At 37.4% G+C, this 1,104,128-nt stretch overlaps 5 protein-coding genes and 5 long non-coding RNA genes across 19 annotated transcripts; 3 read left to right on the top strand and 7 right to left on the bottom strand.

Annotated features, from left to right (window-relative positions):
* LOC110257038 lies at positions 27,511 to 60,403 on the bottom strand. Its single transcript, XR_002339200.1, has 3 exons — positions 59,906 to 60,403; positions 29,670 to 29,705; positions 27,511 to 27,592 (listed from the first exon to the last, which is right to left on the bottom strand). It is a non-coding gene; the product is annotated as an uncharacterized LOC110257038 (long non-coding RNA).
* Positions 97,043 to 114,806, bottom strand: ANXA1 (annexin A1). Its single transcript, NM_001163998.1, is given in 13 exon segments — positions 97,043 to 97,394; positions 98,556 to 98,678; positions 100,770 to 100,828; positions 101,909 to 102,004; positions 102,848 to 102,941; positions 104,222 to 104,278; positions 104,471 to 104,550; positions 106,116 to 106,206; positions 106,629 to 106,742; positions 107,838 to 107,932; positions 108,462 to 108,570; positions 108,663 to 108,739; positions 114,638 to 114,806. Coding segments are annotated over 12 exon segments (1,041 nt in total). The 5' UTR covers positions 108,729 to 108,739; positions 114,638 to 114,806; the 3' UTR covers positions 97,043 to 97,337.
* On the bottom strand, positions 149,164 to 199,424 carry LOC106506962. Its single transcript, XR_001302622.2, has 5 exons — positions 194,985 to 199,424; positions 164,108 to 164,161; positions 163,059 to 163,205; positions 149,867 to 150,030; positions 149,164 to 149,346 (listed from the first exon to the last, which is right to left on the bottom strand). It is a non-coding gene; the product is annotated as an uncharacterized LOC106506962 (long non-coding RNA).
* LOC106509189 lies at positions 190,040 to 267,139 on the top strand. The gene is made up of 3 exons (XR_002336383.1): positions 190,040 to 190,293; positions 258,204 to 258,330; positions 264,754 to 267,139. It is a non-coding gene; the product is annotated as an uncharacterized LOC106509189 (long non-coding RNA).
* On the bottom strand, positions 207,832 to 217,165 carry LOC106506961. Its single transcript, XR_002336386.1, has 4 exons — positions 214,322 to 217,165; positions 212,222 to 212,311; positions 212,088 to 212,125; positions 207,832 to 208,629 (listed from the first exon to the last, which is right to left on the bottom strand). It is a non-coding gene; the product is annotated as an uncharacterized LOC106506961 (long non-coding RNA).
* On the top strand, positions 311,664 to 365,659 carry ALDH1A1 (aldehyde dehydrogenase 1 family member A1). The gene is made up of 13 exons (XM_021064911.1): positions 311,664 to 311,818; positions 326,200 to 326,304; positions 334,349 to 334,489; positions 336,656 to 336,785; positions 338,627 to 338,688; positions 340,040 to 340,168; positions 341,425 to 341,538; positions 346,699 to 346,801; positions 348,437 to 348,621; positions 351,618 to 351,782; positions 355,144 to 355,301; positions 359,275 to 359,349; positions 365,061 to 365,659. Exons 1-13 carry the CDS (start codon positions 311,753 to 311,755, stop codon positions 365,131 to 365,133), a joined length of 1,506 nt encoding a protein of 501 aa, XP_020920570.1. The 5' UTR covers positions 311,664 to 311,752; the 3' UTR covers positions 365,134 to 365,659.
* On the bottom strand, positions 367,526 to 408,397 carry LOC110255694. The gene is made up of 3 exons (XR_002336366.1): positions 408,245 to 408,397; positions 370,005 to 370,072; positions 367,526 to 367,634 (listed from the first exon to the last, which is right to left on the bottom strand). It is a non-coding gene; the product is annotated as an uncharacterized LOC110255694 (long non-coding RNA).
* TMC1 (transmembrane channel like 1) lies at positions 417,961 to 814,405 on the bottom strand. 7 transcript variants are annotated; one of them, XM_021064871.1, is made up of 26 exons: positions 814,267 to 814,404; positions 810,373 to 810,482; positions 803,670 to 803,858; positions 608,893 to 609,025; positions 608,419 to 608,515; positions 599,682 to 599,897; positions 577,196 to 577,363; positions 543,840 to 543,887; positions 539,868 to 540,033; positions 534,308 to 534,436; positions 514,346 to 514,436; positions 512,596 to 512,677; positions 501,565 to 501,671; positions 497,239 to 497,337; positions 484,648 to 484,790; positions 472,868 to 473,012; positions 472,074 to 472,268; positions 468,791 to 468,970; positions 468,504 to 468,665; positions 461,385 to 461,513; positions 450,459 to 450,526; positions 444,108 to 444,347; positions 439,331 to 439,456; positions 435,438 to 435,516; positions 435,280 to 435,331; positions 417,961 to 419,679 (listed from the first exon to the last, which is right to left on the bottom strand). In XM_021064871.1, exons 7-26 carry the CDS (start codon positions 577,209 to 577,211, stop codon positions 419,657 to 419,659), a joined length of 2,280 nt encoding a protein of 759 aa, XP_020920530.1. In that variant the 5' UTR covers positions 577,212 to 577,363; positions 599,682 to 599,897; positions 608,419 to 608,515; positions 608,893 to 609,025; positions 803,670 to 803,858; positions 810,373 to 810,482; positions 814,267 to 814,404; the 3' UTR covers positions 417,961 to 419,656. The 7 variants fall into 7 exon arrangements, with proteins under 7 accessions (XP_020920530.1, XP_020920511.1, XP_020920543.1 ...); XM_021064852.1 differs by lacking the exon at positions 608,419 to 608,515; XM_021064884.1 differs by lacking the exons at positions 608,419 to 608,515; positions 810,373 to 810,482 and having other exon boundaries at positions 814,267 to 814,405.
* On the top strand, positions 814,484 to 825,979 carry ZFAND5 (zinc finger AN1-type containing 5). Of its 4 annotated transcripts, none has more exons than XM_005660160.3 (7): positions 814,484 to 814,652; positions 815,144 to 815,676; positions 819,816 to 819,975; positions 820,424 to 820,535; positions 821,156 to 821,259; positions 823,339 to 823,464; positions 824,165 to 825,810. In XM_005660160.3, the coding sequence occupies exons 3-7, from the start codon at positions 819,825 to 819,827 to the stop codon at positions 824,311 to 824,313; spliced, it is 642 nt and encodes a 213-aa protein (XP_005660217.1). In that variant the 5' UTR covers positions 814,484 to 814,652; positions 815,144 to 815,676; positions 819,816 to 819,824; the 3' UTR covers positions 824,314 to 825,810.
* Positions 939,171 to 1,103,617, bottom strand: GDA (guanine deaminase). The gene is made up of 14 exons (XM_021064839.1): positions 1,103,255 to 1,103,617; positions 1,011,890 to 1,011,978; positions 1,006,339 to 1,006,510; positions 998,581 to 998,668; positions 996,386 to 996,491; positions 995,007 to 995,034; positions 993,753 to 993,860; positions 990,015 to 990,122; positions 988,146 to 988,243; positions 985,400 to 985,467; positions 949,647 to 949,793; positions 946,104 to 946,234; positions 943,904 to 943,931; positions 939,171 to 943,085 (listed from the first exon to the last, which is right to left on the bottom strand). The coding sequence occupies exons 1-14, from the start codon at positions 1,103,375 to 1,103,377 to the stop codon at positions 943,015 to 943,017; spliced, it is 1,365 nt and encodes a 454-aa protein (XP_020920498.1). The 5' UTR covers positions 1,103,378 to 1,103,617; the 3' UTR covers positions 939,171 to 943,014.

Genomic DNA, 1,104,128 nt, shown 5'->3' with positions numbered 1-1,104,128 from the left:
TCTCCTGGATAAGAAGTAGGAATCTATTTCCATTGTGCAACTGAATTAATATGTAATCAAAGGCAAGAGATCTAACCTTTTGGAGATTCAGATGTTCATCTGCAAAATCAAATAAAGAAGAATTATACCATAATGGCAATTTTTAAATTTTGCTAAAGAAGTCATTTCTTTCACAGAAAATAAAACTTGAATCCCACAGATAAACTTCAGAAAAACATGAACTGTCAGTAGTTTAGATAAAGGAAGGTATGTTCCAGGTCTTGCATTGGCCCTAAGTTACATTAGCATATTGAAAATCACTACTCAAAATGGTATTAAGAGACTTTAAGAGGAGGAGTTCCCATTGTGGTGTAGCGGAAAAGAATCTGACTAGGAACCGCGAGGTTATGGGTTCAATCCCTAGTCTCGCTGAATGGGTTAAGGATCCAGTGTTGCCCTGAGCTGTGGTGTAGGTTGCAGATGCGGCCTGATCTGGCGTTGCTGTGGCTGGGGTGTAGGCCAGCAGCTGTAGCCATGATTAGACGCCTAGCCTGGGAATCTCCATATGCCATGGGCGTGGCCCTAAAAAGCAAAGAAAAAAAAAAGAGAGATTTTAAAAGGAAAATTATATGAAGCCAATATTAACAGAGCCAGAAATTGTAGGAGAAAATGGAATGTACTATTTGAGAATAGCACAGCTTACTGTGCAGACTTTTTAATAATACAGGCAAAAAATACCTAGCATGGTATTTGACAAATTGGCAGATGCGCAGTAATTCTTCTCTCCCTTTTTCTAAACACATTTCAATCCTGTCATCTCTCTGCAATATCATAATTTATGGCAAGATTTTCTACTTGTAAATGATAACAGTTTCAATGAAAAGAGTAAATTATATAAGCAGTATTGTTCCCACAAAGGGCAAAATTTGGTTCTTGATTGGTAAAAACGTGACTCTCATATATCTCATCTACATATATACATGCATCTTATGTATCTCACACACACATACATATCTATTCACACACACATATATATACACCTATATATATAATGCATAACAAGATACACAGTTTATATGTGGTATTATTATTCCATGGAAGGGTATTTAGAAAAAATATGTCTAAAAAGATTCCTTAGGTAAGATGACAACAACAAAAAAAAAGTTTGAAAAGCACCAGGGCTAGATCTATTATATATCACCTTCAGTGAAACAGTGAAGTAAGAGTTGATCCTAAATCAGAGGAATGTTAATTCATGTTTAACAATACATCTACACTATGTGTTAAACAATCTATTAGACATTGTAAGGAATAAAAAATATGTAGCATAGTCTATGAATTTAAGGCATTAAGAATTCATCATGAAATTTTTTTAAAAATCAAGTAATACAAAAAAGGTTCAGGAATTCAGAGAAGGAAGGTATTTTCTTGCTGGGGTGATCAGAAAGTTTTCAGAGGAGGTGATTTGTCAGCTGGTCTTTGGGGGGAAAAAAAGTATACTAAGTGATCAGATAGGAAGCTAGACCACTTCAGACAGAGGAAGCAGCTTGAGCAATGGCCGAAGAGTAAGAAAGAGCAGGACAAAATGTGGCAGTAAAAGATGACTGGAGATTATATAGAAAGGTGTCAAACTGAAGAGCTGGGATTTTATAAAATAGAGAATGGGAAATCAGTGCAGAATTTTAAGGAGGGGAGTGACTTGATAAAAATAACAGCTATCACCAGAAGGAACTGGAAGAGAATGAGGCAGAGCCTAGAAGACCAATAAGAGGATACTTCTACAAGGGCATCTAGGAGTAAAATAAATTTTCTGCTCAAATATGATAGTAATGGAAGTGTTGAAGGCTCAGTAGAACTTAATGGTCCATTAGATATAGAGGTAAGGGGGAGAAGAATGAAAGATAGAAATCAATGAGCTTTAATGTTTCAATTCTGAATGACTAAGATACTGGTAGCATCACTTTTATGACTCTTTATTCTTGCTCTATCCCTAAGAACCCAATAACCAGCTTCATTCCCAAAATGAAAAAAAAGGGGGGGAGGTTGCTAAATCAGTGTTTTAATCTGTTCCAGCTACTACTATAATAAAATACTATTGATTAGGAGGCTTACAAACAGCAAAAAAAAAAAAAAAAATTTTCTCACATTTTTGGAGACTAAAAAGTCCAAGATGTAGGCACTGACAGATTCTGCAACCAATGTGGCCCTGTTTCCTGCTATATGGATGCCCATCTATTCATTATGTTCATACACAGGAAAAGGGGCAAGGAAACTTACTGGAGACTCCTTTATGTGGGTATTAATTGCATTCATGAGGGCTCCATCCTCATGATCTACTCACCTCCCAAATCCCCCCTCCAAAGACCATCACACTGGGGATTAGGTTTCAACATACACATTCTGGGGGAACAAAAATATTCAGTCTATAGGAGCTGGGCAGGACAAACTCTTAAAAATCACAATAACATCACCAACAATAACTATTTCTATCTATGCAAGTCCATGTCTTTTACCTAAGAAAAATTTTGATACACACTTTAGGAATTTAATCATTTACTTTTCTTTTACTCTTGAATGAATTGCCATAGGAAATTTTTTGTGGGGTAAACTCCTGAGATAGCATTCACATTTTTTTAAAAAGTCACTTGATTTATTTAAAAATTATCAGACAAACAATTAAGCAAAAACATGATTAAACTTTACAATACATAGCCATATTATAAATGTTCCTACATATGGTGGTGTACATCAAATAATGAGTCACCCTTGAGCAGCATTTACAAAATCCATGCCTTCTCTCAAATTATTTTGGGGGCTTTCATTTGAACAACTAGTGAACAATGACAACAGAGTCATCCACCTGATTATTTTATTTGAGTACCACTGAGCTATACAAAATAATGCCTTGTTTCAAGGTACAATAACTGGTTGAAGGAAGCAAGGTTCAATGGACAATAAATATAGATTAAAAATGAAAACATGGCAAGATAGAAAATCTATCTTAGGTCTCCAAATTCTTTGAACCAAGATTGAAGATAGTTTTTCTAAAGTATGGATTATGAAGTAAGGCTGAAAGAAGTAGATAAATGAGTTTATTACCTCTCAAAATATAAAATGAAGTAGCAACCTGAAACGAGAATGTGGCAGCAGATGGTTCCAAATATAGAAAGAAAAATATCTCTAACTACAGGGCATAAATCCCTCAAAGGTGACAAAGGAAAAGAAAGGAATGAGTCTCATTTGCTTTTTTCATTTCATATTATCATTCTATTAATTTTTTTCTACTAATCTAAAGAGTGATGACATTTAATAAAACAACACCCAGCATGTTAATTGTATGCTTCCAACGTTTTTTTCTTGATCTTTGTTACTGGTAAGGGAGCAAGCTTCACTAAAAAAAATATGGAGAAAAATTATTTCTCTACCAACCATCCTTGCCTAATGGTGGATAAATCTTCTGTCTTGATATGCAATTTATCGGAGGTACAGAAAAATGAAATATGTTTTACTCACAGGTGCAATCATGAATATTGACACTGATCTATGATGTGCACCTGGCATGATTCTCACAGGCCTCGCCTTCCGGAATGACAAATCATAACTTTGTCCAGTAATTTATAACAGGACAATTACTTCTAATCCTGTCAGTATCATTAGCTCAGCGTGTGATCTGCTGCACACATTTTTATGTTGACAGTCAGCTTTCTGAGCACAAGGGAGTCTGTGAAACATGCCTAGAAAATACAACTGATTTTAGGACCCTGTTGACCTTTAACCTATACCCTATCTTCTATCCCTTTTTCATTAAATATTTAATTTTTTCACAAGAAATTCTATGTCTGTATTCTTGACCAAGGCCAAAGCTAACTATCAACATCTTTTTACTCTCTTCACTATAATGAACAAAATAGAATTAATCTGTACTAAGTCCATGTCCCTTCCAGTCCATTTTGGTGGAAGAGCTCTAAGGACATTCTCCAACTTAAGGAATTAAGGTATTTTCTCTTCAGCAATTTCTCCCCAACAATTTGGCACTTTCATTGCACACTGACCCTCTCACTTTTTTCTAACAAGACAGTAGCAACTCTGACCGTATCTCTTTTTTTGCCTTCATGTGTGAATGAAGATACTTAAGGATAATTTAAGCTACACTCTGGGGTTTTTGGGGGGTTTTTTTGGTCTTTTGCCTTTTGTCTTTTTGGGGCCACACCTGTGGCACATGGAGGTTCCCAGGCTAGGGGTCCAATCGGAGCTGTAGCCTCCAGTCTATGCCAGAGCCACAACAATTCAGGATCCGAGGCATGTCTGCAACCTACACCACAGCTCACGGCAATGCTGGATCCTTAACCCACTGAGCAAGGCCAGGGATCGAACCCACAACCTCATGGTTCCTAATCGGAGTTATTAACAACTGAGCCAAGACAGGAACTCCACAACTCTTGTTTTTTAACAATTCTTGGTCTACTTATCAACCATACAAACTTGGAAAAAGTATTCCACCATTTCTATCAATTCCTTTATTAATGTACTAATAATGTTGGAGGGTGACTTTTTTTTTTTTTTTAAACTCAACTCTAGGAGTTCCCATTGTTGTTCAGCAGAAACAAATCCAACTAGTATCCATGAGGATGCAGATTCATTCCCTGGCCTGGCTCAGTGGTCAGCGATCCAGCATTGCCATGAGCTGTGGTGCAGGTCACAGATGCAGCTGGGATCCCACATTGTGTGGCTGTGGTGTAAGCCAGCAGCTGTAGCTCTGATTCAACCCCTAGCCTGGGAACTTCTATATGCAGCCTTAAAAAAAAAAAATACTCAATTCTAAACCTAAGTTTAATAACAAGTTTAAGTACAATGGAGAAAACACTGGAAATCAGTAGGGAAGGGATTATTAAATAAGTGGAATTGATATAAATGGCATTTGATTAAAAAATGATGTCCTACAGCAGTAATAATTTTAAAGTAGATATAATAATAATAATGTAGATATATAATAACAATAATGTAGATATTTTGGAGAATAAACATTCGAAGCTTGGTGTTATGATTTTCACATATAGAAATGAACAGTGATCTGGCATTAATAATTATCCATGGATGATCATGAAGGAAAATTAAGACAACAGAGAGACTGGTATGGAAATAAGATCACTTATATATCTTTATGTTGTTGCTTACTAACTGTGAGAAAAGTAACTTCATTTTCATTGAAGTGAAACAGCATTTGAGCAAAACAAAGTATCTTCTTATGAAAGATTTTTAATTCTAGAATTTTCATTTGTATTCTGAATTCATATGAATGTGTTCCTTGGAGAGAAATATTGACATATATAGTCCACTAGCATCTCAAGAAAAAGAAAAGAAATTTACATAGTTCAATAAATAATAAATGGATCAATAAGTAAATAGTAATATTTTTCCTTTTTTGTCAGGAAGATTTCAGCTTAAAAACTATAAAAAGGAGTAACTTATTGCAAAAGTGAGATGTGTGTCATATTATAAAGAATCCATGGATCAATGTGCAGTACTTCTACTTATAAGATTAAAACCCTGATAAATGGTCAAATAGCTCCAAAGAATAATGTAACAACTTCATAGTAGCCTGAATTAGATCATATTTTTCAAACTCTGTTTTGAATGAAATATAACCAGGCCTAAAATCTGGGGAGCCCTGACCTGTTGATGGACAATATAGCTGGTAGCTGACATTTCTTTTTATTTTTGTGTGTGTGTGTGTGTGTGTGTGTGTGTGTGTGTGTCTTTGGTCTTTTTAGGGCAGCACCCACAGCATATGGAGGTTCCCAGGCTAGGGGTCAAATTGGAGCTATATCTGCCAGCCTAAGCCACAGCTCACAGCAACACCGGATCCTTAACCCACTGAGCAATGCCAGAGATTGAACCTGTGTCCTCATGGATCCTAGCTGGGTTTGTTAACCACTGAGCCATGATGGGAACTCCAGACATTTTATTTCCAACATGGAGCTAAAAATATTCTCCATTCCTTATCATAACTATCTTTTTAAAGGCCAAAACGAAATCCATTGCTACAAATGAATACTATCATTATATTTACATGTCAAGAATTAGTCAAGATTGACTAAATCCCACAGTTCATATCAAGTTTGTTGAACACTGTTTATCCATTTTAAGTTTGTTTTAACTCAAGTAACTCTTTGCTAGAGAAAAAGGAAAAAAAAGTGATTGTAAAATAATCATGAGATATAGAATCTACTAGTAAATTTCAAAGATAATAATATATGCGAAGTTCCTACTGTGGCTCAAGCATAACGAGCCTGACTAATATCCATGAGGATGAGGGCTCAATCCCTTGCCTCACTCAAATGGGCTAAGGATCTGGCATTGCCGTGAGTTGTATTGTAGGTCACAGACGCAGCTCAGATCCCTCGTTGCTGTAGTTGTGGTGTAGGCCGGAAGCTGAAGCTCTGATTCAACCCCTACACTAGGAACTTTCATACATTGCAACTGGGGCTCTTAAAAGGTTCACAGGTGAATTTTATCAAACATATAAAGAGGAATTGGTGCCCATCCTCCTTAAACTCTTTCAAAAGGTTGAAGAAGAAGGAATACTCCCAAAGACATTCTATGAGGCCACCATCACCCTCATTCCAAAACCAGACAGAGATACCACCAAAAAAGAAAACTATCGGCCAATATCATTGATGAATATAGATGCAAAAATTCTCAACAAAATCTTAGCCAACCAAATCCAACAACATACCAAAAAAATTATACACCATGACCAGGTTGGGTTCATCCCAGGTTCACAAGGATGGTTCAACATACGCAAATCAATCAGCATCATACACCACATTAACAAAAAAAAAGTCAAAAATCATATGATCATCTCAATAGACACAGAAAAAGCATTTGACAAAGTCCAACATCCACTCATGATCAAGACCCTCACCAAAGTGGGTATAGAGGGAACATTCCTGAATATAATCAAAGCCATTGATGATAAACCCACAGCAAATATAATCCTCAATGGGGAAAAACTGAAAGCCTTCTCACTCAAATCTGGAACAAGACAGGGATGCCCACTCTCACCACTGCTCTTCAACATCGTTTTGGAAGTCTTAGCCACAGCAATTAGACAAACCAAAGAAAGAAAAGGCATCCATATAGGAAGAGAAGAGATCAAACTCTCACTGTATGCAGATGACATGATGCTATACCTAGAAAACCCTAAGGACTCAACCCCAAAACTCCTTGAACTGATTAATAAATTCAGCAAAGTGGCAGGATATAAGATTAACATTCAGAAGTCAGTTGCATTTCTGTATACCAGCAATGAAACATTAGAAAAGGAATACAAAAATACGATACCTTTTAAAATTGTACCTCAAAAAATCAAATACCTCGGAATACACCTGACCAAAGAGGTAAAGGACCTATATGCCGAGAACTACAAAACTTGAATCAAAGAAATCAAAGAAGATGTAAAGAAATGGAAAGATATTCCATGTTCCTGGATTGGAAAAATCAATATTGTGAAAATGGCCATACTACCCAAAGCAATCTACAGATTCAATGCAATCCCTATCAAATTACCCATCACATTTTCCACAGAACTAGAACAAACAATCCAAACATTGATATGGAACCACAAAACACCCAGAATTGCCAAAGCAATCCTGAGAAACAAAAACCAAGCAGGAGGCATAACTCTCCCAGACTTCAAGAAATACTACAAAGCCACAGTCATCAAAACAGTGTGGTACTGGTATCAAAACAGACAGACAGACCAATGGAACAGAATAGAGAATCCGGAAATTAACCCTGACACCTATGGTCAATTCATCTTTGACAAGGGAGGCAAGAACATAAAATGGGAAAAAGAAAGTCTATTCAGCAAGCATTGCTGGGAAACCTGGACAGCTGTATGCAAAGCAATGAAACTAGAACACACCCTCACACCATGCACAAAAATAAACTCCAAATGGCTGAAAGACTTACATATACGACAGGACACCATCAAACTCCTAGAAGAAAATGTAGGCAAAACACTCTCTGACATCAACATCATGAATTTTTTCTCAGGTCAGTCTCCCAAAGCAATAGAAATTAGAGCAAAAATAAACCCATGGGACCTCATCAAACTGAAAAGTTTTGCACAGCAAAGGAAACCCAAAAGAAAACAAAAAGACAACTTACAGAATGGGAGAAAATAGTTTCAAATGATGCAACGGACAAGGGCTTAATCTCTAGAATATACAAGCAACTTATACAACCCAACAGCAAAAAAGCCAATCAATCAATGGAAAAATGGGCAAAAGACCTGAATAGACATTTCTCCAAAGAAGATATACAGATGGCCAACACACACATGAAAAAATGCTCAACATCGCTGATTATAAGAGAAATGCAAATCAAAACTACCATGAGATACCACCTCACACCAGTCAGAATGGCCATCATTAATAAATCCACAAATAACAAGTGCTGGAGGGGCTGTGGAGAAAAGGGAACCCTCCTGCACTGCTGGTGGGAATGTAAACTGGTACAGCCACTATGGAGAACAGTTTGGAGATACCTTAGAAATCTATACATAGAACTTCCATATGACCCTGCAATCCCACTCTTGGCCATCTATCCGGACAAAGCTCTACTTAAAAGAGACACATGCACCCGCATGTTCATTGCAGCCCTATTCACAATAGCCAGGACATGGAAACAATCCAAATGTCCATCGACAGAGGATTGGATTTGGAAGAGGTGGTATATATACACAATGGAATACTACTCAGCCATAAAAAAGGATGACATAATGCCATTTGCAGCAACATGGATGGAACTAGAGAATCTCATCCTGAGTGAAATGAGCCAGAAAGACAAAGACAAATACCATATGATATCACTTATAACTGGAATCTAATATCCAGCACAAATGAACATTTCCTCAGAAGAGAAAATCATGGACTTGGAGAAGAGACTTGTGGCTGCCTGATGGGAGGGGGAGAGAGTGGGAGGGATCGGGAGCTTGGGCTTATCAGACACAACCTAGAATAGATTTACAAGGAGATCCTGCTGAATAGCATTGAGAACTATGTCTAGATACTCATGTTGCAACAGAAGAAAGGGTGGGGGAAAAAAACTGTAATTGCAATGTATACATGTAAGGATAATCTGACCCCCTTGCTGTACAGTGGGAAAATAAAAGAAAAAAAAAAAAAAAAATTGTGTATGAAATGATACCGTCTATCATTAGAAAATTTATAGTTAATGTGAGTGCTATTTCTGAAGTATTACAAAGTCTGTGTCTGATAACATGAGCTTGATACTGTCAGCCTTATGAGTCAAAAAATATTTTATCATAGTTCATATATTCATAGATGTTAAAGGTACTCTAGAAATCATTTACTTCAATCAGAATGGTATAGGTAATGCTGCAGTAAAAATTACAAAAGAATTTCATTGCTTAACAAGGTGAAAAGTAATCATGCAAGCAAAGCCAAGATAATTCCCAAGCACAGCTGCCCCCCGCATGGTGTAATTTAGAATTTGTGGTACCTTCAATTCTGTAGCACCTCTACTTGTGTAAGTGATTCCACAGTCCTTGTGGAAGGGAAGAACAGCACAGACCAAAATTGAAACATGTCACTCTAGCACACATATCATTACTCAGAGAAGTCATAGGGCTACTTTCAACTTTAAGGGGACATAATGATATTTCAGAATGAAGCAAAAGGCAGAAATTTAAGCGGGTATTAGGAATGTTTATCACAATACTTTCACTTTCTGGCTAATCAACCTGACACTCAGATTGAGGTCATAAGATCAGCAAATAGCAGAAATGGAATCAAAAACATTGTTCCCTACTAATTTCATCAAATTAGAGAACCATGAAAATTATGGCTCTCATCCTGGTTTGATAATGCTAGACAACATTTTCATTTTTTTTTTTGTACTAATGTACTAAAATCGTAATCTAAAATGAATTTTTTGGAAATGAAGATCATCCAAGATGATGACCACCCTCAGGTAATCCCAGAATAGCCACTATACACACAGGTAATGGTAATAAACAGAGTAAATAGAATAATAAATCTCCAATGAGTTATATAAAGATTGTGCCCTGTTTCTTCTATAAAAGATCTTTTCTATATTCTAGAATCAGACAGAGTCCTAGAAGACTAACTGAACACCACTCAGCCCGACTTTCCTAATAGACTCCATATCATCTCCTGGGAATATTTTATCATGGTTCATATATGGGAATAGATAAATATTACATTTTCAGACTTAAATGTAGGCTTTTCAGTCTTTAGAACATTACAGATATTATGTTTCATCTGAAAGCAAAATCAGATGGTTATGGTGGTCCTTCCATTTCCTCTGCATAAACATCACAAAACTATTTAGATTTGAAATTAGCTAAAGAGGACAAGATAATTAAACCTAAATTGGAAACACCCCACAGATAAGCAAATACTATCATCAGTGGGCAGAACTAAAATTTGGCACTTGAATTCTACTCTGTCACAACATAAACAGTTGGATAAAGAATTAAGATCTTGGAGTTCCTATTGTGGTACAGCAGAAACAAATCCGACTAGGAACCATGAGGTTATGGGTTTGATCCCTGGCCTTGCTCAGTGGGTTAAGGATCCAGCATTGCCGTGATCTGTGGTGTAGGTTGCAGACACGGCTCAAATCCCGAGTTGCTGTGGCTGTGGCCTAGGCCAGCAGCTATAGCTCCAATTGGACCCCTCACCTGAAAACCTCCATATGCCCCAGGTGCAGCCCTAAAAAAGCAAAAAAAAAAAAAAAAAAAAGAAAGAAAGAAAGAAGACTTAAGAGCTTATTAAAAAGTTAAGCGCATTGTTTAGATGAACCTGCTATCATAATGGTCTCAGTCTATAGAAACAATCATAAAAATGCTGCTCATCTACTTTTTAATTATTTAATTTTTTGGTCAATTTTAACAGTGTCTATTAATTTTCATTCTTATAATTAAAATGCAAAAAAGGCTAATAGTGAATTCCAGAAAGATACATGATTTTTGGAATAAAAGGTTATCTGTTTCTTTTTCCAAAGTTAGTTTTGAAATCCAAAGTCAATGGCATAGTGACAATACGTATGTTTATAATGGCAATGCTATAATAATACAAAAATCTAGAGACATTTGGAAAACTACTGTGATTAACAGATGTTCTTGGAATGTTGTTGTAGTGACATACCATTTTCCTATTATAGTCACAGGCTCTGATATTTCCTGTAGAATCATGCAGTTGGCATTTCGGAAGGTAGAGAAATAAATAACCTAAAACACCAAAACCTTAAATCAAAGCTAGAAATATTATTTCCTAATTCCTCATTAAAATGAGAAAGCAAAAATAACTAAGTATCTGTTCAGTTTTCACCCATCTATTTATTATTTTAACTAGAATAAGAAAAGAAAAATTTTCAATCTAAAAAAAGTTTAGGACGGCTATCAGCTGAACATTTAATCCAGGAATTACAGCCTGCCAAAACTGCATTTAGATCTTTGTATAGCAAAAGGAGTTGGTATCTGACTCCAGAATGTGTCTCTTGTTCATTCTTGGCCAACCAAACAAAGAGGTACAAATTGGCTTACCCTCCGCACCCCATCCCAAAAAAGAAAAAGAATTAACAGTGTTCTGCATGATAATGTCAAAATCTGACTTCATTGTGAAAGTGGCATCCTTGTAAATCATGAAGGCAATTAGGAATATATTTCTCTTCTTCCAGTGGGTTTAAAATGTACTGGCCTGAAAATAATGTTTGTCATTTGGAAAATGTATTTGGGTGTAAGATTTAGCAGTTATACACAGTTGTCAAATAAATGAGCATGTCTGAAACTCATGCTGTTGGTGAAAATGTTTAAGAAATTTTACTTGTAGTGCCCACAGATATCCTGCCTTTTTCATCGAAGGCGCTTATGTCCCCAGATGCCCTGAAAGTGCCAGAGCAGTACTGACCACTCTAACTTGGGGATGGATACTACATGCTGATAGTAGGTGTAGGAAGGGAGTGAGGTTGCTTACCAAAAGGAAGAACAATCCCTGAGAATAAAGGGTAAATTTTCTTCAAAGGAAGATGATAATAACCATCATAAAACTCAGGTCAGCTCACAAAGAAAGAGAGGTGTTTATTGTTTCATTGACATTGTCATTTTTGTTTTTTAAATGCATACCTGAATAAAGAAGAGTAAAGTTATCAAGTGAGGTATGCCTGTAAACAAACACCTCTATAGGCTTATGGAAATGCTTTTAAGTTATGGAGCAAGTCCTATTTAGGATATAGTTTATAGTTTCTTTCCCTATATTGTGTTTCTTTTTTGTTATTGTTCAAGTTCCAATTTTATTTAACCTCAAGCTATTTTAGTTATGCTTCTATAGATTAAAAAGTAAACAAGTACAAAAGAAAAATAACACTGGACTAAACAAAAAGACTGAATTCCAAATAACTGCAGTAGGGTAGAAAGACTCTTGTGATAGAGGAGAGAGACTGAAGTCAACTCTGTAGAGACAAAAGGCAGGAGAAAGGAAGCACTGGGGTGAGCTGGCAGAAAAGTGCTTGAGGACACTGGTAGGGATGTCAGTCAATGGGATCAGGCCATCAGTGTTATAATAACTGGTGGTCACTGAAGTTAGATTCCTACCTTCCTACAGAGTGTGACACACAAAGGTGCAGCTGTTCTTGATTACATTTCAAAGCGATGGCTCCCAAGTCCTTGAGAAAAAACTTCCTGGGTTGTAGAAGATTTACATCTCAAAGGAGTAGAGAAAGAATTTACAATTCCAAATTTTCTAAATAAATGCTTTAAGTAAAGACAGATCAGGTGACTAGGATGAAAAAGAAAATTTTCTAGTTTAATCAACTTGACAACCCTAAAGCTATCTTGGTCAGAAGTAAAGGGAGGTGTGACACACCTGTATATACCCCTCCCTTTTTGAGTTGAATGAATCCAAGAGCTGAAGACAGAAAATCTCATTAAGGTAGACTTGTCTTAATAAGGCTGAAAACCATGAGGAAATACCATAGGATTATGATGTAATGTTTCTTTTGTACTTTAGTTGAAGTTGGATAAAATAGCATTTCTTCTTTCTTAATATTTTCTAGCAAGCAATGACTCTTGTAAAGTGAATGGGAGAAGGCTGATAGTTAGGCTATTAAAAAATGTCTTTTTCTCATAATGAAAATAGCAGTGATATACACAGAGATAGGGGTCATCCCAACAGAGAAGATTTTGTCATGAATTATTTACATATATTGACACATAGTGATAATAAAAATCAGACAAACTTTTGGTTGCCTTTATTACTATACTGGCATTATCTGCAGATATGCATTCCTTATTACCTGCACCAGAGACAGACTGCCCCATTCTTGGTTCTTTACTAATAAATAATACAGGCATTCAATCAAAAAGTAGTTATCAAGGCTCTAATAGGCATTGATGCCTGTGCTGTCCCATCTTTCATAGAAAAGATGAAAGAATGCATGGTAAACTCTACAGGGAAGGTAAAAGTTGCTGACAGTCCAGAATGCTAAGTGGTGTGATGAGTGCTCTGGGAGTACACAAGACAGAAAATATACCCTAAAAGATATAAAATTTATTTGCAGACACCAAAGATGAGTGGGAGTAGGTATTTGTAAGCAATGGCATACATCCTCCAAAAAACATACACATCAAAAAAATAAACAAATAAAACCACCCACAACCAATATTTACATATAAGTGAGAAAAAATATGTAAAGCAAACAGAGCTAGATTTTGGAGTCTATTTAAGAGCAAAGAGACAGGTAGAGATGGACAGGGCAACAAAAGAGAGAAATGGCATAAAAGACAGTGAAACAAAGACAAGGTTATTCTCAGAAAAAAAATTCATCCCCACTCCCACTGTAGAAACGCTGCACTGAGAAGAGATATGAGACTTAATAGATCTGAGCAGTAGGAGGAAAGGGCTTGTTCATATGTACAACCAGACATGGCCATCTTAGGAAAGGCACTTCTTTTTTTTTTTGTATTTTTGCCTTTTCTAGGGCTGCACCCATGGCATATGGAGGTTCCCAGGCTAGAGGTCTAATCGGAGCTGCAGCCGCCAAGCCTACACCAGAGCCACAGCAACACGGGATCCAAGCTGCAACTGCAACCTACACCACAGCTCACAGCAATGCTGGATTCTTAACCCACTGAGCAAGCCCAGGGATCGAACCCACAACCTCATGGTTCTTAGTTGGATTTGTTAACCACTGAGCCATGACATGAACTCCAGGAAAGGCACCTCTTCTGAAAGAGAAAAAGAAAACTTGGAAATGGAGAGGTATCACGAAGAAGTTCACTGTTGGAGAAGGGGAAGCATAATATGAAAATTAAGAGTAATATATAAAAAGAACATCACAAATTTCAAAGATATGGCAATATACCAACTTCCACCAAAAAAACTCCACTATCCAAGTCACTGCAATCACTATGCCAGTAGTGGGTGCCTGTGAGTGAAACTAGCTACTTAAAAATTCATCACTCTTCTTACCTTCTATAGAGACACCAGTTATTTCTGAACCAAGCAATGTATTAAACATTTTGTAAAGTTTAGTAAATGCTTTTTTAGCTCTTGCTGAAAGGTGCTTGGATCCTTGTGTACATATATCTCAGGTATACAGATAATATACAGAGGGTTTGATCCATGAATCCCCTATCTGATTACTTCACCAGATACTCTTTTAAACAAGTGAACTTTGCCAATAAATGTGAAAATAATAATATATTGTTGCAAATGATAGTTGATAGCTTATTTATACATCTCTTAGGGTATTAAAACTTTAAAAAATGAAGCTTCCAATTCTGATTGATTTCACTAGAAAGTTTTACCAAAGCTTTGAAGAATTAACCAGGTCTACACAATTTCTCCTAGAAAACAGATAGAGAAGAGTCCTATTCCTTTTATAAAGCCTGAATTATCCAGCTTCCAAACCAAAGACACAATAAAAATAGAAGTAAATATATCCCCCAAGAAAATAAAAGCAAAAATACTTAACGAAATATTAGCAAATAGAATTCAGAAAAATACAACATGAATTATACATCATGACCAAGTGGGGTTTATTCCAGCATGAAAAGTTGGTTCAATATTCCAAAATCAGAGATGGGATTAAGATGGCAGAATAGAAGGACTGGAGCTCACCTTCTCTCATTAAAAAAAAAAAAAAAAAATTACAACCAAATGTTGAACAACCTTCAACCAAATGGACTAGAAACTTTCAAAAAAACATCCTAATCCAGAAGAAACAGAAGAGGTCACATCAAGAGGTAGGAGGGGCAATTACATGATGTAAGCAACCCCACATCTCCCAGGTGGGAAGCCCACAGAGAGGAAAATAACTGTCACAGGGACTTACCTACAGGAGTGAGAATTATGAGCCCCATGTCAAGTACACATGCCTGGGCATCTGCATTGGGAGAAAGAGCCCCCAGAGCATCTGACATTGAAGGCCAGTGGGGCTTCTGCACAGGAGCTCCATGGGATTGGGGGAAACTGAGACCCTATTCTTGAAGGGCACACACAGAATTTCATGTGCACTGAGTCCCAGGACAAAGAAGAGGCTCCATAGGACTCTGGGTCAGAACTGATTGCAGTTCTTGGAGAATCTCCTGGGAAAACAGGGGGGTAATTGTGGCTCATTGTTGGGGAAAGGCATTGGAGGCAAAGCTCGTGGGAATATTCATCAGTGTGTGTTTTCTGGCGGCGGCCATTTTTGGAAAATATGGCCCCACCCATCAGGGTTAAGAAGCCCCAGGCCAAACAATAATCCAGATAGGATCACAGCCCACCCATCAGTAAACAGGCTGCCTAAAGACCCCCCAGGCACACAGCCTCCTCTAATCTCACTCAGAGACCCACCAGAGGGATAGGATCAGCCCCACCTACCAGTGGGCAGGCACCAGTCCCTCCCATCAGGAAGCCTACACCAAGTACCCATAACAACTTCAGCCAAAAGGAGGGGGGCAGACATCAGAAGTAAGAGAGGCTACAACTCTATTATCTGTAAAAAGGTCACCACACCAAAAACCTATAAAAATAAAAATGGAAAGGCAGAGAACTATAACTCAGATAAGGGAGAAAGAAAAAAACCCCAGAAAAACAGCTAAGTGATCAAGAGATTCTCAGACTTCAGGAAAAAGACTTCAGACCGTTGGTGCTGAAGATGATACAAGACATTGGAAATAAACTGGAGGCAAAGATTGGTAATTTAGAGCAAACAATGATCAAAGAAATACAAGATTTAAAACTTAAGCAAGAAGAGATGCAAAATACAATAACCAAATTAAAAAATTCAATAGAAGCAACTGACAGCAGAATATAGGAGGCAGAAGAATGAATAAATGAGGCGGAGGACAGAGTAGTGGAAATCACTGAGGCGGAAAAGAAGAGAGAAAAGAGATTGAAAACAAATGAAGAGAGTCTCAGAGAACTCTGGGACAACATTAAATGCACCAGCATCTGTATTATAGGAGTGCCAGAAGGAGGAGAGAGAGTGAAAGGAACAGAAGAAATATTCAAAGAGATAATAGCTGAAAATTTCCCTAACATAGAAAAGGAACCGCTCACTCAAATCCAGGATGCACAACAAATACCGTATAAAATACACACAAGGAGGAACACCCCAAGACACATATTAATCAAACTGACCAAAATTAAAGACAAAGAGAAAATATTGAAAGCAGCTAGGGAAAAGAAACAAATAACATACAAGGGAACCCCAATAAGGTTATAGGCAGATTTTTCAGCAGACACTCTGCAGGCTAGAAGGGAGTGGCACAATATACTTAATGTGATGAAAGGAAAAAAGCTCCAACCAAGATTACTTTACCCAGCAAGAATCTCTTCAGATTTGAAGGAGAAATCAAAAGCTTTACAGATAAGAAAAAGCTAAGAGAATTCAATACCACTAAACCAGCTTTACAATAAAGGAACTTCCCCAGGCAGAAAAGAAAAGGCCACAACCAGAAACAAAAACACCACAAATGAGAAGGCTCACCAGTAAAGGAATATATACAGTAAAGAGAGGAAATCATCTATGCACAATTACACTACCAAAATGAGAAATCATGAGAAGAGGAGGGTACAAAGGCAGGACACTGGAGATGCACTTGCAATTAAGAGAACAACAACTTAAAACAATCTTGTATTTATATAGACTTCTATATCTAAACATTAGGGCAACTGCAAAGCAAAAATGTACAATTGATACACACACAAATAAGAAAAATCTACTCAAATACAACATTAAAGATAGTCCTCAAACCACAAGAGGAGAGATCAAGAGAAGAAGGCAAGAAAAAGAGCAACAAAAACAAATCCAAAGCAGTTAATAAAATGCCAATAAGAACATACATATCAATAATTATCTTAAATGTAAATGGACTAAATGCCCCAACCAAAAGACACAGACTGGCAGAATGTATACAAAAACAAGACCCATATATATGCTGTCTTCAAGAGACCCACTTCACTTCTAGGGACACATACAAATTCAAAGTGAGAGGATGGAAGAAAATAGTCCATGCAAACGAGAATCAAAAGAAAGCTGGAGTAGGTAACACTCATATCAGAAAAAAACAGACCTTTAAATAAGGAATATTTTAAGAGCCTAGGAAGGGGATTACATAATGATAAAAGGATCAATCCAAGAAGAAGATATAACCATTTTAAATATATATGCACCAAACATAGGATCACCACAATATATAAGGCAACTGCTAACAACCTCAAAAGGACAAATCGACAATAACACAATCATAGTGGGGGATTTTAACACCTCACTTACAGCAATGGATAGATCATCCAGACAGAAAATCAATAAGGAAACCCAGGCCCTGAATGAAGCAAGAGACCAGATGAACTTAGTAGATATTTATAGGATACTGCATCCAAAAGCAGCACAACACACATTCTTCTCAAGTGCACATTGAACATTCTCTAAGATTGATCACATTATGGGCCACAAATCAAGCCTAAGTAACTTTGAGAAAATTGAAATCATATCAAGCATCTTTTCCGACCACAACGCTATATGACTAGAAATCAACAATAAGATAAAAAGTGCAAAAAACACAAACACATGGAGAATAAACAACATGCTACTAAACAACCAATGGATCACTGAAGAAATCAAAGAGGAAATTAAAAAATACCTAGAATCAAATGACAAAGATACAACACTCCAAAACCTATGGGATGCAGCAAAAGCAGTTTTAAGAGGGAAGTTTATAGCAATACAAGCCTACCTCAGTAAACAAGAAAAAGATCAAATACACAACCTAACTTTACATCTAAAGCAGCTCAAGAGAGAAGAACAGACAAGACCCAATGTTAGCAGAAAGAAAGAAACCATAAAGATCAGAGCAGAAATCAATGAAGTAGAAAGAAGAAAACCATGGAAAAGATCGATGAAATCAAAAGCTAGTTTTTTGTAAAGGTCAACAAAATTGATGAACCCTTAGCCAGACTTACCAAGAAAAAAAGAATGAGAATTCAAATCAGTAAAATTAGAAATGAAAAAGGAAAAGTTACAATGGACATCACAGAAATACAAAGGATCATAAGAGACTACTACATGCAACTATATGCCAATAAAATGGAAAACCTAGAAAAAGTGGACAAATTCCTAGAAAAATACCATCTTCTAAGACTAAACTATGATGAAATAGAAAAGATGAACAACCCAATCATGAGTACTGAAATTGAAACTGTGATTAAAAAAACTTCCAACAAACAAAAGTCCAGGACCAGATGGTTTCAAGGGGAATTCTATCAAACATTTAGAGAAGAGATAACACCTATCCTTCTGAAACTATTCCAAAAATGGCAGAGGAAGGAACACCCCCAAACTCATTCCATGAGACCACCATCACCCTGATACCCAAACCAGGCAAAGGTACCACAAAAAAAAAAAAAAAAAAAAAAAAAAATTATAGGCCAATTTCACTGATGAACATAGATGCAAAAATCCTCAACAAAATAGTAGCAAACTGCATACAACAATACATTCAAAGGATTATACATCATGACCAAGTGGGATTTATCCCAGGGATGCAAGGGTTCTTCAACATCTGGAAATCAATCAGTGTGATACACCACATTAATAAACTGAAGAATAAAAACTGTATAATCCTCTCAATAGATGCAGAAAAAGCCTTTGACAAAAATCCAACACCAATTTCTGATAAAAAAAACCCTTCAGAAAGTGGGCATGGAGGGAACCTACCTCAACATAATAAAGGCCACATATGAGAAACCAAGAGCTACATCATTCTCAAGGTTGAAAAGTATTCCCACTGAGATCAGGAACAAGATAAGGATATCCGCTGTCACCACTACTAGTCAACATAGTTTTGCAAGTCCTAGCCATGGCAATCAGGGAAGTAAAAGAAATAAAAGGAATTCAAATTATAAAGGAAGAAGTAAAACTATCCTTATTTGCAGATGAAATAATGCTAAGAGAATCCTAAAGACACACTTAGTGAAGTCAGTCAGACACTGAGACACCAACATCAAATGCTATCACTTACATGTGGAATCTGAAAATTAAGACATAATAAACTTCTTTACAGAACAGATAATGACTCAACAGACTTTGAAAAACTTATGGTTTACAAATGAAACAGGTTAGGGGTGGGGGATGGGCTGGGAGTTGGGATGAAAATGCTATAAAATCATGTTGTGATGATTGTTGAACAATTATAAATGTAATAAAATTCATTTAGTAATTAAATAAAATCAATTAGACATAGAAAAAAAAATTCCAAAATCAGTCATTATTATTATTACCATATGAAAAGACTCAAAAAAATTACTTAATTAGGGAGTTCCTGTCATGGCACAGTGGAAACGAATTCAACTAGAAACCATGAAGCTGCTGGTTTGATCCCTGGCCCCGCTCAGTGGGTTAAGGATCCAGTGTTGTCATGAGCTGTGATAGGTTGCAGACACGGTTCAGATCTGGCATTGCTGTGGCATAGGCTGGCAGCAACAGCTCTAATTAGACCCCTAGCCTGGGAATCTCCATATGCCGTGGGTATGGCTCTATAAAGACAAAAGACAAAAAAAAATTACTTAATTACTTCAACTGATGCAGTACAAGCACTAGACAAAATTCAACGCTCATGCATGATAAAAACTAGGAAGAACAGAAATAAGAGAAGAATTTCTCTACTTGATAAAAGCAAAATATACAAATTAAGTTTATAGACAACATATTTAATGATGAAAAATTGGCTGTGCCTTAAGATTAGAAACAGGACAAAGATACCTGCTCTCACCATTTTATTAAATATAGAGCTGGAAGTTCTGGACAATGACATAAGGCAATAAAAGGAAATAAAAGATATACAGACCTGAAAGGAATAATTGGAATTAATTGTCACTATTGGCAGATGATACAACTGTCTACATAGAAAATTACAAAGAAAACAAAACATTTCCCAAACTAATGAGTGAGTTCAGAAAGAACATACAATTTAAGATAAACACATAGAAATCAATTGTATTTATATAGAAATCAATTGTATTTCTATACGGTAGCAATAAATTGGACACCGAAATGAAAAGTTCACTTATCATATTCAAAAATACTTTTAATATTCAAAAAATAAGTGTAAATCAAACAAAACATGAACAGGACTTGTATGGTGAAAACTAAACAGTGCTTATGAAAAGTCAAAAAAATCAAATGGACAGGCATGGTTTGGAAAACAAGATGGCAGTTCTTTCGAAATTAATATATAAATTAAAAACAATTTCTTCACAAATCTCAGAAACATTTTTCTACACTATTTTAAAATTTAAATGCATTTCCAAAGGAAATAAAACAGCTAAGACAACTTTAAAAAGAAAGTGGGATCAATCAGTCTCACCAATTTCAAGACTTTTTATATAGCTACAATAATAAAGATTGTATAAGATTAGTGGAGGTATGGACACATAGAACAATGGCAGAGACTATAACATCCTAAGTAAATCCACACAAATATTCTCAATGGATTCGTAATAAATACGCACAAAGGGTACCAGAGCAATTGGAAATTAGTTGGCAAAAAAAAGTGAACTTTACCTAGTTCTTATACTTAATAAAAAAAGTAACTCAGAATGAATGAATCATCGACTTAAACATAAAATGCAAAGTATAATACTTTAGAAAAATAAAAGAAATATTTAATTATATCTGGTGAAAATATATATTTCTACAATGTGAATTTTTAAAAATTGAGGTTTTTTACTCACTCCTCAAAGGAGAAAGTATAAATTTAAAATTGGAGTTTTACTTATAAATGGAGCTCAATTATATTTGTCCAAATGACAGTGGACCACAACGGAGAATGAATTGGGTTCCCTTATCATAGACATCGAAATCTAATTACATGAATGAAAACATAAAAGATTCCTTACAATAATAATCTATATTTCAAACAATGTTTCAGGGAGTTCCCGTCGTGGCGCAGTGGTTAACGAATCCAACTAGGAACCATGAGGTTGCGGGTTCGGTCCCTGGCCTTGCTCAGTGGGTTGACGATCCAGCATTGCCATGAGCTGTGGGGTAGGTCGCAGACGTGGCTCGGATCCCGCGTTGCTGTGGCTCTGGCGTAGGCTGGCAGCTACAGCTCCAATTGGAACCCTAGCCTGGGAACCTCCATATGCCACGGGAGCGGCCCAAGAAATGGCAAAAAGACAAAAAATAAATAAATAAATAAATAATGTTTCAGTCAAAAAATGAGTACATTTCCTATTAACCTCAAGCTTATGACTCTGCTTTTATTTGTTTTAGGAATAGACAAAAGGGACTAATTTCTCAAGAAACACAAATTACAAAAATTCACTCAAGATGAAGTGGGTAATTCAAATCACTCTATTACTTTTAAGAAATAGAATTAATCATTTTAAAACCCCTAAAGAAGTCCTTAGAGGTTTCATCTACTGCCTTAACTATAATCGTCAACCTGCTCTTCTAGCCTTAGCACACAGTTCACCTTCTTCATAAGATACACTATAATTTGTAATTATGCTTTTTTTCAATGTAAGTTAAAGTCTCCATTCCATAGGAGTGTAAATACTATAAGGACAGAGAAAAGACACTACTGTTTGTTTTATTTTTTATTATTAAAATTATATAAAATCATTAAATACATAGAAATTATAAACTATAAATATATATAATTATTAAAATAATAAAAAAAATTTTTTTCTTTACTGTTCTATGCTCTAGGACAGTGAAGAAAACAGAACTTGTACCACAAATTTCCAGCTGTTGCTATTGTATTACTCTTGGAAATTTTCAATAATCCATGGAGACACGTCCTCTTAATTTATGCTTAATCTCTCACCTGGAGAACGGATTCTTTTCCACGTTCCCTCTTGCCACTTACTATTGAGGATATCGTGGAGAAGACACAGAAGAATCAGCCCTATGTCCTAAGCATTAGTGGTGCACTAGAGCCCACTCCCACTAGCCCACAAGAGAGGATTATGTGCTTCTCTTCTTAACTCTTCCATCACTGACATCACACTGGTAGCTTCTAATCAGCCACAGTGGGAATATTTGTACCATAGAAACTGAAAACACTACAGATCAAGGGATTTTTTTTTCCTCTAAAGAACTAGTTGTTAAACATTCACCAGCCTACCACTGAACTTCTGGCCTGTAGCTAAGAAATTCAATACAAATTATTGATTAAAATACATTTGAAAGCAAAGAAAGTATAGTTTGAAGAAGAATGGAAAAAAGTTAATAATAACTGAGCATCTCATATTTTCTAGTTTAAACCTCTCAACAACCCCAAAAAATGAGTATTATTATTATTATCCCTAAGTAGAGAATGGGAATCTAAGACTCCAAAGAGATAATGTTTTAAGATTGTAACATGGTAGATTATGGAGTTAAGACTTAAAGTCAGGAGTTCCCATCATGGCACAGCAGAAACAAATTCGACTAGGAACCATGAGGTTGCGGGTTTGATTCCTGGCCTAGGTGGGTTAAGGATCTGGCATTGCCATGAGCTGTGGCGTAGATCATAGACGTGGCTTGGATCTGGCATTGCTGTGGCTGTGGCATAGGCCTACAGCTGTAACTCTGATTGGACCCCTAGCCTGGAAATCTCCATAGCCCACAGGTACGGCCCTTAAAAGCAAAAAAAAAAAAAAAAAAAGCAACTTAGGAGATAGAAGCCTCTGTACTTACTTTTTCAAAAATCATATTCAGAAATGTTAAAGAAATTTTATTCAATAGGGATAAATAAAGTGAACATTTGCAAATGCCAAATTCATACTTTTTGTTATTTTAGACTGTAATTTAAAGCAAACAAATCTCAATCTCCTAGAAGTTTTAGATACTTTTTTCTTTTCAAAAAAGTTTAGAAACTTTTCTTTCCTTTCCTTTGTGTGTGTGTGTGTGTGTGTGTCTTCATCATAGCAGCTCAATAGTCCTGTAATGAAAACTTGATTTGAGGTTTGAAGATGTGTAAGTAGTATTGAAACAATTCAAAAGTTCACAATTCAAAGAAATGCGGGCCTTGAATAAGAATACTGGAGTGGAGTTCCCTTTGTGGCACAGCGGAAATGAAGCTGACTAGGAACCATGAAGTGGTGAATTCAATCCCTGGACTCGCTCAGCAGGTTAAGGATCTGCCATTGCCATGCACTGTGGTGTAGGCTGCAGACACGACTCGGATCCTGCATTGCTGTGGCTGTCATGTAGGCCGGCAGCTATAACTCCAATTAGACCCCCAGCCTGGATACCTCCATATGCCACAAGTGCAACCCTAAAAAAATTTTGACAGAATAACAAAACCTAGATAAAGGCAAAATTGAAGCCACTGGCCCCATTAATCAAACTTTGCTATTTCAATCATAAAATACATGACTTAATCAATCATAAAATACCTGTTGAAAATTACAGTAGTGTCAGAAAGTTATCTAGTAAGAAGATGTAAAATATCAATAACTTGGCAGTTGCATATGAAGGGAAGATACGTATAGGGTGGTAACCATATTTTATAGAGTTTAGTTTACCCACCACTAATTTGGAGTTTCAGGGTGTTAATTACAGGGTGAAAAAAAAGTTCAATGTTTCCAGGATTGTGTGGATATTAGTAGAGAGCAGAAAGAGAAACATATTATTTCAAACCATTTTCTTTCTTTAAGATATGTCAATATTAAACTGAACAGAAAAAAAAATTTTTTAAATTTCCGAAATTCTTCAATAAATCAAATTTAGCATAGATAATCCCGCAATAAATAATCTCCAAGAAGAAAGGCTGAATTATGTCATTAGTGGAACTAATTAAATGGTGAACAGTTTAATAAATTCAGTCCACAGGATTAAGAAGATACAGTAGACAATTCACAAGCTGAAGAAACACTGTTAATAATGGTAGAGCAAGCCAGGCAGTAGATGAACATCGCTTTAGTGGGAAACCTCAAGTAAGTAACAAACTATTGATCAGATGGCAAACTGATGTGAAAGAAAATCATATCTCTATACCTTATTCCTCACATAAATTCAATGCTGAAGAATATCAAAGCAACTAAGCTTACTGACATATGTAAGTGGTAAAAGAATAAAACAACTTGGCCCATTATCTCAGTTGTAAGCATCGCTCCACTTCACAACTCTTCAATTAACAATTCTTAAATTCTTTAATACCTGATCACTGTACAAAGGTGTAATAATTTTGTGTTGTCAAAGAATGATGCTTATGATCCAAAGAAATTTAACTAATCCTCCAAAGGTACCCTTATTAATACCTTGTCACTTCTGTTTCCTAAAATTCTTAGCACTCAAACAAGTCCAATTTAGCCAAGTGAAACTTGTTCTAGCCAAGTATTAAAAAAAACTCAGCATATGGAAAATGAATTTGAATTTGAGATAGTGACAGTTGCTGTGTTTTTAGATTTATCGGCAGCACACAGCACAATAAACCATCCAACACTATATGCCAAAATCTCTGACAAATGACAATCATTTACTACAATTAAGTAAAGAGTACAACAATAACTTTTATTAGTGAAGAAAACTGCAGCAGTCTGTATAGCCTTTTCCTTTTGTCTTTTTTTTTTTAATTTTCCTCTTTCATTCAATCACTCCATTACTCTCATTCTTTTTTATAATGCATCTGAAATAGCACACTTAAGAGAAGACTTTAGATGTTCATTTATATACATCTGCATCACCAGGGAAGAATTTTTATACCAAATCAACAAATTAATACAATATTCTTCCTACATTGTATACTGCAAAGGAATATGTAAGATTAAAAAAGATACCAGTAGGCGATCATTGAATTGAGTCACTGACCAATCATTTAAAAACCTAACCTTTATTTGATCCAAAGATAACGCCTTATTTTCGCAGATATAGCACATGGTTTGTTGAGAGTTTTAACCCAATACCCAAACAGTTTAACAAGATGGCATTCTAAAGACAGAGGGAGAATCCAGCATTAAGGAAATCTCTGACAATCTTTTATGTGCTTCTGTGTTTATAGAGACTATCTGCAGAGGTGAAAATAAATTACAGACCAAAGAGTATCATAGTTTTATAGGCTTTGAAATGGTCCTTGCTTTATTCCTCAGGAGATCATCCTAAATGACACGTTTATGCCCTATTAGTACATTAAATGCAAAGATATATTCTAGTACTATTAAGAAGTTGACAGACATCAAACTGATGATGTGCTGCAATTTAATTCTATTATTAGTCTAAACATCAGACTGAAAACAACGCACCACTGAATTGGAACAACTATTAAATGGCTCTGGATTTTAAATTTTAATTCTAATTTTGAAATGCAATTGATGAGTTTTTGTTTTTTGTTTTTTTGGTTTTTTTCCAAACCACACAATAGACCCTGTTTCATTAGTCTCATAACTTTTCTAAAGGAAGCTGGCACAAAGAGGAGAAGGAAGGGAAGGTAATATTGTGTTGAATACACAAATCAAATTTGAGGGACATTTTGAGAGTCCAGAAAGCAAGAATCATAGATTCAGAAAGCCCTGACTCAGGAACGAAAATGGCACTTACCTGGAAGAAGCAAAGTATGTGCAATGCAGAAGGTAAAATAGTATGTCTCCTTAGTCCAGCTTCATGGGTCAACAGGTAATACAGATGGTTGACACTCACCAAATAACCATGCTCTACACTATTTCTCACCATCCCTAGCCCCTCTCCCTGTTAGATGGAGATCACTCACTAGTGCACACTAAGGATATGGAAAGAAAAATAATGTACACATCTTCTAGGCTGAAGCAGTTAAGAACAAGTGTGCTTTCCCCGTCCAACTCTTTCTTCCAGTAGCAAGAAAGAGGGTAGCTCACGTTTTTCATGTTTCCCCTGGTATGACTACAAGGTTGAGAAGGACTGCTCAGCCACATTACTAATCAGAGAGAAAAAAATGTTTATTAAGTCAACTGAGTTTTCTGGGTTCATTTACTGCCACATCCTACACTAGCCTAGCCTAACTAATGTAGCCAGAAAAATGGGAAACCACTGATACGCATCAGCCCACAAATTCAGATGTTTAGGATATAGAGCATTATTTTCTATAACTTTATTTTCTATAGTTTAATTTGTATTCAAACTCTCTGCCCATCTTGCTGGACATGCAAAAAACGTGAATATCAGTTTTGTTGAGGTTCATTCCCTCCTCTTGTACTCACTACCTCTATTTAAGAATTCTGTTTAAGCTACTTGGGCTTGCAGAGGTGAGAAGGCACCTAGCTCCAGAGTCTTCTATCACCTCATGCTATGTCACAATGGCCAACCTCAAAGCCAACATAAACTTTTAGGTCCACATGTGCCCTCCCTATTTATTATTTATTTATTTGGCCACCTTTGACTCTTTCTCTGAGGTTGTCTCTGATCCTCTACCAGAATCCTCAGCTCCTGGACCCCCCCCAACAATAATAAGATTTCATCTTTGTGATCATAGCACATCCCAGATATGGCTATCAGTCCCATGTGCATGACTTTTCTCCCTGCCTCTCCTACCTTCTTCCACACAGAATGGGAGGAATTTATTCTTTATCCAGGACAAGTTATTGTCTTTTCATAACTGAATGAAACACATTATCCATTCCACAAACTATTTCCCTATACCATTCTAAGACTTAAACTTTTGAAAATAGGAACAGAGCCAACTGCTTAAAAGCAGGGAATGGAAAAGGGTAGAAATATCAGCTGGGGGGGAAATAAACATACATAGATTAAGAATTCTAAACATGCTAAATTGCTACACAATATATGAGTTACTACATTTTTTTTTATTTCCTAGAAGAACTTACACTCTATTTTTGACAAGTTTCTAAGTGATTGGACTATATGCTCCAAGAGGGCAGAAATTTCATCTAATTTGTTAAAGGATAAATATAAAATTGTTGCAAAGTAAAATAAAGTAAGGCAGGTAGACGGATGAACCCAGTGCCTGAATATTTTACAAATTTAATATACATTTTGATTACGTAATGGTAAAACTCTCACTACTTTCTCTTACCTGTTCAGGAACAAGATGAATACTCAGCTGTCTTGAGAGGTGCTATTCTTTTGCTCCAAATTACATCAGGGTCACTAAAATAAACTTTTACATCATAAACACATGAAAAAGTTTTACCAAGATTTTCACAGCTGGCTCTCCTGAACTATCATCACCCCATTTTACCCACACTTGCCCAAATGACACAGCACGCCACTTTGAATTCATGTCCAGGGTTAAATGCCAGTTGTGTAACTTGCTAATCTGTTATTTAGAACACTTGGGACCAGTAGAACAAATGAACTCCTTCCTATAGCAACCAGTAAGAAATGCACTCTCTACCTGCCCACGAGGGACAGCACTGTTCTTCACCTTTGTACACCAAGCCCACTGAGTGACCAATCAAAACAGACAACCTCAAAGTTGGCTAACTCACTGACTTTATAGCAGCAAGCACCACAGTGCACAGAAAAGAACTTTTCCTAGACATTACCTCCAGTAGAATTTTGTCCAAGCTCTTTTCCAGAAAGCAAGAAAGAAACAACACAAAAGATTACCCTAACTAATTACAGAAAGAGCAGTGAAGGATTCTGGCCACACAGTTGGTTCATGCAGGTTCCCATCCCTAGGAACGCAGGCTTGTGTTACTATCCCTCCAAGCTCCTTTTGTGTGAGATCCACACACTGTGAGTCCTAGCACTCTTTCTCTGGCTATGTTTGGCTGACTGGTTATTTCACTTTCTTTTTGCTCTACTCATCTCATTCTGTATTCCCCTTATGCAGATTGTTTTCACCTCACAGAACTAAACTATCTCACAGAGCTTGTTATTTAATTTTTTCTTTCTGAATAATTCATAAAGAAAACCTCATCAGCTAGCTTTCTGGCGAGGGTGCTGCACATCAATGTTTCCCACACACAGTGCCTTGCTTCTGTAAACAAGAGAGCTTTGGATTCTGATTCACCTCTTGACTCATCAGGATGGCAGGTTTGAGTATTTCCAGAAGCTTCTGCTTCATTCTGGCTGGTCTACTCATCTCCCTGCAATCATTCCACACTTATTTCTCCCCTTTCACCTTGCTCTTCTCTGACTTGGACCATTTATCTTCCACTGTCCTTCCTGCCCAGCTTATATCCTACCAACTCCCTGAGTTCACCTAAGCCCTTGCTCATTCTCATAACCATGCTATAGTCTTATATGCTTGTTATTAGTTTTTAACTCTAAGTATCCAAATAGGCATGTGTCCCATATTTCCAATAACCTAGTGTTACTAGTCAGGGGTTCTCTAAAGGATTATGTGGGGTGTGTGTGTGTGTGTGTGTGTGTGTGTGTGTGTGTGTGAGAGAGAGAGAGAGAGAGAGAAGCGAGGGGGAGAAATTTATTTTAAGGAACTGGCTTGGAATTGTGGAGGCTTGGCAAATAAAAAATCTGTGGGTCAGGCCAGCAAGGTGGAGGTCCAGAGAAGAGTTGAAGTTCAAGTTCAAAAGTCATCTACTAGCAGAATTCTTTTTTGTTTGGGGGAGGTGGGTCTTTGTTCTATTAAAGCCTTAAACCGATTGGATAAGTGCCCTCCCTGCCCATTTTGGAAGATCCGTTGATGAGCTTCGATTAAGTGTTAAATAAGTGTTAATCTCATCCAGAAAAAAACCTTCACTAAAACATCCAGAATAATCAAATAATGTTTGGCCAAAAATCTGAGCACTGTGGCCAGGCCAAGCTGTCATATACTCAGCAATGTCATTTGTATAAGATAAAATGTCAGTGTGTTGAATGCACATGTGAATGGCCATTTGGGAATAATAAATCAAATTTCTAAAGACTTGAACACCTATCCATCCTTTCAGCTTCATCTTTCACCATCCTCTCCCTCACTTCGTGTTCCCCAGTCATAGCATATGCTATGCTCTTCCCAAGAGTGGTTTTCTGCATCTGCCTTACCTATGGTTCAGATGCTCTTTTTCACCTAACTTCAACTCATTATTCATTCAATTGTCACTTCTCCAAGGAAACGTTTCCCAGCCCTCCAGACTAATTTAGTTTTCTCAATCCTGTGTTCTCATTCTACAGTATACATTATGTTTGGTAGCACTTTAAAGTATCTTTCACATTTATTTTACATCATCTGTCTTTTATATTTCACTCTAAGTTTCATCAGAGCAGAGACACTTTAACTTTTTGCTTACATTTTTATTGCTGGATTCTAGTAGGGTGCCCGGTACCTACAAAATAATCAATACATTTTTGTTAATGTTATTAAATCTTTATTTAAATGAATAACCAAGGAGATTAATAGTGCTTCCCTCATAGAATGCTTCTAAAAAGGTAGGTGACAGCTACACACTGCTAAAACCACTAGACCAAAACAGGAGCAAAGTCAAGTTGTAATTAAGTCTGTACAAACAAGGCTAAATCATCTGTCTATCATCTGCCTGAACTGCCCACTTAAGTTGTTAAAGACATGGTCTCAGCATCAGAAAAGCAACTTTACTGGCCTTTGAATATTAAATAAAGACAATTCTGCCATTAATTAACACATGGGGAGAGTATATGACTTGAAGTCAGAGATCTTAAAGTTCTTGACCAAAAATATAGTTTCCAGATATCAATTGCTCACCGATATATAATAATGTAAAAACCAGTAAATATTTCAGTCAAGATGTTTAATTATGATATCTAACTTTGACCAAGTGATGGAGTACCACTCAAAAAAAATGTTTAATGCTGAATACTTCGAAATGTTTGCATAAATCATCTCTAGAAATTATTAGTCTAGACAAAAATTTTCTGTCAATTTCAACTTGGCTGTATCATTTTTACCCTTATCAATATTTCTGGTTTCTCTATTTCTCTCCTCCTTAGAATTGAAAATACAAAGATTTGCTTGCTTCAAACCTACCCAGATTTGATAATTTCATGTATAAGTTAAAGTAGATAAATAAAATATCTCAATGTCTCACTCTAATATTTTGATTATCCTCACATCCCAATGTTTGGCTCCCTTATTCATATTTTATTTTTAAGTAGCTGTTTTATTGTTTATTTAAACTCTGTGTGTCTTTATTTTTCCATTTGTAAAGTAGAAACAGTAAGAGTATGTAACCCGCAAGGCTATTCTGAGAACTAGTACAATTCAACCTAAAAGTCCCTTGTTAATTAAACAGCACTTTTAAAATTGAGATAATTTACCTATCATGGTTTTAGGTGTACCACATAACGATTCAGTATTAGTATGTATTGTGAAATAATCAGCACAATAACATCCATCACCACATATAGTTACAACTTTTTTTTTTGTATGATAAGAAACACAAGTAAGCAGTACTTTGTTTTTGTTTTTGGCCACACCCATGGCATAAAGAAGCTCCACAGTCAGGGAATGAACTGGAACCACAGCAGTGACAACAACTGGATCTTTAACCCACTGAACCATCAGAGAATTTCAGTAACAGTACTTTTGAAGTAGCAGTGCAATTAACACAATTTCAAATATTTAAAATAATCCTCTTGATATGTAATTGCCCAAATAGCTATAGACATGCCTATCTAGCATTAAAAAATGTGATGCCTAAATTAACAATTTATCATCACATAACCCCTATAACATACACCATTCTTCATCTTAAATACAATCTGTTCTGCCCCAGTGAGTATTTCTCTAAAACAAGTTGATACATAACTGATCAATAATAGAGGACAGACGTCAGCTTAAGACACAAATTGATCTGATCCATGTGCTACCTTCCTGAGCACATTAATGTTTTGTTCCAGTAATAATGACTGCAGCTGAAGGCAGAGAATACTAAAACACTTGAAAATAGGGAGGTAGGCTGGAGAAACACAGTACAGTATATTCCCTACAACTAATCAGTTTAGCAAACAGTGAAAACTTGTGTTTTTACTGTTGCATAGGTATTGCTACCTAGAGAATTTCTTCATATGTTTCCCAAATTTAACTCAACTCTCTATCACATAGGCTCAGTAATACTTTCAATCTTCTATTCTACTCAGCTTCTTGAATCCCTTCAGCAAACCCTGTTAGTAAATCTACAGCTTTGGTGGTAAAAGCCATGCAGTTTAGTACTAAAACCATAGGCTTTAGAAGCAAACAGACTTGAGAGCAAATTCTGGTCCTACCAAATGACCAGTTTTAAAGAAATCTCTATCCTCTAGAAACACCATTTTTTCACCTAGATAATGGAGCTAATAATGTTGTCTTCCTCTGATTCACCCTGAATATTAAGTGATATAATTCATATAAAATATTATGCATCATAACTTCTGTGTTTAAATTATAGTCGTGACAGAGTAGTAATAGGGTGTCTAGTCATTTCACTGCCAGATAGTTGATTCAAATTTTCCTGATCTTTGACTTTTTTTATATATAGCAAAGTACGTGTGCATTTTTAGGCTGTGGGAAATGATTGCCCCGCCCCTGTGTGAACAAAATTCAGCACATTGATTTTCATTGTATCTTGCTGTGTTAAATGAAAAGTTTGACCTCAATTATCTGCATATTATCTACATTTTTAAAATGGTAAGTATTGCCTGATAGGGATTGCCCTTCTAGATAATTATCTGGGCTCTTTACATTTGTGTTTAGCCTTAACATCACAACTTTCCTTGCCATGCTGTGTCCTTAATTGTAACTATTTTCAAACATTTATTACCAATATTAAAAGCACCAAACAAATATCATTATCTTCAAGGAGATTCCAAAGCATGTCCCAAACCTGATGCTTAGATCTAAACCACTCAGCATGTTTGGCAAAATACTCACAACACAGCTATCTGTTTTTGGAATAAGTGCCCCTCTCCATTCTAGTTAATTGAAAACAACTCTAAATTGCCCTCCTGAGCATAAAGAACCAGGGATTAAGATATAGTAGCGGAAAAGTATCAGGGTTTTAAAGACTTATATAAACAACACAGTTGTTTGAGCGGGTGACAAATAAATTCAAGCTCCCCAGGACACACTTGTTTAGGATTTTCCCAATTAGGCATTTTATTTGATCTTCGGGTCTGGGTGAGCCACAATTCTCTAGAATTGAAGAGGAGATTAATGGACCAGAGACAATGGCTAATTCATCTCCAGGGCTTTGTTTATTGCTTGTCTTTGCTAATTTAATACTGTTATTTCCAAACTTAAATAAATCAAAATGAGAATTGGGCTAGGGCAGCACATCTTGATGAGCTTTGCAATCACAGGGTGATTCTTCCTTATGCTCACCTTAACCTTAGGTGTCTTTACTTGAAAATAATTCTCCCTTTTTGGAGAGGTGTAAATAGTAGGGGAATAATACTTTGCATATTATCTCGATTAAGTCTACTCATTGGTGGCAGGGAGGATGGAGAGTAACTTAGCATATTTACAAAGAAACTGAAGACACAGAAATTTCAAAAGGGTTTCAGTTGAGGGACCTGATTGCTCACAATCGCTTAGAGGAGAATGAATATAATATGGGGCACAGATCAAAGAAAAAGCAGGTTTTTCTTAATGATGACTCTAGAATCTAAAATGAAACACAGCAGGTTGGCAAGTCCTACAGAGATTTTATTTTTTCCTTAGTTATCTCATATTTGTGGACTAACAAAATTTGCTTTCTATCTTTGCATGCATTCACCTTTGAATTTGGGAAATTCACTTTGTAAGTTCAGTTTCAAGAGAAGAGAAAAGATACTTTTTCTACCTTGTTAAAAAAGAAATGAAAATACCTTTTTTATCCTACCCCAAGTAAAAAGACATTAGCTAATTCTTTGAATATCAGCAAATTTAGCAATATAAAGAAAATACATCTTTAAAGAAAAGGAAGGGCACATATAAAAGCTGTGACTCCTAGTTCTTCACCTTTACTGACCAGAGGGTGAATTCTGAGGTGAGGTGTTGCCAGCTCAACAGCTGAATATTTAGTTATCTCAGGGTATCACATTTTTTTGATCCAATTCCTTTAGTCCAAAGAAATTTTTTTTCAAGCTTATCAACTCCTTAAACAACTTCTTAGCCACCAAGCACTGTCTTCAAGCACTTGTCTTAATTCTGACTCCTAAACATTGTCCATTGTCATGCACAAATAGTAGAATGGAATCTTAAATTGTTTCTTTTAAACATCTAGCCCATGTATCTATTTACTTAATAATGAAATCTAACAATTAAGCAGTAATTGAAATTTAAAACCAGTCCATTGCCAATATAAGAAAACAATGATGATAATTAACATTTATTAGGTTTGTAAAGAATTTAACAGATTATCTTAAAGATATCTAAAAGCACTCTTTAAAAAAGTATGCTTCCTCTAACATATGAGGAAGGGCGAACCAGCTCCCCCATACCCTTGCAGCAAGTCCATAGTAAGTCTAGTTTTCTTTTTACTACTTTATGCAAAGATTCTCATACAATCTTAATTCCAAAATTTGTATATTTATTTTCTTTTTTCTTTCAGTCTGTCTTACCATGGGGAGAACAGTCTGGGTACTGAATGTGCTTTTGCCATGCTCTATCCTGAATGCTTAGTCTGTACAAAGTAGGTAACATCTTAATGAAATGTAAAAAACTGTGATTTGATTAATTTTCTTTCAATCTTGTTTCCCTTTTATAATCTTAACTTACAGTTGAGTTCCTGTTTTTAAAATTTCCATTCTCAGGCAGCATTCACACATCATGAAAATAGCCATGCTTTCCAAGGGCTAATTGAAACTCTACAGCTTGTATTACATCTTTTAGAAAAATGATGAAATTGTTTTATTTCAGAAACAAGCAAGGGAGAATTTCAAAGTTATCAATTTTCCCAATTAAAAAAGCTTACAAAAATGCATTAAAAATGCATCCCTTTTTCTCTGCACAAATATTTATTGCACACCTGATAAATTGCAAGTTACTATAACAGTAGGTATAAACTGCGTGGAAGGCACCAATCAGATATGGAACATTTTTGTGGATTTAATAAAGATGATATAATCTTTACCAAAATAATTAAAAGAGCAGAAATATCCATGCATTTTTTAAAGGCATGGAAAACACTATGGGACTTCAAAATAAAACTAACATATTTGGAGTAGTTACTAGATGCCAGGCACTATTCAAAGAGCTTTACTTGCATTAATTTATTTAATCCTCACAACAACCATACGGATATTATTATTCTTATCCACTTTTTATTGACGAGGAAACAGAAATTATAGTGGATCTTGGATTTTAACTGAAGCACAGCAAAATTATGTAAGAAACAATCATGATGTATTATCTTCCTTACAATAATGATATTATAGCTATTTAGTCATAAAAAAAAAAAAAGAAAGCTGTTTGTACTTAACCCACAGTTTTGTACACATTATGTTTTCAGATCACCTATAAAATCAAAGGAAATCTTTTCCTCTCTTAGGATATCCAGAAATAAAACCCAGTTATTATCATTGTCTATATTCAATAGCAGTTCTTCTCTGATCTAATGAAAGATCTACAGCATTTGAATGCCCACAAAACACTTTAGAAATTGCTAATATTGGCAGAGAAATTGAAAGGGAAAATTCTGTTACAGTTTGTAGGAAGTTCAAACAACAGCAAATACCTAATGGGTTGCAGCAATAAAATACATGCATATCTGGAGAAACATCAGTGCCAAGGGGTTTTTAAATAAACAAAGCAGTATAAAAATTACATTAAAAGTAGGAGAAGAAATATGTAACTAGGAAGGGACATTTGACATTTGCTAAGATTTTGCTTTCTGTGGGAAAGTAATTCTTTAGCAACTAACCATGGCTCATAGATGGAAAGTATTGATAAGTATAGTCATTGTGACCCAACATAACATTACAGCTAAATATTTCCACAAAAGTCTGAGGGTTCAAAATTGCCCTTTTGTCATCCCTTTCTTCATTTATTTGCATGTTCTTTCCAAGTTCTCTCTTAATAAAATTCAAGACAGAAATTCTGTCCACCTATTATGTTACTAGCAATGGATCAGACCTAAATTATTTTTTTTAATTCCACCTTTCAAATAATGATTGAAGAAGTGTTGGCTCAGAAACAATGTCTTTTCTTCTAAAAGCCACACAATCTAGAATATGGTCTATAAACTAACCTTTTATTTACATTTAAAGAAAGAGTTACCTTGAGTAAGGACTTCACTATTTTATCACTCTTCACAGAATCTCAACAGAAACTACTGCTCCGACACCTAATTTTTGGTTCTTGCTGTTTCTGAAACTTCAGCAGTTAAGCAGGAATCATGGTTTGTAAAATAGAATTTTGGATAAAATACTTTTGTTCCTTAAACAAAAATGTAAAATTTGTGCTAGGCACTGAGAAAACAAATACAAAATCAGGAAACAGCACATTCAAACTGAGCAAAAAAGAAGTTGTTGATTAAGGACAAAGGATGATGTAGTGCTCCATAGTTAGTAACTGTGGGGTGCTCTTTAGAGCCCTACCCTGAAGGGCCAGAATCTAGAGAGCCCTCAGTGAAATGGGCTCTTGAGAGCCAGGGAATCATTATGAGTCTCATTCTGTCTCCACCCTGTGATCTCCTGCTGTTCCCTGCCAACAGGTGAACCCAAGCAGAAGCTCACTTGAGCAGAGAGCAGAATGGAAAAGATACAAATAGGACTTGGAAAAGCTAAGGAAAGATACCCAGCACCAACAGTCAGTACCTTTCTTTAAGTACTTGACTGGATAATGGGAAAAGACAGACATAAACATATGAAGACAGTAAAGTATTACTGGTTCTATAATAGTTAAACAGTATACTTAAGGCTCTATGAAGCACCCAGTTCTCACAATGCCTTCTATCAATCTATGTAACATATAACTACAAACCAAAGGTACTGAAGATGTGAGCAATGAAAGAAGAGCAACAAAAGGAAGCAAGCTAAGAATAGAGGGAAATGTAACATTCGGTTTCCACGTGGAAAAACACTTTAGGGTGATAAAAGCCTCCCGGAAAATTCAGAGCCAACAATATTTGGTTACTGACACCTCAGTCTAGGGAGAAATAGTCATGCTTACCCACAATCATTGATCAACAGAATCATTACCATTCAGAATGTTGGAAGGCATCTTAAGAAAAATTGTTCCTTTCTTCCCTTTTATTTTCACTTGAATTTGGAACACTTACTCTGTAGTGTGATCTTTATAAGGCACTGGGAATAAAGTGTCAGGCAAAGTAAGCACACCCAATGATATCATAAAACTTATATTTTACTGGGCATAGCTCTCCTGAACCCAGTAAATATACATATAAAATACAATGTTGTTAATCCTATAGTGGAAAATTAGAGAACAACCTGAAAATGTGTGAGAGAATAGCCAAACTTTTGGGGTAGGAATTAGGATCAGGAAAAGTTTCTCTGAAATAGCAGTGTTTGGGCTGAGAAGTAATTAAATGGTGAGAAAGAAGAAGTGAAAATCCATTTCCTGAGGAATTTCAAAATCTGAACATTTCTATGAAATAATGGGGAATATTGTTATCAGAAATACATTTAACTGTATTTAAATAAATACGTGAATGTACTTGCCTCTGCAAATAAGTTTTTTTAAATGGGGAAATTGAAACAAGAGTCAATTTTTAAAAAAGCTGGAAAAAAGAAAGATGAACAGGGAGAGATACTCCAAAGATAGTTGTAATATTTTCTGGAGATATCCAAGTTACAATACTAAGGCAACTGGAAGATTTTTATTTCAGTCAGAAATTGAAGCAATTAGTAAAAGTGTGAAATCCATAATCATTTGTTGGGCTGCTTTTAAAAGTGTTTATCATCACATTTAGTAAATTTCACTATCATAATTGACCATATTCTTCTCTCACACATTGCAGGAGGAAGCACACATGTTCCTTATTGATGTCACTAGAAGGTACATGCACTGAACCCCAGGAGCAAAATTTAACTTTAATGCATATATAGAAAAATCACTTTACTCATAACTATGCACAGTATAATTACTGAACAACGATGAAATGGCATGCAATTAAGTGGAATACCCAGGGATCAGCGAGGGTGTAGTTACAGAATAGAGGAGACCAAAGGAATAGCTGTATAGGGGATAGTAAAATCATGCAAGATCTATGTTCCTTTTCCTTTCCTGTTGACTTCCCAGAGGAGGCTGGGAATATATCCTATTGGACTGAGATAAAGATCTACTATCCTCCCAAACAACCCTCCACCTTCTCCTTCTGGTTACATCCAGATTCTCTTTTAGTAGTAGATGTTTAAGGGGGAAAAAATCAACATAACAATATAGGCTGGATTGCATCCTGAAAGATGCAACTTGGCCACCACTTTCATAGGAGATTAGGTCTAGAGTCACCAAGATCTTAGAAATTGACACAATGACTTTATGTGGAATTAGATTACATAGCTAAACTATAAAAATGGCAGTCATGTGATCATATATCCAGTTTTCCTAAAAAAAATTTCAGTTTGTGCCTGTTGCCTTCATGGAATTATTTCCAAAGGTGTACCTATTCAACAGCAGACATCCTATCAATAAAGATGGTAAAGGATAGCATGGGAAATTTGCTGGGGAAATATGCTATTTGAGTAAATCATTATATTTAATGGAATAAAATTATATTCTGATTAATCTACATTTTCTCTGCACTGCTTGGTGACAATTATGAATACCACAAAGAGAGATATTGGACTAAAATATGATATATTTTATGTTATACATAATGAATAAAACTCTACTCTTACTTTCAGATAGTAACAAAATTTTTTCTAGCAGCTTAAGAGTGCCATTTCCCAAATTTCTTAAGATTCGCCTGTATCAAATCAATTGGAATCATTGTGCAGTTCAGTTTCATCATTATACTGCTCTTAATATGCACTGACTTATTTTCTCTCCAGGGTCAAATCTATTTCACTCTGTGCTGATATCTTCACTCCATGACACCTGAATGGACTTACTGGAATCCATGGGTGTTTTATTTCATTTCTGTCTTTTTAGGGCAGCATTCTCAGCATAAGGAAGTGGTTGAATCAGAGTTGCAGCTGTCAGCTTACACCTCAGCCACAGCAACACTGGATCCTTCACCCACTGAGCAAGGCCAGGGATCAAATCCATATGCTCATGGATACTAGTTAGGTTCATTAACACTGAGCCACAATAGAAATCTCTTCATAGGCATTTTAACCATAGAAAAAAATATAGCCCTTCTCACTAATTGACTTTTTGTATAGACTACTTCATTTTTGTCTTAATCTACTATCTTAAACTTTAAATTTCTGCATTGAAACTGATACTGTATTATTCATATAAGGTTTCCCTGGAGCACTGAGGATATATCGGTATAATTCTGAATTATATATAGCTTCAGATCTATCCATTCTCTGTCTTAAAAATTATCGGGTCTGTTCTTGTCTTCCAAAAACTTATCAGGAGACTTGAGGTTGATTATTTGAAATTTATTATAAAAAGAGAGTCTCTGAAATGCTTTCTACCTATAGCTTAAGAACTAGTAATTGAGTCCTATACAGCAGCCATGCATCAGGAGATCAATACAGTTATCTAAGAGGGAAAAAAAGCATGAGATTTATTTAAGTAATAGAATAATAAAATTATGTTTATTTCATCCAGATCAATCAACAGATCAGATTGGGAAAGAGTAAATGAAGTTTCTACTGAAAATAAACCAAGAAAAGAGTAAGACAAACAAAAGAGGAGCTAAAAATTCTCATTATGGGGGGTAACATTTATTTCTAGATAAATAGGCAATGTTCTTTGGATTTGACTCCAATACCTATTTATGTAGGTGGAAAAAGAAAACCTACCAAAAGTCCTCCTTCACCATTTCAAGGCGTAACTGCTGGGAAGAAGCAATTACAGTCAAATTGCTTACACCTTACACCCCAGGTGCTCTAGACAGATGGACAACCCCTACAGTATGAGTCTGTACCTCCGAGACTCAGGGGAGTAGAGGAGGCAAAGCCACGACAGATGTGTTTTACACAAGAGGAAGCAGAAAGACCTTCAATGTTAGACGACTACCAGCCTGTGGGAGTGCATGAGAGCACTATTTCAACAACGAAATACGTTTTCAAAGAAAAAAAAAAGCACATTTGTCAAAGTAAAATAAAAATACAAAAGAAAAGCTTATTGGAGAGGAGAAATATGATATAAATTAAAAGGATGTGGAGGTTCCCCAGCTGGATGGAGGAGTACATATTCTGAAAATACTTTTTGAGAAACTGTATAGCACATGGCTCTATGAGGAACCAAAGATGAGTCAGATGCATAAGGACCCTATCCTCATGACTTAGCTTTGAGAAGGAAAATGAAGTTAGCCCTAAGTACACAACATGGAAATATAAATACATTAGTTAGACAATTAGCTTGAGTTGAAATTGTCTTCAAAACAATATTCAGTGTATGAGAACTCTGGCATGACATTTTCTAAGCTTGGATTCCCAGTTCTAACACAAAGCAGTTCAGTGACCATAGGCAGGTATTTAAAACTACACAGTGAAAATCCTGAGTATAATCTTCACATGATTGGTATGAGGATTAAATCAGATCATGGATATAAAACATCTAGTGTTCTGCATAGCATGAACATTCAAATAGAAGTAGTTAAATTATTTGTCCTGACAGTTCTTAGGGAAGCCTATGACAGCCTCAAGAGTGTTGATTTCACTATCTGGAAAGATGAAGCTAACAATACCAACACATTTTAAAGGATCCCAGTGTCAGGAAGGAAAAGTAACTTTCCCTGTGCTGTTCTAAGTTCTTGGCTGAGACCCCTCATAATAAAAAATTAACAGGAGAAAAACAAACAGAGATTTAATAATGTGTAATTCCTGTATACATTCAAGACAACGAGGAAAACTGAGTAACTCCCCCTAAATGGTCTAAATTATCACTTTAAATATCATCCCCAGCTGTAAGAGCAAAGATGATGTTGGGGGCTGGGGAGCCCATTAGGAGAGGTGATCCAGCATCACACAGTAAACAAGGGCCAGGTTGTTCTGAAGATTTATGTCCAGACCTTTGCCTTCTCTTTCTAGAGATTTGATCATCCCTCTCTTCATGGTACATAGAGGGAAACCTACAAATGACGATTTCCCTTACACATGCCTCTTACAAAAGAATACCTTCTATTCAGTTCCTAGAGCTTTTCCCATCCCTGCAGTTTCTTCAGAATAACCAACTCAATGTAATACTTATGTCAAAGAGGGCTATTTTGGCAGATTCTGCTGCCTTTCACTAGGAAGGTAATAAATAACATCTTACAAATAAGTGTTACGTTTGCACATTTCCAATGAGTTACACTATCAATATGGAAAAACAGGCATATTAGATGAATAGTTAGTGATAAAAATTTCCTAAGATCAGTTTCTATTGGATAAAAGATTTTCTCCACCAATATCAGCCCCATCTTGGATTTTTACAATAGGTTTTAGTTGTTTGCAAGGTTTCTATGCAAATCTCTGCCGAGGAAATCCCAAACCAGCCATGAGTTGGTGTACCTTGCCCTTTAATTGATTTCCAGATAGACAGCACTGCCCAGGGAGTCATGGAGCGCACACTCCTGTCGAGCCATTCTCCTTTATCTAGATTACCCTTGATGTGTTATCAGGGATCCCTGCAGTGCTTGCTCTCTTCAGGGGATCATTTTTTCCTTTGGGTGGAGATGCCAGGGTTTTACAGATAACACAGTTGGGGGTTTTCATGGCCATACCTCTTACAATCACAAACTGGGAAGCTAAACCTCTCTTGCAGCTAATATAATTCAGTCTCTTAAATTCTGCAATCTCCTATTCTACACAATATATGATTTTAAATAAAGGACTGTTTTTTTTTTTCTTCCTCCCATTTTGTTTGTCAACACACTGTTTGATGCTTGGAATGATTTACTCAAGAGCAAACACTATCAGATACCTGTGGTTTCTCTGTACCACCTCAGGGGGGCTTCAAAACCCACCACCTCAGATCTCCACACTTCAAAGAGTTTCCCCTGAAGCTGTGTTTACAGCATAAGCTAACAAACAAGGTCCTGCTTGCCTTCGCACACCTTTTTGCCACATAAAAATCCTAGCTGCACCAAAATAACAACTCTCTCTGCTTCAGCTGGTGGTGGATTGGGGGTGCCTGCCACGCATTTTAACTTTTTTTTAAATCACAAACCACAAGCCAAGTGAAAAAATGATCTAAGTGGACTTTTGCCAGATCTTATAACCAATACTTTTCTCTCTATAGGATATAGCTCCACCTTATGGCAGGAAATTATTTAAAGTGGAGATGGGATATGGAAGGCATGAAGGTGGCATGCATTTTAATTTTTTTTTTTTTCTCTAGAAGCATACTTTTCCTTGCACTTCAACTACAAATGCAGTTCTACCTGAAGAAGAGGCAGGGAGGCAGTCCTTCTACCTGTCATCCTTGGGAATCTATATATGCCTGGCACTAAATCTAGCTAATGACTGCTTTTAGACAAGAGTGGCTAAGGAGACAGAAAGGATGAGTTTATAAAGCTGCAAAAAAAAAAAAAAAATCATGCACTTAGATATTCTGGCTAATAACACTGCATTAAGTTTCTCTGTGATACCTTGTCATCTTACCTCTCATTTACCTGTTTTTTGTGTGTGTCTTATCCATCCTTCAGGTTTGCTTCATGCCAGTGTCTTGCACACTAACCTCTGGGAACCAAGAACCATCTACTGCTGGCCTACGAAGTGTTTCACGTTTTCTTTTAAACTCTTCAAAACTGTGTCATCCACTTTTGCTATCCCTATATCCCATTCCTTTAAAGTGACAGCTGGTTAATATTTTTTTTTTCAAACTTGTCATTGAATATACTGACTATGTTTAGAAGTATGTTAAAATCTCATAGGGTACTTCTGAAACTTTTTCACATTTGTTCAAAGAACTCTGTATTTGAAATTTTGGGAAAGGGGATTAACTTTCGTTGCCATCCTCTCCACAGGCCTGTAATTTTGTTAGGCAAGAGAAGATATTTTATTTAACTTAAACTCCAGCTATCTTCCAAAATATTCCCAATTTATGTCTAACATTCAAGTGGTTTCCGCAAGGTTCGATAGCTGATAAATCTTACTACACCACTAAACCACATTTTTCTACCACACAAATTGGCTGAGCCTTTGAGAAAACAGTTTTATGGCAGATGAACATTTAGCATCTTTCAAATCCCACTGAATAAGCTGCTTTGCCTATAAGCTTTTCCATAACAGTGAAATTAAAGGAATCTTAAACAGAACCTCATGTATCTTACTCTAGTGAAGCAGTAAGCATTTATTGAATACTCACTATAGGTTAAAAAATTATACTTGGCATTATAAGAATATAAACAGAAGGATACTGCTCCTCTCCCTCTCCACAGTGGTACTAGTGAAGTAACTCATTTAGTAAACATTGATTAACAGTTCATGTTCTTGGCAATGAGAGAGAAGCTGAGGCCACCTCTGCAGGAGAAGGCAGATGTGTAAAAATTTGCTTTTAAATTCACTAACAACTATCACAGTCACAGGAGAAATGATTCAATAATTTGTAGGTGAGAGAAAGGCAAACAGGAGTTTTGAGAATGTTTGGGGAAGTCTCACTGAAGATGGATGTTCAGGATGAATCTCTGAGACATTTAATTTCACATCACCTAGGATCTGATGACGCATGTTTCATTTCAACATGATGTTAAATGGGATTGTGTGTGTGTGTATTATATAAAAGTGGTATAATCTTGTGGGTCTTTTTGGCCCGTGGTTTTTATCTCAAAATATCCAGATATATATTAGTATATCACAAGTTTTCATTTTATAAGCTGGAGACATTCCAACAGCTGCTCTATGATTTCTACAAACTCTCAGGGTGATGACTATCATCTCCTGGTCAGCTTTGTATCTAAGTTCCTGCCTCTACTCAGGTACTTCATTTTGGGAACTGTTTCACCATGTGCTTGCTGCTCCTCTAAAACGTAGAATCCAATTTTTTTTCCCATATTTCTGTTGTGTGAGTTGTTCCCATGAGGAATTTGTGAGTATAGAATACACTTTTGGGGAATGGCAAATAGGTTTGGAGAAATGAGAGGGAATTATAGAGAAAAGATGATGGTGATATTTAGGTGACAGATGATATAGAGAGATTGACAGATCATCTCACACAAATGCAAAAACTCTGTAAGCATAATACTAGGTATTTTGTCATTAAAAATTTTCTGAGCCATTTCCAAAACACATCCTCTAGCTTCCTGCCCAGCTGCTCAGAATTTCTTTTTCTTCCCACAACTTATCACTCACCAGAATTCCAATTTTCTTTGCCTTTTTGCAGGAAAATATGGCAATTATTCCAAACTTGCACAGTTCATCTTTATTAATCTATTCTTATCAAATATTCTCAGGCTTTTATTTTACACAAGCCATCAGCCTTACAAAGTGAACATGATTTTAAAAGACTATGTTTATTTCCTCAACTACATTTAAAGAGGTTAAGACAACCGGCTTAAAATGGAGTTGCCTCACAAAACCAAACTGAGACAATTAACTAAGTTACAGTCTCGGCTTTCCCAGAAATGAAATCTTAAACCAGTCAATGAGGAATTGCCTGATTAATGTTAGTTAGGTAATCTGCCTGACAAACCTCTGTCATGCTCTGTAAAGAAAATAACCTTGCAATAACCAATCTGCTCTTTTTCCCAGTATAACTTCCTTGTCCCTGCTCCTTTCTGGTTACAAGTCTCTCATTTTGTACAGCTCCTCCAAGCTCCTTTCTGTCTGCTAAATTGGATGCTGCCCAATTCATGAATCACTGAAGCCAAGAAATCTCTAAAATTTACTCAAATAAATTTTGTTTTTTAATAGATCACAATGGTGTGTAACACAGCAAGCCCTTAGTAAGTGATAAATAATAAATAATACTATTATGTGATAATTATCATGAAATAGTTAATACATGCATTATCAAATGGACATGAAAAAAATTGTTATATATATGTCACAGATAGACCTGCAATTTTAATTTCATTCACGAGAAGAACTAATTTATCTGGCCCAAGTTATATTTTTAATACTTAACATGATATTGAATACACCACTTTGAATTACACAGTTGAGTAACTTAGCTCCAAGAATGATACATAAACTGAGTGATTACTTGCCAGAGACAATAAAATAATAGCCCTTCAAAGTGATCAACGGGTGAAATATTTTCATCTTGACAAACTGATGCATTACTAAAATAATTATCTATCATTAACTATCTATCTATAGATACTCTAGTGAAGGACTAAAAATGATAATGGACTTTATTTTTTTAAAGTAAATATTAGAAGGTCAAACTATGTCTCTTCCTTTGATTTGACAACTTTATTTTCACTTGCATCTTGTTCAAATTTCATTCATGTTTTGGTATCCAAGTTCAAGATCACCTCTGCTTGTGAAGTCCTCTTTTTCATTCTATATGCATTGTTCATCCCATTTTCTGAACTATAGTCCTGTGTTTTTTTTGTTTTTTGTTTTTTGTTTTTTTTTTGTCTTTTTGTCTTTTCTAGGGCCATACCCACGGCATATGGAGATTCCCAGGCTAGGGTTCCAATCAGAGCTGTAGCCGCCAGCCCACGCCAGAGCCACAGCAACGTGGGATGTGAGCCACATCTGTGACCTACATCACAGGTCATGGCAATGCCAGATCCTTAACCCACTGAGTGAGGCCAGGAATTGAACCCACAACTTCATGGTTCCTAGTCGGATTCGTTAACCACTGAGCCACGACAGGAACTCCATAGTCTTGGTTTATGATGAAATGTGGTACCGAAGCAAATGCTATCCATATTACTCAAAAATTGCTCCAGGATGGAAACTCCCAGAGAGTATTTTTCTTCCTTTTTATCTACCTTTATAATACTTTGTTGTCTAGCCTGGCGATTAGTATCTAAATAGTACTAAGAACATGAAATCTATGTATTTGATACACATATTTTAAAAAATCATATAGCACAACTTTTGAAAATAACCAATTTAGAGGACAGAGGAGATGCTTTTTCTCAGTATCTCCTGCAATATTTTGAGAAAGCACATGTTAAAACCACAAACTGTTGTGCAATAAATTCTTAACACTTTTTTCTTGATTTTGAATTTAAACATAGAGTTCTCTCATATTAGCCAGGTACTTCCATGATAATCTACTTATATAACATTTAAGCTTCCCTTGCTGAACACCTGAGCAAGTCATTCTGTGTGTTCCCATGACATGGTACTCCAGGTAAAATCTTGCATGTTGGAGTCCCTTTTCCAATTTCAAACAATGAAAGCAACATAAGTAAATAAAGAAATCAAACAAATGAACAAACCAGTAAAAAATGATTAGAAAAGAAGGAAAAATTCTTATAATAAGTTAAATGATTTCAATATTATGCTATTTTCTTGATTGAGGGAAACATTTACTTTGCAGTATTTTAGTTAATTTAGTGTGTAATGGAGACTTAAAAAAAAAGTGATTCTTTAGTTCATAGTTTAAATCTAAGAAAACCCTTAGTCCATTATCTATTTAGGTAATAGGTAAATCAATAATCTATTAGGTACTGCATACTCTACATAATGAGAATAATTATTCATGTTAATGGTTTAAGAGAAAAAAACTTACTATGCCAAAATGTCTTTTTTGGCATTTGAGCTAAAATAGTTAATGGTCTAAAGGACCAGGTAGACACTTTGACCACCTAACTGTCTTAAAGAATTTAGTATGAGGACTTCTTCCCAGAATACAGTTTTCACCAGAGATATCTACAAAGAATATGGGCTTGAAGTTCTGGGGGACACTCTAGGCAGGGCTAAAAGATAGTCTACTTTGTGTCTCTTTTGTGTCCAGTATCTCTGCATGGCCCAGCAAATATTTATTTACCAAATATTTGTTTCTCCTCATCCATAGGAGTTGCCTTCCTCCCCTTCGAAGGCCCAAACCACTACCCCCAACATCCTTTTTCGTCTTTAAAGATGATATTTGAGGAAAGGGTTTCAGCCATTTGGGGGAGTTAGTTTCCCTGGGTTTCCCATGTATATATGCTATTCAAATTTTATTTTCTCCTGTTAATCTGTCTCATGCCAATTCAAATGTTAGGTTCTTTCTAGAAGAACCTAGAAAGGTAAGAGGAAAATTTCTTCCTCCTCTACAATAGAAAGAAGTTGAAGAGACCCAATCAGTTTAATTTGGTTTATAATACATTTTGATTTATGTATATCAGAGTTTTTCAACCTTGGCACTGTTGACATTTTGGATTGGAAAATTCTTTGTTGTCTTTTATATTGTAGGAAATTTATCAGCATCTCTGGTCTATACTCACTATATGACAGTACCACCCCTTAGCTGTCTACAAAATTGTCTCCAAAATTGCCCATATTCCATGGAAGGTTGGAGAGCCAATCACCCCTGGTTAAGAAACACTGATACAGGAGTTCTCGTCATGGCTCAGTGGAAACAAATCTGACTGGCATCCCTGAGGACACAGATTTGATCCCTGGCCTTGCTCACTGGGTTAAGGATCTGGTGTTGCTGTGAGCTGTGGCTCAAATCTGGCATGGCTATGGCTATGGTGTAGGCCAGCAGCTACAGCTCAGATTCAATCCATACCCTGGGAACCTCCATATACTGTAGGCTCAGCCCTTAAAAAAAAAAACAAAAACAAACAAAAAAAAACACATATATATAAATGCGTTTTGTTTTATAAATCAAAGATTTACAACATTTCACTTTAAATGACCATATCATTCTGAAGAACCAGAACAACTTAATTGATGTTCATACCTTACCCATGTAACAAATAAAACTGGACTGCTTCTAGGCCAAGCTTAGATAGTGACAGATAGATACATGGACAGATAGATTTTATTTCCCACAAACCTTGCTACAAAATGTAAATAGTCACTGAAAGTTGATTAAATGATATTACTTAAAGTTTAGTTGAAGACATTTAGAATTAAAAATAATGGTAGGTGGCAGATTCCAAGATAGGTCTCTCTTACTTTAGCAGGGTTCTATTTAAGATTTTTGAGGAACCATGTTACTCTCATTACATATGGAAAGTTATTTTCTCCCAGCTTTAAGGTCCTAAGACAATTACATAATATGAGTACAATTCCAAAGTTGTTACAGGTCCTAACTATGGAGAGGACTAAAATGGTTAGCCAATGCAAGCTCAAAAAAGTAAATTTATTTAAAATTTGTTCTTAAGAGAAGTCCTGTTCTGCATCAAGTCATTTACTTCCATAAATTCCTCAGTTACAGTTTCATATGAAAGTATTCAATATGCAGTTTCCACACCTTAGAAAGGGTTATCTACCACTTTTGTAAAAATAAAGACAAGACTAGTTGTTCACTTAATGCCTTCAAACTTTGGTATCCTTCTACTGGAGCAACTGAAGGTTTGAATTCTTGCTATGACACCTTTCTGTGAGGAGCAAGGAAATTTTAGATTAACTCTTGATGTATTGATTATCATTGAACTCTTTTAATCTTATTCAAAAAAGTCTTCTAAAAATAGCAGGACTTTTCAGACTTTAGATTAACTTTACATCTGCCTTTGAGTCTTTGGATAGGTTTTTTTAAAGCTCTGTGAGTTTAAGATAAGTCTCCAATTATTAATATACTTGCAAAATCTACATCTATGGTATCATTGCCAGAATCAAGCAATATAGCAATTTAAATGTGTAAGAGAAAAAAATGAGTCTTGGACTTATTACTTTCAAGCTAGGTATTTTTATATTCTTTTTAAAAGAATTGGATCATTGCCCACTCGCAAGAGGAGGAAAATGATTACCCTTCTCTATACTAAGGTCATGATTTTTATTATCATGAATCATGACAGACCTTAGAAGAATTATGAACTTGATAGTTATCTATCAAGAGGTGATTAGCATTAATTATGATGACACAGGTACTTATTATTTTAGCAGGACTAAGTAATTCTCCAATATCTCAGTGGTTATAATTAACTAATCCCATGCAGCAGAGTAACTTGCTTTGTTCTTGTCAATAATAATTTGAATATTGTCAATGACATAAATACATTAAAAGGCCACTGTCTTAATCATGACGTGACCTATGAGAATATTTTAGAGGATTTTTAAGTGACTGTTTTGGAAAATTGGTATCATTTACTCAGGTATTTTTTAATAAGAAGTTTTATCATTTCTTTTGTTTCCCAAAAGGTAGTTTTGCTTTTAATTAGCAGAATAGAATGCTATTAGTATTAGCAATAGTAATATTATTATTGAGTAAATATTTACTATGTCAGACATCTTTTAGTATATTATATATTTAAGGCAATCTTTTGAGACATGTTTTATCTTTTGAGACTAAGATTATCACCCCTACATATGAGAAAACTTGGACAACAGAGTTTAAATAACTTCCCCAAGATCATGTAGTTAGTTAAACGGCAGAACTGTAATGCAAACCCAGACAACTGACTACTAAACCACTATTCTGAATTACCACTATATCATCAAAAACCAGGTTTAGGAAAAATTAAAAAAAAAACATTGGAGGAATATAAATGTTACCTAGCCACTCTCTTCTGCCTAATCTAGGCTGTATCTTTTAGTCAAATCAGAACACCAAAAGGCCTCATTTTCATAGTGTTGTAAATTTTTTTTTTAGAAAGGGACTATTTCAGAAACGCAAGATTAGATTCATTATATTCCTTGTTCATAATGAACTTTGTCATTAGTCTAGGCATGGATCACTTTTTTTTTAACTTAGTAAGTTGATTACTTTTTAGAATATGGCAAGCCTCCAACACTGACCACCCACTAGGACCTTGGTTAAAAACCTACACACAACTTTAAAAACTAAATAGAGCTCTAATAAGATCCTAACTTGTATTAATAGTTTTCCCACATTCATTTTTACAATGTTTTATAATTGAGATATAAGTTACTTCAAGTGAAATGCACATATCTAATCATAAATTTTGTTGAGTTTGATAAGTTAGAAAACATGCTTATAAGGATTAAATCTATATCCTCAAGGAACAGGATATTTTTAAAACAAAAAGTTCCTTTGTGTTCTTTCCTAGTAAATCCCACCGCCCAACGACACTGTTAAAATGATTTCTATCCAAACCACTTACCTTTGGTTATATCTAAAACTTCATGAAATATGTACTCTATATATGGCTTCTGTCACTCACCTTAATGCTTTTAAGATTATATTGTTTTGTGTATCAATAGCTCCTTTATAATGCAGAGTACTCTTCCATTATCTGAATATACCATAGTTTATCCATTTCTTGTAAATAAATTTTGAGGTGTTTCTAACATTTAAATATTATTTATAAAGCAGAAATAAATACTCTTAAGACTTTCTGTGAGCAAAAATTATCCTGAATAATTACTCCGGTGTGTAATTACTAACTTACAGGATAGATTTTTTTTTTAATTGAGATACAATTGACAAATAGCACTATATAGTTTTAAGTGTATATAGCATGATTTGATGTATGTATATATTGTGAAATAATTACCACAAAAGTTAAGATCCATCACCACACACAGCTACAATCTTTTTCTTGTGATGAAAATTTAAGATATACTCTTAGTGACTTTCAATTATATAATCCAATACTGTTAACTATAGTTACCAAACTGTACATTACACCCCTAGAATTTATAAGTGGAAGTTTGTATACATTTGACCATCTTCACCAATTTTGTCCACCCCCTACTCCCCAAATCACTAATATGTTCTCTGTATCTGTGTTCATTTTTGCGTCTTTGGTATAGGATTCCACATATAACTGAGACTACATGGTATTTGTGGTATCTGTCTTTGACTTATTTAGCTTAGCATAATACCCTCAAGGTCCATCCATGTTTTGCAAATGACAGCGTGTCCTTTTTTCTGGCTGAGTAATAATTCCATTGTATAGATATCCCACATTTTATTTATCCATTCATTTATCAATGGACAGGTTGTTTTTTTCTTAGTCATTACAAATAGTGTTGCAATGATTATGGGAGTGCAGGAGTCTTTTTAAGGTAGAAATTTTGTTTCCTTTGGATAAATACCCAGAGACAGAATTTCTAGATCATGTAGTAATTCTGTTTTACATTTTTTAAAGGAAAATCTCTACTATTTTCCATAACAGCTGCACTAACTCACATTCTCACCAGGGGTGTATAAGGGATTCTTTTTCTTCACATCTTCACCATTTGTTATTTCTTTTTTTTTTTAATTTTTTGATATTTGCTATCTCCTTTCACCTGTTAGAATGGCATCATGGTTTTGATTTACACTTACCCAATGATTAGTGATATTGACCACTTTTTCATGTACCTGTTGATCATTTTTGGGTTTTTTTGGGAAAAAAAAATGACTGTTGAGATCCTCTGCCCATTTTTAATCAGATTTTTTTCTATCGAGTAATAGTTCTTTACATCAGTTTTCCCATAATAACCACTTTTAAGTGGTTAAGTAGTCTTAAGTGTATTCACATTGTCATGAAAGATCTCCAGAGATTTTTCATTTTGAAAAACTGAAAACTTACACCCTTTAAACATTAATTTCCCTTTTCTGCTTCCCTCCAGCCTCTGGTAACCCCATCCTACTTTCTGTTTCAATGAATATGATTACTTTAGATACCTCATGTAAGCAGAATCAGAGAATTTGGTTTTTGTGACTGGCTTGTTTTACTTCACATAATGTCCTCAGGGTTTATCCATATTGTAGCATATGACAGGATTCGATTCCCTTTTAGGGATGAATAATATTCTGCTGTACGTATGTATTACATTTTGTTTATCCATTCATCTGTCAGTGAGTATTTGTGTTGCTACCACCTCTCGGCTTACTGTGAATAGTGCTGCTACAAGCATGGGTAGGCAAATGTCTCTTCAAGACCTTGATTTCAGTTCTGCATATGCACTCAAAAGTGGAATTGCTGGATCTTTTGAGGAAATTTATACTGTCTTCCATAAAGGTTCTCTCATTTTACAATCCCACGAACAATGCACAAGTATTCCAGTTTATCTATATGCTCACCGTTCCAATTTATTCATATGCTCACCAACACTTTTTTTTTTTGTAGTAGTCATCCTAATGGGTGTGAGGTGAGAAGTTTCTCAAATGTATTGGTCTTTTCAAAGTACCAGTTCTTTGTTTTTCAATTTCACTTGATTTCTGCTCTTACCTCTATTATTTTCTTCATCCCCTTGTTTTGGGATCACTTTGCTCTTTTTCAGGTTCTTAAGATTACTGATTTGAAGCTTTTCATCTTAATATATATATTTAGCGCTATAAAATTTCCTTACTGTAAATTTTCACTACTTTACCTATATCTCAGAAATTCTGATGTGTTGTATTTTCATTTTCATTTGGTCTAATTCATCTTTTCCCTTTCAGACTTTCCATTTGACTCATGCATTGTTTAGAAGTGTTGTCTGGTTTCTGTTTGAAGACTTTCTTGTTATATTTTTATTATTGATTTCTACTTTGATTTCACTATGTAAGAAAATATACTCTGTATGAATTCAATTCTTTTAAATTATTGAGGTTTTATGAGATATGATCTACTTCTATGTATTAAACCAATTTTGCATTGCTGGAATAAAACCCACTTGGTCATGATAGCTTAATGTCTTTGTATAATGTTAGATTCAGTTTGATAGTAATTGTTATGGACCTTGTACCTATGCTCACAATGGTTATTTGTCTGCAATTTTCTTTATATATGGTATTCTTATCTAGATTTGGTATTAGAGTTATGTTGGCCTCTTGAAATACCTTAGAAAGTATCTCTAGCAAACTCTGCAAGAGTTAAGAATATTAAGTATTTGATAAAAATTCCCCATGAGGGCCTTTGGAACTAAAGCTTTTTATGTGGGAATTTCTTTAACTACAAAGTCAATTTAATAAATGGTTATAGGGCCTTTTAGATTTTCACTCTTGTGATCCCAGAACATACTCTGATTTTCTTCCCATTTATATTAAAACATAATTTACATTCAGTGAAATCTATAATTTTATAATTACAAAGAACTTATAATCTTTATAATTAAGCATGTAAATGTGAGTTTTCACAAACATATATAGTTATATGAGTACCACCAAAATGAACATATAGAGAAAGATCATCCAACTATGATCTGTGGACCACATGTGGCCCATTGACTGCTTAAGGTTGGCCCTTCATTTTCTAATCTACGCAAGAAATATTATGTTCAGCTGCTAAGGAATCTGAAGATGCATTAGCTTTCTTTAGAAAAATAGAGCTTTAAGAAACTAGGAGAAAGGAAAAAGGAAGTTCTATGAGGTAATCTATTTGTCAAGGTCTCGCAGATGAAAAGGAAGGTTTGGAAATTACCTTTAGCTGTCATTTTCATTTTCCCTGAGTCTTAAGTCTGGGTTTCTCCAACAACCTCAGGCCCAGCATATTTTTGTTTTAAAAGCAAAACAAGCAGAAATCATGAATCATACAGAATTTGTGCCCACAGCCAGCATGTACCATTTTGGAAGCTACAGTGTGCTTTGACTCACTGTTAGAGATCATCCTGAGACAGAAAATGTTTATTCCAAATATAATGCCTAGTCCAACTGGGCATCATTGTGAATACTGTCATTGTTTTGGTAAGATCTGACCTAATGGATGGAGATGACATGTACACATTGGGCCCTTCCCTCAGGAAAGGCTTTTACTAACAGTCAAATACCTGAAATCTGATGATGACTACCACGTGTATCTGCTCCCCTTTTGTGCCTGAATACTCTGCTTTAGTTAGAAAGAAGATGCTTTAAAGTGAATGGGAGCATGGTGAAGTTAAATGCTTAATTAAAATGTTTTAGTCATCAGACTGCATGATAGAAATGGAGGTGTTCACTCCAGCAAATATATATCATTATCACAAAAAGCGTAAGGAAAAATAAATACACTTGAGAGAAAATATGCAAAGCCATAGAGGCTTTGGCATATTGGGGGTTTGGTGGTAAACACAGTGCAAAAGTATCATTCCTGTATTTAATTGAACCTAGAGTTTGAAATTCACATTCACTCTGAGTGCCATTTTGCTGTTTTCAGGGCCCACCTGGCAAGATCATGGTAAAGGATTACCAAGAGCCAGTTGAAGGAAGATCTGGAGTTCAAGAAACCTGAGTGCAAGTCCTACTTAGGTGTCTGCAGCCAAGTTACTTCTTACTGATTTTTAGATCTGACTTCCTGCAAATGGGTATATGACAATAATTCTACAGCACATGAATTTTTATGAAGAACCTATAAAATGAAATATGATCATGGTTATACAATGATAATATAAACTTTTTGAGTATACAAATGTTAATAATTCTTAAGTTTTTAAAAACTTATCTGTGAACTGGAAATTAAAATGATTGGCTTTGTTGTGAAGTCACTGTGTACTAAATCTAACGGGGCTAATTCTCTAAAGTTCAGTACTGCATACATATAAACAAGAGTTACTAACAATTATGTAGTTAAAACATTTACATCATCATTGTATGACCATGAGCTATTAGTCAGACAGTGAAAGACAAACATCCTATGCTATCACTTATATGTGGAATCTAAAAAAAACATAAAAATGAATTTGCAGAAGAGACACAGACTCACAGACTTTGACAACAAACTTATGGTTACCAAAGGTGACAGATTGTGGGGATGAGGGTGGACTGGAGGTTTGGGATTAGCATGTGCATACTGAGGTATATGGAATGATCGGCCAATCAGGACCTGCTCTACAGCACAGAGAACTCTACCCAATATTCTGTGATAATCCATGTGGGAAAAGAATTTGAAAAATAAATGATGTGTATATGCAAAATTAAATCACTTTGTTGTACAAAAGAAATTATCACAACCTCATAAATCAACAATACTTCAATACAACTTTAATAAAGGTATTTCGGGTTTTTATCATAATTTTGTACAATAGTCTGCTTTGCACAATTTATTCACCAAGGTTCTACCCCCAACCTACCAATCAATGTATTCATCTAACCCTTTCCCTATAACTCCTGGAGTTGGCTATCTCTTACAGAATTACTTTAACTCAGGAGTTCCCGTCGTGGCGCAGTGGTTAACGAATCCGAATAGGAACCATGAGGTTGAGGGTTTGATCCCTGCCCTTGCTCAGTGGGTTAAGGATCCGGCATTGCCATGAGCTGTGGTGTAGGTTGCAGATGCGGCTCTGATCCCACGTTGCTGTGGCTCTGGCGTAGGCTGGCAGCTACAGCTCCGATTCGACCCCTAGCCTGGGAACCTCCATATGCCATGGGAGCAGCCCAAGAAATGGCAAAAAAAAAAGAATTACTTTAACTCATAAGAATGCAATAAAACACATATCTAATAATGAAGGATTTTTTAAGACCCTAATATGAGGTTTAATGGATAAAATTTTAAGATGATCAGATTCATCAATTTTTTACAGACTTCAAGGTACAAATTAATACAAAATTTGATCAATGTAACAATATTTCTTTCTCTCACACATATCTTTCCCCGATTTTCCTACATCTCCCAAAAGCCTGTTGACTTGGTGGCAAAATGCACAAGGGGTTCAGCAATTCATGAAGTGAAGCTTTAGAAAAAGTCTTTTGATCTAGGATATCAAAGAAAAGAAACTGGCCTCCCAAAAGTCACTCAGCAGAAGGCAGCATTGTCTCTACAAACAACAGCAGTGCTTAGGTGTATTTGATAAAGTTGTTGGTTATCATTTTTACAAAATAGAGAACCTCAACAGTTCCTCTAGGGTTCTCAGGCAAGACAGCCTTGGCCCATAATGCTTCTATACCATGCAGCTCATTTTGATGGCACAGAGTGACATTTTACCAATCTCAGTAACACCTGGTAAGTGCCTCCTGTTGCTAGTAACTACCGTGTTTTAATGAACAAATAAATGGCTTATCCACCCTTCTTGGCAAGAAACCCCAGCTATTGAGGTGAAGCATCAGCTCTCCCCATGTTACTTGGGATAATTGACTCTTTGGATGAAGTTAAATCACACTTATCCCCAGTGGGATGTATGTTTGCCAGTAATCAATAGCTCAACAAGATCCACATGGCAGGTAATTAAGTGGAAAGTAATTAATACCCATCAAAGGTTTTATTAACTGTTTTCCATTCCTTCACTCAAAAGTTCCAATGTACTGTAAGGAAGAGAGGAAGAGGCAAGAAGAGAAGGCAGGGGGGAAACTAGTTTTGTTTTGTAGGAAGCCAAGTAATTGCAGTTTTTCTTTCTTGGGTTAATTCCATTTTGAGGCTGAAAACAGCTCTCCCAAGTTATCATTTTGTCCGTTTGTTCAATTTGCTCCATTTTTGCAAGTACTCAAGATCTCAAATAAATACACTACTGTAGAAAAATGGTTTTATCCTGATATTATAAAGAAAAGGCAGAAGAAAAATAAGGTGCCACAGTATTAGGGACCTTTGTGTTGAAGAAATAGAGTACTAATAGTCTAGATTTGGGAAATAAATTTTACCTAGAAAACTGTTATCTTGGGCAAATGGAAAGCTCTAGGTATACCAGTTATTTTTTTTACTACCTTAGATTCTTTATTATTTTAAAATATCTAACTTCAATTTTTATTGAGAATCAGTTCTTTCTCCCAAACCTCAACTGCCTCAAGAATGATTTTACATCATGGTCTATCCTTTTTAAAAATCTACCTTTCATGCCAATACCTTTTGGAGAATATATTTAATGTTTAAAAAACTTTTCCTTGTGCTTTTGCTTCTTCTCCATATTTTAATTTGAGAAAGGAATTGAGTCAGTTTACAAAGAAGCCCTGATTGTAGGTGGGATTCTTGAATAAGGTAGGGAAATGGCATGGGAATGATGCATAAATTAAGAGGACACAAAGCAGATTGATCCACTGGGAAGGCAGTACTTCATTTACTTGGAAATTTATCACCTATTGACCTGGTAACGTTTAAGGTTTTAAGGCTTGGATTATATTTTCAACCTCATTTAGTTACAGTTTTTTTAAAAATGCTGTGACATATGTTAATGATAGGGACCTGGAGAATAGATTGTTTCCAAATTAGATCTTTATTACCAGACCTCCAAAGTATCATACAAGCATCCCTTTCTTGTAATTGAGACCTCAAAACAATTTTCATTGGAAAAGGCACACATGTTCAGGATGACAAAGGCTACAGAACATATGACTACTTGACAAACTGTTATATGCACATTTTACCCTATTAAAACAATTCTATGCTTACAGAATTTTTATAGTGCCAAAATGAAAAAAAAATTCCTTCAACTATAACACTATTTTATTCATGAAAATGAATTCTGCCTAAGGGACAGAATTTAAGTGAGTTGCCTATATCTGTCCTAACGTGGGCCCTAAGGGAATGAAGGAAAAGGCCTTAAAAATTTTGTCTTTCCACTAGTACGTTTCCAAGAATCTTATCAATATACGAGATAGCTACTGGTTAAGCATTGCATTCCAAGTGAATAAGGCCCTTTTCCCTAGATATGCATCTCATTAATCCTAATATATATACTCCTAATAATATAAGGGGGGGCTGAAGAGTTTTTTGTTTAACACACACCTCATAGCTTTCAGCATGCTGTCTGTCCTTTTTCACGAGGGGACTACAAGTTTAGAGGACTTTTGTCTAGGTGGAACACCCAGAAACCTATCATGAGAAAAAGGAAGATATTTTGCTGATTTCTTTATATATTATTTTCTCATTTGTTTATCACCCAAAAATACCTAAGAAGGAGCTATGTCATTGAATAAACAATAAAACAAAAAAATGCAAGTTCTAAGAAACTAAGTATCAGGCTGCATTTTGCAAGTCTATGAGGCCTGTACATGCTCAGCTTAAGACCAAAGAAAGAGTCAATGAAAAAGACATCAATAGTTTAAAGGATGGGGGAGCTTACAGGTCTGAAGGAAAGTTCTGGAGGGACACCTGATCATGTGCTGAGGATGGTGGGTTGAACATGGTAACAGGCTTCGCTCCCAGGATGGGGGGGCAGTGGCAGGGAGTTTCCCAGTTATAATTGATCTCAAGTTGTCTCATTAGTTACTAGGGAAACCAGCAAGGGTCATGCCCCTCACCACCCCCAACCTTGATTAGAACAATCAGTAGCTGAGGCCTGGGGCAAGTACTTAGGGAAGTCAATCATGTGCACCGGGTACAGGTGAAGCAGGCACTAGTCGTGAATCAGGAGATGTACAGAGAGCAAGAGAACAGCCATCTTGAACAGCCTGACCTTACAGTCATCGATCGCTTTTCAAGTAGCTAACAGGTGAAAACCGGAACTCGAATCCAGATATATCTGCTCTTCTGGAGCTTTTCATTATCCCCTAAAATGTGTTCATTTTCAGAGGAGAAACCAGATACCTGTGTTAGAATCATAAAACCCTACTAAGGAAGTTTTTAATAGAGAAGGTGTTAAGACCGTTGAGGGCTCTAAAACCTCCTGCCTTAATTCCAAAACCAGAATTTCTGTGAGAAGTAGGAGAAAAAAATACAGTACAGCAGTTTGAGACCTCAAGAAGTCTACTGAAAGGCGTTTTAGTCATTCTTCTACTTTCTACATTTCCACAGACGAAGGCTATAAGCAAGTCAGGTCAGTTGTTGACTGGCCAATGTTCTCATGTTGTGCTGCATCTTTGCTTTTAGGAGTATGAGACTCCAGCAACTTGACAAACGACTAGTAAGTGACTGAAAAATGACTAGGAAACCTATCACAGTAAAAGGAAATTCAGATGAAGGGACAGCATTTCAAGAACTGCAAGAAGGTGAACTCAGACAAGAGGATTGTTAAATGTCTTCAAGGAAAGGAACCATTAACTTGCTGATTTCTATTAGTATCCCAGAAAATATTAGAAGTTTGTCAGCACTGAGAAAGTTAATATATTAAAATTAAAAATTATTTAGATATTGGATAATTGATTCATGTATCATAATTATCACTGAAACCAAGCAGGGTTCTGTAGGGCTCAGGAGCACCAAAGCCTTTCTGTGTTTCCCATTTCTTGTTTTTAGGAAATGAGCTTCATTCAACCACTACGAACTTCCCTGAGTTCCAAAGGATAGGTTCAGACACTTGATGATTGGGGAATGGAGGGGATAACAAAGGCAGCGGAGGAACAGTCAAGCAACAATAGTACAGCCTTGGGGCAGGACCCTGGTTTCCTCTCAAGGATACACATAATGACATAGGCATCTTATACACCTAAGAGAAGTTATATTCCTTATGTTTCTCTTAGAAATAAATATATTAAAACTTAACAGCTTGGAGCTCTTCCTTGTTCTTCTTGTTTGATTATAACCTAAACACAATCACCTGTAAACTAAAGATTAGCCACCCTGAGCACAAGGGCCTGTGGATTAAATATCATTAGCACATGATGTTTTTTCAAGAATTTTCTTACTTTGTTCTAATCTCTGATCAATATGCCATTTTCAAAAGTACTGTTACTTTAGGCAATAACCCAGAAGACCGCCACCAAGATCATGCCACGATCTCCTGGTACCAGCTTCAATGACTAAGATTCCTCAAAAGAAAGAAGAATGCATGTCTGCCCCAGCCCTGATTCTTATCTGAAACCCTCTTTTTCTCCTTTTGGATGATAAAACCCCCTGCCATTCTTCCTCAGAGGAGGACCCAGTCTTTAAGGCATTAGCCTGCCATGGCCTCCTTTGCCTGGCAAAGCAATAAAAGCTATTTATTTCTCCTTCACCCAAACTCTGTCTCTGAGTTTCCATTTGGCACCAGTGGATGGAGAGTTTCAGCAACATAATCACATCATTTCAGCTACCCTTTTTCACATAATTTTTAGTCTGTATCTAGAAATTATTCCTTTGATAAATCAATAAGGGGTTGCTATTATTAACCCCAGGTTTTAGCAAAAAAAAAAAAAGAAAGACTTGAACTCTGCCCCAAAGTAGCTACTATTAAGAGATCCTTGGACCCTGGACAAAAGCTGGCAAAAGTTAAGAACAATTCCTTAAAAATCTCCACAAGAAAAGCTCAGAGGGAAGAGACAAGATGGGAGAGAAATGGACTGCCCTTACCTCCTCTTGCAAAAATGCCAAAATCAGAACTAACTCCTGAACCACTATAGACAAAAAAGACTAGAATTGACCAAAAAAGATATTCTACATCCAAAGATAAAGAAGTAGCCACAATGAGAGGGGAGAAGGGGCATATTTGCAATATAATCAAATCCCATCCCCACTGGGTGGGCGACCTGCAAACTGGAAAATAGTTATATCACAGAGGCTCTCTCACATGACAGTTCTGAGCCCCACATCAGGTTCCCCATCCTGGGGGTCCAGCATCAGGAGGAGGAGCCCCCACCACACCTGGCATTGAAAACCAGCAGGGCTTGAGCACGGGAACTCCACAGGACTGGGGGACGCAGAGACTCTGCTCCTGGAGGGCACACACAAGATTTAAACACACTGGGATCCAGCACAAAGCAGCGACTTCAGGCCTGGGCCAGACCTACCTGTGGGTCTTGGAGGATCTCCTGAGGCGGTGGGAAACTATGGCTGACTGTGAGGGCAAGGACACTGCTGGCAGATGCTTGAGGTAATAGCCATTGGCGTGAGCTCTCCTCGAGTTCACCGTTTTGATGCAGAGAACTGGCCCCACCCAGCAATGAGTGGACCCCACTGCCGGAAGCCTCAGGACAAACAACCAACAGGTGGGAACACAGCCTCACCCACCAGGACACAGTCTGCCTAAAGTGGTCCTGAGCTCATAGCTGCCTCTAAACACATCCTCTTGACAAGGCCCTGCCCAGCAGAGGGCCCTGGCCCAGCTCCACCAACAAAGGGCAGGTGCCAGTCCTTCCCACCAGGAAGCCTGCACAAACTCCTGGACCTAACTCACCCACCAGGGCACAGACACCAGAAGCAAGAGGAACTGAGATCCTCCAACCTGAGGAACAGACCATAAATACAAAAAATTAGACAAAATGAGGAGTTCCCATCGTGGCTCAGTGAAAATGAATCTGAATAGGAATTATGAGGTTTTGGGTTCGATCCCTGGCCTCACTCAGTAGGTTAAGGATCTGGTGTTGCTGTGAGCTGTGGTGTAGGTTGCAGATGCAGCTCAGATCCTGTATTGCTGTGGCTGTGGCGTAGGCCGGCAGCTATGGTTTCGATTCCACCCCTAGCTTGGGAACCTCCATGTGCCACAGGTGTGACCCTAAAAAGCAAAAAAAAAAAAAAAAAAAAAAAGTTAGACAAAATGAGACCCCAGAGAATTATGTTCCAGACAGAAGAACAACGTAAAATCCCAGAAGAACAGCTAGGTAGAGCTAGCCAAACTGCCAGATAAAAAAAAAGAAAGAAACAAAGATCAGAATAATGATAGTAAAGATGACCCAAGGTCTCAGAAAAAGAATGGAGGCACAGGCCGAGAAGATATAAAAAATGTTTAACAAAGAACTAGAAAAATAAAAGGATACATATATGAAAAATACAAACTGAAATGAAAACAGGCTCGGAAAGATAAAGACATTTTCCTGGGGTCACAGAGCTAGTAAGTGGCAGAGTCTGGATTCAAAATCAGGCTTTAACCATAAGGTCAAAGTCTAAAAAGAAGCAAATCTTTACATATGGATTTCCACAATTAAATAATTTTAAGTATTGCAAGTAAATCCAATGCGCGATATTCCAACATCTGACTTCTGACAGGTAGAGAGGAAAAGATCCTGCCACCTTGGTCTAATTGTAGGCAATTACCAGTACAAAGAGGATTCCACTGAGCTACTGATATTGCATGCTACATAGTTTTAAAGAGGTTCGTGGTTCCTAATACACCCAGCACAGGTGCCACTCCATAATTACACTGCTAGCAGCCCTGTAATAAGGACTTTCTTTTTCCCCTCCAATCAATATAAATGTCTATCAACATAAAATAACCACACAGCTTTCTACAATCTGGAGGGTAAAAAGCAATCCCAGGTTGACATAGTATCTGTAATATATCTAGGCATATTGCTTTTTTCAATATGCATTACTGGTATTATTTAACATGCATTGAGGGTAGCCAGCATGCAGGAATAATTAGAACAATGGACACCTCAAAGGGAACACATAGATGCCCTGCTGAACTGATAATGAAAGGTGCTATCAGAGGCAAATCACACCCAATTAAGACATAAAAAGGAGACATTATTAATGCTTAATTCTGACTGTGTCAAGAATCTCTGTTTGCCTTACCTCATTGCTGATAACAGCACTGCCTTGACCTTACTGCAAAATTAATGGTAAGCATTACATTGTTATAGTCACTGTAATCTACTAGAAATTTGTATGTGTATGTATTTATGTACATTGTGATTTGTGTCTTTATACTGACATATCATTTAGCCATAACTTTGTTTAGAATTCTTTTAAAAATGGAAAGCCTCAGAGCTTAACATTCAAAAAAATCTGTGTTCACAACATTCAAAACTATTCAAGACCAGCTTAATTTAAATTTGCATGAGTTAAGTAGACACATAAGCTGGATCTCCATTTGATTTCTTGTTTTTTAAATTTTATATACTTTAGTGTACATATCTAAAGATAATACTTTAGGAGGTATTGTTTTGTACATAATCATTGTACCTCTCCTCCAGAGGAATTGACGGTAATCCTTAAGTAGTGTGGCTACATGGCATTTTTTTTTAAGTATATTGATGTATAATTTATGTGCAATATTATATAAATTTAGGTATACAATATGGTGATTCACAATTTTTAAAGGTTGTACTCCATTTAAAAATATTATAAAATATGGGCTATATTCCCTGTGTTGTACAGTATATCCTTGTAGCTTATTTTATATAGAATAGCTTGTACCTCTTAATCTCCATCTCTATTTTGCCCCTCCCTGCTTCCCTCTCCTCACTTGTAACCACTAATTTGTTCTCTATATCTTTTTCTGTTTCTTGTTTTTATATTCACTAGTTTGTTATATATTTTAGATTCCACATATAAGTGATATCATAGTATTAGTCTTTCTCTGACTTATTTTACTAAGCATAAGTCCATCCAGATTGTTGCAGATGGAAAAAAATATCCATTATTTTTAATGGCTGAGTAGTATTCCATTGTGCATAAATTTTATATATATAAAAAATATATATATAAATATATAATATATAAAATATATACCATGTCTCTTTATCCATACATCTGTTAATGGATAATCAGGTTGCTTCCATATCTCGTCTTGGCAACTGTAAATAATGCTGCTATGAAAGTTGGGGTACAAGTATCTTTTCAAATTAATGTTTTTGTTTATTTCAGATATATATCCAGGAACAAAACTGCTGGGTCATACGGTAGTTCTATTTCTAGGTTGTTGTTCTTTTGCCACACCACTGGCATATAGAAGTTCCTTGGCCAGGGATTGACATGAGCAACAACAGTGACAACACCAGCTCCTTAACCCACTGAGCCACCAGGAAACTCCTATTTCTGTTTTTTTGAGAAAACTCCACACTGTTTTCCACAGTGGGATCTTGTCGCAGAACTTTTACTCAATCTTACTTTTCACTTGACAACTTCCTAAAAGGACAGTCTTTCAATTTGGAGTCTTTTTTTATTGTTACTGTTGGGAATATCTATGTAATGATGCAAAATTTGTATTCTCTGTAGTGACATGTTGTTTCTGTTTCACTTTGATATATGAGACAGGTCATGATGATATTGGGGGCAACAAAACTCTTCCTTTTTGAAATCTAAAATAAAAACTGATCTTCCATTACCACTGTGTCATGACACTTTCTGGGTAACACCATTCATGTTCTACGGGCACCAAGAGCTTCATCTTGGTAACATGTGTATTAAAGTATAAAGGATTCAATTCAATTCAGCAAATACAGGTTGAGTATTTAGTACTCAACAAGCTGGTTTCTCAACATCAAAACAATTCATAAGCTGACCCAAAAAACACTCATACCCACAATGACTCAAGCCATAGAACAATTCTGAAGATAATATTGATGCAACATAGAGAGTCCTACTCAAAAGTTGCTAAGAGAGTAGGTCTTAAATGTTCTTATCACAAAAAAAGATTTCTTTTTAACCTTGTGTGACATGATGAAGGTGTGAGCTAGCTCTATGGTGGTAATCAATTTGCAGTATATAATAAAACAGTATCAAATAAAGACACTATATCTTATACTTACACACAATTATATGTCAATTATGTTTCAATAAAGTTGATAAAAGAAAAAAAAAACATAGAGAGTCCACACAGATCCTCCCACACTTGTTCTGAAGGAAGAGAGAGAGGTACATTGCTTTTATGATGATTTTACCTCTTCAAGTGCTACACTTTTCACAGTCACTGCAGAAGAACAATCTAATCAAGCTTTATTATCTCTACTGCATTATCTTTATTGTTGAGTAGCATGATCCTTCACTGCTCTCTACTCAAAGGTCCTACATAAGTACTGTCAGCTGATGCTAAAAAGAGAAGAGTTATATGTGTCTAATAAAGGGGCTTACTAGAGCTGAGTCTTCTATGAGGGCAGAATGAAGTGAAAAAATAGTGATTTTTGTTTTGCCTTGGTGTTCACCCAGCCTCCTAAAGTGTTCACTGATAACATGAAAAAATATATGAGTATAGATGGAAACAAAGGGACTTTATCCAGGATTACCTACATCTCTTGAGCCAGTGACATACACTGTGAGCTGGAATCTTACCAGTTCCTGGGTTCCTTTATCACGCAGCAGGAGAATTTGGTGCCCCTGCTAAATACTCATGAAAATAGGAATTAAATATGGTTGAAATTGCCCAACTCAATGACAGAGCAATTTCCAAATTCATAGAGGCAATGGAATTGTTAAATTTTAAACACCTCCCATTTTGAACATTGACTATAGCATTCTTTTCTTGTCCTATATTATACATTGTTTCCATGAAACTAGTCATTTTTTAAAGTGTAGTATTGTAGACATGGATACTAACTTGAGGCCTGGAACTTCTTCCTTTGTATTTCCCCAAATCAGGAATGGCAGATACTGTCATGTGAATGACCCTCCTTGTTCATCGAAGCCTTGGGCCCCTATCCATTCTTTAGCTTGGGATGGCATATAGACCTCCTTTTACCTCTGTCTTTGAACCGCTCATTTGTGTGGGGTCTCTGACCATTTCATGTATGTGAGATTCCTGTTCAAGTGAAATTAAATTTGATTTTCTCCTGTGAATCTCTCTCCTGTCAATTTAACTCTTGGATCAGCCGGAAGGACCTAGAAAGGTAAAAGAAAGAATTAATCATTTCAATTTTCATTGTGAGTAAAAATATAAGCCCTGGAGCCAGACAGCCTGTACTATATGGCTACCCTCTGGTTTCTTTATCTGAAAATTGCCAATAACTGCTATGAGGATTAAATGAGCTAATGCATACGAAGCACTTCCTGCCACATAGGATGTGTCCAATACATGTTAGCTGCCAACAGTGCTTATAATGCTAACCATTGTTGTTAGTATTAATATTAACAGGCTAGACAGATTTACTCTTTTTTATCTACACATTCTCAATATGTTGATTTATTTAATCAACTTTGATTCATGAAACCCAAGGTTCACAGTTATATACGTGAGGCACATAAATAATAACAATAGCAATAGCATAAATTTCACTGTCTCTTTCATTCATCTGTTTCCTTGGAGCCAAATCTCTCTGAAAGTGCTGTCAAGTGGTCTTACTGATTTCTTTTCTTCTGCATTCCCTTTTTCAAATCAATTCATGACTATCAACTTGTCAGAGAGTACACAACAATTTGCTAGCTAACATTCACATGAGTGAATTCAGATATTGTGCACATGCCACAAAAACAACTTAGTATTTACCGTGCACAAAGCTATAAGCATCAAGAAGTAGAGAGATAGAAATTTTCCTATTCTCCCTTCTTTTATGACCTCATCTCCATGTCTGCCAAGCTCTGAGACTTTCTTTCCAACATGCAAAAACTCCGCCCACCATATACATCTTTGTCTTTATACCTCCAAGCATCCCATGAGTCTGAAATATTTAAAAAATGCAAATGCATAATCCTGTAACATCTTAGCTATACAGTTCCTCAATGTTAACAAAACTATTTGCATTCTTCCTTCATTCATCTAAGTGTGGCCATCCTACATCTCCTGCATGTTCTGGATCTAATCCACCTACAAGATCTCAAACCCAGAAACTCCCTCTCCTGAATATCTGTCATCCTTCCACTCCCCTCACTGTGTTTTATGACACACTATCTTGGGTTATAATTATTTTTTTACTTATCTCCTTCAATATACTGTAGGTTTCTTGAGAGAAAGAAAAAAATCACTTGTTTTCTATTTACCAGCAATGCTTCTTGCATAGGAAGTGAAATTTTAACGTATGTGGAATAAATCACCATGACAGATAATTATATAAAGATATAAAGATGTACCCTTTCCTATTCCTCGAATGCTATCCTGGGGCTTATTTGCATGATTTTGTTGTCCCTAACAAAATATCCATCACCTAGTTTTTATAAAATAAATCCATGCCATTTGATCACAGACTTGCACTTTACCAATAGTATGTTTCATAGGGAAGTTATTTAATCTCTCAGAGCCTCATTTCTCATTTCTGTAGAGGAGAGAATCTTCCTGGTGGTGTTGTGAAGTGATGATAAGGAAAAGCACCTAGTACAGAAGTACAGCTGTTATTCTACTTACCCTTCTTTGGTGTAGGATGGCCTTCTCAAACAATTTGAATATACTGAATACATTTTAATACATGAGAGATTATTTTTCTCCTCCCATACTGGGAAAGAGTAAGCATTTTTTGACAATGCCTAGTTTTTAGGAGAATATGTGGAAGCAAGGCATATGCTTAGAAATGCTGGTGTGTGTGTAAATTAGTGTAAGTTTGGGGAAAGCCATTTGGCAATGAGAGAATGGAAGATAAGAAAAACAGAGGAGAGAAGAGGGAGACGGAAAAGGAAAGTCAGAGGAAATGAAGGAAGAGAGAAGTCAAAAAAGGTTGAGAGAGGAAAAGGAAAGAGCTGTTGGAGAAGATAAAGAGAGTGGAAAGAGAAAAGAGAGAGAAGAGAAAAATAGGCTTGATGCCTTGAAAAGCATAACATTTCGATGGAGAGCACAGCACCAGAGCTCAGTCGTTACTTCTTCCCACCCGTCTCATGCTTCGGCTCTGCTCTCTTCCCTGCAGTCACCCTCTGGCCACAAACCCAGAGAGAGGGGGACATGCAGCCACTCACAAAGCCTTCTGTCCTGGGCTTTGCCTCTATGGCCACATTCAATATTTTTCATACCCTTTTGATGGTTACATGTGAAATGTGGGATCAATAAGAATTTGATTGCGGACCACATAAACATCAGAAAGCAAAATAGAAATAATGTATATTATCTTCTCATTCATTCCACATGGCAATCTCAATGTATGTGTGATATTATGATTTACAGTAAGAAATATATATATTTGGTTTTCACCCCCATTTGTAGCACAGAACTCCTAAAAACTGTGTAATTTTTAAGTGATGGGGGTGGGGGAGTAGGAGGAGAAGATATCTTTTGTTATGCTAATGAGGGGACTTTTGGACACCACCTAAGCTAGGTGCTGGTTGCCAGTGGAGCCAACCATGTGATTACAGGGTTGGAACTTTCAGGGATGGGAGAGGGGCTAGAGGTTGAATCAATAGCCAGTGCCCAATGATGTAATCAATCATGTCTATATAATGCAGTTCCTACAAAAATCCAGAAGTTCTTATAAAAACCCAGGACTGAATTTAGAGAGCTTCCAGGTTGGTGAACACACTTAGATTTGGGAAAGTGGCGCACTCAGAGAGGGCTCCGAAGCTCTGAGGCCTTCTCCCCACACCTGGCCCTGTGCATCTCTTCCATCTGTATATTACTGAATTGTATCCTTTTATACTAAACCTGTGATCTATAAGTAACATATTTCTCTGAGTTCTGTGAGCCACTCTATCAAATTGATTGAATCCAGGAGGAGGTCATGGAACTTCCAATGTACAGTTGGGAGACCAGAAGTACAGTTAACCTGGACTTGTGACTGAAGTGTGTGTTGGGGGAATGGAGGGAGAGTCTTGTGGGACTGAACCCTTAGCCTCTGGAACCTGATGCTGTCTCTGGGTAGATAGTGTTAAGATTTAGTTGGATTCTTGGGGACATTACGCTGGTGTCCAAGAACCACTTGTTGGTGGTTTGGGGAATACCCTTCTCCCCAACATTTTGAATTGGTATCAGAGCTTCCATAATGGATCAGTGTTGGATGGCCCCATTTCTGCCACTACCTATATGTGTGGCTTTGGCTCATTTGGTCCTTCTGTGTCTCAGTTTTCTTTTCTCTTAGTTGCTGGAATTAGCAGTTTAGATTTGAAGTCTGAGTTTCCCAGAAGAACCTGGAAAGTTCTATGGCTCTTCAGTTAGAGACTGAAGTCAGCAACTTCCACAGAAGGTGAGGAAGCATCTGGTAGTCAGGGCTCAACAAAGCAGCTCTGCTTTTTACATTCCACGCATGATTTCTCCTGGGGAAGAGTTTGCATTCTCTAAACCCTCATATATTGAGTGATCACAGGATTGTATACAATTATTGGCTAGAGACCCACTCATAATTCTGCCTCCCTCCTCTCACCAGCCACATATCCTTCGCCCACCTTTTATTTATGTCCAAAGACTGCACAGCCCTCTATAACTTGTAGATATTAATGGGTTCATATTGTCTAAAAACTTACAGGCCTCCTTGGTTGATGCACTTACCTCCAGCCCTTATAATTTCCCCTCCCCAAATTTCTCTTCTCATGCACACTAATTATGTATGCACTTGAGGTTTTCTGCCCAGCCTGCTCCCCTCCTTTATATCAGCTGTCTCTAAAGTCCTTTGTGTTCAGCCATAAGCCCTGCTTGTGAGAATGCATGACTCTCTAAGGGCTCCAGGAATTAACCATTGAGGAGCCAAAGTAGCATTATACCTCACACCCCTGAGTGAGTGCAGTCACAAGATATTTCATGCAGAAGAGACGTTACTACTCTGTCCCTTCCTCTGATGCATTTTGTCCTCTGTGACTAAAAATACAGTACTTCTTGTACTTCGAAGCTTTTCCCTTTCTGAGATGATTCCATTCCTTCTAATTCTGCTTGTATCCTCTTTTCTCCACAGGACTTAGGCACAGATCATGTGATGGTGATGGCATAGTTCCAACTTCTGAACTAGACACCACTCCCGTTTTCTTACCCACCACACCTTTCATCCTGAAAGCAGTGCAAACCTTTTTCTCTCCCCACCCTAACCCCTTTTTTCTTCCCCCAGAGGACTTATCTCATGAAAATGGTTGCTTTGGACAACCTAGTTTATCAAACGTTCAGATATTCCCAGTCCCATGTAAATGAATCCCATAATTGCCTCAATCTCATTTATATCCTAGCAATGAGCTCACAGATTCCCATTCCTTCAAGATTATGTTCTTTACAAGTTGGTAAAGGTTGATTTTGATGGCCCTCTTTTCCCCATGTTTAAATACATATACTTTAAAACAAATTAGATTCTTTTATGGAAGAAATACACAAGATGAATGTGAGATGGTGAGGTTGGCAAGGGCTGGAGCAGTCTGGGAGAGTTTAGATGCACATACACAGATAGATACACATACTATAGATACATGTGGTGTGTGTATATTTATATATGTATGTATGTATAGATAGATAGATAGTACCTACGTATGCATATAGGACCCCTTTTGTGTGTGTGTGTGTGTCAGTGACTTATGTCCTATGTGAATAATTCTATTTATTGATCCACCAAGAGAATGGATATAGAACACTGATACAAGAAAGTATAAGTATGCAAGAGCTTACTCTAACAGAAAAGTCAAAGCCTGAACCATGACTCTCAAAGAATCATAAGAAAAATGAGCAAGTTAATCATGTCCCTAACTTCCCGTTGGCTATAAAAAAGGCTTTAGACCACTTGTGTTGTTTTCCTGAAGCAGATATGCTGTTGTACATCAAACATTTTATGCACATTAAACCATTTCCAGTATTTATCATCTCTCCTAGGATGATCTCATTTTTAATATTGTGTTTTTAAAAAACTGAATTATTTTGTTAATGTTACCAAATTATACGTTAAATAAAATTTACTAATATATAATATAATTATATATAATAAACACAAATATACATACATGCATACACACAATTTATGTGTGTGTAACAGATCAAAAATTTAGAACATTTTTAGAAGGATTGGGTAAATAAAGCATGTTAACTTAGCAGAGGCATATATAACAAAACCAAAATAGCTTTTGCTGAATGCTTGCCATTATTACCAAAAGTGTCTAGGTGCCTAGAATTGTGCTATGCAAAGCAATGAAAATGATCTCACATCACATGAAAATAAAAACCATATTAGGAATTAAGTTCACATGAGATGTGAGAATGAAGAAATGAAAAATGAAAGAAATAAGGCATAATTTTAGAAACAGTGATGCTTACCAAATCCACAAGTAAATTTATTTTAGTATTTTAAAGTATGCAAGTACAAGGAAAATATATAGAACTCCAACTCCAATCTGAGTAACATTTGTCAAAGCCACCAATTTTATGGAGTTGTCCATAGGGCAGTCAGGTATGCATATCTACATCACTGTTTTGAAAAATATGACTTAAGGCCCTCACCGAGTCATGAAATCAAAGTAAGAGAAATCTTTTTAATAGAATAGATAGAATACAACCAATTAGAAAGGAATAGAAACATAAAATAGAAAAGATAAACAGCTATGTATTATCCAAAGCAAGGGTGCTATTTCAACAAACTTTGCTTCAGCAAACATCTATAGAGAGACAGATACGAGACTTTTTTTTTTTTTTTTTTTTTTTTGTACTGTGGCTACCTACCAAATGTTTGGACCAATTCTTCCTTTTACAATATGAGTGAAAAGTAATTTGCATGATACCAATTAGATGTTCTACTTTGAAAGTATTGCCAATGGTGACCTTTCTGCTAGTACAAATGACAAAGCACTTCACAAATAAAACCCTGCAGTCAGAATAATCAACATGAAGTGATGATGTGGGGGAAGAAAAAGAGGGAGGCCGGAGCAGTGGGGAGTGGTTGGCAGTGATAAAGAGCCACTTCAATCTATCAAAGAAAAAAAGGGCTGCTATTAGATTAGCTACTGTCCACAACTAGCAGTTTCTTCTCCACTTCCACATCCCATATATTGTTTTTTTTTTTTTCCTTCAAGTGTGTGAGTTCTTGGACAATACAGATTTTGACATTTCCCATAATATAGAATGGCTCAAAAATCATTACAATCAACAATCATTACAATCAACTGGGTGAAATGGCTGGAAGATGCTTAAATGCCTTTAGTGCCAGCTTCTCACTCACTGAAGCAGACCTCAGACCATCTCTCACCACTGATTAGGCCATGGCTTAATGCATTGTAGCTGGGACTCTGATTTACTAGGAAAAGGGGAGAAAGGAAAAAAAAGGGGAAAAGTTGAATGTTTTAATATGAGCTGAAAAGTTTCTCTCCTTCCTTCTATATTCTGTATCTTCCCACCACCTATATTTTATTCTAGTTATAGAGACAAGCTACATTTTGGATTCTACATTAGAGCAAGTTTCTCTATTCATCCCATGAGACTTCTCAATCTTGAGAGAACTAAGTTTGAGGTGTTCTGCACATGCCTGTGATTTAAACATTTATTATAGAAATGAGCTATGTCTTCATCTCAAAAAAGATCTTGGAGAGATGTGCCGCATAATGGAGGGAACTTAAGCTGTGAGTCAGTTCACCTGGGATTTTCACCCAATCACTAAATAGTAGTTTACATAATATAGATACATTCCTGCATCTCTTCAGGTTTAGTTTCCTCATCTGTAAAGTGAGGAAATAACTGGGCTAACTGTTATTAGAGTTTCCTTTCATTCCAAAACTCTTATCACTTTTCCTAAATCCATGGGACAAATACAAAAATTCTCACCAAATAATCTAAGTGTTTGTTGGTGTAAGCACTGAGCCATGATAATACCAACTAAATAAAATATATCTATAGGCTGCTAGTTAGTTGCAAACTCTTGTTAGTTATTAGTTGCTAAAAACTAGAAAACTTTAAGAAAACCAAGAAACTCAAAAGAGGGCAAAAGTAAAACAATAAAACCTATTTAAGAGATTACCAAGGAAAGAATCCATACAGATGTGCCTTTATGGAGGAGTAATAATATTGGTGTGCAGATAGAGCAAAAGTCTGAAGAGTGACCCATGGGTAGGTGAAGTGTGGGGAACATTTCACGTTCTAATTTCCTAACTGTCTTTGGACTCTATGCATGTTTTCATTTCTACTTTTTTTTTTAAGGCATTTGAGAAGACATATTTTTAAAGTTAAAGAATCAATTTAAAATGCTAACAGCAGCTTCCTAGTCGTTAAAAGGGGAATATCCTCCCTCCTAGAACAAGGACAAGTAAGGCTAAACACAGTTCATTAAGGCCAGGGATCTTAGCAGAAATGGCTTGCTGTAGGCACTGTTGAAACAGATTGGTTACAGCACCATGTCTAATAATACTAAGGAAAGCAAAACTACGACAGGTGTCCAACTTGGCAGTCATTCTCCCAGTAAGACCATTTGGTTTTTGGCAACCAAAAAATAAAGCTCTATCAGATATACATAAGAGATGATTCACAGCGTCTAATCTCCAGACCTTACTTTCCTTCCTCCCCTGGTGACAGGAAAGCCAAAGCTCTTACCTGTAGAGAAACATCAGAGGAAGATGTTTTCAAAGCACTCTTCTTGGTCACTCATTCTTACGGACTGGAGAATTGTCCTATTTCTTCAATGGTAATGAATAACAATGCTAATATAGATATTCTCCTAACTGTGTCAGATAGAGATCAAGCCTTTGACCCTTAACTGATTTTTGTTAAAAAATATATATATATAAATTCTTTCTTTTTCAATTAAAAAAAAAATTGTGGCTGTACCAGCAGCATGTGGAAGTTCACAGGCCAGGGATCGAATCTAAGCCATAGCTGCAACCTGCACCACAGCTGTGGCCAGGTTGGCTGCAACCTTCACCCACTGCACCGGGCCAGGGATTGAACCCGTGCCTCTGTAGAGACCCGAGGGGCTATAGTCTGACCCTTAACCCACTGTATCACAATGGGAACTCCAAAAATGTAAATTCTTAAGTATGTCACTATTATAGTGATGGCTAATCTTGAAAGGGACATTATGTTGCCTCAGAGCTATAGTATAGAGCACCGGCTTTAACTCCAAGCTAGTTAGCTGTTTGGCTGTAGGAATGGGATTAAAATTCCCTAGACTTCAGATTACCTATGCAAAATGAAATAATAAGAGAACAAAATTAAACCAGTATGTATAAATAGTAAATGATACACTAAGTGCTTGCAAAAGCAACTGGCACATTTAAGATTCAAGACAATTTTTGCACTGATCTTATACATACATGTTTCAAGGTCAATTTGGTACTGTAGCTAAAATCTGGAAATGTCAGATTTTCCCACATAGCTATACTTTTATTAATGTCGTTCAATAAATTTCTACATTTTTTTTCTGTTTTGCTCTGTTTTCATTCTCTATTATCTTCTATTCAGACCCCGTAGTTGCTTGCATTGTTTCCCTGCATAGTGGAGAATGTTGGCAGCCCAGGTTTTTGTTGTATTTCATTTTCAAAGATGTGTTCTCAGACCCTCAAATGTGGCACTGCATCTCTTTCTTGTATTGTCAACTTTTTAAAAAGCTTGATTCATTTAACCGTGCACCGGCATGTCGTTAGAACTTGGCTCTCGCAATCCACCTGGGAGAACAAATAAAATCTTCCAGCCTCTGCTGATGCATAATCAATAAGGACATGGCTGTTTGTGATTTTACTTATCTTATAGCTACCTCCACAGCATAAATGCAGATTAGAATACTCAAGGATTCTGGAGTATATCTAAACTTCACTAAGGGATTTTAATTTCTGATTTAATGGACCCACCATGCATATTTTTATTGTTTTTCATTTACTAGAGATAAATTACTTCAATCTAAATTCCCTTAAGACAACCAATGTTAGCACCCTGACTTACCCCTCAATTAGCAGGTTCAAATCTTTATCTCACTGCTGTTTCTAGTGTTACTTCAGAGAGCATATAAAAACATGGATGTTTCCTGGTTTGACAGTTGGTGAAGGGTACCGCAAACTCTTCACCATATTATTTTGACCTTTTCATTTAACGAAATAGTAACTCAAGTAATGTTTTAGTTTCCTAGTGCTGCCATAACAAAAATAACACAAAATAAGTGGCTTAAACAACAATATACTGTCTTGAAGCTCTGGATGCAGGAAGTCTGAGATCACTGTATTCACAGAACCATGCCCCTCCCCTGCCTCAAAGGCTCTAGGGCAGGGTGTGTTCCAAACCTCTCTCCTAACTTCTGACAGTTCTCTGTGTTGTGGCAACATGACTCCTGTCTTCACTTAGCTTTCTCTCCATATGAGGGTCTACCCCTGTGTTCCAATTTCCTCTCTTAATAAGGACACTAGTCCTACTGGATTAAACCCCTCTCCTCCACTGCTATGACCTCATCTTTAACTAATTACATCTACAAAAACCCTATTTCCACGTAAAACCATGTTCTGAGGTACTGAGGATTCAGACTTCAACATATAACGCTGAGGGGTTGGGAGAGGGAGCAGGATTCAACCCATAACACAGCGGAACACACAACTTCACTGATGAATTAATGACTTTATTCCAAGACCTAGTCTATAATAAGAGCTTATTTTTCACATGGGTCTCTGGTAGATGAATTTATAGCACAAGACTCCCAGGAATTTCACTCAGGATGCTAAGTGATAGAAACACGTAGAAGAACACAAGGACAATATTTGTTGACTGTGAGCTGACTGTCCAAGGAGAAATAGCATCTGGCTTTCCAAGGCTGTGGCTGACGTTCACAGTGTAGGATGTGCTAGAAATCCCAATACACACACAAGCAAAGCATGTAAGGTTCTTACGTACAACACTGACTCACAACACAATAACACATCTGAATCTGCATAAAAAGTCTAGATAGACCGCTTCCTGAATAACACCTAAATTGAGGTGTAAAATCGTCAGCATGTTAACACCAATTCAAATAAAGGAATCAATTGTTAAATCCTCTGATTCCTAGTTCATGAAAGAGTGAACTTGATGTAGGCGTCCATTTCTTCATCCAGCCATTCCAAATCCTTTAAACTTACAGGGGTCACTCTTCACCATTCACATCTGCATATAGAATTTAGCGAATAGTGTGGGTGAAGGATTTTGGGTGTGCAGTTTACCACAGTAACAGAGCTTTGTTTGGGAGACAATCATTTAAATAGTTTCTTTTGCACTTCCCGTCATGGCTCAGTGGAAATGAATCTGACTAGTATCCATGAGGATACAGGTTTGATCCCTGGCCTCACTCAGTGGGTTAAGGATCCAGCGTTGCCATTAGCTATGGTGTAGACTGCAGATGCAGCTCAGATCTGGTGTCACTGTGGCTGTGGTGTAGGCCAGCAGCTACAGCTCCAATTCGACCCCCAGCCTGGAACCTCCGTATTCGGCAGGTTCAGCCCTAAAAAAACAAAAAACAAAAAAATTTAAAAATAGTTCCTTTTAAGGACTTTGGTTTACTAAAAATTATATTTATGGCTAACAGAGTGCTTAGCACACAGTTGGTGCTGAACAAAGTATCTGTTGAATGAATAAAAGTGATTTACCAAGAAATCAATACTTACCCTATTTCAATTTTTTTCCATAAGCATTCATTCATCATGAACAAAACTCAACCTGGAGACTAAGACAAGAGGAAATAAGTTAAAGAAAAGGTTGAAGACAGAAAGATGGGGGAAATGACAAGGAAAAGGAGGGAGAAAGAGAATTGGCACCACAGAGATTGAGACCACAGTTCCTCCGTTCTATGCACTAAACCACGCAGCTCTTCCCGAGGTCGTTCTTATTAAAGTATATGATACCCTCAAACAGAACCTGGAATTGAAATGCTTTTAAAAATGCAACATGTTTATTTAGTATAAAATAAATGATTTGCTAATTTTTTTTTTTTTTGAAGTTCAAGAGCCTGAGTCATAGCAAGAGCTCCTAAATCCTATTGGCTTATTTTGATTGCATTTGCAAGTACCTCATGAAAATGTGCAAATCAGCCCATCTCAGCATTTCAGGCTTCCTGTTGATTGTGTGACAGAGTTGCCAGGCACATAACACATTTGTTTTACAGCACTGCATGATGAACTCACAGTGTTTTACCTCCAGGACTGAAAGTCCTTAATTTGTTCTTTGAGGAACAGTCTGTTTTCATCAAGAGACATGCTTTCGTTGATCAAGCAATTCTACAGAGAGTGACATTAAAGAAAAAGGATCTGGGGATAAGGGTTAGCGAGGAAGTATCTGCCCAGTGCCTATGAAAATATAGCAGTTCTTATTTTCAAATTAAACACATTTATTAATTTTTAAATGAAGTTTCCAGAATATGCCTATATCCAGCAAAACAGCAATCTCCAGGGCAAAGAAAAAAAAATGTAACAAAAGCAAAGAAAACATTGATCAGTGAACCTGTCATGAGTGGTTTAAGGGAAGTCATTCAGTGTCAAGGAGTATATAACACATTTAAAATATGGTTTTGGTAAAACATTACTCTCTGCTTAAGGATCTATCATCAATTTTCTAAATCGAGTTTAAACATGTTGTGGGGTGAGAAAAATATATGCACAATAGATACTGCTTTTCTAGTTGGTATTTAAATTCCTCTTAGGGAATACCTTGATGTATTCATTTAATATAATCATGTACCCCCTCCATGTCAGCTACTCACCACCAACTACCCTCTTCAGACAATGGAAATTCAGGGATGAAATGATAGACACCCATACGGAACCTACACTTTAGTTTGAGCTCATCTTAACAAGCCCCTGGGGGTAAAGTTGAGGTGTGGGAGGCTTGGGTGAGAAAAAATCAAAGAGACTCAGTGTGCTCTGGATAGGAAAGGAGCAGTAATTTAGGGATGAGGCGAGCACAAAATCAAGTAGAAGGTAAGGTTGTAGAGGAAAGAGAGAAAGAATGAGGTAAAAAGCTTAGTGAAAATGACTGGAAATTCTGTATTTGTATCTCTGAACTCTTTTTAAAGCTCTTTACAAGGCACCATCTTCTTTTCTATGCACAACCATGCTGTTAGATAGACCTAACTGATCCTACTGAAAGCCAGTAAGACAAAGCTCTGAGAGGCTAATTGAGTATCTCAAAGTCACACAGCAAATATGATGTCACTTCTTATTTCAGGAATTTCACTTTTCCACAACACACTTTTTTTTTCTTTTTAGCCATGTAATGACATCAGAAAATTGGCAGTAGCTTCAGCCATTGCCTAACCCATCTTGTCTTCTGACAGTGAGAGAGCTCTGTACAAATGATCCACAGTCAGAGATCTTGAAATATCCAATCTTTCTGTGGCATTAAAAACAAATATCCAGAGGTGTGGAGAACGTACATGGAAAAAAAAGAGAGTGGAAAAGATGCTGAAGTTTAAAACAGCTCTTATCATGCTGGGTAATTGCTTTCCATGGGTTTTTTTTTTTAAGCAGAAATTATAGATCCATAATATGCTAATGAACATTCACACTCACAGCATGTGCTGTAATGGAGAAGCATGCAGCTTCCATTCACTTCTAAACAGGCTGCCAAATGAAATCATACATAGTTTCAAGTAATCATGGATTAAATAATATCAGTAGCTTACTTTAAAATACACACACACACACACACACATGCACTACCACCACTACCATAAAATATTTTAAATCATAATAAAAGAGAAATATAAAGAACTCTTTGGAGCCAATTATGAAATGATCCCCAAATTAAGCATTTTTAAAGGCTAAATGAAACAAAATATATTAGGAATCTAAGGGAAATTTTGTTCTTCTCCAAGTTTACTGTCAATCGCAATTCTTAGAAATGCCAGAACCTGAGGGACATAACATCAATTTTTTAAAAATGTAGCAATATTAAGCACAGGACAATCCTCCTAACACTTTCCCCTAGACCAGTACAACTTCTCAGCCTCTCAGTGTGCATGGGCTGGAGTGTGGGTGTGTTTTACATACATGTGAATACAGCACCAATTCCAGCTCTTGCCACCATCCCCTCAAAGAAATATAGTTGCCAGCATTTCAGATCTAAACACATTGGATTTCAATAATTTACTAATTGTCTCCCCATTTTGCCAATTGATGGGGAAAATCCCAGACAGTAAGCAGCTATCATCCTTATCCTTTCTCTGTAGTGTGTGACTGCAGTGCAGTGCAGCCACAATTCAGTGCAAAGCAACACCTCTTTCTTCCTCTGTTTTCTCTACTTAAGGCTAAACTGGACTTGGCTACTTGTCCTGATTTGAGTCTGCATTGGTAGTGCCCTTCCTGAAGATGAAATTCATTTTACTCCCTTATGCCTCCTTCTGAGGAATTCAATTCACAGCTGAGACAATACTTTCTCAGTCCTAGAAACATGTCTTACTTAGCTCCCTAAGTTAAGGCAGTTTTGTATTTATGTGTGTATGAATGTACACATGAATGCACAGATATGTCTTAGTTTGGATTCCTTCATAATCCTGAAGTAAGGATTGAGCACAAGTAGTTGATTTGGAACATTATCCCAGCAACTAGCAGTGAATGGGTAGGGGGCAGTCGTAGGTTGTGTTAACTCTCCCTTCGCATTGCAAGAGGGCAGACTTGGCTCCAGCTTTCAAAAAAAGCCATTGGGCAAAGACAAGCAATGGGTTGCATTTAGAAGTCTAAAGTCCATGCATTACATGGTGGGTCCCTAAGGAGTATAACAGGGAACTAACAGCATTTGCTACAGGATAGATAAAACCTAGACAGGATAATAAGAGAACACACATCATCAGGGTGCTATTAGGATGAAATGGAAACATACACATAATCCACTAGGGTCTGTGTGTGATGAGTATTCAATAGATATGTCATGTCTATGACTATTATGATTATGACGATATATTATTTTATCAATCTATTGTATCTTCATTTTTATTCCCTTAATAATCATTCATCTCTGTGCTTTTTTCTATAGGCTTCCTTGCCTATTCCAGAAGTTATTTTAGTGACTTATGATTATAAATAAATTATAAATGTTTAAAAGTAGCAAATAGAGAGGCACAGTAAGAATTACAGAATGGAGCAATGAATGGGACTAAAAAAACATTACACAATGACCTACACATCATCAGCCCTGATATATTACATATATAAATACATAGCTATTTGTCTATAAGCTGTTTAAAAGACAAAATCAGCAAGACTGCAAGCCAGAACTAGTTGCTTGTTAAATCTGAGCAAAGATCAACTGATGACTACTAATAATTAAATGCTTGAAAACCCTCAATAAATAATTCCTGAACATTGACTAAGCAGACATCCTTTTTGTCCCCAAAATCTTCTTCGTCTTTTTCAGTTGTTGTTGTTCATACAGCACTTTCAGAAAAGAGCAAAAACAGTGGGTACAGGTCCAAGTCACATATTAGGAAAAAACCCCTTTGCCATCTCTGCAGTGAATGCAGGCTCTATTTGATCCATTTGTTTAGAATAATGCATTATGAGATCAAGATTATAAATCTCAACTTGGACAGACATATAAAGAAAAAGCATGAAAGAATTAACACCAATCTATCATCACTGCTAAGGATATAGCTTAAAACTATCACTCATGGTGGGGTAATAATATCATGCTCATTAGTAAAAGAAGATTGATTCATTAAAAAACACATGGAAATCTCCCCCCCGCCCCGGCCCCTTTTCCAACTTATTTCCACACAACTTAGAATAGATATACAAGGAAATCCTGCTGAATAGCATTGAGAACTTTGTCTAGATACTCATGTTGCAACAGAACAAAGGGTGGGGGAAAAAAAATGTAATTGTAATGTATACATGTAAGGATAACCTGACCCCCTTGCTGTACAGTGGGAAAATAAAAAAATTAAAAAAAAAAAAAAAGAATAAAGTCCCTGGAGTTCCCGTCGTGGCTCAGTGGTTAACAAATCCGACTAGGAACCATGAGGTTGAGGGTTCAATCCCTAGCCTTGCTCAGTGGGTTAAGGATCTGGTGTTGCCGTGAGCTGTGGTGTAGGTTGCAGACATGGCTCAGATCCCACATTGCTGTGACTGTGGTATAGGCCAGCAGCTACAGCTCCAATTAGACCCCTAGCCTGGGAACCTCCATATGACATGGGAGTGGCCCTAGAAAAGGCAAAAAGACAAAAAAAAAAAAAAAAGAATAAAGTCCCTTGGAAAGTCCTCTTCATTGATCAGGGATCAGGAAAGTGCTACCTAGGTCCATACATGTTAAATTGAGCAGTCCTTTGCCAGATTATCCATGACTCCTCGTATGGAATTAAGTTAAACAGCTAGCTAACTAGATGGATAGACATAAAGATATATATTGAAGGATATAATGAATTCTTAATCCATTGCCCACTGTCAACAACAAAAATAAAATAAAATGACTTTAAAATAAAATAAAATGACTTTAAAATAATTGAGTTATTTCAAGTTAGCTGTATTTTTACTGAAGGTCTAGGTGGGTCTTGTTAGGGAAGTAGAAGGAAAGAAAATTCACTAAATAGTCAGTATAATAAAACAAGTTATAAAGTGACCATGATCTCAGCTAGTGATCACAATATGAAGACATCAAATACCAGGAGTTGGAAAAAGACAGCAAAGTAGCTGCCACAGTGAGGGCTTCCAAGGAAAGTCATACTTGCCTTGAAACTCATGTAGGAGGTTCCTCGAATGAATCATTGATAAGGAGATATTGTGTTTATATGGTTATGGTTGCCATATTGCTATGACTACCCTGTCTAAACAAGGAACGAGAAAAAAGAAGCTCTTCATTGCTTTCCTATCTCCTTCAGGTTCAGACAGCAAGAAAATTGAGTTATCACACACACACACATACACATTCACACACACAGAGGCAAGAACATTTTAACCCCTGCACAAAGCCAGACATGGTACTTACAGCCCTGACAATTTTCAAGGCCAACTACTGGTTAAATACCGGGAATTAATGAGAGGAAATTTCTGTTACAACATATTCAACAACTATGCATCATATTGCCAAGGGCAAAAGGACAAGAATATTTTAGAAAAGTATACTTTATTTTTTTTTAATTATTTGTAATGGACTTTTAGAACAAAGTAATGAAGTAACTGTTGGTTTTATCTCTTTTTAGAGTCAATATCCCAACCTCAGAAACACCATACATTTTCTATTGTGTAGTATCTTCTGGTAGTACTTCTAAAAGGGAAAATGGGGAGTTCCTGTTGTGGCTCAGAGGGTTACTAACCTGACTAGTATCCATGAGAATGCAGGTTTGATCCTTGGCCTTGCTCAGTGAGTTGAGAATCCAGAGTTACTGCAAACAGTGGTGGAGGTCACAGATGCAGTTCGGATCTCACATTGCTGTGGCTTGGTATAGGCTAAAAGCTGCAGCTCTAAAAATTTTTCAGGTTTTACATGTTTGTTTAATTTGGGGATATTAAATGGATGTGTTGAAGCATGGAAAATAAATAATAGATTTAGCAGAACTTCCCAATTTTGAACTAACTAAAAGGGGAAACGGTTCTGAATTAATGACAATTTTGAAGTCAGTACTATCATTTTCCCTCCTGAGTATATTCAGGACCTCACACTAGGCTAATAAAATGTTGCCTAGAAACAATCATTAGAGAAACTACTAAACAAGAATGTAAATAAGAATGAGCCACAATTTGTCGTGTATTGATTGTTTTAAGGGAATATTCTGAAGTACAATTTACATAAACCAATTAAAGACAACCCAACAAACTAGTTTGCATGATAAAATCAAGCCATGGGCTCCTAAAACTAGAGAACTAACAGTCCAAAAGTTTTTAGACATTTACACAGCAAGCCTAATACAAATGTTTCATTTCAATAAACCCTACACATATTCAATCCTGATACTAGTATTTTACTTATACTGGACAAAGAAAAGAAGCAATGACAATTCTCCATACACAGATATACACCCATACTCATCCTTTGTTGACATGCAGCATGGAAGAAAGACAAACCTCATGCACATTTTGCTCTTGCTATTTAGGGACTGTAAGAATACCATATAGGGTGAAAAGTAGAATATCTAGAAAAAAATTAATGTGCTGATCACAAATAAATGGCCCCTCTGGAAACAAAAGCAAAGATAAATAACAAAAATAGTCTATTTTTTAATCTTCCAGGGAATAATAATTTAAAATACATTTTTACTTTTAAGATGTAAAAATCATGATACCAGGCACCAAACAAACAAAAAATTGTGGTAATTATAGTTACGGTCAAATGCCAATGAATCGATTCAGTGTAAGGTAGAAATGAGAGGACAATTAAGACAGCGTCTTTAAAAACACGATTCTATTAATCAAACTAGGAAACCAGACAGCAGGCAAATGCCAAGAAATAAGGGTCTGATGTCTGCCCTTTCCCAGACATTTGTGTCCAAGAGTAATGTAATTTTAAAATGTGGGTGGTAACAGTGCCTAGTCAAAGAAAACAGTACATTTTAGGTGTGTAATGAAGGATTTTCCTTGACAGGCAGGGATAGAAAACACTGTTACTGGACTAATTCAGGATAACTTACTATCAGTTCTATAAAAAAAAGATAATTTTCAAAATGATGCAAAAATATACAGTTCTTTGTTTTAGTTTCAGCCAATCTCTACTCATCAGTTACCAATAAGGAAAACAGATGAATTTTTTTTGTTGTTGTTATTAAAAAAAACACGTTTCCTCCACTGATCCTTTTACTATTTTAATTGGAATTTCAGAAGTTCTTATAGCACCTCCAAGCCAGCATCAAAGATGCTAAAGCGCTTTGCTCAGTTTCATAAATATTTGGGAATCAAACTGGACTAGAATGATCTATCTTGACTGTATTTCTAATAGAACTTAGTACAGTGAATGTTGCTTTGATGCAGAGATAGAACAATAGCTGACAGAGACAATAGAGGCTCATGTTTCCTTTTTTTTTCCTTTTCAATGTCAGAAAATCATCAACAATTAACCATCCTGGCACAAACAACATTACAATAATCAGCCACCCAACAATATGGGTTTTTTACGAAAATGGAGAGCGTCTGAAGACAGTATATTTTGAGCCTTCCAGTGTGGTTGGTCCTTGGCTGCTTTGCTAGGATGGTAAAGGACAGTCAGACTTCATTAATGTCAACTCTGATAAAATTGCTGGGGACATGGGGACTTCAATTGTTGAGAGGTAGACTAAGTCTACCAGTTCTTTTAAAACCAACATTTAACAAAGCTTTCTGAAAATATTACATATGGCATGTATCAACCTATGACATGTGGCCAGTAACAACAGATATAAATTTAACTTGGGAAATGTGATGTGAAAGGCATAGTAACTCATTAACAATGTGTACAATTCGGCTCTAGAGACAATACGCAATTAATTAGGCATGGCACAGTCAGTGTATAGTTTTGACCACCAGTGCTGTCATGATCAGGGGGTGCACTGCAGGAATTTTCAGTGGGGGAGATGGAGGGGTACCTTTTGAGTTATCAGGTACATGTTGGAGAAAGTTCTCACAAGAGACTTGATAGTAAAAGGAGCTATCTTGCATACAGGTCAAGGTTACATAGGAAAAGAGAGTCTGGTAGCAATGAAGAAAGAGAGCTTTATTACTGTTGAGAGATATGTTTTTGTTAGAAAGGGAAGTCAATGGTCAATAAAGAATATTGTTTAAGGGATAGCAATGTGGTCATCTACTAGAACTGGTTATCATGTAGACAAAGCCACCCCCTGGATAATACAGCAGGAATGATACAAGTTACAGTTACAGTCCTTTCTTCAAGAAATTTATGTTAGACTTGAGACATCCACAAACCTTAAGTTTAGAAACTATAGCAATGCAGAGCAGCATACATAGATATAGTCACCATCAATGTTCTGAAGATACTGATCATTATTGTTTAGAAAAGAAGTTCAGCCTTAGTAAGAGAAGAGCCAAGAAAGGCTATTAGAGGCATGATAAGAGCAGGACAACTGAACTTCAAAGTAAAAAAGGAGAGACATGTGTGCAAGATGTGAGGTGAAAGTAGGTATAGGGAGGAACAGTCACAAGCAGGTATAGGGAAGAACAGTCACACTCTTTCTGGGGGATTTTGAATAAACAGATTGGACTAAAGCATTGGGTTCTAGACTGTGGGTGGCTTGATTGCCATGCTAAAAACGACATTATGTTCTAGAGCAGTGCTGCCTGATGAGGGAAATATTTTATATTGGTGTTGTCCAATAGTGTAAGCGTATGTGGCTATGGAGCACTTGAAATATGGCTAGTGCAACTGAGAAATGGAATTTTAATGTTATTTAATTTTAATTAATTACAATTTAAATTTAAGTGGCCACCTGAGGCTAGTGGTGTCAGCATTAAAAACAGCACAGCTCTGGAGAGTAGGGAATCACTGTAGGTTTTAATGTAGGCTTTAAGCAGAGAACGACAAGATAAAAAATATATGTTAGCCAGATTAATTTGGCAGCAGTGTTTAGGCAATTTAGGGGGAAAAATAAGTAGTTTTTTTGAGAATGTACTAAATTTATAAATTGATCTGGGAGAATTGACATCTTTAAAATATGTCTTCCTATCACGAACATGATGTATTGTTCCCTTTATTTTTTATTTATGTAATTTTATTTTTTTAAGGCCACACCCATGACATACAGAAGTTTCCAGGCTAGAGGTGAATCGGAGCTGCAGCTGCCAGCCTACACAGCAACTCAGGATCTGAGCCTCACCTGCGATGTGCGCTACAGCTCGTGGCAACTCTGGATCCTTAACCCACTGAGCAAGGCCGGGGATCGAGCCCAAGTCCTCATGGATACTAGTCGGGTTCGTTACCACTGTGCCACCACAGGAACTCCCTGTTGCATTTATTCAGCTTTTTTCAATTTATAAATGTCTCTTACCAAGTTTATAAACTTATAGTAACATAGTTCATAATAACAAAAATGTGGAAACAACCTGAATGTTCATCAACATATAATGTGTGAGTAAAATACCATGCAATAGTCTATTGCAAGGAAAATTAAAGAGCTATGGCTAAATGCAATATTATAAATAATATTAGATAAATGAAAACACAATTTTATATATACAGTATTCCTCCATTCAAAAGAGACACAATAACAGGCAAAACAAAATTTTATTATTTTATACATGCATAGTAAAATCACAAAGAAAAGCAAAAAAAATGATTTACTAAAAAAGAATAATGATTTCCTCTACATGGAAGGGATACAGTTCTAACACGGGGATTTCTAGGGTTATTATTAAACCAGTAATTTCTCAATCTGGGTGGTTCCTGTTATAAGGAAGTCACACTGTATATATTTAGAGATAATTGAAGACATAGTAGCCAGACAGATAAAGTTATTATTTACAACAACAAAAAAATTGCTCAAATGCTTTGCAGTTACTGTTCACAAAATTTCTAATCTATAGAAACTCACCAGTCTTCAATACTATTATTTACAGTGGTGTCTAAGGCTATAAGTACCTTGTTTATACATTAAAAACTGTAGGGTTTTAAAAAAATGCTACACATTGATTATAATTTGTCCCACTTGACAGTCTTTCATTATTCTATTTCACACTTGTGTAATTTCATATTGATAATGAATCTACTCCCTATTGACTGGTATCAAAACTTCCAATATTGATAAGTTTCTGAAATTAGGTGAGCTTGCTAAGGCAAAAATAATGGTAATCACAGACTACCTCACTATCGATTAATAATAATAAAACTCTCTCTCACTTCTCCCCTTCAAAACAAAACAAAGAAAAAACAAACAAAAAAATAGATTTCACAATAAGTAAAAATATTTTAAAAATCAAAAGAATGTCAGTTTGAATCAGTGTGCAGAATTCTCTTTTATTTTATAAATTTCTAAAGAATATCATCCACGTGAAACTAACACTGGCATATGTCACCTGGATGGTTTAAGAAAGAGTATAGCAAATGGAAGACAGATTAAGATTTTTAAGAGTTATAGAATTTGAATACAATAATCTCAAGGGCAGACAGAGGATTTAGAAGAGAAATCTTGCTTGTGTTCACTGAAGTTTCCCCATATTTGTTATTTCGTCACTCCCTAATTCCTTGAATAGCTTTTCAGTGAAAGAATTAAAGGACAAGACTAGAGGATTGTTTGGGGAAGGAAGAGAATGAGGGGGTGGAGTGTAGCAGCTTGTGAGAGAGATGAGGATCCTGAAGAAATGGGAAGAGAGTTATTAGACCCAACTGTGGGAAGAAAATAAAAACAGCCTAAATCCCAGAGGTCTGAGCAAAGGAAACCTTGGGGAGCTTTTCTGGACCTGAAAAGGGAATGGAGGCTGAGAGGTAAAGGCCAGGTGCAATTTTCTGAGGAGGAGAAAAACTGCAATGAGAGCCCACAAAAAAATTAATCCTGAACACTGAGAAATAGGTACACCAGAGGACTGGTCTTTGCTTTATTCTAGATTCTGACTGTAAGTCATGATCAACAAAAGCACCTTTCTCCTCAGTCAGGAACACTTAGCACACAGCTAAAATATTTAACTCCTTTTTGTTTATACAGCTATAAATGGGTTATGTACATCTATGTATAGTTAAAAACAAAAACAAAACAAACTTACCTTTATTTCAAATGATGTTTTCGCAAGAATCCACATTGTCTCCTGATTAATTCCTCTACCACCATTAAGGAAATAAAGTTATACCTAGAAAGACTTCATGGTGTAAAAGTTAAATGGTGTAGATTGGCCCCTTTTAAAAGCTTCTGCGATTTTGTGTGTATGTGTCTACATTAATGGATTTAATATCATTAAATTGCAAAAGGCAGGACAGAAAGGTGATGTTTTGACAAAGTGAGTTTGGTTGTTTGAAAGCAGCCCCTGAAGCAGTAGCTCTGAACTGGGGGGCCTTGTGGATTTCTCCATAATGCAGATAAAACTTCATGATATATTTAAATCCTTTTCCGCAAACATTTCCCTGATTTGTTGCCAAGCTGTCACTGAATTTAGTAATCCAGACAGATTACCATAGGGGTTCTATTTTTAGGGTCCTTCTGTTACTGTGGCAGTTGCAGCTGATCGGATTATAGCTCTATCCTACCCGTGTAAAATGCACTGATGCTTCAAGAGAAACCTGCATTCCACTCATGTAATTACAATGTCAGACTCATTGCTGGATGTTTCTCTCTGAATTTATTTTGTAGCTCCATTGTGGTCAATCCATTATTAACTCATGAGATGGTGTGTTTTCTTTTAGTATTGTTCTGTGCCTTTCAATACTAGCTTACTATTGAGTGTATGTGTATTTTGGGGGGCAGGGTAGGTAATGGAAAATGCATGTTATGGGTCAGAGAGGACATATATAATTTCTCTGATTCTGAGGGCAGAAAAATGTGTAACCCAGACACTTCTTTCTTCTATAAATGACAATATCGCCATCTAGTGGTGAAAATGAGCTCAACGCTTACATACTACCTCACTGTCAGATGAGGAAAGCCCCAAATTTGTCTCAGAATGTAAATTGTATTTTACCTTTAGAATATAAATTTTTTCCTAATAAGAACAGATGTTAACTAAGTCAAATTGGATCCCTTTATGCAGTCTTTGCAAGGGAAAAAATAATTCCATTTACTTCAGAGAAATTTTGACCTCCAGAAACGACAGTCTCTCAATACCCAGGTGCACAAAGTTGTTTATAATCTTTTTCATGATTTTTAATAAGACTTTTGAAGGGAGGCAGTTACAAAATTTAATAAAATAAGTTGAATTAATTTCATGTGGATTCTTGTATTTGCTCTAGGAAGTAAATTACCCAACAAATTTCTCATCTCCCATAAACTATTTTTATTAATTTCATAGTATTTATACCCCAGTGAACTAGTATATATTATATACATATAAACAAGTAAACTACATTATCTTCTTGGACAAAAAATGCTGAAGTAGAATGTTAAGATTTTTCCGTTTCATAAGTTATTGCAACCTCAATTAAAAAGGTTGCAATATAAAGTCAATAATTTAAGGTTGTCTTTTACAAACATTCTTAAGTTATTATAACTTGCTTATGAAAACTCAGGATTTTTTTAAAATTAATCTTCCAACTCATATAAGTTATACAGCTTGTAGTAACACATTCATTTACACAAGTAGAGTCATCAGACAACCAAGTTAATTCTCTGAAAACAGCCACTGAGCTTACAGCAGAGCTCCACCAGGGGCAGCATTCATAGGGGCAAGATCCAAAACCCTTCTGTATGGACAAGAAGGATTTGTGCGATTTCTAAAAAATTCCGCTCCATTAATCAAGTGCGGGGTACAACTGAATTAGGGAAATGGATGTTAGCTTTCTAATGCCTCGGTCGAAATAAAAATAACAAACATAGGATTATATAAAATCATTACTGCTTCCATAGTGCATACATAGTTTTACCCCATTGTTGGTAATTTTTGTTTTTATATTCCTTTTTTTATGGCCACATCCATGGCATATGGAACCTCCCAGGCCAGAGATGGAATCTGAGCCACAGCTGTGCCAACATGGGATCAATTAACCCACAGCACAGAGCTGAGGATCAAACCCACATCTCTGCAGCCACCTGAGCTGCTGCAGTAGGATTCTTAACCCACTGTGCCACAGTGGGAACTCCTGCTTTTATATTTTTTAAAAGACGATTTTCCGTATTTTTCATGCCTATAGCCTGTGTCTGCTGGACCAGATTGTAAATCTTATGAAGAAATAAAATAGGATTTCTATTTTTTTTACTTTTTTTTTTCAACAGTTTTTTGTATATACACTCAGAAGAAAGTATCACTAGATGGCGGTAAAGATCAAAAGTTGAATGAAACCCAGGGCAGAAAACTTCCAAGAATATTAATTTCGAAATAAATTATGAATTTGCACATTTGAAATAAATATAAAATTTACAATTACAAATACAATAGTTAATACATATCTGAAAATAATATGCTGTCATACTCTGTGGTTAAAGAGCAGATTATCTTGAGGACAACAATGGAAATTTTGAACCCAAATGTTTAAAAATCACAGCCTAGTAATGATATGCCTGTTTGTATGACTATGCACCCCACAACTCCATGGAGACAAACTAACAAACTTTTTATATTACATGAAAATCAGTACAATTCAGTACCTTTTGTCAGAAAGTGTGTATTCCCTGAGCAGAGAAATTTCTTCATTTAGTATTTTAGCATTCTTCATTCTAGTATTTTCTTCACTTTTGAGGAACAATTAGATAAAACAGACACACACAAAAAACAATATTAGGATGATGCATAATAATTCTTACTATATTTAAAGTTACTTTTTAAAAATTTAATTTCACATTTTGAATTTTTTGCCTGCATTTTTAAAAAGTTATAGTGCTCATTGCTATCTTTAAGCAAATTTATCATTTTGCTTCTTTGCATAATATAAATACTTATGCAAAAACATTTTAGTTATATATAGCCTTTGTGCTCTAAACAGCACCATTTTTGTCTTTTGATATCAGAGATCAAAGGAACCTTAGCACCTATATAAACAGATTCACCTCCAAGAAAAATCACAAAAGTAAAATTTTTAGTGAATTGCCCAGTGGAGCAGAAGTTTCTCCTCTCAGCTGTAGTTCTGATTAGACCCCTAGCCTGGGAACTTCCATATGCCACAAGTGTGGCCCTAAAAAGACAAACAAACAAGAAAAAAAAATTAACCTCCAATGTCAAGTTGCCCTCGGGTAGATAAGAGATGTGAACCAGCAAACAGAAGGGACAGAGGATGCTGAGCCACAGACTTCAGTCCTTCCCTGGCCAATGACACCCTTCTCTGTGGAACACTTCAAAAATTTGTACAGAGTAACTAAGGGAAGAAGAAGTGGAAGAGAAACTAAGAAACTAAGCTCTTCTTTCTAGACAGAGAAAGATATATAAATAGCTTGTTAAATCAGACTAAAATTCATACCAGATGGCACTAAAAGTTCATTTCTTTCCTCCTGAAACTAATTATGGAGGTTTTTGTAGAAAAATAGATTATTTTTAGATAACATAAAAGAGTTACTTTAGGGTTAGCTTCCTAGATACACAGCTAGTGCATTCATGTGGGTTCCCATTCAGAAGACCCCACATTTGATTCAGCGCCTGCTCTCACCATCTTGAAATTATTAATAATTTTTGGACAAGGACTTCATATGTTCATTTTGCCGTATAATCATGCTTAGCTTCATATTATGACACAACTTTAATTTTTTTAAGTCCCTCTAGAGACAAACCAATAAGCTCTGTTTCTTTCTTTTCCTTCTGAAAATTAATACAGAACTTGTTCTTTCTGGGACTACATAGAGAAGTCTTATATATTAGATTTAGAAAGACTAAAGTAGAGAACTGAATATAAAGAGTTTATGCTAGATAAATCAGGATAAACATATTTAAAGAATTAAAGTTTAGGTATTTGAGGTCAATAGTTGGTTTGCATGGTGACAACATAGAATTTGCAGTGGTTGCAATCTTCATGAAATTGGAATAATAATAATTGTTTCCAGTTAGAAGCAAAAGATTTGAAGTTTATTTCCACTAGATTGGCCAAAACAAAACAGACTTCTTTCCAGTTGGGTTGTTTGGTAGATGACTCAGCTTAGGACTAAGCCTGAATTTCTATGGACTACTGAGGTTGGGGAAAAAACACCCACACAGTACAGATATATTCAAGCCATTTTCCTTCCCTTTCCTTTCTCTCATGCTAAGGTTTTGCATTCTATCTAGCTCTTATTTCACAGGTACTTTTCCTACTTTTACCTTGAACCCATTTATAGTTTCATATTCACAGAAAAAGGCAGTAAATAAGTTTTCCGCTACTTGAAAGGCTGCCACTGTTGAATTTAATAATCTACAGTGAGGCAAGAAGATAAAGTATATTATCCTTGGCTTAGTTTACTACATGCAAGAAATCTTCATCTATCTTTGTAGTAGCTAGAAATGGTCTGATATTTCTGATATTATAGAACATTTGATAATGCAGTTTCCCACTAAAGGAAGGTTTCTTTGTCAGAAGTGCATGGCAAGCTCTTCATAGTAACAGCAGCTGCTATTTATTAACATTTGTTGAGTTCTGTATGTGGGCCAGATGCTGGTTGTCTCATTTAGTTTTTATCACAACCATCAATATCCTCATTTTACAGATCAGCAAACGGAGGCACATAGAAGGTAGGAAACCTGGCCAAGCCTTACCAGCGTGTGGTAGGGCTGAATTTGGATCAAGAAGCCTGACTAACTCTGAATTATGATTGTGAAGACACTGTCTTCAGAGCCAAAAAAAAACAAATAGTGGTTGGTAATAACTGCAAGAAGATACATTGTTATACCTCAAAGCTTAAGAAAGGTTTTGGAAGGTGGATCACTGGCTATTAAGTCAATATCCCAAGTCTCCACCATTGAAACTAATGAAAGGATCCTTCCCCATGACTGCACTTTAGGTTTCCAGATACTAAAAAGAATTTTCTTGTATTTCTGGCTCTGCCTGAAGCAGGTACACACATGCCAGTACAGGGATTTCTTTTCGGTCCACTCTTTTTTTTTTTTTTTAAGTCATTTCAGTTTGGAGCAAAGAATTAGTGTAATCCTAGTTTAATCACTACAAGATCTATATCATCTCTAGAAAAAGAAACGGATAAAAAAGAAACATTATTCAAACATACTCACTGTTCAACCTATTATTACAAATTACCTTAGTTTTTGAAAGAACTGAATTTTTTTCACTTTCTCCTAGGTGGTTTAATGTTAGCCATCCCTCCAATTTTGTGTGCACCTATTGTCGGTCACTTTAACTCCATGATGTCTAATCCTTGGAGCAACTCTATAAGGCAGGTTGTAGCAGCAGCAGTAATAGTAGTAGCAGCATTTTTGTTTGTTTGTTTGTTTGTTTACTGATGAAAAAGTAGCTTAGAAAAACTTATCTTCAGGGTCACTTAATTAATAAGTGGTAGAGGCTTGATGGGAACTCAGATCTCTCTGGTTCTGAAGTCACTATTCTCTAGAGCACTCTGCTCATATTATAATAAACCTTTAGCAAATATCCACAAATGTCTTCTCCCCTCGTCTTTGCTAGGAATATTCCATAATTTTCACAAAGGAAAAAAATTAATAATCTCAACCCTCATTTACTGAGCATGATTTTTTGAACTCTGAAGTAGCTATGCCAATAAATTGAACATGCTTTGTAAGCACCCCATAAGAAGTTTCACAAAATGGTTATCTATTTCTTGTATTATAATCAGAATAGGAGATCCATGACTTTCTTTTTTAGAGCTATGACAAGAGTAAATCTGCATAGCCACTCCGTGGAGGATACTGCAAACAATCTTACCTGAAATGCAATGACATGTCATTGTCTTTCACATGGTGGAAACTCAATCTAGTCTACTTAGGGAACACTGAAATTATCACACAAAAAGAGAGATGCCTGACCAGCCCTCAGTTTTCCATGTCTAGCTAATTATACTGCAGGAGATTCCCCGAGGCAGAACTGCTTAGCTAAGAAGGAAGAGGTGATTCTCTGCAGGGGTCTTGGTGACGGCAGAGTGCTGCTCTCCTGATCAGGATATGGGAGCACTCAGAAAATTACTGTACTTTTTTTCCTCTTGCTTCTCATCCCACTATAACTCCCAATTTTCCTGCCTGCTTCTAAACCTGGACTCCTAGCCTTCTACCCATTCTCTGTCCCTTTCTCCAACACACTCATCTTCTTATAAATTACTCTTTCCTAAGTTAAGCCAATTAGTTTATCTTGCTTTCAACCAAAGACCTAACTGATACTCCTCTCTTTTACACTCATAGAGGCGTTCAGCTTTATACCATCACATACACACACACTCACCCAGCTTTGTTTCTAAGTAAAAGAATCAGTTTAGGGAACCCTAAGTGGTTTCCAGACATGATCCTAGACATGATGTCCTGATCTCTGGCAGCCACCTTGAGAACACGAGATAACCAACATAAGGGACATGCCACATGAGCACAAGATTTCCTGATATCATTCAATCTCTGAGCCAATGTCAGCTTCAGTTATCTCCTGGATTTCTTGTGGAAAAAAAATATATTTATTTAACCATTGTTAGTCATCTCTTCTGTTAATTACAGAGGACCACAAAATTGATACATACATAGAAAGTCCCTGTGCATTCCATATGAGGCATATAGGAGAAAGAAGAAAGAAAGAAAGAAGTCAAAAAGAAGTGGAGCTCAAGGACTTAACCTAGACCCTCTGGTGACAGGTGTTACTGAAGTGTGACACAGGGTACAAAGAGCAGAGCTGGGTCACTGTACTATTTGTTTTATTATTTAATAATTAAAATAAAAACAAATAAATGAGGACAAATAAAACTAATAAAAATGATTAAGAAGGTTGTGAGACATTTTAGCCATCAAGGTAGTATGTAAATCATATGTTTGCTGAGCCTGGATAAAAAAGGATGAAAGACCAGTAATTAATACAGAGGGGATGGATGGTTTTACGGTGTTAAATATTTTCTCTTTTGTACTGTTTCTAGATTTATACAGATTGTTGAAAATATTATTACTATTTTGTTTGAGAAATTTTTCATTGACAGTATATGGTTTCTACTCCTCCATGCTAAAATCAACAAGCATTACCAGTTTGTGCATATTTTAACAAAATTACCATAGGTTTACAAAAAGTTACATATCGGGCAAGGAGGGGTGAATGAAACCTTTTTTTTTTTTTTTCTGCAAATGCAAAATACTAGCTACCTCCTTTGTGTGTTTGGTCACTTATTTAAAAATTTAAGTATGTGTTATCTACTAGGGCCTAAGTTAGGTGCTAGTGAAACAGAAATGAATAAAACACAGTCTCTGAAACTTAGAGGGGAGTAAAGGCAAATCAGCAGGTAATTACAATACAGTATTATGGGAGCACTGGGGGATTTTATGTATCCAAGACGACTTTTTGGAAAAGCCAATGTCTTAACATGTAGCTGAAACTACATTAGAAAGGCAAATAGAGGAAATGGGGAATTTTCCTAGAGTTTAACACTTTTACTCACAATATTGTCAGAGATTTAACTTATACACCACAATTCACCTGTTTATCCACAGGGAACAACTTTCTTAGCATTATGCAATTTCAATATCTTGTCATGGAACCTGAGACAATAGATCTTTTTCTTCCTTTTCTCCTAAATCTTAACAAGGAATACCTTTAATAGTTGATGTTTACATCTCACACTTATTTTTCTTTAAACTTGGCCATTAAAGAAAAATATACCATCAAAAAAGAAAAGAAAATTACCTTTCATTGTCTCATTAGAATCACCAAAAAAGGAGTTCCCTTCATGGTTCAGTGATTAACGAATCCGATTAGGAACCATGAGGTTCAGGTTTGATCCCTGGCCTCACTCAGTGGGTTGAAGATCTGGCATTGCCATGAGCTGTGGTGAAGGTCGCAGACGAGGCTTGGATCCCACGTTGCTGTGGCTGTGATGTAGGCTGGCAGCTGCAGCTGACTGGACCCCTAGCCTGGGAACCTCCATATGCCGCAGGTGCAGCCCTAGAAAAGACAAAAAAAAAAAAGAATCACACACACACACAAAAACACCTCACTGTATCTATAAGCAACAGAGCATATTTTGATTTTTTACTTATTATTAAAATAACATCCTTGTCAAAAGACCTGGTGTCTGAAGCAGGTTCTTATTCGGTCTCATTTCTTTCTTGGTTCTTTTTTTCTATAGGTAACTTTGGGGTCAGGAGACCTGTGTTTAAATTTATGTTCATTCATCACATACTGTGACCTTGGGCAAGTCATGTGACCTTTGGGAACTTTTGATTCCTCATATGTAAAAAGCATATGACATTTCCCTCACAGGCTTGTTTGAAAACCAAATTTAAAAATAATTAAGAAACTAAGAATAGTTAAGAATAGAGGTTACCAATAAACTCATTCATTCAACAATTCAACACATAAAGGACCACTAATCTATCAGGTATTCTCCATTTTGTTGCTTTTCCCAATTCTGTTACTCTCTCAGTTACTACAGCATTTCACCTATGTCTCTATATAACCATTATTACATTATGCTATCACCTTTTGCATGCATTTTTGTCTCTAGATAGTAAGCTTCAAAAGTTGAGAACTGTTTTAATAGACTTTATTTTTTTAAGAGAGTTTTAGTCTTACAGTAAAATTATGCAGAGTTCCGATTTACCCTTTCTCTCCCTATCACACAGTTTTCCCTATTACTAACTTCTTAGGTTAGCTGGTACATTTGCTAAAATTGATGAACAAATACTGATCCATTACTACCTAAGATCTATACTTAGAGTCCACCCTTTGTATTATATAGTTCTATAGGTTTGACAAATGCAATGTAGCCACCATTATAGTGTTATACTAAATGGTTTAATTAACCTAAAAATGTCCTGTGCTTCACTTATTTGTTTCTTCCCCCTTCTCCTTAAGCCTTGGCAACTACTTATCTTCTTGCTATCTTCATAATCTTGCCTTTTCCAGAAAATCATATAGTTGGCATCATACAGGCAATTTTGAGATTGACTTCCTTCCCTCAGCAATATGTGTCTAAGATTAAACTGTAACTTTTCCTACATGTATTGATAGCCCATTTCTTTTACGGCTGACTAATATTCTATTGTGTGGATATACTATGGTTTTTTATCCATTAGTCTTTTGAAAGCCATCTTGATTATACCCACGTTTTGGAAAATGTGAATAAAACTCTATAATCATTTATGTGTAGATTTTTTTGTGGACATAACTTTTCAACTCATTTTGGGAAAATACTTAGCAGTGTGACTGCTAAATTGTATAAGGTTATCTTTAACTTGTAAGAACTGCCAAACTGTCTTCCAAAATGGCTGTACTATTCTGCATTCCTATGAGCGGTGAATGAGATTCCATTATTCCATTTGGAATAGATTTTGGTCATTCAAATAGATGTGTGGGTGGTATCCCCCATGTTGTTTTAATTTTTCTTTCTCTAATACATGATGTTGAATATCTTTTCATACAGTTATTTTCCATCTATGTATCTTCTTTGGTGAAGTGCCTTTTCAATCTTTTGCTCATTTTTTAATTAAGGTGTTGTTTTCTTATTGTTGAATCTATGAGTTCTTTGTATATTTTGGCTACTGGTATTTTAATATCTTGTTTGCAAAGATTTTCTCTCAGTCTGCTTATTCATTCTTAATAGTATCTTTAACAGATCATAAGTTTTTCATTTTAATGAGGCCTAATCAATTTTTTCTTTCATGGATCATGGAAAGCTCTATATTTTTAACTTCTAAAATGTTTCTTTATACTTCCACTTACTACATACTCTCTTATTCAACTCTGTATCCACTTACCTAAATCTAGTATCTGAAATTTAGTCAGGAGCCTCTCAAGTGGTTTTTGATAAAATAAGTAGTTTAGTACTTTTGGAAAGCAGTATCAAATAGAATCTAGTAGGAAATGGCTGGGAACACCAAGCTAGGAGTTTTGATGATAATTTTAAATAAGGGACTATTTATAGAGGAGTGAGCAGGTTAAAGGAACCAATGTGGAATACTGCAGCACCCAAAGGCCAGCACCAGCAGGAATTCCAGGGTCCAAGGGATAAGAAAAGAAAGTGTTGAGAGTTTGAGCCATCCACAAGAAGTTGAAATTGCATAGAACACACATGTTAATAAATCTATGTAGAATCAGGGAGGATCCTTCGGATCTCCTATCTTCCACGAGGTGTGCCGTGGCTGAATATCAGGACCTAAGTTTAGGTAAAGAGTCTTCAGATGTGACACCAAAAGGAAAATCAACAAGGGGAAAAATCAAAGAACTAGACCTCATTAAAATTTGAAATGTTTCCTCTGAGAAAGACTTTATCTATTAGGAGGATACAAAGATAAGCTATAGAGTGAGAGAAATATTTGCAAACCACTATTTGACAAAGGACTAATACCTAGACTATATAAAGAATTTTCAAAACTCGACAATGAAAAATAAACAAGGCTGAAATGCAAAACAGTGACAATATCAAAAGCTGATGAGGTTGTGGAGAAACTAGATTACTGGTAAATTTGTGATGGGAAAGTAAAATAGTATAGCCACTCTGGAAAGAGTTTGACAGTTTCTTAGAAAACTAAACATGCAACTACCATTTTTTTAAAAGTGAGCAACTTTTACTGCTGTTGTCATTTAATCTTTACACAGGTTTATGGAATACAACAGAATATCCAATTATTACAATGCTGATGCAATAGATCTGTTATTATACAGGGATACTCTCGCAATGATCTGTACCCAGGCACTAAAATGTAAAAATTTCATTTTCTAATTCTGTGAATGTTTTATTTAATATGTAAAATTATTCCATTAGATGATTATAATATAGAATTCAGGCTCCTGTTCCTTGATATCAAATTAAACAACTGCATTACACACAAAGGGAAATCCGAATAGAAGAACCAATCACACAGCAATTGGCCTGTAAAATCATTTTATTTTCTGTGACATAAACATATTCCTCAGACAATGTTACTAGAACAACCTCTTCATGGGGTTCTATAGTTTGGGGTAAATATATTTTTTAAAAAACTTATCTCTATTATATAAAGTTGTAATACAAAAAATGATTTATAGGCTATATTTTTCAGAAAGGAGTTAGCTAGACTATAATCCTGCTGAAGAAATTTTCTTATTTAAGTCTATGATACGGAATGAAAAGATATGATTAAAAAGACTGCTGATCAAAAAGCTTGAGATCATCAAAGGAACGTTTAGTCTCCTCCACATAGAGCAACCAGAATTTTTTCATAATCTCCCTTGGTTTCATCCTGTTGATTAAAAAATAAAGTATATTTAATGCTATCAGAGACCATAATCAATAAGGTATTTTTTAACTGTAGAGTAATTATTGTATTAGCAGACAATAGTTGTAGAACATATATCACAGTACATCAATTACCTAGGATCCTAAGAATATCACTTATTCAATTGAATAGTGTAATTCATATAGAAATAACTGGTATTTGTTAATAGATTTTTATATGAAAAGCAATAGCTTTCAAAATTCAGAATGCAAATCTCAACTGATTATGAGGTATATTAGAGCCATTATTTTCCAGGAATGAAATATTACACAGAGTTAAGTATAATACAATATAATTTCATAACACCTTGAAGAGTATCTGAATTAGTCAGTCAGAGAGAAAGTTATCAGCCTATGAAATACTCACTTTTCTTGGTAGATGTTATCCAATATAAATGCCAAATTGAATTTAAATAGTCACCTATCTTTCATTAAATTCAAAATTCTTTCACACCTGACTTTCTTTTTTTTCTTTTTGCTTTTTTTTTTTTTTTTTTTTGCTTTATAGGGCCACACCCATGGCATATGGAGGTTCTCAGGCAAGGGGTCTAATTGGAGCTATAGCTGCTGGCCTACGCCACAGCCACAGCAATGCCAGATCTGAGCCACATCTGAGACCTACACTACAACTCACGGCAATGCCGGATCCTTAACCCACTGAGCGAGGCTCGGGAATGAACTGCAACCTCATAGTTCCTAGTTGGATTTGTTTCTGCTGCGCAACAACGGGAACTCCACACCTGTCTTTCTTTCTACTTTTTAGGTTGAACATGCATTTTATACATTTTACATACTACAAAATTAGGAAAAACTTTAAAGTTTCTAATCCTCTGACCAATATTCATTGTAACATAAATCATAAATCATTATATCTCTCTACTAAAATATTTTGATTGCTAAATTTACATAGGGAAACTATTTCCACGACTACTGGAAAACTCCAGTATAGAACTCACTAGTAGATTTTATCACTGAAAGTTCAATTTACTTTAAATTATATATCTTAATATAACAAATTACTCTTACTTACGAAATTTACAGATATAATAAGTCAGCTTTTCTTTTTGAAGAAGTTTCAAAAGAATTTGTCATTTGTAGGGGTAGCATTTTGAAAATAGCAACATACCAGGATGGCTTGGCAGAGGGAGATACCATACAACTTCTGATAGCATGCTTTGATGTCATTCATGTCAATTTCAGAACGGGAAACCATAATCCTGATCAGTGTCTTATGACGAGTTCCAATACCCTTTCCAAAACAAATGACAGTAAGTGTCCCTCATACAGAGCATCCTTTTAATAAGACATAGGTTTGAATATGCAGCTTTTTTGCTCACCTATATAGTTTTTATAGAGAAACTATTTCCACCTTAAAATACACAAACACGCACACACAGTTTACACAAGTGGTAATAAAATGACATGAACCCAAATGTGACATCAGCAGTATGTAAGAACTTTCATAACCTCTTAAATGGTCTTCTACCATCCAGTCTTTCCTCTGTCTAAACTATTCAATAATTACAAATAAAGTGAACTTTTTTTTTGTCTTTTTAGGGCTGTACCTGCAGCATATGGAGGTCCCCAGGCTAGGGGTCAAATCAGAGCTGTAGCTGCCGGCCTACGTCACAACCACGGCACCACCAGATCTGAGCCTCTTCTGCAACCTACATCACAGCTCCTTAACCCACTGAGCAAGACCTGCATCCTCATGGATGCCAGTCAAATTTGTTTCCACTGAGACATGAAGGGAACTCCAAAGTGAACTTTCTAAATTGCAAATCTTATCACCTAATTCATCTATTTATATGGCCTTTAATGGCCTTCAGATGCTTTGATGATGAAAACCAATCATTTTATCTGGGCTTCCAATGCCGTCTAATGCTACGACTTCTCACATCACACACTCTCACTCTAATTATATTTAATATCTGATATCCTCCTACCTTCTGGACCAGACTTGCTTTCTTCCTTTATCTGTTCCACTCCTGCTCTCATCTAATTCCTATTCAAATATCAGGTCTTAGTTTAGCTGACAGCAAGACTACACTGATTTCCAAAGTCTGGAGCACACATCCTTCTTCTGCTCTTTTACAATACTAGGTATTCATCATTACCCATCTAACTACCTCAGTAGCTAGCACAGGCATAGGGTCAGGGATTGTACTGCCTACTCCCAGTGGCACAATGCCTATCGCTTCAAAGGGACTCTTTCCTACTAATTGAATGGTTAGATCTCTCTCTGAAGACTTCTTTATTTTGGAGTTGCAAAGGGAAAAAAAGACAACTTCATAACTTTTCACAATGCAAGTATACAGGTAACATCCTATACAACAGAATGCATGCTAGATAATTAACTACAGTGAAGTGGTTAAAGTATTTCAAATACATCTTAACACTTTTCACTTCAGTGATCTTAGAATAACATTTAAAAATCTTAGAATGACATACTAAGCAATATCATGGAAGACAGAATAATACAAAAGATAATGAAGCTTAGAAAGGGGGAGATTGTAAAATTTCAAACCTTAACAGAAGTAGATTACTAAAGTCATACATTAGAAGAACAAGTATACTCCCTGTCCTCTGATGACTCAGGTTTTATGCAAATCATGAGTAATCCACAAACTACCTACAAACTCATCTTACTATTTTACTTATAAAAGAATATAATAAAGCTAACAGAATTTTCCTGTAATAAGTATATTACCTCTTGCATCGGATGGAAAAGAAATCTTTTTTAATGGAAATACATTAAAATGAGTGTAATTTTCAAACAATATGAGGTTTTCTGTTCTTCTCTCCACACACAGTATTTTCCCCCAATCAAATCATACATATAGGTTCCTATGAACTGGAGATTGGCACTTGCCATCTGCCTCTATACAGAATGAATCGTGAGCCACTGTAGCTGCCGACCCTCAACACCCACTGAAAGAGCTCAGGGTGGAGATCAGGAGTGAGGCACTCTGTGCTTTGGGAAAACTGGTAGAGCAGGTCTTCAGATAAGTAGATATTTTTAGGAGGAGATTTTATAAGCCCAATTCTTACATCTCCTCATATCTAAAAAAAGCACTAAAATCCTTCGGGATGAGGTCTGCTTCTCGTGACAAGCAGTAACCTTCACAAGACTAGTAGCAAATTTCTGCAAAATGTATGTTTGGTTGCATGTATCTCTTCCTTCATCAAAACCACATATATACCAACATTTCCCCCTGCCTCTTTGGCGCAGTATCTTAGAGCTCTCTGAAATGCTGCTTCCCGGGCTATGGTCCCCATTTTGTCCCAAATAAAACTTAACTCTCATTTAACTTGTGCATGTCTTTTTAGCCAACATTACCTTCATGGCCTGATGAAGCTTCTCAGCAAAGAACATTGGTTTGCTTGTAGCACACTTCACTAAAAGGGAGGCATATTTTAGTTGACATATTTACCACAAAAGAAGAAAGATGCATTTGAAAGAAACAGGAAATAAAGAGTTTTGTAAGTAGGATTCCATTCTCCATTCCTGTTTCTCACCTCCCATCCTAATATGGGATATTTGGCTTATAAGAAGCTCTTCTGTAGATGGTGATTTTGAATATTCTGTCTCCTGACAACATCGCTTATATCCTATTATTTTAAATCTACCCAGTAGCAAGTGCAACAACTCATACTGCCCTGAATATACTCTTCCTGGAAACAGGGAAACCAGTAGGTGCTCGAGAAATACTTCTTTCATCTTGTAGTAAGAAATAATATTTTAAGTGGAATAGAACAGCTTAAAACATAAAGTAGCTGCCATATAAAACACCAGCAGATGTTAAGATCCTCTACCTTGATACTCAAACCTTAAGAAGTAGCATCAACTTAGAGCTTGTTAGAAATGCAGAATCCCAGAGCCTACTCCAAAACTACTGAGTCAGAATCTGCATTTTAACAAGATTCCCAAGGGATTCATATGCACATGAATGTTTGAGAAGCACTGCTTTAGAATGCAGGTTCCCAAACTGTGACTGGTCATCTGAATAAAATGGGAAACCTTTAAAATCTTTTTCTTCTGAAGACTTTTCAGAAGGCACCAGAGACCTACTGAATCAAACCTGGACTTGCCCAAGATTACTCAATTAGCAAGTGCCAGACTAGAATGTGGATCTGTACTTATCTAATTCCAAATCCCATGCTCTTAATAACCTCTTTGACTTTCCTCTGTGCCAACCCCAGCCTGGCGTATTGCAGGGTATAAGCAGGTGCTCAGTAAATACTATTCACATGCACATCTTTTTGAAAAAGGAAATAATATCTGTTATTACTAGGAAGATCATCGTATAACTTCAGCTGAACATTTATTGCCATTATCTTACCTGTTGCCTCTATTTGAAACACAGATAAATTACATCTGAGTTTTTGTTTCATTTTGTTATATTTCTTTGTAAATTATGAGACAGCTGATGATGTAATTTCAAGTTAGAATACCCTTCCCTCTCCAGGACTACATACCAACAACTGTAAGGCAATTCTCGATGTCACCTTTCAACTCCAGGTCCAGAACTTTGTTCATGTCATGCTTGCTGTACTTGGAATACTTCTGAAACACTAAATATTAAATTTAAATTCAGAGATGTACAAAACACCCTATTCTTTAGCAAACTTTAGCAATATCAGGGCAACTGAGTCAAAGCATTCCTTAGGAGGACTAAACTTCAGAAAACACATTTTAAAGCTACTTATTCAAATAAGCGTGTTTTGGATACTTCATCTTCTCCTCAGAAAGTAACTCACATGGCTATTTTGGTGCCTCTATATATTTTCATGAAATTCTTGCAAATGTTGACATTTATGAAAGTGGCATGTGATTGACAGCCGTAAAACAGCATCAGAACTAAGTGCCACAGCAAATGGATCTTCCCTCATATAAAGATCTGTGTAATAAATTTCTCAATTCTAACATTAGAAATCAGAGTGCTATTATAAGATAATAAACTTTAGGTAAGCAAACTTCCCTTTGCTCTGGCTTCCAGAAGAATCTGAGCTAAATCTTGTGATCAAAGGCAAGAACACTTTTTTTGTTTTTTGCTACTAGAACATCTATATATCTTTCCTTCACTTAGTCCTGAGGTTTTTTTGGTTTTCTTTACTGTAATTTCATTTGTTCTATGTGTATATTTTGTAATATCTATTCCAAATATTCTGGGGAATAGAAATAGTAAGAGTAGTGTTCTATATGTCAAAGTCACCAAATGAGTTTTAACTAGCATAAAATAGTGGCTGGACAATGCTGGACAAATACACAAACAGCAATAAGGATTCAGGAGCACTGCATTCATTTGGTATAGGAGTGACACTGATTAAAATTTCTCTCTTCCTTTTCTCTTATTTGTCCTAAAATAACTGCATCTTCTATAAACAAGTCCCAGGAAACATTTGTTTTCTTATTACCTCTGCGAAGATGAGGATAGCTTCTGGTAGTAAGAATGGTAATGAACACATTCAAATCTGTCCCTTTTCTTCGTTCTCCTGCTTCATATAAAGCCTATCAAAAAACACAAAAATACGCATGACTATCTGCTGACTTGATATATGCACAAGAATGTTAGATCTCTTCAAAGATTTTTGAGGCAACTGTTTTGTGTCAATACAGAGTAGGCAATGCCAAGATTACAAGTTCCTTAGAGATGGGGACCTTATTTTGTCAAGTATCTTCCATAGTATTTCAAAGTTTGCCTTGCAAACACTAGAGACTAGTTATGTGTTTGCAGAATAAATATTTGTGGAATTTAATTGTTTTAAGATTATACCTATCATGACAACTCTAAGGGACTTTCTTTTTTTAAATTTTTAATTATTCAAAATAATTACCAGTAAATGGTACTAAAAGATCAATAATTCAACCATTACCTAGATCTTGAATTTTGACGTTAGAATTTCCAGATTCAATTCTGACTCTACAACTTAATGTGCTTTGTAATCTTAAATAGCTTAATATTATTAAACTATAGATTTCCCTTTTTTGTAAATATAAAGGATGATCCTTGCGTATTGCCACAAGCATTCTCTGTTAACTTTGAAATCTTAATTACCATCCTCCTCCTGGGACACACTAACCCATGTAGCCACCATAAAGATATATCTAAGAGCCCTGAGAGTCTTAAAATGGAAAGCACATTCAGAAATGCCATAAGCAAATAAGAGTAATTTATTACTATGGGAAATTATTTAAATACTAACTTTTCTTCTTTGATATGATTACACAATTTCTATTAAAATGGTCAAACTTTCAAGCAACATAAGGTATTCTGGACTTTTCGAACAAACATCTGATATATGTGCATTTATTCAATAAAAGTTAATGAATGCCTATAATGTGCAGGCTAATGTATTAGTACAGTGAAGTGAATGGAGGTAGTCAAGTAAGTTTCTATTCTTACTAACTCACAATGATGAATTTGTAGAGAATTCTATCCTATGAGGAAAGCATATGGACACAATAGCTATCTTTATTTTTTTAAACAAAAATTTCAGGCCCTAAAATGGCATAATTTTTCTAATATTTCCAATGGATTGGTGTGTAATAACAAGCAACCTTGCTGAAACTATATGTGACAATATACTTGAAAGTACATAAATATTATATTTTTATAATTTTGATATTATCACCATAATATTTGTACAATATAAACGTATAACTATAAATCATTCCAGGGTTCACTGCTAAAAGAATATTACATGTGCTTCTTTCTTTCACTTTTCTTTCTCAGGCTTTATTTGAAGTAGGAAGGTGGATTCTAGGAGCATCTGTGGGCATTTACTTACCCTTGCATCTGTATCAGCCAAGTCATCATTTATAGCAAGGTCCTCAGATCGGTCACCCTGGAAAATATCCCATTCTCTTGTGAGTAGTTTCATAGCATGGTTTCACATGATTTACTCAATCCCTTTAAAATAACATGAGTAATATTCCTTGCAAGAAAAGAGTGAATTGCTCATTTCTAGGGATAAATGAAATCTAAGATTTTACTTTTCAAAAAAAAAGAAGCATTTCCTGAACTATTTGAGTTATACCTTAGCAAGAGAAAGCAAAGCCTTCTGATAATCTCCAGATGTGTCTGAGGTAATGTCTTTAGCCAGATCTCTCTTCAGTTCTGAGAAGTAAGAAAAGTATATTTTGCAGTTAATTAGTGATAAAAATAATATCTGACATCTCTGTATTGGCTCACAATTTGCAATGCCAAAAGTTCAATAACTTATGGAACAACATTTAAACTATTATCATTTTTTAATAAAAATAGAGAAATCAGAGCAAAGAAATTTTTTAACTATCAAATTTATTTCTTATAAGGCAATTGAAATAATTTAGATAATACTGTGAATGAAGACCTACAGTCCTAAAGCTTTTGCTAACAAGAAGAAATTGGGGAGGTATACATTATTAAATAACTAATTAGGAAATAAAACAGACCAAAATTTAATCAATGGGATGAATAGGACATTTATTTAAAAGGATAAACCAGAAGTACCTGCTTGAACACAGACTATTTATTTACTTTACATATGATAAATATCTTATATGTAATAGAGTTAAATTATGAATGCTTATGTATACACATCTATATTAGATACAGATTTAAATGTTTTCTTTGATAAACACTTAACTTACAAAGTGATGATGTATTAGCAAAAAAACTGAGTTTAAAATTGGCTGGAAGACAGAAAAATTTAATAAGCTACCACTGAACTCTACCTTGGGAATAAAGGATAAATATGGATATTTATCTTTATAAATTATGTTTTATCAAATAAAAGACTAACAATAATGCCCCTAATGATGATTATCACTGATAAATGGATCTAAGATAAACACTGACAATGAGATAAGAACTGCAGAATGGGGTTAAAAGCTTCCTTATTCTGATTTCTTTATTAGATTGCTCTGAAAACAGTGCACAAGGGCTATTGTATTCTCTGTGCTTGGTATGAAAATCAAGCAGAAAGAGCCTCTGTGGTGCTACATATTGTGTGGGGAAAAGAAAAAAGCTGGGGGCTCTGGAAACTAGAAAAGGAAAATCATAAAGACCCAGCACTGCCGAGGACCCACTCGCCGACACTCTCTTTACAGTATTGAGTATATCATTTAACCATGTTAAACTGAATAGATAAAATGAATCCATGGCTGGTGTTTCATCATCTGGATCTAACTGTAAATGGAGAATGAGTCGTTTATGTTCATAATGGTAAAGTTGTTTCCATCAGAGAATTATAATTACCAAGCTCTTTAACTTTTCAAGGACAAATGTTTGGACATTTTAATATATTTTTTGCTATCTTTTCAAAATGAAAAACAGGACTTTTTAATGAAATACATCTCAGAATAAGAAGAACTGTTTTTAGCAAATTCTTTAGATTCAGTGTTTTAAATTGAGTTTTCTATTGCAATAACATGTGGCCGTTTGCCCCAGAAGGATATTTCTTATTAAAGGGCAAGCTGATGAGGACTGAGACAATTGTGTCCCTTATCTGCAACCCAGCAACTTAAATGCTGTCTAGTAACAGTAGGCGTGTGTGGTAGACACGTGACAAACAATTAAAAAATATTTTAATACATTGTTTCCGGAGTTCCAATAATAAACATCCATACTCGATTTTAAGAAAAGTGTATCAGATTTCCGTTCCAACCAAGGCACTTGGACTGTGGGACATTCAAACTTACCTTCTTTATACACTCTGTTAATTTCTCTGATTTCTCTGTTAGTTCTTGATGCCAAAATTTCATTCAGAGTGTCTTCATCAGTTCCAAGGCCCTGAATTGAAAAAGAAAAAAACGAATGTAGAAAAATCTTCATTCAAGAGTATCAGCTAGTTTTTGTCCAAAAAATTTCTTTAAATCTGACTTTTAGTAAATTTCTCTCAGTATTTAGTTAATAGTCACAATATTTAATATTGTAATAAGGCATATTTATTATATTGCTCTAAACTAAAATCAGTTTAAAACCAAATTTATAAAACCAAATTTATAAAAACTGAGGTATGTAACATCATGAGGATAGTAGAAATAACACAGTTGTTAACACCAACATTTATTTATTCATTCATTCATTTTATTTCCACTGATTGATAGTCTCATACTAGTTGCTGAGAATACAATAGGAGGCATTCCTTGGACTGTGCAATGGACTGGACATTCTCTTGAGGAAAAGAGTTTTTCTTAAATCAGGTGATTTACCTTCATGGCAGCACGGAGTTCGTCAGCATCAAACTGAGCTGGAGTTTTCAGCAAAGCCAAAGCAACTTCCTCAAGGTGACCTGTGAGGGCTTTCTTCAGAGCTTCATCCAGGGGCTATAACAAGGAGGTGTCATAAAATTTGGGTAAATAACACACTAGGTGATACACTAATGTGATATTACCTGATCTTTAGGTAGTTTTACCACTGATTCCTAAACCCAATCATCATTTAGAGCTCCATCCCTTCACACAGAAAAGGATAGCTGTATATCACTGTATATCTTTTAGATATACAGTGATTAGAATGGAATTTACTGAATTTACTCATAACTTCTTAAAGTTCAGGGTTCTCAATCTTTTATACAGGAAAGAAATCACAGAGCTCAAAAAACAAGGGTGGTGAATTAACAGAAACAATAGTAAGAATACTTTAAAAAGAATGTATTAATAACTTTTCCAATCTTTGAGGTTTACATTGTTCAAATAAGCACTATTACCAGACATTGACATTATATAGTTTTCTAATTGTACTCCTTTAAAAAATTACCCATATTTGGTCTAAAAATATAAGGCTTACTTTTTTTTTTCTTTTTACAGCCACATATGTGGCATATGGAAGTTCCCAGGCTAGGGGTGGGGTTGAATCAGAGCTGCAGCTGCCAGCCTACCTCACAGCCACAGCACACCAGATCTGAGTCCTATTCCATAGCTTGTAGCAAGGCCGATCCTTAAGGATCCTCAACCCACTGAGTGAGGCCAGGGATAGAACTTGCATCCTCATGGACACTACGTCAGGTTCTTAAGCCACTAAGCCACAACTGGAACTCCGAAAAGCTTATTTTAAAGTAGACATTCAGACATTAAACAGCTCAGTTTAAATTTTAACAGAAGACGCATTTCAATCAGAACGTATTCTTTATTGCCAATAGTAACACTGATGTCTATTATGTTCAAGTGAAAAAAAAAGGTTGACTCCAATACAGAATACCACATGTGCAGAAAACCAAGATGACAAACAATGTATAAAACTATTAAATTTGTTAGAATTGATTATATTGCAATCAAGGGGATAATACTGTAATCGCAGTCTTAGTTGTAATGGAAAAACCGTGGCTAGAGACTGAAAGAACTAGACAACTGTGCTTCGAAATCTGTATTTAAACATTAAAGTGGGGGAATTAATTTTCTAAATTAACCAATCCAACCTACCTTTCCTTTCTCCTGGAGATATGCTGCCTTGATCTGCTGACGCTGTGCATTGGTTCTCTTAGTTAGAATTTCAATGATGGTTGCTTCATCCACACCTGGAAATAAAGGGGCCCTCGACTTTTAAAATCAATTTTCTTCATCTTTAATAACTGACATAAAATGATTCATTATAAGATGCTTCAAATAAAGTTCTTAGCAAAACTTAGAAGCATAAATTACATCAGCCTAGGATATGGATACAACACTACATATCAAATGGAAGTACTCTGGAGGACATTCCATTCACTTGAATGAAAGAAGGGGAGGAAATTATTCCTGGTCTTCAGCATTGCAGTGTTTGGTTCCTACCTCAAACCCTTTGTGTGAGCAGAGGTGTTGACTTCAGAATTGAGTCTCTGCCAGAAATGAGGGGTGAGAATATCTGTTATAGCAGTAGAGATTCTACTGATTTGACCAAAACTTTCTAAATGCTGAGAAAGGAAATATATCTTTGTTGACAAAGAAATCTTTTTATCTTCAAAAATGAAATAGGCTCTTTCCACTGCACATATCTATTTCCCAATAGCCATTCAAATGGCCATTCTGAAAAGTCCAGGGGAGACTGTTTTGGTGAGATATAATTACCTTTCACTGTTATCGCTTTATGCAAGGCTTCAACATCTGAGGATGGATTGAAGGTAGGATAGGGGCTCACTGCTGACCCAGGACCACCTTTGGATCCTTTCACAGTTTTCTGTGGATGAGAGAGAAATAAATGACTGTCCATTCACTTATATGAGTTTCTATTTTAATATTTAACTATTATTTTACTGTCACTTAACTTACAATGTATTCTTGCTCTTCATTGTCAATAAACCAGGCCTGTTTAAGGAATTCAGATACCATTGCCATTTTTGAAGGATCTGGAAAGAAAACAGGTAAATGCTTTTACAAACCACAAACACACCATGCATACACATTACCCCACCTTCTTACATAGACATAGAGCAACCACACCCTCACTTTCCAGGATTATTCTTAGAAGCATCATAGATGCTAGATATAGGGGGTTTTTGTTTGTTTGTTTATTTAGAGAATTTACCACCCTTGAGCAGAAATTCATAGCCTCAGAAACTTAGCTCTTTCTCTGATTATCCAGTCAAACATTTGGGATGAGATGACTTCTGCAAGTAAACACATAGGCTGAAGAAAAGAACTGGCAATTCACTTTGTTACTCTAAATTTACAGACCACCCACTGTATTCTAAGGACTGAGGGCACAAGAACACTGAAACACCCCTTCTCTCAAGGAACTTAGAGAATAATTCTGTTTTCTTTTCCATTCCTTGGTAAAAAATTATTTTAGCACCTGGAATAATTGTTACACTCACATCTCTTCCTATATGAGCCGTGTACATACTAGTCCTGCATGTGGTTGTTTTTTTGTTTTGTTTTGTTTTTTTTACCCAAAACACACACACACACAAATTAAAAAAAAAAAAAAAAAGGAAAAGGATTATTCTACACCAGGTTCTTTGCTCTAATTGGCTTCACTAGAGTGAAATTGCACCATGCATGCTCTCTTTTGGAAAACTTTATCTTAAAGAAAATTGCTTGAATTGCTATCATGGTTCAGCAATATTTTAATTTAATAAACCACCTATATTTTTAGAACCTGAAGTATGTTTAAAAAAATTAATATGTTCTCTTTTTATCTACAAAAGAACCCACTAATGATCAATTTTGTCTAGGGATGAGTTTTTAGGAGCCCAGGCTCTAGGTCTGTGCTGATTTATCTCTGCATACCCTTTTGTTTACTTCTCTGGAGAGTGCTATCAGGAGAATATCTGAAGGAGATTGGAAGGATAATCTTAGCAGTTTTAAATTCTTGATATGAACTTAAGTGGCTCACAAGGAGAAAAACCCATAACCTGATTCCTTAACAGCATGTTCAGACAATGTATTTCAATCCACACCTGCTGAAAAATAGCTGTAGTTCCAAATAATAAGATTAAACACATGAGGGAAATAATATCCAAAACAGAAACCATCTCCACTTAGTTATCATGGGGATTGTTCAAATTACTGTTCTGTCATCTCTGAGAAGAACCAATATATTGTGCACTCATTTAATCTCCTCCCCCCAGCAACTGATAAATTTAAAGTTATTTCCTGAGGTAAAGGCATAGCACGCAATTTTGCACAAGTTTTTAGTTCCTATTACAGTATAATCTGGTGCAATTTCTGTTGGCACATGGAGTTTCATTTCCCTATTGCTTAATTGGCACATCCAAAACTTCTTGCTATTTCTGGCAGGGTTTCAGCTATTTAAAATTTCCATTTTTACCATCTCATCCATGCCCTTTATAAAGTAGAATTTTCAAAATGAGTGATGTGATTGGTCTCTTAGCAAAGTATTTTTCCTTCAGTTACAGATAAATGTGTTACAATATTTCTGCTCTTCTGAATTAGAAAAGAAAATCTTCAAAAGAGATCAAAGAAGAGTTAAAGCTAGTGTCAAATACAAATTTAAAAATGAGCCTCACAACTTCAAAACAAATTTTCTGAAAACTTTACTACATAATTTTTTTCACTTTTAGAAAATGATTATATAACACATTCATTTCTTAAAAAACAACTTGAGAAAGCCTAGGAAAATTATATTAGTTTATTAATTACATAACACAAAATAACGAAAATAAAGGAGTTAAATAATTTGATACAAGGGTATCTAAATGGGAGACAGTTTTGTGACCTGTCTTTCTGTTTCTACATTTTTATCTGAAGCAAAAATGTAGGATGGCCTGAAAGTATGATCTGCAATATGGTCTGGAAAAGAAAAGCAACCTGAATAGAACTTGCCTCAGGAAAGTAATTGGGGAAAAAAGAATCTCAATTCAACCAAGTAACTCTCAGCAAAGCTTAAAGAGACAAGGATTGTGGCAGTTTATAAAAAAATTGCCCTAAAGGAAACATTTTATCATGTAATGCCAGATAAGTGCTCAAATGCAACTGCATGTATTACAGAACTTTTGAGTTGCAGCACACCTTACAAATGCCACAGCAAAAATACTTTGCTCAAATTGTATTACTAAACCATTTCATCTGTTCAGTACCTCACCTCTGCAGGAAAACCCACATTTTATATTTGATAAAACCCATTCAATAGTGTGAAGAGTTCTCAACAAAATGCATGCAAACATGCTTTGTAGATTGTTACATGTTGTATAAATACTGTTCAGATATTTTTACTATTCATAGAATAATCTCTAGAAATTATAACTGTACAGTAAAAAAAATTTTTTTAATAACCCTGAGAATTTACTGAAAGTTTTCTTTTTTCTGTCTCTCTTTTTAATTGCAATGTTTAGGATATGTACTAGGTATTTAAGAGCTTATTTTATCAATTTTCCTTGGCTTGATATATATTTAATCTAGCTACCAATGAGTTCTGAAACCAAGTTTATCTCAGTCCTTAACATCATCTAATTTGAAGACAAAATTGGCCTTTGATATACAGACTGACTTTTATGGAAATTATTTATATTCCAGAGTTAGTTATTCTAATTAATAATCTGTGAACATGCACTGCCTACAAACCTCATTTATCTGTGAAAAAGTGTGTAACTTTCTAGAAATTAACGTTTCTGTGTGTATTTATATGTCATAAGAGAGCTCGCTCTCTTCCTCTCATTTAGCAAGAAATTGAAGAAGGTAAATCTGCATAAAAATATGTTTAAGATGCTCGACAAAGATGGAGCCATGCTTACTAAATGTAAAAGAAAGGTATTCCAGAAACAGTACATTACCAATTCTGCCAACCAGACAATTTGAGAAAACTAAGGCTTATTTTGCGCGATGGCCATGTCCTTATATTTTAATTCATAGAGACAGAAGTATTTGGAGATATCGGGACATCATATCTACAGTGTTCTCTCAAATAACTATTAGCAAAGGTGAAGGGAGAAAGGGAAGAATTCATGATAAAGCAAATGTGGTGAAATGTTAACACTTGGGGAATCTGGGTAACAAGTGTTTGGCAATTCTGTGCAATATTCTTGCAACTTTTCTGAATGTTTGAAATGATTACAAAAAAACCTTTTTGAAAACCACATCCAGAATTTCTGACAGAGGAAACCAAGTTTTGTGGTCCATCATGTCTTCCTGATAACAAGCAAGAAAGAGCTGAGCTCTACAATGACAGAAGTAGAAAGTTCCTTACCAAGGACAGCATTATTTTTCCCATTTTCTACCTGAGAAAACAAAGGGTAATTCTTTCTGGCATTTTCTAGATACTAGTTGCAAGCATCAAGGCATATACATAAATTCATGCCTCCTGATTCCAAAATGTTGTGTATCCTTTTAAACTAGTAACCAAAAAGGCAGTGATAAAATCAGTGTTATTTTTACTAGCTCATGCTGAAGAATTCAATCCATTCACAGTTAATCCATGGAGACTCTGGCAGGTTTCGCCCAGCCCTAGGGAGTTTATTTTCAATGCTTTGGCTTCTGCATAATTCTTTTCTCTAATATATATTTCACAAGTCTTTCCCACACCCTCTCATATGAGAAAAGGCAATTAGACTGTGCAATGGTATCACTTACGAAGAACCACTTTATGGAAGGTAGTCTAATGAATGTTTTGCTTCTAGGCCTTTGGATAAGGTGTTCCCTTTGCCTGGAACGCTGTTTCATCTTCCACACCCAAAGACTTCTGCGTAAACGATGTTTCTGGTAAACGATACTTCTAGGTGAGGATTCAGCCTAGATCTTATCTTATCGCATCCTCCAGGAGGCTTTCCTTGGTTAAGCACTGGGGTGAGTGACTGTGCTCTCCCAAAGCATCCTGCCTTTACTCCTATATTTGCCCCTAGTGTTCTGTATGATGGTTTTCTATTTACTTATTTATATCTATAGCAGCATTCCACAGGAGCTAATCTACTACTCATTATGAACTCCAATCCCTGGCAGAATGCCTGGTATTTAGTATGCAAATAAGCATTATTAGATGAATAAATAGTATATCAGTACTAGTTATTTAGGAAATATAACAATATCAATTTAACAAATGGTTTCTACCTGCAACTATAGTATGTAAAAATAAGAGTTGAGGAGTTCTGAGTTCTAGTTTGATTCTCTTCAACTGGCTATTTGACCTCAAGAAAATATTTCAATTCTCCAGAGGGCCTCCATTTATAAAAAATAAGGGTGTTAGGATACACAGTAGCTAAGATTCATTATAGCTCTGAAGTTCCCATGTTAAATCTCACCTCAAGTAGACAGAGGTAAAGAAAATTAGCATAATGAATGAAGGTATAATTTGTATCTGTTCTGACTTTTTGATAAAAATATCTCCAGTTTTAAGTAAAGAGGAAATCATTTACTCAAAAAAAATGGCTTTTGGCTTATTACTGAAAAATAATAGGTCATTGGTTTCGTACTGATTTTGAATATGTTATAAATTAATGCATCTAGAGAGGATTAAGAACCAGCTCAGTAGCTAACATCAGTATAAATTAATTTTTGAAGATGTTTTGATTGAAAAAATAGTTAATAAGCATGAAACTCTGACAGGTTTCTTAATAATATCATTAATGATTTTGTCAACATTAATCAAACGTATGTCTGTCACATGTGGTTGAGCCTGGGGCTAGGCTGGCAACATAACTTCTGGAGAAGAGTCCATTTCAGAATTATGAAATCAGCATTTTATCCCATTTGAGTCATTTTGCAATGTGCCTACCTAAATGCATTCTGCAGGCCAAGGAGAATATTACTTTTTTTAAGACCATATATAAATTTAGTCACAAACGGGGCAAGAAAAAGCACACCTTTTTTGATTAACCAGCACTAAACATCTGATATCCCATCATTTAACATGCAGCATAAGCTAAGAAAAAAATTCTTAAAGGAACGTTTGTAATAAGCAATAGCAAGATATGTGGTTAAGATTCAAAATCTCTCACTTTTGCAAGTATACCTGACACTAGTGAAAACCCTACTTTAGATAAACTGTACTTTTCTAAGGAACTTTATGGCCATGAGCTCATTCAACAATCTCAAAATGCTTCTAAGTAGAGTAATTTTTAGAAGGTCCTATGGCATTCCCAAGGGATAACTTTCGGACACCACCCAGGAAATACTTCCTTTCCCTTAGGTTTTCAAATCAGCACTTGAAAAGCCTGTCTATGACACAGAGATTACAGGAAAAAGAATATGGCCACACCCTCTCTAAAGGAAATAATTAATAAACAGATCCTCTTATTTATTTATACTGCCTGAGTGAACATAACATTAATTTCAAATTTTAATTACAAGGGCAAGATTGCCACTATGAGATCTGAATATTCTCTTTCTTCTTCTTCTTCTTCTTCTTTTTTTTTTTTAACATTATTTAAGTCCAGCTATTTTGAAATATTTCCTGAAACCCCCACTCTGGGTTCTTCCAGCCTGGCTCCCCCCAAACTCCCACCATCCATATTGATTTCCATATAAAGCACACACAGCTCTTGGAAAGTCATAACTTGTGGGGGAAAAAACACATTCTTTCCTTCTTTTCCATGATACCTTCCTTATCAACGGTACAATAAGCCAGTTTAGGAAACAAACTCTCCTTATTTTAAAAATTATATTTCTTAACTGAGAACAAAATGTTTCATCTTAAGATTCCCAAATATAAATAGCCAATGAAATTTTACAGAGAGTTTTATCAAACATGTAAATGCAGCTAGCCATAAATTCCACAGAAATAACATTAAATGTTGTGATGAGAAAAGTTTTCAAAACAGCCAAAACTAACTAAAAGGAAAACCAATACTTACATTTTCTTTTTCCCCTGCCTTCTTCCAAAGAACTAAAGAGTCTCCTCTGAATGTTTCACACTAGAAGTGGAGCCTTGGGCTTCTCATTTTATAGAGTTTGGAAGGAGACCACACCTAGCAACCAGAAGTTAGTAACTGGCTGCCTTTTGTTTGAAATACAGGGCTCAGCCCTACCCAAAACAAAGTGAAACAAGCCTTGCAAAACTACTCACTAAACCAACTCAGAGCTGACAGCACAGAGGAAAAGAAACGGAAGGAAGGATTTTTTTTTTTAACCTCTTCAGTTTGTACTGTTTTTTCTGGGGGAGTAGATGCAAGAGATTTTCAAATATGCAGTACTGTCCAGCTCAATCCGGATACCAATGATTGGCATGCTTTTTAGTTAAACAAGTTGTGAAATGAAAAACCATAAACTTTAAAACAAAAGTAAGCAAAAAACCTCCTTTGGCTAAGTCTCAGCTTCATCACTAATTACTATGTGATCTTGGGGACATATTTAATTTCCTTGAATTTGAACTTCTGTAAAATTGGGGTAATATTTTCTAGGCTGCCAAACTTCTAGAATTCTCATGACAATTGAGAATGTGTATTTGTACATTTTAATGTTATACTGTACCAGATAATTCTCTATTTCACCAGCATTTTTCTTGCCTTCAAAATAAAAGTTTTGTGCTTGCATGCAGCTTGTTGATATAAATAAGAAATATAAAAGAAATAAAACTTCAGACTGTCCAAATTTCAAACAAAGTTAATGAAATATGATCAGTATGACATTCAAAGAAAATGTTGTCATTAGGGGAATGCCTATATGCATTAATTCTTTTTATAGAATAAGTTATATGTAAACTTTGATACTAACAGATTGTTGACATTCTAGAGAATTTGAACAATAAACCAGAACTATAAAATGAAAGGATTAATGGAGTAGCAGCTATCACAGTACAGATACCTTAAGAAATTCCCGACTTGAAGCAAGAAAAGGAAATTTGTTCTGGCAGCCTGATGGTGATTCATTTTCACTCTTAATGAAAGCCTACAAAATTGTATAAGATGTTTCCATTAAAGTATGCACAAATATGAACTCTCTCATAGAGTGATAGTTCAGTTTATACTGAACTATTTCAGTGGTTTGTTCTTTTTCCTCTTTTTCTCCTGTTATCTTGGGTTATTATATATATTTATATATATCAAGTTAGGAAAAATCAATGAAAATGAGATTATCAGTTTTTACAACATATTCTAAATTCTAATTATAAGACTATTGTTAATGAAATCAACATATCCTGAAGTAGGATAATCATCTAATCTAAATATCTGAATAAATGCCAATTTACTATAAGTATGCATTGAACTAATTCATTAGGTACTAACTAATTAATTGGTTGGTATTATTGCAAATGGATCTCGACAAATGTAGATCAGCTTTCTAAAACCACATTTATTTATTAGGCGAAAAGGGAAAATATAATTACACAAAACTTTTCTTCTATTCATATTTGTGTTCCTAACTTTGATAATGGAAACACTGGAAGTTTTCTGCACAGTAACACTCCTATGAAATGAAGAAAAAAGTTTATGCACCTTTTGTAAAATATAACTTCCTAAAAGAAACATATAGTCATTTATTGTTTTTTATGGTTACCAGTAGCATAAATTTAGAGGAATTTTGCTATATATTTGGTTTTATAATGGATTGTCAGACCTATAACAGCAATAATAGATGTGGTATTTGTGGCAGAATTGAGGACAAAAAGAAAAACATTTTTCCAAAATGAACTTCGAGCTATAATTCTAAAGACAATAAAATTCCCAAATATAAAAACGTCACTAATCCTATAGGAATAGTGCTCTGAATAATCTCTTGGAAACTACCCTCCCTCTCCCAGTACCACCACAATAATATGAAGTGGAATTTTGGAAATAAAACAAAACATATTATATGTTACCATTAACAGCTAAGGGATAATCACTGGTTAAATGCTTCATGTACTTGAAATGCCACATACTACAACTCTGGAGAAATGAGTCACTGCTCTTGCTGTTTCTAGATGACTCACCAGCTCCATTTAATTTACACAGAGAGAAAATAGGAAGTGAAGGAAGAAAAGGGGAAAAAAGAGAGCTAAAAGGAACCATTATATTTTATATTTTTACAGCATATTTATTTCTGCTCCTGTAGTTTAGGCTACTATTGAGCTGGTCATCAGCAACTGAGATCACTGGAATCAAGAGCACTGTGGTGCCCTTTCTCATTTCACTAGATTTTCTGAAATCTTGTATAACCCAAGGATAAGACAGAAAGGGCTGAACATGCACTCATATTAAACTTACTGCAAATATCAGGGTGTGAGTTTTGAGGTAAAAGTTAATCTCATATATAACTTAAAGAAATACCATATTTCTCCCATCCACATGTTGTAAGTGAAATAGCTACGAACAAAAATGGTAACATACTTGTGCTGAGGCCTTATGTCTCTGCCTCTCTACATTTTCTTTTGTGAGTGAGAAATCTAGATAAAACAGAAACTCGGATTCAATGGTGGCTTAGTATCTATTACTGTGTGACTTAGGAAAAGTCAGTGAATGATTCGGTGAGTCAGTTCTTACACTCCTTCCTAGGATCATGCTAGGATTAGTAATTTAATGTTTCACAAGTCTTTTTTATCCTTGAATATAGTATCCCCATCCCTCTATATATTATCCTAAAAACAGGGAATAAGATGGTCATGATGGCTATTGTAACTAATTTTATTCCAATAAATTTTCAAGAAGTTTTGGGGGAGAAAAATTAAGATGTGGGTTAGGGTCAAGAGGTCAAAGTCTGCTTTCTAGGTTCAAGGAGAGCAAACGCACTATTTAAATCTAAAGTTGTGCAATTTCAAGTTTCCTAATGCCAGCTTAATTACTATACATTTTATATGCAAATCTATAGCCTTTCATGATTTGTACTATCATAGCGATTTTTCCTTTTATGTCAACCTTCTTGGAGTAAAACTTTCTGATGAGAAAAGAAAATATATATAAACTCATTGCATAAAAATATTTGAGTAATAGTTATTATTAAAAAATCCAATTAACAGAAATACTTATTCATTGCTGGTAGGAATACAAAATGGCACAACCCTCTGGAAAATTGCCTGGCAGTTTCTTATAAAAGTAAACAATCCAGTGATACAATCCAGTGATAGCACTCCTAGATACTTTAATGAGTTGTGAAAATTGTTTTCACAGAAAAATCTGCACACAAATGATTATAGCAGCTTTATTCATAACTGCCAAAAACTGGTAACAACCAAGACGTCCTTTAAGAAATGAATGGATAAACAGACTATTATACATCCTTACAATGAAATTTTATTCAACAATAAAAAGAAATGTGTTAGCGAATCAGGAAACGACATAGAGGAATCTTGAATGTATGTTGCTAAGTGAAATAAGGCAGTATGAAAAGGTTATGAACTGTATGATTTCGACTACATGACATTCTGGAAAAGGCAGACTCTACAGTGCACACAGATCAATGGCTACCAGGAGTTTGGGGAAAAATGTAAGGGAATGAGTAGGTGGAACACAGGGGATTTTTAGGGCAGGAAATGACTTTATACTAAAAAAATCATCATAATCATAATGTCATATATATGATTTTTTTACATTTGGCAAAATCCATAGAACTGTATAACATGAAGAGTGAACTTTAATGTAAACTCTGGCATTAGTTAATAATAATGTATCAATAGTGATTCACCAATTATAAGAAATCTACCACAGTGAGGCCATATATTAATAATAGAAGAAACCGAGGCCAGGGAAAAGGGATTTTATGGGAACTCTATTTTTATACTCAGTTTTTCTGTAAACACTAAACATCTCTAAGAACTAAATTTTATTAATTAAAAAAACCCAGTTGTCTATATAAAATAGGTTTACATTCTTAAATTGAATAGTGCTATTATTTTCAACTTCTATTTGAACTGAATGGATTAAGTAATTTAAAATAATTCTTTAAATGGGAACAATTAGAAAAACTGGATCCCCATTTTAATACCACATTAAAAAACGTCTAGATGCATCTAAGGATCAAATGGAAGAAAATAAATAAATACCATATAGAATCTTTAGATTAGGGAAACTGTTTTCTACAGATGGAAACCTAATATGATTTTATTTTTATTTTATTTTATTTGTCTTTTTTTTTTTTTTTGCCATTTCTTGGGTGGCTTCCGCAGCATATGGAGGTTCCCAGGCTAGGGGTCCAATCAGGGCTGTAGCCGCCAGCCTATGCCAGAGCCACAGCAATGCAGGATCTGATCTGTGTCTGCAACCTATACCATAGTTCACGGCAATGCGGATCCTTAACCCACTGAGCAAGGCCAGGGATCGAACCCACAACCTCATGGTTCTTAGTCAGATTCATTAACCACTGCGCCACGACGGGAACTCCCCTAATATGATTTTAATACACACAAATAAAAACACATGTAGAAAAATAAAAATAAGCAAAATCAATAGATTCTCACTAAAAGTTCAAAATTTATTTTCATGATTAGTAAAAAGCTGATATCTACATTGTACCAGAAGCTCTTATAAATAGTTGAGGAAAAAAGGCAAGCAACCTAAACAACAGCAGAAATGAAGGAAAAAAATGTGAATATTCAGAGAAGCAAATCTAAATGGCCAAACAGGAAAAGTTGTTCAAATGCACAGTAGTGAAGGAAATACTGTTTAAAGAAACAATGAATATCTATCTATCTTTGCATCACAATGAAGATGGTTTAAAACTTCCTATAACATCTTAACTGGCGAGACTGTTAGACAAGGGATACCATTGTACATTGATTTCATGTGCTTATCTGTTTGAAAAGCAATTTGGCAACAATTACTAAAAATATACACAGAAGAGGATACTTGAGGGGTAGGAAGCAAATGAGGAAAAAGTAGTCCTGAAGTAGATATATCAGGAGGAGAAATTATGGGAAGAAAGATGTGACTAACATTGCCCAGGCTACAGAATGGTCATTTAGAAGGAGGATTAAAAATAGGCTTTAAATTTAGAAATTAAGAAAGAGATGATGGCCTTTTAAGTTTCAGAAGCCGAGTAGAGAAAAAGTGGTCTTAAAAGGATGTAAAGCTGAGAACATGAAGTTACGTGCATGCAACTCTTAGACATCACATACACTTTCATAAAATGATGGGAAAATGGACAGCACTGAAGTGTTCGTTGTGAGGTAGGAGTGGAAAATCTGAATGTATTTTTAGTGAAAAAGTACATTAAATTATTAAAGAATAAGAGTTGAAGATAAAAAAAACAGAGCAAAACAAAAACAAACCAAAAACCCAGGATAGTTAATGGAACAAGCTTTCACAAGATTTGGGAGGACAGAAGAACCAGTACAGAGAAAGAACCACTACCCTTGGGGATGAGGAGTATCCCTTCCACTGAGGCTCTCTTACATTCTTCTTTTCTAGTTGAAGATGTGATGGGAGGAAAGAGAACTCATTTTTTGTCTGTCTGTTTTGGGGGGATAAATGTAGTCATTCAGAGAGGCAGAGATGGAAAAGCAGTGGCAAGGACTCTATATGCTCGAAGAGAAGAAAATATGAAGACAAAACAAAGAAGGTGGCCATCTACAAGTCAAGGAAAGTAGCCTGGAACAGGCCTTTTCCTGATGACCCTGAGAAGAAACCATCCCTGCCGACACCTTGATCTCAGACTTCTAGTCTCCAGAACTAGAAATTAAGTCTCTGTTTGTTAAACCACTCAATCTGTTTGGTATTTTGTCACAGCGGCCCTAGCAAATTACTGCAGATTTATTAATTAAGGACACACTTGGTTAAATGCCTTACTAACATTCCCCACATAGTTAATTGTTTCTCCTTGTATAATTTTGGGTTTTGATTATTGCTCTTTATAATTCTCACTAAAAATGTAGGCTCAGATCCCAGAGATAAATTATATATGTGTTAGAATGGAGAGAAGATGTAATGTATGATGGATTGTGGGTGAAATCACTCTTTGTCCAAAAGGTATTCCTACTTTCCTGCTATGTACGTTCCATTCACCCAGTCTCAGTGACTTAGAATTGACTGCAGGAAATGCAATGAATGGGTCAGGAGGCCTCGTGAAGCAGTTGCCTTGTCATCCCTGTAGAACTGTAGTAAATATTGGGATTTGCTGGTGTGCACCCCCAAGAAAGCTCAGGTCCTGAACTGCTTACAGTTGAAAAAGAAATTTATCTCACCAGTGGAAAATGAAAATACAAATTTTGTTTGCACTGTTTTGGATAAAGAATAGGTAGACAGCAGAACAACCCTTTGACTGATCTTTGTCTCTTGATGCCTAGACGTACTGGTGAATAGGAAGAATTTTAAAAATATTTCCTCTGAGTATATGGTTATTTGCTTTTGATAAAGTCTTAAAGCAACTTTACTTTCCTATTTCACTTTCCTGTTGCAAAACAGATGTTACTATAGTTTAAGGGTAAAGAGTGTTACAATACACCACATTTCTTTTTAACATGCCTAAGGATGGCATGGGATTTAAGACCGATTTTGATAACTGAATAATTCAAAATGTCTTTTAATGCCATAACTATACAAAAATGCTGATGTGACTACTGTGTAGCTAGCTAGTATATAAAAATCATTCTTTTCATTTTTTAGGTATTTTATAGTTTTTATACATTCCTATGGAAAGTCATAAAATAAGTATCAAAATATAAGATAAAAAAGAGGGGGAAAGCTGCATACTTTTATAACCAAGATCATCTTTAAGCTCAAAGCCAAACATGCAAATTCTAACATTTTCCCTAAATCTGCCACATAACCAGGAGTCTTTTGGAGAGACTAAAAATAAGCAAAATGTGAAAAAGAAACAATTCTAAATTCCATGTGTGAGAGCCAGGTTCAGAAGAACCCCAAGAAATTTAAATTCGGCTAATGGGTTTACAGTGAGCAATCCAAAGAATTAAAGATCCTTAGGCTTCACAGGCAGCTCTTCTTTCTATTTGAAACTATATCCTGTTGCCTGGTTAAGGTTTTGCATTTTTAAGAGCCTGTAGCAGGTGCTTGCAATATGCACATTTCAGTTTAATTTCCATCTGGGTGAACAAGAAGTCAGCTGCCTGGAGCTGAGGCATATTTACTGTGGACGCAGGTAAATTTGCTTAAACTACTCTAAGTGCAAAGAGAATAAAGGCTTAGTTGGGTAAAGAGAGAGCACAAAAAACTCACTGGGATTAGAAATGATGGGTTAGGCAAATATTCTTTGTAGCATTTGATATTTGCAATATGGAAATGAAATGCAGATCAGAAGAACTGCCTCTTGGACTTCTTAAAATGCAGTGTCTCCTAAACTTCCTTTAAACGAAAACATCTAAGTTACATTTCTATGTGGCTTGAGTGTACTAAGTTTAATATCACTCTGAGATCTTTTTAAAAACTCTATAGATGGGGTTTTGTGAAAACTAGTACTGCATTGAAGAGAACTATTGGATAGTGAAAGTCACTGCCATGCAAGAGACTTTGTGAGAAAAATTAATGAAGAACTCATTTTGTGAACAAACTTATATTGCTGAAGGAGTCACAAAAGTTCAGAATGTCTAACTGTGGTTTGATGAATCATGGCTTTAAAATTTGCCCCAGGGTTGGAAGCGGGGGAGGGACACTTGCCGGAGATTGCACATTCCTAGCATTATCTTTATTTAAGATAATAAATACCTGTATTTTCGTTAATAAGCAGTTCAAGTTTAACATGACACATACTTGAAGCTGAAGAGTAAACTCTTTAAAAAAACAAACAAACAGAAGAATCTTTTTTTAAATTATTTAACTTTAAAGAAAAGTGGTAGAAAAGCCACATTTTTTCCCCTGGGAGGGCACTCAGAAGTGCTTAAAATACTTGTGTCTTGAAGACACTGCAGTGGTTAATAAATTACAAGAAAGCTATTTCAGCTATTGAAACATACAATTCTTTACTTCTGCTGGTCTCATGGAGGCTCAGAAAAGACTTTAAGATTGATTTCTAGGCCAAGGCATTCTCTCCTTTTGAGCAGAAGCTCTCTATGGAAATCCTATTCATATTTTAAGACACAGCTCAAAAGCCATCCTCTACAACATAACTTCAAATCTCTATATAAAAGAGTGCTTCTCCGGATAAGCCAATAGTGCATTGGTTGGATCTTGAATACAGAATCATTTCACTTGAATTTTTAGTGTACCTATTTTTATACTGTCCTCTCCCCTCCCAGACTAAGTTCCCTCAAGATGCATTCTTATTCACAACACCAATTGTCCATAGGGCTTTCCACATTGTAGGGGTACACACTGAAAATTAAACATTTATTCAGTTATTTAATTAGCAAAATACTTTAGCTCTACCCACTCATGTGTCAGCGCTGCAGCAAATTTAGCAATCACACACTCTAGGTGCTCTTACAAGCACTGGAGACTTGGTGAAAAACAAGAGGAAAATCAACCACCTTCACATAACTTACTTTTTAATGACACAAGTTGTTGTATTACATCAGAGAATCCACTCTGAAAAGAAAGCTTACTTTTTTCCTCTCTATGGAATATTTAGTCTACTCATAAATAGGGCACACTTTGAAAGTGCACTTCTTCCTTATGAGGTGATTACAGCCAACAGACCATACATGGAAGATTGCCTGATAGTTCAGGTGATCTTAGATTTAAAAAAAAATAAACAAAACAAAACAAAACAAAAAATCTCACTAGAGTGTGTTGATAACAAAAGGCAGTAAAAAACCTTTGAAAGCATCTAAACTCAATTCTCTGTCTCTTGAGGACATGCTGGGAAGAAATCACATTGACTCCCCACTCCTTCCCCCATATGGATAAGAAAGTGTTGTGAGAAAAAAGAACCTTGAAAAAGCCAGGATTGGCATTGTGTCCAAGGAAAAAAAGTCAAATTCAGGAGGAATAGCTTGCCTCCATGATGCAATAACAGCAGGAGCACACAGAGGTGGATCAGAAGACAAATTAACTAAAGCTAACTTTAGTAGCTCTCAATAGTAGGGGTGCAAGAGCCCAGACTGTTCAAATTCTATGTAAAGGGCCAGAACAGGGTGGATGGAATTACTAATATTAAGGGATTACTAATACTTACTGAGCTCTTGCAGTGGGCCAGGTAATGGCAGGTAGATTTCACTGGGGAGGAGTCTAGAGGAATAGATTCAGGACACAGAGATCTTGGCAAGGTAAGCACTGGAACCACAGCAACTCACCAGGGGGAAACAGCATTAGAACAAGGGCAGCTCTTCAACTAGGCTTGTCATCATTTTACAAATAAATTAACCTCTCCTTGATATAAATAATATCAGTGGTATTGTTGATTTGTGCTATTAAATATAAGTCCCCTGGATTAGTCAGGATAGCTGGTGCAGAAACTGAACTCAAACAAGCTTAATCAGAAATGGGGAAATAAAAGAGAACAGTACTGGGGCTGTCTTTTGTAACTCAAGTATAGACCTGGCCCTCAGACTCTTAGAATTAGGAATTTGCATGCTGTTCATAAATTCTTTCTCTTTCCCTTATCTCTGCATTAATCAAACTAGTTTTTTCTCCTAAGAGTGGCAAACACTTGATAACCAACATGTTTATCCTTCATACATCTCATGCCTCCTTTAGCTGAGAAGCATTAATTCTTCCCCTGTCTCGGGGAAAAAGTCCTGCAACAGTTCCCTTTGGCCTAACTTGGGTCAGTCACCTATACCTTAAACAATCGACTGGGGACAGAGAGTTGATGTACTGTGATTAGAGGACCTTACTAGAACGAGTTGGTTGGTTTTATCCAAAAGAAGTTGGGCCATTTTAGCATCAATAAGTTTTCTCAGACAAAACAACAAATGCCCACCACATTTTTTCAGGGATAGAAAACACTGTCTTCTTCAGTATCTACACTTTTATTGTGGGGAAATGTTTAACATCCTTAAGTTTCAGACTAAAATTTATTGTCTTTATTTTCGCTTTGGGTAGTTGGAAAAAATTCTACAGTTAATACAGTAATTTATGGATAATGTGAAATTTTAAAAGTATATAAAATTTTTGTACATTGCTCCTATCAGGAACAAAAGGCAATGAATAAATTCTTCCTTGGTATTGACTTAATATGAAAAAAATATCAAATCTTACTTTCAGTATAAACACCATAAATAGCCAAAAACATGACAAAATTTAAAAATACATAAATAAGGCCCATTTTCTTCTTAGTATTGTCATAGAACTTAATTTCTTCTTCATCACAGGGAAATACTGTGAAGATGGAAAAAATACAGTACATATCAATGCACAGTCACCAATATGATCTTTTCCTGGTTCTTTCCTTTTTGTTACTCTGATCACAATGCTTTTATTTATATATAGGATATTGCTATTTGCAAAGTTCTGTTATATAATTCTCTCATTTTATCATGGTTGACATGATATACTTTCTTATTTCTTGGCTCAGCTAAATCCAACACAAAATGAAATACCATTTGGACTATAGATTCATTGACATTGAATAAGATATGTATTGCTGTAGAGATATAGACAGAAATAGAATGAAGAGTAGAACTGAATATCATGACTTTTCATTGATAATGTATCTATGCTCAACTGGATAGCTCCCAAAGTCAGCAAATTTGAGATGATGAGAGTGTATTAAAATCATGTTCTTTGTAAAACCAAGCATCACATTCACAAAAACTAAAAAGGAAAGTACACGAGCAAAAAATAAAAGGAAACCATCCAACCCAAAAAAGAAAAGAACAAAGGATAAACATAGAATCAACTGGAAAACGATCTAAAATTGCAATAAATACAGATTTATCAATAATTACCTTAAATGTCAATGGACTGAATGTTCCAATCAAAAGACACAGAGTGGCAGATTGGATAGAAAAGCAAAAGCCTATAATATCCTGGCTACAAAAGACTCATCTTAGGGCAAAGGATACATATAGATTGAAAGTGAGGGGATGGGAAAAGATGTTTCATGCCAATGGACCAGACAGGAAAGCAGGAGTTGCAATACTCATATTAGACAAAATAGACTTTAAAATGAAGGCCATAAAGAAAGACAAAGAAGGACACAATTCAGTGGCAAAAGGATCCATTCAAGAAGAGGATATTACAATCATCAAGATATATGCCCCTAATATAGGAGCACCCACATACCTACAACAAATACTAACAAACATAAAAAAAGAAATAGATGGGAATACAATCATGGTAGGAGACTTTAACACCCCACTCACATCAATGGACAGATCTAGACAGAAAATCAATAAGGCAGCAGAGATCCTAAAGGACACAATAGAAAAGTTAGACTTCATCGACATTTTCAGGACATTACTTCCAAAAAAATCAGAATGAATATTCTTCTCAAGTGCACATGGCGTATTCTCAAGGATCATTCACATACTGGGACACAAAGCTAACCTCAACAAATTTAAGAGTATAGAAATTATTTCAAGTATATTCTCTGACCACAATAGCATGAAACTAGAAATTAACCACAGGAAAAGAATTGAGAAAAAAACCTATTACATGGAGACTAAACAACATGCTACTAAAAAACCAATGGGTCAATGAGGAAATCAAGAAGGAAATTAAAAGATACCTCAAGGCAAATGATAATGAAGACAAAACCACTCAAAATCTATGGGATGCCACAAAAGTAGTGCTCAGAAGGAAGTTCATAGCAATATAGGCCTTCCTCAAAAAAGAAGAAAAATCTTAAATGGACAACTTAACCCAATACCTAAATGAATTAGAAAAAGAAGAACAAACAAAACCTAAAGTCAATAGAAGGTAGGAAATCATAGAAATCTGAGAAGACACCAAATAAAATAGAGATTCAAAAAACAATAGGAAAAAAATAATCAAACCAAGAGCTGGTTCTTTGAAAAGGTAATCAGAACTGACAAACTTCTGGCCAGATGCACCAAGAGGAGAGGAAAAAACCCAAATAAACAAAATAAGAAATGAAAAAGGAGAAATCACCACAGATAAAACAAAAATACAAAAAACCATGAGAGAATACTGTGAACAATGATATGCTAATAATTTGACAACCTAGAAGAAATGGACAACTTTCTAGAATCTTACAGCCTGCCAAAACTGAATCAAGAAGAAATAGATCAACTGACACACTGATCACTAAAATGAATTTGAACATGTAATAAAACACTCCCTACAAAGTCCAGACCAGTTGGCTTCACAGGCGAATTCTACCATACATACAAAGAAGAACTTTTACCTATCCTTAAACTTTTCCAAAAGGTTGAAGAGGAAGGAATACTCCAAAAGATAGTCCATGGAGCCACAATCACCCTAATACCAAAACCAGACAAGATACTACCAAAAAACAAAAAAGTATAGGCCAGTATCTCTGATGAATACAGATGCAAAAATTCTCAACAAAATTTTAGCCAACCAAATCCAAAAACATATAAAAAAGATCATACATCATGACCAAGTGGGATTCATCCCAGGTTCACAAGGATAGTTCAACCTATGCAAATCCATCAACATCATACATCACATTAATAAAAGAAAAGTCAAAAACCACATGATCATTTAACAGATGCAGAAAAAGCATTTGAGAAGTCCAACATTCACTCATACTAAAAACTCCTACAAAACTGGGTATAGAGGGAACATATCTTAACATAATAAAAGCCATTTATGGAAAACCCACAGAAAATATAATGCTCAATGGAGAAAAGCTCAAAGACTTCCTGCAAAAATCCGGAACAGGAGAGGATGCCCAATCTCACCACTGCTATTCAACATAGTACTGGAAGTCCTAGCCACAGCAATTAAACAAACAAAAGAAATAAAAGGTACCCAAATTGGAAGAGAAGAAGTAAAATGGTCAGTGTACACAGATGACACGATACTGTATACAGAAAACCTTAAGGACTCCACACAAAAACTACTTGAACTGATTAACAAATTCAGCAAAGTAGAAGGATACCATTCAGAAATCAGTTGCATATCTGTATACTAACAAGGAAACATTAGAAAAGGAATACAGGAGTTCCCGTCGTGGCGCAGTGGTTAACGAATCCGACTAGGAACCATGAGGTTGCGGGTTCGGTCCCTGCGCTTGCTCAGTGGGTTGATGATCCGGCGTTGCCGTGAGTTGTGGTGTAGGTTGCAGACGCGGCTCGGATCCCGCATTGCTGTGGCTCTGGCATAGGCCGGTGGCTACAGCTCCAATTCGACCCCTAGCCTGGGAACCTCCATATGCTGCGGGAGCGGCCCAAGAAATAGCAAAAAAAAAAAAAATAAGACAACAACAACAACAAAATAATAATAAAAAATAAATAAAAAATTTAAAAAAAAGAAAAGGAATACAAAAATACAATACCTTTTAAAATCACACCCCCCCCAAAATTAAATACCTAGGAATAAACCAGACCAAGGAAGTGAAAAACTTACATGCTGAGAACTACAAAACAGTAATCAAGGAATTAAAGAGGATTCAAAGAAAGGGAAAGATAGTCCATGCTCCTGGGTTGGAAGAATTAATGTCATAAAGATGGCCATATTACCCAAAGCAATCTACAGAGTTACTGTGATCCCTATCAAATTACCCATGACATTTGTCACAGAACTAGAACAAACAATCCAAGCATTTATATGCAACCATAAAAGACCCAGAATTGCCAAAGCAATCCTGAGGAACAAAAACCAAGCAGGAGGCATAACTCTTCCAGACTTCAGGCAATATTACAAAGCTACAGACATCAAGGCAGTGTGGTATTGGTACCAAAACAGACATACACACCAATGGAACAGAATAGAGAACCCAGAAATAAGTCCAGACACCTATGGTCAATTAATCTTCAACAAGGGAGGCAAAAATATACAATGGGAAAAAAGACAGTCTTTTCAGCAAGTGGTGTTGGGAAAACTGCACAGCCGTATGTAAATCAGTGACACTGGAACACTCCCTCATACCATGTGCAAAAATAAACTCAAAATGGCTGAAAGACTTAAATATAAGACAAGACACCTTCAAACTCCTAGAAGAGAACATAGGCAAAACGTTCTCTGACATCAACCTTACAAATGTTTTCTCAGGTCAGCCTCCCAAGGCAACAGAAATAAAAGACCTAATCAAACTGACAAGATTTTGCACAGCAAAGGAAACCATAAAAAAAAAAAAATACAACCGATGGAATGGGAGAAAATACTTTCAAATGATGCTACTGTCAAAGGCCTAATCTCCAAAATATACAAACAACTTATACAACTCAACAGCATAAAAACAACCCAATGGAAAAATGGGCAAAAGACCTGAATAGACATTTCTCCAAGAGGCACATGAAAACATGACATTATTAAACAAATGCAAATCAAAAAACTACTATTAGGTACCACCTCATACCTGTCAGAATAGCCATCATTAATAAGTCAACAAATAACAAATACTGGAGAGGGTGTGGAGGAAAGGGTACCCTCTTACACTCTTGGTGGGAATGTAACTTGGTACACCCACTATGGAAAACAGCACAGAAGTACCTCAGAAAATGAAATATAGAACTACCATATGACCCAACAATCCCACTCTTAGGCATATATCCAGACAAAACTTTCCTTGAAAAAGACACATGCACCCATATGTTCATTGCAGCACTATTCACAATAGCCAAGATGTGGAAACAACCTAAATGTCCATCAACTGATGAATGGATTAAGAAGTGGTATATATACATAATGGAATACTACTCAGCCATAAAAAGAACAAAACAATGTAATTTTCAGCAACATGGATGGAACTAGAGACTCTCATACTAAGTGAAGTAAATTGGATAAAGACAAATACAATATGATATCACATACCTAGAATCTAATATACAACACAAATGAACTCTTCCACAGAAAAGAAACTCATGGACTTGTGGAACAGATTTGTGATTGCCAAGGGGGAGGGGGAGGGAGTGGGATAGATTGGGAGTCTGGGGGGTTAATAGATGCAAACTCTTGTATCTGGAGTGGATAAGCAATGAGACACTGCTGTATAGCACAGGGAAATACGTCTAGTCTCCTATGATGGAACATGATGGAGGATAATGTGAGAAAAAGAATGTATACATGTATGTGTGACTGGGCCACTTTGTTGTACAGTAGAAAATGACAGAATACTGTAAACCAACTATAATGGAAAAAATAAAAATCATTATAAAGAAATAATGCTCTTTGTGAGAATTTCTGTGACTGGTTTGTAATGTTTCCAGTTGCTGCCAGCTTACTGTTTAATTTATAAGTCCATCTGTAGTCAGGGGGACAAGAGTATACAATTAAGGTTTAAATTCCACCCCAAATTCTAGAGGATTCATTCTAAAAGAGACATAGGGTGCTTTAATGTCCACCATTTTACACTTAGGAAAACCACCATTTTTCATATGGAATCTGAGATTTATATTCAGATGAGTGGATTTATCAAACATACTAATTCAGATCATTTTGTAGTTACAACTCTAAATAATATATATGTCATCTATAGCTCCAGGGGAAAGTTTGATCTGGGTCCTGGAGATTAGAAAGCAATTGCCCAAAGCCTTGGCATACTGGTATGCAATATAATGTTCAGATTTCTTTTAAAATAAAAACTAAAGCTAAATCAAAAACATTTGTTTTAAGAAATAAAGATGTTAAAAGATGTTTTTATTACTTAAAAAAGAAGGTAATATTTTTATAAAGACTGTCACCTTTCTTTTTTAATATATGTATATATGAAACATTTACCAACATCTCTCTTTTTAAATTTTCTTCTTATCCTAATGGTTAATCTTTTCATGTTGCTTTTTTCATTCCTGGAGGTAGTGATCCACCTTCATATACATTCGTATATAGTAACTGAACTATTATAAAGGAAAATGATGATTTCAGGTAGAACTCTGTGGAAGAAAATTAGAGGTGTGTATGTGTTCATATATGTTACATATATTTTGTCAGTGCTGAAAACAGATATAAAAATATGTATAGCAAAATAATACAATAATTTCTATTTCCAATTGGCTAGTTTAAGCAACTGCCATGTTCATTAAAAACCTGTTTTTCTGATTCTGTACCTGTCCTTCAAATGAAATCTTATTTTGCAGGCTAAGGGAGGAACTTCTTTCCCTCCATATCATTTTATCATTTCTGGGGAAAAACACAGAAGAGGTTTTATAAAGTAAAAATGAGTTGCATCTCTTGCCTTACTGTCTGAAAAGATCTAAAATGGGAAGATAATACAATGGTTAAACATTATTTTTATTTTTTTCATTTAATTTTGTTTTTCCCCTTATCATCTGCAATCAAGAGCAAAACCCCGAAGACTTGGCTGTTCCTCTTCCATTCCATGTCCTCAGCTTCACATATATCCTCAGCCTAATAAGACCAATTTCTCTACCATTCCCCAAATAACCTCCATTCCCACTTGTGTACACTTTTTCTCTCTGTTCCCAGGAAAGACAACTCCTCCTCTTTCCCCCATAAATCTCTGCATTCTTTAGAGCGCAGCTGTAACCTCTACTATATACTTAACTTTCCAACTTTCCAATTTAGTCCTTTGAGTAATCAATCGTATTCCTATTTCTGTTAGTACTAAATAGTTCCATAGACTTAGAAACTTCTTTTAGAGCACCAAGTTTTTAATGCTTCTTTAATTTAAACTCTAAAAATACCCTGTTGGAAATTATTACCATCTCCATTTTTCTGTTGATAATAATGAGGTGAAGATAACAGAATTTCAGATATTTTTTTCTCCTAAGGGAAAAATTAGTTGTGACAATATTTGAACTCAGGTCAGTTTAGGACTACAAATGACATTCCTGCCTACCTTATAGAGCAGGGCTCAATATATAGCAGGTGTTTGGATTAACTGTTATTCACACATTCTCATTCAGAATTAGAAGGCAAAAGTTAGAAAACTCTAATTATGATTTCAGAGAAAGATTCCACTGAACTCCATTTTAATGAATTTGGTATTAATCTACAGTTACCTATGTGGTTTTCTATGTAATTGTATGTCTGACATCTATTTCCCCCAACAAGCTATAAATTCTTTGATTTATTTCTTATTAGTCCCATTCCCTAGCACAGTGCCTGGAACATAGTAGGCACTTAGTAAATACTTGTTAAATGAATAATGAGCTATCTCTATATTAAGATGAGCTTATTTGTCTAAGGAATACTTTAATAATAAGGAATCAAACAGAACAATCTGGTTTACTTTCCCTGAGTGGGTAGCTGATAATACTCTCTTACCGCTGCTCAAAGAGAATCTACTAGAAGTGCTTAGACAGAATAAAGGTAAGCAAATACCGACTAACATCATACAACACAGGTCCTGTGATTGAGCAATAGATGTGGAAGATTTACACCTGTGAAATCAATTATAGCTTCAGTTCTGCATTCTAGCACTCTTTTCCTACTTCATTTAAAATGACATTCTTCACTGTTAATTAATGATATGATGATGGTAATGAAGAATGACTTTTTTGTTTAATAACCCATTGTAGACATGTTATTAACTAACAAAAATTGGAGTGATCAGAATGGGATTTAAAAGGATATCATGTAAGGAAAAATAATATTTGGGTATAATTTTTAAAAATAGGACTGGAAGATGGAGGAGGGTGGAGAGAAACATATAAAGGTTGAAGCTAACTGAGAGAATCAAGATAAAGAAGTGCTGTTAATACCTGCCTGGATAAGTTCTTGTGTAAATAAATCCTTTACCTGGGACCAGTTAAATTACTTGAAACTGAATGAGTAAGGAGGGAATTCAATCCATCATGGTAAACCTGAATTAGTACTCTTTGTTTCTTTAATGTTCTGGATACTGCTGATATAAAGTACATCCCCAACCAATCAACAGGCTTAGCTGACCATGACTATGTACTCTGAAACATAAAGCTTTATAGGACATTGTTTCTAGGTGGGGAGGTGGCAAGGTAACAATGCGATTTGTGTTTATTTATAGTTGGCTGGCTGACGCCTTATGATTTTAGACTGAAACTCAACAGATCCCATCCTCTAGGACATACTCAGCCACCTACTGAGACTCCCAAGACAAGCTTGAACTTCCCTCACAAGGACAAATGGAAAACAAGGAATGTGGCGGGGGGGATGTCGCAGCCCCATGGCTGCCCCAGGTAATGTTCAGAGTATAAGCAGCTCTCATATGCTGAGAATGCTTACATTGAGTGATCCACCTGCTAGAGTAGAAAATTTACGTTTTAATTCCTGTAACAATGCTTCATAATTTAAGTTAAAAAAACAATTGGTTCCATTCTGCTGTAGCACAGGCAAATGTTTGAGTACTTGTGTGTCTGTGTGTTTCACAATTATTCAATGTCAAGATTCCTAGATAGCAATAACTTAAATTTTCTCAATATTTTTGTCCAAATGAAAATTAACAGCATTTCATTCGGAAAAGTTTAAATACACTGGAATAGTGGATTCAGTTGTAGGATCTGGCTCAAAGGGGACCACAGTTATTATACTATCTTCATCTTACTCTGATTTCTGTATAAAAGCTTCATTGGTACTTTATTGAACAACACTGAAACATTGTGTACATTTTCCCAAGAATAATAAGGCACATGTTGACTCAGAATAGTACATTTACTCAAGGTCATTATTAAATTAAACTTTTATTTAGAAAATATATTGTAACTGTACTTACTAAAACCAGAAATGTTTATAATTTGCTATAAGACATCTCAGAGTGCTTTAAGTTAGTTCATTGGTTTTAATGGAATATTTAAAATATTTATATATATATGTACATATACACATATAGATGTATACATATAATTGTATACCTACACATTATTTTTGAGTATAGATGATAAATTTGTCTTCATGCCTAAAATCACATTACTGTTTGAATGAAGCATATAATCAATCTTGTGGAAGTTTAGCTTCTGACTGCTTGATTTTCTTTTTTTAAAATAACTCAATGAATTTTATTACACTTATAGTTGTACAACCATCATCACAACCCAATTTTACAGCATTTCCATCCCAAACCCCAGGCCATCCCCTCATTCCCCAACCTGTCTCCTTTGGAAACTGTAAGTTTTTCAAAGTGTTTGAGTTAGTGTCTGTTCTGCAGAGAAGTTCAGTCTGTCCTTTTTTTAGATTCCACATGTGAGTGATAGCATATGATGTTGGTGTCTCACTGTCTGACCAACTTCACTTAGCGTGATAATTTCTAGGTCCATCCATGTTGCTGCAAATGCCATTATTTCTTTCCTTTTAATGGCTGAGTATTATTCCAATGTGTATATGTACCACTTTTTCTCTATCCACTCCTCTGTTTATGGACATTTAGGTTGTTTCCATGTCTTGGGCTATTTTATATAGTGCTGCAATGAGCACTGCAGTACATATATCCTTTCAAGTCACAGTTTTCTTTGGATAGATGCCCAAAAGTGGAATTGCTGGATCAAATGGTAATTCTATTTTTAGTTTTCTGAGGAATCTCTATACTGTCTTCCACAGTGGTCAAATCGATTTACATTCCCACCAAGTGTAGTAGGGTTCCCTTTTCTCCACACCCTCTCCAGCATTTATTGTTTATAGACTTTTTGATGATGGCCATTCTGGCCAGTGTAAGGTGGTAGGTATCTCATAGTGGTTTTGATTTTCATTTCTCTAATAATTAGTGATGCTGAACATCTTTTCATGTGTTTTTTGGCTATCTGTATGTCTTCTTTGGAGAATTGTTTAGAATTGTTTAGATCTTCTGCCCATTTTTTAATGGGGTTGTTTGTTTTTTTGGCATTGAACTGCAGAAGGTGTTTATTAATCCCTTGTGAGTCACTTCATTGGCAAATGTTTTCTCCCATTCTGTGGGTTGTCTTTTCGTTTTGTTTAGGGTTTCCTTTGCTGTGCAGAAACTTTTAAGTTTGATTAAGTCCCATTTGTTTATTTTTGTTTTTTATTGTCATTACTCTAGGAGGAGGATCTGAGAAGATATTGGTGTGGTTTATGTTGGAGAGTGTTTAGCCTGTTTTCCTCTAAGAGTTTTATAGTATCTGGTCTTATATCTAGGTCTTTAATCCATTTTTAGTTTATTTTTGTGTATGGTGTTAGGATATTCTAATTTCATTCTTTTACATGTTGCTTTCCAGTTTTCCCAGCACCACTTATTGAAGGGGATGTCTTTTCTCCATTGTATATTCTTGCCTCCTTTGTCACAGATTAGTTAAGGGTAGGTACGTGGGTTTATTCTGGGCTTTCTATCCTGTTCCAGTGATCTCTATTTCTGTCTTTGTGCCAGTATGATATGGTTTTGATGACTGTGGCTTTGTAGTAGAGTCTGAAGTCAGGAGCTTGATTCCTCCAGCTCCATTTTTCTTTCTCAGGATGTCTTGGCTATTCTGGATATTTTGTTCTTCCAAACAAACTTTAACATACTTGGTTCTAGTTCTGTGAAAAATGTCCTTGGTAATTTAATAGCGATTGCACTGAATCTGTAGATTACCTTGGGCACTATAGCCATTTTGATAATAATGATTATTCCAATCCAAGAGTATAGTATATATTTCCATCTGTTTGTGTCATATTTGATTTCTTTCATCAGCATCTTATAGTTTTCAGAGTATAGGTCTTTTGTCTCTTTAGGTAGGTTTATTCCTAAGTATTTTATTCTTTTTGATGTGATAGTAAATGGGATCATTTCCTTAATTTCTCTTTCAGATCTTTCATTGTTAATATGTAGAAATGCAGTTGACTTCTGTGTATTAATTTTGTATCCTGTGACTTTGCCAAATTCATTGATGAGCTCTAACAGTTTTCTGGTAGTGTCTTTAGCATTTTCTAGGTATAGTATCATGTCATCTGCAAACAGTGCTTGAATCCTTATGAAACAAACCTGAAGGCATGGAAGTTAAAAAGTGCCTACTGTTTTCTTCTCAAACATGTAACTATAAAGTCTTTCAAATGAGATAGTGAGAAGTGAATTCCTATTTGCTACATTTATCAAAGGCGAACCTTTCTATTGGGTTAACACTTTAAGGTTTACAACAATTTTTCACAACTACTTATCCCATCTCACAATTATATTGTGGGAAAGATCAGGTAAGTATCATTGTACATATTTCAGAACTTAAACCCACTGAAGTTGAGATTTAGCTAAAGTGAGTAATGAGTAAATTGAGCAGTGAGGACTTGAATCCAGACCTTCTACTTTGAGCACAGATCACGGTGTCACTTTAACTTAGACATTCCGAGGCCTTAAAGTATTTAAAATCTAAATTCCAAAGCATAGAAAGAAAATTATTGTCAACCAAATCAAAACATAAGACTGGAATATGAAAGCTTTAATTACTATGAACCTACATACACACCCACCATTTAATTCTAATAGAACCACAGGAATCCACTGTGTTTCTCCTCTTTAGGAGAGTGTGGGAATCTCAAAAGGACACTCATGTTTCTACTACATCATTATCCAATTTCCTGTACAATTCTTGAAAAACCAGCCCTTCTGGAGTTAGCACTCATGTTGTGTTCATACTCTTAAGTTTTTTTTTTCATTTTGAAACTTGTTCTTCTCAGTAATTTTTCATACTTGACACTTGAGACAAAGCTAGTGATGAAATAATGAGACAGTTTGCTTCATTTACTGTCTTTATAATCAAAAGAATGAAATGTAAAGTATCATGTATGTCTAATTTTTGTCCACTCAAAATCTTTTCTCTGGGTTGATTGTTCTTCAACTCTATTGTTTTTCATGATTTTCTTTGACTTAGTCTCTGAAGTTTTTTATCCTTGAATTAACTCTTACCTTTCAGTTTTTATGTTGAAATATTCTTTCATTATTTCTTTGAATATATCCCCTGAAATCACTGACTATAACTATTTAGGTTCCAATTTTCTTAGAGTTCTTTAGAAAATAAATAAATACACTGACTCTCCAAATAACTTTCTTTGTATTTTTGATTTCAAATAAGTTATAATACCTACAAACTTGCCAAGAATACATTATATTGATTACAGCAAATGTAATACAAAATGCCATTATTTCCTCTTCAAAACAAACCAACCAGAAAAATACCAAAGCATGAACCAAGTCAAATACATAGATATCACGATTTACTTTGATCTCACATGTGTTGGAGAATAATCCAATTAAAGAAACTTCAAATACTCTGCCACTCTGTATCTGTGATAAATTTTAAAAACTGATGATACTATTGTTTGGAATTCATGTTTTATTTATCTCTCTAAAAATTTAGAAATTTTTATGTTGTTAAGTACTTTGCTTGCATCAATAACAATCATAAATGATATGAGAGAAATATTAAAAATTCCATCTTAAAGACCTTGCTAATTGTTGAGAAAAAAATTGATTTTCATCATTCTAAAGCTACCAATCTTAGAGTTAAAAAAACGTCAATAAAAAAAACTTATGTTTTCTACAGATTCTGGGCTTAAAATATAGAAATATAGGAATTATTTTAAAGAAACAAAGTTCAGGAAACTCTATCTTCTTAATGAATTAAATTTGGGAAAGAAAATAAAATCAACCCATCTACCAAGAGTTCAGCACTTTCAAGTGAGAGGAGATTTGGAAACTTCTAATGGGTCATCAGTAGATTTTCTTTCCCCTAAGACAGTGGTCATCAGCTATCTGATGACAATTTCAGGTAGAGGAGAGATCTAATTAAGAAATGTTCCAGGAAATATTCTGGGCTATTTCACATGGTACATAGTTGTTGCTAGGATGACATCACTTCTTTCTGAGAATATGGCAAGGTGCATGGGGAAACAGGGAGTATGAGTCTAAACGTAACTTTGAAAGTATTTGGACTGCGGAAGGTTACCTCAGGTGTCAGGAAAACAGAGAGCTGCTTTGGTGAGGAAAAGGAAGAACATATTCTGGGTATAAATGCTGAGACTTGTTACAACTGGCTCATCAGGGTGGGGCTATAGGAGTCAACCAAGGAAAAAACTACATCACACACAAAATGCAAACATCATGCTACTTGTTGGCCAGAGTCCTAACAGAGTCAAGTTTTTCAAGAAATAAGTATTTTGCTATTTGGATGCCTTTTATTTCTTTTGTCTGATTGCTGTGGCTAGGACTTCCCTACTATGTTGAGTAACAGGGGTGAGAGTGGGCATTCTTGTCTTGTTCCAGATTTTAGTGGGAAGGCTTTCAGGTTTTCTCCATTGAGTATTATATTTGCTGTGGGTTTGTCATAAATGGCTGCTATTATATTAAGGTATGTTCCCTCTATAGCCACTTTCGTAAGAGTTTTGTTCATGAATAGATGTTATACTTTGTCAAATGCTTTCTCTGCATCTATTGAGATGATCATGTGGTTTTTTACTTTTCTTTTGTTAATGTGGTGTATGATGTTTGTAAAACTGTCACTGTATGCAGATGACATGATACTATATATAGAAAACCCTAAGGACTCTACCCAAAAACTACTTGAACTGATCAACAAATTCAGCAATGTATCAGGATATAAGATTAACATGCAGAAATCAGTCACATTTCTGTATACTAACAATGAAATATTAGAAAAGGAATACCGAAATACATACCTTTTTAAAATTGCACCCCAAAAAATCAAATACCTGGGAATACACCTGACCAAGCAGGTGAAAGACTTATATGCTGAGAACTATAAAACATTAATCAAGGAAATTAAAGAAGATGTAAAGAAATGAAAAGATATTCCATGCTCCGGGGTGGAAGAATGAATACTGTTAAAATGGCCATACTACCCAAAGCAATCTATAGATTCAATGCAATCCCTATCAAATTACCCAGCACATTTTTCACAGAACTAAAACGAACAATCCAAAAATTTATCTGGAACCACAAAAGACCCAGAATTGCCAAAGCAATCCCGAGGAACAAAAACCAAGCAGGAGGCATAACTCTCCCAGACTTCAGGCAATATTACAAAGCCACAGTCATCAAGACAGTGTGGTACTGGTACCAAAACAGACATACAGACCAATAAACAGAATAGAGAACCCAGAAATAAATCCAGACATTTACAGTCAATTAATCTTTGACAAAGGAGGCAAGAATATAAAATGGGGAAAAGAATCTTTTCAGCAAGTACTGCTGGGAAACCTAGACAGCTGCATGCAAACCAATGAAACTAGAACAAACCCTCATACCATGCATGAAAATAAACTCAAAATGATTGAAATATAAGACAAGACACCTTCAAACTCCTGGAAGAGAACATAGACAAAACATTCTTTGACATCAACCTTATGAATATTTCCTCAAGTCAGTCTCCCAAAGCAACAGAAATAAGAGAAAAAATAGACCAATGGGACCTAATCAAACTGACAAGCTTTTGCACAGCAAAGAAAACCATAAATAAAGACCAAAAGGCAACTTATAGAATGGGAGAAAACAGTTTCAAATTATGAAACGGACAAGGGCTTAATCTCTAAAGTATACAAACAACTTATATAATTCAACAGCAAAAAAACCAACAACCCAATTGAAAGATGGGCAAAGGACCTGAATAGACATTTCTCTAAGGAAGATATACAGATGGCCCACAAGCACTTGAAACAATGCTCAACACCCCTGATTATTAGAGAAGTGCAAGTCAAAACTACTATGAGGTACTACATCACACCAGTCGGAAGGGCCATCATTATGTCTACAAAGAACAAATGCTGGAGAGGGTGTGGAGAAAATGAACCCTCCTGCACTGTTGGTGGGAATGTAAACTGGTACAACCACTATGGAGAACAGTATGGACATATCTTAGAAAACTATACTTAGAACTACCATATGACCCAGCAATCCCACTCTTACGCATATATCCAGACAAAACTTTCCTTAAAAAAGACACATGCACCCACATGTTCATTGCAGCACTATTCACAATAGCCAAGACACGGAAACAACCCAAATGTCCATGGACAGACGACTGGATTAGGAAGATGTTGTATATATATACAATGAAATACTACTCAGCCATAAAAAGAACAAAATAATGCCATTTGCAGCAACATGGATGGAACTAGAGACTTTCATCCTGAGTGAAGTAAGTCAGAAAGATAAAGACAAATACCATATGATATCACTTATATCCAGAATCTAATATATGGCACAAATGAACCTTTCCACAGAAAAGAAAATTATGGACTTGGAGAATAGTCTTGTGGTTGCCAAGGGGGAGGGTGAGGAAGTGGGTTGGATTGGGATCTTGGGGTTAATAGATGCAAACTATTGCCTTTATAGCAATGAGATCCTGCTGTGTAGCACTGGGAACTCTGTCTAGTCACTTATGATGGAGCATGATAATGTGTGAAAATAGAATATGTACATGTATGTGTAACTGGGTCACCATGCTGTATAGTAGAAAAAAATTGTATTGGGGAAATAACAATTGAAAAAAAATTTAAAAAACCAAATAAAAAAAAGAAAAAAGTAGTAACTTTAAAAAAAAAAAAGAAGAAAGAAATATTTTGGTTCACTGTAGAGTGTACAATGTGATCAAAATGCACTCATCAGGATAGCTAATTTTTACTGCCACTGTAGATCATATCTTACTAATAGAGTTTAAAATATAAAATCTATTCTATTTTTCACAATTTTATTTTTCTTTCCTTTTTTTTTTTTTTTTTTTTTTTTTGTCTTTTTAGGGACACATCCACAGGACATAGAAGTTCCTGGGTTAGGGGTCGAAACAGAGATTCAGCTGCCGGCCTACACCACAGCCACAGCAACACCAGAACCGAGTTGCATCTGTGAGCTGTGGCAACACCAGATCCTCTAACCCACTGATCAAGGCCAGGGATCAAACTTGCATCTTCATGGATACTAGTGGGATTCATAACACGCTGACTCACAACAGGAACTCAATTTTCTTTATGGATTTGGATATACAGAAATAATTCATATATCCAGTAATTAACTTTATCTGAGCTCAGGTATGGTAAAAAACTGAATTACGACTGTACAAATATTTTCTCAGGTCAGTCTCCCAAGGCAATTGAAATAAAAACAAAAATAAACAAATGTGACCTAAACAAACTTACGAGCTTTTGTATAGCAAAGGAAACCATAAAAAACAAAGAAAAAAAAAAACCCGAAAAGAGAGACTATGGAATGGGAGAAAACAGTTGCAAATCATGCAACTGACAAGGGCTTAATATCCAAAGTGTACAAAAAACTCATACAATTCAACAACAAAAAAACAAAAAGCCAACTGAAAAATGAGTAGAAGTCCTCAATAGACGTTTTTGCAAAGAAGATATATTGATGGCCAGCAGGCACATGGAAAAATGCTCAACACCACTAATTATTAGAGAAATACAAATCAAAATTACAATGAGATATCACCTTACACCTGTCAGAATGGCCGTCATTAAGAAGTCAACCAATAACAAATGCTGAGGAGGGTGTGGAAAAAAGGGAACCCTCCTACACTGTTGGTGGGAATGTAAATTGGTACAACCACTACAGACACAGTATGGAGGTTCCCCAAAAACTAAATAGAACTACCATACGATGTCAGCAATCCCACTCCTGGGATTATATCTGGACAAAACTTCAATTCAAAAAATCACGCACCAGTATGTTCACAGCAACACAGTTCACAATAGCCAAGACACAGAAACAACTGTAATGTCCATCAACAAAGAAATATGACTTGATACTTACCAGCTATATAACTTTTAACAAGCTGTGCCTCAACTTCCCATCTGTAAAATATACATAGCAATTTCTGTTCCATAGAGTTGTTAGTTAATTACATGGGAAAATCTGTATAGAAAGCTTAGCACAATATCTGGTACATAGATATTTCTCAATAAAGATTTATTTTGTTTCTTACTGCAAAGGAACTAAAGACTAGACTGTAAAAATAAGAATGAAGCTAGTCTGTAATTAGGTGATATTAAGGCAAATTAATTTACAAGTTAAAGTGCATATTAAAATGAAACAAGTTTAGGTTTTCTTTTAGAACTGGTTGTCTTACAATTTTGCATTTTTCATAATGAAAATGAAGTTATTTTGGAGAATATAATTTTTTTTTTACTTTTTTGATGTTCTCTGTACTTCTGTGATTTTAAAGATTTTAATAATCCAATTTTCCTGAGTTTGTCCCTTAAGGAAAATAGATTAGAAGAGATCTCAAGAAGCTGAAAGAAAACAAATTAATTATTTATGATTGTTATTTCTCCTAAATGTGTTTATGAGCTGGCATTCAGAACAAGCAATATGTTTGCCCTTATATTATCAGAAGACTAAAAAACAGGAATTAGGGGAGTTTTATATGCAATCCAGTGAAAAACTCCAAAGAAAAAGAAGCAGCATGTTAGAAAAAGTTACCAATAATGCTATGGGAGCAAAAATATTACTGATATTAGAAACTAAGGTGGAGATAAAGACAACAAGGGCTTCTGAAGCTGTAATATTTAGTACTAGAAACTCAAGGAGCTACAAAGCCCTATGGTTGAGCACTAAGCCTGTCAGGGCAGGTTTTTCTTTTTTCTGTGGCTGTCAAGGCACATTCTTATCTGGTTGCTATAGAAATAATTACAGTATAGTACTTTGAGAATTCAAATGGGTGGAGGTTAAACTAGAAATATTGTCATCTTTGTGTTTGCTCTAATATCCTTAGTATTAAAAATGAGATAAAACCAAAAAGCATCATTTGAATTGAAAATTAAGAAATATGGTTTTCAGAGTTTAATGAAGTATTCCATTTCAGCACAAAACAGTTAAGTGAGGGCTATTTGATGAAGCCTTCAGAGTAATCAGCAAATGCTAAGAAAAACAGGAAGTAAGGGCCCCTGTCAAGTGGAAGCATGTCTGATTTTAATCATGAAACTGAGGATAAGCATATCTTTGAAAGGACTATATCATCCTGTAAATGATCTTTTTTTAAGTTTGTGGTATATGCTGGGATGTTACTACCTTGAAAAAAATACACAAAAAAATCAAAGCTATTTTTTATTTTTTTGCTCTCACTGTATTAACTTTGGTTCTTTCTTTTAAAATTTTTTCAAAATAAATAAATAATTTAAAAATAAAATTTTTCTTGTGAGATTTATATATAAAGAATATTTTATAAGCTATAAAATGGGTACATATGTGATACCTGTGTGTGTATATGGATGTTAAGGTAGATAAATGATAGATGATAGACAGATAGACAGACAGATAGATAGATAGATGTTATTTCTATTCTGTTCTATCTAACTTTTGGTCTTTCTCTTAAGCAGTAACACAGTATCTTAATTTCTAAAGTTTGTAATATGTTTCAGTATTGAATAGAGCATTCCCAACATTTTCCTCAATCTCTCTGGGCCAAGATACTTTGATAATTTACAGCAATTAAGAAACAGTCACATTTACCATTTTGGCATGATAATTTATAGATGTATACTATGATAGCGATTGTGGCTTTTTAGCCATTATGAATAGCTGACAGAGTTACAAAAGGACATAAAAACCCTGCATTTAACTGTATATCCAAGATAACCATTCCATATCAAATACTCCTATTTAAGCATATCTCAAGGATTTCAAGCAATTCTGCCAAATAACAATCTAAGATAAATGTAGAAGGTGTAGTAATACTTGCATTCTTATAAGTAGTGATAAATAGGTCCATTTCTAGTTCAAAGAATGAAAGGGATTAAAATGCTAAATGTAAAATTCTAAGATTTTGTTAAACATAGAGCAGTGTAATAAGTTCTGGGGTATAAGAATAATCCTGCTTGCAAGAGTTTAGGAATCCAGTCAGAAAAGTGTACTTTTTTTTTCTTTTTTTGTCTTTTTAGGGCCACACCTGTGGTATATGGAAGTTCCCAGGCTATGGGTCAAATTGGAGCTAAAGCTGATGGCCTAGGTCATAGCCACAGCCACAGCAACACCAGATCCAAGCTGTGACCGTGACCTACACCACTGCACATGGCAATGCCAGAACCTTAACCCACTGAGCAGGGCCAGGGATAGAACCCACATCCTCATGGACACCAGTTGGGTTTGTTACCACAGAGCTATAAAGGGAACTCTTGGACTTTTCTTTTATATAAAAATTTCAACAACAATTCAAGGCCATTAGAGTAAATGTTAAATGAACAAGATAGACAAAATAGCTATTTAGAAGAAGTGATGACTACCAAGAGATGGAGTATATCAGGAGAGGGTTAATTGAAGCCTTAAAAGAGGGTAGCACGCACATACAGGAGGTGCAAAAAGACATCCTGGAGATGTCTTCTCATCCTGGAGATGAGAAGCATCATTACTCTGTATAAAGAGACTATAACATGCACAGTGAGCTACTGACTAATTTTAAATTAGAAGTGAATGCTACACAAAATCTGTGAAATTATATTGTAGAAATCTCTACAGTATATACTTGTGACATGACAGGGCCTTTCTGTGGGTATGAGGACTAACTCAGGTTTTTCAAGTGGATAAAAAAGTAATATTCCTTGGGTACTGATGATATCAGGCTTCTACTCATCCAATTTTAATAATTTTTAATTATGTATATCGGGCTTGTTGGATGTACATCTGTCCTTCAGAAACCTTTTGGTGTATTAGCCATCACCAGAGATCCCTAATGGTTGAGTACTGCCACTTGACCTCTGCTATTTTAGAATCCTGTCATCCCCTCTAACAACATAGAGCCAAGTCCTTTAATAACACTGCTTAGCATCAACCCCAGTGCAGTCACCAGTAAGCTTCCCAAACATGCTAGTACCTCCATCACTAGCACAGTCCTCATAAACTTAGTGATGAGAGTTATCTCTGGCCCTTTCAAGGAATGTAGCCAGCCACTGGGTTCTCAAGTGTTATACAATAGAGCTCTTCTAACATGCTTACTTCTCTGAGCTTTTTGATCCCTTTCTCAAAACTCTGCCAAGGGAGTTCTGTCATTTGCACTTAAATTAATATGAGCCATTTGTCCCCACAAGCCTCTGGTAACCATTCCAACAGTATTTTAGGACCATTTCCAAGTGTGCTTGCCAGGGAGTTTTCAGTCATGGAAGAATGATTCCTTATTGGACAATACTCCTTTATGGAGTTTATCTTTCACCACCGCTAACTCCCATCCAAGTCCAATGCTATCAAGATCTACTTCCTAGTTATGCTCTCTCCCATCCTCACCCCCAATTTCTTTTGCTAAAATTAATCATGTCCTGAAGTTCCTTTGGTAAATAATTCCCTTTTTCCTCCAGCCAGGAAGTACTTCCCTAGTTGGCCCATACTGACACTTGTTACAGAACTAGAAGACAAGGAGAGGAAATGTGGTCAGACCTTGAAGAGCTCAATTATTATTCTCCAAAGCATCCATTGCAGTTGAAGTTTTGGTACAGTCTTCAGACAAGAGAAGGCTGCTGTTCTTCAAAAAAACAAGTAGGCTACACCTGCAGGCCCAGGGGTTAGAGGAAACAGGAGTCCCCTGTTCTTGAACACGTCTACCCAAATGTCTCCATTTGACAGGACAATGGAATTCTTAGGACCCCATCTCTTCCCTCTCAGGGTTTTTATTTTAGCATAAAAGACTCGCCAAGGCTGTGGATTCAGAGTTCATCATAGTTCTACTATTTTTATAGTAAAAAGTGCATGTGAAAGAATAGAAAATTTATATATCATCTTCTGCCTCCAATTCTTGGCTCAAAGCTCCTACAGCCTTGTGGTTTCCTAAGTGATAAGAACTCTAGGAACATAGAGTTCTTCTGTTCTAATATTTTGTTCTAATATTTGGTCTTTGACCTTTGTTCCTTACATACAGCTTCCAAATCGCTTAGAATTTATTATAATAAGGTGACTCTTGGTTGACTCTTAGATGGAGATTGGTCACCAGGCAGAACAAACCATGGTTAGAAGCTTGGAATTTTGTAGTCTCGCTGCTTATTTTCCAGAGAGGGAAGAAGGGCTAGAAATGGAATTAATGATCAATTGTGCCTATATGATGAAGCCTCCATAAAGATCTCAATAGCATGTGGTTTGAAGAACTTCCTGGCTGGTGAACACATGGAGGTGCTGGGAGAGTGATGTGATACCCAGAGAAGGCAGGGAAGCTCTGCCCTCCTTCCCATGTATCTTGCCCTGCACGTTTTCTATCTAGATGTTCATCTGTGTCCTTTATATTCTTTGTTATATAATAAACTATTAAACCTAAGTGTTTCCCTGAGTTCTGTGAGTAAATTATCCAAATCCATAGTGTGATTGGCATCTGAAGTGGGAAGAAGGCTTATGGGACTGAACACTTCACTCGTCGGATCTATGCTATCTCCAGGTAAACAACATCATAACTGAGTTAAAATGTAGCACATCCAGCTGAAGTCAGACAGAATTGCTTGGTATGGGGAAAAAAACCCATACACCAGGTGTCGGAAGTGTTGTGACTATGGTAGTAGTGTGAGAACAAAGGAGAGACACAGAGGAGAAAGAGTGAGTTTCTTCCACCCAATGCATTACCCAATCTTCAGTTCTGTCTGCCTTTTAGCTACAGAAATTATATATCTCTTTAAATGTTTCCATGGAGGCTTTCTAACTTTCACATAGTACCCTAGAATCTGAGCCTTTCAGTTTTCTTCTTCAAAACAACAGTCATAGCAACAACCAATGCAGTTCTTATAATTGCTGACCCCTCCATATCTCTGAAAAGCTTAATTTGTGCAAGTCAGTGTATCTTCTGTCACTTATATCCCCTCCCAACTCATCAGTGATGAAAATTATAGCAATGGCAATACTAGAATGAGAAGGAGGTTTTCAACAGAGTTTATCTCTAACAATGGGACCTCTGTTACTATCCAGCTGGCAAGTGATCAAAGTCCAAAATCATGTCCTAAGACCATGGTACCTAGGACCACTTCTGAAATCACATATTTTCAGTTGGGTTTCTACATCAGTTATCTAGGGCTACAATAACAAATTCTTACAAAGTTCATGGCATAAAGCAATAGACATTTGTTGTCTAACACTTCCAGAAGCTAGAAACCCAAAATTAAAGTGTTTCTGGGGTCGGTTTCTTCTAGTCACTCCAAGGGAGAATCTGTTCCATATTCTCTCCTGGCTTCTGGTGATTAACTAGAAATTTTCATCATTCCTTGGTTTATAGATACATCACTCCAACCTCTACTCTGTCTTCACATGTTGTTCTCTCCTTTAACTTCTGTGATTATGTGACATTCTCTCTGTATGTCTCTCTGTTCAAGTTTCCCTCTTCTTACAAGGATACCAGTCATATTGTATTTAGGACCAGTATTGGGCAGTATGACCTCGTCTTAACTTGAGGACACCTACACAGACCCTATTTCCAAATAAGGTTATATTTATACATTAGGATTTCAAACATATCTTTTGGGGAACACAACTCAAACCATAACAGTCCCAAAGGAAAATAAAGACAAATCCCCTAATGAGAATTTGTGTGTAAGTGATTTACTAGGATATATGCCCAAGAAAGTACAGTAAGAGAGTGAGGAAATGGGAACAGTAAGGGAAGAACCAATCAAAGATACATTATCAAGCAACATCCAATGGAGAACAATTTTGCTCACTGCATCATGATGTGTGGGAACAATGTAGGTCACAACTCTGAATCAGACATCAGAGGCAAAGAAGTTAGTTTAGTCTCACCTCAGAATCCATCAGTCATTGGTTCAAAGCTATGACTGGAGGAAATTCCCAGTCATATTTAGTTCCTGCTGATAAAGTGATTGTGACAGCCTGAAGATAGCTTTTATGGACTGAATTATGTCCTCCTCCCCAAACTCCTATGTCGAAGTCTTAATTCCCAGTAGGTCAGAATATGACTCTATTTGAAGACAGCACCATTAAAGAGGTAATTAAGGTAAAATGAGGTCATATTGGTAGATCCTAGTCTAATATGACTAATGTCCTTGAAGGGATTAGAACACAGATAATACACAGAATGATGACCATGTGAGGGCATAGAAAGGAAGTGACCATTTACCAGCCAAGGAGAGAGGCTTTGGAAGCCAAACTTCTCAAACACCTTTATCTTGGCTTTCTAGCCTCCAGAATTTTGAGAAAATAAATTCATGTTCCTTACACTACCCAGTCAGTGGTATTTTGTTACAGCAGACCTAGAAAACCAATACAGTAGCAACTGACAAAGATATAGATGCAGGTTTGTGAAAGTGAGCTCACAATTGAATCACGTGTGCATGGAGTAGAAGGAGAATCTGAGAGGATGTGGAAGAGCACCCATGGCATCTGCTTTGACCTGAGTCCTTGACTCCCAGTGAACCATTTCTAGAATGTGTAGAATGACTTCAGCTTTTGCTCTGCAGACATCCTGGTTTCTAGAAAGGATTTACTAAGGATTCTACAGAAACCTGAAGCTCATACTTTGTCAGTGTGGGTTCTGAGAAATCACTTGGGCTTCTTTTTATACAATGGAGACAGAAACAAATATGTATATGGACACTGGGAGATTCATTTAGATGCATCTTATATTTCTACACCCGGTGATAAAAATGAGTGGGTTAATGCAACTGCAGTAGTATGAACATGGGTTCTTCAAGGATGAGGAAATGGGTCACTCCAGAAAGTGATCAACCTAGACTAAGTACAATTTTAACCGAGGGTGGGAAAATATTGGATAGTTAATGGAGGAGTGAGAAGAGCCCTTAGTTGATGGGTTGATATTGAAAACTCTGCTTAGTTCAGCATATTTTAAATTCTATTTTCATATTTGCACACACAAAGTATCTACATCCCAATCCTAAAAAAATACAATTCAGAGCTTAGTTTGAGGAATTGTTGTCTATAGATAGGCAAATAGACTAAACAATCACACAAATGGCAGAACCTCTTTGCTTTTATAAAGGACTAATGTAAGACCCACATTATTGTCTATTAACTTAAATCTGTTTTGATATGCTTTTATGTTTACAAATCTCATTAGTATAATTACTAATGAGATTTGTCTCACTGAAATGACATTTTATGATAAAATGCAAAATTAAAGTCGATCTTACTTTAGTTATTCCTAATCATAACTCTTTTGTTTACATAAATTTTATCTTTAGTTGGAGTTATAATATTACACATTCATTTCCTACAGAAATAATTTGCTGTGATCTGTAACTCAAAAATTAGTATTTCAAATGTCTTTCTTGCTATATATTTAAAGAAAAATATCATAATAATGATAATTCAACCCAAACATTTAAGAATAAAATGTAGAGATACAATTCTTATTTTACAAAAAAGAGCAAAATGATAAATGTGATACTACAAATTTTTCCAATTAGAAATACTTTGGGTAAATATATACAAAATGGTTAATATACTTTGGATTCTGTCAAGCATAATAATGAATGTGAAATCACTTATTACAGTTTTTAATAATGGAAATTAAAATTTTTGCATGTGACTCTGTAAGTGATAAAAAAAAATTATAGGTTAACTGCAGTGATGAATCCACTTAGAAGCATTTTTTATAGTCATAGAATGGAAAATATTCCAAAAACAATTCAACCCATGATAGAATAGTCATTTTTTCAGAGCTAAAATAAACATATAACTAAATCATGCATTATGTTTTATATGAATAATCATTTTGACGTTAGTTTCACAAATGTTATTTTCACACCCCATGTTAATTAACTTTTAAATTTATTAATTTAAATAGCAGAATCGCATGTTGTAATACAAATAAAGAGATAATTTTCTTCGCAGGAAGCCAAACAAAGCTAGTATTCAGAGCCTAGAAACAGAATATAGACAAAAATATTAACCTTACAACTCAGCCAACCTCTAATTAACACATGCATAAAAAAGTAGATTAAGCAAAATTCTTAAAACTGAATAACTCCAGGAGTTCCATTGTGGCGCAGTGGTTAATGAATCCAAGTAGGAACCATGAGGTTGCGGGTTTAATCCCTGCCCTTGCTCAGTGGGTTAGGGATCCGGCATTGCCGTGAGCTGTGGTGTAGGTCGCAGACACGGCTCGGATCCCACGTTGCTGTGGCTCTGGCATAGGCCGGTGGCTACAGCTCCGATTGGACCCCTAGCCTGGGAACCTCCATATGCCGTGGGAGTGGCCCTAGAAAAGGCAAAAAGACAAAACAAAAAACAAAAAACAAAAACTGAATAACTCTATGCTTACAGATCTTAAGCTCATGAGGAAACACAGAATGACAACTATGTAATTCTTGGATAGTTGAACAAGTTATGGCAGAAACACAATTCAGTATTTATTCTAATATTATCTCATTTAAACCTACTTTTACTCATGTCTTTACCATCCTTCTTATTTTTTCTGACTTGCAGAACCTCTTCCTATTCACCATCCTTTGGCAAGGAACCAAGAATAGCTACTTGGAGGATGTCTTATCTGCCTTCTCATCCAGGCAACCAGCATCAATCAAGCCAGGCAGTGTTCTAGGTACTGAAAATAGAGGAATGAACAGAAGTCCACATTATCTGTCTTTAACAAGGTTATATTTTCACTCAAGTGATGGACATAAATAAATTAAAAATAAATAATTATCTTAAATACTGAATCTTACTACATAAACTTGAGTAAGTTATTTAACCTAAGCCTCAGATTTTTTTAACCTGTAAAATGGGAATGATAATATTGCTTACCAATGAGTGTGTGTGTGTATGTGTGCATTCATGTATATATGAATATACATACAAGAGAATAGATTAAAAAAATAGTCTTCCTTAAGATAAAATTAGCTTTCATTAAAATTGAAAGACAAATCCCAGTCACACTGAGCAAAGGATCCTTGTGCAGACAGAAATCAAACTCATGAAAGTAAATAGATACTTTAATCAGATCTTGTGCTATAAACTGCTTTTGTTGACATGGTAAAATAGAAAGAAAGGTATAAATTATGGATGAGCCATTAAACAAAGAACCTTATTGTCTGACTGCTTGAACTGAGGCACAGATCCCTCAGAAAAAAATTAGAATGTCTTGTTCTTTATCATAAGTTGCAGGCTCTTTATCTTTCTTGACATTCAATGAGAAGGCAGTAAAAAAATCTCTAATGTATCAAATCATTTTACTAAAGAGAACATCATTTTGTGTTAACTCCAAATCTTAGGAATAAATTTAACATATAAGCATTGAGATAACTATATTTGTTATGTGAAATTATATTAGCTCATAGATTTTTCATTTTATTAATCACTTAGCTTGTGAATAAATTCAGAGTTCTCTTCTCCTTTTCATTTGTTTGATCCTCCGACCAATCTGAAACCTCTTATAGGAGAGAAAGCAGTTCTCTCAGCATCTGCTTATCTCCATTTGGTATTAAAATTGCTTTTTGCTTGCTAACTCTAAACACAAAGGAAAACTTTGTTTCTTCCTCATTACCGCATGAACTTGTGAAGTTAAAATGACATACCCACACAAAACTCTTTGCACACTATGTAGTATACAGTAAATGATCAATAAATATTAACTACTATTATTATCTGATCCCTTTCCCTATCCTACTGGGCTTACCACAGTTTATATCTTAATACTTTTACGTTGTATATTTGCAACAGTCTTGAAAAAGGTTTTTCCATATCTAATACAATTTACCCCCTTTCCACACATATTATGTATTGCCAACAGAAAAAAAAATCCTGATTAATAACTCTAGACCATTCAGATTTCTAGTCAAATGCCTTTAATGAATTCACACCTTAATCAGTCATTCAAGACCTGCCACTTCCTGGATCCATATTCCATTTCTAATTTTAGTTCCCTTATGCTCCATAATGAACACGATATTTTGGTCAAAACAACTCATTTTGCTGGTTTTTTTTTTAAAGTAACTCACATTTCCTTTCTACTTGAAATGTCACACTCACTTGCCTTACCCTCAACTGGCCCACATCTACAACTTTCCATTCCCTAAATGTCTTTTCCTCAAAATCCTCTCATCTGAGAGCATGTTTTCTCCTTCCTCTTACTTTTCTCATTTAAGTCCTTATCACTTACCACTTTTCTACCTTATGGCATTGTTATCTGTGTACCTTCTTTTTCTCTCCTAGTTGACTGCAAGAGGGTCCTTGAGGGAAGAATCCATATCTGCTTCATATTATAATCCCAAACTATCTATGCTGGATAAATACTTGTTGACTAAGTGAATTAATTAACTTTTAAAATGCTTCAACCCAGAAAAGTAAAAAGATTAAACATAAAATACAAATAATATTTTACTATAAGGCTGGTTTCTTAACTAGAGAGGTGCTGACTTAATTTGTGATATGATTTCTGTAGAATAAGATAGATCACCCTGCCCACAAATATCTTCTAACTCACAATATTCTACCAACAGAAAGACAGTAGAAGTTGATTTTCTTAGTCTTCTTTTTTTTGGTCATTTTAAAAATTGAAATATAATTAACATTCAATATTATGTTAGTTTCAGGTGTACTACACAGTGATTTGAACTTTACACACAGTATAAAATGATTATCTTAATCTTCTTAATGACTTTGGGTCAGTTTAGGTTTCAAAAGACTGGCACTTGCTAACTAGAGTTGCTTGCTAGATTCCAAAACAGGAAAGAGAAAAGGAAGGGTAAAATGGCACTGAAGGTAGATGCAGAATATTGCAGAGGATGAAGTGTCTACACTGAATGTTTAAAATAGATGATCTTGTTTTAGTGGTAGCAATCTAATTTTTCAGTGGAATGAATCATAATTTACTCAACATGAGGGCTAACAGTAAGTTCCAAGAACTTGCCAGGAGGCAGAGTCAGACAGTATAGCTGAATCTCTACATAATCTGAAGGAATATAAAGGCAGGTAAGAATCAACTTGAAGGCAGGGCTGGGAAAAAGAAGATGGGACTCAGCAATTCTTGTTGCCTCACCCATGCAAATTCAAAAGGCACTGCTGAGTCACACAGGCACAAGCAGTCATATGGTACCCTGGGAAATTCCAGAGAAGCCAGGGAGACAATTATGTTAAACTAGGAAGAGAGAGTCACTAAATCAGGCCAGAAAGGGAAACAAAAATATTGGCAGTTGTGCAGCAGCAAAGGAATTGCATGAAAAGAACCTAAATGACCTTGTGTTAGACACTGCATTGCTCCATCCCACTCATATTCCTGTTTATTCCATTCATAAAGGTCTTTAGCATGGCTTTGGAATTTTTGTAATTATGACATATTATTCATGTACCCTGATATCGCAGAGTTCACTGACATAAGATCATAGGGAAAAGACCTAAGTAGTTTTATTTCCAAATCACTATGGCAATAGCCCCTTCACTTGATTGGAAGAAAGTAATGACCATAAAAGTGTAAGATCACTGAAGGTGCTTCACATGCTTCCCAGGTAATTTTTCATCTACAGTCAGGATATAGGGTCTATGACCAGTGCTGGCTGGAGAGGATGCCCATGAGCTCATGAGAACCGGACGTGCATATTTCTCCCAAATCTATGTTCAGTGAATTTATGTTGGTACCTTGAAAATGGCAATGGTGGCAAACACGACAAACCAAGGCTTCTTCTTTGGAGGGCTGGTTGTTAAATATTACTAACACATTACCAAGTTTACCCTGGTCTTATTTTCCACCTTTGCTCACTTGTGGTTTAATTCCACTGTTTATTAAAGCCATTTGGAAAAGCCCTACCATTGCCACCCCTTCCCATGAGTTCAATAGTTATGCCAATAGTATTGTTTCTAGGTGCTTCAGAGGCTTCCAGTCTTGGGAATATCAGAATATTCTTGGATTCCATGCAAAGATGGGAAGACTGTCCTACCTCAACTCTTCATTTTTGCCACCTAAGCTCTAAAAATTCAGTATTCCCAGGATTTTCCAGTCTATTTTATCAAATTCTCGGTGGTGTCTCAAAATGAATCCAATAAATTATGTAGGAGACAGAAGTATTCCAAACTTTCTCTGATTTTTTTTACTCCTTAAGGGCCTCCTGCCAATTACCAAAGTGTTTTCATCCTTCCCCAAAGGATGTAAAATGTGTGTGTGTGAGACTATGAGAAGAGAGACAAAATATTGTCTGATGATGGGAGAGGTGAGGCAGATGGAGACCACCTTAACCAAAAAGTAAGCATGCCATTTAAATTTGTTTTTTAAAGTTATGCACCAATTGTTTGAGATATATCTCTTTGCCCCATTTCCCATATTAATTCTCAACTCTGTTCACTCTGTTCTGTGTTCTAGGAAATTAATACATAGGGGCTACCTCAACAGTTCCCTTTCCCCTTAGCTTCCTGTTGATTTTGGCCAAAGGAAAACACAGCAGAAGATGTGAAGGTTGGATCTCTATATCCAGTCTCTCTGTGTCCTCTGATTTAGAGTTAGAAATAGCTCCCTGCTATTACTTGTGTCAGGATGCAGCACCATCTCATTGTTTTCCTAAAACTTCACCTTGTACCTTAAAAAATATATTTTCTATTAAAATTTCATTGATTATCCTGTTTAAGTAAGCCATTTCCTATTCTTCTGGGATCCTGGCTGACATGCCAATTAAACTAAGCCATAGCCCATGGAGTTTCATGTTCTTCTCACAAAATATTTCTATTTGGCATATTAATAAATTATATACTCATGTTGTTTCAACCACAGAAAAACAAAAAAACTAAGAATCATCCTGCCAAAGATAGCTGTTTATTTGACTTTAATTATTGTACATCTATTTCACCTGTAATTTTATGAAAACCTGTCAGTTTTCAAATTCATAACCTCAACTGACATAAACAGGTATTAAAGAGGATAATGGAGGAACATTGAGGACACTGAATCTTGCAACATATGTAAAAATATTTTTGCTGCTTATTACTGTAGGAAAAATTCAGCAATTTCATAAGAGTATTAAACATATACTGCTGAACTGAAGCAAATACGTTCTGTCTAAGGAATACTCTTTCTGGGTTCAATTATATTACGGTGAATATCTGGTGATGTACTTTGGTAGAAAGTAAGGGAGATATTAGAAAATCCACTCTCAACATCACTCATTATTAGAGAAATGCAAATCAAAATCACTATGAGGTACCACCTTACACCAGCCAGAATGGCCAGTGTCAAAAAGTCTACAAACAATAATGCTGGAGAGGGTGTGGAGAAAAAGAAACCCTATTACACTGTTGGTGGGATTGTAAATTGGTGCAACCACTGTGGAAAGCAGTATGGAGATTCCTCAGAAAACTGAAAATAGAATTACCACTTGACTCAGCAATCCCACTCCTGGGCATCTCTCCAGAGAAAACCATGTCTCGAAAAGACACAGGTACTCCAATGTTCATTGCAGCACTATTTGCAATAGCCAAGTCATGGAAATAACCTCAGTGTCCATCGACAGAGGAGTGGATAAGGAAGATGTGGTCCATTTACCCAATGGAATATTATTCAGCCATTAAAAGGAACGAAATACCGGCATTTTTAGCACCATGGATGGACCTAGAAATTATCATGCTAAGTGAAGTCAGTCAGACAATGAGACACCAACATCAGGTGCTTTCACTGACATGTGGAATCTGAAAAAAGGACAGACAAAACTTCTTTGTAGAACAGATGCTGACTCACAGCCTTTGAAAAACTTATGGTTTCCAAAGGGTGGGGGTGGGGGGATGTGCTGGAATGTGGGACAGAAATCCTATAAAATTGGATTGTGATGATCATTGTACAAGTATAAATTTAATAAATTCATTGAGTAATAAAAAAAAAGACAATCCACTCTCACATCAGTAGGATCTTGAGTTTCACATTATTTCATTGAGTTTTCAGAAATATATTTCCCTACTCATCTATTCTCAGAAAACCAACAAATGGAACAAGTCAATCTGAATTTAACCAGGAATACATTTCAGGTTCTCTAACCATCTATGCCTCAGGCCATCCTTCATCAAGTCATCCAGTAAGATGCTGCTCCAAGGCTCACGCAATCTCCAAAGTGAGATAGAGAAGCCACCCTGCCCTGACCTGACGCCAGAGACTAGGAGAAAGGTCATGAGACATGAATGACTGGTAAAAATGTGGGAAAGTGAGTTCCCATTGTGGGTCAGCGGGTTAAGAACCCAACTAGTATCCATGAGGATCGAGTTCAATCCCTGGCCTTGCTCAGTGGGTTAAGGATCTGGCATTGCCGTGAACTGTTGTGTATGTCACAGACATGGTTTGGGTTTGGCATTGATGTGGCTGTGGTGTAGACAGGCAGCTGCAGTTCTGATTTGACCCTTAGCCTGGGAACTTACATATGGTACGAGCGTGGCCATAAAAAAAAAATGTGGGAAGGAAATATTGGGTCATTTTACTGTATCTAGTGACTGAACAGTTTGTACAACTTATTCAACTGAAAGTGGTTATGTTAAAATTTTCTCTCCTTGTGAAATAATTTCTACTATCTTACCTAATAGGTCTAAAAAATATGATCTTGCAACTCTCTATATAAATCTAGTTTAAAAAATAATGTGATGAAGATCCCTGGTGGGGCAGCAAGTTAAAGAGCTGGGTTGTCACTGTAGCAGCTTGGCTCATTGCTGTGGTATGGGATTGATCCCTGGCCCAGGAACTTCCATATGCTGCAGGCATGGCCAAAAAGTAATAATAATTTGACAAAAATGGGGAAAAAAATCCAAATAAAGACCAAAAAAAAGATAAATTAAAAAATAAAAAATACATAAAGGGAAATAATGATCTAAATTATTATCTTGCCCATTCTAACTGCTAAAGGGCCTAAAATAATTATTTGGACATTTTATGACCTTGATACTTATTGAATTTAATGCAAATATTCAAAATAAAGTTAAATCAGGTTGGCTATTTCTGAGAGAAGATCCAAACGTAAGTGTTTGGTTTTCTTTACACACAATGAAAAATTAATCTGCTTACAAAATCTTGGCAACTCCAAAAAATCTGATGACTCTTTCAAGGAGCTGAAGATTGCCTAAAAAGGTCTGCCAACAGAGCCATGATAAAGGTTGTCATTGTGCTTGATGTTCCCTTGCCTGGAATTCTTTCTGATGAAATGCAAGCTACCCACCCTGTGTGACTAAAGGTATTAAGAGTGATGAAGGATATGGACAGGGTAAGCCATAATTAATTACTTAGTGCTATGAAACCAACCCAAAATGTACATGAATCTTAATATTTAATGCTCATTACAAAAGAGCTCGCTGATGTTTAAACACACCTTCAAAATCATAGATTCAAATATATTCTTTTATCTTCCTAAGAATTTCCACTGATGAGCTCTCAATTCAATAACAGCAATAATTCTAAAGAAAGTAAACAATCTAAATTAATCAGGTATAAACTTTCCCAGGTTTCATATTGATCTAGCATAAATAGTTTTGATGAGACTAATTATGCTGCTGTTTATTTAGAGTTGCCTTGGGTTGACAGGTTACAATAATTTCTTTTTCTCTTCAGCAAACAAGAAAACACAGCTTTTTTTGGGGGGGCACATTTTGTTTTTCATGTATAGATCAAATATCAGAGAATAATGAACCAACAAGTGTTAAGGCAAAGCTGAGAATCAGTACAGAGCCAGGTTGTACCAATAGTTGCTGACAAAACTGAGGAGTATTTTGAAGATGAAATATCAGAATTTGCAACAAAATTGGAGATGTGGATCAGCAAAGCAAGACAGAAGACATTTTCAATCTAATTGCCTTATTCAGGATGGGAAAAACTATATTATAGCAACAAAAGACCCCTAAAATATTACCATGTTACATACATAAAAGTGCATTTCTTGTTCACCCAAAGATGGCTATAATTTGGTAGCTTTCTAGACCAGTGCCCTTCCCAGTGGTACCACCGTTACCCAAGATCTTTCTATCTTCCAGAGTCACCATCAGAAATTCTTGGGTTTCTAGGGTGACTGTGCCAGGGTTAAAAGAAAGCTGAGGATTGTTTGGACTTCTCACTGCCAAGGCTTAAAAATGGCATGTGTTCTAAGGCACAGACCATAGAACTCATCATTATTCCATGTGCTATCCTATTTTTACAGTCAGTGTAGTTTGGGACATTAAGACTACCTCCGGCCAATAGGCTACGAGCGGCAATGCTGTGTAGTCTCTGGAATGAGGCATTTAAGAGCCATTGTGAGTTCTTCAAGCTTTCTCTTACCCTGCCATGTGACTATAGTTCCAAATGGTAGAGTTACAAGATTTGAAAGAAAAGTAAAAAGAACCTGCTCCCTAAGTCACTGTTTGGATGAGAGCTGCCCTAGAGAGCTACTAGACCCACAAATAACTTTGGCTAAAAGCTGAGTCAAGGTGTACATACTAAGACTTAAGATTTGGGCTTTGTTTCCACAACATAACCCAGTCTATTTTTAAGTGAAACCCCAGTGAAGACAAGTGTTTCAGAGCTCAGCCCTCCAGTGGAGAAAGTTATAAGGAGTTGGAATTCCCAGAATCCTACTGCTGTTGAAAGATACATACCACAATGCAAAGTTAACAGCATTACATGAATGGGGTTAAGAATGTTCGGCTAGAAGTTCCCTGGTGGCCTAGCAGTTAAAGATCTGGCCTTGTCACTGCTGTGGCTTGGGTCACTACTAGGCACACTATCCCTGGCCTGGGAACTTCCTCATGCTGAAGGTGCAGCCAAAAAATATTAATTCATTAATGAAATATGTGGGTGGAAACATTTCTATCCAGTTTAGAAGCAGTGATACATTTTAAATATAACAGCTATTTGTCCCAAGAACAGTTTTTATCTCACCACTAATCATTTTGGTTCAGGATCCAGGATTGTCACTGCTGTGACTCAGGTCACTGCTGTGGTATGGATTCAATCCCTGACCTGGGAACTTCCACATGCTACAGGTGTAGCCAAAAAAAAAAAAAAAAAAAAAAAAAAAAGTAAATAAAAAAATAAAACAATCTGGCTAAATGTGTTCTTAACTGATGGTTAATAAATATTTTCATAATAGACCTGAGTGGCCATTTCCTCTCTAAAGGATAATAAACTTTTCTGCACGTAAATATTTTATTAAAATGGGGCTTCCCAATTGCTTTTTCTTTCCAATTATATCAAAAATAATTTCAAGTACTTCTTAATTGGGCATGATATATATTACAAAAACCGTTGACTTACATAATCTCACTCCCTGTATGAGACACTTTTAGGGCTGCACCACAGCATATAGAAGTTCCCAGGCTAGGGGTCAAATTGGAGCTGCAACTGTGGCCTAGGCCAAAGCCACATGGATGCAAGCCGCGTCTGTGACCTACTCCACAGTTTGCAGCAATGGTGGATCCTTAACCCACTGAGCAAGGCTAGGGACTAACCCCACATCCTCATGGGCTCTTAACCTACTGAGCCACAGTCAGGTTCTTCACCTTCCAAGTGATAATGGGAACTCCCACTATTAATATTTTTTAATGTGTGGGCTTCAGATTTTTTTTTTTTTAATATTTGGAAGTATAAAGGGCCTGACCCTCTCTAAGATTGGAAACAATTCATGTTAGATAATCCTAGGAGGTTATAAAACTAATTTTACCAACTCTACAGATTTTAGTTTACTGTATACAAGCTGTATACAGTTTGAAATTACTTAATGGAAAATAGGCATCCTTACCTCTGGCAGGACCAAACCTCATGACTGGGAAATGTACAGTCAAATAAACCATGAAAGTACGTTTATTTATTTTATTTTTATGAAAGTGCATTTTAAATTTTATTTTCAGTTTTGAACCCATTGGTTTCAGTTAAGATGTATGAAGTCAGGCTTATGACTAAGAAAGCCACTTCTTCCCTCCCATGCAATGAATCAGAGGCAATGGGCAGTTAGAGCTCAACATAGATTAACAGAGAGAGAATTGCTAAACTGTCAAATACTCTCTTTTAAAGACACTAGCAGGGAGCAAAATGCTCAAATACTATTTTAAATTTATAGAGCTATTACAAATCTAGGAATTTTTAACACTCAAAACAATGTAAGAGAGAAGTCTTAAAGATATCTCTCCTAGAAGAAAAGGAAACTGAGTCATGAAGTATTAATAACAATAAAAGTATCTCTCCCCTTGTTTATATTTCTTTAATGATTGATTATATGTATTATACCTTTAAACATGTTATCCTTTGTTATAGTACAGGGAAAATGTTACAGGGGAATATTCATAATCTCTCATATCTCTCATATACCAGAAGAAGATTTTTCTTTGTCCCATAATTTGGGGCTTGGTTGTGCAGCCTGGAATAGTGAGGGAGGGAGGAGACAGTAAGAACAGTAAACTGAAACCCATCTGGTTGATTTCCACTGCTCAGGGCTGGGAGTTATTCATGTTAAAGAAGGAGTGGAAGGGCAGGTGGATAGGAAAGGCAAACGACTGTGCTAGGTTAAAAAAGATTTTAAAAGATTTTAGAAAGTGAGGGAGAAGATTGGGATTAAGTTGCCATATTTTATGCGTGGGTATTTGGGAGAAATTGCAGGATAGGTAAAGAGGATTTTTATGTTGGTTTATATGTTATAAACGGAAGCCTTCTCTTGCAGAGGATTTGGTAAAGATTAAAGATCTCAGTAAGAGATGACTATTCTCAATAAAATGCTGAAATAAGCCAAAGGGTGACCAGCTTCATAGTCTGTTCCGACTTTTAACAAGATTATTTTAATTATCTTGAAAAAAATGGTTCATCAAATATCACTGCTATACCAAGCCAGCAGCAAAACAACAAATAATGAGCCAATCACTTAGTAAAAATTCTCAATATAACAGATTTAGATCAGGTCACGTTTCAGTGAGGAATGTTTTCAATTAAAAGTAACAGAAAAAAATGTCTAATAGGAGCTTAACAATGGAGGGATTTGATTTCTTGCATCACAAGAAATCTGAAAATCAGCCTCTGTTGGCATTTGTTCAGCAGCTCAATGATGGCAGACCTAGCATCTCTGTTACTTTACCTGTCAGGATTGAAACATGTCTGCCACTCTACTGTGGCAGGCCTTGAGATGAGAAAAAAAACTAGTTTGATACTAGCTTGCTCATGGCAAAGACGACATAGGAAGTAGTGAGGCCTCAAGAAGGAGACTTGGGGAAGACATCAGACAGGCTTTTGTGTGGATCAGTATTACCTACTTCAAGTTTGATTTCTAGGGGTGTCCCACAGAGAGCAATATTTTTGGATTTTTATGATTTTCCTGTGAATATCCTCACTATTCAGATATTTCCAATTAGCCTGATTAATACTAGGTTGACTCCAGAGTCAGGGAATAAGGGTGTATCTGGGCCCTGAGGCATAACTTATTCCTTCCATCCACCCTTTTCCTGAAGTAAAAATCTTTTCACCAAATAGTACTGATATAAGCAATTTGATACATATTTGTACCACTAAAAAATCAGGCACTTTTATTCTAAAAATGAACTGCCTTTTTGATAGTAACAGAGGGGAAAACTGTATCAAGTATTTTATTGGCAATACAAAGTAGCTAGTATATTTTATAAACTTAAAATTGCTAACAACATGAGGAAAATTAAGTTCTGTAGGAAAAGATTGAATTTAGTGTGGGTCATGACTTAAAACTTTTATTCCACCTGGATAATGAAGATTTGATTTGAAAACTTGGGAGGTTTCAGGAACAAAGTCAACATAATTTACGCCACCTACTTAAATGTGCCTTCAAGCACCTTTGAAATAATGCAATAGATTATAGCTTCCAGGATCCTTCATTTTGTGTAGTACTACCTATCTCTATGTACTGTTTTGGTAGAGTGGCTCTAGTTTTCCCCTGTTTGACGGATATAAGCATCTTTGATCTGAGACACTGGCACAATCATGGGCCATAGTGAAGAAGTATTCATTACGAGTGGTTTTTTTTTTTTTTTTTTTTTTTTTTTTCTTTTTAGGGCCGCACTGCTGCACATGGAAGTTCCCAGGTTAGGGACTGAATTGGAGCTGTAGCTGCTGGTCTACACCACAGCCTCAGCAACGCCAGATCTGAGCCACGTCTGTGACCTACACCACAGCTCATGGCGACACCGGATCTTTAACCCACTGAGCAAGGCCAGGGATCAAACTCGCATTCTCATGGATACTACTCGGGTTCGTTACTGCTGAGCCACAACAGGAACTCCACATTAGGAGTACTTTTATATTCCTTACTGTATGGGATTTATTACCACATCTCTCATTTAGAGTTGGTTTGAGATTACACCTTGTTTCTTTCCAGATATCATCCCGTAAATGTTTTTCATCTGAGTTTAATTGTCTCTTTTGAAGTTGAAGAGCTGGGCGTGGCCCTGGATGGATAGATCTGACATCAACAGAAAGCTGAGTTTTTTCAGGTGGCTCATCTCAAGAAAAGAAAAGAATACAAGTGTGGAAAAAGGTACTCTGTTACACAATATGCAAATATTTGTATTAACTAGTAGAACAGGCTTGGTAAAACACACCCTAAACCGAAATAAATGACATAGAAATAGCCTATTCTTCCTACTAATTCTAGCGCAATAAGGAATGTGTTTCCATTTCCTTGTCATTACAGAGGATAAAAAACCAGTTTGTGGTATCATACTGATATAACTGAAATGTGACAAGAAGTGTTATAAAAGTGTAATGAATAGGAATAAATCACATATACATTTCACATTTCTATAACCTACGTAATATCACATCAATTAAATTTTTGGTTAGTGTTAATACCGTACTTGACTTAAAATAGTATGCAGTGGAATTCCTGCTGTGATACAGCAGGTTAAGGATCTGGTGTTGTCTCTGTGGTGGTGTGGGTTTGAGCCCTGGTGCACTGGATTAAGGATCTGGTATTGCTGAAGCTGAGGCGTGAGTCACAACTGCAGCTTGGATTTGATCCCCGGCTTGCTAACTTCAATATGCCATGGGTGCAGCCAAAAACAAACAAACAAACAAATAGTATGAAGTGGGGCAAAGATCACTGCATTTAGAGAGGTAAAAATTTCTACAACTAGACACATTAGTAACTAAGATTAAAAAGCAAAACCTTTGAACTAGCAAATAACTTTTTATTCATAAACTGGAATTTTGGGGAAGCTACAATTATAGCACATTGGTATGAGTAAAAGTTCAAGCAGGACTCTTTGTTTTGTTCGTGGATATAGTCCTCATATCTAGTGTAATACCCAGGAGGCAATTAGAGGCTTAATGAGTAAATGTTTAATGAATATCTGCTCTGCTCAGAATTTTACAAAATCCTAAATATTTAAGTCAAATTAAATAATGAAAGCTGGTAGAACTATAGATCCTCTTTTGTACCAGGCAAAGTTCTATGTGTCTTTCTCATATCAACTCATTTATATTTGCAAACCTTATGAAGTAGGTGTTATTTTTATTTCATTTGCTAGGTGAGGAAACAGAGGCTTTAAGCAACCTGCCTAAAGTTATACAGCTATTAAGTGTCAGAACTGGGAGATTTGAACTCAAGTTAGCTGTCTCTAAACTCTGTAATCTTCAACAGTGTGCTACACTACCTCTGTAGAATCTTAGGGATTATGTAATTTAAATTCAAACCTCACCTGAGATCTCAAGCATTACTGAAACCATTTGTTAGATTAGGTCTTTATTCTTCCAATTCCCAGCCTTGCATTCCTGCCCACTCTGTCTAAGGAAAGGCTGACAATCCAATCAAGGAGTCTGTGGTGGTGGTTGAAGATTAGGTGTTTCTTGGGGGAAAAAAAAAAAAAAAAAGATTAGGTATTTTGCACTTTTAAATAATAAAATTAATACAAGAATATTAATCTATTATTAAAGAACTGATCGTTCAGTCTGTTTGAAATGATATGGGTCAGGTTAAGCAAGAGTTGAACAATATCAAAATGGTATTAAGTTAAAATTAGGACAAGATCCCACCTGTAATAAACAAAATCAAAGTGTAGGCACTGCCAATATAGATAATAGTATCTTTAAGATAAGTTCATTATAAGGTAATGAGTATTTGACAAATAATTATATAAATACACATATAAAAACTTATACATAATGACTCAATTTAAATAGAACTTATGCTTCTGTTTCATTTTTTTATCAAAATATATTTTGCTCATAATGTTCAAGAATTAAATGAAATTATTCAGTAACTCATCTTCCATGTGGATAACAGTGTTGACAAAACACAACTTAGCTTTTGAATAATATATGCTGCTTGTTATCTTAATAAAAGGTTTAGATTTAAGACTCATTACACCCTAAAATGCAATTATAAGACACTTTAATTGTGTTAGACATTGTAATAAATGCAGACTCAATATCCTTTACAAAGTCACAGTGGAGATAGGCAGATTCTGTTTATTGTTCCCTAGTCAGCTCCTTAATGATTCAACCTCTTAGTCTCTGTGGGTTTCCTGATATTCTAGACAGGTGACAAGACCACTGATGACCTCAGGTTCCCAGAAAATTCTGCTCTAGGTGAGGCCCAACCTGGTCAGAGCAGCATAGCAGGCTCTTCTTAACGTAAAAAATAACAAATTATTTGAATGACATCAGTGCCTTTAGCACGTGGCGTGGTGAATTGAGCAAGATTTTATTCTCAAGCACTGACCATCAGAATGAAGAAGAGGAAACTTACCTCTGAAGAGAGAAGTTGTACTTGGCATGTACCAGAAACTGGGTGACTATCTGACTGGAGGAGAAATTTAGAAGAGAAAATTACATAGGAATTAGAGTCAAAGACTAGGGTTCAAATGTCAAATTTAACAATTTTTAATAGTGTGAACTTGAAGAAGTTTCTCATCTTCTCTAAGTAGTGATTCCTTACCCATAAAACTGGATTAATGAAACCCATTGTGAAGATAATTTTTGAGAATTAAGAAAATGTCTGGAAGTTCCCATCGTGGCGCAGTGGTTAATGAATCCGACTAGGAACCATGAGGTTGCGGGTTTGGTCCCTGCCCTTACTCAGTGGGTTAACGATCCGGCGTTGCCGTGAGCTGTGGTGTAGGTCGCAGACACGGCTCGGATCCCGCGTTGCTGTGGCTCTGGCATAGGCCCGGGGCTACAGCTCCGATTAGACCCTTAGCCTGGGAACCTCCATATGCCGCGGGAGCGGCCCAAAGAAATAGCAAAAAGACAAAAAAAAAGAAAAAGAAAACGTCTGTTAAGTGTCTAATATAGGGCCTGTAACTAGTAGATGACAAAAAATAGGGATGGATTCTAATGACTCATGTTAAATTTTTAAAAATTAGTTTATATGTCTTACGGGCTTTTCTTCTCCTACTTTTAAATTTTTCTATTTTTTTCTCTGAATTTTTGCCCATGACAAAGGACACTTACCAAATGCAACATAAACACAAATAATCAATCAAATGGAGCTTATAAGAAAAGAAGAAAAGGTGAAGGATATTACACATTTTCTATCAGAGCTATGCTATGATACATAGGAGTTAGTAATCTACCATTGACCTAATTCATTATCTTGCCTTGTAACCTATTTTCTGTTTTAAAAATTGTAATATGCACTATCATGCATCTTATGTTACTCTAAGAAGGTCAACAACCAAAATCTACAGTTTTTATTTTGAGTAAATATACCACTGAGGCACACAAAATGATTCGCCTCTGTACCAACATTATGCAGTGACGGATATGATAGCTCCACCTGCTGACCAATAGTAGAGAGGAAAATATGCATACCTGGTCATAAAAGCTGTTAAGAACTTACCTTGTGGATATGCAGATAGGAAGACATCTAGACAGATACACACATACATATGCATATATGCATACACATTTTTCACTCATACCCCACATACATAGACTTGATAAATATTGAGCTTACAGAAGACAAGTTGATACATTTGAGTAGCACCCTCTTTCTGTGTATAGCAAAAGTACAATTCAAGTGGACCAATGTAGGTATTTAGTAATAGCTATTAAATTTTTATCCTAGGTACCAAGATAAGATTTAATTTCATCCAGTTACAAGATACTCAGGAAACAATAAACTCTGCATTAAATTTAAGTGTTTAGCTATATTATTTTTCACAGTTTTTTATTAGTTTCTAACTGTGTCAGATTCTTTTTAATTTATTCAGCTATTCAACTGATGTTCACTGGACATCTACTCTGGGCCAGGCAGTATGCTAAGTGCTGGGTATGTAGCAATAAACCAACTATGCAAAATTTCTTCCTTCATGGAGATTACATTCTAGTGGGGAGAAATGAATGTTCCCATTAATGCACATTCAGTCTCTGAAGTCTTCCACAAATAAAATATTCCAGGAGTTCTCTATTGGCTCAGTGGGTTAAGGATCTGGCATTGTCACTGCAGTGGCCTGTGGTCACTGCTTTGGCTCAGTTCAATCCCTGGCCTGGGAGCTTCTGCATGTTATGGGTTCAGATAATATCCAAATAAATGAGTATTAATCATTCCTTTAATGAAGTTTGGAAATGTGAGTTTTGATTCCCTTATGATTGCTTAGACACTATAGCCCCAACCTGGTCTTGATAAGCTTGTGGCTCTATATCTAGTTTCTGGTTGATGTTTTTAAATGGGTCCAGAATTGCTAATAGATATCTTATGAAAATCAGGTATTGTGAAATTAAAATTGTGAAATTGGTGGTGCTCATGATATTGAACTCAGTGAGACATGTGCGTGTGTAAGAGAACTTACTATTTCTTTAAGACCTTGATCTTTTTCCAGCCTCCCAAAATTTAAGTCATCTCTATCACGAAATTTATCATTCTTCTCATTTACAGGGAGTTACGGAGAAACACTAAATAGAGCATGATTTGCAAAATCCCCATAAGCTTTGAAAGAACAGGAAAGACGGTCAAAACAGAAATGCCTGTGTATCGACCCAAGTGGGGTCATGTTTAAGGTTACCTTCTGTTAAAGCTTTATTTTTAAGCCACACACATGAGATTTTTGAAGCCAAAAGGTAACCTTTCCAAGACTGTATGTGAGCATATTTATTAAATCAAGAATAGGCCACAGAAGACGGCTGCATTACCATTTAGCTCCAGGCTAGTGTTGATTACCATTGGGCTGAAAAGTGACTTACCAACCATGCCCAAGTGCAGAGGAAGCATGAGATCCAGAGTTCCCAGCTACTTTTCTTGTTCCTAATACCAGTACGATAAGAAATGGGTGGCCTTGACCACTACTGCCTCTCTCTACAACAAAGGGGTTTGTTGAGGTTTTATCCTATGGAATGTGCCCAGGTAGTAAGCTGCAGATTACATTTAGCTAATACACTTTTAAGGATTCTTTCTCGTGTCTTTATAGAATGACCATGAGAGAAAAATACAATATGTGAAGCAGATCATGACCAAGAAGTACAGAAGAACAAACGCTAGCAAAATACAGTGAAAGTAACGTCAGATTAAAAACTGTCCTCTATTGGAGAACAGACTGCGGTTGCCAATGGGAAGGGGAAGGAGTGGGTGGTTGGGGAGCTTGCTGTTAATAGGTACAAACAATTGCCTTTGGAATGGATTAGCAATGAGATCCTGCTGGGAACTATGTCTAGTCACTTATGATGGAGCATGATAATGTGCGAAAATAGAATGTGTATGTATGTGTAACTGGGTCACCATGCTGTACAGTAGGAAAAAAATGTATTGGGGAAATAACTATTAAAAAATAATAATAACGAAAAAAAAACCTGTCCTCTAGAAATGTAATTCTATATAAAAATTAAACGGGAGTTCCCGTCGTGGCGCAGTGGTTAACGAATCCGACTAGGAACCATGAGGTTGCGGGTTGGTCCCTGCCCTGCTCAGTGGGTTAAGGATCCGGCGTTGCCGTGAGCTGTGGTGTAGGTCGCAGACGCGGCTCGGATCCCGCGTTGCTGTGGCTCTGGCGTAGGCCGGTGGCTACAGCTCCGATTCGACCCCTAGCCTGGGAACCTCCATATACCGCGGGAGCGGCCCAAGAAATAACAAAAAGACAAAAAAAAAAAAAAAAAAAAAAAAAAAAAAAAAGAGAGAGAGAGAACAATTACTTTTTAATATTAAACTTCTTTACCACTGTTATCTACGCGTTTCTTGTCTTCTTCCCGCTACTATTTGCATCCTTGGTTTGGTAGAGGGGAAGCGATTCAAACTATTTGCAGTTACCTTCTTTAAATAAGGTAAAATGCATAGGGATAAATGCTAGCTCTTTTTCAGCCTTCGGGAATCTTATCTTTGTGTTAAAGAGTAATGGGGTTTTTTGGTTTGCTTGGGTTTTCGGTTTTTTGGTTTTTTTTTTTTTTTTTTTTTTTTTGCTTTTTCTAGGGCCATTTCTGCGGCTTATGGAGGTTCCAAGGCTAGGGGTCTAATTGGAGCTGTCGCTGCCAGCCTACACCAGAACCACAGCAAAGCAGGATCTCAGCCATGTCTGCAGCCTACACTGCAGCTCATGGCAACGTCGGATCCTTAACTCAATGAGCAAGGCCAGGATGGAACCCGCAACTTCATGGTTCCTAGTCGGATTCATTAACCCCTGAGCCACAACGGGAACTTCTTAAAGAGTAATGTTTAATATAATTGCCAATGTAGCTACTCCAATTTTTTTCTTGTTTCCAGAAAACTACTGTACTCATGTATTTAATCACATATTTACATTTTTAAAAGTCTGAAATGGAATTGGAAATAATTGTTAGAATTCTGTATCTTTTCATGTGTCCGTGTTAATATTTGGTTTTCTGGAAGAGGAAACAAAGAGCTATCACAACCACAACTCACGTTTGAAACTTCTTCACACTTGGAGACTTAGAACTCACCAGAAGAAATGTGAGGGAGAATTAGAAGGTTGGGCCTTGGGGAGTTGGCTTAACTAGTTCTTGGTAATCTGATGTAAATCAGCACAAGTCGTCGTTTTCTTTAATTATAATCTTAGTTTAAAATGCTTCTCATATAATTATAAAATTAACAGTGCACATGACTAAAAACAAGTTTTTTTTTCCTGAGTTGCTTTTCAAACTTGAGTTTGAGAGAGTAGAAACCATATTCATTTATTACAGCAGCTATAACAAATAACCATAAATTTAGTATCTTAATAATACCCAGATATATTATCTTAGAGTTTTGCATCTCACAAGTCCAAAACAGGTCTCCCTGGGCTAAAATCAAGGTGTCAAGCAGGCCCTAGGGCAGAATTCATTTTCTGCCTTTTCCAGGTGCTAAAGCAGCTCACAGTCTTTGGTTTGGGCTTTTTCATCCAATCTTGAAACCAGCAAAATAGTATCTCTCAGACACTGCTTCTGCTGTCACATGTCACACTTCTGTCCCTGACTCTTTGCTTCTGCTTCCTCTTTCACATAACCCTTGCAGTGACATTAGATCCACCAGATAGTCCAGGAAAAATATCCCTAACTTAAGCACCTAACTATAACTTGAATGCTACCTGCAACTAGTTCCCCTTTGCGAAGTAACCTAACATATTCGCAGGTTTGGGGGATTAGGATGCCCAACCAAAATACCTCTTCCAGATGCCATTATTCTGCTTAACAAAGAGAGTAGGTAAGAAGTACTTAAGTAAATTTGATAATATAAAGTCAGCTGACTAATCTACAGAGTAAAACTTGAATTAAAATTTTCAAGCTGACCTCCAGATTGTGGAATGATTTAATAGCTTATTTTGGTGACCTACTATTTGCCCAAATACTATAGCTGAATAGATCAACTCTATGTTAATTCACTCAATTTATATTCTAGCATACACATATGATTTTAATAATATTCCCTAGAAATTCGCTTTAAAACTTTTGAGACTACAATTTATTTTTGAAGTATCTTTTTCTGTCTCAAAAACAAGCTCATATAAAGATAAAGGTTTAAATATGGAAGATTCAGTGTTCTGTCCTTCTCCCTTTAGTATCTCCCAATTTGTATAGGGCTGATGAAGAAAAATAATAAATTTATGGAAGGAAAGAACATTCCCTTCATCAACCAAACAAAGAAAATGAAAAATAGGAGAGAGAAAGGGTTGATTAAAAAAGTATACTTTACTATGCATAGTTTGGGCCTCGCAGAGTTTCAATTAGATGCTTTTATTGTACCTGCTCTGACAGAGCTCAAAGTTACATTTGCAATTTTTGTGAATAATAACCCCTCATTTATTCAACTACAATTTATGAAGTAAAATGATGGATTCTAGGATTATAAAGAGGAATGAAACAGAGTGAAGGTATAAATGCATATGGTTTCAATGTGATAAGGAAAGTGTGTTAAGAGAGATATTGGTAGATTATCAGCAGAACACTAAGAACATGTATCTAACATGTCCTGGAGAAGAAAAACAAAGGCAGTTTCAGGAATAACTTTCCAGCAGATAAATGCCTCAGCTGTGTACTAAAGCATAAGAAAGTAGTGGTAAAAGTGGAGCACACATTCTATGCCCAAGGAAAACCATGAAGAGAAATGTGAAGAAGCCCCTTGTACACCAAGAACTCCAAGCTTCTCGTTGTCACCATGGTCAACTTCTTTCCACTCTTCAAGAAACACTTCACAAACCATCCCCTCTGATATATCATAATCAAACTTAGTAATTCATTACCATAGCACACTCTATACTTCACCAGTATTTAATTACAATCTTTAGTTATGTCAATGCATGTGTTTAGCGTTTTGCTTCTTTTCTCCCTCATTAGAATGAAAACTCTATGAGACACTCTCATCACTGTGTTTTTCTAGTTTTTCATTAATGACATATCTGCAGTCATTTTAATGATATTTTCTTATAAGGGTCTTTCTTATTATTTCTCTTGTATCAGCTGCCCATGAACTGCAAGAAATCAGAAAAGAGCTGGAAAAAGTCCAGAAAAATCTGAAACTTTCAATGGCCATCCAAATGCAACAATGTCCCCAGCAAAGATGATTTCCCAGGATGCGGATGTAGACGAAGAACAAGAAAGTTTCAACAAGCTTGGAAATGTAATCTTTTCTTACAGCTTTAGAATAACTAAAATAATTTTGAACATTGGTCTGGTGTCCTTCAAGTAAATATCTTCTGATATTTGAATTTATAATGCAAGACACTATATTTTTTAAGAAATTGAAACCATTATGTTGCTCAACATTCATAAGGAATACATTGGAAGGCATTTATTTTATGGATACTTAGATGTCTATATACCATTTTCTTTTATAGTTCTACTTTTTTTTCCCTCAAAAGATTTTTTAAAAATCACCTCATTATGTCATGCTGAGAGGTAAGTTCTGGCTATTAGGTAAAGCACATTTTCTAGATAAGTGACTCACTAAATTCATATTATACCATGGCCCAAGACTCTTCAAAACTATATCTTCAAAAGAAAAGATCTATTCTCTCTGACTTTTGTAGGAAACCACCAGACATGTATCCATTAATTTAGAGTTCTACCAAACCACTGGTTATAACTAAGACACACATACCTTGTGTACAACACACACACATGTACACACACACACACACACACACACACACGCACACACACACGTCTTCTTAGGCTGTAAATAAGGATTTAGTTTCCTAAGGTTATAGTTTTTATTTTCTTTCTTTCCAGCATCGGGTATCTTATAATCAGACACACTGCAGGTACATAAGACACATTTGATGAAGGCTTATCCATAATATCCCACAAGGCTCACAACCGTATAATCAAAATTACTTTTCAGGTAAAACAAAATGTTTCCTACACCTAAATTCACATGGGAGATATTTTATTTCCACATTTTTATTTAGAAAAAAATGGCAAAATTTATATATAAGTAAGAGGCATATATATCAAACAGACTTCAGATTAAAAGGAAAAAATAACTCTTTGATCTTAACAAGATACTTTGTTCAAAAACAGAACACTGCATTAGGTCTAAGAAAGAAAGAAAAATAAATACATGCTTATGTTTATTTCTAGTTGCACTGGAAAAAATCAGAATGATGGAAGCAGTCAAGCCAGAGACAGTAATCTTCTTATTCAAGATTATCCTTTAAGACTACAGAAAAACTAAGAGGACATTTAATTTGCATCCTCTTCTTTTTTTCTGCTTCAATGATTGGTGTTATAACTGATCTTCAGTTACTAGTTAATTATTGATTTTCAGTGTTGAAACGTAATCATTACTTGTCACACAAATTGCTATTAGTTCCCTTACTATATTTAAAAAATTTAATTCATTTCAATATAGCAAATATTTATTTTATTCTTACAATCACAACCTTTTCCATTACTTCCTTGTTTATAATATTTCCATCTATAAACAATATCCTAGTTATAATCTTAACTGTTAAAAATGTTTCCTGCCTGGAACTATATATACTTATATATTCTATCTGGTACAGGAGAGAATATAAAAATAATTTTAAAAGAAGTAGTTTTATGAAAGTAATCACTCTATAACTGAATAGTGTTCTTAAAAATATATATGGTATCCCAAAAATGCATTTTAAAATTAACTAAGTAGTTTTCTGTTTTGTTAAATATTATAGCACCTGAAAAGTCACCATGAATTCCATAGGAAGTATTTCAGGATTACTTGAAAATTAATAAGTTAGTGAGCTAGGTTCAAAGCTCATGAAACCCATGAAAATGTTATGAGAAACTCAATTTCTGACTTTGCAAGCCATGGAAGAGAATTAATTATACAAATTCTAAACATGAGTTTTAATATAACTTATTTTTATCACCTCAAAACCATACTCTCATTCTACACTTCTTTAAAGTACTGACAGTTCATAGCATTAGAGCAAATTAAAAAACACAAAGACTGTTGGCTGAAATCATTTGAACTTATGGTAACAAAAAATCAACTGTAAATATAAATTGTGATTTACACGATATGAAAACATATGACTTCCACTGACTGTAACATTAATTGCTGAAAATCTTGCTACTGCAGAACTTTTAAGAATTTATTCAACTGAAATTTATGGTGATATGGTGATACACCTCTAACATTTAGACCATTATTTAAAGCAAATAACCATTTGTTCTTTATGGAAGAATAAATTTATTTCTAGAAGACAGATTGATAACTCAGTGGTAGATATAGTGTGTATTTTTCCTTCATGATTCTTGTGGACACCCAAGATCCAGGGAAAGAATATACTGGAAAAGGCTTAGAATTATGATTGAAAATACAAAATCCGTCAAAGCCATTTTTAAGATTCAAAACACATCATTATATATCAATTCATTCTATGTTTATTTATTGTTAATGTTAACTATCATCTGGGGATATTTTAGTTAAATAAAATGTTCTTTTTATATTTACTCAATTTATTTGTTGCCCATTTAGAGAAGAGGTATAAAATTGTGAAACTTATTTCTTTATATCCTTTAAATGTCTGGTATTATAATTACATGCCAACCAATGTGACAACCTAGAAGAAATGGACAACTTTCCAGGGACTTATAGCCCACCAAAACTGAATCAAGAAGAAACAGATCAACTGAACAGACTGATCACTGGAAATGAAATTGAATATATAATAAAAGCACTCCCTACTAACAAAAACCCAGAAACAGATGTCTTCACAGGTGAATTCTATCAAACATACAAAGAGGAAATTATACCCATTCTCCTTAAACTTTTGCAAAAGGTTAAAGAAGAAGGAATACTCCAAAAGATAGTCCATGGAGCCACAATCACCCTAATACCAAAACCAGACAAGATACTACCAAAAAAGAAAATTATAGCCAATATCTTTGATGAATATAGACACAAAAATTCTCAACAAAATTTTATCCAACCAAATCCAACAACATATCAAAGAGATCACGACCAAGGGGGATTCATCACATGTGCACAAGGATAGTTCGACATATATGCAAATCCATCAATGTCAAACACCACATTAACAAAAGAAAAGTCAAAAACCACATGATCATCTCAACAGATGCAGAAAAAGCATTTGAGAAGTCCAACATTCACTCATACTAAAAACTCCTACAAAACTGGGTATAGAGGGAACATATCTTAACATAATAAAAGCCATTTATGGAAAACCCACAGAAAATATAATGCTCAATGGAGAAAAGCTCAAAGACTTCCTGCAAAAATCCGGAACAGGAAAGGATGCCCAATCTCACCACTGCTATTCAACATAGTACTGGAAGTCCTAGCCACAGCAATTAAACAAACAAAAGAAATAAAAGGTACCCAAATTGGAAGAGAAGAAGTAAAATGGTCAGTGTACACAGATGACACGATACTGTATACAGAAAACCTTAAGGACTCCACACAAAAACTACTTGAACTGATTAACAAATTCAGCAAAGTAGAAGGATACCATTCAGAAATCAGTTGCATATCTGTATACTAACAAGGAAACATTAGAAAAGGAATACAAAAATACAATATCTTTTAAAATCACACCTCCCAAAATTAAATACCTAGGATAAACCAGACCAAGGAGGGGAAAACTTATATGCTGAGAACTACAAAACAGTAATCAAGGAATTAAAGAGGATTCAAAGAAAGGGAAAGATAGTCCATGCTCCTGGGTTGGAAGAATTAATATCATAAAGATGGCCATATTACCCAAAGCAATCTACAGAGTTACTGTGATCCCTATCAAATTACCCATGACATTTGTCACAGAACTAGAACAAACAATCCAAGCATTTATATGCAACCATAAAAGACCCAGAATTGCCAAAGCAATCCTGAGGAACAAAAACCAAGCAGGAGGCATAACTCTTCCAGACTTCAGGCAATATTACAAAGCTACAGACATCAAGGCAGTGTGGTATTGGTACCAAAACAGACATACACACCAATGGAACACAATAGAGAACCCAGAAATAAGCCCAGACACCTATGGTCAATTAATCTTCAACAAGGGAGGCAAAAATATACAATGGGAAAAAAGACAGTCTTTTCAGCAAGTGGTGTTGGGAAAACTGCACAGCCGTATGTAAATCAGTGACACTGGAACACTCCCTCATACCATGTGCAAAAATAAACTCAAAATGGCTGAAAGACTTAAATATAAGACAAAACACCACCAAACTGCTGGAAGAGAACATAGGCAAAACGTTCTCTGACATCAACCTTACAAATGTTTTCTCAGGTCAGCCTCCCAAGGCAACAGAAATAAAAGCAAAAATAAACTGATGGGACCTAATCAAACTGACAAGCTTTTGCACAGCAAAAAAGAAACCAAAAAAAAACAAAAAGACAACTTACAGAATGGGAGAAAATAGTTCAAATGATGAAACGGTCAAGGGCTTAATCTCCAAAATATACAAACAACTTATACAACTCAACAACCCAATGGAAAAATTGGCAAAAGACTGAATAGACATCTCTCCAAAGAAGATATATAGATGACCACGAGGCACATGAAAAAATGCTCAGCATGACTAATTATTAAAGAAATGCAAATCAAAAAACTACTATTAGGTACCACCTCATACCTGTCAGAATGGCCATCATTAACAAGTCAACAAACAACAAATGTTGGAGAGGGTGTGTAGGAAAGGAACCCTCTTGCACTGCTGGTGGGAATGTAAATTGGTACACCTACTATGGAAAATAGTACAGAGATACCTCAGAAAACTAAATATAGAACTACCACATGACCCAGCAATCCCACTCTTGGGCATATATGTGCACAAAACTTTCCTTGAAAAAGGCACATGCACCTGTATGTTCACTGCAGCACTATTCACAATTGCCAAGACATGGAAACAACCTAAATGTCCATCAACAGATGAATGGATTAAGAAGTGGTGTATATATATATATACAATGAAAAACTACTCAGCCATAAAAAAGAACAAAATAATGTCATTTGCAGCAACATGGATGGAACTAGAGACTCTCATTCTAAGTGAAGTAAATCGGAAAGAGAAAGACAAATACCAAATGGTATCACTTATATCTGGAATCTAATATATGGCACAAATGAATCTTTCCATAGAAAAGAAACTCATGGACTTGTGGAACAGATTTGTGATTGCCAAGGGAGAAGGGGAAGGAGTGGGATGGACTGGGAATTTGGGATTAACAGATGTAAACAATTGTCTTTGGAATGGATAAGCAATGAGATCCTGCTGTGTAGCACAGGGAACTATATTTGGTCACTTATGACAGAGCACGATGGAAGATAATGTGAGAAAAAGAATGTATACATGTATGTGTGACTGGGTCACTTTCTGTACAGTAGAAAATCGACAGAACTCTATAAACCAGCTATAATGGAAAAAATAAAAATCATTTAAAAAAAGTCTAGTATTGTGTTTTATAAAGTTATTCTTACAGCTGTTTTTCTCTCCTCAAATATGCACTGTTACTTTAAAAGATTAACCAAAACAGCAACAAACCCCTCAGTTTATACACTGTTAAACCATTTCCCACAAATTTCTGGAATGGTAAAGAAAATATTCTCAAAATACATCTCAAAATTTAAAGTATATGGTATTTCATATAGGATTCTTTGCTTTTAAAAGCACATATTATCACTGCTTTTTAGCACATGATGACATAATACTGTTTGCTAATGATCTATTTGAGAGCATGTTCAGTGACATAGTAAAAGGTAACATGATGATATTTTAATATAGACTTTTCTTGTGCCTTTTACCATCATCAAGACTATTTTATGCCCATAGCACAATTGATTAGAATATTGGGATAATCACATATTTGATTTCTGTGTGGACTGCATGATATAAGTCCCTCAATGGCCTTTAATTAAAGCCCCTAATTGTCTTTCAAATGCTAAAGGCAAGAAAGTGTTGAAGGATTGGTATCTTAAATCTTGAAAGCTTACTAAATACAGATGCTGTAGTTATGATGATCTCTATCAACTTTATATATGTCCCTTATAAAATACCCTATTATTAATACGAATGTCTTAACATTTAAATGGCACAATTCTGTTTCAAATTTTATGCCTGTTTTGTTTTCTTTTTTCCTGTCAATGGTTAATGGTTAAAGTTGGGCAGGTTAATTCCAGGTTAATGATGAAGTTTGTTCTCAGAATTAGTATTTATAACTAATTCCCTAAGCACAAGGAGGTGAGGTCTAGACCTGAATTATTTAAAAGGCTGGAGCTTAGAAGAACATCAATGGACAAAATGACATTTGATGGAAAATCTAAATGATAGACATAACTTAAAATAAAATAATTGAGTTATGTGTTAGAGCATAATCTGTCTACAAGTATTTTCAAAAATTATTATGTCAAAACAGAAAAATGCAGGCAGTTTTAGCACACAATACAAACTTTTACAGCCTTGAAAAAAAAAAAGAAAACATAAAATATGAGAAAAAGTTTTGACTATTTACAAAATGTGAATAACATTTGGCTAAAAAAAGTTGTGGAAATAAAAGTTGTGTTACAACAGTGCATAATTATATTGGAACAAAACACAGCAGTTCCCTTAAGTTACATGAAGTGAGTTACAAAAAAGACTTGATGTTCCTATAAAACAGAAAAATGCAAAAAAACAGGGTATAGTACTAAACAAAGAGAGTGGCCCCAGCTCTTTCACTTGAATTTGGGGGAAGAGAATAAAAATGCATTCAGAAAAGTCACAGAATAGAATCTCGGAGCCATAATGAAATTTAAATGATTTCTAAACAACTGACCTTCCTGATTCTTGAATTCTTCTCATAATTTTCCAGCCTACTGGCCATTTAAACTTTGTCCACACGTCTCTTACACTGGGAGAGAATAGTTGACTACTGGTAAGTAGAAAGTTAAAAGTTTCTGTCAAATTACGGTCGGTCGTATCAGTTTTTACCACGTCCACATTATATACTGTGGTATCCCAGCTGCACACCAAAGAATCTATTATCTGCTCACAGAAAAAAATGATCCAAGATGTTTGAGCACAAGAAAATATTTTATTTCATAAGGGCAAACACTTGGTCTGAAAAGGATCTTGAAAAATAACTTATGGGTACTTTTATGAGATATATTGAGATATAGGAGATATATTCTTAGATTTTTACTTTTTATTAGTTAGTAAAAGTACTGCTTTCAATGTGGGGTCATGGCTTGTAACCAAACCTACATTATTGGATGCCTACATAAAGAAGACAATCTCATGAAATATCTGAAAGGAAGGCAAGGAAAAAAATGATAGTTTGAGACAGTTATATTCCTTACTGTTTAATAAGCATTGCCAAATTTCTTATATAATTTTTGTATACATTTTTGATTCTATGTGAACATTAACTTTCTCAATGTTGTAATTTTGTTTTGTTTTGTTTTTTTAATCTGGCAGTTTAAACCATACCAGGTAAAAGAATCATCGTCTTAATATGTTAAAGGCATGAAAGTATTATTTCACAATGAATATGGAAACCCAAATTTTTTAAGCCATTTTACCTAATACAATGTGTTACCTGTTACTCAGAATGCATTAATTCCAAAATCAAAATGTACTCCTATAATTCTCAATATCTGCATTATTTTCTAAACTGTGTAGCTTACCAATTTGTGATAAATCTTTTCAGAAATCTTATGATAACCAAAATTTATGTGAATCCTCAAGACCTAAAGAAAATAACACTGGCTTGCACCGAAATGGGACTAACTCCCCAAAGCAATTATTACATAACCTACCATCACAGAGGGGTAAGATTAATAATTAGGAACATTCACTGTGCACTTGCAAAATCCATAGTGTGTATTATATCTCTGTTTGCACACTGTCTATATAGGCTATTATAGAAATAAGTTTTTCCTAAAATTGCACATTATTTAAAGAATAAAATTGACTTTAAGTAAAGTTTTATCCATTCACAAATACAGATTGAATGTTTTACTATGTACCAGATGTTTTTGTTAATCAGCTTTATAATTTCACTAAAATAAACTCAGTAAGTGTATATATAGTTCAGTGAGTTTTAACAAATGTGTATACCTGTGATCAACACCACAGTCAGGATATAAACATTTCCTCACTCTAAAATACTCCTCTCTCTTCCTCATGTTGGCAGCCACTGATCTCTCTGACATCCATCAGTCTTACTTATTCTAGAATTTAATATAAGTGGAATTATTCAGGGGGTACTATTTTATATCGGGATTTTTCATCTTTACTCAGCATAATTTCTTAAGACTCACCCATATTTCTGTATCTGAGTAGCACATTCCTTTCTATTGTTGAGACTTGCTCCATATAACTCCACATCTGCCCGCATCCTTCATATTCCCTCAAACATCATCACAAAGACTCTATCTGCACTTTATAAATCTGTCTCAAGTCAAGGCAAAGGAAAAAAAAAAAAAAACTAGTCTTCTTATAATTTTTCTTTTTTGTCTTTTTGTCCTTTTAGGGCCACACCCACGGCATATGGAGATTTCCCAGGCTAGGGGTCTATTCAGAGCTGTAGCCACCAGCCTACGCCACAGCCACAGCAATGCCAGATCCAAGCCACGTCTGTGATCAACACCACAGCTCACAGCAATGCTGGATCCTTAACCCACTGAGCGAGGCCAGGGATCGAACCCTCAACCTCATGGCTCCTAGTCAGATTCGTTTCTGCTGCACCACGGGAACTCCAGTCTTATAATTATTTTTATCCTTTCTGACTCTTACATAAAAAATGGTCAATAGGCAAACTGAAATAAGTGTAATAAATAAGGTAAAACAAAATAAAGGGAGTTCCTGTCGTGGCTCAGTGGTTAACGAATCCGACTAGGAATCATGAGGTTGCGGGTTCCGTTCCTGACCTTGCTCAGTGGGTTAAGGATCCGGTGTTTCCATGAGCTGTGGTGTAGGTCGCAGACGCTGCTCGGATCCCGAGTTGCTGTGGCTGTGGTGTAGGCTGGTAGCTACAGCTCTGATTAGACCCCTAGCCTGGAAACCTCCATATGCTGCAGGAGCAGCCCCAGAAAAGGCGAAGGAAGGAAGGAAGGAAGGAAGGGGAGGGAGGGAGGGAGGGAGAAAATAAATAAAGAAAACAACAACAGCTTAAATTCAAGCAAGGTTATCCAAACTGAACTTCAAAGATGTGAGAGGACTCCCAAAGGAAGTCTATGGGTGACTGAAATTTGGTTTCAATTATTCTAATTGTCAAATACCTAGAAATTATAATGCCATAGAAATAAAAGCACACAAACTGAATCGAAAATGTGCATCTGAAAACCACTTTACTCACTTCTAATTTCAATTTTAAACAAATTAATTAACTCCTCTAGGCTACAATGTTTTCATCTTGGGTAAACAGTACCTACATCACAGGGTTATTATGATGTGGGAAAATCTTAGGGAGTGCCTTCTTGAGAGTACATACCTAATATATTTTAGCTACTACCATTATTTTTTTAAACACAAACTTGGAACTGTATTAAAAATATCTTAAGAATTTCCAAATGATGGCTTTAATATGTTTCCAGAGCTTATGAATAGATGTGTTTACGTGCTCATGACCTTTTATTGCCTTTCTTAATAAACATTATATTTCTTATAAGATTTCTAATAATGAATAACTGGGCTTGATAAAACATGATAAAATTAAAATACTGGAACATATTAACCTAAAAGTCAAGAGGCAACTGATTAAAGCTAGTATACCCTGTTTTTAGTGTTGTTTTATAAGCTAGCAGCGGTATTAATTTGTTTACACTTTTAAAGTTATATATGCTCCTTTTATGTTGAGGTAACAAAAATATCAAGTATATTATCTCCAAACTAATAGAGGATTACAATAATTATTTATTTTAAAAAGATAGGGAAAGAGTGAATAAAACATAGAAAAAGCAGGATATATACAGAATAAAATTACTGAAATAAATCTAAATATATTATTAATGAAAATGCATGTGTATAAACTAAAATGGTTATGATCATTCTAATTGCATTTGAGAGTAAAACAAAACTTACATGACTGTATTACTGGTGGCATTGTTAAATGCAAGGCACTTTGGTAGAAAGAAATTTGGCAATTTGACAAGTTTGACAAATACTCTGATATTTTTTTTTTAACTTGGTTGTTTTTAAAAAAATTTCTATTCTACCACTTTCTTTCTTTGGCTGTGGCTTGCAGCAGCTCGATATGGGATCTCAGTTCCCAGACCAGGGATTGAACCCAGGCTGCAGTAGTGGTGATACTGAATCATAACCACTAGGCCATCAGGAACTCCCTCTGATAGTTTTTTAATAGATCACAAAACATAGAGAAAGCCATGAATGAAATGCATTATTTAAAATTCTAGAAAGAAGGGAAGGAAAGAATAAATGAAAGAAAGATAGAAGAAAGGGAGGAAGGAAGGGAAGTAAGAAGAGAAAAGAATAAAGAAAGGCAAACAAGTTAATGCTCAGAAATAGAGAGGAATGTTAGCAAAAATTGTGATATGATAATTTACCAAATAACTTTTAAGCATTTGATGCTTATAAAGACTATGTCACAATACACAAAAATTATAATCAAATAATAGAACCATTTTATGGACACTATGATTACAAAAATCTATATATAATACATGCATGGAAAACATTTTAATATTAGTGATTGTTTAGAGTCAGGTGAATATGGGTGATTTTCTTATATTCCTTCCAGACTTTCTATAATGTAATATAAATTTAAAGTAAAAATAACAGGTGTCTTATTTAAAAAATTGTCTCAGTGCAATATACCTGAGAATCTTTCTGAAGATATATATCATAAATTAAATGGTCTCAGTGTTTTCAGATTTGCTTAGGTCTACATTTCACAAGAGGCCATCTAAAAATATCACAACTACATTTCAGGCTAACATGTACATCTTTGCTCCCACACTGATTTTCTTTGTTTCTATCATGGAGAAGTTGAAGTATACAAAACCAGGTCTGCCATTTCTACCAAATCTTCTGGATAAAATCTTAATATTGTTTCATCTACTGCTATGATCTTGGGTCAAAAATTTCATGTTTCTCTATGTATGCTTCTTTAATTAAATATGAGAGGAGGGTTAGCTATGTGACCTCTGATCTTTTGGCTGTAATTATCTAGAATTCCACCTCACTTGTTCCTTTCATTTTAGACAGACAGTATAACTGCTAGATTATTCTATTTCAATCCTAGTTAGTAAAGGGAGTACAATCATAGTATGTACAGCAGAGCTGAAAGAAACTTTAGACATAGTATATAGCCCACCCTTTTCTCAAAGAAACTAAGTTCCAGGAGGGTGCTCAAATTTTACATATAAGGTTAATAATAAAACTGAGAGTGAAATCAAGATTCTGAACCTTCTGTCCAATAAATAAAATAATATCTAAGAGGTGATTAGCATAGTGGCTGGATCATAGATATGGTAATAATGCTTCTGTCTGCTATACTATACACAATGAATATTTTGATAAGTATTGAGATAGGAAAGAGTGATTAAATATTTTCATTTTTTTAACTTTTTAAATTTTTTATTACTCAATGAATTTATTAAATTTATACTTGTACAATGATAATCACAACCCAATTTTATAGAATTTCCACTGCACACCCCAGCACATCCCCCCACCCCCTCAACTGTTTCCTTTGGAAACCATAAGTTTTTCAAAGGCTGTGTGGAGTCAGCATCTGTTCTACAAAGAAGTTCTGTCTGTCCTTTTTTCAGATTCCACATGTCAGTGAAAGCACCTGATGTTGGTGTCTCATTGTCTGACTGACTTCACTTAGCATGATAATTTCTAGGTCTACCCATGTTGCTAAAAATGCTGGTATTTCGTTCCTTTTAATGGCTGAATAATATTCTATTGGGTAAATGGACCACATCTTCCTTATCCACTCCTCTGTCGATGGACACTGAGGTTATTTCCATGACTTGGCTATTGCAAATAGTGCTGCAATGAACATTGGAGTACCTGTGTCTTTTCAAGACATGGTTTTCTCTGGAGAGATGCCCAGGAGTGGGATTGCTGAGTCAATGGTAATTCTATTTTCAGTTTTCTGAGGAATCTCCATACTGCTTTCCACAGTGGTTGCACCAATTTACAATCCCACCAACAGTGTAATAGGGTTTCTTTTTCTCCACACCCTCTCCAGCATTTATTGTTTGTAGACTTTTTGACACTGGCCATTCTGGCTGGTGTAAGGTGGTACCTCATAGTGGTTTTGATTTGCATTTCTCTAATGATGAGTGATGTTGAACATCTTTTCATGTGTTTTTTGGCCATCTGTATGTCTTCTTTGGAGAACTGTCTGTTTAGGTCTTCTGCCCATTTTTTGATGGGGTTGTTTGTTTTTTGGTATGGAGCTGCAGGTGTTTATAAATTTTAGAGATTAATCCCTTATCAGTCACTTCATTTGCAAATATTTTCTCCCATTCTGTGTGTTGTCTTTTTGTTTTGTTTAGGGTTTCCTTTGCTGTGCAGAAACTTTGAAGTTTGATTAGGTCCCATTTGTTTATTTCTGTTTTTATTGTCATTACTCTAGGAGGAGGATCTAAGAAGATACTGCTATGGTTTATGTCAGAGAGTGTTTGGCCTATGTTTTGCTCTAAGAGTTTTATAGTGTCTGGTCTTATATCTAGGTCTTTAATCCATTTGGAGTTTATTTTTGTGTATGGCATTAGGGAGTGTTCTAATTTCATTCTTTTCCATGTGGCTGTCCAGTTTTCCCAGCACCTCTTACTGAACAAGCTATCCTTTCTCCATTGCATATTCTTGCCTCCTTTATCATAGATTAGTTGGCTGTAGGTGCATGGGTTTAATCCTGGGCTTTCTATCCTGTTCCACTGATCTACATTTCTGTCTTTGTGCCAGTACCATACAGTTTTGATGATTGTGGCTTTGTAGCATAGTCTTAAGTCCAGGAGCATGATTCCTCCAGCTCCATTTTTCTTTCTCAGGATGTCTTTGGCTATTCTGTCTTTTGTGCTTCCAAACTTTAAAATATTTTGTTCGAGTTCTGTGAAAAATGTCCTTGGTAACTTGATAGGGATTGCATTGAATCTGTAGATTGCCTTAGGTAGTATAGTCGTTTTGATAATATTGACTCTTCCTATCCAAGAGCATGGTATGTCTTTCCATCTGTTTGTGTCATCTTTGATTTCTTTCATCAGTGTCTTATAGTTTTCAGAGTATAGGTCTTTTGTCTCTTTAGGTAGGTTTACTCTAGGTATTTTATTCTTTTGGATGTGGCAGTAAACAGGATTGCTTCCATAATTTCTCTTTCTGATCTTTCATTGTTAGTGTATAGAAATGCCATCAATTTCTGTGCCTTAATTTTGTATCCTGTGACTTTGCCAAATTTGTGGATAAGCTCTACCAGTTTTCTGGTAGAATCTTTAGGATTCTCTAGGTATAGTATCATGTCATCTGCGAATAGTGATAGTTTTACTTCTTCCTGTCCAATTTGGATTCTTTTATTTCTTTTACTTTTCTGATTGCTGTTGCTAGGACTTCCAAAATTATGTTGAAGAGTAGTGGTGAGAGCAGACATCCTTGTCTTGTTCCTGATTTCGGTGGGAATTCTTCTAGCTTTTCACCATTTGAGAATGATGTTCACCGTGGGTTTGTCATATATGGCCTTTATTATGTTGATGTAGGTTCCCTCTATGCACACTTTATAGGGGTTTTTATCAGAAAGGTGTATTGGATTGTGTGAAGGGCTTTTTTCTGAGTGTACTGAGAGGATCATGTGGTTTTTATTCTTTAGTTTGTTAATGTGGTGTATCACAATGATTGATTTGCAGATATTGAAGAACCCTTGCATCCCTGGGATAAATCCCACTTGATCATGATGTACAGTCTTTTTATTGTATTGTTGGATGTGTTTTGCTAGTATTTTGTGTTGGAGGTTTGCTAGTATTTTGTTGAGGATTTTTGCATCTATGTTCATCAGAGAAATTAGCCTGTAGTTTTCTTTTTTTGTGATATCTTTGTCTGGTTTTGGTATCACATTCTATGATTGTGGCTCATAGAATGAGTTTGGGAGTGTCCCTTCCTCTGTAAATTTTTGTAATAGTTTCAGAAGGATAGGTGTTAGATCTTCTCTGAATGTTCGATAGAATTCATCTGTGAAGCCATCTGGTCCTGGACTTTTGTTGGTTGGAAGTTTTTTAATCGCAGTTTCAATTTCAGTACTTGTGATTGGTCAATTCATCTTTTCTATTTCATTTTGGTTTAGTCTTGGAAGATTTTACTTTTCAAAGAATTTGTCCATTTCTTCTAGGTTTTCTGTTTTATTGGTGTATAGTTGCATATAGCAATCTTTTATGATCCTTTGTATTTCTGTGATGTCTGTTGTTACTTCTCCTTTTTCATTTCTAATTTTATTGATTTGAGTCCTCTCTCTTTTTTTCTTGATAAGTCTAAGTGTCTATCAGTTTTGTTGATCTTTTCAAAGTACCAGCTTTTCATTTCATTGATCTTTTCTACGGTTTTCTTCATTTCTATTTCTTTGATTTCTCCTCTGATCTTTCTATTTCCTTCTGCTAACTTTAGGTCTTGCTAGCAGACCTAGGTCTAGTCTGCTCTTCTCTAACTGCTTTAGATGTAAAGTTAGTTTATTTCAGCTTTTTCTTGTTTCCTGAGGTGGGCTTGTATTGCTAGGAACTTCCCTCTTAGAACGGCTTTTGCTGCATCCCATAGGTTTTGGAGTGTCGTATCTTTGTTGTTATTTGCTTCTAGGTATTTTTAAATTTCCTCTTTGATTTCTTCAGTGATCCACTGATTGTTTAGTAGTGTGTTGTTTAGTCTCCACATGTTTGCATTTTTTGCAGTTTTTTTCTTGTGGTTGATTTCCAGTCATATAGTATTGTGGTCAGAGAAGATCCTTGATATAATTTCAATTTTCTTAAAGTTACCAAGGTTTGATTTGTAGCCCAGGATGTGATCAATCTTAGAGAATGTTCCATGTGCACTTGAGAAGAATGTATATTCTGTTGCTTTTGGATGGACTTTCCTATAAATATCTATTAAGTCCATCTGGTCTAATGTTTCTTTCAGGGCTTGTGTTTCCTTATTGATTTTCTGTCTGGAGGATCTGTCCATTGCTGTTAGTGGGTGCTAAAGTCCCCCACTATGATTGTGTTATTGTCGATTTCTCCATTTAAGGTTGTTAGCAGCTGCCTTATATATTGCAGTGAAACTATGTTGTGTGCATAGACATTTAAATTTGTTATATCTTCCTCTTGGATTGATCCTTTGATCATTAGGCAGTGACCTTCCTTGTCCCTTAAAATATTCTTCATTTTACAATCTATTTTTAATGTTGTATTTGAGTTGATTTTTCTTTTTGTGTATCAATTTGTAGTTATTCTGAAGTTTTGATATGAGTCTTTATGTATAAGAGATTGTTTTAAGTTGTTGGTCTCTTAATTGCAAGTGCCTCTCCATTGTCCTGCATTTGTACCCTCCTCTTCTCACGATTTCTGATTTTTGTGGCATAATTGTACATGGATGATTTTGTATCTTTACTGTATGTATACCTTTACTGGTGAGCCTTGTCATTTTTTGGATTTTTGTTTCTGGTTGTGGCCTTTTCTTTTCTGCCTAGAGAAGTTCCTTTAGTATTTGTTGTAAGGCTGGTTTAGTGTTGCTGAATTCTCTTAGCTTTTGCTTATCTGTGAAGCTTTTGATTTTTCCTTCAAATCTGAATGAAAACCTTGCTGGTAAAGTAATCTTGGTTGGAGATTTTTTCCTTTCATCACGTTAAGGATATCATGCCACTCCCTTCTGGCCTGCAGAGTTTCTGTTGAAAAATTTGCTGATAACCTTAACAAACCTTGTATGTTAGTTGTTTCTTTTCCCTAGCTGCTTTCAGTATTTTCTCTTTGTCTTTAATTTTGGTCAGTTTAATTAATATGTGTCTCAGTGTATTCCTCCTTGGGTTTATTTTATATGGTACTCATTGTGCTTCCTGGATTTGAATAAGTGGTTCCTATCCCTTGTTAGGGAAATTTTTGTCTATTATCTCTTTGAATACTTTTTCTGTCCTCTTCTCTCTTCTCCTTCTGGCACCCCTATAATATGGATGTTGGTGCATTTAACATTGTCCCAGAGTTCTCTGAGACCCTCTTCACTTGTTTTCAACCTTTTTTCTCTTTCCTATTCCATATCTGTGATTTCAACTAATTGTCCTCCACCTCGCTTATTTGTTCTTCTGCCTCCTGTATTCTGATGTTGGCTGCTTCTAATGAATTTTTTATTTCAGTTATTGTATTTGGCATCTGTTCTTGTTTAAGTTTTATATCTAGTATCTCTTTGCTTGGTGCTTCCTGTAAATTATCCATCTTTGCCTCCAGTTTATTTCCAATGTCTTGCATCATCTTCAGCATCAACAATCTAAAGTCTTTTTCCTGCAGCTGAGAATCTCCTGATCACTTAGCTATTTTTCTGGGGTTTTCCTTTCTCCCTCATCTGAGTTCTAGTTCTCTGTCTTTTCATTTTTATAGGTTTTTGGTGTGGTGACCTTTATACAGATAATAGAGTTGTAGCCTCTCTTCCTTCTGGTGACTGCCCCCTTTATGGCGAAAGTTGGTATGGGGGCTTGCTGTAGGCTTCCTGATGGGAGGGGCTGATGCCTGTCCACTGGTAGGTGGAGCAGATTCTAATCCCTCTGGTGGGTGGAGCTTTGTCTCTGGGTGAGATTAGAGGCAGCTGTGTGCCAGGGGTCTTTAGGCAGCCTGTTTACTGAGGGGTGGGGCTATGATCCCACCTGGATTGTTGTTTGCTCTGGGGCATCTCAGTGCTACTGACAGGTGGGGCCAGATTTCCCAAAATGGCCACCTCCAGAGAAAGGCATGCTGATGAATATTCCCCAGGGCTTTGCTTCCAATGTCCTTCCCCCACATCAAGCCACAGTCACCCCTGTTTTCCCAGCAGGTCCTCCAGGTACTGCAGTCAGGTTTGACACAGATTCCTATGGAGACTTAGCTTTGCCCTTGGACCCAGTGCATGCAAACATCTGTGTGCGCCATTTAAGAATGGGGTCTCTGTTTCCCCCAATCCCGTGGACCTCCTGCACACAAGTCCCACTGGCCTTCAATGCCAGATGCTCTGGGGGCTCGCTCTCCCACTGCTAGATCCCCAATGTGGGAGATTTGGTGTGGGGCTCAGAACTCTCACTCCTGTAGATGAGTCTCTGTGAACCAGTTACTTTCCAGTCTGTGGGGCTTCTCACCCGGGAGGTATGGGGTTGCTTATATCATATAATCGCCCCTCCTACCTCTTGATGTGGCCTCCTCTTTTTCTTCTGGAGTAGGATATCTTTTTGAAAGTTTCCAGTCCATTTGGTTGTGAATTTTGTTGTTTTTAGAAGAGAAGTTGAGTTCCAGTCCTTCTATTCTGCCATCTTAATCCCATCCATGTTTAAATATTTTCTAATAGCTTTTTAAAGAAATATATGAGAATTTCAAGGATTGCAATAGTATCACTACTTATTTGCAAATAATTTCATGTTTTCCAAACAGTTAATTCAAAAGGCATTTACTAAGTTCCTATCATATACAACCCCCCAACATGCTATGCACTCTAAGGTGATAGAAATCAACAAAAATATGGACTTTCTCTTCAGAAAGGTAATAATAATGGAAAGCATTTATTGCACATTTTTTGTATGAGAAGGTGCTCTGCCAAAGAGTCGGTGTGCACTTATATCATTCGGTTCTCACAACATTGCTATGATTTATGTTTTATTAGCAATGTTATTTTTTCCCAGTGAATAATAGAGACTTGTACCACTTTGTAGCTATAAGGATTCAGTGGAGTCTAGGCATGAAAATGCTAAATATTAACTATTAATATTTAATATAGAGAATAATGCCTTCCTGAATCTAATCAGCCATGGGTCACCATTTTAAGGTGAAGACCTGATATCGACCTTTTTCTCCCTCATCTTCAATCTGTCCACATGTCATAAAAGTACTTGTTATAGAGAATTGTGTATGAGAATTATACTGAAAAAAATCAGAGTATTTACGGTATGTAAAAGGAAATAAAGAACACTGAACACAGAAGTAATAGGAAGTAAAAGGACAAAGGAAGGAGAAAAAGCAAGAAAATATATGAAAGTTGGGGAAAGAATCAGATTTGGGTTTTGTTTTGTTTTGTTTTTTTTGCAATTGGGAGCACTTGCAAACCAATGCCCAGTAGGTGGTGCTAGAGTATGTATATTCCATCATCCAAACAGGCTGACTGGGTCCCTTTCCCACCCAGTCATCAAAACAAAACAAAACAAAACAAAACAAAACAAAACTCACAACCAATCAGACACTGGGAATTGAGCCTTGATTATTTGTTAGTGATGCCAGTTTTAAGTTAACTCATATTTTTAGCTATATAATGAAAAAAGAGATTATGTGAACTATGATGCTATTGTGAGGAAGTGCTGGGTTGACAACACACATTGCAATCCTTTATTCAGCACTTTTACTCCAAGGCTTTCTTTCAGTATTCACAGATGTTTTCAGTGGCCACATCTTAAAAACAAAGTCGTTGGAACTTTAGATATTCACAGTTCCACATCATAAATACGATGAAAATGGTCATTTACAGATGCTCACTTCCCTGACTTATTTCTCACAAAAAGAGAGAACAATAAAATTTAATATGATTTTAGTTCAGTATACACTGACAGGTTTTTTTTTTTTAAAATAGCCAAAACACAACTTTTAAATTCCTCTATTTACAGATATAGATCCCCCCAAACTAAAGGTCTAATAGAGCTAATATCCATTCTATTCCTGACCTGGGTTCGCCTCTAACAAGCCTATGTTCACTGAAATGTCATCCGTAGTCCTGGTGTGCCAAGACAGACCTTCTAGTATGTTGAGGAATGATCACTTGTCATTTCCGTACAGCAATATCTTTAATATAATTATAAATGAATGTTTGGCAAGTTGTTTATAAAAAGTAAACATATCTCCATTGGCTTATCAAAAACAACATCTGTTTATTACTCCTTGTAAAACCTTTCCATCTCAGTCTCATCTGTCCATGGGAGCCAGGAAATGATTCCATTTCTTTAATGTTCTGAAGGGTACAGCTTGTGCAAGGGGTTTAGAAAGACTGCAAAAGAACATGATGCATCTACATATGTAGAGCAATGTAATTCTTAAATACATGAGTGGTGACATTTGTTTTTTGGATTTTGGGTTTTTTGTTTTGTTTTGTTTTGTCTTTTCTTTTTTTAGGGCTGCACCTGTGGCATATGGAGGTTCCCAGGCTAGGAGTCCAATCAGAGCTGTAGCTGCCAGCCTATGCCATAGCCACAGCAACACGAGATCCGAGCTGTGTCTGTGACCTACACCATGGCCCACAGCAATGCTGGATCCTTAACCCATGGAGAGAGGGCAGGGTCAAACCCGCGTCCTCATGGATACTAGTCAGGTTCGTTAACCGCTGAGCCACAACAGGAACTCCACTGGGGACATTTGAAATTTTAGTTTTCTTCCTCCTTCTAGTTTCAGATTTCAGGAATTTTTAAAAAATGGTGATAGTAATAAGATTATAAAGGATAGGTCATTGATGGAGATTTAGGGCACTCCTTCAGGAACCCACAAATTGAACAGCATGTTAGTGTGGGTTCACTACCTTCCTTTATCAGGTATTTGAGGTTATAAATGGTGGGTTCCCCAGCAAAAGTTGTGAGACAATGTAATTGATTGAGTTACTAACTTGCACTTTGTCCATGACACAATTTTCCTCACTCCAGTCCACTCCAAGAAGGCAGGCAGTCCCTTCTTGTCTCTTTGCCTCCTAGGAGGTTTTTTTGTAAGGCAAAAAAAGGATAATTGTCTTCCTAGTACATGAAGGGGTTATGTTCAGGAGGGGAAAAGAAGACAGATAAGTCCTGGTGAAGAGGAGGAAGAAGGGAAGGTATCCTCCAGAAGTTGAGGATGCAAAGGGAGATGTGGAAATTCCCAATAAGAACCTGCAGCTCGCTTTCTCACAGCACCCCAGGAGGTAAGAAGTTTTTGTTTGGGTGTAAATGGGATGGCTGCATTGTATGCCTAAGAGGATGGAGTCTAGGCTCAGGTCACAGCCTTTGCAAAATTTGCTGGGCTTCCAGATGGGACAAAAAGAAACCCAAGGCTCTCAGATTTCAGTAGCCTATTTGAGCTAAAACAAGGCATTTAAATGGGTATAAGACCAAAGGGTTTCCTCAAATGCTTGCTTTTTCATAAGGTGGATATGAGTGAGACAGCGTCTAAATAGATTCAAAGTGAATTATCATGGGATGGGAGCACAGAGAAAAGTTTATTTTAAAAATAAATGCTCTTTCTGAGATTTTGGACTAAGGATATTTATATTTTAGTTGATGTTTAGTTTCTCATTCTGTTCCCCCCCCCCAGGAATTATTATTTTAACTAACTGTATATCTCAGCAAAGGAAAATAGGGTTGGTTTCAAAGAAAATAAAAAGTGTGAGGAGAGAAGAGGAAATTCTATTAGAACAGCTCTTTTTCTTTTTTAATGTTCTTGCCTGGGTAAATACATTAATTAGGGTATCAAATGACAAAATAAAAATTCAAGTAAATATCATTATTTAACAAACCAGTTCTTATGAAATGGGGATCAGAAGAGTGGAATCTGTAGATTTTAATAGCCTTATTTACTTGCAAGTATGCACTGCAAAAGAAGAACTGTGTTTAGGCTTTCATGAAAAACGTGAATCAAGAGACAGGCTCATGGCTAAGTTATCCAGTGAAATAGAGAAGTTATGATTGGCACTGTTCTGCATTAGGGTAACTAGAAGGTGACACACATGAAAGTGGACAAGAGCATAGCTCAGGTCACACCACTGTTCATTTGGTTCATTCTGTTCTTTTCAAACCTGCCTTTTTCCAGTTCCTCAAACAAACAACATGTGTGATAGCTTGTGGTTAGAATTCTCAGGGGTAATTTTCTTCTTTTATTCTATCTCAACTAGAGCAAAGGCCAAAACAGGCAAGTACTTTTACCATCTCCATTTAAAGGGAATGAAAGTTTTTCCCTTGAAATTTTGCCATCTAAAGAAAACAAGCATTATGTTGGCGGTCCTACCTCGCACTCAGCATTGGTCCCAAGCTTTGTTTACAGTTCCAGGGGCACAGGAACTCATTCACTCCCTCTGCATGCCTTTCTTATCATTTCAGGCCCTACTTGCCCACCAAGCTTTAAAAAAGTGATTAAGATGTATTGAAATTTTTTATGTGCTTTACTAAAAAAGGGGGGGTTACGAATATGAAATCAACTGTATTGACCCTGTTTTCCATTAAATATATATATATATATATATATACATATATATATATATATTTTTTTTTTTTCCCTGTTATGGCTGAACCTGAAGCATGTGAAAGGTCCAAGGCTAGATGCTGAATTGTGTACAACTGCCAGCCTATGCCATGGCCACAGCAACACCAGATCCAAGCAGCATCTGTGACCTACACTGCACCTTGCAGCAACACCAGATCCTTAACCCCAGTGAGTAAGGCCAGGGATCAAACCTGCATCCTCATGGATACTATGTCAGGTTCGTCATTCACTGACTCACAATGAGAACTCTTCCATTAAATACATTTGAGTTAGTCTTTTGCCTACACCACTACACCAAACTAATGTTAAAATATAATTCTCAGAAAAAGATAAAATCATGACTTTCATAAGATGAGAAATAAACACATGGTAAAGAATTTCTTTTAGTCTTGTAACAGAACCAGACCAATGTTATAACTGGTTGAAAGGAAAAGTCAAAACAGCACAAATTTGTATGAAGTAAAAGAATGTTAAAATGAACTAAAAATGGAACCAAAACTATCAAGTTTTCCAGTCCAATCAAGTCACTACCAAACTGGACAGAATATGTTAATTAAATACTAGCAGACAAGTCAAAATTTACCTATCAGTTACACATTTACAAAAAGTTGCAGAATAACTCATGACAATGAACTGAGCTAGAATCTGGTAAGCCAGAAGGGTTGTCACACAAAACATAGTTTCTACTGAAACACACAATTTTTATTTACACTAATCTTGTGAAGGCCATCGATGACCTCTACACTGAATAGTCTTATGACATTTCTCAGTAATTATCTTTCTCTGGCTACTTACAGCTTTTGACATAACCAATGACTCCCTTCTTTTTGATAAAAAAATTATTTTTTCAGTCCCCTTTGCTGGTTCCTCTTGATTATTTTCATAAGCTCTTCTCCATTTATACTCATTACCTAGGTGATTTCATCCAGTTTCAGCAGTTTAAATACCAATGATAGACTTAATATTCCTAATATTATATCTCAGTCCTAAGTTTTTCTGGAAACGCCAGACACATATTGTAAAAATTCACATTTACCGTCACGTTGCCATCCGTGTTATCCCAAATTCAACTTTGATTTCTTTCAGTCTATCCTTTTCACACACACACACACACACACACACCCCTGATCCTCATACAGTTCTAGTGACTCAAGCCAAGTGTGTATAGTTTTCCTGAATATCTTCCATGTGTCCCTCCAGGCTCATTATCTACCCTTCTACACCATGGTTCATGACAATGAAAGCTGACCTGCAGCAACTAAATCAAGGTTTTCCCTTTCCTTTGTTTTGCAGTTCATTTCAGTCAATGGGGAGACTTTGCTGAAGTCTGGAGGGTCGGAGGGAATTGAGAACAAAGTACTGATCCTTTCATATATACCCTCATGCAGCAGCTTTGAGCTGGGTGCTCTCCTTAAGGCTGGTTGTTAAAATTTGACTTAACACAGGTTTTTATATCCTTGGGTTCCTCTATTCTCTGCTCACAATTTTCTTAATAATTCCTTTATTAAGCACATCACTAATTACCTTAATTTAATGTGCCATATTTTTTTCTGATAGAACACTGATACAAACCCTATGTTTCACATTCAGCAAATTCTCTTCATCTGTTTTCAAAATGTATCAAGTTTAATCATGTCTCACTTAAAATTTCCTGTCCAAGCACCATCCTCTCTCTTCTGTGTTACTATAATAGCCACTTCACTGGTTTTGTCCTAGAATCCAAAAGCCCAGAAAAGTATGCTACAGAAAATGTATAACTATCTTTTGAAACATAAAATTTATTTTTCTATATGAATCTTGTCAAGGTCATGAATGCCCCTCCACACTGAAAAATTTAAGGTCATTTCTTGTAACCATCTTGCAGGTGTGTAACAGCTCTTTACACTTGCCCTTCTACAGTCTATTCTCAAATACAAACAGAGAAATCCTTTGAAACAAATGTCATAACCCTCATGACCAAGCCCCCCTCCATCTGTTTTCAGTCTCTGCTGAATCCTCATTCTACGCCAGCCCTTTAGGCACTCTTGCTATGTTTTAAATATGCTTAGCATAATTTTGTCTCAGAGTCGCTTCACTTGTCTGGAATGTGCTTTCCTTAGATACCCATATAGTCCCCACTTCCCTACAACTCTGCACAAAGGTCACCTTATCAGAGGGAAATTTCCTCACTATCATATGAAAGGGCAGCCTCAGCTTTCTTCTGCATTATTCTCTAGCCTTAGTCTACTTCACTTTAGTTCATAGTATTTACCATCACTTGGCGTAATTTATTTTGTTTATAGGTTTATTTGCTCTGTCCTCTTAGAAATCTAAGTTCCATGAGAACAAGATCTTTGTTCATGTTTTCTGGTGATGTTTCTGCTGTGTCTAGAAAAGTGCTTGGAGTATAGTTAGTCATGTAAACACATGTAGAGTGAAATGAAAGAATAAGTGAATTATCAAGTGGTAACAGAAATTATATTCTGAAGCCCTGAGTGATAAATGGTCAGTCCTAATCCTATTTGAGTTTCAACCATTTTTCAACATAAAGCAAAGGATTTCCCTAAATATAATCTCAAACATAATCAGATATGTGAAAGCTGTTGATTAGTCTCAGTATGACTTTAAAGCTGAAACACAAACAAAATCAGAGTTGTGCAATGGGTTGTGAGGAAGCCAATACTGAAGAAACTAGCCTGCTGGATAAATAAAGTGAATACAAAAGAAACTTCAGAATATCATAGTGGGTTTAAGCTATATTTTCTTTGAGTAAAAGAACATAATTAAACTATTTATATTGTAATTAGTGTTTGTTTTTAATAAAAATGTCTTGAATAAAATAATGATTGTCAATTATAATTGTCAATGTCTAAGCTCTCCATTAGAAATAAAATATTAATATATCAATTTATATTATATAGGCAACAGAAGATACATATCCTTCATAATCCTTTCACACAGCTATTTACTTTATTTTTATACTTTTGCATTTGGAAACCCCCCTTACTTTTTATTATATCAGTATCTCTCAAACCTGGGCTCTTCAATGAAGCAATCTCACTCAGTTTTATCCTACACATCTTTGATAACATTCCAACAATTCTCTTAAGCTCAACTCTACTCCCATTAAATTATTTTCCCATGGTGGTAGCAGGGTGTAACTTGGCATTTTTCTGAAAATTCTCAGTATCAATATTAACTCAGAGAGTCAAGTTCAAATTTCTATACCCACCTGAATTGATAAGTAAGAAAAACTTACTTAAGACTTACTTAAATCAAATAAAAATAGTGAGAGCTTATCAGTTGAGGATTGAAAAGGACAAAGATTATGCCTTCAGATATGGCTTGTTCCAGAAACTCAAATAAAAGCTGTCATACCTGCTTTGTCTCCACCTCTAGATTTTATTTTCTTTTGTGTTGAGAGTTGATTCTCATGTTCTTCATGACGAGATGTTTTTCATTTTGAGTATCTCTTCCAAGCAGCTCCTGAAAATATCCCAGAATTAACTCTGGACATTTTATGAGATTCAACTTTTTTCTCTGTCCTAACCTTAATGTTTGAAGCTAAAGTAGAAAAAATACATATTTATAATAGATAAAGCAATAAAAATCCTTATTCTTAAATATAGCAAGAATAGTGTAAGACACAAAAATTAAAATTTGAAATCCAAATGAAATACATAAAATAACTTGAATAAGGACTACAATAGAAATATTGGTAATTCCAAAATTAACATATGTCATGCAACTCAAATGACAAACTCAACAAGCTTTTCTTTTTTTTTGGTGCATTTATTTTTTATTTTTTAATTTTATAATGATTTTTATTTTTTCCATGTAGCTGGTTTACAGTGTTCTGTTCAACAAGCTTTTCTATGAGACTATATAAAATAATTCTGGAATGTATAATGTAAGAATAAATCTCTAATGGTGGCCAGGAAATTTATGAATACTGAGTAAGAACAATTAAGAAGGGAAAGTGAGAGACAAAGATACTAAGCTAACTATAAAGTCATCATAAGCAAAAGTGTATGATATTGGCACAGAAACATATATTAGTCATATATGGTCAAGCATCCACAGAAAGATAAGTATATATATGGTTTTAATCTAACCTAATGAGAATGATTAATTTAATAAATGGTTCTAATATGACTGATTATCCAGAAGGAAAGAGAAGTAGATCCTTACCTTGTCTTTTTTAAAAGAAAAATATTGGAATGAACTGTGGGAGCCTATTTGTATACACTTGGCGGAGGCAGCTTTCCTTAATAGGACAAGAATCTCAAAAACAGTAAGGGAAAAACTAGATATATTTGGCTATTTAAAAATCACTTATATTTTCATGGTAAAATTTACCATAAACAAAATGAAGAGGAAAATTTAGAGATATGTTTATAAATTAAGTATGGAAAAGGTTCTATTTTTCTTAGAGACTGGTTACTGAAGGATCACGGCATATAAAATCCACGTGGAATTCACAGGATAACCTAACTGTATACACAACAGAAAGAGAAACTTTAAACACTCTCAAATTATTGGCAGAATTTCACAGTTAAGACTTAAGTTGCATTGCCCAGAAATACCTTTCTAATCAAATGAAACTTCTAGAAAAATATGAAAAACTATTTCAAATCTTTATTTTAAAATAAGTAAATAATAGGCAGAATGATAATAGTTGGATATTAAGTAGAAACAAAACAACAACAAAAACAAACCCACAAGACAATGGAAAATAATTAATAAGATCTCAAAATATTCTCTTCTGGATTTGCTTTTCTTGTCAGAAAGAAGAAAGTTTGGAAGGGTCAACAGATTTACACTTTTGACCAAAAAGGAATTCTAGAAATGTTGAGTCAATAGAGAGAACGTCCTGTTTTTTAGTCCCAGCTGTTGCAATGAAATGTAGAATTCTGAAAAATATAAAAGGCATGTGCCACAAAATAACAAATATAAATAACCACTTCTAGACTCCCCTGAAATGATGAACAAAATATAATTATAATAACTGAGATATATTTTGAAGGGAGAAATTGTTTTGATTAATGGAGAGAATCCTGTAAAATCTCTTCCCAAGGGAATTAGAAAAAGACTGACTTGGCAAAAACTGCTTTCTCAGGAGGCCTTGGTAACTGTGAGCTGAGATCATTTGTGTTTGGTTGCGGGTGGAAGAGGACTGGGTGATCATTCACTTCTGAAGAACTTCAGTGGATGAATGCACTCAGTCTGTCCTAGATTCATTTCATTAAGAGAGAATGAACTAGCTAACATTGCCAAAATCAAGTTCACTTAAGGTAACAGGCCAGGGATTTTTCTGACCATCTGTCTCTTTAATAAAGATATGTTTGCCATCACTGTGGCTAAAATAAAAATATGAAACATAAAACAGAAAATATCAACGGTTGAAAAGGATGTAGAACTCTTTTACCTTGTTGGTGGGAGTATAAATTGGTATAAACATGCTCAAAAATTAGTTGGAAGTACTCAGTTAAATGAGCATTTTATGACTCAGCAATTCCAGTCCTACATTATATGAGCCAACAAAAAAGTGCACATAGGTTCACCAAAAACTGTGTACAGGAGTATTTATAGAAACACTCTTCATAACAGACCCTAACTAGAAATTACCCAAGTGGCTTCTGTCAACAAAATTGTGATATATTCACCTATGGAACACTCTAAAGCAATGAGAATGAGTGAAATGCAACTACACACACCAGCACAACACAACATTAATCTTTCAAATGGAACACAGATAAATCTTGCAAGCACAATGAGTTACAAAGTAAGTTAAGCATAAAAGGGCATGTGCTGTTTGGTTCCCTTAATGTACAATTCAAAAACAGACAAACCGAACTATGGCACTTGAAAGTCAGGAGAAGGAATATCCTTGGGGCACAGAGACTGGAGACTATAAGGAGACATGAAAGGCTAGGGGGCTCTGGGTTGCTGATGGTGTTCAGTTTGTAAAAAATCATCAAGCTTTAGGAGTTCCTGTTGTGACTCAATGGTAACAAACCTGAGTAGTATCCCCATCCATGAGGATGTGGGTTTGATCCCTGGCCTCACTCAGTGGTTAAGGATCTGGCATTGTCGTAAGCTGTGTTGTAGGTCTCAGACATGGCTTGGATCTGGCTTTGCAGAGGCTGTCGCCTATGCTGGCAGCTGAAGGTCTGATTTGATCCCTGGCCTGGAAACTTCCATATGCCATGGGTGCAGTCTTAAAAACACAAATATATATGTATATGTGTATATATATATATAGAGAGAGAGAGAGAGAAAGAAAGAGAGAGAGAGCGCGCGCGCACATGTAAGCGAGCTTTAAACTTATATTTTGTACACTTTTCTGTATGGATGTTATATCTTAACAAAAATTTCCTCAACAGACTCGCATTTGTTATAGAGAGCAAGAAGCAGTGGGGAGGAGAAATGAGTAACTCAACTTTCTTTAAAAGAGGGAAATAGTTCATAAAAAATTTTTACCTAAAAAGCAAGCAACTGTCCAAATACAGAGCAAATAGATTCATATACATCTTTCCCAATAATCTGGGGAAAATATCACCTTTGATTCTTATTTCAAAACTCAAGGCTATTATATTGTTCCTCCTCCAAAGAATAGTTTTCATATACTTGGCTTCATTTACCAATTTTCTGAAGTAGGTAGAAAAAGAATACTGTTAACCAAAGAGGTATCATCTTGTAAATCACTTTACTCTCCACAGCAATTTTCACTTTGGAAAGCCTTTTCACACAAAACTATTCCTTGGCCCACAAGGGAGGCCCAATGAATTGCATTGCCAATAAATACCTGAATGGGAGTGATTCCTCTGAGTACCTGTTGAAGCCTTTACATTCCAGACACTAAGCTAAGCAAGCACTGCTAAAATGATAGGTGAAGTTCTAATCTCCAACTATGTTAAACTCTCTTCCCAAGGTGCCAAATTTCTAAATTGCTCTGTTCTCACCTACTATGAGATGGTAAAACCTGTTGGCAATTCTAAATATTAAGTTAGATGAAAATCAAGGTGCCAAGCAGACCAGGGAGAGGCATGGTGTAACTCAGTGAGGACCACTGGGTAGGAAATGCTAGGAAAGAGTATAAAATAGGCCAAGCTTGTACAAAGGAATCAAAGAATGACGTCTCTCTAGAAGAGAGACCAGCTGCGCAAAGAGGTAAGTTGGCCGAACCACACAAATCGGCTGGATCAACAAAGGGCATTCACCCTGTTAAGGACTCTTCACAAAAAGAGAAAGTTGCCAAGAAATTTTCAAACACACAGTTCCAGTTAAATGTGTGAAGAGGGGAGAGGAAGCTTGAATTCTTATATCCAGTCTTAGAAAGAACAATTAAAATATGTATATGTAACTACATAATTATATATATAAACATACACATATATATGCTATCTATGCATGTACGTGTGTACACACACACACACACACACAATTAATCATTATTTGTCTCTATCTTAAAGAGCTTCTGAAGTTACAGATAATACTTTAGTAATCCTTTTTATGCCTGGCACCTAAAAACACTCATTAAAAATTAAATAAAGCGTTATGTAAGTGTGTAGAGCTTCTTAATTGATCACTGAATGATCCTAGACTTTTAAGTTTCTATATTAACAGTGCGCGTATCTTTCTTTATTCTCACTTGCCAGCTTTTGTTTTAATTAATGCAAAACTTCTATATCCTGGTTTTAACTCACAGTTAATTCATCTAGTCTGAAGATTCATCTCCCTTTCTTGACCAAACCCATGAATATTGATACAGATACTTGCTATCCTGAAACTTTTATTAACCTTTTGTGGGTTCACAGAAATAGAGGAAGTTTATAATATCAAATGAATGTAATACTATATTAGGGCACAAGCCTAAACCGAAATAGAAAAAAAAAAATCATATCTTTGTTGGCATTGCATTTACATGTAACATCTTACTCTTTCCATGTGTATATGTATCTGCAAAATCATCAATAGTGTATATGCTATATTTCAGACTTGCTCTTTAAAATATATCATCTCGCCATGCCAGTAAATAAACTTCCACAATAATAATAACTAGAAATACTAATCATTTTGCATGCATGTGTCACACATTATTTAGTTTTAAATTTCAGTATGGAATAAAAAATGAACAGATGCAGCAGGCAGAAAATCAATAAAGATACAGCTGAACTCAACACACTAATCAATGAACTAAATAATCAGGGACATCTTATAGACTACTTCACCCAACAGCAGAACACAAATTCTTCTCAAGCTATATGTAATATTCACCAAAAGAGACCACATTCTGGGTCATATTAGAGCAAAATATATAGCATTGAATATATATATTAGAAAAGAAAAAAAATGGTCTAAAATCAATAAACTAAATTTCCATCTTAGGAAATAAGAAAAATAGGATCAAAGTAAATAAAGAGTAAGCAGAAGAAAAAAAATTAAGAATTAGAGTGAAAATCAATGGAACTGAAAACAAGAAATTACCATAGAGAAAATAAATGACACTTAATGTGGTTATTTGAAAAGATCAACAAAATTGACAAGCCTCTAGCAAGGCTAACTTAAGAAAAAAGAGAGTGAGAAAGTATCAATTACAGACCCTATGGGAATTTGGGGTAGGGGGTAGGTAGAGGGTCAGGGAATTGCTCTTGTTCTCAGGGATCAAAGAGAGCAGGGAGCTGGTCCATGATATGGTCCTAGGGACAATCTAGGTTTAGGCTTAATCAGTAAGGGACAGGACATAATTGTGTGTGTGTGTGTGTGTTTGTGTGTGTGATCCCTTCCAATATTCCCCAACCTCCAGTAAGCTTTCTTTAGAATTACTGCTAAATCTCAGTTATGCCATTGGAAAATAGGTAAACCCCAACACCCATCCTTGGGTGTAAACTTATAGGGAGAAAGCAGTGACCCCTTCTCTCCATCAGAGTGGGCAGGAGAAATTACACATGCCATTAGAAAACAAATATATCTGGTGAAGTTAATGACATGGTCAGCTACTGATATGCATGTGTGTTGGTAAGATGAAGAGGTTGGAATGGCAAAAACACTGACTTTTTGGAGCACATCTGAGAGGTTACTTTTGGAAAGTTTCCTAAGTGCTAGGACACACTTTGACTGTGGTCCTGGGGGCAGAGACAGGAGGTAATATCCTGCTGGGTTCTCAGGCCATAAAGATGTGAATTTAAAAAAAAGAACTGAAAGTGTATTTGATGAGATCTGGATATTATAACTTAAACAAGTGTAAGAAAAATGAACAGATTTTTTATACTGAGGAGTTGTGGGCAACAAGGTAGAAATTAAAATTGGAGCAGAGATGCCAGAAATACTACCCGTACTAGAAAGTCTCAGATTTTTCCTTTTGCTAAAGCTTTCCTGGCTCCTTCACGAGATTCATTCATTTAATTGTTCTTTCATTCCCACATTATTATTGTCTGGTATGTGCCTGCAATTGTGCTGGACACTGGAGATACAATGGGAAGCCAAGTAGGTTTGGCCCTGCACTTAAGGAGCTTGCAGGGAGCTGGGAAGGTCAGCGTTAAAATAATGAACAAAATCCAGTACTGAGGTAGGAATGGAGAACTGATCAAGAGTATAGCAAAATATAGTACCTTAGAAATAAATGTCATTATAAAGTCTGTAAAAGATAAAATCATATTTAGTAAATGCCTTCTAAAACATCAAAGACTTTAATTACAATTCATTAAAATAGGCATTTGGAACTTGCTCATATCACTTAGCTGGAAAATTCACTCATGCAACATGCTTCTACCTACAGAGGTGGAAATAAAGGCAACAGTATTGCGTGCGTTTGTGTAGTTAACAGTTGATGGGGCCTGATAGTAATGCTGAATTAAGGTAAAGTATTCGTTGTAAATAACTTGAAGGATAGAAGAAGAGCTATAAACTTTCATGATTATTTTATTTACTTTGGCTCTCCCACTGTTAAAAATGTGTATCATAGAGAATCAGTTGCCTGCACACTGCATTTTACTCGTATCTAAAGAGAAAGCCAATGGTGCATTCCTCACAAGGCATTTGTTTTTATAGCCTGTTAAGCCATAAAACAAATCTCTTTAACTATTTCTGATTTAAGGTATGCATATTACAGTGCTTTTTGTTTGTTTAAAGTACAAATCTTGGGTTTCGTGGGGAAGTCCTGTATAAATCTGAAAAACCAAATCATGTAGCCACACATCTGGAGACCTGGAAGCATCTGTAGATTTTACAGCCTAATTAATAATTATGTAGATAGTAAAATCCCAAAAACCCTTCTGCCTCTCAGAAATGACTCTGGGAGTTCCTGTCATGTCTCAGCGGAAACTAATCTGAGTAGCATCCATGAGGACACAGGTTTGATCCTGGCCTTGCTCAGTGGGTTAAGGATCTGGCATTGCCGTGAGCTGTGGCGTTGGTCACAGATGTGGCTCATATCCCACATTGCTGTGGCTGTGGTTTAGGCCAGCAGCTGTAGCTCCAATTTGACCCCTAGCCTGCGAACCTCCATAAGCTCCATAACTTTAGAGTATTTCCATCCCAAACCCCAGCTCATCCCCCACCCTCCAACCTGTCTCATTTGGAAACCATAAGTTTTTCAAAGTCTGTGATTCAGTATCTATTCCAAGAAGCAGCTCATTGTGTCCTTTTTTAAGATTCTACATGTAAGTGATAGTGTATGATATTGGTGTCTCACTATCTGGCTAACTTCACTTAGCCTGATAATTTCTAGGTTCCATCCGTGTTAATGTAAATGCCGTTATTTCTTTCCTTTAATGGCTGAATAATATTTCTTGTGTATATGTACCACATCTTCTTTATACACTCCTCTGTCAATGGACATTTAGGTTGTTTCCATGTTTGGCTATCGAATATAGTACTGCAATGAACACTGAAGTACATGTATCTTTTCTTTGGATAGATGCCCAGGAGTGGGATTGCTGGATCAAATGGTAATTCTATTTTTAGTTTTCTGAGGAATCTCCATACTGTTTTCCACAGTGGTTGCACCAATTTACAATCCCACCAGCAGTGTAATAGGGTTCCCTTTTTCCCACACCCTCTCCAGCATTTATTGTTTGTACACTTTTGAGTGATGGCCATTCTGGCCGGTGGTTTTGATTTGTGTTTCTCTAATTAATGATGTTGAATATCTTTTCATGCGTTTTTGGGACATCTGTATGTCTTCTTTGGAGAACTGTCTGTTTAGATCTTCTCATTTTTTGATGGGGTTGTTTGTTTTTTTGGTATTGAGCTGCAGAAAGTGTTTATAAATTTTGGAGATTAATCCCCTGTCAGTCACTTCATTTGCAAATATTTTCTCCCATTCTGTGGGTTGTCTTTTCATTTTGTTTACAGTTTCCTTTGCTGTGCAGAAACTTTTAAGTCCCATTTCTTTATTTTTGTTCTCATTGTCATTACTCTAGGAGGTGGATCTATTTGATAGTTACTTATAGAAAAAAAATGTAAAAATAGTTTCAGTGTGACATACTGTCACATGGATAATACAAATAATTTCAAAAGCTTCTACAAAAAAGACAAGCAATTCAATGTGTTTATTTCCACAGATAAGGCTGAATTTATTTGTACTTGGAAAGAACAATGATGTCCTAATGTGAATCCTCAATGTCTGTTGGTTAACTTCTCTGCTTCCATTGTGACATGCTGGTCAGGATGGTAATTAATTAGAGCCACCCCTCCCTAAATGCCCTCTCCATAGACCCCAGATATGTTCTCATCTCCTACTTGGATTTCAAACCCTTTGAATGCAACTCCCCTTAAAGCTTCAACCTGAAGTTCTTAACTTTTCACTGTCCACTTTATGTCCTTTACATGCCTTAGCGCATCAACAAGTTCAATTAAAGAAGCACATATTCAGTGCTGGTGCTATAATGATAAAGAAATTTAATTGTCTTTTTGTCCTCAAAACATGTTATTATGGGCTGATTTGTTACCTCCGCCAGAATTCATATGTTGAAGTCCCACCCCCAGTACGTCAGAATGTAACTGTATTTGTAGAGAAGGTCTTTAAAGAGACAGTTAAGCTAAAATAAAGCTTTTAGGATGAGATTTTAATCTCACTGGGCTCCTTACAAGAGAAAGGAAAGACACAGGGATGTGTGGACATAGAGAAAAGGCCATGTGAGGACACAGGGAGAAGATGGCCATCTAAAGACCCAGGAAAGAGCCCTCAGAAGGAACCAACCCTGCTGACACCTTGCTCTTGGATTTCCAGCCTCCAGCAGCGTGAGACAATAAATTTGTGTTGTTAAATCCACTCAGACTTTGGTATTTTGTTATGGCAACATCTACAAACTAAATACACATGTATATTTGGTAGGTACCAAAAGGAATTGGTAACACTATAAAAGCACCACTTTACCGTGAAGATAAATTCTTAATTCAGAAAACAGATGTTGTGATATAAAAATGGATGTTGATGAACTTGTTCCCTCTATAAATCTAGTGTAACCCTTCTATCACCACCATGAAATGTTCTCTGCTATTCTGGATGACTCTCACTCCCTTCTCTGGACCTTTTGAGTACCCAGTTCCTAGTGCACTGGAAAAAAATATATTTAACATCAGAATCTCATTCTTATTCTGAAACTGTATTTAAAATGCATCTCAGCATACCTGTCTATTTGTAGCTGGCAAAAAAGGAAAAGACAGAGTTCCCTTGCCTTCTTACTCCATCCACCACTCATCCTTCCCTTCTCCCATGCTCACAATGACACAGGGATACCATCACATAAGACATGGGTTTAAACCCCTGAATTATATCATACTTCATTATTCTCTTAAAATGTCCTCATGAGACAAAGTCTCTCATATATGAATGAGGCTATACCATACACTTAAAAAGCACCTCATACATGAGGATGACATACAAGGAACTGAATGAATAGCACAGCTTAGGGGTAAGAATTTTAAATTGTTTGACAAGTGAACTTGAATCCAAAATTTTTTCTGAACTAAACAAAAAGCCCTACACCTAGCCTGAGAATATAAGAACACAAACTACCTGTGGAGTGGGGTATGGAGTACCCCAGGATATGGTTTTGGCTTCATGGCTAACTGTACAGGGATGTCAGGTCAAGTTCACCTCCAGGACATTTCTTCAGCTTGAGCTACTGCAGAATTGTGGTGATGAAAATGAGGGGTTGTTGGGGAGGTCCACAGAGTCCTACTCCATCTTAAAGATTACCTCTCCCCACTACTTCAATAAAGGACAATTCTTTCATTTTTGGTTTTCCACTGCTCAGCAGGTGCTTGAGTTTGTGACCTTATAGATTAAACACAAATAATTTCCTGTAACATCATCTTGAATTACACATTCATTCAACTTAAACAAGTTCCTCCATACAAATGGTATTTCTTTACTAGTACCTCTTTAATTGAGTTTGATCATTACTCAATATTCAATATAATCACAAGTTCTTAAAATACTAGAACACTTGGGATACTTGGGGTTGTACTAACTGAAAATAAATGCCATTCAATTTACACTGACTGTATTTCTTCTTATAGTAGGATTTTTAAATGCTTAGGTTTATCCAGTATGAATACTGGGAGTGGAGAACAAATATATCAATCTCTCTGACAGTAAGTTTTCCAGAGGAACTGTTCACATGCAGTGTATTTCACAATTTTGCTGGTTATGGAGACTGTAAAGGTACTTTCAGGTGCACAGGACAAACACCTCCCTCCCTAAGAGCCTGGAACATAAGCCATTAGTCAGATGAGATCTTCAGTGAAGACAGAAGCTGTGCAGAGTACTATATGTAAAGCCCACTGAGTGCATTAAGAGTGTAATCTTTACCAGTTTACTGGAGGCATCAAGCCCTTACCATGTGGAACATCTAATTTCCATTAAACAAAGTTTACATATTAAATAGGGTTTGCACAGCATGTGAACCCTGGTTCTATTACCTTCTGAACATGTGATCTTAAGTAATTTGTTTAACTTGGCTGAAATCTTCTTTATCAGAAAAATTGGCATTGTGATGGCACCACTAGATAGGATTACTGTTGATGTCAGAGGAGATACTTCTGAGCTTTCTGGGCCCAGCACACAGTAGGGTCTATAAATATTACCTGCGTTCATCATTATTCCATCACCACCATCACCACTCATCATTCTCATTTTCACTGCCTGGTACATTCAGCTCAGCCTACCCTTCTTCTACCTGACTTTATGCACAAATATTAACTGAGTATCTACTATGTGCTAGGCACTGATCTAGGTGCTGGGGATGAGGAAGAAGTAAGTAAACAATAAGGATTTTTTTAAAAGTCCTGTTTGGTGGCTTACATTACAGTGGAGGATTTCAGGCTGTTTTTTAAATATCAGCTGGATATACCTATGCAGAGGGTAAACCCACAAAGTCCGTAGCTCAAACCTCCACCAGTGAGCCCACTTTTTAAATTCAATTTGCCCTGAATGAATCTGTATTATTCAATTCAATTCAAAACAATTTCATCCTTCCAATTCAAAGAAATGAAAGATATCCCATGCGCCTGGATTGGAAGATTTTATATTATTAAAATGGCCATACTACTCAAAGCAATCTACAGATTGAAATGTGATCTCTATCAAATTACCCATGACATTTTTCACAGAAATGGAACAATCCAAAAATTTATATGGATCCACAAAAGACCCAGAATTGCCAAAGCAATCCTGGGGGGGGGGGGAAACTAGGAGGTAAAACTCTCCCAGACTTTAGACAATATTACAAAGCCACAGTAATCAAGACAATGTGGTACTAGTACAAAAACAGACATAAAGGGAGTTCACACTGTGGCTCAGTGGATTAAGAATCTGACTAGTATCCATGAAGATGCAGGTTCGATCCCTGGCCTTGCTTAGTGGGTTAAAGGATCTGGCATTGCCATGAGCTTCAGTGTGCAGATATGGCTTAGATCTGGCTTAGATATGGCTTAGATCTGATGTTGCTATGATTGTGGGGTCTGGCAGCTGGAGCTCTACTTTAACCCCAAGCCTGGAAACCTCTATATGCTATTGATGCAGCCCTAAAAATACAAAACAAAAAACAAACAAACAAACAAAAAAATAAGACATAAGGACCAATGGAACAGAATAGGGAGCCCAGATAAAAACCCAGACACTTACTGTCAATTAATCTTTGACAAAGGAGGCAAGAACATAAAATGAGAAAAAGACAGTCTCTTCAGTAAGTGGTGCTGGGAAAACTAGACTGTTGCCTGTGAGTCAATAAAACTAGATCATACCCTCAATGCACAAAAATAAACTCAAAATGGCTTAAAGACTTAAACATAAGACACCATAAAACTCCTAGAAGAGAACAAAGGCAAAACATTCTCTGATATCAACCTTACAAATGTTTTCTTAGGTCCATCTCCCAAGGCAATAGAAATAAAAACAAAAATAAACAAATGGGACCTAATCACACTGAAAAGCTTTTGCACAGCAAAGGAAATTATTAAAAAAAATGAAAAAGACAACCTACAGAATGGGAGAAAACAGTCGCAAACAATGCAACTGACACAGGTTTAATCTCCAAAATATACGAACAACTCATACAACTCAAAAGCAAAAAAACAAACAACCCAAGTGAAAAATGGGCAGAAGAGAGTTCCCCTTGTGGCTCAGTGGAAATGAATCTCACCCACGACCGTGAGGACACAGGTCTGATCCATGGCCTCTCTCAGTGTGTTAAGGATCTGGCGTTGCCATGAGCTGTGGTGTGGGTTGCAGACGCAGCTGAGATCTTGCATTGCTGTGGCTGTGGAATAGGCAGGCAGCTGTAGCTCCAATTGGACCCCTAGCCTAGGAACTTCCATATGCTGTGGATGCAGCCCTAAATAAAAGGCAAAAAAAAGGGGGGGGCAGAAGACCTATACAGATATTTCTCCAAAGAAGACATACAGATGGCCAACATCACTAATTATTAGAAAATGAAATTCAAAATGATAAGGTATCACCTCACTTGGGTCAGAATGACTATCATTAATAAGACTACAAATAACAAATGCTGGAAATGGTGTGGAGAAAGGGGAACCCTTTTGCACTACTGATGGGAATGTAAATTGGTTCAATCATTATGGAAAACAGTATGGAGGTACGTCAGAAAACTAAACATGAAACTCCTGGGCATATATTCAGACAAAACTATAATTCAAAAATATACGTACACCCTATGTTCACTGCAGCACTATTCACAATAGCCAAAACCTGGAAAAAACCTAAATGTCCGTCAATGGATGAATGGATTAAGAAGATGTGGTACATATACACAATGGAATACTACTCAGCCATAAAAAAGAACAAAATAATACAATTTGCTGCAAATTGGATGGAACTAGCAATTCTCATAGTAAGTGAAGTAAGCCAGAAAGAGAAAGACAGATACCATATGATATAACTTATACATGGAATCTAAAGTATGGCACAGATTAACCTATCTGCAGAATGGAAACATACTTATAGACAGGGACAGTAGACTTGTGGTTGCCAAGGAGGAGATGGTAGGGAGTGGGATGGACTGGGAGTTTGGGTTTAATAGATGCAAACTATTACATTCAGAAAGGATAAGCAATGAGGTCCTGCTGTATAGCACAGGTATATATCAGTATATATATGCTGAATATCACTTGTGATAGAACATGATAGGAAAAAAAGAGAAGAATATATATGTATGTATGGCTGGATCACTTTGCTTTATAGCAGGAATTGAAAGAATAATGTAAACCAACTATAATAAAAAATTTTTTAAATTTCATCCTTCCTATTATCAGTGAGAAAGGAAAACTGAATTTCTTTCCAACTTCTTTCAAGAGATACAGAGGGAATAAAGTTTGGTTAAGAAGAACATAAATTTTTCCCAGATTAGTAAATAGCAAACAAACAGACAAGCAAATTTTATCACAAGAAATAATTTTGTTGACTTACTCATCATGATTTACTTGATGTATGTTAATAAATGTATATGTTTACCTGGGAATAAAAGAGGCATTCAGAGTAGTGTCTGCTGTAGTACTATAGGAAAGAGAAATATAGCATTACAGCACATACTATAAATTCAAATAACCCATTCCTAAGCTGCTTCCCACAAGCATGGACTCTTTTATTAATGTCTTTTTTTATATAATAATGATATGAAATCTTTATAAACTTCTACTCCTTAATTATGTATCTTCTACTTGTCAAATTAATTTATTCTTTTTCTTGTATTGTTAAACATACTGAGCACTTAATACATTGAAGGCATTTCTATAAGCTAAAAACCTCTAGAAAATTATTTTAATATTTCCGTGACAGAGTTGGTCATAAGCAGACAGATCCAATTACAACAGGTAATTATTTAAGGGGATATAATTAAAGTAATTAAGGGAATTATAAAACACTTTCATTTTACCCAATATGTTCTTGACTTTTCTAATAGATTAGAAAACAAAATATAACATCATTTAGCACTTGATGGGAAGAACTAGGAATTGGAATAGAATTGGAACTAGGAAATCTGAACTCTAGATAACTGCTCTCAATGAGATGATGGGCGAATTTGCCTTCATTTCCTAGCTGTGAAATGATATTGCTTGTAATGGATGATCTCTAAGTTGCCTCTAGAACGAGTATTTTATTTTTCTAATCCTATACCTGGCCTTTTTTGTTTGTTTGTTTTGTTTTGTTTTGTTTTTTGCTTTTCAGGGCGGCACTGCAGCCTAAGGCTAGGAGTCAAATCAGAGCTGCACCTACAGCCAGGCTAGAGTCAAATCAGAGCTGCACCTGCAGCCCAGGCTAGAGGTCAAATCAGAGCTGTAGCTGTTGGCCTATGCCACAGGCACAGCAACTCAGGATCTGAGACACATTTGAGATCTACACCACAGCTCACAGCAATGCTGTGTTAACCCTCTGAACACAGCCAGGGATTAAACCTGCAACCTCATGGATCCTAGTCAGTTTTGTTAACTGCCGAGCCATGAAGGGAACTCCATATACCTGGACTTTATGCACACTGGTCAGAGAGTTTCAAATATTAACTTGAAACCACAAAAAAACAAAACAGAACTCCATATCCTGGACTTCTTTATGCACACTGTACACCCTTCCCCTTTATACCTCTGTAATTTTGCATGGCTTAGATTAAGTCATGTTATGTTTCCATATGGTACTCCCTAACTTCCTAGTTAGCCCCATACTCGCTTCTCCCCAGAGAAGCAGAGATATTTCAATTTGATGAGTCTGAGAACAGTCACTGGACACAGACGTCTTAGCCACTTCTGGGTTCTCCCTTCTGATTAGTCAACCAGAAGAGAAGTTACATCTCATCTATAGTTATTAAAGAGCTGAGCTTGGAGGAGCAGGGAAGACTGCTGTCCAGTTCTGCCAGAGACAAAGTGGAGGAGTATGTCTAATTCACGTGAAACGTGGGAATAAGCCTCCTTAGTCTAGCTCTCAACCAAACTGTGCAAACTAGTTCTGATCATTTAAAAAAGTTAATATTTGAAACTCTCTGACCCACTTTCATCTTGCAGCTGGTACTGAACTTTGGCAAATAATATGTAAATTATTCATTGGGTGTCCTTAAAACTCAACAAAGGAGAAGGCCAAAAAAGGAATGGACCTATTTTTTGGAAGGGTTAGCTCTTCCTACGTTACCTCCTCCTTGCCTTTTTCAACATTTTCCTCTCCTCATATCCTCTGTGGATTCAGCCGCTCAAATCCTAATCTGCATTAAAAACCACATGCTCCTCTTACAGAAACCTGGCATGTAAAATTTTATTTCACTAATATTAAAATTTGAGTGACTATATATTTTAAGGGAGGACTCAATATATAAATACATTCATTGTAGAATTTCTCTCTCTCTCTCTATATATATATATATATATATTTATAAAACTTCATATGAAAATGTCTTTCTATATAACTTTTAAAGAGCATATATCCAATAAATATTTATTTAAGTACTGTTAAATCTCTCACAGGTGTGTGCGTACAAGTGTTATATGTAATAGTAAAACTTTTGCCCCCTTTACCTAAGATTATTTATCTTGTTTTAATTCATTTAATTTTAACTTATTTTCTACTTTTTCATCCCTTGTCCTTTTAAATGGAAAATGAAAAACATCAAGGTGGAGAAGAATAGATTAGTCCCAAACAACATACATAAGATGCCTTTTATGTTTGTGCTAAAATTCTTGGTTCACATCACACCACTCTCATTGGTTGATCTTTTTCCTTTTTTATTGATCTTTTTAATATATGTTTTCACTTATAATAAATACCTATTTATATTCACTTATAATAAATACCTATTTCCTAAAACCTATTTCCTAGGAAGGCCCTCAGATGTGTTTTCAGGGCCTTAAAGTATATGATCATTTCATTTCATCCCAGATGATGCCTGCAGTCTGGGCAGCCCTTTCTGTTCCTGATTTCTTAGTAAATTTGTAAGCTGTACTTTTTTATGAGGCACCCAAAGGCACCCTATGGAAATCTTTGGGACAGAAGAGCTACGTCTTCGAATGTAGAGCTTTTTTTATAAACTTAACTTGAAATTTATTTCTTCCAGAAAAGGGATATGAAGAAAAGGGATCACTGTGAATAGACAGCATCCCATGTGAATATGGAGTGTGAACCAGAGAGGCAAAATACACGGGAATGAGTGTCTCACTGTCTGGTCCTTTGAGACACCTGGATGAGGGCAATGCATTCTGCTTTGTCCATTACCACATGGGCACGTTACCACATTACCACTCCTTCACAATTTAAAGATAGGAAGAGAAAAAGCTCTGAGAATTCATTTTTTAACTGCATAGAATGGAAACAGTTCAAACTACCACAACTTGGTTGTTCATATACATATTTAATAAGGCCTATGTACTTAATCTATACCAGCATGCATGTGGGAGCTGGAGAGTCAGGCAAAAGGTTCAGTAAGCTTTCAAATATCTATAAATGGATACAATATTTAATCTATTTGTGGCAACACTAGCTTCCTCTGTCTATTGCCCAGCAAAATTCTATACTACTGAAAATTAAGCCGTATCACATCAGCAGATGGCTAAGGCTGCTCATAGGAGGAAGTTAAGTGAGTTTGTACATGTTTAATAGCCAAGTATACATTACAGTTGGATTATCCACTGTTTGGAATTTCTATATCCTTCTCTTCCCTCAATTAGTATATATAAAATGAAAGTTAATGGCATCATTGGTTATGAAAAATATTTACAAAATTTGCCTTGCTATATAAAAATTTCATTAGAGGGTTTCAAAATAAAAATGAATTTAAAATAATATTAACATAATAAAGACTTTAAAGTACTCAGAGTATTCATTCTATTGCCTTAGATTCTTCATTCCCCTACACAACCATCAGTTGCTGTCTCAAAGGAAAAGTATATCCTTACCAATGAGGAAGAGTAAAAGGAAGAAAGGAAGCAAGTCTGAATACTTCATTTATTAAGTCTTCTGTGTAGGGTAATATTTACCTGTCTTCAGATCTGGGTGATGTCATTCCAATTAGTTTCTATATGGAAAAAAAAAGATTTTTTAAAAAATTTAATTTAAAAATGAGAATATACTCATAATAGAGTTTTTTTTTTTTAATTCAAAAGCATGTTACCAATTTCCTCTTTAATTCTGGCTTGAATTTCTGGATAGTGTATCAAATAAAGAAAGCTCCAGGATAGACAGGTTGAGGTTGTTTCAAAACCTGAAGAAAAAAAAAAAAATAGAAAAAGTATCTTGGAAAAAAGTATTAGTAAAATTGATCCTCGATTTACTTCATATTTGAATATTAAGAATCCAGGAGAAATAATCTAAATACAACTAACAAGTAATAATATAATTATTATACATTAAGGTTTATTTCAAAATATAGGCTTAACCTCTTACCCATTGGAAAGAATAGCCACTATCAATAAAACAGAAAACAGCAAATGTTGGTAAGGGTGTGGAAAAACTGAAATCCTCATGCATTGCTGATGGAAATGTAAAACAGTGCAGTCACTATGGAAAAGAGTATAAGGCTCTTCAAAATATTTAAAAAACAATTACCATGTGATCCAGCAATTCTACTTCTGGGTATATACTGAGGGCTGTAGCCCAGGAGGTATAGATTCAAGAAGCACTTGAATGTGTTGCGCCAGAATGCAAAACGGGAGAGGCTTGTATAGGCAAAAACCGCAAAGTGACATAAACTGTCCATCAAAAATTACCATTGGAGGAGTTCCCTGGTGTTCTAGTGGGTTAAAAATTCATCACTGTGACTGCTGTGGCTGAGGTTGCTACTGTGGCATGGATTCAATCTCTGGCCTGGCAAATTCCTCATACCATGGTGCAGCCAAAAGAAACAAACAAACAAACAAACAAAAAACTTCACAAAAGAATTACCAATGGAGCTGGCAAGAAGCGTCATTGTTAAACAAGGATTGGTTGGGGTCCACAATGGTTGCTTATATACAAAGGGAAACCTTAAACCATAAGGTTGCAGCTGGCAGCTACTAGCAGATATTGTTTTGATGATGGCTGGGGTCGTCTTTGCGTCTGATACAGCACAGAAAATTCAAGTTCTCGATGCAGAAACATGTCTGAAACCATATCCACAATGGCCACCCAGCTCCATTATGGGTGTCCCAACAACAGTTTCATATTGTCAGAACAAAGAACAAACATCAAACATGACAGGGGTACATTCCTTCAAATTTTCAAAAAAAAAAAAAAAAAACCTACAGATAGTAAATTTACAATGAGTCATTATAAACTTGGGGTCTGGGAAGGAAACTTCATCTTTAAAGGAATATCAGTACTGGCGTCATAGGAAGAGGGGTGATATAGTACCCCTATATTCAAGGTAGACATTCCAAACAATCTGGTAAATGCATTTTTTTCTTGATGGTTAAACAGATGTACAATGTGTGTTTGACAGGCCATAAGATGACAGGGCATTCTAGGTAGCATAAAGCTCAAACCAAATCATGTATATACCATGACGGCTTCCCAGTACCTCAATTTGTGAAAATTTCTTCCATCAATAGGTAAATATGATTTTGAAAAAAACTATGAAGTGTAAGAATGATAGTAGTAACGGTGGCAGTCTAAATCATTTTTCTGAAAATGATTTTGGTAATCTGTATGAAAAACTCTAGAATCCTTTTATTAGGTGACCCAGAAATTCTGCTTCTTAGCATAAGGCTATAATTCAAAGGAGGTAAAATGGATGCACAAAGATGATCATCTTAGCATTAGTAAGATATTCAATATCTTCATTATTGAGACGCAGAATGGTGAAATGTGGGGGTACTGGCCACGGAGTATTAGGCAACCATTAGAAGCACCAAGTTAGAAACATAGCTGACGACCATGACTGGATCTTAAAAATAAAGGGTTTCATGGAAAAAAAAAAAAAGTTAGAAATAAATTGAGACGTAAATAACAAAAGTTATTTACATAAATTAAAGTTCATGATAATATAAGAATGCACATGAATATATGAATATATAAAGCCATTTTATATGAATACATGAAACAAAAAAATGGCACCTAAACAGATTAAAAATAAATGTCAATGAGTTGGGAAAGGGACTTGGAATGGGATGTAGGGATAAAAGTAATAAAGGGCTGATATCAGAAGAGAGAAATACTCTAAACTGTAAACAGCAGAAAATAGAAAATTGTTATTAATATTTATTTGCCTTAAATATTGATAATTATTCTCACATACCAGCTCTAAAGAGGTCATTCATGGTGCTTATGATTTCATCGTCATTTAAGGTGGCTATTCTGGTAGAAGCATATTTGTTGTGGCATGTATTCATCAGAGCATCAGTAATACCTTGAATGTGGTCCTAAGGATATAAACCTTGCATGATTATTCACCACTACCTGCATTTTGCACCATATTTGACTCTCATGCAAGAAGAGCCATATTACCATGTAACTTGAAATGAACCCAATTAGCTTAGAATACAAAGAAGGTACGTAGATCATGTGATACCCCACAAGCAATTTTGCTTAGTAATGGTAATTCTCAGTCTTAAAAGAGGATGGAATAGAAAAGCAAGTTACTAAACTCAATTTTCTTAATTTTTTTTCAATCAATAAAGAGTATACCTATGTCTAGAAACACACTTAGGAAAACCAGAGGTTAACTTATTACGGAGAAATTGTTAGGCAATAAATAAGGCGGTATTTAAAACTATTGTAAAAATTTTACTATAATCACCTTGCAGAAGGAGGTAGGGCTAGACTAGGTTAGGGAGCAGGAAGAAAAATCTATGAACTTTATAAACTCTTTTACTTACTATATCTGATCTAGAATTCCAGGCTGGTATATCGAAACAGATTATTTTCTGCCTCTTCTTTTAATTGGAGAGGACTTAAGTCCTCACATTTCTTTGCTCAATTACCCACTTTTTCATGTTTTTTTCCCCTGATGCTTTCATCTTAACAAATTGGTCCCCAAGAACTAGGATTCTTTTCGGCACATACATACTTCAAGAGAGAAATTTACTCTCCTGTGGACCATCTAATTGGGCCAAAAACATCTCAATGGCATAAAAAAAGGTTCACTTTTGTCACCTAGAGAATCTTAATTTATGTGCTATGATCCCAAAGTTCATTTCTTCATAGGAAAGAAACTCAAGCAGGATACAAGGGTAAATTGGAAGTTTCCTATAAAATATTCTTTACAATTATTCAAAGAATTTTATGAAAAAAAATGCTGAGAATTTTAAGACCTCATAATTTCAGACATAAGAATGAGAGAAATGAAATAATTGGCTCATTTCTTCAAGAAACTCATGTACATGGTGGCAACATTTATTAGCCAATTATAGATTCATAATTCAAATATGTGCCTTATCCACATACTAGGGAAATTTCTAAGCTCTGAAAATTCAAAGATTTTCTTAGGGTCCCTACATGAGAACTAAGTAATACCATTCTATAATCTCTCTGACTGGGTTTCATATTTACTAATAGTTTGGGTAAGGTTCATCATGGAAAATCAGAGTGGAAGAATCAAGGAAGAAATACATACAACTGTCTGGATACTCAACACATCTCATTATTCTTTCTTGTTTCTCACCAAATGCCTTGTCCTAGTATGAGTTCAAATCCCTACCTTATCAAATGTTGTAAGAAGATCTTGTACATGTAAGTACAAGAAACAGATTCAGGGCCTGATAAATCTCTGGGGGAGCATTTGTAATTCACAGTGGAAGGTAACAGAAACATGGTATGAAATCAGCAGGATAGCAGTGCTGGAGGCTTTGAGTAAGTCATCATTCATTTTCACTATTCTGAGAAACTCTTCATCACTATGGTCATATCTCTTGCAAAAGCAAAGGGCACAGACAATGATGGCCACCACCCATGTGATAGCACTTCTGCAGTCAAAGCTACAACTGTTGGAAGTCAATTCTGCAAAGACTTTTACTAGCTCGGAAACTTCCTCAACAACGTGTTCCTCAAGAAAGCAAGAACAGGTGGGGGATTTTGTTTCCTCTTGAGAAAATGTTCATAAAGCATTAGAGGCAATTTTTTTTACAAAGTTTACAACTCTCTCTATAATTGGCCAAAAATGTGAGACTCTTTCCTTTTGCCAGGAAAGAAAATGTATGCATGTGAAGTCGACCTGCAACATGTTCTCCACCCTTGAGTAGTACTTGTTTTACCATTTCCATTCCATTCACCACCAGAACAGGCATCACGCCAAGTTTGATGAAAAAGACAACTCCGTATTTCTTCCTCATCTCCATGAATGTAAGGTAAGGATGGCCTCCAAGCTGAAGATTTCCTATGATGGGAAAGGAACATGAGCCAGGAGGAAACACCTGCTTTCTTCCATTGTTCCTTAGTGCTCTTACAAAAACGAAAACCAACACCAAGATTATGAGAGAAGGGGTCACCTCTCCAGGAGTGAGTGCCAAGCTGAATATCCTTTTCAGGAATAAATCACCTAAAATAGAAAAATGTAACCCTTGTTCTCATCATTCTAAGCATAGACTAAGTAGTTTTTCTCCCTTTAAATATTTAGAAGAAAATTACAGAACTTTGTATTTAGTTGAAAGCTATTATTAACCAATACCAAAAAAGGCAAAATTAAATTCTTGTCAAATGCATTGTACCTTTATCTCAAATCTATTATTTTCATGATTTTAACAACCAAACCAAATACTTTCATGTCAGTCATTGACAACATAAAAAGGGAGACAACTCAATGTAGAAAGTAGCTGGTGGGTAGGAAATGGATTGAGGTTATAGAAGCTTATTTTGTATTCATTCGCTGTGGGATCTTCATCCTGTCATTTAATCTAAATGCATCCCAGTTGTCTCATCTAAGTATCCTACCTAACAGAATTAGTCAGGCATTCTTTCAACAAACATGTATTGAACACCCCAATGTCAGGCACTAAAATTTCACAGACCAGTGAAGAAACTAGACAAACAAAAATAAGGTTACAAATTAAAAAGTGCTATAGAGAATTGTCTATAGAATGGCCTTTCATTGTTTGAGAATGAAATGAAATCATTATTAAAAAGCATAAGCCGAAGTTCCCATCGTGGTGCAGTGGAAACAAATCCGACTAGGAACCATGAGGTTGCAGGTTTAATCCCTGGCCTCCCTCAGTGGGTTACGGATCCGGCATTGCCATTAGCTTTGGTATAGGTCACAGATGTGGCTCGGATCTGGCATTGCTGTGGGTGTGGTATAGGCCGGCAGCTACAGCTCTGATTAGACCCCTAGCCTGGGAACCTCCATATGCCATGGGTATGGCCCTAAAAAGACAAAAGCAAAAGCAAACAAACAAACAAAAAAAAAAACCCAAGCCATTTAGTGGCTATCTAACTGGCTGGCTGCCTAGGTGTTCTTGGATTCCCAGCTTGCTTGTAAAAGAGATTTTCTTTCATTCTTTTTAGGGCCACCCCTGTAGCATATGGAGGTTCCTAGGCTAGGAGTTGAATTGGAGCTGTAGCTGCTGGCCTACACCACAGCCACAGCAATGCAGGATCTGAGCTGCATCTTCGATTTACACCACGGCTCACAGCAACGCTGGATCCTTAACCCAGTGAGCCAGGCCAGGGATCGAACCTGCGTCCTCATGGATGCTAGTCAGATTCGTTTCCACTGAGCCATGACATGAACTCCTTTCAGTTATTTTTTGAAGCAATTCTAGTGTTTTAAAATAGAGTCACAGATTATTGATCCAAGGTTGAACCTCTGACCCAAGACGAACCTTCCTTAGGAATATGGAATGAGGACAGTGAAAGATCACCCTCTCACTGGCCAGTTAGAACCATAAGACCTAAGTCTGAAAATATGACTTGGGGACCTTTCACCACCAGGAGGACCTGAGAAACTAAAGACAGGTCTGAAAAATAAATGAAGTAGAAAGGAAGAGAAAGAAAAGACAGAGAGAGGCCTCATGATTTTACATTCACTGTTTCTAGTACTTTCCTTAGATCTTGTCAGAGGATTGAATTCTTTCCTGCTTAAGCTAGCTAGGACTGGCATCTGTTACTTGCAACGAAGAGGGTTCCATGAAGTCCTATTCCTGCAAAATAAAGTTTAATACACATGAAGAATATTTGTGTTAGCTACTGCATTTTCATAGTAATTATACAGAGAATACAAGACTTTCTTTCCCCTTGAAAGAATACAACTAAATTTCACACTTCTCATATTACTTTCTGAGATAAGTAACATTGGTGGGCAGTATAGTATACTCATTGGTCAGTGCAAATGTCCATTTTTTTTTTTGAGTTTTTGAATAGGCTAATACTTGATTTCTTCTAGACCACACACACATATAAACTGAGAAGCATTACTGCAAGCAGCAATGAATTTGGTTTCCAGTTCAGAAGAAAATAAGATGGTAAAAAGCACTACACTTACATTCTACTTTAAAAAAAAAAAAAAGCACCACGTATCAAAGAAATGTGTATCTTAAAGCTCCTACTTTGAATATGCAGAAAACCCTTGTCACCTATCTTATTTTGATTGTTTCACTATTCTAAGTACACAGGTAAAATGTGGCTAATTACACTAACCTGGTTGGCATTGTTTTCTAAGGGAGGAACTTTGGAGTTAAAAGTGAAATATCAACTTATTTTTATGAGAAAAAAATGTGTCTTTAAACTAAAAAGAAAAACTGATTCCCTAATCAATGCAAAAGCAACAATTTGCAAAACTTCCTTTTTCCCTCTGTTCAAAAAGGAAGCACTAAGAATGTCATTGTGCTGCTGCTTTGCAGCTTATTGATTTTGCGAAAACTCTCCTGCTGCTATGACAATTTACTGCCCTCTTACCATGTGCCAGATCCAGAACTAAGCACTAAATCCACACTGTCTTTCAAAACTCATACCTCTGTGAGGTAATGTGTGTTCTGTTACAGAGACGCTTCATTAGATAGAGTCATTTTCCTCATTTATTTCACATGTTTTTATAGCTTAATAATGAAACACCAGTTACTTTTAGCACTTGCTTTTTCATAAAATTCACTTTCTCTTTGGGCTTTCACCAAACTGTCTACTTGCATATTGACAACTAAAAAGGCATTTCCAAAGCAGACTCCTAAACAGAAGAGAAGTGAGTGTGGTTTGACTCTCACAAAGATGTCCGGGTTTCTTTCTCTTTTCAGCTGTGGGACCTCTGTTAAATTACAGTCTTGGAGTTCCTGTCGTGGCGCAGCAGAAATAAATCTGACTAGGAACCATGAAGTTGTGGGTTCGATCCCTGGCCTTGCTCAGTGGGTTAAGATCTGACATTGCCTTGAGCTCTGGTGTAGGTCGCAGATATGGCTCAGATCTGGCATTGATGTGGCTGTGGTGTAGGCCAGTAGCAACAGCTTTGATTAGACCCCTAGCTTGGGAACCTCCATATGCCGCAGGTATAGCCCTAAAAAGACAAAAGACAAAAAAAAAATAATTAATCTTTCTTGGTCTCAGTTTTTTCATCTGTAAAATGGCCCCTTCAGTCTAGAAGACTTTGATGGTTAGGTCCAGCCTTCAGTAATCAAAATGAGAAGGAAAAACTGGACAGAAGCCTGTGTGTGATGCCAGGGTTAATCGCCTACATATACTGTGTTGCCACAGTTTCCAGAGCACTTAACATTTCATCAACAAATGTAAGTAACTATGGAATCACCTTGGATTCTTTTCAACTTGGGCCCTTCTAGTTTATGCTATTAAATTCTCTTTGATAGTTTACCAGACCCAGAAGCATTGCCAACTTTCCCAGCAACTTTCTTGGAAAGCTCTGAAAGCACTTTCTGTTCCTATTGTTCTGGGGTGAACCAAGGCTGGGGTGAACCAGCTCCCTAACGGTGGGCTGCTGCCTCGTCAAAAATTCAAGGTGAACTCTAACCTTTAAGAGAAAAGAGCATAAGCAGATTTTTAGAAAACTTTTGTACTGATTCCCAAACCTAGACACACACAACAGACCTCCCTCAGAAGATGTGAAACCATTGTGATCACATCCTGTGAAACACATCCTCAAGGAACCAATTAAATATAAATCTCTAGGGGTGGGTGCATTTTAAAAAGCTCCTCAATATGACTAAGGGGCATTCCAGGTTGAGGACCTTCTGGGGGAGAAAACAACCTGCTAGGAGATCAACAAATCCATTCAGCCAAATTACAATGAAGCTTGAAATGTTCACCTGTGCCCAGAAATCTTGCATTCAGTGCAAGGAATCTGGCAGAGGCATCTAAGGACAGAGAAGGATTTTCAGAAAGTTGAGTATATCCTAGGACAGACAGTGTAGTCACAGCAGCAGCAGGCCTGGGGAAAGGCTGGGAGAGAATATACTGGAGAGATAGAGGAAGGGATAGAACTTGGACCTGTGTGGGAAGGAGTCTGGAGCTAGATTAGGTTATTTGAGAATTAGAGAGAAAAATGGAGGGGCCTCTGCAGCCAGAATTGGGCCCGGAAACTGGAAATTTTCAGTGTGAGTGGGAAGAGGGAGATCGCATCTGGAGTCAGGGTTCCTGAAGAAAAGTGTAGGATGGAAACTGACCTTGGAAAAAAGCAAAGCAGAAGAGGAAGGACAGAAGGACTAATAATTTTTAAATTGCTGGCGACAAGCAGAGTTAGGGTTGAAATACACGTAGCAAGGAAGCAAAGAGCAGGAAGGAAAAAGACAATAGTGCAGAGGTATTGCTTTACTGTGAATTTCAGGAAACAGGGTAGTGGGCAGGAGGTAGTGAGGGAAGTGTATTGCACTCTGGGCAGCTAAGGGCATGGGCAGAAAGATGAATGAAATAAAAAATCCAGGAAACTCAGGTTCCCTTTCTCAGGCAGGTTTGGTAGCGTCTTGGGAGCCTTCATCAACGGACAGATATGTATTTCCACAACTAAAATAGTTAACTTCTGAGTATGATATTCATAGCTTTGATTTGAGAAAATATTCTTATCCATGTCAATCTGGAAAAATATCAATTTTTCTACCTCAACAACTTGTGAAGTTTCATTTTTCTACCTGTTACCTGGGAAATAACGAGTCATTTGGGGACATTTTCCTGTCACATGGTCTTGGAAACTTATTACAGAATACACTTTTCTTTAAAGCTTTGGAGTTTTTGGCTGCATAATTATTCAAGATTTCAAGTCAGCTTTCAATGAAACTATCCAAGAAGGATCACTGGTAGCTGGTTCTTTCTCACACAGTGAAGAAAAGCAAGCCCCCAAAGAGAGCACTAAACCTCATATACTCCCGCAAGGAAAAACTTCAGGCCCTGAACCACAGTGTCATACTCACAAAACATCATGGATTTCTAAATATCAAAACTCTAGAAGTCACATGGCCAAAAAATCTGATCAGGGCCTACAAACTATAGGGACTTTCTGACCCATGGGCAGAAATTGTGATAACTAGCATTTAGTCATGTCATACTAGCCACTAAAAAAAAATTTTTTTTTACTCCTAATGTTTTTAAGTATTACCTTCCTAAAATAACCAACCTCACCTTGGGTTAATGTATAGGCATTATACAGCAATATCAAATTCCTTGTGCAAGAAACTGTGTTATAGACAATTGATAATAATTGCTTAGCAATATGTTATTTGAAAGCTTTGTCAGGAGAAGATAATGAGAACTGCTTTGGTTCCCATTGGTTAAGAGGGAAATCCATTCCAAAATAATAATTGTGACAGCTAATGTTTATTGTGTGCTTATAAGGAAAGCATTTGAAAGTACTTTATGTATTATTTCAGTTATTTCTTGTCACCAACTTCTAAAAGAACTGCTAATTTTTCTCTGTTTGACATGTGACAAATTTTGAGGCACAGAGAAATCAGAAAATTTGCTCAGACTAACAAAGTATAAGTGGTGGGAGAAAAAAAGATATGAACCCAAGTTACATAACATTAACACTGTGCACTTAGCCTCTGAATGTATTACCTTCTAATGGAGAATTCTTCAGCTTAACCTAGAAGCTTCTACTGCTAACAAGAGCCATCCCTACAGATGTGACTTCATAATATAGGAAATGTATTAGATTGTAAAGCAAGGGTCCACCATGTACTAAATAACTGGAGAGGGTATATTTGTTTTCATGGGATATTGCAACAAACCATCACAAACTTGGTGGGTTACAGTATCAGAAATATATTAACTCACAGTCTGGAGACCAAAAGTCTGAAATTAAAGTGTTAGCAGGGCCCTTCTCTTTCTAAAGAGTGCAGGGGAAACTTTACCTTGCCTCTTCGGTTCCTGATGGCTCCAGATATTCCTGGGCTGCAGGTGCATCATTCCAATCTCTGTCTCAGTCGTCACATGGCCTCTCTTCTCTCAGTCTGTCCTCTGTGTATCTCTTACTAAGACACTTGTCATTGGATTTAGGGCTCACTCAGACAACCCATAATGATGTCAACTTGAAATTTCTAACTTAATTACGTTTGCCAAGGTCCTTTTTCCAAGTAAGATCACATTCACAGTGTTTGAGGTATGGACTATATTTTTGCCTCCAATCAACCACTACAGATGTAATATCACAGTCACTGCCATTGTCCCATTGTTGAAGAATTGAAGCCAGGTCATTCAAATTCTATTTTTCCTTATGTTTTTCCCATGGGAAACAGTTTAGCAGTCTCTGAAACCATGCTTCCTGGGTTCGAATATAAGCTCTAATATTTTACAGGTTCATGAATTTGAGCATATTAATCTCTCTCTACTTCAGTGGTCCTTCTCAAGTAAAATGAGGATTTTAGCAATAGCTGTTTCAGAAGTTAGTTAAAAGAATAAAAATGATTTAATATCCACAAAACTCTTAATATTTGGCACACAATACTCAAAAAAACAGTAGCTTCTGTTCATAGAAAATGAATGTCATACGCTTAGGGATTAAGAGCAAGGGTACTTTACGGGGAAAGGCAATATCTGAAATAAATTTTAACACATAAATGGAAAGAGACACTAAGCAGAGAAGAGCATTTGAAGGTAGATTTAAAAGAACTTGACACAGTAAGGAAATAAAGTGAGATAGTAAGATGATAGAAAGTAAGCCTTGAGAAGTCTTCCTAAATCAGAACCTCAGAATGCTTCCTGAATCTTCAATCTTCCTTACATCTCACAGCTAGTGCTTTGGTCCTATGGATTCAACCACCAACATATTTCTCACTGTCCTGGCATCTTTATTCCCAAGTGCCATTAACTAGATCTAGTCCCCATCAAAATTGTCCTTGGTATTATAATAGTTTTCTTGTCCTTGAGTATTATAATAGTTTTCTATATTAGTTAAGATTGCATTTAGCAACCATTAAGTACAACAAAATTTAAAAGGGTTAAATGAACAGGTTTATATTTCTTACACAAAAAAGCATCTAAAGGTAAGTGGCTGCTTCCATTGGTTCAGTGGTTCCACTACAGTTGGGATGATATCTCTACCACCTTTTGGTCCTTTTCCTTTGGTTGCTATATGGCTGATGCAGCTCTATCCATCACATCCGTATTTAATGGATAAGACGGGAGGAAAGCCCCTTTAGGCCACATCTGTACCATTCTACCCTTCAAGAAACCATAAACTTCCCAAACACCGCCAGTAGATATCTGCTTAAGTTTCTGAGAAAGTAAATATTTGATTTGTAATCCTGTCACAGCAAAGAAAAGGGGGGGGGAGTTAGTGAGAAAGGAGGGGGAGTTCCCATTATGGTTCAGCAAAAACGAGTCTGACTAGCATCCATGAGGACACAGGTTTGATTCCTGGCCTTGCTCAGTGGGTTAAGGATCCAGCATTGCTGTGGCTGTGATGTAGGTCACAGACGCAGTTCAGATCCCGTGTAGCTGTGGCTGTGGTGTAGGCCAGCAGCTGTAGCTAGCTCTGATTCGACCTCTAGCCTGGGAATTTCCATATGCTGTGAGTGAGGCTGTAGCTCTGATTCAACCCCTAGCCTGGGAATTTCCACATGCTGTGAGTGAGGCTCTAAAAAGACCAGAAAAAAAATTAAAAATAAGAAAAAAAAGAAAGGAGGGTAGGCTAGATATTGGGAGTATAATTGACACTGTCTGCTGTACCTCAAATCTAATGGTCTTGACTACAATTTCTCCCCCAAGTTATGTTCCACTCAGATGGTCTAATTAGCTTTCAAAAAGATGGATATGATCACACCATTTCATTAACCTGCAGTTAACATGCAGAGTGCATCACACAGCATCAGTACCATCTGTGACCTACTCTTAGCTACCTTTCTAGTGTCATCATTTGCTGTTTATTCCCTGGCATTTTCTACTGTATCTCCCTTGATTCCCTCTCCTTCCTCTTAGTCACTATGCACTTAGGATTTTATCTGGAAAATAGGAGATCCTCAGTACATATGTGGGTGTGAAAGAAAGAATTCCTCCTACACCCAAAGTTTTGCCCTGTCTCTATCCTTTAGTTTGTACTGTTCTCTTTGCCTGGTGCATCCTTATACTCTACGTTTTAGATCTGAAAAACACCAATCGAATCCTCAGGACATACTCAATTCTATGAACCCTGATCTTTCATGATGTCTTTTCCCTTTCTTGGCTGTTGGAGTGGATACTGTGGTATCTCACCCAGATCAGCTTCTCAGGGTCAACACACACATATCAGTTGTTGGGACTTCATCTCATGTGTAGGTCAACGTACACATCTCTGCTATGCAAGTCTGGACTTTCAACATACAAGAAGGATTATTCATTCCACATTCAAAGTTTAAAATAGAAAGATTTTCTAGATAAGTGCTATAAGGGAGGCTTACCACCACCTCTTCCCCCCCAAAAAAAAACCCATAACATTTATATATTTCTTCTCCTTTTGTCTTATCAAAAGACAAACTTAAAAATCATGATTCTACGAACACCAATGTCTGTATCCACGCAAAAGACTTACATTGCTTTTTAACACTGCCCCTCCATTTGATCCCATCTACATACACTCAATTCCACCCCACTGCCACCACACACATAAAATACCTTCCAACACACACACACAACAGTGTTCTTGAAGTCAGGTATCCATAAAGTCCTCAAATATATGACCACTTATGTTGGCCCCTTTTCAGAAAAGCAACTTAATTCTCTTTACTAGGTATAGATACAGAATTCATTTGCTACCCATTTTGATAGATGAAATAGACCAGTGAAAGAGCTAAAACTAATCATACATGGATGGAGAATTACAGAGGCCAGCCACCTGTGTTTCTTTGCCCCTGCCAAGATCCAACCATGTCCTTAAGAATCAGCACAGGGTTGGAGTTCCCGTCGTGGCGCAGTGGTTAACAAATCCGACTAGGAACCATGAGGTTTTGGGTTTGATCCCTGCCCTTGCTCAGTGGGTTAAGGATCCAGTATTGCCGTGAGCTGTGGTATAGGTCGCAGATGAGGCACGGATCCAGCATTGCTGTGGCTCTGGTGTAGGCTGGCAGCTACAGCTCCGATTTGACCCTAGCTGGAACCTCCATATGCCACGGGAGCAGCCCAAGAAATGGCAAAAAGACAAAAAATAAATAAATAAATAAAATTAAAAAAAAAAAAGAATCAGCACAGGGAAAAACTGAAAAATTAACTTCATGATAACCATTTGGGGGCTACCAGATTTAGGAAAATGAAATGGTAACATATGAATTTTATACTATTATTTTGATGCTCAGTGTAGACTTCTTGGAAGGATGTCTTCTTGAAGAGATATCCCTAGGGTATTAGTCATGCAGGTGTCTTATGGAAGGAATTGCAACCTGGCTAAGTCAGGGCTCAGGAGTGAAGAAGTTATGAATCATTTAGTTGGCCTCAATCCTGTTGGTGTCTAGGATGTCTTAATTGAGCAAGTATTTATAGTATGTTAATAGATTACTATGATTCTTATCAGGGATCACTGAAGCCAGTTGGGGACTGTGGCTCACAAAGGCAGCTTTGGTATTAGATGAAGAGTTAATAACAATAAAAGGAACATAAAGCCTTAGGAGAGCTGAGGATAGAAGGGAATGGAGGAGGCACTGCCTAATGAGTACAAAGTTCCAGTTGGGGAAGATTAGTGGTGATGATTGCATAACAATGTGAATGTACTTAATGCTTTCTAAACTGTTTGCTTAAAAACAGTTCAAATTTTATGTTATAAGGATCCAGCACAGCCACTGCTGTGGTGTAGGTCACAGCTGTGGCTCAGATTAAATCCCTGGCCCAGGAACTTTCATATGCCATGGGTGTGGCCATAAAATAAAAAATAAAGAAGTAAAATTATAGTGTTTGAATATTTGAATTTTCTTAAGTAAATATAAAAGCCACTTTTTCTTAGAGTTCCTTTGTGGCACAATGGGTTAAGGATTGGGACTTGTCAATGTGGTAGCTCAGTTCCTACAGTGTTCAGGAACTATCACATGCCCCTGGCACAGCCAAAAAAATAAAATAAATAAAATAAAAGCCATTCTTTCTTTATAAAAATACTTGTAAATAGTACCTGACCCCCAGGAATAATTACTATGACTGTATTAATAGATTTGGATTTGACCTGAGAATAGAGAGAATCCATTTAGAGGGCTAGAAACAACCTTAAGAAGATCTCCAGTTGTCAGTTCTAAGGACTCAGCCATTCCAGGAAGACAGCCTTTATTATTTTATTCACTCTTCTATAACTCATTAGTCTATTCTACTTCTTAATGATACTGTTCTTGGTTCAAAGCATACTTATGCTCTTTATAAAATTCATTCCCTCTTATTCTTCCTACTTAGGAAACAACAGTCTGTCCCTATAATGCATGTTTCAGTGAAAGAAATGTGCTCAGATCTATTAGGAAAATAGTGCTATTTTAAAGAGGAAATTAGGTTATTTGCTTTGTGATTTTCCCCCAGCATATTAATGTTTTAAATTAAGTAGGGGCGAACTCTTTCTCAATTTAAGAGAATCATTATTAATATACAAAAACCTAAGGGAGAAAAAAGTTTTAATCCTGAAAAAGCATTCCTCAGTGGCTGGATTGTGGCCATGATTTCCACATATTTAGCTATTCGATGAAATTAAGAATACAAATGAAAAATTTCCAAAAGCATTTACTCTGTGGCTTAAAAACCAAAAAGTGATTGATTGAAAGTCTATCTCCTAGATCGTTTTTTAAAAATTTTGATGAAACTGATTTCTTTCAAAAATCAAGAATCTCTTCAATCCACCTTCCTAAGTAGAAATCCTGAGCTGAAACTAAAGGCTGCAAAGGGTGGACTTGCCAATGGATAGTTAACGTGTTAAAATTTTATGAGGATTTTAATTATTTTTTGTTTGTGCTCTGGTTACAAATAAGAATTCATTTTGAGTGGTCTGCTTTAAATCAAGTTTTTCCAATAAGCTTTGTTGGTGTAACTTTTTGCAAAAATTCAGCTATTTCTGGAACAGATATACTGTGTTGTAGCAAAAATATTGAATACCTTTCATTTTTTGAGGATTATTCAGAGTTTTACAAATTATCTCATTTAATTCTTAATAAGGGCTTTTGGAGTTCAGTATAATTATGACTATTAAACCGTGTTCCAAGGGTATATATTTAAGAATAGTGCAAGGAACTCCCATAGTGTCTTTGAACAGTTGCCCCAAATGGTAACATTTATCAGCTTAGTTTTATCATTCTCCTTATCTCTTAAATAACTAGAGTATGATTAAAACCAGGAAACTAACAATGATAGAATAATATCATATTCAAATTCAACATAGAATCATTTCACAGTTTTACTTTGTCTTACTTGACTTTAACACCTTAGAAGAATACAGTCTAGATATTTGCTACAGTGTTGTTAAATATGTTTGATAGTTTCTTATGATTATGTCCAAATTACTCATTTTTGCCTGAAAGGTCCGGGGGGTAGTTTGTACCATGATTAAATTTACACAGCTAATTAAACTTGAGGTCAACATTTGAATTTAGTGAGACTCCACAAGCTACATTTTCAACCTCCATTCATAATATCATAAATAAGTACAGAATTTCTCAATCTCTTTAACAAATCATAATGACTTCTATAAATATCACAAAGATTTACTCTTGCTTTTGCCATATTATAAAACATGAAAGCAGGAAAATCAAATGCTATGGTATAGGAGGTACAAATTTATTATCTATGACATGGGAAATGCAATTCAAAAATTTGGATTAATATAAAACATTATTGTCTATTGTATATGTCATGGATTATCAATTTCATGGTTCCTTATTTTACTTGCTTATTAGGCTTCTGTCTTGTTTCCTTGTCCTAAAAAGTTGTTAATGATAGAAGTGTTAATGTAATTCTATAGTACTTCAATTTATACTAGTCATTTTCCAATGAACATATATAAATATTAAAATTAAACTACCCCACATTCCAGAAATTCAACATTCCAAAAATTCAACTAAAGTCTTTGTACATAGGTAGTGATTTCTATGTAATACTCTGTTCTTTTATTTATTTCAATATCTAACAAGTTAGCACAGTTGATGAAAAAAAATACAGCATAATATTAATAAAGAAGCCTCTATGCTTTCCGTATATCTTGGGCTGATTTTTCTATTATCATTGCTATGTTGCAATTTGAAAGTTAAGCAATAATCAATTAATGCTCTGAATCATCACTGACATTTAACCTGATTCTCACAGGACTGAAACATCCTTGCTAAGATTGTACAGTTTAACAGGTAAGGGAGATAAAGGACTCTCTTACTGAGATTACAATAGGGCCAGCTGCAAATTAAATCAAGCCAGCAAAAAATGTTTTGTTTGACCCAGACACGTATCGATTCCTACATTTATATATTAGAAATTCTCAACCTGTCTTGAAATACTAGGGCCACAGCTGGCTGGAGATAGGGTGGTTGAATAATTTCAGTGGGATGTGTATAAATCTTTTCTGCAGGTTTGTCTCCCTTACTAGACTGTGAGTTCCCCCAGAAATTTACTATCATGTTTTTGGTTTTTTTTTTTTTTTAAGTCAGGGCTCAACAGATCTATGTAGAATGAAAGTATGGATTATGAATGGGTCACAGTGCTTAAGGTCAGTTTTGAAGATTGTCTGTATAAAACTATGAGGTTTGCTTCTCTCCTCTCTTCTTCACCACATCTAGGGTTTATCCTACAGAAACTTTATCTAAGCTCATGGTTCAGCTCTCCTCTCTCCTGGACTTAAAGCTAGGTCTGAAAGCCTGGCTTGCTTCCTGGATTCTAATCAGAAATCACCAACTGTCCCTCAACAACTCAGGCTATGTCACAAACTTACTCTGTTATCTAACCAAAAGATACTTTCTAACTTGGTTATTCAATTTTTTTAACACTGCTATCATCCTCCCATGCACATAACCTTAAAGCCTCAGCAATTTTAAATTTCTTTTCCACCCTTACCAGCCATATGCAGTGAATTATCAAGTCTAGTTCATACATTCTTCAAAATTGTGAATGTCTCTTTCTTCTCTTCTTCTTCCTCTATTCAAGTTTTTATCATCTTGATAAACATTGTTTTCACTATTCTAAGAAACTCTTCGTCACTGTGATCATATCTCTTGCCAAAGCAAAGGGCAAAGACAATGTTGGCCACCACAGTGATAGCGCAAGATAGCCAAACTGTACTTTACAGAAGTTGTATTAATTTGCACTATCACCAGGAGTTTGAGAAGACACCCAGTTCTTCACATCAAGTTTTTAGATCTTTACTAATCCTGAAAGGTGAAAAATGGTATATGAACACTTTAAATTTAAACAGCTCTTGTTAACAAATAAGAGCATTTGAAGTTATTTATATTTGACTTTCTGTGAAATCTTTCTTTTTTTTTTTTTGGTTTGGTTTTTGGGTTTTTTTTTTTTTGTTTCTTTGTTTTTTGCTCTTTAGGGCTGTACCTGCAACATGTGGAAGTTCCCAGGCTAGGGGTTGAATCGTAACTACAGCTGCAGGTCTATGCCACAGCCACAGCCACAGCCACAGCCACAGCCACAGCCATGTCGGATCCAAGCCACATCTGCAACCTCAGCTCATGGCAACACTGGATCCTTAACCCACTGAGTGAGGCCAGGGATCAAACCCACGTCCTCATGGATACTAGTTGGGTTCATTATCTCTAAGCCATGACAGGAACTCCTTGCTAAACATTTAATTGCTCTCCATGCATCAAACTCTTGCCTTTCACTACAGATTTATTTATAATATAAACAAATATTTAGCAAGTGTTCACTGCTGTCTTAGGAGTTAGGGGAGTTAGGGATACAGCAGTGAATAAAAGTGACAGAATCCAGCCCTCATGGATTTGTACCCAGTGAAGGATATAACAAACAAACACACATATAATCATGTAATGTTAGATAGTAATAAATTACGTGAAAAAATAAATTATATGAAAATAGGGAATAGGTTAGAGAGGTACAACTTTTAAAGGAATAATTGTAATTCTTTCAACATTTAAATTCACATGCATTCAAAGGATACTTACTGTGTGCGATTTCCCAGGTTAAACTTCCTGAAACATTTCACATTATGCCACTTCTCTGTTCAAAGACACTCAACAATTATTCATCTCTAAAACAAGTGGAATAAAGGCCAAAGTAGTTAGCTCAGGCTTACTTAAACTTAACCTCGAGTATTCTTTCTTGCCTTTAGTAGATAAAGAGTAGAGTTGTTGGTTAGCTCCCTGACCTTATGCTTTGCTACTTGATTGGCTTATGAGCATTCCAAATCTCTCTGAAGCACCCCACCCTCAGGTCCCAGTGTGAAAGCCCCTCTCCTTCTCCCTGCTTTAGGTGTTCCAGTATGACACGGAATTTACTTCTTCATAATGAACTATCTCCTGTGGTTTATTTTATATTCGCAGGCAGATGGCACACTTTTAAAAGACAACTGTCTTATCACATTTGCACCCTTCTAAGTACCTTACAAAGTCGTTGGCATCGAACACAATTTTCTTAAGTGTTGACCAACCACTACATGAGTTGACACAGTCAGCTCTGTGGCTCCATCTGGGCACATCCTCACATCATCTGCCCTTTTCTTTCAGTGACATTACACCTATACCTGAGAAAGAATCATCACTTGAATGTTCCACATGACCATGCCTCTTCTTTCCCCCTTGACAGCAGTATATCACAGTATGTAATCCAAATAGATCTTACATCATTTTGCATCTAGAAAAAAATGCCTTGCTTTGTTAGGGTGTTAGCCCTATACACTTGCCACAAGGGGGAGCAGTAGTTCTTCTCCAGGAACCAGAATGACTCCACACTTTTCATTCTTCTGTAGTTGCCACCCCAACATTTTGCTCTTCTCCATACTTGGTCCCATACATTTTCTGTTTTTGTTTTTTCTCCTGCATGTACTTCCCCAAACTGAAAGGAAGCTTCTTCACCTTAAGAAAATTGTACTTCAGTTTGTTCGATTCCATTTCTCTAGTTTAATTATATTCAGTTAAATTATACTCAGATTCTTAATTCCATATTTTTAAAGTGGATATCAAAAATGGCATTAGCACTTGCAGAAAATACTTACTGTTGGAAATACCAATTCAAGGGGAAATTATAAATTATCTTTCAATCAATATCTGACATAAACAGGAGAAAGCATATATTTTTGTCCCTCAGTTTACCTAAAGTATTGAGTGCAAATAGGTATTTAATACTTGACAAACAGGCAAAGCTCTTAACTAAAACCAAATGTCCCAATACTCTATACATACACAATTCTAGAGCTAGCAGGAATTTAGAAATAATCTGGACCTAAATCTCCCCTTACAAATAAGAACTTTAAACCACAGAAAATTCAAATGATGAGCTGAGCTGGTTCAAGTGTTTTGGCTCATTCAGGTCCAATGCTATTTCCATGAAGCTCCACTGTCTCTCTCATGATTATAATGTAAAACATGGCTTATAGTTCAAACATAAAGCTGAAATATTCTTTGGCAAATGCTTAGGATCATTAGAAAAATATTGCTTTGGTTTCAGAATACTACAAAACATATCTACACATGGTCTAAGTGTTACTTTGCAGCTGTTAAAGTTATTCAGGTAGACTTACTGGTACTGGTTTGAGGCTTAGATTGAGTGAAGTAAGCCAGTTAAACAGTAATAATAACAATAGAAATGATAACAATAATAATACTATGGAGTATGATTTTTTATTTATATAAAGAAAACTTGTCTATGTAAATGCATGGATAATGTTCTATAAGTGTATACAGTCAAAATTGTTAAACATGATACTTACTCTAGTGAGAAAGAGAAGGCAGCAGGTAAATGTCTTCCAGGGACACTTTCATTTTACATTGCATTTATTTCTGTAATATTGGAATTTTTGTCAAAACATGCATAATTCTGAGTTTATGAGCATTTAAAAAGCAAAAATTAAAATTAAGAAAGGAAACGCCACATTAATGCTCCTGTGAGAAGAAAATGTTCAGGCCATTGAATTTGATAAAGATATCAAAGACATCCATTATTTTCCCACCAAAGACATAGCCCATGATTAACCAACATAATAATAACGGCTCAAAATACAGTCCTAAATGGTGGCTTCATACTGAGTTATGACTAACAAAGAATGGACTTGTTTTGCAGGAACGATTAAAAATTCTTATCAGCTATTTCCTAGTACATCAACTATATTAAATCTCCTATTCACCACAGTGATGTCCTGAGGCAGTAAAGACATCTAGGTTTTATTATTGCTCCAAGTTCAGGGTCAGAAGTTTTTCACCCTCCACTAATACTTGGCCCATGAGAATGGCCACACCCTTGGAAAGCTTCTTCCAGGGAGCCCTCTGTGGACTCCATACTAGTGTCTCCTTATGTGCAGGAATCCCCTGTCAGTTTTACTTATTAGAATGCAATTATATTAATGAGTTCCTTTCATTTAAATTTAGCTCCATACTTTCTCCTTTCCTAAAATTAGAACATAACAAATATATTTTGAATCCTTTATATGTCTCTTGCCCTTTATACAATTTTGCAATCTTTCATTACAGGAAACATGTATCCACGCCCCTCCTCTACTCCTCACCTTGCCATAAAGGAAATGGTACTCAGTCTCACCTCTTTGACTTAGAAGAGCATTAGAACAAATGATTCTAGCAAGTTTCTGTCGTGGTGCAGCAGAAATGAATCCGACTAGGAACCATGAGGTTGTAGGTTCAATCCCTGGCCTCACCTTACTCAGTGAGTTGAGGATCTAAGGATCTGGCATTGCCATGAGCTGTGGCGTAGGTTGCAGACACCTTGCTATGGCTCTGGCGAAGGCTGGCAGCTACAGTTTCAATTGGACTCCTAGCCTGAGAACCTCCCTATGCCACAGCTGCAGCCCGAGGGAAAAAAAAAATGTTCTAGCTCCTCTCTCTGTTTCTCTTTTGGGTGAAGAAGTAGCCTATCAGAGTGGTGAATTCAGTGCCGAACTTCCTCAGTGCCATGTTTCTCTATTGGCTGATATACTTGGTGTTGGAGGCCTTGTCCATGAATGGCCCAACTCTTGGAGTGTTCTGTTCTCAAGTGGCATATACTTTCCTCCTCCAGCTCTTTTGTGTGTATCTGGTACCTTCCTGCAGGGGATGTCTGCCAAGAATGACTGAGGAGATTAAATCCCAGTGAGAGGAAGCCCTGCAATGAACACAAATCCAATATTTTCAGAATCTGATTCTGGGCTTTGATCCCCATCCATCTCCTTGGGTTAGTTCCAAATTATTTATAAACACAGGGGAAGAGGTGTATGCAATCTGCATTCTTCTCTGAGCTCTAAAAGGTACATCCAGTGTCCAATGAGCATCTTCTCTTGGGCCTCTCAAAGTGACTTTGAAATTGATATACCCAAACTTAACTCATAATCTTCTTCCTTATGTAAAAATTTATGTAAAAATAAATTAACAAAATACTGGTCCTTATTTGAACATCCTCTACCTCAGAAAATGCCATTATCTTCTCTCTAGTTGTTCAAGCCAGAAGCCACATCTTCCCTGACTTCTCTCCTCTTCCATCTCACGTATTTCACATATCCAATTCATCACATTTCTCTGCACCTTCACCACCTCCTCCATATGCTACAACAACTTCATCTCTCACCTAAACTACTGCCATTGCCTCATAATTGGTCCATCCAGCCGCCCTCTGTTTAATGAGATCACCACATTACAGACTGAGGTATCTTTTTTCATGCGATTGATGGCATTCTATTTCTTTCAATAAAGGCAAAACTCCTGGCATAACCTATAACAGGGGCCAGCAAACTTTTTCCTCTAAGGGACTAGATCATAAATATTTTAGGCTTTCTTGGCTATATAGTTTCTTCTTTTTTTTTTTTCTTTTTTTTTCTTTTTTTGGTCTTTTTGTCTTTTTAGAGCCGCACTCATGGCACATGGAGGTTCACAGGCTAGGGGTCAAATTGGAGCTGTAGCCATCAGCCTACACCACAGCCACAGCAACTCAGGATCCGAGCCATGTCTGCGACCTACACCACAGCTCACAGCAATGCCAGATCCTTAGCCCACTGAGCGAGGCCAGGGATTGAACTCACATCCTCTTGGATGCTAATCAGGTTCGCTCACCGCTGAGCCATGACAGGAACTCCAGCTATATAGTTTCTGTTGCTACTTTTCAACACTGTTACTATAATGAAAAAAATAGTCAAAAATAACATGTAAATAAATAGGTGACAGTAGTCCTTTAAATAAAGCTTCACATATACACAAGCAATTGGTTGGGTTTGACTCACAAACTATACTTTGCCAATCCTTGCCCTAAAATAGTCTGCATTCTCACCGCCATTTACCTCTTACTCTCTCATACAGAATATACCACTGTCATATTCCAGGGCTTACTTCTTGCTTTTATATTTATCATATTATTTCATACTACAAAGTTTTCCCAAATATCCTTCTCTCTACCTGGGTTATTCTTCCACCATCTCTTCACCTGGCTGGCTTTTACTCATTCTTAGGACCTCCTCCCAAAGCCACCTATGGCCTTCCCATCACAGTGTAATTTCTCAGGGCCTCACAGATTCTCCAGATTCTTCATGGGCAATTCTTATCTCTGTAATTATCTGGTAATATTCATTACTTTAATGTCAGATAACCTCTACTTACTATCACTCAATTATGAGATCCAGAAAAGCAGAAATAGTATCTTTCTCTTGTTTGTCATTGCATTTTCAGTGCCCAGTGCCCAGCACATAGTTGGCACTCAGTAAATCCTTACTGATGGACTGAATAAGTGAATGAAGGTATGGATAAATTATTCCCACTCTCATCTCTCACCACCACCAACCTCCACATCCCATGGTGCCCTGTATCTATTTTCCCAAGTCCTTTCTTCATAAGTTGTTCTAGCAATGTTTCTCCCTCTTTCCAAATCAATCTCCCTTTTTTTCTGCAACTTGGAGTAATCTCTATTGCTGCTAATTTACTTCTCTGTTCTTTGCATATATCTATCTTTTCTAGTGAGTGTTGTTCTAACTTTCCTTTGGTCCCCAAATGCTCATGCTAAAGACTTATCAAATCTCCAGCCAAAAACCTCCTGGAACACATTTGTGGGGTAACACAATTGCTTTCATTCACCTGTTATGAGGGAGAACACGCACTGTGAGAAACCATGGGAGCATCTCAGTAAAAGGATGTAAGAAAGGACTTGAAGATTTGGACATGTCTTTGGTAATTTTAGGGACAGTTCAAGGGAGCAGGGCTTTTGCTCTGGATTGATTGTTGCTATCAAGAAGTGACAATAATTGTTTGAATTCTTTGGGCATCTTAATAATTATTTTCTATGAAGTAGGGAGAGGTGAGTGCAGCTAAAGCTATAATTGGTTAAAAGGCAGTAGTTACTCATATTAGCCAAACTAGGATAACATCTGGTCTTTTTTTATCATTTGGGTAAGTTCTTATTTCTGTCCATTAAGATATGGTTACAGAAGGTTTTTTTTTGTTTTTTTTTTTTTTGTTTTTGTTTTTGTTTTTTTTTTTTTTCCTTGATCCAACAAAGTCACAGAGTAGCCTTCTCTGGTTTTGGCATGCTCTGAAATTATTTCTGTTCAGTAGGATAATACCACAGCCTAGCTGCGAATGGCAGGCCAGCTCTCAGCAGCACCAAGGCCTTCCAACAACGCCAGGGATCTCTTGGCTTTCAGTAGCTGCTGCTCTTTCTCTTAGAGTAAGTCCTCCCAAGGAAGACTGGATATTCACAAAGGGTATCCACACACACCAAGGCTCTGTGCCTTGTCCTGTGCCTGGTAGTCTGTCCAGGCGGGCTGACCTTGGCTAACATGGAGTAGAATTTTAAGAGTGAATATTTCTGTTTATCATTTTTCATGGTGTCCTACTTGGAGTCATACTGAGTTATGAAGTAAGATAAATGAAATTCCTGGAAGAGGACAAGATGGCGGAGGAGTAGGGGGACACGCTCGCCCTCACCCACAAACACAACAAAAAAAGCACATCTACAGAATAAATGACTCGCACAGAACAGCAACCAATCGCTGGCAGAGGAACCTAAACTCCAATAACGGCAAGAAGTTCGTGACATTACTGGGCAGAACGGGAGAAAAGAGGAGAGTGAGAGAAGGTGAATCCGAGCAGGACGGGCGCTCCCGAAAGGGAACTGCAGAGGAGAAAGGGATCCCGCACCCTGGAAAGTCACCTACCGGGCGAAAGATCAAACGAACCGGAGGAATCTCCAGATGCAGAGAAGAGTATAGCAGTAAGTTGGAGTACGGAAAAGCTGATCAAGAACTCAACGGACCATCTGAACTACGGGCACAGTCACCAAAAATTGAGACGCCTGGGTGGGGGCTGGGCACCGAGACCTCGCTGCAGAAGGTTAATCCCCGAGAAAGGGACAGGCTACGCCTGGATGGGGGCTGGGCACTGAGACCTCGGCTCCAGAGATTAGTCCCCAGGCTAGGGGGGCGGGGCAGAGCGGAAACTGCTTGGGAGGTCTAGAAACCAGTTGACAGGGCAGAGACTGCCTGGGAGACTAGAAAACAAAGCTGTCACAGAGGAAGGGAGCAATACTCCAGGGGCGGGGAAGTGGAAAGCCACATCAGAGGGAACCTGGGAGAAGAGCCTGGTCTGCGCCCGTGCTGAGGAGGGGAGAAAAGAAGGGGTGGGTCCCCATAGAATACCCCCCACACCACAGCAAGCTTACAGGCCCGCTAGCTAGCTGAAAGCTCTGCTTCCCAGTGCATCCCCTCCCCCCACCCCCCCCCGCCACGCCCTACGCTCTCAAGGACCTGGGGCTGCCTGCCATCCAGGAGGGCTGGCCTCAACAATTGCCTGAAGCCTACCACCGCAGGGGCTGTCCCTGCACAGGCCTGCTTGCCCCTTGGAGTGGCCACACTTCCGCAGAGCAGCACCAAACACCACCAGCCCCCAAGAAAAGGCCTGCAGCCCAGAAAAGCTAAAACAAGCTTAGCCAGGCTGTGAATAGATCGGCCTAATTCTCAGACGGTTTTTCTGAGTCAGGTTGCCCCAGGGAGGAGCCTCTTGGGCCAACGGCCCTGCTACCCGCCCAAGACCCCAGGGGATGCTCTAGTGAACCAGCTGCATAGGACTGCCAGCTCTAGGAAGGACCCCCTGCAGCCCAGAAAAGCTGCAACAAGCCTGGCCGAGTTGGGGAAAGATCTCAGGCGGTTTTTCTGAGTTGGGCTGCCCTGGGGAGGAGCCTCTTGGGTCTCCAAAGGCCCTGCTACCCGCCCAAGCCCCCAGGGGGTGCCCCACTCCTGTGAAATAACTGCTCAGCACCACCAGCCCCCTGGAAGAGCCCCTGCAGCCCAGAAAAGCTGCAACAAGCTCAGCCAGACTGTGAAAAGATCCGCCTACATTCTCAGGCTGTCCTTCTGAGTTGGGCTGCCCTAGGGAAGAGCCTCTTAGGTTCTCAGTGACCCAGATAGCTGCTCCAGCCCCCGGGGGGTGATGCACCCCTGAAGAGCAGTTGCCCAACACCGCCAACCCCCTGCAAGAACCCCACAGCCTAAAAACTCCAGAGCAAGCTCTGCATGACCAAGTGAAATCAGCTACCATCGTGGTGTGGACCTCCCAGTCCTGTCTGCCCTCAGGAAGTCCTCCTTTGCTTCAAAGAAACACTGTTAGCCCCATCAACACTCCAGAAAAGCCACACTGCCTCAAAAAAGATTGACCAACAACGCCAGCCCTCAGGAAATATTCCACGGCAGTGACAAGGCAAACACTGCCCAGTCATGGAGAGTACAACTCCCTCAGGAGAAAGAAAACAACAAGCAAGATGAAGAAGCTGAGAAACCACCCCCAGTCAAAGCAACAGGAGAACTCACCTAAAACAGTCACCAATGAAACACATCTCTGCAGTCAGACAGACCTGGAGTTCAAAAGAGGAAATAGTAAAAATACTGAAGGAATTAAGAGAAGATATGAACAGTAATGCAGATACCCTCAGAAAGGAACTAGAAAATATAAGGAGGAGCCAAGAAAAACTAGAACATTCATTTGCAGAGATGCAAACTGAACTAGGAGCAGTAAAAACCAGAATGAATAATGCAGAAGAACAAGTCAGTGATATGGAAGATAGAATAATGGAAATCACTCAATCTGGTCAACAGACAGAAAACCGAATCAAAAAACTGGAAAGCAATATAAGAGACCTATGGGATAATATAAAGCGGGCCAATCTACGCATAATAGGAATTCCAGAAGGAGTAGAAAAAGATAAGGGGATGGAAAATATAGTTGAAGAAATTATCGATGGAAACTTCCCAAATCTAAAGGATACTGGGTTCAAGATACAAGAAGCACAGAGGGCCCCAAACAAACTGAACCCAAACAGACCCACACCAAGACACATCATAATAAAAATGGCAAAAGTTAGTGATAGAGAGAGGAGCCTAAAGGCAGCAAGAGAAAAACAGAATGTTACCTACAAGGGAACCCCCATAAGAATATCAGCTGATTTCTCTACAGAAACACTACAGGCCAGGAGGGAATGGCAAGAGATATTTAAAGTGCTCAAAGGAAAAAACATGCAACCTAGAATACACTATCCAGCAAGAATATCATTTAAAATAGAAGGGGAAATAAAAATTTTTCCCAACAAACAAAAACTTAAGGAATACAGCAATACAAAACCCAGGTTAAAGGAAATATTGAAAGGGCTTCTCTAAACCAAAAGAAAGGAAGGAAAGGGAAGAAAAAAGAAAAAAAAAAAAAAAAAAGGAAGAGGAGAATAGGACTGAGGAAACTGCAATCAGAGAGAAGTCACTCAAATAAGCCAGCATACAGGTTTAATCATGAACATGCTTCAAACAAAATAAAATTAAAAAGAAAAAAATAAAAAAGAGTCATCAAAACCATAAAATGTGGGCAAGGGATGTAGGAAGTAAATAACCCTTTTTGTTTGTTTGTATGTTTCTCTTCTTAATTTTAATATAGTACTGAAGTGTTTGAACTTACAGGACCATCAGGCTAAAACACACAATTATGGGAAGGGGTTAGCATACTTAAAAAACAGGCAACCACAAGCCAAAACCAAATATTGCATTTGCAAAAAATGAAAAAAAAATACACTCAAGCAGATAACAACAGGAGACCATCCAACCAAAAAAAAAAAAAAAAAAAAAGAAAGGAAGAATGGAGAACCATAGAATCAACTGGAACACGAGATTCAAATGGCAATAAATAATCATCTATCAATCATCACCTTAAATGTCAATGGACTGAATGCCCCAATCAAAAGACACAGAGTGGCTGAGTGGATAAAAAGGCAAAAACCTTCAATATGCTGCCTACAAGAAACTCACCTTAGGACAAAAGATACATATAGACTGAAAGTGAAAGGGTGGGGAAAAATATTTCATGCCAATAGACATGACAGAAAACCAGGAGTCGCAACACTCATATCAGACAAAATAGATTTAAAACAAAAGACATAAAGAAAGACAAAGAAGGACACTATTTAATGATTAAGGGATCCATCCAAGGAGAGGATGTTACTATCGTCAACATATATGCCCCAAATATAGGAGCACCCAGATACATACAACAAATATTAACAGACATAAAGGGAGATATTGATGGAATACAATCATAGTAGGAGACTTAATACCCCCTCACATCAATGACAGATCCTCTAGACAGAAAACCAATAAAGCAACAAGATCCTAAAGGAAACAATAGAAAAGTTAGACTTCATTGATATCTTCAGACACTACATCCAAAAAAAGCAGAATACACATTCTTCTCAAATGCTCATGGAACATTCTCAAGAATCGACCACATATTGGGACACAAAGCGAATCTCAATAAATTTAGGAGCGTAGAAATTATCTCAAGTATCTTCTCTGACCACAATGCCATGAAATTAGAAATCAACCATGGGAAAAGAAAGAGAAAAAACCTACTACATGGAGACTAAACAACATGCTACTAAAAAAACCAATGGGTCAATCAAGAAGGAAATGAAAAACTACCTTGAAACAAATGATAATGAAGACACAAGCTCTCAAAATCTATGGGATGCTGCGAAAGCAGTGCTCAGAGGGAAATTTATAGCAATCCAGGCCTTTCTCAAAAAAGAAGAAAGATCCCAAATTGACAACTTAACCCTCCACCTAAATGAATTAGAAAAAGAAGAACAAAAAAGTCCTAAAGGCAGCAGAAGGAAGGAAATTATAAAGATCAAAGAAGAAATCAATAAAATAGAGACTCAAAAAACAGTAGAGAAAATTAATAAAACCAAGAGGTGGTTCTTTGAAAAGGTAAACAAAATTGACAAACCCCTGGCCAGACTCACTAAAAAGAGGAGAGAAAGAACCCAAATAACCAAAATTATAAATGAAAAAGGAGAAATCATAACGGATACAGCAGAAATACAAAAAACCATAAGAGAATACTATGAACAACTATACGGCAACAAGTTTGACAATCTGGAAGAAATGGACAATTTTCTAGAATCTTACAGCCTGCCAAAACTGAATCAAGCAGAAACAGACCAACTGAACAGACCGATCATTAGAAATGAAATTGAAGAGGTCATAAAATCACTCCCTACAAATAAAAGTCCAGGACCAGATGGCTTCACAGGCGAATTCTATCAAACATATAAAGAGGAATTGGTGCCCATCCTCCTTAAACTCTTTCAAAAGGTTGAAGAAGAAGGAATACTCCCAAAGACATTCTAAGATGCCACCATCACCCTCATTCCAAAACCAGACAGAGATACCACCAAAAAAGAAAACTATCGGCCAATATCATTGATGAATATAGATGCAAAAATTCTCAACAAAATCTTAGCCAACCGAATCCAACAACATATCAAAATAATTATACACCATGACCAGGTGGGTTCATCCCAGGTTCACAAGGATGGTTCAACATACGCAAATCAATCAGCATCATACACCACATTAACAAATAAAAGTCAAAAATCATATGATCATCTCAATAGACACAGAAAAAGCATTTGACAAAGTTCAACATCCATTCATGATCAACACCCTCGCCAAAGTGGGTATAGAGGGAACATTCCTGAATATCATCAAAGCCATTTAGGATAAACCCACAGCAAATATAATCCTCAATGGGGAAAAACTGAAAGCCTTCTCACTCAAATCTGGAACAAGACAGGGATGCCCACTCTCACCACTGCTCTTCAACATCGTTTTGGAAGTCCTGGCCACAGCAATTAGACAAACAAAAGAAATAAAAGGCATCCATATAGGAAGAGAAGAGATCAAACTGTCACTGTATGCAGATGACATGATACTATACCTAGAAAATCCTAAGGACTCAACCCCAAAACTCCTTGAACTGATTAATACATTCAGCAAAGTAGCAGGATATAAGATTAACATTCAGAAGTCAGTCGCATTTCTGTATACCAGCAATGAAACATTAGAAAAGGAATACAAAAATACGGTACCTTTTAAAATTGTACCTCACAAAATCAAATACCTCGGAATACACCTGACCAAAGAGGTGAAGGACCTATATGCCGAGAACTACAAAACTTTAATCAAAGAAATCAAAGAAGATGTAAAGAAATGGAAAGATATTCCATGTTCCTGGATTGGGAAAATCAATATTGTAAAAATGGCCATACTACCCAAAGCAATCTACAGATTCAATGCAATCCCTATCAAATTACCCATGACATCTTTCACAGAACTAGAACAAACAATCCAAACATTTATATGGAACCACAAAAGACCCAGAATCGCCAAAGCAATCCTGAGAAACAAAAACCAAGCAGGAGGCATAACTCTCCCAGACTTCAAGAAATACTACAAAGCCACAGTCATCAAAACAGTGTGGTACTGGTACCAAAACAGACAGACAGACCAATGGAACAGAATAGAGAATCCAGAAATAAACCCTGACACCTATGGTCAATTCATCTTTGACAAGGGAGGCAAGAACATTAAATGGGAAAAGGAAAGTCTATTCAGCAAACATTGCTGGGAAACCTGGACAGCTGCATGCAAAGCAATGAAACTAGAACACACCCTCACACCATGCACAAAAATAAACTCCAAATGGCTGAAAGACTTCAATATACGACAGGACACCATCAAACTCCTAGAAGAAAACGTAGGCAAAACACTCTCTGACATCAACATTATGAATATTTTCTCAGGTCAGTCTCCCAAAGCAATAGAAATTAGAGCAAAATAAACCCATGGGACCTCATCAAACTGAAAAGCTTTTGCACAGCAAAAAAGAAACCCAAAAGAAAACAAAAAGACAACTTACAGAATGGGAGAAAATAGTTTCAAATGATGCAACTGACAAGGGCTTAATCTCTAGAATATATAAGCAACTTATACAACCCAACAGCAAAAAAGCCAATCAATCAATGGAAAAATGGGCAAAAGACCTGAATAGACATTTCTCCAAGGAAGATATACAGATGGCCAGCAAACACATGAAAAAATGCTCAACATCGCTGATTATAAGAGAAATGCAAATCAAAACTACCATGAGATACCACCTCACACCAGTCAGAATGGCCATCATTAATAAATCCACAAATAACAAGTGCTGGAGGGGCTGTGGAGAAAAGGGAACCCTCCTGCACTGCTGGTGGGAATGTAAACTGGTACAGCCACTATGGAGAACAGTTTGGAGATACCTCAGAAATCTATACATAGAACTTCCATATGACCCGCAATCCCACTCTTGGGCATCTATCCGGACAAAGCTCTACTTAAAAGAGACACATGCACCCGCATGTTCATTGCAGCACTATTCACAATAGCCAGGACATGGAAACAATCCAAATGTCCATCGACAGATGATTGGATTCGGAAGAAGTGGTATATATACAGAATGGAATACTACTCAGCCATAAAAAAGGATGACATAATGCCATTTGCAGCAACATGGATGGAACTAGAGAATCTCATCCTGAGTGAAATGAGCCAGAAAGACAAAGACAAATACCATATGATATCACTTATAACTGGAATCTAATATCCAGCACAAATGAACATCTCCTCAGAAAAGAAAATCATGGACTTGGAGAAGAGACTTGTGGCTGCCTGATGGGAGGGGGAGAGAGTGGGAGGGATCGGGAGCTTGGGCTTATCAGACACAACCTAGAATAGATTTACAAGGAGATCCTGCTGAATAGCATTGAGAACTATGTCTAGATACTCATGTTGCAACAGAAGAAAGGGTGGGGGAAAAAACTGTAACTGCAATGTATACATCTGGATAACCTGACCCCCTTGCTGTACTGTGGGAAAATAAAATAAAAAAAATTAAAAAATAAAATTCCTCACTTGCTGAAAAATGTGTGGAATCTTTTGGCCTGAACTCACCATTATAATCATAGATAAGAATTTGAAAGCACAACTGCTCTCAATAATCTCTCCCCAATACATCATTTTAAAAAAATGTCTTAGGTAGTTTTACAAGATTGTCTATATGATATTAACCGAACATACAAACAACTAAATTTTGGGGAAAAAAAAAAGCCAATTCACTAGCATTAACTACCGGCTGCTGCCATTGGCCCTGGGTATGACACATGAAAAGTGTTTACAGAAAGAAGCAGAGTATAATGTACACCCTCAGGACTGTGATAAAGAAGGGTCTGTATCCTGCATTCAGAGTTTGAGGTTGCATATTGATTATTAGATGGTTCAGTGAAATAAGAGTTGCATAAGCTTGCATTGGCAGATAGGAGCAGAAAGCACCTGTTTCACTCAAATCCCTCTGAGATCAGTGAAACACAAATTATGACAGTTTCTGGATGTCTCCATTCAGCACTTATTTCTGGGAGAAGAGTTTTGATTATATCTGAGGCTATGCAAAGGCAATTATCAAGACTAAACAAAACATCAAGCCATAGGTTGGAAATACAACTTCTTGGCTGGGAGAGATGGTGTCAAATTTGAAATAACTTTGTACATTCCAAGAACCACATACATATAATAAAGTCATATTAGTATCATTATTATTTATCATTTAATTATATTAAGTAATTTACAGATGCATAAATATTAGCATGCGTGTGATTACTCGTAAAGGATAACAATGATTGGAAAGGTGGGTCCTATGGGAAATACAATCAGAAACAAAACGGCTTAAAATGAGACCTCAGGAATATATGGGATTCCTAGACTACAAACAACTTTTAATTCTTTTACCTCTAATAAATTCCTTATCCCACTCCCCCAAACATTTACTTTTCTTAAGTTCTGTCACTTTCTTTGTGTTAGCAATATACTGACCTGAATTTCACAGAGAAAAGAGAATCATCAGGGATGACTGCTCAGTTCACCTGCAACAAAAGAATCTCAGAGACGTGTGACCTTGCTTGGCTTCGTGAAGAATCCCTTCTATCTACCCACGGTTAATATTTCTGCTGTGCAGAGACTCTCTACCTCTCCCCCTCCTCAGGGAATCCTTTTCGTAAATTCCCTCTTTCTTCCCACCCATCCCCCAAACCCCCACACACAACTTCAGCATCTCCCCCTCTCCCTTTAGCTTTTTTTATTCCAACACACAACATGATTAATTCTCTCTTACTAAAAAGAAATGCTAAGATCCATATTCTTTATTAGCTATTCTCTACTTAGGAAACAGAAGTAGTGATATCTTGTTTTCCTAACAAATAATTTTCCTCACTGCTATATCTTCTGCTTCTCTCATCTAAATCCTCATTTATTCAACAGCCCATTGGAATTCTTCATCTTCTCCATTTCCACCTAGGATACTACTTTCACCGGATAACTGACTTGTTAAGATGCCAGTATGAGTCTGGGTTACAAATTACCACTGCACATTACTCCTAAACTCAGCGTCTTAAATAACAATAATTTATTCCCTCTTGTTTTCTATTTGTCAGGAGGTTGGTCAGGGCACGACAGGGACAGCTTGTCTCTGCTCTGCAGTGTCTGGAAAACTCAAAGGCTGGGGACTGGAATCCTCAGAGGACTTGTTCACGCACAGTTGATGGTGCTGCAAACGAAGACTTCAGCTGAAGCTTTTGACTAGAACACTTGCATGTGGCTTTGCCATGTGATCTGGGCTTCTTAACCACATGGTGACTGGGTTCTGAAGACAAGCATCCTGAGAGAGAGGGAGAGAGAGAGAGAGAGAGGGAGGGAGGGGGGAGGAGGGAGGAGAGAGAGAGAGAGAGAGAGAGAGAGAGAGAGAGAGAGAGAGAGAGAGAGAGAGCGAGCGCCAAGTAGAAACCTTTTACGACCTCGCCTGGGAAGTTACATAGCAACACTTCTGTCATACTTCATTGATAGAGAAATCACAGGTCCCCTCTCAGAATCACTTACTCCACCGTGCTTTTTGTATATAGTCTTATACTAGGCGTGCAGAAGATTGGTAATATTAAATATTTGGAAACCCCAGTATTTTTTTTCTCATAGAAGTATTGAAAGACTCCTATGAAAAAAATATAATTGAAACACAATTTGATGTTTTACTAGCCTATATCCATCATAAACACATTTCCAAAACCATTCATGTATTCTTTTCTTTCTAGTTAGTGTTCCAGAGTAACAAGTTATGTATGCTTACTACTGATGTATGATGAGTTCCTTTACACAGTTGTAGAAGCAATATGTAGTATTTCCTAAATCTGAACTAGTAAACTCATTTATGCTGACTCTCTGTAATCTTAATAATGTAGATTTCTTTTCTCTTAAGATTTTTATTTTTTCTATTATAGTTGATTTACAGTGTTCTGTCAATTTCTATTGTATAGCCAAGTAACCCAATCATACATATATATATGCATAATTTTTTGCCCATTATCCTCTATTATGTCCATCACAAGTGACTAGATATAGTTCCCTGTGTTACACAGCAGAATCTCATTGCTTATCCACTCCAAATACAATAGATTGCATCTATTAACCCCCAAACTCCCAATCTATCTTACTCTCACCCTCCCCCCTTGGCAACCACAAGTCTGTTCTCCATGATTTTCTTTTCTGTGGAAAGGGTCATTTGTGCAATATATGAGATTCTAGACATAAGTGATATCATATGGTATTTGTCTTACTTTTTCTTACTTCACTCAGCATGAGAGTCTCTAGTTCCATCCATGTTGCTGCAAACAGCATTATTTTGGGATTTTTTATGGCTGAGTAGTATTCCATTGTATATATACATACCACATCTTCTTAATCCATTCGTCAATGGACATTTAGGTTGTTTCCATGTTTTGGATATTGTGAATAGTGCTGCAATGAACATACAGGTGCATGTGTCCTTTTTAAGGAAAGTTTTGTCCAGATATATGCCTAAGATTGGGGTTGCTGGGTCATATGATAGTTCTATGTATAGATTTATAAGGTACCTCTATACTGTTCTCCATAGTGTTTGTACCAGCTTACATTCTCACCAACAGTGCAGGGGGTTCTCTTTTCTCCACACCCCCTCCAGCATTTGTTATTTGTGGACTTATTAATGCTGGCCATTTGAACTGGTGTGAGGTGGTATCTCATGGTGGTTTTGATTTGCATTTCTCTAATAGTGATGTTGAGCATTTTTTTCATGTGCTTGTTGGCCATCTGTACATCTTCCTTGGAAAAACATCTATTCAGGTCTTTTGCCCATTTTTTAATTGGGTTGTTGGCTTTTTTTTGCTGTTGAGTTGTATAAGTTGTTTGTATATTCTAGAGATTACGCCCTTGTCAGATGCATCATTTGAAACTATTTTCTCCCATTATGTAAGTTGTATTTTTGTTTTCTTTTTGGTTTCTTTTTTGCTGTGCAAAAGCTTGTCAGTTTGATTAGGTCCCATTGGTCTATTTTTGCTTTTATTTCTGCTGCTTTGGGAGACTGACTTGAGAAAATATTCATAAGGTTGATGTCAGAGAATGTTTTGCCTATGTTTTCTTCTAGGAGTTTGATGGTGTCTTGTCCTATATTTAAGTCTTTCAGCCACTTTGAGTTTATTTTCATGCATGGTGTGAGGGTGTGTTCTAGTTTCATTGATTGGCATACAGCTGTCCAGGTTTCCCAGAAATACTTACTGAAAAGACTTTTTTCCATTTTATATTCTTGCCTCCTTTGTCAAAGATTAACTGACCATAGGTGTCTGGGTTTATTTCTGGGTTCTCTATTCTGTTCTATTGGTCTACATGTCTGTTTTGGTACCAGTACCACACTGTCTTGATGACTGTGGCTTTGTAATATTGCCTTAAGTCTGGGAGAGTTATGCCTCCTGCTTGGTTTTTGTTCCTCAGAATTGCTTTGGCAATTTGGGGCCTTTTGTTTTCTTTATTGTTTCATTTTCTATGCAAAAGCTTTTAAGTTTGCCTAGTTCCCATTGGTTTATTTTACTTTAGCTGAAAGCCTTACTACTAAAGTCTGGAACAAGACAAGATGCCTACCCTCACCACTGTTATTTAACTTAATATTGGAAATCCTAGTCATAGCAATTGGATGAACAAAAGAAATAAAAGGTATGCAAATTGTAAGGGAAGAGGTAAAACTGTCATTGTATGCAGATGACATGATACCATATAAAGAAAACCTGAATGACTTCACACAAAATCTACATGAACTGATCAACAAATTCAACAAAGTAGAAGGATACAAGATTAACACTCAGAAACTGGTTGCATTTCTATATACTAACAATGAAATATTATAAAAGGAATATAAAAATAAACAGGTATACAGATCAATGGAAGAGAATAGAGAACCCAGAAATAAACTCAGACACCTATGGGCAAGTAATCTTCAACAAAGGAGGCAAGAATATAAAATATAAAAAAGACAGTCTCTTTAGCAAGTGGTGCTGGGAAAACTAGACAGCCACATGTCAATCAATGAAACTGGAACACACCCTCACGCCATGCACAATAATAAACTCCAAATGGCTTAAGGACTTAAATGTAAGACAAGAAACCATCAAACTCCTAGAAGAGAACATAGGCAAAACATTCTCTTACTTCAATCATACAAATGTTTTCATAGGTCAGTCTCCCAAGGCAATAGAAATAAAAGCAAAAATAATTGTTGATTTCTATTATACTATTTCTCAGGTAGTACTTTTGCTAATGCAGACTTACTAATTATGTTATTCTGTTTCCAACTTGAAAGTCAAAAATATTTTTAATATTTTAGTAGTTTTTCTCAGGACCTTTCCATTTTCTTTTGATAGAGAGTACATAGAAATGCTCTAAATTCAAGAATTTTGTTTACTAATAATATGGACTTTGGCAGTCTATTTTTCTTTAAATCTAAACATATGTTATCTGATACTTCTTTCCTTAAAAAGTTTTAAAATACCAATTTTAAAACAAAAGCCTAGGAGTTCCATGGTGATTCAGTGGGTTAAGGATCCAGCATTGTCACTGCTGTAGCATGTATTCAATCTCTGGCCTGAGGACTTCCACATCCCATGAATGAGGCCAAAAAAAAAAAAAAAAAAAAAAAAAACGAGTCTAATATTTAGCATTTCAGATGAATAAATGTTTCATTACCTGAAAGAAAAATGGGAAAATTGAAGAGGAAGTAAAATCCCATGAAATAACATGTCTTTAAAAAACAAAACAAACAAAAAAAAACCCGACACTCTAAGATCAGGAAACTATCCTTTAGATAAAATTTGAAATTTTGAGATAGTAAATCTAATAGTCAAGGTACAACATTTATTGGTACTTTGATGTTTGAGATGGATGATAATGATGAAGAAAAGATCATTTTCATGTTTCAAACAACAGCAAAAAAAAACCATGTTAGCACATGCAAGAATTATATGGAACAGAATTCTTAGTAGTTTTAAAGGGAATGACAGTCTGGAAAGGGGAGGATAAAAAGAAAAGACATAAATCATGATAAAATGTTCAATATAAACAATCAAAATGAAACAACATGTGAAAATTATTGATCTTTGGAGTAATGGTAGGAGAAGACGCCTACTCCAATAATATTTTTCCCTTCTTCTCTCCTGACTTTTGGCTCAAATCCAGTTACTGAGAGTGGAAAACATTAGCATTTATTTACCCAAAAGCTAGAGCAATATCTTAAACCACCCTGCTGAGCCATAAACATCCATGGAATGGATGGATGAATAGGAGAGGCTGAAAAGTTATGCAGATGTGATAGGATATGATACAGATGTGAAAGGAGCTCAGGCATTTTCTCTTTCTAAGTGGCCAGAACTCACTCCATGAGGTCCCAGCTCACTGTTTGAAATAGACAGCAAGATTCTGGACATCTGCTATTATCTAATACCTAGATCTATTACCTAGATCATCATCTATTACCTAGATCTACAAGATAAAGAGCATTCCTGAAGACTTAACCTACTATTTCAATTTTATTTTATATCATAAATCAAAAGATTCTCCAAGTTTAGAGCAAAAGGTAACTTTAATTTAGTGTCTACACCAATCATTAGAAAAGGCAACATATCACAGGAGAAACAGCCCACGGTTGGAAATCAGGAATCTTAGGTTCTCAACTGTGCCTGCCATAAAATATTTAGTGTAAATGTCATTACACTGTTGAGCTCAATAATTCTTTAGTTTCTTAAATGATGTAAAGCTTTCCAAAGTAAAAACATGAAACAAAACACAAGTGTATTGGAATAAAGATGAACTCTGTACCCAAATCTAATAAATCAACTGATTCACAAAATACCTTACTTGAAATTAAAAATGGTTAAAACACATTAGGGCATGGATTTTAGGTTTATCAGTTTTTCTAAAAACAGAACATATTGCAGAGTTTAATTGTGGAGAACTGTTTTGCTAATTAAGATTTAATTAGCAGAAAAAGGAATTCACAACATAGTTGTTAACTTAGATCTTCTCTAAAGAAGTGTAAGCTCAAGACAGAAGAACACAGTGAGGCAGTTTTATAGATCATATGAATAAAGCCAACGTTTGAGTTCTGGTTTCTTGTGGCAAGGTACAACTTTTTACCTCAAAGAAATGGTGTTGACAAAAGCTTATTCTTAAAAAAAGTTTTCCTTAAACACCAAATGTCTCTTACGAAACATTTTGGACGGTTAATGTAAATTGATCCAACACCCTAGTATTGGATTTCCATTTTGAAAATTTATGCAAGACTTAAAAAATGAAGACCTTTGAGCTCAAAGGTTTAAAAGAAAAATAAAAAGAGTGTTGCAGATCTGTAGTGTATTGTTCCATGTTGTATTTTATTATGTTGTTCCCTTTCCTTCCCTCCTCACCCCCTGAAAAACATGGCTGCTGATGATCTATCAGAAAATTAGCTTGATTAGATACACACTGAGAACTTTGTCTGCCTGTGCTGAGCAGCAGCTCAAATCTCAATTCTTTCAGTCCCCTGTATCTGTGCACAGTCCAGGGATCAGCCAACACTTGGGCAAAGTTTATACCAGGAATCCAGGGCTCTCCTGCTCTGGCTGCTTTTCTGGCATTCGCTTCTCACTCACTGGCAACCCTGGTTGCTCTAGACTCTTTCCTCTTCTTAAAGTAAATTAGGTAACATGATAGCCCACACATCAGGTTTTTTTTTTTTTTTTTCACATCTTACAACATTAATAACTTATCCCTAATTTTATCTAACATCCAGTTCATATACAAATTTCCTCAATTGTCTCAAAAATGGCCTTTACAGCTTTGTGGTCCAAATTATAATCCTAGTAAGAACCACACATTGTTTTTCTTTTAATCTGCAGTACATCTTCTTCTTTTGTGGCAACTCCCTGTTGTAGGAAACAGGGAATTTGTCCTTTAAAATATCACATACTCTGGATTTTTCTATCACTCTTGTGATTGTTTAACTTTTTACTTTAATCCCAGTATTTCTTATAGATGAGAAGATGGAGCTAAAGGCTTCATGCATATCAAATCATTTTGGTGCTATAAATGAATGTAGGCAATATTATGCTGAACTTTGGTATGAAGTATAATTTACATATAAGTCCTATATTACTGAGTGTCTCTGGTTAGTCAGGAATGGTATTTATTTTTATCAAAGGCCTTTAGGGCTGATTATACGATTGCTGTCCTTAGATTTTTTTTAATCCTACTATTGAAGCATCCTTGCATTCCAAGAATAAATATTGTCTAATACGTTATTCTTTTATCATACACTGTATGATTCTATTTGGTAATATTTTAAGACTTTTACATCAGTGTTAATGGGTTATATTATTCCATAGTTTTCTTTCTTGTTCGATCATTAATTTTGAAAATCATTATTATTCTTGTTTCACAAAACAAACTTGGAAATTTTCATTTCTTTTCTATACTCTGAAATAGTTTAAATACCACTGGTATAATCTTTTCTTAAGGTTAGTGAAATTTTCCTCTAAGCACTATTTTAGCTGCATCTAATAGATTCTGATGTATAATGTCTTAATTATCATTGGTTTTAACAATGCTGCAATTCTGTTTGTATTTCCCTTTTAATTCAATAATTATTTAGCAGAAAATTTTATTACTTCCAAGTGGAAAGATTTTTGGTTTCTTAATTTGTTGAATTGTACTCAGAAATTGTTGTTTGCATTACATCTACTTTTTAGAATGTAACGAGGTGTTTACTTGACCTAACAGAGGACCAGTTTGGGGGAAATATTTATATAAACACCTGAAAATTAGACGTATTCATTATTATTAATGTGCCAGATTTTATCTTCATTAAGAATTGTATAATATTTCCTTCTTAATCTTGTCAAGTGTTTTGGGGGACTGAATTTCACCTTGGATATTAACAATATACCTTTTTATTTATTCCTAGTAATATACTGTCTATCCTTTTACTTTAGACTTTCTGAATCAATCACTTCTAAAAAGATACAGCTTACATATACAATGTGGAATTGAGTTTTGTGAATCAATCAAAGTAGTTGTCTTTAATAAGTTAAAAGATCCATTTTTATATTTTTATTATAATTGATATATTTTGTCTAAGTTCCACCATTTTATATTATGTTGTCTGAATGTGTGGGTATATGTATACATACATGACCTATTTCCTTTGCTCTTTTTCGACAGTTCTTCAGATATTTTGGAAAATTCAGGTTTCCTTGTCTTCAGGTTGAAATTTAAATGTCACCTTTTCAGAAAATATTGGTCTAACCTAGCTGTTACCCTCTATGCCATGACACTTAAGCTTTTACTATTTTTAAAATTTCTTCATATCATGGCCAATACCAAGTTATCTTATTGGTTTATTAGTTTAATAGTTTATTGGGTGTTTCTTTCCACTAGAACATTAGCTCCTTCCTAACAGAATCTCCTCTCTCCCCCCTCATGCTTTCTCTTTCCCTTCTTTCTCTGGCACAATCAAGAGTCCATATTACAGTGTATACTGGGTAATATGAAGTATACAAAGTACTTAATAAACATTATGACAGAGTGTTGTCTGAGCTGTATTTTTTTTTTCATTTTAACTTGTATTCTTTGTAGTGATGTCTCACTCATTTTAGGCACTCAGTGAATTTGTCACCAGTGAATTAAAATAATGAAGACTGTAACCTCATATAAAATGTAAAATATAGATAATGGTGATGCTGCTGATGATGATAGCTAATATTTGTGGGACATTTACTATAGGCCAGGTACTCCTCTAAGTCTACACGTTTTTTTAATTTTCACAATAATCCTCTGATAGGTACCACTGATTATTCCCACTTTACAGATGAGAAAAATGAGACACAGAGCAGTTAAGTAAATTTCCCAAAGTCACAGAACTAGCAAAAATTTGTTGATGTTAAGTCAAAAATTATGAAGGTTAGCTATATTTAGAATGGGAAATATGTGTAAAATAGTTTCATATTACAAGTTGAATGTTGACACTAACTTAATATTTGTTATTTTTTCACCATTGTGTCTTATGAATAATTCTTATCTCCTTTAATGAATTTGAAGCTGTTTCGAAAGCAAACATTTTTAAAGTCCTCCTAGTGCATAAAAGGGTGCTAAGTTAAGAAGAACAAAAATAATAGCTTGTATTTATGTAGCACTATGTGCCAAGCATTCTTCTTAGTGCTTTAAATATATTAATTCATTTAATCCTTGTAAGAGAAGCTATTACTAATATTCTCACTTTATGCATGAGAAATTAAAGTACAAAGAAATTCAATAACTTTCCTAAGGATATATAAATTTGTAAATGGCAAAGCCAGAATTTGAACCTAGTCAATCTGGTCCAGATTTAGTGTTTTTAACCATTATGCTCTGTTACTCACCAAGTGCTTGTGAATAACAATCTAATGAGATATTTATTTCATTTAAGGATAATGTGATTTTAGGTATGATTTCTCCATGTGCTTATTATGTAAGTTCCAGACTTACTCTCTTGGAAAAAAATAAATAAGAACATGGCATAGGTATTACTAAATCTTGCTGGATGGATTAGGAAATATATTTGAAAGATATACAATTCTCAGAGACTATAATAACACTGATCATTAAGGTCAAATTTTAAATTAGTTTTGAGAATCACAGCCATAGTTAGCACTTGTTCAATACTGTTCTTTAAATGTTCTCTAGAAGAAATGTACACTGAATATTAGTAAAAATAATCACAAATTTAGAAGCATTCATATTTTCAAAGGATAGTTGCCAAAATAAACTTCCCATACCAGAACTGACTATTTATCAAAAATTAGGATTCCTTCTCAGACATCATTTTTTAAACCAATAAACATTTCCTTGATTTCCTGCAGAGTATTCCATATTTCAGAAAAAAAGAATATGAGGTGATTAGCCACAAATTTCAAATATAAAACTTTAAATTTTGCTCATATTCTTGACTACAACTTCATCATGAAACAAAAATATTTTCCCAAGAAAAAGAAACAAGTGTTTACAAATAATAACTACAATGACAAGCTTTTGTCGAAGCATAGAAATATACTCTCTCTCTCCATATATATATATACTATATATAGTAGTAATCATAGGCTATAAAGCAGAGACAATATATCTGCATGAAATATATAGCAATCATAGACTATAAAACAGATAATATAAAAATTTTTACTAGGGACAAAGAAAGACATTTTATCATGATAGAAAGGCTTAAAAAGAGCTAAAAATGAAAGAAATCAACCATTTACATTTTTGAATGCGAAGCATGCAAAAGGATTTTTTCCTCATAAGTGTTTCTTATGTTTCCATATTTTCTAGAATCAGTGGGATATTACTTTTTAAATCATTAAAAATTCTGCCACAAAAAGGAGGAATAATTATTTGAGAAGACAGGTAATTTAAAATAGCAAATGTAAACTCCTAAATGATCTGAAAATTTTAACTCTTGTAATTTCAAGGTTTAGCATTAAATGATATTAGTTCAGCATCTTAGTAACAAATAATAAACTTGTAGAGCCCTTAGTGAGACATTTCTATCAAATTCAAAAAAAAAATCGTCTTAAATGCCATACTAAAGAATCACTAGAATATTACACCATTTCCATAATTTGATGTAATAATAAAAACAAACAGTAACATGTTAGTAAAATTCATCTAACCTACATAAGCAATGTACACATCCATATTTATAATAACTAGACCAAATAATATAACTTATCCATATAAATAACTGCAGATACCGTAACATGAATAATTAAAATTAGAGGAAGCTACTTTCTGAAAGACTAAAACCCAAAAGTACTTCACTTCAACTAAAGTTTTTGGTACAGAACAAACGGGTCTAAGTCCAATAACCAATTTTTGGGCCAAAAATTAATAGGTTCTGTCATCTTCACTCAAGAATAGTTAGAAAAGATACATGCATTCTGGAAAAATATTATAAATCAAAGTGTATATATGAACATCATTATGTCATTACCCATGCTAAACTTCTCGTTCTTGCCTGAGTCTTATGTGAGAGGAGAGGACTTTCTTCTGGGTCATTTATTTCCATCAATCCTCCTTCTCAACCCAATGGGAAACCAAGAATTAAATTTCTTTGACTTTTAAGTAAACATAGGTCTTCGTTAGGTGGAGAAGCCCAGCTAACAATTTTAAATCATTTTCTTAAAACTCCCAGAAGTTCCATTTGACTAGACTCATTAGGTACTTGTCTTCAACAAACTCCATTTCATAGCAGGATTTTGGGGGGAACCAACAAACAAAAACTACAGGTGGAACCAATGTATGGTTGGGGGAAGAAAAAAAGCAATATATGAATTTAGATGGAACATTTCCAGAAACAAGAACACAGGCATGCTTTCTCATCCTCATCTTGCTCTTCAGTTGGATATGGAGATCCAGATGGGACATCTACTTCCCAGTTGGTCAACGCTAGCCATAGGCTTCTGTTCTCTGAATAAAGGTATGGGCTCCTAGTGTCTGCATATTGAGGTGATCCTCTCACTTCATGGGCAGTACCTTCAGGGGATGGAACAGGATACATTTACTCCTTGACTATAACTGATCTGGGAACCAGTGAGTTTAGTTATAAGTATTTGCAGTGCAAAAGAGAGGCAAAATGGCTTGAAGACAATTTCATCCTCATTGGGGATTTTTTTGAGCTCCCTGAAAATTCCTCCTGAAATAGCTCACGCTGACTCACTGGCTTTGGGACACACTAATGGTGGCCAAATTTTTTTATGGCACTTGCCATGTTGCTTGGCAACACATGAACATTTTCACTTAGACTTACCTAAATTCAGAATTTAAAATTTTAGAAAGGACACAGATGGTTTTAAGATTTAGCATTTTATATTTGTAAGGAAAAAAAAATATACTCTATTCTAACTTATTCTCCTAGTAGAAGAAATTCCGAATTTTTTGCTAAGCAATTCCATTTATATCTATGTGAAATGTCTTTGCCATTTCCTTCAGTCTCCACGCCAGCTGTTCTCATCACTACCCACACTGAAAAAACATCTCCTTATGCATTTTAAGTTATCATTTCTGCTCTAGAAAGGAATGTACAGAAAATCAAATAATGCCTCAGCATAACATTGTAATATAACTGGCAAAAGAGAGTGAGGGAGGGGGATGGTAGAAAGGAGGAGAGAAATGAAAGAAGTGAAAGACGTGAAGGAAGGAAGAAGAAAAAGAAATAAGGAGGGAGGATGGAAGGATGGAAGGAAAAAGGAAATCTGCATCTAAATTGCCATTCAAGAAATTACATTTTTATATATATGACAATATTTTCAACGGTACTTAGAGTGTTGGTGGTTTAGTGGTGAGCAAAGCTGCCTTTCAAAGGGACTTATATATACAGTAATTATCATTAAGATTCAAAGAATGTAATAACAGAGTGAACATTTTTCCAAAATTTAGCCTATCAACAAATGATTTTAAAGAATGTAAAACAAAGATATATATCACAGTATAATTAGTACAAATTATTTAACACATCCAAAAATGAGGGAATGATCTATGATATATAGTATATCTATGCAGTACAGAGATATACTAATACACTATTTGGACAATAACATTGTGATTGTGAATTATTTAAAGAGAAGTAATGATGCTAACAGCATATTAGATTATTAAGAGTAAAAGTAGGTTTCAAAAATTGCATGTAGGGAGTTCTCTTGTGGGGCAGCAAGTTGATGATCTGGGTTCATCACTGTGGTGGCTTGGGTCACTGCTGTGGCACAGGTTTGATCCCTGGCCCAGGAATTTCCACATGCCATGTGTGTGGCTAAAAGAAAATTCATGTAGAACACAACCCAAATTTTGCAATTTTGCGAATATAATGATGTGTGTGTGAACATAGAAAACAAATTTATGGTCACCAAAGAGGAAGGGGTGGAATACGGATAAATTAGGAGTATAGGATTAGTAGATGCACACTACTATATATAAAATAGATAATTAACAGGATTGTATAGCATAGGGAGCTATATCTGATAATGGAGAAGAATCGAAAGAAAGAATATATAGGTATAATCAAATCAGTTTGCTGTACATGTGAAACTAACACAAGATTGTAAATCAACTATAATTTTAAAAAAAGAGATGTCTGTGTGTGTGAGTGTGTTATATAAGGGCAGAAGACATACCATTTTTTAAATTGTAGATTTATGAGAGATTTTTATTTTCTTCTTTTACTAAGTTTTCCTCAATAAACATGTATTGCTTTTATAATATGGAAAGCAAGACAGTTCGAGTTGCTGTTATACAGCTTGTGCAGTAGACTACATTGATGATCAATTTCATGCTGTGCTGGTGATTAAACTACTGTATATCATCTCCAAACACATCCTACTACACTCAGTTTTGTGATGCTGAGATTTGACTTTGCAAATAATCTTTCTCCTTTCCAGGAGATTTCCTGGTAGATTCTACCAATAGGGGCACTAGTGGGACACTGAAAGGCAAACACAGGGAGAAGGGATATGGTCTTCCTATTTGCTCATCTCTGTAGGTGTCATCTGAGCAACGGCCTGTCACATCACAATTTGTTTCACTCGCCAGCTTATTTCATCACTCCCAGAACAAACTTCACCATACCCCCTTGTTAGTACTAGCATAAAACCAGGAGTGTCCTCTCTCTACCACACATTCCTTACTGAATCACCCCCAAAATTAAGTTTGAGTGGAACCAAAGCAAGAGAAGGCTCTGCAGTGAGTCCAGGCTGCAGGGCAAGCTGCTTTTCCATTGTAGATTCTTAGGTACAGATTCTAAGATCCTAAGAGTCTGGGGTAAGCAGGGCTGCTGCATGGAGCCTCTGGCAAGACCCAACAGGAGGACCACAAGGCAGACTTATAGGGTTTGGGAGCAAATCTATGCTCTGACACATTCTTTTTTTCCTCTGAGAAACAGATCCTGGGGTATTTTGATCCTTGGAGAGACACAGCTTCTGACCATGGACATGAATATGATCACACAACCTGAACTTCCCCTCATGAACTGGGTCTTACATAGTTCACCAAGCCAGAAGTTTGGGCAAGTAAGTAATCATCAAGTGGATGTGTTTTTAAGAGCTGCACATGAGAGGGTGGCTGATGCTATCACTTGTACTTCAGTGTCCTTCTTTGATACCTACTCCTGCTTTCTTGTCTCCTCTTCTTCAATTCAAGGAGATTTTCTTATGATAGAGGAAAACAACTTGAGCTGTTTACAGATGGTTAGAACCTAAGGCAGGTGAATCTAACATAATTGAGAATTTAATGGACACCAAAAGTTCCATTAAGCTAAAAGTTAAAACTATTGCCTGGCCACTTCGAGCTTCTTAGGCACTGAACTAACACTCAAAAAGGAGGCAGCCACACAGGCTGGGGAAGGTGGTGTCAATTATCAAAGGAGACTTGAGTAGCTTCTAAACAGGGAGGGAGGGAGGAAACACACTGGCTGGATTCCCTGAACATCTATTAGTACTTTGATGTCCAATAATAAAAGTTAATAGAAAACCACAACAGTCATAGAAAGGCAAGTTACTGAGGATTCAGATCCTTCAGAAATGAAAACTGAGATAAGCCCACTAGCAAAGAAACCCATTCAGCTGAGTTCAAATGGAACATGTAATTGGTACTGAGAAAATAAAAGTTATAAATGTTAACCATGACCTCATGATAAGTTTTATAAATAAGGACTATACAAGGTCTGTATGATTTCTTCCTAGCTTGTATTTTTATTATTCATTCATGTATCGCTATCTTTTCTCTTTTTCTTATTAAAATAAAAGATTTGTTTGATGGTGGTGCTACTACAATTTATGCTGCAGATTAGTCTCCAGATAAGACTGTGACAGAATTTTAGGAGTAATTCATACCATCTAGAGGTGGACATCGTGACTCTTTCTAGAGATGGATACCACTGTTGGGATTTTGTGTTTCCCTTTTTTTTCAGAAAGAGGGGAGAACAAAGGATTATCCTTCTAGAAAAAAGCTAGAGAAGTGCAGTGTAGTCAGAGAGTGAACTATACCAACTCATTAAGTTATCTCTTTTCAACACCAGACAATTCATTCTGTACTCAGTTGAGACCACAATCTGTATTTCCTCTTGGCCAGACTGTCTTTCTGTACTGCCAGTAGGAGGCACTGAGGGAGACTGGAAGGCAGGATGGGGGCAAAAGGACAAACTCCATGCTATATGCCCGCACTTCCTTCAGCATCTCCCTACCTATAGCTCTTTTCCCTGGCAGCAGCAGAAACGGACCCATAAGAGTACAAGGCAAGCTGAATTCTCTCTAGTAGGCTGGACCCCAGCTCTGTAGACCGTCCTCTCAGGGCTTGGATAACCCACCCCAGCACCTTCCTATTTTCTCCCAGCCCTATAAGTGTAACTGCTTTCTGCAGTTAATTTCTCTGTTTCCTCAATTTTCCTTTTTTACCTTTTTAGTCATTCCCCACATTCAGTTCTCTCTGTTAAAATAATTAGTGTGATTTCTGATTTCTTGACTGGACTCTGCTAATGAAAATAATGTCAGGTACTGTGTCTTAGACCCATTGTTTTATTTAGTCTTCACAACAACCCTGTTCAGAATATACTAGAATCCAGTGTACTCGGCTGAAGGAAACAATGTAAACTTTATCTCTCTCAACTTGCCCATGTTCACAAAGGAAATGACTATCAAAACATGGATTTGAACCCAGATCAGATTGATCCAAATGTCTACTAGCTAATAAATGAATAAACAAAATTTGTTTTAACCATACAATGGAATATTATTCAACTATAAAAAGGAATGAAGTATTTATACATGTTATAACATGAATGAACCTTCACATCATTATGGGAAAGAAGCCAGCTCGAAAAGGCAATGTACTGTATGATTCTTTTTATATGAAATGTCCACAATACGCAAATATGTAGAGCTTGAAAACAGATTAGTGTTTGTCAGGGACTGGGGGCGGGGGGAGAAGGAATTAGGAGTGACTGCTAATGACTATAGGATTTCTTTTGGAATGATGAAAATCTTCTAATATTAGATAGTGGTGATGGTGGCACAGATCTGTGAATACACCAAAGACCACTGAATCATACACTTGAAAAGGGTGGTTGGATTTTATGGTATGTAAATTTTATCCCCCAAAAACTGTTCCAAAAACTTTAAATTAATGAAGCTTGGCGATAAATAACTTCATTAGTTTTTACTCCAGAAAAAAAATGATTATTTTATCTTTGTTAATCAGCCTAAAACTATTTCAGAGCATGGCATATTGTGTGCAAGTCACTATTTTGCATGTATGTGTGTTTGTGTATTTTCCATGAAAGGCTTTTGCACAGAGGGCTTTAATTTTTCATGGTTTGACCATATTTATCTCTGAGATTCTGCAAAGTACTTGTGATCCTAGACTTTAAAAAGAACAGGAGGGCATTTCACAGAAGAAATATGAATGACTAATAATATTTTAAAGCTGCGTTCAACTTCACTGAGAGAATGTAAATGAATTTAACAGTAAGCTGTCATCTCATACCTTTAGACCAGGAAAAACAGAACTGATAACAGGTGGGGAAGAAACATAACTGATAGAAGGATAGACTATGACAGCTATTTAGGAAAGCATGTATAGTAAGTATTATATATGAAAATTAATATATATAAAATAATTATATGTTATATGCTAAAATTTAAAAATCTGTATATCCTTTTATTCAGTAACCCCACTCCTCATATTCTAGCCCATAGAAATAAAACTAATAGTGTATAGGGAATTGTAACAAAGATACATTTTACAGTTTCAGAAGCAATTGGGGAATAAATTTAGTATATTGTGATAGTTCATACAATATTAGTTAACAATTAAAAGGAATGAACTAGATCTATACATAGTCCCCTGGAAATATGCTCATGTTATATAGCTAAAGGACACAAATAAAATTCAGAGAAATACCTGCACCATTCCATTTATGTTTACATATTCTATATATGCCCTGTGTTTCTGTATGTATGTATGTATGATTCTATATATATGGGAAAAGGCATAGAAAGGTGTAGAAACTACCTTTACAGATAGGTTATTTTTGACTATATAGCTGGTGAATAGGGAGGGAGATAGAAGAGGGAGAGAAGACGGTTCATAAAAACAGCTGACACAGCATATATTATATTGTCCCATTTATGCCATTTTATATATAAATACATGTGACTACATAAATATGCATAAATGAATTTAACCAAAATGCTGCAAATGGATATATGAAGGTAGCAGGATTTCAGAGGATATTCTCATTCCTCCCTATAATTTGTGGTATTTTGTAAAGTTTTACAAACTTATACATTATTTACATAATCAGAAAAATTGATAGAACTATTTTCAATGGGGAAAAGAGATATTAATATAAGCAATATTTTGTTATTGTTATTTTTAAAGGCACTGAACTTGGAATACCCTTGTTAATTTGTAGGTTCAGAAATCAAAATACTTTAGAGAATGGCTGAGATTGAAGATTACCAATGCTAGACTGGAAATAAAAGTTGTAGCTAATTAATAGTGTCAGTTCTGTAAGAGAAAGTGATGCATGTAATGCACATAATGATGTTTTTCAAAATCTCTAGCCCCCTTCTCCTACCCAAGTCAAGGCTGTAGCATCATGAAAATAGAACCACTGAGATCCAGTATGTGGCCCTTGCTCTCACATTCATCTCTATGTGGTCTCGGTGCCTTTTTATTTATGGGCCTGGGAGTTTATGACCTGTAAAGTGGCCTGGACTAGATTAGATGTTCTCCAACCTAATGGTAAGAGACTCCCCTAACAGGAGGCCAATATCAAGTATAGGGAATTGGGATTTCTAGAGCTGGAGGTGAGAAGTCTACCAATTTTTTTTTTAAAAATCCCTCAATCTAGAAGATTGGCACACCACATGGAATACCATATAACAGCTAGCCATGATTGTTTCAAAGCTGCTTTTTGTTTTGTTTTGTTTTGTTTGCTGTTGCTACCACAACCTCTTAGTGTGGAGAACAAGTTATCTCCATTGATCTGTTTCTGCTTCAGTGACTGATGCTCATGAATGACTTGATGCTCCTGATATGCACTAGGAAGAGTGGTTTCTCAAGGTCTGGGGAAGGGAGGAGGTGTGGCTTTCATTTCAGTGTTATGTGCATCTACAGTTGTTGAAGTTGAGCAGATATTGCCTGGACATAAGCAATCCTTTACTTGCTATCATTTCCTTAACTTTGTGGTGAAAATTGTGTCTGTCCTTGAGAAGTGATGAGTTATGATTTTCAGGATGTGTGTTGTATTAGTTGATTTAACTATTAATGAGATTTTTCAAGGCTCGAATAAAATGCAGAAAAGAAAAGTAATGAAAATTTATCTTTTGTTGTATAAATTACATTCTGAAACATTATCAATCAAATTAAACCACTTCTACTAAAATTCTAAAGGACCTAGCACATTGTGTTTCAAAAGGAAAAAAAATGGTTCCTTTTCTTATTGCTTTATATATTCTAAATACCAGATAAAAGTTCATTGTGTATTTCAAATAAGGTGATTTCTACTCTTTGATTTATTGAAGAATGTTCACATGATAAATGTCTTCCTTTGCTATTTTATAATTCTCATAGAATTGAAAATACATTGTGATCAGTTAATTATTCATTTCCAGTGATTGAACCCATTAGAAAATCTATCTTTTTATATATTTTATACTTCTATGACTCATTTCGATATGTGAAAAATGAGACCTATGTTGTATGTTAAAAATTTTTTAACCATTCTAAAATCTTATTGTTAAAACAAATAGTGTGATATGGGTGAGGTCTTAATTCTTTTATTTTTTTCATTTATTAAATATCTTTAATTAAGAATTATGCCCCAACAATTCTGCTAAGTGCTGAAAATTCAAGGATGAACAAAATATAGTCGCCATTTCCCTCAATCCTGGATTTGGTTGGTATACTGTCAAATAAACAAATAACTGTGATAAAAATGTAATAAAATGGCCACAAGAAAAGCATATAAAAACATTCACCTCATTTGTAGCTTCCCATTTTTCCCATTTCCCCTTAATATAAGAAAGTACAATGATATAGCCAAATGCTTTGATATGTTTTTATGCCTTTAACCACCAAATAAAATGTATTTTAATATCACTATTGATTTTGTTTCTCATTTTAAGGAAAGGTATCTTTTAAAAATGGCCTGGCATAAGCTATTTTAGAATGGTCTGCTAATTTTGAAATAGTGTTTTTAAATGGAGAACAACATGTATAGAATCACATGTACATTTATGTGTACTAATATGATGAAATACTTAATATGATCATAAAAGTCAAATTCTATTTTTCCTATTGGAAAAGCTTTTAAAAAATGCTTTCTGTGGAATATTCTTCTCTTTCCTCACTCTTACGTCTTTTTTTCCTCAATGTCAGAGTTACAGTGTTAAAGAAAGTGAGCTATTAAAGGACATTTTTAAAAAATAGAAATAATAACAATAATAACAAAAAGGAAGAGAAAAGAAAGTCAGAAACACAACATTTAGAAAATGCATATTTAACCAAGTCTGGGAGATCAAGCCAGACAGCACTTGGTAAATACTCTTTGAAGACAGTAATGCTCAAAGGTTGTGTTTGCTGTTGTGCTTGAAGTTTGCTTTGCGTGGGATCAAAGACACCAGATGACCAGTAATCTCACTTGCCCTTTCTTTTTCTACTCTCTGCAGGCTCTGTATATACCTCCTTTCCCCTGCAACCTTGCCTGCCCCTGGCCATCTCCCAGCTCACTTGTTCTTCTAAAGATGTCTGGGATGGTTAGGATTCAGCAGGTCACACCTTAGCCTGTCAGGACCTGGCGCCTCCTATGTCCAGCATTAGTTCATCGCTTCATTTCCCCTCCAAAGGGCCCAGTGACAAGTCTGCCTTGTTAGACATAAATCTCAGTGAGCCCAAGGCAGCTAACACTCTCCCGAGTGGTTACCCGTCATATCTCCTTATGTTTTGGCAGTCTGAGACACCCATAGTTCTCAAACTCAGCCAGGGCCATGCCAAGGAGGGTAAACATAGGATAGACAACTCCACTCAAGGGCTTTTAGACTTAATCTGTACAAGCTCACCATTTACAAACTGCACAGGATTAGACACAAATTCATGGTAAAGTTTTTTAAGTTTTAGTTTAGTTTAATTCAACTCCCCAATCATTATTAAAGCTATGTAAGATGAGGGAAACTGTACCTGACACTTTAGTTTTAAAAGTTTAACTTATCACTCATTATCAGTTTTGATCTTCACAACACCCTTACAAGGTTGATGGGTAAATACATCTTCCATTGCCCTTGCATTCCATTAATTTATTCACCTTGCATTCCATTAATTTATTCACCTATTCATTCATTTTTAACAAACTTGTTCAAAAAAAAATCTACCCTATCTGGTCTTGCTCTGGAGTAGAGCTAAAAAGACTAATGAAATTATTTTCTTACTTTCAGTGGACTACTTGTCTTTTGGGAAAGGCACAGAATTAGGCAGATACCACATAGAGCAAATGCAATGATGGAGATAAGCAAAGACAGCAAAGGAGAGTATATCCAATGAGGTGAGATGAGAAGGTACACGCAAGGACTGGATACTCCGAAGAAGTGATGCCTGAGGTGAAGTATGAAGAGAAGAGTTTGCCAAGGAAACAAAGATCTCTGACACATTTTGCCCCTATTTAGTAATTCCATAAAACCCTCTGAGGCTCCTATTCATATTATTGCCTCACCTCAGATGTTTCCATCCAGGTTTAACGTAGTTATGTGAACTGAACAAAGTTACTTAGCAAATAACTGGCAGAAATGGGACAACATAAACTCATTCTGTCTGATTTATATTTAGTGCTCTTTTCATGAGGCAATATTATTCTGAGGAGGAGCTAACTCCATTTTGAAGAAAACACTGATAACAGAGAAGTAAATTATAAGTTGAGATACCTTTAACTGAATTATAAGAGAACAAAAATAAATCGAAGAATTTTGTCTGAAATATCCCAATTTTCTAACTCTTCTGTACAAAATAACTGGAGAAAAATTTCCATTTGTATTTTAAATTAGGTTGTTATGAGGTAAATATTTTGTAATTTTTGTGAAGCAGAGACTACCATTCAAACTTTGCTAAATAAGAACAGAGTTCAATTTACACTTTAATTTCATATTGAAGAAGCTGGTGGGTTCTTTATTCTGGAATCATCAGAAAACTCAAAAACATATTCTCACCCAGACAAAGGGAAGGTTTAAATTCATTTGATTGAATAGTAAGAGGAAATGAACTCAGGTAAACAGATATAAATGTCTTCCTCTTGTAGACTTTTCTGGAAAAACAGCAAGAGGAACATTACAAAAGATCACTGAGAAAAAGCACACAGTGGGAAACCACTAGACCAGAAATGGCAGCTCTGCCAAGATTTGCTATTTGGCTCTAGATACTTTACCAAGGTGAGCCCTCTTGCTTTCTTTTGTGCAAGGGAGATAATGATCCTATTGTGTTCCAATTTGCAAGGTTCCAGTGGATAAATTAAAAATATATGGGGAATAATTTGAAACATAAAACACTACGCACAAAGTATTGAAAAGAAACATGTTCGCATTCATTATTACAAATTAAGTATTGTGTTTATATTAATAAAGAAGGAGGTTTGTAGAGCAAATCTTCAAGGGAAAAAGTTGATCAGAAAAAGTTGGTCTTAGGAAAAACCTGAGTCCACTCCTGGGTAGATTCTAACAACCCTTGTTATGTTGTCTACAACTTTTTTAACATCTCAGCATAGAGAGTATGACAAAGGGGACATAATTTAACTATAATCCACATGCTAGATGGATTATTAACATTCAAAGTATTCTAATTAAGATAATTAGATAGCATTTGAAAGATCCTAATTCTTGTATATCTTCCAAAAACAATGACTTCTAATAAAGATATCTCCATTTTCAGTAGAAAAGAAATGATATTTAAGATACTTTCCCCCATTTTAAAGGTGACTGGAGACTTGGTGAGCCAGCCCCTGCAAGCCTTCAAATCAGTGCCCAGAACTAGCACTCCAGTTTTTTCCCAGGACCCACAAGACTTGCGTGATTTCAGCTAGATGACTAGTTGATCCTCAAAACTATGTCACATGGGCTTCAAAAGAACCTTTCATGTGAGGTGCTGGCCAATGACTAAAGGACAGAGAGTTAAAATTTTACCTGATTTAAAGAACAGATTCATTTGACTGTTTTTGTACCTTCTTGGTAATAAATCAGTTTATGCCACCTTATATCTTTGCTTTGGTTGTAATGTACCACTTGGCATGCTGCAGACCTGCTGAAAAGATTGTTTGGAGAGCCATAATATGAGTTCCTATTCAAAAGACTTCCAAGAATTTATTTCTTGAAAACACTGCTTCCTCTGAAGAATTAATATGATTCCATCTCCCACCTTAGCTCCCCCTTTCCTTTGCAGAAAACTCTTAAGCTAGGTTTGATATTTGTATGTCCCCTGGGCTGATTCAAACAGACTTCATTTTCATTTTCTTCCTTGATTTTGTTTTGATTTTTTAAATTTTAGTCAAATTGCTATATATTTTATTATTCTAGTGGATTTTTTTAATGGCTGCCCCTGCAGCACAGGGAAGTTCCTGGACCAAAGACTGAATCTGAACTGCATCCATGGAAACATCAGATACTTTAACCCAATGCACCAGGCTGGGGATCAAATCCATGCTTCCTCAGCAACCCAAGCTACTGCACTCTGATTCTTAACCCACTGTACCACAGGAAGAACTCTAATCTAATGGATTTTTATTTTAATTTTTTTGCTATTTAAATCCTATATGTAACAAGGATTAGAATTATAAGCATATTAAAAAATAAATTTATCATATAATATGAATTTACAATATAAATTCATAGTTTATAATTATGGACTATTGTAGGAAAATCCTGCAACAGTAAAAAAGATCACCTTTTCATTACAAGCTTATTTTCATAGTAAATAATTGAAAACTTGGAGAAATTAGTTAACATTAGAAGCAACAGTATAAATGTAAAAATTTTAAGGAGTTGCAATTATGGAAAAATAGAATGCTCTGCAGTTTCAATAGGAATTTTATTAATGTATGCCTATAATAAATGGCTTCCTCAAACAATAAAATTAGAATAAAAGTTCTCTTTATATACCTTTTAAAATGTCTTTAATAATATGTTGTAATACTCAAGTCTTTATAAATTTTCTCAACTTAAAAAAACTTGCTAGGCAAGTTTTTAAACCAATAAATTATCTTTAAACCAATAAAATATTTTCCTACCCTTACCCTTTTCCATCCCCAAGCTATTAATAAATATAGAATCAAGTATAAGTTCAAGAAAAGGCTTAATATCACTTTGAAATGTGAGCTATTCTACTTCGGGTGCTGAAATCCTTCTTTTTTGTATAAAGTCAGTAACTTGTATTCAAATGGACTAAAGCCATTGATTGGTTAGCACTAACTTCCAACATCTGTGATATAGTTAGTGCCCAATTTGTTCCTTTAACATTTATTTCCTTTGTACCTAACATCTTTGAGGTTTAAAATTAGGATTAATTTCTTAATCTTTATGTTGTAATACTTATCATCTCTCTCAGTCTAATTTGAGTTAATTAGAATCTGTAGTTGCTTCTCAATCTGTGTTATCGTAGAACAATTGAAAAGAGAGGCACAGACACAATTACGTTGTTTTATTGTCTGGAGGAGACAGAAAGCCAGTGGGGCTTCCCTTATTAGGTTAATATCTACCTGACTTCAAAATGTTCCAATGATAAAAATAGCAATGGGAGCCATTGCACATTCCAAATTCCATCCCTCTTTCTCTTACAATCCAATTAATTCAAAGGTGATGGAAGAAGAGAAATGTTCTACCTGTCAAAATGACAATGTCCATTACATGATTTATAAAATGAGTAGTACATGTGATAGTTTGGGGTGAATTCATGTTTTTACTTTTAAAATAAATTCCCTTTTGATATATTTTATTAACACCCCCTTTTAAATCAATATGGATGAAGTATGTGTCCAAATAATCTCTTTGGATGACCACAATGGCTTGATAAACATGAGAATGAAATATACATAAAACATTGTGGACCCGCTATGTCCAATTACTTTATAATCTGGCAGTTGTGGTGTGGTCTGATACCCCAAACTGAAACTTTGTTTTTGAGTTTAGGTTAAAGGCCAACTTTTATTATAAAGGTAAAACATTCCATTCTTCAAAATCTATGTTGTTTATGCCTGATCTGAATTTCAATGAACAAACATGCTATTTATGAAAATACCAGTTCCCTCATGGCTCAGCAGATTAAGAATCCAGCATTGTCACTGTGTGGATCTGGTTATAGCTATGGTTTGGGTTTGATCCCTGATCCAGGAACTTTAACATACTGCAGGTATAGTAAAAAAAAAAAAAACAAACAAAGAAAGGCACAATATTTGATATAATTAAATACACATGCCATTCACTATAATCAAGTGAACTCTAATCCTCCAACCCAATGATTAAAAATTAACTATTAAGAATATAATCAATATGAATGAGTCATTAATTCTTAACAGAGGTTTTTTTTTAAACATATGGGTACAAATAATATTCATTATAAATGCAGAAAGGTCTTAAAACTGACGCCTTAAGAAAATTCTAGCTGAAAATCACTGGGAGCCATTAGAACATGAATAAATGTAAAACAAATGAAAAACAGATTTTAAGGTACCAAGATCAGGTGGTAGGAAACAAAATAAATGTCAGCTACTTAAGAAATCTACATTGAATAAGAAACTACTAATACTCTTCCAAAAGGGATTTTAAGGAATTATCTTAAAGATGGTCCCTTCAGAGCCCTCTAGATTTATAAAAGCATTAGCTAAGTTGTTTTTTCCTTATATGTAAACAAAATACAGGGCATGAAAACAGTGTTTATTACTAACTAAAAATGGACTTTAATTGACTATAATATAAAGTTGTTTCTCAAAGGTAGCTTTTATTTTGAGGAATAGTTCAAGGGAGAACTTGTTTTCACAGGCTTACTTAAGTAAGTTGCACAGAATGAAAATTCTAATAAATAAATTAGATTTGAAGGACACTACATACCCACTATTTTTTCACTCTTAAAACATACAAATAACAAAACGTGATTAAATATTTTTATTAGAAACCAAAATTTTGATTGAATTTTAGAAACCAAAAAATATGGCTGAATTATTCCCTTTTATTATAATATTTTTAGCCTATAAATGTTGCGTCTACTTTTAGTTGCAATGTTTACATCTGTGTGGCTGCCTCACAAATTATGAGTTATAATTTTATTTGAAAGGGAAAATATGGTTATTTCTATATACTATTCCAATCCAAAGAGGAAATTCAACTCCATTTTCTCAGCTGTAAAATGAGGACAATACCTGCTTTACTTATCTCCTAGTATTACTATGAGAATATTGATAAAATGTGAAATTTGGGAGAATAATAAAATCTTTGGCAAATAAAAGTTGATGCCAGAATTTTTACTGCATGTCACATAGAAAGATCAATGCACTCTACCTGGATGATTTGAGCAGGAAACAATGTTTGGAGAATGCTTTTTCAACACTGCAATATTACATCTTGATGCAAACATGCAGAGTAAGCTAGCCCATATGCTGCTTTTGTGCCAATTAAAAAGAAAGGAGCCATATCCTCCAGACAAATAAACATTGCCAGGGAAATGGCTTGTAAGTGAGGTACAGGTTGGATTTACTTAGGAATCCTTGTTTTGTAAACAACCTTTATTACTGTATAGTGACTCATAAACATATTTTAACCTAAAAACTCAGGGTTTCACTAAGGTGTTAATCTAATATGGCTGTGAACATGTACTAACATCTGAAATGGTCTCACAACCAAGGAGAACTTAAGTCCTAGGTGGTTAGATTAGCTGTGGCTACACAAAATGGATATGCTCTAAAATTACTTGTAGTAATAATGGCCACAGATTTCCTAAACTGCCAAACTTAAGTTTTAATTTCTATTTACAGTGTAGATCAGTGCTGTTCCACTGAAAATATATGTAAGCTATATTTGTCATTTAAAATTTTCTAGTAATCATTTTAAAAAATACTAAAACAAGCAAGTTTTTAAACTTTTAATATTATATTTTATATAATCCAATACATCCAAAATATTATCAAACCAACATGTGAAATATAGAAAATTTATTATTTTGTTTTATCCTTTATTTTTTATACTAAGCCATTATTGTGCTTTAGAATTTTTTAAGGTATTGCATGAGAAAATTGTAACAAATCTTTTAAAATGATTTTTAAATAAAGAAATTATGAATCAAATTCAAAAGTAATATTTTAACAAAATATACAGGCTTATATAAAAGATTTTGTAGAGTAATAAATGCCTACTTTGTTGAAATATTGATTTCCTATACTTGGTTATTAACTTACTCTACTGTCATCTTTATTCATGAGTAACTTTTATATATGTAATAGTCACATTCATAATTTTCTCTTTAAAAATTAATAATGCATACATTGCCTCAATAAAAAAAGTATCTCCTCCTTCTAATTTGTTCGTTTCTTGTTTATGTTTTGTTTTGTTTTGTTGGCCTAAGACAAAGCAGTGACAATGTCTTTAACCTGCTGAACCACCAGGGAACTCCCCCTCCTTCTAACTTGACTGAACTTTGTATTGTTCACTTTAAAGGAAGGAAAGGGAAAACGCAACTGATTTCTTTGTTAGTAAGAGTACCCTTTTAATACAGAAGAACACTTTGGAGAATATGTTTTAAGCTTTACATTACTTTTTTTTTTAAGTCACTACTTGGAAAATAAAATTTTGAACCAAATTCTCAATATCCACATTCAACTACTCACATTTCTAGTCTCTGGAACAATGCAAGAACTGTAAAGACCTGCCAGCCATTAAAAAAATTAATGTTTACTGCAAGTTTTATTGCACTATATCTTCTACTTTTATAATCATCTTATATGTTCTGGATAATGCTTACTTTTTAGAGATAAACTTTATCATTTTGATGGGGAAAAGATCTTTGAGGATTTGTTTTATTATGTTATTTTATACACCTTAGTCACCATTAAGTAACAAGATGAAAATCTTGAACATATGTTCTTTATAGGAAAGCAAATTTGAATGTAATAATCCTACCCTCTCCAAGTAAATGAATAAATATCATTCAGTTTTTATGTGTGTTGCTTAACTGACCTTGAAAGTTTTCATTAATAACCATTGTAAAAATGTATGTTCAATCTGCACACCAAATAAACATTTCTGAAATTAAATATTTCCATTTTTCATAAATTTACTTATTGAAAATGCACTTCGGTTTTCTAAAAATATCTTGAAATAGCTTCCTTGTGTTTGACATTTTGATGGGATGAAAAAGACCAAAATTTTACAACAGGCAGCTACATAAAATTATTTTCCTCAAAAATGGTTATGTTGTTTTAAAATTATATACTGAAAAACCCTGAAAAGACAAACAGTAAATAAAATAAAATAGTATACTGAAAAAAAAAATCACACAGCAAGTCTTCATTGTCAGGATGTTTTATATGAACTTGCTACCCAAAACCAGGCAGTGACAAACTGTCCAAAATACTGGGAGCGATTAATTATTAACATTTTAAGTCTTGCTTTACTGAATCTTTCAGTTTACAAAGTCCATTTAGCTGTATCCTAGTCTTGACTTAATATGAACCCCAATGACTTTTATGGGTAAATGACATAAACTGGTTCTAAGTTCACAAATTGTCTCCCTCTCTTTGAAAATTACACAGAGTGCTCATGTAACTTCTCTCAGAGAAAGCAAATGTCTTCTTATGTTCCTATTTGTGATGTCTTCTAAAGAGAGAGGCATTGCAATATTTATTTCAGCAATGTAATTCATGCTACTATAACTATGATGAACTGTCTAGTAACTCCATGAAAAGGCAATGAATTGCAGTGGTAGTGTTCTATGCAGAAAATGATGTGCAAAATGAAAAGCATGCAGCTTCGTCTCTTTAAAGGCAAATAGCTTTTACAAGACAAATTCCACTCAGTTTATTAATACACCTGAAAATTTTTATACTGGCATTTTATTGCATATAACACTGCTGATAATAAGTAATGCAAGAGTTAGGGTATAGAAAACATTCTGTTTCACATTTTTTTTAACAGCAATAGTTACAATGAGATTTGAGTTCTAGTGTATAAAAAGAAGGTCCATCTTAATATTCTTTGCAAGTTTATAGTTTAACTAAATCTTCATATTCTGGTGTACCTACTGGAAAAGGTTTTTCATCAATACATAATGTCACATTTAGCCATATAAATGTGAAGATTTATTAATATGTATTACAAAGAATATGTCTACTTCTAAGCATAAAAAATATTCTAGTTAAAGCATAATAATTCTTCATAATCTTTATTTAAAAAATACATTTAACCTTGCTCTTTTCTGAACATAAAGCTGTTAAGGGTTGTCACTTTGTACATAAGGAAAGATCTACATATTTTTACCAGCAGGATGACTGCTGGTCAGCTTTACTTCTTTACATTTACCTATCACTTTGGATTTTTGAGCCCCAGGAGATAGAATGCTAAAGGGCAAAGAAGAGTAGCTTGAGAAAGTACTTGAAATTTTTTAGTGCAGTCTTTACTCTTCCCCTTTAACTACTCTGAGTTCTTTGCCTGCAAATGCTAGGTTTGTCTATTTGTTGATGAAATCAAGAAACTGAACGTATTGGTAACAGGACACAAACGTGTGCATCTTCCTCCCTCTCTTCCTGCCTCCATGCCCATTAAAGTACATCCCTCCTGAAGTGTCACCTAAAGACTGTAACACATTCTGCCATGATGCATTTCACTCTTACCCCTCCACTTCCCTCCTAAGAAGAACACTGGATTGGGAGATATATGTATTATAGTGGTCCTCAAAGTCTGTCCCATGCCAGAAGCATTAGAAATACCTGGGGACTTGGTAGGAAATGCAAATTCTTGGGCCTCTCCCCAACCTCCTAAATTATGCACCTGTACATAAAACTTCTTTGGATAATTTTTGAGATAGAACTTTTTGAGGACTTTAATTGAAGGAATTAATGACAGCATGGATTTTTATATTTTAATACTGCAAAAAATAATGAGAATACAATGAGTAATGAATGTTTGCATTAAATATTTCTTGACTTTAAAGATCCTATTGGAGATAATCAGTCTCCGATCAGACTCAACCTTTTCTGTTTCTAGGAATCCTCCTACAACTTACAAACTATTTCAAAGTGTTCAACAAAGTCTGTGAGGTCTGCTTCAATTCTTCTGTTTTGAGAAGTGAAAAGCCTCTTGCAGCACAACACTGATGTATTAAACCACAATGATGCATTTAAATACCTTTCTGATTTTCTTCATCTTGATAGCAGAAAATATATCCAAAGTATACCAGAAAAATGGCATTCAGTTCTCTTGGCAGTTTCAGACATTTCAGTACCTTAGGAGTATGTCATTTTATTAGTCTATAAACTTGTAAACACATAAATAAACAATGGGCACCATCATATTTTTTTATCATTTGCAGCCAAGATTTATTCATCCTTCTACTCATGAAACAACTTCATCCTCAATTTATCTCTGGTAATATCTACATATTTTCATTTTATATTTTTTAAAATATTAACAAGGTGGTCTATCTCACCCTTCAAAATATTTAGGGATTTAACAAACTCCATAATCTGGGGGAATATTGAACCACTTTCTTCTCAAAGTTAGTATTTTATAAATGATCACAGTATGATAGTTTGGTATGAGCATGAAGTTTTCAAAGGGGACTGCCACTGGAACTTTGTCCTTGCAATATAGCTTTAAACATGCTGTGTGGTAATACATTTCTAAAGTCACACACAAGTTGTAGAAAGAAGACACGTTATCAGGGGTGATTATGCTTAGCAAATTTGGTTTCCTTTCACCTCAGGTATTCCCACCCACTGTCTCTAGGGAGACTTTGTGTTAAATACAATGAAATTATCATCACTTGGGGGCTTGCACTGCCAAATATAATCCAGGTAAAACGTATTTGTACAATGCAGCCAAGTATATGACTTAGTGCACTTAAGGGTGAGATTCCTTTTAGTCTGTAAATTGATAGGCATAGCAAGAGGGATTATGTAAATAATTAAGAGAATGAAATGTAATGCAGAGGGTGTAACTCTATCTCAGGCTGCAAAGCAAGAGGCAGCATGTACCTGGCAACATGCTGGACTCATGTGAGGTATCTAAAAATGGAAGTAGCCTCTTTTTTTTTCTTTTGGGGGCTGCACCTGAAGCATATGGACATTCCTGGGCTAGGGGGGAGCTGCAGCTGCCAGCGCAGCCATAGCAATGCCAGATCCAGATCTGAGCTGCATCTGCAACCTACACCACAGCTCACAGAAATGCGAGATCCTTAACCCAATGAGCAAGGCCTGGGATCAAACCTGCATCCTCGTGGATACTGGTCAGATTCATTACCACTGAGCCACAGAGGGAGCTCCCAAAAGCAGCTTCTTTTTATAGCCTTGTTCCTTAAGGGGACCTACTCCACATAGTTATGTTAAATAACCTCCCTACATTTCCAATGCTATGTGGGAGATTCAAAATCCTTCTATAGTTTGCTACCCACAGCTTTCTTGGAACAAAGTTTAGGCTTCTGAATTTAGTGTTCTCTGTCTTCATAATATTTTTTTAAAAATCTGTTATGTGTCTAGTATACAAAAGGAATAGTTTCTTTCATCACCACCACCCCAACCCCAGGATCATGATAACTTTTTATTCATGTAATTACTAATATTTATTGAATACACCAACTTTAAGACATGCACTATACCAATGTTGGGGGACATAGCAAAATACAGCCCTCTAATATCCAAGTGGATGTGATTCACAGATAACTTAATGTGGTAAGTTCCATGGTTAAAAGCCATCAGGTGCTGCAAAAGTTAAGAGTGGTGAAGGTTTCCCAGAATAAAGTCCAAGTAATGCTAAAACCTGAAGTAGTAATTAATCAAGTAAAGAAACAGAGGAAAGAGAGAAAATCATCATGGAAACACAACTTAGAGAACAATTTCATAATTATATGGCATCAAATTGCTGAGGTCATTAGATCTAATACCTGCCTTCAAATATTATAGATGCTCAATAATACCTGAGGAAATAGTATTTAAAATAATATCCCTTGTATTACATAGTCTAGTATGAATATAAGAAAACAATTGAGTCTGTTTTCTAGAAAATTTCTGGGCATATGTTTAGCTTTTTCTCCAGGGTAAAAAGCTTTCCTTAGCAAACTCTGTCATGCCAATAATATTCTATCTTATTCAACCCAGAGGCAACGTGATATGGGGTAGGGAGTGTTTTAAAGAGTAAACTTTATCTTAACTATGAACTTTAACATCAAACTAATTTAACCCCAGGGACAAAGCACTTTGGACATGGCCTTTCCCAATGTTATACAGGAAAAAGTGTTTCACCACTAAGCAATTATTCATTGTTAGCATATATTACCACATTTGTGGAATCAGTCCAGCCTCAAAATGCTGTGTCATTCATTGCAAAAATATTTATCTACAGATTTACTGCCCACATATCAAATATGTAAAACTCAAAAGGCTGATTCTTAACTTTGAAACCAAGATTACTTCAGGGAAAGTTGAAAGCTGCTTAACACCAATTGCTTCTAGCAATAACAAGCTGATGATTAAGGACTTAATCTACAACCTTGTGTGAGGATGGGGATCGATTTACCTATTCACCTTACATTTCTAGAGAAAATTTTAGTCAACTATTCCTTAAAACACTTGCATACAAGATAATTTTACTTTTTAAGGAGGTAACACTCATTTTCATGTTTAATTTGCTCTCTTTAAATATGTCATTTGAGTCAAATTATTATCATCCATGGTAAATAAGTACTTTAATGACCAGTTTGGGAATATAAAGTGCACATAGAATTACACATAGAAGACTGAAAGGCAGGCCCATCTAATCTGAAGCACTGCTTCCCAGCTGAGGACAGAGCAGGCTTGTGAGAGCAAGGGCTAGCATGTGTTCAGGCTCCCATTGCTGACTGTTATGGTGCTGGTACAGGACCCTAAACTCCCAACTCAACTCAGGGCTCTCTTCACTTGACCTAGCAGCTCAGATTTTTAAGATTTTTCCACAGTGGAGTGATTACTAGATTGTGAAGTGTATCTCAATTCTATGTTAGGATTTTCCAAATTACAGTGATTAATACATTGTGAACTCTTGAAGAAAAATTAAAAAGTCATTTGCAAGGAATATCTATACATTTTGATCACCTATTACCAGAGTCATTGACCTCTGCAGAGGATATTTTAGTTTATTAGCCTGATTTTGTTCTCAGTAATTTAGATAAAGTTTCACGAATCCATGTGAATGTGATATATAATTTTTTTTTTCCCTTGTAGGTACATATACGCAGATTAACCCTTTTCAGGAAAGGTTCTGAGGATAATTCTTAAAGTCATCATTGACTAGCTTTTACAGATTGTTTGATTAGTTGGTAAGTCTTGTAATACGTTAACCCAGTTTGTCTATACTGTCATTTCTTGACCCACAGAAGGTATGTAATTAAGGACAAACTATTTTTGCTCTCAAGGCCTTTTTCTTTTAATAGGACACCTTGGTTCCGAACAGGCTCAGGCAATATTATTTATACTTCAAAGTCTCCTAAAATATAGAGCAAAATATAGGCAAATGACTCTTCCAGTATTACAGAGGAGCCTGGGGAAAGAAATGTAATGGTACATTCTCTACTGTAATACTATTAAGTATAAAGGAGTAAAGAATTAAAAGGGCCTTGTGATTCTGCACTTGGGACTATTCCTAAGAAATCGAAATTTTAGTAAGAATTCTCTTTATTTAGCAGTTTTTCCATAACATTGATGGACTTGATGCAACATTATCCAACCATACCATGACAGCCAGACTTGGAAAGCTATCTGGGAAGGACACCCTGCTGATAATAACAGAGCCCTGGCATTCCTCCTTGAAGGTTCTTCTTTGACTAGATCATGTTATTGCTTCCTTTTCAAGAATCTACTATTAGGATGCCTATCCCCATGATAGTTATTTCTTGGGGATGACTTCTTTCCGCAACTGTCATTTTTTTTTCACCCAGCAAATACTTATTGAGCTAATGTATGATGTGATTCAGTATTTTTCATACATCATATTTAACACAGTATGTAATATAATTTATATGTCATATAGGGATTAACGGGAAAAAAATACTGAAATAACACTGAACTTTACTACATGCACTACACTCTTACATTCCACTGAATTTTATTGTTAAAAATATAACAGAGAAAAACACCCTGAATCTATGCTGGATCTATTCTTTTAGTTCTGACCTTTTTTCCCTGCTGCCTGTGCTTAGTCCCTGCTCTGCACCTTTGTAAAAGAATATTGACTACTGCCTGAAATAAACATGAGAGCCCATTCTCAAGGCTCTGCTTTCCAAGCTTGACCTTTGAAGGTATAAGATTTTTCATTCATATAGAGATTTTAAAAACTGAAAAAGAGAATAGCATTTGTCTTGTTGAAAGTTTATAGGAACATCATGACCTCACCTATGTGGACAGCTGCAAGGACAAAGAATTCCTCTGGGGTCTGGCCAGCACCAAGAAGTTTGCATCAACCAGCCATATCCCCAACCCTTTTTTATAAAAGAAGCCTGAACTCTAACTCAGGTAAGACGGTCCTTTGGAACACTGGTCCATCTTCTCAGTCTGCTGGCTTTCTGAATAAAGTTGCTATTCCTTGCCCCAAACCTCACTTCTTGACTTATTGGCTTGCTGTGCAGTGAGCAGTATAAGCATGTACTTGATAACAAAAATGCTCATCACAACCACTAAATAGCATTACATATTAGTAGGACAATTAATTTGATGGGTTATTTGATTTGCCACTGAAAAGTACTGTTTTAACCATAATTAAAGCTATTTTAAAATGATATGTAAGCCTTATAAACAATCTTGGGGTTCTGAAGTTGCCTAAGAGTTTTAAGCAAAGAAATGGAATGACCCTTTGGTATCTTATTTTATTGTGTGCTCAATTAACAGTTTAATTAAAAGTAACAAATAAGGTGTTCCCGCTGCGACTCAACAGGATCAATGGTGTCTTGAGAGCCCTGGGATGCAGGTTTGTTCCATGGCCTGGTATAGGAGGTTAAGGATCTGGCATCAGTGCTGCTGCGGCTTGGGTCACAATTTCGGCTCAGATCTGACCCCTGGCCTGGAAAAACCATATGCCATGGGGCAGCCAAAAATGAAAAAAAAAAAAAAAAAGTAACAAATAATAAACAGACAACATTCTAATTAATTTTTGTATTATAAATAGTCTGGTGGTAATTATTGCTAAATATGATCTAAATATTCCTCTCTGCAAAAAAACAGTGACGTCAAACTCCTTTTTTTTTTTTTTTTTTTTTTTTTTTTCTTTTTTGGGCCACACCTGTGGCATATGGGAGTTCCCAGGCTAGGGGTTTAAATGGAGCTACAGCTGCCAGCCTACATCACAGCCACAGCAACACCAGATCTGAGTGGTATCTGTGACCTACACCACAGCTCATAGCAACACTGGATCCTTAACCCACTGAGCGAGGCCAGAGATCAAACCTGCCTCCTTATGGTTACTAGTCAAATTCATTTCCAATGATCCGCGATGGAAACTGCCGACCTCAAACTACTTATGGTCAGAAACATCTTCCTATACTTTTCCCAGCTTCATTGAAAGGTAATTAACACATAACATTGTGGAAGTTTAAGGTGTATGACATATTGACATGATACATGAATATACTGCAAAATGATTACCACCATACTGTTATCTAACATGTCGATCACATAATTATCATTTCTTTTTTTGGTGAGAGCACTTAAGATCTACTCTTTCAGCAGCTTTCAAATGTATAATACAGCCACTGTGGTTACGACAGTTATCCCCATTAGATCCCCAGAACTTATTCATCTTATAAATGGACACTTGTCCTCTTTGACCAATATCTCCCCATTTTCCCTACCCACAGCCCCTGATAACTACCATGCTAGTCTCTGTTTTGCCTTTTAGTATTTTAAAAGAAAATTCTGCCTGTGCCATGGAGCATGGCTTAGAGGGTATGAAAGCATCTCAGGTGTCAACCATCTCTACAAGAGCCTGGAATCCCATTGAGCAGCCAAGGGCAATCTGCCTTCCCTTGTCATGACTTGGCCTGAATGCTGAGGGAGCAATTAGAAGACCAAGACTTTAAGACTGTGATTTCTTGGGGAGGGATCAAGATGGTAGAGAAGTAGAACTTGGAGCTCACCTTATCCCATCAAAAAAAAAAAAAATTACATATAGAACAATTCACACAGAACATCTACAGAACTCTGGCAGAAGACTTCAGACTTCCAAAAAGGGCAAGAAAATCTCAAAATAACTAGAAAAGGAAAGAGAGAGAGAAGAGAGAAAAAAAATTGGGACACGACTAGTCCTCCTGAGAGGGAGCCATGAAAGAGGAATGCAATCTGCACACTGGGAGGCCACCTAATGGACAGGGAGATTAGCCAGCACAGAGAAGAAGACGCAAAGTCTCAGACAAAAGCACAGAAATTGGTCTGAGGATGGCAAAGCAGAGGGAGCCACACAGACTACTGGTACCACTGCCCATTCATCAGAGCCTAAGACTCTAGATGGGGGCTAGCGGCTGAGACTTGACTTTGGAGGTCAGTCCTGGGGAAAGAACTAGGGTTGGCTGTATGGAAACAGTTTGAGGGGGCTAGGGAGCAGTGCACCATGGCCAAGGGCGTATAGGAGGAGGCCTGGGCCTGCCAGAGAAGCAAGGCACCATTGCTGGGAAGTGCAAGAGGAGGGGTAATGGGTCTGCCATAGGAACTTCCTTCTCTGTGCACACAGGCTTTTAGAGGGTGGGGCACCTCTTGTGTGAAGTATTGGGCAGGTGCAAACTTTTGCATCCATCTCAGATTCCAGAGGTAAGCATGGCCCACCACTACTAAGAGTCCCCTGACCAGGCACCATTGGCAGTCCATCACCTAAGGGGTCACCTCCAAGAAAAGCCCTACGACCAAGTGCCACCCACTGCCTATCAACAGTAACATAGATTACTTTAAAAAGGAACTAGAAACTATCAGGAAGAGCCAAGAAAAATTAGAAAGTTCACCTGCAGAGATGAAAGCTGAGTTAAAAGCTTTGCACACCAGAATGAATAATGCAGAAGAGTGAATAACTATTTTGGAAGATAGAATAATGGCAATCACCCAATCAGGCAGCAGACAAAGCCAAATAAAAAATAAAAATAAAAACAATATGGGATAATATAAAACATGCCAGTCTATGCATAATAGGGATTCCAGAAGGATAAGGATAAGAAGACTGAAAATATATTTGAAGAAATTATGGCTGAAAACTTTCCAAATCTAAAAAAGAAAACATATATCCAGATATAGGAAGCACAGAAAGCCCCCAAATAAGTTGAACCCAAACAGACCTATACCAAGACATATTATGGTAAAAATTGCAAAAGATAAAGATGAGCAGAGGATTTTAAAGGTAGCAAAAGAAAAACAAAGAATTAATTATAAGGGAACCAATATAAAGTTATCAGCTGACTTCTCCTCAGAAACAAAACCAAGCCAGAAGAGAGTGGCAAGATATATTCAAAGTTCCAAAGAGAAAAAATTTGCAAGCTAGAATACTCCACCCAGCAAGATTATCATTTAAAATAGAAGGAGAAATAAAGAATTTCTCAGACAAACAAAAACTAAAAGTTTATAGCAATACTAAACCTATCCTAAAAGAAATTTTAAAGGGTCTCTTCTAAGTAGGAAAGAAGTAAGAAGATATAGAATGGAGGAAACCACAATTTGAAGGTAATCACTTAAATAATCCAGGATATAGATCAAAAAGAAGAAAAAAAAAAAACCTATTTGTGAAAGCGATGATAAACACAAAGAACAGCAAAAGGATAAACATGAAGATGTGAAACAGGACATCAAAATCATAAAATGTGGAAAAGGAGAGTAAGAAAATCTAGACTCTTTTTTTAAGAATGCATTTGAGTCTATATAATATAAGTCTAAAGCAAGCAGATACAGGAAGCAGTTAACATTCTTGAAAAACAGGGCGACCACAAATTAAACAATAAATTTGGAAAAAATAAAAACAAAAAAAGGCAACATAATCATAAAATAAAAGGAAATTATCCAGCCCCTCCCCCCAAAAAAAGGAAAAGACAAAGGAACAGAGGAAAAACAGAATCAACTGGAGAACAAGGCTTAAAATGACAATAAATACATTTATATCAATAAGTACCTTAAATGTCAATGGGCTGAATGCTCCGATCAAAAGACATAGTGTAGTAGACTAGATTAAAAAAAAAAAAGCCTACAATATACTGCCTACAAGAGAACCACCTTAGGGCAAAAGTCACATATAAGTTGAAAGTGAGGGGATGAAAAATGTTATTTCATGCAAATAGAGATAACAGGAAAGAGGGAGTTACAATATTCACATGAGGCAAAATATACTTTAAAGACCATAAAGAAAGATAAAGAAGGACACTAATTAATGATAAAAGGATCAATTCAAGAAGAGAATATTATATTCATCAATTTACATGCACCTAATATAGAAGCACCTAAATACATACAACAAATACTAACAGACATCAAAGAAGAAATTGATGGGAATACAATAATAGCAGGAGACTTTAACACCCCACTCACATCGATGGACATATCTTCAAAAGAGAAAATCAATAGGGCAATAGAGATCCTAAATGGAAGACTAGAACAGTTAGACTTAAATGATATTTTCAGGACATTACATTCTAAAAAAATCCCCAAATATACATTTTTTTCAAGAGCACATGGAACATTTCTCCAAGACTGACCACATACTGAGGCACAAAACTAACCTCAACAAATTTAAGAGAACAGAAATTATTCCAAGCATCTCTTCTGACCAGTGGCATGAAACTAGAAATCAACCACAGGAAAAGAAATGAGAAGAAACTGACTACATGAAGACTAAACAACAAAATGAGAAAAAACTGACTGCATGGAGACAAAACCCCAGTGAGTCAACAAGAAAATCAAAAACAAAATTAAAAAATATCTTGAGACAAACAACAATGAAAACACAACCATACAAAATCTGTGGAATGCCATAAAAGCAGTTCTTAGAGGGAAGTTCAAAGTGATATAGGCCTTCTTCAAAAAGCAAGAAAAATTTCCATTCAACAGCCTAAATTACCACCTAAAATAATTAGAAAAAGAAGAACAAATGAAACCTAAAGCCAGCAAAAGGAGGGAAATAATAAAGATTAGAGAGAAAACCAATATAATAGAGATTAAAAAACAAGCAAAAAAAAAATCAATAAAACCAAGACTTGGTTCCTTGAAAGGGTAAACAAAATACACAAACCTCTGGCCAGACTCACCAAGTAGAAGAGAGAGGGAACCCAAATAAACAAAATAGGAAATGAAAAAGGAGAAATCTCAATGGATACTGCAGAAATACAAAAAACCATGAGAGAACACTATGAACAATTATGTGGAAACAAAGTTGACAACCTAGAAGAAATGGAAAACTTTCTTAAAACATACAGCCTACCAAAACTGAATCAAGAAGAAATAGATCATCTGAAAAGACCTATCACTGGTCATTAGAAATGAAATTGAATACTAAATTTAAAAACTCCGTATAAACAAAAGTCCAGGACTAGAAGGCTTCACAAGCGAATTCTACCAAACATAGGAAAAGAATTTATACTGTTCTTTCTTAAACTTTTCCAAAAGACTGAGGAAACACCCCTGTATATGTTCTATGAAGCCACCATCACCATAATAACAAAATTAGACAAAGATAATAACAAAAAAGAAAATTATAGGCCAATATCTTTCATGAATATAGATGCAAAAATTTTCAACAAAATTCTAGCCAACTAAGTCCATAAAAAATAATACACCTCAACCCAGTAGGATTCTTCCCAAGTTTATAACAATGGTTCAATATACAAAAACTAATCGATGTAACTCACCACATTAAAAAAGAAAAGTCATAAACCATATAATCATCTCAATGGATCCAGAAAAGTAATTTAACAAAATCCAACATCCATTCATGATTAAAAAAAAAATTTACCCAAGTGGGTATACAGGGAACATATCTCAACATAATAAAAACCATTAATGACAAATCCACAGCCAGTATAATACTCCATGGAGAATAGCTGAAAGCCTTTCCATTAAAATCTGGTGCCCACTGTCACCACTTTCATTCAACATAATATTGGAAGTCCTAGCTGCAGCAATCAGACAAACAAAAGAAATAAACAGTATTCAAATTGAAAGAGGCAAAATTGTCACTATATGAAGATGACATGATATATAACCCTAAGAACTGCACAAAAAAAACTAACTGATCAACAAGTTCAGCAAAGTAGCAGGATATAGGATTAACATGCAGAAATCAGTTGCATTTCTGTATACTAACAATGAAATATTAGAAAAGGAATATAAAAAAACAATACTTTTAAAAATTGCAACCCCCAAAATAAACCTAGAAATAAACCTGACCAAGGAGGTAAAAGACTTATACAATGAGAACTATAAAACATTAATCAGGGAAATTAAAGAGGCTTCAAAGACATGAAAGACCCAAAATTGCCAAAATAATCCTGAGGAGGAAAAAAAAAAAGCAGGATGCATAACTCTTCAAAATTTTGGACAATATTACAAAGCTACAGTAATCAAGACAGTGTGGTACTGGTACAAAAATAGACATATAGATGAATGCAACAGAACAAAGAGTCCAGAAATAAGCTCAGACACCTACTGTCAATTTATTTTCAACAAAGGAAGCAAGAATATAAAATGGGAAAAAGACAGTCTCTTCAGTAAGTGGTCCTGGGAGAACTGGACAGTTGCATGCAAATCAATGAAACAGTGCACATCCTCACCAGGTACAATAATAACCTCAAAATGACTTAAAGACTTAAACTTAAGACCTGACACCATAAAACCCCTAGAAGATAACATGGGCAAAATACTCTCTGACATAAAACATACAAATGTTTTCTTAGGTTGATCTCCAAATTCAAGAGAAATAAAAACAAAAGTCAACAAATGGGACCTAATCAAACTCACAAGCTTTTGCAAAGCAAAGACAACAAACAAAATGGCAGCCTTTGGAATGGCAGAAGATAGTTGTAATGATGAAATTGACAAGGGCTTAATCTCCAGAATATATAAACAACACTTAAAACTCAACAATGAGAACAAAAAAACCAAACAACCCAAATAAAAAATGGGCAGAAAACCTAAATATACATTTCTCCAAAGAAGATATTGGGATGAACACTAGGCAAATGAAAAGATGCTCAACATCACTAATTATTAGAGAAATGCAAATCAAAACTACAGTGAGGTAGAATGGCCATCATTAATAAGTTTATGAATAAAAAATGCTGGAGAGGATGTGGAGAAAAGGGAACCCTCCTGCAATGTTGATGGGACTGTAAATTGGACAACCATTATGGAAAACAGTATGGAGGGTTCTCAGAAAACTAAATATAGAACTACCATATGCTCTAGCAATCCCACTCATAGGCATATATCTGGACAAAACTAAAATTCAAAAAGATACATGTTCACTGCAGCACTATTCATAATAGCCAAGACATGACAACTACCTAAATGTCCATCAGCAGATGAATGGATTAAGATGATGTGGTACATATACACAATGGAATACTACTCAGCCATAAAAGAGAATGAAATAATGCCATTTGTAGCAACATGGATGCAACTAGAGATTCTTATACTAAGTGAAGTAAGTCAGAGAAAGACAAGTACCATATGATATCACTTATATGTGGAGTCTAAAATATGGCACAAACGAATTTATTTACAAAACAGAAACAGACTCACAGACATGGAGAACAGACTTGTGGTTGGCAAGGGCCAGGGGGAATGGGATGGACTGGGAGTTTGGAGTTAGTCAGCGCAAACTATTACATTCAGAGTGGGTAAGCAATGACGTCCTGCTGTATAGCACTGTAGATCCAATCACCTGTGATAGAACATGTTAGATATGTATGACTGGGTCACTTTGCTATATAGCAGAAATTGACAGAACATTGTAAATCAATTATGCTTTTTAAAAAGTATTAAAAAAGATGTGAATATATACAATGAAATACTACTCAGCCATACAAAAGAACAAAATAAAGCAGCAACATGGTTGCAACTAGAGATTGTCAGAAAGAGAAAGACAAATATATGATCTCACTTATACTTAGAATCTAAAATATGGCACAAATGACCCTATCTACAAAACAGAAAGAGATTCAACAGACATAGAGAACAGACTTGTGGTTGCCAAAGGGATGTGGGAAGGGAGTGGGATGGACTGGGAGTTTGGGGTTAGATGCAAACTATTACATTTAGAATGGATATGTAATGAGGTCCTGCTGTGTAGCACAGGGAAATATGTCCAATTTCCTGGGACAGACCATGGCAGAAAATAATATTAAAAAAGGATGTGTATGTGTGTGTGTATGTGTATATATATATATATATATATATATATATTTGTGAGATTGGGTTACTTTGCTGTGTAGTCAAAATTGGCGCAACATTGTAAATCAACTATACTTTAATTAAAAATATGTTTAAAAAACAACCAATATTAAACATCATTCAGAATTGTGAAAACAGAAAGTTTCACATTTCAAGAACATGTATCAATAAGATAGAGAATCTAGTCTACTCTGTAAAAATAAAAAAAATATGCATTTTTTTATTCTCAATGTTAGCAATTTTAACGTGCCCTCAGGAGACCTTTGGCAATGATGAGAGTTTAATTCTGATTACCACACAGGAAGTCTGGGGGCAATACTACTGATGGGTAGAAGCAAAGGATGCTACTAAAACTTCTGTAATGCACAGGACAGCCTCACAGCAAAGAATTATCCAGCCCAAAACATTGGCAGTGTAAAGGCTGATAAACCTGGCTCTAGGAATATTACATATATATATGGGCACACATGAAAAAATTTCTGTGCAGTCATCTATTGTTTGAAATTGCAAAGTATAGGAAATGACACATATATACTTAAATAGAAGATATATAAATAAAGTAAGGTACATTAGTAATATATAATATATATATATATATATATATATATATATATTCTGATTTCCAGGTGAACAGCACTCAGACCTAGAAAATAAGGAAGGAAAGCAAGGGGATTATGAAATCAGTCCAGTCTTCTAGAGCTGAAATTTAGAAACTTCAAACTAGAGAACCCACTTGCATGTTAGCCATGTACTTTGTTATCCCGTTTACTTAGTATGTTGGTCACTGGGGTATACATTCATTTAAGATGTATAAAACAATTACTATGTGTCAAGACTGTGCTAAATGTCAGGGATTTAGAGAAATAAGGCTAATTTCTAGTCCTGAAAGAGATCCACACATCTTTCCCTAAAAGAAAACAAGTCTATGTTTTCAGTATTTACTTCTCTTCTGTTCTATGTACTTAATAAAAGTCTGAAAATCTAGCTCGGCTTTGTCATATGAGAGGAACCCCTAATATCAGGAAAAACCAGCACCATAGGACAAGGGAAATGAGAGAACAAATCTGGAGCCACTTGGTTCAAAATGAATCTTTCTATGGAGACTTTGCTTCCAGAAGGATTTTATTTTAGAGAGTTGTCATTCCCTTAATCCTACATCATAATTTTAGTATGTGCCTTTTCAAAACATGTTGAGTTAACAATTAGGAAAATCAGTTATTTATCACAAAGAACTGAAAGATGAATGAAAGACACTCTCTATTATTCATAAACACATCTTTCCAAATGTATTTAAGTGTATCAGCAAGTAATGCTGGCAACAGCTGAAACAAGTTTAGAGAATACTAAGGGACATAAGATAAAGATCTGAGCAGTAACATAGAACAGAAGTAGGGTTATTCAAAGCACACTTTCCCCAGAACTCCAGCACACACAATAACTCCCTCTGTGAGTAGCAAGCTATGGTGGAAGATCAAAGAGCTAACACTTGAGACTATATCAAGAAATCTAGTCGTTAAAGAGCCAAAAATGTAGATCAGAATCTTCTTTCAGATTAACTCAGGATATGAAGCAGAAAAAAATGGGCAAAATATCTTTCCAGTGAAGTGAGGCAGAAAAAAGTCAAAGAAAAGAAAGTAATACAAAATGGACCCTTAAAATAGGGGGCATTATATCTATTTTGGGTACCTGTAGACTGTCTCTTACCCCACCAAACTGCTGATTATTTGTACCACATTCCTAAAAATTATAAAAACACTACAGAAAATTTAAAATGCTAGTTGAAAAACAAGCAAGTTCTAAAAGCTATTCAGTGCAGGGGGACTGGGTTTGACAGCAAACCATTCTTGGGTTCCTACTTAGGTTCCTACAAATAATTGGTGTTCAGCATTTTTTATAGGTAGTGTAAAACACCTAGTGAATATTTCTTTTCTACTTCTTTAACTTGCAAAATAGAATGGTAAAATGAAATGATCTCTATAGCATATTCTAGCCTTAAGATCTTTTATGTTCAAATATCTTGGAAGGATGTACCCACTTGATTATAGAGATACATACAATAAAATGAAAGGTTTTTTCAGTAGAGAACACACCTGAACTATGATATTTCTAATACATGGTTCTCGCAGACCTCTGAATCTACCTTGATGGACAATTTAATAAGCTCAATAAAAGCCCCAACTGGGCATGTGATTTTATATAATATTTTTTAATGAAGACCACTTCTTTAACCTAAGAAAAATGTAGTTTTCCATGGATTTAACCTATCTGTTAAGGTTTGACCTTTAATATCTTGCACAATGAGTCAGCATTACTTTGTGCTGCTAAGGAGTGTAAACTAATTTCCACACTTGCTGTTATATAACCCATCGCCGTATCTTTTTCCATGGCATTCTCACAACCTTGCATCTCATCATAACCTCTAAATCCCTTATTATATATGGTCTTTTGTAAAAATGTATACGCCTTGTGTGTACACCTGAGGTCTTGTTTATATTTGGTTGCTGTGGTGCTACCCACAAGAGCATTTTGTGATGGGTGTCGCTGTTTGCATCAAAGCTCAAGTTCGACCTTAACTTATATACCCCAGAACATAGTAGACACAGTGAATTCCATGTGACTATATTGTTTTGTACATAAACAGTGCCTCCTAGAATTCTATGACTTTTTGCCCTGGTCTTGGCAGAGATAATCACCTCTTTGGTAAAGATTTGAGGGAGGCGATAGAGCCCTTACTCTGAGAAAGAAGCCACATTGTAAAAAAAAAAACTTCTTAATGTGTCTGATAGTAATAGTTCAAGTCTTGCTAAAATGATTGGCTTCTGTTCTCTAAGAATTATTTTGTGGATATTCATGAGAGAAAAATATCATGAAAGATATCAGAATATTATTTAAGACATTATTTCATAAACATATGCTGTCCTAGTTCATCTAAAATGTGAGTCTTAAACAACTGTTTCTTTATCAACAGGTCAAAATAAAGAGTTTTGGATGATAGTCAGGGGATCCAAGTACAGAAGGAATAGTTTTAATGTACTACATTATTCAGGCCTATAATCTCTTGGATTGTTATACAACATTTCACTCCACTACTTGGAAATGTTTCCAAAACCACAGAATGTCTTCAGCATTGAAAATCACTTACTATGCCAACATACTTCTACCTCTCCATTGAACCACATTATTAGACGAGTTCCTTTAGCACAAATTATTTTTTGAGGGACGAGATTCATGGTTGGAAATGTCACACACTTTCAATAACCTTTTAACACAAAAATCTGGGATTTCACTGCATGCATGCTTTCAGTTAATCAACACATGTTTATTGGGGCATTTGCTAAGAGCTACAGGACAGGTATAGTGGAGAAAGTAAAGTCAATTAAGAAATGGTTCCTGTTTCTGAGCTGTTCAAAGTCTAGAACAAAAAAAATACATAATCACAACTATAAAACAATATGATTAAGGTAATATGCAAGATAAGTACAAAGGCTATAATAATAGAGGGGTTAGCATTTGACAGGTGGAGCCTAGAAAGTCTGGAAAAGTTAAAATTGAGGCTAGAAATTGAAGATAACATTTAAGCTGTTCAGAGAAGAAGAACTAAGGCTTTTATGGGAGAGGGAACATTATAAATTAAAGAAATTTAAAAGATTGAAATATATCAAGACTATTATGGCATTGACAATTTATGTGGTGTGGATGTTTTATGACTTGAAATATATCAGGGAATGCATAGAAGATGAAAGGGCAGGTAGGATGAGCTTTAGTCTGCTGTACCTATGTGCCAGGAAAGAAGGCTGAGCTTTGTATCATGAGAAACTTGATGCCTTTGAAGGTTTTTTGAGCAGGGAACTAGAGACATGATTATAACCTTATTTTAAAAAGATAATTCTGTTGGCCATATTTGGTGAACACCTATTAATTTTCAGTTGGCCCCACTATTCTTAGTTTTGAATAGTGCCCCTTCTTTGCTTCTTGTGATTCTGGTAGGACAGGCAAACAAGGGTCTCTACCTCTCCACCACAGCATTGAGCATATAGAAAAACTTGCTTTTCAGACTGGCCCAGGAGTGGACCCTGACCAAAGATAGCTTAATGTAAGTCTTTGGGGGTGAGGAGAGTAGATGACATCCATGCTAGTGGTCAGCATGATTTTCCTATGGAATTTCTAGCTAAAAGATTCATTCATGTAAGCCTGTGGCTCCTTGGCTATCTTTGTCACCATGTAGGCAGAACCTGACCATGGAGATCAAGGGTGAAGAAAGCAGAGCTGAGGCATGGAAAGAGAGACAGTATTCTGATAGCATCTCTTAAACACTTTTATCTAGCTATGCTTAAAGACAACTCTTTGCTTTTATTTAATAAATTATTTTTTATTCATTTCTTAATTTGAGTTTCCTTTGAGAATGGAAGATGAGAGATAGAGGAATTAAAGTAATCTAGATGAGTGATAACAGCCTGAACTAAGACAATGGACCTTAAGAAGAGAGGCTATATCTAAATATATGAATCCCAAATGGCCAAACTTCAGTGACTTATTAGATGTGTGGGGGAGGAAGAAGGGGAGAATGATGAGTGACAGATGTTATCTATGAAATACTCTCCACCATAATATCTAAGCTAGTGAAATGGTGCATTCTTAACTAAAATGAATGATTGAAGAAGCAAGCTATGCTTTAGCTTTCCTTTAGGTTCAGTCCTTGGAAATCTACAGAGTTTATTGCACTCTGGTGAACAGCCAATGTGAAGAAACAGAGTCTGTGTGTGTCTCCTCCTTGGTACTCCAGGAGTCAGGTTCCAAGCTTAGTGTAATTAACTAACATAGCACTTGATGTTCCTTCATCTAAAAGCTGGGCACTGTCCGATGTGACCTGCCAGTTAAGCTGAATGCCACGAAAGGATGAGGATGACTCATGCGTTCTGCTTCTATGCCTGCCACTTGCTTTGAATGGGATAGAAACTTAAACCCTCATCTTTGAAGCTAGTCTTTTCGAGTAACTCTGAGCAGAGCAGTAATTCAATCTCCAGTTCCCAGAGGTATAAGTGAGAGTGGTTTCAGAGAGATGATCCCTCATCTGTGCCAAAATACAGCTGGAAAAGTACTCCATTTCTTCTATTCAAGAGCTTAAGATTAATCTTGTGTGATTTGTCCAATATGATGGAATAAAAAAAAATACAGACTAAGCAGGAGCTTAAAATAGATGTTTGTTCCTTAAAAAAGAAGTTATACAGTATCTAGTATAAATCTGTACCCCATAAAGAGCACATTCAAATTTTTATGTATAGCACCAAAACTGCAATATAAAGAGAATGAGCAAGAGGCCTACTCACAAAGAGACATATATAATACACAGACTCAAGAAAACCTATTTTGCCTCATGGGCAATCAAATAAATGCTTATTGAAACTAAACCAAAGTACCATTGCATTGCTAATAACTTAGAGGCAGGAAATTAAAATGTTAAAGTGAAATCATCATTTTGGCAATGAATATGGCAATATTTAATTTATGATATTTAAAACCATAAAATACTGTTACTCTTACTTAGTATTCCTACTCCTGAGATTAAGTCCTGAGGATATTATTCAGCAAAAGAAAAGGATCTGTGTATAAAATGTCCGTTAAAGCATTCTCTATAATATCAAATATATTTGAAAAAGTTCAACTGACTAATAATAGGGAATGGATAAACAAAAATGCTACAAAAAGGTGTACAGGCACAAGGTTATCAAACAATGTGGAAATATGGAAAATAAAATAACTTCTGAAATAAAGAAGCAGTATACAAAATTGAATGTCAGTGTTCACATCATGGCTCAGCAGTTAGCGAACCTGATGCGGGTTTGATCCCTGGCCTACGGGTTTGATCCCTGGCCTCACTCAGTGGGTTAAGGATCTGGTGTTGCCGTGAGCTGTGGTGTAGGTCTCAGACAGGGCTCAACTGCCACATTGCTGTGGCTCTGGCACAGGCTGGCAGCTACAGTTCCTATTCGACCCATAGCCTGGGAACCTCCATATGCCAAGGACCCAGCCCTAAAAGACAAAAAGACCAAAAAATTTAAAAAATTTAAAAATAAAATAAAAACAAAATCGAACATATATTATGTGAATGAAAGGTATACATTTGAACAAAGACTAAGTTGACTCAAAAAGAGAGAAAGTAATGTGTGCATTGAAACTTCATTTATGACTGAAACCAAAAGGACAAAAAAGGAACTGCTCAATAAACAGTGCTAGATGACACAGATACCAAATCAATTCTGAAATTCAATTCCTTTAATGAGAAAGGCAAAACTGTCAAACTTTTTTTTTTTTTTTTTTTTACTTTTTAGGGCCAAACCCATGACACATGGAGGTTCCCAGGCTAGGAGTCAAATCAGAGGTGTAGCTGCTGGCCTACACCACAGCCACAACAATGCCACAGATCCTTAACCCACAATGAGCAAGGCCAGAGACCGAACCTGAGTCCTCATGGATGCTAGTCAGGTTCATTTCCACTAAGCCATGACAGGAACTCCAAAAAATGTTAAACTTTTTTAAAAGGTAATCTAAGATAAAACTTTTCTGGTTTCAAGACAAGGAATAACTTTTCAACCATACATTAGAAGAATAAAAGAAAATGATACAATCGACTTCATGAAAATAAGAAACTTCTGATCATCCAAAGACACCTTCAAAAGAGTAAAAAACACAAGCCACAGATTGAGAGGAGATACATATAACACATATAACCCACAAAGCACTACTACACAGACTACACGAAGAACTGAAAATTTGGTGAACGTCATGAATACGTGTTTCACAAAGAGTGTGAGTAGCTATCAAACAAGAGAAAAGGTTCTCAAACTCATTAATAATGAAGCAGTTTTACATTAAAATCACACCGAGATGTTTCACCACAGTGATGCTATGCATAGCTGCATGGATAATTCACGGCTCAACTCTAGGGAGCACCATCTTTATTGCACTCAAATATGACTGTTACTTCCCCCCACAGACTTGAAGCTGAGGAATGCACTGGCTCTGTTTCACAACCACCAAACTGGCAGAAAAACAAAAGTCTGCCATATCGGCAAGGATGTGAAACAATAGGAATCTCAGTCACTGCTTACTGATGTGTGAAATGATTCAACCCCTTTGGGGAACAGCTTGCCATTATCTAGGACGATTCATAGCAGGTTTAGAGGAGGAATAGGAAAGAGTGTTGACTGGTGACAAACAGAGAAATGAGCAGATATTCAAAATAAAAATGTGAAATGGCTCCAATCAGCACACATTTTTTTTTTTTCCAGATGTTCTTAGAAGCCTGGCAACAAAAATGAGGAAAGTAGATCAAGACAAGATAAAAAACTGTCAGGATAGATGGGGCTAAAGGTCAGGAGGGCACAAGTAGAGGTTAAGCCAAAATAATTATTCACAGTATCCGTGTTAGTTACACAAAGACATGAGTCAACACACTATGACTTGTGAGCCAAGTCCAGGATGACTAGTCATTTTTGAAAATAAAATTTTATTGAAAAACAGCCACATCCTTTTATTTATGTATATCTATGGTTGTTTTTACCCTATAACAGTGAAGATGAAATGTTGTATAGAAACCTATGGCCTGCTAAGCCTGAAATATTTACTCACACTTACAGAAACATTTTGCTAACCCCTGGACCAAAACATCAGGAAAAGTTAAAAAAAAAAAAAAACCACATAGAGTGATAGGTAAAATTTAAAAATATATATCTTAGGAGTTCCCATCATGGCACAGCAGAAATGAATCCGACTAGGAACCATGACATTATGGGTTCAATCCCTGGCCTCGCTCAGTGGGATAAGGATCCAACATTGCTGTGAACTGTGGTGTAGGTGCGACTCAGATCTGGCATTGCTGTGGCCGGCAGCTATAGCTTCAATTAGACCCCTAACCTGGGAATCTCCATATGCCGCAGATGTGGCCCTAAAAAGATATACTAAAAAAAAAAAAAAAAAAGACAAAGAAATTAAAAAAATAAAAATACATATTTTAATAAAACAAAGAAAAGATTCTTGATTTCTATCATGGAAGAGAATTATAGAATTTAGGTATGTAAAATAGAAGCTAAACTGCAAGAGCAAAGTCCAGAGCATGTTCATGCCAGTGGGTTGCCAACCTGACAGCAAGTTGAGACTAAATCTAGCAGGCTTTTTTCTTTTCTTCTTTTTATGGCCACACTTGAGGCATATGGAAGTTCCCAGGCCAGGGGCTGAATTAGGGCCACAGCTGCAGCCTACTGCACAGATCTGAGCCATATCTGCAACTTACATGGCAGCTTACAGCAACACCAAATGTTTAACCCACTGAGCAAGGCCAGGGATCTAACTGGCATCCTCACAGAGACAATGTTAGGAATGTTAGGTCCTTAACTTGCTGAGTTACAATGGAATTCCTAGCAGACTTTTTGATCTCTAGTCAGCATAGTGAAAAATCTGAAAGGGCAGGCCAAATATTCCCTACAAATTGACAAAGTTTGACATCATGTGGTTATAAATATAACTGAGCCAATTAAAAAGATGAAAAAAAAATAAATGGTGAGAGGTTTAATTATGCTACTAGACTGTCTGGGTATTCAATAGCTTCTTATGACACCTGCATTTATGACAATAGTTTATAACAGGGATATCCACTCATGGATGTATCTGTCAGGACAAGAGGAAATGACTGTAAATGATTTCCAAAAATTCAGTGGCCTATAGATAAAATCTGTCCTTATCTCCTTCCCATAAACGTCCCTATGAGAGAGGTTGTGCACAGACCAGATTCCTTCAATGTCATTGTCATGTTATCCCTTAGGCCCTGTCATTAGCTATAAGTTCAGAACTGAATTCCCACTACAGCTGACTTCCTACTGGTAGAAAAGGGAAAGAGAAAATAAAAGAGGTATCCTTCAGACCTGAAGTCCTGAACCAACAGTTGGCACACATAACTTCTGGAAATGTGCTGTCAGTGATGTATCAGCCTCGAACCTATAATAATGGTAATGAGGACAGTGGATTTTGGTGGAGAAGTAGCAGACTCTCTCTCATAACGAGTAATAGTTTTCCATCTAGTAGAAAACTAATCCATACAAAACAGAGATATAAAGAGTATGATTCCAAATGTGGAGATAAGATAACCTATCCATGATAAAGTCCATAAAAGTTTCTTCAGATTTTTCTACTTTTAAACTGCATTATAAGAGATAGGCAGAGGACTTCTTTCTCCCTTGGGGATGAGAGAAGGAAATGTAATATTTTTCCAGTTACCGAAACTTCTATTTAGTTGTGTGGAATATGAGAACAAAGTTGGCAGAATGACGATATGGTCACTGGACAAATTAATCTCAACCTAAGATAACAAAAACTGGTAATGGAAAGCTGCCACATATTAAGAATACTGGCCCGGTGACACGGTCACGGGCTCCTGCCTCTCAAGGCAATAAACAAAGTTTCGTAGGAAGTACTCTTGTACATTAACCAAAGAAGAACATTAAGTCTATTGTTTTATTAACCAGGTTAGCCACAGTTTCCTGAATGGAAACTGTAGTGCCAATGACTTTCTGAAAATTCTTTGGACCAGGTGTGCTGGATGGGGGTCTTGGTTCTTAACTATAATATGAATATTTTATCAATGGCCACACAAGTCAAACCACTGCTTATGTGTTCTGGAAGCAAAAAAACAGAGCAGTTCAGAGAATGGCTACTGTGGTGGTCTATACCCAAATATAGGTACTTCTCTAACTTCAATATTAATAACTTACAAAACTTCAAAATTATTATGAAATACTCTGTCATATGCAAGGCACTTCCCTCTGCACCATATTCGGTACAAAGCTGAATGAGATTAGCCATTCTTTCAATTTATAAGCTATTGGAAAAATGTGTAAGAGTATGTATAGGAGCTAAATTAAGAAATATATCAAGACAACATCAAAAATTTCTATAGGAGGTGACAAGACAAAGGAGGAAAGGAATAAAATGATTCAGAATGGTGAGTTGGGAAAAATTAAGAAGTAGTAGGACTCTGAGGATATTACTGACCTCACCAACCTGAGTTTTCTCATCTGTACAATACAGAAAATAGCTGTACTTTTAATCCTAATTTATAAAGCATTTAGCATGGAATCAGTTTCATAATACCTTCAGTTATCATTGTTGCTGGCCTTGGTTTCAGTTAATTTAATTCTTTAAAAGTTTGATTTTGAATGACAAACAGAACTCCAGTAGTTAAAAATGCTAGAGTGTAGAATTCCAGGCAGATAGAATGGAATCATCAGCTTCTGGATACTTCATTGGTATGCATCGAGAATGCAAAAGGATTTGGTATGGATTTATTAAGCTAAATGCCTTCCTAAGCCAGATGCCTGAAAGAGACTTTGAAGCAACAAGGTTTTTCTGTCCTTAAGTCTATATTTCAAAGAACTATTTTATTATTAAGTTTTATGAATTTATTTTTTTACATTTTAGAGGGAGAATTCCACCAGTCTCTTTCTATATGTTGACTAGGGTAAATTTTCCACGGACATATCAATGATAGCCCAAATATGGAGGCACAAAAAACCCATATCTACAGGATTAGTCCTCACTTAATGGTAGTTGAAATAAGAATAGTTATATAATGTCAATTCTGATACGCTGTAATGGTATACTTGGGTCCAGTGGTAAGGAATGAGTAACTCACAATTCTATAAAACAGAGTGGAATCTTTGAACATGGGTACTTCTTAAAAATCTAAAGCAACAATTTTTGGCATTAGCTGTGTTCTTAAAATTTTGCAATTCAGGGACTGAATTGGAGACCTAACTTCATATTTGGGGGAAAAAAACTCTTAGAAAATCAACTAGTTAATGCACAATAAACTTCTCCATATTCTCCTAGGACAATGAACTTTACAAGTCTTTTTTTTTTTTCTTTTTTTTAGAGAAACAGTCTGGATCACTTACAGATAATGTTAGGAGATTATAAGTGCTTAGGGAGTTCATGACCCTCTTAGTTAAAAAATTAGTCTTCGTGCAAGAACTTAACAGAGAGAAGTGTGCCATTACTTTTTTGTCTAGGAAAGTTATGTCCTGGGAGATACACCCCTCAATCTTTAAGAGGGAGGCTTTGAAATCTGGGTTCAGGATAAATCATTGCCTGAGGGAAACCATTTCCTATGTTCACACACCATTTGTTTTTAAAACGTTTAAACTCCACATTCTAAATTGTTGTTAGGGCTTTAAAGCTATAATAGTCTGACTTCAGAGAGAAAAGAATTCCTAATTCTCAGTTTGTATATATACCCTTGTCCAAAAGTAATCAGAGTGACTTAGAAAATTTTTTGAATTAATACCTACTCTTTTTTTATTCTTTGAATGGGATGGGGGGAAACTTGAGGGAAATAATTCTTTATCCTTCAGAAACAACAAGAAATATATACAAATTTTACTATTTTATAATATTTTTGAAGTGTTAGCCAATACATGCTAATCATTATTTATGTTGTCACAATATCTAAGAATTTAGATTCAAACAATAGGACATGGGAGCAAAATATTTTAAATAGTATGAAACTCATCTTTCCCCAGGGCAACCATTCCTGGATCAGTTTGAAAGTAATAAAAAAGTGTTTTTCAGGCTTTTAGAATCCATGGTGTTGCAAAGTCTGTAGCTTCATCCAAGAATCATCTATTATCTGGAGTTCCTCTTGTGGCTCCGCAGTAACGAACCAACGAAGACTTGGATTTGATCCCTGGCCCCACTCAGTGGGTTAAGGATCCCAAGTTACTGTGGCTGTGGTGTAGGCCGGCAGCTACAGCTCCGATTCAATCCCTAGTCTGGGAATTTACATATGGCACAGGTGTAGCCTTAAAAAATAAAAATAAAAATAAATTTTTTTAAATTATCCATTGTCTAGTATAGTCCTTGGGTTGTCACATGTGATCAGTAAGAAGCTTTCATCAGAAAAGATTTTCATCTTTATATTTTTAAAATACTTTGAGGTGAAATTTCACAATGTGGAATTAACCATTTTAAAGGGAACAGTTCGGTGACATTTAGTCCATTCACAAATGGTACGGCCACCACCATTATCTAGTACCAAACCATTTACATCACTCCAAAGTAAAACTCCTTACCCATTAATTCATTTCTCCCCAGATCCTGGCAACCACCAATCCACTTTCTGTCTCATCTGCTTGACTTTTCATGAACTGCTAAAAGGTGACGGTTCTTACTAGGATTTTGCTGTCCATAAAGTGATCTGAGAGCATGTGGCTGCAGCCATTTCCAGCTGAAGAAACTTGATCCTAGAGCCAAAGGCACAATCTCTCTCTTGGTGGTCTCTAAGCTGCCAATAACCACCCTCTGCTGCCTGAATGCTCTCCTACCACCTGGGCTACCCTATCTCCTGAGCATTGCATGGAATCTACATCTTTGTTGCCGCGGCTGACATAGTAGTCTTTAGAAATGCCAGCGATAATGTATTTGCTGAGTTCACCAATGTACCTGAGCCACTGTGGGGAGAATCAATCTCTCTCTCTCTCTCTCTTTCTCTCTCTCTCTCTCTCTCTCTCTCTCTCTCTCCACTCTTGCATTTCTCTTTGTCATATGAGTAATAAATATAAATCAGGTACCCCTGGACTTTCCCTGTTTAGGTAGGGGGGTGACTTTTCATCAATGAAGAGTTTTTCGCTAATTAATTTCACACTATTCTCCCCTTATATTATGATGAAAACCCATGTTTCAGAGAAGAGGTGCTGAGTTAGGAGCAAATCTCACTAGCAAATGGCAAGTTGTGATCAGATTCAACCCTCATCTCTGTCAATCAAAGCATGACTATATTCCTTGGTGTACTTCTTTGGCATGACCTTCACTTAGAGTTATTCCCAGGAAGATTTTAGCTTTCCTTTAAAAATGCTCCCGATGGGTCAATATGATCTGTACTCTGGACACATTTAAAATATCTGAACACTGGTGGATTTTAGTTCAAGAGTTTAGGCTCAACCTGAATACAAGTATAACATTTGGATCAGAAAATAACAAAATGGCATGATTTTGTATGATTTTGTAACTTTAATATAAATCGGCCAAAAGTTTCTATAAAAGGGAAAAACTGAAAAAAAAGCTCTAAGTCAAGAAAGAGGTTTCTATACACATGCACATATAGCCACATAAGTAATAATAAATAATATATATTACATATAAGAGAATATGACTTTTTCTGATATTGGTTACCATTTATATAAAAATTTTTCAAAAATATGTGCAAACAAAAAATGAACAAGCCATAAAAATCTAGCCATCTTAAGAACCAACTACTTATTTTTAAAATGACTGTGCTCTTTTTGGAAAAATAATTTCCATTTCACTCATTACAGCAGGCTAGATCATGTGGAAAGTCTTCTTTTAAAACAGAGCTGAAAATACAAGGAAAAAATACAATACAAATGTCGAATGCATATTTGGCTCAATAAGAAAGTGTTAAAAAAAAAAAAAAAACAAACAAACAAACTCCAGAAGCACAAAGAACAAAGAGGAAACTTAAAATTGAGAGGTAAACAAACTGTTCCTGCCCTTGAGAATTTGCTGCCTTGATAGCCAAGGGGTTTAAGAGACAAGTAAGGAGAACAGTCAAGGTTGCATGAGGAGGAGGTAGGAACTAAGACCTCACATTATTGAATGGCTTACATTCTCTAGAGATTTTAACAGTGTAATAGGAAAATATGTCCTTTGAATCACTGGATGGGAGGAAACAGCATGATCAACAGTTCCTTAGCCTGGGTTGTGGGTGTAAAAATAATTCTTCCTTTCTTAAGATTTCACACAGAGTTTACTCTTTGTCTATGTTACAACATTGAGACCGTAGTCCCTCCAAAATGCTAATGAAAGGAATATCAGTAAGATAATAATGTTTCTTCTTCCCCTTACAAATACAGAGGAGCAGATACAATTTTACATCTTAAATTTAGTTCTGATAAAGTAGTGAATTAAAAACAGTCGCAGAAACATTTTGGTATGCTTCTTCTTCCCAGTATGGAGATTTGTCTAAAATTGAATAATCTTGCTCTACTTTATAACACATTCTTAGAAGCGTTATTTATAAAAATGGGCCTTTTAAGACATTTAGATTTTGGAGATTGTTGCTGCAATTTCTGAAAAGTAACTTCAATGAACCTCAGTGTGCTTGTCAAAGTAATAATGTTTGAATTGACAAATTATTTAGGGTTTCATTATTAGTTCAGAAGAACTCTAAACTTTCTTTTTTTAACCATTTATGCATAAAGACACAGTAATTTGTACTTCTGCTGAATTCTTTAGTTAAATGGTGATTTGAGACTATTCATCTTATTTAAATCAACATAAGATAATACCAGAAAACCAGAATAATTTTTAAAAGAATCAAGTAAAACTCTAAAAAGTAAAATCATAGCCAGTGAAATTAAAAACTCAATAGATGCTTTAAACAGCAGATTAAAAATAGATGAATAGAGAATAAGTAAACTAAAGTATAGGTTTGAGGAAATTATCTAGATATCAGCATAGAGAAATCAAGATACAGGGATTATGAAATAGGTGTTCAGGAACACAGAGGTTAGAGTGAGAAGGTCCAATATATGTCTAATAGGAATAAAGGTCCTAGCAAATATACATATTCTTTGGAAGAAGGTAAGATCATCATAAATCTTCAATTATTTCTATATATAAATTTTTAAAACAAATGTCTAGTACATGATATCTAGGAAAGTCAGAAGAAAAAAAGATAACATGAACAAAAGCCAGGAGGAACACCAGACAAAATATATACCTCAAGGAAGAGACTTAGGATACTGGAATTACAGCCACAGACTTCAAAAGATCTATATTTAAAAGACAAAACTAAACATTTCAGATGATATCTGAAAACTAAAAAATAATAACAAAGAAATAATTCTTGAACTAAAAGTGACGATTATCAAATGCCACCTAGATTGACTGACTTAATAGGAATTGGATACAAATGAAGGTAGAATTAGTAAACAGGTTGGAATAGAAGAAAATGCCCACAATGAAGCCTAAACAGGTAAAGGAATGAAAAACAGAGAAGAGAGAGTAAATGACTAAAGGACAGAGATATGTTCTAATAAGACATAGCTGTATTCCCAGGAGAAGAGAGAAGATTTAATGCAATGCCAATCAAAACCCCAGCAGCTGTTTTTGTGGAAACTGCCAAAATGATTCTAAAATTCACATGGAGGAGTTCTCTTATGTCACGGTGGGTTAAGGATTCAACATTGTCACTGCAGCAGCCTGGGTGACTGCTGTAGCACAGGTTTGAGCCCCGGTTCAGAAACTTCCACATGCTATGGGCGTGGCCAAAAAAATAAAATTAAATAAAATCCACATGGAAATAGAAAAGATATAGAACAGCCAAAAATACTTGGTAAAACAAACACTGGACCAACACATACCTGATTTCAAGACTCATCATTAAGTGACAACTATCCTAACAGTGCAGTATTGCTATAAAGAGACAAGAAGATTAATGGAACAATATAGAGTCCAGAAATAAACCTACACATACATAAACAACTGATTTTCTACAGAGTTATAAAGGCAATTGGTAGATAAAGAATAATCTTTTCAACAAATGGTATCAGAACAATGGTATAGGTAGACAGTTGTTGAAAGTCTTTTATTTATTTATTTATTTATTTATTTATTTATTTATTTTTGCTTTTTAGGGCTGCACAGCACCTATGGCATATGGAGGTTCCCAGGCTAGGGGTCCAATTGGAGCTGTAGCAGCCAGCCTATGCCTATGCCACAGCCACAGCAATGCCAGGTTCAAGCTGCATCTGCAACCTACACCACAGCTCACAGCAACACCGACCGGATCCTTAACACAATGAGCAAGGCATTCCTAGTCATTTTCATTTCTGCTATGTCACTATGGGAACTCCTGAAAGTCTTTTATTTTATTTTTAACTACTACATTATCTGCAAGCATGTCCTATCTTAATAAAAATATTTTTGCATCTTTTTTCTTTTATCACTTAGTCTTACAAAGCATTCTCCATCTTAATATTTTTTTCAAAAATACAATTTTTGGCTTTGTTGAATTTCTCCAGTTTGTTTTTTTTTAATTTAATTCATGCCTTCCTTACTTTTATTCTTCTTTCTGCTTGCTTTAGGTATATACCAGTATGGATATCCTACTTCATTAAAATGAGCAGTTATTTCATTCAATTTGAAGAATTTTTTCCATATAAACCTTAGGAATAAAAATTTTTCTTGAAGTATGATTTTTGTTTGAGCCTCACAAATTTTAATATATAATTTTATTTTTTATCTATATGTTTATAGATATATTTATATTTCTACTCCCAAAGTAAGTCACTAAATGCAAATCCAATGTAGCTTTAGCTCTAATATGCAAGGATTTTTAATATTAGAAAAAAACATAAACTGACAACATACAGAATTAAAAAGAAAAAAAAATACAAAAAGCTAATGTGATACAAAAATGCCTTTATGAATTTCAACACAGCTGTAATAAAAAAAAAAACCTCTAAGTAAAGAATAAAAAGAACCTCTTTAAACTAATAAAGGGTTTCTAAATATTAACAATCCAACCCACTACAAAAATCAATCTAAAAGGGAAAACATTAGCAATGCTATCTTTAAAATCAGGATATAGAGGAGGATGTCCACTATCATTGCTTAAAATCCACAATGTGTTGGATGGCTTAGCCAGTGTAATATAAATTTGAAAATTAAGTATTCAAGAATAAATCTAATAAAATTCATACAAAATCTCCATAAGAATTTTAAAACTTTATTAGGAAATATTAAAGATTTGCTAAATACACTGGGGAAATATACCATTTCATAGATAGAAATGTTTATACAATGAAGATGTCAATTCTTTCCAAGTTGCAATTAATGTATCAAAACATGGCTTTTCATCAAACCTAAAGTAAAAAAGATTCTAAAATATATATGGAAGAGTATAAAGCCAAGAATAGCAGGTACCCTTCTAAAGAAAAAGAGCGGAGAGAATAAATTTTTTTCTATTAAACGTAGTGCTTACTACAAAGCTATATAAACTAATTAATACAAGGTGATATTGGAAAATGGATGGGCAAAATGACCAGAGAAATAAAGACGTTCCCCCCCAAAAAAAACACATTTATATGAACTATTATCCTATGACAATGGTAGCATGTCAAGTTACTGTAGAAAACAAAACGGTTCAATACAAGGAACTTGAAAAATGATTACCCGCATAGGGAAGATTAATCAGTACTTCTACTCAGTGCTGTGCTGTTAAACCAACTCTCTAAAAATCAAACCAAAAAAGCCCTGATTTTCAGCATTTGACAATTCTCACAATACAAATAGTCCACCCATGGTTGAGTTCAAGTAACCAATGTAAAGTCATCTGGCTCTCAAATTCCTTAAAGATCCATAATCATAAAAATTCCCTCTGTGGCTCAGTAGTAACGAACCCAACTAGTATCCATAAGGGTGTGGGTTCGATCCCTGACCCTGCCATGAGCTGTGGTATAGTTCGCAGATGTGGCTGGGATCCTGAGTTGCTGTGGCCTGAGCTAGTATGAGCCAATTGTAGTACACTATTAACTTTACCTCACACCCCATATAAAAATCAAAAGAGATTCAAAGGGAAAAATCTAAAGATCTTAATAAAAAAAGATGACAGCATATCTTTGGTCTGTGATATTGGGATGATTTTCTTTCAAAGAGCATAGTAAATATTGACTGTAAAAATAAAAGACTGAAAAATTTAATTATATTAAAGTTAACATGTTGCTCATTAAAAATATTGTATGTAAAGTAATATTCAGAGATTAAAAGCTGAGAAAATACATTAAAATATTATTAGAATTGTTAAAAATATGATTCATTAGGGATCAGAATCGTGTGTATTTTAAAATGCTACAAAATAATTAAAAATACATAGACAACCCAATAAAACTGTGCAAAATGTGTAACTAGGCTTCTATAAAAGCAAAACTGACCAATAAATATATGATCAGGTTTTCAATATACTTTGTGATCAAAGAAGGACAAATTAATATTGCAATGAGATACCATCTTGTATCTCTTTGATTAGTAAAAATTTAAAAGCCTGACACTCAATGCTGAAGAATATGAATCCACAGGGTCATTTTTTTCCACTGAAGGTAGAAGTATAAATTGATACAACCATTGTGGCTTTATATCCCAAAGTCTAACATTCCCATTCCTTAAGAAATATCAAATTATGTCTAATCACTTATGATGGAGCATGATAATGGGAGAAAAAAGAATGTATACATGTATGTGTAACTGGGTCACTATATGCTGTACAGCAGGAAAAAAAAAAAACTGTATTGGGGAAATAACAAAAAAAAGAAAAAAAAGAAACACCAAATTTGATTCTAGACATATTGCCAATAGAAATATACACAAAAATGTTCAAAGAAGCACTGTTCATAATAGCAAAGCCCCCAATAACCTATCAGAGCCTGGATGAATAGACTATTATCAGAAAGGTATAGTGTGCCCTGCAGTCAAAATAAAAAAACTATGGTGACATGTAACAATATGGATGAATCCTATCAATATAACATTTAAGTAAGAAAAAATAACTCCATTTTTATAAAGTTAGAAATAACTATTATAAATACACATACACACAAGCACCTGCACAGAATTTCTGTAATACCTAGAGATACAATGCAAGTCAATCAAAAGAATAATGAATACAGGTTTCATAATTTTCTCATCTGGGTGGGAGAGAGTGGACAGAGCAATGGGATGAAGAACCACAAGTACACATGTAAGTTATTGTCAAAGTATTTTGTTTTGTGTAGCGGTTTGCTAGTGCTTATTATGTTATTAAACAAAACTAATTCTAGGAAACAAAACAAAAAGATGTATCTGACATTGTAAAATATCACAGCAAAAACAGAAGGCTCACCTAGCTGGAGTTTTGAAAATGATGTAATGAGGGAACTTTTTACAGAAGGGTGGACAGTTCACAAAGAGGTACTGATGAAACCAGAGCTTGCAGAGATGTGAGGCAGTGACCATTCCTTAAAGTCTGAAGAGACAGGAGGTGGAAATGATGTTTTCAAAGCCCAATCATGGCTCAGGGGTTAATGAACCCAACTAGTATTCACAAGGACTCAGGTTCGATCCCTGGCCTTGCTCAGTGAGTTAAGGATCTGGTGTTGCCGTGAGCTGTGGTGTAAGTCACAGACACGGCTCTGATCCCATGTTGCTATGGCTGTGGCATAGTCTGGTGGCTACAGCTCCAATTGGACCTCTTGCCTGGGAACATCCATATGCCACAGGTGTGGTCCTAAAAACACACGCACACCAAAAAAAAAAAAAAAAAAAAAAAAAAAAAAGTCTGATTTTGAGAAATAATACAGAGTTCTCTTAGTTAAAATGCAAACTAAGAGACTAGGTAGTTATAGGTAGTTAATTGAGTGAAAACGGTCTAAACTAAATACTAGATACTAGAGATAAATTGGGTCTATGCTGTAATAAGGTGATCCTCAAATTTGAGTTTGATTCAGAATCATCTAATGGGCTTCTTAAAGCACAGATTGCTGGGGGCTGTCTCCAAAGACTCTGATTCAACTGGTCTGAGCTGGAGCCTGAGAATTTGCATTTCTAAGTTTTCCAGGTGATGTATATGTCATTCCAACTTGAACACCATGAGGAAATGGAGCCAGAGCTGCTTCAGTGGTTCTGACAGCTAAGTACACATTAGAACTTACCCCAGGAAATTTAAATGCATATCAACAGCTGGGCTCAAACCACTGTTATTGAATCGCATCTCTGTTTTGTTTTGAAATCCCTGGGTGATTCCAATGGGCTGGCAGGGTAAAACACTCTTGAAGCCTTCTGATGTTTAAGTTAAAATCTGAGTCATTATGTAAATGTTTCTATTTTTTATCATTTTGCATGGTCCCCATAAAACAAATCTGTAGGCTCTCAATTTTCAAACCCAGCTACCTGACTAAATGTGACATGTAACACAGGTACCCTACAAGCAGCTGGAATGTAAATCCAGAGCCTGGAAGTTAAGTTTGGAGTGTGGTTATAGATTTGGGTATCTATGTGTAACTTTAAAATGTGGGAAAAAAATCCAAAGGAGCAAATGCAAACCAAGTTTGATATTGTCCAGATAAAATGATCATTTAAAAAAAATTTAATGGCCTCCATAAACATCATTATCTGTTGCATCTTACTTTTGAAATTGAATGAATATCCATTTATACCACAACTGAACCCGGAAATTTTTTAAGATGTCAAGCACCTGAGTAGTTTTTATTCTGAGATACGGATGGGAAAGGGCTTTCTTTTACATGAACATGAATATTTAGTTGTTAACAACAAACCAGAAAAACATGCAGAGTACATGGCCAGTGATAGCGTGTACTATCTGGCAAACCTGAACTGATGCTTACATTGATTAGTGTATTCAATTCCCAAGAGTGATGTAAAAAATTACCACACACTTGGTGGTTTAACACAGTGCACATTCATTCTCTTACAATTCTAGAGGTCAGAGGGCTGAAGTCAGTGTCGCTGGACAATATCAAAGGGGTGGGCAGAACCAGCTCCCTTCCCTCCAGAGGCTCTGGGGTAGAGTCCATTTCCCTGTGTTTTCCATTTTCTAGAACTGCATTCCTTGCATTGCTTGGCTTCTAGCCCCTTAGTTGTCAGAGCTAGCAGCTCCAGTGGTCATAAGGCTTTCTGCTTCTGTGGTCAGATTCCTTTTGCCTCCTTCTTAAAAGGATACTTGTGATTATATTTAGGACCCACCTTGATAATCTAAAATAATCCCTCATCTCAAGATCCTTAATTCTTTTATCATGCATAAATTCAGTACACCAGAAATGACACTGAAATAAAAATGCAGCTGTTTATCTTTCCAAATGCTGAGGCGAAGGTCAAAGGCAAATTGCAGATTTTGCTCAGATACTAAGAGTGAAGCACAATTTCTTAGCATTCCTACAAACAGCACACAGGTTTATAACTTCTTTCTTACTAATTTTTAATATATCACAAAAATTCTTCAAATATTTGTTAACTTTTTTTGCTAACCAATGATTTATCTAACCATTTGGTATTTTTAAAATTTTATAAATAATATTGTATTAGAGATACTTGTTCAGAATTTATACGTATTTGATTGTTTCCTTAAAGTAAACTTCTAGAAAGAGAATAACCAGATCAAGGGTAGCATATTTTTAATATTTTAATACAATTTTCCAAGTGTTATTAAGCTCTGAGAAATACTATAGGCAAAGGTCCATTTCTCTGCACCTTTACACGTATCTGGATTGGATTTAAAAAAAGTGCTCTCTGACTCTAAGAAATACTAACTTGTTGCTGTGTATTTCGCACTTATGTTTATTGGAGAACATTTGGGTGGGGAGTACTCCCTAGGAAACTTTCTTTACATATAACTACAATTTAATTCACCTGCCAGATTAACTTGCATCTCTGAATTTCCTTTGTAAAAATATTCTGACTGTGTAAACTTCTTACACGTTCAAAATCAGGGAAAAAAGATTGTATGGTATTAGATGTTAAGATTCTGGTCAACCAGGGTGAAGAAAAGGGAAACAGTGACAGAGGATGTACAAACGGCTGTGGGGTTCTGAGAGTGTTCTATTCTTTGACCCCAGTGGTTGTTACTTGGTTTTATTCCTTTCATGATTCTTTGTTGAGATGTACACTTATGACTTTTGCAGTTTTCTATAGGTGATTTGACTTAAATTTTTTTAAATTAAAACAAATAAATCAAAATAGAAAAAAAATATGTCTACACACTCAGTTTCAGGCACAATCTCCTCTGCATACCGAAAGTCAAATTTCTTTGCTCCAAAATCTGGTCATTTGCATGAACCTAGAATTTCAATGACATGATTGAATTAAGTATCATTTAAGTTGTTGATTTGACAGGAGGAAAGGGAAAGTGATTTCTGTGAAAACTAAACTGAGTGTTGTGCAAACACTGAATCTGGTCAAATTATTAAACACATGGGCTATTATATAACCTGCACATAAGACAAGTGTAAAAAAAATGAAAAAATATATCAAAATCTCAAAGTAGTGTACATTAAGATTGCCTCAAAGATGTCTTTAATGTCTTTAAATTCTTTCTGCACTTTAAGGAAACAAAAAAAATGTAAACACAATTTATGCAAGGTTATTTCAAATCCTAGCAGCATACCCAGTTCTAAGAAATAATTTTGGCCCATGAAGTTTAGCAAAGACCTGTTTAACCTAAAATAATTGTTTTATGGAGGCTTTAACTACTTTTTCTTTTATTGACCCTATTAATTAGTTCATGTCTTAATTGTACCAGATAAGAGAGGCATCTGCCATATCATAGTAACACAAGGCAAAGAGAAAACAACAAGCGGATATGTGAGGCTTTAACTACTTTTTCTTTTATTGACCCTATTAATTAGTTCATGTCTTAATTGTATCAGATAAGAGAGGCATCTGCCATATCTTAGTAACACAAGGCAAAGAGAAAACAACAAGCGGATATGTGAGGAACAGAAGAAATCAGAGGTAAAGAAGTTTTGCTAATTGGAGAAGAATGGCAGATGAACAAAAATTATGTTCACAATATGTTCACAAACTCAAATGCTCCTTTCATCTCCATTTTTAATAATGATTTGCCAACCAAGCATAGATCCTATCATCATACATAAGATCCATGTTATCCAAATGGGCATAAGAACCATGTGGTGTCTGCTGAAACTGCAGTGATCAGAAGCAAAGGGATATGTCCATTGCTGGGTTAACTGACCATCAGACTCACCCAGCCATGCTGAAGGCAACACTGTAGAGTCAGGGACACAGATGTCACTAAGCAAAAGAAGTTTTGCTCCAAAAAAAATCGATCCTGGATTTTGAAATCAGAAAGCGTGAAAATTAGCTATTTTTTAAAATTTCCAGCATAAAATTAGGTTTATTAAATGTGAATGGTTTTTATTCCAGTTATTCATGTAAGTGGAAGAAGGTTAGACTCCATTAGTTTTTTAAGGACTGAGGTTTGAATGGAGTTCTACAGAGACTCCTCATAAAGTGAGACAGCAATTTCAGCAATGGTTGAAGACCTTGGAATCCATTTCTTAGAATAATACATTTCTGGAATAATAGTTTTCACAAAGGGCTGGAAGAGGTCAGATTCAAAAGAAAAACTATCTTCCTCTTTCCCCCCTCACTGTCATGTTTACGTGTGTGTGTATTTAATTTAACTTGTCTCTAAGAAGGAAAGATAAAGCATCCTTTGTCTATTACTCCTAAGTTCAAGTTCCAGCCCCTCCTCTACCATAGAATCCTTGCAAAATATACAAATATACTTTGTATATAAAAATATACAAGCTGGGGTCCAGTCTTAAAGTTGGCCTTCTTGGCCCCTGTGCTCTCATCTTTGTAAGGGAGGGAAGTGATCACCAAGGCCTTGTACCCACACAACCACTCCCAAGAATATACTATTCTATAAGACAAACTCCAGGGGCAGGTTGATACTTACTTTAGAAATGTGTATCTCAGACCCTGTGGTTTTTGGACAGAAAAGATCTGCCCTTCAATTAAGATTAAGGTTGGAAAGTTCCTGATACTCTGATCACAAGGCTTTACTCACAGGACATACTTGGTAAATGTTAAAATTAAATGGGCAGGTGTGGTAACCTGTTTCCAAAGCTGGTCCTTTTACCTAAGTTCAGTAAGGTCTGGCATAAAGGGACATGCTCTTATGTAAATATTCAATAAAATATGATTAAGGATGAGCATATAAACAGCAGATGACACACCAAGTGTGTTATGAAGCTTTGAGCTTTCATTGCCTAGACATCAAATAAACCAGTGTTTGACTCCACAAACAACTGCAAAGCTGAGAGCAGAAGAAAGCAGCAAAACACAGCTGTCTGGGCCTGGCCAGAGTACCACACTGCAAGTTATGTAACAGCTGTTGTGTAATTGTGCATTTAACTCAAAACACATTTTTAAAAGAGAAAATAATTATGTTTTCCAAAAAGAATGAAATTGAGAGAGAGAGAGAGAGAAGGAAAAAGAGAGAGAGAGAAATGATGAAATAACACAAAAGTTTCTATCTGGCCTTCCTGCGTGAGGCACAGAGGAGGGAGGGACCTTGGGGATGGTCGTCTTAAAATCTAGGAACTTGGCACGTGAGCCAGATATGGCCTGCCTACTGTTTTGGTAAATAAAATTGTATCTCAAAACACCTACACTCATTAATGTATCTTTTGTCTGTCATTTCTTTCATACAGTTGAGTAAATTACAATGGAAACCATCTGGTCTAGAAAGCAGAAAATGTTATCTATCTCCTTATAGGAAAAAGTTGTCAACCCCCATCTTAGATGAGTAAAAGCCTAAGCTTAAGTGCCTATGAGGGTGACCATTCAGGAAAAGCAGAAGAGGTGATTCTCAAACCCATCTGGGAATTCTCTTATGGCGAGGAGGGCAAGGAGAATAAATAGGAGTAACAGCCAGGGTTTCGCTGTCAAACTGGCGTGAAGTGAAATCTTGGCCTTGTACTTATTAGATCTATGATCATAAGCAAGCTGCTTAATCTCTTCATATCTTTAAAGTGGGAAACAAAGTGAGGATGGAAAAAAAAAAGGTAAGATTCCTGCACCTGATTTGGAGTCACTATTCAAAAATCCTTAGCTTCCCTACTTAAACCCCATATTTGGAGGAGCTGGTATTTTTCAACAAAATAGTAATTGTTGTTCTTAAATTCTTAGTAACCAGTTAAGAGCAACCAAAGTTTTCTATCTTATTCTGACTGTAACTTTCATGAGAGCTTCAATAAAATAAACTACTGTACTTAAAATGGGAGTAGTACAGTTAACTGTCTTTTTTGAATGTTCCCAACTTGAAACATTAATTTTAAGAACTTGCATTATTTGGAAGTCCTGCTTAAATTCACTCTTGGTACAATTGCCTGTTTCAATGATTGACAAATATCAGCCAACTTCCAAAACCAGAGGTTACTTTCATTTTAAATGTGTTTTAACAGACAATATTGCCATATAGCTATTGTGGTGATTGTGTGCCACAATGCAGTCTGAGTTCCCTAAAAATCCTGCTGACTCTTCTGTTCCCCTATATAAAGATGATTTAGAGCTCCAGAAATCCTAGTAGGTCTACTTACCAAGCACTGAAAATATATTTGACTGGTGTGATTTTTTTAAAGCAAACCTCAGGTAGGGTCTCTAAAAAGGGTCTTTCTTCACCAAACTGCACCCTGGTTTTCTGGGGCACGGACGGATCCACTGACAGCATTGCCCTGAAGACACCTGGACAGGGTCCTCTCCTCACTAGCTTCTGCTAACAACAAATGCCCTTTGAGTTTCTTTTTCAATCCTCAAATACTCTGATTCCAAGTCTGTCAGAGAACAGAAAGTTTTACAGTAGCATAAGAAGAGTGAAAAGCCAAAAATATAATAACTGGCCTTAGTGGCCAGAGCAGCTGTGATTCATATCCTTATCACAGGTTTCGGCTTTGTAAATTAATTCGTCTGCAAATAGTGCCTTGTCTCCAGATGCAGCGTCAATGCTGGAGCACTGGTTTCTTAAGGATTTAAGTTTAAAGTCAAGGGCTTCCTGCCCTAGGTGTTACAAATAAGTAGTGTCGTTTTCTTTTTGCTCCGAGTTTGTTCATCCAATCATATCCCAGTATGCAAATAAACCTTAGCCCATGCACATAAAAAGGAACAAATAAAGCTAAGTGCTCTATCAGAACCAATTCGCTGAGCCTGTCACCTGTATTACAGGAGCTGAACCAGAAATGTCGTCCTCAGCCATGCCAGACATACCTGTCCCACTGACCAATTTGAAGTTTCAATATACTAAGGTTAGTACAACTTTTATTTGCTGCTTTGCATCAGGTTTATAAAAACTACATTTATTTAAAGCATAAAAGGTCAATTTAAGCAAACTTGTGTAAAGAGCCCTTTGCAAATATAAAAATAAAAGGCTTGCAAAATGCAGGTGTGGGTTTAGTGTATTGATCAAATAATGAATTCTAAATTGTAGCAGGCAAATTTTCATAAATTTATTTCTTAAAATATTTCTAAGTGAAAGGAATTATCTTTGGTGTATAAGGTCCTTGTGCTAGGATTCAGGGGACTTTACCAAGCAGTTCTATTAACTTTCAGCAGAACCCAGCATGTTTAAGAGAGACGAATACTACAGAAACGGACTGGAAACAGACAAATGGGAAATGATTTTTTTTAAGTAAAAAAAAAAAAAAAAAGGAGAAACAGCATGCTTAAGTAAAACAGAGCATTACTGAAGTAACATAATTTTTCTATATGCAAATGAGTATCAAAACTGAAAGACCTGAATCTGATAATTGGATGAAGGAAAACTCCAGTTACAAAAAACTTCATGGGACTTGCATTATTTAGCATATTTGGAAAAAGAAAGCATCCTTATTTATTTCTTCAGCCAAATCTGCTGCCATTGGAGCGATGCATAATTGTTAACTGATAAATATTTAGAGAAACAAGAGCAGGAGCCAGATCCAGACTTAAAAATTCACAGCTAGGGAGAAACGGATCTTATTTGAATCGCTCAAGAGTACCTCTGAACTTTGCCTGTTTCACACTGTTGCATTCCTGCTTTCCAGTCAGAGCCTAGAACTCCCAAAGAAACAAGTAAAACAAACAAAACTAATCTAACCAAAATCACTTAAAAAGTGAGTTTTATGGTGTGATACAGAAAGGAAGGTAAGAAAGGAACCATTCCAACTCAGGGATAGCCATTTTGCTTTCTGAATTAACCAATGAAAAACTAAAAGCATTATCATTTAATGATAAAGTAAAAACCCCACTATTATTAATTTGTTTCCTTACTCGTAACCATGGATGATTTTCATAAGCACAACAAATGAGGAAGTTGTTCAGCTAACTGGCTCTTTTCCATAGAAAAATATCTGCAGAGATCAGACAGTGCCTTTAACATGGTCGACCAATAGCTACAAAGTTTATTAAAGTATTGTTTTCACAAGGTTTTATTAAAAGGGAAATTTTTTCCATTTGATTTTATTCAACATGGGAACATGAAAAATGTGATGAGTTCATACACTTCAAAAATGTTGCACTTGGCAAAAGTTTGCCCAAAAGATAACAAAACTCCAATTTTTCCAACTTTCTTATTCTAAGTTTGTCATTCACAAGAAATTTTAACCAAAAGGAAGCAAATTTTAAAATGCATTCATTTCATAAAGATCAAACCCATTGGCAATGACTGAATTATCCCACTGCTATTATTACTGAGTCTTTTTTTTCTATGATACCACCCGAAAAGATATTTTGGTAGTCTGAATGTCACATTTTTTTAAAATTTGATTTGCAGAAGTTTTCAGTTTTCCTTGTGTTAGAATTTCCTGGAAGCTCTAGTACAAAGTATTCTTTCTACTGAATGAAGCTACTCTTAGTAATTAAACATAGGGAAAAAACAGTAGTAGACAAATGAGACAGTCCTTAAAATCTACCATACAGACACTGATCTAGAGATTCTTTAATACAGGGAGATAATTTTAAGATTAAAATCTCCAGTTCACTTAAAAGTCATTACACAAGAACACCCTCTAGGGAAGCTAACTGATCTAAGTGTTCAAAAGAAGTCAAGACTCCAAGAGCAGGAATTTGCTCTTGTGTATAAGAACTTTTCTGAGTAAAAATACCCAGTGCAAGTCAGTGAATTTTGATTGCTCATACATCTTCTCTATAAATCTGTTCTGCTCAGATAGCATTTTATTGTCTGATTTATTAGTTACAGCATTTTCACACTTGGAAGGACACCAGTTATGTATGTAATTAAATCTAAATGGGTGAGCTTTTTCAAATGCCTTTGCATTTTCTTTTTACTGTGCCTCACTGAAGAATTGTATTGGATTTGCACTTATAAGAGAAGTTGCAAAATGATGGCTATTAACTAAGTTTCCTGGTTGCAAACCAAATAAGCAAGGATTTTATAGTGTCTGAGAAATTACCTTCTACGGCTAGCCCCTAAACTCCACTATTTAAGTGTCCATCTTTATTATCACTAGTATATATTGGTTGTGGTGGCAAAGCGGAGGGAAGAGACAAGGCTGAGTAACAAAAAGTTATTACAATTATAGAAGAGCTACATATTCTTAAGCTTGAGACTGTTTCTCATCTAAACAAAAGAAGTCACTGATATATGACTTTTATGACTTATTTCCTAGTACAGTCTGATTATTTTTTAAGGTGCATAAAACAGAGACTGGAGTTTGAGAAATACTTTCTAAAATGATACAAAAGGTCTTTGAATTTCAACCTCAATAACATCATTATAAATCCACATAAACTCAGATTCCATCTCTATCCTCCTTTTCCCCCTTTCTAATTCTGAACAAACCCTACATCTGCCAACACCTCCGTTTTATTGAGCTTTAAATGATGATCACATAAATTGAAAATTATGCGATCTTTGGACAAACTACATTAGCTCTCTTCTGCCCCTCTTTCCTTACATGTAAAATGGGAGTTTTCTGAGGTAAAAGAAAGTATTAAATGAGTTTAACGCATATAAAAGCACTTGAAATACCACCTGGTACATGGGAAGTGACTGATTAACATTAGCTATGCTACTTCTTTTTGTTTTTTGGAATTCTTTCCAATTTTCCAGAACCTTTTTTTTATTCAACCTTTCCTAGACCTATTTCCCACAAGTTTTCCTCTCATCTCATTCTTTTCTCGTAGTTTTCTGTCACTCTTTCTTGCACAGTCATGCCCCACCTGACAAAGATTGCATTGGAGCAAAGTTTCAAGGGTTTATCTGGGATTTCGGGGATCAAGAACTTTCTCTTACAGGATCTGATAACTTTGTTTTCCATTCTCCCTTCACAACACTGTTGTCTATCTTTAAAAAAAAAAAAAAAAAGACAAATAGAAAATTCAAGAAGAAAGCTTTCTCAGACAGGATTCAAACCCCAAAATATTTAGCTTAATTCAAATGTAACTCACTGAGTAATAATTCATTCATACTAGAAAAGATCTTCAGCTAATGACATCTCACACACACATACCCGCACAGGAAATACTGTAGTTAAGATTCACTGTGTTTACTCTGTGCCGATAACTGTTTAAGTTCTTTACAATGATGTTATTTACTCCTTACAATAACCTTACAAGGACATAACTAGTCCCATTTTGTAAATGAGGAGACTGAAGAAGAGAGTGGCTAAGTTACTTGCCTTAAGCTACACAGCTAGCAAATGACAAAGCTAGACTTGGAAAGTTGTCAGTCTCAGCTATCACACCAACAAATGACTTGTCCAAGACAAAAATCACTTCTTTGGGACATGAAGTTGCTGGCATCCTGTTTTATCTTCCTCATTCTTTCATTTGTCCATTCCTTATTATTGGAGGGACATGCCATGAGCCTTCCTAGTTATTTCTAGTTGTCCCCAGGACAACAAGAGGAAATTTGCCACCAACATAGAAAAAGAGGAGAACAGTAAGAAAGACTGGAAACAGACTTTCTGCTTTGATGGAAAAGGTGGAGTTTGGAGTGAGGCCATAACACAGAGAACTTTGACCGCAGTGTGCAATTTCTTCAACTCTCAGGGAACAACAAATGTTGATTGGAAGAGGAGATACTTTCCCAGATTTCTGATATTACTGCTTAAGATATCTGCATTAAAGATGTATTTTTAATAAAGATTATGAACTATTGCGTACTATATGCTGGGTACAATTTAAAGTGCTGTTTTTCATCATTATATCCCTTTAAATTCTTACAGCAAACAAATTCAGGCCATATGCATTTCCAAATACCCCACGCTTTCACCCTCTTCACTCATTTCTCCTTTTTCTCATTTTTCTCTTCCTTTCTCCCCTCTTCTCTTCCCTTTAGCAGATCACTGAATGACAGTTCTGTGCTAGGCCTTATGATGTAAAGGCTAGTATGTTTCTTGCCTCATGGTGCTTATATATATTCCTGGAGGGTATGTGGGGTTGGGGTGGGAAAAAAACAAGCAAGTTAACACTTTACTCACAAAGTATGGTAAATGCTAAAAAAGATGACAATGGAAAGCTGAGACAATGTGAGGGGAACAGATTACTTTTGATGAGGTTAGGGAAAGTCTCTTTAAGGAGGGGATGGTTAAGGGGAGCAAGAGGGAGGCAGAACATAAGGTGGCCACAGAAAGTGGGGAAACAAAGACCCAGAGATAATAGCATGTGCAAGAACATATGCAGACAAGAGCTTGGTATTTTCAAAGAACTATCCAAAGGCAAACATGGCTGTAATAAAGTGAGGAAGAGAGAGCATGGATGAGACTGGAGAAAGAGGTTGCAGCCCAACTGCCTGATTTATTTCATTTGAAGGAATCTACTGAGGGGTACTTAAAACTGGACAGGACTTATGTTTACGACAAAGCTGATTGTGCAGTGGCACTGCTTTCATTTGAGAAATCATTTTATCTCCCTTCTGAATGAAGCAATATTTTGTTTTCTCTTGGCTTGGAAGCAGCTGAACAAATAGCTGGATGGCTGCAAGGTGCAATGGTTTAACAAGATAAACCAGGCCTCAATTTTCAGCTCTTCTACTTATTTAATGATGTGACCTTGGCCAAGTTTCTCATCTACTTTAGTTTCAGTTCCCTTGTCTGTAAATTGGGAATAATAATGACTATCTTGGAAAGTGGCTGTGAGAATTAAGTGAGGTACTTTGTGGAAAATGTCCAGCACTTATTATTAGTTCCTTGATCCAGGCTCTCTTTAACCCTCTCCTTCCCAAGATGACTTCTAGAATTCTAAAAATTTTTAGTTGCCAATGTTAGTGGAACAAATACTTGTGATATTTGTCACAGTTCTGACTATATTCATCTATTGATCTCATATGAAGTTCACAATTCACCACCTGAATGGGTTAGGAAAAATGTTACTTGTATCCAATTTTAAAGCTGAGGACCTTGATTGAGCTCATACAGCTTAAGTGACTTGCTAAAGATCGCACAGCTTTTAAGAGTCAAAGCTGGATTATGAATCTTCTCATTTCAGATCTGATTCTCTTTCATGTGATTTAATTTTTTTCCTAAACATTAAAAATTGTAGTACTTGGACTACCTGTAACAAGGCTTTCACACCTATTAATTTGTTATTATTCTTTCCTGCTCTGATAAAGAGAATGAAAATTTGGATGATAAGAGATGATTTAGACACTAAATCCCTAAACAGGTGGACCAATAGAAGGAAGATATTTTAGAGCAGTATATCTCAAATTTGAATGTGCAAGCAAATCACTCAGGAACCAGGTTGAAATGCAGATCTGATGCCATAGGTCTGAAGTGAGGTATGGGATTCTGCATTTCTAAAAGACTTCCAGGCTTTGCTGATGCTGCTCAAAGTATGGTCTGTTGACCACAGCAACTAACTGTCTACAAGTTTAGGGTCAGCCTTAGAACTTTACCTTCAGTAGTCACCATCTAATTACTTAGGAACCTCACTTCCTGATTTTTCTGGAAACTCACTCATAACCAGCCAGGTCAGAGGCACTTACCTTCTCCTTCTGAGAAAGTACCCAAGTCCAGCAAGAACTAGATCATGGCCACAAACCAGTGAGAGAACCAACTATTCATTCTGTTCCCAGGAGATAAACATTCTCTAAGAATGCAATATTTTAGCTCATCTCTGAAGACAGTCTTGTTTTGTTCTATAACGTCTGCCTGCCCATAAGAAAATCTAATCAACAAAAATCCTGAAGTAAATAGCACATACCCTAAAAGAGGATGTTATCCCATTTTATAAGGACTTTCAGAGTACTGTTCTTATGATTTCTGTAAACTGGACTTCACCTAATGAATTTGTCATTAACTACTTTGCCATAATGAGGGGGCTGGGTGAGTTTTGAAGAGTACAAGAAATAACTCCTTTGAGGCACAACCCAGAGTTAGATTAATGTCTCTGAAATGGCATGGGTAATCTATAGGATGATATAATACAGATTAACATAAAAGAAACCTCATGGGAATACAGGCATTGATAAAATGGCAATAAACTTGTCTCAAAAAGCAATTTATCTGGCTTGGGGTGGTGATGGTGGTGGTAGTTTAGGTTTTCACGATGCTATTATAATTGTGGCTGAATGCATTATACATTTACTGGATCTAAGTGGCAACACAGAACCATGTTCAAAAGAACATGAGGAGTTCCCGTCGTGGCTCAGTGGTTAACGAATCCGACTAGGAACAATGAGGTAGCAGGTTCCATCCCTGGCCTAGCTCAGTGGGTCAACAGTCCGGCATTGCCGTGAGCTGTGGTGTAGGTTTCAGATGAGGCTCAGATCCCGCGTTGCTGTGGCTCTGGTGTAGGTCCGCGGCTACAGCTCTGATTAGACCCCTAGCCTGGGAACCTCCATATGCTGCAGAAGCAGCCCTAGAAATGGCAAAAAGACAAAAAAAAAAAGAACACGAGAAATATTGCTTCATAATTAAACATTTAATTAAGAGCCACTGCTAGTAAACAAATCAGAAAAAGGAAATATTTATGTAAATCTGAATTTCACCACATTTATATATTTTGAGCATGTGGGCAGGCATGCGTGCATGTGTGTGTGTGTGTGTGTGTGTGTGTGTGTTTGTCTGTTGAAAGTTCCCACAAAAACTGGCATTGCTTGCAAGGTGTGTAAAATGCTGCTAATACTTGGCTTTCTAATATTATAATATCTCTACCTGATGCCTTTGTTGTGATGTTAGAGTTATTAATGAAAATTTCTTGGCTGGGAATCTACACAAATATCACAGTTCTCAAAAATTTCCCTGGGAGTTCCCATTGTGGTGCAGTGGAAATGAATCCAACTAGGAAACATGAGGTTGCAGGTTCAATCCTTGGCCTTGCTCAGCTCAGTGGGTTAAGGATCCAGCGTTGCCGTGAGCTGTGGTGTATGTTGCATATGTGGCTTGGATCCCAAACTGCTGTGGCTCTAGCCTAGGCCAGCGGCGACAGTTCTGATTTGACTCCTATCCTGGCAACCTCCATATGCCACGGGTGCGGCCCTAAAAAGCAAAAAAAACTCAAAAAAAATAAAAAATACTTTGCCTAGACATCTATCTTCCCCACCCAGATCCCACTGATGATTTCCACTGCTCTCCCAATGCTTTTTCAGAAGTCAAATGAATTCAAACATCAAACTGAATTATGGTCTACATTTGGTACTTTCTTTAGATGGAAGAAGGCAATTATATTATTGGTTCTTGATATTGTTAAATATTAAATATACATAGAACTTTCTAGTGCTTCTGCATGGTGTGTGGAAATTATTGGCAAGTATTTGTCTCATCTGTAGGACAAAACAAAGGTGTAGCTCGAAACAAATGCTCTAGCATCTTTTCTTTTCCCCTGATTGAGTTGAAAGGCTGAAAGAAATTTTCAAACAAGAAAGAGTATGCACTTATGTTACTGAAGTCAGACTTTAATATAAAACAGAAATGAAAGGAAAATTTTATTTCTCCTACTTTTGTTTTGGTCACCCTCTCTTTTTGTTTTCATTCTTTTGACTACAGTTAAATATTTTCTTCCCCTCTGTTATTTCCTCCTTAATTTCCTTTTAGATTTTTTTTTTTTTTTTTTGAGTCTTAACATTTTGCTTTGTTGCCTCAGGGTTTGGGTTAAAAGTAATTGCCAGAGATTTAGCTTTGATTTTTTTCAATGTTTAACACTCCCACCTGACTTTTGTTCAGTCTTTCTCTCTTATTATTTAACCCCCGTCTTGTTCTTTCTCCCTGACCGCACTCCCCACCTTCATGGTCTTTGGTACTTTGTCAGTTTCTAATGCTGAGAGACAATTTATACATTTACATCATCCATCACTTCCTATACATTTACAATAGCATCCATCATTTCACACGCTGAGACCTAGGCTCTCAGGTTTGGAATTTCACACAAGTGACATAAAATGAGAGTCTCATCAACCTTCCTCTCTCTTGGCATGACTTAAAAGAAATTCTTTGTGCGTTGAAAATGTGATCTGCTAAAAATCTCTGTGCCACCAAGAAAGCATTGCCTTTTCTTACAGGACCTGAAGCTGCTGGCCAGGTTGCAGTCCTGCAGAGATGATGCAAATTTAGGGTACCCTGGGACTGATAGGGAGTCAGGGGTTCTCCCATTTAAGCCAATGGGTTCCAAAACCTTATATCAGCAGATAAGGTTAATAGGTTTCATTTGCCTATTAGTCAAATCTAACTTGATCTAAGCCAGGCATATTTTGAGAAAAGTGCTTATTTATTTAGAAGTATAGCTTTATGCCAAACACATTAAGATATAATAACTTTTATTCAGGAAAGGCTTTTTTTTTCTCCCTTCGAAATTATGATTTATTCTTGGACACTAAACTACATTCAGGAAACAACCTGAATATCTGACATATCTAAAATTTAAAGAGTAAAAATCAATTTTTAAGTTGCTCAGCATTTCCATTGATTGCTTCCCCAAATAAAAAGCACTTGGAGTTGAAGAGTATGCATAGTCATTTATAATTTCCCATCAATACTGTGAACTTTAAGTTGATGCCTACTGTACATATGTATTATTCAAAAGTATTCTGAGCCCAAAATTAATATAGTTAACATAATGGTTAAATAGGATCCAAGAATTTTTTTTTTTTTTTTTTTTTGCTTTTATAGTATGAGCTCTTCCCCCCCTAAACTTGGTAAAGGCAAAAAGCAAAATGGAAAATGAGGTTGTCACCATGATCAGTAATCTCAACAGGCCTACAACAGGTTTTGTAATTATTATAATAAACATTCATTAGCCTGCACTTCTCCATAACATTTTATTTAACTATAACAAGGATGATTATTTGAAAACATTCAGTTACATGGTTAGCTGGAAGGTAAATATAAGCCCAATAAAATTGAAACAGGAAAAAAAAAAAAAAAAGATGATTAAGGTAGTTACTACCAGTAAATTCTCCATAGCTATGGGGAATAAAAGGATGGTACAATGCTTGACTCTTTCATCTCATTATCTGTGCTGAGTTCCGTTTTTATGAGAGAATGCATATCATTCATAATTTGCAAACTATACTGCTACACCACTCTAAAGCCTTAAGATCTCATGCCCAGTCTGTTAAAATGGTCTCCATCCTAATCCCCTGGACTCCATTTGTTCTACCTCACATCCATTTGGGGTACATTAAATTCAGTGTTCCTAAAGCATCCATTTGATCCTGTCACTCCCTTATGATATCCAAAATAGATTCTGAACTTCTCCCTTGGTTATCAAGATCCACCACAAACTGGCTTCATTTTCATGGTTGGAATTTATCTATAACTTGTCTTCACTGGTACTCTCTGTTTGGGGCTGATCTCTCCACTGTGTTCCAAACGGTCCAATAGGGTTCCCTCGCTCTGCTCATGGTTTTCTTTCCGGCTAGAAAATCAATCCTACCTTTCAAGGTTGCATTCTTCCAGGCTATGTTTCTCTCTTCCATGAGTTTCAGCCTGAATTTATTGACTAGAGCACTGCTTTGGTCATCGTACTCTACAATCCTCAATTTTTTACTGGCTGACTTGATATAAATATACTCTCCTCTTAGATCATATGCCATTTGAAAGCAAAGGCCATAGCTCACGCATAGTCTGTGTTTCCAGGGTATTTCCCAGGCATCTAATCATTTTTTGACAAAAACTTTTCTGATAAAAATAAAGTGTCTATTTTGGATTAAGTGAGTGTAAGCACAAATTCAAACAAAAATTAAGTTTACAGTGTTCTCCTATATTAAAGTTTAAAACTACATAATGCAGAAGAGTTGCTGGTATAATTTGGGATCGTCTGCAACTGATCTCTTCAGTTGCCTAGAGGCTGACAGATAAACTTATGTTCTTACTTTAATTCTCATTTACAAAATATTCACTGTCTTTAATCAGAAAGAGGAGTTTTATGTTAAATTTAAATGCTAGAGTCTGATAATGAAACTAGATGGTATATAAATATTATAATGGTTCTTTTACCAAAAGATTGGTTGATGGGATTAAAATAAGTTATAATATATTGAGAGCATATTATTGAGAAGTTGAAACCACAAATTATCAAGGTAAGAGAACTTAAGTGGGAGCTGGAAAGTTTCACCACAGGCCTAACAAAATATAATGCATTCTGTATCTTGTTTTCATTAGAGTTTTGGTAAAGTTATACTGTGAAAGGCTGGAATTCTGGGCATGTGTTTAACAGGGTAAGACTTAGTTTACAGATATAAAGTTGGAGGAGACAATACTATCTTTAGGAAAGAGAAAAGGCTGAATTTGAAATTTGTGAGTGAATCTCAATCAGGTTTTCCAAGGCTGGCTAAAGAATCTAGGGCAAGTACTATGATGTTTTTAGGTTTCTATTTGTAATTTGATGAGTTGATATATGTAGATAGCTAGCTTTAATTCAAAACAGAACATTATAAGTAATTTAATAGTAGGATGCTAAAATGCTGTGTTAGAAAAGAGGAAAAAATAAAAGGTTAAATCCAATTGGACCTATTAGTGAAATCTTCATGGGGAATTGGCATTTTAAGAGTCTGAAGAGGAAAAGAAAATAGTGAAACTCTAGTCTGAGGATCAGCATGAACAAAGGTATGGAATAGAAGAGCATATAGGGTTTTAGGCAGTATAATGAGGCTCAAACAAATGGTAAATTGAGGAAACAGTGAGATAAAAAGTCGGAAAAGGATATCGGTGCCAAATCATAAGCCACTTACATTGCTGTGCTGAAACATTTGAGAATGGAAAACCGCCTAAGTGTTCTAATGAGAGGACAAAATTTGAACTGGCTTGGCTTAGAAGGATTATGGTAACAGGGTAAAAAGAAATTTCAATTAGGCAGAGGTGGTGGTGGGGCACAGGGTGAAATTTTTTTTTACAATAGTACAGAACATAGTGATACAAAAGGATAAGCAAGGATTCTGTGTGTCATTGACAGAAGAGGGAAAGTGTGTGCGGGGTGGGTGTAAAAGAGAGAGAGTATGCATGAGTAAGTTTTAGAACCTTAGTTTGAAGTGAGAGTAGCATAAAGCTAGAGGTGACAGTGAGCTGAACTTGGGACACTTAGATTAAGTTGATTCCCAGCCAAGCTTTAGGGGAAAAAATAGGAGGTAAAGGGTGAAGATGCATGAAAAGAAAAAATACTTTAATAGCAATTATAGGATTCCATAAAATGTGTTTTTGATAGAATGCTGATTCACTCCAAGAGATGTGGACCAAGTCAGTAGTTTTAATCTGTATTTATCTTTCTTCCAGTTGAACTGAGATCCCAATGTTTTTTTTTTCTTGAAGGCTAATAGAAGCTTTATGGTCTTTGTCTGTATTCCATTATCCCATCAGAGAAACAAGGACTTCCTTGATACTTCTGTCTTTCTCAAACCTCCATATATGTGTCTTTGGACATCTTTTTTTTTGGTCTTTTTGCCATTTTTTGGGCCGCTCCCTTGGCATATGGAGGTTCCCAGGCTAGGGGTCCAATCGGAGCTGTAGCTGCCGCGTCTGCAACCTACACCACAGCTCACGGCAACGCCAGATCCTTAACCCACTGAGCAAGGCCAGGGATCGAACCCAAAACCTCATGGTTCCTAGTCGGATTCATTAACCACTGAGCCATGATGGGAACTCCTGGACATCTATCTTGCCTCTTCATCTAAACTACTTTGCACCCCTCCCCCCTTTTTTTTCTCATGCTCACATCTTTGTCCTGCCAGTTCCAGGCTAGCACTACTATTCTTCTGAACTCCTCCAATACATAGGTTGTATTGGCATGAACAGGCAAATAAGGAGGTTTACCCTTCCTCATTGTTTATCAAATCAAAATATCAGCATGTACTCACATACAGAATATTACAGGTCTTGTCCCTATGTAGCTACTAGATTCTAGGTTCTTTGATTCCATTTTAAGTTACTTAATTCAAGAGTTCTTTACTGAGGTTAAGATCACAGGAGGTCTGGGATAGTGTTGACACTTTGGCTGAGATTTTTATTGTTGTTGTTCTGAGGATAAACTAGAAAAATAGACAAATATGGTCCTTGACCTTATCTTAGCTTACAGCCTAAGAGGAAAGGTGGATACTTAAAAGATGACCTTTTTAAAAAGTGGAAAATTTTATAAGAGAAGTGCAGGAGACCAGGGAAATTTTTTAAAAGTAATCTTATGAATCACAGAATATAAAATTAATTTTACTTAAGCATTTAGGGATACATGGCAAAATACACTTTATTAATTTAACAGAATTTTGAGCTAACTTTGGATACTGCACACAGAATAGCTAAGTCAGTGCAAACTCATAGGTTAATTTAAAAGACTACTTTTATTTCAAATATATACAATATAAGTGATTAAACTAGCACTATAATTATACTAAATGTATAATTTTGATAGCTGTCATTGTGGAATTTTTAAAAGCTCAGTAATTTGTAATTAGTTTATCAAAGAATTTAAAGCTTGGGGGCAGTGTTTTAATACATCCTCCCTCAGGGTTGCTCAATTAATAATTTATCTTTGAATATCAAGTAAGAGGAGGTATCTGAGTTAAGATATATAAATCCTGTGCACATGTCCCCCTTTATTTAAAACTATACATGTCAGAGTTCCCGTCATGGTGTGGTGGAAACAAATCCAACTAGGAACCGTGAGGTTGCAGGTTCAATCCCTTCCCTCGTTCAGTGGGTTAAGGATCCAGCATGAGCTGTGGTGCAGGTCGAAGACATGGCTTGGATCCCATATTGCTGTGGCTGTGGCATAGGCTGGAAGCTGTAGCTCGGATTCCACCCCTAGCCTGGGAACCTCCATATGCCAAAGGTGTGGTCCTAAGAAGCAAAAAAAAAAGCTACACATGTCAACTAGCTGTGATTTAAAATTAAACTAGTTAATGTTATAAAAATAAATCTAACAAAAAGTTGCAATACATAATATTCAACACTGTGCTTATGATTATTTTTAATTTCAACAATGAATAAGAAAAAAGGAGAATAAGCAAGAAATAATAGGATCAAAGGAGGGGAAAGAAATTCTAGCTTTTTCAGAAACAAAACATAACTTTATTCATCACAAAAGGACTACTTTTCAATGTGGCTTCATCAAATATTTTTACCCTATAAAAGATGAATGAGATATCAAAGGTCTATTAGGTTCCACAATGAAAAGCAAATTCAGGACAGCAAGTTGAAACTCAGACTTTTAAATGACATACTAACACTTCTTAATATTCCTATTATTTTAATGTGTACAGAGAACAAAATTCCGTAATTTTCTAGACCCCTCTTTTTGTCTAGATGCAGGTCAACTTCTCACAGATAGCACTAAGAAATCTAGTACCTGATTTCATGTTGGACAAATTACCTTTTTTCAAGAAAGCAGAATGAAGCCTTTATACCTTAAAAAAGTCAGTGAAAAAATGTTACTAGCGAATTTTTTTCCTAAGCAATCTTTTTATTTATTTATTTATTTTTGCCTTTTTGCCTTTTCTAGGGCCGCTCCCACGGCATATGGAGGTTCCCAGGCTAGGGGTCGAATCGGAGCTGTAGCCACCAGCCTATGCCAGAGCCACAGCAACGCGGGATCCGAGCCCCGTCTGCAACCTACACCACAGCTCACAGCAACGCCAGATCCTTAACCCAGTGAGCAAGGCCAAGGATCGAACTTGCAACCTCATGGTTCCTAGTCAGATTTGTTAACCACTGTGCCATGACGGGAACTCCAAAGCAATCTTCTTTTAAAATCCTCTCTCAGGCTACCTTTAAGACAGTAAAATAAAGGATCAGAAAATAGTCACTTATGTTACCAAATCACCAGTAGCCTAAAATGAGTATGTTCAGAATCTGAAGTGGAAAATAGACAATGATTCATAAAAATCAAGCTCACTTAATGCCTTCTCTCTTGCCTCAAATGCATGGTTATTTCAGATAAAAGCATCTTTTTCTAGATTATTTTATCTGGTTTGTATTTTCTAGTCTTTAAATGACCTCATATCTTAATGAAATTTAAAAGTATTACTTTCCTGTGTTTATGTGTGCAGGCACGTGCACAGGCCTGTGTACATGCATGCATACATATGCGTGTATGTAAAATGTCTTAAACAGCCAAAAAAGTTTTGGAGGGGGCAGGTATGTGAGGGAGTAAGGTTTTAACACTGGCTTCAGTTAGGTGTTCTGCAGTCCTTTAAATATAAATAGTGTCCAAAATTTGTTGCATAAATGTCCTTTTACTTATCTTCTCTCCATCTCTACAGATTTTCATAAATAATGAATGGCATAATTCAGTGAGTGGCAAGAAATTTCCAGTCTTTAATCCTGCAACTGAGGAAAAACTCTGCGAGGTAGAAGAAGGAGATAAGGTGAGTTTCCCAACACTAATTCTATTTTTATGTTAGGTTTCTTTGTTTCTCACCATTCTGAGCTCCCAACCCCCATTCTATGTTCAAATAGACAAGTCATGAAAACATAGTTTCCAGGGCATCTGAGGAAATGTTCTTGGTACATAAAGGGCACTCAGTAGTCATATAATGTTGATGAGCCTGTGTTTCTGGGTGTGTGTGATTCTTTTCATAGCATTTCCCTTGCTTGTCTTTCAGTTGAAATAGTGTCTATATTTACTATAAAAACAGACTGCATATGAAGTGAGTGGTCACAGGTTTAAGAAGTAAAGAAATCCTTCATACAAATTTTTTTCTTAAGTTTAATTGGTGCCTTAAAAGTTGAATTTTAAAGTGACTTATATTGAATCACAAATTAAAAGTATTGTTGCTTTCCAATAATATTAGCAACAAAAGTTAACATAAATTTTTTATAAGTGGTAATTTTTAATACTAATTTTTTTAAAAAAATTAATAGACAAAGCAACCCTATGAGGAACGTACTACTTTCAGTTACTTTTACAAATGACAAAACAGCAGAATAGAAAGGTTGAGTAATTTACTCAAGAAGATATTGCTTACTAAAGAAGGAAATCACCATTCAAATGCTGGGTTTCTGACCCCAGAAAAGCTTGTGGCTGGTAGGGCCATTGACTTACCCTGTGATTATTATAAATGTAGGAAAGGGTAATATTAAATAGGCTGGGGAGTGAAGAGAGTAAATGCCTTCCAAAGTTTTAGTTGAACACATACTTTGGAAAGCATAAGGTCTAATTTGAAAAGATTTCTCTGGTCTTTAGATGTCCAGATGTTATCAAGCTTTAAATTTTTGCCATGTATGATATGAAGAGGGAAATTATTTTGCTACCTGAAAAGACTACTTATTGGGAGATAAAAACAGCAAAGGATAATTCTACTCATGACACTACATTCAGTTCATTGCAGGAATCATGTTCCTGTCCTGTCTCCATTCTTTCCTTATCTTCTTCCCAATCAACTAACCTCAAGTTAGTACACCTTGAAAACTTACTCAAAAGTAGTGATATACCTGAGGGGCTTTGGGATTTAGGAAAGGTCCTGGATTCAGGTTGCAATATTATCAGAAGAAATAAGACCCATGCCTTGAGGGGCAAGAATGCAGTTTAGACAGAGGGGTCAATAGCCTGAGAAGTAGAAGCAGAAAAGAATGGGGACACTTGTCACCTGCTTTCAGATTTCACTTTCTATACAGCAGAGTTCATCCGTGCATAAATTCTTCAAGAGCTTCTCATTGCCGCTGGGCAGAAAAAAAAAAAAAAAAATCACACTTTGTTTCGGGCTTCCATCCTGGGCCACCCCATCAACATAAAAGTTCCAAGCTCACCATGCCCAGTACCATGCCCCAACACTGGCATGTCAGTCTGAGGCTCTGGGCCATGGTACAGTCCTTAGGACCTAGTTCAAATCACCATCTGTGGTAACAGCACAGAAGTTCCACATTTGCACTTACTCTCCTGAAGTTTTTGTTCCTTTCTGTGTAAAATGAGGACATAGGAAAAACTTGGGGGAACTTAAATAAGTAAACGTGTAAAATGTTTTTTAACACTGCAAGGCATGTAACAAAGCCTCAATCACTACAGATTTTATATTTCTTTAAAGCCTTCTCTAACCTCCCCAGATAGAAATGCTCTTTTCTGTGTCATTACAGAACATCACATTTACTCATATTCTAACCCTTGTGTTTTATAGCTATTAGTCAATTTGTTTGGGACAATATGCCTCCTGTAGAGATGGATGCTACATCTTACCTTTATTCCCACAACATTTAACACACTATAGCTAGTGGATAAATGAAATCATCTTTGCCTTCATCAAGCTTTGAGCTTATTTTTTTTTCCCATATACCCCACTTCCTCACCTTAGGGATCTAATAGTGAATTGACTACTGACTAAAACAGTAATTCTCAAATTTTTGTATTTGCATTAGAACTTCTTAGAAGGCTTGTTAAAACACGTATGACTGAGCCCAACCCACTGCAGAATCTATTTCAACAATTCGAGAGTTGAGGTTGATTAACTTGCATTTCTGACAAATGTTCAGGTGATGCTGATGTTGCTGATTGAGTGAGGGTCCAGGAATACACTTTGAAAAGCACTGAACTAATATATTAAACTGTAAGTTGTATCTCCTTTCAGGTATTAGCATTTAGTAGGAGGCATGAATTTAGACAACTACTTGTCTAAAAGCTGATGACTGGAAACTATATTGTGATAATCATTTGCATCTCTATGAAATGGTGTAAGATGAAACTTGGGCAAAGAAATACTGATGATCTGGGGCAGTATGCTCTAGGAGACCCAGAAGCCTGTGCCCTATAAGCCATTCCCCAAAATAAGAGAAAAATCAATTTTTCAAATTCAACAAAAAAGAACAGTTTCTATCAGAGATTTCTAGAGGTCTACTCAGCATTACATTACTCTAAAAGCCCTTGTGGGTGTCTGAGTAGCTCTGACAACCTTGAGGAGGTAGGAAAAGCAGTAACTAGCAAGGTGACGACAGAGTTGAGCCCCTAACAGCTGCCTACTCTTTCTCTCCAGAGGTATAAATGCCACTCAGGAGGGAGACTGCAACTATTTGCAGTTTGCATTAGTGAAAAAGACAAACAAACAAACAATCCTTGATGCTTTAGCTCTGAGGTCTTGGATGTCTCACTTTGCCACTGGCTTCTGGGATTAGTTTCATCAGAAAAAGAAGTCTGTGCCTGGAATTCCAGGTGAAATCTTGTTAGACAATTTGAGGACTTTTCTTGGTACCGTTGGTTAGAGTTACCTTCTTCCTAAAGTGTAGTGAGGGAAAGCTGATGATCGCAGGTGAAGTTTTAGAAATATCTCCTGTTTTAGAAATATCTCCTGTTTATTTGTTCTCTGCTTGTGGACAACTACTCCTGCACCTAGAAGAGCAGAGTCCTCTGTGCAAATGTAGATTAAAAACATTCATTAACATCCAGCAAAGCTTCAAATCAGGTCACGATGGTAATGGAGTTGGCTGGATATTTGATCTCTCCAGTTAAGATTGTTTACAGTATAAACTGTCCATAGTAAGCAACAGTTTGCTTAAAATCCAGTGCTCTTGTCATCGTATTTTTTGAAGTGATCTACTAGCATTTGTCTTAAAATAATTATTGTTGTTCTTACAATTTTGCCAACACATATATAGTAACTTCTAATATTGTTTAGTGAAAGGTACAAATCTAGTCAATTACATGGTCACAGTAAACCTAATATTCTGGAACTGACTCTTTAGATAATGAGTCAAGAGGCTTTAAAGATTTAATTTATAAGTAGAATGGAGCTAACAATGGGCTAGTTACCGCCTTTCAATGGCACTATAAAGAAAGGAGGAGGGGCAAGAACAAATGGAGGTTACAAAGCAAAGCACAGATGTGGGTGGGAACTGTTTTCTTTTCACTTCAGTGACTCTTTTAGGCTATACTGACTAATCCCCAAAACTGCTTTTAATACTAAAGCATGACCTAACAAATAATTGGTGTGGATAAATGTAAATGTCCATTAAAGTAAGTGCCTGTGACAGGTGTAAAAGTAAAACTGGTCTGATAACTATTTTCTTCAAATCTGAATGAATTCAATACGGAAATGCACAGTCTGGGAGGGATGAAAGAGTTTAGTTCTTCCTTAACTTCCTTAAGAGGCAGTGATACTTCATCATTCAGATGGTCTTCATACTTTCAATTTGTAGTCCCTTACTTCAAAAAAGGAACATTTTACACACTGTAAGGTAAAAGTGTTACTGACGGTAGAAAGTCTCAGTTGATGCATCACATTACTTTCTGGCTAGTTAAAAATTGCATCCTTGAAAATATTTGTCTTCCATTAAAAAGTCAAGAAATACTAGCCCTGTAATAAAATAGTAATAATAATAATTTACAAAAAGCCTTATGCCTAAAAGTTTTGATTAATGTAAAAGCTTTGTTATATAACAGAATCAACTAAAATATGAATTATTTTGTAAATGTCCATATAAGTAAATTATTCATATAAAAAGCACCCTTATATAAAATCAATATAACATGATGAGTTTTTAAGATAGAAAAAAATTATTAAATATTTAATAATTTTAAATATTAAAATTTGGGCCTGTTTATTAGAGGGCCGAATAGTAAGAAATTATTGTACCTTTTAACACAAGTATCAGTAGATATTCATTGCAAAGGAGAGCATTATCAGGATAGTCTTGGAGAGCTATAAAACTGGATTTTAGAGTTAGATTTAGAACCAATCTTTGGTTCTACTATCTGCTAGATTTTGTGTCCTATAAAATCAGGTCTGTGATGCTTAACTACAGTAGTAATTGTGGGGTTATAAAGGGTTTAGCATAGTGCCTGGAGGTTAGTAAGCTCTCAACTAGTAGCTGTTATCAAACTGGATTAGTCTCGTTGTGATATTTGAGCTGGGTTTTAAGAATATGTAAGATTTTGAAAGGAAAGGCATGTGCTAGTATGACATTCTAGGCAAGGAGAATTATAGGAACAAAGGTGAGAAGTAGTTGGGTCAGATAGAGTAGAAAAATGTGAACACAAGTTTGAGTTGGTGAAGTGGGGCCACACAATGTCAGGTCTTGAAAGTCAGAAAGAGAAGTCTGGCATCAGGACTTTAGGCAAAGGGAGAATTTGCAAATATTGAAAAAAGAAAGTATGATGAGGTCAAATTATTTGAGGAAGATTAACCTGGTAGCAATAGGCAAGATAGTCTGGGGAGAGAAGAGAATGGGCTTGGGAAGACTAGCAACAATATGAGATAATAATACGCTAAAATAATACAGGGCAATGAAAACTGAAAGGAAGAATTAAAATATACTGTAATTGCTGAAAGTTATTTTAAGGTTGTTTTGACTACTTCAACTACAATAGCACTTGCTATCATTTAATGAAAACGTCACATAACGTCTGTCACACAGAAAATGTGTTTCAAGTGTCACCTTAATCTTTAAAACAACTCCTGAGTCAAATTATCCCTATTTTTAAAGATAAGAAAACTGAAGCTTAGAAACGTCATATCACAATGCAGTTCACTTCAGAATATTTTACATGATTTATAATAATGGTATGATTATTTGGTTGTATGTTTCTACCACACAATTGGAATTTTCAAAAGGGCAATCTCCTTACTACACCATTTTATCATTCGCATCCTGAAGATAAGAATGCTACAGAATAGTGCATTCAGCAAATGTTTAGATGGACTGACAGGTAGAAAAATAGATGGATGCTTCAAAACTTACATAGCTAATAGGTGAGGAACAAGAATTCAAATCTGGGTTGTTTGTCCCAAAGATATATATTAACTACCACTACTCTTTCTGTGCCTGCAAGATAAAATATAAGAGAAAAGGAGAATCATGATCCAAAGGACATAACCACAGAAACATCGTTATCTACAGCAGCATTTTCCAAAAACATATTTTCCATATGGCATAATTACTTGTATTGAAGCCAATTATTCCATATACCTTTGAGAGGCCTGGATGCTTATGATAAACCATATTTGGCTAAGGTTGATGGTGGAACACTGAGCAGAAGAATCCAAGTGAAAGCTGTGTCACACAGATCTTTTTAAACACAGATCAGCATGTATTTTTTAAGCTGTGGTATCCACAGATCATGCTGGCAACTTCAGATTCTTGAAGTTTTCTTTTTTTTTTTTTAACAGTTCTCTTTCAATATATTTTGGAAAAGATGAGAACCTATGGTATAAAACAATGTTCAAATATAAGCAATCAATGCGATTAACTTAATATCCAAAATATGACTGTATAGATATATTTCTCAAGAAAGGAGAGTAAGGATACATGTATTTTATTATATAAAATCATTATTCTCTCAAAATGTCCATCGACAGAGGAGTGGATCAAGAAGATGTGGTGCACATACACATATACACAATGGAATATTTTCATTAAAAGGAATGAAATACTGGCAACATGGATGGACCTAGAAATTATCATGCTAAGTGAAGTCAGCCATACAATGAGACACCAACATCCAATGCTTTCACTGACATGTGGAATCTGAAAAAAGGACAGACTGAACTTCTTTGCAGAACATGTGCTGACTCACAGACATTGAAAAACTTATGGTCTCCGGAGGAGACAGTTTGGGGGGTGGGGGGATGTGCTTGGGTTATGGGATGGAAATCCTGTGAAATTGGATTGGTAGGATCATTATACAACTACAGATGTGATAAATCCTTTTGAGTAATTAAAAAAAAAAGTTAGACAGTAAAATATACAAGTGTATGATGATTACAGTGAAAGAATGTTCACTTGAAGTCTGTATCATATTATGACCTAATGAGAGCAGCTTATATTTCTAAAATACACCTTGGCCCCAGATCATCTTAGTGTGGTGATAAATACTGTGAAAATAATTTACTTTTTTGTATTTTTATTTTCAGACCTGTAAGTTTGGGAATTTTTAATGGGATATAATCAAAGGCAGAGGATATTAATTTGGGGGCCCATGCCTCCCAAAGGGAAGGCATCACCCTTGAAAGGATTCAGTTTAATTTGGGCAACTTAAAAAAAATTAGGACAACTTCCCCTTCAGATTCTTTAAGGAAACTATGTCTACTGCACAAAAGACAACCTACTGGACTAAGAGGTACCACAATTTGTGGCGCTTATATAGTTCCATGTAGATGCCAGACTGATATACAAAAGAACACTGGGACAATTTATGCCTTTAAAGTGTTTGCAACTGAGTTGATAGAGGAAAAAAGATATATAAAGTAGTAATAGAAGAGGTTGTGATTTTTGTGGTAGGTACATCCTATAGGAGCTCCAATGAGATCTGAACCAAAATCTATGGGAATGAGTGGCCAGGGAAAGTACTTAACTGAGGTGACTAGGAAAGAACAGGAGGAGAAAACCAGTTCAGAAAAATTAAAATTAAAAAAAAAAAGTGTGAGAGAGGACACAGGGGTGAAGGCAAGAAACCTAGACTCAGTGTGACATTACTTCATTACTTGATATTTTTTGAATTAATGTAATTTTAAGCAATGCCTTAATAAGAAGAAACTAACTTCTTCACTTAGGTAGGGACTGAAAGGATCTCTTTGCATCTACTTGAGAAATGTGAGGCTGTAATAAACCAACCCTTTTCCACACCAGCTCTGCTGCCTTTGTGCTTTTTCCCCTCTGCACAAGAGGAATGAGCACATGTTTGTAATGCTTACTCTTCAACAGCAAAACAGTTTTTATTCACCCTTCAGTAGAGTGCACAGCCTGTAGAGTCATTAGAGATCCAAGAAGATACTTACTCTTAGATCTTGAGCTTTCCCTGGAACTCTTGGTAACCCATTCACCAGAGCAGCATAAGGCAGTGGTGAAGAGCTAAGACTCTACAGTGAGCTGGGCCCCATTTAAAACACAGTTTGGTGAGTTCCCTTATGGCACAACAGGTTAAGGATCTGGCATTGTACTTCAGTGGTTCAGGTCTTCACTGTGATGTGGGTTTGATCCCTGGCCTGGAAACTTCCACATCTTACAGGCATGGCCAACAAATAATAATAAATATTTTAAAAAGAGGAAAAACACCCCACAGTTAGCCACTTTTCATCTTTTGAGTTTTAGGAAAATCTCCTCTTTCTCTTTTCTTCAGTTTCCTCATCTGTAAAATGGGGAATATATCTGACTCATGAAATTATGGATAAATAAATGAATTAATATGTGCAAAGCAATTAGACCATCACTTGATATATGGTAAGTGTTCCAATGTTAGCCAACAATTAAAGTATATTTTTATTCTAGGAAAGTAAGCATTTACTATATGCATGGTACTCATCATTCCAAAGATAAGGCAGTGGGTATAATTCCAACATACCGAAGTTGATTTTGTACAATGTACTAGACTTTGAGCTTATGAAGATACAGTACTTGCTTATGAGGAGTTTTAGTCTATTTCATAGTGCTCACTGCTATCAGACTTGCTAATGTATTTAGTCCAAGAAAAGAATTCCCTTTGACTTGCAGGAGGATGTTGACAAAGCAGTGAAGGCCGCAAGACAAGCTTTTCAGATCGGCTCTCCATGGCGTACTATGGATGCTTCAGAGAGAGGACAGCTAATAAACAAACTGGCTGATTTAATTGAAAGAGATCGTCTGCTCCTGGCTGTAAGTATTAACCAATCTGGACAGGACTCAAAATCTCTAGAAAGTATTCATTGTTTGAATTGGCAAGTTATTTTGGTTTTAGTGATCACCACATACTCTCTACAAACAAACAACAACAAAAAAGACTTCTGCCATCTCTTATATATGAACGGTACCATTGACTTAGTCTCAGATTAAGTAATCTACTCTTTGACTCTAGATGATGTGAAGGTCTACGCCCAGAATAGACTCTATAGTCTAAACTTTGGCAGACTGAGTCAAATCAAATTAAACAAATTTCTTTCCTTTACTCAAGAATTGCTGAGCCTTTAACAAGGTCATATGCAGTATGAAGATCCTAGAATAATGTACTGAGTTTCTTAAACTTTACCACTGAGCTCCTTGAGTGAAAAATCTCAGGTTGTTAAAGGCACCCAGAATATTGCTTTAAAATAAGTCTTATTTATAAATAATCTAACCCACCAAGACAATCAATAAATGGCCACTTTTTCCCTTCCTGAAATGTGCATATTCAAAATAGTCTTAATTAAATGATTTTTTTTTTTTACAGGTAAAAGAGTGAAAAATAAAAAAATCCATTCCTGTCTTTATAAAATGATATTTTTTATACATGCTTTTTTAAAAACATTTCAGCAGTTATATGACTCAGGACATAAAATGGGTGGGGAAAGTGTTTCCTTGTTTTCTTCTCAAAGGGGCATCACAAGGAAGCCAATTTAACACAAAGTAACACTAATATCATATTTCAGAGTCAATTTTTATTACTTTTAGGATCTTAATTGGCAGTAAAAAAAAGGCTTACATTAGCAATTATATTAATCAAAGGCCCATTTATTACCCAAAGATTCAACATAATTCAAAGTATGCAAAAATATGAAATTAGAAGTTATATGCATTACAACATTAACCCAAATGTCCTATAAGAAGAAAGCAGGATTTCTTAAAACTTGGCTCCCCTAATTTATCTGATCTGTGGACTATAGATGTTGACTGCTTCTATCAGCATAAGATCCTAAGGGTGAAAAACAGAACAAGCATACAAAAAATCATGTTTGATTAAGTTTTTAGGTGGCATATAGTAAATGTGGAGACATAAGATTGTACAACAAATGAGGAACCGACTTAAGAGTTTATTACATGTACTTTCCTGCCCCAGCAGAACACTGGGCCCCACAGAACTCTTTAAAGTTCTACTTAAGAAAAGGAGGAAAAGAAGAGATAAGTCATCCTAAAACCATTAGGGCACTAGACTAGAAAACGTTGAACTTTACATTCTGACCATTCAAGTAATAATTATTATATTAGTGGCCAAAGTGAGTGTTTCATAATTCAAAATTTTGCCGAATAGGATCTCCCATTGTGAACCCGACTAGCACCCATTAAGATGCAGTTCAATCCCTGGCCCCACTCAGAGGGTTGAGGATCTGGCATTGCCATGACCTGCGGTGTAGGTCAAAGATGTAGCTCAGATCTGGCACTGCTGTAACTGTGGTGTAGGCTGGCAGCTGCAGCTCTAATTCAACCCCTAGCCTGGGAACTTTCATATGCAAGTACGGCCCTAAAAAGCAAAAAAAAAAAAAAAAAAAAAAAAGCAAAGTTTTGTTGAAGAAAACTCATGGATTACAAAAAAAAAAAAAAAAAAATCCAGGGGTCACTTAAGTTTGTATGAGTTGACTGGTTATATCCACATGGAATATAAAAATAAAAATGATTATTGAGGCATTATTAATGGTCACTAGCAGTAAATTGTCCGTCATAATTGTATTATACAATAAGTGAAATCTTATTGGACCTCTGATCTGACCAAGCAAACTGGGTGTCATTCTCACAAGCTGTATGTATCAAATTGTGACAAATTCCCAGAAAGCTCGCTCACTAGGGGACATTCAGATTGAGGTAGAAGGAGCACTAGGGTTTAGAAACCAAAACCTTAACTAACATTTCTACCCAGATCTTGCTATATCCCTAAGTAAGTGTGATCTTAGGTGAGTCATTTTAACTCATTTTTCAGTCATTTTTTCTTTATAAAAGAAGGTTAGACAAAATTGCTTTCAGGAGTTCCTCTACTTTCAAAATTCTCTAGCACACCACTACTCAAAATATTGACTATTTATCAATTGAAAACGTCTATGGAAATTTAGATTTGGGATGCGTTCTCTTTTTCAGACAATGGAGTCAATGAATGGTGGAAAACTATTTTCCAATGCATATCTGATGGATTTAGGAGGCTGCATAAGAACACTGCGCTACTGTGCTGGCTGGGCTGACAAGATCCATGGCCGCACAATACCGATGGGTGAGTAGCTTTGGGAAGCCACCAGGGGTGAGGGTAGGGGTGAGGAAATTACTGTAGAGATGAAAAATTCCAAACTCTCCTTTTTAAAGATGTCAACCAAAAGGGGCAAAATTATTTTCTTCTTGACTTTGAGACAGTGCAGTTCTGAACCTGAAAGTTCTGCTAAGATTTATCACATGGCTTTTAAAATTGTTTCACCATAATCATGCAGAAGATAACACCATAGGTTATTTAGAGAATGTTAAAGTAAGAACATTTATATGCCCCCCAATTACTGATTTAAGGTAGTTGTCTCTCTAAGGGCTCAAACTTTTCAAAGTTGGCCTCTGAAATTATTTATTTGGGTTTTATTCCAATGGTGACATTTATATCCTTTCTATAATATAATTATTTAAGCCTCTTTGTATATTCCAGTATGAGTCACCTATGGTCATCTGTGCCTGGTCTAACTCAGAAGAGTTCAGCAGATTAAACAAACCAATTCCCACATTTGTTTCAAATAGTTTCAAAAAAAAGATGGAGCTGTGTTTATAGCCCAATTTAAGAATCTGTGTGAGGGAATGTATATGTCTTTTAGTATTTTAATAGAGTATGCACATAATGGGATAAGAATATGAAAAAGATCAATTTGAAGAACATTATGAGAATTTAATTCATATAAACTTACTAGGGCAATACAATACCCTCCAGGACTGGCCTTGATGTGCATTTCCCATCTAACTGGAACATCTAGCAGGTCAGGAGTGATAGCCAGGAAGTGAAAAGGGGAGAGTGAGATCATGCTGGGACCAAGTACTGTGGCTATTTTAGAAAATTTTACTTTACCCTTTGACAAACTGGGAGGAGCCATTTAAAGTATAAATAGATCTTGATAAGGAGCTTTCTGCTATGATAGCCACGAAGCTTTTTGAGGGACTAGAACAGAACAAAACACAAAGCACAATGCAACCTCGGGATGAGCACATCAAACCTAAGAGCCATAAGAAGCAAGCAAACCCAGATTGAAAAGAAATGTCTTTTATTTCTGACTTTTTTTTCCATAGATTAAGAGTTTGTTTTTATTGTTTGGTAGCAGATAGAGAAATTTTTAGAACAAGTCAGTAGGAAAAGCCTATCACTAATAGGGACATATTTTTTAATTCTACTAGCTTTTTGTTTTTGGTTTTGGTTTTGGTTTTTTAGGGCTGCACTGGTGGCATATAGAGGTTCCCAGGCTAGGGGTCAAATCAGAGCTATAGCCGCCAGCCTATGCCAGAGCCACAGCAACGTGGGATCTGAGCCACATCTGCAACCTACACCACAGATCACGGCAACACCAAATCCTTAACCCACCGAGCAGGGCCAGGGATCAAACCTGTGTCCTCATGGATGCTAGTTGGGTTCCTTAACCACTGAGCCATGATGGGAACTCCTAATTCTACTAGTTTTTAATTTTACTATTTTTTAAATTATATCATGTACCTTAAAAAATTACTCATAGAATTTGAAGCTTTCAGAAACAGAACTCTAACAGTATCTTTCTTAGCCACACACCTTTTATTTTCTTTCTCATGAAAGAAAGAAAAATTTGAAAATATGTGAGATTTAGAAGGTAGCCCTCCTATAAGATCAGGTATACAATAAATATCATTCAGGTTTCTTCTAATTTTGCATCACTGCTTTGACCTAACTCAGTTTTATAGTTCCTCTCATTTCAAATTACTATTCGAGGACTCAGTTTTTCATTTTATAAATAGTTGGAGGAAGGTTCTTTTTTTTCCCTTGCACATCAGCTCCCAAACCACCATTCTGTGAATATCAAGCACATTTATCTATAAATGATTATGTGTTTTATTTTCCAGATGGAAACTTTTTCACTTATACAAGAAGTGAGCCTATTGGAGTGTGTGGCCAGATCATTCCTGTAAGTTGTTCTCTTGTATACTTTTCAGTCTTAAAAATAAAATGAATTCTAAATCTATTTTATTTGGTAATGAAGTGTTCTTGGCCACAAATGAATGCTTAAAGTATCTGCTACATGTGGAGCAAACTGTAATTGTTGAACTTGGATCTCTGTACTGTACCCTTTTGGTATAAACTAAGTAGTCTAGAAATATATCTATATTCTGGCATCTCTCTCAAGTATGTTTCACTATTACAACATCATCAAGCCTTTTACTTTATGGTTTGTTTTTTAAAAAGCTGTAGTACATACTCTGTTTAAGACCCATGTTTTACATGTACATAGCAAAGTGGTCACTGCTAGTACTTCTGCTGCAAGACGTCAATCGTTTCAGTGAAGCATAGAATGGCCTACCACTCTCCAACACTTTCCATTTTCTCATTGGAACCTCTCATCATGGAGAATAGTAGCAACCAAAGTGTTCAAATCCAGAATGAAATTTCTTAATTAAATGGAAGAAACTGTGCCAGAGGCATTTGGAACAGAGTATGGAATATATCCAACTTTTAGATAAGAGGCTTTGATACTCCAAGTTCCTCTTAGAGAAAGCAGCATTTTTAAGCAGAATCATGAAGATTTACCTTTAAGTCCAACAAATAGGAAACTACCAATAATTCCACTTAAACTGACATAGTAAAAAAGTCAAACAAAAAGACAGTAAAATGTCCTGATGTTCTTAGATGAGGAACTGGGAATGACTTATCTTCTGGTCTAGAGATTGAAATGTATACATACTGACATTTTGAATGTCTGTTATCAGCATTTACAGATGATGATATCATGTACAAATCACATATCACTTTCTGAGTTCACATGGCTGTGACTGAGCTGAGCTTTGAACCAAGCTGTCAGCCCTAGACCCTAGACTTCTTTGTCTTTATCAAGATATTTCTCTTGTAAATAAATATTACTAAATATTATTATGGTAAATAGTAACATATAAAGATCTATAGGGAGGGAGGAATAATTATACTTTTTAAACACTTACAATTTGCAATACATGTAATAGTAAGGCTTGATTTTTAAAGCATTCAGTAATTTTTTTTCTCCTGGTAGAAAAAGAACTCAATACAACTGAATTTGGTAGTTTTATGACTTTCTCCTGCTCTCTTCCTGTATCTAGTTCCTCTGGAGTTATTTAGTATTTATGAGTTGCTCTTCACAACGAACTTAATTAGAATATACCAGATGATTAAACAAAACTACTACAATTCTTACTTAACATCTACAGGAAGTGTATAATGTGGAAGTTAGATTAACAAATGCAGCTTGCATCAATACAAAGACTCTATTGTTATATATTGCTTTCCAGTGGAATTTCCCGTTGGTCATGCTCATTTGGAAGATAGGGCCTGCCCTTAGCTGTGGAAACACAGTGGTTGTCAAACCAGCTGAGCAAACCCCTCTCACTGCTCTTCATGTGGCATCTTTAATAAAAGAGGTAAGTTTCCTAAATCAGAATATGTGCAAGAACGCAGGAGTTCTAATTTACAATAGGAAGACCTCATCTGGTGCTACTATAAACTACATCATCTGCCAATGACTCCTGACACATTAAGCATGCCTGCTGACTGGGATTTCTGGCAGTCAACCCAAATGAACTTCTGCCCAAAGGAAGATAGGAAGGCAGACTCAAAAGCTTAAGTCAAATAGTAGTCTTATGATCACTTTTTAATTTCTTTTGCCCAACATTCATGAATGCAAATTCATGCTGAAATTTAAATGATTTTCTTTCATATATTGAAATGCAGGTTGGTTTATAACTGCCACTAATAGCCTAGAAAGTCTGCAGATTTGTTTAAACTAGTCTATCTGAAAGTTGGAGGCCTCTGAGCTAATAATGCTTGCTTGTGGCAACTGGGCTACATTATTTCTAAACACATTTACCCATAAGAGAATCTGTATATATTCTCTTTTCTATTATAGTTTCCTCTGCATTTACTTTCTTGCTCAAAAACTGGCAAAAAGCACATAAAATTTAGTTTCTTCATCTATCTAGATTGTTTTAACTTTTTCTTGCATTTTATTTTTCATCTTTCATACCTTAGCAAAATTTGAAAAATAGGCTTTAATCACTAGAAATTTAAAATTTAGAAAATCTGAACTCACATCTTAAAAATATTCTTCACTTCAAATTTAAAATAGGCAAAAGAGGAGTTCCCATCATGGCTCAGTGGTTAAGGAATCGACTAGCATCCATGAGGATGCGGGTTCGATCCCTGGCCTTGCTTAGTGGGTTACAGATCTGGTGTTGCTGTGGCTGTGGCGTAGGCCCTAAGCTTTCAACAGGTAAAAACTGAAAATGTGAGAAGCTAAAAATCCTTTAGCTTCTCATTTTTGCTGAATAGACAATAAATGCATTGTTTTCATTCTATGTAATTTATTAAACACTTTTACACACTCTTTTGGGTTACTATTATGAAACTTGAGATGGCAATCATTTGAGCACTGATCCATGAAAGTCAAACATGGACTTACTCTGAGGAGACCTCAATAATGCAAACTTTGAAGTTAATTTAAGTGAGCTAAGAAATGAAATAAGAAGAATAGATAATAATAAAAACACTTTGATGAATCTTTCTTTGTAGAAAAACTCATAAGTTTAGCATAAAGAGGTAGCTTTGATCTTATACTATCCTCTTTTTTCCAAAGAATTAAATGATGTTTTGTTTAACTATTTTACTTGTTATGTTTTAGGCAGGATTTCCTCCTGGAGTAGTAAATATTGTTCCCGGTTATGGGCCTACCGCAGGGGCAGCCATTTCTTCTCACATGGATGTAGACAAAGTGGCCTTCACGGGATCTACACAGGTAATACCATTTACTCAGGCCAGTAGCTAAGAATGTCTGCATCTTCAGCAGTCAGAAGCATGTTTTATATTACTGTTTTTAAGCTGACATTTCCTTAAAACAAAAGTTCGCTTGATGATTTGTTCCTTATTCTAGGCCTCACACATGTTTATAGAACATAAGCAGATGTCATGGAGATGAAATGAAATACCTATCACAAACTCAGAAGGATTGGAGTAAACTCTTTTCAGTGTGTTATTACTTTCCCTGACAAGAAATATGGCTGACTAGACCTTGTCAGATGATTAGTAAGGTTTATGACAGAAAATATAAATTAAGCCACAGTGATTTGTATGAATGAATTTAATTTATCCTGTAGATTAAGAAAATCAAGTAGCAGAACCTCACCCTTAGCTCCTTATTTGGGACTCTCTCTTCCCTGAACATTCTAAAAGGGAGCCAGCAGTTCAGCTTCCCTGATCCAACCTAACTTTTCTGCCTCACTGGCTCCAGGCCAACTATCCAGAAGGTTAAAGAACAGGACCCCAACTGTGGATACTTCAAGGAGAGGCACAAAGGAGAGAAGGGAGAGAGAGGGGAAGAGAGAGAGAGCAAGAGACAGAGAAAGAGAGAAAGAGCGAGAGAAGAGAGAGCCATCTAGAAGGTAGAGTTTGGGAGAACAGTGGTGATTTACTATTATTGCAAGCAAAAAAAAAAAAAAAAAAATGGTGAAATCCTACTGTATCAAGCAAAAAAAAATCCTTAAGTCATTCTATTAGATTATGTGACATTGTTAGATGTTCAGTGCAAAATATAATGCTGGCCTCTTACAGTATAGAGGATAAAGAATGAGGTTAGCAGAGGAGTTCCCATCATGGCTCAACAAAAACAAATCTGACTAGCATCCATGAAGATGCAGGTTTGATCCCTGGCCTTGCTCAGTGGGTGAAGGATCTGGTGTTACTGTGAGATGTGGTGTAGGTCACAGATGTGGCTCAGATCTGACCTGACTTAGACCCCTCTTGTAAAGCTGCTGAGACAAATAAGAAACAAAGAAGGCTGCAAAAAAATACTAAGATTTTTACTAAGATTTGTTGTTACGGCGTTCACAGAAAAGAACAGTGATATCTAAGTGGTCTGGGTGTTGAAAAATGGTTACTTTTTTTACTTTCTGGAGACTTAAAAAGAAGAAAGAACATTCTAGATAAGGAAGAAAGGCTAATTTGATTATCTTATACTCCATATTATCCACTCCAATATAAAGAAACATTTACATAGAGAATTAAAATGGTAGCAAATCAAACTTTATTTGTCTTGGTTTTTTTTTTTTTCTATTTTTATTTGGCCTTGTCCATGGCATGTGGAAGTTCCCAGGCCAGGAATCAAACCTGCACCACAGCAGCAACCCCAGCTGCTGCAGACAACACCAAATCCTTAATCTGCTGCATCACAAGAGAACTCCTTTCTTGATCTTTTTAAAACTAGATAAATACATACATTTTCTTATTTTTTTATAGTTATAGAATTGAAAAAGTTTACATTCTACAAACCCTTAGTTGAGGTAGAAGAAAGGAACTCCACATTCAGGAGTCTGTGAACAAAACAATTGGGAATGTTTGAGACACAGCAATAAATTAAAAATGGTGAAGTCACAGGTTGAAATCATAGCAGAGGAGGTAAAACAGGAAGGTACAAATTCCCCAGCTTTCCCCAATAGGGACTCCAGGTACAGTTTCTGCTCTAGATCCTAAATACTTCTCTAGTTTGTCTGGGCCAGAGGCTACTGTTCCTTGATCCCATCTCCAGTATCACCGCTTGTTTGTCTTGGCTCATTCCTGAGTCCCTACAGCATTTGGGGGACACTTTACCTGCTCCCTTCCCCAAAATAATTTTATATATTAGAAGACTAGGAAACATATGGGTTCAAATTCTAACTCTACCCCTCCTGGCAGTGTATCTTCCAAATTTAAGTAACCTTGCTAAATTTGAGTTTCTTTATATGTAAAGTGGGAATAATAATATCTACCTTATTGGAGTTTCCATGGTGATTCAGTTGTAATGAACCTGACTAGTATCCATGAGGATGCAAGTTCAAACCCTGGCCTTGCTCAGTGGGTTAAGGATCTGGCGTTTCCACGAGCTGTTATGTAGGTCACAGACATGGCTCAGATCCTGCGTTGCTATGGCTGTGGCATAAGCCAGCAGCTACAGCTCTGACTAGACTGTTAGCCTGGGAACTTCCATATGCTGCAGGTTCAGTCCTACAAAAAACAAAACAAAACAAAACAAAACAATCTACCTTACTGAGTTACAGAATAAAACTGAATGAGCTAATGAGTAGTAAAACATTTAGCATCCTATACAGTGCTCACTAAATGGCATGATTATTGTTATGTTCTATATGCATTTCCATTTCCTTGTTTCTTCCCTTACTCTTTAATTTTCCACACTTAGTTCAGAAGGCATGAGGAAAGAGGTCCCCTCTTCATATAATATTTCTCAGTCTCTGCACCATTTCTTCCTGATTATTCCATGTATCTTCTCAGTCCTCCAGGCTTTTGCCCATGCACAGCCACACCTGCTATAATGAGGCTCTCACCACCCACCATCTCTATGGCTTTCTCTGTAGTCCCAGGGGCATTCTAAATAAGAATTTTCTATCTGTGCACCCATTGTCCATGATGTATAATTATGATAGCCCTTGCTCCCTGCTTTGTCATGAACCTCTCTCCTTACTGTTCTCAAAGACAGTTTCACTTGTTCTTATCTCTAGAAACCAGTACAGTAACTACTTCTGATTGAGTGTTAAAGAATTAAGTATGACTAAGTTGATTTTAGAAGCCATACAGGAAAAAAAAATCAGTCTTTCTGGGTCCTCTTTTAACTTTAAGCTTGTTGCTTAGCAGATAGTAGTGAACTTGCCAAATGCCATGAAAGATGCAAGCAATGGATTTTATGTTTTGTGGTTCATGGTAGTAGCCACTGTCGTTATAAAAATGTTTCTAGCAACATAAGAACTCTCATGTCTCTTTAAATTTGTCTAAAATAGAATTGAACCCACACTGTGCAGGATGTGATATATTAGAACATTTTCATGAGCATTTGCTACTTCTGGACAGTGCCACAATATTATGGAACATAATGTTTAACTCAGTCTTAATAGTTTTTACATTTTCTTCACTGAAGACATCTTCGAGAAAAATAATGAACTTTTACTTTTTTTCAAGTGAGGAAACAAAATCACAGGGCAAAAACTGATGCTTCCTTATTTTGTCTTTAGCTAGACCTTTGAGAAAACTCATGCAAACCTTTTATTTGCCATCTGAACTTGCAAGAAGCAAGGTCTAATATTCCTTGTATTTCTAATAATTCTTCATGCTAATTCTGTTGACATTTGTAACTTCTAGAAAAATGCCTCTGATCTTTCTCCCAAGACAAAAATTATCTACCTTAAAAAGTTTCTCCAATAAAACTTTCTAAGCTAAAAAAGGGAAAAAAAGATGCAGAAAGAATCTGGAGAACTCAAAGGGAGAAAGGCAAAGAATATTATCTAGAAAATAGAAAATTCTTAATCATCTTAAACAAAAATTCAGTTATTGAATGTGGCCATAAGAAACATGTTGTGGAAGGAAAATGGAATATAAAAGAAATTTCATTCAGAGTTTCCCTACTGCCAGTCTATTTTAGTTTATTTTTATTACCCTACATTTAAGGGTTTGAGCTAGTGCATGAAATTTTTAACTAAGCTAAAAATATGTTTAATTAGTGCTTTACTCTGTAATGTACAGCAGCAGTCGGTTAAATAATCACATAAAATTTAAACACACACTCAGCAAGCACCTATTTATCTTTTATTCAGTCAGGATAGAAATTTTATTAAAGTGTGAAATGGTGAGTAAGAAAAGAAATCTGGAGAATAAAAGAAGCAAGATAAATGAGTCATCTTGTAAAAAGAAAAGCAAAGATCATTTTAGTGTACTGAGACTTCAATAAAAGTAATAAAGGAGAAATAGTTATATAACAGGTCAGATTTTAGAGATGAAAAATATATAAACAACTACAGAAAGTTATCTTGATGAGAAGCGATCCACAAAGGAAAAAAAAAAAAAAGAAAACCACTTATTTCTCTGAAGAGAGTCAACTAGCATTAAAGAAGAAGCCAGAACAGTAGGATTCCAGCTAACTGAAGAAGCAGCCCAGAGCACAGATTCAATTTCTCTTTTTTGGGGGAAGGAGGGGGATTTATATTCTCCTCTTTAAAAATTTTTTTATAATGACTTTTATTTTTTTCCATTATAGCTGATTTAGTGTTCTGTCAATTTTCTACTGCACAGCAATATGACCCAGTCACACATACATGCATACATTCTTTTTTTTTTCACATTATCAATTTACTCCACTGTTTAGAAGTGTGCAAGAGAGCAGGGCGGCAGGGGGATGAAGGGGGCTATCGGTTAATCAGCAGTTAACCATTACTGACAATGCTAAGAAAAGATATGTAATGATAGGACATTGTCACTGCTACCAGGGAGGTGACATGAGTTTGAGAAACTGATTATGTATGCAAATGATACAATCCGAGGGGACTCTGAAGAGTCCTCATGAGGACTCTACTGCAGATGAGAGGAAGAAAGGGTTGTGTCTGCCTTCAGTCATCATAACTTCAAAGAGAGGCTAAGATATGAGCTGGATCCCAAGGAAGGGTGGGGTGGAGGAAATCCAAGTTGGGGTGGTTGGGGCGGGCTTATTCGAAGCAGAGAGATGAGATTCTGGGAGTGCTGAATATGCCAATTTGTCTGGATAGTTTTCTGGATTTCAGTAGGGGAAGAAAAGTCAAAATAGATAAGTTATGGTTGGATCATTTGTCAGAAATGATCAGAAGAAAGATGAAGTTCTGATTAAAATGAAAACTAACCTCCACATACATCAAGATCATGTATATCTAGATCACCTGTCATGTTCAGAATCTGTTCTTGTGAGTTTTTCTGATTCATCATATGGTTATGCTTGGATGGAGGAGCCTTTGATATATGAAGGTGCCAAATCTAGAAAAATGCTATTTAACATTTCTCCCTAATGAAATGTAACTATGGCACAAACATGGTGTAAATTTAAAGTGCTAGGGAAACCTGCCTTCATGAGGGAGGATTAAGCCTCCTCCTTTGTAATGCTCCACTTCAGGTTGGCAAAATGATCAAAGAAGCTGCCGGGAAAAGCAATCTGAAGAGGGTGACCCTGGAACTCGGTGGAAAGAGTCCTTGCATTGTGTTTGCAGATGCTGACTGTGAGTAAAAGCCACTCTGCTCACTTCTTACCCTTCATCCTTTTTTGGTGTCTAGTAATACCATACAGTGAAGGGTTTGCTTCTAACGTCCACATGTAAGGCATACTTGATTAAGAATCCAAAACTACTCTTAAAAATCTCTTAAATTGTCCTAAAATTACAACACCTAAATAAGTCCAACACAGACACAGTTCCTTCCTGGTCTGGAATAGACTGCTGTTTTCTCAAACTGAACTCCAGAGAAACTATTTTGCACTTAGGAACCATAATGTATTTTCTTAAATTCCACACTTTAAATATGGACATCACTTTAAACTGGATGAGATAATCTCAGACATATTGGACTAAACCAGCTGGAAAGACAGCAAGTTGCAAATCTGTTATCTCCCTTTCCTCTGGGTCACGCATTCACTTAATGAAATGGCCAGGGGAAAAGGACACATACTAGTTAAGTAATTTCTCTCTCTCCCTCTCTCTCTCTCTCTCTTTTTTTTTTTTTTTTTTTTTTTTTTGGCGCTAGTTGAATTTACATGTATTACATATATCTACTTATGATATAACGCCACTTAACAATATCCTATGTTCATTCTGATTATTTTATCAAGTAGAATCCCACAATTATTTCCTAAATTGAAGTCAGTTCATAGAAAAAGAAACTCAACTGTTTCTTTAATAGCTGCATTATTGGTTTGCGGCATTAAACACAAACCACAGAGGGCTGATAGAATTGGCCTCTGTTGTGATTATGATTTTACCTGAAGCTTTTCAAAGCACACTTCCTTATTATGTATTCTACAAACAAGATTTCTGATTTTACTAAGCTTTTCTATAAACTGCTTTCACTACAACTTAAGCAGATATGCTTAGTGTCCAAAATAAAGATAACAATATCCAATTGCTACAATGTTAAACCTTCCGCATTTAGAAAATTAAAACGTAAAGAAAACTTTCTTCTGGTTGTTCAGCATCTACTAATAAAGCAAACTATTTACTCCTTTTAAGACCTTGTAACCATCTCAAATAAAAAGATGAAGAATACTTTAAAGGCCTATGTGAAATAATATGGCACAACTTAGATAAATTTGTAAAATGTTTTCTATAGAATAGGGTTGTAAGGTAGATGGGCAATTTTGAATATCAGTGTTTTTTTGGAAATTTTGTGGGGTTTTGTATTTTTTTAAGAAATTATCACTTTTTCTATCAATCAGGTTATCTAAGAATGTTTTTAAATACTTATGTAAGGGTTACTTTACATTTTCTTTATCATTTAGTTAAAACCTGGGGCCTGAAAGAAATATTCACAGTCATCTAATTTATAAGTGGAGATATTTATAAAAATCTTTTGCAGTGAGATTTACCTTAGGACAATGCACACTCTTGGAATTGCCTATATAAAAGTTGTATTAGTAACCACTGTTTTTTCAGAGTCTACTCCTTTTTCTATCATTTTTATAGCAAGTAAAGTACCAGAAAGGTAATCTGTCACCCAACTGATAAGACAGAATATACTGAATCTACATCTGACTACATGACTCATGATTTTTTTTATACCACCACATGCCTCTAAGAAATATGTATAAAAACATACAATCTTTTGAAAGTATTACTTCTTTAACATGGATGTCTTCTTTGCAGTGGACGCTGCTGTTGAATTTGCACATCACGGGCTCTTCTACCACCAGGGCCAATGTTGCATAGCTGCATCTCGGCTTTTTGTGGAAGAATCAATTTACAATGAATTTGTTCGAAAGAGTGTTGAGCGGGCTAAAAAGTATGTTCTTGGAAATCCTCTGACCCCAGGGGTCAATCAAGGCCCTCAGGTGACTATAAAATAGATTAAGTAGAATTCACAGGGTATAGGAATAAAATATCCTCTCTCGGCCTGGTATTAATTGAATATGATTACTTTCTATCTGCATGTCTTCCTAGATGACAATAGTGTATCAGTTTGGTGATTAAAAAAAAAAAAAAAAAATGAAACTAACTCCCAACTGGTTTTGTGTTGCCCAGTTTCCATATCTAGAAACAGTTTAAGAAATACATTGGAAATTAAAGATGTAAGGGAAAAAATGCTATAAATTCATTTTCCTCACTCTGTATACCTCTGGATTCCTATATACAGTTCCTAGGCACTTGGAAGTTCTTATGCAATCCTATCATTTATTTATTCCTCAGAATAAATCCTCTCAGCTTCCATTCCACCTTTATAAGCAGCTAGCACACCTCTAAATTCTCTCCAAAGTCTTTAGTCACTCTGACTTTCTAAAGATAACACAAGTATCCAAAAAAGTCCCGAGTTCCAGACTTTGTGCCAAACTTCTCATTTTAGTTGTATAAGTCCAATTAAACACTAGAGTTTTCATTTTCTTCTGTCTGCTTAAAATTATCATCAGTAAGAGTGTCTCTCTTATCCAAAGCCTACCTTTCCTTCTTCCTTACACAGTTTTCCGTTCATTGTCTATTTTCAAGTTCCTGGGTCTTTGGTTCTAAATTTACTCTTGCCCTTTGAGATCTTGATCTAGCACAGAACATCTACTTGATATCATAGAGTTTACAGTCTAGATATGTTAAAAGCCTGTTTTGGATTTTCATGCTCATGCCAAAATACCCAAGTTGGAAAATTTTAGGACTAGGCATTGCCAAATATTGAAACCTGAAAACCTAAAATAACTTACTTGGTAAATGAAATAATGTTTTGTTTAGCTTAATCCTATTACATTTTGTATTTATCTTTGCTTTTAATGAGTTCACAGAAGTAGTTGCTAATTTTGATCATATTTTGATAACTTTTCAATGGATGCCAAGACATAATAAATTCAATTTTGACTTGGTCTCCCATTCTAAAAAAGAATGGGATTCTAAGACTTTAGCTGTGATTATTTCATTCTCTAAATATTTATCATCTATATATCTATCCATCTATCTATGTAAAAGTAAAGAATACTTTCCATTTGAGATATACATATATCAACGAGACTTGATAGACAGATAGCTAGATGAATAGAAGGAAGGAAGGAAGGAAGGAAGGAAGGAAAGAAAGAAAGAAAGAAAGAAAAAGAAAGAAAGAAAAAGAAAGAAAGAAAGAAAGAATGAAAGAAAGAAAGAAAGAAAGAAGGAAAGAAAGAAAGAAAGAAAGAAAGAAAGAAAGAAAGAAAGAAAGAAAGAAAGAAAGAAAGAAAGAAAGAAAGAAAGAAAGAAAGAAAGAAAGAAAGAAAGAAAGAAAGAAAGATGTGAAGAGGAAAGGAAAGAAGTGAGAGGAAGGGAAGGGAAGATACTTAATAAGCATTGTTGGGCAATACTTTCACTTAATTATTCCTAAGAGAAGGGAATTAAATAGACTTTAAGAAAATTTCTAATCATAGAGCTAAGTAAATAATCTAGTGATCTAACTGCTTAACATAAGACTTTAATCTTTATATGTGAAAAGATTTTTAACACAGGTTGCACTGAATTAGTAAAATAAGTAAATATATTGGGACTTTGAGAGGTAATAAAAGAATTAAAGCCCTTGAGGCTCCTTTACCCTTAAAAATGCTCATTTGTTGTTATAAGAAAAAAACTTATGGAAAAAGTTCTTTAATAAGCTTTAATACATATTTTAATACATAATGTAAAATCATACAGATATATGGCTATCACATCTTTTTCAAATGAAAATACTGATACTTCTAACTTTTTAAGGAAATGTACATTTTGGTCTTTGAATCAAATTGGAAAAAGACTTTACCAAGGAAGCATTTGTTATATATAATTTTATCTAATTGGATGTGGGAGCTGGATTATGTTTAGGGAGAACTTTATGAAACCTTTTCCTAGGACTTAGAACATAGGAGAAATGGTAAAGTCAAAGAGGAAGACAAAGAACAACACTTGTGAGTGGTGAGAAGAGACTAGGTGAATTGGCAAGAGGCTTCCACCTAACTCCTGGATCTCCAATGTTTTCCCTTTAAAACTTAACCCCAGCTACACCTGAGACAAGGCAGTCTTCACCAGTGATTTGGAATCCAAAAATTACTCAATCCTTTAACCTCCCCAGATAGGAAATGAAGCACCAGGTAGCTCCAATTCCAGTGCAGGGAAGAGAGCTATGGTCCCCTGAGTTCCCAGGTAGAACTGTAGACACATTCTTTTCTTTATAAAAATATTGTTAAAAAAGCATTTAAGTTCTATAGTTCTTATAATCTATTCAGACGTGGGCCATTTAATTAAGCACGATGGCAACAATCAGGACAGGTTGGAAATTAGAACCATACCTGCAGACTGCCCCAGGCGGACCTGAACTGGGTGGGATAACCGGGCTGTGGTCAGCATGGACCTGGCCATAGGGGATGGCAAGGATGAGGAGCATCAGAGGTCTAGGGATCTTCCTAAAGTCACAAAGCATCTGTTTTCCAACTGCCATGTCTAATTAATCCCAGAATCAAAGTTTTCTTTTTCTTCTTTCACCATTTAATTTCAGTTAGGATTATAGTTTCCTTGTAAATATGGTTAATGATTAACAGATCTTTTCCAAATGCAAATAAATGAAAGTTGTGTAAAAAGGCTTACATGTGTTTGCAGTGCCAACATACTTTTCTTGCATGACTCTAAGATAAATACTAAATATAAATATTTATCTTCAAGTTTTCTTTCCAGAAAGTCATGAGAATAAAATATACCCAACAATGACTCTGAGCCTCCATCAGCTATTTTGTTTGAATATTTAACTTAATAACAACATCCTAGTATTTTGAAACCCTTATTAACAGTCTGGGCGAAGTATTATCTTTACAAGCTACTCTTTTCATTTCCTTTTCTTGCGTTATTTTTCAAATAGATTGATAAGGAACAATATGAAAAAATACTTGACCTTATTGAAAGTGGGAAGAAAGAAGGAGCAAAACTGGAGTGTGGTGGAGGCCCATGGGGGAATAAAGGCTACTTTATCCAACCCACGGTTTTCTCTAATGTTACAGATGAGATGCGCATTGCCAAAGAGGAGGTAAATGGTTTCATTCTTTACTGTCCCTTTGCTGCTAAATTTTGTTTGCGTGGTTGCATGGTTGTTCCTTTAACATTCTCAGCTCTTTGAACACCTTTCTCAGTAAATGTTACTCTTCATTTCTAATACTGATAAAGGATTAAATTATTTTTGATCAAGACTAAGAATAATAAAGAATTCACTGGGCAGGCCAAGAATTTCTAGCCAAATGCAGAATCAAGATGTTCTAGTGCTTCCTTTATAGATAAGTGATGGGAAATACCACCCCATGCTTGTTGTTCCTTTTCCCCCTTTGGAAATAATATATTTTAGAATAACTGGAAAAGAACAAAGTATACAGTTTTTTGAATCAAACTCCTTATTTTGAGATAACTACAGATTCATTTATTGTTGTGAGCGATAATACAGAAAAATTCCATGTATTCCTTACCCAGTTTCCTTCAATGGTAAGATCTTACAAAACCATGGCATAATATATAGTAAGTATGTTAACAGTGATCCAGTCAAGGCACAGAATACTTCATCACCACATGAATCTCTCATGTTCCCTTTTAACAGCCAAATCTATATCCCTCCTATGCCACTCTATCCTCAACCTTTGGCTTTCTCTTAAACACTAATCTGTTCTTTACTTCTATAATTTTCTCATTTCAAGAATGTCACATAGTGAATTCAATACTTTATGCAACCATTGGCAACTGTCTTTTTTTTTTTTTTTTCCACTCAGCATAACTCTCAATAGATTAACCTAGGTTGTTGCATGGAAAGATAGTTTGTTCGTTTATTGCTGACTATTCCATAGCATGAATGCACTAGTTTATTTAACCATTGAAGAATTTTTAGTTGTTTCCAGTTTAGGGCTATTTGAATGATGCTGTTATAAACATCAGTGTACAGGTTTTTTTGTGTGTGTGACATAAGTCTTCATTTCTCTGGGATAAATGCCCAGGAGTATAATTGCTAGGGTTATGTGGTAAATGCAACTTTTTAAGAAACTGCCAAACTGTTTTCCAGAGTAGGTTAACAATTTCATATTCCCATAAGCAATGCATGAATTACCTCAATTTCTTTGCCTCCTTGCTAACATTTGGTGCTGTGGCTATTTTTTATTTTAGCCATTCAGATAAGTATAATAGCTCACTGAGGTTTAAATTTGCATTTCCCTAATGGCTAATGATGCTGAACATCTTTACAAGGTCTTATTTGCCATCTGATATCTTCCTTGATGAAATGTCTCTTCATTTCTTTTGTCCATATTCAAATTTATTATTTCCTTTTTTACTGTTGAGTTTTTAGAGTTGCTTATACATCCTGTTGATCTTTTGTGGAATGTGTTTGCAAATACCTTCTCCCAGATTATAGCTTGTCCTTTCATCTTCTTATCAGGGTCTTTCTCAGAACAAAAGTTTTCAATTTTAAGGAAGTCCAATTTATCCATTTTTCTTTTTGTGGATAGTGTTTTTGGTGTCAACTCTATGAACTACTCTTTATTTACTCCTAGATCCAAAAGATTTTGTCTGTGTAATTTTTTACTTTCTTTCTAAAATCTTTTTTTTTGGTTGTCTTTTTAGGGCCATACCCATGGCACATGGAGGTTCCCAGACTAGGGGTCAAATCGGAACTGTAGCTACTGGCCTATACCACAGCCACAGCAATGCCAAATCCGAGCCATGTCTGCGATGCAACGCCAGATCCTTAACCCACTGAGCAAGGTCAGGGATTGAACCTGCGTCCTCATGAACTCATTTTTTGCTGAGTCACAACAGAAACTCCTAAAATCTTTATAGTCTATGTTTTACTTTAAGTCTGTGGTACATTTTAGGTTAATTTTTACATAAGGTGTGGGAGTTGTCAAGATTATTTATTAGTTTTCTTCCATACATGTCAATTGCTCCAGCATCATTTGTTGAAAAGGAAATTTTTCTTCCATTCCCTTACTTTTGCAACACTGTCAAAATTCAGTTGTGCATATGTATTTATGTGTACCAATTGCTGGGTTTTCCACTCTGTTCCACTGAGTTATGTGTCTGTTTCTCTATCAATACTCTCTTAATTATGGTAGCTGTATAATAAGTCTCAAAATTGGAAAGACTGAGTCCTCTCACTCTATCCTTTTTCAAAATCATTTTAGCTAATCCTAATCTTTTTCATATAAATTTCAGAATAACCTCGTCTGTATATATTAAAAAATCTTGCTGGAACTTTGAAAGGAATTTCATTAAACGTGTCTATCAATTTGGGGAGAATTAACATCTTTATTGTGTTAAATCTTCCAGTTATTGAACATAATAGGTCTCCTCATTTATTTATATCTTTCATTTCTTTCATTAGATTTTGTAATTTTCAGTATACAAGTACTACACGTTTTATTGAATTTATAACTAAGTATTTTTTGAGTGATTGTAAATGGTATTTCTAACTTCAGTATGTACATTTCATTACTAATATACAAGTGCAATTGATTTTGAATGTTCTCTGTATCCTGTATATCAATGAACTTAGGTATTCTAGAGGGTTTTGGAGACTGAGAACTTGTTTATAGAAAATCAAACCATCTACAAATAGGGACAGTTTTACTCCTGTATTTCTAATCTGTATACCTTTCATTTCCACTTCTTGCCCTTTTTACTTGCTGGAATTCCAGCTCTATGTTGAATAAGAGTTGGAAAAATGGGCATCTTTGCTTTGTTCCCTATTTTAGGGGAAAAGCATTCAGTCTTTACCATTAAGATATTAGAGGTGAGTTTTCATAAATCCCTTTATTTTTACTCTGTTGATTTTTACTCAAATGATTTTTCTGTATCAATTGAGATGTCAATGTGTATTTTTCCTTTCATTCTATTAATACGGTGTATTACATTGATTGTTTTTTGAACACCGAACCAGCCTTCCATCTCTAGAATGATCCTCACTTGCTAATGGTGTTCAATTCATTGGAGGTATTGGTAAACACTATTTGCTAATATTTTTTAGGAATATTTGCTGTAGTTGATATTGGTCTGTGGATTGAAGGATACCAGTCTATAATTTTTATTATTTTTACTTTTATTTTATTTTTCATTGTTTTTATTGATGTGCCAAGGGCTTTACTGTCAGTGTCACATACCAAGGGCTTTACTGTCAGTGTTACATATTGTATATTTTACTTTTCATTGTTTTTATTGATAATTAAAAACATCTAGTAATTGCTCATATGTGCCAAGGTCTTTATTGTCAATGCAAAATATGTGCATTTACATGAAACATAATAAATATTTATGCATATATTATAGATTTATATTTATAGCTACAATATGATATAAAATATTTAGTTGTAACCTATTACTTTGATTTATTTCATTCATTTCTGGTTGTGGTATAGATATTTGGACCAGTGCAACAAATCATGAAGTTTAAATCTTTAGATGATGTGATCAAGAGAGCAAACAATACTCTCTATGGCTTATCAGCAGGAATTTTTACCAAAGACATTGATAAAGCTATCACAGTCTCCTCTGCTCTTCAGTCTGGGACAGTGTGGTAAGTCAGACCTATGTAATACCACCTTTTCAAAGTCAACCACATTAACAGGCCACTTTGAACATTTTCTGACTTTAATTTTTTGCTTGGAATCATATGACCTGCTGTTTGAAAAATCAAACAAACAAAAAACCTCTGCTTTACTGGAAGAACTTTAGAAGGGCATATGTGTGTGTGTATAAACATACTTTTTAAAAAACTCTATCCAACCTTCTGAAATCACTTGCCCAAATATTTTATTGATGTTTGGCAAATATAAGTGTAATTAAGTAATTTCTAGGCACTTGGCACTATACTACACACAAGGGAGATAAAAGCTCTGTTTTAATCAAGGTCATTAGATAGTAATTAGAGTGTTTAGTCAGTGTCCTTATGCATACAAACATTTAATTCTTATAACAGCTTTTTACTCTGGGATTACCAGAGATGTCCAAAAGTCTTAAATTCAAAGAACATGAGTTTTGAGTAGCCCGTCTATCTCATTTTTCACCTGGCTTCTATCTCTGATTTTTATACTTTAAAGGATATAAATGCTAAGGCTACGGCTTTCAAACTGTTGCATCCTCTGCCCAGACCTCAGCCTCTGGGCTGCTTTGTTGGTAATTTTTGTTTCATCAAACCTCACTTCATCTCTTCAGCCCTGGCAACATTCAGAATCCACTGAATATTGAAAGGTATCTACTCTTGAGAGACAGCCAAGCAATCCTTGTGCTTCTTTTTATTTATTTATTTATTTATTTATTTTGTCTTTTTCTGGGGCTGCACCCACAGCATATGGAGGTTCCCAGGCTAGGGGTCGAATCGGAGCTGTAGCCACTGGCCTACACCAGAGCCACAGCAACACCAGATCCGAGCTATGTCTGTGACCTACACCACAGCTCACAGCAACGCCAGATCCTCAACCCACTGAGCAAGGCCAGGGATTGAACCTGCAACTTCATGGTTCCTAGTCAGATTCGTTAACCACTGAGCCATGACAGGAACCCCTCTTGTGTTTCTTGATAGCTCTTTTTTTCTTAACCCAAGAGAGTCACGATTTAGTTAGTATGTACTCGATGCAAAGCACTGCACTGCATTCTTCACCTTCATTATCTCATCTTACCTTACAACAACTGTTTAATTGGTATGGCTGATCTGTTGACGGAAAAAAAAATGAAGCTTAGTGGAGTTACTTGATCAAGTATTGATCAAGATCACACAATATATAACAGCTGAGAGTCAGACCTGCTTAAGACTCTGACTCTCAACCTAGGCTATACATTAGAGTCTTCTGGGGAACTTTAAAATATCTATGGTGATTTGGTTGGAGGAGGGTATGCATCAAACCCACCAATTCTATCAGTCTCTGTTATTGGGACTGGATGCAGGTCTTTTATTTAAAAAGTATTTTTCAAAGCTCTCAAGTGATTCTAGTATACAACCAGGACTGAGGATACTACCAAAAGCCTGTTTTTTTATTTTTTTTTAATATGATGGGATGTTTCCTCTCAGAGACTCTTATTTAAAATCAAACAAATTCTTCTTAAACAATCAGTATGACTGGTGATTAACAGAGAATTTTTCTATAAAATTTTAATAAAATTCACCATTATTATTACATGTACATATATTTTCTCAATTTACTAAAGACTTACTCTGTAGCATGCACTTTAAGAAGCACATTCTGGGAGTTCCTGTCGTGGCTCAGCGGTTAACGAATCCAACTAGGAACCATGAGGTTGCGGGTTCGATCCCTGGCCTTGCTCAGTGGGTTAAGGGTCCGGCGTTGCCGTAAGCTGTGGGTGTAGGTTGCAGACGCAGCTCAAATCCCACATTGCTGTGGCTCTGGCATAGGCTTGACAGCTGCAGCTCCGATTAGACCCCTAGCCTGGGAACCTCCATATGCCGTGAGTGAGGCCCTAGAAAAGGCAAAAAAAAAAAAAAAAAAAGGAAGCACATTCTGTACTTACTTATATCTTACTCCTTGAAACAACCCTATTAAATATTATCACTCCCATTTTACAGAGAGAAAACATATGCTTACCAAAGGTAATACATGGGGGGAGGGCATAAATTAGGCATTTGAGATTATACACACTACTACAATAAAATAGATAAAATAGATAACTAACAAGGACCTACCATACAGCACAGGAAACTCTACTCAATATTCTGTAATAATCTGTATGGGAAAAGAATCTGAAAAAGAATGGACAGGTCCATGTGTATGTGTATGTGCATATATACATACACATATAAATATACATATGTGTATATATAATATATATATATAAATGATTTACTTTGCTGTACACCTGAAAATAACACAATGTTGCAATTTAACTATACCAATAAAATGTAATTTAAATTTTTTTAAAATATTATTACTCTCATTTTACAAAGGAGAAAATACATGCTTACAGAGGCAGCATAACTTTCCCAATATCACCCAGGTTTAAGGGATAGAGCCAGAATTTGTGGGTAGAGCCCGTCCTTTCTTCATAACAAAATAGAATCATAAAAACAGAATCAATTAGCATGGCTGATCATTTTGAACTTACTTTTTCCTTTAATGCGTACTTCTTTAGTTCTCCATCTACTTATACGAAAATAGCTTCATTTCCAATGTAGGGTTTTTGACTTTGGAATAACAGGATGTTAAGTGCCTGCTTAATTAAGAAGCTTGTTATGACATCATTCCACTCAGCATGGGAATCTCCAGTCAGGACTTTCTCTACTAATATTCTCATTACTATATATCCTAAAACATAACAATGTTCTGACATTGTCACAGACATAGTCACTGCTTGGTGTTTTCAGAATAACTATTGAATTCCAGAGTTGCTAGAATTTTATCCAAAATTTCAAAGAATAGATCTGATTTGGCTGTTGAAAAAGCAATCAAACAAAGCTGAGATGAGTTATCTTTTGAAAATGTAAAATTTTTTAAGGAAATATCTTCTACAATGGGAGACTTGGATAAGAACCTTATGGTCCAATGAGAATATGAAGCTCTCTCAACTAGGATAGTAAATGCTGTAACAGAAAATACCTGAATATCTAAGAATTAAATGAAAAACTGACCTCTTCTAAGCTCAACACAGTTTACTTGGAAGCCACACTATTGTTTACCTATTATAATAGCATTAAAGAAGGGGAAAATATTTTAAATACACTGTTTCTCTTTATAAATAATACTCTTTCCTCTATGAATAGTAAAAATAATGTAGGTAATTAGATTTTGCTATTCTCTTTGGCCACCAGGAAATTTAAAGCTAAATAAATTGTTCATGTCCTGCATAACTACATTCTAACTTTTCCTCCTTGTCTTCATCTTTTATCATAACTAGCATATCATTTTAATCATTCATTTTTTTAAATTATATTTTTTCATGTAAACATTTTAAAATAGTTTTAGAATATGGCAAGAGATAAATTAATAATGAAATCCAACTTCTGCTAAGGCCTCTGTTTAAGCAATTTTTTGAATTAATGAAAAAAGTGAACTTAGTATATGAGACATATTATGATTGCAAAAGAAAATTGATTTTAGCCTGTTAAGCACACAACCCACAAAAGAATCACAAGGCTTACTGTATGTCAGTAAAGAACACTCATCTAACAAAATCCTGTCTCTCACAAACCATATCCTTTCTCTTATGGCATACTGACAATTCCAACTTTCAGAATCCAAACTACAACTTCTCATGGACATGATGTGCTATCAAAATGGTTGTCCACATCCAGAGTTGTGCCATGCTACTTATTTCCAGGCAGTATGTATATACACTGTATATGTATGTATGTATGTATATGTATGCAGTACGTATATATACTTCTTCATTCTAATTTATAGTGCTGGTCTTTTTTTCACAATGAGTATGTGATACTGAAATTAATGGAGTTGTTAAAGCCCTCTCTGAATTTCAAAAATCCCAAATTCAGGAGTTATTTCATAGGTTAAGCATGATCTACAATGTACTTCTCTTTTCAGGGTGAACTGCTATGGTGTGTTATCTGCCCATTGCCCCTTTGGTGGATTCAAGATGTCTGGAAATGGACGAGAACTGTAAGAATAATTTTTATTAAGAGAAACACTTATCTTGGTAAAAATGATTGTCACTCTCAGGGAATCAACTCCTAGCTGCTACTTGAATTAAAACCTGCTTCTATTTTCTCCTGGTTAGTGACACTGTCAAAGAGCTTTTCAAATATTGGATTTACTCCAAAAAGTGCCAAAAAAGATGAAGGCAGAGGGAAACATAACTTGTTAAGCTCCTACAATTTATAAGGGATCATACTAAGCACTTTACATTGGTTACTGAAATATTGCTTACTTTTAGAATTGTTTGCCATATACATGAATGTAATATATTTCGGAAATATTTCTATAAAGAAGGTGGAAACTACAAATTGGTAATTGCAGAAGTGTGCAAATATAAGAACACTTTAGCTATTTGAACATGTCAGATAAGTAAATGAGGTGCCTCTTTCTCAAAAAACTTTTCAGTGAAGGAGAAATGATTCTCATTTGTTGATTTTTTTTTTTCAGTCTTTTTGTCTTTTAGGGCTGCACCAGCGGCATATGGAGGTTCCCAGGCTGGGGGTCCAATCAGAGCTGTAGGTGCCAGCCTATGCCAGAGCCACAGCAATGTGGGATCAGAGCCGTGTCTGCAACCTACACCACAGCTCACAGCAACTCCAGATCCGTAACCCACTGAGTGAGGCCAGGGATCAAACCCGTGTCCTCATGGATCTAGTCGGGTTTGTTAACCACTGAGTCATGAAATATTTGAAATATTTTTTATATAGATTATAAAATTTTAAATTATCTGAATGAGTTATTTTTGTACTAATATCTAAACTGAAAGGGAAATTCCACTGAGAAAAACGTTTAATCATGATTAGATTGTGGATGGATAGATAGATATAGATATAGATATATTTTATGAGCCTCCAGTTGTTTTTTCAAACCATGATATACTGACTTTTTAAAAGTGTGCACACATACATATTTATACACAGAAAGTAGTGGCAATATGTTTGGTCAATTTTGTCCAACAATTTTAATCATTTTATTTCTTAAAATTTTCTTGTATTTATCAATACACTTTTTAAAAGTCATGAAAAAAGACACATATATACAAACCTTTTGGAATCAAACATAGTAAAGCCACTCATTTTGTAAATAGCAAGTAAAAATGAGTCTAAGTTTCTAAAGGTCATAAGTGCATTAAATAGCCACATACTTGTTATTTAAGTAAATCAGCAAAATTACAATAAAATGTCTATCTTTGGGATGCCGGTGAAGAGGCCTTATTAAAATGATCCAACCTCCTTCTCAATATACATTCATTAAGTAGTTGCTATGTGCATGAGGTCCTAAGAGCCCCCAAAACATGATAGCATGTTTCATCATCCATATAATTATGGTGGCAGGAGGGACACGTAATAGATAAAGAAAATGTGATACAAATATAAAATGGAATACTACTCAGCAATAAAAAGAATGAAAGTTTGCCATTTGCTGCAACATGGATAGACTTGAAGGGCATTATGCCAAGTCAAATAGGTCAAACAGGAAGAGACAAATACTATATGTTATCACTTATATGTAGACTCTAAAAAATACAAGCTAGTGAATAAAACAAAAAAGAGCAAACTCAGAGCTATAGAGAACAAACTATTGGTTACCAATGGGGAGAAGGAAGGAGGGGAAGTATAATATAGGGGCAGTGGGGGAAAAAAAAGGTTATTATAGGATTATATGAAATCATGTGTGTGAAACTTTTGAAAACTGTAAAACATAGCAGAACTTAAAGAATATTTCATTCAATAAAAAAATGTTTAGGAGTTCCCGTCGTGGCACAGTGGTTAACGAATCCGACTAGGAACCATGAGGTTGCGGGTTTGGTCCCTGCCCTTGCTCAGTGGGTTAACAATCCCGCGTTGCCGTGAGCTGTGGTGTAGGTTGCAGACGCGGCTCGGATCCCATGTTGCTGTGGCTCTGGCGTAGGCCAGTGGCTACAGCTCCAATTCGACCCCTAGCCTGGGAACCTCCATATGCCGCGGGAGCGACCCAAGAAATAGCAAAAAGACAAAAAAAAAAAAGACAAAAAAAAAATGTTTAAAGATACATAGTGCAAAATAACCTATAGGCACTATGAAATAAACAGTAACAAACTGGGAGTCATACCTCATGAGGGGTAGAGAAGCAGTTAAAATGCAGAGCACAGGGTAGAAGACAGAAAATCTGGACACCACCAGAGCGTAACACTTAGGATATCTCTCTAGCTTTCACTACTCCATATGTCAAACGAAGGCACCATTTGTGGTGGAGATAGGAGTGGAAGAAAAATGTAGAAGGTCTATGAGCTCTTTTGGATGCTTAAGATTCTATGGCTCTAACCCCAGAAGGAATTCAGTGCATAAAAATTTAATGTCTGTTGATAGAATAAGAGAAGATCTCACAAAAAAAGATAGGACTTGGTCTATGAAAGAAGTGTAGGATGTTAGGAAGGAAAGAAGAGGGCATTCTTGAAGGAACAATCCATGGGGCATGTTGAGGGGTTAGTGAAAGTGGTTGACTGTCAGGGATTTATGGAGTTAGGAAGTAGGATTTCAGTGTTAAATAGAATATAGATTAAGAAGTCTTGAATTCAAGAAAAGCGGCTTACATTTTATTAAAGGAGCAATGAAAAGCCATATATATCTTTAAACTATCACTGCAGCAGTAGAGTGGCAAAAGATCAATCATCAAAAGTTCATGGCATAGTAAAGAAAACATAAGTGGAGACTAACTCACCTCCATGTGAATTCTGACTCCACTGCTTGCTAGCCAATTCGGCCTAGTTCAAGTTGCCTAACTTTTGAGCCTTTATTTTCTCCTATTTAAAATGGAATTGTTACTATTCCTCTCAAGATGGTTATGAGTTAAAAAAACATACTACAGTTCATTCCCTAGCATTGTAACTGTCACAAAGTGGGGACTCAACAAATGGTTTCATCCTTCTCTAGTTCCATTATAATATCCATTATTGGGGAGTCCCTTGGCTGAACTGAAGACTTTGTACAAAAAGCTATGACAAAAGTTATGACTATTTTGAAGGACACTTAGTTTACTATTGGCCCAGCTTCTAACACATTTCTCTAGGAATGTTGAAAAAGAATGGATATATATGTATGACTGGGTCACTATGCTATACAACAAAAATTAACGCAATACTATAAGTCAACTGTACTCTAATAAAATTAATTTAAAAACATTAATTTTGTTAAAAACAATTTGGTGAAGCTTTTTCAGAGAGTGCTTTAACAACTCCATTAATTTGGTGAAGCTTTAATTTTAAGACATAAGGAAATGGAATAAGAGAGGGATGGAAAACAGGAATAAACCATCAATCATTTCCTAAAAGTCTGCACTATGGGTATAGATAATTTCCTCCTTTAAAATACAAAGGAAAATGTTGTACTGCAATTTTTACTTCAAAAATTCCAGCTGAGGATGCTAGTATTAATGTCTACCCAAAACCAAATTTGGCAAATGTAAAAGACAACTCATTTGCTCTAAGATGATTAAAGAGAATTAGTGACACCATAACCTCAATTGACTCCCAAGAGTTCAACTACAGTTTATCCTCAAAGACAGAAAGGTAGAAATCATCAACTGGAGACAGAATCTCAAAGAGCTAAAAACAGTGGTATGCAGACCCCAAGGAGGTGGTGATGGTGAGTGCCCAAACCAAGATTTGCATCTCAAATCATGGTGCTAGCCCTGAAATGAATTAAATGGCAGAAATCCCTCCCTCTGTGTAACAGCACTGATTTCCACTTAGGTTAACATAGGTCATTTGAGATTTAACTAGTGGCATTTCAAACTGGCTCTCATCGCATCACAAGATACTTCTTTCCTCCTCTCCCTTTCAGAAATGAGGAGAAATAAAGTGTATGATATGAATAATTTTTGCTTGGTTATATTTGCCAAGCCAGTTTGGCAAACATTTCCTCTCTGCCTACTTAATTAGTGCCAGGTATTCATTTCTGGGTGCAGAGTGAAACATAAACATAACTTGTTACTAGTATCTTATACTCCAGTGTGCACCCTGGGTGAAAGCATGGGTATCACCTAAAAGTCTGTTGGGAATGCAGAATCTCAGACCTCTCCCCAGACTTGCTGAAATAGAATCAGCATTTGAATCAGGTCCTAAATGACTGGTACCTTGAAGATTTTAGAAATACAGAACCAATAACTCATAGGCTAGTAATATAAAGAGAAATGTGAACAGACGTTTTTGTTATATCACAGACACAGAAATGTCTACGCATCATAATACTAAAAATCAGAGCTTATTTTAGATTAATCATCATACTTTACTCTCCTGAGAGTTTTAAGTGTCCATGTAACCCAAAATACGATGGAAAGTCTATCAGCAAAAATCATAGATTAATTTTATCTAACTCTGTGAGATAAAATACTTAACTAAAATATTATCCTTTAATGGGTTTCAGACAACTGAAGCTAAACCCTTTAATTACTTTGAAGAACATGCTCATTGAAGCTTTTAGAAGCTATTTTCAGAAGCTTAATGGTGCAAGAAAATAATCAGTATAAGAGGATTAGGTTACCCAGGAGAAAAAGATGTCTACTACATACCCGTCTACATCACCAAAAGGGAGGAGTGGAAAATGATCTAGATCTTTTCTTCTGTAAGCCTACATGGGCACAGTGTTATGATTTAATAGTACTCTTATGTACATGTAATTTAATCCTTCATCAAAACATCACAGAGAATAATATAACCTAATCTTTTTAGTTATCTTTTAACAAGGGTGAATCAGTTTCCAAAACTGGTAGGAGGTCTCCATAAACCTGAAAACAAGATATCAGGGTCCTAACTGATTAGCTTAAAGTTAATTCTTGATCACTTGGGTAGAATTTAAGATTTATATAAGCAAATGACAGGGGTTGCATGAATAGGAAAATCCAAAAACCACAAAAAGCCCAAAAGTCCTGATTTAGGACAGTGAATCATCTCCCCATCTTCAAACCAAACCAAACAAACAAAACACAGTACCCCACAAAAAAAAAAAAAATTCCTCTAGCAATAAAGTTAAGAGTTTTTCGGGTTTTTGATTTTGTTTTTGTTTTGTGGGGGGCATGACTTTGATTTTGTTTTTGCCAAGAATCAAGAATAAAAAAAGGTATTATTAAAACTACAGCTAGAAGATATTTTGTTTCAAGCTATATTAGGGCATGTTAGGATGAAACTAGAAGCCGGCTTACTTTTAGCCCTCTCATCCCTTCTGGGCCAATCACACATGGTAAATACAATAAACTATACTTGAACTTATAGTTTTTCTATACTACTTGAGCAATTATGTATTACTACTTTTCCTCTAGTACTATATCTATCTTATTTATCTTACTGAGATAAAACTTTTGTTGGGCTGATTTTTTGTGTATGGTGAGAGCTCTTTTATAGTCAAGTAAAAAAAATGTCAAAAAGAGAAAATTTCTGTGAAAATCAATGAGTGTACATTATCATTTAAAATACAAAAAAAAAAAAAAAAAAAAGCTTCAAAGTTTTTTCCCACAAGGGGATTTGTGTAAGACCAGATATCTTTTGGTTGGCTAGCTACTATGTGAAATGCTTCTGTACACAGAAAATATTTTCCATTGTCCCTGGCCAGACAAGCAGGAACAAATATGTACCAAATCACTGACCATAGTATATTTCTACTGCTGTGCTAAATTCTGTGCATTCTCTCCTCTCTCTCTAGCGGAGAATATGGTCTCCATGAATACACAGAGATCAAGACAGTCACAATCAAAATTTCTCAGAAGAACTCATAAACTACAGGATTGCAGAGATGACTCCTCAATGGCTAAGCGTCTCCTATAGTGGCTAATATATCATAGTGGGTTTTAAATGCAAAATTGTTCTTTCCTTGATTTTTTAAACATAAACTAATCATAATAGCATTAATACTACACATAGAAAACTTGACATGTAGCTTACACTGAAAGAATCATTTACCTTCTGATAAGTGACCCCCAAATCCTATCTGTAATGAAAAGAATGGATTTGGATGAACGATCTCTCTAACTCTGTAATAGTTGTGTGCTTTTCTTTGTAGCAACTTGTCAAAAATAATCATTTTATAGAAGAGGACCAGTTGTTTAGCTTCTTTCCCTTGACAACCCCTTGAAGTACTTGTACCTGTTAACTGCAGAGTAGATGTGCTCTAGTCCCTGTAGTGGTGAAGCCCTTGGAGTTTGTTGAAATGTTTCGTAGAATGTCTGCTTGTGAAATGAAGTAATGCCTGAAAACTTAGTTGTAACCTAAACATAAAGCTTAATAAAAACAACCTTGCATGATTCTTGTTCAGTGTGAATTTTTAAAGTAGAGTTTTGGTTATGGTGATTTACTCTTCCTATCACTCAAAAACAGTGCTAAATTGAGAATAAAGACACACTGAAAAATAGAAGTCTAATCTACTTATTTTCAAATGGGTAAAGAAACACATTTTATTCTCTGGGACAATTCTTAAAATTAATAGCAAACATTTGAGATACATGGCTTGAGTCCTTCAGCAAGCATTTACTGAGTTTCCACAAACTTCTGGGCACTATGTGAGGTGTTGTAGAAAACAGATGAATAGAGGATGGTCCATTATCCAAGTGCATTACTATAGGGAGAACAAACACACTATCCCCCCAAAAAAAGGATGGGGCACATAATGGAAATGAGAATTCTAAGAACTATAAGAGTACAGTGCCAAAAAGTAGAATGACCAGTAACTGATGGACTTGAGAATGCCCTCATGACAGAAATTTGGCTGGATGTGAACCTTAATAATGAGCAGATGTGCAGTGAATAAAGAGGAAAGAAGTTCTATATCACAGTTCCTCGGGACATGTTTAACTGAAAAAAAAGGTCTGTATAATATTTTCCCCTCTTGGAGTTGCAGATTGCACACTGGCATATTCTAAGTTCTGAGAAGACCTACAACCTAGTTAGTTTTGTTTAATAATTTTTCTTCCCAAATTTACTTAACCAGAGGCCTTGTATTCTCCTCACCCCCATTTAATACCAATTAACATTAAGAAACCCACATCAGAAGCTGCTATCCTGTGCAATGAAGTAAGACTGAGTGTTCTGAAGAGCAATCTTAGGGTTTTATTTGTTTTGTTTTGTTTTTTTGTCTTTTGTTTTTTGAGGGTCATACCTGCGGCATACAGAGGTTCCAGGATAGGGGTCTAATCAGAGCTGTAGCTGCTGGCCTATACCACAGCCACAGCAACAGTAGATGCAAGCCTCGTCTGCGACCTACACCCCAGCTCACGGCAACGCCAGATCCTTAACCCACTGAGCGAGGCCAGGGATTGAACCTGCAACCTCATGGTTCCTAGTCAGATTCGTTTCCACTGCGCCACGACAGGAACTCCTGAAGAGCATCTTAGAATCAAAGGGAAGCAGCTGGGAAAATATCCTCTGTAGAACTAACTGGACCATATTTACATATTCTGACCCTCAGACAAAGAGCTTTTTCTTGTTGTGCTCTTATGTGGATTTAAGCCCAAGTGTAATGTTTTTTGGGTATTACTATACATATTGAAAGCTTGTACTTCAGCAGCTTAAAATTTAAGCTTAGTAATCTTTAGGATAACATCTGTTTTCAGATTCAGATTTTATATAAATGATTGTTTGTCATTTTACATTAACACGTTAGTGATACTCTTACTAGGACATTATAAGAGCTACCATAGTCAAGTGCAACAAAGTGTTGAAGAATGAGATTTATTAACTTCTTAGACTTGAAATAATTTCACCTCCATTTGCAAGAGTTTCTCAAACTTGTATAGGCCTAAAAGATTTGCAATCTGGACTATCTCATACCATTTGGGACAAAATGACCATTTTGAAAACTGGAGGAATTAAAGTCTAGAGAGAACTGAAATATGTCAGAACACACTGGGAAGGAAAAAAAAAGCCAAATACAGAGGGGGCTCTGTTTTCTGAAAACCAGACAGTGTCTACATTATGAAAAGATGTATTTAAAAGTATGAATAAATAAATTAATAGGTAGACAAGTAAATATTGTAATGGTTTTGCACCAGACCATTTTTAAATGTAGAACAAAGAGGGATGAACACAGGATGAACAGAGAACAAGACAAAAGCCAGAAGCAAGTTTAAGTATTTTAAAATTAAATCTTCCTTGTATAAATAAGACATTACAGGATTAAACAAAAAATATCTGTTTAATACTGACTTGTCCTGACCCTCTAGACATTATTTGTGTTCCTTCTCCGCTGATATATAAAGTCACACTGGCAACAATTCCTAAAAGCCTGAAAAGTAGAAGGGTATCTTATTAGCCCATGGGCTGCAGGAAATAAAGAAAGGAATTTTATCATAAAAAACTCAGCTCTGCAGTCATAAATATGAACTCATTTTCCTCAACATCCACCTGGAAGAAGTATTTTCATCTCCAAGAACCATTTTCATCTCCAAGAACCCCAAAGTTACTCACAGGATTTTGAGGTAACTGGATAGGCAAAAGCAGTATCAGGGTTCAGGTACGGATTCTCAAAAGTCTAGTGTCTTTTTTTTTTTTTTTTTTTTTTTCCATTTTTCAGGATACACGTTTCTGGGTTTATTTTAAAATAGCCAGTGAGAAATAGGGAGAAAACATGTTTCTTAAACTCTTGTGGCCAATTGAAAACAGTTAACTCAAGTAGGGAATTTTAGTCATTTCTTCATATAATTTTGGAGGGAGTAATGGACACAAAAGACACCACTCCCTGGATGATGTGCGTTATTTTTTGAGTATCTAATTTCACATGGACTTTTATAAGTGTACACTTATCATCAATTTAACTTTTATCTTTTGGGCCTTTACAGAGTATATCAAATAACCAAGTTACTTTTTAACTTAATTCCCAATTAGAATTTTCCTTTTTCTTTTTCTTTTTTTTTTTTTTTTTGTCTTATGTCTTTTAAAGGCTGCACCCATGGCATATGGAGGTTCCCAGGCTAGAGGTCAAAGTGGAACTGCAGCCACCAGCCTACACCACAGCCACATCCGAGCCACATCTGTGATCTACACCACAGCTCATGGCAACGCTGGATCCTTAACCCACTGAGCAAGGCCAGGGATCGAACCCACATCCTCATGGATACTAGTCGGGTTCGTTAACCACTGAGCCACGATGGGAACTCCTCATTTGCTGATTTATCTTAGGTTTTTTTTTTTTTTACTTTTTTGTAATGCTCTCTGGAGATGCATTTGAGTCTTCCCTTTTTAACAGTGAGAGAATAACTAAGAAGGAGAAGTGGAGAGGAGAGCCAAATTTCCTGGGTACCGAACTTCAGTGACTGCCAGGGTAGCATGAAAGCTCACTCTTATAACACACTGGGACTATGGCAGTTTGTAAGATACAATCCTGAGTCAATGCACAAATAAGGGAGAATTAGCTCAGTCATCACTCTGATATTCTGTGGGGGAGAAGAAATGGAATCTCTCTTTCTGAAGGCAAGGCCACAGTGTTCCCAGAGGGGCCTGAAGTTGCTCTAGACCATGTTTCTAATCCAGTCTTTAGGTTCCGGCTGATGGTTTTATTCCAGGGGGAAATAGCCACATCCATTGACATCTATAAACATTTAGGTTAATTTCAAAATCCCAATAAAGTCAACTTTGTAGGTTAATGGAATATCTATGCCAAAAGTGTTGCAATGTTTTTTGTACATTTACTTTAGTGTTACATGCTGACTAGTTTCACAATCTTTTAGTTTAGTTTACTTTTATTTTGTTTAGTTCTGTTTTAATGGACATCTTTGAGTTTTATAGAAATGTTCATAGGAGGCTGACATGGCACTATCCTAAAGGGATTTCATTAGAGTTTCAGGATCTTACTTTTTTTTTTTTACTTCTGTAAAGTCACTTATTTAAAGATTCATCAGGTCTTGAAAAATACACTAAATATGAAAATGCAAATCTGATTAGGCCACCAACTAAATTTTTAACTTGTTATCTTAAAATAATTCCCAACTTTTGGAGGAGCTGCAATAGCAACACAAAGAATCCTCATGTATCTTTTGTTCACTAATTCTTAATATTTTCCCACATTTTTCATTCTCATTCTCAATATGCATTCTTTTTTTTTTCCTTAAGACAAATTTTTTTAAAAATTTTTTTATTGTTTTGTCTTTTCTAGGACCACACCTGCAGCATATGGAGGTTCCCAGGCTAGGGGTCTAATCAGAGCTGTAGTCACCGGCCTACACCAGAACCACAGCAACACCAGATCCGAGCCTTGTCTGTGACCTACACCACAGCTCACAGCAATGCCGGATCCTTAACCCACTGAGTGAGGCCAGGGATTGGACCCAAAACCCCATGGTTCCTAGTCGGATTCATTAACCACTGAGCCATGATGGGAACTCCAAGACAAACTTTTAGTAATAACTCTTAGACTCCATGTCCCCAAAATACATCAGCATATTTTTCTAGAAATAATGTAATTCTTTCACAAAGTCACAATTTAATTATCTAACTTGGGAAATTTAACATTGATGAAATACTAGTATCCAATATAAAATCCACATAAAATTTTCTCTAATTGTCCCACTAATATCCTTTATGACTTCACTCCTCCCCCCCCCCTACCTACCCCCATGATCCAAAACTTAATTCAGCATCAGGCACTGCATTTACTTACCACAGCTTCCTTTTGTCTTGCTGCTCCTAGTAAGCACGCCCAATATTCAGCCAGGCTGTTTTGCTTGCCTGGCAAGAAGCATAGAGGACACACAAAACTCAGTGTTACTGAGTTAACAAGATTCAGAGGAAATAAAGAGTTTTAAAGAATAAATACTTCATTTCAAGGTTTGATTATTAATATCCATCCTCTATGGTAACAGACAAGGATATTTATAAGCTGAAAAATATATTTTCTCCCTTGGACAATTTTGAAGAAAAGCTGCATGCTCCCTTGAGGCTATCAGAGACTGTCCCTTGTCTATAGTACTGCAATGTTTCCTTTTATCATTTAACTTCCTAGCTCACTTATTTGAGTATTTTCCCATAAAAACAGGTTGCCTACATTCTGATGACATCTGGGAAGGTACTTTAAACTTGAACTAGTTACAACTCCCTAATCACATAGAAATATTTTTAAAAGACTCTCCTTTCAAAGAGCAATTGTGGTATAAAGATCTTGATCTTTGGAGTCAAAGAGATCCTCAATTCTGATTCCACGGCTCACTAGTGGTATTATCTTAGGTCAATGATTAAACCTTTCTCATTTAGCAATCATTCAAAAGAAAATATTGGTTATTAGTATTTGGGTAGAGATATCATGTTCTACATAACCACCTGGGCCTTTGGAGCCCAGCAAATTGGTTTCAAATCCCTGTTCTGAACTCACTTGAGATTTGGAACAAGATATCCAACCTCTCTAAATTCCAGCTTCTTTGTCTTTAAGAAGTAATTAATAATGGTATTTACTTAACTGAATTATTCTGAAATACTGTTTGTAAAATGCTTTCAGGGTTCTTAGTATATGACAAGTACCCAACATATTACTGATCTACTGATGAATAATGATAAATGTTACTATAAAAATTATAAATTAATAATAGCAATATTAAACAAAAATAATAAAGTACCTTTAGAGATCAAAGAAAGTATCTTTCTCTTGACCTTGACTTTGTATCTTCTCTATGCTCTTTTGCTCAGTCTTCCAATGACCTAGCTGCTAAGCTAATCTTAGTTAGGACCACATAATTGTGATTTGCCCATCCTTCCCATCATTAAAAAAAAATCATTCCCTTCAGATAAAAGTTAAAAAGGGTTCAGAGAAGAATGTGAACAAAAACTTGACTTAGAGCTGAGGTTGGAAATTTGAATATATTTAATCCCAAGTGGGGTTAGTTCTAATTAAATGAGCTCAACTGCCTTTCACCCCTGAGTTGCCAGTCATCATGATTAATCTTTACGCTAACAGTCAGGGACAGCAGGACTAAGCAAATGACAAACAGAAGAAACTGGTTTCAAATGCTGCACAGGAACCCACAAAGACATTGGTTACCCAGTGACCGATTCTGAGACTCAGCCCATATGAATTCAATGAGAAGGATTAGTGGACTTAAAAGCACATGGCTTAGCATTTGTGTTCAATGTTCAGTCATCCCAAATTCATATAACCACAGAATGTCAGTGCTAGAAAAGAACCTAGTGTTCTTCTAGCCCAATAACTTCATTTCACAGAGGCATGGAGAAATTGAGACACTTGAAAAGTCACTAAATTAACACTGGCAGAGTCTGTCTGTCTAAAGCCCTCTGTACTCTAACTCCTAGTTCTGTGCTATTGCCTGGGTCCCCATGTGGCATAGTAGATGTTTAACTGATACTTGATTAAATATGTAGCATCCATTCTATTCCTTGGATCTTAAAAATGGAGTTATATAATATCCATTAAAACATTTTAGTTGTATGTATTTTATTCACTGGAATTTATTCCTTTTGTCAACAAAAGGAAAAACTCGAAATGATACTTTTTAATAACCCTTCAAATAATTTCAATTAGTTATGTTTTTGTTTTTGTCTTTTGTCTTTTTAGGGCTACACCTGAAGCATACGGAGATTCCCAGCCCAGGGGTCAAATCGGAGCTACAACTGCTAGCCTACACCACAGCCACAGCAATGTGGTATCCAAACCGCATCTGTGACCTACACCACAGCTCATGGCAACACTGGATCCTTAACCCACTGAACAAGGCCAAGGACTGAACCCACGTCCTCGTGGATACTAGTCGGGTTCGTAACCACCAAGCCACGACAGGAACTTCAAATTTCAATTAGTTTTAATCATTTACTTGCAAAGAAAAGTGCCTTTAGCTACAAAAACAAAAATTTACATTTATTGAACAGTTATTAGACATCTACTGTGTATACTAAGGACTGCAAAAGAAATGATGTGTATTAAGTCCTCATTCTGTGAAAATACAATTCTAGTGGCTGACCAAGGTTATTTGTTTCATATAAAAATGAAAGATCCTGCTCACTCAATGCTTATATCTAATAGAGTAGATGAGAAATATGCTCTAAATCATGGAAATAAAAGAATGTACAAAATATAAGATTGATAGCAAAAAGTATGCAGTTGTTTGGAGGGAGGAAAATGGTTTCTCCCTGGAGTGGCTTTTGTGGAGGAGGCAGCATCTGGCCCAGCCAGATATAGAGTAGGACCTGAACAAATACAGATGAAGCAGGAAAGATGTTCTGGCATGGAAATAGGAGTAAAAGTGGAAAAGCTCCAGGTTTATATCATGAACAGTGAAGGTCCTGCTTGGTTTGGAAGATGAAGTTGGACAAAGAATTTGGGGCAAGATCATGGAAACTTTGAATTTCAAGCCATAAAAATGTAACAAAGAGAAATCTTAAAATGAATGATAAACTCTTTGAGATTGATTTTTTCAATTAAACTTTTAATTTTTAAATAATTGTAGAATCACATGTAGTTTTAAGAAATAGTAGAAAGAGATCCCACATACTTTTTACTCAGTTTTCCTCAATGGTAATATCTTGAAAAATTATATTATTATTTTTTTTTAGGGCCACACGTGTGGCATGTGAAGGTTCCCAGGCTAGGAGCTAACTCACAGCTACAGCTGCCAGCCTACACCACAGCCACAACAACTGCAGAATCCAAGCTGTGTGTGTGACCTATACCACAACTCATGGCAATGCCAGATCCTTAACCCACTGAGTAAGTCCAAGAATCGAACCCGCAAGCTCATGGTTCCTAGCCAGATTCATTTCTGCTGTGCCATGATGGGAACTCCTTGAAAGATTCTAACACAATATCACAACCAGAACATTTATGTCATTACAGCCATTTTCCTCATCACATGGGTATCTCATGTTGCTCTTTTATTGTTACACCTATGTCTCTTCCACCTTCATCTCTCCCTTAACCCTAACAATCTGTCCTCCATTTCTGTAATTTGCCATTTCAAGATTCATACAGTGGGCAACCTTTGAGACAGGCTTTTTTTTTCCAACCAGCACAATCCTCTGGCAATTCATCCAAGTTATTGTATGTATTGAATCATAACCGTGTAAAATATATGACTGAAATTTACCACTTGCAATGGGAATTACCTTGGCATGTTTTAAGATACGTGTCTATAGAGCTGAAATGTCTTATCGTGTCCCAGCCAAGTTTAAGTTTGGAATTACAATGAAAGGTGGGTAAGCAAGAGGAGGATCTACTGGCAGAAACAGAAAGTTCTATTTTCCTACTTCTAGAGATGTCATGAAATCTCTGAAGTTCTGCATCAGATTTGAGAAAGTTCTTAAAGTATCCACATTAGAAATGAAAAAAGCCTTGAGCAGGACCCTCATATGAGAGAGTGTACCTCATGTTCTTAGGCAAGCACAAATCATTATCAACCCCATGTGTCACCCCCATGTGTCTTCCTCCTCCATCTCCATTCATGAGTCCCTAGAAAGCCTGAGGCTTCATCCTCAGGACTTTTGTCATGCTGGTGCTTATCTTGTCCAATAGATTGTTCCATTCCAATTGCTCCCCCACCCAGAAGAAGGTAGATAATTGCCATTTGAGCCTAGCTCTTTCTCCCTGCAGCTGATGAATTAGGTTAAGACACCAAAGCTATCAGCAGCACTCTAGACCCTCCCTGCAGAGTGAAAGGTACAACTGCCATGGAATACCACAGAACACCATAGGACACCACAGAATACCTTGTGGTACAATAGAACATCATGATATACCACAAAACATCATGGGACACAGTAGGGCACCAGAGAACACCATGGAACACTATACAACACCATAGTACACTACAGAACATCAGAGAACACAATGAGATACCACTGAACACCACAGAATACTACAGACCACAAAACACCACAGAATATCATGGGAAACCACAGAAAAACATGGGATGCTACAGAATACTACAGAATACCATGAATCAACACAGACCACCACAGATAACACAGAAAACCACAGAAAACCACAGATTACCATAGAACACCACAGCATACCACAAAACATCACAGAATACCCTAGACACCAGAGAATACAATGGAACAACACAGAATATGACAGAATCCCACAGAAAACATGAAATATCACATGATAACATGATACACCACATATCACCAAGAAATACCATGAAACACCATGAGACATCACAGAATAACACAAGACAACACAGAACATGACAGAATAACACAGAATACCATGGAACATCACAGAACACCAAGAAATACCACAGAATACCATGGAACACTAGAGAACCATACAGAAGATGAGAGAACACTGCTAAACACCATGGGAAATCACAGAACACTATCAGACATCACAGCACAGCACATCACAGAATGCAACAAATACCACAGAACACCATGCAGACCACAGAAAATAACAGAATACCATGAAATGAAATACCACAAAACACCACAAAATATCATGGGACACCAAAGAACAAAACATAATACTATGGAACACCACAGAACTTGACAGAATACCACAGAAAATTGTGAAACATCCCAAAACACTACAGATATCACAAGAAAACATGGAACAGCATAGACAACCACAGAATATCACAGAATACCTAGGAAAACCACAAACCACAAAACATCACAGATTACCACAATAGAAAACAACAACCATGGGACAAAACAGATTACCTCAGAATAACACAAAATACCAAACAACAACACTGAACATAACAGAACGTTGCATAACACCATGGGACATCACAGAACACCACTGAACACCAGAGAACACCACAGAAGATGATGGAATACTACGGAATACCATGGAATGAAACACCACAGAACAACACATTCTATCATGGGACATCACAGAACAAAAAATACCAGAGAACACTACAGAATACTATAGGACAATACAGATTACCACAAACTATCATACAGTACCACAGAACATGACAAAACACTGTTGAACAATATGGGACATCACAGGATTCCACGGGACACCACAGAATACCACATAATTAGACAGAAGATGACAGAATACCACAGAATATCATGAAACGAAACAACACAAAACACCACAGAATACCAGGGTACACCACAGTACATGATAGAATAACAGAGAATACCATGAAACACCAAAAAATACCACACATTATAACAGAATACCATGGGAAAACACATTACCCCAGAATACCATTGAATGCCAAACAATAACAGAGAACACGATGCAACACTGCAGAACACCACTGGACCTCACAAAACTACATGGGAAACCACAGAACACAGGAATGACAGCAAATACTACAGAGTACCATGGTATATCAAAAAACATGACAGTATACCATAGAACATGATAGAAGACCATGGAACACCACAAAATACAATGGGTTACTACAAAACACAATGGTAAATCATTGGGCAACACAGATTACCATAGAATACCACAGAACACCAAACAATAACACAGAACAGGACAGGACACTGCAGAATACCATGGGACATTATAAAACAACATGGGACACCACAGAACACCACAGAATAACCCAGACTATCATGGAACACTACAGAACACCGCAAAAAATGACAAACATCACTGAGGTTGACAGAGTAAGACATAATAGCATGAAATGAAACACCACAAAACAACACAGAATATAATGGGGCACCAAATAATAACAAAAACCACCACAGAACACTATAGAATCCCATGGAACAACACAGATTACCACAGATATTCAGAGAACAACAGAGAACATGACAGAACACTGCACAACACCGTGGTATATCACAGAACTCCATAAGCCACCAGAGAATACCACAGAAGACGGAAGAATACCACAGAATACCGTGAAATGAAACACCACAAAAAATCATGAGAAACCACAGAAAAATACAGAACTCACCAGGATACCATGGAATACCACAGAACATGGCAGAACACCACAGAATACTTTGAAACAACACAAACACCACAGATTACCACAGAACACAATAAGACAACACAGATAGACAACATAGGTACCACAGAATACCAAAAAAAAACCACACAACATGACAGAACACTTCAGGACACAATGGAATATCACAGAACAACATGGGACACCAGAGAACACCACAGAACATCACAGAACACCACAGAACACCATAGAAGATCATAGAATACCATGAAATGAAACACCGAAAAAAAAAAAAAAAAACACCACAGAGTATCACAGGAAACCACAGAACAACACAGAACACTACAGAATACCACAGAACACCACAGAAGATGGCAGAATCCCAAAGTATACCACAGAACACCACAGATCACAGAATGCCACAGAATATGATGAAATGAAACATGACAAAATAACACAAACTATCACGGGGCACCAAAGGACACCAAAAACACCACAAACACTATAGAATACCATGGGGTAAAACACATTACCAAAGAAAACCAGAGAACAAGAAAGAATATGACAGAACATGTCAGAATACCATGGGACATCCCAGAACCATGGACACCCAAGAACACCACCAAACATTGCGTGACTACAGCACCTCTCACAGAACCCTTAGCTCATTCCAGGCACTATTCTAAGTGCACCTAACCATTAGCCTATTTCCTGCTCTCTACAACCCTATGAGATTTGTACTACTCTCCTCATCTTGTAGGTGATTAAACTGAAGCTCAGAAAATTTAACTAACTTGACAAAGGTACACACCTAGTTAAGTAGCATCTTGAAGATTCATAGCCAGGCTGTCTAACGAGAATCTCCCTCATTCTGAACAATATGCCATAATATCTAAGCACCAGACCCAGTCAACAAATCACAAAGTACAGAATATTATTCGCACAGGAGAGAGGCTGTCTTCTCTCTCATTCACTGGCCCTAGCAGTCAAAACTTTACCCAAATATTTCTCTGCCCAGAGATGCTCAAAGCAATGATCTCCACAGCTCTGGTGTTCAAGGTCTTATTAGACCAAGTGAAGTGATTATGGTACTTCTGTAACATCTCAAGGCTTTTAAGCTATTCCCAGATGATTTTCAAAGATAAAAAAAAATTTATTAGGGCTCATCTCTTCCAACAACAGCGTTTCCCTGTCTTTAGGCAAATCAAGTCTCAAGAAAATGGTAGAAGAGGAAATTTTTAGATTTAATAAAATTTTAATCATTAAATTTTGGCTAAGGGAAGAAGCAAAGGAAGTTTGGAGAAATAAGGAATCAAAGCACAGGGAGATTATAGGCACAGACCCTGAGAAGAGAGGAATAACTACATTTTGTTATAATGTTAACTTTGGTGATTGTAACATCTCATGAGGTGATGGGAAGGAATGGTTATTCCACTGGATATATAAGAAATAAAGTCAGAGCCTCCCAGAGGAACAGCTATGGCAAAGAACAGTAATTTATTGCTGGGCAACAGGTGGAAAGGAAGAAGGAAGGTGTGCTTATACAGAGAGGCATGGGGACATTCCTCCTTCCTGTTGCCCGTGAATGTCAAAGGAGAGCTGTGTAGAGCTAGTTCTGCATGGAGAAAGGGTTCAGATAAGCGATACAGGGCTCAATACCACTGGAATAACAACCCACAACATCATTCCTAAAGGGATGCTTCCCTAAAAAAGGCTGACCTCCTAATCCTTTTTCATTCTTTTACCATTTCTAATACTAAGCAGAACATAAAGCAGAGTGGGTGGGGAAAGCATAATAAGAATGGAAGGAGCAGGCTGAAGAATGTCTTCTCTCCATCCCACAGGGTGCTTTCTCAGGGACCTAAGAATCTGCTCACAAATCCCTTCATATCTAAGAGATGGACAGAAGCTTCAGAAGAAAGTCTGACTGGAGATGGAAAGGGGACACTAAGGAAATTTCTGCATCTTTCATCCAAAAAAATATTGGAAGTAAAATGGTCTCTAACGAAGAGCCAAAAAGCCCACCCCCCAAGCAGGACTTACAGTGTCAAGCATCAGGAAAGGTAAAATCTCTGAACCTTGCAAATCCCAGGCTGGTTCATATAACTGAAACTGAGAGGTCATAGCCCCTCAGGCAGAAAGGGCTGGAGTAGATGAAAATGTTTAGCTACAACCTGCCCTTGGGATAATTGCATGTTCCAAACAACATCAAACAAAAAGGCAGTCTCGACTTTACTGGCATGAAGTGCTATTAGGTTGTCAAGAATCCTGTGATCTCAAACTGCAAAAATAGGCAGAAAATGACTGCGCAGAGGATATTAAAGTATTGCAGGATATTCTCTCCACTGTTACATTATCATTTTTTTTTCCCTCCAAACATTTGGAATCACATTCTGGAGGTGAAAAGCTGGGTAGGATTTTCCCACAAGGCAGATAATGCAATTTGAAGAAAAGAGCGTGGCTTTTCTGGGCTTATAAAAGTCTCATCAGATTGTCTACTGGTTTATAAGATGTTTTAGAAGCAAAGAAATATAGCCAGCTATACATAATTATACCTAGAAGGTAAAAGGGAAGCATTGAAATTACATTTCTATAAGTCAGCCACATTTCAATTAACTTCCCAGGGCTTTTTTGGGTAGTGAAAGATTGTTGCCATAGATTTATTTGCAGAATAAAATGACTGCAAAGTCAAACACCTCCCACTAGAAACAAAGTCTTTCTATACCTCCATAGATGGGGTTATAAGTGGAAGAGGATCTACCCATAAGTATCTTTATGCAGATGAATATATTGAGGCTCAGAGAGGTTAAATGAGATGGCTGCTATCACACAGCTCATTAGTGGCAGCACCATGACTAAAATCCAGGGTTGCTGAGTCATAGGCTGGGACATTTCCCAGGATAATTCTACCTGTCACGTTTCTAAACATAAAATCTTCAGGATGGAAATGATTTGCGAGTTTCTGGTCACATGTTATTGGTCATCATTTCATTTTGCCAGCTTGGCATGTGTGAGGAACCAACTTTTATCCATTCTCACTCCATGTGGTTGGGAAAGTGAGAACCCACGTACTTCCTCTAACTTCAGGAATGGGCATTAATCCAAGTCTGGTCAGAGTTATCTTCCTAAACCTAAGGATTAGTGTTGAGTTATGCACATGGTACCAGCTAAGCCAGTCAGAACACTATCTGAGGCAATTGCTGGAATTACAGAGAATAATTACTAAGATGTCTGGGATATAGACAATGAGATTTAAGGGATCTAAAAATACATGGCTTTTTTTTTTTAACTCCCCATTGTCATATGAAAATACATTTAGTGGGAGAAATTCTTCTAATCCTGCACAAGAACATCAATAGACTTGTGGACTTCTTTTACTCTCAGAGAATAAAAAAGTTCTTTATATTTTAAAGAAGTAATTCATCATTTAGAACACTAAGACCTACCTTTCCTCAAAGTTTAACTATTTGTCCTCCCCTAATCAGAGGTTGTGGTTGATGAAAACTTACAGACTGGAAAAAAAGGAAGAACACAGTCTTTCCTTCTTATCTCTTTCTTTTCCCAACTGACACCTTACCTTTCCCTAACCTTCTTAGCAGATGCCTTACCCTTTAGGGTCAAATCTGAGATGGAGATAGGGAGGGATGAAAAGGGAAGAGGAAGCAGCCCTGTAATAGGAAAAGTTTTATGTGCCTAGTAGTCTGATACCCTGGCTCTGCCCTCTCTGCTTCTGACTTTCTCTTGTGGACATTTTCATGGGTTCTTTGGAAACCTCTAATGCTGGAGTTTCATACCATCCATGCACTCAACCAGATGAACATTTCTTTACTATGCCTAGGGTCTTATTCTTAGCATAGCCATAAAAGGTCAGCAAGTCAAGCATTTTTTTTGACAGACTATAAGACAGCTATCCTGACGATCCTCTCCTATGTAGAGCTCACACACATTCTATACTGGGATGAACTCTGCTTGCCTCCCCTTCCCTTACTCCATATTCATGTGTTGAAGTCCTGACCCCCAGTACCTCAGAATGTGACTGTATTCTAATAAAAAGGACTTTAAAGAAACAATTAAGTTAAAATGAGGCCACTGGGGTGGGCCAATACCACTGGTGTCCTTATAAGAAGAGGTTAGGACATAGACACAGACAGAGGAAAGACCCTGTGAGGACACCTCAAAAAGGTGGCCATCTGCAAGCCAAGGAGAAGGGCCTCAGAAGAACCAGACCTGTGGACATCTTGATCATGGATTTCAGCCTCCAGAACTTTAATAAAATAAATTTCTGTTGTTTAAGCTACCCAGGCTATAGCCAAGTTGTTAGGGTAGGCCTTGGCAAACTAACACTCCATCCAAGGGAAACAGTTCTGATCACTGTTGCTGTCAAACTATGGAAGTGCAAGCTAAATATAGCTGCAGTTCTCCTTCATTCTACTTCTAGGGAAGCTTATCAACTTTCCTCTCATCCTCTAGATTTCTGAGAGGAGAATCAAACAGTAGTCAAAAGTGGGAGAGACTGATTGCAGATGGCACATAGCAAGCTCTCACAGTAATGTCTTGAAACTTCCCATTCATACCTTCTCACAGTTTTCTCCAAGAAATCTTTCTACTTCCTCCTTAATATTGCATAAGCCAACTCTTTTGTTAAAGACAAAATATTTTAGCATTGTATGATTCATCTTTAGCTAACTTTGCAAATTCCACAAGTGGTTTAGCACCTCCTTGGTAATGCAATAGGTATTCAACCTCAGTGATCCAGCTGAAACTTTTATTTATCTAGATATAAAACCACACCCTCTAGCTCCTTGACTAAATCACAACAACGTCTTGTTTGATTCACCTCCTAGAATAATGACAATAAAGACACAAATAAACCAGAGGCTTTTGCACAGCAAAGAAAACCATTTAAAAAAACAAAACAAAAACTCACAGAATGGGAGAAAATCTTTGCAAATGATGCAACAGACAAGGGTCTAATCTCGAAAATATACAGACAACTCATACAACTCAACAACAAAAAAACAAAAATCCAATTGAAAAATGGGCAGAAGATCTAAATGGACAATTCTCCAAAGAAGACATATGGATGGCCAACAGGCACATGGAAAAAAAATGTTCAACATCACTAATTATTAGAGAAATACAAATCAAAACTACAATGAAGTACGACCTCACGCCAGTCAGAATGGCCACAATTAGCAAGTCAACAAGTAAGAAATGCTGGAAAGGGTGTGAGAAAAGTGTACCCTCCTTCTCTGATGGGAATGTTAAATTGGTACAACTACAACCACTGTGGAAAACAGTATGGAGGTACCTCAGAAAACTAAATATAGAACTATCATATGATCCAGCAATCCCACTCTTGGGCCTATATCTGAACAAAACTTTCACTGGAAAAGATACATGCACCCCTATGTTCATTGCAGTGCTACTTACAATAGCCAAGACATGGAAACAACCTAAATGTCCTCTGATAGGTGAATGGATTAAGAATATGTAGTACATATATACAATGGAATACTACTACTCAGCCATAAAAAGATAAACTAATGCAATTTGCAGCAACATGGATGGAACTACAGATTCTCATACTAAGTGAAGTAAGCCAAAAATAAAAAGGCAAATACCATATGATACCACTTATTTGTGGAATAGAAAATATGGTACAGATGATCCTATCTGCAAAAGACCACAGCCAAAGACAGAAGACTTGTAGTCCCTGGGGTGGGGAGAAAGGGGGAGGGAATGGGATGGATGGGGAGATTGGGGTTTGGGGGTTCAAACTGCTATATTTGGAATGGATGGGCAAGGGGGCCCTACTGTACAGCACAGAGAACTATGTGTGATTGGGTCACTTTGCTGTACAGTAGAAATTGAAGAAACATTGTAAATCAACTATACTTTAATTAAAAAAAAAAATTCACACCCTCCAGGCAAGAACCTAGATAGTAATGAGGCCAATTCACAAAGAAAAGTAAAACTAGTAGTTGGACAGTCTCACTATTACAATTTGCACTCTTGAATTCAACTATACCTAAATAGATACTACCTTTGGACATTTCAGTTAAATGACCTAACTTCATAGCTAGCATTCTCATTGCTTGCTTCCTCATTTTCAAAGTTTCAATTTAAATGAAACAGATAAAACAAATGACTAGGGGCTTATTTTCAAGAGTTTTCTTATTGGTTGGTTCAGTTCCATCATCCTCTCTTAAAACTGCAAGTAGCGATCATAGTAGTTGCAGAGCTGGTGTGGTGGTATGAGCCTAAAGACTTCATTACTCAGAGGGCTGGGTGCAAAGATGCCTTAGAGTTCAGGAGTCTCTCTGGGCATGAAGTTTGACTAAGGAGGGATGAATGGAGACTGAAGCTATTTCAAGTAAAGCAAATGACCAGAGCCCAAAGTCTCAAGCTTTCACCACAGCAGACTCCCAGATGATTAAATCTTTTGAATCCTGGCACTTCACAATAATCGAACCAGTCTTCATTTCCTGTCACTATTTTCACCGCAATATTTTTTATATCTAAACTTCATTCTCTGTTTGCAAAGTCTATTATAACAAGTGAGGTTGTCAATAAAACTCTCACTTGAGAAAGTACATTACTTATGCATACAGTTTTGCATACAATGTCATAGCATCCCTTCACCTTCTGAAATCTATCTGTAGGTCTTATAACTTAAGAACATCTCAGAGGTCTAAGATAGCAGAGTAGCAGGATATAAAGCTCATCTACTCCCACAAATACACTGAAAACACAACTGTATGTGGAACTATTCGCACAGAAAATTTGTGAAAAACTGCCAAAAAGACTTCAAGATTATGATAGAACAAGAAAAACATTACAAAACCAGATAGGAGATAAGAAAAAAAAAGAAGAACAACAGAAAAAGAAGCAAAAGGAAGAACATCTCTTTTATAGTTTTGACTGAACTGCCTTTCATAAGGCAGGATGCATTTTTGTATTATTCCATATTTTCAAATCTCAGGTATTTTCAAATATTTTAAAGTGCTTATTATGTGCCAGGAACTATGCAAAACATTTTGATTTTGCATAAATTACCTCATTTACTCTTACCACAACTTTCTGAAATACATGCTATTTTTATTCCCACTTTCTGGATGAGAAAACAGACTTAGTGGTATTATGTGAAGTCAGAGGCTGTGATGGACCCTGCACTCACACTCAGGTCAATCTCCGAAGGATGATCTTATTCTGACTTTCTTTTTGTATCTCCTTTTCTTCTCCCATGGCTTTGTCTCGTGAGCTTTCCCTAACCTCCCTGAATTAGTCAGGATAGGCTATAACATGCTGTAAAAACAGATAAACCTCCAAATCTCAGAGGATATGCACAGTGAAGTCTTGATAATCTCACATAAAATCTCACTGTGACTACTGCAGCCTTCTTGCATCTTTCAGCTCTGCCATCTGAAACATGTGACCTTCAAGGTAGCCACATTAAAGGAAGAAGTAGACAGAAGAGGCACACAGCTTTCAATTGCCTCAGCCCAGAAATGATGTATTACACATATAATCGAGCTTATAGAATTTTAAGAAATTGTATTAGATTTATAATCCTAGCCACCATCACAGGACATTGTATTATATTGCAAAGCCACCTCAAAGTGCACATTTTAGTGAATATTAAATAAGCTCAGCCATTTTTTCTGTGTAATATTTCCCAGTTCCTTCAGCACTATAGCAGTGCACATCCCAAGAGATACAGATGGAGTTATTATCAAAAGGTCTAGAAGAGGAAAGCTTTTGATGATTCTAATTTGGAGTTCACTGGACATTCATTTTCTATTCATTTCTTATTCTGGTTTCTTTTTTTTTTTCCCACTGTACAGCAAGGGGATCAAGTTATCCTCACATGTACACATTACAATTACATTTTTTCCCCACCCTTTGTTCTGTTGCAACATGAGTATCTAGACATAGTTCTCAATGCTACTCAGCAGGATCTCCTTGTAAATCTATTCTAAGTTGTGTCTGATAAGCCCAAGCTCCCGAACCCTCCCACTCCCTCCCCCTCCTGCAATAAGCCCAGAGACATTTGTGTGTTTCTGCCACCTCACTGCCAAACAGAACATGTAAATCTGTGAACAACCACTCCAATGTCCAGCATCCATATATCAGAATAACAAAATTCTATAAATCTTCCAAAACAATTTAGGAAGGAGTAAAGAATCTATAACTAACTAGGCATTAATCAAAGCAAGGTACTGTAAAAACCCCAAAGGTAAAAGAAGTATAGGCGCTATCTAACGGCCCTATCCTTCATTAAGAAAATACAGGATGTTGGAAAATTGTCTTTCTATAATATAAGTGGAAGAGAAAGACAAGTTGTTACTCAGAAAATCGTGTACCCACATTAATCACATTAGTATTACCACCATTAATCAATGTATTACCACCACCACTACCCTATTTTTTTGTTTTTGTTTTTGACTTCTCAACCATAATAAATTACAGCTATATTTATTGAGCTATGGGCATGACACTAGGCTGTGTGAGTGCACGTAGGTGTGTGTATGTGTAGATGTATATTCTATATAATTTATCATAATCCTGATGACATTATGAAAGAATTAAGAATTTTCATTATGTAGTGAAAGAAACTAAAGTACAATGAGGATAAGTTATTTATTCCAGGTCCTAAGCCCAGCAGGCTGTAAAGGTGGCATTCGAACTCTGATTGAGATGATTCAAACAGTCCCTCTCACCAGATTAAAAAAGGGGTACAGAAGACCACCTTCAGAGCCTCTTAAAGTATTCCAAATAGACATTCCTGATTCTGCTCCATCTAGACCAGCAAGCACGTGCTAGAAATGAGCAGAGAGGATGGAGGTGCAAGGAGGGCCATGTTGGGTACCCAGGGCCTCATAGAACCAGAGAGCAGAATGGTAGATTCCCAGGCTGGTGGGGGAAATGGGAAGATGAGCCAAAGTGTACGAACTTCCAGTTTTAAGATGAATACGTTCTGGAGATCTGATGTATAGCTTGGTGACTATATTTGATAATTCTGTACTGTATGCTTGAAATTTACTGAGAGTAGATCTTTCGCACACCAGGAAAAAAAAAAAAGTAATTATGTGAGGTAATGGATGTGTTATTAAGTTGAATGCAGTCATCTTTTCATACTGCATACATATACCATATGATCATATTGCACACTTAAAAATACACAATTTTTGTCATTTATACCTCAGTAAAGCTGAAAGGTAAGCAGCAAGGGGACAGGAGGCTTGTAGCTTTTCTATTCTGTCATCAGAGCATGAATAAGAACTCAGCCCAGTTACCAGAAATGAAACATGCTTATACTCCACCAACTAATTCATTCATTTCTTCATTTGTGGGTTTGTCTACTCATTCCTTTGTTAATTCACCTTTTATTTCTCTTATTGTTTACCCCCTCCTTAGTCAAACTTCCACAACTAAAGGGACTCCTGAGCTCAAAAGCATCTTCCTGCCCATCCCTCTGAGTCATGAGAACTCCAGACTCAACCCCCCACACCCAGCTTCCCAGCTACTGTGATCATACTTGTTTTATGGCAAGACAGCAAGTGGCACAAGACCAACTGGCAATGAAACACTTGAAAAGAATCTCCTCATCAAGAGAGTTGTTTTAATTCAATTGAAATTCTTTAGATAAGAAAGTAAGATTAAAAGGATGAAAGCTCTAAATCCTGGCAGCCCTGAGTTCAAATCCCACCAGTTCTTATTTAAGACTTTGATCAAGTTAAGTTTAAAGCTGTCACTTTTAATGTGCGGATAAAGATGGGACCTAGCCCACAGGCTGAGAAGGTTAAACAGGATAACAGAAAACACTAGGAACACATGGCAAGGCACATGCTGGTCAAAGCTGGAGAGGGTGGGAACACAGCAAAAAAACACTGAGAAATTCCATGTCCTTACTCATCATGTGTTCTAATAAGGGAGGGAGAGACTAATGAAATAGACAGATAAACATTGTGGCTGATTATAAGTGCTGAGAAGAAACATAAGGTAGAATAAGTGTCTAAAAGTGACTGTGGAACAACTGGGTCACTCTTGAGGTGACACAGGGAGAGGGACATAGTGATGCTAACGCACCTATTCCTAGTGAATGCTGCTCCAAACAGGTCTTCACAAATAAATCCCAAAACTGATAGGCCCGTTGCAGAGAAAAGGAGAGAAATTCATCATCTCTATTATAAAATAATGGCATAGTTTGTATCAATTCTTCCTTGTTCCCTTTTTTCCTATATGAAGATTTACCGAAGTCCCTGAATATATCTGACTAAGCAATTTTGTTTAACGAACTGCTGACCAAACGCACTTTTTCATACAAACCTGTTAGCCTGCAGACCCCAGAACACTTTCATGAGGGAAGGGACTTGAAGTCTTGCAGGCTTTATAGTCACACGCTTTATTCTGTTCTTAGAAATCAGAAGTGGGAGCAAACCTAAGCTGGGAGGTTCAGAGGACCAGCCTTTTAAGCCAGTGGAAGAGGTAACACTTCTAACTTCCCAGGTTTGTCCTTAGTGGGTCATGAAAGCTAACTTGGACGGCCACCCTAAAGTGATCTTGGTGGGAAGGCAAGAAGCTTTTAGAACATTCTGTCCAGAGTAAAAAGGATATTTGGCAACAGATTTCTTGGTTTTCTTGTGCCCCTCCCATTCTGTTTGGTGTCTCCTTGTGAGATTTCCGAAACAAAGGAAATGCCCCTTAATCTCCCCCTTCACTTCCTTCTTCTGTCCAGGGTACCTGTCAGGGGTACTCAGCCTTCAAGGACCCTTTAGCAGGTCCTGAGGCCCCAGGAGTTACCAACCCTTCCCCACACTGTCTGCTTGGTTTTATTTCCCCAGAGCCTTAATGAGGCAGCCCTGTGCCCATGCAATTGCTTACTGCATGTGCCTGGCTCCCTACCCCCTTCCCCTTTGCTGTGGTCCCCACACCAATAACCTGTTTAATTTTGGTCCAATTGAAAGTGACAGCTCACCCTGTGTAGAACCAGCCTTGCTCTTTTAGTATAATGCCTCTTGCAGCTCAATTTTGATGTGCTGGCTTCTAAGGGATTATCATTCTTTGGCTAAATAGGATAGAGGCTGGTTTTAAAGTGACAACCCCCTTTTAGTGCATTGGTTCTGGTTTGTGCAAATGGACCCACAGGCCCTCTTGCTGGAGCAGGGCAGGGGATGTTTGTGAGGCAAAGCAGGAATGAGCCAGCTTGGGAGCTTTGGAGCCCCCCCCCCCGCCACGCCGCTCTCAACCCCCAGGTCCAACCAGAACATCTCCTTCTACATCTGTTCATAGTGTTCTTCAACAAGTTTTTAATTGAAAAAAGGATTATAAAAGTGGTTGAATACTTCTGGACTGGATTGACCCAGTCACCCCCATTAAACAGGACTGAAAGTTCAGAGTGCTGTGACTCAGTGCTCCACAGCACTTTGCATCCTAACCCTGCATCTCTAATTGGAGCTGTGACTTCAGCTTTGCCCCATCTACCCTCATTCAGCAGATGCTTATTCTGTGCCAGTGAATCTGAGCGTGACAGGACACCTTCCCCAAACAAAACAAAATAATATAGATCTGTCCTCTTTTGTGTAAATGCCTTAATATTGGTTTGCAGGCCCTGAATTCTAGGGCCCCAAACCTCTTTTTAAAAGTTTCCCTCAGGAAACTTTGTGGCTGTCATGCCTGCCTGGACAGACCTGAGTCCTTGAGGAATGCACCATGTGTTACTCTGAAAAACCCTCACCCAAGGCGACTTGGTGGTATCGTTTAGTAAGTGTAACACTGCATATGTGCTTCTTACATGCAACAATAGATTATGTTTTAAAATTTCCCATTTCTTACAAAGAAGGATAGGTCTCATAAGAGTTAATAATGACAACAAAATTATAAAGAGAGAGACAGAAACAGAGAGAGAGGAGAGGGGAGGGGACAGGAGGAGAGAAGAGAAGATTAAAAAGGGAATGATTGGGAGGAATTCCTGCAGTAGGGTCTAAAATCATAGCATCTGACCCTCTGGACACTGTGGTGAACTCTAGTCTCCTGCCGGGGGAAAAACAATACTCTATCCTTCTTCCTTGAGATTTCCCTAGGTTTGAACATAAAACCCAATTTAGCCCAAATAGAGTCCATTCTAAGGTATGGTTCAGCAAGCCAGTTTCTTTTTAAGTTGTTGCTCTGACTATGGTAATTAAAAAAAAAAAAAAAAAAAAAAACCCTAATTCTCATTCTATCTCTTCCTCCCTCCCTCTCACACTCACCCCCCCCACACACACACTCACAATCAAATAGGAAATATTTCCATAGTGTATTAATGAAGATGTAGGCTCCAAAGTGCCTACCCTATTTCCTCTCCCCTGCACAGCCATATGTTTGATATATACCACTTTTCAGTGTTTTGGCAGTTTCAACTATCCATAAAAATAAAAAAAGATAGGCGCAGGAGGTGACAATAGCCATCACAACTTATTTTTTCTTGTCACATGTACTAGAAAAAAACAAATAATTCTGGGATAATTCAATACTTTGAAGAATCACCCAGAAACATAAACAAAAAGCTTCAGTGCTTTCCCAGTCACTGTTGCTACAAGAACAAGGGTGTTCAACTCTTTTGAAGAAACTCTAAATTCATCCCACTCTTTTGGAATATGTCAAAAATATTTTAAAATATCTCTTTGATTTCCTTGTTTTGTTTTGTTTCCTTCCTGCTGCTCTCAGGGAGTATGAATGAAGGAGACAGCAGAAGCAGAAAGGACAAGACAGAGAATTGTTTCTTGACATTTTTGCCACTGAAATAAAAAGATTTTAATAACAATAGTTACTGTTTTTTGGAGTTCCCATTGTGGATCAGCATTTAGCAAACCCAACTAGCATCCATGAGGACGCAGGTTTGATCCGTGTGCTTGCTTCATGGGTTAAGGATCTGGCGTTGCCCTGAGCTGTGGTATAGGTCGCAGACACAGCTTGGATCCTATTTGCTGTGGTTCTGGCGTAGGCCAGTGGCTACAGTTCCGACTGGAACCCTAGCCTGGAAACCTTCATATGCCACGGATACAGCTGTAACAAGACAAAAAAGACCACACACACAAAAAAAATAGTTACTATTTATTAAATTCTGCTATGCAAGTCATGGTTTCATTTAATCCTTGCAGCTCATGCAAGGACATTATTATATCCACTTCATAGATGAAGACTGTGGCTGAGGAGATGAGGATGGAAACTAACAAAAGTCACAGGATATCCTAGCTGCTAGGAACTGTCCTGAACTAGGCACTTCATAGTATCCTGTGAAGTCTTCACAGCATCCCTAGAATAAATGCATGATTACTGACATTTTTATAACTGGTCAAAGTTAGAGGCCAAAAGTTAACTCAGGGCAGAATACAAGCCCTAGGTCATTCTAACTCCTAAACATGCACTCTGACTACTGCACCACAAACTTGCTCAGACTTTCCTAGGACAAATGTCAAAACATATAGTTACCACGCATATCCCACAATGAGAGATCTAGCCTTTCACTATGAAGTTTCTGAAAAGCATTTTTAAAACATCCTCCAGGAGTTCCCGTCATGGCGCAGTGGTTAGCAAATCCGACTAGGAACCAAGAGGTTGTGGTTCGGTCCCTGCCCTTGCTCAGTGGGTTAACGATCCGGCGTTGCCGTGAGCTGTGGTGTAGGTTGCAGACGCGGCTCGGATCCAGTGTTGCTGTGGCTCTGGCGTAGGCCAGCAACTACAGCTCCGATCAGACCCCTAGCCTGGGAACCTCCATATGCCACAGAAGTGGCCCAAAGAAATAGCAAAAAGACAAAAAAAAAAAAAAAAAAATCCTCCAATAAGCATCCACTGAGGAGTCCTCTGGGCCAAACCTTGGTCTGGACACTGCAGGAAGGTGACCCAGAACTTGATCCCAAGAAGCTCATGGACTAAGAGAGTTTGAGGTGTGGGGGAGGAGTATGAGAAAGAAGTAAGAGAGAAAAAAATTAGAGAACATAAAACAAGTCATACACTTATACAGTACACAGTAATACAGAAATCCACTAACTACCAAAGCAGGGTTTCTCAACCATGGCACTACTGGCATTTGAGGTTGGGTAAGTCTGTCGTAAGAACTGCCTGGTGCATAGTAGAGATAAGCAACAGAACATATAAAATTGCAGGCTGTTAATAATGCTATCTGATTTTTAAATAAGGGCTTATTATATACCAAGTACTTCAGAAACCTGATCTGATTCCATTCTCATAATCATGTTGTGATTTGTACAAACTGTGATGATGCCCATTGTACTAGGACTAAGGCACAAAGAACTTAAGTAATTGACCCACAGCTGCATAATAGTGACCAGCAGAGCTGGGGTTTGAATCCTGGACTGTCATAGGAATTAACGAACTGAGATGAGCAGCATTTTTAAAGTCTTACTAGGCTCACTCATTTCTTTACATACACACAGACTAAATATAAAACTATTGACATAAGAAAATGAATATTTATAAGCTTATATGTAGTGTACTCTTTTTGTGGACAGTCTATCTTATCTATCCTGGAACTAGTTAGGAGTCATGCCCATATAATCTAGGGAAAATAATGTTTATTCTGAGAATAGACTAAGTTTTATATCTTGCTTTATCTTTTTGGCAATCCAACCTCTAACTGTATGGAGACCAAAAAAAATCCCTAAAGAAAATAAAATGCTATTGACTGAGACTAAATACATCCAGTTATTTTTATTGGAATGACTTAACAACAGGCAAGAAAACAGACCTGGACGTCTCCTCTTCTTTAAATAAATACTTGCAAGGGATCGTCATTCAGGGTTACTAGAAAGTTTTCATTTACATTGCCAATTCTATCATTCAAGCAAAGCAAGTAAATTTACATTAGTTATATTTTCTAGGTACTTCTCAGAAAATTCTAAGTAGAATAGTTCATTTATAGAAAGTGCTTTTAAATATCCATTAGCTAGGCTTAGATAACTAGGGGAGAATAGTGATTATTTTACATTCTTTCTTTTACTCCAGTGGACTCTGCAGATCTGCTCCTTGTTATTTAATTTTTTTTTCTTTGTAACTATGTTCTATTAGTACACTATCACAAATCTGGTAACTGTATGTTCCTAGAAATATCAACATAGGAATCAGAATTGTCATGGAAGCTTTATTAAATCAACGGGTTTAATTAAGACTCTTGTTTGCAAAATCAAGATGTAGGCGAAAAAAGCCACTAGTAACATTCTGACTCAGGGTGGCCAACCCACTAATTCATAATTAGCCTGCTGCATGTGAGGGGTCAGGGAGGACAAGGACTGAAGCTGAGTCTATACCAGTAGACAAATGCATGTCAGGTGGACTCAAATGGGGTTCTCAACAAATTGATTCAAAAGAAAAATCGTCTGTAGGTGGGACATTGTTTATAGGCCTGGCTCACGTTTGCCTTTGTGCCATTTTAGTGGAAAGAAAAAAAACCAGATCTGCTAGTTAACATAATAAAACCTCTGAGAAGCAGGGAGCTTAGCCAACTTGAAAGGCAAGCCAAATGATCTTCATGCACTTTTAAATTGCATTAGTAACAAATGTTGGGAAACATTGTGCTAATAAATTTATGATTTCTACCTTCAGTTTCTACATAAAGCAAATACAAAATGAAGAATCAATCTGAATAGAAGAGAACTATGTAAATTTCATGGATTTCCACAACCAAGGGTTTTCCCTAATTCTGAAAGGAGTTCTTCCATTTACCACAAATATGTTTACCTATGTTAAAATAATACCCTACTTAAACAAGAAGCCCAGTGCTTCTTGGAAATAGTTAAATTCTTCCTCATTCAAACACTTTGTAACTAGCAAACTTCCTGGTCCATTATATCAGTGCTGACTCATTTAGGTCTATACTTAAATGCCACTTAAAAAAATTTTTCCCCTAACTTCCTAATTGTAGTCAACTTCCCATGTTACCCTCTATTTTAAAAGCTGCATATTTTATTCATAGCATTTATAACAATTTTTAACTTTATGTGTATGTATTTATTTGTCTAATGACTCTCTTCCCATTTAATGCCTTATCCACCCATGCATCTCAAGTCCACAGCACTAGAGTGGAGACTTGGTGCATAGTCAATGACTGAATAATGAATAAATAAGAAGCAGAAATGAGCATGACTGTGCCTTCCCTAAGAAAAGCAAAGAGCAGCCCCTGCTTCTGGTAGGCCTTGGCTGCATTTTGTTTCTCTTCCAAAAATGTCTGTGATATTCCTTCTTGTATATTTATAGTAGTATTCTTTTTTTTCTTGAGCCAGCTGGAATAAGTCTCCATTCAGTGCAACACAAGTACCCTAAGTCACAGCCAGAGAATGGAGCACCCTGACATAATAGTCAAAGCAAATATGATAATAACAAGGTAACATTCTCAAAGGAAACATCAGAGGAAAGAAGGAGTCCCCTTGTTATTGTTTATCTTTGCTTCATCCAAGCTGAAATTGAAACTCTCAACCAAATTTGCTTCTGAAATTTAACCCTTTAATAAACTGGCCTCTACCTCCACCTGGTGGAGATAGAGAACTATAGAAACAAACCAATCCAAAGAAGGATAAAAATCTATTTGGTTTCTCAAAAAGAAAAGATATGTACTCAAAAAGTCAAATAGATGACCTCCTGGGATGTGTTCAACCCTTCAAATTCTCTGAAAAGAAATAGGTTGGAATAATCATTTGCTATTATTCTTGGCTCCCATTTATTTCTACCCTTCTAAGTTCTGCCATGTATTTTAAGTCCAGGGACCTGCATATTCCATTTTCCCAGTTACTTGCCAGCAAGCTTCTGGGTGGTTTCTACCAATGGGAAGTCCCAACAGAAGTCTGGAAGACAGGAATAGGGAAAGGAGGTTTGCTTCCTGTTCTAGATTCTGTCAGCATTTTCCAGCAGCAAGAGAGCCAGCACTCTAGGCTCTACTTTAGCACTTCAAGCACCTACAGCAAAGAGTCTCCACATGCTGATTATCACCTTCTCGGCACCTGTTTTAGGTGGTGTTTTTCAGGCAGGCTCCTCCTCCAAAATCCTGGGATCTAGTGAACTCGGTGCCCTCATTTACTCCTTCAGAGAGGTTGTTGCTGCTGCCAGCAGCTACTTAGCATAGAGTTACCTGAGTATAACCAATTCAAAAAGGTTAAACATCTCTTTTCCTACCCCCAACACCCGATGGATCCAGAATCTAATTTTTGGTCTTTAATAGTACTGTGGACTGAAGGGAAATAGCATCCATTGGTGAGCATCTCTTTCCAAGTCATAGAGAGGGAAGGCAAGTCCATGTAAATCGGGATTACACTTTTTTGCCAAAAAAATAAAATCTACTTCTTAAGGTAAATTTGATTTTTTAAAAAAGTGCTTCTCAGAATTTCTGAACTTCAAAGTTTTGTTCTTTCTACACTGCTTCACTCATTTTATTCTAGAAACTGAAACTCCCGATGTCTCTATTAGCCATAGCAAAACACTTATAAAAACAAGTAAATTTCCACCAATGCCAAAAAATATTTCCTAACGATAGCACAATGATTTAGTATTGTTGTCCATTATAAACTGTGCATTATCCCTGGAATTTAAAAAACATAAAATATTATAAAATTCATGGACTGAAGTTCTCATAACCAAACAAGGGAAATCCATTATTAGAAAGGCTCAGTCTACATAAGGTGTGCAGTTCTGCATCACTTTGAACTGCTTGGGTTCTTGGGTTCTCTACTAAGAATCAACTTATCAAGAAGGCAAACCCTGGACCTTGGCAAGTCTGAAAGAGTATTCTTTTACTTTGGAGTTTGAAAAGGTTATCTGGTAAAACTACTTGAATCTTAAGACAGTAAAGCAGAAGAGCAAAAACAAGAATATAAATATGAAATGAAATCATTAATAATGCAGTTACGTGTTTTCATCCCTACCGTTACAACTATTTTAATTTTACTGTAATATCTGCAATTGATGTGATATTTTATGTGTGGGTTTTCTACTCTTCAAATTGTTTATAGCTTTTTAAGAGAATTTCATATTTCATGTTTTGATTTTAATTAAATATTTTGAATAGTAAAATTAAATAAATTCATAATCGTTTAAATACCTGAGATATTTTTAATCGAACTCTGTAAGTACTGATGGATTAGCCTTGTACACAGTGTAAAAATATTTAGAGAGATTATAAAGTGTTAATGTTTAAGTGAATGTTTATAAGAGAATGGTTTTAAGTTTAATGAATTAAGCATTAAACAAAGTAAAAGAAGAAGGTTGTATGTTCCCTTGTGGAGCTAAAGGATCTATTCACACATTTGACTTTCCCTGTAAAACACACACTAGGTTGGGGGAACAACTTGTTTAGACATTAAGTCTCTCCCAGCACCAATACCACATTCACTTAATTATCAGAGACCAGGAGCCTAGCAGGTCTGTAACTTTAGCTGCATATGACTTTTAATAGAACCATGCCTTTTAAATATTAAATTTTAATATTTTAGCTATCAATGTTATACATGTGAAGCTGACAGGAAATAGCCCTTATAATTATCTAGTGCCATCTTGAATGAAAAATCTCTTTGGACTTATTTTTGTTGTTGTTGTTGTTTTGCCTTTTCTAGGGCTGCTTTCCGTGGCATATGGAGGTTCTTAGGCTATGGGCCTAATCGGAGCTGTAGCCTCCACTTACACCAGAGCCACAGCAACGTGGGATACGAGCTACATCTGTGACCTACACCACAGCTCACGGCAATGCCAAATCCTTAACCCACTGAGCAAGGCCAGGGATCGAAGCCACAACCTCATGGTTCCTAGTCGGATTCGTTAACCACTGTGCCACGACATGAACTCCTGGACTTTCAAAACTGAGCTGGAAATATGTAATTTTAAAATATGTCTCTCCTACTTAATCACAAACCTCTTTAGGCATCATTCTTCTTCGTGTATACAGACACTCTGGAAAATAGTAAAGTGTTCAATAAATATTTTTGAATAAATTATTGAGAGGGTAACATTTGTGAATACCGGAAATGCTGGAAGGGAGGGCACAAACTACTGCTTATTTATTATTGATGGAAAAGGAAATTGATTCAACTCTTTGGAAGTAAAGTTAGCAATGTCTTATAAACATGTCATAAGATTGATTGCCCTCATAGGAATCTGGCTTTAAGTAATGGAAAAAGAAGCAACACAAGAACAAAAACATTGTAAATAATGTGCATGTCCACTTAGGTGGAATTTGTCAAGTAAATTATAGTTTATTCATTAGATGGAAAACTATCCCTCTGTTAAAAACGTTTTTAGACATACAACTTTTGGAGATGGGATTAAGATGCAGAATAGAAGGACTGGAGCTCAACTTCTCTTCTAAAAACAACAAAATTCACAACTAAATGGATCAGAAACCTTAAAAAAGATATCCTACTCCAGAAGAAAAAGAGGCCCACATCAAGAGGTAGGAGGGGTGATTTCGTGATATAAACAACCCCATACCTTCCAGGTGGGAAGACCCACAGACTGGAAACTAACTGGTTCACAGAGGCTCACCTACAGGAGTGAGAGTTCTGAGCCACACATTAAACTCCCATGTGTGGCAATCTGGCACTGGGAGAAAGAGCCCCTGGAGCATCTGGCACTGAAGGCCAGTGAGGCCTGTGTGCAGGAGCTCCACAGGACTGGGGGAAATGGAGACCCCATTCTCAAAAGGTGCACACAGATTTTCATGTGCACTGGGTCCCAGAGCAAAGCAGAAGCTCCATAGGAATCTGGGTCCAACCCAACTGCAGTTCTTGGAGGACGTCCTGGGAAAACAGGGGTAAATGTGGCTTGTGAGAGAAGGACATTGGAAGCAAAGCTCTCAGGATTAATCATCAGCGTGTGTTCTCTGGAAGTGGCCATATTGGGAAAATCTGGCCCTACTTGTCAGTAGCGCTGAGAAGCCCCAGGGAAAACAACAATCCAGGTGGGATCACAGCCCCACCCCTCAGTAAACAGGCTACCAAAAGACCCCTCAGGCACACAGCTGCCTCTAATCCCAGCTAGAGCCTAAGCCTCTACCAGAGGGATTAGAATCAGCTCCACCTACCAGTGGGCAGGCACTAGTCCCTCCCATCAGGAAGCATACAGCAAGCCCCCAATACCGACTTCAGCCACAAGGGGGGCAGCCACCAGAAGTAAGAGAGGCTATAACTCTATTATCTGTAGGACGGTCACCACACCAAAAACCTATAAAAATGAAGTCAGAGAACTATAACTCAGATAAGGGAGAAAGGAAAAACCCCAGAAAAACAGCTAAGGGATGAGGAGATTCTCAGCTGACAGGAAAAAGACATTAGACCCTTGATGCTGAAGATGATGTAAGACATTGGAAATAAACTGGAGGCAAAGATGGATAATTTACAGTAAACACTGAGCAAAGAGATACAAGATATAAAACTTAAACAAGAGATGCCAAATACAATAACTGAAATAAAAAATTCACTAGAAGAAGCTAACAGCAAAATACAGGAGGCAGAAAAACAAATAAGCAAGGTGGAAGACAGATTAGTAGAAATTACAGATGCTGAAAAGAAAAGAGAAAAAAGATTGAAAACAAATGAAGAGAGTCTCAGAGAACTCTGGGACAATGTTAAATGCACCAACATTCACGTTATAGGGGTGCCAGGAGGAGAAGAGAGAGAGAAGGGGACAGAAAAAATATTCCAAGAGGTAACAGCCAAAAACGTCCCTAACATGGGAAAGGAACCACTCACTCAAATCCAGGAAGCACAATGAGTACCATATAAAATAAACCCAAGGAGGAATACACTGAAACACATATTAATCAAATTGACCAAAATTAAAGACAAAGAGAAAATATTGAAAGCTGCTAGGGAAAAGAAACAAATAACATACAAGGGAACCCCAAAGGTTATCGGCAGATTTTTTCAGCAGAAACTCTGCAGGCCAGAAGGGAGTGGCATGATATACTTAACATGATGATGGGAAAAAACCTCCAAACAAGATTACTTTACCCAGAAAGGCTCTCATTAAGATTTGAAGGAGATATCAAAAGCTTCACAGATAAGCAAAAGCTAAGAGAATTCAGCAACACTAAACCAGCCTTACAACAAATACTAAAGGAACTTCTCTAGGCAGAAAGGAAAAGACAGCAACAGGAAACAAAAATTCCACAAATGACAAGGCTCAGAGTAAAGGTATATACACAGTAAAGATATGAAATCATCTATGCACACTTATACCATCAAAATCAGAAATCATGAGAAAAGGTGGGTACAAATGCAGGGCACTGGAGATGAACTTGCAGTTAAGAGAACAACAACTTAAAACAATCTCATATACATATAGACTCATATCAAAACTTCAGAATAACTGCAAACCAAATAGCTACAATTGATACACAAACAAATAAGAAAAATCAACTCAAATATGACAGTATAGATAGTCATCAAACCAGAAGAGAGAACAAAAGAAGGAAAGAAAAAGAGCAACAAAAACAAATCCAAAGAAATTAATAAAATGGCAATAAGAACATATATATCAATAATTACCAGGAGTTCCCATAGGGTTTAGTGGTTAACGAATCCAGCTAGGAACCATGAGGTTGCAGGTTCAAACCCTGGCCTTGCTCAGTGGGTTAACAATCCGGCATTGCTGTGAGCTGTAGTGTAGGTTGCAGACGGGGCTCGGATCCCACGTTGCTGTGGCTCTGGCATAGGCCAGCAGCTACAGCTCTGATTAGACCCCTACCCTGGGACCCTCCATAAGCCACAGGAGCAGCCCAAGAAATGGCAAAAGGCAAAAAAAAATTAAAAAATAAAAAATAATTACCTTGAATGTTAATGGACTAAACGCCCCAACCAAAAGACATCCACTGGCTGAATGGATACAAAAACAAGACTCATATATATGCTGTCTTCAAGAGGCCCACTTCACTTCTAGGGACACATACAAATTGAAAGTGAGAGAATGGAAGAAAATATTCCATGCAAACAGGAATCAAAAGAAAACTGAAGGAGCAATACTTACATCAGACAAAATAGATTGTAAAATGAAGAATATTTTAAGGAACAAGGAAGGTCACTACCTAATGATCAAAGGATCAATCCAAGAAGAAGATATAACAATTTGAAATATCTAAATATCTACACACCCAACATAGGTTCACCACAATATATAAGGCAACTGCTAATGACCTTAAAAGGACAAATCAACAATAACACAATCATAGTGGGGGACTTTAACACCCCACTTACACCAATGGACAGATCAACCAGGCAGAAAATCAGTAAGGAAACACAGGCCCTGAATGATGCATTTAACCAGATGGACTTCATAGATATTTAGAGGACATTCCATCCAAAAGCAACAGAATACACATGCTTCTCAAGTGCACATGGAACATTCTCTAAGATTGATCATATCCTGGGCTACAAATCCAACCTTGGTAACTTTAAGAAAATTGAAATCATATCAAGCATCTTTTCCAACCACAACACCATACGACTGGAAATCAACAACAAGAAAAATACTGCAAAAAACACAAACACGTGGAGACTCAACAACATGCTACTAAACAACCAGTGGATCACTGAAGAAATCAAAAAGGAAATTAAAAATTACCTAACAGCAAATGACAACAAAGATACGACACTCCAAAACCTATGGGATGCAGCAAAAGCAGTTCTAAGAGGAAAGTCCATAGCCATACAAGCCCACCTCAGGAAACAAGAAAAAGCTCAAATAAACAACCTAACTTTACATCTAAAGCAGCTCAAGAGAGAACAAACAAGACCTAAAGTTAGTAGAAGGAAAGAAATCATAAAGATCAGAGCATAAATCAATGAAATAGAAACAAAGAAAACCATAGAAAAGATCCATGAAACAAAAAGCTGGTTCTTTGAAAAAATCAACAAAATTGATAAACCCCTAGCCAGACTTACCAAGAAAAAAGAGAGAGGACTCAAATCAATAAAATTAGAAATGAAAAAGGAGAAGTAACAACAGACATCACAGAAATACAAAGGATCATAAGAGACTACTATATGCAACTATACGCCAATAAAATGGACAAATTCTTAGAAAAGTAGAATCTTCCAAGACTAAACCAAGATGAAATAGAAAAGATGAATGGACCAACCACAAGAACTGAAACTGTGATTTAAAAACTTCCAACAAACAAAAGTCCAGGACCAGATGGCTTCACAGGCGAATTCTATCAAACATTTAGAGAAGAGCTAACACCGCTCCTTCTGAAACTATTTCAAAAAATTGCAGAGGAAGGGACACTCCCAAACTCATTCTATGGCCACCATCACCCTGATACCAAAACCAGACAAAGATACCACAAAAAAAGAGAACCACAGGCCTATTTCACCGATGAACATCGATGCAAAAATCCTCAACAAAATATTAGCAAACCACATCCAACAATACATTCAAAGGATTGTACATCATGATCAAGTGGGATTTGTCCCAGGGATGCAAGGTTTCTTCAATATCTGCAGATCAGTAAGTGTGATACACCACATTAACAAACTGAAGAATAAAAACTATATGATCCTCTCAATAGATGCGGAAAAAGCCTTTGACAGAATCCAACACCCATTTCTTTCTTTTTTTTTTTTTTTTTTTTTGCTATTTCTTGGGCCGCTCCCAAGGCATATGGAGGTTCCCAGGCTAGGGGTTGAATTGGAGCTGCAGGAACCGGCCTACGCCAGAGCCACAGCAACACGGGATCCAAGCCACGTCTGCAACCTACACCACAGCTCACGGCAATGCCGGATAATTTATTAACCCACTGAGCAAGGGCAGGGACCAAACCCACAACCTCATGGTTCCTAGTCGGATTCATTAACCACTGCGCCACGACGGGAACTCTTTTTTTTTTTTTTTTTTGTCTTTTTGCTATTTCTTTGGGCCGCTCCCACGGTATATGAGGTTCCCAGGCTAGGGGTCGAATCAGAGCTGTGGCCACTGGCCTATGCCAGAGCCACAGCAACGCAGGATCCAAGCCGCGTCTGCAACCTACATGACAGCTCACGGCAATGCTGGATCCTTAACCCACTGAGCAAGGGCAGGGACCGAACCCTCAACCTCATGGTTCCTAGTTGGATTCATTAACCACTGTGCCACAACGGGAACTCCCAACACCCATTTCTGATAAAAAAAAAAAAAAAACCTTCAGAAAGTGGGCATAGAGGGAAGCTACCTCAACAAACCCACAGCCAACATCATTCTCAATGGTGAAAAGCTGAAAGAATTCCCACTGAGATCAGGAACAAGACAAGGATGTCCTCTCTCACCACTAATCTTCAACATGGTTTTGGAAGTCCTAGCCATGGCAATCAGAGAAGTAAAAGAAATAAAAGGAATTCAGATTGGAAAGGAAGAAGTCAAACTATCCCTATTTGCAGATGACATGATACTATATCTAGAGAATCCTAAAGACTCTACCAGAAAACTGTTAGAGCTCATCCACAAATGTGGCAACGTCACAGGATACAAAATTAATACACAGAAATTGATGGCATTTCTATACACTAGCAATGAAAGATCAGAAAGAGAAATTAGGGAAGCAATCCCATTTACCATTGCATCCAAAAGAATAAAATACCTAGGAGTAAACCTACCTAAATAAACAAAAGACCTATACTCTGAAAACTATAAGACACTGATGAAAGAAATCAAAGATGACACAAACAGATGGAAAGATACACCATGCTTGTGGATTTGAAGAGTTAATATTGTCAAAATGACTATACTACCCAAGGCAATCTACAGATTCAATGCAATCCCTATCAAATTACCAAGGACATTTTCCACAGAACTCGAACAAAATATTTTAAAGTTTGTGTGGAAGCACAAAAGACCCAGAATAGCCAATAGCCAAAGACATCCTGGAAAAGAAAAATGGACTGGAGGAATTAGGCTCCCTGACTTCAGACTACACTACAAAGCCACAATCATCAAAACTGTATGGTACTGGCACAAAGACAGATATATAGATCAGTGGAACAGGATAGAAAGCCCAGAATTAAACCCATGCACCTACATCCAACTAATCTATAACAAAGGAGACAAGAATATACAATGGAGAAAGGACAGCTTGTTCAATAAGTGGTGCTGGGAAAACTGGACAGACACATGGAAAAGAATAAAATTAGAACACGCCCTAACACCATACACAAAAATAAACTCCAAATGGATTAAAGACCTAGATATAAAACCAGACACTATAAAACTCTTAGAGAAAAACATAGGCCAAACACACTCTGACATAAACGACAGCAACATCTTCTCAGATCCACCTCTTGACAACAAAAACAAAAACAAAAACAAACAAATGGGACCTAATCAAACTTCAAAGTTTCTGCACAGCAAGGATACCCTAAACAAAATGAAAAGACAACCCACAGAATGGGAGGAAATCTTTTCAAGTGTATCAACTGATAAGGGATTGATCTCCAAAATATATAAACAACTTCTGCAGCTCCATACCAAAAAAACAAACAAGCCCATCAAGAAATGGGCAGAAGATCTAAACAGACAGTTCTCCAAAGATGACATACAGATGGCCAAAAAACACATGAAAAGATGTTCAACATCACTCATTCATAGAGAAATGCAAATCAAAACCACTCTGAGGTACCACCTTACACTAGCCAGAATGGCCATCATCCAAAAGTCTACAAACAATAAGTGCTGGAGAGGATGTGGAGAAAAAGGAACACTAGTACACTGTTGGTGGGATTGTAAATTTGTGCAACCACGGTGGAAAGCAGTATGGAGATGCCTCAGAAAACTAAACATAGAACTACCATTTGATCCAGCAATCCCACTCCTGGGCATCTATCCAGACAAAACCATGACTCGCAAAGACACAGGTACTCTGATGTTCATTGCCACACTATTTTCAATAGCCAAGACGTGGAAACAACCTAAATTTCCATCAACAGAGGAGTGGATAAGGAAGATGTGGTACATATACACAATGGAATATTACTCAGCCGTTAAAAAGAACGAAGTAGCAGCATTTTTAGCAACATGGATGGACCTAGAAATTATCATGCTAAGTGAAGTCAGCCATACAATGAGACACCAACATCAGGTGCTTTCACTGACATGTGAAATCTGAAAAAAGGACAGACTGAACTTCTTTGCAGAACAGATGCTGACTCACAGATGTTGAAAACTTATGATCTCCACAGGAGACAATTTTGGGGGTGGGAGGTTGTGCTTGGGCTGTGGGATGGAAATCCTGTGAAATTGGATTGTTATGATCATTATACAACTACACATGTGATAAATTCATTTGAGTAATTAAAAAAATACAAAAAGAAAAAAAAGTTTTTATATATGGTATAACAATATGAAAAGAAATTATAGCATTAACTTATTTTAGAGGCAGAATTTAAAACAATTATGACAACATTATGAAAAACACAGATTAAAAATTGGTGGAAAATAATACCAAAATTGTAGTGGTGTTAATTTCACCCTCTTTCCATTTCTCAAATTAAATAAAACATGCTTTTGTAAATTATCCTTAAATTTACATCAGAATTAAATGCATTTTTTAAAAATTTTATCTCTATTTTATCTTCTAACTATAAAGTCATTTTCAGGGGATCAAACAATATGCATTTTGAAAAATGGGATGTTTAAATTAGGAACAAATTCTACTTTTAGCTTTTAGCTCATAGAAGCATGAACATTAGGTTCTCTATTATTTTTGATATATCACTTTTTTTTTAGGGCCACACCCACGGCATATGGAGGTTCCCAGGCTAGGGGTCAAATCAGAGCTACAGCTGCCAGCCTATACCACAGCCACAGCAACATCAGATCTGAGCCACATCTGTGACCTACACCACAGCTGACGGGCAACTCCAGATCCTTAACCCACTGAGCGAGGCCAGGGATCAAACCCATAACCTCATGGTTCCTAGCTGGATTCACTTCTGCTGCACCACAATGGGAATTCCTGATATATCACATTTTTACAAGTTTTGTGCACATGGTTCAATGCAACTAGATGTTGCAACAACTTCCAAGAAAATAAAAAGGGAAAAGAAATACTGAGTTGCAATTACAATGAAATAAAGCTCGAAGAGACTTAAAAATGTTATGACGCATCCCAGCCAATGACCACCACCAATATAAGAGTGAGACCATCTTAGACCTTCCAGCCTAGCCCAGCTACCAATCTTTCAAATCAAAACTACATGTGAGGTCACATATCAGTTTCCTTCTGGAGGAGTATTTCACAATATTAAATGTTCTTTTACAACCTCGACAGTAGAGATCATTGGGCACAGTCTCAACAGTACTGGCAACTGATGTTCTTAACACAAGCTCAACAGTCCAAGCAATTTCGTATTCCTTCTAACTCTATCTCCTCTTGGGATAGGGTGCAGTAGAGAATACATCTTTCCCATGGACCTAATTTTATACAGCATCCCATCCTTCTTAGTCTAAACAGACAGGAGTAATTTAATGTTTCTGGGCATAAATACATCTAGAGGGGTTGTTAAAAATATAGATTTTAGAGACATTAAGATTGAAAAAATAAAAAGGTAGAGTCAGAAATGAATACATTTAACGAGCATTTTTCATGACCATTCTTATCCCTGCTAATGAGTCTGATGACAACAATGAGGCCTGTTTATTGAGAAAGTGTCCTAAATATTTCATAGAATAGTCTTACACTATATTCTGATCATCAAAATGCGTCCAGATCTGAGGCCTCCTCTAACCTCATCTACAGTTGATTGGACTGACTTGGATTTCCTTAGATTTTCCTGACCTGCAGCTACTTCCCAGGCCATTAAGCAGCATCCTATTGATGTTATCATTAAAGCTTTGGAAATTTGTCCTGTCACTGTCATTATGAGAAAGTGTAGTTCCTCTTCTTAAGAATTATATGATAATGTATTTGTTTACCAATATAGCAGACATATCCTCAAGTCTACACCAGTGTAATGATTAGTCAGTGTTCAAGATAAACTCTACATCTCAACTCTCTAAGTGGATTCATTTGAACTCCAGGCTCCATTTCTAAGCCAATGTCCTGGGGCTTGAGGAGAAAAAAGATGTCAGCCTTAGATTCGCCATCACCATTTGAGCTCTGAATTAGCTTTTTTTATCTCCTGAGCAGTTAAATTAATGTCCAGCCATTTCAAGAATTACTTGAAATGGTTGGACATTATAAAATCCAGCACTGGCATCCCTTAGTACTGTTGCTTCAGACTCTCGAAAGCTCCTTATCCTCACCACCTACTTTTCTAGCACTTTTTCAATATAGCTTTGTATGAGCCCTGAAACTAAGCATTGCCATCATCATCGTCATAAACAGCAATCAAGCATTTATTAGACACATACTAAGTGACAGATATGTTTATAAGTACTAGAGATTTCATTCCATTTTGTTTCATCTTCACAATCTTATGAAGTCTGCATATTATCTCTAATTTTTAAGTAGGGAAATTCCATAGTGGCCTTTCCCCTTTCATTCCTTCTTCTTAATCTATATTAAAAATCTCAAAGTAAATTCCAAATAGTTGTAGTCTTGGACCTTTTGTTTGATTCTTTTCCTGAAATATAGTCAATCTTCTGCTTATGCTTATAATTCATGTTTGTAAAATGTGTAACACTGAAGTACATATGTTTTAAGGAAAGTTATACTCTTGAGAAAAACAAAATATTACAAAAATCTTCGTCACAGTGTATACATTTAGCATCATTCCCTATAATGAATGCCTAATGGTAGCATGTCATAGTGTGTCACCGACATGAGAGTCAAAGAAAATTTCTTATTGGCTGATCTCAGGTCACACACCCACCCTCTGGATGCTTCAGAGTAGAGACAAAGAAGATGTAGCCCCTTTGGCTTCTATCCAGAAAAAACTACTTCCCACTGAATCCACAGATGTCAATCTCCCCAGTGGTACTGCGATGGTGAATTTTATGTGTCGACTTGGCTGGGTCAAGCATATTCCAGTGTGTCTGTGAAAATGTTTCTGTATGAGATTAATATTTAAATTGCAGACTTAGTAAAGCAGATTGTGCTTCCTAATGTGGGTGGGCCTCATCTAATCAGTTGAAGGCCTGAATAAAAGAAAAGGGCTGACCCTCCTGCAAGTAATGGAAACTACTCCAGCCTGATGGCCTTGAGCTGGGACTTCAGTTTTTCCTGACTTCAGACCAGAACTGAAACACTGGCTCTCCCTGGGTCCCAAGCCTACCAGCTATTAGACAGGAACTAGTCAGCCTTCATAATCATGTAAGCTAATTCCTTAGAAAAAGTGTATAAATAGGTATGTATACATAGATATAGATACATACAATATGTACATATACATCTTATTTTGTTCTGTTTCTGTGGAGAACCCTGATTAATACAGGCAAAGTCAAGGCCTGTTAGCACTGTTAGTCACCAACTAATTCTTAAACTTTATACTAAAGATAATTGAGAGTAAAACCTTAACAGTTTCGCTAGGTGCTTTTTATAAAAGAAGCTTTAAAAAAACTGTCTTAAAAACTGTAAGCCATGTCACCATTTGAATCCCAAGAATGTCACTTCAATAACATGCACCCATATCAAATGTCTGCTACAATAATTCCTAGCACATTTGGAATTCCATTCTGACCCTGCACGGAACACTTCATGTACTTAACAACTCACTAAGCCTTGAGGGAGGTACTACTGTTTTCCAGGCTTTACTGGGGAGGACATAGGAGAAGCAACCAAGAAATGAAACAACCAAGAAACCAACCACACCTCTGTTGAGGGCATGATCCATAGGCTCCTGCATTAGAGAGGCTCATAGAGACTCCAAAGGAAACAGAGGAAATCAACCAGCAAACTTATGAAAAGACTAGGTTCTAAGCCAGAGAGGTATCTTTAGATACTTCAGCCTATTACTACTAACAATTGTTTTGCCTTTACCAAAATGAAAACATGTTTCTTGTCTCAGAGAATCCTTAGTTGTCATTTTTTTTTCCTATTTTAAATTTAAATTTGAATTATAAGCTGTAGGACCCCAGTGATTCTAAACTCAATTACTTTTTGCTCCCTTACCTCCGTCTTTGGTATATATCATGGTAAAAAAATAAATTAAACATATAAAATAGAAGCAATGAAATAAAATTAAAATTAGACCGTTATGCTTTATGCTAGATTTTAGGGAAGTTTGTTTTTTTGTGTTTTTACAGTTAATGAAACATTTCTTAATAAAATTAAGCCACATAGGCAATCTCAGCAGGAAGAGGTAACCTAAAATGACAGAGAATAATAGTTTCAGTTATTGCATGAATAAACTTGAAAACAAAAGTTTTCAAGTAAAACTTAAAAGTTTGAGCTCCTCCTTGTGGTAGTACATAAGCGCTGAACTCAAATCCTTGGTTCTTGGTTCAGGAAAAGCAGAGATAATGTCTTAGTGCGCCAGGAGAGAAAATCCATTTTTTTTTCTTTTCAAAAAAGAAAAAAAAACAAGAAAATCCTGAAAAAATGGTTTCAGAATATGCAAAAGATTATTTTAAGAACTTCTAATACCAGAAATATCATATTGCACACTGATGTCCCTAGGACAGCATCCTGCCGACAGATGGAATATGTTTGTGTGTGTGTTAATTTGTGCTAATTACTAATGTTTAAAATATTTTGATATGGGGAGTTCCCGTCGTGGCGCAGTGGTTAACGAATCCGACTAGGAACCATGAGGTTGCGGGTTCGGTCCCTGCCCTTGCTCAGTGGGTTAACGATCCGGCGTTGCCGTGAGCTGTGGTGTAGGTTGCAGACGCGGCTCGGATCCCGCGTTGCTGTGGCTCTGGCGTAGGCCGGTGGCTACAGCTCCGATTCAACCCCTAGCCTGGGAATCTCCATATGCCGCGGGAGCGGCCTAAGAAATAGCAACAACAACAACAACAAAAAGACAAAAGACAAAAAAATAAAAAAATAAAATAAAATAAATAAAATATTTTGATATGGGAGTTCCCATCATGGCCCAGTGGAAATAAATCTGACTAGGAATCGTGAGGTTGAGGGCTCAATCCCTGGCCTCGCTCAGTGGGCTAAGGATCTGGCATTGCCCGTGAGCTGTGGTGTAGGTCTCAGATGCAGCTCGGATCTGGCATTGCTGTGCCTCTGGCATAGGCCAGCAGCTACAGCTCCAATTAGACCCCTAGCCTGGGAACCTCCCTATACCACAGGTGCAGCCCTTTAAAAAAGAAAAAAGACAAAAAAAAAATTTTGATATGTGCAGAAAAGTCCAGGTTTTCCAGCTTCTCTTTAAAAATCCGAAGAGCTGGGAGCCTGAGATCTGCAACAATTTGCTAGAACTAAGTAGTTCACACTCCCTAAATATAGAACAAATCTCTTCATTTCACCAAGGTCCCACTAGATAACTTCACTTACAGTGTTGCTCTCTTGGCCACTGCTAGCCTCTGGGTTTGCAATCCCCATTAAGACAAAAGTGTACAGTAAAAAGACTCCAGCAGCGATGAGCAATCCCAAAAGAGCATAAAACTCCCAATAAAAGACCCTTCGGCTTCACAGCTTTGTCATAGCCTGGCTGGATCACCTTGGGAAAAAGCAGTCTGTATCTTTTAGCCTCTATATTTTCATCATTTCTTATGCTCATCTAATAATACTGGGGCTTTATTTTTACTAAACAGAGTGGTTTGTAAAGCAGGTATGGATTATACCCTACCACAAGATTTTTTAAGTGACGTCTGTTTCTTTAAAACAGGCAAATTATGGTCAAAGTCCCAACTATCTAATTCACGGTATTTTAAACACTTTTTATAGCCCCCTCTCACTTCCCAAGGGGCCTTAAATAATCAATAAATAAATAACATAAAAAAGCACATTCTCATCAGTTATGTCTCAGCTCCAATGTCACCTTCTCAGACAAGCTTCCCTGACTACCTTGCTACAAAGCAGACCTCCAGCCACCACTCTGCACATTTGCCTTATTTTACCTTTTTCTTAGCCATTACCAGAAGTCGCATTGAAACCAAGGATAATACGTCAATCTGTTTCACTTACCTTCACTAGTCCAGGTCCTTGGAAGACTGGCGTCCTCCAAGGGTCACGTAGCCTAAAGAAGGTTCACCCAGAGCTGTTTCCCAGAAGCTGAGCGAGTTGGAGCTGAGCTGGTTAAGACCTGATGGGATCACCCACCGTTCAACTGGGCATGCACCTCCCACATTTCACCCTGCAGAGGCCTGTAGCCTAGTTATGCCTGCGGACAACGTTGATTCCACACCTGTTTCCAATCACCTCTCCCCATGCTCCCACATCTCAGCCTGACCTGCTGCTTTATTCTTTATCCTGTAAGTATACCTTGAGCCCCTGTCCTTCTGGGAGGTGGGTTTGACATGTATTCTCCACCTTCTCGTTTGGCTGCCTGGCGAATAAACCCTCTCTTCTGCAAACCTACGTGTCTCCGTGTTTTGGGTTGCCCTGCATCAGGCAAAATGAACCTGGTTCGGTAATATTGTTGTTGTTTTATGTTTACTCCTTCACTTAGTTCATCTGTTTGCTTTTGTAATGGTTTCTTGTGTTTCTTCCTTAAGGAAGGAGATCCCTTCAGGGCTGTGTTCTAGAACCTAGGAGAGTGCCTGATACTAACTACCCACAAAGGTTGAGTAGTATTTACCAAACTATACTGAAGATTGGCTGGTTCTACATAGAGTGTTTTGGCCTCATGTGTTCTCTCCAGGGAGATTAGAAGGGGAAGGAGTAAGAGTGCGGAAAGTCCAGCTGATGTGATCAAGGAAGACCAAGAGCCATCAGTCACAATCACAGAGGTCAGGATTGACCTTGCTAGCCTAAAAACTAGCAGGTAGGGATCACTTCTTAGCAGTCAGTCTGACCCTGAACCTGCAAGATTCCTCCATAAAGGGCTTATTGGATTCACTTGAAATCACTCGGTAAAACTTGTGATGGCCAAAGTTGTTAACACTTATTTTTCATAGTTTTTTGGACCAGGTTCTAAACTTTAAAATGAATTTAAAAATTAAATAACTTGGAAAATCAGGAAGAGAGCTAGTGTCTTCATCCATAGGGCCAAATCCTTTTTTACTAATATTTCATAATATATCACAACTCAGCATGCATATCAATAATAGCCAATCAAAAGCCATGTGACCCAGGTGTTTAAGAAAAATTAACCACAAGTGCTTGTTGTAAAGTAATAATTTTTTATATATAAGCTCAGGAAATGGTATGACTTAGCATTCAACTTCATCATGAACTGAAGAATATGATCCCTGTTTCCCAGAAAAGGAAACTGTGATCCCCATTTGTACTCCCCTGGTTATAAAGCACTAGAAAAGGGAACACAAATATGACAGTGTATGTTTGTCAACTCTTCTTTCCTCCCTCCTCCCTGTAACCCCAAACAACCTGGACAAGGTACCATGAGCATGCTGCCTTCTCTTTGACCTGGCATGTCACTACTTTTAAGAAACTTTGATGTTTAAAAGGTTATTATTGCTGTTTATATGAAAAAAACTTCCCCAGACTTTACCAGCCTTAGGTCCATTAAGACCTTAGTAACATTAAGATCCCAAGTGTTGTGGCACCACATTTGGGGATGTAAACATTAATACCCTACAAAGGGACACCTGTTTGTCATCCACAGTCTATGAACTGATTGATGAGGCTCATCAATTGTGAAGCTTGCTCTGGACTCTTATTTTGCTCCTCTGGTCCTTCAAACCAATACCTGAGAAGTGCCTGTCGTGGACAGCTGCCTTGAGGACACCAGAATCCTTTTAAGTGGGCCATCTCTCTATGATCCCCAAGCTGCCAGTTGATGGTGGTGCCACAGCCATGTCATGCTCCATGCACAGTGAGCAGAATATCTCTCGCTTCCCTTCTATGTGTGAGGCATGTTCCCCTACCACCAACAGAGCATCGTATGTACCCACTATCCCAGAATCCTCCCCCCAACTGGCCCCATCCAATTCTATCTGTAGTCTCTCTCTCCTTTGGACTCTAATATATTCCCATTCCTTTCCCCAACTACCTCAAAGGCAGTATCCTCCCCACCCTCATGTATATCAACTGCTGCAATCAAATGAGCTACCAACTCTGTCAGCTTATCAGAAATGTCCTAGTGTTGCGAGACATGTTTTTATAATATTTTCTTAGCCTCTTTGCTGAAAACTCCATCTTGTCCTTCCTTACTTTGTCCGGTCTTCCTGCTTGAGAAACAGTCAAGGTGATGGTAAATGATTTAAGCTTAAGAACAAAGGCATGGATTATTCACGGGGTCAGCTGAATGAGGACATAATACATTGGTCTAGGCACCCCAGACCTGTGCGGATTGGCACGCCATTTGCACAAGCATGATATGTCCTCTAAAGAATAAGAGAAAGAGGAACCTCATGGCCAAGTGGTTTATGAGTGGTCGTTAGCAGAATATGCATTAGCAAAGAGAACTAAGGTGCAAACCTAGGCACACAGGGTTGCCACAAATAGGCATGCTGTTTGCAGAAGCACAGTGAGGATTCTCTGAAATGCTATGCATAGATAGCTAACTCAAATGCTAATGATTCTTAAATGCCTAAGTTTAGAGTAAAAGTTTAACCATCTACCAGCTAAAAGAACTTATAAAATAATAAAAAAAAAAACCCTATATCCTGCACCCCCTTTTCACTTGATGTAATCCTCAAGACCACAATAAAAGCAGTGTGGTTTCCTGAGGCAGGGCTCTTGGTCCCTGAGATCTTGAGTCCCCCGGTTCCCACCTTTACTTAAGATAAATGTCTCTGTGTCTTGTTTTATGTTAACTTTTTTTCCTTAAGTTCCGCAGTACCCGTTCTTCAGCCCCATCCTGCTGAGCTGGTCTCGGCATCCTAGAAGTTCTGAAACCCAGTTCTGTACAACTTAAAAATTTCACTAAAAGTTATTCCATAAACTCAGTTTTTAGAGCAACACTGTATAATAGAAATTAACAGAGCCACATGCATGCTACATGTCCTTCAAATTTCCTAGTAGCCACATTAAAGAAACAAAAAGAAACTAGTGAAATCAATTTTAGTAATTTATTTTATTTAACCAAAAACAAAAAATCTTTCAAACAATCAAAATGAAAACAAAATTAAGGAGGCATTTTACATTAGTTTTTCCTACAGTCTTAGAAATCAGTGTGCATTTCATATTGTACAACAGAAACCATAAAGTTAGAACTTGCCCTCTGAAGGGAAGTTTTGTCTGGATATATGCCCAGGAGGGCGATTGCTCGATCATATGATAGTTCCACAGTGGTTGTACCAATGTACATTCCCAGCAACAGTATGGGAAGGCTCCTTTTCCTCCACACCCTCTCCAGCATTTGTTATTTGTAGACTTAATGATAGCCATTTTCACCAGTGTGAAGTGGCACTTCGTTTCAATTTTGATTTTCATTTCTCTAATAATTAGTGATGTCGAGCATTTTTTCATGTGCCCACAGGTCATCTATGTGTCTTAGAGAAATGTCTGTTTAGGTCTTTTGCCCATTTTCTGATTGGGTTGTTTGTTTTTGTTGTTGTTGAGTTTTAAGAGTTGCTAGTATATTTTGGAAATTAAGCCCTTGTCAGTTGCATCATTTGCAATTATCTTCTCCCATTCCATAGGTTTTTTTCATTCTTTTTATAGCTTCCATTGCTGTGAAAATGTTTGTATGTTTGATTAAGTCCCATTTGTTGATTTTTGTTTTTATTTCTATTGCCTTGGGAGACTGACCTAAATTTTATGGTTTATGTCCGAGAATATTTTGCCTATGTTCTCTTCTAGTTTTATGGAGTCTTGTCTTATGTTTAAGTCTTTAAGCCATTTTGAACTTATTTTTGTGCATGGTGTGAGGGTGTGTTCTAGTTTCATTGATTTACATGCAGCTGTCCAGTTATCCTAGCACCACTTGAGGAAAAGATTGTCTTTTTCCCATTTTATAATTCTTGTCTTCTTTATTGAAGATTAATTGACCATAAGTGTCTGGGTTTATTTCTGTACTCTCTATTCTGTTCCATTGGTCCATTTGTCTGTTTTTGTACCAGTATGACAACATCTTAATCAGCATAGTTTTATAATATCATCTTAAGTCTGGGAGAGTTATACCTCCTGCTTGCTTTTTCCCCTCAGGATTGTTGCGGTAATTCTGGATCTTTTATGTTTCCATAGAGATTTTTGGATTATTTGTTCTGATTCCATGAAAAATGTTATGGGTAATTTGATAGGGATCATATTAAATCTGTAAATTGCTTTGGGGAGTATAGCCATTCTAACAATTCATCCTATCCAGGAGCATGGGGTATCTTTCCATTTCTTTAAATCCTCTTTATTTGCTAGATTAATGTTTTATAGTTCTCAGCTTATAAGTCAATTTCACCTCCTTGGTCAGGTTTATTCCTAGGTATTTTATTTTTGGGGTGTGTGATTTTAAAAGGTACATTTTTAATATTCATTTTCTAATATTTGTTTTTATTATGCAGAAATGCAACTAATTTCTGAATGTTAATCTTATATCCTGATATTTTTCTGAATTCACTGATCAGTTTGAGTAGTTTTATATGGAGTCCATAGGGTTTTCTTTTTTTTTTTTTTGCCTTTTCTTGGGCCGCTCCCGCGGCATATGGAGGTTCCCAAGCTAGGGGTCTAATTGGAGCTATAGCTGCCAGCCTATACCAGAGCCACAGCAACGCAGGATCCAAGCCGCGTCTGCAACCTACACCACAGCTTATGGCAACGCCGGATCGTTAACCCACTGAGCAAGGGCAGGGACCAAACCCACAACCTCATGGTTCCTAGTCAGATTCATTAACCACTGCACCACGACGGGAACTCCCACACAGGGTTTTCCATACATAGTATCATGGGATCTCATATAGTGACACTTTTACCTCTTCTCTTCCAAAAAAAAAAAAAAAAAAAATTCTTTCTTTTTGTCTGATTGCTGTGGCTAAGACTTCCAATATTATGTTGAATAAAAGTGGTGAGAGTGGACATCCTTGTCCTGCTCCAGATTTTAACAGGAAGGCTCTTAGCTTTTCTACATTGAGTATTATATTGGTTGTGGGTTTGTCATAAATGGCTTTTATTATGTTGAGATATGATTCCTCTATATCCACTTTAGTAAGAGTTTTTATCATGAATGAATGTTGGATTTTGTTAAATGCTTTGTCTGCAGCTATTGAGATAATCATGTGGTTTTCACTTTTCTTTTGTTAATGTGGTGTATTAGAAAATTGATTGATTTGCATATTTCACACCATCCTTGTGAATTTGGGATGAATCCCAAGGGAAACATACAGTGCTCCGCCGAAGGGCATTCCATAGTGGCAACCCCTGAAGTGAATGGGGCCATTTGTGGTGCCTGGTCACAGGACCCTTAGTGTTGGTGGGTTGTGCCCACATTTGGAGACTGAGGTGGCTGTGGCAGTTGGCACCCACTCAGCTGCTCATACAAGAGGCACTCCACCCCGAGAGCCAGCAAGTGCACTGAGAAAGAAGTAAAGGTGGTGCTGCCCTTCCTTCTCTGGCACTCCCCAACAATGTCACCTTGCTTTTCCGGCAGGCCCAGGCCTCCTCCCACACTCCCTCAGCTGTGGCCCACCACTCCCCAGTTACCCTAGTCCTCTCCTCAGAACGGACCTCCATAGCCCATCTCAGCCCCTGCCCAAGTGTCTCAGATTGAGGTGCACCAGATGGTGGTACTGATCACCTGGGCAGTTCTCCCTCTGCATTACCCTACTCTGTCCAGCTGCCGTGCTTTACTCCAAGCTGTGGCTGATCTCCATCCTGGCTGATCTCCCCGTCCACTAAATGCCCTCCCAGAATGCGGATTCCATTCCTCTTACACACCTCCCTCTCAGGAATGCTGCTCTCATCCTGATTCCTTTTTTTCTTCTTCTCTCTCTTTTTCCCCTTTTGTTCTACCCAGTTATGATGAGTGTTTCTTGCTCTTTTTGGAAGTCTGAAGTCTTCTGTGAGCATTCAGTAGCTGTTCAGTGTGAATCGTTACATAGAGATGGGTATTCTGGTTGTTGTTTTTTTTATGTGTTTGTGGGAGAAGGCAAGTGCCATGTCCACTCCTCCAAAACTTTGATCCTGCTCTAGCACTTACTCTTAAAAATGGATTTGGTGATGAGGAAGTAATCAATGAACCTAATCAGTTACTCTCAGGTGATTTACGGAGAGTTATGATTTTAGAGTTTTACAAGGAGCATGAGTATTCTAATCCAATTTAAGAAGGTACTTTCTCCTTAATATTCTTGGTGAAGTCTTCAGCTGGTCAGTCCAGGATTTTAGAACCTAAATAAACTTCTGAATTTAAGTTGGATACATTTGGGTGCCATGATCTACTTAACACAGTCAATTACTAATCTGCTACATTGTGGAATAGTCTATGACTTCACTTGGATTTATGGGATTTCTATTATTTTACATATGATGCAAAATGAGTAATCCAGAAAGGATTTGATTGGTAGCCCACCAGCAATAAGATGCCAAGGTTATGCATCCAGGCTTTTCTTTCGAAGTGATATTACCCTGAGAAATATGACTCTCATCAACAGAAGCAACCCAGAAATTAAAGTTCTATAAAAACATCAAGGACTCTACCTAAAATCCTTTGATTTGGAGAAATAATGTTGAGCCAGTTACTTTTAATAACAAAATCAAAACATAAATAACTAACGTAAGTAACTTTGACCAAAGTTTTAGTAAATCAAATAACATAGGAAAAAAGTTTCCCATGTGGCACTTGTATTGGTCATCATAAGTAAATGATACTTAAGTTGATGTAGCATGTGAAATTTGAGTTTCCAAAAAAAAGGATTTTAAATATTTTCCTTAAACTTGAGTTTCAAACGTCTAAAAAAAGAATGAGAGTTCCTGAAAAGAGCTTTTATACAGCCATAAACAAACAGTATCAAGAGAAAACATAGTGACATTTAAGGCTAATTATTATGAAAGTAATAAATGAGTAATATAAAATGAAAAGTAATAAAGAGTAATATAGTTCTATCAATAAATCAGCCAAAACTGTCATTGATTTAAAAGTCTACACTAGAAAATTAATGTTTTTACATAAAATTTGTTTTGAAAAGACCCAAATTTAAAGTTAACATTCAATCTTTAAATAACCTAAATGTACAACGGTAGAATAATTATGCTGTATTAATATGAAAAAATATTTTGTAAGCATTTAAAAATACCCTGAAGTAATTTTTATGACATGGGAAAATGTTAAATAAGAAAGTATAATAAGAACTAAGTATATCTTATGATGCAAAATATTTTATTGAGTCTGAGTGTGTGACTATGAAAAGAAAAAAAAAGTACAAAAATGTTAACAGAGGTTATTCTGGGTGGTGAAATTATGAAGTCCTTTTGTTTTTTTTATTCTATTATAAATTTCTAAGTTTGGCATAATGAACATGTACTTCTATTACAAGCTTTTAAATAACCAAGGATTTGTATGAAAACTTTTTTGTGTGTATAAAGATGATATGTGTTATATAATATCTAAGTTCCTAGAAGAGGTCAAGTATTTCATGTACATATTTTTCCATTATTCACAAGACCCATCTTGGTAAAGGCAGCTGGATCATCCAAGGTAATCCATTACAAGAGAACTTTAAGAAAAAGAATCTCGTACACACGCTTGAGAAGTCCTGTCACCATCATATAATGCTGTTTCCTTCTTGCAGGAAGTAGATGCAGATAAGGGCTATGACTACATTTTATTTAAAAAAATATCCTTAGGTCTCAATGTGTTTTCTAAAAAATCCAACTGAGAGCTGAGAACATCTGTCCATCCCATTCTTAAGACTCTTGTTTTTTGAAGCCTGTTTACATATTCATTTGGTATATATTTCTTTTTTCTTTCTTTCTTTTTATGGACACACCCACAGTATATGAAAGTTCCTGGGTTAGAGGTTGCATTGGACCTACAGCTGCCAACCTACACCACAGCCACAGCAATGCCACATCTGAGCCACATCTGCAACCTACACCACAGCTCAGGGCAACAGTGGATCCTTTAACCCATTGAATGAGGTCAGCGATTGAACCCACATCTTCATGCATACTAGTCGGGTTCTTAACCTGCTGAGCCATAATGGGAACTCCTGGTTCTTTACAAGTTAATTGTGGAAACTTTTTTTTTTCTTTTTTTTTAACTTTTGTAACCCAGACAAGGCAAAAGAAAGTTTTAACTGTTTATTATCTAGGTCTATATTTTTGACTCAAGAGAGACAGTAAAGTCAAGGGACTCTCATCTTACCTTCATTGCATTGGATTCCCCTCTGCTAAAACACTCTCTTGCTTTTTCCCACAGGAAAAAGAGTGGTTTTCCACTCTGAGCTAAATTCCTTTGTTTGCATCCCATTTACTAAGTATATGATAACAATTCTGAGGTCTAAGGTTATTTGCACATCAAAAAAATCCTAATTTGGGAAGAAAGTGAAAAAGGTGAGAATAATATTTGGCTTTTGTTTGACATTGCACTTAATAGAGAATAAGATAAAGTCTCTTTTCTGAATACTGATAGTGTACTATAATATCCGTGTCATTTTGAAGAAAGGGAGAACCTTGCCCTGAGTGGGAAGTTGTCATTAATTCTGTTCAACCCTAAAACAGCTTTGCAAGTTCTAGTACCTAGTATTCTGGAAGACTCTAGAAACCAAGGATATGGCAGGTAGGGCAAAAAGTGGGAGAAAATCAAGAGAGCAACTGATAAGGTTTATAATGTGTGATAAATGTTTGACACAATGTTTGATAAATATTTAGCAAATAGATGAAGAGGTGTTGGCTTCATCAGGTTCCTGGTGGTCACACACTCAGTGTGGTCCCAGTGTTTATTACAAGCCTACCCCCCCACAATTTGCACATTGTGGGAAGAGGCTGGTAAAGCACTGCAACAGTCCAAGTTCCAATCAAGTTAACTGAATTAAAGGCAGGGGTCCAGTCCACAAAGGACAGTGGAGTATCAGGCAGGGAAACTGACACAAAACACCTTCCTATTGACTGATCCACTGAGGAATGAAGATAGCCCTTGGGAACCATCCCTCACCATATATAGTAAGATGGGGGTCACTACTATATTTCTAGACCCAGTCATGACAGACTCTGGCTCTGGTACTTGTAGGGACCCATCAGGATGAGAAAACACAGTTCAGGTCAAAGTTTGTTAATATAAACCTCTTGATATAGTTTAAACTATGTATACATCTCAGAAGCCAAAAGAGATGACTCTCATGTGCTGAAATGTAGTTTTTCAGTTTTTTCAACAACTGAATGGTAAAACCCTTCAAATAAACAAATTAAATTTTCATGTACATACCAGAATTTATTTTTATTCCTCTTACGAAGAATAAAGGTGAAGACTTCTTTTTCTTTGTATTCTAAATTTGTCCCATGGCTCTGATCATTAGATATGGAAGTAATGATACAGGAATAACCATGACAACTGGAGTCCCCTAAGTATCTGAATAGCTGTAAAGCAGATTTGGAAGTGACACTCCTTCTTTCAAATACTTGTCCATGGGGTAGGATGGAAATATTTCTAGCAGCTCTCTGGAGACTGAAAGATCTAATAAAAATTTTTAAAATGTTTAACATCAGTCAGGTGGGCATTTAGGTGCTATAAAAGTCTAACTTATTTTTTAATTTATAGAAAGATCGAAACTTAGCATATTGTTTCTAAATGCTTATACCATGAGCATTTGTTAAAAAAGCACATCGCCTTTAGGAGACGAAGTCCTCGGGGGATAGTTTGTCATCTCTCATCATCTTTCTTGTGAAGTAGATCAAGAGCAAGGGAATGTCATCCACACTGTAAACTTGGTGCCACATATAAACCAATTCTCTAATCATAGTACAGAAATGATCCAAGTAGGGAATAAGCACTAGCTTTATTTGCTCATCTGCATTGTAATCTAATGAGATAATAAACTCAGCATATCAACAGATAATTCCATTTCTTATATCATATAATATTTTCATGCAGATAACAAAAGGTTTTGTTTCACAATTTTACTGCTGTAAGTTAAATTGATTCAATTTAATTAACAAGCATTTATTCAGTGCCTACCTGTGCACAGCACTATTCTAGGCATACAAAAGGGTTAGAAGATATGATCCCTTCTTATAGGGAGCTTATAATCAGGACAGGAAAGATGATTCATGCATATAATAAACCATCTTTATAATTTACAAATTATAGGAAAATCAATAAAATATAGACTCTAAGTTAAAGACACAAGAGTTCAAAGGAAGGCTATCAAGAAGTGTTGTGATTAGGAATGAAGGCTAATAAGGAAAATGTGACCAGAGGAGGTCATCTTGAATTTGGTTTGACTGAAGTTATAAGAACATGAATTGGCAAAAGAACACAGTGCTCTTTCTATGGCCAGGAGAAGACTGAAAAGATGAGAAACTAAAAAAACAGGACAATAAAAATCAGCATGCCAATTGTAGGGAATAGCAGGCAAATTGGGTTAGGTGGTTGGGGAGACACTGAGTTAAGACATATTGAACTCACAAAACAAAGCTGGCTGAGAGCATTGACTGTTACTATTCAAAGTAAATTTAAACTTTAAATAATAATGCTCAAATATATCTATAAACTAAAGCCCCTACCCCCATAAAATATGTTTTCATAACCTTAACAAAAAAGCAAAGAATAAGTATAGAATATCAGAATATAAGCTCAGGAGATACAATGAGGTCATGATGAGACTGTGATGGAATAATAATCACTTATGAAGTCTTTTTTTTTTTTTTTAGCTTATAAAGAGTTGTCTAAAACCCATGTATCTCCTTAAGGTGAGAGACCTGCAACCCAGTGCAGATCAAGCCCCTAATTTACATATGATTTTTCTTCTAAAAAGCCCTTAACGTTTCATACAGAGTCCAGCAGCAAATAAAGAGTTTGAGTACATGTTTGTGGGGACCATGGATGGGGAAAAAGAATGAAAAAGGAAAATGATGTTAATTTCAAAAAAAATGAGTAGATGAATGATTATAAAAATACTTTATGAAGATATTTCTGAACTTAGAAGAAAAAAAGAGGGTGAAATATTCCTGTTCCCTGGCTAAGAAAACTAAGGCAGAATAAATGTATAAAATGAAAGTCCATATAAGTAAAAGGTTATAAGTAAGCCAGTTACCTGTACTGCTGCATCACACACACATAATTTGTTGAAGAAAATGTCAGGGGACTGGCTCAGGGGAGAAAGTGGTAGTGCGGGAACAAATGCTTAATTCAGAATAAGGTAAAGGACCTTCCTTCATAACTAGGACAGGTGATGTCTTGATTGACCACCGAATAACCTTGATAATCCATCAGGTTTAGAACAGAGAAATAGCAACTCCACATGTTTGTTTTCAGGGCCTTCACATAAATTACTGGTTTCAAACAGCACGATGAGGAGTACTTCTGGGCCTCCAGGATATCTGTGACTGTTACTGGCTGCCAGCAGCTGCAGCTGTTCAAAAAAAAGTAAAATTGAAATAAATGAATAAATAGGGAGAGAGAGAGACAGATGGACAGACAGATGGAGAAAGAAGATGAAGAAGTAAATGAAAATTGAGCCTTAAGAGTGCCTAAGGGTTTTGCTTGAGGTGATCTGAAATCTCTATCTTCCAAATGTGCTTCATGGTGCCATAATACTTAAAGTTTTTATATTCCAAACTTTTGTTATCTCTTATTTTACAAAATCCTCACAAATTCTAAAGACAGGAGGAAAAATTTCTGCTTATTACTGTTTATGTAATTAATATAGAAATTTATTCCTGGAGTTTCTGTCATGGCTCAGTGGTTAACGAATCCGACTAAGAACCATGAGGTTGCGGGTTCGATCCCTGGCCTTGCTCAGTGGGTTAACGATCCAGCATTGCCGTGAGCTGTGGTGTAGGTTGCAGACACAGCTTGGATCCCGTGTTGCTGTGGCTCTGGTGTAGGCCAGTGGCTACAGCTCCGATTAGACCCCTAGCCTGGGAACCTCCATATGCCATGGGAGCGGCCCTAGAAATGGTAAAAAGACAAAAAAACAAAAAGAAAAAGAAAGAAATTTATTCCTTTCAAAGTTTTCCAATGTAAGAATTCCTCATTGTCTAGTATGTGTTCAGTAGATACTTATTGACTATTACATATCGGGTCTTATATTTAAGTCCTAAAGAAGCAACTATAAGTAAGATACAGTCTCTGCCTTCATAAAGATTATATATATCTTTAAACAAATTATGGGAAAATACCAAATAAAAACCATGTGATAACATTATATCATTATTTAAAACAATATTCCTTAACTAGAATTCACATCTTAGAAATCAGAACATTTCATTCACTATTCTAATACTCATCTGCAAATATCAAGTTGTAGTCCCAATCTAAAGCAAATACAAAAGCTCTACAGCAGATATGTGTGACATATGCTTCCAACTATATAATGCCCAGCAGAGACTTACTTCAGCTTTAATGACACACATAGACTGAAAGTGAAAGGATGAAAAAATATTTTATGCAAATGGAAATCAAAAGCGTAGGTAGCTCTATTTCTATCTGACAAAATAGATCTTGAGCCAAAAAGTGTAATAAGAAAGAAGGTAATTATGCAATGGTTGAAGAAGACAAAAATAAATGTCTTTAATAAATGATGAAAATACAAATAGAAAGATATTCCATGTTAATGATTAGAAGAATTAATATTGTGAAAATGTGCATACTTCCCAAAGCAAACTACAGACTCAGTGCAGTCCCTATCAAAATTCCAATGGCATTTTTCATAGCAATAGAAAAAAAAATCCTAGAGTTCATAAAGAACCACAAAATAACCACCAAATAACCAAAGCAATTTTGAGAAAGAAGAACAAAGCTGGAGGCATCACACTTTCTCATTTCTGTTTGCATAAAAACAGACACAAAGATCAATGGAATAGAATAGAGAGCCCAAAAATAAACACACACATATACAGTCAGTTAATTTTTGACAAAGCACCAAGAATATACAGCAAAATGGATAATCTACTCAATAAATGATGCTGGGAAAACTGGATATCCACATGCAAAAGAATGAAACCTTATACCATAAACAAGAATCAACTCAAAAAGATTAAAGACCTGAATATAAGATCTTAATGCATAAAACTCCTAGAAGAAAACAGAGGAAAAAGCCCTTCGCATTGTCCTGGCAGTAATTTTTTTGATTTGACACTGATAGAAAGGGCAGCAAAAGCAAAGAGAAATAAATGGGACTACAATCAACCAAAAAGCTTCTGCACAACAAAGGAAACCATAAATAAAATTAACAGGCAAACTAAAGAATGGAAAGAAATTACAAACCACATATCTAATAAGGGGTTAATATTCCAAAATATACAAGGAACTTATATAACTCAATAGCAAAAAAGATAATAATAATAAAATAAACCAATTTAAAAATGGTCAAAGGATATGAATAGACAGTTTTCCAAAGAAGACAGATGGCCAAAAGGTACACGAAAAGGTGTTCAAAATCATGAGTCATCAGAAAAACACAAATCGAAACCACAGTGAGGTATCACTTCATGAATATTAAAATGTCTAGTATCAAAAAGGCAAGAGATGGCAAATGCTGAAAAAGACAAGGGGAAAAGGGAACCCATGTGTACTGTTTGGAATGTAAGTTAGTTGAGCCACTATTCAAAACAGTATAGAGGGTCTGTAAGAAATTGAGAATAGAACTACCATATAATCCAGCACTCCCACTTCTGAATTGATAGCCAAAGGAAATTAAATAATTTGTATTCCTATGCCAATGCAGCATTACATATATACACACACACAACATAATATTACTCAGCCTTTTTTTTTTTTTTTTTGGCTTTTTAGGGCCACACCTGCAGTATATGGAGGTTCCCAGGCTAGGGGTTAAATCAGGGCTGTAGCTGCTGGTCTATGCCAGAAGCACAGTAATGCTAGATTCAAGCCACATCTGTGACCTACACCCCAGCTAACAGCAATGCCAGATCCTTAACCCACTGAGCAAGGCCAAGGATTGAACCCACAACCTCATGGTTCCCAGTTGGATTCATTTCCACTATGCCACAATGGGAACTCCTTAATGGGGATCTGGCATTGGGAGAAGGAACCCCCAGAGCATTTGGCATTAAGGACCAGTGAGGCTTGTGTATAGGAGCTCCATGGGACTTAGAGAAACAGAGACCTTGTTCTTGAAAGGTACACAAAGGCTTTCATGCGCACTGGGTCTGAGGGAAAAGCAGAGAATTCATAGGAATCTGAATCAGACCTCACTGTGGTTCTTGGAAGATCTCCTGGGAAAACAGGCAGTGACTGTGGCTCATTGTGGGTAAAGGACATTGGAGGCAAAGGTCTTGGGAATAATCAATAGCAAGTGCTCCTCTAGAGGTGGCCATTTTGGAAAAATATGGTCCTACCCATCAGGGCTGAAAAGCCCCAGGCCAAACAATAATCCAGGTGAGAACACAGCCCCACCCATCAGCAAACAGGCTGCCTAAAGACCACCCCCCCAGGCACACAGCCACCTCCAATCTCACACAGAGACAAAGCCCCATCCACCAGAGGGGTAAGACTCAGCTCCATCTACCAATGGGCAGGCACCAGTCCTTCCCATTAGGAAGCCTAAAGCAAGCCCATGTACCAGCTTCAGCCACAAGGGGTGCAGACATCAGAAGCAAGAGGCTACAACTCTAACAGTCTGCAAAAAAAGAACCACACCAAAAATCTCTATAAAATGAAGAGGCAGAGAACTGTGACTCAGACAAGGGAGCAAGAAAAAAAAAAAAAAAAAACAGAAAAACAACAAAGCAATCTGGAGATTACCAACCTCCATGAAAAAGACTTCAGACTGTAGAAAATATGATTCAAGATCTTAGAGATAAATTGGAGGCAATGATTGATGAATTACAAGAAACTTTGTGCAAAGAAATACAAGATTTAAAGATTAAGCAAGCAGAGATGCAAAATACAATAACTGAAATAAAAAATTCATTAGAGGCAACCAACAGCAGAATAGAGGAATCAGAAGAATGAATAGGTGAAGTGGAGGACAGACTAGTGGAAATAACCAATGCAGAACAGAAAAGAGAAAAAAGATTGAAAAGAAATGAAGATAGTCTAAGAGAACTCTGGGACAACATTAAATACACCAACATCCATATTATAGGGGAGCCAGAAGGAGAGGAGAAAGAAAGGGCCAGAGAAAAGAGATAATAGCTGAAAACTTCCCTAGCATGGGAAAGAAATCACTCTCTCAAATCCAGGATACACAACAAGTACCATATAAAATAAACCCAAGGAGGAATACCCCAAGATACATATTAATCAAACTGACCAAAATTAAAGACAAAGAGAAAATACTGAAAGCAGCTAGAGAAAAGAAACAAATAACATACAAGGGAACCCCAATTAGGTTATGGGCAGATTTTTCAGCAGAAACTTTGCAGGCCGGAAGGGAGCGGCATGATATACTTGTGAAGTGGTGAAAAGAGAAAATCTCTAACCAAGATAACTCTATCCAACAAGGCTCTCATTCAGATTGGAAGAAGAAATCAAAAGCTTTACAGACAAGCAAAGGCTAAGAGAATTCAGCACCACTAAACCAGCTTTACAACAAATACTAAAGGAACTTCTCAAGGTGGAAAAGAAAAGGCCACCACTAGAAACAAAAATATTACAAATGACAAGGCTCACCAGTAAAGACATACAAATAGTAAAGGTAGGAAATCATTCACACACAGATATGCTACCAAAATCAGAAATCATGAGAAGAGGAGGTTACAAATGCACAACACTGGAGAGGATTTGCAATTAAGATCAACAACTTAAAACAATCTTGTACATATATAGACCCCTATATAAAAACTTCAGGGCAACTGAAAGCCAAAAATCTACAATTGATACACACACAAATAAGAAAAAGCAATACAAATACAACACTAAAGATAGGCATCAAACCACAAGACAAGAGAAGAAGGGAAGAAAAAAGACCAACAAAAACAAATCCAAAACAGTTAATAAAATGGCAATAAGAACATATATATCAATAATTAATTTTTATATTTCCTTATATATATATATTATTTCTACTCTACAGTATGGAAACCCAGTTACACATACATGTATACATTCTTTTTTCTCACATTATGTGTTCCATCATAACTGACTAGACAGAGTTCCCAGTGCTACACAGAAGGATCCCATTGCTAGTCCATCCTGAAGGCAATATTCTACATCTAATTACCCCAAGTTCCCAGTCAATTCTTTAATTTCTTTGATTAATGTTTTATAGTTCTCAGCATATATGTCCTTTACCTCCTTGGTCAGGTGTATTCCCAGGTATCTGATTTTTTGGGGTGCAATTTTAAAAGGTATTGTATTTTTGTATTCCTTTTTTAATATTTCACTGTTTATATACAGAAATGCGACTGATTTCTGAATGTCAATCTTATATCCTGCTACTTTGCTGAATTTGTTGATCAGTTCAAGTAGTTTTTGGGTTGAGTCCTTAGGGTTTTCTATTTATAGTATCATGTCATCTGCATACAGTGACAGTTTTACCTCTTCTCTTCCTTTTTGGATGCCTTTTATTTCTTTTGTTTGTCTGATGGCTATGGCTAGGACTTCCAGTACTGTGTTGAATAACAGGGGTGAGAGTGGACATCCTTGTCTTGTTCCAGATTTTAGTGGGAAGGCTTTCAGCTTTTCTCCATTGAGTATTATATTTGCTGTGGGTTTGTCATAAATGGCTTTATGTTAAGGTATGTTCCCTCTATACCCACTTTGGTAAGAGTTTTGATTATGAATGAATGTTGGACTTTGTCAAATGCTTTTTCTGCATCTATTGAGATGATCATGTGGGTTTTGACTTTTCTTTTGTTAATGTGGTTTTTGACGTTGATTGATTTGCATATGTTGAACCATCCTTGTGCACCTGGGATGAATCCCATCTGGTCGTGGTATATGATCTTTTTGATATGTTGTTGAATTTGGTTGGCTAAAATTTTGTTGAGAATTTTTGTGTCTATATTCATCAAAGATATTGGCCTAGTTTTCTTTTTTGGTGGTATCTTTGTCTGTTTTTGGAATTAGAGTGATGGTGGCATGGAATTAGGTGATGGTGATGGTGATTGGAATTAGGGTGATGGTGGAGGTATTTTTTAATTTTCTTCTTGATTTCCTCATTGACCCACTGGTTTTTTAGTAGCATGATGTTTAGTCTCCATGTAGTAGGTTTTTTCTCATTTCTTTCCCTGTGGTTGATTTCTAGTTTCATGCCATAGTGGTCAGAGAAGATACTTGAAATAATTTCTATACTCTTAAATTTATTGAGGCTAGCTTTGTGCCCTAATATATGATCAATTCTTGAGAACGTTCCATGTGCACTTGAGAAGAAGGTATATCCTGATTTTTTTTTGTTTGGATGTAATATCCTGAAAATGTAGATTAAGTCTAACTTTTCTATTGTTTCCTTTAGAATCTCTGTTGCTTTATTGATTTTCTGTTTAGAAGTTCTGTCCATTGATGTTAAAGTCTCCTACTATGATTGTATTCCCATCAATTTCTCCTTTTATGTCAGTTAATATTTGTGGTAGGTATCTGGGTGCTCCTATATTAGGGGCATGCATATTGACGATTGTAATATCCCCTTCTCGAATCGATCCTTTTGCCATTAAATAGTGTCCATCTTTGTCTTTCTTTATGGACTTGGTTTCAAAGTCTATTTTGTCTGCTATGAGCATTGCAACTCCTGCTTTCCTCTCTGGTCCACTGGCATGAAACATCTCTTCCCATCCCTTCACTTTCAATCTATAAGTGTCCTTTGCCCTATGGTGCGTCTCATGTAGGCAGCAGATTGAAGGTTTTTGCTTTTTAATCCAATCTGCCACTCTGTGTCTTTTTATAGGAGCAAATTGACATTTAAGGTGATTATTGATAAATATGTATTTATTGCCATTTTGAACCTTGTTTTCCAGTTGATTCTATGTTTCTCTTTCTTTTTTTGGTTGGATGACTTCCATTTATTTTCTGTTTGAATACTTTTCAGTTTTTGTGAATGTAATGTCCAGTTTTGATTTGTGGTTGCCCTGTTTTTTAAGTATGTTAACCCCTTCCTATATCTGCTTGCTTTAGCCTGATAATCATTTAGGCTCAAACACATCTTTTAAAAAAAAAATGAAAAAGAATCTAATTTTTCTTACTTCCTTTGCCCTTCCTTTTCCTCCTTTTTTTGTTTTTTTTTTTTTTAATTCAGAGAAGCCCTTTCAGTATTTCTTTTAGAATGGGTTTTGTACTTATGTACTATTTTAGCTTTTGTTTGTTGGAGAAATTTTTTATTTCCCCTTCTATTTTAAATGATACTCTTGCTGGATAGAGTATTCTGGGTTGCACATTTTTTCCTTTCAGTGCTTTAAATATATCTTGCCACTCCTTCCTGGCCTGTATTATTTCTGTAGAGAAATCAGCTGATAGCCTTATGGAAGTTCCCTTATAATTAACGCTTTGCTTTTCTCTTGCTGCCTTTAGAATCCTCACTTTAACTTTTGCCATTTTTATTATAATATGTCTTGGTGTGTGTCTGCTTGGGTTCATCTTGTTTGGGGCCCTCTGTGCTTCCTGTATCTTAATATCAGGTTTTTTTAGATTTGGAAAGTTTTCAGCCATTTCTTTAAATACATTTTCAATCCCCTTTTCATTCTCTTTTCCTTCTGGAATTCCTATTATGTGTAGATTGGCCTGCTTTATATTATCCCATAGGTCTCTTATATTGCTTTTATGTTTCTTCATTTGGTTTTCTGACTGCTGTCCTGTTTGGGTGATTTCCATTATTCTATCTTCCATGTCACTAATTCGTTCCTCTGCATTATTCATTCTGGTCTTTATTGCCTTTAGTTCAGTTTGTAGCTCTGCAAATGAATTTTCTAGTTTTTCTTGGCTTCTCCTTATATTTTCTAGTTCCTTTCTGAGGGAATCTGCATTATTATTCATATCCTCTCTTAATTCCTTCAGTATTTTCACTATTTCCCTTTTGAACTCAAAGTCTGTCAGACTGCAAAGGTCTATTTCATTGTTAACTGCTTTAAGTGAGTTCTCCTGTTGTTTTAACTGGGAATGGTTTCTGAGCTTCTTCATCTAGCTTGTGTTTTTGTTTGCTTTTTTTTCTGTGAATTTGGGTAATCCAACCTGTAGTGTTATAAGTCAATTTCTAAGCAACAATACCCCTTTGTATTTTTGGAGGGAGTTACTTTTTTTTTTTTTTTTTTTGCATGGGAGTTTGAATCTTTGCTGTCTCTTTCTTTAGTGTGAGCAGTCTGTTATCCTCAGGATGCCCTGTGTATTTTCGGGGAGAAGGGGGAAATGGGTAGGGCCAGCATTCAGTCCCTGTTTGTTGGGCTGTCAACAGAAGCAGGGACCTGCAGGAAGGTAGCACAAGTTACTCCCATTCGCAGGGCCCTGGGCAGTAGTAATGAGCTCTAGAAGGATTTGCAAGGTGACCAGATATTTTGGCTGTAGCTGCAGCAGGATACATGAGTTCCAGGAGTGAGACCAATAAAGGATTGTATTTTATTGCAATGCCCACCTTTGAGGTGACTGGAACCACAGGTGGTGCCTATTCAGGGACCCCTAGTAGGAGTGGGCCATGATCATCTCCAGCTTCTGTGATAACTGCAGTGGTTTGCCTCTGCCACCTTTAGACCATGTATGAAGTGATCCGTCTTACTTCGCTTACATAGGAGGTGCTGCAGAGGCTTTTCCTAGTTGTAGGATCCTGGGAAGTGATAGAGATCTGAGATATAGGTACCGCCCTGAACATTCAGCATTGGCAGCAGCAGGGCTGGTATGTTTGCAAGGGTGCACAAGCACCAATAGTTGATTTGGTCACAATGCCTTCCTCTGTGATGTCCTTGAGGTGAACTGGGGTTGCAAGTTGTGCCTATTCACCAATCCCTAGTGGTGTCAGGCCACTGCCACCTCTGAGCCAAAGATAACTGTGGTGGTTTGCCCCCGCCACTTGTAAATCATGCAAGAAGCACCTGGTCCTGCTTAGCCCCCACACGATGTGCTGAACAAGGTGCTCTTAGTTGCAGGTTCCTAGGAAGGACAGTGATCAAGGGTCTGGGCCCCTCCCATTACATTTGGCAGTGGAAGCTGCAGTGCTTGTGTGTGCTACTGGGGGATTGAGAGTAACATGAGATAGTGTTCCATTGTAGTGTCCTTCTCTGTGATGCCTTCTGAAGTGGTTGGGGCTGCAAGTGATTTTTGTTCAGGTATCCCTATCTGTGGTAGGCCACACCCATTTCTGGACTCAGGGATAATTGTGGTGGTTTGCTCCCACCACCTGTAGGTCTGGTCCACCATGGGCTAGCAACGGGCTTCCCTCTGTTGGAGACACCAGGTCTGAGGTGGGCCAACAAGTGACTTCTGGTCATGAGGGATTGCACCTGAGAGGCACAATCTAGGTTGGATAGTGCAGCTTCCTGTGGGGAGGGGTGGCCAGGAGCAATCCAAAACACTGCACAGCTTCTGGCAGGGCGGGTCAAGGCAGCCTGGAGCTATGCAGAGTGGGGTGCTTGGCTTTCACCTGGTAGGGGCAGACCCAGAGTACTGCAAAGCAGTGTGTGGCTTCTTGCAGGTTGAGGCAGGGCCTGGAGCATGCCCAGAGTGCTGCAAAGTGGTGCATGGCTTCTCGCCAGTCAAGGCAGGGCCCAGAGCACACATGGAGCACTGCAAAGCAGCACATGGCTTCTCATGGGTCAAGGCAAGTCCCAGAGTGCTGCCAAGCAGCACACGGCTTTCTGTGAGGTGGGCAAGGTGATCTGGAGCTCTGTGGAGTGGCATAGGGCTATCTCCAGGTCAGGGTAGGGCCCAGATCCCTGCAACCTGGTGCGCAGCTTCTTGTGGGGCAGTGTGTGGCAGCCTGGAGCTATGTGGTGTGGTGCAGTGCTTTCCCCAGGTCAGGGCCCGGAGCACTGCTAAGGCTCGAGGCTTCTCCTGGGTCAGGTTGGCTCCAGTTTCTCACAGGTGGGGGGCATGGCCCAGAGAGCCACTTCTACACTTCCCACAGGGCAGGGTGCTGTGCCAGATGCTCCGCTTTCTGCAATGGTAGGGGCAAGTGCACGTAAGCTGGGGCATAAGGAGTTTTTTATGGCGGTGGCCTGCCCCTTCTCCTCTCCCCTCCCCAACAAAGGTGCCTTATCTCTCCTGTGGGTCTGGATCTTCTCCCAGGTTCCCTTTTCCATGGCTTTCCACTCCCCAGCCATTAGGGTACCACTACCACTGCTCATGGTGCACCACTCCCTAGACTCTTAGGCTGTCTCCACACTACCAACCCCAGCCCACTCCCAGGGACTGACCTCTGGAGTCTAGGTCTCAGCACCCAGCCCTGACCCAAGCTTCTCAGACTGTGGTGTCTGTACCAGTGGTTCAGATGATGTGTGCTTCTCTCACTCTGTTTTTCAGTTCTCAGACCTGCTGCTGTGCTTTCCTTGGCATCTTGGAAATCCCTCTGACTCCACTGATCTTTCTGTAGGTTTAGGTGGCTTCCAAGGGTGTGGGTTGCCTTTCTCCTTCACAGCTCCCTCTCAAGAATACTTGTCCCATCCTGATTTCTTTTTCCTCTCTCTTTTTTTTTTCTTTTGTTCTACCCAGTTTTGTCAAGAGTTTCTTGCCCCTTTTGGAGGTTTAAGTTCTTCTACCAGCATTCAGTTGATGTCCTGTGTGAGTTGTTTTACATGTAGATTTTTTTTTTTGATGTGTTTGTGGGAGAGGGTGAGCATGTCCTCTTACTCTTCTGCCATCTTGCCTCGCTCCCTCAATAATTACATTAAATGTAAATGGACTAAATGCCACAACCAAAAGACACAGACTTGTTGAATGGATACAAAAACAAGACCCATATACTTGCTGCATTCAAGAGACCAACTTCAGTTCTAGGGACACATACAAATTGAAAGAGGATGAAAAAAAATATTCCATGAAAATGGGAATCAAAAGAAAAGTGGAGTGGCAATATTCATATCAGCAAAAATAGATCTTAAAGAATTATATAAGAGACAAAGAAGGACATTACATAATTATCAAAGGATCAATCCAAGAAGATGTAATGATTATAAACATATATGCACCCAACATAGGATCGCATCAATATATAAGACAACTGTTAACAACCTTTTAAAGGAGAAATTGACAATAACACAATAATAGCGGGGGACTTTAACACCCCACTCACAGCAATGGACAGATCATCCAGACAGAAAATCAACAGGCCTTAAAGGATGCATTATATCAGATGGACATAATAGATATTTATAGAACATTCCATCCTAAAGCAGCAGAATACACATTCTTCTCAAGTGCACATGGAGCATTCTCTAGGATTGATCACATTCTTGGCCACAAATCAAGCCTCAGGAGATTTAAAAAAACTGAAATCATATCAAGCATCTTTTCCAACCACAACACTATACGACTGGAAATCAACAAGAAAAAAAACTGCAAAAAAAACACAAACACATGGATACTAAACAACATGCTACTAAACAACCAATGGATCACTGAAGAAATCAAAGAAGAAATTTAAAAATACCTAGAAGCAAGTGACAATAAGGACACAACAATCCAAAACCTATGGGATGCACCAAAAGCAGTTCTAAGGGGGAAGTTTATAGTAATACAAGCCTACCTCAGGAAACAAGAAAAGCTCAAATAAACAACCTAACTTTATACCTGAAGCAACTACAGAGAAGAACAGACAAGATCCAAAGTTAGCAGAAGGAAAGAAATCATAAAGATCAGAGCAGAAATAAATTAAATAAAAACAAATAAAACTATAGAAAAGATCAATAAAACTCAGAGCTGGTGCTTTGAAAAGATCAACAAAATTGATAAGCCCTTAGACAGACTTACCAAGAAAAAAAAGAGAGAGGACTCAAATCAATAAAACTAGAAATGAAACTAAGTTACAATGGACATCACAGAAATACAAAGGGTCTTAAGAGACTACTACAAGAAACTATATGCCAATAAAATGGACAATCTAGAAAAAATGGACAAATTCTTAGAAAAGTACCATCTTCCAAGATTAAACCAAGATGAGATAAAAAAGATGAACAGACCAATCACAAGTGCTAAAATTGAAACTATGATTTAAAAACTTCCAACAAACAAAAGTCCAGGACCAGATGGCTTCACAGGTGAATTCTTTCAAACATTTAGAGAAGAGCTAACACCTCTCCTTCAGAAACTATTTCAAAAAATTGCAGAGGAAGGGACACTCCCAAACTCATTCTATGAGGCCACTATCACCCTGATACCAAAACCAGACAAAGATACCACAAAAAAAGAAAACTACAGGCCTATGTCACTGATGAACATCGATGCAAAAATCCTCAACAAAATACTAGCAAACCTCATCCAACAGTACATTAAAAGGATTGTTCATCATGACCAAGTGGGATTTATCTCAGGGATGCAAGGATTTTTCAATATCTGCATATCAATCAGTGTGACACCCCACATTAACAAACTGAAGAATAAAAACTATATGATTCTCTCAATAGACACAGAAAAAGCTTCTGACAAAATCCACAAACATTTCTGATAAAAACCTTTCAGAAAGTGGGCATAGAGGGAACCTGCCTCAACATAATAAAGGCCATATATGACAAACCCACAGCCAACATCATTCTCAATTGTGAAAAGATAAAAGAATTCCCTCTAGGATTAGGAACAAGACAAGGATGTCCGCTCTTGCCACTACTCTTCAACATAGTTTTGGAAGTCCTAGCCATGGCAATCAGAGAAGAAAAATAAATAACAGGAATCCAAGTTGGAAAGAAAGAGTAAAACTAACACTGTTTGCAGATGACATGATACTATACCTAGAAAATCCTAAAGACTCTACCAGAAAACTATCAGAGCTCATCCATGAATTTGGCAAAGTTACAGGATACAAAAATTAATACACAAAAAATAGATTGCATATCTATATGCTAACAATGAAAGATCAGAAAGAGAAATTAAGGAAACAATCCTATTTGCCATCACATCAAGAAGAAGAAAATACTTAGGAATAAACCTACCTAAAGAGACAAAAGACCTGTACTCTGAAAACTATAACACACTGATGAAAGAAATTAAAGATGACACAAATAGATGGAAAGATATACCATGCTCGTGGATTTGAAGAGTTAATATTGTCAAAATGACTACACTACCCAAGACAACCTACAAATTTAAAGCAATCCCTATCAAATTACCAAGGACATTGTTCACAGAACTAAAACAAAACATTTTAAAGTTTGTTTGGAAGCATAAAAGACCCAGAATAGCCAAAGACATCCTGAGAAATAAAAATGGAGCTGGAGGAATCAAGATCCTGACTTCAGACCCTACTACAAAGCTACAGTCATCAAAACAGTATGGTCCTGGCTCAAAAACAGAAATACAGACAGTGAAACAGGACAGAAAGTCCAGAATTAAACCCATACACCTATAGTCAACTAGTCTATGACAAAGGAGGCAAGAGTATACAATGTAGAAAAGACAGTCCCTTCAAAAAGTGGTGCTGGAAAAACTGGACAGCCACATATAAAAGAATGAAGTTAGGACACTTCCTAACATCATACACAAAAATAAACTCAAAATGGATTAAAGACCTAAATATAATACCGGATACCATAAAACTCTTAGAGAAAAACATAGGCCAACCATTCTCCGACATAAACTGCAGCAATATCTTCTCAGATCCACGTCCTAGTGTAATGACAGTAAAAACAAAATAAACAAATGGGACTTAATCAAACTTAAAAGTTTCTGCACAGCAAAGGAAACCCTAAACAAAATGAAAAGACATCCCACAGAATGGGAGAAAATATTTGCAAATGAAGCAACTGACAAGGGAATAATCTCCAAAATTTATCAACACCTCCTGCAGCTCAATACCAAAAAAACCTAAAAACCCCATCAAAAAATGGGCAGAAGTTCTAAACAGACAGTCCTCCAAAGAAGACATGCAGATGGCCAAAAAACACATGAAAAGATGTTCAACATCACTCATTATTAGAAAAGTGCAAGTAAAAAACCCACTATGTGGTACCACCTTACGCCAGCCAGAACGGCCATCATTAAAAAGTCTACAGACAATAAATGCTGGAGAGGGTGTGGAGAAAAGGGAAACCTCTTACACTGTTGGTGGGAATGCATATTGGTGTGACCACTATGGAAAACAGTATGGAGATTCCTCAAAAAACTAAAAATAGAATTACCATTTGATCCCGCAATTCCATTCCTGGGCATCTAGCCAGAGAAAACCATGACTCAAAAAGATACATTTACTGCAATGTTCATTGCAGCACCATATACAATAGCCAAGACATGGTGGCAACCTTAATGTCCATTGACAGAGGAGTGGATAAAGAAGATGTGGCTCACATACATAATAGAATATGACTCAGCCATAAAAAGGAATGAAATAATGGCATTTGCAACAACATGGATGGACCTAGAAATTATCATGCTAAGTGAAGTTAGACAGTGAGACACCAACATCATATGCTATCACATACATGTGGAATCTAAAAAAAAAAAAAAAGATTTAGAACTTTGCAGAACAAATACTGATGCACAGACTTTGAAAAACTTATGGTTTCCAAAGGAGCTAGGCTGCAGGGGGAGAGGGATGGGGCTGGGAGTTTGGGATGGAAATGCTGTAAAATTGGGTTGTGATGACTGTTGTACAACTATAAATGTAATAAAATTCATTGAGTCAAAAAATTTCAAAAAAAAAAAAAAAGAAGCAGAGAGTAGAATGATGGTTGTCAGGGACACGAGGTGCTGGGTAAATAGGGAGAGGCTGGTAAAAGGATCCAAAACCTTTTAGATATATGATGAATAAAGCCTGAGGATCTAATATATAACATGTGACTATAATTGATACTGCTGAATTGCATAAATGAAATTTGCTAAAAGAGAAGAACTTTTGTGTTCTCACCAATAAAAAGAAAAAGGTAAATATGTGATATGATGAATGTGTTAATTAACTGGTGGTGGGAATTTTTTCATAATGTATATGTATATCAAATTATCACATTGTACACTTTAAATGTTACAGTTTTGTCAATCATTCTTCAAGAGCTGAAAAAAAAATTTTAATGCAGTTAAGAAACAAGTAGCTTAAAGACAAAAAAAAAAAAAAAAAAAAAAGACAAATCTAACCCAAGGACATGGCATTCAAAGTCACTGCATCACTTTTGCTGCCATAATGGTCAGACAACATAAAAGAAGTGTAGTGTTCAAAGAACTATAGAGAAATGGGGCTCAATCCTGATCGCTTCTAAATTTGTAGTAAAATATAATCAGAAGACCTACATATCATTCTTTTGTTCCTTCGTGTGAACTAATAAATTTCTTTTCTACTTCAACTAACTTGGGTTGAGTATTTTTTTTTTTTAATTACATGGGGTTGGGGGGAAGCCCTACTAATAAATGAGCTTTAGAGTTAGGAATGAGGGAAGAGTTGGAAAAGATTTCCACCGAACTTAGACATCACTTTCCTACACAGAGGGCAAAGCACATCAGTAATTTTGGCAAACAGGAGTATAACTCATTCAAATAGTTTAAAAATTAGGGAGGTTAAAAAGTAAGAGACAATGAATTTGGGATGGCTCTGGGAAATCAATAGTGGTGAGCCCAGAGGATACTATTAGTATCTTCCAAGTGTATCTTTCAATGTATAAAAATAGTCAAAATGGGCAGAAGAGATTTTGTATCCGTATCTGCCATTTGTATGACTATATGGATGTTTTTTCATCTTCAATGAATTTGCAAGATCTCTTTTCTACCACTCCTGCTACATTTATATTCGTGACTTGTTCTTTCTCTTTTCTTTCTCCCACTGGAAAACAACCACATCTCCTGGATATGATGCCTGAAAAGGGTGGACAGTAAAGGGTGACTTGCTAGGTCAATAGTGCCCCTCTGCATCAAATGTCCCATTTGGAGAGAAAAAAAAAGGAAGAGTATACTGTTTATAGTGGTGGGGGGAGTGCAAACATAATGTAGCTCTAACCTGCTCGTGCAGCTGCCATTTTCTTGTTTCGCAATTTGTTCTCCAAAGCTTGCTACACAATAAAAAATAGAAAGAAGAAGAACATGAGACTTCCTGGTGTTTTCTACTACTTGACGTTAATAAAGATAAATATTTCTCTGAAATAAATTGCATCTTACCTGTTTCATCTTCTTTTTTAGATCCAAATTTGCTGCCTTCTGGCCCTTTGCAGTAGCATTGAGATAATATATGGTCAAACTAAATTTAAAATAAAATAAATGGTTTTTTTCAGTTCATCAAAATTCTTCTTAAATTTATATTCACTAAACCATAGAATGTTGGTACTAGTATGATTTTAAGATATTTTCTATTTAAACCTCTATTTTATAGATAAAAGACTAAGGTACAGAGAGGTGAAAAAGCACATCAGAATCACACAGTGACCAGGGTGGACTAGAATTGGGCCCCAAGGCTCCTCCTCCACAGCACACAGCTCTGGCTCCTATACCTTGCTGCCTAATTTTAGCTTCTCCTTGGAAATGTACTAACATCCCTTTAAATTATAATTTAAAAGAATGTATACATGTATGTGTAACTGGGTCACCATGCTATCCAGTAGGAAAAAATTGTATTGGGGAAATAACAATTTTTAAAAATCTAAAAATAGGAGTTCCCATCGTGGCATAGTGGAAATGAATCCACTAGGAACCAAGAGGTTGTGGGTTCGATCTCTGGCCTCGCTCAGCGGGTCAAGGATCCGGCATTGCCATGAGCTGTGGTGTAGGTTGCAGGCGCGGCTCAGATCTGGCATTGCTGTGGCTGTGGTGTAGACCAGTGGCTACAGCTCTGATTAGACCCCTAGCCTGGGAATCTCCATATGCTGCGGGTGTGGCCCTAAAAAGACACACACACACACTCACACACTCACACACACACACACACATAAAAATAAATAAATAAATAAATAAAACAGCATTTTAAATCTATACGAGTGGCATCCAAGAGAACAGAAAATCTCTTGAAACTTAGGGAATTTGTCAAATAAAAAGGAAACTGATTTTCCATTTAAATTCCCTCATTTGGCTTTTATAGCTAAGACTATAATTCTCATAGTTGTAGTTAATTAATATGTTTTTTTAATCCATAGGATATATTGTTTGTGTTTCTCCTTCCTTCAAAAAAATATGTTTCAAAAAGAATATTCTTGGCTTCTAAGTGACATTTACATTTCTAAAAAGAGCAAATTCCAACCAAACATTTTTGCAAAAATAAACATGTTCAACTTCACTTAAAGCAAAACAAAGAAAAAAATGCAGTTAAAGAAAGGTAACTGGCATTGCTTTTGATTGCAAATAACTGGATACCGAACACATTTCCTCTACTCACCAACATACCAGACCATAACCTTTATGAGCCATCTGCTGCCAGCAGCACAATTATTGATATTGCTTCAGCTGGATTTATTTCTTATACAAGTGAAGGGAGTTTGGATGAAATTATATACATGAAAACATCTGGTATAATATCTGGCATGAAGTAGGTGCTCAATAAATGTGTGTGTGTGTGTGGCAGGGGGGTGTATCATAACGGTTCTCTTAGAAAAGTACATGGATTTGAAGGAAGAACTCAAAGACCTCACAAGCCATTTGCAGTTCTGTAATACTCTATTTATCCATTACTTTTTTCTGCCTTGAGATGCACTGTCAGTAAGTATTCCTCAGAAGTCATGTTTTAGTCTCCAAAGGATTGAAACTACCTGCAGAGAACTAACTCACTCTACTCAGTTACCCAAAAGCTATCAAAGCTGATGTAATATGATTCACTGGGGAAATTCAAAGTGCTCATAAACGTTCTCTAATTAAAGGTAATAAAGAGCCAAGCTAATTGCATGGGCATCATAAAGTGTTAAAGATGAGACCACAGTATTCAAAAAATCAAATTGGTAATAAACTGAAATTCAGGTTTTAAATCAGAATGTCAAAACTAAAATCTACCTTGTAGGACATCTATTTGACCTTACATTCTGCTGGTTTTCCTCTAGACAGTCTAAATCAGGGGTTGGCAAACTCTGGTCTCCAGGGCAAATCTGACTCCTAGCCTGTTATGTATGGCCCATGAACTAAGATTTATTATTTTTACATTTTAAAATAGTTATATAAGTACTTACATAATATCTTCAATTTTGCCCCTTGGCCAACAAAACCTAAAGTATCTACTGTCTGACCCTTTAAGGGAAAGTGTGCCAACCCTAGGTATAGACCATTTCTGATAAGTGGCTTCCAATCTTTCTGAGCATTCATATTCAGCCTGAACTCAGTGTTTGGTGCTGTAAATGAAGGGAGGGGGGAATAAGAGGTGGAAATAAGGAGACATGGGTTTGAATTTGTATATTAGCCATGTGATTTGGGGCAGACCTCCCACGTGCTTTCAATGATATGATTAATGAAGCCAACTTCTTAAGGTTATTTTGGAAATTAAATGAGTTAAAATATGGATCATGCCTAGGACAAAGGCAGTGTTCATTCCTCTCTCATACTCTCAAGGCAGCATATTAAATCTTTAATTGGCAAAATTAGAACAATGTTGCTCCTTTGCTTAAAAAAAAAATCTGTCTCTCAGTAAGACTATAGTCGTAAAATCTGAGAATAAGTTGTGTGTGTGTGTGTGTGTGTGTATGTTTTATCTTAATATCACGAAAGGGCCTTGACTCTTAGAAGCCACACAGTACTTATCACGCTTTCAGAAGCTGCTATATCATAAAAACACAGAGAAGGAAAATCTCTTCAAGGGCCATCTGGTGAAACATGCTGCATCCAGGAGGTCATTTTCTAACACATCTGCACTAGAGGTTTACTATCAGATTCTTAATGCCACCCCATGATCAAGGTCTGTAATACATAATAGTAATTTGTTTCGCTATGTAATCCCTATGAGCAATTAGCTCTCCCTCAAAGAAGGCATTATTGGGTAAAAGGGTGCGTACTGGATTTAACTATCAAAGCCCTACGATGACTATTTTGCTATAGTCTCACCTAGGGAAAAAAATCACCTCACCCCTCTAAGTTTTTAATTTATAAACGTGAAGATGATACCTGCCCTCATTGATGTGGCTTCTGACCATAATCAGCACAGAGATGATGGTAACAACTTGGCTCCAAACCAGGTTCATTTACTCAAACCAATGGGCATTTTCCTGAGATGTCCTAGTTTTACCTTTATTTAAACAAATTCAACAATTTGTAACAGATTTGTTCCACTACAGTGTCCATGAGGGTGGTTTCATACTTGTCCTGCTTGACTGAGAGCAGTGGTAATTCCAGACCTTCTATTTAGGAGGGCCTTGGGGTTTGAAAGGAATGGCTGGGGCACTTTTTTTTGCTCTTCCATAGGAAGCATATTTTTTTGCTTAGAATGTAAGTTTATCTGTGGTGACCAAGAGAGTCAGAAACCAATGAAAGTAATATGAGAACAAAAGCCCCCTCTCAAGTTCGCCTTTGGATATCATTTCTGACTTTGAAAGGATAGACTAAATGACCTTTCCCAGACCCTTCTGGTCCTCTGATTCTATTAGCATGGACACACACAGTTATGGATGGCCTTCTAGGGATAATGACAGGGTAATTTGTAAGACCCCTTAAGCCTTTTGCCCTGAAATGTAGCTCAAGGGGAATATTAATTTAGAGGCTCATCATTTCTGTGTGTTCACAACCATCTGCTTTATGGAACAAGAGAGAGGGGTCGAGGGGTGGGGAGGAAACTTGGTGTGCTGATTAGATTTAGCATTTCTGTTTCCCTTGCTTTAGCTGTTTACTGATAATTATTTTGGTTACTTGGGAACAAATCTTATAATCCTAGGCAGGCAAAGACAGATGCAGATGACTGTGAATTACATGCAATAGGATCAGAATATGGCTCATGAATTTTAGCCTCTCACCACCATGTAATCAGTGCTAAATTTGGTTAGGTTTCAGCACAACCCTTGGGGAGAAAGAGAGAGTTGAAAAGGCTGAAACTGAAAAGGAGCAGGAAGAACATTACAAAGGCACTTTCTATGAGGAGGGAAAGCACATACGCCATGACCAAAACAACAGCAATAACTAGTCCAGGATTAGAAAGCTGTCTCAAGATCTTTGCCATCCAGCTTGGGAAATCATGCTCCAGTGTTTCTCCAATGACTTCAAACATCCTATTTTTGCCACTGGGGGGAAAAAAAAAGCAGAGAAGTTTATTTAAAACATGTAAAAACCATGGTTACAGCAAGAAAACTAGAAATCTTTCTCAAATACTGCCTAAGTACTCTTTCAGGTTAGAAATCTGATGTTTAGCTACAACTCCTAATACTTTCACCTCATGTTGCCAACATATGAATAAGATACAGAAATGTTATGCCAACATAAACACATAGTCAATGCATTTAGGAAATTAACCACAGCACTAGGAGAAGATTTTTCTAAACCCATATTTCTAAGATTTGGGTTACCTGGAAACAAATATGTAAAATATAAATATGTATTATATATGTATGAAAGTACATTTTATAAACAGTTCATAAGTTTACCCTTCAGCCAGCTGTTCTTAAAGGAGAACACTCTTTGGGCTGAATAAATAGTGTGCTCGATTTTTTTTTAATTAGTCTTGGAAATGAGCATAAGGAATAGCTTAATGGAATAAAATCTATAAATAATCCAATATCTCTTTCCATGCAATGGCTTCTAGCTTATTTTCCTTCAGACCTTTCATCAGGGCTATTAATAGGTCACCATACTGAATGCTGACTCCTTCCTATTTCTTTTGGACAGGCCCTAATGAGTACCAGTTCAGTTCCACAGCTAAGAAAAAAATGGGAAGAGGAAGAAAACAAGCCTAAAAAAGCAAAGGTCCTTTAGTGTTTTTTTTTCTCAGCCCCTATAAACTAGAGAAATGAAATTAGGATGACTATCTTAATGTAGTATATAATACTCAGGATTATAAAATAATATCCATCATGCCAAGTTTTTTCTGTGTATGCATATTGATTCTACTATGAAAAGATGCAATTTTCAGAAAAGACATTGGATTGTTTACTACCAAGTCATATCATGAGAATAAAGGTTGACATAACAGTGAGTAAAAGATTTTGGTTTCACGTTTCGTTTTTTGATTCTTATACATTCTTAATTACTTAATGAACATGACCCACAAGTTCAAGATCATTTTTTTTTCTCCTGATCTAACCAAGAGTATCTTTCAATAGACTGAGAGTGACTTCACATACCTTGTCAGGAGTCACTGGACTACAGAGGTATAAATTTTGCTTCATGAATTATAGCTCTACATACTAATTAGCAAGACTTATGATATATAAGGGGAAATAAAGTTGATTGACTATTTAAGATTATATCAATTTATTCCCTGAAGGTTTCTTCCTCATCCATTCCAGCTGACTATGCTTCCCCCAGCCATATGGAGTACAACCAGAGTAAGGAGGTAGTCGAGGAAGATGAGAGAAACATAAGGCAATCCATGCTCCCTTCTCCAGTCTCAAGGGCTGTGGTTGATGATTGCCAAAATGGGGGAACTGGAATTTTACAAAATCATCCCTACCCATAAAGTCATTTTTATATCCAGTATATAAGAAACGTGAAGATATTAGCATTTTTGGTGATTCTTGGCTGCCTTTTCCAGGTCAGGTCTTTTACCAAGAGTCCAGATCTTTTGTTTACACAAACTGTAGAAGCGTCTACAAATCGTGGCAATCCCTTTTTCTGAGAGGTTCACCAAAGTGTGCCTCTTCACCATATTCCCAGAAGTTCTTTACGAGTCTATTGTGACTGTACAGCTAAGGGAAATATTACTGAACTTAAACTATAGCTCTCCCTGGGCACAGCCCCATCTCCCTAGATTAGAACAGTCTATGTCTGTTTTTTCAGCCAGACTGAAAGGTCTACATGCCCAGAACTGATATCCGGTTCCAGATACTATGTACCACTACATCTTCTCTAGTGCTTAGTGAACAATAAGTAGTCATTATTTGTTCATTCATTCAAGTTATTGGTCAATACTCTACTGTGTTTGGACTCACATAGATGAAAATATTCTGTTCCCAATCTCTAGGAGTCAGCTACACTATTAAGAAAAACAGACAAGAGTTCCTATCGTGGCTCAGTGGTAACGAACCCAATTAGCATCCATGAGAACACAGGTTCAATCCCTAGCCTCACTCAGTGGGTTAAGGATTCAGTGTTGCTGTGAGCTGTGGTGTAGGTTGCAGACAGGGCTCTGATCCCACATTGCTGTGGCTATGACATAGGCCAGCAGCTACAGTTCCGATTTGAACCCCTAGACTGGGAACTTCCATATAACATGTGTGCGCCCCTAAAAATACAAAAGGAAAAAAAAGAAAGAAAAAAGAAAAACAGACATATCAAATGTGATTGCAAATGAGTAATATAATACAAAATGCCAAAATGTTGAAAGTTATTATTTCAGGTCTTTGGGGTTTATGGGTAGTGTTTATTTTCATGTGAAAATGTTTCTATAATATCCCAGTTAAACACATTACCTTTGCCATTAGATAAAAATACATAAAAATCTGATTACCATAATGTTTGTGAGGAGGTGTGTGAGAACCTAGAGAACTATTGTTCACAATTATTTGTGAGGGGAGCAGGCTGGGGTGAAACATTAAGTGTCAGGAAATTTAGTGGAGCATTTAGAAGAATTTTCTTCATCTGACTGGCAAAGAAATAGTTTTCAAATTGTCACACTGTTAAGATAAATCTTCTTAATAGTCCACTGGAATAATTTCCTGGAAAATTCACCTTCCCTAGTCAGTTCTTATGAAAACAGAACAAGCTAGAATATCTCATCAAATTTCTTTACAGAATGCATCTTCTAAAGTATTGCAGCCACCTTACCTGAAAAAATACCTGCCTCTCAGGATGATTGGCCATCACTGTGGTGTCCCTAGTAACACACCTCAAATGTATATTTACCAATTTGCCGTGCACCTAGATATCAAGTAGGGTCAGACATCTTTCACTAGGCAGCCTGGGCAAAGCACCTCAAATTCAGGGTCCCTAAGGATAGCAAGCAATGAGGCTTCTACTAACATATGCTTTCTCATCTCATTACCAAGGCAGAACAGCTCTTTAAACTCTAAAATCCAAAGAATAAACCAGGTAAACATTCTTTTACTCCAAAATGAGAAAACTGACAGGAAAAAACAGACTGTCTAAATAGGACAGAGATATCCCTTTATACTCTACTGAAAATATTTACATTTCCTTGAACTCAAAATAGTGATACACGCTGTTAATTTGCTGAAGTTTGCCAATTAGGTAACAGTCAAAATCAGATACTATACCCTAGATACAGACAAATTTTTATTCATTAAAATGATAGTAAATCAGTGTGATTTAAAGAGAGGAAAATTAGGGCTTAAAAAGCTAAAATGTGAAGTAATTGCATGTGCCTAGCTCAATGACATTTTAAATACTAAGGTCCCTGTGTAAACACCACTCAGTTCTGCGTTGACCTTGTCGGCTTTCCCTTGCAGACAGCTATGTTCCTTTGAGATGTTTTTCTGAGAAGGAGCGACTTCCAATTAAAAAGTTAAAAGCACATCTAAAACATATACTGAGTATTTAGTTGTGTGGTTAATTTGCACTTAATTAAGTCTTCAGTTGACTTACCTCAAATTTTGTAACCTGAGATTTATTAAGACCAAGCATTATTTCAAAACTGCAATTTCATATTTAACCTCCAGATGTCACTGTCTGCATTATTTATTTCAGCCAACTTGGCAGGGGTAGGGGAATTGGACTTGTCAAATTCAGCTTCCTGAACATCTATGTCAGAATTCCAGCTGTTTTTCCTCTATCAGTAGGCTTAACCTTTTATTTCTTCCTTTCTTTTCCGGGAAAGCAAAAACAGTCTATTATTAGAGCGAAAATGACTCTTTTATACTTATGTCTGTGGGCAACAAACCTTTTGACTTTAATAACTTGGGTCTGACAGCATCAAGGAGAAATTATGTATGTCCATTACTGCATCATGTTTGTCATTCACTTGGCTTTTCATATTCAATTTCCTCATCGAAAAGTAGAAATAACTGCATGATGATCAGTGACTCAACATGCAGAGATTCTCGGGGGGAAATTGTAGTAGATTCATTTCTAAGTCCCTTAATGGAACAAAATCTCAATTTTCCTGATCCTGGAAACTTTGCTTTCTTGATAAGTGTCACAGAGAGAACTCCGTTGTAATTATAGAAAAGTATATTTCTAAATTGGATCAAAGAGCCTTCTTAACTCTTTATTACTGACTTGAATGATTTATTCTTGTTATTTGAGGAGAATATACATGAAGGACATCCTTAATTTTTTACTCGCATGTAGAATTTGAGTTACATTTATATTCGTTATTATCTAATAATGATTCCATTTCCTAGGTAGAATGTGGAGTAATCTTTCTTTCCACCTTTTATTTTTTCAATTAGATGGTTCACTTGGGAGGCAGCAATAGCTGCCAATATCTAAATGTGATGACCATGTATCAGGAAAATATTCGCATTCAGACTAGTGTAATCAAACCTTACTCTTTGCTATCTCCTTATATGGACACAGTCAAATTCATTGTACATATTTTACCTGGGATGAGGCTGGAGCAGTTAAATTATTTTCCCTTTTATGACTGCCAAATGAGAAAATAGATGGATCTTGCTAAAGAATTTCCAAGTTGCATAATCAGCCTGAATACCCAAAAGATCTTATTCCTATAGATCAAAATGACATTGCTTGGAGAAAATACAATAGCTTATACAATACCATTCCCACCTCCACCCCAAGTGGAATTGCAAAGGCAAGAACCTGAAGGGGCCACAATCAAAAGATGGCGGGAGGGATACGATCATGTACAGCACGGGCATGGTGGACAGGAAGAGGATGAGCAAGAGCATTCCCAGGTAGAAGTTATTGGATCTGGAAGCCTTGAAGACCCTGGCCTCAGGAACATTGCAACACATCACAGCCCAGCACTGGAAGTACATGGATGTGTGGAGCCGAAGGATATTGATTCCTGGCAGGCTGGGGGCGAAGAAGGAGCCCATCCTAGAAAAACAAACAGAGCTCTGCTCACCACGGAGCTTCCCTTCCTAACAAAGTCACACAGAGCCTATTTATTTTACATCCTGCTTGTTTGCCAAGAGCAGAAAATGTACTGCCACTTTCAATCACATAAACCCTTGATGTTAATGAACTTAACTAATCTATTTCCATCTCCTGCACACATTTTTACCATCTTCCCCATTATTGTGGGTATTATATACATAATTCTTTCATAGAAATTATGCTGGTCACTAACTGTATCTGCTTATCATCAATAAATTTAAATGACAACTGAGCAAACAGTTTATTACATTTTATTTCTCTCTTTAAAATAAATTTACTTTCCCTTAATATTCATATTAATATATCTAAAAATTTAGCTTTTTTATAATTGACCCTTAAAGTCACACATTATATTCAAATAAATGTACATGCAAATTAATTATTTTGTCATAGCTGATTAATTTTTTGCTTAATGAAAGAGAAAAAGTTAAAGTAAGTTTTTCTGATGCTATTTTCTTCTTTTTTTTTTTTTTTTTTTTTTTTGTCTTTTTGCCATTTCTAGGGCCACTCCCGCGGCATATGGAGGTTCCCAGGCTAGGGGTCTAACCAGAGCTATAGCTGCCGGCCTATGCCACAGCCACAGCAACGTGGGAACTGAGCCCAGTCTGCAACCTACACCACAGCTCATGGCAACACCAGATCCTTAACCCACTGAGCAAGGCCAGGGATCGAACCCACCACCTCATGGTTCCTAGTCGGAATCGTTAACCACTGAGCCACGATGGGAACTCCTGATGCTATTTTCTATTTGTGGCTGTTATGGAGTTTTAGAGCTGATGAGAATTGTGTGTTTGTGCCTAATAAGATACTACATTTTATTGATAACCAATTGCAAGCTTTATGTGTTTTTTGAGATGAAAAGTCAACACATCCACTTAACTGTTTACTTTCTTACTTCAGTCTGTCCTAGAAATCCACTACTCTGTACATATGATTTTTTTTAAAGTATTTTAAAATGCCACTTTCAAACAGGAACCATTTGGGTGAGGTCACTCTTACCTGACTGCTTCAATAGTTACTTCGACAAAACGAATTTCAATTTCAGTTTTCCTTGATGAGACAATCCATTAGCACCATAAACCCACATCAATGGTAATTTATTAGTCCAAAACCAAACATGTATACTTGTTTCAGAAGTAAAGGCAGAGACTTCTCTTTTAAACTATCCCAAATATAATAAAGCCCTCAGTAATTCTATCTAGGGTTATCAGGTTATATTTTCTGGTTATGCAGATTGTTTTAATCAATCTAATGTGAATTTGGGCTATTATGGGTGGTGGAAGGAAGTTTAAGTCAGATAAAAAAAAATTGCTTTCAGGAGTTCCCATCATGGTGCAGCAGAAACCATAAGGTTGCAGGTTCGATCCCTGGCCTTGCTCAGTGTTTGAGGATCCTGTGTTGCCGTGACCTGTGGCATAGGTCAAAGATGCAGCTCGCATCTGGCGTTGCTGTGGCTGTGGCTAGGCCGGCAGCTGTAGCTCTGATTAGACCCCTAGCCTGGGAACCTCCATACGCCGCGGGTGCGGCCCTAAAAAAGAGGGGAAAAAAAAGCTCTCACTGTGGAGCAATGGGATTGGCAGTAGCTTGGGAGCCCTGGGACTCGGGTTCAGTCCTCAGCCTGGCACAGTGGATCCAGCGTTGCCGAGGCTTAGTTCTCAGCTGCAGCTCTGATCTCCTCCCTAGCCCAGGAGCTCTATACGCAATGGGGCGACAAAAAAAAAAAAAAAGTTGCTTTCTTCTGTAATTGAACTTGTGCCACCAATAATAAACCAGTTCATTGAAAAGCAGAATCTTGCTACAATTTGGGTTGTCCTGTTAATAGGATTAAATACAACAGATGTGAAAAATATTTTAACATACCGAATTGACCAGAGACTTTGTAGAAAGTTAAACTTTTTAAAAGAGGTATGGACTGTGGTTGATAATGATTTGTCCATGTAGGTTCATCAATTATGACAAATGTAGAGTGGGGTAGATGTCAACAGTGGGAGAGGATGTGTGTGGGAGGGGGCAGGGGCATGTGGAAGCTCTGTTCTTTCTACTCAAATTTTCTGTGAACTTAAAACTTCTCTAAGATATAAAGTTCATTACCTTTTTTTAAAATGAGGATGAACTTTGGAACAATGCTATATATTTTGATTACAGGTTAGCAAGAGAGAAACTAGAACCACAGAATTGTGAGTGACAACAGTCCCAGCTGAGGAGTCAGAATTACAAAGCACCAGATTTTATTCCCAAATGCCAGTATTTGTAATGTAATATTCTTGTGAAGGAGGAGTTCCCATAGTGGCTCAGCAGAAGTGAATCTGATGAGCATCCATGAGGATGCAGGTTCGATCCCTGGCCTCACTCAGTGGGTTAAAGGATCCACTGTTGCTGGGAGCTATAGTGTCTCAGATGCAGTTTGGATCTGGTGTTGCTATGGCTGTGGCTCCCATTTGACCCCTAGCCTAAGAACTTCCACATGCCATGGGTGCAGCCCCCAAAAAGACAACAACAAAAACAAACAAAAAATATGCTTGTGAATGATTATGCTTGCCCTCTTCTAAAAATCAGGCTTGGCCATGTGACTTGTCATGGCCAATAAAATAGTGATTAAAAATGAAGTGTCTCAGTACTGGGTGAAACTTTAATAGCACTGGAATTCCCATCATGGCACAGTGGAAACCAATCCAACTAGGAACCATGAGGTTGCGGGTTCGATCCCTGGCCTTGCTCAATGGGTTAAGGATTCGGCATTGCAGTGAACTGGGGTGTAGGTCGCAGAGATGGCTCCGATTTGGAGTTGCTGTGGCCCTGGCATAGGCTGGCAGCAACAGCTCCAATTAGACCCCTTGCTGGGGAACCACCATATGCCATGGGTGCAGCCCTAAAAAGACAAAACAAAAAATAAAAAACAAAAAAAACTTTAATAGCACTGTGGGGATTTTTGATCTCTTCTCTTTTGCTGCTCTGACCAATGATATTCCAGGTGGGTCCTATTCTGTCCCACTCCATGGCTCCGCACTGATGGTAACTCACAGAAGCAGAATCCTTTATCAACCCACACTGGACATAAAGAAAAAGCGAGAAATAAACTTTTCCTTCTCTAAGCCACTAAGGTTTGGGATTTGGATCTAATTGCTGCACAACTTACTCTATCCTAAGACACAATTTTGCACGTAATTCAAGACCCATGGAGTTCCCTGGTAGTCTAGTAGCTGCCACAGCTTGAAGTTTCCAGACCAGGGAACTGGGGAAAAAAGGCCTAAACTTGCCTAAAATCACATATATGTGTACCTACATATAGGCATGTGTCATTTATTTATACGCACACTCATATATGTATTTATATAGATAAAGAAAATTCAGAATCTCAAAATAAATACCCCATAGGCATTCTGTACAAATGACTCAAGAAACCTAACCCAGAAAAAGAGATCCTAGCACAGTGATATGTGTATCTTATAGCTCATCCTATCTTTGCCTGTGACTCACTAATCAGCTCAGCTCACTAAGTCCCTTACCCAGACCTGATCCCGTCATCTGTCAGTTGAAGATCACTGTAATACCTTAGCCTTATAAAATGCTTTTCTTCCAAGAAGATCAAAGCAAATGAAAGCTTCTTTTATTTAGCTCTCCTTATTACTCCAGTGACATGGTACGTGTCAGGTAAATTATTCACATTTGATCAACTGAGAAAAAGAGGTAGCAGAATGTGACAAGACAGGCAGGAAGTTATAGGAGATAGTGTTGGAACAACAGCCAAACACATCTTCTTTCTCACTATGTGTTGTCCACTACCTCTACATTCTGCTCTGATAGAGATATGATGTGCTTTCATCATTTAAAAATATTATGACAAAACCTATGCTGTCTGTTTTCAAAATATATGTGTAATATTATGTTTTACTGGTCATTTCAGCCAATTCATCACAAAATGGATTTTACCCACAAATGTTTGACTTTAATACATTAACATAAACAACCTTCACTACTCAGAAACTCCTAAAACAGTTATTGAATGTTTCCAGTCACAAACCAATAAAACTGAACACAAAATCCCCATACCCTTGTGATCATTTAGGTAGAAAATGGCCAAACTCAGGTATCAGATCCTCATGACTCACAAAGTAGTGGATTACATGTGTGCGTACCCCAGTACAAGGTAGTCTACTAAACATGGGTTATACATTCCCCATACCACATCCTATCCCAATCACCAACCTCCTGAGATTTAGGAAAAGACCACTGGTTCAAAGGGTTGACCTGAAGGTTAATATTCATTTTTTGCTTCTAGAACTCTGGAATTATGTGAATATCTTTGTACACGCAAAACCACAATTACTTTCTAAAATCCTCTTCAAACCAACCAAAAGAAAAATTTGACCAGTATCTGAAGGATGAATACATAGAAAATGATAGTGTAATGATACTGCAAAGATTTTGCTGATGGGTCTGCCATGAGGGAACTGGAAAAGAGTTTTGAGATATTTAAAAATTTCAATATGAAGAACAATAGACTAAATAGCTGCAAAATTACAAGTGAAACCAATCAAGACATCATTACAAGAGCTTTGCTGACAATGAAAACAAATTTCTAGGCCAATCTGTTGTCTTCACTATGAAAGAACAAGAGACAGACATATAGCATATGTCTGCACAAATGGTGCCCACCAGGACTGAGGGATTTATGACACTCGGTGTAAGAGCCAGGGAGTTTTAAAACTGATATAAGGCAGTGGTTTCTCATTACTCCAATAGCAGTGTTAGGCATTTTCTGCCATGACAGCGGAATCCCCTACAGGAAATGAAAGATCCAGATGCTGTGCCCTTTGCGAGCTCTATTGATAGTCACATGTTGAGCCACCTTGACTTTCCTCTCTGCGTGGAGAATATAGGATGCATTTCAATCCTTAATGCCTCTCTGGACACATAAGCCACAATTTGCCAAATTTAGAAATCCAGGGGATAGGAATCATATTATTAAACATACCTGACAATGGAGAAGATGATCTTTTTATAATCTTCTTTTCATACTGATTGACCTAGTGAGGCACAGGACTCTGACAGGCCCCGAGGCAGGATGATGGGGCCCTTGCCTGTGGTCTTTAGATTACTGAAGCAAGATCATTTAACATTTACAGAGAAATCTACTCTCACAAAGATTTAACAATTAATATTGGCTATGGCTGAAGGATTTGAGTAATAGATAAAGCTTGTGCCAAAACCGAACCCAGTTAACTAGTACTTATACCTACAGGACACTGGTGCGGTTGGTGGCACAACATTAGACAGGTGTCAATGGGATAAAGAAACTCAGTTGTAACTGCTTGTGGGCTGGGGTGTTCTTAGTTTAGAGTGACAGATTTTCAAGACACATGGTCCCCAGATGAATCTCCTGCTGCGATTCAGTTTTTAAAGTCAAAAATGCTTTCTACTTTATCAATTCATCTTAAGCTGTCAAAGTTTACACTGAAAATGTTTTCACTTAATAAAAGATATGAAAATCCTTTGTACATCAAAAGAAATAATTCTGATGTGTAAAAGGCCCCATGAAACAAGTTATAAAATAAAGATCATATTTCTAACTAAACCTTCCTAAAACATGTGTTTCATCTCTATCAACTATTGGATTTGGTAAGACAATATTTTTTAAAGTAGCTATAAATTCTATTTAAAATATATCGAAGTGTTGACAAAATTTGTTTCTCAGAAAGGCCTTACATTAATTTATTTAACTCTTAACATGCATTAAGGGGATCATTCATGTTACACAGTTATATCCTAGTGTCACAGGATCTAAACTGTAAAAAACCTTCAAATAATCTAGGAGCCAGAACCTAGACTCCCAGTATTTGATGAATGAATGCTCTACAAAACAGGCAGATGCCTTTTAAAATTATGATTTTAGATGTGGGGGAGAAACACTTCATAGCCATTCATTTTGCAAAGACAAATGTTGGGTGAGACAGAGACTGTGGACTCCCCTGACAACAGGCTACAGAGATTTATGCCATAATGATCCTGAAGGCTTTGCTTCAAGCGATAACCTGTCCACAGCTGGCCTACCAGATCATGCCTTGATTGAAGATCAGTGCAAGGACATTGCCACTGATGTCAAATTCGGTGTATGAAGGCTGGAGGAGAAACAGACATTCACTGGATTAGCATCTCAAATGGTGAAAATTGAAAGGCAGGTATTTCATATTTCTATATGGATATGGCTAGACTCAACTACTTCCTTACAGCAGCAATAGCAGAATAATCAATATAATAAATAATTAGAGAAAAATAAAATAATTAAGCATCCTTTTTACCAGAGTAAGACTCATTTTTAAATGCTGCCATTCAATGCTGTGGAAATATGTGAGATGGGCTCCCTCCTATATGCTGCCAGTGAAAGTAAAACTTGGAGTAAACCTTTAGAAAACACATATGAAAACCTTAAAAACTTTACTCCCTTTAACCTTATAAATCCACTTCTACTATCTGTTTTAACAAAGTAATCCTGAAGGCTGACAAATTTTAAGAAGCAGAGATGAAACCATCTAAATGTCTCACATTGGTTAAGTAAATATAGTATAACTTTGCTGTGATATATATATTGCAGCTAATTATAATCACTGTTGGAAGGAAATGTACATACCCAAAACTATGTTCTAATGTTAAACAAAAAATATGTAAAACTATACAGTCATTATTTTTTTTCAACTCAATATGAAACTATGCATAAAGAAAAAACTAAAAAGTGTCAGCAAAATTAAGTTATTATATGTGGTGTTAAGTTTTGCACATTTAAAACATTTTTCAACAAAAATGTGAATTTCTTTTACAGTAAAAAAGAGAAATATAGCAAAAGTTTAAGTTGTTCAACTCATTGTCCAATGTTTACCCTAGATGGTACCATCCTGCTCAGGGCAGAGGCACCAGGCTCTATACAGAGGCCACCAACTGGGACTGAGATGGGTTAGCACCCATCCAAAGGCTTCCTAGTAGTATATTAGGCATGCTTGGAAGAAAGCTCTATTAATGGAGTGATGGTAATTAGCAAAGACAATAAAACTGGCTCCTATTTGAGAAAGAGAAAAACCAATCAGGAAACTGACTAACTGGTAACAAGAGAAAAACAAAAGAACAGCAAAAAACATAAAGTAAAAGGATCAAGAAAACCATGAAAGAGAGCAATAGAGTGGCAGGACCTGATTACTGCCCCAGATCCTGACATCTGCAGGTATGGCTTCAGACCATGTGTATCCTCATAATAACTCCCTCTCCAGCACACACATATATACACAGCATAACACACACACACACACACACACACACATGGTGACCTGAAAGTATCTCTTCTGTTCTTCTTAAACCCAGAAACCCAAAAATATATTTGTAAGAAGATGCTTTGGAATCCCAACAAATCTTTCAAAATTTTTGAACACTCTGCCTCAAAAATTCTTGAATCCAGGCGTCAACTTCATCACTTCCCACAAGGCAGCAATACTCTCTTAGTTAACTAAAAGATATGGATGATGTGCCTTGTAACAATTGAGGTAGTAAAAGGCAAGTCTGACCTAACAAGAAGGGCTAAATAGCAAGATATAATAATAATAAGATGATACATAACAAAATAATAAATAACTCTATATATAAGCAGGACAATGATGACCCAGACGATTGCAACATAAATTCACTCAAGATACTAAAGAATATACAAAATGTTTCACCTAGTTGCAGATCATTGAGATGATTAATGTTTGTAAGATGCAAAGAGGTTCAGTTGACAAGTTTTGTTCAAAAATCAACAATGGAAGAAGTATGTCTTTCATGGAAAATGAAGAAAATCATTGTTTCTAATCTGAAGAAAGGTTAGCTCTTAAGTCTTTCTCTTTCCCAGGAGGCTTTTGCTCTGGATCAACTCTCCTTTTCCACTGGAGCCCTGTGAGATCACCAAACACATGTGACAAATGTTCAGTGGGTGGCCTGCACCATCTGTGGCCTTGGAATAGCTCTTTTCTGTGCCTGTTTAAGAATCAAAACTTCAACTCTGGCCTCTTTAGAAGAGTGTCAGATTTAGCCCACCAAACTACAGAAAATGGAAAAAAAAAAAAAAAAAAAAACACCTTTTAGAAGCACTTTTTTTTTTTTTTTAATTCTCACAAGCACATAAGCCTCTTAAAGGCCATTTGATATATTTTTATAACCAGGTGACTAGAAAAGCACGAATGACACACTAGGAACTTATGGCTTCATAGTGAGTGTGCAGCAGGGGCAGCTGAAGGAATAAAATCTTTGAGGCAAAAGGTGACCTAACACTGAGAAAGGGTAGAGAATATCCCTACTATGCCAAGTGGTTTGTGGTACAGACACTTGTCTGGGATTCAGACCCCAGTAGTAGACTTTGCCCTGCCATTTCCTAGCTAGGCAAGCTGAGACAGTCAGTCACTTATCAATTCGAGCCTCAGTTTCATCAGAAATAAATTAATGAAATGAACTGTATCAGGGGTTGGTGCCCGTGAGCCAAATCTGGACCACCACCTGTTTTTGTAAATAAAAGTTTTATTAGAATATAGCTACATTAATTTATTTATGTATTGTCTACTGCTGTTTGGGACTAAAACTGGAGTTCAACAGTTACAAAGAGACCACATGACCTGCTACAAAGAAAACCACTTGTTTTTCTCTATGATTATACTCTACTTGTGATACTTCTAACACAGATGTTTAGGAACCAAGCTTTTCCCTAATTCTCTGTGGACACCAATTGAATGTCCTATAATTTAGCTCAATTCTGACACCAACTGTCTGGAGTTAGCGCAGATCCTACAAGTTAAGGTCTCAGTCCCACACGACTGTTCCCCACTTTAGACATTAATGAAAAGGCTCAGGTTGTCACCTATCCTGACTGACTGGCTATAAACTGGAGATTCCCAGGACTTCCTCCTCAGGTTTGATCATTTGCTAGAAAATGTCACAAATCTCAGGAAAACAGTTTGTTTACTAGGTTACCACTTTATTATAAAAAGATACAACTCAGTAACAGCCAGATGGAAGAGATGCATAGGGTAAGGTAGCAAGGAAAGGGCACAGAGTTTCTAGGCCTTCTCCAGGAATGCCCTCTTCCCAGCACCTCAATGTATCCAGCAAACTGGAAGTTCTCCAAAACTCATGGTTAAGAGGTTTTTATGGACACTTCAACGCATGGACAAAAATCAATCATGAACTCAGTCTCTAGCCTCTCTCCCCTCCCTGAAGGATGCAGAGCTGAGGCTGAAATTTCCAAGCTTCTAATTACAGCTGAGTCTTTATGCTGATCAGCCCCCAACCTGAAGCTATCTGGGACACCACCTAGAGTTGCATCATTAGAATGGTTAATGTTCCTATCACCCAAGATATTTCAAGAAATTTAGGAACGCTGCATCAAAATCCAGAGTTAAAGATTATAAGAACAGATATTCCTAGCACTTTTTTTGGTCTTTTTGTCTTTTCAGGGATACACCCACAGCATATGGAGGTTCCCAGGCTAGGGTTCCAACTGGAGCTGTAGCCGCCAGCCTATGCCAGAGCCACAGCAATGCCAGATCCCCAACCCACTGAGCAAGACCAGGGATCAAACCTGCATCCTCATGGATGCTAGTCAGGTTCGTTAACCACTGAGCCACGATAGGAACTCCCCTAGCACTTTTTTCTTTATTATTATTTCCCCAATACATTATTTTTTTTCTACTGTACAGCACAGTGACCCAGTTACACATACATAATTGAATTAGGAAGATGTGGTATATATACACAATGGAATACTACTCAGCCATAAAAAAGAACAAAATAATGCCATTTGCAGCAACATGGATGGAACTAGAGACTCTCATACTGACGGAAGTCAGAAAGAGAAAGACAAATACCATATATCACTTACATCTGGAATCTATTATATGGCACAAAAGAACCCTAGCACTTTTATTGCTTAGAAAATTATAAAGATTTTAGGAGCTCTAGCCAGGAACCAGAATGAAGACCAATATATATCTATATCTGTATCCATATACCTTATTATGTCACAATATGTCACCACAGAAGTAAAAATACTTATTATACAGTGTTTTACAGAGAAAGTTTGCCTACTTCTAAATTAGATAATTTCTAAGATCCCTTTCTAATCTAAAATCTGTAATTGGTTGAAAATTAGGCCAGTTATTAAAGAATTGCTTCTCTGTAAACATATTAAAAATGGAATTTAATACTCCATGTATTAAACTCATAAACTCCAATTCTAAAAACAAACAAAAAAAATGCAAGAAAACAAACACACACAGTATGAATTTCAAGGCTCGTTCTTTTAGAGGTGGATTTGTTTAAATATATGAGATTATATTATAGCTTAAATTTTTAAGCCAATGCTCAAATAATAGCAGTGTAAATCAATATGCAAAGTTTTGCCTCTAAAATATAAAAAGCTTAAAGGTAAATGATGCTTGGGAAAAAACAAAACAAAATAAGTTTTCTTGAAACCCAAGAAAATGAAATTATTTAAATGGACTGAGTGCCATAGTCTCTAAAGGCACTCATCCATAATAAGATTTTTAGGGACCAGCAACAGGGGAGCCCATTTGGATTTGAGCTAAGGTTCATAATAGTCAAGAATGGAAATTATCTTGCTTTGCTTTTAAACCATTGCTTGTGGTGGGCTAGAGTCAGTTATGTACCCAGAAGGAAGACACGTAGTGCTCAGTGGACTAAAAAGCCTGCAAGTTTAGTTATTTGGGGTAAACTATCCACCTCTGGATATCATGAAATGCAATTTAGGATCTCAGAGATAATTCTGTTATTGCAATGACCTGCCTGACTTTCTTCACACAAAGCTTATTCCCCACAGATGAATCACACTACTTGGATCTAAGGCTGGCCTCAAAGGTAGTCTCCAGACCAGAAGCAGCATCAACACCTGGGAACTTGTTGGTAAAGTAAATTCTCAGGCCCTGCCCCAGACCTACTGAATCAGAAACCCTGTGTTTCCATGCGCCTTCAGGGCATTCTGATGTATGCTCAAATTTGAGAGTTACTAGCCCAGGACAAATCCAAGCCTCAACTACTAGGATGATTCGGTACCTCAGGGCTTTGCCTGTAAACCAAGTTGCCTACAGGGAGTTCCTGTTGTGGCTCAGTGGTAACAAACCCAACTAGTATCCATGAGGATGAGGGTTTGATCCCTGGTCTTGCTCAGTGGGTTAAGGATCTGGTATTGCCATGAACTACAGTGAAAGTTGCATACAAGGCTTGGATCCCGTGTTGCTGCAGCTGTGGTATAAACCACCAGCAGCAGCTCTGATTTGACCCCTAGCCTGGGAGTTTCCATATGCCACAGGCATGGCCTACAGATAGATTCTGTCCAACATAGATAACCATTTACCTTCTAATGCTATATCACAACCTTTCCTGCTAATTCCATTCTACAGCAAGAAATTTGTCTAAGCATGAGTTACAAATGCCATGTCCTGGCTTATGCAATCAGTCATGCTTTGGCAGAGTCCTTGAAATTTCTAGGGGTAAGTATTACAGTGAAAATTCAATATGATAGGAATCTGTTTGATGGCTCTGAAGTCAATCAGATGTGAGTTTCAGTCCTAGCTCCACCACTGACCAGTTATATGTCTTTGAGCAAATTATTAAACCTCTCTAAATCTCAGTTAACTATAAAGTAGGAAAATATTATATACTTAATAGCATTGCTGGTCTGATTACACAGAATTATTTAAAGTGTTTTGTAGATAGTCTAATATATAGTAAGCTCTATAAAATTATAATACAACATAACATGATTAGGAATATACTTTCATGGTCTGTGACTCATATGCCTCTTATTTGTGGTTGACTTCCCTTCATCACATCTCGGGGAAATTTCCCATATTTTCCATTTACATAAATTTAACAAAGACCACCTTAAAAATGTAACTTTAAACAAGATGCTGAGGTTTTAATTTGAACATCCTCTTACTCAATGCCATGTATTCAATGCATTTCTTCTTTAATACTATTTACTTTCTTCATTGACAAATGGCAAGAAAGGTATCAACTTAAAGTGAGAATAAAGGCATTCCTGTTGAACTATTGCAGAAAACCCACAGAATTACAAGAGGCCTCAGGGTGGTTTTGCTGAATCAAGAGTGGTTAAAATCCTTCCTGGGAGCACCATTCAACTCCCATGAGTCAGTGAACTCTTTAGAAACATTTAGAACTATCTGCTATGTTCAGAGAAGGTTTAGGAAAGATTAACTTACGTTACATGGTCTAACAGTCTGCTTCTAGCCAGTAATCTTCCCACCTAAATTCATCTCCATAGGTCTGTTGTGATAATATTTGACCACGAATTCATAATTGAAAAAATACATAGGCTCACTTTTACCACAATTTACTCAGATACAATCATATATAATTCAGTATATTTAACATAATGGCTTTTCTAGAAGGATATTTCATTTTCCTTATTTATTCCCTAGTTACATAAACTTACTTAACTCCAATATGCGCACTCAATTTTTATATGTAAAATAAAAGTATTATGCTTGATTATATAAAAATTCTCTGAATCTAATGCTAGAGTTCATACAGTTTAGATTTTATAGAGGTAGCTGTCATAATGAAAATGAATGGGCTTTTTCAAAAGTATCTTCTCTATGACTGAGCAATTTGACTTATAGAGGAACTTATAAGGAAATAATTTGTGCATACCACTTGGCTTAATATGGGGAATTTATCTTCATGGATAAAAAGAAATTTGATCACAATGTTTATTATAATAAAAAAATAGATACAGTTAACTGACAACAAATAAAAAAACTAAATTAATTATAATATGTACATATGTAAAATGTCACAAAGCCATTTAAAAACTGTGTTGTAGGAGTTCCCATCATGGTACAGTGATTAATGAATCTGACTGGCATTCATGGGGATGCAGGTTTAATCCCTGGCCTCGCTCAGTGGGTTAAGGATCTGGCGTTGCTGTGAGTTGTGGTGTAGGTTGCAGACGCGGCTCAGATCTCGCATTGCTGTGGCTGTGGTGTAGGCCGGTGGCTACAGCTCCAATTCGACCCCTAGCCTGGGAACCTCCATGTGCTGCAAGTGTGGCCCTAAAAAGACAAAAACAAAAAACAAACAAAAAAAAAAAACTAGGTTATAAAAGACCAGTCAATAACTCAGGTAAAAGGTCACTCAGGTGAAAACAGCAAGTAACTGGTCAATAAGTATGTTTATATATATTTATTTAAATAAATATATTTATAAAAATCTATAGGATTATATATAAATCTGTAGTACTTATTTATTTACATAGAAATAAACACTAATACTGTATGATTAAAATAATCCAAATAAGTAAGTGATGCTGTGAGTTGTGGGATTACATGTGATTTTTATTTTTAGGTTTAGTTTATGCTGGCTTTTCTAGATTTTTTACAAACAACTGGAATTATTTTTAAAGTTCAAAAAATAATTTTTTTTTTTTTTTTTTTTTTAGTAGTAGAAGTGGACAAATTTTTCTCTTTTATTCCTGAAAAGATTCTTAAAAGCATGCACTCTGCCCATCTCAAATTCTCCTTTGCTTCAGGACATACACTTTCTGGACTCAAATTAGCAATTAGTTAATCCAGAATATCAGAGAAGCCCTCTCATCAGCCTCTTCTCTAAAACAGCATCCTGGGAGTTTCCATTGTGACACACTGGAAACAAATCCGACTAGTATCTATGAGGTTGAGGCTTTGCTCCCTGGCCTTGCTCAATGGGCTAAAGATCTGGCAGTGCCATGAGGTGTGGTGTAGATCACAGATGAGGCTCAGATCCCGAGTTGCTGTGGCTGTGGCATAGGCCAGTGACTATAGCTCCGATTCAACCCCTAGCCTGGGAACTTCCATATATCGCAGGTGTGGCCCTAAAAGAAAAAAGAAAAAAACAAACAAAAACAGCATCCTTTTACTTTTCTGCATTTCTGCCTGCACTGCCCATATTTTCCTGCTGCTGGGCTCTGTTTTTCATCAGTTTGTCCACTGAGAATGCTTTATTCCATCTCAATCTTTTGAGATTCTTTTATTTACTCTTATTATTTTGCTTTTAGGGCCAAACCTGTGGCATATAGAAGTTCCCAGGCTAGGGGTCGAATAGGAGCTGCAGCTGCCAGCCTAGACCACAGCCACAGCAACTTGGGATCCAAGCTGCATCTGCAACCTACCTCAGCTCACGGCAATAAGGGATCTTTAACCCACTGAGCGAGGCCCGGGATCGAACCCGCATCCTCATGGTTACTTGTTGGGTCTGTAACCTGCTGAGCCAAAATGGGAACTCCAATCTTTTGAAATTCTGACCCTCCTTCAAGACTTGGCTCAAATATCTTTTAACTCCATCCTGTCATTGCACCCCCATTCCTCACTCCCAACAAAATTCACAAAGCAATGGTTTCTTCAATGTGCAATTATATTTCCTGTTCTGTGCTGACAATGGGAGCTCACAGGATTAGAGTAGCAGTTTGAGGAATTGGTGAATGAATGTTACACCAGAAGAGGGCGGTAATTCCTCAGCTCAAGCCAATTTCTCCAGAGTAGGAATATGTATGGATCTGATGTCAGGCTTTTCAATATGTCAAAGAAAACAAGAAATCCATTTTTTCTAAAAATGTAAAACTTCCAGTTTTAAAATATTAGCTCATAAAAAAAAAAACACTGAAGACCAAAGGAAAAAATATCTGTCAGCTGAACCTAGCCTGCAGGCCCACATTTGCAACCTCTCCTTAAGCTTACAATATTTACATCTCTGTATCCTCTTATCAGCCAGCACAGAGGTTTGCTCATAATGGTTTGTACCTAACAGTCACTCATCCGTCTAAGCTACCCACCTGGTGGGTCAGTGATAATAGAGTCCATATCAAAGATAACATCCACCCTCTAAATCTAAAGTTTTAAAACTTGTTTTGCTGCTGAGCTTCTCTGTGAAAACCTTCCAAAGATAACAGAAGAAAATTCACTCTTTCTGACCTAAAACAGGAACTTGTCTTTTCTCCTGAACTTTGTACTAACCCAAGAATACTGTCACCACTCAATAAATAATAAATTACAGTCATTTAATTACAGCTTTTATGTAACCAGGTCATGTTATATTGACTTCATATTTGAAGCAAAATTTTCTAGCACTTAAGAAGAAAGCACTCAGGGATAAAAGGCAGGCATAAGCCAAGTGATGGTCTAAGAAAGAAATGGCAATTTTTATGTCTGCTTCAGAATAGCTGAATCAGGCAAGGAAAATAGAAATGAAACCAAGCCAGCTGAATACCTCATAGCAGGGAATGGGAAAGCAACGCAGGAGCATTCTGGATCTATAGCATTACCTCACTGCCATCCACAAAACAGCGTGACTTAACTGTTTCTGGCTCCTCCAAAAAGCACTTTCAGTGAGGCAGACAGAGATGACCTAATACAAGGTACAGTCTCAAAGTCAAGTGGCTAGGTAGAGGATCTAGCCCTGAGTCTTGAGAACAGTTTGGAATGTAGGACTTGTTCAGGAACTGGAGGGTATGAAACAGGAGGGAAGTCAGCAGTGAAGGCTATCCCTTCACTGGTGAGGAGACAGAAATATCACCAGCTCAAGAATACTAAAGCAGAACTGACTCTGGGCCCATCCTGGAAACAGGGAGAGTTCTGTCAGTAGACAGGGTTGTCTTGATGGTGCTAGAATGTGATGGTTCAACACTGAGTCAGCTAGTCAGCATAATGCCTGCCATGTGATAAGCACTACCCTAAGCATGAGGTCAAGGTCTCTGTTTTCAGAAAGCTTTCCTTTCAACAGAGGGAGACAGATAATAAGCATGTTCAAAAAAGGAGATGTCAAATAGTTACACATCGTACGAAGAAAGGAAAACAGTGTGCCGAAATAGAGTGCCTGATAGACTACTTTAGATTGGAAGGTCAGAGAAAAACTCTAAGGAAGTGACATATTAGCTGAGTCCTTAATGATAAGAAGGAATAAGCCCTGGCAAATTCTTAGTAACCTGCACCCCTAGATGGAAGAACAGCTAGCACAGATGCAAGGACTATCTCATACCTGGGCATAAGAAAGAATCGCAGTGTTCATGGACTTGACAAAGAAAGAGCAAAAGCAGTAGGAGATGAGCCAAGAGGGGGGAAAAAAAGAAGCAATTCATATAGGGTATTGAAGGCCCTGGAAAGGGATTTGGAGTTCATTCTAGGTACTTAGAAGCCTCTGGAAATATTTGAGCAAATAAGTACTACCAACTCTCCAGGCCCATTTCTGAAGACAACAGTTCCATTTGCAAAAGGGGATAGCATTATGTGTTTACTGCTGCTGCTCTTAAACTTTATGGGAGACCTGGGGTGAGCATAGACAGGGGGCTGGTGATGGAATCAACACCAATAACTCAGAGAAACCTGTGTTATTGTCATGGGAAAGGAAATCTACTTGCCAGAATACTCCACCACTTGTCAGAGCCCTGGGCCTTCCTTGAAGCTTCCACAACCCCCTGCTCAGGCTCTTGTTAGACTGTGAGCTTTATGAAGAAAGCAGCGTATTTATCGACTCCTTTTGTCTCCCCAGTGTACTGCATAGTGATGCAGTGATAAGTATCAGGAGTTTGCTTGGTAGCATTCAAAGGAATTAATAGACAATGTGCAGTTGAACTATTCGTCTCACCCTGCTCCTAGAAATGCCAGTGAGCTTCATGGGAAGGGAACTGACTATGGACCCAAAATTTATAGAGTTCACCATTTAAACAGAGAGGTGAGGTCCACTGCTTTAGCCATCTGTAATTTTACTAGAATCTAATTTTGCTAGCTGTGATATTCAGGTCTGGGCCCCTTCCAAATTAAAATTATACTCGTTGGTTTTCATTTATTGACCACTAAAAGGCAATCCCATCTCCTGAATTCTCCTCCTTGTATAGTGTATGTAAAGGATGAACCACAAAGGAATAATCTGATAAGAGAAACTGAATATCTTACTTACATATCCATATTCCAAATCCCAGCACCAGCAGTAATTGCAGAACCTCACAAAACATGCTCGGAGAAAGTCCCCAATGAGAATTGTGACGTATGTGGTCAGAACATCAGAAACAGTCAACCGCACAAATTCCTGTTGAGACATTATCTGTATTAAGATGAGCATTTCTCCCCTCAAATGGTCCTACTGTTGACATCAAAACTGCCATGGTATCTAAATAGCACTAGCTTGAAAACAGCAATTAATGGTAAAGAAATGGGTTAGGCATACCTAGCATATTAAAAATGTTTCACCTCTATTTTATTGGACTAAAAAATAATTACATCCTGTGCCAAAATCATTGTATCAAAAGTCTGCCTACTGAGAAACTTTTATAAGCATGACATGAGAACACAAAACAGGAAAATACTGACAACACAGAAACTTAAAAATTTAATCTGGCAAATAGCACTATTCATAACATTAAAAGACAAATGGAAAAAGAACTTGTGGCATATATGGCAGAGGACTGTTTAAAACACATCAGTAAGTTTTTCAAGTCAGTACAACAATAAATGGGCAATTCAATAAGGGAAATATTGGCAAATGGTACAAATAAGAAATAAGAAGAACATATACAATCAATTAAAACATTCAAAAATACTTAAACCCCACATAATAAAAATACAATTAAAATGATGAGTTGTTGCCTCACAGAATAATGAATATTTAAAAATCCAGGCATCTCCATAACAGTGAAAGTGTGGTAAAACAGGCACTGTCATAAACTGATAGGGAAGTGAGGCTGGCATAATGTTTGAGGGAACATTTGTGAAGGTCCATCGCATTTTAAAGAATGTGGAATTTGATCAAGTAAATCTGCTTCTAGAAATGCATCCTATGGCAATAATAACACAAGTGTCCAAATCTATGTGTAGTTATGAAAGCACTGTTTCTCCCAACCCACAAATGGAAACAATTCAAATATACTCGGGAGGAAATTAAATAAAAAACTGTGTTTCACACAATGGAATATTGTTAGAACTGAAAGAAAAGTATTATTGTAGATAAGGATGCACAACAATGTGAACATATACTAGAAACCATTAAATTGTGTACTTTAAAGCATGAAATATATGGTATATGAATAATAGCTCAATAAAGTTTAAAAAGAGCTAAAACGTGATGCTCTGATCAGAAATGCATTGTTGAAAATTTACAAAACAGCATATGTGGCATGAACTCGTTAACAAAAACTCCTATATATATATATATATATATATATATATATATATATATGCATAGCAATGTTCTGGAAAATTAGGAACCTGTTACCTCTGGTGTGGACTTGGAAGTTATATGCAAAATGTGTGTGCTATGAGTTAGAGGGACGTTCACCATTTCCTCATGGAACTCATAACAATAGGCAATAAATGTAAGAGCAGACACATAACAATAAATGTTCATCATGATAGTTCTCTTCTGCCCTTTCCTTTCTGTTCCTTCCCAATAATTCACACCCTAAGATTGAAGACACTAATTAGACACACTTTTCCATAAATACTAGTTTTCCTCTATAATATAAGAAGCCTTTGGGGTTTTGTTTCCAGCTACCTATATAATCTCCCTTTTAAAATAACTAGTGAGAAAGAATTGTCTCATAAGGCAAAGGCCCATTTGACCCACAGTTATTAGGTTAATTTCCAGTCTCATACTTCAGAGCAGTGCTTCCTAAACTCCAGTGGTCAAATACCATCTTCACAATTTTTGCCATGTTCAAATACCATCTGAAATATTATTTACCTAGTACTTCTTTTAACTTTAATATACTTTATTTTTAAAAATAACTGCCACTATTATAAATAGAAGGCATATATCATCTTCCATAAATAGCAGTTAACTATAATACAAATATAATGAAAACAAAAAATGTTATACTGAAAACTTTTAAATGTAAAACATTAACTTAGCATTAGTTCTCACCAAAAGTCATGCCTGTGACAAGGCTGATAAGCCAGCGGTATATTTGGGGAAGTGCTGTCAAAGAACAGGAATGGAGATTGGGAAGAATGAAATAGGAAATGAAAGAAAAATATCACCCAAGAGTGTGTTGAAAGCTGTTACCACTGAGGCAACTGGGTCTTGATTCTTCTGGGGACCTGTTGAGTAGCCATGGAATAGGTCTCACAATTATCTGCTCAAGAGACGGAAGAGAGAAATACTGATCCACCAGCTCCCATTCCCATGTCAGAGATGGCCCCACTTTATATTAATGCAACTTGGAGACAGCAGAGAAGCATTAAATGTGATAGCTTTTGTACAATCAGTTGAAATGCTATCCAGTAACAGCTCATGCAGTTGTTTGCTGCAGCAGCAACTGAAGTAAAAAAGTCCTGCCCAGCTCATATTCTTCTTGCATTGCTTTTCCCTTGGTCTTCTTCATTCCATCCCCACCAGTTTTCTCTCACACACTCAAATGCCATAGTTCTTCAGGCCACCAATTGTTTACATGTTTCTTCATGGTATTCAATCACGCTCACTTCATCTCCTGACTCCATTTATGCCAACTAATATGTACCACCCTAGCATCACTTAGGGAAGTCTCTCACCTGGATGACTGGGGCAAGCTTCTCAGATTACATGCATTGCATTCTCCTCGTAGTGCAGTGCTTTGTTGCCATTGTAAATTTGCAAATTTTGTCGAGTACCAGTTGTGAGAGTTTGGCACTGCCATGAGCTGTGGTGTAGCTTGCAGACATGTCGTGGATCCTGTATTGCCGTGGTGGCATAGGCCAGCAGCTGTAACTCCAATTCAACCCCTAGCCTAGCCTGGAAACTTCCATATGCCGTGGGTGCAGCCCTAAAAAGCAAAACACAAAAAAACAAAAACAAAAACAAAACCTGCAAATTTTGTATACTTATTTAATTAATGGCTTTATTTTCCCCAGGAAATTGTAATCTTACAAGGGCAGAGAAGGGGTCCACCTCTGTTCCCCATTGTACCTCCAGTGTCTAGCACAATATCACTCAATAAATATGGAGTGAATGATTGATTGAGTGATAGCAAATTCCTGCAATTATTTCTGAATGTAACTTTTCTCTTGCCTACTCTTAGTCTCCTTTTCATTCTCCAGGCAATTGAGTTAAGATTCCAATAACTAGCATCAATTAGAGGTAGGCAGTGAGGGATACTTTCAGATTTCTACCACCAGCCCAGGAAGACTTCCTCAGGTAAGAGAAAATTTCAGAATGGTTTTGAAGTCCTCCACATCCTCATCCCAATGGTTGAAATACTATTTTTTTTCCTAAACAATATTGTAACTTCCACATAAAATAGCAGGAGAACTCGAACTCTATATTAAAATGTGAAATTTTCATCAACATATCATAGGAAGAATACACTGCTTTATAAGAAAAGAAATCCCCAAAATGATGGCCCAGGCCACCTCAGAGACATCATCCAATCCCAGTTCCTAGTGTGCTAGTCAGGATGGAAGCATGGGCTACACATGGGTCTTCTGCTATACACAGCACTCCACACCTCCCACTCGACAATCATGACATGTAGTTAAAATGCTTGGGCAGATTTGATCAGTAAACCTAAGAGAATAATTAGCAAGTAAAGGAAAATAATAGAGAATCAGCAGGGGCCACAGACTATAGATATTTCATGGCAAGAGTCTGGAGAGCATGGGTTCAAGCTAATTATGTTTCTGGGGGACGATTCAGCACTATGAAGGACGCAAATTCTAACCATACTCTGTAGGTTAAATGAGGACTCCTGTCATTGACTTCCTTTAAGGTCTTGAGCAAATTATTTCACCTTTCTAGGTCATAGTCTCCTCATCTGTAAAATGGGGATAATGATATAACTATCTCAGAGGGTAATTTAAAACTTCGAGGAGGTAATTCTTGTCACACCAGAGGCATTCCATAAATGTGAACCACTGTTGTCATTATCTTCTGCTGCTGGCTGCTTTCTTTTCCTCCCCTAAATCCAGACTTCATATATAGCTTCAAATAGTGGTCTCCCAAGAATGGCTCTGCTGCCTACCTATCAAATGCCACTGTAGATAAGATTATGTGACTATTACTTGAGAATCCCTGGAGAGATAAAAGGAGCTGCTGAATTTTTATATTCAAATTCAAAGAGAATTTTGAGTGCCACAGCATCCTTGAGTAAAAACAAAGCAATGAACAATGAACAAGTCTTTGGGGGTATATCCTTGACATTCCATGCAAAGCAGCTGCCTTTACTATTTCTTCTTTGAAAAAAAAAAAAAAAAAAGAAGTTAAAATAAAGGTTTCCAGGTGCATGGATATAGGTATTGATCTCTTAAAGGCCAGACCTTTGCAGCACTCTGGGTTTTTATGTACCCTGTTCTCTCTTTGCCCCCATGAATCCCACCTCCCTCATCAACATTCCATTCAGAACCACAACCCCTTCCCTCCTGTGGCTTCTGCAGACTTTTCGCACAAGTGCCAAATACTCCTTTCCAGAAATGAAGGTAAAAGAGAAAAGGCAAACACAACTACAAATGGCAGTCAGAAGAGCTGATGAAGCAGAGAAAACCACTAGTCAACAGGATTTCTTTCTTTTTTTTTTTTTAATTGTTATTTCCCCAATGTAATTTTTTTCTACTGTACAGCATGGTGACCCAGTTACACATACATGTATACATTTTTTTTCTCCCATTATCTGAAAAAGACAACAGGATTTCTTTTTAAAAAGCGCAAGAAAGCAGCATGGTCTACAGGCTCCCAAGAAGAAGAAATGAGTAATTTTTTCTTTATTTTAATTCAGTATGTGTGGGAATATCCCAGAAGCTTCTGGATAATCAGAAACATAAGTATCCTAGATTGCATTGACATCTGTATTAATTAATTGCTTCCTCCTCCTCAGAAGTGAGCAGCCCTACCTTATTCTTTTCAGTGAGTTCTACTAATACTGTTTAATAGGCAGTTGCCTGGTAAAAAGTAAGTTTCTTAGCCCTCATGCCAGTTTGGCCTCTGGGATATACCTAAGAGAATGTCTCAAACTCTTTGAATTTGTGAATATATTTTCATATTTCTCAACTTTTGCTGAAAATTTAGGGAGCCACCTAGATGTGATAAAACAGACCCATGTTTAAGTACCATGATCAGACTTTGCTTCCAGGAGCTTTGAAACATGGAAACCCATATACTCCTTTTCTATTGCTGCTGTAAGAAATCACCACAAAATTAGTGGCTTAAAATAACACAAATTAATTTTCTTACAGTTCAGGAAGTCAGAAGCCTAAAATCTAGGTGCAAGCATCAGAGAGATACCTACTTCTTTGCCTTCTCCATCTTCTAGAGGCTACCTGTATTCCATGGCTCATGACCCCCTCCCTCCATCTTTAAAGTACATCACTCTAACTTTTGGTTCCATTTTCACATCTAGTTTTTCTGACTTTGACTATCATCTCCCATTTATAATCAGGCTTGTGATTTTGTTACAATCTGGGGCAATTTTCCTATCCCAAGATATTCAACTTATTCACATTGGTAAAGTCCATTTTAGTAACATATTCACAGTTTCAAGGTATTAGGACATGGACGTTTCTGAGGGGCCATTATTCTATCTGAAACACCATGTATTAGAAATGTCTCTCTACCAAGTGCAGGAAGTTTCCATTTCATTTCATTTATTTTTTCACACATAGTATGTTCCTATAAAAATGTATGAAATATGCATGTCTGGAATGTTTAAGAACATGTAATTGGGAAGAGAGAGGGTCTATCTGGTTCCTGAAAACTTAAGTAAAACAGAATACTTAATTATATCATACTTTTTGCACTTGGTCTTCAATGATGTATGTATAGCATTATATACATTTTCCTTATTTTTTCCCCCACAATTGAAATCACAGATAATTAGCTTACGTCAGATAAGTATCTGAAGCAGAGGACACCTAATGATATCTGCATTTGTTCAAAATATATTAGTTTTATGAGGTTAATGCCAACTTTCAAGTTTCCTTTTATCTTACAAAAATAAGTACACAGTAAAAAAATTATTCAGGAGTTCCCGTCGTGGCTCAGTGGTTAACGAATCCGACTAAGAACCATGAGGTTGTGGGTTCGATCCCTGGCCTTGATCAGTGGGTTAAGGATCTGGCATTGCCATGAGCTGTGGTGTAGGTTGCAGACGCAGCTCAGATCCCGAGTTGCTGTGGCTGTGGTGTAGGCTGGCGGCTACAGCTCCAATTCAACCCCTGGCCTGGGAACCTCCATATGCTGTGGGAGTGGCCCAAGAAATGGCAAAAAGACCAAAAAAAAAAAATTATTCAAATGATTTCTCAAAGACCACATTACTGTTGAAACTAAACTGTCATCTGACAGACAGAAGCACTATCACATATTTTAAAATGTCTGTTCATCAATGATGAACCAAAGTCCAAAATCTTTTATGAAGTGCAAGTGAGGAATGTCAATTCTAATGAGATAAAATTAAAGGCTTTTCGAAATATAAATTGCATTTGTATGAAAGAAGAGCCCTGAAGTAGGTTTTTTCATTGTTTTTGCTTGGTTTGGTTTTCCTTATTGAACAGAAAGTCATATGAAACATTTCTTTTTTCCGCTAAATACCACTAGTCTTAATGGGGTCATTCATGCAGTCATTAGGGAAAAAACAAACCTAAACTAGTATTTCCTTTGATGCTTAAAGGGCACATTAGTTGACAAAAATTAACATTATTGAAATGAATACTAGTGTATGCTCCCCAAAGAATCTTTTCTTTTTTTTTTTTTAACAGAAAAAAAGGTAACATTAGCTAGAGTTCCATTTAAACATTGGCTTGGGCATGTATCTAAATCTGGGTGCTTTATTTTAACACAAATAGATAGTAAACATCTCCTCAGACCATGTAAAAGTATCCTTCCCTTATATCTAAGTGTAAAAATGGGGTGTAAATGTTCTACTTACCTGAAAGGATGCATATGAGGACTGCATGAGATAATACATATGAAATTCATAACCAGCATATGGCAAGCTGTCGGTAAATCTTAGCTATTTTCATTAATAAGCAATTAAAAACACAGGTCACAATATGGAAGAAATATGAACTCTGCTCTTTTTTAATGCATTAATTGTTAACGGACTTCTGTTTTTGACATTACCTGCCCCACCATCGTTTCCCAGCAGGGTCCTCGAGGTACATCTGCCGGATGTACAAAAAAGGGTGGCCCAGTGCTATTTCCAGTGAGCGATGCATTGTAGGCCTTGATCATGTTGGCTTCCCATAAGGTAATATTGGCCTTTACTAGCTTCTCTTCTTCAATCTAGAGAGCAGAGTGATGAAAACAAAAATGAAGACAACACAGATTTCCAAGTAATTTCTGGCAAGCTTGAGACTGGGAATATAACAATATGCTGATTTCAAGCACAATCCAGACACAAGATTTACCTTGTTGTTAATCTCATCCATCAATGCAAGAATAAATACATACAAGTTGCCTAAAAGAAGAGCAAAAATGCGTCCCAGTAGCCATTTCAGAGCGATGAGGGGATGATAGTCTTCCAATTCAGCAAATAAATCAAACAGTGTTGGACAGAACATCCCCAGGAGGGACATGACCATGTTCATCTATAAGAAGACACAAGGGATCAACCAAGTTAATAGTGTTTAAAAGTTTTTATTGCTTTGCTCAAGAATTTGCAAGATTTCTCCTAGATTCCTTTGACATTTTTCATAAGACTAAAGATTATTTACTTCATGCATTTTTCATATTTGGTCTTAATAAAACAATGAAGACAATATTCAACTCACATTTTCAGGATGTACATGTGCATGAGCTGTGGATGTACTGGTAACAACAATCTGTTTCCTAGTGTAAGGTGGGATGCAATTTATATTACTTTCCATGCAGAGAAAACATATTGTTCTACATGGTAACTGATTCTGAAACAGTGATGTACTTCACAATAAGATTTTCAAAGGAAATGAAAAATGATCTGCTTAAGGAATAAGGTCCAAACTGGAAATACTAATTTGATAATAATCATCAGATGAGCTAGTTTAATCAGTTAGATGGGCTCAGGACTAAATACTGAGTTAGGGGAAATGCAAACTATCAGGGGCCAAAAAAAGAAAGAAAGAAAAAGAAAACAGAATGGTTTTTATCAAAGAAAACAGAAAGGATGTTGAGAAAAATCAAAAGGAGGATACATGGCATAATGTTACCATCGCCAAGGTAGAAAATTTTCAATTTTCAAAAATGAAGAACTGCTTTATGCCAAAGATAAGAGAATTATGAAAGAGAATGAAAATAAGACAAGCAGGAAATTCATGGTTTTTATCTCCAGACTGATTTGCACACTTATATTATTAGGCTAAATTAAGTCAAAGAAAAGAATTCAGAGCATGTACTACCTTTATAATGGGGGGGATAAGAAGCCTTTAAATAGATTTTACAAAAAGGTTCTAGGTGACTCTGGCAGTGTCTTTGCCTGAATACCTACCCAGCTCAAACTGTCAACACTAAATAGTTCCCATTTCCCTAGGTGGATTCCATGTTTTGAAAGATTAGAACTACCAGACTCTATTTAGAAAATAGTGTCAATATGTTATTTTTTCCATTTTGATTAAGGACATTAAATAAGTAGGACCAGCAGGAACTAAAAGTCAGCATGACATAATATAAGATCAGCGTGATATAATTTCAGTCTAAAGTAAAAATTTGGCAGAGACTATGCAATCTCTTTTTTTTTTTTTTGTCCTTTTGCTATTTCTTGGGCCACTCCCATGTAATATGGAGGTTCCCAGGATAGGGGTCGAATCAGAGCTGTAGCTGCCAGCCTATGCCAGAGCCAGAGCAATGCAGGATCCAAGCCGCATCTGCGACCTACACCACAGCTCACGGCAACGCCAGATCGTTAACCCACTGAGCACGGCCAGCGATCGAACCCGCAACCTCATGGTTCCTAGTCGGATTCGTTAACCACTGCGCCACTACAGGAACTCTAGAGACTATGCAATCTTATATAAGGTAAATTTAAATTGTCTTTCATGAAATTTGTAAAGTTATTCATGAATCCTCATTATTACCTTTGTTGGCCCCTAGGGATCAGGGATCCCCTAAGATGGATATTAAACAGGTTATTACAAAGAGTGACCCTTTTAAATGATATCTGATTATCTATTATCCTTCACTATGGTTCATTTTCACAAAAATATGATCAATATGGCAAAGTAGCAATAATAATTTCACCTACAAATTTCACCTACAAATCATAATTGCCAGAGAGAATTTTGAAAACTTATTAATGCTTTGAGGTTAACCTTTTTTAAAAAAAATAAAATAATTCTACCTAATTACCCTCTATTTTATAGGTCTCCCTGAAATGTCTATGTCATCATGGTCTCTTAAATGTATGTTCTCCCATCTTCAATGTTAACTGACTCTGAAATACCTAGAATGTTTTTGTTTGGAGCCCTTTGCTATTAGTACGTAATACCATTTTCTGTCCAAGATTTTTCTTGGAAGTTAGATGCTTACAAAGACTTACTTAATCTATTTGGTCTACAAGGCTCTACAGAAGTTTCAGTTTGGGAAGTCTATACTTCCCATTGCCTAAATCTTCACGTACTTTGAAAATGCTCAAGTTCAAAACAATGCCACACTGTATTCTGGAACATTTTATGGAAAGGAGAAGGCCTAAGCAACAGCAGATGACCAGTGATTCCTAATTCTAAATATCTACCTCTGACCTCTTTTCTTGAATCTGCTAAATGAGCACATACTCTGAATACAAATGACAATCATGATATTTAATTCCTGGCAAAGAGTTGGCTTTTCTCATTTGAATAACAGTTGGAAGAGAAAAAAATATGTAAGGGGGAGGAAGAGGTGGAGCAGTTAGGCTGCTAGTGAAAAAAAAGCCCAGACTTGCCCAATGTGGGGGAGGCAATCTGAAGATTTCACTGAGATATAAACATAAGAATGAAGGAAGGCTTTATCATCACTGCTTCAAAGAACTTAGGCAACAATTGGATCATACTTTTTTTTTCTTTTTAGGGCCACATTTGATATGGAAGATCCCAGGCTAGAGGTCGAATGGAAGCTACAGCTGCCAGCCTATGTCTCAGCCACAGCAACGCCAGATCCAAGCCTTGTCTGAGGACCTACACCACAGCTCATAGCAACACCGGATCCTTAACCCACTAAGCAAGGCCAGGGATTGAACCTGCATCCTCATGGATACTAGTTGGGTTCTTAAACCACTGAGCCACAGCAGGAACTCCAACAAATGGATCTCTCAAAGATAGATGAAGGATCTACAGAGAAAGCAACCATAGGGTCAGGGAAAGAGTGTTGGGCTTGAAATTAAGACTCCTAAATTTTAATTCTCACTGTTCCCCATTGTTCTGTAACCATAAACACATCATCTAATTTCCTGAGATTCATTATCTCTGCTCCCCTATCTATAAAACATACTGATTGGAATATATGTGATCTAATCGCTCTTTCAACTCTCCCTTTCTCTAATATCACAAAGCGAAAAAGACAGAGAGTAGAAATTTGGAAATAAGGCTGGAATAGAAAAACATGGGCCAGGGTTGGTTCACTCTTAGGGCAGGATGGTGAAAACAGGTAAAGAGTGGCTGTATTTCATGTTCCAGCATTGAAGGACAAGAACAAAATGTCAGCGTCAGGTTCTAAGCACATAATAAGCATGCAGAGACGAACTTCGTTTTTTTCCCACCACCCAAGGGTGTCAGGATCTTGCTGTGCAAACTCCTGGGATCGCTTCACAGCCCAAAAGATGAGGTATCCACTCCCGCCAAGTGTTAGAAAGACGAAGAAGTTAGCAAGAAACCTCAGGAATCTGATCAAGTGAACGTTTTCTTCTACTTGGGCTGCTCTTTCTTCTATTATAGCTTCCTGCACCCATGCAAAACAGAAAAAAAAAAAAAAAAGAAATATCTCAGTTACACAGAGTATCATGAATTCAGAAGTTATTTTTGCAAATATAAGAATGTGAGGAATGCAAATATAAACTAAATCTGGAATTCCACAAACCAAGTGAATATTGCCAGCAAGTGTGAAAAAGTAAGAGAAGGAAGGAAGAATTCTTACAAACTGATTGATCAAGTACTAAGATAGTTTTCATTTTAAATTCTCTTCTAGTACATTTTTTTAAACTACAAAATAATACTTTAGAGTTAGTTTAAATATTGAGCTAATGTATTCCTGCAAATCATTAGTGAGCGGTGTTCTATTGTTTAAAATATCTGATTCTGATTACTAACAGTCAGCTGTTGCAGGCCAATGGCATTGTTTTATTACCAAATTTAGAGAGAAATAGTGCTTTCATGGGTCATCAGTCATTTTTCAGCATAATCAGAACTCTGCCCACCATTAAATGCTGATTTAATTTTTCTTTAAACTGTCAAGATACTTCCCTACCTAGACCATTTGGAATGGCTCCAACTTTACTCTTAGAAATATCAAGAAAAGGCTCTTGAAATTGGTATCTTTACCTTAAAGTTCATTGTAATAGAATTGAATTTGTTGTCCGCTGTTTCAGGATTGCCAATTAAGTAGTCCCAGCTGGTGAACACCTTCCAACTGAAGTTAAAAGTGTTGTCATCACCACCTCCATCATCACCAATATTTTTGGTCATCCTGTAAAAACAGGAAATTAAACCCAGCACCCAGAATGCAAGCAGAATGTGAGATGTTTGAGAATAACAAAACATAATTACAGGGAAATTGGAAAAGCAATATCTAACAGACATATATTTTCAAATACGTTTGTTCTAAAAACCAGAAAAGTTCACTTTTAAATTTTTGGGCTTAATTTTTTTTTTTTTATCGGATACGTGACTTTTTTTTTATATTTATTTTATTTTCCCACTGTACAGCAAGGGGATCAAGTTATCCTTACATGTATACATTACAATTACATTTTTTTTCCCCACCCTTTGTTCTGTTGCAACATGAGTGTCTAGACATAGTTCTCAATGCTACTCAGCAGGATCTTTTTGTAAATCTATTCTAAGTTGTGTCTATAAGCCTAAGCTTCCCATCCCTCCCACTCCCTCCCCCTCCCATCAGGCAGTCACAAGTCTTTTCTCCAAGTCTATGATTTTCTTTTCTGTGGAGATGTTCATTTGTGCTGGATATTAGATTCCAGTCATAAGTGATATCATATGGTATTTGTCTTTGTCTTTCTGGCTCATTTCACTCAGTATGAGATTCTCTAGTTCCATCCATGTTGCTGCAAATGGCATTATGTCATTCTTTTTTATGGCTGAGTAGTATTCCATTGTGTATATATAGCACATCTTCCGAATCCACTCATCTGTTGATGGACATTTGGGTTGTTTCCATGTCCTGGCTATTGGGAATAGTGCTGCAATGAACATGCGGGAGCATGTGTCTCTTTTAAGGAGAGTTTTGTCCAGATATATGCCCAAGAGTGGGATTGCAGGGTCATATGGAAGTTCTATGTATAGATTTCTAAGGTATCTCCAAACTGTTCTCCATAGTGGCTGTACCAATTTACATTCCCACCAACAGTGCAGGAGGGTTACCTTTTCTCCACAGCCTCTCCAGCACTTGTTATTTGTGGATTTATTAATGATGGCCATTCTGACTGGTGTGAGGTGGTATCTCATGGTCGTTTTGATTTGCATTTCTCTTATAATCAATGATGTTGAGCATTTTTTCATGTGTTTGTTGGCCATCTGTATGTCTTCTTTGGAGAAATGTCTATTCAGGTCTTTTGCCCATTTTTCCATTGATTGATTGGCTTTTTTGCTGTTGAGTTGTATAAGTTGTTTCTATATTCTAGAGATTAAGCCCTTGTCAGTTGCATCATTTGAAACTATTTTCTCCCATTCTAAAGTTGTCTTTTTGTTTTCTTTTTGGTTTCTTTTTTGCTGTGCAAAAGCTTTTCAGTTTGATGAGGTCCCATGGGTTTATTTTTGCTCTCATTTCTATTGCTTTGGGAGACTGACCTGAGAAAATATTCATGATGTTGATGTCAGAGAGTGTTTTGCCTATGTTTTCTTCTAGGAGTTTGATGGTGTCCTGTCGTATATTTAAGTCTTTCAGCCATTTGGAGTTTATTTTTGTGCATGGTGTGAGGGTGTGTTCTAGTTTCATTGCTTTGCATGCAGCTGTCCAGGTTTCCCAGCAATGCTTGCTGAATAGACTTTCTTTTTCCCATTTTATGTTCTTGCCTCCCTTGTCAAAGATTAATTGACCATAGGTGTCAGGGTTTATTTCAAGGTTCTCTATTCTCTTGCATTGGTCTGTCTGCCTGTTTTGATACCAGTACCACACTGTTTTGATGACTGTGGCTTTGTAGTATTTCTCGAAGTCTGGGAGAGTTATGCCTTCTGCTTGGTTTTTGTTTCTCAGGATTGCTTTGGCGATTCTGGGTCTTTTGTGGTTCCATATAAATGTTTGGATTGTTTGTTCTAGTTCTGTGAAAAATGTCCTGGGTAATTTGATAGGGATTGCATTGAATCTGTAGATTGCTTTGGGTAGTATGGCCATTTTTACAATATTGATTTTCCCAATCCAGGAGCATGGAATATCTTTCCATTTCTTTACATCTTCTTTGATTTCTTTGATTAAAGTTTTATAGTTCTCGGCATATAGGTCCTTTACCTCCTTGGTCAGGTGTATTCCGAGGTATTTGATTTTGTGAGGTGCAATTTTAAAAGGTATCGTATTTTTGTATTCCTTTTCTAATATTTCACTGTTTGTATACAGAAATGTGACTGACTTCTGAATGTTAATCTTATATCCTGCTACTTTGCTGAATTTATTAATCAGTTCAAGGAGTTTTGGGGTTGAGTCCTTAGGGTTTTCTAGGTATAGTATCATGTCATCTGCATACAGTGACAGTTTGATCTCTTCTCTTCCTATACGGATGCCTTTTATTTCTTTTGTTTGTCTAATTGCTGTGGCTAAGACTTCCAAAACGATGTTGAATAGCAGTGGTGAGAGTGGGCATCCCTGTCTTGTTCCAGATTTGAGTGAGCAGGCTTTCAGTTTTTCCCCATTGAGTATTATATTTGCTGTGGGTTTATCATAAATGGCTTTGATTATGTTCAGGAATGTTCCCTGTATACCCACTTTGGCGAGGGTCTTGATCATGAATGGATGTTGGACTTTGTCAAATGCTTTTTCTGCGTCTATTGAGATGATCATATGATTTTTGACCTTTTTTTGTTAATGTGGTGTATGATGTTGATTGATTTGCATATGTTGAACCATCCTTGTGAACCTGGAATGAACCCTACCTGGTCATGGTGTATAATTTTTTTGGTATGTTGTTGGATTCGGTTGGCTAAGATTTTGTTGAGAATTTTTGCATCTATGTTCATCAAAGATATTGGCCGATAGTTTTCTTTTTTGGTGGTATCTCTGTCTGCTTTTGGAATTAGGGCGATGGTGGCCTCATAGAATGTCTTTGGGAGTATTCCTTCTTCTTCAACCTTTTGAAAGAGTTTAAGGAGGATGGGCACCAATTCCTCTTTATATGTTTGATAGAATTCGCCTGTGAAGCCATCTGGTCCTGGACTTTTATTTGTAGGGAGTGTTTTTATGACCTCTTCAATTTCATTTCTAGTGATGGGTCTGTTCAGTTGGCCTGTTTCTTCTTGATTCAGTTTTGGCAGACTGTAAGATTCTAGAAAACTGTCCATTTCTTCCAGATTGTCAAACTTGTTGCCATATAGTTGTTCATAGTATTCTCTTATGGTTTTTTGTATTTCTGCTGTATCTGTTGTGATTTCTCCTTTTTCACTTATAATTTTGTTTATTTGGATTCTTTCTCTCCTCTTTTTAGTAAGTCTGGCCAGGGGTTTGTCAATTTTGTTTACCTTTTCAAAGAACCACCTCTTGGTTTTATTAATTTTCTCTATTGTTTTTTGAATCTTTATTTTATTGATTTCTTCTTTGATCTTTATAATTTCCTTCCTTCTGCTGACTTTAGGTCTTTTTTGTTCTTCTTTTTCTAATTCATTTAGGTGGAGGGTTAAGTTGTCAATTTGAGATCTTTCTTCTTTTTTGAGAAAGGCCTGGATTGCTATAAATTTCCCTCTGAGCACTGCTTTCATAGCATCCTATAGATTTTGAGAGGTTGTGTCTTCATTATCATTTGTTTCAAGGTATTTTTTTATTTCTTTCTTGATTTCCTCATTGACCCATTGGTTTTTCAGTAGCATGTTGTTTAGTCTCCATGTAGTAGGTTTTTTCTCTTTCCTTTTCCCATGGTTGGTTTCTAATTTCATGGCATTGTGGTCAAAGATACTTGAGATAATTTCTATGCTCCTAAATTTATTGAGGTTAGCTTTGTGTCCCAATATGTGGTCGAGTCTTGAGAATGTTCCATGAGCATTTGAGAAGAATGTGTATTCTGCTTTTTTTGGATGTAGTGTCCTGAAGATATCAATGAAGTCTAACTTTTCTATTGTTTCCTTTAGGATCTCTGTTGCTTTATTGGTTTTCTGTCTAGAGGATCTGTCCACTGATGTGAGGGGTGGGTATTAAGGTCTCCTACTATGATTGTATTCCCATCAATATCTCCCTTTATGTCTGTTAATATTTGTTGTATGTATCTGGGTGCTCCTGTATTTGGGGCATATATGTTGACGATAGTAACATCCTCTCCTTGGATGGATCCCTTAATCATTAAGTAGTGCCCTTCTTTGTCTTTCTTTTGTCTTTTGTTTTAAAGTCTATTTTGTCTGATATGAGTGTTGCAACTCTTGCTTTTCTGTTATGTCTATTGGCATGAAATATTTTTCCCCATCCTTTCACTTTCAATCAAATGTGTCCTTTGTCCTGAGGTGAGTTTCTTGTAGGCAGCATATTGAAGGTTTTTGCCTTTTTATCTACTCAGCCACTCTGTGTCTTTTGATTGGAGCATTCAGTCCATTACATTTAAGGTGATAATTGATAGATGATTATTTATTGCCATTTTGAACCTTGTGTTCCAGTTGATTCTATGGTTCTCCATTCTTCCTTTCTTTTTTTTTTTTTTTTTTTTGGTTGGATGGGATGGTCTCCTGTTATAATCTGCTTGAGTGTTTTGTGTTTGGTTTTTTTTTTTCATTTTTTGCGAATGCAATATTTGGCTTGTGGTTGCCCTGTTTTTTAAGTATGCTAACCTCTTCCTATAATTGTGTGTTTTAGCCTGATGGTCCTGTAGGATCAAACGCTTCATTACTATATTAAAATTAAGAAGAGAAACATGCAAACAAACAAACAAAAAGGGTCTATTTATTTCCTAAAATCCCTTGCCCACATTTTATGATTTTGATGACTCTTTTTTTTTTCCTTTTTAATTTTATTTTGTTTGAAGCATGTTCATGATTAAATCTGTGTGCTGGCTTATTTGAGTGACTTCTCCCTGATTGCAGTTTCCTCAGTCCTAATTCTTCCTCTTCTTTTTTTTTTTTTTCTTTTTTCTTCCCTTTCCTTCCTTTCTTTTTGGTTTAGAGAAGCCCTTTCAGTATTTCTTTCAGCCTGGGTTTTGTGTGGCTGTATTCTTTTAGTTTTTGTTTGCTGGAAAAAATTTTTATTTCTCCTATTTTAAATGATATTCTTGCTGGATAGCGTATTCTAGGTTGCATATTTTTTTCCTTTGAGCACTTTAAATATCTCTTGCCATTCCTTCCTGGCCTGTAGTGTTTCTGTAGAGAAATCAGCTGATATTCTTATGGGGGTTCCCTTGTAGGTAACATTCTGCTTTTCTCTTACTGCCTTTAGGATCCTCTCTTTATCAATAACTTTTGCCATTTTTATTATGATGTGTCTTGGTGTGGGTCTATTTGGGTTCAATTTGTTTTGGGCCCTCTGTGCTTCCCGTATCTTGAACTCAGTATCCTTTAGATTTGGGAAGTTTCCAGCAATAATTTCTTCAAATATATTTTCCATCCCCTTATCTTTTTCTACTCCTTCTGGAATTCCTATTATGCATAGATTGGCCCATTTTATATTATCCCATAGTTCTCTTATATTGCTTTCCTGTTTTTTGATTTGGTTTTCTGTCTGCTGACCTGATTGGGTGATTTCCATTATTCTATCTTCCATATCACTGATTCGTTCTTCTGCATTACTCATTCTGGTTTTTACTGCCCGTAGTTCAGTTTGTATCTCTGCAAATGAATGTTCTAGTTTTTCTTGGCTCCTCCTTATATTTTCTAGTTCCTTTCTGAGGGTATCTGCATTACTGTTCATATCTTCTCTTAATTCCTTCAGTATTTTCACTATTTCTCTTTTGAACTCCAGGTCTGTCAGACTGCAGAGATCTGTTTCATTGCTGACTGTTTTAGGTGAGTTCTCCTGTTGGTTTGACTGGGGGTGGTTTCTCAGCTTCTTCATCTTGCTTGTTGTTTACTTTTTCCTGAGGGAGTGGTACTCTCCGTTATCGGGCAGTGTTTGCCTTGTCACTGCCGTGGAATGTTTCCTGAGGGCTGGCATTGTTGGTCAGTCTTTTTTGAGGCAGTGTAGCTTTTCTGGAGTGTTGATGGGGCTAACAGGGTCTCTTTGAAGCAAAGGAGGACTTCCTGAGGGCAGACAGAACTGGGAGGTCCACACCACGATGGTAGCAGATTTCACTTGGTCATGCAGAGCTTGCTCTGGTGTTTTTAGTCTGTGGGGTTCTTGCAGGGGGTTGGCAGTGTTGGGAAGCTGTTCCTCAGGAGTGCAGCACCCCCTGAGGGCTGGAGCAGCTATCTGGGCTGCTGCGAAGCCAAGAGGCTCCTCCCCAGGGCAGCCTGACTCAGAAAGACCATCTGAGCATTAGGCAGATCTTTTCACGGCCTGGCCAGGCTTGTTGTAGCTTTTCTGGGCTGCAGGGGGTCCTGCCTGGAGCTAGCAGTCCTATGCAGCTGATCTGTGAGAACTCAGCACCCCCTGGGGTCTTGGGCGGCTAGCTGGGCCACTGCCAACCCAATAGGGTCCTCCCCAGGGCAGCCCGACTCAGAAAGACTGTCCGAGAATTAGGCAGATCTTTTCAAGGCCTGGCTAGGCTTGATCTAGCTTTTCTGGGCTGCAGGCCTTTTCTCAGGGGCTGGTGCTGTTTGGTGCTGCTCTGCGGGGGTGTAGCCCCTCCAAAGGGCAAGCAGGCCTATGCAGGGACAGCCCCTGCGGTGGTAGACTTCAGGCAGTTGTTGAGGCCAACCCTCCTGGATGGCAGGCAGCCTCAGGTCCGCCGAGTGCATAGGGGGTGGTGGGGGTGGGGGGGAGGGGATGAACTGGGAAGCACAGCTTTCTGCTAGCTAGAGGGCCAGTAAGCTTGCTGTTGTGTGGGGAGTATTCTATGGGGACCCACCCCTCCTTCCCTCCTCTCCCTAGCATGGGCGGGTGCAGATGAGGCTCTTCTCCCAGGTTCCCTCTGATGTGGCTTTCCACTCCCCCGCCCCTAGAATATTGCTCCCTTCCCCTGCGACAGCTTTGCTTTCTAGTCTCCCAGGCAGTCTCTGCCCTGTCAAACTTGACAGACCGGTTTCTATACCTCCCAAGCAGTCTCCGCTCCACCCCGCCCCCCAGCCCTTTCCTGGGGACTAACCTCCAGAGCCGAGGTCTTGGTGCCCAGCCCCCACCCTGGCGTCTCAATTTTTGGTGACTGTGCCCATAGTTTAGACGGTCCCTTCAGTTCTCGATCTGCTTTTCAGAACTCCAACTTACTGCTACACTCTTCTCTGCATCTGGAGATTCCTCTGGTTCGTTTGATCTTTCCCCCCACCCCCCCGAGTAGGTGACTTTCCAGGGTGCAGGATCCCTTTCTCCTCTGCAGTTTCCTTTCGGGAGCGCCTGTCCCGTTCGGATTCACCTTCTGCCACTCTCCTCTTTTCTCTTGTTTTACCTAGTAATGTCACAAACTTCTTGCCATTATTGGAGTTTAGGTTCTTCTGCCAGCGATTGGTTGCTGTTCTGTGTGAGTCATTTATCCTACAGATGTGTTTTTTTTTGTTGTGTTTGTGCGAGAGGGCGAGCGTGTCCCCCTACTCTTCCGCCATCTTGTCTCCTTGGGCTTAATTTTTTAAACAAAAAAAAAAATTTCCAGGCTTTCAAGATTAAAAGACTGCTAAGCATTGATGATTTTAACAATTAAACTGGTTATTTAAAAATACATATTTTTAATTTGTTTTCCTAAACTGTTTTCTTAGGGTCATATACTAGGTTTTGAACCTTTTATGGGATAAAGATCTCTTTAGAAATCTCATGAAAACCACCCGGGCCCCTCCCTAGGAAAAAAATATTTATAGACTCTTAAACTATTGTACACAATTTTAGTTGGTTTTCAATCCCTCTGAAACCTAGGGATTAATAAAATCAGGTCAGATCAAAAAACTCTTAAACAGATTTCAATTCCTCTAAGAATTTCCTCTCCCAAGAGTGACTACACTGAATGCATGAGTTTTCCATACCCTACAACTCTTACCAAAAATCAAGATTTTAGTCAACTTTAATGCCAAATAGTTACATATAATATAATCAGTGAATTTTTTTTTCTTAGGGCCACGCCCACAGCATATAGAAGTTCCCATGCTAGGGGTCGAATAGAAGCTGTAGCTGACAGCCTATGCCACAGCCACAGCCAAGCAGGATCCAAACCACATCTGTGATCTACACTACAGCTCATGGCAATGCCAGCTCCCCAACTCACTGAGCGAGGCCGGGAACTGAACCCAAATCCTCATGTATGCTTGTCAAGTTTGTTACCACTGTGCCACCACGGGAATTCCCATAATCAGTGATATTTTTTAAAAAAATTATTTTTTTTGCCTAGACAGTTTAAAATGTATGTACTTAAAGGTTTATTTCAGTGGTTAAAAATGTTTATTCCACTTATTCTACTCCTTTTTTTAATCCTTGTTGCTATAAGTAGCAAAATTAAAATGTTATATGATATATTGTAAAAAGATCCCATAAGGTTTTGGTTTTTAAAATACTATAGTGAGGTGTGGCTTGGTCATTTTGCTGTACAATGGAAATTGACAGAATGCTGTAAATCAACTATAATAATAAAAATTAAATTAAAAAATAAAATAAAATACTACAGTGATATGGAACTGAAAAAAAAAAGGAGCATGATGACATGTAGTTGACACTGTAGGTTGGCAGGCATCTCTAAGATCATTTAAATTCCCCCATTGCTTGTCCCCATTACTTACAGAGATTTACATACTTCAAATGGGCTAATGTTTTTGAAAAATAATCAAAAATAATGAGTCCTACATCACTCTACCATTTTATGCTTTGCAAATAGAATTTATGTACATTATCATATTTGTCTTTCTCAAAAACTTAACAAGAGGTCGAGGTAGTTAATTTATTATTTACTTTTCCCAGATGGGGAAGCTGAAGGGTAAATTTATGAAGTCATTTGCTGGACATGATCCAGAAGTAAACCACAGGCATGGGTCAAGGGCTTAGATTTTCTGACTTCATGCTGGTGACCAAGCTAGGACACCACGAGATATGTTGAACCATGTAAAGTGCTTTTTTTTTGGGGGGGGGGTCTTTTCTAGGGCATATGGAGGTTCCCAGGCTAGGGGTCTAATTAGAGCTATAGCTGCCAGCCTACACCACAGCCACAGCAATGAAGGATCAGAGCCACGTCTGCAACCTACATCACAGCTCATCGAGACGCCGGATCCTTAACTCACTGAGCAAGGCCAGGGATTAAACCTGCAACCTCATGGTTCCTAGTCAGATTTGTTAACCACTGAGCCACTACGGGAACTCCTAAATGCCTTTTTTGTAGGTCAAAAGGGTTGAAATCAGACATTTCCAATGGTTTAACCTGCCTAGTGGAAAAAATTATTAACTTAAGATGTCATCACCCCTCTTTGCACTGGCACTGAGCGAAGGGCAGGCCTCAAATAAAACTGACCCACTTGATGGAAAAAGTTTTGAATGGAGGTTTATCACTGGTTGTATCTGTTGACAACCTCCCAAAGAAGGGAACTCTAGCTGGACAAGCAAACCTGGAACTTATAGCATGTGAAATTGGCAAGAAAGGAAGTGGAATACTAAAAGGAATAAGTAAGCATATCAAAGACAAACTCTGCTAACAACACATTTTTACTACGAGAGGGCTCTGATAGCTATAAAATGTTCCATGTACAGCTCCATCCTTTGTTTATAGAAAAAAAAAAGTGTATATACTTACAAAAATTCTTCCTTTTTCATGGAGGCTATGTTTTTGAACTACTTTATCTTTGAGAGGCAACCTCAACGTATAATTTTCAAGGAAGGAAAGAGCAGAGGAAGGAAGGGCCTAAAACCAAGGTGACCAACCATCCTGGTTTGCCAGGGACTGATTGGGTTTCCAGGACACAAGACTTTCAGTGCTAAAACTCCTGGGTGAACAAAGTTAGTCACCTTATCTTAAAAACCTCAAAGTATTTCCTTGGATATACATCTAATTTTCTTTCAAATTTCCCTATTAATTAACCAAAAAAATTAGACATTTTCCTCCCTTTTATGGATGAAGCTGCTGAGACAAACAGTATGGATAAGATGACAAAGTCCATCAGTTGCCTAGTTGATTTTAGTCCTCAATTTCCCTTGATTTGAGTCATGTCTCTGGTAAAACCACTCATGTTTATTCCAAGAATGTATTTGTTTAGGGTGGGAAGGAGTGAGGAAAGGGATGATAAATGATTTTGTACAAATCATTTTTATCTCATCAATTGTTTTTCTATCAGCCTTGCCCCCAGGGCTAGGAGTAGTGTAGGAGTCCTAAATCGCTCTGAAGCTGTCTTACCATACAGGCCAAGGAGCTTAAACCACTTGCCAATCAGGTGATAAAGCACCAAAGGTCCCCTGCCAGAAGGAGGGACCAAAGCCAGGCTTGTTTGGTTGGCATAACATGAATGAGTCTGAGAGGAAGTCACCATGGCGGTGCTCTCTGTAGCTATCCTAAATGGCATCTTTGAGCTAATTCAAAAAAGTTGCCATTTCCTCTAGAGTTGCACTATCCAATATTTTTGCCACCAGCAATAAGTGGTTACTGAGCACTTGAATTATTACTTGTGTTAAATATACACAAGATTTCAAAGCCTCAGTACCAAAAAAACCCAGAATATTTCAATAATATTTTCAGATTATGTGTTGAAGAAATACTTTAGATATACTGAATTTGTTCTACAATGTATGTGTTTAAAATGGCTACTAGAAAATTTTAAATTATGTATGTACCTTCTCTTATATTCCTTTGCATAATGCTGTTCTAGATGCTTTAAATTCATCTGCCAAAAAATTAGTATAATAAATGCACAAATCTATTAATGTACAACTGCATAACTATATATCACTGCCCCACTGCTAGGGATATCATGTAATTTCATCACCTCACATTCTGGCTTTGGTTCTTCAATAAGCCTATGAATTATAAACCTAATAAAAGGGTTAACACTTGTCAATCACCACATGCTAGTCATGTTTAAGTGCTTTGTATGTATTAATTCAGTTTCACCATAAGGTAGAGGTCCTTCCCTGAAATGAAGCAAAAGACCAATTCACCTTGTGCATAGTTTAGTAAAAGGGTGGAGAGTCTGAGATATTTCAAGACTTCTCCTAAACTGGTTCAGAAAATTAGCTAAAGGATAAATTATTTACAGGCTTAAATGTCTGTGCCAGGTTTCTGCAGTGTCTTGAAGTGGCGTTTTACAAATATGTTTCAGACAGGGGGAAAATAAGCTGCAGTTTCATTAGTTCCCCAATGAAATTCTTTCCCATGCTCTAATAAATCCTCTTCCAAGACAAACCATGATTATACAGTTAATCATGACAGTCTCTTTGGGAACCATTTGTTTTGGCTGTCTTCCAGAGCTGAATTTTTTTTTTGGATGAGTGATTATTCTGTTTATTTATTTATTTTTTTAATGAAGAGAGAACAACAGATTCCACCTATTGAGCTTATTGTGCAAGTCACAAACCCCTCTGTACCAAAAAGAGGTCAGAAGCTGTTTCCCTATCTTGTTTGCAATATTGATTCACACCTCGAAATACAGAAAAAGCACAATTTTAAAATATGCTTAAATATAGCATAGGCAGCAAGCATCAGTGTGACCCAGTGAGATGATCAAAGGCCTCTGTGTTCAACCCTTTTGTTTGGGCAATATAATAGTCAAATATTAGTGTCAGTATTAAAACCACATTTTATCTCATATACTCTGCATTCTCTAAACATGAAACAAAAAAATTATCCAATTTTCAAATTAATTTTCCCATTTGATTCCAAAAATCATTGTTTGCTTCCCAAGAGACCAACAAAACTTACGCTTTAAGGACAACCAGAAAGCTGTATCCAATGCACATGATCCCCACTAGAAAATAGGAGAGTGGCAGTCTGAAATTCATCCATCCAATTGTTCGTTTATTGTCATAGTAGCCATAAAAGAGGACAGAATATTGAGCCAAGCCCTAAAGTCCAAAAACAAAGCCACTTAACAGATGCTGTGGAAAGCAACTCAAAGTAAAAAGATCAACTTTTAAGAGGAATAACAAAATGACATTAATTTTCAAACTTGGGAGATGGCTCTGACATGAGCCCTACTGTTTTGCTTCATGGAGTGGCTGTTTTAGCTGCCACATTGATTGACAGCCTCTTGGTTTACTTGAAATTCAGGGACTTCTAAATACACTACATTTTAGACCAAATATAGGCTTGCTCAGCTGTGGAGCCATTACCATGAAATTCCCATTGATTGAAACATCAAAACACACTTCATAGTATCATTAGATTTACAACTTTAAGAGCTTGCTTAATATTGGAAGAAGGATCTGAAACGTGCTTCCTCAAAGTGTCATGCCAAATTTCCACTTCCAATTACCTAAGCCACAGTTAGACTGGTCCTCTGTGAATCACAGAGCCATGTCTCAGATTACACTCAGCAAAAACAAGGAGCAGATAAGATGATATTGGAACCAAATGCACAACCGTCTATTTATCAGGACTATTATAGCATTCTCCCCTAACAAGCATGTTTATTCATGCAATTACATGCTCTTTCCCAAAAATTATCTGCCAGGGTTGGAATCATCATCTTTCAAAGCCACCTGAGTATAACTGCTCTCTGTACACAGAACTGGCATGTTTTGATGCTGCTTCCCTTATAATAGTCTTCATCTTTATCTCCTCTCATTCAGTGTTTTACACTCTTTCTTTGGAAGCATTGTTTTTCTATTACTATATATCTACTTTCCCAGTTTCTCTGACTTCATCTCTCGGGCAATAACCTAAAACAATAACTATTATGCTTTGTGAAGTAAGAAGATAATTGCGGTAATAATATCAACAATTTGTTGTGGGGTTTTTTTGTTTTGTTTTTGTGTTTTTTGTTTTTTGCTTTTTATGGCCACACCCATGGCATACAGAAATTCCCAGGCTAGGGACTGAATTGGAGCTGCAGCTGCCAGCCACTGCCACAGCAACAGTAACACGGGACTAGCCACGTCTGAAACCTACCCCACAGCTAACGGCAATGCCAGATCCTTACCCACTGAGTGAGGCCAGGATAGAACCCACATCCTCATGGATACTAGTCAGGTTCATTTCTGCTGAGCCACAAGGGGTACTCCAAGATGCTGCATTCTTTAATATCAGTTTTAACAATAAAGGTGACAGGCTGACCTCATCTCTAACTCTTTGTCTTATTTCTGGTGAACTCACATCCTAGTTCAAGAAGGTGCTATATACCATAACTACCCCATCCAAAAAAGGCTGAATAGCTACTAGCTGTATGCCTACTTTACAGATGAAGAAACTGAGCTTTAGAGATATTAACTAACTTGTCCATGTTCACCTAGCTAGGAAGTAGCAGAGATTGGGTCTGTCTAATTCAAATCCATATACTTAACCACTGTGCTATAATGCTTTGCCTATCCTTTCCTTGCCTACCAGGCCCTGTATCATACTAATGTCATATCTACCCAGTCAAACAAACAAACAAACAAACAAAAAAAAAAACCTGGAACCACTCTGCATGGATCCAGAATGGTGCCAGGACCTCTTAGAAAGGACCTGGACACCACTATTGAAAGATTTCCAAGGGCTTCATCTCTACATACATAAACATTACAACCTGAAATTTTTTCTCTAATTTATAATGGCAGTATTGGGATTAAAATACACCTCCAAAATAACATAAAAGGGAAATGTAAACATATAACAAACATCTGGTGAGCTTGTTAGGTTAGCACAATAGCTACTGGGGCAGCTAATTCATCTGGTGTATGTACCATTCAGCATATGTTCAATGACTGGCACTTCATAAATATTAGATCACAACCAAAGGGGGAAAGGGTCCGTTTTTGGAATCCTGATTATTTTGCAAAGGTTTCTTCAGTTAACCTATTTCTACATATACATCGATTATATGAAAGAAAGAGGAGGTACTGTTGAAGCACACAATTTTTAAGAGCTTTCTCCAATCCATCTCAGTAGCATATCGAGGGTGGCTTTAAACACTTCGAAAGGCTTAAAAGAGGAATGCCTCTTCCCCACTCCCGGTGGGCCCACCACACGCCACGCATCTTTCCCTTTCTCTTAAAACTCCAACAGCAGACATCTGGAAGTGACAAAAATAGAAGCAACTCCTGGCTTAGCCAAAGTTCCATTCGGTTTCCATGTCAGCACACATGGCTTTCCTTGTGGGAGCACTCTCCCATCCCAAATCTGTGACAGAGAAACCACATTCGGAGCCAAGTTTCAAATGAGCACAGAAAATTCCTGTCCAACTCTGGGCTCCATGCTTGCAAATTGTCTATTAAGACACTAATTTCTGTCTGAATGCTGCAGCTGGTCTAGTCCTTAGTCATTGACACACATCCATGAGAATGTTTTGATGATGCGGTCACTAGGAATCAACTCATGTATTTATTTACCTAACTAGCTTTTATTGAGAACTTATTTGCCAAATACTGTACATAGATGGAGTGGAAGACTGAATTACAGAGGCCCCTAAAAAAGTTCTGCGTTCAAATAGCCCCTTTACAAGTAGGTATCACCTGAAATTATATTAGAATTCCATCCCTTTGGTGTTTCTCACTACAAATAAATATTCACTGTGAAAGACAACATTCTACCTCCAGGATGATAAATGAGTTTCATCATCCTTAGTAAGCCCTTTTAGTTTGTGGTAACTGTCAAGCCATTATTTTGAAAAAAAAAAAATATATAAAGTCAAAATTAGAAAGGAAGCCATAATTTCTGAACCATGCCTGCTGAAGGGGAAGTGGTACCACATAATTGGACTATATTTCACTTTTCTCTGAGTTATTATCATTTATACCTTAGTGTTAAGGGAAGTTTCAAGTGTGATAAAAGATAAAGAATTACATCACCTAACTGATACAGAAGTTCCCTTGTAGCTCAGAGGGTTATGGATCCGGTATTGTCACTGCTGTGGCACAGGTTCAATTCCTGGCTCAGGAACTTCCACATGCCATGGGGACAGCCAAAAAGAAAAACAAAAATCTGATCCAGTGGAGATACAAGAGAGAAGCAAGGACTGAGATGGCTAACAACACCCAAAACAAACCTCAAGAACAGCAGGCAGCCTGACCCTTTTGCAGTATACACTGAGTCCAGCCCCTGGCCACCCACCTTCTCTCCAACTAGACTCACCAAGCTTCTACCTCATGCTTTGCTCACCTTTGAGTTTCTTTTTCTTTTGCTCCAACAGAGATCTAGAGTTATAATACTGATGTTATATGGTTCTTGGCTAGGAAGTATGTCAATTACAGCAAAGAAGCTGGGCTGAGTCTTCACAGATCTTCTTATTTTTAATAGAGGAAATGAACTTCTACCTGTCTATGTTACCCTGGCTCTCAAAAAGCTGTCAAGTAGACAATTTCTTTTGGTGCCCATCCATGCATCACAGGCTCAGGGCAGTTGTCTAATATCATACATACATAAAGTATGTGGTAGGTTAAAAATCCAGGTCTGTCTAAAATTCCATGACTGAGTTCTTTTCATTATGCTCCACTGCCTTTTTAACCATGCTCACTTCCGTAAAGAAAACTTCCATTTGCCTTTTGCGCCATGATCCACAACTGTCACTAATGGTGGGGAATTCTAGACCCTATGCTCAAAGTCCATTACACATTGCAGTCCACTTGGATGTTTCACAGGAACCTTGAACTCAGTACATTTTAAAAGTTTCCCAAAACTTGTTTGTTCCTCCTGTCTCAGGAAATGATCCTCACCCTGGCCAGAAACTTGGATATTTTCATTATCTTCCCATTTTCACCCATAAGGCACATGCAGTCACTTGCTAAATCCTGTAGTTTATGCCTCATCCCCATATCTGATACCAATCCCTTCTCTGTACATAACTGCCATTTACAGGCCTGTCTTCCTCCACCTTATACCAACAAACCCATTCCATACTCACAAGAATCTTCTAAAGGATAACTCTGACCATATTTCCATCCTGCTTCAAAACTTTATGTTCTACATTGCCTAGAGAATAAGCTCTGACTCTTAAGCATAAAGAATCCAACTGTCCTCCATGATTATACCCTTGTTTTTTTTGTTTGTTTGTTTTTTGTCTTTTTGCCCTTTCTTGGGCCGCTCCTTGGCATATGAAGGTTCCCAGGCTAGGGGTCTAGTCGAAGCTGTAGCCACCGGCCTACGCCAGAGCCATAGCAATGCAGGATCCGAGACGCGTCTGCAACCTACACCACAGGTCACAGCAGCGCTGGATCCTTAACCCACTGAGCAAGGCCAGGGATCGAACCCGCAACCTCATGGTTCCTAGTCGGATTCGTTAACCACTGAGCCATGACAGGAACTCCATATACACTTGTTTTTGTATGACGCACTCATCTTCCGCCTCTCTAATCTCTCCCTGAATACCAGCTTTGCTGAATCACTTATGGGTACTGAGTGCATAGCACCATTTACTGTCTCCATATCTTTGTGCATATTGATCCCTCTGCTTATAATACAGCTCCCAGTTATCTTCCCCATTTCAGAACCTAGCTTGTTCCTACTCTTCCTTTAAAACTAGTTCAAGATACCTCTGTAAAGACTTTACTAACCTCTATACCAGAGACAGTTGTTATGGGGAAATGCATGGTCATTTCCTTCAGTTGCACAGAGCTCCACTAAATGAAATACATCCCATACCTTCTCTAGCTCTTCACTCACTCCACCCCAGGGAAGGTATAGTGACTTTTCTGATTGGTAAATGAAACTAACTGGGCTTGCCTTTCAAACAAATTATTTTGAACTCAGATGAGAAACAGAGTTATTGTTTACTGGATCTTCTCAGAACTCTAGTAAACTTCAACACCAACTCCTCCCTTCATCATGCTTCCATGTGCCTAGGACATATATATTTTTAGCTGGAGATTGTCACATCATATGGCAATTGTTTGTTTGCACATCCAGTTAGACCATAAGATCCCTGTAGACAGGGAACATATATCAATTACTTTTGTATTCCCAGCATCTCATATTCAGTTTATGTTTGCAGCATGACTAAGTGAACAGAGAAACTGCTTCTAGTAGTCATTAGCAATCCTCAGTTAGATTAAGCTTCTTCAAATTATCATCCAAGCCACCCTTTTCTATTATTCTCCTATTACCAGTTTTAATAGAACAGAGTAAATCATTCAAGAGTGTAACATGAAAATAACAATATTATATCAGGATTAAATAAATCAAAACACCAAGAAAGTATTTGACAAAACTATTTAATTTTTCCTACTAATTGCTAAAGCTCTTACAAAATGAAACAATCTAAGTGCTATAAAACGAGATGCTATGTGTGATTTCCTCCCACACAGAAAAAGAGGGGAAATTTACAAGGTAGAAATTAAAAGGACTCTGTTACAGGGCTTTGTTGTTAAATGTAAATCTGCCTAGTAGTTCTTTAAAGTTATGACATGTGAATTCATACATGAAAAGAGATATTCGTTGTTACCTAGGCATAGACTGTATTGGAAAGACCTTAGTATTGTCTATTCAAAAAAGGATTGTTTTCATTTTTTGTTTGTTTTTGTTTGTTTGTCTTTGTTTTGGCCAGACCTATGGCAAATGGAAGTTCCTGAGCCAGAGATCAAATCTGAACAATAGCTTCGACTCAAGCTGCTGCAAAAAAACAGAGAAAACTCCAAATCCTTAAGTCAGTAAGTCACCAGGGAACTCCATATATGTCTTTTTAAAATCAAACCTAAGGAGCCTATTGAATCAAAAAGACTTGCACTGGACATTAAGGAAGTGAAGCAAATATGAGAGCCAGGGATGAACAGCCCTTAGGTACTGCCAATCCCAGCACTATGTACCTGAGCAATGCCTGCCTCTGTTCAGGGAAGTCTTTAAAGAAGTCTCATTATGGTAAGAGGCTCCTCACCTCTTCCAATCTCAGGATCTCCATTCCAGGGATGGACATGGGAATCTACAAGAGGCTTAGAAGCTTGACTTGAGGCCATTCTTTTGCCCTCACTGAGGAGTTATTCATGACCTAGGAGTTCAATTTCTGCTGAGTCAGCCTTGGGCTAGGCTGAGATAATAGATTTGGCAAAGAGGCCATGCTCTGAAGCTTGCTGAAACTCAATAACAACAATTTAGCAGCCATGTACATGTGCTGCTCAGATCTCCTCCAAAAGACAGTGAAATGGGTAGCGTGAATCAAAAGATACAAACTCCTAGTTATAAATAAGTTATGGGGATATAACATAAGCAAGGCACTATAGTTAATAATGCTGTATTGCATATCTGAAAGCCGCTAAAAGAGTTGTGGACAAAGCTGCCTGCCATTTCAGTAAATAGAGGATGTTTCAGCCATCGAAACATTAGCCACTGCAGCCACCCCAACAGTACACCAGGAAGGAGGAAAAAAAGGATCCTGGTCCTAGAAGGTAAGATGCAGATCAAAAGAATAATTTCAGTCAGTCCAGACTCTTGTGTCTTCCCATACAGAGAAAAGCACAAAAATTATTAACTTGAGATGTCTGGTTTTTGTGATTAGCAGTGATCTTTCTACGTTCCACCAAATGGGTTTGTTTTGTTTTTTTTTCAGCAAAGATTCCTATATATCCTGACTCCTCCCTTACCTTTTGGAACAATCCCTCAGAGCTATCTGAGAAGCTGCCACCCCAGGTTATAGTACTCAGTGAAGCTGCCAAATAAAATGTAATCTCAATTTTTTAGGTTGTACATTGTTTTCAGCAGACAGAATAAATCTTAAAAGTTCTTATGAAAAGAAAAAAAAATTCTGTAACTATGTATGGTGACATGTTAACTAGACTTATTGCAGTGGCCATTTTGTAAATATATACAAATATCAAATCATTATATAACATAATATAATGTTATATATCATTATACAACATAATATAATGTTGTATGTCAATTTTTCCTCAATTAAAAAAAAGGGGAGCTCCCTAAAAACAAAGATGCATTTTAACTACTGAAATATTCCTAAAGAAAAGATATATCATTATGTATGCAAATCACAAAAATTTTTCTTCTAAATATGGCCAGTATATTAAGAGATGAAGGAACTGAAAAGAACTGAGACTACCTGAGAGAGGTCACTCTTACTTTGGAAGATCACTACTTAAAAGAACTGCTGATGTGGATAAAATAAGAACTGAATTGCTGTTTGTTATTATTTAAACTGTCTCTGGAGTTCTCTTGCAAATCTCTGGGTTAAGGACCAGACATTGTTACTGCCGTAGCTCAGGTCGCTGCTGTAACATGGGTTCAATTCCTGGCCTGGGAACTTCTGCATGCCTTGGAAAACAAAAACAAAAACAAAAACAAACAATGAAAAACCAACCAACCAAAAATAAAAACATTTAGACTGTCTCTGACAGTCTCCTCTGAGGACAGACCTTAAGAATGCCATCTGGCAAAAGTGGGTACAAGGAATCTTAAGAACGAGATCTGGCAGAAGTGGGTACTTGGAATGACCTGTTAGAGTAAAACAATTTTACATTCAAATCAACCACATTTTAGTCTGAATTTCAGTGCCTCCTTTAATTATCCATACTTGGGAAACTAACTAACCTCTCTGAGTCCTAATTCCCTCAATTATAAAAAGATTATTAATCTTCATCTTGAAGGGTTGTTATGAAGATAAAATTTAGTGTATGTGCCTGCTTAACACGTAACAGTTAACTCTCCTCTCCTGCCCCTTCTAAGACTTCCTAACCACCTCCCACATCTATGACAACCAGCAGAAAAGAGGAGGCAAAGTTGACTCACCACCACTGATCTCCATATGCAATGTTCAAAATGCCCTCAAGCTGGAGAGCTAAATGCATTTCCCTTTACTCACAACCAAAATCTTTACCCATATGATCTCATTGTCTGATATCAGCTCAAACTCATTCCAAATTCCCCCTCAGTTCCTCCCCTCCTTACAAGAATATCAAAGCTTTATAGTCTCTTCTTCTTTATCATTCCTACATCATTCTTGTGTCTCCAAGTAGCTTGCCTACAGACATCCTCTTACTGACTTAAACTCATTCTTCTAATTCTATTGCTTTAAATAATAGTATTTTATCCAATTTGATTCTTAGCATGCATATTAGACAATATCCCTATTTCTTAACTATTTTAATAAAATATATTTTCCTCCTGTTCAGTAAGACCCATCACTGGGTACTCAATAAAAAAATTAAAAATATGGTGCTTTATAAATGGTGATTTTTGAAAAGCCATAAGACTGGCTAACTCTGCGTATATCAAATGGTACTTGTCAGCTATTAATTAAAGGGAATTTGGATGAGTTATGATACATGCTTATGGGTGACAGAGCACTGAGCTCCAAGGCAATACTTCCAGGGGGGTCCAGAGAGAAGTTCCAAGGTTCTAACATGGAACTCAGCTGAGAAGCAGCTCCTCGAAACCTCACCACGTTCATCCTAAAGGTTTTCTGATCCTTCCTGTCCTATAGGCCCTTCTACCACAAGAGGTCATGCTTGCATCTATTTTACAGTGTTTGATAAATTGATTCTGCTTCTCTTCAGCTGAATCTGTAAGGCATTGCTTAGCTAAGCTGGTATATTAATCTTCTAAGATGCAAAAAGCAGACAAACAAACAAACAAGCAAAAAATCCCTCATGTTCCAATTAGACCATGTAGGTACCAGTCATCTCTACTCTAGGCCTGAAACATGTCTTATTCTCCTGGCATTTCTGGGCTCTTTAGAAGTCCAGAATTCTAGGTGGAGGGGGAGGGAGTGGGATGGACTGGAAATCTGGGGTTAATAGATGCAAACTATTGCATTTGGAAAGGATAAGTAATGAGATTCTGCTATATAGCACTGGGAACTATATCTAGTCACTTGTGATGGAGCATAGTAGAAGATAATGTGAGAAAAAGAATGTATATATGTTCAAAAAAAAGTACAGAATTCTGAGTTTCCAGGGATCTCAAGGACATCTAGTCAATGGTTGCCTCCGTGGTGTCACGACAGATGGAATACTGGGCTGTCCACTTAGATCGTCTTATAATACAGCATGGGCACTGCTATGAGGTAATTGTTCAGAGGATCAAGCAAAGAAGGCAAGGGTAAATACTGAACCTTCCCATTTGAAAAGCTAATTTAGGAATTTCATGTTTATTATGAAAAGGGAAAATGGGACCCAACTGCTCCCCTTGTGAACTACTGCATTAAATGGAGTCAGTCTATGTTCCACAAACTGTCAGTGAGAAGACTGTTGAAAATTATGACAGGAAAATTACTAATGTGATACAAAACATAGAAAGAATGCCAAATTAGGAGGCTTTTATTAGCCATAAGATTTAAAACATGCTTCTGTGACTCAAAGTTTCCCTAACTTTATTTTTTATTTTTATTTTTTTATTTTTTTGTCTTTTTTTTTCTAGGGCCGCTCCTACAGCATATGGAGGTTCCCAGGCCAGAGGTCAATCAGAGCTGTAGCCACCGGCCTACACCAGAGCCACAGCAACACGGGATCTGAGCCTCATCTGCAACCTACACCACAGCTCATGGCAACGCCAGATCCCCAACCCACTGAGCAAGGGCAGGGATCGAACCCGCAACCTCATGGTTCCTAGTCGGATTCATTAACCACTGTGCAACAACAGGAACTCCTCCCTAACTTTAAAATGTGGGACATGGGATTGATCTCTATGGGTACTTCTACATCTAAAACTCTATTTGTGATAACTTGTCAATCAAGTGATCACAGTATGAAGAAAAATTAAGAAATAGGTGAATAATATCATGTCAGTGACTATTTTCCTTAACCTTTTTAATCATCTCTCATTGGAGTTCCTGTTGTGGCACAGAGGAAACGAATCCAAATAGGAACTGTGAGGTTGCAGGTTCAATCCCTGGCCTCGCTCAGTGGGTTAAGGATCTGGTGTTGCTGTGAGCTGTGGTGTAAGTCACAGACACGGCTCAGATCTGACATTGCTGTGGCTCTGGTGTAGGCTGGCCGCAACAGCTCCGATTAGACCCCTAGCCTGGGAACCTCCATATGCCATGGGTCTGACCCTAAAAAGACGAAAAAATTAAAAAATTGAAAAAAATCATCTCTCATTGCCTTTAGAATCATTTTCAGGCCAGCCTAGAGTTATAAAGGAAAATGAAAATCATAAGATACTCCAGTTTCCATCTTCCTCTATCCACTATGAATAATATTTCGCCAAACTGCATATGAGAGAGCAGTTGAGGGCAATAATTAAGTCTTGGTGAGCACACTTATCACCCAAACCTTTCCTCTAGTTTTCTCCTATATTCATCTCCTAGACTCTCTACTCCTCCCCTTAGCAGCTCTCAGTGCCACCTTCTTCTTTGTCTTTCTCAAATAATCAATACCTTCAAAACCTCAATTGGACATTTTTTTTTTTTTTGCAAACGTTTTATCTCTGTCAGTTGACAAATTTATAAGTATAAAAACTTCAAAAGTAAACATTTAAAAGTCAAAAGGCCTTAAGTTCATATTTTAAATTCTCCCTTTGGAGCTCCCGTCGTGGCGCAGTGGTTAATGAATCCGACTAGGAACCATGAGGTTGCGGGTTCGATCCCTGCCCTTGCTCAGTGGGTTAACGATCTGGCGTTGCCATGAGCTGTGGTGTAGGTTGCAGAGGCGGCTCGGATCTTGCATTGCTGTGACTCTGACGTAGGCTGGCAGCTACAGCTCAGATTAGACCCCTAGCCTGGGAACCTCCATATGCTGCTGGAACGGCCCAAGAAATGGCAAAAAGACAAAAAATAAATAAGTAAATAAATAAATTCTTCCTTTATCTGGCAAGACTAAAACATCAAAAAATGTCAATAATATTATTAGTTTTTGTTCTTATTAACTAAACTGGAAGGTTATTATTTTGCTAATCAGAGAGAGAGAGGAGAAATAAAAATAGTTTTGGGGTACACAGTAATAAATTATTTTAAATATAAATGGTGGGGGGGGGGAGACAGAGATGAAAGAAGCAGAAATGATACAAAGGAGAAAAGAAAGATAAGAAGTAAACTCTAACTCAGAAGCCATCTGTCTCTGAAACCCAAACACTAGCAAAATTAACAACTGGCTTCCTCAGAACTCTCCAGTATGTTTTTTTTTTTTTTTTTCTCCGTTTTACTCAATGAAGAACACACTGTATACTAGCTATCTATGTATCTTTCTTCTACTGTCATGACTACCTTGAGGTCAAGAACCATGTCACATTTATCTCTGTAAAACCAGTGCATGTTTATATCCAATAAATACATGCTGAAATGAAATGAAAATTCCAACTGACAGGTCTGATTTAAAATTCCTAAGACCACAAAGTCGGGGCGGCCACTCCACCTTATGTTTATTCTATAGCTGCCAGGTTTACTTAGAGACTGGGAACCTTTCCTAAAGTTTACATTTGCTGCTACTGTTCACATAGATTAATTTCTTTGGCTCTTATCTCAATGCTCTACAAATCTTCCCCCTTGCTCAGGATTCCCAGTCAACAAGATTCATTAAGCCTCTCTCATTTCAGTATTATATTAAGGGCTTCAAAGAAGATGTAGCAGATGTGGTCCTCTCTACAAAGCTCACAATTTAGACAGGTTGAAGGTAGAATTCAAAACATCTGTGAAACATGCCTACTAATACTATAAACATAAAGGCTATTGTTTTTCTCTCCCTCCTTCTTTCCCAATCTACATAAAATTTTATTCACATTTGCTTCTCTTTAAAAACTCCTTGAATTATCAATTTCCCAATCTCTACCATGCTACTTTTTCAACCTATACATTTCCAAACATCTCTAATCTATTCACCATTTTTAAAAGAATGTGTGGAATTGAATAGCTGTCAGACTTGGATCATACTCCAAAATGATTTTCCAATGGGCAGAAATTAGTCCCTGCCATTATGATAATCCTCTCCAGAGCAGCTCGAAAGGTAATATTCAGTTCAGTGCCATAATGGAATAATGCACATTTGGGTACCATGATACAGATTTTCATATAATATAGAAGTTAAAATTTAATGTTTAGTATTTACTATTTAGCTTACTTTAGTAATGACTATTCAGTAATGCTAAATAGACTTGTTTAAGAAGTGAAGAAGTTAATGTGAAATATCAAAGCCCAAAGAATCCAACAAGATTTTTCAAAGAGCACATTTGCAGACTCCATTGTCCTTTTCCAAAGCCAGAGATAATAATATTCATGTTAAGTCTTTGAACTCTGAGCTCACCCTCATTCAATATCTATCTTCCCATTTAATCATATTATCATATTCCCAAATCCTATTCACTTCTTTCTTTCTTTCATTTTTTTAAAGGGGACAGAGACATCTCTCTTAAGACCTTCATCTAGACCTAGAAGGTCTTCATGCCATGGAGTTTCAGAATATAGAAAAATCTGTCCTCTTAGGAGCACAGCTGTGTAGAAACACTTACATTGAAGTCATACAACACACCAAAGTTGGCTGCTGATGCCTCTTCAGCTCTGGGAACTGTTTTCCTAGGTAAACTGCCATATGGCAAACCCCAGAGGTACTACATGGAGAAACAAAGAAAGCAAGCAGTTAACAACTAGAAACAAAGTCTGAGCCACACATGTGATCACAAATGGTTTTATTTAAAAGCACTTGAGAAACTTTTTCATTGGGACTCTGTGAGTCTCCATGTGGGGTCCCATTTTCTGGGAATTGACTACTAAATCCAGAGTTAAGAACAAAGGGAACACTAAAGACCCTACATTCTGACTTTAGCAGACCGCCAGCAATGGGGCCAACCACATTCCCCAGAGGCTTGCTGAGAACCCCACTACCCTTCATTACCTCCAAAGTGGTCTCATTTAGGAGGTCTGGAAAGGAGAGAGGTGGCCTTTGGGGACGGTAGTGCTCAAGAAAACTATACTCCCTCCATCTTCAGATGGAAATAACCCTCGGGGGTGAGGGTGGAGGGAGAAGAGGAGCAGAATCACTCATACAATTAGAGGGTGTCAACTAGGAGTGAAGACAGCACCAACTGTGACATGTACTTCACACTGATTCAGGTTTACTTCCCTGATCTTGTACTATCAGATTAGAAGAGATGTTATTAAGGGTGGAGCCAGCCAGTGATGGAGCAAGGGTGGGGTCATACCAAGAGCATTGGTAAGAACCAGAAAAAATATTCCTCTAGCCCCAGGGCAGGCATGTGGTTGGCCATGTAGATGCTGCTTCTTATGTGACAGGAAAACATCCCTTTCTTGGGGCTGGGGCTGGGGCAGGAGGATGAATGTGAATGAAAATCTGGGTGCAGAGCTTGACAGGGCAAGGGCTGTAAATCAGCCCCTGCCCCTGCTCTTCAAACAATCTGCATCACTTCTACAGCAGCCTCGCATCCCCTCTGGCTTCCTGAGACCATACAGAACAGAGGGTGAGTTCTACTGAGGCTATTTTGCCCTAAACTTGGAGGCCGCAGTAAACAAAGAAGATTGGGGTCTCCAGTTTGTGCAGGGTCACAGGAACTTTGGGCAAAAAAGGCAAATGCAGCAGAAGAATGCCATGTGAGGCTGCTCAGTGGAGGCAGCTGAAAAATGTAGCACTGTTGCTGGGAGGTGATCAATCCTGGCCTCTGATGGTTCTGTAAACTTAGCATGCAGGAAGGCCATCCTCTTTTGTACTTTTTCTGGAGTTAGTAATCAATGCCCAGAAAACAGAAATCAATGCCCCTCAATACCTAACACAACCTGTAAAAAAGCATCAAAAACCAATACATTTTCCTATTCTAGGACTATATCTAGTGGAACACACATTAGCTCCCTCCAGTACATATTAGGCATTCTGCAATTTCCTATGGTTGGAATGAATTAGCTACAACCTTTCATTTCTTCCACATGAAGGCAGCACCCTGTGTGGGAAAGGATAAATGAAGCTGATAAAACTCCCTATACACCCTGCATCTGACACTGAGGAGTGTCATAGTCACTGGTAATAGGGTTTCAGGTTTCCTAAGAGAGAGGAGCAAAAACAAAGCTGAGGTTAATTTGAAAGAGATGAAATACGTACATTCCATTGCACTGCCTGAAAGTTTTTACCTATGACCTTAGAAGTCTTAGGACTTTGGATCTATGTCCACTGTCTTCTATGACCAGAGAGCACAGAACACTTAGAATTACCTCAGAGATTACAAATTATCTCAGAGACCACAAAACTCTAAAGTAAGGGTGCAAAGCCTTCTTGCAAAGAATTTTAGGTCCTCATCCCAGATCAGCTTAAACAAACAAACAAACAAAAAACCTCACTTGAGATATTAGCTAAGTCCAATAAGCATTGTGTGATTCAGTTTCCAATTTTTTTTTTTTTTTTTTTTGCCATTTCTTGGGCCACTCCTGTGGCATATGGAGGTTCCGAGGCTAGAGGTCTAATCAGAGCTGTAGCCGCTGGCCTACACCAGAGCCACAGCAACACGGGATCTGAGCCGCGTCTGCAACTTACACCATAGCTCACGGCAACACCAGATCCTTAACCCACTGAGCAAGGGCAGGGATTGATCCCACAACCTCATGGTTCCTAGTCAGATTGGTTAACCACTGAGCCAAGACAGGAACTCCCTACATTTTTTAAAATGGAGGAAGAAAAACTTTTTTTCCTATAGTCTACCTCATACATTTGTTGTGAGGTTTAGTAAGTAAAAGAAGTGAAGGTGCTATGCACTGTTAAAAGCTAAAACTCATTATGCACACAAGGCACTATTAGTAGTATTATGCTTGTGGAGCAGCTTGATACAAAAGCTGGCTCTGATTTGAAAGCATGGGGATAAAAAGCCACTCAAAACAATGAATTTTGGCTGTTGTTAATACTGTATTGAATAAATTGCTTTAAAATACTGATAATATGAAAAGATCCTTTGTAGGTTAAATAAAGCCTAACTCAACTCCTAGGTGGTAAGCATCCAAAGCAGTCTGTCTTTTAACTCTTTTTTTTTTTTTTTAGCATCTAATTGACATTTATAGCATATTTCGTACAATAGCAGCAGAATATACATCCTCTTCAAGTGTTCATGGAACACAGAATAGACCATATCCTGGGCCATAAAACAAACATGAACAAATTTAAAGGATTATAATCATATACAGTGTGTTATCTGACCATATGGGAATCAAACTAGAAATGAATAACAGGAAAATATCTAAACACTTGGAAATTAAACAACATACTTCTAAATAAACCATTGATCAATGATAAATAAAAATACATCGAACCTGAATGAAATAAAAATACAACACATCAAAATTCATGGGACACAGATAAAACAATGCTGAGAGGAAAATTCTAGCAAAACTGACAAAGAAAAAAAGAGACAAGGCACAATTTATCCATATCATGAGTGAAACCAAGAATATCTCTACAGATCATAGAGCTTCAAAATGATAAGGGAATATCACAAACAACTCTACAGACATAAATTTGGCAACTTGGATGACATGGACCAAGTCCTAGAAGTATGAACTTCCACAACCATTCAATATAAAGTGAATAATTTGAGTATCAATATAACTATAAAATAATTGAATTTTTAATTAAAATATCCTCCCAGTGTATCTCTAGGTCCAGTAGTTTTACTGGAGAAACTTATCAAATATTTAAATAATAATTAACACCAACTTTATATGATCTCTTTCAGAAAATAAAAGAAGGGAGAACACTTTCCAATTCTCTTTATGAGGCCAGTTTATTCTGATGCCAAAACTAGACAAAGACAGTCATGAAATAAAACTAAAGTCAAATATTCCTCATGAACATAAATGCCAAAATTTTTTTTTTGCTCTTGTGCTTTCCTTTATTCTGCTCTTCCTCAAACTAAAAATCATGGTTCTTTCTAAACCTGCCATGTCTTTTAACTCTTATGGGTAAGTCCACAACCTCAGTCTTGCTTCTTGGTCTTAGTTGATTGCATCTTCCCCCTCCCCCTACCCCAGCTCAGGGCTTGGCTGTCTTCTTCAATCCAGACCCAGTATCTGCTGTATTCTCCTCACTGGCCTTGGTCCCAAGAGATCCACGCCACCCCATTCCATATAAGGCAGGGGGGATGGAGAGGTAATCTTATTTTATACCTGGAAAAATTTGCTCACTTTCTATTTCTTTAGATAAAAAAACAGGGGTTTGAGGACCGATCTTTTGCTGATTTGAATATACACCTTGTTTCTGGATATCAAGGAGGCACTACTACTCCCAGAAAGGAAGAGGCAGTCTTTTCCAACCCCAATTCCCATTGGATGATAAAACTGTAGCTCACTGGATCCTCGGAACAGAGCTTCCATGCCTGCCTGCTTGCACCTCTCATAAGCATCCTATCTTAATAAATCTGTTTCTTGTCTATCAAAAAAAAAAAAAGCTAGATAACTTGAGTTGCATTAAGTAGTATCTCTTTCAAAGCAAACCTGGCAAAATAAATACATGCAACTCACAAGGTGTCAAAGTCTTACTCTTGAGCAATTAATATTTGGGCACAGGGACCACCTTGGGAATCTGATGAATCTATGAACTTTCCACAGAAAAATGTGGACACACACATAACATTTTATAAATGATTTCAGAAGGCTCATGTACCCTATGGAACAAAGATTAGGATCTTTGATTCATAAGTACCATTTTGAAGATTAACCTTGTTACAAATAAGAATGTAGGTAGCCAGCTAGTCATTCTACTCTTAAAGAAAAGAGCTTTTCTAATAGAATGATTGCAGAAGAAGCTTGTTTCAGCTTTTTTCATAAACTGGAAGTCAGAATCTTACCTCTGGTAACATGATAAGGCTGAATGTCAGGATAAAGAGAACCATATTTACTCCATACATCCACCTCAAAAAGAGGAAGTATGAAGCCACTGATGAGCCAAACTGACCTATATAAAATAAAAATTTGAAAGAGAGCTCAATACAAAACAAGATAAGAGCAATGTCTTGGTGCCTTCTAAAATAAGTCTTTGCATTGCAACATACTGGTTATTTTCACATTTAAAGTTTCTAGAATTCTTCTTTTTCTATCCAGAAAGAGAAAATGTTAACATAATGGAAGTTATGTAGAACTAGATATAGTTATGTAGAATGACTATAGTGCCATTCTATACAATGACTACATCTTTAGAGCTTATGCAAGAGAAAGCTGCCTTTTGCATAGCACCCAGAACTGCTATTTGAAGAATCCATCTTATCCTTTGAGTTAACAGAGTTAAGTGACCAAATGTACATAAAGTGGTTAACAAGTTCAAGCTCATACTGCTTACCACACAACAGGCCAATAAATCAAGAGATGAATTGTTGGGGCAAGAAAAAATGACTTCAGAAGCTGGCAGACCAAGAAGGTGGTGGACTCATGTCCCAAAGAACCATCTTGCCTGAGTTACAATTCAGGCTTCTTTTATACTAAAAGGGAAGGGAGAAAGTCAAACAGTTCTTGGTTCTGGTCAGCCTCCAGAAGGGATGTCTTAATTTCTTTCTTTCTGCAGTCATTAACAAGTGGGCCTGGTTAGGATGTTTCCTGTGAGCTACACAAAGGTATTTTGGCTTAATGCTTATTACCTGGGAGGCAGGGTTCCCAGAGATGGACCATTATGTTTAATTTAATTTTATTGGCAATATCCCTGTAGTGATTAACTTGTAATAGAATACAAAGTTTCTTCCCTATTACAGTAACTACAATGTTTGGCCAGTAGTTAGCTAACATAATCATAGTTATTGCACTTCTTCTTCCTTTTCTCAAGCAACAATGCTTTTCTCAAAAAAGTTACATCTTTTATGCATAGTTATCCTATAGTCCATCCTGTGTTGTTCTTCTGCATAAATGGCATTTCACAGGTACAGTGTAGAAGCTGAAGGCCATTCATTCACTCTCCACATATTTAAAGTATCTTCTGTCCAGAATTATCTTAGATGTGAAACACAGTATCAGAAACAGAGTTGCTATCATAATACAACTTACATTTTAGTGAGATGTGGAAACAAAAAAATATGCAATAATTTTAAAAGAAATAAATACACATTATAATATATATTATAATACATATATACATATTATATGTATGTTTACTATTATATGCAATATTACATACCATCTATTATATCCATATATTATGTGTACTATATAGTATATATATATGTATGATGTATAGGTAAGTGTATAATATATACATAGAATGTGTTATATATTATATATGTATTATATAAAAATTTTAAAATCATATTATTATAAAATTATATATAATAATTTAGTCAGGTCCTAGGGGGAAGAAGTTAAAATATTAAGAGAGATTGCTTTAGATAGGTCAATGAAGATATACCAGAAAACGTAACATTTGAGCAGAGATCCAAAGTTGAAGGTATGGGCAGCAATGGCCAGAGCTGATAAAGAGCAGCTCAAGTAGAGGAAAGAACAGAAACAAATATTGCGAAGGTGGCAAGAGCTCAAGATAACTGAGGAACAAAACTAAGCTGTGTGGCTGAAGGACAAAGAAAAAGGAAAGTAGTGATGGATGCAGATGAAGAAAGAAGCCAAACCATAGTGCATAGGGTCTCTTAAGAAAAGGCAAAAAGTGAGGATTTAATTTTAAATGCTATGAAAGTCATAGACAAGTCTTAAGTAGTGACGATGGGGCAGGGGAACTTGACCTCTAAACACCCACTTCAGCTTTGGAGAATGAGTTGGGAGGGGATTGACAAGAGTGTGCTGTCAACTCACACCCCCCAACCAAGGGAAAACTGAAGTGATCTGTCCAATTCTTATTGAGTGAGAAAAAGAAAAATAATCAAAGGCATTCTCTTAAATCAGAGAATGAAAGAGGAAGAAAAAAATTGGAATTTGAGTCTCAGGTTGAGATTTTATAGATTAAGTCAATGTTCTTTGATAATAACTTAAAGTTCGACATCAAATTGCTAGTTGCTAGTTTTTACAATCTTCCAATTTTCTTTTTTTTTTTTTTTTTTTTTTTTTGTCTTTTTGCCATTTCTTGGGCCGCTTCTGCGGCATATGGGAGGTTCCCAGGCTAGGGGTCTAATCGGAGCTGTAGCCACCAGCCTATGCCAGAGCCACAGCAACGCAGGATCCAAGCTGCGTCTGCAACCTACACCACAGCTCACGGCAACGCCGGATCTGATCGTTAACCCACTGAGCAAGGGCAGGGATCGAACCCGCCACCTCGTGGTTCCTAGTCAGATTCGTTAACCACTGCGCCACGACGGGAACTCCCAATCTTCCCAATTTTCATTTTCAGTTACCCTAGAAGAATCAGTGAACATCCTCAGCTACCCACAGCATCAGGCCCTTTGTCCTGACTCATTTAGCAAAACACCTCCAGGGACCGTTGGTTATCTTGGGGCCTCTAGCTCTGAAACATTACTGATGGGGAAGTATTATTACAGGAAGAGCGAGGTTTGTGTGGAGCAAATTTCAGCCTCTGCTTACTAAGATGAGGCCAAGCTCACATGAGAGTCAGACCTCTATTTCCAGAACTTAGTCCATTCTTTAGGTACCATCTTGCTTATTTCTATAACACAGTGGCAGTTTTAATAAAAATTTAAAAAAGAATCCAAGGAGTTCCCATTGTGGCTCAGGGGTAACAAATCTGACTAGTATCCATGAGAATGTGGGTTTGATACTGGTTTCACTCAGTGGGTTGAGGATCTGGCGGTGCTGTGAGCTGTGGTGCAGGTCCCAGATGTGGCTGGGATCTGGAGTTGCTATGGCTGTGGTATAGGCCAGCAGCTAGAGCTTAGACTCAACCCCTAGCCTGGGAACTTCATATGCCATGGGTGGCCCTAAAAAAGACATTGAAAGAAAGAAAGAAAGAAAGAAAGAAAGAAAGAAAGAAAGAAAGAAAGAAAGAAAGAAAGAAAGAAGGAAAGAAGGAAGGAAGGAAGGAAGGAAGGAAGGAAGGAAGGAAGGAAGGAAAGAAAGAAAGAAAGAAAGAAAGAAAGAAAGAAAGAAAGAAAGAAAGAAAGAAAGAAAGAAAGAAAGAAAAGAAAGAAAGAAAGAAAGGAGGAAAAAGGGAATTCAATGTCAAAATGGACATTTTGAACAAAATGAATTATTTTTAAGTCTGAGTACCTGGATTCATTTCACTTCGTAGAGGGGTACAGAGTGCTATAAGATTTCTACCTGTATGGTGTTGATAAACACCCCTCCTCCATTGTAACCAGAGCGCTAGCCTGTCTGCAGAAATGCTGAAGCAGATCCCCCCTCCTAGGACATCCGATAATCCACCTGGCTCCCAGTGATTTCATATCATTTCATGGCTGTTATCTATGTTCTCTGGTAACAACTACCTGAGAACTGCCACAGCCTTCATCATGTTTTATTGAAGACAGTGGACTTCCAGTTTGTTAGTCATTACAGTTATTCATTCACAGGAGGAGAACATTCGTCTGTAGGTATCCAGGGCAAGTTTTTCCCTAGAAATACAGGTGAAACCCTCTAGGGTAGAGTCCTAAGTATGGGATACTGACCCATCTTTCCCTCCTTCCCTCCTTCATTTCCTTCCTTCCTTACTGGCTTTTTATACTTTTGCTCTTCTAATTAGTACCATGGCCCACCCTTTCCCAGCCTCCCCAGACACAACCCCTAGAAAATGAGCTTCTTAAATTGAGTATAGAGTAGAAACACAGCTAAAAGCAAAAAAGAGAAGCAAATTAAAATGCTTCAGAAAGCACCCCCTATCCTATACATAATCCCTATTCATTATGGGTGAAATATACTTTAGACTCAAAACCTCTGGTTTTTAGACTTGAAGGAGGCTTCATAACAATTTTATCTGGGGATACAGAAGTGACAGCTAGGAATCCTAGGTATAAAGAAAACGGATTGCAGGAAAACAAATTTCATTAAAACCAGAATGACTGTAGGAAAGGACCCAGCACAGGTCAAAGAGACTGAGGAATTCAGAAGACAGTGTTCCTTCTCCAAGATACCTACCGATGGCAGAGGAGGAAAAAACAATGACAAAACAAAGAAAGATCAAAGATCATAAAGAAGAGAAAATAAATCAACTGGTTTGACCTCAAAGCTCAAATGCCCTTTCCCTTTCTTAACACAAAAATCAAACAGAAGACATTTCCCTCTTCATGTTCATTTATCCTAGCAGTTCTATCCTCCCACAAGATGTTGACTGAAACAGACATTTTCTTAAAAAGGCAACCTTTATACAGTATAAAGTATACAGTTATAAAGTAAAAGAATATAATTAAAAAGAATAGTAATTCACATGTGTGTGGTCTCTCAGATAAAAATGGTTTATTCTTGGAGAGAACAATGATAATATAAGAGCTAATATATTTTGATGATCGATTGCATACACTAAGCACTTCATTGGCATCAACTCAATTTACTGCCTATACAAATTGATTAGGTTAACTGTGTGATGGGGAATCAAAAACTTAAACACAGTAGTTGACTGATCCAAGACTTGGTTAATAATAACTTTTTTTTTCTTTTTCTGCTGCACTCAAGGCATATGGAAGTCCCTGGGCCAGGGATCGAATCCTGAGCCACAGCTGCAACCTACATCATAGCTGCAGCAAGCTGAATCCTTAACCTACTGCATCAGGCTGAAGATTGAAAGCACACCACAGCAGCAACCCAGGCCACTGCAGAGGCAATGCCAGATCCTTACCTGCTGTGCCAAAGTGGGAACTCCAATAATAACTTTTAATTAATCTTTGTTTCCAATACCTATTTGCTCTCTGCATATTAATTCATTTAATCAACATCAAATCCCTGCCAGGGGAATCTTTTGTATACCCATTTTACAGAGACTTAATTCCATAGGTTACATGCCAAGTAAATGATGGAGCCAGGGTTACATAGGTAGAAAATGATGGAGCCAGAGTTATAAATCAGACAGTCTTGATCTACAGGTGTTTGGCTCCAAATCTAGATCTATCTTATCCATACTGCTCCTCATGTAGTATGATCATAGTTAAATTTCTTTTTTTTTTTTTTTTTTTTTTTTTTTGCTTTTTAGGGCCCCTCAGGTGTGGCATATGTAAGTTCCCCGGCTAGGGGTTGAATCAGAGCTACACCTGCCGGCCTGTGCCACAGGCACAGCAATGTGGGATCTGAGCCACGTCTGTGACCTACACCACAGCTGACTGCAATGCCAGATCCTTAACCCAATGAGCAAGGCCAGGGACTGAACCTGCATCTTCATGGACAGTGTCAGGCTTGTTACCACTGAGCCACAATGGAAACTCCCATAGTTAAACTTCTTTTTTAAAAAAGTTATGATATATAGAATAAATATGCAATGAATCTGTGTGTGTGAAAGAATAGCTATAGATAATATCCAACAATCAGCTAAAGCTGGTCAAATTCACAAATTTGAATGGTGTCCATAAATGATCAATTCTTTTTATCTTTAACCAATAAATGCATAGTGCACTGTTAATATATTAAAAGTCTTTTGTTATTTATTAATGTGAAGCCTTGAGCTTATGCAATAGTCTTGTTACCGAATTTTCTTGTGTTTCTTTTAAATTAATGTTAAAGTTTCATCTCTCCCTCTAGTTATTTATTATTAAGGCAGAGTAATTTGTAGTCTGTCATCATGTATAATTTCCTCTTGAGCAGATATGCAATAAGACAAGTAGACAAATATGAGCATTTCCAAATGGGAAAAGACCAATTAAGTCACCTGCTATGAAGTACAATGTCAATACCAGATCTTTCAAATTGGTCTAGGGGTAGGGAATTAAAAGTGGAAAATTTAATTTATATTTTCTGGAGTCCTTAGGCCAGCAGGGAAACATGTATTTTAAATTCTCTGCATAAGGTTGTCTATCTGAAGCTATTTTTGGTCTTCAAAAAAAAAAAAAAAAAAAAAAAGAAGTCTATCACATCTTAATTTTGATCCTAGAGATTAAGATGGTAGAATAAAAGGACTGGAGTTCAACTTCTCTCCTAAAAACCACAAAATCACAACCAAATGCTGAGCAATCTTCAACCAAATGGACTGGAAACTTTCAAAAAGATATTCTACTCCAGAAGACAAAGACAAGGCCACATCAAGAGGTAGGAGGGGGAGTTCCCGTTGTGGTGCAGTGGTTAAAGAATCCGACTAGGAACCATGAGGTTGCGGGTTCAGTCCCTGCCCTTGCTCAGTGGTTAAGGATCCAGCATTGCTGTGAGTTGCTGTGAGCTGTGGTGTAGGTTGCAGACGCGGCTCCCATCCTGCGTTGCTGTGCCTCTGGCATAGGCTGGCAGCTACAGCTCTGATTCGACCCCTAGCCGGGGAACCTCCATATGCCGTGAGAGTGGCCCAAGAAATGGCAAAAAGACAAAAAAAAAAAAAAAAAAAAAGAGGTAGGAGGAGCGATTATGCAATATAAGCAACCCCATACCTCCTGGTGAGAAGCCCCAAGGACTGGAAAGTAACACAGAGACTCACCTATAGGAGTGAGAGTTCTGAACCCCGTCAGGTCCCCATGCCTGTGGATAAGGCATTGGGATAAAGAGCCCCAGGAGCATCTGGCATTGAAGGTCAGTGGGGCTTGTGCGCAGGACATGGGTCAAGGGAAATGGAGACCCCATTCTTAAAAGGCGCACACAGACATTCACGTGCACTGGGTCCCAGGGCAAAGCAAAGTCTCCATAGGAATCTGGGTCAGACCTGTCTGCAGTTCTTGGAGGATCCCTGGGAAGACAGGGGGTGACTGTGGCTTGTTGTGGGGGAATGGCAGTGGCAGCAAAGCTCTTGGGAATATTCATCAGCTCATGTTTCTCTGGAGGTGGCCATTTTGGGAAAATCTGGCCCCACCCATCAGGGCTGAGAAGCCCCAGGCCAAACAACAATACAGGTGGGTCACAGCCCCACCCATCAGTAAACAGGCTGCCTAAAGACCCCAGCAGGCGCACAGCTGCCTCTAATCTCACCCAGAGACAAAGCCCCACCCACTAGAGGGATAACAATCAGCTCCACCTACCAGTGGGCAGACACCAGTCCCTCCCTTCAGGAAGCCTACAGAAATTCTGATCCTATAATTTATTATTAGGAAGAAGTAGATTTTGATTCTGAGAAAGACTTGTATTCTCCAGCTTGAAAGACATTCAAGGATTAAGTACATGGTTTTAATAATAATGTTGGAATCACAATGGAAATATATTTCCTGGAAGTACAAATGTACAGCTTCCTCAGCAAAATATGCAAAACAATGTGGTTAATAAGGTGCATCTCTGCAAGTAACCATGGGACTTTAGCAGAGCCCTTTTATAAGGCTGGCATGACAGTAAAACTCCATGCCATCACCATATGATGTAGAACTTTGCAGCATACTCTGTAGTAGAAATGATCAAATCTGTTTTTATATGAAAAAGAAAAGTTGGGAACCATCATTTGAGAACCTGGTCTATAGTAGTATAGGGATCCAGGCCCACTGGAATCAGGATGGAAACAGCATGAGTTTTAGACATGATGTGAGTTCCCCTTGTGATTATGCCATTTACTGGACAAAGCTCTGTGGAAACTTAATGAAGGGTGGTAATTTGAGACTCCTTCAAAATTAGATTTTAAAAATATTTGTTTAGTATTTATCTAGATGTGGAACAATGTGTAATAAGAAGGTGGATTATTATGACTTTTGGGAGGGGAGCACAAAGAGAGTGCTTCTCTTTGCCACTTAACCATAATCCATAATCACTTATATTATTTGCCTAGACTTTGTGAACTTTCTCTCCACACACCTCCCACACATATCAACACATTTGGATGTAAGATCAACCCTTGCCCGTCTTTATTAGTATTGCATCCTTAGTGCCTAGAAACATGCCTGATAAATGATAGGCACTCAATAAATTTGTTCAGTTGATTAATCAATCAATCGAGCTTATTCAGAAGAATAAATGAGATGTTAGATGATCCTTTTTAAAGGGAATATAATAACCTTTCTGAAATTTTTGAAATAGTAAATGTCCATTTCTTTATGAGAAAAAACATTCATACTAGTTTTATAATATAAAGTACATATTTTATGAATAGGGTACATGTTTAACCTACTTTTTTCTCAAAAAAATTGCAGGAAAGGTGAATTATGCAGGACTCTTTTAATATAAGTCTGTTTTCCATTTAACGGTTTCAGTAATTTATAACACAAAAGAATAAACAACTTCACATGTTTACGTATCTCAAACTGATTATAACTAAATTTTGTGGAAACTCCAAATGTGGAAATAGAAGGCCCTAAATATAAAAGGATTGCCCAAATTATTAGCCAAGAAGGGGCAAAAAGACCTCAACCTTTCAAAAACTAATTGTATGTCTCATTTCTTCCCACTTTCCATTCAGTTCAGCTTCAAAGACCACCATAGACACATGCTTTCCCAATCTGTGGTAAAGTACTTTCTATGAGATGATTAGTCCAATTCAAAGACTCTGAGTTACTCTTGGATAAGTTTCATACTTTTCAACTAATACAATAGCCCAAAAGCATATGGTGCACTTCTGATTATCATTAAGATCTTAATACATTGAGTATCTTGTAGAATATGAAATACATAAGTAAATAAATAACTCATTCAAAAATAAATACATGAGAACATGAAAAATAATACCCCAAGGATAACTATCAAGGAAATCTATAACCACTTATCCTGCCATTGTCCTAGCTTAATCTTTTCTAGGACATGGTGCAAAAGAAAAAGTTTATAAAATCTTCAAAGTAAAAATCAGCATGTTACATTGAGAAAAGCACAAGCTTTGGGCCCATATAGACTTCACCTTATATCTTGGTTCTTCTAACTAATTCTGGTAGACGTATTTATTTAATCATAAGTCTAACACAGAAAACTAAAGTGCACACTGAAGACATATTAAAGATTAAATGAAATAATATTTGCAAAGTGTCTGAGTGGCACTCAGTAAATGACGGTTATGGCGATTGTTGACAAAATGGAAAATAAGGGTCAATTCTCCACAGTGAGGCAAAGCACCATGAAAGGTGAAAAAAATCAGGGCAATCTAATCAAATAATAAATCTGGAAAATAATCTACATTTTCTTGAACTGTCCAGGTTAACTGCTCCAAATTTTCTGAGGGAAGAGAGGAGGGAAGATGACTGAAAGCATTATTGAGTAGCACTCAATCTGTTTTTCCCACTGTGACACACATGATAGATGATGGTCAAATGTGTAAGTCATTCCTATGTACAATTTCTGGCAATAAAAATAATGCCATCTGTTTCTATCCCACTCAGGATAGGCTACTGAAACACAAGTGAGCATGACATTACTATTGAGATAGGTTGGAATCTGCTCTAGAGTACTTCAAAAACAAATAATTTGCAACTGTATATATTTTACTATCACTAATTACAAATTTCTTGGGATACATCTCATAACTGATCAAGATGTATCTTTATTGTTTCATAAATGAGTAGACTGAGGCCTAGATGTATTAAATGACTGGCTTAGAATCAAACAGTGAATCTGTAGTAAAACAAGAACCTAATCCAGAGTTCTTACCATACAAACCGTATCAAGATCTTAATGCTCTAAATGGCCTTCTGTTTTGCAATGCCTCTCAAGGTACTATATTTTAGTTACACAGATAAAACTTAAGAATTCCATGATATCTGTTCTTTTTTAGATGTGTCTAAAATTCCTTTTCCATTTCTGCTATTTAGTTTTATTCAACACATATTCATTAAAGCCAAGATGTTTTAGGTCTGGGGATCCAGGAGTGAACAAAACAAAATCTCTGCCTTCATGCCTATTGGCAGAAATGAACAAAATATAAAATGAAACAAAATGGCACTTAACATTAAATTTAAAATACAGTCTTTTGGATAGTGATAAACGTTGAGAAAAATAAAGCAAGAAAGGGATGGTACAGGAATATGTGAGAGGAAGTTCAATTAATGAGCTGCTATATTTTAATTCATTGTCATCTGATAATGAGAGAGGACTAGGGGATAGTCACTCCTAAAACGTGCCCAATCATGTCAGTGAAATATCCATCCACTGTGTTTTCTCCCTATGGAGCCTCCATTTTAATTAGGCAACACCCCATTTAGCCAGCAGGAAAATCTGCCCCACTATCTGGAGAGGCATGGAGGAAAATCAGATCCTAGTCAAAACTATTAAAAACCAGAATATGGCAAGATTGTGCTCAAAGTTATTTTAAATATCATTTCCTTTTCTTTATATGCTTTATTATTTAAAAAAAGACTTACTATTATATTTACAATATTTTCAAAGTTTTATTTGCCTTATTTTAAACCTATACCATTATATTAAATAGGATTTTGATTGGGCATATTCTCCTGCCTTCTCTGTACATTATGAATATTGTATAAAATGAAGACACAATATGATATTCATATAATGAGTTCCTGGATGATTATTGCTTATTCTACTTCTGAGGTTTTAAAATGATGCTTTAAGATTTCTTCATTGTTTTCAGATATTGTTCATTTTAATTACTGTCTAATATCCAAGTAAATATATATTTTCAATGTCATGTTCATTGCCAAAATAAAATCTCTGTCTTCCCAATGATATGACTCAGTATCATTGTGCTCAATACTGACTTCCATGTGTAGGAGAAAAATCAAAGTCACAATGAGAACAATTTGGTCTACTGTAGAAAGGCAGAGTGGGATCTCCAAAGCTGTGATTGGTAAGTGCTAAGAAATCTTCATAGCAAGCAAAGGGGATGTAAAAATGTCTTTGTTTTATTGTATTTAATCTTTCCAAAAGTGTAGAAACTGAGAAAGTCATCTGAGAAGCTTATAAGACATTTATCTGGGACAGCATTCCCCATCTAATGAGATTGGATGAACACTTACTTTCAATTGCCTTGATTTTATTTTCCCATGGGATACAAGCAGCTTTAAAGTTCTCAAAATCACGGAGAAATTTTGCCCATTTCTGAAAAGAAAGCCAAATACAACAATAAAACCCAACCATTTGTTGGTCAAGATGTTTATCCCCCACACCAATCCCAAAATATCTCAAGACAATGAGCTTGGAAAGATCTCTCTGGCACCACATAATGCTTTCTGTAAAAAATGGAAGATGGGTTTCATTTGCAGTTAAAAAAAAGTTAACTATGTTTTACAGAAAATACAGTGACCACTGAGAAAGATTTGTTTATTCTGTCACACAGTAAGAGAGCAGGAACTGAGTTAGCACCTAATAAAGTGATAAGCAAATGGTATGCATTGAATTAAATATTCATTTCATGAAGAAATTAATGAAGTATAAATAAGACATAGTTCCTGCCTTGAAGGATTTCTGAATCTACTTGAGTAGACTGTACATAAACAGGTAATTTCTACACAGGATGGAATCTCTTTCATTTTGGAAGAGGTAGAATAGTCAGCTAAATGGAAAGGCACAATGTCATAGGAAAGGGGAAAAAAAAAGAATCATAAATTAGTTTTTATAAAAGATCTTCCTTCCATTTGCCCAAGATCAAGATCAAGAGGAAGAATGAGAATGGGGCGGAGAACTTTGCATATGTACACATTATCCTGGGATGATGTAGGAGCTAGAGAGGCATGTGGACCCTAAATGAGTTAGGAGACAAGTGAGAAGTTCGAAAGATTACCAAAGCCAGAAACAATCCGAATGTTCATCTATAATAGAAGTAATAAATATACTGCAGTATCTTCATACCATGGAATACAACTCATTAATAAAAATGAACTATAACTCCCACGGCATGATTATATACCTCATGAACATAATATCGCATCAAAGGAGCCAGAAACGAAAGCATAAATACTATATGAGTCGATGTATTTAAATTGTAAAAGCAGACAAAACTAATCTACAGTATATCAAATATATATCATAGATCTATCTATATATTTCATACTTAAGATATATGAACTTTATTCATAAAACTCCATATTTATGGTAATATATTTAACTTTAGGTGATATAACATCTGTAAAGATATAATATCTACATATCTATTTTGAATGTGAAAATAATTAAATATGGAAGGATTTTTATATAAGCATTCAATGCTTATAGAAGGATTTAATTCAGCGCTTGACACATAATAAGTGCTAAATAAATGCTAGTTTCTTATCTTTTACAAAATATCTATATTATGTTGGCATATCATTTGTTTTTTATTTTCAATCCAATTTATAGTTGATGTTCCTGGTAGAGAAGAGCTCTATGGCCCTATAACTTACAGACATTTTGAGAAAGGAACATTAACCAAGAACTCCTTAACTCCCAAGAAATGAAAATGAAAGAGGCACCATCTCTTACATTTGCAAATGATATAATCACACAATTCAGTCTTTCAATATAAATCAATATTTCTCAACTTACTTTTCATTTTAACTCCTTTAAAGGAGACTTTTGAGATAATTTTTTTTTCTAAAACATCCCCTTCTCCAAATTTTAAAAAGATAGCTGTGTACCTACTATATGTGTACCTGTTATATATACATAAGGTACAAGATTTATTTCATTCTCTCAGACTAGAACCAATTTTACCATCCCCTGGGGGCAAAATGACTTCTATTGACCATATAGACCATAGATGGCATCAAACTGAGCTATGAAAATACTTACCTTGGCCATCATCATCTTAAATGCAAACCATTGTTTTCCTTTTCCTTTCCCAAGAGCCCCTTCATTTTCACTCACAAATTTTTTTGCTTCCCTGAAAAAATAAAACAAAATAAGGGGTGGGTGGTTATGGGTTGAGATTAAACAGTATAAAGGTAGTGGACATTTACTTGTATTAGATCTACTGTCTTATTTCTTCTAGACCCTTCTAGGCCCTTAACAAGTGAATGCAAGCTGAATTTCATAACCTTGGGACTTATAAATGGCCAAGTGTTTAAGTTTTCTAATTCTGGCCAGAAAAAATAAGGTATTTTAGTCTCATTAATCAGCTGGAGTCAATGAAAAGCAAGGAATTTATGCTAAGTGTCAAAATATAGAGCCCTAGTTCTTCTAATTTCTGCTACATGTAAAATTGAATCTGAAGTTTACTTCAGGTTCTGGCAGTCAGAATGTTTGTTTTTAAAATACTTTCTTTTCTTCTTTTTCAAGGATTGCTTTTAAAAGTAGGGCAGAGAGTTTAGGACAAACTGACATAGAACACATTTATTGACCTGGTATTTAATCTCATAAAAGCAATTATGACTTAAAACAGAAAAATCATACTACGTAAAGCAAATGGGGTTGAGGGAGGGGAGAAAAGGAAAGGAATGTTTTTTGGCCTCACATTCTGAAAGGGTTTCAAATTTAAACTTTAACATTATTTCCAAGTATTTGTACATTTATAGTAGTCACATTTGTGTCTTTGTGTGTTAAAAAGCATTAATTCATCAAAATGGATAATGTAAACATTTTAAATATACTACAACTTTTGTAACGTTCATAGTCATTTTTGCTATTGTTTGAGATATGAAAAGAATTTTAAAGACAGAGGCAGTCCAGGCTTGTCTTGACCTCTCAGGGGTCATCAAAGGTATAACTCAAGAGAACCTAGGGGATAACTCAAACCTGGGTGTCAGTTCTATAGGTACAATGCTGCCATCAGTTGGGTAACCCCTAGAAAGTGTGGTTTTACTGATAAGACCCTTCAACACATGACTGTAAATAAACACACAAAGTACTCTTTAAAAAATGAAAAGATAAAAGTTCATCCTTAAGTTGGTGAAGGATTTTTTGTGTTCCTTAGTATCAGTGCTAAATGTCTAATTTTACAGTACTTGATATCAACTTAGTTGATAACTAGACAATGGTGCTCAGTTACACACCTGTGCAGGTGCACCCACTGATGTTCTGCCATAAAAACACAAGCACAACAGAAAAGATTTTTTCAGTCATCAGACTCCCCACATCATTTTCTTGATGACAGGGACAATATCTTTTCCTTTTGTATTTCCCACAGCATTGCTCACTACTTTGACCATAGGATGTGTTTAATAAACTTAAATCTTCTTGAAATAGACCCAAATGGCATAACTCTGGTAGATAGAGACAGGAGAGCCTCTAATAATGCATTTTCCACATCAATTAATGCTTGAAGGCACAGTCATTCCTAGACTTTGGGATTACACCCTTCTCATTAATCTTCTCAGAAACTTAATAGGGCAGCTTCCTGGAAATGAAGAAAAGTTATTAGGCTGGCCTTGACAAACACCTTGACATTTAACATGACTTCTGGGCTGTGACATTAATTGAAAAACAGTTTCTAAAACACTCTACACATTCTAAAATGTTCAATAAAGCCACATTAACAAGTATAAACTAAGCTCTCATGGTTTTTAGATCTATGAAATCAAGAAAACATATCATATTTAAGCTTTAACTATGTATTATAGAGAAGATAAGGCAGGAGTGAGTGTGGTTATCTAGCAGACACTTTATAAAATGTTGAACTGATATAAACTCCAAACCAAGTAACCTGAGTTCTAACACAGCCTCTGTGATTTGTTTCTATATTCTTACCCACGTTTTTGACACTCTCTGTACCCATGATGAGAAGTGTCCTGCTTCTCAGAGGAATGCCTACTTGCTCAGGACTCACACACACCTGAGCAAGTTCTGGCACAACTTCCTTCAGTTACTATGAAGCTTTTAACAGGTCACGATTCTCAAACAAACAAAAATTTGGGAAATTGCTTCCCTGATTGCAGGGGTGATAGCAAGAATAAGGTAAGATTATAGGTGTGAAAATGTTGGAGGGGTTATTGCATTGTCAATTCCTTGCTCACACTTGTTTTGAAAGCAAGAATTTGTTCTAACATGATTATTATATTACAGAACAATTTGAACACAAATTGTATGTTTGTTTATGTGTGGTTTTATCTATAACAAACACTGGATGAATGTGAAAAACTGCATCCAGCTAAACCTAGCAGTGTAGGAATATGCAAAATATACACAATTTATCAATAACTTTCCTCACGACACCCCACCTGTTAGAAAAGCCACATCCATTCAGAGATAGAGTTTAAAAGACCCTCCTTTCATGTTTCATAATAATTTACAAACCGCAATCTTGTCATTTCCACAAGCGAACTTCAGGTCTTTTTTAAGGTAAACTGCCATATTTATTGCAGGGATTATGCATTTCTCAACCATTTAAAATGTAACAAATGTTGGAGTTCCTGTTGTGGCTCAGTGGTTAACAAATCCGACTAGGAACCATGAGGTTGTGGGTTCGATCCCTGGCCTTGCTTAGTGGGTTAAGGATCTGGCGTTACCATGAGCTGTGGGTATAGGTCACAGACATGGCTCAGATCCCGCATTGCTGTGGCTGTGGTGTAGGCTGGCGGCTACGGCTCCGATTAGATCCCTAGCCTGGGAACCTCCATTTGCTGCAGGAGCAGCCCTAGAAAAGGCAAAAAGACAAAAAAATAAAAAAATAAAATGTATAAAATGTTACTGTCATTCTCTTAAATTTGTAACTTTTTTTAATGTGTCACTGATGATGTTTCAGAATACTGCACCCCATCTCCATTTTTCCTGTAAGCCCTGTAGTTTTCAGTATCCAATTTTGCATTTTATGATGATTTTAAGAACCCATACATCATGTTATAGCAATTATTTTGCATCAAGAATTCTAAAATTTATAAAATCAAGTATATATAGGAATTATCACATAATTCTTGATTACAATAAACATATATAAATGGAGATTCAAAAGTTCTGCTTAGTAGTAAAAGCAAAAACTTTTTTTCAAATGTAATAAAGTGCCTATTTTATGGGCATATCCACTGTTCATGATATTTACCAGGTAATTAAAGAGCATCAGTTTGGCCTATTAGAATTATATTACTCTCTAGCTGAGTGGCCAATTAAAAAACATGACTGATATAAGCAGTCAAAAGTGTAAAGAAATAGCTATTCTACTCCATATTCGACAAGATTTTTAATTTTGTATGTTAATGATTATGTTATAGGAATATTAAACTAGCAAGATTTTAAAGAGAGAGGGAAGTCAGGGATATAACCAAACTTAAATCACCATAAAATGAATTATAAATTAATTCAGCAATATAGAAATATATTTACATAGTATTCATAAGGTTTTTATCAGTCGTTATAGATGTAATTTGCCTTTGAATTATCTAAACAAGTTTTTTTGTCTCTTAAATTGCCAAATTCTCCTTGATGCTAGACACAGTTTCATATTTCTCTTCCGATTACTACCCTACCCCACCCTCAATATATATATCCTACCTTTCATTTTCAAACAAAAGTCTGGACTTCATATAATATCAAGTATGAATTTCTTCTCTTCCTAATGCCTTAGTGCTATCTTCCATTCTCCAAGAGATGGTCCCCAAGTTTCATACCAAAGGGATTCCTGAACAGCCATCCTAGCTCCTCTTGCTCCCCACTGCCCACTCTGGCCAAAATAACACCAGACTCAACTCATCAGAAGCCTGGGGATGACTTTAAAACAAAGCCAGGAACATGCAGTGGGCAGAGAATAACTGTAAAACAAGAACGGATTCTGATTCCCCCTAATCTGATGCTCTTGCATTCTTACTCCTTTTGGCCTAGAAGAGGGGGCACTGGTGTGGAAGAGCTCAGTTAAAGATCACACCTATAAGTTCCCTTCGTGGCTCAGTGGTTAACAAATCCGACTAAAAACCATGAGGTTGCAGGTTCGATCCCTGGCCTTGCTCAGTGGGTTAAGGATCGGCATTGCCGTGAGCTGTGGTGTAGGTTGCTGATGCGGCTTGGATCCCTTGTTGCTGTGGCTCTGGCATAGGCTGGCGGCTACAGCACCGACTAGACCCCTACCCTGGGAACCTCCACATACGGTGGAAGCGGCCCAAGAAATGGCAAAAAGACAAAACAAAACAAAACAAAAAAAATCACACCTAAACACTATTTTCAGTGTTGACCTGTGCTGGCATGACTTAAGGATGAAAGAAATCTAGTATCACCCAATCCAATCTTCCCTGATAACAGATTTCTTAACTAGAAGACAGCATCTTTCACTATGTCTTTAGAAACAAGACACAACAAGAAACTACCCAATATGGAGATAAACATTGACTGACACACTAAAGTACCCATGACAGATGTCAGAATGCAAGAGAACAAAGAGCAAACTCTTTGAAAACTTAAAAAAAAAAAAATTATATTTTTCCTGTAATGAATCCATTTTTCTATCTATTTGTATTGATTTGGATAATCTAAAGGGATTTTTTTTCTACATGGCTAAAATGAAATAGACTTTTGTGGATAAACTTAGAATATCTATTGGCCTCAAACCATCCAAATATTTGACTGAAAAATGTGTGTCATCCCCTTGAACTGCATTCAACAAAAGCTGCCTGCCAAGACTGTAATCCGGTCTCTAGGTCTCAGAGCTCAAAGCCCTCGTACAATATACACAGCTCTCTGAGCTGTAACCCCAGACCCAGGGATAAATAATTGAGCAAGGTCTATTTAATGACGATAATACCTGGGCTCATCATTCATTTATCAACCCCTTGTGTTGGTAATTAGAATAATAAGGTTTCCTGGGCTTTCAAGAATGCTTTCACAGTTAGTTGAAGGCGCACAATTTGGCCTAACTTACAAAATGGATAATTTACCTATAACACATGATACAATCCTAATTACACAAGGGAGTTAGGAAATGCTATGTTGCCTTTGACACATTCTCATCCCAGGAAACATGTTTCTCATTTGGGTTAGGTTAAGTTGACATTTCTTTCCTCTTGTTTTCAGTTTGATAGTACCATTGGGCAACCAATTTATTGCTCAAATAAACAAAAGACCTTTCAAAACTGGTATTTAAGGCAACTGTAACCAGAACTCATCTCATGAATACTTCCTTCCAGTAAAGAGATCAGAAGAATGAAGCCTTTTTCTAATAAGCACTGCCATTTAAAATAAAAAAAATTTTAAAAAATTTGACCAATTTAAGTTGACTAAAAATCAGAACTCTGACTTTTCCTAAAATATTACTAAGTAGCTGGAAGGAAGTTGCAAAAGTAAGAAGATAGTTTAATTAATGTACAGAGATCAAAAATAAGGATTATAGAACTTTCTAGATAATAAATTCCAAAATTAGATTGGCAGAATTATTTTAAATCATTCTAATACTGGAAGTGATGATTCAAAACTTGTACTTTTATAACAGGGATGCTAGTGGCAGTAGTTGTAATGACTAAGATGCTCAGTTGCTTCACCTATAAAACAGAGACAGTAATAGCTATGCTACAGAGTTATATGCTTTATAGGAAATAACATGTGTGATGAGTTTAGTAATAATGTATGTAATGTGTCTATGGCAAACAAGAAGAGCACTGTAAATGGTAACTATTCTTTTTCTTCTTTCTTTTTTTCTTTTTTTTTTTTGAGAGGGAGGAGGAGTTGAAGTAGAAAAGAATAGCTTTATTGTTTTACCAGGCAAAGGGGGCCACAGCAGGCTAGTGCCCTCAAAACTGTGTCTCCATGGTAACTACTCTTAATAGTAATAATACTAATAAGGCTGACTTTAATCTTTATGCTAACTCTCCAAATTAAAAAACTGAAGACTAGATACTTCCAGGCAAAACCCTTCAGAAAGCCAATCTATTTCTCTACAGATTATGGCTTTAATGAGATGTGAGAATAGTGGAAATTGTTCTTCTTAATAAAAGAGCAAAAGAGAATTCAGCTTCACATTTGAGACCTGATGAGAGGGCCCAGGTGTCCAGCTTCAGAAGCTCCAGTTATGATGCTGCTGAGAAGGAGGCAATGGTGGGTGCCAGTCTGAGTCCTGCCCACATGCTGTACTGCTGCAGACAGCTCAGAACGCTTGGGCAGCTCGGGATTCTGTGATAAAAGGCAAAAAGAGATTTCTCTACCTTGAGTAGGACCAAGTTCTATTCAGTTCTACGATCTGTATCGTATAATTAAGATAACTGAGACAAAGACTTGAGTCCTGGCTCTGTCACATATTTGCTGTATGCTCTTAGAGAGATGTCATTGATTCTAAGTTTCTTGCCATAAAATGTGATCAGCAACAGTAACAACAATAATAGCTAACATACTGAGTGTTTGCCATAAACCAGGCATTATTTATGTCCATCATCTCCAATTCCCACCAAATTCTATAAGGTGGGAACTATTATTGTCCCCATTTCAGAGATGAGGAAATGGAAGATTAGATCAGTAAAAGATGTGCCCAAATTTACCCAAAGGGTAGGCGGTACAACTCAGGAACTGAGCTCAGTATCTCCATTTCCCAAAATACTATCATTATTTACCTCATGGGATTGGTAAAAGGATATATACAAATTGAGACAACAAAAACAATACGGTACTTGATATACCATGAGTAAATGGTACTTTTTATTATTATTCAAAGATATTTATTGTTTTTCTGGGAAATCTCTATGATACCTTGTGTAAAACACAAGGATAAAGAACAACTTGGGAGTTCCTGTTGTAGCTCAGTGATAACAAACCCGACTAGGATCCATGAAGATTCGGGTTTGATTCCTGGTTTCATTCAGTATGTTAAGGATCTGACGTTGCAGTGAGCAATTTACAATAACGTCAATGGCCAAAGACTGGGCAATTACACAACTAATTAGTTCCTCTATTTTCCAAACTTAGAATATTGTCGTATAGTTTTTTTTTTTTTTTATAGTAAAAGAAAATAGATTTTTATTTGTTTCAAGGCACTGTGCCATACGAAGAGAAAAGACAAATGTGGTCCTATGCTTTTCTATAAAGCAGTTATAACTCCATCAGAAAGCTAAGCTATAGATAAATATTTAGGGCATCATCTAATTACTACCAAATGAGTAAACAGTAAAATTTAGTGCTGAAAGATCTGGAGGAGAGAGTAGGATGGTTAGAAGGAAACTTGAACAAAGGAGGATTCAGCTATATAGTCAAGGCTGCAGGAAGGACATTTCAGTGCTGGGAAATGGAGTGGACAATGGTGAAGAGATGGAAATGCACCTGGAGTCTTCAGGTGGGTGATGAAAAAAATAGTCTAAGTGCTTTAGAGGAAGAGTGAAGAGTTGGCATTCCCTGATGCCAGGTTAAGCAGTGCAAAAATTCATTCTGATGTCAATAAGGACCCATGATGATTTTTTAGCAGGAAACTGATAGCTGCAGTACAGTGTGCTATATGAAAAATGTTGCAACAATGATGTGCCAGATGAATTAGAGGAAAACAAAAGGAGAGGCTGGATGTAACTTGATTCCTAGTGCCTTTATATAGGCTGTTTCCTCTCTCTGCCATGCCCTTCCCCTCTAGATCACCCGTTTTCTTCCTTTTCATATTTAGTTCAATAGCCAAGCCAACACTGCAGCTCCTCCATAAGGTCTTTCCTGATTTCCTTTCTAACACTCCCCTCCAACCCCAAGTCAGAGTGATTTAAACCTTTTGCCATTTATGTAGCAGTTACCTTATTTGTTGTAGTTAACCCAAAGTCCATTTTCATCACTGCACTTGGATTTCCTAAAGACAAGTTTCCTATCTTTTGTTCTAATTTCCCAATGTTTAATATAGCACCTGGCAGAGGGGTAAATTTCAACAAATCCTAGTTGAATGAATGAATGCCTATAAGAAGACAAGATAACAGTTGAGCTGTGGTTCCTAAACTACCTACACCTCAGAATCACCTGTGGGATCTTTTAAAAATTCCAAAGGTCAAGCATCCTCAACTTCAGACCTCTTAAGTCACCATCTCTAGGGGTGGGACATAGGCATCAGTATTTTTTAAGGTCCCTAAATAATTGCAACATGCGACTGGGTGAGGACCAAATTTGGAACTTAACCAATTTGCTGAGACTAGTAAATTGAGAGACTTTTACAAGGTCAAGCGGTTGTTGGAGAGTTGGACTAAAAACTTACTTTATCAAATATAATTATCTTGGTGTCCCTTTGCATTGGCAGTACTCTACATATTTTGAAACAATAAATTTTTTGATGAAATAGCTTTATTTTTCAAATCCGTAACTCCTCTCTATCTTATATCCCTAAAGGGTAACTGAATAAAAGCATCTGAAACAGTTCAAGAACAAGTAAAAATATTGCCTGTATATTCATTATACCTCTTAGCCTATATATGTAGCTTATTTTGATGTGCTTTTCTAGCACCACTTCATAGATTTCAAAGATTTAAAATATATATATATATATATATATATATATATATATATGTTACATATATATATATACATACGTGGAGATAGATAGACAGAGAAAGTGTGTTAGCACACCAAGACCTCTCAACATTTTGTCAGCAATGAAATTACAATGATCTGTGCACATAGAGTTCTCAAGACACTTTTTCACCAGCTCTAATGACATTCCTAGAGATGTATCAAAGCCAGCTATTGGTGATGGTGAAAACCAAAGCAAAGCTTGAGCAGGTCAAATTTGTATTAAGTTCAACGTCACTACCCATAGAAATTCTTCAGATCTAGAATGACTTCTTTGCTCCCTGGGTCAAAGAACCAATGCTAATTTTCTTGACTGGCTTAAATGTCAAATAAAAACTCAAACATATTTAGTCGTACGCTAGAAGTTAGTCGAGCATCTCAGAGAAATTTTAGCTGAAATTAAGGAGAAGCAATATAGCGGGGCTTTAGCGGTTTAATAAAGAAAGAAAGTACACTAGATCCTCTTTCTACTCTTGATTAAATCTCTTCCTAACTTAGCTCTACCTGGTTAAGAATCAATTTATGGGGTGTGTGTGTGTGTGTGTGTGTGTGTGTGTGTGTGTGTGTGTATTCCCTTATAATAGCAGGGAGAGGGGAAAGAAGACCATATAGATTTCCCTAGGAGTTAAAAGGTTGTGCTGAGTTTTAGATATTAGTCACAAGATAAACTTGTTTTCTAACATACAAAGACCCCAAAATAGTTTAAGATTTATACCCTCATCAGCAGAGACAATAGGCAACTAAGTTGCTATAAAGAACTGTTTCTCCACCTAAAACAATTTATAATGGCAAATTTATCAATAGCTCTCCAGATCTTATTAAGCTCTATATCATTTTTTTAATTTTGGTTTTTGCCTTTATTTTAATGAATCAATTGAGCATGCAATTAGCAGCACTAATACCTGGAAGTCGGGGTGGCATTATGTGGGCTGCAGAGTTCTAGGCCATATCTCTAAGACGTCTAGGTATATCCCAGTTTATTATTATTGCTTTGGCTTTTGAGAAGAAATGAGATTTGGAAGAATGTGTCCTTAAAGCCACAAATGAATCTTAAGATCAGGAGTTTAAGAGTAATAAGAAAAGTTAAATCTAAAATATAACCTCAATTATTCTCAACATCAAAGGTTTGCAGAATGGCAATATACCCTCTCCCTACCCTCACTATGGGAAAATTATATTCAGCAGTAGTTAGAAATAGCACTGAAAATATAGATTGGTTGTACATAGCTGTAAGAAGGACATATTCAAAATTCTGATCAAGTAAATTTATTTCCATAATTTTTTCATTCTCCCTTTTACTTAGCCATTTTTTCTAAGTATTTATTGTGTTTTATGTTTTTAGCAATGAGTTAAGTGCTTTGAAAGAGATAAGAGAAACATGGAGATTCCTTTCTGAAGCTTAAACTCCATTAAGAAAAAGAGACATAGACCCATAAATTATTATGCACAGTACTAGGCAATCTCGAAGTGAAAAGGGAGAGGGCAGTAGAGGCCTGAGAGCTTGCTGAAGACACTGTAGATGAGATAAAAATTAAACTGGACATTAAAGGGTTGATAGAATTTGAGTAGGCAGAGGAAGGCATTCTGGGCATTGATTTGCAGGAATTTCCCTAACAGTGGAGCTATTTCCACCATGAACCTAAAGTACAATCTCATATTCTTAGATATACTAACATTCAGGGATTGGAAGACATACTGTGCTAACTTTTGCTTGGTTCATGTGCATTCTAATAAACATATTTAATGAATTCTGAATACTGTGAAAGAGAAGGATTCCTAGGGCACTGCGTCAGAGTGAGAGGAGCCATTCTGCTTTGAAAGTTTGAGTAAAATATTTCTGCACAACAACAGTGTGTTCATATTTACACCTTGGTTAACATTTCTAAGTATGGTGAAATATATTTTTCAAAATCTTGTGTGGTAATATTTAGAAATACTAGAAAGCCTTACTTTTCTGTTAGAACAGTGTATCTTTTGATCCAAGAAAGGGCAAGAGATTTTAAAGGATGGCAGTTCAGTCAGCTCTGCAAATAAGACTACCTGGTAAATTTGACCGCTTGCTATAAGACATATGTAGGTCTGGAGTCTCTCCTGAACATCTGGCAACACAACTTAGTTGAAGTCACCCACGGAACATATTATGCTCCTATGTGGATTAGTCTATCTGCTGAGTTGACTTGAAATCTTACTATCTCACAACTTCCTTCCATAGCCTCATTTCTAACCTTTCCTGAACCCTGTGATCAACCACTGGTCAAGAAACATTATAATAGCAGATGTATCAAATATAAAAATTAATTCTTCCCATAGGTCATGAATTTTTATATGGATTTCTGAATGTGAATAGATATGTATATATAATAGCATATACATAAACGCATATACATATATTGCAAAAGCATAACTAACGTGACTATTTGGGAGCAGCGATTTTAAAATTTTCTGTTTTCAGGACAGAGAAATCTTAGACACACTATATTTAATATGTAAAACTATTCCCTTTCTTCCACTCATTAATTTGTTATGATATTTTAATATAATGTTCTCCAAACATTACTTTTACTATATGCATATTAATAAGGCATAACCATTTTTATTCTATTGTAACAAGCTTATTTAAGTCCCTCAAAGTGGTATTCTACTTGCCATTTCTTGGTAATACATAGAAAAAGTCTTCAAAAAATGCCTTGGTTATTCTCTTATTATAAACCTATTGATAAAGGTAAGGGTTGTCTTCATAATTAGTACCTTATCTGAGATCTAGATGATACTTTCCCAAAACAACAAGGACAGATTTCTCAAGTTAAGATTCTTTTGTGCTTATCATATGCACATTTGCTTTCTTTTTACTGTTAATATATTAAGTAAACACACTTAAAAGCATTCCTAAATAATTTTAAGTGATAATTACTAAATTTCTCCTTTGAATTAGTTTTCAAAGATCATATATTTAAGATGGCCTAATAACAAGTTGTGAAAATTAACTATCACTGACAGCTAAAATTCTAAGGAGTGCAAATTAGGGAAATTCTATTTGTCAAAAATTGTTGGAGGCTAAGATACTCTGGTAAGCTGGAAAACAAATTCACTGGGTCTTACCATATATAATGCATTGACTGATAATAGTCAAGAAAATAGTGTACAATCTGGAGTTCCCGTCGTGGCTCAGTGGTTAACGAATCCTACTAGGAACCATGAGGTTACGGGTTTGATCCCTGGCCTTGCTTAGTGGGTCAAGGATCCGGCATTGTCATGAGCTGTTGTGTGGGCTGCAAATGCGGCTCAGATCCTGTGTTGCTGTGGCTCTGGCGTAGGCTGGCAGCTATAGCTCTGATTGGACCCCTAGCCTGGGAACCTCCATATGCCAGGGGAATGGCCCCTGAAAAGGCAAAAAGACAAAAAAAAAAAAAGAAGAAAAGAAAATAGTGTACAATGAAATGTAATTAGAACAAGATGAAAGGAAAAACACTCCAACCATCTAAAAGAAAACTTTAGAACTTTCTTAGGTCTAGTATTTATTTCTATTATATTTATTATCTTATAGTGTGCCATTTTAAAAAAATCCTTGTTTATTTGAATTCTGGTATTATTTTAATACTGGATAAGCAGATGTTTGTAGAAGATAGAAAATAAGATTGATTGCCAAGAATCTTGGTAAGCATCCTTGAACATTAGCATTTTTAAGACCCATTTTTCCAATGACTAATACCTTACCACCAGCCATCTGGGCAGAATTTCAGGCTTATTTAACTAGATTGTATGCCTGAGATATTGAGGTAGATACAAAAGCCATAAATCCCTTCATTAGTCTCCAAAAAAGATAGGAGCAATAGCCCTGGGTGCCACCTGAAAAGCCTGCAAAACCGGAGTAAAGAATAGAATATCTCCAGGCAACTAGGGTAAAATGGTACAATACAGATAAAAAAGATTCAATGAATCATGAAATGAAGAAGAATTCTTGGTAGGTGAAAGTGTATTTATCCCAAATGATTCAAAACTGACTTCCTTTACAATTGAAAAAAATTTCCAAAACACTTAAGTTCCATGAAAAAAAAAATAACCATTTTCTCATGTGGTTCCTTTCACAGTATTCTTTCAGGGAGAATTTCAAAATATTACTAGAGAAGTATTATTAAATTAAGCACAATAATGTCCTTTAAAAACGTTCTAAAAAAAGGACGGGCCTACACCAGGGCCACAGCAACGTGAGATTCTTAACCCACTGAGCAAGGCCAGGGATCAAACCCACATCCTCATGGATGCTAGTTGGGTTCGCGAACCACTTAGCCACGACAGGAACTCCCCTAACATGAATTTTTAAAAAGAGAAAAGAGCAGAATAGGAGGAAAAAAAAGAGAAAGATTGAAAATCTCTGAACTTGTTAATTTGGGAGAAATTCTAGAGTATATAATGAAAGACATTTAGCAGGGTGATAAGATAAAACCTAGGATAAGAAGTAATGCACTACAGACAAAAAATAAGAAAATTGTTGCCTGTCATTTTAGTAAACAAAGAATGTTGCGTGCCATCAAGCCTTCAGCCACTGTAGCCATTCTCCATGGTGCACCCTGAAGGGCTTCCGAATGGAGAAAAGCATGATACTGGCCCTAGATAAGATCTCTATCTAAGGAATAATTTCAACGAGTCCAGAATCTTGCATCTTTCCATACATAAAAAAAGACTAAAATCATTAAACTGAGACATTTTTTGGGTTTTTTTTGTCTTTTTTTAGGGCTGAACCTACAGGATATGAAAGTTCTTAGGCTGGGGGTCGATTCCAAGCTACAGCTGCTAGCCGCAGCCACAGCTCCAGCCCCAGCCACAGTCACAGCATATTGGGATCTGAGTTGAGTCTTCAACCTACACCACAAATCATGGCAATGCCATATCCTTAACCCACTTAAATTTTACGTAAACCCATATGGATGGATCCCGTGGTCCTCATGGATACTAGTCAGATTTGTTACTGCTGAGTCACAACGGGAATTCCAGAGATGTCTATTTTTTGTGATTAGTAGTAATCTTTTGATGTTTGCCTATATATATATATACATTAAAAATATTATATATATATATATCATGGATCTTCTTTTTACCTCTTTGGAATAGTTCCTCAGACCTATCAGAGAGGCTGTCTCCCAGGCTATAGTGCTCAGTAATAAAACATAACTTGCAACTTTTGCATTGTGTGTGTTTTTTGTTTTGTTTTTTTAGTTGACAGCATATTGCTCCTTTATCTAGAGTTCTGAAATGATTAATGTTTATTTTTCTCACAGGCAGGTCTGATTTAAGCATTTTTTGTTGATCATAGATTAAATAAAGGAAATATGTTAGATCATAATAAATAGTTCTTTTTTAGCTTCTGCTCTCAACTGCTGCAGATTAAGTTCCCTCTAACATAAACTTAGTTAATCAAAGAGCATTACTAGATTCCCCACTGAGGTGCTGGAGCTCACTCAGTCACTGATTGTTAAATTTTCAGGTGTTTTGTGAGTTGGTTCTTAAACTGTTGGTGGCTTGAATTGATTCACAGTGAGGGTATTTACACCACGGAAAGTGGCAAACACTGCACATCAAAGTTTTTTATCAGCATATTTCTGCCTTATACTCATATTTATCTAGGTCCTTAAAAGGTTCCTGTCAATGTTAATGATTCTCTTGCTTTGGGAATTAGTGTCTAACAACAAAAGAAATCTCTACTGATACTGATACTCATGCAAGAAACAGTAAGTAAATGCTTACGATGTACAGAGCACAAGGCTAAAACCTGAAGAAATAAAGAGCTCTCAGACACCTGATATATCCTGAGGAGCTCAAAATCTATTGTAAAGAAAAACAGATAAACTTACATAAAATTTAAAAATGCAATATAATGTAGCATGACATCAGATCCAAATGAATTATAGAGAGACTATTTGAGTCTGATTTCTATAGGATTTGGCAGAGAAAAGACCACAGTAAGACAATAACTTATGACAGAAATAGAGCTCAGCTGGAAGATGCATAGGATGCAGTAGAGGGGAGACTGAAGCAAAGTGGTTTCTGTTTTCCATACAATATACTTCCAGATAAAGCATTCATTTCAAGAAAATATACTTCTGTGCCTATTAGCATAAGAAATAGTTTTAGGAGTTCCCATCATGGCGCAGTGGAAACGAATCCTACTAGGAACCATGAAGCTGTGGGTTTGATCCCTGGCCTCACTTAGTGGGTTAAGGATCCAACGTTGCTGTGAGCTGTAGTGGTGGAGATCGCATACGAGGCTCAGATCCCATGTTGCTGTGGCTGTGGCACAGGCCAGCAGCTGTAGCTCCAATTAGACCCCCAGCCTGGGAACCTCCACATGCCGCAAGTATGGCACTAAAGGACAAAAGACAATAAATAAATAAATAAGAAATAGCTTTTAAAAACCCAACTGAATACCTCCTAAGGAAGCTTATTTGAAGGAGGGAGCAGAGATGAGATAAGTGGACAAAAGACAAAAAATAAATAAATAAATAAGAAATAGTTTTTAAAAACCCAACTGGATACCTAAGGAAGCTTATTTATTTGAAGGAGGGAGCAGAGATGAGATAAGTTAACACACTGAGAAAGAATGAAATAGAGTGGTCTAGTAAGCCACAGGATCACACTTCTTGAATCCTGGGTTTCTCAATGTTCAGATGCTTTGTCTCTCTTAACCACACAACATAGTCCTCCCTCTGATCTCTGCCTCCTTTGTCCTTAAGGGATTTCACCAAACTGCTTAAACTCTGAAGACAGCACTTTGAAAATCACAGGCCACAATCCAATCCTTTTATCTTACAAATTAATAAACCAAGGCTCAGAGAGGTATAAAGTTAGATGTAGAGCTTAGACCAGAGTTCGATCTCTCAATTTTCAACTCCAAACCTACCCCACTATAATAAAATAAAGTGGAGGCTTATTCAGGTTTAGTCATGAGGGCTTTTAATCTACTGCATAGAGTGTTCTGATATAGTTAAAGATCTTAGGTTTCAGGATGAATAATAAATAGACACATCATAGTCCATCCAGGTGTTTTATTTCACCCTTTATAGGTCAGAAAGTTCTAGTCATCCAACTTCTGTGTTAAACTCATTAAAGACAAACTCAGATCATGTTTAAAATCCTTGCTGTTGAATATTTTTCAGTTAGGTAACTAAGGAAAAATAGGAATTGACCTTCAAATAATTGGAAAATCTACCACTATTTCCCTTTCTCTGGCTGCTACCCACACATATTCTCACTCTAACAGTTCACAGAATAGAAGGTTATGCTTAATGAAGTATTCTGATCCCAGAGTTGAAGAAAGGGACTCTCAATCCTGACTGTATATCAATGACTTTTAGAGTAAAATTAAAAATATACATTCCTGGTCTGGGCCAGACACACCTGCCCCTCCACCCAGAAGGGTTTTTTGTTTTTCTTTTTTTTTTTTTTTTTTTTTTTTTTGCTTGTTAGGGCTGAGCCCACAGCATTTGGAGGTTCCCAGGTGAAGGGTCACATCAGAGCTACAGCTGCAGGCCTATGCCACAGCTACAGCAACGCCAGATCCTTAACCCACTGAGCCAGGCCAGGGATTGAACCCGTAACCTCATAGTTCCTAGTCAGATTCATTTCTGCTGCACCATGATGGGAACTCTGAGCAGTTTTATTTAATAGGTTTAAAAATACATGAATGTATGATACTATATCAACACACGAGAAAACATATGTTGAAAAAGACTATTCTACAGTGATGATGGAAAGGAGGTAGCTTCTCTTCAGCCCTAAGGATCCAATTCTGGTCCCTTGAAAATGCTGAGCTCCAGTTCCTGAGCCATGTTTGAGAATCCATATGATTTACAACCCATTCTTAAAGGTTTATATCTGTGTAATAACTGTTTATGTTAGCCATATTTTTACCCTAAGCCCTGAGGATGCTCATGCTCCTAGTGGTAGATAAGCTTTCAAAATGTGGGAACTATCCCTGGGTCTCCCACAACATCCAGAACCAAAAGTCACTATTCCTGAGGCTTTACTCTAAAACATATCTTAAAACCGTGACCCTCTGTAATGTCTGTTTTAGAAGTTTCACAAGATTTTCAGAGTCCACAGCCAGATGGGAAGCCTTGACACTCAGATACAGATCCGAACCTGTGAGGAAAATATCTGTTTCAGTTATATTGAGCCTAGTGCCTTGGATTCCATAGACTTTGCCAGGAGTGATGACCAGAGACTGCATCTGTGAATGACATAATCCTTAGACCCACCCTCTCAGAGTTCCACATCTCTGAAAGAAATAAAAGGTGGCAGGAAAGCTGTCTGACTCCCGTGTTTTAATAGCACCATAGTAGAGAAAACCTTACCTGCATGTACTACAAAGTACTGACCACTATCTCTAATAATGTGATTGGAAATCATGGGGGTGAAGCCCAATATAGCATTCAGAAACCTACAAAGGGAGACAGGTCAGGCACTGTAGTACCATCAACTTCATCACAGAGGCTGAATCCAAGAGAATTAGGCTAACCCTGGCCAATGGTACCAGCTGTACAGAACACTGCAAAGCCACAAAGCAGGAGCCATTTCTGGCTATGCAGATTCATCACAAGACAATGAGCGTTGCTGACAGGTGAGAAGTCACAGTTGTTTCTTCTCTGGGCCTAAACTATGTGAGCTGGCTTTCACTCCAACATTCTGAATCACTGTCTTGGTAACATGCCTAACTAGTTCCCCAGCAGCATGAGTAGGAGGCAGCAAACTTGAATGCTCACGAGGCCCATCCAAGGAACATGAACAAGTGATGTGGGCTGTTCAGGAACTATACACACCACACTGAAGAATGAATGCCCTATTAGCAGGGGGCAGTAATTGCTTGGCCCCAGCTGTTATTTTTGTGTAGGAATGTGACCAAATTTTCTACTTCTCCAGGAGAAGCTGAACATCTGTGTTTTTAAAATGTGAAATCTCCCATTTTTTAAAATTTGACTTTACTACAAAGAAAAAATATTACAAGAATATACCCCCAAATAGTTATAGTGGTAAATTTTATGCTAGGTATATTTAGTCACAATTAAAAAAAAAAAAAAGTAAAAAAGAAACAAAAAGCATGTGTGCCAAATAAAAACCACCTATAGTCTAAATTCAGCTGTGGACTTCCCATCTTCAAGCTCTGCCCTATTAACAGGGCCTGGTATTACTCTTCCTTCCATCCCAATCCTTATCTCTCCCCATATGTAAAAATCCCTGGACTCCAACCTAAGGCCTTAGGACCTGGAATCTGCCACAAGATTACCCCATGGGTATGTATTGGAAGATGTGAAAATGGCTCACCCTGAACTCTGCCAAATTGTCAAGATACCCTATTTTCTTTGTTGAAACATTAAAATAAATTGTACTTCCAGACTACTATGCCAGTGTGCCACTATACCCCAAGGCTCATGATGTTGCCTGTGGCTAAAACTGTCTCACACTTAGCCCGGCCAGGTGCTACACTGTCTCCTGTCACATTCCAGGGAATCAGGCAACACTGAGTTTGTCCTGAGATGAAATAATAACTACAAGTTGTGTTTCCCAGCCTTTTGCTATATTCTGGCACCCTGATAAGTGTCTCATATGAAATACCTTACTTTATGATTTCAATGACCTTGTAAGTTAGTATAATTCTATAAGAAACCTGAGGTCAGAGGACTACACAATTCATTCAAATTTTCACAGCTATTAAATGGAAGATCTGGATTAAAACTCAAGTCTGAAGCCCAATCCCTTCCCCACTGCCCAAATGGAAAACACAGGCAAGGAGGAGTGAGGGGTATTTCTGCAGGTGGAAAGGGAGGATATATTTCTTGGCATTTTTACTCAATTTCACATCATGCATTGAAATTTCACAACATTATCACTTTCCAATTTTACAACTTTCTATATACAGTTACCTGTAGTTCCCCAGTTTGGAGATTTCATGGTCAGTAATTTTTCAACTTCAGGAAACAACATAAGGTTGCCAAATTTCTATTTTGCCAAGTAAAGGTGTCTTTAAAACCCATCATGTAGCATCATTATAACTTCATTGAATGAAAATTATTTTAATAGACACAGATACAAACACACACACACACACACATACGTTAGCAGCTTCATGAGACCAGGAATGCTGCTTGCCTTTGCCTTCAACCTATGGCTGGCGTACAAGCACATGTACGGGGAGTCCCCACCCTACAGCTCTGCGGTGTTCCAAAAGTTTGCTGGAAAGACCACTGTTTGGACCTTAGAAAATCTTACTCCACAAAACAAAACAATACCGTTATAAATAATGCCTAGCTCCCCACCTCACAGGATAACCTGGAATATCTTCTTTCATTTTGGATAGCAAGTAACTGAGAACTCAAAAGTTTAAGCCATTCCTTTAAATAACACTCAAGCTTTTGCAGAGTCAAGATTAGTAATGCATTTTCCTGAGAGCTGCTTCAGCTCTTTTTTCATCATCATAGACAAAAACACTTTACTCATTTTAACATTATTATATATATATATATATGATACTATTTAACATCATTAATTCAAAAGGCTTGTGGAGGGATAGTTTTGGAAATTTATCACTATTTATAGAAAAGGTTCTGTGGAAAAAAATGCAAACTGCAGCACAACTGTGAGATGCAAACATGCCTGTTATCACAGGCATGGTCCCTTTTATTCATGTCCTGCCTCTTCCAACCACCATGACAAAGAAACACAGTGTGATCCTTAGAAGTGAATCCACTTCCATTCCCCAGAAAGGGGGGATATAATCATCTGACTTTCCATATCAGGAATTAATAAAGCCATGTGTCTCTGAGTGCATCAACACTTAAGAGTGAAATCGGGTTGTTGACATGCTACCAGGGAATAGCTATTAACATTATCCTTAACTGGAATCTTATTTACTGTTCTGTTGGCTTAGCATCCTCTCTCTGCTTTAATAAGAGCTGTCAAGTGAATATATCATTTGAGGCTGGAACCCTGCAGAAAAACAAGGGAGTGCAATCCAACAAACTTGTAAAATTCAAACATATTACCTCTTTCAGAGACAGTAATGAAAGTATTAAACTGAGGAAATTCTCAGTTCAAGGAACAAATGATTAAAGGTGATCAGAGGTTATAAGAACTCCAAATAATTAATTTAATTATGGCTGTTTTATTTTATAATTATTAGCCCAGCCTTTCTAGTGATACATGTATATGTATATATGTACAAATGTGATATATTATATATGTATATATAGCCATGAACATTATATATAATGAGCATTTTATATATCTGATGTATTACACATAGTATTGTCTATAATATATAGGTAACACTCAGAGAATTTGGGAGATCAATATCAGAGAAAGTGTTTCTAATTGTGAAAAATGACATCATACTTGAGAACTTCAATTTTCTTCTCCATTTTCCAAGGCTTGCATTTGACAGTAGCAATCATTTGTCTTTTTTCATCTAACTCTGCCTTCAATCTTTCCAATTCCTCTTCATCGATTTCTTCTTCTTCTTCCCTTAAAAACAAAAACAAAACCCTCCTTTAAAAAGTTAACTTGTGCTCGACTTCCAAACTTAAAGTATGCTATCAGATACTCAGTCAATCAATGTATATCAACTTGGTGGTAAAGTGAATGCTGAGATCCATAAGCATTAGAGTTTAGATCTGAACAATGATGCAGCATTTCTGGAATTATTGTAAATTTAGATAATAGTGTTTACTTTCTAAAGTTCTGACAATGTTTTATGTCCCAGTCTCAAAATCTCAGAACTAGAAAATCTGTGGAAAGAATTGTTACATATCTTTCAATGTATTTTCTTCTTTTCTTTGTTTCCTTATACATCCTCCCCCACGAATTCCACATTTCACTTGAAAACTTTATGTTTCAACAAGGATAATAAATTAGAGGTGAACAAGTCTTTGAAGTACCTTTAAAATTTTGTTAGCTCTGTCTCCAGAGAAGGATTGAAATAGGAAAAAAACAGAAAATCCTATTCCTCAAAGGTAACTTAATCTGTTAATTAAACTCAAAACTTCAATTGATAAAATTTAACTTGAAGTGTATTTGGTGGAAGTGAATCCTTTGAAGGGGCCTTCAAAGGAATTTAGTTTCTTACTGAGCAAATGAGATATATCTTTTCTGTGTTCCTGCTATTGCAAAAATACCAAAGGGTCCAAAACTCAAATAAAACAAAATCAAAACATGAATGACATGATTTTAAACTGAGGAATATAATGCCCTATTATAGAGTTCAATTTTTTTGATAATAGATTGTTTCAGTTAGGAGCTGCTGTCACTTACCTTAAAATTTACCCTTCTATACTTAATATTGTGATGCTGTGGCTATGCCTCCATAGGGCACATTTCTTTGTCATCCGAATCAATATTCTGACTGCCAGCAGAATACACTAAGAAGGGACTTGTCTTTCTTTTGGTTTCCTGTTTGCTCCCTGTGGTGATGTTTATCCTTTAGCAATGCTTCTTCACCCCAGGAGCTGCAGGACCCTCCTACAGCTGCAGGTAAAACTAGTTTGCCAATTTTTCCAACACTCGCAGAACCAGCTTCATCACTCTCCCCACAGACACCAACGCCACTGGAGCATGGCTCTCCTATACTGGTTTCAGTTCTTTATGCTTCAATTTTCATTTCAACCTCTTTCCACTGTTCCTCCAGCCTCTGGTGTGCTATTTGCTTCCTATAGTTGCTGTCACCATGATACTGAATAATCTCTTTTCACCTTTCCAGTATGCTAGTTAATTATTTATACCTACTAAACATTCCTCTTACTAAATACTCTTTCTTCAATTAATTGTTGAAGTTTCATTCTCCTAATTAGACCCTGACTAAGAAAGTATAATCTGATTCAGTATTTACCAGAAACATATTTTGTTGTTCACTAAACTCATGACCACACACAGTAGGACTATGGCAAAAGTTGTTTTTGAAAATTTCAGCTGAGTAATAGAAGGATATACCCATGGTTTTACAGCCCACCTTACAAAATAACTTCACAATCTCCTTTTTTTTCCCCAACAATCAAGTTTTTAATCAGGTAATGATTACAGAAACCAAAATTTATATTAACCCTTTAAAAAGAACACTTGCCATTGACAGTTTGGTTTTTCTGACAATTCAGACTTTAGCTTAGAATAGTAATCCTAGTTCAACAGAACTGAATAAGTACACTCTACTAAGATACAACTCTGATTGTCGTTAGGTTGTTCTGTTTTAATTATTTGATGATTACTATCTAAAATACTATGGTGCTGTACAACCATAACAAAATACTTGCAAAGAATGAAAGAATGATTTATTTGATGTTTGAATTTACCATGTAACTAAAGCTTATTTCTTTTCATGCCATTTTTTAGAAACCACTTACTGAAAATCTTCCTAACACTAATGTACTTGCCTGCTATCTTAAACCCAGTACTTTATATGTTTAACATATCCAATTCTATGATTTCTTCAAAAATCATATGAAATGTCTTCAATACCCCTTTTCTGATTATCTTTGTGAGAATAGTTTTCTCTACGTCTCTAAATCACTTTGTACTTCTCCAGCACATTTACACTGTCTTACGTCACAGTAATTTTTGTCTAAGTGGCTTCTCCCTTCCTATATTATGGACTTCTAGATAATGTAGGCAACTGCATATTCATGTACGTATCTTCCAAGGAAATTACCAAATTATCTTCCACAGAAGTGGAGCTGGGTAAATATTTATTGAATAAATGTTTACATATGGATTCTTTTCTGGATGGCAGGATTATCAACAAGTACACTAAAATATAACAATATCTTCCAAGATTATTATGCTCTGGAAAGACACTTATGCCTATACTAAATGATCTCACACTGGAATATTTTGAAAGTCTTTGTGTTAATTGTTGATTTCTCCAGGAAGATCATGCTGTGCTACAAGGTATAGCTGTTGTTGGCTAAGTTACCTTCAGATATGCAGGTAATTAAAATGTTACATTTTTACATAATTAAAATATAATAATGCATAATTAAATCACTGCATTACAGGGAAACTGCTTTTCTAGGAGCACTGAAAGAAATCCTATTAAAAAGATACAGTACTGATATACTTTATCTTCTAAAATTTAGGGCTAATTTGTGCAAGAATGGCTTTCTATCTTAGGTTTGACTTATTTAAACAACAGTTGTTAAGAAAAAAAGAGGCATAATGTGCTGAATTTCTTACTGCTATGAACATATTACTTATTCACTTAAAACTGGGTCAAGAAAAGCCTGTAATAATATAAATACTCTAAAATGCTAAACAAGGCAGCATTTTTTAACCATCTCCAAAGATAGTTAACATTAAAACCTTGGATTTAGTTGGTTTCAAATGTTTTGTCAGAGCAAGGGAAACTCCCTAAGGTGTTTCACTTGAACATTTAAATAAAAGAAGACTAGGAATTAATTAACCTAAATAAATATGCCCTGATTTGCCTACCAATGTTTCTCAAAATATACTTGCCAACACATTTTCTATTTTAAAAAAGCGCTTATCTTCAAAATGAGCAATAGAAAGTGAACCCTGAGATAGAAGTCAGAACCATCAATCATCACAAACAATTTATGATACTATTTAGAATAGTTGTACAAATTGTGGCCGTAATAATATAATTTGCAATACCTATAGAGTTAAAGTTCTTTTGAGCAAGTCTGGCTCTTTGGAGGATTGGGGAAGGTGGGAGGCAGGGGTGCTTGTGGCTTCTCAGAATAAGGATGAGAATGAGATCAGGTAAGGACAGATACTGTCACAGTGACAGGTCTGCCTCAGGAAACAGGGGCCAAGAACCAGTTGACTCACATGGTCCTATTTCTAGAGGTTGAGCACTGACATGTGGGCCTGAAGCAGAGCAAGAAAGCAGAGGAATTCCCACCCAACTCACCTTCTAAAATGGACATCTTTGAGGCACAAGTGGAAAGGAAAAGCAAATTCTGGAACATAACCTATATCATGCATATGTCTATTGGTGATGTTTTCTTAATCAATACCACTGTCACAAAGCATAAGTTTCACCAGTAGAAAAATATTATTAATAATAGTAATAACAATCACAATAAGACATGGAACTTAAAAGGGTATTTTTATTTTGTTTTTGAAAGGAAAAAAGTACAGAAATACTTGAAAAGAAGATAGGTATAAAAAATACCAGAGTCGGAGTTCCCAGCGTGGTGCAGTGGTTAACGAATCCAACTGGGAACCATGAGGTTGCGGGTTCCATCCTTGGCCTTTCTCAGTGGGTTAAGGATCCGGCGTTGCTGTGAGCTGTGGTGTAGGTCGCAGACTTGGCTTGGATCCCGTATTGCTGTGGCTCTTGCATAGGCCAGTGGCTACAGCTCCTATTCAACCTCTAGCCTGGGAACCTCCATATGCCATGGGAAGCAGCCCTAGAAAAGGCAAAAAGATAAAAAAAAAAAAAAAAATACCAGAGTCAAAATAATAGGTAGGTGATGTCTAAGTATTCAAAGGTAGAAGAAAGAGGAGGCACTTGGGAAGGAGAAGGTGAAAAAGAAAGGGAAGGAGAAAGAGGAAGAAGGAGATTTAAAAACTTAAATCAATAAAAATAAAAGGAAGAAATGGGTGGGATTACTCTTTTACTTTCAAAGGAACTATAGTCTATTAATGGCAAGCTTCTCTACATGACAAAATGTTTGTATAGTTTAATTACAATTATTTATGAGACAGAAAATAGTAGCTGTTATTGAATAAATACTGCAATGTGTCATCTTGGAACAACATCTTAGAATGTTCCTTGTCTTTTAAAGTCCTTGGACTGTTTTGGAGGAGTTTCTATCACCTCATGGTGAGTCCCATGGCCCTACCACGTGAGGGTGGCAGAGGAAATATTCTCTTAAACCCTTTTGAAGCGGTCTAGGTTTTCTATTAGTAAATATATTTTATATGCACACTTTTCCTACCTGCCTGACATCTGCAAATTTCCAGAAAGCAAAGACCAGAAAATTATTTTCTTGGATTTTTTTCCTAAACAGCATTTAATTTCTTACTCCACAGAAAGACAGCACTCAGTAAAATGTTGGCCTGGTAGAAGTGAAAGAGATTCAGGGTTGTACTAAAAAGGAAATGACAACTCCGGTAATCCTTTTTTTCTATAAAGGGACAGATAGTTAATATTTTAGACTTTTGGGAGCTACACACAACTCTTCCCATGGTCCTCTTTGTTTTATTTCAGTTTTATTAAAACTGTAAGAACCATTCTTACCCCTTGGGTTGGAATTAACCATAGTTTGCCAACCTGGCTCTGTTAGATAAGTGATTTGGGCTCACTGCTTAGGAGTTTTTCACTTAACTTTAATAATGATGCCCTTTAGGAGGTCCCGTCATGGCTCAGTGGTTAGCGAATCTGACTGGGAACCATGAGGTTGCGGGTTTGATCCCTGGCCTTGCTCAGTGGGTTAAGGATCCGGCGTTGCCATAAGCTGTGGTGTAGGTCGAAGACTCAGCTTGGATCCCACCTTGCTGTGGCTCTGGCGTAGGCCAGTGGCTACAACTCCAATTAGACCCCTAGCCTGGGAACCTCCATATGCCAAGGGAGCGGCCCTAGAAAAGGCCAAAAGACAAAAAAAAAAAAAAAAAAAAAAAAGTAAAATAATGCTGCACTTTAATTGGATAAATTTAAGATATTTAAATAACTATAAAATGTTAATGACCTATGATAATATAGATCTTTCATAAGGGACTTTCTCATAAGTCCAATATTAATATATATTCATTTTAAAATTTAATTTTAATGTTAAAATACATTTAAATAAGTGGAGTAAAAAGGCAGCATCAGATTAAACCTGTTTTTCTGAAAGTAGTTTTAATTACCAATTTTAAGGCCAAGGAGTGCCTAAATGGAGTGGTCTTTCATCATCAGCCATTTTTGAAGGGGAAACAATTTCAGTTATAGATTAGAACTTACGCTCCTCTCCTTAACCTCCTTCTTCTCTCTTTTTCTCTGGCCTTCCTTGTTTCTTCATCCTCTGGTTCAGGTTCTGGGTCATCCTCATTTATAACATCTCTGGTTCGTTTCCTCTTTGGTCTCAAACTCTCTCTTCGAGGTAGTTTGTTTTCCTCCTCTTCTCCACCTAAACACAGCAGTCAATGCTTTGGTGAGCAATATCAGAAAAGTACTCTCCTGCTACCAAAAGTATTCTTACTTTTTAACTATTATTGTCACTCATCTAAGACCACAATCCAACAATTTGCCACATCACAAGTAGATGCACCATGCTATATATATTTCATAGGCTTCCATTTAAATACACTTATCTAGATTCTCATTTCTTATGGTTCATCTACTCAAATATGTGACTGCAGATCCCCAAATTCTATAACACTCAGAATTCCGATCTTCATTTACTTAGGTAACTAGATGACATGGAGTTTAATATCCTATCATGTCCTCTGAAACCAAGTTTGGAGGTAACCAATTTGATAAATAAGAGTTGAGTATTTAACCACTATGTGTTTACTACTACTTCTATCTTCAAACAAAGGGTAAGAATGACCTAGGAATGCTACAAACCAGAATAATTTTGAGGGAATTAATTTAGGCCATGACATTCCTTCTAATTCAAATTATTTTCATTCTTGACTTCAAATATTTTTCTTCTTTTTCCTAAATATCTCTTTCTTTCTTCTCTTCTTTTTTGGCTGCCCCACAGCATATGGAGTTTTCCAACCAGGGATCAGATCTGAGCCACAATTGCAACTTATGCCACTGCTGTGGCAATGCCAGATCTTTAACTCACTGTGCTGGGCCATGGATCAAACCTGCATCCTAGCGCTTCAGAGACACTGCCAATCCCACTGTGCCACAATGGGAACTCCTCTTTCTATTTCTTAAATGAAACTGATAGTAATACCTTTAGCTTGATCACTCTATCTTTATGATTAGAAATAGAAAATTTGTAAGTATAAATTTAATGTAAAACAGAGAAAATGACATTATTTTATTTTATTTGTCAACTAACAATTAATGACTCATATGTCCATAACTTCTTAGCAATCTTCCAGTAGAGAGAGAATTCAGTTCCTTCCTTCACCATTTATAATATAAAATCCTACTTCCCATTGATTTTTGTTACTTTTTAAACTTTTCTGATATTTAGAGTTAATTATTATTTAAAAATAAATAAATATTATTCACAGCCATCACTAACTTCTTAAATAGAAGCTACAATAGGGAAAAATTTATGTCTTAATGGAAAACTATGAATTGTCTGAAGCACATCCCTCTGTGTTATCTGATTCTGATTCTACTGAAGCTATTCTATAACACTCTAAATTATAGGAAACTGGATAGCAATGCAAAATAATTCTTTTTACACATGCAGATAAACTCTGTTCTGTGGAAAAACAATCCCCCCTCAAAAAAATAGGAAAAGAGGAGTTCCCTGAGCAGTTAAGGACTCAGTGCTGTCACTGCTGTGGTTCTGGTTTGATCCTTGGCCAAAGAACTTCTGCATGCCGAGGGCTTAGCCAAAAAGAAAAAGAAAAATATCCCACAAAAAAGTCATGCCTCCATTTTCACAATCATTTCAACATTCCTGATCTATAAATATATCTGTTTGGATTTTCCTTTGAACTGGTAACTGGTTGTAAACGCCACACTAGATTTCTTATTAATTTGTTCAATATGTTCATTTTTACTTATTATGTATCATTATTTTATCTTCTCTTGAAAATTACCTTTTAATAATACTTGTTGAAACTTTTTTATTGATATTTCATATCTAAGATCTAAATATTACCTACATTACTAAAATTTGGCTAGCAAAGTGAAACAGGAAAATAACTTTTCTACTTAGGTTTTGAAAATTATACTCTGTCATCAAAACCAAAAATGAATTTCCATCTGTTAAATACTGTGGCAAATGCCGTGTTTGGGGTTTTTTTTGGCCACACCCATGGTATGCATAGGGCCAGGAAATGAACCCATGCCACAGCAGCAACCCAAGCCACTGAAGTAACAAGGCCAGATACTTAACCTGCTAAGCCACACAGGAACTCCCAAATGTCATGTTATTTGAACCCCATTCTAGCACTCTGAAAATGTACTCATCCATTATCAGTCATTTTAGTCACTAATTATAGAAAGGATAAGAGCTTGATAGAGATTAAAAATCAGTTTCACCTACAAATAACTATAGAAGTCAAGCAGCTACGTAGTACTCTGCAGTGTAGTATAATTTGTACTAAGGCTAAATTATTAAACTTGCAGAGTTTTACCACAGATGAAAAGTATATCATAAGCTTTATCTTTTACCACTTAGGACAAAAAGAAATCCTTTAGTGCTTTAACTAGTTTCCAAATATTCAAAATCTTTAAAAAAGTAATGGTTTACAGTTGCCTACCAAATGTGATTTGCATTCAATATTATCTTTTGGAATGGGCTCATTCAGTTTTGAACAGTAGCAGAATATGCCACCTCAAAAAGAAATTCTGAATATACTACCCCAAAATATGCCACTTTGGTATATTGACTATTTTGAATTATAGACACTTGAAAAAAAGTAAATGCAGGAAGAGAATTTCTAAGAACTCCTCTTATCTACCTAAAGACCAAGCCTGGAGTTCCCATCATGGTGCAGTGGTTAACGAATCCGACTAGGAACCATGAGGTTGCGGGTTCGGTCCCTGCCCTTGCTCAGTGGGTTAACGATTCAGCGTTGCTGTGAGCTGTGGTGTAGGTTGCAGATGCGGCTCGGATCCAGCGTTGCTGTGGCTCTGGCATAGGCCGGTGGCTGCAGCTCCAATTAGACCCCTAGCCTGGGAACCTCCATATGCCGTGGGAGCGGCCCAAGAAATAGCAAAAAAAAAAAAAAAAAAAAAAGAAAAAAAAAGACCAAGCCTTCCAGAGTTCCTGTTGTGGCTCAGTAGTTAACGAATCCGACTAGGAACCATGAGGTTGAGGGTTCGATACCTGCCCTTGCTCAGTGGGTTAAGGATCCGGCGTTGCCGTGAGCTGTGGTGTAGGTCGAAGACTTGGCTTGGATCCCACGTTGCTGTGGCTCTGGTGAAGGCCAGCAGCTACAGCTCCGATTAGACCCCTAGCCTGGGAACCTCCATATGCTGCAGGAGTGGCCCCAGAAAAGGCAAAAAGACAAAAAAGGAATAAAATAAAATAAAATAATAATAATAATAATAAAGAACAGGCCTCCAAAAGGAACTCAATTTGTCATAAATCCCCTCCCTGAGAGTTTCATCCCCAAGGAAGACTGACTGTTATGACAGGAGAGGAGACTAGAGGTTAACATCACATTCTGACATATTTCACACAAACCATCATAACTCCCATCTATTTTCCTAAAAATTATTTATTCTCTCCCTAGACCTACATCCCCCTCCCTTTTCCTTATTAAAATGGTATTTAAATGTCTAAATTTTAAGTCACTTCACAGAATTTCTTAATTTTCCTGGCTATCTCTCATGTATACACGAGGCGTATGTATTATGTTTTTTGTGGCCTTTTTGCCTTTTCTAGGGCTGCACCCATGGCATATGGAGGTTCCCAGGCTAGGGGTCTAATCAGAGCTGTAGCCACCGGCCTATGCCACAGCCACAACAACACAGGATCCAAGCCGAGTCTGTGACCTACACCACAGCTCATGGCAATGCCAGATTCTTAACCCACTGAGCAAAGCCGGGGATCAAACACGCAACCTCATGGATCCTAGTCAGATTTGCTAACCACGGAACCATGACAGGAACTCCTCAAGTGGATATTTTATTTGATGGACTTGATCTCTTTTGTGAGATTATCTAAAGTCATCCACCCACGCTCCTGTGCTTACATGTGGTAGCATATTCCAAAAGATAAGGGGATGAATCCTATGAATTCACTGTTATTCCATGAGACATATCCCAAGTGGGTCCATTACCACTTACTTGAACTTTCCTCAGTGTCATCTTCTTTTTCTTCTACTTGGATTTGCACTGTCAAAGAAAGAAAAAGTATAACAACTCTTTAAATGATGGTACAACTGTTAATAACTGGTTTTTACTGTTGTTATTTTCATCATGTTTTTTCATCACCTTTTTTTTTTTTTTGGTCTTTTAGGGCTGCTTCCTTGGCATATGGATGTTCCCAGGCTAGGGGTCGAATCGGACTTGTAGCTGCTGGCCCACGCCACAGCCACAGCAATGCCAGATCAGAGCTGCATCTGTGACCTACACCTCAGATCACATCAATGCCAGATCCTTAACCCACTGAGCAAGGCCAGGGATCAAACCTGCATCCTCACGGATTCTAGACAGATTTGTATCCACCAAGCCACACAATGAGAATTCCTCATCACATTTTTTTATCACATTTTTTTCATCATGTTTTTTCATCACATTTTTGTTATTTTCATTATGTTTTTTGTGCAGTTAATAATTTTTAATAAACTTGTCAAAATAAGCATTGTTAATTAAAGATATAGAGCTACAGCATTCTATACAGTGTTGTGCAATGATTCTCTGCTTTATCACCTTAAAGGATTTGCAAACATATCAATTGTAAGTCTGTCAGCTCAATTGAAGATAACTTCAACCAAAATAAATTCTGTATCACAATAAGTAGACTTGGGGTTTGTTGGGTCATTTCATCCTATGATAAACGGAATTGCTATAGCAAAGCTATAACCACATGCACAAACCATTTGGTTATTATGACCAAATTAACTTAGTAAAATAGAGAATAGCTCATTCTAACTAGCTCTCCAGTATCAAAGAACCTTTCAAAACATTCTTAAAAGCTGATATTGCCTATTTCAATTATTTCTTTAGGTATTATATGGATATAGCCTGTATTTTCCCATATGATTTACTATGACAATGTGGAGACAGGTGATTTTACAGTTCTTTCCAAAACAAAGAACATTTCTTCTGTTTATTCTTCCCCTCATCCTCAGCATCTTGATTTAGATTTGTTCCATTTTTGTAAAGACTATATAAAGTATTTATACAATTTTAATTGTACAAGATACAGGAAAATATATTAATTGGCAGATTTTTTTCCCCTTGTTGACTACTGTCCATTCATCACAGGTCAAGTCAGCCAGAAACAAAGTAAAAATTAGAGTTAGACTACTTCCTTAAACCACAATCTAGAAACTTGCTTAAAATATTAATTTACATATTTTTCTTTAAGGAGGATAAGTCCAAAAAAGCAAAGATAACAAGCAATGTTGTTGTGAACAGAGGAAACAACCTCTGGTTTTATTTCTTCTCGGCACTGTCAAAAGTTATTATTCACAACTTGAGAGGCATATTGAAAAGGCACTGCATGCCAAGTTTAAATTCCATTCACAAAGAATATTATTGTAAAAGCACTTTTTGCCTTTAAACAGCATCTGCATAAAAATGTTTAAGATATGCAAAAATGTTATCACTCAACGTCAGCCAGGGAGTGTGAAAATAAGTCTTCTTTGTTCAGAATGGACATATGCCTTCTGTCACCAGCTGAAGCTGGATCTGCATAGGACAAAGGTCTTTATGTCACTACTGAGAGTTTGCAATAGCGAAGGCAGATACTCCTCAGAAGATATTTCACATTCAAAAGTAGGTCATGGTCTTTATTAGCAATTAATGCCACCACCAAATTCCTTCAGTCAAAGAAGTCACTTAGGAAGGCATCTTAATAATATAAGATAAGCCTTGGAGCAAGGTATGATCAGTATGTATAATATAGAAACAGCTGAAGACAAAGAACAAAGGCTGATACACAGCCTCCTTTTCACCATGCATAGCCAAAGCAAAAACTAACACAAAATCCTATACTGATTTCTAATAAACAACTCGGTCATAATTAAATAAAGTCAAATAATGAAATGGAGGAAAATACTAAATGAATAAAAACACAAGCAAGGAGTTTCCGTCGTGACACAGAGGAAACGAATCCGGCTAGGAACCATGAGGTTTCAGGTTTGATCCCTGGCCTTGCTCAGTGGGTTAAGGATCTGCCGTTGTCATGAGCTGTGGTGTAGGTCGCAGATGCGGCTCGGATCCGGCGTTGCTGTGGCTGTGCTGTAGCCTGACTGCTGTAGCTCTGATTTGACCCCTAGCCTGGGACAAAAAAAAAAAAAAAAAAAAAGAAGAAGAAGAAGAAAAGAAACACGAGCAAATATTTAGGAAGGATCATATAATAAATTAAATAAATCAGCAGAATGAAATGTCCCAAAACAAGGACATAAGCAACAAATCAACTTCCTCTGAAAACTAAGGGAGAGATAAAGCAGCACTGGAGTTATGGATCATCTCCTCAGGTACAAGAAATATAGTTATAAATGGCCATTAAGTAAAATATAAAAATCCATAAGAGGAGATAGCCCTGTGGTTACAAGCAAAGAACAAAAAAGAGCCAGGGTTTTTGAGTGAAGTAATGGAGAATATTGCAGAAATAGCCCCTTCCCACCTCTTGAGGTGACTTTCCAACAGTGATACTCCTGCGTGCACGATCATCTGCACATTTTCAGTAGGTGCCTTCTTTATTTAATAGCATTCCTTTGTCTGGCAGTGAGTCAGGGGCCATGGAACAGTTGTTTTTATAGTTATTGTAAAATAATTTAAACCCTCAGCAAAGGTGTCATCAACATCGAGAACTAAACAGTAGCACAATGACCAGGAGATTGAAGACTCCACCAAGAGCCTCAGATGAAGGTTGATTTCAACAGAACATTATTTGGTATGAAAAGCAACTGTTAATGCCCATTTCAAAACAATGCTGAAGAACCAAGCTAAGAAGCCACTCCCAGACAAAAGCCTGTGCAAAAGAATACTTAAATGGGAGCTACAGACTGTTTTCCCCTTCTCAGACAATTTTTGGCATGGCCTCTTGCCATCCCTTTCTCAGAAATCCCCAGTAGCTCACTCCCAATCATATGACCCTCTCATGTTCTGGCTGCTTCCCAAAGTCTATTGATTATGCACTTTAAAAATAACCTCTCTTCTGGAAAGTGCTGGGAGGACAGTGAAAGAGAGGAGGGGGTCCTGTCAAAATGTTGAAGGCAGCAAGCAAAACTGCACTGAAGTGTGCTTATTTAGGACAGGAATATGCAATAGGAGCAGATGAACTCCTAGGCAACCCAGATCCTCATTTCATGCAAACAGACCCACTAATTAAAATCAGTAAAAGGAAACAACAGCAAAATGTCACATTTCAGAGGCATTGGATTCGTTCAGAAAAATGGATATTGTTCCAGGCTTTCTTTTTCAATCTATAGCACTGAAAATATTTTATGGCTTTTTAGGATCAGAGAGGCCAAGTAGCCAGAAGAGCTGAATGGCATGCCTTTCCTCTGACCCACGTTTAGTTCTTAAAAGGATTATTGTAGCACCAGGTCATTACTTTGGAAACTGAAAATTCATGTATTCAATTAACATTTACTGTGCACTTATAAAGATCTACAGTACAAAGTCCTCTGGAGTAGGAGTTTATAGACAATAGAAGAAAATACCATTGTTCTTACGGAGTCTCACTATTTGATGCAAAAGAACAATTGTATAACAATGAGATTCAAACTTTGGTATGAGTATCTTATCCAGTTTACTTGGGTTATAGTAGCAATGTACTAATTATGCTTATTAGCAGTGTACTAGTGTGTTTCTTTTTAGGGTTCTTTTTGTATGTGGGGAAATGTCAGTATCAGCTCCTTACTTATAAATAGGGTGTGTTTCCAGGGAATATAGCCAATATTTTATAATAACTATAAATGTAGTATAACCTTTTAAAAATGGAAAAATGAGAAATGATGTGAAAAGTTGTATATAATAAGAGGAAGTAAATGAACTTTGATATTAAAGAAAAATCACTGCCATTATCAAAACTGTGTGTATATAATGACATTCATGTTTGCTCGTGAAACAGTAGAAACTGCCCATTAATTAACTTTTAATTGTATTGCCTAAGAAAAAATAAATACATAAAAAGAGGTACCTTTCACTTCAGACTAAAATGCCCTGAGACAGATCTTAATCTATGCCATAACAAGCAGATTTCCAAATCTTAGCCAAAGAACCATGTCATCAGCATGTGGTATCATGTGGAATGTGAGAGGAAGAGAAGAATCAAAGACAATCCCAAGCTTTTCGGCTGGGGCAACTGGGAGGGTGGAATTTCAAGAATAGGAAATGGGATGCTCCAGGGATAATAGCTTAGGTAGGAATGTCTAAAGATCAGGAGTTTAATTTGGCTAGGTGGAGTGACCAAACCATGTGGAAGTATCAGTTCTCCTGTAGAGAATGGCCCAGCACTTGGTTTACATTCATTTATGATAACACTATTATTAGTGATGTTAAGTAGGGAACAGAAATTACTGTCTGTGAAATTGAATAAAAATGATGGAACGTGATTTTTCTTCCTCTCAAATATCTACCCAGGACATTAAATTTGCTTCAGTTTAACTTAGCAGCTCCTTTTATTTTTGTTACTTTTAGGTGAGGATAAGAAGATACTCATGACATTTGTTTATACCAATCTCTAGTTCTTCAAATGACAGAATTGAGCCTGAGATTTTGGAAGACACTGAATTAAAAAGAATAATTATTTAGCTCATATCAATCAGATATCTTAAAGAAGCTACAAACTATAAGACATTTTAAAAATTCTCAGGAGTAGGAATAACAGAATGAGACTGTTACACTTAAATATCAAAAGGTATCTGGAGAAAAGGTTTAATTTGACAGACCTAGGCTGATATTCTTCCTGCAGGTGCCAGCACCTTTCCTTAATACCATTAAAAACCTTATAAAAATAAGATCTTCCTTAAGATCAATGAAAAAACCATGAGGCACATGTTTAAGAAGACCCTAATGGGAACTTTTATAATAAATGTCAAAAGGCTGGTCATTTTTTCAAACATTATAATATCTTGGAGATATGAAATAGTTATTTTAAATCATTGTGGTTATAAGGTTATTTTAAAAAGAACAATAATTTTGGGTTTTTTGGTAAGACTCACCTACCCAAAGGAAAGAGAGCAGGGAAAAAAAATTCAACTGCTATAGTAGCTGTCATTCTTCAGTGTTTTTCCTTTTAGATTATATTTATTTTTAAGGCTCCATGGCCCTTAAGAAATAGAGAATAAATAGCTGCTGATACCTACTTTATTAAAAACACAATACAAAACACTGTAGTTGCCAAATGGAAGAGAATAAAGTGAAGAAACACATTTCATTGAGGTTCCAGAGAGAGAATGGCTAACCCTGAGACAAGAAGAGAAGATTCACTAAAAATAAAGATTCCCCCTCCTAGCTTTTCACAATGAACATAAATCTTTTTTTTTTACATGAATAAGAAGAGGGCAAGGGAATGCACACCGATTTTTTGGGCACTATTTCCTTCTATTTTTATGGTACATTAAATTAAAATTAAACAGGCTGAGAGAAATGGGTAGTTAGTATGTCTCCAATTTTTACCACCCATTATACCACTCTTGAACTGAAAAAGCAAATATAAAATGCTGAAGTATTTCTTCAAATGGCGAATTATGTACTAAAGTATTTGTGAGAAGCTGCAATTAGATATTTCTTGACACCACTGGTCTACAGAAAGAACAAAAATAGCTCTTATTCTATGTGGTTTGGAGGGTTGACTTTTTAAAAACTATATTATATTCAGTAAATAAATAGATATTTACAAAGGCATTTAGAGCTCTCTGTGGTTACAAAAAAGTAAGTGGCAAGTCTTGCTTTTTCTCTGCATTTAGATTATTTTAGGGGAAAGACCATTTCTTATTTAACCATGCCGTCATAATATATATTGAATGTGTGCTCTTACATTGCAATTACTACCATAAAGGGCAACCACCGTAAATAAGTGTGCTGAAATGAAAATACATTCTCTTGGGTGAGTTTTTTTGGCTACCAATCAGATGAAAATAATTGTTATAAACCCTTGGTGACTATGCTTATATATCCTTGGATTGCTTAGAACAAAAAGGAATCTTTCTGTCCTCCATACCATTTCTGTAATATTCCCAATTATGAAGAAGTCAGGAATCATAGGTAAACAAAAATAAAACAAAACAAACAACAACCACAAGAATTGTGAAATAACTGAAAGCAGATGATTGTTTACAGAGCATAAAGAAGCATGAAGCAAGGCTGGCTGAATTCTCTACAGTCTTCACCCATCCATTTTAGCACTAGCTTTTGTTCACAGAGAAAATGCTAATTACTTCTCATTAGCATATATTAGTAAATGTTAATAAGTGTCTTCTAAAGAACAAAAGGCAGTGGGTGCAGAGTAGAGTCAGGATGAAGGCTAAGTGGTGACAGAATGGCTACTACAGAAGACAGGCAGAAAAAAGAAAATGAGAATAGCTTAGAACTTGGATTTGTTTTCTGAAATTTAGAACTGGTCTCTCTGATGAAATATTAATACAACCAAGGATGAAATAACTTAGTTCATTTTTTTCTTAAAAATAGAAAAAGCAAGTCATTAACTAGAATGAATCTTTTTTTTTTTTTTTTTTTGCTTTTTAGCTGCTTAGGAACAATTACACTTTACAGGATTTGCTACTGAACTAGGGATATTAGCTAACATCGTCATCAGTTAATGAAACACATTCTGAATTCTAGGTGTCCTTGGGAGCTTACATGCATTGATCACCAATCCACCCATTCCAATTTCGTCCTCACTAACTCAATTTATAATATTCAATAGGACTAAACCTGTAAGTAATTTGTATGTAGTCTATCATTTTATTAAAAGAGCTTGCATAAAATGTTGTATATGTATTAATTTATATCCTAAGGGCAGCTAGTTAACATCCAAGTACTCTAGTTAGCAATCTACAAAGACAAGAGAGATTTAACATCTGAAAATCAGAAGCACTTCAGCCATTTCTATTTCAAGCTAATACTAGATGGTTTGTTATTTGGGATAATGCTTACTGGAAGTCAATTTTGTGAAATTAAATGTGACAAAGGTATGTGGATTGTTAGAAATATTATGTCTGCACCCTGCCCTTGTTTTCACAGGGACAGAATATACTGGGCTGAGTAATCTCCATTTGAATGGTAGGTATCCTTGGTCCAGGAGTCCCAAATTACCCTTTGTTCTGGTCCTAAACAGAGGACTTTGTTATGTGAAAAACCCCCTATGAAGCAGGCATTATGATTTCCGTTTTCCAGAAGAGGAAGCGGAGAGGATAAGTGGGTAAAATGCCTCAGCTAACACAGCTGGTAATTTACAGAGCTGAAATTTGTCTTGAAGTCTTCTGAAATCCATCACCTAGCCCTACTGATTTTACATCATTGAATCACCACTGTCAACATTACAGAAATACTACCATTGCCTCTTTCCAGGGATACTGAATTAGCCCTTCTTGTCTCATTCAATTCATTCTCCATGCTGCAGTTCACTGCATACAATCCTGGATTGTAATCTTACATTTACTTGTTAGAGTGTGTTTGTTTGGCAACATATAAACTACAAACTTTCAAGACTATATTTTATTGTCTTTTCATAACAATCAATAGGATAAATGTTACCATCTCTATTTTTTAAGATTCCTTGACAGAAGAATTAAAAATAAAATAAAATAGAAAACATATTAGGCTTTAATATTCTCTGGGAAATATGAGTTTTTCAGGATTCTTCACACTGTCATCCATTGTAGAATATCCAAAGAACTAGAAGGTTTTTTTCTAAAATATTATATTTTACATTTTGTACAGATAACAAATGTTTTGATTTGAATAAATCCAGAATGTTAATAAAGAACAGAAGAAGGTAGATGGTATGATGAGAGAAAGAGAAAGCGTATGGAAGATCCAGGGCCGTGGATCCAACCCAATCACGGCAGCAACCTGAGTGACAACACCAAATCCTTAATCTGCTGCACCAGAAGGGAACCCCCAATATCTACCAACTTTTGCTGAAAGTAATGAGATTTTAAACATGGGAAAAAAAAATAAACCCTTTTGATCATTTTAAGTATAAGACAAAAATGGGGGTTATACACTTGCCTAAATATGCTTCTTAAAATAGCAAAAGCAAACTAAAAACCTTTTTGGTCAAACGTATTAGGAGTGTGAAAATGAAAAAATATTGTTTGAAATATTATTTTAGTGAAATGTTAAAAAGTAGGTAAATATAGAATTTTCTTTAGTGTGATGGGAGTTGTGACTGTTACAAACATATTAATAAATTTTTTGTTTCAACATAAAAATTTATGCCTGTTATGGACCCTGAGGATAATATTAAAATAAAGGAAAGAAATTATGTGTGTGAATCTATGATCTATTCATGAGATCCCTTTGGCCATGGTTGTTATTTTACATGAAGATTATAATGGGAGATTTCTAACTCTCTTACTTTCTGCAGACTATCAGAGTTAAAACTGGTCAAATAATGTATCTCACACAAGTAAACCAATTTCTGGCTGAAATTGATACCTCTACAAAAGACAAAATAAAATATATTCTACAAGAATGAAATTAAGTACATAAACATAAACACGACTTTTTTTTCAAAGCTAAAAATTAAGACTTTGTGTAAAATACTTTCCAGCTAATCTCATTTTATTTCATACTAAAGTTATGCAATAAGATAGTTCTTACTAGCACTATTTTACTGATGAGAAATCTGTCATAGACTTGTTAAAGTCTCTATAGTAATACAGCAGCAGAACCAGAATTCAAATCCAGAGGCATGAATATGAACACCAAAACTCACGTTCTTAACTAATATTAAGATGGAACATTGTCTTCAATACGATGTACGCATCTACTAACTCAGAGTACACATCCAAGATTTATCTGTGCCTAATGGCACTGACTATTGAGATCAATACATTCAACTTCCTCATTCTTTTGAAGAAAGTCTGGATACACACAGGTCAAATGGCTTGCCAAAGATTATACAACCAATAAATGGCATAACCAAGATTTAAATCTTGATCTTCTATTTCCATGTCTATTTTTACACCATTCTATCTCAATTTCACCCATCACAAAAGTTCACCCAAAAGGTGCAAAAGTTTCTGCTATAAAATCAACAATGATGAATACAGCAACTCATTTCATAGTGAGTCTGAAATAGGACACATATCTAGGTCCAAATTCATATTCCTGCCATCAGCTTCAATCTCTACATGGGCAAAGGCTGGTAAAAACCAGATGGATGCCACAAGTTTGCCATGCTTTATTCACTAGAGCAATCTCCCTTCATCTCAGCACCTGTCACAGATCTCATTCACAGCTATAATATAGCAAGTGCTCAGTGGATACTTATTCAATCAATGGTTTAAGCCACAAACAGAAAGAGACAAGGTAGGTCCAAACACCAGTCTGTCTCTAGAGCAAATTATACTATGATGGGAGGCAACTCCACCATTTGCCATCAGTATTGGATGTGGGCAAGAGAGGGGGGAATTGAAGATTGGATATTAACAATACCCAATCTGACAATAATACCTATATTGGACAATTTTAAACAATAATCTAAGGATAGTCTCATCAAATGTAATTCAGTAAATATTCATTGAGCATTACTCTGTGCAATATTTAGTGTCCAGTATTAGAGAGGATGCATGGAAGAGTATAAGAATGTAATGGCTAATTCTGTGGGTCAACTTGTCTGGGCCATGGGGCCCAGATATTTGGTTAAACATTATTCTGTGTATGTCTGTAACAGCGTATCTGAATGATATTAACATTTGAATCAGCAGACTGAGTAAAGCAGATTGCCCTCCCATGAGTGGGTAGGCTTCATCCAATGACTGAGTCTTCAAGGTGGAATATGTCTTCTCCTCCCTTTAGACATGGATTAGAAATTTACCATTGGTCCTCTTGGGTCTTAGACTTTCAGACTGAGCCAATTACTTAAAATAAATCTCCTGATAGACTGAAGAGAGACAGAGAACACATTGGCCTATTTCTCTGCAGAACTGTGACTAATAGAGTCTCTACCTTTAAGATCATCTTGATGGAATCAGATAAATACTAGAAACAATCATATAAGATATAATGGTAAGGGAGTTCCCGTCGTGGCGCAGTGGTTAACGAATCCGACTAGGAACCATGAGGTTGCGAGTTCGGTCCCTGCCCTTGCTCAGTGGGTTAATGATCCGGCGTTGCCGTGAGCTGTGGTGTAGGTTGCAGACGCGGCTCGGATCTTGCATTGCTGTGGCTCTGGCATAGGCTGGTGGCTACAGCTCCAATTGGACCCCTAGCCTGGGAACCTCCATATGCCACGGGAGCGGCCCAAGAAATAGCAATAACAGCAACAACAAAAAAAAAGACAAAAAAAAAAAAAAAAAAAAAGATATAATGGTAAGCTCCACCACAGAAATACACCAAAAGATCTGTTAGAGTTCATAAGAGAGTGAGATTACGCTCATTAGGAATTTCCAGATATTTGCTTTTTGTCATATTTCTTCAAATACTTCCTGAAACAGGCAGAAGATAAATCAATATAAACGCATTTCACCACTTGATTCCATTTGGATTAATTCCAAGTCCTTTAAGACCACAGCCATAAAGAATGAAGTCTAGGAGTTCCCGTCGTGGCGCAGTGGTTAATGAATCCCACTAGGAACCATGAGGTTGCGGGTTCGGTCCTGCGCTTACTCAGTGGGTTAACGATCCGGCGTTGCCGTGAGCTGTGGTGTAGGTTGCAGACGCGGCTCGGATCCCACGTTGCTGTGGCTCTGGCGTAGGCCGGAGACTACAGCTCCGATTGGACCCCTAGCCTGGAACCTCCATATGCCACGGGAGCGGCCCAAGAAATAGCAAAAAAAAAAAAAAAAAGAAGTCTATTTTCGTGACTGGCCCAGTACTGAAAAATATGAATAAAAAAAGGACTTTTGTTCATTTGAGTTCCTAAGACTACTGCGTTCATACCTTTGAACTAGAAATGACAACTCAGAGCTTTCAAGTTGGCAGCTGGCTCTAGTAGAAAGAGCTTGAGTTTTTAAGTCAGACAAATCCACATTTTTTTATAATCATTTTTATTTTTTCCATTATAGCTGATTTACAGTGTTCTGTCAATTTTCTACTACACAGCAAGGTGACCCAGTCACACATACATGTAAATATTATTTTTTCTCACATTATCATGCTCCATGACAAGTGGCCAGACATAGTTCCCAATGCTATACAGCAGGATCCCATTGCTTATCCATTCCAAAGGCAATAGTTTGCATCTATTAACCTCAAATTCCCAGTCCCTCCCACTCCTTCCTCCTCCCTCGTGGGCAACCACAAGTCTGTTCTCCATGTCCATGATTTTCTTTTCTGTGGAAAGGCTCATTTGTGCCATATATTAGATTCTAGATATAAGTGAAATCATACGGTATTTGACAAATCCACATTTGAGTTTTGGCTCTGCCACAATTTTATGCCATAACTTTAGATAATTAACCTAAAATTTCTATGCCTTAGAGAAGGGAAGGAATAATAACTATCATACAAGGAGAACTAAATGTAATAACAAATGCATGCATTGTACATAATTTAGTGCCTGGCACACAGCAAAGGTTATGATAATCTACACAGACTTTTCAAATGCTTTAACACATACTTAAACACAACATTTTGACAACTTTCACCTCAAATTCTAGGAAGATAAAGAAGATACACCTTCTCTGACCTTTACCTTCTGAGATTATATTAAAGACTAATCACCAAAAGATAAAAACAAGGAATAAAACATTATACTAAACTCTCTGTCTCTTGGTACCCTTAGCTACCCCTCACCATGCCTGTTTATGATGCCAACTAATGTTGAAAATTGTGCTGCCTGAGCCAATAGTCAGTTTAACCAGCCAATTTTTACTTGTTAGCAATTGAAGAAATAATTAAGTTGACCAACAAACAAGGAACCAACAGTCATTGTGAGTAACAATCTTCTAGTGCCACAGAAAATAAAATTAGTCCCATACAAAGAAATAGAAGTCAATGGACTTTGGAATGAGAGATTTGAATGTCCTCCCTTACCCAGCTTCCAGATTGCCTTTTTTGGCAATAGTCTGTCATCCAGAGGACAAATCATTATGACTATATGGCAACAGAAAATAGAGGGGCAAGATGGGGATTCTTTAGTAAGTACCTGACAGTCTGCCAAGTCCACTAAAACTTGGGATCTTGTCCCTGCTAATCTATCAGGATTCTGATTATAAGTGATTTTTCATTTGTTTGTTTTTAATAAAAGGTGATCAATTTTGTCCTGATTAAATGCCAGAAGGTTAGGAGTATAACTGCAACTATTATGTCACCTAGGGAAGGACGATGATCAAACATTAAGATCTAAACCTCCCATCTATGATAGTGAGATGGGAGGTAGGAAGGAAAGCTGATGCGTATTAAAAGAGACCACTTTAAAACAGCAACTAATAAATTTAAGTGCTCATTATACACACACACACACACACACACACACACACATATTGCTTAAAATATACATATAGTGCTTTTTAAGGCCTCACGCATGACATCTGAAAGTTCTCAGGCTAGGGGTTGACTCAGAGCTACAGCCGTCAGCCTACACCACAGCCACAGCAATGCAGGATCCAAGCCACCTCTGCGACCTACACCACAGCTCACTGCAATGCTGGATCCGATACTCACTCCGCAAGACCAGGGATCATATCCACATCCTCATGGATACCAGTCAGGTTCATTACCACAGAGCCACAATGGGGAACTCCTCATTAAATACATATATATATATGTATAATCATATATATATCGGAGCTGTAGCCACCAGCCTACACCAGAGCCACAGCAACACAGGATCCAAGCCGCTTCTGTGACCTACACCACAGTTCACAGCAACGCCGGATCGTTAACCCACTGAGCAAGGGCAGGGATCGAACCCGAAACCTCATGGTTCCTAGATGGATTCGTTAACCACTGCGCCACGACGGGAACTCTCCTCATTATATTTTTAACTTGCCATTTTCCTTTCCTTTCCATAAGATGGATTACTTTGGTTATTGAGACAAGCCACTTCCTAAATCCAAAAAGCAGGACCAGACCACATGAGATTCAATTTCCTAATCCAATAGAGTACATTTTTCAGGCAACTGAAGGTAAGACTAAAACTCTAATGGTAACCTCAGAAGCTAGTTGGCCTATCTAATGTAATCAAGTGTTCCCCCAAGAAACTAGTTCTTAGGTCATACTGAGCCAGAAGAGACTTTGAGCTCTTGGCTCTTCAGGGTGACCATATCACACAGACATTCATCAGAACTATTTAGTTCCACATCTTGTCTCAAGTGCCATGTCACTGTGAATGCATATGTGTGTGTGTATGTGTGTGTGGAAGAGAGAGAGAAATTTTAAAAGACTTCTAGAATTCTACATTTCTCTTCATGGTCTCTGCATTATTCTCAACCATATACTTAACAGTAAGTCCGTTCCAAGCAACAAATCATGCCAACTATAAAAACTAGTAAAGCTGATTGCTCACCTTGAAGCCCAATTATCATCAATAGCCTGATGGCTAGAAATGAGATTAGCTTATTTTTTATTCATCATCTCAGCCTGGCAGCATTGAGAGTATGTTTTAATGGATTCCATTGTCAAAGGCCATCCATTTTCTTGAATCTGTGACACTGAGTTATACTGCTGTCTCCAAATCTTTCTCTTGGCTCCCAAATCCTGGAGAATTTGTAGCAGGGAGAGGCCTAAGCAGTGCTTTCTTAAACTTTAATGTGCATCAGAATCCCCTGGAGAGCTTGTGAAAACACAGATTCCTGGGCTTCATCCATGAAGATTCGGATTCAGTAGGTGGCCCCAATAATTGGCTTTCTTAAAAAGCTTCCAAGCATGTTAATATTGCTAGTTTTCAAACCACACTCTGGGAACCATTACTTTAAGGCACTCTGAAGTAGTGGGGAAAATTAATACACACCTGCCACCTTCTTTTAGGAACCATAACTCTCATGATCCACAAATTGTCTTTTTTTGATTGTCTATCATTATACCAATCTCACACTGTTTTGATTACTATTGCTTCATAATGAACCACGAGGGCAAGTATATCTTACAATTTTGTTCTTTTATAAAGATGTTCAGCCTCTTCTAGGTTCTTTGCATTTCCATACATATTTTTGGATCAGCTTGTTGATTTATGCAAACATTTTAAAAGACCTGCTAAGATACTGATAGGAATTGTATAAAATCTATAGATTAGTGTGGGGAGAATTGATGACAATATTGAATCTTCAATCTGCAAATGAGTATATCAATTTATTTAGGCCCTCTTTAATTCCTTTCAGCAATGTTTTGTAGTTTTCAGTGTTCAGATCTTGTACCACTTTGACCATATTTATTTCTAAATTCTTTGAAATTTTTTCTGACATTGTAAATTATATTTGCAAATTTTCAGTTTCTAATTGTTGTTTTTATACATTATCTGTGGTTTTCTAGGATGTCTGTCTGATTTTGGTATCAGAGTAATGGTAGCTCAGGGAAAGCTGAGAAATATTATTGCCTCTTCAATTTTACATAAAATTTTGTACAAAATCAGAATTACTTCTTCCTTGAATATTTGAAAGAATTTTCTAGGGAAGCAATTAAAGCTTGATATATTCTTGGTGGGGCAGATTTTAATAGTAAATTCAATTTCTATTCAGGTTATTTATTTCTTCTTGAGTGAGCTTTAGTAGGCTATCATACAAGTAATTTGTATGATTTATTGTCATGAGTTGCTAATAATATTGCCTTATTATTCTTTCAGGATCTATAGGCTTTGTAGCGATGTCACCTCTCTCATTTCTGTCTTCTGCTACTAGGTGAATGACTTCAATAATATCATTATTTCCTTTTGGTAAATTCCTATTAGTCAGGCCAGTGGCTTATCAATTTTAGCGATCTTCTCAAAGAACAAGATCTTCATGTCACTTTCTCTATTGTTTTGTTTTCTGTTGATTTCATCTCTGGCTTTTGTTACCTACTTCTTATTTTGAGTTTTATTTACTCTTTTTTTTTTTTTAATTTCCTAAGGTAGAAACTAAGAACACTGATTTAACACCTTTCTTTTTTTCTAATATAGGTGCATAATACTATAAAATTTCCTAAAAACACTGTTTTAGCTATATCTCAAAAAATATTTAATTCATTTCAAACCACTTTCTAATTTCTCTTTTGATTTCTTTTTGTCCCAAGGGTCATTTAGAAGTGTGATATTTACCTTCCCAATTCTGGGGGATTTTCCAGTTATCTTTTGTTATCAATTTCTAATTTAATTTCACTGTGTTCAGAAAATATACTCTGTATAATTTGAATGCCTTTAAATACACTGAGATTTATTTTATGTCCTAGAATATGGTGTATCTTGCTAGATAGTCTATGTACACTTGAAAAGAAGGTACATTCTGCTGGTCTTTTTGGAATTATATAAGTTTCAATTAGCTCAAGATGGTTGATAGTGTTGAGGAGGTCTTCTACACACTTGACAATTTTTTTCCCTTGTTCTATCAATTATTGCAAAAAAAAAAAGGTATTGCAACCTGACTAGAGTAGTGAATTTATACATTTTTCCTTGCAGTTCTATCAGTATTTGCCTTATGTATTTTTAAGTTCTGTTATTAGATATATAAATGTTTAAATTTGTTATTCCTTCTTGATAAATTTAACCCTATCAGTATGAAATAGCATTCTTTATTCCTGGTAATATTCTTTGCTCTGAAGTAAAATTCAATCAATATTAACATGGTCACTATAATTTTCTTTTAATTAGTTTTAATATGGCTTTCTATCCTTTTTATTGTTAACCTATTTGTAGCTTTATACTACAAATTATACTCTGTTTCTCATAGGCAACATATACATTGACTCTTGAATTTTTTTTTTTTTTTTTTTTCCTTTTGTGGCCATACCTGTGCCATATAGAAGTTTCTGGGCTAGGGGTTGAATAGGAGCTACAGCTGCCAGCCTATGCCACAGCCACAGCAATGCCACATCTGAGCCACATCTGTGACCTACACCACAGCTCATGGCAATGCTGGATCCTTGACCCACTCAGGGAGGCCAGGAATCAAACCTGCATCCTCATGGATCCTAGTTAGCCTTGTTAACCACTAAGCCACAGTGTGAACTCTGACTCTTGGTTTTTAACATAAACAGTTTCTAACCGTTAATTTGGGTTTTTAGACCACTTACATTTAATGTGCATATCTATATAACTGGGCTTAAATATATCTTCTTGCTATTTCATTTTTATGTGTCCCATCTTCTTTGTTTCTGCTTTCCTCTCTTTCAGGCTTCTTTGAATGAACTGAGTTTTCTAATTATTCTAGTTTTATCTCTTCTCATGTTTTATTATCTATAACTCTTTCTGACACTATATTAAGTGGTTGGTTTAGGGTAAAGTGGTATTTAATAGTAGTCTATCTTCAAGTGATATTATACAATTTCATGTATAGTATCCAACCTTATGCCAGTATGTTTTCATTTTTTCCCTTCCAGACTTTGTGCTACTATTGTCATATACATTTTCAAGTTCACTAATCTTTTCTTCTGCAATGTCTAATCTGGTGTTAATCCCAAGCAGTATACGCTTCATCTCAAACATTGTAATTTTTATCTGTAGAAGATTAATTTTATCTTTTGAATTTCATCTATGCTTCTACCTATTTTTCTCATTAGTTTCTTGAATATGTATAGTGTAGTTATAATAACTATCTATCACCTGTGTCATTTTGAGGCATTATGTTAAATTGATTTTTCTCATAATTATAGGTACTTATGATAATCAGGTTTGATTGTACAATAGATATTATAAATTTTTCCTATAGGGTGCTAAATATTTTTATATTCCTATAAATATAATTGTTTTATTCTCATGTGTATTTAAGTTACCTCAAAATAGTTTTATCCTTTAGAGTCTCACTTTTAAGCTGTTAGGTGGAACCAGAACAACATTTAGTCTAAGGCTAATTTTTCCCTATTGTTGAGGAAAAAACCCTTCTGAGCACTCTGCCTGGTATCCAATGAATTATGATGTTTTATATTCTTGCTGGTGGAAAGAGGAACTATTCCCAGACCTGTGTGAGCTCTAGTAACTGCTTCTTCTAATCCTTTTGGTTTCTTTTTTTCCCCCAAACCACATGCACACATGGATCATTATTTAGTTGAAGAGGAATACTGCAGATCTCCAGAACTCTCTCTCATTCTGTTCAGCCTTCTCTTCTTTGGGAGTCTTTCCTATGGATTTTAGTTGTCTTAGTTTCCCTGAGCTCTCAACTTTATCTCCTCAACTTAGAGAGCTCAGTAGTCTCTGTTTATGCCTCCTCTTCCCTGCACTGTGCTCTGGAGACTCTCTCTAGACAGTCAGCTGAGGCAACTGTAGGATTCTCCTCATTTGTTTTCCATCTCTCAGAGGTCACTATCCTTTTTTTTTTTTTTTTTTTTGTCTTTTTGCCATTCCTTGGGCTGCTTCTGCGGCATATGGAGGTTCCCAGGCTAGGGGTCGAATAGCAGCTATAGCCGCTGACCTACACCAGAGCCACAGCAGTACAGGATCCGAGCCGGGTCTGCGACCTACACCACAGCTCACGGCAACGCCGGATTGTTAACCCACTGAACAAGGGCAGGGATCGAACCTGCAACCTCATGGTTCCCAGTCAGATTCGTTAACCACTGTGCCACCACGGGAACTCCTCACTATCCTTTTTTATCTGAGATGTCTTGAAACTGTTGTTTCATATATTTTGCCATTTTAAAAAAAGTTGTTTCAGGAAAGAGAGTAAATAAATTCAGTATCTGTACTCCATCTTGACCAATGAGAAATTTATTCATGCCAAATGCTCTAGAAGTCTGTAAGTTAACTTCTTTTTTTCTAATCGCATGGAGAAACCCAGAAAACCAAAACATGAGTCAACAACCCTGGCTGCCTCCCATCCCTTTCTTTTTTGTTTCATATCCAATCACCTTCAGGTGATTCCACATGGAATTACCAGTTCTGAGGAATGGTTACATAAATTAATTCAGCTTCTATAATATCTAGCAGTACTTTAATGGTATGTAGAAATGTTTATTATCTACTATGTAAAGAGATTATAAAAATTCTGTATATTATACAATATGAGATAACTGAAATAAAAGTCATGCCAAATGTGAGTTGGGGCTGACATAAAATATGCCAAAATGCTAGCAGCCATATCTGGATGATGAGGTTGTGAGAAGTCTTTTTCTTCCTCTTTAGACATTTTCTATATTTCCAAATTATTACAGTAAATGAATATTTACCCTATTTACTTTTAAAGATGCTTTTAAAAAGTACTGTTCTGTTTTGTTTTTGATTTTAAGACAGATTTAGGGAGACAAAAAGTGAGGAAAATTAAAAAAAAAATAAAGATACAGAAAGTAAGAGGTTACACTTTGTTATGTCTCCTAGAATTTCACTCAAAGGCTTATTTGACTGACCCTTGCAGTGTCCCTGTAAAGAAGTCCTGGATTACAAAAGGTCATAAAAAAAAACAGGAATAAAGCAGTCAGAACTTAATATTTTTCCCCCACAGTGTTAGGAAGAAAGGAGCCTACTAATAAAATGTCTAGTGCTTTCTTCAGTAGTGGCTAAAATGTTCCACCTTGTAATGTAGTTCAGAAAAATGCTGCTGAGACATTGTGGAAGTTTAAGGAGAAATGATAGGAGAGAGTTTTAGTTAATTAGCTCTACTTTCTCTTAATTATCAAAATTAATAGACCTCAATTGACTATTTTATTCTTAGGTCAGGTACTGCCATCATCCTTACTTTGCAAGGAAGAAAGCAGTAGGAAGGACTGTGTGTCTTAGTTGAAGGAACTGTCTTGTTAGAATCAGGCAGACCTGAGTTCAAAACCTACCTCTGCCGCTTCAAAAAGCATGACCATAAGCCATGTCTAGCCTCTTTGAGCATGTTTCCATTTTCCATTTCAACAAGTTGTAAAAATAAATAATCTCATAGCAGTGTTATGAAAATTAAATAAGTAAAATGTATGTGGCAGTATATAGAAAGCACTCAAATCTATACTAATCTAATGACATCTGAGGAGCCATAAAGTAAATAAGCTATTTTTTCTTTCATTCCAGGAGGTCCTAGTCTAGACAGATGAAAACATATGCACAAATAAAATGATTGGTGTAGAGTGGAATGTAAGTATTTAATGTCAAAAATAGGAGTCAGGAGAGAAAGACAGCCCAGGATGATGAATCGGTCAGTGCAAACTGCATGAAAGAGGTAGATTAACACTGAGTCTCTAAATGTAAAGAGATTAGAAGTCATCATTCCCATCCTAACTAGAAAAAGCTGAACAAACTAAAAATCAACAATTCTTCGGAGAATTGACTTCACAGGGCAAATCATTGCCCCTAAAATTGGAGAGAGACACAGGGCAATACAGAGAATTGCAATTCACCACAGCAAAACCCTGCAAGCAGAAACCTGTGTGGAAACTGTTAGTGGGTAGAAAATTCTACACTGTAATTGACAAATTGCTGGTAAAAGAACTAGAATTGGTAGAGAACAAGTTATAGCCCCATTGGGGTGAACAAAGGATGGGGGCTGGAATTTATAGCAATAGGTGTCGTTACCTACTAAAAAATGAATAAACAGAAACCTCAATTAAATAGAGTTGGAGGCCAGAAGGGGGAGCTCTCATCCTGTGTGGAAAACAGAGCCCAGCAAGTAAACAGACTTGCTTCAATTCAAAGACTCAGCCAATGGAAAGCCATGGACTCTTGGCTTACTAAAGCCCTCTCAATTTCCTTTTCCTCCCTATAAAAGCACACTCCTTTCCTTCCAGGCCTTGCAGGTGGCTCACCATGATTGCAGACCCCAAACTGCAATTCTCTGCTGATCCAAAACAAACCCATCTTTGCTGAAGAAATATCTGTTTGTTTCAGGTCAACATACCTGACCATGTTATTGCTAAGCAAATGAAAAACTTCAGGGATTAAAAATGTCCAGGATCCATAGAGAAACCCAGTGATGGGTGCTATTACCTCAACTTTTAAACAGATTGAGTAGGTAAATTCATTTAAATACTATGGATCATACATATGTTTGCCTTTGGTACTTCTCAAGATCAAACTATACATGGTAGTGAAGGAATTTTAAAAGATACAAACCCACAAGACAAAGGGAAAGAAGGAATATCAGCAGACGAGCAATTTCTACAGTATTTAAAAAATGAGAAAATAGAGAAGAGAATTCTAGTTTATCCAGGCAAGGACTATAGTGCATGTACATTTTTATAATGAATATGTGGCAGCTAAGAGGAAGAAAGCTGACTGGCATTGCAGAATGCAGGGAATTAGATCTTAGAGGCGAGAAGAAGAGCATAGTGGTGAGACATGGGATAGAAAAAGGCCTTAAATTGAAAGTCAACACTGGTAATTTCCTTTGCCAAACCACCTCACTGAGACTGCAAGAGCAACTAGACAGATGGAAAAACTAAAAGCTACCAGGTATCAGTAGCTCTTCTATCCTGCTTTAGTTTGCTTCATAGCTGTCTCCACCTGACATTATGTTCTCTAGTTATTTATTAATTGAGCTACTTTTTATTTTCCCTATAGGAAGTAAGCTCTAAGAAGGCAGGGCCTTTCTTGGTCTTCTTCAACTCTCTGTTTTTGTGCCTGGAAAATTGTAGCATTCAGTAAATATTTGTGGCATGAATAAGTGAATGTATAAATGAATTAATGAACCAATCCATCAACGAACAATAGTGATATTACATGGTAACTTTCGTCTACTCCCGGACGTACCACATTTTCCCCCTAGCTTTGGGGCCTTTGTATAAGAAAACTTTCCAAGAGAAAGAAAAATGATGAACAAAGTCACAGGAAGGAGGAAGCACAGGACTGGAGGGAACAGAGCAGAGCTTTGCTCCATTAGAGTAGGACTGCTTCTTTAGGGCTCTTCCCTAATTTCCTTGGAGACAAACCTATATTTTCCTTAACTGCATCTCCCGTACCTCTCAATATCAAAGCAGGTTTTAATGTAGCTATTGTAAATTTTTCCGGTTGAAATGGTTAGTATTTTACTTGGCTGTCTTCTCACTACAGCATTTGTGCAGTCTGGCAGCTCTGATCATCACAGAACCCCAGCCTTCTCAATGAAGAGATGTAAATACAGGGGGATGAAGAGGAACCATGGCAGGGAATCATGTTCCCACTTCAGCACACCATTATACAGATCACTCCTCTTCAAAGAGAAAGCAAATGTCACTTTCTCATGAGTGGGGTAATTTTCCTTCCCGGTGGTTGGGGCTGATAGCTCACAAGAATCTAGTGCCATCACCTATATCTAGACATAGAAAAGAAGAAGTTTAGCGAGAAGCAAAGAGATAAAGATTTTTTAAATGAACCAAATGATTTAGAATCTATTAGATTAATCTCTAAATCTATAAACTAAGGTGGCATTATGGTGCTATACGTAACAAATATTCAGGTCTCCTGAGTCACCAGCTGCCAGACTTGTGGATTGCAAAGAGGAGCCTGCGGTGGTTTATTTCAGTTTTCAGGTGCTTCCACCCATCCCCTCCCAGGTCATTGGAATGCAGCATCAAAACACCCTGGATGTGATATTATACACGTGAATATCTTTGTACCACTTTCTATACCAACCCTATCTAAATAAGTCACCAAGCCTAAAAATAGACCTCCTTTCTAAAGTTCTGCTTTTGATCCCATATAACCTACTAAGGAATATAGTATTAGAGGCCAATTGCCTGTCTAATACCCCCTTCACACAGGAGCATAGAACAAGGACTAGGGTCCTAGACTACGCTTACATCTTCTTAAACCTACCTGAAAGCAGGTCCTAGGAGGTACTTATAAAGATTAGGATCACAGAACTCACTATCCAAGTATCTATTCATAGCACAGTCAACCATTCACTCAATAAATATTTATTAGGTCTTAACTATTCTGTGGCAGTAGAAGATACATGGTATTAAAAGTCAGCCATGCTCCTGCCTTCCCCTATCTTCCAGCATCATCAGTGATATGATACATCCTGAAATTTCTGGAAGAGTTCTGATTACAAGTATTCACTAGCTATGATATATCATCATAGAATTTTCCATTTTTCTTTGTTTAAAAAAGTAATAAATTTTTGAATATGTAGGTTATTAAATGAGCACACTTTCTTTCATACTATTCAAACAAAAGAAATAAAACCTTTGAGTGTTATTAAACATCAAAACATAAAAGATGAGATCTGGCACATGCAAAAGCTTCCTAAAGAGACAGAATGGCTCCCAGGGCAGAGGAAGTAGCCAAAATTATGTCACTGATAAACTTGAAAAATAAAAAGGGTCAAAAGAGAGGAATTCCTCAGAAAAAGAGGCATAGAAAATAGGAAGCCAAAAAGGAAGTGATGTTAGTGCTTATTAAACATTATCAAGTGGGAGTTCCACTGTGGCTCAATGGGTTAAATATCTGACATTGTCACTGCTGTGCTTCTAGTTACAGCCATGGCACAGTTCGATCTCTGGCCCCAGGACTTCTGCATACTGTGGGCACAGCCAAAAAAAAAAAAAAAAAATTATCAATGTTAAGAAATCCAGATTCTAGAGAAGACAAGCCATTCTAATGTTTTTTGTTTGTTTGTTCTTTGTTTTTGTTCCTATTAGAAAACTGGAATGTTCCATCACTTGCAGCTGAAATATTCCTCAAGTCTTTCAACCTATCCTGGTCCTGATCATGGGCTTTCTAAGCAATGTTTGCATTATAATCTAGTTCCCCATGTAGATTTTTCTCTAGTGAAATTATGTGATGGCCAGCAGAAATTAACCATCAGTTAACTTAGCAACTAGACAGTTGACCACAACTCACCTCATCCTTGAACTTTTCCAAGCTCACAATCTAAAAAAATCTAAACTTTATTTCATAAGTTTTTACAGTAAACACACACACATATATATATATATATATATATATATACGAAAAAATTTTCTGGCCAGTGTGTCAATATTTGGTCTGGAAAAAGTGGTCACTGTCCATATAAGGAACATCTTCACTCCAAAGCACTTGGAGAAGAGTGACATGCATACTTAATGCCACAGGAAGTATGAAGAGGAAGAAGTTATGTTTTACTGAAGAAATCCAGGAAAGTGCCACAGAGGAGGCAGGAATCAATTGAACCTTGAAGATGGGCAGGGTGATGAAAAGCAAAGATTGAGAAGAGCCAAAGTGGAGTTCCCGTTGTGGCGCAGTGGAAACAAATCTGACAAGGAACCTTGAGGTTAAGGGTTCGATCCCTGGCCTCGCTCAGTGGGTCAAGGATCTGGCATTGCCATGAGCTATGGTGTAGGTTGCAGACATGGCTCAGATCTCACGTTGCTGTGGCTGTGGTGTAGGCTAGCGGCTACAGCTCTGATTAGACCCCTAGCCTGGGAACCTCCATATGCCATGGGTGTGGCCCTAAAAAAACAAAAAGACAAAAAAAAAAAAAAAAAAAAGAGAGAGAGAGAAGCTAAAGTGATTACTTCAATAATATACAGAAGTTGAAGAATGTGCTGGGCCTGGAACATGGATCAAATGGATTAAATATGAACTTAAAGTGAGACTAAATTCAAATGGCAGAAGACCCTGACATACCCGTTTGGCAAGTCTAAATGTCACATGGCAGCAATGTGAAACTATCTAAGCTTTCTGATGAAGGAAGAGACAGAATGGAAAGATACTCTAGGAATTAGGCAAAGTCTGAAAAAATATGAGCCATGGCAGAAAACTAAAAAGCACTTCTTTACTTATCAATAATTTACATTCTAGGGTAAAAATAACATACTGATATTTTTCCCCTAGATACCTTAATAAAAGCAAGCCAAAATGAAAAGTGAAGGACAGAGAGTTGAGAGTACTGGATCCTAGATCACAGAGGTGTTACTATAACATGGGGAAGGCACAGGAGGACGCAAATCTTGAGCTACTTCATGATTTTGACTGTAACTTGCAAGTTATCTCCTACAGGGTTCAGGAGACGTTTCTGCAAGAAGAACCTTTCCATGTAAATACTGAAAACTAGAATATATTAATTTTTGAAGTATTCTGTGAGAGGTCAGTACTACCAATATGTATCTATATGCAAAATATTTTATGTGGAGTTTAGGAAATTCTGGAACTGTGAAAAATTGTGTGTCAGGGGAGTTGGAATAGAAATATAAAGGCAGGAAAACTTTTTTAAAGGCAGACAGAATTTGGGGAGGAGATGTTATTATATTAGTTAATGCCTCTCAAAAGTCAGATGTTTAAGAACTGGATTATTGACCTGAAGGTAACTCAGTAAATTCAATGAAAAGGAAATATATTTGAAGTTAGAGAATTCCATTTCACAAAATCACCATATTTTAAGGCTAGGGCTAGTTGCAAGGTCAACTACACAACATTAGCCATGGAATGAAAACAAAACAAAACAAAATCAGCTATTCTTGTTGGAAGGCTGTTTAATTATTCATTACTTGGGAAATGTCATGGTTCTGCCTAGATGAGGGACCCATTTTCAGTTTAGACTTTAAGCAGAAGACAGCATCAACATTGAGGGGTTAGGAAGGCCTCTTCAGTCCACACAGTGTGTAGACAGTCTTCCCCTTCAAGGAATAAGGACAGACATGACAAATAAGACAGAAAAACCAGTGGCCCTCAGATGTAGAAAAAGACTTCTAGCATCATGAAGTCGTTCTCAGAGTTAAAAAGCAAAGACTGTGAACTCTCTGTCACAGATAGTTAAGTAGCTCACAATTAGAGATCCTGCAACAGAATGGAGCACAGAAGAATAGATGAGCCACACCTGCTCCCAAGAAATTCCCAAGAAGGTTCTGACTACTTCCCTGAAGAGGAAGAACTGGATATTTGTGTCAAAATCTTCCCTAATAACTATAGTTCACTTCACTAAGCATAGACTATTTATTTAAAAGGTAAATAAATGCTACCTTTAATCAAGTTCTATCATATTTCACTCTTCAGTCCTGGTCTTCAGATAGATCCTGTATCTTTCTGATAATTTACAGTTATAAGAACCACCTCACTTTGATAAGCCATACTCATTTTCTGGTATTAAGGTATTAAAATATACAGTGCAGCCTAAATTAATCAGGCCTTTTACAAAACTCAACAGTTCACCCCACAGGCAGCCTCTGTATCTGTACAATCCTCACCCCAACAAACAAATTTCTTGGATGAAGACTCATCAAAACCACTCAATCCCTGTTACTTTCCACCTTATCTATTTGGTCCAGGAGGAATACATGAATTCTTGCCTTGACAAATGATGGAAACATAAGCTGTTTTCAATAGTTCTGTTTTATCAAGACATATTCCTATTTGCAGGTAGTACATATTACATACTCTAAGCAGAAAATTGTCTAAGATAGAGAGTTAACATTGGCTGGAAAGGAACCAAGAGACAAGAAAGTTAATATTTATGGAAGATCTCCTACATATAAGTAAGCTGAACTAAAAGACATGAAATGATTAGTTACAGTGAACAACCCATCATTTTATTATCCCAATTACTATGCTTTTATGGGAACTTTTCTACCACTTCCCTAACATTTTCTGTGACTTGTATCCTGAAATAAACATAAAAACATTTATTCACCCACATGGCTGAGAAAATGGAAGCTTTAGGCCCTCCTGGGTTTAGCCTTACCTGTCATGTCTACTACAAAAGAGAGAAAAACCATATGAAGCCAGAAAATGAAGCAGGTTTGTGGAGGTAAAAGTGAAAGAGAATTTCCTAGGTTTGCTATAGAGCTTCAGTCTCTGGTTCTGGCTGAGCCTGAGACTCAACTTCATTCTTCTTTGGGTTCCATGAGTCCTCCCCTGCTATCTTTTAGCTTAAGGTAGCTAAGATAGAATATGTTGTCCTTAACTAATACACCCACTCAAGATCCAAAGCCTACAAGTGAAGAAAGGATTCAAACCCAAGTCTGCATGATTCCGACATTTGTTTGACTCCCTGCATCACCAAGAGATAATGACATGGTGCTGTGATAAAAACAAGTACAGTTCTGCATAAACAGAACTGTAGCAGTCAGAACATTGACGTAATCATCCAAACATACTCAGAACCGATCAGATTTGTATCTGCTAGACGTTTCAGATCACACGCTAAGGGCTGATCTGGATAAATTGAAGAATGTTCACTAGCGAGCCCTAGAAAAAGATTAAATAGTTGGAAATGAGAAAAAGGTACAAAGTATATGTTGCCTCTACAATTCAACTGACACTTCATATCCTGCATCCAAACATCTTTCTCAGAATGGTCTTATACTGCTTTTTAATATTTTCTACACTTTTGTCTCATCTCTTCAAATAGGCTATGAGCTTCTTGAAGTCAAGAAGCATCTATTACACTTTTTGTTGTGCTAAATGAATTAAAATTAAAGAACACAGCTTGTTCAAACAGAAGAGGATAAGAGGATAATTTAATAACGGTACTGGTAAATACAAATTGCTACATTGATGGGAACTGATTTTTTTCCTCATACTACAACCTGAGAGGAGGAAGAATTCTCACATACTAATATGAGATATTCAAATTAGTGTTATGCATACATTTACAAATTGAAGCAATTGTTGCAGAATGCTTTTTGCACAAGAGGAAAAGAAAAGCCTTAGAGTTTCAACTTCTTCATAGGGATTTTTTTCTTGTCTAGGATAATTTTGGTTTGGATCCTTTTACTGTCTCACTTAATAAAGACTTACAGATTTCATGCCCTTCTTCAGGCCTTTGCAAGATCTAAGAAGACATCAAACAAGAGTGGAATTTCAACTTTTTTTCCCCATTATAATATGAATATACCTAGTACTTCTGAATATTATGATATGGAACTCAGATACTAAAAATCTGTATCTTATCTTCGGTAAAAACCAGGCCTGTGAGAACTACTCCAAAGTAGAAAAAATACATTTTGAAGATATTTACCTTACATTATTTAAAAGTTATAATAACTGAAGAGAATCCTCAAATGTTCAAGCCAAACCATACCATAAATGCAGTATTGGAATATCTGCTTCCAGCCACAACGAAGTAACTAGCAAAGCATTAACCCTCTTACCTCGACCGACTACAGAGCCAGACAAAATAGATGAAACATTTCTTTATCAGATACTGCTCAATAGACAGCCCGAAACAGTGATCCCTCAAAGAAGCAAAACAAATGAGATGAGCCCTGACATTGATCATTTTGCCTGAAGGTAGTTTCTATGCTACAGCACAGGGAGAGGGAATCCAAACTGAGGTTTGTGGTCTCACTGAGTTGAGGAGACATGCTTCTGATTTCAGGAAGTTCAAGGCAGTCAGAATTTATGAGGTAAAATCCAGAAAAAAACAGAGCTTTAGAAAGGAGAGCAAGAGTGTGCACTCTAGCTCTGCAGACATATCCTTTCAAATATTGGCTGAGTACTGATGTGTGCACATATGTGTGGTAACTACCAGGGAAAGAACACTAAAAAGGATGAGCAGAATAGTTTCTGGAGCTCCCGGAGTCAGGAAAAGTTCAGATTTTCCACCAGTCAGAAAGGAGAGACCTCTTAATTCACAGAGTGTTAGTTGGAGTGCTCAGAAAGTTATTGCCCAGACCAAATTAGCCCTGCTCTGAGTCACCCTAACAGAGCTTAAAACCAAGTCTCAAAAGCATCCAGCTAATTTGAAGTCATCCCAGAAAATAACCCAACAATATTTAAAGAAATACAGAGAAATCCCAGCACCCAAAAATATAAAATTTAACATTTCTAACGGTGAATTTAAAAAACCACCAGATAAGCAAATAAGTTGAGAAAATAATGCCCTCAACCAGGAGAGCAATCAAATCAACTAATAGAAATAGATCCAGTAAAAACCAGCATGATAACAACAGTAAAACAGCTATTATAAATGCAGTCCATATATTTAAGAACATAATGAGAAAAACAAGAAAATTTAAAAATCTGAATCAACCTGGACTAGATGTTGATGAAGAAAAGAACACCAAACTTGAAGACAGTGATTTTATTCAAAATGAAATATAGAAGGAAAATAATATTAAAAAATGAAAACATCTATGATCTGTGAGGTGTTAATAAATGGTCTAAAATATGTGTAATTGCAGTTCCAGAGGGAGAGTTTAAAAAAAGTGAGGAAATAATGGCCAAATTGTTTTAAATTTGATGGCAGTTATAAACCAAATATCCAAAACTTTCAGCAAATTCCAAATAGAAAAAGATTAATAAAACTATAAGAGGGCATAGGATGAACAAATTGCTAAAATGAATGGTAATAATGTGAACATCTTAAAAGTAGACAGAGAAAAATGACATAAAGATAAGAATAGTCACAGACTTCTCATCAGAAACAATGAAAGAGCGAAACCCTTTAAGTACAAAAAGTAAAAAAAAAAAAAAAAAAACTATCAAATTAGAATTCTACTTTCAGGAGTTCCTTTGTGGCTCAGAAGGTTATTATTACTATTTTGCTTTTTTTTTTTTTTAGGGCCTCACCCACAGCATATGGAGGTTCCCATGCTAGGGGTCTAATTGAAGCTATAGCTGCTGGCCTATGCCACAGCCACAGCAATTCGGGATCCAAGCCGCATCTGAGACTACACCACACAGCTCATGGTAATGCCAGGTCCTTAACCCACTAAGCGAGGCCAGGGATTGAACCCGCATCCTCATGGATACTAGTTCGATTCGTTTCCACTGAGCCACAATGGGAACTCCTCAATATGTTACATTTTAAATTACAACTCATAATTAGCATCATTTTTACAAATCCTTAGTCTGCATTGCAAGGTATTTCTTTGCAATATACTGATGTTCTTAACTGACCATCAGCCCTCCTCTGGAAACTGTTCCCTTAGCTTCTGTGACTCTCTCCAGTGTCTCCTGAATCATCCTTTCTGTTTCTTCCATGTCTTATCCTGTACATCCACACTAAATGCTTAAGTTGTCCAGGTTGCCATCATTGGCTGTCTTCCTTCACCATTCTATATATTCTTCCCTGGAAGCAACAGTATTCTAGTAACTTCAATTCCCAGATTACGCCAAATCTCTATTACCAATACCCACCTCTCTGAGCTCCAGAAAATATCAAGCTCTACCTTAACCAAACCTTTTTTTCTTTTTTTTTTTTTTTTTGGTGCTTCTCTGTTTTATTTATTGGGATTTCCTTCTACTCAGTTGACCAAGCCAGAATCTTTGGAGTCATTCTCAGCAACTTCCTCTTTCTCCTCTTGATGGATTCAATCTCACCAGGCCCTAGTATTTCTATATTCCAAACGTTTTTGGCATCCTTTCTTTCTGTATCAGACACAAACCTCAAGTACCTCATCCAATTCCTTCAAAAGCTTCCCTTCTAAGGCTCTAACAGCATCCCAACCCTAACCAATCACTTTCTTATAAAGTGCCATGTACATGGAATAGTTGACTGCCTGTAAGCCCAGAGTTTTTAGGGCCTCTGCCACTTTCAGACTTGGATGCAATCCACATGATATAGTGTGGGATCTGGCATCTTATAGCAGTGCCCTGTTGAAGAGGTGGATAACATAACCAGAAGCATGTTTTATTAACTCTCCATAGAGTAAAAAGAGGAGACAGGAGGGATCCGGGCAAATAATTTTGCCCCTCTTCACCCGTTTATGGAGTACCTCTATGAGCAGTGTTTCTTTGTATCCTGTCTGGAGAAGTCCGACATTCTGAGCAATGCACCTGCCTGTTGACCTTCTGTTTTTCTTCATAGCTTGTTGAAAGGGAAAACCAATAAGATATCACTTGCCACCTCTTCATATCTAACCATCATGGCAACTCATCACTACATATTAAACAAAGTCCGGCATATAATATGCACTCAAAAATGGAAGCTATTGTTAAAATACTATGATATTATATAACCAAAGTAGGCAGTGATATTGTTCTTTTCATATCTTATGAAGCTCAAACATTGTCAAAAATTATACTCATCATCTATGAATTTGTTTCTATTTTATTAAATATAAGTTAAATATAACTTTCATAGAAAAATTCTGGAAGATGCCCAAATGTCAATGATGGTCTTTTTGTGGTAGAATTCTGTGCTTTTCTTGGTGTCATTGTTTAACATATTTTTATAAAATTTACACATTTTAAGGCAATCTACAGATTCAATGCATCCCTATCAAATTACCAAGAACATATTTCACAGAACTCAAAGAATATATTTTAAAGATTTTTTGGAAGCACAAAAAACCCAGAATAGCCAAAGACATCCTGAAAAAGAAAAATGGAGCTGGAGGAATCAGGCTCCCGGACTTCAGATTATACTACAAAGCAACAGTCATCAAAACCACATGGTACTGACACAAAGACAGAAATATAGATCAGTGGAACAGGATAGAAACCCCAGAATTAAACCCATGCACCTACAGCCAACTAATCTATGACAAAGGAAGCAAGAATATACAATGGAGAAAGTACAGCTTGTTCCATAAGTGGTGCTGGGAAAACTGGACAGACACATGGAAAAGAATGAAATTAGAACACTCCCTAACACCATACACAAAAATAAACTCAAAATGAATTAAAGACCTAGATATAAGACCAGACACTATAAAACTCCTAGAGGAAAACAGGCCAAACACTCTCTGACATAAACGACAGCAACATCTTCTCAGATCTACCTCTCAGAGTATTGACAACAAAAACAAAAATAAAAAAAATGGGACCTAATCAAACTTCAAAGTTTCTGCACAGCAAAGGAAACCCTAAACAACACAAAAATACAACTCACAGAATGGGAGAAAATCTTTGCAAGTGAATTGACTGACAAGGGACTAACCTCCAAAATTTATAAACAACTTCTGCAGCTCCATACCAAAAAAACAAACAAGCCCAACAAAAAATGGGCAGAAGATCTAAACGGACAGTTTTCCAAAGAAGACATACAGATGGCCAAAAAACACATGAAAAAATGTTCAGCATTACTCATCATTAGAGAAATGCACATCAAAACCACTCAGAGGTACCACCTTACACCAGCCAGAATGGCCATCATCCAAAAGTCTACAAACAATAAGTGCTGGAGAGGGTGTGGAGAAAAAGGAAGCCTAGTACACTGTTGGTGGGATTGTAAATTGGTGCAACCACTGTGGAAAGCATTATGGAGATGCCTCAGAAAACTAAACATAGAACTCCCATTTGATCCAGCAATCCCATTCCTGGGCATCTACCCAGAGAAAACCATGACTCGCAAAGACACATGTACTCCAGTGTTCACTGCAGCACTATTTACAATAGCCAAGACATGGAAACAACCTAAATGTCCATCGACAGAGGAGTGGATCCAGAAGATGTGGTATATATACACGATGGAATATTACTCAGCCATTAAAAAGAACAAAATACCAGCATTTTTTGCAACATGGATGGACCTAAAAACTATCATGCTAAGTGGAGTCAGCCATAGAGTGAGACACCAACATCAAATGCTTTCACTGACATGTGGAGTCTGAAAAAAGGACAGACTGAACTTTGCAGAACAGATGCTGACTCACAGACATTGAAAACCTTATGGTCTCCAGAGGAGACAGTTTTGGGGGCGGGAGGATGTGCTTGGGCTGTGGGCTGGAAATCCTGTGAAATCAGATGGTTATGATCATTATACAACTACAGATGTGATAAATTCATTTGAGTAATAAAAAATTTAAAAAAAATTACACATTTTCTGCAACAACATAGGTTTCACTCATAATCAAAATAAAGAGATTAAATTTTCAAACATCTATTGTGAAAGTAATAAGATTAATAAATGATATAATAAAGAGCATTAATAAATAGCAAGAATAATCAATTCCAATCTTGCTTATTTAATGAGATGGCTGACATTTAAGATAGCCTGAGCAGCCTTATTGCAAGTTTTTATAAGAATTGTTGGAGATCAAAAAAGATCCTGCCAGTTCTCATTGTTGCTCAGTGGGTTAAGAACCCAACTAGTATTCACGAGGATGCGAATTTGATTGCTGGCCCCGCTCAGTAGGTTAGGGATCCAGTGTTGTCAAGAGCTGCAGTATAGGTCACAGACGTGACTGTGGTGTAGGCTGGCAGCTCTAGTTCTGATTCAACCCCTAGCCTGGGAATCTCCCTTTAAAAAATAAAAATAAAATAAAAATAAAAAAATAAAAAAAAAGATCCTGCCAAGACCAACAAATACCAAAATAGCTTGAAGAGTTTGAGGACCCCAGGTTAAAAACTCCTAAAGGTGTTGAAGTCAAACATCTTATATAAAATTTGAACCCTGCACTTATCCATGGAAAACCAACTCCACCTGTTAAAAGCTAATATACAACTATGAGCTATTTCTAATAGATTCTTTGGAAAAGTGCATTGATCCTCCAAATAAGTCACTGTTTTGGGTTTTGTTTTCTGAAAGCAATGACCTATTTTGATAATAATATTCCTAAGACTGTCCAGATGTCTGAAGTCAATAAAATAACTGAGCATATTAAATAGGATACTGCTCAAATTCTCAAGTCACAGGCCTGGATGACTTCAGTAGATTATCTCTCAGTGAGATCTCTGTCTCCACTTTCCATTCTAAGATTAAATAGTCAGCTAAAGGAATGATGAAGACCAAGGCCATCTGGATAAGAAGTTCTATGCCGAAAAGCAAATACGTATTTCCAGGTTTTCCATATTTAAAAATTTTACCAGTTTGTCTTTTGGGGACTGAAATGAGGGTGACAACAGATCCAAATGTAAGCTGCATAAGCATCACAGAATGACAGCTGAATATGCCACACATTATCTCTGTAGTACTGAAAAGGCACCCCTGTGACAAGTCACAGTAACCAAAATGTTTCATCATATTGTTTCTCTTCACATAAATACCCCTGAATAAGGTATTATGTCTCTCTTCTTTTTCTCTGCCTTAATCCTCTTTCCTCTCCCCTTTAACTTTACTTAATTCAGAACTGTATCTAATTTACAAACTGAATTAGGACAGGTCTCCCTCACAAAGCTGATCCACACACCAATCTGACAAGAGGTCACTGCTGTGAACTGAACTCTGAGTTTGAGTCATAGTACTGGAATCTCAGTATATTTTACTTTCCCCCATTGTCTTCCTAAATGAAAGAAGGGTAAGTTCAAGCACTTGCTAGTTGGTGAAATGATACATCCATGGAAGAAAAGAAGTTGACGAAATATTGACTCCTTCCTAATTTTTCAAGAAACATAGGGACCCTAGCCACAGAAAAATAGAAAGAGGAAAGCTCCAAAGAGGAAACAAAAATTGTGAAACAAACTTTTCAAAATGTACAATCTCTAAGAAAGGTAGAGTACCCTCCAAATGGTGCTTATTTTGAAATACCTTTCTTGGGCGGCATCCTGGAGGTATCCTGTCAGAACGTCTGGGCTGGGCTGCAGACTAACTTGAAGAGAGATGACAGATTGAAGGGACAAATATTTCGGGTCTGGTCCAGCACATCCACACACTTCTGCCTGTTGCTGAAATTGCTCCCTGGTGCCATTTCACAGTCTGAAACATAAGAAGGTACTAATTTCCTTGCCATTAAATTTTCATGAATGTTTAGTTTGCCATTTAGGGCTGGAGTACTCAGGTCAAAAGGGCTGTATTTGGGGCCCATGTTCAAAATAAAACTGATCGTGTATGTCCTATTCAAAGCAAATCTGGCTTCATTCCAGTTTGCATATACTTGGCTGCCTCATTTTACATGCCTCCCATTCTAGAGCTTTACCCCAATTACACGTACAAAGGGCAATGTAAGGGAGTGTACTTCCAGAAAGGTGAGAAATACTGACCACTAAGTTGATGTGGTAAATTAAATGAGTAAATAAGGCTACTCTTGCATGTGGAGTTCAGGTTTAAGCAGCAAAGCTACAGCACATTCAGCTTTGCAATCAATCCCAATGTGGTGAAACCTGGAGACACTGTGTTTATTTTCTCAGCTTCTCTGAAAATAAAACTTACTATAAAAGGAAATTGTCATTTTCTGGGAAATTTAAAAAATGTATTCTATCAACACTTCTCAAAGGAAGATAGTGATCCTTACTTTAAAGTGATAAACAAAAAAGATTCCCATCACTGAAAAGAAAAGAAAGGAACAAAAAGTGCTAAAATTTAATGTTGCAAAGGAGGCTGCCTTTTTGAGAGGGAGAATGCTGGCATTCTCTGGTTACTTCAGTGATAGCCACTGACCTTGGCAAGAGGAAGCACTGTTTTGAAATGGATCCTGGTAGCACATTTATACCAGGGCAACTTTTGGCTTCACAGATGGATTTGTGCACAGACAGGACTCTTCTAGAATATAAAGCCTAGTACATAGATTTTAGCAAAAGTAGTGTGTGCACACTTGGAATTACGGTTCAAAACAAAGCTCTGTAAAGTGGTGCTCACTTAGTTTTTTCCTATTCTGAACATTAGATCTTAACTGTGATAGTAAGATAGGATATAACTGATACAAGTACTCAAAGATTTACATTTAGTGTTAAAGTTGTTCTTCAACAAGGGAATTTATAGAGATTGATAAATTTTGTTGCAACTTATTGGACCTGTAATCTAGAGTGAGAGCAATATGTTATTTAATTCATATTAACTTAAATATATATGTAAAATAACTCTAAATGCTACTCTTCAAAAACCATATTACACTTATAAAGATGTTCTGCAGCCTTGTGTCCAGAAAATTATGAAAACAATACTAGACAAAAGACTGAACACAGAAACCAAAAAAGAAAAATAGATTAATTATGTTAAAAATTAAAATTTCTATTCATCAAAAGATGTTTCAAAGAAATTCATGTGAAAAATACAACTCACACAGCACTTCATAAAAGTATGAAAAATAAAGAATTTCTGCCTACCAACAAGAAGAAAACAAGCACTCCCCAAAGGAAAATAAATGGTAAAAGTTTTGAACAAGTATTTCACACAGGAAGTATAAAATGGCCTGTAACCTAATTTAAAAAAAAATGAACAAACATGAGCAGTAATTTCATGAAGAGGGAACATATAGCCAATAGACATATGAAAAAAGGCCCAATCTAGTCTAGAGAAATGCAAATGGAATCTACAAGTGGTATGGGTATGTTGGTTAAAAACCTGTTCCTCTGGTGAATTTGAAACTGGCCCCCATATGCAGAAGACAAAGGGAGACCAAAGAATCAGGCTACTTCAGATTGGTAGCTGATGGTTTTAATAAACAAAAGAACTCACGCATGAGGGTTATCTCCAGTGGTCACAAGACAAATAGATCACAGTATCACCCTGCAGAATCTTAAGAATATACAGAGGCCTTAACTGGGTTGAGTATATATTCAGTCCAGTTGCTCTCAACAACACATTGCTCTCACAAGAATGTCCTTGGGGCAGCTCTGGTGCAGGGAAGTCAGGCAGAATGCACCTTCCAAGGGCAGGGGATAAGAAACCTCCAATGGCCTGGGTCCAGTTTGGGGGTCAAGAGCAGTCATGTCCTCTTGATGACCTCCTCCAGTACTCCACCTCTCATGACTGGCTCTTACAATTTTACATGACACCCTTTTCCACAATGCACCCTGAGAGGTCAACAAGAAGTTTCATTATCATGACTCATTTGCAGCCATCTGCTACACTAGAGGCAAATACCACAGCAACAATATAGTCATGTGTAAGAGAAAACACAGATTAAGAAACAGTTTTTTTCCACAAAGAGCCCCATCCAAACTACTGATTTATCAAGTTCTCTAGGCTGAGGTTCGAATCTCTCAGAGTGTTCACCTGGACCCTCATATGCTTTAGAAAAGGTTCTACATAGTATGAATATTCTAGATAATAGCATAGGTGCCTCCTTGGCTATCCTATCTCAGAAGACAGCTTTCCTCATTAGAGACATCTTAGTGTTTAATAAGGAGTGACTTTGTTGGATATCACAAGGCTCGCTGGGTGAATTTAATAGAGGCTTTTATGTGAGCTATAATGTCCTCCAGACCAATGGAGGGAACAAAGATTGCAGCCAGATGATAATACCAGTGGAAAACAGAATGTACCCATCTGGCCTTGAGGAGAGAGAGGTTGGCAATTTTTGTTGTCATGGGGTGGAGTCTCCCTTGTGCTCAGAGAAAACTCAGTTTGCAGGGAACCAACCACCTAGATAGAAGCCATGGCCAAAGATCTGTGCCATACAACCACTGGGTTTAATTTGGGGCTGCCCAATAAATACTTGTGTGGCGTGACCAGTTTGTACCAAACCAGCCACTATCTTTTAATGTGACAGAATGACTACACAGTTCTGGGTATATCCATCCCATATCTCCGGATGGTTCTGTCTAAAGTGCTTTTTTTGCTCCCAACATAGGGTTGCATGAGTGCTTAAAGGTCCATAAGCTGAGGTAAGCCCATCCCAAATCCAAGTGTAGCCACTCATGGCTCTGACAGTGTTATTTTAGGACCCTACTGGTAAGCAGCTGATGGACCACCTGTGTAATTTGACTGACCAAAAAAGAGTATCCATGCCTTGTATTACTGACAGTGTGTGCCACGGGCCAGGTTTTTGGATCAGTGTCAGTAATACCAAATGAATTAAGAGTACTAATCCTAGCTTGTTCTTCCTTAATGCACTGCTTTAGTGCTTTCCAATTCCCTCCCTAGAATGGTGACACTCACTGTGTCAATCCAGAAGAGCTAGAGGGAGGCAGCTGCATACATGTCCAACAATTGGATTGGTTCCTTCACCTGGCATATGAGTGGATCCAGCGGAAAGATATTTCTATTAGGTACCTATGCTGTGACCAGGCACCACAGGAACAGCAGAAGTCCGCACTCAAAAAATTAGATATTTAGTAGGAACTTGTATGGGGAGGTACTTCACTTCTATAAGAATTACACTTTTGGCCTGACCCTTAGATGTTAATGTGGTTTTGGTTTGAGGAACTTGACCTGGTTGAGCATGCCACAGGTATTGGCAGAGAGGGCAGCACCATCAAGCAGGGGAAGAGAGACTAGGGATAGGATATGTCACACCAGGACTCTCACCTTCACCCCCTCTTTCAATGCCACATGTTTTATGCCAGGTATAGTGGAAGGGTACTGGAATATCTTGGCTTTCTTTCCTGCAATGAATGTAGCCCCATCAGGGCCTTCATAGGCAAGAGTGTAGAAGATCAGCCTCATTCCCAGTTCCCTAAGAATTTGTTGTATTTCCTTTCTAGAGCTCTAAGGTCCCACATGTCCAGAGAGATCCTGCTTGTTGGGTCAAGCTTCCCTGCAATATAAAATAATCTATAAGGAAGTGAGTGCCTTGACAACCCCACTCCCTGCCAATTCCAAGGCCTGAACACCATGCAGGTGCTGCTAGAAGGTAGGCTGTGTAGTGATATTGCTCATTTCTTTGCTTCCTACCCAGTCAAAGAAATGCTGTTGCCTCCCCTCACCAGTCCCTCATCCCATCACCCCATAACCACTCTTGGATATTTTCCCTGGCCTTTTGTTGGAGCTTGACAGCTATATCAGTAAGCTCAGTGGGTATACATTCTCTCCTCAGGAATGTTTCCTGAACAGGGGTCTGCCTCACTGGTTGGGGTTGTCATTGCTGTGCTTTTGCTTTCCTTTGAATTGGGGGTCTGGTAGCATGGGGTGTGTTGTCAGTTTCACTGGCAATCACCATAAAGTCCGCCTCTTTGTTCTCTTTACTTTGCCAGGGATTCCACCTCTTAACAAACCAATCCGGCTTGTCACATGTTTTCAGACCTTAATCTGCAGCAGCTTGCACCCTCCTAGCTTTTCAAGACAGCATGCTATGTCTCCAGTTTATCATACTGCTTTCCCACCTTGCCTGCCAGCCCCAAAGTGAGCAGAGAAGTTGCCAGAGTACATTTCTCTAACCTCAGTTCTTTCAACTTTATAACTCAAGCTTCAGGCTTTTGTTGGGCTCAAACACTTTGGAAAACAATCCAATAATATACCATGAAAATAAATTATTGCTTAACTATGACCTGGCAAATTTACTACTAAGAATATACACAAGAACCTCCTGTACATGTTTATGAGGAGGCAAGTACTATTCATTTTATCAGCGCTGTTTTTGATAGAATAATAATAACAAACCTTGAAAAATACATAAATTATGGAATATTTACAAAACAGAATGTTATATATCAATAATAGTGAATAAATCAACAATAACAAAATTTATTTGTAAATGTAAGTAACATACAACTGGAAAAACAACTTTGAAAAAGAAAACAATAGTTGGAGGACATACACACCCTAACCTCAAGACTTACTAGCAAAGCTACAGTAATCAAGATAATATGGTATTGATATCCAGAGAGAGAAATGGATCACTGGAACGGAAAAGAGAGACCAGAAATATACCCACACATATGTGATCAAAGAACTTTTAACAAAGGTGCAAAGATAGTTTAGCGGAGAAATAAGTCTTTTCAATTGATGATGTCAAAGCAATCAAATATCCATACATTAAAAAACTGAACTTCAATCTGCATTTTATACCATACACAAAAAAATGCTAGAAAACACAGAAGACTATGGATTAGGCAGATTTAGGATTTATTTTTAGACATAATACTAACTGTTCAATTCATAAAAGAAAAATGATAAATTGGACTTTATTAAAATTAAGAATATCTGCTCTTCAAAAGATATCATCAAGACAATGAAAAGACAATCACGGACTGGGAGAAAATATTTGCAAATCATATATCCTGAAGAAGGATTCATAATCAGGATATGTAATAGAATATGTATATATATACATATAATAAACTCTCAAAACTTAATAAGAAAACAAACAACCCAATAAAAAAATTGCAAAAGATTTAATAGCTACTTCACCAAAGAAGATAATGATGGCAAATAAGCACAAGAAAACATATTTAACATCATTAGTAATTAGAGAAATGAAATTCTATAAATTATACATTTATATAAATGGCTAAAATTAAAAAGACTGGCTAGCCCAAGTGTTGGAGAAGATGGGGGACAACTAGAGCTCTTATACATGGTTGTCAGGAACATAAAATGGTACCTACTTTTTTTTTTTTTTTTGTCTTTTTGCCATTTTCTTGGGCCGCTCTCGCGGCATATGGAGGTTCCCAGGCTAGGGGTCTAATTGGAGCTGTAGCCGCTGGTCTACACCAGAGCCACAACAACGCGGGATCCGAGCCACGTCTGCAACCTACACCACAGCTCACAGCAATGCCGAATCCTTAACCCACTGAGCAGGTTCAACCCAGGGATTGAACCTGCAACCTCATGGTTCCTAGTCAGATTCGTTAACCACTGAGCCACGACGGGAACTCCGGTACCTACTTTAGAAAATAGTTTGACGACTTCTTGCAAAGTTAAATGTACATTTAACATACAATTTTGCTCTAAGATATTTATTTACTGAAAAGAAAGGAAAGCATATGTTCCTATAAAGACTTTTGCATGAGTGATTATAGAAAAAAAGCTGAAAACAATCCAAACGTCCAACAAAAGGTGAATAGATAAATTGTGACACATCCATAAAATGTAATGTTACTTAACAATAATAAGCAATGAACTACTGGTATATACAACATATTTGAATCTCAAAATTATGCTTTATGAAAGAAGCTAGACAGAAAAAAGTACACATTGTATTATTAAATTTACATAAAGTTCTAGAAAAGGTAGTGACAGTGAGAGTTTTCATCTAAGTTTTCAGGACGTACACTTGAGTATGTGCAGTTTACCGTATATTGATTTTATCTCAATACAACTATTAAAATAAAAGCCATGCATGGGCCAGTAATAACGATGTGTCATGAAACAAATATCTAGATTAACTTACTTTTGAACAAATGATATCTGAAACAAGAAGGGGAAAGAAAGTATGAAGGAAAGAGAAAAGAAGAGAAAGAGCAAAGAAGGGAAGAAAAAAATACCTTTGAAAATTAGGGACAAACAACCGAAATACAAACAACGACACAGATAAATCTCAAATGTTTATGCTAAGAGAAAGAAGCCTGTCTCCAAAACCCACATACTATAGGATTCCATTTATATGATATTCTTGAAAAGGCAAAACTGTAGAGACAGAAAACATATCAGTGGTTGTCAAGAGCTGGAGGAAGTGACCACAAAGAGGTACAAAGGAATTTGGGAGGATAGTGAAACTATTTTATATCTTGCCTGCAGTGGTTGTTACATAAATGTATTTATCAAAACTCATAGAACTATGCACTTAAAAAGTGAATTTCTTACATATGTATTATACTCCACATCTGACCAAAAATAAAAATTGGAAACTGACACCTCTTGGGTTAACTTTGAGCTGCATTTATTTTTCTCTGCCTATACTGATTCTTTTTTTTTTTTTAATGAAATTAACTGGCAATAGAAAAAGAACATTTCATATTACCTGCCTAATCCCTGGAGACATTTGAGTTTAAGCTGTCTTAAACCATACCTTAAACTCATTTTAACACCTTTATTAGCATGATATATTACCTAGCCATAAATAAATTTTCCTGTAGGAATAGAATAGGCAATGAGTGGGATAGTAAGAGATGCAGGGAGTTAGGGACTACTGGGATCCTAGAGTTAGCAATGGTCATAAGAACCTGGAGGAGAGAATTTGCAACTTAAGATTGAAATATAAGAAATTACAGCTAAGTGTCCAATCTGAAGGAGATAAAAATACAGTCACAATTTTTGTGCTATTTTATCTATGTCATGGGGGTCTTAATTACCAGAATCTAAAAGAGGGGACATTAGAATCTAAAGTCAGCTTATTTTTATTTTCAGTAACAAGCATAGTGCTCATATATAAGTGGTCTATAATTCTTGGTTGGAAGGAAAATGAAGAAGACAAAGATGAAAAAAATCTAAGCAGGCCTGACTTCATGATACAATATCTATGCAGTTGCATAGGACTTCAAGAATAGAAGGGCACCAGGCTTAAGTTCTACTGTTGCCACACTGACATTCTTAAATCTTTTTTTTTTTTTTTGTCTTTTTGCCATTTCTTGGGCCGCTCCCAAGTCATATGGAGGTTCCCAGGCTAGGGGTGTAATCGGAGCTGTAGCCACTGGCCTACACCAGAGCCACAGCAACGTGGGATCTGAGCTGTGTCTGAGACCTACACCACAGCTCATGGCAACACTGGATCCTTAACCCACTGAGCAAGACCAGGGATTGAACCTGCAACCTCATGGTTCCTAGTCAGATTTGTTAACCACTGAGCCATGACGGGAACTCCTTAAATCATTTTTGAACAAGACAGCCTGTATTTTCAATTTGCACTAAGCACCACAAATTGTGTAGTTAGTACTAAATACAGGAGATTTTTGAGCCACCATTGAGTATTCTCTAATAGACAAGAGTGAAGAGAAATATTTTTGACATGGTACATCTATTTGACATTGTTATTAACACCTAAGAGATGCAGTGAGGCACAGTTACCAGTTATAAGACCTAAATGAGGTGTGTTGACAAACCACAGAGATGACACATAGATCAGACTGGAGGGTGGCAATCAGACCACATGTATATGGCTATATGGCTATTTTTCAGTTGACAGATCAGTCATCCCTGAAGGAAAAAAAAAAAAGCAAGAATGAAAGTGATGCCTACAACCACAAAATAAATCACAAATAGCTGGTATGAAGACTGTCATTCAAGTGTCACTGTTTGGGCCACATAATTATGATCACCCCAATTTTATTCCATTTTGTCTGTCAAATGAAAAATGGATACATTTAAGAAAGTTATTTAAATTTTCATCCAAAACAAAATCCCCGCTAAAAAATACACTGACAGCAAGGGTGAAGAGAGATAAAGTCTTATGGTCTCATATTTTTAAATGCTGTCTGATTCTTCATCTATAAAACATAAGAGGAGATAGGCACTAGAATGAGTAGATTAATGTTAAATCCACTTTCCCACACTTGAAAAGTGTGTTGTCACTCTGACTATTCACCCTCTCACTGGGCCTCAACACAGTTAAGCCCAAATCAAGAGATGAGTGATGATGGCACTGGGGCCTTCTTATCACGGTTACTTTTGCACTGTACATCAGTGACCATGCAATTAATCATCCAAGTCAGGACACTGTTGAGAGTGCTAAAATGTTAAGCTGTAAAGGACACTGGGACAACGGACATAAACCATGATTCTCCCAGACCAGCCATGACATACAGTCACCCTCACTGTAATATTATTACACACATTGCCGGCATCCAATTAACCTTTAGTAGCACCACGACATATCATCAAAAAAATGACAATCACAAAGACATTACCAAAAAAGTATCAACTGCTTTTCAAATAGCTAGGCACTATGCTAACCACTTAAATTTTTTTTTTTTCATTTTAAACATCAGAAATACATTTTTTGATTGTATATATAGGTGCAAAATGTCTTGAAAACTGGCCTATGAAATTGGTTCTTTGGCCTATTTTAAATTATTTTGATGCAAATTGCAATTAATTTTGGTTGCTAGAATGGGGGGAGGGTAGAGAGTGCCTAAAGAATTAAGAGAGATGAACAATGAAAAAACAATAACCATTGAAAAATGTAGGTTATGGGAGTTCCCATTTTGTCTCAGTGGAGCTGAATCTGACTAGTAACCAAAAGGAGGCAGGTTCAATCCCTGGCCCTGCTCAATGCGTTAAGGATCCAGCAATGCCATGAGCTATGGTGTAGTCACACACGTGGCTCGGATACCATGTTGCTGTGGCTGTGGTGTAGGCCGGCAGCTACAGCTTTGATTCGACCCTTAGCCTGGGAACCTCCATTTGCCACAGGTGTGGCCCTAAAAAGCAAAAAAGAAAAGAAAATAGAAAGAAAGAAAAAAAAGAAAAATGTAGCTAATGGTAAATTAAATTACATTTGAGGGCGCTTGAGTATGATATATAATTTTAAAATAAATACAATCCTTCTTCTTAAGAAAACTTTTTAGTGTTCCTTTAATTTATTCTTCTACATATCAGGAATAAAATAGTAGTTATACAGTGTATATATAGTAGTTAAATTTCAAGCATATATTTTACATGACTAACTCTACTAATATATGTGGAGACCAGTGAAAAAAATTATCAATTACTTTAAGACTTTATACATATATCCAAAAACAACTTCTGCAGAGAAAATCTTTGGGAAAATGTCAAATATTTTATATATATTAAAGTGGCTTATAAAAATATTGCTATTATTACCTAATAAAAGGCAATAACATTTATTTTCCTTTTATCAAAGGATAGTTCCAAGAAATAATTAGGTCTCTTAAAACTGAACATTTTGCAGTCAAAGTCAGTTGCTATACAAATTCAAGGGATTAGAAGTAGTATGCTAAATTATATTTATTAATTGTGTAAATCACGTTTAAAATTATGAAGCTTACTTTCTTAAACTTATGGTTAGCATCCCTTAAAATATCTTTCCCTGCATTACATAAATTCATATCCCAGAAATTGCAAAAAAAACCCCAAATATTAGAACAAATTATGTTAAAATATCACCAGCAGTTGTGTCCCATGAATCAAGTTCTTCATACATTATATAACTCTATATTTTCTAACTATAGTAATAAACGCATACTTATGGCAAAAAAGAAAAATGAAGAAAAGTATAAAGATGAACATAGAAATTATATGCATGGAGGAATTATTAATCACTCCTTAACTTCTTATTCTCTTCCATAATTTAACAACTTTTACAAAAAATGGGTATCAATTTTTCAACCAAGATGAACAATGATTGTGCAGCAAAACAAAATGGTAATAATTTTTTAAGAGTAAAAGGTAATGAACTATGACAGTATGTTTTCTATAAAGAAATCCTTGACCATTCTTAGAAAAATTAGGTTTTAATCCTAAACCTGACATGTAGTTAGTAGCTCTGTGGCCTTAACCAAGTGTCACTACTCCTCTCAGTAAGATGAAACAGAAGGAGACTTTTTGTCAATTCATACTCTCTGCTCATTTGTTTCTGTCTGTGCCTTCACTCAGAACCCACATATAACAGGGGCTACCATAGTATAGCAATAAAGTGAATAACACAGTCATTATTTTTATTAATGCTTTCTGCTCCTGTGTGCTGATAAGTTAGAGAAGGAGTTGGATAAAGTAGGACAACAGATAGGAGCCTGCCACAGTGCAATGAGTATCAGTGGGGTCCCTGGACTGAAGCGACAGCAGTGATCACTAGGAGTGGCAGATGAGTTCAAGACATATTTGTAGTAATTCCCGTCATGGTTCATTGGTTAACGAACCCAACTAGTATCCATGGGAACTCAGGTTCAATCCCTAGCTTCACGCAGTGGGTTAAGGATCTGGCATTGCCATGAGCTGTGGGTGCAGGTTGCAGACACAGCTTGGATCTGGCATTGCTGTGGCTGTGGTGTAGGCTGACAGCTGCAGCTCCAATTTGACTCCTAGCCTGGGAACTTCCATATGCCACAGGTGCAGTCCTAAAAAGACAAAAGAAAAAAAAAAGACGTATTTGGAATTAGAATAGTGAAGATGAGCTGATGAACTGAAAGAATAGTAGGAAAAGGAGTTCCCGCTGTGGTGCAACAGGTTAAGGGTTTGGTGTTGCCTCAACTGTGGTGTAGGTCACCACTGTGGCTCAGATTCAGTCCCTGGCCTGGGAACTTCCATATGCCACAGGAGTGGCCGAAAGAGAAAAAAAAAAAAATTGTAGGAAAAAGGAAAAATAAAAGGAAGATTCAAAGTAAATCTCAAGCTTCTGGGATTTAATTACTCATGAGATGAAGGCAGGCAAGCTAGTATACATGGACTGATAGATGATTAATATATAAACAAAGAAGATCCTTTGGAGGTTTCGTTTAAATTGAGACCACAATAAGGTCTCTGGAATGGAGGACATGATCTTCATGTCCACGCAATTTCAGGACAAAACTCTGAAAATTATAGTAATTCAAACATTTTCCCTCAGATTTCTCTTCAAAATTTACTAGGCAGCCATTTCTGTGCTAGAATATCTTTTTTTTTTTAGATCAGGGACTCCTTAATATTGATTGGAATACTTATTTTCTTGAACTTTTGCAGTTATAAAGATGGTTATGCAGAACACCCTAAATCCAAGAATGTGGCCTAAATGACTCAGAATAAAGGAATTTTTCCATTGACTTTCTAGAATTTATTAATAAAACTTTATGTCCATGTGTTTATCGAGCAAATTTTCAAGATATATGTCTGTCCTATCAGATGCTAGGCATGAAACGGTAGAATATCCATGAGTCTTCGTTGAGGATCTTAAAGAAATAAGTCTTTTATATTTTTAAATTTTTTGTAGTAATTTAGACTTTTATTCTGACGCTAGAAAAATGATTCAGAGTTAAATGGTTATGGCACCAGAAGGAATAATTTTAAAAATTAAAAAGTTCAGAGGAATAGAGTGTTCTAACTATGAAACTGTTAGGAAGTACTATGTCCAAAGTACATGAGGAGCTTGTAGAAGACATGCCAACTGGAGATAGAGACAGGCCAGAATGGTGGGCAGGATTCATACTTCTTGAATTTTCAGGTTGAAGGATGAACTGACTAGGAAAATTCTTAAGTGAAAATAGATCCAGCACTCAGAACAAAACGATCTCTTCATCAGACATCTCAATACAAAGCCATTAAAATAGGCTTGTGAAAAGAGAAAATAATAGCCAATTTAACAACATGTCCCTGTGAAATCTCTGAACTTCAGAAAATAAATTCATCAACAGTGGTAAACAGCAAACATCTGAAATGACCCAGATCTGAGGGACTCTGAATACCATGGACGGCTGCTGACATTTCTGCTTGTCTACCCCATATTTCTTCTTATTAGTTGATTGAAAAAAGAACATTCAATAGCAGTTCTAAGATTCTTTTTAAAGGCAGAGTTCCTCAGTATTGGCCCTATTAACATATTTGATCAAATAATTATTTTTTGTGGGGGAGGGAGGCATCATCCTCTGAACTATAGGATATTTAGCAACATCCCTGGCCCCTGCCCACTAGATGTCAATTGCATAAGCCCCCAAGTTATGACAATGAAAACCGTCTCCAGACATTGACAAATGTCCCAGGGGATAAAATCATCTTTTATTGAGAACCACTGCTCTAAGGTGACAGTTACTATTTTTCATAGATTCAAAGACCCACATATTGCTACATTCTTTATTAATAAAAGATTTAAAAGCACGGGTAAGATCTGGGACAGAAATGAATAAGATACCAACCCCAAAACTGTGCCATTTTATTTATTCCATAACACATTGCTAATTGCAAATTGAAAACTCGGGAAATGAGTCTTTTTTTGGCCACACCTGCAGTAAGTGGAAGTTTCCTGGCCAGAGACAGAATCTGCGCCACAGCAGTGACAATGCTGGATCCTTAAGCCACTGAGTCACCAGGGAATCCAGAAATGAGTCTTCTGAACTCCCTCAGTTTTCATAATTATTCTTAGAAATTGTCCAAGTCCAAACAATTTAGATATATTACTAATATAAATGTATACAAGTTTCTTGACCAAATGTACTCAGAAAGGCTCCTTTAAGCTGGACCATCCTCGGATCAGGGCAAGCTTTACCCTTACCTGTGATGGGCAGAAGCTTAGTCTTTTTATTCTGTTGCTTGGTAGAGGAAGAAAGCAGACTAGATATCCCAAGAAGCATGGAAATCACTTCAGACCCATTCTGGATCCCAAATTCTGTTTTCTTACCTTAAACTCTGGTAGATTTCTCTAGATAGTGTCTTAGTCTGTCCAGGCCACTATAACAAAGTACTGTAATACCATAAGTGGCTTATAAACAACTGAAAGTTATTTCTCACAGTACTGAAGGCTAGAAGTCAGAAATCAGAGTGTCAGTGTAGTCAAGTTACGGTGAAAGCCCTCTTCTGGCTGCAGACTGCAGTTTTCCCATTGTATTTTTACATGACAGAAGAGGGCTTGAGGTCTCTCTGCAGTCTCTTTCATAAGGGGTCCAATCCTATTCATGAGGGTTCCACCCTGATGATCTAGGCATCAGCCAAAAGCCCCCCCTCTAATATCATCACATTATGAGAATTTCAGCAAAAGAATTTTCCAGGAATACAAACATTCAGACCATAACAGAGAGTTATCCTGTTTAATGGAGCTGAAAGGTCCAGTGGTCAGAGAGTGTCTCTTGGAGTGAATGTATCTGTTCTATAGCTATACCTGTTTTGTGCTAAAACAAGTGATTTAGGGCACATGTTCAGTGGGGTGACGTGACTCTGTCTGAGGTTACATCAGATATGCCTAAAGACACACTCTGCTTAATCATAGTTTCCACTATCTCCAAAGTCCAGACTGCCATCACCCCTTGCAACTCTATCTCATAACTCCTCTCTGTGCATGCTTTAAACTCCTGTTCCCATTGCTAACTGCCTGATTCTGAGTCTCCCAAATCAAGTTCAAAAGAGGAAAGACAATTTGACTGACTTATCTTTTTCAATAATAATAAAACATATAACAGGATTAGGTATCATGTACCAAAGAGTATATGTATAAACTATTAATCCTCACTTCAAACAAATCAAATAGGAATAATCATTAAGCTCATTTTTATGGAAAAAGAAAATGGAAATCAAGTTAAGTGACAAATCTTGGGTTTGTACCTAGAGAATCTGATTCAGCTTCCACGCTTTTTTTTTTTTGTCTTTTTGCTATTTCTTTGGGCTGCTCCCTCGGCATATGGAGGTTCTCAGGCTAGGGGTCGAATCAGAGCTGTAGCCCCCGGCCTATGCCAGAGCCACAGCAACGCGGGATCCGAGCTGCGTCTGCAACCTACACCACAGCTCACGGCAACGCCGGATCCTTAACTCCTTAACCCATTGAGCTAGGGCAGGGACCGAACCCATAACCTCATGGTTCCTAGTCGGATTCGTTAACCACTGCGCCATGACGGGAACTCCAACTTCCATGCTTTTAATCACCTATAATTTGAAAGTCATAGGTCAGGTGCCCACCATAGTCCATTTTGGCTACACCCAAGTAGGACAAAGCATGTGGTCCCACAGTAGGAGCTGACGGCAGTGCCACATCATTTAAAGTGACCTAGGCATGTAGCAGGAGGCTACCTCTAACCTAACATAATAGCCCATCCAACAGGGCAACAAAGACCACATTAAACATGAAGTGAATAATTAGTTAGCAAAAATATATTTTCTGTACTATGAAAGGAGCAAAAACAGAAAAGGTAAGGCCAAGCTTTCCTGTTAAGTAGTAAAATATATCTGGTTATAATAGATGCACGGATTTGTTGAAAAAACTGGATAAGGAAAAACTCTACACATCTTTTAAAAGCTAACATTGTTGTTACTAAATTCTGTTTTTGAATTATCTCTTAGTGATTAACATTCACTATCATACCCATTTTATTTTAGCTACATTTTATCTTATGTTTTGCAGGAAAGTGTATGGGGGGTAGTAGAGTGCTTCTGCTTCTAAAATACATCTTTTTACTACCTTTATTAATGAAAATGTACCTACTTTTAAATATCCAGTCCCTTGCAAAGCTCGCAGATAGGTCTCCAAGTTCTTTCGGAATTTAGAGTTACATAAGAAAAGTTAGAGTTTAATTTTAGTTCCTTTATTGGTAAACTTTTTCTACTACCTGAGCACTTATTTGTTAACCTCATAATTAATGTATTTGTAAGAACAGATTTCGTGGTGTTTTATTTGTTTTGAATGCATCTTACTAGGATTTGTTATCCTTTTCAATCTACATACTTTGACTTCATTCAACACAGGGTCATTTTTTTCTTTTTTTTTTTTTTTTTTGTCTTGTTGTCTTTTGTCTTTTGTTGTTGTTGTTGCTATTTCTTGGGCCGCTCCCTCGGCATATGGAGGTTCCCAGGCTAGGGGTCCAATCGGAGCTGTAGCCACCGGCCTACGCCAGAGCCACAGCAACGCGGGATCCGAGCCGCGTCTGCAACCTACACCACAGCTCACGGCAACGCCGGATCGTTAACCCAGTGAGCAAGGGCAGGGACCGAACCCGCAACCTCATGGTTCCTAGTCGGATTCGTTAACCACTGCGCCACGACGGGAACTCCAGGGTCATTTTTTTCCATTACATCTTTAGTGTTTTTTCTATTTATATTATCTTCGTTGGTTCCTTAGGAGTACTTAGTTTTAACTCTATTTAACTCTATTTTTTTCCCTTTTTTTTTTTTTTTTTTCTGTTTAGGGCCGCACCCGCGGCATATGGAAGTTCCCAGGCTAGGAGCTGTAGCCGCCAGCCTACACCACAGCCACAGCCATGCCAGATCCTTAATCCTGGGAGCGAGGCCAGGGATCGAACCTGCAACCTCATGGTTCCTAGTTGGATTCGTTTCCACTGTGCCACAATGGGAACTCCCTATTTAACTCTATTTTTTGCCCTCTATATCCATGACATTTTCCTTTTCCATCTTCTTATCCTTTTATTCTCTGCTCTGCAAAAATCTCTCAAGTTTGTTCTCCTTGCGAGTATCTGCATCACTGAGTATACTCTTTACTCCCCTGGCACGAATGTTTTATCATTTTTGTATTGCTTTAGTTCCTGTCACTCTTTCCTATCTCTCCCTTATCTCTCTCAGCCTCACTTGATATCTTCTGACCCTGGCTTGTTCTTTCATAGCAGCTTTGTGCTATTTCATAATAGTCATGTTTTCTTACACCCTACTCTTATTTTTATAGGCTTCATTAATGCCTTTTGTGATTGTTTATTGCTGACAAGGAGACACATTCAGATTTGCCATTCTCAAATAGAGTGTGTGGATGGCTGATGTTTTCAGAGCCACCAGATTGCTATCCTGCTTTCCCCAACAACTTTCTGAAGAGACAGGAGCTTTGAAAGAATGACTATTCCAGCAAGGTTGCATTTGATGTGAGATTAGCTGTGGGGCACTGTATCCTGGAAGACAGAGCTCTCAAAAAAAGCATCATACTGTTTAGGGGACCCTGTAGAACATAGCAAATAGCAGACTGTTGATTGCAATTTTTCATGAATTCCATCTTTCCAGAAAAACAGAATGGCAAGTATCCTAGGGAGAAAAGATCTCCTTTCAGTTCAGCAGAGCAATCCCAAGAGAAAGTTTGCCAATAGTGAAAATTTTTTAAAAGAATTATCTCCTTGTTGGCCAGATCTATTTGAGAATAGTTAATCAGATATCAAGAAACAAAACAGGAGTTCCCGTCGTGGCTCAGTGGTTAACAAATCTGACTAGGAACCATGAGGTTGCAGGTTCAATCCCTGGTCTTGCTCAGTGGGTTAAGGATCCAGTGTTGCCATGAGCTGTGGTGTAGGTCTCAGACACAGCTCAGATCCCGCATTGCTGTGGCTCTGGTGTAGGCCAGCGGCTACAGCTCCTATTAGACCCCTATTCTGGGAACCTCCATGTGCTGTGGGAATGGCCCTAGAAAAGGTAAAAAGACCAAAAAAAAAAAAAAAAAAAAAAAAAAAAGAAACAAAATAAAGGAGTTCTCTTCGTGGCTCAGTGAGGATGTGGGTTCGATCACTGGCTTCACTCAGTGGGTTAAGGATCCAGCGTTGCCATGAGTTGTGGTGTAGGTCTCAGACGTGGCTGGGATTCTGCGTTGCTGTGGTGTAGGACAGCAGCTATAGCTCGGAAACTTCCCTTAGCCTGGAAACTGCCATACTTCCTATATGCCGTGGGTGTAGCCCTAAAAAGAAAAAAAATGGGGAGGGGGACAAAATATTGAACTCTCTAAGCATCTTTTTGTTCATTAACAAAAAATGTAATAATATTTCTTTATAAAAGTTAAACAATCATTAAAGAATATATGTAAAAAGAAAAAGTTCCCCATAGTTATATCACCCAAATCTAACTACCACTATTAACATTCTGTGGATTTCTTTCCAGTGTATTTATTTTTTATGGCCAAATCTGCAGCATATGGAAGTTCTCAGGCCAGAGACTGAATTCAGACCTATGCCACAGCTGCAGCAACACCAGATCCATTAACCCATTGTACTAGGCCAGGGATTGAACTGCACCTTTGCAGCAACCTGGGCCACTACATTTGGATTCTTAACCCACTGTGCCACAGTGGGAACTCCTATGGTTTCTCTTTTTAATGTATACTTTTATTGGGTGTTATAGGGGAGGTGAAGACAACAGATGTGTGTGTGTGTGTGTGTGTGTGTGTGTGTGTGTATGCAAACACACAAAATGCATAGCTTTATAGGATATAGGGAGGTAGGGAAAGGCATATATATGTTTCTATATATATACATATAATTTCAGTATCCTACTTTTTTAGCTAGAATTATGTTAAGTGTATTTTATATGTTATTCATAAACATAAATTTTAATGGTACATTAAGTTGCAACAAAATGAGGTACAATGGCTACTTAGGCTGATACTAATGATTCACCACTAAAGAAACTTGCAATTAATATTTACAATAACTACCTTATTACTGACTTTCAAAACTAATACTATTGATTTAAAGGGCATAAACATTTAAAATATCTTAACATATATTTAGCTTTTCAAAATTGTTGAACCAGTTTATAGACCAATCATCAAAATACAAATATGCATAGCTGATCTTATTCTTATCAACACTGCATATTTTTATTAGTTTCATTCACTGGTTGGGTTAATTTCTTTTATGTTGATTACCATTAAGACTATTTTCCCCATGTATTTGTATGCTAAATGCATTTTCTCTTTGTGAAAATACTATGACCAGTACAGTGTGTTTTCAAAAGGCAGACATGCAAAAGGAAAATATTTATCTTATCAAAACAATTTTGAAAGTTTATGGTTACTACAAAAAGTAGAATTCCTGATTTCACCATTCTCAAAGACTTCTATTCCCATTTCTCAACACTCTACCACCCATTACCACTACGTTCCAATTAAACCAAACAATTTGCAGTTTCTCATATAAGCTGTATGCTCTCAACCCCTTGACTTTGCACATGTTTTCCCTTTTTCTGGAATGTCCTTCACTTTACCTCAAACACATACAAACACACCACACATGCTTACAGATCCTGTAGTCTTTCCCAGGCCCCAGATCTTTCCCAAGCAACAACAGTAGCTTGTTGTTACATTTTTCATAACATCTAACATCCTGCACCATAATCGTTAATGTTCTTTCTAGACTTTCGCACTAACCTGTGGGTTCTATGAGGACAGAGATACCCCATCTTTGATATCAAGATTCTTCATCATTTATAAAGATAGTAGAAGCTCAGTAAATAGTTATTTGAATATGAACAGTTTGAATAATAAACACAGTTGCCTTCCTTGAGATAGAACTGAGTGTCATTCCTAGTAACTGTCATGACTTTGAGGGGCAACTTGTTTGAGTGGAAGGAATATAAACTTCAGAGTTGGCCAAACTATGGTTCAAACTCCCAGCTTTGCCACTAACCAGCTCAGAGTTCTTAGAGTAATTATCTAATATCTTTGAGGCTCCACTGGAACAAATGGTGATCATAAAACATAACTTGATAGGATTATTTGAATATAAATTAGGTAATGATTGTATAGCATATAGTAGTGGCTTAATAAATAATAGACATTTTACTAGTTATTGCTGTATATCTCCATTATATCTTCATTCTATGTATATCTCCATTTCGTGCATGTTTCCATTATAATAAACATTAATGAATTCAAAGGATTTGATTCTTATATATGTAGTCTTCTTTGAATCTTCAAATCTAAGAGACAAGGCCAACTGTACTGTTCATATTTTTGCTTCCTAGACAAGAACATTTCTTTTAAACAAATTTTGGGAAAGAATTAGTTGTAACCAGAGTTGAAAAAAGAAGGCTTGTATTTTCCAAAGACAAGAGAAATAAAGTATACTGTAAAATAACACATGATCTAATCATCTACTGCCTAATTTTTTGGGTTGTTGTTTATCCCATTAATACTGCTGAAGGTATTGGGGATCTGAAATTACTATAAATAAGAGTACTTCTATCCCTGATTGCAAAAAAAAAAAAAAAAAAAAAAAGAACTTTTGGAACATGCTCTAGTTTTCATTTCTAAAAATATATTCACTTGGGCCACAATAAAGAAGTATGTGAAATCTTCCCAGTTGAAAAATTAAATTTAAACCGGTGGTATGTTCACCCTGAGCACTTGCACACATGTGCACGTGCACACAAACATACGCACCTACTAGAAATTCCCTGGTACTTGGCTCTGTTTATTGCACAGCCAATGTGCCTTCTGTGTGCCTTCCTTGAGGCTAAAAGGCATTTACATCCATCTGCCAACCAGATGAACCCAGGGAAAAAGTCACAAAGTCTGCACAAATGAAGATGACACAAGTATTTGTGCAGAATAAATTTGCCAAGATCTTTTTCCCTCTACCCTTATCCCATATCCCATGCAAGCTGTTTTTAAGTCCCACATGCTGCAGTTTCCCTTCTGATGACAGCTCAAGACCATCTCCCCCAGGACTTTGTGTTCTCAGGCCTCATTCCATGCAATTCTACATGATTAAATGTAGAATGTGTAGCCCCTAGTATGGTGCTAAGTACAACACAACATGCTCAATACATAAGTGTTCATTTCTCACTTTCCAAAACCCTCTGAGTACTCGCAGAATCATCCTCCACACTTTGAGAGGATCAAAGTTACTGCCTCAGGCAGGACTTCTCAAACACTAAGAAATGAGCAGGAATTTTTCATTTTAAAGGTTTTTGACATCCTAAAATATGAAGAAATGCCAAAACAGATTTTCAAAAACAATAGTACATTTTTAACTTTTACACCTAACAAAAGAATGTTTTGAAATATAATATACTCAATGATGATAGTTACGTGGTAACTTCAGAATTTGTGAGAAGATTTTAGAGCCATTGTAGCCCAGGAATGCAAATGGAGTTAAACGTACATGCTACTCCTCATCTTGCGACCTGGGAATCGTGTTTTGTCTGTATATAAAGGCTCATTTGGAAATGAAATTTGAAGTATAAACTTCAAGTCCTTTGAAAGATAAACCCTTCATTTAAAAAGCCTTACTCCTAGCCTCATCATAGTGCTTGTCCCCATGAATCTATGGCAAGGAAACCACAAGCAAATAATGAAAAAGTTGGGAGTAAGATTCATATCTATCTTGAAAAGAAGTGGGAAAGAGAGACTTAGGGGAGCCAAACGAGGCCATTATGTCCAGATTTACTTACAGGTTGAACTAAGAAGAATTTCTCAGTTGCCATAACCCACTGGCAATTCATTCCCTGTCACCAAGAAGGCCTTGACTGCCCTCTTGGATAATCAGAGTCACACACCAGCCTCCCAAGAGGATGAACTATCATGGGAGCCTTAACAATCAGGCCAATAAATTAGCAGGCTATGACTAAAAAAATTTTCCCCAGAATTTTCTGGGGAAAGTAAACTATTTATACTGCAGAGACGCCTCAAGAGTTTATAACTTTTAAATTGAGATTGTTTTCCTAAAGTAATTACAAGACATTAATGACACTGAATGCTAGGTACTATTTTATTTTATTATTATTATTATTATTATTATTTTTTTTTTTTTTTTGCGTTTTCAGGGCTACACCTGCGGCACATGGAAGTTCCCAGGCTAGGAGTCGAATCAGAGCTACAGGTGATGGCCTATGCCATCATAGGATCCAAGCCGCATTTGCGATCTACAGCACAGCTCGTGGCAATGTCAGATCTCCAACCCACTGAGCAAGGCCAGGGATTGAACCCACATCCTCAAGGATTCCAGCTGGATTCGTTTCCACTGTGTCACAAAGGGAACTCCCTAGGCATAGTTTTAAATGATGGGGGAGTTCCTGTCATGTCTTAGCAGTAACGAACCTGACTAGTATCCATGAGGGTTTGATCCCTGACCTCATTCAGTGGGTTAAGGATCTAGTGTTGCTCTGAGCTGTGGTGTGGATCACAGATGCAGCTCAGATCCTGCATTGCTGTGGCTGTGGAGCAGGTGAACAGCCACAGCTTCAATTCGACCCCTGGCCTGGGAACTTCCATGTGCCATGGTGCGGCCCTAAAAAGAAAAAAAAATAAATAAATTATTTTGCTTTCAAGAGGAATAAACAATAAGAGATTTATAGTGGTTATAATGATAGATAAACACACAGAGTAATGTATTTATAACTGGAAACTACAAGTTAAAGTACAACTAAATATACACCAGGATCATGCTATTGTAGAATTGTAGGGTTCATGACAATTGTAGGGTTCATGATATAACGTGAATTTTTTTATGGGTTATTGAATTGCAGAAAAAATTAAATACAAATAGTATGGAGAAAGGCAATATGATGCAGTGAAACAGAGAGTGCTTTGGAAACCTCCTTCTCATCTTCTCCTCTCTATCTCTGCAGTGTGGCTTCTGCCCCCATCACTGCTTAGACTCCAGTTTCCCCAAAACTGCTTTTACCAACAAGGTAAACTCGTTGCTAAATTCAAAGAACGCTTCTCGGTCTTTGTCTTAGTTGAACTCACTCTACAGCATTCAACTCTGTGGAAAATACCCTTATTTCCTCATACTCTCATTCTTGAGTTCTTTAATATCATGTCTCCAGCCTGTCATCTGATAACTCCTTCTCAGTCTCCTTGCAAATGTCTCTTTCTTCTTGATTCCTTTGCCAGTGGTGCCACAGCAGGTTCTTTCTTTTCCCTCAATGTACATTATCTCCATGATGACTTTATCCATGACTTTAAGTGCCTTCTTGCTAAAGGACTTCCTAAATCTGTACTTCCAAGCCTGGTCTCTCTCCTGAGCTCCAGAATTAGAAAGTTAACTGCTCATCAGACATTGTATCGGTTACCTACTACTGTGCACAAACCGCCCCCAAATAATGACTTAAATCAATGACAATTGTTTATTTTACTCACAAGTCTAGAGGTCAGCTGGGTTTAGCTTGATAGTTCTCATTGCATGCAGGTCCTTCATGCCTGGCTGGAGCTGAAATAATCTCAGAGTCTTCTTCCTTCAATTGTCTGTTATCCAGGATGGAAAACTTCAGTACCTGGAGACTTGACTCTGGGCCATGTGGTCACTCCATTGGTGGACCCAGGATAGCCAGACTTCTCACATGAGAGCTGAAAGTTCTGGAAAAAAAAAAAAAAATCAGGGTCAGAAATGCTCTAACATTCACAGCAAGGCTACGTTAGTATCCTATTGGACATAAAAAATCTTATAGACTACTAACCTCAGACAAGTTTACTCTGAGATCATGACAGGATGAAATAAAACAAGGCTGCTTCATAAATATGTATAAGTACAGACAAAAACAAGGTGGTTATGGTACCCACAAAATATCCACCCATAGACCTGTCCCCACTTTCTGACAATACCCAATCTGAACCAAATCCTTGCCTCCTTCCCTCACATCAACCAACTACATCCCAAATCCCATAATAACTTTTTTCTAATACTTCCCTCCTGAAACATCCCATGGTTTCCCATGATGTGTATTCTCCCTTGCTACAAGCAATAAATCCAGTCTGTTTAGCTACAAGTATGATTCTGGTGGGCTTTGATTGAAGGGAACTGATGGCTCCCAATATTACTCCACTATATGGATGTATCCTCACTTATTTAACAAGTCCTTTATTGTTGAGCTTTTAATTTCTATATCACTCAAGGTCCAGAGATAGAAACCATGGCAATTATTTGAACAGGGAAAAAGTTAATACCAAAAAATAATAATAATAATAACAACCACTAAAAGAGGTAAAATGGGGCTTAAAGGGCCCAGGCATCATGAATTGAAAGAGCAAGTACTACCTCTAGACTGAGGAAGAGGGACAATGAAGGACTAGGAGTAGCCCTCTAGGCTCCAAGGCTGAGATTCAAACCTCTTCAAAGAGGGAGCTGCTACCAAAGGCAGCCTGCAGTAGCAAAGAAACTTGACTGAGGGCACAGGCTGGCACTGATCTGTTAAAGCAGCTCATCATTGCTAGTGGGTGTGGATGGATGAGAAGTGGTCTGCAGGAGTCACCTGCCTTTTCTGATTGACATGGGTGGACCAGAGTGTGTCTTAGAAGTGGCCACCATTGCTGGTGGGTACAGACAGGTTGAAGCTGATCTCAAGTGGCTGCAGAAAGGGAGAGATGGCCTGAGGGTGCAGCTCAAACTCCTGCTAAGACTGCAGGGTTTGGAATCTATATGGAGGGCTGGAACCTGGAAGAGAGTATTTTCTTGCAATTATTGCTCTGCAGTAACCTCTACTGATGAAATGAATATCTGCCAGCTGGCAAAAGAAATGTTTATAGGACTCAGCTGCCGTACACAAAAGAAGGCAAAGAAGGGTGAATTTGGAGCTCAGAGATGATAAACTAATAGCTGGTACCTTGCAAGTTTTCACTGCTGTAACTAAAACTATTATCAACATTCACATAAATCGTTATGGATAACTTATGATTATTTTCCTCAGGCTAAATTCTGAGAAGTAAAATTACTGAGTCCAAAGATTCAAACATTTAAACAACTTTGGATATATAATAATAAAACTTCTCCATAAAGCTGGGCCAATTTATGTTCGCTCCAGCAGAATATGAATAGATGAAGAACAAGCATATTCTGGGCAGTTCTAAGAGTTTAATGTGCTGGAAAAAAATTCCTTAGACAGTGAGTGATCTTAGCTGACTGTCCAGCTTAGCCAGCTCCTATTCTCTACTTGATTTTTGTGGAGTCTTTCTCTAAAGTGATTTTGGTTTGTTTGTTAAAATGGTTAGCAAAACAGAGATAAAAACCAAGATTCTAATAGCTGGGGAAAAAATTTAATGAAACATGAGACTATCCACAGATATGTCTGATTCTTAAAAAAAAAAAAATGTGATTTAGGAAAGAAAGCAAAGGGCTATGCCCACATTGTAAAATTGAGGACTTGGGAAGTACTTAAGAAGTCCCTTCTCTAATTTCAAGGTTCTCATATACTGACTTAGACGGTTGTTATGAAGATCAGTAATGACATATATAAAGCGCACAGGAGAGCCAATACATAGTAGCTTTATTTCCTGAGAGCATTACTGTTAAATTGCTAAGAATCCAAGCACATTGCCAAAGTTGTTTTTATTAAGGATGTAAATACATGCCTCATTCCCAAGCTATAAGTATGTTACAATAAAGTCATGCTCTAATAACTATTAGTTACAGATTTGATAGTATTTCTTCCCAGCTTCTTAACAAATACCATTTGTCTTTATCTGCTTTCACTGCAATCAAATCTCAATGCAATGAGCAAAAGTGGAAGGGAATCAGATATCACATTATCTTTGCATTTGTCTTGTTCCCAATGCACTTAATTGTTATTACCATTTGGGCCCTGATCCTGCCTGTGTTGTAATAAACCATTTGCATGTGTCTTCATTTTCAGAAGACTTCATGAAGAGAAAGCCCATTTGGAGTAAACTATCTCTAGCATTGTGCTTTGTATGTGTAAGTTCCTTAAAAACCAAACACAAATGCTTTTATGGACCAGGCATGTTATCAAAAATTAATGAAACAGGAATAATTCAAAATAATAGGGAATCCACAGGGGATAAACAAAATTGGAGAAAGCACACCCCATCTAAAGACACTTATACTAAATAAAATAATAAAATAAAACAAAAAATACTGCTAGGAAAATAAAATATGCAAGCTACATCAGACTATAAGACTGCCCACGTATGACTTCTATATGAATCTTGGGTGAATTGAATTATATGCTAAAGTGGTGCATCTAAGAAAGACCTAAAAGTGGATTCCTCAAAGAAAATCAGGGACTCAGTTCCAAGCCAGAAATCCCTATGATTCCAGCTTTGTTCCTGAGCCTCTCACTGTCTCCCTTCTGGCACCTCCCCAATCTTCCCCATATCATTCTCCTCAATGCACTATATTTGAGGCTTTAATTTTTTTATTGTAAAACTCACTAGTATAAAATATACTGTTTCAACCACGGTACACTATAAAATTTATGGCATTGAGTACATTCAAATGTTTTGCAACAATTACCACTATCTAGTTTCAGAACATTTTCATCATGCCAGAAAGAGACCCTATCATTAAATAGCCTCTCCCCATGTCACTCTCCCTAGTCCTTGGCAACCACTATTTTTCTTTCTGTAAGACCTTTGTTTTTGCTTTTTATTATACCCCCAGTTCAGCCAACATCCAAAGTAAATTAGAGAAGAGCTTAAGTCTGATAAGGTAAGAAAACAGAGCACTCAGTTGGGACTGAAAAAAGCCCTCTGGGTATGCTTTCTGGATTCAAAGTTTGGAGAGGAGGAAAAACCAGTGACTATCCCCTTTGCTTTCCTCAGTCTGGCTAAATAGCCCATCAACCCACCCAGAATCAAAAGATGTGAGAAGTCTCCTGTTCTTTCAGTTTTTAAGTACATTTTTTACTTTCTTCTACATAGTTTTTTTGTTCAATTATTTTTAATAAAATTATGTTCTATCTTGTAACGTTTAAAAATGCACTTAATTTGAAGATTGAAGCCTTGAGGTAATTTCCCTACTGAAGTTTCTTTCCTGTTCTCCACTGGTCATTTCTCTTCTTTTTCCATAAATCGTGGCTGATTACATATTCTGTTGCCCCTGCAAATGCTTTTGCTTATGCTTTGAGTAAGCTCCCTACTGAAGTTGCTTTCCTGTTCTCCACTGGTCATTTCTCTTCTTTTTCCATAAATCGTAGCTGATTACATATTCTGTTGCCCCTGCAAATGCTTTTGCTTATGCTTTGAGTAAGCTGAAAATAAGTTTAATATGTCTGATATAAACACTTGCACAATCCCTCCTATGTCAAAGCACTTTCCTGGGCTGAATGGGATTGTTGATTGATGGTTATCAGTCTCCTTGGAACTATGTAAGGCACTCTGGAAGGAGAAGGTTTTCCCTCTAAGACTGAATTTCTCAAAATGGTGTATTGCCAGCTAGTTATATCAATACATGGAAATACCTCTTGAAATTCAACATAATCACTATAAATCTACATTGACCAGATCTTGAGATTCTTGGAGGTCAATCTTTTCATCAGTCAGCTTGTACCAATGTGGCCATTTTTCTCTAGGTTTAGGAGATAAGTACAAAGCTTTGTGCACAGACAGAGAGTCCAGGTTAACTTCAAATTAAGACAAATGTGATTTTAAAACTATAACCACATTGTTTACTTGGGACGTTTTTTCTTTGCTTGGTAAAAAGATGGCCTTGGACAAGTCATCTCACTTTTTTGGGTCTTCTTTGTTCATTTTCAGAATGAAAAAAGTTGATTAGTAGTTTCCTATCCAAGGTATTGAATCTCTGAAAACAGCCATTATCTATTGCCTAAAAAATAATGTAGCTTTCTATTCATATGCTGCCATTTTTTAAAATATTTGTTTAGTTTGATAAATATTTGTCAAACGGCCTCTGTTAAAAAATGCAAAATTATGCATTTAACTAAAGAAGATTGAGGGATTTCCCATCATGGCTTAGCAGTAATGAACCTGACTAGTATCCATGAGGATGTGGGTTTGATCCCTGGCCTAGCTCTATGGGTTAAGGATCTGGTGTTGCCATGAGCTGTGGTATAGGTCACAGACACAGCTTGGATCCTGCATTGCTGTGGCTGTGGCTAGGCCCACAGTTGTGGCTCCAATTTGACCCCTAGCCTGGGAACTTCCACATGCTAAAAAGACAAAAAACAAAACAAAACAAACTAAAGAAGATTGGAAAATCAGCAAGATAAAATAAAGTTACCTGTAATCATACCATATGAATATAATGTCTATTCATATATCAGCATATATCCATCTAATTTTATTTATATGCATATTTATACAAATATTATTTTTAGCAAATTAAAATACATACTATAGACATGATATTTTATAACTTATTTTTTACTTAATAATATAGCATAAACATTTTCCTAGGTCACAAACCATTTTTATAACATTTAAATGACTTTATATACTCTTCTTTGATAAATAGAAGTTTATGATTCATATTTTCTCTATCTTGCTTTTTCACTTAATTTATTCTTGAGGTTACTCCTAGTAATGTATGGAAACTGTATTCATTGCCTCTCTCAGCCTCATATTTCATCATGAGTTCACAGTCTCTTTTGGTGGTCATTTGAGTTGTTTCTACTCTTGCTCTTACAAATCATGCGGCAGTGAATAGACTTTTCATGTGCTGTCATCATGTAAAATGTATGAAAATGCCTGTGTGATGAATTAAATTATTTTGGAAGCTTTGGAATTCACAGTGGTCTTTTAACATTTGGTATTGTCTCAGTTAACATTTTTGAAATATGAAGCCACCATCATATGAGGGTTTAAGAAAATCTCTAACACTTAAAAGGAGTCCTCATTCTGGTCTGGCAAGCAGTTTTCATGCCTAGAAGAAAATGTATGAATAGTTATTGAAGAAAAAAATTTCTAATTTTTAACTTAATTTTGTTTAATTTAAATGTATAATAGAAAATGGGATATAAACCACTTATGATTATAGTGATTATATAATAACAAGACTTTACAAACTTGAGGCAAACAGACTTACAATGCTAATACACTGAATTCAACAACTGTCCACATTGGAGATGGAGGTGGGGTCTAGAAACCAATCCTCAAAAGATACTAAGGGAAGACTTTATAGAAATCCTGAACACACATATACACACACATATTTTCATTTTAACTTGCCCATTTCACATCTACTAATCAATAAAGACATTCAAACCCCAATCTTTATGTTCCACTAAACAACCCAGACTAAAACAGGCCAGCAGTTTTTCATAACTTGGGAAAATTATGATAGAAGTGGTTGTGACTCGTTGAAAGAGTCCTGGGACCTGAATCCAGATAACCGCAGCCCAGTTCTACTATCAACAAGCTTTGTGAATTTGGACATGTCCCTGAACCTCTCTAGTTCCAGCCACCTCATCTGCAATGTAAGAGGGCCAGATTACCATGGCCCTTTACGGTTCTAAAATTCTGTGATTTTTTTATACTAGCAAAACATCTCTCTAATGACAGAGGAATGACTTAAACAATATTCTCCTCTTTTTTTTTTTTCTTTGCTGTGGAGTTTCTAATTACATCTAAGTATCAACCAATGGGGTCAAAGAAAGACTGGGAAATTATTCTTCGGATTTAGAAAGTGTCTGTTACAAATATTTTAATGCTAAAAGGATGACCATTTGATCAAAGGATATGGTTAAAAAATATTATACACTATCTTGGAATCACCACATTGGAGTAGAAAAGCATTGTAGAAATAATTCAGTATAATCTCTCACTTTACTGATGCAAATTATAAGATTTCCCCAAGACTACACAGCTTACTTGGTATTACAGGCAGATTTACTACCTGAGTTATTAATATCTAATATACCATAATGCCTTCAAAATTATTCTCTCATATTCATCACCAAAATACAGAAAAGGTAAGGAGTATAAGAGAGTGGTTAAGCGTAGGCTGTGAAATTAAATTGTCTGGGTGCAAATTCCAACAACACTATTTATTGTGTGATTTTGAACCTATTATGTAATCTTTCCATGCCCCAGTTCTCTTCATCTGTAAGATAAGGGTGATAATAATTGCACATACCTCTAGTTTACCAGAGAATTTAAATAGTAATCCATGAAAACTGTTTAGCATATTATCTGACACATAAGAAATAATCATTACTAGCTAGGATTAAGATTATATTGTGTATTTGATAGATTGGCTAAATTTGGTTTAAATTTGGTTTAATATTTCAATAGCACTTCTTTCACTGGTATTCAGGATTATAATTATTCTAAAATGATCTTTCAGGGATTGTCAATCTATAAATCGGACTCTGATAAAAGTGTCCACTGGAAAAAATGAACTCTAAAATTAATTGTAAAAAGAATGGACAGGAACAGAGGTGTTTTCCACTGTAGTACACCAGGTCAAGTAACTTCCTTGAAAACCCTGTAAAAATGACTCATAAGTCACTATAAATAATATTTCATCCACTGTTCTTCAAATTTTTGTTCCTGATTAAGCAGTCAATGATTTTTTTCCCCAGTTATGGACATTGCTAAAATATCACCATATTTAACTGACAATAATTAAATCAATTTAACACACTGTGTATGAATTTCAAAAGGTCTTTATCTCTAGATGATGTTTATCTCATCTTTATGAACCTTTAAACTTAATAGCTTTGGTTGCAATGAAGAAGTGATTTCTAAAAGTTAAGCATCTCTTCAAAGCTACTGCCAGACTGTTCAATTGATCAATATTATGATATCATCCAGACACAGATCTGTGTGTCCTTGTTTTTCAACTTGTCCACTAATTAACAATACGGTGGGGGTGGGGGGCTGGGGAGTGAGACATGGTCCCCTGACAATATACAAGGACATTAGTCAAAAGGAATATCAGTTCAGGAGTGAGTCCCCTAGAGGCTCAGTGGGTTAAGAATCTGGCATTGTCACTGCTGTGGTGCAGGTTTTATCGCTGGCCTGGAAAATTTTGTATGCTGTGGATGCAGCCAAAAAAAAAAAAAGAGGAGAAGAAAAAAAATAAATAGCAGTTCACGGAATACAAATGTAGTTTTGCTCTGTTTTGATAATTTTAGGATGATATATAGATTCATTTAAAACTCATAGTACCTACGCTGTAATTATTAAGTCCTTTCCTTGCCCTTTTGAAATGTTAAGGTAGCCAGTCTTAAACACAGAGCCCCTGAAGATCATACTCAAAAGAGCTACCTCAGGGGCACATTCCCAGAGCATCCCCCTCTTCTGGTTATGATAATCAAAAATGTCTACAGACATTGCCAAACATCCTATAAGGGGCAAAATCTTCCCAGACTAAGAAACACTCTCATGGATCAAACAGAAGACTGCTTGTCCTAGATCATGGATTGGGAAAGCATTACTTATAGGCCAAAAGTAAAACCCACTTTCTATCTTTGAAAATAAAGTTTTATTGAAACACAGGCACATTCATTCACTTACTTATTGCTTATGCTGCTTTCTCACTAAAAGAGAGTCAAGGAATAGTGACCGGTATTGCATAATTCACAAAACCAAAAATATTTACTATCCGGCTCTTTAGGAAAAAAGTTTGCCAACCCCTGTACTAGTCTACTGATTTCAAACATGTTTTTAGTGATGACAACTTTTTATAATGAAATCTTACATAAAAATTGTGTCAGACAGGGTCCAGATGGAACTTTCAACTTGGGTAATTTGAGAAAGTAAAACATATGCAGAATAATTTATATAGGCAATTTCAAATGTGTGGCAAAGTATAGAGAAATCACAAAGGGCTACAAAAGCTGGGCGTTATTACTATCTCTAGACCTGATGAGGAGAGTGGCAAGAGACGACCTTATAGGAAGGGAGTCAGAAGAATGAATATCTCCTCACACTCTCCCTCCCTCCAGTCTCAAATGAGTGCTTCCCAATGGCCATATCTAAACAGAAGCGGGGAGGCCAAGATAACCACTGATGTGGTCCTTATTCATCAGTCTCCCAGGTCACAGAGCAGAATGTAGAAAGGTAGAGAGTGGACCTAGAGAGCAAACAGAAAAGAAACATGCAACCCTAATAACTGAAACTGATCAAAGAAAATCCTCTGTGATTTTAGTGGGGGAAGGTATTGAGATCAGTAGAGATTGACCTTTTTTCTGACCAACTGGTCCAAGTTGAAACGGAGCACAGTTTGCAAATTTTGTCCTAAATCCTCTTCTGGCCTTCCGATTTCACTTGTTTCCTTTCTGAAGCAAAATCCCATAGTCAGATATTTCAATGCCATGTTTTCTAACAAACTTCAATCCTTAAACTCCTTTCCACCATTCAAATCTTCAACCTCAAGTACCAGACATGCCCCCATCCTGCCCCTGCCCCCTCCTTCTCAGTTCATGTCCTCAAGCTGCTAAACATTGACAGAAAATATTTAAACACCCTGATTACTGAATCCACTACAATGTCATAACATCATACAACAGGGACCTGAATCCCTGCTCAGTTTTGCATGACTTTCAGTCCTTAACTAAACCTGCCTGAATATCCTAATCACCAAATCTGAAAGCTTTTTCCCAAAACCTCATGAACCTTAACTTTTTATACAAAAGATATTGTCGTTATTCCTTACCTCTTGATTTACTTCTTCCTCTGGCTTCGATAGCACCACATATTCTTTAAAGCTTTTTTCCCTATTTCTCTGACCAGCATCTTTTTATATCTTTTGCAGATACTTCCAATTGAAAGAATTTTCTCCAAGGGATCTAATAATAAATCATGACACCAACAATGTAGTTAAAGCAAATAAAACTAGTACTTTCAGAGGCTATGTCTTATAGGATGCCAATAACATTTTCAGGATAATTAAATCTTATGAATAAGCAGGTTTCATGTAACTGGTAAATAACAAGCTAGTATTTCCCTCCAAAACCTTCTTATATTATCATTTCTCTTAATGTTCCCATTTACCCAGACTTGAAACTTTAAAGTGAGGAAAAAATGGAAGAATTAGAACTAGAAGGACCTTCAGAATCATCTAACTCAATTTCATTATTCTATGGATGAGAATGTTCATTTTCCATCTCTTTTGCCTTCAGGTAAGGATTCTAAGGAAATACTCCAGCCTCCTTTTTTTGATTAGTTATTCCCTCTTGGTCTGAAAGAGCTTATTATAGTTTTGTCTTTCTCTATTGTACAGCGCTCGTAGGCTTTAGTCTTTATGATAGTTAATTTTGTTTCAAGTTGACTAGGCCAGGAGGTACCTAGATACTTGGTCAAACATTAATCTGAATATGTTTGTGAGGATTTCTGGATGAGATTAACACTCAAACTGAATAAAGTAGATTGCCCTCCTTAATGTGGGTGGGCCTCAACCAGTCAGTTGAAGGTTTGAATAGAATAAAGGGCTCAAAGAGAGAATTTTTTTCTGTTTGATGACTTTCAGGCTGGGACATGGGCTTTTCTCCCCGTTTTCATTTGCTCTTTCTGTGTCTTAAGACTGTTGGAGTTCCCATTGTGGCTCAGTGGTTAACAAATCTGACTAGGAACGATGAGGTTGCAGGTTCGATCCCTGGTCTTGCTCAGTGGGTTAAGGATCCAGCATTACCGTGAGCTGTGGTGGGGGTTGCAGACTCAGCTTGGATCCCACATTGCTGTGGCTCTGGTGTAGGCTGGTGGCTACAGCTCCGATTTGACCCCTAGCCTGGGAACCTCTATACATCACAGGTGCAACCCTAGAAAAGGCAAAAAGACACACACACACACACAAAAAGACTGCCAGTATTTGTACTGCAACTACACGATTAGCTCTCCTCTTGCCAGCTACGGATATTGGGGCTTATCAGTCTTCATTGCTGTGCAAGCCAATGCTTTATAATAAACAATATACATATATATATATATATATATATATATATACACACACACACATATAGGCATGCACAATGCATGTGCATGTGTATTTATGTGTTTATATATCTTACTAGTTTATTTGGAGAACTAATAGTCTTCCCTTGAACTCTAGTCTAATATTTTCTTTTTCTTTTTTTAGTGATTTTTATTTTTTCTGTTATATTTGGTTTACAGTGTTCTGTCAATTTCTATTGTACAGCAGAGTGACACAGTAACATACTACACACACACACACACACACACACACACACACATACATACATTTTTTTCTCACATTATCCTCCATCATGTTCCACCACAAGTGACTAAATATAGTTCCCTGTACTATACAGCAGTTCCCTGTTCATTGCTTATCTGTTTCAAATGCAGTAGTTTACATTTATTAATCCAGATTCCCAGTCCATCCCTCTCCCTCCCTCTCCTCCTCGGTAACCACAAGTCTGTTCTCCAAGTCCATGCATTTCTTTCCTGTGGAAAGTTTCATTTGTGCCCTATATTAGATTCCAGATGTAAGTGATACCATGTGGTATCTGGCTTTCTCTTTCTGACTTACTTCACTTAGTCTGAGAGTCTCTAGTTCCATTTATGTTGCTGCAAATGGCATTATTTTGTTCTTTTTTATGGCTAAGTAGTATTCAATTGTGTATCATTACCACCTCTTCTTAATCCATTCATCTGTCGATTCAGGTTTTTTGCCCATTTTTCAAATGGGTTGTTGATTTTTTTGCTGTTGAGTTGTATAAGTTGTTTGTATAAAGATTAAGCCCTTGTCAGTTGCATCATTTGAAACCATTCCATAGGTTGTCTTTTTTTAATGGCTTGTTTTATGCTGTGTAAAAGCTGGTCAGTTTGATTAGGTCCCATTGGTTTATTTTTGCTTTAATTTCTGTTGCTTAGGGAGACTGACCTGAGAAAACATTTGTAAGGATGATGTCAGAGAATGTTTTGCCTATGTTCTCCTCTAGGAGTTTGATGGTGTCTTGCCTTATGTTTACGTCTTTAAGCCATTTTGAGTTTATTTTTGTGCATGATGTGAGGGTGTGTTCCAGTTTTGTTGGTTTACATGTGGCTGTCCAGTTTTCCCAGCACCACTTGCTGAAAAGACAGTCTTTTCCCCATTTTATATTCTTGCCTCCTTTATCAAAGATTAATTGACTATAGGTATCTGGGTTTATTTCTCAGTTCTCTATTTTGTTCCATTAGTCTGTATGTCAGTTTTGGTACTAGTACCCTGCTCTCTTCGTTACCATAGCTTTATAATATTGTCTAAAGTTTGGGACAGTTATGCCTCCTGCTTGGTTTTTGTTCCTCAGGATTGCTTTGGAAATTCTGGGTCTTTTATGGTTCCATATAAATTTTGGCATTGTTGGTCATAGTTCTGTGAAAAATGTCACGGGTAATTTGATAAGGATTGCATTAAATCTGTAGATTGCTTTTGGCGGTATGGCCATTTTTATGATATTAATTCTTCCAACTCAGGTGCATGGAATATCTTTCCATTTCTTTGAATCCTCTTTAATTTCCTTGATTAATGTTTTATAGTTCTCAGCATATAAGTCTTTCACCTCCTTGGTCAGGTTTATCCCTAGATATTTAATTTTGGGGTGTGTGATTTTAAAAGGTATTGTATTTTTGTATTCCTTTTCTAATATTTCATTGTTAGTATAGAGAAATGCAACCAATTTCTGAATGTTAATCTTGTATCCTGCTACTTAGCTGAATTTGTTGATCAGTTTGAGCAGTTTTTGTGTAGAGTCCTTAGGGTTTTCTATATATAGTATCATGTAATCTACATAGAATGACAATTATACCTCTTCTCTTCCAATTTGGATACATTTTATTTCTTTTGTTTGTCTGACTGCTGTGGCTAGGACTTCTAATACTATATTGTCACTCCAGTTTGTGGGTTTTTAATGGAAGACAGGAAGGAGGGAGGAAGGATTAGAAGGTGAGAAAGATTAGGACTAGCAGGTATTCAATTTTTGGTATTTTGGTGGTGATAGGTTTTTGTTTTTCTGTGAGAATAAAACTGTTGATGAGAATAACTGTGTTGGTAAGGGCAGTGGATGGAAGAAGGAAAAATTATGTGATTATGGTGATTATGGGAGTTCCTGTCGTGGCTCAGTGGTTAACGAATCTGACTAGGAACCATGAGGTTGTGGGTTCGATCCCTGGCCTTGCTCAGTGGGTTAGAGATCGGCATTGCCATGAGCTGTGGTGTAGGTCACAGATGGGGCTTGGATCCCGCATTGCTGTGGCTCTGGCATAGGCCGGCAGCTACAGCTCTGATTAGACCCCTAACCTGGAAACCTCCATGTGCCACGGGTGCAGGCCTAGAAAAAGGCAAACAGACAAAAAAAAAGAAAGAGTGATTATGGCAGGATTTTATAACCTTCTTATAATGTAATAGAAATAACTGCATTTGTATTATTTTGAATTTGCACTTAAATCACAGTATAATTCAAAGACTAAGCTATGTAGATCATCAACTAATAAACAGTACAGTTAGCTCTCTTAACTGGAGAATTACCATTCCCCTTATAGGAACACTATTCTCTCCATCCATTTAGACATGAAATCTTGAAATGGTAGAATGGAATTTGACTGAGATTAATCCATTTCCCATTGTGGGTATGGGACCATAGTGCCTTAAAGCAGCCATTCCATACCCTGAACATAATGATTAGCTGAGAAATAGGAACATAACTGAACTCAGGCCAATGAAATACAAGAAGATATTTTCCACTTCTGAAAATGAAGTATTTTCATTTTTCTCTATAAGTGATCCTTTTTCTTTTCTATGTGTTTCATATGGAGCTATAGGCAGAGCCAATGCAGAGAAAGCAGAACTGAGAGATGTATCTTGATGATATTATTTGAACCTCAGATCAGGCGAAGCCTGAAGTTTTCCTCTCATCTTACTTTTCACAATTGCACCACATTACTCTTCTGAAGCCATCATTGTGACTGCTTAAAACCTCCTTAAGCAGAGGAGAATAAATAGTGGAATAGAAAGACTGGAGCTCACCCTCTCTCTTAAAAACAACAAAATTACAACCAAATGCTGAACAACCTTCAACCAAATGGACTGGAAACTTTCAAAAAAGATATCTTATTCCAGAAGACAAAGAGGAAGCCACATCAAGATGGTAGGAGAGGTGATTATACATGCAAACAACCCCATACCCACCGGGTGGGCAGCCTACAAACTAGTAAGTAACTGTATCACAGAGACTCACCTATAGGAGTGAGAATTCTGAGTGCCACATTGGATTCCCACACCTGGGGATCTGGCATTAGGAGAAAGAGCCCCCTGAGCATCTGGCATTGAGGGCCAGTAGAGCTGGTGTGCAGAATCTCCATGGGATTGGACAAGAAGGAGATCCCATTCTTGAAAGGCACACATAGGCTTTCATGGGGACTGGGTTCCAGGGCAAATCAGAGACTCCATAGAAATCTGGGTCAGACCAGACTGCAGTTATTGGAGGATCTCCTGGGAAAACAAGGAGTGACTGTGACTCATTGTGGGGGAAGGACATTGAGGCAATGGTCTTGGGAGTGTTCACTGGTGTGCATTCCTCTAGAGGTAGCCATTTTGGGAATACCTGGCCCCATCCATCAGAGCTGAGAAGCCCCAGGCCAAATAAAAATCCAGGTGGGATCACAGCCCCACCCATCAGTAAACAGGCTGCCTAAAGACTTCCATGCACACAGCTGCCTCTAATCTCACCCAGAGACAAAGCCCCACTCACCAGAGGGATAAGAATCAGCACCTACCTGCAGGCAGGCAGGAGTCCCTCCCATTGGGAAGCCTATAACAAGCCCCTGTACAAACTTCAGCCACAAGGGGGGCAGATATCACAGTAAGAGAGGCTACAACTCTATTGTCTATAAAAAGGTCACCACACCAAAAACCTATAAAGATGAAAAGGCAGAGAACTATAACTCACATAAGGGAGAAAGAAAAAAATCCCAGAAAAACAGCTAAGTGACCTAAAGAATATCAGCCTCCAAGAAAAAGACTTTAGACTGATGATGTTGAAGATAATGCAGGACATTGGAAATAGACTACAGGCAAAGACTGATAATTTACAGCAAATATTGAGCAACAAATACAGGATTTAAAACTTAAGCAAAGAGAGATGCAAAATACAATAACAGAAATCAAAAATTCATTAGAAGCAAAGAAAAGCAAAATACAGGAGGCAGAAGAATGAATAAGTGAGCTGGAGGACAGACTAGTAGAAATCACTGATGTGGAACAGAAAAGAGAAAAAAGACTGAAAAGAAATGAAGACAGTCTAAGAGAACTCTGGGACAACATTAAATGCACCAACATCTGTACTATAGGGGTGCCAGAAGGAGAAAAGAGAGAGAAAAGGACAGAAAAAATATTCAAAGAAATATAGCTGAAAACTTCCCTAACATGGGGAAGGAAACACTTACTCAAATCTAGGAAGTACAATAAGTACCACATAAAATACACCCAAGGAGGAACATCCCAAGACACATATTAATTAAACTGACCAAAACTAAAGACAAAGAGAAATATTGAAAGCTGCTAGGGAAAAGAAACAAATAACATACAAGGGAACCCCGATAAGGTTATGGGCAGACTTTTCAGCAGAAACTCTTCAGGCCAGAAGGGAGTGGCACAATATACTTAAAGTGATGAAAGGAAAAAAAATCTCCAACCAAGATAACTTTACCCAGCAAAGCTTTCATTCTGATTTGCAGGAGAAATCAAAATCTTTACAGATAACAAAAGTTAAGAGAATTCAGCAACACTAAACTAGCTTTACACAAATGCTAAAGGAACTTCTTCAGGCAGGAAAGAAAAAGCCACAACTAGAAACAAAAGTACTGCAAATAACAAGGATCACCAGTAAAGGCATATACACATTAAACAGAGGAAATCATCCATGCATAAATATGCTACCAAAATGAGAAATCATGAGAAGAAGAGGGTACAAATGCAGGACACTGGAGATGCACTTGCAATTAAGAGACCAACTACTTAAAACAATCGAGAATATATATAGACTCCTATATCAAAACTTCAGGGCAACTGCAAGCCAAAAATCTTCAATAGATATGCACACAAATAACAAAAATCAACTCAAATACAACACTAAAGACAGTCATCAAACCACAAGAGGAGAGAACAAGATAAGAAGGGAAGAAAAAAAGAGCAACAAAAACAAATTCAAAACAGTTAAAAAACAGCAATAAGAACATATATATCAATAATTACCTTACATGTAAATGGACTAAATGCCCCAACCAAAAGACATAGACTGGCTGAATGTGTACAAAAACAAGATCCATATATATGCTATCTTTAAGAGACCCACTTCACGTCTAGGGACACATACAAATTGAAAGTGAGAGGATGGAAGAAAATATTCTATGTAAATAGGAATCAAAAGAAAGCTGGAATAGCAATGCTCATATCAGACAAATAGACTTTAAAATGAAGAATATTTTAAGAGATAAAGAAGGACATTACATAATGACCAAAGGATCAATCCAAGAAGAAGATATAACAATTGTAAATATATATGCTGTCAACATGGATCACCTCAATATAGAAGGCAACTACTAATAACCTTAAAAGGAGAAACTTACAATAACACAATAATAGTAGGGGACTTTAATTTCTCCCACTTACAGCAATGGAGAAATTATCCAAGAGAAAATCAACACGGAAACACAGGCCCTAAATGAAGCATTATACCAGATGGACTTAATAGATATTTATAGGACATTTCATCCAAAAGAAACAGAATAGACATTCTTCTCAAGTGCACATGGAACATTCTCTAGTATTGATCACATTCCAGGTCACAAATCAAGCCTTGGTAACTTTAAGAAAATTGAAATCACATCAAGCATCTTTTCCGACCACAATGCTATGTGACTGGAAATCAACAATAAGAAAAAAAAAAAAAAAACTGCAAAAAACACAAACACGTGGAGACTAAACAACATGCTACTAAACAACCAGTGGATCACTGAAGAAATCAAAGAGGAAATTAAAAAATACCTAGAAGCAAATTACAACAAAGATACAACACTCCAAAACCTTTGGGATGCAGAAAAAGCAGTTCTAAGAGGGAAGTTTATAGCAATACAAGCCTACCTCAGGAAATAAGAAAAAATTCAAATAACCTAATTTTACATCTAAAGCAGCTAGAGAGAGAAGAACAGACAAGACCTAAAGCTAGCAGAAGGAAAGAAATCATAAAGATCAGAGAAGTCAATGAAATAGAAATGAAGCAAACCATAGAAAAGATCAATGAATTTTTTTTTTTTTTTTTTTTTTTTTTTTTTTTTTTTTTTTTTTTTTTTTTTTTTTGCTATTTCTTGGGCCGCTCCCCCGGCATATGGAGGTTCCCAGGCTAGGGGGCGAATCGGAGCTGTAGCCACCGGCCTACGCCAGAGCCACAGCAACGCGGGATCCGAGCCGCGTCTGCAACCTACACCACAGCTCACAGCAACGCCGGATCATTAACCCACTGAGCAAGGGCAGGGACCAAACCCACAACCTCATGTTCCTAGTCGGATTCGTTAACCACTGTGCCACGACGGGAACTCCTAATTTTTATTAAAAGCTGGTTCTTTGAAAAAAATCAACAAAATTGATAAACCCTTAGCCAGACTTACTAAGAAAAAAAAGAGAGAGGACTCAATTAAATTTGAAATGAAAAAGGAGAAGTTACATCGCAGAAATACAAAGGATCATAAGAAACTACTACATGCAACTATATGCCAATAAAACAGACAACCTAGAAGAAATGGACAAATTCTTAAAAAAGTATAATCTTCCGAGACTAAACCAAGATGAAATAGAAAAGATGGATGGACCAATCACAAGTACTGAAATTGAAACTGTGATTAAAAAACTTACAACAGGTGGGAATGTAAACTGGTACAGCCACTATGGAGAACAGTTTGGAGATACCTTAGAAATCTATACATAGAACTTCCATATGACCCCACAATCCCACTCTTGGGCATCTATCTGGACAAAACTCTACTTAAAAGAGACACGTGCACCTGCATGTTCATTGCAGCACTATTCACAATAGCCAGGACATGGAAACAATCCAAATGTCCATCGACAGATGATTGGATTCGGAAGAGGTGGTATATATACACAATGGAATACTACTCAGCCATAAAAAAGAATGACATAATGTCATTTGTAGCAACATGGATGGAACTAGAGAATCTCATCCTGAGTGAAATGAGCCAGAAAGACAAAGACAAATACCATATGATATCACTTATGACTGGAATCTAATATCCAGCACAAATGAACATCTCCTCAGAAAAGAAAATCATGGACTTGGAGAAGAGACTTGTGGCTGCCTGATGGGAGGGATCGGGAGCTTGGGCTTATCAGACACAACTTAGAATAGATTTACAAGGAGATCCTGCTGAATAGCATTGAGAACTATGTCTAGATACTCATGTTGCAACAGAAGAAAGCGGCGGGGGGGAATGTAATTGTAATGTATACATGTAAGGATAACCTGACCCCCTGCTGTACAGTGGGAAAATAAAAACAAACAAACAAACAAAAAACTTACAACAAATAAAATTCCAGGACTAGATGCCTTCACAGGCAAATTCTATAAAACATTTAGAGAAGAGCTAACTGTCCCTCTCAAACTATTCCAAAAATCTGCAGAGGAAAGAACACTCTCAAACTCATTTGTGAGGCCACCATCACCCTGATACCAAAACCAGATAAAGATAACACAAAAAAAGAAAATTACAGACCAATTTCACTGATGAATATAGATGCAAAAATCCTCAACAAAATACTGGCAAACCAAATAGAACAATACATTAAAAGGACTGTACATGATGATCAAGTGGGATTTATCCCAGGGATGCAAGGATTCTTCAATATCTGCAAATCAATCAGTGTGATACACCACATTAACAAACTGAAGAATAAAAACCATATGATCCTCTCAATAGACGCAGAAAAAGCCTTTGACAAAATCCAACATCCATTTCTGATTAAAAACCCTCAGAAAGTGGGCATACAAGGAACCTACTTCAACATAATACAGGCCATATATGACAAACCCAGCACTAACATCATTCTCAATGGTGAAAAGCTGAAAGAATTCCCACTGAAATCAGGAACAAGACAAGGATGTCTACTCTCAACACTGCTATTCAACATAGTTTTGGAAGTCCTAGCCACGGCAATCAAAGAAAAAGATATGCAATAAGTCCAGATACTGACTCAGAGACTTTGAAAAACTTATGGTTTCCTAAGGACACAGGTTGGGGGTCGGGGATGGGCTGGGGGTTTGGGATATAAACGCTGTAAAATTGGGTTGTGATGATCATTGTACAACTATAAATGTAATAAAATTCATTAATAAATAAAATAAAATAAAAAATTAAACTCCTTAAGCAACCACACAATGAAATCCCAAATTAGTAGTCTGATGTGAAAGTTAATTTACTATCTGACACATACTCAACCCCATCCAGGCTTGTTCTATATGACTCCCCTTCCCATACCGCATGCTCTAGCTCAACCGTGTGTGGTGTGTGTGTGTGTGTGTGTGTGTGTAATCACAATGCTGTGCATTAAGTCCTCAGAACTTATTCATCTTCAATCTGCAAGTTTGCACCCTCTGAGTAGCAAACACCCTCAGCCCGTGGTAACCATCATTCTACTCTCCATTTCTAGGAGTTCAAACTTTTTTAGATACTACATACAAGTGATATTATATGTATGTATCTTTCTCTGTCTGACTTATTATATATTTGACACAACACATGCAAACACATCCTATTTTTTCTCAAAAGGAAGATCTTTGAATTAGAAGAAATGTCTTTATCCTATCACATAGCTAAATAGAGGTTCTTTAGAATTCTTCAGTTCTCATGATGAATATTAAACCAACATTGTTAATCTACTCACTGATTGGTTTATTATCCACTCACTCAGCAAGTGCTTATTTAACACAACAAGTACTTATGTAATGTCTAGTGTGTATCAAGCCCTGTTGCAGGCTCTGAGGATAAAGTGGTAAACAAAACAGATGACAATCCCTGGTCATGGAGCTTGTGGAAGGAGGCAGCAAAAAACAACAATAATAAGTAAAATTTATAATATTTTGTTGGATATGTGATAAATGCAGGGAAATTTCAACACCAGACTTAGAAACATTTCTAGCCATGATCACCTACCTCCCTTAGATGGTGGATAGAAATGTGAGGATATTGAATTAGTAAGCAGAGGAGGTTCTTGTAAACAATTCTACATTAACAATATTTAGTAAATCTGGTCAATTTTCAGGAGCATCACGGTATATCCCAGTTTCATTGTGGCCCATTTCTGAGGTAATTTTCATGGTGAATTTCAGCATATAGTTCCTTTTAGCAGTTATGCTGAGGATTGCAATGAGAGTTTATTTGCAGAAGTGTATATACTTGAGATGTATTCAATTCTGACAAACTGGCATTAAAATTAAAAGCATATTGGGCATAAATGTTTTCTCCTTCATAATTACAGGAAACCTTTTTGGTTTTTTTGTTTGTTTGTTTGTTCGTTTTGTTTTTTAGGACCGACCTGCAGCATATGGAGGTTCCCAGGCTAGGGGTCGAATCGAGCTACAGCTGCCTGCCTACACCACAGCAACGTGGGATCCAAGCCATGTTTGTGACCTACACCACAGCTCATGGCAACGCTGGATCCTTAACCCACTGAGCAAGGCCAGGGATGGAACCTACAACCTCATGGTTCCTAATCAGATTCATTTCCACTGTGCCATGACAGGACTCCAGAAACTTTATCATCAAGTGTGATGGCCCTTTCTTTCATCATATTTTGAGAAAATGACAGCTTTCAAGCTAAACTTGGCATTGCTGTAGTCATAGGTGATGTTTTATACTTAGCTTCAGAACACAGGAATTTTTCTGACCTGATATATCCATGAAAAATGGTGTGTGTGTGTGAGAGAGAGAGAGTGAGAGAGAGTATTTGACATTACACATATGTGGTTATGGATAAGAGAGGAAAATATGCAAAGAGCCAGAAAAATAAGAAATAAAAAAGTCTTGCTGTACAGCAGAAATGGACAGAACACTGTAAATCAACTATAATGGAAAAAATAAAAATCTTAAAAAAAAATTATTGGTGTATGATCAGGCATGATATTGTAGCTTAGGCCTTAAGCAGCTCTAGCAATCAGTTAATAAGCCAATAAAATATGTGTCCTTTTTTTTTTTTTTTTTTTTTTCGTCTTTGTTGCTATTTCTTGGGCCGCTCCTGCGGCATATGGAGGTTCCCAGGCTAGGGGTCCAATCGGCCTACGCCAGAGCCACAGCAACGCGGGATCCGAGCCGCGTCTGCAACCTACACCACAGCTCACGGCAACGACAGATGGTTAACTCACTGAGCAAGGGCAGGACCGAACCCGCAACCTCATGGTTCCTAGTCGGATTCGTTAACCACTGCGCCACGACGGGAACTCCATATGTGTCCATTTTAGATGTTCAGAGGCCAAAGCACTTGAAACAAAGTGATTTATATGATCAAGTTCCCCTGAATCAGGATCATTATTCTTGTTCCCCCAAAATGCTTTAAATATTTAGTAGAGCCATCTGTACTATTGAAAAAATAATCTCCACTAAGCTCTCAAGACCACCTCCATACAAAATACTGACAATGACATTGAATGAAATAAAAAGGAAATGATCTACAATGGGTGGAAAGCTGATCTTCTTCCTATTCCCTCCCAAAACTCAAAGCCATAAACTAAATAGTAGATGCTTTTCTTTTTCTTCTGAGTCAGCAAGCTTGGCAATTTCTCTCTAGTCAGAAATGTTCATTGGTGATAAAATAAATTTCTACCTAAAAATTTGAATATATTTACAAAGAACAATATTCATCTCAGAAAAAGGAAACATTAGTCACAAAGCACAACAAAAAAAAAATGTTCTCAGGGTCCCAAAATTTCTGGAGTCAGGGCATGCTTGAGAGATAGGAATTCACCAACAGGAAAATCACAACAATTCACAAGTCTGTATATCTCTGGGTTTAGTTCTTGCACATCATTTACTGGCTAAGCGACCTTGAGCTGAGTTACTTTACTTTCTCAAGTCTCGGTTTATTCATTTGTTATAATATTGCAGAGGAGAAAAAGTAATTTTCCCTTTACTCTTCTGAGTTCTAGTGATACCCTGTAATAAAAAATAGATTAGTGGGAGTTCCCGTCATGGCGCAGTGGTTAACGAATCCGACTAGGAACCATGAGGTTGCGGGTTCGGTCCCTGCCCTTGCTCAGTGAGTTAACCATCTGTCGTTGCCGTGAGCTGTGGTGTAGGTTGCAGACGCGGCTCGGATCCCGCGTTGCTGTGGCTCTGGCGTAGGCTGGTGGCTACAGCTCCAATTCGACCCCTAGCCTGGGAACCTCCATATGCCGCAGGGGCGGCCCAAGAATAGCAAAACAAAAGACAAAAAAAAAAAAAAAAAAAATAGATTAGTGGAGTTCCCATCGTGGCGCAGCGGAAACAAATCTGACTAGGAACAATGAGGTTGTGGGTTCGATCCCTGGCCTCACTCAGTGGGTAAGGATCCGGAGTTGCAGTGAGCTGTGGCGTAGGTCGCAGACATGGCTCGGATCTGACATTGCCGTGACTCTGGCATAGGCTGGCAGCAACGGCTCTGATTAGACCCTAGCCTGGGAACTCCATATGCCACAGGTGTGGCCCTCAAAAGGACACACACACACACAAAATTGATTAGTAAAAGGAAACAAGTTTATTAACATGTTTTCCTCATGTACATATAGTAGATACAGAGGGGAAAATGAGTAACTTTCTAGGGTGGCTTAGAATTCTGACACAAACACCATCTTCCTCTAAAGACAAAAGAAGGAAAGGTGAGAAAAGGTCAGTTACCTGAGATTACTAGCACAGTAAGCCAGGGTCATGCTGTTATTCAGATTTGAGTTGATACCTTCTCCACTGATAAGATTCTCTTATGATTTAGATTCAACTGTCTCCTGGTACTAAGAGGGAGATGCCCTTACCAATGGAAACTCTTAGGCTTGTCATGAGGATTCAGTGAGCTAATATAATTTAAATTAGATATGCAGAACACAGTTGGAACATAGAAAGTGCCCAATGAAAGTTAGCCATTATGGAGTTCCAATCATGGAGCAGTGGAAACAAATCCCACTAGGAACCATGAGATTGTGTGTTTGATCTCTGGCCTCACTCAGTGGGTTAAGGATCCAGCGTTGCTGTGAGCTGTGGTGCAGGTCACAGACACAGCTTGGATCTAGCGTTGCTGTGGCTCTGGCGTAGGCCGGCAGCTACAGCTCCCATTAGACCCCTAGCCTGGGAAGCTCCATATTTCGTGGGTGCAGCCCTAAAAGGACAAAAAAAAAAAAAAAAAAATTAGCCATTATTATTTCAGATTGATGGTTCTCCACGTTCTTCCCTTGACTAGCAGCAGCAGAAATATCACCTGGGAATATAGAAATACAAATGCTCAGGGCTCATCCCAGGCCAACACTGAAACAGAACCTCTGAGGGCAGGGCTGAACTGTTTTAAGAAGCCCTAAAGGTGATTCTGGTAACCACGGAAGTTTGAGAACCATGCTTATAGAATTCTGGATAAAACAAAACAAAACAAAAAAAATCTAATATAACTCATTATTAAGAACTTCTGGTTTTTGTGTCTATTTAAATGCAGGAAAATGCTTGGATTTTTTTTTTTTCTAAATAACTACAAAAAGAAATTCAGCAGTGGCTTTAAAACAGTAAGACTTCTATAGGATAATTCTTACCATCTTATTTTTGACTTTGCTAGATAGAATCTTTTAAGTCACAGAAGCATGTTCCAAGAGATCTATTATTAAACTGTTTTAACATATTTTATAAAGCCAAAGACACAACAGAAAAACTCACTTAAAAGAGAGGGCCTATAGTATTGGTGATAATTACAAGATTGTACATTTGAACTCAGCCTATTGTTCATTAGTCTTAACCATCTCCATAAAGAACACTGTGTGACGGTAAGACTGGAGCTTAGGCATGTACTAAATCAGTGACAAAGCTAGGTACAAGGCATGTAACACAGGGTTTCTAAGTCTGTGAATTTTGTGGCTTGAACATAGTCAATAAGGTGTGTATATAGCTAAAGGTAAAACTGCCATTTAGCACAAAGTAAGCCAAAGTATATATTTCTGTCACTTCATCCTCCACACTGCTGCCATAGTAATTCTTCTAAAGAACACATTTAATCATGTCACTGCACAACTTAAAAGACTTAAATGGCTTCCTGAGGCCTGGTTAAGGAATCTTTGTAATCTAGCACCTGCTGACCTATTATTCCATGGACCCCAGTTCTATAACTATACCTTCTCTACAGAGCCGTCTTTGACAACCCATTCCCCTCATTACAGAGTTGGTCCTTCCTAACTCAGAGGCTTCGGGGCACTAAGTACAGACCTTTAGTAGCCATTTTTACACCACATTAGAATTCTTGTGGACTTGTCTGTCTCTCAAAAGATTTTTACTTAACTTTTTACCGATAGCAAGAAGCACACTTTTGTTTTTTTATCCCCAACTGTTGGCATAAAGCCCAGCACAAAAAAGACACTTAGTAAATGAAGACTTGCTGTGGGTCTAAAATATAAAATTTATACACGAGCCAGAGAACAGCCCAGGAAAATGCAGCCATCACCTGGAGCCTCTCTCTTACCCATATAATCACCAAAATTTTGAATTTTGATAAAAAGCTCTGTTACTGCCAAGGTTTCAGTACCATCCTTGTTCGAGCAGAGAGTCTCTAAGAAAGAACATCCTGTTACCACGAATATCTGAGGGCCATGAAAACTCATTTCATTTAAGACATTCTGACCCCTGAAAGTTACTATGTCAATTGATAGTGATTAATGCCCCCAATTTTTATCCCAGGCTGTATGTCATGAGTTTCACAGTTTGAAGACTTAAGTTAAAACTTCAAAATAAGCTGGATGTAGCAATTTTAAGGCATTGACCCCACATTTGCTGGCCTACTGAGTAATCCTCCTGGCTAGAACCATGGTAATTATTTGCTCATCCACAACTCACCACTCTCCATCTGACTACCCTCACTGCCCTGCTACCATTTCACAACCTCTTAGATTAGCATTTTAATATGCTTTCCCTTCTCCATTCGGCTCTGCTGTGTGCTCCTGGTATTTTATTCTTGCTCATTCATTGAGCCCCAGAACTTTGGTAAGAGGTACCTGGAACACCCAGCCCACTATCTGAACCAGTTCCTTCCCTGGAGCACTTGATGCTTGAGTTACAACACCTTGAGCAAATTGCAAATTGTTTGAGAAAATCCTGTTTGTTTGGTTGCTCATGATCATTTCCCTGTCAACTACCATATCCCTTAGGCCAAAGGCACATTTTCAGTTTTTAAGTAAACTGGAGCAATGGATAGGTCTGGATGGAATGACAATAACTCTTCCTGTAAGTAACCAGCTGCAGGCCTGGAGAAATCTATTGACAGTTTCTTGATGCTAATTCTGAGACAGTTGAGGCTCCTCCTTGCCTGGAAACTTCTGTGATGCTCTTTTGCAATGACCAATAGAAGCTTCAGTTTTCTCATCCTTACGGGGCTTCTGTAAGGATAATTCAGATAATATAAATAAAGGGTAGTGTTGATATACACCACATGCATTGTAAATAATCAAAACATGGTAGCCATTACTGCAGCTGGATTTTGGAAGTTGAAGTAGTTTCCCAGGGCTGCCATAACAAATACAAAAACTGGCTTAGAACGATAGAAATTCATTGTCTCACAGTTCTAGAGGTTAAAATCCAAAATCAAAGTGCTGGCAGGACCATGCTTTCTCTGATGGCTCTGGGGTGGGGTGCCTTCTTTGTCTCTTCTAGATTCTGGTATTGCTAGCAATCCTCAGTTCCTTGGCTTATAAATGCATCATTCTAGTCACATGGCCATCTTTTCCCTGTGTGTCTTCATGTCATCTCCATGTCATCTCTTCTCTGTGCTTATCTGTCTGTGTCCAAATGTCTCCTTTTTAGAATGATACAGTCATAGTGGATTAGGGCCTAATGAACTCATTTTACCTTTATGACCTCTGTAAAGATCATATTTCCAAATATGGGTTCATTCTGATGTACTGGGAGTTAGGACTTCAGCATATCTTTGGGGAAGAACACAATTCAATCCACAACAAAGGTGAAGGGTAGTAGAATATGTCACCTTAAAATATGACTATAGGTGTTCAGGATATGTTCACTTGGAACTTTGACTATTTTGAGCTGAAGGCACTTGAAAAACAGCAAACATGGGGAGAAGCTTTCTCTGAACTCATGTGTGTAAAGATAGATCCTCCAAAAGGAACTCACTTGTCATAAATCCCCTCCATGGGAGTTTCATTAGGGAGAGAAGATTGACTCTTATCACAGGAGAGAAGGCTAGAGGTCAACACCACACCTAAACAAACTCTGCCACACACTATCTTATCTCCCATATATATTCCTCTAAGGACCTGAATTTTCCTAAAAATCATTTACTCTCCCCTAAGAGGCCTATATCCTTTCTCTGCTTTCCCTAGTAAGATGGTATTTAAGTTTGAATTTTAAGCCAACTCAAGGAGTTTCTCATTTTCTTCTGTTTCCCATGTATACATGAGGTATACATGTTAATAAACTTCTGACTGGTTTTCTCTTATTCATCTGTCTATTATTATAGGAATCTCAGCTAGAAGTCAGAAAGGTAGACGGAGTTATTTCTCCTACCCTGAAGAAGCAGAGTCGCCCATTGGGTAAAAGTATCGTATGGTATTTTGTTTTTCTTTTTTTTTTCTTTTTTTCCCCCTTCTCATATACTTTATTTATTTATTTATTTAGGATTATAGAACTTTTTTTAATTTCCCCAATACATTTTTTTTCCCTACCGTACAGCATGGTGACCCAGTTACACATACATGTATACATTCTTTTTGTTGACATTATCATGCTCCATCATAAGTGACTAGACATAGTTCCCAGTGCTAAGCAGCAGGATCTAATTGCTAATCCATTCAAAAGGCAAGTGTCTGCATCTATTTACCCCAAGCTCCCAATCCATCCCACTCCCTCCCCATCCTGCTTGTCAACAAGTTATTCTCCAAGTTTATGATTTTCTTTTCTGTGGAAAGGTTCATTTGTGCCATATATTAGATTCCAGATATAAGTGATATCCTATCTTTGGTATTTGTCTTTCTCTTTCTGACTTACTTCAGTCAATATGAGAGTCTCCAGTTCCATCCATGTTGCTGCAGATGGCATTATTTTGTTCTTTTAAATGGCTGAATAGTATTCCATTGTGTATATATATCACATCTTCCATTCCAATCATCCGTCAATGGACATTTGGGTTGTTTCCATGTCCTGGCTACTGTGAATAGTGCTGCAATGAAAATGCGGGTGCATGTGTCTTTTTTTAAGGAAAGTTTTGTCTGGATATATGCCCAAGGGTGGGATTGCTGGATCCTATGGTAGTTCTATGTATAGTTTTCTAAGGTACATCCATACTGTTCTCCATGGTGAGTGTACCAGCTTACATTCCCACCAACAGTGCAGGAGGGTTCCCTTTTCTCCACACCCCCTCCAGCATTTGTTATTTGTCAACTTATTAATGATGGCCATTTTGACTGGTGTGATGTGGTACCTTGTGGTAGTTTTGATTTACATTTCTCTAATAATCACTGATGTTGAGCATTTTTTCATGTGTTTGTTGGCCATCTGTGTATCTTGCTTGGAGAAATGTCTACTCAGGTCCTTTGCCATTCTTTCCATTGGGTTGTTGGCTTTTTTGCTGTTGAGTTATATAAGTTTGCATATTCTAGAGATTAAGCCCTTGTCAGCTGCATCATTTGAAACTATTTTCTCCTATTCTGTAAGTTGTCTTTTTGTTTTCTTTTTGGTTTCCTTTGCTGTGCAAAAGCTTGTCAGTTTGATTAGGTCCCATTGGTTTGTCTAATAACTGACAATTTTGTTTTATTGACCTCCCCTTTCTCGCTGAGGAATAGGATTACCTAATTGTATTGCAATAGAGTGTTAAAAATTTCGAATTTCCCATTTGCTATTAAAATAATCAGACAATTTACCCTCTTAGACTTTCACTGTCCCTGGAGAGAACTTGCTTGGATAGGGAGAAGGAGTGGCACACTCTTTAGGGAGAGAAAATCTAAAGACCCCAATTTGTACTACTGGCTGATTTCCACTGGGTACTAAGTGCTATATAGAGTACTCCCACTAGAGCTGATTCCAACTACCGATGAATAACTGGAAAATTCCTGAAAATTTAAACTTAATCTCTTAAATGTTTATAAATTGTTTCAAGCACACCATTGAAGGCATGGTCTACTTTCTCATAACTGCCTTCTCCCTTTCTCCTCTCTGATTCTCCAGGCTATGTTTTCCCTCAAAACTTAGGGCAACTGATGAGGGAGGGAGACAAACATTGACAATACTTGAGATACAGTAAGCTTCTGTCAGCAACTCTGATATCTCTTTCTGGTGGATGTTGCTGTCTCTTCTCCACTAACATGGCAGGGCCTCCTCTGCATGGTAGGTGTCCAGGGACTGGATGTGCATTTGTTGGTCCACTGGAGAGTCCTGAGAGGTCTTCCTCTGCATAGCGTCAGATTTGGAAAATACAGCTTCAACTTGGCCTCTATTCCCCAACCCTTTCCGTGTGAAATTTAACCTACAAACTTTTCTAACTGGGATCCACTCTTCCAAAGTCCTTTTGGATGACATCTGTAAGAAGGCATTTGCCCCATCCATCCCCATGGCATCCACTGGAAAGGAGAGAAATCTAAATACCTTTGAAAATAAAATGGTGGGAAATGTAGGTGTCCTCTAACTAACCCATGTCTCCTTGCCTAACTGCATCAAACACTCTACTGGTCCAGTAGGAAGCAACGTTAAGACAAGAGATCATTGTCAGCACCTAACCAAGTGAAGAGAGGGGAACAAATGGCTCTGACATCCCCAAATGTGCAGGAAAAGGAGAACAAGTCTGCAATCTTTCTTTGAGTAGGAAATAAGAGTTTCCTCAGTATGAGTTCTGCTTTCTCCCCAAAGTCATCATCTTCCTCTCTCAGTTCCTTTCAATGTGATTCACCAATAAAGACTGGGAAACCAGTTTGGCCTGTCTAGTAGTAGGAAGGCAAGGATTAGGAAACTCATGACTACAAATCAGACCCTTGGCCTTGGAGAATTCAGTAATTTTATTATCAGAGCTCTGAGTCCACTATATTTGCTACATTATTCAGCTGTCTTTGGGAGAAAAAAAAAGATATTAGTAATAATGGATAACATTATGAAGAGAGAACAATTGCACCTCACAATGTTCCCTTACATTATTATTCTAGTAGTGGGGGAAAAAAAGCTTGTTTCTAATCAAAGCTCATAATAATCAAATCTGCTTTCTAAGTTGGAAGAAGAAGAGGAGGAACTAATTTATGTCACTGGGAAAATAAATCTCTGTGCTGCCCCCTTTCAATTGTAGAGACTGGTAGAGGAGGAGGATTGACCCAGAGTAGACGATTTAGCAGAGCAAGAGCATACTCATTTGTCTTTGGATACACTAGAAGATCCCCGAGCCAAGAATAGTAGGGTCTATTTCCACTTCTGAGAGGGGAGGCTACAGAAGTGAAGAAGGGAGCAAGAAGTAATAGGAAAGCAATGCTGTGGTAGATGAGGATTGTTCTGCTTCATTTTTTCTATTTTCCATTTAAGATGCTTACTCTGCTAGGATATTAACCCCCTTCTGTGTTCTTAAACGTGCAGTAGAGACTGTTACCATTAAGTGCCCCACAGAGGTATTTTCTTCATGTAATTCAAAGAGAAGAGGATGAATACAGTGTTAGTTCAGCATGGGCTAGAGAGAAGGGAACTTGCATGTGAGATGATAGGCTAGGAATATGGAACACATTCTCCCAGAAGCAGAAAGAAGGAGCCAGTCCTGAACCAACATTAATACATGAGAAGGTGTAGAGATCTTGTAGAAGACAGAGAACAGAGAGTCTGTGCAAACATCTGGGTTTCATCATTGAAACTGCTGCTGTTAATATTCTCCATTAGGGAGCCAAATAGAACACATGCAACACAGCTCCCAGTAATATTCAAGGCATGGTAGCCCCTAAATTGGGTCAGGAATTTGTGAGAGGTTTTATTACCAACTCTCTATATGCCCCTAATCGTCACTGACTTTATATTTATACTTAAGGCCATGTGGTGAGAATCTTGGAAAATGTGGCTATTTCCTGGGGCTGACATGTGGGTAGCAGGCATCACCTCATACCAGTTTCTACAAAAGGCTACTATTATTTTTTCCATCTTAATTTAATAGAGGGTGAACAGCAGGAGCCCTCAAGGTGGCCCTGCTTTTTCCAGAAACTGAAATCTGTCACAGAGAACTGTGACTCCACAGAGTTGGAGAACTCTGAGCCAATCTACAGTATTGTGAGGCATGCAGTCCCTGTGTCCCACTGACCCACTTGGCAAGAGCACTTTTCCAGCTATTGTGTCATTCTTTCTTCTCTGTGCAGGAAGAAAAGTCAATAACTAGAACTTTGGCCCATTACAGATGAAAAATGTGCTTCTCTAAAGAGGCAGCATTAGAAAGTCTTATTTTCAACCTTTTTTTTTTTTTTTTTTGGTCTTTTGGTCTTTTGAGGGCCGCACCTGCAGCATATGGAGGTTCCCAGGCTAGGGGTTGAATCGGAGCTGTTGCTGCCGGCCTATGCCAGAGCCACAGCAATGCGGGATCCGAGCTGCGTCTGCAACCTACACCTCAGCTCACAGCAATGCCAGATCCTTGACCCACTGAGCGAGGCTAGAGATCAAACCCGCCACCTCATGGTTCCTAGTCGGATTCGTTTCCGCTGTGCCACAACAGGAACTCCGGAAAGACTTATTTTCTAATAAATTTTTCTCATTAGGAAATTCACATCTTGTCATCTGAGATGTCTCCCATGTGCCAGTTTTGCGATAGTTGCCACAGCTCTGTAACAATAGCAGCAAAGCCCTCTGCTGATCTTATTTCACTTTTGTGCAATTCAACTCCACAAATACATGCCAGGGTGGTCAATATGCTTTCCACTCTGTCACAAAATGAAGTAGGGACATGAGATTTTCACAACGTCTAACTTATGAGTCACTGACAGTTAAGTGTCTGAAACACTTCTTTTCAGAGACCCTAGAAGAGTTTTTCCTTGTCCTTTTTTTTCTCCTTTATAAACTTGCACTTCTTCAGTTAGTTGTGTACTTCCTTCAAAAGAGAGTGAAAGCTTTTAATATTTGAATTCCACTAAGAAGACCTACTGATAGACAGCTCTTTAAGCTGTCCAAATCAACTTTGTTAAGTACACGGTAAACTGAGTTTCCAGAGGGAAGAGTGTATATTATTCCTTATCAAGTGTGCCTTGGTGTAGATTTACACTGTGTACTTTTGACATTCTTTCCCCTTGGAAGATTTCTTGCCACTTGTCAGAAGGTGTACTACTAGGTACTTTCAATAAAGACAGCCTTTATTATTAGGGTCAGTTATTGTGTAAACTTAGAAGAGTAACAAGGTTTTTGTATCCAGGTTTTCTCTTTCACAAAATTAGGTTGTTATATGATCTGCTATCTAGTCAGTTCCCTCATGAATCACCATGGCATACAAACAAGAATAATTTAGTGTGCCACATCTCTAATACGGATCTTCAGTATACTTGGAACATTATGAAAGCAAAATAATTTGAAAATTGGAAGAGAGAAGAGAAAGGAATGAAAAGAGAAGAAGCAGGAATTCTCATCTTGGTGCAGTGGAAACAAATCTGACTAGGAACCATGAGGTTGAGGGTTCGATCTCTGGCCTCACTCACTGGGTTAAGGATCTGGCATTGCCGTGAGCTGTGGCGTAGGTTGGCAGCTACAGCTCTGATTTGACCCCTAACCTGGGAACCTCCATATGCCACAGGTGCGGCCCTAAAAATAAAAAAAAAATTTTTTTTAAAAATAGAAGAAGCAAAGGAAGGAAGACAATAGGATGAATTAGATATTAAGAAAATGCTAGGATTCCATTGTAATTTCCATTCACATCTTTTTCCCTGACTAGAAAATCATCTCTAGGCATTTCCATTGTGGCTCAGTGGTTATGAACCCAACTAGTATACCTGAGGACGGGGATTTGATCTCTAGCCTTGTTCAGTGGGTTAAGGATCTGGTGTTGCCATGAGCTGTGGTGTAGATCTCATACGCAGCTAGGATCAGGCATTGCTATGGCTGTGGTGTAGGCTGGCAGCTACAGCTCTGATTAGACACCTGGCTTGGGAAATTCCATATGCCATGGATGCTGCCCTAAAAAAAAGACAAATAAAGGAAGGAGGGAAGGAAGAAAGGAAGGAAGGAAATAAGCTCTAAAAATAGATACTCTATATTTGGAGGGTATATTCTTAGGATAAAGACACATGAACAGTTTCTACACTTGTCAGAAATCGTTCCTTTTGTCCACCTTGGTAACCTCAGTATATTGCACATTAAAGGTACACAGAAGAGGCCCCGACAAATATTTGTAGAATAAGTGTTTAAAGATAATGTGGAAACCATCAGATGAAAGATTGATAAGGAAAGGGAGAGATCAGGCTGTGAATACTTAAATTCAAGAATCAATATTTATATCAAATTAAAATGAGACAGCCAGATCTGATGTACCTCCCAAAGTGATGCAATGTGAAATACACAACATCATATTCTCACAAAAAACAAACAAACAGGAGTTCCCGTTGTGGCGCAGTGGTTAACAAATCCAACTAGGAACAATGAGGTTGCGAGTTCCATCCCTGGCCATGCTCAGTGGGTTAAGGATCCAGCATTGCCGTGAGCTGTGGTGTAGGTCACAGATGCGGCTTGGATCCTGTGTTGCTATGGCTCTGGCGTAGGCTGGTGGCTACAGCTCCGATTCGACCCCTAGCCTGGGAACCTCCATGTGCCGCGGGAAGTGGCCCTAGAAAAGGAAAAAACAAACAAACAAACAAACAACAACCCTGAACCTGCACTGGATCAAGGCTTTAGAGCTGAATTACAGTCAAAAAAGAAAGTGGCAGCTGGAGGAAAAAGTTAAACATCACCTCACGGAAACAGACAATGGAGGAGATTCTACAGGTCAACATACTAGCATCTTCAACAAGTCAGTGATGAAGAGAAAGACAGAGAACTACCCATGGACCCTAGATGGATCCCAATGTGACCAAATGAATTACACAAAGACAACTAGGGAGACTGCAATGTGTACTGTGCATTAAATGATTCTAAGAATTTATTGTTTAGTCATGAATAATAGTGGCTTTATGGTTATATAAGAAAAGATCCATATTTTTAGAGATGTATATCAAAATAAAATGATGTGATATTTGAGGTGTACTTAAAACAGTTAACACAAACACATAAAGAGAAGGGGGATGGATAAATATTGTCTGACAAAATCTTTATAATCACTGGCCTGGGTAATAAGTATGAGGAATATATATGTATATATGTGTGTGTGTATATATATGTATATTTTGTTGTTTTCCATGCTTTATGTTTGAAACATTTATAATTCTTCTAAAAAGTAAATACCTTGGGGGACATTCTGACTAGGAAGGAGCATAGGGAGAGTATTAAAGTGCTAGAAATGCTCTCGGAATGGTCTTTATGGTAGCTACATAAATGTGTACATAGGAAAAACTCATCAAAATTGTACACTTAAAATTGTGCTCTTTGTTGCTTTTAAGCTATATTGCATTAAAATAAGCAAATTAGTCTCCATCTTTAGTAGGCATTTAAGTAAAATACTTGCATAAATAACTAAATGCTCTCCTGGTCCCACCAGATGCCTCTACTTAAAATATTTCTGAGAATTCCTGCATCACCTCTTTACCTAGTCTTCCATGTGCCAAGAAGCAATGACATGCAGTCACCGAGAATGCTATCTCCATTTTTTAGAGATAGAAAAACTATCACCCAGTTTCTGGGGTGATGGGGCTTGAAAAAGAGGTAATTACAAACATCGGCCTTGAGTCATAGGCTTCTCAGAGTCCTAGAAAAAAGAATGGATGAATAACCCATGTGCCCTTAAGCAAAGAGATAGAAAGATAGAGACCTAGGGGAGGGTTCGGAGTGAGAGCATCAGTAGAGGGACAGTGGCTCTATGGGCTTGGACCCCTAGTTCTGCAGGGTGTGGTGCCAAAAACAGTGTATGGTGCCAGACAGTCCCACCCTCACCAGAAGATTCTGGTAATAGCCAGAAGGAACAACTGTTGATGCTGCTCCTAGCTGCAGGAAAAGAAAAGAAGAAGATAGCGATAGCAGAGGGAGCTGCTATCCAAGGTCCTTTTCCATGGAATGGAATGAACCTTGCTGTATGTGGAGCTCCAACACCTTAGTGTAATTAGTTTATTATAATGACTGAATCCAATACCTTTCATTTGCACAAGAGAGAATATTACAGAGAAGGGAACATATTGCCTGACAGGAAGGGAAGAGAATCAAGACGAGCGGCCCTGATGATCTCTGAATCACCTTCTTGGGGTTATTCTTCCTTTTTCCTGAAGAATAGCACACTTTCAGTCACACAGCATTGTGGTCCAGTCCTATAGGATCTAAGAAGTCCCACAGCCATCCCCTTCAGTTCAAACTGGCAGAGTTTCCTCTGCGGTGGCTGATTAGATCCGTGGTTCACATCATACTAACCTATCAAATGACTATTCCACCACATCCTTGGTGCTCTCTGCAACAGAGATACACTGAGAGTTTTCAAAATCTTTAAAATTCTGGTTCTTTTTTACTTAATAATTCCTTCTATGACTCATTCCACCCTTCTTGTGTTTTACTATAAACAGTCAGGGAAACCAAGCCAGTCCTTCATTATTTTATTTAGAAAGCTCCTCAGTTAAATACCCAGTTTATCACTCAACAGCTTCTACCTTCTGCAAAACACTGGACTGCGAACAAAATTCAGTCAAGTTCTTTGCAACTTTTCAACAAGGACTGCCATTCTCCATTGTCCAATAACAAGTTCCTCATTTCCGTCTGAGACATCATCAGAATGGCTTTTACCATCTCTATTTCTATCATTCTATTCACATTCATTTATTATGCCTTATGAAAAAGGAAGCGTTCTTCAGGGCACTCCTCTTTCCTATCTGGGTTCTCACCAGAATTACCTTGAACAATCCCTTCATGGTAATCTTGGCTTTTTTGGCATGCATTTCAAAACTCTTCCATTTTCTACCCAGTACCCAGTACCAAAGCCATTTCCACAGCACCCCACTTCACCGTACCGAGTTCTATTATTAGTCAGCTCAGGCTTCCAGAGCAAAATACCATAGACTGGGTGATTTAAACAACAAAATGTATTTGTTGATCAGATTTGGTGTCTGGTGAGAACACTCTTCCAGGCTTGTAGATGGCTGCCTTCTCACTATGTCTTCTCAGGACAGAGAGAGGAAACGCTGGTGTTTCTTCCTCTTCTTATAAGGACACTAATTCCATCGTGGGACTCTACTCTCTAGTTTGCTTCCAAAGGCCCTACCTCCTAATACTATCTCATTTGGGCGCTGGGGCTTCAACAGAAAGATTTGGGGGTATACAAGCATTCAGTCCATAACATTACTAGAGCATAATCTAGCTGATCCTGACTGATGCAAAACCTATGACAACAAGGGAAGACAATCTTAGGATGAAGCCAACATTGTAGATAGCAAAGTGGAAAAATAAATAGAGTTTTTGATATCATTGAACCACTGAATCATCTCCTACTGGAAGGCCATTCCATTGCTAGACTTACCAGTTAAATAAGAAATAAATTCCCTTACAATTTAAGCGATTTGAATCAAAAATTCTTAACTGGTACAGTGATTAGCTTCTGTATTACATGACTCCCCAACAGTGGTGATAGGTGAATGGAATAAGAGAGGGCACAAGATCTCTGAGCAAACAAGATGCATGTTGGGCAACTGTCTGTGAAGCAGCTGGATACAAAAAGCTCTGTCCCATAGGAATATCATATCCAGGGAAGTCAACCCACTTGGCTTCAAGTCCATCAGTAGGTCTGCTGATAGTGGCAAGAGTAGTTGAATTAGAAGTAGAGGAGAGCTACACATTGCGAAATCAATTTCATAAATTGTGGGCTACAGTCACAGTTTTCATTTTCTTTTTTTTTTTGCCTTTTCTAGGGCCGCTTCCTGCGGCATATGGAGGTTCCCAGGCTAGGGGTCTAATCGGAGCTACAGCCACCAGCCTATGCCAGAGCCACAGCAATGTGGGATCTGAGCCATGTCTGCAACCTACACCACAGCTCACGGTAATGCCACATCCTTAACCTACTGAGCAAGGCCAGGGATCGAACCTGCAACCTCAAGGTTCCTAGTCGGATTCGTTAACCACTGTGCCACGACGGGAACTCCTCAGTTTTCATTTTCTATAGCAGAATTAAAAAGCCTTCCCCATTCTGAGAAAAAATTGGAAATAAAGAAAAATTATTTCATACCTTCACCCCACCATATTGGGCAGTCTCTGATATCATCATTTTAGTAACACCATGCTTCTGCAGGAAGAAGGCCCATAGCAGTGTAACAGAGCAGAGAAAGTAATGGAGGCCTGCATCTGCCACCAAGGAAGCTACAAGACAACAGGCTAGAGATGAACAATATCCTCGCTGACCTGTCAGTTCCAAAATGCAAATAGATCTGAGAAACCCAACTATACGCCTGTTCCTGTTTTTCTGTGATGCTGGTTCTGGGTGGAGATCTCTAACTTCCTTATTTCCTACCATAAGTGTTCTTTGAATAAACCCTTCTAAATTACAGTGCCTCTCCTCTTTGAAAACCAAACACTTTTCAATATCCAATTATTCCAGCTAGCTCTCTCAAAAAGATAGTTCATCTTCCCTTTAACAAATATTACTCATATTTTTAAGGGTTGGAAAAAAAAAAAAGAGAGAGAGAGTCTTTTCTCCCAAAGCAGCATTTGTTTAAAACAACCTTAAGCCCAGACAGGTCATAGTTGTTGCATCACTTAACTTCCACCAGATGCCGCTGTTGCTGATTCACCCAGCCGGAGGAGTCCTACAAAACTTAATCTCATTACTGAAAAAACACTAGCAACTGCTTCACAAAGAACTGCTTCTCCCTGTTCCTGAGAAATTATCTGTTTTAACAACTACCATCTCTGTAAAAGACCTGCTGGACATTTAACAACTGTCTCAGAGGATTTCCTGAAGTGTGATAAGATTGAGAGAAACCCTCAGGATGCAGTGGTGTTTTCTTGGAATCTAGCAGGAGAGATGACCTTTTAGAAAATAATCACACAAATAAACACATAACCACCAACTCTGATTTGTGCTATAAATCAGAGAACAAAGGTTCCTGGTTGCTAATGACCAAGCCTGAGGGGTGGGATCTAAAGGGGCAAAAGAAGCTAAATGTGAAGGCCTGGGAGGAAGCATTCTTCCAAACAGAAGGAATGGAACTTAAGGAGGCACTGAGGCTGGAAGGGTTATGACACTTTGGAAAGGCTAACAAAAAGAGAAGTCAGAGCTTTGAAATTAAGGATAAGAGTTAAAAAAAAATGTTGCAAAGCTGAGTGGTCCCACTGATAAGTCCTTTCAGTGATTATCTATACAATAATTTTAAAATTTATAGCTCTAATCACCTTCCCTCAAGTTCTCCCAAGTCCCTACTTGATATATTCACTTAGTTGTTTCAAAGACACCCTTAAATACATGCATTCATGTCCCTTCTGGGTGGCTGTTCCCTGGATATCAATAAATGGCACAACCCACACATTCAGTTGCAAAATTCAGAAAACTGAAGAGTCCTTACAGTCCCCCTCATCCTTAGCTGCACAGACCATCTACCATCAAATTCTGTTCATTTTATCTACCAAATCTGACAGCTTTTCTCTAGATCAGTGATCACCAAACTAGCATGATTAGCATCTCCAGAGAACTGGTCAGAAATGCATGTTCTCAGGTCCCAACCCAGACCTATGGAATTAAAAGGCCCAGAAAAATCTGCATTTTAACAAATCTTCCAGGGACTGGAAGTCCAGTATAGATTGAGAATCACTGCTGTATAACCACAGGGTCCCTGCTCTGTCTCAAAATCTGTTCCATCATTTCTTATCAGGACTACTATAAAAGCTTCGCAATTGTTCTTTCCCACATCCATAAAGCCTCCATCCTGGGTGAACCTCAGCCCTGGCATCCATTATAATCTACAGGAATATACTCTAAACCAACAAAATCCAAATCTCTGAGGATGGGGCCCAGGCTCTGACACTGTTTAAAAGTTTCACTTTGAAGGTCAAGACTGAGAATCACCACTTAACTCAATTCTGCTTGTTAGCCAAACTGATTTTTTTTTTAAAATGCAAATCTGGTCTTGCAATTTTCCTACTTAAAACCAGCCAGGATCAAGCCTACATTCCTAACACCTATGAAACAGGCAAGTGTTCTGGCCCCTACATTTGCCACACACCCTCTGGTCTTCTACCATACTGGTCTTCAATCTATTGCAGTCCCCATGCTATCTCTTGCTTTAGAGTTTTGCATATGCTACTTGCTCTCCTGGCCTAACTATTCCTGTCTTACCCCTTTTGCCTAGTAATCCTCACTCTTTCCGTAGATCTCAGTTCCGTCTACCCTTCCCCAGGGAAGTCTTTCCCAACCTTCTTTGTCATGGGAAGTGTGTGGTAGGCGGGGGCAGATCCAGATATCCCAGTTTGCCCAGGAGGTCCTGATTTATGGATCTAAAGCTTATGGATTTACTTATTTATAATTCTATATTTATTTGTGATTATTTGACTCATACCTATTGAATCACTGGATCATAAGCCAGGAGAGTTTGATACTCAGAATGCACTAACATATTTCTTGAATGACTGAACAAACTTTTGAACATACAAGTGTTCCCATTTATGTAAGGTGAAAATGAATCTACAGAATTTAAGCATCTTACTCAGATCACACAGATAGTAAATGGTGCAGATAGAATTTGAACCCAGGTCAAGGATTTTCCAATATCATAACCTTTAAGCTGTGTTGGCACAGAGATTTCTACAGCCTGATTCAGTGCCTGAGTTTCCACAGTGGCCCTGAATTGAGCTTTGCTTGATTCTTATTAGAACTGAACTCGGCTTGAAGGCTACACAGTTATTTCCTTTCCATTGAAATTGCAATCTGCTCCAAGGAAATGAAGCTCATGGCTCTCAGGGTATAAAGGGCAAATGTGTGAAAGAAGCCAGAGATCAAACAGTCTAGTACACTTGTTATAGAATTTTTCATGAGCTGAATTCAAATGCTTTCAGAAGAGCAACTCCCCCTTGGATTTTAAAGAACAAGAACAAAGGATGAGGGGGGAAAGCAGCTGTGAGTGCATAAACAGAAGGCAGATGGAAGGATTGAGTCCTGGGGATGTGGAGTAGATGCAGCCAAGGGCTGGGACAGGGGTCACAAGAGAAGCCAAAGCAGCATAGGCTAAGAAACTACTTCCTCAGTGAAAACACAGGAGGGAACATCTGATTCCCTGTAATTCTTCAGCGTCCCCTACACTTCTTTCCTCTCTTTCTTTTCTTTCTTTCTTTTTTTTTTTTTTTTTTTCTTTTCAGGGCCTTATCTGCGGCATATGGAAGTTCCCAAGCTAGGAGCTGAATCAGAGCTGCAGCTGTTGGCCTAGGCCACAGCCACAGCAACACAGGATCCAAGCCACGTTTGCAACCTACACCACAATTCACAGCAACACTGGCTCTTTAACCCACTGGGCAAGGCCAGCGATCACACCAGAATCCTCACGGATACTAGTCAGGTTTGTAACCTGCTGAAACACAATGGGAACTCCCTATGCTTCCTCTTTCTGCGTAACAGTGAGTTGTAACTCCAAGAGGTTACTTTGTCACATTGATTCTCACTTTTCTCGTATACAAAATGAGGAAGCTGAACTTGGATGACCTTGAAAGATGTTCTCTGCTCTATAATTCTGTGGTTCTATGACCCACAGCCAACGCTGTTAGGATTGACTCCCAAAAGGTAGGAAAACACATGGATGTTGGTAATAATCCCTTTCTTAAAATCAAATAATGGATGGCTCATTCATGCTATTCCTCAACCCCTATTGCATCTGATTCCCGAAGAAAGTGCTTCAGGTCAAGTCCAATCTGCTTTAAGGTCTAAATTGAACCATGAAGTTCAAAGCAAAATGAATCCAAAGCAGAGTGGGCACTAGTCTACTAAACTCCCAAAGTGAAGTAAACTAAATATTATTATAAAGTATTATTATTATTAAACAAAAACAAAACAAACACTTAACAAATATTTGGATGGAGCTACAGCTGCCGGCCTATGCCTCAGCCTCAGCAATGCGGGATCCGAGCCGTGTCTGTGACCTACACCACAACTAACCAGATCCTTAACCCACTGAGCGAGGCCAGGGGTCGAACCTGCAACTTCATGGTTCCTAGTTGGATTTGTTTCCCCTGTGCCACAATGGGAACTCCGTATTTTTTACTTTTAATAATTGCATTTGTTTGCATTAGAATGAATCATGTATAATTTTAGACAACTAAATCAGCATAAACCCAGACTACGGTTCACATTAGTGAAACAGTGCATTTGATGTGCATTTTATAATTGGATCATAACATTTTTATAACACTTGGGAGTGAATAGCTATGAGGCAAGATCATCTAGAAAACTGAGACTAATTCAGTTCTGGTGTGCCTTTGTCCAGAATGCCCATTCCCCAAACCCCACCTAAAAAAATCTTGCCATTTCTTCCACACTGTCACTGAGAAGCAGCTTTAAAACATGGCCCCTAGATTCTCTGACCTTCCCCCATTAAAAGATGATGTCTATGTTCCCTCCCCTTAACTTTGGGCTTTATAACTCCTCGATAAACAGATATGGTAGAAGTGGTGCTGTGCCAGTTTCCAGACGAAGGCTTTAAGAAACTGGCAGCGTTTACTTTCTGCCTTGGAACCCAGCCACCAACTGTAAGGAAGCCTAACAGCCACATGTAGAGGTCACGTGTAGGTGGTCCAGCTGACAGTCAGAGCTGAGGTCTCAGTCTAAAGCCTGTATCAACTGTCAGACATGTGAGTGATCAAGTTTTTGGATGATTCCAGCTCCCAGTTTTCAAGCTGCCCCAGCTGACACCACATGGTATAGAGATGAGCTGTTCCCTTCCAGACCTATTCAAATTTCAGCTTCATGAGCTAATAAAATGATGGTGGTTGTCCTCAGCCCCTACGTTTGGGGTGGTTATTATGAAGCAAAAGCATAAGAACAGAAACCTTCCTTAAATCTTTAAACCATTGCCACAACCACCACTACCATCAGTACAATAATCATGAAGGCAATTCAAAACAATTCCTATTCTCTCCTCCTTCTGAGGAGAGGACCAAAATGTACTTCCCACCTAATCTGAATTTAGGCTAGGGCCAATGGAATGTGAATGGAAAGGACATGTGCCAATTCTGGGCAGAAGTTGAAAATCTCCCGTCCACCCACCAAGCTTCCTTCTCCTGTCACAATGATGGTGGACGTCCACATGGACTCCATCAGCCAGACTCCCTGGTAGAACTACAATGAGAAGGACTCCACTGCAAACCTATGTTGGACATATAACTTGAGGGAGATATCATTATTCATTGAGTTAAGCCACTGAGTTTTTTTTTTTAAGTTATTTGCTACCACAGCATATAAGTGGGTTTTTCAATGACAGCACCACTGGCATTCTGGGCTAGATAATTCTCTGCTGCAGTGCACTGTTCTCTGCATTTCAGGATGTTCAAGAGCATCCCGGACCTCTATCCACTAGATGCCAGTAGCACCACCATCCCAAGCTGAAACAACCAGAAATGTCTCCAAACTATGCCAAAGGTCCCTTAGAGGGCCCCAGTTGAGAACCACTGACCTAGACAGCTCCACCTGCTAGTGGAGGTACAACTACCACCATGCACAGTAGCTTCCTCTTCACTCTTTGAAAGTCCTTCATAGATTCTCCTCCATAAAACTCATATCATTCATCATATCAATTTACAGTTAGCTCCTTGGACTTTGTCACTCTGAAGACTGTGATAGAAGGTGGAAAATTAGGGAGGCTGCAATGATCTACTTGGAGCTTGAGTTTGCAGTTAGTGATACACCAGATGAGGTTCCTGGAACTCATAATCTCTCTCAGAAAGGTGACCCAGTTCAGGGCCACCACAAATGGCTGTTCAGTGTGCATACTGCACAACCATACCTAACCTCAGATAAATGGAAGCTGAACTCCATCCCACTCTGCTTGCTATGCAAGGAGGGAGACTTTCTCATTCGTCTATCTAAAGAACTGCCTTCACACTAAGGCCAGGGCTGCTCTGATCCAGGTTATGGGGGAATGTGGGACACATCCACATAAAACATGACTAGAAAATCAAAGCCCTCCTGACTGATGTTGACATTGTGATTCCCTTTGTCCTGAATATTGGAAAGAGATGGAAAGCTAGTTGAAGCTGCTGGACAAGAGTAACTAAAAGAAACTTAAGACTGACTAGTTTGAAAAGGAACAGTGAAAAGTTAAGTCTCCATCCTACTCTTGATCCCTAATATTCCCTTCCATCCCAGACACTGTCATTAGTGGCCTTCCAGAGGAACACTAGGCATACACAGATGATACATATATAAGGACCCTTCCTTTTAAAACACATACGTTAGCATACTTCACACATGGTTCTGCATCTTCCTTTTTAACTTAAATATGCATCTTAGATAATATGCTAGCATTACTTGCCTTATTATTATATGGATAAACACTTTATAATCAGTTCCTTGCTGATGAGCATTTGTTTCCAAGATTTTGCTATTAAAATCATCACCTAAATAAGTAAATTGGCATACAGAAAATAAATTAAAATAAAATAGGTCTAGTTTATATCAGGCAAACTATAGTAGAATCCCTAAAACTGGTTATTTATCTGAATCAAACTGCTTTCTCCATTAAATAACCCCAAATCCCTAAGCCCTAATGTGTGTGCCTATGGAATTTTCTAATCCATGTAAATTAGGCACCAATTAGAATAGTTTACTAAGGTTTCCATATAAAACGCCAGCTAAACTATATACATTAGTGCATGTTGAAATCAGCCCTTGCATAAATTGTTTCCGAAAGTACCTGCCTAGTAGGAATCACTGCAATTGAGGTTTATGAAATTTCCCTCTGGTTCTGCTCAAGCAGCTCTTCTTGATGTTGTAAATTAGCCACCAAAGTCAAACAGTTCAGGTGGTGACATGGTCAGTGGAATCCAACATTAATATGGGCAAGACTCTGATTTCTCCTATCCACCCAGCTGTGCCCAGACCCATCCACCCCCTACACAGCACACACATCATGAGCTTAATGGTTTAATTGTATCAAACTGTGTGTCTTGTCAAATAGCCATCATGTTCCATCCTGACAGAACAAACTGACCCAATAACCTTTCCACTGTCATCCTTCCCAAGGAGAATTCTCCATATGCCAGAGTCTCTTCACCCTTCTCTATTTTAGTCAGTTCCAATCCAGAGAAACTCTTTATCTTGAGAATTTTCATATTCTCTTGATCCTCATGTGCTCTCTCTATCTTAGGAAAATACAGTTAATCTCTGTCATCATTTTTCCTTCCCTTTTCTTCTTGTATTCTCCCTTCCTCTTTTGCTTGCTCTCTTCGTTATGACTATCAACTCAGAAGTAGCCCCAATCATGATTGATAGGAATTAGAGAAGTCCTAATAATACCCCTCTATAAAGAAAAAGGAGAAATATAATTTTAAATTGACATGCATATGATAAGGACTATTGTAGTAAAATTCCCAGAAGTCTTCTTTAAAATGTTTTATTCATCTCTACATGAACCAGTCTTCCTCAAGAAGCAGTATAAGGAGTTCCCATTGCGGCACAGTGGAAATGAATTCAACTAGTATCCATGGGGCTGTGGGTTTGATCCCTGGCCTTGCTCAGTGGGTCAGGGATCTGGCACTGACATGAGCTGTGGTGTAGTTTGCAGATCCGGCTTGGACCTTGTGTTGCTGTGGCTGTGGTGTAGGCTGGCAGCTGTAATTCAGATTTGACCCCTAGCCTGGGAACTTCCATACGCCATGGGTGCAGCTCTAAAAACAAAAGAAAAAAAGCAGTATTAATAATAATCTGTTGCTTACTAATAATGTTCTGACATTGTCTTCATTTCTTGCTTGAATTTTGTGACATTACGCTTTCTTCATACAGCTTCCTTGGCTTGAAATGACCTGCCCTCAATTTTTTGCTTTTGAAAAACAAAATAATTTTTCCCTTCCCTGTACTCTTATATCAAAACTTTTTATTGCTATTTAACACATATTTTATTTAGTCTTGCATAATTTGTATTTGTCTCTCCTTCTATAGCCTCCGAGGACTCTTGAGAGGTTGAAATCTGTTAATACTTATAAACCTCCATGCCAGGAGCACATCTGTCTGGTACATGGTAAATACAGAGGAAATGTATACTGAAATGACATGAGCTTCTAAGATCTGGACTAGGAATCTAAAGATATTCACAAAGCATTGGATTGTTATATCATAATATAACTACAGATGTGATAAATTCATTTGAGTAATAAAAAAAATATTCACAAAGCTATTTTCCTGTAAAAACTACATTGTTTTTTAAACAACAAATTTATTCGTTTGTTTATAACCTACTTTAATCCATAATAATTTCAAGTAGCCTATAGATATGTTTACAATTATTTATCATAATGTAAAATATTGTCAACATAAGTCAAGATTGAAGATCAATATCAAGAGCCCAGATACATGGCTCATAGAACCTTTTACAGCCATAAAAGTTGGGCTATAAGTTTGGCTCTGAGCTTCCTGGCAGTCAAAGCACAAAGGAAGATAGGTTCAATTAGATGGTTCTCATTGTCCAGAAAGAGAAAACATGCCATTATCTGAGGGAAACAAAATGTTCATGGCACTTAGTTCTGAAACAAAAGCTCTTTTATAAGATTTTTCATAGGGACATTGAATAGGCAAATAATCAACTCTTAGTTGGAATTTTGGTGCATAATTTGTTCTTAGGACTGCTAATGAAGAGTCATGTGGCAAAAGGCAGAGCCAAAGAAGTTAAAGTAGTAGAGTTATTTTATCTACTCTTAAATAACAAAGATTATTACACATATCTAATAAACAAAACTCATGCAATACCTAACATAGAATCCTAGAAGTATAAAAATTTTGTTGTTGTCACTGGTTTTGTTAATACCAATAACAATGTTATGTTATGTTATGTTATGTTATGTTATGTTATGTTATCAACATAATAACAGTGAAGACATTTGTTTCTGCTTTATGGAAATTCTGAATGAGGAATTAGAGATTGGTGACTCAATATTTCTGAGGTTTAGCATGGGCTTAATAAGTAAAATATTGAAAAAGCATATAAAATAATTTGCATTTAACCATTACTCCATGGAGATTTTTAAAATAGAAAAAAAGAGTAAATGATTTGCCCTCAAAACTGCTAATATGAAAAATTTAAGATTTTCAAAACCAAGAGTTTTATTAAATTTTCTTTCTCCTCATACATCAAGGTCATGATTTTAGAAAATTAGGATTCTGAGTAGCAAATCAGCATACAACCAAAGATGGCAGAGGCCAACAAGAAGGGGGAAAAGGGGGATTTAAAAAGGCTAATCAACCTCTATGGAAACTTCCAAGGGAGCTGTCTGGGTCTCACTGTCAGAAGCAGATCAGCCCTTGGATATTAACTAAATCCCCATTTAATATACAGGCTGCTCATCCAGGTCGAGATCAATTGCACTTTAAATTTCATTTTAAAGATTTAGGAAAAAAAAAGTAAATAAGCTGTATAGCCACAACATTAAATCACAGCACAATTTTCTAAGTGTGTTTTCCTTGCAGTTTGCCAACTTTTACAAATCCTTGCATGTTTATTAGGTATAAGATGCCATCATTCCCTCTAAAGTTATTCAACATGAAAATTGATGGCACTGTTTTGATATTCTCCTGAACACAAGGAAAAATATTCAGACTTATTTACAGTGCTGTGGAACATGAGAATGTGAGATGTGGAGTGCTTACCCCCAAAATAGTTTACTAATAAAAATAACCAGACTTTTGAGTCACTCACTCACCATTACTGGGTTTTATTTATAGAGTTCTATGCTCAGGAAAACCGGTGGCAATGAGAAGGCAAATAAACTGCTAAGAAAAATATATAAAAATATATTTGAAATGTGAGCAGAATTTGAAACTGAGCTGCACTGTTGATTCTTGCAAGATCACTGTATGGTAAAATTATTATTCTTCTTTCAGTAATTACGCTGACCCAAGAGTATTCATGGCTGGGATCTCTAACCCAGTGAGAATCCATTTAAAGAAGAAAGATATAAATGGATCTTGGGATCTCCCTGGTGGTGTAGTGGTTAGGACTTGGTGTTCTCATGGTTGCGGCCCAGGTTCAATCCCTGGTCTGGGAACTGAGATCCCATATCAAGTCACTGCATAATATGGCAGAAAGAGAGAAAAGAAAGAAAGAGGGAGGAACACAGAGAGAGGGAGGGACAGAGAAAGAAAGAGAGAGAAGAGAGACAAAGGGAGAGAAAGAAAAAAGAAGGAAGGAAGGAAGGAAAGAAAGAGAGAGAGAAAGAAAGAAATGCATCTTGATATACCAACTGCAATTCCAGCTAGGATACAATTCCATGAGGATGCCATTGAACAGAATAACATGGCAATTATAGATGACCAGGGACATAACTTAATATCTATTCATGGAATATTTTTGTGAAAGGTGGCATTGAAGAAACAATCTGGGAAGCTAAATGTAACTGATGAAAATTAACTAAAGACTCCCTAAACTAAGTTTTCCCTGTCAACTTTCTATTTCCTTTTATTCTATTCAACAATGAAGCACTACAGATATAGAGAATAAACTAGTGGTTACCAGTGGGAAGAAAGAGGAGGAAGGGGCAAGAGAGGAGTGTGGGATTAAGAGATACAAACCACTATGTATAAAATAGATAGGCAGCAAGGATATATTGTGCAGCACTGGGAAATACAGCTATTGTTTCGTAGTAACTTTAAAGGAAGTCTAATCTATAAAAAATATTGAATCACTATGTTGTACACATGAAACTGAAATAATATTAGTTCATTTATAATCAACTACACTTCAACATAAATAAATAATAAATAAATAAAGTAACAAGAGTACATCAGCCATCCAAGAAAACTTTGTTTTTTAAACTCCAAAATGCTGGAGTTTCCATCGTGTCTCAGTGGTTAATGAATCTGACTAGGAACCATGAGGTTGTGGGTTCAATCCCTGGCCTCACTCCATGGGTTAATGATCCGGCTTTGCCATGAGCTGTGGTGTAGGTTGCAGACGTGGCTCAGGTACCACACTGCTGTGGTTCTGGCATAGGCCGGTGGCTACAGCTCCGATTAGACCCCTATCCTGAGAACCTCCATATGCCATGGGTGCAGCTCTGGAAAAAAGACCAAAAAAAAAAAAAAAAAAAAACCCTCCAAAATGCTAATCTTTGACCAATCCTTATGTATTATTCATGAGACTAAAGACAGTGAAATAAATTCATTTTTCAAATATAGTCCAAACAGCATAAAAATTATTTTTAAGTTAGGATCAAACTGTTTACATAGCAATTGGACTTCTGTCAAGCAAGCTGGACTTTCTATACATATAGACAGAGGCAGAATCACCAAGAGGTATTTACTTCCTGAAACCTCTGGCTAAGGGCAGAGCAGCATAGGAGCATTTCTGGTTTCATCTGGACATCATCCAACCCTAAATGAAAGAGGTACCATTTATCAGGAGATCCATGTTCAAAAATCTCCCTATGCTTGCTCCACTTGGAAAGACAGTTCAATGCTAAATGAAACTTTCCAAAGCCAATGGATGTTTGCATTTCTTTGTCTGGGAACCCAGAGTTGAAGCAGACCACTAGCAGAGATTCCCTAGCTGTAGTGTATAGAAATTAACAAGGCAGCTAGTTAGTATGATCAAACTTAATTCTGTGTGTGGCATGTGCCCACATGCACATAGGAACCCCCAAGTTTAGAAAAGAGGGTTGGAAGTCAAGTATCTTCAGTGCCTTAGAGGGTTGGAAGTCAAGTGTCTTAAACTGCTGGCTGAGAAAGATACTAATGAGATTGCATAGTGAGATGATAGTGGTGCTACTGGGAAAGAAAGGAAGGAAGATAGAAAGGCAATTCTTCCAAGGCAAGAATTTAGGTAAAGAGATTAAGACAATATAGTGGGGAAATACATGGTACTCTAGGTTGCTTCTTAAAATTTAGGGCACATCAAAACCACTTGGGAGAGACTTGATAAAATACAGATTTCTAGACCCCATACCCAAAGAAACTGATTCAGTAGGTCTGAGATGGCATCCAGATATCTGACTTTCTACCAAGATCCCAGGGAATGCTGATTCTGCTGGTCCAGGGACCACAATTTTTAATTAACAAGGCTGAAGATGCTGACAGTTGGAGTCTGAAAGCCTGCTCTGCCATTTCCTAATTGTGTACCTTTGGGAAAATTACTCAGAGTCTCTAAATCTTGGTTTCCTCATCCTTAAAATAAAAATGATTATATATACTCCATAAGAGTACTGTGAAGATTAAATGAACATTTAATATTTAAATATTTATATCACCTGGGACATAGCAGAAACTTCAAAAACACTTCCATTTTTATACCCTCTGAGGGTATAAAATGGAATCATGATCCAGGGGAAATGGAATCATGACCCAGGAGGGGGTCTTGGAAAGAAGATGGGAGAATATGTTCCCTGAACCTACAGCAGTGTTTCTCAATCCTAAATGGCCATCACTATCCACTGAGATGCCATTTAGGAGTGGAGATTGCTGGGCCTCATTACTGAGTCAAAAGCCTGTGTGGAGTCAGCAGGATTGGCATGCAGACTGGGTGATTCTGGGAGGCCAGCCAGAGTTGAGCTCCAGAACATATAGAAAAGTAAGTGTAAGATTTCCAAGGCAGAGTCCTGGACAGCAGAGACCAAGCTGGTGACACAGGGAACTGGGAAGACAAAGCTATAAATTCAAGGGCAGTGATGAGTTAATAGAAACTGGAGAAAGCAACTTGCAGAGAAGAAAGGGGAGTGGTAAAAGGATCAATTTGAGCATGTGCTTCAGTTACCAGGATTTGACTTGAACTTTAAAAAAAGGTAAATGAACAGATAATAAATAATGCCTAAACATACACCTGGTTAAAACCACTTACTCTGGAGAAAGGTTCAGCTCTGTAATCAAATGGATTAATGTTGATTTTTCAAGTGAACATGGTAGAACAAGGTATAAAGGAACAGGGAAAATTTCAGAAGCCCTGGACCCTCAAACAGGAGTCCTCAGTTTGCGCTACTCTCCTCAGATCGATTTCAGTGGTGGAAAGTGGAAAATTATCCACTGACCAACAGGAATTATGATGGATTAGTTTTGTACTCGGGGATGCCTCATTCATTCCATTCCTTCCCTAGGCCTTCAGGCACCACTAAATTGTATTTCTCAGAATGCTAGGCTTAGAGAAAGACTGTGGGTGATGCAGTTTCGATGATAAATATGGAAAATGACACATATTATAACTCATCCTGACTATGCACAAAGCATATTAGCACATTTAATACTTCAAGAAAGTTCCCTCCTTGGAAATCCTTATTTCAATAAATTCATTTGTAGCATCCCTCCTGTCAGTAACTCCTGAGAACACACCATAGGAAACTCTGCCCTGTGGCAGAGTCTGTAATTGCCACACCCTCTGCTGGCCCCACTGCCAAGATCTGGAACTGAATGCTGCACTGTCTAAATGCAAAGTTGTTCAGACTCCAAAACACTTTCTGTTTGAGAGAAAACTTCTCTGGGCTTTCAGATTCACTGCCTGCAAAGGACAGATAAGAGTATTGCTTGTTTGATGGCTGCCTTTTGTTACTGGAAAGATTAATAAGCAAATATACATTTAATAACACCTACCTAGGATTCTCTAATCCCCTGTAGAGATATATATACACATACAACACACATGCACTCACATACGCACTCTCACACACACACACACACACACACACACACACATACATTCACAACAGGAAGAGGGTAGAGAGAAATTACTGTTAAAGGAAAAAATGAGGAGTTCTCATCGTGGCACAGGGGAAACAAATCCGACTAGGAACCATGCGGTTGTGGGTTCGATCCCTGGCCTCACTCATTTGGTTAAGGATCCAGTGTTGCCATGAGCTTTGGTGTAGGTAGCAGATGTGGCTTGGATCTGGCGTTGCTGTGGCTCTGGTGTAGGCCAGCAGCAACAGCTTCGATTAGACCCCTAGCCTGGGAACCTCCATATGCTGCAGGTGTAGACCTAAAAAGGCAAAAGCCAAAAAAAAAAAAAAAAGAAAAAAAAATGACAGTCAAAGTTCTTGATAAAGAAAATAAAATTGCAAGAAGGAAAGATGAAAACACAGCATGTTGGCTGGGTAAAGGCCCATAATTCAGTTGGCTTGTTTTTCAGCAAGCTAATACTCCCTGCCCTTGAAACTCCAGCTTATAAATTTATTTATAGCTGCTCAGACATAATACGTCAGATACTAAAAAAATTCACCTAGTCATTGTTCCTGGTGAACCAGTTTTGCAAGAGTTAACCTAATCCCTTGCATAAAGCTGAAAAGAGTTTGCCCAAAGCTTTAGCAAGGAAGAGTTATGCTCTTTGCCTAAAGGTTAGCTGATCTCAATCAGGCTGCAACAGAAACCAACCTATTATTTATTTACAGGGTGAACTGTTTTTGATCTGACTAGAAATGGAGGCATTATGAGGTGTTCCAGCCAGTACCTGTGTTAATTGATGCCTCTCCCTGTTATGCAATTAAGAGTGAGTATCCTGAGAATTGTTGGCTCTGTCCCTTTGCTTTGCCCATCCCCAAGTACAACAGTCTACTAAACTGGACATTTCCAAATCAGTTGCGCCAGCTAGTAATATCAACTCTCAGAGTGATTAAGGAATTTTAAAGCAATTAATCTAAATGTTGCTCCCCTAGATGGTGAGCCACCACAGGGCAGGAGCAATCACAGCTCCAGGATATCTAAGAGGAAAGACAAGAGGCAGAGATATTATTGAAAAAGGAATTGTTGGAGGCTGTACCTTGGGGACTTGACCTAAAACAATGGTTGCATAATAAACTCATTATTTACCCTTAGATTGTAAGCTATAAATCAATTTTTTAAAAAAACTTTTTTTCGAGGATACTTTTTGATAAGATTGAGAACAATTCCAGTTGCCCATATTATAGAATAAGAAAGTCAAGGCAGTTGAGTGGAGAGTGTTCCAGGAAATACAAACTGGGGCTGCAGGAGGGGCTGGGCAAAGCCCATCAAATCACTCCTTGGTACTGAGTAGGAAATACAACTGATTCACCTGACACCACAGCTCTTAGCATGGGAATTGGCAATAGCACAAGTCTGGTACACATTTACTGATGCAAAGGGGCACTGAGCATTTGAAGGTGAAGAGGAAGGAAAGATCAGAGAAGGTAAAGGAGGGAAGGGAAAGAACAGAAATAAGAGGGTCTAGAGAAAGAGATCAGAGAGGAAAGAGAAAGTGAAGGGAGAGGAATATAGGAGAAGACACATCTGTAATACAAGCTGAGATTATCCAAAATATTTATGGGTATCCTCAGAGTTCAAGTATATTTTTTCCCTCTTGGCCAACTGTACTACAGGTGTCAGAGCTTACCATGATCATAGTTCTAGCTCTATGAAGTTGGACTTTTTCATGATTTGCTTTCTGGAAGTGATTTCATACAGTTGACATTGACTGGGATCTGAGCTACATCTACAACCTACACTGCAGCTCACAGTAGGGCTAGATCCTTAACCCACTGAGCAGGGCCAGGAATCAAACTGTGTCCTCAGGGATACTAGTAGGGTTCGTTACCCCTGAGCCATGACAGGAACTCTGACTTTGACATCTTAATGGAGAATCTGCCACAGGGCTCCTACCCAAATGGTGCTATTTCTTTAGGTACAAAGGAAACCCGCCTTCCACCACCTTTACCTCTGAAAACATTCGCCTAGGTACCTTTCCCTAACAAGTTCTTCTTCTATTTCTGGACACTTATTTAGCTGTTCAGAAGATACATGTGAGCAGTTTTTTTTTTTTTAACTGTTATTTCCCCAATACAAGTTTTTTTCTACTGTGCAGCATGGTGAACCAGTTACACATACATGTATACACTTTTTTTGCACAGTTTTAATAACCACAGCCCTCTGACCTGACTCAGAGATACCAATCAGAAACTAATGCTTGACAGCTCTGTCATTTCCAGTCTAGAGAAGAAAAATGTCACAAGTCCTGGACTGTGAAGTTACAAGATAAGATGAGCAATACAGAACAGACCAGAGGGAGAGAGACAGACATCAGAGAAAGGACCCAGGGCCACCCTGAAGGCTGCTATGACCCCATATCCTCCTGGTATAAGCTTCCTTTGTTTCAGTTAGTGTTGCCTTCTGGGAAAAATGGGCCAATAAAAGGCAAACCATCTGTGCATGTGCTTCTCTCAGATGTCCACAAAATCCCCATGGTTGTTACCTTCTGGGAAACTCAGGATATTGTCATTGTTCTCAATTCCTGTTCCAGAGATTCACAAATTTAAGAACATGGTATTTCATTTCTAACCTCATCTACTACTGCAGAATGATAATGCAAATAAGACAATACATGTAAACCCACTGTACAAGTATAATATTATTCATCTCCTTTTAAACAGAGAGATGGAGGTAAAATGGAGATCAGGGTGGGCAATGGGAGAGAAAGCCTGGCCAAAAGAAGTACAGGACTCTCATGACTGTTAGCAGCCTGAATTGTCTCAGCCTCTAAAACCATCCCATAAGTACATGGGGGCATGGTTCTATGTCTGGAGGAATGAACAGACAGCACTGGCCTTGCCTTTTTAGGAGGCTGAGCTTTGTGATGGAGACAGATAAGTAAACAGTTACAATGAGTGAGTAATTCCAACAATGGGAGTGAATACAGTATGATGGTTAAATTTTAATGTCAACTTGACTGGACTAAGAGATGCCAAGAAATCTGGTAAGACATTATTTCTGGGTGTTCTGGAAGGATGTTTCCAGATCAGATTAGCACTTGAATCAGTAGACTATGCAAAGAAGACTGCTTTTACCAATACAAGTGGGCATCATCCAATCTGTTGAGGGCCTCAACGGAACAAAAAAAGTGGAAGAAGGACATAACTGCTCTCTTTGATTGAGCTGGGCATATCCATCTTCTGCCCTTAAACAAGACTCCCCTGGTTTTCAGGCTTTCAGACACTGAATTAAACCATGGTTTTCCTGGTATTCCACCTTGTAGAAATCAGATCGTGGGACCTCTTGGTCTCTTAATTGCATGAGCTAATTCTTATAATAAATCTCCCTATATATATAATCTCTCTCTCTCTTAATTGCATGAGCTAATTCTTATAATAAATCTCCCTATATATATAATCTCTCTCTCTCCCTATATATATAATCTCTCTCTCCCTATATATATACATATATATATATATATCTCCTATTGCTTCCTTTTCTCTGGAAAACCCTGACTAACACAGGGTCACTCAACACACACCCAGGGAGATATGAGAGCACATGGGGACTATAGGAAAAGTGAGCAGAGAATATTTCTTGCAGTAGTTGACCTCTAAAGTTTCACCTTTGGCATGCATCATATTTCTCATAACCCCTATTGCAAAGCCAGTACAGATGTAAAAAGTGATAAGGAAATAATCCATTATCCACTTTAAATTAATTTGGCACCCTATATCAGTCTGGTCTTCCTCTGGTTAGCAGGTAGCCTTTTATAACTTCCCTTTGGATGGGTAAGATTTCCAATTGAGTTTCAAAACTGATTCCATATTATTGGAGAAAAGGGTGATATGAAATGCCTCTTGTAAAAGGAAATATTCTTTGAAACTGGATCATCAGCTCAATCTGGTCTGACTGGGACTGGTACAAAGGAAAATATTCAACTGGAGAGGCATACAGCCTCTGCGATGGGATCAGTCTCTGCAGCAAACTCAGATCTTTGTTTTGCATCTCTGATATTATAGAACTTCTTGGGCCACAGTGTCAGTCAGGATGGCCACCCACACTGGAGCACCCAGAAGCTTGGACACCCAATTAAATGAAGGTCACTCAACACACACCCATATTTATGTTCCTTAACCATCTGTACTAGAGTAAAATCTGCTCACAGATTTTCCTCTTCCCTTTTACTAGTCCCAATCCTGCCATCTCAAAAATGCTTTGTTTCCAAGGAACACCCATATGGAGCAGAGAGTATTGTTATAGCCTAATCAAAACAGAAAAAAAAAAAAAAGACAAAAAAGAGACATTCTAAAAAGTAAACATTTGACATAAATACCACTAAAATGCTGCAGAAACAGAAATCCTAATTAAGAAGGATGAAATGAGTGAAATTCTGTTTTTCTGAGTGATTTAGGCTCACTATAAACCATATGAAGGAGAACAAGACCAGCCAGCCACTCTGGCAAACTATTACCTGCTTCCTTAATGGCTTAAAGTGAGGTATGTTCTCTTCCAAGGGCCACACACAGGACTGAATCATTGTGGTGGGTTGGAATTGCTAGCACAGCATGACAATGTCATCATGTACTCTGAGGCCCTTTATGAGTGGTGGATTTTGACGCTGGACATCCATTCTACCTCCTCCTTATTCTAAACCCTATTTAGAGAAGAACACACTGCTCACCTTCCTACATCACCTTTATTTTGAAATAGCCTTAATTTTCTTCAATTTATATTCAAACAGATATGACATTAAAAATTCTGGGTATGTGTGTGTTGGGGGGGGGGGATGAAAAGGGTGTTCCTAAATTGAAGTATCTGAGAGAGAGAACAGTAGACACATAAAATGGGCAAAGCATATGAAGAGAAAATTCATTGGACGGAGTTCCCATCGTGTCTCAGTGGTTAACGAATCTGACTAGGAACCATGAGGTTGAGGGTTTGATCTCTGGCCTCACTCAGTGGGTTAAGGATCCGTTGTTGTGAGCTGTGGTGTGGGTCGCAGAGGCGGCTCGGATCTGGCATTGCTGTGGCTGTGGCGTAGGCTGGCAGCTACAGCTCTGATTAGACTCCATATGCTGCAGGTGCGGCCCTAAAAAGACAAAAAAAAAAGAAAATTCATTGGAGAGAAAATCCAGATGACTAATAAATATGTGGCAGGTGCGGGGGGGATGTTTAACCTTACTGGGTATTAAAGGAAATGCCTATTTAAACAATAATGAGATAGTCTATTAATCTGGATTCTCTAGAAAAACAGAACTGATAGGAGATAGACAAACAGACAGACAGACAGATAGATAGGCAGGCAGGCAGACATAGCAGATATAATGAATTGGCTCATGCAATTATGGGGACTGAGAAGTCCCAAGATCTGCAATCAGCAAGCTGCAGACTCAGGAGAACTGATGGTATGGTTTTAGTCTAAGTCAGAAGGCCCAAGAACCAGGAGAACCAATGGTATAAGTTCTAGTCCAAGGTGTACTGTGAAGGCAAGAGAAAATCCTTGTCCCCCACTCAAAGACAGGTAGGAAGAGAGAATTCTTCCTTACTCTTTTTTTGTTGTTGTTCTATTCAGGCTTTTAATGAGTTGGATTAACCCATCCCCACTGGAGGAGGCAATTAACTCAGTCTACTAATTCAACTGTTAATTTCATCCAGAAACACCTTCACAGACACATTTAGGTAATCTTTAGCCATATTTCGGGGTACCCGATGGCCCAGTCAGGTTGACACATAAAATTAACCATCACAGATACCATTTTGTAACCAACATGACTGACAAAAATCTTAAGTAGAAAAAATCAAATATTGACAAGGAATCAAGAAAGTATACAAACGGCTGGTGGGAATGTAAACTGGTATCAACTCTTTGGAAAGCTATCTGTCAATCTTTAGCAAAGCTGAACATGGACACCTCCCACAGTCCCACTTCAATGAAAGACTTTCATATTTATACAGAGCAAGATGCTCAATGATACATTTTGCAGCACTTTTGATAATGAAGTGCCATTCTCACTTTAATATCAGAAAAGTGGAACTGTGTATCACAGAGTATATTTTTAAAGTAAAATTAATTTTATGAAGCTACAAGAAAAATCTCAACAGTATAATGTTTCATTGAAAGAAAGCAATTGAAAAAGGACACATACAATATGATACCATAAGTACAAATATTTACTGTAAATAATAGAATAATGGGAAATATTTCTTTTTTTTTTTTTGTCTTTTTTTTTTGTTGTTGTTGTTGTTGTTATCATCTCTTGGGCCGCTTCCGCGGCATATGGAGTTCCCAGGCTAGGGGTTGAATCAGAGCTGTACCACCAGCCTACGCCAGAGCCACAGCAACGCGGGATCTGAGCCGCGTCTGCAACCTACACCACAGGTCACGGCAACGCCGGATCGTTAACCCACTGAGCAAGGGCAGGGACCGAACCCGCAACCTCATGGTTCCTAGTCGGATTCGTTAACCACTGCGCCATGACGGGAACTCTGGAAATATTTCTATATATTGTTTCTGAAAAGATATACATGCAGAAAATTATTTTAAAAGCCAACATGCATGTAGTTGATTCACACCAACTTTAGGATAGTTTAAACATCTGAGATATAGAAAGGGAAAGAGGAGAGAGAGGGAAAAAGTTTGTATGGGAGAGGGAGAGAGAGAGAAGGAGAAGTGATAGCAATTGGGGGGGTGGCTATATCTGAAATTTTACTTACAGAAAGATTTGGAAATATTGATTTATCTTAAATTTAAGTGCAGGGTATAGAGGTGTTATTTCATTATATTTATTTTTCCATATACTTGAAATATTTCAAATTAAAAATGGAAAAAATGAATCAAAAAGCAGTATGATAGTTAAGAGTCCACAAAATATAATGCATGATCAAATAAAAGAATATATTATAAAAAAAATCTGGAAGATTGTCAGTGTTAGTTGTTTGTGACAACTTACTTCACAGGTTTTATTCTGTACTTTCTACATTTTTGTTTTGTTTGAACTTTTGCCATTAGCATGGATTACCTTTGTAATCATGGCAATCAGCCAAAATGTCATGAAGGGGCAGAGGAGGTAAAGAAAGACATAAGAAAACTTACACTGAGGTCTTTACTCAAAAAAAAAGAAAAAGAAAAAAAAACCCTTTAAGCCCTACCCCTTGGTATCATTTTCCAAAGAGCAGTCCAGAGGAAAAAAAGGAATGCATTTATGTTCTTAGAAGCTGATAACTAGCTAAGACCCAATTTTGCAATTATGCAACACCAGCTGCCATTTCTGAACATTCACAAAGAGCTAAAAAAAGGGCTCATTATGTTGCTCTGAAATCTGCTTCTCATCCTGTATTCTCTATGTTGCTACTAGGCTCACTAACTCTAATCCTGTCCCAATGCCACCACCTTAGTTCAAGCTCTCTCACTGATTGGTTCTTTTTCTTGCTTCAGGCCTTAACCACTGGAATACATCTAGCAAACAGCACGTAGGGCAATCAATCTGAAGCATTTCTGATCATATAAATCCCTTCCTCAATTAATCATTTTCACAAAAGTGTTTGTTTCTCATTACTGACAAGATAAAATGCCAACTCTTTAGCATGATTTCAAAAGTCTGGAGCCCTTTATGAAATAGCTCATGTTTATCTCAGCAGCTTGAATGCTTTCTATGTACACATCAGCCCAATAATCTCTCTGCAGTTACTTATAGTTTCCTGGACTTTACTTTGTGTTTTGTTTATTTTGCTTCCTCTGCCCAAAATGCCCTGCCTCTATGCACCTGGAGAACAGTATATCTACTTTTTCAAAAGACTCATCCCAGTCCTTTCTTTATGAAGATCTTCCTGGTTCACAACTGTAATTCTCAAATTACTTCCATTCTCAACAAAGGTCAATTTAGTTTTGGAGGGGATTTTTTTTTTTTTTTTTTTTGCTTTTTAGGGCCCCACACTCGGCATGTGGAAGTTCCTAGGCTAGGGGTCCAATTGGAGCTGTAGCTGCCAGTCTACGCTACAGCCATAGCAACGCCAGATCCAAGCCATGTCTGCAACCTACACCACAGCTCACAGCAATGCCAGACCCTTAACCCACTGAGTAAGGCTAGGGATAGAACCCACATTCTCATGGATACAGACAGGGAACTCCTGGAGGGATTGTCTTGTTCATGCAGTTGGCTTTCCCAAACACGCCTGATAATTCTATATCCTACTATTCAACCTACCTTTTATTTTCTAAAAATATTGAGGGACAATCTCTTATCTGTTGATAAGATCTCTTTCCTCTCCTTTGCTGTATAGGTTTAATTAATTTTGTACTTCTATACTTTTATTTCAGGGAGGTGTGGTGAAGCACAATTAGTAAATACAAATGTTCAGTTCACCATCTTGGATCAGAATGCTAACCAACCCTTTTAGAATCCACTGAGCTAAGAGATATTGCATAATTATGAAAAATGAACAAAGTTCTAAAGACCCAAAATATTTAAGAATGTGGGTTAAAAATATTTATTTATAATAACTGAATCTTACAGCATAAGCTTCTATGCCTGAAGCAATCCTTTTGTTTTATTTTTGTTCTGATCATAACCACACTAGAATATGGTTCTAGTATAGTTTCCATTTTAATTGGAAAGGGGAGAATTTAGACAGAGACAGAAGTAAAAGAAACATGGTTAGGGTAGGAATTCCTGCCTCTATTGTGTCAAGGAATATATTTTCTCCACAGATAAAGCTTTGTGACTGAGCGTGGGTCAGAGGGCAACATGTTGAAGCGAGAAAATCAGCTCGAGGTTTGGAAGAGGAGCAGTAAACTTGAGGAAAGTTTACAAAGCACAAGATCTAAACATTTTTATCTGGGAGATCCTAAGCATGTCTCAAGATCCACAAAAAATTTCCCAAAGCATTAATAATCATACAAACCCATACCTTCTTCTTCCCCTCTCCTACTTCCAACCTCTTACAGGTTTTCAATCCCAAATCCTATTTTCACAGGTCACAGATAAGGAAACTTGACCCAAGGGTAAATTTAATCTATGGAATAAAACAGAATCTAGGACTGGGATGTTCCAGAAGATAACGATCAAATTTGGGTGCTCCAGGATAAAGTCTTGATTAATGAAGAAAGATTCAAGAGGCAGAATTGTTTTAGGCAAAATAAGACAGCTAGACATCTTAACTATCTTTAGCTGGAGAGCTATTTTGTGGATAATACTAAAAAACCATTTATTTCCTCCATAGAAAGGAAAGAAGGACAAACTTGCAAAAAAAAAGTTAAATATCTGAAGTGTTAAACATCTAAAACCATCCTGGGGAAAGGAGTTATAATCATGAACAAAAAAGACTTTATACTTGAGAAGTTATAATCATGAACAAAAAAGACTTTATACTCCAGAAGTTTATACTGGAGAATACAGACACATAAACAGGCTACCACAACAAAGTATGATAAATCCTACTATGAAGTGATCACCAGGGGCTATGGGAACTTAAAGAGGAACATGTTTATAATGAAGGGTTGGGGAAATGTTCTCAGAGGAAGTGACGTCTTCTTTGAAATCTAAAGAATTACTTACATATTATTCAGGGGAAAGTTTAGAGGAAGTCGCTATGGGAAGGTGAAAGAGGAATCTCATATCAGAGAGAACAGCCTTGAGGACAGAGAAGAAGGGTAACAAAGTCCTACAAGGAACTCATTGCGGCTGGGACATCATTTGTGAGGTGAAGGGTGGTGAGGCCTGAGGCAAGAGAAATAAGCAGAAAAATCAGAAAGGGACTCATGCACTACACTAGAGATCACAAGGGCAAAGTGGAGAGCAATGAAAGGGTTTGAGACTGGGATGCAACCAGATCTGATTTGCATTTTAGATTTCTCTAGCTGTATTATGTGGAATGCTTTAAGAGATAAAAATGACTGAGTACTTGGTGCTGGGAGTTCAGGTAGAATTCTGTGGCAGTAACTTTAGGAAAGAGGAAAGCAGTCCTAGACTAAAATAGTAGCAGCATATTAGAGAGAATAAGATGGAATCAATTTGAAAGATATGTCTGTGGCAGAATCAACAAGGTAGGGAGAAGAAACTAAAACTTAATAAGCTTTTTGTTTTTAAGTCTAAGTCCTTAAACTATTTGAGTCTAAGGACTCCAGAATTGTTAGCTGTTCACAGTGGGACTTCCTTGAGGGTTTTTCCTATTTCTAAACTGCTTCTCCTTCCTTTCCATTCTAGCATTGTCAAGAGTCACTTTCCATAAAGGACCTGTTCTTTTAACATCTGTGGTCCACTCTCCATCTCCTCCCCTAACCCATAAGATTGGTCTCTCTTCTCCCCAGCCCACTCACTCCAGTCCTATATCCACTGCAAAGCCTAAACCATTCCTTATAGAATTGTTCCTGAGGACTTCTGGAAAAAATACAGTGATGGCCCTTAGCTCCCCAGGGACTTCAGAAGAGTTGAGAGTAGATGAGGGAGCACAGAAGGGATTTTTCAAGCAACTAGTCTCTTTTCAGATCTCACATCCAGTATGAATTAGTACGCACGTCTCCAAAGGACAAATACTAATTCTCAAATATATAGAGTCCATAAAATGATAAGGAAAAAGCTAAACTATTTCATACTTTACAAGGCACCACTCTTAATACAATAGACTCAGGGTTCCATTTTCTCCTCAGCTTTCAAATTGTGCTTCTTAAGTTTTGTCAGGAATAAGAAAGGTCCTGTTGCCAAGTTACCTCTTCATGGCCACTTTCCGGATACCAAGCAGCCAAAGTTTTGGGATTACTTGTCCTTGAGACTTCATTAAATTCTTAGTCAAAGTTGCTCATCCTCCTATGTTTCTGCATGAGGTAAGGAATAGTAGGTAGTTTTAGTGTTTAAGATATATCTATCTGTCATGTTCCTCTAGCCAAATAACAAAAATTGTTTAGCAGCAGTAGAATATTATGGAAAGGACATTGGATAAAGGAAGATCTTGCCTCAGAAGTGCTCACTAACTGCCTGATACTGAGTAAATCTCTTAAATTCTCTGAGCCTTAGTTTTCTCATTAGTAAATAATGGGTAACATGACTCTTTTTTTTTATCATCAATTCATATTGAATGCAAAAATATACATGAAAGTAGCTGGTGTTCAAATATATATTGGATTTATTTTTTATTAAAGTCAGAAATAATTATATGCAACCATCAACCTTTGCAAATGAAGATGCTGAAGCTCAGAAAGTGTTAAGATGTGCCCATCCCACAAAGTGGCAAAGTCAGAAATAGATGCCAAGTCTCCTGACTCTTCAATGTTCTTTCCATTATACCTTTAGGAGTGTATGTTTAAAGAGATGGAAACCCTTCACTAGAGAATCTATGCCCCAAGGACATATTTCTCCCCCTCCCCCAAATGTTTAGGCTAATGCCAGTTCTTTTCAATGTCCATGAGGTTTTGCCTTGGATGGAAAAGTTGTGCTGTTGTTGTTGTTGTTGTTTTTTTCTAGCACCACCTATCCTATTATCCTGTTTTGAAAGGGTAATCTGTCAGGCACATCAAACATTAAAAACATTCTGAGGTTTGTAATGTGTATATTTTTCTCACTGATTAAATCTTTGTTCTTAGCGATCAGACAAAAGAGAGGAAAACTATTCCCCTCCTCCCCTAAAAGGAGAAGAGCTCTTAGAACAGTTGGCAGAATATACTATTCAAAATGGAAAAATATAATTTTCAAGCAACATCAGATGAGAAAGACAAAAGAACACATGTGTTCAGGATAAAGTTTGTTTTCTCATGGGCTAAAATATTGCTGCTTCATGATTCTAAGCTATTATCATTAGAGGCAGATTGTAGTCAACAATTCTAGCAACACAATTTAATGCTTTCCCTGGGTTTCCGTAATTAGGAAAATATAGGGGAAGTTTAAAGCTGATCTCATCAAATAACAAAATACAGTTTTTCTAAATGGCAGAGTAAAGGACTGGTACACAAGACTCAGTTTCTTCTTCACTAACAACTGATCAGTGTGATTGCATTTATTACCAGGACTTTGCTATGGTCACTTAAGAAACGACAACAGGAGTTCCTGTCGTGGCACAGTGGTTAACGAATCCGACTAGGAACCATGAGGTTGCAGGTTCGATCCCTGCCCTTGCTCAGTGGGTTAACGATCCGGCGTTGCCGTGACCTGTGGTGTAGGTTGCAGACGCGGCTCGGATCCTGCGTTGCTTTGGCTCTGGCATAGGCTGGCAACTACAGCTCCGATTAGCCCCCTAGCCTGGGAACCTCCATATGCCGCGGGAGCGGCCCAAAGAAATAGCAAAAAAAAAAAAAAAAAAAAACTTCCAACAAACAAAAAAAAGTCCAGGACCAGATGGCTTCACAGGCAAATTCTATCAAACATTTAGAGAAGAGCTAACACCTCTCCTTCTGAAACTATTTCAAAAAAAAAAAAAAAGAAAGAAAGAAACGACAACAAAAGAGGGCCTAGGCTCTTGGATGTTCCACTAGCATCTCGAACTCAATACATTAAAATTAAAATTCTATGCATATCTTTCTCTCCTCCCCCAATTTATTCTCTCTCCAGTATCACCAATCTTAACAAAATCACCATCAATACTAAAGACATTAACCCCCTCTTTTCGTTCACTTTCTATCTTCCTCCATCCCCAATGGTCTCTTCCATTCATTTTTTAAGATTTTGAAATGCCTTTAGAATCCAAGGCCACTACATTTATTCTGACTTTTATTATCTCTTGAACTATTAGCCCTCAAGTGTGATGAATGGATCCCTTGGAATCTGCTCCTATCAACCTCCAATCCATGTTTCTTATGGAAAGCCAAATTGCTATTATAAAATATAAAAGTTTTTGATGATTTAAAATTTCTATGGCTCCCCAGTGCCTAAATAAGGCCAAAGTTTTCATCTGGTCTGGAAGACCTTTCTTAATCCAATCTCAATCTACTGTCCAACCTCCCCTCATTGCAACCCACTGCTGTGACCATTCAGTGAAAGCTTCAACCTCCCAAATCCTCTTATACCTCTGTGCCTCGGTTTATGTTCTCTGCTTATAAGTCTTACATCTGAAACCCCACTGTTTACCTGGTAACTTTCTTCTTAATGTGAAAGATAGCTCAAGTGCCACATCTCAGTTACATTTTCTTTAATCCTCCCAAATTTAGTTGGGTCTTTGTATGGTCATACCACAGTTAACAAACTGTTATTGTACCAGTTATCCCCTTATGATTATTTTTTTATTAGGGAAGTCTTTGATAGATTAGGTTGTATCTTCCATGTATCCATAGTTCCTAATACAATATTTGACACATTAGGTATTCAAGTGTTTGTGAATCAAACTCTCTAGGAGTAATAAATGTGAGTGACTTTCACCTATAATCTTACTTAAACTTCCGGCTATCAGAAAAATCAATTGGCTATTGAACAATATAGCATGGAACAAATGTATATTGACTGCTAAATATATAAAACTTTAAATTACATTAAAATATGTCAATTACATAAGAGCACTGTTTCTACGATATCTGTCTGACAATGACTTGAGTGGATCACATAACATAGCACAGAATGAAGTAAATGTGGTGCATCCAAGAGATTAACTAAGAGATTAAAAAGGATGATGTGGAGTTCCTGTTATGGCTCAGTGGAAACGAATCTGACTAGCATCCATGAGGACGAAGGTTCGATTCTTCCTGTCAATCAATGGGTTAAGGGTCTGGCATTGTAGTGAGCTGAAGTGTAGGTCACAGAGGCAGCTCGGCTCTAACATTGCTGTGGCTGTGGTGTAGGCCAGCAGCTGCAGCTCCAATTCAACTCTAACCTGGGAACTTCCGTATACCACAGGTGCAGCCCTAAAAAGACAAAAAAAAGGATGATGTAATGTGAAGCTAGTGACCAAAAAAAAAAGTACTTACTTTTTTTATTAGAACCTGCAAAACTTTTGCCTTGGAGTACATAAGAGGATTTAGTCTGGGTAGGAGGCAGTTCAACTTAAACAATGAATCAATGTTAAAGGACAGCCAAGTGGATAGAACAATAATTATGGCTGTTTTATAGGGTTATGAGATTATGTTAGACAGTAATAATGACAACGTTGTAATTACCACTGATTTGTTTAGAACCTTATAATATCTCTAATTTCTAACTCTGTAGTCAAATCTTCCTGTATTTGAATGTGTGCCTGAAAGGTAGAGAAGTAGAAGCAGAACTGTGAAACAGCAGTTTGAAACTGGCAATCTAGATCTAAATCCCAGCTCTGGACTCGCTACCTCTGTTGACCTTTTTTTTTTTTTCTTTTTTTCTTTTTTGGGCTGTACTCTCGGTATATGGAAGTTCCCAGGTGAGGGGTCGAATCAGAGCTGTACAGCAACACCAGATCTGAGCCTTGTCTGCACCTACAGCACAGCTCATGACAATGCCAGATCCTTAGCCCACTGAGCAAGTTCAGGGATCGAACCCATGTCCTCATAGCTACTAGTCTGGTTCGTTAATCACTGAGCCACAATAGGAACTCCCCTCTGTTGACCTTTGGCAAGTCACTTTAATCTTGCTGGTTCTGAGATGGCTCTGTTCTAAAATGGGGCGGGACCTACTTCACAAGATGGTGAAAATTAAACAAGCTAAAAACAATACAGGTTTGAAGTAAGTCTATTAAATGGCACCTGCCATTATTTGTTGACATTGTTGTCCTATTTATAACTATGGCCAACAGTGAGACCAACATGTTAACTTCATTTTATCAGTCTTTCTTTCCACCATAGATATCTCTTAAAATTGATAGTTTAACTTGCTCAGTTCTTACTCCTCCACTTCCACAAAAATCTACTATATGGTTAAGAAAAAAACAAAACAAAACAGAAACCTAAACACAGTTAACCTAAACTGTTAATTTTTCTTCTCTCCCCAGAACTCCAGAAACATAGTCCTGTTGTTGAGTATCTGATTAGAAATACTCATTTGCTGGGAAAAATCAAATCCAAGTATCTCCGGCTAATTGGTGTCCCTACAGTGTCCAATGCAGTCACAAAAGTAAAACAATAATTAGCAAGTTTGCATGGTTGGTAAAGTGAGGTTTAACTGAGGAAATAATCTGGTGAAACTTGAAAAACACCACCTGTTGAATCAGACAGGAGATAAATACCCAGAGGAAGAAAATGACAACAACTCTGTCAAAGATACTCACAAATCAAGAGTACATTAGGACAAAGTTCATGCTCATGAGGCTGACTCAGGATGTATAAGGACAGGAGAGCATTAACTTTTATCTCACTGAAGTTAAAGAAAGATAAATGACTGGAAATGTTTATACATGCATGTTCAATTCTGTGATATATCCATGCTTGCTTCCACAATCAGGTAGATACCTGTGCAATTTGACTCTCAGAAAGTAAGTGATAATAATTTATGACTTGTGACATAATTGTTTTCATCCAATCATCAGAGTTTAACAGGTGTACATGGCGGGCATTAATATCTGCCTCCTGCAGATCCTGCAACAATTAGTGTTTTCAACAATGTTTTAAGGAGTAGAAAAGTACAAACAAACATGGGTTATACGTCATGGTTCTCAGACATAACTACTGATTATTTTTCTTTCAGTCAAGGACACATCAAGCCCAGAGGCTCCTTCTCACATACCTATTTAAGAATGAATTGATATTCCTCAAATAAAAGGTTTCAAACAATAGGATTCTTCCCTAAATTCAAACTAAAATCAGTATACTCCAAATAGCTAAGACCTCCTAAATACATTGAGTTCTGGGTTTTACACCCTGCATCAGTTGCCTCTTTATTGATCCATCCATCTGGACACTTTTTTTTTAAATTTTTTTTAATTTTTTTTAAATTTTTTTGTCTTTTTGCCTTTTCTAGGGCTGCTTCCCGTGGCATATGGAGGTTCCCAGGCTAGGGGTCGAATTGGAGTTGTAGCCGTCAGCCTACATCACAGCCACAGCAATGAGGGATCGGAGCTGTGTCTGAGACCTACACCACAGCTCACAGCAACGCCGGATCCTTAACCCACTGAGCAAGGCCAGGGATCGAACCCACAACCTTGTGGTTCTAGTAGGATTTGTTAACCACTGCACCACGACGGGAACTCCTGGATACTTCCTAATACTCACAACATTTGATTGGTTGACTGACCACTGCCCTCTTTCTTTAGCCTTTTTTTTGGTCTTTTGTCCTTTTAGGGCCACCCACAAGGCATATGGAGGTTCCCAGGCTAGGAGTATAATCAGAGCTGTTGCTGCTGGCCTATGCCACAGCCACAGCAACACGAGATCCAAGCCACATCTTCGACCTACACCACACCTCATGGCAACACCAGGTCCTTACCCCACTGAGCAAGGCCAGGGATCAAACCCAAAATCTCATGGTTCCTAGTCAGATTTGTTTCTACCGCACCACAACGGGAATTCCTCTTTAGCCATTTTGCATGTGTGTGTTTTCTTTTCTTTAAAATTTTTTTTTTTTTTTTGTCTCTTTGGGGCCATACCCATGGCATATGGAGGTTCCCAGGCTAGGGGTTGAATTGGAGCTGCAGCTGCTGGCCTACACCACAGCCACAGCAATGGCAGATCCTTTAACCCACTGAGAAAGCCAGGGATCAAACTCACATCCTCATGGATACTAGTTGTATTCTTAACCCACTGAGCCACAGTGAGAACTCCTGTATTCTTTCATAGATGGCAGGATTATAGATGGATGATTCTTCATCATCTTCATAAATTCCCCAAAATTTAACCATTCCCTTTTTATGGCCACTACGATAACATTTTTCTGGGTTTAGTGTCTGCTTTGCAGGTTCTTCTTTGTCTGCCTATCCCACAGTTTATTTCTTTTCTGGGTCCTGTTCTTTGTTTCTTGTATTCTCTGTTCCTGAGCAGTATCATCCACTACTGTGGTTCCTTATGAAAAACACTGAGTGCTATAGGAGCTCAGAATAGGACTTGGTCATTACAGGGGGTGTCATGAAATAGGCAGTATTTGAACTGATTCCTTAAGACTGTGGGGAAAGGGGGACATATAAAGTTTCTGGTATAGGAGTTATTGTCATGGCTCAGTGGAAACGAATCTGACTAGCATCCATAAGGATGGAGGTCGGATCCCTGGCCTTGTTCAGTGGGTTAAGGATCCAATGTTGCTGTGAGCTGTGGTATAGGTCACAGATGTGGCTCAGATCCCATGTTGCTGTGGCTGAGGTGTAGGCCGGCAGCTATAGCTCCGATGTGACCCCTAGCCTGGGAACCTCCATATGCCACTAGTGTGGCCCTAAAAAAACAAATAAATTAATTAAATTTCTGGTATAAAATTGAAGTTGTATAAAATTTTATCTCTCATTCTATTATCTATTCTAGCTTACTCTTTATAAAAGAAATTTTTTTCTCTAAAAGAAATGTATTAGTTTTCATTCTATTGTCTCAAATCTAAATTAAGTTCACTTTAAAGAGTCAGTGAAGAAAAACATAATCAGTTAATTACTTACATCAAAATACATTCATTTGAATTCAGTGAAGTATCCAACTGAAAAGTTACATGACTTCCTTATTCCTTCAGTTTTTCAAATCAGAGTTCTTATGATTGCTGCATAGACTCTTCCATTGAGAAAGGAAAGCACACTGTTATTTGGAATTCTTGAATCCAAGAGAATTGTTGAAAAGAGAAATTATGCAATTTTTCAGGATAAAAGGTTTAACTTACCAGTTTTCAAGACATTATTTTAACAGATTCTTTTGTGTGACAAACAACACATGTGATAAACATTTTAAAAGGAGATCTAACTAACTTTTAATAAAGAGAAATGGGAGATTAGGACTAGAAAAGTCATCCTGGGAGGAGTGTGGATTTTGATAGATTCCCCAAGGAGACGGGTAGTGCAGCATCTAGATGACTCTGCAATTCTGTTGAACATTTTTATATTTGCAAAGTGCTTTAAAATAACTCCTCCTGACCAACATGTAAGCCAGATAACCATTATCATCCCAATTTTTCAAAAGATGAAATAGAAATAGAGATCAATGAAGCAAATTGCCCTCTACCAATAAAAAATGACAAGCGGTAATAGATTAAAAATCACTAAGCCTGAAATTCTATTTTGCTGTGTAAGCCAGAATCCAAGTCTACCCACTGAATGAGTGTCAGTTTGAACAGACAAAGCAGCACACAATTATGACAGTTCATACAAATAATTCAGGTCAAAATTTTCCTGTAATCCTGGAATCTTAAAAGCAATGCAACCTGAATTATTTAACAAACGCATAACTTGTATTTACCTTTACTGAGTAGGACACCAAGACACTAGTATTCCACGAAAGGAAAGAGATTTAACTCTCATTTGGTTGGGCTGAGGTAAAGTAATAAGAGGAACAGGGAATTTTGATGAGAAAAAAGTGAGAGTGAGAGCGAAATATTAACTAAAATACATAGGCAGGGGAAAAATATTTCCTATGTTTTCAGGTTGGACAATTCTTCTCACTGAAGAAGTATTTTCTTATTTTATTCCTGGCTACCCTTAAGATGTTAAGGGAGCATATCAACTTTCTCTGAATATAACCTAAAATGTTACTTAATGTTTAATATTTAAATACCTTAATATTACAATTTAATATTAAATTTAACATTAAAATAATTATCTCCTAGAGACTCTTTCAGGTTCTGACGCATTCCACATTGGCTTGGTTGCAGAGAAAAAGGGGCACCAGCCAGAGTTCTAGATATTGTTCAATGACAGTGCAAATTAAAGAAAAACAAAACAGCTTGTTTATCCTCTTCAGCCTCTCTAGAACCAAAACAGGAGGACTTGAGCAAGCCAAGTAAAGCCACAGGCAAATGACTCACTGGAAATCTTGAATGTTCACTAAGTAAGGTCTTCTGTGGCATCTGAGATCAAAGGGCCCAGGCCCCTCCTCTGCATGCAGTCCCTGACTCACTTTGGAGAAGACTTAAGGCATGTTGCCTCTGATGTGTGCTATCAGGAGAATCACCACCCAGGTCTAGGGAGACACTGTTTAGTTGGTGGTATTGTTTGCTTTTCAGTTCTTAAGTTTGTGTGTGTGTGTCTGTCACTTTTTTAGTGCTTGTAAAACAAGTGCTCAATATTAAACGTTTGGAAAAGATAGAACCTTTCTTTCCAATGGCAAGAAAAAAAAATCATCCATAATCCCATCCAGAAGCAACCTGTTAACATTTCTGTCTTTTTCTTTAAACCAGGGTTTCTCAACCCCAACGCTGTTGATATTTTGGACTCTTTAATGCACTGTTGTGTGTTTGTGGAGGGAGGGGCTGTCCTGTGCATTGTAGGATGTTTAGCAGCATCCCTGGCCTCTAATGCCAGTAGCTATCCACCCTCAACCTCCAATTCTGAGAACCAAACATACCTCCAAACACCATCAAATGTCATGGGTGGGGAGCAAAATTGGCCCAAAGGAGAACTGCTTTAGATAGTATATTTTTAGAAAGCAAGAGTGCTGATCTGAGATTTATATATGGGAAGTCAGTCCAAGCTGTTATCTCACAATGAGAAAGGCTCACAGAGACATGACTTGTGCAAAGTCATACAGTGGATTAGTGGTCAGATCTGCTGAGCTTCTGATCTATAGATCTTTCCACTCTTTCTCTTGTGTTACTCTTGTATTCTTACTTGATAGTCACATATGTGGGACACAGTCAAAATTGTCTTTGTCTGTGGCTATTGAATTTCAAGCCAATTTCCATTCCTAGCATGAAATGTGATTCTTCTCTGCTCTTCACACTTATTCCTGGCCAATAGTGACCAGTTGCACTGGTGATGATAGATTCTAGTTCACTAAAAGGAAATCTGGTTTCTTAAGTTACAGTCCTTCTGCTAAGGGGCACTCAGAAATTCCACACGTTCTTATATTTCAGAACCCAGAACCTCTTTTTTTTTCTGCTCTTGTTAGTGTTCCATCTTCACAGGGCAATAATTCAGTGATTTAGGGTCCATTTTCTTCTCTCTTTGTTCTGATCCATTCATCTAAATATCAGCTCTAAATTTCTCTCCTGGAAAGCCCCTGTTTCTTTTCAAATTCAAACCTCCATCATCTTCCATCTGGACTAAGGGAACAGTCTCCTTGCTTCTACTCTTGTTCCTCTACAATCCATAATCCATTTTTCACAGAGCTCTTCTCTTTAAAATATGTCAGACCATGCCATTCCTCTGCTTAAAATCCTCCCATGGTGGAGTTCCCATTGTGGCATAGGGGAAATGAATCCGACTAGGAACCATGAGGTTGCAGGTTTGATCTCTGGCCTCGATCAATAGGTTAAGGATCTGGCATTGCCATGAGCTATGGTATAGGTTGGAGACTGGGCTCAGATCTGGCATTGCTGTGGTTGTGGCTTAGGCTGGCAGCTGTAGCTTGGATTTGACCCCTAGCCTGGGAACCTCCATATGCTGCGAGTCCGGCCTTAAAAAGCAAAATTAATTAATTAATTAATTTAATTAAATACAAATTCTTTGTCCTGGCCTATGAGGCTTTATATCTTGCCAACCCTGCACCCACTCTGCTCTAATCATCCTGGCTTTGCGTTTGTCCTCAGACATTCCAAACTGCCTACCTCAGGGTCTTGCCTTTGCCCTTTCCTCTGCCTGGAATGCTCTTCCTCCATGTTCCTGTAGCTGGCTTCTGATCATTTAGGTTTGATCTCCAAAGTCAGTTTTCTAGGGGAGTGTTCCACCTTGTTAATAGAGTCACCCCTGCCTATACTTCACTTACTCTGGATCATATTATTTGTACTCATTACATCTTAATCTAAATAATTATATTTATTAGTTTACTTTTTATTTATATAGTTTAGTTCCCCTACCCCTCATCAGAATGTGTCTGGTTTCTTCACTGTTTTATCTCTATTCCCCACAATAATAAGCAGATAGTAGACAGGTGTTCAACAATTTTTTTTATTTTTATTTTATTTTTTTGTCTTTTTAGGGCTGCACACATGGCATATGGGAGTTCCCAGGCTAGGGTCAAATCGGAGTTGTAGCTGCTGGCCTACACCACAGTCACAGCATCACAGGATCTGAGCCATGTCTGTGACCTACATTACAGCACACAGCAACACCAGATCCTTAACCCACTGAGCAAGGCCAGGGATCGGACCCACATCCTTATGGATACTAGTCAGGTTTGTTACCGCTGAGCCATGACGGGAACTCCAAGAAATACTTAAGAATGAATTAATGAATGCCCCCAAAGCACTGAAGGGTTTGTTTGGTGATATTGATTTAATAATCCAGGCCCTATCTGACTCTGAATGAAATCACTTAGATTTTGTAAAATTTCCCAGTTATATAAGATGTCACTAGTAGTCCTGCCTTTTTTCAAACCTTATTCATGAACTCATTGACCTGAGTAAAATATCTAGTAGGTCCAAAGCCAAAAAGATCCAAAGAAACAGAGTTACTACAAGGACTCCACTTATTTATGGGATTACTACAACCATCTACAACTTTATCCGGATGTTGTAAAAATAAATAAGATAATACCTGTGGAACATTTTAATCTTAATAAGAAACATTCATTCATATGGAAAATTAAGCTATTGATTTTCTGAAATCCAATGTCTCATTTACATGCTTCTACTAATACTTATACTAAGTAAGGTCAACTTTTGTGCATTTTTCTCAAAAGTCAAGGAAAATCTAATTGCTTACAGCATTTAATCAAGAGATTCCAACTCAGAATTTGTGAATATTTAGGAATAAATAAGCTGAGTAAATTTCAGGGAATTTTTTACCTCCTTTATTTTCTGGAGACTTTAAGAGCTGTCATGGGTTATGAAATGACAAAGAGCAAGAAAGCCCCTTAGAACCCGACCTAACACTCTTATTTTATAGACGACAAAGCAATACTCACAAATCACTTACTGAAGTCCTTCAAGCCTTGTTAGTGGTTGATGCCAGGCTAATGAAGCCTTCCCTACTTTCACTCCAGGGATTGTTTTGTCATGTCCCATCCTTTCCATGTACCATTATCACATCACTCTATTCTACCTTCTGAAGTTCAGGGTGCAAACCAGGAAGGGAGAATAAAATGCTAAGATCAAGAAAAAATAGAACTTTGTCCTGATATTTCCAGATTTGGGGCTTCTGATGAGAAATAACCATTCTTTTTTTTTTTGGCTAAAATTTTTAGGGCCACACCCTCAGCATATGGAGGTTTCCTGGGATAGGGGGGTCACATCGGAGCTTACAGCTGAGGGCCTACACCACAGCCAAGCAATGCAGGATCTGAGCCTCATCTTCAACCTACACCACAGCTCACGGCAGCATCGGATCCTTAATCCACTGAGCGAAACTCATAGTTACTAGTTGGATTTGTTTCTACTACTCCACAACAGGAACTCTGAGGAATAACCACTCTTGTTGAAAGTATGCAACTATGCATCTGGAAAGAATTCAGGTCAATATGGTCAACATTTTAAAACCTTGGCTAACTTGGAAGCCAGCCTTTTGGAATGCTCAGCAAGTTGGAACAACACTGAATCCGGAAGTAAGTATCCAAGAGCAAAAAATTTAAGAAAAAAAAAAAGTATTTTGGATAGAAAAGAGCAGTCCTTAAGCATTAATTCAGTAGCAAATGAGTGTTACAGCTGAGAAGAGTCAAAGACCAAAAGGCAAGAACAACACAATGGTATCTTTGGCAGGGGAAACAAACAGGAACTAATGTTTATAAAATATGAAGACTTTAAAGAATTAAAAGTCAAGACTGTATGTGCTATGGATCAAGAAGGAATACTATGTGTTTTGTTTTCTCTTTGAGAATGTGGAGCGATTATAAATGAATTTTTTTAAAGGACTTCCATTTGTAAGTTAAAAGGAATACTCAGGCATGAAATTCAGTTCTCAAAAACTGAATTTGTTTTCAGCTAGCTCTAGGGATACACCAATACTTAGAAACATACAAAAAAATGCGTTGAGGGATGAATTGTGATGGCTCCATATAGAACTGCTGGCATGATTTCTAATCATTATATGTCTTGGGCCCCAGAAATCCAATTACCTTTAAGAGAAAATACCAGATGAAAGTAGCCATGGTGGTTTCTATACATTGAATTGGCCACTTCTCATCTGTTAACACAGGAGAGATAAATTTAAAATAAGCCTTTAAAATGTCAAGCTATGGGGAAAATGTATCAGCAGAAGTATAGGCAGGCTTTGATAAATATAAGCACACTAATATGTGAATTCTACTTTCTCTTCTCTTTTATGCTTCATTTTATTTCTTTTTTGTCCTTCCAAAATCTAGCAACAGAGAAGATTAGAGCATTCATAACTAGTTTATACCTTAAATAAATGGATTTCTTTTTGAAGGAGTAGAAATTGAGATGCTTAATTCTACATACAGTTTTCTTCACCCTGGGGTGGTTAAAATGTTAAAAAAAAAAAGCACAGAAATTGATAAGTGTATATGTTTTGTGTATTGGAACTTTATGCAAATATTTTGCACATACATGACTGAACCCTAAAAGGACATGCTATGCAATATAGAGAGTCACTGTATATGGTTGACCCCTGAACAACACAGGGAGTTAGGGGTATCAACCCTCCCCATTGTTGAAGATGTGAGTATAATTTACAGTCAACCCTCTGATACTCAGTCCTCTGTATACTCAGTTCTTTTTTTTTTTTTTTTTTTTTTTTTTTTTTTTTTTTGTCTTTTTGCCATTTTCTTCGGCCACTCCCGCGGCATATGGAGGTTCCCAGGCTAGGGGTCGAATTGGAGCTGTAGCCTCTGGCCTACACCAGAGCCACAGCAATGCAGGATCCGAGCCGTGTCTGCAACCTACACCACAGCTCACGGCAAAGCCAGATCCTTAACCCACTGAGCAAGGGCAGGGACCAAACCCACAACTTCATGGTTCCTAGTCGGATTCGTTAACCACTGAGCCACGATGGGAACTCCAGGTATACTCAGTTCTTCTGTATTCACTGTATTCATAGTTCCACATCTGCAGTTTCAACCAACCCCAGACTGTATAGTATTATATTATACAGTATTGAAAAAAATCTGTGTTAAGTGAACTGGTGCAATTCAAACCTGTACTGTTCAAGGATCAACTATATATTTACATGTGTTATATATACACACACACATATATATACACATACACATTTATAAATACATATGTAATACTCAAATGTAACTATAAATATTCATCATATGGAAAAATAGGGTAAAGAGTATTGCTGATCCTCACCCTTTTTTTTTTATATGATAAATAGAACAACCATATACAGCTGAACAGAAAATGCTAAAGTCTAGTTATTAGCATACCTTGGGACAAAAATCATAGGTGATTAGTTGGTTGGTTTACAAATAGCAGTAATTCAGTATAGCTATCATTTTTTTTGCTTGTGAAGTATTCTGATTCTATAATTTAAAAATTAACTAATTCTATATTCTGGTTTCTCCTCAGATCGTATAAATCTTTCGCCTTTCAAAAATTACCTAATTCTACCTAATCTGATTAATGCAGACTAGTTGCCAGATTTCCTATGTTCCATGTTAACAAAGTTGTGACATAACCAGAGTGTCCTGCCACAACTTACAGTGCAAATGAGAATCCATGATACATCCCCCAAATAGAACACTTGCACCCCTCCCACAACATTCAAGCAATAACAAGAAGTTCAGGGATCTAGCTGCCTAACACTCTCCCTGTTATTTTCTAGACATTCTTGGGGGTTACATGTCTCTTTGAGAGAATTCTTCCTCAGCTTGGACCTCTCTTGGTGCACAGTCTTCTATGAAGAGAAATAAGTGAAAATCTGTTCAAAGCACAGAATCTCTGCAGCAGTTAATTTTTAGGGGTTCATTTGTTCTGTGGAAGGGCTCCTAAGTAAATAGGCCAAGATCTTTAGGACCTTTCAATCCTTCTCCTCTTGCAGATTTGGGTGAAGATGGACCTAGACTACTGCTTATCAGTGTGATGAAATTCCCCTGGCAGAAGACACATTGTATTAGTTTCCTAGGACTGCTATAACTAATTAACACAAACTAAGTGGCTCAAAACAAGTGAAATGTATTCTTTCATAGTTCTGTAGGCTAGAAGTCTGTAATCAAAGTGTTGAAAGGGCCATCCTTTCTCTGAAGGTTATAGGAGAGAATCTATTCCCCCCTTTCTCTTACTTCTGGTGTTGCTGGCAATCCTCGGCATTCTTTAACTGATAGATGCATCATTCCAATCACTGCCTCCATCATCACATGGCCTTATGCCTATGTGTCTAGGTCTCCCCTCCTCTTATAAGAATAGCAGTCATATTGGATTGTGGCCCACTAATCTAATCCAGTATAACCTTATTCTAATTTGATTATCACTGCAAAGATCCTACTTGTGAGTAAGATTACATTCACTGGTAGTAGAGCTAAGAGGCCAATCTATCTTTGGGGGGACACAATTCAACCCTTATAGCCATTTATAGTTTAAATGCCTCAAAACCATGGCCAGAAGGGGCACAGACCTTGGTTCGCCCCTGCCTAACTCTCCCTAAAGTCTGATCAAGAGAGCAGTGGCAGAGGCTGCTTCTCATTATCACCATACCTTTGCAATTCTAAATGATGTCAATGATAGACCTACAAGGGAAATGTAATCAAATTTAGTTTTTACAATTCTGGCTGCATTGCTGAGTAGAGATTGGAGGGGAGCAAAAGTGAAAATATGGAGACCAATAGGAAGACTACTTCAATAATCTAAATGAAAAGTTGTATCTTGGATTTAGCTGATGGTAGAAGAGACAGAAGGAAGTGAATAAGCCTAAGATCTAGCAGATAAATTTGGGGTCTATATTTTGAGTAAAACTGATAGGATTCATACATGGAGAGGATGGGAGGAGGAATCAAGAAGTTCCAGAGTCTCATTTAACCATTTAGGGAGTGGTGGTGTCATTGGTTGTGATGGAGGAAGAGCTGGTTTAGTGCAGAAAATCTTTATCTCAAGCCTCAAAGGCAATCTCACAAGAAAAATTACAAAACTTAAAAATGTAAAACAATACCTTAGTATTTTTTTAAAAATCATAATACAGAAAAAAACCAAGACAAAATCTAGTCCAGACTTTTTACATATCAGGGAGCTGAAGCCCCAAAGGGAAAGATGACCTGCTCAGTGACTTAGAGCCTGGATCAGAACTCATCTCCTAGGTCAGATTCTTTGGGTCTAGCATTCCAAATACCTCACCTGATTTGTTTGTTTTTATCATAATTCTTTTTTTTTTATACTCTTTTTCAGTTTGGGGGCTATGTCTGCTACAGGGCCTGTGAACTCACTTGTTCCTATAGGCATAGACAGTGATGCCAAGAAGGTTTTTCCTATCTTCAGATATTTCAGACCAGCCACAGCTCATTCTTGAGAAGCACACAGGACACCCACTGGCAATCAAGCAAGTTTCATTTCATCTATCAGCCATTTTTTTCTAAAGCCAATGGCCCCCAAACCATCCTTAAAGTCTTCTAGGCTTTTTAAGAGAAGTGTAGTTATTCAAACAATTCAGTGGGACAAGCGTTTATTCAGCATCTACTGTTCTATGAGCTACGAATGAATCAAAAAGATGATCTCTGATCCTTCACACATACAAGTTTTATATTTGGTTGGAGAGATTGAGATATAGAGATAACAAGTGGTTGGGCGACACCATTTCTGCTTAGTAGAAATTTTGGTATCGAAATAGGTGACAATGTGGGCCATGACACTTCAGAATAGGTGCTCATCCACATGCATGAGGCTAGAGATAAAAATAAGACTGGACTTTGAAAGGGAGAAAAGGAGAACAGATGTAAACTTTAACTGAGAAAAACTAATCCAGCTCAGGATGTCAGAAGTTTTAATGAAGAGCAGTAATGTTAGTGATTGGATTAAATGGAGGCAGACCAGCTAATCTGAGAAAAATGACTAATCACTATACTCGTAAGTTTAATAACAACCCTATGAGGAGGTAAGCCTCATAACAACCTGTGAGGGGGGACTATTCTAGCTCCATTTTGCAGGTAAGAAAACTGAGGCATGGACTAGTTACATAAATTACCTCAGTCTCACAGCCAGTGCACTGCAGTACTGGGTTTCAAGCCCAGATAGTTTGGTTATAGAGCTTGTGCTCTTAACCACTACAGTATGTGGCCTCTCACGCAAATGATAGTGGTTCGTAACAGTCTAAAGGAAGGGCATCAAAATTAGCATGATGAAGTCTGGAAATAAGGAGTAGGGACAAAAAAAAAATGACTGTCAACAAGTCATTGAGGAGGCAGTCAGATTGCCAAGACAGAAACAGGTTTAAGGGTCAGCTTCCAAACAGATAAGGATAAGCATTAGGAACAGGCTCTGGAAAAATTTATCTACTGGCTTTGAAAGGGGATGGGATTAAGAAAAAAAATCATAGGGCAAGCATAGCCAAAGATAAGTCTCCCTGAGGCAGATTACTGGCAGAAAGCTGGTCTGGTTGCCCCTGATTTAATTACACATAGTTACCTTTGTTTCTTTATTGTAAGAAAGAGTAATGTCAGCCTCTGAAAGGAAAATAAGTGGAATACAATTTGATAGTGGAGACAGCATGAAATGCTTATAGCACACCCTGAACCCCGTCTTCCTATTTCCTTCACGAGGTAAAAGAACAGTATTAAAATGTATGAAGAAATAAGGCCAGCTAGATATGTTAGATTCTAAAAGATGAAATTCAGGAGGAGTGGCTGAAATTTAATATTAGAAGTAATTTGGAGTCATTCACTGGAGGTACTCAAGGCAGGAAGTAAGAGGACACAATTGAAATCAAGAACCTTCACTGGAATTCCGGTCATGGCACAAAAGAAACGAATCCAACTAGGAACCATGAGGTTGCAGGTTTGATCCTTGGCCCTCGCTAATTGGATTAAGGATCTGGCATTGCCGTGAGCTGTGGTGTAGGTCACAGATGCGGCATTGCTGTGGCTGTGGCATAGGCCAGCAGCTGTAGCTCCGATTCAACCCCTAGCCTGGGGAACCTCCATATGCCATGGGTACAACCTTAAAAAAAAAACAAAAACAAAAACCCTCACTGAAGTATTTTATATGTTGGATTAGAGAGAAAAAAGAAAGGCAATTAATTGGAAAAGTTTAAAGGCAGCCAAAGCAAGAAGACATGTAACAGTATCACGAGGATTCAAAAAGTTGGTGAAAGGTTAAAACAATGATGGAAATATGAGCTTTCAGAAGAAAGTCAAACTTTCAGAGATGACTTCTAGCAACTCTTCAAGAGCTTCTTTCTGCAATGCTAGAAGTTTAGAAAGGTATTTTTGTAGCACACTCAACAACATGCTGAAAAGATAAGTTCCTCTGAACAGAGGTGAAAGGTGTAATTTTAGGTGGACTCATAGTTTCCCTTGAAAACATTCTTTCACTCATGATAAATATAGCTTTAAGCAGTATCCCACATGATTCATGTGGCTGTAACACACCCAACTAGGTTTTCTTTCTAAGAGATCCATGAATCAACTACCTTTGTCTAAGAATTGGGGCAATTTGCAAAGATCAGCTTAACAGATTTAGATATATACCTGAAGCAGGAGTTCCCACTGTGGCACAGTGGAAATTAATCTGACTCATATCCATGAGGATGCAGGTTCGAACCCTGGCCTCACTCAGTGGGTTAAGGATACATGAGCTGTGGTGTGCGTCACAGACGCGGCTCGGATCCTGAGTTGCTGTGGCTGTGGCGTAGGCCAGCAGCTACAGCTCTTATTCAACCCCTAGCCTGGGAACTTCCATATACTATGGGTGTGGCCCTAAAAAAAGCAAAAAAAGAAAAAGAAAAAGAAAAAAAGAAAAGATATACCTGAAGCAAGAATGGTGATACTGAAAATAAATCATTTCTATTCTGGAATAAAAAAATAATAATCTTTTTCTTTCATCGTATCTTTGAATACTGTAAATCTTTTTAATAGCCTGTCAGCCACATTATTGGTCTTTGGTCTATTTTCATTTCTTAACCACTATTTTCAGGGATTTTTTTTAAGCATTTAGGATGAAAACCTAAAAGTACCTTTAAAAAAATTTTTATAAGCTTATGACTCAAGATGTCAGCTTCTTCATCAGTAAATAAGGAAGCTAAGCTGAACTGTACACAGGAGTTAAATATATATAATTCCATTAGTGTTTTCATAAATATTTTTCAGGCAATGGTATTCAAAATATCTGGAATTTGTTTCTATATTTGCCAAAATAATATATAGACTATATATTAAACATAAATTTAAGAAATTATATAATCCATGCTTCTATTAGTTATTAACCCACTGACTATAGTTCCTTAATGGGTGCAATCTTTTAATTATTGTTTACCAGTTCTTGGTTGTATGAGTGAAGAATTTTCGCAGAATGTCATGAATATCACAAATTGGATCATATCAAAGAGCTTCCTTTGGTAGAATTTCTTAATAATGTTTGCTCAGTACTTTTCTCCACATTTCCCTCCACCTTTCCTGTGAACTTCTGTTGGCACATATGGTCAAAGGGATAGATCCTAATGTCGTATTTCTGCCTCACAGCCCTACCTATGACCATAGTCAATTGGGCCAGGTAAGGCATCTGACTCTAGGATTTAGAATTGGAAAAGAAAGGGACAGAGACACAGCTGTCTCTTTTCAGGTAGCTGAGGTAGAACATATAACATTTATAACTCTCAGCAAATGTATTTTTCCATTTGTATATGGAAAAATAGATAAAGCTGGTCCACAGAGGGAGAGAAAACAAAACAAAACTCTGAAATCAGACACTCAGGACAGTAGAAGTATCAGAGTCTCTGGTCCAATTTCCTTCTCTGAGATTTCGTTTAGATTTTGTGAGCATCCTGTATTCTTATTACAAATTCCTATTGTTTGCATAATCTACCTTAGATGGGTTTCTGCTCTGAGTCTTTCTTTTCAGAACAAGAACTCTCCCATGACAAACAGTGCAAGGCTGTGTGGCTGATACCTCCTCAAACTAATCTGACTGCCTGCTACTCTCACAACTCTCGTGGTCCCTAGGAGACACCTCTAGCAGAGTATGTTCAAGAGAAAATAAGCAGCAGCTCACAGCAGTGGATTGCCAGGCCATGTCCTCTTTCTCCTTCAATTTATCACTCAATCTCTGGAGCAGGGTTATCTCCATGAAAAAGTAAATCATTCTGGCTGCCCAAAGGTTCTTCTAGAGCCAGGGATCTCTCTTAGGTTCCTCAGCTATTTTGCATTATCCATTATGCATTATGAGCTGTGTGAGTTCTCTCCATGCATACACTTCACAAGGTACTCAGTTTCTGACTGGCAAATCAAGAAGAGGGGTACCTGATCTGGTCCTATCTCATAAGGATCTCCCCTCCATGGCAAGGGAAGAATCAGGCCTGACAATAGAATATAGCTTCCTCCTACAAAACACAATGCCCCTTCCAACCTATCCCAACCCCACTCCAGCATGTATGCAGATTAAAAGATAAGCCAGTTTATCAAAATAATACCTCTATGCCAAGCAGCCAAGCCCAGACTGGCAAATTGACTCTCATTTAGGAATTCAGTGCTATAAGGTCATTAAAAAATAGTTTTATTTGGAATTCCCACTGTGGCTCAGCAGGTTAATAACTGGACTAGACTAGTATCCATGAGGATGTGGGTTCAATCCCTGACCTCACTCAGTGGGTTAAGGATCTGGCATTGCTGCAAGATGCAGCCTAGGGCTTGGATCTGGTGTTTCTGTGGCAGCATTGCTGTAGCTGTGGTATAAGCTGGCAGCTGCAGCTCCATTTCAACCCCTAGCCTGGGAACTTCCATATGCTGCAGGTGTGGCCCTAAAAAGAAAAAAGGAAAAAAAATATTTCCAATTCATGGTAGTCATGTAAAATTCTGAGTTTTGCCTTGCTCCCCAGACCCTATGTTATGGCCTTCTCTGAACTTCACTCCCAAAACCTATGGTGGGGAGGGGTGCGATAGGGTCTCTTATCTTCTACCCTCAGCACTTGGGCAGAGCCCTTACATGGATCCAAGAGTCTTCACTCTCTCCTTCTTCTTTCTTTTCTTCTGGAAAGTTTTATATCATTGCAGGTGGGGAAAACTAGTTTAATCTGATAGTTTGTTCTAAATTTTCTCTCTTATGCCCAGGCCAGTGAATCTACTACTTAAAAAGCAATTTTTTTTTTTGGCCACACCCATAGCTTGTAGAAGTTCTTGGGCCAGGGGTCTAATCCAGCCCACAGCAGCAACCCAAGCCACTGCAGTGACAACACCAGATCCCTAACCTGCTGAGGCACAAGTGAACTCCTCAAAAGGCAAACTTTTGTTTCTCTGTTATGTGTTTTGCATGGGTCATTTCTTTCCAGAAGCAATGGATGCCACTGGATAAAGCAGAGTAAAGGCAAAGAAGGAAGAAAATAAAACTGGCAACAAATTTAAATGAACATCTCAAATACTATTATATAAACTCATGAAGCCAGAAGTTTTGACAAAAGCATATACATTACACTATAGTGTGGCATGATATAGTATATTAACATAAATATACACACACATCATTGTATGTGCCAAAGACATCACCGTATCCACCAAAGTTTAGCACAGCACCATTTATTATTCACAAAGTCATAAGAATTTTTGTTTAATTCCTAAATATATTAGAATTAACTTTTGGATATCCTGGGCCCATATTTTAACATATACTTGTTGTTTGTTTTTTGTTTATTTGTTTGTTTGTTTTCAGTGCCACATCCCTAAAAAAACATATGGAAGTTCCCAGGCTAGGGGTCAGATTGGAGCTACAACTGCCAGCCCTCACCACAGCCACAGCAATGCTGGATCTGGGCCCTGTCTGCAACCTACAACACAGCTCACAGCCATGCTGGATCCTTAACCCACTGAGCGAGGACAGGGATTGAACCTGTGTCCTCAGGGATACTAGTTGGGTTCATTACCACTGAGCCATGATGGGAATTCCTTAACATATTTTTAAATAGAAATATAAAAATTATTGGCCTTGTTCAGGCTTCATGCTTCTCACCAGTTCACAAAAATAGTAGTGGTGATTTTGCAATTATTTATCCAATCCTGTAAGAAATCTATCACATAAACGTGGCAAAATTCACACTGAAGCTCAGTTTGTACGCCAGTCTACCTCATGAATCCAGGAAATTTAGGAAGCAATATAGAGTTCCTGAAAGAAGAGAGGAGAAGGATATTGGGACTGAAAGCCAAGTTTGCGTACTCAGATTCAGAACATTTGGGAGGACAGAAATACTTCTCTAAGTTTGGGGGGGACATATTTCAAGAAAATGGGATATGCTGAAGGACATGGGTTTCTTCTGAGGTTTCAGAGGACAAGTACAAGAATTAGATGGAGAGCTGAGAACCAAGAGGCCAAAGTACATTTGGCACTTAGTGACAGAACTTCTAAGTCCAGCTGACAGAAGAAAAACCATTACAGAGAAGCCCTTCTTTTGTGCAACAGAAACAGCCTAGTGAATAGTAGCAAAGGGAACAATAACAAGTTCTCTTACAATAATTGAGGGACAGAACAAACAACAGCTATTGGAGGCAGCAGGAAAACAGTACCTGTGCTGACACATAGGGAGCAGGCTATCTCTGCAAAAGGCACAGCAGTGGTGCTGGCAACCACAACAAAGAAAGGTCAGCAGCAGGAGGAGTGTGAGTCACTCCAGGCCTGGGGGAGGGCAGCATGAGGAGGAGAGCAGAGGAAAGAGGCCTCTCTCCTGATGGTAAACATCCCCCAGATGAGTAGTAAGTACTAAAGCAGGAAATACCAGAATATCCACCTCTGATCACACAGGCAAAGTCCTGGGTCCTACATCAGAGTTGCTACATCAAAATATCTGGGAGTAGAACCTAGGAATTTGAATTTTAAACAAGTTCTTAGTGTGATCTTTAAAAAGTACTACCCATACTGAGAACCTGGGAATCCTGTCCTGGACCCTGCTTTTCTATCTGTGCTCCTCATAGGGCGAAATGTCCTAGGGGTCAAGGTAACATGCCCAATACCATGCCTATGTTCACTTGGTACACAAGTATCCCCCCAAAAAATCAGATCATGACCCTGTTCCAAAGACCCTGGATTCTCCATTCAAATTACAATGAGACCAATTCAAAGGCCTGAATGGACCTCTTCTTTCAGTCTATACTCTTATGGTTGGACCACTCTGCATGGTATGTACAACTCTGGAACCAAGTATTTGCCATGGGGCATCTGCTTGGTGGGCCTGGGGGTTCATGGTATGTTGATCACTTGTGCTTTCCAAGCCTCTCACACAGAGCAGGAGTGGGGAGAAAAGTGGGGCCTTCCCCTTCTCTCCCTCCAATCTGGGCTTGTGCCCTGAGCCCACAGATGTTACAGAGAGTTACTGGCCTAGCCTAGAGGGTTATTATTTTTGGCTCTTTTCTAAGTCAGAGGGATTTTATTTAATTTAGTTTTGTTTTTGTTTTGTCTTACTTTACTTTGTTTTTAAGAATCAGAGAGCGAAAGAAAGCTCATAGGGTCAAAATACCAATTATAAAAAGAATGGATGTTAGAATTTAATCCCCCTGTGACTGTATAAATTTTAATTTGTCAGGTAGTCTTAAAGAACAAGGCTTGCATGAAGAAGTGGCATCCCAAACCTTTGGCTTTATAGAGTTAATTTAGTTTAAATAGTATCTGTTGAGCATTTATTCTGTGCTCCTCATTGTCCTAGACAGTGAGAGGATCAATATGATATGATGAAAGCCCTCAAAGCAAGGCTATTGGATAATTCAAGCTGTACACAAAAAATACAAAAATAAAAGCTGTGCAAAGGAGTATGTTATTTTAAGTACTAAAGTGAGTGCCCCAGATGTGCTATGTACAATAGGAATTTGATGTTTCTTCAACAAGATCCCTCTCTTTTCTTCTCAAAGTTGCCACCTTCTAGAGGAGGACACACACTCTCACGCCCACCTAAACAAGAGCCTGCAGCTTTCAAGTTTTAGCAATAAGCAAGACCAGTGAAAGATTCTTGGTGCCATCAACATTTATTTAGTCTTTGGTTTTAAAGATTGTTTTGGTTTTTTTTTTTTTTTTTTTTTTTTTTTTGTGTGTGTGTGTGTGTGTGTGTGTGTGAGAGAGAGAGAAAGAGAGCACAGCCACAAAAGCTCAGTGTTTTTCTCATTTGCAGTGATGATCCATCCATTGAGCCTCATCACAATGACAAGCTCTGCATGTGTTAATCACAGATGGACTATGATAGGCTGAATGTGGTTGGGGTTCCTTTCTGGGTGGAATATTGAGCAATAAAGCTTGGGAAGAGATAAAATTATTCACACTATTGTTAAAGTCAGACATTCATTTTACAATAACACAAGCCTGAGGCATCTGAGTCAATAGAGACAACTACCCCAGGTAGTATCTGTTCCACTTTTTTGCCAATGAAATTGTGCCATGAAGGATAAAGAGCAGCAGAGACAGGAAGCAGTGACCAAGCAGTCAGCTGGGAAATTCCAGCTGCCCTCCTGCCCTACTTATAAGGAATAGAGATGACTCATTGTTAAGAAGCAAACAGATGTTGACTTGGCTAAGAGAAACCTGAGCAAAATTTAACCTCTCCAGGCCCTTGCATTCTCTTCTGAAAACAGAAGAGAAAACAGACAGGTCATTATATTTGGACACCTGGATAGCATTATTCAATACTGGTATAAAAGAATAGGCATATGTGTGTTTGTTTGGGTTTGGGTTTTTTTTTTGTTAACGTGCTGTTTCTTATGTCGTTGAAGCCCACCTTCGGAAACATCTCTCTCAGTAGAGGACACGCTGTACAAAGAAACTTCCACAATCCAGAATCATGGCATACCAAGTAACTATGTGGCCTTGGTTTCTTCACCTATGAAATCAAAAGGTTCAACTCTTAAGGCTCCTCCCTCCTATATTATTTTATGGCTCTAGGACTTAGAAAAGTTGAAAATATCTATCTATAATGTCTACCCTCTCTGTCATCTATCTATCATAAGAATAAGCAGTTATACAATACAGAAAATGTTTCTGTTAAAAGTTTTATTTCAGTGTAGAGTAGGAAAGTATGGCTTGGACAATAGTGAGTCAAGGATAAGATACAACTTGTAATGCAGTTAAAAACAATCCATTACTTATCTCATTGGGTTAATGTTGTCAGGAAATGAGATCATATCCCTGGGAAGTTTATAGTGTATTGTGCTCTACAGAAATGTGCTAAAGACTGAATGTTTGTGTCCCCTTGAAATTCATATAATGTGATGGTATTAGGAGATGGGGCTCTCGAGAGGTGTTTAGGTCATGAAAGCAGAATCATCAGGAAAGGGATTAGCACCTTATAAAAGAGAGCTCTGAGACTCCCTGCCCTTTCTGCCATGTGAAGTTAACAGCAAAAAGGGAGCTATGAATTAGAAATCAGGATATCACCAGATACCAAATCTACCAGCACCTTTATCTTAGACTTCTCAGTCGCCAGAACTATGAGAAACAAATTTCTACTGTTTTTAAGCCATTCAGCTTATGGTATTCTGTTACAATATACAGTGCATATAGCCTGAACAGACCAAATATTGTTACTATTATTAAAACCTTTTCACAAAAAAGAGAATCATGGACTTGGAGAATAGACTTGTGGTTGCCAAGGGGGAGGGTATGGGATGGACTGGGAGCTTAGGGTTAACAGATGCAAACTATTGCTTTTAGAATGGATTAGCAATGAGATTCTCCTGTGTAGCACTGGGAACTATGTCTAGTCACTTATGATGGAGCATGATAATGTGAAAAAAAAGAATGTATACATGTATGTGTAACCAGGTCACCATGCTGTACAGCGGGAAAAAAAAAAAAAAAAAAAAAGCTGTATTGGGGAAATGACAATTAAAAAAATTAAACAAAAATAAATGTAGGAGTTCCTGTCATGGCTCAGCAGATTAAGAACCTGACTAGTATCCAAGAGGATGTAGCTTTGATCCCTGGCCTCACTCAGTGGATTAAGGATCCAGCATTAGCTGTAGTGTAGGTCACAGATGCAGCTCAGATCCTGCATTGCTGTGGCTGTGTTGTAGGCTGGCAGCTGCAGCTCCAATCAGACTCCTAGCCTGGGAACTTCCATATGCCACAAGTGCAGCCCTAAAAAGGACCAAAAAAAAAGAAAAAAGTAAATATATTTATTCAATAAACATTGGTTGAGCAGCTTCTGTACATCAGATACTAAGATAAACATTAAAAAGACACTGATCCTGTTTTCCCGAGGTTCAAAGAAGTCAGAAAAGCTCAAATAAAATAATGATGATATTTATCCTTAAAATTGTTTTTCACCTTTATGAAAAGTTTCGAGTTGAATAAAGGAACAAATAGCCAAAGCTATTTTTTCCTCTGCTTTGAAGTATTATGCATTTTTAAAAATGCTTCTGTCCCAAACCTGAGGAAAAACATACCTGAGATTCTGCAAAAGCTCAACTGATTTCATTGCTAGGAAAAGAAATAAAAGATTCTACAGTCTACTAACTGGTTTGGACCAAGTATAGGGCAAGTATTTAATGGGCTCCCTAGCAGTGATGAGAGAAAAATGAATGATGACAACCTCACTGTAAAGGGTAATAGAAGAGTGACCTTGGGCTATGAAAAATGTGTTCTGTAGCTTTGCGGCTCCAAAGCCGACTATCCGCCTCCCCCCACCCCCACCCCCAACACTTTACACTTCAATAACATTGCACTTACTGGCTTATTGGTCCTCTAACATAACATGCTGGTTCAGGCCTCTGTGCATTTTCTCATTCCCTGTTCTCAGCCAGGACCAAGTAATTCCCCATCACTTCTCATTCTTCTTCTCACCTCCCTCCTCCCTCCTCCCTCCTCCTTCATGTCTCCCAAGAGCTGCTGCTTAGGAGTCAAGATTCCACTCCACTTTATTTACTGCCCTAAGTCTTTCCTAATTTCCCTCTACACTCATAGTCTTTGTGACATGACCCTTCACTATACTCCTATCAGCCCTATGGATCTTAATATAGTATGTAAGAAACTTGTGTACTTCGTCTGTTTCTTCCATTAGACCAGTGGTCTCAGAGATCTTGTCCCTGGGAAGCATTCAGCAATTTCTGGAGATATTTTTCATTGTCAGGATTGGGGAAAGGGTGTTATTGGCATCTAGTGTCTAAAGCCCAGGGATGCTGCTAAAAATCCTACAAAGCATAGGACAGTGCCCACAACAAAGGATTTATCTGAACCCAAATGCCAATAGTGCTGAGGTTGAGAACCTGCACAAGACCAAATTCCTTTTCTTTTCCAACAGCTCCAAGCACAGTGCCCCAGAGCTCAGTAGGAATCTAAATAATTTAAAAATTAAATTAAATTTGAAAATTTAGTTCCAAAAATCTTACTATAGCTCTATGAAATAGCTAACAACTAATTTGAGCACATACTGCAAATCAAAGGAAAAACAATACTCGGGGGTAAAGGCAGGCTACAGCCCTCATCTTTCCCTGTCACTTTCTCCTATCTAGCTCTATGTGTACTTCTTCCCTTTTCTCCTTTTTACCTTATTTGTATGTATTCTCGTCCCCCCTTTACTGTCACATTCGAATTCTGCTCTAAAATAGGAATTGGAACATAGCAAAATAAATCGCCCAACATTTGTTTACCTTAGGCATTCATTCAATCTAATTTTAATTTTTAAACATATAAATTACAGAATGACATACTTGGCACTGCAAGAAAAACAAAGATGAATATGAAACTGGGTATGCCCTCACCAGGGAGATTTCTGTAGCGGCAGAATAGAGGAAATAGAGCTTCATTTTCATGAATGTGATCAGAGAATGTTTCACAGAAGAGAAGGTCTTTGATTTAGGTCTTCACAGGTTGTTTCATAAAGTATTTTAAATATGTAACAGATATGTAATCACGTTGTCTTCCTTATCTGACATCTGACCAGTAAGTGTGACCCTTAAGACATTGATTCTTAAGATCTGTCTAGGTCCCACTCTCAGAGTTTCTGATTCAGTAGGACTTGTTGAAACCAGAGAATTAGCATTTCCAACAAGTTTTCAGGTGATGCAGCTGCTGCAACTGGTCTTATGACCATACTTGAGAACTGTTGTTTCGGAATAATCACCTAGATAACCCCTTGCCTGAAAATGGACATCCTTCACTTGACTAAAACAATAAATTTCCAGTGTTCACAAAGAAGATAACTTGTGAGTTTCTGCAAGCAGGAGAAACATCCCAATCTATTTGTATAACTAAAGAAGGGCTTGGTTTTCAAAAGTAAATTGTCAGACTCACTTCCATTATACCCTATACCCTTGGGGAACATAATTATTTAATGGAAATATATATTTACTAATATAACATTCTTGAAGATCTTTATAATTAGGAGTAAAATATTTAATCTGTTTATGTGTTATACTCAGGGCCCTAATATCAAGAATTATATAGTTCCTGTAGGCATAATACATATTTGAAATGCAAACTTCTACTTTGATTATAGCTTTGGTTATTTGATGCTTCAGTTTAATAATTCCTGTATTGTTTCATCCCCCCCCCATCCGCAATCAATTTTCTGTCATTCCTATGTTTTTTGTTCTGGTTTTGTATCCTGGGCTATTTGCTCTCTCCTCCAGTTTCACATTGGCATGTCTTCAGTCATTTCCCAGAGTTCTTATAAAAGGTTAACCACTTTTTGTGCATCTTAAAACTTTTTAACCTCTCACCTAAAAATAAAGGCTAAAAAATTGTAATGCTTATGAATATATCATGTACAGTATTAAGTTCAAAATAGCTGACATATTCCACGCTATATGTTATAGATATAATCTTAATTTCAAGCAGACTAACTAAACATTAAAGTACATGTATTTTTTTGGTACACAGCCTTTTTCTACCTGCTGTTTTGAAATGTCCGACATTAGAAGCTTATAGGTGCAGTTTTTAAGGGATCACTGGACAAACATTATGTTCACTGGTGGAGCCACTTATGCTTACTGCGTATTTGGGGAATGTACTCCAATACACATAATAGTACCTCCCACAAAAAGCATAGCAGTATCCTCCTCCACATCCGAGGATAAGCTTAATTTCTTTTTTTTTTTAATGTATATTATTTTTATTATGATCGATTTACAATGTTCAGTCAATTTCTGCTGTACAGCAAAGTGACCCAATCATACATACATAGACATTCTTTTTCTCACATTATTCTCCATAACGTTCCATCACAGGTGATTAAATACATAGTTCCCTGTGCTATACAGCAGGATCACACTGCCCACACCAAATGCAAGTTTTCATCTACTAACCCCAGAGCTTCCCTCACAAAACAAGGCAGCAAAAGAGAAGGAAATTGAGACCTCACTGAAGAAATACATGTGTTGGGAACATAAGCTAATAGATAACTCTAAGAAAGCTCTCACAGATATTTTTTTAACCATTTCTAAAATAAAGATAGCACATGAAGCAAATTGTTGATACCATTTAGCATCTCAAATCAGTTAAGATTGAATACTATATAATTAATTTCATTTTTTCATCCCTCACTCACTATGAGCCTTTCAGAAGACCAATTTCTCTAAGTTTGAATATGAAAATTATAAACTTAACTTAAAATTTATAATTTATAAACTATAAGTTATATGATTATTAGCTTTACTGCAAAGAGCATGCCTGTGATAAATGTCATTGTTGAAATGTGTCTGGTGCTTTCTGATTTTTACAGTTTAGAGTTCTAACTTCCATAATCTCAGTTTACACTATGATTTCAAGGACACAGAGATTTAAAAGCAGATGCTCAAAAAGCTCTCCACATACCAGCCTCTTTTGCGCAACTGAGGAGCAATTTTTTCAAACCTTTTTTCTAATATACATGTTAATATATTATGGCCTCTTTCCATAAATTATTCTGACTAAAACGACCTTCTGAAACACATCTGAGTTCTCATTATTGTAATAAAGAAAAGAACGTGGTATAAAGGTTTCTGCCTCAGCTCCGTTTACCTCTTCTTAAATTTTGCTGGAAAAACCTCTTCCTATATTCACATCTACAAAGCAATGGCTAACATCTGTTGAGAGATAACAATATGCTACATTTTGTATGCATTATTTCATTTAATACTTAAAATCACTTTATGGAATAGATATAAGTATTATCCTCATTTAATGGATAAGGAAATTAAGGTTTCTGGAGATTTAGTCCAAGGTCACACAACAAATGAGTAAAAAGGGCAGGATTTGAACTCAAGTCTAACACTAGAGCCAGAGCTCTCAGCCACTAAGCTGAACCACCATTCAACTTTTTCATATCCCTTTTCCTATTCTCCAGTTACTTCTAGTTTCTAAGTGTTCTCCATAAAATGTCTTGCAATTTCCTAATATGGAATGGGAAGTCAGTATATTAGAATTTGTTAAAAGATGGTGCAGGCTAAAAAAGAAAGTAGACAAGGGGGGGGGAGAAGAGCTGTTCTCAGATAATAGAAGACTCCCGAATCATATATTAAGCAACTGAAACCTATATATACAGAACAATAAAAACAGTGCCAACTAACATGATCTTTGCATGATCTTTAACATGATCTTTGTGCCTTGCACAAAATAAGTAATAAATAAATGTTTGTTGAACTAAATGTGGAGCCAAATGAGTTCTAGAAGCATTAAGGGAATCTAATTACAGATAAGAATAGCATTAGATGTGAAAAGAGTCTGTTAAGAAAATATGGATACAGAGTTCTTACTGCATGGCAAGGAGATCAGTGGCATCTCTGCAGCACTGGGACACAGGTTTGATCCCTGGCCCAGCCCAGGTGGCTTAAGGATCCAGTGTTGCTGAAGCTACAACATAGGTTGCAATTGTGGCTCACTACAGCTCAGATCTGATCCTGGCCACGGGGTAGCCAAAAAAAAAAAAAGGAAAGAAAAAAGAAAATATGGATATTTTCTTTACAACAGTGAAAAGTCACTGCTAATATTACTTCCCTACCATCAGATGTTCCACAGGTCTTTTAAAAATTGTGAATATAAATAAAAGTTCAGCCTAAAAAAGCAATTTATTACAGTGAGAATTGTTATGAGTCAACTAAATTTTTATTGAATGCCCACTAAATGCAGGCACTGCACAACAGATATTTTGAAGCTTTAATTTGTTCACAACACTGACAAAAATTGCTACGTTAACTATTCAAACTGTGGTCAGTATAAAAATGGTAATCAATGTAACCACATTTTATAAGCTTACTTCTAAGTCATACACATTCTGAATTAGGATAGGAAGAGTCTATGCTAATTTACTTCAAGTACCCATTTATTTCTGCTATATGGTGTTCTAAATATAAAGCAAGCTATGTCTTCTTCAAAAACATAGTCTTTAACATTATTTCCTGAATTTAGTATATTTAGAAATATACTAAACTAAAATGGGCTATGGATTCCCACATGTCACAGTAAACTCACCCAAATCTACAATCTTCCCACTGTAATGGAAAGCTGGAAAACCCTTTTCCTTTCAAATAATCCTCACCGTATCTGAAAAACCAAGAGACCACATTTACTGCCACAAATACTATAACACTTGATTCTACCAATAAGTCACATCCCATCCCACTGTTTCAAAAATGATCTTAGCAATAAGAATCTATTCATAATTTCTCAACTTCAAAACGTCTTTATCTTGGCAAAAATATAACAATATATAAAAGAATGAACTCATGAAATAATTTTTGACAGTATCTATCTAATATCAAAGGACTAAGATGATCACAAATTTTAGAAAAATTGATCATGGGCCACGCAAATGAGCACATGACAAAGTGTTCCACAAGGAAGGGGGGCCCAGGTGGGAAAGGGGAGTCATTTACAAGGGTGTCTAGCAGTTCTGGCTTTTTTTTTTTAATTCATGAATCTGAATATGTCACTTTTTACTGAAACGTCTCAATGGTTTCCCACTGCTTACAAAATGAAATAAAATAAAATTCATTTTATTTTGATAAATGCTTTTTTATTAAAGCTCACTTCTCCATCTTTATCTCACAGCACTCTCCAAAATGCTCCCTGAATTCTTTTTATGCTGGCTTTCTTGTGGCTCTCTGAATAGCTCATGGGAAAAACTGTAAGAATGCAATCCAGTGGATAAAAATCTGTTTTATGCATCCTGGCTTTTACATACAATTTCCTCTAACTGAAATGGCCTTCCTTAACTGATTTACCTTCCAAGCCCAGGCTAAGACAGCTTTTCTTTGAGAAGCTGTCCCAAATCACTTACCCCAAAGCAGTTACCCATTTTTTATCCTGTGTCACAGTATTGCTATTATACTATTTATTACAGTTATTTTCCCTTTTAGGTTGGGAAATCCTTCATGCCAAATTGTGTGTCTTAATTATCTTTGTGTATTTCAAGCCGAGCACAGTTTCAGGCATACAGTAGATGACTGATAAATATTAAGTATTGTATTAATATTGTTGACTCTTAAGAAGACATATGGCAGATATTTGAAAAATTATCCCTATATTTTAATAGCTATAATTTTTATTGAAAACGATCTTCCTAGAACATATATTTATATTTTCCCTCTACTGTATCTTGTTTCACACCAAAACTCCCTGCTTTTCTACTGGGTATAATCTATCTCATTTTATAAATACTCAGTAGTCTCGGTTATATAGCACCATAATGGTTAGCAAAAGGATACAATCCATGAAAACATCTCTTCTCACTTCCTAAGAAGAAAGCTGTCCAGAGTTATAGAATCAGTGTGTGTGTGTGTGTGTGTGTGTGTGTGTGTGTGCACGCACGTGTGTGTGTGTGTGCATGCGTGTGCGCACAATTGCTATTACATAATTTAGAATGGAGGTGTGAACAGAAGTCATATTTGAGTCATGTCTTATCAAGACCTGTTCTACAAAGACCACCAAAGAACTACTAACCAAATTATAGTAAATAATATTCACCCAAATGTCTCGACTTTTTTAGTTTATGGGTACAAATAATGTCACTTTGTCAGTTACACTCAGACATATTCTTGAAAGAATTCCAGACCTTTTCAGTGTGTTCCTTCCTTTCCACATTGCTCCATATATAAGAACTTAGATATTATTCCTGGGCTTCACACACAGATCCCAACATTGGCAGCACTGTTGGCCATGCCAGAACTCTGCAGACCATGCACCTACCACTGTGTTTTGTCACCCCAAAATTGTTCCAGTTAGTAATGCTCATTTAGAGTGGCAGGTGGAATAATATGCCCCTTTGTGATACCCTTCCAGAAGACTCTCAGAAATATTAGGCAGCAGTGGGAGGAAGTGAAAAGCAGCAGGGTTCTGGGGCTCAGGATCTGGCTGCAAAGATAATGAGACATCTTTTTTGTTGTTCTTTTTCCTTGGACTGAAACACAGGGTAGTTTTATTAGGATTGATTCCTAGTTTCAGCTGCCACATTAACACTTCTTTAACTCTCAAGGACCCTCTGACATTTGGTCTATATCTGAGCCTGACTAGTTCGGCCGAACGTTTTCCTATGTTGAATTCTGTACCAGGACTCCTCTGGTTTCATAAAATTTTTCAATTTGTGCCCCAACCTCCAACCCATATTCTAATCTCAAATCAAGCAAACATACCTATAAATATCTGACCCTCAATTGTGAACTAATATTGTTTATTTTTTCTTTCAGAAAGCTTCTCAATACCCTTTTAGAATCAGTAATTACAAAGATATACTCCTAGGGGAGAGGAGTATCATCTAACTCCATATCACCAAAGTATTCAAAATCAGCCTTGAGTCAGAGATGACTCCCTCTATGACAGTAACCATCATTATAATGAATATTTTAATTATTGGCATTACAGATTTGGGAAAATCCAGATCACTCAGTTCAAACTGCTAGAGTGAACACTGCTGAAAATGATGTCCATAAATATGGCTAGAATTTGAATTAGACATTAATTGAAAAATTAAATGATAGGAAAGTCATGAAACTAAATGCATTTGTTTTTTCCTATCTAGTGAAATATTCTCTTCTTCTACTTGACAAATCTTATTAACATGATAAAGTTATTACAGTAACCTCCCTTTTCTTGATGGATGGCTTGGGTTTGAGCAATTTCCCTTTGCAGCTGTGCCACATATAAAATATTGACTGTGATGCAACATACTCCATAAACTAAGGTTTTAAATTCAAGAGCTAATTTCATTGTTGTTACATCAATGAAATTTCACTGAAGATAAAAATAGTTTACTGAATTTTTATAACTCAACATATCAGAAGTAGTAGAATGCGTGCAATTCTCAAAATAGGGAGAGGTTACGTACCACTCTACTTCGAATTCTCTGGTCTTACAATGTGGGTGAAAAACAATATAAGAGCAAGTATTTACCCACTGTCCTGGGAAAAGACTAGAAGGCCTTTAGTTTTGTTCCAGTGGCTAAGTAAATCTGCCCACATCCTGATAAGCAGAAGAAGTTTGCCTTGGGATGAAGATGGCCCAATATGCATAAGGATTCTAGGTCCTGAACCCTAGCCAATATGTAAAGAGAAAAATTCTAATCATGAATAATAAAGCAAAAAAAATGAGGGCATCTGTGGGGACTGGTGATGGAAAGGCAACACTGCTGCCTAAATGTATAAGAGGGAGGGCTGGTTTGAGCAGTATGACAAATGCCAGATGTTTCTCCACCCTTCGTACCTGAACAGAGTAGCTGTACCTTAAAGAATAGTCACTGAGCATGAAAATGTGAACTAAAACAATGTTATTCACTTGGGACCCAACATGAGGCCTGCTCAAAGATCAGGATTCACTAGGCCATCCCAGCAGCAGTGTATCATCTATCAGACTGTGTAGGACTAATCTTCATCCTTGATATTGTTACAGCAAGAGGCAACAGCAGTCAGGTGAGAACACGCACCCATCACAGCCATCAGGATTTCTATCTTTTAACTGAGATTCTGAGACCATTTGGGGTTGGGGAGTCACAAGAAGAAATATGAGAATTTTTACTAATGAGTCTTATTGGGGTTATGCACAGGAAAGCTTAAGAGTTTCATACATAAGTCAAGTACTCCAGAGGACCATGGTTAATAAAAGAGCCACATTTACATTATAATTCAGAATATAAGTATCTGTTCCTATAGCTTTTAATTAAACATTTACAATGTTTTACTTTTCCTTGCCACGTAAATAAAATCCACCCACTAAGAAATCAAGTAGAAAACTTAGGAGTTGAGACAAGACAAAAAAACAAAAATAACTTTTTTAGCTTTACCTCTCCTAAGGCCATAAAATAGGAGAGTGGGTAATTTTGATTAAGGTTGAAATGTTTTTAGAGTGAGAATCACCAAAAACACAGCCTCAGCCCATGTAAGAATACACACACACACAAACACACACGTTCCTCAAAAACATCAGTCATTAAAGTCTAGAAGTTTTTTTAACACACCTTGTTTAAGAATTGACTCCACAGAAAATTACAAGTCTCAAATTCTAACTAGTGGCTAGGGCCTCTATATTATGACTCAGACTTTCTGTTCTTGTTAGGAGATAGAAGGAGAGCAGCACAACTTGGTTTATTTATTTTTTTTCTCCAAGCCTACTTATCTGCTAAGGTTTCTATGAAAGTTCAAGTTATGGAATGGTTGATTTCTCTATTTTAGAAGATATACTATAATTGTCTGTTTTATATAAAATTTTCTTTCCAGGGGCTGGCCATTAACACATTTTTAATTTTTTTAGAGGTAATTTTTGTTTTTCTTTTTAGGGCCACACCTGCAGCATATGGAAGTTCCCAGGCTAGGCATCAAATTTGGAGCTGCAGCTGACAGTCTATGCCATAGCCACAGCAACTCGGGATTGAAGCCATATCTATGACCTACACCAACTACAGCTTATGGCAACACTGGAAACTTAACCCATAGAGTGGGGCCAGGGATCAAACCCACAGGGATACTAGTCAGGTTCGATACCGCTAAGCCACAAGAGGAACTCCTAAAGGTAATTTTCTTTTTTCTTTTTCTTTTTTTCTTTTTTTTTTTTTTTTTTTTTTTTTTTTTTTGCTTTTTAGGGCCAGCTAGGAGACTAACTGGAGCTACAGCTGCTGGCCTACACCACAGGATCAGAGCCCTGTGTCTGCTACTTACACCACAGCTCATGGCAACGCCAGATCATTAACCCACTGAGCAAGGCCAGGGATGGAACCTGCAATCTCATGGTTACTAGTCGGATTCGTTTCCACTGCCCCACAACGGGAACTCCTAGAGGTAATTCTCTAAAGTCACCTGGATCACTCAGTGTCTCATCTTGCCTTGGGGACAATTTCTGGAAATCTATTTCAAACGTGTCATGAACTACAAGAAAAAATGTAGTCAGTATCTTCAAAGTCCTTCAGTTCAGTGAATTTTATTGTGTTGTAAATTTCTCATATTCAAATTGGACTCACTCCTCTAACTCCTCTGTCCCACTTCACTTCCATACCCATTTGAAAGATAAAAATATGTCAATGCTATCTTTGTCTACTCAGACTTTTAGAGAGTAATAGCAGCAGCTTTGAAAGTCTTTCAGTATATAGTTCATCTGAACTGTGACATCATTTAACTGTAGTGACTCACATTTGTGTTGGACTTTAGGACTTATAATATTTTTGCATTTGAGCTTTACACAACCCAGTGAGGTAGACAGAAGAGGAACTGTTACTGTATCCCTGTTACCCAATGGAGAAAACTGAGCCTCTCAGAGGCCAAGTGATAACTAAAGCCAGCTAGCTAGTAAGGGGAACCTGGTTTGTCTGATGCCTAGCCCTGGGCTATTTTTATTACACTATTTTGTCCCTTTCCAACTCTTATGTGACTTCCCACAGACATGTCTGCAGTATATTCAGCATTTATATTCCTCTAATGGAAAGTAAATCAGATATCAATAAACAAAATAGAGAAGTGAATTGAGATAATTCTCTGGGTAGGTTGCTCTGGATATAAGTACTCATTTAAATCTCCATGAAGTTCCCATTGTGGTTCAGTGGATTAAGAACTGTCTCCGTAAGGATGTGGGTTCAAGACCTGGACTGGCTCAGAGGGTTAAGGATCTGGCATTGCCACAAGCTTATATCTGGTGTTGCCGTGGTTGTGGCATAGGCCTGCAATTGCAGCTCTGGTTCAACCCCTAGCCTGAGAACTTTCATATGTGACAAGTGCGGCTGCAAAATGGAAAAAAAAAAAATTTATGAAGACTGCATATAGCTTTTACAGGAAATACCATCAATATTTTGCAGACAAAGCTCAAGTATTCTTTAATGTTTAGAACAAGAAACATCAAAACTAGTAGCCCAAGAAATTTTTCTTAGATTCTGTGGGGAAGGTCTATCAATTAAAAAAAAAAAAATCTTACCTTTATTGATGGTATTAGTGCCCAAGTGCAATTGAAATGTGCTTTTAATTCCAAAAACATGATTAGATTTCACATTTTTGTATTTCATTAGCTCCTTAAAGGCTGAGCTCAGGTCTTATTTGCCTTTATAGTATTGCAAATATGCATGTGGTAAATATTTGGTTTTATTGTTAAGCACCTGACAGATACCTGTACGGTTCTGATTTAAGATGACTAATCATTACATCTCTCAAAAGAATTCTAAACAAAACTTTGTTGTTCTTGATACATACATAAATACAGGATGTTTCTTTAATAGATTCACTGAGAAAAGCTATGTTTGCAATCCTATTTCCAACCATAGCACTTGCTGATTAAACTGAGTCTTTAACTTATCAATTATAACTTGGTAATAAATGTATGTGTGTGTGTGCACATGCCTCTGTGTGTGTGTGGAGGGGGTGTATGTACGTGTGAGGGAGTGAAGAAGACTAATTCTAGGATTGAATTTTACAAGCATGTGGGCTTTTCTGCACTATCCCCTAGCATGGCTTCCCATTTTTTCATCTTATTACAAAACTGCACTTCTCAGCCAAATATGTTTGTTTTATTTTAAGACTAAAAAAAAGAAATATGTTATATATTTTAATATATATTAGTAATATCTGCTACATATATTATTAAATATATTAATATATAATTTATATATAACATTTAATAATCATATACACATGTATACATACACATAATCATATGTATACTGTATTTATATTTTCTTTTTTCTAAAAGAAATATAAAAAGGGCTATTTAGTGAATTTACTTTTTTTTTTTTTTTTTTTTTTTGTCTTTTTTAGGGCCATACCCGCGGCATATGGAGGTTCCCAGGCTAGGGGTCTAATCCGAGCTGTTGCCACCAGCCTACACCACAGCCACAGCAACGCCAGATCTGAGCAGCGTCTGCGACCTGTACCACAGCTCACAGCAATGCCAGATCCTCAACCCACTGAGCAAGGCCAGGGATGGAACTCACAACCTCATAGTTCCTAGTCGGATTCGTTTCTGCTGCACCACAACAGGAACTCCTGAATCTACTTTTTATTGTTTCCTTTTATGTTAGGATATCTTGAGATCAACATGCATACAAAGACATTAGTGTAATTTATATAAATCAAATATTACAAATCAGGATATTTCAGTGTTTAATGGATGCATTTAACAAGATGGATTTAGTTAATCCATCTCGTTAAATCTGTCCATTTAATGGATGTTTAACTAGATGTATTGTAGTAATAATTTCATAATTTATACAAATATTGAATCATTATGTTGTACAATTGAAATTAATGTAATGTTTATGTCAATTATACCCCCAATAAAAGAAATAGAATTTTTCAATCAAAAGCATCATCAATTAACCCAGGCTCAGCAAAAGGTGGTTGTTATGTCAGAGAGAACACAAAATCTATTAGAAGGCTAGAGGAAAACTCAAAACCAGGTCAGAGTGGGAACCAAAACCAATGTAATTGCTTGCTCTTCTTTTTAGGCTACTTCTGCTACTGAGGTAAATAAATGCCTACTAACCATTACTCCTATTTTGTACTCAAGTTACTTGATTCAGTGTTTTGAGAAAGAGAACTCACTTGGCCTAGCTTTAGCCATATGTTCACACTTAACTTTACGACTGGGGAAATTATGCAGCATCAACTACACGACCTGAGGTGAAGTGGTGGGTGGAGCCCTCAATGAAAGAGAGGATAATTCCTGGAACTGGGTCAAATGTTCTTGAGCGATCTCAACCAACTCATGAAACTTCCATAGCCCATCTCCCTTTGCTGCCCCCACAATGTTCTTTCTACGCATAGACCTTCTTATAAAACGCCCCCAAAGAACATAATGTAGCTCTTTTGCTGAATACGCGTTCATCAATTCTCCAAATGAAGATAATTTAAATTCTCATTTCCTCCTGCACTTGTTTCCAAGCCTAGGATCTCTTCTGAGGCATGCACTTCTCCTTTAGTTTCAACATAATTCTATTTCATTGTGCAGTAAGTTATGGATTAAACAAGCATATTTAATCACTACCTATTATGAGTTGAATTATGTCTTCCCAAAATTTACATGTTGAAGTCCTAAGTATTGAAGTCCCGGTATTTCTGAATGTGGTCTTCTTTGAAGACAGACTCTTTACGGAGGTAATCAAATTAAAACAAGGTCATAGTGGCAGAGATGGGAGGAGCACCTGATTCAATATGACTTGCGTCCTTTAAACTGGAAATTTGGACTCAGAGACAAGGAGTTCAAATTTATTTTAAGGAATTGGTTCATGAGATTAGAGAGGCTTGGCAAGTTTTAAAATCTGATGGGGAAGGCCTGAAAGCTGGACACTCAAGAAAAGAGTTACAGTTTGAGTCCAAAGGCAGTCTGCTGACAAACTAGGAACAGCTGATGTTGCATATAAAATCTGAAGACAGTCCGCTACCAAAATTCTCTCTAGCTTGGGGGACATCAGCCTTTTATTCTTTTCAGGTCTTCAACTGATTAGATGAGGCCCATCCACATTATAGAGAACAATATACTTTACTCAAAGACTTAAACGTAAATCTTATCCAAAAACACCCTCTTAGGGGGGTAGGGGAAATGTGCTTGGTTTATGGGATGGAAATCCTGTGAAATTGGATTGTTACGATCATTATACAACTACAGATGTGATAAATTCTTTTGAGTAATAAAAAAATGAATAATAAATAAATAAATTTTTTAAAGGAGGGCGAATTCCCCCTGTGGCACAGTATAGCCTGGTGGAGGCCTGGTTCCTAACCCCAGCCCAGTAGAGTGGGTTAAAAGGATGCAATATTGCAGCAGCTGCGGCTTGGATTCAATCCCTGCCCCAGGAACTTCCATAAACTGTGGGTGTGGCCATACAAAAAAAAAAAATCTGTGGCTACCAATAAAGTTCAGGTTTGCCTGAGGGGGGAAAAAAAAAACCACCCTTTTAGAAAGATGCAGAATACTTTGAATGAATGAATACTAGCCAGGTCAACACATAAAGTTAGTCATCACACATGGGCTTTCCTCCGTGCACGTACCTCTCTTTATGTCTAAATTTCTTTTTATCAGACCAGTCAGATTGGATTATAACACATTCTTTCAGCCTCACTTTAACTCAATCACTTCTTTAAAGGTCTAATGTCCAAATATAGTCACATTCTGAGGTACTAAGGGCTAGGGATTTAACATATGATTTCAGGGGCAGTAGGTGAAGGGGTGGATACCATTCAGCCTGTAACACTATGATTATTGTTACACTTGACTAGCACTGCAATTTCACTACTACTATCACTGCATTCTTCCTCTTCCTTGTCTTCTTCCTATTACTAACACTTCCAAAAAGTGACTTCCAGTTTTAATTTTCTGTGTTTCTAAAAATAGATTATATATTAAAGGCACCATGAAGCTTAGGGCTTCCACCAAGATTGCATAAAAGTACAGCCACAGTTCATGGAACACAGTTTAGACAGCTATTGGAAAATACAGGAATTTCAAGATACAGGAATTTTGGCCAAGGAGGAAATGCCAATCTATAAGGAAGTTAGGTCAGGAAGACTGAAAAAAACCAAGACTGCCCTCCCAGGGGGAGTTTGAATCTGTTAGTGGTTGCCAACAGGAGAGGTATCCAGCTCAGGAAGCCCAAACATTGTGGGACTAAAGACTCACCAGCAGTTGTTAGTTAGATGTCACAGGTTTCATCACTTGAATGGCCGGTTTGGTTTCCCCAATAGTAAGAGAGTAAGGAATGTTTACCCTCCATTCCTCTTTCAAGCATTAATTACATAAATTACGTTTATTGGAGTTCCCATCATGGTGCAGTGGAAACAAATCCAACTAGGAACCATGAGGTTGGGGGTTCAATCCCTGGACTCACTCAGTGGGCTAAGGATCTGGCATTGCCATGAGCTGTGGTGTAGGTTGCAGACGTGGCTCAAATCTGGCATTGCTGTGGCTCTGGCATAGGCCAGCAGCTACAGCTCCGATTAGCCTGGGAACCTCCATATGCCACCAGTGCAGCCCTAAAAGGACAAAAGACAAAAAAAAAAAATTATATAATTGTGTTTATCAATTTTATGGTAATCCCTAGAAAGTAACTGAGAAATATTGCCAAAGAAGGACTAAGTGGTAAATCCAAGAGGAAAAACTCCAAACATATACATGTAACCATACCTCACAGATACTTTAATAGGCCAGGAAATAATGAGTCTTCTCTGTTTTATCTTATATCCCATATAAATTAAATTGTATGCACAAAAACAGTAAGATCCCCAAAGAGGAACACTGAGCCATTTTTAAGTTTGTGTCTTCCAGGGTGCCTCATTCAGTGTTTTTTACATCATCTTCATTCAGAAAATATTTGCTGAGTTTAGTAGAGAGAAGACTCTCCAAATTCTGATACCAGTTCTAATGCTGCTCTCTCTCTCATGCAAAAATATGTGCCATGTGCAGCTAACCTGCAAGCCATCGAACAAACAAGATCACATTATGGACTTACCCTGAAATTTAAGAGTCTATAATTCAAGTCAGCCTAAGTGTCATTTATTCAGCCTGTGTTACATGTAAGATGCTACAGAGCTTATCTCCCATTAAGGCAAGCTGTGTATACATGAATATCCATAATTCATGGCAATTTGCTTTATTAATAGAGATATAAATAACATACTTTGCATGAGGAACATGGCTAGGACAAGACAGGGAACCAGAACTGGTGTCAGATTGTGGAGCAGTTTGAAGGCTGAGCATTATTCTAATCACCGCTGATAAATTCTTCTTTGCCATTGTTAAATGTTGAAAAAGTATGGAGACACAAAGCCTAGATAGCCTTACTGCCCCAAAAGGCACAGAAGGGAGTAGTTTGACAGTTCTGATACCACTTCTGAAAATACATCATTTAGTGATAAGCCCAATCTTATCCTCTCCAAAACATTCAGTGATGAACCAAATATACTAATTTATTTGTATTTTACTCGATATTACTGAAGAAAGCTAAATTCAATTCTTTAATGCTATATGCAATAACATAAAAATTATTAAAGGGGTAATATTTACATAATTCCCCCAAGGCCAGCATCCAGTAAGTTAGCAGACTGATTCTCCTCACTCTATTCCCCTATATCTCTCAGAAAGATGTGAAAGGAGGAGGAAACAAATCTGTGAAAGAGATTAAGGTGACTCGCAAATACAGAGTTGTGAGAAGATAGAGAGTAAAAGCCATTTAGATTGGAGAGAAAGAATTTAGCTGGGGAGTAGCTAGGAATGGGGATGAGGCAGTTAGTTGTGACTAAGAAAATGTAAAAGAATTGGGGAAAGGGGAAAAAAGGCTATGACGATTCCAACTTGGATCCCCATAATTTCCTTAGGGAGATACAAGTTAAGAACAAATTTCCTTTTTAATTTGGGCAAAGAGACGAGATTGCCTACTGAACAGTTTTTCTGAAATTCTGCACTCTTCAGAGACTGAAACCTTGGTGTCCCCAATTTATTAGGAATGCAATAGAACCTAAAATATTCTAACTGAAGTGAAATGCAATATATGCATACTACACACTGCCTAAGTAGCAATTAAAATTTAATTTAACCCAGAAAACTATTTTCTTAACCTAGTGATACAATTTCAAGACAATAGATCTAAAAATGACACCATTTTAGGGATTCTAATTAAGACATGGGTTTTTGTTATTGTTGTGTCTAACCACCTATTATTTTTCCCAGAAGCAAGCCACTTGAAGTATCTAGGTCAGAAATGAAAACCTCTCTGCACCAACTGAATCGTAAATGCAAGCAGTTAATGAGAGCTTCATTGCTTTACAATCTATAGAATACATTAGCCAGTTAATGTTGATCTTTTAAAATGCCATGTCTTTTATTTATGATAAAAATATACGTTTATGCATATGTGTATTCATGCCACATAAGTGATGTACAATGATATATTTATCAAATTAATTTAAGCATATAATAACCACAATGCCACAAAAAAGCCAGGCTTGCAATTTGTTTAGTGTTAATATCTGACATCAAAAGTTCTTGGGGTCTCAAAGTATAACCTAAATAATTAAAAAACAAACAATTTATTTGCTCAGTGCTCCAGAAAATCTAAAACTTCTACAAAGCAAGCTAAAAGATTAATCATAGGTTATGCTTAAAGGTACTGAATATTTTCATTCAGACCCAAGATAGCTCTAAAACAAGCTACTGGGTGAATGGGAGAATCACACAATCTGAAGCAGATAAATACATGTCCGAGTCCCTGACATCCACAATATGAGTATGGAGATAGGAATCTTAAGCAGAAGGAAAATGACTCTTTAAAAATATCTGTGTTGTAAACTGCTTATCATCATAGCTGGTCACAAGCCATCATTTAGTGCCCATTAACATGACAACCAGTTAGCAGTTACTCACTCAGAAAGTGAGTACCTTTCAAATCTGCGTGAATAATAATAATATACGGATATGGATATATGACAAATGTAAGACTGTGACAGGAAGCCCCTTGCAGCCCTGCTTAAAGGAAGGATTTCATCCCTGAATGGAATAAAAGTTGAATATAGTTCTAAACACAAGAAACACAAGCTCCCCTATTCTCTGAGGACTGTGAAATGGGTTACAGCTCTTCTTTTGATAAAGACCCATGTAAGGGAATAATCTGAGCAGTAGTCCTCACCTCAGCTCCTAATCTCAAATCCATTTCAGTCCAGTTGTGCCCCAAAGAAAGACAAGATAGGGGTAGACTAAGGAGAAAGAAAATGGCTCCAGAATCAATCTAGAGCAGAGGTTGATCTTGGTAACCCACAGTTATGCTGTCTGGCCAGCAATGTTTCCAAATGGTGAAAATTTAACATTTAAAATAAATTCAGATTTCTAGCATTTTGGGAAAAAATTAGAAAATCCAGAATCTCTGAGTTGCTATGCTCACTTTAGCTAGAGTTGAGTAGTTCTTGCTACCTTTAGATAGGGCAGGTGTTCTCTGGTATACCACAATCCTTACTTCTCCCTATTGTCTTCCACCTGATCCACTTTATAAATGTGTGCTACCTGTCTAACCCTTTAGGCATGAGGGCTTACCACTCTGGGATTAATAAATCTCCTAAAAGCTCCAGACAAAACTGTCTAGAACTTCATGCATTTACAAAAGTTTCTACAATTTCCAGAGCTTTCTTGAGTTTTATAGCTCCAGGGTGAGCTGTAAGACACAGAACTTACCTTATTTATATGTGACTCTCTCATAATCCACACAGTGCCTGTCACATAAAAGCCACTCAGTAAATGTTGCTTGTTGCAAGTTAAGTGTTGAATGGACTAGAATAATCCTCAAAGAGCTGTGAACATTTTTGATTTATTCAAATCCAAACCTTTGGATCCTGCATTGGCTTAAATTGAAATAGTCCTGGATTAGGGGATAAGAGAGGTTGAATTGATATGGAGGTCAGAAAGCAGACACCCTGTAAGGGGGCAAATTTGTGTACAGTGGGAAAAGGACTTGATTAATGCAGAGAAGGAAAGTTTCCCTCTACCCTCTTAGGTTCTGTGGCCACTAAGAACTAAACTGACATAAGACAGATTAACAAGAGAAAAACATGCAAATTTAGTTTAATATTTTTATGTGTACATTGAAGTCATCAAAAGGAAAATGAAGACTCAAAGAAGCCATAAGTCTGAAAGCTTGTGTATCTTTTTTAAACAAAGAACAATAAGTTGTGGGGATGTGACAAGAAAAGGGGTCTTAGGCCACAAAGAGTAAATTGTGGAACAGTGACTAGGAAATATATGGTGAAACTAATGGAAGATAAGGGTTATTTTATTTTATTTTATTTTATTTTATTGTCTTTTTAGGGCTACACCCATGGCTAGGGGTCAAATAGGAGCTACAGCTGCCAGCCTATGCCACAGCCACAGCAATGCAGGATCCAAGCCACATCTATGACCTACGCTAGAGTTCACAGCAATGCCAGATCCTTAACCCAATGAGCAAGGCCAGGGATCGAACCCGCGTCCTCATGGATAGTAGTCGGGTTCGTTAACCACTGAGCCACAATGGGAACTCCAAGGGTTATTTTAGTAGGTTTGTAGGTATGGGTCCATTTCAATGTTGACTCCCAGTCTCTAGTGATAAGAATGTTGTCTACTCAGTACAGGAAGGGCACCTTTTCATAGGACATTTTATGACCTGCTTTTAGGTGGAAAAGAGGAGGTCAGAGAGCTTTCCTGTATGTGCTGTTTCTCAAGTGCCTTTGGCTCAAAATAATCAAAAGCCAAAGCAGTGTACTTTGGGGTAGCATATTCTGAACACCTTTGCCAGGCATTAGAAGTCCTGGATGTACTGACTGCATAAATAAATCCTTATTTATTGCCTACTGTGCACTAAGTACTAAGGATACAAACATGAATACAAGATCCTCTAAAGAGTTCAGCCCAGGGAGGATTCCAATAAATAGACAGTTTCAGTGAAAGCCATGTAAACTTGGCCATGCCATTTAACCTTTCCAAATTTTATTTTTCACCAGCAAAAACAGGTTGACATATCTGTTTCTTGGGATATTATTTCTTGCTTGGTGAGAAACAACTGAAATAATACAATTGCACACTTTGCAAACCATGAAACACAGAGAGCAGGATGATAAAACTGCATTCTTCCTGCCTGTGTTTCTTAGGACTGTAATATAATAGATTACAGTCAAAAATGTGAGCATGATGTGCCTGTGGCCAGCAGGTGTAGCTCCAATTCAACCCCTAGCCTGGGAACCTCCATATGCCGTGAGTGTGGCCCTAAAAAGAAAAAAAAAATGTAAGCATGAGACACACCCCACTGCAAATAGAATTTTATAAAGAAATGGCCTGAAGAACATGTTGCATAATCAGACTCCTCAAGTAGATGGATGACACAAAAGGAATCTGAGCAGGGTTCAAAATAAATTCCTATATTTGGGAGTAACAGAAGACTCTTGCCTAACTCACACTAGAGGCACCTAGGCACACTGTGGAGAGTCCTGGGGAAATCTAGGTGGTAAGAGAGGGCTTAACTAACTTAACTAATTGTATTAGTGGGAGATCTAAGAGGGAGCTGCCATGTAGAGACTGTTTACTCATTCTGTGTTTACCTATGCAAGAGTATGGGATGGTTCCTATTGACCAAAGTGAGGTCTTCAGAACAGAGTGACCTCTGTTATTCTTGTGTCCTACAGAGTTGGGCCACATAGACTTATGAGGTGACCTTAGTAGAGGCTGGATGTACACCCAGTGATATCCAAAGACTAAGCAAAGAGTTGATAGTAAGCACCTAGGTCATAGATGCATTCATGAAGGTAAGATGACCTAGAGGAGAGAGGAGCCCAGCAAGGGAAGAGTCCATGAGACTGCCACACAGGAACAAAAATCCATTTTTGTCCCAAGTCGCTGCCTGCCAGGATTTCCAAAAGAAGCTGGCTTTAATCTTCCGCCAAGTCGGAGAGCCAAAGCCACTTAGCCAAGAGACATCAGTCTCTCTTCCTTCTCCCAGGCTTCATTTGACTCTAGGAAGGAGGTAAGCAGGGAGCATGAAAGAGGAAGAGGAGACAAACTTGCTTCCTCTTCTACTGTAGGCTTCAGGCCAAAACAGGAAAGATTTTAGGATTTCAGATTTCAAGCAAGAGAGACGATGTTAAATTACGTTTGCAATTTTTGACTTTACAAAGTCCTGGACTTTGAGACTGAAATAAAGCTATGTTTATGACAAAATGACCATAGGATGATTGTTTACCTTACTGAGCAGAAAAGATACAGGGGTAGCCTAGGTCTTCACCAAGGGTCAGATGAATATTACTCCCCACTAATAAAGAAAAAAGAGAAAGTAGGAAAATAAACAATGATGCATTTGATTAAATTGCACATTTCATTCACCGTATTATGTACCACATAAAAAGGGATAGTTTTAAGAAGCAGCAGTGTTTTCCTCCTCTTGAAAAGAAGGTTTTAATTATGAACTTTGCTGTAATTGACTTTTTCTATGTTTTTTTTTTTTTTTTTTTGTCTTTTTGCTATTTCTTGGGCCACTTCCCGCAGCATATGGAGGTTCCCAGGCTAGGGGTCGAATCGGAGCTATAGCCACCGGCCTATGCCAGAGCCACAGCAACGCGGGATCCGAGCCGCGTCTGCAACCTACACCACAGCTCACGGCAACACCAGACCGTTAACCCACTGAGCAAGGGCAGGGACCGAACCCGCAACCTCATGGTTCCTAGTCGGATTCGTTAACCACTGCGCCACAACGAGAACTCCTCTATGTTCTTATTTTTAAGATAAAATGTGGGTAAAGCTGACTGACAAAATGATAATGGCTACAGATGATGACACAGATCTGAAATTGTAGGTCAACTGAAGAGGCTTGACAAAAATTGTATTAGGGGACTGTAGACCTCCCAAGTAATGATGATTGAGTTGCCCCTCCCCTAAAATTTAGGGCTTTCTTTAAATTTTGGAAACATGAGTAGTCACTGTATCATGCCTCATCCCTCTGTGATCTGTCAGTCAAGTGGAATCCTAAGAAGCACCAACTGGCCCCACTTGGCAATGAAATTGAGTGTAGACAGAATAATTATGCTATGCACCTGTGCTTCTATGTAACCCTAATAAAACTTCCAAAAGAGTGTCCCCATTTTCCCCACCATCCTACTCAGGAAATTTAAATTTCTTATAAATGAAATTAAAAAGAAAAGCTTTGTGATTCAAATAAGGTTTACACTCAAGATTCTGCTATTTGGAGTATTCCTTCAAAGATTCTACTCTACCCATTAAGTCATCTTAATATATGGTTTAAACTGAAATCTACCAAAGAAATTAGATTTATATCTTTACTTTAGCCTTGAAAAAATATAGTTCTGGGACTCTTAGGTATAAGTTGTATATGTAAATAAAGCAGTTTTTCTTTTTTTAATTGAGGACTTTAAGGGTGAAAGGGGATTGAAAATGTCCTCCTTTTCTCCAAAGGTACTCTCCTAGACTTACAACCCTGATTCCTTCTTTTAGGGCATCTCTTTCCACGCCTACAATTCCGAATTTTATCTTAAACAGTTTTAAGATTGATGAAGCACCTTTCTTAGTTTCTGCTGTGTTGCCTGCTTATCTTTTAGATAGTTACTGCTGCCTCCTTCACCCCAGCCAATTGCCACTGACAGCTATGTTTAAAAAACAATCACTTTAGTGTTATAAAGATCTCTGCTAATTAAACTCAACCAGAGTATTCGCTGAGTGTTTGGTGTCTGACCTTAATTGTGTATTTTCCCAAGATCTTCTTATCCCAAAGTTAATTATACCAAAAGACAACAGATTGTCTGAACCTCAGGGGGGATTTTTCCCCAGTTTTCCTTTTTGCTATTATTCTTAGAGGATTACTCCTGATCATTTTTTGAAAAAGATATCTTGAAAAGAAGACAGAATTTACAATAGGAGTTTTAAATTCTGAGAAGGCTCATATTTAATTAACATTATTAAGTGGTATTAAGCAAATATCTACAAAGAAATATATCTTACTACATTTCACCACAGAGGCATAACAACAGGATTAGAAGAACTTGGGACTATAAAAACAAATAGGAGTTCCCGTTGTGGCGTAGTGGAAACAAATCCGACTAGGAACCATGAGGTTGCAGGTTCGATCCTGGCCTCACTCAGTGGGTTAAGGATCCGGTGTTGCTGTGAGCTGTGGTATAGGTCACAGACATGGCTTAGATCTGGCTTTGCTGTGGTTGTGGTGTAGGCCAGCAGCAACAGCTCCAATTAGACCCCTAGCCTGGGAACCTCCATATGCCTCGGGTGCGGCCCTGAAAAGACAAAAGACAAAAAAATAAATAAATAAAAAATAAATAAATAAAAATTTTAAAATAAATAAAAACAAACACATACTTCATCAATCCATTTGAGTAGCTTCTTATATGATATTACATACTTAAAAGAAACATAAGGCATTGACCATGCTCTTAGAAATCATATAATCTTAACTGAATGGGTCTGAATCTTTCAAATTTCATAGACCAATAACTTTTCTGGAGAATAAAAAATGGGAGAGACAGACAAGATGGACATCAACTTTTTCTTCTGTTCAGCTAAACAATAAAAATGGCTAACATTACAGGGTACCCGCTATGTGCCAGACATAGGTCTAAGGGCTTTATTTATTTATTTCATTTAGAATTTAGAACCAGTTCTGACATTTCATAAATACGTATAAGATGTTTAAGTATATATATTTTATAATTGATAAATATAACTATATGTAGTGTTGTGTGTATGTATGCATATGTGTGTACTGTTACCATGCCCACTTTTCAGGAAACTGACATTGGCAAAAGTCAATGACTTCAGCCTCACTGGGATTTGAGTACAACCTGTCTGCCCCCTACCTTGAACCCTTAACCACTATACTACTTTACATCAGTTGATTCTGTCATTTCATGAAAGAGATTTATCTTAATACTAAAAGAGTAAACAAGTCAATTAACTATAAGATGAAGATTTGTTAGATACAAGGCATTTAGCTTTAGGACAAAAGCTATTTTGTTCTTATTTTTGTCATTTTGTAGGGATCTATAAAAACTGGGAGCTATGGAACAACTTCAAAGAGACAAGATCTGTACTCAGAAAGTATAATTAAAATATGAGCTAATTTGTGTTTCAGGTGAGCAATACAGATTATAATACCTAAAGAAGTGGAGCCCACGGTGGGTTGAAAGAATGGATGGTAGAAAGGTGAGGGGAGAGAATCCCAGACAGGTAAAGGATATAGGCAAAAGTCCAAGGAGGGAAATAACAGAGGTGTATGAACAGCAAATATACCAGTTTGGTTCAATCAGAAATTTGACCCAGGATAAACAGCACAAACTGTAGGCCCATGAACTCTACCAGACTTAAAATCATACTTATTTGGTTTGCACGGTGTTTGTGAATGTAATCTATTTTTTAACACAATATACTTTCAGAAAAATGCACAAATTATACACTTGCAGCTCAAAAAGTTTTCGAAAATTCTGAACACACTCACATAACTCCTCACAGATCAATAGAACTACTAACAACCTATAAATGTCTCTCATGCCACTTTTCCAGAAACTACAGATTAAAATACCTAAAGTAATTACCATCTTGACTTCTATCACCATGGATTGGTTTTGTCTGTTTTTGAATCCATATAAATGGAATCATACAGTGTGTATGATTTTGCATCTTTTGTGTTGGTAAGATTCATTCCACATTGTTTCATGTAGCAATCACATATTATTGCTCACTGCTGTATAGCATTTATGAATGTACTACATTTTATTATACATTCTATTGTTGATGGAAAGTTGTGCTGCTCCCAGTTTGGGGGTATTAAAAAAGAAGTTCCTACAAACATTTTGGTACGTAACTTTTAGTTCACATATGTGTACATTTCTGATGGAATTGCTGGATCATAGTGTAGGCGTATGCTCAACTTTAATGGATACCACTGAGGTAGCTTTCCAAGGTGGTCATTCCTATTTTTACTTCCACCAACAGTATCTCATTGTAGTTTTAACATGCATTCCCCTAATGACTACTGCAATCACAACTTTTTTCAGATGTTTACACACCATTTAGATATTCTCTTTTATAGGGAGTTCCTGTCGTGGCTCAGTGATTAACGAATCTGACTAGGAACCATGAGGCTGCAGGTCTGATCCCTGGCCTTGCTCAGTGGGTTAAGGATCCGGCGTTGCCGTGAGCTGTGGTGTAGCTCACAGACGCGGCTCAGATCTGGCGTTGCTGTAGCTCTGACGTAGGCCAGTGGCTACAGCTCTGATTAGACCCCTAGCCTGGGAACCTCCATATGCCACAGGAGCAACCCTAGAAAAGGCAAAAAGATTAAAAAAAAAAGATATTCTATTTTATAAAGTTCAAGACTTTAACCTAATTTTCTATTTGGTTATATCCCCCCCCCTTTTGTTTTTTAGGGCCACACCTGAGAAATATGGAGATTCCCAGGCTAGGGGTCTAATAGGAGCTACAGCTGCCAGCAACAGCCACAGCCACAGCAACACAGGATCTGACCCATATCTGAGACCTACACCACAGCTCACAGCAACCTCAGATCCTTAACCCACTGAGCGAGGCCAGGGATCAAACCGGCAACAGCATGGGTCCTAGATGGATTCGTTTCCACTGTGCCATGACAGGAACTCCTATATCCCTTTCTTCTTGATATGCATATATTCTATATTATGCATATCAGTCATAGGTGAAATATTTATTTTATATAGCAACCGCTTTTCACTCTCTTATTGATGTCTTTTAATAAACAAAAGTTCTTTTAACTTACAGCTAGTTTTTATTACATCCTTTTTAAGAAATCTTTGCTTCCCCTAGAACATGAAGATATTCTTCCATGTTCTTTTACTTCTTTATTATTGTTTTACCTTTCAAATTATATATACAATCCATTTGAAGTGATCTTTCTATATTGTGTAAGGCAGAGATCAACATTTACCTTTTTCCATATGGATGCCCAATATCCCCCAAACCATTTTTTAAAATATTATTGTTTATCCACTGAACTACAGTGTTACACTCATCATAAATCAAGTAAACAATCTACGTGGTTTTGTTTTGAGACTCTGCTCTATTTGCCTATCTTTATATTACAATGCTTTAGATCTGGTAATGTGTAAGTCCTCCAACTGTATTCTTTTTCTTCAAGATGGCTTTGGCTATTCTTGACTTTTTGTTATTTTCAGATAAATTTTAGAATTGACATTAATTCTCACAAGAAAATGGAATTGTATTAAATCTACAGGTCAGTTTGGGGAGAATTTTCACTTTTATAATATTGAGTCTTCTAAAATATAAACATGGTATATCTTCCTGTTTCTTTGGGGTTACTTTAATTTCTTTAATATTGCACAGCATACGTTCAAAATTTTGAGTCATTATTTCAAAATCTGAATATTTAATACACAAATAAGGATTTTCAGCTTCTCTTGAAAATAAAAATGTCTGGCAGAACCAGTTTAATAACTCCTATATGGCAACAATATGTGGGGGCTGCCCACTGTAACTGGGGCTTGTGTTTTCAATTCATCACAGTTCCTTCCACAACCCCAGTGAGTGAATCTGGACTCACAACTCTGACTTCACTCATTTAATATACCTGCTGGGCCACTATTGATCTCCAAAAAATAAAAAATAAAGGAAAACAGTGAGAAATGTGAAAAATAATGTTCATTTACTCATTCTTTCAATATTTATTGAATGCTAATTATGTTATCAATCACTTTGTTACATGTTGGCATATTTTCAGTGAACAACAACAAAAATATAGTTATTCTTCTATTTTAACCCTGAGGACTTAATATGGTCACTTTAATCAGAATTATAACAATGTTGAAAATTTTTAACAAGAAAATATTTTTCATGGTAATTTTCATTCAGTCAATTAAAGAGAGTAGGGGTGACAGAAGAGTAAGCACAAAGAATGAAAACACAGGAAAAACCCCAGAAGAACATGGAAAGAGAGCCTATAGCTGTTCTGCCATAATAACAGATAAGTTCTCAAATACATTGGCACATCAGACCACTCTTGGTTTTCAACATCCTTAGGTTGACAATGACAGACAACACGATGCCCTGCTATAACCAACAATGTGGACAATGTTTTCACTCAAAGAAGTTTCCTTTCTACTGGCAGTATTCTTAGGTTGGAAACAGACCAAAAAGTTCCTTGAATTTCAATTTCAGGAATTTTGACATTATTCTCCTGCTAATGGGCAAACAGTGGAGTTTTACTACCTGTTATTCTAAGTTTCTTAGTATACTCACAGAAGCCTATTTCTTCACTGGATCCAGGTTTGAAATAAATCAGCCATAACCCTTAGGTGAGTTTCTGTGAATAGGGGGAGAAAAGAGAGGAAAAAAATGCCACCATCCAATGTGGAATACAAACAGACAATTCAGAGAGAGGTGTATTTATTTCTTTCATAAGAATTCAAAGCATTTTTCCACTCAGCTCAGTTTGACGTCCCCATTCCAGTCAGTAGTATGATACCAAGATATGGGAGTGTGAGTGTGAGTGTGTGTGTGTGTGTGTGACTGGGCAGGGAAAGAGGCAGTAAAAGGGAAGTATGATCCAGTTGTTACTAATGGATTGCTAAATTTTCCCTCAAGTAAAGATATTTTAGCCTTCTCTTTCTCCTATGTCTTATGTCATATCTTGGCATCAAATCAGCCCTACCAGAAGCAAGCACATTAACTCTTTCAGCTCTCTAGGGTAACATTCAGACTATTCAATGCATTTCTGGTGCTCTTCTCTCTAAATGGACCATACGAGGATAATATTTAGTTCAATACACTAGTGATTCATAAAACAATTCCCTGGAGGTTTGAAAGAGTTAACCTGTACCTCTCCCTAAACATTTAGTTTAGTACAAAGTGGGGGAAACGAGGAAAATAGAGACTAATATCTCATTAATTGGCACAAAATTCTAGTGACATAAGCAAAAGACAGAAAGTACCATCTTTAATATACAAATGGAAAAACTGAGAACCCCAAGAAATTCTTGTTCACAGTCACACAGTAAGCTGACCTCAGAGCCAAAACTATTTCCAGGTCTCCAAATGTTCCATCTGGAGCTCTGCCTATGATTTCCTCCAAATTCAAACTCATGTAGGGAAAGGGTGGATGGAAGTGTGTAAGAGGTAGAGGTTAACACAAGAGTACTTGTGGGCCCTTCCAGGTCCAAAATTCTGTCTTTTTCATTTCTCTGAAATGCAAATGTTGGTCTGTTCTACTACAAATTCTGCTTGAGATGAAACAGAATTTTAAGTATAATCTGTACAACCATTCCTTCCCAATTTCCTTCCTGGCCAGAAGTTACCGTCACCTCTGACCACACAAAACCAGAGGCCTTTCTACGTTTTGCCTCAGTTCCCATCAACGTGTTTGCAACTTCCCATAGTTTATTTTCATCTCTCTCCAGCAAACGAGGCCTCTTGTGAAATGAGAGAAGACAGGGTCAGCAAACACATGCCTGCTGGCTCAACAGAAAATACCACACAGAGCTGGGGGAGCCCGCATGGGGGCTGCCAGGAGGCTGCACAGCTAATTTGCACCCTGGCACTGCAGTTGGATTTCTTATGAGACAGAATTCTTGAGATTAAGTCACTGTTGTTGAAAAGGAAGTCGGGAATAACAAGGGTGGGGGAATTGCCATGACTTTGCAATCCAACTGTGACCCTCTTCATGCCAAAGTTCAGAATAATAAATTTCGGAGCTGGAAATCATCCAATGCATATCTTATCAATGAGAAAACCAAAGCAAACAGGGAAGTGACCTATCCCAGACCACATGACTCATTAGTGGCACAGTCAGTGAATGAGGGCATTTGAGTGTAAAGAACAGAAAGAGAGAGGCTGACATTACTTCAGATAATGAGGATGCATGGGGGGCAGGGGAACTCCAGTGGCAGCACAGACAAATTTCACTGAGAGCTAAACACTGCAGATACGTAAGAGCAGTTCTAGTAAATATATACTCAGCCTGCCACTTTCACTCTGGCAAACGTGTCTTAGACATCAGCATCTGTCTGTCTGTCTGCTCTAGTCCTTTAGTACTATGGGCACTAACTACTCTCTTCTCTGGCTTTGCTTTTACTGCTTTTGTTTATATAAATACACATCTCTTTATTCTCCTGTCTGCTTTTAATTCCTGTTTCCCAGAGTTTCTGCTTCCTATGTTGGCTTCCTGACTTACTTTCTGTGTGTCTCCTGTTTTCTGCCCACTGACAAACAACTGACTACCCGTAGATAGACTTACATTCAATTTCTGGGTGGAAGGATCTGATGTAACCCTCCAGCAGTTCTATAGCGCTCTGCCTCCAGACCTTAGGGTTAATACAGATGATGGCTACAGAAAGAGGTCCTTCCCTGGTCAATCAGGATAGACTAGAAAGACAAGATGAGAAGTCATTTTTCCTCAGAATGGTCTTGAGCATAGAAAACACTTGGAGTATAATTAGTGCTTTGGCCTAGACTTCACAGCTCTTGGTTATGTAGCATGTAGTAGTGAATAAGAAAATATTTCTGGAGCAAGGCTGCTGGGTTTTAATCTTCTGGCAAGTTTCAGTTTAGGCAAGTTAGGCAAGCTTAGATTCCTTATCTTAAACATAGAGATTATAATATTGTCTATCTTATAGGGTTGTGAGAGGACTGTGATAATTTACATAGAATGTTCAGAAAAGAATCTGGCACATAAGTGCCCAATAACGTTGTATATTATTGTTATTATTATTATTATTATTATATTGTTTTTTTCCACAGCACCTGTGATAGTTTTAAAATAGACCTGCAGGGAGTTCCCGTCATGGCTCAGCGGAAACAAATCTGACTAGCATCCATGAGGATGCAGGTTCAATCCCTGGCCTCACTCAGTGGGTCAAGGATCTTGCCATGAGCTGTGGTGTAGGTCACAGATGTGGTTTGGTTCCCCAGTTGCTGTGACTGTGATGTAGGCCAGCGGCTACAGCTCTGATTTGACCCCTAGCCTGGGAACCTCCATTGCCACGGGTGTGGCCCCAAAAAGATTAAATAAATAAATAAACAAATAATTAAAAAATTAAAATAGACCTGCAAATCCTGTGACACTTCTTCCACAAAAAAAAAAAAAAAGAGCTTAATTTGTCTCCTTTGAATATGGTTCACTTTAGTGACTTCCCTCTAATGTGCCAATGCAACAAAAATGCTGCTGCATGATTTCCAGGGCTAGTTCGGGAAGGCAATATAATTTCTGCCTTGTTGGTACTCTTGTTATTGAAACTCAGCCATCTTGTTGTAAGGAATCCCAGAACCCATAGAGAGGTCATATATAGACAATGTACCAGCTGACAGCCTGGGCTAAGGTCTCAGTCGACAACCACATCAGCATCAGATATATTAGTGAATGAACCTCAGCTAATCCCAGCCCCAGCTTTCAAGTTTTCCACCCAAGGTCTCAGACTTCATGATGTAGAGTAAGTAATCCACTTCAAGCCTTGTTTGAATTCCTGACCCACAGAATCTGTGAGCATCATTAATGGTTGATTTATCACAGTTAGTTTGGAAGTAATTTGGGTAGTCACAATAAGTGGAACAGCCTCTTTATTTCTTTATCTCTATGAGAGCACTATTCATGGGGACCTTGACCTTCAGAGGAATCAGGTAACATTAACTTATCTCTAAAACTAGGCCTCTACACTGCAGTTCTTAACTAAAGGAGAGATTATAATTGTCTAAGAGTTTTATAAAAATGCAAATCCCAGGTCCCATACTGACACAGGCTAAAGAGCAGATATGGGACTAAGACATGTATAATTTGAAAATATTCCTCATTTAACTTCAACAGATCTCCATAAAGGGGAGATCACTGAGATACTTGTCTCCACATTTAGTTTGGAGGGCAAAAGCTGAAGACTTTCACGCATACTCAGTAGGAGTTTACTAAAAATCTCTGTGTGTCTGGTTCTGCTGCCTGGGGCCCTAACAGGAAGACCACACTCCATTCTGGGAATGGATTAGAAGTAAATTTGATATTTCTGCTGTGTAAGCTTCTCTTGATGAAATCCAGATTAGGAATGGAAGATAATAAGGTACAGAAATGTAATAGTTAATTTCTAATATATAAGCATCAATCTATTAATTCTTTCCTTCAAAACCTAGAGAGCTAGGAACAAGACAAAGATGTCCACTCTCACCACTTCTATTCTACATTATACTAGAGTTTCTCGCCAGGGCAATTAGGCAAGAAAAAGAAACATGAGGCATACAGATTAGAAAGGGAGAAGTAAATCTATCTCTAGCTACAGATGACCTGATTTTACATACAAAATCTGGAAAGTGTAATAGCATGCCTTTCTGGGCTCTGAAGACAAAAAAGTTTCTCTCCACCACCCTCTCTCACCTTTCAGATTAGTGATTCTCAGACTTCAGTGTGCAAAATTGAGTCGTTAAGTAGGAATTCTTAAGCCCAATTCCTAGAGATTCTAATATACTAGCCTAGGAAACTTTTAAGAAGCACCCAGGAAGTCTAATGCAGGTGAATGTTAGATCAGACTTTATAAAACACAGAACTAAATCTTTGAGAGGTCATTTAGCATAGTGAGTAAGAGTGCAGTATCTAGAACTCAATTGCCTAGGTTCAGTTCTTGGCTCTTCTACTTGCTGTGTGACAAGATACTTAATCTCATTGTGCCTCAGTTTCTCCAACTGTAGAATAGGATTTAATGATAATGCCTACCTAACAGGCTTGAAGAAAGCATTAAACGCACTAACACTAATATATGTAGACATTAGAATAACAAGTGTACTTATTGTCAATTATTTGCAGTAGGGGAACTACTTAGCTGTTCTTGGAAGCTAGGCCTTGCCTGTAGACAACTACAACAAGATTCAGTGACACTTGTAAGTATGGGAAGAAGCATTTTAAGTGCTGGTCCTCTGTACACTCTCTTTTTCCCCTCATTTTTTCTCCTTTCCCTCAGAAAAGCTGTGGCTGATAGACACATTATGTCTGAAATCAAATTAAAGCATGAGCCAGCCAATTCTTCCATAGTTTAAATCCTTCTCTGCCTTAAGGACCATCTCTAATCTTCTGTTTGATGATCATACTTGGCATATTACCAGTGTTTGGGGTTTTTATCCCCCACTATTTTTATGTATTTGTTAATGAATTTGTGTTTCCATGTTTTTTCCACAATGTGTTTCACCAAGAGTTCATTTTCAAATGCAAACATGGCAACTAATGTTCCTAAAACTTTATAACTCACAAAATGTACTTCTCCCCTTTCCCCCTCATTCACTATCATGATAGCAAATCTTTAACATATTGCCTTGCACCTAGGGAGTGGCTCTCAGTGCTCAGATAAATAATTTATACGGATCAACACTTGTTCAAATAATGAAAATGATAATGTTGTAAAGAAAGCATTTTACTGCATTTCCAAGTCTATTCACCAGAGGAACATTATTACCATTCCTAGATATATAGGAAACATGATAGTTGTAAAAGTTCAAAAAATTGATTTTTCTAAAAAAAATTCTTGATAGCAAAAAACAACTTTTTTTTAAATAGTGCAAGGCCTGTTATATACTAGATACTGTTAATTAACAAGGGGGAAGAACTAGTTCTCTCATATTACAGTGCTGCTGTAATTTTTCTATCTGCAAACAACTGTGGTTTCCTGAAGTAGCAAAACCTGAAAAAAAAAATGCGGCAGCTCAGAGAGAAGGAATCGGAGTGGGCTGGTGATTCATGCATCCTCAGGAAGAAGGTTGGACATGACCTCTGAGACACCTGTCAGCCCTGTTTTTTTGTTTTTCTACCATTCTACTCAAACACTAATTTATACTCAAATATTAGTTGCACCTCAAAAACAAACGAGATATTTTCACTCCTTCTCCCCATTTATCAATGTTTTGGTTGGCTTTAAACTTCCCCCGAGAGAGTTGATCAAACCTATATCATGATAAATCTAAGTCATTTTATTCTTCTAATTCTTTGAGGCTCATAGCACTTATAGAATGTGTTTGGGTGGCATTAAAGAGAAACTCCAATCCAAATATAGCTCTCGAGTTGAAGTCTGTATTTCACCTAGAGTGTAAGACAACACTATTTGCTCCTGGGAAGGAAAAGAAAGGATGTATTCCTGACCTTAAGCGACCTATATTTTTGATCTCTTGTAAACATGAAGAGTTGGCAGCTAGGTATTTGTGTGCTAAACTCCACCCCCTCATCCGCATACCATGTTTGGAGGAACTCAGAGGCACTTCCTGTTTAGGGTCATGACCCAAAGCTAGAAACTGCAACTTAGGCAGAATTAGAGTAACAATATCTGCAAGTGGGACTGGCACTTCCTAATAGCTATCATCTCCCTTAGAACCCAAATTTAGGCAGAGGGCAGTAGGGAAGCTGAGGCATTTCATTAAAGAGACACAGCCGTTCCGTGTACCATGTATCCATGCCTGCTCATGTATCCATGCCTGGCTTCCCTTCTCTCTCACACACATACTCTCCTAAGGGTGAGAGGAGTGGCTAAAACACAGAAATAGAGTTCTTTGAAGTGGTGACATCCGTTACAGATCTAAAGTTAAGTTCAGAGGACCCTCAGCAAGGAATTCTGTAAGCTTAATTTTCTAAAATTAATCCATCTAAAGCTTAAGCAGGGAATACTGATTTCATCTTGAAGGAGACTTCTGCCACTTTGCAAAATCACTTAGTTAACTAATTCAGGACTGGTAGTAATGACTAATTTTAAACCAAAATATCCATTACAGAACAGAACTAGATCTACTGTTTTTATTAAGGTAATTATCAGGATAATTGCCAAATTTCCCTTAGTTTGTTTTATTCCATATAAGCCGAGCCTGCCTGTTTATATGCACTGAAATAATATATCCTTGTATTAATAAACAAATGTACTGAGAACAAATCTGCAGTCAGAAACTTCACTGTCAGAGGTAAGAATAAGAAAGAAAACAAGGGCTGTATTTCCAATCCAGGCCTTCAGCTTTATGTAAATAAATGAAAACTTTATTTAAAAATCTATGTCCTTATTGTACCCATATTCAGAAGGTTTATGTATATTTTTTATTTTTTTTTTTTACTTTTTTAGGGCCACACCTGCCACATATGGAGGTTCCAAGGCTAGGGGTCCAATCGGAGCTACAGCTGCTGCCCTACACCATAGCCACATTGATGAGAGATCCGACCCATGTCTGCAACCTACACCACAGCTCATGGCAACACCAGATCCTTAACCCACTGAGGGAGGCCAGGGATCAAACCCCAAACCTCATGGTTCCTAGTTATATTCGTTTCCACTGAGCCACAATGGGAACTCCAGTTTCTGTATATTGTAATAAAATCTCTACACTGGCAAATATCAACAAAATAATAAATTCATAAAAGAGTAAAAGATAGGACTATTATACAATTTCAAGCCACTTTCAAGGATGGGTGAAGTTTGACAAATTCCCTTCTTCTCATCTGTGAAAGGATCTGGAAAGGTGTTCTTGCCTGTCTAGTATGGCTCTTCCTCCCATGAGTCCCAAGTAACTGGGCTATTGGAGCTCCTAAACAGGTATCCTTCAGTTACACACGGCTGTTGAGCTGGCCTGAAACTCCTCTGATACTTCTTTATCTGTGTCATCATCCGCGAAGTCAATGACTAATACAGCACGTTAAAAGGAAGTCAGAGAATTTTCTTCAAAGCAAGGGCCTCAAACTCAAAGACCCACAGAAACCAGGGAGGTAATATACAGCAATGAGGGGGGAGGGGGAACAATTGGAAAGTACAGGCCCCAGTTATTTCTGCAGTATCTCCCTAACTCCCATCAATTTTTGCCATGATAGACTGTAAATTCAATGTTGTCACATTTCCTGATTTTTAAGAGATTTCAGAAATCTGTTTTTATTGATATTTGCTGATTTATATTTGCAACAAATTTGATTGTGTAAAACACTGCACTAGGAAATCAATACACATCTGTGATAACAACCACAAGTTTGTGATCTGTGGTTTACAGTGTCATCTTCTGCAAATGTGGACACACATAGGCACACATATGTGTGCACACCCACCCACCCATAAACAGGCTTCCACCTCAAAAGTGATAGATCCTAGGAGTTGAACTGGTCAAATTTCAATCATCCTTGGAAATAGCTTTAAATTGTATAATAGTCCTACTAACGCCCCTTCATTTATCTTTTTATAATTTTGTAGATATTTGCCAGCAAAAAGATTTTATTATAATTTACAGAAGCCCACCAAACATAGGTACAATAATGATAATTTAAGTTTTATTTTCATTGAAATATACTTGATTTACAATACTGTGTTAGTTTCATCAAGTGTACACTGAAGTGCATATATATATATATACACATATATATATACACACACATAAATATTCTTTTTCCCGATTCCTTTCCATTACAGGTTATTATAAGATACTGAATATGGTTCCCTAAGCTACACAGTAAACCCTTGTTGTTTACCTATTTTACATGTGGTACAGTGCATCCGTTAATCCCATATTCCTAATTATCCCTTCCCCCCTTCTCCTTTGGTAACAGTAAGTTCGTCTTCCATAAGACATAGTTTTCTCTTTGTTTTTTGTTTTTTGGGTTTTTTTTTTTTTTTTGGTCTTTTTAGGGCTGTCCCCGTGACATATGGAGGTTCCCAGGCTGGGGGTCCAATTGAAGCTGTAGCCACCTGCCACAGCCACAGCCACAGCAACTCAGGATCTGAGCCATATCTGCCACCTATACTACAGCTCATGGCAACACCAGATCGTTAACCCACTGAGCGAGGCCAGGTATGGAACTCGCATCCTCATGAATGCTAGTTGGTTTTGTTAACTGCTGAGCCACGACGGGAACTCTAAGACATAGATTTTTAAATCAAGTTTTCATTCATTTCCTAAACTATGAACTCCAATAAGAAAATCCTACTTAAAGACTGAATAATTTTATTTATGCAGCTTATTTATGTATATAAATAAATAAAACTATATATGTACAACCAAAAAAACTGCACCTATTCACCAAAAGTAAAGAATATACTCTTATCCAAAATTTTGTTTATTCTCCATAATTACTAGAATCAGTTAAGAATCCAGCATTGCGGTGAGCTGTGGTATAGGTTGCAGACACAGCTTGGACCCCACGTTGCTGTGGCTATGGCAGACTTCTTTTAGCTTAACAGTTTTTTGGGGAGTTCCCATCATGGCACAGCAGAAGCGAATGCGACTGGGAACCATGAGATTGCAGGTTCAATCCTTGGCCTCACTCAGTGAGTTAAGGACCCGGCATTGCCTTGAGCTGTGGTAGAGGTCGCAGACGCGGCTCGGATCTGGCATTGCTGTGGCTGTGGTATAGGCCAGCAGCAATAGCTCTGATTAGACCTCCAGCCTAAGAACCTCCATACATATGCTGCAGGTGCAGCCCTGAAAAGACAAAAAAAAAGTCTTTTTTTTTTTTTTTTTTTGTCTTTTTGCCTTTTTTAGGGCCGCTCCCGCAGCATATGGAGGTTCCCAGCTAGGGGTCTAATCCGAGCTGTAGCCACCGGCCTATGCCAGAGCCACAGCGACTCGGAATCCGAGCCACGTCTGCGACCTACACCACAACTCACAGCAACGCCAGATGGTTAACCCACTGAGCAAGGGCAGGGATCGAACCTGCCACCTCACGGTTCCTAGTCGGATTCGTTAACCACTGCACCACGACAAGAACTCCAAAAGTCTTTTTTTTAGTAATCAATAAAGAAGAGATTCTTAAGGTAAAACGACTTCCGAAGACAGATAATAAGTTTTGTCCTGACACAGATACTTGTGTTCAACAAGGGAAAAAAGGATGAATTTAATCTTCAAATACATAGTCATTGTGGATGAAGAACGTAATATACATGCAAGAGACATTCCATAGAATGTTTATTAGAGTCTTAAACAGTCAGTATGCAATGCTGGTATCTTTTTCCTCCCCTTACAAACAGCAGACTTCATTTTCCTGTAGAGATTGTTGAAAGGGTTTTCAGTGTACTGAGAATTGGAAATTATTATGGAAGGCACATTGAAAATAGTTGTTACTCAGAATAAGCTGAAAGCAAAAAACTATTATTTCCAGTTTAAATAGTTCTAATGGGATAGGGTCGACAACCTCATTCTTAAATATTTATATTGAATAGGTTTTCCTTTTTCTCTCACTGAAAACTTCTATTGCTTAAAAGTGTTTGAAAACTGCTGGCAAAACTGTGTAAACATCACAAATACAAACTCAAGGCTAGATTTCAATGCTATATGCCATGAAATAAATGCTTAAAGTCAGAGAAACTGTTTGGACCGAATTAGGAGAAGGAAGTTTTGTTTCTAAATTCATTGTTATTGTTTTTCTTCCTTCGTGGATATTCATAAACCAATGTGCCTCTTCAGCTGTGAGGAAATCACTGTTAGTTCTTTTTAAAGTATTTGGAAAATACATGGAGGTGGGTTTTAGAATCATGACCTGCATCTGCCCCTTAGTAGACTGAATGCTCTTAAACAAACCCCTTAACCTCTCTGAGCCTTTGTTTCCCTCTCTAGTAGTATAATATCAATATCTACTTTTCAGGCTTGTTGTGAGATTAAAAGACTTAAGCACAATAGCAAAACATTTTAAATATTATGTTTTAGGACAAAAGCAGTTTTGGCTTGTTAGAATGTGAGCTACAAATCTTTCCAAGAGAGATCAATAAATATAACCTTCAGGGGAAATTCTTGAGGTCTTAAAGTTGAGTATTTTATTCACCTGTAAATAATTCTTATTGGTGCTTACTACATTCAAAGAGAATATGTGTGTGCAGGGAAAGAAGAGAGACATGTCTAGATAGCTGAGTCAGTTCCATAAAGAATACTAAACTAGTAATAAAGGAGAAGATAAGACTTGCCAGTGTATGACTGTAAATCAGTACAGAAAGTCATCCAGACTATAACAGAGGCAGAGCTAAAGAGAAATGACAGTTGGGTGGAGGAAATTATTTCAACTCTGAATTGTTTCCTTTTATAGTCATGACTCTCAAACAGCAAAGCCCACCCTCTTAAACCATTTTTCTCTATCAGATGATTCCAGAGAACTTTAGAATTCCACTATATTTTTTAACAATGTGGTTAGAATACATTCATTTTTTCAGCAGAAGAAATTTGGGTGGGCCCTCAAAGATGAAGTTAAGTAACCAAGAGAGAGTAGGGTTAAAGCAAAAAGTATTGTGTTCCTTCTGCTTCAGACAACCCATAAGTTCTCTTTGTCTGAGTCAACTGGAAATACCCTTTGAACAATGCATGTCTCTTCTACTAGAGGAAGAGAAAGTTCAAGCTGCAAATAAAAACACTACAATACTTGGAACTTTAAGCTTTTCCATAGCTTTAGTCCTTCTGCCATTCTCTACTCTCCTTTTGTCTTCAGAGATTTTCATTTCTGCCTAGAATTCAGGACTTTCTTTGGATAATTGTTTGCCTAACAAGCAAATCCACATATCCCTGAGCTAATAGCTTCTTCCTTCCTTCTATCCTTCCTTCCTTCTTCCTTTCTTCTTTCCATATGGCTTCTTATGACAATGAACAGTGATCCAGTGTTCTTAGATTGACCAAAGATCCTTGGACTCCAAGTGTGGCAAAAGACCTGAAGGAATCTGAGCAGGGTGGATTCTCAGTAGTATTCAGGACAGACAGAGACCAAAGATAGCAAGACTTTCCTAAATAATGCCTTACTAAAACACTCAGAATTCTTGGCCCAAAACTGAAGAAAGTGGGATATCCCAAGAATCACTGAAACTAAATTTCCCACCGAATCCACACCAGATTCAAAATTAAATAGAACGAAAGGAAAAAGGAAAAAGAAATGTAGGAAAGAAAAAGGAAGAAAGAAAGGCAGTATTTCTTGCACACTTAAAATATAGACTGACTTTCATCAAACCTACACTTTATTTATACAATAATGTGATGATATCTTTATAACTCATAAAGAAGGCAGTTTTCATTCAGTACCTATAGAGCAAATGACTTTATCCAGAATGAAGGTTTAATACCATTACTGAACATCTACACCAGGAGCTTTACCCACATTATTTAATTTTGTCTAATTATCAGAAAAGCTCTATGATATTGGTGTTATTATCCCTATTTCAGAGATGAATACAATAAGGATCAAGAAGTTCAAGTAACTTGTCCAAGATCACACAGGCAGTACACGGGGGCACTGGGACTAGGATCCATGTCTGTCAGTAGCCACAGTTTACACACTTTTCTGTGAACTGCTCTGCTGCCTGACTGTGTATAAGACAAGGCCCAGTGACCAGAGCTCTTACTGGAAGTTGGGGTACTTGGGATTGACTCCAATTTATCTTCCTTATCGTTCTTCAGGATTTTCCAAAGACTTTGACTCTCATGTCCCTTTTTTTATTCACATTTGTTTCTTCTACTGGGCTAATTCACTATCTAATCCTGACCACAATCCCATCTCAATTCATGGCCTCCCGTCAATGCTGCCCTGCCATCTGATCCCAGGCCCACCCTAGGTTTGCTTTTGTTCTTTTGTCTGGTGCTGACAGCTCATAAGGCTCAGTCTCACTGTGTGTCCCAGAAGGGGTTATAGTGAGTGTCTAAGCAGCCATTCAGAGATGACTGGGATGACCACAAGCTGCAGTCAGGAAAGGCTCCTCTTTGAGGGTTGTTTGATAAGAAGAGATCAGTAAGTGGAAAAGAGAGAAGACCACTGTATTTAGGAAGGAAGAGAGTAAAGCACATGAAAATAAGAATGTAGACATTAAATAGAGCAGAGTGGGAGAAGTAAAAAATCTTCACAATAGAGATTACTTTGGGTAAGTAGGTTAGAAATAACTGGTCTGAATGTTTTTGTTTTTGTCTTTTTGTTGTTGCTATTTCTTGGGCCGCTCCCGCGGCATATGGAGGTTCCCAGGCTAGGGGTTGAATTGGAGCTGTAGCCACCGCCTACACCAGAGCCACAGCAACGCAGGATCCGAGCCTCGTCTGCAACCTACACCACAGCTCACGGCAACGCCGGATCGTTAACCCACTGAGCAAGGGCAGGGACCGAACCCGCAACCTCATGGTTCCTAGTCGGATTCGTTAACCACTGCGCCACGACGGGAACTCCTGGTCTGAATGTTGTAAGATTTAAATTTACCTCTCAGTGTTGTACAGTATGTTTAGAAATAGAAAAGAATGAAGGTAGAAAAACCAAGGATTGTTATTGAGGAATAGGTAGGATCCAATTGACACCACAGACATAAGACATGATAACTAGGAAAATAACCGGACCAAAGGAAGAAACAGGGAATTCAAGAAGACATTATTTACAGACAAAGAATATAAATATTCATTTATCTATGATGAATCTGAGATAATCTGGTGGTGTTCTAGTGAAAATAACATCAAGTCAGAACTGCAGGACCAGAATTTGTGAAGTTCATCTACATGAGAGTATTCATACAAAGTGAGATCTAACTCCATGACAACAGATGAACTAAACAAAGGAATAACAGGGCAAAAGTCAGAATTGATTGGCACAATCCTGAATGCATTTATACCCATAATTTATTGATAACTTATAGTATTCCAGAACCAGAGTAGATAAAGCCAGTTTGAGAGGTTTCAGAACAGACAAACATATCCGGTTAAAAAGTGTTTAATCCTTTTAATTTAACTGTGGTAAAATATACATAATGTAAAATTTACCATCCTAGACATTTTAAGTATACATTTAAGTGGTATTAATTATATTTACATTTTTATGCAACCATCACCAACATTTATCTCTAGAACACTTCATCTTGCAAAACTGAAAATCTGTACACAATAACTCCCCTTTCCCCTCTCATTCCTCCAGCCCTAACAACCATCATTCTATTTTCTGTCTCTCTAATTTTGACTATTCTAGGAATCTTATGTAAATGAAATCATATTATATTTGACTTTTATGATGAGTTTATTTCACTCAGCATAATGTCTTCAAGGTTCATGTTATAGCATATTTCAGAATCTCCTTTTTTTTATTTTTTTTATTTTTTTGGTCTTTTTGCCTTTTTCAAGGACCGCTCCGCAGCATATGGAGGTTCCCAGGCTAGGGGTCTAATCAGAGCTGTAGCCACCAGCCTAAGTCAGAGCCACAGCAACGTGGGATCCGAGCCTCGTCTGCAACCTATACCACAGCTCACGGCAACGCCAGATCCTTAATCCACTGAGCAAGGCCAGGAATCAGACCCGCTACCTCATGGTTCCTAGTCGAATTCATTAACCACTGCGCCATGACGGGAACTCCAGAATCTCCTTTCTTTTTAAGGCTAGTGATATTCCATTGGATGTATAGGCCACATTTTGTTTATCCATTCTTCTGTTGATGGAAACTTACTTGTTTGCACCTTTCGGCTATTTTGTTTTTTTTGTTTTTTGTTTTTAGGTCCGCACCCTGGAGGTTCCCAGGCTAGGGGTCAAATTGGAGCTGTAGTTGCCAGCCTACACCACAGCCACAGCAATCCCAGATCCGAGCCACATCTGTAACCTATACCACAGCTCACAGCAACTCCAGATTCTTAATCCACTGAGTGAGGCCAGGGAATGAACCCGCAACCTCAGGGTTACTAGTCGGATTCATTTCCACTGCACCACAACAGGAACCCCACTTTTGGCTATTTTGAATAGTGCTGCTATGAACATGATTGTACAAATACTCTTTAAGACCCTGCTTTCAATTATTTTGGGTAAATACTCAGAAGTGGAATTATTGGATCATATGGTAATTCTATTTTTAAATTTTTGAGGAATTGCCATACTGTTTCCTGCACCATTTCACATTCCATCCACAATGCACTAGGGTTCCAATCTCTTCACATCCTTGCAAACACTTGTTATTTCCCATTTTTTTTTGGTAACAGCCATTCTAATATGTGTGAAGAGGTATCTTGTTACAATTTCAATTTGCATTTCCCCGATCATTAATGATGTTGAACATCTTTTCATGTGCTTATTAGCCATATGTATATCCTCTTTGGAGAAATGCATATTCAAGACCTTTGCCCATTTTTAAATCAGGTTGTTAGTTTTGCTGATGATGGGCTTTAAGAGTTCTTTATAGATTCTGGGTATTAACCCATTATCAGATATATGATTTTAAAATATTTTCTCCCATTCTGTGAGTTTCCTTTTCACTCTGTTGATTGCATCCTTTCACGGGTTTTAATTTTGATGTAGTCTAATGTATCTATTTTTTTCTTTTGTTGCCTATGCATTTGGTGTCATATCCAAGAAATCATTGACAAATCCAATATCATGGGGCTGCATCTTGTTAATTTTCTTAAAAACTTTATGAGGTATAATCTATATATCATAAAAACTGTCCACTGCAAGTGTTCAGTTCAATGATCTTCACTGAATTTATACAGTTGTGTAACTATCACTTCAATCCAGTTTTAGAACATTTTAATCACTCCCAAAAGATCTTTTAGGCCAGATTATAGTCAATCCCAGATTCCACCCCAGCCCCATGCAACCACTAATCTATTTTCTGTCTTTATAGATTTGCATATACCTGACTAAATTTTAAAAGTTATTTTCAAGTACCCTTAAAAACAAAACAAAACAAAACAAAACCATAATTTCATAGAATTTGTTGGCAGCAGGGAGTATTTCACATAATCCTCCATCACACTTTTACACATTTCTTTTCAGTGATTCACCATTGTGCTATCAGGTTTTATTTTTATTTTGATCTTTGTCAAAAACTAATTTAAAAATCAATCCTGTTGGTAAGGGGCACACTTAAAATGTGTTATTAGAATACTATTTAGTCCCTAGAGTGTATCTTCTATCACTGAATATAATTTCCTTCTAAAATAAGGAATGACATTTCCACTAAGGCACCCAGGTGAGTTATATGCCTGTCCTAATCAACAGCCACCTGTCATGATCCAAGCAGGTTTCTAGGTTGTTTATATTTGCTCTTCCTCCCTCCCTACCTAACTCAAGACTGAGCCTCTTATCGTCAGTACAAATCACATACCCTGCACACACTATTACCTGTACTGAATGGAATTCAGAAGCCTAAGCCAAAACTTAAATTTTCTGAAAATGAATTCCTCCAGGCCTTGGTATGTGGAGGCCCACACCCATGTTATCTTTCACACTGAGTTCCTTCCAAAGCAAAGGAGTTTTTTATGTAAAGAAAGAAAGAAAAGGATTTTGGTTTTGGTTCATTTTGATGAGCAAATAATGCCTTTGATAGTCAACACAAATTCAGAAAAGCTTAGTTTTTTTTTTTAAAAAAAAGCACATGGAAACTGTAGAGACAGATTTTAAATTTAATTTCCTGAGGTGATAAGGTCAAACTCTGAGTTATGGGTTTTTTAAAAAGGTCAACTTCATATTAAGAGCTCTGTGTCAGGCTAATGCATGTGATCTATAGATACTTTAGTGAGTTTCAATTGAGGATGATGGCTTCAATAGAGTGAAACCATTTCATTTTACTGTTGGGGGACAGGATTAGAACTCATATTATGTCAAAGCAAGATAACAGTGTGGGAGGGTATTATTACAGAGCAGGTTATGTTTGTGGCTTGACAGATATCATCTTTGTATGTTCAACTCAAAGCAAGTTAAGTAGGGAATAAACGCCTTTGGCTAGAGGCCAAGGAGTCTTCAGTGGGGTGGAAAAATTTTAAACCCCAAACTCTAGAATTTCACCATTATTGAATGGTCCTAACTAAGATCAATGAGCAGGGAAACCCCCTAGGATGTTCTCCCAAAGAAGGAATTCACCCTAAAAGAAAGGAATGATGGGGAGTTCCTGTTGTGGCCCAGTGGTTAAAGAATCTGACTAGGAACCATGAGGTTGCAGGTTTGATCCCTGGCCTTGCTCAGTGGGTTAAGGATCTGGTGTAGGTCACAGACACAGCTCGGATCCCATGTTGCTATGGCTCTGGTGTAGGCTGGTGGCTACAGCTCTGATTAAACCCCTAGCCTGGGAACCTCCATATGCTGCGGGAGCGGCCCTAGAAAAGGCAAAAAGACCGAAAAAAAAAGAGAGAGAGAAAGGAATGATAGGCCAGTGGTCTGGTCTCAACAGCATTACCTGAGTAATTCCCAGAAGAATTTATGACACAGTGTATGAATGTAACAACTTCTCCTGGCCTGGTCCTCCAGTTCTATAGAAATGCTTTTATGAGCAGTTATTCATCTTAATATAATGGTAAGCAGTCTCATTGAGTTATCAGCCATAAAATGGTATGGAGCAATCATAGCCAAGTAAAACACTGCAGGGATACTTCTTTACCTCCCTCCCTTGCACACTGGTCCTGAGAAGTTACTGCCAAATCATCACAGCAAGGATATCAGGAGACTATAAAAGGCTGCTTGCTTTCAACAGAGCCCTTTGAGAGTGGCTTTTTCAGCTCTCTCTGTGAGGCCCTTGTCAGCAAGCTTGCCAATGTTTCCTCTCTGGACTGTCTACCAGAACATTTTTTTTTATGCAATAGCTAAAAAATAAATTATCATGGTTAAAACATTATGATGTATATTTTTATGTTTAGGTTATAACTAAAGAGGAAATCCTTTTACTATGCAAGAGAGGAATTAACAAAAGCATGCATTCTTGTTCTATGCATCTTTGATACAGCAGAGTGATCTACTATATAGGTGATACTTTAGCCTGTATTTGAATTTTTATTATATATTAAAAAGTCTCCTATCCATAGAGTGGACAATTTGTCAAGAAGGTATAAAATATATCCCTATCTCCAATCCCAAGAAAGGGCAGTAAACAGACTCTTATGTTTCTGAAGCTCAAGTCCTTCTTAGTGGTCCCTTAAACGTCACTGGGAAGAAGGAGGAGAAGGTACCATTTATTTGAGGAAGATGAAGAAGGAAAGATGCCTACACTCTGAGAAGATTCTAGAATTCAAAAAAGGGAAAGTGGTTATTATCCCAGAGACAAAGTGATGCTTAGACATGCTTTGGTTGGGTGAAGGACGTTGTGGGAGCATGGATTGTAGGCTCCTGAAAAGGTGAGCATTAGTTACTAACCTTGGGACCTGAGAAAAGGACTGTGATAGAGGAAAAAGCAAATTGTATAAACCTTTGGTGCCACCTTTATTCAAAGTCCCATGCTGCTCAGGAGGAAACAATATAAGCCTATCTGTTGCTAATACCTGAAGCAGCAGGGCCAGAGGTACAGTGGAAAGTTGATGCCTCCAGCAAAAGAAAAGGAAGGCACAGTGTCAAGATTTACAAGGGCCCCTGGTACTGGAGAATAGAATTCTGTTGCTTAAGCATCTGTTGCTTAAGGGATTATGGATGATCCAAGAGAAGGAGGTGGGAAATGTCTTTGTAGGGGCTGCTGTAACAAAAATACCACAGACTTGGTGGCTAATAAACAACAGAAGATTATTTCTCTCAGTTCTGGAGACTGGGAAGTCCAAGATAAAGGCTCAAAAATTTTCAGTGTCTGGTAAGGACACACTTCCTGATTCACAGACAGCCATCTTTTCACTTGTTCTCACATGTTGGAAAGGGTAAAACAGCTCTCTGAGGGTCTTTCACAAAGGCACTAATCCCATTCATAAGGGCTCCACCCTCATCACCTAAACACTGCCCAATGGCCCCACCTCCTAATACCATCACACTCAGAGATTAGGTTTCAACATATGAATTGGGTGGGCGATATACACAGTCTATAGCTAGAAGGCAGAAGTGTGGCACTGAATCTCCCTGAATTCTGGCAGGTAGGACCTAGAACCAGTTCCATTTTAATCTGAAAAGTAAGGAAATTTGGCATGATGCTCATCACAGGTTGTGAATATTTCATACCTGTTTTATGAACCATAATGTTCAGTCTTGAGAGTTCACAAATATGTTGCAATTTATTTCATCACTTATTTATTCAATCAGCTTCTAATAAGGGAAAACAAAGATAAATGCAAAGATTCTCTGTCCTCTCAGGAGCTATACAGTAGGTAATTACTATAATAAAATGAGGTAAATTCTGCAATGAGACATTAACGGGGAGCTATGGGAACATAGCATAGTAAGGCTCCACTTTGGACGAAGGAGTGTGGAGTGTTTTCAAAAGGAGGTAATGTTTGATTTGAGTCTTGTTACATGGGAAGGTGTTTGCTTTTTCTCCTATTGCCAGTCTTTTAATGGAGATACCACAAGCTAACAAAAGTTCCCCAGGAGCAGGAAATTCTATTTCACTTAATCAGACAGGCATTTTACTCTCTTTTCTAGTTCTCCAACCTCCATTTGATCCCATTTATTTCAAGTGGCCCTTTAAGGTCAGAGATTTAGCTGGTATTGGAATGTCCCACTTAGGCAGCTGCCCAATAGTCACTTTTAGTCCTATCCTTCCCACCTCTCCAGCCAGGTTGACTCCGCTGGGCCTCTTAACCAGAACAGGGAAATCAGACCTTGTCTGAATCAGTCATAATTCAGTTCAGTTCACAGTCATTGAATATTCTCATTAGATAGTTTGGGTAGCATCTTGGTTTGAGCTGCAATTTAAAAAAAAAAATCACAGACTTAGTAGTTCAAACAACAAACATTTCTTTCTCACAATTCTGGAGGCTGAATGTCTGAGATTAAGGCCCTTGTATATTCAGCATCTAGTGAGAGTCCACTTCTGGTTGCAGACTGCTGATTTCTTGATAGGTTCTCACACAGTGGGAGCTCTCTGGGGTCCTTTTTATAAAAGTGTTAATCCTATTTTCGAGGCCTTCACCCTCATGACCTAATCATCTCCCAAAGGCCCCCCTCATCTCCTAATATCATCACCATGGGAGGGTGAGATTTCAACATGAATTTTGGGAGGACAAAAATATTCAAGCCGTAACAGGCAGTGAAAGATCAAAAAGATGGGAGATATTAGACTACAGTGGCTTAAAATACAACTCAAAGCAAGGTTTAGGTTTAAATTCTAGTTTCTCCAACAAATTCTCATGTTTCCCCCAAATTGCTCCCTCCAAATCAAGGTGAATGAGTTATTATACCACTGTTTAGGAGCTATTGCTAAGGAGAATGTGGCATATCCACCAAAATAATTTATGGAAGGGCCTGGTACATGTCTGGCACCTTGTTAGAATAAATAAACGGCTGGTTTGAGGACATAAACTATTAATTTAAAATGTATGATTTCGGTAGCTGTTCCTTCCTGCCTGGGATTTACTGGCTAGCATGAGTGCCATACATATGTCAGAATGAATTCATATTTTCTCTATCCCTATTCAAAAACACTTTGCTAAAATACCAATTAATGATTTCTCATCATTTAAACTGTTCCAAATCTAATACATTTCAAAAAATTTACTTTTCCTCTATTTTTTATCCAAAACTCCTTCAAGCTAATAATTTTAAATATCTGACATGATTAGCCATAAGCTTAAAAAGAAATAAACATCTTCTGTCATGAAACTAGAGCTCAGTTCACATCAGGGTAGTTATTGTGAATTCTCCCTAAAATATTCAAACTAAGCATAAACAGAATTAAAACTGCTTTTACTCATAGATGAAGTCCTTATATGACAGTAGATTGTAAACATGAGAAATATACACCTGACATTTTATGCCTTCCCACAAATTGTTTCCACCCGTGTCTCAAGTGCCAGTCTGTTTTCATGAATTTTAATTATAAGTAGCAACACAGAGCTGCTGGGAATAAGAGTTGGGCTAGGACGAAAGAAGGGCATTTTGACATCTGCAGAACCCCCATAAAAGATGTAAGATTTGCATTTGAGATTGGCTTCCAGAATGTAGGAAGAAGCTAATGAGGAACCAGACTTTCTGGCCAGTCTAGCAGCAGACATCAAGTTCTGAGGTTTACTCCTTGGATAAATACAAAAGGCAGAACTTCTATAGTTAGGCTAAGTTTGACAGAGTAAAAAGAACTACTGGAGTAAATACTAACTTGTTTAATAGGACACTGTGTTCTAATGAAGAAGAAATAAAAGAGAGCTTTAATGTCAGTGGTACTGTTTTAGACACCGCAGTTGTTCTCAGATGGGAAAACTTTTAAATGGACATAACCATTAAGATGTGGAATTAGAAATTTGTTTTGGCCAGAAAAGACATAGAAGAGGTATCTCATTTAAAACAATTTGTGGTATGAAAGTGAATTCTTTCTATCTCAGTGAATAACAAAAAATGTAAATGACTGAGGGAGGATTTTTCCTAAGGAAAATGATTTATTGTTTTGACATAAAGTGAACAAGGTCAATATTATCAAAACTCTCTTGACTCCAGAAAAACTATACCATGTACAAACATACCCAACATCTGCAAAGTGTACCCATTATTTATATAAAAATCAACAAGGTTCAATGAAAACTGTAATCATATAATACTTTCTCTAGGAACAAAAGCAAATAGCATTGGGGTGTCAATTAGATTACTGCCTGTAGAAGGTACTACAAAAAGCAGTTACTCAGTAATATACATCCTTAGTATTAAAATATATCAGTAATATATATTTATATTATATATATATATATAATATATCAGTAATATATATCCTTGTATTAAAATCGCCAGAACTCATGAAAGACAACACTAATGTGGACAAATGTAAAGTATACAAGCAAGTATGAAACAACATGGGATAAATATTTATGCAAAGGTACATGTAGAGGAGTTACTGCAATTTACATCACTTTACCAAGCCTTCAGCAAGTTGAGGAAAGGTCAATCAGAGAGATCAGGCAGAGATAAACTCAAGATACTTGTCAGGAAGGCTGAACCCATACATCACTGTCTCAATCAATGACTTCTAAACTTTTTAATCCCATGTGCCTATGAATAAAACAATATTTATGTGTGGTGACAGTAATTAAAATCAAGTACAGAAACAGTGAACATAAAGTTGGACTGAATCACAAATTCTAAGCAATGATTTTCAAAAATAAATATATTAAATTACACACATACATATATACTGAAGGTATATGTTTAAATATATAAATATATAAAAATTATATGCATGTACTATTATACTACCATATTATATACATAGTAAAACACACGCCAAGTAGAAATTGTAAGAGAAGAAAAGATAATAATTTATTTTATTTTTACTTAATTTATAAGAAAATCTGTCCTCACCTTTAAAAATCATTATTATTAAAAATTATATAAACAATGTGATTTAATATATTTATTTTTGAAAATCATAGCTTAACATTTGTGATTCAGTCTAACTTTATGTTCACTACTTCTGTACTTGAATTTAATTACTGTCATGGCTGAATGATACAACGATATGAAAATAAAAAGGACTTTATTAACTTGCCTACTAAATCATGGTACTCATTTTTTAATCCATCCCACCAAAAGTTTTGTTTAAATTTGACACAGTATTCAACTAGGGTGAGATCTATAATGACAGAGGAAGTACATCCATATTTCACATATTCTCTTGATCATTTCAAAATTCATCAGAATTTATAAATTCAAAAATTTTTTTTAATTTTATGGCTACACCCACAGCATATGGAAGTTCCCCTGAATCCTAGCTATACTGTGTGACCTATGCTACAGCTGCAGCAACACCAGATCCCTCTAACCCACTGTACCAGGCCAGGGATCAAACCTGTGCCTCTATAGCTACCTGAGCTGGATTCCTAATCCCCTGCACCACAGCAGGAACTCCTAAATTCATCCTTTACTTCTTTAACTACCAGAGCACTTATTGTATAGGAAATATCATGTGATATCACTAACTATATGGGAATAGTGTATGTATAATTAAATCACTCTCCCGTACAGTAGAAATTAACACAACACTGCAAATCAACTATACTTAAAAAATGTTTTTAATTAATATCAACTTTTCCATTTTTCTACTATTAAGCAGTACATGAGTTATTATTATTTTTAATCTCAAATATTATTGCACAAGTATTTTTATTCATTTGTCCATTATGTGCAGTAGATAATGAAATCCCTAAATCTACTTAACCAGGTACATGGAAATTTCATTGTGTGTCAACACACTGTCCTTTGAGATTGGGTAAGTGCTACTCTTCCCTTAAGAAATCTCAAATGTCTTTCTTTTCTTTTTTTTTTTTTTTTTTTTTTTTTGGCATTTTAGGGCCACACTTGCAGCATATGGAAATTCCCAGGCTAGTGGTCCAATCAGAGCTGCAGCTGCTGGCCTATGCTACAGTCACAGCAATGCCAGATCCAAGCCACAGTGGCGAATTACACCACAGCCCACAGCAACACCGAATCCTAAACCCACTGAGCAAGGTCAGGGATCAAACCCACATCTTCATGGATGCTAGTTGGGTTCTTAACCTGCTGAGCCATGACAGGAACTCCATTTTTTTCCTATCTGATTTGACTACAGATATGAGTTTATACAATTCTATATATCTGACTTTTGAGTCACACTATATTCTTCTACTTGAATAAGTAAGAAAACTAGGGAAAGCTAGTCATTTTCTTGATGCATATTCAGATACTTGTCTTTACTTTTTCAAATATCCTCTTTACTTTTTGTTCAAAAGTACACTAATCAAATGAATGGTACTTTATTCCTTACAAAACAGAATTAATTTAACATAGAGCCAAAAGGCACAATCTGCCTATGAAAGACCAAGGTGTTCTTAAAGAGTATTCTCTGGCTGGAAACTTAAAAATAGCTCTTATTTGATTTTGTTTGTGTGATGATACGTATGCTACAGGGGCAGGAAAAGGAAAGTATGGCCTGCCAGGAAGAGGGTTAACCTCCACTGCAATAAGTAAAAAACTGCTTAGTGATTACTATAGTGTAGTACTGGCAATTTAAGTCTACCTCTCAGTGTACTTTTTTTTTTTTTTTTTTTTTTTTTTTTGCTTTTTAGGGCCACATACTAGACATATGGAAGTTCTCAGGCTAGGGGTTGAATCAGGGCTGCACCTGCCAGTCTACACCACAGCCACAGCAAGGGGGGATCCGAGCCCCATTCATTACCTACACCACAGCTCATGGCAACGCCAAATCCCTAAACTGCCAAGCAAGGCCAGGGATTAAAACTGCATCCTCATGAACCCTAGTTGGGTTCATTACCACTGAGCCACAAGGGAACTCCTCAGTGTACTCTATTTTTTTAGGGCCGCACCTGCAGCATATGGAGGTTCCCATGCTAGAGATCAAATCGGAGCTACAGCTGCTAGCCTACACCACAACTACAGCCACAGCAATGCCAGATCCAAGCCATATCTGTGACCTACACCACAGCTCACAGCAATGCTGGATTCTTAACCCAATGAGCGAGGCCAGGGATCAAACCCTCAACCTCATGGTTCCTAGTGGAATTTGTTTCCTCTGCACCACAACGGGAACTCCCTCAGTGTACTCTTTAAGATGTATTCTACCTCACCCAATGGTATTGAAACTTGAGTTCAGAAATTTCACCTTGGAAATTGGTGAAAACTTTATGATTATAGGTATTCTGTAGTGGGCTCCAGGAAGCTGTAACTTTGGGCTTCTAGTGATCCTGAAGGGGCCAATCAGAAGAAAACATACATGCTGAGAAGCATAATGTAAATCTGCAAAGTTCAAAACTGCCCCCTGCAAGGTTGGTATGAAGATTAGTGAAAATATATCTGAAGCTCCCAAATCAAAACTTGGCAGCTACCTACTGAATAGATCAAAATAATTTTATAATTCTTATTACAGTATAATTATTATTGTGATATAATTATTATTTTATACAGAAAGAAAGCCATGGAAACTGGAAGCATTTAAGCTGCAATTAAGTAAAAAGAGAAGAAAGGGAATTTATAAACCCTCAATACCAAAAATGGATACAGTATAAGAGGGTCAGAAACTGCAACTGTTAGTAACAAAGGTTATAACTTCCAAATTATTAGGTAATCATTAAACCAAACTAGAGACAAGTAATTAAGCAAAGGAGAAAAAGGACTTTTTCCATATATCACAAAATTGAAGCAAAGATGTGTTTATTATCTTGATCATCTGGGTCTTAGCCACAGTTCCTGGACTCTCAATGCTTGAGTAAACCTGAATTTAAGGCAATAAAATCAAGAAAGCAGTGTGAGTTAGGGAAAAGGGAGATTTCCAAACTGTGGCTGAAGTCAGAGAGCCAGTCCAATCTACAAAGATCTTTGATTTCCTCAGTAAATCCCCAGAGACTGATAATTTTGCCATTTGCTTTGCCCTTGACAAAGAATACTAAATTCTAGCCAGTCCTGGCTCTTCCACTCATTTGTTCATTCATTCACTGAACCAATATTTAATGAGCTCAGATGATGTGCCAAGCACTATTCTATAGGCATTTGGGATACATAAGTAAACAAAACTATATAAAGATCCCTGCCCTCACAGAACTTACATTCTTGCAGAGAAACAGAAGGAAAAAATGCATGTGATGAATAAATATGTCATATAATATAAAAAAGAAAGTAAGCAGGGGAAAGGAGAGTGTGGGGAGATGACAGGTGGTCAAGGTCTCACAGGGAAAGTAAGACTTGAGCAAAGACCTGAAGGAAGTGAGGGAGTGGAGCCAGCTGCTAGGGTTAATAAAGCATTGCCAGTGGAGGGAAAAACAAAAGTCAGGGGACAGGAAAGTGCCAGACTTTTTAAAAAGAATAATAGGAAGGTCAGAGTAGCTTGAGGAGTGAATGAGAAGAATAATCAGAGATGAGAACGGTGGAATAATTGAGGGCTCAGATCATCATAGAGCCTTGCAGGCCATTTGCTGTAAGAACTCTGGCTTTTACTCGTAGTGAAATGAGCAGGTATTGTGTGTTATTAAGCACAGGAGTGATGCAATCTCATTTAGGCTTCAAAAGGCACATTCTAGCTGATTTGTTGAGAGTAAGAGATAGGAAGCAAACATCACTCATTCCTGCAGCAGTAACCCTGGAACATAGCTCATCACTTGCAGCAAAAGTGCATTACACAGAAGGAACACTTCACTTGGAAGCATCTGCTACAAATACTGATATCTGTTTGAGCTTGATCACTGACTCCTAACTGGAGGTTCTAACTTGCTGTTTGGTTTTGACCTCTGGCCTCTACGCAAACAAATTGCACAGCCCCAGCCATCCTGTTGTTTCTCAAATTTGCCTTAGCTCCCCACCAAAAAGGTGCATAAAGTTTAATCATTTTTATACAATAACTTCCAGAGCTTGTTATTACATTAAAAATCAACTGGTAATTAGAAGCACTTGAAACCTACTTTAAGGGATAATAAATATCACATTTTTAGTTCCTACTACATGCCAGATACTGTGCTTTATGTATATGAACAGAGTTAACCTTCTTAACCCAGTGAGTTAGTATATTATTGTAATGTCTGTGGTAGAAACCATGCCTTGAAGACATAAAGTAATTAGTAAAAATAAGAGGCAGGACTCAAACCCAAAAAGTAGTACTACTACCCTATAATACATAATTAGGTTTGAAATAAATATTTACATCTCAAAAGCCTAAAAAAAATGCTCTTCAGGATCTTATTCACACTATTTATTCATACAGTATACCCTGTTAATGTCCAGAGAACAAAGGAAACTTAGAAACTTTAGCCTGGCCCTGACCTCAATATGACAAACCAGTGTAAATATCCTCTAATTGGACACAGGATATTGTAATTGCTATGTTAACCAAAAAAGGAGTTAAAGTGAGGAAAGACAGGATATTATATATGCATGCCTAAATAATTTACTTTTCCTTCAACCATTAATTTGTGTACTCATTTATCAATCACTTGTTGTAGAATATTTTCTTAAAGTCACTGGTGTTACTTCCTTTTTGCATAAAGCATAATCTTTGATCTCCAATTTCAATTTCTTTAAAGTGGAATTTGAAAATAAGTTCAGCTGTGAATAAACATAAAAATCAACTTTTCTAGATATTTATGAGTATTTTTTTAATATTCTGCAATGTCTTCTTACATTACACAGCTCCCCACACACACACCGAATAGATTCTCTCCAAAGCATTTAGTTTAGGTCTTATCGAAACAATTCTCTTCCTTTTCACACTCATATTTCTTTGGCTTTCATACCACTAAATAAACTATGTAATATCTATGACAAACATAACAGGCATAAACAGATTTGGAACCACATGTAGCTGATCCTTGGTAAACATAAAACTCAATAGAAGGGGGCAAAAATGCATGAATGTACTAACAATAGTCTTCTGGCTACCAGTATTCCTCTGCAAAGAACATCATCTAGCATGTTTTACTGAGAGAATAGAGTAGGACTAACTGAGCATCTATGGTATAGATTATTGATGTCAAGTAATGAAGTCTTATTGGGACTTGCAGAACATAGGAACTCAAAGGAAAATTAACAAAAAAATAACTAGCATAATCCAAACATTTAGCAGAGAGAAAAATCTAGACCTTGAAAGATCACATCATCATTAGGAATCACCTCATCATTAGGAAGAGGAACAAATTTCATGTTTCTGTTCAGCGTCCCTTTCTACACCAGAGCACTTCATTTTGTCACTACTTGATAAAGTTACAAAAATGACTGATTTTCCTCTTTTCTCTAGTCCTGTTTTTCTTTTTTTTTTTTTTTTTTTTTTTTTGTCTTTTGTCTTTTTGTTGTTGTTGTTGTTGTTGCTATTTCTTGGGCCGCTCCTGCGGCATATGGAGGTTCCCAGGCTAGGGGTCGAATCGGAGCTGTAGCCACCGGCCCACGCCAGAGCCACAGCAACGCGGGATCCGAGCCGCGTCTGCAACCTACACCACAGCTCACGGCAACGCCGGATCGTTAACCCACTGAGCAAGGGCAGGGACCGAACCCGCAACCTCATGGTTCCTAGTCGGATTCGTTAACCACTGCGCCACGACGCGAACTCCCTGTTTTTCAAATATAGTACAAAGAAGTAGTTCTCTTACCCAAGACTAACATTTTTTTTTACCTAAAAAAATAGAGATGTTTAACCTTGAGGTTTTTAATTAAAAATAGACTAGTTTTGCTTAGATTTGAGATTTCAATGTCAATTACATAAAATTAGTCTCTCTATTCCAAAACATGTAAATTAAGAACCAAATTTTTCCTATATATATAACCCACTGAATTTACAGACTCACATTTGGGTATTGGATAGGGACTAGAAAATAGCTTGAGAGGAAAAAAAAAAAAATGAGGCAACTGAAATACTAGAAAGACTGAATAAATAAACAAGAAACCAGCCTTGCAACTGACTTTTCCAGATACTTTGCCAAGATGCCTAAGGTCATTGGTAAATACTCAGTTGTCCTGTAACACTATGAAAAAGAAATCTACCATAGAAATAGTTCAGAAATTATAATATTTACTCTGAAAAAAACTATAAGGCTCATGTGATATGTGCTCATGTATATTTATAAAAATGGGTCAAAATATAATGTAATAAAAGTCTAAAAAAGGAACTGGGAATTAGAACCAGATTCTATGTTCTAGTTATTTTTATTTATTTTGTACTTGCTAGAAAAATAACTACAAAAAATTGATTTGGCATAAATAAATGTGTACACTTATTAACTCCACCTGCAACTCAGGCCACAGCCTTCAAGTAATAATGAGCTACATTTAGGCTCTAAGTCTCATGATTACTTCCCCCAAAGATAAACGGTGAGTGCTTAAAATCACCTGCAGGGGAGCACTGTTGCTGTTCTTCCTGGTCACCAACCTCCTAAATGATACCATTTCCTCTGCGTCTTGAGTATCATGTGTTAAGAACTTTTAGATCTATGGATCCAGCATAATCCTCTCACCAGCAAATGAGTGTCATGTCCTGTTGAACAGCTCTATCCAATGACCCTTGAATACTTCAAATTTATCTTATCAAAAACTGAATACCTGATCTCCTTTCCTCCCCAAATTGCTCATATGCCTCATGTGTTCCTTCTCTCACCTAGAAGAACAAATAACCCAACCCAGGAAATTTTATGTTATTTTATTTTATTTTATTTTATTTTATTTTATTTTTTTATTTTGTCTTTTGTCTTCTTAGGGCTGCACCCTCAGCACACAGAGGTTCCCAGGCCAGGGGCTGAATCAGAGCTGTAGATGCCGGCCTACACCACAGCCATAGCAACATGGAATCTGAGCCTGGTATGCGATCTACACCACCACAGCTCACAGCAACGCAGGATCCTTAACCCACTGAGCGGTGCCAGGGAGTGAACTGGCATCCTCATGGATGGTAGTCTGGTTTGTTAACCACTGAGCCATGACGGGAACTCCCAAACCCAGGAACTTCTGAGAAAATCCTCAGCAATTGGATTTTTACCATTACATTTGGATTTTTACTATGTGTGTAATTACAATCTTAAAATGCTACTCTTACTTAAATTAATAATTTTTTGTACTTCACAGTGGTACAACCCAAAGTAAACTAATGACTTAATCAACTAATAGCTTTTCCTAGGCACTACACAACCACCACCACCACCCCCAATGGCTCTATCATACCTGTTTTCCCACCAAATTAAAGTGCTTTGAAGACTTATGGTCATAATTATGCATTGGAAATTCCTAATTTGGGTAATCTTAATATACAGCTGCACAAAAGCAGCCAGCACCACAGAGTGCATATGCTTTACTTAAGAATACAAAAACATGGAGTTCCAGTCTTGGCTCAGCAGGTTAAGAACTCGGCTAGTATCCATGAGGATGCGGGTTCCATCCCTGGCCTCGCTCAGTGGGTTAAAGGATCCACCATTGCCATGAGCTATGGTGTATATGTCACAGCTTGGATCTAGCACAGCTGTGGCCGTGGCATAGGCTAGGAGCTGCAGCCTGATTCAATCCATAGGCCAGGAACTTCCTTACGTGGCAGGTGCAGCCCTAAAAAGAAGAGAGAGAGAGGAAAAAAAAAAGAATACAAAAACAAACAACTGATTATCTAGGTACAGATTCTCACTCCCTTCCATGTGTGCATATCTGCATTTTTATTCTGCAGAACTAAGAAATAAGGAAAGAGAAAAAGCAAAAACATCTTCTCGGAAAAAATTACCAAAAACAAAGACAGGAAGGGGAAAGGGTAGAGAAAGAGGTGAACAAAAACTGATACATTTTCCACTTATGCTAATTAAATCTAATGAAAGATTTACAACTAACTATTATCTTGTGGGTTTATAATGTCAGCCTAAAGGCTTGTTTCCTGATTAAATCAAATAGGGCAGTACTGAAGGCACTAATGATAAAGCAAGGCCCATTACCCTGTTAAAATATAATAGGGATCCTCTTTCACAAATCAATGTATTTCTATTTAGCCAGAGCCTGCCACTCCGAAAATACATCGGTAATCATTCTCTTTTTCTTCTTCTCTTGCTATTTTCTCCAAGGCTTGCACTCAACTGTGGAGGTGGAACAATGAAGTCTTTCATATAGAAGAAAAAAAAGAAAAAAGGAAAACTCTCTGAGTATAACACTTTCTTTCCTTCTCTATATCACTGTGAACATACTAAAAGAAACAAAAGGAAAGGATCAACCCTTTTTCCAGTGGTCAAAAGGTATTTTAGAAATAAAGGGAGAAATCCTTGAGAATGGCTTTGTGTCTGTCTGTCTTCCAGCTGACTGCCACTGATACTTATATGTTAAATCTTCTCAATGCCAGGAATCTAAGTTCAGAGAAGGCCTCTAAAGCACAAGCTCAGGCTTTCTCCTGAAAAGCAAAGAATGACATCTGCCTAAGACAACCAAGAGCCCTTGACATTAAATAGAATTCTATAAGAAAAAAATGCTAGCACATTGAACATTTTGAATGTTTAGACAGACAACTGCAGACAAACCTCCTAAACTTGATCTTAGTTACTGTTTACAAAATAATTTCAAAAGATAAGCAGTGAGATCTTGGAATTTACATTTAACTTCAGAGTAAGGAGGGAGGCCAAATAAAACACAGGGAACTTTAAAAGATTAGATTTTATGTTAGGTCAAGATCACAGCCATTCTCTGTTCTTCAACTGAGAGTAAAAGCAAAGCCAGACTATTAAGAAAGATACTGGGGAGTTCCCGTTGTGGTGCAGCAGAAACAAATCCGACTAGAAACCATGAGGTTGCAGGTTCAATCCCTGGCCTTGCTCAGTGGGTTAAGAATCCGGCGTTGCCGTGAGCTGTGGTATAGGTTGCAGACACAGCTTGAATCCTATGCTGCTGTGGCTCTGGCATAGGCCGGTAGCAATAGCTCTGATTAGCCCCCTAGCCTGGGAATCTCCATATGCTGTAGGTGAGGCCCTAAAACGACAAAATACAAAAAAAAAAAAAAAAAAAAAAAAAAAAAAGAAAGAAAAGAAAAGAAAGAAAGATACTGGTATGTGCAAAAAGATGTAATCAATGTGTTGCTTCTAATCTGCAATCTACTCAAGAGGCAAGGTACTCAGAGGACCTTATTTCTACTATTTTTTAAAATACACTCCTCACTAAATCACTAAATCTTTTAGTCCAATAGTCTTGCTTTAACATAGTGTTTAAACTTTTAAACTTTTAAAATAATATTCCTTTATATTTGTGTAATACTTTACAAACTAAAAGGGTCTAGCAGGATTTATCATTAATTCATTCTATCCTCACTTCAACACAGGTATTATCCCACTTACTAATCAGCCAGGATGAGTGATACCAACTCAGTTTTGTAAATGGGGAGTCAGAATATTGAGGGATCTGAGAAGATTAAGCAAGAGTGTTATACTTTGGAAGTAGTAGAGCCAGGACTTAAAAACCCAATTCTTTAATGGTCCATTATTATGTTACCATATAAATTACATTTAAACAACAAAAGAAGCTACACTTTATAAGGAAGCAGCTTTAATCCAATTAACTCATCATATACCGAAGCAAAAGCATCTGCATAAGAATTTCAGCCACATAGCCAATATTCAGCTAAATGTGTTTGGAATGGAGGACCAAAGCAGTATAAATGAGTACATATTGATAAAGTTACTTATTAACATCTTCATCTATTTTAACTGAAGACCATACTGAGAAAGTACATATCCTCACCAATCCTTACTCTGCCAACACAAGCGACAACAGCTAATACGGTTTTAATACTGCTGATTTACAAACCATAATAAATTTGCTTGGCTGCTCTTCCCTTGAGACTTATTTAGATGTGAAAACAAAGAAACTAGTCACAAAGATTCTCTTTGTTCTGAATTTAGTGGAGAAAGCAGAAAGACAGTTACATTTGGGGCATGAAGTATAACACCTTTTGTGTACAAGTAGTGTTTAATCAACTTTAAAGCACAATGCAGTGAAGATTTTCTAGGATCTATATGTTTTAATGTAAGATTTATTGAGCTCTTAGTATCCATAATGCACTACATTAGGTAAATAAAAAGTTATAAATTAGAGTTGAACAAGATGGACAATGAATTAATTGAACACAAGAATCTAACTTTCCTCCTTCAAGAAACTCCCATGAATCCACACTAAATAAGATGGATGCATAGATAGATAAATAGATAGACAGATGACAAAGTTTTCAAACATATTTATTCAAGGATAAACGGATATAATACAATAACACAAAATTAAGGAAGGCAGGAAAGCAGACAGATGAATGTTAACCAAAGGAACTTGTAGACCCAAGAAGGCCAAATCTAACCAGTATGGAGGAAAGTGAAAACTGAACTAATCTTCACTTCAAATCCCTCAAGTCTCAGAAATTGAGATAAATCTGAAAATGGGGATTAAGAGAGATGGGGAGTCAAAATAAAGAAGATTGGTTTGAAGCATCTTTTTCTTTTTTAAATGGCAGTACCCAGAATAAAAATCCTGGGTCAAGGACTGAATCCAAGCCACAGCTGCAGCAATGTCAGATCATTTTAACCTTGCACCAGGCCAGGGATGAAACCTGCAGCTCTGCAACAAGGAGGCTGAATGAGAGCTATGGCCACTGACTTACATCACAGCTACAACTTGGGATCCAAGCTGCGTCTGTGACCTACATCACAGCCTCATGGCAATAACAGATCCTTAACCCACTGAGAGAGGCCAGGGATCAAAGTCACATCCTCATGGATACTAGTCAGATTTGTTACCACTGAGCCACAATAGGAACTGCAGCTGAATTCTTAACCCACTGTGCTACAGCAGGAACTCCTGAAAATTTAATAAAAAAAAAAAATTGGATATATTTTACCACATTCGACTGGCTATTCCACTGAATTACTTCCCTTACCCCCTAACAGTAGAAGATTAGAAAGATGAAAACATTTTCTGCTTTGGAGGAAGCCATGTGTAGTGGAGGATGTGAGTACTGGTCTGAAAATGTGTGGATCAAATGAACAATTACTAAAATACCTGACTACTAGCAGATAGATCTTATACTTAGCCACAGATTTGAAGATATTTCTTTAAGAAATCAGCCCAAGTGGAAAGACAGGAATATCAGGGGTTCCTCCAATTATAGCCTAGCCAAATTACCCTATAGGGAAACTTAGCATTAGTAAAGCCACACCTGCCTTCAGAGACTGCAAAGATTCTACTCAGGAAAGCAGATCCCCCATTCTGAATATCCCCAGAAAGAGGATTTTCATAGATTCAGACTTCAAACATCTGACTAGCATCTACGAAAAAAGAATAAGATGGTACTTTAAAAATTCAGAGAGTAAAAAGAACTCTTAGAAAATAAAATTTGATAGCAGAGGTGAAAACATCAAGAGAACTTTTAGAAAGGAATGTTGGGGAAATCTTCAAGAAAATTCTAAGGTTGATGGATCCCAGAATGAATGCAGAATGTGACAAAACAATCTAACTACATTATAAATTTATAAAACAGTCTCACTGAAGAGGATGAAGGGAAACATATGTTGACCTTGAAAACACTGGTAATGAATAAAGTTTGTAAGACTAAAGGCAAAAGAAATTATACATAAACAGCTGATAAAGTTGTTTTCTATGAGAGCACCAGTTAATAATCTTGATACCGAGATAATATACTGGAATGGAACAATCAAGTAAGGCAGGGAGGACTGCAGCAGACAGATTTCTCTCTGTTGGAGTGGGAATTTACAGATAAGCAAAAAGAGACAGCTAGAATGATCCATGTAATAATGGATTAAAGCTGGAGACATCAGTATGAACTCATATTTAACTTAATACAGATAACAGATGTTAAATTAGAACTATGTATAGGTATATGTACATACCCAAGATGGTATATACACATCTTTTTTTTGCTCTGTCAGTTGAAAGTGGCTAGAAGCAACAATCCTTCAGTAACAACCAGCAAAGAGCTTTTGGTTTTTAGTACCATTCTCCATTAGAAGGAATCATATATCCTCAGAAAAATGGTCTAATTCTAGGATTTGAGTAGGAAATATTCAAGATAAATCTGGAGCATTTTACAGTGACAGAAAGTAAGGAAATAAATAATATTAAAAAAGGAGTTCCCATTGTGGCGTAGTGGTTAACGAATCTGACTAGAAACCATGAGGTTGTGGGTTCGATCCCTGGCCTTGCTCAGTGGGTCAATGATCTGGTGTTGCCGTGAGCTGTGATGTAGGTTGCAGACATGGTTCAGATCCCGCGTTGCTACGGCTCTGGCACAGGCCAGTGGTTACAGCTCTGATTAGACCCCTAGCCTGGGAACCTCCATATGCGGCCAGAGCGGCCCTAGAAAAGGCAAAAAGACAAAATAAATAAATAAATAAATTTTTTAAAAAGTAAACTCCCATTTTCTCAGGTCAGTCTCCCAAAGCAATAGAAATTAGAGCAAAAATAAGCCCATGGGACCTACTCAAACTGAAAAGCTTTTGCACAGCAAAGGAAACCAAAAAGAAAACAAAAAGACAACTTACAGAATGGGAGAAAACAGTTTCAAATGATGCAACCGACAAGGGCTTAATCTCTAGAATATATAAACAACTTATACAACCCAACAGCAAAAAAGCCAACCAATCAATGGAAAAATGGGCAAAAGACCTGAATAGACTGTTCTCCAAAGAAGATATACAGATGGCCAACAAACACATGAAAAAAATGCTCAACATCGCTGATTATAAGAGAAATGCAAATCAAAACGACCATGAGATATCACCTCACACCAGTCAGAATGGCCATCATTAATAAATCCACAAATAACAAGTGCTGGAGGGGATGTGGAGAAAAGGGAACCCTCCTGCACTGCTGGTGGGAATGTAAACTGGTACAGCCACTATGGAGAACAGTTTGGAGATATCTTAGAAATCTATACATAGAACTTCCATATGACCCCGCAATCCCACTCTTGGGCATCTATCCGGACAAAACTCTACTTAAAAGAGACACATGCACCCGCATGTTCATTGCAGCACTATTCACAATAGCCAGGACATGGAAACAACCCAAATGTCCATCGACAGATGATTGGATTTGGAAGAGGTGGTATACATACACAATGGAATACTACTCAGCCATAAAAAAGAATGACATAATGCCATTTGCAGCAACATGGATGGAGCTAGAGAATTTCATCCTGAGTGAAATGAGTCAGAAAGACAAAGACAAATACCATATGATGTCACTTATAACTGGAATCTAATATCCAGCACAAATGAACATCTCCTCAGAAAAGAAAATCATGGACTTGGAGAAGAGACTTGTGGCTGCCTGATGGGAGGGGGAGGGAGTGGGAGGGATCGGGAGCTTGGGCTTATCAGACACAACTTAGAATAGATTTACAAGGAGATCCTGCTGAATAGCATTGAGAACTATGTCTAGATACTCATGTTGCAACAGAAGAAAGGGTGGGGGAAAAAATGTAATTGTAATGTATACATGTAAGGATAACATGACCCCCTCGCTGTACAGTGGGAAAATAAAAAAAATTATTAAAAAAAAAAGAAAAAAGTAAACTCCCTTTGACAATGGAGACATGTCAAAGGGACAGAGGGGCCAATCAAAACCCCCTAATAAGTAGTATTTGACTGTAACTCAAAGTACACAATAAATATTCATGAGTTCATACTGCCATAAATAAATAACTGAATAAATAAATAAATAAATAGGACATAAAAATCTCCATGCAGAATTCCAAATAATTCATGTAGATACTCTGCCCTCTAGGAGCTGGAGCATAACTCCCCATCTAAGTATGAGCTACACATAATGACATTTATCCAAAGAGGACAGTATGGAAAGGGACTATAGTAACATTACACTGAAGAAACCTGAGAAATAATACCTCATCTAGGTGATTATAGTTAATACCAATAGTGATGTCATGTTGATAGTATATTAAGAAAGGCAGCTGTGAGGGAACTCCCTGAGAGCTTTCTCGGTATCAATTAACCCTGCTTAATTCATCAGACTTGGTTTCAGTCAGGCCTCCCTTCCCTGGCGCGGTAACTGAAAAGAGGTTCACATGGAAAGGCAAGAAGGAAGTTTCCCCAGGTCTCTTGAGCAAACAAAGCACAGGGATTCGCAGAGCTGCCCACCCAAATGCCTCCGAAGTCCACCATCCATTTATCAGCACCAGCCTCTATCCAGCTTCCTAAACCCTAGACAGTCAGGGGCTTGAAAATTGCCAGCCCCCAATTCAAAAACTCTTGATAAGATATAATAAAAATGGCACTTAACCTCTGTGATCCTCCTCCCCAAAACTTATAACCACAGTCTAATCATGAGAAAAACATCAGAAAAGTCCCAATTGAGGGTAATTATACATAATACCTGATCTGTACTCTTCAAACTTGGTCAGGATCATGAAAAATAAGAAAAGTCTGGGAAACTATTATAACTAAGAGGAGCTTACGGAGGCATGATTACTAAATGCAATGTGATATTTAGATGGAATCCTAAAATAGACCAAAAAAATGACATTAGGTAAAAACTAAAAAATCTGAAAAAAATACAGACTTTTGTGAACAAAAATATATCAATATTGATTCATTAATTGTGACAAACATACCATACTAATGTAAGATGTTAATAAGGAAAACTAGAGGAGCTCTCGTTGCAGCTCAGTGGGTTAAGAACCTGACATTAAAAAAAAAAAAGAACCTGACATAATCTCCATGAGGATGCAGGTTCAATCCCTGGCCTCACTCAGTGGGCTAAGGATCTGGCATTGCCACAAGCTGTGGCATAGGTCTCAGGTTCAACTCAAATCCAGTACTGATGCTGTGGATGTAGTGCAGGTCTCAGCTGCAACTCCGGTTCAGCCCCTAGCTTGCGAACTTCCATATGCTACCGGTGTAGCCATAAAAAAAAATAAGTAAGGAAAGCTAGATGTTAGAGCACACTGGTACTCTTCATACTATCTTTGCAAATTTTCTGTAAATCTAAAATTATTTTAAAATTAAAAGGCTACTAAAATATGTTTAAATTAGAAGATGGAGATAATAAAATATTTGAAAAACTAGAAAAATTACAATGATAGAAAATATGAGAGAAAAATAGTAGCAAGAGCCATAAAAGATACAGACATAGCATACAGTGTTCAAAAAAAAAGGTGTTCCAGAAAGAGGGAAGAGAAAATAGAGGGGAAACAATTATCAAGCTAAAAATAGAAAAGAATTTTATAGTACCAATGAGACTTTAGATTGAAAAGGCCCATTGGGTATGTAAGACAATGTATGGAGGGAAATCAAACTTACATTCACTCACATAATTTTAAAATATCAGAGCATTAAGGTTAGAAAGTAAAATTCTAAAAGCTTCCACAAAGAGAGAGATAAAATAGGTCACTTCCAGCTAAAAGACAATTAGATTGCTTCAGCTTCGCTGAATACTAGAAGACAAATGGAAACAAATAGGGAACAGTGATAAAAAATAAAAGGGGGAATCCACTAAGTTAGGGTAACCAAGAAAGGGCTTTTATTTTTCTATCATTTCCATACTGGAGTTTAGGCTGTCATCTTTCACCTGGGTTCCAAGGAACTTTTAAAACAAGATTCAGGGAGTTCCCTGAATGGCACAGAGAAAATGAATCCTGACTAGTATCCATGAGGATGTGGGTTTGATCCCTGGCCTCACTCAGCGGGTCAGGGATCCAGCATTACCACGTAGGTAGCAAACACCACTCAGATCCAGCATTGCTGTGGCTGTGGTGTAGGCTGGCAGCTGTAGCTCCTATTCAACTCTTAGCCTGGGAACCTCCATATGCCTCAAGTGCAGCCCTAAAAAGCAAAAAAAAAAAAAAATTCCCTTCCCACAAATTCCACCTTTTGGTCTTTGGTCCTTCTAACATATTGCTACTAGAGTTGAGTTTCTCAAACAGATCATTCCTTTACTTAATCCTTCAATGGTTCTCAAGCTCCAATCCTGGCATTTTTAAATGACTAGGTGTTTAAGAAGTGATTTTGAGATTGCTATATAAACAGCGACCAGTGTTGTGAGGAATGCTTTGTGCTGACTCGAATCTCCAGAACTCTCTTGAGCTTGTTATTTTTGCCAGTCAACCTCTGTTTTAATTTGTTTTGTTTAAGCAGCCACTCCGTGGAAAAATTAGAGCATCAGCATCCTCTTCTACTACCACTAAGAAGTCTTAAGAGGCAGGTTGGGCTTTGGAATATGCAAAATGGAGAAGGAAGTGACTGAGACTCTGAAGAAAGAAAGATCCACCAAGTACAGAGAAAGCAGCTCTACAAGATGAGTAGCAGAAAGAAAAAAAGAAAAAAAAAAAAAGATGAGTAGCAGGAAGGAGATGTCAATGTGGGCTCCTAGGCAAACGTTCAATACAACTTCCTCTCTTTTGGCCCCTTTCTTCCAGCTATTGCAGGAGACCAAATTTAGCAGTTTTCCTTAAAATGCTATTATGGCATTTAACTAGTCAATGAAAACAAAATTAAAATAAATTTGGTGAATTTCTCATTTGGTGAAATGAGTTTCTTTGAATCAGCTGTTGAGTGAATTTGCTTCAAAACTGTAGGAGACAATTTTCATTGAGGCACTATTTACAATAGCCAAGACACAAAAGCAACCTAAATGTCCATCAACAGAGAAATGGATAAAGAAGATGTGGTACATACATACAATAGAATATTACTCAGCCATAAAAAAGAATGAAGTAATGCCATTTGTAGCAACATAGATGGAAATTATCATACTAAGTCAGAGAAAGACAAATATCATATGAGATCACTAATATGTGGAATCTAATGAAAAATGATACAAAAGAACTTATTCACAAAACAGAAACAGACTCAAAGACTTCAAAACCAAACTTATGGTTACAAAGGGGAAATGCTTGGGAGAGGGATAAATTGGGAGGTTTGGATTTACATGTACACAATACTATACATGGAATATATCAGTAAGAAGGACCTACAGCACAACAGAGGGAAATCTACTCAATATTCTGTATTAATCTACATGGGAAAAGAAACTGAAAAGGAATGGACATATGTATAACTGTTCACTTAGCTGTACATCTGAAACTAATACAACACTGTATGTCAACTATACTCCAATAATTTTTTTTTTTTTAAGTCTAGGGGAATTTGACATTCTGCTTATTTGGCTGATTTTACCAGAGGGGAAGTGAGATATATGGGTCACGGTTAATGCCATGGGTAGAGGAGCTTCTGCTCTGCTTCCTTTTCAGTATTTGGGAACATACTGGTTGCCTTTGCATCAGCTGTGGATAACAGAGGGTGGGCCTAAATTTAGCCCTCCCAAGCTGCCCCTGAAAAGGGACACTGAATTTAATTGAAAATTTGACTAGGAGTTTATCAGAAGTTGTCATGACTGGAGTTCCCATTGTGGTGCAGTGGAAACGAATCCGACAAGAAACCATGAGGTTGCGGGTTCGATCCCTGGCCTTGCTTAGTGGGTTAAGGACCCAGCGTTGCCGTGAGCTGTGGTATAGGTCAGACTCGTTCGGATCCTGTGTTGCTGTGGCTCTGGCATAGGCCGGCGGCTACAGCTCCAATTAGACCCCTAGCATGGGAACCTCCAAGTGCCCCGGGTGTGGCCCAAGAAAAGACAAAAAAAAAAAAAAAAAAAAAAAGAAAGAAATTGTCAATTGTCATGACAGAATTTCCCATCGTGGCTCAGTGGTTAACGAAATTTGACTAGCATCCATGAGGATGTGGGTTCGATTCCTCACTTTGCTCAGTGGGTTAAGGATATAGCCTTGCCATGAGCTATGGTGTAGGTTGCAAATGAGGCTCTGATCCTGCGTTGCTATGGTTGTGGCATAGGTCAGCGGCTACAGCTCTGATTCAACCCCTAGCCTAGGAATCTCCATATGCCGTGGGTTCAGCCCTAAAAAGCAAAAAAAAGAAACCAAACAAACAGAAGTTGTCTTGACAAAGCAGATGAGGTAACCTGACATGGTTGACCAGAACTGACTTATCAGCTCAGAGAACTCATTGCTACATTGTCAGAAATTTTGCAACCAGTTGTTTAACACAGCAATTCTTAAATATTAAACTTAAAATTCAATAAATTCTGTTAAAAATAAAGATAATTAAATAATAATATTATCACTCCATAGTTATTTTACTATTTTTTACTATCACCTATGCTTTTGAGGTTATATACGTCTGTTGGAACTACATGGTGCATCTCTTCCCGACTTGGCACTTGGTGATATCATACTGGTAATTTGAAATGACAAGGTGGGACAATTTATATCACAGAAGTCTGCAAATACTACAAATCAGGGCTTCTCCTCCCCCAAACTAACTGGTAAGTATTTGTAGCACACCACTGCCTACAGTCCAGGCAGGACTTAGGGGACTTACACTGGACCTCTGCACTGTTCACAAGGCAGAGCTGGGTCAACAAGGGCAGGAATGGTCTATAAATAATACCAGCTTCAGAAGCCAGCAAAACACCCCAGGATGACACCAGTCCCCATCAGCAGTCACAAGTCCAGGGAGCAGCCTACACCAGTCATGCAGCAGAGACCAGCAAGGATCCAAAGGACACAGAGAATCTCCTACCTCCCTCCACATCATTAGATCACTTAAGTCTCACATTCAGAGGGAGGAAGCAGAAATCTGAAAAACTGAGCTCTTTATCTGATAGAGATAAGAATTTACCCAAAGAAATGGTTTTCTTTAAAGAATTGAACAAAAATCACTTGGTGGGACTGAAACCGACCCTATCTCACAAGCTTAGCCCACCTGGGGCAGGGGAAGTTGAGTGAGGGGCTCTTTTATGAAGACAGACCAATTACAGAGGAAAGGAGCCATATCTTGTTGTTGCTTTTATTGCACAACAGTGTGTATAAGTTTACACCTTTGCTGTAACGGCGATAGTGAGCTTTTATTAAGTGGTAAATTCTTGTCAATATCTTCCATGTGCTGACAAAGCAATGAAAACTCAGAAAGTTTATGTGACTTAAACAAGGTCACACAGCTAGGAAGGAGGAAGCAGGCTGCCAAAGGAAGGTTGGTATGTCTTCAGGGATTGAGCCCTTTTGTTCTACTGCCTGTCATCAACCCTCCTTGGGCCTTCCTCAGGTCCTTTTGGCTGTTAGGCACTGCAGCATGATTGGGACAAACCAGGAGGGGACCTCCTTAAAGGAAAGTATCTGGAACAGACAACCTGAAAGCCAAGTCAAGTCAGGAAAGCTATTACTTGAGAGGATGATCATACATATTTTAGAACCTAGGAAAAGAAATAAAACATTACTGGAAAGGAAACTGAGGTCAGAAGCTAAGCACACAATTGTGAAGAAGGTAAATGGGCAAGAGAGTTGGCAACTAATAGAGCTCAGAGACTGAGGCAGTGACTGAGGTGTGGAGCAGAGGTAGGACTGTGTAGAACCAAATACAAGAATAGTAAGCAATCATTTCTTTTATACATTGCCCAGTTCATCTTGCCAGAGTAGCAGTAGCATGATAAAAGAGCCAAGCCAGGCATGAAACCAGCCTTTCTCCAAAGTGTGATTATTATTCATACATTACCTCCCACTGCCCTGCATGCCATAAGACTTATCTCCACCCTACTCTTACTTGTTTTGAAAAATAAGTATCTTCATTAGCTTATCAAAGGAATTCATGCAGATAATTTTACAAATTCATATACCAAAGGGCTTATAAGAAAAAGCAGCAATCATCTGCACCATCCTACCCCCTTTTCAAGTCCAGTTCTCCAGACTGTGCACTTAACTTCTGTAAACTTCCAAATGCCCCCATGTACTCCCATAGCTCTCATGGAATAAAACAAGCTGGAACCTGTCCCAGTATTTCTCCCCTGGTTTTATTATCCCAGAAAGAGTGGGAGGAGCTGACCATGAGAGTCCCAACATATACAGCCTTGGTGAATACAAATAGACTGAAATCCAGAGTAGGCACAGAAGGGTGGTTAGGGTGTCTACCCAGCCCCCCTTTGTTTCACTGATTTCAATAGGCGGATGGATGGATTCTTCCCATTGTCTGGTATGTACTGTATACTTTGCCAGCTCAAGGGAATGAGTCAGCATCTCCCTCCTCCTTTGTTTCCCATCTACTTCTATTATAGCTCTACAATCTTGACTGAGAAGAACTTCAAACACAATTTAATTCAAAGGCACATTTTTCCATCTCTATAGCACAAGTTTGTTCTGGGATCTGATGCTGCCCTGTAATGGCCTTTTTGTCTGACTTTTTCTCTAGGCCATTCTCAAGGTGAGGGCACAGACTGTACATTAAACTGTGTCTATTGTGCTGAGCACATGCCTGACACAGAGTGGATGTCCAGCAAATATTTGTTGAATGAATGAATACATGAATGATGTCCTTTAGGCCACTACACCCAGTTCTCCATAGTGCTCTATAAGAACCCTATTCCAGCAGCCAGCCCTCCCTTGGTTCTTTGGGTCTGCTTGGTTCAGTTTTGCTGTTTCCAGAGACCCAGTTCCAATATTTGTTGTTCAGATGCTTCCTTCCTGAGCATGCCAAGGCCCTCAAAGAGGATGCAAAGTGCTTCTCAAAGCTACATTCCTACTGCTTCAAGAAACGGTATGAAGGACAAAGGAAGCAGGACTGTAAGACACATGGAAGTCCCCCAGAACTCCAGCCTGTCTCCCATTGAAATTCCACCTTGGTACCTCATTCCTTTACCTAAATGCTTTAGTAACTATTAAGTGAGATTCATTCCAGAAAAATAATACTTGGAGTAATTTTTATTTTGATGGAAAAAAGAACACAATAACACTGAAGAACAGAAAACTATGAACAGGTGAAGAAAGAAAACCATCAGGTAGGGAAAGAGGCGGGGGAAAGAGGAGATAATAAGTCAACAGGAGATGGAAGGAGTGACTGAGCAAAAGGGAAGAGGAGGGATCTGAACAAGTGAGCCCAGAAACAAAATGCCAAAACTAGGACCATTTAAATGGACAATTTTATGGAAAATGTATGTTAAAATATGTATTGAAAAGGGGAAAGAAGACAAAATAGTAAAGAATGGATGATTCTATACTTAGTCCATAGAAAATCATTTTGGCTTTAGTTGATTATCTTTCCTAACTTGTTACTGGGGGACAGTTGAGTTCTGCTCATTTTCACAACTAAAATTAAGTTTCCTCTAGCCTGCTTTTGTGAATTCCTTCTAAAGCTATTCCTCCACCTCTCCCACCTCATTTTTCCAGGGAAATAGTCATTTGAACAAAGTATCCAGTTATTCTCCATGTGAAGGAGAAAGGGACTAGAGTAACTCTGAGAAGTCATTTCAGAATTAATTTATGGTATGAAAAATTCTACACACACACACACATCCCACCTCTGGAATACCTGATCTTGAAAACAGTATTTCACTAACAATTCATTAAAAAGATAAATCCAGTTTTAGCCCAGATGAGGACACATGTTTTTAAACTGTCTATTGGGCATACATTGAGGGCCCTTCTCTGATTATTTCATAAACACAGAGCCCAACAGGGAACTGCAGTTTAGTATTTTAGAGATCAACCCACCAGTGAGGAAAAAGTCTACTCAAATTGTTCACCCAGCATTGAGAAGTGTGTCTTTCCAATTCAGAAAAAATTACAGAGAAGAAATTTTCTACTCATGTGTTCCTCTTAACAAAAAAAAAAAAAAAAAAAAAAAAAAAGAGAGAGAGAGAGAGAAGAAAATATTACTGTGCCCTAGGAGTTTAGAATAAAGCTGATGAGAACACACTCTGGAATTTTTTTTGAAGCACCATTGGGGACTACTTACACACTTTCATTGTAAGTAATAAATTTGGAAAACCATGTTACTCTGACACCATTATTTATTTTTCCCCATGAGCTCTGGAAAGTATTGATTTGGGAATATGGATTTATTTGACCACTGAGTCTTGGAAAACATATTCTGGTTCTATTTATGATCCCAGCCTGTCTTCCTAGCTTTATATGGAAGTTAATTTCTTTTGGCATTATACTCATTTCTTCATCTAAGGCATATGTATGGTTCAACTACATCACTCTAGAGTTTTGCAAATACTCCTACTGAGGCTTTCTCAGTAAAAAAGAAAGAACTTTAACTCCACATGGGGAAAGCTGGTTAGTTAGAAGGATTGTAGGTCACTTTAGCAAGAAATACGGGATTTTCCTTGGATCAAAAGGGGTCTAGTTAAGCAAAAGCATATTCAGGTAGGCACTGAGGAGAAACTTGGGCAGATACAAACCTAACAGATTCTGAAACTTGTAAGAATCTTATATACTTATAAGTATAAGGAATACTTATTACAGATGTTTTGTTCTTTTTCATTTTTCTTAAATGGTTACTTTGCCAAAGTGACTAAAAAAGAAATTAAAGGGAAAGATACATGCAACACATGTGGCAAAGTATTAATATCCCTAATGTAAAAATTGCTCTAAGAAAAAAATGCAATTGAAGAAAGTGAAGAAAGGACATTTGTTGTTTGAGTGGGGCTACCCAGGAAATGAATTCCCATCTAATGCAGATAAGTATTGGTAGAGAAGCCCCCACTTTTTACTACATATTAACAGTCCTGTTTTATGGTGTTACATTTATTGCATTCTTCCCTGCCCAGCACTCCTTTACCAACTCTGTTTCTCTAACTATCTCACTGATTCTTTATACTACTCCATATCCTTCCAGCAAAATTTATTTCTATCTGATATAACAAGAATTGGCTACTATTGCTTGTAACTAAGAGCCCTGATTGACAAAGAAAATAAACTGACAGTTTCCAAATGAAGCAATATATGTGGAAAATAAACACACAGAAAATGTTCAACTTCACTAACAATCAAGGAAGAATAAATAAAGAGAATAAAATGTCTTTTCACTAATTAGCAATTATAAAGGAATTGTTAGAACCCTGTGCTGGCAAAGGTATAGAGAAACAAGCAATTTAATAAATCATTAGAGTTAATGGGACTATAAATTGATAGTCTGCTTTTTCAGAAGGCAGACTGGAAATATATACCAATGTTTTAAATGTATTCTTTGATCAGTGATTTCACAACTAACAATTTATCTTAAAAAGATAATTAAGTAGTCAAGATCCAGCATTAATGTTTATATGACAGCAATGTTTATAACAGAAAAACAATCTAAAATCCATCAATAGAGAAATTGTTAAATGATGATAAATCCTTTAAAAAGAATATTATTCAGCTATTTAAAAGGCCAGGTTTTGGGAATTCCTGTTGTGGCTCAGAGGGTTAAGAACCTGCGTAGTGTCTATAAGATGAAGGTTCAATCCCTAGTCTTGCTCAGTGGGCTAAGAATCTGATGTTGCCCAAGCTGCAGTGTAGTTCAGATACAGCTTAGATGCAGTATTGCTGTGGCTACAGTGTAGCCTCAGCTGCAGCTCCAATTTGACCCCTAGCCCAGGAACTTCCATATGCCACAGGTGTGGCCATTAAAAGAAAATGAAAATTTAAGAAAAAAAGGTCAGATTATATCTAAATTTACTGAGAAACATCTTCACAGATTTCATAGGAGAAAAAAAAGTTTGCACAGGAATAAATATGGTGTAATTTCATGTAAAAATAGAGTATTTTCCTCCCTGAGATGGCAGGCAGAATTCTAAGACATCCCCCAGGATCTCTGTCCCTGCTGTTATACCCATAATATGTTACATTACATTAAGAAAAGGATATCATTGACAGAATTAAGGTTACTAACCAGCTGACTCTGAGTTCATCAAAAGAGAGTTATCAGTTGTGCCTGACCTAATCACATGAGGTCTTTAATAGCAGAGCTGGTAGAGAAAGGTGAAATCAGAAATTCAGAGCAGGAGAAGGAGTCAGTGTGCCCTTACAGGCTTGAAGATGGAGGGGACAATAGAGAAAGGACCTGACGTAGCCTTTAAAGCTAAGAGTGACCCCCAGCCAATAGTCAAAACGAAAACAAGGACCTCAGTCTAATAACTGCAGGGAAATAAATTACATCAACAACCTGGAAGAGCTCGAAAGTTGGATTTTTCCTTGGAACTTTCAAATAAGAGCCCAGCCTGGCTGACACCTTGACTTCAGCTTGTGAGACGCCGAGTAAAGAACCCAGTTGAGATGACCAGACTTTTGATTATTGATTATATGGCAACAGAAAACTAATACATAAAAACCATAACTAAAACATAAACTACATATATATAAACACATTTACACATGGACACACACATCTGGACAGACAGGTAGATAGACAGATAGATAGCTATGTTTAACTAGTTAACTATATAACCATCACATCCATGCATCACAGCAGGGTGAGAGCCTGAGCAATAGGCTCTTATAATATTTCTCAGGCGCTTATAACTTAAGTGCTATTGTTGCCTCTGGGCAAAGAAATTTTTGAGGGACAATATTTTTTTAACACTAATTGGTATTGCTTACTTTTTCACAAATATAATCAGAAAAAAATGTTTTAATATATGGACAAAATGGAAACTATGTAGTGTACCTGAAAGTCAACTGAATCTCTATGGATTTCCCTTAAAGCCTATACAGAAGAGAAGCTTTCCTACTTGAAAGTCAGAAACCAGGAAAATGAGGTTTAGGTCCACTGCTTTTTTTTCCTAACCCAGAATTAGAAAAAAATCTAAAGTATAGAAAAGAAGACAGTACTTAGAATCAAGAAATCTGGCTTCAAATATAATAGTGATAATCACTTACCAGTTTTTCTAGAGATGTCTCCTCTTTTTAATGGAGACATAAAAATACCTAATGTAAAGTTGTTGCAAAGAGTAATCATATTAACATTTGTGAAAACATACAGTGTAGTGCTAGATGGGTACGAATAGCACATATATTGAATGTTTACAATTTGTCAGGAACTGTAAAACACAACTGCTATGTGCCTTACATCTTTGCTGCAGAAAATGTGGTGCAGCACAAGCATCATTAGCAGAAGCTTGTTATACATGTGGGTTCTCAGGCCTCACCAAAACCTAATGAATCAGGATCTGCATTTTACCAGGATTCTCAGCTGATTCATGTGCATATTAAAGTTTGAAAAGTACAGCTCCATATGTTGTTTAATCATTACCTTTATCCTAAGAAGAAGATTAAGAAACGGAGGTAAAAAATTGAGTCTCAGAGCAATTTGTTCAAGGTTAGTAAACACAATCTGATTCCAGACAGTCTACATCCAGAGCCCATACACTTAATCTGCTTTACTGTCTCTCCTAACAGGTGTCTGACCAAAAACTTAATTATAGTTGAATTAACCTATGATTCCATAGCCTTTCTATCCCACTCTGCACTACCATCCTTGCTATAGGAATGGCCTAGAACTTATCTCACAACTACAGAGAAGAAAATGGGAGAAAATAATATTGCAAAGCCCTTGGGGGTACTGAGGCAAAAAGGATTTAGAAATCTTTATAATATCTCTTTCTGTTTCTCTCTTACCTTTTATTATTGCCAAATGTGGTTTCCTATATTAGTATTATTTTAAATATCTAAGTGCACTGTTTTTCCCCTCTTACTAAAAGGTCCTGCCCAGAGGGAGACACTTATGTTGACAGGATCCCCTATGTTCAGTGAGGTATACTTGGTACATTCAATCTGTAAGTAAGATAAAAGTTAAATAAGAAAAATATTTGATTTAAATAGCAAGTTCAAGGCAGTATGTTTTAAATCTTTGATGGTTAATAATAACACATATATTATATTACAGATTTTTTTTACATATTATACGCTAATCCTGAAAGTAGGCATATTATTCCAGTCTAATAGATAGGGAAATGAGGCTTGGCTAGTAAGTGATGGGCTTGAACCTATGCTTGGAACACATCGACATCTGTCATCCATATTACCATAATCCAGTGTATATTACTATAAAACAGATTCCCCCAGTAACTGTCAAACTCCAATCCCAATAATTACGACTACTTGGGGAAGACTAGTCTGAAATGCTGAATTCTGAATTTTAATTATTTTTAAAGAAAGATGGGTGATTTTTTTAAAGTAATATGATGGTAATCTGTTCCCTGGTAGAGACATAAATATTTTCCCTACATTTCTTTTTATGTTATTAATTTGCATAGCTAATTCTTTTTTCATACATTTTGCAGCAAAAATGTCATTTGTGAAAGCAGTTGGCACATGGAAGAAACTGAATAAAAGCTATTTAAAATGGAAAAACAGGAGTTCCCATCATGGCACTGTGGTTAACGAATCTGACTAGGAACCATGAGGTTGTGGGTTCAATCCCTGACCTTGCTCAGTGGCTTGAGGATCTGGCATTGCCATAAGCTGTGGTGTAGGTCACAGATGCGGCTCAGATCCTGCATTGCTGTGGCTCTGGCGTAGGCCAGCAGCAACAGCTCCGATTAGACCCCTAAGCCTGGGACCCTCCATATGTCACAGATGCAGCCCTAGAAAAGACAAAAAAACAAAAACAAATATAATAGTAAAATAAAATGGAAAAACAAAAGCTTCAGCCCAGCATTTTTCCAATCCATCACAGTCTATTTCTGAAATTAAATACAATGAAATCCTTTTTGCCATTACTTCAGAGAAAAAAAAAATATTGTATATTAAATTGGCTAACAGTATGCAGATATACTTTGGCTACCCATAACTATATCTCTTTTGTGTCAATACATGATACATAGTATAGGTGCAAATCAATGACATTAATGATGATGATCTACCATATCTTCTTCATTTTGTTAATGTCAATATCTTACCAAATCTACACAGGAAAAAAAAAAAAAAATTCTTTGTGCCAAACTGGTAACTTCTATTATTTGGAAAAGCATACCAGGCCTGTGCAAGATTGCCAGGGTTGTACCCCTCTTGTGTCAACTGGACATAAGTGAAAATAGCAATTTCTATAAGGCTTCTCCAGGATAATGGCTTTCTGCTACTATACAGGCAGTGACATGAACATACCCTTCTTTTTCCAGTTGATGGAGAGTAGGTGGCAAAAGGGAAAATCAATTTGATCTTGTGAAGAGTATTGCCAATGACAGTTACTCTTCTCTGCTCCCTAATTTCAGAGGTTACTGATGCTCATTTAGGGCAAGGTCCTATTTATTGATCACAGTAAGTTAAGCAAAGACCAAATGGGGAGAAACAATACTGACAAGAATCATAAGAACAAACATCTACTGAGGGTTTACTATGGGCCAGGCTTTATAAATGCCAAAAATGATAATAATAATAGTAACTAGCATCTACTAAACACTTACTCTGTGCTACTCACTATTATGTATGCTTTACATGTAATAACTTATTTGTCACAACAATTACACAAAATAGGAACTGGGGTTATCCTTATTAAATTATGCAGAAGCCAGAAGAAAAAGAGAGGTTAAGAAACTTTCCCAAGATTATACTGCCAACAGGGAACTGGGGTAGGACTTGAATCCAGGTAGGTGGCCAAAGAACCTGAGCTCAAAACCTCTCTATCACTGTCTCATGCAATCCTTACATGCCCCATGACTGATATAATCCTATTATTATCCCCATTAAAACAAAATAAAACAAAAAATAGGAGTTGCCATTGTGGCTCAGGGGGTTAAGAACCTGACATGGTATCCATGAGGATGCAGGTTCAATCCCTAGCCTCCCTCAGTGGGTTAAGGACCCAGCTTTGCCACAAGCTGCCATGTAGGATGCAGATGCAGCTCAGATGCCACGTTGCTATGACTGTAGCGTAGGCCAGTAAATGCAGCTGCAGCTGCAATTAGACCCCTGGCCCAGGAACTTCCATATTCCACAGGTGTGGCTGTACAAAGAAAAACAGACTATGCCTTAGAGAGGTAAAGTGATTTCTTTAAAATCATTCAACTGGTGGAGTTCCCGTTGTGGCACAGTGGTTAACGAATCCAACAAGGAACCATGAGGTTTCGGGTTCGATCCCTGCCCTTGCTCAGTGGGTTAAGGATCCGGCGTTGCCATGAGCTGTGGTATAGGTCGCAGATGCAGCATGGATCCTGAGTTGCTGTGGCTCTGACACAGGCCAGTGGCTACAGCTCCGATTAGACCCCTAGCCTGGGAACCTCCATATGCGGCCAGAGCAGCCCTAGAAAAGGCAAAAAGACAAAAATAAATAAATAAATAAAATCACTCAACTGGTAAGTAAGATAAACTGGACTTAATCTCAGTCCCAACTGGCACCAAGCTTCAGTACATTAACCACTTGACGATTCCATCACTAGATTGAAAAATTAAAATCTTTTAATCTATTGTCACATTAAGTGATCTACACATAGTAGCTAAAGGCAGAATACAATAGCAGAGAAAAGGATCTGTCATTACTGGTAATTAGAAATGACTAGTGATTATGGCCTGTGATCAAGCAAAAGCTTCACCACCAGGCTTCTTCAGAGATAGGTAAAGTAAATGTGTAATCAAAGGAAATGATTCTCACTTAGAACCAATGGCTGGCATCCCTAAAGACTATTATTTACTCCACTATCTAACGTTCTTCGCCTTCATTAAACATCTCAGTAGGAGGGGCCAGGGGTTTGCGGCATAGAAACAACAACACACCTGAAACAAAGCCAGGTATTACAAACACATATTACATCTGGGTCTTTGTAGAAAGTCAATGAAATTCAATAGTAACCTCCAAAAAGCTTGCTTGAGATAAAGGAGAGGTTAAAAAAATGAGAAGAAAGTTCACCGTGAAGAGTTATAGGTGATTTTCTCCCTCTATTTTCTAATATTTCCTGAATTTTCTAGGTGTTTTTATAATAAGTGTATATTATTTTTAAAATAAAAAATAAATTTCTAAACATTAGAGAAAGTATCTGATTGTAACTTTAAGATGAAAAAAAAAAAAAGTCCAATTACGAAATGGAATTTTTTTACTTAACATGGTGCCCTAAAGGGAGTTGCTCATAGGTACTAAATTGCTCTTAAAGCAAATAAATGTCCAATTGGTTATATCTAAGTAGGCCATGCTTAGGATGGTAGTGGAAGTTTTGCTAAGAAAAAAGAAATGAAGATGCTACTGGAAAGTAAGATCAGGAAACAGGAGGGTGAGTATTTCACTATCTTTTATATGAAAACAGTAAGGTGAGTCTCTGCATTAGGCCACCTTATTTGGACTTCTCCCAAAGAGTCTCTCCTAGAAGACATAAGTAAATGTTACCAAGTGATTTTGGTTTACTCCTTATCCTTAGAGACAGAACATATAAGTTATGGTGTTCTGCATTATGCTTCATTCTAAATAGTTGTCTTCACTTAATTGTCTGATATTTTAAAAAATTCATTGCTTCAAACTTTATATTCATTTCAGATGAAAATGAAAGCACTATTTGCTTTAGATGTTTCCAAATACCAATCTGAATTTTAAAATCTGCTTGATTTAAATATTTTGCTTTTTGCCTTAAGAAGTCAAAGTCTAATGTAAATAGAAAACATTGAAAAAAATATGTAAATTAAAAATTTAAACTTTCCAAGTTTTCTTATTTGTTATGCACTATATTTCTCCGGAGACTGAATCTCACTTAAGGTGAAAAATAATACACTGGAAATGATGAGACTGGAAAGCAGGCCAAAGCTTAACCTGATGAAGTCTTCCTTAGAAGGACGTAGGTACTCACCACCCCTCCTACCCCGCCACACCTCATCCAAATGAGTATCTAATGCATTAGTTTGCTAGGACTGCCATAACAAAACAACACAGACTGAGCTGCTTAAACAACAGAAATTTACTTTCTCATAATTCTAGAGGCTAGAAGTCTTAAGATTAAGGTTTTGGCAACTTTGGTTTCTTCTTAAGCCTCCCTCCTTAGCTTGTAGATGGCTGTCTTCCTGTGTGTCCTAACATGGTCTCCTTTCTGTATGTTCATATCCCTGATAGCTCTCTGTGTGTTTTAATCTCTTCTTTTGTGGAGTGGATACCAGTCAGTTGGATTAGGGCCCACCCTAAAGACCTATTTTAATTTAATTACGTCTTTAAAGGCCCTACATACAAATACAGCCATGTTCTGAGGTACTGGAGGTTAGAGCTTCAACATATGAATTTGGGGGCCTGTGTGGGGTACACAATTCATCTCATAACATCTGAGAAACAGCAAAGCAAACTGAATCTATCCTCATTGTTGAGCCAGTGGGAAATATAATCTATCCAAATAATATCTCCATAATAAAGTAACAATATTATTTCTTAAAAAAATGATTTCACAATCTTGGCACTAGTGACATTTTAGGATGGATAATTCTTTGTTGTGGAGGGCTATCCTGTGCATTGTAGAATGTTTAGCATCATCATTGACCTCTATTCAACAGATGTTAGTACCCCATTGCACATATACCGCTGAGTTTTAGCAACCAAAAAAAATTTTTTCTTTTTTATGACAACACTTGTGTCATATGGAAGTTTCCAGGCCAGGGGTCGAACAGGAGCTGAAGCTGCAGCTTACACCACAACTACAGCAACACTGAATCCAAGCTGCATCTGAGACCTACACCAAAGACTGCAACAACATTGGACCCTTAACCCACTGAGCAAAGCCAGGAATCAAATCCTACATTCTCACAGAGACAATGCTGGGTCCTTAACCCCCTGAGCCACAATGGGAACTCCCCCAAATTTTCTTCAGACATTAGATAAGTGTTCCCTGGGGAGAAAAATCACCTCCCACTGAAAAGCACTATTTCAAAATGAGTCATTTATTCAGATGTAAAAAGAGAAAAGGAGGAGAAAACAAATGTTGATCACCTTCCTTCTACAAGGACTGTACAAAGGTGATTTCTCACCTTCAGTAAATCTCCATATCAACCATGAGAAACTGATGTTAGAATTCCTATTTTCTAGAGTAGAAAATGAACCTGAGAGGATGAATGACTTCAAAATGACCATGTAGCTGGTAAGTTATAAAGATGTAAATCTAAATGGGCATCCAAAGTCTATGTTCTATTAACAGGATCAGATAAACACTGTCATGCATTTACACAAAAATCACACACTATACTCACAAAGAAACCAAGATACCTGTCCCTGGGTTAAACAAAGTTTAACAGTCTACTTTTCAGCAAAACTCCCATAGTCTCTAACTGCACTAAGAATTCTCCATGAAGCTACAGGACTAGAGTTTGAGGACCATACTCTGGGAAACAACACAATAGTGTTGTTATCATTTTGGAGTCATGGGAGGCTGAATAGTACAGAGATTGATAAATGAATAAACAGTGAAATCCAAACTCTGCTATAACTTGGACAAGTAGCTTAAAATCTTTTAGCTTCTTCACCTGTAATTATTTGTACCTCATGGGGGTATTGTAAGAATTGAATGAGATGACATATATTAATTGTTTAAAAAAACTGTGTGGCACATAGTAAGGGGATCAATAAAGGTTATCTGTTATTATTAATGTGTTGAGACAAAAAATTCCATTAAACACAACTGCTATGGTATTTCTATATCAAGTACCTGGTATATTAGTTTCCTAGGCTGCCATAACATAGGAATATTAATTGGGTTTCTTAAAACAACACAAATTTATTCTCTTGCTGTCTATAGGCCAGAAGTCCAAAATCAAGAGGTTAGCAGGGCCACATTTCCTCTGAGAGTCTGAGTAGAATCTTTCCTTGCCTCCCCCTTGCTTCTGGTGTTGGCTATCAATCTTTGGTATTCCTTAGCTTGCAACTCTGGCATTCCAATCACTGCCTATGTCTTCACATGTTCTCTCCTGTGTGTCTCAGTATGCAAATTTCCCTCATCTTATAAGGACACAAACAATATTGGATTGGGGCCCACACTAATCTGGTATGGAATTATCTTAACTAATTTTACCTACAACAACTCTATTGCCAAATTAAGTCACATTCTGAGGTACTGGGAGACTTCAACATATCCTTTTGGGGGACCCAATTCAACTCATAACCCTGGAGATGTTGGCCATATAATTTAGACTCCTGCTTCTCTAGGGTCTATAAGACAGCTCTTCATTGAACATATTTATTAATGCCCACTCTGTGCTAGTCATGGTTCTAAGCACCAAACACATATCAATAAACAAGCAGGCAAAGACGACAGACATCTTGTAGACCAAATATTTCCAATTTAGTCCAACTGTCTATAAATACATAAAATAGCTAGCATTTGTTGGACAATTACTCTGTCAGGTACTGTCTAAATGTTCTATATGGATTACTTTTTAAAATCATCAGAATAATCCTATAGTGTAGATATTAAAGAGATCTCTATTTTACCAAGGCAAGGGGAGTTAAATGAGTTAACCAAGGTCACACAGCTAGCAAGAGAAGAAAAATAAGACAACAAACTAAGCAGGCTGGCTCAGAGCCCAGGCACATAACCACTGGACCACACTATATCCTTTATGGATAAGCTATTGACAAAGTAGGAAGCACATACTGAAAGTTCTCCATTCTTATTCCTATAACATTAAATATTCTTTAAATTTTATAATTTTCCATAGTATTGTCTAAACTTTCATCAACAAGTGTGTACATGTGATAGGTATTCTTAAGATGTTAGGTGTAAATCAAAAGTCAATAAATTAAATCATAGACCATGCTGGGACATATATATTTTCAGAAATGACTTGACTTCATTTTCACATAATGTTTGTTGAAAATGGTTCCTAATTCTCAAATTTACTTGTTGACAGGTAACTCACAGACAAATAAGTGACATATAATCATGAATAATTCCTCCATAGCACCTTTCTTTCTCACTTTCTCTCAGCAAAGGCTTAAATCCACTAGGAGAAATTGCTATTTAAAAGAATCACAAAGAGATTGTTTTTGAAATAAGGTAAATGGACTTCAAATTAGATATTATCTGGCATCAGGATCTCAAATGTAACACTGAGACAGAGTTAGACCTACCAGCATTTATAGTTGCATAATTTAAAGGGAAATTCAAATCCAGTAAAGTCATTTCCTTGAGTCTCACACCAAGGCTATGCTGGGGAGTGAAAACAAAAACAGATCATGGATATTTTCTAAACAATTTATGGAAAAACGACTGTGGCTGGAGGGCAATTCCCACCACCCCCCCCCCCAATCCCTGGGAATCCACATGCTTGGCAACACTCTTCCAATTGTAATTAATTTTACACACTACTTAGATTGATTCAGTTCCCCACTTAAGAGAGGAATAAGAGCCAAAAGATTAGAAAATCTTTTCCTTTGTTTTTCTTTGCAAAATTTAGGGAAAGAACTTCATTGGCAAAACTGTTTGCATTTGGGATGTTCATTCACTCAACCTCCCACGACACAATGTCTAGGAGCTTGGAAAAGCATGCAGGGTGATATTTGGAAACCCCAGTTTTGGAGAAGTTGGAAGGAGAAGACAAATCTTTTTCTGGTCATAGTTGCATAATACTGTGACTCCTCATATCAGTGAGGCCAAAGATCACACACGTAGAAATAAATAGGAAATCTTCTCTACTTCTTTCTGTATGCACCCAATTACCTGATCCTGAGGAGAAAGATCTTAAGGGTTTAAAACCTTGCTCTGTTTCCTTTACATCCTCAGATATACTCAAGTGGAACACTACTAACATCTTAAGGTCAAATTACTAAAATAGCTACATACATGAATAATGTAAATCATGTGGCATAACATACAAAAATTATAAAATACTAAACAGATGTATTAAGTTTATAACAGTTTCAGAGTTCATGTTGTGGCTCAGCAGAAATGAACCTGACTATATTCATGAAGATGTGGGTTCGATCCCTGGCCTCCTTCAGTGGGTTAAGGATCTGGTGTTTCCGCAAACTGTAGTGTAGGTAACAGATAAGGCTCAGATCCTGCATTGCTGTGGGTGTGGCGTAGGCTGGCAGCTGTGGCACCAATGCAACCCCTAGCCTGGGAATTCCCACATGCCACAGGTGCAGCCCTAAAAAGACTAGGGGAAAAAAAAAGTTTAAAACACTTTATAAGTATTATAGGAAAGTGGTTATCAAAGAGTAGAAAAACTATTAGCCTAGGCAAGGGCTTGAATCTCCAAGTCTGCAATTCATCTGTTGTGGGATCCTTGGCAAATCTCTTAACCTTTGAGCTGGAATGTCTTCATCATCATCATATTGTAAAAGGCACTACATGAGGATATACAAAAATGTGAAACCTAAAGCTTTGTCCTCTAAGTGTCTAAAAGACATAAACATATGAAGTAAAGATTAATTGCAAGTTACATCTAAACAAGAGCATAAGGTTTGATATGCAGGTATAATAACTACGCATTGGATTATTTTATGAAATAAATGCAAATATGTCAGAGTGCTTCATAAATAAACAAGTTTTGAAAATTACATGCATTAACCTCATTTCAACTAGACCATGTTTTATTTTTATTGTTGTTGCATTATTTGACTAAAACATTTGCAGTAGTGTTGGAATAGTTACACTCAAATGTATGAATCCCAGTATATGATTCAGACAAGTATTCCTGCACCCCCTGAAGAGGATTAAGAGACTCTTTCCACTGCTTCCTTCTAGTTGTAATATGCAAGAATGTAGCATCGTACTTAGGAGACTTTTACCATCATACCTACAGAGTAGAAATCTCTTCCTTATTATCAAAGAAAACACAAATTTTAAATCTATGCTTGACTGAAATACTTCTTCCTTAATTAACTTCACCATAAAGTTCCTCTCATTCCCACCGTAAAGAGCTTATAGAATAAATGTTCTGAGATTGAGCTTGGAAATATTGTGGAATATTAATAAGGGAAAGTTATAAGATAACATAATAGATGCCATGACACTGAGCTCTTCCAAAAGAATATTCATGACCACAGCATGAGTTTTCTTTCTTTTAGTTATATGAGATTATTTTAAATTTTACTCACCTTCCCTTAGCAAGCATAAGGATATGTTGGACACACAGTGAATCTATCAAATTCCAAAGCACCCAGTTGCAGTTGGGCAGAAAAGTGAGTATGATAGATCTAATGGGCATCTCAGCTCACAGCTTTCTAGGATATAAACAGGGGATCACTTTGTTTGATCTAATAATGGGAAAGCAAGGGAAAGCCTAATTGTGGAGGGTAAACGCTGTGCCTTAAATAACCATAAAACAACAATCTGTGCCAGTTCATGGCAGGCAGAAACTAGATTAATTTTGGAACACAGCATGGTATAAAAGAATCCATTAATTCTCAAGATTCTTATACCCCCAAAGACTGCTGACGCCAACTTTTCCTGTGCTGCAATCCTTGCCACCCTGCTAGGCAGCAGTATATAAATACCAGCCATTTAAACACTGCAGATGAAGTTTGTGGCTGAGAACTAGAAGTCAGTATTAGGAGCAAGGGATCTACAATTCTTCAATGGCTTTGACTCCTAGTGTACGTTTAAGTGGAAATTCTGCATGCAGGTGGTTGAGCAGAATAATAAGTGTCATTTCATCTCTGAGATGTGAGGTTCCACTCATAAGTATAATTAATAAGTTGAATGATAAAAACATTTTTAATGACTGGCATCTCTGTGAAACAAAAATCCAAACTAAAATAAAAAATTTGCCACTAAAGGACATCAAAGCCTTTATTAAAACATATACAAATGAAATGTTAAATATAAATAAAATAATACAAACATTTAACAAGATTTGGAATGAATGGGTTATAAAGTCCATTAAAATCAAAAATTCATGTCAGGTGACACGTTGAATATGACTTATTTTCATGATTAATTAACCCTGCAAAATAAACAACTACAAAATCTCAGCAGCAAAATATATAAAGCATCTATTTTTCACTCATGCATCTGCTGGTACTCATCTGATGTAGGTTGGCCTCTAAGCTTTGGGTTGTATGTAGGTCTGGTCTATCTCTAGATTCAGTTTCATCCTTCTTAGATCAGTACTTAAGATAGGTACAAGTATGTTTCAAGCCTTTGCTTATGCCACATCTGCTAAGGTACTGATGGTTAAAGCAAGCCGCATGACTAAACCTAAAGCCAAGGGGGCAGAGAAACACATTTTTCCCACTGTAAGGCTCTGGTTATAGTATGAATGTATAATATCACCAAATCAAGAGAATGAAGAATTGCAACCAATAATTTAATCTACAACACCATGGATGTCACAAGGAGAAATGAGCCATTTATGTCCATATTAGGCCTTTACATATCAGAAAAATTCTACACTAAAATAAGAAAGAAATTTAATAATCCTCAGAGCTAGAAAGAGCCTTAGTCTAACAGCCTCACTTCACAAATGAGGAAATTGAGTTCTCAAGAAGAATATTCCTCCACAGTGATGTGATGGTTTAGCAGCCTATACAGATTGGGCCAATTCACCTTCTAATATGCAAAAGCAGGACACACCAGAGGAAGGGAGAGCCCTCTCCCCACACAAAAGGGATTCAGTTCTGGTAACAAGGCTTTCCTAAAAATGAAAATATTTTTTATAAAATTGAAGCGTTTCACTAAAACACAGAAGTTTGGGGCTTCCTAGAAATTTCTATCAAGAACACATGATATAAATAACTGTCAAACTCACAGCTTCCATAACCAGCTATAATGCCTAATTTAATAAAGATAATATCATCTTATAATCTTTATGCTTCCTCTGATGGAACCAGAAATACCATAAATCATTGCCAAATTTACTCTCCTGGATGGTACCAGCCTTAAGTTTCTAATGCTTTACTCTTCAGTCAATGGACCCACACCAGGAACCTCATCACCTCTTCCAAGGTCCTCCCTCATAACACCCAAAACTATCACATATTCTTTTCTTTTTTTGTTTATTATAGTTAATTTATAATGTTTCTTCAATTTCTGTTGTACAGAAGTGACCCAATTGGGAGTTCCCATCGTGGCACAGTGGTTAACGAATCCAACTAGGAACCATGAGGTTGTGGGATCTATCCCCGGCCTTGCTCAGTGGGTTAAGGATCCGGTGTTGCTGTGAGCTGTGGTGTAGGTCGAAGATGCAGCTCAGATCCCGTGTTGCTGTGGCTCTGGTATAGGCTGCTGGCTACAGCTCTGGTTAGACCCATAGCTTGGGATCCCCTCCATATGGCACAGGAGCAGCCCTAGAAAAGGTAAAAAGACCAAAAAAAAAAAAAAAAAAAAAAAAAGTGACCCAATCACAGACAGTGCCCTGTGCTGTACAGTTGGACCCCAGTGCCCATCCATTCCAAATGTTAAGACTTTGCATCCACCAACCCCAAACTACCTGTCCATCCCACTTCCTCTCCCGCTCCCTTGGCAACCACAAAACTGCTCTGCTTGGCCTTCATCTATTTCTGTTTCTGTTTTGTAGACAGAATCAATTTCACATTCTTTTCTTTCTCTACATCTTACCCTCCATCTTCACAAAAGTATTTTTTCACTATCACGTGTTTCTCTCATTGTAAGTTTTGAAGAGATACATGATTTACCTTAACAGCTGAACACCAGAGCTAGCCCAAGCCAAGCACAAAGCCAATGTGCTAAATGAATTAAACTGAATGACAAACTATGAAGACTGCACAGAGGCGTGCTGACTCTCTCAATAAATAAACCCTAAAACAAAGCTAATCTTTTGTATATATAATCACATCCTTCTGGGTCAACAAGCACAAATAAGCTTTCAAATAAATGAACACAAAATAATGTCACATTGAGAGAATAAAATCCTGTATTTCTTCTACAAGTAGAAAAAGGAGGTTAGGTATAGTAGAAGACTGTTCCAAAATCCCTCAGTTCTTCAAATACTTAAAGGTATGTCCATCAGAAGAAAGAAAAGTCATATTTGGTAGAGGTCCAGAAAACAGAACTAGGACAAGTAGGTGAAGTTAGAGAGAGAAATTATTTATGCTCAAAATATGGAATAACTGGGTAATAATTAGAGCTATCTAAAAATGGACTAGGCTGCCTCATGTGGCACCAAGTTCCAGGTCACCAGTACCATCTAAGGAGAAGCAAAGTGACAACTTATCAGGGGTGACATTCAGGGGGGATTCTTTCTGGGGTCGGGGAGAATAAGAGAGGACAATGCTATCAGGTGACTTTGTGATCATGATTCCCACCCTCTAACCCCCTCCTAGCATCAATAAGTTCTCCTGGAAGGCAATAATGGTGAGGTGGATAAGAAGAAAAGCCTAGTGAGTTCCTGCTGTGGCTCAGCAGGTTAAGAACTGGACTAGTATCCATGAGGATGCAGGTTCCACCCCTGGCCTCACTCACTTGGTTAAGGATCTAGCATTGCTGAGAGCTATGACACAGGTCCCAGATGTGGCCCACATCCCGAGTTGCTGTGGCTGTGACGCTGTCTGGCAGCTGCATCTCTGATTTGACCTCTAGCCCAGGAACTTCTCTACGCAGCAGATGCAGCTCTAAAAAAAGTCACCACCCCCTCTCCCCCACAAAAAAAAAAAAAAAAAAAAAAAAAAAAAAAAAAAAAAGAAGAAGAAGAAGAAGGAAAGCCAGGGCAAGAAAACTTGGGTTCAAATCCCACCCCTACCACTTATTAGCTGAGCGACCTTGAGTCACTTAACATTTTGAGTCTCTACTTCCTTATCTACAAAATGTAGTTTTCTACTATTACCTGATATGATATATAACATGTGAAGTACTTCAAACAGTGCCTGGCAAAGCCCAAGTGCTCAACAAATACTAGTTGTAACAATGATTATTATGACTCAAAGTAGAAGAATATTAGAGGAGCTAGAACCACATTGGAAAGGATGTCATAAAGATTTAACTACCAACTCTGGCTATGCTGTGCAAACACACAGTGGTGGGGTTGGTGCAGACAGACTAAGGGCGAAGGGCCCATTCTGTTAGCCTATTAGCATGCAAGTCTGCCGTGCATGGTCAATATCATGAACTATCATGGGATTTGGATACTTATCTTTTTCACAGCACTCATTGACTCACTACCAACATTGGAATATACCGTGACTCTCTCCCCTTCACTACGGTCTTGACTTTCAGGTTTTTTTGTTTGTTTAGTTTGGGGTTTTTTTGGGGGGATGGGGGTGTTTATTTGTTTGTTTTTAGGGCCACATCTGAAGCAAATGGAAGTTCCAGGGCTAAGTGTCAAATTGGAGCTACAGCTGCCAGCCTAAGCCACAGACACAGAAACTCAGGATCCGAGCCATGTCTGCGACCTACACCACAGCTCTTGCCAACACTGGCTCCTTAACCCACTGAGCGAGCCAGGGATCAAACTCGCATCCCCATGGATATTAGTCGGGTTTGTAAACCACTGAACCACAATGGGAACTCCTGGTCTTTACTTTCAAAATGACCAAATCTCCCTGGAAATACATATCCAACTGCCCATTCTCACCCTTAGTCTCTAAACCAGACTTAGAGAAAACTGTGTTCACTGGGGCATGTTGGAAAGAAAAACTTGCAAGGACTACTTGCAAATAACAAGTAATACAGGAAATTACACCCAGTGGATTCTTTTTTAGCTGCTTCTTAGTATACGGGCACACTTGACTCACCTCTCTGTGAGCCCTTTTGGCCCACATTTTCTATCTCATCCCACCGAAATATCTGCAGCACACTCCTCCTCATGTCTTCCGAGATCCACTCCTGCTCCCCAGCCCCAGCTCTGAATGGTTCCTTTCCTACATCGTCAGACCACAGCCCTAGCCTGACCTCTAACATCAAATCAAGTCAAGTATGCATTCCACTGCTATACTGCTATGAATTGTTCAACAACGCTTAGGTCCAAGCTCCTTGGGGAAAGGACCTTGTCATTACTACTTTCACTTTGCAAGGTACCATGTGTATTCCCAGCAATGTATAAATAATAAGTCAGGTTAAAAGTAGATTTTCTATGTGTTCAAGTTGTTAAATGAAAAATGGCACCTTCTGTTTCTGATTTTAATGCCCTTATTTACTAACACTCATTATATTTTCATTTTTGGTGAAGAAAGAAGTATCTCACTTTAATTTAATAAGATCTACTCTGGTGATTTTTTGAAGTAATGAGGCTTGCCCTTGAGTTTAAATTTAAACACCAGGTCACCATGCAAAAATTTCAAAGCCTATTTCTCCCTCCAGTAATAATGTATTTTATTTATACACTGTTTTCTTAATCAACATGTACTATACATTTAAGTATTTGTTAAACGAATAAATGGATGAGCCTCAGTGGCCCCCATGACAAGGTGAGAAGGTAAGCTGAGTTGATAATAATTTTCCGATTTTACTATTAAGGAATTAGAAGTCTTAACAGTGGTATCATGGTCATGATTTGAATCTAGGTCTCCTGAATCCAAGTCCTAAGCCAGATTTATCTGATGATCATTTCTCTACATTATGATTTCCCAGATATATTGGCATATCACCTTCAAGATTGTGCCATATCTACATACCATCTACACTATTGTTTGTTATACATTTTTCTTTAAATTCATTTTGATGAGTATTATACTAGACAACCATATTTTTCAAAGTTCAACCATGCATATCTTATATCCATGTATAAATATTGACACAAGCCTGCTGCCTAGCTGAGAACCTCTACTACACCTCCCTACTCCACAAACCCTACCTCCTCTAACACATTCATACCTTAAGATTTAAAAAAAACTAATATAAGGAACAAGTATCTTTCATGCTTCTATCATTTCATGCTTCTATCATTTTCTAGGCCTTCTATTCTCCTTTCTTCCCTTTCAGGGGGCCCTGGAAAGGCCAAACAAGCATTGACATCAGGCTCTCCTCATTCACCGAGGTTCTAGCTGCTGAGACAATCTGGGAGTCAGCAGTGGGAGGCTCTTTCCTCAGCTAAGATAGATAGCAGTGGGCATTTGAATCACAACAGCCCTTTAAAGAGATCCACAACCTTCCTCTCCAGATCCTATTTCTTTCTTTCCATTTTACTGCACTCTACTTAATTAAGACCTTTATCCTCTCATGGCTGGGTCCTTGCAATAGAGTTCTTCCTAACTAGTATGCCAGTTTTCCGCCTTTCTAACGCTATCTAATCACCCCAGTCTTCTTCAAGCTGTTTTGAGATCACTCCTCTGCTTACAATTTCTCAATCACCACTCCTGGGCATCTATCCAGAGAAAACCATTACTTGAAAAGATACATGTATTCCATTGTTCATTGCAGCACTACATACAATAGCCAAGACATGGAAACAACCTCAATGTCCATCGACAGAGTGGCTAAAGAAGATGTGGTACATATAGACAATGGAGTATTACTCAGCCATTAAAAGGAAAGAAATAACACCATTTGCGGCAACATGGATGGACACAGAAATTATCATGCTAAGTGAAGTCAGTCAGATGCTGAGACACCAACATCAAATGCTATCACTTACATGTGGAATCTAAAAAAAGGACACAATGAACTTCTTTGCAGAACAGATGCTGATTGACAGACTTTGAAAAACTTATGGTTTCCAAATGAGACAGGTTGGGGGGTGGGGGAGATGCACTGAGGATTTGGGATGGAAATGCTATAAAATTTGGTTGTGATGATTGTTGTACAACTATAAATGTAATAAAATTCATTGAGTAATTTTAAAAAATTCTCAATAAAACTTTCCCTCACCCCTCACCCCCCCCCATCACCATACTGTCCTGGAGAAAATAATTAAGATCTTAGTATAATGAGGAAAGAGAGTCCCCACACTCTTCCTGATCCTATTCTGAGGGTAACACATAGTTGAGAATTCCTTACCCATCCTGACTGATTTCAACCTTGGCAATGATTCCAAGACAGTAAGACCTGGCTTAATGCATTCAAAATGGTTTAATTCCTCACATACGTCCAAAATAGACATTCAGCTGGTCTGTCCCAGAATGGCCCTATTGTTACTGAAATGTTGAAATATTTTTCTACCAGTTGGCAAACAGCCACTACTACTAATCCCCAGGTGTCCTTCCACTGCCTCAGTGGACCTGGTCCTCCTTCTCTCTTTACTTAGAGAAAGTAAAGCACAGAAGAGGTCCCATAGTTCCTTGTCCAATTAGTTCTTAAGTATTTTGAATATCACTATCATGAGCTAAATTTTCTATCCCCGAAATTTATATGTTGAAGTCCTAACTCCTTGTACTTCAGAACGTGACTGCTCAGGGAGATATTAAATTACTTAATTCTAATGTAAAAAGTAATCAAGGTAAAATGAGATGGGTTCTAATCCAACATGACTGTTATCTTTATAAGAAGATGAGATTAGGGAACACACAGACAGACATACAAATACACACAGAGAGGGAAGACCAGGTGAAGACAGAGTGAGAAGATGGCCAATTACAAGCCAAGGAGAGAGGTCTCAGAAGAAAGCAATCCTGCTGACACCTAGATCTCAGACTTCCAGCCTCCAGGACTGTGAAAAAAATAATTTATTTTGTGTAAACCAACCAATCTATGGCACTTTGTTATGGCAGTCCTGGAAAACTAAAACAATCACCCCTCACCACAATCACAATTGATGAGGTAAGATCTGAAACTTATAAGGTGGATTAGAAGTTGAGAGGAGTACTATCAATTCCCAAGGGTGATTACTATGCCTATTCCAATGCAAGCTGGTGATTGCTTGTGCAGAATTTATAGTTTTTAAATATTTTTTTAAATTTATTTATTTTTTTAGTCTTTTGTCTTTTGAGGGCCACACCCACAGCATATGGAGGTTGCCAGGCTAGGGGTCTAATCAGAGCTTTTGCTGCGGGCCTATGCCAGAGCCACAGCAGCGCCAGATCTGAGCCACATCTATGACCTTCACCACAGCTCATGGCAATGCCGGATCCTTAACCCACTGAGCAAGGCCAGGGATAGAACCTGCAATCCCATGGTTCCTAGTTGGATTCGTTTCCACTGCGCCACGACAGGAACTCCCTGTTCGTGCAGAATTTTTAGAAAGAGCAAATCTTTGAAGCCACAGTTGACTCCAATCTTGATTTAATAATCTAGAATTCTTTGAAGTTCCTATTCTTTGAAGTTCCTATTGGAAGAACAATTATGGAAGAACAATTACGGAACCCCTCATTTCTAATTTCATGAGACAGGGTTTTTCTCTTGTATTCTTTTGTCCATATTCTTTTGATAATGGCTCAAGAACCATCACCATATTGCATCTCTTCCAAAAAAATTTTCTACATTTTCCTTGTTGGAACACTTTCAGATAAGGATGTAGAGAGGACTCCTTTTGATAATGCCTAAAAATAGTACTTTCCCGATTATAATTTTATTAGACTTTTCAAGTGTACCAATTATTCTCATAAACAAAAAAGACAATATTTAAGCAAAAGCCTTGACATCAAATGGACTTATATTCAAGGACTGGCTTTGCCACTGGTCATCTGTTTGAGCTTAGATGCATTGCCTAACCTCTCTAAGTTATATCACCTATTAAAAAAAAAAAAAAAAAAACCTCTTTATTCATTCAATACATATATAATGAGAAAATCAAATTACACATACAGTCACACTTGTACCTGAGACTAGAGATGTAGTGGTGAACAAGACTTATAACCTTTCAAGGGAACAGACATCAAACAATTACACAAATGAGGATTTAACTGAAAATGAAACAAATGCCATGAGAGACAAAGTAATGAATAAGGACTGAGTACATTGTTCAAAGAAGACATGACAACTGATCTAGTGGAGAATGGTAGGGAAGACAGAATTATTCCTAGAGGAAATGACTTGAAGGTGAGATTTGAAGGTTGAGAAGTTGTCAGACAGGAGAGGAAGAAAAGAAAAATGAAGGAAAGCTGTTAGCTTGGTAAAGATCTGGCATGGAAAAGACCCTAGCAGTATACATGAAATACTGAAAAGAAGACCAACATGATAGAGAAAGAGGGGTTTCAAAGAAGACTGAATTCACAGGCAGGACTTATGTGAAGGTTTTGTTAAGGAATTTAGACTTCATCTAAGGACAATGAGAAGCCTATTGGTGGGTTTTAATTAAGAGTAAGACAAGAAGAAATTTAAATTTAGGATCTCATATGCCTCTGTGAGTATCGATGTAAAGTGTTTTGCTATTAATTACATAACAAATTCCAAGTTCTTTATTAGCATTCTCATTTACAGCTGGAGAGTGATTTAGTCACCAGCTCTGTAGATGGAGTTTCCTCTGATCTGAAAAAAAGGAAGGAAGGGGGGTAGGGAGGAAAAAGAAAAAGAAAGAAGGAGAAGAAAAAATTGGGAAAAAACAGCTCTAGACAGCCAAAGCCAATATTTTTGTTCCTCATTTTATAGATTAAAAAAATTAAGAGGTCACATGGAATTCCTGTCATGGTTCAGTGGTTAAAGAATCCGACTAGGAACTATGAGGTTGCGGGTTCGATCCCTGCCCTTGCTCAGTGGGTTAAGGATCCGGCATTGTCGTGAGCTGTGGTGTAGGTTGCTCTGGTATAGGCCGGCGGCTACAGCTCCGATTTGACCCCTAGCCTGGGAACCTCCATAGGCCATGGGAAGCAGCCCTAGAAAAGGCAAAAAGACAAAAATAAATAAATAAATAAATAATAAAAAAATTAAGAGGTCACAGAGACTAAGAAACTTGCCCTAGGCCACAAAACTAGGAAGTGGCAGCTCTGGGTCTAGAACACAAGGGAACAGTTAAAAAGGTTTTAGAGGAGAAGTTTCTGTTGTGGCACAGCGGAAACAATCCAACTACATACGAACCATGAGGTTTCAGGTTCCATCCCTGGCCTCACTCAGTGGGTTAAGGATCCGGCATTGCCATGAGCTGTGGTGTAGGTCGCAGACATAGCTCAGATCTGGCATTGCTGTGGCTGTGGCATAGGCTGGCAGCTGTAGCTCCGATTAGACCCCTAGCGTGGGAACCTCCATAGGCCATGGGTGCAGCCCTAAAAAGCAAAAAAAAAAAAAAAAAAAAAAAAAAGATTTTGGAGGAGGGAGGAAAGAGGAAAAAAAAACAAAATACTGTACTGAACACCTACTCTGTGCTAAATGCTTTAAATATATTATGCTATTTAATCTTCAAAAAAATCCAGAAAAGTAGGTATAACTATGCCCATTTTCAACGGGAGAAAACTGAGAGTGGAGAGATTACATTTTATGTCCCAAGTCTTCTGGCTCCTGTTTTAGTGAACTTGCTATTTATAACGGCATTGCTCTTTTCCGGATGATATAAAGGGCCTGCAGACAATATCAAACTCCAAAAACTGCTTTCTTCATCCCAGATGGAAGGAAGAGGGGGATAGGTGATAAATGCATACTTTAAACCAGTGAATAAATCCCCTTTTCTTAAAGTTCCTCTGGGAAAAGGCAAGATAGATCATAAAGGAAAGGAAGACCTTTGTCCACTTCCTTTCTAATCCTAATCCATTTGAGTAATCTTCTCTCAGACACACACACACACAAAAAAAAAAGACTAATGGATAGGTAGGTAGGTAGGTAGGTAGGTAGATAGGTAGATAGGTAGATAGATAGATAGATAGATAGATAGATAGATAGATAGATAGATAGATAGATAGATAGATGATTGATTGATTGATTTTAGAATCTTGCTGAGGACCCCTTCTACCTCTTTTAAAATTCTGTTTATCTTTTTCACATTACTGGATGTTAAGTCTACAATTAAGAATGTAACTTTGTTACAGTATGTGTAGCAGTGTGTGAAATGGTTTAAATCATAGTGTCAGGATTCAGACTGCTTAGGTTCAGATGGCCATCTCCATCATTTGGACACTGCCTCACTTTCTTTATCTGTCACGCAACATTCTTCTTTTGTATTTTTTAACCATTTTAAAATGTTTTTAAAAAATCATTCTTAGCTCACAGACGACTGAAACAGGCAGCAGGCTAGACATATCCACAGGACAGTTTGCAAATGCCTTCAAACAAAAGACCTGGAGAATGATAAAACTGATGAGTTATGTTTGGTGGAAGACATTCACCTTATAAGTATAGAAAAATCAATTCTATGATTGCACAAATGGAGCATTTTAATTGTAAAAAGAACTGGCTCCACCAGTTTAGATATTTGCCAATATTTAAGTCACAAATTGAAAGTGGCTACATTCATTCATTCATTTCTTCAACAAATATTTATTAAATGCCACTAGGTCCCAGGCACTGTATGACATACTAGGGTAAAAGAGGAAATATTCTACAAATTCATTCCCAGGATACTTTTTCAAAATTACTTCATAATATTGCTTTAACTTGCTTGGGATCTTAAATTTTTTTAATTAAACTTTTTTAATTCACAGAAATGTTTGTCTTTTGTTTTTATTCATCCAACCCAAGCTGTGCAAAACTATAATGATTAACAAGAGATAGTGTCAGCCCAAGACAAAGGTACTATTTACTTAAGTAACAAAAGAGCTTCTAACATGAATGACAATGAAACTTCATATTCAAATAAGATGAGAAGCCAGTACATGTTTTATTATGTGCATCAGAGGTGGTTTAATTAAAAATAACTATAATAGTTTCAGCTAAGGAAAAGATACTTTATTGTACCTTCCCATCTCTAATAGCATGAAATTAATTCTTAGATACAGTGATTAAGTGTAAGTGGCCACTTTTCAAGAAAATAATGGTCACAATGTACTAATCTTTTGCAAATCAGGAATTGGGGCACTGCAGTGACAATCTGATTATCAAAAGTATTTAGTGCCTCTTAATTATCTGACTCAGAAAACAAGTCTGTTCTTCTTTCTATCTGAGTGTTTTTGAATATATTTGTAAGCTTAGGTGTGGCTTGATATTCATCATCTATAACAGTAAGAAATTAGAAATAGCCCAAATGTCCACAGGGAAAGGAATATATATTATTATAAAGCCATACAATGGACTATGGCCATTACAAAAGATTATTCTAAATCAACATTGGTGGAAAAAAAGTTTACATTAATAAAAAGTTTTTTAGGCGTTCCCATGGTGGCTCAGTGGTTAGTGAACCCTACTAGCTAGCATCCATGAGGACGTGGGTTCGGTCCCTGGCCTCACTCAGTGGGCTAAGGATCCGACGTTCCATGAGCTGCGGTATAGGTCGCAGATGCGGCTCAGATCCCGTGTTGCTGTGACTATGGTGTAGACCAGCGGCAACAGCTCTGATTAGACCCCTAGCCTGGGAACCTCCATATGCCACAGGTGCAGCCCTAAAAAGACCAAAAAAAAAAAAAAAGAGTTTTTTAAAAAGCAATTTATGAAATAGCATTTATAGTTTGATCTTATTTATATAAGGTCACATACATTAGGACACTAACCCAAAAATTTTACTTATTTATTTATTTTGGTCTTTTTGCCTTTTCTAGGGCTGCTCCCGTGGCATATGGAGGTTCCCAGGCTAGGGGTCCAATCGAGCTGTAGATACTGGCCTACACCAGAGCCACAGCAACACGAGATCAGAGCCGCAAGCCACATCTGCAACCCACACCACAGCTCATGGCAATGCTAGATCCTTAACCCACTGAGCAAGGCCAGGGATCGAACCCACAACCTCATGGTTCTTAGTCCAATTTGTTAACCACTGCGCCATGATGGGAACTCCCCCAAAATTTTAAATGACTATTTCTAGATGACTATAATTTGGGTCATTTGCTTTTTGCCATCTTTTCATTTTCTTCATTGTATGAAATTTTTTACTGTAGGAATGTATTGGGTATTTGTTTAATCCTTAATAAATAAAGTTTTTTGATAATCTATAAAACTAAAAATGAGCAACATTTTTATGATTAACATATGATTTATGATATGTAAATTACCAATTCAGTAGCAAAATTAGTAATAAGTATATAGAACCTGTCAAGAATGGCAAGCTTTGACTCAGAGAGTGTAGATTAATCAAAGCTATTGAAATTTACTGGTACCTTTTTGAGAACACCAATCTATTCCCACTATTCTGCTTTCAGCAACATTCTTTCATTTAGAAACTTAGAATACTGTTAGCCTTGTGTTCCTCTCCATGCCAACTGCTTTCTAGAAGCTCAGAAGCCCAGCACTGGGAAGTTCAGAGATGAAATCAGCTCACTAATCCTACAAATAAATGAAGGAACTGAGACAGGGAAATGATATGACCTGCCCAAATGCCCCTCAGCTAAAGCTTGTCAACACAATCTCTCTATCTCATCAATCATAGAAAGTGGTATACATTAAATATGTACAGCTTTCGTTTTGTTTTGTTTTTCTCCTTTTGCCTTTTCTAGGGCCGCTCCTGGGGCATATGGAGGATCCCAGGCTAGGGGTCTCATCGGAGCTGTAGAGCCATAGCAACGCCAAATTCAAGCCGCATCTGCGACCACACCACAGCTCACGGCAACGCCAGATCTTTAACCCACTGAGCGAGGCCAGGGATCAAAGCCGCAACCTCATGGTTCCTAGTCGGATTCGTTAACCACTGAGCTACAGTGGGAACTCCGTACAGCTTTTTAAAATATGTAATTATACCTCAATAAAGATAAAGTTATCTCAACCCCATCATCAAACTTCCTTAGTCTCCCAGAACTCCCACATGAATCCAAACTAAGCTTGAGCAGGGATGTTTACTGTCCTGGCTTGGCTTGTACATACCCACAGAGTTCTGGAGTGAAGTAAAAAGTGATTTAAAGACACTAATAGCTATAACCTATAGAGAACCTACTATATACTTTACATAAAATATCACCCCAAACTTGCATTACAACCCACAAATCTTGGCTCTTCAATTGATACTACATGGCCTTCCTGACAGGACAGGTCAGAGTAGTAAGAAAAAGGCTTTGAACATCATATAACAGAAGGTAATATAGAAGAAGAAAATGCTAAAGGGAAGGTTATTCCTGTCCAGTGGTGCTCTAGAGTTTAGAAGAATGAAGACTATGAAAAGCCACTGGATACAGTATTTAGGACATTTTCAATACCCTTTCAGAGTTTTATTCTCCCTCCTGTCATGTTACTGTGAAATCTGACCCTACTTGGCTAAGTGAATTTAATTACTAGGACTAAACTGAGTCTACAGTAAGGGAATTATTTTCTGAAAGTAAATGATTCATCTGTATGAGGTAAAGGAAATTTTTCAGGAAGATGAGTTGCTATTTAGCAAATGCCTTCAGCTTATCAGACAGTGGTAATCATTTATTGACTCACTCACTCACTTCTGCAGTGAGCCTAATCTATAAAGTCTATAAATATGCTCTGTAAACCATTCCTCATTCTTCCCCCTCTCCTATCCCTACCTTCTTGCCTAAAGCTATTACAGTAGTCAGCAGAAACGTGCAGTTAAAATAATCAACCACAGCAAATAGGATGTGATTCTGGCACATTCCCCTGAAGTCAGACTAGCTCTTAACTGTTTTTGTTATGAAGAAGTTCATATTCACATACTTTAAAACCTGTTATCATTATTTACCTTTAAGTGTTTTAATCACTCCCATTTCCCTGCTTCTTTCCTGTCTACAAAATATCTGAATTTCTAATGACACACATTCTATTAGCCCATTCTTAGCACAGTAACTATCTTCCACATCTGAGTATAGAATAGTGATCTAACTTTTTCTCAAAGTGTAATCCACTGACATTGTGTCCTAGATCAGCACTGTCCAGTAGAAATAGAACGCAAACCATATATGTAAATTTTTTTTTTTTTTTGGTTTTTTTTAGGGCCTCACCCGAAGCTTATGGAAGCTTCCAGGCTAGGGGTCTAATTGGAGCTGTAGCTGTCGCCCTATGCCACAGCCATAGGAAGGCAGGATCTGAGCCTCATCTGCAACCTATACCACAGCTCATGGCAATGCCAGATCCTTAACCCACTGATCGAGGCCAGGGATCCAACCCATGTCCTCATGAATACTAGTCAGATTCATTAACCACTGAGCCATGACAGTAACTCCTTCGTATACATAATTTAAAATTTTCTAGTTGCCACATTAAAAAAATTAAAAACAGAGTTCCCATCATGGCTCAGTGGTTAACGAACCCAACTAGTATCCATGAGGAAGAGGGTTCAATCCCTGGGTTAAGTGGGTTAAGTGGGTTAAGGCTCCGGCATTGCTCAGTGGGTTAAGGCTCCGGCATTGCTGTGAGCTGTGGTGTAAGTCGCAGATTTGGCTCAGATCCCAAGTTGCTGTGGCTGTGGCATAGGCTGGAATCTACAGCTCCGATTAGACCCCTAGCCTGGGAACGTCCATATGCCCCCAGTGCAGCCCTAAAAAGCAAAAAAAAAAAAAAAAAAAAAAAAAAACTGAAAAGGTAAAATAAATTTTCATTATACATTTTACCTCATCATATCATACTATCATATCAACATTGAATCATATCAACATTGAATCAGTATTTTTAAATTGTTAAGGGGATGTTCTAAATTTTTTTTCCACTAAGTTTTTAAAATCCAGTGTGTATTTTACACTTTCAACACATTTCAATTCAGACTAGTCACATTTTTGTGCTCAGTAGCCACACATAGCTAGAGGATGCTATACTGGACAACATAGATCTAGATCCTGAATGAAGTCGTTAAATGAGATCAGACTTTTATCTGGGCCTTCTGTTAAGGTCCTCTCCTTCCTCATCTCCTCTCTACCACCACCACCCCAATTTAGAAATATAATTCTTCCTGGAGGAGTTCCCATTGTGGTGCAGCAGAAACGAATCCAACTAGGAACCATGAGGTTGCAGGTTCGATCCCTGGCCTCACTCAGTGGATTAATGATCTGGCAGTGCCGTGAGCTGTGGTATAGGTCACAGACTCGGCTCAGATCCTGTGTTGCCTGGGAACCTCCATATGCCGTGAGTGCGGCCCTAAAATCAAAAAGATATATATATAGTTCTTTCTCAGGTCAATCTTTCAAACTAAACAGAAGTTATGCAGACATTTCTATAATCTCTCTCCCACTCTCCCTTATCTTGCAAACCCTTCATTTCACAAATGGGAAGTAGTGCCCAGGGAGGTTGGCAATTGACCCAAGGTGACATAGTGGGTAGGACCTAAATTCAATCTTACTGATGATCAGACAGAGGCTTCTGACTTTCTTAAGAACCCAACCATTTCCCTTCCCCTCACTTCTATTTTAGAGCTTAGAAACTCTTCTTTTCAGACTCACCAAGAAGAAAGAGTTGCTCTCACTTACCCTTCTCCTTGAATATTAAATTTAGTGGCCAAAATTAAACTGATCCTCCAAGAACAACAGACAGATTTAAAGTATGTCCACTGGCAGCTGAGACCTGGCAACTTCTCTTTTCAGTCCTTTAAGTATAAAGTTAATAAACCGTCCTACTAGGAAGGAAGGAGAGTTTATTCACTAGCCTTCTTTCTGACTAAGCGTTATGCTACATGCATTCATTTCACTCAGAAGACTGGAAGATTAGGTTCCAAAATGTTATGATAGTAATCTCTCTGGTTGCCACTAGCAATGTGTTATTGCTGCTTATTTGTGCTTTGGAATTTTTCTACAATTAATACATATATTATTTTTGTGTAAACAAATAATATATGTAAATAATAAATGAATGTGCCTAGTACCTTTTATAAAGAAAGAGTATGCTCATCCAGTCCTGGTTTAATTTTCCTAGATCTACAAAAAGAAGCTTAAAAAAATTTCATTTCCAATTTCAGATAATCGTTTAAATATTTTCCAGGAGTAGAAATGGAGACACAATGCAGTCTGAGGCCCTACTGTATAAAAATCATGCATCAGAATAAAATGACTTAAAGTAATTCAGGATGAGCACCCAGAGTATTCCAGTTAGATTTCTATCAGTGCAGAATATGACAATACTTGATCCCTTCAGCAAAGCTCAGGGTAACCATTTATTGTACTCTTCTTTTCTCAACCACCAAAAAAAAGCAAAACAAGATAGGTTACATTCAGCTTCTAATATTATACAGCCAAAGAAATTGAGAAGGGTCACATTTTATGCACTTTCAAAAAATACGTTCTGTATTAGGTAACTTTATTGATCATTTTCAACACACAAAAAAAGTAAAATTCAGAGCTCACGACATGGCTCAGCGATAACGAACCGGACTAGTACCCATGAGGATGTAGGTTCAATCCCTGGCCTTGCTCAGTGGGATAAGGATCCAGCATTGCTGTGGCTGTGCTGTAGGTTGGAAGTTGCGGCTCTGATTTGACCCCTAGCCTGGGAACTTCCATATGCCACGGATGTGGCCCTAAAAGACAAAGAAAAAAGAAAGAAAAATTCCCACACATATCAATCTGACTTGAATGATTCATACTTTAGCTTTCAACATACTATGTGGAGATGGGGAAAGGAGAAAACCATGTATTTTCCTAAGATTTTCATGTTGATATTCCATGCTATGATAAAATGAAGCATGAAAGTTCCCATGTAGCACAGCAGGTTAAGTATCTGGCATTGCCACAGATGTGATACACGCTGCAACTGTAGCATGGGTTTGATCCCTGGATGGGGCACTTCCACATGCTGCAAGTGTGGCCAAAACAAAAGAAAAAAGAAAAAGAAAATGAAGCCTGCATGTCTACAGGCAGAAAGTATTTATTTTATAATTGTTGGTACAGATGCACTATTTGGTATAAGTCTGGTACAAAATGCACAACTACATTAAAATAGCTGTTACTATTTCATTTAAATTAAATTCCATAATATTTAAGGTTAACTAGTGGAGTTTACAATACAAATGAATAAAAGGGTAAATGTTTTGCAATTCAAGTTTACAGGACCGTGTTTATAGTTTTGTGTGTTTAGATGTCCATTTTATTTCTCCTAAAATAGTGATATATCTTTAGTTTAGAAGATGCAAAAAAGATACCAAAAAAGCATCTAGCCTAGTAACAGGATAAGTCTTTGGGATTCTCAGTAAACTGGTGTTTATAGATAGAGATTCTGCTCTTTTTGTCAGGAGAGGCAGGGGTAAGGGGTGCAGTGGAACTGAAGAATTTGCAAATAAACTTGAGAACTAAGTGTTCTTGAAAAGAAACCTTGAGGATCACCTGATGCAATGTCTTTCTTCACTTCAGAGGAGACAGTAAGTCTTTCAATTTCATATCAGAGTTCTTGCTATATCATAGAGAGTATTCTCCAGTTCGCTAAGTGGTGGAACCCCCAGAAGTCAACTTTTTTGTGGAAACATTAAAATGATAATATATTTATGTCTGCCTGCGAAACAAAAACTATTACCAGCAATAAATATGATTCTATTATATTTATATGTTATATTCAGCCTTGACTATGTCCGGGGTAAGGGGTGGGGATGACTTCTTTCAAAGGTTTTCTATTTATGTTTGCATGCTATCTATTCATTTGGTTTCCTGCACTCATCAGCAAATAAGCAGTACAAGATGGCAATGATTTAAGATAAATTTGAAGAGAGTGAACTTAAATGTAGAAATCCTAAGTTTATTTTATTTATTTATTTATTTATTTATTGTCTTTTGTCTTTTTAGAGCCACACCCACGGCATATGGAGGTTCCCAGGCTAGGGGTCAAATTGCAGCTGCATCTGCCAGCCTATACCACAGCCACAGCCACATGGGATCCAATCCATGTCTGCAACCTATACCACAGCTCACGGCAACACCCAATCCTTAACCCACTGAGCAAGGCCAGGGATCAAACCTGCATCCTCATGGATGCTAGTCAGATTCATTTCTGCTGAGCCATGACAGGAACTCCCCAGAAATCCTAAGTTTATTATCTTTTTTCTAAAACTAAGATAAGGCCATACAAATATCTAATCACTACACTGTACACCTGAAATGAATATAACAGGTCAATTATAACTCAAAAAAAAAAAAGAGGAGACCAATTTAATTTTATGTCAACTATGGTGTATCTGTGCTCCCTTGGAGCCTAGTTCAGTTTTTTTGAAATTCTAAGTTGGTTTTCATTTGGTATAACAGAGATAAAACATTTGAATGACTATTTTTGCTTTGTTTTCAACCCACTCTGCTAAAATCATGTGGTTACTGCATGTACCTATGCTCTTCAAAAGATGTTCTTAAATGAAGAGGTTTTGAGAATATAAGGACTCTTTTATTGTTTTGGGGCAATTACCACAATCAAACTAATTTTGAAAAGTACTCAATAAACTGCAACTGGGACTCAGAATAAAGATGGTGGAGAAATAGGGTATGGGCTCACCTTCTCCCAAAAATACATTAAAAAAAAAAAACAAAACCCTACATGTAGAACGATTCTCACAGAACATCTACTAAACGCTGGCAGAAGACCTCAGACATTCAAAAAGGGCAAGAAACCTCCATGTAACTGGGCAAAACAAAAGGAAAAAAAAAGAGAGAAGAAAGAAAAAGGAATCAGAATGAGACCAGCACTCCTGGGAGGGAGCTGTGAAAGAAGAATGTAATCTGCACACTGGGAGGCCCCTTGACTGATGGAGAAATCAGCTGGGATGGAAGGGAAACCTCAAAGCCTTGGAGAAAAGTACAGCAGCCAGTTTGGGAAGGGCAAAACAGAGAGAGACACACAAATGATCAGTACCAATACCCAACGCACCTCAGCCTGAGACACTTGAGTGGGGGCTGGGTACTTTGGAGGTCAATTTTGGGCAGATGACTAGGGTTGGTTATGTAGAAACAGCGTGAGGGGGCTAGGGAGTGGGGTGCCACAGCCAAGGGAGTAGGAGAAGAGGGCTTGGCCTGCCAGAGAAGCAAGGCAACATTTTGGGCAGTGTGAGGGGGAAAGGAAGGGCAGGGCCACCATAAGAATTTCTTTCTCTGCACGTGTGTGGGCTTTTAGGCGGTAGAGCACCTCTTCTGCAACAGGCTAAAGGGGCAGACACAAGCCGTCCCAGCCATCTCAGACTCCAGAGGTGGGTGTAGCCCGCCACTGCCTGCCACCTCCACCACTCCAGGTTCTGATGCCACTGTGGAGGGCCCTGCTACCAGGTGCAGCCCACCACTCCCACCTCCCTCTAGGTCACCATCAAGGCCAAGGGCCCAGTGATCAGGCAGTGACTGCAGGTGCCTCCCACTGCCCCAACCTCCCTAGAGCACTTGTAGGTTATGCAACTGTACACTCCTTATCAAGGGGATAAGAGCCTGCACACATTGGGAAAGAGACAGCAAGCATTCAAATCAAAAGCAACCCACAGGCCAAAAAAACAGTAAACCTACACAAGCTACGCAGGGATGCTCTACCATATAAATAACCCTCCAAGAATATAGTAGATAATTTACAGAGTAAGAAAAATATGAGCAAAATGAAGAGCCACAGGAACCACTCCCAGTTAAAAGAGTAGGAGAATTCCTCTGAAGAAACAAAGAGTGAAAGAGACCTCTTCACTCTAAAAGACATCAAACTCAAAAAGGAGGTAATAAACATACTGAAGGAGTTTAGAAGAGCTATCGGCAGTAATGCAAGTTACTGTAAAGAGGAACTAGAAACTATAAGGAGGAGCCAAGAAAAATTAGAAAATTTTTAGAGATGAAAGCTGACCAAAGGTAATGAATAGGAGTTCCCATCGTGGCTCAGTGGTTAATAAATCCAACTCGGAACCATGAGGTTGCAGGTTTGATGCCTGGCCTCGCTCAGTGGGTTAAAGATCTGGCATTGCCATGAGCTATGGTGTAGGTCACAGACGCAGCTCAGATCCTGTGTTGCTGTGGCTGTGGCACAGGCTGGCAGCTAAAGCTCTGATTAGACCCCTAGCCTGGGAACCTCCATATGCTGCAGGTGTGGTCCTGGAAAAAGACAAAAAAAAAGGAGAGAGAGAGAAAAAAAAAAAAAAAAGGCAATGAATAGAATGAATAATGCAGAGGAATGAGTAAGTGACTTGGAAGGTAGAATAACAGAAATCACCCAATTAAGACAGGAGATAGAAAGCCAAATGGACAAAAAAAGAAAAGAAAGCAATATAAGAGAACTATGGGATAATATAATGCATGCCAATCTATGCATAATAGGAATCTCAGAAGAAGAAGAAAGAGAAAAGGGAATTGAAAATGTATTTGAAGAAATTATGGCTGATGGAGTTCCCATCGTGGCTCAGTGGTTAATGAATCCGACTAGGAACCATGAGGTTGCAGGTTCAATCCCTGGTCTTGCTCATTGGGTTAAGGATCCAGCATTGCCATGAGCTGTGTGGTGTGGGTCACAGACGCAGCTCGGATCCCGCGTTGCTGTGGCTCTGACATAGGCCGGTGGCTACAGCTCCAATTTGACCCCTAGCCTGGGAACCTCCATATGCCTCGGAAGAGGCCCAAGAAATGGCAAAAAAGACCAAAAAGAAAAGAAAGAAAGAAATTATGGCTGAAAATTTCCCAAGTCTAAAAAAGGAAACATATAGCCAGATACAGGAAACACATAGGATTCCCAACAAGGGGAACCCAAACAGACCTATACCAAGACATGCAATAGAGAAAAGTTAAAGATAAGGAGAGAATTATAAAGGGAGCAAGAGAAAAACAATGAATTAGTTACAAGGGAACTACATAAGGCTATCAGCTGATTTCTCTATAGAGACGCTACAGAACAGAGGAAGTGGCAAGATACAATCAAAGTTCTCAAAGGGAAAATTTTGAAACCTAGAATACCTACGCAGCAAGATTATCATTTAAAATAGAAAGAGAAATAAAGAATTTCTCAGACAAGCAAAAACTAAAAGAATATAGCAATACTAAATCTATACTAAAAGAAACATTGAAAGGTCTTCTCTAAATAGGAAAGAAGTAAAAACATATAAAATGAAGGAAATCACAGTTGGAAAGTAATCACTTAAAAAAACAGTATAGAGATCACAAAGGGGAAAAAAAAAAGCCTATTTCTGAAAGTTAATGATAAACGTAGGGAAAAGCAAAAGGATAAATATGAAGATATAAAAACAGAACATCAAAATCATAAAATGTAAGGAAGGAGAGTAAAAAAATATAGACTCTTAATTTTTTTTCTTTTTAGGGCTACACCTGTGGCATATGGAAGTTTGTAGGCTACAGGTCTTATCAGAGCTGCAGCTGCCAGTCTATGCCACAGCCACAGCAATGCAGGATCCAAGTCATGTCTGCAACCTATACCATAGCTCACTGAGTGAGGCCAGGGATCAAACCTGCATCATCATGGATACTAGTCAGATTTGTTTCCACTGTGCCATGAGACTTTTTTTTAGAGTTTGAGCCTCTGTGATTATCAGTCTAACACAAGGGGTTAACATACTCAAAAAAGAGGGCAACCACAAACCAAAAACAAGTTAAGAGATTCAAAAAAACAAAAAGATGAGCACATCACCATAAAATAAAAGGAAATCATCAGACCACAAAAAAGAAACACAAAGGAATAAAGAAGAAACATAGAATCAACTGGAAAATAAGGTTTAAAATAACAATAAATACATATATATCAATAATTACCTTAAAAGTCAATAAACTGAATGCTCCAGTCAAAAGACATAGAGTGGTAGACTGGATAAAAAAACAAGAGCCTACAATATGCTGCCTACAAAAAAAGCCACCTTTGAGCAAAAGACACATGTAAATTGAAAATGAAGGGACGAAAAAACATATTTCATGTAATGGAAAAGACAAGAAATCAGAAGTCACAATTCTCATATCAGACAAAACAGATTTAAAAACAAGGCCATAAAGAAAGATAAAAAAGGACACTATTTGATGATAAAAGGAACAATTCAAGAAAGGGATATTATACTTGTCACCATAAATGCTCCTAATAGAGGAGTATCCAAATACATAAAATGGATACTAACAGACATAAAAGGAGAAAGTGATAAAAATACAATAATAAGAGATTTTAACATCCTACTCATACCAAAGGACAGATCCTCTAGACAGAAAATCAATAAGGCAACAAAGATCATAAGTGACACAATAGAACAGTTAGACTTAATTGATATCTTCAAGACATTACATCAAAAAAATTATGAAATATATATTCTTTTCAAGTTCACATGGAACATTCTCTAAGATTGACCACATACTGGAGCACAAAACTAACTTCAACCAATTTAAGAGTATATTTCAAGCATCTTTTCTGACCATGATGGCATGAAACTAGAAATCAACCACAGGAGAAGAAATGAGGAAAGAACTGACTACATGGGGACTAAACAATATACTACTTAAAAAACTATGGGTCAAGGAAGTCAAAAAGGAAACTAAAAAATGCCTTGAAACAAATGACAATGAAAACACAACCATACATAATCTATGGAATGCCACGAAAGCAGTTCTTAGAAGGAAGCTCAGAGCAATATAGGCTTTCCTCAAGAAACAAGAAAAGTCTTAAATCAATAACCTAACCTACCACCTGAAAGAATTAGAAAAAGAAGAACCAAAAAAACCTAAAGTCAGTAGAAAGAAGGAAATCATAAAGATCAGAGAGGAAATCAATAAAATAGAGATTCAAAAAAACAACATAAAAGATGATTAAAATAAAAAGCTGGTTCTATGAAAGGGTAAACAAAATTGACACACCTCTGGCCAGGCTCACCAAGAAGAGAGAAAATCCAAATAAGCAAAATAATAAATGAAGACGAAATCTCAAGACACTGCAGAAATACAAAAAACCATAAGAGAATATTACAAACAATTACATAACAAGGAACTTGACTGCCTAGAAGGAATGAACAACTTTCTAGAAATACACAGCCCACCAAAACTGAATCAAGAGGACATATATAATCTGCACAGACCAACTACAAGAAATGAAATTGAATATGCAATTAAAAAAAAAAAAAAACCCTCCCTGCAAACAAAAGTCCAGGACCAGATGGCTCCACAGGTGAATTCTACCAAACATACAAAAAACTTATACCCATCCTTCTTAAACTTTTTCAAAAGATTGAAAAAGATGGAACACTCCCAAAGACATTTTATAAAGCCACTATCACCAAAACCAGACAATGATACTACCACAAAGGAAAATTACAGACCAGTATCTTTGATTAATATAGATGAAAAAATTCTCAACAAAATTTAGCAAACTGAATCTAACACATTAACACATTAAAAAAAAAATCATACACCATGACCAAGTAGGATTCATCTCAAGTTCATAAGGATGGTAATCCACATGCAAATCACACTGGGAACTATGTCTAGTCACTTATGATGGAGCATGATAATGTTAGAAAAAAGAATGTATACATGTATGTGTAACTGGGTCACCACGCTGTACAGTAGGAAAAAAAAAAAAAAATGTATTGGGGAAATAAAAAAAATACATATATTTTTAAAGTTTTTTGAAAAACAAAGACATATGCAAATAAATCAAGGTAAAATACTATATTCACAAAAGAAAAGTCAAAAAAGACATAATCATCTCAATATATGCAGACAAAGTATTTAACAATATTCAACATCCATTCATGAAAAAACTCTTACCAAAATGGGTATAGAGAGAGCTTATTTCAACATAATAAAAGCCATTTATGACAAGCCCACAGCTAATATAATACTCAACAGAGAAAAGCTGAAAGCCTTCCCACTAAAATTTGGAACAAGACAAGGTTGCCCACTCTCACCAATTTTATTTAACATAGTATTGGAAGCCCTGGCAACGGCAATCAGACAAGAAAAAGAAATAGGAGTTCCCACTGTGGCACAGTGGAAACAAATCTGACTAGGAACCATGAGGTTGCAGGTTGGATCCCTGGCCTCACTCAGCGGGTTAAGGATTTGGCATTGCTGTGAGCTGTGGTGTAAGTCAAAGACACGGCTCAGATCTGGCTTTGCTGTGGCTGTGGTGTAGGCTAGCAGCTGAGCTCCAATTAGACCCCTAGCCTGGAAACCATATGTCGCATTTGTAGCCTCCCCCCAAAAAAAAGAAAAAAAAAAAGTAAAAGAAATAAGTGTACCCAGATTGGAAGAGAAGATGTAAAATTGTCACCATATCCAAATGACATGATAGTATATATAGAAAACCCTAAGGACTCCACACAAAAACTACTCAGTCTAAACAAATGCAGCAAAGCAACAGAATACAAGATTTACATTCAGAAAATGGTTGCATTTCTGTATGCTAACAATGAAATATCAGAAAAGGAACGTAAAAAAACAATACCTTGGAGCTCCCCTCGTGGTGCAGCAGAAACAAATCTGACTAGGAACCATGAGGTTGCAGGTTCGATCCCTGGCCTCGCTCAGTAGGTTAAGGATCCAGTGTTGCTGTGAGCTGTGGTATAGGTCGCAGACTCAGCTCGGATCTGGCATTGCTGTGGCTCTAGCGTAGGCTAGCAGCATCAGCTCCAATTAGACCCCAAGCCTGGGAACCTCCATATGTCATGGGTGTGGCCCTAATAAGACAAAAAAAAAAAAATTTTTAATCACACCAAAAAAAAAAAAAAAATACCCAAGAATAAACCTGACAAAGGAGGTGAAAGACTTACGTGCTGAGAACTATAAACATTAATAAAGGAAATTAATAGATGATTCAAAGAAATGGAAAAATATCCATATCCTATACTCCCGGACTGGCATAACTGTTAAAATGGCCATACTGCCCAAAGCAATCTACAGATTTAATGTGATCCCTATAAAAATACCCATAACATTTTTCACAGAACTGGAGCAAATAATCAAAAAATTTATATGAAGCCATAAAAGACCCAGAATGGCCAAAGCAATCCTCAGGAAAAAAAAGGGGGGGTTGGGTGCAGGAGGCATAACTCTCCCAGACTTCAGACAATACCACAAAGCTTCAGTAATCTAATCAGAGCAGTGTGGTGTTGGACAAAAACAGACATAAAGATCAACGGAATAGAACAGAGAGCTCAGTGAATAAATGACAAGGTTGAAAAGAACTGAAAATATAGGTCCCAGATTAGTGGTGTCTCTGAATACTAAAGCCAGCACCTAAAATATCAAATGTCTCAACTACAGCAAGGACAAATTTGGGAACAAGCTAGAGAGCCTCTTAAAACTCCAGAGTATAATTTCCCAACTGATTTCCCTAGTTTCCAAATTTATGAAGGAATAGATTTTCAAAGTCTCTACAGGCTGATGGTTTCTAAATCTAGGCCAAATAATTGATTACAACAAAGAGTGTTAGCTAAATACATTCTTTCCTTTTCTACTGAGTAACAAATAAGACCTAGGCTAAATTTGCAATACAATTTTTTCAGAATGTGAACCAAGTAATATGTTCTTGAAGAACAGACACATTTTCAAGACAAGTTATGAATTCTCTTTCCTGAAGCTCTTCAGAAGTAAAATGTAACTGTGTGGCTACATGACTTTGGTCCAGTTCTGCTTAGATGTTGGTGGGAGAGATAATTGGTACTGTGAGGCTAGAGCTGCTTAATGTGATAAGGAAAGTCAAGTGCATCCATGCTAATTTTTCCCTCTGGATTCCAGAATTTTTAAGTCAGAGAGTGTCATTTTCACAAGCTTGAGCCAGCCTACATGTAACTATTTCCATTATTATCAGTGCTCATAATTAAAACTGGGAAGAACATTTCAATAAACATTTTAAAAATAAATTAAAAATTAAATTGGGCTAATAAGGAAAAAACTGTAAAGAAGAGTGGAAATGTAACATCTCAGAAGCATTATGCAATTGAGTAGAGTAAAAGGTAAGGAGGGTTCCCTGAGAAATTAAAAGTGCTGGATTTTCTACCATTTCTGATATCTATAGTACTAGGAAGAAGTATGAACACGTAAGATACTCTAGTCCTGGTTTATTGATATAACATTAGGTTGACCTCTACAATAATACTAATTAGAAGTGCCATAATAACAGTCATGGATATAATAAGTGTTTACAATTATAATTGCATGTTGAACCAATGCAATCTCTAGGCAAACAAAGACTCTAGAGCAACATGATCTCCACAAGCTGATACTATATGCATTTGCATGTGTACAATGGTTCAAATGATTCAGGAACTTTGTTTTCAAAAGGCAACTTCAAAACCTAAAATTATTTTATTCCATTAAAAAAAATTCACGTTTGAGAGAGAACTTGCTAGAGAGTTACTCCATAATTCATGTACTAGGTGTTTCTTTATGCATTTACTGAGTGCCTGATAGTGTGCTGAGAACTTGCTAGAGAGTTACTCCATAATTCATGTACTAGGTGTTTCTTTATGCATTTACTGAGTGCCTGGTAGTGTGCCCAAAACAGAAAAACAAAACATGGTTTGATGACTATACCAGCTCACACATAAAACATAATCATTAATATGACATTTTACATATGGGGGAAAATAATACACTTTCAAAAGTAATTTTCTGCCTCTGGTTGAGGAGAAGGTGCTAAACCACAAAAATTCACAATTCTGTGCAAAAATTCACAATTGATTCAGTGTGAGTGTAGAAACATACATATATTTTAGCCTTTGAGAGAGAAATGTTATTATAATTTTAATGATATTAACCATGTTTATTGAGCACCATTATTGGGCCTGGATTTAATATTACCTCCAATCTTCAAAACAACCCTGAAAATAGATATTACATGGATGCTTTATGCTAAGAAACCCCTCCCAAGAAAAGCCCACCACATTCTGAACAATTTGCAGTTTCAGAGTAGCAGCTGCAGCCCATTTAAGATGATGAAATAACATGTACTGAACATTTATTTGCTTTGTCCTTGCACTGTTCCAGGTCCTTTACATTATTGTTTCACTTAGTTCTCACAACAACCCTGCAGGATAGATAATAATGTCCTGATACTATAGACATAGAAAGGCTAAGTAATGTGCCTGAAATCACACAGCCAGTGAATGGCCGCCTAGCAGGGTTACCCACCTGGGACTGTATGATCCTTAAACACTTAACTCTCTCCTCTCTAAAATATCCCCCTATTTCAATGACATCCCTTCTACAGGCCTCCACTCATGCTCTGCCTTCTGCCTAAAATGATCTTCCCTTCCTAACTGCCAGTTATTCTTCAAGGTCAAGTGCCAACCACCTCAGATATTACCTCTTTAGTCCCAAACACTCCGGAAAAAAATCTGTAGTCATAGCACATATTTTTGCTACTAAACTAGCATGTACCACAGAGTATTGTAATTATTTGTATGTATTTCTCTCCCAGGGAGATTAAGAAGACTTTAAGTGCAAAAAATGTTTCTTATTCATTTCTAAGTTCCCAATACGTAGTTCACAGCTTGGTACATAGATTGACACGCTAAGTTAACTGGTGGCAGAACTAATAACTCACACAAGCATGCTATAAAATAAAAGAACCTCTAAAAACTGATAAAACCAATCCTCCTGCCTCTATCTGCAAACCATATTTTTTTGCATGTTTTTATGTTTTATAAAAGTTCCTCGGAAGAGTAAATGCTACCATTTCTCCACCTTCTCTATTTGTGATTTTCCAAAGAGTTTATTCTAGCCTTGTTCCTGCAGGTTTGTGCCCTCTGAGAAAATTCTGCCTTTCCTTAGTTCAGAAAACACAAAATAGAATTTTCACAAATTTGTCTTAATTTTGCCTGTTTCCTGGTTAACTAAGCTGTACATGCACATTCTCTCTGGATTCTCATCACACCAATAAGCCTTTTTCTTGCCAGTTAGAAATGTGATGACCACAAGGGAGTCTACTGGAGCCAGAAGGAAGAAGCACATTGAAATATGGCGTGTGCCTTAGACCTTCAAACAGAACAAATGCATTTTTGTTTACCAATTCTTTATTATCCTGTAAGGAGATAAGTAAATGCTTTGATTCTTGTTTAACAGACTGGAAAGCAAAGATATAGAATGAGTAAATTATTTAGCCTAAATACTATTGACCTAGAGTTCGGAATTTAATCCTGCTTTTCACCTTCCAGCCTGTACTCAAACCTGAGGCTAAATTTTCAGAAAATGGATTGTGGCTATATTATTTTATCTAGACAATCAGGTCATCCCTTTAAATAACTCCTTTCTGCTTTAGAAGTGATATTAATATATAATTATCCTAAAAGCTTATACACAAAACAGGCTAATAAAAATATCTAGCTTTTTTTAAAGTCTACACTGAATAGAAATATCACAGATAATTGGCAGTGCTATCTGGACAAAGAGTTACAGCTTTGTGGTGTAAAAACATAGCCTTCATGTCCAAATTAGCTCAAGAAATTTCCAATTTCTAAGAGGGTAGGCTGGCTGCCAGCTCTCTAAAAGAAAAAAACAATCTCTCAGAACATGAATCATTACACAGCACATAAAGTGAGTGTGTGCATGCACACACAGAGAAGCATTTTAAATAATTAAGGTTTTCCAAAATATCCCTTTACCACATATAAGGTACACATTTTACCAACCAAGATCAGTTTGTCCTTTTCCCATCCATGCTGTCAGAAAGGGTAAGCTATTTACCAACAGCATTGCTACATGAGAAGGCTCAAGATGTGCTGTAAACAGGGGTGCCAAACACACAGAGCAGATGACTCAGAACTGATTTTAGAGTACACACTTGTAGGTTGAACTTAGTGCCTGCAGCTAGTTATTTGTCAACCCTGTTTTAAAAACAGACTGGTTGACCTTTATGCCTAGAACTAGTTATTTTCTAAATCCCATACCTGAAGTACAGCCTTCTTAGAGAAAGTACTACTCAGTGCTTTTTTAGCATAGGTGGACCATTCTTCGGAAATGTGGATTGAAATTTTAAACAAGGACAGAGGTGAGCTGCCCAAGCTGAAATACAGCACAAAACCAGAGGCAAGGTGACCTGCCAGAACTGACAGTGGACATTTGGATGGCTCTCATCCATGTCATAAATGAATGCAGTGTGTGTCCTTATTCTTTTTACTGCAAATACTCAAAAGTATTGACACATTATGATCAGATGGATAGTTTACAATTGAAATGAGATTGCAATATTTCAAAAATCTAAAGGAAATGGAATCCAGATGTCTCAACATGCTTCCCCAAAAAGTAAGTTTAAAATACATAATAAAATACAAAAAAAAGAAAACTTACAAAAATAAATGATGTTCTGATTTAACTGCCTTGAGACAACAAATTACTCAGAACAATCAATCTACATTAGCTAGCAAGTCAAAAAGAGCTACTGAGTTGGAGCAAAGATTTTTTTCCCCATTATAAACATTGATAATTTAATCATATATGTTACAGTATCACTTACTGTCCAAGGGTCTTGAAGGGTTTTTTTTTTGTTTTTTTTGTTTTTTTTTGGTTTGTTTGTTTTTGCTTTTTACGGGTGTCCCCACGGCATTTGGAGGTTCCCAGGCTAAGGGTCAAATCAGAGCAACAGCTGCCAGCAGACACCACAGCCACAGCAACACTGGATCCGAGCCACACCTGAGACCTACACCACAGCTCATGGCAACACCAGATCCTTAACCCACTGAGTGAGGCCAGGGATTGAATCTACAACTTCATTGTTCCTAGTTGGATTCATTACCGCTGCACCACAATGGGCACTGCCTAGAAGTTAATTTAATAGAGTAGAACCTCAACTTTCAATTTCTTTTCTTTTAATATTGGAAGAATATTTGTCTATTTTATACCACTTTTTAAAGGTATTTTTGTTAATAAGGCACTTTTGGAAAAAAATTTTACATACTTTTTTCAAGCTAACTCTACTTTTTAATAAAAACTAATCCAAAAAAAGGCAAATGCAGATAAATAATTAAGAAATCAATGCATTTGTTATTGACAAACCTCTGGCTAGACTCACCAAGAAGAGGAGAGAAAAAACCCAAATAAACGAAATCAGAAATGAAAAAGGAGAAGTCACAACTGATACTACAAAAATACAATAAACCATGAGAGAATACTATCAACAATTGTATGCTAACAAATTTGACAACCTCTGTTGGATAGATACCTAAGAGAGGAACTGCTAAATCACAAGGTACATATAGTATTTTTAGTTTTAGCATAAGAAATCAAAACACTTTCCAAATTGGTTAAATTAGTTTCCATTACTATCAGCAGTTGTATGAGAGTTTCAGGTGGTCTACTTCCCTGGCAATCTTTGCTTTATGTGTGTATGTGTGTGTGTGTGTGTGTGTGTGTGTGTGTGTGTGTGTGTCTTTTTGTCTTTTCTAGGGGCCACACCTACGGCATATGGAGGTACCCACGGCATATGGAGGTACCCAGGCTAGGGGTTGAATCGGAGCTACAGCTGCCAGCCTACACCACAGCCACAGCAATGCCAGATTGGAGCTGTGTCTGTGGTCTGCACCACAGCTCACAGCAATGCCGAATCCTTAACCTACTGAGCAAGGCCAGGGATCAAACCTGCATCCTCAAGGATACTAATCGGTTTCATTAACCACTGAGCCATAACAGGAACTCCACTATTTTGTATTTTTAATTTCAGCAATTTTAATAGACATACAGGAGCATCTCTTTGCACTTTTAATTTGCATTTTTTGACAATTTATTAAATTGGGTATTTTATCATATGTTTATTGACCAGTTAGATATTTCTTGTTTTGAAGTAGTTATTGAACCTATTTACTCATTTTTCTTTTGAACTGTACTTTCTCATTGAGTTGTACAACTTCTTCATATATTCTGGATAGTCTTCCATATTATCTTCTAAAGCTTTATTATTTTACCTTTCATAGTTAACGGATCAACAATTTACATAAAATTGGTATTTTTGTATATAGTGTGAGTGATTTAAGTTGAGGGTTTTTTCCCAGAGAAAGTATCCTTTTTTCAATGCTCAGCGGTATCATTTTTGTCATCAATATTTAAGTTTTTCATCAATTTTCAACAGACTCCTAACTGTGTAAATTGAGGGTGTTTGTACCCTTACCATTGCTTACCCCTCCTGTCTACCTTTCATCTCTCAATAACTGTCAGCTAGAGCTTTACTTTAACGTCATCGAAGCCTAGAGTGTTTACATCTGCTTTTTATTTATTTATTTATTTATTTATTTATTTATTTATTTATTTAGTCTTTTTGCCATTTCTAGGGCCGCTATTTATTTTGTCTTTTTGCCATTTCTAGGGCCGCTCCCACGGTATATGGAGGTTCCCAGGCTAGGGGTTGAATCAGAGCTGTAGCCGTCAGCCTACGCCAGAGCCACAGCACCGCAGGATCCTAGTTGCGTCTGCAACCTACACCACAGCTCACAGCAATGCTGGATCCCCAACCCACTGAGCAAGGCCAGGGATCAAACCCGCAACCTCATGGTTCCTAGTTGGATTCGTTAATCACTGAGCCACGATGGGAACTCCTACATCTGGTTTTTATTATTTTGGGGTTTTGGTTGTTGTTGTTTTCTTTGCTTTTTTTAGGGCCACACCTGTGCCTACGGAAATTCCCAGGCTAGGGGTTTAATCAGAGCTGCTGCTGCCAGTCTATACCACAGCCACTGCAATGCCAGATCCAAGCTGGGTCTACAGCCTACACCACAGCTCATGGCCACACCAGATCCTTAACCCACTGAACGAGGCCAGGGATTGAACCCGCAACCTCATGGTTCCTAGTCGGATTCGTTTCCACTGCACCACAAGTGGGACTCCCACTTGCCTATGTTTTTGTCACAATCCTGTGCCACTCAAAGGAAAATACATTAGTGCCAAGGTTAGAGTCTCCTGGCTTACATTTTATCAACTACTGAAAAACAATCATGTGTTAAATTGTTTCACATTTGGAACATGATGTTCTGATAAAGTGTTTTGATCTACCTAGAGTTTCTGGTTATTCTTTTTTACCTTAAGATTCATAGGCTTTTCCCACCATATCCTAATATATTGCAATTTCTCATTAACAGCACAGCTATTATCTGAAAGTGATCCTTTTCTTTTCCTTGAAAACTTTTTTTTTTTTTTTTTTTTGTAGACCTACCAACCTATGTCCTAAAATACACCAATTTCTTTCCCTGGCCAACTACATAACTTTCACCCTTGGATGCTATTTTCCTTATTCTCCTAAACAAGTTCTGTTGTATATCCCTGAGAAGAGGTAGACCAACTGCAAGGTTAAAGGAAACACAACACACACAAGACCACACTCACATGAGACATAGCTTGCAAGTTTAAGAAGTTCTCCAAATCATACTCAGTTTTGTTAATTCATTAGAAGGACTCACAGAAGTCACTGAAAGATATTAGATTTATAGTTAAGAGTTACTGCAGAGAAAGAATAGTCAACCAGGGGAAGAAGTACATAGGGTGGAGTCTGGGGAAATACAAGCGCAGATCTTCCATTGTCCTTTCCCTAAAGTTAAGACCCATTACTTCTCCAGTCCTGATTTGTGACAATAAGCACATATGTTTGTCAATCAAGGAAGCTAAATGGAGTCTCAGTGTTTAGTTTTTACTGAGACTCCATTACAAAGGCATGGTTGTCTGGCCCAAGGGCCAACTTTAATTTTCAGTCTCCAAGCCCTCAAGATATGGCTCAAGCCCCCACTTTGAATCACAATGTTATTTGGCTGCCCCAAAGCTCCCAGGAAAACAAAAACACTCCATCAAGCATGACATTCCAGGAGTTTAGAGATACCTCCCAAAGCCGACAGCAAAGGCCAGACTTCTTGTGGGGTAAGGTTAAATTATTAAACAATCCCACATCTCTCACTTTCTTGGTTTTCACCCTCTTTTTACTGGAGTACATCCTCAAGTAAAGGTTCATAGATACAAATTCCCATTTTAAGTTTTTAGTGTTCTGAGACTGCACAATGATATCTCTAAATACAGACCTTTTTAAAATGTATCTGACTTTGCTCTTACAGACCCTTTGAATTAAAAAGTCTCCCTTTAGCTCTGGAGATGTTATTTCTTTAACAATTCCATCCCTCTACCATGAGTGCTTTGTCTTCCTAGAACACCTACTAGTTGGCAATTAGACATCTTGAACTGCTTATGGTCCTGAGTACAAAGCTTCGCCAGGGTCCTTCAGGGCAACTTAGTGACTTCTATCCTTAACAGTCCCTTTCTCTTATATTCTAGTGTTGTTTTCTCCTCTTCCTCCTCTCTGCTCCGCTATAAACTTAATAAAGCATGTTTATCCTTTCCTCATCTACTCACGATCACTATAATTCTATTTCTGTGGGCTAAATATCTTTTTTTCTTCTAATATTATTTAAATTGGTTCTGTAAGAGAGGAATAAGTAAGTGTACTCACCTTGATATTGTGAACCAGAAGCTACCCTTATGAATTTCAAAAGTATTTTAAAAACAGGTGGCTTTTTTTCACAGTATTTTTTCTGTGACTACATTAGTGGCATGACACCCAACAAGGAATGCATTCCCTGAGCTTTGATTACACAATTCTAAGACTAGAGCATCTTAGAAGTATACACGTACAGCCTTATATGTCCCTTCTTCCTTTATCATATTACATATAGAAGATATATCATGTTATAATATATTGAAAAGAAAAAAATGACTTAAGTTACTTTATTTTTTAAATATATTTTCAAAGCTGTTCCCATCTAAAGAGAAACAAAAAAAAAATATATATATATATATATAAAACTCTTACCAGGTTCCAGATGGCAGCTGTGGTATAAAAGAAAGAATCTTGGCTTTGGTATCAGAAGACCTGGCTTTGAGGCCTGGCTCTGCTTCTGTTGTCTCTGTAACTTTGATCGAGTTACTAAACTTTTCTGAGTCACAAGTTTCTCATCTATAAGCAGAGTGATAACACATGTCTCTCACCACTGTTGTGAGACTGAAAACAAATAACAGAGGTAAAAAGAACTTCATAAATTGCAATGTAAATAGAAAATAAAACACATTTTCCAAATGACTACATTCTCTAGGGGAGGTTTTGTGCAGAAATCGATGGAATCCTTCGGGGGAAGAAAGTTTACATTTCTGTGACATCTTTCCTCAAACAAGGGAGAAAAATTCCTACAAAATTCACCTGAATTTTCCCAAGGGTTCCACCAAATAGATAAACATGCCCACTGGAGAGGATCATAAACATAATCATAGATTCTAAAAAAGGTATATAAAAACAAATTCCTAACTCTGAGCTTATTCATTTATCCTCTCCATCAACAAACATAACAATGAATGCTAATGATATTAAAAGCCCTTGGAAAAAAAAAAAAAAAAAAAAAAGGAGTTCCCGTCGTGGCACAGTGGTTAACGAATCCGACTAGGAACCATGAGGTTGCGGGTTCGGTCCCTGCCTTTGTTCAGTGGGTTAAGGATCCGGCGTTGCCGTGAGCTGTGATGTAGGTTGCAGACGCGGCTCGGATCCCGAGTTGCTGTGGCTCTGGCGTAGGCCGGTGGCTACAGCTCCAATTCGACCCCTAGCCTGGGAACCTCCATATGCCGCGGGAGTGGCCCAAAGAAATAGCAAAAAGACAAAAAAAAAAAAAAAAAAAAAAGCCCTTGAAACACTTTTTAAAAACATCAGTTGGACCTAGCACTTTCACTCAAAAAGCTTCTTGTTTGTAGGGGAGATCTTGTATGTACCCTTATATCCACAATATAATTGGCTATAACAAGTTACACATGCCTGATGCAAACTAGTAAGAAATTGTACTTGAGTTTAGCCTACCAAAAAATTAGTAGGTAACATTCCACTTCCTATCTATCAGAGTCACAAAATTCCAAAAAGGTGACACAATATATACCACTGGAAACACCACAGAGAAACAGACTCTGACAAATATTACAAACATTGCTACTGAGAATGTAAGATGGTACAAAGCCTATGGCAAAGAACTTGACAATATTTAACAAGATTGGACATATATTTTATCTTATCTTGATTGGACTCAGCAATGTACCCAAGATACAGTATCAAAAAATGAAAAAACATAAGCACAAGTCTATTCACTGCAGCCCTATGTAAATCAAAAACTAGAAAAAAAAACCCTAAATTTCCATCTATAGGAAACCTGTTGAATAAAACATGGCCCATCCACAAAATGGAATATTACATCACCAGTTAAAAGAAAGGACATGAGGGGGAGGGTCTGAAGTACATGTTCTCCAGAATATCTTGTTAAATGAAAAAATCTAGGTGAAGATATGCAATAGTATGCTTCCATTTAGGAAAGAGGGATATATAAATAAATACACATATTTGCTTGTTAAAAAATGGGGCAGGAGAAAGAACAGTCTTTTCAATAAATGCTACTGGGGGGAGTTCCCATCGTGGCGCAGTGGTTAACAAATCCGACTAGAAACCATGAGGTTGCGGGTTCGATCACTGGCCTTGCTCAGTGGGTTGGGGATCCAGCATTGCTAGGAGCTGTGGCATAGGTCACAGAGGCTGCTCAGATCCCAAGTTGCTGTGGCTCTGGTGTAGGCCAGCAGCTACAGCTCCGATTCGACCCCTAGCCTGGGAACCTCCATATGCTGCAAGAGCGGCCCAAGAAATGGCAAAACGACCAAAAAAAAAAAAAAAAAAAAAGCTACTGGGAAAATTGTATATCTACATCCAAAAGAATAGAGTTGACATTTATTACACCATATACAAAGTAAAATGGTTCAAAGACCTAAATATAAGACCCTAAAACTATACACATCTCTTAGAAGAAAACATAGAAAACTTCTTAAAATGAGAGAAAAAAAAAGTACGCTTTTGATTGGCTAAAATAAAAACATTCCAAGAAAACGGATGTGGGAAAGTAAGCCTTGTGTTCTAGAAACTGAGAAAATTTTGCATTGCCTGAAGAACGGGTTCTCTATATAGGATATGAAAAATAGGCCATAATGGAGAGGGCCTCTTAAAACAGGCTAATGCATGTGGACTTTATTCCATAGGCAATAATTAACTTTGGAAGGTTTTCATTATCGAGGGGGTACATAATAAAAGAGCTTAATACCAATAATATTTTACTTTTCTACTGATCTTTACACTTTAAAAATTGCTTTTACATACATGATCTCATTTGATCTCCACCACAGTTCTCTGGTGGAGGTGGTCTTACAACTGGTCAGTAGAAAATAAACTTTAAACAAGACATACAGCCCCAGGTCTTTTGATTTCAAATCCAATCTACCGCAAATCTACTCCCATCTTAGAAAGACTGATGTGTTGTGTACAAAATATACCAAAGTGGAGTTCCCGTCGTGGCGCAGTGGTTAACGAATCTGACTAGGAACCATGAGGTTGCGGGTTCGATCCCTGCCCTTGCTCAGTGGGTTAAGAATCCGGCGTTGCTGTGAGCTGTGGTGTAGGGTGCAGACTCGGCTCGGATCCCGCGTTGCTGTTGGCTCTGGTGTAGGCCGGTGGCTATAGCTCCGATTCGACCCCTAGCCTGGGAACCTCCATATGCCGCGGCAGCGGCCCAAGAAATGGCAAAAAGACAAAAAAAATATACATATACCAAAGTGAGGAGATCCTGCCGTTAGGAGCAGGGCAGCTCCTAAAGACCAAAGGAACTGCTGAGACAAAGTTGGAGTTTAGGAGCCAGTGTTAGCAAAGTAATAAAAAACAAAAGAGTAGGTTTCTTCTCCACTAGAAAGTCTAACTCTGCCATGAAGACAGCAGGAACAGGATAATGGAGATGATCTCATATTTCTTTAAAATCCCCCCATTGCACTGAGTGTTCCTAGGCACAGAGTGTTGCCAAATAGGTGCCTGGGGCATCCATTCTTCTCAGTCAGACACTAACACTACATGCCAAGGACAGGGAGAACCTTAGTCCCTACAGTGTTCTGAACTGTACTAAATGCTTCCAATTGCCTGGTGCTGACCCAGATCACATCACACCAACAGAATGAAATTAGACGCCTCTCCCAACGTAACAAAGATATGTTTGTTTAAATGACAACTGTAGAATTCCCCCAAGGAACATGTGGGCCATGTGAAAACTGGGAGCACAGAACTCACAGCTGTTCATTTCAGCAGTCAACAGTGGACAACTGGTAAGAATCCAAACAATTTTTTATTGTTTAAGTCTTTCGTGCTGTCGTTTTTCTAATAACTTCCATGCTAATGATGCAAATTTGATCTCTCAAAGATTTTTTTTCAGGTAAAATCTTGCACATGTTAACAAAGACTTGTGTAAAGATTTCTCTAACATTGAAATATAAAGTGATTAGAATGAAGATTTCCTATCACATCACCTTTAAAGGTTGTTTTTTAAAATAGTTAAAACATTATACTCCAGCTTTGTTTCCAGGCCCTCTCCAGGTTCAGTCTTGGGCTAAGCTGAGCCTCCACAAGACTCTAGCACTGACTCACTCACCTAGTTGAGACTCTTCTTCACAGTTTCTGAGAAACGCTGATAGAAGTGTAAAAGCAAAGGATTAATAGCCCTCATCCTAATTCCCTCAATAGTGGTATTCTTTTTTCTATTTTCAGCTTTTTGTTTGTTTATTGTATTTTGGCTTGAGAAATCCTATCTGTACAAGAAATCGTTGTTGGCATCTACTATATAAAATTAGCTAAAAGTAAAGTTGTGGTCGGAGGAGACTGGAAAAGAGCTGAGGGAGAAATGAAAACCTGATCATTTACCCTCCCTTGTGCCCAAAATCTTTTGCTGGTCATAGAATAAAACTGCTGACCCTGAAGATTTCTGAGGTAGTTTAGAATCTGATGCATCATCTTCAGAATATACAAGCAAAAAAACACTGAGTTAGACCCACCTTCTGGATGTGAATAATAGAGCAATCTATTTCACCACTTCACTCATTCATTCTTGCCACAATTATTCACTGAATATTTATGAGTTGTCAGATACTGTTCTTGGCACTAGAGACATAGCAGGAACAAAAGAGACTAATTTTCTCCTTTCATGGAGCTTAAATGATAGTGAGGGAAGACACCTAATAAAGACATAAATAAAAGTACCTATGTGTGATGTGATAAGAAAATGGATATGAAGAAAAACAAAACAGGATAAGGGAAAAATAAAAGAGTATAAATGTGTGAGTGTATGGTGTGTGTGTTTACTCTTTATTTCTTAGGTTAGGAAAGGCCTCCCTTGTGAAAATAACCTTTAATCAGAGAGTCAATAAAGTGAAATATCTGGAACAAGAGTTGTTCATGTGAAAGAAACAGTAAGTGGAAAAGTGCTGAAGCAAGTGAGTGCTTGGCATGTTTGAGGAAGAACAAGGAAGCCAGAATGGCAGAAGCAAAGTGATAAAGAGTAAGAGCAGTAGAAGATGAGGTTAGGAGGACATCAGCTTTTCTGGAGGAAGAGGCCAAATCACCCTCAATGTTGCCCTGCAGGAGCTAAGCTGCAAGTTTCGAAATAAATGTACCATAAATATATGTTGGAGAGGGAGTTCCCATCGTGGCGCAACGGAAACAAATCCAACCAGGAACCATGAGGTTTCGGGTTCGATCCCTGGCCTTGCTCAGTAGGTTAAGGATCTGGCATTACCATGAGCTGTGGTGTAGGTTGCAGATACAGCTCAGATCTGATGTTGCTGCAGCTGTGGCGTAGGCCGGCAGCTGTAGCTCCAATTCAACCCCTAGCATGGAAACCTCCATATGCCTTAGGTGCAGCCCTAAAAAGAAAAAAAAAAAAAAAACTTAATGTGTTGGAGAGAATCATAAAGTCCATTGTTTCAGTAAAAAGAACAAATTAAAAAGTATATACAAATTTTTAGTTGTTCCATGAGAAAGCCTGAGGTGGAAATTTTGTAATGTGTTTGTCTGATCAGAGTACAGAACATCCTCTCCCTCCCTAGTGACCCCTGGGGACAAAGTGCTCTCTGTGTTTTCAGGGACACATCTTCCACCACATTCCCAAAGTCAGTTTCTGATGTTCTTAGTGCTCAGATTATATAGGATGGCACAATCCAAGGAAAATGATGACTAGTGAAGGATGAATGCCATTAATAGATTAGATCCCCTGGCACGCAAAAATCACTTTTTGTTTTAGATCAGAAAAGAAAGAAATTGTTGCAAAGTCAATGGCCTTGCACAGTACTCCTGAGCTTCATAGTACTTCCGTCAAGTACAGTTTTGGTCTACTGTATCACTCCCTCAGCCACTTAGTGCTGTGTTAAGCACAACTCCAGAGCTAAACTGATATTATGAGGTAAAATTGGTTGACCAATTTGTATTTCTGGAAGAAATTTTAACATAATGTCTTAGGTGGAACAATTTTCAAATGAACTTTTATGGCAAACTTTATAAAATCTTACCAAATAAGCTGCGTTTCTTTTTGTAAGGATAACCATAGTCCCATCATTCCTTCTCTTGGCACCCACCATCTCCCAAGAAACATGACTGTTCCTGGTTTTCTAATCCCCTTTGCAATTTGTGACTGAATTAACAACAACAAAAAAAGTCATTCTATTTGCAACTCTAAATACATCAAGATTGCCAGACTGTTCAAGACAATAATTCAATCTTTCCTTTTAGATTTTTTCTTAAAGGGACATTTCGTCTTTGTTGTAATGAGGTTAATTCCAGATAACATACAAAAAAAGCCCTAAATCTGTGCAACATAGAAAATGCAGTAACTTAAGACTGTTGATTGCAGGTAAAAAAAGGAAGAGTAGAAAATTTTGTAGTTGGAGTTCCCATCGTGGCACAGCGGAAATGAATCCAACTAGAACCATGAGGTTGCGGGTTCAGTCCCTGCCCTTGCTCAGTGGGTTAACCATCCAGGCGTTGCCGTGAGCTGTGGTGTAGGTTGCAGACGCGGCTCGGATCCTGCGTTGCTGTGGCTCTGGTGTAGGCTGGCAGCTACCCCTAGCCTGGGAACCTCCATATGCCGCGGGATCGGCCCAAGAAATGGCAAAAAGACAAAAAAAAAAAAAAAAAAAAAAAATCATGGGCTGTATAAAACTTATCCAAAGAGAATATAGTCATAATCAATATTTTGAAAAATAGCATAATAAAACAGATATAGAATTCCACCCCAACATTCTTGTGTTGTTTACTCTTTCCTTTTTCTTTCATCCCCAATACCCCTCCAAAATATAAAAACAAATTTGCTATAAATGGCAAAATGTCCAGGTTACAATAGATGAGCTATATGGCATATAATTCACTGATAATGAGAGCTGACAATAGTAAAGAATCCACAAAATCACACCTAAGTACAAACTGAAAGATATAGACACCTTGTTGAAAATGTTTAGCAATGAATTCTAAAGAATTTGATAGCTGTTTTTATCCAATGTTATCCTAATAGTCATAGAAGACATTTAAATGGAAGACTAAAGTTACATTTCTCTGAGGTCTTTGCAAATTAGATAATGGTAATAATCTGGATTAAATCTTCTATCACAATTGTAGGGAGTTTGGAATGGATTACCTTGTTAGCACATCCTTTTGCAGTATTAGCTGTATCATCGCAGAACCTGAATGCTGAAGATGCTATCTAGAGGACTTGTATGCTGGGTGGAGAGCTGAAGGACTGGTATGCTGGGTGGAGAGCAAAATTAAAATTTTGTAATTATGACTAGTTTCAGAAAAGCATTGCTGCATTGGAAACAGCTTGAGTTCCAAAGCCAAATTGACTTGGGTTTGACTTTACTCTTTAATAACAACTGTATGATCTGAGATATATTACTTAACTCTATGTACATCTGCCCTATCTCTGTTAAAAAACATGATCATCACTACTTCGAAGGATTATTGTAAAAATTAGAAATAAGGTATATAAAAGCACAGTGTAACCCCCAAATAAATATTAAATTCTATTTGCCTGAAATTTATAGTTCCTTTAATGCTTATGCAGTCATATTGCATTTTTCATTTTTTAAAAAATTTATTATGAATTTTTGGCTTTTTATCCTCTAAAAATTCTACCTTAAGAGTTCCCTGATGACACAGTGGTTTAAAGATCCAGCATTGTCAATGCTGTGGCTCAGGTTCAACCCCTGGCCCCAGAACTTCTGCATGCTATGGGCATGGATAAAAAGAAAAAAAAATTCTATCTTAAGCGTAAATTCAAGTGATTACAAAATAATAAGCTTTAAAAAACATTTAATGAACAGAAATGTAATCATTCAAATACGCTCTCAAAGAAATCATGGGGTTTTATACTTGCCCGGGATAAAGAAGTTATCTGGTTGAATCTAACTCCTATTGCATGAATCCTTTACTTCATCCTCTCCTCCTGAAGGCTACTCAAAAAAGTATGCTTCTTAGCCAGAAAAAAATGGGGGAAGAGAAGTCTTTTTGTTTTTTTGTTTGTTTTATTTTGTTTTTCACTTTTTAAAGTCTCACTTATGGCATATGGAATTTCCCAGGCTAGTGGTCAAATAGGAGCTGCAGCTGCTGGCCTACACCACAGCCACAGCAAAGTGGGATCTGAACAGTTTTTGCCATCTACACACCACAACACCGGATCCTTAACCCACTGAAACAGGCCAGGAATCGAACCCAAGTCCTCACAGATAGTCGGATTCACTATCACTGAGCCACAAGGGGAACTCCAGAGAAGTCTTTTTGAAAGGACAAGCTGGACTAGAAGAAAACCACAAATGTACCTGGGGTATCAGCACCTATCTCTACCAGAACCAGTGCACTAGGTGATAGCATTTAAATCTATGGAAGTGGGTGAAAATACTCTGAGAGTATGTACAGTAGAGAAACAGTGTTCCGGTGTTAGAATTAAGGAATACATTTAGAAGGTCAAGAGAGAAGTTAGAACCAGCAAATGAGACTTAGAAGGAGCTGCCTGTTAAGTTGAAGAAACTATCTAATCAGAGTTTCTTTTTTTGTGTGTCTTTTTGCTATTTCTTGGGCCGCTCCTGCGGCATATGGAGGTTCCCAGGGTAGGGGTCGAGTCGGAGCTGTAGCCACCGACCTACACCAGAGCCACAGTAACGCGGGATCCAAGCCGCGTCTGCAACCTACACCACAGCTCACGGCAACGCGGGATGGTTAACCCACTGAGCAAGGGCAGGGACCAAACCCACAACCTCATGGTTCCTAGTCGGATTCATTAACCACTGCGCCACGACGGGAACTCCTAATCAGAGTTTCTATTAAGGTCACAACTCTGGGTGAGATGAGTGTGATACACAAGATATACAAGGGTGGTTCATATTATAATGGAAAATGTAAGTATAATGTAAATTAAAGGGAAAAATGCTTCTCGAGAGGCAGCAGAACACCAGACCAAGGGACAGAGGGCTAAATTCCCAGCTCTGACTCTCACTAGATGCATGACATAGGACAGAACACATGAGTTTGCCCTGAGCCTCAGGTAACTCCTCTGCAAAAGGAGAGATGATAATACCATTTCAATGGGCTGTTGTGAGAATGTATGGAATTAGAGCATTTGAATACACACTGTAAATGAAAAAATATTACATGAACATAACAAACTTGCCTTGGCTCTCTGCCTAGAACTTGCATTCCTCCAGGACAAGGGCCCACCCTACTCATTTCTTTCTTAGCAGTCTTCTAATTGAATTCTGACCTCCCTCATGGCATCTACCTGCTTTCTGTGACAGCTAGGGCCTTAGTGCCAATTGCCACTGCTAGAGCTTTAAACAATTCCAGTTGCTGTGGAGCTTTTGCCAAATCACTGACCTCATTCTTGACTATCTCTCTGGCCCACCCCCACCCATGAGCCCAAGTTATGACAAGCTCCAAAGTGGTGTTTCAAAGCCAATCCGAGGTCGAACTACTGAGATTCAAAATATGTACTTAACATTGATAACTAGTTTGTTCAGTCACAAAGATTTTTTAAAGTTCTTGAGACCAAAGTAACTAGTTTCTCAAAAAGGTGATATCCAAAGCAGTGTACACATTATAAACACACACACATTAATTCATCAATTTCTTTCAACAAAGTTTTTTTTGGTTTGTTTGGTTTTTTTTGATTTCTTGGGCCACTCCTGCAGCATATGCAGGTTCCCAGGCTAGGGGTCTAATCCAAGCTACACATCCAATATTTCCCTGTCCTGCCACCCTATGCCACAGCCACAGCCACATAGGTTCGGAGCCTCATCTGCAACCTATACTACAGCTCACAGTAACACCAGATCCCCAACCCATTGATAGAGGCCAGGGGTCGAACCCGCAACCTCATGCTTCCTAGTTGGATTCATTTCCACTGCGCCACAACAGGAACTCCCAGATTTTGTATTTCTAACAAGTGCCCAAGTGATACTGATGCTGCTGGTGTATGGTCCACACTTTGAGAACAACTAGGGTAGTTGCTGCAACAGTAACTTGCTAAAAATAGGCTCAATATCAAGTACATTCCTGTTAGAAACAACCTTACAGAGAAAATTATGATTGGCTGAGAAGGTGCTACATAATATATATTATGCAATACCTTATTAAATAACCAGCTTGTTTTATTACTTTGTTGGTTTTTTTCTTTCAATCATGCTTCTTCAAGAATTATCTTGTTCCACTTTTTAACAACTAAAATGGATGTGTGTGGGGGGAAGAATTTCCAAGTTACTTTTGTCCTAAGAATCACCTCCACTATTTCCCTGTCCTTCAGTGCCTCAAGAGAGTCACTTATCCTCTTTCATCATTATTCACTTATCTTTGAAAATGGCTATATAGTACCTATCTCGGTGAACTGCTGTGAGGATTAACGAGACCCTAAATGAAAAATCTTAGCCCTGAAAATGGCCTGTAAATGGCAGCTGCTCTGCTTTTACTAATTTGTCTACATCAAGAAAGTAAATTTCCTGGGACCAATATCCGAAACTACTTACATCTTCAACACATTAACTGCCTGTAGCAATAACTCCAAGTTGTAAAGAAAATGGTCAGTTACATTCTAGGGATTCAGCTTACTGTGGCAGAAAGCGGTCTGATTTGGAAACGTTGGCAAAGTGCATCAGGACAACATTCTCCCAGACAAAATTATAAATCAGAATCACCTGGATCATTACTTCAACTTCAAAGTCCCAGATAACCAAAACTACTTCCAAGGGAGAAGCTTAGGTGATTATTTAAAGGTAAATAATTACTCCAGGTGGATTTTTCTGATCAGCAAGTTTGGGAAACAAGGAAGGGACCTACCTCTCCATTTTAATGGTGGCTATCAGAAGGCCTAAAAACCGTTTCTATTTATTCATTAGGCCATTGTTTACTACAAAATTTTCGTAAGTCCCTTTCTGTGTTACTAATTTTGGTCTTCTGAGTTGAACTAAAGTCACCTGGAGAGGTCAGCTGCACGTGGGATTTTTTTGTTGCTGCTTTGAAAAGGTTCTGTTTTTAGTTAACTCACCCTTTCAAACTAGTCAGGGCCTGTGCCTCATTTCTGAATTGCCCCCTCTTGAATTTCCTCCTGCAACGCCTTCTTTTTGATCTCTCCCTCAGATCTAGCTTGTTTGGCCCTTCTTTTCTTGAGTAGAACATTTGGTGCTTTCCCAGTTCGAGACGCTTTGCTGGAATAGCCAATTTCCAGGGATTTTACAGGCTGGCCAAAACAGTTTGTTCAGAACAACAACGCCGACGCGCGGGGCGGAGGACTGGCAGCCAGTGAGGCCAAGCATTTCCTGACTCTGCACAACCACCCGTGACCTTGGGCGTGCAAGAGAGCCAGCGCCGCCTGCCCTGCTCCTTCCCGACAGCAACAAGGCAACGCTCAAGCTGTACTTTAGAACCGAAAAGGTGTGGGAGGGAACTGGACGGGGAAGCGTCATAAAGAGGCGAGGAGACCCAGAGGCTATAGAGCAGTTCATTTTCTGAGGCGAATCCTTCTACCTCTTTCTCCAGGGGTGGGGGAAGGGGGAGTAAGGAGGAAAGGGAAATGTCTGCCAAGGGGTCGAGACAAAGCGTGAGAACTGAGATGGCGAAAAGCAGGCTCGACTGAGAAAATCAGAAGGCGAGACGCTGAGGGCGGATAATCAGGTTAAAAATAGAAACGCGTCCTCCACCGGTCTAACTCCTACCAGCTCCGCCCGGAGGCCGGCAGCCCGGCCAGTGACTCGGCTCCGCGCAACTGCAGAGCGGTCAAGCTCGGCCCCTCCTCCCCGACCGGGTGACTGGAGTGAGAGGCGCGGCGACGGGCACGTGACGTCATCGCGCTCCCGGCGCCGCCGGCGCCGTCGGGGTTTTCGATGACGCACAGACCCCGCCCCCTCCCTCCCTCTTTCCCTCAGAGCCGGAGCGCCGGCAGGAGAGAACGCGTCAGTGAGCTGGAGCGCAGATCTGTCTGCATCTCAGTTTTGGGCTTGTAGCTCCCGGGAACAGCGCAGCTTCCTCGGTGGTAGAAGAAGCATCCGAGAGCGCCATCCGCGGGCCCTTGCGGCGCCCAGGCCTAGCTGCGCGCGCCCGGCTCGCCCTCGGAGTCTGCCCAACCCGCCGCTGGTGGAGGCGTGAGGCGACGACGGGTGAGCGCCGAAAGCTGCCTTAGCCGCCGCGGCCTTCGGTCCTCCCTCCGCCTCCTCTGTCCCCCCGCCCCGCGCCGCTTCCCTCCTCCCACTTCCCGAGCTCCGGCGTGTCCCGGCCACGCTCACTGCTGCTGCGGGAACAAAGAAGGACCCCGCGGCGGCGGCGGCGGCGGCGCAACCTCCTGCGGCTCCGACCGGCCCGCGGCTGCGGCTCCAAGGCACCCGACTCGCCTATCCCTGAGGGCTCGGACCGGCCCCACCGCGCCGGTGTCGCGCGCGAGCCCGGCTCCTGGCCCCGCAGGGTGAGTGGTGTGGAGGGGAGGCAGGGCTCCCGGCTGTTCGTCCCGGGCTGGTGGTGGGAGCGGAGGACTGGGGTGCCGTAGGCCTCCGGCGAAACCCTAGCGGCCGGCGGCGTCCGGGGGAGGGGAGCCCGCCCGCCAGTTCAGGAAGCACAAAGACGAAGGCGTCATCGTGTCGTCGTGGCCGGAGACCCGGTTCCCTGCCTCCGGTTCAGTCGCACTCGCACGGCCGTGGAAACAATGCCTGGCGTGCGGCCTCGGGGTTTCGGGCTCCGGGCCTCCCTCAAGTCCACCCCGGCCGTCTTCGGCGGTGGCGCCCGGCGTGGGCGGCCTGACCAGGAAAGACAAAGAAATGGTGGCGGCGGCGGCGCCCCTGGCCCCTTGCCTTCCTCACCCCCCCATCTCCACCTCCTCGGAGGAGCAGTTGAGGGTCGGGGGGTCGGCGCAGGACAGGCTGGGTGAGGGGCCGGCCTGGCCTGCGGAGCTGCTGTTATGCATGACTCAGTGGTTTTTGAAGAAGGCCCTGATGGGCTCTCCTGAGTGAGGCCTTCTCTTGGAGGGTCATAGGGGTATGGGTGGAGGACCAGTGGGACCCGAACTTGTTCTGAAATCGCCGAACATTAGGTGAGGGGGCCTTCTCTGTCGTGGTGTTTCAGTTTTACCGGTGTCGCTGCGTTTCTCAACCAAGATCTCTTTCATGAAGGAAGTGGAGCACCTACTCCTTTGTTTCATGCATTTAGGCTGGTGAACGTGAAATTCTTTGCTCGCTTTACACGCACTGTGGAGCTGTTTTGGGGAAAAGCTGGGATTACCTTGATTGATTTAGCGTCTCCGAAGAATCTGGTCTGACATATTAGGGTAAAGGAGTATATAGGTCACGGAGCCACTGTCCTTAAACTTGGCCATTTAGGTAATTTGCAGGCTTTAAAAAAAAAAAAACTAAATGAATTTTATTTTACTTCTTTTTAAAAGTAGGATTTCAGAACTTTATTGGTGAAAACATTGCATTTTTTTTTCAGGTTTTTCCCACAAAATGTCGTCCTCAAAAGATTTTTTTATTCCTTCCCCCCCACCCCCCAGGCCCGATATTAAGCCTGAAAAGGAACCTTTTAAAAATCACACTAACCTCCATTTGGCAAGAGGGAACTGAGATCTGGAAAGTAAGGGCTCGCCCAAGGTCACTGGCTTACTTAGAGGTAGATTAGAGACTAGAACTCCTGGTCTCGACTCCAAGTGGGTGGGCACTTCTAATGTCTTTTAACATTTTGTGCACCAGAAGTGTAAAATTTTTTACATTCATATTGGCGGCTGGGAGATTTTCAGTTACATGCCCTATATGCCGTAGTCTTTTTGATTTGTTTTTTAGGTGTGAATTAGAGGTAACCAAAGTTGTAAAAATAGGCATTTCAGCTATAAAAACTATAAAAATTAACAATTTAGCTATACCTGATAGAGCTGACACATGAATGCTTAAGTTTCTAACAATTTAAAGGGTATTAAATAATAATGGTATATGTATTATTCTAAAATGCTGCCAAGTTTGGGAAACACAGTGCTTCATCCCCCAAACCCACCTCAAAAAATAAATACCTTCAACCAGGATTCTTTTTGCCTTGATGCTGGCTTCGCTATCCTTGCTTTTTATAAACAACCCTGGCCATTTTAGCTTCATGAGTGATTAATGATGGTTGCATCTTCTGGCTTGAATTTGACATTGTTCTTTACCCTTCCCTATGTTAGAAAAACTGTAGCAACCTTAATGACATCCTTTTGGTGTGTTTTCTATATTACGTTGGATATATGAATGCTGCATCCTTAGTTTTGGGGGTTGTGTAGGAGTTAGCAGGCTCTGAGATATAAATAGAAGCTGATTTCAGAGGCCCCTGTTGACTAGGCTTTATGTGAGAGCCTCCATCCAGCTCAGCCTGTCACATTGCAGCCTTGTGACAGGCTGAAGCGCTCCCCCCCATGTGATCTAAGCTTCTGAGAAATATTAAGGCAAGCTGTGCACATGTGATGGCATTTAAATGCTGGCTTTGAGGGGGGGTAAAAATTACGGATGGGAATCCTTGTAGAAGACTAAAGTCTTGGTGTCTCCTGTCTCAGAATTTGGAGGCTATTTATAAGTGAATTGAAAGTAGATGTGTTTTCTGAAGAAGGATACAAGTAATTTTGCATGTGAAATAATAAGATTCCCCCAGCCCCATTTATATAAAAAAAAAATAAGATTTTAAGAATCAGGTTAGCTAATATTAATACTGGTTGACTTTAGGTCAATTTACTTCTAAAGCCTCTGTAAGATGAATCTAGAAGTTAGTATAGAAAGTGAGCTAGCTAGCATTAAACTGGCTTCGAGGAATAATCCTACTTTTTGTGTAAGGCAAAAAGATTCACATACTTTGCATGGTGGGCATGCAAATAAATACACAATTTATTATTTGAAGCATTTTTTTGCACATGTTAGTACTTAAACCTAGTTGAAAGTGTTTATTAATAAACTTCATAAGTTATGTTGAAATGTTTATACTACCCTGCTCCAAAATGAGTCAGCTAAATTCCACTTGCTATTTAAAGAGACAGTATCAACTAAATTAGTACTATTGTCTGAAGTAAGTTGCAAATATCGGTCACTCCATACAAGCTTGATTGGCTTGAAATATTTTCAAGTTTGAACCAAGGTGTCTTTTTTGCTGACAAAAGGAAAGATGACTGTCCCGTTTAAATGCTTTAGGGAATAATTGTCACGATTCTGGCCAGGTTAAATTTGATTAGTCTGCTTCTCCCTTTTTTATAATTTTAGTAAGAAGTGTTAATACTCATTAAAACATAAGTAAAGAGAGTATCCTAGTATGTGGTGGTTGGAAAAGCCATGAGATTCTAGGAAATAGCAAGCTCTAGCTTTTGAAGTACTTCCGTGCACTTATCTGAAATGTTCATAACTTAAAAATGACCTCATTGTCAACATTAAGGTACATTTAAATGACAGGGACCATAAGTTAATAGCACAATATCTTCCCTTTGATTAAAAATGCTCTGAAATAAGTTTTTTTGTACATTCATACACATTTCAAGGTGACACAGGAACTCTCCAGTTTTTTTTCGTTTATTAAATGTTTATGTTCTGTTAACTCAGGAAAATTGTACTGAATTTAGCAAAACATTACTGTATTTGTGCTAATTTTAACAAGGCTTCTGGAAAAGCAAGGGTATGTTTGTTTGCTGTGTAAAGGTCTTTCTGGTAACCTAACATTAAATACCAGCCATCACTAAAGTGGTGTATTTATTTTGCTTCATTTTGCTTTATTGTAATTGGCAAGTTTGAAAAGAATTCATTATTTTCTGGTATAAGAAAGACAAGCACTTGTAAAAGTTTTAATAGAACCCTTGGCTGAGCAGTAAATCTATGGCTGATAATTTTGTGCATTGCAGGTTTCTAGACACTGATTTTAAAGTATACGTAGACCTAGATTTCACATGTCAAAGGAAGAAGGAAAGGAATTTCCTAAGCAGCTGACACCTAAATTCTTTGTTAAAGAGCTTCACTTTTTGGTGCCAAAGTAATAGAAAGAGATGATCTATCAGCTCTTTTCAGTCTTCTGTAAAGGTGTTGGAGCATTTTAAAAGTACAGATGCTCTGCATCAGAGAATTGTTGAATTACTAGTGGACCCAACTTTTAGGTGTTAGATTTAAGAAGTCTTTAGAGCTACCTCCAATATACAGCCAATTTAAAGAACCACTAACAGATACCATGAGTCATTAATTAATTGTCATTATTTGAAATGATATGCCTGTAGTGCACTAGAGCAGAAAGTGATTTAAAGATACTAATTGCCCAAATTGATTTAAACATAATTCTGATCCAGAAGTGTGACCTTTTCAGAAATTAAAACACTGATAGGTAAAATAAAAAAATTAATTGTAATGTTTAATGAGAAATTTCTTTTATTCTGAAGAATGTAAAGTCATAATAAATTATTAGCAATCTGCAGTTCATGTCCATTGTTTCATAAGTGCAACAAAATATTCAAAATTTAGCTTATTTTTTAAGAATAACAAGGTACAGTGGCAACTCACTAATTTAATGATTTTATTGTTTTACTATATGCTAGTTTCTAAAATTTTGTTTTTGTTTTGTTTATAGCAGAAAAATATGGCTCAGGAGACTAACCAGACCCCAGGGCCCATGCTGTGTAGTACAGGATGTGGCTTTTATGGGAATCCTAGGACAAATGGAATGTGTTCTGTTTGCTACAAAGAACATCTTCAGAGACAGCAGAATAGTGGCAGAATGAGTCCAATGGGTAAGTTGTTTCCAAGGAATAACCCATTTGAAGAATTGGTGGACAGAAAATAGAGACCCAAGAATTGGGGACTAAGACTGAGAATGCTCAAAGTCCCAGGAGAGAAGACCCAAGAAAAGCTTGAAATTTAAAGCAACAGCCCAAGTACTTGGCATGGCTGGCTACATGAGGAATGAGTGACTGTCTACAAGCATCTTCTAGTAGCTTTTTCTCTTTTTTTTTTCTTTTTTTTTATGTTTTGTTTTATTCTTAAGTTCGCTGGATATGACATTTTACATATATATACACATATATATTTGTTTGGCTGTCATTTGAGTGTAGGGCTCTGCAATACAGTGAAAGTGCTTAAGTGGCTAACCTGATTAAATGCAAGTATTTGTTACTTATTAATAGTTTTCATAGTGTTTATAGTGTTGTTTTGTTGCTTAACAATCCTTTTTTTAAATAGGGACAGCTAGTGGCTCCAACAGTCCTACCTCAGATTCTGCATCTGTACAAAGAGCAGATGCTAGTTTAAACAACTGTGAAGGTGCTGCTGGCAGCACATCTGAAAAATCAAGGTAAGATTGAATGTTTCAGGGTTTTCGTGATAAAACAGGGAAGAAATAAAGATAACTATAACATCATAATTATGAATGTTAATAAATTGTAAGGATGTTAATACATTAGATGTCCTTGGCTTTGCGTCTGTTGCATAATTGGGGATTCCAGTGTCCTTTAATATGACCTTGTAGGTCATTGAGTAAAGATATGTATTATAACACATTCCAGAACGACTTTAAGGATACTATGTTGAGAATGCTGTGCTTTTATTTGCTTGTAATTCAGGTATAGGGATTGTAGAAAATGAGAGTATGGTAGACTGTATTGTCGTGCTACACAAAGCATTTTGGCAAAGCTGCCCCTTTTGCCCTTAAACAAACTACAGGCACAGCTAAAAATTTCTAGTTGGCTGTAATAGAACATCATAACCTATACAAATATGCAGACTTGTTTTGTGAGCCATTTATCAAATTGCTTTCCTTAGTCTCAACTATTTGCGCTGGGTATCCTTTTTAGATTATTTAGCTCCATTTGATCCTATTGAAAATAATATATGATTTAAATTGAACTGACAACTTATTACCTCGCAAAGAAGTACCCTTAACATCTTGAAAAATGTTTGCTTGAACTCAAATAGAAATGTGCCTGTGGCTGCCTTGCCTGTAACTCAGCAAATGACCGAAATGAGCATTTCAAGAGAGGACAAAATAACTACCCCGAAAACAGAGGTGTCAGAGCCAGGTATGCTTTTCATTTAATACTAGTTCAGTTCTGGATTTGGTACTGTAAGGAAGGGTTGGTGGGGGGAAATTCTTGTCTTCCCATTGAAGGACCAAAGAGGAGAGAGAGTTATAAAATATAGGCCAAGCAAACCATTATCTTGAAAGTACCTTGAAGTGTAAAATAGTAGTCGCTCTTAAATCTTCTCTCCCTCCTCCCCATAATCCACTCCCACACGTGCAAATCAGCCAAGTTTATAATATGAAGACTGGACATGTTAAGAATTTGATAAACTTAAAAGATAGTTTACCAGTATATTTTAAAGGTATCTAAATCATTGAATGTATTCATAAACAGAAGAGATTATATAAATTAAATTCTAGAGCCGTGAAGAAAAATTTAGTAATCAAAAGCATTAACTCAGTCTGGTATTGTAAATATTATAGAAATTACTCAAGCAAAAGAATATACTGGACACAAAAGAAACTTTGAAGCTAAAGAAATATTAGGTCCCTGTGGGAATTTAAAACTCAGCGTGGAAAGGCATTTTAGTTTTCATTAGATAGTGACTGAGTCTGTGCTTAATTTGGATAGCATGACTCTCCAAAACCATTCTAGCAGAAAGTGCTCTAATATTGCCAGAAGTTTGACTTGTTTGAATTAACTGTGCTGGACCCTAGAACAACCGTCTATGTACTGTATGGGCACATAGTTCATTTGATCATTATTTCCTAGTACAGTATTGACTGAACACAGTGTAAAACTTTATTGTGAAAAAATAGTGTCAGTGACTATATTATCTGCTTTGAGCTTACTTTTGCTAACATTAGCTAGCCAAGCCTATGTGAACCATATCAATCGCAATTAATAAAAGGATGAAAATTCTTAAGGTGGACAAGTCAATCCATATTTAGTATTTTGAAATGACTTCCTTCCTTCTGAAAAACTGACCAAAATGGTGTTTGTAGGGCTTTTGTTCTGTTTGGGATTTGGGGGGCTTTTTGTTTTGTTTTGTTTTTTTCCACAAAATGAGTCTGACCTTAGAACTGTACTCTTGGATTAGATCTGTAGCTATTTATTCATTTATTATTTTTTAGTAGGCATTCTGTAGTTCAGTTTTCTTTGTCTTTTCTATATCATTTTTCTCTTAACCCTCCTTCCCTGTATGTCTTAAGACTGTCCGATTCCTTAGTAGTCTAAAGTAAGGAGTTCCTGTTGTGGCTCAGTAATGTAAACCCTACTAGTATGTATCTGTGAGGATGCTAATTCGATCCCTGACCTTGCTCAGTAGTTAAGGATCTGGCATTGCTGTGGCTGTGGTATAGACTGGCAACTGCAGCCAATTTGGTGCCTCGCCTGGTAACTTCCATATGCTGCAGGTGCAGTCCTTAAAAAAAAAGCAAAATGAATAAGTAAATAAAATGAAAGCTTCACTAGGACTTAAATTGTCCTAGAGACAGTGCTTCCTAAGCTTTCAAGGTTTTTTTTTTTTTAATATCTTCAAGGTTTTTTTACATGAGTGCTTTATATATAGAGCACTTATTGAAATGGCAAAATAATTATTGTGGAACTTTGAGATGGGAAGTTAATTAGGGATAAATGATTTGAGTTTTACTTGTTGAAATTTGCTGGGTTTGTCTACAGTTTTTTTCCTACCAATATAAAACCAAAATGGCTATAGCTAAGTACCTCAGAAGTTGACAACCCTATATACTGAGTAATAATGAATTTGAACTACCCTAATTAAGTTTGCATATAGGCAATTGCAGTATGGAAAAACTGAGCCAATGACCACATCTCTTAGGTCTTAAAACTTAGGGTTTTTCTTCCCAGTATAAGCTGTTAAGAGTGAGTTTAAAGGAATTTGAATTGAGTGATAATCTAATAAAATATACAGAAACAAGTGGTATTATGTTAATTGGCAAGAAATTCTCAGAATTGATACTAAAGTAGGAGATTTCATTTAAAGTACATGCTTTCAAGAAAGAATTCTTAAGTACTTTCACAAGAATCTTACCAGTTTTAATTGTTTGCTTTTTTTGCTTAGATAATAGCCAGTGAACTCTGGACAAGTTTCTAATTTTTACCCTTGTTTTATAGTTGTCACTCAACCCAGTCCATCAGTTTCTCAGCCCAGTACTTCTCAAAGTGAAGAAAAAGCTCCTGAGTTGCCCAAACCAAAGAAGAACAGATGTTTCATGTGCAGAAAGAAAGTTGGCCTTACAGGTATTAAAGAACACATAAGACCATGTATATTTTACTGCTAGGATTTAACAAGGAGCTCCTGGTTACTGCCTAAGGGGTTGTTCAGTCTTACATGTAAAACAAAATGCCCAGCTTTGAAGAATAGAAAGTATCCAGAGTAGACTAGAAGAACGGACCATGAGAAGTTTGATTTCCATTGGTGTCTCTAATCATATGAAACCCTTTCCTAACTTCAGGCCTTCTATGTTTCCTTTATTGGATTGATAGAAATTCATCCTTGTTGATTCTTTCCTTTGTTTTCCTAGGGAAAAAGTGGCTGAATTAAACAGTAAGCACCTAGTTTGAACCAAGCACAAAATGTTCTAGGTACTTTTGTTTCCTTTAAATCTTAGGACTGTATGGTTGTCTTTTCTTACGTTTCACTTGAGGAAACATTACCCAGTTAACATAGGTAGGACTAAGATTTTAATCCAGGTCAGCCTCCAACTCCAGAGCCTGTGTAATTTCTATCCTGTATGATACCTCCAGGTGTTTATGGAAGGATAGTTTTTCACCATGTCAGAGAAGGTCAAGAGCACTCTCAAGATTTAAAGTGACAGACTGTTTCATGTTGCAGAAAGCCATGAAAATCTGGTCCTTTTCTGTAGTGATTAATGCTTTTTTTTTTTTTTTTTAATTGCTAGAAGTTCCCAAGTGACTCTCCTTCCTTTTGTATATACAGGGTTTGACTGCCGATGTGGAAATTTGTTTTGTGGACTTCACCGTTACTCTGACAAGCACAACTGTCCGTATGATTACAAAGCAGAAGCTGCAGCAAAAATCAGGAAAGAGAATCCAGTTGTTGTGGCTGAAAAAATCCAGAGAATATAAATTACTACTTGTGAAGAGACTGATACTTTTGTTTTTATTTTAATATATCGTAGGAAAACATTAAAGAGCAGATGCATGGCCATTTTCCTTTGATGTTCTCCAGAGTTTTACTTTACACTTGTCTGTCTTACAATTGATATTTTAGGATGTTTGGGTGTTTGTTACAGGCAGAATTGGATAGATACAGCCCTACAAAATGTATATGCCCTCCCCTGAATAAAATTGGATGAAAATCTGCACAGCAAATTGAAATACACAGATAATAGGGACTACATTTAGTTCCCTTGTGCCAAACAATACATGAAATATCTGCATGTTTGCAGCATATCTGCCTTTGGGAATGTAATCAAGGTATAACCTTTGGCTAGTGTTATGTGCCTGTATTTTTTTTAAAAATGGTACACCAGAAAAGGACTGGCAGTCTACTTCTACCATAGTTAAACTTCACCCTGTTAATTTCCACATGTCCTTTGGAAGCGGGAAGAAAGCTATAAAGAGGATCAGACCTTTCATGAAACCATGCGGTGCCATATGTAAGCCTGGTTAATTGGTCTTCTAAAAAGCTGTCAAATGAGACATTGTGAAAGGTATAATCGCAACTGGTTATAAAAAGTAAAACACTTCAAGCCAACAGGGTCTTGAGCTATCTTTGAAGCTTATTGTGCTGGCCTGCACCAGAAGATGTCTGCATTACTCATTGCTAAAAATGTTGTGTAGCACAGAACTGCACTAGGATTAATTTGTTTACAAGAAGAAATTAAAACTCTACGTTTGGTTTTCACATAACAGCAACTCTATTGAGTAACATGCATCTGAATTTTAAGTTGCAAAGGTATCTGAATAGTTAATTTTTCATGTGCATCTTTTGTTGAATGTTTTGGTTCAAGAAAGAATGTTTAAAGCTTTTTTAAAGACTTCAGTTCTTAATGTAACTGTACCCTTCTGCATGGAAAATCATAACCAACATGGCTGCAGTAGACTTCTTAGTGGTATCCAGCACCACTTGCAGAGGGCTGCTTTATCATATTAATTGTACTTGGGTGTAGGACTCTAGTGTTCTTGGGTGTATTGCATGGGCTGCATTATCTACAGCATTGTACAATAACAACTAGAAGAGGCAGTATACTTCACTGATGCTTGTCTGGTAATATCACTTCTGTGTTATAATGGAAGGTTTTTTGTGATGTATGAAACTTGTGTTTTTTATATATAAATGAGTATAGTTAGATTAGTGTCGTGGTAATGCCTGTTTTCATTTGTAAATAGTTAAGTATGTACACGAGGCACTACTTCTGATTTATTGCAGTGTTCCGTCTTAGTTTTTACTTTTATTCTTAAAGCATTCAGTTTTGCTTTCAATTTTATGTACCTTAGTTCTGAGTTAGATCTGCAGATGTGTACAGATAGTTCATATTTATGTATTGCACATAATCATGCTCTTCAGCATTGATGCTATATTGTATTATGTAAATAATAAAAGCCATGTACAGAGGGAAACCTCCACTTGTTCATTGGGTTTTTAAGCCATAGTTAGTAATTCTAAAGGGGGATAATTAGAAAATGTTTCATATTGAACTTCTTAGTTGCGTATGTAGACATATGGTTGTTGCATGGTTGTCTTGTAATTTTTTTTCCCATTGCCATCCTTGAACATGATATATTCAAGTGAGAACCATGAGATAAGTGGTGTGAAACATTTTAAGTGTGGCACATAATTGTTCAATCCTCCTACCTCCAGCTTCCTCCCCCCCCTTTTTTCCTTTATAAATGACACTTTAGGCATGACAGTTTGTGTACAAAAACAGGCACCGGTTTTTTGTTTGGAGTTTGGTTCTAATGTTGAGATGGATCTGTGGGCTTGGTCTTTGCAGATGTCATGTGAGTCAGTAAAGAAAAAGGAGTAACAGTGACATGCTGATTCAAGTCTGCAACCTATACAGCAGCAGACCATGGTAACGCTGGATCCTTAACCCATTGGGTGAAGCCAGGAATCAAACCCACATCCTCATGGATACTAGTTGGGTTCTTAAACTGCTGAGCCATGACGGGAACTCCAAGAGAATATTGAATCACAATCAAGTTGAAAATTATGGTATTTAGAAGGCAAACAAATGTATTCATTTTTCCCCTCTCAGTGCTACCTCTACTAATCAATCACATTTGCTTGATAAATTTTTCAATCTTAAGGTTTTGAAATCAGGGAGTGTTGGGGATAAAGAAGACAAGATGGAGGACCTTGAACTTAACTGGTCTAATGGTCTTTGAAATAAGTAGTGAGATTGTGATGATGTTACCATAATCATTTCATTAATTTAGGACGTTTTTGGACCCAAGGGTTTAATTTGTCAGGAACATTAGTTGGAGAGAGGGAATCAAGGTTTGTAAAGACAGCTCAGAAGATTCAATTCTACCTAGACCCCTGTATTTGAACCTGAATGTTTCTCAGGTGAGACTCTAAATGGGCTCTACCTTTGGAATGTGCACTGAAATACAAAACATTTAAAGAATATACCGTATTTCTCCTTAAGTAGGTTAACATGGCACATCCCTACTCCAGAAATGTTTTGAGAAGGACCATGATGATTTGTATTAGTTATATGGGCTAGGGCTAGTCCTTTTATAAAATTTATATTTCAGTGGGCATTACCTGCAAAACTAGGAACTCTGGTTTGGGCTGTAGTTGGATTCCCACAATGTGAACTTGCAAAGGGAAAAAAATTTTTACAGCTGCACTTGCAGTGTATGGAAGTTCTGGGCTAGGGGACATGTTGGAGCTGCAGCCAAAGCCTACACAGCAACACCAGATCTGAGCCACATCTGTGACATAACCATAGCTTGTGGCAACATAGGATCTTTAACCCATTGAGCCACAGACTCAGAAAAAAATTTTTGAATGGTATGGCATAGTGGTAAAGAAGATAATGGACCCTGGAACCAGGCTTCATTTGTAAGTAGAGGTGGTAATAATGCCTGGCACATAGTAAGTCCTTCCTATTAAATTTTTTAAGAGCCTAATTTTTTTAGAGTTTTAGGTTCACAGCAAAATTGAGAGGCAAGTACAGAGATTTCCCATGTACACTCTCCCCCACACAAATAGGTCCATTAATATCTACCACAAGAGTTGCCTCATAATTACCGAAAGTCTGTAGTTCAGTGTTGGTATTTTCTCTAGGTGTCTTCTATCAGTTTGGAGGAATCTATAGCGATATATATCCATGATCATATTATCATGCAGAGTATTTTCATTGCCCTAAAAATCTGTTTCTTCACTCTAACCCCTGACAATCACTGATCTTATTTCCTCCATAATTTTGCCTTTTCCAGGATGTCATCATAAATGGAATCACACAGTATGTATATAACCTTTTGAGATGGCTTCTTTCACTTAATATTCACTGAAGATTCCTCCATATCTTCATGGCTCGATACCTCATTTCTCTTTAGTGTTGAGTAACCCATTTTCTGTGCTACAGTTTATCCATATACCTACTGAAGGATATCCGTTGCTTCCAAGTTTGGGCAATTGTGAAAAAAGTTGTTATAATCATCAATGTGTAGGTTTTGTGTGCAATTTAAGTTTTCACCTACTTCAGGTAAATACCCATTGTAATTGCTGGATTATATTGTAAGAATATATTTGGTTTTCTAAGAAACCACCAAGCTGCCTTCCAAAATGGTACAAGCATTTTGCGTTCCTACCAGAACTGTTGCTCTACATCTTCAACATGGTGTTGTCAGCATTCTGGATTTTGTCTGATCTAATAGGTGTGCAGTTAAATCTCATCATTCTGATTTATATTTCCTTGATGACATATATGGAGCATCTTTAGTATTCTTATTTTGCCATCTCTATGTCTTTGATGAGGTGTCTGGTAATGTCTTTGGCCCATTTTTTAATTGAGTTTTCTTACTGAGCTTTAAGAGTTCTTTCTATATTTTGGATAATGGTACCTTATCAGATGTATATTTCGCAAATACAGTCTGTAACTTGTCTTCTTGCTTTTGGGCTTTTATTAATTTTAATATTCTAGAGTGATGATTTCTAGAGCTTGGCAAGAGAGTTTGATAACAAGACTGGTTGCATTAAGTTGTATAGCGAAAAGATAAAGACCCCTAACCTTTTAAAACATTCCATTTAAAGTGATTAGAATTATTCTTTTCAGGGTTATGTTAAATGAAATTCTTTGCAAGTAACTGAACGTGGGCAAATGTCTCCTAAATAATGTAATAGTACCATGTTAGGCATACTAGTATTATAATTGTATTTTTTAAATTGGTAATACATGCACACAGCTTGAAAACAAATTTATCAATATACATTGAGAAGCAAAGCCTCTTATCTTGTTGCATGAGCCCCATTCCAAATATCACATTTTAGGTAACTCATAACTTGGAAAGTTTTGACCTTCCACATGTAAACATTTGTATACAGAGTTTTAATTTGACTCTCATTTGCTTAATTATTTGCGAGTTTCTTGTGATTTTTGTTATAAATTTAGCTTATATAATTTTGGAGAGAATGATGGGTGTCGTTTCTAACTGATTAGCAATGAGATATAGCTTTAAACTACATAGAAAATTCTCATGGGTGAAGCACCACATTGTTAATGAAAAGTAATCTGAAATTTGATAAAGCGGTTTCTTATGTTTGTACATTCTGCTTTAAAGCAAATGTACTTGAACAACAGAATACAAAAGTGCTGTTTAATGCTTATTATTTTTACACACAAACATCGGTTTTTAATTCATATAAAAGCAAAAAGCATCATTTTGTGTTTTCCCCCAGAGTGCATTTCTGTTAGAGTTCTAGAAGTAAAAGTTAAATCATATTGTGGCATAAACTTAACAGCAAGATGACCAAAGTTAGATGTTATCTTCTAGTTGGTTAACAATCTGTTTTGAATATGTTTTTTTTTCCTGATGGTTTTGATTAAAACAATCATTGCAATCCAGGCAAATTTAAAAATGGTAACTAATTCTTCCTTTTATATCCTCTGCCCTCTTCCATCCCCTTTACTAAGAATGCATTCAAACATGCAAATTAGAATACCATGCAAATAAATGACTTTGTTTTGTTTTGTTTTTAGGACCACATCTGGGGCATATGGAGGTTCCCAGGCTAGAGGCTGAATCAGCTACAGCTGCTGGCCTGCACCACAGCCACAGCAACATCAGATCCGAGCCGAATCTGCGACCTACACCACAGCTCATGGCAAAGCCAGATCCTTAACCCACAGAGCAGGGCCAGGGATCAAACCTTCCACCTCATGGTTCCTAGTCAGATTCGCTTCTGCTGCACCACAATGGGAACTCCAACTTAGATTTTTTTTTTTTAAAGCATTTCTTTACTGAAAATTAACTCACCCTGATGTTCTGTTTCTATATCTAACTCTACGAGAAATGTTCTTCCTTACTAGGGTGATTTTTCTTAAGGTACCCCTTCCCTAGACATAGCCCCCAATGTACTAATAGCACCAACGTACAAAAAAATACTGTCTTGCACAAATTACTACTGCAAAAAGTAATTCTGTAAAAGTTACGATACTTGAATAGTTAATGTGCCACCCTGCTTATTAGCCTTTAGCATCTGTGTTACGTTTACACGCCTGCCAAAATTATCTATGTTTGAACATTTTTCATTTTTACCAATTCTGTGGCTTTTATTTGGTTGGCATGAAATTTAGATTGATTTGAATATCTGAAACAACACAACCAGTTTTTATAGTGGCTAGATTATATATCAGGCGACAAAAATAATATAACACAATTTTGCAGAGATTGAACAAAGTACTAATACCTGTTAGAAAAAAAGTGAAATCTGGGAGTTCCCGTCCTGGCTCAGTGGTTAACGAATCCAACTATGAACCATGAGGTTGCGGGTTCGATACTTTGCCTCACTCAGTTGGTTAAGGATCCAGCATTGCCTTGAGCTGTGGTGTAGGTTGCAGATGCGGCTCGGATCCCAAGTTGCTGTGTCTCTGGCGTAGGCCAGTGGCTACAGCTCCAATTAGACCCCTAGCCTGGGAATCTCCACATGCCGCCGGTGCAGCCCTAAAAAGCAATAAATAAATAAATAAATAAATAAATAGAAAATCAGACTTTTAAAGTAGATTAAGGGGAGCACTCTTTACTTGATTGTGTCCAAGAGTTTTCTAGAAAGTTATCTTTAAGGACCCTAGTCAAATTGTCACAGCTAAATAATGACAAAATCTGCCCAGCTGACATAAGGCCCCAGTTTGGATTGAACATAGTATTTAGTCCTGGATTTGTAGCATTTCAGAAGTCAGTTGTTTAGTGTCTTGTATATGTAAAGCTTAAGTACCAATGGCTGCTTTTTACAATGAGCTGGATGTATGACATATAATAGAAGCCAGATGAAACAGGCCTATTAAAGATGTTACAAGAGTGTTCTTATGGGTTGCATCTGGGAAACTATTTTATCCTCTGGTGAGAACTGAAAAGAGCAAACAGATTCTTACATTTGATCCTGAACTTCCCCCTATGGCCAAAACATGCTGTGAGAGGAGGAAAAGTGAGGCATACATGGTTTTGGTTTTCAAAGAGATTATGAACTAGTGGAATAGATAAGAATGATCTGAACTACTGAGTTGGTGCTGTTGATTCTATAACTGAGAAAGTAAATTTATTTGAGTTTTTTAAGGATGGATGGTCAGAATTAATGTTGAATATCATCAGGTATATATCATTACTTGAGGCCGCTTCTCCCAGGAACAATAGTACCCCTTAGAAAATTTGTCACTGTTGCAGGTGAAGAGTAAATTTTTCATTCCAAGTTGGGAAACCAGGTGGTTAGATACTAGCTTTAAAGTCATTTCAGGTTTGTGACTCAAAAACTATGTGACTATGTGGTATCTTGAGTACCTGAGTGCCTTCACCTGTGCCAAATTTAAAGATTAAAATGATATTGCCTATAACACTTAGTAATGTCAAGCGCATTATAAATGCTTGGTACAAATTTGGTGTTTAGGCATTACACAACTAACAACCCTTGAAAAAAAACTATATTCTCAGATGTTTAAAAGGCCAGATTCTGCTCTGTTCAGTGTACTAGTTATTTTGCACCCACCTAAAATTCGAATCTGAGCTGCAGCTTGGGTCTCTGCAATATACAGTGCTGAATCCTTAATCCACTGAGCAATGCCAGGGTTCAAACCTGTATCCTCATGCACACTATGCCAGGTTCTTAACCAGCTAAGCCATAATGGAAATGCCAAGGCTGACACTTCTTAAGCTAGGATCCACATGTCCCTGAAATTGCAAGCAAAAATTTGGTGTGTTTCTTGGTAGAATTTTCAAATTGATCCATGACTCAAAGACGGCTCAGGATCTAAATGGCCTCCCTGGGAAGATTCTTGAGTATTTTAATAGGGAGCTAGCTATTATACAAGCCAGGAATACCAAATCTAACTTGTTCTACTACCCCTCAGACAATATTAAAAGAAAAGTGGTAACTTTTCTCTTGATAGAGGCAGTGGCAATGGCTCCATGGGCTGAAAGAGAAAATGAATTGGTGAATCACAAACATAGTCTTGTAGTCTTTTGAAAAATAATCTTGCCACTTTAGTTTGCCTTTCCCTTCTACTCCTCATCTCAAAATCTTATGACATCATAACATACAGGCTTACAAGCCAAGAAATGTGTTTCAAGCATGTTATCATACACAGAGATTGTCTTGACCTTGTAGGTCCAAATGTCCTCTCACAGCCTCGGCTGAATTGCCATGGTGTTATCCTCTGATGGAGGGGAACTAAACCATCTCTATATTATTATTTCCCAAGCTAGAGTAGAGAAGTCAAAGGTTACTCTGAGTCAATTCAGGACAGCAGCACTTTATTACTTAGTGATCTTCCTTCTGGTACATACTTTGTCCCTGAACCCATATCCCAGCCTGTTATTGCTGAAAGAATCTCTTAGAATCAATCTTTGAAACTCTTCCAATGCTTATAATTCCCCCAATCTATTGATCCAGACAGAGAAAATGTTTGAAATTTGCCTAAATCTTGCCTAGAGTGGCAAGATGGCCTAAATCTTTTAACAGAGTCATTTCCAATCCTGTAGGTCACCAAAATCAACTGGAGAGCTAAAAACAACAAAGACAAAAGCACATACTTTGGTCTCCATTGTTTTCACTAAATCAGAATATCTGGGAGTATCTGTAATTTTAACAGCTCTCCCCGAAAATGATTTTGTTAATCAGGTTTGGAAAACATTGTTTTGAGTATATGTCACTTCTCTCACAAACTAGACCCATGCAGTATAAAGAGGTGAACTTGGACAGTCCCATTTCCTCACTGAAATTATTGTTAAATACTGCTTTCTGTTTCTATGTATTATCCCCATTTTAAAGCAACGGTATGTGTGGTCTCTTGTCGGAAACCTTGTATTTATTGTTTTCTAATTACCATGATTTCTATCTAATATCACTTTTAGAGTATTTTGAAAAATGCTAAAGTAGGAACAAACCCATTTTGGTTATAATCCTATGGTTCTTCAATGTATAACTCAGACATTTCACCTGGAAAATTTTTCTCCAAAGTAACCACTTAATCACGTCGTTCTTTGAAAGTCAGTGAGACTCAACAATAAAACTCAAACAATAAATGCTGTAACTTTAGGCTTTGGAGCCTATCTACCAATCTCACTTGAAAATTCTTTGGTGGCACTTGCTCAATTTTCTGCAACTTCTCTGCTTGGGTACTCCATGCATTTTACCTCTTTGTGTCTTGATAACATTTATTTACCAACCAGCCTTGAAGGAAGTCTATTTAAAGCTGTAGTAGAAAAAAATTAAAAACAAAAAAACTCCAGTTTGTACTTCCCCAGTACTGGAGAAGAGTTAAAGGAAGGCAGTGGTAATAAAAGTTTTAGTAATATCACTTTTCTTTTTTTTTTTTTTTTTTTTGTCTTTTGTCTTTTGTCTTTTTGTTGTTGTTGTTGTTGCTATTTCTTTTGGGCCGCTCCCGCGGCATATGGAGGTTCACAGGCTAGGGGTTCAATCGGAGCTGAAGCCACCCGCCTACGCCAGAGCCACAGCAACGCGGGATCCGAGCCGCGTCTGCAACCTACACCACAGCTCACGGCAACGCCGGATCGTTAACCCACTGAGCAAGGGCACAGACGGAACTCGCAACCTCATGGTTCCTAGTCGGATTCGTTAACCACTGCGCCACGACGGGAACTCCCACTTTTCTGCTTCATTATATGAATTGTCTAGAAAAGTTTAGCAAGAATCCAAGATAAGGAAATCAGATAGTCAGAAATTAGGCAAAATACCCACTGCCAGTGCTCCCTGGCACAACTTTGGGATCTTGTTCAAAAGCATTTTTGGAACAGTAGGCACCTACTTATTAAGTGTAAGTGCATAATCAAAAGGTATATGAGTATGTAGTTATTACTTGGCTTCATCTCTCTAAATGCAATCCAGGGTCACATGAACACATGCTAAGGGAATAAAGAAGAATTATTAGAATGGCTTTTTGGTCCCAAGAGAGATGGGACAGAGTCATTCAGACAAGTGTGCCTCACGATCTTCCCAGGAACAGAGGAAGGGTCCCAGGGCTGGCATGAGGTACAGGTGACCTTAACTGAGGAGGCTGAGCATCCTTGAGTAACTGTGTCTCAGTGAAGAATGTAGTAGGAAAAAAATCAAGGACATTGAAATTAGACTCATTTTTTGCCTCAGTTCCTAATAGCATTGTGATATGGAGCACATTGTTTAACCTGTCTGTCTCTTCAGTGGGAAAGGGGGCCTAACAAGACAACTTTACAGATTCTTATACTAATTAAATGAAACAAAATCCAAAGAGGTAAGCACAGCGTTTAGCATACTTAAAAATATTTGCACACTTTCTTTGCCATCTCACCTTCACTCTGCCCCCTACTATCAAGCCAAGGTATTTCAGCCAAGTTAAGAAAGACCAGAGATCTAGGAAGGAGTGGCAGAGACATCAATGCCAAGTTTTCAATGATTATTATAAATGCAGATGGTTTATCTCCCACCCATTGAAGAGAAAGAGCTGTAACCATTGAGATGAACTCTGGTAGTAAAGTCCCTTGGGTAATGCTTTTCTAATCCAGATTACCTGTATTGCAAGAACAGATCATCAGCTATAGCCCAAGATAGATGGAGTTATGGGGTCTAAGGGAGTTGCAGGCCTCTGTAAGGTATTTAGAAGGAAACGTGAGGCCCTAGACTCTAAAAAGCAGCAGATTTCAAGAAGTGGTTCACATAGTGGCAATTTCAGACAGAGTAGGTAGAATGATCACGTATGAAGCAATAGAGTTCTCCTTGAGATGAGAAATGTAATGACTTTGGGGACCTTCTAAAAGAAGGCAGTGATGAGCTACTGGGTATTTTTCTCCTCTTGATGTCTTTTGACTTGATTATTTGCTATGTGCTGGGCCATCTTTAATTTTACAGCACCTTCATGGTGACCTGTGATACACGAACTACAAATGAACTTCAGTGTAATCTGTTGTGGTAAATTATCTGTAGTTGCCTCTCCAACTCCCATGAATGGAACTGAACTAGATTTGACTTTATGTGTCAAACCAGAGCCAACTTGTTAAAGAAATTCCTCTTTATCTTTTCTTGCTTAGGGAATGATACCACAGTACATAAATATTTGAACATGACAAATATAATGTGGCATTTTCTACCTCTGCTACCAAAGTTAAGCCAAAGAGATTCATTGAGTTCATTTTATTTAGTCCATTATAAGAATCCCAGGGATTTGAGGAGTTCCCGTCATGGCGCAGTGGTTAACGAATCTGACTAGGAACCATGAGGTTGCGGGTTTGATCCCTGGCCTTGCTCAGTGGGTTAAGGACCTGGTGTTGGCCGTGAGCTGTGGTGTAGGTCACAGACGCAGCTCGGATCCCACGTGGCTGTGGCTGTGGTGTAGGCCGGTGGCTACAGCTCCGATTAGAACCCTAGCCTGGGAACCTCCATATGCCATGGGAGCAGCCCTAGAAAAGGCAAAAAGACAAAAAAAAAAAAAAAAAAAAAAAAAAAAAAAAAATCCCAGGGATTTGAAACCAGTAGTTAATCATCTCCATAGCAAAGTTAGATCAATAATGAAAACTTAAAAAGCCCCGAGTTACAGAGTCATGGAGTCAGGACGCCATAGTGGTTCTTCAGTGATGCACTGACAACGATTTGGTCACACATTTAGCAGATATAACAAAAAAAGATAACTCCAAATGCAGTCCAATAATTACAAGCACTATTATTTACATGGCCGTATTTCACACCCCATATACAGGAGTCTTCTGACACTTGTTCTTCCTCTAAAATGGTTTCTCATTGGTTGTATTCCAAGTTGGACATTTCATGCCAAACACAAAACAACTGTTTTGTTTGGTATTTAAAAAAATAATAATAACAACAACAAAAAACTTGCATCATGAAAGAACTTTTTTTTTTTTTAATCAAACACAAGCTTTATTTATTTATTTATTTATTTATTTTTGTCTTTTTGCCTTTTCTAAGGCCTCTCCTGTGGCATATGGAGGTTCCCAGGCTAGGAGGTCTAGTCGGAGCTGTAGCTGCTGGCCTATGCCACAGCCAGAGCAACACAGGAGCCAAGCCACATCTATGACCTACACCACAGCTCACAGCAACGCCAGATCCTTAACCCACTGTGCAAGGCCAAGGATCGAACCTGAAACCTCATGGTTCCTAGTCGGATTCGTTAACCACTGAGCCACAATGGGAACTCCAAAAGAACTGGTTTTTACTTGCCTTTGTTTTTCCTTCTTTCTTTCTTTTTTTTGGCCAAGTTTGCAGCATGCAGAAATTCGCAGGCCAGGGATTGAACTTTTGCCACAGCAATGACAATGCCAGATCCCTAACCATTAGGCCAACAGGGAATTCTAGCCTTTGTTTTTTCTGATATGAAATGATTTCTAAGAATTAATGGACCATTATACTTTTTAGCTTATGGCAACATTCTAAAAAATAAGTCATAAGAATCACTAAAACATCAAAAGTCTTTCCCTTACAAGTTCAGGATAAACAAGTGGGTTACCATAGCATTGTATGATATCGGTTATATACTCCATGTCTTAAAAGAGCACCATTAAGACTAGACACTGGTTGAAATGAACTGGATGTTTTGACTACTGAAGGAAGAATAAGAAGCGACAATATAAAACATAATTTTTCACATTGTTTGTCCTCTTTTTAGTTGGAGATTCTAAAGGACAAAAATATTTTCTCACAGTTGAATTCATATATGTCAATTTACGTGTCTTTCACCTTTACTGATTTGCAAACTCTTTGTACCCACCTTTGTATCACCCATGTCCAACAGTGCCTTGCACATAGTAGGAACCTAAAGATGGTACCTCTCCTAAAGTTCGTGTTCTTTGTAAATCAAGTGTACACATTTCCTAGGACTACTGTAACAGATTACCAAACACTTGATGCCTTAAAATAGTAGAAATTAATTCTCTCACAATTCCTTTTTTGGTTGGTTGGTTGGTTTTTTTGTTTGTTTGTTTGGTTTGGTTTGGTTTTGGTTTGGTTTTTTTGGACCGCACCCTTGGCATGTGGAAGTTCCCAGGTTAGGGGTTGAATCAGACCTACAGCTGCTGGCCTGCACCACAGCCATAACAACACAGGATCTAAGCCATGTCTGCGACCTACACCACAGCTCACAGCAACGCCAGATCCTTAACCCACTGAGCAGACCAGGGATCAAACCCAAATCCTCATGATTCCTAGTCAGGTTTGTTAACCACTGAGCCATGAAGGGAACTCCTCTCTCACAATTCTTGAAGCTAGAAGTCTGAGATCGAGGCAGCCACAATTTTGGCTCCTTTTGGAGGTTCTGAGGGAGAGTCCATTCCAGATTCCAGAGAGGCATGGAATAAGCCTCTCCAGACTTCTGGTCACTACCAGCAATCCTTGACATTCCCTGGCTTGAGGCTGCATCACTCCAGTCTTTGCCCCTGACTTCACATGGCCTTCTTCTTGTGTGTCCATGAGTCTCTGTATCCAAATTTCTTTCTCCTTTCTCTTAGAAAAAGATTTAGGAATTCCCTTGTAGCTCAGCAGGTTAAGGATCCAGCATTGTCACTTCTGTAGCTCTGGTTACAGCTGTAGCATAAGTTCAGTCCCTGGCCTGGGAATTTCCACATGTTGCAGGAGTGGCCAAAAAACAAACAAGAAAAGATGTAGAGCTCTGCATAATCTAGTATGACCTCATCCTAAATATTGATTACATCTGAAAAAATTATTACTGAATAATATCATATTCCTAGGTACCAGGGATTAAGACATAAATGAATTTTTTTGGGAAACACAATCCAACCTACTCCAGAAAAGACATAATTAAGATTAGAATATGTGCCCAAGAAGTCTTGCTTTAACTATTATAATATAATGCAGAAAAAAACAATTATGTTGACTATGATCCAGATGTTTTCACATGAATATGAGTTATCAAGACTTTACTTACAATCTTCCCACAAATAAAAATTATATGAATGTGTACTGTTTCTTGAATGTGACAGATTCAATAAAGAAACCAATAGCTCCCTTGGAGAAGTACCATGATGATTCTAAAAACATTCATCTCCCTGTGATTGTGAGAAATACTGGTATTTATTTTCAATATTGATACATATTTTGTCTTTTTTTTTTTTTTTTTTTTTTTTTTTTTTTTTGTCTTTTCTAGGGCTGCTTCCGAGACATATGGAAGTTCCCAGGCTAGGGGTCTAATCAGACCAACAGCTGCTGGCCTATGCCACAGCCATAGCAACACAGGAGCCAAGCCATGTCTACGACCTACACCACAGCTCACGGCAACGCCAGATCCTTAACCCACTGAGCAAGGCCAGGTATCAAATCCTCAACCTCATGGTTCCTATTCGGATTCATTAACCACTGAGCCACAATGGGAACTCCAACGTTGATACATATTTTGAAGAATTCAGAAGAAATGATCTTTAGCTATATGGTAGAAACTGTGTTAATTAGCTCACTGGAACTGCTCTTCCCCAGCACACAGGAAGACAGTTATTCCCGATGTTCCTTGCAGTTAACCATGTGTCACAGTCAAACCAATGAGCTGTGGGTGGAACCAGGGTAAGCCATTTCTAAATTTAGCCCTTGGAGGAGTTCTCTTATGGCACAGCAGGTTAAGGACCCAGCATTGTCACTTCAGCAGCTTGGGTCGCTGCTGTGGTGTGGATTTGATCCTTGACCTGGGAACTTCCACATGCTGCAGACACAGCCAAGAAATAAATAAATAGGAGTTTCCATTGTGCTGCAGCAGAAACTAATCTGACTAGGAACCATGAGGCCGTGGGTTCAATCCCTGGCCTTGCTCAGTGTGTTAAGGATCCGGGTTTGCTGTGAGCCGTGGCATAGGTCGCAGGCGAAGCTCGGATCCTGCGTTGCTGTGGCTGTGGTGTAGACTGGTAGCTATAGCTCCAATGGGATCCCTAGTCTGGGTATCTTCCATATGCCTTGGGTGGGGCCCTAAAAAATAAATAAATAAATAAATAAATAAATAAACTAATAATTAATTTAGCCCTTGGAAACATTCTGCTTAAGCCTCCTTTACCACCTTTCTCTGTTAGGATGACTTTGAGGCCACGTTTTCCAGTGGCACTTTTACCAGATGGAGGAGGGCTACCTGCACATAACAGAGTGGGACAAGAGTAATGAATAAAGTTGTACTACTGCCTCTTGGCCAAGCTGGCTAATGCAAGCTCTGGCTCATACAGGTTTATAACATCATCTAACTGAAAGAATACAAAGTTAGGTGCATTTAAGCCCCTGGAACGTAGAGAACAACTGTGACAAATTCACGTTTGTGTTTCCAGCATTTTTCACAGTATCTGGTTCATCATAGTGTTTGTTTTTCTTTACATCAGGAATCAATTTCCTTCAAAAACTAGCATATATGTATATATTTTTAGCCTTCATATTACTTGTAATAAAAACTCATTATTTGACATCTTATAATTTTTAACTACTTAAAAGGAAGAGGAAAATAAGCAGCAATAACAAAAGCGCAAAAAAGTGAGTGCTTCTCCTGTGTCACCCTCTCTCTTGTTCAATAGATAGAACATACATAGAGGATGAGAGAGTGACAATTCTCTCTAAGTTTTAGAAACTGGCTAATAAATTTCCCCAACTACCTTGCAATATCTCCTCAAGAGAGTTAGTTATTATTTTATTAATGAAAACATTATCAAATAGAATAAATCATTTGGAAGAAAGATAACTGATTCATAACATAGTCTTAAAAGGAGAAAAAGTCACCCCACTTGTTTGATCCAGAGCAACAAATTCCCAGGCTAGGGGTCGAATAGGCCTATATGACAGCCATAGAAACATGGGATCACAGCTCATGGCAATGCTAGGTCCTTAACCCAGTGAGTGAGGCCAGGGATCCAACCCTCGTCTTCATGGATACTAGGTGGGTTTGCTACTGCTGAGCCACTGACAGGAACTCCGCAGCTGCCATTTTATGGCTAACCATACCCAGAATGAAGTAGGAGAGTTTAAGACTGGATGTCTTAGCAAATACCAAATCCAGTTGTGACAATTGGAACAGCTGCAGAAGGAGGTTTTGGTGGGCTGTGCAGACCAGGGAATTTTAAACAAAATGACTAGAGAAGTAAGAACAATTATAACTGACAGATCTGAACAGGCTGCTCAGATAAGCTAAAAATGAGTCAGACCTTCAGTCTGATGACAACTTTGACAAGAATTTTGGAAGTGACAATGAATGGAAAGCTTTATGCATCTAGATCAACAAAACTGTTAATTAGAACCCCCAAGGGGTTGATGCATTTAGCAAATGATTGTTTTATGTATATTTTAACTTTCAAATTCTTCAATAAACCGCCGATAAAAATAAATCCTCATTTTCATATTCTTGAAAAGGAAGACACTTCTTTAGAGCTGGGTAAGTCATTTTAAGTGTGAGTCCAGAGTTGGTGGAGGTGAGAATATTTTGTGTTTACTAAGCATGACAATAGTGTGGCAAAAGTTTCAAAGACTGTGCTCCATCTGCAAACGAATTTTGCAAATTCCTTTGTAAAAATACAAAATAACTCCTGTTCTGATTATAGCACATTCTTATCCAGCACCCCTCCTTCAACATGTTTTTTTTTAAATCTAGTAAGCTCATTTGTTGCTACTATGTTAATTTCTTTCAAAATAGTGAATAAGTCAGACTTGACTTTTTTTCTCTTTAAACAGATTGATGAGGTTTTAAATTTTTAGTTTTCATAGTATTGTTAAATGTGTACAGCAATTAAAAAAATTAAGTTGCATGTCCTTAGCATTCAAAAGTAATATTACTAGAATTGGGAAATTTCAGAGAGTATCTGGCAGTGAGGATAAGAATAATATGAATCATTGGGGTGGGATCAGAAGCAGACTCTCTGAAGATATATGTATCACCTAGCCTTTCTCTAGAAATAAGAGTTTAATTAAAAACAAAGATTTTAGTCAATAATCAAGATATATTTTTGAAAGAAATTTAAAACTCTTTGTTATCAGTTAAAGATTCTAGTTCTCTTTCTCTACAAAAAATGGAGAATCCATATCTCCCATACACACATGCTTTATGATGGTTAGAAAATAAATGATTCCCCAGAACAGTGTTAGGGAAAAAAATTATTCATGACACTTATTAAAGAATCATAAAGCACTCTTTATTCAGCAACATCATGATAGGTGTAAGGACCATTGCAATGGACTCAACTCAAAGTACAACAAGGAAAAGTGGGAATTTATAGCCCAGGAGCAGGATTGGGGGAGGTGGGGGGCCAGTGAATAGAAATTACTAAGAGGAAACCTCGGGGGTAAGGGAAGGTTTTGACTAAACCAGCTTAACAGGATTCTTGCTGAAAGGCAGGCCAGGGCAATTAGAGTGCGGGATTCTGGTCAAACTGATTTAGGATTTTTTGCTAAAATTGGACAATGCAGAGAAAGTCATGGAAACCCAAAAAAGTCAAGGCCTATTTGAAAAGAGAGTTCAGAGGAGCCTGAATAAACTCTTTTGGTCAAGGAGAGAATCTTTATCACTGGGAAGAAGTGAACTGGGCTCCAGAAAAATTTACAGGGTCTTCTGGGTCTGTTATGAACCAGCTCTGTAACCACAGACTGGTCATTTTACTTCTGGGCACCTGTAAAATGAAAGGTCTGCTTTATATGGTATTCAGGTGCTTTCCAGCTTTAACATTTGGGGATTCCAGAAGAGAAGAAGGATTCTCATTCAGAGTCTCATTTCCTCTTAATAGGAGAATGGAGTTAGAACTTGGAGGAAGTTTCGGCTACTCTCTTCAGTGAAGCTCTCCTCACTTGGAACATTTGCTCATCTTGAGCTTCACCATGAGGTATCTTCCTGGTCACAGACATCTCCGTTTAGACTTTCCTGCATTATCTACCAACAAGAAGAGTCTTCCACTTTGCTTCGAGCTTAACTGTGGTTCTGTTCAAATTCAAGTATATAATCTGACAACATCTACACTTTTGTTTCTGGAATGAAGCCTTAAACTTCAAGGGAGGTGGGTGAGAAGGGGAGCGAGTGGTAACCGCATGTGAGTGGAATCGATAGTTTCATTGATCTCATCAGTAGTTTACGAAGTGAAAAGACTACATCCTCCACAGTCCTGATTTCTCTATTGAAATTCTGTGGAAGGGCCTGGATCCATTGCGGCCAGAAAATTATACCCATGAAATGAACTTCCGGTAAATGACTCTGACAGAACCAGAGGAATTACGTTTTGAATACCCTGTTTCTTCATAAAGGCCACGATTTCCTCACACGGATTGTTTCACTGACAAATGTTCTCTCCTCAGAGCCAAGCCCCGCACCTATGAGAAACCTCTTACTATGGACTTTCTCAAGAGGGCCACTTGGCTACTACACATTTTTCTGAAGGGCCACCTGCCTTTCCCTGGATCGATAAAGGATGCTGCCTTCCCCCACAGCAGCTTCTTGGGCTTTTAGTTTAATCAGTCTCCATTTGGGGACTTTAGGTTCTCTCTCCTCCTCATTTTCCCATCAATCCCCACAGAAGAACACATTCCTTTTCCAAATATCTCCAACCTTTGATCACTAATCTTCCCATCAGCTGTCAGTGAGAGGTCTATTAAATGTTTCAATCTTGAAATCTTTATGATGAAGACAAATGAGAAATAAACTTGTTGTGAAATACCTCCTAGAACATTTGTGTCTCAATTTCTTTTACTTTTTCTCTGCTCTGAGGCTTAGATACAGAATAGAAACTGGATTTCAGTGACAGATGGCAGAGGATAATCTTTCATTTTGTCATAAAATTAACCCTCAGAGGGGCTTGAAAAAGACCTTTCTTTTGAAATATCAGTGGCTTCATATTTCCTTGCTTTTAACTGGGTAGCAAAAGCATTTCCTCTTTCATTTCCAAGATAGAGAACATGTCTTTCCTTTTAACCTAAACTGCCTCACAATATATGAAGTTGAGGCTGCCCTCTCCACTCTGTTTTATTTACCCTGTGAGTGCCCTGTGCATTTTAATTAATGATGATTTTACTGTGTTTGAGCCCTAGCAAATAAATAAGAAAACAGGGCTATTAAAGATAATCCAATAAACAAACCTAAGAAAATCTGTCTTCCCATTGTCTTCCACAGGGTTATTTGTTGATATTTTTACAGAGGACCTGAGGCTAAATAAAATACAATACTGAAATTAATTTTTTAAGGTTTATAAACAAAGATGATGTGCATGACTTTAAAAATGTCTTTTAAATCTTATACTGCCTAAGAAATCACAGGTTAATATGCAAATGAAGTATTAGTTTTTTTCTTTGAACAAATTCAGCCAAAGGAATTTATAACAATTTAATAAGTGAACACCTGTAGTAGGTGTTAGAACAAAGCAGTCAGAGAGAAAATGAGACCAGTAGCTTGCTTTTTTTTTTTTTTTTTTTTTTTTTTTTTTAATGGCTGCACCCGCATCATATAAGTTGCCGGGCCAGGCATTGAATCCGAGCTCGAGCTGTGACCTAAGACCAAATCCTTTGACCCACTTGCAGCTATAGCCGTACCAGATCCTTTGACCCACCACACCCAGTCAGAGATTGAACCAGCACGGCCACAGAGACAACATCAGATCTGAACTAGCTGCGCAATAGCAGGAACTTTAAGACCAGTAGCTTCTGACCTTAATCAGTAGGATGCAAAGAAGCCCAAAGACAAATTATCAACTGGGCAATATCCTGGGTATTTTATGATTATCTAACAAGAATGAGAGTTAAGATGCTTCCAAATATGAAAGGAGGCAGATGGTTAGTTCAGATTGAGAAAAGAAAAACTTAACCTGGGTTAATGGCTAGAACAAGTCACAACATGCTGAGGCAAAAGTCCTCACATTTGGGCTTTGGGGAAAAGTTGTAAAGGGCACAAGACTACATAAAGGAGAATGGGTCTTTATGTGACATTGAATCCTAGTGATGCCCATTCTTCTTTATGTGGCTTTGCATAACAGTAATTATTGGTGAATATGTATATGATATACATAGGAAAGACTAGATTCCATTAGAATTCTGAATGAGGCAAATCATTTCTGCATATGTTAACAAGCTCTCCCAAACTTCCCTCCTACATTGAAAGTCTGACCCCAGAGATGTTGAAGAGCAAGAATAATCTCTGTCAACAGAGAAGAAAAATGCACAATTTAAAAGTTGAGAATTACATTTTATGCGGGAAACTTATTGAGAACTATAGCCTTGGAGACAGCCTCTCAGAAAGCTCTGAGGAAATGGTCCAAAGAGGTAAGGGAGGAGCTAGGGCACTTACGAATTTTTGCTGAAAAAAAAACCATGTAGTGAAACATCAAAAGGTTAAGGCTAATCACAAAAAACGGATATCTCAGGCTAATGATTTTAGTGCTTTTCCATGTATGGGAATAAGCAAGAGTCTGAGTTTTGTTTTGTTTGCTTTTAAGGGCCACACCCACGGCATACTAAAGTTCACAGGCTAGGGGTCGAATCAGAGCTACAGCTGCTGGCCTACACCATAGCCATAGCAACACGGGATCTGAGCCGTGTCTGTGACCTATACCACAGTTCACGACAATGCTGGATCCTTAACTCACTGAGCAAGGCCAGGGATCAAATCCAAAACCTCATGGTTCCTAGTTGGATTCATTTCAGCTTCACCACGATCTTATTGAAATCATTCCTTTGATTCGCATCTTAATTATTTAGGACCAGATTTCTCTCCATCCTAAATTCCCCTCAGTGCATGCCATCAGGCATGGCTGCAAGGGTTGATGGCTTGTGTTCAGTCATCCTTTGTTGACTGAAATGGCAGGGGACTTTTTTTGGTGCATATCCCTTTGTAGGAATGAGGGGTGGGAAAAGTTGAAAGGAGAGGAGACCGATGTTGAAACCAGCTTCTCTCACATTCCAAGCCTTTCCTAAAGTGAAATAATTGCTTCTTCTGATCTCAAGAAACAGACAATTATCCTAGGCCTGGGGAATACTAGAACCATTGTTTAAAAGGACAGGCAACTGATGTAATAAAATATCATGATAAAGGATTCGCAGAGAAATAAAGGGGCTCTAAAACATTCAGTGTGGTATTTTCATTTCATTTTGTTTTTTGTCTTTTTATGGTTGCACCCATGGCATACGTAAATTTCCAGGCTAGGGGTTGAATCGCAGGATCCTTAACTCACTGAGCAAAGCCAGGGATTGAACCCACAACCTCATGGATACTAGTTGCGTTGGTTACCGCTGAGCCATGATGAGAACTCCCAGTGTGAGATTTTTCTCCAGCAAATTGAGCATCATATCTGTGAAATTTTTCTTGCATTTCTTCTTTTTCTAGGTAGTGACCCAAGGCTGGGAACTCCCACCTAAGTTTCACTACATAGTTCCCTATTACAAAAGGAGCTTGTCTTTGGAACACACGTGTGTGTGTGTGTGTGTGTGTGTGTGTGTGTGTGTGTGTACCTAGACCTAAATGCAATGAAGACATCTTACTGTGTAAAAATAAACTCTACATACTCATCTACGCATCCCTCAAATGATGAGTTATCACAGAGAAAAAGTTGTAAGTGGTGGCTGGGATCTATAATATCATGGATCAATTTTGCTACCAGTGAATTATCTTTTGAGTGCTATCATAAGGATGTGGCTACCATTTCCCACATTTCCCCCCACAATATAAAAAATAAAAAATTCCAAATAACTGATTTGTAATTTTGGGACCCCACCAAAGTGGCAACTATCTGTACCATATTTAACAACATTTAGGTGCTGGTGACAAAAGTAAAGCAGACAACACAAACTTCTTGGGAAGAGAACATAAAACATACCTATTTCCCCAAAAATAAATTAGAGGAAGATGATTTTTGAAAAACAAAAAGGCCAATCCATGAGTTACTCATTTAACCTGTTTAACATGATGAGTAGGTGCTCCCATAGTAATTGCTCAATCAATCCTCATTGACAAAAAAGGAGTCTTAGGATGCACAGTTCTGGGGAGTGTCAAGAGAGTCAAGGATGACTCCCCAAAAAGAGAAAATAATTTTGAGGAGGTGACCATACACAGTCATTTCAGATGATGCAGTCAACTAAGATGACGAGTGAGAAGGAGCCTCCAGATCTGACAAGGAGTTCATTGGTGACCTTGAAGGTAACAATGAGTTGGTGAGGTTGGAATCAGATTGGACTGAGGGAAATAATGAAGGCATGAAGGGATATTTTGCAAGAATATCAATGCAAATCAAGATAAAGTTCTTTAGGATGGGACAGAATTAAGTAAATTAAGAAAACAATTATTATTGTAACTATGTAAAGCCACACTGGTATTAAATATTGGTTGGCAGGTCTAAAGCATATAGTTCTGCCATCATTTTAAGCATTCATAAACTTGGGACTTCCAAGGAATCAAAATCTATGGTCTGGACTTCCTGTGTGGCTTGCAGCATAGCTACGCGGCATTGCTTCTACAATGGCTGTGGCTTGACACCTGGCTCGGGAAATTCCATATGCCGCAGGTGCGGCCGCTTGTTAAAAAAAAAAAAAATCTATGGTCTGGATTTATGGTCCTGCAATGAATTTGCTGTGCCAGTCTAGGCAATTATTTCATTTTCTCTGTGTCTCAGTACATCAACAAATGATACTAAAGCTAAAGAGGGTATGGACTATAGTCTATAAGCATTACCATAAAAATATATAATCTATATCAAAAAGATAGAAATTTCTTTGAAAGTAAAAGTAATAGAAAACAGTGGTAAGGAGGAGTTCTCATTGTGGCTCAGTGGTTAACGAAACCGACTAGTAACCATAAGGTTGCAGGTTCAACCCCTGGCCCAGCACACTGGGTTAAGGATCTGGCATTGCTGTGAGCTGTAGTATAGGTCACAGACATGGCTTGGATCCCGAGTTGCTGTGGCTGTGGCATAGGCTGGCAGCTACAGCTCGGATTACTCCCAGCCTGGGAACATCCACATGCTCCGGGTGTGGCCCTAAAAGGACAAAAGACAAAAAAAGAAAAAGAAAAGAGTGGTAAGGAAATCCTGAGTATTATTAGCAAACTGTGTGTTGCAATCACTGCTTCTATGTGCTATTCTCTTCTAAATATATTGTACATCCTGATTTTTCACATTTCAAATGTTTGGTCTATGGGACCTGGTTTATAGAAGTCTAGGGAAGAATTGGTATTCTTACCAGTGTGTCAATGAAGCAAAGGAGTAATTTCAGGAATAAAAAGTTCACAGTAGAAGTAGCAGAAAAATAATGCCTCAATAATCAGTGAAATTATCCTGAAATAATAAATATTTCTAGGAGGCAGCAGGAATGGGGGATAAGAGGAACTAAGTGATGAAAATGGCCCTAACTAAATTTTCCTATAATGGAGTTATGAAATAGCCTCTATCAGTTGGGTTAGAATATAGGGTAAAGGTTTTAATTTTGGTCACATAAAATCCGTCTTCTCTGAACACATCTTTTATTTTGTGATTATTTTTTAAAGGAGAGTTTGTGTCAGCTTTGGGCATCCTTATTTTTATTCCTTCCAACTTATTTTTGGCCTTCAGATAGCTATTCAAAACTTAATGAAGTAGTAGAGTTATAACTAGTAAAAGAGAAATTGTTTGAGAACCATTGGTGGGAAATGGTGAAAAGAAAGGCAGTGAGTTAAGGTGCACTTCACTCCTTCTAATGCTTCAATATAAAGTTTAATCACCAAGATATTGATAATATGGAGTGCTTACATGTGCTAGCTTTTTATATGAATATTACCTATGAAATAGATACTATCATTACCCTATTTCTCAGATGAAAAAACTAAGCTGGCCCAGGTCATATAGCAGTGATGGAGATACCAGGGTATTCAAATCTAGATTCAACTGTACTCGTGCTTTTAAACACTGTGCTATCTGGCTCCCTAGCAAATCCTAACTGTGGGTCACTGTGTATCTCTGGCGTTAGTGCACAGAGCCTTTTCATATGGCAAACCTCAATGGCATTTGGGCTCTTTGGTCTCCTTGCTTCACCCAGCAACAGCCCAATGTTTCCATTGTTGGCATCTTCCCAGTGCTGCCTGGAGTTGTTTCCTTGTATTTATTTTCCATAATGGAAACTAGAAGCTAAGATCGTTAAATGCATTCAAAGAGGGCTGCTTAGGGAAACATTTTCATGAAGGCCATACTCTTTAAAGAGTGATCAGAAACAATTTCCCACCACACACACACATACACACACACTGAAAATCAGAGGTAGAAAGAGAGAAGGAAAGACAGAAAGAGTGATCTGACTTGAGCAGCAGATTATCCTATCCTTGTTCATCAAGAATGAGCTGGTGGGCTTACTGCAAAATTAAAAATTTTTTCTTAAAACATGGTAGATAAACATAATTTTTACACAATCTTTAGCAAGAAAAAAATCTGTGTAAAAAGCAAAATGTATATTTTTTATTTTCTTTAAATTATCTAGTGTTTCTTATTACAAGTGAGATAATAGAAAATTATTTAATGCAAAAAAAAAATTTGGTTGTTGAAATAGTGGAAATCTAGTTTGAGGAATTTCATCCTCTGAAGAAGGAAGTCATTAACCAACATTTCACCCATTTTTTTAGGATGTGAAGTGTCAGAAGAATAATTAGGAAGATTTTCACAGATGACATTGTGATTAAGAGGAGGAGACTCTGAAGTCAGATCAGATGGGTTCAACCCTGTTTCCATCACTTACTAGCTAAGTGGATCTTTATGCAGGTTATTTAACTTCTCTGAATGTTAATTTCCTCTACAAGGAATAAGAATAATGCCAATGTCATAGGTTGCTGTGAATATTTAGTACAATAATCTATGTAAAGCTGCACATAGTAAATGCTAAATAAATATTAGCTATTACTGTATTAACACTTGGGAAGGAGGTTGTATTACCTTCTGAGGTTTGCCACAGCAATTAGTACAAACTGGGTGGCTTAAAACAATGGAAATGTATTTTCTCACAGTTCTGAGAAGTCCACAGCCATTACGTCCAAAATCGAGATGTCAGCAGGGCTTTACACTCTCTGGAGCTCAAAGGGAAACTCCTTCCTTGTCTCTTCCAACTTCTTCTGGCCATGGGGGCAATCTTTATGGCAACACCACTCCAATCTCTGCCTCATCCTCAATGGCTCTCTCTGTGTCTTCTCTCTGTCTCTCTTTTGTTGTTGTTGTTTTTAGGGCAGCACCCATGTCATATGGAGGTTCCCAGGACAGGGGTCAAATCAGAGCTACAGCTGCCAGCCTACACCACAGCCATAGCAATTTGGGATCTGAGCCCCATCTGCAACCTATGGCACAGCTCACACACAGCAACGCTGGATCCTTAACCCACAGACTGAGGCCAGGGATCAAACCTGCCACCTCATGGTTACTAGTCGGATTCGTTTCTGCTGTGACACAATGGGAACTCCTTCTTCTCTCTGTCTCTTATAAGGACACGTTATTGGATTTAAGGCCCACTTGGGTAATCCAGGATAATCTCATCTCAAGACCCTTAACTTAATTACATCTGCAAAGATCCTTTTTCAAATAAGGACACATCCACAAGATCCAGGTATTAGAAGGTGGACATAATTTTTTAGAGGCCACCATTCAACCCTCTACAGGTGTTAAACATGCCTATCACCCCTCTTTCAACTTTACTCTTATTCTGCCTTTATATTGTTTCCTAAATGCTAATGGTCCTGCCTTGATTCAAAAAACGTTTATGAGCATTAACTGTGTTAGGCTCAGTGTCATGGAGGACAAAAAAACTAAACATCTTGGACCACAAAGTAATATAAATCAGACATAATTGAGGCTATCGGAGAGGTACAGATGAAAGCACTTAGAGTATGAGTGGTTCCTTTGGAAAGGGGAGAGTAATTGAACCAGGTGATGACTACAATCTAGAAATATAGGGACGTGAAAATAACATTCCAAAGTAGAAGAAACAGCAAGAGCAAATGTAGAGAAGTGGAATAGCATAGGATTCATATTTATACTGGCAAATGTTTTTTTCTTAGAGTAAGAGTCTACAAATTATTGCCCGACCATCCTGCCATATGCTTTTGTATGGCCCCCAAACTAAGGATGATTTTTATATTTTTTAATGGTTGAGGAAACCCCTATAGGATGGAAAAGAATTTGTATCATGTAAAAATCATATAAAATTCAAATTTCACTGTCCGTAACTAAAGTTTTATTGAAATACAGCTACACTCATTCATTTACATATTGTCTATGACAGCTTTTGGACTTCAATGGTAGATCCAAGTAGTTGTGATAGAGACTCAAAGGGCTAAAGAGCTGAACGTATTCACTATCTGAGCCTTTACAGAAAAAGTTTGCAGACTCTTGCTTTAGTAGGAGCATAAGGCGTCTAAAGGCAAATAGTGGAAGAGGAAGATGAGCTAGTTTGGTTATACCCACTCAGCCCTTTGTAATAGCCCATGTTCTTGACTTTGCTAGTCTTTTTCGACTCATCTAAGTAATATTATTCTAAATCTTTCTCAAAGCTTTATGTGGTAATTTGCAAAACTGCCTGGTAGCTAAGTTTGCAATTCTCTATAAGCTATTGAAATAAACAACAATTTAATGTATAACTTATACTTTATAGGTAACATATTTGGAATTTAGGAGACGCCCAAACCACAGAATTGCCCATCTGGCAGACTGGTGGGACAAAGATACTTGCAGAGATGAACATTTCTTCAGCCTTCCTGATGCACCATATAGGCAGCCGATTCTACCAACCAAAAACAAATTTAGTTTGTTCTTAGTTTTATTTTCTTTCCAACTGGTTAATATTGAGACATTTGCTGATAAATTGCCCCTTGGAGAAAGGAAAAATGGCAAGAATTACCTTGCAGTAATTGCCAACCATTGAGAGTTGAGTCTCTGTGCCCTCTTTAGTTAATAAGGCAACCCTGGGTAGTAATCATTAAAAGGCTGATTTTTCCATGAAGGAACAAAGAACTCTCTATTGAATTGGAGTTGAGATTAGAAATGCTAGAGCAGTATTCTCAAACTTTAGCATAGGAAGAATTACCAGGGAAGCCTGTTAAAATGAAGATTCTCTGGTTTCTCCCCCTGAGAATATGTGGGTCCTCAATGGAACTCAGGACTCTACAGAAAAGATTTAAACAAAGGGGACGGGGGATCCAAACTACATCCCACAAAGAAATTTTTATATTTTGTTCTTTACTTTCCCTGTGAATCTCTAAGTTGTTATGCTTACATGTGTGTTCCTACACATGACAAGAATAAAGTAGACAGGGGTGTTCTTACATACAACAAGAATAAAGTAGCAAGGGCATCATTTTGAAAAAGTTACCTAGTCTCTTATTCTGTCTAACTAACCTTAGTCCCAGGGAGTAAATATGAATTGGTTCCTAATCTAAGTAAAAAATTACTTGATTTAAGGAGTTTCCATTGTGGCTCAGTGGTTTAAGGCCCCAGTGTTGAGTCTGTGAGGATGCAATTATGATCCCTGGCCTCACTCAGTGGGTTAAGGATCTGGCATTGCCACAAGCTGCAGTATAGCAGATGTTGCAGATGCTGCTTGGATCTGATGCTGCCATGGCTGTGGTGTAGACCTCAGATGCAGCTGACTCAATCCTTAGCCCGGGAACTTCCATATGCCACAGGTGAGGCCAGAAAAACAGCAACTTGATTTGAGAGAAGGGCTTGGTCTTGGGAGTTAGTTACATGCATGGTGGAATATTACTCAGCTTTAAAAATTGGAAATTCTGCCATATGTGACAGCAGGGATGAACCTTAAGAATATTTATGCTAAGTGAAATAGGCCAGTCACAGAAGGAATTAAGGAAATCTATCCTTGTTAAAATAGTTGTATATTCTTCCAGACATGATATTCTACTTTAGATTCAAATTCCACAGAAAGTTTCTTCTAACTTGGTCTTGTGCTCTCCCTTAGGCTAATCACCCATGGCCAGGGATGTTCAATTTTCACTTTATTAAACACTGGAGGCTTTGAAGATAGGGCTCATGCCTATTTCATCCTGAAGTTTTCTGAAGCACTTGTTTTAGTGCCTTGCACATAGTACATATGCAAATATTGGTTGAATGAAGAACAGAATGAAACACCAACTCTTTGAGACATTTTCACCTTTATCTCTGTCTCTTATATTGTTATGATAGTATGTGGCTGTGTCATTTCTGTGGCAGATTTAACCTATACATTATGTGGCAAAGTATTTTTTAAAAAGTTCAAGTTCAGAAATATGTTATTATTAAACTTTCAGAACTCTCCTCTTGATAATAAAAAATGGCGAGGTGTTTCCATCATGGCTCAGCAGAAATGAATCTGACTGGTATCCATGAGGACGCAGGTTTGATCCTGGCCTCGCTCAGTGGGTTAAGGATCTGGTGTTCTGGTGAGCTCTGGTGGAGGCCACAGACACAGCTTGGATCTGATATTGCCGTGGCTGTGGCCTATGCCGGCCGCTGTAGCTCTGATCAGACCTCTCGCCTGGGAATCTCCATATGCCCTGCGTGCAGCCCTAAAAAAAAAAAAAAAAAAAAAAAGCACTCAGCATAACCATTGTGTCATTCTCCAGCTCTGTTCCACTATGAAAAATATTAAAAATATTACAGAGTTTCCTTCTCATAGTAAACAGAAATTTTCTTCATTGGTATTGATTCATTCTTCTAGGGCTTGGCTTCCTTTCTGTTGTGGGCTGAATCATGTCTCCTTCAAATTCATAAGGTGAAGTCCCAATCTTCAGTACCTCAGCACAGGGTATCTTCCTTTGAAGACAGTGTCTTTAAATAGGTAATTAAGTTAAAATGAGGTCCTTAGGGTCATCCTAATCCAATCTGTCTGATGTCCTTCTAAGAAGAGCACACAGATATACAAAGAGGAAAGGCCATGTGAAGACAGGAAAAATACCATCCAAGAGTCAAGGAGAGAGCCCTCCGTTAGCTCGCTAACTCCTTGATTTTGGATTTCTAGCCTCTAAAATTGCGAGAAAATAAATTTATATTGTGAAACCCACTTAGTCTGTGGTACTAGCAAAGTAATAGTCCATATATCAGCTATCTTATATGAGTAGACAACTATCATCTCTTCTGTTCACCAGTCAAATACTTCTCTCCTCTCATACATTTCATTTTGGTTTACTGGCTGGGTACCATTTTATTACTTTTTATTTTTTTTAATTTTTTTAAATATTTTATTTTATTTTATTTGTCTTTTTGCTGTTTCTTGGGCCGCTCCCGCGGCATGTGGAGGTTCCCAGGCTAGGGGTCTAATCGGAGCTGTAGCCACTGGCCTACACCAGAGCCACAGCAACGCGGGATCCGAGCCATGTCTGCAACCTACACCTACACCACAGCTCACGGCAACGCCGGATCGTTAACCCACTGAGCAAGGGCAGGGACCGAACCCGCAACCTCATGGTTCCTAGTCGGATTCGTTAACCACTGCGCCACGGCGGGAACTCCCTATTTTTTTAATTTTTTAAATTTTTTTGTCTTTGTCATTTTAGGGCCATACCTTCGCCATATGGAGGTTCCCAGGCTAGGGGTCTAATTGGAGCTGTTGCTGCCGGCCTATACCAGAGCCACAGCAACGCCAGATCCAAGCCAAGTCTACGAGCTACACCACAGCTCACAGCAATGCCAGATCCTTAACCCACTGAACAAGGCCAGGGATCGAACCCGAAACCTCATGGTTCCTAGTTGGATTTGTTTCCTTGTGCCAAGACGGGAACTCCCTTATTACTTCTTAATTTATGTTTTCTAGGTGTTCTATGCATTGGTTCAGCAATTCTACCTCCAGAAATTTTCCATACTAAAGGAATCATTCTATAGAAGCACAATGTTTATGCACAAAGATTTACATCCTAGTAATGCATATGATTTTCTTCAACTTAGAAAAATGGTCTTAAATGCTACTTTTATTTACAAAAAACTTAACCCTAGGAGTTCCTGATGTGGCGCAGTGGTTAACAAATCTGACTAGGAACCTTGAGGCTGTGGGTTTGATCTCTGGCCTTGCTCAGTGGGTTAAGGATCTGGTGTTGCCGTGAGCTGTGGTGTAGGTTGCAGACGCGGCAGATCCCAAGTTGCTGTGGCTCTGGTGTAGACCGGTGGCTACAGCTCCGATTAGACCCCTAGCCTGGGAACTTCATATGCTGCAGGAGCAGCCCTAGAAAAGGTAAAAAGACAAAAAAAAAAAAAAAAACTTAACCCTAAATACACAATTGGTGAAATTTCCAAAAATTATGAAAATTTGTAAGTATAAAGTAAAAATCTCCCTTTATGTTTTCCACAAACACACTCCCCAGAAATAACTACAGGAGTGTATCAAACTACAGGTATGATTACAAACATATACAAATTTTTAAACAGAAATGGAAAAAATATTTTACATAATAGAATTTTTCACGTATTAGAGGATGGATATCTTCCTATGTTAATTCCTCTTCCTTCACTGACTTCAGAACTCCTGCACAGCTTTAAGAATCAGGTTGTCATGTTCCTCTCCTAATACTCTGTGAACTGTCCTTTCTCTAGGCCCTTAGAGTGAGCTGAGCATAGTTAATTACCTTGTTCAATGTATATGACATATATGACCGTAGTTAAGAATAATAGTTCTAGAGTCAAACTGCCTGGGGTTTGAATCCTAGCGTATTCATTTCCTATGGCTGCCTAACAAATTATCACAAACTTACTGGTTTAAAACAATACAAGTTTATTCTCTCTCTCTCTTTTTTTTTTTTTTTTTTTTTTGGTCTTTTTAGGGCCACACTCACATATGGAGATTCCCAGGTGGGGGTTGAATTGGAGCAATTGCCACTGGTCTATACCACAGCCACAGCAATGCCAGATCCAAGCCGCATCTTCGACCTACACCACAGCTCACGGCAATGCTGGATCCTTAACCCACTGAGTGAGACCAGGGATTGAACCTGCATCCTCACGGATACTAGAGAGATTCGTTTCACCTGAGCCACAACAGGAACTCCCAAATTTATTTTTGTATGTCTCTGGAGGTCAAAAGTCCTAAAATTGTGTTGTCATCATGGCTCTGCTCCTTCTGGAGGTTCCAGGAGCAAATCTGTTTCTTTGCCTTTTCCAGCTCCTATAGGCCTCTTGCACCCTTTGGTTTGTGGTCCCCTCCTCAGTCTTCAGGGCCAGTAGCGTAGCATCTTCAAGTCTCTCTCAACTCGCACCCCACCCTAACCCCCTCTCTCACACACAAAAAACCTGACACCTCTGAATATCATTGTCATAGCTCTAATAAAGACCCTTGTAATGACGATCTACCCACCCAGATAATCCCAAATAATCATGCCCTCTCAAGATCCTTAACCACATCTCCAAAGTTCCTTTTCTATATAAGGTTACATTACATTTTATCCTCTAAATTTATGGATAATATCCAGGTAGAGTAATATTCATAAAGTCTGGGGGTTAAGATGTGAACATCTTCAAGGAACCATTATTCTACCTGGAAACACCATTTTGTTAGCAAGATGTGCCTCAGTCTTTGACAACTATTGAAACAGTAAAGATTATCCCTACTCATATGGTTGCTATCAGAGTTTAGCGAATTCATTCCTGTGCCTGGAACATAGTATATGTTCAGTAGTGATAGCTGTTGTAACTGCATAGTTTTCTATGTACCTTATTTGCCCTACACTAGACTGCTAGATCTTTGAAGAATTGTATTACATATTATGTGCTCAATAAATGTTTGTTCAACTGAATTTTTCTGCCTAAAAGACTTAGCTAGCCAGTAAAAATGACAGCAAATTTGAAATATTATGAAAAACATCATCATATTTTGCTGTCATATTAAGTGACAAAAGCAAAATAAAATAGGCATAGACAATCGCAGCTGTTTTAAATGTGCAGAACTTAAAATTATGCATAAAAATAGACTGGGAAGAAATATGCAGAAACGTTAACAGTTGGTGGTCTTGGAATGGCGGAATGATGGGTTTTTTTTATTCCTATTTTTACTTTCAGACTTTTGAGATTTATTTTTAAGATGTAAAAAATAATTTACATCCGATTTACCCACACTCACACATACCTTTGGAGGTAAAACTTTAGAGGTCAGAACTCAGGTTTTGAGTTAACTACCTTGGTTATAGTTCTGGTCTATCATTTATGAGCCCTGGGTACATGGAGGCAGGGTGCTATTGTACACATTGTTGTTGTTGTAATTTGTTGTGTTTCTGCTTCCTTGGCCTCAACTGAAAGCCACAGAGAGTGATCATCCACCCAGAGGGCTGCAGTGGTTCCAGTGAGATAATGCAGGTAAACTCCCAGGGCGTCATGTGACACACAATAGGCCCTAAATAAATGTTAGCTACTCTTTTCTGGGTTATTACTGAGAGGACGATGCTGATTCGTGCACAGATATAACAAGTTATAAGGAGACATTTGCTCAGAGAAGGGAAGCAGAGAAAATTGAGAATAAAACTAGCTTGCTGGATCTCAGAATCTGTAAGACTTATTTCATTTTAAGCCTCTCTCAGGTGAAAATGTGCCAAATCTGATACTACAAGGATGTTTTTCAAACATTCTCTTTTTGTAACAGAACTCACACTAACCCCCAAATCTCATGCAGATCTCCCAGACTTAAAACATCACAACTGCTGCTGTGATAAAATGGGGGTCAAGCCATGCGTTCTGAACCCCACATTGCTCTTATGGAGCTAAAGCTTCTCAGAGAATAATGTAGAAAACAGTGTTCCAGCACAAACCTAACTGATTCCCAAATTGTAACTTGGCCAGCTTCTTCTGTGAGCAGGGGCACGGTGTCCCTGGCACTCTATTGTGGTTTGACACAGCAGCAGGGGGCAAGCGTGGATTAGGAACAGCTGCATCCAGGCTCCTAAACTACTTGGCACAGCATTTGTGCATGTCTCAAGCCTGTTCCTTAGGAGCTGTGCCCTTATTTGAGCCAGAACTGTACAAAGGCATTGTCCTCAAACACTGGGCCTCCTCTTTCTTGACCCGCCCTTGTTTACCCATTCATCAGCAGGTGGCGGCTGGAAGGTTTCCCTCTGATTTTGTGGCTCAGGAGCCCAGGGCTGAGACCTAAACTGAATAAACACCATATCATTTGGCACTGGCAGGATTCCTGGTAGCTCGAATCAGGCGAGGTTTAAGAAGGATTAGGTTTAGATTAGAAAAGGCGTTGAGTTATTTTTTTTCCCCCTATGGTCTCTCTTAAGTACTTTAGGGTTTTGCAAGAAGAAAGTGGGCTGATGGCCTAGGCTCAATTGATCCAGAAATAAAAGTAGTGAGTTCCATGTTCTTTTCTGGAAGATTGGGCTATGTTTTTCTGAATATGGTTACACCCATGACGATCACAGGCTCTTGTGAATTCGCAGAAAGCGCTAAACTTTTTCTCTAGAAAACTGTATGCATATTTGCACGCACACACACACTCAGGTGCACGCACAGGTGCACGCCCACAAGGGCACGCCCACACAGGGCGCATGGGCGCGCGCGCGCACACACACACACAATTTTACTTATTCTCAGTGTTCTTAAAACACCGAGGCTAGAGGAATTTTAAGAGTCAACACAATTAACTGATGGGTGAGATCTCACTCTTCCGCTAGGTGAGATGGGGTTGCTTCGCCTGCTTGGCAATGGCCGTGCTCCTCGGTGACCACAGGTCGTGCTGAATGGCTCTTGCTGTCACAATGCCAGGTTTCCTTAGAAGTCTGGCCTTGGAGAGGCTTGCCTGGCCGGGGACTCTGGCATTTGCTCTTGTTTATAGCACAAAGTTTCGCTTCACTCCCTGGTGACGGCTTGCAAACCAAAACTTTCATCTCTGGGCATCAAACAGGTTAGTTGGTTGTGGGGGAGGGGAGCAGTACTGCAGCCGAACATCTTTTGAAGGCACACCTTCTCCTTAGATTCCCATCCCAGAAAGATTATTCTTTCACCCTGAGTACATCGACTCCGGCTTGATTCCGGGGCAATTGTGGTTGGCTCTGCCCTCCAGGGAAAGAAATGGCAGACTGAATTTTCCCTCCTTGTTCTTTTTCTCAGAGGTGTCCTCCCCAACACCATCATCTTTTTTTTTTTTCTTTTTTTCTTTTTTTTTTTAAGTGAGGCTAACATGTTTTCTTTCCCAATAAATGGATGTTGCCAGACACTGTAGTGCCCACTCTTCTGCTTATTGTGTAACAGTGAGCAAGTCACTTACCTTCTCTGAGCCTCAGTATTTTCCAGGGATTAAAACAGTACCTGCTGCATGCAGCAGTCATGAAAAAATCAACATGGGGCAAATTATTAGCAACTCCTTTAACCCAAGTGCATTTGGGAAATGATTTACTATTAATATTATAAACTGATTCTTATCCTCCAGTGGAACATGATCTTCCTTTTAGAAACACCTTCTAGAACCTTAAACACAAGCATAGGCTTTCTCCAATTTTGCACGAGGAATTTTCACTTGCCACCTCTAAGATAAGCGACTACTCAGGTGGCATCATTTTAGGGACTGTTGAAGATTCTAATCCCAAATAGTTTTCCTAGCATGAAGGTAAGGGAAAGTGGAGATCTAACCTAGTCTAAGTGATAAATACATTTTAAAACATTCAAATTCTGCTTTTTATTTTTATACCACTGTTCTATAAGTGGGCCAGACCATACTGGTTTCTTTTTTTCTCTTTCTTTTTATGGCTGAACCCATGGCATATGGAAATTCCCAGGCTAGGGGTCAAATCTGAAACATAGCTGGGGTCTATGCCACAGCCACACTGGATCTGAGCCCCATCTGCAATCTACAATGCAGCTTGCAGCAATGCCAGATCCTCAACCCACAAAGTGAGGCCATAGATCAAACCTGCATCCTCATGGAGACAATGTCAGGTCCTTAACCCACTGAGCCACAGTGGGAACTCCCATACTGGTTTCTGTAAGAGTTAACATTCATTTGAGCACTTTCTATGTCCTAGTAGATGTCCTAAGCACTTTAATCCTTTCAGCAACACTCCATATATAGGTACTATTATTATCATTTTACAAATGGAAACAGGCTCAGAGAGGTGAAGTAAATGGCCCAGGGTCACAAAGCTTGTAAGTTTCAGAGCTGGTGGTAAATCTTCAGCTTTCTGCTGCTTTGATCTCTCCATGTTTTTATGCGAATATGTTGCTTCTCTTTACACTCCCTAAACTAATAATTTTCAGTTGAGAAGTCTATCCTTGCTCTCTTGAATAGGCCTGACAGTCTCCCCCTAGCAAAGATCTCAGATGGCTTAACGCTGTCCAGAGCTCCAGATTTATTTAAAGCAGCCTTCACATTGTTTGTAAAGCTGCTGGATAACTTATTTTTTAACCTCCATGTTGGAGAAAATTATGTAGGTGCAGCATGCTTCAGTGCTCATCAGTAAGGGGGGGAAGAAATAATAGCGTCTATTTACCTCACCTAGAGTGTTTCCTCCTGAACATAAGGAAGGGTTGTTAAAGCAATACACAGACTCATCTGGTAGAGCTTATAGAACTTAAACTTTGATCTCCATCTTATCCTCTGGTTTCTATAGGCACTGAGCAAATTTAGATATGAACTAAACTTAAGTGTGATTTTTTTCCCCTGATCATAAAAGTGATATATGTCCTTTGTAGGAAATTCAGAAAATATGGAGGAGTCCAGAGAAGCCAATAAAACAGGTCTAAATTTTTTAATATGTGATCTGGGCCCAGAACCAAAGCTCTTTGGGGTTTAGATAATACCAGTACAGTTATTTTTGTGAAGAACTATATAGAAAAGCCCTTTGATACAAGGACAGTTTTAATGTATTTTAGCATAAGTCATTTTAAAGCAGTCAAGTGAGAAAAAAGAAAAATTTCCTTGCTGTTGTTACAGATGACTCTCTAGAGAAGTGTCAAATTGGGAGTGGGGGGGTTAGTAAAGTTATGGCATTCCCAAGTGCTTTGTCTTATGTGGCAAACTGGATTCTTGATTTCTTTAAAGTTCCACAATGATCTGAAATCTTGAGTTTCCAAAGCTGTGAGTTTAAAATATTTAATTAGAAATGTAATTTCCTGGAGTTCCCGTCGTGGCTCAGTGGTTAACGAATCTGACTAGGAGCCATGAGGTTTCGGGTTCGATTCCTGACCTTGCTCAGTGGGTTAAGGATCCTGCGTTGCTGTGAGCTGTGGTGTAGGTCACAGACGCGGCTCGGAACCCACATTGCTGTGGCTGTGGTGTAGGCCGGCGGCTACTGCTCCAATTATACCCCTAGTCTGGGAACCTCCATATGCCATAGGAGCGGCCCTAGAAAAGGCAAAGAGACAAAAAAGAAAAAAAAAATGTAATTTCCTGCTCCCCATTTCTCCCCATTTTCCTTCTTAAGATTACTATACCTTCAGGAGTTCCGTCGTGGCGCAGTGGTTAACGAATCCGACTAGGAACCATGAGGTTGCGGGTTCGGTCCCTGCCCTTGCTCAGTGGGTTAACGATCCAGCGTTGCCCTGAGCTGTGGTGTAGGTTGCAGACGCGGCTCGGATCCTGCGTTGCTGTGGCTCTGACGTAGGCCGGTGGCTACAGCTCCGATTGGACCCCTAGCCTGGGAACCTCCATATGCCGCGGGAGCGGCCCAAGAAATAGCAAAAAGACCAAAAAAAAAAAAAAAAAAAAAAAGATTACTATACCTTCAAAAAAGAAAATTATAAAAATCAAGTTTTCAAAATCACATTTGGATATTTACAGTATTTAATATTTACATCTCATCTGAATACGAGTCAAATAATGAGTTACCCCCAATATTCTAACTGTACTGGCCATCAAATATTTTATTTTTTAACTCAATGGATTTTATTTATTGTTGTACAACCATCATCACAACGTGATTTTACAACATTTCCATCCCAAACCCTCAGTCCATCCGTCCCCTACAACCTGCATCCTTTGGTAACCATAAAGTTTTCAAAACCTCTGAGTTTCTGTTCTGCAAATAAGTTCATTGTATCCTTTTTTTAGATTCCACATATAATTGATAGCATACAACATCTGTGCCTCACTGTCTGACTAACTTCACTTAGCATGATAATTTCTAGGTCCATCCATGTTGCTGCAAATGCCATTAGATTTCTTTCCTTTTTATGGCTGTGTATGTACCACATCTTCTTTATCCACTCATCTGTTGATACACATTTAGTTTGCTTCCATGTCTTGGCTATTGTATTTAGTGCTGCAGTGGACATTGGTATACAGGTATCTTTTTGAGTCATGGTTTTCTCTGGATAGATGCCTAGAAGTGGGACTGTTGGATCAAATGGCAATTCTATTTTTAGTTTCCTGAGGAATCTCCATACTGTTTTCCATAGTGGTTGCACCAGTTTACATTCCCACCAACAGTGTAATAGGGTTCCCTTTTCTGCACACCCTCTCCAGCATTTATTGCTCTTAGACTTTTTGATGATGGCCATTCTGGCTGATGTAAGGTGGTACCTCAGAGTGGTTTTGATTTGCATTTCTCTAACAATGAGTGATGTTGAACATCTTTTCATGTGTTTTCTTGGCCATATGTATGTCTTCTTTTGAGAACTGTCTGTTTAGACATTTTGAATTTTTGGATGGGGTTGTCAAATATTTTAAAATGTTTAAAATAAGTAATATTTTTATGTACCAACTACATATGACTACATAATAATGTCAGGCATTTATTTATCTATGTCCTGGAAACAATTATACTGAACATTGGTATGTACAAAATTAGGTAGATTGGAACCTGATTTTCTTCTCTGGTTTCAAGTCAGATCAGAGAGGAGTCGATTTTATTCTAAAGAGCATCACTTTCCATGTTGTCTATGGGCCTATGTCCTATAAAGCAATTAGTGCTTTCACATTTTCAATCCACAGTTTCAGAAGCATTAATTGCTTGTGTAATTATTTATGTAATATTTATTTACTTATCACTTCATCTGAGAGCCTCAGTGTGATTCATAAATATTAACATATTGTAATTACGTTTTATCAGAAGAAAAATATGATATACAGTCATTAGTAGTTTTAAACCATTATTAGCTTTGTAACTGACTTAGGAATCTGATATTTAGATTTGTGGCTTCTCTTCAACCTATAGTAAATTGCTCTTCTTTTTGTGTCAGGGATTTGCTACCATATATTGAAGAAGTCTGGATGGTGTTTTGGTGTTGCCAGGTGATACCAGAAAAATGCAGTGTAAGTTTACTCTTGCCTACTTTAAGATTTTTAGCCTTTAAGACATTAGAAGCATCTTTAATTGAACATGTGAGTTTTTATTCTTAGGGTCCTCTAAATAACTGATATCACACTTCCCAGAGTGACCTTTGAAAACTAAACAAATGCACAAAAAGTCTAATATTATAAGCACTGTCTTTACCAGGATGAAAAACAATAAATGAGCAAACCAACATTACTATGATACCTAGTTAGTCTGGATTTGTGACTTTTCCCATTTGCCTTTTCCTCTGAACCCTCTAAACATTTTGCCATTTTTCTTCTAAATCTCAGATCCCTGACCAGTGTTATTTATTATAATTGCCTTTGCTGTTGTTGCTTTTAGTTATTTCTCTTAAGGATGGTAGATCTCATGTTATGAATTGTGATTTATAATCTCTTATGTTAATGACATTCTGCTTCTTTCCAACCTGATTTATTGCTGACCTTGCTTTTAACATTTGGACGTAATGCTTTTATATTTCAAAGTTGAACTTTTTTGATCTTTGTATTTTCTTAATCTTGAGCAATGGATCTAGGGAACCACAGATACGGAGCAGTAAAAAAGGTCACAGAAATGAAGTAGTAGCTACTGTGATTCAAGGGCAGGAGACTAAAGCCATGATGCACACAGCCACTCAGAATGGAAACATTTTTGGATTTCTCTTATGTCCCAGTGGGTTAAGGATCCAACATTGTCACTGCAGCAGCTTGGGTTGCTGCTGTGGTGCTGTTTCAATCCCTGGCCCAGGAACTTTCATATGCCGTGGGCATTGCCAAAAAAAAAAAGTATAGGAATTTGTTTGGACTGTAAATCTGAGTCCCTCCCTGATCCAGTAATAGTCTGCCAGGGCCTCTGAGTCTAGGAAAAGGATCATCTTTGACTTTATAGTGAATAACAATGTCTGCTTTTCCAAAAGAATCATGAAGGATGGAAGGGAAAGCACTCGTCTACTTTTAATTATGCATTTTTTTCTAGCAGTATACTAATTTAATTAATGTCTTAATATATCTCAACATGTCAGTAATATTATGCATGTTAGCATGTTTAAATGTTGATAATGGTGTCATCCTAGGCTTTTTGCAATGATAATAATTATAACACAGATATGCTCCCATGAGGACACCAAGATGGTCCTCTGAGATGGTCTTCTCAAGTTTTTCAATTTTACATTTAAATTAATATTAAAATAAATTATATTATAAAATTATAGTTTTCCAAAGGGCTTTGGGTCCAAGTTCCTATTGTCCTAGAGGGCTATTATTGGTCTCAGACCTCACACACTGTAGTTTTTTTTCTTTTGCTTTTTAGGGCCACACCTGAGGCATAAGGAGGATCCCAGGCTAGGGGTCAAATCAGAGCTACAGCTGCTGGCCTACACCACAGCCACAGCAATGCAGGATCCTTAACCCACTGAGCAAGGCCAGGGATCAAACCTGAGTCCTCATGGATGCTAGTCAGATTCATTTGAGCTGAGCCATGAGAGAAACTCCAAATAGCCCATTTTCTAGGATACCGTCTTTATAAGTAAAAGAAGTTCCTACTGAAGCAATGAAAGATGGGCATTTTATAAATCATTATTATTCTTGAGTAGTCCTCAGTAGAAGCAGAGGAAGGTAACCATTTTTCTTCCTTTGTTGCTTCCTTCCTGAATTGCACTCTAATTAAAAGGAAAGATACAAATACTGTACAGAAGCCCCCTGGCTAGCAAGCCAGCATTTTATTACCAAAGCTTATTTCTTATCTTTACCTGGTTGGAGGTCTATCAAACTCTACCAGATAAGGGCCTCTGAAGAATATCTTTGGGAAAAAGCATAAACATTAGATTTAAATGCAGCTCTATCCAAATATGTCTCTTCCATGTAATCTGCCATGTGACCTTGGGTAAGTTAACCTTAGTTTCAACACATGTAAAAGGAAGATAATAATAGCTAATAGTAGAATGGTGATAGGATTAAATTAGATAAAAATATAAGTTAGGTACCTAAAACAATGCCTTCTACCTGCTAGATACTCTATATATAGACCTAAGGTAATGAACAAATCTCTTAAAATATTCTTACAGCTCTCATTAAATCTTCCTTCTCATAATTCTTTCCAGAAGCTTATGAAAAACAGTAGGCTTTCCTTATGTAAGAATAATCACACCTTTCAAAAAAATGGCTACTTTCTCTGTACCAACAATTATTTATCTTACTTGTACAGTCAAAGATGTATATAATAACTGAAACAGATGAGAAATCAAAAAACTATGTCCTTATTCAGGTTGGCCACAGTTGATAATGAACTTTCAAAGAAGAATAATATTGTAAGCAGAATGAATTAGGAGATTGAACTGCAAAAGATCTAGAAAGACAAGAAGAAGCCATACGGTTCAGTATCTGAAAAATGTAAGCTGAAATTCAAGCAAGGTATTTGAATGAATTGGCAAAGCGGAAGGAGCTGCTGGACCAGCTTCTCAAATCGCTTAACCTTAGAGGTAATTATGACGAGAAAAATCCATTCAGGAGAGTGTCTAAGAAGATAAGTTCAAAAGAGGCACTAAAAAAAAATGCATTAATCCTATCAAAGGCAATAGTTGGGATCAGAATAATAATGATACTTAACCATTTCATGAAGATCTTTTGTGTATGCCATCTCTGTTTTTCAGAGCAGTCTTGAAAGAGGGGAACCTCACTTACTATTATTTATAGATGTGGAACTGAAGCTCAGGCACAGTCAACTGACTTGGCCAAAGTTGTTTAGCTGGTAAAGGATGAGGCCAGGACTTGATGACAGATCTTCCAGTTCAAAGTACATTATAACCTGCTCTGGGGTAACATTAGCTATGGCTACTTAACTGAGAACTGATGACTTTGATTTACTCTATTTCTGATAGAAGGCAAACTATTTTTTTGCCTCAAATACATTAACCCGAATAATTTAGGAAAGTGTTTAGAAGCCTTAATTATAGACATTATCTTTCAGGTTATCTTCAGCCTCTAAATGTTTTTTATGTCAATACATTAAGTTTTCGAGGGATATATATGTGTCCCAAAAGAAACCTGAGGCAAACGCAACTGTATTAATACCAACTAAAATTTGAGCCTAAACCCATATTGGATTTCTTATTCTGGTGATTTCAGCTCTGGGTGAATAAGGCTTAGGATAAAGGCAGACCAAAGTTAAACAGCTTGATTATCATACTCCACTGGACATTTGTTGGTCATCTTGCAGAAAATTTAAAAATAAAATGAACTGAAATATAATAACACTTATATGGTAAAACACACAAACCTTAAGTGTGCACTTTGATGAATTTTTGCACATGTTTACACCCATGTAAACCACTACCATTAAGACATGGTATATTTCTGGCACCTGCAGTCCCTTTCAGAATATCTGTAATAATGAACTTTCCCACTCTAAACTGTCAATGGGTAGGAAGATGGAATTTGTCTACAGCCTTAATTAGGCAGGCAGTTGTTTTTAAAACTTCGGGATATCCTTAGGTATTCAAAGGGGTACTCTAAGCTGACTATAGAGGTGGATCAAGCATTTACTGGATCTCAATGTTTTTGGCTATCGCTGTGTGAAATGTCACCTTTCCATGGTTCTCATAGCTGGTTTTCTTCTGAGGAGCCATCACTCCTTCCACAGGGTTTGAACCAGACTGATTCCTCCCCTGGAGCTCTGGGATAGGATGATGGGAATAGGCCTAAACCAGTATGTATACTGCATTCCCCTACCCACAATGATAGGTTGAGGTATAGGCACATGACCCATACACGCCAAATCAAGGTAGTGAGAAACTGCTGAGATTTCTGGGATTGAGGCAGGGCTCATCTTTTCAGTTGGTGTTGAATGCTAGAAAATATGAAAAGTTAGTACAATATGTTTGCAAAGTAAGTGAAAGGCATCTGAGAGGAAGCTGGTATCAAGGAAAATGGAGCTAACAGGCTGAAAGAAGGAAAGCCGATGTGCACACAGGACAGAGCTTCCATATCCACCCATGTCCCAAGTAAGATCTAGCCCTAGACTTATTTATTATAAGACCTAGCAGATTCTCTTGTGTAAACCAGTTTGAATTGAGTTTTCTATAGCTTTCAATCAAAGTGATCTAATAAAAGTCTGATAGGGCTAAATTATTCTCTTTAAGAGAGTGAGGTTTTTTTTTTTTTTTTGCTTTTTTTTTTCTTCTTTTAAAAGAGAGTGGGCACATAAGGGAGAGGAGAATGAAGAGAGGGAGGCTGGAATGCCATTTGCTGCAGAAAAGGAAGAAAGACTTGTGTTTAAAAAACAAGAATGATAAATATTATACATATGCTTTTGCAGTCTTTGTAAAGTACCTTTCACCTTTCCAAAACTCTAGTGAAGTTCGCTACATTCAGGAATGCCTTATGTGAATGGTGTGGAGGAGGCAGAGAGGGAGGAAGGAAGTCTGGATTCTACTTTGTATTGGCATGGTACAAAATAAGAAAAACAAGAGGTGATGAAAAGATCAATTCTAAAGTCAACAAATCACAATGAGATCTTGCTGTATAGCACAGGGAATGAGATCTTATCACTTGTGATGGAACATGATGGAGAATAACGTATGAAAAAAATGTGTGTATATATATGTATAACTGGGTCACTTTGCTGTACAGTAGAAATTGACAGAATATTATGAATCAACTATAATAAAAAAAATAAAGTCAACAGATCAACAGAATAGGAACTCGGAATCACAGTTGACGGTAAGAATGTAAGCTCTCCAGAAATTCATGGAATTGTTAAGGAATGCTTTGGATTTTCCACAGGGGATAGAAGGTTGAGCCTATCATCTCTTGATCTTAAGGCACAGGGTGATCCCAACTAACTATGGCTTATGTTTTTCCTGGGTCTATTTGTTTGACAGTAACATTACTTAGTAGTAAAAGTGTTCTCAACATTACTTAGTAGTAAGAGTTTCTAACTTTGGATCCATTAAACAGGAACTCAAAAGGCCAGCAAATAAAATTCTATATTCAGAGTAAAAAACAGATAATGGGAAGATATTTTCCAAAAATGTCTTAAAATCAGGAACTTGAAAATCAACAGACTATTCATCTTTCTGCTTTACAAAGACAGTTTCCTCACCCCTTAAGGTACCGAAAGGGAAGCAATATGCAGGCTTTGCAGTGTTTAATGTAGCTGCCTGGCATAAGCTAGCCCCAAATGAATTTTAACTCACTTGTAGTCCCCTGAAGTTACTGGTTAAGCTCAAATAAGATATTCACCACTAGAGTTCCCATTGTGGCTCAGTGGGTTACGAACCCAACTAGTATCCATGAGGATGCGGGTTCAATCCCTGGCCTCGCTCAGTGGGTTAAGATTCTGGCATTGTCTTGAGCTGTGGTGCAGGTCACAGAAATAGCTTGGATCCTGCATTGCTGTGTCTGTGGCATAGGCCGGCAGCTGCAATTCTGATTTGACCCCTAGCCTGGGAATTTCCATATGCCACGTGTGTGGGCCTAAAAAAAAAAAAAAAAAAAAAAAAAAAAAAAAAAAAAAGATATTTACCACTTATAATAGTAAATGGTAAATAATGCTCAGCACCCCCACCTCACCCCACCTTGGAGCTTCTTCCATCCAGTTAACACTAATTAAATTGTAAGTATTAGACATTCAGTGAGAATATTCTATAAAGTAGGCAGGATCTACCCACTCAGAAATTTCGTGTGGAAATCATACACCTATATGGTTAAGACATTCTCCACTGGAAGAAAGCAACACTATGTATAAGGTAAGGAAAAGAGAATGCTGGGTATTGCATGTTGGTTCCCAGGGAATGACCTCTGAGATGGGAATTAGTATGCAAATAGTTTATTAGGGAGAGCTCTAAGGATCAAAACCTATCTAAGAAAAGGAAAGTGAAGGAAGCAAGATTGGGAGGGGAAAGCATTAGTGCTGCATGCAGTCTAAACCAAGGTCTAGAGGACCCCCTGGGGAGCACTGAAGCTGGGATGGCTTCCCAGAGTGTTCAGATTTGGGAGGAGGAAGCATGGACCAATCATTGGATGCTGACTGCCCTAGGAAGGGATGTCACATTGGGTGGAATAGCCCTGACAACTGTCAGCAGACATCCTTCTCAGAAACATCTAGAGAAATAAATCCTTCATCGTACAAGGGAGATCTGTGGCATGGCACACAGCATCCACACCACTAGAAATTATTAAGGTTTTGGAATTCAATTAATCTACTTCTGCTCTAGACATATCAACCCCCCAAGGCTTTTGAGATGGGGGGTCAGAGTGACTCTCCTGGACATATTCTCCTTGAGCAGTAAGCCTCTCCATAGTTAGCTACCTTATTAACCCATCTGATAAAAAAATTTCCCAGAGGGGGAAACATGTTAGCCACAAGATAACCTTGCTTGGAATAATAAAGAAATTACTGACAACAGAGCAAAGTGGTTTGGAGTTGATTCTGGAGTCAGACAAACTACTAGTCTTGTCACTGGAGTGGTCTAAAGCCTTTACATTTATTAATTCGCTTAGACCTTTGGGTATATGGGGGGACACCAAATGTTTCATAATGTTTGTCATGGGAATGCAGCTGAGATGCTGCTCAGCTCCTATTCTCTGCAACTTAAACATCCGCTGTCAGTGAAGAAAACAAGTAACCAAGCTTGTGAAGATGCCTTGAGTTCAGAACTGTTAGCTACCAGCTGCAACTTAACAACATACTTTCAAGTGCATTATTAATGTTTGGTTGACTATCTGCAGACATGTAAGAAACATGGAAATAACTGCTGCATCAACTGATTTCACGGACATGGCTGGAATGTGTCCCATTTCAGGATAATGGGAATGTGCTGTCTGCATTATTGCTCAATTAATTAATTAACATAATGGTCCAAGCCACATTATAAAGGCCAGCACCTCACAAATGATTGGCTTTGTTGTAGCAGAAGCAAGTGAAAATAATACAGGAGAGACAGTTGTGGCTAGGCTGTGTGCTAATTTCATATTTAATCATCTAAAGAATAAGAAACATCAGATGCTCTTAATTGGAGATTTTCTCTTCTTTAGAGAAATATGCTGTGCCATATTTTTGTCTAAGAACCACTATGGAGTTTGTAAGGAGTTTGGGGACAGCTCTGCACAAAGTTAATCATAGCCTGCTCAGTTGATTATAGTATGCAGTCTGTTTGCTTGTCACGTGAGGAGACCGAGCTTCAACAGCCTGACATAAAAGGACTGGACGTGCCAGAGAATTATGTATTGTGTTATTTGTTAAACTTGAGAAATGAGACCAATGCTTAATGCTGAAAACCTCTAATCAGCGTTGGATTGTTCAGGCTCAAAGCTGTGTTTATAATAATAGCAGATAGTAGGATGGAGGTATCTTCCATTTGCAAGTTAAATAAAAACATTGTCATTGAAAACTCATTAAAATTTTCTCACATAGAGTTAAAAATTAATACTTGATAAGCTTGCTAAAAAAAAAAGAATAAAAACTATTTGTTAAAATTTTTCAGTGGCTAGAACTCTTTCTGTCCCCAGTGAACACCAGGGAGTATCAACACTAAGTAATTCACCATAGTTTATTATATTCTTCCTACTAATAGATAAATAACATCAAAGAAAAAAACAAGATGGTTTAGCTACCACACTAATAATTGTAGTATGTAAAAATAGAGTGAAAAAACACTCCCTTTGTCCTAAAATACATTTTCAAAATCTGAATAGAGTGCACAGGAGTTTTTGCATTTTGTTATAGGGAACTGAAGTAGATTGTTGGTTTTAGAATAGTACCTGAAAAGTTTAAGGACATCTCTGTTTTCTCCTGTTCATAACCTTGCTAACCACTTATTTTGATTAGAGTAGGGGAAAGGAGGTATCTTTTGCTTTATTTTTTTAGCAAATTAATTTTTAATAGACTTTATTTTTTGAGCAGTTTTAGATTCACAGGAAAATTGAGAGGAAGATACAGAGATTTTCCATATACCCCCCTCCCTCCCCATATGCATAGCCTTCCTCATTATCAAAATCCCCCACCAGAATGGTACGTTTTAACAATTGATGAGTCCACATTGACATGTCATTGTTACCTAATGTTCATAGCTTACATTAGAGTTCACTCTTGGCATTGTACATTCTATGGGTTTGGACAAATGTAAAATGACATGTATCTACTACTGTAGTATCATACAGAATAGTTTCACTGCCCAAAAAATCTCTATGCTCTGCTTATTAGATAATTATTTTTAACAACATAATTAAAATAACAGATAAGCTCTGAAGACAACTCTTAAAAATCATCAGCCTGAGAAAACTCCATCTGGCTCATAAGATTTGGATGACTGTGCCTGTTTTTACTGTTGTATTCTGTTTTCTGAGCTATCATTGTTTCCAATTGTACCTCATCATACCCAAGAACATCCAACAGAAGCAGATATGCCCAAGATCACCCACTGAGGCAGTGGGGTGAAGCTAATTTCTAAGCTGACTATAAAGTGTGACAGAGACACGTTTTCATTAATACTATTCAAATATGCAGACAGGAAGCCTTTTTCGTCTTGCTTTGGTCTATGGCTTAATTCTTCAGTCTAATCTTTACTTCCTCTTAAGTTCATCTCATTTGATTAAATGAAACAGAAAGGAAATTAGGAAAAGCCCAAAATACTTTGACAAATTTAGGTCGTAAAAGGGACTAAGAATTTTTTTTCTTCTCATTAGAGGATAGAGTTCATTCATTTGTTTGTTCATTTGTACGGTCAATCCACGAGTATACATCAAAAACCCTGTAAGACCCTGGAGCTACAACCATGAGGACATAGTCTTTGACTTTGAGAATTGGAGGGAAATCTACCTTCTCTCCTCCCTGTCCCATTTCCTTCTTTTTTTTCACCATTTGCTCAAGACACACATACTCAGGAATAGGCCTCTGGATCTATTTACCTCCTCAGGCCCCACTCTACATCATTTTAATAGACTCATTTTAAGACACTGAGCAGCAATTATTTAGGAATTTTTGTAATGTTTTTGAGAAATCAAATATTCCTTTGCTAGCACATCTTTCCAGATTTTACGTTACCACATTGTCCACTGCAGTGAATACATAAATGAAGAACCAGTCTTCTTTGTATCATTAGGGCAGTAGAAGATGTGTCAGTCATGTGAATCACCTACTGATTAGTAAGTATGTGGGTAAAAGCACATCATGATTGAGAATATGGGAGAAAATAGGCAATGTGGCATAGAGTATGAATTGGGGAGTTACAAAGACCTGGATTTGAATCCAAGCTTCATCACTTGGGAGCTTTGTCATCTGGGCAGGCTGTTTGCCTTTTCTGAACATTGGTTTCCTACTTCATAAGAATGAGTGCTGCTACCTGCCTCACGTGTGGTGAGAGTTAAATGTGGCTCTATTCCAAGTTGCCCCAGATCTTTCCAACCTGAAGACATGAAGCAGAGCTTACTAGGGATGGTGTATGGGTTTGCTAGGGCTGTCATAACAAAATACCACAGACTGGGTAGCTTAAACAATGGAAGTTTACTTTCTCAAAGTTCTGGAAGCTGAAGTCCAAGATCAAGGTTCTGGCAGGGTTGATTTCCTCAGGGCCTTTCTTCTTGGCTTGTGGATGGCCATCATCTTGCTGCCATTTCATTTGGTTGCCTCTTTATGCATGTGTACACCTTGTGTCTCTTCCTCTTCTTGTGAGGTCACCAGTCATGTTGGATTAGGGTCCACCCTGCTGGCTTCATTTCAACTCCACCCTGCAGTGATTAAGAAGGTGAGCTCTGCAGTCAGATTTCCTGGACCTAAATCCTATTCTATGATCTTGGTTTGGGAACTTTCTTCCTTAAGACTTGGTTTTTTATCTATAAAATAAGTATAATAGTTCTTCATAGGACTATAATAGGACTTAAGCTGGTAAGTTATGTAAAGAATTCATCCTCATGCCTTGAACATTATGATTCTTATCATTGTCATCTAACATTTTCTGAATGCTAACTCTTCTAGGTATTTCTTTCAGGTATTATCTCATTTTGTTTTCAAACAATCCCATGAAGGAGATAACCTTCTGATCTCAATATTATAGATGAGGAAACAGCCCAAGATGGCATGGTTAATAAGTCTTCATTCCAGTTCATTCTGACCCCGCAGACTCTGTTCTGAGTACTGTGCTCAGTAAGTGGTACTTTTTATTACTATAGTTATGATTAGTCTACAAATTTTATATAGATGCTAAATGTTCTTCTGTAGATGGAGTGAGAAATAGAAAACTTTAGAGGTAGTGTTTTCTTTCAAGGATCTATAATCTCATTGGGAAGATTGTATCTATGTATGTGAAAGCAGAACTGAAATAACAAGTTTGCTGTGTACAAATAAATAGTGGCAATGAAATGTGAGTTCCAAAGAGGGAGAGGGAGAGCCTGTGGCCAACCTGTGTGGTCAAGGAGGGCTTCATGGCAAAGCTGGAACATACATGCTTGGTAACTCTTTGATGATTGAATAACTTAAGGATAAGTGGGACTGGGAGAAATTAAGAGGGGGAGAAAGAAAAAGCATTTCAGAAGACTGAGGTGAGTGAATTAACTGCTAAATTGGAGGAAACACTAGTATTGTTTAGATTAATAACTTAGAGTGACACTGAATTTTCAAATATGTTCAAAGTGAAACTACTTTTGCAAAGCCCTCAAACTGCTTTAACTTAAGGGCATGTTTAGAAAATGGTAAGATATTGATGACATATTGGGATAAATGAATGAAGCTTTTAGAAAATGGAACCAGTAGTCACAGAACTCCAGCGCCAGGCCTTACCAGTTGTTCCAAGGCCACTGGGAAATAGTATCTTGGTTCCAGGTCCTGTTCTAAACCTCTGAAAAAATACTTGGGGAGAATAGAAATGGACCAATATTTCTTTTTTTTTTCTAGAATAACTTTTTTTTAATTACTCAAATGAATTTATCACATCTGTAGTTGTATAATGATCATAATGGACCAATAGTTCTGAGTGTATTTTTACATAATTACAACTTCAAAGTGTCTAAAACAATATGCTACATGTTGCCAAAGCAAACAGAGAAAGTGTGTGATCAATTTTACATTAACCCAGGGAGTTCCCGTTGTGGCTCAGTGGTTGACGAATCCGACTAGGAACCATGAGGTTGTGGGTTCGATCCCTGGCCTTGCTCAGTGGGTTAAGGATCTGGCATTGCTGTGAGCTATGGTATAGGTTGCAGATGCAGCTCGGATTCCATGTTGCTGTGACTCTGGTGTAGGCCAGCGGCTACAGCTCTGATTCGACCCCTAGCCTGGGAACCTCCATATGCCATGGGAGCGGCCCAAGAAAATGGCAAAAAGACAAAAAAAATATATAAACAAATAAATAATAAAAAAATAAAAATGAGATGAGAGAAAGGAAGCCAGCTGTGACGGATGGAAACAAATCAAGACTAGTGGTTTCTGAGTTTAAACATGCCACCAGCAAAAGTCAAACAATAAAATAGTCAATTAAAAAGTACAGTTTTATTAGATGGTGTCTGACCACACAGATTGCTGGGAGCTGGGTTTTATTTATGAAATGCTTTGTTAGTCCACCCAAAACAGCAGGATAGCACATGCATGGCTGACATTTTGGATGGTGGCACATCTGCTCCTGCCTCCAAGGCTAAATTGAGAGAGAACATTCTTGCATCTTTCATGATTAGTAAATTGGAGTAGACACCAGGACACAGAATTATCACTTTCAGACCCAGATAAGAGAGGCCTTGTACTGGGACACATAATTTAGAGGGTTCTGCTATAACTTCTCACAAGAGATAATCATGCTTACAGAGTGAGGAATCCACAGCACCAAAGAGATGTCCCATCTGGAATCCAGCAGTCCCATCTCCACCTTGACCAAGTGGCTTCCTGCCACTTTTGAGGGCTTCCTCAGACCTCATTCCCAAGGTTATCTTGGGGAAGTAGATGGCACCTGGTAGGAAAGTCTTGGCCAACCTTGGTAATCAAGGGCCTGCTGCCTGTGTGGTATGGAAAGAGCTCAGTGGGCAGTCTGGAGTATCCACACCGCCACCATAAAGTCCCTCAGAGTTGTGGACAGGACCAGGGAGGGAAGGTTTTACAAGTGTAGGCCCAGCTTTCCCTATGCTACCATGTCCCAAAGATGAACTCTGGGGAGTCTGATGATTCTGAATTCCAGTCCAGCCCTCTAGGTCATTATGAAGGTACATTTGCCAATGTATATCATTTATCAGGTTGTCCACTTGTAACTTTCGATCATTTAGACATCAGGTAGGTAACTCTCCTTTGTATTCCTACCCTGGGCCCACAAATGTTTGTGGTAAACCCAGGAAATAAAAGATTTGACAGAAAAAAACAAAAGAACAAGGACATGGAAATTCTGAGTCCCATCTCCTCTTAATCCAGGGTGAGGAGGTCTGTGGCATAAATTTGGCCTGTGGGTGCTGTGCATACCAAAAACCTCATGTCTTTCTGTTCTCTTTTTATTTTTTAATGTTCCTGCATGGTCTGATGTCTCCCACGCACAGACTGGAAGACCAGACAATGTCTACTTGGCACTGCTTAGGTGATCACTACTAACAGGTGCACAAAGATGAAACACAGCCACTCAGAATTACAAAATGTGAATGACTTACCCTGTGCTCATAAATGCTTAACTCTGCCTCACATTCTAAACCAGCCCATGCATTGTTGTAGTTCTCTTTTCCAAAAGCTGGCCATTCCTAGCCTTTCGGAGTCAAGTTTGCTTAATGTTTCATTTTAATGGATGATTAGTGCCTTTGTTTGCTTTTAGATCATATCTTCTGCTTCAGTTGGTATTAATATCTCCTTTAAATAGATATTACCCCAGAAGTAATGTTAAAAGTTCTTCACCTAAGGTTAAATATAGCTTTTGTTATAGAGCGTCTAGAAGAAATTCCCATTTCTATGTTTCTTATATTGATACACTTTTGTAGTTTAGATTAGAAATGAAGATAAATCAGGAAGTAGACTTTAAGTGTAGTTTGTACCAGTGGTGTTAATCATTGATTTCATTAACCTTTAGACTCTAGGATTCAGGAATTTATACAAACTTAAAGGAGAATATATTCTAGTTTGCCTACATCTGCCTAATAACTATAAAAAAATTTTTGACAGGTTGACTTTGGGCATGCTAATGAGGAGGTAGAACACCAAAATCTGGTGATATTTTTATTTTTTAAAGAGAAAGAAAAGAGGTGTCACTGAGGAAAAGTCTTTTTTTTTTTTTTTTTTTTTTTTTTTTGGTCTTTTTGCCATTTCTTGGGCCGCTCCCACGGCATATGGAGGTTCCCAGGCTAGGGGTCAAATCAGAGCTGTAGCCACCAGCCTATGCCAGAGCCACAGCAACAAGGAATCTGAGCCGCATCTGCAACCTATACCACAGCTCACAGCAACGCCAGATCCTTAACCCACTGAGCAAGGCCAGGGATCGAACCTGCAACCTCATGGTTTGTAGTCGGATTCGTTAACCCCTGAGCCACGACGGGATCTCCGAGGAAAAGTCTTGATACCTGAATGCAGAAAATGGGAGTTTGAATCCCAGAAGTGCCTCTCATTAGCTGAGCAACTTTGAATCAATTACTATCTCTGAATCTTAGTTTCCTCAATTGTGAAGTAGAAATAGCATCTATGGATGGGATTGTTGGTTGTCTAAGAAGAGATAGTGTATGATAAAATATTCTGTAAACTAAAAAGCACTATAAAAATATCAGGTATTGGAGTTCTCTCTGTGGCAGGATCCAACTGCAGCAGCTCAGGTTGCTCCAGAGGTGTGGGTTTCCTCCCTGGCCCAAGCAGTGAGTTAAGGATCCATCACTGCTGCACCTGTAGCCTAAGTTGCAGCTGCATCTAGGACTCAATCCTTGGCCAGGAAACTTCATATGCTGTGGGTGCAACCAAAATCTATATGTATGTCTGCTATTATTAAATGCCCATTACAAGGCTGTTTACTCTCTAATCTCTATAAGAACATGATAGTGAAGAATTTTCAGAGAAATAAATGGGAAAATTAATGCAGACTAAGTCAGAAACCACTTTAAATATTTGATCTCTACCTATTAGATTCTGCCATGGGTGCCGAATAAATGGTATTGACCATAAGAAAAACCGAATTCTTTATTTCTTTTACTCAAGTAGAGTTTATTTACATTGTTGTGTTTCTGCTATACAGCAACATGATTCATATGTATACATATATTTTTTCATATTCTTTTTACAGTTTATTATAAGATATTGGTTATAGTTCCCTGTGCTATACAGTAGGACCTTGTTGTTTATTTACTTTACATACAGTAGTTTGCATCTGCTAATCCAAAACCCTAATTCATCCTTACCCTCCCTCTGTCCCCTTTGGTAACCATAAGTTTGTTTTTTATGTCTGTGAGTGTTTCTGATCTGTAAATAAGTTTATTTGTGTCATATTTTAGACTCCATGTGTTAGTGATATCACATAGTATTTGTATTTGTCTGACTTCATTTAGCATGATAATTTTTAGGTCCATCCTTGTGCTGTAAATGGCATTCGTTCATTCTTTTTTATGGCTGAGTAGTATTCCATGGTATATGTATTATATCTTTATCCATTCTTCTGTTATTGGACACTGAGGTTGCTTTCATGTCTTGGCTATTGTAAATAGTGCTTCTGTGAACAATGGGGTGCATGTATCTTTCTGAATTAGTTTTTGTCTTTTCTGGATATATGCCCAGGAGTGAGACTGATGGATAAAACTGAATTCTTAATGAAACATCCCCCAAGAGTAAGATGAAATAAAAATAACATCAGTATATTTGTTTAAGAACCCAGAAACTTGCTTATCCTTTCTGGATAAATATGATAAGTGGAGAAAATGAAAGTTCTCTTGAAGTATTTCTATCTCCTATTAAATAAGCAAACAAAAACCCATAACAATTGCCCCACACAAAAATAGAAGTTCCAAAGAACAGAGATTTTTGCCTGTTTTATCCACTGAAGTATCCTCTGTGTCTAATCCAGTGCCTGGCACAGAGCAAGTGCTCAATATATATTTGTTAAATAGAATGAATTAATGTACCTAATATCTAGATCAATGCTGTAATGTGGGACTAGTTTCCACAGATAATTTACTTTTAGAACAATCAGTAATGAGGCTCATGCTTAACATTCCAATGAGAAAAAGTCTCGTTAGTATAATACCCTGTGCCTCAGTGATTAAAGTTTTTATGTTAAAATTTTGAGCAAAGCTAGCCTCCCTCCATGGATGGTAAGGCTCTGGAATTCACGTGGACTTTTTTGCCTTTGAATATATGATCTCCTACTGGCAGAAGGCGAGTTGCAAGACCAAGTGTTTCTTGTTTTAAAAATTAACTTACATGCTTGAAGCTTAATTATTTTATTCATTTATTTACTATTTATTTATTTATTTTGCTTTTTAGGGCCGCACCCATGACATATGGAGGTTCCCAAGCTAGGGGTCAAATTGGAGCTTCAGGGATTGAACCCTTATGGTTCCTAGTCAGATTCGTTTCCTCTGAGCCATGACGGGAACTCCTAAGCTTAATTATTTTAAAAGGAATATATATTCCTTGTTTAGCTCAACAATACATTTGAAACAGGCAAATAATCATCTCCATTTTGTGCAAAATGAGACCTAAAGAAAGGAAGTGATTAGACTAGCAGGGGAGGGAAGATAAAAATAGAAGTTGGGTCCCTTGAGTCTTTGTCTAATGACCTACTTACTCCAGCACAATGTATGCCTGCAGTCATAAATATATTGCTCACTTGTTTTTTATCAATGCAAGGATGTTTCAAAGCAAAAAACTGTAAACAGTTGTTTGGACTAAGTCAAAAATACCTTCAATTGAACATAGATGTTCTAAAAATGTTTTCAAAAGGCATTCTTCCTATCTCTGCTTTCTGGGTAGTTGTCTCATCTTCATTTTATCCTGTGTGCTTGAACAGTCTTTGTTGCTTATTTCATAAAGCTAAATGCTCATTACCACCTAATTCTGCTCATTTAATTCTGTTGAGAAAAGTGTTCTATGGCTTCCTATTGTTTTTTGATTTAAGGATTAATCTTATTTTCGATAATTTCTCTTTCCTGCGCCCTAAACAAATTATGGTAGAGATAAATACACAAAAATTAAAGTCTTTGAACCAAAAGCAAAAAGGATGTGGAATCTTTTGTGAAGGAGCTTAATTTTAAAAGCTTGCCCCCTGCTGGAGTAGTGGTGACATAACACCTGGAAATAAAATTAGGAGGAACTGTGCAGTTATGTTGAATGCCCAATCTGACCTTCATAAAGGTTTATTATTATTTAAACAGCCTTAAAATTAGAGGTCTTGTTGCCTGTTCTAATGAACTTCATATATTCATATACTCAGTTCAGAAAATTCAGAGTTCAGGAATATAAGACCACACTACTGAGTTCTGTCTATATAAAATTCCATCATATATCAAGGGATTTTCTTTCATAAATTATTTATGAGAACACTTTAGAAGCAAATTTTTAAAATTACCTCTTGAAAATTTTAAAATAAAAACTTAGAGACAAACATAGAGGCAGAAATAGAGAAAAATCTCACTTCTTACCCTGCCTTCTGTAGCTGGCAAACTCCTATTCATCTCATAGAACTTAGCTCAAATGTCTTCCTTCTCTTCTTTAAGCTTAATCATACTCCATTAAAGAGGATTAGCCATTTTCTTTTCCATGCTACCATAAGTAAATGATGCATCATACTGTATTGAAATCATTGATATATTTTTCTTCTCCAAAACTCCAGTGACTTCAGATGAGAATTACAAAAAAATGTAAAGCGTTCTCCTTAAAAATGAATTTCAGGTGTTCTTGTTGTGACTCAGCAGGTTAAGAATCCGACGTAGTGTCTGATGATGCAGGTTCAATCCCTGACCTCACTCAGTGGGTCAAGAATCCAGTGTTGCCACAAACTTCAGCATAGGTCACAGTTGCAGCTCAGATCTGGTGTTGCTGTGGCTATGGTGTAGGCTCCTGCCATGGTTCTAACTTAACCCCTAGCCTGGGAACTTCCATATGCCACAAGTGCAGCTGTAAAATGAAAAAAAAAATTAATTTCACATGTATTTTAGAGAATCATGGATTATTAGGACTAGGAGGTATCTGAGAGATTATTAATTCAAATACTCCCTTTCCCCCAGCTTTCTCTCCATCTCCACTTCCATTATATAGATGAAGAAACAGAGCCTGTCTAAATAAGATAATTATACAAGTTCTCTCATCTATGAATTAACAAAGTAAAGCTATGACCCTTTTGATTCCAGTATGACCACCTCCTTTCCACACAGTGATCCTGCAATAATACATCCTGCCAAACTCTTTAGGGGTACAATTTTATGTCCTTAAATTTCCTAAAATCATGTGCAAAATTTTGCATGCCCTTTAGAGCCTACCTGCATGAGGGATTACTTCTCTCTCTAAACATTCATTCACTTATGCAGGAGTATATTCATTCATCGTGTATTTATAAAGACACTATGCGTAGTCCTCAACAAAATACAAACAAATGGAAATCAGCAACATATATAAAGATTATATACCATGATGAAGTATGATTTTTCCCAGAAATGCAAGATTGTTTTAACGTCAGAAAATCAACCTTATAATATACCATTTTGACATAATAAAGGACAAAAATCACATGGTCATCTCAATAGATACAGAAAAAGTATTTGACAAAATTCAACACCATTTTATGATAAGAACACTCCATGAATTATACGTAGAAGGTAACTTCTTAAACCTGATAAAAGGCATCTATGAAATTCTTAAAGTTAACCACACTCAGTAGGGAAAGAATGAATGTTTTGCTTTTAAGGTCAAGAACATGACAATGCTGTCCTCTCTTAGTACTTTTTTAACCTTGTTCTTGCAGGTCTAACCAGGGCATTTATGCAAGAAAAGTAAATAAAAGGCATTCAGTTTGAAAAGGAAAAAGTAATGCTACCTCAATTTGCAGAAGACATAATCTTTTACATAAAAAATCCTGAGGAATAGACGCATATACACACAACTAATAGAACTGATCAACAAGTTCAGCAAGATTGCAGGATACAAGATTGATATGTAAAATGCAGTTATATTTCTGTATATTAACAATGAATAATCTGAAAAAGGAATTAGGAAAATAATTTCATTTACAATAGCACCAAAAATAATAAACATATAGGGATAAATTTAACTAAATTTAACTAAAGAGTACCAGACTTGTACACTGAAAACTATAAAACATTGTTGAAAGGAATTAAAGATCTCAATAATTGGAAATAAATGTAGACATATCCCATGTTCTTAGAAGACTTAGGATGACAATACTTTCCAAACTGATCTACAGATTCAGCACATTTGCTATCAAAATTCTAGCTGCCTTTTTTTGCAGAAATTGATGAACTGATCCTAAAATTAATTTGGAAATTCGAGGGACCCAGAATAGCCAAAACAATCTTGCAAGAGAACAATTTATAGTTTTAGCACTCTTCATTTCAGTCTAGGATCCAATTTGAGTTAATTTTTTATATGGTTTGTTAAGGGGTTAACTTTGTTTTTTTTGCATGTGGTTTTCCATTTGCATAGGCCTGAGAATTGATAAAATTTTTATCCACTCATGTTTCATATAATACCTCAAAGTTAAAACAAATTCAGTGTTTGAATTTATACTTAGGAGTAGATATTCCAATTTCTGAATGAAGAGTAGATTTGGCTCCCTGAATGACAGTAGATCTGAGTGTTGCTTAAGGGTGAGGTCTAGAATTTTCCCATCGTGGCGCAGTAGAAACGAATCCAACTAGGAACAATGAGGTTGCCGGTTTGATCCCTGGCTTCACTCAGTGGGTTAAAGACCTAGAGTTGCCGTGAGCTGGGGTATAGGTCGCAGACATGGCTCAGATCTGGTGTTGCTGTGCCTCTGATATAGGCCAGCAACTTACAGCTCCAATTAGACCCCTGGCCTGGGAACCTCCATATGCTGTGGGTACAGCCCTAAAAAGGCTGCAAAAAAAAAAAAAAAAAAAAGAAGAGTGATCTCTAAAGGCATGGTCCTGTCAGGGACTAGGGAAGATCCCTCCTTGGAATAATCTTGCAGTAATACAGGAGAGTTCAATAAAGTTGTGTTTTGATTGTGCCATGACCCAGATTTGTTCAACATATGGTAGACGTGTGTTAAAAAGTTTGTCTTAATGTCAAAGGTGAAACAGCAGAGTCTAAAAATACGTGGTCACAGGTCCCCAAGATGACCTTCAATGGTCATACCTCTTTATTCATGCCCTTGTATAATCCCCTCACACATCAAATAGGGCTGACGTGGGTAACCAATAGGATATTGTGGAAATGATGGAGTGTGACTTCTGAAAGTAGGTCATAAAAGACATTGTGGCTTCTGCCTTGCTTTCTCTTGGATCCGTAGTTGTGAGGGAAACCAGGTATCATGAAGATACTCAAGTAGCTTATGGAGCTGTCCACATGGTGGGGAACTGATGCCTCCTGCCAACAACTGTGTGATTGAAGACCTTGAAAGCAGATCCTATAACACCAGTCAAGATGATGACAGCCCATGCTGACATTTTGAAGAGACCTTGAACCAACATCACTCACCTAAGCTGCTTTTGGATTCCTCATCCATAAAAAGTATGTGAAATAATAAATATTTTGTATTGTTTTAGGCCATTCAACTTTTAGCCAATTTGTTATGCAGCAGAAGACAGGATAAGACATGACATGCTTCTGGATACAGGTGAGATACCTGAGAGCAGAGGTCCTAGCCTTGCCAAGTAATGGCTATTCATCATTTCAGATCCTAACAAGCCAGTAAAGTGACCTTACCTTGTAGCATCTATAGGACAGCCAGTCATAAGCAGTAATACTGAGTGGAGACCCTGATGAGCTCAAGACAAATGAGAAAAGTGGATCATGCTTATTTCCAAAATTTCCAAAACTACTTTTAGTGTCTTCCTTCTGCTTTATAACTCCTCCAAGACCCCCATCCTGACATCTCATCTTATCGTCTCCTGCTACATCACTGCTCCTCCTGTCTTTATCTAGTTTTATAAACCACTTTAAGTCAACATATACCAAGAGTTTGCTATGTGAAAAGCCCTCAGAAATGAACAAAGTACTGCCAGAAACCACTCTCCTAACAGAAACTTCCTTTTATAGACTTCTTTGTATTGGAAACATGCGTTTGCTTCTAGCTTCAAAGATCTGAGGATAAACTGCAGAGTCTGATTCAGCAGATCTGGGGTAGGAATACCTGAGATTCTGCATATTCAGGAGGTTCCCAGGTGATGTTGCTGTTGCTGATCCTGGGACCACACTCTGAGCACAAGGCATCAAAGGACTCTGCAAGCATAGGGATGGAAGATAGTGGAGCATGCCCAGCAAATGCGTGAACTTTTATGATGGAGGGATCTCACTGTCTGTAAATCAAACCATGTGTATGTAGGTCAGGTTCAACTTATATTCAAGGTCTGTATAAGTCTCAACTTATATTCAATGTCTGTCACAGTCGCCATGAATGAAACGTGAGAGACTATGATAGAAGTCAAAACTTTATAGCCTTTCCTTTTATAGCCCACCAAGGTCTCCGTGACCTAATCTTGTAGCTCCATACACATTATTATTATTATTTGAAGTTTTAAATGTATTTATTTATTTATTTAAATTACTCAAATGAATTTATCACATCTGTAGTTGTATAATGATCATAACAATCTGATTTCACAGGATTTCCAGCCCACAGCCCAAGCACATCCTCCCACCCCCAAAACTGTCTCCTCCAGAGACCATAAGTTTTTCAATGTCTGTGAGTCAGCATCTGTTCTGCAAAGAAGTTCAGTCTGTCCTTTTTTCAGACTCCACATGTCAGTGAAAGCATTTGATGTTGGTGTCTCACTCTATGGCTGACTCCACTTAGCATGATAGTTTTTAGGTCCATCCATGTTGCAAAAAATGCTGGTATTTTGTTCTTTTTAATGGCTGAGTAATATTCCATCGTGTGTATATACCACATCTTCTGGATCCACTCCTCTGTCGATGGACATTTAGGTTGTTTCCATGTCTTGGCTATTGTAAATAGTGCTGCAGTGAACATTGAAGTACATGTGTCTTTGCGAGTCGTGGTTTTCTCTGGGTAGATGCCCAGGAGTGGGATTGCTGGATCAAATGGGAATTCTATGTTTAGTTTTCTGAGGCATCTCCATAATGCTTTCCACAGTGGTTGCACCAATTTACAATCCCACCAACAGTGTACTAGGCTTCCTTTTTCTCCACACCCTCTCCAGCATTTATTATTTGTAGACTTTTGGATGATGGCCATTCTGGCTAGTGTAAGGTGGTACCTCAGAGTGGTTTTGATTTGCATTTCTCTAATAATGAGTGATGTTGAACATCTCTTCATGTGTTTTTTGGCCATCTGTATGTCTTCTTTGGATAACTGTCTGTTTAGGTCTTCTGCCCATTTTTTGATGGGGTTTTTTGTTTTTTGTTTTTTGTTTTTTGGTATGGAGCTGCAGAAGGTGTTTATAAAATTTGGAGATTATTATTAAACTTGACCCAGCTCCAGCACAACTGATTGTGTTGGAGTAAAGGGTCTTGGGTGCCCTCTAGAGGCGAATAGTAGTAAGGGCAGAGAGAAAAGATTGCTAATTGAAGTGAGAAGGAAAAGAATGTGAAATGGTACAGGACTTTTTAACTAGCTCATGGAGCAGGGGTTGGGGTGGAGTCACATATTCTGTAGCATTCTAGAGCAGCAGTTTTCAACGTGTGGAAAGGCAGCCCCAAGAAGGTTCAAAAAGTCAAAACTACAGTCCTATAATAAAAATTTGCTTTTTTTACTCTCATTCTTGCAAGAGCATATGGAGATTTCCAGGGGCCACATGACATGCTGAAATCTCAACAGATTGAATACAGAAGCAGATACAAGAACCTTAGTGTCTTTTATTAAGATGAACACTAGATCTTAAAACATGTAAAACAGTGCTACTCTTCTAATTTTTTAATTTTTGAAAATCAGCTATTTTTCATAAAAATGTTATTTAATATTAACATATAATGGCCTTATTACTGCTGTTACTTTAAGTGTTATTTTATGTAATTAATACATAAAATTTTTCTGTTTTAATTTGTAACAGCAAATATCTACATATATAATCTACATAAACAAGAACATTTGGGGGGGATCCCAATAATTTTGAAGAATGATACGGTTCTAAGATTTAAAAGTTTGAGAATCTATGCTCTCAACCTTGGCTGCATATTGGAACCAACCCTGGAACCTAGAAAAGTACTAATGCCTGGGTTTCATGCCCAGAGATCCTTATGTAATTGGTCTTATGTGCAGCCATGGTATTGGGATTTTTAAAACTCTCAGGCAATTCTGATGAACAGCCAAGGTTGAGAGCCACTGCTCTATGCTAAAGGCTTTTACTGGATGTCAAAACAAGCACAACCATGGCTAAGTAATGGGAAAGCAAATATAATTGTCAATAGTGAGTCAGAGGAGAAAAGCAACAATCATTCTATCATATTATTTCCCAAAGTACAACAGAACTAGGAGGATATCTTGCACCTCTATCAGACAAGAACAGGACAAAGGAGAATACATTAACATGTGACCAGATGAGGATTTGAGCAGGTTTAGGGGGACATAAAGTAATAAAATCTATCCACAGAGCTGTCCCCAAAGAATAGGAATCAAAGCAAAGTCAGCAGGATGTTATTCTGATTCCAAAGAATCCAGGTGACAGCTGTGGGAGTAGGAATGAGAGGGAGATTCAGGCCCACAAGGAGGCACTCCCCTTTGCTCCATCCCTACCCAATGGGATGGACACAGGTGAGTTTGTACAAGCTCAAGCAGCTCTCAGGTGAGCATTACTTAGCATGACCAGGGCAGTGCCCAGAGAGGAGAGGAAAGGAGAGGAGGAAGTATGACTGAGCTGTCCAGGCAGGGGAGATTTGAACTGGAGGCAGAGCTATGAATGCAATGATAATCTTACCAAAGCTCTCAAGCTTTCAGGTAACCTGCTGCTCTTCAAAACCTTCTTAAATTTTATATTATGTTATTCTTAAATTTTACATTATTCCTAATTTTAGGTTAGTCTTAATTTTACACTTGCCTATAGATAGCTCCTTTGGTAATATGGTCAGTAATGATTTTAAATTAGTGTATGGCCTCTATGAGGATGGTGTGCCACTGAGTAGAAGGAAGAGGCTTGTAACAATAGTAGTAACTAATATTTATTAAGTATTTACTATACCAGGAAATGTTTTAATAACTTCAAATGCACTATCTCACTTAATGTTCTCAACAACCCTGTGAGATAGTCCTATAATTATTCCCAGTGATAAGGAAACTGAGGCTAAGTGGAAACCAGCCTCCAAGAGCACCCTGATAATCCTTTCTTCCTGGAATTCATACCCTCCTGTAGTCTCCTTTACATTGAATCAGAGGTGGTCTGTGTGGCATAGAGAGGAGGAGATCATGTGTGACTTTCAAGGCCACATCGTGAAATACACCGCACCTTCAATTTTGGCCTCTTGGCTTACTTTCTTTGGGGAAGCCAGCTGCCATGCTGTGAGGACACTCAAGCAGCCCTGTGGAGAGTCTCAGCAGACATCTAATGGCAACTTTAGGAAAGATTCTTAGCCAGAACAGCCCTGCCAGGCTACTCCCAAATTCCCTATCCACAGAAACTATATGCTTCTCAATGTTCCCAGTAGGACAGAACACAACTTCTCTTGACAGTAACCTTGATAATGCACCCTTATATTGGCTTTTCTCCATTCTCTGCCTCATACACTCCCAGTTCCTTCACTTCTCCTTCCTAAGGTAAATTACTTATATACCCTTGTTCTCTTCTCAGGCTCTGTTTTTAGAGAAAATACAAGCTTACATAAACATCATGATGAACATGGCTTTTTCCAAGATGCCGCCAATCCTATTATACCACAGCAAGAATTCCAAGCATGACTTTTTCACAGATTCAGATGATGTTCTATTAAAAACATATTAAGCAAGGAGTTTAAATGTAGGGAACAAGTACCTTCCCTCCCGTAGAGCTGGGGGTTTTTTGTTTTGTTTATTTTTTTCTGGTCACAAAAAAAAATAGATTTAGGAATTCCTGAATGTATGAAGCTTCCCCCAAAATGACTGCATCACTCAGAAGGGTTCGAGTTTGGTTTTATTGGTGTTAGAAATTTTCAGCCATGAGTTTTTCCCACCTGCAGAGCTGACTTTGACATTTTGTAGGTGGCAAAATTTCTCACAAGACTTTGAGAGACTTGATAGACTTTGGCTGCCCTACCAAATGGGCTCTGGACCAACATTGTGTTACCAGCCTGCTTGCAATGAATTTTGACCAGGAACTAGAAAAAATCAGACTTTCAATGAAAAATTTCTGAAGAAAGACTTCAGCCATTTCTTGGCTCTTCTCTTAAGCCATTATAAACTCTCTCTTTGACTCAGCCAAGTCATGGATATTCTTCTGTAACCTTGGTAGCCTAGGTCTGGCCTCTATAAAATATTCCTGAACATTTATACTTCCAGTGAAAGCTGTCAAAAAATTGTATTAAGATACCCATGTCTGCCCTACTTATAAGCCAGATCACATTGAATAGATGAGTGAAATATTTTCCAACAGGCTCTCTCCAAAGATTGTATTCACTAAGGTGACTTGAAATTAGTTGTTTGGAGTGCAGAATGTATTTTCCCATAGAAATAGTATTCTTAAGGTGACCAACTCATTTAGGTTAGCTGGGGGATTTTCCAGTTTTGGCACTGATAGTGCCACATCCCAGTCCTGGGAGACTGAGACAGCTGGTTACTCTACTTGTCTCTGATGAATATGCTTCCAGATTAGTACACAGAAGCCTGTTTAACCTTTGATATAGTGGAAATTTAGTCCTGATCTTAGAGAAATTCTGAATCATAAAATAAAGGTATAAAATAATATAAAAGGTATAATATAAAAGGTATAATATAAAGGTAAAATAATATAAAAGGTATAATATAAAAGGTATAATATAAAGGTAAAATAATATAAAAGGTATAATATAAAAGGATATAAAAAGGTATAAAAAATAAAGGATAAAATAAGGTAAGGTGCTATGGTATGTCTGAGCATTTCGGGGCTGATCAAGGAAAAGCCAGGACCAGGAGATGATAGTATGCTTGTTGGGAGGCTCTAGAACAGGGATGTCCCTTACAACGGGACATCTTCCAGAGACAGTGGTACAGGGCAATCCCCGAAAGGCGGAGAGGGCCAGGGGACTCTCAGTGGGGGCGGGAATTGGAGACAAGGCTATGTGTCTAGGCAGTGTCACTCAGCAGCAAGACAGGAGTCTCTGGGTCAGAAAGTTCCAAAGGGCAACAGAGATGAAGACCATTTGGAGTATTTTATAGCTATGTGTTTCATCTTCTACATGACCATCAGTTTGGTGCAATTTATGAGGTATGCAAAGCAATTGGATTCTAAGATATGCTTAGTTGGGCTATATTTAAAGCAATTGATGTGTAAAAATTTGAGTCTGGTGCTGGTGGGCTTTGGGCTAATAACCCTAACTGCTGTAAGGAAGTAAACATGGGCAATATGCAGAGCTCGTCTTTGGCCCACGTGCATAACATATGCATTCAGATTTCTCACCATGGGTGTCAGAACACACACCACTCCGGATGTAGCCATGACAGTGAAAACAAAGACTGTCCTTGGCAGTTGACCATCTGCCGTCATCTCTTCCCATTTTTGTTCTTCCTTCAAACATCAGTGGGGTGTGTCTCTAATAACATGGGGAGAAGGACCTAACCTAAATGAGGAAATGGTGGGGCAGGGGTGGGGCAAAATTGCTGGTAGATCAGTAGTTCTGAGGCTTGGGCAAGGGGAAAGAACTAAGAGTATTTGATGAGAGGAGCAAAAATGTTGCTCTAGGTGGTAAAAACAGCTACAACCTGACCCATAGTTAGAACTTGCCTACACCGTAGAGATAATTATATGCAGTTTTTCATCCAGGCTGGCCCCACGTCTAACCCCCTTTTTTTATTTGCAAGAATCTCTCATTCTGTGTGGTGGCAATGGATGTGGTACCCAACCTCACTGAGTAAACTTGGGATGAAGTCTTCCTACTTCATGCCCCTTAAAGAGATAGAAGGAATGACTTGGGATGGTGCATCAGATGCCCAGAACAAAGCAGAAAGGCTGTTAGAAACATTTAATGTGGTGGCACTCTACAATGGCAACAGCATGCATTGGTGTTAACACTGGCACTGTCCACTGGAAGTGGTGATAGCAGGGCCTTGAATAGACTGTTCCTATTTGATTATAGTTCCGACAAGTAAGACTCACACTGGATGATATCTGATTTATTTTTTATGACAAGATAATACATTTTTTATTACTCAATGAATTTTATTACATTTATACTTGTACAACTATCATTACAACCAGATTTTAGAGCATTTCCATCCCAAACCCCCAGCGCATTCCCCCACCCCCTAACCTGATTCATTTGGAAACCATAGGTTTTTAAAGTCTATGAGTCAGTATCTGTTCTGCAAAGAAGTTCATTGTGTCCTTTTTATAGATTCCGCATGTAAGTGATAACATTTGATGTTGGTGTCTCACCATCTGACTGACTTCACTTAGCATGATAATTTCTAGGTCCATCCATGTTGTTGCAAATGCTGTTATTTCTTTCCTTTCAATGGCTGAGTAATATTCCATTTTGTATATATACCACATTTTCCTTATCCACTCCTCTGTTGATGGACATTGAGGTTGTTTCCATGTCTTGGCTATTGCAAATAGTGCTGCAATGAACATTGGAGTACATGTGTCTTTTTGAGTCATGGTTTTCTCTGAATAATGCCCAGGAGTGGGATTGCTGGATCAAATGGGAGTTCCATGTTTAGTTTTCTGGGGAATCTCCATACCATTTTCCATAGTGGTTGTACCAATTTACATTCCTGCCAACAGTGTAATAGGGTTCCCTTTTCTCCACACCCTCTCAGCATTTATTGTTTGTAGACTTTTTGATGTTGGCCATTTTGGCAGGTGTAAGTGGGTATGTCATAGTGGTTTTGATTTGCATTTCTCCAATACTGAGTGAGGTTGAACCTCTTTTCATGTGCTGTTTGGCCATCTATATGTCTTCTTTGGAGAACTGTCTGTTTAGGTCTTCTGCCCATTTTTTGATGGGGTTGTTTGTTTTTTTGGTATTGAGCTGCAGAAAGTGGTTTATAAATTTTGGAGATTAATCCCCTGTCAGTCACTTCATTTGCAAAGATATTCTCCCATTTTGTGGGTTGTCTTTTTTTTCCATATTTTTATTACTCAAATGAATTTATCACATCTGTAGTTGTATAATGATCATAACAATCTGATTTCACAGGATTTCCAGCCCACAGCCCAAGCACATCCTCCCACCCCCAAAACTGTCTCCTCCAGAGACCATAAGTTTTTCAATGTCTGTGAGTCAGCATCTGTTCTGCAAAGAAGTTCAGTCTGTCCTTTTTTCAGACTCCACATGTCAGTGAAAGCATTTGATGTTGGTGTCTCACTCTATGGCTGACTCCACTTAGCATGATAGTTTTTAGGTCCATCCATGTTGCAAAAAATGCTGGTATTTTGTTCTTTTTAATGGCTGAGTAATATTCCATCGTGTGTATATACCACATCTTCTGGATCCACTCCTCTGTCGATGGACATTTAGGTTGTTTCCATGTCTTGGCTATTGTAAATAGTGCTGCAGTGAACATTGAAGTACATGTGTCTTTGCGAGTCGTGGTTTTCTCTGGGTAGATGCCCAGGAGTGGGATTGCTGGATCAAATGGGAATTCTATGTTTAGTTTTCTGAGGCATCTCCATAATGCTTTCCACAGTGGTTGCACCAATTTACAATCCCACCAACAGTGTACTAGGCTTCCTTTTTCTCCACACCCTCTCCAGCATTTATTATTTGTAGACTTTTGGATGATGGCCATTCTGGCTAGTGTAAGGTGGTACCTCAGAGTGGTTTTGATTTGCATTTCTCTAATAATGAGTGATGTTGAACATCTCTTCATGTGTTTTTTGGCCATCTGTATGTCTTCTTTGGATAACTGTCTGTTTAGGTCTTCTGCCCATTTTTTGATGGGGTTGTTTGTTTTTTTGGTATGGAGCTGCAGAAGGTGTTTATAAATTTTGGAGATTAATCCCTGGTCAGTCGATTCACAAAGATTTTCTCCCATTCTGTGGGTTGTCTTTTTGTGTTGTTTAGGGTTTCTTTGCTGTGCAGAAACTTGGAAGTTTGAGTAGGTCCCATTTGTTTATTCTTCTTTTTATTGTCAATACTCTGAGGTGGATCTGAGAAGATGTTGCTGTCGTTTATGTCAGAGAGTGTTTGGCCTATATTTTCCTCTAGGAGTTTTATAGTATCTGGTCTTATATCTAGGTCTTTAATCCATTTGGAGTTTATTTTTGTGTATGGTGTTAGGCAGTGTTCTAATTTCATTCTTTTCCATGTGGCTGTCCAGTTTTCCCAGCACCACTTATTGAACAAGCTGTCCTTTCTCCATTGTATATTCTTGCCTCCTTTGTCATAGAGTTGGCTGTAGGTGTGTGGATTTAATTCTGGGCTTTCTATCCTGTTCACTGATCTATATTTTTGTCTTTGTGCCAGTACCATGCGGTTTTGATGACTGTTGCTTTGTAGTATAATCTGAAGTCCGGGAGCCTGATTCCTCCAGCTCCATTTTTCTTTTTCAGGATGTCTTTGGCTATTCTGGGTCTTTTGTGCTTCCAAACAAACTTTAAAATATTTTGTTCAAGTTCTGCAAAAAATGTCCTTGGTATTTTGATAGGGATTGCATTGAATCTATAGATTGCCTTAGGTAGTATAGTCATTTTGATAATAATGACTCTTCCAATCCACGAGCATGGTATGTCTTTCCATCTGTTTGTGTCATCTTTGATTTCTTTCATCAGTGGCTTGTAGTTTTCCAAGTATAGGTCTTTTGTTTATTTAGGTAGGTTTACTCCTAGGTATTTTTTTCTTTTGGATGTGATAGTAAACAGGATTGCTTCCCTAATTTCCTTTTCTGCTTTTTCATTGTTAGTATATAGAAATGCTGTCGATTTCTGTGTATTGATTTTGTATCCCGCAACTTTGCCAAATTCATGGATGAGCTCTAACAGTTTTCTGGTAGAGTCTTTAGGATTCTCGAGGCATAGTATCATCTCATCTGCAAATAGTGATAGTTTTACTTCTTCCTTTCCAATTTGGATTCCCTTTATCTCTTTTACTTCTCTAATTGCCATGGCTAGGACTTCCAAAACTATGTTGAAGAGTAGTGGCGAGAGCAGACATCCTTGTCTTGTTTGTGATCTCAGTGGGAATTCTTTCAGCTTTTCACCATTGAGAATGATGTTTGCTGTGGGTTTGTCATATACGGCCTTTATCATGTTGAGGTAGGTTCCCGTTATGCCCACTTTCTAAAGGGTTTTTAGCAGAAATGGGTGTTGGATTTTGTCAAAGGCTTTTTCTGCGTCTATTGAGAGGATCATTTGGTTTTTATTCTTCAGTTTGTTAATGTGGTGTATCACACTGATGGATTTGCGGATATTGAAGAACGTTTGCATCCCTGGGATAAATCCCACTTGATCATGATGTACAATCCTTTAAATGTATTGTTGGATGTGGTTTGCTAGTATTTTGTTGAGGATTTTTGTTTTGATGTTTATCAGTGAAATTGGCCTGTGGTTTTCTTTTTTTGTGGTATCTTTGTCTGGTTTTGGTATCAGGGTGATGGTGGCCTTATAAAATGAGTTTGGAGTGTCCCTTTCTCTGCAATTTTTTGAAATAGTTTCAGAAGGAGAGGTGTTAGCTCTTCTCTAAATGTTTAATAGAATTCGCCTGTGAAGCCATCTGGTCCTGAACTTTTGTTTGTTGCAAGTTTTTAAATCACAGTTTCAATTTCAGTTCTTGTGATGGGTCCATTCATCTTTTCTATTTCATCTTGGTTTAGTCTTGGAAGATTGTAGTTTTCGAAGAATTTGTCCATTTCTTCTAGGTTTTCCATTTTATTGGCATATAGTTGCATATAGTAGTCTCTTATGATCCTTTGTATTTCTGTGATGTCCTTTGTTACTTCTCTTTCATTTCTAATTTTATTGATTTGAGTCCTCTCTCTTTTTTGCTTGATAAGTCTGGCTAAGGGTTTATTAATTTTGTTGATCTTTTCAAAGAACCAGGTTTTTTTTTCATTGATCTTTTCTATGGTTTTCTTCATTTCTATTTCATTAATTTCTGCTCTGATCTTTATGATTTCTTTCCTTCTACTAACTTTAGGTCTTGTTTGTTCTCTCTCTAGCAGCTTTAGATGTAAAGTTAGGTTCTTCATTTGAGCTTTTTCTTGTTTCCTGAGGTGAGCTTGTATTACTATAAACTTTCCTCTTAGAACAACTTTTGCTGCATCCCATAGGTCTTGGAGTGTCGTATCTTTGTTTTCATTTGCTTCTAGGTATTTTTTAATTTCCTCTGATTTCTTCAGTGATCAATTGGGTGTTTATAGCATGTTGTTTAGTCACCATGTGTTTGTGTTTTTTGCAGTTTTTTTCTTGCTGACTTCCAGTCATATAGCATTGTGGTTGGAAAAGATGCTTGATATGATTTCAATTTTCTTAAAGTTTCCAAGGTTGGACTTATAGCCCAGGATGTGATCAATCTTAGAGAATGTTCCATGTGCACTTGAGAAGAATGTGTATTCTGTTGCTTTTGAATGGAATGTCCTATAAATATCTATAAGTCCATCTGGTCTAATGCTTCATTCAAGGCCTGTGTTTCCTTATTGATTTTCTGTCTGGATGATCTGTCCATTGCTCTAAGTGGGGTGTTGAAGTCTATACTTGTGTTATTGTTGATTTATCCTTTTAAGGTTGTTAGCAGTTGCCTTATATATTGTGGTGAACCTATGTTGGGTGCGTAGATATTTAAAATTGTTCTCTCTTCTTCTTGGCTTGATCCTTTGATCATTAGGTAGTGACCTTCCTTGTCCCTTAAAATATTCTTTATTTTAAAGTCTATTTTGTCTGTTATAAGTATTGCTACTCCAGCTGTCTTTTGATTTCCATTTGCATGGAATAGTTTCTTCCATCCTCTCACTTTCAATTTGTATGTGTCCCTAGAAGTGAAGTGGGTCTCTTGAAGACAGCATATATATGGGTCTTGTTTTTGTATCCATTCAGCCAGTCTATGTCTTTTGGCTGGGGCATTTAGTCTATTAACATTTAAGGTAATTATTGATATGTATGTTCTTATTGCCATTTTATTAATTGCTTTGGATTTGTTTTTGCTGCTCTTTTTCCTTTCCTTCTTCTCTTGTTCTTTTCTGCCTATAGACGTTCTTTTAGTATTTGTTGTAAGGCTGGTTTAGTGTTGCCAAATTCTCTAAGCTTTTGCTTATCTGTGAAGGTTTTGATTTCTCCTTCAAATCTGAACAAGAGCCTTCCTGGGTAGAGTAATCTTGGTTGGAGATTTTTCCTTTCATTATGTTGAGTATATCATGTCACTCCCTTCTGACCTGCAGAGTTTCTGTTGAAAAATCTGCCGATAATCTTTTCGGGGTTCCATTGTATGTTATTTGTTTCTTTTCCCTAGCTGCTTTCAAGATTTTCTCTTTGTCTTTAATTTTGGTCAGTTTGATTAGTATGTGTCTCGGGGTGTTCCTCCTTGGGTTTATTTTATATGGTCCTCGTTGTGCTTCCTGGATTTGAGTGAGTGATTCTTTCCCCATGTTAGGGAAGTTTTCAGCTATTATCTCTTGGAATATTTTTTCTGTCCCCTTCTCTCTCTCTTCTCCTTCTGGCACCCCTGTAATACGGATGTTGGTGCATTTCACGTTGTCCCCGAGTTCTCTGAGACTCTCTTCATTTGTTTTCAATCTTTCTTCTCTTTTCTGTTCTGCATCTGTAATTTCTACTAATCTGTCCTCCACCTTGCTCATTCATTCTTCTGCCTCCTGTATTCTGCTGTTAGCTTCTTCTAGTGAATTTTTTATTTCAGTTATCATATTTTGCATCTCTTCTTGTTTAAGATATCTTGTATCTCGTTGCTCAGTGTTTCCTGTAAGTTATCCATCTTTGCCTCCAGTTTATTTCCAATGTCTTGCATCATCTTCAGCATCAACATTCTAAAGTCTTTTTCCTGGAGGCTGAGAATCTCCTCATGGCTTAGCCATTTTTCTGGGGTTTTTCCTTTCTCCCTCATCTGAGTTATAGTCCTCTCTCTTTTCATTTTTATAGGTTTTTGGTGTGGTGACCTTCTTACAGATAATAGAGTTATAGCCTCTCTTACTTCTGATGTCTGCCCCCGCCCCCCCGTGGCTGAAGTCAGTATGGGGGCTTGGTGTAGGCTTCCTGATGGGAGGCACTGATGCCTGCCCCCTGGTAGGAGGAGCCGAGTCTAATCCCTCTGGTGGGTGGGGCTTAGTCTCTGGATGGGATTAGAGGCAGCTATGTGCCTGAGGGGTATTTAGGTAGTCTGTTTACTGAGGGGTGGGGCTGTGATCCCACTTGGGTTATTGTTTGCACTGGGGCTTCTCAGCAGCTGGCTGATGGGTGAAGCCAGATTTTCCCAAAATGGCCACCTCCAGAGAAAGGCAGCTGCTGAATATTCCCAAGAGTTTCACTTCCAATGTCCTTCCCTCACAACAAGCCACGTTCACCCCTCTTTTCCCAGGATGTCCTCCAAGAACTGTGGTCAGGTTTGACCCCAATTCCCTTGGAGACTTTGCTTTGCCCTGGGACTCAGTGCACGTGAAAGTCTGTGTGCACCTTTTAAGAATGGGGTCTCTGTTTCCCCCAGTCCCGTGGAGCTCTTGTGCACAAGCCCCACTGGCCTTCAATGCCAGATGCTCCGGGTCTCTTTCTCCCTGTGCCAGATCCCCACACGTTAGAGTTTGATGTGTGGCTCAGAACTCTCCTCCTGTAGGTGAGTCTCTGTGAACCAGTTAGTTTCCAATCTGTGGAGCTTCACACCCAGGAGGTATGGGGTTGTTTATATTGTGAAATTGCCCCTCCTACCTCTTATTGTGGCCTCCTCTTTTCTTCTGGAGTATGATATCTTTTTTAAGGTTTCTGGTCCATTTGGGTGAAGACTGCTCAGTCTTTAGTTGTGAATTTTGCTGTTTTTAGGAGAGAAGTTCAGGTCCACTCCTTCTATTCCACCATCTTAATCCCATCTTGCCTTTGTGGGTTGTCTTTTCGTTTTGTTTATGGTTTCCTTTGCTGTGCGGAAACTTTTAAGTTTAATTAAGTCCCATTTGTTTATTTTTGTTTTTATCTTCATTACTCTAAGAGGTGGATCTGAAAATTGTTGCTGTGGTTTATGTTGGAGAGTGTTTGGCCTATGCTGCCAAGAGTTTTATAGTATCTGGTCTTATATTTAGGTCTTTAATCCATCCCTCTCCCTTTGTTTCTTGATGAGTTTAGATGAAGTTTTGTCAATTTTGTTTATCTTTTCAAAGAACCAGGTTTTAGTTTCATTGAACTTTTCTATCATCTCTATTTTCTTTATGATTTCTTTCCTTCTGCTAGCTTTGGGTTTTGTTTGTTCTTTCTCTAGTTGCTTTAGTGTGGTGTTAGGTTGTTATTTGAGATTTTTATTGTTTCCTGAGGTAAGCTCACACCAGTATAAATTTCAGAGAAGGACACTACATAATGATCCAGAGATAAATCCAAAAAAGAAGATAAAACAGGAGAGGACAAGATGGAGGAGGAGTAGGAAGACACGCTCGCCCTCTCCCACAAACACAACAAAAAAAGCACATCTACAGAATAAATGACTCGCACAGAACAGCAACCAATCGCTGGCAGAGGAACCTAAACTTCAATAACGGCAAGAAATTCGTGACATTATTGGGCAGAACAGGAGAAAAGAGGAGAGTGAGAGAAGGTGAATCCGAGCAGGACGGGCGCTCCCGAAAGGGAACTGCGGAGGAGAAAGGGATCCCGCACCCTGGAAAGTCACCTACCGGGCGAAAGATCAAACAAACCAGAGGAATCTCCAGATGCAGAGAAGAGTGTAGCAGTAAGTTGGAATACGGAAAAGCTGATCAAGAACCCAACGGACCATCTGAACTACGGGCACAGTCACCAAAAATTGAGACGCCTGGGTGGGGGCTGGGCACGAGTCCTCGCCTCCGAAGGTTAGTCCCCGGGAAAGGGCCGGGGGACGCCTGGGTGGGGGCTGGGCACCGAGACCTCGCCGCCGAAGGTTAGTCCCCGAGAGGGGGCCGGGGGACGCCGGGTGGGGGCTGGGCACCGAGACCTCGAGACCTCGCCTCCGAAGGTTAATTCCTGAGAAAGGGCCAGGGGACGCCTGGGAGGAGGGCTGGGCACCGAGACTTCGCGGCAGTTTAGTCCCCGAGAAAGGGCCGGGGGGCGCCGCCTGGGTGGGGGCTGGGCACCGAGACCTCGGCTCCAGAGATTAGTCCCTGGGCTAGGGGGGCGGGGCAGAGCGGAAAGTGTTTGGGAGGTCTAGAAACCAGTTGACAGGGCAGAGACTGCCTGGGAGACTAGAAAACAAAGCTGTCGCAGAGGAAGGGAGCAATACTCCAGGGGCGGGGAAGGGGAAAGCCACATCAGAGGGAACCTGGGAGAAGAGCCTGGTCTGCGCCCGTGCTGGGGAGGGGAGAGAAGAAGGGGTGGGTCCCCATAGAATACCCCCCACACCACAGCAAGCTTACAGGCCCGCTAGCTAGCTGAAAATTGTGCTTCCCAGTGCATCCCCTACCCCCACCCCCGCCACGCCCTACGCTCTCACAGACCTGGGGCTGCCTGCCATCCAGGAGGGCTGGCCTCAACAATTGCCTGAAGCCTACCACCACAGGGGCTGTCCCTGCACAGGCCTGCTTGCCCTCTGGAGGGGCTACACTTCCACAGAGCAGCACCAAACAGCACCAGCCCCCGAGAAAAGGCCTGCAGCCTAGAAAAGCTAGAACAAGCTTAGCCAGGCTGTGAATAGATCGGCCTAATTCTTGGACGGTTTTTCTGAGTCGGGTTGCCCCGGGGAGGAGCCTCTTCGGTTTCCAACGGCCCTGCTACCTGCCCAAGCCCCCAGGGTATGCTCTAGTGGACCAGCTGCATAGGACTGCCAGATCCAGGCAGGACCCCCTGCAGCCCAGAAAAGCTGCAACAAGCTCAGCCAGACTGTGAAAAGATCCGCCTACATTCTCAGGCTGTCCTTCTGAGTTGGGCTGCCCTAGGGAAGAGCCTCTCAGGTTCTCAGTGCCCCAGATAGCTGCTCCAGCCCCCAGGGGGTGATGCACCCCTAAAAAGCAGCTGCCCAACACCGCCAACCCCCTGCAAGAACCCCACAGCCTAAAAACACCAGAGCAAGCTCTGCATGACAAGTGAAATCTGCTACCATCGCGGTGTGGACCTCTCAGTCCTGTCTGCCCTCAGGAAGTCCTCCTTTGCTTCAAAGAAACACTGTTAGCCCCATCAACACTCCAGAAAAGCCACACTGCCTCAAAAAAGATTGACCAACAACGCCAGCCCTCAGGAAATATTCCACGGCAGTGACAAGGCAAACACTGCCCGATCACGGAGAGTACAATTCCCTCAGGAGAAAGAAAACAACAAGCAAGATGAAGAAGCTGAGAAATCACCCCCAGTCAAACCAACAGGAGAACTCACCTAAAACAGTCAACAATGAAACAGATCTCGGCAGTCTGACAGACCTGGAGTTCAAAAGAGAAATAGTGAAAATACTGAAGGAATTAAGTGAAGATATGAACAGTAATGCAGATACCCTCAGAAAGGAGCTAGAAAATATAAGGAGGAGCCAAGTAAAACTAGAACATTCATTTGCAGAGATGCAAACTGAACTAGGGGCAGTAAAAACCAGAATGAATAATGCAGAAGAACGAATCAGTGATATGGAAGATAGAATAATGGAAATCACTCAATCTGGTCAACAGACAGAAAACCGAATCAAAAAACTGGAAAGCAATATAAGAGACCTATAGGATAATATAAAGCGGGCCAATCTACGCATAATAGGAATTCCAGAAGGAGTAGAAAAAGATAAGGGAATGGAAAATATATTTGAAGAAATTATTGCTGGAAACTTCCCAAATCTAAAGGATACTGGATTCAAGATACAAGAAGCACAGAGGGCCCCAAACAAACTGAACCCAAACAGACCCACACCAAGACACATCATAATAAAAATGGCAAAAGTTAGTGATAAAGAGAGGATCCTAAAGGCAGCAAGAGAAAAACAGAATGTTACCTTCAAGGGAACCCCCATAAGAATATCAGCTGATTTCTCTACAGAAACACTACAGGCCAGGAGGGAATGGCAAGAGATATTTAAAGTGCTCAAAGGAAAAAATATGCAACCTAGAATACTCTATCCAGCAAGAATATCATTTAAAATAGAAGGGGAAATAAAAATTTTTCCCAACAAACAAAAACTTAAAGAATACAGCAACACAAAACCCAGGTTAAAGGAAATATTGAAAGGGCTTCTCTAAACCAAAAAGAAAGGAAGGAAAGGGAAGAAAAAAGAAAAGAAAAAAAAAAGAAGAAGAAGAGGAAGAACTAGGACTGAGGAAACTGCAATCAGAGAGCAGTCACTCAAATAAGCCAGCATACAGATTTAATCATGAACATGCTTCAAACAAAATAAATTTAAAAAGAAAAAAATAAAAAAGAGTCATCAAAACCATAAAATGTGGGCAAGGGATGTCAGGAGGTAAATAACCCTTTTTGTTTATATGTATGTCTCTCTTCTTAATTTTAATATAGTAATGAAGAGTTTGAACTTACAGGACCATCAGGCTAAAACACACAATTATAGGAAGGGGTTAGCATACTTAAAAAACAGGGCAACCACAAGACAAAACCAAATATTGCATTTGCAAAAAATGAAAAAAAAAAAAACACTCAAGCAGATAATAACAGGAGACCATCCAACCAAAAAAAAAAAAAAAAAAAAAAAAAAAGAAAGGAAGAATGGAGAACCATAGAATCAACTGGAACACGAGGTTCAAATGGCAATAAATAATCATCTATCAATTATCACCTTAAATGTCAATGGACTGAATGCCCCAATCAAAAGACACAGAGTGGCTGAGTGGATAAAAAGGCAAAAACCTTCAATATGCTGCCTACAAGAAACTCACCTTAGGACAAAAGATACATATAGATTGAAAGTGAAAGGGTGGGGAAAAATATTTCACGCCAATAGACATGACAGAAAAGCAGGAGTTGCAACACTCATATCAGACAAAATAGACTTTAAAACAAAAGACATAAAGAAAGACAAAGAAGGACACTATTTAATGATTAAGGGATCCATCCAAGGAGAGGATGTTACTATCGTCAACATATATGCCCCAAATACAGGAGCACCCAGATACATACAACAAATATTAACAGACATAAAGGGAGATATTGATGGGAATACAATCATACCAGGAGACCTTAATACCCCCCTCACATCAATGGACAGATCCTCTAGACAGAAAACCAATACAGCAACAGAGATCCTAAAGGAAACAATAGAAAAGTTAGACTTAATTGACATCTTCAGGACACTACATCCAAAAAAATCAGAATACACATTCTTCTCAAGTGCACATGGAACATTCTCAAGAATCGACCACATATTGGGACACAAAGCGAACCTCAATAAATTTAGGAGCATGGAATTATCTCAAGTATCTTCTCTGACCACAATGCCATGAAATTAGAAACCAACCATGGGAAAAGGAAAGAGAAAAAAACCTACTACATGGAGACTAAACAACATGCTACTAAAAAAACCAATGGGTCAATCAAGAAGGAAATGAAAAACTACCTTGAAACAAATGATAATGAAGACACAACCTCTCAAAACCTATGGGATGCTGCGAAAGCAGTACTCAGAAGGAAATTTATAGCAATACAGGCCTTTCTCAAAAAAGAAGATCTCAAATTGACAACTTAACCCTCCACCTAAACGAATTAGAAAAAGAAGAACAAAAAAGACCTAAAGTCAGCAGAAGGAAGGAAATTCTAAAGATCGAAGAAGAAATCAATAAAATAGAGACTCAAAAAACAATAGAGAAAATCAATAAAACCAAGAGCTGGTTCTTTGGAAAGGTAAACAAAATTGACAAACCCCTGGCTAGACTCACTAAGAAGAGGAGAGAAAGAACCCAAATAACCAAAATTAGAAATGAAAAAGGAGAAATCACAACGGATACAGCAGAAATACAAACAACCATAAGAGAATACTATGAACAACTGTATGGCAACAAGTTTGACAATCTGGAAGAAATGGACAATTTTCTAGAATCTTACAGCCTACCAAAACTGAATCAAGCAGAAACAGACCAACTGAACAGACCGATCACTAGAAATGAAATTGAAGAGGTCATAAAATCACTCCCTACAAATAAAAGTCCAGGACTAGATGGCTTCACAGGTGAATTCTACCAAACATATAAAGAGGAACTGGTGCCCATCCTCCTTAAACTCTTTCAAAAGGTTGAAGAAGGAACACTCCCAAAGACATTCTATGAGGCCACCATCACCCTCATTCCAAAACCAGACAGAGATACCACCAAAAAAGAAAACTATCGGCCAATATCATTGATGAATATAGATGCAAAAATTCTCAACAAAATCTTAGCCAACCGAATCCAACAACATACCAAAAAAATTATACACCATGACCAGGTTGGGTTCATCCCAGCTTCACAAGGATGGTTCAACATACGCAAATCAATCAACGTCATACACCACATTAACAAAAAAAAGGTCAAAAATCATATGATCATCTCAATAGACGCAGAAAAAGCATTTGACAATGTTCAACATCCATTCATGATCAAGACCCTCGCCAAAGTGGGTATAGAGGGAACATTCCTGAATATAATCAAAGCCATTTATGATAAACCCACAGCAAATATAATACTCAATGGGGAAAAACTGAAAGCCTTCTCACTCAAATCTGGAACAAGACAGGGATGCCCACGCTCACCACTGCTCTTCAACATAGTATTGGAAGTCTTAGCCACAGCAATTAGACAAACAAAAGAAATAAAAGGCATCCATATAGGAAGAGAAGAGATCAAACTGTCACTGTATGCAGATGATATGATACTATACCTAGAAAACCCTAAGGACTCAACCCCAAAACAACTTGAACTGATTAATAAATTCAGCAAAGTGGCAGGATATAAGATTAACATTCAGACGTCAGTTGCATTTCTGTATACCAGCAATGAAACATTAGAAAAAGAATACAAAAAAATGATACCTTTTAAAATTGTACCTCACAAAATCAAATACCTCGGAATACACCTGAACAAAGAGGTAAAGGACCTATATGCCGAGAACTATAAAACCTTAATCAAAGAAATCAAAGAAGATGTAAAGAAATGGAAAGATATTCCATGTTCCTGGATTGGAAAAATCAATATTGTGAAAATGGCCATCCTACCCAAAGCAATCTACAGATTCAATGCAATCCCTATCAAATTACCCAGGACATTGTTCACAGAACTAGAACAAACAATCCAAACATTTATATGGGACCACAAAAGACCCAGAATCGCCAAAGCAATCCTGAGAAACAAAAACCAAGCAGGAGGCATCACTCTCCCTGACTTCAAGAAATACTACAAAGCCACAGTCATCAAAACAGTGTGGTACTGGTATCAAAACAGACAGACAGACCAATGGAACAGACTAGAGAATCCGGAAATAAACCCTGACACTTATGGTCAATTAATCTTTGACAAGGGAGGCAAGAACATAAAATGGGAAAAAGAAAGTCTATTCAGCAAGCATTGCTAGGAAACCTGGACAGCTGCATGCAAAGCAATGAAGCTAGAACACACCCTCACACCATGCACGAAAATAAACTCCAAATGGCTGAAAGACTTAAATATACGACAAGACACCATCAAACTCCTAGAAGAGAACATAGGCAAAACACTCTCTGACATCAACATCATGAATATTTTCTCAGGTCAGTCTCCCAAAGCAATAGAAATTAGAGCAAAAATAAACCCATGGGACCTCATCAAACTGAAAAGCTTTTGCACAGCAAAGGAAACCAAAAAGAAAACAAAAAGACAACTTACAGAATGGGAGAAAATAGTTTCAAATGATGCAACTGACAAGGGCTTAATCTCTAGAATATACAAGCAACTTATACAACTCAACAGCAAAAAAGCCAATCAATCAATGGAAAAATGGGCAAAAGACCTGAATAGACTGTTCTCCAAGGAAGATATACAGATGGCCAACAAACACATGAAAAAATGCTCAACATCGCTGATTATAAGAGAAATGCAAATCAAAACTACCATGAGATACCACCTCACACCAGTCAGAATGGCCATCATTAATAAATCCACAAATAACAAGTGCTGGAGGGGCTGTGGAGAAAAGGGAACCCTCCTGCACTGTTGGTGGGAATGTAAACTGGTACAGCCACTATGGAGAACAGTTTGGAGATACCTTAGAAATCTATACATAGAACTTCCATATGACCCTGCAATCCCACTCTTGGGCATCTATCCGGACAAAGCTCTACTTAAAAGAGACACATGCACCCACATGTTCATTGCAGCCCTATTCACAATAGCCAGAACATGGAAACAATCCAAATGTCCATTGACAGATGATTGGATTCGGAAGAGGTGGTATATATACACAATGGAATACTACTCAGCCATAAAAAAGAATGACATAATGCCATTTGCAGCAACATGGATGGAACTAGAGAATCTCATCCTGAGTGAAATGAGCCAGAAAGACAAAGACAAATACCATATGATATCACTTATAACTGGAATCTCATATCCAGCACAAATGAACATCTCCTCAGAAAAGAAAATCATGGACTTGGAGAAGAGACTTGTGGTTGCCTGATGGGAGGGGAAGGGAGTGGGAGGGATCGGGAGCTTGGGCTTATCAAACACAACCTAGAATAGATTTATAAGGAGATCCTGCTGAATAGCATTGAGAACTATGTCTAGATACTCATGTTGCAACAGAAGAAAGGGTGGGGGAAAAAACTGTAACTGCAATGTATACATCTAAGGATGACCTGACCCCCTTGCTGTACAGTGGGAAAATTAAAAAAAAAAATATCTGAAAGATGTTTTTAAAAAAAAAAAAAAAGAAGATAAAACAATTGTAAATGTACATGTAGTCAACATAGGTGCACCTCAAGATATAAGGCAAATATTAAGACAAAAAGAAGAAATTGACAGGTACACAATAATAGTAGGGGAATTTAACACCCACTTATATCAATGGATAGATCATCCAGACAGAAAATCAGCAAGGAAACACAGGACTTAAATGACACATTAGATGGACTTCATTGATATTTATAGAGCATTCTCTATGAAAGCAGCAGAATACACATTCTTTTCAAGTGCACATGGAACATTCTCCAGGGCAAATCATATGCTAGGCCATAAATCAAACCTCAATTATTTTAAGAAATTTAAAATCATATTAATAATCTTTTCTGACCACAACACAGTAAGATTAGAAACAACTACAAGAAAACAACTTCAGAAAAACACAAACTTGTGGAAGCTAAACAATATACTACTAAACAACTAATGAATCACTGAAGAAATCAAAGAGGAAATAAGAAAAATATGTACAGACCAATGAAAATGAAAATGCAACTATCTGAAATCTATGGGACATAGCAAAAGAAGTTCTAAATGATGCCTGCCTGATTCTTTAGCCTCCATGATGAATTTTTGAACAGCTGTCCTTAAATTACTCCAGTTCTATTTCTGTTGCTTACAACAAAAATCCTGATCAATATAAATGTCATAGCCTAATTTTTGACCCATAAATTATAAATTTCTACATCTCCAAGCAAACTCAGATATGTCCTCATAGTCTTAAAACACAGATCAGGTCCATTTTCTTTTTTTTCCCTTAAAGACAAATTCTTTCCAACATTATAAGTCCTTGAAATGTAATAAGCAATTTCTATTACAGTAAATAAATAGCATATAGTTGTCCTTCAGATCTCTAATGGATTGGCTCCAGGACCCCCAGAGATACCAAAACTTAATGATGTTCAAGACCCTTAAATAAAATGGCTAGCACAGTTGGCCCTCTATATCCCCAAGCTTCTATGTCCTCAGATGTGAAGAGCTGACTATATATATATATATATATATATATATATAAAACTCTTCTCTTGATGGACAGAAAAAAAATTATGAAGTAGCAAATGTGAAAACATTTTTACTGACCTGAAGATACAGTAATTTTAGGAAAGCAAAATATTTGACATTGTTTTCATTTATTGCCACAGAAAGATGCCTGTGAAATTTTTATAATTGGGCTGAGTGACACTTGAGATGGGTACAAAGCTATTCATACACTTTAAAATTTGCAGAGATAAATCAATTTAATGTGCTTGATTCACTTTTCAGGTTGAGCATTGGGTTATATCCCAATTGAATAAAACATCATTTGTGCTATGATCTGCATTTTCCCCCACAACGTATTTTCCAAGTCTCTTCATTCATTCACATCACTATTTAGTATTTTGACTAAGTCAGTTTCTTCGACAGGAGGATATTAGTCACATTTTTTTCTTTTTTCTTTTTCTTTTTTTTTTTTTTTTTTGATTTTTGCCATTTCTTGGGCTGCTCCTGGGGCATATGGAGGTTCCCAGGCTAGGGGTCAAATCGGAGCCATAGCTGCCGGCCTAAGCTAGAGCCACAGCAATGTGGGATCCAAGCCGTGTCTGCAATCTACACCACAGCTCACGGCAACGCCGGATCCCTAATCCACTGAGCAAGGCCAGGGATCGAACCTGCAACCTCATGGTTCCTAGTTGGGTTCATTAACTGCTGAGCCACAACGGGAACTCCATTTAATCACATTCTTAATCAGCTGAATAATTCAACCCAAAGGGCAATAATAAATAATACTCAACTTAGACAATTGAAATATTAAGATTTTTAACTGTGGCCTGCTTAGCTTGGTCAAAAGACCATTGGTCCCAGCTATTCTAACTGTTCCTCACTTCCAGGGAATATAGTATCAGACACATTGAGAAGTGTCACTCTCATTCTCTGTTAAATTAGTGTTTATGGAGGATTGTGTATATATCCATGATTTAGTAATAGGATTTGTGTATGATTTCTAATAAAAAGCCTACATGTAATCATAAAAACAAAGATCAGAGTCCTCGTTGTGGCTCAGTGGTAACAAACCCAACTGGTATCCATGAGGTTTGATCCCTGGCCTCACTCAGTGGGTCAAGGGTCTGGTGCTGCGGTGAGCTGTGGTGTAGGTCGCAAACGTATCTGGAACCCCACATTGCTGTGGCTGTGGTATAGGCCGGCAGCTATGGCTCCGATTTGACCCCTAGCCTGGGAATTTCCATATGATGTGAATGTGGTCCTAAAAAGACGAAAAGAAAAAAGAAAAAATACACAGAAACATGTGTCAATGAAAAGTCAAAGAGAGGCATCAAAATTTTGGATCAATTTCAAGCCCAAATCAGAGTGTTTACTGCTGCCAACCAGCAGTTCAAACAATAAAGAAGCATATAAAGTAAAATTCAATAACCAACTTGTCTGCCCTCCAATCTTCCTTTCTTGAAATAAGCAAATATTCGCAGTGTATATACACACGCACACACAAAACTGTGTGGCTGAGGAAAGCGTGTGGGAAGCAGCCCAGGCTGGGATGTGGGTCTACACTGTCTAGGACCCAGCCACATCACCACAGCCTGAATCGAGAGCTAGAGGAAATAATTGGTGCCCAACTCTGGGAAAAGCTGTGCCTCGTGGGCATCCAGCAATGGGGAAAGCACAGAAGGAAATCGTTCTCTGGGAGCCTAGTGAAGAGGGCAGGAACACTTCCTCTTGGAATGTCTCTCCACAGTGTCCTCTACTGATGAAGCTTAATATTGCGCCAGCTGCCAAAAGGAAGAATGTTTAAAGGGCATTTTCCAAGATCAGGCAACCAAGGATGAGGTTGACATGCAATAAATTTTTAACTGCCACAACACTATAATACTGCTCTACTTATTTGAGTTATCTATTAGACTGTAAAAAAAGCAGAGTAGTTTAAAACAACCACCATTTTATTTTCTCATGATTCTGTGGTTTAATGAGACTCAGCTGGGGAGTTCTCCTATCCCATGTGATGGCATCTGGGGCTGCAATCACCTGGAGGGTCACCTGGGATAGATTATCAAGGGGGTTTGCTTACACTTAGGACATCCTGCAGAGGTGACTGGAAGGCTCAGTTGGGACGCTGGGAAAGCTAAGTCTCTCTTACTTTCTCTGTGTAAACTTAGGACGTCTTCATCTCTATATGCCTTCTCCATGTGGTTATTCCAAATGGTCTCTTTAATAGGTTTCTTCATCCAGACTTCTTAAACTGTGTCTTAGAGCTCCCCAAAGCACAAAATCAGAAGTTTCTGGACTCCCTTAGGGTGTAGGCCTGGAAGCACAGCATCATTTCTGCCACATTCTGTTGATCCAAGTGAGTCAAAGGTCCAGCCCAGGCTCAGTGTATAAGGGTACTGTTCAAAGGCATGAATACTGGAAGGCAAGGTTCATTAAGGTCCATCTTTGGAGACTAGCTTAGCCATCTGATTTTTTTTCTATAAATGGGATTAATATTGCCTGACTCTCAATCACTATCACTTTCAAGGTACAGTCATATAATAACGAGGTTGTAAAGATGAAATAAGGCATGGGAAAAATCTCTGATGACTGGCTGCTCTGGGTGAAAGGAAGCAGGCTCATCAATTTCAAGATGCCACAAAACTGGTAGGCACAGTAGACTCTGGATCCAAAGACTATTAAGGATGAAAAGGTATACTGACTCTAGCACCATACACCTCAGTAGGGGTTGAGGAAAAGTCCAGCAGCTGGATATAACACCCCAGTGGAAAAAAATGATGAGAAGATGTATGACTTAACAGTAGTGTGAGAAACTGAAAAACTTAGGTAGACAGTAAAGCTCAATATGAGTCTATAGTGTCTCATGGTTAAATACCAAAAAGTAGTCGTAGGCTCCATGGATTAAGTCCTGTATTTTTAAAGAAATGTCATAAAGTCCCAAAATATTAATGGAATAGTAATAGTTATCTTATGGAGAAAGATGTCTTGAAGGTGGTTCTATGGCCTAATAATTTTAGAAATAATGGGTAAAACAAAGATAGACAAAATTATCAGGCCACAGGATCACTTTCCAACCATGCTAACAAACTCAGTATCAATAATGTACTACTATAAATAGTGAATCTTCAGGGGAAAGTGGATAGGGATAAAGGATGCAATATTTCTCAAACTGATTTGGCTACAGAAACTTTTTTCATGAGGCATATCCCAGAACCTGTGTTTTGGGGAAACATACTTTGAGAAACATTGGTTTTGATGCTTGTATCTATCTTTGTTGGCCACCAAGCTTTAAAAATTTAGCTGTAATTCATGGCAACATATTTAAAGGGGATAATGGAATATGTAAATATTGTTCAGGGAAAGGAGGTCTTAATGGTGAAAAAATGAAAAACGGTGAGATATAAAGCACTGGGAATGCTTCATATGGAGAAAAAAAGTACATCGGGAGAGATAGTAGATATCTTTAAATACATAAAAATTGTCATATGCAGATGGAGGAGACTAGTTTTTTGTATGGGTAACCGATAGGATGAGTTGGGGTAAGAGGTTGCAAGATTTTGTCTGTTCAAGAAAGGATTTTCCAACTTGGTCCAAGAATGGAAAGAACTTTCCAACATAGCCTTGAGCTCCCCATCACTCTCAGGTTTTAAAGAAGGTTGGGTATTCATTGTTGATGTTCAAGAAGGAATTCAAGCTTCAATTGATTTGTCAGACAAGATAATCTTTAAAGTTTCCTTCCAAATCTGCGATTCTAAGACTTGACACTAACCATCCTTCTTGGGACCATTAAAGCACCATTTCCCCAGTTCCCTGCTGATGACTTCATTAGACTATCTAATCCTGGCAGAAGGGTCGATACCTTTAACTAGTAGTTGGTTTTCATAAGCTAGAACAAACTTTATAAGTTGAATCATGCATCTAAAATAATTGACCAAATTATAAGTGGTATTGTTGAATTTTATTATGGTGAATTTGTAAAACAGTTTGTACTACATTCTTCTTAAGCCAATTTTAGTATGCCTAGGGAAATTCATCATTTTCCAGTATTTCCACAAGCAAGATTTCTTTCTTCTGTTGGGCAAGTCTTTGCCTTTTCTCTTCTGAGTACCGAAATGACTCAAGTAAGCCATTTGAGATTTCATAATTTTGTTTCAGTTTTTCCTTGTGAAATTGTCTTCATTAAAGAGAGTAAGTGAATGATATTTGCACCAATAATACAATTTTTTTTTATGCCTGGCCTATTACAGAGTCTAAGTTCAACCTAAGAAATTATTTATTTACTTTAATGTTTTTAATTTTTCTATCATGGTTGATTTACAGTGTTCTGTAAATTTCTGCTGTACAGCAAAGTGACCCAGTCATTCACACACACACATTCTCTTTCTCACATTATCTTTCATCATGTTCCATCACATGTAACTAGATATAGCTCCCTGTGCTATACAGCAGATCTCATTTCTTATACACTCAAAATGCAATAGTTTGCATCTACTAACCCCAAACTCCCAGTCTATCCATGACCCCCTTGGCAACCACAAGTCTGTTTTCCAAGTCCACAAGTCTGCTCTGTCTGTAGAAAGATTTGTTTGTGCTGTTTATTAGATTCCAGATATAAGTGATATCATATGGTATTTGTCTTTTTCTTTCTGACTTACTTCACTTAGTATGAGTGTCTCTAGTTCTTCCATGTTGCTGCAAATGGCATTATTTTGTTCCTTTTTTATGGCTGAGTGGTATTCCATTGTGTTTATATACCACATCTTCTGAATCCAATTATCTGTCAATGGACATTTAGGTTGTTTCCATGTCTTGGCTATAGTGAATAGTGCCTGCAGTGAACATACGGGTACATGTGTCTTTTTCAATGAAAGTTATATCCAAATATATGCACAGGAATGGAAATACTGGTCATGTCATAGTTCTTTATTTAGTTTGCTGAGGTACCTCTGTACTGTTTTCCATAGTAGTTGTACCAATTTACCATTCTCACCAAGAGTGAAGGAGGGGACCCTTTTCTCACACCCTTTCCAGCATTTGTAATTTGACTTGTTAATGATGGCCATTCTAGCTGGTGTGAGATGGTACCTCATTGGAGTTTTGGCATTTCTCTAATAATTAGGGATGTTGAGCATTTTATCATGTGCCTATTGGCCATCTACATTGTCTTTTTTAGGGAAATGTCTTTCCAGGTCTTCTGCCCATTTTTCAATTGGTTGTTTCCTTTTTTACTGTTGAATTGCATAAGTTGTTTGTATATTTTCAGAGTTAAGCCCTTGTTGGTTGCATCATTTGAAACTATTTTCTCCCATTTTGTAGATTGTCTTTTTGGTTTTTTGTTTGTTTGTTTTTTGTGGTATCCTTTGGTGTGCAAAACTTGTCGGTTTGATTAGGTCCCATTGGTTTATTTATATTTTTATTTCTATTGCCTTGGGAGACTGACTTAAGAAAACATTTGCGGAGTTCCCATCGTGGTGTGGTGGCTAACAAATCTGACTAGGAACCATGAGGTTGCAGGTTCGATCCCTGGCCTTGCTCAGTGGGTTAAAGATCTGGTGTTGCTGTGAGCTGTGGTGTAGGTCACAGTTGTGGCTCAGATCCCAAGTTGCTGTGGCTCTGGCATAGGCTGGCAGCTACAGCTCCAATTGGACCCCTAGCCTGGGAACCTCCATATGCCATAGGAGCAGCCCTAGAAAAGGTAAAAATCAAAAAAAAAAAAAAAAAAAAAGGAAAGAAACATTTGTATATGATGTCAGAGAATGTTTTGCCTATGTTCTCTTCTGGAGTTTTAGGGTGTCTTGTCTTAAGTTTTAAGCTATTTTGAGGTTTATTTTGTGCATGGTGTGAGGATGTGTTCTGGTTTCATTGATTTACATGCAGCTGTCCAGTTTTCCCTGCACCACTTGCTAAAGAGATGGTCTTTTTCCTGTTTTATATTCTTGCCTCTTTTTTTGAAGATTAATTGAACATAGGTGTCTGGGTTTATTTCTGGGTTCTCTATTCTATTCCATTGGTCTGTAGGTCTGCTTTTGTATCAGTACCACACTGTCTTAATTACTGTAGCTTTGTAATATTGTATGAAGTCTGGGAGAGTCTCCTGCTTGGTTTTTGTTCCTCAGGATTGCTTTGGCAAGTCTGATCTTTTGTGGTTCCATATAAATTTTTGGATTGTTTGTTCTAGTTCTGTGAAAAATGTCGTGGGTAATTTGATAGGGATAGTATTGAATCTGCAGATTGTTTTGGGTAGTGTGGCCATTTTTACAATGTTAATTTTTCCAACCCAGGAGTATGGAATATCTTTCCATTTCTTTGAATCTTCTTTAATTTCCTTGATTAATATTTTATTATTCTCAGCATATAACTCTTTCAGCTCCTTAGGTTTATTTCTAGATATTTTATTTTTGGGGGTGTGATTTTACAAGATATTGTATTTTTATATTCCTATTCTCGTATTTCATTGTTACTATACAGAAATGCAACTCATTTCTGAATGCTAACCTTATATCCTGCTACTTTTCTGAATTTGTTGATCAGTTTGAGTAGATATTGTGTGGAGTCCTTAGGGTTTTCTATATATAGTATCATGTAATCTGCATAGAGTGATGATTTTACTTCTTCTTTTCCAATTTGGATACTTTTTTTCATTTGTTTGTCAGATTGCTGTGGCTAGGACTTCCAATACTATACAGAATAAAAGTGGTGAGAGTGGGCATCCTTGTCTTGTTCCAGATTTTAGTGGGAAGTCTTTTAGCTTTTCTCTGTTGAGTATTATATTGGCTGTGAGTTGGTCATAAATGGCTTTTATTATGTTAAAGTATGTTCTCTCTATACCCACTTTGGTAAGAGTTTTTATCATGAATGAATGTTTGATTTTGTTAAATGCTTTTTCCACATCTATTGAGATGGTCATGTGGTTTTTTTATTTTCTTTTGTTAATGTGGTGTATGACATCGATTGATTTGCATATATTGAACTATCCTTGTGAATTTAGGATGAATCCCACTTGGTCGTGTCCTATGATCTTTTTTATATGTTTTTGGATTCAGTTGGCTAAAATTTTGTGGTAAATTTTTGTGTCTATATTTATCAAAGATATTGGCCTATAATTTTCTTTTTTGGTAATATCTTCGTCTGGTTTTGGTATTATGGTGATGGTGGCTTCATAGAAAGTCTTTGGGAGTGTTCCTTGTTCAACCTTTTGGGAAAGTTTAAGAGGGATGGGCATAAGTTCTTCTTTGTATGTTTGGTAAATTTCACCTGAAGCCATCTGGTCCTGGTCTTTTGTTTGTAGGGCATATTTTTATTACGTACTCAATTTCATTTCTAGTGATTGGTCTGTTCAATTGATCTATTTCTTTTTGATTCAGTTTTGGCAGGCTGTATGTCTCTAGAAAGTTGTCCATTTCTTCTACATTGTCAAATTTTTTGGCATGTAATTGTTCATAGTATTCTCATATAATTTTTTATTTCTGCAGTATCCATTGGGATTTCTCCTTTTTTATTTCTTTATTTATTTGAGTTCTTTCTGTCCTCTTTTTGGTGAGTCTGGCCAGAGCTTTGTCAATTTTGTTTACCTTTTCAAAGAACCAGCTCTTGGTTTTATTGATTTTTTTCTATTGTTTTTTTGAATCTCTATTTTATTGATTTCCTCTCTGATTTTTATGATTTCCTTCCTTCTGCTGACTTTAGGTTTTGTTTATTCTTCTTTTTCTAATTCATTTAAGTGGTGGGTTAAGTTGTCAATTCAAGATTTTTCTTCTTTTTTGAGGAGGGCCTGTATTGCTATGAACTTCCCTCTAAGCAGTGCTTTTGCAGTATCCCATAGATTTTGAATGGTTGTGTTTTCTTTATCATTTGTCTTGAGGTATTTTTTAATTTCCCTTTTGATTTCCTCATTGATGCACTGGTTTTGTTTGTTTGTTTGTTTGTTTTTTTGTCTTTTTGCCTGTTCTAGGGCCACTCCATCGGCACATGGAGATTCCCAGGCTAAGGGTCCAATTGGAGCCACAGCCACTGGCTTACGCCAGAGCCGCAGCAATGCGGGATCTGAGCCGCGTCTGCAACCTACACCACAGCTCATGGCAATGCTGGATCCTCGACCCACTGAGCAAGGCCAGGGATCAAACCCACAACCTCATGTTTCCTAGTCGGGTTTGTTAACCACTGCACCATGACGGGAACTCCGATGCATTGTTTTTTTATTAGCATGTTGTTTAATCTCCATGTGGCCAGTTTTTTCTCATTTATCTTCCTATGGTTGAGTTCTAATTTCATGCCATTGTGGTCAGAGAAGATACTTGAAATAATTTCTATAATCAAATTTGTTGAGGTTAGTTTTATGCCCCAGTATGTGGTCAATCCTTGAGAATGTTCCATGTTCACTTGCAAAGAATATATTCTGATTTTTTTTTTTTGCATGTAGTGTCCTGAAAATGTCAATTAAATCTAACTTTTCTATTGTGTCATTTAGGATCTCTGTTGCTTTATAGATTATCTGTCTAGAGGATCTGTCCATTTATGTGAGTGAGGTGTTAAAGTCTCCTACTATTATTGTATTCCCTTCATTTTCTCCTTTTATTATGTATTCCCTTCATTTTCTCCTTTGTTGTATGTATTTGGGTGCTTCTATATCAAGGCGTATATGTTGATGATTGTAATATCTTCTTGAATGGATCCTTTTATCATGAAATAGCGTCCTTCTTTTGTCTTTCTTTATGGCCTTTGTATTAAAGTCTATCTTGTCTGATATGAGTATTACAACTCCTGCTTTCCTGTGTTTTCCATTGGAATGAAATATATTTTCCCATCCCATCACTTTCAATTTTATATGTGTCCCTTGCCCTAAGATGAGTTTCTTATAGACAGCATATTTTAGGCTCTTTCTTTTTTATCCAATACCACTCTATGTCTTTTGATTGGAACATTCAGTCCATTGACATTTAAGGTAAAGAAATTATTAATTTCCTTGCATAGGAAAAAATATGTCCAGCTTGCTTCTAGAAAAACAATACTCCATATTTTCTTATATTGTTTTATACTTTTATTAAAATCATGAATTTCTGTTCTGGGTATCAAGATATAATTAATTTAGCCTCTTTTTTCCTTTGCAACTTGGCCGTTTTGGAGGCCGACCTTGGTTGTTTCATAGAGCCATCTGTTCAAGCTTTGGCCACTAGGTGGTGGACTAGTTAAACATTATCTCCACCTTCCTGGATTGCTTGCAATCTCAATTTGTACTGGAAAAATGGCAATTTATATCTTGTACCAAGAGGCCAAGCTCATTCACTTTTAAATAATTGTATTTATTCCTGCATTTGATGAGTTACTCAGTTTTTTTGGCTCTTTCCTATCTATATGTGTTATTGAACTTGTTTGATTTTCTCCTGGTAATCTGTTTTACGTAATTCTTAAAACTAGCCAGAAGAACCTAGAAAGGTAGAGGAAAATTTCCTTCCTTCCTGACACAGCACACACTGTTTTCTATTGCTACCTCAATCTTAGTTTTACTTTTCACTTTTTAAAGAAAAGTAAGAGAGGAGGTCAGAAAAGTCTGTTTCTCCTCAGGGTAGGGAGTACATCTCATTGGGGTGTCCTATCTCTGGGGAACTGGTGCCGCCTTGTCAAGGACTGCAACATCCACTGTATAAGTCACTTGTCCTCTCCTCTTATAAGCTATTAAACTGCAAATTATTGGCATGCAACTGAGAAGTAGGCAGGAGGTGGCAGCTATTTAAGTGCAGAGGATTATTTCATAGGTATTGAGTGGAAACATAAAGATTTTATAATAGGATAATCAGAACAATTTATTGTGGTAACAGAGGCTTTATTTCCTCTCACCAGTGAAGACTTTTAACTCTAACTTGTCGTAATAGCAGAGGAAACCCCTGATCCCCACCCATACCCCTCAACCCCTACAATGGCACTAAGAAATATTTCCCAGGATAATAGCTGCCTGAAAAGGCATTTTAAAGTTACATTTTAATGGCAGGCAGGTCTTTATTCAAGATTTGTATGATTATAATAATAAGAAGAAGACCAAGAAAGCTTTAATATAATAAATTGTATGAATCTTATGGGACCCATGACAAGAAAATATACATAGGCTTTGGGGGAGCCTTAATTGAGGGCAGAAAAAAGTTATCAAGGGGTCAACACAGCTATGCTCCCTCTCTGGGGCTACGTGATCTCTTGTTTTTACTTCTCTGCCAAGTCTGCCCTATTTTACTTCTCTCTAGAGGCTTGAATCTGCTTACTCATCTGGCCCATTGATGGCTCCAAATAGCCTCTGAATATAATGTCATTATAGATCCACTGACAAATCCACTTGGTTTATTTGGGTCCCAAATCCAATTCTAGGGAGAGATCATTGGGTTAGTCTAGTTTGGATCAAATACAAATACTTGGCCAATCATATCTTATGGTGGAGATGGAATGTCACAATATAGCGGCTCGTGTGGAGAAAATGACTGTTACCTTTTGTAAGGGACAGTTCAGTAATGGCTGCCTGCTTGCAGGAGAGCACATGCAATTTTTTTTTCATAAAATGAAGATTTTTTTGACTGCATTAAATTTAGACATATTTAAACAGAAAAGACTATCTCAAGTAAAATGAAGAAAATATGCAAAAAAATATGGTTGAAAAATGTCAACTCCCCTAAAATTACCAAAAATCTTAGGATTAAACTAATGAAAATAATACTAAGTTACCTGGGGGTGTTTTTATTCATTTGTTTGTTTGGTTTTTTTGTCTTTTTTGTTCTTTTTAGGGCCACACTTGTGGCATATGGAGGTTCCTAGGCTAGGGGTCTAATTGGAGCTATAGCCACTGGCCTACACCACAGCCACAGCAATGCCAGATCCAAGCGGTGTCTGCAAACTACACCACAACTCACGGCAATGCTGGATCCTTAACCCACTGAGCAAGGCCAGGGATCAAACCCACAACCTTATGGTTCCTAGTCAGATTCATTTCCACTGCATCACGGTGGGAACTCCGGGGTGTTTTTATTTAAGTCTTTTGAAGGGTTTTTTGGCATTGTTTTAAAAACTATTAGAACTCATTGATGTAAATATTGAGTAACTTTTATATATCTCTAATAAATACTCAAAACATATAGAAATGATCCTTATTGTTTCAAACATCTTTATCTAGTCATGTCAAAACTCCCTCAATTATGGTTTAGTTTAGTATACTGGACTCTTTTTTTTTTTTTTTTTTTTTTGCTTTTTAGGGTTGCATCTGCAGCATCTGGAAGTTCCCAAGCTAGGAGTCAAATCAGAGCTGTAGCTTGCCAGCCACAGCCACAGCAATGCAGGATCTGAGTCATATCTGTGACCTACACCACAGCCTATGGCAGTGATGGATCCTTAACCCACTGAATGGGTCCAGGGATCACACCTATATCCTCATGGCTTGTCACAGCTGAGCAACAATCAAAATAAAATACTTACACCATCTGACTCTAGAGGATATAAAATTGAAGTGGGAACAATGTATTAATAAGAATTATATTTAAACCATCTATATTTGGAAAACATTGTTTTAGGCAATGAACAAATGTAGCATTAATTAAATAAGAACAGTTAAACTAAAAAGGCAAATCAAAATTATTCTTCTCAAAGAGAGAAAACAGATGTCCTGCTGTGGTTGTGGTAGTCACCTGCTACAAACCTCAGTCAAATCTGCAGGTGGCCCAAATATCTGAGTCTTCACAGCTTAACTCTCCTTTTCCGAGACCTGATGGTCCAGATGATTCTCTGATCCTCTCACACCTCTGCCCATGGCTGCATGTGAAACAGGGGGAGAGACACTTGGGAAAAGCTGGGATCTAAAACTGCATCCACCAATTTTTATCTCTTGTGACCATATTCTTTGCTTAGCTCCTTGAAGCTTCTCTCAGTCTACAGAGCTGCCAACCAAACTTCTTGTGCTTTTATCCCCCTCTTGATTAATAATCCATCTATGATGGAAGGAAATGATCCTTTCTGATTCTTTCTCCAAGCCTTCTGCTGTCTGCATCTAGGAGTATTATCTGCTTGTGATGTGGATAGCTGATGTTCTACTCACTTTGGGAAGTTTCTTTCCCAAGTGTTTAACCCCCTCCTCAACTGATTTTCTGCAACGTCTCATTACATTTCTTGAGGTAGTTCAAGCAGGATTTAAAGTTTCCACTGATGCTTTTGGATTTTACCTATAAGGTGTGAATTTTTAGGCTGTAAACATGTTTGCACAAGCTGGTGACTTTTTATTTGACTTGTGTGCTTTTTATTCAGTTGATTTTCCTCACATAATTCATAAATGTGTCCTTGATTTTCTCCTTCAAGTCTATTAAAGTAAACAGCATCAATGAGGTTTTTTTCAAATTAACTGATTCATAGTCTAGGTATCTCCATTTTCTGATATACTCTTTTGATCCAATTTTATGTTGCCAACATGAAATGTTTTCTAAAAAGAATAGGTAAACTTATCATATTTAGTGCAGCTTTATATGTTTTGACTGGCTCTTCATATTTTTTTTCCTGTTTCTTCTGTTCCTGCCCTCTTTCCTTCCACATAGCACCTATTTGGGAAAGCATTTTCAGGCTTTCCTGGAAATGAATTTTTACCCAGACCACGTGTGATTTCCCTCAGAAGTTGCTCTATATTCTTCTGAGCTGCTTTTAAGATGTTTTTTGCACTAGTCACTGGGGAGCAACAGGATTTTGATGCATCTCCGAGTTGTTTTGTTTGTCCTTGGAGTGCAACCATCAGCACTCCATGAGATGAATGTTTAGGGGGATCACTTTTCTGTCGTTTTTGGAGAAGGTCTACAATATCCTCAAATGAATATGTGAACCTATTTTGGATATTTACTAAGTGCTGCCAGACTCTCTGTGTGTGATTCAGAGGACTGACCTGTCCAAGTGATTTGAGGGCTCCGTCAGGTTGTGGAATCATTCTGACCCTCTCATGGACCTTACAACATTCTTCAACCTTAGAAAAAAATCTTCTGTTAGATCTCTTTTTTTAATTTAATTTTATTTTATTTTCCCATTGCACAGCAAGGGGAATCAAGTCATCCTTACATGTATACATTACAATTACATTTTTTTCCCCACCCTTTGTTCTGTTGCAACATGAATATCTAGACATAGTTCTCAAAGCTACTCAGCAGGATCTCCTTGTAAATCTATTCTAAGTTGTGTCTGATAAGCCCAAGCTCCCCATCCCTCCCACTCCCTCCCCCTCCCATCAGGCAGCCACAAGTCTCTTCTCCAAGTCCATGATTTTCTTTTCTGAGGAGATGTTCATTTGTGCTGGATATTAGATTCCAGTTATAAGTGATATCATGTGGTATTTGTCTTTGTCTTTCTGGCTCATTTCACTCAGTATGAGAGTCTCTAGTTCCATCCATGTTGCTGCAAATGTCATTCTTTTTTATGGCTGAGTAGTATTCCATTGTGTATATACACCACATCTTCTGAATCCAATCATCTTTTGATGGACATTTGGGTTGTTTCCATGTCCTAGCTATTGTGAATAGTGCTGCAATGAACATGCGGGTGCATGTGTCTCTTTTAAGTAGAGTTTTGTCCGGATAGATGCCCAAGAGTGGGATTGTGGGGTCATATGGAAGTTCTATGTATAGATTTCTAAGGTATCTCCAAACTGTTCTCCATAGTGGCTGTACCAGTTTACATTCCCACCAACAGTGCAGGAGGGTTCCCTTTTCTCCACAGCCCCTCCAGCACTTGTTATTTGTGGATTTATTAATGATGGCCATTCTGACTGGTGTGAGGTGGTATCTCATGGTAGTTTTGATTTGCATTTCTCTTATAATCAGCAACATTGAGAATTTTTTCATGTGTTTGTTGGCCATCTGTATATCTTCCTTGGAGAACAGTCTATTCAGGTCTTTTGCCCATTTTTCCATTGATTGATTGTTTTTTTTTTTTTTTTGCTGTTGAGTTGTATAAGTTGTTTATATATTCTAGAGATTAAGCCCTTGTCCGTTGCATCATTTGAAACTATTTTCTCCAATCTGAAAGTTGTCTTTTTGTTTTCTTTTTGGTTTCCTTTGCTGTGCAAAAGCTTTTCAGTTTGATGAGGTCCCACGGGTTTATTTTTGCTCTTATTTCTATTTCTTTGGGAGACTGACCTGAGAAAATATTCATGATGTTGATGTCAGAGAGTGTTTTGCCTATGTTCTCTTCTAGGAGTTTGATGGTGTCTTGTCTTATGTTTAAGTCTTTCAGCCATTTGGAGTTTATTTTTGTGCATGGTGTGAGGGTGTGTTCTAGTTTCATTGCTTCGCAAGCAGCTGTCCAGGTTTCCCAGCAATGCTTGCTGAATAGACTTTCCTTTTCCCATTTTATGATCTTGCCTCCCTTGTCAAAGATTAATTGACCACAGGTGTCAGGGTTTATTTCCGGATTCTCTAGTCTGTTCCATTGGTCTGTCTGTCTGTTTTGATACCAGTACCACACTGTTTTTTGATGACTGTGGCTTTGTAGTATTTCTTGAAGTCAGGGAGAGTTATGCCCCCTGCTTGGTTTTTGTTTCTCAGGATTGCTTTGGCGATTTTGGGTCTTTTGTGGTTCCATATAAATGTTTGGATTGTTTGTTCTAGTTCTGTGAACAATGTCCTGGGTAATTTGATAGGGATTGCATTGAATCTGTAGATTGCTTTGGGTAGTATGGCCGTTTTTACAATATTGATTTTCCCAATCCAGGAACATGGAATATCTTTCCATTTCTTTCCATCTTCTTTGACTTCTTTGATTAAAGTTTTATAGTTCTCGGCGTATAGGTCCTGTACCTCCTTGGTCAGGTGTATTCCGAGGTATTTGATTTTGTGAGGTGCAATTTTAAAAGGTATCGTATTTTTGTATTCCTTTTCTAATATTTCATTGCTGGTATACAGAAATGCAACTGACTTCTGAATATCAATCTTATATCCTGCTACTTTGCTGAATTTATTAATCAGTTCAAGGAGTTTTGGGGTTGAGTCCTTAGGGTTTTCTATGTATAGTATCATGTCATCTGCATACAGTGACAGTTTGATCTCTTCTCTTCCTATATGGATGCCTTTTATTTCTTTTGTTTGTCTAATTGCTGTGGCTAAGACTTCCAAAACTATGTTGAAGAGCAGTGGTGAGCGTGGGCATCCCTGTCTTGTTCCAGATTTGAGTGAGCAGGCTTTCAGTTTTTCCCCATTGAGTATTATATTTGCTGTGGGTTTATCATAAATGGCTTTGATTATATTCAGGAATGTTCCCTCTATACCCACTTTGGCGAGGGTCTTGATCATGAATGGATGTTGGACTTTGTCAAATGCTTTTTCTGCATCTATTGAGATGATCATATGGTTTTTGACTTTTCTTTTGTTAATGTGGTGTATGACGTTGATTGATTTGCGTATGTTGAACCATCCTTGTGAACCTGGGATGAACCCAACCTGGTCATGGTGTATGATCTTTTTGATATGTTGTTGGATTTGGTTGGCGAAAATTTTGTTGAGAATTTTTGCATGTATATTCATCAAAGATATTGGCCCATAGTTTTCTGTTTTGGTGGTATCTCTGTCTGGTTTTGGAATGAGGGTGATGGTGGCATCTTAGAATGTCTTTGGGAGTGTTCCTTCTTCTTCAACCTTTTGAAAGAGTTTAAGGAGGATGGGCACCAGTTCCTCTTTATATGTTTGGTAGAATTCACCTGTGAAGCCATCTAGTCCTGGACTTTTATTTGTAGGGAGTGTTTTTATGACCTCTTCAATTTCATTTCTAGTGATCGGTCTGTTCAGTTGCTCTGTTTCTACTTGATTCAGTTTTGGCAGGCTGTAAGATTCTAGAAAACTGTCCATTTCTTCCAGATTGTCAAATTTGTTGGCATATAGTTGTTCATAGTATTCTCTTATGGTTGTTTGTATTTCTGCTGTATCCGTTGTGATTTCTCCTTTTTCATTTCTAATTTTGTTTATTTGGGTTCTTTCTCTCCTCTTCTTAGTGAGTCTAGCCAGGGGTTTGTCAATTTTGTTTACCTTTCCAAAGAACCAGCTCTTGGTTTTATTGATTTTCTCTATTGTTTTTTGAGTCTCTATTTTATTGATTTCTTCTTCGATCTTTAGAATTTCCTTCCTTCTGCTGACTTTAGGTCTTTTTTGTTCTTCTTTTTCTAATTCGTTTAGGTGGAGGGTTAAGTTGTCAATTTGAGATCTTTCTTCTTTTTTGAGAAAGGCCTGTATTGCTATAAATTTCCTTCTGAGTACTGCTTTCGCAGCATCCCATAGGTTTTGAGAGGTTGTGTCTTCATTATCATTTGTTTCAAGGTAGTTTTTCATTTCCTTCTTGATTTCCTCATTGACCCATTGGTTTTTAGTAGCATGTTATTTAGTCTCCATGTAGTAGGTTTTTTCTCTTTCCTTTTCCCATGGTTGGTTTCTAATTTCATGGCATTGTGGTCAGAGAAGATACTTGAGATAATTTCCATGCTCCTAAATTTATTGAGGTTCGCTTTGTGTCCCAATATGTGGTCGATTCTTGAGAATGTTCCATGTGCACTTGAGAAGAATGTGTATTCTGATTTTTTTGGATGTAGTGTCCTGAAGATGTCAATTAAGTCTAACTTTTCTATTGTTTCCTTTAGGATCTCTGTTGCTGTATTGGTTTTCTGTCTAGAGGATCTGTCCATTGATGTGAGGGGGGTATTAAGGTCTCCTACTATGATTGTATTCCCATCAATATCTCCCTTTATGTCTGTTAATATTTGTTGTATGTATCTGGGTGCTCCTGTATTTGGGGCATATATGTTGATGATAGTAACATCCTCTCCTTGGATGGATCCCTTAATCATTAAGTAGTGCCCTTCTTTGTCTTTCTTTATGTCTTTTGTTTTAAAGTCTATTTTGTCTGATATGAGTGTTGCAACTCCTGCTTTTCTGTCATGTCTATTGGCGTGAAATATTTTTCCCCACCCTTTCACTTTCAATCTATATGTATCCTTTGTCCTAAGGTGAGTTTCCTCTAGGCAGCATATTGAAGGTTTTTGCCTTTTTATCCACTCAGCCACTCTGTATCTTTTGATTGGGGCATTCAGTCCATTGACATTTAAGGTGATAATTGATAGATTTTTTTTTTTTTGTCTTTTTGCTATTTCTTGGGCCGCTCCCACGGCATATGAGGTTCCCAGGTTAGGGGTCCTGTCAGAGCTGTAGCCACTGGCCTACGCCAGAGCCACAGTAACACGGGATCCAATCCATGTCTGCAACCTACACCACAGCTCATGGCAACGCCGGATCGTTAACCCACTGAGCAAGGGCAAGGACCGAACCCGCAACCTCATGGTTCCTAGTCGGATCTGTTAACCACTACGCCATGACGGGAACTCCAATAGAAGATTATTTATTGCCATTTTGAACCTCGTGTTCCAGTTGATTCTATGGTTCTCCATTCTTCCTTTTTTTTTTTTTTTTTTTTTTTTTTTGGTTGATGGTCTCTGGTTGTTATCTGTTTGAGTGTTTTGTTTTGTTTTTTTCATTTTTTGCGAATGCAACATTTGGTTTTGGCTTGTGGTTGCCCTGTTTTTTAAGTATGCTAACCCCTTCCTATAATTGTGTGTTTTAGCCTAATGGTCCTGTAGGTTCAAACACTTCATTACTATATTAAAATTAAGAAGAGAGACATACAAACAAACAAAAAGGTCTATTTATTTCCTAACATCCCTTGCCCACATTTTATGATTTTGATGACTTTTTTTTTCCTTTTTAATTTTATTTTGTTTGAAACATGTTCATGATTAAATCAGTATGCTGGCTTATTTGAGTGACTGCTCTCTGATTGTGGTTTCCTCAGTCCTAGTTCTTCCTCTTCTTTTTTTTTTTTTTCTTTTTCTTTCCTTCCTTCATTTTTTTGGTTTGGAGAAGGCCTTTCAGTATTTCTTTTAGCCTGGGTTTTGTGTTGCTGTATTCTTTTAGCTTTTGTTTGTTGGAAAAAAATTTTTATTTCCCCTTCTATTTTAAATGATATTCTTGCTGGATAGAGTATTCTAGATTGCATATTTTTTCCTTTTAGCACTTTAAGTATCTCTTGCCATTAGTGTTGTGGCCTGTAGTGTTTCTGTAGAGAAATAAGCTGATAACCTTATGGGGGTTCCCTTGTAGGTAACATTCTGCTTGTCTCTTGATGTTTTTAGGATCCTCTCTTTATCACCAACTTTTGCCATTTTTATTATGATGTGTCTTGGTGTGGGTCTATTTGGATTCAATTTGTTTGGGGTCCTCTGTGCTTCCTGTATCTTGAACCCAGTATCCTTTAGATTTGGGAAGTTTCCAGTGATAATTTCTTCAAATATATTTTCCATTCCCTTGTCTTTTTCTACTCCTTCTGGAATTCCTATTATGTGTAGATTGGCCCACTTTATATTATCCCATAGGTCTCTTATATTGCTTTCCTATTTTTTGATTTGGTTTTCTGTCTGCTGACCTGATTGGGTAATTTCCATTATTCTATCTTCCATATCACTGATTCATTCTTCTGCATTATTCATTCTGGTTTTTACTGCCCGTAGTTCTGTTTGTATCTCTGCAAATGAATTTTCTAGTTTTTCTTGGCTCTTCCTTTTATTTTCCAGTTCCTTACTGAGGGTATCTGCATTACTGTTCATATCTTCTCTTAGTTCCTTCCATATTTTCACTATTTCTCTTTTGAACTCCAGGTCTGTCAGACTGCAGAGATCTGTTTCATTGTTGACTGTTTTAGGTGAGTTCTCCTGTTGGTTTGACTGGAGGTGGTTTCTCAGCTTCTTCATCTTGCTTGTTGTTTTCTTTTTCCTGTGGGAGTTGTACTGTCTGTGACCGGGCAGGGTTTGCCTTGTCACTGCTGTGGAATATTTCCTGAGGGCTGGCGTTGTTGGTCAGTCTTTTTGAGGCAGGGTGGCTTTTCTGGAGTGTTGATGGGGCTAACAGGGTCTCTTTGAAGCAAAGGGGGACTGCCTGAGGGCAGACAGGACTGGGAGGTCTACACCACGATGGTAGCAGATTTCACTTGGTCATGCAGAGCTTGCTCTGGTGTTTTTAGGCTGTGGGGTTCTTGCAGGGGGTTGGCAGTGTTGAGCAGCTGTTCCTCAGGAGTGCAGCACCCCCCGAGTGCTGGAGCAGCTATCTGGGCACTGAGAACTCAAAGGCTCTTCCCTAGGGCAGCCCAACTCAGAAGGACTGTCTGAGAATGTTGGAAGATCTTTTCACAGTCTGGCCAAGCTTGTTGTAGCTTTTCTGGGCTGCAGGGGGTCCTGCCTGGAGCTGGCAGTCCTGTGCAACTGATCCATGAGAGTGCAGCTCCCCCTGAGGGCTGGAGCACCTAGCTGGGCTGCTGAAAACCCAAGAGGCTCTTCCACAGGGCAGCCCGACTCAGAATGACTGTCCAAGAATTAGGCAGATCTTTTCACAGCCCGGCCAGGCTTATTGTAGTTTTTCTGAGCTGCAGGGGGTCCTACAGATAGCTGGCAGTCCTATGCAGCTTATCCGCGAGAGTTCGGCACCCCCTGAGTGCTTGGGCGGCTAGCTGGGCCACTGTGAACCTAAGAGCCTCCTCCCCAGGGCAGCCTGACTCGGAAAGACTGTGTGAGAATTAGGCAGATCTTTTTACAGCCTGGCCAGGCTTGTTCTAGCTTTTCTGGGCTGCAGGCCTTTTCTCAGGGGCTGGTGGTGTTTGGTGCTGCTCCGCTGGGGTGTAGCCCCTCCAAAGGGCAAGCAGGCCAGGGCAGGGACAGCCCCTGTGGTGGTAGGCTTCCAGCAAGTGTTGAGGCCAGCCCTCCCAGATGGCAGGAGCCCCAGGTCTAGAGAGTGGGTAAGGGGTGGTGGGGGTGGGGGGAGGGGATGCACTAGAATGCACAGCTTTCTGATAGCTAGTGGGCTGGTGAGCTTGCTGTGACATGGGGAGTATTCTATGGGGACCCACCCCTTCTTCTCTCCCCTCCCCAACACGGGCGCAGACCAGGCCCTTCTCCCAGGTTCCCTCTGATGTGGCTTTCCATTTCCCCGCCCCTAGAGTATTGCTCCCTTCCCCTGCAACAGCTTTGCTTTCTAGTCTCCCAGGCAGTCTCTGCCCTGTCAAACTTGACAGACTGGTTTCTAGACCTCCCAAGCAGTCTCTGCTCCACCCTGCTCCCCAAGCCCTTTCCCAAGGACTAACCTCTGGAGCCGAGGACTCGGTGCCCAGCCCCCACCAAGGTGTCTCAATTTTTGGTGACTGTGCCCATAGTTCAGATGATCCATTCAGTTCTCGATCTGCTTTTCAGAACTCCAACTTACTGCTACACTTTTCTCTGCATTTGGAGATTTCTCCGGTTCGTTTGATCTTTTCCCCAGTAGGTGACTTTCCAGGGTGCAGAATCCCTTTCTCCTCTGCAGTTCCCTTTCGGAAGCGCCTGTCCGCTCGGATTCACCTTCTGTCACTCTCCTCTTTTCTCTTGTTTTACCTAGTAATGTCACGAACTTCTTGCCGTTATTGGAGTTTAGGTTCTTCTGCCAGCGATTGGTTGCTGTTCTGTGCAAGTCATTTATCCTGTAGATGTGTTTTTTGTTGTTGTTGTGTTTGTGGGAGAGGGTGAGCGTGTCCCCCTACTCTTCTGCCATCTTGTCTAGATTCTCTGTTAGATCTTTTTAGTAGCTCTTTACAATATGTTGACTCTTCTATAAGTACAATCAGGACAGCATATACCAGAATATCCCGGAGACCCACAGAGACTCAAGCCTCAGTTCAAGAATTCATACACCACCAACAGAACACTGAGCAGGGCCTCCAGGACTTACTGGGAGACACTTCTGTGGCCGTGATTAGGCCCTCCATGACTCCAAAGGGATCACTGCTCAGTATCTGGTTGCCAGTTACCTGTGAGCCAAAATCAACCACAAGGAACACTGTGGAATATCCTTCTAACCCAAACAAGTGGCTGGCCAGCCGGACAGGCCATCACTAGGCTGAGAGTTGGGTTCTATATAAAACACTCTAACTTGTCCCTGCTTACCATTCTACACTAATAGAAAGTGCTATTATATATCCAGTGCATTGGTCAAGTAGAAACACTGACTGCAGCCAGAAGAGACCAGCCTGAGTTCTAACCACTCTGACCTAATACCAGGAAGCCTAGGAAATCAAAGCAGTGCCATGTCATTACCTATTCTCTGTCCACGAGTGGGTCAGAGGGCAATGGTGGGGCATATTGCAGTAGAGGACGCAGCTCATTCTCCTAAATTACAGATTTCTTCGGCAGCAGGCAAACCTGATACTGTCTGCAAAGGTCACAAGGCTCTTGCTTGCCTAGAGGCTCCCCACCCCATGCTTGGTGTATGCTCAGCCAAGTGAGCAGGGGAAGAGCACATAAGGGCATCAGCAAAAGTGCTGACCAACAGCCCTGGATTTCCATGTCAAAATGGCAGTGTCATAACAGTTCATGGATTTTCTGTGGGGCCAGTTTGTCTGCTTTCAATCCATATACCTCTGAATTGAGGACACTCTCCTCTACTGGTGACTTCGTGACCCAGGCTCCTTCCATCATGTGACCTTGTCAACTTCAGTTCATGGTTCCCAAGGTTATGTTGGAGTTGGTCTCCAATCCATGGAATCAAAGAAGTGTGGCTGCCTCTGCAGAGGGAACAGGTCCTTCTTTGGCATGAACCTGCCACCATTTACTTCTTTAAACAATATTTTCTCTCCTAGTATCTCACATGGGTCTTGTTCCCAGTACCTTTCCCAGAAGGAAATGAGGGAACTTGAGCAGAGGTTGGTCTGAAACCCTGGAGGGTGCCAGGTTCGGGCCACAGGTATCCCATGGATGTGGAGCACACTCTCTGAGCAGCCTTGGGGTGGGGAGGTGGCCAGATGCATGGTGATGTGACAGTTGTTTCTTTGTTTTTCATTCATTTATTTAAGAAGAAAATATCTGTTTCAAAGTTTATAACCTGTTTCTAAAGTTTTCAGCCATCATGTAGCTATTAAAAAAAAAAGAGAGAGAGACAAGAGGATTTTAGGCTGCTCTCTTTGGTTTGCAAGTGACAGAAACAAAGCCAACATATGATATTGAGATAGCCAACAAAATGGCAGAGCAGTAGGACCATAGCAGCACTGGGATCTCTAGTCATCAGGCAGTCACCTGGCCCAAGAGCTCTCCTCTCTGTCTTTAGTCCAGGAGTCAGAAAACACCGCTGGGTACTTATGGGTAGGTTCACACTCCTGGAACATGGCTGTGGCATTTCTTTCCCCATAAGCTGGGGCAAATCCATGTACTATTTGTTAATAAGAAATCTGCCCAGTGAATAATTAATGACCCATGTTGCAAGTCACAATCTCTGGACTCAGCAAGTATCATCTTCTCTCTTTAGCAGCTCACACCTGGTCCTTTGCATCACCAGAATGGCCCTCTTCACTATGCCCAATCCCTGACCTTACCAAGGTATTTGTTCATGATATAGGTTCATGGGCCCAAATTTGAATCAATACCCCTAGTGACCCTTATGGTCACTGGATTGGCCCCTCATTCTTATCTTTTTTCAGATGTCAATTTCTTTGTGATGGTGCTGTTGCTCATGGTGAATTCTCCATTTGGAATACTCTTCTGAGAGTCTTTATGGGGAAAATAAATTCCCATTCTTCCCAGCTCAGATGTCCCCTCCTATGTGAAACACACATCACTATCCTTTGCCCTTCACTCTCCCTGCCCACCACATACCCAACACACTGCAGCATCCCCTCTAAGAACCCTTAGCTCTCTGTCATAAACTTAATGTATTGACTTGTTTACCTACTTCCCTCACCTGCCATCCCAGATTGAGTTTCTCAAAGACATAAACCTTATTTTTAACTGTCAAAACAGGCCTGTGCCTGGTATCCAGCGTGTGCTTAATAAAGTATAATTGGATGAACACAGTTTAAAACTGATCAACCTTATGATTAGTAAATTAAATGTTATTTAATTAAATATGATTCATGCTTCCTGCATGTATAAATTTGTATCTTTAAAAAAGGAACTAATTAAGTTTGAGTATTAACTTTTACCATTACATGAAAAGAACAAGAGGACAGTCATGTACATTGTAGGGCAACCTGATTGATTGTGATTTCCCCTTATTTTATTTATTTTTATTGAAGTATGGTTGAATTACAATGTCATGTTAGTTTCAGTGATTCAGTTTTATATATATAAAATTATACTTTTCCAGATAATTTTCCTTTATAGTTTATCAGAAAATATTGAGTATAGTTACCTATGCTATACAGTGGGTCCTTGTTGATTGTCTATTTTATACATAGTAGTGTGTATATGTTAATCCCATCCTACTAACTTATCCCTCCCTACCTGCTTCCCCTTTGGTAACTATAGGTTTGTTTTCTCTGTGGGGATCTATTTCTGTTTTGTAAATAAGTTAATTTGTATGTATTTTTTCAGATTCTACATATAAGTGATATTATATAGTATTTGTCTTTCTCTGTAAGAATTCTGTGATACTCGAAGTCCATCCATGTTGGTGTAAATGGCATTATTTTGTTCTTTTCTGTGGCTGAGTAATATTCCATTCTATATATGTACCACACCTTTATCCATTGATTTCTTGGTGGACATTTAGGATACTTCCATATCCTGGCTATTATAAATAGTACTGCAGTGAACACTGGGATGTATGTATCTTTTCCGAATTTAGTTTTCTCCAGGTAAATACCTAGGAATGGTATTGTTGTCTTATATGGTAACTATTTTCAGTTTTTAAGTCTATACTGTTCTCATAGGGCCTGTACTAATTTACATTCTCACCAACAGTGTAGAAGGGTGCATTTTTCTCTACACTCTCACCAGTACTTATTATTGGTAGCCTTTTTTTTTAATTGTCATTTCCCCAATACAATTTTTTTCTACTGTACAGCATGATGACCCAGTTACACATATATGTATACATTCTTTTTTCTCCCATTATCATGCTCCATCATAAGTAACTAGACATAGTTCTCAGTGCTGTACAATTATTAGCAGACTTTTTAATGAGGGTCATTCTGACTGATGTGAGGTAATACCTTATTATAGTTTTGATTTGCATTTCTCTAATAATTAGCAATGTTAAACTTTTTTTTTTTTTTGGTCTTTTTTGGGCACACCCATGGCATACGGAGGTTCCCAGGCTAGGAGTCTAATCAGAGCTATAGCCACCAGGCTACACCACAGCTCATGGCAATGCCAGATCCATAACCCACTGAGCAAGGCCAGGGATCGAACCCGCAACTTCATAGTTCCTAGTTGAATTTGTTTCTGCTGTGCCATGATGGGAATGCCTATTGAACATTTTTTAATGTGCCTGTTGGCCATCTTGTGCCTTCTTTGGAGAAATGTCTACTTAGATCTTCTGCCCCTTTTTTATTAGATTATTTGTTTTCTGATACTGAGTTGTATAAGCTGTTTTTATATTTTGGAAATTAGTCTCTTGTTGGCTGCATCATTTGCAAACATTTTCTCCCAGTCCATAGGTTGTATTTTCATTTTTAATGCTTTCCTTTGCTGTGCAAAAGCCTTTAAGTTTGTTTATTTTTGTTTTTATTTTCATTACTGTAGGAGTTGGATCTGAAAAGATATTGCTATGGTTTATGTCAAAAAGTGTTCTACATATGTTTTCCTCCAGGAATTTTATAGTACCCAGTTTTATATTTAGGTCTTTAATCCATTTTGAGTTTATTTTTGTGAATGGTATTAGAGAGTGTTCTAATTTCAGTTTTTTACATTTAGCTGTCAAGTTTTCCTTGCACCACTTATTGAAGATACAGTCTTTTTTCCATTGTATATTCTTGCCTCCTTTGTCATAGATTAGTTGACCATGGGTGTATGGGTTTATTTCTGGGTTTTCTATCCTGTTCTATTATGCTACATTTCTTTTTTTTGTGTGGTACCATACTGTTTTGATGACTATAGCTTTGTAGTGTAGTCTGAAGCCAGGAAGCCTCATTCCTCCAGCTCTCTTCTCCCCCACCCCCTCAGGATTTCTTTGGTGATTCAGAGTCCTTTGTGTTTCCATCTAAATTTTAAAATGTTTTGTTCTAGCTGTGAAAAATGCTACTGGTAATTTGAAAGAGATTGTATTGGACACATGTAGATTGCCTTGGGTAGTATAGTTATTTTAACAGTGTTGATTCTTCCAGTACAAGAACATGGTATATCTTTCCATGTGTTTGTGTCATATTTGATTTCTTTGATCAGCATCTTATAGGTCTCAGAGTACAGATTTTTTGCCTCCTTAGGTAGGTTTATGCCTAGGTATTTTTATTTGGTATAATGGTAAATGGGATTGTTTCCTTAATTTCTCCTTCTGATATTTTGTTGTTAGTGTATAGGAGTGCAGGAGATTTCTGTGTGTTAAATTTGAATCCTACAATGCTACTGAATTCATTGATGAGCTCTAGAAGTTTTCTGGTAGCATTTTTAGGATTTTTCTGTGTATAGTATCATGTCATCTGCAAACAGTGACAGTTTTACTATTTATTTTCCAATTTGGATTCATTTTATTTCTTGTTCTTCTCAGATTGCTAAAGCTAAGACTTCCAAATCTATGTTGAGTAAACATGGTGAGAGTGGGTATTTTTTTATTGTTCCTGATCTTAGAGGAAATATTATCAGCTTTTTCCCCATTTAATATGATGTTAGCTATGGGTTTGTTATACACAGCTTTTTATATTGAGGTAGGTTACCTCTATGCCCACTTTTTCAAAAGTTTTGTTATGAATTGATGTTGAATTTTATCAAAATATTTTTATGCAGCTATTGAGATGATTGTGTTTTTTAAAGGTAAAAATATTTTATTTATTTAACATATTTATCAAATCCTATGCATAAAATGACTTCTCTTTACAATAACCTAGGTATTCAATTTTTTTAAAAAATTTGTTGCAGTATAGTTGACTTACAATGTTGTATTAATTTCAGGTGTACAGCAAAGTGAATTAGTCATACATATAAATATATCCATTCTTTTTTCCCAAACTATTACAAACTATTGCATAGATTTTTCTGTGCTATACATTAGGTTCTCATTAAACATCTTTTTTCCTTTTTCAAAGTTTTATTGAAGTATAGTTGATGTACATTGTTGTAATAATTTCTGCTGGAAACAAAGTGATTAATCATCTATTTTATACAGTGGTGTGTGTATGTTATTCCCACTCTCCCAAGTCTTCCCTCCCTCCAATAGTTTCACCTATGGTAACCTTAGGATTAGTTTTGAAATCTGTAAGTTTGTTCCTATTTTTATAAATAAGCTCTTTTGCATCATTTTTATTAGATTTCACATATGAGTGATATCATATAGTATTTTTTTCTCTGACTTATATACTTAGTATGATAATTTCTAGGTTCATCCATGTTGCTGCAAATGACATTATTTCATTCTTTTTATGGCTGAGTAATATTCCATAATATTCCATACCCTCCATAATGTTCTCCATAGTGGTTGCCCCAATTTACATTCCCACCAACAGTGAAGGAGTATTATTCTCTTTTCTCCACACCCTCTCCAGCATTTATTGTTTGTAGACTTTTTGATGATGGCCATTCTGACTGGTGTGAGGTAATGATATCTCATAGCTGTTTTTACTTGCATTTCTTTAATAATGATGAAATCTTTTCATGAGTTTAGTTTTGTGGTTTTTTGCCATCTCTCTGTCTCCTTTGGAGAAATGTCTATTTAGATTTTCCATCCACTTTTTGGTTATGTTTTTTTAACTAATTAATTAATTTTTTTCATTATAGCTGGTTTACAGTGCTTCTTTTCTTGATATAAAACTCCATGAGATTTTTGTATATTTTGGAGATTAATCCCTTGTTTGTTGCTTCATTTGCAACAATTTTCTCCCATGCTCTGGGTTGTATTTTCATTTTTTATGGTTTTTTTTTTTTTTTTTTTTTTTGCTGTGTAAAAGGTTTTATGTTTAATTAGGTCCTATCGGTTTATTTTTGTTTTCATTTTCATTATTCTATGAGGTGGATCAAATAAGATACTGCTGCAATTTATGTCAAAGAGTGTTTTGCCTGTGTTTTCCTCTAGGAGTTTTATAGTATTTGGCCCTTAGTTTAGGTCCTTAATCCATTTTGAGTTCATCAATTTGTTAATGTCATGTATCACACTGATTGATTTATAGATATGAGAAAAATCCTTGCATCTCTGAGACAAATCCCATTTGATCATGATATATGATCCTTTTGATGTATTATTGGAATTGGATTTCTAGCATTTTGTTGAATATTTTTGCATTTATGCTCATCAGTGATATTGGCCTGTAATTTTCTTTTTTTGTAGTATCTTTTTCTTGTTTTGGTGTCAGGGCAAAGGTGGTCTCATAAAATGAGTTTGGAAATGTTCCTTCATCTGAAATTTTGGGAATAGTTTTAGAAGGATATGCATTAACTATTCTCTAAATGTTTAGTAGAATTCACCTGTGAAGCCATCTGGTCCTGGGCTTTTTTTTTTTTTAATCATAGTCTCAATGTCAGTACTTGAGATTGGTCTGTTGATCTTTTCTGTTTCTTCCTGATTGAGTCTTAGAAGGTTGTGCCTTTCAAAGAATTTGGCCATTTCTTCTAGGTTGTCCATTTTAATTGGCATATATTTGCTTGTATTAGTCTCTTAAGGTCCTTTGTATTTCTGTGGTGTCCATTATAACTTCTCCTTTTTCATTTCTAATTTTATTGATTTGGGCTTTCTCCCTTTCTTTCTTGATGAGTCTGACTACAGGTTTATCAATTTTGTTTATTGTTTAAAGAACCAGCTTTTAGTTTTTTTGATCTTTTCTACTGTTTTTTTAGTCTCCATTTCTGGTCTCATGTTTAAGATTTTCCTTCTCCCATCTTTGAGTTTCATTTGATCTTCTCTCTCTAGTTGCTTTAGGTGCAAAGTTAGGTTGTTTATTTGAGATTTTTCTTGTTTCTTAAGGTTAGTTTGTCTGTCTATAAACTTGCTTCTAAGAACTGCTTTTGCTGTGTCCCATAAGTTTTGGATTGTTCTGTTTTCATTTTCCTTTGTCTCTAAAATTTTTTTTTTGTTCGTCTCTGATTTCTTCAGTGATTCATTGGTTGTTTAGGAGCATATTGTTAAGCTTCCACTTTTTTATTGTAATTGATTTCTAATCTCTAATCTCATTTCTAATCTCATAATTTCTGTGGTCAGAAAAGATGTTTGATATTATTTCAATTTTCTTAAATTTACCAAGGCTTGCTTTGTGGCTCAGCATGTGCTCTATCCTGGAGAGTATTCCACATGCACTTGAAAAGAATGTGTATTTTGCTGCTTTTGGATAGAATGCTTTTTAAATATCAATTAAGTCCATCTGGTCTAATGCATCATTTAAGGGCTAAATTTCCTTTTTTTTTTTTCAGGGCCCACCCATGGCGCATGGAAGTTCCTGGGCTAGGGGTTGAATAAGAACTGTCGTCACTGGTCTACACCACAGCCACAGCAACTCAGGATCCAAACCACATCTGCAACCTCACTGCAGCTCACAGCAACACTGGATCCTTAACCCACTGACAAGGCCAGGGATCAAATCTGCGTCCTCATGGATGCTAGATGGGTTCATTACTGCTGAGCCACAATGGGAACTCCAAGGCCTATATTTCCTTATTGATTTTTCTGTCTGGATGATCTTTCCATTGATGTAAGTGGGGTGTTAAAGTCCCATTCTATTACTGTGTTACTGTTGATTTCTCCTTTTATGGCTGTTAGCATTTGCCTTGTATATTGAGGTACTCCTATGTTGGGTGCATATATATTTATAATCGTTATATCTTCTTGAATTGAACCCTTGATCATTATGTAGTGTCCTTCTTTTTCTCTTGTAACAGTATTTATTTTAAAGTTTATTCATCTGATATGAATATTGATATTCTAGCTTTTAATTTGTTTGCATGGAATACCTTTTTTTGCCATTTTGTTAATTGTTTTGGATTTGTTTTTGTAGGTCTTTTTTAGCTCCTTTCTTCTTTTGTTCTCCTCTTTGGGATTTGATGAATACCTTTAGTGTGTGTTTGTATTCCTTTTTCTTTTTTGTGTGTATATCTATGATAGATTTTTGGTTTGTGGTTACCATGAGGTTTTAAGATAGCCATATATATGGCTATTTTATGTTGCTGATCTTTTAATTTCAAATGCATTTAAATATCCTGCATTTGTTTCTCCTCCTCTCATGATTACTGGTTTTGATATCATTTTGTATGTGGATGACTTCCTATCATTGCTGTATGTTTGCCTTTATCAGTTAGCTTTACAATTTTGTAATTTTTGTTTGTTTCTAGTTATATCCTTTTCTTTTTCACCTAGAGATGTTCCTCTAGCATTTGTTGTAAGGCTGATTTCATGGAGCTGAATTCTTTTAGCTTTGCTTGTCTGTAAAGCTTTTAATTTCTTCATCCAATCTGAATAAGATCCTTGCTGGGCAGAGTATTCTTGATTGTACATTTTCCTCTTTCTTCACTTTAAATACATCATGCCATTCCCTTCTGGCTAGCAGAGATTCTGCTAAAAACATCAGCTGATAACTTTATGAGGGTTCCCTTGTATGTTACTATTATTATTTGCTTTTCCTTTCTTGCTTTTGATATTTTCCCTTTGTCTTTAATGTACTTAAATTTGATTAATATATGTCTGGGCATGTTCCTCCCTGGGTTTATCCTGTATGGGACTCTTTGTGCTTTATGGGTTTTAATGAGTGTTTCCTTTCCCATGTTAGGGATGTTTTCAGCTACAATCCCTTCAAAACCCTTCTCAGGCCTTTTCTCTATTCTTCTCCTTCTGGAAACCCTATAAAGTGAATGTTGGTATGGATAATGTTGTCCTAGAGGTATCTCAGCCTGTCCTCATTTCTTTTCATTCCTTTTCCTTTACTCTTTTCTGGATCAGTGATTTCCACTACTCTGTTTTCCAGCTCACTGATCTTTTCTTCTATCTCCTTTATTCTGCTGTTCATTCCTCCTTTATTCTGCAATTCATTCCTCCTAGTGACTTTTCATTTCAGTTATCATAATCTTCAACTCTGTTTGGTTGTTCTTTATATGTCCTAACCCTTTGTTAAAAGCTTCTTGTAACTTCTTACTCTGTTCATACATGCTTTTCCTAAGTTCTTGCATCATCTTTACAATCCTTACTCTGAACTCTTTCTGAGGTAGATTTCCTCTCTCTACTTTACTTAGTTTCTCTTCTGGGGTTTTAATTTGTTTCTTGGTCTTAAACATATTCCTTTGCTGTCTCATTTTGTTTAAATTTGTTTGTATTTTTATGTATATAGTAGCTTACATTTCTTGACCTTGGAGAAGTGGACCTCTATAGTGCTATGTGTCCCAGCACTCCTCTTGTCTCTCAAGGGTCAGGGATCAGTTGGTCCCAGGGAGGTTCTGAGTTGTGTTTGCAAACTCAGTTCTACAGGCTGAAAGACTGTAGCTTTCTTGCTTCTGCCCTTGGTGGGTAAGGCTTGTCTAGAGCCTTGTGAAATCTTCCTGGTTTTCAGGGCTGATGCCTGCCTACTGGGGGGTAGAGCTGAGTCTTTATCCTCTTCTGGGCAAGACCATGTCAAGGGGTATGTCTAGAGGTGGCTTGGGGCTCAGGAGTCATTAGGCAGCCTGTCTGTTGATGAGTGGAGTTGTGTTCTTGCCTGTTGGTTGTTTGGCCTGAGGTGTCCCAGCACTGGAGTCTACAGGCTGTTGAGTGGGGCCAGGTCTTGCTGTTAATGACCCTAGCAAGATATCTGCCTCCAGGAAGAGTTCACATAGATAAATAGTTCCAGATAAATCTATTGCCAGCTTTTATGACCTCCAGAGAGATCTCTAGCCCCCTTTACCTCACTAGGAGATCCTCTAAGACCAGGTGGTAGGACTGGCCCTCTAAGACTAGCAGGTAGGTCTGGCCTGGGCTCCTACGAAGTCAGTCCTTTTACTCTGGGCCCTAGTGCATGTGAGACATTGTGTGCACCCTCCAAGAGTGGAGTCTCTGTTTCCTCCAGTACTGTGGAGCTCCTCCAATAAAGCTCCATTGGCCCTCAAAGTCAAATGATCTGGGGACTCCTCCTCCTGATGCCAGACCTCTAGCTGGGGACCCTGACATGGGGCTCAGAGCTCACTCTCCTGTGGGATAATTTCTGTGATATAATTACTCTCTACTTTGTGGGTTGTCAGCCCAGGTAGTATGAGATTTAATTATATTGAAATCGTGCCCCTCCTAATGTCTGGTTGTGGTTTCTTCTTTATGTCTTTGTCTTTTATTTGGTAGGTTCCAGGGATTCTATTTTTTATTCATGGTTATTTAGTAGTTAATTGTGATGGTGAGCTAGTTGTCAGTCCCTTTAGAATCAATTATACTATGTTAAATGGTCCAAGTACCATGAATGACATTAAATGAAGATTTTAAATGCATTTATATTGACTTCTTTATATTTTGGGGGTAGTAATTTTATAGGGAATATGATTTTTTACAAATTAAATCATAATGGTGTTTTTCCCCCATTAGTTACAGTAAACATCCACTTGAAAGAGATTGCACAGTTGTCCTGGACATCAAAAAAATTCTATCACTGAGCTTAAAACAACAATCCAAAACAACCCAAATACCATAGCTCCTTTTTGCATGTATATTACTAAAGCTTCACTGAATACATAGTGTGCCATTGCACCAGGCTGGGACATGTTTGTGATACTAAAGGATTTGTTTTGGATATATAAATTAATCCAGAATACATAATTTGCAAGGCCTGATTTGTGTTTCATAGTTCTACCAGAGGAAAGTGTTCATGATTTAAAAGAAGTATGTGTGCTGCTTTTTCTGAGCCCCTTAAGTTATCCTTTGAAATAACAAAAGACTCTCAGGTATTTATCTGTTCATGTGCTTCAGTAAAGGTTTTCAAAGTGCTTTCCAAGCAAAAAGCCATCTCTGCATTGGTTCCCCAGCTCAGGTGTGGATGGAATCAACTGTCACAGAGAGAAAAAGAAAAGCTCTTACATCAGATCTCTTTATGGTCGCTCAAGTGTTTCAGGAAACAAATTTAGTTATCAAAAAGTCAAGAGTAAAACTCTTCCTTGGGTAACTCTCATATGGGCTAACTCACTTGGGGCTTTTTTTGGAAGTGGTAAGACAAAAGTCTGATATGGAGACTAAGATTGAAAGGACAGAAATTAATTTCACAGTAGAGCTACAAGCTTCAATTTTTAAGCAAGTGAATGAGAACCTCTTATAATCTGAATAAATGTAATCTTTCTAGGGCTTTTATTTATGTTAGATTTTACTGCTATGACTTTGAGCTCTCTAAAAACAGGGGAACAAATGTTTGCTTAATTCCCTATAGGAATGGGCAGAATATAGGCAATTGAGGAGGGCCCACATGTCCTGAGAAATTCAGTGTTATCTGTTCATATTTTATCACTTTTTACCTTGGGGCAAAAATGTTTTATTTTTTCTGAGTTACCAGTAAAAAATTTCCCAACAAAGTTTCTTCCATGGAGAATTCTTTTTTAGCCACTTTTCTCTCTCTTTTCCCACACTGAAGCATAGATCTTACTAATACAGAAGCATGAAAGAACTCAAGAAGTATGACAAATTTAATTTCACAATGCTAGTGTAGGGAGCCTTGATGGTAAAAGGGGATGAGTCTGAATTAGTGAAAAAAGTTACACTTTAAAATAGCATTCTATCATTTCATGTGTAAATCTAAGTAAAAGAGTCATATGCTGAAATCTACACACACACACACACACAAAGACACACACCCACGTGTTCACTGCTGCACTATTCACAATAGCCAAGACATGGAAACAACCCAAATGTCCATTGACAGAGGATTGGATTAGGAAGATGTGGTGTATATATACACAATGGAATACTACTCAGCCATAAAAAGAACAAAATAATGCCATTTGCAGCAACCAGGATGGAACTAGAGGCTCTCATAGTGAGTAAAATAAGTCAGAAAGAGAAAGACAAATACCATATGACATCACTTATATCTGGAATCTAATGTATGGCACAAATGAACCTTTCACAGAAAAGAAAATCATGGACTTGGAGGATAGACCTGTGGTTGCCAAGGGGGAGGGGGAGGGGGTGGGATGGATTGGGAGCTTGGGGTTAATAGATGCAGACTATTGCCTTTGGAATGGATTAGCAATGAGATCCTGCTGTGTAGCACTGGGAACTATGTCTAGTCACTTATGATGGAGCATGATAATGTGAGAAAAAAGAATGTATACATGTATGTATAACTGGGTCACCATGCTGTACAGTAGAAAAAAATAAATAAAAGGAAAAATTAAAATAATGTTCTATCATTTCAAAGAACACAGAATACTTTACTTATCCCATTTGAAAACAAGATTTGAAAAAAGAAAAAAAAAAAAAACCCAGACCTGTAAGTGACAACTAATTGCTTGTGGGCCCAGTTCCTGTAACTGAGTGGCCTCTTCATGGAGTCTTAAAACACCTTACCAAAGGCCCTGTTTTGCTACTGGAAGATATTCATGTCTAAACCTTATTTTATTTAAATCTTGAATTGAGTGCCAAGCAATAATTTTTTCTATTAAGTACCTAATACAGAACTCTATGCCTACAATGTGCAAATTAGACAGATATTATTGCTAATTATGCACATGAAATTTCTCTTCTGGGTATTTTGACTAAGTCATTCCTTAGGAGAAAAAAAACGTGATTAGTAAGTTGCTCAGAACTTTGAGGGAGAATTTATAGACCAAATTTACTTCTCTCTTAGGCTTCACATTATAAATAAAAAATAACATAATAGTGTCAAAAAATCAGAATTAGTATTTATAGAATATTTCTTATGTACAGAGATCCTTAACATCATTTGATTTTTATTCTAAAAACTAAACTGATAAAAATATTTTACATTATTTTTATTTATGTTCACTTTGTATTCATGTTAGAAATAACTACCATATAGTGAGCACTCACTTTGTCCCAGATGCTATCTTAAGTTCTGGCTATGTATTTGTTTCATCTTTATGATTCTAAGGCAGGCACTCATGTCATGACCAGATCACAGGATGGAGGCATTGAGATTTAAAGTATACAGTTCAAAAGACACTGGAAACTGCTTCCACACTGCAGGTGATAACTCATTATATGTTTAAGAAACCAATTTGGGAACTTACTATCAGCGCTTAAAAATTACACAGAATAATAGAACAGAATGGAAATGGAGTTGGCTCAGCGGGTTAAGGACCTGACATTTTCTCTATAAGGATGTGGCTTTGACCCCTGGCCTCTCAGGGGGTTAAGGATCTGGCATTGCTGAGAGGTGTGGTGTAGGTCACAGACGCAGCTCAGATCCAGCTTTGCTGTGGATGTGGCCTAGGCCCCAGCTGCAGCTTCATTTTGACTCCTGGCCTGGGAACTTCCATATGCCACATGTGCGGCTGTTAAAAGAAGAACAAAAAAGAGAATAGAATAGAATGGGCATCACAATTAGGGAAAGCATTATTTCGTGAGACTTTTGTTTTAAATATTCATGCACATATGTAAGTGTAAACTGATTCTTGATGTTAAAGTGCATACCTCACTCTGGATTTTGGCTTACAAAATATGAAGTATCAACTATGCTGAAATCACAGGCAATAGCAATCTGATTCTAAAGGGCTGAACATTATAGCACTGGCTTAATTTTTAAAAGCTTTGTATATGGATTGAAGATACATGTTGGCCCACAGTTAAATATTCTATTCTGTTTTGAGGGGGGTTGTAGTCTTAGGATATTTTGTTTTTATTGAGATAACACTGGTTTATAACATTATGTGTTTCATGTGTACAACATTGTATTTCTACTTCTATATACATTACAGCATGCTCACCACCAAAAATTTAGTTTTTATCCATCACTTTACAGTTCACCACTTCTGTATTTTAAAATTCATGTTAAAAAGAGAAAGACATTGTAAGGTTAACACCCCCCTCCTTCTATCCAGACTGATAGAACTCACAACAATAAAAAATGTAAACACAAAATCTCATTTATTTTTGTCTGATGCACAAAGATGCTCACTTAGCACAGGAACAACAAGCAAATCATACATTTAGTGAGAAGAATGTCCCCACAAATACATAAATACATATTTTTAAGAGCAGCGATCAGGAGCTTAACACAACATGAGGTGGTCTTCAATAAAGAACACTTTCTGACAGGCTCTTGGGTAGGAAGTGAGCAGGTAAAGCAATGTCATGTAACATCTGCTACTCAGGTCATCTGAACTCCATGGACTGTTGAAACCGTCTTGAAATTAAGATTTCCTTTCATCATTGGCCTGTTCAACTTTTGCACCTCACTAAATTTGGACCAGATTTACAGGCTAACCCCTCACATCTTGATCTCTCACACTCAGGGCTGAGGGAGGGAAAGGGAAGAGGGGCTGGGCATGAAAACATGCATGGGACCAGTGCCAGGCTGTCTAATAAGTGTCTGCTCATTTGTGCATTTCTTTCCATGCTTTTCCTTTAGAGACATTAAAAAGTGTCAGGGTCCAAAGTCATACCTAACATGGCTAAGTAGATCTGAAATTATAAAGAAAAAAAACACCCTAAAAATTCACAACAATCCACAAATTTGAAAATTACTTCAGGACATTGCCTATGACACATTTCTTAGTCCACTTTTGAATAACTCAGAACACTCTTTTGAACATGTGAATGTTTCTGGCATCATCACCTCTGTCCAGAAGCATCTAAGTTGGGGTATCTTCCATGTATATGACAAGACAGAATTGATACAACATGCCTCCCAGCTTGCCTTTAAAGCTTTCCATGTGTCTTATTCTGAGGTTAAAATATTAAAAATAGAAAGAGTTTGGAAGTGAGTGAAGATTCAAACTGCATTGCTGGATCTCCAGAGCCGTTATGTTTCCCTTCTGAGACCGCAGTTGTAGCTACCAACAGGGATATTCAAGAGCACACTTCAAACCAGATACACATAATAGGTGTTTCCCCACAGCCTTTCTTTCTTGACTATGCAGAATTCTCACAGAAACAAAAAAAAAAAAATATTCAGTGATTCAGTAGGGTTCAATGCTCATGATATTAATTAAGGAATGTTTCCTCCTAACATGAATGGAGCTTATTCCAAGATATTCTCTTGGATTCTAAAAGCTTTGACAAATCAGAAGAAGCTGCAAGAATGAATAAGAGAATAGAATTTCTTTGGTCTCAGTTTACTATTACTAGGACAACCTCTCCCGTCCTGATCCTATGTTTCACTTTCTTTTGAAAACTAAATTCACCTTAGCTGATAAGACTGCTTTTGTGTTCTGGTTGCAAAAATATTTTTAAATGTATGATGGTCAATATACTTTTGAACATTGAATAAGTTTTTACCTGTTAAAGTATATTCCATTAAACATCTCACACAGCCTTAGACATATAGCACAGGGTAGGGTTAGGGAGTTGAGAAGACATTTTAATTCTTCTGTTCCTGTCAGCAAAATATTCAAACATAAAGTGACAAATAGGATTGGCTTGGAATACTGCTTATCTACATTCAGAAAGTCAACCCACATGAAGCAAAGGCAACATTTCAAAGTGCAGAACACCTGGGCACATGTATGACCAATGCCTGCAGCACTGCAAAAAGCATATGCAACATTCAGCAACACTGCACTTGAAGAAATAAAACACATGAAGTTGTAAGTGAGGCAGAAAGATCAAAGTATGTGTATATATTTCAACACATTCCATTTTTACTAGAAGCAATATTCAGGTCTCAACATACTGTTAGGGCTAAATTTGACATTTGACAGATTGGTTGTATATGGCCATTCTTCCTGCTTCAGATGCTGCACTTATTTATATTTACTGCATATGAGTCCTAAATCTAAATGAAACCTGATGTTCAACATCAAAATGTACTTAAGGAAGGTAAAAGTATAGGATCTTTGCAAAGGCTAGGAACAGCTGCTGCCTATTACTGGATCTTGAACATGTCATCCAAATTCCTAAGCCCACCCATGTGGGTTAGGCACCAGGTAACCAAGTTCCTTTGGCAGGGACTGGGAGAGCAGAAAACATTGGCTGGCACTACAGAGGAATGGAGGGAAATTTGGTGGGGCATCTTTGACGTGGCTCAGGAACTAGGAAGTCAGGAACTAAAGACTGAGACTAGAAACTGGGCTTACTGAGTTACTTAATACCCCACAATAGAAATTCTGCTTTTTAAAAAAATAAATAAGGCCAAAAATTTGTTCTATCTTTAGATATAATGTATGCATAAGTCTAGAAGTGTTTAGCTGGGGTGGGTCCAGGGACTGAGCAAATTACTGCTGAATTAGCATAATTATGTGAGAAGAAAATTTATAGTAACAAAGAAGAAATTTTGTTCTTCGTTCTGCAGATGTGGATTTAGCTATATTACATAAAATTCTCTACTATAAAGTGATAATAAGGAGTCACAGCTAAGCCCTAAATATGAGTATTATGATATATTAAGAAAATCTTCTCCTTTTTCTTATTGGTTTATAGTATTTGTAATTAAAAGAGAAAAATATAGTATTAAACATTCGTATCAATACTCGTAAGGATTTCTCATAAAGTCATAATTTATTTTTAATTCTAGGTTATGGGAAAGCACATTATATTAGGAACCATAAAAATATTCTTTGCTTTAATTTTTTAAGTCCTATTAATATAAACCTTAGTGGGACATTTATATATTTTTCATTATCCTAAAATTCTAATATCCTGAAAATTATTAGGAATTAAAAGACAAGACAAAATTGAAAAATAGATTGCTTTCAATATGCAAGGTTTAAAGACTTTTAATATTTGTCTAATTGGACTTGTCCTTCATTTTAAAGTTCTAACAGATTCATATCTGAGTATGAAATTTCCAGTAACTATGACATAGTTCTTGGGGAGAACAGGTCATTGCAATGAAACCCTTTCTTTTAGCATTGACAGCTCCTGGATGCCTAGCACTTGCCCCAATTTATGAAAACTCCAGTCCACACAACAGTGGAGTATGGAATTTGCTTATTTTCTAATAAAGCTGAAGCAATAATAGCATCATACAGTTATACAGTAAGGCGATTTTAAAGTACACAAAGGTAAAGCTATTTATGCCATGTAGTTATGTAAATAATATTCCTAAGAGTCCTTAAATTTTTAATACCCAACTTCTGCCAAACACTTTGAAGCAGAGAACTATATTAAGAAAGCATGTAGCATTCAATTTCTGATATTTCATCTCCAAAGAATGCAAAGCACAACAATAACACGTCTCTGAAACACAAATTCCAGTAAGTGCAAATTTCCAGAACACAAGGTCGATCTAGAAATACATTTTAAAATTCAACAAGTTCTCTTTTTAAATTAGTACGCTCAGTATATAATTATCAAACATGGTCTGAAGTGACTTTCCAATGTTTGTTCATAGTCAACTCTTACTCTTTCATAAAATATACTCACTGGTTCAGTTTTTGTTTCCCAATTTTCACATTACCAGCTCAAAATATCTAACCTTATAGGAATATCTTTTCTCTTCACATTTCCAAATGTGAAAAAGATTTTATTTAATTCTCTTAACACCATCTGTAATAACATTCCCTTAAATTTGAGCTTTAAGGTAAAACTGAACAGCTCAAAAAGGAGAAATTTTTAATCCTCCCAGAGAGTTGAGAATTAGCGCAGCTTCCTTTGAACAATTTGTCAAGTGAATACTGTAACTAGATGTAGAAGGAGACAGTCATCCCAAGAACAAGGTACTATTTTTTGACTTTCTAACTCCACCTGGGCACAAAGGAGATGCAGAACCACATTATCCCAGGAGAACTCGTAGATGCTGAGGGTCTTACACTGAGCTTGAAAAGGGAACCACCTGCTTTCCGCCCACATAAACCTCCTCAATATTTCGGTCATCTCCTAAAAGAAAAATCAAGAAATCATTGTTTATAATCTCAACAGGGAGACACAACCAACAAAAGACACTGCATCTAATTTGAGGATTAGGGTCTGAAATCTGCACCTAAAGTAGAACTCACATCAAGTTAAATCAATCTTTTTTTTTATGCACACCCGAAACATTGTAAATCAACAATACTTCAATAAAAAGAAAATACAGGTGTTGAAAAAAAAAGTTAAGTCAATCCCTAGTCACTGTCCTTTCAGCTGAAGTGAATGATTTCCATTTCCAGCCCCAATTATCAAGGAAATATTTATCCTGACACCCCAGAATCATACTCAGCATGGTGAGATGAAGGGCCTGCAAGAATTGAGCTTCACAAGAAATAAAAGTGTTTCTCCCATCTCAAATCATGCAGGACTCAGAGCTCAATCAACAGAGTGGGTGGAAGAGTAGCATCTTCTCTACCATTTATTTCTTTCTCTCAACGAATAGAATTGAATGTGAGTACATTAAAAAAAAAAATTGTGTGGTAAGACTCCACCGCATACTTATCACAAACACAACATGGTAGAAAGGGGTACAGGATAATCTCTTCCCCTTGGCCTGCCATTCCTCAGTTTAGGATTTATGACCATATGTTCTAGAGGAGCACCTTCTTTTCAAATAGTGTCTTTAAATATTGTGCCATAAATGGGCTCATTGCTGAGTAATGTTTTTTAAAAAAATAATCAAAGCAACTGATCACACATAGGGTCTAATGTATGGTACAATAAATTCAGAGAGCATACCCAAGAAATAAAGATTTTATTTAAGAGAGAGACAAATATCTACCTACCTAGATAGAGGAACTTCTGGATAACAGCCTAAAATGAAAAATAAAGGTAATAATAAGGTAAAAATAAAGGTAAAGTTTCTGTCAACTTTCTACTGTACAACATGGTGACCCAGTTACACATACATGCATACATTCTTTTAGAAAAGTAAATTCACAGCCAATAGTGGTCGGCGAAACCCAGAAACATGAATTTATTTCTCAATGGCAAAATCTATTTTTAATTTTTACTTTCTTTCTAAACAGATTTTTTCTTTTATAAACATATATATTACTGAAATGATACCCAGAGAGGAGAAAAATGTGTTAATGCTACATTTCAATGTTCAAATATATTTATGCATTTACATAAAAGATACTACCTTAACTAGGCAATGTCCTCGTGTGAATTTCTTTAGTCTTGCATTTCATATCAAGGAGCTACAGTGGAAATATTTTGAATTTAAGTCCTGAAAAAGTCTTGAGATAAGACATACAATCCATTCACTTGAAACTTATTTTCCTCTGTTGTGTACATTAGCCTGGCTGGAACTTGGGCCCGAAATGAATACACTGATGGTCACTCTTCCAATAACAGAGAAAGGCAGGAAGGGTGAAGCGGAAGAAACTGTCTCCGACAATCCAGTGTTCCAAGTCAAAATCCTAAACTGTGATCCCTAAGACCTAACTCTAGTCAAAGGAACTGGCATCTATAACTAACAATCACCATTTCACCTAAGATGGCATCCATTGAACACCCTAAAATCTACTTTTACTAATAAAAAAGAAATGGTCCCATGCCTAAAAAAATTAAGTACTGACTATTAACAAATGTTTTCCATTGCCTGAAAGTTCTGAATCTTAATATATAACCTTGAAATCTTCAGAGGAAAAGTGTTACATAAATTAAATAATTTAATATAATAATTTAAATGTTTAAAGAGGTATATAATACACAAAAAATGACTGGATAAATGAAAATGAGCTGTTTCCAGATATTCACTCTAAAAGAAAGTAAAATAATAAATAATGTTAAAATAACAATGGTATCAACCTCAAACAGTCCAGCACCTTTCTTCTAAAAACCTCAGAATGTTGTATTTACCCTAATAAGTGGATCAATTTATAAATGGCAAACATTAATTCTTTTAAGAAAACAATATCTCGGAGTTCCCCTCGTGGCGCAGTGGTTAGCGAATCCGACTAGTAACCACAAGGTTGCAGGTTCGATTCCTGGCCTTGTTCAGTGGGTTAAGGATCCGGCATTGCTGTGAGCTGTGGTGTGGGTTGCAGACACGGCTCGGATCCCATGTTGCTGTGGCTCTGGCGTAGACTTGTGGCTGCAGCTCCAATTCGACCCTAGCCTGAGAACCTCCATATGCCGCGGGAGCAGCCCAAAAGATGGCAAAAAAAAAAAAAAAAAAAAAAAGAAAGAAAGAAAGAGAGAAAAAAAGAAAAAAGTATCTCATAAAGAATTGTTAGTAAAACAAGAAGGTCTAATTTATTTTATACATAGAAAAATATTTTTAGGAGGGACAAAGTAATAAAACCATTTTGTTATAATTAAGAAAATCAATGAAATATTGTGATCGAGAGCCCAGACTCCAGAAGTCAGAAAAGTCCTGGGATGGAGTCCAAACTCTGCCTACTAATTATTAATTATTAGCCATGAATACTTAGGTAAATCATTTAACCTCCCTTAAACCTCACTGTCCCAGAAACCAAATGGCAATACTAATAGCACTTGCTTCTCATTATAGTGGTTCACATAATTACAGTTGTTCTGATAATAAAAATGATGTATGAAAGTGCTTAATCCCATCCCACCTAGCACATAGCAAGTGTGTTCAATAAGTGGTAGCTATATTATGGCTTTTTATACCCAAATACCTTCAAATATTCAAAAAAAGTTTTTTCTTTGCTGCACCTGCAGCATATGGAAGTTCCTGGGCCAGGGATCAAACCCATGCTGTTGTTGTAGCCTGCACCACACCTGTAGCAACACCCAATTCTTAACCTGCTGTACCACAAGGGGATTTCCACAAATGTTTCCTTAATACTATTATTATCATGAAATTATAGTAACTTAAAAGGATCTAGCTTCCCGTCTAAGATTCTCCTACACTCCATTAAAATGTTTCAATGTGTAGTTTTTTTTCTATAGAAAAACTATTGTGACTGGTTCATGAGGTAAATGCCATTTAGTCAACTATCTTTTACGTACCTCAGAAATATCACCAACAAAATCCCCATAAAACAAGTCAATAGGAGAGTCAGATGCTTTGGGGTTGATCAGAAGAGCATCAAATTCCTTGCCCACTTCAAAATTTCCAATCTCCTTCTCCAGCCCCAGGGCTAAAGGGTGGAATAAATTAATAAACAGTCAATATTTCAAACCATGAGACCATGCAAATGCCCCACTTTGCAAGGACAGAATCTGCCAACGTGTCACTAGAAAAAAATTAGTTTCTTAATAGTGAAGCATTCCAATAGGTCACAAGACTTGGGTTTAGAGAAAGCAGAGTAAAGAACAGGGAAAGCAAAATCTGAGAATAAAAAGAGTTCTCTTAATCACCATAATCATAATTCTGATGGTGTCTCTTTCAGCACTTTCGGTGCCCTTCACAGTCCAGCTGGTATGTGATTTCCATTCATCCCTCTAAGAAACATGACAATTGATATAATATCTTTCCCTCCTATTCTCCTTCCAACATTCCAACTCCTTTCCTTGCCTTTTTTGTTCTTTTTGTTCTATGAAATAGCTGACAAGATCTATTTTTGTGGCAGTGAAATGAACCTCAAATAAATAAAAAATAATTTTTTGCATATTCATCAGTGCAGGCATAGCCATCATCAATTCCTTACTTTAAATCCTTTGAATAGAAAAAAATCACTTCTTTAAAGTAAATCTTCATAGTTGAAGAGTCCCAAAGATTTTGAAAGCAGACTAATTTCTCTGTAACAGTAAAGATTTTTCTGGTTGCTAGAGAAGAATGGTTTCTAAAATAGGGCATAGGTCAATAATGTCTATTTACTTGATCTATCTCACAGCTAGAATTCATGTTCTATGAATAGTGGATTCTGAGAAAGAATATCTTCCATTTTTATGGTTTAGTTTCAGAAGATGAAGGCAGTTGACTTTAGTCAATGAAGGTATTGAATTTAAAGCTCCTTAAAGCCTGTAATTTGAATAGAGTATTCCAAATGGAAGCATCCATGAAAGAAAGGTCAATGGGAGTGCAGCATTAATTATTTGAATTTTTACATGTTTCTTGTATGCTGTCACTGTGACGATACAGTTCCATGTGAAAATACTAGACCCCATATCCCTATTAGACAATACCTGGTACATTTTATTTCTATGTATGGATATCCAGAAGTCTTTTGGTAATGCTCTGAGCACTGACTTAGAAATACTGCTTGTTCTTAAATGGTTATTTAAAGGGAAACTCTTTTATTCTCAGAAAAGAAAAAGATATTTTAGCTAATTCTTATAGGAAGACAGAGGGACAAACACAATTAGAAACAATTAGAAACATAATTAGAAGTTAGGTGACTTCTACTGATTGCGCAGGGAAGAACTGAGTGTAACAGAAAATCACTGGAAATTTTCTCCTCCTCCACTAGTTACACTCAGAAACATTACAAACATGAGTTTTTTATGACGTTTTTTATTTTTTTTAATTTTTATTTATTTATTTATTTATTTTGTCCTTTTAGGGCTTCGCCAGTGGCTTATGGAGGTTCCCAGGCTAGGGGCTGAATGGGAGCCAGCCACTGCCACAGCAACTCGGGATCTGAGCCGCATCCGTGACCTACACCACAGCTCAGGGCAACACCAGATCCTTAACCCAGTGAGCAAGGCCAGGGATCAAACCTTCATCCTCACGGATGCTAGTCAGATTAGTTTCTGCTGCACCAGGACGGGAACTCCCTGATGACTGTTTTTAACATAAAATTGTTGGGTGTTTAATAGGCCAGTTAACCAGATTCATTTTCCAGGATTTGATGATCGATATAAACTAACTGGACTATGTGTTAGAACCTGGAGAATTCAGGCATAAACTAACCAAAAAAGACACAACTGCTGGCAATGAATTTGTAAACTGATCTAAATTCAGATTATTGCAGAGAGGCCCAGCTGGGCTGGTAAGGAACTCAAATGCATTTTAGGAAATGCAGTTTTGCTGTCTTTGGAGCAAATGTTTGCTCTGGGAATGTGATTGGTACACATCTTGATCTGGAGAGTGAATGTAAAGCTGGGAAGATGCCAACTTTAAACAGGGATCTATGCATCTCATTCACTCAGATTATCATAGAGACAAATCTAAGGAGAGGAAATTCCATGACAGTAACCCCAGTGGCCCAGAAAATAGAGTTGAAACCTATGTAGCTAGGTAGAAATGATTTAGTAAGCACCCCAAATACTGGATCCTGGCCAGCCTGGTCAGATACAGGATCCTGATGAAACAACTCACAAAGAGCCTAGAATAAAAAAAAAAAAAAAAAAAAAAGGCACTATTTAAATACAAGTCATTTGCGCCACGAAAATAAGATGGTAGGACAACCAGTTGAATTCAGATGTAAAAATGGAGTGGAAGTGGGGTAGGGAGTGTCACACTTGTTTAATAACTAGAACTTTAAAAATTTTTTAAATTGGAATTTTAGAAAATGAAATCATAAGACTTAAGGAATTACAAAGAGCATGTCCTCTACTTGTTTTTCTTGAAATGTTCTTTATATATTTGTCATCGCCCAGAACATTCAAAGAAAAATCGGGAAGTTTCTCTTCCCAAGGTAATCTCGGCCTCCATCATACTTCATTTCTAGGATCTAGAGTATATATCATAAATATTAAAAATACTAAAATACATTTAAAATATATACCTGTCTCAAGATATATGTTTATTTCTTACTAGCTACTTAAGGTTTCATACGATGTTCACTATCATCCATCCCAATTGTATTATAATACTAGAGCAACCGAAGGCAATAGTTACCAATTTCTATTTTTTTTCTGTAAAAATACAGCTACATGTAAGACCTGGGAAAAGCTGATTAACAATATTTGCCTAGCTATCAACTACATTTTTGCATCTTTCTACTTTTAAGGAAGCTTGGGTAATTAGTGTACTTAAATATATAAACAAAATACATGGTCTAAGCTAAGATTTATATAGGAAGATAGCACATTGGAAGGCAATAGGTAGGAACCTGCACTCTGGATACAGATTTTCTGGATTGAAATCATGATACCCTATAGCTTGACAGGGGTATCAGCCTCACTCAGGTACCTTGCTGGTAAAGTGGACTTAATAACTGTGGTTCTCAGGATTAAATGACAACATACACAAAGCATGTTGCCTAATGTCTATAACATAGTGAGAGCCCAGTAAGTCTTGGCTATTATTACTATTCAGGCCAATAGAAAGGGTGATACTTTATACTCTATGGAAAAAACTGATTAAAGAACTCATAGCATGTGACCAATGCAATAATCTATTAAAACAATTAATACAATAATTGCATACTGAATATCTCTTCTGCCAAAAAGAGGGAATTTGCTAGAAGAATCATGCCTCTACACACTTAAACATGAACTTTACTTGCTAAATTTTGAGTATGTGGGATCAACAGTCATGAATGTCTGCTGAATGAATGATCAACATATGTCCGCTGATGCCACTATCATGTCTTCATACTGCTGCCGAAGATACCTGTCGGCACGGCTGTACACTGTGCAAAAGAGAAGCAAAATGGTCATTACCTTGGCTGCCTCCAAGAGTAGCTAGTCTGAAGACCTCTTTGAGGGTGAGGCTTTTTGCATTTATCTTATTAATTGAAAGGGTATTGGAAACCATCACTGCTCTTCTGATTGCATCAAGCATGGAAGATGAATAACCACCAGCTACATCTGTGGTAGATAAAATAAAGCCAAAACAGTAACCATATGAGATAAATGGAATATTAAGTATATAAGGCTTTTTTCTCTTTTTAGTGACATATTCGCTCTTTAACTTATTTCAAAGAAAAGATCTTATCTATAAACAGAATAGATACAAGCTAACATTTAAAGGAATTCGTAACCTGCAATTCATATCAAATATATTCCTATATTGTTTTTCTAGAGCTGCTGCAACAGACTACCATAAATGTGGTGGCTTAAAACACAGAAATTTATTCTCATGATTTTGGAAGGCAGAAGTCTTAAAGTGTTGTCAGGGCTACAATCCCTAATAGGTTCTAGGGAAGAATCTTTCCTGGTTTCTTCTAGTTTGGGGTGGCTCCTGGTGTTCCTTGGCTTGTGGCAGTATAACTCCAGTGTCTGTCTCCAACTTCAGATGGCCTTTGTCCTTCTGTGTCCTTATGTGCCTCTCAGTGTCAGTCTCTTATAAGGACATTCATCACTGGATTCACCCTAATTCAGAATGACTTCATCTTGAGATTTTTACCTTAATTACATCTGCAAAGACCTTTATTCCAAATAAGGTCATATTTACTCACTTCTGGAAGATAACTCTTTTTGGCGGAAGATAGGAAGGGGGGCACAATTCAATCCACTACAATGCTCAAATGTTTAATAAAGTAAAGAGAAGAAATACATGACTATTCCCTAAACTGTTACAGAAATTGGTCAAATAGGATCAGATTGTTCTAAAGATAATTTAGACAATATGAGATTTAAAATAATGCTCTGAGCTCTAAAAATTTATCCTAACTCTATTCTAATTCATATGAGAACTTTGGGAATTAAAAAGCTACTTCTTTATGATACTTTTTCAGGAAAAGCTTTTAGAATGAACTTATATATTCTGGAAAATTTGTGTAGTACATGAGCAATGCTGATGTAGACAGCTTTATATTTGTCACTGGCCTCATTAGATGAGGAATGAGATTTTTATAGTGATTTTAAATAAGATCATAATCAAATTGAAATACTACCCTTGACAAGAATGTAGAAGTTATTAAATGAGTTTATATAAATAAATGTCAAATAAGTTAAAATGCTTTATTAGAGGGAAAAATCTATAGCCAATAAAATACATTTTATATTCCAAGAGTTCCTTCTGTCATGTCTAGATAGACATATATAATTGTTAGTGCCTATATATATTGCAAAGATCAAAAGTAATAGCCTATTAAGCAACAATCTGAGATTGCAGTTTAATTTTATGTTCAACTGCCTTAAATGTCTTTAGATAAACTTGTATGATTTTTTTTTTTAGAAAATACGTTTCTTTTGCCAGAACAGTATTGACAAAGGATCATCCAGTTCCTTGAAAAGTTTTATTCTTCTACTTAGTTTAGTTCACTTTAATATATAGTAACCATCTGTTAAACCTTCATTTTATCATAGTATCAAACTAAGAAAACAAATAGGATTTGGGAGTAATGCACGTTGAGCTTTGAAATACTTTGTGTTTTGATTCTTTATTACTGGAACAAAGAAAATGTTCAGTCTAAAGGCAGAATAAAATGCTGTCACCACATGGGATGGAAATATATAAAGATTGAATATATATTTCAAAATATGTGGGTAAAAACTGGAAGGAAACGGAAAAACAAAAGCAGTACTCCTAGGATGGTGTGAACATGGAAGATTTAAATACCCACAGTTATAAAAAGAGGGTTTTTTATTCTTTCATTTTTTAAAGTTTTATTGAAGTAGGGCTAATTCTTAACATTGTGATAATTTCTGCTGTACAACAAAGTGATTCAGTTATATACAAACCCATACCACTCTTTTTCAGATTCTTTTCCCATATAGGTTATCACAGAATATTGGGTAGAGTTTCCTGTGCTATACAGCAGGTGCCTGTTGGCTAATCATTCCATATACCACAATGTTCATATGCCAGTCCCAAACTCACAATCCATCTCTCCCCTCCACCTGTCTGCTTTGGTAACCATAAGTTTGTTTTCAAAATGTGTGAGTCTGTTTCTGTTTTGTAAATAAGTTCATTTGTATCACTTTGTTGTCTTTTTTTAGGGCCACACCTGCGGCATAGGGGTCAAATTGGAGCTGCAGCTCCAGGCCTGCACCACAGCCACAGCAACAAAGGATCCAAGCTGCATCTATGACCTATACTGCAGCTCATGGTAAAGGCAGATTCTTAATCTACTGAGCAGGGCCAGGTATTGAACTGGCATCCTCATGGATACTGGTTGGTTTTGTTACCATTGAGCCACAATGGTAACTCCATGTATCATTTTTTTAAAGATTACACATATAAGAGATATCATATGATATCTGTCTTTGACTTATACTTACTATGACAATCTCTAGGGTCCATCTATGTTGCTTCAAATGGCATTATTTTGTTCTTTTTTTAAATGGGTAAGATTCCATTGCATATATGTACCACATCTTCTCTATCCATTCCTCTGTCAATGAGGTTTGATTCATTTTCCAAGATGTATCTGTTCTGGAGAATGTTCCATATACACCTGAGAAGAATGTGTTTCTGCTGCTATTGGATGGAATATTCTATAAATATCAATGCAGTCCATCTGTTCTAATCGTCATTTAAGGCCTGTGTTTCCTTACTGACTTTCTGTCTGGATGATCTGTCTGTTGCTGTAAGTTGGGTGTTAAAGTCCTCCACTATTATTGTGTTACTGCCAATTTCTCCTTATATGTCTGTATATAATGAGATATGCCTATGTTAGATGCATATATATTTACAATTGTTATATCTTCTTGGATTGATCCCTTGATCATTATGTAGTGTCCTTCTTTGTCTCTTGTCACCTACTTTATTTTAAAGCCTATTTTATCTGATATAAGTATTGCTTCTCAAGCTTTCTTTTGATTTTCATTTGCCTGGAATATCTTTTTTCACCCTTTCACTTTTAGTCTGTATGTATATTCAACAAAACTGGATTTTAAGAATGAAGATTGGAGTTCCCTTGTCACTCTGTGAGTTGAAGATCTGGTACTGTCACTGCTGTGGCTCAGGTTACTGCTGTGGCTCAGGTTTGATCCCTGGCCTGGGAATTTCTGCATGACATGGGCACAGCAAAAAAAAAAGTCCAAAAATAGGTTTTATAACATATGACATAAATTAAAGTTTTCCTCAATATCTAATCAAAACTACCCATTTAGAAAGAATAAGGATAGATTTGGAAACAATGTTATATAATTTATTGAGAATATTTTGAGAGCTATCTTATTTTGCTGACATATAAGATGACTTAATTTTCTATATTATCTGGTTGTTGTTAGCAATAAGGAAACAATACTGGGCAGATGAAGGAATAAACCCTGGACCACACAAATGATGGTATTTAGTCAGGACCATGTATGTAATAGTCAAGCTTTTCATCTAAGAATTTCCATTGTGATGGTAGCTTCTCAGTCTCATCCATGCCCAGTGAGCTAAGGCCAGGAGGCTTTCTCCTCTTTCTATAATACATGTAATGTACGTCAAATCCCAGATTTATCATATAACAAAAGGCAGTATGATGGGGTAGAAAAAGAAACAATGAACCCCACATTTTATCAACTTTTTTCTTTTTATGGATGCACCTGTGACATGGAATCATGGAAGTTCCTGGGTTAAGGGTCAAATTAGAGTTGCAGCTGCTGGCCTATACCACAGCCATAGCATCATCAGATCAGAGTGGCATCTGTGACCTACACTGCAGCTTGAGGCAACACTGGATCCTTAACCCACAGAGTGAGGCTAGGAATCAAACCCACATCCTCATGGATACTAGTCAGAACCTTAACCCACTGAGTTACAATGGGAACTCCTTATCAACTTGGTTTTAAACTGTGGATTTGGAATGTTTCTTGCTTTGTTAACCTTTGGTAAGTTACCTAGTACTGATGACCCTCAATTTTCTCAGAAAATGGAAATAACATCATTTGTCTTAACAGTTGCTGGGAAAAATCCAGTTCAGTAACTAGAAGTGCTAGGGAATGAGAATCAAAAGGTGGACGCTGCATCAGGGTGTGGTGAAGGAAAGAAGATGGATGCTCTTTTTCAGAAAATCTATTCTCTAACCCTGTGCCCCCTCTACTATCATGAAAAAGAATGGTACTATCTTGTTTGTTAGAGTCAACATAAGGACAGTATATATATATGTGTGTGTATATATATATATATATATATATATATATATATATATTTTTTTTTTTTAACAAGAAGAAGCTAAGAAAACTATACAATAGTAAAAACTTGAGCCAGGCAGAAAGAAAAATAAAAGGAAGTAATTTTATATGTGTGAATATTCATTTCTTAGGTATGCATTCACAGACAGATTTACTGAACACCACCTTTGTCCCTGATTTATTTAAGCAGTCATAAATAAAAGTTATCAGCTCCACATGAGCTTATTATCTAGTAGAAGAGGAAAAAATAGGCATAAAAACAAACAAATATTAACTATAAACTGTGATCAGTGATAGAGAAAATGGAGGTAGAACATCCATTTAGGATGGTCAGAGAAGACCTCTTTAAGGCAATGACATTAAAACCAGGACGAAAATGAGAAATTGCCATGTAAAGAGACACATAAGGGCATTCTAGGCAGAGAAACAGAATGCACAAAAGGCTCTTCATAGAAAGGAATGTGATTCATGGAAGGGATTAAAAGATAGCCACTGTGGGGAGGAGAGAGTTGTGCGAGATGAGGCTGTGAGGTCAAAAGATGTCACACCATGCAGAACTTTCTGGCTTTGTAAAGAGGTTTACATATTCAAAATCCCAGTGAAGGGTAGTAATTTGCAAGGAGCAAAATGGTCGTATTTTCATTGTGATTCTTTTGAAAAGAGAAGACTGGACTAGAAGGGCCCAAGATGAATATGAGATTCATTAGGAAGCTAGTGCAGGATTTCAAGCAAGAACAATGGCAGCTTGCATCAGGTGATGGTGGCTGATATTTGAAAAGAGGATGGAGTCAGGAGATACTAAGGAGTCATAAAATTGGACACGGTACAGTCTTAGATGTGAGGAAAAGGTACAGGAGAAGGTACTGAAACAGTGCCCAAGATTCTCTTTTGAGAGACTCAATTCTCTGAAAAGGAACCATTTAAGAGAATCATTCTTAAATGTGTTTGAGGGTACAATGAATTTTTGGGATTCTATGAGGAGGGGTCAAAGAGAAAAGACACAGTAAGCAATTGAAAATACAGGTCTGAAATTCAAATAGGAGTGTGGGCTGGATATAAAAATCATAGTCATCTGCATATATGTAATCATGTAAAGCCATGGTTGCAGACGATAACTCCTAAGAAGTATAAGGCGAAAAGACTGAGGCCTAGGACTGAGCCTTGAGCAAAGGTTTTGAATGGCCAGGAAGAGGAAAAGGGGACTTCAGAGAAGATGAAATAGGTCAGACAAGAGAGGAATATGGGAAACTAAAACAGTGTGACTTCATTAAACCCAAGGTAAGACTGTTTGGACAAAGAAGTACAATGTGATAAGGACAGAATGGTGTCCTTTAGAGCTGGAAGCAAATAAGATCGCAGTGGTAATAGCCTAGGGGATAAAGGACAAGATTAGTTACTACAGGGGTGGTGAGGATAGGAAGTCAGGATGAAGTGGGTGGAGGAACAGAAGATTGCCTAGGAAGTGGTAACAATGTGGGTACCCAAGCATTAAAGAAGTTTTGCTGTGAAGGGGGAGTAGAGAGGTGGGGCAGAAGCCAGAAGAGGGTGCCTAATTAAGAGGGAGCCTAAATTCCTGCCTTTGCTTAAAAGATCAGGAGGTACTGGAGAATTTTTTGTGTGTATGTGCTGATAGGAATGATACAGTAGAAAGGAGATAATGATGATGCAGGAAAGTTTGTAGCCAAAGGAATTAATTTATTGATTAATCATGGGAGAGGAGAGAGTACAGAATACACCTCAGGGTATTTTTAACTTTTGCCTTAGATTAGAAGAGAGAAATTTTTGTTTCAGCTGTAGAAAAAAAAAAAAAGAGAGAGAGAGAGAGAGAGAATGCAAGCAGGTGGAGGAAAGTATATAAATTTGGTGATGGGAAGAGGAGGGAAGGGCTTCTGATTGTTTCTATTTCCTCAATGACTTATGAGATAAGGCTATTAGCTGGAAGCGAGGATATAATTTGGGATAAAAAGTTTAGGAAGAAATGAGATAAGTCCATTTGGAATATGGGGACATATTAAGAAACATAATTATCTATTTGAGCAGTGCTGTGGAACTGTAGAATTTTAGAGCAACATTTAAAATGAAACCACTAGAGAATTTTTTTCCAGTGACATCCAGGTGCTCAGCTGTAGAGACTAAGAAAGGGAATAGTTGAGACAATCAAGGGGGATGGGCTTTTGCGATGTGAATACAAAGAAAGCAAGAGGGGTGTGAGAAACAAGGAAGTTTTCTAAGGGAATAATTATAGTGACTACTCTGGCATCAACGATGGGTAAATTAGGAAAGGAATAATGGATTTTGAGAAAGCATGTAATCACTGAATTGGAGTTGTACAAGTTGATCAAAGAATGTTGCTTTGGGAATAACTGAAGTAAGTTAGAAGGATAGGAATTTGTCCCTAGAAAGTAGGACCATGGCTCCATGTATTTTGTTTGTTTTGATGAATTTGTAGGTTTTGGTGTAAACTTGTTCCATATTTTTGTCCATTTGTAAGCTTTTAGGTTACTATTTTTTGGTTATTTCCTAAGTCCTCTTTTTTCTGAGACAAAGAATTTTATATATAATTAACTTATAATTTTGCTCCCATTTGCTAAATACGTCTTCATCCTCCCAGCCTTACACATAAACCACAGCTTCTTGGTTTCTGTTAACAAAATCAGAAAGTAGAATAATTTTTAGCACTTTTAAAGTTCTTTCTTATAGACCATATATTATTTTTAAATTTTATGATAAGACGTTGAAGACATTCAAATAAAAAAATAACACCAAAACCGAACGACCTGACACTAGAGTCAGGTCTCAGGACATCTGCCAAACAGAGGAAAACACCTTTTTGATTTATATTGCCATTTTGATTTGTTAATGTTTATATTTTGTTGTTGTTTATTAAGACTTTGTGTTTTTAGAGCTGTTAAATTTTATAGTCTGATAATTTTTTAAAAGATACTACTTTTAAAATTATGCATATTCTCTCTTGAGACATTTTTTAAACTCATATTTTTTCTTTATATTTTAAATGATTTTAGCCTTCCCTGAGATCTTATTGTACCATTACTTCCCTGTGCCATGACCCTTCACTTTGCCTCATCACTCATCGAACGAAACAGATTTTCAAGTAATTTTTCAAAGGGTTCATGGTGGGAATTTTTTTCCAAACCTCTGTACATCTGACAGTTTTTTTTGTCTTCATATATAAGGGAGAATGTGTTCCAATATAATATTCTTTTTTTTTTTTTTTTTTTTTTTTTGTCTTTTTGTCTTTTGTTGTTGTTGCTATTTCTTGGGCCGCTCCCGCGGCATATGGAGGTTCCCAGGCTAGGGGTTGAATCGGAGCTGTAGCCACCGGCCTATACCAGAGCCACAGCAACGTGGGATCCGAGCCGTGTCTGCAACCTACACCACAGCTCACGGCAACGCCGGATCATTAACCCACTGAGCAAGGGCAGGGACCGAACCCGCAACCTCATGGTTCCTAGTCAGATTCGTTAACCACTGCACCACGACGGGAACTCCCAATATAATATTCTTGAATAACAACCACTTTGTCTCCAAAATCCTGTTCTTGGTACTCTGTGTGCCAACAAAAACACTTGCAACCAAAACAGATTTTAATTGTTTTATGAATAACTGATTTTTCCCCTGCCTCATAGGTTTAGAACTTTTTTTTCTTTTTTTACCAAACTTTGGTTGATCTGTAATATTACATTAGTTTCAGGTGTATTGCAAAGTGATCCAGTTATATATGTATAATATAGATATATTCTTTTGCAAATGATTATAGATTATTACAAAATATTGAGTAGAGTTCCTGTGCTGTTCAGCAGGTCCTTCTTGCTTATCTATTTTATATATAGTAGTGTGTATATGTTAATCCCAAACTCCTAATTTATCCTCCCTCACTTTCCTCTTTAGTAATTGTAAGTTTATTTTTATGTCTGTGGGTCTGTTTCTTTTTGTATGTAAGTTCATTTGCATCATTTTTTTAGATTCCATATATAAGGGATGTCATATAATATTAGTCTTTACCTATCTGACATACTTCATTAGTATGACAACTTCTAGGTCCATCTATGTTGCTGCAAATGGCATGATTTAATTCTTTTTTATAGCTAATATTCCATTATATATATATATATATATATATATATACACACACACACCATACAGAAGATACACCATATCTTCTTTTTTACTCTTTTTAAAAATACTTTATTATGGTTAATCATAGGACAATGAGTATAGTTCTCTATGCTGTACAGTAGGAACTTGCCCATTATATCCTCCATGCATTAGAGCTTACCTTTGCTAACCCCAACCTCCCACTCCATCCCTCTCCCAAATTGCTCCCCATTGGCAACCATAAGTTTATTCTCTATGTCCATGAATCTCCTTGCTTGATAGATAGGTTCATTTGTGCCTAATCACATTTTAGATTCCACATATAAGTGGAATTTGTCTTTCTGACTTACTACACTTAATATGATAATCTCTAGTTGCATCCATTTTGCTGTGAATGCTTTATTTCATTCTTTTTTATGGCTGAGTAGTATTCCATTGTGTAAATGTACCAAATTGTCTTTATCTATTCCTGAGTCCTTGGACATGTAAGTTGTTTCCATGTCTTGGTTATTGTGAAGAGTGCTGCTATGAATAAAGGGAAGCATGTATCTTTTTGAATTACGGTTTTGTCTGGATATATGACCAGGAGTGGGATTGCTGGATCATATGGTAACTCTATCCTTAGTTTTCTGAGGAACCTCCAGTGTTTTCCACAGCGACTGTACCAACTTACATTCACATTCCAACAATGTAGGAATGTTCCCTTTTGTGCACAGCCTCTCTGGCATTTTTATTTGTAGATTTTTTGAAGATGGCCATTCTGACTGGAGTGAAGTGGACCCTTAATATAATTTAAAAATTTTTTCATTACTCAATGAATTTATTACATTTATACTTGTACAGTGACCATCAAAATCCAATTTTATGCGATATCCATCCCAGAACCCAGCACATCCCCCCACCCCCCAAACTGTCTCCTTTGGAAACCATGTTTTTCAAAGTCTGTGAGTCTACAGTATCTGTTCTGCAAAGAAGTTCATTCTGTCCTTTTATCAGATTCCACGTGTCAGTGAAAGAATTTGATGTTGGTGTCTCATTGCATAGCTGACTTCAGTTAGCATGATAATTTTTAGGTCCATCCATGTTGCTAAAAATGCTGGTATTTAGTTCTTTTTAATGGCTGAATAATATTCCATTGTGTGTATGTACCACATTTTCCTTATGCACTTCTCTGTCGATGGACATTTAGGTTGTTTCCATGTCTTGGCTATTGCAAATAGTGCTGCAGTGAACATTGGAGTACATGTGTCTTTGCAAGTCATGGTTTTCTCTGGACAGATGCCCAGGAGTGGAATTGCTGGATCAAATGGGAGTTCCATGTTTAGTTTTCTGAGGCATCTCCATACCATTTTCCATAGTGGTTGCACCAATTTACATTCCCACCAACAGTGTAATAGAGTTCCCTTTTCTCCACACCCTCTCCAGCACTTCTTGTTTGTAGACTTTTGGATGATGGCCATTCTGGCTGGTGTAAGGTGGTACCTCAGAGTGGTTTTGATTTGCATTTCTCTAATAATGAGTGATGTTGAACATCTCTTCATGTGTTTTTTCGCCATCTGTATGTCTTCTTTGGAGAACTGTCTGTTTAGATCTACTGCCCATTTTTTGTTGGGGTTGTTTGTTTTTTTGGTATGGAGCTGCAGAAGGTGTTTATAAATTTTGGAGATTAATCCCTGGTCAGTCGATTCATTTGCAACTATTTTCTTCCAATCTGTGGGTTGTCTTCTCATTTTGTTTAGGGTTTCCTTTGCTTCACAGAAACGTTTAAGTTTGATTAGGTCCCATTTCTTTACTTTTGTTTTTACTGTCATCACTCTTAAGAGGTGGAGCCGAGAAGGTATTGCTGTTGTTTATGTCAGAGAGTGTTTGGCGTATGTTTTCCTCTAAGGGTTTTATATTATCTGGTCTTATATCTAGGTCTTTAATCTATTTTGAGTTCATTTTTGTGTATGGTGTTAGGGAGTGTTCTAATTTCATTCTTTTCCATGTGGCTGTCCAGTTTTCCCAGCACCTCTTATGGAACAGGCTGTCTTTTCTCCATTGTATACTCTTGCCTCCTTTGTCATAGATTAGTTGGCTGTAGGTGTGTGGATTTAATTCTGGGCTTTCTATCCTGTTCCACTGATCTATATATCTGTCTTTGTGCCAGTACCATACGGTTTTTATGATTGTTGCTTTGTAGTGTAGTCTGAAGTCAGGGGGCCTGATTCCTCCAGCTCCATTTTTCTTTCTCAGGATGTCTTTGGCTGTTCTGGGTCTTTTGTGCTTCCAAACAAACTTTAAAATATTTTGTTTGAGTTCTGTGCAAAATGTCCTTGGTACTTTGATAGGGATTGCATTGAATCTGTAGATTGCCTTGGGTAGTAGAGTCATTTTGATAATAATGACTCTTCCAATCCACGAGCATGGTATGTCTTTCCGTCTGTTTGTGTCATCTTTGATTTCTTTCATCAGCATCTTAAAGTTTTCCGAGTACAGGTCTTTTGTCTCTTTAGGTAGGTTTACTCCTAGGTATTTTATTTTTTGGATGCAATGGTAAACGGGATTGCTTCCCTAATCTCTCTTTCTGATCTTTCCTTGTTAGTATATAGAAATGCTGTCGATTTCTGTGTATTAATTTTGTATTCTGTGACTGTGCCAAATTCCCTGATGAGCTCTAACAGTTTTCTGGTAGAGTCTTTAGGATTCTCTAGGTATAGTATCATGTCATCTGCAAATAGGGATAGTTTTACTTCTTCCTTTCCAATTTGGATTCCTTTTATTTCTTTTACTTTTCTGATTGCCATGGCTAGGACTTCCAAAACTATGTTAAATAGTAGTGGTGAGAGTGGACATCCTTGCCTTGTTCCTGATCTCAGCAGGAATTCTTTCAGCTTTTCACCATTGAGAATGATGTTCGCTGTGGGTTTGTCATACATGGCCTTTATTATGTGGAGGTAGGTTCCCTCTGTGCCCACTTTCTGAAGGGTTTTTATCAGAAATGGGTTTTGGATTTTGTCAAAAGCTTTTTCTGTATCTGTTGAGAAGATCATGTCATTTTTATTCTTCAGTTTGTTAATGTGGTGTATCACACTGATTGATCTGTGGATGTCGAAGAACCCTTGCATCCCTGGGATAAATCCCACTTGATCATGATGTACAATCCTTTTAATGTATTGTTGGATGCAGTTTGCTAGTATTTTGTTGAGGATTTTTACATCGATGTTCATCAGTGAAATTGGCCTGCAGTTTTCTTTTTTTGTGTGTGTGTGGTATCTTTGGTTTTGGAATCAGGATGATGGTGGCCTCATAGAATGAGTTTGGGAATATCCCTTCCTCTGTGATTTTTTGAAATAGTTTCAGAAGGATAGGTGTTAGCTCTTCTCTAAATGTTTGATAGAATTTGCCTGTGAAGCCATCTGGTCCTGGACTTTTGTTTGTTGGAAATTTTTTAATCACAGTTTCAATTTTAGTACTTGTGATTGGTCCATTCATCTTTTATATTTCCTCTTGGTTTAATCTTGGAAGTTTGTACTTTTCTAACCCTGACTATAATTTTAATTTGCATTTCTGTAATAACTGGCAATATTGAGTATTTTTTCACGTGCCTGTTGGCAATTGTATTTCTTCTTTGGAAAAATGTCTATTTAGGTATTCTGCCCATTTTCCAATTGGGTTTTTCATTGATGAGCTCTAGTAGTTTTTTGGTAGCATCTTCAGGATTTTCTATGTATAATATCATGTTAACTATAAACAATGACAGTTTAACTTCTTTTTTTTTCAGTTTGGATTCCTTTTATTTCTTTTTCTTCTCTTACTGCCATGGCTAGGACCTCCAAAAATATGTTGAATAACATAGTCATCTGAGTGGACATCCTTGAGATGTTCCTGATCTGAGAGGAAATGATTTCAGTTTCACCATTAGGTATGGGTTTGTCATATACAGCCTTTTTTTTTAAAGTAGGTTCTCTTTGTGCCCACCTTCTGAAGGGTTTATTTTTCTTTTATAAATGGGTATTGAATTTTGTCAAAAGCTTTTTCTGCATCTATTAAGATGACCATGATGTTTTTAATCCCCCAGTTTGTTGATGTGGTAGATTACACGGATTGATTTGCAGATATAGAAAAATCTTTGCATCTCTCGGATAAATCCTACAGGATCCTGGTGTATGATGCTTTTAATGTATTGCTGGGTTTGATAATATCTTGCTGAGGATTTTTTTGTCTATTTTTATCAATGATATTTGCCTGTCATTTTCTTTTTTGTGGTATCATTGTCTGGTTTTGGATCAGGGTGATGGTTAGACTCATATAAGCTTATGAAGTGTTCCTTCCTCTGCAATTTTTGGTATGTGTTAGTTAACTCCTATATAGATATTTGGTAGAATTCACACGTGAAACCATCTGGTCCTGCACTTTTGATTTTGTGGAGTGTTTTGATCATAGCTTCAATTTCAGTACTTGTAATTGGCCTCTTCATATTTTGTTTCTTCCTGGTTCATTCTTAGAAGGTTCTACCTTTCCAAGAATTTTCCCACTTCTTCTAGTTTGTCCATTTTATTGGTATAGTTGCTTATAGTAGTCTCTTATGGTTCTTTGTATTTCTGTGGTGTCAGTTGTAACTTCTCATTTTTCATTTCTAATTTTATTGATTTGGGCCCTCTCCCTTTTTTTCTTGATGAGTCTGGCTAAGAGTTTATCAATTAAACTAAAGAAGCAGGCTTTAGTTTCATTGATCTTTGCTATTGTTTTTAGGCCGTATTTCATTTCTGATCTCATTCCTTCTACTAACTTTGGGTTTTGTTTGTTCTTTCTCTAGGTACTTTAACTGTAAGGTTAGGTTGTTTATTTGAGATTTTTGTTTGTTTGTTTCCTGAGGAAAGCTTGTAATGCTACACACTTCCCTTTTAGAACTGCTTTTGCTATGCTCCATAGGTTTTAGATTGTCTCTTTTTTTTTCATTTGTCTCTAGGGTTTTTTTTATTTCCTCTTTGATTTCTTCAGGGATCCAACATGTTTAGGAGCATATTGGATGGCAATATGTTAGGAGCCTTCACATGTTTGTTTTTTGAATTTTTTTTCTTTTAGTTCATTTTTCATGTCATAGTATTGTGGTTAGGAAAGATGCTTGTTATGATTTTGATTTTCTTCAATTTACTGATGCTTGATTTGTAGCCCAGCATGTTATCTATCCTGCAGAATGTTCCATGTGCACTAGAAAAGAAGTGTATTCTGCCGCTTTTGAATAGAATGCTCTATAAATATCAATGCAGCCCATATGGTCTAATGTGTCATTTAAGGCCTGTGTTTCTTTATTGATTTTCTGTCTGGATGATCTGTCCATTGACGTAAGTGGGGTGTTAAAGTCCCCCAATAGTTTATTGTGTTACTGTCAATTTCTCCTTTTATATCTTTTAGCATTTGCCTTATATATTGAGGTGCTCCTATGTTGAGTGCATTTATATTTACAACTGTTATATATTCTTCTTGGATTCACCCCTTGATAATTATGGAATGCCCCTCCTTCTCTCTTGTAACAATCTTTAAAGTCTATTTTGTCTGATATGAATATTGATACTCCAGCTTTCTTTTGATTTCCATTTACATGGAATACCTTTTTCTGGCCCCTCTCTCATGTGTATTATGTCTCTAGATATGAAGTGAGTCTCTTGTAAAGACAGCATATATATGGGTCTGATTTTTGTATTCATTCAGCCAGCCTATGTCTTTTGGTTGGAGCATTTGTCCTTTTACATTTAAGGTAATTATTGATATGTATTTCTAATTGGCATTTTGTTAACTGCTTTGGTTTTTTTTTTCTTTCTTTTTGGCTGCTCCTGTGGCATATGGAATTTCCCAGGCCAGGGATCAAATATGAGCTGGAGCTGCAACCTACACCACTACTACAGCAATGCTGGATCCTTAACCCACTCTGCAGGCTGAGAATCAAACTGATGCCTCCACAGGTACAAGCCATATCATTGATCCATTGTACCCCAGTGGGAACTCCACTGTGGATTTGTTTTCATAGGTCTTTGCTTGTTCCTTTCCTCTTTTATTCTCTTCTTTTGTGATTTGATGACTCTTCAGTGTTGTGTTTGGATTCCTTTATGTGTGTATATCTATTATAGATTTTGGGTTGGTGGTTACCATGAAGTTTTGATACTATATATGCACACACACACACATACATATACATGATTGATTTAACTTGCTGACTTTTTAGTTGCAAATACATTTCAAATACCCTGCATTTGTACTCTCCTCCTCTCATGATTACTAGTCTATATATCACATTTGCGTGTGGATGGTTTCCTACCTTTTCTGTATGTTTGACTTTACCAGTGGTAATTCCCATTTCATAATTTTCTTGTTTCTAGTTGTGGCCTTTTCCACTCAGAGAAATTCCTTTAGCATTTGTTGTAAAGCTATTTTTGTGTTGCTGAATTATTTTAACTTTTCCTTGTCTGTAAAGCTTTTTTAACGTTTCCACAAAATCTGAATGAGAACCTAGCTGGGCAGAGTATTCCTGGTTGCAGCTTTTCCTTATTTATCACTTTAAATGTATTGTGCCACTTGCTTCTGGCCTACAATGTTTCTGCTGAAAAAATCATCTGATAACCCATGGCAATTCCCTTGTATGCTAATTCCCTTGTTGCACTCCTCTTGCTGCTTGTAATACTTTATTTTTAACTTTAATTTTTCTCAATTTGATTTTTATGTGTCTCAGCATGTCCCTCCTGCATTAATCATGTATGGGACTCTCTGTGCTTTCTAGATTGGGTGATCTTTTCTTTCCCATGTTAGGGACACTTTCAGCTATTATCTCTTCCAATATTTTCTCAGGCCCTTTTTCTCCCTATTCTCCTTCTGGGACTCCTATAATGCAAATGTTGGTGCATTTGACATTGTCCTAGAGGGCTGTTAAACTGTCCACATTTCTTTTTATTATTTTTTATTATATTCTGCAGCAGTGATTTCCCCCACTCTGTCTTCCAGCTCAATTATCTGTCCTTCTGCCATATTTATTCTGCTATTGATTCCTTTTTAGTATATTTTTCATTTCAGTTATTGTATTCATCCACTCTGGTTGCTCTTTATATTTTCTAACTTTGAATTTCTAAATTTCCAATAACTCTGGTTGTTCTTTATATTTTCTAACTTTTCTAGCTTTTAACTTTTGGTTAAAAATTTCTTGTAACTTTTCACTCTGTGCATCTGTTCTATTCCTGAGTTCTTGGATCATCTTTACAATCATTATTCTGAACTTTTTTTTATTGTTATTTCCCCAATACAATTTTTTTTCACTGTACAGCATAGTGACCCAGTTACACATACATGTATACATTCTTTTTTCTCCCATTATCATGCTCCATCATAAGTGATTAGACATAAGTTCTCAGTGCTAAACAGCAGGATCTCATTGCTAATCCATTCCAAAAGCAATAGTTTTGCATCCATTAACCCCAAGCTCTCTTTTGGGTAGATTTCCTGTCTCTGTGCCACTTAGTTGTTCTTCTAGTGTTTTATCATGTTCCTTAATCTGGAACATACTCCTCTGCCCTCTCATTTTGTATGAACTTCTATTTGTATTTTTATGTATTTGGAAGGTTAGTTAGGTTTCTCAGCCTTGAATAAGTTGTCCTAGTAGGGGATGTGCTATGTGTCCCAGCACTACACTCCTTTCTCATCACCCAAAGGTGAGGGGCCAGCTGGTCATAGGGTAGATTCTGACCTATGTTTGTGGACTCAATTCCACAGATTACAAGACTAGTATTCTTGCTTATGGTCTCTGCCCCCTAGTGGGTGAGGTTGGTCTAGAGGCTTTGGTAGGTTTTCTGGTGGGAGCAGCTGGTGTCTGCCCACAGGTAGGTAGAGCTAGGTCTTTGCCATCTTGTGAGTGGGTCTCTGTCACTGGGCATATCTAGAGGTGGCTCTGGGTGTAGGAAGTCTTTAGGCAGCCTTCTGATAATGGGTGGGGCTTTGATTCTGTCCTCTTGGTTGTTTTGGCCCAAGGTGTCCCAGGACTGGAGCCCACAGGCTTCTGGGTGGTTCCAGGTCTTGGTGCTAATAATCCAAGCAAGACATATTCCTCCACAAAGAGTTCAAAAAGATGTACACTCCCTGATATTTCTTCCACCAGCTTTTATTACCTCAGAGAGAGCTACAGCTGCCCTCTGCCTCCCCAGGAGACCCTCCAAGACCAGAAGGTAGGTTTGGCCCAGGATCCTATGAAGTCACTGCTGTACATGAGATTTTATGTGTGCTTTTGAAGAGTAGATTCTCTGATTTCCCTGATCTTATGGAGCTCCTGCAATCGAGCCACACTGGACTTCAAAGCCAAATTCTCTGGGACTCCTCCTCTTGATGCCACACCTCCAGGCTAGGGTCCTGCTGTACATGAGATTTTGTGTGTGCTTTTGAAGAGTAGATTCTCTGATTTCCCTGATCTTATGGAGCTCCTGCAATCGAGCCACACTGGACTTCAAAGCCAAATTCTCTGGGACTCCTCCTCTTGATGCCACACCTCCAGGCTAGGGAGCCTTTCTTGGGGCTCAGAACTCTCACTCCTGTTGCATAACTTCTGTGATATAATTATTCTCCAGTTTGTGAGTTATCCATGGTGGGGGATTGGGAGAATATTAGATTATATAATGACTATGCCACTCTTATTCCCTTGTTGTGGTTTCTTCTTTCACTTTGGATATAGGCTATTTTTTTGATAGGTTCCAGTCATTTATATCAATGGTTGTTTAGCATTTAGTTGTGATTTTGGTGTGCTCATGAGAGGAACTGAACTCTAGGTCCTATTCTACTCCACCATCTTGTCTTCGTTGTCTATTTTAAGTCATTTTAGTCTTCCCTATCATCCTGTGTATCATTACTTCCCTATATCATGACCCTATATTTTGCCCCATTCCTCATTTAATTTTAAAGTACTTTTGTCAAGGATTTCATGGGGAGAATATTTTCTAAACCTTTGTACATCTGAGAATTTTGTCGCCTTCACACGAGGAAGAATGTGATCCAATATAATATTCTTGAATATCAGCCACTTTGTCTCCAAACTCCTGTTATTGGTATTTTGCATGCCAGTGGGATACTTGCAACCAAACTGTTTTTTTTTCCCCTGAAGCTAAGTGCTTTTAATGCACTTTAATATTTTGAAGGTCAAATTACAGTTTGTGGTTAGGGAACACTTTAGCAATTTGGATTTATGCGTTTTACAAATGGATCTGCATTTGACATTTATGTACTAGCAACACAACTAATTTGAATGTGTTATTCTGTTATTTTCTTTTTCTTTTTTAAAAACTTTTTTTTAAGTAGAGAGTTTGATTTACAATGTTGTGCCAATTTCTGCTGTACAGCAAAGTGACCCAGTCATACATTTATATACATAAATTTCTGGATTATTTGTACTAGTTCTTTGAGAAATGTTATGGGTAATTTGATAGGGATTGCATAAAATCTGGAGATTTTTCAGTAGTATGGCCATTTTAACAATATTAATTCTTCTAATCCAGGATGATGAGATACCTTTCCTCTTCTTTGAATCCTATTTAATTTCCTGATTAATGTTTTATATTTCTCAGTGTATAAAACTTTTACCTCCTTGGTCAGAGTTATTCCAATATATTTTATTTATTTAAAATTTTAAATTAAAGTATAATTGATTTATAATGTTCTGTCAAATTCTGTACAGCAAAGTGACCCAGTAATACATATACATACATTCTATTACATTATCTTCCATCATGTTCTAGCACAAGTGATTGGATAAGGTTCCCTGTGCCATACAGAAGGACACCACTGCTTATGCATTCAAAATGTAATAGTTTGTATCTACTAACCCCAAATTCCCAGTCCATCCCACTCCCTCTTCCTCACTCCCTCTTGGCAAGCACAAGGCTGTTCTCCATGTTTGTGAGTCTGTTTCTTTTCTGTAGATAGGTTCATTCGTGACACATTTTAGATTCCACATATTAGTTATATCACATGGTATTTGTCTTTTTCTTTTTGACTTACTGCACTTAATATGATAACATCTAGTTGCATTCATTTTGCTGCAAATGCAATATTTTGCTCTTTTTATGGCTGAGTAGTTTTCCATTGTGTATATGTACATCTTAACCCATTCCTCTGTCAAGGGACAGATGAACATTTAGGTTGTTTCCATGTCTTGGCAATTGTGAATAGAGCTGCTATGAACATATGAGTGCATTTTTTTAGGGCCACACCCACAGCATATGGAGTTTCCCAGGCTAGGGTCAAATTGGAGTTGTAGCCACAGACCTATACCACAGCCACAGCAATGTAGGATCCGAGCCATGTCTATAACCTATAGCACATCTCACAGCAATGCCAGATCCTTAACCCAATGAGCAAGGCCAGGGATGAAACTTACATCCTCACAGATATTAGTCAGATTTGTTTCTAGTGAGTCATGATGGGAACTCCCTGTATCTTTTTGAATTGTAGTTTTATTCATATATATGCCCAGGAGTGGGACTGCTTGATCATATGGTAGTTCTATATTTAATTTTCTTAGGAACCACTATACTGTTTTCCTTAGTGGTTGTATCAAGTTACATTCCCACCAACGGTGTAGGAGTGTTCCCTTTTCTCCAGACCCTCTCCAGCATTTGTTATTTGTAGACTTATTAATAACAGCTATTCTTACTGGTATGAAGTAGTACCTCTTTGTAGTTTTGATTTGCATTTCTCTAATAATTAGTGATGTTGAGCATTTTTTCATGTGCCTGACGGCCACCTCTATGTTTTCTTTTGAGAAATGTCTATTTGGGTCTTCTGCCCAATTTCTCAATGGTTTTGTTTTGTTTTTTGTTTTGTTGTTGTTGTTGTTGTTGTTGAGTCATATGAGTTGCTTGTGTATTTTGGAGATTAAGCCCTTTGAGGTTGCATCATTTGCAGCTATTTTCTCCCACCTCATAGGTTGTCTTTCCATTTTGTCTATGGTTTCCTTTGCTGTGCAAAAGCTCGTAAGTTTGATGAGGTTCCATTGTTTATTTTTGGTTTTATTTCTGTTGCCTTGGGAGACTGACCTAAGAAAACACTTGTATGGTTTATGTCAGAAAACGTTTTACCTATGTTCTCTTCTAGGAATTTCATAGTTTCATGTCTTATGTTTAAGTCTTTAAGCCACTTTGAGTTTATTTTTTATGCATGGTGTGAGGGTGTGTTTGAGTTTCACTGATTTACATGCAGCTGTCCAGTTCTCCCAGCACCTTTTGCTGAAGAGACTGTCTTTTTCCTATTTACATTCTTGCCTTTTTTGGTCACAGATTAATTGACCATAGGTGTGGGGGTTTATTTCTGGGCTCTCTATTCTGTTCCACTGATCCAATCTCTGTTTTTGTACCAGCAGCGAACTGCTTGGATTACTGAAGCTCTGTAGTACTTTCTGAAGTCTGAGAGAGTTATGCCTCTTGCTTTGTTTCCCAACCTTCCCCCACCCCCACCACTGCCCCTCAGAACTGCTTTCCCAATTCTGTGGCTTCTACGGTTCCATATAAATTTTTGCATTGTTTGTTCTTGTTCTGTGAAAAATGTCATGGGTAATTTGACAGGGATTACAATTAATATATAGATTGTTTTAGATAGTATGGCCAGTTTATTGATATTCTTTCAACCCAGGAGCATGGGGTATCTTTGCATTTCGTTGAGTATTTTCTCCATTGAGTATTATACTGGCTGTGAGTTTGTCATAAAAGGCTTTTATTATGTTAAGATATGTTCCCTCTATACCCATGTTGGTAAGAGATTTATCATGAGTAGGTGTTGGATTTTGTCAAATGTTTTTTCTGCATCTATTGAGATGATCATGTTTTTGACTTTTGTTAATATGGTGTATGACAATAACTGATTTGCATATGTTGAACCATCCTTGTGAACTTGGGATGAATCCCACTTGGTCATGATGTATGATCTTATTTATTTGTTGTTGAATTTGGTTGGCTAAAATTTTGTTGAGAATTTTTCTATCTATATTTATCAATGATAGCATATAATTTTCTTTTTTGATAGTATCTTTGCCTGGTTTTGATATTAAGGTGATGGTGGCTTCATAGAATGTCTTTGGGAGTGTTTCTTCTTCAGTCTTTTGGGGAAGTTTAAGAAGGATGGGTATAAGTTCTTCTTTGTAGGTTTGGTAGAATTTGCCTTGAAGACATCTGGTCCTGGACTTTTGTAAGTAGGGAATTTTTTTTATTACATTTCATTTCTAGTGATTGGTCTGTTCAAATTATCTATGTCTTCTTAATACAGTTTTTGTGGGCTGTATGTCTCTAGTAAGTTGTCCATTTCTCCTAGGTTGTCAAATTTGTTGGCATATAATAGTTCATAGTATTCTCTTATGGGTTTTTGTGCATTTATGCAGTATCTGTTGATTTCTCCTTTTTCATTTCTTATTCTGTATATTTGGGTTCTCTCTGTCCTTGTGGTGTGTCTGGCCAGAGGTTTGTCAATTTTGTTTACCCTTTCACAGAATCAGCTCTTGGTTTTATTGATTTTTTAAATTGTCTTTTGAATCTGTTTCATTGATTTCCTCTCTCATCTTTATGATTTCCTTCCTTCTGCTGACTTTAGGTTTTGTTTGTTCTTCTTTTTCTAATTCTTTCAGATAAGTTAGGTTATTGATTTGAGGGTTTTTTTTTATTTTTTGAGGAAGACCTGTTTCACTATGAATTTCCCTCTAAGAACTTCTTTTGTGGCATCCCATGATTTTGTATGGTTGCATTTTCATTGTCTGTTGTGTCAAGGTATTTTTTAAGTTCCTTTTTTTTTCTTTTGGCTGCCCGGAAGCATATCATGCTCCCAGGCCAGGAATGAGATTCAAGCCACACTTTCTCCCTACACCTCAGCTGTGGTATAACTGGATCCTTAAATCACTGTGCTGGGCCAGGGATCTTACCTGTGACCCAGTCCTCCAGAGATTCTGTCAATCCCATTGTGCTACAGCTGGAACTCCTAATTTCCTTTTTTATTTTATCATTGACCTGTTGGTTTTTAGTAGCATGTCGTTTAGTCTCCATGTGTTCAGTAGTTTTTCTCATTTCTTTACTTGTGGTAGACTTTTAGTTTCATGCTAAAAGATGAAAGAAGATGCTTGAAGTAACGTCTATACCCTTAAATATTTTGAGGTTAGTTTTGTGCCCCAGTATGTTGGATAATCCTTGAGAATGTTCCATGTGCACTTGAAAATAATGTATAAGCTGGTTTTGTGGGGTATGTAATGTCCTGAAGATGTCAATTAAATCTAACTGTTCTATTGTGTCATTTAGGATCTCTGTTTGCCTTGTTGATGTTCTGTCTAGGTGATCTGTCCACTGATGTGAGTGTGGTGTTACAGTCGCCTACTTTTATTATATTCCCATCAATTTCTCCTTTTATGTATGTTAGTATTTGTTTTATGTATTTACATGCTTCTATATTGGCGGTATATATGTTGATGACTATAAGAGGCTCTTTTTTTTTTTTTTTTTTTTTTTTTTTTTTTTGCCTCTTATAGGGCTGCTACCGTGGCATATGGAGATTCCCAGGCTAGGGGTCTAATCGGAGCTATAGCCACCAGCCTATGCCAGAGCCACAGCAACACCAGATCTGAGCTGCATCTGTGACCTATACCACAGCTCAGGGCAACACTAGATCCTCAACCCACTGAGCAAGGCCAGAGATCGAACCCACAACCTCGTGGTTCCTAGTCATATTCATTAACCACTGCACCACAACGGGAACTCCCAAGAGGCTCTTCTTAATTTGACCCTTTTATCATTAAGTAGTGTCCTACTTTACCTTTCTTTATGGCCTTTGTTTTAAAGTCTATTTTGTCTAATGTGAATATTGGGATTCCCACTTTCTTGTCATTTCTATTCACATGAAATATCTCTTTCCATCTTATCACTTTCAATATATATGTGTCCTTTGCCATAAGGTAGTTCTCTTGTAGGCAGCATATTATAGGCCCCTGTTTTTTTTAATATAGTCTGCCAGTCTATAGTGGCAGGGTTCAGCTCATTGACATTTAAGGAAATTATTGATAAATAGGTATTCATTGCCATTTTAAACCTTGTTTTCAGTTTATTCTATTTTCCTCCTTTGTTCCTTTCTTCTTCTTCTTTTTTTATTTTTTTGATTGGATAACTTTCTTTTATTTTATCCCTGTGTCATTTTTTTTTTGGGGGGGGGGTTGTGTGTGAATTTTTTTTTTTTACTTGTGGTTTTTCAGTATGTTAAGCCCTTCCTATATGTGCTTACTTTAGACTGATAGTCATATAGGGTCGAACATATTCTTTAAAAAAAGAATGTAGATTTTCTTACTCTCCTTCCCCACATTTTGCGATTTGGATGTCCTTTTTATCATCTTCATGTTTATTCTTTTGCTGTTCCATGTGTTTATCATTGCTTTCACAAATAGTTTTTTTTTCTTTATGATCTGTATACTGGCTTACTTAAGTGATTACTTTCCTGTTGTGATTTCCTCCATTCTTTATCTTCTTACTTTGTTCCTTTTTGAGAAGACCTTTCAGTGTTTCTTTTAGAATGTGTTTAGTGTTGCTGTATTCTTTAAGTTTTTGTTTGTCTGAGAAAAAATTTATTCTACTTTAAATGATAATCTTGCTGGGTAGAGTATTATAGGCTGCAATTTTTTTCCCTAGAGAACTTTAAATATATCTTGCCACATCACTTCTGATCTGTAGTGTTTCTGTAGAGAAAGTAGCTGATAGCTTTATGAGGGTTCCCTTATAATTAACTTTTTTTATCTTGTGCCGTTAAAATCCTATCCTTATATTTAACTTCTGCCATTTTTATCATAATATGTGTTGGTGTAAGTCTTTGGGTTCAACTTGTTGGGGGTCTTCTGTGCTTCCTGTATCTTGATATCTGTTTCCTTCTTTAGATTTGGAAAGTTTTTAGCCATAATTTCTTTAAATATATTTTCAATCCCCTTTTCTTTTTCTTCTTTTCCTAAAATCCCCATTATGTGTAGATTAGCTCACTTTATAGTATCCCATAGGTCTCTTACCCACTTTCATATTTTATTCATTTGGCTTTCTGCCCGCTGTCCTGATTGGGTGATTCCCACTATTCTGTCTTCCAAATCACTTATTCATTTCTCCCCCTTCAATGCCTCAATTTCAGCCTGGGTCTCTGCAAATGAATTCTCTAATTTTTCTTGGCTCATCCTTATAGCTCCTAGTTCCTTTCTAAAGTAATCTGCATTACTGTTTGATATCTGCTCCTAATTCCTTCAGTATTTTCATTACCTCCTTTTTGAATTTGGTTAGACTGCAGAGGTCTGTTTCATTGTTTGCTCCTTCAGGAGAATTCTTGTGGTGTTTTAACTGGAAGTGGTTTACTTATTTTACTTATATTTTATTATACTTTATTTTACTTATATTTTTCTTATTCTCTGAATTTATGGAAAACAATTATCTACTGTAGCCTTGGATAGCCATTCATATGGGAGAGTACCCCTGGGTAGCTTGAGAGGGTTGACTCTTTTTTTTTGACATGAGGGCTGTTTTGGTTTGGATGCTTGTGTTCTCTTTCCTCAGTGTGTGCAGGCTGTTATTCCCCAATAGGGGGTATGCAGATGCATGTCATGTACATCCTTCAAGGGAGGTGGGGGCATTGGGTGGGGCTTATAAGCAGCACCTGGTCACTGGGCCCTTGGCAGTGGTGGAAACCCATGGGGAGGTGGGGGTGTCAGGCTTCTCCTGACTGCAGGGTGCCCAGCTGTGGCAATGACCCTTAGGGAGGTGGGGGTGGTACCTGGGGCCCTTGACAGTAGCTAGGGCATGGTGTGTGCGTTCCAAGGGAGGTAGGGGCAACAAGTGGTGCTTGGTTGCAGAGCTTGGTTCAGTGGTGCTGAAGCAGTGATTTCTGGGGTGACCAGGGCAGCAGTCTGTGCTTGGTCATGGGACCCTCAGAGGTTGTGAGTGTGCCCATCCCAGGAGTCCAATATGGCTGCAGTGGTTTACCTGCCCCTGCAGTCTGTGCAAGAGGGGCCCTGCCAACTGAGGGCCCACATGTGCACACAGAAAGAAGTTACTGTAGCTATTCTGCTCCCCCCTTGAACTTCCTAGCAATGGCGCCTTGCTTCTCTGGTAGGCCTAGCCCTCCTCCCACACTCCCTCAGCTGTGGCACACTGCTCCCTAGCCCCCCTCAGGCTGTTTACATATAACCAACTCTAATCCTCTCCCTGGAACTGACCTTGGTGGTCTTAATATCAATGCCCAGCCCCTGCCCAAGTGTATTAGGCTGTGGTGTGGTGGTACTGATTGTCCATGTGGCTCTCTCCTCAGTCCTGCTGCTGGACTTTTCTCCAAGGCTCTGAGGCTCCCCCTCTGTCCCAGCTGATCTCCCTACTAGTTAGGTTGTCTCCCAGTGTGTAGATTCCTTTCCTTTCACAGCTCCCTCTCAGGAGTGCTTGTCCTGTCCTGATTCCTTTTTTTAATTCTCTTTTCTTTCTCTTTTCCCATTTGTTCTGCCCAGTTATGTGGAGCTTTTCTTGTCCTTTTGGAGGTCTGAGGTCTTCTGCCAGCATTCAGTAGAGGTTCTTTGAGAATTGTTCTTCATGTAGATGAGGTAATTTTTTTTACTGTGTTTGTAGGAGAAGGTTAGAGTTCCATGTCCCACTCCTAGGCCATCATGATCCTGCCCCAAAATTGGCTTTTAATCATTTTATTAGTAGCTTTTTCCCTTGCCTCAGTGTTTTAGAACTTTTTATTCTTTATAGTTCACATATTTTTAACACAATCAGTTCAGTTATGGTTTAGCCTACAACAGGGTAAGTTCTTTCAGTATGAGACCCTTATTTATTAAGATGAGAAAAGATTTATGCTTCATAGCTTATTATTGCTTCTATTCCATTGGTTCTGGGTCCTTAATCAGGAAAATCCTGTGGGTTGGTGCTATGCTCTTTGTTCTCCATGTGGATTTTTCTCAAATACCCGCTTTGATCTTTTTTTTTTCTTTTTACAATCACACCTGTGACATATAGAAGTTCCTGGACTAGGGGTCATATTAGAGCTGCAGCTGAAGGTCTATGCCACAGCCTTGGCAGCACCAGATCCAAGCCATATCTGTGATCTACAATGCATCTTATGGCAATGCCAGATCTGTAGCCCACTGAGTGTGGCTAGGACTAAAACCCACATCCTTACAGACACTATCTCATGTTCTTAACCTGCTGAGTCACAACAGGAACTCCCCCCACCACCACCCTTGATCTTTAGTCAACTTTGTTCTCCACAGCATAGATTTAGTTTTCCATAACAATAATTTTACCTCTCATAGCTTCCTAAATGGTTTGTTTCTTGTTTTTTTAACTGAAGTATAATTAAGATATCATAAAATGCACAGTACATGTTTTCAGTTTGATGAATGCTAAAAATATAGCTATTTTTAACCTTTCAAGAAAACAAGATATTAAACATTCCCATCACTCTAGCAATGTCCCTCATGGCTCCTGCCAGCCAATTCCCCTCCAGACCCACTTGCAGGTTGTGGCCATTACTTTCTGATTCTATCAATGTAGGATAGCTCCATTATTCCCTGAACCTCATAAAATATGAAGCTTTTTTCAGTTAACAACATATTTTTTGACATTTATCCATATTCTGCATATATCAGTAATTCATTCTTTTTTAAAAAAAATGGCTGAATAGTGTTTCATCATATAAATATACTGCATTTGCTTATCTATCCTCATATTGTTTGGAGTATTTCCATTTGGGGCCTATCATGAATAAAGCCATTATAAACATTCTGGAAATATATGTGTTCATTTCTCCAGGGCAAATACCCAAAATGGAATTACTCACTCATATGTAGATGTATATTTAACTTTTAAAGAAACTTCCAAGCAATTCTCTACCATGGTTGTATCATTTAACCTACCTCCAGTAGTGACGAGTGTCTATATGCCTCTTACTCTTATTTTTTCAGTTTTTTCTGCATTTTCAAAATTTCTTTCAAAACTCAGGGTATTTTCATAGTTCTGTATCTTTTTATACTTCCAGGATGATAGCAATTTTCTGAGATCTTATTCTAGATCCTGAAGTAGACAGTTTTCAGAGCTATGTTCATCTTCTTAATCTTTCTGACACTGCTTGCTGTTGTTTTGCTGTATTTTTGTTAAGCTTCATATGGGTTTCTCCCACATGAAGTTCTCCACCTAACAGAGAAGGTCCAGATCTTCCTCCACGTGTTATAAAGAGGATAAATGAATACTCTTGGATCTGCTCTCTGTGCAGAGTATAAGGTTAAATAATCATCCAAAGTCCAAAGGAGAAGAGCAAGTTTCTACATAAAGATCATGTTTGGGAAAACAAACTACAGAATGGAAGAAAATATTTGCAAATGATGTAACTGACAATGGCTTAATTTCCAATATACAGAAACAATTCATACAAATCATCATCAACCACAACAAAAATAACTGAATTGAAAAATGAACAAAAAACCTTATTGACATTTCTCCAAAGAAGACATAAAGGTGGCTGATAGGCACATGAAAAGATGTTCAACATCACTAATTATTAGAGAAATGCAAATCAAAACTATAATGAGGTTCCCAACACACCAGTCTGAATGGCCATCATTAAAATGTATACTAATAATAAATGCTGGAGAGGGTGTGGAAGAAAGGGAACTCTCCTACACAGTAGGTGGGAATGTAAATTGGTATAACCACTATGGAAAACTGTATGGAGGTACCTCAGAAAACTAAATATCAAACTACCATATGACCCAACAATCACACTCTTGGGCATCTTATCTGGACAAAAATACAATTCAAAAAAGATACACGCACCCCTATGTTCATAGCAGCACTATTTACAATAGCTAAGACATGGAAACAACCAAAATGTCCACTGACAAGTAAATGGATAATGATGTGGTACATATATCCAATAGAATACTACTCTGCAGTAAAAAAAAATAATGAAATAATGCCATTTACAGCAATATGGATGCAACCAGAGATTACCATACTAAGTGAAGTCAGAAAGAGAAAGAAAAATACTATAGGATATCACTTACATGAGGAATTTAAAATAGCATACAGGAGTTCCCTGGTGTTGTGGTGGATAAAGGATCTGGCACTGTCACTGCTGTGGCTCAGGCTGATGCTGTGGTGTTGGTTCAGTCCCTAGCCTGTGAACTTCAGCATGACATGGGCATGCCCCCCCCACCAGATGACACAAATGAATATTTCTAGAAAACAGAAACAGATTCGGGGACATAGAGAACAGATTTGTGGTGGCCAGAGGAGAGGGGTTTGGGAGAAGGATGGAGCTGGAAGTTGGAATTAGCAGATGTAAGTTATTATATATATATAATGGACAAACAACAAGGTCCTACTGTATAGCATAGGGAACTATATTCAATATTCTATGATAAACTATAATGGAAAAGAATATTTTAAAAGAATATATTTATGTAAAAAAAGGTCATAGTTATGAAATAGTGGTACATAGGGTGGATACTACAACAGTCTGTGTAAAATGCAGTAGCATTTTCTAAGTTAATATTAGAGTATATCATATTTAATCAAACATTTAATCAAACAACCAATGCTACTCTTTTCTTTCATTTTTTTAAAAGCTTTATTGAAGTATAATTGATTTACAAGGCTGTGATAATTTCTGCTCTACAATAAAATGACCCAGTCATACACATGCACACATTCATTCTCTCTCAGGTTCTTTTCCCATATATATTATCACAAAATACTCAGTAGATACCTCTCTGTTATACAGCAGGTCCCCATTGGCCAATTGTTCCATTTATCTCAGTGTGCATATGACAATATCAAAAATCCATCCCTCCCATCCATCCCCAGCTGTCCCCTTTAGTAACTAAGTTTTTCAAAGTCCATGAATCTGTTTTTGTTCTGCAAATAAATTCATTTGTATCCTTTTTTTTTAAGATTCCACATATAAGTAATGTCATACAATGTTTTTCTGTCACTGTCTAACTTCACTTAGTATGATAATCTCTAGGTCCATCCATGTTGCTGCAAATGGCATTATTCCATTCTTTTTTTGTGGTTGAGTAATATTCCATTCTATATATGCACCACATCTTCTTTATCCATTCCTCTTTTGATGGACATTTAGGTTGCTTCTCTGTCCTGGCTATCGATAGTGCTACAGTGAACACTGGGGTGCATGTATCTTTTCAAATTATGATTTTCTCCAAATAAATGCCCAGGAGTAGAATTGCTGGGTCATATGGTAGTTATATGTTTAGTTCTGAGGAACCTCCATACTGTTTTCCATAGTGGTTGCATCACCAGTGTAGGAGAGTTCCCTTTCTCCACATCCTCTCCAACATTTATTACTTACAGACTTTTTGATAATGGCCATTCTGGCTGGTGTAAGTTGGTACTTCATAATTGTTTTGATTTGCGCTTCTGTAATAATTAGTGATAGAGCATTTTTTCATGTGTTTTTTGGCCATCTGTGTGTCTTTGGAGAAATGTCTATTTAGATCATCTGCCCATTTTTTGATTGGGTTTTTTGTTTTTTTAATACTGGGCTGCATGAGATGTCTGTATATATTTGGAGTTTAATCCCTTGTCAGTCACTTCATTTGCAAATACTTTCTCCCATGTGGGTTGTCTTTTTGTTTTGTTTATGGTTTCCTTTGGTGTGCAAAAACTTTTAAGTTTAATCAGGTCCCATTTGTTTATTCTCATTTTAATGTTCATTGTTCTAGGAGGTGGGTCTGAGAAGATATTGCCTAGGTTTGTCAAAGAGTACTCTCTGCTTATGTTTACCTCTAAGAGTTTTACTGCATCTGATCTTACACTTAGGTCTTTAATCCACTTTGAGTTTGTTTTTTGTGTATAGTGTTAGAGAAATGTTTTAATTTCATTCTTTTACATATAGCTGTCCAGTTTTCCTGGCACCAGTCATTGAAAGGACTTTTTTCCACTGTATATTCTTGTATCCTTTATCATATATTAATTAACTGTGAGTGTGTAGGTGAATTTCTGGACTTTCTGCCCTGTTCCACTGATCTATATTTCTGTTTTTTTGCTAGTACCATACTTTGTATGTGACTGTAGCTTTGTAGCATAGTCTGAAGTTAGGGAACCTGATTCCTCCACTCTATTTATCTTTTTCAGAATTTCTTTGGCTATTGAGTTCTTTTGTGTTTCCATACAAATTTAAAATATTTTCTATAGTTCTGTGAAAAATGCCATTGGTAATTTGAGAGAGATTGCACTGACTCTGTAGATTTCCTTGGGTAGTATAATCATTTTAACAATGTTGATTCTTCCAGTCCAAGAACACAGTATATCTTTCCAACTGTTTATGTCATCTTTGATTTCTTTCAACAGGGTCTTATAGTTTTAAGAGTACAGGTCCTTTGCCACCTTAGGTAGGTTTATTCCTAGAGATTTTATTCTTTTTAATGTGATAGTGAATGTGGTTGTTTCCTTAATTTCTCTGATTTTCATTGCTGGTGTATAGAAATGTGAGATTTATGTGTATTAATTTTGAATCCTGCATCTTTACCAAATTCATTTATGAGCTCTAACAGTTTTTTGCTTGCATCTTTAGGATTTGCTAGGTATGGTATCATGTCATATGCAAACAGTGATAGTTTTACTTCTTTTCCATTTTGGATTCACTTAATTTCTGTTTTCTTCTCTGATTGCCATGGCTAAGACATCAAAAACTATATTGAATAAGAGTGCTGAGAGAGAACGGCCTTGTCCTTTTCCTGATATCAGCAGAAATTCTTTCAGTTTTTCACCATTGAGAATGATGATAGCTGTGAGTTTGTCATATATGTCCTTTATTATATTAAGGTAAGTGAGCAACCCTCTTTGCCCACATTCTGGAGGGTTTTTTTTTTTTTTAATCACGAATGTTGAATTTCCTTTGTCTGCAATTTTTAGAATATTTTCAGAAGGATAGGTGTTAATTCTTCTCTAAATTTTTGATAGAATTTGCCTGTGAAGCCATCTGGTCCTGGAGTTTTGATGTTTGAAATTTTTAAATCAGAGCTGTTATTGGTCTGTTCATATTTTCTATTTCTTCATGGTTCAGTTGAAAGATTGTACCTTTCAAAGACTTTGTTTATTCCAGGTTTTCCTTTTATTGTCCTATAGCTGCATGCAGTAGTCTTTTATGATCCTTTGTATTTTCATGGAGTCAGGTGTAACTTCTTTTTCGTTTCTAATTTTATCGATTTAGTCCTCTCCCTTTTTTTCTTGATGAGACTGGCTAGTGGTTTATTAATTTTGTTGATCTTTTCACAGAACCAGTTTTTAGTTTCAATGATCTTTTCTATTGTTTTGTTTCTATTTCATTTATTTCTGCTCTGATCTTTATGATATCTTTCCTTCTATTAACTTTGGGTTTTGTTTTTCTTTTTCTAGTTGCTTTAGCTGTAAGTTTATGTTGTTTCTTTGAGATTTTTCTTGTTTCCTGAGGTAGGCTTGTAGTGCTATACTCTTCCCTCTTAGAACTGCTTTTGCATATCATAGGTTTTGAATTGTTGTGGGTGTTTTTCATTTGTTTCTAGATACTGCTTGATTTCTTCTTTGATTTCTTCAGTAACCCTTTGGTTGTTTAGTAGCATATTGTTTAGTCTGCATGTGTTTGTGTTTTTTTGCAATTTTTTGTAGTTGCTTTCTAGCCTTATTGTGTTATCATCAGAAAAGATGCTTGATCTGATTTCAATTTTCAAAAATTTACTGAGGCTTGATTTGTGGCCAAGAATGTGATCTGTCCTAGAGAATGTTTTGTGTGCACTCAAGATGAATGTGTATTCTGCTGCTTTTGGATGGAATAATCTATAAATATCTATTAAGTCCATCTGGTCTAATGCATTGTTTAAGGCCTGTGTTTCCATATGATTTTCTATATAGATAATCTGTCCACTGCTATAAGTGGGGTGTTATTTCCACACTCCTTATTGTGTTTCTGTTGATTTCTCCTTTTCTGGCTCTCAGTAGTTGCCTTACATAATGAGGTGTTCCTATGATCATTAGGTAAAGTTTTTCTTTGTCTCTTGTTACCATCTTTATTTTGTCTTAGTATTGCTACTACAACTTTCTTTTTATTTGCATGGAATATCTTCTTCCATCCTCTCACTTTCAGTGTGTATGTGTCCCTAGAACTGAAGTGGGTCTCTTGTAGACAGCATATACAGATATGTGTGTGTGTGTGTGTGTGTGTGTGTGTATCTTGCTTTTGTATTCATTCAGCCAGTCTATGTCTTTTGGTTGGATCATCTAGTCTATTAACATTTAAGGCAATTATCGATATGTATGTTTTTATTGCCCTCTCATTAATAGTTTTGGATGTGTTTTGTTTGCTTTTCTTCTTTTGTTCTCTTGTGGTTTGATGACTATCTTTAGTATTGTGTTTGTCTTGCTTTTTCTTATTTGTCTGTTATCTACCATAGATTTTTGGTTTGTGGTTACCATGAGGTGTGTGTGTGTGTGCGTGTGCGTGTGCGTGTGTGTGTGTGTGTGTGCATGATTGTTTTAAGCTGCCAGTTTCTTAATTGCAAATGCACCTCTAGTATCCTGCATTTGTACCTTCCTCTTCTCATGATTGTTGGTTTTTGTATCATATTTGTGTGTGGATGGTTTCCTACCTTTATTATATGTTTGCCTTTTCCTGTGAGCCTCCTCATTTGTAGTTTTCTTCTTTCCAGTTGTGTCCCTTTCCTTTCTACCTAGAGAAGTTCCTTTAGTATTTGTTGTAAAGCTGGTTTGGTGGTGAGAAATTCTTTTAGCTTTTGGTTTCTCCTTTAGATCTAATGAGAGCCTTCCTGTGTAGAGTATTCTCACTGGAGGTTTTTTTCCTTTTATCACTTTAAGTATATCATGCCACTCCCTTCCAGTCTGCAGGGTTACTGCTGAAAAATCAGCTGATAACCCTACTGGGGTCCCCATGTTATTTCTTGCTTTTCCCTAGCTGCTTTAAACATTTTTTCTTTGCCTTTAATTTTTGTCAGTTTGTGCCTTGGGGTGTACCTCCTTGGGTTTATTCTATATGGTATTTTGTACTTCATGGGTTTTAGTGAGTGATTCTTTTCCCATCTAAGGGAAGTTTTCAGCTATTATCTCTTCAAATATTTTCTCCAGCCCTTTCTCTCTCACTTTTATTTCTGGCACCCCTATTATGCAGATGTTGGTGTGTTTAAAGTTGTCTCAGAGTCCTCTTAGACTGTTCTCATTTCTTTTCATTTTTTTTTCTTTATTGTGTTCCATGTCAGTGATTCCCATCAGTCTGTCTTCTACCTTGCTTATTCATTCTTCTGCCTCCTGTAATCTACTATTGGTTCCTTCAAGTGAATTTTTCATTTCAGTTATTGTGTTTTCATCTTGTTCATTCTTTAGCCTTTTTTTTTTTTTTTTTTTTTTTTGCTTCTCAGGGCCACACCTGCAGCATATGGAGGTTCCCAGGCTAGGGGTCCAGTTGGAGCTACAGCTACTGCCCTACACCACAGCCACAACAACACAGGATTCAAGTTGTGTCTTGGAGCTACACCACAGCTAATGGCAATGCCAGATCCTTAACTCACTGAGTGAGACGAGGGATCAAACCCACAACCTCATGGTTCCTAGTTGGATTTGTTTCTGCTGTGCCATTATGGGAACTCCTGCTTGTTTATTCTTTAAATCTTCTATTTCTTTATTAAGTGTTTCTTGTAATTTATCAATCTTTGCTTCTAGTTCTTTTTATCTGAGATCTTGAATCATCCTTACTATCATTACTCTAAAGTCTTTTTCATGTAGATTGCTTATCTCTACTTCACTTAGCTGTTCTTCTGAAATTTTGTCATGTTCATTCATCTGACTTATTTCTCTGCCTTTTCATTTTGTCTAGTTTTCTGTGTGGTTTCCTTTTTGCAGGCTACATGGTTGTAGCCATTTTTGCTTCTGTTATTTGCCCCCCTGTGGATGAATTTGATACAGGGGCTTGTTGCACACTTCCTGATGGGAGAGATTGGTGCCTGCCCACTGATAGGTGGAGCTGAGTCTTGTCTCTCTCCTGGATGGGGCTTTGTCTCTGGGTGTGACTAGAAGTAGCTTTCTTCCTAGGAGGACCATAGGCAGCCTGTTTGCTGGTGGGTGGGGCTGTGTTCCTACTCTGTTTGGTGTTTGGCCTGGGGTTTCTAGGCCCTGATGGGTGGGGCCATATTTTTCCAAAATAGTGGCCTCCAGAGAAGCTGACACCATTGATTATTCCTTGGGCTCTCTGTTGCCAATGTCCTGCCCCCACAGTGAGCCACAGCTGACCCTGCTTTCCCAGGGGACCCTCCAAGACCCACAGGTAGGTTTGATCCAGATTTTTATAGAGTCCCTACTTTGCCTGGGACCCAGTGCACATAAAACCCTGTGTGCACCCTCAAAAGAGTGGAGTCTCTTTTTCCCCAGTCCTGTGGACTCAAGCCCCATTTGCCTTCAAGACCAAGTACTCCAGCAGAATCCACCTCTCAATGCTATAACCCCTGGGCTAGGGAAACTGACATGGAATTCAGAACTCTAACTGCTTTGGAGATCCTATTTCATATAGTTATTTTCCGGTCTATGGGTTACCCACTAGGCAGCTATAAGTGCCCCTCCTACCCTTCTCACTGTGGCTTCTTCTTTGTCTTTGCATGTAGGATATCTTTTTCAGTAGTTTCCAGTCAATTTTTTTGATGATTATTGAGCAGTTAGTTGTAATTTTGGTGTTTTTATAAGAGGAAGTGAACGCAAGTCCCTCTACTTTGCCATCTTGTCTCTCTACCTAGAAATGGTCTACTCTGGCTACTTTAAGACAATCTTTATTGACTAGTGCCATGTCAAAGGTACATGCTAACCACCTCATACACATTTTCTTTCATTTAGGCCTCAAAACAATCTTGTAAGATACATTTTTTCCAATTGTTGTTGTTCTTGTTATAGGTATTAGGAAATGAAGCCTTGGAAAATTAAAGTAAGTTGCTCCAGGTCTTATAGCTAATATGTGATAGAGCTTTATCTAATCATTTTAGACCATAGCTATGAAACCCAAAATCAAGAACTGGAAGTCATGTGATAAATTTACATCATGGAAACCAAAATCCTAGAAATTTTGAAAGAAATACATCTGATTTTTTCATGTCTTCTAAATTTTCCATTAAGGGACTATAGTGCATAACAAAACCCCTGGCCACTTTTTCTTATCCATTAAAGCTTTTCTGTGAAGGTAAAATAACTAATTTCCTCCCTTAATACTTGTGACTATATCCAAATATTACACAATCTCAGTGATTTAAGGCTTAAATTCAAAATTTTAGAAATCTTAATTCCTTTGATTCATGTAAAATTGAAGAAAACTTCTAATCTAGCCCATTTATAAATATAAATAAATCATTTTTTATTATTGTATGTCTTAACAATACTGGTTGTTATGAAAATTAACTGAGACTTGTGTTATTACAGAGAATGATGAATACCATTATTGTCAATATGCAAACATCCTGGTGCTCTTACATATCAAGAAGACAGATGCATCAAGATTGAAAAATAAGACCTTGTGCACCACAGCCATTTTTTAAAATTTTTAGTTATTCACACACAGTGATGAAAGAAGGTTCACAGGGATGCCTAGACATTTGCACCTGACTCACACTTCCAAAGTGAGCAGCACTGTACACATTAAGGAAAAACAATTTGAATATACTGTGAAAAAAAGGAGACATCTCTAATTCATCAGCCACCTAGAATGTCCTTCAGCCTAGCAAACCAGACTGCCTGTGGGAATTAGAATCTCATTTTGCTAAAAACTACTTAAAAGCAAAGCAAGTTTTTAACATATCTCAGAGTTCTCCATGCTGGAATAGGCTGAATTTGTGCTCACTCTTGGCAAGATCAAATAATTTTCTTTCAAGACAGCATTTGTGATACAGTTATTGAAAGCTAAAAACATACAAATCCAAATCATTGAACTTTAGCCAGAAGGATAAAACCAAAGGAAAAAAAAGACTTTTTAAAAAGTATCTCTAAAACACTTTTGGACTTATCCTTTATAGCCCCATGTCTGAATAGTAAACATGGATAATGGCTTTCCAGAGGTTACTGTCATCAAAACTTTTCCCTTTGTATACAGTTTCTTACTGTTTCCAACCTCACTATTTTATCAGCTCAAGATATGACTACCAGAAAATAAAACTAAACTTTTTAAATCATAAAACCAATACTTGAAAATTAGACACACTGGAAAGGTATGCACTTCATCAACCACTTTGCTAGGGCTTTTAACAGCAGACTACTAACCTGTACCCAGTCCTATCTTCACTTCATGTTTCAGGACCTCTTGCACATTGAGAAGGCCACTGCTGAGCCTGCAGAGAGAGGAGAGAGTCAGAATGAGGAGACATACATGGGTCCAACAAGAGAAGGACACTAAGAGTAATGATGGTGTATCAGTGACAATCGTGATTCCCATCGTCTCAGTTCTAAAGCTGATACGAGCACACAGAACACCAGTCAAATCAGACCATCTGAATCCTAGGGTCATAGGGAGTTCCTGTCATGGCTCAGCAGTTAATGAACTTGACTAGTATACATGGGGATGTGGGTTTGATCCCAGACAAAAGACCAAAAAAGAAAAAAAAAAAGGTCATGAGGGAGTTTGGATCCTTGGGCAAATATTAATATCAGGAGTATGTAATGCAGCAAGAACTAGAAGGAAGAATAGGGAATTATTTGGAAGGAAAAATAAATGAAGAAATTAAATCTTGCAATTAGTTTAAAAGACTTACAAATTTTTAATATTTTTCCAGCTTTACTGAGGTATAAATGACAAAACTGTAAGATATTTAAAGTGTACAATATGATTTACATACAGTTAACTAACACATGGCTCACCTCACATGTTTAACTTTTGGCGGGGGATGGTTTGGTGAGAATATACAAGTTCTACTTTCTTGGCAGATTTCAATTATACAATATAGTGTTATAAGATATATAGGTCTTTAATTTTTTTAACTAACTCATCCTTCTATGCTAGGAAATAGAAATTATAAAGCATTGTCTTTCCTCTCTTTCTGGAATCATTCCTTGCTCTGAATGAGTAGTGACTTGCAAGATCCAAGAAGGAGGGGCCCAAGTGGAAAAGGGTGTGTAAGCTATCAGTCAGGGCCTGACGGTTCAAATGCTGCTTCTGAGGACAGCAACAAGGAGAGATGGTTCCTAGACTGAATTCCAGACCTCATGGCCCTGAGCTCAATAAACAGCCTTTCTAAAGAGAAAAAGAAAAACTAAAGTGATCCTTAGAAGTCTGAGAAGATGCAAAGTTCAAAGCAGTCTGCTTGAAGAGGCACATAACTGTCATTTTCAAAGCCACAATGCACATGCAATAAGTCTCAAAGTTGTTTGAGAAAGAATAGTGATGACCATTAAAACCAAAACATATCCATAAAGAAATTTAACTTCAAACTTTAATTTGCAAAGCTGGGTCATGTTTTGATTTAGATGTTTGTATAACTAAGCCACAAGATGTTAAATCCTTCTGCTTTTTGGTCACTAGACCATAATTTTGGTCACTAATTTGTACCTAAGCCAGATTCACTGTCATATGTGGCCACTTGATTCCTAAAAAGTAGAAGCCTCTAGAACCTCTCATAACACTGCAGAAATATACTTCCTTGGCTCTTGTGCATTTTCCATACTGCCACTGACATAGAATTTTTTCATTTGTAAAATCCCTAGACTTCTGCCAACACATCCTACTCTTTGCCTGGAGGCTCTCACACTCAGCTAGAGCCTGCTCTGTTCTTGCCAGGGGAGGGTCTAAAGTTTCAGAGACTTCGTGCCCCTTCACCACCACTCAGTAGCCCTCCACCAATAACTGCTAAGTTTGGACATAACTACCTCAGCTTCCCTATCCTTTTGGGCAGAGTGTCTTTAAGGTCTGCTTTGTACACTGGCTCCATGAGTTTTCCAGAGGATTAAGTTCCAGAAGCCCATGGAGGTAACTTGCTTGATGATGTGCTCTTTACTGACTGTCTTCCCTTCTCTGTCTCACCCACTGAAGGTGCTTCCTGAGATCACCTCCCAAATAAACTACTTGTACAAAAATCCTCATGTCATGTTCTGCTTCTGCAAGAACCCAAAACAAGAGAGGATACAAAGTAATCCTCAAAAAATGAAAATCTATCAGAACCTAATAAATTTATTGAATGAATATATGAATGATCCATCCCAGCCTGCCTCTAGCTCTGTTCTGGGTCAGCTAACACCAGAAATGAGAGATCCTTCCTGTTCTTAATCCTGGAACATGAATTCTTACCTTAGCGCCCATGGATTGGCAATTATGGAATCTATAAATTCCCTGAAATTAGCTAAAACATTTTTAGGTCTATGGGCTTTTTTTTCTGAAGATACAGGCCACAACTTGCATCTGATTCACTTAATGCATCTATAATTTTTCAAAGGGTTAAGAATCAGTTATAAATAAAGCTTTTGCATTCTGGGGAATTACAATAGAACAAGGTCCCTCCTATGTGAACAGGTATCTCATCAGATACAGCAGCATGGCATTTACTAAAGTGTGTTGGCTTCTAATAGCAATGCACCATTTCTGGTAATTTGCACACTTCTACTAGTTTATGTAGCACAAAGTGATGGGAGGTCAAGTACCCTTTCTCTGCAACACGTGGAAGTCTGAAACACTCTTTTGGTCATTAGCTCTAAGTTCTTAATGCTATTGGTTTTGAACGCTTTCTGTTGTATGTCCTATTCTGTTTTGTGAAAACTCAGAAATGTTAAGAGATATAGTGTTCTCCAAATGCATACGCTGCCAAAAAAAAAACAAAAAAAAAACCAAAAAAACACCTCTTTTAAGTGCTCTGTCTCTCCAGCACAGCACAGGTAAGCATCCTTCTATCTAGACCACATCTCAGTTGAACATAATTACAGAAGAGAGATACTGGAGGAATGACTGAGAAAACAAAGATGTCCGGCTGCTAATTTGCAAACCAAATGTTCATAATCTTCCAAACAATAATTGCCTACTTACGATAAGTTAGAATTGGGACAATGTGAGATAGATGCTCCTCGTTCCCTGAATATATCCAGTTCTTCTTCAGAAAGGTAGCAGCCATGAGCCATCACAGTCTGGAGAGAAAAGCATCCCCTGTGGAGTCTACCACTTAAAAAAACTTAAGTTAGCTTTACTCATAGCAAGCTACTACAGCTGCAGGTAGAAGTTGTGACTTTCCTGTTAGCATTGAAACAAGAATATTTATGGTTACCTGTATGTATAAAATTATTGTGACCAAGTTATACCTCAAAAAGAAGGCTTGTAAAAACACTGGATTACAGAAATCTCACACATTTATGGATCTTACTTTTTTCTTTTTTTTTTTAATCTATAAAAAAGGGTTGGTCCAGGTGGTCTACAGCAGAGGATATCCACCCAGTTGGAAGGTACTCTGATCCCTTGATCTTCACTTGAGAAAATAACCAAGTTAATTTCATTTCTAAGTCCACATGGTGAGCAACTGGTAGGGGTATGCTTGTTCCTATTCTAATTAGAATTTTCTAAAAGTAAGCCTTCCTTTCTCAGGACATGGAAGCTGTGGGAGTAATCTTAGAAAGAATTTTTATTTCTGTCCCTAGTTAAATATAGGCACCAATGATCTTGATGGATATAACCAAATAATATTTATTTTATCACCTGTATTTACATTTTCATAAAAATTAGGAAACATAATGTCACATAAGCATTAATTTAGTTGGTTAAACTCATCCAAGAAGGTAGGCACTGCACACATGTGAGATCTCTCTTAATTTTAGTCCTGTAATATCTGTGGCTTTTCCTAATTAAGTCTTTTGTCAAATTCTTTTTCCCTCAGTAAAAAACCTGCATTTAAATAGCTTTCTTTTTGGGGGGAGCATAGCTCAGTGACAACAAAATTATTATTAAAACTTTCCCAACCTCTGTGCAAATAAAATTAACATGTAAATTGAAAGTTAATTTATTAATCATATGGAAATATATGTAAAGGAGGATGAAAGTTATGGTATCATAAACAAGATTATGCAGAGTATTAACCTTTCAGATCAGTCATATTCAGATTTCTGTTCATGTTTTCCATAAGAATTTATTTTCTGTAATAGTTAAAACTTTCCATGCAGTTCACACATTTCACTGAAGCCCAAGGGGAGGGGGTATATTGCTATAATGAGGTCTTTCCTCACTCACATTAATTTTAATTAACTTAAAATTGTCTAATGATAAAAGTAATACACACTCACTCCTTTAAAAAGCAATTTCAGAATGTTGAGAAGTAAAAGTCCTCTTTCTCTCTCAGGAATGATGACTGTTAATATTCAGCATGTGTCTGCCAGACAGTGTTTTCTATGTGGGCATGCACCCACACATATACACACACACCCCAAACAATACCATACAAACATTCTTGCTTGTAAGTCTGTACACCTCATTCTTTGTGAATGTTGGATAAAATTCTAATTGTGTATGTTCTATAAACAATCCCCCACTGATAGCCATTTTTAACTTTCAAGTATAATTAACATCCCTATTCATATTCCTTATAGAATGGATTTTCAGAACTACATCTGCTTACTCAAAGGAATGTATATTTACATTCTAATGGATACTAACCAAATGTCCCTGGACCAAATGACATTCCACCCTCCAAGAAACTTTGAGATTTATTTACTAATAAATTTAATGATGTATTCATTAGGGGTGAAACTTTAGGCCCATTTTTAATGCTGTGAACACTTGCATATGCACACTCTGTACTTTACCTTGGGAAATGCATGCGTGTTACAGAAGTCTGAAGATTACGACTGAGATTTTTAAATTCAGATAAAAATGCCTTGTTTCATATGGATTATATTATGATATGCAACTTACCTTATTTGTCAGGAGATTATTTTTATCATACACATCTGTGTAGTTTTTATAACCAGGGTATAAGTTTTTCACAGCTTTAACTTCATCACGATTTTCACTTATATGGCTCTACAAGAAAAGAAATAATATTTTCAATTTTTTAATGTAAAGTACCATTAGAAATTATACTTCCTGCCCCAAAATGATATGGGTGGTTTCAACTTGCCTATGTAAGGGACCACATAGAGAAAAAATGAAGACTGTATATATGTTTTATTTTTAAAACAATTTTTATTATGTAACATTTATGACAAAGAAACTATCAATATGCAATTATATGAACATGTAATGTTCTAACCCAAATCCATGTAATGCTCTTTTGACAATGTCTTTTCAAATTCCAAACTATAGTAAGAATAAAAATAAAACGTACTCCTTAAAGAGAGTCAAGAGCCTAGCTATTCATGGTCACCACCTCTTCTGGTGTTGGGCATTTAAGAAAAGAGTTCATTGGCCATTAAAAGCATGGTTCATTCATAGAAAGCTGAAAGTTTAATTAAAAAGCTAAATATACTAGACCAAGTTCTGACCCTAGTTATGTGTCTTACAGCAAATCAATTCTTTGCTTTGGGCCTCTGTTTTCTCATCTCTCAAAAGGACTGGGCAAGGTGAGTGATTCTCCAAATTCTTTAAGCTGTAGATGTATTATAAAAATTCACAGAAATCCAATATGTAGAAGGCATAAACAAGTTGCTATGCAGGGTGAAAGAGGTTTAGTACTCTGGGACCCTGTCCCCATTCTGTCCCATATTTCAACTTGCAGAATGAGTGCTTCTGCAGGAAACAGTTTGAAATTAACAGTCCTGCAGTTGTCAAGAAAGAGCCCATAAGAATCCATATGCAAGCAAAAGAAGTCCTGGCCCCCTCACTCTCCTTTCTCCAGGGCACCACAAAACCTGAGATGACATAAGGGGCTTTTGAGACACATCACAAGGGTCAGTCACCACCCCAACCCCTCACCTAAAACAAAAATCATTTCATACCAACTGGTGATGAGCATATATTACGGGAAATAACTCAGGAGCAAGTTACCACTTCCAAGAACAGCAGTGCCACTTCCCTTTCTTCTTGAGGTACAGTATGCGTAGCCAAATAAAAGAAAAAAATAACACTGTACTAAAAACAGAATGTTTCATCTAGAGGAAGAGCTCTATCCCCAGCCTTGAGGACATCCTGACCATGAAGAAATGGCATGGGCATCAGGAGAGAAGAAAGGACAGCCAGATGATCTTTTTCTTTTCTTTTTTTTTTTTTTTTTTTTTTTTTTTGCTTTTTAGGGCCACCCCCATGGCATATGGAGGGTCACAGGCTAGGGAGCAAATCAGAGCTGTAGACACTGGCCATTTTGATAAATTTGAATAAATGCGCATATACACATATATACACCCCAGCAAATACATATATGATTTTATTGTGTTTTAATAGGGTTCAGGGTACACTAACCCAAAGTATGGCACCTTGGAATACTAAATATTTTAAGCTGAAGGAGTGTGAGAAAATGGCAGAAGCAGGAAGGTCACTCTTATCTTGCCCCCACCCTTGTTCCCTGAAATGGGTCAAAAACTCTCACATGAGAGGAGCCTGCCCTAAACTTAGAGGAAAAGAGCATCTTCATCTCTGAAGACAAAGGGAACCAAGAAGAAACAGACCTTGCTAGTTCCCCCCAATTCATGACATTTACCTTGCACTCCTTTACCTATCGTGTTCCTCCCGGACCACACACTTGTCATCACTCCTAGAAAAATACTCAGGTCTGTTTCTTGGTGTCTTTGAAGATTCCCATGTCACGTAAAACGTATATGAAATAAATTTTTATGCTTTTCTCTTGTTAATCTATCTTTGTCAGTTTATTTTTCATGCCCAGCCAGGGACCCTAAAAAAGTCAAGGATAACTTTTTCCTTCCCTACAGTTGTGTGGAATTAGATTAAAAAAATTCTAATATCAAACCCTGCCCAGACTCCAAAATAAAGAAAGTTAAAAATTCTTAAAGAGCCCTAACAAGATGAATCTTAAAAAAAAATCCTTCTTCACTCTACAAATCTTTAAAAAAAAATCCTTCACCCTATAAAACAATAAAGGATTGATGTGTTGCCCTTTCCCCAACTTACCCTTTGTTTTAAGATAGTCAGCTTTTAAGAAGGAAAATTTTAGTGCAGTACGTAGTGAGGCTTGGGTGGGGGAAGGGGAGCTCACAACTCCCAATTTTAACCCAGCTGGAAGCTTCAGAAAGTGTTTTATTCCTAAATTGCAACCACTTTAATGACAAAGTAAGATACACTTTTTTGTTCCCTGATTTTAAATTAAGAAACTTGGAACAAAAGGGCTTTCTTTTCTTTTCTTTCTTTCTTTTTTTTTTTTTTTTTTTTTTTTTTTTTTGTCTTTTTGCTATTTCTTGGGCCACTGCCACGGCATATGGAGGTTCCCAGGCTAGGGGTCGAATCAGAGCTGTAGCCACCCAGCAATGTGGGATCTGAGCCGCGTCTGTGACCTACACCACAGCTCACGGCAACGCCAGATCCTTAACCCACTGAGCAAGGCCAGGGATCGAACCCGCAACCTTGTGGTTCCTAGTCGGATTCGTTAACCACTGAGCCACGACAAGAACTCCCCAAAGGGCTTTTAAATCCATTTTTGTAAGGTGGAAATTAGGTCCTTTCTATTATTTTTTCAAATAATAGATGGTTCCTCCAAAAATGGACTAGAACACTGAGAAAGCATCAAATGAAAGAGAAGCAAGGTTGTGTGTCTACATGTGACTGAATCACTTTTTGTACAGCAGCAATTGTCACAACCTTGTAAATCAACTATACTTCAATGAAACTTTAAAAAATGAAAAAAAGAAGAAAAAACAAGAAAGAAATGCATCAAATGTATCCTACAGAGAAACGGGTAACCAGTTTGTCACTGATCTTGCTTGGTTACTTAAGATATCCTCAACTCTCAGTACCACATCAGCGGAGACTGAGGGTAAAAGCACCTTCATGTTTCTTACCTCAAAAAAATTAAAGAACTAGATTTAGGTGATGTCTTAAGGGACCTTAAGTTCTGTAATGCCCTATCTTGACATCTTAAATGGGACTAAGGGCAGGACTCCCCAAGGTATGCCACTCTGGATGCAGATTATGACCTAAAAACCAAACAAGGTTCAAAAGACTCAGGAAGAACCTTTGAACTTCCTCCTTACCACCAAAAGAATTTAAGAGAGGAGGCCTGTCCCAGAGATAATTATAGCAAAGTATTAGGTGTGGTAGACAGGAAGGAACCTAGTAAAGCCCATTTGATCCAACTCCTCTCTGTATCCCACTGTCTTTAAATGATTCAGCAAATGTTCTTTTACCAAATATTAACTCTTTTTATCTTCCAGTCAATGACCTTATTTTCTCTGGAAGTCCCAAACCCCTACTTCCTTCTCCTTAGCCCAGAATATCTATATACTACACCTTGCCTTGCTGTCTTTGGAATTCCCTGTACTTATGTGGATTCCCTGTTTGCATGCAATAAATTTTATTTTCTTCCATTAATCTGCATTATATCACATTAATTGCCAGCCAAAGGAACTAAGAGAGAAAAGAAGGGAAACCCACCTCCCCCACAAGCTCAGTAGAAGAACTGGAGATTAAAAGATTACCTTCATGATTTAGAGAACAGAGAAGTCTTGCAAGTCTGGACAGAGGCACAAACAGGAGAAAAATGCCCACCTGAATGTGCAAATCATGGATCTTGGCAATGTTTCCAAGTTCACCCAACAAAGTCTCAGAGCAGGAAAGGGGGAAACGTGGTGTTACTATGGGCTGCACTCTAGAATACTGGGAAAAGGAAAAAAACACTTGGTGAAGAAACTATGGAATCTGAGTGTACAGTATACCACAAAACGCATTTCATACCACAAGATGATTTTGTCTTTATTTCTGGGGTCAGTCTCCATTCTAGGTGGGTGTAAGGGCTGGGTTTCATGGAAATGGCTCATGGATGAGGACACAGAACAAGATATTCTGTAGTACCAAGTTCACTGGAAGAAGATCCCATCCCAAAAGCAAGGTACAGGAAAGCTTACACAAGGACTAGAATTTTATGAAGGTTTTTACGAAGAGAATTAGGAGGCAGAGAAGTTTTAAAGGAGAGTTCTAGGAAAACTAAAAATGGGGTTGTTACCTACACTGTGGGGTGGTCTGGCCCTGGCCTCCCTGCAGGAATGGCTTTGATGTCACCTGAGTGAGATGCTGAGCAGTAGAGAAGGTCTCATAGAGAGGTGGTGAGGATTAGGATCCACAAAGCTGCACCTAGGTCTCCTAAGACTAGACTGAAAGAAATACTGAGGTTTCCTATGGCTTCCAATCAGAACTTAAAAAATGATGAGGGAAGAGTCTAGCTTATTAGACTGAGAGACTGCACGTTAGAGCCATAGACCAGCCTCCTGGGGGTGGGGCAGAAAACAGCACTGCCTCCACAGGCTCACCCACACCAGGGCCCTGCAAAGGCTGGGGGTGGTAGATGCCTGGCCAAGTGCCTGCAGGCTTGACATGCTGCATATAAATGGACCAAGGCAGCCTGTGGCTGGGGCATTAGGCTTAATACCACCTGTGTTTCAGACCAGATCAGCGGGTACAAGAGGCCAGAGCCAGTGATGAGGTAGCCAGTAAACTGTGCCACAGCATCCAGTTGCCACCAATCTGTCTCCATCCAGGAAGCCCTCTCCCATCTCCCCACAGATCCATCCCTATGAAATTAGAAAGTCCCAGAGGAGAGGGAGGGAAAACCACTGAGAAAGTAAAAAATGCCTGAGCTGAGTTGATGGGTCCACCATGAAAACAATTTAAGGTTCTAGGAAAATACTTCTGCATGCATGGTATAAGCCAAATGAACACAAACTAATTAATCTCTACCAAACAATAACGAATCCTACAGTTGACATGAAGGCAATCCAAAAATGAGCAGAAAACAAGTTTACTTACGTTCCTTTGGAGCATTTCTGACACAAATCTGAAATAAAGCAACAAATGGGAAGTTAGAAAATTTAGGCATTTTTCAAATAAATTTTTAAAAGGGTAAAAATATGATCCTTACATGCCCTAATTTCCATGCAAACATTTCTATTGCTGCACATGCTTCACCACTACTAATTAAGGATTAACAAGTACTAATTACTCTGCTTTCTCATTTCCAGCCAGAGGGATGGAATGCACAGTCACGGGGAAATGCAATTTTATCATCTAACATCAGCTGGGCTAGTCACAAGTATTCCCACAACAGTCAAGCCATTCTATTAGCCTAAGCTCTGGCGGAATATTGAAATGTTATGCTCCATGGATATTAGAGTCATGGAGTCCTGTGTACCTGAAGGTGTTTAGAAGCCATAGGGCTTTCTATTCCTGGTTTCCCTAAAGTGGAAGCTACTTGCTAACACAATAGCATTGTTTATTTCCAAATCCTACCAAGTCCTACTGGGCACAGATGTTGGAAACAGGTAGATAGAGAGAACAGGCCAGACATGGTTGTGAAATGGGAACTAACAGAGGTGGTGGCTTCCTGCCTTCTGGTATCCCTTTGTTGGAGAATAAAATGCAAATTAAGGTTTACTATTCCCACAAACACAGATTGATAGAAAAGTTGAGCATGTGTCCAAATGCTAAAAGGAAAGTACATGCTTCCTTCTCTCTGTAGGCATACAGTAGCCCCTAAGCCAAACTTTTCAGAAGACATACGTCAGTTGAAGGAGGCCTGGGGAATGGAGAAAAGTTGGACCTCTTACACTTGCATCAGGATACATTTGGTCTTTGGGAAAATGTAAATCTAAAGAATTTTATTCTATATTGCTTGGATGTTGAGTGTCATACAACACAACTCCTTGTCAAATCCTCGAGGCACCATGGAAAAGCCATTAAAGAAATGTAGAAAAACTACCTAAAGGATCAGTAGCATATCCCCACATAAAACAAAAAGAACAAAATAAATGCTCATGACCTCAGGCAATTGTATGATCCACAACCAAAAGTAATTTAATGAGCAGGCTATACACACTTGACACAAGTCTAATCCACAGGAGAAGCCCAGATCTATAATAAAGGTCAGAGTAGGTAAATGAGTTACTCTAAAAAATCCTTCATTTTATAAAGGGATTTGCTCTAGGACTCCTATACCAAGTTCTCAGAGGCTTTACAGTATAATTTGATATGCAACTATATACAAAAATAGTATGGACATGCATGCTTAGGATCAGATCAATTTCATAAAATTAGGCAAACCCACATGGTGACATATGTGCACATTCACTTAAAGAGGTTTCATCTTTCCATCTCTAGCTCCGTCCATAAGAAAAACCAAGAAAAAATACCTCTCTGTTTCCTTAACCGACTCCTCAGTGGTTTCCTTGTACTCTGGAACAGTGTCATTCAAATCCATGCAGACCTTGCCCACAAATGACCGCTGCCCAAATTTATCTGTGAGGTAAACACAAAAAGAAGCCAAAGTCATGTGTCTTTCCTAAACTGTACCTCTCCTGAGCCTTTTAAAAAACATTTGAAATTAAAATCATTATAAAAACTTAAGAGAGGATGTAAATGATCATCATATCATGTAAGAACAATAACAACAACAAAACCCTGATCAAGTCTGTAGGTAGTAGAGGTTTTTCCACTGGCACCTGACTCCCCTGCTTACTCCCAGAAGAATATGATTCGTTTAAGGTCTAAACCCATATATGCCCAGTGTCCTCTACTATATTATTATAATTACAATATAATATATAATAATTATAGATATATAATAACAATATATAAGGTATCTGGCACATGGGGCTTAGAAAAGACACTGTCGCTATTCTTAACTTTAGCAGTGCCAATATTATTATCTGTAGGGAATTTTACTTAGTCCTACGAGCAGTTCTCAGCACTGAAGAACCTGATGTTTATCAGAGGTGCTAGAGGCATTCTATTTCAGACAGAAAGTTGATGCTACATGAAGCAATGCTGATTTTTTTTTAACATTGTCTCCACTTCCGTCATAAGAGTCTTTTGGAGGTCTTTCTACCTCTCTCTTTCCCCTGTAATTCATTTTAATACCCAGTCATTAGATTACTCTTCCTTAAAATACCACCTTCAACATATACCTCATCTGGTTCAAAACCTCTTTTGAGTCTCTGATGTGTATTTGAGTCTCTCCACAGTCTTTTTTTTTTTTTTGTCTTTTGTCTTTTTGTTGTTGTCGTTATTGTTGCTATTTCTTGGGCCGCTCCCGCGGCATATGGAGGTTCCCAGGCTAGGGGTTGAATCGGAGCTGTAGCCACCGGCCTACGCCAGAGCCACAGCAACGCGGGATCCGAGCCGCGTCTGCAACCTACACCACAGCTCACGGCAACGCCGGATCGTTAACCCACTGAGCAAGGGCAGGGACCGAACCCGCAACCTCATGGTTCCCAGTCGGATTCGTTAACCACTGCGCCACGACGGGAACTCCCTCTCCACAGTCTTATCCCTCTGCCCAACCTCTCCCATCCCAGCATGCAATGAATCCTTCCCTTTAGTTCAACTACTCTGTTCCCTGTTTCCTGTACCCACTATGTACATTCCTGTCCCCATATGCCTACCCCCAGGTCATTTCTCCTGTCTGAAATGCATTTTCCTCTCTTCTCATTTTATCTTCCATTCAAAGCCCAATTTAAAGGTCCCTTCAATGAAGTCCTCTCATATGATCCAATTCTGGATTTGTTCTGTATCCTCCAAAATTGGCCATGTTTACTTTCAGTGTCACTCTTGAGGGCCTTGGCATCAACTACTTTGGCCAGCAAGCAGTAGAGTCCACACATCAGTCAATGGTATCAGTCAATAGTACTGAGCACCTGCTATATGCTAGGCACTATACTCGGCACAAATTTTAGAATCATCAGTCTAAATCTAGTATCAGACCTACATACTCAGTGTGTGACTTGGGCATGTTATGTAACCTCTCTGAGTTTCAGTTTATCCATCTATAACACAAGGACATGAATAACTGCCCAGAAGGCTGTTTGCAGCTGAGCTGCCTTAATCCATGTAGAGTTCTTTGCACAATACCAGGCATCTGATAAGAGCACTACAGCTGTTACTAAAGTTATTAATCAATGTGTGTACTTATTAATAAGTTAATCTTATCTGGTTCCATGAGGGTAGAGACTATTTTCTGTTTCACTGTGTTCCCAGCATCTAGCACAGAGCCCTAAGTCAAGCTAACAGCCAAGACCTATCTGTTTATTATAATAAACTATTGCCATTTCTAGAATTAGCAAACCTGTTCCCAAAAAGCCCTAAATTAATACACAAAATCAGACCCATTCACATCATTCTGCAATCAAAAACTAAAAGTAAATAATCAATTACTTAAACAACAGAAAGACTTCAAGGGCCAGTGATACACAAATACCTAATTACTGGCAAGAAATGCAATGCTCAAATTCTAGCAATTAAAAGCCAAGACTGCTCACAAGTATATCACTGCTGCCATGGTCTAGCTGTCTGCTTCACATGCTGGTAAATCATCCTTTCATCTCTTTACCTGTAATTTCCGCAAGAAGCAGCGATGAGTCAGTGTGAATTGTTCCAAAGTAACAAGCTGTGGTTGTTCCATTCTTTAGAGTTCTTCTCTAAAAATAAAGCACAAAAACCATGAATCGCCTGGGCCCAGAAAAGTCACATGGAACATACAGATTAAAATAGAATTTCAGTTTTAATTTTGAGATATTTCTTAAAGGCATTCCATCTCAATATGAAACATAGATAAGGTAAATGGCAAAAGTATTTATACTTCAAAAGTGTTAGCTGGAAAAGTTGATGATTTTTATTTCTTAGATTCAGTTCTATGTGGCAGAACTTATAAAATGTGATACTAATTCCTTATATTTCAGGATTGTTCAAGGATATGCAAACTTGCATCTGGGAGTGAATAAATGAGATTTTTCTAGCTATTACAGGATAAAATTATCCAGCCAGACATCTAGGTCAACCTGGCAGACTGATCACATATATCCATCTCTCTTTCTCAGCAAATCTCCACTAAAATAACAGAAAAGGAATGTAAAATTTATTAACCCATAAGAAGAGAGGAGATGTGAGCAGGGGAAACATTTTAACATCTTGGCATTAAAAAAAGAAAAAGAAAAAGAAAAGGATAAGAACCTGGAGGCAACTTGGAAAGAAGAGAAGCATGTGGTTGTTAACAGGGAACGGGATGAAAGACTGTAGACAGATGATTAAAACTTGGCAAGACTCTTTTCCTTGCTGATGAAGATATCCAAGTACCCCTAATCTGTTTCTTGCAGAAGAAATTTACTCTGTGTAGAAACTGGATAGTATTTAGATTAAAAAAGCTAAATGAAAGGTGAGACATAGGCTGAAGAGGTTTAAGTAGATATCTGGCTGACCTCTGGGACCCTTGGTCATCTTCCCCAAAATGCCACATGTACTACTTCCACCCGTCCTGGTAGGACAGAAGGACTTCTCCTAAAGAAGATGAATGGCTCTCAAAGAAAGGTGTCCTCTCAATGGCATTTGGGTCCCACAACTGAAAGGGCTGTTCGTTACTTTCACTGTTCATCCTATAATGAAGTTTATCAGTCAACAAGTGATACCCCGCCCAGATCTTTCAATCAGCATCTTAGAGCATCACACTGAAATATGGATATGCATTTAAGGTTCGACATATAGTGGAGGAAAGCTCCTATAAAAAGGGGAGGGGAGGGAGAAAGAGTCTAGAAAGAAAACATTGGAAGGAACAGGCAATCTACAGGGTCAGAAAGAAACTTGATTTTTTTTAAAACACTATGATTATTAATCTCAAAAAAATAAAAGAAGATATTGTATCCACAATACAAGACAGAATGCTGTGGAAATCAGAGAACAAGAGTCTCTCCGAAAGCAGAAATAATAAAAATGAAATATGGAAGTCAACAGAAGGGTTATATTAGAAGAGAATTTATCAGGGAAGGAAGATGAAAGTCAAAGGTGAAAATAAGAAAATTTTGCCCATCTAGGAGGTCTAACATTTACAAAAGAGTTCTAAAAATTTTTTTAAAGAAAGGAAATGTAGTGGGTAAAATTGTCTGAGAAATAATATTAGTCTCTAAATTGAAAATCTTCATAGAACGTTCAGCTCAGTGAATGAAAAACAGAAGCCAGGTAAGGCATATAATTATGAGATATTAAGCCTTCAAGTAAAGAGAAGGTACTAAAAGCTTCCAAAGAAAGCCAGTCATAGACAAATGATAGGAATCACAATGGCACTGGCATTATCACCAGTGAGGCTGAAAGCAGAACAGCGCCTTCAAAATTCTGCTGGAGGGTTATTTTTAATGTAGAATTTTATACCCTGGTAAATTATCAGTCAAGTGTGAAGACTGCATAGAGGTATGATTAGATACACAAAGACTTGAATGTTTTTCCCCTTTAAGAACTTAGGAAGCTCCTAGAAGATGTGTTTTAACAAAATGTGAGAGTGATGCAAAGAAAAAGAATTCTTGAATCCAGAAAATGGGGATTACACTCAGAGGAGACAAAAAAGGAATGCCCAGATTTACAGGTGTGCTAGAGACAGTCCTGGGCAGAGTGAAAAAAGAGGAATGGAAGGCAGTGGAAAGATTTTGAGACAGAAAATGGCACTGATATTGCCTAACTTGTCTGAGCACTTGGAAAAGTACTGATAGACCTGAATGGGGTCTGTCTTTGGCAGAAGATTTTCTTCTTCCTTTTTTCTTAAATTTTAAGACAACTTTCATTTTATTTTATTTTTTTGGGCCTCACCCACAGAATATGGAGGTTCCCAGACTAGGGGTCAAATTGGAGCTGTGCCCGCTGGCTTACACCACAGCTCACAGCAATGCCAGATCCTTAACCCACTGAGCGAGGCCAGGGATCGAAGCTGCATCCTCATAGATGCTAGTCAGATTTGTTTCTGCTGAGCCATGACGAAAACTCCTAAGACAATTTTTTAAAGCAGTTTTAAGTTCACAGAGTTCACAGCAAAATTGAGGGAAGGTACAGAGATACCGCATGTAGTCCCAGCCCCAACACAGAGCAAATGCTTTTTAAAGTGCAGAAGAGGAGTTCCTGTGGTGGCTCAGTGGCAAACGAACCCAACTTGTATCCATGAGGACGTGGGCTCAATCCCTGACCTCACTCAATGGGTTAGGGATCCGGCATTGCCATGAGCTGTGGTATAGGTCACAGACACGGCTTGGATCGAGCATTGCTGTGGCTGTGGCGTAGGCTGGCAGCTACTGCTCCAATTAGACCCCTAGCATGGGAACTTCCATATGCCACTGGTGTGCCCTCCCCCCCCAACAAAAAAATAAAATAAATAATTAAAGTGTAGAAGAAAAACTGCACTGGACTTCTTCCCTGGTTTCTGTATATTATAAGCACATTATGAGACTTTGAGAAAGTTGCTTTACATTCTCAACATCGGTTTACTCATTTGTAAAACCAGGAGACTCTTTTGACAAGAACAGGGGTTGGGTTAAGAACATAAATGTCTGCAGGAGGAAGACAGTTTAGACTTAAGATAATAAAGAAGCTATCCTTGCAGCTTTTACTCAGCTTCAGCCAATTATTAATAAAAATAAAAAATTAAAATTAAAAATAAGAGACCAGTGAGGTCAGTTAGTCCTGAAGTTCTAGAGAATTGGGAAAACAGGATTTTATGTTAATCTTTTCAAATTTTAAGTCACTTTAGACATGAAATAAAATATGTCTGGCTGCCAGTAAAGGATGTTTAGAGCGTGTCAGCTATAGAAAAGGATGAGCTAGCTTTCTCTTAGAATCACATACCCAAGAGAATAGTTAACACCATGACAGAGCCATCAAATTCAATCTCTAGCAACCAGAAACTTGCCAGGATCCTTGTGTGTGTTTAGTAAATATTGTTGAATGAACACCTGAGGAAGCAGAATTACTAAAGCAGTAAGAGGCATAAAATGAACTAAAATTAGCATTATTACATAGCATAGGCTAAGACATTGTATCCTTGAAAGAGGAGCAGGCTACTATAACAGTGAGAGTGAATTAAAGACTTGCAAAGTTGGGCCACTGGCATTCTTTAAGAATATAACACAAAAGTATATACAGAAGTTTGACTATTTTTCTAAGAAGAGTTACCAAAGGAAAGAGCAGACTGGAGGGAAGAATATACTAAGAGCAAGAGAAAGAGAAAACAGAATGGAGGTGTGGGAGGGAGGAGAAAAAATTGAATGAGAGGAGAAATGTATTTTCAGAATGGAAGTAAGACTATATTAAAGAAAATGGATTGTAGGAAAAAAATCTTTAAGTGAAATTTCAGAACATGAAGAAAATCCTGAAGGCCAGCAAATTAGCTAGAAGGGAATGAAAATCAGTCTGACATTAGCACACTGGATGGTTTTGGGCAAATCAATTCAAATAGAATTTTCTCCACAGCAAAGTGTATCATTCAAGATGCAGAACAAAACAAAACCATTTTTAGTAATTCAAGGATTTGGAATGTTTATTACGCACTTTACTGGAAAAGATTATCAGCATCTATTTCCCAAGAAAATGAATCTAAAACAAAAACAGAATTGTAATAGTAAAAGAAAAAGTAAGGCTCATTGTTAAATTAAGGGCAGATATTGAAAAATAACAAACTGGAATTAAAATAAAATTTTAAATATTTAATTTAAAAGTTAAAACGTTATGTCTAGTTGTGAAAAGTAAACTGGAATTAAAATCTCAGATGATATAACATAGGACATGGTGAAGCAAATTATATCCTGAAGAAAAGAAAATTATTTACATTTCTTGCCTTATTATATATGGGAGACCACAGAGGAAAATGATAGAAGATTTATTTAACACTTTTAACAACCTCATCTAATAGGTAGATTAAAAAATGAGCTATAAACAGAGAAAACACAATCTTTTTTAAAATGTGCAGAATAATCATAAAAATTAACCTTTGTTAGGTCATAAAATAACTGCGAACTAATTCCCAAGAAAAATAGACACATGTAACATTTAATAAGCAGAATAAATACAACTCGAAACTAAAGCAGAAGTGTAATCTGACATTTTCTAAATTCTCAACATTTTAAACTCCTTTTTAACACATGGGCTTAAAGATGAGATCAAAATAGAAAATTCTGGCAAATTAGTTACTGAGGGCAATGGAAGTAACTACCCAGACACCAAAAACAAGTCCTTCCTGTGAGTCAGGGGGAAAAGATTCTCATACAGAAAAGCTTCTGGATGAGAAACTGCAGTTTCAAAGTGGACTGGAACAAACTAGAAAGACTAGAAAGTTTAAGAATCTGCCCAAATTTAAGGGACAGGATGAGGAGAGCCCAGAGAGGAGGAGAAAAAAAGAGAGGGAAGGAGAGAAAGAAGAAAGAACCCTCAAAGCTATCGTCTTGGTTCTGAGTTTAGCCACCTGTGTATGACTTAGGTAGTTTAAAAAGTAAGGAAAGACTTTGGCTTAAAAATCTTACTAGACAAACTATCTAAAATGCATCTAACTTTCTTCTTCCACATTAGTGTCTTATAAGATTTGGAGAGGGCTCTTCCATTAATGATGATTTTATATTTTTCCCATTTATGAAGAAATCTAATAGGAATAACATCAGTCTTTCCCTGGCTTTCAATTCTTGATACCAAGCTTCTTGAGTTCAAAATAGATTGCAAACTTAAGATGACCATGAGCTTCAACGCCAGCATCAACAGGCCCCTTAACAGATTATATAATTTCCATGAACTACAGTAGGGAGAAAGGGTGGCCTGACTCCTTATCTTTTCACCCTGTGCTTTAATGACATGATACCTCTTTAGAATTAGTTTAGTTCATCTGCAAATTTTTGACAACCCCACAGAGTAAGCATATTCATTCTATTATCCAGGAGAATATTTGCAACCAGTTTGTTTTGGTGTATTTACCAAGAATCTCATGCTCCAGTTGCTTGACTCTAAGCTATATGATATACAGATTCCTGCATTTTCTAGTCTTTTTAGTTCATTCTAGTCCAAAGTCCAGTTTGAAACTTCAATCTTTCACCCAGTTTATAATGTGTAAAGGGAGATATTCCAGGACTGACTTACTGTGATTTTTCTCTTAACAATTTCAGGAGATATTTGCTAATACATACTTTAAATTATTTTCAGATTAAATTATCACTCCCAAAAATCTGTGGTGTAAAACTCTGGGGCCTTGATTGCCCAATTTCTTGAAGTGTAAATCTAGGAATTTTTTCCGAGAGAGAAAATAAAAAACAAAACAAAATTACCTTGGTTCTATCTATAGGTACTGCCTTTTGCATTGCCACAATCAGTCTTCAGCCTTAGGGACAGGTTCTAGTTTAAAAATCTCAACTTTCTTAAATAGATTTCAATTGTACTCTTAGCTCATCTAACTTTTAAAGTGTGGGGGCCTGCTCATCGGAAGCACAGGATGTATGCAATGAAAATACTTGCTGGGAATAACACTTATTTCACCTACTTTGTACTCACTGACATCAAATATTTTGGTTTCCCTCTCTGGGTCAGTTACAGCCAAATTTGTGACAATTTCTAACAAGTGCATAGACCCCCATGGTATACATTTACCTCTTGGTTTTATTTTATTTTTTCTCCTCCCCCTTTTTCCCCTTTGCCATGATTTTGTGACTCATTTTCTTCTCTTGTATACAATGTGATTTTAAGATATCTCTAACTCTTTTTAGAACAATGCAAGGTATAAATAAAATTTAAGAATAAAAAGATTTGGTGTGGTTAACACAGTTCATTAACACAATGCACTAGCAACTTTATACATAGCTTTAGTCCTTCTCAGTTTTCTTGGTGTCATGTGGAGGCATGCTAAATATGTAAAATCCACAATTACATCAAATTTATATCTAAGAAAGATGAGTATATAAATGATACCACTTGCTTTTACTCTTCAAGGTTTGAATGATGCAAGGTCTGAGAAACTGGCAGGTGGCTAGATCACTGCAGAAGGCTTATAATATTGTCACCATCACATAGCCATTACTTTAAGAGAAAAACCATCCATGGGTCCAATAAACATGCAAAAATGTTCAGATTAAGTGTGCTAAATGACAAGAGTTAGTGGTCAGATAAATTATTTGCAGCTTTAATTCTCAACTGCAGAAGTTATTTCTGGCTGCTGAGTGGATTGGGCATAGGGTTGCAGTAGAAAAAAAAGGGAACTGATTTTCTTCTTTTCTTTTTCTCTTTGGCTGTGCCTGTGGCATGTGGAAGTTCCCAGGACAGGGACTGAACCTACACCACAGCAGCAATCCAAAGGGAACTGGTTTTCCCGAGAGAGTAGAAGGAAGGATATTTTCAGGGCCTTTAGTATGCAGTTGGCACCACTACAGCCACAGTTCTAAGACAGAACTAGCTCCTTAGTTCTGTCTAGTGGTGTTAATGCTCATCACAATCCCACACATCCTGCAAGAGGGGACCCTCCTATTTTCCCATCTTTCTGACTATAATTTGAAATTTTAATTTTGGATTTCCTTGGGTATTTTTTAAAGCAAACACATATGTCAGGAACTATTTTGAGAATTTAACAAACATTAACTTGCTTAACTATCATAACAATCCTGTGAAGTATAAAGTAGGTATTATCATTATCTGTATTTTTTTTTTACAGATGGGGAAAATGAGTCACAGAACTTTCCAAAGGTTACACAGCTATTCCATATGGTACCCAAAACAGAACTGTGGATCGGCACAAGTAAAGGAACACACATATGCATTAAACCTAAATTTAGTAACGTAAAACACAAGAAATAAAAGAAAAGAAGTAAAATATAAGAACCCAGGGGATGTGTGGATTTAGATTCAAGCTGTCTCTTTGCTAGTGATTAGCTCTGTAGGTGAAGTGGTCTCAAACTCACTGAGCCATGAAAGAACTAAAAAAGTCTCCATAATCCATTATATATACCCTCACTACCTGTGTTTCATAACTTAAATATGACCCAAGAAATGGATGTTTTGGAGTTCCTGTCATGGCTCAGTGGTTAATGAACCCAATGAATATCCATGAAAACACAGGTTCAATCCTTGGCCTCGCTCAGGGGGTCAAGGAGCCGGCATTGCTGTGAGCTGTGGCGTGGATTCTGTGTTGTTGTGGCTCTGGCATAGGCCAGCGGCTACAGCTCCAATTGGCCCCTTAGCCTGGGAACCTCCACATGCTGTGGGTGTGGCCCTAAAAAGACAAAAAAAGAAAAGAAAAGAAAAGAAAGAAAGAAATGATGTTTCTATAGATGACCAAACATAATACACCAATACTCACAAGCAGAATACTTACAACAACTCTGGTGTATATTTCTTCAGCATAGTCAATGCTCTGGAATTTGTGTTCCACAGGAAATGTGTACTTGGTCAGCCACTCCAAAAGTGGCAGGTCCACATTACTACCAGCAAAAGAGTACTGCGGGGCATGGATGTGTGTATCTACCAGCCCAGGCATGAAGAACTCACTGGAAATTAAGATGAAGAGAAAAGATTTTAATAACATCTACAGCCATTTTCTACTTCTTTAAATCACATTTCTTCTATACAATGATTTAATTGTCTACTCCACCAGGTTTAGAGCCAATGCAACCAGGTGACTGTAAATCAACCTATAATTTTAGAGGGCAGGAAATAAAATGAGGCTCTGCTGGAGAGATGCAGTCCTAAACTGGAATGGCTGGTGTGAAGTTAACCAAAGATGATGAAAGGAGTAAAAAGAGCATTGAGCAGGAGCAAAGCAGTTGTTGCACAAGAAATACATGTGAAGCTATGACTTAATCATGACTTTGTTCTCGCAGTTGGAGGTTACAGAAAGGAGTAAAGATGAGAGTTGAGGTCAACACTTCCAGGACCACGATGAGGAATTAACACAAGTCATTGATGATCAGAAACGGAGCAGTAACAATTTTAGTTCCCAAGGTGATCTTCACCTCGACTGACAGGAAGAAATCTATTCCTTCCCATGTGATGTAGGGGTTGAATTCTGAAATAGAAGCAGCAAGATCAAACTGAGGCTGGTGGGAGGGTCAAACTGAGAAGATGAGTGTCACTGGGTGAGTGATGTAAACACTTAAGGGAAGATATAGTTACAATGCTATGATAACCATTCTTCAGATGCTTCTGATCGCTCCTGCTGTTCCACCAATTAATTTTACTATTTCTATTAACTCTTACAACAGAAGTCCAGGAAACATGTTTTTAGAGTTTTCAGAAGCACTCACTACCCACTGAATTGAGGCAGCCCAATGCTCAATACTTAAAGCTTTTCTAAAGAAATAATCCAGTTCACTTAAGTGTCCAAGCACATCCAAACAGATATTTGTTAAAAGATAGTATGCACGGCCACCACCACCATCATCCTAAGTAAATATAAGTTACTTTTTTTATATACCTAAGGAACTTGAACTCAAAGCTTGACATAACAAAGAATCTCTATACTACCAACTCAAATGTATACCACCTAAACAGAAGACAAAACCATGAGTATCTATAAATGCTTCATATTTTATTTTTCGTTATTTTATTTATTTTTGTTATTGTTGTTGTTATTATTATTATTAAAGTATAGTTGATTTACAATGTTTCTTCAAGTTATGTTGTATAGTAAAGTGACCTAATCACACACATTTCCCTGTGCTGTACAATAGGGTTCCACTGCCCATCCATTCCAAATATAACAGTCTGCATCCAAAAACCCCCTCAAATGCCCATCCATCCCACTCACTCCTCTTTTCCCCCAAGAACCCCAAGTCTGATCTTCTTGGCCATGATCTGTTTCTGTTTCTTTTTTTTTTTAGATAGGATCATCTGTTCCATATTTAAGCTTCCACAAAAAAGTGCTATCATATGGTACTTGTCTTTTTCTTTCAGGCTTACTTCACTTAGTATGAGAGTCTCTAGTTCTATCCATGTTGCCACGAATGGCATTAGTTTGTCTTTTTATGGCTGAGTAATATTCCATTGTATATATACATACCACATTTTATTAATCCATATCTGTCAATGGACAAATAAACGCTTCATATTTTTAAAAATGAGAACTAGGAATGGTGGTGATGATGATGCTGACAGCAGTAATATTTATTGAAGATGGACATGTACTGGACAGTGTTCTGTTATATCATCTTATTTGTGGAAGGCAGTTTATTATAGAGATTAAGTATCACATTCTTGACTGAGGCAGCCTGATTTTGAGTTTTTTAGAAAAGGTCTTTAATATCAATTTAGTGAATTAACAAGTGTTTGTTATTCTATAGACAGGAGGGAGGGAATCATGAGAATATTTGATCCACTGCTTTTTTATTTTCTTTGGCAGAACTGTGATATTTTGAACCCTAGATTTAGGAAGATAAATCTGGTGGTAGCAGACATGTCTGGGGATGCTTTTTCAACATCTCAAGCATGAGAGAATTTCTGAATAAAGATGATGGTGATGGGAACATAAGGGAAAAGAATAAATATGAGAGGAAGAACTTGATCTTTTATTAGCTCTAGGTAGCAAAGAAGAGGAAATAGTCAAAGAGATTAAGTTTTGGGGCATGTAAGGCTAAACATATGACGTAAAGTACAGAGAATTAAGCAGGAAAGTCCATTTTGAGGGAGGGGCAATTTCATACTAAGCCTGCAGTCAAAGTATAGCCTCCAAGTCTCAAAAAAACAAGTAAACACATGGCATAAGAGATCAGAGAGTTAAAGATGGGATTCAGATCTGAGAGTCTCCTCTGATTAGGTAACCTAGAAGTTGGTGGGACCAGAGATTTCTGTGGAAGAAAGGTCAAAACTAAATCTTGAGCAGTACCCTCCACTTAAAGAATGAAATTGAGGAAGGAGATGGAGCTGATGTTCAGTCTGTGCAAGAAGAGAAGCTCTTGCTTAATCTGGACAGAAACATTGTAAGGAAGCTAGGGGCCCATGATAGGGAAGTGATGAGGACAGCAGTGAAGGGAAGGAGCACGGGACAGTGACTAACATCAAAAACTGCAAGGGTCAAGACCCTGAGAGTTCACACAATGACTGGGGAGACACCCAATTCCACATGGGTTCAGTCCTTCATTATCTAAGTACTTACCAAGTCTCTGATATCTTTTAGTTACTGTCCTAGGTGCTAAGGAGAGAGCCATGAACATGAAAGGCAGATTCAGAGAAAGCAGTGGGCAAAAACTATTTGGTAATGAAAGTTAGAATTATAATGCAGAGTAAAAGTCACTTTTTCTTTTGCATGTAGGAGAAACTTAAGCATGTTCTGAAGGTAGCAGCAATAAAAGAAGTAGAAGAGATGACACAGGGTACAAAGTCTTCAGAGGCAACAGGGAGCAAAGATTTATTGCATCAGAAGTATAACTTATCCATAAAACCTTGCTATCCTTTTTAGGAAACAGGGAGTATTGTGAAATGCTTATTAATATAATCAGTAATATAAAGTGATTATGTAGTCCAAGGTTATTACAGATAGCAGTAAACATAGGAGTGTGGACTGTCAGACCTGCATGTGAGATTAAAGGTCATTTTACAGAGAGAACAAAAGGAAGCTTGGAGATGACAAACTCATTAGTGGCCCAGCCAGGCTCAGAATTCAGTTCTCCACTTAAGATATCACCTGCAGCTAAACTGTTGCCATCAAAAGTCAAACTGCAGGTAAAGCAGAGGGGCCTGGAAGCTGTAGTAGAAGGTGAAACAGCTCTCCTTTCTTCTTCTGCTTTTCCACTTTCCTATTTTCACTTTATTTAATTACTATCCTAATTCCCTTAAAAATCTCAACTTCCCCCAGATAAAAACCGTCAACTTCACTTTTCAAACCTGCAGTGCTGGCTGGGCTGTATCAGAACCTGAGGGAAAAGAACAATATGTGCCCTTATGTACACTTATCAGAACATACACCTGTCTTTTAGCCAAGTGGAAAATGCTAGTAAAAGCCCTACAATCAAAGCACATGACTGTATAACAGCCTGAGTTCCTCAATCTGCTCATGCACTATTATGAACCCTCACCAACCTGCCCTTCAGGGGATGTGAGGATCCTAATGGCCTGGGAAACCCAGACTATTTGAAAACCAATTTCATTGCACAAAAAATACAAGGGTGTGAAATAAACATCATCTTGTCCTTATTAAAAATTTTGGTATTTTGTTCACTGCAGATGTTTTGCTTGATTTTGATTTTTAAAATATTGCATTCAACTACAATTTATCTTGATTACTGAGCTTTTTTCCCTCCTGCCACCCTTAAATTCTGTGCCTAAGATGCAAGTCTCACTTGCTTCATCCTAATCCTGGCACTGTCAACCTCTGTCTGGTCCATGGTCACAGTCTGATCAATTCCTATCAATGCACTGTTCAGAGTCCTCCAATTATAATTTTCATTAAAAAAAATCCATGTCATGCTGAGATAGACCTGTATTTACAATGACTCTATTAAAAAGACTGTCAGAGTTATCATGTATTTTAATCCTGACTTGAAGAAATTCAGCTGTACCTCTTATGTGTTTGTTGTAAAAATGACTTTGCATTTTAAATATTTTTCTTCAAAGATTTAAGTCTTCCACTAAAGTTTAAATTTTTTCTTAACTTATCACTTTTCTGTGTGCAGTACTTACAGATCCCCTGGAATCTACATTTGTTAGGCATATTTAACTCCAAAGGCAGTCACAGATGTGTTCACCCCTCTCTCCATCCTCCACCCCTCTGTGTCATCCTCTCACTCCTGTCTCACCCACCCTCAAGCCTTCTTTTAGTCCCTCACAACAAAGGCACACAAGCAGTTGACATAAACATCAGTTTTTTCTCAACATATACTCTCATGAAAATCTAGCAAGAGGAAGCATATAGTAACAGCAGAGGTGACTGAAGCCATTTCCATGCCCAGTGGATTCATATGTATAACAACTGGCTCCATGAGAGGCAGCAGGCAGAGAGAAGGAGGTAAGAAATGTGAGAGTAAGTTTAAGTGCAACAAAATATTAGGGTCCATCATTATCTCTCTGGACTGTGGCCACCTCCTTTACCTCAAAGCTTTAGGGGGACCTGATTCACAGATCTGCTGTGGTGGACAAGGTGTCCACCACCACCTAGGACAATCCTTTGCTAACAGCCCAGGAGATGAGCTCAAGAGAGGAAGTGGCTTGCTTTCCATCTTACAGCTGTAGAGATGTAGGGTGGCGGTTCATGCCAGATGTTTTAATTCTGAATTCAGTGTTCTTCTCACTACATTACTCTAAAGCCACTTTCCAAGTTATAAAAATGTTTTTAGAATGAAAATGATTTTGGTTGACTTTGAAACTTTTATTGACTTTGGAAACATATGTGACCTAAGACCAAACGAAATCTTTGAGTTTAAGAAAAATATTCCCATTTCTAGAAGACAAATCACCCAGGTGATGAAGAGAGTGGGTCAATCACAGGAAACAGATCTGGTACAAATATTAAAAAAAAAAAACACTAAGTTAGCTGGAATATAAAATAGCAGCTCAGATGCACTTCTGGAGCTTGGTCTTCCATAACCATGCTGTCAGTTAATCCTCCTCAAAACCTCTCCCTCCCTCCCACTAGTTGATCTATATCATGCTCCCTCTTACAGAAGACATCACTGTCATGCTTATGTATCTGTACACTTGTCTACGCTCCCTCTTCCCCATAGGCTGTAAACCCTGTGAGAGCCAAGACTTTGCAGGTCATTTTCATCTCTAGATTCTATTCCTGCACATAAGAAGCTCAACAAATATTTGCTGAAGAAATAAATGAATGACGGCAGCCTCGAGTTCTCCAAGTTTCCATCAACTCTCAAGGCAGGTTTGTTAACATTTGAGATTAGTTAATGGCATCAAAAGGAAAGAAGTTGACTCTGACTTACTGGTGACTCAGTTCTCTTATTTCACAAGGCTTGAAGCACCATTCTTTGGCCAGCTTTTCTTGTTGGGATGCTTCTTCCAAAAACACTATCTTTAGGGGGGAAAAAAACAAAGAAAAGAATCATAAATTAGTGAACCATAGTCATTTGTTGATATTAAATATCTAAATCTTAAAAGAGACTGTACTATAGCTGAGATAATTTGAAAAGCTATTTAATACCAAATGGGATATAATTTAGAGGCAGAAAGACAGAGATTTGCCTTTACTTGCCCAAAAAATCAACTGCATGAAAGACCTCCTTTTCTGACATTCTATAGATACAAGTAAGACTTCAAAAATTCTAATTTTAAGATACAGGGTATTAAAAATTGGCTAACTGGCATCTATTTCTCCCCACCCTGCAAAAATGATTAAAGGAAACAACTGTTTATAGAAAACTGTACCTTATTGCATATGAATGAAAGCTTTTTGTTAAGCTGTTATAGGAAACCCAAGTCAAGAGTACAGTAGTAGTATATTATGGGGCAATTTATTAACACTGAATATAATTGCATGTAAAAATTCCTCAACAACTGAATCTTAGCATGAACTATGTTGATGTTATGATGCTAGACATCTGCTACAAAGAGCTCCGCTGTATTTTTTAGTATTGTGCACAAGATACTAAATGATCTCTCATGTGGGGCTTGTGAGCCTGTGGGCAACAAGTGGGAAAACTTGGATGGATCCAAATTCCTCTTGGTCTGGTTTTTCCATCTGCAAACTGGGGATAACTTCAGTATGTTCTTCACAGACCTATTGTGAAGACTGGATATGATAATTTCAGTGAAGAAGTTAGCACATCCCTGGAACATGTTAAATGTTGGATACATTTTATCAATTATTGATTCTTTTTTAAGTACAGTGTGATATCTTTTTTAAAAAATAGGGATTTTATCAGAAGATGAAAATGTAATTCCTACAGATAAGGAAAGTAATTTGATGATATAAAAATATATTTGAATGAATAAATATCAAAGCAGACACAAAATCAAAAATCACAAACACAGAATTTATCAATATATCTCAGAGCTGATTTACCATTAAAGCCAAAAGGAGGGAGGGAAGGAGGGAGGTAGAAGAATCAAGATGGTGGAGGAGTAAGATGCAGTGCTCACCTTCTCCCACAAACACATAAAAAAACTATCTACATTTGAACCATTTGCACAGACCATCTACTGAACTCTGGTAGAAGACCTTAAATCTCTAAAAAGAGCAAGAAACCCTCCACATAACTGGGTAGAACAAAACGAAAAAAAGAAAGAGAGGGAAAGGAATCAGAACAGGACTAGCACTCGTAAGAGGGAGCAAGAAAGAGGAAAGGAACTCATACCCTGGAAAGCCACCTACCTGGCAGGGAGATTGGCCAAGACAGAGGGACCTCAAAGCCACAGAGAAAAGCACAGCAGCAGGACTAAGGAGGCCAAAGCATTGAGAGGGCTGCAAAGAATATGAGTACCAATGCTGCCAGAAACTACAGTCTAAGATGCTCAGGCAGGGGCTAGGCACTCAGACTCAGACTCTGGAGGTCAGTTCCAGGGAAAGGATTAGAGTTGGCAATGTGAAGACAGCCTGAGGGGGTAGGGAGCAGTGCACCAAGGGCTGGGGTGCAGAGCACCACAGTTGAGGGAACCCGAAAGGAGGTCTGGGCCTACAAGAGAAGCAAAGTACCATTGCTGGGAAAAGCAAGAGGATGAGAGGAAGACCACCATAGGAATGTCTTTCTCTGAGCATGTATGCAGACTCTTGGAGGATGGGGCTATGGATGGCAAGGCACCTCTTGTGCCATGATGACCCCTCTTGCACTGGCTATGGGTGATGGCACCTCCTGTGCAGGCTCAGCAGAACAGAGTGCTTCTTGCATGGTCTGCAAGTGGCAGACACAAACTACCACAATTATCTCTGACTCCAAAAGTGGGCATGGGCTCCACCACTAGGAGTCCATGAATAGGCCCCACTTGCAGTTCCAGTCACCTCAGAGGGCAGCACAGAGAAGGGCACTGCAAACAAGCACCACCCATTGTTGCTCTCACTCCCCTGGGAATGCACATGCCCTGCAACTGCTAATGCCAAATGCTCCAGGGAACACGTAAACTTGCCTGAGGCCCACTGCCACTTCCCAGGGGCATGCAAATAGGAGCAGTCTGCACCACCTTCCCAGGTCCTTGCTACTGTCGAGAGCTCAGCAACCAGGCACTAGCCACTGGCCTTTCTCATTACCTTCGTATCCCTGGAAACACACTCAGCATCCTATCAGGGAATAACGACCTGCTCACGCTGAGGAAAGAGAAAGCAAACATCCAAATTCCCATGCCAAAAATAAATAGCAAAGCCCCCAAAATACACAGGGGAGCTACTGCATATAAACAGCTCTCCAAAACTACTGTAGTTGGTTTCCTTAAACTTGCAGAATGAGAAAAATATATGCAAAATGAAGAAGCTAAGGAAGCATTCCCCGCTAAAAGAACAAGAGAATTCACCTGAAGCAGCAAACAATGAAACAGACCTCTGAAGTCTAACAGATACTGAGTTCACAAAAGATATAGTGAAAATACTGAATGAAATAAGGGTAGCTATGGAGGAATTAAGAGCAGATATGAACAGCAGTGCATATTACTTTAGAAAAGAACTAGAAAATATAAGGAGGAACCAAGAAAAATTAGAAAATTCATTTTCAGAGACACAAACTGAGCTAAAGGCAATGAAGAGCAGAATGAATAGTGCAAAGGAATGGATTAGTGACTTGGAAGATAGAACAATTGAAATCAACCAATCAGGACAGCAGATGGAAAACCAAATGAAAAAATGTGAAAGCAATAGAAGAGATCTAAGGGAAAATTTAAGCAGGCCAATTTAGGCATAATAGGGATTCCAGAAGGAGAAGAAAAAGAAAAGGGGATATAAAATATATTTGAAGAAATTATGGCTGAAAACTTTCCAAATACAAAGGAAACAGTTATCAAGATTCAGGAAGGATAGAGGGCCCCAAACAAACTGAACCCAAACAGGCCCACACCAAGACATACTCTTATATAAATGGCAAAAGTTAAAGAGAGGATTCTACAGGCAGAAAGAGAAAAAAACAAAAAGTTAATTATAAGAGAACCCCCACAAGGCTATCAGCTGATTTCTCTACAGAAACACTACAGGCCAGAAGAGAGTGGCAAGATATATTCAAAGTTCTAAAAGATAAATATTTGCAGCATAGAATACTCTACCCAGTAAGATTATCATTTTACTTTATTTTTTAATTATTTTTATTTTTTGTCTTTTCTAGGGCCACACCCATGGCATATAGAGGTTCCCAGGCAAGGGGTCGAATCAGAGCTGTAGCCACTGGCCTATGCTAGAGCACAGCAATGCCAGATCCGAGCCATGTCTGCAACCTACACCACAGTTCATGGCAATGCCAGATCCCTAACCCACTGAGTGAGGCCATGGATCAAACCTGCAACCTCATGGTTCCTAGTTGGATTCATTTACCTCTGAGCCACGATGGGAACTCCATAAGGATATCATTTTTAAAAGAAGGAGAAATAAAGAATTTCTCCAATGAACAAAAACTGAAAGAGTATGACATTCCTAAACCCATTCTAAAAGAAATACTGAAAGAGCTCCTCTAAATAAAAAAGAAGCAAGAAGAAACAGGATGGAGGAAATCACAATTAGAAAGTAATCACATAAATAAGCCAGTATACAGAACTAAAAGGAAAAAAATATGAAAGTGACAATAAACACAAGGAACAGCAAAAGGATAAACATGAAGATGTTAAAAAAAGGACATCAGAATCATAAAATGTGGGGAAGGAAAGTAAGAAAATCTAGACTCTTTTTTTCTAGAATGTGTTTAAGTCTATATGACTATCAGGTTAAAACAAGCAGATATAGGAAGGGGTTAACATACCTGAAAAACAGAGCAACCATGCATCAAAACCAAACAATACATTCACAAAAACTAAAAAGAAGAGTAGACAAGCATTAACTACAAGGAAATCATCCAACTAAAACAGAAAGGAACAAAGGAGAAACACAGAAGCAACTGGAAAACAAGGTTTAAAATGACAATAAATACGTATTTATCAATAATTACCTTAAATGTCAATGGACTGAAGGTTCCAATCAAAAGACATGGAGTGTCAGACTGGATTAGACTGGATTAAAAAAAAAAAAAAACCAAGAGCCTAGATTTTTGGAGATGGAATTAAGATGGTGCAAGAGAAGGACTGAAGCTCAACTTCTCATAAAAACAACAAAATTTATGACCAAATGCTGAGTAACCTTCAACCAAATGGACTGGAAACTTTCAAAAAGATATTCTACTCCAGAAGACAAAGAGGAGGCCACATTAAGAGGCAGGAGGAGCGATTATGCAATATAAGCAACCCTGTATCTCCCAGGTGTGAAGCCCACAGACTGGAAAGTAACTGTATCACAGAGACTCACCTACGGGTCTGACAGTTCTAAGCCCCACATCAAACCCCATGCCTGGGGATCTGACATTGGGAGAAAGAGCCCCTGGAGCATCTGGCATTGAAGGCCAGTGGGGCTTGTGCACAAGAGCTCCACAGGACTGGGGGAAACAGAGACCCCATTCTTGAAAGGCGCACACAGACTTTCATGTGCGCTGAGTCCCAGAGCAAATCTAAGTCTCCATAGGAATGTGGGTCAGACCTGAATGCAGTTCTTGGAGGATCTCATGGGAAAACAGGGTGACTAAGGCTCATTGTGGGGGAAGGACACTGGAGGCAGAGCTCTGAGGAATATTAATCAGCAAAGTGCTTTTCTCTGGAGGTGGACAATTTGAGAATATCTGGCCCCACCCATCAGCACTGAGAAGCCCCAGGTCAAATAATAATCCAGGTGGGATCACAGCCCCACCCTGCAGTAAACAGGGGTTTACTGCCTAAAATTCCCCCAGGAACATAGCCACCTCTACTCTCATCCAGAGACAAAGCCCCACCCATCAGAGGGATAGGAATCAGCCCCACCTACCAGCGGGGAGGCACCAGTCCCTCACATCAGGAAACCTAAAGCAAGCCCCCAAACCAAATTCAGCCACAAGAGGGGCAGACACCAGAAGTAAGAGAGGCTACAACTCTATTGTGTGCAAAAAGGACACCAAAGCAAAAACCTATGAAATTGAAAAGACAGATAACTATAACTCAGATAAGGGAGAAAGAAAAAAAAAACAAAAAAAACAGCTAAGTGATCTGGAGATTATCAGCCTACAGGAAAAAGACTTTAGACTATTGATAGTGAAGATGATGCAAAACATTAGAAATAAAATGGAAGCAAAGACTAATAATTTACAGGAAACACTGAACAAAGAAATACATGATTTAAAACTTAAGCAAGCAGAAATGCAAAATACAGTATCTGAAATAAAAAATTCATTAGAAGCAACCAACAGAATATAGGAGGCAGAGAATGAATAAGTGAGTTGGAGGACAGACTTGTGGAAATCACTGATGCAGAACAGAAAAAAAAAAAGACTGAAAAGAAATGGAGACAGTCTGAGAACTCTGGGACAATGTTCATATGCAGGAACATCTGTATAATAGAGGGTGCCAGAAGGAGAAGAGAGAGAGAAGGGGAAGAAAAAATATTCCAAGAGATAATAGCTGAAAACTTCCCTAACATGGGAAAGGAACCACTCACTCAAATCCAGGAAGTGCAACGAGGACCACATAAAAGAAACCCAAGGAAGGACACCCCAGACACATATTAATCAAACTGGCCAAAATTAAAGACAAAGAGAAAATACTGAAAGCAGCTAGGGAAAAGAAACAAATAACATACAAGGGAACCCCAATAAGCTTATTGGCAGAAGTTTCAATTTTTTTTTCAGATTTTTCATTGAAAACAATGAAATAGAAATGAAGAAAACCATAGAAAAGACAGTGAAACTAAGGGCTGGTAATTTGAAAAGATAAACAAAATTGATAAACCCTTAGCCAGACTTATCAAGAAAAAAAGACAGAGGACTCAAATCAATAAAATTAGAAATGAAAAATAAGAATAGCAGACATGACAGAAATAAAAGGATCAAAAGAGACTACTATACACCAATAAAATGGAAAACCTAGAAAAAATGCAAAAATTCTTAGAAAAGTACAATCTTCTAAGACTTAACCAAGATGAAATAGAAAAATGGGCAAATTCTTAGAAAAGTACAATCTTCCAAGACATAACTAAAATGAAACAGAAAAGGTTAATGGACCAATAAGAACTTAAATTGAAATTGTAATTTAAAAAATTCCAGGAGTTCCCGTCGTGGTGCAGTGGTTAACGAATCCGACTAGGAACCATGAGGTTGTGGGTTCGGTCCCTGCCCTTGCTCAGTGGGTAAACGATCCAGCGTTGCAGTGAGCTGTGGTGTAGGTCGCAGACGCGGCTCGGATCACGCGTTGCTATGGCTCTGGTGTAGGCCGGTGGCTACAGCTCCGAATGGACCCTAGCCTGGGAACCTCCATATGCCATGGGAGCGGCCCAAGAAATAGCAAAAAGACCAAAAAAAAAAAAATTCCAACAAAGTCCAGGGCCAGATAGATTCAGACGCAAATTCTATCAAATATTCAGAGGTGAGCTAACACCTATCCTTATGAAACTATTCCAAAAGATCACAGAGGAAGGGACACTCCCAAACTCATTCTATGAGGCCACCATCATCCTGATTCCAAAACCAGACAACGACACCACAAAAAAAAAAGAAAATTACAGGCCAATTTCACTGATGAACATCGATGCAAAAATCCTCAACAAAATACTAGCAAACTGCATCCAACAATACATTAAAAGGATTGTACATCATGATCAAGTGGGATTTTTCCCAGGGATGCAAGGTATCTTCAACATCCACAGATCCATCAGTGTGATACACCACATTAACAAGCTGAAGAATAAAAACGACATGATCTTCTCAATAGATGCAGAAAAAGCCTTTGACAAAATCCAAAACCCATTTCTGATAAAAACCATTCAGAAAGTGGGCATAACGGGAACCTACCTCAACATGATAAAGACCAGGTATAACAAACCCACAGCTACTATCATTCTCAAGGGTGAACAGCTGAAAGAATTCCCACTGAGATCAGGAACAAGACAAGGATGTCCACTCTCGCTGCTACTCTTCAACATAGTTTTATGTCTTTTTGTTGTTGTTGTTGTTGTTGCTATTTCTTGGGCCTCTTCCGCGGCATATGGAGGTTCCCAGGCTAGGGTGAATCGGAGCTGTAGCACCGGCCTACACCAGAGCCACAGCAACCCGGATCGAGCTGGTCTGCAACCTACAGCACAGCTCACGGCAACGCCGGATCGTTAACCACTGAGCAAGGCAGGACCGAACCCGCAACCTCATGTTCCTAGTCAGATTCGTTAACCACTGTGCCACGACGGGAACTCCTTCAAATTAGTTTTAGAACTCATAGCCACAGCAATCAGAGAAGTAAAAGAAATAAAAGGAATACAAATTGGAAAGGAAGAAGTAAAACTATCACCATTTGCAGATGATACAACACTATGCCTAGAGAATCCTAAAGACTCTACCAGAAAACTGTTAGAGCTCTTCAAGGAATTTGGCAAAGTCGCAGGATACAAAATTAATACACAGAAATCGACAGCATTTCTATATACTAACAAGGAAAGTTCAGAAAGAGAAAGTAGGGAAGCAATCCCATTTACCATTGCATCCAAAAGAATAAAATACTTAGGAGTAAAGCTCCCTAAAGAGACAAAATACATGTACTCGGAAAACTTTAAACACTGATGAAAGAAATCAAAGATGACACAAACAGACGGAAAGACATACCATGCTCGTGGATTGGAAGAGTCATTATTATCAAAATGACTCTACTACCCAAGGCAATCTACAGATTCAATGCAATCCCTATCAAAGTACCAAGGACATTTTGCACAGAACTCAAACAAAATATTTTAAAGTTTGTTTGGAAGCACAAAACACCCAGAACAGCCAAAGACATCCTGAGAAAGAAAAATGGAGCTGGAGGAATCAGGCCCCCTGACTTCAGACTACACTACAAAGCAACAATCATCAAAACCATATGGTACTGGCACAAAGACAGATATATAGATCAGTGGAACAGGATAGAAAGCCCAGAATTAAATCCACACACCTACAGCCAACTAATCTATGACAAAGGAGGCAAGAGTATACAATGGAGAAAAGACAGCCTGTTCCATAAGAGGTGCTGGGAAAACTGGACAGCCACATGGAAAAGAATGAAATTAGAACACTCCCTAACACCATACACAAAAATGAACTCAAAATAGATTAAAGACCTAGATATAAGACCAGATAATATAAAACCCTTAGAGGAAAACATACGCCAAACACTCTCTGACATAAACAACAGCAATACCTTCTCGGCTCCACCTCTTAAGAGTGATGACAGTAAAAACAAAAGTAAAGAAATGGGACCTAATCAAACTTAAACGTTTCTGTGAAGCAAAGGAAACCCTAAACAAAATGAGAAGACAACCCACAGATTGGAAGAAAATAGTTGCAAATGAATCGACTGACCAGGGATTAATCTCCAAAATTTATAAACACCTTCTGCAGCTCCATACCAAAAAAACAAACAACCCCAACAAAAAATGGGCAGTAGATCTAAACAGACAGTTCTCCAAAGAAGACATACAGATGGCGAAAAAACACATGAAGAGATGTTCAACATCACTCATTATTAGAGAAATGCAAATCAAAACCACTCTGAGGTACCACCTTACACCAGCCAGAATGGCCATCATCAAAACGTCTACAGACAATAAGTGCTAGAGAGGGTGTGGAGAAAAAGGAACCCTAGTACTCTGTTGGTGGGAATGTAAATTGCTGCAACCATTATGGAAAATGGTATGCCTCAGAAAACTAAACATGGAACTCCCATTTGATCCAGCAATCCCACTCCTGGGCATCTATCCAGAGAAAACCATGACTCGCAAAGACACATGTACTCCAATGTTCACTGCAGCACTATTTGCAATAGCCAAGATATGGAAACAACCTAAATGTCCATTGACAGAGGAGTGCATAAGGAAAATGTGGTATATATACACAATGGAATATTATTCAGCCGTTAAAAGGAATAGAATACTGGCATTTTTAGCAACATGGATGGACCTAGAAATTATCATGCTAAGTGAAGTCAGCTATCCAATGAGACACCAACATCAAATGCTTTCACTGACATGTGGATTCTGATAAAAGGACAGAATGAATTTCTTTACAGAACAGATACGGTAGACTCACAGACATTGAAAAACTTATGGTTTCCCAAGGAGACAGTTTGGGGGTTGGAGGCGTGCACTGAGGTTGTGGGATGGAAATCGTATAAAATTGGATTGTGATGATCATTGTACAACTACAAATGTAAAAAATTCATTGAGTAATTAAAAAAAAAAGTCTAGAAACAATAATTGCTGGGGAGGGTGTGGATAAAAAGGAACCCTATTATACTGTTGGGATTGTAAATTGGTGCAACCACTGTGGGAATCAGCATGGAGATTCCTTAGAAAACTAAAAACAGAACTACCATTTGATCCAGCAATCCCACTCCTCAACATCTATCCAGAGAAAACCATGACTCAAAAAGACACATATACTGCAGTGTTCACTGCAGCACTCTATATAATAGCCAAGACATGGAAACAACCTCAATGTCCATTGACAGGAGTGGATAAGGCAAATGTTGTATATATACAAAATGGAATATTACTCACCCATTGAAAGGAAAGAAATAACAATATTTGCTGCAACATGGATGGATCTAGAAATTATCACGCTAAGTGAAGTCAGTCGGACAATGAGACACCAACATCGAATGCTATCACTTAACATGTGGAATGTAAAAAAAGGACATAAAAGGAGCTCCCGTCGTGGCGCAGGGGAAATGAATCCAACTAGGAATCATGAGGTTGCGGGTTTGACCCATGGCCTCACTCAGTGGTTAAGGATCTGGGATTGCTGTGAGCTGTGGTGTAGGCCACAGTCGTGGCTCAGATATGGCATTGCTGTGGCTCTGGCATAGGCCAGCAGCAACAGCTCTGATTAGACTCTTATCCTGGGAACCTCCATATGCTGCTAGTGTGGCCCTAAAAAAAGGACAAAAGACAGAAAATAAAAAATAAAAAAAGGACACAATGAACTTCTTTGCAGAACAAATACTGACTCAAAGGCTTTGACAAACTTACGGTTTCCAAATGAGACCATTTTGGGGGGTGGGGGATGCACTGAGGGTTTGGGATGGAAGTGCTATAAAATTTGCTTGTGATGACTGTTGTACAACTATGAATATAATAAATTCATTGAGTAATTAAAAAAAAGAAGAGCCTACAATATGTAGCATACAAGAGACTCACCTTAGGGCAAAGGACCCATATAAATTGAAAGTGAGGGAATGGAAAAAGATATTTCATCCCAATGGAAAAGACAGGAAAGCAGGAGTTGCAATACTCTTATCAGACAGAATAGACTTTAAAGAGAAGGTCATAAAGAAATATAAAGAAGAGAGTTCTGGAGTTCCCGTCGTGGCTCAATGGTTAACGAATCCAACTAGGAACCATAAGTTGGCAAGTTTGACCCCTGGCCTTGCTCAGTGGGTTAAGGATCCGGCATTGCTGTGAGCTGTGGTGTAGGTTGCAGATGCGGCTTGGATCCCACACTGCTGTGGCTCTGGCGTAGGCCAGCAGCTACAGCTCCGATTCGACCCCTAGCCTGGGAACCTCCCTATAATAGCCAAATAAATAAATAAATAAATACAAAGAAGGACACTTTTTCATGGTAAAAGGATCCATTCAAGAAGAGGATATTAAAATCATCAATATCTATGCTCCTAATATGGGAGCACCCAGATACATACAACAAATACTAATAGACATAAAAGGAGAAATTGATGAGAATACAATCATAGTAGGTAGGAGACTTTAACACCCAACTCACATCAATGGACAGATCTTCTAGACAGAAAAATCAATAAAGCAACAGAGATTCTAAAGGACACAATAGCAAAGTTAGATTTAATTGTCATTTTCAGAAATTACATCCAAAAAAATCAGAATATACATTGTTCTCAAGTGCAAATGGAACCTCAAGGGCTGATCACATACAGGGGCACACACACACACAAAAAAAAAACTGTAACAAATTTAGGAGTATAGAAATTATTTCAAGTATCTTCTCTGACCACAATGGAAGGAAACTAGAAATCAACCACAGGAAAAGAAATGAGAAAAAAACTGACTACATGGAGACTAAACAACATGCTGTTAGAAAAGAGACAATGTGTCAACAAAGAAATCAAGAGAAATTAAAAAATACCTCAAGACAAATGATAATGAAAACAGAACCATTCAAAATCTATGGGATGCTGCAAAAGCAGTTCTTAGAGGGAAATTCATAGCAATACAGGCCTTTCTCAAAAAAAAAATCAAATTGACAACTAATCCACCAACTAAAATACTTAAAAAGAGAACAAACAAAACCTAAAGTTAGCAGAAGGAAGGAAATCATAAAGATCAGAGAGGAAATCAATAAAATAGAGACTCAAAAAACAATAGAAAAACATCAATAAAACCAAGAGGTGTTTCTTTGAAGGGTAAACAAAACTGACAAAACTCTGGCCAGAGTCTTCAAGAAGAGGAGGGAAAGAGCTCAAATAAACAAAATAAAAAAAGGAAGGGAGGGAGGGAAGAAAGAAGGAAGAAAATATTTGTAAATTAAAACATTCATATAGTTGAAAATACATTTGAAATTATTGCTTTTGAGGAAAATATGAGTGATCAAAATTTATTCTAAAGAGATAGGAAAACTGAATGAACCAGTAACTTTAGAAGAAACAGTAAATTTTACTAACCTTTTTAGGAACGCTTATGGTTCAGAAACATGTGTCTAATAGAAATACAATGCCTATCACAAACGCAAGCAAGCCACATTAATAATTTTAAATTATCTAAGAGCCAATAAAAGTGTAAAAAAAGGAACAGGTAAAATTAATTTCAATAGTATGTTTTATTTAACATCATAGGTGGCTATGATAAAGATTACCATGTCAACATAAAATCAAAGCAAGAGTTATTAATTTTACTTTTTTGAGTACTTAGTCTTTCAAATGCAGGGTGTATTTTGTATTTAAAGTACATTTCAATCTGGGTGATAACTTTTCATTAGAAATAATTCATCTGTATATATAGACTTTAGGTAATCTACAAAATGTAGACTCATACAACTCATATTGTACCAAAAACCCTGAAAAAAATGAGATGCTTATCAATTTTTAAATGAGATTAAATTTGAAATAAAATTTAAAAATTCAGTTTCTCAGTCATATTAACCACATTTCAGGTGCTTATTGTATTATTTTAGACAGCATATATTCAGAGAATGTTTTAGCAAAATTCTTTCCAGCTCACAAAGAACAGATAATGTATGTGTTAAGAGTTCCAGAGTATGGAAAACAATGGATGCCTCTCTATTTCTACTATGCTGCCATAATCCTCATAACAAAACCTGATAAAAACATAACCATTGTATGCTCTTGCCTCCTTTATCAAAGATTAATTTACCATAGATGTCAGGGTTTATTTCTGGGTTCTCTATTCTTTTCCACTGGTCTGTCTGTCTGTTTTGATACCAGAACCACACTGTTTTGATGACTGTGGCTTTGTAATACTGCTTGAAGTCTGTGAGAGTTATGCCTCCTGCTTGGTTTTTGTTTCTCAGGATTGCTGTGGCAATTCTGGGTCTTTTGTGGTTCCAGATAAATTTTTGGATTGTTTGTTCTAGTTCTGTGAAAAATGTCATGGGTAATTTGATAGGGATTGCATTGAATCTGTAGATTGCTTTGGGTAGTATGGCCATTTTTACAATATTATTTTTTCCAAACCATGAACATGGAATATCTTTCCGTTTCTTTATATCTTCTTTAATTTCCTTGATTAATGTTTTATAGTTCTCAGCATATAAGTCCTTTACCTCTTTGGTAAGGTGTATTCCCAGGAAAAAGAAAGTCTATTCAGCAAGAATTGCTGGGAAAACTGAACAGCTGCATGCAAAGCAGTGAAAATAGAACACACCCTCACACTATGCACAAAAATAAACTCAAATGGCTGAAAGGCTTAAATAGAAGACAAGACACCATCAAATTCCTGGAAGAGAACATAGGCAAAACATTCTCTGACATCAACCTCATGAATATTTTCTCTGGTCAGTCTCCCAAGGCAACAGAAATAAGAGCAAAAATAAACCAATAGGACCTAATCAAAGTGACAAGCTTTTGCACAGCAAAGGAAACCAAAAAAAAAAACCAAGAAGACAACTGACGGAATGGGAGAAAATAGTTTCAAACAATGCAACTGACAAGAGCTTAATCTCTAGGATATACAAGCAACTTATACAACTCAACAGCAAAAAGCCAACAACCCAACTGAAAAATGGGCAAAGGATCTGAATAGACCATTCTCCAAGGAAGATATACAGATGGCCAACAAGTGCATGAAAAAAATGTTCAGCATCACTGATTATTAGAGAAATGCAAATCAAAACTACCACAAGATACCACCTCACACCAGTCAGAATGGCCATCATTAATAAGCCCACAAATAACAAGGGCTAGAGTGGCTGTGGATAAAAGGGAACTCTCCTGCACTGTTGGTGGGAATGTAAGCTGATACAACCACTCTGGAGATCAGTATGGAGATACCTTAGAAATCTATACATAGAACTACCATAATACCCAGCAATACCACTCTTGGGCATATATCCAGACAAAGCATTCCTTAAAAAAGACCCGCATGTTCATTGCAGCTCTGTTCATAATAGCCAAGAGTTGGAAACAACCCAAATGTCCATCGACAGATGATTGGATTCGGAAGATGTGGTCTATATACACAATGGAATACTACTCAGCCATAAAAAAGAATGACATAATGCCATTTGCAGCAACATGGATGGAACTAGAGACTCTCATACTGAGTGAAATAAGTCAGAGAAACACAAATACCATACAATATCACTTATAACTGTAATCTAATATACAGCACAAATGAACCTTTCCATAGAAAAGAAAATCATAGACTTGGAGAATAGACTTGTGGCTGCCCGGGGGGAGAGGGAGGTAGTGGGAGGGATTGGAAGTTTGGGGTTAACAGATGCAAACTATAGCTCTTGGAATGGATTTACAATGAGATCCTGCTGTGTAGCCTTGAGAACTATGTCTAAATACTTACATCACAACACAACAATGGGAGGAAAAAGTATGTATACTGTATGTGTAACTTGGTCCCCATGCTGTATAGCAGAAAAAAAAAGATAAATAAAAAAATAAAATAAAATAATACCCAAATACATAAATACATATATACAAAGAATGAAAATTATAAGCCAATGACATTTGTTATTTAATTATTAAATAAATAATTACTGATAGAGATGCAATAATAACCACACTGATACAATGGCAATAAAAAGCAAAAATAGTAATTCAGCATGTCTGTAGTATGTTAGCCTGAATTATTTCAACCAAGTGAGACATGAACTTACAGTTCAATGAACTTATAGTTGAATTTCAATGAACCTATAGTTGATGTTAAGAATTAGGTAAGGGCTCTACTCCTTAGCGATCTCTGGAATAAATTCACCTACCCTCTTTTCTATTTTCTTCAGTCAACACAAAAACTAGAATTTACCTGCTCCTCAGATACATAGCAGGGATCCTGTATCATTATGTTCATAGAGCTCTGTACTGGTAGTAGTTTCTTGTCCCTGACCAGCTCCCACCACTCTCCACTTCACTGTGACCTCTTTTACTGCCCATCCATAAACAGCAAACTCCATGTGTCTTCAATATTTGCTCTGAGTTTCTCCCTCCTGGTAACTGGGCTCTTCCCTGATGGCATGGCCTCCCCTAAACTTCTCAAATGGCAGGTATTCATACATCAGGGTCAGGCAATGAGTTTCCATACCCACAATGGCCATTTCTAAACTATTTTTCCTGAAGCTTCCTGTAAACCTACAAAGCTCCTTAAAGACCCACTCCTTTCAGCTTTTGTTTTGTTTTGTAATTTTTTATTATAGTTGATTTACAGTATTCTGTCAAGGAGTTCCGGTCATGGCTCATCAGAAACAAATCTGACTAGCATCCATGAGGACACAGGTTCAATCCCTAGCCTCGCTTGGTGGGTTAAGGATCTGGCATTGCCATGTGCTGTGGTGTAGGTCGCAGACAAGGCTTGGATCTGGTGTTGCTGTGGCTGTGGTGTAGGCTGGCACCTGCAGCTCTGATTCAACCCCTAGCCTAGGAACCTCTATATGCCACAGGTGTGGCCCTAAAAAATATGTTCTGTCAATTTCTGCCATACAGCAAAGTGACCCAGTTACATAATCCTCCATTATGTTTCATAAGTTCAAGGCATTCTCTCTTTTTCACTGTTGTTATCCTTTACCAGCCTTTCTCTAATTGTGCACATCTTTTGATGCCTGTTCACATTCTTTTTCTCCAGTGCAAGCCCTATCATCACTTCTTATCCTATCAACATGGACAATCCTTGTGAGATCATCAAACCAATTTCCATGAACTCATCTTCAAGTATTATGTTTATGAACTTCATGTCATGGCTGCACCTTGGACATGATCATGATCTGTAACTGCCCTACCTCTAAATCTATAGAATCATGCAACTGATCATCATTTCCATTTTTTCCTATTTGCCACTTCATCTATTCCAATAAACTGTCCACCTTAAAAAGCCCTCAATTTTCTTTCTCCTCTCTACTTTCCTCCAGCCTATCTACTGTCTTCGTTCACAATTTTCCTTGTCCAGCTTGGATTCCACCAGCTATTTGATATTTCTTCTATCTTTTACTTAACATACATATGGTAAATTTTAGACCCTGACTGAATGAATCATGATTCTCTGGACTGTATATGGGAAGCCAAGCAGCAATGGAGCAAGCATACCACATAGTAGATGGAATATCCATAATCATAAAGCTCAAAGGTACTCTAACCAATATCTGTGCCTAGCCCACAAGACACTTCTCTTGCCTTGTTTTTACTGTCAAAAGAACAAAAAAAAATTATATTTGTATGGAAACACAAAAAACTTTTAATAGCCAAAGCAATTCTGAGAAAGAAAAATGGAGCTGGGGGAATCAGGCTTCCTGGCTTCGGACTACTACAAAGCTATAGTAATCAAAACAGTATGGCACTGGCACAAAGGCAGAAATATAGATCAATGGAGCAGGATAGAAAGCCCAGAAATAAACTCACAAACCTATGGTCAACTAATCTATGATAAAGGAGGCAAGAATACACAATGGAGAAAAGACAGTCTCTTCAATAAGTGGTGCTGAGAAAACTGGGCAGCTGTATGTAAAAGAATGAAATTAGAACACTCTCTAACACCATACATAAAAATAAACTCAAAATGCATTAAACACCTAAACATAAGACCAGATGCTATAAAACTCTTAGAGGAAAACACAGGCAGGATACTTTGACATAAATCAAAGCAGTACCTTTTCATAACCACATCCTAGAGTAATGGCAATAAAAACAAAAATAAACACATGGGACCTAATTAAACTTAAAAGTTTTTCACGGCAAAGGAACGATTAAAAAAAAGATGACCCATAGAAAGGGAGAAAATATTTTCAAACAAAGCAACTGACAAGGGGTAAATCTCCAAACAACACAAACAACTCATAAAGCTCAACATCAAAAAAACCAAACAACCCAATCAAAAAATGGGCAGAAGATCTAAATAGACATTTCTCCAAAGAAGACCTATAGATGGCCTAAAAAGTACATGAAAAGATGTTCAACCTTGCTAATTATTAGAAAAATGCAAGTCAAAACTACAATGAGGTATCACCTCACACCAACAGAAGGGCCACCATCAAAAAGTATACTAATGATAAATGCTGGAGAGGGTATGAGAAAGGGAACCCTCCTACACTACTAGTAGGAATGCAAATTGATATGACCACTATGGAAAATAGTATGTAGCTTCCTCAAAAAAATAAAAATAGAAATACCATATGATCCAGCTATCCCACCACTATCAATACAAAGCAATAATTCAAAAAGGTACATGTAACCTAACCCTATGTTCACAGCAGCACTATTCACAAAAGCCAAGACATGGAAACAAACTAAATCTCCACTGAGAGATGAATGGACAAAGATGTGGTACATATATGGAATGAAATACTACTTAGCCATAAAAAAAGAATAAAACAATGTCATTTGCAGCAACATGGATGCAACTACAGATTATTATACTAACTGAAGAAAGACAGAGAAGGACAAATGCCATATGATATCACATATATGTAGAATCTTAAAAATCATATAAATGAATTTATAAAACATAAGCCAAACAGTCTTCTAAAACAAATTTATGGTTAGCAGAGGAGAAAGGTGCAGGGGAGGGATAGATTGGGAGCTTGGGACTGGCATATGCACACTACTATATATGGTATGGATGATCAATGTGGACGTGCTATATAGCACAGGGAAATCTATTCAATATCCTGTGATCACCTAAATAGGAAATGATATGTGTATGTATAACTGAATCGCTTTGCTATACAGCAAAAATTAACACAAACATTGTAAATCAATTACATTTTAGTAAAATTTTAAAAAATGACAGGGTACCTAATTGCTCATCCACTGACAGGTCATTAGAAATAGTTTTGGTAATAGATTAATATATAATTTTTATTAAAAAAAACTCAAAAGGAGTTCAAGTTGAGGGATACTGCTATAAAAAACTTTGCCCATTCCTATACACTTGACGTATGTGAAAATGTTTCTTAGCACTTATATCTATAAAAATGAAAAGTAAAAAAAAAACTGATGTTCCTCCTATTTAATTCTACCAACAAGTGACATTCATCCACAGATAAATTATCTAGTTGGAAGAAAAAAGAGCCTTTTTAATTTCACATTTAACAAATTACTGTTTAATTTTTAAGGCTACACTTGCAGCATATGGAAGTCCCCAGGATAGGGGTCAAATCAGAGCTGCAGGTGCCAGCCTACACCACAGCCACAGCAACACTGGATGTGAGCTACATCTGAGACCAATGCTACAGCTTGCAGCAACGCCCAATCCTTAACCCACTGATAGAGGCCAGGGATTGAACCCGCATCCTCACAGACAATATGTCAGGTTCTTAACCAGCTAGGCCACAATGGAAACTCCACAAAGTACTTTTCAAAATTTGTAATATACATTTAAAATTTTTGTATTGTCCCAGGAAATTTTAAATATTTAAATTCATGCACAAAATTTTATTGCAATGGTTGATCAATAAAAGACTTTCAAGTGTAAAACTATATTGTATTGGCATAAACTGTAATGAAAGAATACAGTTAGTAATTCTAGAAGAAAAAGGGAATAGATAGCATTTCAGACCATTAATAATGAGCTAGTTCATAATTTTTTAAAAATAGATTAAGGTAGATATCAAATCACTGTTTTGACTCCATTAGGTATGTTTTTAAAAGTAATGGCACAGCTAAATTTTAGCATGTATATATTTATAATTTGCCAGAAATTATAAGCTTTATACATTTTAAATTTAATAAAAACTGTGCAGATCAACTTTTTAAAATGCAAAGGTATGTAGATTTTTTTCAAAATTCTTTTAGGATGTGCATTAGTAAAAAAACAAAAACAAAAACAAAAACATGAAGAGTATTTCTCCAGTCAACTTATGTCCCACCTCTCCACTATGATTTTAAATCTACCCTCTCTTCAAATCTCTTACCCCACTTACCCCAAAAATGTACATCAAAAATGTGCAATAGCTAAAACATGCAAATAATTGCAAAGTCAGTCGAGTAAGGTATCAGTTAAAAATGAGTAAACTACAGCAATTAAAAGTATTAGTGCAGACATATTTACAGAATTATCCTTGATATAATCTTAAGATTTTTTTAAAAAAAACACAAGTTACTAGATAACATATACAGTACCAAAATTTTTATGAGAATATGCGGTTATGTGTGTGTGTGTTGGGTTGGTGTGTCTAAATGTTGACAGTGGTTATTATGTATGATAGAATTGAGGGTAACTTTTGCTTTCATCTTTATTCCTTTGAAGATACAAAATTTTTAATAGTAAAATTTTTATTCTATCTGAAACAATGGGGTCAATTCCATTTAAAATGTATATAAAATGTAAAGTAAAAAGTAGAAATACATAAATATAATCTCTACTCAGAGAGCCTATGGTTGGGGAATTAGGACAGAGAGAGACAGATAATGAATCAGAGGGGAGGGCATGATGACAGAAAGCCATGGACCCCACCAGTTCAGATGGAGAGACACTGGGCATGGTCTGTGAAGGTTCCAAAGCAAAGGCACATCTCAGACAATATGGATAGGATTTGGAATCTGATAAGTATGCAGAGTTATAAGGGAGGGGATAGAAGGGGTACATAATGATAGGAGCAGAGGCACAGAGGCAAAAAACTACAAGTTGGGTATAGACAGGTGTGTTCTTTAACAGTGAAACACTAAGCTGGAGAGAACTTTAATTCACAAATCAAGTACTTAATAGATATTTTCTTATTCTTATTCATGTATTCACTCAACAATTACTGCTTGAGCAAATCCTGTGTGAAAAGTACTATTCCAGGGGCTAGGAATGATAAATTGACAGATAACACACTGCATATATATTTATGAGTGCTAAATGAAAAATGAAGCAAAGTAGATGGGTAAGATAAAAGGTGGGATGCAATGGTCTCTCTGAGAGATGATGTTTGAGCACAGGTTTGCATGAAGGGAGGGAGTAAACCACTTGCATATTCTTTTTTTGGGTTTTTTTTTTTTCGCCTTTTGCTTTTTAGGGCCACACCTGCAGCATATGGAAGTTCCCAGGCATCAAATCAGAGCTGCAACTGCCAGCCTACACCACAGCCACAGCAATGCATGATCCAAGACACGTCTGCAACCTACACCACAGCTCACGGCAAGCCTGGATCCTTAACCCACTGAGAGAGGACAGGGATTGAACCCACATCCTCATGGATAGAGTTGGGTTCGCAACCCACTGAGCCACAGTAGGAACTTCCACCACTTGCATATTCTTAGACGATCATTCCAAACAGAGGGAACAGCCAGTACAGGGACCCTGATATATATACATATTTAATTTAAATTAGGTGCTTGGGATGTTTTCAAACACTGGGAAGGCCAGTGAGGATACATTGTAAGGACTGGAAGAATGAGTGGTAAAAAATTGGGTGGAGGAGACAGCAAGGCGACTTGTAGGTCATGGTTGAGGTTTGTTTTTAAGAAATCTCTACAGATATTTTGGAAAATAAATGTGGGAAAATTTAAAAATATCACTGGTGGAGTTCCCATCATGGCACAGTGGAAACGAATCCAACTAGAAACCATAAGGTTGCTGGTTCAATCCCTTGCCTCGCTCAGTGGGTTAAGGATCTGGGATTGCCGTGAGCTGTGGTGTAGGTCACAGGTGCGGCTCAGATCTGGCATTGCTGTGGCTGTGGCATAGGCCAGCAACTGTAGTTCCAATTAGACCCCTATCCTGGGAACCTCCATATGCCATATCATATATATATGATAAATATATATATGGCTCATATCATATATATATGATAAATATATATCACTGGTATTTCCTTTGTGGGGCAATGGCTCTCTCATCCTGATGTTAGCTCAGCTTCATTCACTTACTCATTCCCCATCAAGAGTACTGATTATAATCAACCATGATTTCTTAAAAATTTTAAAAACCCTTTTAGAAAGAAAAGAAAAGAAATGTATACTAAGGGGAAAAAAAACCAACTACCTATAAAGTACCTATCATGGCCTGTGGCCTTCCTCTTCATAGGCCACAGTCTCAGTGGGCTGTCAAGCACATACATAAGTCATTAAAACCCAAGTTTATAAAATCAAAGATGGTTCCAACTAGCAGGAATATTCTCATTGATGCCCTTGTTTTCCAGATGAGGAAATTGAATCCCTTCTGTTAAGCAAACAACGCCAAGTGTTCTCTTATCTGAAATGGGGACTCTTTAGGATGAGCAATAATGAGAATATCAGAAATACTAAAGCCAAAAGCAGATGAGTAATGACTGTCAGCTAATGAAAAAAATCTCTGCAAGACAGAGGCTTCAAACACCCACCAGATGGCAAATTTGGGCAAGAGGCTTGTTTCTGTGGAACAGAGTAAACTGCTCTTTGGGCCATTGTGAAACAGCTTGGCTATCTAACAAAATAAAGTAAGAGACATTGCAACCCATTACTCAAAATCCACTCTTAGGCATGCTAATAGGAGATAAAAACAGATAAAAATGTGAAGTCTCAAAGATTGATGAAGCTTTTGGACAGGGATGGAAATTGACATATTAGCTCAATTTACACCAAAGAGATTAATGGAAAAGAAAGATGAAGTGAGGCTGCCTTAAGAAAAAAAAAACCCAAAACCTATCAGCCTATAAAGGTAGAATCAAATGAATTCATATTAAGAAGGCACCAAAGGAGGAGTTGCCATCGTGGGTCAGTGAAAATTAAACTGCCTAACACAAATGAGGACACAGGTTTGATTCCTGGCCTCGCTCAGTGGGTTAAGGATCCAGCATTGCCATGGGCTGTGGTGTAGGTCACAGACGTGGCTTGGATCTGGCATTGCTGTGGCTGTGGTATAGGCTGGCAGCTGCAGCTCCATTTCGACCACTAGCCTGGGAACCTCCATATGCCATGGGTGTGACCCTAAAAAGACAAAAAAAAATATCTTTTTAATTAAAAAAAGAAGGCACCAAAGGGTAGCATGAAGGACTTAGATCTTAGATCATCAGGTTGAATATTCTCATTTCAAAGATGAAGAAACAGACCAAGATATGTGACTTTCCAAGGTCACCAGGCAAGGCATGAGTATCTTCCAGACTTGGCCCATCTTCCCTGATATTCTTCCAGACCTCTCCTTCTCTGATAATGCAAACCAAGAGTTGGCACGCTTTCTATAATGGGCCATAGAGCAAATATTTTATCTTTGTAGATTATGAAAATATTTATATTTTTCTGAGATACAGGATTGCTGGATAAAATTACCATATGATCCAGCACTCTAGGGCACAGAGCCAGAAAAAAAATATAATTCAAAAAAATACCTGTATCTCCATGTTCATAGCAGCACTATTCACAAAAGCCAAGACATGGAAACAACTAAATATCCACTGAAAGATGAATGGATAAAGAAGATGTGCAATGGAATATGGCTCAGTCATAAAAAAGAACAAAATAATGTCATTTGCAGCAACATGGATGAAACTAGAGATTATTATACTAAATGAAGGAAGTGAAAGACAAATACCACATGATACCACTTATATGTGTAATCTAACATATGACACAAATGAACCTATCTATGAAACAGAAAGATATGCACAGACAAGGAAAACAGACTTGTAGTTGCCAAGGGGGAGGCATGGAGCAGGAATTTGGGGTTAGGAGATGTAAGCTACTATAAATGGAGGGGATAAACAACTAGATTCTACTATATAACATAGAGAACTGTATTCAATATCCTGTGATAAAACACAATGGAAAATAACATGAAAAAGAATATATAGAGAACTGAATCACTTTGTTGTACACCAAAAACCAGCACATCATTGTAAATCAAATTTCTTCAATTAAAAAATACATTTTAAAGAATGTAGGGAGTTCCTGTTGTGGCACAGTGGTTAACGAATCTGACTAGGAACCATGAGGTTGTGGGTTGAGGATTTGGCGTTGCTGTGAGCTGTGGTGTAGGTCACAGATGCGGCTTGGATCCTTCGTTGCTGTGGCTCTGGCTAGGCCAGTGGCTACAGCTCAGATTAGACCCCTAGCCTGGGAATCTTCACATGCCCCAGAAAAGGCAAAAAGACAAAACAAAAAACAAAAAAAAAAAGAATGTAAAAACTACACTTAGCACATTGGCCATATACAATGAGATAGTTGATAAAGACTTAACCAGACTTACCAAAAAAAAAAAAAAAAAGAGAGAGAGAGAGAGAGAAGACCCAAATCAATAAAATTAGAAATGAAAAAGAAGTAACAATGGACACCACAGAAGTACAAAGGATCATAAGAGACTACTATATGAAACTCTATGCCAATAAAATGAAAAAAGTAGAAGAAATGGACAAATTCTCAAAAAAGTACAATCTTCCAAAACTAAACCAAGATGAAATAGAAAAGATGAACAGACTAATCACAAGAACTAAAATTGAAACTGTAATTTAAAAACTTCCAACAAACAAAAGTCCAGGACCAGATGGCTTCACAGGCAAATTCTATCAAACATTTAGAGAAGAGCTAACACCAATCCTTCTGAAACTGTTTCAAAAGATCACAGAGGAAGGGACACTCCCAAACTCATTCTATGAGGCCACCATCACCCTGAAACCAAAACCAGACAACACCACCACAAAAAAAGAAAACTACAGCCAATTTCACTGATGAACATCGATGCAAAAATCCTCAACAAAATACTAGCAAACAGCATCCAACAATACATTAAAAGGATCATACGTCATGATCAAGTGGGATTTATCCCAGAGATGCAAGGTTTCGTAAATATCCGCAAATCCATCAGTGTGATACACCACATTAACAAACTAAAGAATAAAAACCATATGATCCTCTCAATAGATGCAGAAAAAGCCTTTGACAGAATCCAAAACCCATTTCTGATAAAAACCATTCAGAAAGTGGGCATAACGGGAACCTACCTCAACATCATAAAGGCCACATGTGACAAACCCACAGCGAACATTCTCAACGGTAAAAAGCTGAAAGAATTCCCACTGAGATCAGGAACAAGACAAGGATGTCCGCTCTCGCCACTACTCTTCAACATAGTTCTGGAAGTCCTAGCCACAGCAATCAGAGAAGTAAAAGAAATAAAAGGAATACAAATTGGAAAGGAAGAAGTAAAACTATCACCATTTGCAGAAGACATGACACTATGCCTCGAGAATCCTAAAGACTCTACCAGAAAACTGTTAGAGCTCTTCAAGGAATTTGGCAAAGTCGCAGGATACAAAATTAATACACAGAAATCGACAGCATTTCTATATACTAACAAGGAAAGTTCAGAAAGAGAAAGTAGGGAAGCAATCCCATTTACCATTGCATCCAAAAGAATAAAATACTTAGGATAAAGCTCCTAAAGAGACAAAATACCTGTACTCGGAAAACTTTAAAACACTGATGAAAGAAATCAAAGATGACACAAACAGACGGAAAGACATACCATGCTCGTGGATTGGAAGAGTCATTATTATCAAAATGACTCTACTACCCAAGGCAATCTACAGATTCAATGCAATCCCTATCAAAGTACCAAGGACATTTTGCACAGAACTCAAACAAAGTATTTTAAAGTTTGTTTGGAAGCACAAAACACCCAGAACAGCCAAAGACATCCTGAAAAAGAAAAATGGAGCTGGAGGAATCAGGCCCCCTGACTTCAGACTACACTACAAAGCAACAATCATCAAAACCATATGGTACTGGCCCAAAGACAGATATATAGATCAGTGGAACAGGATAGAAAGCCCAGAATTAAATCCACACACCTACAGCCAACTAATCTATGACAAAGGAGGCAAGAGTATACAATGGAGAAAAGACAGCCTGTTCCATAAGAGGTGCTGGGAAAACTGGACAGCCACATGGAAAAGAATGAAATTAGAACACTCCCTAACACCATACACAAAAATGAACTCAAAATAGATTAAAGCCTAGATATAAGACCAGATAATATAAAACCCTTAGAGGAAAACATACGCCAAACACTCTCTGACATAAACAACAGCAATACCTTCTCGGCTCCACCTCTTAAGAGTGATGACAGTAAAAACAAAAGTAAAGAAATGGGACCTAATCAAACTTAAATGTTTCTGTGAAGCAAAGGAACCCTAAACAAAATGAGAAGACAACCCACAGATTGGAAGAAAATAGTTGCAAATGAATCGACTGACCAGGGATTAATCTCCAAAATTTATAAACACCTTCTGCAGCTCCATACCAAAAAAACAAACAACCCCAACAAAAAATGGGCAGTAGATCTAAACAGACAGTTCTCCAAAGAAGACATACAGATGGCGAAAAAACACATGAAGAGATGTTCAACATCACTCATTATTAGAGAAATGCAAATCAAAACCACTCTGAGGTACCACCTTACACCAGCCAGAATGGCCATCATCAAAACGTCTACAGACAATAAGTGCTAGAGAGGGTGTGGAGAAAAAGGAACCCTAGTACTCTGTTGGTGGGAATGTAAATTGCTGCAACCACTTTGGAAAACAGTATGGAGATGCCTCAGAAAACTAAACATGGAACTCCCATTTGATCCAGCAATCCCACTCCTGGGCATCTATCCAGAGAAAACCATGACTCGCAAAGACACATGTACTCCAATGTTCACTGCAGCACTATTTGCAATAGCCAAGATATGGAACCAACCTAAATGTTCATTGACAGAGGAGTGCATAAGGAAAATGTGGTATATATACACAATGGAATATTATTCAGCCATTAAAAGGATTGAAATACCAGCCTTTTTTTTTTTTTTTTTTTGTCTTTTTTTTGCTATTTCTTGGGCCACTCCCTGCGGCATATGGAGGTTCCCAGGCTAGGGGTCCAATTGGAGCTGTAGCCACTGGCCTACACCAGAGCCACAGCAACACGGGATCCGAGCTGCATCTGCAGCCTACACCACAGCTCACAGCAATGCCAGATTGTTAACCCACTGAGCAAGGGCAGGGACCAAACCCGCAGCCTCATGGTTCCTAGTCAGATTCATTAACCACTGCGCCAAGATGGGAACTCCGAAATACCAGCATTTTTAGCAACATGGATGGACACATAAATTATTATGCTAAGTGAAGTCAGCCACACAATGAGACACCAACATCAAACGCTTTCACTGACATGTGGAACCTGAAAAAAGGACACAATGAACTTCTTTGCAGAACAGATACTGACTCACAGTCTTTGAAAACTTATGGTTTCCAAAGGAGACAGTTCAGGGGGTGGGGGGATGTGCTGGGGTTGTGGGATAGAAATCCTATAATATTGGATTGTGATGATCATTGCACAACTATAAATGTAATAACTTTATTGAGTAATAAAAAATAAATTAAAAAAATGAGATAGTGGGCTGGATTTGATATGTGGGCTACAGATTGCCAACATTGGATGCAGACTCCTAAAAAGGTGCATGCAAATTAAAATTGTATCATTTGAAAACCAACCCAGTAGCTTTCACTATTTCTAAGAAGATTTATCTTAATATATGATTGGTTTTCAATTTGCAATCACTTTTATTAATTTTTACTTTAACTTCAGAGCCTGGGTAAAAAAAAAAAATACTCCTGGAGGAGTTCTTTTGTGCTGCAGCAGGTTAAAGATCTGGTGTTGTTACTGCAGCAGCTTGGCTTGTTACTGTGATGCAGGTTCAATCCCTGACCCAAGAACTTCCAATGCCACAAGTATGATTAAAGAAAACCTCTTAGGAAAGTACCAATTCTGGCTGCCTTACAAGCCCCATTTTGCTGTGGAAAACACATACTTGCTGAAAGATGAAAAAGTAACTTTAGTAATTTTTCTAATCTCCATTGATGACATCACTAATGATTCACTGCTATTTAGTAATTTTTATTAGAAAAAAGCAACATATTTCACAATGATAGGGTGTCTGATAATAATAAAAATACTTAATTGTACTTACTGTGTGCAAAGCATTGTCTACACACTTTGAACATAGTAACTCACTTAAACCTCACAAGAATCCTAGGAAGCAGGTATTATTACTAGTCCCATTTTACAGGTGAGAAATTTAAGGCACGGAGATATTAAACACCCAGCTAGTGGGAAGTAAATTTAGAATTTGAATCACAGTTGGCCTCAATGTAAGGGCTATTGAGCACTATGCTATATATTTTAAAACTATCTTTCACACAGAAATAAATAAAATGGCTCTCCATTTCCCTTTCCTTGTCTTTATAAAATATTTCTTGGTGTCTTTCCACTTCCTTTCCTTCTCTTAATATAGCCCAGGTTGGTGGGCCAGCTAGGTCCAGGAATATGGAGGCAGTTGGGGCTAAGGGTATGGTCGAGACTGAGAAGGCTAATATGGCCAAGGGAACTGGAACTGGAGAAGTATAGAGTCAAGGAGCCAGGTTAAGCAGGCAGAGATGTAGGTGAGGAGACAGCCACCAGGGTCAGGACACCAGAGTCAGGACATTGAGAGTAATAAGCAGGTATGTAAATATATTATGAATAATGAGAGCCAGGCTCCTAAGAAAGGCATTTCAAAAATGGGAAAGGAAAAGGCTAAAACAAATTCTCTCATATTGGATTTGAACTGGAGGTATTTGTGTCAACTCATGGCTTTTAATTTAGGTATATCAATAAATAAAAAAGTACATATATGTACACACACATGCACACAGAGCTAAGAAGGATATATGTGTGTATGCATGTATATGTGTACACACACACACGTACACACGTATATGCACCCCCACACATACACATGGACTCTGTTCACAATAAATGTTATTTTAAAACATCAAAATCCATATCATATGATGGTCAAAAAACACATGAAAAACATTCTCAACATCACTAATTATTAGAGAAATGCAAATCAAAACTAGAACAATGTATCACCTCACACTAATCGGAATAGCCATCATCAAAAAGCCTACAAACAATAAATGCTAGAGAGGGTGTGGAAAAAGGGACACTCCAACACTGTTGGTGAGAATGTAAATTAGTGTAACCACTATGGAGGACAGTAGGGAGGTTCCTTAAAAAACTAAATATAGAAATACCATATGACCCAGCAATCCCACTTCTGGGCAACTATCCAGAGAAAACCATAATTTGAAAGGTAACAGGCACCCCAAATGTTCATTGCATCACTATTTGTAATAGCCAAGACATGGAATCAACCTAAGTGGCCAAAATAGAGGAATGGATAAAGAAGACATAGTACATATGTACAATGGAATATTACTCAGCCATACGGGAAAAAAAATGATGCCATTTGCAGCAACATGGAGGGTCCTAGAGATTATCAAACTAAGTAAGATAGAGAAAGACAAATATCACATGAGATCATTAATATGTAGAGTCTACTTTAAAAATGATACAAAAGAACTTATTCACAAAACATAAACAGACTCAAAGATTTTGAAACCAAACTTATGGTTATTGGGGGGAAATGTGGGGAGGTATAAATTGGGAGGTTGGGATGGGCATATACACACTACTGTATACAGAATATATGGGTAACAGGGACCTACTGTATAGCACAGGGGAATCTACTCAGTACTCTGTGATGGCCTATACGAGAGCAGAATCTGAAAAAGAATGGACATATACACATACATATGTATACATAATGGATAGATAGCCAATCAGTTTTTCATATATATATATACACACACACACACACATACACACACACACATATATGTGAACATATATATGTCTGTGTATATATATATATATACATATTCTTTTTCAGATTCTACATATGTATGTATAAAAAATGATTCCAGTTGCTATACATTGGAAACTAACATAACATTGTAAGTTAACTATCCATCAATAAAATTTACAAAAATCCATATCATATGAAATGCTCACATTGGTAATCTGTGGAACACCCAAATGACCAAATGACTCTGTCTATCCTTCCTAGCTCTATTTGCTAAAAGGGCCTAGTAACAAGGATATCCTATATTCAGATCCTGGTTTCTATATACCATTCTACACTATAAAGAACCAAAATTACTCTAGAGCTGGAGCAAAAAGCATCAGATAAATATGGAATAAAATTGTGTATCAAAGGTGTGGAAGTGCTAAAGATATAATTGGACAAGGGTAAAAAACACACAGGAGCCATCTTGAAGAAGCTCCTGCTAGCCAAATATAGGCCAACCTGAGCATCAAAATAAATAATAATAGAAATTAATTAAAACCCCAAGAATAAAATAGGAATCCCTGAGTCTAAGTAAGTGAATGAATGAATAAAGGAGTGTTCTTCCCTATAGTAGAATACCAGCTAATACACATGGAAAGAATGATAGAATTAGCAGATAAGCATTTGGCAACCATCACTGTAATAAATGATTTCTGTAAAAATCATCAATGAATGTTAGAACTAGTGGGTGAAAATTTATTGAGGTACAGGATATTTAGATAATTTCAACATATCTCCCACAAAATTTATTTTACAGAGGAAAAAAAGTAACTTTACAGTGGAAAAACCTGGTAAATACCACCTTAATCACATGAATAAAGTTAAAATCAAGAATAATGGGACAGGCTTCAGATAATAATACAAAGCTACAGTAATCAAAGCAGTGTGGTGTTGGTAAAAAAACAGACATAGGGATCAATGGAACAAAATATACAGCCCAGAAATAAACCTGCACACCTATCATCAATTAATCTTTGACAAAGGAAGCAAGAATATATAATGGGAAAAACAGGCTCTTCATCAAGTGGTGCTGGCAAAAGTGGACAGCTACATGTAAATCAATGAAACCAGAACATACCCTCATGCCATGCACAAAAATAAACTCAAAATAGCTTAAATTCTTCAACATAAGACATGACACCATAAAACTGCTAGAAGAAAACATAGGCTAAACATTCTCTGATATAAAATGTACAAATGTTTTATTAGGTCAGTCTCCCAAGGCAATAAAAATAAAAATAAACCAATGGGACCTAATCAAACTTACAAGCTTTTGCACAGCAAAGGAAACCATTAAAATTGAAAAGACAACCTATGGAATGGGAGAAAATAGTTGCAAATGATGCAATCCCCAAGGGTTTAATCTCCAAAATATACAAGCAATTTATACAACTCAACAACAAAAAAAACAAACAACCCAACTAAAAAATGGGCAGAAGACCTAAATAGACATTTCTCCAAAGAAGATATACAGATGGCCAACGGGCACATGAAAAAATGTTCAACATCACTAATTATTAGAGAAATGCAAATCAAAACTACAATGAGGTACCACCTCACATTGGTGAGAATGGCCATCATTAATAAGTTTACAAATAACAAGTGCCAGAGAGGGTGTGGAGAAAAGGGAGCCCTCCTACACTGTTGGCAGCAATGTAAATTGGTACAACCACTATGGAAAATAGTATGTAAGTTCCTCAGAAAACTAAATATAGAACTACCATATGATCCAGCAATCCCACTTATGGGCATGTATCTGGAAAAAACTATACTTCAAAAAGATAAATGCACCCATATGTTCACATAGCAGCACTAGTCACAATAGCTAAGACATGGAAACAACCTAAATGTATATCAAACAGTGAATGGATACAAAAGATGTGGTACATATACACAATGGAATACTACTCAACCATAAAAAATAATGAAATAATGCATTCACAGCAAAATGGATGCAACTAGAGATTATCATACTAAGTGAAGTAAGTCAGAAAGAGAAGGATAAATACCGTATGATAGCACCTACATGTGGAATCTAAAATAAGGCATAGGAGTTCCCATCGTGGCACAGCGGAAACAAATACAAGCAGAAACCGTGAGGTTGCAGGTTCAATCCCTGGCCTTGCTCAGTGGGTTAAGAATCCAGCATTGCCATGAGCTGTGGGTAGGTCACAGATGCAGCTCAGATCTGGCATTGCTGTAGCCATGGTGTAGACCAGCAGCTACAGCTCTGATTAGACCCCTAGCCTGGGAACCTCCATATGCTGCTGATGCGGCCCTAAAAAGCAAAAAAAATAAAATAAAATAAAAAAATAAAAAATAAAATAAGGCACAAATGAACCTATCTACAAAACAGAAAGAGAGACATAGAGAACAGACTTGTGGCTGTCAAGGGAGAGGTAGGAAGAAGTGGGATAGACTGGGAGTTTGGGATTAACAGATCCAAATTATTACATTTAGAGTGGATAGACAATAAGGTTCTACTGTATAGCATAGGGAACTATATCCAATCTCTTAGAATAGACCATGATGGAAAATATTTTTTAAAAGAGTATATATATATATTATATATTTTATTATATATATAATATATATATATAAAAAAAAATATATATATATATATACATATATATATATAGACCAATTGAATAAATCAAGGTCATGTGCCTCTTGATATAATGCATTGAGAAGAACACAGTGTCATTCCTGCCAAAAACTGCATATCAATAAGAAAGCATCAGGTAGGAGTTCCCCTCGTGGCTCAGTGGTTAATGAATCTGACTAGGAACCATGAGGTTGCAGGTTCGATCCCTGGCCTTGCTCAGTGAGTTAAGGATCCGGTGTTGCCGTGAGCTGTGGTATAGGTTGCAGACGCGGCTCGGATCCCGCGTTGCTGTGGCTCTGGCAAAGGCCAGCGGCTACAGCTCCAATTGGACCCCTGGCCTGGGAACCTCCATATGCCGCAGGAGCGGCCCAAGAAATGGCAAAAAGACAAAAAAAGAAAGAAACATCAGGTAAACCCAAACTGAGAGATACTTGTAAAAAAAAAAAACTATTCTATATTCTTGAAAATTGTCCAAGACATGAAAGATAAAAGACTGAAGACCTGGTCATTCCAGATTGAAGGCAGCTAAAGAAACATGACAATTAAATGCAACTGTAATTCTGGAGGGTATCCTGAACCAGGAGGGGTAAAAAAGCTAACAAGGATATTATAGGGCCAATGGGCAAGGTTTGAGTGGATCTGTGGATTATGTGATAGAATTGTATCTATGTCAATTTTCTGATCTAGATGACTGCACATGATATGTAAGACAGCATCCTTATTTTTTCAGGAAATACACACCGAAGTGTATTTCCTGAAGTACATCGATATATACTGGCACATGTATATCTACATATACCTAGAGAGAGTGGGAAAGAACTAAGAAGCAAATGTGGTAAACTGTTAACACTGGGGAGGCTGGGTAAAGACTATATGAGAGTCCTTCATAATATTATTACAACTTTTAATTATTTTGCAATGACAAAATTTTTTAAAATTTAACTATGAAACTTAAACAATTTGTTTAGCAGTCTATTTGTCATATTTGTCCTTTATTTTTATAGCCAGTAATGTGCTAACAATCTTTAATGCACCTGATAGCTTTGGGGGTACAAACTGTTACTCCCTAATTTATTTGTTTCCTAAATTAAGAATCCCTTGATGCCTTAATCAGTTTGTGAAATAAGGACTCTGCTTAGATAGATGTATAATTATCACTAAGTACTGAGTCAAATTCAGTGCAAATCTTAAAGCCAAGGTTAAATGACACATTTCAATTTTGAAATCATTAAACAAACTAATAATTTCAGCAGCTGCCTCACAAAAGACATCTTCAGAGACTAAAGCCAGCAAGCAGACAACTGAGAATGACTTTAGGAATAACACCCACTCTGTCTTTTGAAACTTGAAAGGTGATCTCAATTGATCATAAAGTATAAATTCATTAGCTTGCATCAGATACATAGACATGGATAAGAAAGCACAGGCATGCTCTGCCTACACTGGATACATAAGCCTGTTCCTTTGATCATGATTTTTAAATATGAAATCTGCCTTGGAGACCTGTTATAGGTTGAATTGTCTCCTAAAATTCATATGTTAAAGTTCCAAACACCCAGTGCCTCCAAATATGACTGTATTTAGAGATGAGGTCTTTACAGAAACAATCAAGTTAAAATGAGGTCATTAGGGTGGGTCCAAATTCAATATGGGGATCTGTCCATACTGAAAAGGGGAAATGTGGACAAAGACATACATACAGAAAAGATGATATGAGGAGACACTGGGAGAAAAGGGCCATCAACAAGCCAAGGAGAGAAACCTGGACAAGATCCTTCCCTCACAGTTCTCAAAAACAACCAGCCTGCCAACACTTTGATCTAGGACTTCCAGCTTCCGGAGGTAGAAGAAATAAACATCTGTTGTTTAATACACCAGCTGTGGTGCTTTGTTATGGCAGTCCTAGGAAATTAATACAAGACCCCATGGGAGGGGAGATTATAAGTAAATCAACATAGGGAAAAATACTGCCAAAACCCTCTTTTTTGTGTTTTCTATAAGTGCTTTATCTGAGAAGTTGAGTGGTAAAAAATACACTAGACTTAACTAAAGAATCAAGAATCTGCCATTTACTAGAAGAAGAAAGCAAATACCTTAACCTTTCTGACTTAGTGTCTTTGAAAATATGGTAATACTATGTGCCACATCGCCTTTCAACTCTATAAAGACAAAATGTTTTTAAATGGAGATGTGTAAAACAATCCATGAACTGTAAAACATTCACCATAAACATAAGGGATTATTAGTGGTGTTAATAATTTTTTGATATGGTAACCAGAGTGATATTTCAGCAGACAATGCTAACATGCATGCTCCAATTTCGGAAAGGCACTATAAAGTTAACTTTGTTGAACAAGCTCAAAAAAGGCAGGCTGGATGACAGCAGATTTGGAGAAATTCGTATCTGTTGTCTATTCCTACTCAAAGGGTTGATTAACAGGACAAGAGAAATATGGCTGGAGAGCTTAGAGTCATAGTACCAACTCTGTCCCAGCCATGTTCTTATTAATGGCTTCAATGTGAAAAGGATAATTTGGAAGGGACAGTTTGTTCCCTAGATAGCACAATTGGGTTTTAAAAAGAAAGCCACGTGCTAAGACTAATAAGATGAAACGTAACAGGAATGTAAGTAAAACCCAGTATTTACATTTAAGGAAAATCAAAAGCACGAGGTAAAGACTATGAGACTTGATAAAAGCAAGAATCACGAATTCAGAATAAGCAATGTGGAACAACTGCCCATAAAAATGGATTCTAAGGTCGAATTTGCATAAATTTAGGCAGTCCTTGTTTGCATGTTTCTCATATACATAAATTTTAGATACAATGGTTTAGTTAAATAAAACCAGTCCTAGGAGGAGGAGGCAAGATGGCAGAAGAGTAGGGGGACATGCTCGCCCTCTCTCACAAACGCAACTAAAAAAAACACATCTACAGGATAAACGACTCACACAGAACAGCAACCAATTGCTGGCAGAAGAACCTAAGCTCCAATAACGGCAAGAATTTTGTGACATTACTAGGTAAAACAAGGGAAAAGAGGAGAGTGAGAGAAGGGGAATCCGAACTGGACGGACGCTCCTGAAAGGGAACTGCAGAGGAGAAAGGGATCCTGCACCCTGGAAAGTCATCTAGATTCACGGAAAGATCAACCAAACCTGAGGACTCTCCAGATGCAGAGAAGAGTGTAGCAGTAAGTTGGAGTTCTGAAAAGCAGAGCAAGAACCGAACAGATCATCTGAACTACAGGCACAGTCACCAAAAATTGAGACGCCTGGGTGGGGGCTGGGCACTGAGACCTTGGCTCTGGAGGTTAGTCTCTGGGAAAGGGCTGGGGAGGCGGGGTGGAGTGGAGACTGCTTGGGAGGCTAGAAACCGGTCTGTCAAGTTTGACGGGGCAGAGACTGCTTGGGAGACTAGAAAGCAGAGCGTCCCAAGGGGAGGGAGCAGTACGCTAAGGGCGGGGGAAGTGGAAAGCCACATCTGAGGGAACCTGGGAGAAGAGCCGGGTCTGCACCAGTGTTGGGGAGGGGAGAGAAGAAGGGGTGGGCACCCACTGAATACTCCCCATGCCACAGTGAGCTTACCCGCCCGCTAGCTATCAGAAAGTTGTGCTTCCCAGTGCATCCCCCCCAACTGTCACTCATTACATACACGCCGGACCAGGGGCTGCCTGCCATCCAGGAGGGCTGGCCTCAACACTTGCTGGAAACCTACCACAACAGGGGCTGTCCCTGCCCTGGCCTGCTTGCCCTTTGGAGGGGCTAACACCCCTGCAGAGCAGCACCAATCACCACCAGCCCCGGAGAAAAGGCCTGCAGCCCAGAAAAGCTAGAACAAGCTAGGCCAGGAAGTGAAAAGATCTGCCTAATTCTCGGACAGTCCCTCCGAGTCGGACTGCCCTGGGGAAGAGCCTCTTGGGTTCTCAGTGACCCAGATAGCTGCGCCAAACCTGGGGGGGCGCTGCACTCCTGCAAAACAGCTGCCCAGCACCACCAGCCCCCTAGAAGAGCCCACAGCCCAAAAACACCAGAGCAAGCTCTGCATGACCGAGTGAAATCTGCTACCATCGTGGTGTAGATCTCCCAGTCCTGTCTGCCCTCAGGAAGCCCTCCTTTGCTTCAGAGAGACCCTGTTAGCCCTGCCAACACTCCAGAAAAGCCACACTGCTTCAAAAAATACTGACCAACAACGCCAGCCCTCAGGAAATATTCCACAGCAGAGACAAGGCAAACCCTGCCCGGTCACAGACAGTACAACTCCCACAGGAAAAAGAAAACAAGCAAGATGAAGAAGCTGAGAAACCACCCCCAGTCAAAACAACAGGAGAACTCACCTAAAACAGTCAGCAATGAAACAGATCTCTGCAGTCTGACAGACCTGGAGTTCAAAAGAGAAATAGTGAAAATATGGAAGGAATTAAGAGAAGATATGAATAGTAATGCAGATGCCCTCAGAAAGGAACTGGAAAATATAAGGAGGAGCCAAGAAAAACTAGAACATTCATTTGTACAGATGCAAACTGAGATAAGGGCAGTAAAAACCAGAATGAATAATGCAGAAGAACGAATCAGCGATATGGAAGATAGAATAATGGAAATCACCCAATCAGGTCAGCAGACAGAAAACCAAATCAAAAAACTGGAAAGCAATATAAGAGACCTATGGGATAATACAAAGCAGGCCAATCTACACATAATAGGGAGCTCCAGAAGGAGTAGAAAAAGATAAGGGGATGGAAAATATATTTGAAGAAATTATCACTGGAAACTTCCCAAATCTAAAGGATACTGAGTTCAAGATACAGGAAGCACAGAGGACCCCAAACAAGTTGAACCCAAACAGACCCACACCAAGACACATCATAATAAAAATGGCAAAAGTTAGTGATAAAGAGAGGATCCTAAAGACATCAAGAGAAAAGCAGAATGTTACCTACAAGGGAACCCCCATGAGATTATCAGCTGATTTCTCTACAGAAACACTACAGGCCAGGAGGGAATGGCAAGAGATATTTAAAGTGCTAAAAGGAAAAAATATGCAACCTAGAATACTCTATCCAGCAAGAATATCATTTAAAATAGAAGTGGAAATAAATTTTTTTTCCAACAAACAAAAACTAAAAGAATACAGCAACACAAAACCCAGGCTAAAAGAAATACTGAAAGGCCTTCTCTAAACCAAAAATAAAGGAAGGGAAGAAAAAGGAAAAAAAAAGAAGAGGAAGAACTAGGACTGAGGAAACCACAATCAGAGAGCAGTCACTCAAATAAGCCAGCATAAAGATTTAATCATGAACATGTTTCAAACAAAATAAAATTAAAAAGAAAAAAAAAGAGTCATTGATGTTAGGAAATAAATAGACTTTTTGTTTGTTTGTTTGTTTGTTTGTTTGATTCTCTTCTTAATTTTAATATAGTAATGAAGTGTTTGAACCTACAGGACCATCAGGCCAAAACACACAATTATAGGAAGGGGTTAGAATACTTTGAAAACAGGGCAACAACAATCAAAACCAAACACTGCATTCCCAAAAAATGAAAAAAAAAAAAACACTCAAACAGATAATAACCAGACATCATCCAACCAAAAAAAGAAAATAAGAATGGAGAACCATAGAATTAACTGTAACACGAGGTTCAAAATGGCAATAAATAATCATCTATCAATTATCACCTTAAATGTCAATGGACTGAATGCCCCAATCAAAGGACACAGAGTGGCTGACTGGATAAAAAGGCAAAAACTTCAATATGCTACCTACAGGAAACTCACCTTAGGACAAAGGATACACATAGATTGAAAGTGAAAGGGTGGGGAAAAATATTTCATGCCAATAGACATGACAGAAAAGCAGGAGTTGCAACACTCATATCAGACAAAATAGACTTTAAAACAAAAGACATAAAGAAAGACAAAGAAGGGCACTACTTAATGATTAAGGGATCCATCCAAGGAGGGGATGTTACTATCGTCAACATATATGCCCCAAATACAGGAGCACCCAGATACATACAACAAATATTAACAGACATAAAGGGAGATATTGATGGGAATACAATCATACCAGGAGACCTTAATACCCTCCTCACATCAATGGACAGATCCTCTAGACAGAAAACCAATACAGCAACAGAGATCCTAAAGGAAACAATAGAAAAGTTAGACTTAATTGACATCTTCAGGACACTACATCCAAAAAAATCAGAATACACATTCTTCTCGAGTGCACATGGAACATTCTCAAGAATCGACCACATATTGGGACACAAAGCGAACCTCAATAAATTTAGGAGCATGGAAATTATCTCAAGTATCTTCTCTGACCACAATGCCATGAAATTAGAAACCAACCATGGGAAAAGGAAAGAGAAAAAACCTACTACATGGAGACTAAATAACATGCTACTAAAAACCAATGGGTCAATGAGGAAATCAAGAAGGAAATGAAAAACTACCTTGAAACAAATGATAATGAAGACACAACCTCTCAAAACCTATGGGATGCTGCAAAAGCAGTACTCAGAAGGAAATTTATAGCAATACAGGCCTTTCTCAAAAAAGAAGAAAGATCTCAAATTGACAACTTAACCCTCCACCTAAACGAATTAGAAAAAGAAGAACAAAAAAGACCTAAAGTCAGCAGAAGGAAGGAAATGATAAAGATCAAAGAAGAAATCAATAAAATAGAGACTCAAAAAACAATAGAGAAAATCAATAAAACCAAGAGCTGGTTCTTTGGAAAGGTAAACAAAATTGACAAACCCCTGGCTAGACTCACTAAGAAGAGGAGAGAAAGAACCCAAATAAACAAAATTAGAAATGAAAAAGGAGAAATCACAACGGATACAGCAGAAATACAAACAACCATAAGAGAATACTATGAACAACTATACGCCAACAAATTTGACAATCTGGAAGAAATGGACAGTTTTCTAGAATCTTACAGCCTGCCAAAACTGAATCAAGTAGAAACAGACCAACTGAACAGACCGATCACTAGAAATGAAATTGAAGAGGTCAAAAAAACACTCCCTACAAATAAAAGTCCAGGACTAGATGGCTTCACAGGTGAATTCTATCAAACATATAAAGAGGAACTGGTGCCCATCCTCCTTACACTTTTTCAAAAGGTTGAAGAAGAAGGAACACTCCCAAAGACATTCTAAGATGCCACCATCACCCTCATTCCAAAACCAGACAAAGATACCACCAAAAAAGAAAACTATGGGCCAATATCTTTGATGAATATACATGCAAAAATTCTCAACAAAATCTTAGCCAACAGAATCCAACAACATATCAAAAAGATCATACACCATGACCAGGTTGGGTTCATCCCAGGTTCACAAAATTGGTTCAACATACGCAAATCAATCAACGTCATACACCACATTAACAAAAGAAAAGTCAAAAATCATATGATCATCTCAATAGATGCAGAAAAAGCATTTGACAAAGTCCAACATCCATTCATGATCATGACCCTCGCCAAAGTGGGTATACAGGGAACATTCCTGAACATAATCAAAGCCATTTAGGATAATCCCACAGCCAATATAATACCCAATGGGGAAAAACTGAAAGCCTTCTCACTCAAATCTGGAACAAGACAGGGATGCCCACGCTCACCACTGCTCTCCAACACAGTTTTGGAAGTCCTAGCCACAGCAATTAGACAAACAAAAGAAATAAAAGGCATCCATATAGGAAGAGAAGAGATCAAACTGTCACTGTATGCAGATGACATGATACTATACATAGAAAACCCTAAGGGCTCAACCCCAAAACTACTTGAACTGATTAATAAATTCAGCAAAGTAGCAGGATATAAGATTAACATTCAGAAGTCAGTTGCATTTCTGTATACCAGCAATGAAATATTAGAAAAGGAATACAAAAATACAATACCTTTTAAAATTGCACCTCACAAAATCAAATACCTCGGAATACACCTGACCAAGGAGGTACAGGACCTATATGCCGAGAACTACAAAACTTTAATCAAAGAAATCAAAGAAGATGTAAAGAAATGGAAAGATATTCCATGTTCCTGGATTGGGAAAATCAATATTGTAAAAATGGCCATACTACCCAAAGCAATCTACAGATTCAATGCAATCCCTATCCAATTACCCAGGACATTTTCACAGAACTAGAACAAGCAATCCAAACATTTATATGGAACAACTAAAGACCCAGAATCACCAAGGCAATCCTGAGAAACAAAAACCAAGTAGGAAGCATAACTCTCCCAGACTTCAAAAAATATTACAAAGCCACAATCATCAAAACAGTGTGGTACTGGTATCAAAACAGACAGACAGACCAATAGAACAGAATAGAGAATCCGGAAATAAACCCTGACACCTGTGGTCAATTAATCTTTGACAAGGGAGGCAAGAACATCAAATGGGAAAAGGAAAGTCTATTCAGCAAGCATTGCTGGGAAACCTGGACAGCTGCTTGCGACGCAATGAAACTAGAACACACCCTCACACCATGCACAAAAATAAACTCAAAATGGCTGAAAGACTTAAATATACGACAGGACACCATCAAACTCCTAGAAGAGAACATAGGCAAAACACTCTCTGACATCAACATCATGAATATTTTCTCAGGTCAGTCTCCCAAAGAAATAGAAATTAGAGCAACAATAAACCAGTGGGACCTACTCAAACTGAAAAGCTTTTGCACAGCAAAGGAAACCCAAAAGAAAACAAAAAGGCAACTTTCAGATGGGAGAAAATAGTTTCAAACGATGCAATGGACAAGGGCTTAATCTCTAGGATATAAAAACAACTTACACAACTCATCAGCAAAAAAGCCAATCAATCAATGGAAAAATGGACAAAAGACCTGAATAGACATTTCTCCAAAGAAGATATACAGATGGCAAACAAACACATGAAAAAATGCTCAACATCCCTGATTATTAGAGAAATGCAAATCAAAACAACCATAAGATACAACCTCACACCAGTCAGAATGGCCATCATTAATTAATCCACAAATAACAAGTGCTGGAGGGGCTGTGGAGAAAAGGGAACCCTCCTGCACTGCTGGTGGGAATGTAAACTGGAACAGCCACTATGGAGAACAGTTTGGAGATACCTTAGAAATCTATACATAGAACTTCCATATGACCCCACAATACCACCCTTGGGCACATATCCGGACAAAACTCTACTTAAAAGAGACACATGCACCCACATGTTCATTGCAGCACTATTCACAATAGCTAGGACATGGAAACAACCCAAATGTCCATCAACAGATGACTGGATTTGGAAGATGTGGTATATATACACAATGGAATACTACTCAGCCATAAAAAAGAATGACATAATGCCATTTGCAGCAACATGGATGAAACTAGAGAATCTCATCCTGAGTGAAATGAGTCAGAAAGACAAAGACAAATACCATATGATATCACTTATAACTGGAATCTAATATCCAGCACAAATGAACATCTCCACAGAAAAGAAAATCATGGACTTGGAAAATAGACTTGTGGCTGCCAGATGGGGGAGGGAGAGAGTGGAAGGGATTGGGAGCTTGGGCTTATTAGACACAACTTAGAATAGATTTACAAGGGATCCTGCTGAGTAGCATTGAGAACTATGATGAGATACTCATATTGCAACAGAACAAAGGGTGGGGGAAAAATGTATACATGTAAGGATATCCTGATCCCCTTGCTATAGAGTGGGAAAAAAATAAATTAATAATAAAAACAAAACAAAACAAAACAAAAAACCAGTCCTCCAAGAACATGGTTCAAATTATCAGTTACCATGGTATATTAACTGTGACTGAAAGAAATATAAACTTCTCATTCTTCAGTCAACATATAATTACATGTGTAACAGTTGTACATCATGATCAGTGACCAATCATATCACTTCTTCCAAAGCTGTGGTGACTGGTCCCTGTGCATCACTGTGTATCAGTTCATACACAGACAACAAAGAATGTAGTTTTGTTGCCTCCTTGTCTTCCAGCAATAAATTCACATGACATTTTGCAAAATGAATAACTGAAAGAGTCAACTGCTTATCAGAGATACAAGTGTCAACAACAAAAAAGTAATAGCACAAAGAGTAAACTTGAATGTAACATAAATGAGTTACGAAAGAAACACATAACCAGTGGGAATGTTGACAGTGACACTATTCAAGATACTCTAGATCTATAGCCCCAGGAGCTTAGCGGAGGTGAAGTTCTTGACACAAATGAGGGTACTGATTGAAGATGCTGCAAAAGAAAAGATACTAGTAAAAAATTCTTCACGTTCAAGGAACTCTCAGAGAAGTATCTCAGAGATATTCACAACATTCAGAGCTCAAAAAATAAAATGTTGGAAGTTGATCCAAACTTATAAAGAAGGATAACAATTTGCCAAAGCAAACAAAAGATGCTCACTCTGTATTTATTATACTTTATGATGAAAAGAAAAACGCAAGCACTGTTCAAACTATTTGTGTTTTTTTAAACAAACTTTAGTTACCTGTTTCTAATGTTTTATATTACAGTATACTAAATGAACACCAGTTTCAGTTTCCTTCATTTCCCCATGAATTTAGATCTGAAACAAGAGTTTTTAATGTTTTCACAAAAGTTTTTAAAGATCTCAGAATACTCGTAATATCCCCCACTGATGCTTTTTTTAAATTACTCAATGAATTTTATTACATTTATACTTGTACAAAAATCATCAAATTTTATAGCATTTCCATCCCAAAACCTCAGTGCATTCCCCCACTCCCCAACTTGTCTCATTTGGAAACCATAAGTTTTTCAAAGTCTCTGAGACAGTATCTGTTCTGCAAAGAAGTTCACTGTGTCCTTTTTTTTAGATTCCACATGTAAGTGACAGCATTTGATGTTGGTGTCTCATTGTATGGCTGACTTCACTTAGCATGATAATTTCTAGGTCCATCCATGTTGCTAAAAATGCTGGTATTTCGTTCTTTTTAATGGCTGAATGATATTCCATTGTGTGTATATATACCACATTTTCCTTATTCACTCCCCTGTAGATGGTCATTTAGGTTGTTACCATGTCTTGGCTATAGTATAGAGTGCTGCAATGAACATCGGAGTACATGTCTCTTTGCGAGTCATGGTTTTCTCTGGATAGATGCCCAGGAGTGGGATTGCTGGATCAAATGGGAGTTCCATGTTTAGTTTTCTGAGCCATCTCCATACTGCTTTCCACAGTGGTTGCACCAATTTACATTCCCATCAACAGTGTACTAGGGTTCCTTTTTCTCCCCCTCCACCCCACAGCACTTATTGTTTGTAGACGTTTTGATGATGGCCATTCTGGCTGGTGTAAGATGGTACCTCAGAGTGGTTTTGATTTGCATTTCTCTAATAATGAGTGATGTTGAACATCTCTTCATGTGTTTTTTTGCCATCTGTATGTCTTCTTTGGAGAACTGTCTCTTTAGATCTTCTGCCCATTTTTTGATGGGGTTGTTTGTTTTTTTTTTGGTATGGACCTGAAGAAGGTGTTTATAAATTCTGGAGAGTAATCCCTTGTCAGTCACTTCCTTTGCAAATATTTTCTCCCATTCTGTGGGATGTTTTTCTGTTTTGTTTAGGGTTTCCTTTGCTGTGAGGAAAGTTTTAAGTTTAATTAAGCCTTTGACAAAATCCAATACCCATTTCTGATAAAAACCATTCAGAAAGTGGGCATAGAGGGAACCTACCCCAACATAATAAAGAACATATATGACAAACTTAAAGAGCTAACGTGAAAAGCTGAAAGAATTCCCACTGAGATCAGGAACAAGACAAGGATGTCCGCTCTCGCCACTACTCTTCAACATAGTTTTAGAACTCCTAGCCATGACAATCAGAGAGGTAAAAGAAATAAAAGGAATACAAATTGGAAAGGAAGAAGTAAAACTATCACCATTTGCAGAAGACATGACACTATGCCTCGAGAATCCTAAAGTCTCTACCAGAAAACTGTTAGAGCTCATCCACTCTAAATTTGGCAAAGTCGCAGGATACAAAATTAATACACAGAAATCAACTCATTTCCATATACTAACAACACAAATTCAGAAAGAGAAATTAGGGAAACAATCTCATTTACCATCACATCAAAAAGAATAAAATACTTAGGAATAAGCCTACCTAAAGAGACAAAAGACCTGTACTCGGAAAACTTTAAAACACTGATGAAAGAAATCAAAGATGACACAAACAGACGGAAAGACATACCATGCTCGTGGATTGGAAGAGTCATTATTATCAAAATGACTCTACTACCCAAGGCAATCTACAGATTCAATGCAATCCCTATCAAAGTACCAAGGACATTTTGCACAGAACTCAAACAAAGTATTTTAAAGTTTGTTTGGAAGCACAAAACACCCAGAACAGCCAAAGACATCCTGAAAAAGAAAAATGGAGCTGGAGGAATCAGGCCCCCTGACTTCAGACTACACTACAAAGCAACAATCATCAAAACCATATGGTACTGGCCCAAAGACAGATATATAGATCAGTGGAACAGGATAGAAAGCCCAGAATTAAATCCACACACCTACAGCCAACTAATCTATGACAAAGGAGGCAAGAGTATACAATGGAGAAAAGACAGCCTGTTCCATAAGAGGTGCTGGGAAAACTGGACAGCCACATGGAAAAGAATGAAATTAGAACACTCCCTAACACCATACACAAAAATGAACTCAAAATGGGGAGTTCCCGTCATGGCTCAGTGATTAACGAATCCAACTAGGAACCATGAGGTTGTGGGTTCGACCCCTGGCCTTGCTCAGTGGGTTAAGGATCCAGCGTTGCTGTGAACTGTGGTGTAGGTTGCAGACATGGCTCAGATCCTGAGTTTCTGTGGCTCTGGCATAGGCCAGTGGCTACAGCTCCAATTCAACCCCTAGCCTGGGAACCTCCGTATGTCACAGGAGTGGCCCTAGAAAAGGCAAAAAGACAAAAAAAATAAAAATAAACTCAAAATGGATTAAAGATCTAGATATAAGACCAGATACTATAAAACTCTTAGAGAAAAACAGGCCAAATGCTCTCCAACATAAAAGACAGCAACATCTTCTCAGATCCACCTCTTAGAGTAATTACAATAATAACAAAAATAAGCAAATGGGACCTAATTAAACTTAAAAGTTTCTGCATAGCAAAGGAATCCTTACTGATTCTTAAGATGGTGTGATTTCAGCTTTCAGTGTCCTTTTTTTCACCCTGCACTATTGTGCAAAGTGAACACTGCCTTGTGGTGTTCTTTTACACTAAGCCTGGGGTACAAAACTAGTTGATCTTCAGTTGTGGAGGGATGAACTAAATTGAAGTGTTTTTATTGGAAAATGACCAGAATGGGAATAAATCATGAAATCGTTAAATTAGGAATAGAACTGGCAAATTTTGGCTAAAGAAGAGAGAAGTCAAGCAGATTGCTATCATTGCAAATAACAGAAAAGTCATCATATAAAAGTGTCATTCTAGAGCAGCAGAACTAGCTTCAATAATGAAATATTCAGCAATAGTGTTTTCAAGTTCATGAATAAAAGAAGCTTCGAACAATTAACACTGGATATAAATGGAATTCACTGACTCACAGTGTAGTGAACTCCTCATAATTGGAAGAGCCCAGCAGAGGCTGACTGACCATCTGTCTGGTATGTTGTAGCAGAATTTAATTCCTACACAGGGTGAGAAAGGAGATTCCATCCACAGCTCAGATTCTATCTTCCATGTGGTGGCTTTAAAATAAACCCACAAATTCTTCGACACTCCTCTCTTCAAAAGGTGCCCTGAAGTGCACCAAACTTAAAGATGCGCTTAGAAAGAAGCACACATGATGCTACATGATTTCTAGGATAGTTTCCACCTGGCTCTTTCACTCTTGGGTTATTATTATGGAGGAAGCCTCTAGTCATCCCATGAGAATACCTAAGAGGCCCTAGGAGAAGAAGCTGTCATGGAAGGGAAACCAAAAAACTGCTGTCCACAGCTGAAAGCATCAGCAAAAAGTCATGTGAATGAATCTGAACCTTGAAAGTGGATCCCTCAGTCCCATTCAAGCCTTCAGATGACTACAGCCTTGGCCAACATCTTGCTTGGAACATCACAAGGGATTCTGAGCCAAACTGCTCCTAAATCCCTGACCAAAGAAACTGTAAGGTAATAAATTGTTTTTTTAAGCTCCTAAATTTGGTGGTAATTTGTTATGCAGCAATAGCTAACAATAGGATAGCCAGGTGGAAGCTATGCTGAGAAATCACAAAGCATCATGAGTGCTTTTTTCCAATTTTATCTGAACACTGAGGGTACACTGTAGTTTTTTTTTTTTTTTTTGTCTTTTTGCCATTTCTTGGGCCACTCCGTGGCATATGCAGGTTCCCAGGCTAGGGATTGAATCAGAGCTGTAGCCACTGGCCTACGCCAGAGCCACAGCAATGCAGGATCCGAGCCACGTCTGCAAACTACACCACAGCTCACGGCAACACCAAATCCTTTAACTCACTGAGCAAGGCCAGGGAATCAAACCCGCAACTTCATGGTTCCTAGTCAGATTCATTAACCACTGTGCCACACTGGGAACTCCTACACTGTAGTCTTAAGAAGCCTGTTCACGCAGCTTTTTTTTCTGCCAGTCTCCCCTTAATAGGAGAGACAATTTCCAAAAACTATTTCCTATCATTGAAGGATAAATTATTATCCAATAGTATTTTGTTGTAAAAAGTAGAAAGTAGAGAAGGAATCTAAAATTAATTCCTCCCACTCTTGCTGATTATCATCCCACATTCAAATCTGCTGCAAAATATTAACACAGACCTCATGAATAGGTCTTCAAGTGCTCTTTAGCAGGAGGGAATTCCTTCAGTAAATTCAACTCTCTGCTGCAAATGGTCAATGAAACAAGGCTGAGCCCTTCCATCCTTCATATATGAAGGAACCATTGCCTTCAAAGTGGCACCATCTGTCCACCCAAACTTAAACATCCAGCCCAGACTTCTACTATATGGATTTCAGATTATATTTGACACTTTTCTTGATACTCTCATTACTGTTTCTCACAAAGCACTTCAAAGTCGACATGTCTAAAACAAAGTCCATAATCTTATTCCTGAACCTAGTTTCCTTTCCAGAGTTCCTATTCTAGAGAATGAGACCATGTCAATTTAGGGCACAATCCAGAAACCTTTATCACATCTTTCTTATCCCCTGCTTAAAACCTCAATGGATCCCCACTGCATTGAGGGTCAGGAGAAACATTCACAACATGGTCTATGAGTCCTGGCTAGTTTGACACCTACCTGCCTCTCAACCTAATCCCTCCTCAGTCTAATCCCATGCTTGTTCCTCCATCCCCCTGCTCTGCTCCACCACTGGCCCCATGTTAGACTCTGTAAGCAACCTACTCTCCCAATCAGGCCTCTGCATACACCATCTTCCTCTTGCCCAGTAATTCCAACTAATCCTTCCTATTTTCAGTTTAGTGGTCCTTTCTTAGGAAGCCTTTGCTGACCAGCTCAAACTCCTCATACCCACTTCATTTACATCCCCTCCCAGTCAATATTACTCAATGTGCCAGGCACCTATTCTTTATGAAAACACAACATTATGGTTACTAATTGCACAAAATCCAGAACCAGGCTGCCTGGCCTCAATTCTTTCTGGTTGTGTGAATTTGGGCAAGTTACCTTTTTTTTTTTTTTTTTTTTTGGTATTTTTAGGGCCGCACCCACAGCATATGGAGATTCCAAGGCTAGGGGTCAAAGCCACAGCCACAGCAACATGAGATCCAAGCCACATCCGCGACCTACACCACAGCTCATGGCAAATCCAGATCCTTAACCCACTGAGTGAGGCCAGGGATTGAACCTGTGTCCCCATGGATCCTAGGCAGATTCATTTCCACTGAGCCACCATGGGAACTCCCGGGCAAGTTACTTAAACTCTCTGTTCCTGTGTTCTCATCTGTAAAGTGGGGATAATAGTTATGAACATGTTGTGAGGATTTATGAAAGAATGTAGGTAAAAAGCTTAGATTGATGACAGATATATCACAGACACTACTTAAGTCTGAGTGATTGTTTTATGATAGATGCAATTTCACAATTTTACACATATTCATAATTATTATTTTATTCATATCTGTCTTTATCATTAGATAACAAATTCCACAAAGGTGAAGATGTCTATTTTTACTAATTGTCGTACCTTCACTTCCTAGCATAGTCTTAGCATGTGAGAGATGCTTAATAAACACTTCTTTTTTTTTTTTTTTTTTTTGCAACACATGGTATTTCCTGACCAGGGATCGAACCTGTACCACAGCTGCAACCTGAATTGCTGCAGTGACAATGTCGGATCCTTAACGCACTGCACCACAAGAGAATTCCAAGAAATGCCTAATAAATACTTGATGAATGAATTAATGCATAAATGAATGAATGTGATATAGAACCTGGACTCTGGAGGACCTTGAAGTGTCACACAAAGGAGTTTAGAATTTTTTTCTTCTGTAATTTAATTTTCAAATATGACTTTTTTTTAAACAAGAGTCATATTTGAAAATTAATGGAGCAATGACTGTAAGGTAAGTTGGGAGGGGAATTTAGAGACAGGCAGAATCCTGAACCAGCTATTTGAATGGTTCATCTGGGCGAAGGCAATGGCCAATGCAAAGAGGAGCAGAGAGAAAAGAAGTATCATGTGAGCAGAATGTTAAGGAAGGACACATATACAACAGGGTAGTACACGGGGTCTAAAGGGAACAGTGAGGATGTATATAAATACTAAGTTTCTGAATGAGGACGAAAGGATAGAACTGACAGCCCAAGAAGTTGTTGGCTTGGAGGTGAAGAGGAAAGGTGATATGGGGGTGCATTACTTGCAGACAGAGCTGTCAAGTTGTCTGGGGCTGGCCAGGTCTGGAGACGGAGGTTGGAGTCAACTGTGCAGAGGGGAATATGAACCCCATGAAAAATGTGGACATATCTGGGGAAGAGAAGATGGAGTGGGGACAGCTGAAAGGGTAAGCCTGAGGTTTGTGCCTGATTTTAAAGGTCTAAAAGGGGGAGAGGAGCCAGGAGAGGAATTGTAAAAGGTAAGATCAGGGAGAAAGGACTGGGCAGCAATGAATGCAATGAATGGATGCTCACTCCTATCTACTAGTTAAGAATTTGGCTGAAAGGTCAGCCACATTCCCAGGCAACCTTTTTGACCTGGCCCCTCCAACTAAATAAAGTACTCTTTGGCACTGTTTGTGTGTATTTGCCTGCAGTATGCTGAATAATGGCCAAAAAAATAGCCAGTTTCTAATTCCTGGAACATGAGAAAGTTACCTTATATGCCATTTTGCAGATATGGCTAAATTAAGGATCTTGATATGGGGAGATTATTCTAAATGACCAGGGTGGGCTCTAAATGCAATCACAAGTGGAGAGACAAAGAGGGAGATTTGACACAGAAACAGAAGGCAATGTGACCACAGAAGCAAAATGCTGGCTTTGAAGATCGAAAGAAGGTCCAGGAAGCAAGGATGCAAGAAATGTAGCTCTAGAAACTGGAAAATCAAGGAAACAGATTCTCCCTAAGAACTTCCAGAGGGAATGGGGCCCTGTTGATATTTTGATTTTGGCCCAGGGTAACTGATTTTGGATTTCTGACCTCCAGAAATGTAAAGGAATCAATGTGTTATTCTAAGCCAATAAGTCTGTGGTAACACTATAGGAAGTTAATGCAACTGCTTAACGCACTTCAGTATGAGTTGGAGTTCATGCATTTGTTTCCCCACTAAAGTATAACCCCCTCAGAAGACAGTGATGCTCTTGGTTCTTGGTATTTATGGCACCAAAGTGCTAGACACACAAAGGAACTCAAATAAGTGTTTGCAGAAAGGCTGGAAATAAAGAAGAAAAGAAAACAAGAAGAAAAAAGAGAGAGGGAGTTTCAAAATAGAGTGGGTGACAAAGGTCTATCCTTAAACATGAAACGGGAGACAATATGAATGTAGATAACAGGGCAGGGCTGAGCTTTATGCCTTCCCCCTACACCCCCCAGGAGCCCACAGTCCCAAAACAGCCTGGGGCAGGCTACTTCCAGGCTGGGCATGAGAGAGAGAGGAGAATCCTCAAGTGAACCCTAACTCTAGCCTTAACTCCAACCCAGTACAGGGTGGAGCATTCCTGCTGAAAAATCAAAGGTAGTGTCATCTGAGGGCTGAGAGTTCAGGCTTAAGAACCACAGAGACCTGGGTCTGCATTTGAGCTCTGCTTCTTACTATGTGAAAATCTTTGGACAAGTGAGTTAACTTTCCTAAGGTTCGGTTTCTACCTGTAAAATTAAACTAATAATTCCTCAAAAGAATAAATGAGGTAATGAATGAGAAATGGCAGGTATGGAGTAAGAATTCGAGAAATGTTACTTTATAGTTTGTTGTTTCTATCCTTCAGTCAACTCCAGATAAAGGAGAATAGGGTAAGAGCCAGTCCCTCAAAAATCAAGGGCTGGGAACAAGGCAAGGGACAGGTTGTGGTCAGAACTGTAAAGATTCTAGGTGAGGCCATGAAGGTAGCTGGAATGGAAAGAGGATGGAGGTCCCTGGAGGTGGAAAAACTATGAGATCACACTGCCTACATGGTGAACAGACAAGGGAGAAGTAGTATTAATTATTGAGAAAAAAAAAAAAAAGAATCCCCTTGCTTCCAAATGTCTCTCCATCTTGACTCTCCTCCCTGCAGCCACCAGAGTTCTCTTTCAACAACAGAGCACTGGCAGTGCCCCTAATTTAAAATGTCTCTCATCATCATTTTAAGAACACAGAGGAAACGCTTTAGCAGAAAGCGAATGAGAAATTTGGCAAGGAAATGGGGATTAGGAGTCAGATTGCCTAAATTCAAATTTCAGCACTATGCTGTTTGTGATAGCAAAATAGATTAAATAATTCACATGCTCATCAATAAGGAATGGATAAATAAATTCTGGCCCATTTCTGCAATAGAAAATTATAGAAAAGTGAGAAAATAAGTCAAATCTTTATGTACTGATATGGAAAGATGTCCAAGAGTCATCCCTCAGTTTCCATGGAGTACTTGCTCCAGGACCCACAAGGTCTGCAGATGCTCAAGTCCCACACTGACCCTCTGTATCATCAGATATAGGACCTGAGCATATGGAAGGCCAACAAAAAATTGTTAAATAGTACATTTATAAATATCCATCAACAGATGCATGGATTAAACACACATGTGCACACACACACACATGCACACACACACAATGGAATATTACACAGCCATAAAAAATAATGAAATAACACCATTTGCAGCAACATGGATGCAACTAGAGATTATACTAAATGAAAAAGTCAGAGAAAGACAAATATCATATGATATTGCTTATACATGGAATCTAAAATGTGGCATTAATGAATTTACCTGTAAATAGAGACAGACTCACAGACACAGAGAACAGACTTGCAGTTACCAAGGGAAAAAAAGGAGGGCATGGGATGGACTTGGGGTTTTTGGGTTAGCAGATGCAAACTATTACATTTGGAATGGATAAAGTAGGTTTATCCTTGTTAGGTCCTACTGTATAGCACAGGAAACTGTAGGCGATCTCCTGGCATAGACTATGATGGAAAATAATATAATGCATATATGTGTATAACTGAGTCCCTTTTGCTATACAGCAAAAATTGACACAGCACTGTAAATCAACTATAATAAAAGTAAATAAATAAAATAAAAAATAAACAGCACACTTAGTGTACTACTATTTGTAGGAAAAATGAATATATAAAATATATAAGTATTTGAATATATAGAATATATATTAACTTGTATATTTTTGTGTGTGTATGCCCCTTTAGGGTCACACCCGCAGTATATGGAGGTTCCCAGGCTAGGGGTCAAATCGGAGCTGTAACCACCAGCCTACACCACAGCCACAGCAACGCATGATCCAAGTCACCTCTGAGGCCTACATCACAGCTCATAGCAATGCCGGATCCTTAACCCACTGAGCGAAGCCAGGGATCAAACCTGCATCCTCATGGATGCTAGTCAGGTTCATTAACCTCTGAGCCACAACGGGAACTCCAAGCTTGTATGTTGATAGTTGTACACTACCTCTAGAAAAATACATAAGAAACTGCTAATAGTTTGTCTGTTGGGAGAGGCATTGTCATTTCTAGGGAACAGGAAAAGGACTTAATTGCCACTGCATATATTCTTTTGTAAACTTGGAATTTCCTATCACGTTTCCTTTCATGCATAGATTATAGTTAGGTGTGTTTTTTAAAAATCTCAGCTCCAACATTTATTAGCTGTGTAACATTGGCAACTCATAATCTCTCCAGACCTCTGTCTCCTCACTCATAAAATGAGAATAAAAATACTGCCCTCCTCATAAAGCTGTTTTGATATTAAATGAGATAACACAATAAAATGCTCAAAAGAATGCCTGGCATAGAGTAAGTATCCAATAACCCCAGCAATTTCTGCTTCCACAAATAAGGTAGGTGAGATGCTCTAAAGTACAGATAACTTTATGTTGCATAAAGCTTTTTAGGTAGTGCTTCCAGGACACAGGGGAAGTATCAAGGTTTTTGTTTGTTTATTTGTTTTTAAAAAAAGAGGACAACTAAAAAGAGACTCTGGGCTAAAAGAGGAACAATGAGCAGTAAACTCAGACAAAAAGATCCCAATGGTCCCAAGCTCCTAAAAGAAGAAAATTAAAAAACAAAACAAAATAAAAAAACCTTTCTAGAGGATCATATGCCTAAAGCCCCTTCAGAGATGAGGGAGAAAAATACACAAAAGATTGACTGGCCCATGGTCACACAATCCTTTGAGTAAACAAATCCCTTCTCTAAGTCAGGTATTCTGACTTTCAGCCTAATATGCTTTTTTACAATATTTAATTTATAAAATTTCCTTTACATACACAAAAATCCAGTGATTAAAGTTCTAAGAAACATTCGTACTGCATGAAGACAATGATGAACTTTATTTTTCTCTCAGTCTTTCAGTACATTCCTAGCTTCTTGCTGTATCCTTTATATTGTACTAGAAGAGTCATTTTTGCCAGCCAGGATTCTATCTTTAAAACGAATATGTGCAAATGCCTCCTCATCCACCCAACCTACTGAAATTGGTTCATTCCAAGAGCTCAGGGATAATTATGTATTTTCATAAGCACAGCATTCACTAGTCAAACCTGTGGGTCCAATCCAACTTTCCTATTTTATTTTTATGGCACCCAGGGGATATTTGGTATAATAGTCCCTAATTTTAAAGGGGGAAAAAACCTTTATGCTTCATTCTGTTTAGTTTATAATTCATCTCTCTTTATTATGTTTGGTCCCTGGGATACAGCCTTTTGAAATAACAAAGAGCACCTTCTACTGGAGGTTCAGAGAACCTTCAGAGGAGGTACAGGGGACCCTTACCTGCTCTCAAAGCTGGAAGATACATTTTTTAAATTACTGTTTTTTGTGTCATATATGGTGAAATTGAAAACTTCTTTGTTTCAGTTTCTCCTCTATCACATTAAAGACCTTTTTCAGTGCCCCTAGAAAACCAAATGTGACACAATTTCAAATTCTAGGGTGAGCTCATTACCCTTGTTTCTTTGTTTGTTTAAATCAGACTGACTACATATAGGGAGTTGGATGAAAGTAGAAAAGCAAAACTTTGGCTTTGTTTGTTTCTGCCAAACAGTATTCTCAAGCTTTAAGACCTGCAATTGAGGGGAGCTTTTTAAATAAGTCACATCAGGACAGTTAGTCCAAGGTTTGGTTTACAAAGCCTACTTGAAAGTTGACATGAATATGTAAAGAAATTATGGTGACCATCTAGAGAAATGCATTCAGAGCAACAAAGTAAGTCAAAGTGTGGCTGTATGTCCATAAGAATAGATTTAAAAAATAAAGTCTGGGGAGTTCCCATTGTGGCTCAGCAGGTTAGGAACCTGACATAGTGTGTCTGTGAGGATGCTGGTTCGATCCCTGGCCTTGCTCCATGGGTTAAGAATCCACCATTGTCACAAGGTGCAGCCTAGGTCATAGAAGTAGCTCATATCTAGTGTTGCTGTGGCTGTGGCATAGGCTTGCAGCTGCAGCTCTGATTTGACCCTTAGCCGGGGACTTCCATATGCTGTGGGTGAGGCCCTTAAAAGAAAAAATAAAGTCTGAGTCCAACCAGAAATGTTTGGTGTGATTGATCGTGCCTTCTTGTTTGTTTCTATTCTCTTTGCAGTGGCTTTAAATAAAATTGACATTAGATTTCACACACCCAACAGATTAGGAGATTCACTGTACCACCTGCTTATTCACTGTACTGTAGCTCAACAAACTGAAGTCCTGAGGCTAATAAGAGAAATTCCCATCATGGCTCAGCGGCAATGAATCTGACTGGCATCCATAAGGACGCAGGTTTGATCTCTGGCCTTGCTCAGTGGGTTAAGGATCCAGCATTGCCATGAGCTGTGGTGTAGGTCGCAGAGGCAGCTTGGATCTGGCATTGCTGTGGCTGTAGTGTAGGCCAGCAGCTACAGCTATGATTCGACCCGTATCCTGAGAACCTCCATATGCCATGAATGTGGCCCTAAAGACACCAAAAAAAGAAAGAAAGAAAGAAAAAAAAAAAAGAAAGAAAGAAAGAAAGAAAGAAAGAAAGAAAGAAAGAAAGAAAGAAAGAAAGAAAGAAAGAAAGAAAGAAAGAAAAATTCGGAACAACCCTAGCTACTGGTCTTGCAAATCCCTCTCCTGTATGAGAATGCCAGCCATGCACAGACCATTAGCTTACTTTACCTGACTCCCAAAGCCAATGCCTACTCCTCAGGTTCCAAAACTCTGACATGCAATAATATAACAGTGTCCCTGAAAACCCGATTAAGATTGAGTAAATAAGTGGTTTTGGAAAGGACGCATAATTGCTTTAAAAGATTTACTGACACATTGCCAGAATGCCTTAAGAGTTTTCTTTAGTAGGACAAAAAGCCAAAAACAGACAAAAATTTTGTGACAGAGGAGTGGTGACCACATCCTAAGGCTTTCTTGTATCCCCACATTCAAGTACCAGTACACCATTTAATTTCACCCAAAGCAAAGCTGCTAAAAGTACAGATTTGAGAACCAGATCATGTAGATTTAAATTCTAACTCCGTTGTACTGAATGACTGTGTGACCTTAAACAAGGCACTCCAACTGTTGGTGAGTCAGTTTCCTTATCTGCAAGATGGAGATATAATAGCACTTAATTCACAGAGTAGCTGAAATAAGTAAATAAGTTAATATATGTAAAAGAAACTTAGACCAGTGCCTGGCACATAATAAATGCTATATAGTCTTTAACATTTTTTTAGGAATTAATCATTTTCTTACTTATCCATTCCTCAAACATTTGCTGAGCACATTCTTTTGACCAGATAGATGATGAGCCCTGTCCTAGGGAAATGACATGAGAATGACATCCCTGACTTCAAGGAGTTACCAGTCTATTGGCAATTGCAGCAGTAATGCTAGTAAAAGAAACTGCTTTGATAGAGTACATCCTGACTTGCTCATCATTTTTTTAAGTGATTGAAGTATACTTGACTTGCAATACAATACTAGCTTCCAGTGTGCAAAAGAGTGATTCAATATTTCTATAGGTTATGCAGCATACAAAATTACTATAAAATATTAAATATGTTTCTTGTGCTGTATATTATATCCCTGTGAGTTTTTTTGTTGTTGTTGTTCTGTTTTGGTTTTGCTTTTTTACTATTATTTATTATTTTATCTTATTTTTTATTTCTTTTATTACTCAATGAGTTTATTACATTTCTAGTTGTACAATGATCATCACAATCCAATTTTATAGGATTTCTTTTTTTTTTTATTCTTTTTTTTTTTGTTGTTGTTGTTGTTGTTGTTGTTGTTATTGTTGCTATCTCTTGGTTCTTGGGCCGCTCCCACGGCATATGGAGGTTCCCAGGCTAGGGGTTGAATCGGAGCTGTAGCCACCGGCCTACGCCAGAGCCACAGCAACGCGGGATCGAGCCGCGTCTGCAACCTACACCACAGCTCACGGCAACGCCGGATCGTTAACCCACTGAGCAAGGGCAGGGACCGAACCCGCAACCTCATGATTCCTAGTCGGATTCGTTAACCACTGCGCCACGACGGAAACTCCAATTTTATAGGATTTCTATCTCACACCCCCAGCGCATCCCCTCACACCCTGAACTGTCTCCTTTGGAAACCATAAGTATTTCAAAGTCTCTGAGACAGTTTCTGTTCTGCAAAGAAATTCAGTGTGTCCTTTTTTAAGGTTCCACATGTCAGAGAAAGCATTTGATGTTGGTGTCTCATTGTATGGCTGACTTCACTTAGCATGATAATTTCTAGCTCCATCCATGTTGCTAAAAATGCCAGTATTCCATTCCTTTTAACGGCTGAATAATATTCCATTGTGTATATATACCACATTTTCCTTATGCACTCCTCTGTCAATGGACATTTAGGTTGTTTCCATATCTTGGCTATTGCAAATAGTGCTGCAGTGAACATCGGAGTACATGTCTCTTTGCGAGTCATGGTTTTCTCTGGATAGATGCCCAGGAGTGGGATTGCTGGATTAAATGGGAGTTCCATGTTTAGTTTTCTGAGGCATCTCCATACTGCTTTCCACAGTGGTTGCACCAATTTACATTCCCACCAACAGAGTACTAGGGTTCCTTTTTCTCCGCACCCTCTATTGTTTGTAGACATTTTGATGATGGCCATTCTGGCTTTGCATTTCTCTAATAGTGAGTGATGTTGAACATCTCTTCATGTGTTTTTTGGCCATCTGTATGTCATCTTTGGAGAACTGTCTCTTTAGATCTTCTGCCCATTTTTTGATGGGGTTGTTTGTTTTTTTGGTATGGAGCTGCAGAAGGTGTTTATAAATTTTGGAGATTAATCCCTGGTCAGTCGATTCATTTGCAACTATTTTCTTCCAATCTGTGGGTTGTCTTCTCATTTTGTTTAGGGTATCCTTTGCTTCACAGAAACGTTTAAATTTGATTAGGTCCCATTTCTTTACTTTTGTTTTTACTGTCATCACTCTTAAGAGGTGGAGCCAAGAAGGTATTGCTATTGTTTATGTCAGAGAGTGTTTGGCGTATGTTTTCCTCTAAGGGTTTTATATTATCTGGTCTTATATCTAGGCCTTTAATCTATTTTGAGTTCATTTTTGTGTATGGTGTTAGGGAGTGTTCTAATTTCATTCTTTTCCATGTGGCTGTCCAGTTTTCCCAGCACCTCTTATGGAACAGGCTGTCTTTTCTCCATTGTATACTCTTGCCTCCTTTGTCATAGATTAGTTGGCTGTAGGTGTGTGGATTTAATTCTGGGCTTTCTATCCTGTTCCACTGATCTATATATCTGTCTTTGTGCCAGTACCATACGGTTTTGATGATTGTTGCTTTGTAGTGTAGTCTGAAGTCAGGGGGCCTGATTCCTCCAGCTCCATTTTTCTTTCTCAGGATGTCTTTGGCTGTTCTGGGTCTTTTGTGCTTCCAAACAAACTTTAAAATATTTTGTTTGAGTTCTGTGCAAAATGTCCTTGGTACTTTGATAGGGATTGCATTGAATCTGTAGATTGCCTTGGGTAGTAGAGTCATTTTGATAATAATGACTCTTCCAATCCACGAGCATGGTATGTCTTTCCGTCTGTTTGTGTCATCTTTGATTTCTTTCATCAGTGTTTTAAAGTTTTCCGAGTACAGGTCTTTTGTCTCTTTAGGTAGGCTTATTCCTAAGTATTTTATTCTTTTTGATGTGATGGTAAATGAGATTGTTTCCCTAATTTCTCTTTCTGAATTTGTGTTGTTAGTATATGGAAATGAGTTGATTTCTGTGTATTAATTTTGTATCCTGCGACTTTGCCAAATTTAGAGTGGATGAGCTCTAACAGTTTTCTGGTAGAGACTTTAGGATTCTCGAGGCATAGTGTCATGTCTTCTGCAAATGGTGATAGTTTTACTTCTTCCTTTCCAATTTGTATTCCTTTTATTTCTTTTACCTCTCTGATTGTCATGGCTAGGAGTTCTAAAACTATGTTGAAGAGTAGTGGCGAGAGCGGACATCCTTGTCTTGTTCCTGATCTCAGTGGGAATTCTTTCAGCTGTTCACCCTTGAGAATGATGTTAGCTGTGGGTTCGTCATACCTGGCCTTTATGTTGTTGAGGTAGGTTCCCATTATGCCCACTTTCTGAATGGTTTTTATCAGAAATGGGTTTTGGATTTGTCAAAGGCTTTTTCTGCATCTATTGAGAAGATCATGTCGTTTTTATTCTTCAGTTTGTTAATGTGGTGTATCACACTGATGGATCTGTGGATGTTGAAGATACCTTGCATCCCTGGGTAAATCCCGCTTGATCATGATGTACAATCCTTTCAATGTATTGTTGGATGCAGTTTGCTAGTATTTTGCATCGATGTTCATCAGTGAAATTGGCCTGTAATTTTCTTTTTTATGTGGTATCTTTGTCTGGTTTTGGTATTAGGGTGATGGTGGCCTCTTAGAATGAGTTTGGGAGTGTCCCTCCTCTGTGATCTTTTGGAATCATTTCATAATTATAGGTATTAGTTCTTCTCTAAGTGTTTGATAGAATTTGCCTGTGAAGCCATCTGGTCCAGGACTTTGTTTGTTGGATTCTTTTTTTTTTTTTTTTTTTTGTCTTTTTGCCATTTTTTGGGCCACTCCCGTGGCATATGGAGGTTCCCAGGCTAAGGGTCTAATCGGAGCTGTAGCTGCCAGCCTACACCAGAGCCACAGCAATGCGGGATCCGAGCCACGTCTGCAACCTATACCACACCTCATGGCAATGCCAGATCATTAACTCATTGAGCAAGGGCAGGGATCAAACCCGCAACCTCATGGTTCCTAGTCGGATTCATCAACCACTGTGCTATGACGGGAACTCCTGTTGGATGTTTTTTAATCACAGTTTCAATTTCAGTTCTTGTGACTGATCTGTTCATCTTTTCTATTTCATCTTGGTTTAGTTTTGGAAGATTGTACTTTTTTGAGAATTTGTCCATTTCTTCTAGGTTTTCAGCTTTATTGGTATATAGTTGCGTATGGTAGTCTCTTGTGATCTCTGTATTTCTCTGATGTCTGTTGTTACTTCTCCTTTTTCATTTCAATTTTATTGATATGAGTCCTCTCTCTTTTTTTCTTGATAAGTCTGGCTAAGGCTTTATCAACTTTGTTGATCTTTTCAAAGAACCAGCTTTTTGTTTCATTGATCCTTTTGGTTTTCTTTGTTTCTATTTCATTGATTTCTGCTCTGATCTTATGATTTCTTTCCTCCTACTAACTTTAGGTCTTGTCTGTTCTCTCTCAAGCTGCTTTAGACGTAAGTTAGCTTGTTTATTTGAGCTTTTTCTTGTTTCCTGAGGTGGGCTTGTATTGCTATAAACATTCCTCTTAGAACTGCTTTTGCTGCATCCCATAGGTTTTGGAGTATCGAATCTTTGTTGTCATTTGCTTCTATGTGTTTTTAAATTTCCTCTTTGATTTCTTCAGTGATACATTGGTTGTTTAGTAGCATGTTGTTGAGTCTCCACATGTTTGTGTTTTTTGCAGTTTTTTTCTAGTTGTTGATGTCCAGTCATAGAGTGTTGTGGTTGGAAAAGATTCTTGATATGATTTCAATTTTCTTAAAGTTTCCAAGGTTGGATTTGTAGCCCAGGATGTGATCAATCCTAGAGAATGTTCCATGTGCACTTGAGAAGAATGTATATTCTGATGCTTTTGGATGGACTGTCCTATCAATATCTATTAAGTCCATCTGGTCTCATGCTTCATTCATGGCCTGTGTTTCCGTATTTATTGATTTTCTGTCTAGATGATCTGTCCATTCCTGTAAGTGGGGTGTTAATTCCCCCGCTATAATTGTCTTATTGTCAACTTCTCCTTTTGAGGTTGTTAGCAATTGCCTTATATATTGTGGTGAACCTATATTGGGTGTGTAGATATTTAAAATTGTTCTCTCTTCTTCTTGGATTGATCCTTTGATCATTAGGTAGTAACCTTCTTGTCCTGTAAAATATTCTTCATTTTAAAGTCTATTTTGTCTGATATGAGTATTGCTACTCCAGCTGTCTTTTGATTCCTGTTTGCATGAAATATTTTCTTCCATCCTCTCACTTTCAATTTGTATGTGTCCCTAGAAGTGAAGTGGGTCTCTTGAAGACAGCATATATATGAATCTTGTTTTTGTATCCATTCAGCCAGTCTATGTCTTTTGGTTGGGGCGTTTAGTCTATTAACATTTAAGGTAATTGTTGATATGTTTGTTCTTATTGCCATTTTATTAATTGCTTTGGATTTGTTTTTGTTGCTCTTTTTCCTCCCCTTCTTCTCTTGTTCTCTCCTCTTGTGGTTTGATGACTCTCTTTACTGTTGTATTTGAGTTGATTTTTCTTATTTGTTTGTTTATCAATTGTAGATTTTTGGTTTGCAGTTATTCTGAAGTTTTGATATAAGAGTCTATATATAAATCTGAGATTGTTTTAAATTGTTGGTCTCTTAATTGCAAGTGCATCTCCAGTGTCCCGCATTTGTACCCTCCTCTTCTCATGATTTCTGATTTTGGTAGCATAATTGTGGGTGGATGATTTCATATCTTTACTGCATATATACCTTTACTGGTGAGCCTTGTCATTTTTTGTATTTTTGTTTCCTGTTTCTTTTCTTTTCTGCCTAGAGAAGTTCCTTTAGTATTTGTTGTAAGGCTGGTTTAGTGTTGCCAAATTCCCTAAGCTTTTGCTTATCTGTGAAGCTTTTGATTTCTCCTTCAAATCTGAATAAGAACCTTGATGGGAAAAGTAATCTTGGTTGGTAGGCTTTTTCCTTTCATCACGTTAAGTATATCATGTCACTCCCTTCTGGCCTGCAGAGTTTCTGTTGAAAAATCTGCCAATAATCTTTTCATGGTTCCCTTGTATGGTATTTGTTTCTTTTCCCTAGCTGCCTTCAAGATTTTCTCTTTGTCTCTAATTTTGGTCAGTTTGATTAATACGTGTCTCGGTGTATTCCTCCTTGGGTTTATTTTATATGGTACTCGTTGCACTTCCTGGATTTGAGTGGGTGGTTCCTTTCCCATGTTAGAGAAGTTTTTGGCTATTTTCTCTTGGAATATTTTTTCTGTCCCCTTCTCTCTCTCTTCTCCTTCTGGAACCCCTATAATACGGATGTTGGTGCATTTAACATGTCCCAGAGTTCTTTGAGACTCTCTTCATTTGTTTTCAATCTTTTTTCTCTTTTCTGTTCCGCATCCATAATTTCTACTAATCTGTCCTCCACCTCACTTATTCATTCTTCTGCCTCCTAGATTCTGCTGTTAGCTGCTTCTATGAACTTTTTATTTCAGTTATTGTATTTTGCATCTCTTCTTGTTTAAGTGTTATATCTTGTATCTCTTTGCTCAGTGTTTCCTGTAAGTTATCCACCTTTGCCTCCAGTTTATTTCCAATGTCTTGCATCATCTTCAGCATCAAGGGTCTAATGTCTTTTTCCTGGGGGCTGAGAACCTCTTGATCACTTAGCTGATTTTCTGGGGTTTTTTCTTTCTCCCTCATCTGAGTTCTAGTTCTCTGTCTTTTCATTTTTATAGGTTTTTGGTGTGGTGACCTTCTTACAGATAATACAGTTGTAGCCTCTCTTACTTCTGATGTCTGCCCCCCTTGTGGCTGAAGTCAGTATTGGGGGCTTGCTATAGGCTTCCTGATGGGAGGGGCTGATGCCTGCCCCCTGGTAGGTGGTGCTGATTCTTATCCCTCTGGTGGGTGGGGCTTTTTCTCTTGATGGGATTAGAGACAGCTGTGTGCCTGAGGGGTCTTTAGGCAGCCTGTTTCCTGAGGGGTGGGGCTGTGATTCCACCTGGATTGTTGTTTGGTCTAGGGCTTCTCAGTGCTGGTGGGTGGGGCCAGATTTTCCCAAAATGGCCACCTCCAAGAAAAGCACACATTGCTAAATACTCCCCAGAGCTTTGCTTCCAATGTCCTTCCCCCACAACAAGCCACATTCACCCCTGTTTTCCCAGGAGGTCCTCCAAGAAATGCAGTCAGGTTTGACCTAGAATCCTATGGAGACTTTGCTTTGCCCTGGGACCCAGTGCACATGAAAGTCTCTGCGCACCTTTTAAGAATGGGGCCTCCATTTCCCCCAGTCCTGTGGAGCTCCTATGCACAAGCCCCACTGGCCTTCAATGCCAGATGCTCCAGGGGCTTTCTCCCAGTGCCAGATCCCCACACATGGGAGTTTGATGGGCGCTCAGAACTCTCACTCCTATAGGTTAGTCTCTGTGAACCAGTTAGTTTCCAGTTTGTGGGGCTTCCCACCCGGGAGGTATGGGGTTGCTAATATCACATAATCACCCCTCCTACCTCTTGATGTGGCCTCCTCTTTGTCTTCTAGAGTAGGATATCCTTTAAGGTTTCTGGTCCATTTGGTTGAAGATTTCTCAGCCTTTAGTTGTGAATTTTGTTGTTTTTAGGAGAGAAGTTGAGCTCCAGTCCTTCTATTCTGCCATCTTAATCCCCTCTCTGAATTCACCAATATTTTCAGATGGACAAAAAATTGCAGTCACCTCTCTGCATCCAGGTGCCTCTGTTCCTCCTTCTCCCCCCTCACATCCCTCTTTTGGATTCCATCTCCCTCAAAAAAAACTTGGGAGTATTATTTGTCTCCCATATTGTTTTCCTCCATACTGTTGTCTCCCCCATCCTCTTCATGCCCAGTTGATGGCTTGACCAAAATCCAGGACTTCACCTTAGTCTGTTTTCAAGTTCATAGGCTGACTTTGGTTCATTGTTCTTCTTGACTGATTCAGTCAGTCCCCTGTGACTTATTTATTTTATAAATCGTAGTTTGTAACTCTTAATCTCCTTCACCTATTTCACCCTTCTTCCCACCTTCCTTTTTCTGGCAACCACTAGTTTGTTCTTGTATCTGTGAGTCTGTTTCTGTTTTGTTATTATTTTATGTGTGTTTTTAGACTCCACATATGAGAGATAATATACAGTATTTGTCTTTCTCTGTTTGACTTATTTCACTAGCATAAAACCCTCCAGGACCATCAATGTTGTTGCAAATGGCAGGATTTCACTCTTTTTTGGCTTGGTAATATTTCACTGTATATATTTTTAACACATCTTCTTTCTCCATTCATCAGCTAATGGGCAATTAGGTTGCTTCCATATCTTGGCTATCGTAAATAATACTGCTATGAGCATTGGGGTAATCAATTGTTCAAGAATGCTATACCATTTTATAAAAATGGTTAAGTTTGGATTGTTTTTCAACTACTTTGTTAGTCACTGCACATACAGTAAGGACAAGAAATTGCACTGAGGTGCTGATATGTTGAAAGGCAAGATGGGCTTAATGGCTGGTTAAGTGATACCAGTACACCAACATGCAGTGCCAGGGATTTACACATACACCTCTACTAAATAACAAACACCTTCCAGGTTCAGCTGAGAAAGTCACATCTGTGCTCACCAAAGACCTGTGACAGGGTGCATGGCAATCAAAAAATTATGTGCAGAGGCTAGAAGGGAAAATGCTAAGATTTGGCAGGAAGTTTCTTAAAATCTGCTTCTTTACCTACCTTTTGTCATGTTCAGTAACACCTTTCACCTAGTAATTATTTGGGGCAACACATATTGTTTAAATGTACATCATATGCCCATTAAACTGTTAAGCATTCAGATATACATATAAGAAATAATTCTAACCTTTCAAGAGTTAATTTTCTGGCTGAGGAAATAAAATTTACATGTAGATAGGAAATTGAGAACAATGCACAGTGTCATGTTTCTAAAAGCCAAATTGGCATTACAAACTGAGCTGTGAAAACTCAGAGAAAGGAGAAATCAGTGAGGACTAGAAAAATCAGATTGTTTAGAGGAGGTGATGGATAAGTTATAAGTAGGGGAGAATGAGGGGTGAGGGCATTCAGAGTATAGAGAGAAAGATGGAGAACCCAAAAACATGAAAAAAATGCAAATTGATGTGTGTTTAAATTGTCATAATTATCCTATCATTTATTTTCCACATTCTTTCCTCTTCTGTCTTCTCACTCTATCTGCTTGATGATTTGGCATTTTTGAAGCATTCAATCCTGTCTAGATTGCATGGATAGTTTTCCTTACTTTAATTTTAATAAGCATAAATCTAGCACAAGTTTATTTTTCTCCTTCCTATCTGATTGTAGGAAAGAAAAAAAGAATTGATTGTTCTAGTTTCCATTCATACATATAAGGGTTTTAGTTTTCCTTCTTAATGTGAGTCATGTTTATGTGGTTTTTCTCAAATGGATTAAATCTTCCTTTCACAGTCATCCACCCAGCACAGAAGGAGGGGGTGAGATTTTCTTAATTCCCATAGAGAAGGCTAAAGTCCAAAAATGCTTCCCTAGGATCAAACTGCATATTAAATAGAGAAAACATCTGAAAGCAGACACTTCATTAATAGCAGATGTATTGTCTTACCTGTTTTGTTCGTTTCAATTTCAAAACAATCTTAACAGAAAAACTATGCCTTCCATGTTTGATCTAAATGCAGTGAAAATAGCTTCACTACTAGCATCCCACACTTTAAAACAAAAATATTTCTAGTGACACTGAGATGCTAAATTACATTTCTGAGTTAAGATGATAAAAAGATTATTAAGAAGCTGAAACAAATTCTAAGCTCTGGAACATATATGTTTGCCAATGTTTTGGCATCCACTCAAATATTTGTAAATGGGCAATACTAACATGCTTATATAACTTCTACAAGCACAAATGTTTGTAGAAATGTCCTCAAATAACTTAATTAGGGGAATAAAACATATGTAACTTACTTGTAGTTTATTACTATTGAAGGCATTTTATGATAAATAAAAATATTATGCACTTATTATCTTAAAAGAGTTGTCTATGATTACTACCTGTATTTCCTTATCTTTTAGCCATTTCAGAATCAAACCAAGTCTATTGCCACCCTCTATCTTCACCAAAGTTAAGTTTTCCTAGGTCAACAATATCAGGTTGATAAATCCATTGGATATTTTCCCAGTATTATTCCTCTTCTACTTCTCAGTAACATGTGACAATTGCTCGACCCCATCCTTTTTCTTGTTTTGTCTTTTTAGGGCCACACTCACAGCATATGGAGGTTCCCAGGCTAGGGCTCAAATGATAGCTGTAGCTGTCAGCCACATCACAGTCACAGAAATGCCAGATCCAAGCCACGTCTGCAACCTACACCACAGCTCACAGCAATGCCAGATCCTTAACCCACTGAGCAAGGCCAGGGATTGAACCTGCTTCCTCATGGATACTAGTTGGGTTCATTAACCGCTGAGCCATGATGAGAACTCCCTCCTTGCCTGCCCCCCATCCATCTCAAAGTATCCTCATCCTTTGCCTTCTGAGGCATTACCCTCATGTGGTTTCCTCTGACTTCTGGGTTGTCCTTCCGATCCTACTCGTTCTCTTTCACTCCAACTCAACCACTGGAGTTAATCTACTTCCTATTCTCAATCATTACTCCACTATTTCCTACTCAGCTCCTCTGAGCTCCAGACCTGAAAGCCAAACCTACTTAACATCTCCAGGTAGATGTCACAAGTACACCTCAACTCAGCATGACCAAAACAGACCCAAGGGCCTGACTTCTTTCTCTATTCCCTAACCCAGTGACCACATTCATCCAGTTGTATAAGTCTGAAATCTAGAAGAATCTTGTCCCCTTCCCATATCCAACCTGTCACCCAATCCCATTGATTTTTGCATCTTTATTATCTCACAGATGTTCCCATTTCTCTCCAACTCTACCACTACCTACCTGTCTTCTCATGGTTCACTGCAAATTATCTTCCAACTCATCTCCTCCAGCAACTACTCTTTCCCTGCTTTAGCCTGTTCTTTACTCTGCATAACTTGCCTATGTTTATGTAATATATATATATATATATATATATATATATATATACACATAATTTGTTGTTTTCATTTTTACATATCTTCTTTATCCATTCATCTATTGATGGGACACTTAGGATGCTTACATATCTTGGCTATTATAAACAATGCTGCTATGAATGTTGGGATGCATGTCTCTTTTCAAATTACTGTTTTTTGTTTTCTTCAGATATATATCCAAGAGTAGAATTGCTGATAGTTATATTTTTAGTTTTTTGGTTCTTTTTTTTTTTTGAGGAATCTCCATACTGTTTTCCATAGTGGCTGTACCAATTTACATTTCCATCAACATAATACTAGGGTTCCCTTTTTTCCACATCCTTGTCAACATTGTTATTGTAGGCTTTTTGATGATAGCCATTCTGACAAGTGTGATTGTTTATATACTTTAAAAATGCAAATCAGATCTATCTTCCTTTATCTAACATTCTTCATTGCCTTCCCATTTCCCTTGGGATAAACAGAAAAACCTACAAAGGCATTGACAAGACTGTTTATCTCTGGCTTTATCTATTTCCACTCCTATACTCTATCACAGGTTCTAATTCCTCCACCCCCCTGGGTCTTTGCACAGGCCTTTCTCCTCTTTTTCTCTACCTAGTTAACCTCCATTTAAACTTCAGACTCAACACAAATGTCACTTCCTTAGGGATGCATCTTGGCCCACCTCCTCAAAATAAGCCAGGTTCTCTGGCTTCACACCTACATAGGACTCTGCATTTCCTTCGTATAGATCATACAGTTATCCATGCTCATTTGAAAATTGACTCTAAGTGCAAATAAAGTAAGATCTGCATCTCTTTCTCTTTCCACTTTATCTTGAACCCCTTTAAGTCTTTGTTCTTCATCAGCCATTATCTGTTGTTATGAGTTCCAAGTGCACTAGCCCCACAGGGCTAGGAGTTGACACTATGCAGGAGCTGTAAGTTCATGTGCTCCCCTGGCCCCACCCCAGAACCAGAACCTCATCATGGCTCAACATTATTTTAGTTGATGGGTTAGTTGTTGATTTGAGATTTTTCTTCTTTTTTGAGGAAAGCCCGTACTGCTATGAACTTCCCTCTAAGAACTATTTTTGCAGCATCCCATAGATTTTGAATGGTTGTGTTTTCATTATCCTTCATCTTGAGGTATTTTTTAATTTCTCTTTTGATTTTATCATTGCCTCTTTTTTTTTTTTTTTTTTTTTAGTAGCATGTTGTTTAGTCTCCTTATAGTCAGTTTTCTCTCTTTTCCTGTGGCTGATTTCTAGTTTCATGCCATTGTGGTCAGAGAAGATACTTGAAATAATTTCTATACTCTTAAATTTGTTGAGGTTAGCTTTGTGCCCCAGTATGTGTTCAGCCCTTGAGAACGTTTCATGTGCACTTGAAAAGAATGTATATTCTGATTTTTTGGATGTAATGTCCTGAAAATGTCAATTAAGTCTAACTTTTCTATTGTGTCATTTAGGATCTCTGTTGACTTATTGATTTTCTGTCTGGAGGACCTGTCCATTGATGTGAGTGGTGTGTTAAAGTCTCCTAGTATGATTGTATTCCCATCATTTTCTCCTTTTATGTCTGTTAGTATTTGTCGTTTATGTATTTGGGTGCTCCAATATTAGGGGCATATATGTTGAGAGTGTAATATCCTTTTCTTTTTTGTCCAAGTTTTTTTTGTGTGTGTGTCTTATTCTAGGGCCACACCCACAGCATATGGAGGGTCCCAGGCTAGGGGGTCTAATTGGAGTGGTAGCCACCAGCCTATGCCAGCTCATGGCAACACCGGATCTTTGACCCACTGAGCAAAGCCAGATATTGAACCCACAACATCATGGTTCCTAGTTGGATTCATTAACCACTGAGCCACGATGGGAACTCCTTTTTTTTTTTTTTTTTTTTTTTTTTTTTTTTTTTTTTTTGCTTTTTTTAGGGCTGGACCCACGGCATATGGAGGTCCCAGGATAGGGGTCAAAATGGAGCTGTAGCCACTGGCCAATGCCACAGACACAGCAACGTGGGATCCAAGTCACATCTGTGACCTACACCACAGCTCACAGCAACACTAGATCCCCAACCAACTGAGCGAAACCTCATGGTTCCTAGTCAGATTCGTTAACCACTGCACCATGACGGGAACGCCACATCCTCTTCTTGAATGGATTCTTTTATCATGAAATAGTGTCCTTCTTTGTATTTCTTTATGGCCTTTGCTATAAGTCTATTTTGTCTGTTATGAGTATTGCAACTCCTGCTTTCCTATCTTTTCCATTGATGTGAAATATATTTTTCTACCCCTCACTTTCAATTTATATGTGCCCTCTGCCCTATGTGAGTCTCTCATAGGCAACATATTGTAGGCTTGAGGGTTTTTTTATGCAGTCTGCTACTCCTTCTTTTGATTGGTGCATTCAGTCATTTAAGGTAATTATCGATAAATATGTATTTACTGTCATTTTAACCCTTGTTTTCCAGGTGCTTCTGTGTTTCTCCTTTGTTCCTTTCTGCTTTAGGTTGGGTTATTTCCTTGTAGTTAATGCTTGTCTCCTCTACTTTTTAGTTTTTGTGAATGTACTGCTTGGTTTTGATGCGTGGTTGCCCTGTTTTTCAGGTATGTTAACCCCTTCCTATATCTGCTTGCTTTAGCCTGATAGTCATATAGACTCAAACACATTCTAGAAAAAAAAGAGTCTAAATTTTCTTACTTTCCTTCCCCACATTTTATGATTTTGATGTCCTTCTTTAACAGCTTCATGTTTATCCTTTTGCTGTTCTTTGTGTTTATCACTTTTACAATAGGTTTTTTTTTTCCTTTTAGTTCTGTATACTGGCTTATTTAAGTGATTACTTTCCAATTGTGATTTCCTCCATCCTATTTCTTCTTGTTTCTTTTTTATTTAGAGGAGCTCTTTCAGTATTTCTTTTAGAATGGGCTTAATAATGCTGTATTCTTTCAGTTTTTGTTTGTTGGAGAAATTCTTTACTTCTTTTTAAAATGCGATCCTTACTGGGTAGAGTATTCTAGGCTGCAAACGTTTCTTTTTTAGAACTCTGAATACATCTTGCCACTCTCTTCTGGCCTATAGTGTTTCTGTAGAGAAATGAGCTGATAGCCTTGGAGGGGTTCTCTTATTATTAATTTTTTGTTTTTCTCTTGCTGCCTTATAATCCTCTCTTTAACTTTTGCCATTTTTATAAGAATATGTCTTGGTATGGGCCTGTTTGGGTTCAATTTGTTTGGGGCCTTCTGTCCTTCCTGAATCTTGATAACTGTTTCCTTTATATTTGGAAAGTTTTCAGCCATAATTTTTTAAAAATATATATACTATCCCCTTTTCTTTTTCTTCTCCTTCTGGAATCCCTATTATGCCTAAATTGGCCTGCTTAAATTATCTCTTAGATCTCTTCTATTGCTTTCACATTTTTTCATTTGGTTTTCCATCTGCTGTCCTGATTGGGTGATTTCCATTATTCTATCTTCCATGTCACTAATTCATTTCTCTGCATTATTCATTCTGCTCTTCATTGCTTTTAGCTCAGTTTGTGTCTCTGAATATGAATTTTCTAATTTTCTTTGGCTCCTCCTTTTCTTTTTCTTTTTTTTTTAATTTTCTTTTTCTTTTTTTTTGGGGGGGGGGCCCTGCACCTGCAGCATATGTAGGTTCCCAGGCTAGTGGTCCAATTGGAGCTGTACCCACCAGCCTATGCCACAGCCATAGCAATGTGGGATCTGAGCCATGTCTGTGATCTACCCACAGCTCACGACAATGCTACATCCTTAACCCACTGACTGAGGCCAGGGATTGAACCAACATCCTCATGGATACTAGTCAGGTTCATTCACCCCTGAGCCAAGACGGGAACTCCTCCTCCTTATGTTTTCCAGTTCCTTTCTAAAGTAAACTGCATTACTATTTATATCTGCTCTTATTTCCTTCACATTCACCCTTAATTCCTTCAGTATTTTCACTATCTCCTTTTTGAACTCAGCGTCTGTTACACTTTACAGGTCTGTTTCACTGTTTGCTGCTTCAGGTGAATACTCTTGTACTTGAGTCTTCAGGTGAATTCTCTCTTATGAATACTCTTGTATCTTTAACTACGTTCTTTGGGAATGGTTCCTGAGCTTCATTTTGCTTATATTTTTCTCATTCTGTGAGTTTAGGGAAACCAACTACTGTAGTTTTGGAGGGCTATTTTATATGCAAGAGCACCCTTGTGTATTTTGTGAGGGCTCACTATTTATTTTTGGCATGGGAGTTTGGATGCTAGCTCTTTCTTCATTGTGAGCAGGCTGTTATCCTTGATAGGGTGCTGTGTGTGCTTCTAGGGAGATGTTGGCAATGGGCAGTGGTAGTAGCCAGAGCCTGGTTTCTGGGCCCTTGATATTAGTAAAGATCTGCCAGAAGTCAGCCCAGGATGCTCCTAGTTTCAGGGCCCTGGGAAGTGGCAATGAGTCTCAGGCAGGTTTAGGTGGCAACCAGAGCATTTGGCAGTGGCAGCAGCAGAGTGTGTGTGTTCCCAGAGGAGTGAGAGGAACAATGGGTGCTGCTCAGTTGCAGACCCCTCCTCTGTGCCATTCTCTGAGGTGACTGAGGCTGTAGGTGCTGCCTGTTCACAGACCCCTTAATGGTGGTTGGCCACACCCACCTCTGGGATCTGAGATAACTGTGGTGGTTTGCCCCCACTACCTATAGACCACACAAGAAGTGCTCCATCCCACCTGGCCCACGCAGGAGGTATTGCCACCCATAGCTGGCACAAGGGGCACCTCACCACCCATAGCCTCACCTCTGAGAATCTGCATGAGCACATAGAGAGATATTCCTACAGCAGTCCACTCCTTCTCTTCTTGCTCTCCTCAACAATAGCACTTTGTTTCTCCTGCTGGCTGAGACCTCCTCCCACATTCCCTCAGCTATGGTGCTCTGCTCCCCAGCCCTTGGCACACTGCTCCATAGCTCCCGCAGGCTGTCTCCACACCACCAACCCTAGTCCTCTCCCCAGAACTGACTGGAGCCTGAGTCTCAGCACACAGCCCCAACCCGAGAATCTGAGGTTGTGGTGTCCAGAGGCAGTGGATAGTCTCTGTGGCTCTCTCTCTGCTTTGCCCATTTCAGTCCAGCTGTGGTGCTTTTTTATTGCTTTGAGGTTCCTCCATCTTGGCTGATCTCCCTGTCAGTTAGATGACTTCACAGAGTGTGAGTTCCTTTTCTCTTTCTCAACTCCCTCTCAAGGGTGCTGGTCCTGTCCTGATTCCTTTCTCTCTCTCTATTTTTTTTCCTTTTGTTCTACTCAGTTATGTGGAGGGTTTCTTGCTCTTTTTGGAGGTTTAACATCTTCTGCCAGCATTCAGTAGGTGTTCTGTAAAAATGGTCCTACATGCAGATGGGTTTTTTCCCATGTGTTTGTGGGAGATGGTGAGTGCCATGTCTTACTCCTCTATCTTTATCCTGCTCCATAAAACAATTTTAAACAATAAATTGATTTTAAAACTCGTACCCAAACGTTCATAGTAGCACTGTTGACAATAGGCAAAAAGTGGAAACAATTGAAATGTCCATCAACTGATGAATCAATAAATGTAGTATGTCTACACAATTGATTATTAATCAGCCATAAAAAGGAATTGAGTTCTGATACATGCCATAACATGGGTGAACCTCAAAAATATTAAGCTAAGTGAAAAAAGCTAGGCAAAAAAGGTCACATATTTTATGTGCCCATCTATATAAAACATTAAGAATAGGCAAATTCATAGAAACAGAAAGCATATTAGTTGTGCTGAGGGGAAGGGGGGAGGAATAGGGAGTGAATGATTCATGGCTAAAGGTTTCCCTTTGGGGTGATGAACATATTCTGGAACTAGATAGTGGTGATGGCTATACAACATTGTGAAAATAATACATGACCCTGAATTGTATATTTAAAATGATTAGTTTTATGTAAAATTATAAAAGTAAAACACAAAAATTTAAAAAAACTCACAACACAAAAAGTCATAAAGTAGAACATGAAAATTCTCCTCCATATCCCCAGATCTCCACTCCTACTCTACAAAAGCAAATGTTATTTAGCTCTTCAATATTAATACTGCCTTCCATAAATTTGCTTTATATGTGTGCTTATAAGGGTATGGGGTGCAAGGAGGGTACTGTATGGTCAAACTGTCCATTTAAACTACTGGAAAACCTTGGGTTCTAAAAATTCCTAAATCAGTATATATAAGCCCAGAAGACCTCACTTTGAATTAGAATTACCTTATAATTGCTTTAGCCCTGGATCATAAAAGTCTCCAACAATGCTTGTAGAGTGGAAGGAAAGGAAAAGAGAAGGCCTCAAATGACTGATACTGGGTTTTCCAATAATTGTGTGGGTTGGGCTCAAACTGGTTCTCTTAAAATTTGAGAAATGAGGGGAAAACATGATAATATTGGTACCCAAATGGGTACATCAGTACATTTCTGATATATTAATCACTGATAGCATTAAATGAAGGTTGAACAGATATGTTATATGGGTGAAATGGTCCTATTTGAAGCACGAGATTATAGAATCTAGAGGTTTTTAACATTCAGAAATTACTTGCTTTTTTGAGATTTGATTATAGCTATGAACTCCCTCAATAGAAAGATCCATATGCAGACACTGCAGCAATCATAGGAGGAAGGAGAGAGAGGATTGGATGACTAATAAAAGAAAATTAGGAAAAGAATCTGGGGTCCCTTTTGAATCTATCTCTGTTGGTCCATAAGAAACATCTCTTACCAATTCTTTTGTAGAGCACAGATACATAGCCCCCCCTTAATCAGTTTTGCAAATTCAGATTTATGCATATTGGTTAGTTTAAGACTATCATTTTCGCATTGCTTGGGGAAAACCGGTGTTGTGAAAAGGCTGTGGATTGAGAATACATTCAGGTTTTGAGTTTTATGGGTGCTGAGAACTGAAGCACAGTTTTAATGACAAAAGCAGAGCAAATGGGGTTGTGCCAAGAAAGAGGTAGCACAGTCTCAATAGGGAAGGAAGAAGAAGTGAATGACAAGATGCAGCAGGATATTTTGGATTTGGCTCCAGAGTGAGTGATAGTTTCACTCTCTAGAATACAAAGGCACAGAAAGGAAGGAGGCAGGGCTGAGAGACCTAAGTGGCTGAAATGGCAACCAGGGTCTTTAAATCCAATCCAGAGAAATAATAAATGCTAGAGAGGAAACAGATCTAGATTCAAATTCCAACTCCATTCCTTCCCAGCTGAATCCTATCGGGTGAGCCATTAATGATTTCTCTTTTGTATCCACTGATGAAGTACAACCCTTTACCCCACCCTACCCCCACACCAAGCATTTGACCTTAAGTGGTAAACCCTGAAATAAAATGTGAACAGTGGTTGGAATGTGTTTTTTGTGACTTAATTTCTGGCCACAGAATCAAGTTCCTTAGTATATTAAACACATAGCATATAGTAGGTATTCAATATTGTAGAATGAATGATTAAAAGCATAAAATATTTGTAATAGAGTGTAAAAAAAGTAATCTCTAATTCTTGTGTTTTGACATATAACTAAAACCCCTAAAAAGTAATATTATTCTGAAACCAAAATAAATTTAATCAACAGAATTAAGAACTTCTGAACATTTATATTTTGTGTAACAAAATCCCACAAGATTAAATTATATGCAATATTGTATTTTCTGAAGTATATACAAATATAGTTCAGAAATACTGTCAAAGATTGAGACAAATTTTATACCAGTTTTTATGTTTCAGAGCATTCATTCATTTAATAAATATATACTGAGCAATTATATTACTTGCAAGATCCTGTGCTTGATAAGCTATAATAGGTATTTTCTACTTTTGTTTTCTATGTCATGTGAATAGGAACTTACAACCGATTCGAATGAAAATATATACAAATAAAGTACATGTGTATAAACATACTCTGTAAGAATAAAAGACAATAAAAAGAGACATTTATAGAATAGAGAGACCACTTTGAGATAGGGAATGAGTAAAAAGATTTTAGAGATGATACTTGAGATAAGCCTTAAAGAATGAGCTTGAGCACAAGTGAAATGGAAGACAAGCTGGCTCAAAACTAGCATACCTTCTAAGGAGATTATTTCTCACCAATGTAAATGGATTTGAAATTACTGCATAGTCTCTTGTTAGGCTCATCAACATCCACAAAGCTGGATTATCAGTAAAGGTAGATGGTTCTGCATTTTACTGGCAACACAAAACCAGGTGCACTCCAGACTTACACCAATAATTACTAGACTCCTCCCTCTTAATGTTCATTAAGACACCTCAAAAGGACCACTCTTAGGCAGAGTGTCTGAAGACAGGTATTCCTGCAACCGCTCTGACATCCTAAAAGACCTGGTTACCTGGACCACCTTCCATTCCCCCTACCCACAGCCTCAGCCCTATAGAAGAGTTTCATGGATGCTTTCCTTCCTGTCACATCTTTAGCTCAAGAGAGGCAGTCCAACAAAACACTACCTTGCACAGTAAAGTTGTGAAGCATAATTATAAGACACAATGTCCATCTAGGAGAAACTCTAATCTGAACTCAGTATCAAAAATAAGTGTTTCCCATAAAATCACTCCCTACAAATAAAAGTCCAGGACCAGATGGCTTCACAGGTGAATTCTACCAAACATATAAAGAGGAATTGGTGCCCATCCTCCTTAAACTCTTTCAAAAGGTTGAAGAAGAAGGAATACCCCAAAGACATTCTAAGATGCCACCATCACCCTCATTCCAAAACCAGACAAAGATACCACCAAAAAAGAAAACTATCGGCCAATATCATTGATGAATATAGATGCAAAAATTCTCAACAAAATCTTAGCCAACCGAATCCAACAATATACCAAAAAAATTATACACCATGACCAGGTTGGGTTCATCCCAGGTTCACAGGGATGGTTCAACATACGCAAATCAATCAGCATCATACACCACATTAACAAAAAAAGAGTCAAAAATCATATGATCATCTCAATAGATGCAGAAAAAGCATTTGACAAAGTCCAACATCCATTCATGATCAAGACCCTCGCCAAAGTGGGTATACAGGGAACATTCCTGAACATCATCAAAGCCATTTAGGATAAACCCACAGCCAATATAATACTCAGTGGGGAAAAACTGAAAGCCTTCTCACTCAAATCTGGAACAAGACAGGGATGCCCACTCTCACCACTGCTCTTCAACACAGTTTCGGAAGTCCTAGCCACAGCAATTAGGCAAACAAAAGAAATAAAAGGCATCCATATAGGAAGAGAAGAGATCAAACTGTCACTGTATGCAGATGACATGATACTGTACATAGAAAACCCTAAGGACTCAACCCCACAACTACTTGAACTGATTCATAAATTCAGCAAAGTAGCAGGATATAAGATTAACATTCAGACGTCAGTTGCATTTCTGTATACCAGCAATGAAACATTAGAAAAGGAATACAAAAATACGATACCTTTTAAAATTGCACCTCACAAAATCAAATACCTCGGAATACACCTGACCAAGGAGGTAAAGGACCTATATGCCGAGAACTACAAAACTTTAATCAAAGAAATCAAAGAAGATGTAAAGAAATGGAAAGATATTCCATGTTCCTGGATTGGGAAAATCAATATTGTAAAAACGGCCATCCTACCCAAAGCAATCTACAGATTCAATGCAATCCCTATCAAATTACCCAGGACATTTTTCACAGAACTAGAACAAACAATCCAAACATTTATATGGAACCACAAAAGACCCAAAATCGCCAAAGCAATCCTGAGAAACAAAAACCAAGCAGGGGGCATAACTCTCCCAGACTTCAAGAAATACTACAAAGCCACAGTCATCAAAACAGTGTGGTACTGGTATCAAAACAGACAGACAGACCAATGGAACAGAAGAGAGAATCCGGAAATAAACCCTGACACCTATGCTCAGTTAATCTTTGACAAGGGAGGCAAGAACATAAAATGGGAAAAAGAAAGTCTATTCAGCAAGCATTGCTGGGAAACCTGGACAGCTGCATGAAAAGCAATGAAACTAGAACACACCCTCACACCATGCACGAAAATAAACTCCAAATGGCTGAAAGACTTAAATATAGACAGACACCATCAAACTCCTAGAAGAGAACATAGGCAAAACACTCTCTGACATCAACATCATGAATATTTTCTCAGGTCAGTCTCCCAAAGAAATAGAAATAAGAGCAAAAATAAGAGCAAAAATAAACCCATGGGACCTCATCAAACTGAAAAGCTTTTGCACAGCAAAGGAAACCAAAAAGAAAACAAAAAGACAACTTACAGAATGGGAGAAAATAGTTTCAAATGATGCAACGGACAAGGGCTTAATCTCTAGAATATATAAACAACTTATACAACCCAACAGCAAAAAAGCCAACCAATCAATGGAAAAATGGGCAAAAGACCTGAATAGACTGTTCTCCAAAGAAGATATACAGATGGCCAACACACACATGAAAAAATGCTCAACATCCCTGATTATAAGAGAAATGCAAATCAAAACTACCATGAGATATCACCTCACACCAGTCACACCATCATTAATAAATCCACAAATAACAAGTGCTGGAGGGGCTGTGGAGAAAAGGGAACTCTCCTGCACTGTTGGTGGGAATGTAAACTGGTACAGCCACTATGGAGAACAGTTTGGAGATACCTTAGAAATCTATACATAGAACTTCCATACGACCCCTCAATCTCACTCTTGGGCATCTATCCAGACAAAACTCTACTTAAAGAGACACATGCACCTGCATGTTCATTGCAGCACTTTTCACAATAGCCAGGACATGGAAACAACCCAAATGTACATCAACAGATGATTGGATTCGGAAGAGGTGGTATATATACACAATGGAATACTACTCAGCCATAAAAAAGAATGACATCATGCCATTTGCAGCAACATGGATGGAACTAGAGAATCTCATCCTGAATGAAATGAGCCAGAAAGACAAAGACAAATACCATATGATATCAGTTATAACTGGAATCTAATATCCAGCACAAATGAACCTTTCCATAGAAAAGAAAATCATGGACTTGGAGAAGAGACTTGTGGCTGCCTGATGGGAGGGGGAGGGAGTGGGAGGGATCGGGAGCTTGGACTTATCAGACACAACTTAGAATAGATTTACAAGGAGATCCTGCTGAATAGCATTGAGAACTTTGTCTAGATACTCATGTTGCAACAGAAGAAAGGGTGGGGGAAAAAATGTAATTGCAATGTATACATGTAAGGATAACCTGACCCCCTTGCTGTACAGTGGGAAAATTAAAAAAAAAAAAATTATATAAATAAAAAAAATAAAATAAAATACAGTGTTTTCCTCTTTAGCAATTGCTCTTAGTACAGATACTTGCCAACTAGGTAACATGTATCCTTTTACAAGCTGGCACATAGGAACACTGGAGGCCAGTAAGAGTGTAGGTCATTTCAGGAGTTCCTGTTGTGGCGCAGTGGTTAACGAATCTGACTAGGCACCATGACGTTGCGGGTTCGGTCCCTGCCCTTGCTCACTGGGTTAACGATCCGGCGTTGCCGTGAGCTGTGGTGTAGGTTGCAGACGCGGCTCAGATCCCGCGTTGCTGTGGCTCTGGCGTAGGCCGGTGGCTACAGCTCCGATTCAACCCCTAGCCTGGGAATCTCCATATGCCGCGGGAGCGGCCCAAGAAAGAGCAACAACAACAACAAAGACAAAAAAAAAAGACCAAAAAAAAAAAAAAAAAGAGTGTAGGTCATTTCACAATGTGTTTTTTTAAGATTTTTATTTTTCAATATAGTTGATTTACATTTTTTCTGTCAATTTCTGCTCTACAGCAAATTGATTCAGTCATATATACATATATATATATATATAAACATTCTTTTTTTCATTATCCTCCAACATGTTCCATCACAAATGACTAGATGTAGCTCCCTGTGCTATACAGCAGGATCTCACTGCTAATTCACTGCAAATGCAATAGTTTCCTTCAAACCCCAAATTCCCAGTTCATCCCACTCCCTCCCCGCCACCTTGGCAACCACAAGGCTGTTCTCCAAGTGCTTGAGTTTGTTTATTTTCTGTAGATGGGTTCATTTGCACCATATATTGGATTCCAGATATGTGATATCATATGGTATTTGCCTCTCTCCTTCTGACTTACTTCACTTAGTATAAGAATCTCTAGTTCCATCCATGTTGCTGCAAATGGCATTATTTTGTTCTTTTTATTGCTGAATAGTATTTCATTGGGGGAAAAATACCAAGCAGGAGTCATAACTCTCCCAGACTTCAGACAATATTGCAAAGCTACAGTAATCAAGACAGTGCAGTACTGGTGCCAAAACAGACCTCAGGCCATTGGAACAGAACAGAGAACCCAGAAACAAACCCAGACACCGATGGTCAATTAATTTTTGACAAAGGAGGCAAGAATATATAATGGGAAAATGACAGTTTCCTCAGCAAGTAGTGCTAGGAAAACTGGACAGTTGCATGTAAGTCAATGAAACTAGAACACACCCTCACACCATGCACAAAATAAACTCAAAATGGCTTAAAGACTTAAATGTAAGATAAGACACCATAAAACTCCTAGAAGAGAACATAGGCAAAACATTCTCTGACATCAACTGTACAAATGTTTTCTTAGCTCAGTCTCCCAAAGCAATAGAAATAAAACAAAAATAAACCAATGGGACCTAATCAAACTGACGAGCTTTTTCCCAGCACAGGAAACCATAAAAACAAAGACAAACTACAGAATGAGATAAAATAGTTTCAAATGATGCAACTGACAAGGGCTTAATCTCTAAGATATACAAACAACTTATACAATTAAATAACGAAAAAACAAACAACCCAATTGAAAAATGGGCAGAAGACCTGAATACACATTTCTCCAAAGAAGATATACAGAGGGCCAACAGGCATGTGAAAAAATGCTCAACATTCCTAATTATGCAAATCAAAACTACAATGAGGAACCACCTCACACCAGTCAAAATGGCCATCATTAACAAGTCAACAAATAACAAATCCTGGAGAGGGTGTGGAAAAAATGGTACCCTCCTTCACTGTTGGTGGAAATGTAATTTGGTACAACCATTATGGAAAACACTACGGAGGTACCTCACAATGCATTTTAAATCTAGTTCATAGCTTTGTTTTATGTCAACGACTGGCTGTTTCCTCTTCTTAAATATATAAAAGCATCACCCCTTGTTTATACCCTCTGGAGCTACAGAAAGGGAGATTGTAAATACATGACCAATAGATTTCTCCTCTTGCAGGTGAGGTAAGTCCCCATGGTTTTTATCCCTAAATAATCAGATCAATGCCCAATAAGTGAATGGGCATACCATTGGCCTGTAGGAGATCCTGCCCCCACCTCTGCCCATGTCAGAAACTCCCTGGCAGTCAGCTATGTATCAGATACACCAACACTTATGCTGTCTCATAGGTACAGCACTAAATCAATCAGACTGCCAAGAAATTCCAGGAATTAATAGACAACTTTACACAACCGGAGGGGTAGCAAACTCCAGTCATGTCTAGCAGTGTTACTTCAGGACCTAAGGAATAAGTCAAACAGTGCTTATTATAAAATCTCTCTGGAATTGGGAACGTCTTTTTTTTTAATCATCACATACAAATGCCCTTGTATTACTTACTTATCATGTTCAAAACACTTTTCTGACCACCTACTTTGTGTTAAAACAATAAGACAACATTTGGGAACCTTAAAGACAATGGAATGTCATCCCCTCCTCATGAGAGGAGGCAGCTAACACTCCTGCAAAGAGCACAGACCTTGTAAATTAGACCAGTTTGGGTGTGAATCTTGACTTTGCCACTTAGTCTCTGTAACTGCAGCCAAGTCAGCTAACTATGAGTCTCTATTTCCTCATTTGTCAAGTAAGGATGAAGAAGATGATGCTGTCTCATCTCAAGACTGTTGGACAAAGACTCTGGCAGAGTGTCTATCACATAGTATGACTTAAGAAATGCCGTCTTCTCTTCAGTTCACCTCCCATTTGTCAAAAGAACTTTAAACCAATTTGGTGAGTAAGAACATTATATAAAGCTAAATACAATCAAAGGCAAAAGTGAAATAATCACTTTAGCAAAAAAAAATAGTAACAATGACCAGTACTTACTGAGCAATTGCTATGTGCCAGGTGCTTTCCACATACTATCTCATCTGCCTCACCTTTCCTCCAGGGTGCAACTGTGGCCAACACTTTATAAATGAGGGTGCCAAGGCTCAAATGTGTTGGGAAATTTGTTCACATAAGCAGCAGAGTTGGGATTTGAATCCATATAGTCTTGACTTCAGAAGCCATGTTCTTAACCACCAGGAAAATATTGATTTTTGTGGGAGAAAAGCAGTAATTTATTTCACTGGGGGGATGGTGGCCAGAGAGGGCTTTGTTTAAAAGGGGACATCAGAAACGGGTCTTGAGGAAGAGCAAGATTTCATTTTGACAAGGTGGAGAGGGAAAGAGATTATATAAAGGAGAACTATTCTAGGCTGAGAGATTGGCACTAACAAAGTGGAGGTGTAAAAAGATGATGTGCTGGGGAAAAGTGAGAAATTGGCATGGATAGACATCCCTCAGCTCACGGATACCTCATGGTGTAAACCAGTCACAGTAATACTATTCCCATTTGCCAAAGAGAAGGATAGAACAGAATGAAGTGTGTAGAAAAGCAGACTGAGGCCAAATGTCATGCATAAAATGTCTTCCAAGGGCATTTGGATCTTAGAGGCAAGAGAGAGCCAGAGATGGCTGCAAAAGAGAAGATACATGATACTACTCATGCTCCAAGAAAGTAACTGTCAGTAATTTGGAAGAGACATTAGAATGAGGAGAGAAAAGGGTTAGGAAGTTCTTGCAATATTTCAGGCAAGAGACAATGGAAGGCTGGAGGGTGCCAATAACAACAGAAAAGGGTATACACAGAGATATCCCGGAGGACAATTGGCTGGGCCTGACTACTGATATGGATGCCTGGAAAGACACTGACATTTCTGGCCAATAAAGGAGAAGGTAGAAATGGAAAAGGGAGAAGGCAGTCAGCAGTCCATTGAAAAATAATATGGTTTTTTTGAAAAAGCAATATAATTGTTAGAGATGCTTTGGGCTACAGAGGGTAGACAATAAAGACATTTCATTATCTCACAGAAGAAGTCAAAGTAGTAGGCAGGTGCAGGAACAGTTAACTATTCGATGATGTCATTCATGTATGTATTCAATGATGTTCAAAGAGGGACAAGGTTGGTGCCTCTGAAGTCCTCTTAATTTTTTCTGAAAGTCTCAAATTGTGGCAACAGCAGCAGCAACTCCACTCCTTACATGAAAGCATCCAAAAAAGGACTTTTCTTCCTGCATCTGTATTTATTTATTAGGGAAAGATTATTTCCCAGAAGCCTCTGAGCTAACTTTCTGCCTGCTGGCTATACTTAGCTACCAGGAAGCTGGAAAAATAATTATCCAGCAAACCAGATTATGATTACCACAAGTGGCTGACACTATGATGTATCTATAAGCCAAATCTATTACAGGCTATCGAATTCAGAAAGTGTTAATAAGAAAGAAGGAGATATCGCTATTGAGTGGGTAACTAACAGTGTCTGCCATGAACATTTTGAACAAAGCAATCTGCCTTCCAGAAAATGGGAATTTGCAAGATGACAATATGATACTTGGGCATGAAGACAAGTTTCTGATGAAAATGAATCTCTGATTTGTTAGCCTAAGAAGGGATAGCTTAGCTCAAATTTCCTCTTCAAAATCATAGGATATTCTTGGGAGTTCCCATCATGGCTCAGTGGTAATGAACCGGACTAGCATCGATGAGGATGTGGGTTTGATCCCTGGCCTTACTCAGTGAGTTATCCAGCGTTATCATGAGCTGTGGTTACAGCTTGGCTTAGATCTGGCGTTGCTGTGGCTATGGGGTAGGCTGGCAGCTGCAGCTCTGATTCAACTTCCATGTGCCGTGGGTGTGGCACTAAAAAAAAAAAGACAAAATAAAAGATCATACGATATTCTGAGATTCTGAGCTTATAGGAATATGGGTGTTCATATGCTGAAGTAGAAGGAAAATATGATACAGAACCACTAAGATTTGTGAAAGAACTCCTGGCAAAGCAAGATGATGATGCAGCCTTAGGTAAACTATAACTCCTGCCCCTCCTAGCAGTTTTGGAAATTAAAGAACATTGATTGATTTCCTTTACCAGGGATATTTAACTCTTTCCTGCATGTTCGAGTCCTATGTGTTTTTTAATGTCCAATTCAATTTCAGCTTCCCTCATCAAGTTTTTCCTATCACCTACCTATTTGTATCCCACCATAGTCTCTAATACATTCACAAACACCTTTCTAATCCTATCATCAAATCCAACTGATGTCACATAGTTACCAATTATGACCACCTTTTTCCAGTTCCACTGCTGATAATAACTGCTGGTGTTTACTGGGTATGTGCTACATGCAAGGTCTTATTCTATACACTTTACATTTAGTAATTCATTTAATCTTTTCAACAAACCTATGAGATAGATCATAGTAATCATTTTATACATGAGGACACTTGGATATAAAGTGTTAACTTGTTTAGATTCGCATAGGTACTAAGTGATAGAGGTAGTCTTAAGAGTTCATTTCTTAATGATACATGACACTGCCTCTTTCTTCTAAACCATATCCCACTTTACCTCATCTATTGCAAAAAGGATCCTATCTGATATCCTTGCCTGTACTCAACTCCTCTCCAATGCATTCTCCTTTTTTTTTTTTTTTTTTTTTTTTTTTTTTGTCTTTTTGCTATTTCCTTGGGCCGCTCCCGCGGCATATGGAGGTTCCCAGGCTAGGGGTATAATCGGAGCTGTAGCCACTGGCCTATGCCAGAGCCACAGCAACATGGGATCTGAGCCGTGTCTGCAACCTATGCCACAGCTCAGGGCAACGCCGGATCGTTAACCCACTGAGCAAGGGCAGCGACCGAACCCGCAACCTCATGGTTCCTAGTCGGATTCATTAACCACTGCGCCACGACGGGAACTCCTCCAATGCATTCTTTATCCTGAAGCTAGAATGAAAAATGAAAAATTTGGTCATGGCACAATCCCTCCCCCAATTCCCTATGCACTCCAAGATCTTGCCTTACCCACCTCTCCAGCCTTACCTTGTGTTATCCTTCTCTTAGAACTTTAGATTCTAACCTCCTTGATGCTTTTTATTTCTTCCTACCCCAGAACCTTTGCATAGGCTGTTCCCTCTACCTAGAAGGCACTTTCCTATCTACAGTCCTGCCTGCATCCTGCCTTACCTATTCAACTCTACTTATCCTTCAGATCACAATTCAAATATCATTTCACATTCAGGAAAGCCTTCTCTCTACCCCCAGATTAGTTCGAGTTCTGACAAGTTATAGCAGATTCTGTTAATCACTAGTGATTAGCCTCACAAGGGCAGGGCAGAGTTTGCACATTTCATTTGTTCAGTGTCTCTCCAGCAATGAGCTCAATCTTTGGCTCAGAAATCAGTCCACTTTTATTATAGTATAAGTCTAAGATCCCTTGCTAAAAGTGTAAGTCCACTGAGGCAGGATCTGTGCTTCAGGGAGATGGGCTGCTCTTGTAAAAACAATACGGACTTTTGACATGTTAATATAAAATCCACCTCTGGATGCATAATTTCTCAAGTCTCAACTTTCCCAACCTGAAGAGGAAATAATCCCACTGAAGACCAAAATAGATATTGAAAATAATGTGGCAGCAAATGCTCTTAAGATATTTCTTCCCAGATGCATCTTTGTATCCCAGTGGGTCAATGGTATGAGAAGTGAGGCTGCACACCAGAGGTCCAGTCACATTCCCCCACCTCCCACATAATACATCCCAGGGCATGGCTTCCCTCTCACCTATTGGCCTGTATGAGTGCCAGCCATAAGAAATATGCAAACATGCTACAATGAGCAAGATGTCAAGGATTTGCTGGGCACAGAGGGAAGAAAGAGGACAAAATGAGCATGGCATATGCAAAGTATCCACTAAGCAACAAGTATGTTCATACATTATCTCATTTAATACTTAGCAAAAAAAATCAAGCCTCAGTAATTTTAATAAAATTGAAATTATATCTAACATCATTTCCAACCATAATGCTATGATACTAGAAATCAACTAAATGAAAAACAAAAAACACAAACACCTGGAAGCTAAACAATATGGTGCTAAACAACCAATTGATCACTGAAGAAAGTAAAGAGGAAATCAAAAAATAACTAGAGACAAATGACAATGAAAATGTGGCAATCCAATACCAAACCTATAGGATGCAGAAAAAAGCAGTCCTAAGAGCCAAGTTTATAGCAATACAATCTCATCTCAGGAAACAAGAAAAATCTCAAATAAACAACCTAACCTTACAACTAAAACAACTAGAAAAAGAACAAACAAAACCCAAAGTTAGTAGAAGGAAAGAAATCATAAAGATCAGAGCAGAAATAAATGAGATAGAGACAAAGAAAACAAAAGAGAAGATCAATGAAACTAAAATCTTTAGCCAGACTCATCAAGGGGAAAAAAAGGGGAGAAGGTCAAGTCAATAAAATTAGAAATGAAAAAGGAAAAGTTACACCGACACCACAGAAAAACAAAGGATCATGAAACTACTATAAGAAACTATATGCCAATAAAATGGACAATCTAGAAGAAATGGATAAATTCTTAAAAAAGTACAACCTTCCAAGACTGAACCAGGAAGAAACAGAAACTATGAAAAGACCAATCACAAGTACAGAAATTGAAACTGATTTTAAAACTTCCAACAGGGGATGGAACTAGAGACTCTCATACTGACTTAAGTAAGTCAGAAAGAGAAAGACAAATACCATATGATATCACTTATACGTGGAATCTAATATAAGGCGCAAATGAACCTTTCCACAGAAAAGAAAATCATGGACTTGGAGAATAGACTTGTGGTTGCCAAGGGGGAGGGAGAGGGAGTGGGATGGATGGGGAGCTTGGGGTTAATAGATACAAACTATTGCCTTTGGAATGGAATAGCAATGAGATCCTGCTGTGTAGTGCTGGGAACTATGTTTAGTCACTTATGAAGGAGCATGATAATATGAGAAAATAGAATGTGTACATGTATGTGTAACTGGGTCACCATGCTGTACAGTAGGAAAAAAAAACTGTATTGGGGAAATAACAAATAAATTAATTTAAAAAAACTTCCAACAGGATCTCCCATTGTGGCACAGTGGAAACAAATCCAACTAGGAACCATGAGGTTGCAGGTTTGATCCCTGACCTCACTTAGTGGTTTAAGAATCTGGCATTTCCGTGAGCTATGGTGTAGGTCACAGACGTGGCTCAGATCTGGCATTGCTGTGACTATGGCACAGGCCGGCGGCTATAGCTCTGATTAGACCCATAGCCTGGGAACCTCCATATGATGCTGCTGCAGCCCTAAAAAAACAAAAAAAAAAATTAAAAAAATTAAAAAATAAAACCTTCCAACAAACGAAAGTCCAGTTCCAGACTGCTTCAGAGGTGAATTCTAAAAATCATTTAGAAAAGAGTTAACATCTATTCTACTGAAACTCTTCCAAAAAATTGCAGAGGAAGGAAAACTCCCAAGATCATCTGCAAGACCACCATCACTAGACAAAGATACCATAAAAAAACACAATTACTGGTCAATATCACTGATGAATATAGATGTAAATATCCTCAACAAAATATTAGCAAATTGAATCCAACAATATATTAAAAAGATCATACACCATGATCAAGTGGGATTTATCCCAGGAATGCAAGGATTCTTCAATATTTTAAAGCAGTCAGTGTGATACATAACATTTACGACTTGAAGAATGAAAACCATACAATCATCTCGGTAGATGCAGAAAAAGCCTTTGACAAAATCCAACACCCATTTCTGGTAAAACCCTCCAGAAAGTGGGCATAGAGGGGACCTACCCCAACATAATAAAGGTTATGTATGACAAACCCATAGCCAACATAATTCTCAATGGTGAAAAGCTGAAAGTATACACACTAAGATTGGGAAGAAGACAAGGATGTCCACTCTTGCCACTTTTATTCAAAATAGTTTTGGAAGTGCTAGCCACAGCTATCAGAGAGGAAAAAGAAATGGAATCCAAATATGAAAAGAAGTAAGACTCTTACTTTGCAGATGCCATGATACTATACATAGAAAATCTGAAAGATGCTACCAAAAAACTGTTAGAACTCACCAGTGAATTTGGTAAAGTTGCAGGATACAAAATTAATACACAGAAATCTCTTGATTCCTCTACATTAGCAATGAAAGATAAGAGAGAAAAATTAAGGAAACAATCCCATTTACTATAACACCAAAACCAATAAAACGCCTAGGGATAAACCTACCTAAAAAGACAAAACACATATACTTTGAAGACTATAAGATGCTGATGAAAGAAATCAAAGATGACACAAACAGATGGAAAGATATACCATACTCTTGGATTGGAAGAATCAATATTGTCAAAGTGACTATACTACCCAAGGCAATCTAGAGATTCAATGCAATCCCTATCAAACTACAAATGTCATTTTTCACAGAACCAGAACAAAATATTTTAAAATTTGTATGGAAACATGAAAGCCCTCATATAGCCAAAGCAATCTTGAAAAAGAAAAATGGAATTGGGAAGTTTCTGTCGTGGCACAGTGGTTAATGAATCTGACTAGGAACCATGAGGTTGCGGGTTCGGTCCCTGCCCTTGCTCAGTGGGTTAACGATCCAGCGTTGCCGTGAGTTGTGGTGTAGACTGCAGACACGGCTCAGATGGATCCCACGTTGCTGTGGCTCTGGCATAGGCCGGCAGCTACAGCTCCGATTATACCCCTAGCCTGGGAACCTCCATATGCCACGGGAGCAGCCAAAGAAATAGGAAAAAAAGAAAAGAAAGAAAGAAAGAAAAATGGAATTGGAGGAATCAGGCTTTCAGATTTTGGGCTATACTACAAAGCTGCAGTCATCAAAACAGTATGATACTGGCACAAACACAGAAATATATATCAGTGGAACAAGATAGAAAGCCCAGAGATAAACCTATGCATCTATGGTCAGCTAATCTATGATAAAGGAGGCAAGAATATACAATGGGAAAAAGACAGTCTCTTCAATAAGTGGTGCTAGGTAAACTGGACAGTTCATGAATAAGGATGATATTAGAAAATTCTCTAATACCATACACAAAAATAAACTCAAAATGGATTAAAGATCTAAATATAAGATGAGATACTATAAAACTTTTAGAGGAAAACATAGGCAGAACACTCTCTAACATAAATAGCAGCAATATAATTGTGATCTACCTCCTAGAGTCATGAAAGTAAAAACAAACAAATGGGACCTAATTAAACCTAAAATCTTCTGCACAGCAAAGGAAACCACAAAAAAGTAAAAGACAACCTTCAGAATGGGAGAAAAATCTTTGCAAACAAAGCAACCAACAAGGAATTAATCTCCAAAATATACAAACATTTCACACAGCTTTATATAAAAAAAAATGGTCAAAAGATCTAAATAGACATTTCTCCAAAGCAGACAGATGGAAAAAAGCACATGAAAAGATGCTCAACATCACTAATTATTAGAGAAATGCAAATCAAAACTACAATGAGGTATCACCTCACACCAGTCAGAATGGCCATCATCAAAAAGTCTACAAACATGGAGTTCCCGTCATGGTGCAGCGGAAACAAATCTGACTAGGAACCATGAAGTTGCAGGTTCCATTCCTGGCCTTGCTCAGTGGGGTAAGGATCTGGCATTGCTGTGGCTGTGGTGAAGGCCAGCAGCTGTAGCTCTGATTTTACCCCTAGCCTGGAAACCTCCATATGCCACAGGTGCGGCCCTAAAGAGCAAAAAAAAAAAAAAAAAAAAAAAAAAAGTCTACAAACAGTAAGTTCTGGAGAGGATGAGAAAAAGGAACCCTGTCACACTGTTGGTGGAATGTAAATTGGTATACCACTATAGAGAATGGTAGGGCGGGCCTTAAAAAACTAAATATAGAACTACCATATGACCTAGCAATCTCACTCCTGGGCATCTATCCAGAGAAAACCATAATTTGAAAAGATGCATGCACCCCAATATTCACTGCAACACTACTTAACAGTAGCTGAGACATGGAAGCAATTTAAATGTTCATCGATAGAGGAATGAATAAAAACATGTAGTACATATACATAATGGAACATTACTCAGCCACCAAAAAGAACAAAATAATGCCATTTGAAGCAATATATGGACTGAGAGATTATCATACCAAGTAAAGTAAATGAGACAGAAAGATAAATATCATGATATCACTTATATATGAAATCTAATAAAAATGATACAAAAGAACCCAATTATAAAACAGAAACAAAACCATAGATTTTCGAAATCAAAATTACCAAAGGAGAAACCATGGGGGGGAGGGATAAATTAGGAGGATGGGATTAACACATACATACTACTGTATATAAAACAGATAACTGGGATTCCCTTGTGGCATAGCAGGTTAAGGATCTAGCATTGTCACTGCTGTCTCTCTGGTCACTGCTGTGGCGTGGGATTGATCTCTGGCCCAGGAACTTCTGCATGCCATGAGCATGGCCAAAAAAAATTAAAGAGAATAGATAACTAACAAGGACCTACTGCCTAGCACAGGGAAGTCTACTCAATGTTCTCTAATAACCTATATGAGAAAAAAGGAATGGTTTTATATATATATATATATATATAATTGGTTCACTTTACTGTAAACCTGAAGCTAATACAACATTGTAAATCAGCTATAATTCAATACAATTTTTTTCAGTCTTTTTGTCCCTTTTAGGGCCACACCCTCAGCATATGGAGGTTCCCAGGCTAGGGCTCTAATTGGAGCTGCAGCTGCCGACCCAAGCCAGAGCCACAGCAATGCCAGAACTGAGCCACATCTGCAACCTTCACTAGAGCTCACGGCAACGCCAGATCCTTTACCCACTGAGCAAGGCCAGGGATCAAACCCACAACCTCATGGTTTCTAGTCGGATTAGTTTCCACTGCGCCACGACGGGAATTCCAATCCAATATAATTTTTAAAAATACTTAGCAAAAGTAAATCTGATTCTAAAAATGAGGAAATTGAGGCTCAGAGAAGTTAAGATTTTCACCGTGGACTTTGAGTAGGTAGGTGGTAGAGAACCAACTTGAACTCAGCTCTCCATAGAACTTGCTCTTGCTACCACATGGCACTACTTCCAAAATGATTTTCTTCCTCACTCTTGCTTTCAGCTAAGAGTACTTTTTTGGTTTGTTTTTGTTTTTGTTTTTTGTCTTTTTAGGGCCACACCAGCAGCATACGGAGGTTCCCAGGCTAGGGGTTGAATTAGAGCTGTAGCTGCCAGCCTACGCTACAGCCACAGCAATGCAGGATCAGAGCCGCATCTATGACTTACACTACAGCTCACAGCAACACCAGATCCTTAACCCACAGAGCAAGGCCAGAGATAGAACCTGCAACTTCATGGATCCTAGTCGGGTTTGTTAACCACTGAGACACAATGGGAACTCTGTCAGCTAAGACTACTTAAAAGAACCAAGACATCTTGACCTATCTTTAAAGTCAACCTGACCCTGTGGGAAGAATCAGGCAATTTAGTAAATCTGAGCACACAGTGTCTTAAGATTAATTACTTATCTGCAAATGAATTAATTACACACACTGCAGTTTTTCTTTTAAATAGCGACATGCCACTTAAGTTGAAAAACTAACTCTGAATTCAATGCCCAATACTAACATGTTGACTAGAGAATTTTTTTTAAATTAACCTAATTTTGAACGAGCTTTAGTTAATGAATTAGAAGTCGTTAGTCATTACCATTCTCTGGGCCTAAATGAAGTTATGTGAAGTGAAAGATTGAGTCTAGGAGGAGAGGGATGGCAGAGAAAGTCATGTTCTCTCTCTCTGATGCTACCCCAGCCCAGGGCTTGAAATGGAGAACTGAGCACTCAAGACCCTACACAACTCCATCACACAACTTATATACTGAGGCTCCCCAAATGTAACCCACCACTACCTGTGTCTGAATCTTCTCAGACTTTTGTTGGAATGCCACTCCAGGCCTACAGATTCAGATTCTCTCAATATGATGTCCAGGAACTGGTATTTTAACAACCATCCCAGAAGTTTCTGATTCGTCCCAAGGTTTGAGAATAGCTTTGGGAGCTCTATAGCTGCCGACCTAAGCCAGAGCCACACCAAAGCCAGATCTGAGCCGTGTCTGCGACCTACACTAGAGCTCACAGCAACGCCAGATCCTTAACCCACTGATCAAGATGATTCTGCATATTTATTTACTTCACAGGAATATAATTTTCTGTAAGAATACTGAAATTTTAAAATAATATATTTATCCCAGCAACTCTAAAAAAGAGGTATTCCCACTTCCAAAATGAAGAAAATCAAGTCCATCCTTTATACACAGTCAGTAATCAACTGCCTTGCCCACAGGAAGGGAACAATAAACAGTTACCCATTCACTGATTAGGGTGTTTTATATTGTAAACTGATTAACTTACCTTTGTATGCAACTCTAGTTAATTCTATCTTGGGGAGGAATGGCATTTTTCTACATTTAGTATTCGGTATGCTCCTTAGCTAGGAATAGACTCCCTGACTCAACTACTGATTGCATGTTCAGGACACTCTTTTATTGTTCTTCTATACAACCCCCAGAAAGGTAAATTTTTAGATGAGTTGCTTCTTTTCCTTCCTCTTCTCCAATGGTTAAAGCCTGTCCCCTAGCCAACTCTCCCCCTGCTATCCTATCAATTCAAATACTGGATACGGAAATTTAAATTTTAAAAAGAAATAGGAGTTGAACAGCTTCTTGTTTGCAAATACCACCAATCTTTCCCCAGTCCAGCACGCTGTTCCTCTGCTTCTTGGGACTCACCCTGAGACTAAGGGCTCTCTAAAACTTGAAGGTCAAGTACCCAACCAACAATTCATTAGTCTCAGGATTTATGGGAATCTCCTCATTTGGGGGAGCTCTCAGAGTTTCATCACCTTAGAAACAACAGCAGGCTCCCTGAACATGCACAGAGAATATAGATTTTTTAAGCACCATAAGAAAACAGGGTTTAGTTATACCCAAGTGTAAGAGTCACAATTCAAAACTGTCACTGACTCGGAAGCATCCTTAGTCAGGAATAGTACCTTCAAGCTGACAAGTCACACATATATGTACTTTTGCTAACAAAATCAGTAGTTGGGGAAAAGCTCAAAATATCCTATCTCTATTTTTTTCTCTTAAAAATGGAACGGCTTTCACTTAGACTAGGTAGGCCACTGCCAATACAGTTACCACTGTAGTGTATGAAACTGTAAAGTTACATATGATGTTTGTAGAAATCCTGATTTTAGAAACAGAAGTGTGGAAGATACACTCATAGAAGACATTTTGAACCTTAAAATGTAGCTGCTTGCTTTGATGCAAACGGCTATGGCTGTGGGGTGGGGGGTGGTAATTTCCCTCTGACTATCCTCTCTAGTAATACAAATTATCTAGTCTTAATCATTAGTATATTGCCGGCTGAATGATCAGGTGAATGAAATCAATTCTAATACAATGAAAGGCCTAAACATCACTGATGAAATGACTCTTCTTTCATAATAAATTCAGTCAAATTTCCCGAGCGCCTAGGCTGTGCCAGGCACTGTGCCAGGCACATGCGATATGAAAATGAATGAAGCGAGGGGCTGGTATTAATGATTTCTTAAGATTTGCGAGGGCATAGCCTCGCTCCCCCTTCCATACAGCCTGGACGGCTTATTGCAACAAACGTGGGTTGGAGTACTCCAAGGCTCCCAGCAACTGGGAACACTTTACTCCCAGTCCAGCCCACGAACGCGGCTCCAGGGCTCTCCTGGCGTTCCCCAAAAAGCCAAACACTCAAGTTCAACTCCGGAGCTGCGGCGCCCGCTCGGGAAGGAGCGAACTCGGTGCTCCGCGCGGCGCACGTGGGGAGGGTACTTCCACCTGTCCACCCGCCCGTCGGGGTGCGCCAGACCCCGCGCCCGCTTACTTTGCCGCTGTCGCTCACACCAAGGAGGTGATCCCGCAGCACTTCCATGGGGCAGGTCCAGGTGGAGTGGACGAACGTCCCTCGGAAGATGTGCACCAAGGGAGGCATCCGGGTGGCACACATGTCAGCGACGAAGTGTAGCGCGCAGTCCGCGCGGGCCGAGGAAGGATCTCCGCGCGGGCCGAGGAAGGATCACCCCGCAGAGGCGCGGCAAGGACACCCTGCGGCTGTAGACAGCTGCAGAGCCGGCACCGCTCCGGCCTCGTCCTGCCCCCGCTTCCCCGCGCGATCGCCTGCCCCCTGCAGGCCGCGCCCAGGGGCTGGCTCCCTGCCTCGTCGATGCCAATAGGATTTTTCTCCAGTGAGTTGTCTCGGTCTTTCTCTCCTCCCCTGCTTTAGTTTTTGATGTTAACTCTTTGAGTTTCCAAAATCACCGCTCACGTTGTGGTTCTTTTAACCCATCGTGGCTATCACCCACTCAGCGGGAGGAAGATGAGGAAAAGAGCTGGAAGATTCAGGATTCCAGCCCTGTACTTTTAACTGGTCACTAAATTTGCTTTTACCCCTGGTCCCCAACTTCCTCCACCTTTCTTTAGTTGGCATCCTCCGAGTTGCATCTTCCTACTTTCTCTGCCCTTTAAACTCTTTGGGCTATTTGTGGCCAAACTCTCCAACTTTTGAACTTGTGGTACCCATAAGTTCTGAACTGACACAAGTTCAGTGCCAGGGTGACAGGCCTGTTAGGGCTCCCTACCTTATCAACCAGTTTCATTTTCAAATCCATGGGTTGCAGAATTTGTCCTAATCTGATGTTCAGGAAGCATTTCTTACAGAATGACAGGAGCCCACTGGAGGTTAACCTGGACCCCAAAGT

Source organism: Sus scrofa, chromosome 1 (genome assembly GCF_000003025.6).
Source record: "Sus scrofa isolate TJ Tabasco breed Duroc chromosome 1, Sscrofa11.1, whole genome shotgun sequence".
Classification (NCBI taxonomy): Eukaryota; Metazoa; Chordata; class Mammalia; order Artiodactyla; family Suidae; genus Sus; species Sus scrofa.
This window is presented reverse-complemented; position numbering and strand designations above follow the sequence as displayed.

Coding starts and splice junctions, on each gene's coding strand:
- ALDH1A1 (XM_021064911.1), top strand. CDS start 311,753: ATGTCGTCCTCAGCCATGCCAGACATACCTGTCCCACTGACCAATTTG. Junction 346,802..348,436: donor TGTGTTTGCAGATGCTGACT/GTGAGTAAAAGC, acceptor TCTTCTTTGCAG/TGGACGCTGCTGTTGAATTT. Junction 348,622..351,617: donor GGGTCAATCAAGGCCCTCAG/GTGACTATAAAA, acceptor TTTTTCAAATAG/ATTGATAAGGAACAATATGA.
- TMC1 (XM_021064884.1), bottom strand. Junction 468,971..472,073: donor GGTGGTGGGAAAAAAACGAA/GTTCGTCTCTGC, acceptor GTCTTCTTATAG/ATGAACATGGTCATGTCCCT. Junction 444,348..450,458: donor TTCAATCAAGGCATGATCTG/GTAGGCCAGCTG, acceptor TTGTTTTTCTAG/GATGGGCTCCTTCTTCGCCC.
- ZFAND5 (XM_005660160.3), top strand. CDS start 819,825: ATGGCTCAGGAGACTAACCAGACCCCAGGGCCCATGCTGTGTAGTACA. Junction 820,536..821,155: donor AGCACATCTGAAAAATCAAG/GTAAGATTGAAT, acceptor GAACTCAAATAG/AAATGTGCCTGTGGCTGCCT. Junction 821,260..823,338: donor AACAGAGGTGTCAGAGCCAG/GTATGCTTTTCA, acceptor CTTGTTTTATAG/TTGTCACTCAACCCAGTCCA.
- GDA (XM_021064839.1), bottom strand. CDS start 1,103,377: ATGTGTGCCACCCGGATGCCTCCCTTGGTGCACATCTTCCGAGGGACG. Junction 985,468..988,145: donor TGTCCCAATTCTAACTTATC/GTAAGTAGGCAA, acceptor CTCTCTCTGCAG/GCTCAGCAGTGGCCTTCTCA. Junction 946,235..949,646: donor TACTCTTGGAGGCAGCCAAG/GTAATGACCATT, acceptor TCCACCCTTTAG/CCCTGGGGCTGGAGAAGGAG.